This window comes from Cheilinus undulatus, linkage group 22, assembly GCF_018320785.1.
Source record: "Cheilinus undulatus linkage group 22, ASM1832078v1, whole genome shotgun sequence".
Classification (NCBI taxonomy): domain Eukaryota; kingdom Metazoa; phylum Chordata; class Actinopteri; order Labriformes; family Labridae; genus Cheilinus; species Cheilinus undulatus.
The window spans coordinates 5,438,731-6,592,163 of NC_054886.1; the positions used below are offsets into that span (position 1 = coordinate 5,438,731).

A 1,153,433-nucleotide genomic window follows, 5' to 3' on the forward strand; every position below is an offset into this window, starting at 1 on the left:
ACATAAAAAAGCCAAATAAGGGTAAAAGTTGCAAAAAAGAGCATAAAAAAGTGGGAAAAGGGGATAAAAGGGGGCAGAAATGGGCTTAAAGAGACAAAAATGGGTGGACATATTGGTGAAATGGGCAGAAAAATTGGTTTAAAGTGGAAAAATGGGTTAAAATGGGGCAGAAAAATAGGCAAAATTGTCAGAAATCTCTTTAACTGACAAAAATGGGCATTACAAATAGTGAAATGAAGTTATAATTGGCATAAAAATTGCTTAATAGTGGCAATAATGAGTCAACAGAGACACAATAGGCAGGAATTGGCAAGAATTGGTTTAGAAGTGGCAAACACAGGCCAGAAAAAGTAGTGAAAAGGGGTTAAAAGTGGCAAAAATGTGTTAGAATTGGCAAAATTGGTTGGAAAAAGTGATGAAAATGGGTAAAAATTTGACAAAATTAGTGTAAAGTGGCAAATTTGTCATTTAAGAAATATCCTTAGCTTTTCTTAAGGCATCTGGAGACCCCCTTCCAGTGTCTTGTGACCCCCAAGTGGGTCCTGACCTGCATGTTGAGAACCACTGTTATATGGGATGTGCTTGAGGAAGCTTGGCTATACTACAGGCGGGTAGTTTCTCTGTGTACTCTAGCCAGTTTTAGCTAAAAATGGTCCAAAAGTCAATGCTGGCCTCTGTGTTTGACACTATTTTGCAATTTGTGTTTTCACTTCTTTTTTTTAATACAACGCCAGCGCAGTAGTTACTCGCGACTAATGTTCGTCAGTGAAGGATCACTGACCAGCTCATGCAAACACAGGAAGGGAGGTTGTTGTTGGTGTTTTATGCTTCTACAGGTCTGTGAATAATCTTTAAAATGTATTAGCAGCGGTAATGTATTCAAGCCTTTCTGTTTTCACATACGTAGGTTTTTTTAAAAAATGCACAGAGATAAAGAGAGAGGAAGGGGCAGCAGGTCTCGCAGCTTCTGCCTTACAGACAAAGTTGAGGGAACAAAACATCATGGAGCTCTTGCTGCTCTGCCTCTGAAGCCTCTGAAGCAGACTTTTCTTTTGTGTGTTTTCATATGCCAGGCCAGCTATTCCCCCTCATTTACCAGCATTACTGTCACCTGGATTGATGTGGGTCTATGTGCACTGAAACTGGGACTTACTCATAAAAAAGATCGTCTACAAACATTTATAGTCATCCCTTGTCGTTGATGAAATTATTACTGTCACATTAAAGACAAACACAGTACTATCAGACTTCCTATTTGTGCTTCTCAAAGTCAAAGCATGATTTGGCATTTCTGTGCAAAATAACAAACATTATTTGTGCAGAATGCTTTAATTCTGAATTTCCCTTACTCTAGTGACTTGTAGGAAGATCTGCTGAAGTAAAACTGGTGTGGATGGACAGGGCTGTGACTCTAGGAAGATGCAGATCACACGTTCATGCAGTATGAAAGGGACTGATGCTGCAACTGCCATGCAGCATGCATGCACCCAGTCTGAGTATGCAAGACAAAGGTTTCTAATTCCTTTTCTAATGAGTTTTTTATTTCTTATCTTTTTAATTCTCACTTTTATTTATCTCTACCTAGAGGACTTGAATTTAGCTCTTATTTTTTAAAGATTCAACTGGTTGGCACAGCATTGAAAAGCACCACAACTTTGGCTTTTATGTAACATTTTGCTCTGCAGAAACCATCTCTTTATATCACATCTAGAGTTCTGTGGAAGATGTGATGTCATCTGCAAACAACATACACTGTATGTAATTCATAGCCACTGTGATGTTTTCATATCTGAGGTAAAAAAAAAAAAAAGTCATGCTGTCATTATTTGGTCTAAACTCTTGTTGTGAGGGAATCCTTGCATTTTCCAGACCATACTGACGCCTTGAAATCGTGACTGTATTCTTGGGTTAAAAAGGAGTGCTGTATGAACATGAGACTTCTCATACGTGTCTGGAATAAAGTTTTCCCCCACTGAGAGGTGTGTTGGCACCAAAGCAGCTCAGAAAAACAGCGTATCAAAAGGCACAAACAAGTCTTTTGTTTTGGGAAGATGAGAGCATTCAGAGAATAGAAAGCTTCTAAACAACAGGCGAGGCAGGGATACTGCTCCAGCTTTTTTGTTTCTTAGTATCGCTTCTTCTTCATTTTGCTTGAACAAAGATGATGCGCTATTGTGCTCGCGTCAATACTGTGAAATTACATCGCAAAATAAGACACAAACCATAAAGGCCTCTATGTTTCTTTCACAAGTTATTCAAGACCTGGGATGAACTGCACAAGAGGACTGAGGCAGCAATCATGCTCTTTTTCTCCTCCACAGTTTAAATGTGTGAGTGTGCGATCAAAGCGTCTCTACCCAGCATGTGTTGATCCAGCAGAGGCCAGATAGAGCTACTTAGTCCCCATAATGTCCCGGGGTCCCCTCTCATCGCTGCCTTTGAATCCTGTCACAGATAACAGTGCAGATTATATGCCTCTCCTGAGTCACTTTCAAGTTGACTGTACTCCAAAATCACAAATCTCTCCATCTGACTGTGAACACATCTGCAGCTGAGAGCAAAACTATCCAGGCTCCCATCTGACTTTGTTGTTTTGATCAGAGAGCATCTTCAGCGTGAGCTGAGGAGAAAACAACATGCATTTACCAGAACGCAGGGTCTGTACCTGTGCAAGGCTACGGCAAGCAAAAACAATCAAAATCATCTGTAGCCTCCTGTGAGGGTCATCAGTAAATCAGCAATTCCAAATCACATGCACAGCAAACACAAAGCACGACTGGTGGGTTGCATTAAAGGACTATTTCGTTATTTTTGAAGTTGGTTTGTACAATGTCCTTGTCAAAAGAGCTGGCATTAGCCTCCAGAGATTTCAGTGTGCACTGTCCCTTTAAGGAGAGCATGCTGGGGCCAAGAAGCTAATCCATCTACAGTACTGTGCTGGACTTTAAGGCATATCTGTGCCAAAAACTGTGGCTGAAGTAAGGTGTAGATGTGGGAGGAAAGCTGGCACCGTCAGGCAGAAAGGAGGATTGACATAACCCTGGTCATGCACTGGATGTCCTTGCATGGATGTAAAAAAAAAAAAAAAAAAGTAAAAACCTTTGAGGTGCATTAAAAAGTTGCTGGGGTCAGTGAGCATGGCCTAGGCAGTAGTTCTCAACCTTTTCAGCCCACAACCCTCAAAATGAAGGTGCCGCAGACCGGGGACCCCCACTGTACCTGAAGGTTGTTGAACACAGCCATGCACATTCAAGAACAGTCCTATGCAGACGAGGTTGGCCATAAGGGGGGATAAATGGGAGAGCTTCCTGGGGCCCAGCCGTACTGGGGGCCCATGGAGGTCAAGAAAATGATAGTTAATTGTTTAGTAAAGTTGTGTAATATCCATAGTTTATATTTAACCTGAATAATAACTACTATTATCAAAACAACAAGTTTCTTTTTAATTCATTTGTGCTGTAGTCTTAGTCTTCTAAAAGATGTAAATCCCTTTCTTAAATACAGATTTGAAATAGGTTAAAAATTGCTTGGATGGGTTAAATATGGAAAAATTGGTGGAAAAGGTGATGAAATTGTATTTTAAAAGCAGAAATTGATTCAAAAAGGGAGAAATTTGATTAAAGTGACAGAAGAATTCAGAAAAAAGTCGCAAAATGGGTTAAAGTGACGAAAACAGAAATGGACAGTGGTAAAAGGGGATTAAAAGGAGCAGAAATGGGTGGAAAAACTGGAAAAATAGATTTAAAAGTGGAAAAAAATGGTTGCGACAGGTAAAATTGGTTTAACTGAGGCAGAAAAATAGGACTTAATTGGCAAAAATGGGCATAACAAATGGTGAAATGTAGATAGAATGGGCAAAAATGGGCATTAAAAGTAGTGGCAGTAATTTTGGTAAACATAGGCAACAAGAGGTGGAAAGAGGCAAGAATAAATTTAGAAGTGGCAAACAGGAAGAAAAAAGTGGTGGAAAGGGTTTAAGGTGGGCAAAAAATGCTTTAAAGTAGCAAAATTTGTTAAAATTGTCAAAAATTGGGTGGGAAAAAGTGATGGTAATGAGTTTAAATTTGTCAAATTGGTTTAGAGTAGAAAAAAGAGGCAAAATTGGTCCAAATTGTGCAAAAATTTATGATAATTTGCAGATAATGGTGGCAAAATTGGGTGGGAAAAGTTGTTAACAAGTGGCACAAATAAATACATTCAACATTAGAAACCATTAACAGTTTACACACTTTTCAGCTCCAAAATGAAGTTACAGTGAGGATGCTAGCACCAATGCTACTGATAAAACACACATGCATTGATTCTATCAATAAATCACAGCTGGGGAGGGCCCATTCTCTGGGTTTGTCAGGGGCCCAGCCAAATCTGTATGTAGAATTACTTTTTACAATTTTTTTATTACTTTGATATCAGTTTAGATCTCATCAAGTGACCGGGAGCCCCTCTCAGTGTCTCCTGACTCCCATGTTGAGAACCACTGGCATAGGGTACTATTCAGTTGGGTAGTGTTGCCACAAACCCCTAGCTGTGCTTTAAATCTCAAGGGTCCAAGACCTGAGTGTGGTCTTAGAGTGTACTACTAGGGGTGAAAAGGCCCAGACAGAAGAGGTGTGATCAACCTTGACCATGTACCGCAGAGAGAGTTTCTCTGCATGATTATTCGTACAAAGGGGCCAAAAATCAAGTTTTGCTCAACAGCAATATCACATCGTATTGCAATGCAACTTTATCTCATTATTTTCCTCAGCGTACTGTAATCTCCTAAACAGTTGTTTCTCCTTAACTCGTTGAGTGCCATTGACGTATATATACGTATAGGGCTGGCACTCAATGAGTTAAAGGGGCACCACACACTGAAATCTCTGCAGGCTAATGCTGCTACCATTGCCAAGTACTGTTTACAACCCAACCTCAAAAAACACTGAAATAGCCCTTTAGTCTTAACTGGGAATCTTGGGTCTGACTGGGCTTTACAGTTGATCTAAGAACTTGGAAATTCAGAGTTACCAATCTGATGTGTCATCACAAACACCTCCTGACCTCGGCATCCTGACATGGAAACTCTGAGCGACTCCGGTACCCTGAGTTACATAGCGACTGGAATGCATTAAACTCAGGTGTGATGTCATTCTCATCTCCTTTTGACCTCATAAATGCAATGCAGCATGAGACAAGGCAAAAATGTAGAATAAAACTAAAACAGTTCTAAATGCAAAAATGAGTTGGGATTTAACATGACTAAGCATAAAAATCCTGCAAAAAAATCACAGTTGAAAACTCTAATTACAGCCCCAAGTATGAATGATTCATTTATAAACTGAGCCACACCTGCTGTGATCAAACTTTGGCACTTTAGGACCATCATCCTGAGTCTAGACCAGCTGAGAATCACAGTGCTACAGGGATCAGGAAGGTCACTACAGTCCATCCAGGATGTCTGCAGATCTGACCAGTCAGTTTTCTCTCACAACATCATTTTCCTGTCATTGATCTTCCAAACTTTGATCACGCAGGGTCTTTAAAGTCCTTTAAATGTCAGGGTATGCTATACTGTGTCTTTAAAGTCTCTGAGGGGCTGCATGCATTCCCTTCATTTGAGCTGTGGAGCAGACAGACAGCTGGGGTATGATAGTCTGTTTCATGAGCCATCATAATATACGGCCGTGTTTAGTAGAGAATACGATGGTTTTTTTCTTTGGAATGTTTTTAAAGTAAAGATTGTACGTTTTTTAAGTTTCAAATTACAATTAGGTAGACACAAATAACTCAAAGAACTCCCAAATGACTGAAAATTTAAATGCAAAAGTACTTATGTTTGTTTTTTTTAAAGATTTATTTTTGGCCTTTATTAGATAGGACAGTGGATAGAGTCGGAAACAGGGAAGAGAGCGGGGAGAGACATGCAGGAAATAGTGCTACGGGCCGGATTTGAAGCCTGCGTACATGGTGCATGCCTTAACCACTCGACTTCCGGCGCGTCCCATGTGTGTTTGTTTTTTTTAAACATGGACTCAATAATATAATGTTATTCCTTTCTTTAATCTTAAATAACACAGCATTGGCTCACTTATTGTGGGTCTGTGATTATTTTAATAAGAGGGCTTTACCTCCTTTAGCACAGTGGATTGCGCATCCATCTTCAAGCTATCTGCTCCATCTCAAGGGTCTTTGAAAAAGCCTAAATATTCATAAATATATAAAGATGCATACAATTCACTCCCTTTAAAATGACTGACGTAATCCAACAGAGGTCCAGGTGGTGCTAGTAGTCTCACAATTAGTGAAATGAGGATCACCTGAGTTCAGTGAATGTGTCTCAGTGATTGTAGTATAAAGACACCTGAGTGTGTAAGGTCTAGTCAATGGTTAATCAGTATTCCTGGCTACCAATACACCATGAAGACAAAGGAACACCCCAAGCAACTCAGAGCAAATCCGTTTAAATCTGCCCAGATCAGGCCTTCCTCACAAAATGAGTTATCGTGCAAGAAGGAGACTAGTGAGTGAGGCCACTGAGACACCTGAAGGCTGATCTTGAAATGAACAGAACACCAGTCTGTTGTTGTGTGTTCATTTTTGTTGTTTACATCCCACACATTGGTGAGTTGTTTACATCCTGAGTTACTCTGTACTCTCCAGAGCTCCTCCCCAGTAATAGACATCTCTCGAATGTGCATGTGAATGCAGGCTGAGATAGCAAGTACACGGAGTTCCAAATTATTATGCAAATTATATTTTTCTCAGATTCTATTCGACAAACCTCCCAATGATAACCTTTTTTTTTTTTTTTTTTTTTTTTTTTTTTTTAGAAATCAAAAAATCAAAATGCACTGTTCCAAATTGTTATGCACAACAGAGTGTCAGAACATTATCAAAAACATCTTAACAGGCTTAACGGGCAAGTTACATGTTAACATAGGAGCCCTTCTCTGCTTGAATTTCTTTGCAGGATGTCAGAATATCCTCCCAGAAATGCTGTTTTGATGTGAACTGCCTCCACCCTCATAGATCTTTAGCTTGAGGATGCTCCAAAGGTTCTCAGTAGGGTTGAGGTCAGGGGAGGATGGGGGCCACACCATGAGTTTCTCTCCTTTTATGCCCATAGCAGCCAATGACACAGAGGTATTCTTTGCAGCATGAGATGGTGCATTGTCATGCATGAAGATAAATTTGCTACAGAAGGCACTGTTCTTCTTTTTGTACCATGGAAGTGGTCAATAAGAAACTCTGTATACTTTCTGAGGTCATTCTCACACCTTCAGAGACCCTAAAGGGGCCGACCAGCTCTCTCCCCATGAATCCGGCCCAGAACATGATTCCACCCCCTCCTTGCTGATGTCACAGCCTTGTTCAGACATGGTGGCCATGCACCAACCATCCACTACTCCATCCATCTGGACCATCCAGGGTTTCACGGCACTCATCAGTAAACAAGACTGTCTAAAAATGAGTCTTCATGTATTTCTGGGTCCACTACAACCGTTTCTGCTTGTGAGCATTGGTTAGGGGTGGCTGAATAGTAGGTTTATGCACGACTGAAAGCCTCTGGAGGATCCTACACCTTGAGGCTGGTGGGACTCCAGAGGCACCAGCAGCTTCAAATACTTGTTTGCTGCTTTGTAATGGCATTTTAGCAGCTGTTCTCTTAATCTGATGAATTTGTCTGGCAGAAACAAATATCTAATTCATTCCTTGTCCAAGGCATTGTGCTTTGGGGCTTTTCGGCAGCAGAGAGATCCTTTTTCTTTCTCGTATTGCTTAAAACCCTGAGACACAATACCATTCATGTGTTTAACTGAAAAATGAAAAATTGAATGTTTATGACATTAAAATCCAATTTGCATAATAATTTGGAACGCGGTGTGTATCTCCAGCCTAAGAGCCTTGAATGAAATGATACTTTCTGTATTTTACCTTGATACTTCTGACTTCTGGTATATGAGACACATGCATTATAAGAGTGAAAATTTGCTATGTGTTGATCAAAAAAGGTCCACTTATCACATAATTCATAATCTGCAGTTTATATTTGTTTTAGGGGGCAAGTCTAATTTTTTAAGCAGACATGAAAGCTTGGAGTTGATATTTGAAGTGAGGAATGGTTGTTAATAGATAAATAATGAGAACTACTTTTAACGCTCCACATGAAAGAGAAACTGTTCCACTTCACTGTTTATTATCCTTATCTCTGTACCTGCCTCAGTCATTAAAGGATTCATTTATTGTGTTTTAGCTGCAGCTGTTTGTGGTATAAATGGTGCTTCACGATGTACCTTCATGAACTTTTGAAATGTTGAAGAATTCAAAACACCCAGAGCATCTTCTGGTGGTCAAGCGGGATGATCCTCAGGCTTCAAAAGTTGTCTGGAGACGGTGAAAAGTTCACCCACAGTGCGGCAGGTTCAACCGTGGGTGAATCTGACTTAATATGGAATCAGCGCTGGCTGCTCACTTCACATAATGATCTTGTCTATTGCAGCTTTAAAAATGCATTCAGAATGTGAGCAATCCACAGGTGTCTCAGAGCAGGAATAAAAAAGCTCTTTGGGTGCATTAGGTGTCTGCACAGAGGAGCCATTCAGGGCATTATCACACTGGAGAAAATTACATCACACTGTGCCACATCGGCAACTGAATTAAATCCCTCGACACTGCACATTACAAAGGCAAGGACATTACTATCTGTCAGGACCCCACCCAATGCCAAACTATAACTTTAGCTCCTCTTATTAATGAAGAATAAGCTGCCCACAGTGCAGTGGTTCCCATGCTAATGGACTCGCAGTCTGGCCTCAGAGGGAAGTAGTACGACTTTGTCAAATTTAATCTTTTAATAAGCTTTAATGCTATAAAGAGAGTCACCCCCTATTGTCCCACCCTTACCCATTTCTTATCCATTTGAGGCTGTTTTCTCACGCCTGGTAGAGCACTCCGCCTCACCCAGGACACGTCTGCTCCCTCACGGGCCTGGCAAAATCAGGCCTTTAGCCAAGCCAGTAAAAGAGGGCTTCTTTTTCCAAAAAGTAGACTCCTTTGCAGTTTTTATAGATGCATGTTTGCATTTTAATGGCAGTGTATTCAGAAAGTCTTCAGGCCCCTTTACTTCTTTGTATTTTATGTTGCAGACTGATGCTACAATAAATTTAAAATATCTCTCATTAAGCTACCTAATTATGATGAAGTTAGAATTTTAAAAATTTTTGTAAAAAATATACCACACTGCCATAAGTATTCAGACGATTTGCAACAACTCAAATTTAGCCCAGGTTCCTTCCATCTCCCTGGATGTTTGCTGAGATGTTTCTACACCTTGACTTGAGTACAACTGTGGTAAATTAATCTGATTGGGCATTGATTTAGAAAGGCACACACCTCTCTATAGAAGGTCTCACAGCTGACGTTGCATTGTAGAGCTAAAACCAGGCCATGAGGTCAAAGGAACTGCCAGCAGAGCTCACAGACAGGATTGGTGTAATGCACAGATCTGGGAAAAGCTACAAGCTGCATTGAAGGGTTCCTTAGAGCAGTGGTGCTCAATGTTGGGGTTGGGGCCCCATTGGGGGTTACGAGACACTGAGATGGGGTCTCCAGTTGCCTTAAAATACTACGAATATTTTTAAACTTACACTGTTGCCACTTTACACCAATTTTGCCAAATTTTGCCAAATTTTAATCACTTGAAACCCATTTTTTTCCTCAATCGTTAAACCCTTTCTACCACATTTTTACTACCTGTTTTTGCCACTTCTAAACCAAATCTTGACACCCTCTGCCTATTGTTGGCTCTGTTGTCCCATTATTGCCACTATTAACCCTTCTTTACCACTTTTTACGCCACATTTCACAATTTGGTATGCTCATTTTTGCCAGTTTAACCCATTTTTGGTTACTTTTGCCACCTTTATCTGATTTGGCACCTTTATTTTGGGGGTCGTGGGCTGAAAAGGTTGAGGACCACTGCCTTAGAGCACAGTAGCCTCCGTAATTCTCAAGGGGAAGAAGTTTTGCACAACCAGGACTCTTCAAGGGCTGGTAATCTGGCCAAACTGAGCAATCAGAGAAGGGGGGCCTTAGGAGGAGAGGTAGCCAAGAACCTGATGGTCACTTCGACTGAGCTCCAGGGATCCTGTGTGGAAATGGGACAAAGTTCCAGGACAGCCATTGCTGCAGCTCCCCACTGATCTGGGCTTTAAGGCAGAGTGGCTAGATGGAAGCCTCTCCTCAGTGCAAAACATGTGAAAGCCCACTTGGAGTTTAGGAAAAACTCCAAATGAAAGCGAAGCAAAAACGCCACTGACTTATCTTGGCCAGAGCTCATTTAAAATGGACTAAGGCAGAATGGAAAACTGTTCTGTGGTCAGATGAATCAAATCTGAAATGTTTTAGTGAAAACACCAACACCTGTGGACTCCAGAGTTCTTCGGAGATTGTTATCAGTGCACAGTTCTAAAGCCAGCATCTCTGATGGTATGGGGTTGCTTTGGTGCCCAGGCAGCTTACACATCTGGAAAGGAACCATCAATGCTGTAACACAGATAGAGGTTTGAGAGCAACATATGCTCCCATCCAGACAACGTCTCTTGCAGGAAAGACTTTGCACATTTCAGCAAGACAATGCTAAACCACATGTTGCATCAATCACAACAACAGCATGGCTTCACAATAGAAGAGGGAACATGCTGAACTAATCTGACTGCAGTCAAGACCCAGGACTGACCCAGGCAAGAATGGGACAACATTCCTCATCACAAAACGTTTAGACTGCTGTTAAAAGAAGAGGGGGTGCTACATATTAGTAAACATGGTCCTGTACCTACTTTTTTGAGATGTGTTGCTGCCATCAAATTCAAAATGAGCTGGTATTTTTAATGAAATGGTCAAATGTCCCAGTTTCAATATCTGATGTGTTTTATGAATAAAATGTAGATTAATGAGATTTACTAATCATTGCACAAACTGTCCCAACTTTTTTGGAATTGGGCTAGTAATAGAAAAAGCTTTGTGTGATACTGAATTACCCTTTGTCTTGTCTGAAAATAAACTGACATACTGTCCAGTCGTACACCCTCTTTGTGGAGACGTGGAGAGATGGGGAAAAGGGAGGATGGGGGAGGTTGTGAGGGGGTGATGCTCACAGGGTCTTGTCACTGGGTACAGAATGAACCAAGAGACCAGAAGCAGCTCACTCCAGCAGACATCTCTGTCATCACAGAGGGAGAGAGACAAAGTAGGAGAGAGTGGGAGGGTTAATCCTCGCTCACTTTGTTTATGGGTTATCAGTGACGAGCACAAAGACACACGAGGTCCAGACAGTGAAACACGGCACATATGGCATGCAGAGACACCCTCAGCGGTAGGCGAGACGCACGTAAAATAAGGAAACAAGCAGGAGGACACACATTCACACCCACATCCACACGCACAGCATGCTTAAATGAATCCTCAGAATCAAACGCTGGTATTGGATTCATTAGGGAGCTCTTAGCAGCTGTTCTTGTCTAACCACATCAAGGTGAAGATTTAACACATGAATCTAACACTCAGAGTCTGCTTTTTTAAAGAGATGGGGGAATTCTCTCACTGAAAATACGCTTAAAAAATGTGTTTTAAACCCAGAGTGATAAGTAGTGTTAAGCTGACAGTGTACTGCAAATGAAATCAAAATCAATGTATTCTTGTAGGCATTAATGTGGGTGTAAGACCCAAAATAAAAGCCCTTCTTTTAGCTTTAATTTCTGCAGAGTATTCTACCTGCAACTTGTTGAATTTTCTGCACCATCCTCATCACTATTTCTTTCCTACAAGTGCTTCCAGTAAAATGTGATTGTATCTGCTATTATTTCACATCAGAGCAATGTGAGCACAGTGGCTACAAAGATATTCACCCCCTTGGACTGTTTTTCCCTTTTAATGGTTTTATAAATCAATCAGGGTCAATAAAATTTGGTCTTTTTGAGTCTGTGTGGATAGGTCTCAATCAGGCTTGCACATCTGGACACAGCAGTTTTACTCCATATTTCTTTGCTAAACTGCTCAAGCTCTGTCAGGTTGCACAGGGATCGGGCAGTCTATGGGACTGAGGTCTGGGCTTTGACTCAGCCACTCCAGAACATTCACCTTGTTTTCTTTAAATCATTTCTGTGTAGCTTTCGCTGTATGCTTTGTCTTGCTGGAAAATAAATTTTCTCCCAAGCCGTAGTTCTCTTGCAGACTGAATGAGATGGTCCTCCAGGATGTTCCTATACTTTGCTGCATTCATTTTTCCCTCTACCTTTAAAAGCCTCCCAGGGCCGGATGCCGAGAAGCATTCCTACTGCATGATGCTGCCACCACTGTGCTTCATAGTGAGGATGGTGTGTTTCTGGGATTAAAATCACTGAAAGGGTAAAACATTAACTACTTACAGGCACTTTATGTTCATTTTTTTAGATGCACAGCTTTATTTAATGATGCATGCTACACTTTAGATAATCTCTTTTATATGTGCATTAAGCATCTTTGAAGGAGAAAGATTATCTTTAAGACAGGGCCCGTTTATAATGGCTTTACGTAGACTGACAGTTCTAAGCGTAGTTTTGATTGCCTGTTATTAGGGGTATTACCCCATTAGAAGTTCAACATGTGCAGCAGTGTTTTATTGCAACATTTGAAACATAAATCTCAGCATCTTTCTTATTTTGGGGCTATGTATTGCTCCTTTCATAGTGATGCTTTCCTTTAAACATAACAGATGGATGAGAAATCTGTATTGCGGAGGGTCACTCAGTTTGGGAGACCACCTTTCCGCCTTCTCCTTCATTGGTTTGATGCTGTAACTCTCAGATGTAGAACAGATTTGTCTTCTTTTTGTAGTTTCATATTTGTATTGAAGAAATCTTAAACAGTGCACATGTACTGACAACAGACTTTCCCACCGAGCAAAATGAGCCTCCTCACTTCAGAGCTTTTTCATTCCACTCACAGCTTATCCCGAGAGAGAAGTTCAAGCACCACAACACGAGTTCGAGATCATTTTCAGCCAGGTGTATTACAGCTGCAGCTGTAACTTTTAGCACAGCGGGAGCTTGTGTTGTCTTTGTTTTTGATTTTACCGTTGGGATTTTTTAATGAATAATTTACTCCACAGAGCTCCACCTTGAAGTCTGATCTCTCTGTGTTGAATTTAGGCCATTGCTATGCCTTAGAGGCATACATCATTGTGGAAACTACATATTTGTGCATCAATGTGTCGTTGCAGCCCTGCAGTACTTCACCCCAACGGTAGCTGGTGGTGAAATGTCTGTGCCAGTTTTTGGTTTTATCACAGCCTTTGCTCATTTGTGTCATATGTTGGAAGCACACATGCACACATATAACTTCCTAGTGTGAAAAGCTTGTGCATGACCAAGGCTGTTGCATTTGCAAAGCACTGAAGTCAAAGAAAAAAGATCAGGACCATGGATAGCGCCTTGAAAGTCAGAGTCCTAAGAGGAGCAGCTGAGAGCAGAGGAGCTGTCCATTTCACTGTGGTGCTGAAACCATCAGACTTCTAAAGGCATTTTTAGCCTAATAACCTCACCATTCACGACAACCATGCTCCTCCTGGACCAAGAGACATTAGATCATAGCAGAAAAGAGAGTTTTAGTACTTATGAACTAAAGACACCATGTTACAAGAATGGGCCAACAAAGGTTGTACACAGAATGAAAAAGCTCAGAGGCAATGTGACTCTGACATAACCTTAAAAGCAGGACAGAAGCCAGTCAGATACCCCAAATCCCCTTGGTATAAACACTTTGTAATGGCCTGTTTGAATGGCCTCTAATACGCTGTGTATTCAGAAAAAGCTATTTTAGCTGTCGCCATGTAGGCTGGCTATCCAGCTTGTAGAAACATTACCTTAATAGTGGCCAAATACTTACAATTACATTACACATTTGCATTAACATAACATGCATGTAAACATATAATAGAACAAAACTATGATTGTTTTGACCAACATTTTCTAAGATACCTGCTGCATATTTGTTGGCACACTAGTGTAGTGCAGCAATGCAGATGCTGAGACCACACAAACTAATGCATGCAGGGAGACAGGTTGCCTGTGAGCTGGAAGAAATTGTTGACAACAAAATCATGGCATCTAAGTTTGCAAATATCTATCGCTCTTTTCTCTCCTGTCTTTTCTTGCACCCATTGTCAGCACAGCATGGCTCCCTTAGCCTGCCTTGCAGGTCACTTCAGCTTCTCAGTCCTTTTAGATTCTGCAGTTTTCCTAGCCAGACTCTCGTGAAGCTATATGTTGTTTAAGCAAGTGGAGCTCCTTATTATCATGTTAATGAAGTTGAAGAATAGCAGATCAGTGCTGGTCTTGACTAACCTTGCACTCATAGACAGTGTTTGGGAAAGAAACTGTTCAGACGGGAGCTTTACAAGATGGATTCACCGGCGAGAAACACAGAAAAGGGCATATCCATCTGCTTTGCAACGTTATGTCTTGACTGGTCTTGATGGAAAATCCCGAGTCTAGCCAGTCTGAGACCAAAACAAGACAAGAGTAAAAATACTCTCGAGTCTGAGACAAGACCAAGACATTCACAATGTGGTCTTGAGACTGGTCTCAAGACCGTGCTGGAGCACTACAACTGACTGCATAAATATTCATCCCCATTTAAGATGACTGACCTAACTCAACAGAGGTCCAGCCAATTGTGCTAGTAGTCTCACAATTAGTAAAATGAGGATCACCTGAGTGCAGTGAATGTGTCTAAGATGATTGTAATATAAAGTCATCTGGGTCTTGAAGGTCCAGCCACTGGTTAATCAGTATTCTGGGCTACCATTACACCATGAAGATAAAGGAACACTCCAAGAAACTCAGAGAAAAGGCTTTAACTTAAGTTAAACTGAGTTCAGTGAAGTTACTGGGAAGCACAGTGGTGGCAGCATCATGCTGTGGGGATGCTTCTTGGCTGCTGACCCTGGAAAGCTTGAAAAGGCAGAGGGTAATATTCAGTCTGCAAGAGAACTTATATTTTTGGTCTAGGTACCGGATGTGCTCTGGTGTCCCATCTGCACATTCCTAGTGACATTACACAATATGATTAGCTGTATTTATATGATGCTAATCATGATTAGCTGTTTTGTTTCTATACCATAGCTGCTTTAAAGGGAGCATTAAGAGAATTGTCCTGCAGCCAAAGCCAATATTATGAGTCTATATTACACTTCCAGCAGCAGTTATGATGGAGTTTTTCAATCAGGTGGTGCACTTTTTTAAATTTTATGTTAATACTACCCCTGGCATACACAGAACAGTTACAGATTTAACCGACCTAACAGCTCATGCTCTCTCCATCGCAGTGCTTCACAGAGGAACACACAGACACATGTGCCTCTCCTGCTCCCACAGCTCAGATTATATACACAGTGAAGAAATTTTTAGTGCTATGGAGGCATTATTGATTTCTTTCTGTATCATAACTATTATAAAACTCTTCATAGGAGTTTATATGAGTTTTTCCTATTTTTTAATGTGCTAGTGAGCATATTCTGCCACTTTTTCCATTTACACAGCACAATGTTGAGTCAGAGCCAGGTTTTTATCTTAAATTCTGAATCCAAAAGCAAAATACTTTTTAAAAATGAGTCAATGTGAAAGAACACATACTGAGGAGCTCTGGGATTCACGCCTCCTCTAACACTGTAGGATATGAAGTGAAATACCCTTGTGATTGGTTCTGGGGTGGTTTGGATTCAGAGCACTCTGAGGAAAAAAAAAAAAAAAAAAAGACTATCAAGTGTTGTCTGAAGCTGGCACAGTACGCACTCAGATTAACTTAAGCAAAGGCCCTGTGTTTATACTCAGCTGTCAAAAACAATAAGCTGCTGGACAACATGGTGGGCAGCTCAGCCTGGCAGCAGAGGAGGGGTGTGGGAGGTCAAAGAGAGAGAATGAAGAGAAGAGGAAAAAGGATACAAAGAGGAGAGAAACATGTTGGACTGCTTTTCTGTTCCTGTGTGGGTGTTTGTGTGCATGAGCAAACCAGTGAGTAAGCAAGTGCGTATGCTAGGGTGAGAGACAGACTGAGAGACATGCCTCTTTCGGTGCTGAGGGCAGCATGTTTTTGGCAGAAGCAGCTCTTTTGTGGGCGTAAGAGAGGAGGAAACGGGGGGTTGAGAGGGAGGGTTAGGCCGTGGAACCGGCGCCCGGCCATGTGGCGTTGCGGGGTCGTGTCAGAGCCGATTGGCTGTGGTCTTTGATGGAGGTTGACCTTGAGAGCTTGCTGCCTTTAACTGACTGTGACTTGTGAACACCAGGCGGCCCAGGCTTCCCTGAGGCCACAGTCAGCAGGCAGCAGCTACACAGGAACATGGACTACATGAAACATGCTATGTGCACACAAGCCACTACTCTGTAGCAAGCATTAAGATTTATGACATCAGCTCAAACAGATTACAAAAGAATATGTTTTCTCTAGGGCTGCCCTGGATGGATGTTTTCTCTAGTGCTCAGTCTGCCTAGCATTGCAGTGTACAGGGACCTCCTACAGGTGGCAGCATAACCTGATTAAAGGAGCACAAAAGTCATCCCTAATAGAGATTTGGTGCAGTATTCTGGTTAAAATCAAGCTGATTTGATGGTTGAGTATGTGCTCTGTAAGATACAGTGACTGCCTCGCACACTGGAAGCATCCCTGGAGTGTTGTGAAGTCCTTAGGAGCTGGAGACTCAAGATCACAAGATCACAGAAGAAGTACGAGTTTACACATGAAGAGTGTGAACAACGGATAATTTTTTCTATCTGGGGTTTATTTGTCACTCATTTTGACAAGGTTGCATTTCTTTCACAAAGTTAAAGGCTTATGTTTTCTAAAAAGGATGTTTGGTTAAATGTGATGGCTGTGACCTACCACAGGCTGAGATGTAATGTTGATAAAAGATGATGTACTATCAGGAGTCCATGCCTTCTATTGTAATGTGAAGCTGACCATGTCGGTACATCTGTGTGAGTATATCCGGGACACTTTGATTGACGTGTTTTGGCAGCGGTCGGCTCTGAAAATAGACCTGGCAGTATCTCTAGCTGAGCAGCTCTAGCTGAGCAGCTCAGCTTTACTAAAGAGGGACCGGTTTACTCCACAGCGAGCTTCGTGATCAGATGGTGCAGACGGAGAATGTGGGAATGGGGGTGACTGGTGAATGTGTGTGTGCATCTGTGTGGTCAGTAGAGGCACACAGACAGGAGAGAACAGTCAAATCTATGTTGTGTAGATCTCCTAGATCAGGGGCATAAAACTCAATCACAGCAGGGGCCCAAATCTAAATTTAGGTCTAACCTGAGAGCCAAACAGGGTCAACATTTCACTAAAAACTGTCAACCACATTTTCACAAGTAATGAGTCATGATAAAAAAAATAAATAAAACCTAGCACTGATGATAAATGATTTTGAGATGATAAAAAAAAGGAAAAATGATACGTTTAAAGGCTAGAAAGCTGTGATAAAAAGTCACCCTTACTGGGTCAAAAAGTCAAAACAAAAAATTTAAAGTCAAAATAATGTTTTTGAAGGGCAGATATATAAGGTAGAAAGTCAAAACTATGAGTTTAAAGGTCAAAATGTGAGTTAAAATTCAAAATCATTAGATTAAAAGGGCAAAATATGAGGAAAAAATTGGAAATCATGAGTTTGAAATGTCAAAATGTGAGTTAAAAATTCAAAATCAACAGTTTAAAGGATTTAAAATTTAAAATTGTGAATCTTAAATTCAAAAAATATGAGGTGAAATTCAAAATCATAACTTTAAAAGGTCATAATATGGAATTGAAAGTCAAAGGTAGAAGTTAAAAAGATGAAAACATGAGGTATAAAATCCAAAAATATTAGTTTAAAATGTCAAAATATGACAGAAAATTCAAATTATGAGTTTTAAGCTAAAAAATATGAGATAAAATCAAAATTTGTGAATCTTAAAGGTCAAAATACAAGATAAAATTTGAAATCATGCCTTTATTAGGGTAGAATATGAAATAAAAATTGAAATCACAGGTTTAAAAGGTTTCAACAAGAATAAATTCAAATTCATGATTTTAAAGGGTCAAAATATGATTTAAAATTCAAAATTTAAATCTAAAACACCAAAATATGGGATAAAATTTCAAATCATGAATGTAAAAGGTCAAAATATGTGAAAAAAAAAAACATTAGAATCGTGAGTATTAAAATGTAAAAATATGGCTTAAAATTTAAAATTATGAACATAAAAATTCAAAATATGATTTAAAATGTAGAATTATGAATTAATTCAAAATATGACTCAAAATGTAAAATCATGAATGTTTAAATTCAAAATATGAGAAACAGGTCAAAATCTCAAGTTTACATCATAATCATGTAATGAAAAATAAAAAATCTAAAATGAAAACATAAATTAGTTGATTTTCCCTTATTCCACACTTTATATCTAATTATTTTTACTCTCTTTTTCAAATTTTCATGACTTAACATGGATATTTTAATTCATAGAGGTGGAGTTTAGATTTTTATACTTGAGGAAATCTAGAGACCTCATACTGGTGGACCACTACAACTGTACCACCGGATTTGGCCGGATTTGGTCCCTGGACCTTGAGTTTCACACCCCTGTCTTAGACGGATCAAGTAATAATCAAAAGGCTGAGGAATGTTTGGCATAAGTTCCTTAGGTCTGCAGAGCCAGTGGGGTCAGTTGAATGGACAGTGGTGAATGAGTAATTAGCCTTAATTTTGTTGTGCTAAAGTTTATATTATTTGAAATTTTTCCATTCTTTTGGAATCCCTATTTTAGACACATCCTTACTTCCTGTGGTTTGTAACTTCACATCTGTACAAGTTAAGAGACGTGCGTATGTTTTAACCATGAGAATAGTGAGTTCTAGACTTTAATTCCAGTTTTTGGAAGTGATGAGGATGAAGATGATCCCTGTTGTGTTATCCTTGTGGGATAAATTACAGTTATAATGGTGCTTCAGCACACTCACACATACTCTCTCTTTCTCTGTCGTGTCAGACTATCTGGCGCTGAATGAATCTGAAAGGATAGTGGGGACCCCGAGGCACCTGTGGTGGCGAAGGTCACACGTCTGAGTGGTTGGTGAAGGACATGGGAAAGTGATCCTGCCTTTAAAAACCCCACTGACATCACATTAGATGGTGCTCAGGGAGCAGGAGTCATCACACACACACCAACACCACACTGAGCCATCCAGGGGATTCAGTTTCACCTCTAAACATGTGATTTGTAGGAAATCCGCTCAGATTGCACACATGATCCATGATCCAGGGTAAGGAGGCCTCTCATGAAAGCGGAAAATGACCAGATGACTTTGTATTTTTCTGCATTTTGAGCGAAGCCGGTATCGACATGTGGTTGGCTGACTTTTTTTTGGTACTCCAGCAGAGGTGATTGATATTTCTGAACACATCCAGATCAATAATCAAGTTCTCCCAATCCTGTTATTTCTCCAACACAATGTTGCCTTGATTGCTTGTAAAAGTGCAACATTCAAATACATGAACAATGGCGATTTTTTTTTCCTTTTCAGAACTGTGAAAGTCTAAAGTCTGCTGGATGATTGCTTCTGTTGTTTCTGAAAGTAGGGCTGTTTTTTTTTTTTTTTATTCTTCCAAGCTTTCGTTTTGAAAGTGCGGAGCAATTTAGTGAGCAAGTTGCTTTCAAAGATGTCAGGAGAATGAAAAACACCAGAGATTTTTAGCTCCAACAAGAGAAAATAATGATGGTGGATGATTTGACTGGATAAGATGAACATCTGGGTAAATTGCAGCCATTGTCACAAGGATATGTTTTGATACTATAATGACGTTTGGGCATTCTTCTGTGGACAGAGGAGGACGGATCACCAAGGATTTATGACAAAAAGGCTTTGACTTTAAAATTCTATCATATAGAAAAGACATACATATTAGATATGAAGTTAAGATTGCAAACATGTCCACATCAAGTACTATTAGAGAGTAAAATTTACTACCAAGTTAATTTTAGTGTTGCAATTCCACCACAGAAGGGTTTAGATGCTCTTTGAAGCCTCTTTTAATTTTTGTACAAGCTGCTCATGCAACACCCAGACCCTAGAAATGAAGCTTAGTGTTAGTTCATGCAGGAGAAGGTAGTCATACGCCCAGCCATGATCATCGAATGGACAGCTGATCCCGAATATCGCCCCACTGCTCCCACAGCCAATCACAGCAGTCCATTTAAATATGACATACCTCTCACTAATCCTGCTTGCATTAATTCTGATGCATCATGCTGCTGCTGCTGCTGCTGGCAAAGCTTCCCCCCTCCACCCCAGCTTCCTCCTTTATAGCATAAAGCTTGTTGCACCCTCATATTCAGATTCATGCTGTCATTTATTGATTGCTTTTGAACTAATTTTATTGTATTTACTGCAAATTGTCATTAATGTATCCATCCATATGGGGGTTTCTAGCCATGTACTCACTTGAAAGTCAAAGCATGCGCTCGACTAACCCAGAGAGCATCTTTTGAGCAGAGCCTTCCTCGTTAAGTAAAACTGGATATTCATTTTGAAACTGAAACAGGTTTTCTTTATTTCCTGGTATCAGTTCTGTTTTGTTTTGCCCTAAAATACTAGGCGCTCCTTTTGTTTGTGATGGGACAGCATACAGTCTGTGTCTCATTTCCGCAACTGCATCCTTCATAGGTCGCATTTGAAGACTTGTGGCGTGACAAAGGCTGGCAAACTCTGAAGGCTACTTCAGATGCAGACAGTTAATGTGTCCATCTATCCCCAGCTAAATACTCAGCTGACCCCTTCATGATGCAAAGGTCTGCCCCTGGCATCTGTACCAGCCCATCAGGTCTACCAACTAACTTACTAATGGGGGCCAAAGAGATTTCTTAATTAGTGCTTAATTAAAAACAGTTCTGATCCTGGCTCTGGCTCCATTCTGGAGTCTCAGAACCTTGGTGCTTTCTGGGGAACCAGTATTCACACTAATGTAAACAGAGCCAAAGTGGGGAGGACATGCATCACCGTCCCAGTATTCCTTTTGTAATTTTCTTGAGTTTATTCATCATTTGTCTGGTGTTCGGGTGAACGCAGCCTTCGGCGTCTCCTCTCCAAGTTCTGCACATCACTCGCTCTTCCTTGTACTACCCTCCAGCCTCACCTGAAAATCTGTAGATGCCCGGATCACAACCAAACATTTTGTCTCCTGACTGCTTTTTCTCCATTTTCAAGTCATCTTGTCAATCTAGAATACAACACGTCCACTAAAAATGTCACAGTTGCAACGCACCAACTATTGTTTGGCTTCAGCTGAGAACCAATTTTCAGGAACCAGCCCTGGTCAGAAAGGCCTAATAGGGAAGCACTACCAAAATGCTATAGTATTGTGCTGTTTATGGTTGTACCAACCATTCAATTTGCAAAAAAGGAACAATATTAAGCTAGTTTTTAGTCCCTACAGTGTGGATACATTCAGGCAATAAAGGTTAAAAAACTCACGAAGGGCCAGCAACAGGCATGAATTCAACGCATCTGTCTAAAGCCTGTAAGAGAGGAGTCACACACTGCTCATATACAGTCCATTTCCACTAAGCAGTCTGGCTTTGTTCTGTACAGTTTGCGACACTTTAGTAACCCTAATCTGATGACTGACTCATGACCAGTCCATTGTGTACCCCACCTCTCGCCCAATGACAATCCTGCAGACACCCTGCACAGGATACTCAGTACAGACAGACTCCTTTGACTAGCATCCTGGCCCCCTGGTCAGCTTTAATGGTACTGTAGGTGGGCTGTGATGAGAAATCATATATAATAATCATATAACGTCATTTTAAAAGTTCAGGCAGAAGATTCGACTTACTCATCTCCTTCTTGTCATTTGTTTGATATTATCTGCACAATATAAATCAAGTAAGCACTGAATCACTGTTAAAACAAGGCTATTTTAAGAAGGTGTAACCTTGATCTGTTTTCACATTAACTTTGCACAACATCGAGGATGAATATTATATTATAAAATATAATATCATGGCATTTCAGAGTACTTCTAAACTTCTTATTTAAAGAGAATTATAAAGCACATACTTTTCAGCCTCTTCACTGAAGTGGGCTTTGAATGCAGGAGTTCTAATGGAATGTGTCTACATATTCATGCTGCTAATGTCAGAAAGTTACCAAAGTGAGCACTTCTTCAAGCTCTGCTCTGTAAAATCCAAACTTGAACTTATGGCTCCAACACCATCATCACTCCTGATTTCTGCAGCTGGTTATGTGGAAAGTTAAAGCTGCATTATTTCATATTTGAAAAAAACATTTTCAGCTGTTTGCACAGAGCACAAATAGATTAACGTAGACCAATCTTTCAGGCAGACTTTGTTTGACTTACATGACATAAATCATCTGTTTCCAAAGATAGAACCAGTATGCAGAAGTTTAATCTACACAGATAACATAGATTGTGTAGCTGCTTGGTGAGCTATATTATGCATCCCATTAGTCAGTAGGATACATCATCAAAAATGCAACCTGAGCTTGGAATTCCAACTTGAAATGTTGACGGAACCCCAAGTACCACCTACTTATGATCTCATTGCACATGGAGAGCATCTTACTCAGGTGGGATGTCATTCCCAACTCCTATATTCGTCTTCAGAGGTTAGTGGAATGCAGCATCAGCTCTGTTAGCCACGTAGCTCCATTATCTACATAGCTCCATTGGCTGTGTTGGAATGTTTTCATGTAGGACAAGCTTTTTTCCCATAATCAGACTGGTTACTGGCTTTATTAAACATTTTGCAATCTGGTTTTGCAGGTTAATTTTTTTTTTTACTTTTAACTTCAGTATCCTCACCCTTACCTTAACCCTTAACCAGAGTTTATTCCAAATTTATTTTGAAAGTATTGCCATGTATTTCCATTCTGACATATATATCATGTTCTAAGATGAACAGTCTTTGAGTGGCCATCCAAAATGAACCGTCTGCAGCCAGATTGTCTTGAAATGATCAGAGGTCCCCAGGTAATCCTAATCCTGTGCGAATAGTGCATTAATAACTCAAGAGTTTTCTTGTTTCCTTGCAGGAGTTACTGATTCCTTACCTTGTTAAGTGTCAATCTGTAACTCATTTGTACCCTTGTTGTTGATCCTTAAATAACAACCCATTGATTCTAATTAGTTATCTTGTTAAAAAGCCGTTAGTTACTTGTTTGTTCCCTGGTTAACTTTCTCTTAATTGCTTATTTGTTTTATTATTAACTAGCACTTAGTTCCTTATTTGCTCTCTTCATAGAGAACTTAATGAAGAAAAGTTCTTAGGCTCGTTTACAAAACTCAAATTTTGATGTCTTACAATGGAACTGTTCTGACAGTAAAACTGTTGCCATGGTGACCCATTATTCGCCCTGAAAGAGGAAGTAGTCTTGTGAAGGGTTTTGAAGGGCTCTTAAAAGCTTGTGCTGCCTTGAGAATTGTTTGGAAGATGCAAATTGAAAAATCAAAAGTAAAAAAATGTGTATAGTTGGTCGGCGGGGCTTAATAGCTCAGTGGTGCCCTCCTGAAAATTTCCAAAACTCAGCCCCCACACCACATACTACCTAGAAATTTGAAATTTGGAACACACACTCAAAATAACAGGACCTTCAAAAAAGGCACCTGACTTCATATCATCAAATCAACAGGAAATCTGGCATTTTTAATTTGGAAAATGAAGCTATTTCCAGGGATCCTTCTAGAATGAACTTTTCTAAAGGAGTTTTTCCAATCTATCCATCCACCCATCCATCCATCCATCCATCCATCCATCTTCCACTTATCCAAGGTTGGGTCGCAGGGGCAGAAACCTAAGCAGGGAGGCCCAGACTTCCCTCTCCCACGCCACTTCATCCAGCTCTTCTTGGGGGATCCTTAGGCGTTCCCAGGCCAGCTGGGAGACATAGTGTCCTGGGTCTTCCCCAGGGCCTCCTCCCGTGGGACCTGCCCGGAACACCTCACCAGGGAGGCATCCAGGAGGCATTTGATGCCCAAGCCACCTCATCTGGCTCCTCTCAACACCGAGGAGCAGCGGCTCTACTCCGTGTCCCTTCAGGATGGGCGAGCTTCTCACCCTATCTCCAAGAGAGGGCCCCGACACCTAGCGGTGGAAACTCATTTCAGCCACCTGTATCTGTGATCTCGTTCTTACGGTCACTACTCACAGCTCGTGACCATAGGTGAGGGTAGGAACATAGATCGACCGTCAAATCGAGAGCTTTGCCTTTTGACTCTGCTCTTTCTTCACCACAACAGACCGATGCAGAAACCACATCACCGCCAACGCCGCACCAATCCACCTGTCTATCTCCCACTTCATTCTTCCCTCAGTCATGAGCAAGACCCTGAGATACTTGAACTCCTCCACTTGGAGAGGGCATTCCACCCTTTTCCGACTGAGTTTTTCCAATCTTCTTTAAATCTGATCTGCAGCTAGAAGATTTGCCACTTCTTTATTTGTGCAGCATACGACCACAGCCGTTGCACAGGGCATGGCTGCAAATTGACTCAGTACAGGAAATAAAGCATATTTCAATGGGCCACCTCAATTAAGACAAAGAAATATTATTATGGCATGCTTTAGTTGGCTATACTGTGTACTTTCATTTCATGCTGGCTGTAACGAACGTGACAGGTCAGAGAATTTTGGATTTTCTGTGTCCAAAACAATGCATTTAGCAACTGGGCCACAAGCCTGTTGTGCACCAAACCCCGAAGTGGCTAAAGGTGCCCTAGTTACTCATCTGTTATCATATTAAACAAAGTCTCTTTGTCTGTCATGGTGCAGGTTAACTAGTGGTTAGTTACTATTTTTTTCCCCTGGTCAGTTTGTATTTATTCACTCTTTTTAATCCCATAACTATGCTGATGAGTGTATGCCTTATTATAAAGTGTTTGCAAGTTTGCTGGCTTCCAGTATGAAATACAGGCCCACTGGTAGCAGGCCATGCTGCCCACCTCCAAAAGTCACTGTTTGCAGCTTTTGTAAATGCCAGATTAAAGTTAAAAACTTAAAGGGAGGTGCTACCAGCCTAGTCATGTAGTACTTGCAATACAATCTGGGCATGGGCTGTGTGATGGCGGTGGCCTCACTTGCTGTCATGATTGTCTGTCTCACTCTATTATATTAGTTGAACAACTTTAAAGGATGCAGGAAACTTTTAGATGTAAAAATAGTTGTCTAAAGTGAGTCTTATACACTGAATTTTATGGCACTTTACCATCTAAAAGTCAATCAAACTTTCAGGGAAAAACACTGACTACTCGACCTAGAATCTAGTTTAGTTTTTTGTTGTCTGAACAAATATACCAGCAGTGCATGATTGACGTCCTCCTCGCTTATCTGCAGCATCTGTTTAAATAACCCAACTTGAACTTTTTCTTTTTCTATAAATTTATAGAATTGATGACCCCGGCAAACTCCCAGCCTCGCTGTGTAGGTGTGCAGGGCTTTCGGTGTCTCTTCTCAGGTGTTTGAATCACCTTGGGAAACCGAGGCAGGATGTATCATGAAATAAAAATATAGTCTGGCTCACCTCTGCACTTAGAAGTCCATTTGCATTTGCTGTAAAACTCCCCTACACATCCGCCAGTGGACAGTTTTTGTTTCACGTAAAAGGATGCTGACATTTCACCATGAGCTACAGCTTGTCCCTAAGATATCTCGCAGGGCTCCTTAGCTCTCCTTTTCTATTCATGCTTTACATTTTGCTCACACAATCTCTGTTAGATCAGCTCACTGGATGGATTTTCACCCCATCTATAGAGCATGCACATGGTAAAATAGTTTGCAATTTGCAGACAAAGCCCTTAGTAGATAAAGCTCTTCTCTGGTGAGGAGAGGGGAAAATGTACGAAAAAGGAGTTGAGCACATGCACCCAGGCTGAGATTCTCATGTAGTTCAAGTGTGTTTCTAGCTTTTCCTGCTGCAAACCTTCTCCTGCATATCTCCTGAGTCTAAATATAGAGATAGACAAGAAGGCGAGAGAATGTCTGAGAGCGAGATAGAGAAACATCTCACACTGGCATGTTGTCAGATCATCTTTTTCCCCCCTCTCTTGTGCTGATTTTTCCAATTATGGCTGAGTGACATGCAGTGTGGCAAATGGTGAGGGTGTTGAAGCTCATTTCAGCGCAGACAGCAGTTAATGAGCTTTTTATCATCTATTTATGTGAGTTCTCTGTGAGAACAGATGAAAGTGAAGATATTTCTAAGGGAACGCTTCCCAAACAGCTCTAATTGTGACTAAATTAAATGGTTTTTTTAACACCTGATCAGCTTTGATGCCATTGTCTTTATTCCTTTTGTCATTAGGAGGAACACTAAATGAGTTCATCTGTTAGTTTTAAATCAACTTTGGTGGAAACATAATTACAGCCACAGGCCTGTTAGCATATTCACGTCAAGAAATCAAGAAGTTAACTAACTATGGGCCATTAAACTAAAAAAAAAACATCAAATTTGCTTTTGCTTTGTTTATACCTCCTGAGATTTGAGCTTTTTTGGTATGCATTTTTTAGTTTCTCCCACTTATATAGGATAAGAAGGACCTGAGAAATTCAAAAGTTCAGCCTTGTCTTTGCACAGGAAGCAGTTTTGACCAAAAAGAAATCTCCAGAAGGACCTGTTTCTGCAGAAAATACAGCACTGGATCCATTTTTAGCACCTTTTGTCTGTAAATCAGCCAGATGGTCAGTTGTTGGGGGTTCAGTCAGTCAGAAATGGTGTCAGTCATTAAGAAAGGTATGGGGGACTCATTCTGATGATGGACCACAAAGTCTTCTAAGGCCAGGCATCAACAAAATTTCCACAAAAATTTCTTGGAGGCTTTCTTTTCCAAAGTCTAAATGAATTCCCTTGAACTGCAAAGAAATTACCCACATTTTTTTTTTAATTGTTAACATATTTTTAAAGTATCCCCCAGAAAAGTACCTCAAAATTTCTTTAAATATCCTGAAATGTTTCAGTGAAACTTCATCCTAAAGCCAAAACATTCCAATAAAGATTTCCCCTAAAGTTCCATGCAGATTCCTGAAAATATTCAAGCATATTCCTTAAAACTTTCAAAGCAAATACCCCCTAAACTTTCTTATCCAACTCCCAAAAATGTACAAATACATTCCTGAAAAGGAACCCAGCATGATCAGACAAGTTCATCTTGTTGGATAGATATTTGTATCTCTCATATGTATATTGAACATAAACATTTATTAGATATCTGCATTTTTAGTAATTTGAGAATATATGCTCACCAGGAGGCTGCCATGTTTTGTCCACACAGGCAGTGTGACGTCACAGTACCGCAGTGCTCCTCACGGTTCCTCTGCAGTAACCGCTGTCTCAGACTTTTAAGATTTGAGGTCTCTTCTGTTTTTTATTGCACCAGCAGCGGTTATCGTTCAAATTAGACAGCAAGAAGAAAGTTACAGAAGACCCAGCAAGTGAGGCACAGAGCCCTGATCTATTACAACCCACTGCTCTATTTCAGAGAGGAAGAGAAGATCATTGGTGCAGTGAAGGATGAGTTCAGAAATACTTCCTGATAAACTGAGAATGGAAAGTATTTGTGCTCAGAGAGTTTATTCTTTACTTCCTGTGGCACAGAAGATCATTAGTACCTGCCGAGGTATCACTTTCTCTTCCTGTTAGGTTTATAGTGGGAGAAACACCTGCAGTTTAATTGCAAATGTTCTGAGTGTCTCTACAAGGAAAAGCAGAGCCTGTTGGACTAAATTTAACTATCAAACCATTGCCTATAAAAGTTGGCATGCATGTCCCTGTTCCTGGCTGTTTGTTTAGAAAAGCATAATCTATATATGGGTCAAAAAGCACAAACTCTTCAAATATCATAGGGTTCAACTTAATATTCAAACCACTTTACTTAAAGACTGAACTACAGGCAAGTGTTTTCAAATTATAAAATTAATTCCTAAATATACACAGGTGTTTTATGTGCGCAACCAATGCAAAGGCTTCAAGTCAGCGAGTAGTCTGCAGTTGAATGTTGGGGTTAGAATTAGACTCTCTGTTTTACATGGGTGCTGAAATATATGGCTGTTTATTTAGAAGCTGTATGATTGTGCATGCTACTGTTCTCTCTCAGCCCACAACAATCAGCTAAAAACTCAGAGAAAAAAACCTAAGTATTCAAAAGACACTAAAACAGTCCAGACAACAAAATGTCTGGCATGCATCTACGATGGTTGCATTAGTGCCTATAGCATGGGCAGCTTACACATCTGGAAAGTTACTATCAATGCTGAAAATTTGATAGAGGTTTATGAGCACATGGACAGAATCGTTGGTACCCCTCCACTGAAGAAAAATCCACAACGGTCCCAGAAATAGCTTAAAAATAACTAAAATCCTGGTTAGACAGGGCCTTTCTGTGTGGAAATTGCATGTTCTGTCCAGCATATGTGGGCTCTCTCACAGTACTCCAGTTTTGGAGTGTACTCTGATTGGAAAATTGGAGAAATTGGATATTTGGTGGAATTTCCAATCATTTTGATGGAATCTTAAAAGGAACCCTGCATGATCAGATAAGTTCATCTTGTTGGATAGATATTTGTATCTCTCAAATGCATAATTAAACTACAAAAACTTACTAGATATCCTAGTTATCTGCATTTTGAATTAACTTGAGCTCAGAAACTCACCAGAAGGCCGTCATGTTTTGGAGGGTAGTGTGTGACGTAGGTCAGAGCGCTCCTTGCCATTGCTATAGTAACCATTTTGCAGATGGTTTATCTGCTTGCAGCTTTTGCTGCCATAACAGCTTTCATACCAGACACGAGTTTGCTGCATGTTGGTTTTGTCTCCCTGTGGTCAAATCCCTGTCAAAGCGCAAACCGGAAGTGTTTTCACCTGCAACATTTCGAACCGTGTGGAAACAGAAAGCTTAATAAAGAGTAGAAGTTTGGTTATCATTCAAACTAGACAGGAAAATGATAAATACAGAGTCATATTTACCTTGTTGTATCAAATTTTTACATCCACATCAGTAGAATATGTTTGAAATCCGTTTCTTAGTGAACCAGATGAAGGCCACGAGCTATATTCTATTTAATAAAGTTGTTCCCCAAACTTCTACTCTTTATTAAGCTTTCTGTTTCCACACGGTTCGAAATGTTGCAGGTGAAAACACTTCCGGTTTGCGCTTTGACGGGGATTTGACCACAGGGAGAAAAAAACCAACACGCAGCAAACTCGTGTCTGGTATGAAAGCTGTTATGGCATTAACAGCTGCAAGCAGATAAACCATCTGCAAAATGGTTACTATAGCAACGGCAAGGAGCGCTCTGACCTACGTCACACACTACCCTCCAAAACATGGTGGCCTTCTGGTGAGTTTCTGAGCTTAAGTTTATTCAAAATACAGATAACTAGGATATCTAGTAAGTTTTTGTAGTTTAATTATGCATTTGAGAGATACAAATATCTATCCAACAAGATGAACTTATCTGATCATGCAGGGTTCCTTATAAGATTCCATCAAAATGATTGGAAAATCCACCAAACATCCAAATAATTTCTCCAATTTTCCAATCAGAGTACACTCCAAAACTGGAGTACCGTGAGAGAGCCCACACATGCTGGACAGAACATGCAATCTCCACATAGAAAGGCCCTGTCTAACCAGGATTTTAGTTATTTTTAAGCTATTTCTGGGACCGTTGTGGATTTTTCTTCAGTGGAGGGATACCAACGATTTTGTCCATGTGCTCATAAACCTCTATCTAATTTTCAGCACTGATAGTAACTTTCCAGATGTGTAAGCTGCCCATGCTATAGGCACTAATGCAACCATCAGAGATGAATGCTGGACATTTTGTTGTCTGGACTGTTTTAGTGTCTTTTGAATACTTAGGTTTTTTTCTCTGAGTTTTTAGCTGATTGTTGTGGGCTGAGAGAGAACAGTAGCATGCACAATCATACAGCTTCTAAATAAACAGCCATATATTTCAGCACCCATTTAAAACAGAGAGTCTAATTCTAACCCCAACATTCAACTGCAGACTACTCGCTGACTTGAAGCCTTTGCATTGGTTGCGCACATAAAACACCTGTGTATATTTAGGAATTAATTTTATAATTTGAAAACACTTGCCTGTAGTTCAGTCTTTAAGTAAAGTGGTTTGAATATTAAGTTGAACCCTATGATATTTGAAGAGTTTGTGCTTTTTGACCCGTATCTAGATTATGCTTTTCTAAACAAACAGCCAAGAACAGGGACATGCATGCCAACTTTTATAGGCAATGGTTTGATAGTTAAATTTAGTCCAACAGGCTCTGCTTTTCCTTGTAGAGACACTCAGAACATATGCAATTAAACTGCAGGTGTTTCTCCCACTATAAACCTAACAGGAAGAGAAAGTGATACCTCGGCAGGTACTAATGATCTTCTGTGCCACAGGAAGTAAAGAATAAACTCTCTGAGCACAAATACTTTCCATTCTCAGTTTATCAGGAAGTATTTCTGAACTCATCCTTCACTGCACCAATGATCTTCTCTTCCTTTCTGAAATAGAGCAGTGGGTTGTAATAGATCGGGGCACTGTGCCTCACTTGCTGGGTCTTCTGTTTTTTTCTTCTGGCTGTACTGTAAGACGACATATTAGAATATTTAGAGGGAGAAACTACAGATGGTGAAAACAAAAAGTTTCCAGATTTCCTGATTGGTTGGAAACCACTGCTCTGATTGAACAGAATTTGACTAAAGGCCAGCTCAGAATACACAATTTTTTTGGTTGGAATTAATATTTGTCGGTGGTAGCTGGTACTGCTGCATAAATATGTTGTAATGTGTCTGTCTCTGGCAGCCAAACTGTGTGATGCTTCATCAAAGTGCCTCAATGAAGTGCACACATTAAAACTTTGTAAATATGTCCAATGGCACAGCTTTAATGCATCTTTGATTGTACTGTTGGCCTATCACTGTACAAATGCACCGGTGCGCTGAGAAGCTGAGCCATTATGCAGTTACTTGCGAGAAAACATTTGTTTCCATGCAAATTGGCCTGAAGCACCTCAGGAAGCAATTCCAGCTATGACTTGGAAATAAATGTTGGTGAATAAGTAAATCAGGTATCATATTTATCACTTTGACATTGCTATTGCTGAGCCATAACCAGGAATTGAAGCACCATGTATGACAAGGATGTGAATGTCATGGTTGTTTTGAGAAAAGCGTCCCATGCAGGGCTCTAGTTTTGCCAGAATAGGTGACTGATTTAATAACAAACAGAGAAAGTCTTGATAATCAAACATAAAATCAAAATGAACTGAAACACAAAAGTCTAGGGAATTAGCATAATTGAAAGGACTGGAAAAGACATAGAGGATCTTGAAGGCAGTTAAAATACTAAAAGATGAAAATATCCAGGAAAAGACAGGTATACACATATAAGAAGACGACTTCACATCATTAGCAATAAAACAAAAATAAGAAGATTAATTGCAGATAAAAAGAGAAGGAAAAGGTAATAAAAATGAAAACAGAGGATATCAAGATTGCAATGGAATGAAAATTCAAGGAGTAGCAAAATGAATAAATGAGCTATTATAAAAATAAGTTAAAGGAAGCATCACTTAAAAACAATTCTGTAAAAGTGAGTTTTCAAGAGTGATTTAAAAGATGTCACTGAGTCTGCAAGCCTTATTTACTCAGGCAGGTTGTTCCAAAGTTGAGGGGCTCTGACAGCAAAAGCCCTGTCTCCTTTATAGATTTAAGTCTCGACTTTGGAACAACCAGGAAACCCCCGCCTGAGGATCTAAGGCCGTGTGAAGGCTCATAAGGGGCCAGAGTCTCTATGGGTTAAACCCACAAGTGCTTTAAAAGTGATAAGTGAAATCTTAAAATCAATTCTAAAAGTGACAGGAAGCCAGTGGAGGGAAGCGAGGATAGGTGTGATGTGATGCCGTCTCTTAAAACCAGTTAAAAGCCTAGCTGCTGTGTTTTGGACCAGTTGAATCACACTGACAAAACCAGGGTTTCAAACCATTTCACTTTAAATGTATGACTTTTTGGGGGCTGCTGTCCCATTGCAGACAGCAGGTGCCCTTTTTATGAGTTTTTCCCCTGCCCCTTAAACATTCTTAGTCTGCAGCTGGGATGAACAATGAGATGGGGTTGCTACTCCAATTGAGAAAAAAGTAAGAACATTTTTTGACACGTAGGTGAAGAAGGAGAACAATCAAAATGTACTAATGTTCCCTCTTTAGCTGAAATAGGTGTTGGGTAAATGTGGCCTTTGCATATATGTTTGAAATCAGGTTGACAAAGTCTGGATCAGATGCCTGGATTGTGTTGACCAGCATCAATCTGTGCGTCAGTGGACGCCACAGAGCTTTGAGGTAAGTCATCCTTCATAGAGACTGTCTGGGGTGTCCTCTACCCTCCTCTCTCCTCCGTCCCCATTTTAAACCTCATGGGAGGTGTAGGCAGCGCTGCACAGGTTTAGCTGGAGGGGTGAGACGCACACATCAGACCTCAATGATTAAGAGTCCACGTCCAGTGACCATGAGTGTCAGCCTGTACAACATACACACCTACCGCTGTGGTCTGCTAGAGTGTGAACCCTCCCCACCTGCTTCAGTCGTAGAGACTAGGGCGAGGCATACAGCCCGTCATCCCCCACTGATGGATGGGGGACATTACGGCTCTTGGGGACAGGTGCCACTGACGATTAAAGGCCCCAGCCAGTGGCTCGGAAAGAATGGAAGTGGAGAGAGAGGGGAGAAGAAGGAAAGGGAAACTGTTGCCGCAGAACGAGTAAACACAAACGCTGCAGGGGAAGCAGACGTGAAACGAGTGGCGAGGGTGGAGGGGAAGGAGGGGGCGATGCAGGTAGGAGAGAGACAGATGGCGAGAGCAGTTTTCTCTTTAGATTTTAAGTATGATGCAATGTGACACTCTCTGTACCAAAAACAGTGATCACACAAGCTAACATGCTTGCTAACATCTTGTGGAGACACTTTATTTAGCCCCCCTTTTTTGATGCAGACTCAACACCGCCTGTGTTTTTTCTGTTGTCTACCTGAGTGCTGCAGCTTCTCTTCTCTGCTGGCATTTGTTTCCTAAACCTGTCAGCAGAGAAGAGCACAGGGACAACTATTACCGCGCTGCCTTAGGGTAAAAAAAAATAAAAATAAATGGTGTGTTATCAGTTCCATTCTCAATCCAAACTTTTCATAAGAGCAGCATGTCCTGCAGAGTTTCATATAACTCTTGAGGGACCACCTTAACATCAGTGTGGCATTAGCGGCAACTTATGCTCAAAGTGATCTAACTGCAAAAAAACAGTTAAAGATGCAAACCTGGCACCTAAAACTGCTGGTTCTGTTTGGCACTATTAATCAGAGTAATGTACATTTGCTGTTGTTGAGGTTAGACTCTGTAGCTCAGACCTTCTCATTGTCTGAGTGGCCTACACAGACTACAAAGGCTCTGTCCTCAAAGACTGTGACCTTTAATGGCTACAGCCCCTGAAATGTGACACACTTGTAGAGTTTGTTGCAGACAAGGAGAAACAACAGCGCCCTGCTGCGCAGCAGAGCTGTGAGGAAGTGTTTGTGGCCCAGTGGAGGAGAGAGGGATGATTACTGGCAACTGTGACCTGTGAGAAAGAAGACAAAAGAACTGACACGAGGAAGAACGGCTGGAGGAATTCAGAGGGAGTGTTTAGTCCGACTGTAAAATTGTGTATGGTTGAAAGTCTCTGTGCTGGGATTAAAGGAGGAAGTGCTCATGGACGGATCTTTTAGCCTGTTTTTTGCTCTGGAGATGCTTTGACTGTTTGCCTCCTGGATGATATGCCCTATTCATACAGGACAAGTATAACCTAGGGACCTCTGGTAATTTGTGAATTACCCCTGACATCATTGTTAGGTGTGGTGCATTCACACAGGATAAGCAAAGTCTGTAATTTACTCAAATTTACAGAAATTTCTGAAGGAAATCATAAGGGTGCTGCATGGCTGCAGCAAAAAAAATGCACAATACATTTTAATTTCTAAAATGCATACAAAAAACATGCAATGGCATGCACATCAAATTCTGCAGGTGACATTTTTATTTGTGTCCTATACAGACTGTTAACCTCATGTTAAAAATGAACCTCTCCTGTTGTGGTTAACTGTTTTTATGCAGCTGATGCTGCGAATATTGTTCCGCACTCTCCTCATTTTGGATTGTTATGCATCCACAAAAATCCTCCTTTCAGATCAGCTGTTGCAGCCTAACCACTGAGCTACACATTTCAAATCATAAATTTGGGTTATGCATGAAATTTAAGTCAAAATAATACTGATATAACATCAGGCACTTGTAAGAGTAAGAGCAGAAGAGCTGTGCGTATAAGGAGAGCAGTGGTGTATGCATGCACATTTGGACACTAGAGTCTGGAAGTGGAATAAAGCCACTTTTACATATGCTAAAACCAACCGGAATTTTTTCATAACCTATAAACAGTAGGGCAGGACAGCACGAGCCAGCAGTAGTTGGGAGACTCATTCCACCACTTGGGATAACAGTGGAGAAAAGTCTAGCTAAGTGCATAGTGATCTCTAAAGAGCTGGGTCTTTAGCTTTCTCTCTGTGGATCAAGTGGGTGAAATGAAGTTGGGTAATTCATTCCACCATCCAGTGACAACAGAGGAGAAGAGTAGTGAAAACGCCCTCGGATGGGTGGAAACAGAGGAAACCTTTTAACATTAATAACACCATCAAAAATGATGGCATTTAAGCTTTGTGTTCAGGGCATTGTTAGAAGTAAAAGTGACGTAACATGGTGCTAAACAAGCTTATGTCCCAACTTCTTTGATAATACAGCTTTTTCTCTTTTTTTTTTTTTTTTTTTTTTTTTTATTGGGTTTTCATACATTTTTGAAAGTCTCTGTGCTGGGATTAAAGGAGGAAGTGCTCATGGACGGATCTTTTAGCCTGTTTTTTGCTCTGGAGATGCTTTGACTGTTTGCCTCCTGGATGATATGCCCTATTCATACAGGACAAGTATAACCTAGGGACCTCTGGTAATTTGTGAATTACCCCTGACATCATTGTTAGGTGTCATTTTCTACACCTCTAATCCCGTTTGGGTTCTGAGGGGCTGGAGCCCATCAGAGCAGCCACTGGGTGAGAAGCAGGGCAAACCTTTGAGATGTGAGCCTCCTGAATGATGGGGCAGTGTTTGGTAACGCTGTATGCTTCTGGTGATAAAGCCCCTTTAACCTCACTTCAAGACCCTCCTGCATGCTATTAGCTAATCGCTCTCATGCTGCCTTATTTAAACTGCACTGCATTTAAACCCTCCTCCACCCCAGCTCCTCCTTCATTCTGCTTTTGACCTAATCAATTTTGCTCAGTTGTCATTGATGCCTGCTCTGCTCTGTTTGTTTTTGCTCCTTCTTTCCCTGCCTCAGGCTTTCCTTATCTGCATAGGGAAATCATAACACAACATAAATAACAGCAGTAAATATGAATTAGCTACTTAGGCATATTCAGTCACTAAGCACATCTTTTTCTACATTTTATTGGTTTTACAAACTCTCATATACCTCACCTTGTGGATATTAAAGTGGCCCCAACATCCTTATATATCTGGATGTGGCCGGCAGTGGAAAACGTTGGGATACCCTTGCTTATGGCTATGAACGCTTGTTCAGTGGCTTTAGAGTGAAATATACTCCAACACTCATGACATGCAAATTAAAGTGTTTTATTCCCTTTACGCCTTAAAGGGAAGGTGCGTGCACCCAATTTACCACATTTTACTGAAAAAGCATTTATGTGCTACAGTAAATGTTCACTGTCGGTTATCTTGGTTTTATGATTGAAACTAAAATCCTTGTCATAGCTGAAATGTTATCACCCAGCACTAGTCCTGGCTGAACAAAAACCTCCCCAAAGAATGATAATGCCCCCACCATGCTTTAACTGGGGGTGGAAATAGAAGTCGAGCTGTCACGCAGATGTTATGCAGCCACCATGCACCCACCATCCAGTCTGAAACAGCAACAAAATGCTGCTGTTTACCCCAGCTCTAAAAATTAATTTAACTTATCTGTGCTCCTACCCAGTGAAACTCTCCCCTCTACATGCATACAATGTTTCATATACATCTCTGTCATCATTGCAAAAACATCACCTGCAGATTTGTCTGGCATGTAAAAAGCAAGTGCCAAATTAGGCAGCAGTTGTCATGACAAATTGCACATGGGACCTTACATTCTTTGATAATGATCACACCATTGGAATGAACCCTCAGTGGAGGTAAATGTGACAAAAGAAATGAGCAGCTCATTTCTGTGACAGTTTCTATGGCTGAGAGACAGAAGGAAGCTTTGCAGAGAGGAAGACAGGAGATAGGAAGGAGAGAGCAGCAGTCCAGTGGGAATGGGCCTCTCTTTTTTGATGCCAACTTCAACAGACTCATTGTAGAATTGAATCTCTACAGGGCCGAGGTAAGAAATAATGGGCTCTGGCTGAGAGAATGGAGCTATACTTTAGGTTTGAACAGCCGAGTAAAATGTACTGCCATCAGCAGAAAAAAAGGGACAGGAGTAAGGGCCAATGTCTATCTCTGCAACACCAGTGATTATCTGGAAATTGCCATGACATTCAGCCGTAATTTGCTTTGTAATGACTGAAAATAGCGTGGAGATGAGCCCCTTTCCAGATTGCTGTGTTATCAAAAATTGCGTTTGAGAAAAACAATGTTTTCACATTTGCAAACAGCAGGGGGAACCACTCCATCAAACCCACCACACTTCCAATCCAATTTCAGCTTGCAGCTCTTGTTCCGTTTCTTCTTCCGTCGGCGACACCAAATCTGTCAGTGTTTACAGTTATAATGTTTAATGTTTGCTCATCTGCTTACCCATAATCCCTCTGCACACATTCCCTCTCCTCCTTGGCCTCTATATTAAGGCTCTGTCGTCATTGATGGATTAAGTCCTCTGAACTTCCCCGGGATGATACAGAGCTAAAACATACGACTGAACTACGGCTGGCTGTCATTCCAACCACAGACTCTCAGCAGTTTGTTTTTCCACATCTGTGAGCATCCTTCAAATGCTCTCCAGGGAATTCTGCACCTAAAAACCTCTTAAATGAAGACAGAAGGCTTCGATAAGGATTTAGAAACACATTTACCAGTTATAACAGCTGTTTCCAGCCAAGTCGGTCAACACCCTGCTGACTTTTTGACCCTTTTTCATTTCACAAGCGAGTCACATTTCAGATTCAACACTAGAAAGGTGAGAAATCCAAACCTACTCAGAGGTTGTTCTGACTGCTAAACTACAACTCTGTTATCTCTGATGATACACTATAAAACAACAGTGTTTTAGCCACAATCAATCAGAACTGTGTCCACATGTGGAAAAGATCAAGCTCCTAGCCTTGCAGTCTCTATCTGCAAACATTTGTGATACAAAATGTGTCATTCTGAAGAGCTTAGAGACTTCAAGCAGTGTATGGTGATGGACACCACCTTTGCAATAAGGCGGTTCATGAAATTTCATCCCTGCTGCTCAGTCAACTGTGAGTGATATGGTTAGAAAGTGGAAGCATTTAGGAATAACATGCTCGCTTTGACTTTCCTGGGAGTGCATAGCTAGAAACCCTCATATAGATAGATACATAAGAGACAATGCATACTGCATATAATAAAATGCGTCCGTGATTTTTCCCATACTGCACAGCTAGTTACCATGCTGTCATCAATTTACCAGTATTTTCACTCCAACAGCACAGAGCCATTTGCCACTAGAAAAACTTAAATCATAATTTCTTCTGTTTGTTTCTTATATCAGTGTGTCAAGTCAAGTCATCTTGGCTAAAAAAGACTAAATTCCTTATTTGTAATATATTAGATAGATAGATTAAAAATAGTGTTACTGTAATGTTTATGTATTGTCCATAAAGGAAAAGTATTTCCTGCCTTTCCTTTGAGAAAAAGGACACTGCCCCTTTAAGAGATGTGCAGCGAGAAAGAGACACTGCATTTTTTGGTATTCTGTGAAAGAGAGCTGCAGTTTTTGTTGGTAAAATGTGTCCTGAAGAATTCATCTTACAGGTGCAAAAACTATAAGTCAATTTGGGAAATTTTAAAGCAACACAGCAAAAGAAACTTGTATCAAAACATTTTTCTATTTATTATTGTTAAGTTAAATTTGGTGTTTTGATAATGTAATATTGGTTTTCTGTTTTTGTAGTCTAACAGTACTCTTAGTATCGACCTTTTCCCAATTTTGAGAGTTTAATTGGACTAATCTGTTCAGAAATAATGAGCTCAAATTAGTAAATTATGAGGTAAATGTGATTTAATTTTTTTGAAACGTGATGAAATGTTTTGATGACAGCCAAAACAGCATTTTCTGACATGTTTCTCTCCATAACAGCAGAGTAGAGCTGATGTCGGGTTGTTTTCACACCTGATGGTGCGAGGTGTCGGTTCAGTTTGGGGCGCAAATTGCAATGTCTTTGCACTTTCCTGTGGTTTGGTTCACACTCATGCTGCACTTGGTCAAGCACCACAAACTGTCTGGAAAATGTCAGGCAGGTACGTTTGTGGCGCTGTCGTCCTTAACAATAGTGGTGAAGAAGAAAAGGAGACGTAGAAGGAGATGAAACAGGAAATCCATTTTTACCACATAAACAATGAAACAACTCTGAATGTATGCTTTCTGGGGATTTCTGCTTTTGCTTTGGGGCATTATGAGCAGACAGTGAGGCAGCGAGCTGTCCAGCATGTCATTCTTTACATAAGGTGAAAAAATCAGTACTGAAGAGGAAGGCAAAGTGAGAGTGAGAGACTATGACATGGTTTCACAGATGAAGAGCAATGTCCCGACATGTATTTGAGTGTATTAAATCACATTAATATGTCTCTAAATCATTAAGCTTTATGCCACTTCCTGTCTTTGGTTCACAAGTTAGTCTGCTTTGCTTTCAGACCCCAAACGAACAGATTTCAAGGTTCCTTTGGAAGCGAACTGAGACCCCCATTTTTAAGTGGACCAGAGATTGATTGCTTGGTCCACAACAGTTCATATGAGCTCTAACACCACTCAGACCAAATGGCTCTGGTGTGAATGCAACTTTAGCGTTGTTTCACTGAAATTATAGTTCAAACCAGCCCTTTATCAGCAGCGCAGAGTGGCACATTTATCCTGATTAATAACAGCCTGAAAACTCCTCAGTCTAGTTTAACTACTGAACAGCTAAAGCCACGTTTCCATCAGGTGGTCTGGTTTGATTGAGTAAGTTTTGGTAGGGTTCTGCACACTAAACCCAGAAATAGTTGGCTTTTCCTCAGAGACTTGTACCCTAACTTGGTGGATGTTTAGATGGAAATGCAAAGAAATGCATGCTGTGCTGAACTGAACCATACCGCTCGGTGGAAACGACCTATAAAACTGGTCCAGTAAGCAGCTTAATGCAAAGATGCACCTGCTACTGCAGCAATATATCCTTTAGTGCAGCAAAATGACTGCCTGTGGTCCTTCTGGGTTAAAGTTAATATATTTTCTTTGCTTTTTTTTTTTTTTTTTGCAGTTTATCATTTCTAAAATTTTCTGTTAAAATACAGACACTTTCTGGAAAAGTCAGGAACCAGCAGCATTGTAAGCATTAGTTAAATTCTATTAGAACAATCTAGGTAGGAGTGCTCATATTTTCATTGCTATTTTAATAAACTGCTTTTATACTAATTACAAATATGAACAGTCAAAATGACTGCCACGGTGTTTCTAGTGTTAAACCTGAATCTAAAGCAGGTTTAGTGAAATTATAAAAGCAGCAGAAGTTTCCACCAACTCCTGCTGTTCTTCTAAAGCACTTCCAAACAAAACAAACAAAAACTTTCCTCGCTGCTCTCTTAAAAAAACACGTATCCCACCTAATTATAATGATAGCAGCGTTCCTTCTCAGTTAGTCCACGTCTGATAGGTTGTCATGCCTGTTTCTGCTTCCTCTTGAAAATGTCCCTTTATCAGTGAATCCACACAGATACTGCGCTCAGCCTCTTGCCAGCTTATCTCTGCTGGACTGTTAATTAGCACCAAGTGCAGCAATTACACTCGAATATCCTGAGCAACAAAGACACAAAAGATGGCCCCCTACCTACCCCCACCCCAACTAACCATGGCCTTAAAACTACACCAGCTCCCACAAATGACGGGAAGGGAGAAGCAGGGAATGAGGAGAGGAGATATTTGAGCAGCACAAAGACAGACCTCGGATAAGACTCCTCCGCTGTCGTTTTTAATTGGTTTGTCTCTCTTGAGAGGAGCCCCAAATCTGGAAGGTTTAAGATTGTGAGCCTCCTCCTGTATATTTGAGTTTGCAAGTATGTGCATATCCATGAGTGTAAGTTTGCATACATAGAACACCGCAGGGATTGGATAACCAGATGGAAAAAAAGGCATGAAATTGAGACTGGAGTTGGCCTCTGTGGTAACAGATAGACTCAATGAACTCAGCTCAGCCATTAGCCGTAGGAAAATGGTTTGAAAAAGAGCAAAGATCATAAATGTGCCGGGCAGGAGAAGACCAGGCGCACATGCTCTCTGTAGTCCTAATGTTAAAGGGCCTGATGGTTTTGAATCTTCTGATGCTTACTCTTGCATCTTCCTACATAGAATGATCCCAAATCAGTATGGAAGCATCAGGGCCCTCTAGGCCGTCTGTATTTATCTTTTCTATTTTCAAGGCTTGGTTCTCCTCCACACATGTTGACTATCAAGTACATTCTTTCTCGACTGATCAATAGAGGCCACAGTAGATGATTTTAGACCCTTTTAGGTGTGCTGAGGCTCCGTGGGTAAGAAGCAGCACACTTGATGTTCAAGAGAGTGTATTACAAGAGATGCAATAAAAAAATACAACTCCAGTTCCAAAAAAGTTGGGGCACGTTAATCCTGGCTTTGATGGTATTTTATTCAATGTCTGCCCCTTTTTTACATGCATGTATTAATCCTTGAAAGCAATTCTAGACTTGCGCCAAATACAACCCCAATTCCAGAAAAGTTGGGGCACTTGTAAAGTTTAAATAAAAGACAGAATGCAATGATTTGTAAATCTCATAAATCCATATTGTATTCATAAGAGCACAAAAACAACTAATTATGAGACATTTTTAGATTTCATGATAAATATGAGCTCATTTTAGAGTTGATGGCAGCAACACATCTCATAAAAGTCAAGAGGGTCTGGCTGCAGCCCTCGAGCAAACCTCTACGCTGGGGCGTTCGGCTGGAGACCTCTACAGTGGGGCGAAACCTCTTCGCTGGGGCGTGACGTACATTGCCCAAGCCTACCCTGGGGCGTGCAGCATGTTAGCTGTTGTTAGCATGACCTAGCTGTTGTTAGCATGACTACACCGCTGTGCTTATGACACATTAGCATAGGCCCATACGCTGGGGCTATATTTGGGCGTGCAGCAGCACACCCCGACCCCTACGCTGGGGCGCCCCAGCGTATGGGTCTACACTATTAAAACCCTACTGGTTCGATTTAGGCGTTTAAATCCAACTGGTTAGATTTAGGCATTAAAACCCGACTGGTTAGATTTAGGGTCAGCCTGTCGGCAAACGGGTAGAGCTGAAATTTTGCCGTGGGTAATATACGTCACGCCCCAGCGTAGAGGTCCGCCGGTTTGGGCAATATACATCACCCCCAGCGTAGGGGTCCATGGCTTGGGCAATGTACGTCACACCCTAGCGTAGAGGTCCGCCGGCTCGGGTAATATACATCACTCCCCAGCGCAGAGGTTTCACCCCACCATAGAGGTCTCCAGCCGAACGCCCCAGCGTAGAGGTTTGCTCAAGGGCTGCAGCCAGATGTCTCTCATAAAAGTAAGGACAGGCCCATGCTTACCATTGTGTCCCATCCCCCTTCTTTCATCAACACTCTGTAAACCAGGGGTTCTCAAACTTTTTGGGGCGGGGGACCTCTTACAGGGCAAAAGATTTTCCAGGGACCCCCACATAATCCTCACACTGATTGAACATATGCTAAGTGCCATTTTTGTTGCCCTTTCATTGGAAAAAATCTTTTGGCCTTGAAGGGATATTTCGGGATTTTTGAAGTTGAGGTGCTTGGCTATAGTAGTGGTATTAGCCTCCAGCAAAATCGTGCATATTATCTTTGTTTTAGCTTGGTGAGGTGTTATGATCTCTGTAGAGAACGGCAGACCCACGCAGCTGATCAGAGGATCAGTGCACTGCATCGTAAATTAGTGCCTTAGACAGAGTGTTTTTTTTGGGGGGGAAATGAATCACTTTTTGCGTTTTCCAACCCAGCGTACAGGCAAGCCAACATATTTTCTTGGCTGATTTTTATATAAAACTGGTTGAACTACATGGATAAAATGTTCCCATCTACAGCCATTATGCCACGGATCTCTCTGAGCTCTTAATAACCACCAGATCAACTTTCAGAGAAATCACTTGAGGTTAATGCCACTACTATAGCCAAGTACCTCATGCGACCCAACTTAAAAAATCCAGAAATATCCCTTTAAACGCTGCATGCTTTTTTATCAGATGAAGCTTTAGCTTAGCGGGCTTCATTGCTTCATGAAGACACAAAACATGTTTTTGTCTTTCGTTGCTGTTCTCAAAAAAAAAAAAAAAAAAAAAAAACTCGAGATAGCTGTCATCATATTTTCTCCATTTAGCTGGTTTGGGCCTAGCATCACTTGATGAAGTGATTAAGTGAAGCTAGCAACAATTTATCCATTGTTGCTAGCTGGACCTGCACACCAAATGCATCCTGAGCAAAGTGACTAATGCGTTATGAGTGAGTTGCAAATTGCATTCTGTTTTTACACAGCGCCCCAGCTTTTTTAGAATTTGGGTTGTAAACACACAAAGGAAGCCAAAAATAAAGATGTCAGGAACAGGCTAGTCATGTATTTTATTGCTAAATGTAAATACAGTTAGACTTGGAGCTGACGGCTCTGCTATAAAGATGTCCCTGGGTCAGCTGAGCTTTCTGAGGAGTGCAGGGCTAAACTGCTGTATAAGGGTGCATCCAAAGCTTAAGGCTAGAAAAAAGGGGGCTGGGGTGGTGGAAGCAAAGCTTTGCCAGCAGCAGTGGAGTGGTCAGTGTTGGTGTAGCAGTGAGAAAAAAGGAGTCATGTTAACTTGGACTGCCTCGTTGTAAAATAAGCTGACTGGTGGGTGAGTGGTTGAAAATAATGATTCAGTCAAAAGACTGGTGACATGGATTACCATGTCCTGCCTATAATGCAAAACATTATTATGCTCCACACTAGCAATAATCCATCTATCTGTTTGCACATCTGTCCAGGCTATTATGATATTGGACATGATATACAAAGAATGCTTTTAATGTATCTGTGGCCCCATTGTTGATGACGCTGTAGGGCAACAGTTCTTTGGAAGCTTATTTTTATTGTTTGTTAAGAACCAGCTGGCAGATCAGTTAAGATGTTGTCTTTTATTTCAAATAATACATCTCCAGTTGGAGGCATAATGTTAGCAAATTGATTCCAAAATACTCCACTTTCATTTGCAGGCATTCATGTTTAGTACAGTGGGTCACATTTCCTTGTGCTTGCAGGGACTGTAGAAAAGAGATGAAATGATTTGTTGTTGGCAAAATTTGTTGCAGATTGATTTCATAATCTGTGATTTACTGATAACGTCATTGTGTGTGTTTTTCATCTGGAGCTGAGATTGATCAGGAGTGAGCCATCTTACAGTTTTTCCTATCTCCGTTGAGAGCATGGCACAATGGCAGTGGCTGGTGCAACGCCATAAAATTTCTAAACTCTAAGAGCATTTTACCCTCAGTGCTGAAAATAAAAGTGTTAAACTTCCTGCTGCAGACATTTTTCCATTTCATGAAAAATATGAGCTAATTTTGAATTTCATTGCTGCAACACATGCCAAAAAAGTAGGGATGGGACCATGTTTGCCACTGTGCATCCATTCTTCTTCGTCTGTAAACATCTTGGAAGTGAGGAGACCAGTTGCTGGAGTTTTGGGAGAGGAATGTTGTCCTTTTCTTTCTTGATGTAGGATACTAGCTGCTGGTGAAATGGCTGGACTAAAGACAGGCCATTTCAGCACCCAGACTCTTCTATTGTGAAGCCATGCTGTTGTGATGAATGTGGTTTAGCATCGTCTTGCTGAAATCCCACGATCCCATAGGTCTTAAAGGGTTAAGTTTCTTCTGTAGAGGGGAGGGGCTCACTCATACTACAGCTGAGCAACAGGTCCCTTTGCAGTGTTCTCTCTTGCTTGCAAAGGCTCATGGGACTTCTGATGTTAAGTTATACTTTCTAAGTCAAACTGGTTTTCCCTCTCTTCTTTTGTCCGCTAAACACGGCTTCCAAGGTTTCCAATTTCAGATTTTGATTCATGTGGCCACAGAACAGTTCATTCCATTTTGCCTTCTGCCATTTCAAATGAGCTTCGGCCCAGAATAGATGGCAGCATTTTTGGATCCTTTTGACATATTGCTTCTGCTTTGCATGATACAGCTTTAAATTGCATTTATGATTTCTGGAAGTGTTCCGAAGCCCATCCAGTGAATTCCAGTACAGAATCATGCCTGTTTTTAATGCAGTGCCACCTAAGAGTCAGAAGATTTTTGACCATATGCTTTGTCCCTTGTGCACAGAGATCTTTTCAATTCTCTGAATCTTTCAAAGATTTTATGGACTGTAGATGTTGGGATTTTCAAAGTCTTCACAATTTGACATTGAGGAACATTTTTCTAAAATTGGTCCACGATTTGTCAACACAGTTTTCTGCAGATTGGTAAACCTCGGCGCATCTTTACTTCTGAGAGACTCTGCCTCTTTAAACTGTTCCTTGTATACCCAGTCATGTTACTGACCTGTTTTCAATTAACCGAATTAGTTGCAAAATGCCCTTCCAGTTGTTTTTCATTAGTACCACTTTACTGTTTGTTGCCCTGACCCTACTCTTCTAAGATGTGTTACTGCCATCAACTTCCAAATTAACATATTTTTTAATGAAATCAACACCTGATATATTGTTTGTGTTCTATTGTGAATAAAATCAACATGATTGCATTCTGTCTTTATCTACATTTTATACAGTGTCCCAGCTTTTTTGGAATTGTTGCTTAGTTTCTTGCAACTTTAAGTGACCCTATTTGGATGAGAGGATGGGCACACTTTCCCTTCCTCCTGTTCCTGTAAGGTGTTTTTCAGTTTGCAGAAAGGCTCAGGGACTGATTTAGTCTTTCTTGTGTTTCCTTTGAATTTCAGCAGGCTGTGGTCGTGAGCGGGACATTAGCCTTTGTGGGGAGCAGAAGAGGTGGATGACAAGGGCATAAAGGCACTTTTGAAACTGGACAATCATTTCCTGACTACGACCTGGCTTTTTATTTATTTCTTTGAAAACTCATGGTATCCTGGGTCAGGAAACAGACAAAACATCAGTGAATTCTCACCAATTAAATTCTATTTTGCTTTTCAACTTGTTCATCTAACTATCAATAATGGCAGGCAAGTTAATGATGTCTTCACCTGTTTTTTCTTTATTGGGCATGCTAATAACCTTTGGCTACTTGTGAGGTCCCCCAAAATTGTTTGGGCTTTATTGTCAGAAAATCACCAAAGGATACAAAAACAGAGTACCTGTGGCGAGCAATGCCTTTCAGGGCTTTTTGCAGATATCTGCATGCAAGCTAACGACCTGCTCCTAGAAGTTTCCTCTCATCCACATCTCCACTTTTGCTTCTTAAGTTGTCTGTTTGCATCTGAAGGGAATGCAGAGAAAAAGAAGTCTCCCTGCTAACTGCTGGCTACACCAGGAGTTAAGGAGCTAATTGCTCCCAGAGGCTATATTGTTGTTAGATCGTAGCCCTTGGGTTCTTAGATTGCCTTTCAATTAATAACTGGAAGGTGTTAAAGCAAAAATGAATGGCACAAATCCTGAAGTTTGTGCTTGTAATTATCTTAGAGAGGGGATTTTCAACACCCACTGGGAACTATTTGAAAGTTTTTCAAAGACTAAACTCTGCATTCATGGTGCAACCCACCTAAAAAACCCAAAAGGTTCAATTATCATCATCATTATACAATTGCTTTTTTTTTTTAATTTTATGGATGACGTCAAGTCACCCACAGAGGTTTTATGCATCCAAAAAAAAAGAGAGCAACTTTCAAGGCCAAAAAGTAGATGAAGGTGAAGAATTTGAAAAGCACACATTAGCAGAGAAAGATTTAAACACCTCCATCTAAAGTCTGCAGAAGCAGGGGTGCACAGATAGCCTAACGGTCTAAGGCACCACCCATGTACGAGGGCGGCCCCAGCTCGAATCCAGCCTGTGGCCCTTTACCCCCTGTCACTGCCTAGTCCCTCTCCCATTTCCAACTCTATCCACTGTCCTCCATGATGAAATAAAGGCATGAAAAGCCCAAAAATAAATATTAAGAACAACAAAAAGAAGTCTGCAGAAGCATGGTCAGACAATACTTGTTCACGCAGTGACCTCATAGAATGTAAGACTACAATCACAAATCTATTTACCTTTAGATTTCAGGCTGAAATCTGAACAGATCCAGACCAGAGTAGAAATATTTTTGGAAATGTATGAGTTTACTTAGAGTTTGTTCTGCAGCTTGTGTGTTGCAGCAAGGTTAAAAATCCTCATGCAAATACACACACCTAAGAAAAACAAGATGCTAGTATTCAGAGCTGCTTTTATTCAAGGTCACTGACCCAGCCACACACAAAATATTCAGAAGCCTCAACACTCTCATACCCCTTCATTTGGCTGGATATGTAGCAGAAGGTCTGCAGGACTAAGGCTGAATCCCAATTCTCCCCTTAACCCTTAATCTTACCCTCAAGCTCAACCCTGAGTCTTAACTCGCCCCTCAAAACCAAGTATAAGGGCCATCTCGTGACTTAGAAACGGAACACCCCTTAATAGCAGTTATGATTTTAGACTGTAGAGAGCAGTAATCTGCCAAAACTGGGTAGTCTCTCGATTCAGAAGAAGGAGAAGAAGAACACGATGGCACGGTTACCGGCTCACGATGGCAAAAATAAAAGTGTTACACTACTAAAAGGCAAATAATCCATAAAACAATATTAAACTAAGATATTGGAGTGGTTTTTGTAATTTTCTGATCTCTATTAACCAAGAAATTTACATTTGTAGCTCAATTTCTTCCTCGCATTCACTGCCATCTTTCTTTGAGTGATATCCCTCAATAAGGGAGCTCCAGGAACATATTAAAATTGAGGGAGATAAAGCCCTCAAACTCGCCCCTCAACTCAACTCTCAGAAGAATTGGGACAGCCCCCACACTTCGCGAGGACACGCATTTCGAGTCTGAGAGTTAAGATTGAGAGTTAAGGGGAGACTTGGGATTCAGCCTATGACCACTGTGAAGCATGTGATAAAAAAGTGCACTAATAGTTAATTGTGATTAATGCAATTAATCTTGACAGCCCTAGTTGAAATATGTTGTAGTTTGAGCACTTATCGCTTCATACTGTGGCTGCATCGTTGTCATCAACAGTCTTGCGGATGTGGTAGACATTTTCGTGACCCCACCAATCAGAGGTGTCGGTGTGTCACTCTAGGATTGTGGGTATTTTGGGCTGAGATTGCGAATAAACTATGTTTTTCTTCAAATGAGGTTTTGTCTTCTACAGGAACATACATTATTGCTCATGGTGAGTCTAGTTTGGATACTCCTAATAATATGACTAATAATCAAATCTACTCTGGTGGAATATAATGGTGTTAACCACACTGTTGAGCCCTATTATGAGCCAATCAGAATGAAGAGATGAGGTAATACTATAAGCATGTGCAGCCCCAGGAAGTGAACTACTTAAGCAGGTTGAGGATTAAAACTTTAACTTTTTTTATTGGGGTTTTTCAATATTATGACACAATAGACAATCAGCAAAATCTGTATGCCAGTGTAGCTCAGTGTTTAGAGCAGGCACCCATATGCATTGTGCCATAGTCCACTGGTTGCAGGACTGATTCCCCGTCTCTGTGCTGTTTGGTGCAGATCTTTCATGGAATCTCTCTCCCCATGTTTCCTGTCTCTCTTCGGCTTTTGTAAGTAAAGCCAACAAGCTGACAAGACAATCATTAAAGACAACCCCCTCAACTCGCTCTGAGCAGGCCTGAAACAGAGTGGTTTTTAGACATGTAAAAATCTCTGAGAACAATATAAACTTGTCTTAAAAAGGGTAAAATATGTCCCCTTTATACCATGACTGTTCTCAAATGCCACAGAGCTCTGCTTTACCATATGACCCAGCCAGCATGTCCCTGTGGGCCCCTCATATCAGTGGTTCCCAAACTTTGTCTATCGGACCCCACTTTGGCAGATGAAAATACTTTCAGGCCCCCCCTCCCTTCACCATACATATCCACACATAAAAACATTTAAATGTACGACAAACACACTGTCATTTGCAATTTTTGCAAACGAAATTAAACCTAAAAATTTCAGTTTTAAAAATCAGACTCCCTGAAGATGAACAATTCCCTGAAAATAAGACTTAATGAACATTGGTAAGATTTATACATCCAGTCCTGCAATAATTTCACTGACAATTGTGGGCTTATTTGGTGCTACAGGTCTTTTAGCATCTTGGGTTTAGCTGTGAGACTGCCACTCTCAGTTCATTTTCAATGTCCAGCTATGATTTAATGTTGTATCGTAGATGCAGCAGCCTTTTGCAACATCCTCACACAGGTAGGATGATGCAAAGGCGTGGCAAAGGCGCTCATACCTAGCTACTACCACTCTGGTTCCACTTCAATCCAAACTGCTGACAATGTCTTTGACTTGAACTGCAACAATAGCATTGAATCTAAGGCGATTTCAATGAACTCCTCCTCTGCTACTCTGCTGAAGCCATCAGCTGGTGCTCGGGGGGCCCCACGGCCCACTTGAGGAGCCACATGGGTTATATGTAGACTACAGTATGGGTCCCATGTGGCTTTTCTGTGGGTTCCATGGTGGCCCTACCTGTGATTGCCCATGTGAACTGCAAACATGAATTCATCCATATGAGTCCTGTATAGGCCCCATCTCAAGAGATCCAAAATAGATCCTACTTGTAGTAAACATGGGGCCCACATGGACATGCTGACTAACTTGACACGCCAGATGGATCTGTTTTGCACATCCATCTGGAAAACCTCCCATAGACGGTGTTTGGGAAAGGGCAGAGCCTTTGGAAAAACTCGAAGGGTGACTGGATGAATGTCTGTCTATCTTTAAGAAACAATCAGAGCAACAAAACACGTGACGTTGTAGCCGTTACTGAGGTGTGCTGCTACCGAGGAGTAAACTCCATACAGAACTGCATAACGCTAACAATGGCAACTGTAGACATGTCAGTACACGACTTTTGTTGTTTTAGAAAAGAAAATAGCTCAGTGCTGTTCTTTGTTCTTCTTTTAATGAAGAAATGTCATCAAGTGCTGATAAAACTGGCTCTTTAGCAGCATTCACTCTAATCTCTTCCGCCATAATTGCACCAGCCTCTTGTTGCTGCTTGCCTATGTCACAGCTCTGCCGTGCCCGAAAGTCCTGCCCCTTGACGCTGATTGGTCCTGTTACTTTCTAACAGGGTCCAAACAGTTCAGACAGGAGCTTTGCAAGACAGATTCGCCAGTGAGAAACACGGAAACGGGCGAATCCATCTGCTTTGCAAGGTTACATGCCGGCTGGGTTCCACTCGATTTCCCAGACTGAAGTTGAACTCCTTTTTGTACTTCTATCCACACATGCTCCATAAAAACTATTTCGGTTCTTCCTCTTTTGGTAGATGTGATGTTTGGCAAAGTCAAAGATTCCCTGGAAAGAAGTTCAAACAGTTCTTTTGAAGCTTTCAGAGGCATTTTATACAAGAGCAGAAGTCCAACACGGCCTCATATGACCCATAAAGCTTTGAATACCAGCAGCAGAGAGCAGCATGTATGCTTCTAATTGTGTCTTCTGCTTCTAAATACGGTCTCAACATGATGCCCCAGTGGGATATGTTAGCTTGAATCACTGACAGCACTAAATTGTCTTCTTTGAGAGACCATGAATGTACTGCAGTTCATTTAGCATCAGACATGGGAGGAGAAACCTTTTACGTCAGGTAACATTTAGCAAGGAGCATAAAAATAGCCCCATAATAACCTTTTAGCAGCATTGTCACAACTACTGAGACTAGATTCAGAGGAATAAGTCTGAGATACACACCTGAAGCTAAGCTAGCTTGATTTTACAAATAATACTTTAGTAAAGCAGGTAGAGACGAGGTTTCAGGGGATGAATGAAGTCAATTATAATCCTCATAAGTACAATGGGACATGTGGCTCCATGAAAACTGTATGAATCTCGCTCCAGCGCCTCTGTTTGTGCTGAAAGCCCTCAGGTATTAGCTAGCACATCCTCACAATCGACTGCTCTGTGAACAGCTGACTAGACAGCAACCAGGACGCTGGAAAACATCTGGCACCATTTGGGATCCAAGTCCTCCCTCATAACATCCACCATGAACAGGAAGAAAAACCTCTAGAGGAAAATAGAGTCACAAATGAGGATGTACCCTGTTACTCTAATGGTTCCTGCACTGGTTAAGAGTTACTCTAGTGGGAGTTGGTAATCTACTCTAACGACATCTGTGGCTTAGTGTCTTTGAAGCAATATATTTAAGTAGTAATCTTTGTGTATCAAGAGTTAACAGCAATCAAAATCTTGACACTCTCAGAGTGTTGCATTTCTTCTCATGTCTGTTGTTGGGAACCTTTTTCCTTTATCATCCGTGGCTCAGCATGTGGTTGATCTAAATGTTTCCTAAGCGCGGCTACCTCCCAAACCCCCCACTGAGAAGAGGAAGCTAAGACACTGAGGTGTGGTGAGAAACCCCACGGAGGATGGAGTCGTTTGAGGTGAATTTAAACATGTTAAGATGTAAGGTCTGTGCACTCTCACTGCTCCCTGTGCTGAGATTGCTAAATATTTGATGCCTCCCCAATCAGTAACAGTGTGATACATTTTCTGTTGAAGGCCAAGGGCTCTGTGATTTCTCATCTGCCCTCTGGTTGAGGAAAATTGATGTTAAATACTTGTGTTAACCACTACTGACTGTGGGTTTTGGTATCTCTTTACAGTAAGGAATGCAAAAATTGGCATAGTTCCTACTAATAGCTAGTTAATCAGGGAATGAATAATTAAATAATAGTTTGTTGAATGAATAGATATTGATTAGACACTGAGGAACTCTGCAGTATGATGCTCCACTTTTACAATGTGGAGATAAAATGATTAACTGATGAATATAAAATAATAAAGCAATGATTTCCCTTTAAACTACCCAATATGGTGATCAACTGAAGGTTATCTAAAGCATTACAGAATTCAATCCTGATTAACTCACACTAGCAAGTTCCTATCATTCACTGGTTTACTACTCTTTTTATATCTGATAAACTAGCAGTTGGTTACTCATTCATTACCTGGTAGACCTACAGTCATTCATTTTTCTTGTAGATTAGCAGCTAGTTGCTCATTTGTTCCCTGGTTTAGTTGTAGTTAGTTGCTCATCCCCTTCATGGTTATCTAGTTTGTAGCTCTTGTATGCCATGGTAAGCCAGAGGAAAGTTACTCCTTTTAGATTAGTTAATGTGAAGTCAGTTACTTACTCCCAACTTGGTTAACTAGTAGTTAGAAGCTTATGCATTCCCTGGTTATCCAGCAGTTAGTCACACATTCATTTACTGGTTAACTAGTAGTCACTCAATTGTTCCCTGGTTAGTGAGCAGTTAATTATCCCCTTTTCCCTGGTTAGCTGGAAGTAAGTAGCTTATTTGTCCCTTGGTTGATTAACTATTTACAAGTTTTATCCCTGGTTAACCCACAGTTAGTTACTCATTTGTACCTGTTAACTAGCTGGTAGTCACTCCTTGGCTCCCTGATTAGCTAGCAGTTTGTTAGCTACTCATTTGTTTACTTGTTGTTTAACTAGCAGTTTGTTTCTTGTTTATGCCCTGGTTTGTTAAGAGTTTATTCATCTTTCCTCTGTTTAACTACCAGTTAGTTGCTCATTCTTTTCCTGCTTAACTAGCGCTTTGTTGGTCATTGTTTTTCTGATAAACTAGCAGTGAATTATTGATTTGCTGCATGCTGATTTTGCAAGATTTTATATGCCTTTTTGTAAAGGGTTAGCTGGGCTGAATGCATATGAACATATGAACTGGTTTTTGACAGTTTGCAGCAGGATTTCGGACAAGAACTTTAACAAGAAATTAAAATTAAGATAGTCAACATTATTTTATCAGAACTTTCATGGAGGCTGCACAGCATGTAAATGGTGCTAATTATCATCTGAATAGCTTTGAAACCTGATCTGTATGCGTTGATTTTTACAAAAAACATACAGGGATTGGATGAAAAAGACTTCAAAACAATGTGATGGATTGGTGGACCTATTAAACACTGGAAATATTATGACCCCCCTTAAACATTTTGCTGCTTTGGGGCCCTATTTACCGACAAGGGCAGTGGTGATAAACCTCCATCAGATAGAGCAGATAGACTCACAATAACTTTGCAGAGTGAAGTTTCTAACTGGGACACATCACTTTGTTTCAGGTGAATGCACACTCAGCAAAAGGCTAAGGGTGATGGGAAGAAATGGAACACAGCACCAAAAAAGACTTCAGACTTCTCTGCATGCATTTACATTTGACACTTGTTGTTCTCCTGAGGTGCATTCAGGAGCCGCTCATGCGAGTACGACACGTCTTGGATGAGCAACACCTTTTTTTAATATAAGAGCAATCACAGTCACAGCCTCCTCTCGTCACCGTTCAAACGGCTGTAAAGGGAGACGCAACTATGCAATCTTGCCATTTTTGCGAATACTAATCATCATTCTTGGCAAACAGCTCAGGCACAAAGGCACAAAACAAAACATTTTACATAAAAATACATGGATGATTCAGTTTACCCAGAGAACCAACAGCAGCAGTGTGACGAGTTCATTTCCTTTTAAAGATGTTTCACAACAGAAAGCTGGTGATTTAATCCATTTCCTCTGTCTGCTATGTTTCCTTAATGACTGTAATCATGACCTTTTGTGGATCCTACAGCTCTCTCGTCCCACTCACTGCTCTCCAGCCTCTTGTCTGCACATTAATTTGCTCTTATGAGAATCAAACCTTATTATACCTGAAGGTCACACCATTATCCCCCGCAGTCAGACTCCAAATAGTCACATACTGTAACTTCATCAGACTGTGGAAGCAAGATATGTGACATTATAGTCTTAGCCGCCAATGAATGCCAAATGTCAGAGATATCCAAGACAGAGCTAAAAGCTCACATTTCTAAAAGGCTGTAGGTTAAAGTCTGAAAATAGATCTGCTGAGAGAGATACCCACTGTATTTTGGGAAATGTGGCAGCTTAGGAGGCACGCAAGCAAAAGAGAGGAAAGGAACGAGAGTGTCACATCCATTTGTATCTCCTGCTGTGATGTCAGGATGCTGGCGGGGACTCACCAACTGTGCGCAGTGACGCTGATGGATGCAGGTGAGCGGCCTGACTTTCTTCCCAAATACACATCTCTGAAGATCTGTCGGTTGTTGTTCCTGTACAAGCCCATCTCTAAAAGTCTGAGACAGCCAAAGATGAGACATTTTGATGGCAGAAGAAAGGAAGGTGAAAGAGATGAGAAGAAACTTAGGAGCAGGGCCGGTTCTAGAAGTGCGGGGTTCTTATGGGAGTGGTTTGTATGGATAGAAACATGCCCAACTTAAGGTGGTTGACCCCATAGTGTGGTTCATTAGATAAGTGCAAACCCAGGTGTACTGTACTCGGGCACTGTGCCCAAGTTTTCTTAAAGAGATGGCTTAAAGCACCATTAATGCAGACTTAAATACAGCCCATAGGAGTTGTGAACATAACTATGCTCACGTGTGGGGCACTTGCCAGTGTGGGCTAGTCAAAAAGTCAAATAACCTGTGAACCAGAAATTGTAGCAACTTACTTTTTTCCCCTCTTGTAGCCCTCTATTGAACCATTCTAACAATGCTATCCATGCCTTTGTAACCCTACATTAGAAGAAAGAAAAACCATTCTGACTTGTCTTTTTTTGAGGGTAGTTTTCAGGTCTGCAGCTGTTGCCTGTGTCAGGTCAGGATTTTTTACACTGCCTGCAACAAAAATTTAAAGCACCAGCGATATTTCAGAGCTTTTTCAAAACAACATAACAGATTCTACCGGGGAAAACAGGATTCATTTTTTTGTAATGTGGCATCAATAAGCGTTGGTGAGAAGTGCTCTGGAATTGAGGCTGTCAGTGCAAAAAATAAGGCAGTTATGGGCACACAGCTTTAATCCAACACTGATGTCTTGATGATCAGCTGTGACAACCAGTGGTGGGCTGTTCCATCGTAGCGTCATACTTTGTCAAACTGCACGTCTGTACACTTAGCTTATGCAGAAGACGGCCTGAACAGCTCATAATGGAGAGGAAGAGAGACAGAGAGCCTGTGATGCATCTCTCGGTGTCACTGCAGACAGGAGCTGCTTTGAATAGTGCATAGATTCAGCCAATTCAAAAAAGGCATTAGGACTTTTTTGTAAAAATGGGATTTTTTTTAAGACTTTCTGTCACAGAAGGATTATTCTTTCACTTTTTTGTGCCAAAGAGATGGGAGAACAAGTTTGTGCAAAAAGTCATAGTCAGTATTGTTTACTGTGTGTCACACATGAAAATCTTTGTTTTGATTTTTTTTTCTTTTGACATTACTGCAGGGCGGCACAGTGGCGCAGGGGTTAGCCAGTGCCTCAGAGCAAGAAGATCGCTGGTTCACTTCCCGGTCAGGACCTTTCTGTTCAGAGTTTGCATGTTCACCCCAGCTTCCTCCCACCACCAAAACACATGCTTGTTAGGTTAACTGAGCACTCTAAATTGGCCGTAGGTGTGAATGTTAGCGTGCCTGGTTGTCTGTCTCTATATGTCAGCCCTGCGATTGACTGGCGACCAGTCCAGGGTGTACCCCGCCTCTCGCCCAAGGGCAGCTGGGAAAGGCTCCCCCATGGCCTGTAACCGGATAACCGGATAGAAAATAAATGGATGGATGGATAGAGCACAGGTATTCTTTAAGCCCAGGATGTCCTTCATTAAAGGGATGTTTATAGAGCTTGACTGTGCTCCACAGGGTTGATATTTTACAAGGTATTTAAGACAAAAAGTTCAGGAGAGACAAAATGGTTATCAACAAAGGCACCATACCCCTGAGCAGTCATGTGTGGTTTAGTTGCTGTTGTTCCTAAATGCCTGTACTTTCTAATAATATCAGTTACAGCTGACATTGGAGTATCCAAACTATCTTGTTGTAAAGGCAGAATCCATCACAGTTCCACATTTAAAGTCAATGAGCTCTTCAGGAGGATCCATTTAGGCAAATGAGACTGCATGGTTAGGTGCATGATTGTATACACCTTGAAACAAATGAATTCCATCATTAATAGGTGCGGCCAAATACTTTGATCCTTATAGTTTATCATATTTACGTAACACAAAGGCAAATTACCTTGACTTACATTTGACCTATAAAATCCTTTCAGTTAATAGTTGAGTCAGAGTGGACATTTGTGCAAGATTAAAGACAATCCCTCAAACATTCTTGAGATCACAAGAATGCCCTGGACAGATGCATTGAACATCTCTGAGCTCTTCTATTGCTCATCTTTGCAATGCAGTGCATGTGTGTAAATTCACAGGATCCTAATCTCTACTTCAATGAGCAAAATACACAGCACACATGAGCAGATTCATGTTTATCTGAGAACACTGAGAACTGTTTGCAACGTGCAGGATGCAGTTTCATGTACTCAGCTTGTGCAGCTCAGTAATGCAGTTGAGTCCCTGTCTGTGACAGACATGCCTTCTTAGCTTGTAGTCTTCATCACGGTGATGGGTCTGTACCTGAAATCCATGCTAACAGGGTGAAGGTGCACATGCTGCATGTAGGCTGCTCGCACAATCACATGTCAGAAACTGTGCCTGCAATCTAGAAATCTGTTTTAAAAGTGGCTGATCAAACATTTTCCCCAAAACTTTTGTTTAATTGGGCAGAGACCCATGTTTGGGTGGGCTGTGCACAACCTTGCCCATGGCTGCTTCTAGATGTGGGTGAAAGTGGGAGAGAATAAAGGAAGTCTTATCTGAGAGAAGAGGGAGTAGTGAGACCATTCAGCAGAAACAAAGAGAGTACATTAAAAAGTTCTTGTTTCTTTCTGTCTCGACTTGAACTTTTTCCCTCGATTCTGTTTAAATATTAAAGCTTTGTAATTAAAAGGTGACGGAGTGGGACGCCACAGGGGGTTCGGGCTTTATTGACCGAGGAGTGACAAAGTATCCATGGTTACGGCTTGCAGTCTGCATTAAAGGTGGAGAGGGGGATCTTGAGGGAAGTGAGTGAAGATGTTTTCATCTGTTTATGTCCCAGCAAGAGCTCCGACAGCCTCCTGGGGTGCCCCGAGTGATTTTCAGCATGAGAACCACCATGGCAGACACATTTTTCTGAACATTGGTGGATTGCTTAATTTGTTTCTGTCCTTCATGTGGGACTGGAGTCCTGCTGAGAGATGACTGACAGACAAGAAGAAGAGGAAAAAAGTGACTTATCAGCACTTGAATGTAGTGTTTAGTACAGTGGCAAATCCCCTGACACCACTGACAAAAAATAAAAAAATAAACACACAAGAAAGTTACGACTGGAAAATGCTGCACTGTGTAAACTACTCAGTCAGGCACTCTCTGCAGATTTGTTCAGACTGAAATGATCACTGTCTCTTAAAATCCTGTGACTGGGGTGCTGTTTTAAATGTTAAAAACAGAATGCAATGAAAATATTCTCTTGTTTTTAATTGATGGGGGAAACATTTGTTGGTAAGGCCATGTATGGCTATGTAGCAGTAGAGAATGGCATCTATTCCTGTGTGCTAAAGAGCTCAGATCAAGCTCCATTACACCATTCCATCCTGTTTTTACATAAGCTAGTTTTGGGTCCTTCACTAAGTTACAAGAGTTGAGATTTTGCACAAGAACCACTGCAATGGCTGTTTGCAGGGCAATGATACTGTCATTGAATGGCATACTTCGTAAATCATACATACGAAACATTGCATCACATCTCAAAATCCATGTTCTGAAGGACAAAACACAAAAATTTCACTGGTTTATTTGGCTCACATCACAGTAAACTAGCGTCTGTGTTTCGGCACAAGGCCATCATCAGAGCGTTTGTAGACTGGTCCTTGTGCTGAAATGCATAAGCATTTGTTTTTTTGTGATTTGAGCCAAATTAACTTGTAAAGTGTTTAGTCCTTCATATCATTTTCAGATTGGCTTCCTCTTTTGAAACTTTTGAACTTTCTTTGAGCTTAGGTTAAGTACTCGACTGATAATCTTCATTAATGTGAAGAGCAATCTTCCACTCTTAATACCAAAAGATGGAACAAAATGAGAGCAGCACTACTGCTGGTTTAAAATAATAAATGAAGGAAGTTTATTATTATTAATCCAGGATTTTGTGTTGATTTTTTCAGATGAACTGAACCTATACTGATCAGGACACTGAAACTGAGGTAGGAACTAAACTGTACACACCTAGTTAGGACAGTATATTAACTTAGCACAAAAAGTAAGGAAATTTTTGTTTGATAGATTTTTTCTTTGTTGTAACAGTGCTTCTTGGCAATAAATCTTATACCATTGGAGAGCCTTATTATTTCCCTTTTAAATGATGCCACATTTGTAAGGAAAATGCATTGGTGGGATGAGCAGCAGGGCTGAGTATGTGGGTTGTGCCCATAAAAAATAACCAAAAGTGCAGCTAGTCTGTCTTTAAATTGATATTTTGCTGATCTTAAGTCAAAGACTATTAGACAAAGGTTAAATTCCAGCAAGAGACTGCAGGAATCATGCACAAAATTCCTAATAATCACAAGTCTGACACTCATAATGTGGGCAAATGCTGCATGAATTTTCCAGTACCTCTATATGTCACTCAGCAAACATTTGCATGGTCAGATACAGGATAAACTGGCCGAAAACCAGGTTTTAAACAAACACCACCACTGACACTTTCCAGGAAAAAAAACTTAATGATTGTGATAACCATCCTAATATGACACTAAACTGGTTATCTTGCCTCTCAGCTGAGGCTTAATTGCAGTTATATCTGAGTTTTTTTGACCTGGCTATAATGGAGACTCAAACCAGTCTCAAAATAATATGAACAAAACCGAGCGCATGACAGTATTTACTGAAATAGCTGAAACACTTCCCCTTATTAAATAGCCCGTAACTTGAATATTATAACTCTAGACTTTTATGGTGTACCGTCTCATTTCACTGCTTGTTGAAATGAAGTAGTTTCAGACCCTGCCATGCAGCAAACTTTGCTATGTCATGTTAGAATAAGTGAGTAAGCTGTGGCTAAAGTTATCTCAACTTCACATCTTAAAATGACATTTCAGTATTTGAAGCTATTGCCAAGTACCTTATATCGCCCAACTTCAAAAATACCAAAATATCCCTTTAAAATTAGCTCTTCATCTTTTGTTTAACTCAGTTTTTCTATGCTTCAAAGTAGGGGTTGTGTGTTTTTGGTGATGTGCAGTGTTGCCAAAATTGATGGCTTCTATAATCTATCAATTCCTGTATTGATCTTGCAGGCTGAATTGGATTGTGCTTTGGGATTTTCCAAAATTTTGCCACATTCATCTACTTTTCAAGCCTTCCAGGGCCAGCTGCTGAGAAGCATCCCTACAGCATGGTGCTGCCACCATTGACTTGACAATGAAGACAAGAAGTTTTCACGCCATGTTACCTCCGTTTGCATTGTTTTTAACAGGCACCTGCACAGTCACCTATCCTTTCTTTCCGGATATTTAAGTCTTTAAACTTACTTTTTGACACCCAAACACTTATCTCGTAACATTAATATCCCCACAAGCACCAATAAATTGCTAAAATAGAAAAAAAAACAGGCGATGTAACTTCATCTTCCATTCTATTTGGAAGGTAAACACTAACTGTCAAAAGCCACACCCCCTTAACATCTGACTCATCTGTCCCCCAGAGCTCCAAATAAACCACATTATTAACACATAGCATTATTGGTGAGGGAAGATGGGAAGAATTTGAACATCCGGCACAGCGAGTAGTCCGAGGCAGACACAAAAGCCGAGGCTAAGCTAGGGTAAGACAGGGAGGCTAAGACAAAAGCAGCTAAACCTCACTGGTAAACACACAACAGCTATGAAACAGTAGTGATGAGGAGTAGAAAGACTTGTAAAAAAACAGTAGCACGATCAAGACGCAGTAAAACGCAATGTCTTCTTCTCCTTCTTGGGATGTGTAATAGCAGTTGGCAAAGAGAGGCACACGAAAAGAGCGGCTATGACTCAATACGCTGACTGTACGTCAGCATGTCAGCCGTATCGGTGGATGGGGACCTGAGGGGGACCAATGTGATGCATGAAAACCACAATTTCTGAGTTTTATACAAAATCTATACATTTTTATGATGTTGTCATGCTTCCAGTTTATACCCAGTATACCCAAGAAGTCCTCTGAGAGGTATGAATGACAACTGGAGCAACAGGGAGGTCCAAACAGATATACATACATACATACATACAGCTCTCTAATTATTGTAGCAGGATGGTGTGTTTGTGGTGATGTACAGTGTTTGGTGTCGGCCAAACAAAGCGTCTTAACTGATGTCCAGAAAGCACCATTTTCTTTCTTCCTTTCTTCCACTTGACCATGGAGTCTCCCACAACCCTTTGGTGAACTCTAGTCGTGATTTAACAAGTTTTCTCCAACAGTGGCTTTCTCTCTCTCCCATAAAGCTTTGACTGGACAACAGTTGTTGTCTGCAGAGTCTCTCCTATCTCAGCTGCTGAGGCTTGTAACTTCTTCAGAGTAGTCATAGGTGTCTTGTTGGCTTTTCTCGCTAGTCTGCTTCTTGCACGGCCGCTTAGTTTGTGGGGACCACCTGATCTAGACCTGATCTGATTTCACTGAACTCTGGGGGATGTTCAGTGCCTTGTGAAGGTTTTTGTATCTGTCCTCTGACTTATACTTTTCAATAACCTTTGGTCTGAGTTGCTTGGAGTTTACTTTTAACTTAGTGGTGTAATGGTAACAAGAAATACTGATTAACCAGTGACTGTAACTTCCATACACAAGTGTCTTTATACTACAATCACTGAGACACATTCACAGCACTCATTTCACCAACTGTGGGACTACTAGCATCAATGGGCTGGACATCTGTTGAATAAAATCAATAAAAGGGTAAAACATAAAAGAGGATTAGTACTTTTATAGACCCTGTATATGCCGTCTCAGTACTGAAGTTGTTTATCTTTGTCTCGCTAGAGTGTCAGCATTGGATCCACTCTACAAAGTCTCGTTGTGGCACCTGAAACTCAGCAGCAGAGAAAAGGCCAGATGGTGGCATGTCTGGTCAGGAGGCTTTCCACCTCTAGATAAGTAGCATCTTTATTGATAAAATAATGGCGTTGTGGTGTTGAATGATCTAGCATCACCTCCACATGATAAACAGAAGTAAACACTGTGACATGAGATACTCCTGATGAGATGAGGGAAACGTCTTCTCTCAGCTGCTGGTTGTAAAGTTGTGAAACAGGCAGGAATATTGTACTGCATCCTTACCTTCATTAATCATACATGCCTTTGAGTAAATTCACAGCTCCACAGATTTAATAACAGACGTGCTGGTAGGCCCAAGCAGCCTGTGTGCCTCATATATACTGGTGTAAGAGAGATCATTATGGAGATTCTCAGTGGGAGGTGAACTTTAATAACTGCTCAAAATAAATCAAGAGGCGATATGAAAATTGACAGGCATTTCTCCCCCTCAAGACTGCAGGTAGAGTACAGAATTGAAACAACACAGAGCATCAGAACATCTCAAGTAATATTGCTTCTTGGGGGACATTCTGATTATGCAGGTTAGAATATTATGTGCCACTGCTTTGGGTAATGGTGTCTTTCTGCAGCCGTGCCACAATTGCAATAAATCAAAGTTTATGATAATGACTCAGGAGGAAATCATTGACACCTATGCATCCAGAGCGCAGCGTGCAGCGTTCATGCATATTCAGCGCTGACATCTCTGTTTGTTCCACACTCTGCTCATCAGAGGATTCCACAGGGACAAGTGTAATTATGTGAAAAGATGTAAATCTGCAGCGGACTACAATGACCTTTATGAGAAAATTTCAGATGACCTTAGAGTGTGAATGTAAATGTGAGTGGTAATAAAGTTTCATCCATTGAACAGACAAAAAGAAAATCTCAGGATGAAATGATTTTATAGAAACATGCATCAGGTATTGAAATTTAAAAAAATAATCTCACACATGTAAAATGTGGCATGATATAAGATTAATATAAATGATTACAGCATGCATTGCTGCATTCAGCTGCAAAGCTTACATTTAAACTCCAGCATGGTCCAGCAAGTTTTCTGTCATAATTCTGTAAGTGATGCATCTTACGTTGCCATGTGTAGATCCTACCTCCTCAGCTGATCTAACCAATTTAACATTTCCAGTTAATTCTGTTAACATACAGAAGAAGTTATGCTGGAGCTGAAAAATATATTAACTTGTGTCTTGAAGCACATCAGACTGCCCCATCTGTGCTGTTTGATGAGAACTTAACCTGCAAGTTTTCTTGATTTTATGACTAATTCACCTCAAAATCCTTGTGTAGTTATCTGCAGTCAGAGAAGTGACCACTGTGCATGCAGTCTAGGGGCGGGAATCACAGGGTACTGCACGATACACAGTCCGATATTATCACGATACAGCGATTCTTCCATAATTGATATATTGCAAGAAAATTGTATAACAATACATCACAAAACATGTCTAACTAGAGAATAAAAGTAGTTGTTAAATGGTCGCACAACACACACACACACACACCCCTTCAACCCCTTCAAACTGTTAAAATGTTAGGAGTCCCTGCTTGTCTCTGTCTTGTCTTGTCTCCACCGTCTGTATGTCATGCTAGTGTGTTGTCCTTCACTTGTCATGTTCTGTCTTGCATCACTCAAATAAAAACAAAATAAATTTAAAAAATCAATCCAACGTTGAAATTTGTGGTAATATCGGCAAGTTAACGCTGATTAGTGAGGTAAATGAGGTGGCATACGGTCAAACTATGATATGTTTAATGACAACTCAGACTTTAGAGCAGTGTTTCTCAACGCGTGGCTCTGGAGCCACATGCATTGATGATTGATGATGCTTTAAGGCTCCTTTATGTCTTAATTTGAAACATTATTCTCACAGAAAACCTTAAAAAGGGAACTTTGACCTCAGGAATTATCCACTGTTAAGTAGCATTAATCAGTTTGCCCCGCACTTATACAGTAGGCTTGAATTGTCAAACTTAATTGTCAACCTTTATTTTTTGTCTGTATATTTCCAGTACCCTTATTTGCATTTTTTGCCACTTTTAATGAATTGTTGCCATTTCTATTTGCCCCTTTTATCTTGTTTTACCCATTTTTACCACTTTTACCCTGCTTTTTACTATTTTCCCTGTTTTTTTTTTGTTTTTGTTTTTGTTTTTTGCCATTTTCTGCCCCTTTCCCCCCATTTAAGCTGCCTTTTGCCATTAAATGTAAGTTTGTCCCCATTTTTGCCACTTTTTGCTGCTTTCTGCATTTTTTAGTCATTTTTCAACATAATTTTTTGCAACGTAATTGATGCTTTTGGACCATTTTGTCACTACTCACCCATTTTTGCCACTTTCTGCTCTATTTTGCCATTTTTCAACCAGATTTTGCCATTTTGTGCCTATTTTGCTCTTTTTCCCCCATTTTTGCCACCTATAGATTATTTTTATGCCACTTTAACCTTTTAGTCACTTTTCAGCACTTCTGTTGAGGCTCTTGCAAAGATTTTTTTCAACAGTTTGGTTCTCTGGTTGAGTAGGGTTGAGTAAAACTGCTTTAGAGTATGGGTTCCCAACCTTGGGTCCGGGACCCCCCCATGGGGGGTGCCAAAGATCTCTGGGGGGGGGGGGGGGGCTTTGTCTGCGCAGAGGCTGCCAAAACTAGATTTGCAAATATTGACTAAAACCATGAAAAAGCAGTTATAAAGTAGTTTACACAAAGGTCTTTTGATAGTAAAAACATGCATAGACCTTTTTAGGGGTTTATGAGCCAAATAATTAAAATCTATGTTGATTTTTGATGGCAGTGTTTCATTTTTTCTCTCTCTCTTGGGTGCTGGAGGGGCTCTGCTTTTCTTGGGTACATGTAGGGGGGGCTCCAGGGAAAAATTTGGAAACACTGCTTTAGAGCACCAAAGGGGGGACAAAGTTAAGACCTTTTTAAGATGTGTTCAAATGTCCAAAGGAGCAAAGTGAAATTTTAGTTTTTAGTGAGAAATTGAATAAATCCAGTCATTTTAAAGGAGGAATATTTAGTATAAGATAGATGTAAAGCAGTTAAAACATGTTGTCTCATTTTCCACCCTAAATACACAAATAATCCTGTTAATATAACTATTATTATTGATAAAGAGTGTGATCATTAAGGAGTAATACTCAGAGTGTCAATATCAATAAAAATCGATGACTCTCATCCTTGACTGGAATGTTTTTGTGTTTTCATCTAGTAAAACTATGAAGGCTGATCAGGACTAAAATGTGACTGAAAACAAAAACGGTTGCTAAAATTAACCCTGTCTCTAAGTCTACTCCACCCCGGGGTTGTAGATCTTTGGTTTTGTTTGTGCACAGCTGCTGTAAACAGCTCCTCTAGTCCTTTAGAATAAAAAGTTGAGGACATCCATACATTAATAAAACACACCAATGCAGCCCACCTGTAAAGCTGGAATGGCTTAAAATGATTAATAATTTAATTTAATTTGGCTCTAGGTTTTAGGTACTGGGGACTTGACTAGGACTCGGACTCAGGTAAAGGGGACTGGACTCGGACTGGACGTTTGGTGACTCGACTACAACACTGGTTTGTAGAAGGTATTCTTGCAAAGGATGGCAAGTACACTCATAAACAGACAAGTCCCTGTTTAGATAACCTTTCTGCTGCTCTGATTTTGGCTTTCATAATCCTAACCCCACCTTTGGAGGTTGAGTAAGGAGGTCCTCAACACAATTGGATTTTATGCAATATTTTTCTGAGCAGATTTTATTAGACTCCTGTCCTTGTCTGTAGAGTTTTCTATTTGCCAGGACACATTTGCTTAAAGATATTTGTCCTTTATTCACACCAGCTTACTTCCACCTGCAGAGCCTGAGTCAGAAAACTATTGTTGAAGAGATGGCGACATCCCTGAGATGAGTAAATCAAGCTGCTTCCTGCAGCAGCACAAAAACAAACCACTCAGCTGAAGGCCGAGGTTTTCTCTCCTCGGCCTGCTGCATTTCTGCCTCAATCAGGGAAGAAATGCAAAGTGGATGATAGGACTGCTGTGATTGTGTGCTTCCCGTCCTCAGCCATCACCTGGCCTCATTACAAACTCGCTTAAAGATAATAGCAAAGAGAAAATATCAGGGGTCACAGTGAGGAGTACGAGAAAGCTTGTCATCCTCCCTTTCATCGCACACTTGTTACAAATTATTGATTCTTTTTGTTGGCACGGCTCTGAAAGAATGTTTGCAGCGATTCAATCGATCAGGCACATGGGGTCATTGGAGTGTCACTCATAAAATAAGACTTCCCCTCCAACGAGAAAGCGCTGCTAATAAAAAAGCGTCCTGACCCGTCATGCTCTCTTATCATCACAGACTTACAATAGGGTTTGAAAAGAAGAAAGAAATATAGTTTTAGCGCCACTCTCTCTGGGGATTTGATGGAAAAGCTGACAAGCAGTGACAAACTTCCAGGACCGTCCCTGAAGGTGTCGGGGTGAGCATTAAGCAGGCAGAGTGATGGACCCTGCTTTAGTGGCTGGGAGCTGATAAGGCTGGGATTCTGAATCACACATTTACAGTCATGCTTATTGAAAAGCGGGGTCACTTCACTCAGACGAGCTCTTCAGATGGAGATGAGCGAGCTCGGAGAAACTAAAATGAATTACAGACGGCCCGCCTTTGTCTCTACTCGACTAGAATTTCAAGGACTTTTCCAGCGATCTTATTCAAGAATGAGACTCTTAATAAAATCCGTCACAGCATCGTGCTGCTGTGAACTAACACGCTCGTCTCCTAAGTGTTTAACATTCTTAAGAAGCAGAAAGTCTTGATTTACTGTGGCAATTTCCTTCTTTTCTCATTGCTTACATCTCCTCTTTCTGCTCTGTCAAATATCTCCGCTACAAAGGAATTGTTTTCAGTGCAACATCCCAAAGGAGACAGAGTTTGTATTGGTACAGATGCTGCAGGAATCAATCAGAAGGAAGACAAAAAGAAAGTGTTGTGTGCCATCTTTTTCTGCTTTCACATTTGGAGGAAATTGCGTATTCCAATCTCACCGAGCGTGTTGCTGCTGACATTTTCAGTAACAACTGCGGCGGTTTTAACGAGACATTTTTGGAAGATAGACATCCTTGTTGATGTGCATTCTAGAGCTACATCACTTTAAGGTTCAGCATTATCAATTATTCATGTGAAGTATGTCAGCCCAGTTTCTGTAGCGCTGTAGGCTTAATTTTAAAACAAGGTATCCTTTAATGAGTTTAAAAACCGAGTCAAAAACATTGAGACAGTTTGTTACTTTATAATTTGACATACAGCTTTATTTACATGAGGAAAAATCACTTTTAATTTCTGAATGCTAATAAAGTTGGCTATTTTGAACCCGTCGAACCCTCTTTAACTTGCTCGGACCAATATTGAAATGGAAAAACAAGGCTTACAAGGGTTTTTTTCTGTGAAATATTAAGTTATAATTATTATTTGGCTGCCATGCTTCTGGCTAAAACAGAGTTCATCAATAAAAATTATCCAGAGTCTGTCACTTTATAATTTCCTCAAGAAAAGCAACATCATAATCAAGATCATTTATGGGACAGCTGCTGCCTAGATCAGTAGTTTGTCATCTTTTAAGTCTAAGTTACATTTCTGCATCAAGGCTACATAACCTACACTGTAGGTCAACATGGCCCTGAAGCCTATGGAGAGGTCTTCACTAGGGGTGGGAATCTCAAGTGGCCCTACAATACAATATTATCACGATAGCTATGCCACGATTTGTTATCATTGAGATTTTAAACATTTTGCAATACACAGAGTATTGCAATACCATATATTGCTATCTTTTGCATTTTTTTCAACTGTTTGGCTGATTTAGCTTTAGCCTGGCCTGCATTTTAATCATATTACCACAGTGTTTTATTTTCATGCTGCATTCCTTGTTAACCCCATGTGTCATGTCCATGTTGTTCTTGCCCTGGTGCTGCCATATTGGTGGTACTAACTTTCTCCTACTGTATGACCATTACCTCTGGACAAAGGGAGCAACAGCATCATCAAGTGGACATAAAAGCAACTTATGCTATTCATCTAGTGTCACAGACTTCAGTTTATATTAGAATTTAATTTGAAAAAAATCGATAGTTGGTGGGAGATACAATACGATACATCACGCACAAAATATCCCGAAACTATGCTGTATCGATTTTTTTCCTGTCACTTCTAGTCTCCACAGCTAAGGCTGTGGAAGCCTACAATTATTTATTTTAATTTTTTAAAAAGATCTTAAGTCAAATTTAGGAGATATGAAGTCATCGTTATGAAATAAAACTTCACAATTATGCCAGAGTAAGTCGATATTAAGAGAAAAAAATTGGAATATGAGATAAAATCATCCATGAGATAAAATCATCCATCCATCCATTTTTTTTTTTTTTTTTTTTTTTTTTACAGCTTATCCCGTTGGGGTGCTGGAGCCTATCCCAGCTGTCATTGGGCAAGAGGCGGGGTACACCCTGGACTGGTCCCACTGGTACCCTGAAGACAGACAACCAGGCACGCTCACACTCACACCTACGTCCAGTTTTAAAGTCACCACTTAACCTAACAAGCATGTCTTTGGTGATGGGAGGAGGCCAGAGTACCCGGAGAGAACCCACTCATGCACGATGAGAACATGCAAACTCCACACAGAAAGGCCCTGACCGGGATATGAACCAGGGACCTTCTTGCTGTGAGGCACCCTGCGCTGCTGTGCAGCTCGAGATAAAATCATAATTCAAGAAAAAGAAATTGTGATTATTAAATGATAAGTCAGATACAGTATATGAGATGAAGACTTACTATTTTGTCCTATCTCTCTTTTTTATTATTTTATCATTATTATGGTATTTTAGTGTCATAATTTCAACTTTTATCTCATAATTATGACTGATGTTCTCAAAATTACACATTTTCATTTCATAGTTATGATCAACATTCTCATAATATTGATCATTATTTCAATTTTTTTTAGTAATATTGACTCACTGTCCCATAATTTTGATATTTTTGTCATAAATATGACTTCTCATAATTTCAACTTTTAATTACATAATTATGACATGCTTTCTTATAATTTGAATGTTTTTCTTATGGTTATAGCTTATTATTTCTTAATTCCATTCTAACTGATGATTACTTTTTCATAAACTTAACTTTTTCCTAGAATTTTGATTTTCTTTGTCGTAATTTCAAATTAATATATTTTTAAAGTAAGTACTTGACCTTCATATATATATATATATATATATATATATATATATATATTTTTTTTTTTTTTTTTTTTTTTTTTTTTTTTATTGTGGACATGGTCTTACCTCTTCAAAAATGTAACGAAGCATTGAAACAATGCAGACCATAAGCCCTGTGATTGGTCCGATGGGTAGTACTGGGTCTCTGCCAGTCTCTCCTGTCTAAAGGCAGACTGGGTTTTTTCTAGTGTGGGATAAAGACAGACAGACAGCAATACAACTACATGTGCATTTTTTTTATTTCCCTTGTATTATCTTACTAATGAAATATTAAAAATGCAACAATCTATTTTCGTACACATAGCAAGCTAAATATTTTTACCTAAGTACCTTCATGTGTCACAGCCATATATAACCAACACTGTGATCTAGCGCTGCTAACGCTAACAGTGCTGCTAATGCTAACAATGCTGCTAATGTTAGCAATACTGCTTGTGCTAGCAATACTGCTAACGCTAGCAGCACAGATAACGAGCCAGCAGCAACAACCCCCTTGCTCCAGCGCTCCATAAGCTGAAATAGAGAATGACTTAAAACATCACAAATGAAACATTTGAATTGATTCAGGATTGCACAATTTAATATTTGCAACTCTGGTTTGAATCCCCTTTTTCCTTCACCCTTATTAAACACATCATAATGTGATGCTCTGCTGCCTAATTTGGATGCCTAACTAGCTTTTATCCTGCTGTTTTAAAGTGGATTTAGACATCTGGTTACTCTCTTTAATTGATTGGGGTATGGGGATTTCTTTAATCTATGTTTCTTTGAGTGGAGGAGAAAGATTAGTGACCTGCAACAGCAGACAAGTTGACTCTTTTTAAGATTATAGGTTTGAATTTATTCACACTGTTGAAATAAAATGTTCACTTTAGCATAAACAACCCCCTGTAGTTATAATAGGATGCTATACCGAGCACAGTGTGATTTTTTTCCTGCCATAATTCTCTGACACAGAATAATTTCCTTCATTTCAACCTTAAATTGAACCGACCAGCATGATTCATGGTCTTATAAGATCCAAGCAAAATATACAAGCAACACCATAGAAGGTACATGTATTATCCTTTATATAACATGTTCTAGAAGACCTGCATTACTCATCGCATACAGCAGAGCATCTCTGAACATCACTTTTCTTTCTTAAAGACTGATTCAGCTTGTAAATGTTTTAACATCTTATTTCAAGAAGTCAGACCATGACCTTGTAGGTGCTTTTCCACCTTTTTAACTTCACAAATCAATGCAGGTGATGGCACTCAACCTTGTTTTCTTAAGTTGAATAACTCTCGCTAGTTATTCGTGTGCTGGCATACCAAAGGCACACGGGGTCACTGAAGGTATCGTGTTGCCAGTGCGAGAAATCCCAACAACAAATACTGGAGAGGCCACAGACACCAACCACAGCTACAGAGGCAGAGAAATCTCAGTGAACTTTCCCCACACTCAACCAGCTTGAGATTGATTTTCTACACAGATCTCTAAACGGGTGTTGCTCTCCTATCTGTAACAGTAATGAATTTCATTATATAGGCCCCTGGAACACACAGAGAGGGATGGAGATGCTGGCCGATGGCAGGGGGAGAAAAGAGAGAGGGAGATAAAGAAAGATGGAAGGCAGGGCTGTCATTCAGGGTCTGTCTGTCAATAGTGACAACGCATCTCCCCGCTGGCTGGAGACGGAAATAACTGCCGACTGCAGAGCAATTATAAACGCTGCCTACTGCTTTTAGGCAACCTAGATATTCCTCAGCATGCGTCAGTGTCTTACAGTTCGGCATGTATTGTAACATGCATTTAAATTTAGACTTTTCCACCCTACTTCCAGCTCCGGCATGTCGTAACCCGTGTCCCCGGTAACCACAGTGACCAAAGACATCCCAAGGCGCTGGATGCATCCAGGCCGCTGTGAGTCAGGGCGCACAATTGGATGACTCACTGACTTCTTCTTGGGGCTAAAAAAGCCCTTTCATCATTATCTCTCACTCTGTCTGTCTCTCCTCAAACGCCCCATCCTCCTCCTCCTCCTCTTCTTCCTCATTTCTGTATCAGCACCCCGGCGCTTCTCAGGTAAATAAAAGCCATTTGAGTTTTTTTCTCCCCCTACAAGCACGCCATGGGGAGTGTTGTCATGTGACACCACGCAGAGGTGTCGGGGTATTCTGTTGACTTATTCTTGCATCTCCTCGTCTCTGTTTGGTTGCTAAGGAAGTAAATTGCAGTTCTATCATTTTGTGCTCATTAGTATTCATGGAGAGCCGGGTCAGGTACCCCTGGAGTGATTGGCGCTCATGAATAAGCCAAATGCCACTCGAGAATTTGCAGAAAAATAGTTCCTGTAGTTTTGTTGAAGATGTAAATCTCTATTGGACGGTGGCTTTAGTGTGTAATACACAGACATGGTTCACTTATTTATTCTTTATCATGATTGGAGTCCATCAGCGGAATTTCTCTGCCATTCCTACCCACGGCTCCATCATTATTTATTCACCTCCATTTCCTCCTGAACAAAATTGATTTGACTCCGTTCTCATCGTGTTGCCCCCAGAAATGATTTCCCAAATGGGACATAATGTCATACAAAAATATTAGGTTAACACTTAACATGGACTCCAGAGGAATTTTATGTTGAAATAGCTGACCATAAATTGGCTCCATGTTCTGTGACTATATGAAACATTGTCAGGCTGAATGATTGCACCGTCAGTCCTGATGCAGGCTTGATCAGTGTCAAGGAAAAATATCGCACTTATTAAATATCAGGAATACCTGTAGCTACAGTATGGAGATTCTTTGCAAAGACCTAGTCACCTATTTCTTGGTATATTTGTTGCAATAATCATGATGCACTGTAATGATTTATATTTTGAATGTGGTTACTTAGACTTTGAACCTGACATGCCAGATGGATGTGTTTCACACACCCATCTGGAAAACCTCCCATAGACTGTGTTTGGGAAAGAGCAGAGCCTTTGAAAAAAAAACTCAGAGGATGATTGGATGAACGCTCTGTCTCTCACATCTTTACGGGCCAATCAGAGCAACAAAACACATGACATCGTAGCCGCTACCAAGGAGTAAACTCCATAGAGAACTGCATAACGCGAACCATAGCGACTGTAGACATGTCAGTGCACGACTTTTGTGGTTTTTGCAAATAAAACAACTCACTGCTGTTCTTTATTCTTCTTTTAAAGAAGAAATGTCAAGTTCTGATAAAACTGGCGTTTTAGTAGCATCCACCCTAATCTCTTCCAACATAATTGCACCGGCTTCTTGTCGTCGCTTGCTTATGTCACGACTCCACCAAGCCCGAAAGTCCTGCCCTTCGTCGCTGATTGGTCTTGTCACTTTCTAACCGGGCCCAAACTTTTCAGACGGGAGCTTTGCAAGATGGATTTGCCAGTGAGAAACATGGAAATCCATCTGCCTTGCGAGGTTAAGAGACTTTAAGAAAGGCCAAAATTAGCAACAAATAATACTGTGTATTTTCACATATTGATTTAAGGTTTTATCAGCATTTTTTAACCATCTCTTTAACTACACAGACTTTTCAAAATAAAATCAGTGGTGATCAGTGTTGCCAACTTGGTGACTTTGTCGCTATATTTAGCAAGTTTTCAGACCCCTCTAGTGACTCTTTTCAAAAAAAGCGACTGGCGACAAATGTAGCAACTTTTTCTGGCATTAATGGAGACTTTTGGAGACTCTGACTTGAAAGCACACATCGTTGCTCACCCCTCCATGTCCTGACTGAAGACGCCTCGACAGTTTTTCCATCGTCTCCTTTTGGTCCATTTAGATTGTTAATGTAGGGTGTACAAAAAAAAAAAAAAACACACAAACACAGATTACTAATGTTATGGTTAAAAATGTTCATGTTTCACTGTGATTAGATGTAGGCTCTTAAGTGGATACAGTTTAGAACTACACCAAACTCAAGAAAACTAAACTTGTGAAAAAAAGAATAATAAACTAAAAAAACATAAATAAATAAAATCTGAAGCAGCTCTGCCAGAGAATCTCTCAATTTTGCCGGTCTTAAGCTCAGAAAAAGGAGGAGGGCTGGAATTGTGATTTTACAAAAACAAGAATCAACAGGAGAAAGTTTATTTGTGGTTCTAAACATATTGAGAATCTTTTTTACTAACTTTTAACAGGGAAGTTTATGAAATCCCTTGGAGTCTGCAGACTTAAACTGACTGCTGTCTTGCATGAGTGAGACGTGCTGGCAGCGCATAAACTCTGAGATCTGCATAGTTTCAGCCATGCAGTATCTTTGCTTTGAGTAGAAAAACTTTTCTTTATGAAACTGCACTGCTATAGTGTTGGCAAAGTGCCGTATTTGCAATAATGCCACAGCCAGTGGATGCGTAAGAACGAGTGCTTGTCAGCATCACTGCATCATCTCCTTTCTCTTCTCTCTTATGCATGCATTATCTTGTTTTAATCAAGTCACTGGAATTACTCTACTCATTTCAGCCTTATAGTTGATTGTTTCTGTCTCATAATATTTGATTTGATTTTGATGATGAGCTGAGTCAATCATTTCTTAATGACTCTCCTCTTGATTGTATTTAAACATGACGGCTGTCGCAATGATTATGCGTGAAATGGTTCAGAAATGTAGTTAGACATTTGAGGACAAAATTATTAGCCCCATGTGAAACTATATGCCTTTTCAAGATTCTCCCAAGTGTTTTCTTTTCTTTTTCAAGATTAATTTTTGGGCCTTTTCGTGCTGTTATTGGATAGACTCGGAAACAGGGATGAGAGTGGGGAGAGACATGCGACAAAGGGCCACAGTGCTTTTTTTTTTTTTTAACAGAGCAAGGAATTTTTACCATAGCATTTCTGAAAAAATAAACTAGTTATCTTTTGAAGGCATACATTATTTTTATTGCAGAACTTTTCAGAGAAGGCAAAAATGACCAGGGTCACTATTATTAGCTGGATCTGCTTCAGGAAAGCAAGGATTGGCAGGTACGCCTGGGGAAGCGTACCTGCCAATCCCATATCCAGGAGCTGAGCCTTCCTATCCCCACTGTCCTGAGCCTGTCAGCCTTAGACACGTGGTTCGTCCCACTCTCCCCCAGCCCCGGTAAACCTAAGCGTGCCTCAAGGCTCTGTCCTTGGACCTCTTCTTTCCATCATGCATTTCTCTCTTGGTCACATTATTCGCAATCATGGTCGCAGCTTTTATTTCTACACCGATGGCACACAGCTTTATCTACACCATCCGCTCAGATCCAAATCAAAACCTGGATGTCAACAAACAAACTCAGCAACACAGAGCTCATGGTTGTGGCCCAGAAAGGCTGGCGATCTTGTGCTCAGTGTGGCCAGTAGTCCTATCCGCCCATTCTCACGGATCTGCAATCTGGGTGTCATCCTGGACTCCACCCTGTCCTTCCAGTCCTACATCACCATAACTGCCTTTCTCCAACTCGAAAATATTTCCATCACTCTCAGAATCTGAAGCCAAAACTGCCGAAACTAATGCTTTAAATGTCAAAGAAAGCAGATCATTCCACTTAAGAAGCTCGGCCCAAAAAATAACTCCTCAATAGTTAATAGCTGATATTAATTTACTTGTGTCGTAGCTTAGTTTTCCCTTTTTTAACTTGATGCACCTGTCTCTCTGAAGGTTCCACCTCAGCCACAACAAACCCAATTATTCATCCTCCTTTTGTCCTGTGGGTTTTAAACTATTGACCCCACTGCTCGTGGGGTCTCCTCTTCACTTTTACTCAGTCTGATCCCTTCCTGCTGCCCTTGCTTGTTGCTTTTTAAGAATACTTCTTATTTCTTTCCTTTCAGTCAGTGTTTTTGACCTTCTGTTCTGCATTTTTCCTCTGCTATTTCCTGCTCTCAGATTTCTTTTATTAAAATTATTCTTCCTTACAGACATCTCACTTTCAAAGACTCCCTCCTCCTCCTCTCACTACTGCTCCTCTCTTGTACTGTATGTCCATCACTCCTACGCTGCTGCTGCTGTTCTGTAATCAGGCACTTCTCCTTTCATTCAGCAGATCCATGTAGATTTCACTTCTGACCTTTTCTCCCTTCACCTCAGGCCGCACTCCACCCTTTAACCCTTGGCTGCTGAATATGCATGCAATGAATATACATATGCTTTTTCTCATCTCTGCATGTTTAATCTCTTACTTTAATTTGCCCTGTATGTTTGGAAGAAAGCCTGACACCACACAAACAACCCCCCCATGCTCCATACCCCTCCATCTCTCACTCTCTCACTTTCACACATACATCCCTGCACATGTTGACGGCTTGTCGCCCGGCTGACGTGCCTGCACAGAGGTGACACTGCGTCTGTCACTCTGACAGCTGGCATTTCACAGCGATCCACTAACTACGGTGCTCTAAACGCAGACAAGAGATAGAAAAGAGATAGGAAGGGGCAGAGAGAGAGAGGTTGTGTAAAGCAAAAGATCAGCAAAACAATAAAATAAAACACGACGACAGATGGACAGTTTTGCTTTAATATTTCTGCCCTTATCCTCCCCTTGTCCATAAAGATAAGGGTAACCTGCATAATCTCAGTCTGCGCCTCAGTGCGCAGCGGCATCCATTGTTTTTGAAGGGCACATCGCATTGTTGAATAAAGGGATGAGAGTTAAAGTGAATGTTAATTGGCTAGCTTTGATAATAAAACCATATGGTTACTTACAAGCTCCATCTGTAGCTTTTTGACCATATAAATTAAACTGGAATGGGACGGGAACAATGATTCAGAATATGTGCGCTTTGATTGGGCTGTTGTTGACAATAAAGATGTGACAAGGACAGGACAACAAAATCTGTCTTAATGTTTTCGTATCGCCCTTGATTTAAAAAGTCCAGGCACAAATGCATCAAGGAGAAAATAATAAGGCAGTTCGATTTTAAGGAGAGAAGAATTAGCAGCATACCCAGTGCTTATAAAAAGTTCATGCCCTTGGATGTTTTACCCTTTTATTGATTTTATAAATCAATCATGGTCAATGTTATTTGGCTTTTTTTGACAAAACAGACAAAAACCCTCTTTAAATTCAAAGTGAAAGAGATTTCTACAAAGTAATGCCAATTCAACAAATAAAAACTCAGTCACAGCATAAATATTCAGCCGTATAGGTCAGTAATTTGTCGAAGCACCTTTTGGCTGCAATTACAGCGCTGAGTCTGAGTGGATGGGTCTCAATCAGGCTTGCACATTTGGGCATTGCTATTTTACTCCACTCTTTTTTGCAAAATTGCTCAATAGGCCTGGGCAATATGGCCTAAATATTAGATCACAGTATTTTTCTTGCCTTTGATGGTTGCGGCATTATATCATGGTATAACAAAATTAAAAAGGGGCAATGCTTTTATATCCAAATTCAGGTGTTATAAACCTAACCTGAGAATACATTTTCTCCCTAGCTGTAGCTCTCCTGCAGACTGAATTAGATTGTCCTCCAGGATTTTCAAATATTTTACCCTCTACCTTTACCAGGGGTGGCTGCTGAGAAGCATCCCCACAGCATGATGCTGCCACCACCGTGCTTCACAGTGGGGATGGTGTGTTTGTGGTGATGTGCAGTGGTTAGTGTCAGCCAAACATAGCATTTTAATTGATGCCAAAAAGCACCAGAACTTTCTTCCACCTGACCATGGAGTCTTCCGCATGCCTTATAGTGAACTCTACTCTAATTTACTGAGTTTTCTTTAATAGTGGCTTTCTCTCCCATAAAGCTTTGACTGGTGAAGAACCTGTTCTTGAATGAAGAGTCTCTCCTATCTCAGCTCCTGAAGCTTGTAACTCCTTCAGAGTGTTTGCACTAACAATTACGAGTGAGTGATCTTATAGTAGCATTAACAATGATACTGGAAAAGAAAGAAAGGGAGCATAACTATAGCAGTTCAAGCTGAGCTGCAGCATTTAAAATGATAGTTGAAATAAGGTTTAGATTCATTCTTGTAGTAGTATGAAGCCCACAGCAGCAGGTGTCCACCTCAATGATCCAAGAGGACAACAGAAACAATGGAAGATGAATGGTTAGTAATGTAACTGGTACACGAAGATTCACAGTTAGTTAACACGGTTAGATGTGCATAAATTAGAATAAGTGACATCAACATTTTCACAATAGGCTCTCCTTTTCTATTTCTTCCACTGTATAAACCGATGAACTCATAAAATCTTGGATACCCATGAGCACAGTCACATAAAGGGGTGGTTTTTAGGACAAATGCCTAATTGTAAACTTGTACCATTTGCAGCTCAGCAGCATATTCAACAAATCCAGAGCAAACAGTAATAGTAGACAAATAAGAAGCTGGCACACAAAATCCAGGCTAAAAGCAACACTGCTGCAGCTGCCAATAATAAGAAGGGCAACTGGCAAGAAATCTCTGACTGTGAAAACGCACAAATTAAGACTTATAATATCACTATACAATCAGTACTGCATGAGTGAAACTGTTATGTCTGTAGCTAAATGACTCTAATGCTGACATGTTTTTACATGGTCTGTTTAAGCTCAGTTCACTCAGCTGTAGACTTTTACAAATCAAGAAGACATTGTGAAATAATTCAATTAAAAATGTACATCATAGCTGTTTGCATGTTGATAAAAGATCATGTCTTTTTCTAGCTTAAAACATAAATTGATCCCGCTTCAGTGTTCAGTGTAATTTACCCTCATATGTATCAAATGGCCCTCCTGAGTCTCCCAACCTGTTGAAAATGGCAGTGTAAATGTTTAAATTTATTCTGTTGTATGTCTTAACATCTTTAACATGAGTTTTCAGTTAGTTTTTCTGTGTCCTCTGACTTGGGAGTGGAAATCTTGATTCCCAACCAAGCAGCAAACTCATGTTGAAGCTGGAACAGAAGCATGAGAACTGCAGTTCCTTAAGTTTCCACTTGAGGCTGGCTGGAAAATCATGTACTTCCCAATCACTGCCATATTAAAATTGTCATTTTGTTGGTATAAAAAGCCACGCTCACAACCTCACAACCCTTTTCCACTTTTTATAAAATGAATGCAGAATCAAGCCGTTCTCAGAGTTTCCCCTCAGGATGTCATGTGGGGAGTTAGCCCCGCCTCCTGGTTCGGATGGCCCCTTGAAGAATGTTCTGCCCTCCTCTTCAGGAGAGCCACATCCATTAAGCTCCATCCATTACCTGAGGGGGCGGGATTGGGGGGCGGAGTTAGATAGCTCAGTAATATTTAAAGTCACAGACACAGAAACAGTTCGTTCTGAGCAGGGCTGAAACAGAGGGGCTTTTAGACATTCAAAAATCCAATACTGGAGTGTATTTTCAGCAACAAACTTCACAGGCATGTTTTGTGAACCTCTGAGACCAATATAAACATGTTTTAAAGGGGTAAAATATGTGTCCTTTAAATGGGCTTCAAAAACAAGGGTCAAAAACCAAGTGGGGATGTCAGTGAAATAACATCCCTGTTTTATAAAGTCCATGGTCCTTTTACTAATATCTTCTTCAGATATTTCTTAAATTTCTTCTTCAAAATATTTTGGTCCAGTCAATCAGTTGCAGCTCACAGACTGTCTTGAAGCCTTGACTCCAATTTCTGGCTTGGGCACCTCCATGAAGTGCCAGTCCTCTTCACTTTATTGGAGAAACAGATCTAATTTCAGTGCTTATCTCGTCCAAACCACATTAGAGCACATAATGCAGATTGATCCAAACAGCTGGAAAAATATGCAAAGTATCCTACACACTTCAAAATACAAAACAATGCACAGATTATAAATAATCTCTAGATCGACATTACATCTCATTTTGTGGCACAGGCAAAACGTCACAGGAGGTCACAGAGCTACTATGGTGCCACTAATGAGGAAAAACTAACTTTTGAGGTAAAAAGCCACAAAATTTAACATGAAACCACACAATGTTTGTATTTCATAGACTTTTTAACTTCATAATGTACTTAAAACCATGGAATCAAGGTGGTATGAAATCCAAATCAACCAAGAAACAGCTAAATAATCCATTGTTGACATACAATTCCTGCGTGAGCTTGCAGTTCCCCCATGATCTCTGCCCTCTTGTGTCAAGCTGATCAGGGTTGCGCTGCTCAGGTCGCTCACCTGTAGTCGGAGCAGAGCTGTGGCACTGTGGAGCATAGCGCAGTAGTATGTGGAAAGTAAGGGCTAGACAGACCAGCAGAGACACTTTGCAAAGTTATTACAGACAATGTACTTGGAGAGGAGAGAACACATACTTTACCTCACCGCTGGGCTTTGTATTAATCATTCTGACACAAATGGTCGATGTTTGACTTGCTACACAACACATGCATTTAAACTGGTGATGACAACGAGAAGACTGCCTACCACTTGTAGCTACATTTAATCTTAACCTCTACATCTCCTGTGTCCCATCTGTCCTTCACTCTGCAAGCCCTTAATGTCTCCTCCCATTCATAACCATATAACCTAGTACCCAGTAATAATTTTGCATCCTGACCTTCCCTCCTTGTCAGAGACCTGCTCCTGGGTCCACCCTCGTATGCATAAACACTTTCCTTTAATATGCAATTTGATTTAAGAACGGCTTAATTCTGTAGTTTAGCAGCCTCTATAATGAGGATAATACACTAAAAGTCAACTTGTGTGATCACCATCTAAAGTGGAACTATAATAGTAAAGCTCTGAGATGTAGAGGATATAAAAGTTAAAGTAGGTAATTCTTTCTACAGAACCTCTATGAAACTGGAGGTTTGGAGTCTTAAAAGAAATGAAGCAATCTCAGAAATTCAAAAGTTTAAGCCATAACAAAAGTAGACCCATAGAGAAGTTGAGAATGAAACTTAGGAAGTAATAGAGAAATGTTTAAGATGAGGGGAAAAAGGTACAGGTGAGTCACAATGAACTTTTATACTGTAGCTTTGAAAATAGAGACAGTGTCAAAAGGAACTGAGAATGAAAGAGTCAGCTGTGGTATGAGGATATGTCTAAATTTGTTTTAATTGTTCAAAACTTTACAGAAAAGTAGTGGACTAAAAGCAAAAAAAAAAATGGACAAACAAATTACAGCCTTGAACTCACGCAATGACTGGGAAAGTGTTTGGAAATTAGGACAGTTTTAGATGATTACAGGCAAAAACATGTCTCAGCCCCAACAGGAAAATATGCAAAAAGCAGTAAATCACTGGAGAGACTGCCAACTTCAGGATCTTTTATTGTCTGGTAAACTGTGAACAGAAATGCTGTAGTTGTTGCGAGATTTTTGAAGCTATTAAGAGTGGAAGAAAGCTGCTGTGTCCCAATTCAGCGGTGGCATACTTTGAAGGGCCTAGCCTACAGATGGCCCACCTTTGAAGACTGCATGTATCATGTAGAACTTCTCTCTTGATGGTGTGTGAATGAATTGGATTCATATGTGTGCACATTTTACATAACAGTCTTTTCCATCAGTGTGTGAATTGGTAGGAATGGCCTGTACTGTGAAAAGTGGTTTAAGTGGTCGAATGACTAGAAAAAAACAATTTACATGCTCAAGTCAGCCATTTGTTTTTAAAATGACTTCAAATTTCAAGGCTTCTCTCAGTTTTTCTGTACTGCAGGCCAATTTAGAGGGCACTCTGACAAATTATGCCCACCAAGAGACCCCAGTAGGGCACTCTGTCTAATTTCGTTTATAAAAAGGGGACACTAGAAGGAACCCTGTGGAATTTTGTGTATGTAGAGGAGACTAAGGATGTTCCTAAGTGTCTATTTCCATATTTGGATACATGCTCTTTTAAATTTTGTTTAACAGACTAGTATAAAGAGGAGAAAATCCTTAGAAAACAGGGTCATAGTGTCAGCGGGTGTGACGTTAGCCTGATATACTCTCCACAACAAGGCTAACATTACAAGCTAGCACCGCCAGCCTTGGCTCCTCTTTGTAAATGAATATCATGCTTTGATGTGTGGCCTCTTTTCACTTTGGGTGGAAGTTATACGTGAGTTCAACCCTTGACAGCCTACATAACACTTTATTTCCATTTACTTTTTTAAAAAACTGTGATGTCGTGCAGTTCCTACTGCACGCTAACCGCTGAGCTTCTCATGTTTACATCCGTGAAGTGCCAGACAGGAAAGCAGCGGCCATTAACTGAAGCTACAGTAATTGGTAATTCATTTAACCGACTCGTAAATCCCGTTCCAGCTTATTTGATAAACAAATTTAACCATTTTAGTGATTAACTGCGTGCATCCCTAGAGGAGACCATATGGAACTTTGTCAGGGGACCATAGAGGGAACCTTGTCAGATTCTGTCCATGTATAGTGAACCCTACAGGAAACTTGCCACATTTTTTCCACTTGGAGGTCAATTTAGAGGGCTCTTTGAAAAATAATGCCAACTTAGAGACCCCAGAGAGGGCACTTGGTTGAAGTTTCTTCACTGAAATGGGACCCAAAGGGGGAAATTTGTAAAGATATTTCCACTTAGACTGTACAAAAGTGGGTACAAATTTTGCCCAATTGGAGGGCACCAGATGGAGTATTTGTCCATGCATAAGGGACCCTACAGGCATCCTTACCCTAGGTGGGATCCTAGTCAAATTTGTTTACTTGCATTTTGTCCATGTAGGGGGCCCCTAGGGAGATTTTTTTATTTAATTGTGTCCATGTATTGGGGACCCTAGAGGTAACCTTGTCAAAATTTGTCCACTTGGAGGTCAATTTAGAAGACACTATGAATAAAATGCCAACTTAAAGTTACTAGAGAGGGCACTTGGTTAAATTTTGTTCACTGAAAAGTCACCTCAAGGGGAGTTTGCCAAGTTTTGCCCACTTATTGGAGAACCTATAGGGAACAGTATCACGGTATTTTTCAAACATTAGGGTAGGTTGGTGATCCCTCAACCCCAAGTCCACTGGAGTGATCAATCATTGCCCAATGAAAGCAGGATGCAATTTCTTAGCCATGTTTGAAGGACTTGTTGAAAAGAGCCTTTGATGCAACACTGTGACATAATTTGTCTTCAAATGCACCCTCCAAAGAATGTAGCCATTGCAATAGGACAGGCAGAGCAATTTATGCTGTTCATAAGCTCACTGAAGAACAAGGCACAAAAAACAGCTTTGTCATCAATAGTAAACATGAAGCAGGGATATCAGAAATTGAAGAGCAACTTTTTGATTTGTGGTGACAACACAAGTGTTTATATGTGTTCTGTATATGATGCCACACTTGTACGAAAGAGTATTAGAGCCACTAAAAAAAAAAAAAAATGAGACAAATTTTTTTTTTCACTTGTAAGAAAAAAGTCAGAATTCTGAGATTAAAGTCAGAATTCTGAGATCAAAGTCAGAATTCTGAGATTAAAGTCAGACTTCTGAGAAAAAAGTCAGAATTCTGAGATTAAAGTCTGAAAAAGAAATTTGAGACTTTTTTCATTTGAAGAATAAAGTCAGAATTCTGACTTTTTTCTCAGAATTCTGACTTTTTTCTCAGAATTCTGACTTTTTTCTCAGAATTCTGACTTTAATCTCAGAATTCTGACTTTAATCTCAGAATTCTGACTTTTTTCTCACAAGTGAAAAAAAAATTTTCGTCTCAAATTTTTTTTTTTTCAGTGGCCCTAATACTCTTCCGTACACTTGAAATGACAAGGAGAGGTGCTGGACAGACATTTTACCATAATGGATTTGGCAGGTAGCTAACAGACTGCCACATTCTGCTTGTTTTCTTTAAAGTAGATTTTGACTATGCAAGACAGACTGGTCGTTGGTGAACAGAGCCATGGTACGTTGGTCATCTTGTTGCACACCACTCAGTACAAAACTAAAACTGCTGTCATTATTTGTCATCATGTGTACAGTCTCTCACATTTCCAATACTGGGTTATAGTTAATATGTATTTTAGTGTGTGCAGGCTTAAGCTGGAACAATGTGAAGGCCCACTCGTGTACACATTACCCACGATTGGAAAATCCGAATTATATGCCAACTCCTTTACACATTAGACATAAATACCAAACTACCTATATTCTCCAATAATCCAGCCAACATCCTGCTGTGTTTCAAACCTTGAGGATGCAGTTGGCTCAGCTACATACAGCCTTTCTGTGGGTAGATTTGTGTGTGCATACCTAATGCCACCGAAAACCATATTAAAGCACATTTTCAAGACAAAATGTGCAACATGTTGGAACGGTAGCCACCAAGGCATGACAGCTCCTGGGAATTGATATCCTGGCAGGGTGCACCATCTACTCTGTAGCATTCAGAATGACAATGGAGGTAATCACTGGGCCATCACAGAGGCTTTTAGAGGCAAAAAGGACACTTTCTTCAAAATGGATGAGTTTGTTCCAAAACACTGAAGTCAGTGTTGAGTTGAGGGAGATGGAACATTCTTTCTTTGTTGTAAAAGGCTGAATTTTGGCTGAATTTACATATTGTTAGGGAATTTCATCTTTTCTAACATTTTTCCTTGTTCAGGTTCATCTTAAATCATTTTCTGCAAAGGGTCCATTCTTAGCATGCTTTCTTTTTCAATTGCAGCCCTTGGCTGAATGTTTTGACCAATCAAAGTGGGCCTAAAATGGAGGAAATAGAGACATCAAACAGGATGCATGAAGCAAAAAAGATAGCCAACTGAATTGAAAGAAATTGTAAAAATTCCAAGTCTTTCTCCATTTCTATCACTAAAGTCCATGTGATGAAACATGCTGTAGTTGTTGCCAATCTTCTCTTTTTGGGTTGCAGCTGCAAAGTCTGTTGTTTTTTCCAACTTCCAGCTCTGTCATTTGACAAAGCTGAGAGCCAGGAGTTATTGAGTGCATGGATTCTGGCCAACCTCTTCACTGGTATTAAAACCAGACTGTGCTATCAACAGCTCCATGTCAGCCAAAAGGATGGGTGCTAAGAATACTACATATGAAGAAGAAAACACTTTGGAATAAGCCCTAGGGATGTCCTTAGGGGCAAGATAGTTTGTAAGCCTGGTATATTCAGCTGTGAAGAGGGCTCTCTTTAACCCAGAACTCATGAAACTGTACCTTGTTAGGCAAAACTTCTCAGAGTAAGGTTTGGGATAAAACCTGGCTGTTTCTGTAGCGATGTGCCAAAGGGTTTGGACTTTTCAACCTGTACTCAATAAACAATACAAAGACGAGATATTTACTATTCAACTTGTGACGTTTTTTGATATACCTTCTGAGTTTGATGTATGAAACACATTAAAAAATTGGGATGGCAGTAGGAAAAGACTAGGAAAGTTGCTCATAAACACCCTGACCATTCTGCAGGTAGACAATTAATCAGTAACAGGTGGTAGAACTACAGTTTCATATTAAAGAAGCTCTCCTGAAAGGCTTGGTTATTCACAGTCAGTGGTGCCATGAGGTTTCCTACTTTCTGAAATACAGCATGGGCAAATAATCCAACAGCTTATGAACATTCCTCAATATGCAATTGCAAGGAAATTAAAGATCTTGCCATCTACAGTCCATATTATCATAAAAAATTCAGGGAATCTGGATAAACCTCTGCATTCAAGGGGTAAGTCTGAAAAACCAACACTGCAATGTTACAGAGCCAGCATTTTTGATGATGTAGGATTGTTTTAGTGCCCATGGTAGGGATAACTTGCACATCTATGAAGACACCGTTAAGACTTTTGAAGCGTCATATCGTTAGCTTCCTAGCATAATTGCGTAAGTCAATTAAAGGCCACAACACAGACTACATAACAAATAAAAGTTACTCAATAGATGACTTAGGGACTTAGGCATTTGACTGGCTGAGGATATAGGCAATAAGGCTACGCTGTGCTTCCAGCCAGGATGCCCCTGCTTATTTCAGACAGGTATTGCCAAAGCCACATTCTGTATGAATTACAACAAGATGGCTTCACAGTAAAATTACTGGGGTACGAGACTGGCCTGCATATGGTCACTGCTGTTTACCATCAAGCAAATCATAACTGGTCTGCTTCACTGTTGTCAGATTCTGGTACCAGCTTTATCTTTTAAAAGCAGGCTGATGTTCCAGCAAATCTTAAGCTGTAGCAGCCAGAGCACACAACTCTTCATCCTGGATTTGTTGTATCAGATCTAGCAATCATTTGAGTTCTATTTTGGAAATTGGGCAATTCCAAGTGACTGTCAAAATCTTGTCTGATAGGGTTAAAGTGCTGCATCAGCGTGGTGACACTTCAATCCAGCATGCTCTCAGACTCCTAAAATGTTTTTCAGCTCTTTAAATAATTTGCTGCTGCTTTCATCTGAAGCTCTGTTGGAAAATTAACTGAAGCAAAATGTCAACGCAAGAAAAAAAAGTGATGAGACTGACATGATGGACAAAACAGCAACAACAATCTCTACAAAAATGATGGATAAAGGTCAGTAAGGACAAAAAACAGGAAACAAAGAACACATAAGAGGAAATATTTGACCAAGAATCTCGTCCTGAGTTGTCCAGATCAGTTGGACTTAAATTGAGATGCCACATAGAATTAAAAAAATATCAACAAACTTATCAGAGTGCTTATATTACCTCAGGCAACCAGGAAAAAGAGAAAAGAAGGACCGGATAGGATTCAGGTTTTAATCCTTGCTTTTCTAACAAAAGTGATGTAAATTTTGTTTATGCCAAGCATGCATTTTATGCTTTGAATGCTAAATTTATTGCTGAATATTGGTTCTGCAGCACTCATTCCCAAGCTGAGGAACTACAAATTTCCAAAGAAACTGAAACATGAAAAAAGAGTGCAGTTATGTCCTAATCCCATAGCTACCAGTGTGTACCACACTGAACATGGGCCACAGAAAACTAAGGAGACGGTTGTCCCAGGAGTTTAGAAAGAAAATTGTTAACAAGCATGTTGATGGTAAAGAGCATCTCCAAGCAGCTTGATGTTCCTGTGACTACAGATGACCATATTATACAGAAGTTTAAGCTCCATGGGACTGTAGCCAACCTCCCTGGACATGGCTGCAAGAGGAAAACTGGTGACAAATTGAAAAGATGGATAATATGAATGGTAACTAAACAGCCCACTGTTTGAGCCAAAGTGGACTGAATGGAAGACGAGCAAGGAAGTAAATCTTGAGAAAGCAAGACTGGAATTTGCCTAAATGCACATTGACAAGCCACAAAGCTTCAGGGAGAAAGTCCTTTGGACAGATAAGACAAAACTGAAACTTTTCGGCAGGTCACATCAGCTCTGTGTTCACAAAAATAAAGCAGACAGAAAAAGGATTCTGTAGCTACTGTGAAGCACGGAGGAGGCTCGGTTATGTTCTGGGGCTGCTTTGCTGCATCTGGCACAGGGGATCTTGAATCTGTGCAGTGTACAATGAAAACTCAGAACTATCAAGGCATTCTGGAGCCAAATGTGCTGCCCAGTGTCAGAAGTCTTGGTCTCAGTCACAGGTCATGGGTCCTCCAACAGGATAATGACCCAAAACACACAGCTAAAAACAGCCAAGAATGACTAGAGCAAAAAAATAAACTTGACTGCTCTGAAGTGGTCTTCTATGAGCCCTGATCCAAATCCTGTTGAACATCTGTGGATGGAGCTGAAACATGTAAACTGGAGGAGGAACCCTTCAAACCTGAGACGGCTTTATGAGTAGGGGTACCATCAATTTTTGTCTTGGCCTGTTTCATTCGTTTTTTGTTTTTTTTTTGTTTTTTTTAATGAGTCTATTAAACAACAATTCAAAAGCAATGGCTGATTTTCATTAGTTAATTTCAATACATTTTTATTTATTATTTCTTTTGTCAGTTTCAAGTTATTTCAGCAACCATTGTGGGGTTTTCTTACTTTAACAGATGAGTACCAACAATTTTGTCCATGTATGCATCTTGAACTCAGTATACATTGCTGTAAGTCTGATTAGTTCATGCTTACAGATCAAGGAGCTGTGATTTTAAATCAAGCTTTGACTGCTTTGATGGAGTGGATTCTCCTTGGTCTGGCCAGCGAGTTTGAGCTGCACCTCACAACTACATTAACATTTGGTTAAACTAAGTGCTTACATTATTAGAATTGCTATTCTTGGTGGTAACCAAAGTTTTCCTTCCTCTGCATGGACATAACTCACCACTGTTTTCTTGTCCAGGATATAAAAGCTAATTCTAATATTTCTAAGAAGGATAGTTCACACCACAATGAATATTGTAATAATACAAATAGAAAGATTATAAACCAAACAATAATGATCTCGACCAGGGTTTTGAGATTTATGTATTTTTCCCTTTTTTAATGACTTTCTGAGTGATGGGGCCTCAGCTGGAGGATGTGGAGGCCCTATTCTGCCCCAGACAGCCTGAATCTGCCTCTGGTTCACACTGATAGAGTCCAAAAACAACAGGGAGACTGGATCGTATCATTTTCACTCTTGTAGAACATTTTTTCTTTGTAAATCCACAGAGCCTTGTGCTGTTCAGGCTTGCTCTGCAGCCCTTGTTTTTATTTCAAAGTAACATCTGCTGGTACCAGAGACACAAAATGCTTAACTTTTGTGCATCAGAGCGTCTAACACTGAACGAAGGGGGACTGTGGTAAAAAGGGGTTTGTAGCCAGCATCTGTTAGACTTATGTGACTTTGAATATATGATGGCAGAGGCTCTTTTTCTCTTTATTTCTCCTTTTTTAAGCAAAACCTTTATACAGATCAACATTTTGTTCCATAAACCAAACTCAGAAAGACATGGCAGTAATTCTGAGAGCTCCCCACCTCAGTGTGTGTCATGGTCCAACTACATCATGGTTTATCTGTACAGATATAAATAGGGAACAGTTAGATCCTGTTTCATTCTCTAAGAACCATACAAAAAATGTAAGAACCTTATGTAACAGTCATTTAGTAAGCATTAAATACCAAATTAATTTGAGAAAAAAACATGTTAGAGTACTTTTTTTGTTACCAAAATGAAAACCCTTTAACCACTTGTTCCACATTTCACCAGAAAGAAGAAACAACACATAGCAGACAGTGTTTCTGCCTTTGAATTAGTCAACTAAACTATCATTCTACAGCCTGTTTTACTGCCCATAATGTAGAAATCTATGGCCTTATAACAGGAATAACAGATGTGATAACCTTTACACCTCTATACGCTCACAACATGAAAACAAACTAGGCAGAGGCCTACAGTATTACACACAGGCTGTGTGTAATACAGTCACCATTTCAACTTAAGGTTTCATCTTGATAGTTTCATCCCTTTTATCTAAAAATCCAACATAATGGGGTTAAGTCCACGCTGTAATGCCTCTCTGCAATATTATCAGCTCATTCTATTGGTTGTGTGTGCAGATCGACACAACTGGGTACAAATTGCTAGCACGCAGCTTTTTTTCCAAAAGCTAGGAGGGACACCATAGTTGTGCATATACACCATATGGACAAATGCATTCAAATGTCTGACCATTACACCAACAGGGACTGTAATGGCATTATATTCTAATATATTAACTGTGATATGGAGTTGCTCTCCCCTTTTGCAGCTATATTACACTCTTCTTGGAAGGCTTTCCACAAGATTTTGGAGTGTTTCTGTGGGAATATATGCCCATTCAATCTGTAAAGCGGTGTTTCCCAGACCTTTTTATTGGTGAGCCACTTTTTACAAGCCATCGCTACTCAACAACTTTGTTTTGGATACATTATTGCTAGTCAAGTCTGCCTCCTGTGCTGTCCTCAGGTGGTTGGTTGAGCTGTTCACTGGTGCTAGCTTGGATAACATTAGACTCAATCTGGTCTTGGCCTCGCACTTCCTGTTCTAAAAGCATTGGCTCTCTTCGTATGTTGGTCTCCATTTGTATTCAGTGGCACTCAGGGGTGGAACATTGCATTTCTTTTTTATTAGCCAAGCATCAATAACTGTGATGTTAGCTCTTTTGCCATCCAGTGGTGGGTAGAGCCTTGTTTTGTGTTTGAGTGTTATCGGATGGAGCCCCCATGTGGCTATAATGCATACTGCAGACATAAATGTCACATTAAAGATTGTAGCCGAGAAATTCTCAAAACTTATTTGGCGAAACCCAAAAAAATCTCCTGAGACCCAACCGTGGGTCCCAACCAAGATTTTGGGGATGAGAGGATTTATAAGGTCAGGTACTGATGTTGGACCAGAAGGCCTGACTGGGAATCTCAATTCCACTTCATCTCAAAGGTGCTAGATGGGATGAGGTCAGGGCTCTGTGTGGGCCAGTCATGTTCTTCCAAACCAAATGTCTTGGTATGTTGAAGCATTAAGATTGGCCTTCACTGGAGTTAAGGGGCCTAAACCAAACCCTGAAAAGTAGCCCCCTACCATTATCCCTCCTTCATCAAACTTCACAGTTGGCACTATGCAGTCAGGCTGGTAGCTTTCTCCCGGCATCCGCCAAACCCAGACTCCCCTATCTAACTGCCAAACAGAGAAGAGTGATTCATCACTCCACAAAACACATTTCCACTGCTCCTTAGTCCAGTGTCAGTGTGTTTTAGACCACTCCATCTGATGCTGAGCATTGGACTTGGTGTTGTGAGGCCTGCCTTCAGTTGCCTGACCATGGAAATCCATTCATGAAGCTCCTGCTGCACAGGTTTGTGCTTACCTTCATGCCAGTGGGAGTTTGCAACTCCTCAACTATGGAATCAGCCGACCTTTGGAGACTTTTATGCACCATTGGCACATTGCTGTTGTGTACCCCAGTCTGTAATTCTTTACAGTCTTTGTGTCTGGGTTGCTGTTGTTCCTAAACACTGCCACTTTTTCATAATATCAGCAGGTATAATATTTCAAAGTTAACTAGCAGCTTAATCCTAATTTGTCACTTGGTGAAGTAGCAGTTAGTTACACATTTATTTCCTGGGAAACAGGCCAGTTTAGTGAAGGTTAACCAGCAGTTAGTTTCTTCTTGGACAATTCATACCTAAAAGTGTTACCCATAATGTGAAGCTTGGGGCCAAATCTAGCTTTCATTTCTGATCAGTCAGGAGTGTGTGGAAGATCTGCTGAAACTAAGCGAGGTCAGTGTGAGACAAATTGTGTGTAGAAGGGCAGGCTCACCTGACGTGTAGAGGAACATAAGAGGATCTTGTTATCAGTGCTGATGCCTCCGTTCAGCTGAAAAAAAAAAAAAAAAGTGCCAACAGGCTGTCTGGAGAAGGACAGCAGCCTTATCAGAACTTCAACAGACTACTGCTGTTTTTTAAAAATGTATTTTTACCAGATTGCGAGATCAAGCCTGGCATTTCCATCAGGTGCTGCTGCTCGCATACAAGTGAGTGTGTTGGTTTTATGGTAATGCAGGTGACTGTGGCGGTTTGGGTGTTGTAATAATGTGTTATTTTTGAAATACCATTTGACTCCTCATTAATAATTTTACACAGCATGCTGGCATTTGCTTTGCACAAGAACATCTGTCTGGGACTCGACCCTGGAGATGCTATTGTTCACCGTTGGCGTGTGTGTCTTCCGTTTGTGTGTTTGTCTCCCTCTAAAATGCCTCAATCTCTCTGCTTCATTGCTTCCACTCTCCTAATTCTCACTACCTCTCCCCCCGCTCCTTCCTCTATTCCTTCTCTAATTACCTTTTCTTTACCATCATTTCCCTATTTAGCATATGAATTGGAGCTTGAGTGTCTCTGGGTACTTCATTTATTATGTTTGCACGTGTTTGAATGAAACACTGAGGCTCTCATAATGAAATATGCTAAGAAATGTATTATATTCAATTAGGGCTGTCGCTGCAACATGAGTTTAAAGCTGGTAAATATGTCTTATGTTTATACAGTGTAATCTATATGACCTTGAATCATAATTAGATAACACAGTGGGACGTCAGCTGAAAACAGATGTAATTGCCTTGTTCTTGTTCATCACAGCGTCTCACTGTGTCTCTGTTTTTAACCTCCTGAGCTTCTGTCTGGAGTGCATTTTTAGTTTCTTTCACTTAGTCTGGAAAAGTAGAACCTGGCGAGTTTAAGGCTCAGCCTGGTCTTGGAACAAAAAGAAAAATAAAGACAGCACTGAAAAGGATTGAGGGCCGTTGTTGAGGGTCTGAAATCAGTAAGAAATGATGCCAATCATTGAAAGTAGCATAGTAAGTCACAATGCTTATTAAGGTTAAACATAAACAAAATTACCATTAAAGTTCTGTATTTCTTGGAAATTGTCCGTCCAACACAAACACAAGTTACCTAGAAATGACCTAAAATTTCAGTAAAAATTCTTGAACAGTTGTATTTAAAAAATCTCACAAAAAGTACCCCAAAATATAATCAAATATTCCACAAATATTTAAATGAAACTTTATGCTAAAGCTTTAACATCGCATTAAAAATGAATCCACAAATTCAGTTTAATTCCCTGAAAATTTTCAAGTAAATTCTTCCTAATTTACAACCCATATTTCCTTGAAAATTATGGAAATTACCACAAACATTAAACATATCCATTTAAATTATTAAGAATATTCTCTAAAATTTCAAATGGTACCTTCTTCTAAGTTCCCAACCAAATATTGAAACATTTACAAATTCATTTCCCAAGTTTCCATGGAAAAAACACTACATGAATTCAAATCAAAATACCTAAGAAAAATTCAAATGAAATTCCCCCAAAAATACCATTAAATTTCCAAACTTGCCATGAAAACTCCTGAAAATTTTCAGACAAGTTCCCTCAAGCACCAAATATATCTCCAAATTTTTAATGAAACAATTCATGTTAAATTTTCTCATTACAGATTCCATGAAAATTCTTGTAAATTTCAACGGACCAAAGGACACTACCACTCAATTCCAATCTTATTCTAATAATTTAGAAAGAAATTTCCCTATTTCCATGAAAATACCTAAAGATTTCAAAGCAGATCACTCATGAAAAAAAATCAAATCCAATTCCAAATATATTTCCAAAATTGCCATGAAAATACTTGAACATTTTGTGATTAAATCCCCCAAATATCCTAGTAAATTTCCCAAATTCTCATGAAGATGCAAAGAAAAATTTGAGGGAAATTTTCCTAAAACTTCAAATGAAATGCTCTAAAATATACAAACATATTTTCCAAATTTTCATGAAAATACTAATCTGGCATGACAGATGGATGTGTTTCACACATCCATCTGGAAAACCTCCCATAGACTGCATTTGGGAGGCGTAAACTCCACACAGAACTGCATAACACAAACCATGGTGACTGTAGACATGTCAGTACACGACTTTTGTCATTTTTGAAAAGAAAACAACTCACTGCTGTTTTTTGTTCTTCTTTTAAAGAAGAAATGTCATCAAGTTCTGATAAACTGGTGCTTTAGCAGCATCCACGCTAATCTCTTCCGCCATAATTACGCTGGCCTCTTGTTGCTGCTTGCTCACGTCACGGGTCCGCTGCGCCTGAAGGAACTGCCCCTCGATGCTGATTGGTCTAACCGAGACCAAAGGGTTCAGACGGGAGCTTTGCAAGATGGATTCGCCAGTGACAAACACGGAAACGGGCAAAGTATCCCTTAAAAACTACCAAAATTTTTACTCAAATATTTCCAAAAATGCTTCAGTTAAACTTTATCATAAAGTCTAGACATCCCCTTAAAAAATTCCCCCAAAATTTCCATGATAATTCAGAAAAATTCAAGCAAATTCCTGTTAAAATGTTTTAATCAAGTGATCAAAAATTTACAAATATGTTACCCAAAATTCCACAGAAAATACACTTTGTCCAAACATTTTCGATAAAATTCGACAAGTTCAAATAAAATTATTGGAAATTCTCAGAGGACACATTTTGCCCACTTTATTATTATTCAAATACCTAATTTTAAAGAAAATTACCTTGGAAAAAATAAATTTACAAATATATCTCCCATCTTCTCATCTCAGTGTGTCAGTAATTTCTTCATCAAATTAGTGTTGTTGGCAGGATACCTGTACAGGGAAATCTCAGTGGAATAACATCACCTACATCACTCTTATAGAGCACTAAGTACACTTTTTATATGACTAAAACATAAAATGTCAGAGCCAGAACTTTTCTTCAATGATGTTTCAGTACCAGTTAATTTATAGTCACAGATGATCCCTCTGAGCTTTCAGTCAGTGTTCTGGTTCTGGTCATATTTTAATCAGGTTAACCCAATATTTGATGTCAGGACAAGAAGAAGACTTTCAGAGCCGCTGTGTCGTTCCTGAAAGAACTACAGGTTTTCTCTTTCTGACGTGATTCAGTGGGAGTATAATCCAGGCTTTTCGTCTCATCCAGTGCATCCAGTTGGACTACTTTCTTTCATTCAGAAAAGGAAGTAAATAGAAATCAAACTGGCTAAAACAAGTGGGTGGCATCTTCATGCTTCCTGGAAGCCATGAATTGGCATGACAGTGACGCAGTGTCATTTAACACTGTCCAGGCAGGGGTTTGGTTGGCACAACATAAAGGAAAGCATTATTGTAACATGAAAGTGTGTTTTCCAGCAGCCACAGTTAAAGTCGTTATTTCAGGTTTATATATTGTTTAATTACCCATTATAACATTAATGCAACAGCAGGGGGAACTGTGGGACTCACGAGGCCATTCAGCTTTTAATTGACTCTAATTAACAGGCTGCAGCATTAATAACAACAAAATATGAACATGTTTTCTTGTTGTGATGGCTCGTTCTGCTGTTGTTCGAGTTGCAGCCCCCTCCCTCCTTGCAGAAGTCTAAAGGATTTTTACATCATAAAAGTGTACATGCATGACAGGCTGAAGGCAGAGCGAGACGGAGAGTGGAGTTGTGAAGCTGAAATATAACACGGCAGACTCTCTCAGATTACACCCATCTCACATAGCATTTCTCACTCATTTCCTAATGAGCTTAATGGACTGAGAGCAGAGTCTCACCTCTTTAAACCTGATGAGGTCGAGCAGAAAATTGATCTGCCTGGAGGGCTGATATGTGCTCATGCCAAATTAGATAGATGCTTGGTACAGTTTTGTATTTTCACTGTTTCTTGGCTTGATTTCTGAAACATTAGCAGCGTGCAAAGATGACATGCTAGAAAAATTAAGTTCATTTTTGGAATCTCTAGAAACAGATGGTTTGTTACCTCAAAAAGCCTTTGTCACTACACCATGGTGTACAATTATGTCAAAATACAAACCACAGTAACTACATTAGGCTTCTTTCAATTTAATCATGACTGTATTTAATTTTAACAGGACAAAATATCGTCAAACAATGAGATAACTACACTCAAAAGTTTATCAGACCTTCGTATAAGTAGCAAAGAATTTCTGTCATACTTTCCGATCTTAACGGCCAGTTTCAGGCTAAGCCAACAAACCAAAAGAAAACTTTTTATAATGTAAGGTTTTGGAAGGAATAGCTTTGGAAGAACTTTAATTCTGGGTAAAAGTAAGGCATGCAAAAACTCATTTCATTCAGAGCTGTAAAATGTAGAATTTTGCACTGAAATAGCTATATTGATTTTTTAAGGCATCTGGAGACCCCCTGTCAGTGTTTCGCGACCCCCATTGGGGTCCCAACCCCAGCGTTGAGAACCACTGCTTTGGAAGACATGATTGAGCCAGTAAGCTGTCATGATAAAGAAAACAACCAAATGGTAGCTTAGCAGGGAAAAAAATGCATGGAGAAATCACAGCAGCCGACCCACCGGTAGGATACCAAGTATGCCAGATTGCCAGTCCAGCCCTGGTTGTGGTAGCTCCTCTACAACACATCATGAAAGCAGGGATGTTGCTCCCAATGTCACCAATCTTCTTCGGTTTTGCCATTTGTTTTGTTTACATCTGTGGCTTCTCTCATTGGTTAACGCCACTGACATCACTGAACAAACTGTAGACAGCAGGACAAAACACGGTAGACTTAACGTTAGGAGGTTTTGAGGTGTCTCAGTCATGATCTTGATTTATTACTATGACGCACCACAAGATGAAACGACCGATTATTGGGTCCAAAGGGTCCCAAAATCCTACAATTGTAATATAACATGTGGTCAGACCTTAGCATTAGACAGATCTGTGCCTTTAAGCAGAAGGCAGAAAGACTAAAGATGGTAAACTATGTCTTTTGAGGAGAGATGTTGTTCACACACTTCAGTAGGGTTAATAGCCAACATATGTGTTGATTTATTGATCAAATTATTGAATTTAAGTTGCTAAAACCATTTTTTGCTTACTTAAGTTCTTGCAAAGAATGATAATTTTGGATTAATCTCAATAAACCTTCATTCAGTCTTTAACAAGCAAAGATGCAGCGCTTATGCAGGCCTGAAAGGTTTCAGAAGGTTATGAATGTGCAAACCATTTAGGTGTTTCAGTCACATCCCTAATAATGTCCATTTTTAAATATCTTCTAGGCTTTAGTGTGAGCCACTAAAGTCATGGGTTATTGATGCAAAGCTTTCTTTCTTTTGCATTGCTGTGAAATTGGGCGTTTTAACACTAGATCTAATGGAGATTCTTCGATTTTTGTAGACAGCAGCAAGAGGACACTCAGTGAACTGCAGTTTTTTGCACTTCCACATTGGCTTACATATTAAACACCGGCAGTTGCAGCTTAATTGCGTAAAATAAACTTTTGGTCCTCTCCAACATCACTTGAACCTCCATCAGACAGAGAAAGAAGATGATAGAAACATGGTTAATCAATTTTCTGTTTCATTTTCCTTTTGGATGAATTAATTTCCTCTGTTAAAGGTCGTTGCTTTCAAGAGCAGAAATAAAGCGTTGCTTTATCCAATTAAAACTCTGAGCTTTTTGAAAGGACTTGTTTGATGGCTTTTGGATTTCTGCTTCAAAAATGATCAGTTTAGAGACCACCTGGAAACCAGGATGATAAGATCTAGAGAGAGCATCAGTTGTCAATCATTACAGCTAACAGTGAGAGAAAACATCTGATCATTTGCCCTCGGCTCATTGAGGTGTTCACTCCTCAAATGTAGTGTTTTTTCTTCAGTGTCTTTGAATATCATGGATACAAACACCGAGTCTCACTACTGAAGACTTGTGGCAATTAGGTGGAAAAAAGCAGTGTGTGATATCAGAGCTGTGAAGTCTGCAGGAGTACGGGGGGTCCGGGATGATCACAGGCTCTTGTGGCTTTCTGAGGGTCTGACTGGAGGGGAGATATCAGATCACAGAGCAGGGGTTCACCACCCTCCATGCTGGAATACATTCTAGACTCCACTCACATCTTAAAATAGACCCCAACAAATATTGATCCTGGTATTTGTTTTAGATCCTCTAAAGGTTTTTCATCAATCACTTGTGTGAGTGTGGCCCACGTACAAAGTTTTAAAAAAATATTAAAAACAAGGTGTCTCATTCATCAGCTGTTCTCAAGAAGAAAATTGTTCTTTAAACCCATACACCACCTTTTCAGATTATTGCAGGTTTTTTTCTGTAATTTCCTCTTAGCAAAGAACAGAATCTAAGAACACCCATGCAAAAATTTAAGTGCTGATTTGAGAGGATTAAATGTTTAATTTTGCACACATTAGCACTCAAATGTGCTACATCAAAAATGACACAATAAATTATTTAAAATCATATTTTACTGCAATTTCACCAATTCAACACATTTGTGAAATTAGATAATATGGCTTTAATATAGAGGAGAAGTAATTGCAATGCCATGTTTGATTTTAGCTGCAAAATATTAACTACAACTCCATTTCCAAAAAAGTTGGGGCACTGTGTAAAATGTAAATAAAACAGAATTTAATGATTAACAAATCTCATAAACCCCTATTTTATTCACAGTAGAGCGTACACAACATAGCAGACACTGAAACTGAGACATGCTGCTATTTCATGAAAAAAAAATATTAGCTTATTTTGATGGCAGCAATACATCTCAAAAAAGGAGGGACAAGGCAATGTTTACCATTGTGTCGCATCCACTCCTTTTTTCCAAACATCTGGAAAGTAAGGAGACTAGTTAAGATTTGGCAAGGAATGTTTTCCCATTTTGTCTGATTTAGTATTCTCCCTGCTTGCCAAACTGGTTCTCCTTTGACTGATTTTCCTTTTTATGATGGTCCAAATTGAACTGCAGGTAGGCCACTGCAGCACCTGAACTCTTCTACTGTGAAGCCATGTTGTTGTGATGGAATCAGTATATGGATTGGCATTGTCTTCCTGAAATATTCAAGGCCTACCTTGAAAGAGAAGTTGTCCGGATGGGAGAATATGTTCCTTTCCAGATGTGTAAGCTGCCAACACCAGCCGCACTAATGCAACCTCCTACCATCAGAGATGCATAGATGAACTGTGTGCTGATGATAAGCTGGATGGTCTCTCTCCTCTTTAGTCCACAGGACCCTGCATCAATGGTTTCCAAATAGAATATCAATATTGATTAGTTTGACCACAGAACAGATGCTATTTGTCACAGATTGGTGTACCTCTGCCTATTTTTACCTCTGACAGACCCTGCCATTCTAAAATGCTCCTTTTATCCCCAGTCATGTTGCTAAAAAACCTTATTAGTTTCAGAATGCACCTCCACCTGTTTATTTAATCAGTACCAATTATTTTTAAAGCTTTTTCTTGCCCTGTCCCTCCTTTTTTGAGATGTGTTGCTGCCATCAAATTCAAATTGAGCTAATATTTTCATGAAATGGTAAAATGTCTCAGTTTCAACATCTGATAGGTTGCTTATGTTCTATTGTGAATAACACATAGGTTTGTGAGATTTGCAAATCATTGCATCCTGTTTTGATTTACATTTTAAACAGCACCCCAACTTTTCCAAAATGGGGTTGTATTTTCTTACTCATCTAGAATGCAGATGAAAAAGGTCATTTTAATGACAGAACCACCTGGACCACTGATTTTGCCCAGTTAATGTGTTTGTAGCATATATTTATTATCCATTGCTGGTGCTAAAAGTAGAAATAAATCTTCTTCTTTTGGTGTCAGTTGAAGCAGCAGTAAATCCACTGTAGGCCTGCTTTACTTTTTTATAATATTGGGATTGTTTTTAAAGTTTATTTCAATTTGGATGTCAGTGATAAGTTACTTCTCCTCTCTCTACTGTTTGTCTTCTGTGTTTGCAAACTGCCCTGCCCTTACGGAAACCTTTGTACAGCTGAATGTGGCCCATTAATAGTGTAGCGGGTGTAACTGCATTTTAGTGAGTTCACCTCAGTGTTAAGTAAACTAAAACATCGATTCTTTACTCTCACCAGACAGACATGTGAACATCTCAATAAAGGTGATTGACAGAAAAAGTGATGAAAATCAACAAGTAAAGTCCCCTGTGTCTGTCATCAAGAAACATGAATTAATAAAAACCCTCTCCGTCTCAACCCTTGGCTCTTTGACACCGCTCAAACCTTCAACATGAGGAGTGTGATACTCATTTTACACAACACGTCCATCATCTTTTCCCATGATTCCACAGGCAGCCATCTTGATGACATCCATACACGGCAGCCCTAGGAACCTGAGGTATCTCTAACTGAAGCAAGCATTCTTGTATGTTTGTTCGATAAAGCTTCCATCTCTGCCTCCTTTCCAAATCCACCCCTTTTTCCAACATGCCAGCGGAGTGCTGATTAAAGCGCTTGCCACCGCGAAGAGCGATCCATCAGGGTTGTACAGGAGCTATCAAAACCTCAAAGACGGTGCCTCGCTCGCTGCTTTGTCTTCCAATGTGAGGAAAGGCGGCACATCAAACAGCTGACAAAACCTGGGTAAAAAGGGAATATTTTATTCATGGCTGTCAACCAAAAGGGTGGAGAGAGATATTAAGGGCAGGAGGAACCTGCTGCAAATTTGATCCTGAACCCTGAACCTCGGCGTCTCTTCCTTCCGAGCCCGTTGGGGTTGTTTAATGAGGGAACATGATCAGAGGAGCAGCTGACATGTGAAGTGTGTCAGGACACATGAGGTGGTGATATTTACAATAGGCAGAGAGCTCGTCTCCCGCTCTCTCTCTCTTTTCTTCACATTTGCCCCCTGGATCTATTTGTTCTCATTTAGTCTCTGGGTTAGAGATCTCACAATGTTCTAAACACATCCACAAAAATAAGAGTCAGAATTATACTAATAAATATCAGTCATTAGCTATGATTTGTACATGACCATCATTAGACAGTGCAGGCAAATTATGTACAATCTCAATTTTCTAAAAAGTTGGGACACTGTGTAAAAGGCATTATTTCTTATTTATAATTAAACAAAAACAACTTATCAGATGTTGAAACTGAGACATGACATGAAAAAAATATTTGCTCATTTTGTATTTGATGGCAGCAACACATCTCAAAAAAGTAGGGACGGGCAACAAAAGGCTGGAAAAGCTAAGTGGTTCTCATTAAAACCAGCTAAAGGAGCATTTTGCAACTAATAAGATTAATTGGTGACAGAACAGTAACATGACTGAGTCGCAAAGGAGCATTTTAGAGAGGCAGAGTCTCTCAGACATAAGTTGAGGCAGAGGTTCTGTTAAAAACAACTTTAAAAAGTTGTGGAACAATTTCAGGAAAATGTTCCCAAATGTAAAACTGCAAAACATTGAATATCTCACCATCTGTAGTAAACATCATCACTAAAAGATTCAGAAAATCTGGAGAAAACTCTGTGCACAAGGGACAAAGCAGAAGATCAGTTATGGATGCTACTGATTTTCTGAACCTCAGGTAGCACTGCATTAAAAACAGGCATGATTCTGTACTGCATGGGCCCAGGACTACCTCCAAAAATCATTGTGTGTCAACACAGTTCACCCCCACAAATGCAAGTCTAAAATGTATCACGCAAAGAAGAGGCCTTGTGTGAACATAATCGAGAAACTCCGCTGTCTTCGCCGGGACCAAGTCAGAAAACATTTTGAAGATTATAAAATGAAAAATCTGGTAAAGAAGATCCAGGACTGTTGAATCCTACATTAGACAAGAATGGGACAACATTACTCTTTCAAAACTCCAGCAACTGGTCTTCACACTTCCCAGACTGTTGGTGATATGATAAACATGACCCTGTCCCAATGTTTTGAGATGTGTTGCTGCTATCAAATTCAAAATGAGCTAATGTTTTTCATGAAATGGTAAAATGTCTCAGTTTTAACATCTGGTAAGTTCTTCATGTTCTATTGTGAATAAAAGCCAGTTTGAGATTTGCGTATCACTGCATTCAGTTTATTATGTACATTTTAAACAGCACCCCAAGTTTTGGGGGAATTGAGGTTGTTCATGGGCCATGAGATTTAAGCACCAAGAGAAACCTGAACCCCTGACAGCATGTACAATTATCTGAACTGTCCACAGCATATTTTGAGAAGGATCTTATGTAATCAGAGTGGGGATACACGTGCATTTCCTTTCCAAAACAAGTTTACTAATATTGAAAATGTCTCACTTTAAAGGCCAGTTTTCTTTTTCCTCACTGAAAGTTTCAGTGGTTAGAGCATTTAGGTTATTTGAGTCAACTGGTCCTTCAATTTTTCACTTCTGTTGTATAACAGAAAAAAATCACTGGCCTCCTCAGAGAGCCTGAGCCTTTTAACCTTCATGTTTTATACAGTGAACCTCCAGACAACCTCGACTGAGTGTTAAAAGCCAGTTGATTTCCTCCAACCCTGACCACAATGAGTGATAACCTCTTACATAACTGACCACATTGAAAGGGAGCATAGAACCGCTGATCACTGTTGACTTTCAGCAGCTTTAACTCTTTAAGTAAAGCAAGGCCACATTTGATCAAAAATATAGTGCTTTTACACAACCTGCATGTGGGAATGCAACAGACCCAATGTGTCAGCTAGCATTACAAGTGCATCACTTACATTACATTGGAAGTTATTCTGCCAGCTCATTGGTGAATTTTCGGCATGAAGTCAGTATGAGCCAATGTGAGAATCCATCGGGGGCCGAGGGGGGGAGTCTATCCCAGCTGTCATTGGGTGAGAGGCAGGGTACACCCTGGACCTCATCAGTCAATCCCAGGGCTGACACAGACAACCAGGCACGCTCACATTCACACCTATGGCCAATTTAGAGTGATCAGTCAAACTAACAAGTGTGTCTTTGGTGGTGATTCAGAGAGAACCCAGGCATGCACAGGAACATGCACCAATGTGAGAATGCATGAGGAAATACTTGGAATAGAATGTGCCCTAAATGACTTGCAGGTAATGACGAATATGTTCTGTACCCAGGAAGTTATCCCCATGGAACAAAACTCTTCATCATGTTACCTGTTTGCCACTACGATCTTCTCTGCTCTATGATATTATGGTTAAAGTTCATCATTCAGCAGGTGTGTGGTCTCATGAGTCAACTCCTTTGTGCATTCAGAGGATTATTTACTAGGATTATCATGAGAAGAAATGTTTCAAACTGGCCTTATGTCTTTAGTCTCACACATTTTTAGACCAGATAAGATTTAAATACAGAAGATAGACTATAGATGATATTACACAAAGCCTGAGTGACTTCATCCATTTGGTTACTGAAGGGTGCTTTTGATTCCAGTCCACATCGGCCACATTGTGATGTGCACAAAACTTTTGCTTTAGGCAGGCCAGACACTACAGGATTTTAGGTCCAATTTGAGGCAAGATAATGCCTCCCCTGACGATCGTGGGGGCGTATCCCAAATAAAGCCTCATTGCAAACGATAATTGTCAGAATAATCCTCAAGTGCGTGGTATCAACACGATTATGTACTGCTGCAAATCGTGCCGGAGCCTCCAAGACCCCGAATCGTAAATATCAAACACTGGGGGGGGGGGCTTTGTCTGTTCTGAGTTTGCCAAAATTAGATGAGCAAAAATTGACAATTCAAAGGTCTTTTGACAAGAAAATCATGCATAGGCCCTTTTTGGGTTTTATCTGTGAAACAATTAAAACCTGTGTTGATTTTTGATGGCAGTGTGTCACTTTATCTTCTCTCTGGTCCTGGGGGGGGCTTCTCTTTTCTTAGGTACATGTAGGGGGGGCTCCAAGGAAAAATGGTTGAGAAACACTGCACTACCTCATGAGTGCATGTATTGTAGTAACATTGGAAAAAGCAATAATCCCTGATAGTAGAGCTGACTGTGTAATTAAAATAAGGTGGAAGGCTTCCTTGTATCCTCAGCTTTGCTCTGTGTAAAAGCCCTATATCTTCTCTTCTTCCTCACGCCTCCACTGACATGAGAAACCATGGAGCTTTTTTCTCCAAACAGAGTAGAGCTGTCTCTTTAAACATCCATCCGTCTGATCCCCTGTGGACCAAACCTGTGTTACTGTAACTCACCTCCACTAATGTATTAGGTCTCTCTCTGCTTTGACACCACATCTTCTCCCCCATCCCCCGCCGTCACTGCTCTCCCACTTAGCGCTGCCGTGAAAGAGGAAAAAAAAAACTTTGAGCAAAAAGCTGCCGGGAGATAAAAGGTACTTTTATCGGCCATTAGCTGGAGAGCAGGCGCAGCTTCAATCAAGACATTTTCACAACTGAGCCTTGTATCATATCAGAGGAAGGAGAGAGCACAGATGTGTGTGGAGGCATGGATGTGATCTTTGTGTACAAATGGCTGACAATGTGATAATGGATATTTTCTTTGAGTTTGAAAGGAAATTGAAAATATCCAGCAGATGTATTTGACCTTGGGTCTGTACAAGTGCAATTATGTGTTTGTGTGTCCATTGCTAAAACCTTTTCAGATCTGGATTAGATAGAGGATTATGCTTTGGTAACAAAAACTGCAGTTCCTTGAGTGTCCACTGGAGGCTGGCTGCAAAAGTCAGTCAACCTCCATCAGCCCCTGTGTCAAAACACAAAACTAACTTATTCCACTTACAATGACAAATGTATGGCGGAATCATTATAGAATTAATCAGTACTATGAGGCTAACATTATTAATGCTTTTTTAGAGCAATGAAGCAACAATAAGTAACTTTTCTTCCTTAAAATAGTACTTTAAAATAATTGAAAGTCTGCCACTGGGCTGTCTGTGTTGCTATTGGATGGTTTCAAACTGACTACATGCTTGGTCTGTTGCTGAGCAGAGTGGTATCATGATCTATCTGACAGGAAATGGAAAGCAGCAGTCCAACAACAGGGGACACATCCCTCCAGACAGTACCCTTACAGATTGTAATGTATTGTCAAGGTCTTTGCACAGAGTCTATTATTTTTGGATGCATTTTTCTCCTCCTTATTTGGACAAAAATGTCCCGCAATCAAGCCTTGCATACTCAGAGTTCATGACCATAGGTGAGGACAAAGATCAACCAGTAAACTGAGGGATTACCCTTCGGCTCAGCTCCCACTTCACGACGGTAGCATAACCATAGTTAAATACTTTGATGACAGAATGACAGATTGCTCCTGGAAATTTGTGGGCAAGAGTATTTCTGGATCTCCGTCATCCAGAAGCATGTCTCTTTTGCTGTTGGTGGTAAAGGCGGAGGAGACAATATGACGTCAGATAATAAAGGTCAACACAGTCTAAGGTCAGTCTGTGGTTTCAGCATCTACTGTAGCTCTGTGGAAAGCATATATGACTGACCGGTGGGTCAGGTATTTGCTTGTAAGAGAAAAAGAGACAAGAGGTTGTTGGTGGGCCAGAGGTGATTTGTGTGTTGTGTTGGTGATAATATGAGCAGGTGTACATGTGTGTTAGGAGGATTTATGAGTCAGGATCCAATGTACGCGTGCCACGCTGACAATGTCCATCACAGAGTCCTCATGAGAAGGGACAGGTCCTGTCAGAACACAGAGGCACGAGTTTCATCATCCAGAGAAAGCCCACATAGATGCAGATTTATAGTTTACTGTGGATGTCAGCTGCTGTGAAATGATCAGCAGATGAGTGCATGGAGGGATGAAGCTCTATCACACATAAAAAAGGAAAAGAGATCAGATTTAAATCAGTGGATCAAAGGCAGCATTCAGACATGGGAGTCAGCAGTGGAAATGGCAGCCACAGAGCAATGTCATTCCTGTCATCACAACAAGAGGGTTGCTTTTTCCCTCCACAGGCAAACACATCCACATGATGCGCTTCACTGAGCAGAGATGTTTGGTTTCCCGCCACGGGCAAGGAAATATTTTCAATGAATACAGTGACCAGCCAGTGGCTGACAATGTCATCACAATAAACACAGACATGCTGATATCTGACGGGCTTTATATTTAAAGGATCAGTTACCATTTACCTCTGGAGGAATGAAAATATGGTTTCATGTTTTTTTGGTGAACCCTTTAAATTAATGTCAGACCTTATGGTAGGACTGCTCAGTCAGAGCTCAGTTATCGTGATAATAAGACAATGATTAACACAATTTCCACAATTTTCTACTGGCAACTGGCAGAGGAAAATATCAATCAATCAACCTAACCCTAACCCTATTTAAAGAAAAAAACATTAGTTCAAGCCCTCCCCCACAACCGCCACCCGACCACCAACCCACTCAGAAACCCCACTCTCTTCCCCACTCGGTAGTCCATACCTTGGCAGAGTTGTCATATATAGTGGATTCCTTACACACAGGAAAGTGCGCACCAAGGAAACGCTATCTTAAAGTTCAGAATGAGGAAACACTGGAGGTTAGGCTAAAATCTTAAAACAAAGTGATGGTAGGCAGTCCTAAAAATTAAAATATGAAATAAAACCTTAAAGAAATTTTACTTAAAGCCAGAGTAAAAAGGTAGGTCTTGAGTTTGCTTTTAAAAACATTAACATCAGGTGCAGCCCTCAGGTCTTCAGGTAGGCTGTTCCACAGACGAGGGCCATAGTGATTACAGTCTGGCTGAATGATCTACTCTGTGCTTTGGGAAGATTATGTCACAACTGGTTGAAACAGCCTTTTGTCTGAGATTTTCAGAATTGGTGGAGATTGGAGATTCCAGTCAGCCAGCCTTATCCAGGCGTTGTGCTCAACCAGCTCTGAACCTGTGAAGGCAAAGCAGCTGCACTGGAACAATGCAGGTTAAATGTTTTCCTCAGGGGCATCTGAAAGGTTGCTGTTTTGGATGACTGAAGCAATCATTTGTTGTTCATGCTCCTTGCCCAGACTCTCCAGCCTGCCTAGTATCAAAATGAAAATATTCTGACCTGTCTTCCTCACACTTTGTGAGATTGGGTGTCACAACTTCTCAGATTTAACTCTTATTTGACATAAAGGATTCCCTCCTGAAGTATCTTACAAAGTATCTTTATATGGACAGTGAAAGTACACGTTATCCTCATCATGTAGATATTAATATCTCTGCTCGATGTTTTTTTGTTTTCTTCTTGTTAGCAATGCCAGCTCTACAGCTCCAGCTTATTAATCACACTGCCAAAAACAATGTACATAGCAAATGAGCCTGTTTGGTTTTCTATCTCTGGCAAATAGCTCCCACAGAGAATTGGAACATATGTTGTGCTTGTTTCATGAGAAGTGATAAGATGTAACTGATCACCAACACCGTGAAGTGAAAGTGCTGCTATGCCAAGCTCTGTACCTCTAATTATATGACTAAAATTGACATGTTAGGAAAAACAATCAGAAAATCCATCCATTGGGCTTTGATTTTTTTTCAAATACTTTGTTAAACCTGAACAGAAATGAAACAACATTCAGAAGGAGGCATCTTACACCATTGGTGTGTTAGGTACAGAGTGTACTTCACTTCTTCATAGTGTCCAACGCAAATGGCAAGTAATGAATGCATCGAAAACTACATCACCTGCGGGGTGGTATGTAACTCAGCCTTGGCAAGATAGTCAGCCTGTATGTTTTCATGCTAATGGGTTATTTTATTTTGTGTAATCCTGAAGATTCATTTAGAACACAAAGATTTAGTGCACTTGGTACTTACTCTTTAAAACTTCAGAAAGGCCAGGATGAAACGTATTGTCCACGAATGACATCATCAAAGGCAGAGGACAGAATGTTGGAGAAGCTTGGAATAAGGTCATTTTCACTCCTTCAGATTTCGCTATAGCAATGGCAGGAAGCTATTGCTACTGTAGAGCATGAGAATGTAGCTACTGCAACAAATTTAGCAGGTAGCTATTGCTACAGCTGTAGCGAGCCCTTTAATTGCAGCCTTAGCAAGGTGCTAATGCTACAGCTTTAGCAAGTGGCTATTGCTTAAGCTTTAGCAAGTTGCTATTGTTACAGCTTTAGCAGGTAGCTACTGCTACAGCTATAGCGAGACCTTTAATTGTAGCCTTAGCGAGGTGCTAATGCTACAGCTTTAGCAAGTGGCTGTTGCTTCTAATTTTTGTGAGTTGTTTTTGCTGTCGCCTTTACAAGTTACTATTGCCATAGCTATGCCAAGTAGATATTGCTAGAGCTTTAGCAAGTAGCTATTGCTATAACTTTAGCAAGAAACTGTTATGACAGCTTAAGCTACAAGCTATTGCTTTAGCTAGTAGCTATTGCTATTGTTTAAGTGAGTATCTATTGCTATAGCTTTAGCAGGTACCTACTGCCACTGCTGTAGCGAGTCTTTTTCGCTGTAGCCTTAACAAGTAGCTATTGCTGCAGCTTTAGCAAGTACCTATTTCTATAATTTAAGCAACTATTGCTATAGCTTTGGCAGACAGTTTTTGCTTAAGCTGTAGCAAGTAGATTTTACTGTAGCCTTTGCAAGTCACTGTTGCTCCAGCTTTAGCGAGTGTCTGTTGATAAAGCTTTAGTGAGAAGCTGCTGTTATTGCTGAGCCTTAGCCAGTCACTGTTGCTTTAACTTCAGTAAGATGCAGTTGCTCAGCTTTAGCAAGAAGCTATTGCAATAGCAATTGTTAACAGTTATTGCAAAGCTTTAGCCAGTTGCTATTGCTGTAGCTTTAGAAATTAGCTATTGCTACATATTTAGAAGGTAGCTATTTCTATAGCTTTAGCAAGAAGCTTTTGCTAAAGTTTAAGGAAGTAGCTTTTGCTTCAGCGTAAGTAAGAGGCCATTACTACAGCTGTAACAAGTAGTTTTTGCTGCAGCCTAGGCAAGCCCCTTTGGCTACAGCTTAAGGGAGTGGCTCTTGCTATAGCTTGAGCTAGAAACTATAGCTATAGCTTAAGCAAGTGGCTTTTGCTATAGCTTTAGTGAATGCTATTGCTGTAGCTTAAGGGATTAGCAATTACAACAACTTTAGCAGGTAGCTATGATTACAGCTGTAGTGAGATGTTTTTGCTTTAGCCTCAGTACTTTGCTATTGTTACAGCGTTAGCAAGTGGCTGTTGCTTTAGCTTCATGTAGAAGTTATTTTATTGCTTTAGCTTTGGTGAATAGCTTTTGCTATAGTTTTAGCATGTGGCTATTGCTGATGGATTGATGGATAGATAAACTTACGTATATACTTATAACTTAAAAGCATTATTATCTAATATAGGTTAATGAAAACTTTCCTGGATAGTTGAAGATAAAGTAAAACATGTCACATTAAAATAAAGGAAATGATAATTACAGAAACAGTTCTGCACAGAGTAAAGCAAATACACACAAAAGACTGTTTGTTGCTGTTGGTGCCTCCCAAGAGAGCCAAATGGAGAGCTTTAAATTACTACTTTACACAATACAAAAAGGTCTAAATTTGGCTCATTCTTTAACTCCTGAGTGATTACTTTAATTAGTACTAAGTTGCATCTGTGAATGCTGAGCCAGTGATTTTCCCACGAAGCCATGATTGGATCTCTGTACCTTTAATGTTTGAATTCTATGGGATCAGTCCAACTCCCTCTCTTCTGCACTATGCTGCCAGAAAAGTGTCAACTTCCTGTCTCTCTGCATCAGTGCAACGAGAGAATCCCTCCCCTCTGCCACCATCACTCTTCATTTCCATCAGCTCATTCCCCAAACTGTAAACACCCCCTCACCTCCTGTCTGCAGCTGTGATCTCTAACCCCTCTGAGCAGCAGTCCTACTGATGCGTCTGTGCCCCGGTCACCTCCCGGGTGCTTTCTGGCTGAGTGGAGGCAGTCTCAGAGGGTTTCCTCGGGTGACCAAGCCTGATCAGACCCGGGTCACTCGCCTGGGGATGAATCGCTTGCTAACGCTCCACTGGGAGAACTCTGCTGACTGTTGGACGTTTATCCTGCACATTTTTCAGCTGTTTGTGGTGGACAACATGTCAGCTGTATACAACATAACAGAGTATACACTTGTATCTTTCAGTTCTGTTTGTTGTAATCACACAAAATTACCAGGCATTTGTCTTTCAGAGAGGACTTCAGCTCTTTATGTTGTACTTTGGTTTTAATGTATTCCTCTTCCCTTATAGAAGAGGAATCATAGATGGACTACTTGGATTTTAGGGGTTGTAGGTCAATGGTCAAGGCCACAGGTACCCAAGAACACAACATATAGAAAGAGCCATTGAGGGATTATGTTCAAACTTTGCACATATTTACATTCTGACCTGGATATATTTGGGTAAATATAGTTTAAAGGTAGGTCTTTTGGACTGAAGTACTTCCCCTACTTGTGATGTGGTAACACAGAATGAATCAAAGTTTGCACAAATTTCCACTCTGACCCAGGGACTAGAGAGAAGCAGATACAGCCAAATGCTCCAAAATTGCAGCAGAACAAAAACATGCCAGGTGGAGAAGACATATGTTAACAGTGCCAGATATGCAAAACAAAAAACAAGCTACATTAAGCTAAAATATGTGCTTTACTTTTATTCTGTGTAGGGTTTGGAACAGAAGAAGTTCCACAGAGCTTTCTGTCTTTGGTTTTCTTGCCAGGTAAGCTTTGTTCTGTATGTAGCACATTTTATCCCATGTTTATATAATGCATCCTTTTGTATGATTCCCTTTGGGGGAGTATGTGAAGCGGACTGAAAAGTTACATGATGTATTTGTCTTTTGTTTACTTTGCCAGCAAAAAGGATGGTCGATGAACGAATCCCAGTGTCACCGCCTGTTTCAGAGTTTATACAATGCAGGTGTTCACCAAACGAGGTAAACATATCTTCTCCCAGGTGGGGGTCAGACACTAATCTGACTGTTTCAAATATCCTTTGCATGGATATATTCCACAGTTGTTCGGGAAAGCTCCCATAAAAAGCGTTTGGGAAGGGCAGGACTTTGCAAAAAAATCTCGGAGGGTGATTGGTGGGATGTTCTCCCACATTCATGATGAGCCAATCAGAGCAACAGGACAAAATGAGGTTATATGCATGCCCTGCTCTGGAGCTGACAGGACAAAGATTGTTGATGGGGGATCTCTTTGGTGAATAAAACTGACACCAAGGCTGACAGTAGACGTGCAAAAACATCTCTGCCAAGACAAGCTTTCAGTGTGGCTCTCTGCCCTTGTTTTATAAAAGAAATGTTGTCCAGTTCTGATAAAACTGCGGCTGTGGCTAAGTCCAAGCTAATCACTCCAGTAAAAGCCATTGTATACAGCAGTGGATCCCAAACTGGGATCAGGGCACCCCTGGGGGGGCCCCAAAGATCTCAGGGGGATGCTGGACATTGTCTTCTCTGACTTTGTTGAAATTAGATGAGTATATAGTACGTATAATTTTAAAACCATGATGAGAATCATAATGTATAAGGGCCAACCTAAAAGATGAAAAAATTAAGCAAATCTGTTATTTTTTAGCAAGAAAAGTAAAAAGTTTTTCTGGGAAAAAAAGAGAAAAAAGTTGTCAAATTTCTAAAAAATTGTAAATTTGCAATTTACAGTGTAAAGTAAAAAAAAATACAAGAAACCAAACTAAAAAAAAAAGTGGTTGAATTTTCAACTCTATAGTCTCATGTATATTTACAACTATTAAAGTAAAAAAAATGTTGTATACTCACAATTTTTTAAACTTGAGAATTTTAAGTTTTTCTTGAAAATTAACAGATCTTCATTATTATTTTCTCGAGAGTGGCCCTAATACACTGTCATAATAATAGATAGTTTATACACACACCTATCTGTCACTTAGCTTTTCATAGATATGTGTAAGTGGGCCCAAAGGAAAAAAGGTTGGGAACAACCACTCAACCACCATACCACTCATAGTACAACTAACCCTTTTCCCCCCGTACTCTCACAAACTCATGCTGAAGCAGGTCAGCAGAACACAGAAAACATCTTTCCCATTAGGGTTTAACAATTTGGGAAAACAATCAAATTGCAATTTATTCATTAATAAATGTATTTATTAATTGCAAGGTGGATTTGCCTGATGATAGAGATGAAGTTTTGCAAACCCATCTGCTTTGCAAGGTTAGTCAAATACAAAGTGTATTAAAGTTTATAATAAGTAGCATGAAGTTTACTTGAGTTGCAGAAACTTCTATAACTTGCTTGTTATCAACTGAAGCAAATTTTTCGAGTAGGTGCACAGTTTTCTTTTAGCAGTGTAGTCAACACTTGTTGCATTGAGCAAGCAAGGACCAAGTCCCCTTAATCTCATGCAAATTTCAGACTGCTTCTTTATAACGTCTTTTACTGTCCCTGATCAAACAGTACGTTTTGAGGCCTTGTGCTTAATGCCCTTTTTCTCTGGAGGATATTAAAGTCTGTTGTGAAAACCAGCCGTTACATTAACTGCTGTCTTTTTTTGGCTTGATTGCCCTCGTAAAGCAATCTTTGGCTGAATCACTGCCTCTTATTTCTCCGATAAAAACTAATAAAGCACATCCCAAAAGAGTGAGATTAGGTTTAAACACCTACAGAGAGAAATCTTTTGCTTTCTGTTCACTGCTGTCACTGACATTAAATATCAGAGATTTTTCCCACAAGAAAATCATCTAAGACCTTTTTTTTCCTGATAAAAACTCAGATATGTGAGGCGTGAGCTCTTGCTGTCACTGCTGACCTGTTTTCAGATTAATATCAAGCAGTGCTTAAATGAGAAAAGAGTCTCAGTTGCTGATACTGATAATTTTACAAGAGCTGTAAACACCCTTCTAGTGAAGCTAAGAGTGAGGCGATGTTTACAAGTGTTTGTGCGCTTGTGGAAAAGGGCTTCTTTGAACATCTTCAAATCTCAGCCGTGGCATCCTGCAGCAGAGCGTACCTCCCTGTAGGCTCTTCTTTAGCTTCACCCCCTGCCATTTCTCACCCCGTCTCCGTCATTGCGCCAGGGCAATTACGCTGCAGCCACTCGCCGAGGTTAGAGAGAGTTCAGTGCTCTCAAGCTCAGCCCCTGCATCCCTAAAGGACATTGATTCCTCTGACCTATGTGTGACTGCTCTTCCTCCAACCGGAGTTCACCGAGCCTGCGGCATGCTTCAGTGAGCAGCTAATTTCCCAAGGCTCAGTCTACCAGGCTATTAGCACAGAGGCTAAACACTAGCTGCCACAAGCTGCTGCCTTGGTGAGATCTATAACTGGTGGAGACCATGAGAGCTCTGTTACGCTGGCGGCTTCCACTGGGTAATCATGCATGAAATCGTCTGCCCCTAATCCTGTGTTTTTTCCTAATAGAGCAGTTTCAGCAGGTGTTTTTTGGAAAAAAACACAAAAACTTCTAAATAACATCATTATGGCACAGAAATTCTCCTTTAGAGCCCATGTCACCGCTTTTGCACTGGGGGCATTCACAGCTTCAGTTATAGAGCGCTTCACAGCAGCAGTTGACTTGTTGATTTTCTTTGAAGTCTCCATAAAGTGTGTTTTTAAATAGCTCTGTACCCATACTGTTTTACATTTCTCAGGAATATATCTCCAAGAAAACTTGAAAACAAAGTTGAGGAATCACTTGCTGGCAGTGGTAGCAACTGCAGACCTGTGGTGAGCATGGTGACAAAAAGCAGCTGGCACAGCATTCATTTTTGAAGAAAATGATCACTGCCAGGGGATTAAAACAAGTCTTTGGAACAATGAACAAACTTGAACGATAATCTACCTAAACATATTGTGTCAAGTTTGCTTGATCTCCCTTTTCTTCCTTTCTAAATAAAAGGAGTACCCCGGAGTTCAACGCTCGGACCGTTTATAGGACTGAACTATTTCGGCCAATAATCTCACGATTAATCTCACAGATTTTTACATACAGAATTTGAGGTGTGATAAGAAAGCAGCTTAAACCCTCCCAGTCGGAGCCAACAGGGGGATGCTGGGGTGAGAGCGAGAGCACAGTGTTTTCCAGGCAGCAGACAAAGAGACCGGAAATCTTGCGATTAAATAGACCACTAATTTAGGAGGATGTGAGTCATGTGATTTGATTAAAATGCGTGTCAGGTGTGAATCATTCAGCTCGAGATTATCGACAAAGATAACTCGTCGGCTTCATTTCATTTGTGATAACTTATCAAATGCAGGTTTTTATTTTTATCCAGTTGGTATTGTATGTAAGATATTCAGTTGTTCTGCTAAAATCTCCCATGATATTTTCCAAGTGATATTGCAACTGAACTTAAAGACCCTGTAAAGTGAAATCCAAAGTTTTAGTCTTAGTCTTGTGAGGTAAATTTGCCAAATCTATCAGCAACAGTGGCCTATGGATCACTGAAAGTATCATAACAGAGATTTGAGCCAGAAAACTGACTTTGTCTCTTCTTCTGAGGTCACCAAAAGGTCAGGAGGCAGGATAATGGTGTGAGTGCTGTCCTCCATTCAGATTTTTTAAATGAGGATCGTATTTCTCATGAGTGGGCATGGCTTCATCTTCATTCAACAGACACACCCACACCATCCTGGAGCAGATTTTACTGCCTCCTTTTTCATGATTTTAAAGCTTCATTTTTTAAACTTAGAGATGTTTTATTTGACTGAAATTTGACCTGGGGGTTCATAATGCAGTGACCTGTCCTACAACAAGCCTAAATACAGATTTATTTTCACTTTACAAGGTCTTTAAATAATTACTTAAGGCGGCCTGTCTGTTTTATTGTTAACAATAAACCGATAGCCGAAAGAAACGCTTTACATCAAAGATAATAATGCAGAAATCAGCTAAAAGCTTTTAAAAGCAATATTGCCCAGATGCATTGTCAAAGCTTTGGTTTAATGTTAAATAAGCTTTAAAAGTCATATCTGATCTGACACAGCCAGATTTAAGCTGCAAAGTCAGTCCACACAGATTTGAAAGCTAACACCTGGTATGGGATTTGGGCGTATGGTACACCCACGCTCAGATTGACTGATCCTGATCTGTGCATGGAAATAACCGCACACCCAAATTTATTTTGCACATTTGATAAATGAGGACCAAAACGTGCAGACAAAAGACAATCATGAGTCATCACCAATGAGCAGCATGAAACACAAATGAGATACAGCAACAGAACGGCACCTACCAATGGAAGTTTAGACTCCTGTGATGTCACGTCCAGCACAGTAACACTGTCATGGTCTCTGCCAGGACAAGACATGGACATTTAAAACTGTTCGAGGGATTTTCTAAGGCTTTGAAAACTATTGAATTTCATGAACAATATGGAGTAGTCATCTTTTTAATCAAATAATTAATTTAGACATTTTTAGTGTAATAGTTCTACTTAGTGTACCTTTCAGACCATTTTAATGTATCAAGAAAATGCCTGTCTTGGCTGGCTGAATGACTTTAAGCTCCTATTGTCAAAGTAAAATTTGTTTTTCTCCTTTCCATTGCTGTGGTGTGCAACAAGTGTGTCTGTCTTTTAGTGTCATTTAGTCATCCAAATTTGTAATGCTTTTCTCTTGAGCCACCTAAGCCTAAAGTACGCAGTGGTTTCCTCACAGGGCCTCAGGTATCAGTATTTACCTAAGAATTTATGATTTGTCTCCTAAATGATCACAATAGAACACAGGCATGAAGTAATTGTCACCCTCTAAAAAAGGAACATACAAACACAGAAGGAACGTTTCACCTATGTAACACATCATGTCAATGAGATCATTATGAAGCTGATCACGCACATTATTTAGCATATTTCAGAATACTTGTCTTCACAAGTCCCTCAGGAGCAATATGAATACATGAATGAAGAAGTCAAAACATACCAAGGGATTTGTATAAATGTTTTAGTACAATGTCTTATTTAGTCAAAATTTCGGATAAATCTGATGATGCATTCTTAAAATACTGTACCACCAGGATTTGAGGTCACAGCTGCATTTGGCCTTGTATTCAGTGAATATGAACTCCAGATAGACTGCTTCACATATCCACTGCATGGGATATACTGTATTTCACATCTATCTGGGCAACCATCCATCGCCAGTGTTTAAGAAAGGCAGAGTCTTTGAAATAATTATAAGTGGGTAATTGGATGAACAGGCCAATAAGAGCAAAAAAACATGTGACATAGTGGGCATGCAAAGCCCCACAGAGTAAACTACATAACATGAGATTGTCAGGCAGCCATTGTCGCTTTTTGCTTTCAGTGAAGCCAGTTGGCGAATCAACATCTTGCTAAAGGTGGTCACAGGAAGAGCCAAAGCCTCTTTCCCACAATGGAAATTGTTAAGTGCTATTATTTGTTCTTCTTTGAATAAAAAATTGTTGTCCAGTTCTGATAAAACTGCCACTTTTGCAACATCTGAGTTAATATGCTACTTCACCAACAGCTGCCATTGTTAACAGCTTGCAGTACAACTACTACCCACCCACAGCTACCACCCTGTTCTTCTCATATGACACTGATTGGTCAGGTCATTCTCAGATCAGCTACAAACATTTGTGACTGAAGCTTTGGAAGATGGAACAGCCTGACGACAGACATGGAATCTGGACAATCTATCTGCTTTCCAGTGGATGCACATGATACCCTTGATCTTTGACCTCTTTCCTCAAAAATTTCCTCAGTTCATTTAATATTTTTTTTTCTAATAAAAGGCAGTTTAAGCAAAAGAAAAAATGATATATAGTCATGAAGAAGACACAAGCTAGTATATTACCAGCTTTGTTAAAAGAAAGGCATGTTTTAGTGTGTTATCCATGATCTCTAATAAAAGCACCAAAATACCCACAATCCTCAAATAAAATGTTGACATTTCTGATTGGCAGAGCCTGCCTTGACCTGCAAATTGATGCTACTAGTGAGGTGATCATTCATGGAAAAAGTTGACCCTGCAAAGCAGATGGATTGGTCAGACTCTTCTTCTATCTTAAAGTTCCAGTCTGAGAATGTATGTTCCAGTCTAAAATTGGATTTGCCCAATTAGCATCATTTGGAGATAATGAGGCGTTAGCTATGGGTGGGTTTAGTTCAACTGGAGGACAAGAGTAATGACTTCCACTGGTGTGGCATTTAGCTCAGATATAGCTGTAGTATAAAAGAAGTTAAATGAGAACTCGACCATATTTCAAATTATTTGGGTTTTGAGACAACTTTGCCACTTACTTTTGTTATGTTCAAATTTTCATGCAAAATTTGCCAAACTGTCCTTATCAATGGAGACTATTTCTGTCATTCTTATACTCAGTTGTCCATCATTTCCAACAATGTGTCAATAAATGTTTGCAGAAGTTTTTGATGTGTACCCCGAACATTCATCGTCTTAGACATCCTCTCTGCACTCACAAAGTCTTTGGTGCCATTCAAACACACGTACACATGAACTGCAGTGTTCCCAATACACCTCAGATTAATGTATCAAAAGGTTTCACCAAAAATTTCAAGTTAATGGGTTGCTCAACTTTTAAGCTAATCATTTTCTGACACCCTAGCAAAAACGCATGAACTTCAGTCAGGAGCTAGCAGTGAACTAAAGATATTACTTACAGCAGTTGGGCCACAATGCAATTTAAAGGGGACATATTATGCAAAAATAACTTTTCTGACTTTTCTATCAGAAATATGTGCTCTTGGCCTGTCCACAATCCCCTCAAGTACAAGAAAAATCCATTCCCTCCCCCCTCTCTTTCTCCACTTTTCAGAAAACGTGTACTGAAACAAGACGTTCTCAGATTTTCCCCTCATGATGTCATGTGGGGAGTTAGCACCACCCCCAGGTTTGGTTGGCCCGCCCTCCTTGGAAGAAAGCTCCGCCCTCCTGAGAGGAGGATCAGGAGAGCCACATCCATTAAGCCACATCCATTTCCTGACAGGGGTGGAGTCAGACAGCTCAGTAAAATTTAAAGCCACAGACACAGAAGCAGCTCGTTCAGAGTAGGGCTGAAACAGAGGGATTTTTAGACATGCAAAAATCCAATACTGGAGTGTTTTTTCAGCTACAGACTTCAGGCATGTTTTGGGGTCCTCTGAGATCAATATAAACTTGTCTTAAAAGGGTAAAATACATTACTTTTAATATCCATACCTTGTAATGTTGAAATAGTGATGATTGGGTATGTTTGGGAGTCCATGCATTGTGCTGTATTTTGAGGCGTTTGAGCCATTTTTTCAGCTGTGTGGATCGATCTGCTCCATGTGGATTGATGCAGCAGCCAGTGCTGAAAATAGACCTGCACCGTATCTCCAACGAAGCAGGGTGGAGAGGTGCTTTGGACAAGCCAGACCAGAGTGCAGGTGGTAGAACTACTATGAGTGGTGCAGCTGTTGTATGTGTAAATTGAAGGTAAAGCATGTGATTAATAGCAATTTCAAAATTGTACCTTAATTGTGGAGCTTAATTTATCATGGTTACGGCTATTTATCTTGGCAGTTCTAATTTTTTAAAACCTTTACTTGAATCGCCTTTTTCCAGTGGAATAATGAGCCAGTCTGAATGGCCAAAATGTCCCATTTTGGTGGCCCTTATGGCATTGGAATTCCACATAGCCAGTCTGTCACTGGCTAAGAACAAATCACAGATGAGAAAATTTTGCTAAAAGCTGCACAGGTCGGCCTAAGGACTGTTTGTTTCTTACGTGCAGTTGGTGAATGAGACCCAGTGACTGCCGATGGGTTTTAAGATCAGTTTAGTAGTTGCTGTGTTGGAGTGAGGAAATAGGAATAATCAAATTCCACACATGGGGTTCAGAGTAGTGTGGCTGCTTGCCAACACTCTCTAAAATGGTCCAAGTAACATCAACATCCTCTTGATAGTAACAACTAAACTAAATGCTAGGCATAACTGCTTTTTATCCAATCAAAACATTCCCATATAATGATCTCTGAGTGGATATTGTGTTTCATCTTCATCAGCCTCTGCAGCTGTCTGTCTCTCAGATGTGTGACACAGGGGACAAGCACTGCCTGCAACAAACAATCTATATCCAATCACCATGGAAACGCTGACCCTGACCCAACTGCCCAAACCCCAAGGCTGAGGACACAACTGTATGATAAGCAGCTTTCCAACCTCGACCGGGGTCTGGACTTTGCAACTCTCCCAGCCCATCCAGTTATGCCGCCAGTTGCCAGAGGCCGGTGTGAATCTCATATACCGCAGCCAGCTATCAGTGGCTCCGAAGGGGCGGCTGGTGCTCAGCGAGGGCAGAGATAGTCGACACCGTGAGCTCATTTTGCCTACTCCCTGCGACATAGTGTGACAGAATAATCACACCAATAACACTCTCTGGCTCTGTTTTCTGCACAGGAGCTGCGAGGAAGGAAATTAAAGAAGCAAAGAGGAGCGAGGCTCTGCTCAGGATCTCACATCATATTTTATTTTCAGCGCCTCCTGCGCCACAAACAGAGGACGTCCAAGGCAATAAGGCTCACAGCCTGCGGAGGGAATTGTTTTGCCAAAAATATTTGTTGTTTTCAATAATGTGGTTGTTTGTATTGCACAGAGGAGAGGAGAGGAGAGATGTGGTTCACAAACAGCCTCTTGTTGTGTCCTTAATTCACTATAAAAGCTTCATTCTCTCACCCACTGATAGACTGGATGAGTGTATTTTGGGGAAATTGCTGGGTAATTTATAGCTACGTGAAATTCCTGTTGTGGAAATGAGTGAAAGTATACTCTCAAATCAGTGCTTTTGTACTGATGTTTTGAAATAAAATGCTGATTTAATCATCAAACCTAAAAGTCTCACATGATGTCATCTTTAACTGGTTCATTTTTTTTGTTTTTTCAGTCTTTGTAAAGATGTGTTTAAGTCGTGTAAAAAGCTCCAAAATTAGAAAAAAAAGGTTTTCACACATTGAAACTCCTCATCCCAGCCCCCCATCATACCACCATCATGCTCCAGCCTGAAACTCTTACCACAGATAGAAATCAATCTGTAATCTCAAAATAAACCCAAGTCAGAAGTGCAAAAATTTGCCATTCTTCGAGTGCCTGTTATAGTCAGGAAGTCCCATTAACATTCATATTAAAAAGCCTATTTTTAAGATTTAGTCTTTGGCTTTTTATGCTTTTTTTATATAGGAAGATGGTGGGTGGAGTCACAATCAAAGATGAGAGATTGGAGATAGACATGAGAGAAAGAAGCCACTTAATCCATGACCACTCACATAAATGGGCGTGGCCTAACTGCTGGGCTATCTTCACCCCTAAAATCCCCTTCATGATAGCAGAGTTAAATGTGTACATGCCGTGGTAAAAGATTTTTTTTTTTTACACTGCAGGATGAATACTTGTATAATTTTGTCTGTGTCAAAAGAAGGTATAAAATTTTTCAGTCTTGTCCCTTTTCTTTTTAATACCAGGTGTTTTGGTCCAATCATGCTCCAAACTGCAACATATTCAACTAGAAAAGCACACAGAGAGCGCAGACCTTCGCCATCAGCCCTACCTCCCAATAGTGAAGAATCCTTTAAAAACATTCCTGGATCCAGACGGTGACCCGGATCACTCCCAAAATCTAATTCACCGATTACTCCCAGCCCAGTGGGGTGAAGACACAGTGAGGCAAAGCATTGGCTTCGCTACGTGTGGAAGTCATGGCAGAGGGTGAATATTCCTCTATTCCTCCCAGCATTGTGAGTATTCTCGCTACAATGCGCTGGCTTTCTCTCTGTTACACTCCGACTTGTCTCCTCAACCAGGCGTGTGTCTTTCAAACTCTATAAACTCAAAAACTTTGAATAAGTTACTCATGTCTGCCATCTCCTGGTGTAAAGTGGTAACAGCGCAGACCTCTGCCATTAGTCCTCCCAATAGTACAGAATCCTTTAAAAATTCCTGGATCCAGACGGTGACCCAGATCACTCCCAAAATCTAATCAGTTCTTCCTTAGGCCATTTCCGACATTTCCTGAAAATTTCATCAAAATCCATCCAGAGCTTTTTGGGTTTTGTTGCTAACAAGCAAACACACAAACAAACAAATGAACAAACCCACCCAATCACATAACCTCCTTGGCGGAGGTAATAAACTAAACATGCGTTGTTGAAAATTTTTTGGAAACTTGGATTGTGACCTGTTGTAAGACAGACTGGTGGGTCCTGAGGCTGGACCAGTTGAGAACCACTGATCTAAATAAAAGCTTTAGATTTGGCTACGTAGCCCATGCAGGTTGTGTAGTAGCAAATGTTTAGCCTCCTTAGCTTTAGCTTTAGCTATGTTAGCTGCTTAGTGTTTTCATGGAGGATCAGCTTTTTTCCTGTAAGTAGACTCTTTAGTTGGTCCTATTCAGCAATTTGTAATTTGGTTTTGAAAGTCATGACTTTTAGCTTTTGATATCCTAGCCCTAACTGTTAGCTTTGGCACGTTTCTCATGTTTCTAAACCTGGACTTCCACCAGGTCAGACTCCAGTCCGTCACAGGTGCAGTTTGACTGTACGCCCCTCTGTCCGTCAGCACCCACAGACTGCGTTTACAGCACTAAGCAGCACAGCTACACTGCTAGACTTGTGAGACTGAGGAGTTTAGCGGTAGTTACAGCATCACACCTGGCCGGGCCAGTAGAGACTATAAAACACAAACACACATGAAACTATTGTTCTGGACTGTAGGAGTGGGAGGACTTGCATAGATCACTCTCTGTTTTGTCCTTTCATGGATTTTTATGCCTCACCATGGGTCAATAACACATTATAAAAACATGCACTTCCTCTTGCTAGTCTGACCTGCTGACTACAGGCTCTGCTACAATCTATTATGACGTTTTGTCAATGTAGGGAAGTGAAATGCAGTCTGGCATTTGTCTGGCATCAACACAGAGCATTTTATCTTGATTTTCTATTTTTCTTTTAACATTCATTTTTTGGCATTATTTGAAAGAGGAGGACAGTGGACAGAGTCCGAAACAGAGATGAGAGTAGGAGAGAGAGATGCGGTAAAGGGGCTCAGGCTGGATTCGCATTAAACCACGAGGCCACCTGTGCCCCACTTCATTCTAAAATTTAACCAAATGTTTTAAATTTTGTTTCAGCGAAACTTCCCGACTGATTTGATCTGCTCCCTGCTCATTTCATGTGCAGCTGTCCAGCATTCATAAGAAATAGAAGTTCAGCATATCTGCTGGTAAGGGTTCATATCTGGTGGAATTTAGGAGTAAGATTTGTCATCTGCGGACTGTCTTGGCACTGTTTGATGCATGTCTTCCCCAGCTCTCTGCAGTAAAGGCAAAAACCCTACAAAAACTTGTCTTCTAAAAGAGATCTCTTATTCTTATTTCTTAAAATTCATGTTATTTGTATTTTTATGTCCTTTGAGTGCAGTTGGGAATAGGCAACAAGTATTTTTGAACTTTCCAGTGAGAGCTGATGCATCAGCCTGATTGCTAACATTTGTCACCTGTGAGAGTCTGCTGAGTTTGTTTGGATGAAGGGCTTCTGAGGAAGGGCTTTTCTCAAAATGTCTGTGTGCAAATTAAAGTAAACATTTAAGATACTGGAGTATTCTCCTGGAGGATTTTTGATCAGGTTTGCTGATTCCACTCACAGGACAAATGGTTCAAATCTTTGTTTTTGCTTTGTTTTGGATGCCTTTTTATCTAACCAATGAGAATGTGAGATAAGAGTCTGATCAGTGTGATTATCCTGCTTTTCTGTGAATCATTTGACATGTATGTCAGCATGGATTATGTATATGAGCTCTTTTCCTGTCCCTTTTCTCTCCCTGATCTTAATGTTCCTGCCTATTTCCAAATCTGTGCATGTCAGCTCAGAACCAGGGACTAGGGGAGCCTATTGAGTCTCCAAGGATCCAGAGGTAACCGTGAGCCAGTGGAGCTGACAGGCTAACGCTCCCTCTGCTAATCCCCTGGAAAGGTGCCTCACCCTGGGGACAGCGGGCCAAAGAGCGGCCCATGTCTCTGAGGCTTTGAACGGGTTCCCTGAGGGGTCTTTGCCAACCTAAGAGACACAACCTCCAATCCCCAGTGATCCGAGGGATGAGCCAGGAAACCGCTGCAGCACCGAGATCCTCTGCACAGGTGAGCCAGTGAAGGCTAGTCATGCAGGCAGCAGCTGAGCATCAGCAGTTTCATAACGACAGGAGACAGAGGTCTGTATGTGTGTGTGAGTGGGGGAGTTTAACACCACTGGTCACACACAACCGTCTCCCTGCTAGTGCTCAAACTTTCACTTACTTAAGGCTAACATTTGGCATGGGGATATTGCAGTTTGCAGGCAGTGTTTGTGTTTGTTGAGTGTAAAGTGAAGGCTCCCTTTCATCTCGCCTCTGCTACCAACTTGCCCCCCTCTCTCTCCACAATTTACCAAGCCACCCACTCTGCACTCTCTCTTCTAGTGTCTGCTTTGAAAGCCCCATCACTATGATCGTTGTTGTTTCTAATGTGATGACAGAGCGAGCGGCGTAACCGTTCTTCTTTATTTGTAGGAGCCACATGGAGGGTGGGTGGAAGTGATTCAATGAGTGAGAGAGAGTGGAGGGAAACATAGTAAACAAGAGAGGGGGGAAGAGCAGCCAGACATTTAATATAGAGCAATAAAGCTTTAAAAACTAATAATACAGTGCATTTGTCTGGCTTTTAGCTCCTTTTGTTGCATTGTTTTAATTAGAAGCTGAAGTTCCTTGCACTTAGGAAGCTCAAGCATCAGCTGAGTGAGAAAGCATGATGAGATTAGGTATTTAAGCTGTTTATGGGTAAAAATTTACAATACTTCCTTTACAGCACAGTGTATGCTCTGCAGAATTGTTCCTGAATTCATACTTATTTATGGTAAAAAGTGAATTAAATAGTTAAATTTACATGTCATGTGCAACATTCTTAAGCTACTGAAAAAGTGTTCATGCTCTGTGAGGTACAGAGAGTTGCATACCTGCAACATTTTTGTTCTATGTAAGTTAATACAGTGGTTTCAAAATTTTTGCCCCCCTTTGGCAGATGAAACTCTTTTTAGATCCCCTGAGAGAGTAATTTCCAACACTACAAAGAAGTTTTGAGCCACACCACAAAAAGAAGTTTTGATATCTCAGCATTCAGAATCAATTTCAACTCTCAAAGTGTAATTCAAATTTCATCCTGAATAAATTAGCCCTCAGTGTTGGAGTTATTTGAATGCTGACCAGTGTTAGTCCACCTCTGTAGAGTCAGTTGATCTAAGCTCCACTCACTACCATTTCAAATCTGGGGGATATGTGGGCAGAGTTTTCTCATCATGCCTTTCAGCAGAGACTTGTTCTAGATGCGTTAATATCTGTTTAGATGTCTGTTGTTGGATCACTGCTGGGATTCCATCACTCTTCTCTTTGGTGGACTGCTGTTTTTACTGTGAGACACTTTTGCACCATGAGTGAAGTTACCCACAATGTTAGAGAGTCCCACCTAAGGGGTTGAAGCTGCAGTACAAGTGATAGGCAGTCCTTCATCAGTGGCAAATTCTGGCTGAGAATTTGTTACTTGGCTCCCTTTGTGCCTCTCATCAGTGACACGAATATGTAACTTAGCTACAGTAATTGGTGAAAGTATTGGCACCCCTGGAATTTTTCCAGAAAATACATCATTCCCCCAGAAATTGTTGCAATTATAAATGTTTGTGGTATACACATTTAGTTCCTCCAAACTCCAGTCTGGCTTTTTTATGTCTCTTTGTCAGCAGTGGGGTTCTCCTCTGTCTCCTCTGGAGGTTGTTGCTCCAGAGGAGACAGAGGAGTGCTTCATCTCATTCAGATTACGACATATGGTTCGAGCTGACACTTTTGCACCCTGAGTCTGCAGGACAGCCTGAATTTGTGTGGAAGTTGACTGAGGATGTTTATCCACCATTCCAACTATCCTGCGCTGCATTCATTTGTCAATTTTTCTCTTCCATCCACATCCAGGGAGATTAGCCACAGCTCCATGGGTTATAAACTTCTTGATTATATTACACACAGTGGACAAATGCATTTCAAGATCTCTGGAGATGGTCTTGAAACCTTGAGATTGTTCATATTTTTCCACAATTGTGTGTGTGGGTGTGTGTGGGTGTTGTTCCAATGCACATAAATGAAATAAACGTGTATACCACAAACATTTGTAATTGCAACAATTTTTGGGAGAAATGGCGTAGTTTCTGGAAAAATTCCAAATTCCAGGGGTGGCAATACTTTCATCCATGACTGTAAGTAAGCTAAGTATGAAAATTGTCTTTTTATGTGTCAAAAATTGATGATGGAGACATTTTACAACTTAAAGCCTTTCCAAAGTCACAAGTTTCCAAATGACACTTACTTAGTGTTGAAGTACCAACTCTCCGAACAGAGTCAGAATAACACTTTTTTGTGTGGAGCCATATCTTGTAAACGGTTTAAGGCTATAAAAAAAAGCTATATGAATTTCTTGCAAGAGAACCAGTGAAACCGCAGCAACAGTTATGTACAAATGGGATGGATGCTATTCTCTCATTGCACTATAAGACAGACTTTAAAACTGCTATCTAAAGGTGGATATGTTGAAGAGTGTTTCATGCAATGAGACATTATCCTCATATATGGCTATCCAAATTTGTTTTAAAGACTTCATTTTAAGAGGAAACCAAACAATAACTCGTTAGCACTTTTTTTAGTCATGCTTCAATAACTATTAAAACAACAAAGTCAGAGCAGAGCAGTAAACATGCTTTTTTTGGAGGTTAAATACCTCTCGTCTTTCTAATGTGGACTCAGATGTTAAGAGTGGTATGTTTCTGTTAAAGTGCAGATAACTGTAATTGGGGTTAATTCTAAATTCACAGAGAGCACAACATGTGGGAGGAAAGTTTAGGCACTTAAAAGCATCACTTCACTTGTAATTAGCATAATTAGTAGTTATGCAAAGCTGTTTTTAGAGAACTCATCAAAGAAAGGTTAGCTGTTTAGATACTGAGGAGGAGGTAAAGATCAGTGGACACACCAACACTCACAGAGTCAGTTTTCACATTCTTATTTATCCTTGTTCTCCCTGTAAACAGCCAAGAAAGGCTATTTTTGCTGTTTTTTTATTAAACTTAAATACTTTGAATCACAAAAGGCTTTGGCGTCTGTGAAGAGTGTCTATTAAAGGAGAAGTTTTGTCACTTTGAAAGATTTTCAGTGTAGAGTGGTTGATAGTACAGTTCTGGATGATATCATGGAGAGCCTGACAATTGAAATTCATTCCACTAATCTGAAAAGTATTTTCTTGGGTTGTATATATAAGACCCTGGCTCTTGCATTGATTCCTTTGTTAATTCCATGGTTGACATTTTAGGTACGGTATGCGATAAGAAACAACTTTATGTTTGTGGTGATTTCAATATTGATTTAATGAAATGGAATGAACATAAAATGACAACAGAATTTTGTAATACAATGTTTAGTTTGGGTCTCTGGCCCCTAACTGACTAACCGAGATGAATAACCAAAGACAGTGCTACGCTTATTGACAATATTTTTTACAAATACTTATCATAAAGTAACAAGCGGTTTGCTCATAAGTGATGTCAGTAAACACCTTCTTGTTTTGTAGTTGTGCATAATTTAATTGCTAACTGTTCAGTTGATAAGAATAAAAGTGAACCCACCTGCAAATTAATGAGATTGAGAACACCAGAGAGAACTGAAGCCTTAAAGATGGATCTTAGAAATTATAACTGGGATGAGGTATATGTTGGTGATCCAGATCTAGCATATGATGCATTGTTGTTTGCATTCTTAAAATTATATAATAAACATTGTCCTATCAAAATGTGTAGGGGGAAAGATCAATATAAAGGAAAACCAAGGATGACAAAAGGTCTGCAAAAGGCATGTAATAAGAAAAATCAGCTGTACAAGAAGTTTTTACAGCAGAGAACTAGTGATAGTGAAGAAAATATAAGCGCTTTAAGAACAAACTAACTGCCATTATAAGGACTCAAAAAAGGGAATACTACAGTAAAATATTGCAGGACAGTAAAATAACATACAAAAAACTTGGAAGGTAATCAATCATATCATTCAGAATAAAAGTTATACATCAGAACTTCCAGATTATTTCATAAATAAAACTAATAATGGAGTGGACGATTTAAAAAATACTGTTGATGAGTTCAACAACTACTTTGTAGATGTTGGTGCTTCTTTGGCAAGACAGATAATTGTATCTGATGACAAAAAACATATGTTTAATAATTTGATAAACACTAATGCTAGTTCCATGTTTCTAAGCAGGGTACATGAAACTGATATTATTGAAATTGTAAGAAAATGTAAAAATAAGTGATCAATTGACATACATTCTATTGATACAGTAATTATTAAAGATGTTATTGATTATATCGTTAGACCTTTGACCTATGTTTGTAATCTGTCCAAAAAGAAATATTTCCTAACAACATGAAGTTAGCAAAGGTGATCCCAACTTATAAAAATGGAGATAAACACTGTATGGAAAATTACAGACCGATATCACTTCTGCCACAATTTTCTTAAATTTTAGAGAAGTTGTAAAATCTGTTTATTCATAAAAGTAAATTATTTAGTGAAAATCAGTATGGATTCAGAGAAAGCAGAACTACTGCTTTTGCAGTAATGCAAATGGTTTGAAGAAATAGCAAATGAAAATGCAAATGATGAGTATTCTATTGGTCTGTATATTGATCTGCAGAAGGCTTTTGATACCATCGATCACAGACAGTGATTAAAGAAATTAAAGATGTATGGGATACGAGGGGTTGTTCATTCTTGGCTGGAAAGTTATTTAGGTAACAGACATCAGTGTGTACAAATTAATGATGCTGTGTCAGCATTTAGAAAGATTACCTGTGGTGTACCACAAGGATCAGTGATTGGTCCAATACTGTCCATTCTTTATATCAATGACATCTGTAATGTGACTGATTTTTTTAGATGCGTAATATTTGCAGATGATACAAATTTATTTTGCTGTGGTAAGAATTTAAAAGAACTTTTGTGTGGTGTAGAAAGGGAGCTGGAAAATCTCAAAACTTGGTTTGATGTCAACAAATTATCTTTGAATATTAAGAAAACGAATTTTATGGTTTTGGGGAATCTAAAGGAAAGTGATGGTAATATTAAATTAAAAATTTGTAATGTTGACATTGAAAGAGTTTTTGAGACCAAATTCCTTGGGGTTGTCAACGACCACAAGTTAACATGGAAACAACATATTGAATACATTAAAGGGAAAATTTCAAAGTCATTTGCAATTCTATATCAATCCAGAAATGTATTAAATTCTAAGGCCTTGTATTTAATCTATTGAATCTATTGAATTGTGGAGATCCACCTTTAAAATGACCATAAATTCAATAATAAAACTACAAAAACGAGCCGTACCCATCATCAATAAGGCTGACTACTATGCTCACACAGATCCACTTTTTCTAAATTCTCATGTTATGAAATTTTATGATTTGTTTTATCATAAAATAATGCAAATGATGTTCAGAGCAAAGTCAAAAACGCTCCCTGACTCAGTACAGAGGTTCTTTTCAATTCAGGAGAGTCCATATAATCTCACAGGTGTTTGTAAATTTACTGTACAAAAAGCTAAAAAAGGTTTGAAGAGGAGATGTGTTTCTACTGTTGGAGTTAAATTCTGGAGTGATGCCAATATAAATGTAAAAACATGTAATTCTCTTTTGGTTTTCAAGAAAATGGTTTGTAAAGCTATCTTTGAAGCATATAAGTGTGATTAATTATCTGTTGTTGTTTCTTTGCATTTCTGGAAGTTGGTAGCTTAAAAAGTTGAAAATTTAGGATAGGCTTTTATAAGCAGTTTGCTTCTGCCCATGCCTTTTCAGTTTATTATTCAACACATGACTAATGATTTTGTTTGAAATGTCTATACTGTGCAAAATGTTTGGTGTTGTGTTATGATTGAATAAAACTAAACTTTACTAACTATACTATACTATACTTTCAATGATTCACTCACCTTTGAACCTTTGTAGGTCAAAACACTGCTCCAGTCAAGAACAATAAGCTTACACGACTTAAATGGCCACTTCCTATGTGCAGAGAAAACCCAGCAGAGCCCTGCAGTTAATATATTAGACTAAATCTGCACCTTCTCAGCTGGAGCTTAAGAAACTCTCCATCGCAGTTTTAATTATAATTTTGTGTGATAAGATAGTTATAGGTGTCTGGACTAATACACCTTCAACCACCATGTCCACACTTTAAAGTATTCCCCTTAGGTGCACCATCATAATCACAGACATACTCCTGATATAGCTGTAAAGCTGCAAAGAGACTTCGCATATCTCCCAGCATCCCTCTGTGGTTTCGTCGCTCTTATGGTGGAATAACGGAGTAAAACTTCACAGCCGGGCTCGGGGAAAACAATTCAAACATGCACTCCACTAACCTGTTTATTCCCACTAAAGCCACGGAGCATGAAATGCACCCCGCTCCCTCATGACAATACACGAGTGAAACCACAGTCTTTATGGGGCTTATTAGAAAGCCTCTACACTCTTGTGTGTGAGTGGGAGAGAGACGGAAGAGGGAGCAGAGGGAAAGGCAGTGCCAGCCAAGTGTCAGGAAACTATTTTGATCTGTTCTTTCAACTACAAAGTAAAGAAAAAGAGGTTACACAACAGCCGTAGACATAAGAAAAATCTGAATTTCAGGTTTAACACACACTACTTTGAAATGAACCAGTTTATAGGCCTTTTTTCCTTTATTTTCTTAAACGTAAACACCATTTCTTGTACATTTTGGCCTATTGTTTGCATACAATAACATTGTGGTGCCTAAAAAAAACAAAGTTTTGAAAACGGGTTCTTGAGAACAAAATTTAAAAGGAACACCCTCTGACATCATTTCAACTCCTATTATGCATTTCCTCTGATAACTGAGACTTCTACACATGTGCATGAAGGTTCCAGCCAATAGTAGTGCAGGGAGGTGAACTCTAAAAAAGTCAATAAAGAAGAGTAACACACTCTAATATTTTGATAGACTGCCTTTAGCTGTGATTACAGTGTGCATTCGCTGTGGCATCATTGGGATAAGCTTCTGCAATCTCACAACATTTATTTTCATCCAGAGCTGCATTAATTTTTCACCTAGATCTTGTATTGATGATGGAAGAGTCAGACACAGTGGTGTGCACAAGGTGGGTGGGGGGGTTGGGGGGGGCAGGTGGGCCCAATTGTTGAAAAACGCGTGCTAAAGTGCCCTCTTGGGAGGCAAAATGCGTGCTAAAGTGCCCTACTGGTTGGTAAAACACACTAAACTGCCCTTTTAGGTGGAAAAAGCACACTAAACTGCCCCCTTGGCTGGTTGAAACATGATAAACTGCCCACTTGGGTGGCAAAAAGGCCACCCAAGTGGGCCTCCACTTAAGTACCCTCCTCACTGGCAAAACACACTAAACTGCCCTCTTGGTTGAAAAAAAACACTTAATTGCCCTCTTGTTTGGTTAAAACATGATAAACTGCCCTCTCGGGTGGTAAAAATGTGTGCTTAAGTGCCCTCCCAGTTGGCAAAACACACCTGCTCTCTTGGGTGGAAAAACACACTTAACTGCTGCCGTTGGATGGAGAATATTGATTCCAATGAAGACATGCAAGCTTTCCCAGAGTCATTAACAAGTTAAGCCCTGTTTATGTTCAATACACTTTGTATGGCCACAAAGACTTGAGACTTGATTCATCCCTGCTACCTGCAGCAATGGAGTAGCACTTATGTCCATGCCTCATCATAGTTTGTTTCTTTTGAGGTGTCAAATAAATATTTTAAGTGTGTATTGTTCCCTGTGTGTTTTTATCACAGAGCCCTCTTGGGTGAAGAAAACACACTAAACTCCAGAAGACCATTAGGACCAAGAAATACTATGAAACATTTCTGTTGCAATGACTTTTATGTTGGGCCCTTTTTTGATCTATATTGAGCCAGAACTGCATCTCACAGAACTAGTTTGGATTATCTGGTGCTAATATTGTGTTAAAACGCACTAGAATACAGGAAATGGCATCTACTTTATTGAAAATGTTCTGGGGGAAGACCCCCAGACCCCCTAGGGATTTATTTAGGCATTTCTGTGTGTTCTTCACAGTCCAATGTTGAATCTACACAGTTCTTGTGGATGCTGATCCTAACTACAAACTAACTTGAGAAGTCTGTCTAGTTAGTCTGTTTTAAGGCTATATAATGTGCCATTTGTATAACATATGAACATGTCTAAAGTGCCCTCAAAAACACGCGAAACATAGTGCCCTCTTCAGTGGCGAGAAGGTGCTGTATGTGCCCTTTTTTTTTCTTTTTGCCCCCGCCCTTGAAAAAGTCTATGCACACCACTGGTCAGACGGCTGCAGAGTCTTCTCCAGTACATCCCAAAGATTCTCAATGGGGTTCAGGTCTGGACTCTGTGGTGGCCAAACTATGTGTGAAAATGATGTCTCGTGCTCCCTGAACCACTCTTTCATAATTTTAGCCTGATGAATCCTGGCATTGTCATCTTGGAGTATGCCTGTGCCATCAGGGAAGAAAACATCATGGAATGATCTGGTCATTCAGTTTATCCAGCTAACCTCCTTCTTTGGGCACATAACGTTGCTGAACCTCGACCTGACCAACTTCAGCGACCCCAGATCATAGCACTGCCCCCGCAGGCTATACAGTAGACACTAAGCATGATGGGAGCATCACTTCATCCACCTCTCTTCTTACCCTGATGCTCCGCTCACTCTGAAATGGGGTAGATCTGGACTCATCAGACCACATGACCTTCTTCCATCGCTCCAGAGTCCAATCTTTATGCTCCCTAGCAAACTGAAGCTTTTTCCAATTAGCCTCACTGATAAGTAGTTTTCATGAGGCTAGTTTAGTCCCAATCCTTTGAGTTCCTTTTGCATAGTCTTTGTGGAAATGCTCTAACTTTCACTATTAAACATAGCCATGAGTTCTACTGTTCTTTAATGATTTAATTTCACCAAACATTTAAGTGATAGCCAATCTCCATCATTCAAGACTTTTTCTGGCCACATTTCCTCCTCGAAGATGAAGGTTCCCCACTATCCTTCCAGTTTTTAATAATGCGTTGGACAGTTCTTAACCCAATTTTAGTTTTTTCAACAATCTCCTTAGATGTTTTCTTTGCTTGATGCATGCTAATGATTTGACCCTTCTTCTACAGATTAGCATCTCTTCCACGACAGCAGGATGTGTCTTCCGATATGGGAAGCTACTCACTGCATCAGTGAGGGTTGAATGATTTGTTGCCAGCAGAGACATAATCATCCATGCAGTAATTATCCAATGGGAAGCTCTCAGAGGTGTCAAAAGTATTCACATTCATTACTCAGGTAGAAGTATAGATACTAGGATTTAAAAAGACTTCAGTAGAAGTATCACCTCAAGCTTTTTACTCAAGTAAAAGTATAAAAGTACTGGTTTCAAAACTACTTAAAGTATAAAAGTAAAAGTAATGTAAGGGGGAAAAAATGCCATTATGGACAAAAGCTTAGGCCGCGCCACAGGGGCCTATAGAGCACTACCCCACCTCCCCACAAAAACATTTTTTCTAAAGGCCATGATGACTATAGTGTTATATTAAAATGTTAATGTTAAAAAATCTGGGATGCACCTGTTTTAGCCACATTTATGCCCATTGAAAATGAACAATGCAAATACATTCAAGAACCATGTATGTGTACTACCAACCTCCTCGCTGGTGCTTGGTTGGGACATTTCGCTCAAATTCTCTTGAGTCTCCGCCACAGACATCTTCGTACTAGGCTACATACGTCTGCTATTTCCTTGCTGGAGTGTGACGTGATTTGTGACATGCGCAGATGCGATGGATCACGTACAAACCAATAGGGTGTCAGAATGGTATTATGTTTATACTTCTCATCCAACCACAACAAAATTCACTCTGTCCAGATGGCGTGATTTATCTGGATAGGTTTTTGGGCTTTTTCATTTGTGTTTTTTTTTTTTTTTTTAACAAGACAAGCTGGAATAAAAACATGCTGAAATGAAATAGGAGTAACAAGGCTATTTTTAAAATGTAAGGAGTAGAAAGTACAGATAATTGCTTGAAAATGTAAGGAGTGGAAGTAAAAAGTAGGCTGAAAAATAATTACTCCAGTAAAGTATAGATACCCAAAATTTCTACTTAACTAAGGTAACGAAGTATTTATACTTAGTTACTTGACACTTCTGGAAGCTCTTACCTATTTGCTTAGTTAAACCCAGGTGGTGATTTTTTTTTTTTTTTTTTTTTCAGGCGGACAGTGTATAACGCACACACAGGAAATAGAACAATCCATTATTATACATGAGCAGGAGTTAAAATGACCGAGTGAGTGCCGGCGGCTTATTTACAACAAAGGAAAAGAAGAATTTCTTCTTCTACAGCAAATTTTTGGTAGATTTGACAGGTGGGATGATGCTGTGCATGTCAGAGGATGTTCATTTAGATCAAATATATGACGCACGAATATGCATATCTGAATCGGATCACATTTTTTAGCATCCATGTGAACAGAGAAGTTTAAATCTCCAATCAGAATAAATTCAATCAGATTGTGAAAAAAAATGCTCATATAACTGCAGCGATTAAGAAATAACTATTAAAAGGAAAGCCTAGGGATAGTTCCTTCTAGTGAGAGGAGGGCTGTGGTACAGTTGAACTGCTGTCAGGTTGTACCAGCCAAGGTACAGTTTAATTATCACCCTCTGCTGCTAGCAGAATAGAAGAGCCACTGTGGACTCCTGCAGGAGAGATACTGTCACTCTGTTGGCATTGTTTGAAAACCTTTGTCTACCCGAATACCGCATCTTGTGGAAACTATGGCAAAAAGTGGTTCTGCATGCACTGACAGAAGACACTAGAAGAACACCAAGAATTCCTCATCATGGGGGCTAGGAATAAAGTATATAGATACCGTGGTTGCTCTATGGTGTCACCAAGGACATACAAAGATTCTGTTTAAATCTGAATACAGAATCGCACAATTTTATGTGGACAAAGTAGAACCTCTTATCTCTTTTCTGATGTTGTCCTTTACATGCTTTGCTGGTGTTTTCTGGCAACATGTCCTCCTGGGCATCACTGTTCATCTTTCTAGTTGAAAATGTGAATAAATGCCCTTCAGGTCAGCGTGCATCACCTTTTTGTGCACACAATCTTTTTTTCCCAGTTGTCTTGTTGCTATTGTGTCTTATATATCTGAGTTAACCCAAAGCTCGGCATTACATTCAGGCTTCATTTTTCTCACATCTATGCACAATTAACTTCATAAATTAGAATCAATCAGAAAAATAAGACAGAAATAACCTGCAGCTCAACAACAGGATAAAAGCATCAGACAGCAGCCAAAGCCAAGACGACACGAACACGGTTGTGCACAAACACACAATGCTGCACCGTGGGCAGTGTTTGTTGACGCTCTCATCTAGAGAGGAAGTTACAACCATCAGAGTGTTTGTTGTTTAGCTCACATGACAGCCTGGGAGCCTTGAAGTCCTCCACAGTGCTCCAGGTTCAACTCTGCAGAACAATGGGCCTCATTCTCCATGTTTTCTTGCATGTCTAGTCTCTGATTTGTTAGTATGCTATGGAGTTAATGTCTTTCATGTGTTGTCATACAATATCATGTATTTGGATATACTGAATGTTGTCTTGTTGATAATATGCTGTTTATTTGGAGGTTCAGAGCAGTGGAAACTACTTAAAAGGTCTAAAGCAAAAAATTTCTTCCCAAGATTGGTTGGTGAATAAGCATAGCCAGTCCACTTAGCCTCTACGACCCACAGCACTAATCAAACTTCAAGCATCATGACTCACTGCTATGACTAAGAGTCATTAGTGAATGCAGACCTCACAGCTGGACCATTCCATGTTAGCTGGACTCCATGTGCACCCTTTACTCCTGCACAATTATCAGTGTTCACTTAAGAGACTTATATAGCTCAGCAGGGTTTTCCTCATTATTATAAGCTTCTATTTTAATTATGCAAAGCTGCACTTATGTCTCAATTACAGTGCTGTGAAAAAGTATTTGCCCCCTTTCTGATTCTTGATTTTTTTTTTTTTTTTATATTTATCACACTTCAATGTTTCAGATCATCAAACCATTTTTAATATCTCACAAAGACAACCCAAGTAAATACAAAATGCAGTTTCTAAATGATTATTTTATTTATTAAGGGTTAAAGAAAATCCAAACCTATCTGGCCCTGTATGAAAAAGTAATTGCCCCTTGCACGTAATAACTGGTTGTGCCACCCTTGGAAGCAATAACTGAAATCAAGCGTTTGTGACAACTGGTGATGAGTCTTTCTCATTAATGTGGAGGAATTTTGGCCCACTCCTCTTCACAGAATTGTTTTAACTCAGCCAAATTGGAGGATTTGCTAGCATGAACTGCCCGTTTAAGGTCAAACCACAGCATGTCAGTTGGATTTAAGTCTGGACCCTGACTGGGCCACTCCAAAACCTTCATTTTGTTTTTCTTCAGCCATTCAGAGGTGGACTTGTTGGTAGGTTTAGGGTCATTGTCCTGCTGCCTAACCCAAGAGCGCTTGAGCTTGATGGGCACAAACTGATGGCTGGGCATTCACCCTCAGGATTTTCTGGTAGACAGCAGAATTCATTGTTCCATAAATCACAGCAAGTGGTCCAGGTCCTGAAGGAACAAAGCAGCCCCAGACCATCACACTGCCACCACCATGTTTGACTGCTGGTATGATGTTCTTTTTATCAAATGTGTTATTTTTACACCCGATGTAACGGGCGTAAACACCTTCCAGAAAGTTCAACTTTTGTCTTATCAGTCCACAGAATATTTCTCCAAAAGTCTTGGGGATCATTAAGATGTTTCTTGGCAAATGTGAGACGAGCCTTTGTGTTCTTTTTTATCAGCAGTGACAAACCTACCTCACTTTGTCTGACAGCTTCTATTTGACTGATTTCTTGATTCAACAAATCTGGCTGTAATCAGACCTGGGTGTGGCTAGCGAAAGTGAACTCAGTTTTCCCCAAACTGTGGTTAATCCCAGTTAACTGATGATTTATCAAGGGAGGGATGTGTACTTTTTCATATTGGGCCAGATAGGTTTGGATTTTTTCCCTTAATAAATAAAATAATCATTTAGAAACTGCATTTTGTATTTACTTGGGTTGTCTTTGTGAGATATTAAAAATGGTTTGATGATCTGAAACATTTAAGTGTGATAGACATGCAAAAAAAGCAGGAATCAAAACGGGGGGAAATACTTTTCACTGGACTGTATGTGAAACATGATTATATTTTGTGTGCTTTTTGGCATTTTTACTCACCTTATTTATGGTATAAATACTACAATTTTTATATGTAAATTGTATTGGTATCAGTAAATCTGGCCCTGTATTTAGATTGGATTGATGCAAAGTTTTGCAGTATTGCTCAGCACTAAATGAGGCCAATGGGGTTTTCATGATTTGATAAAAGAGATTTTTTTTTAAAAAATGACAAAACTGATCATTATTTAGAATTAGCTCCTGTGCAAATTCACCGATGCCACTGCAGATAAATGTCTGTCAGACATTTTTTCTACATGAAATCTCTCACAAATTTTAGTTCTAGAAGTTTTGACATTGGCATTAGGGTGTGCTTGTTCACCTCTTCTACCAAAACCAGCAGAGAGGCAGTCATCATTAGATTCTACAAAATCACAAAACCTACAGTAGGTTTTGCTGGTGTGAAATGGAAATCCTATTATCACAAATATCACTGCAAACTTCTCATTCACCATCCATGTAATTCTAAAGTGCATACGTGTCACTTTAGAGATGACATTTGTCAGAGAGAGATGTCATTGTCGCACATTCTCTCTCCAAACTATGTCAGTATTTGGAAGAAAAATAGTTTGCCCTGGGCAAATATGAGTCTAATATTTTTGCTTGAAATAGACAGAGGAGAGGAGGAGAAGTAGCATCAAAAACACTCCAAAGCAGACACACAAGTAGGCCAGGGGTTTGATGATGTCTCGCCTCCGGAAAAAGAATCCTCTGGGGTTCAGACATTGACCTCGCCCACTTCTGGCGGAGCAAAATCCAAGTCAACCACAAAAACAGAGAGCAGCTTCGACTTTTCTCCCATGTACACTTGCTCTACATGTATTTTTATATCCGCCTCAGTTGAAAGGAGAGGCCCATTACACTCAATAGGGATTTTCTACCTCCTACTGTTACCGACAGCCCTTTCCTTTCCATTCAGAGAGACTTGGCAGGAAAAAAAGAAAGGCACGCTGCAGGAAGGGAAATAACTGAGGTTGTTTGTGAGCATCAAGTTTTCTCTCCTTGTGCAAAATGAAATGCAAACTGTAATTCAAAAAGTAAATAAATGCTTTTCCACCAGAGTCTTGTTATTCCTGCCTCTTAGGCCTGTCCAAGAAATATCTTTAAAATATGGAGATGAATGGAGAGGCTTTCTTGAAGCACACAAACGGTTACAACGCTACTGCCGAGCACGGCTATGATTTATTTCCTGTGCATCAAAACTGGACTGGAAAATAAAAATATAACTGAATAAAACGTCATTTTAGGTAGAGACCAGCAGTAGGTGTCTAAGGAAGTGGCTGTAGAAGTTTCCAGGTAAGCTTTTTTGACTGTTTGAGTCTGCTTGTGTAAGACATACTGTACCTGTAAGCACATTAGCTGCTCTCTAACTTCCTCACTTCTGTTTCATGACACAATGACAGCGTCGCCCACCCATATCTACCTCCTCTGGATCGGTCTCTTACTTTTCTTGTAGCGCCTCAAACCAACTGCTGTAAAAACTCAAAAAACCCACTTGGCTCGGCTCCCTTTCCCCCATTTATGCCTTCCAGAAGTGCTCAGTAGTACTTAACAGAAAATTACAGCACATTATACAAGAGCATGGAAACATAACTGTCTCATTAGATAAGTGAGGCTGTGTTCTGGCTTAAAACTAATAAATATGTACACATACTAGGATCATTTCTAGTGAGTGACCCAGTTAAAGTAACTGACCAGATATAAATACTGGCTCTTTTCCTTTCCTGTCCAGCTCAATGTGGTAAGATCAGCTCCTATGATTTACCCTAAACAAAGCTCAGCTGTCACTCCATCTTTGGTCTCGTACACAAAAGCTGCAAAAACATATCGTTGATACCCAAGAGTGCAGCTTTGACATTGCATAATGGCGGTTCTGTCTTCTACATTATACATTAATCCCAACTCGAAGCTATAAACCCTTTGCAGCCCCTCATTTCCACTTACCAATGCTTATGAAAACAGGAAGTCCTTTCATTCAAAATCTGTGACATCCTTCAAAACTCCTCCCCTCTGTTAAATTTTCATTGGAGACATTGAATTTTTTAACCTTTGGATTGGAGAGACCTTAGCTGAGCAGTTAAGCAACTAACTAGTTAACAGGCTATGCCCTATTCGCACAGGACTGGTATTACCAAGGGACTTCTGGTAATTTCTACTGGTAGCGCAGGACGTTCCTGTTTTTAATCCTGTGCAAATCGACCATGTCGGCAATTGGCAAAGAAGTGGTGCATTGTCAAGCATGAAGATAATTTTGCTACGGGGGCCACTGTTCTTCTTTTTGTACCATGGAAGAAAGTTGTCGGTCAGAAACTCTATATACTTTGCCGAGGTCATTTTCACACCTTCAGGGGTCCTAAAGGGGCCTATCAGCTCTCTCCCCATGATCCACGGCCCAAAACATGACCCTCCTTGCTGATGTCACAGCCTTGTTGGGACATGGTGGCCATCAACCAACCATCCACTACTCCTCCATCTGGACCATCCAGGGTTGCACGGCACTCATCAGTAAACAAGACTGTGAAAATGAGTCTCGATGTATGTCTTGGTCCATTGCAACTGTTTCTGCTTGTGAGCATAGGTTAGGGGTGGCCGAATAGTAGGTTTATGCACGACTGCAAGCCTCTGGAGGATCCTACACCTTGAGGTTGGTGGGGCTCCAGAGGCACCAGCAGCTTCAAATACCCGTTTGCTGCTTTGAAATGGTATTTTAGCAGCTGCTCTCTTAATCTGATGAATTTTTCTGGCAGAAACCTTCCTCATTATGTCTTTATCTGCACAAGCCTGTGTGCTCTGAATCAGCCACAATTTTTTTTACAGTATGATGATCCCACTAGAGTTTACCTGAAATATCTCATGTTTTCATACCTTGTCCAAGGCATTTCACTATTTGATGCTTTTCAGCAGCACAGAAATCCTTTTCTTTCCCATATTGCTTGAAACCTGTGGCCTGCTTAATAATGAGTGGTTTTCCTTTAATTGGGCTCACCTAGCTCATTAACACATGAACTGCACAACAATTGAAAACGGTTGTCAAATTCATGATCTGTGCATACTCTCAACCTGAAATACAGTTGTGCAACATTATACCAGTATATAAAAGACTACTCCGCAGTAGGACCTCATAGGAGAGTGTCTCCGTGTGGGAAACTATCATCTGCAGCTTTGACCATCATGAGGTCAACAGAAAAATTACAGTTAATCAGTGGTTTGCTCGTGGCGATATGAAGAGTCCTGCAGAATGGTTCTGTATGGGCGAAACCCTACTGGATCCATTAATAAGCATCCCGAGTGATTTGATACGCCCGCCATACATAAACATCTTCTTATTAACACAGACGGCAAGTGAATGAGTGGGAAATATCATTTCAATTATATTGGACAAATGAAGTGATATTGGGAAGTAGAGGAGCATTACCCAGGCAGCATACATGAATTGCATGCAGTATTACATCAACCAGCCCGGTTTAAAATTACCACATAATTGATTACCTTCGTATACAGGGAGTCATGTGGTTTCCTGTTATGGAGAAGTGAGGATATTAGAGAGCTCAGAGACTGTGGGATGATATGACTCAGAGTCAAGAGAAGAAAGAGTTACACAAATGTAAGAAACATTTTATGGAGGTAATTTGTATGATTTGTACAAAATGTTCTCAAGGTTAAGCTGTAAGGGAAAAGAAAGAAAGCATTCTATTGGCACTTAGGTAGCAGTTCATGAAAACATAAGGATGCAGTCTAAAAATGAAATATGTATTCATGTATAATCAGCGAAAATATACCAAGTCTGGCATCCTGTGTGGCCCGTTTTAAAGAAGATTTTTCTTTTAACGGTCTCTCACCTTTGCTGACGATTCTGTGATGTCCTTTTGAGGTCTCTTAATTTGTTGAGTGAAAAGTTGAAAATGCACATCTCCTGGGCCAAAACATAGATCCAGGAATTTCGGGATGCCTTGGGTGCTGCCATCAGTTCTGTGTGTGTGAATGTTGAGAGGCTGGAAGTTGTGGAGCAGGTCACCTATCTCGGAAGTGAAATCCATCAATTCACCAAATTTAGGGATAAGTTCAACCATGACTTGAATCATGCATGGGATGATGGGTTTACTGGACAAGACAGTGTGGCGTTCTTGCTTTCTGTGCATGAAAGTCAGAGTCTTTCACTCCTTGGTCCTCCTGGTTTTACAGTTCTCTTGTGAGGCCTGGATGCTGACTGATAGCCAGAGACTCCTTTGTGTTGACTTTCCTTCCACAGGTACTTAACACACTTTCCCAGGCCTGTGCTGTGCTGAACCTGGCACACACCATAAGATAATATTTATGCTTTTTATCCAGGAAGCAAGGAAGCAAGCTGACCCTAGGAGAATGAAGCACAACAAATGCAGCCATGGCAATGATGCATAAAGTTAGATGGATGTCAACAATAAAGAACCTACGTGTTGCTAGATATTCCACACTCAACTGTAAGTGATGTTAATAGAAAGCAGAAGAGTTTAGGAACAGCAGCAACTCAGCCACAAATCTGTAGACCACATAAAATCCCAGAGTGGAGTTGACTGCTAAGATGCATGGTGTGTAAATGTCACCATGACTCTGCTGATTCCACAGCTGAAGAGTTCTGAACTTCCAGGGGTTTTAATGTAAGCACAAAAAATGTGCGGTGGGAGCATCATGTAATTAGTTTCCATGCCCAAGCAGCTGCATGCAAGCCTCACATCACCAAGTCCAATACCAAGCATCAGATGGGGTGGTGTAAAACAGTGGAACTGTGTCCTGTGGAGTGACGGCTCACACTTCTCTGTTTGGCAGTCACATGGGTGAGTCTGGGTTTGGTTGATGCCAGGAGAACCCTACCTGCCTGACCTGCCTGCCACACCTGCCTGCCACAGTTGGCATTGTGCCAACTGTGAAGTTTGGTGGAGGAGGGATAATGGTGTGGGGCTGTTTTCAGGGTTTAGGCTCTGCTTTTTTGCCCTTTGCTTCAGAAATGGATTCAGAGGGTGAGAGTGTGCACCACTGCTCGGGGTCAAACCGTGGCACAGACAAAATTCTGCAGACAATGACCATGTGGAATTCATGGGTTACAATTGCAGTTTGGTCAAATATCAAAGAGAGTTAATTTTTTATCCCTTCTCTAGTAAAGGCCAATCTTGATGCTTCAACATCCAAAGACATTTGTGCAATGCTATGCTTCCAACTTTGTGGCAACAGTTTGGGGAAGACCCTTTTCTATTCCAATATGACCATGCCCCAGTGCACAAAGCAAGGACTTTAAGGGCATGGTCTGAGGAGATTGTGAGCCATCTCTTCTTGCTCAACATCAGTGCCTGCCCCAATAAATACAGGCACAGTAAAGTCTTGTGGAGAGCTTTCAAAGAGTGGAGGCAGATACAGCTGAGAAAGGGGGGTCAACATATTAAGGTACATGTATTTGAATGCAACGTCGTTACAGTCCATGTTTGTGAAACAGTAAACTGGCCGAATACTTTTGTCCATATAGTGTATGCAGTCTTGACACTAGTTGTGGTGTAGTATACGCAGTAGTACTAGAAAAGTATGAAGCCAGTAAAAATGTATCTTGTGGATAAGCTTGTTTTGATACACTTAAATCAAGATTAATGTCAATATCAGATTAATGTCGTTTCAAGATTTTGAGAGGTCTATAATTTTGCAAAATTTTACCAGTAAGGTAGCAATAATTTATAAGCATACAACAGAATAATGGTAAGCTATGGGGAAGTAAAAGCTTACAATCATCTGTCCATAGTTAAGCTGAGTATTTCAACATCTCATTGACTGCTGGGCATTTGTTACAAATTGAAAGCTTTAATTCCTAATCCTAAGCTTTTATTCAATTTGAATGGAGGCTATTGAGACATTTGACTCATTAGCAAACATACTTAATGGAAGAAAGAAAGTGGTTCTCATTTTAGTAAGTGCTTGGTTTAATTTAAAGTTTGTTGGTTTGTAATTTTAACATATTTTAATTTTATTTAAGTAACGTTTTATAGCATGGTGGTTCACTTTAACTGAGGCATCATTTAGATTAAAATGGAAAAATGTGAAGACAGAGAAGATAATATGGTGATGATTACTGAGGCATTTTTCAGTCCTGCAAATGGCCAAAACCTGAAATCCATTGGCTTGTTATGCTACAACTCATGAAAAATGTACCCTAGGTTATGAAAACAATAAGAGGAGAGCATTTATATGGTCCTTTCCTTTAGATATAGTAAACCTGGCTTTATTGAAAGGCACGTTAATGCGATCAAACATGCTTCTTATATCAGCTGTTATCAGTCACAGTGCTGGCTTTTACAGAATAAATTAGCTGAGCCAATAACATGGAAGCATGTTGTACAGCATGCAAATGTTCTTACACAGAAATAGACATGGCTAAAAACAAAGAACATTTCATTATAAGGCACAGCAATGAAAACATAAATATATGTTCACATTAGAAGATGATTCTTCCTCTCTTCTGTCTGACTGAGAATGACATTATAGAAATAGTCAGATTTTTTAGTGCACTGCTGTATGAATAATCACCGCTGGACTTTTCCCCTAATGTGTTAAAAGTCCATTTTAAAATGACAGCTTCACAAAGACGTCCGTGCTCTTTAACTCTGCTTCCATTTACTTGATGTTTTTTCAATAGCGGATGCTGTTCTCAGATGATCTTATCTGCCTCAGAAATATCATCATTTACATTTCTGTGTGCACTAAAGGGAGTCAGGAAAATATACAACTGAGCTACAGAGAACTACAAAAGACTTAATTTTCACCTCACTAGATGGATTTTTCATTTCTGATTAGTCCACCTGTAATTAAGTCTTAGCTAATTTGTGGACATAATCAGCTTTGATTACTGAAACCCTATTTTTGCTTCATTTCTGCTTTTGAATATTTTAAACTTAATTACCCAAGTTGAGATAAAAGGGTGTAGCAATCCTCATCCCTAATGTTGGGATTTTCACTCGTTAGCCAAATAAGAAAAATATTTTTTAATTTATTTTTTTTCACTCTGTGCTTTGAAAAAGTTTTTTCACTCTTCCTGGCTTCCTATTTTTTCATTTTTTCAGAGTGAACAGCCTTCTAAGGTCATGCCACAGCATCTCAATTGGATTTCAGTCCCGACTTTGACTTGGCCACTCCAAAACCTCCATCTTTTAATTTTCTAAAGCCATTCAGAGGTGGACTTGCTGGTGTGTTTCATATCATTGCCCTACTGCACAACCCAAGTGCCCTTTAGCTTGCGGTCACAAACTGATGGCCAGATGTTCTCCTTGAGCACTTTACTGGCAGAGATTTAAATTCATGGCTCCGTCAATTGTGGCAAGTGGTCCAGGTCCTGAAGCAGCAAAGCAGCCATCACACTACCACCACCATGTTTGGCTGTTGGTATGATAATCTTTTCATGAAATTTTGTGTGAGTTTTTCGCCAGGTGTAACAGGAAGTTCAACCCTTTTCCAGTCAGTCTGAAGAATATTTTCCCAAAAGTCTTGGGGATCATCAGGATGTTTAGGTCATTTTCAAACCTGATAGTCCAGGGGATTGGATTTGTTTTGGAACTGTGCTTTCAGTTCACTTTTAGTGGTTTGGTTCACATTCACATTACCCTTATTCAAACTAACCGAATCGACGTCTGTGGCGCTGTCGTCCCAAACAAAGCACGGTGAATAGGAAAAGGAGACGTAGAAGAAGATAAAACCAGAAATCCATCTCCTTCAACCGGTCTTTTTTCCACATAAGCAATGAAGAAAAAAGGCAAGCCAACATGTGAGCCAGAGACTACGACGTGTTGCTATGGTTACACAGAAGCCAAGCAAGGTACCTACATGTATTTGGTCCACTGTGCTTTAACACCATTCCAAACTAACAGACTATCCAGGAAAACAGACCAGCGTTAGTTTAAAGTGGACCAAACAGCTCTGGTGTGAATAGGTCCTAAGTCAAATGTGAAGCAAGCCTCTGTGTCCTTTTGGTCAGCAGTGGTTTTAGCCTTTAAGTCTTCCATGGATGCCCAGTCTCTTTCTTTCTGCTGAATCATGAACACTGATCTTAACTGAGTTGAGTGTGGGCTACAGGTCTTTAGATGTTGTTCTGGGTTCTTTTGTGACCTAGGGGATGAGTTGTCGATGTGCCCTTGGAGTAATTTTTGTGGGCTGGACCCTCCTGAGAGGGTTCACCACTGTTCCAAGTTTTCTCCATTTGTGGATAATAGCTTTCACTGTGGTTCAATAGAGTCCCAAAGCCTTTGCAAGCCTTTCCAGACTGTTATTATTGTGCGATCTCACAATCCCTGTATGAGAATGCACTTCTTGTATTTCCATTAATCTTGTGATACTGTGGGTCCACTTGCTGTGGGCTCTCCTTTGCTGCCCTTTCATCAGAAATGGATCCAGAGGGTAAGAGCATGCATCATTGGTCGAAGCAAAACTGTGACACGGACTACGCAGACAATGACCATGTGGGATTCATGGGTTATAATGGCAGTTTGGTCAAATATCAGAGAGTTTAACTTTTTTCCATTCTTAGCATGTCAGCCAAGCCATGTTTAAGCCACGATAAAATCTTTTAAAACCCACCCATCATTTGCTTCACTCTCCTTGTTCTACAGTGATGCAATGGACATGCAATGTAATGTGTCAGCCCAGTTGACATTTCTCTTCAAATGTCTTACTCTGGCTAAATAATGCATCTTCCTCTTAGAGCTACAGTATGAATTTCATGACACTGAAAACCTTATTTTTAGACAGGCTGGCACTGCTGTCGGTTTGCAAGTTGGCTGCTGAGTGTCAAGTCTGTCAGAGAAATCCTGACAAAAATGTCTGGGTTCAGGTGGAGGCACTAAAATTAGATAAAAAGTTCCAGGTCATGTAGCCTGTTGCACCAGCTATGTTTAAGTTATCCCCAACCAAACCCTAACATGAAACTAATATTTAATCATTTGAGTTGTGTCGTTGTTTCGTTACACCATGGAGACATAAGGTTCATCTGTGCTAGTAGAGTGTCACATCCAGAACAACCAAAATAATTTCACAGTTATGACCTTTTCATTTAAAGCAGTGTGTGTTATTGCTGGGTCAGGTGAGTGTGCTAACCTCTGTGGACTGCTATTAACTGTCAAACCATCTGAAAAGTGTCTGCAAAATATGTCAAAACATTGTGATTTTAAGGATTTTGCACACATTACTTTCATTTTAGTATAAGTTTCATTAAATGACTGATTTTATTTCAAATGTATGTATTTCATATATGTACAGTGTATTTACAGTAATGGGTAAAAAATGCCAATTGAAACCATAAAATTAATATCTGTGATGAATTTGATTGTTTTCTACATGTTTTCTTCTCTGTAGATGAGTCAGTTTAATGCAATTTGAATGAGTGTTTGGGCGAATGGGGAAATAGACGCACAAGAACAACACTTATCTTAATCAGTAGGATCAGAAACTACAGTAATCAGGCATGGTTGAGCAAATTCCCGTGGCACATCTAGACTTTCTCTCAACCATTTAAGAATCACTGGGTTAATGAATTAAGTTAAACTTTAAAAAAAAAGAAAAGAAACATACAAAGCATTGTAACGTTACTTACTGTACATATGGCAGTAATTGTGGAACAGAAATAAGCTTTTTTAGGTGTTCTAAAAGAAGATTGGATTAACATGAAACCTATACAGAAATCCCTTCTAAAGAAAATACTTCAAGTCTCAAAGAAAATTACTCCTTTACATCCTATAGCTTTGAACAAATCAAGTTCCAGAAACAGAACAATGAAGCAAGTATGAAGTCTAGCAGGTATAACTCAGAAATAACTCACGATCACCTCCCACTGATTGAGTAATGGGTACACACCTGCTGCTGAAAGTCAGTGGAAGTTCAGTAAGAGAGTGCCTGTCCATGAAAGCCTGCAGGAACACTGCACTATGGTGCTGATTTGACTTTTACTGCAATGAAAATAAGCAGGTGACCTTTGTAAAAACCTACCATGAATAAAGGATACAGAGCATATTCAAGTGAAGACCTATAGTTTGTTGGGCTTCAAGTGGGCACATGCTCAGAGAGGGTTATTAAGTGTGTAGCTGCTGGGATCAATAATGGTAACCACAGACTGTACATGGCAAGTGGATGATGCTTCTTGTTTGAAGAGTGGAGGCAACGAGGTTTGGCGTTGTTTCTCAGGGCAGCTCATTATTTAGCCCAGTGGTGAAAGAGTCCATGTGTTGTTACTTCTGGTTTCAAACAAATTATGATGGCAAAGGCAAAAACTCCAAACTGAAGTTTCAAAAGGGATTCCAAAAATCAATTTGCAACTCAATAGTCCTACTTCTTTATTTTGGAAATCTACAGCAGCCACCAGGAATAGTCTGTATGATCGACAAAAATAAGTACACTGTTTAGGCAGTGAGCTTGTGATTTGGATGGATCCTGGGTTGGACAAGTCTGACCCATACTGGTCCAAGCTGGAGACAATCAGGGGCAATTTACATCTTGGTGGCTTTGTCCAACTTCTCATATACACGGTCAACCTCCAAGAATATGCATTGCCAAAAATGGGGTTGCACATTGGATTGGTCCCATTGTTGAACCAATTCACCCATGCCAATCAGGGCAATCTATCAATCTGTAGGAAATCAATCATGTTTATTTTATGGCCTATAAAAGCCCAAACTGACTGACCATTCCCAGGGTTTGTTCAGTCCATGTATTGTTAATTCTGGTTCTAAAAATCAGGATCAAAAATTCAAGTTTCAAAGAGGTCGGAAATCAATTTGTGACTTCACAGTGGCTTTACACAACCTCCAAGAATGTACATTTGCCAAAAATACATGGAAATACCATTTAGACAATGAACTTGTGAACTGAACACAAAAAACTGGAACAAGTTGGATGCTCTTTATCAATCTGCGGGGCATAATGTTAAGTGAAGATGACTATAGCTGTGTTTCCATTACCCTTAGAAATGCGCAAAATCTAAATGGCACAATAAAAAACTGGTAATGGACACCTGAATTTTGAAAAACCTCTCAAATATCGCTAAAAAGTTTTTACGCTCTCATTAGGAGGTTTTTCAGATGTTTCGATATAGAAATATATTTTAAAAGTGCAATGGAAACAATTTTTTCCACATTTACAAGTCACAGGATGTAACTTACGGTGTAACATGACCAGTTCACTCCCAGACAACATGGTGTAGTACGTGTGGACAGAAGAGGAGACGAGACTTTTCTTAACATCATATTTACACTGCTGATCAAAATTTTAAGACCAGTTGGAAAAATTGCAAGAATTTGCATTTTGCACTGTTGGATCTTCACCACTTGGAGCAACATTCCCACTTGCCTCCTGGAAACACTCGCATCAAGCATGCCAAAACAAATTTTTCAAGTCATCAACAAGAACGGTGGAGCTACTCATTACTGAGTACTTTTTAGAAACTTTTATTTCTGTTTTGAGGGGGTTGGGCTGTTTTTTTAGCTATGGTCTTAAACTTTTAATCAGCTGATGAACAGCCTACTTCTCTTTAATTGTTGTTTTCAATAAATTGCTTACTCACATTTTTTTTGTCTCACTCCCATTTTTTTCTTTTTGCGTTTTGAAGCTCTACTTAGAACCTTCTTAACCCTTTACCTACTGAGCTGGCGGCGGCGCCGGTGCCGTGTTTTATATGTCCGGAGTATTATTACCGTAACTCTGTCAAAGTTTGTCCAATCAGAAAAATTCCAATGGCATTGGAAAGCTGAGAATTGTGGGCATGCGCACATATATGGTTCATTACAGTACTCACAACCATAAGATGTGGGCATTCATAGCAAAACACAATAGCAAAACACCAGAAGTATCGCAAGACCACTACACGGATTCTCAACACTGTAACGCCTCGAAAGTTTGCTCAATCTAAAAAATTCCAATGTAATGTCGAACAGCACCATGAAAACGGCATCTTTGGCAGGAGACAAGTGAGAAAGGAGAGTGAAGGAACAAAGTAAAAGGACAGTGAGCGAGAGTGGTGTTTTGTTTTCAAAAAATAACGTTAGATGGTGGCATTTGTGCCTGTCTGTCATGTGCAATAACAATATGTTACTTGAGAATGTTGAGAATGCATTTTTCCACCTTTATTTGCACTAATTGTCGCCTAAGTATATAGTTATATTTTGCACTGTGTTTTGCACACCCAGAGTCCTGGGCTCAAAAAATGACTGGTGATTGTTCTAAACATGTATAGGTTCACATTTCAAATGTCAAATCAAAACTTCATGAGCATAACAAAATTTCTTCTCATAAAAGCCATGAAAAACAAATCATTTTTGTGTTTTTCTTCTTTTAAACTGCTGACAATTCCATATAATGTGCAATAATCATTAACCAGATGTTAAAAGTCAAGTTCAAGTACTCCTGGGAAAAGGGACCAAAGCTCTCAGACTTAGGGCATTTCCTGACTATTTTACCACCATAATAACAAATATGTCCAAATTGCCATTTTTAGACTCAGTGGGTAAAAGGTTAACATCCAACAGCGCAAAATGCAAATTCTTGCAATTTTTCAACAAAGTTTTGATCAGGAGTGTATATCCTTATATGTGGCTTTTGCCATACATACAGACATAGCCTCTGTGCTATCATCTGTTGCCTCCGTCTTTTTTTCAAAATTGTCAACGCAACTGCTATAGATGCAATCATAACCGTACCAACATGCAACAGGTTTTGAGCGACCAGTTTCCCTGCAGTGGAGTCTCGTGAGATGAGATTTTACAAGAATTGCTCATGCTCAAAACTCCCTTCAGTTCAATGGAACATATGCAAAGCACGATTGTATTTAGTCAAAATTTTAGAAATATCACTTTTATTTTGCCAAAAACTGTAATGGAAACCCAGCTTCTGAAATTAGTAGACATTTTCCTAAAGGTTTTAAGACCTATAGGGCTAATACTTTTGTTCTAGCATGTTAACATGAATTAGAAGAAAATGTTTGATTAAAAATAGCCATAAAAGGGAGAATGGGTTGCAGAGCAACTGAAATTGGCAAACTACTCCCATTGTTTGTTCAGTTCACTAATAGTTATCTCTGGTACCAAAAGATCGAGATGGCAACAGCAAAATTTAAAAAGGCAGTCCAATATTGTTTTTTAACTTGGGTTGCACATTGGATGGGTCCCATGTTGGACCAATTCTACCCATACTGGTCCAAATAGGAATCATTCAATGACACTTTACCAATCTGTAGGGCATCAACGGAAACTGAAAACAGACCCAAAACGGTCATTCCATTTGGGCCCCACATGTCTGTCCTGGCTGCTTTCCATGGATGCATAAATTTTAATATTTTCACAGACCATAAAGCATTTATAATGGGCAATCTTAAATGTTTTATTGATTCATTTTCCAGTCACTTTGATGTCTACTTGGTTAATGTATGCTCACATTTAGCCTCATTTGATTTGACTCGGGTATATCTGGGAAGAAATTGCCCCCTGGGGTGCTTAGGAAAATGTTTACTTAACCTTAGATATGATGGATTTTTCTGCTCATGTGACAACAGAAATGTCTATCGCTTGCACTCCTCCTTTTTAAATGTATTTCTTGGCCATCACATACAGAAGAGCATGCATAAATGCAGCTCTTTGGTAAATCAAAATGAAGCAATCTTCAGTACATCAGTTGCAGCCATGCATGCCCTAGACCACCCTTCTCTACACTTAGCTTCCACTATAAATGAGTTTTTATTATGTACAATGGCAAAACTGCACAAATTAGAAGTAACTTTGTCATTCTGCACTCTGATCTTGCCCGGTCTTATTGTAGATAGTAGAGTCATTTGGAGGGAAAAGACAAGTAATTTCCCTCCTGGAAAGTCACACGGTGCATTGAGTGTTCCCTTATTTAATGGTTCAATAGCGATACCTACTCCCTCCTGTTTGAGAGCATTGTTTCCCTATGGTTATTGCACCATCCGTTACCCCTGCGGATGCCGGGCTGACGTAAATGCATACTTTCCATGCCAGCCGAGCAAATTAAACTGAATTGAAGGTAGAGAGAGAGAGAATGGGAGATTAAGTGAGAGATGGCCTGGAGAGAGAAAGAGGGAAAAGAAAGATGGAGAGAAGAGAAAGATCTAGGGAGAGATTGAAGGGATGACTTGCAATCAGGAGTGAAAGCAGCCCTCTCTGTCTCCCTTTGCAAACATAAACACAGGTTCATTGAACTGCACTTATAAGACTCTTTCTTCTTTATCCACCAAGCCTTGCTTTGATTGTGAATGCATTAAGTCAGCCTTCAGCCTAATTTATGTTATTTACAACTGTGAACTCAGCGGCAGATGATTTGTTCACTTTATTTTGCTTGTACGGACCACAAACTTCCTTCATAGGAAGCTGGTGAGGGATAATCTCGCTAATGCTAACATGAGTGACTCTTGCTGGTTGTTTTTTTTCATCCAGAGTGGCAGCATTACACTTAAATAAATCTGAAATGTGTTGGAATCATTCTTGTTTGTGGGTTGAAGCTGAATCCTAAGCTGCATACCTAATTTCCAAAAAAGCTGGGTTGATTCTCTATTGCTCTATTCAACTGAATAGAGCACAAAACAAGTGGAAATTACTCGCCATTACTGCAGCAAGATATTCTTAAAGCCCAGGGAGTCTTCACTGAAAAGGATGTTTAAAGCTTGACTGTGCTTTAGTATCAGCTTTTTCAGAACATGTTGCAGACATTAAATTCAGACTTATAGTTAGAAAAGCACTAAGTTTATCATTATGAACATTAAAAATCTTGTAATTGTGCTGCATTAAATTGTATATAGGTTGTAAAGGATTTGCACATCACTGTATGCACAATTTCTTCTAACTAACTGATTGTTTTTGCCAAACTACATTCAAAACTTTCAGAGGAATTCCCCATGTGAAAATTTCTTATTTGCTTTCTAACTGGGGGATAGACTAGAAGATCAATAGTAATTTCATCTTGGGTTCAATAGAGAAGTGGCTGCATGAGTTATTTAGCACAGTTTGGTGCCAAGTTTGTGTCAAGGGGGAAACAAATAGCCTCCATCAAAAGCCTTCTTCAGATGTTCAAAACTAAACCCTCTGCAGAACTGTTGAAAAATATTCAAATTTACTAAATGTGCATTTTCCCTTCATAATTTGTGATAAACAAAAAGTTTGCAAGGTTTTGGGGATCTGATGGTAACTTACAGAGAACATTACAGCCCTTCTCCACCACATTTCACATTCAAACTTTCTCACAACGATTGGAAATGATAGAGGATGAGCCCAGCTTTTCACCATTGCATCATATTGTCTTGCCCCAGTCACATGTACATCTGAGTGTTTTCACATGTTTACAATAACCATATTCCAACATATAGTGTGTTAAGACAAAAACTTTGGATTTCATTTTACAGTGTCTTTAAAACAAGATGTCAAATTCCCTTTATGAATTTATCTGCAACATCTAAAAACTGGTATTGGGGACTTAACAAACAGAGCCACAGGCAACATCACCTGACGGCCTTATTCATGCTTTGACAGCTCAGACTGCTGTGAATGAAACACAAAAACCTCACTTTTCAAAAATGCTCTGATAATGCTATCTCAGACATGTACAAACATCAGCACATGTATCAAAGCCACCTTACAGGTGGGACAGTGGGGAGCTCTGCACTGATTTCCTCATCCTTGATAGCACAGCACAATAGCAGCATTGTTCACCATAGGAAGGCACTCTCCAACTCAGGGGGATAAAAGAGAGAGGGAATAATTGCTTACCCTCACTCTGTGTGGAAAGTGTCTCCCATCAGCAGCCGGCACCAAGAGCATGAGACTCTCTCCCCCCACACTCCTTCAAACATTAAACAGCACACCGCTGTCCGTGCTCACCACTGTGACAACAATCCCTGGAAAAGAGCACCCCCACCTGATCTGTGCACATGCTGTAGAGGGGAGCACGGGTACCAGAGGTAAACTCATTAAGACACCTCATACAGCAATGCATGCAGACAGGCTTCTATCTCGCCTCTGATCTTTGTTTTTCTGCACTATAAAATGTGACAACCCTGTCTCTCATTCACATGCAAACATTGAACACACATGACCAGATATACATCTTCCCGCTGCGTGTCTTTGTTCCCCCGCTCTGCTTTGTATCAGAAGTGCTATCTACAAATATGCTGATGTTGTCAATGTTGCATCGCACGCATGCACCCATCATGTCCAAAGGGCTCCGTGGGGTAAATATGTTTGGAGCCATCATGCCTGATCATCTAATCATGACTAGGCCTTTAGGGAACACGGCATGCCTGCTTTTTCCCCCGCCATACATGCTGATAACGCAATTTTCCCACAATGCCCTTCAACACAGATTCACATCTCAGAGGGGGCTGAGATGGCTACAAAGACCGACTAGAGAAAGTGCCGCTTTGCCAGTTTTTCTCCTTTTTTTTTTTTTTTGGAGGAGATAATAGGTGTCATTATCTCTACCATTATTTCTTCTGCTACTTGTGATTTTTCAGCACGTAGGATTTCTTTTCTGTGGCTTCCTGTCTAATTCTTATCACCTACTGTTTTCTTAGAAACTCATCCTGTCTGAACACTGTCAAAACTTTTAATGTCCTGCTGACAGAAATGCTTGTTAATTCACAGCTGCTGTCTGACATTTCCCAGTCACAAGTCGAGCTTTTATGCACAATAGCTTTGGGATCAAACAGAAACACAAGACTTTTACCCTTCAGAACAGGGTTTGTGTTCTATGTGAAACAAAAGAGAGCCATGTCTTTTTTTATCACACATATAACATTAATTCATGTCCGCATAGTCTACAGTGGCGTGAAAAAGTATTTGCCCCTTTTCTGATTTCTGAGTTTTTTGCATATTTATCACACTTAAATGTTTCAGATCATCAAACCAATTTTAATTTACCACAAAGACAACCCAAGTAAATAGAAAACGCAGATCTTGGAAAGCTGAGTTCAATTTCACTGGCGCCTGATTTCTGCCAGATTTATAGATCGAGAAATCACTTAAATAGAAGCTGTCAGACAAAGTGAAGTAGGCCACAAAATCTCAAAAAGAAACGCATCATGCCATGATCCAAAGAAATTCAAGAACAAATCAGAAAAAAAGTGATTGAAATCTAGCGGTCTGAAAAGGTTACAAAGCCATTTCCAAGGCTTTGGCACTCCAGCGAACCACAGTCAGAGCTATTATCCACAAATGAAGAAAATTGGGAACAGTGGTAAGCCAACCAAAATGACTCCAAGAGTGCAACAACGACTGGTCCAGGAGGTCACTAAAGAACCCATAACCTCATCCGAAGACCTGCAGGTCTCACTGGCCTCAGTTAAGATCAGAGTTCATGACTCAACCATAAGAAAGACAGTGGGCAAAAATGGTATCATGGGAGAGTTCCAAGGCCAAAACCACTGCTGACAAAAAAGAACACAAAGGCTCATCTCACATGTGACAAGAAACATCTTGATGATCCCCAAGACTTTTGGAGAAATATTCTGTGGACTGACGGGACAAAAGCTGAACTTTTTGGAAGGTGTGTAGCCTGTTACATCTGGAGTAAAAAATAACACAGCATTTGATAAAAAAAAACATCATGCCAACAGTCAAACACGGTGGTGGCAGTGTGATGATCTGGGGCTGCTTTGCTATTTTAGGACCTGGACCACTTGCTGTGATTTATGGAACAATGAATTCTGCTGTCTACCAGGAAATCCTGAAGGTCCAGCCATCAGTTCATGACCTTAAGCTCAAGCACTCTTGGTTATGCAGCAGGACAACGACACGAAACATACCAGCAAGTCCACCTCTGAATGGCTCAAAATAAACAAAATTAAGGTTTTGGAGTGGTCAAGGCAAAGTCTGGACTTAAATCCAATTGAGATGCTGTGGTGTGACCTTAAACAGGCAGTTCATGCTGGAAAACACTCCAATATGGCTGAGTTAAAACAATTCTGTGAAGAAGAGTGGGCCAAAATTCCTCCACAGCAATGCAAAATACTCATCACCAGTTATCACAAACAAGTTACCAGTTATTAGGTCCAGGGGGTAATTACTTTTTCACATAGGGCCGGATAGGTTTGGATGTTAATTTCGTTGACTCAAACTATTACTAAAAATGTTCTTTGACAGCCTTTTCCATGACGAAAACTAGACTATGACTTGTCAAAAATAGGTGTTTGATGACTAAAACTGACAAAAAGTAAGTTTAGTTTTCGTCAAGATGACTAAAACTAGACTAAGTTGTAATTTAGTTTTTGTCAGACTGAGACAACACTGTAAATTCCCTGGAGGGCCTTTCTCATTTTGACGGGTCCAGGGCAAACCAGGGCTCAACTGAAATCTGATAGGCCTTCTTAAAATCCTTGAAATGACGCACTATTAGCCATTAAAGCATACCCAATCACTAAGCACTACTTTACCTAAATTAGACTGGATTTTCTGACTTCAAAATCATGAAGGTTAGGTATATGAAAGGGGCCCCACCATCCTTATAACTTTTAGTATGTGGCCCTCAGTGGAAAAAGTTTAGACATCTCTGCTCTAGACCAAGGAAATTAATGGCAGGAATATGATAAACATACAGCTATATTTGCCCTGTTGTAGCAGAAATGCATGTCAGCATTAGCAGAAATATTACATTTCTTTACACTTACATAGACGACAAACTGCTGGAGATTTTATATCTATAATTTATTTACCTAAACATCAACCCAACACCTCCTGGAAATAAATAATCTGAAAGTGTAGAGGACTCACTCAGATGGCCTTGCTCGTTAATGATCTGGATGGAAGCTTTCAGGTCTCTCGCTATAACAGCAAAGCTTTCACTTTTACAGTAAATAAACATTGATCTGTAAACACTCCTTCCCTGAAGGTGACCCTGTTGACCATCAGTGCATCCTGTTAGCTTGTGAGCTTATCAAGAAAGAGCTCTAACCTTGTGATGAGTAAATAGATTGCCCTTTACTCTCAGCTCCCATAAGCTTGAGATGACTCTCCCAGCTTGTTGACTATATACAGGCTTCATTCTATATGATTAATTGTTACTGACAGTGCTGTTGCTTGTAGCTATGCAAGCCTCTTTTCATGCATGAGCAGAAATAAGATTGTATTGTTAATTTGCTTCTTTTTTGAGGGCTAGCATTGAGTTAATCTGGGCCATCAGTTGTCTATACAGTCAGACTATTTCTTATTTTTTGTATATGTACATATGTAAGCTTTAGAGAAAGAGATTTAATGAAGTAACATAATGCACATATATGGTCTAAATCTGTCTGAGGCACTGTGTTGATGTTTGTCTGAACAGAGAAACTGAAAGCTATCCAAAACAGAAAGGTAAGAAGAGAAGACAGAGGTGCATCTGTGTAAAATAAGAGGCATCTCACAACCTTTCCAGTCAAGATTACAAAGCCCTGAGAGGCCCTGTGCCGAGTTATTTATCAGATCTCCTCTTGCCCCTTGCCTCGGATTGTCAGTTGCGTCCCTCCTTGTTGTTCCGAGGTTCAGATTGATACACAAAGGTGATGGAGCCTTTGGTCGGGGCTCATAGATGTGAGGAAGACCTGCCTGAGAAGGCCAAGGTGTGATGTCCTCTTTTTAAACACTTCAGAAAACCTACATTTGCTTTGTTTTTTTTTTTGTTTTTTTGTTATTCCGTTTGTTTTGTTTCATCCCTGCTTGTTTTGATGGCTTTGTGGTCCATAATAAACTCAGCATTTGTTTCTTTGAAATTAGTCTCTCTTTTAGTTAAATAAGCACAGATTTTATTGTAAGTCATTCATTGACTGGCATCAACAAATAATTATCTGCTCAGATTATTATACACCAACAAAATCATCATCTAGTTGTTTACAAGCTCTTCAATTCAGAAAATGTGAGAAATATAAAACAGGGCTGAATAAATCACTACTGCTTCTATTGGGTACAATACATGCTACCCAAATTCATGAAACTACACTATACTATACCCCTCCAAGTGTATGCTATGCTATGCTACGCTATGCTATGCTTTGTTATTCTATTCTGTGCTATGCTATACTTTACAATATATATACCATGCTATAAATACGCTAGGCAATGCTAGGCTATGTTTTACTGTACTTTACTATGCTATGCTATTTTACACCGCACTATATTACACTAAACTACACTATGCTATGTTATGCTATGCTATGCTACGCTATGTTATTCTGGGTGTGTCTCACTTCTCTTGTTATAAGGCTTGGGTCTTTGGTGTGAGTCTTTTCCTTGAGTCTTAGTCCCGCCCACCAGAGACTCATGGAGAGACTGAGGAATGGACACGGAAGACTGAAGCCATAAGACCGACGATTAACGGTCCATGGGACGCCCCCCCACCCCCCCCAACCTCCCCAGCTACGCCAGTTTATGATGACAGTGCCAACTGATCATCAATCAGCTGATCAGTTGAAACAGCTGTGTCTGCATAATTTGTTCTGTATTTGTTCTAAACAAATCTCCACATTTACAGAGTTTAGTCTCAGTGTGGGATCAGAAGACACCTGCATGAAGAGAAACCTGCAGTAAACATCAGAAGTTTTAAAGGCTCAATAACTGATGGGCTGCAATTTTAAAAAGTGTATGAAATAAGCATTCATAGTGAAATATTGAGAATAAATTCAATAAAATCAATAATAACAAGTGAATCAGTGGAGTTTAATATGTGATATGTTTTCTTGTTCACCCTCAAACATCAAACATGTTAAAAGCTCATAAAATCAACAGAATCAGATATAAATCTTCTCTTTCCCCCAAACACCAACATCATTTAGAGTTTTTTTTCTACATTCGGTCAGTCTTAAATTAGTCAAAAGATAGTCGTAGGAAATTGAGCCATGTTTTGTCCGTCTGATTTAGTCCAAATTTAGCCCAATAATAGTCGTTAAAAATACGACTATATTACAGTGACGTCTTTACAGAGACGTCTAAACCAAGCTATGCTGTGCTCGACTGTGCTGTGCTGTACTATACTGTTCTATAATTTATTGAGCTGCACTGTACTATACTGTACTTTTCTATACTGTATTGTACCATACTAACCTGACAGGCCAGATGGATGTGTTTCACACATCCATCTGGGAAACCTCCCATAGACAGTGTTTGGGAAAGGGCAGGGCCTTTGGAAAAAAAAACCTTGAAAGGTGATCGGATGAACGTTCTGTCTGTCACACCTTTACAGGCCAATCAGAGCATAAAAACACCTGACTTGGTAGGTGTGCACCGCCACCAAGGAGAAAACTCCATAGAGAACTGCATAACCTGAACCATGGTGACTGTAGACATGTAAGTACATGACTTTTGTTGTTTTTTCTTTTCTTTATTCTTCTTTTAACGAAGAAATGTCATCAAGTTCCAATAAAACTGGTAATTTAGCAGCATCCACACTAATCTCTTCCACCATAATTGCACCTACCTCTTGTCGCTGCTTGCATACGGCCCGATACCGCCACACCCAAAACTCCTGCCTCTTACTCTGCATTGGTCCTGTCACTTTCTTACAGGGCCCAATCTGTTCAGATGGGAGTCTCGCAAGATGAATTCATCAGTGAGAAACATGGAAAAAGGCGATTCCATCTGCTTTGCAAGGTTAGTACCATACTAGACAAGACAAGATGATATGTTACAATACATTATGATTGGATACTGTGCAATGCAATGCTGTGCTGCACCAGACCATACTGTGCAGTGCCATGCTGTGCTGCACTGCTTCATTCTTTACTGTAAACTACTATTATTGTACTTTACTATCATATAACTTTCAACGTGACCTTTATGGTAGTGTTGAAATCAAATCTGCTTCATGGTATCCTTCATATTGTGAACTAGTACTATATAAACATACACCTATACCGTTATTGTAACGTGTGACTGATTCATCATTTATCTATTAACTCTGTGTACCTGTTAAAGCTGTACTCTGTTGTGTTGTTTGCGGACACAGTTCCTTCTTTAAAAAGCGCATTATTTAATACTGGAGGTCTTGATTGCATGCCAACCCCAGATATACCCCGAGAGACTTTTATTGTTGTAACAGCCATCGTCTAATCTCAGGCAACCAGATTTACCTGGGTTTAAACAACTCTCCCTTTGCTCTTTTATGCGAAGTTATTATTTGTTAAGTTGATGGAAATGTGATAATGTTCACACAACAATAATGACAAACAAGGGAGATGCCTTCTTTGGTGTGTTGACTTTTTTCATGTCTGATTACACGGCACACTTGGTTTGTCTCATTTCAGGGATGAGCAGAACTGAGACGTAGCGCTGTGATCCGAGGGTTCGGTACCATCAATTCAATTCAATTAGTTTTAATTAGCGCAATGGAGAGAAAGAAGGCAAAAACAACAACCTCACGGGGTCCTCCAACAATGAAATGAATTACTCATGAGTGAAAGCTTATCAAATCAGCCAGCTTTATACGTAGAGAATATTAAATCAAGGCGCTGGAAGACATACGACTGAAATGAGTTATACTGATATTTAAAAGGCATGAAATCTCTATTGGTTTCGAATCAGATCATGATAACAGGCTGGCGGTTATTTGATGATATTTGGTGTGTTAGTCACTCAGTTGACATCTGTCTGCAGCAAGATATTTTCATTTATTTTTAGATGTCTGCTTTGAATGGAAAAGTCTCATCATAATAAACACTGACTCATATTTGATTGAAATGCATGTCTAACAGTGACCAAAGAGACCTAAAACTTTTGTGGAAAAAGAGCTCTGATAAATCTCGTATACATAACAGCACTCTGTGAACGTAACTAGGTCTTCTATAGATCTGAGGACGCTTTAAGAAGTGTATCCATGTAAACAAAACTGGGTCATTCAGGCTCAAACAATTTATCCTAGCAGTGGTATGCTGTTTGCGTGAGAGCTCCCTGTAAATGACACCCCTCTTTTGTCTGTTGTTTTTATAGACAGTCTTACAAAGAGTATTTTTAAGTTGAAATAAATCACCTGAAGTTTTTAACAATTGCACTGATTTCCAAAATGTTTGGAGCCTCTCATCTATGAATTCATGATCATTCCATTTGTTAGAGGTTATTGCTTACATTTTTGAAATATTTCTTGAATTGGATCTAAAATGGGCAGATTGCTTTTGAAGATATAGTACAAAATCAATTCTTTAGCAATCATGAAACACACCAAGTCCAAACTACACAAGTGCAACAAAACTAATCTGCTTGAACAGTCTACTCCGCTTAGTTCAGGCTGAATGGTGTTGCATTGCCTCTCGCAAGACAGTGAGACTCCAGATGGGGGCAGGAAGTGTTTCTGCATAGAGAAGCACTGTCAAAACACTAAAGTTCTGTGCTTTTTATGGCTGCACCATTCATTTGAGATGACAGTACTGAGCTATGTTTGAGTCCTAAAGTAGTGAGTAACAGAACAGTGTAACAGATGGGTACAGTTTCTCCACAGAGTTTTTGTTAAAAATGGGCAACAAAACAATTTTGGCTCAAACATAAGCACTATCAAACATTTTTGAAGCATTTTATTTTATACCCAGAAAGCCTCTGTGTTTTTGTAACTATTTTGCAATGCAAAAGCACATAACCGGTAGCCAAAGCCTGCATTGCAAATTTGCGACAAAAACTCAGAGGCTTTCTGGGTAAAAAAAAATATAAGGCTTCTAAAGCTTTCAGTGGTGCATGGGTTTAAGAGAACATTGTTTTGTGGCCCACTTTTCCAAAAACTTAAATTCCGTGGAGAAACTGTAGCCATCTGTCACACTGTATAGTCTACCTTCCTGACCGGTACAGCCACTGAGTCCATCCTGAAGGAGCAATGCTCACTAAAATCACTGGAGGCTAATGCTACATCTACTGCTAGGTACCTCATGTGACTCAGCTTCAACAATACTGAGATATCCCTTTAATGGCTTTAGACATGACACTCCAGGGCTGTAAATTAGTCTCACTCCAGCACTGAGGCAGCTTTTAGAGGAAAAAGTAAGTGCTGTTTACCAAACCAAAAATCTTTCATAGACTGTCATATTTCAGCTCAACCTTTGCAAACTACGCCGGCTACAAAAGCATGTGACCTTCAAAGGCTCAGTCATTTAAAGGATGCTACCGTTGAATTGGGACACAGCAGTTTTGTTGCCTTGAACTACATTGCACTGCATTTCTGTGGCTTGTGTTGAGCCACATACTTGAGAAGTCACATGTCAGGTAGTTAAGAGTGACCTGTGGTGTCCAGCTAGACTGGAATTGTGAATTTCTGAGTGACACTAAAGCATTTATTTTAAGTGTGCATGAAGTGTCTGAATGAAAAAACATGGCACAACACCTTCCCTAGCTTTGTCTAACATGCAGATGCAGTCTGTTTTCTGCTGTGACCATTCGCCACCTATGTCTCCCCGTGCTATTTTCAGTCTCACGTTCTGGCCTGAGAAAATTAATTCCAAGAACTGCCAATACTCTTTTGAGGTCCTTTTCTCGTGCCATGCTGCTCAATAAGCCTGTGATTGATGACATCCCCTCCAGATTCATTGACCGGGGCTGTGATTTCTCCGCTGCTATGGTCCTATAAGACAGAGCATGCTGATGACTGAGACGCTGTAAAAGCACACCATGGACACGTTATTGACTTATGTGTCAATAATGAGAATGCGATCAATAGCTCCCCATGGTTTATGATTGATCATGCAGTAAAGCGTAAAGCAGTCATTTATTTAGCTGATTACTAACACTTTACATAGATGTTATAATGGCGATGCAACAAGTAGTAAAAACTGTCACAGAGGATCAAAGAGCAAAGGCCCCGGCCAGAATGACATCTTTTACTGTGACAATTTGCTGACATGATTTCAGACATGATGAGCAGAGCCTGTCGCTCTCCCACTGAGGCAAGACAGAGCAGCCGAGCACAGTGAGGCCATAGGAGGCGACTAATGAGGAACTTTGTCAGCCCAGTGTCTGACACCATGAGAGGTGGATATAAAGAGTAAGTGAGAGCAGAGAGAAAAGTGCAGCTTCAGCTTCAGATGGGCTCCCTGACTCAAATGACACCCCCTCCCATACTTCTCAGGCCAAATCAAATGGTCCCAAGGGTGCAGGTGACACCTTGTGCTGTGCCAGGAGAAATGGCAAGGGGCCAGCTTTAGGGCACAGCAGAGAGAGCGAGTGAATATAATATTCCCCATGAATTCCCCACTTTACCACTTTGATGATCATCCCCTCTTATTCCTAACATTGTTTTAGAACCACTTTAAAAACACTTCTATACCTCTCTGGTCCACTTAGTCCCCACGCTTTACAACTTTTCTCCCCACATATTCCACTTGTTTTCTTCTTCTCTATTGTTCCAACTTCTACCCCATTCCAAATATATTACCTGCTTTTCCCAATTATTCCCACTTTTTTTCCTGCATTTTTTTCCCCAAATTCTACCACTAAATCCCCAGTCATTCTCCACTTATTCACCACTTATTCACCACTTCCATTTTATTCTTCTTATTGCCACTTTTTTCACCCTTCATGACCACTTGGTCACCATCTTCCCCTCTATTTCCCAGTTATTCTCTATGTATGTCCTACTTAATACCCGCTTTCTACCCATATTTCTCAATTCTCCCCCAAAGACTGTACACCACTTTTGCTCTTCTTTTTTACCCGATTAATCCTTATTAGCTCCCCGTTTTTTTTTTCTTTTTCTGTCCCTTTAATTTCAGTATTATTCCACTCTTACCTACAACTTTGTCACCACATCTTTCTCTCTAATTCTCCTCTTATTCCCCACTTGTTCACATCTTTTTCCCCATATATTCCTCACTTTTTTTACTACTCTTATATCTCTTCTTCCATATTATTCAACGCTAAAATTTAATCCCAATTTATTCCCTTTTTGTGTCCTGTGTATTTCCAACATATTCCCTATTTTCAAACCATATTTTATTCACCTTTATACCTGTTTTTCCCCAATTTAACCCCAGTGACTTCAACTTACTCCCCACTTTTTCACAACTTGTCTCCCTACTCCAACTTCTTCTCCATTCCCAACTTAATTCCAACTTTTGTCTCACTTTTTTTACCGCTTGGTCTCCGCATTTTTCCTTCTAAATTAGACTCTTTTTTTTACCTCTTTTTCCCAAATAGTGCCCACTTATGCCCCTTTTATTTCACAGATCCTCTCCATAATTCTAAACTTATTCAGACTTTCCCTCCTTTTTTACCTACTATTCCCCACTTAGTTCTAATTTACCCTCCCCTTCCCCTACTTATTCCATGTTTATTCCCACTTATTCCCGAGTTAATCTGCTCAATTTTACCACCCTTTCCCTACTTACGCCCCACATGTTTACCAATTTTCCTTCCACTATTTCCATTTTTCCCACCTTATATTACCAATCGGTTGCCATGTCTTCTCCTGTTAATCACACTTTTGTTTTTTTACCATTTATACCTCTATTAGTCCCTTATTTACGCCCCTCTTGTTTCCGTTATTTTCATATTATTACCATCTTTTACCCCACTTATTCGTTGCCTGTTTTCCAATTAATCTCCACTGGCTACAGTTTCCTACCTTTTTATTTTGCACTTCTTGGTCACCACAAATTCCTTGCTTATTCCCCAGTTTTAAACACTATTCTTTCATCTATTCCCCCCTTTAGTTTCACTTTACTACTTTTTCAATCCCTATTTATGCCATCTTTATTCACCTTGGTCTTTACATATTCCTTTCTCATTCCCACACTTAATCACCACTTTTTCTTATTTAAGACTCCTCCTGACTTATTATTTCATTTTTGGTAATATAACATTTAAATCGGGTGTGTCCAATCTTCCACGGCACATTCAAAATTTTAAATGAAATCTGGACAGCAGAGGAACATGAATTATGTGCTACGTGACTTAATTGTACTTGTTAAGCTTGCTACAAAGCATTTGGGTCAAGTATGGGAGCATGTGCCACTTTGGCACTTTGCTGTGTCAGCCTTGACTCTGTATTGCTCCAGCCTTTATCCAAGCCTGCCCCTAGCCCACGGCCCATCTTTCCAGGTCTCCTCCCCTCCAAGATGGCCACAGCTGCCCCGACGTCTAGACCAGCCCACTTGGTCCATGGCAGGTATGCAGTAACCTAGATGGAGGGCCTGAAAGTGAGCCAGGTGCCTGTAGAAGTGCAGTTGCTGCACCCGTGTCAAGCAGCTGACCCGTCCCTGCTCTGCCGAGCACATCAGCATTAGACACACATTCTTCTCAGCAAAACCCAAAAATGCGCCAAAGAGAAGTTGTCACTAAAGAGTCCAGGCTATCCATCCAGGCTATCACGAGAGTGTAGTAAGACTAGAAGCACCAAGGTAGGTGAACTGCTTCACAGCTTCTATGCTCTCACCATTCACAGACACAGATTTGATGGCAGCATCCAAGCCTCCTTACTCAGTTAAGAGCCCCCTCAAGGACATCTTCAGTCTCTGTAAGGATCGCAGCATCATCAGCAAAGTCCAGATCGCTTACCCGGTCACCCACCCCTTTAGTCAGTCCATACAGGTGCTGAAGGGCATAAGAGGTAAGACGCAACCCTGCCTCATCCCAGAATCAACTGAGAAGAAGTGAAAGAAGGTGGAGGCACCACACTTCACAGCACTCTCCGGGACCAGAATATCAGGCTGACATCAGTTAGACAAGTGAATGCGGGATCCAGAGATGGTATCTCTACTCACCGAGTCGAAGTGCGCAGCAGTACCGCTTTGGTAACTCTGAAACCAAAATTTGACACTGATGTGCTTTTTTAATGACTTAATTGAGACAACAACTTAAGCGGTAAACATACTGACTCCAAAAACAATAATTATATCTTGATTCAAAGACAAAATGATGACAGAATGGCAGCACGAGTTAGGCTCCTTTGCTCTGCTATCTGCTCTGTCTCAGTGTATGATTTACAAAGTACATCCTGCCAGTCATCTTCAAGCACCAACACTGTCAACACTCATGCAGTTTGCTTTTCTTTAGCGTCTGACTGTGGAGATGAGCCATCAGCATCTCCCCTCTCTGCTCACTGGAGCCTTGTTCCCACCCTGACCAGGGATGGATCCATGCATTAATTTAGAAAAGGGGACTTCCAAACCTCCTTATCACTGAATAATCTCTCCTCCTCCTCCGTCTACTATTTATTCACTTATCTCCGTACATCACTACAAGGGAAATTAAACTTTGTTTCCAAGCAAATGAGGATATCTCTTCTTTGGAGCAAACATAATCTGTGTGTACTTTTCTACCCTTTAAGTTGATGATCAAACACAGCTTACAGTGCTCAGTGTTAGTTTGCATAATTACCTGTAGAAAAGTCTGAGGATGTGGGTAGTCATTAGCGAGCAATAGCTGGAGAGCACTTGATAATAAGTCTTTGCAAATAACACTGTGAGTCTTGGGTAGCCTCTTTATTCAGACTCAGACAAAAGGGATTATAACATTGTACATATCCCATCCTATTTATCCATTAACAAAACAAACAGAAACATCACTTTCCCTGAATTTATCAGGATTCTTTTCTGTAGGAAATGTAAAAGAACATTTCTACTTTGTATGACACCTCCTTCACAGCAGCAGGCATTAAGGTTGGGTTGTATAATGTTGTATAGTGGCATTAGCCTCCAGTGATTTCAGTGTGCATTGCTCCTTTAAGATGACTTGTAGCAGCAGGGATGCTAGGCTACACAGTGTAGCACACGGGTACATTTCCTCTGCATGAGGCCGGGCATACACTGTGTGATTTAAGCCAACTCTCTGATGTTGACTGACATTTAAAGATGAAAAAAGACCCAAAGTTGAAGATTTTGCAGGGTGTTCTGCTCTCATCATGGGATTGTGTGCAGTCATATGACCAAACTATCAAACATGTCGAGTCACAGCCATAGCCACTAAAGTCAAAAAGCTAATTTTAGTTTTGATTTATTTCAACATGTTATTTTTTTTTCTTTGTCGATGCTGCAGACCTAAACAGCTGATCAGATACCCTAAGGCTGGAAAGCATGTAGCTAGTAGCTAGTAGCTAGTAGAGTTTGAATTTGAAAATAGAGCCAAACACAAAGGCTCTCTGGGTGAAAGATAAAATGCTTAAAAAATGTACACAAAGCAGCTGTACCCATCTGCTACACTGTATAGCCTTGCTCCCCCTAGAGCAGTGCTTCTCAACTGATTGAGGCACGGGACCCACCATCAACTCCTCAAAGAGCATTAACACTTAAATTTTGGAGATTTTTTTGTTCAGTCAGATGTATTTAATAAAAATAATAGAGCTTGGGCCTAAGACAGTACAGAAGGTGCAAGAAAACAATGAAACACGACAAAACATGCATGTTTTATAGAGTCTCATAGACAATTTGGCACATTTTTTTCCCCAGGTACACATCTGAAACAGGCTTCCAGACCCACTGTTGGGTCCCAACCCACCAGTTGAGAACCAGTGCCCTAGAGTGTCCGGTTTAAAGGGGCACTGCTCACTGAAATCACTGGATCTTACTGCCACTAGTACTGTCAAGTACCTCATACAGGTCAACTTAAAAATAATTAAATATCCCTTTAAGCTCATGTTTTATCAATTCCAACCACCTAAAACAGTAACAAAACAGATGTTGTGTTTTCCAGTTTTCTATTTTGATAGTTGAAGAGAACAGTTCAGTTCTCGTGCCATGTCTGAGACTGAGTGTAGTTCTCTCTGGAGATGGAGAACAGCTAAAACAGAGTGACCACAGCTGGTCCATCAATATGTCTTAGGCCTGAAGATAAAGCACAGTAACCTCTACGATGTTTTTCAGTTTAAACCCCATGTCTGCTTTTTAAGATTGGACTATCTGTGTTATCACCATAGTGACAGTGATGGCAGCCATTTATTTACTGAAGGGGGTTTGGGTCCATCTGAAAAGATCAAAAAATACTTCCTAGGTCCTTTCCTATCCGCTTTACCTTAACCCCAGGGAAAAATGTCACAGGGTCAATGAAAAGCAGGAGTACATCCATCCTTCATCAGGATGGACATTTGTGCAAAGCTTAAAGAAAAGAGTTATTGCATCCTCAAGGATGGATGCCAGGATGGGGTGATAGAAAACCTGAGGACATATTAACCTGGTTATATTTGGTAAGGATGGATAAAAATCCAGAACTTCTGTGTTTGAGTACCGTTTGAAATATTTGAAGGATAGGACTTAAACTTCATAAAATATGATGTAACTATCCACAGTGGATGCATCCACAGTGGAGAAATATCATAGATTTTTAATGTCTGACGAAAACTATGTTACATTTTAGTCTAGCTTTAGTCATCTTGATGAAAACTAAACTTGTTGTCAGTTTTAGTCATCCAGTTTTAGTCAGTCTAGTTTTTGTCATGGAAAAAAAAGCTGTTGACAAACATTTTTAGTCATAGTTTTAGTCGATGAATTTAACACTGCTTTTAGTAAACTGAAACTGAAATTAAAGCTCTGCAAGAAGACAAACTAAAAGTGTACTGTGTGCCTACAAAACAACAAGAATACTGACACATCCTTATGCCCTTGAGCGGCAGAACACGCACGATACTGCACAAAGCATCATGTACATAACCTGCATTTAAGGTCGTTTTTATCATTTCTACTTGCATTTAAACACAAATATCAATAACTACATCTGATTTTAATTTGAACTCATTTTAACAATAGTTTGTAATATAATAAATAACAGTTGCGATTTAAATCATGACATTTTTCTTTGTTTTAGGGAAAGCATCCCGCAACCCCCCTTCACTGTCTCGCAACTCCCTTGGGGTACCCGACCCCCACTTTGGGAACCACTCCTCTAGGATACTAGACAAAATTTGACATTGTCATCTTTGTTCTGTGATTTGACAAATTGACTAATTTCCCTCTAGGGGGCCTTCTAAAGGGGAAAGGCACACTCTGGGCCACTGTCAGTAAACAATATTTGAAGATGTGTCCATGCTTAGTGGACAAAATTTTCCAAGCTGTCTTCTTTGATGTACCAAGACAAAATTAGATAAAGTCTGGGACCCTGACTTACCTGCAGGATTGGAAGATTGTGATTGGTTGCTGTTTGATTAGACTTACAATTTAAGAAGTTTTATTTCTTCTCGCCCTTTTGGGTATAAACCCCAATAAGTAACCCAAACTGCAAAATAAAAACCAATCTATTAAAAGCAGCTTGGAAAAACTCATTAAAACTAAACTAATATTAAAAACATTAAAGTATTAAAAAAAAAAAAAACACCAATGAAAAATGCAGACCTATGCTAACTTGATGCAGACATCTTAGTGTGTAAATTCTGCATATTGCACCTTTAAATATCCCTTAATGATCAGTCATTTGGCTGGGGCCTGCATGTTCTTTTTTAGGTCACGTTGAGACATCAGGATTAATTTCAGACTGTTTCATAACCAGCTGAAAGTCCTCACAGGAGCTTTAAAACAGATTTTTCCTCCTTTGATTTAAAACGTTCCGCACATTATTCATTGAAATCACACGCTGTTCTATCCTCTCTAGGTTAAAATTACAAACTCTTTCATCTTCTTTGGCCATATCTTTTTGTGTGAGCTAAGAAAAGTGAAATATTTTGGAGCAGCACCGCCCTCCCCGGTCCCCTCGCCCAGGGTGAAGTAGCCTTCTCCTGCCGGAGCGGGGCGTGTCTCTGTGGGCGGCCTCCTCGGTGCGGTGCCGCTGCCGATGCTGCTGATGCCGCTGTGTCTCCTCTATTCCAGTGGATGCAGGTGGAGAAGCGTCAACTGCAGGGGAATCACCCTGCTACATCCGCTTGGAAAGCAGTGACGGAACTTCCAAAATAAGAGCCCTCCATATTGGTGTCAATGTTGGGGGTTTTATTTGAAGAAGACGAGTCTAATGCCGAGTTTTTCCGCCTTGTGTGTGGCTTGACAGCAGGGATGCAGGTGGAGAGACTCGGCCAGGACTGTTCACATCTGTCTTGAAGGAGACAGAGGGGAAAGGGAACTGGTCTGCTCCGCGCTCTGGATAAAAACACAAGCACTGACGCGTAAACTGCATCCAGGCTTTTTCTCTGGATATTTACAAAATCTCGACAAGTCTGAGGAATTATTTCGGAAGGATTGCCGCAAAAAAACACAAGTAAGGACTTTTTCCTCTTCTTTGCTGTGACTAGAGCGTCTGTGGCTTTTCTTCTGGCTGTGTGGATTTGTCACTCCGTGAAAATGCGCTCCAAATCATGACAGGTGATGCCAAAGGTGGAGAGAGAAATTAAAAAAAAAATACTCTCATTCTCCAAATAATGGGACAATTGTTGGCTTTGTTCTGTTGAGAGGGAGCCAGCGGGAAACGATGCGTAACGGGTCAATATTGGAGGAGATTTGAGAGGCGAGTGGATGTGTTTGTTTTCTGCGGCTCACGGAGCAGACACGTTGAATCTGGTGAAATGACGGACATGTATGTTTTTTTTTTTTTTTGAAGCCACGCGTGACACAGCAGTGGAGGAGTGTGGGAATTTAGAAGGAGGGGGGAAATGTCACGGTGCTCGGTGAAAGTCCGTTTGGGCGCTTCTATGCGCTGTGGATGTATTTACGCAATGTCCAGACGACTCGTGAGGGGTTATTCTTACAGGTTCAGACAAGAAGGTATCCTTCTTTTTGAGCTGATGTAGTGCTAGATAAAACCTAGAGATGTAAATAAAACATGCTTATGAAAATCTGTCCTCATTTTCATACACACAGCCTCTTTAATGCGCACGTTTTACTTCTCCTTTACTCCAAATCCTTGAAATGAAAATGAGCTGGAATAAGCCAACTCTACAGTCAGTGTCACGACCGATTGGACTCAGCCCCACTTTTATTCCACATCCACGCTGAATTTATCCCCTTCATGCTGGGAAAAAATCTTTATGAAACGAGAAAAGAGGCCACTGGAGGGTATACTTTTTTTTACAGAAGAGCTGCATTGTAATTGGCTGCTGAAGCGCAAAGTGGCTGCGATCACGCGACTTTGCGTGGCTCTGATGAATAGTTTTTTGCATGATTAGTGTTAAAATGCTCTTGTGTTTAGTTCGAGGACATTCGGGGCTGTGTATTCCCGCGACTACACTGCGACTGAATGCGACTCCTGCGCCACCGTGTCGCCAAACGCCCACTGGGGTGCGTAACGGCGTCTCTGCACAATATCCCCAACCCAGAGGAGAAAAAGCAACTTTTACGTATCGATAGGTGCGTGGTTGTGAGATATGAGGCAGCTTGTGGCGTAAGGTGTGCTTATTATGGTTAGCAGAGACGTGGCTTTGGAGATGAGACGCAGGGGCAGACATGGATGGCGAGGACGCGAGCAGAGAGGAGGGATGCAGACACCACATCACTGGAAATCGTCTGCGTTTTAGTGCTGAAGCTGTGTGAACTTTTGCATCACATAAATGAGCCACTTTGTTATTTATACAGTATTTGCCCGTTGACCTCTTCTGTAAAAGCACTTTCTTTCATTTTTATTTGAGCTGTATTCGTGCAAAAATGTCAGAGACTATACTAATTTGATTTTAACATATTAAGACTTACTGCTCACTGTAGTGGAGACTGATGAGTCCAGAGAAGCGTCCCAGCTCTGATTGACTGACCTGAATTCATTGCTTGAAGACCTTCAGGTAGAAAATACAATACAGTGTGCGGATGATTGGCTGAGCCACACACAAGAAGTGCTGGTGCACATTGAGCCAGCTGTCTTATTAATGCAAATGAAGCCCTGAGTTAGAAATTAAGCAAGGTGATGTGACTCATTTCCTGGTTACCCTCCCAGACCAGGACAAAAGGCCACATTGAAGGACTCCTCTGACACTCGAGCACGAGGTCAAACACCTTCACGGCATCATCATAACTCAACCAAAGGATAACAGCACGGATATTGCTTTTCTTGTGCACAATTTGGCTCTGTCTATTAACTCCAAGCTGAAAAAACTTTTTCATAAAATGACTCCACCATTAACTCAGTCTAACGACTCTAGTTTTGACAATGGCTTTAGAAATACCTAAATGACTTCTCCCGCTTTATAATAAAACACACTGCTGGGAGAAAATGGGCCCATACATGATTCTACTTTTGTTCTCAGAGCTTTCAGTGCACTTCATGAAGGGTGCTTAACTTTGCCTTTGTGGGTTGAGATGACTTATAATAATTGCAAATTCCCCTGCAATTTGAATAATTTCTCCAGACCTTTTCACTGTTTGTTATTCAGTGAGAGCAAAAAGTGGATTTGAGGTCTTGTGCTTCTCTTTTGTTTCTGCTCATCCCTCTGACATGAGGCTTCCAACAACTTTCTTGAATGCAAATTTCCTGCCTTTTACTCTCAAATAGCTGCAGTCGGAGTGAACTTAGCGTGCCAGGTGAATGCTGCAGAAAACAACACCTTTTAAGAGTTTCTTTGTGTGAAATGTGCACTAATGGAGTTCCTTTAAACAGTAGGATGACGATGAAAAAGATCTCGGATACAACAGGTTTAAAGTAGATGATATTTTTGTCTGTTCTGATGGTCGCTGTGTTAGATCAGGGGATTACAGAGGCGACAGACATGACATGGTGGTACTTGACCAATCATTACGACCAATGTGATGACATGGGCTAGCTTGTTGCAAATGCTAACAGTACATCTGCTATTTCTCGACTACTTTTCTCCTCCTCAGTCTGTTGTCCCTCTACACCATTGGTTGGTCTAATCTCATGACCCTCTACTACCTCCTTAATGACAAATCGCAACAAAAACAACAGAAAATTTTCTACTACTGAATGCTTCTAATGAAATATTGCACTATAGACCTTGGATGGAACAAAACATGACTGAAGAAAGAGAGATGAGCAAACATGCATGGTTAAAAAGTGGTTTATCATGGTAAAACAGCTTTGTTATCCAAAGATACTGAGGTAAATAGGTTGTAATGTGAAGAAAGAATCTAATTTTCATAGTCAAATGTACTTAATATTACTCACATATTTTGGTTAGTGATGCACCTTTCATCTAAGGAAACCAGGGACCTGAGGGGTCTGGATTCCTCATCAGGGACTAACAGGGAAGATAGGAGTTTCAGACTGAGTCCATTAACGCTTATTTAATAACAGTAAAGATTTGATGTAAATATTTCAACAATGGTTATTTTCTTGAAGTACTTTCCAACTCGTACAAAGAACAGAAAAAAACAGACCAATGGACATCTGAGTCAGAGGTTAAAAAAAAAAATCAGAGTTAACCAATTAGGAAAGCTATATGCAAAGCAACCAGTCATACAGGGTGACACCAAATGCTGTGCATCGAGTTTGAGGAGTGGTATGTGAATGAGTACATTTGAGAATATAAACAGAGCATGAAAACACATGTTTGTATGCATGCAGTATTGATGAGAAATAGATCCCGGATTACAGAGAAAGTCTTTATCCAGTCAGAATTTAAGAATCTCTGACAGGAGGAGGGGGATCCCACTCGCCAAGAATGAGTCTCTTGGCCACAGACATTCCCAAAATTAGTCCCTGTTGCAGGATTGTGAGCAGCTGATGATAGCAAGTTCACATTCTTGTTTGAGAGATCTGTTGTAAGCTTTTGAAAACCAGTCAAAATTTTAAAACCAGAATGCTGTTAATAAGGGGCAAAACCAAAATGTATGGGACAGCTTATATCTCTCACATGGCGGTGAGGCCAAGGGGTAGCCTGACTCAATAATGCAGGCCAGGACTGGTGTCATGTGCTTGACTGTCTTGGTGGTAGAGAGGTCTCTGGCAGTAGTGTTCTTGATGAGCTGCAGCTTTCTGCTGAATTTTTAGCCACACATGTAACAATCATCAAGTTTTGAAAAATAAAAGCATGAACTCAACTGATTTCTCTCTATATTTGCTAATGTGATGGTGATTAAAACTAACAAAGTTTGAATCTGCATTATACCTTAATACACCGCTTTTTTAAAGAGAAATTAATTGAAGATTTCTCTTAAATTTGTTCCTAAGGAGAAACTTACATCTGATTTATGGTGTGGTCTTATTTTGCTTGTTTAGTTCATGCAGGGCACGCTAGTCATACGCCCAGCTGATGGCCAGCTGATCCCAAGTATCACCTCCCAAGCTCCCACAGCCAATCACAGCTCATTCTCTCAACACAACAGTGTATTTGAAAATTACATTCTTCTCACTAAACCCTGCTTGCATTAATGCTGATGCACCATGTTGCTGCTGCTGGCAAAGCTTCACCTCCTCCACCCCAGCCTCCTCCTTCATAGCATAAAGCTTGTTGCACCCTTCTATTGAGATTCATGCTACTGTGTATTAATTGCTTATGAACTAATTTTGCTGTATTCAGTACGCGTTGCCATTAATCCATATGGGGGTTTCTAGCTATGTGCTCCCTGGAGAGTCAAAGCATGCTGCTTGAATAACCCAGGGAGAATCTTTTGAGCAGAGCCTTGTCCATGAAGTAAACTCCATTTGCAGTAAAGTGGTAAGATGAATAATAAGATTGTAAAATTCAGTCCAAAACAGTCGTGATGTATCAGAGAGAGTCCCCACAATCCAAATCCAGTCCAATATTTAGTCCAGAAACATGATTACATCCATGAACAGTTTAATATAATTTCAAACTTGCTGTTGTTGTTCTCTACAGTCCACTGTATTTTCTGTAATGTCTTTTTAGCATTGTTATATAGAACAATGTCTGCCAACCTTCTCCAGTTTGAAACACCTGGACTTTTCCTCATAAAAACAGGTTTAAACTCATCATTTCCTGTTCTTTTGTTATTATATGTGAAACAAAACTAGCTAAGGCTTCATGCTTTGGTCCAGTTGAGTTTTCCAGCTAATACCTCCAAGCTACAGGCTTTTGTCTAGCAGTACAAACTCAGATAGGGAAAAAAAAAAACTTTGTGTGTTATTACTCATTACCAGTAGCAGCTACTCTGAGTTTGATGGTTTGTGAAGAAACTTCAGAGTATGACCTTTCTGAAGACACTTTGTTTGTGCTTTTACTCCAATTGGTTCAAACACAGCATTCAGTTTAATTTGGGTATACCTCAGTGAAAGTTTTTGACCCATTTTCACCTGGAATTCTTAGTAGAAAAGTGTGTAATGGAAATTTTTATATTCAGAATTTTGCATATGTAGTTAATCTTAAACACTGCATGGTGAAATTAAAGTAAACTTGGGTTTTTATTGATATAGAAGCAATAAATTGAAAAAAATGCAAAAAATATTATTTGAAATAACAAGCATCTTTCCTAATCTTGCTTATCTGAGTGATAAGTGCAAAATAAATCACTTTATCCTGTCATATTAGCTCTCAAATATGTATAAGGGTACTCATAAGTGATCACGTGATTGAAATTAAACCATTTTAAACTTTCCCTTTTGACATGTGAAAATAAATCTCAATTATTTTCGTTGTTAACGCTCCCTATAGAGGATGGTTTATTTTATAACTCTACCATTTGATAGTATTAAGGCTTTAGCTGTTAGCGTTAATGCTAAAGGCCTCCATGCTTTTCACCATGTTGAACAAACTTAGTATGAGGCAGCATTTCCAACATGGCACCCACCCTCACTGGGCTTCAAACCTCTGCTTCAAAAACCAGTGGGTGATGTGGCAGCGTCTACGTCCATGTTTCATACAGTCTACATTCAGGCCATACAGCAATGGAAGTCGTCATATTTTATCTATCTTTAAAGAGAGTGCATTCTTCCTTGTACTTTTACTGTGAAGTACTTCTGTCCTTGTAACTGGGGTCTAGGAGCTTGTATTGGGAAGGAGAAAGGTGGTACTACGGCATCTCTTCATGTGCTGATAGTGAAATCTGTGTTCTAGTTTACTAAAGTTTGTCTGATAGAATAGAGTGGATGAAGGAGCTGTGTCTCCTGTGACTTATAAGATATTCAGTCTCATGCTGGGTTTATTTAGGCCGAGCGCTGCCCTCCAAGCAGCTGTCACATCGGAGGCATCAGTCAGAAAATCTATCTATTCGTAGGTCAGTGTTTTGAGCAGCTGTCATTTTTCCCCCTGACAGCGAGATGTGCCGCTGTCTTCTATCTCACCTCTATCAAAACACGAGCACTCACTCAGCCTCCACGCCCCTCCCCGCCCTGCTGCGCCCCTCAAATTTACCACAGAGGAAAAGTCAGAGAGCGAAATTGGAAGCGCAGAGAATCAGAATGGGTAATCTTCCTGTAATCCCTCGCACGGCTGCAAAGAGAGCAATCTGCCTCATTAACTCACTCTTGTGCCGCTCGCCGTCTGGCCCTCATCCATCTTCCCGTCCATCCTGTCCACCATCCAGAGAAAAAGGGAGGTTAAGGGGAGCTTAGGGGAGCTATAAAGAAGGCACTTGCATGAAAAAAGGGGAGGAAACGCAATAGGAAAATGAAAGATTTCCCTCCACTCCTCCTCACGCCCTCCATTTTAGCTATGGGGGCCATGATGAAGGAAGACGTGCCCGGCCTGATCTTTCTCCCCGCCCCTCTATTGCTTTTCTTCTTTGATTGAGCTCTAGCAGAGTGGAGGTGGAGGAGACGATGATGGAGAGATGGACTGAAGGAGCTCTCATTGAGTCTGAGTGATTGCAGGGATGGATTAGTGGGAGAAGGAGCAGAGGAAGAGGAGGGGAGGGAGGATACAGTAGGGCCTATTGATCTGATCAGGTTACGCCATGTCCTGCTGTGTGGCCACATCAGGAGGATATCTGTGTCCAGATGGGGACTCGTATGAGTCACTCTGGCAGAAAATTAATGACTGAGTATGCCAGAGTTTATACATGTCTTCACTTGTATATGGTTACTCTGGTGTCTTCAATTTATAGTCAAAAAGAGAAGATTTTAATGCACAATGTGAATAAATAATCATTTGAGAGCAATCAGAAATGTTTTTTTTTACAAGTGACACAATGTGATTAAATACTTGTTCGCATTTCCAAAAGTAATGTTTGAAAAGGCTAAAGTTCTGTTTACAAGTCACTTTATATTGTGCAAATTATTATTTTTTGGCCAAAAAATCTAGGAGTATTCTTTAGGAGGTCAAAAGTTTTATTTGCAAAGAGGCCTGTCAACAGTGATGACCTGAATTTGCATGAATGCAATCAATTCATATTCATTCTAATCTCTGAGAATGCACATCTAGCTCTTTTGGAATAAGTTGTTTGCAGTCACATGATCCCCATCATGCACTAACATCAGATAGGCAGAAAGTGAAGAACGCTGGTTAGCACCTGAAGGGACCTGCATGTATCACGTAGTCCTGCAGACCTCGTGCAGCACATCAGCCAGATGAAGAAAGACAAGAGTCCTGAGGACTTTGGTAATGAGTTAAGAGCATACATGTACCCTTTAACAGCTTTTCACCCTTGTTTGAGTTGAACCAAACCAGACCACTCTGTGGAAACAGACCAGACCTGAGCACCGTCTGACTCCACTACTCCAGAATTTAGATGGAGGCTTTAGATCCATGTGAGCTGCAGTTTCTCTGAGATTTTTAAACTTAATGCTTAAAAGTATTACTACTGTTGGAACTCAGAATTTGCTCTAGATAGGGTTGTTTGTTTGTTTTTGTCTTTTTGCAATTTGAACAGGTTGCATACCTGCACAGTATGAAAATGTGACATGTGCATAGCACTTTAGGATGCCGCACTTCCTCCCCTCCTACTTGAGTTCTTAAGTCTGAAGTGACAAGTTTAAACTACCTTTAGACAGAAGCTGAATGTGAGTACATCTTTTTGTTTGTCTTTTCTGTGCATCCTCTTATAGGACAAGCAGGGATGGATGGAAGGTTATTCCAAAAACATATTCTGCAAAATCTAAAAGGTTTGAATCTCAAATTGTTGCCGTAATTTCAATTAATGCTCCGAAGCTGTTACTCTGATGGAAATCATCCAAGAGAAACATTAGGAAAGGTTTGGATTTAGTCATGATGTCTTTTTTAATTTTGGATAAAGATTTTTAAACATTTTCAATCAATCAAAAATTTTCCTTCATTGTATGAAACACCTTTGATTGAAGTGCCCATATCTTTGCTCCCATACTCAGTTTTTGAGTGCAGTTCCTTTTGTCTTTCTGCGTCAGTAAAAGGGGCCAAATCATGTTGTAATGGCACCAGTCCTGCTCAAAGCTCTCCACTGCTTTAAACATCTTGTCTTTAGTCTTTCTAATTGAGAACCAGTTGAGAGACTTGCTGAGTTAAAAATCCTGGATCTGTGCCACAAACTCCACTGTGTTGCACAAAGACTGGGTCATGAATTCATTCAGCAGCTCTTAAGCGTGTCTGAATCTTGGATGAGGATTTTTTTTCCTCTGCTGAAAAAAGCTTTAAGTATTGTAATCCCAGTCCTCTTTTTTCATATCAGAGAACCCCCAACCCACCCACCCTCTTTACAAAGCAGGCAGCGCTGATGCATTAGTAAAGATTTTCTTTGTAAGAGTCTGATGTGCGATATTTGCATTCCCATATTGCTCGCCCTCTAAAGGGGCTCAAGTGAGATCCTTGGCACTACAGTCGAGGTGGGACTTCTAACAGAGGATATATTGGTTTCAATAATAGAGAAATAAAGAAGCCACTTTGTAATGACTGCACATTAGCTTTCTTTTGCTTAGAGCAGAAGCAGCCATGTGCATTAAGGGACCTGTTTCAAGAGCTAATGGAGGGTCTATAAAAATGGGAGGATGGTATTTGTTTGCATCAGTGATGGTTCATTTTTGGACATGGAATAAAATGCATCATGGACATCCAGATATAAGGATAAGAGAACTAGAGCCTTGTTTAAAAAGTGATAGAGTTAATATTCAGCTTCCAAACTAGGGGAAGTGTTATCCACTTCCTGATTTATTTCTGCAGAATTGTCTCACTAGAATGTTTCATATAATCAAAATAATATTAGATAATATTAATATTAGATAAAGATAACTCAAGATAACCCAAATGATGCTCTCATTTATTAAGTGAAAAAACATCCAAACATGCCTGGTCCTATGTGAAGTTGTAATCCCCCCTAAACCTGATAACTGGTTGTTCAACCCTCTGTGGCAACAACTGCAAATTGACATTGCTTTGGAGGAATTTTGGCCCACTCTTCTCTGCAGAGCGTTTCCAAGCATGAACAGCCTTTTAAGGCCATGCCACAGCATCTCAATCAGATTTAAGTCCAGATTTTGACTAAACCACTCCAAAACCTTCATTTTGTTTTTCAGGCCATTCAAAGGTGGACTTTCTGTGGGGTTTGACATTATTGTCCTGCTGCATAACCCAAGCGCGCCTCAGCTTGAGGTCATGAACTGATGGCCGGACATTCTCGCTCAGGATTTTCTGGTAGAGAGCAGAAATTATGGTTCCATCAATGACAGCAGTCAACCAGTAGTCTTGAAGTGGCGAATCAGCCCCAGACCATCACACTTCCACCGCCATGTCTGACTGTTGGTATGATGTTCTTATATGAAATGCTGTGTTAGTGCTGTGCTGTATACTGTCTCCTCAGTCCACAAAAATGTTCCAAAAGTCCTGTGGATCATCAAGTTCTTTTGGTCTTTTGGACTCTCTTGGTCTCTTTCTTATTGTTGAATCATAAACAAAGACCTTAACTTAGTTGATTGAGGCCTACAGGTCTTTAAATGTTCTTTTAGAACCTCCTTGGTGAGCCATCAATGCACTTCTGTAGTATTCTGATTGGCCGGCCAATCCTGGGAGGGTTCACCACTGTTTCAAGTTTTCTCCATTTGTGGGTAATGGCTCATGCCATAGTTTGCTGGAGTCCCAAAGCCTTAGAAATGGCTTTGTAACCCTTTTCAGACTGATTGATGTCAGTGATCTTTTAGCCTTCTCCACTCTGTCAGACAGGTTCTATTTCAGGGATTTGTGATTCAATAGGCCTGGTTGTAATCAAGTCTGGATGTGGATAGTGAAATGAACTCAGCTTTCAAAAATATGTGGTTAATCACAGTGAGTTCATGATTTAAAGGGGGAGTCACTTTTTCACATAGGTTCAGGTAGATTTAAATGGCTTTTCCCCTTAATAATTGAATTGAAGTGATGGAAGTTTGATCTATGTGTGACAAACATGCAAAAAAGATTTCAGGAAGGAGCAAATACTCTTTCCCAGCACTGTGTCATAGTACTCACTAAGGTGCAGTAGTAAATGTGTTTTAAGTAATTGTCTTTAGGATGAGTAGTCAGAAATTCAATAGGTCCTTCAGTGGAAGACAAGGCTGTATCCCTCTTGCAATTAGACTCATTAATGAAATCCAAAGTAGAGCTTGGAGAAGTTTCGGTTGGAGGGTTTTCAGGACAGGCTAATGTTTCAGGTGTGGGATGTCTCTCCTTAGCATCCGCCAGTGAGCTGTTTAACCTGAATTATTCCAGGGCATGGGCAGCTGCTGTTTCTCAGGTTTAAAAATACCACCCCAGACTCCCTACCTCAACATTTGGAGGGCACGTCCTGGACGCAATTAGCTGATGTAGCTTCACTTTTGCTGATGATGTATCATGTTCACCCGCAACATGAAGATGACGCTTCCTTTCTGAGTCAGTAGTAAACACTGGTGGCTTTTTTGCATTGCAGGGCCTCAGAGGTGAATTTGGCCTTATCTACATAGCCGCTAATTTCCTTTGAATGCCACAGAGGAGGAGCTCAGTGCTGTTAGGTATGTTGTTGCTGTATCCCATGTTCACTGCTTCAAGATCTTTTCAGTATTTAAAAGACAAGGAGCAGTGCAGTTTCACTGGGAAATCTAACCTTATCCAAGATTAGACAACATACCTTACTTGAGATGTGCGACCTTCACCTTCCATTTCTAGTAACAGTCTTACAGAGTTGATTCCCCACACCTGAGATCTCACAGAAACCTGCGTGATCAAATGTGACGCCAGAAGAAAAACAAACCATGGAGGATGATGAAATCCTTGGCTGACTGTGCTGATGTAGGTCAAGGTTACAGCAAAAATTCAAAAATGAGGAAAAGAATGAGGGTAGAATCATGACTGAGACTGGTTGGGGACACTACTTGGTCTGCTTTCTCTCACTGGTAGTTGTGGGTATTCTGTTGGAGGTATTCAGAATTGTAAGTATCAAAAAGGCTCAGACACGGTGGGGAGTAGGCAAGTAATTCAGATCAAACCACACACTTGAGGATTAATTGGACAAAGAATTGTTTGCAACAAACCCTGACTTGGTACCAACCTTCCTGGCAACCACTACGTATTTCCTTCTTGACCAAAAAGATGACAAATCCTGAAAGAAATCTTGTGGAAAACCCAACAATTTTGAAAAAGCAGCAGCAAATGGTAGTGTGGCAGCATCCAGCTAGAAACTTATCTTACTGTTAGCTAGGGATATGTAGAGAACTAACATTACTTTTTTTTCCATTTTAGACACTAAGAAATACTTAAACTCCTTGCATCAATGTGCGGCTATGAACTTAAAACTAGTTAATTTCTTATTTGGTGCTGGAGGTGTCAGGACTGTTTAGGCTTTCTTTTGAATGTGACATCTCACGAATGCTTTGAGAGATTTCCTTCAAACTTTGAAAAAACTGATTAGAATTTGGAGATCAACAATCAAGGTCAACAGACCTCATGTTCATTCCTTGCTTACGTTTAGGTTTACTTAAAAAGGACTAGATGTTACAATCCCTGATGATTCAGCACAGTAATTACCTTGAGTGGGTTTGAGATGTCATCTTAGTTGAAGTGGGATTGATGATGACCACTCAGTGATGTTATCTCCTATGTGACTCATAAGTTGTGTACCCTGGATTTTTTGGGCATTTCCTCCGCTTACCACAAGATGCCTTCCACTGAGGCAGGCCCACTGCAGGCTGATCAGAGACTGAGTGGTCATTTGGCTGTCCACGCTGTCTCCTTTCATCTCAGCCACAGCCAGTGTCTGCTCTTTTCAGCGACCATGGCGAGTTCTTTGATGGTTGTTCTCTGGGCCTGCTCTCTGATGCCCTCTTCCTTCCTTAAAAATGTAAATCCCTTTTCCTGAAAACAAAATTTAAACTGGTTAAAAATGTTAATAAAAAAGTGATGAATTCGAAGTTTAAAGGTAGCAGAACTGGGTTAGGAGTGGCAATAATTTTATGAAAGTTGCAAAATATGTGCAAAATTTGGTGAAATGGGATTTAAAAGTGGAAAAAAGCAGGATCAACTGGTAAAATGGGTTAACTGAGACAGAAAAACAGGCAGAAATTGGTTAAACTGACAAAAACGGGCATAGCAAATAGTGAAATGCGGTTAAAATAGGTGCATAAAAAGTGGTAAAAAGGAGGTAATAGTGGCAATAATGGGTCAACAGAGGCAACAATAGGCAGAAAGTAGCAAAAATTAGTTAAAAAGTGGAAAAACAGGCAGAAAAAAGTGGTTGAAAGGGTTTCAAATTGGTAAAAATGGGTTTAGAGTGGGAAAATTGTGTTAAAATTGGAAAAATTGGTGGGGAAAGTTATGAAAATGTGTTAAAATTTTGCAAAATTGGTGTAAAGTGGCAAAAATGGGTTAAAACAGTGGCAAAATGGGTCCAAATTTTGCAGAAATTGATTCAAAGTGGTAAATAACAGTGACAAATCTGGTTGGTAAAAATAATTTTTGAAGTATTCTTAATTCTTAAGGCATCTGGTGACCCCCTCTAAGTGTCTCGCGACCCCTATGTTGAGAACCACTGCCTTAGTGGAGGGGTTTAACTGCTATGTAATGGGTCTAGCTTTTCTATGAAATATGGCTGTATTTACCGCCAGATTTTAGCCCTTTTAGCTGTTCTTTTATGTGATATTATTGAATTGATGATACTTGTTAGCTACTCAGCCATTTTTGACAACTTGGAATACAACTTCACAAAAGCATTTGCACTTCCCAGCCTGGATATGTTTGTTTTTAGAAACGTCCACTGTGTTAATATGGAGGATATGTCTCACCTCATTCAGCTCTGCCTTTCCTCATCCTTTACTCTACCATCAGGGTACGCTAACATCAGTTAGCTAGCTGTGAAAGGATTCTATTTCAAAGTGGAGCAGGTTGCATAACAGGGATATGGGACACAAAAAAAACATCACTAAGAGTTTAATGCTCATAATTGAAGAGTGGGTGTTAGTAACTAATCCGTATGCTCTGGGATATCACTCATCCACACTATTTCTAGTTTTGCATAATCATGTAATTTGTTTGCATAACACTGGCATATACTATACAATAGCATTCGCTCCCAAAGACAAGCACTGGACATAACCATCAGTTACTTGCTCTTTATTTGGACTGGGACTTATGCAATAAAACGTAAGCTAATCCTTTAAAAGCCTTTTCTTAGCTCTGAGGGAATGTTTAATTAATTTATCCTATGGTCAACAAGGCATATTATTAAATCACATACAGCATTTTTAAGGATGCAAGGAATAAAGTCGCTCCAAGGGAAGCTCAGTGTCAACACTTTCTACAGTATTTTCACTGAATGTTCTTTTGTTCCCCCACACTGAAATGTACATGAGTCATGCATAAGCTGTCGTTAAGGCCAGCTAGACGAGCTTCCCCAGGCGCCTGTTAATAACCCCAGTGTCTCTGTTTATGTGTTTTCTCTACAACGCCTCCTCCCGACTCCTTAGTCAACTCCCTCCACAGAGCACCTTGAAAAACACCAAGTATTGCTCTCAGTCAAGTACCCTTAAGAGAATTGTTGTTCTCCACCGGAGTTTATTCCTCTCTGAGAAATCCATAAGGCTTTTGTCTGTCCTGTCGTGAATGAAAACACTTTAAGAGAACCACCCCCACAGTCCAATCAATATGAGATGTCCAAACTTTAGAAATGCATGCAAAAAAAAAAACCTCCTTGAGCTCACATCTTAAGTTCGAGGTGCATTTTGAAAAGCTGTTTTTACCAATAGAGATGGAACGGAAAACAAGAATTTATGTTTCTTATCGACTGAGCTTTGTGCTCAGATACACCATCTTCACTTTCATCTTTCAGCAAACAGCAGAGGATGTCTCAGAGCTACTACACATGCAGATGCATCAGATGATAAAGAACATTTTTAAAGCAGATACATGGTAAAACTGACTAAAGTGGATGCAGGCAAGGACAGCTGATACCCGGTAATTTATCCTGATAAACTTTGAAGACTGATGTCCAGAGGGCTGGTTTGGATGTTTTTTAGTGTGGTTCTATGATTGAGTTTATCATCAGATCTTTAAAAGTTTAAGCATGCACTGTCTTCTTAAACCTGCATGGTTTTACCCTGGTGTTTGCACTGTCTCTGTCTGAGCTGCCAAGGTATTGTTGTTTTTTTTACACCTTGCACTAAAACTTAAAGCTCCTGTAGTTATGTTGGTTTTTGTCAATTTTGCAACTTCTGTGTGCAAAGTAATTTCTCTTTTCTCTTCCCTTAATCTATTCTGTAAATGTATAAATACTGCTTAATGACAAATAAAATCTTATCTCTACACAAAGAGTCAAAGATTTCCTTCATTTTTTAAATATTCACCACTAGTTTTGGCAGCACCAGTCTATTTTTTATCCCAAAAACAGGAAGGGTTCTCTGTGTCCTGGTCCATCAGTGCTGAGGCTTTGACATGGCATGCCCTTGCTTGCTTGGTCCATTTCTAAAGCAGAGCAGAATAGCAAAACACAGGGCAGCTGGATCAAACATTCCCATGTATGTAAAGAGAAAAACACTCCAACAATGTGTTGCCTGTCTAAGAGTGCTTATTGGGAGTTATTTGCTTCCTGTTTTGATGTGTTATAAAATTGGAGATGTTTCTCTATTTTGAAGCTCTTTGCATTCCTGTGTCTGATTTCCAGTATGTCTCAATCTGCTCTGTTGAACTTGGCACATGCTGTTAATGCTCCATCAAATATACACTCACCATGCATCTTGAGCTAAGCAGAGTGGTGTGACACTTTGTGCACATGCTTGAAACAAATCTTGGCTCATGCTGTAGAAACATGAGCACTGACTAGAAAAGATGCAGAGTGCAAAGTGCAAACAGACACTGTGGAAACTATGGGATACACTGATACTCTGCTGCAGCAATTTTTAGGCACAAAAAATACTTTTTCAAAAAGTAAGAAATGTTGTCTGCTACAGTTCAAGTTCATTTTTGATATTCGTGTAAGAGGTGTTTCTGTTGGACTAGTCCGTGTATAACAGGCTATAAAGTGATTATTCACAAAATTTCTGTAGTAAGTTGCAACTGAAAAACAAATATGATTAAACAATATCACCTTAATGCATCACATTAGATGCATTAATGCTGATAGCCCTAGAAATATTATTTTCATTGGTGGTATTTAACTATTTAAATCTGCTGTCAGTGTATTTCTACAGCTACATGTGTGTGTTCTATGGTATATGAAAGAAGGAAAGAGAAAAGAGCCAAGGTTGTGTAAATTAAAGGATGAAATCAGCCATAGATGGCGCTCTGGTTGGTTTTAGCAATGCTACACTTAAAACACCCAGCATCTTTGCTCTGTGTGCCTGTGTTTGCATCTGTACTGTCAACCCAAATGATTGTACCATGTCCTCTCAGCATGTTTTACAACATCCACATAGGGGCTTTAATGATTGGAACACTATTATTTCAATACATTTACTTTCAATAACCCTTTAACTGTTGGATTTACATGACAGGAAAAAGCTGTTTTATTCATGTAAGAGAGAAGCAGAAGGTATACGTTTCCCCTTTGATAGATAAATGGGACTTAAACAGTCCTCTGAGAGGCAGACACAGTAGCGTTTAGCTTGTTATAGTTATTTTGTTCATGTTTCAGCACTTGGCTTCAAATTGTGGTGCTGATTTCATTCCCCTCCTGTGGATGTGGTTTACAGAGTATGAATGTTACTCTCTGTATAGCAGAGAGCGCTTGTTCCTTATGCTCTATTCACTGGCTGAAATGAGGTCTGGATTGTCCCCACCTGTTGGAAAGATGGGCTGAGCAGCAGGGTGCACTCACAGGGCTGATGGGGGTCACCAAATCGAGATACCATCTACTGCTGAGACCATGGCCACACTCAGCCCTGACACAACGGCATTTTCCCCCCACCAGGGCAATAGAGAGGGACGGGCCATTCTGCACACCACAATGGCCACTTCACCGCCGAGATGGGAAAGCTCTGGCGGGCCACAATGGCTCCTTTTTACAGAGGTGCTGCTGCTGCCGGGCCCTGCTTTGGGTTTGTGCAGTCACCATACCGTCATCAGGCTTCTCTTGTCAGGGATATGACAGCGCTCTGTTTGGAGACGGCCACAGGGCAGAGTGTTGGAATAGCCGCCATTTATCCCGTAGGACTCTCACGTCGAGCGCTCTCAGCAGCCAAGGACGTAGGTTGAGCAGGCAGGGTCAAACAATTACCCGCTGCTATTCTCTCAGTCGTAATGAGGCAGGAATAGAGAGGCGCAATTGAGTGATGACTGCTGACACCATTTTGTGATTCAAAGGAGAAACACAGGACTGAAATGGGCACTCAAATTCAATCACTTTTAGCTTTATCGTATTTTTATAGTTGCTTTGTGACTTGCTATCTTAATTTTTGGGGGGTAGAAAATGTAGCGTCTGTTCATTTATGTGCCCACCACATGTCCTGCTTTTAACTCGAGTTTTTAATAGCTTCTCCAGTCTTGATACAGATTTCTTTTTCCATGTTTGTCAGGGGCAAATGAGGCCTGTGTCACATTTGTGCCGATCTGCCACTTTGGCTGCCGCTTTCGCAGTCTGAAGGGGGGAAAGTAGAGACATGAAGGCTGAGCGTGTCAAAATGATGGTAAGAGGGAAAGTGGGGGAAGAGAAAGAGGGAGAGCAGTCTTAGGCCATGCTTCCCTCCTTGCATCTCAGTCCAGCCGATTCAATCCAACCATCTATCCAGAGAGCTTTAGCGAGACTTGCTGACTAACTGCTCTGATGCAGTGCAGGCTTTTCTTTAGTCTTTTGGAGCGCATCCTTTCAATGTTCTTGGACGTTTTAGCAGATCAGCGCGCTGCTTTCAATTTGTTTTTCATCGACCATAAATGCACAACTCCCTTCTAGTCAGATTAAAGACTTTACTTTTAGTTTATTTTCCTGCAAGTTTTCAAAAATGTGATTGTAACTTCTGCTTAGGATGGATTGTCTTCTGGTGAGCTGCTGCCTCTTAGAAATCAGATAAGCCCTAATCTGATTGTTTTGGGATCAGAGCCACTCTTCCCATCAATGGTGCTAATTGTCAGGCTTTAGCGCCTTCCATGTTTCCAAGTCCCTCGCTCTCTTCCTCGCTCTGTCTCTCTCCCGTTTCCAAATGAAGTTGTCCATTATTCCCCTCCCTCTCTGAGCCACTGTGACACACCATTTGGCCTGGGTGTTTCAGGCCTGGCATGTATTGTGACTTACGCCTCCCACTCTGCAGAGAGTCCCTGGAATGTCTCTGCAATATGACATGGCCCCTGGTGTACAGCAAGCTGTGGAGTGTGGGAGACAGGAAGTGTGTGTATGTGTGCGTCGCAGATGGTATTAGCAGGCAAGATGGGTTCGCCTGTTTTGACAGAGTAGATCCCTCGGAATTTATGAGGGATTTCCAGCATGGCCAAGGCCTGACGTTTGGCCACCCTATTCTTGTTTCTGAAATTGGGGACATATTTTCAGATTTCTTGACATTTCTTTCCAGCCAAGTTGTCATAAATATGTAGACATAACCACTTGAATTTGCAGGACGGAACAAAATGAAACTTCACCTGCAGTTTAGGGTTAAAAATTCAGTGTCTTCACTCAATGGCACTTTCTTTTTGGCTACACAAAATAGAAGGCTGGCAAGAATTTTAACACAGCTCAACATTGTCCAGCCACCTTTGCAGGGGTACAGTCCCCTGCTCAAATCCTCTAATGACATTTCAAAATCCTTTCCTCAGTAAAACTAAACCACCCAGGACTCTGAAATTTTTGATTAGGCAAAAACAGGACTGGAAAGTGGATAAAAAGGCTAAGATGCAAGAATGTGGACATTTTTTTCCAGGGTTGAAGGTACGCCACCTTCACAATCCAGTGTAATTAAAAAAAAAAAAATCACTTTGTCAAACTCTGAAGCATGCATTGACTTTCTTTCAACATTTATCTTTGCTGTTGTGTTTGTATTGTCAGTGCTCATGCTGTAATATATTGCAGTTTGTGTGTATAGTTTGCAGGGATGGTAAGCATTTCTGTGTGATGCAACAATACGGTTCTTTCAAGGCTCGCTGCCTACCTTGTTTTTCTGATCATAGCTTTCTGTTCAGTTCTGATGCCCCAGGCCATCCGAGCATTTTTGTTTGTTTTGATATTCCTTTCTTAGGTGTATTAGATACATTTTATAAGAACAGCAAGGGGTTAAAGAGAAAATGAATTCAATAACGTTTGTTTTCATGTGGGTGTAGGTCTATCTGTAGGTATCTCTTACTGTGTTAGACAAGCAATTAAAGAGGGGCATGTGTTTAAAGATTTTATCTCCTGTTTGTAGAGAGCTGGGGTCCATTTGAAGAAAATCTTAGATGAATCCTAATCTCTGAGTTGATCGAGCCTCAGACTCATGAGTGTTCAGTTTTAGAACAGCTGATCTTTGTTTGTTAAATCTATTTTGAGAAGGTTAATTCAGGGATCAGACCATAAAAAGTAGAAGTGGCTAAATGTGACAATATAGCTCAAACAGGTTTGGTATAACAGGCCTACCTAAACATGAGAAAATACATATGATGTTGTACTAGAGTGCAAAATATTCTTTAAGTTTGTGGCTAAATTGTTGGTTCAGTGCTGAATCATTTGGCACACCTGTACAAAGCAAATCCTGGTCAATCTTGGCTGATCACAGCCATGCTTTGCTGCTATACTCTTTCATATTTCCATTGCATTGATATATTTCACATACAAAGCATTTGGGAAGTGCAGGAGTTTTCATAAAATTATCAAATGGTGATTGGACAAACTGGCTGTCACTGTCATTATGGGACAATCAGAGTGACAAGACAAAATGAGGTAGCATAGCTCCAGTGCTACTATCAGCTCTGTAGCTGCTGCTGTGGAGCTACTTGATGAAAGAATTTCATGCTGAAGCCTGTTGTGAAATGTGCAAGAACATCCTCTCTGCCAAGACAAGCTTTCAGGTGTCACTCTTGTTATGATAGAGAAATTAATTCCTGTTCTGATTAACTTCACTACAGCTACATCCGAGCTAATGCTACAGCAGCAGCCATTATATACACTGGCAAACCCTACCCATAACTATCACAAACTCATACCAAAAAAGATGGGAAAAGAGCTAAAACTTTATTATTAAATTATGTCAAATGTACTTAATATTTAGGCTCTTACAGTGAGTTCAGTCCTTATATCGCAGCCAGCCACAAGGGGGTGTTTGAGATATTTTAGCTTGATATTTCCGTGGCTGTCTATCAATGGGTGGGACACTTATATGCTGTGCAGTGATTATTAAAAGATCCAAACAGGAAAACTGTGCTCCCAAAACATCTGAAGCCGAAAGTTACCAAAGAAAACAGCAGTTTTTATCAAGATGGACTGATAAATATGTGTTTCACATGCATTCAATTTCTCAATAATGGCTTACAGGTGGATTTATGAAAAAGCCAGTTGATGATCACTGCTATACTGTAACTACATCTAATCCCTGCACTGGCTTCAGCCACTGATATGTGCTTCCAGAACAGCTAAACCCCACTAGTAGTGACTGTCTTGCTCTCCCCTTAAATGACACTTATTGGCCAGATCTGTTTTCAGGCCCGGCACAAATGTACATAGGATTTTGCAAAATGGATTTCCCTGATGACAGTCATGAAGTCTGGCAACTCCATCTGCTTTGCAAGGATAGTCCGGCGATAGATTCAGCCTGCCAGCTTGCATAACAAAAGAGTTTTGGGTACTTTTATTGCAATTTTATTATTTTTAATGCTTTTTTATTTATGGTTGGCCTCTGTATCTATTTTTTGCATCTATGGTGGATGGATGTGGATGCTTGTGGTCTAACGGATGTATGTTTAATTTCTGTCTGCAAAGCAAATTGCCCTTTACAGAGATAAAAAAGACAACCTTGAAGCCAGTAGCAAGGTTTGTTTGCTTTAGCTCTATGCTCAGCAGAATGCATTAGATTTATCAATGTAAATGCGACTACCTGTGGAGTATTGCAGCTTGGTCATTATGCTGTAATGAAAGCACATCATGTTCAGTTGAAAAGGTATGCTTAATTGTGTATTTATAGCATCAAATGATGTGGAGTTTTTATTTTAAAAAAACATGAATGATGCCACATCCAAACTGCATGGATGAATAAAAAAGAACAGGGATAAAAAGCAACATTCTGGATCAGTCAGGGAGAGAAAACCAAGAGAAACTCAGGATTCATTGAAGAAAAACCTGCTCCTGACCAGGTTAGAGTCACAGACTCAGCTAACATTCCCTCTTTCTCCCTCTATAAAACAGAAAGCTAAGTTTCCAACATTGCAGGGTTGACAGAATATGCACCAAAGCTGCTTTCTAAAATGGGCCTCTGATTAATTGAGTCTGTAGGCTAATTTCATGGATCTCCATGGCATATGTGCGTTGATTGCTGCTTTTACTTCACTAAAAGTCTGCACAGGGATTTATTGGCAGGGAATATATAAACATCACAATGATATGTGTTTGTGGATCCAAGAACTACAAGCATTTGGCTAGTTTTACCTGAAGAGTTGCACATGAAAGACAAGTGTGCATCATGCTGGTTTGTCTCTAAGCCCGCTGCAGCACAGAGCAGAAGACTAAACTGTACCAGTGATATAAACTCAGCACAGTTTTCTCATGTGTGACTGTTGGTACAAATGTCTGTAGACCATGAAGCACAGAAATAGAGCTCATGGTAAGTCAACCTTCTATGTTAATCACATTATGGTTCATTTTACTTGCAGAAAACAAATATGAGTCCAGAAACACTTGGGTTATAATGTCCAAGAAAAATCAATTTAATTGCTCACAGGCTGAGGGAAAACCTGAGAAACACACCAACAGGAAAACTGAAAAAAATGTTGAAAAGGGGATAAAAGATGGGAAAATCACAGAAAGATCATAGGCACTCACTAGACCTCTGTGCTCCCCCAAAAAACAGATGCTGTGCTTAAAGCAGCCCCACCAAAGCCCTATCAAACTTCTTCACAGCGTTATCGATCCAAATCCCTCTTTCTTGCCAAGCCATTCTCTCCAAGGATGCAGCTATCTGCAAGCAGGGCACTTTGCTCCAGTTACCCACTCTTCACTCGCTAACCCTGCTCTGCCATCGGCCATGAATCTATAAGACTTAGTCACACCTGTGTGGCCTGGAGCAAGTCAATGAGGAGAGAGTGAGTGTGTTGTTCTCTCCTCTAACATTAACATCTCCATCTTCTGGCCTGTGTTCTCACAGAGGGAGGGAAGTGTGGAGTTTTCTCTTGTTACAATACAATCCAGAGGCATGGATGGATTTGCCAAAAAACACTTTGTGAATCATCCAGTATTAACAGTAGAATGCATCACTTTTCATATGCTGATGATGTCTGAGTTCAGTGAATACAAATGTCAGTTTAAGGTTACATCTCAATCTCTTGGCAACATTATAGCATTTGAATGCAATAGAGAATATTTCTTTTTACTCAAATAGCCCTGAAAAAGCTTACATTTATATCTTACAAGCTTTGTCTATGGTGCTTTGGCATTTAAATCAGTATTATGAAGCCATTTTATCTTAGAATCACAGTTTTGGCATCATTTTAATGGTACAAATACTAGCAATACAATGAAGACCAGATACCGACATGCATAATACAGTGTTTTATCTCTTTCTGAATGGAAAATTAGTGGATTTTTGTTGTTTCTCAGGTTTTAGAATATTTTATCTTGTTATCTTGGGAAGACAAAGGGCTGCCAAATGTGTACATTTCTGAATCATTATTTAAACATAATCTCTGTAGTAAAATACAATTAATCTCCCATATAGGCGATTTTAATTTATGTATATTTATATGTATATTTTAATTGTCTTAAGCTAAGGGTAATTGACTTCTTTTCTGGATGCTGACCTGCTTTAATTTTGAATGAAAGTAAGAAACATCAGGTAGATTGGAGATTAGACATTATGTTTATCATGGAAAAAGGAAATAACTATGGATTAAAAAGGATGTAAGTGAACAGTTAAAGGTAAATGTTTAATATCACATGGATCAGATGGCTTTTGCCTTTTCTACTGAGCTGTATGGGACTTTTAAATATTAAAAGAGACATTAAAGAGCAGTGGTAAACTTTTTTTACTTCCTTGTGGCTGCAGGGAGATGTTGCAGTGGCTTAACCAAAATGTGCTGAAAGGGACATTTAAGTATGCAATTAATGCAATGAAAAATAATGTAATTATTTTAGATCCTAATTGCATCCTAATCAATGCATTAATGCTGACAGCCCTGAAGAGCAATAGAGATTTTCCTTGGATAAAATGTTCACTATAACTGTTTTTGGAACATGATTGTCTTGTTCTTTGGAAGTCATTAAATAATTTCACTAGTTTAAAGAATGTGGGCAACCATAGATGTAAGGAGAGTTATAAGTGAACAACACTGACCACACAGACCACACAAGTATTAACCTGGCAGTCTTGATTCCACAAACATTAGACCTGTGGGATCAAAGCTGACTTCTGGAGATCAACAAATATGGATGAAGATTTACATTGTCTGCTGGCTTTCCTGTCATGCTTCCATATCTTACTTTGCTCAGGACACAGTTGTGTCAGTGTTTGGTGCTATATTTGTGAGCTGTCAAAATGTGCAGCAGTCATTCGGTTGGTGACACTCCCAGTCTGCCTTCTCTCATTGCAGGTAATACATCAAAGGCAGCCTGATCTGGAACCATAAATATCAAAGACTTGTGAATTATTGGGAGAGTAATAGTCGTGACAAGCCTTATTTGAGAAAAGTTGACCAAAATAAGGACTCAAACCCCTTAGTGTGTAGCCAGCCTAAACTTGCAGAGAAGAGAATAGTTAAGGCATTACCTTCAAGCATAAAACCTCTTTGCACTCTAACTTAGGATGTAATTGAACAAAGATAAAAGTATGTGCATTTGCCTCCAGCAAAAATGGAGGATGTGGAGATTATAGCCTGACGTGCAAACTTTAGAAATTCAGTAAAAAAGTGTGGTGGCTCAAACCTACTAAATATCTAAACAGACCAGAAATTAAGTACTGTTTAGCCATTTATTTCAAAAATATACATGCATGAGGATGTCAGCTTCAGCTCCACTATGGAGAATGACTGCTCCACTGATGCAGTTGTCAGTGGTAATGTCAGATAAACAGTATTTTAGGAGCTTGATCAGTGTAGAGAAGGGCACTTTATCCTGCTTTACTGGGTAAAAGGCCATGCTGTGGGGGTATTTTATCTTTTGTCCACTGGAAAGCTACCCTAGATGGTATGAAAGCATGTTTTTTCACACTGAAAAGGCACATTTGAGTACAACTTTCTATGTTCTGACCACTGGAAGACCACCTGTAAAACCACTTTATCACTATTAGTCCACTGAAAGGGTATCTTGGGTGAACTTTTACATGTTTTGTTCACTGGAAGGACACTTGAGAGGGCACTTTCATCAATTTTGCACAGGTACAACACCCTAGAGGGCACTTTACCATGTATTGTCCAAAGAAGGGTACCCCAGAGAGGCTCTTCATCATGTAATGTGGCCTTGGCAGGTTACACACTGTTTATAGTGGAGTGTGTTGGGAGAGGAAGTGAAGAAGTAGTGTATGTCAAATCTGATCTGCCTGTGTCTGTTTTAAATTCTGTCACAAAGTCTAAATATTTTGAATTTAATGCCTTAAAGGTCCAATTGGGACCTTCTCATCTGGTGGTTATTGGTGTGTACAGACCTCCATCTGCTGCTGTAGATTCTGTGCAGTCTTTAGCAAATCCTATTTCAAAATATGTTGATCACAAAATGCTTGTTGTTGGTGATTTAACTTGAACTGGCTGAATAATACTTCAGACTAATTAAAGGAAGTAAGTTCTAATCTTCACCTAACCCAGTTTATAACAGAACCCACCCAACCTAATCAGAACAACTACTCAAGATCTACGTTAATTGATCTTGTATTTTCAAATAGGATAGACAAAATTATGGCTAGTGGAGTATTTGAACTGGGTGATAGTGATCACTGTCCCACAGCATGTGTGAGAAGTGCAAAATTGGAAAAACTTAGATCACACACAGTCTTAAAGAGAAATTTCAAAAATTTTATTGAATAAAATTTTCTGGAAAACGTAACACAATGCCTCAGCAGCTCCACAGAAGAGGCCACAGATATTCAGGTGACTCTGGACTTCTTCACAGATACTTTTATTTCTGTCATAAATAAACATGCCCCTGTCAAAAGGCATAGAGCTAAAGACAGGATTGTTCCCTGGTTTTCTCAGGAACTGTCAGCTCTGTTGAACGACAGAAACAGGGCCTGGTCTCAGGCTAGACACTCAGGAAACCTACAGCATTGGCTATATTTTACACAACTTAGAAATAAATGCACTACAGCTGTTAGAAAGGCAAAACCCAAGTACTATATAGATCTCTTTACCAGCTCCTCTTCAAATCCAGCAGCGTTCTGGAAAGCAGTTAACTTGGATAAAAACAAGATTTCTAAATCACCACCAACTAATACCAACACTGGTGATTCTGTGCTGTGTAATGAAAACAAAATTTGCCTTGCTTTTAACTTTGCAGATGCTGCATTATTATTTGAAAAAGAACATCCTGACCTGATTCCAGTTGATGATAATATTAACACTGGTAGTGACATTAACTGTGTTAGTGCTAACAATCACACCTCTCATTTCTTCTTTCAATCTTTCACAAATTTTGAGGTTCTGAGTGCCTTAAAATCTCTAGACTCTAGGAGCTCTACTGGGGAGGGCAATATAGATTGTTTCTTGCTAAAACTGGCTGCCCCAATTATTACAAATCAAATTACAAAGATATTCAATCTCTCCATTACAACAGGCAGATTTCCTAAAGTCTGGAAATCAGCACATGTGGTTCCCTTGCATAAAGGTGTGCAAGAGATGAGTGAGCAGAGTGAGTGAAAAGAGAACTGTTAATAAACCCACTTGAGTGGAATTTTTATTTTTTTTGTGCCTGCAAAGACAATGCTAACCTTTACCCACATCGAAAGTGTCTAAAAATCCTTTCAGTGCTTCCTTAGCCTTCGTACAGATTTCATCTATTCACCACCCACAGTTAAATGCTGAGTGGCAGCTCGGAGAATTTCTCTGACCTTCCTTGATGTCATTAAGTGCTCGTGGCACATTCCGCAGTGCATCGCCACCTCCAGCCCCCTCAATTCAGAGCAAGCGAGCTGAACCAGAAACAATGGGTGCAAGATGCACTGTGGGATACACTGCGAGGACTCCACGACCATCAAGGAAGGACAGGCTTTGTGCACACGGTCCATTGGCACACTTCAGCACCACATACTTCACAGACAGCTCCCAGTGCTGCCACAGTGTGAGAGGCTGTCAATTCAGCACCACGGACAGCTCTGTACTGGCATGCATTGTTTCATCTCCCACGCTGGTATGCCTGCTCTCTCACAAAGCCAGACTCATGGGTTATCAGCTAACCTTGGTTTTAACACAGCCAGTCCTATTATACAAAGATGTCTCACTGCAGAATTCAATCATTGTCGCTCTTTAAAAAAAAGCTTTCAACATTTTTACATAATTTGTTCTCTCTAGCTCTCAAACAGTGTCTCACAAATAGAGCCTAGATGTAAGCTGGGTGTAGATATAAAAAATGAAGTAAATATAGATTATTAATTCTGCTACAAAACTCCCAGCATTGATTTGTCCAGTCTAAACTGTTGCACTTATGTTGCATCATTGCAGCTGGACAACATGAAACTACATTTTTGAATAGAAATCCTTGCACAGAGTTGATGTGCAGTACAACATAAACGTCATGTAAGCATGGTAATGTAGCTCTGCTTAGCTATATTATATAAGTGTTAAAACATTCTGCTTTACCTAATTTTATCAGGCTTTCATAATAAAATGATTTAATATTTATTTTTACTCCTAAGATTTACAGTGGAAGATTCTTTTGGTGGTAAAATTTGTCTTTTTTGTTCTGGAGAACAGAAAACCAACTATTTAAATAAAAATATTATAACAGAATAAATGTACAGCACATTATAGAATGGATGAAAAGTTAGTGGGACATTGCAGTTTTGCTTAGTGGTATTAAACATTATACCTTCTGTTTTTAACTCATGCAGCATGGAAAGAAAACATTTTTATATATTTTTTTTAATTTTTATATGTTTATGTATGTATGTTTTATTCATATATACATATAAATATGAATATATATGAATATTTTAGTATATCTTTATATTTTATATACTTTTTATGTTTTATTTATAGTATTTTTTATTTATTATTTATTTATGTATATTTCTATATTTATCTTGACCTTAAATGTTTTAAAGATTTTTCACAATAATGTAGATTATTTAAGATTTTTATATTTGGTGTAAGTATAACACAGAGCCAGAAAATTAATGCAGTATTTGCACATTGTGTTTGCAGCTGGCGTACCATCTTGATTTTGTATTCTTTTTTTTTAGTTTGTTATTTATTGAAGGCTATAACTAATATAATCTTCATTAGTGTTATTGTTTAAAGGGATGTAATTTTTTAAAAATGTATCATTTGTTAATAGCAAGCCAAAAAATGTACTTATAACAACTGAATACATAGATATTATGTTGGAGGCAGCCTGATCTGCAATCATAATTATCAAATTTGTTTGGGAAGGTAGGCAAATTAGGGCGCCAAATTGGGCATCTAGTACTCTGGTATCTTCTAGCGTTGTCATTGTCATTGTTGAATGTTCCCTTTTTTTGGAAAATAACAAATTGGGTGTCAATTTTGAGTGAACTGTATTATCTGTAACAATGGGAAAAGACATTTCTATTTTTATAGGCTGGCTTTATTTATTTAATTGCCATAGATTTCTAGAAAGTGGTCTATTTTATCCATGTTCAGAAAAACATGAGTCATCAGCAGTAGAAAAACTCCATTGTGAAGTAAAAGAAAGATATATCATAGACGTATTGAAGGATGCAATAAAGCAGTCTGACTGTGACTTCCTCAGTGCATTTTAATGTAGCCAGTGCTGAAAGGAAAGTCAGACTGTTGATTCATTACCTTGGACTGCTCCTCTGCTCAGCCCTCTCCTCTCCACTCTCCAGGCTCTCCCATAAACCGGCCAATTGTTTCAGAGGGAGTGAGAGGGGATTCAGCACTTCGGATAGCTCCACAGCCCTCTGCCCATTTTCCTCCACTGCGTCACAGAGGAGCTGTTCTTTCAGCACCTAGATCCCGGACAGTTCTCATTTTCTTTGTGTGAGTGTGCAAGTTCTTGGTGGTAGTCCCTGGACAGCTCCCTGCAGAAGTACTGCTGCTCTTGCTTTTTATGATGGATTAGTGATGTGTATGCCTTTTTCCTTTCCCCTTTGCCTCCACCTTTCTGTCTCTTCAGCTCTCTTTTTCCTACCCTGGATGGCCTCTGTCGTTGTTTACCTTCCCGACAGTGCTCGCAGTTTTACTCACTGCTGTTGCAGAAATTAATGGCAGCTCTCTGGAAGTAAACAGCCATGAAACGTGCCAGTCAGGCCCATTTCTAAATACAACACAAAGGTTGTTTGTGTGTTTGTTGGGCTGCTGGTGGCTTAAGCTTCTGTTTTATTAATTATTGACTTCTGCAGAGCTGGTGGGAAGGTCTTGTGGCCCCTGTGGGATAACACTACTATGATTATGTGTAATTTAGAGCCCTGGGCAATCCTAGTGATGACTGTGCAGGAGTTTTTCCTTCAACTTACCACCACCACCCTCTCTTTTTCATTGCTGCACCCCACTATTTGATATTCCATAGAGAATGACACAGTGTAGTACAAAACAATATGATGCAATAGTAAATGAAATAAAATAAAAGGGAAGACTGGGATAGATTACAGTGCAGTATGACACCATACAATACAATGCTAAATGACACAATATAATGCAAGAAGGTATAATTCAATGTTTTATGATGGGATATGATGTGATATGTTACAACATAGTACAATACGTTATTACATGGTATGATACAATATGATACGGTACAATACAGTATGATAGGGATGAATAGAACACAATACAGTATGGTACAATATAGTATGGTGCAATATGGTATGATGCAAGGTTGGAAATAAGCACCTACCAGCCTACAGTGGTTGGTGAATTAATCCAGCATAGGCTTTGTCTGCTCTGAGACTGCCAAAATTAGATTTGCAAATATTGACTAAATCTGTGATAAAGCTGTTATTAAGTAGTTTATACAAAGGTCTTTTGGTAAGGTTCTTAGGGTGTTATCAGTGAACCAATTAAAATCTACAGTATGTTGATTTTTGATGGCAGTGTGTCACGTTTTCTTCTCTCTTGGGTCCTGGAGGGTGGCTGGGGGGGGGGGGGGGTATAAAACAAACCTAATTATACATTAGGTTATCATACAATATAGTACAGTATGTCACATTACCATGCCATGCCATGCCATTGCATACCATACCATACCATATCATACCATACCATACCATAATAAGATACATTTTGATACAACATGGAGCCAAACAGTTTGCTACATTATGCTAAGCTAGGATACAATACATTACGCTGCACTAGAACTATTATGTGTATGTCTGAGTTATAGCTCTAAGTCCTTCTGCTGATGACTGTGCAGGACTTTCTCCTCCACAACCCTTCTCCTCTCTCCTTTTAGTCTTATCTTGCTTTTATGTTTAGCATTGCTTGTTTTGTCTTTTTTTTTTATTTATTTCTAAATCAAGCCCCGATTTGAGGCTGCAATAATAGAGGCTTATGGCAAGAACTGCTGACTGGAGCCCTTTGATGTTTGGGCTGCTGGTTTTTTGTCAGGTCATGGTGTATGTGTGTAGTGATGGGGTCATGGAGTGTTAAGCTCAAGCTTCTTACTGCACTTAAGGTAGCTGCAGAATATCTATGTAAGCTCTTTTGAAGTGCATAAATTTTGTCTGACAGCATGTGCAATTTCAGACATTTTTCAGTGATGGAATTCTGGAGTGATTTATGGGGTATCACAGGATAGCCGTTGTGCTCGGTGTGCAATTATAGTACAGCACTATGGGGTTTCTGAGTGTTCAAAGGTGCAGAATGCTTCTAAATAGATTAGATTACACCAAATTAGAGAAGTATTCACACAGGATTAAGTAACTTTTCATGATAATCCCATTTAAGCATTAATTATGATATCCTTCTAAATGCATGCATGCTTTTTAAGATAAAGTTTTACATGCATATGAATGCATATTCTTCATGCATATCCATTTTGTGCATATGTGCCCTGTTGATGTCCCTTGGCACCACCTGTGACCTAGGAAAGGGTAAAGTCAGCGTGCTGATGTGGCAGCTGATGCCTTTCCCACCCACACAGATGGCCCCTAATAGGCCAAGACACGGCAGGGACAGCTGCTGGGTGTCACAGAAACACAGAGAGGTGAGTAGGTGAGATGGAAGCAGCAGCAAGTAGCGCTGGGTGATATGCTCCGAAAATCATCTCTTGATAGTAGGGATGCATGATTTTGAATTTTTTAGACATCTGATATGCCAGTATTTTCTAAAATCTAATTTTACTGAAACTGTTTCAAATACTGCTATGTTTCTTTCTTTTTCTTAAACTTAAATAAAATTTACTTATGTAAATAATATTTTCTTACCACATATGCCATTAAAATATATCAGTATGCCTCAAAAACTCAGTGTGTTGCACAGCCCTAGCAGCTAGAGTGCATTTGAGGTGGTATTTATGTTTTTTTTTTGGCTGTGTGTGCTAACAAATGAAAACTCTGGTCTGCTTACCTCTCCTTTGCTGTCTTATCTCAGAACTTCATACACACCAGTGCTCAGTGAAAACATAAACATCCTGAAGGGAAGAGAGGCCAAATAAACTGAACATCATACTCTTGGCTTTTTTTGTGTTGCTCAGGTGATGCAGGATAACAAACCTGTTGCATTTTTCTGTCAGGCACAAGCCTAGGAATTGTAGTTTTAGAGCTTTGTAAGAACTTTTTAAAATGTTTTTATGCTGAGTATATTTTCATTTCTCCTAAAGCCTTAATAAGCCAAATAGTTTGGAGACTCTTTCAAACCAAAAGGCAGAATAAAACTTGGATGTCTGGCTCTATTGTGCTGTGAGTAACCATAAAATATTTGTGAGACCTTGTGAGACAGTATTCATATGCAGTGCACTCTTAAATGTATGGTGGTGCAATTTGACTGCAAACTAATGAGACTTGAGTAGTCAGATCACATTTTTCCTTTAATATGTTCTATTAATCAGAATGCAAAGACTACAGTAAAATGGGGGATAATAGTGGAGGTCAGTCCTCAAAGCAGGTACTCACTGTACATAGATAAAAAAATACGTCGGCCACAAGTTTGACATCTTGAGCATGTCTGCTACGCTCTCTAATCAGAAAAATATTGTTTTTCTTCAACTTTACTGATACTGAAAAAATGCAACAAAAAGGCCAAAAAGAATTAAAGAAAAGTAAAAAATGCAGATGAAAGTAAGAATGTTGCGAAACCTGTGCTCATAATTGAAGAAGTTCATTGAAAAATATGTGATACTATATAATGTAATACAAAACAGTGCATATTGATATACTATATGAGACATAACATACTTCATAGTCCACATGGGGAATTTTTTCTCAGGCTGATGCAAACAGTTCTTCACACAAGGTCTATAAAGACTTTGAGGAAACTCTGATACGGCACAATGCGATAAAACAAAGTAAGATAAGATAAGACATGAAACAAAGCTATGGAATTTGATATCAAACACCATGATACGACACTATACAATAGAAACAAAGCTATACAATAAAAAGGAAACAATATTACATTTTATTATGATTCAAAAAAGGATATGATATATATTATTGTATCCATGGAAAAAATGTCTTTCACTGCTTCAATGACCTTATTATAAAATGTCAAGGGTAGAAACTCCACAATACAACACAATGTAATAAAAAGAGATTTAAAGGAAACACTATAATACAACATGATACAATATGATGTAAAGTGATTTATGATACGGTACAAAGGGATAACCCTTAAGCGAATGAACCCCCCCCCCCCCCAAACTTTTGCAGACACGTTCCTTTTTGGAATATACCACAACATAAGACCGAAAAATTGTGAGCTTTTTTTGGTGCAACAGATCTTCTTGAGTCTTGGATGCAGCTGTGAGACTGACAATTTCAGCCCATTTTCAGTGACCAGCTTTGATTTTTTTTTTTTTTTTTTTTGTCTTAATTGCAACAGGAGCAAAAAGAAAGTGTGTGGCCAAGGCTCTCAATGAGATTGTTGAATCTGAGTTGATATCATTGAACTGCTCCTTTTCTGCAGTGCTGAAGTCATCAGTTTGTGTTGCTTAGTCCTGAGTCCATGACCTCGCACCCCTCAGGGGGTCCCACTTTGGGAACCACTGCGCTATGCAATGAATCAGTATGATGGACATCATTTACAGTATTTGTTTGTTTATTTGTAAAGGGACCATGTACAATAAAAAACATAAATGTTTCCATTTGATGCATTGTACCAGAGTTAGCATAAAGCTAGCAGTACTAAATGATATGATATAATTGTATAAGATTCATTAGATTAATCCACTGAAGGGCATTTTCATCATTGATCAGATTTTTTACAAAAGGCTTTAAAGGAAATTTATCAATGAGCTCTCACAAAACTGCATATCAAATATAATACAACTGTCTTTAAAGGGTTAACAGAGAGTGACAGTAAGTCAGTCAGAGCACAGTCAGGTTTGACGTAGGTGTTCTCTCTGTGAAACTCATCCATGCACACTGACTCTCTAATAAATAAATAAGCAGCCCCTATATGTTTGCTGCTGTAACCCTTTTGTGTGTTTGTTTGTGTTTCTATTCACTGTGAAGTGATGCTTATTCATCCTTCAGACAAAGGGAGAGAGCGGGATTCTTCTTATCAGTGCTTGTTTTTGCTGGTATGCTAAGTCAAAGGAGAAGGGCAAATAAAAGGTAAAGAAATTAGCTTAAGGTGAAAGACAAGTGACGACAATAAAAAGAAATGAGAAGAGAATAGGCTCGGGTAATGGGAGTGCTTTGTGGAGAAGGAGGAGGAGAAATAATTTGGCAATATGAATGGGAAGAGAAACAGAGGAGAGAAAAATCATCCCTTATTTCCACTTAACACAGGAAAAGTCTGCCAGAGGAAAAAAAGAAAAGAAAAGACAGACAGAGGAAATGAGGTTTAGGCGAGGGTGCCGAAAGCAACCTGTGGTTTGACATTGGCTCACCTTGGCTGTCAGTCAGATGCACAGAGGGGGCTATCTGTCTCCCCTGGCCCACTCCCTGCTGTTTTAATGAATTTACTAAGGCCTTGGGAATGGCTAATGCACTTGTTTATGGAGGCAGGAAAACAGGTGGCTGGAAAAATTCACCTCTAGCAGTCATGTCCTGGGGGGAAACCAAATAGCCCTGCAGGACTGGGCGCATGTGCAATTTGGTTAGACTTCTGCAGGTTTGAAATCCAAATCATGACCTTTGCTTTCCGTCCCTTGAGCTCTTTTTTAACATGAAATATCTTGACCCATATTGTGTCTTGCATGGTTTTGATGTGTGGCCCAGTTTAGTCAGAATTCCCTGCCCTGAACCTGATGCTGTTGAAGAGAAAGGTGCCATGGTAATACTTAAACCCAGGTGATTTCCCCTCATGTGGGTTAAGGCTTTCCTTTTCGCTCTGTCTGCTTGCCTCCTCAGTCGGCCTGTTGCTTTCAAACCATTGCATTCCTTCATTCATATGCTCCACTGACTGCATGGCGTCAAATAGGCAGCCACTGGACTCCCGGGGAAGTATCCGCAGAGAGACAAGATGTGGAGCTTCAGGGTGTGGGGGCTGTTGGTCCGTTGTGAGAAGCTGTGTGGAGAATGCAGCTATCATCCATTCCTATTACAGGAGAAAGGAGACAGAGGAGGGTGCAGGGATGGATGGGAAAGACGCAATAAGTCACAAGACGCCAAGAGGGCACAGAATATGCCTGAGGATGCAACGTGAGCAGGAACATATCACTCAAATCCATGTGCACGCAAAAGATGAGAGGTTAGGGAAAACGAGCACAGGCAGCAGAGGAAAGAAAAAGAGATACTGAATCTGGAGACAGAGACCTTTACCTTTTGTGCAGTGTTAAATGCAAAATATGTTCCTGCTTACTGCAGAGCGTGGCTTTCTCAGACCTTCAGGCCTTTTACTCTCTTCTGACTCCTGAGAAGAGCAGAAGTGGAGGGGGGCAGAGGACTTGGTATGTCAGAGCTAGCTTTAGGCTGCTAGCCTGCCTGACATAGCTAAGAGATCTAGCTCTCATGCTGGTTAGCATATTTCAGCTCAGCACCAAAAATGGCACATAACCAATTTCTTTTTTCCTTCCATTTCTCCTCTTTTTTTTTTTTTTTTTGTTAACACAGTGTATCGCTCAGAGTGTGCAGTGGTTCAAGTGGAGTGATGAAACTGACAAGACTGACTCTGACAAGATGGTCTGATCACATGACACTGCCCCAGGATGTAGAAGAATATAACAGAGTTGCAGCTTTATATTTGACAGATTTCTCACATGCCATGTTACTTTATTTAGGATGATAATATTTGACTGGCAAATAAATGAACTGACCATACATTTTTTTCCACCAGTTATTTCATGTCAGGATTTTTAAAAAGATGAGAATATCTCCCGAAAATATTTTAGTTAGAAAAGAAGAAGGTTCACTTTCTGGGAGGTTGAATTGTGCACCTGAAATGGTATAGATTTGCAAATTGAAAGCATTTGTTTAAATTTTGAATACCTTAATCATTAGTTTTGTTTCATCTTGATTAATGTTCTGCTGTCTGGTCAAGTGCATCAAGGAAAGACTTGCACAAGCTTTAACTGGTGCAGAACTAAGCTGCATGTTCAGCTCATCACTGTTCATGAAAAGCAAGCATCATTGATATGTAGCATGCCCTCTCATGGCTTAAAGTTGAAGATAGACTATTAACCAATCTCCTTGTCTTATTTCATCACATACTGCATGCACCATGGCATAGCTTATGAAAAGCCTATACAGTAAAATCTTGTATATAATACCAAACACAGTCATATTAGGTGGCAGTTCCTATTCTGAGAAAATGCACAGAAATCCGCTCTGCACAGGGCAGCTATTAAGTAGAACAAGTTGTCTTGTTCCCTGAAAAGCTCTACCAGTAAAATGAGCCTTAAAAAAATCTAATAAATATATATTTTGACAGGATATACTTAAAGATTAACGCAAAAAGTGAGGAATTCTCTGATTTGTGTTTTTATTGTCATAGACATTATTATTTATCAAATATTTTAAAGTACAAGCATTCATATTAGATGTGTTTAAAGTGTAAAAGCTCTGTCTGAGTATCATCCTTCCTGAGGGACACTGTTGCATTTTGCCTTTCCAGATCTGCTTGTCCTCTTTTGTTGACATTTAATGAGGTCAATGACATTGATGCTGTTTGGGGGAGGGTTGATGCAGGATTGTATCTAAGACAAGACAAGCCCCCCCAAGGTGCCACATGGAAAAAATTGAACATAAATTGTTACTGTTTTCATTGATAAAATCTGAACATAGTAAGCCTTCATACACTTTTTTTTTTCAAAAGATATATGTATAAACTATCCATCATGTGTCTAATCCTGATTCAAATGGAAAAATATTTGCAAATCTAAAATCAGGATCATTTTGCATGACTAAAAATATATTGCATATGCTTTTGATTGAAATCAAAAGGATAAAATGATGATTACCAGTCTAGAATAATCATTTCAAATAATTATCCGTGGTCAATAAATGTGTAACTATAAGCCGATCTTACTGTCAGGTCTGCCCAGAGTATTGGTTTTTGAAGGATCAGGACCTTTGAAGGATCACTGGCATCCTGGATACCTCGTTTTGGAGCTGAAAGGTGTGCCAAGCTATATCTCTTTGTTCTGCCACCTTTAATCCATTTTCATCACTGTGTCTGCCCATTTTTGCTACATTTTTTCATTTTTTGACCAATTTTTTGCATCTCTTCAACAATATTTTCGACTTTTTGCCCATTTCGCCACTTTTAACCTATTTTGCTATGCTTTAACCACTGTGACTACTTTTGGCTACACATTTTTCCACCTTTAACCTATTGATGGCACTTTTATTTTGCCCATTTTTGCCCAATTTTGCCATTTTTTGGCACCTTTAACCCATTCTTGACACTTTGTAACAGCTTTTCACCGCATTTCCACCCATTTTGACCCTCTTTTGCCTTTCTTAAACGATATTTGCTGCTTTTATCCCATTTTTGTTTCTGTTAACCCACTTTTGCAACTAGTTACCCATCTTCTGTCACTCTACAGCCCCTTTTCGACACCTTTTCCGCTGATGTTTTTTACCATTTTTGACCTATCCTATGCCATTTTTTAAATTTCTTGCCTCTTTGGCAATTATTTTATTAATTTTACCTTAAAGTTATGTCAGTTCCTTTTACTTTATTCTCTGGCTTCCTGATATTTTTTGCACACCATGGCTTTACTATGAAGTCTGGCATTATTTCACAAATGGTTTAGCGGGTGTGCCAACCAACATTGTAAACATTACCCAAAAAAGGTGAAAAACAATCTTTTACTGAGGCTTAGGCATGGCATGTTTTTTATTTTTGTTAAAGCAATATTAACATATCGAAATGGTATTGTCTAATTATGTTATGCGACGTTTTAATATATATATATATATTTCAATCCCCCCCCCCCCTCCCCCGTGTTGGTACAGTCCTACGTTCACTTGACGTCTCCCAAAAATGTTGTTAGTTCCAGTTTGGCGCGTGAGTTTGTGCAACTGCGGTAAAAATGACAAAGAATATGAAGAACAAACTAATAACGACGAAGATAGACAACGAAGAAGAATAAAGAGAAGAGTTTTAAAAGTTTTAACCGACTTATTTTATTCTACAGGTGAACGACATGCTTGTGCAGCTGTCAGTGGAGTAAAGTTACCGTTAGTAACAGTTATCAACGGTTGAGTGCTAGCTTAATTATGTGGACATGACGCAGTTAAAAATCATGGCGTTTTACAACAGAGCAGGGGAATATGAGTGAGCAGCAAGTCAGCCTGGTAAGGTCAAATTTTATTCAGTTATGAACTGTTTTGTTGTGTATTATTCTCACATTTGTGTATATTAGAGCTTCGTTTGTGAAGTTGCAGTAAAATAATAATTTCCAGTTGCTATTCACGTAACTGCGCAACTTTTATTAGCTTGTTGATACCTTTATTGTCGTACTAACCGACCTGAAATTACAATGCCTCGAACATTTTCGTTGTGCTCAAGACAAGTGAGGGATAATTATTTTATTGGCACCATTAAATGTCTGCTATTTAAAACGTTTCTCTTATTTGAGAATGAAACCTTATACATTTTATGGTTTAGGGGCATGAAGCGCAGGTGTTTTCACTTGTGACTAATTAAAATTTGTAACTGGTTTAATGAATATGTAACTGGAGCCATAGTATAAACCCTAAAAAAGAAAAATGAACAGATGACTTGGGTTATATTATTGAAGCAGACTGCATACTTGGTCCCAACAAGAGCTCCTAGTAGGCATAATAGTAAAATACACCTTTGTGAATGCATCACTTTGTTTTATTTTTGTAGTTGGGCGTGAGCCAGATGGTAGCTGTTGTTCAGTGGTTTGTTTAGTGTTTTTTAAAAAGGCTGCTCCTCAATGGGTGCCCTCTTTTGTCTTAGTCATGACATCAAAATGAAGTCTCAATGGGCCTGACTTCCATGCTAGGGTGTATTTTTGTAAAAGAAGGTGTCACTGCCTCTGATGTCTTATTTCCAGTGGATGGCTCTTATTTAGAGAGCCTCTTGTTTTACAAGTTACTTCCTAAATGCACTGCAGTAAATCAGCAGAATCAGTGTGACATAAATGTCAGTCATTACTACAGCATGATGCCTGCTCTTGTAATTTCTTGGGAAAACTGCACATTCGTCCCCTCTTATGCATATCTGACTTATTTCTGTATGTATGTGTGTGACTGTTACTGAGATTTCATCAGTGCAAAATTGTACTGCAGAATTAAGAAAGGATTGTGCAGGTTATTTGAACACTATGTCTCTTCTCCCCTTAAAAGCCTGTGATTTAACACTGCACTCATGTCTGTGCATGAGATCACTGAAGAATGCTCAAAGTCTCTGTCTTCAATATGTTTCAGCATGTGATTGCATCTATGTTGAAGGTATATCCTGTGAAGTTGTGTAAAGCTGCTGGTAAAACACCCTTTATCTTGACATGGCTTTCTCTAAAAGCATTCAAACAGTTTAGCGGCTGGGGGCTTTAATGTGAAGATCTTTTTGAAAATTAATGGGTTTCAGGACTCTGTTTTTGTAGAGCTACAGTTAGCAGCAAGTGTGCAGGGTTAGAGTACTTCTAACTGCTTCTTTTGGGCCGCAGTTAACTTGAATCAAGGATCATGATTCTTAACACACCTTTGATGTGAGGGATATGATTTTTGCTGCAGCACCTGGCTTGCCAAAGCATTCCAGCACTTAGTCTCTTACATTCTCTGTATGTTTCTGTAATTTGCAGATATCAGACTCACAGGTGAGAGAACATGAAAATTAAGGTTCACAGTAAACCTCTTTCACACATTTGGTCAGCAGGTGTCCACCTGACTAAAATCTTTAAGTGTGACTACAGAACATACAGGAGACTTGACTCATTTTGAGCTGCTGAATGTCAGATTTACTCTCTTATGTGCTGCTATGTACACACCACCATGGCTGGAAGGTTGAGCTTTTGAAAGCATCAGTGCAACCTTGTGTGTGCACTTGAGCAGTTTGATTATGGCAAAAATCCTGATCAGGATTATTTAGACAGGGCTGGATATGCGAATGCACAATAGTCACTTTGCAAGGATATGGATTAGCCAGGTGACCTGGTGCATGTCATGCAACCACTTACTTGTTTGTGAATTTTATCCAAAATGGCACGTTTTCTCATTTCTGTTATGAATGTGAATTTCAATCAGTCTGAAAACACAGTCAGAAGCCAGGGAAGTGGGCTCTGAGCAGCAGCGTCTGTGTGTCTCCTCCTTACATCAGGCTACAGGTGCAGCTGCTGCTGTCACTACACCGGTATGACGTTTCAGACAGACATTAGGCTAAGCTAGGTAAGGTAGATCCTAGGGGAGCGGATTCTGACACCTTGTCCTGATGCTTGCTAGGTAACGGCCATTTTTTTTTATATTACAGCTTAAATAAGTGCAGTTCGACTCTGTGAGCATACTGTCCAGGCCTGAACGATTTGGGAAAATACTCTAATTGCAATTTTTCCCCCAGCATTGCAATTGTGATTTGATAGGTGATTATTTCTTAAGTTCATTATATTAAGTTTTTTTTTTTTTTTTTTTTGAACAAACTGGGCAATAAATCATTCTATATTATAACCAACACAATATTAGATAAAACTAGACCTGAACAATTTTGAAAAATATCAATTGTGATGATTGTGACTCATATTGCAAATTGGATAGGAATTGATGTATTGAAGGGAGTTGTAATTTTTATGTCATTCTCATAGTTAATAAGAAAAGCAAACAAAAAAGTAGGATTTTTTTAGACTATTCTAAAAAATTGCCTGTGGATGATTGCATGATCTATAATGCATAACATCTCTGCTGCAAAAAAGTTTTAAACTGCTATTTGACACAAATTTAAGATTAAAGGAATATTGCACCTTTTCTGCGATTTGAAAACTGCAGCAGGCCATATTGTGATTTAATCAATTTTCTATTAATTGCCCAGCCCTAATACTGACCAACATACTAATATCGTTCAGCCCTGATTCAGATTGATATGGAGATCACAATTATTAAACACAATTACTCATTGATTTTATAGCTTTCATTAATTTTTTTTTTCAACTTAATCACTCTTAACACTTTGAAAAACAAGCAATAAATGAATATAAATGAGTGAACAAAGCACATTCTTAAAATAATACCATGATATATTTGGGGGCGGACAAGACCAAGACCGCTCTCCAGTACTACAACATGACAGGACAGGTACGGTAAAGTTCCATTGGGTTATTCAGAGTAAAAGTCCAGTCACTTTGGTTTTGTGGTGAGACGACTCACATTTTCATACACTCTTAATCCGACGTGTTTCTGAGATACTGTAGCTCTTTGGTTGTTGCAGTAACATGCATCGTCTTTACTCAAATTAATACATTATTTTAAAAAAACATAAGTTTGTAAGAGATATTAACTCATAAGCTATCTTCATTTCCATCTACATCTTCTTCTCTGCCCAAAACATGCTGTTGTGAATTTCCACCAGATGCCTGGTGGAAAATAACCTCAAAAGACATCACATTCTGTTCTTGTAGTTAGTGACCCCCAGTCTTTGCAAAATCTTAGTCTGAGACTGAAAACTCAACAACTTGCTGACAACCCAGATAGCAAAAAGTGATTGAATCAACATTGTGATACTGTCAGGCTGAAGACTGCAATCAACATTGATGTCAGACATTGAAAAACACATTGAAAGTGCTCCGTATGATCAACATGGAAATAACGTGGAATTTCCAATCAGTTCTGACAATGAATCAACCTTGATTCAACTATGATATGATCAACATTGAAATAATGTTGAATTTCCAATCAATTCTGACAATGAATCAACCTTGATTCAACTATGATATGGTCAACATTGAAATAACGTTGATCATATCATAGTTGAATCAAGGTTATTTCAATGTTGATCATATCATAGTTGAATCAAGGTTATTTCAATGTTGATCATATCATAGTTGAATCAAGGTTGATATGATCACCATTGAAATAACATTGAATTTCCAATCAATTCTGACAATGAATCAACCTCGATTCAACTATGATTTGATCAACATTGAAAGAACGTAGAATTGCATCAACACTGATTTAACTATATATATGCATTGCATTATTGCCTCGTTGCTCATTGCTAAGTGTTGCCTTGAGCTGTTGGAAGGCTCAGTCTGGAAGGAGTTTGGCTGGAAGGAACTGGGCTGGAGAGTGGAAGGTCGCTGGTTCGAGCCCTGGTGGGAGCAGAGCTGGACCTGTTAGCTGGAGAGGTTCCATCATGTCTTGAGCACTGTCAAAGTGCCCTTGAGCAAGGCACCAACCCCCCCAACAGTGTAAACTAGGAATTTCCATTCAATGAATAAAGTACAACTTTACTTAGTAATAACATTGTTTAAATGTATAATGCAATACATATATATAGTTGAATCAATGTTGATGCAATTCTACATTTTTTCAATATTGCTCATATCATAGTTGAATCGAGGTTGATTCATTGTCAGAATTGATTGGAAATTCAATGTTATTTCCATGTTGATCATACGGAGCACTTTCAATGTGTTTTTCAATGTCTGACATCAATGTTGATTGCAGTCTTCAGCCTGACAGTATCGCAATGTTGATTCAATGACTTTTGCTATCTGGGTCTCATTCTGTGGCAGATCATCTTTTCAGAAAAAATAAATTTCTAAGAAGCAGCCTAATTCCCAACATTTTAACAAAAAAGTGTATATCATATGTGATTTAAAGATCAGAGAGATTTAGTGAGCATTTTCAGTGCCTTCAGTCTCCCAGCTTTGGTGGCTCATCAGTGATGTCTTGAGTGGTCAAACCACATCATGACCACAAGATATGCCTGGAGGTCCTAAATTAAAAGGTCAATCATCAGTAGATGTACGCCACAGTGGTTCCTACAGATTTCTGGGTCATCTTACTTAGGTGTGTTTGTGTTGTTGTGTGCCTTATTTTTCACTACATTAATGCGGTTAGTGCGTTTGTCAAATAGTGTATGTGCTCATATTTTTCACTCTGTGTGACTAAAGGTGTGTATGTTTGTGTGTGAGTAGGAGTGGATGTAAGGGAGTATTGGTGTATCCTAGCCTGCAGGCGGGAAACATCATCTTTTCTTGTTTATAGGGATGGGATGTCTCAGAGTGCGCACTGCCTTTTGCAGAGCTGCTGCCCATTGGAATGTGAAGGCTTTATAATTGAATTAGCCCAGGCCTTATGGCCTAATGTTGGAGGCACGCTGAGTTCCAACGCAGCACTGCTTGCTCATTATTTGTTAAAGGAGGTCAGAGAAGAATTGCATGTAGAAGTGTGTGTACTTGCTAAAGATGGGGTATACATGGAATGACATTTGTGCTTCTGTGAGAGGAAACCCAGGTGTTTGTAGTTTTTAAAACCAAAATTCATTCACTTTGTTATTCTCTTTCCAGGTTGCCTCACCCTGCCTGTGTACCACATGTGGCGTGTGAGCATGTCTCTTTGAGATGTGTCTGCCTGTCTGCTAGATTTACGTCAGTGCTCTGGATGTGGCAATGATTGCTTCATCATCAGGCCCGCTGTAAATCTCTGAATGTTTAACGGCTGTCGGACATGTCCATCAATCAGAGCTCTCAGTGCACTTGGGGAGCCTGGAAACTGATGTGGTTTATCCAGCTGAAAATGGTGTTTTATCAAGTACAAATTTTTTGTGAGAAAGGTACCTTACATTCAGGAAAAGGAAAAACATACTCCTTCATATTTTTGCATCAAGCAACAATTCCTGCCAGTATGTAGATGCAGACAAATGAGCACAAAATCTGTTATTGTCTCTTCTTTCTTGTCACTCTCTTTATGTACAGTCCCACACTCATGGAACTGGAGGGTTTTCTCATTATTTTTTTAAGGGATCAGGGCTGTCCCACCGGCAAATTGTCAAATGCGCAAGGCTCTGATGTGGTTTTCAACCCCAGACAAAGCCATCTGTCTTGTCCAGAGTTCACAGGGAAATTGGTGACGTGAAAAGGTGGTTGTCGTGCTACCCTGGGTATTCAGATGGTGCAAGGAAGAGGTCGACACTATTCTCCCTCTGTGAGTGACAAGGCTGGAGATTAGTATATGTCCAGCTGTGTCATGAACAGTCTTGTTAATGTATTCACCTGTATGCAACATGTGTGGCTGGAGGACACTCAAGAGAGCTTAGTGAGTATACAACTACCTGATAAGTAGGACGTGGAGGACATGGAGACCGTAAGTATGGCTATTATTCTGAGCTCAAAACCAGTACAATGAAGATCAATAATCTATAGTAGCTAATAACAGATCAGCTCAGATTGCTTGGTGGTCAGAATTTAACCCTGAAACTGTCGGGTGGTCACTGTATAACAGGTTAAAATCACCCTACACGAGACTGTATTGATTTTCATAAAGAGTGTTGATCAAGAGTGGTTATTTAACCACATGTAATGAACGGCTGATAAACCACTGGATAAAGGAACTGGATCACTGCTGGATGCTTATGCATCACATCTGAAATCCTCCCAGTACGGCCTCATCAGATTTCCTTTACTCAGTGTTTAGAGCATGTCTAATGACGCTTCACAATAATGAATCTTTGTTTTGCCGGTGGTATCCATGTTGAAGTCTAGTCTATGACTTATTAGTCAGCCTAGCTATAGGCAGTTTACAGTGGGTGTTTCCACAGCAAAGTCTGCTGTTTTTCTATGTGAGCTTTTGAAAGCTTACCTGGGATGTCCTTTTCATGCGCCTATCATTCCCTGGCTGTTTTGTTGGATTCCTGTTGTTTCCTTGGTGTATAAATTAAATAAATCAAAATTAAATTTAAATTAAAGATAGAAAGACAGATTTATAAAAACAATTTAAACAACACCAGCTTTAACAGAACATAATTTGGGTGAAATGTAAGACTGACAGACTTAATAATTTAACAATACAATATTAGACAGTTGAAAAACAGCCTCAGGTAAATTTTTACCTTGTGGCAGTTGCAGTCATAAATTACCATGGGGGATGCATGATACTGGGTTTTTACTAATATTTGGAATGCAGATATTTACAAACTAATTTGAGCTGATACTGAAATCATTAGCAATAAATAAATGAAGTGCTGACCTACAGATTTAGACCTTAAAACACAATTTAAAATGAGGAATATGAAAAAGCAAAGAAAAAGACTTTAGCTAGCATAGGTCTGTTGGTCTGTTTTAAAACTCAGCTAATCTACATGTACATATTAACTGATAAAGCAGTAGTAAATTGTTAATTTTCACCATTTTTTGGCTAAATTTAAAATTTTGAACAATTTTCAACAACACTAGGTGCTACATAACATACATTCTGGAAAAATCGACACTGATAGGCTTAAAAAAGTATTCATATAAAGTTAAACAAATTGAAACACAGTGTTGGTTAAATTTTGACCATACTTTATGTTAAACAAAAGTCATTGCTGTTCGATATCGCATGCTTGAAACATTACAATACCAGGTTATTTTGCTAGATTATACCAAAAACATCAATGTTATGAAAAATGAAAACAGATAACCGGTCATCTTTTCAAAGCTACCACAAATAGAGAGAGACAATGTGCACAATGGGCATTCAACTTTGAGGTAAAACAAAGAGAGGGAACGCTTCCAGCTACAAATTCAGAAAATACAAAACCTTTTCATTTAAATATACTTCTTGGACTTTTTATGCCTTTGGACAGTTGATAAAGTTGGACAGACAGGATTTGAACCTGGTCTGCCCAAATAAATGGGGTAAGACCTAAGTGCAAGGCCATCTGTACCCCATAAGATACTTTTTTCTAAATATTTTGCTATAGTTCTACTAAAAATAACTACGAAACCTGTTGACACCACACAAATGTGCAGGGAGGTTCCACATTTTGTTTGATTGCTGCTGGGAAGGTGCCTCATCCTACCTGCTGCTTGACAACGACTGTTTTACTCTCCAGCAAATAGGTTTAGTAAAGCACCTTTATCAAATCATAAAGATGCACACTTACTTTAATGCCTTTCAGACAGACAGAAAGAGCAGAGGAGATGTCAATTAAACCTTGGCGGCTCAATGCTTTGCTGCTAGAGTGAATATTGGTGTTGTGCGGTTCTCTTTTATTCCTTTTACTCATTCTCTCTTCCATGCTCTGCCTCACTTGCATACAGTATGCAAGCTTACACAACCACACTGTGCACAGCAGATGCCCTCAGGTGCTGGCTACAGCTAAAAATGTCGGGGCACAATCATTTATTTCAATCGGCCTTCTGTCAGTTCAGCATAGTTTAGCATATCCACCTGAGGACTGAAAAAAAAATGTATGCATGTTTGCCAATGCTGAGCTATCAGCTAAACAGCACTTTACCTCCCCTGATCAACTGCGTGTGCTGCATTCCTTCAGCCTGAGATAATGTACAGCAGCACATCAATCTTGTTCTCTTACATATTCAGCTGCATTTTCTGTTATAATGGCATCTAATCTTTGAGTGAATCTATTTCTATTTTATCATTTGCATGTCTATGTTTTGGCTTTAACTCTTCTCTTACACTTTTTGCCTAAAATGCAGCTGGGGTAATACATTCAGTTTTAATAGGCTACAATTGGTTTGGTAGACTGAGGTCTGAAGCAATGGCAGTGTGGAGGATGTCAGCGTGTATAATGAGGATTAAATCATAGATGGGTCCGGAGCATGTCTGAGTACAGTGTCGAGACACTGCCTTGGTATAGGTTTTAATGCACACACAGTCGCACCGAGTAGGCCAAGCATAAAAGTCCCAATGGCACGGCAGACAAATGCAGGTGTAAGATGTCACTGTGCATAATTTAGCTTGAACAGGCAGCCTTGTTGGGCATATGCTTTGGTGTGGGAATTGGATGTCTGTGATTTCTATCAAGTGAGGGTTCACTCATATGGAATAGATCTGCATGAGTAGGTTAACCTAACCTGTATGTCACTGTGATGAATAGGTATGTCAGCTTTATAGCAGCCAGACACATTAAAGAAGGAATAGATGAAGTGTAAATTTGTTAAACTGGGGGTGCTTTCGCATTAGCAACATGGGTGCAGATCAAGGTACTCTTGAGCCTCAAGTCCATTCAGCATGAACAAGAGCTTTCTGAGCTTGGGTACCAGGGCTGAGTCTGCTTGAAAAGGTTCTCTCAAGCATGATTCATGTAGACTTGGAAAAGGTACACTGATGTAAATGCAGCCGGGCCAGAGTACTTTGTACTCTTCAACAAGTAGAGTTGTTAAGGCATTCTAAACATCTCCTGGCTCTTGAAACACCATTTTATCAACAGATCCATTTCATCCTACGAGTACCACGATAAATGTGGAAGTAGGAAAAGGATCATTGTTGGCATCCTAAAAAAAAAACAGCAGCCTCCAGGATGGACTGTAGGCTGCAGGAGGGTTGTCTCCTCTTTCTTCTTCTTGGTGGATTTACATTCCAGTGAACTGTAACAAGCTACTGTACCAGACAGAGTACATCCACACATGTGCTCAAACACCCTGTGTTTCTAATGTGAAAGCATGCCAGCAGGGGAGGGGGGAGAAATTGCACCACAGCAAGAAACAGTCATGCCAAATGTAAAAACACCCTGAATGTGTTTTTTATAAGATTATTTTGGAATTTTTTGCCTTTATTTAGAAAGGACAACTGAAGAGAGGGAAAAGAGGAGAGGGGAGAAAGAGAATGGGTAGAGACATGCATGTAACCACACCTGGAATGGCAATCGATTTAACAACCAGTGCGTTGAGGACCTGATATAAGGTTGATTTTTAATACAACCTGTGTCTTCAACAGTAGCATATACCATCTTTTCCTACTTGGGCAACTCATGATAAGTTGACCACAGATGATTATGACGTTATGGCTATAATAATCTGCTAATAATAAAATTAGCTGTAAAGAAAATGAGTGGGATTTTTACTTCTGGAACAAATTTTGAGCTATGTTGTTGAGATGATGGAGAACGTTTAGGTATGGATGAATCATGGGAGTTGTATGCCATGGGAGAATCATAAATTATAGCTGTTTTGTGTTAAACTTGTAAAAGAGAGACAATGAATCTACAGCTTAAATGAGCTAAACTATAGTCATTTTAATGCAAAATGTTGCATATTATTTGGATCAGGCTTTTTTATGGAGGGTTTGGACGGTGTCCATACTTGTTCTTAGGTTTTTATTGAGTCATAACACACTTTCTGGACAGTTTTAGACTGAGAGATTAATTGGAGATTCCATAATTGTTCGAAAATTAATTGACCAAAATGAAGTCAAGCATCAAACATAAATACAACCGAGTCACATTCCATTGTATTTTGGTTCTTTTGGCTTTGAGCCCTTACTCAAATAGCAAAAACCTTATGTGGAAAAACAAAAGCTGGTGCTTGGTTGCAGAGAAGTGAAAGAGAGTAGGAGGTAAAAGGGAAAGAGAATAGACAGAAAGGGAGGAAAAAATACCAGTGAGACAGGTGGTTGGAGCCTTTTGCAAGAGGAGCCATGTAAAGCAGAGCTTAAATTCACTGTGGTAACTCTGACTTCCACAAAAGCTTTCTGTGTTAGCGAGTCCTGCAGGAGACACGGGCAGAGAAAATTGCTATCATTTGATATTCAAATAATATTCAAATATTCAAATAAAAAGCTTGTGCTTTACAGTCCCCCTGGCTTTCTCTCAACAACCGGCCTCTCCACCCGCCTCTCTCTTCTGCTTCCTCTGGTGTCTCTCACTGTCTGCTGTGTTTCTCTCTCCCGCTGAGCGTGTTTTTACACTGTCTTATTTTAAGGCAAATGCAGCTTGAGGGCGATTTTCGACTCTCACAGGCAACAGCTTGTTTAATTTTGGTGCAAACAATGGTGGAGACGACAGACTTCACTCCTTGTCAGTCTCTTTGCCCCCGACTGTGTGGCTAGTTTCCTGTTTCTAGTTATTCTCTCTCCTCCCAGTTCAGCTCAATTCAATTTACCCCGTTTTATTGCCATGAATGTTGGATGAATTCTGCCAGAGCATCTACATAAAAGTGAATAAAACAAAAAAAAAATCACTCATAACAATAAACATCTGCTCCATTTGGTATGACTGTGTGAGATAGTGTGTGGGAGTGTTAGTGTAGTAGCTGGGATGCTGTGAAACCGCTCTACAATCTGTGTTTGCAGCTAGAGTTTTCCTAACCACAAAAAAGAAATGCATATCATTGATGTTAAAACAAGTCCAAGTGAACAACACAGACAGCTAGAACAGACTGTCTCTCCTCTCTCTGGGTTACGTCACCCTCAGTTTGGCTCTGTTTGGTTTGGCAAATGACTGATCTGTTTATGTGATCTGCAGCGGGTCATTATGGCCGCCTGCCGCTTGGGCGACGTGTCCCTCCCTGTGTGGTGTTCTCGAGGACATTCATCAAATGCCTAATGGCCAAAAACGGAGGCCAGGCCACACTCTCCTCGAGGCTTGTGGTTTCGGCCAACATGTTGGCGTCTGCAGATGGAAAGAAGATTGAAGGCCAATTAGATTCTAATAAGTCCCTATTTGTGTTCTTGGCAAGCACCTTTCATCATTAATTTGCAAATTTTGTTTAGATGAGAAGATTTTCCACATTTCTGCTTATTTTGAAGAAGTCAATTTACAGGTGCTGGTTTAGCTAAGTTGGTAGAGCAGGCCTCTTATACAGAGGCAACAGTCCTGTAACAGTCCTATTTGATATGTCTTATCAAATAAAGGCAAAAATACTAAAAATAACTGAAAAAGACCCACAATTCTAGAATTCTTTTTTTTTTTTTTTTTTTTTTTTTTTTTTATCAGAAAGCATGTTAGATACTATTAAACCTTCCCAAAACTTTCCCAGGGTGACGACACAGGCCATACCAAGTACTTGCAGGTGTACACTCGCCTCATTTAATCTTTGAAGAAAATTCCTCTTTTTAAGAGTCATACACGATTTGTTACAGTGGTACCAGAAGTAACTGTAATTACAGTGTTGTCTGCAAACTTCACTTTGGTTGGATTGTAGATTTGTTTTTGTTTTTTTCTCTTTTTCCTATCCCTCTGTGCACACTTGCATAAGAACTCTCTTTTCCCCTTTCTCACTAAGTTGCTGCCTGAGCAATAAAAATCTAAATCTGTTCTTTGATGGGATCTAATTGTGTCAAGTAATAATGTGTGTGCTTGACTGTGTCTAGTTTGATCATGTTGCTATTGTGGGCTCCAAGGCGGATGAATTTAACCATTTCTAAGCCAAAGATTACCAAAGGTTGTGTTACTGGGAGCTGTGCATGTTAAAGTTTGACTTCAGAGTAAGCATGCAACTAACAGCAATTGTAACAATTAGCCAGTCACCAACTCTCGAGGCAGTTAGTTAACTATTCAAACAGATTTTTGTGCAGTTACTTCATGGCTCTTATTAAGGTTTTCTACAATGAAGAATCTTAATTCAATCAGTATATATTTTTGTCTACATACATAACCAGTGACAAAAACTGATTGAAAACTGAAAAGAATAGCAGGATTAATGTTATGTTTAAAGGGTATGTGCTAACAATAAATGTCCAAACTCCCCTGGACTCAAGTAGAGCTGTTATGTCTACTTGTTGCTTGCTGCTGGCAGATTAAGGGTCAGTCCCATTTCTACCCCTTAGCCCTTATCTAACCCTTTCCCCTTGGTTTTGCACGTTCACATCTTTTGAATCAAGGGCTAAGGCTAAGGGCGAGGGCTACATAGCCCTTGAAATGAAGATTTTTCAGGACCACACTTGAAACTAAAATGTAAGATGAATTTCCCTCCATGCACTGCTACACTTGCAGCAGTGGCACAACGGACTATGAAGAAAGCATATGCATGTAAATATTTTTGGAATTTATTAATGATTATAGAAAATTCGACAGTTGTGTTTTCTCATATATTCAATCTTTAGCTCCTAGGGATGGGAGGTTATTGTATTTTCAGTACATATATGTGTAAACCAGGACTATTAACTGTATAAATAAGTGGAGAAGATCAACATGGAGATCCATAGTATGAACACAATGGTTGAAGCTTTATTGCCACCTCCAATAACACTGTTTATCAGTAATGGGTGATGATGAACAGCAATCAAGTGGCGTCTCGTTTCTAAATTGAAGGTTTGCACCCCTACCCCTTACCACTCTGTTTCAAGGGGAAGGGGTAGACGGAGGGGAAGGGTTAAGGGGTAGAAATGGAATTGGCCCTAAAATGATGGAGTTGGCTTTGGTCTGGCAGCAGACAGATGGTTCCCCCCTGTGCTTTCTGACTATCATCAGGACTCTGCAGCAGGAAGTAGGGCTGCAACAATGAATCAATAAAATCAATGAAAATCGATAACTTCAGTGCAGTCATTATAGATTTGTTGTGTTGTGCGAGTATGGCATTTCTTGATGTGGCATAGAGCTGTTTGAGTCACACCCAGATAGCTGACGAGCTTTGCTTTCACTTAGTTCAGCACTATCTGTTATAATCAGAGTTCAGTCTCGTTTTCATTGTATCTTAAAACACAGGAAGTGATGCTGCTGGAAACAGAAGCAGATTTTTTTGGCAAGTGTGAGCATTGCACAGATTTTTTTCATGATTGTAATTAAATGATCAAACATCTTCTGTTGCTGCAAAAAAAGTAAACAGTAAGTTGGATTTAAAATATCTGTGTTGGTAAGTTTATACTGCTTTGTTGTTACTCATTCTGAGTTAAACATGTCCATCCAACCCCTTAGCTCTGTCTCTGGGCAGTATAGTCTCACTCCTTGTGATAGTACTGTAGTGTTGGAGGTACAGCATTGCATGTGCAGCAACAAAGGCAAAGGGGAGTCAGAAAATAGCTGATATCACCACATCTGCACAACACTTGACACTGAGCCTGAATTTTGAGTGGCAGTTCAATTTTAATCACCCCTCATCAGCAGCGATCATCTAGGTAAACAGTGCACAGGGACGGTATAATTAATCATCAGTCCCTCGTCCTCAATTAGCTGACTATTGGAGAAGCGGAAGGGAATATTCCAATCACCAAGCTGCTATAAAGGCGGCATGTTGATGACACATCCTACTTAAAGACTTCCACCATCCCAGGAACTAATAGGCAACATCTTGTTAGCAGTCCCTCAGTGGATAGTCTGGCTGGGCTAAGCGCGCAAATGTAAAAGATGTGAAAGGAAGAAAGTAAGAAGAAATGGCAGGACATAGGGAATATTTGAGTCACATTAATTGGTATTTGTTTTTCTCTGCTCGTGTTTTCCCTTTTTTCAGATGGATGTTGGGGTGTTCTCTCTTTAGATTAAACAAGATCATAGAGAAAAGGGGCTATGTTACAGCAGAAATCATGGTTGAACAGTGAATGACCCCTTTATCAGAGAGTCATTAGTTGGACTTTGAGGTGTCGCCATGCATGACCAGTTTTATTTTAGCAGAAATGTAGCCTGTTACTTTTGCATAAATAGCTCATAATGAACCAGGTTTTGTGGTTGTTTCCCCTTCATTACTTAGAGAATATCTAAAAGTGTAATTTGCTGGATTAAATCGTTAGATATTTTTGTTACAGTGCACCAGACGGGGGTGTATAATTGGCTAGGATTACCTTTGTTATTTTTCCAGAAAACTTGTATAGTACTGCTTTTAGAAAGCATTCCTGTTCGTGCATATTCCCTGGATAAAGGTCATTCCCCAGTGCATGCTTTCAGTCTATGAATGGATAATTCTGCAGCTGGATTACTTGTAGGAGATAATCAAAAATTTAATGAGTTATGTAACAGATAAACAGTATTTTGTACTGTCTTGTTGCCCATGTTGTATTGCAGATACAAGGCTGATAGTGTTGCTTTATGCACTGGAGAGAAAACTTTATAGGGATTACTAAACTGATATCGTGGTCATTTATGGTTGACCTCCCACCCCCACCCCTTCAGAGTGCCAGAATGTCCCTGTCTCATGATGGGTGTAATAGTAGCATATTAAGATTAGGAGTTAATTACTTGCTCTCAGATATTTTCAGCAAAGTAGTTTGTCAATTGATAAGATAAGACGATTAGCGCAGAGCCCTGTGTGAGACTGTTGTTAACCCTGCTCCCTCCCACTCCTGATAGATGTCTGATCACAGCGTGTCATCCACTTCTGTCTGTGGCCAAAACATGTATGTCCAATCACATCAGTGCAGATTCTGACCATCAGTGTTAAATGTTCAGAGCAATGAACACTGTGTCCAATTAAACACAACATTAAAAAAAAAAAAAAAAAAAAAAAAACCTTTTCCCCTGAATGGTGCAAGCACTGCAGCTCACAGATGGATCCCTGCTGTGGTGATGGTGCCAGGTCGTCTCAACACATGTGGATGAAGTGTTGAGCAGTAGTAAACCCCAGACTGATTAGCTCTTGTAATACTAATATCAATGTATTATTTATTGATAATTGATTTTATGTCATATAGAGGTTGGATAATTTTCTTGATCACTGGAAAGTATGTGTATGAAATCTTGTATAAATACTGCAGCATGTGGCTGTTAGCATGAGTGTTTGTGAATAAGATGCATTTTGAATTGATGTCAATTTAAGAGCTAGGGGTGGGAATTACTAGTGGCTCCATGGTACGATATCAGTGTTTCCCCTACCATTCTATTGGGAGGGTGCCCTGCCCTGCCAACGGCACCCCCCGCCCCCCTTGAGCGTCAAGTCAATTTTATTTAATTGTTTTTTCTATATAGCGCCAGATCACAACAGAAGTTATTTAAGAATAACTTTCCTATAGAGCAGGTTTTTACTTGGTCCTTTTAATAAACAAACTAAACAGCCCAAAGTTATTTATCCTGTTAATATTAATGTATCTAATTCTGAGTCCTGGTTTTCTGCTCGTTCCCTCTGACTACATGAGCAGAACTGAGCAAACTGCTCACTGAGCAGAGAGCCCTACCCCCTCCTCTCTGCATCAGAGCTGAGGTCACTCAGTATCATGAGAGAGAGTTCTCCAACTGATTTATCCTCTGAAGTAGTAATGGTCGTAAAGAAACCTTGTCAATTTGCAGATTACGACAGAAACTCTTCAACTTTTAGAAACGTAGGAGTGTTGACAAAAAAAATCACACAGGCATAGAGACAACAGGAGGAGACAGAGACATGCATGTGTGTGAATGGAAGAGAAAAAATGAGTAGATGAAGTCAGTGGAGAACAATCAATCATCATTAAGAACATTTACCAAAATGCATAATCTAACATGCTATAAATATGTTATATGTTACAATAAATGGTTTCCTAAATAATTGGTTTGGTTGTTAGTTAAATCTTTCAGATGCCAGACTCATTTCCATGTAGGGATGCTTTTTTGACAGCATAGGTAAACTTTACAAACTTTACACTAATACTGGTCTGATACAGTCCTAAAGTTACTCTTGATGTGGCAGGAAGGCCAAAAACTTAATTTCCAAATAGATAGATAGATAGATAGATAGATAGATAGATAGATAGAATGTTATATTGATGAATCACATGAACACCATGATTCCTGTAAGTGTTTGTGTTGGTTTCCATTGGTTTGATTTTGTTTTTCCATTACCATAGATTTAAGTTTATATTAACAATTAGTTTGAAAAAAAAAAGATACTTGGTGGACGATATATCACCAGACAAAATATCGCAATACTATGCTGTATCAATTTTTTCTCCCACCCCTAATAAGAAAGGGGTTTAGTGGATGCAAAAGCCATGAAATCTTGTTGTAAATCAGTCCCTTAGATTTTACAAAAGCATCACGCTGTTTGGTTGCAGCCTAGCTAACAGATACACTAAATTCAAACATATGCACATCATTTTTGCCTGTAATTGAAATGGAGCAATTGTATTTAAACCCAGTTAGTGTCTCTACAGCAAAATGTGTCATTTCTCTGTAGTGTGTTGTTTAATATGTACAGGGAGAAATGCTTTTTTGGAAGAAGTGCTTATTGTGATAGGGGAAAATGAAGCATGTGTTTTGTCTCATACCAGACCTGCCAGAGCCATGCCTGTTGTATATCAGAACTTTCCACATCATATATAACAAATGAAGTCAATTTCCTGTCCATCATGGTCAGTTATGAGAAATTCATCCAAATGTCTTTGTGGTCTTTGTGTTATAGAAACCAGCTTTGAGGAGCAGTTATGTTCAGTGTAATGCTTATTTACAAATGGCTCTGTCTTATCTCAGTTACAAATGCCATTCCCTTGACCTTTATATAGATTTTTAAATATCATAGACAACTAATAATAACCAGCTGCTATGCAGATTCACACTCAAGTAGTTTTCCATCAGTGGTAAAAAGGATGAATCAATGAAGTCTGACTTCTGTGAGTTAGTGACTTCTTTGCATCAGCGTTTTCAGACTGAAAACAGTGGCACCGCAGCCCCCCATCAATCAGCCAATGAACTGATCAATCAGTGTTGCTACACTCAAGCCATTAGCTTAGGTAACCTTTCAATCACTTTGATGAGCTGTTTTTCTTCGTCGCTGCAGAGAGTGAAGTAATGCACGCCGAGTCAGTATGTGGGGTGATGTCATAAGATTTATCAGAAAGTTATTTGGCGTTCTCAGACTATTCTGGCTGCTCTGATCTTTAATTACTCTGCTCCAGTATGACTGACATGGACCAAAGGCTCTTATTCACAGAGGCAGTTACAGTCGTCAGATGTAAGTCGATGAGCTTTCAGGCCTGCACTCCCCTGAAGACTGGCTTCTTGGAAGAAACGGACTAAAACCTCACCCAGCACGTCATAGCCTATTGATAAAAATAAATGAGCTATGGGATTTTTTTCCTTGTATTCTGCCCCCTAGTCAGCTGGCATTATCCTTGAATTCATTTTCTGTTACCAGAGCCAAAGATAGAGCAAGAAACGATATTGATCCTCTGTCAAACAGGGAGGAGACACTTTGAGGGAGTAAGGGAAGACCATGGTTATAGAGAGGAAAGAAGGAAAGAAAGTTAGAAAGTAATTTTGAATGTAAAGATAAAGGGAAGGTTAAAGGATGGAAAGAAACAGGCTTCTCAGGCAGGCTGGCGTATAGCAGCTGTCAGATTAGTGCAGGGGGAGCGATGGTAAGCCGAGATGAGATGGCTGAACTTTTCACTGTCTATCCCCTAGTTCCCTTTGTTGGCACCGTTGACACTTTTTCAAAAGGCATGAGCTGTCACTCTGCGTGAACTTGGGCATCACGGCTCTCCCACTGTCTGTTCTCAGTGCCAGTCCCCTGTGATGCTGGCTAGCAGTTAGCTGGCAGCACAACAACAAAAGATGACGACAAGGACTACACCAGCTCAGTTACCTCAGATGGCTTCCTGCTTTGTGTCCGGTCTTCCTACAGGAGTCCTCAGGTGACTCTGGCTGTTAGTTATCAGAGCAGCAGTGTGGGAGGGAGCACTCCTCTCCCACTGCACCACAGGATCATCATATCCATATTTTTTCTATTGCTGATAAACTGGACTGCTTAGCTGTACAGTGCCAACTCTGGTTTATACAGTATTGATCTGTCAGCATTTTTAGGTATAAGAGATGAATGAAATAGAAACAAACTTGCCAGTATCTTTTATCATAAATCAATGGTATCGTTTTAAATCCGGTTTGGGCTACATGTGGTTTTACTGAATGCAGTAGTAAAACTTTTACTTGTAAATTTGCCGAGTGTAGCTGCCTTTAAATGCATGTTTGCTGACATTTTCTTCCATTGTGGCTATGGTGCAAGGTATGTTTTCTGAATTTTAACACAAAAATTGTTATTCTATATGTGTTTTTAAGATTCGTGCTGAAATTGACTGAAATATTTCCAGCAGTTTTTAAAGCCAGAGAAATCCTCAGTGTTTTAAAGTTCACATATTTTACCCCTTTAAGACAAGTTTATATTTCAGAGGTCCCCAAAAGATGCCTGTGAAGTTTGTTGCTGAAAAAACACTCCAGTAGTTTCAGCCCTGCTCAGAACTAGCTGTCTGACTCCACCCCTGACTCTGCCCCTCTCAGGAAATGGATGTAGCTTAATGAATGTAATCCTCCTCTCGGCTGCCAGCTGAGAGGGGGATCAGGAGAGGAGGGGGGAACCTATTTCCAAGGTGGTTGGGCCAACCAAACCAGGGGTCGAGGCTTACTCCTCACGTGACATCATTACGGGAAAATCTGAGAATGACTTGTTTCAGCACACAATTGCTAAAAGGTGGAGAAAGGAGGGGCAGATTTTCTGAGTATTGGGGCGATTGTGGAAAGGTAGCAGAGGCACATATTTTTGTTAGAAAAGCCTGAAACAATGTATTTTGCATAATATGTAACCTTTAAGTTGTAATGACGTGGCATGTCTGGGACATTTACAAGAAGATGCTGTTTTGCAGCTCTCATGACATTTTTTCTGCATCTTCGGGACTTCAGTGTCTTTTCTACATTTGAACAGACAACAAAAAATATTTTTTCTGTACATTTTCCCATGGAAAACCATCCAAATTCATCAAAACCCCAAACAGTGCAGATTTGCAGACTGCATTGCATCTCTTGTCTGAAATTCTGAAACTTTCATACAGCCATAGCTGCAGACAAACACAGGGCTTGATATGATAATGTAACGTTAAAGATCAGCATGATGAGGCTTATTGACTTGGAATTGAAAAGTAAATATATCCCCTAAATGAGATAAATATTTCATTTTAAATGTTTAGTTTGGATCTACAGCCAAACTCCAGTGTCTTTTAAAAGAGACTGAATATCATCCAGGATCAACCTATCTGTTAAATCAGAGAGCATTTCTGCCTTCCTTGGTTTCAGCTTCACATGAGAATTAGAGGCATTTATTTTCAATCAACAAAGTTCTGTTGACTGACAACTGACCTGATTAAAGATGCTGTATTTTAATCTGCCTAATTAGGCTAAACTGTGCAATCAAGAACTTTCAAGCTTTCGAACTGGTCTACTTTGAAAGATATTACAACTTCTCAAACCAGCAACTCTCAGAGGTTTGAGTGTATTTTCAGATTTTGTAGTAGTGCGCTATTCAGAAAGAGTTAAGGATACATTAGCACATCAAAGATGCAGTTCCCAGTCACTACTCTCCTTCCTTTTTGTAGTGTGCTTTTACCTTAGATAACTCACAGTAGTGGGATTATTTTCTGTAGGATGTAAGCGTAGAGCAGAGGGAAGGATTAGCGATGCATTCTCAAAGTCTGATTCCTCTAATTCTTGATTTTTGGCACGGGGACTGGAAATGTATTGTTCAGCCATAAGATATTTGCACATTAAATGGGGGTTAAGAAGGAAAATCCATTGAGACTTGAGGGAGTGAAATCTCATTCATTATCTCCCCATTTTATGTTTATGATTGACAAAATGAAGATGGTATTCTGTACATGCTGAATCTGAGGCAAGATGGGTTCTGAATTAGAACAAAATGCCTGGCAAAAAAGAGATTTAAAGTCAAAATGTTTTGGCAATTTTTGTGGTTTTATTAATGAGTGGCTGGAAGTTCTGCTTGAATGCTGATTATAAGAATTAGGATTCCTGACCAGTCCATCTATAAAGCAAAGGCAGACACTCTCCTCCTTTTGGCCTGGTAGATTTGTTTTTCTTCGCCAAATGTGCACCCCACCACCCCTGATCATAGTAAAACTGCTTTAAACTAGACCTGGATTTGTTTTAAATCATTTTAGACGGAACGCCGGGCACTTTGACCTAAAATGTATATCATGCTTTGTTTTTTGAGTTTGTTGCTCCTTGCTGTGAATGTATTAGCCTGTATCTTGGTATTACAAATTCAGAAGGGATCAGGCTTTTAAATACACATTCAAACACTTGGACCTTCCTCCTCTCCATAAAATAAGCTTGTGATGCAATACTTATGTCATATTTGAGCATAATGTTAAAAAAAGAAAATATAATTCTCTGTATGTGCAGATCTCATTGATTTGAAATACACAAATGACCTGTTGAAAATTTTTAATAATTATTTTTGTACCCATGTGAACATACGTGGTAGGTCACCTAACATTTTTTAGCAGTAAAACATTTGAAAATAAAAATTTGCACAATAGTAACTTATTTGTGCGTAAGGAGTACAAAAGTAAAAAACATGTAAGTTCTGTTTAAACACTGAAAAAGTAAAGTGCATGTAAACTGGTTGCATGTAAGTTGGTTGTTGTTTGGTTGAGTGCTGCCTCCGTCCATACAATGCGAATCACACGCACAGTGATCCCCACTGGCCAGGAGGTGAATCGATTCAGAGGATTTGCTGAAGTGATATTGAATTGAGGGGGGTAATATTGTGATGCATCGATTAATCGATATTTTTACCCACCCCTAGTCGACATGTGCCTTAAAAAAACAGTGTCAAAAGTCTATGATGTGCTTTTAATTTGAAAGGCACCTCTACCTCTCTTGTTTTGGCAGATCTTTTGTTTCATCCAGTCCTACCTGCTCCACATTTTGTTTAAAAATGTGCTTATGAGTAAGAGCTGTGAGATATTTAGGTTGTCTTTTGCCCTGTAGGAAGCAATGATGGGTCAAGACTCTAGACCACTGATTTAATCATTTGTTAAAGCTGATGTAATGGGGATCCAACTGCTGTTTGAGCCTCTTAGATTAAGTAGTTTCCTCCCTTTTCTTTTCTTTATTTTTCTTATTTTCATTTCTCTGAGTCATTTAAGACAGAGACTAGACAGTTTTTTTCACCCTCTGACTTTTAACACACTTTCTTCTGCTAAAAAAATGTATATATATGAAGTTGGACACCATTTTTGTACCGGCACCATTTGAAATCTATGATTTAGAACTGGTATCAGAAAAAACTGCATCCAAAAATGAACCTGACCCTTGTTACAAATTTCTGTTACCCAACTTCATCTACCTGCCATTGCATCTGAAAAGTTGAACTACTGGTGGCATTAGGAATGGGGGGTAATACAGTAATACCGTACCGGGTATTAAGAAATAACCTAAGTGTAGCTTTGATTACTCTCATGACGACGGTGCTGTGTGATGAGTGAATATTTTTTATTGATTTCTTCTGAATTTGCATCCTTTTTCACCAGCAGTACCACTGATTTGTGTGAAGGTACTAGGGCTGACAGATTTTGGAAAATCTAATTGCGATTTTGTCCCCTTATATTGCAATTGCAGTTTGATATGCGATTATTCCTTAACTGTCTTTTATTCTTAAAAAAGAGCTGAGCAATATTTAAAAGTGTCTAATTCTGATGATTTTGAATCATATTGCAAATTGGATATGACTGATTGCATTGAAGGGTTTTTGTCATCCTTATATTTACTGAGAAAAAAGTACAACAATGAAGAAGGTAGGATTTATGGTAGACTTATAAAAAATTGCACCTGAATGATTGCATGATGTGTCTTGCATAAAATCTCTGCTGCAAAAACAAGTTTAAAACTGGTACTTTGACACAAATATCAGGTCAAAGTAATATTGCACCTTTTGCAATTTGAAAATTGCAGCAGGCCATATTGCGATTTAATCTAATTTTCGATTAATTGCCCAGCCCTAGAAGGTACTTTAAAAGTGATGACAGAACTCCTGTTAATGATGGAGGACTAATTTGGTGAACAACCAACATGCACATATATACCAGCACATTTATACTCATGCGCCATAGCCTGGCACAGCTCTGGCGCTGCACTCTGGACCTCTCTGAAGTCAAACTGATAAATAAGGACAGCTGGTTGTAACGAGATCCCCTTTATGACAGAAGTAAAAGCCCTCTTTACTTCTGCCACTATTTAGAATTGAACAATGTGATAACAGTTTCAATTAAAACTACCTTTTTCCCCCCATGTTAAACAACTGCAACACCATTTTTTCCCTATGATGTAGAGTGAGATTGAGGAAAGGAAGAGAAAAAAATGAAAATGGTTGGCTATAATCTTTCATTACCCTGAACATCATTATTTATAGTAGCCTAAATTAACTTTTTAGCATGAATTCTAGATGCAGTCAATAAATCTGACTTCCACATTTATTCAGGCTTGCTGAGATTGGGCAATTATGCATGATATTCATATTTCATATGCCAAAACACTGCATTAAAACAAATTTTGTGCATTGTCTAAAAACAAAAAGTTTGTAGGTTTTTCATACTAGAACCCACTCTAATTAGAAGCAGACCCAGGGTTTTTAGATGTTAAAAAGCTGAGGGACTCCCTAATGATTTGAGTATCAACAAATTTAAACGAATAACAAGTCTACTCTGAAAAGAGACCCATAAGGCCACTGGTGGATTCATGATGTTTTAGCAGTCTGCACTGAGCTGAAGCACAGATTAGACCATTCAAGAACAAACATTGTAGTTGACAGTATGAAACCTTCAGAACACTGTAGTGTATTTGATATACGAGCTGTCTTTCTCTTTCACCTCCAGCTAATAGTCCTTACATTTATTCAAACAAAATCATTCCCTCTTTTCCCTCTTACTTTCTTACTTTTAACCTTGGAGCTTTGTGTTAGGGTTTTCTGTTCTGTTCTGCTGACAGCCTGAGCTGTTGTTGTCAGAGTCTTTGCTCTCAAATACCTCTCTAAGGTTTCATTCAATCAGTCATCCTCCCTGTGTCTCAGCATGCTGTGTATCGATGTTGCTTTGGAGCCCCTCTCCCATGGTGAGCCGCTGAGGTTGATGTAGCCTCAGGGCAGAATAAGCAGCCATCCAGCTGTGGATTGATGGGGGAGAACAGCACATGTGTACCTGCTCTGAAACACACACAAGTGATCCGTAGGGCCGTTATTGATCCGATCATCTTATTGCTGACTGCAATGTAGTGCACTTGTGTCAACGCCACTCAGCTACACAGGGTGCATTCAATCAAACAGACCAAAGCTGGTTTAAGAAAGTGTAACATCACTTGAACTGCCGAAAGTACTACTCAAAGTATCCCTGGTTGGCAAGGCAGTGTGCTGCTGCATGTAGCCAGCATGATAGAAGATAAATCAGACTTATTCTAATACTTATCAGTGCACTGTCAACAGTTTTCATTGGAAGAAAAATATCTTTAGCTCAACAGCACGGTCCCACAAAGCACTACTATTCTTGTTTCTCTGAAGATGAGTCTTTTCATCAACAACAGCAACACGTATAACAATTCTTCCTCTGCTGGAAGGGAAGAATACTCAGCAAGAGATACTGATAGGGATGTATGCATCATGGTGTGAAGTCATAAAGGGCCAGCGGTTCATTACCAGGCTAATGGACAAAGAGAAAAATCCTATAACCGAGTTAGAGGAGGGTTTTTTTTTTTTTTTAGACCTGCTGCTTCTCCTCACACAGAGCAGCTTGGACTCCACACTCATGAGTGTCTTACTCCTTCTGTTGTTTTCACTTGAACTTTGACTCATTTAAGAAATAGTCATTTTTAGATTGTAGTTGTGGGGCTTTCATGGCCTGAATTTGAGAGATAGGGCAGTGGATAGAGTCTGAGTTCAGGCATTAAGTGAGGAATGACATATGAGAAAGGAGTCACAGGTTGAATTTGAGCCTATGTAGCCAACTTTGTGGACTACAACCTCTTCATGGGGTACCAGAACTAAATACACTGGCACTCTGCTGTTGCTCTTTCTTAAGTGAAAATATTTCAGTGAATCAGATCATTTTTGACCAAAGGAATTTATTCAAGCAACAAAATACTGATGTCAAAGTCCCCTGCCTTGGCTCTTGGTATGATAGTCCTCTGTGGGCAAGAAGCTACCAACTTTAAATATTTTCTTGGTAATTAACTCAGACTGTTGCTACCTGTACTTTCATGGTTTTCTGTGGCACTGCCAGCCATAAACCTGTATGCACTGTTTATGTGATGCCATTTGTTTCTGTAAAAACGTAGGGCCTATGCATACTCAGTCCATTTTCTTTTCAGAGATTGCACATTTCTATAAGACATACGCACAGTCTTATGTCGTTAATCATTTTTGCACACTGACTTTGAAACTTTGTCTGTCATTAGATTTTTTAGATTTAAATAGATGATCCCTCTTTCTCTTTTCCTTCACACAGAAGCTTGTCTTTAAACACCTTGCTTTGCCCATGCATCATATGGGTAACAGCCATGGAACTTTGTAGAGAAAGTCAAAAATTTATACTCACAGCTTTGCTAACAAAGAGACTAAATTGAGAGGTTGTGCTTTAGCTCTCTCTTCAACTTTGCACTTGATCAATCTCCAAGAGCTAATGCAAGTAACTTGCATATATGGTGAAGGTGTCTTTCTAGATGGATGGACGGACCTAGTGCCACCTTTCTCTTTATCAAGGAGTTAAAGAGACAAAAAGCCATCTTCACTGCTTTTCCCCCCAGTATGAGGGCATAGGACTCCGACTGCAAGATTGGATTGTGTTACATCTTCATCAGATTACGGATCTAAGAAAACATCTGACTCTATCTGTATACACTGTGCGATTTTCGTCCAATTCAGCCACAGATTTTGACTCCCATTTTCAACTCACTTTGAAGTCAGGCCGACTTTCAGTTGGCGCCGTTTTTCGTGCTGTATACAGGGGTATAGAACGACCAACCAAGGCCCAACTATGACCCCACAACTTGCTCCAGACTGGTCAGATGGAATTTCTGGCATGTTTCATATTTTGGGCGTACGGCTCCAGACACTTCACAATCAGAGCAGAAACGTGAGCAGAATACCACAACTTTGCGGTATTGTTTTCCTTTGTGAACTGTCAGACAGCATCCTAAATTACCATAACAACAGCTGGAATGACTTTCTGATGCACCCCTGCTATGAAAACGGAAATACACGAGCAGGAAATATTCCTACCTGCAGACTTGCAGCTAAAACGGATGGTGATGCTGTTTTTGTGTGTGGGATAGAGAGAGGTGGTGAGAGAGAAAGAGATTATGACTGGGAATACTTCACAATCAGTGTGTGAGACTTTTTAAAAAACACTAGATTTCTGTCACAGTCCGTCCCGACTTCACTCGTACAGTGTGAGCACTGAGGTCGGACTGTGTAGTATAAGCACATGAATAGTGCACGATGGTCGTGCATTGTAAGCGATTCAGTCCCACAGTATAAGCTCAGATTCTGCCACGACTGTCCTGTGGTCGGCTTGAAATGGCACAGTGTATACCCGGCTTAACAGACTCAGCGTGCAACGGCCTTCAGCTGGAAAAACAGCAAATCGTGTGTTTAATTATTTTAAATTTCTATCCTCTTCTCTGTGCAGTCTTTAGCCGTGTCCGCTCACCAGTGTCATGATGCATATACTCTACAGGCATACAATTGATGTAAAATAATAAACAGTAAATGCAAATGGTCAAGGGTTATGACATTAAATATTTATTGTGCTGAAATGTGAAGTCAGCCACATAGAGTTAGGCTGATTGTGTATGCCAGTAAGAATTTTGATACCATAGCGATGAGCAAACACAATTAAACATTTGATAGGCTTTTAGCAACATTTCAGTAAAGCCTATGCAAGTGTAACAGTAGCACAGTGTAGTAATGTTAGCAGCTTCAGCATTTGTGGTTCAGCAGAGTGTAACAGCCAGCTAGTCCGTGTTAAAATCCAGGAGAAATTTTAGTTCATGGATATCCCCATCAGTGACTGTCTTCCAAACCTGGGAGAAGCTAATATTTATACTTTTTGCAGAAAATATCCATGGTATCTCTGCTCCTCTATGACATAAGCTTTATTTAGGCTGATGGCTAAAAAAGAGCATCTGGCTCTGTCAAACTAAACGTGTTGTAGATTCAAGCTCAATACCAGTTTTACTTATCTGGAAAGCCTTTTAGGTATAATGCCATTGCTCCCAACATTTAGCTAATGGTTGCTTTTAAGACCAGTTGTCAGACTGGCTTGTGGTGGCTCCAGGTTTTGGTGTAGTATGTGCAGCACTTTCTCTCCTTTTCTCTCTGTATCTCTCTCTTGTGCTTAGTGGCTGTGATGACGTGGGAACCTAGAAGATAAAAGTTTCCTACATGCACCAGAAAAAATGTTGTGCATACTATGAAATTAAATCACAACGGCACCACTGATCATATTAGCAGGACAAAACCCACTTTTCTAAATAGCAAAAATAAAAATCAGGATCTGGCTGGCTTTAAATGTGTGAATGGTTTGAGTAGTAATGGCTTAGTAGGGTCATTTGTTACATAAATTGAGATCTATTAGAGGGACCAAGAGAGTCAACACATACATGAGCTTGAGCCTACACATGAAAAGAGCAGCACGACTAACCAAGGGTGTAATAGATCCTCGTCAGGTTTCCCCTGGTGCACACATGTACTTGGGCAGTGAAAGGGCTGAGAAAAACAGGGGTTAGAGACAGAAGGAGAGAGTGAGAGCTGTGGACGGAAAGAGAGATAAGAGCCTGTAAGTACTCCTCCTCCTATCATGCAGCTAAAGCGGCCTTTGTTATCACTTTTTCACTTGCTCTACTGGGGCAAGACCGTGTTATGTTTCACCCTGCAGTGTCTGCCAGTATGTGAGTGTGTTGATGTTGGAGTTTAAGAGTGCATGATTATTTGGCAAGGCCAGGGGCATTTTCAGAGTATCACTTTGATGACGTTGTACCCACAGCAAGTAAGTGATGAAAATAGCATTGTATTACCTCTGAGCAAAAGAGGTAGTATGTACTTTGAGCGCTGTGTCTGGATATTTATTTTAAGAGGAAGGTTGCAGTAATCAGCATGGAAATGGCTTAATTTTGCCTCCTAACTACTGATGTAACAGGGCATAGATCAAAATGAAAAGACTGCAAAAGAAGTGCCTCCCGTACTCCTTTTCTATACTTTTCTCCTCCTTTTTATAATCCTTTTCTCTCCTTTCCTCCTCTCCTCTCAGACTGATCCTCTGTAGACGCTTGCCTTTCATCCAGAGACTTCTAGTAAGGATCATCTCATGACATTACCTATGCATGCAGGGTAATAGGACCCCTGGATTGATCCCTGCTTTCCTCCACAAGGGGCTCTTTGGCCAAAGGCTCAGGTTACAAAGCTGACATCATCCTTGTACCCCCACCTTCAATAGCCTACTCTTTCCTTCCTAGTAATCCCTCTCATCTAAAAAGGAAAGATTTGCATGACTGCATGAGCAGATTTGTAGATCACAAACCCAATATGGATTTTTCATTGATATCAAAATCCTTGGCAGGTTGTGCTGTAATATTTTACCTCTGGTTTTTCTACTGTGTCAGGTTGTATCTTTTATGCAACGAGTCATTCAATCAAGGGATGTGTTCAATAAAGAGTTGGCATCCTTGGTAGTTGGCACCAGAATTACTAATAGGTTAAACACATTATTATGAGGATGCATGATATTATCAGAAAGAGATTGGCATCTGTGGATAATGGCTCAAAAAGTTAGTTGCTGGTGATGTTGATGTTGTGATTAAAGTTCTGTGTTCATTATCCTCATTTCTTAAACTTTAAACTGTTTTCAAAGGACTTAAGTTTTAGGTCTGGACTCTTGCAAGTTTAATTTGAAACACCTGGGGCGATTATATATTTATTTTCATTTCAGAGTTCTCACAGAAACTGTGGCCTGTGGTGAGTTTATAATCCAGATTAGCAAAATAAAGTGAAATATGCCATCCATAGGAACATGAAGCTTGTGCCTGATTCTTAATTTTGACACTGTTGCTGCTTGTTACTTCCATAAACAAACAATTTGATGAATGGAGTGTCGTTGTCATCCTGACCAGAGTTGGAACCATCGCCCCCATGATATCTAATTTGCCACCCCAAAATCCTCTACAGTGATTGGCTGAATAGAAAGATGTGATCTAGGCTTATTTTTCCTTTAATCACCAAGCATATCATAACCTAAATTGGATTTGATTAAATGACTTTGATACAATAAATGTGAGGTACATCACCATCCTGATATTCCATCTGTGGCCCTTAGAGAAAAATTGTTTAGCCACCCCTGTTTTATTTGAAGCTATTTTTTATGAATACCCCAGGAAAACACCATGGAAGCCTGATATTTGATTAATTAGGAGAACTTATTTTAGTAACTGGTCAATTCTTGTACAGGAGAGACTTGGTGTTGGAAATATTGACCGACTGGATATCAGCAAATGTCCAGTATCAGGCATTCATCAATGTATATTTTTGGTATATTCTGGCCTGCATTCCCCATCAGATGTTCTGTCTGTGCTGTATAGTAGCCATGTGCCACCAGCAGAACCTGTTACCGTTGTGCCGCCATCATGCTTCTCTAACTGGAAGTAATCAAGTGGATCAGATCATGAGCATTCAGTAGGAACTGCAAAAAAGGCTGATGCAAGTTCTCCTTGAATACAACCTCTCGGCCAAGGCAATGAATAATCACATCCAGCATAGGTATCTGGACGTTTACCTGCCAGAGGAACTGATGGTTGACAGCGCTAGCTCTGCTACTGTTAGCCACTTTCAGCAAATCAAGTCCACATTGTTTACACACTTGCACTATAATCTCGTGTTATTTAAATAGTGCTGAATTTGCACAGTTTGCGGAGAGTTTACTTAACTTTAGACAAGTTGACAAAACACAATTAAAGTCTGCGTTTAACAGAATTTGAAGTTAGCCACAGAGGAATCTCCTTAATTCAAATCGTGGACTCTTATGCTCTTTTTAAAGTTGTTTACTGTTTGAATAATGGTGGATTTAGAGGTAATTTGCAGAATGTCCTTGACAAGGTTTGCAAACAGTAATTGCTCCTCAAGGACCAAGGATAAGGAGTAACCCGGTTTTCTTTGATAAACTCAGCAGCGATGTTTAATTAGAAAAACAACTGCCCACATAATTAAACCTAACTTAAACTTGATTCATTATCAATAGTGACTACAGCCAAATCATGAAAACTGAAAACTATTTGAATATCAGTGTTTAAAACAACCCTATAAATATATATTTTTGCATGCTAAAACAAGTCTATCCAAAAACATTGCTCATGTTTTGAAACGCTCAATAAATCAGGATGAGAACAGATGTGAACACTGTGCTGAAGGGAACTTTGCTGTATCACAAACTGCTGCATGTGTACTATTTAAATGAGGAGATTTTAGGCAGCCGAGTGTTGGAAATTAGCCCTCAGTGACTGAATACATTAGCACTTCAAATATTCACTCATATTTGGTCGATAAACACCTATTGCCGAGCTTTGTGCTTGCCCTGTCTCTCTGTAATTTACACAGTAGAGATTCACTAAGTACCTCCAGTGCTGCAGCCTGAATATAACATAACTTTAGATATGATGCTTCTGTTACTTCTCCTGCATCCCAACATTAATCTCTCACTGTGTCCTAAATGCAAGGGCAAGTCATTTAACCTGGAAGCTACTGAAAGAAGTTTGAAAATATAAGCTGTACTTGACCCTTGTAAGGACAGAATTAATTTCATCTCACAGCATGGCCACTTCTGTGCTTTGTCATTAGGGTTTGGTGAGTGAGGATAGCAACTCAATCTGGTATCAAGACCAACTTTGATTAAATGCAAACCCCCTCACTGAACCAAGTGAAACTGGTGTAAAGAAACTTAATTTTCAAATAACTTCAACTTCAAAGATTAAGCAGCAATCTGTTAGATGAGGGGGAAACATTTTTGAGTGGCAACCTTATTAATCTTCACATCAAAAATGCTTTGACTCAAAATTAGATAACATTATGTAGATCTTAGTTTAATGTAGAAGAGATTTTTGGTGCCTGATGTCCTTGTCTGACTCCTTATTATTCATAATCAACTATCTCCTTATATGGGAGTTTCTGATTTAGAACTTTTAAGCTAACATCACAATTTAGGAACTCCTTTAACCCAGCTTAACCTCGATTCTGGTCAGGAGCCGCTTGTGAAGTACTTCTACAAACCTTTACAATTTCCGTCCTCCATTTAAAGCCACAGACACAGAAACAGCTCGCTCTTAGCAGGGCTGAAACAGAGGGGTTTTTAGACATGCTAAAATCCAATACTAGAGTGTTTTTCAGCAACAAACTTCACAGGCATGTTTTGGTGACCTCTGGGACCAATATAAACTTGTCTTAAAGTGTTAAAATATGTCGCCTTCGAGGTGGGGATGCAAGGCCCTGCCTGAGCTAAGTTAGGCTATATGTTACAAGACTCCCCTATGTGGCATCTGTATTTCAGTGTTGATTAGGGATGGGGATCCAAACCTGGTTACCTTAAACCTAGATCTGTAGTCAACCAATGAAAAATTTGACTGAAATTACATCCATGCACCAACCAATCAACTGGGGGGTATCAAGAAAAGAAAACACTGCATCTATTAAAAAAGATCCTGCACGCTATCTCAAGATCATTTAGTCGGTGACAGGCTCCTTGTACCCTCTTGGATATCTGACTAAACTTGAAATTACCATAACAAGCTTTTTGCAGCATTTTAAACCATTTCTAACCTCATTTGCAGGTTTTATTTGTTTTGCAGTGTTTTTACATGTTTGCAGCATCCTGTATGTGATGATGACATTGCCCATCTCTATGGAGTGAGTTGCAATTTTGTCTTTTCTGTTTTACTATCTAAGGAAAACTGATTAGTCTCCTCGGTGCAGAACATTCCCTCATCTACATTCTGAGGGGTTAGATTGACAGACTGGCATCTCTTGCAAAACGTGTTGATTTCAGTGGAGGTAGGTGCTTCTAAATGTACAGGAAAAGTGATTTGTGACTGACTAGTCAAACTATTTTATTAGATCAACAGAAAACAAGTAGAAAGGACTAGACTGATTGGCCAGCAGCCAGCACTTGTGCATGGGCTTTCCCCTTTTAGTACTTCCACTTACAGTATTTCTATCATTTGAACAGAAGCTAGATGTTCTGAAGAGAATCTACTTTTTAAGTCATTGTGAGCCACAAAGAAGCTAAAGCTCTTCTCAGTTTGTCATCCAGCTCATTGAATAAACCCTAAAAAGCAACCACTAGCTGTTAGGGCATATTTTATGGGAAGAAGAAGCAGATATTAAGCAATGTTTACATTGGAATATAAACACTTGTGTTGAAAATAAATTAAAGTTTAATTACAAAGTTTTACCCTCTAAAAACTAGAATAGAGCTCCTATATCATCATCTATCATCATCTAAGTTACTGAATTTTAAGTATCAAACTACTAGTACATACAGCACAAAGGACTTCAGAGCCGCTTCTGCACCTTTTTATGCTCTGATAATGCTGCATAGTTTTGCTGATATTGTGCTTGTGTGAGACTATTTATCCTTTTGAGACTTCTGAATATGGCATCCCTGACATGAGCCAGGTGTGTGATTTATCAGTAATGAGAAGAGGGTATGAGTCATGGCCAAAGATGGCAGGTTTTTTTTGTGTTCATCCCCAGCAGGGAAGGAACAGAATGCAAGCTAAAAAAAGCTCTGAAATCTCCTAGATTGCACACTCACAGATCACAAAAAACAAACACTTTGTGGAATAAAAGCCTTCTGAATTATTCATGGTTCCTCGTGAACGGGGTTCATCAAGTTTTACCTTTCCACTGTTACATCAAGTGGAGTGGGACAAATAATTAAGGCCTATAAAACACACCGTATGGGAGAGACATAAAAAGAAAGAGTAAATAAAACACTGACACAAAAACAAGAAATATAGAACTTTCAGGGGAGGAGAGATCCCACAATGGATTGTAAAACAAGTTTAGGTCTCTTTAGTGTTGTTGCCAGTCCCCTTGTCCTTGTTTTACTTATTTTCTTTATAGGGATAAGAAGGATTCTGGGACATCATTTGCTTTACATTTTTCTTCAAGTCATTTTTGATGACAGAGCTAGTATGACTGTGCAGCCTACCTCACCAGTGGCAATGTCAGGATTGTGTTTGGCTTCTTGCTGTGGAAAACCAAAGAGATCAACTTTTAACTAATGAAAAAGGAGGGACAATAAAATTAGTACACCTTTGCCTGGCAAGTGAAACTCTATGTGATGCAAATTAGAGTACAGAAGTTACAATAAAGTTTAAGATTGGATGGTCTGTGAGTCAAAGTAAGTGTATATCTGAATATGTAGGTTTGCTTTTCTCATACCAACAAATAAGGACAATTTGACATGATTATTGGACTGACAAGAGACAGACTAGCCAGTGAAGCCTTGATCTTACATTTGTTACAGATTGCTAACAGGCATGGTATGTGACCTGTGAGTTGTTGGTTGTTACCTCTGAACTACAGAGAAATGTTAATACATGGAGCACCACGGTTAAATAAATGATGCCCATTTCTTGCAGTAAACAAAAATGTAGTGGGAAGCCAAGAATATTGAGGAGTGCAATGGGGCCTTACAGGTTTTAAAGGAGACATATCATACCCCTTTCTGAAGTTATTTCTTTGTTCCTTCTTGTGTTTTCCTACCCAGGAGCCACACTGATTGAGCTTGCTCAGTTTGCTTGAGCTTCTTACATAGAGAAGTTAAACTTGTTTCCTTGTCTTATGCTAGGTTATATTGGTTCAAGGTTAAATATTTTATGGTTTCTTATCATTCCAATACAATATTAACCAATGAAATCCGCCGATCATTAAAGCATTTGTTGACTCCCTCACAAGACTACATATTATGAAACAGAAGGTGGCGTCACGGTATGTGGCCCATCATTAAGGCCCAGAGTAGAAGAAGCCTCTGCTGCACCGAGACCGTAGCACAGACTGAACATGGCTTTACGAGTCTTTACCTGACTAGTATGGGAGTTTTTCAGTGTGTCAGAGGAGGATAATGTGACCGTGTTTGTAAAGGCTCATTTAAACCGTACACATGCATGAAAATAGATCTGTGCATTTTGAACTTTACAACTGTCATTGTCCTCATACTTACATGTGTCTGTTTTGTTTGAGTGGATGCTAAAAACTATCCACTACAGGTTGTCATCTCTTATGAAGCTTCTTCATCGCTGCTTCGTCTGTCTCATAGACTAAAGCTGTGCATTGAGCTAACATCATTGATATGTTTGTATTCACTAACAACTCACTCATTATTCACTGATATTTTCTCTGAAACCTAATTAAGTTCTGCCCTTTCCCCCCAAAATGTTTCTTCTATATTGTGTTTGATGCAGTTTCGTTCACAGTCTGATCAATAACATAAGTAACGTCAGTTCAACCGGGGACAATTAAAGTATTTCTAATTGACGTAGCACTTAACATTTTTACCTCCATCTGCTAAGACTTATGCCAGTGCATGTTTTGAATTTTTATGAAAATAACATCAACTTTCTTTAAGTTCTGACTAAAAATAACAGAGCTTCCCTCCAAACATCAAACAAAACACAGTGGAGTTTTACAGATCCTGAGTGTGATGTCAGCACGGTTATTCATCCAAATTCAGATCATTCTGAATGCAGTAGCAGATGCATATTACCCAAACATTTTCTATATATTCTTGCTCTTAACAATAGCATAAATCAGTACTCTAGAGCTGCCTGTTAAGACGTTGGTAGAAATCCAACTGCTCTCTTAAAGCTTGATTTTAAAGTGTGAAGACTGGATATCATTTCACCAGTGGCTTTTTGATTAAAAAAGTCTTTTGGCACAAAGGGTGCATATGCAGTATATTTCATAGGCTTTGAATAAGTAAGCTTGCGTGGTTCCTCTGAAAACTGATTTTTCACCTAACTGAAGTCAAAATTGCTCCAAATTGTGTACTTGGAGACATCGTTTGTAGCCCCCTTGCGGCTTGGATGGAGGATCGGTATGGATGAAGGGATGAGAGGGAGAAGATGCCGAGGAATGATATGGTTAAAGGATCAATAATTCATTTCCATCTCCAGATACGAAAGTTTCTTCATTCCACTTGAAATAATAACTTGAAACGTCTTCCACAGACACACCCTTGTCAATTTTTAATGGTTGCCTATTTCCCCACCACTATGCCAAATCAATCATCGTCACAAAGTCATAAGTTGGAGAGTTCTTTCTTTATTGCTGTTCCCTATTTCATCCAATAGAAATTATTCACAGAAGCCAAGCATGGAGGGGTTGTCTTGAATGGTTTCAAGGTCTGCTTTGAAGGCGTGTGCAGGGACGAATTCTCCACAGTGACATGGAATACCTAGTAAAGAAGCTGACATTTTTCCTTCTTATTTTATTCCCTCTGTTTTTTTTACTCCTGTTGAAATATGCATCAGTTGCCATAGATCCCTGAGTGCCTTCTCCTGTCCGGGACTTGAAAGCACCATGTACTTATCTTTTTGTTGTGTGCCAGATGTAATTCTCTTTGCTCTCCAGTAGTGCATTAATACATGTGTGACAGAATTAGTGCCACTCAAGTGTTCACAGTCTCAAAGCAGACTTGAGTCGATGCTTTTGCACAGCCTGTGGAGATACTGAAGAGTCATTTCCATTAATGTGTTTTACCATTTTCTTTTTGCGTAACTGCGTTTTCTCAGAGAGAGAGTATTTCCTGAGTGTCACAGTATAAAGAAGTGACCATATAAACTGGTGAATTTCCTTTCCTTGTGTCTGTGGTCGCCATCATTGCAACAGATTTTTAAGATGCAAAAAGTCTGAAGAAACACGATATGTATTGAAATCACTTTGAATATCAAACAGCAATGTTGGATAACGTCTATAAAAGCTCAAGGCCATTTTAATCTTTCCACTTTCCTGAAAGTTACTAGTTGATATGTTCACCATAAACTTAAGTCTTGCAACATATTTAGTTTGACAGACTCAAATGCCCTTCTGTCTCATCAGCCAGAAGCCCGATTCAGACCAAACATTTGTGACACAACAAGAATGTTCTGTTTAGAACATCAAGAGGTCAGCTGCAGCAGTGTGAATGGAGCTCTCGCAGCTGAAATCAAGCGTCTGATGAGTTTGCTTTGAGTTTGTTGAATTGCAAACAGCTGATTTTAGTAAGTTGAAAGCAGATAAATGGGAAATGGAAGTCTCATCTGATAGGCTATATGGGTCAACAAGTTTTTGAAAGCAGAATGTTTTATTGGATAAAGTCATGCTGTAAATTTTGGATCGGTGCAAGCTTTTCACATGGTAAACACTCTTTTGTTAGATTAAGCTCATGCTTCACAGCAGTTACTTTTTTTTCTTTAGCGTATTTCAGTGCTACTAAAATTCTCACCAACACCCACAGTCCTTTCAATTTCAGTTTTTTTTCTCCTTGCAATTTCCTCTCTACTACTGCACCATCCCCTTAGAAACACACTACTGGCTGTGTAGTCATGTGATAGGCAGCCAGGTGTCGCAAGGCATGTAGCCTGCTGGAAAGCCCAAAGAAGAAGTAGTCACATGACACCGTCCCCTCCAGTCTGCTAAACTGTGCAACATGAGCAGCAGTTATATTCTTTTTTTTTGTTCAGTAGTATAGAAATATTTTTTAGCAGAAAATACACGACATTTATTTCTACTTTTATATGATTTTTTTTCTTTAATGTTTTTTATTGATTTTCAGAATTGTTAATACAGGGAAAAGGATTATTTCTAACACATTATATGTTCATCCCTTAATAAGAAAGTAGAATAAAAACAAACTTTCTTGAACTCAAGAACCCTATTCTCTCCCCGCCCTCCCACTTAACCTACCCTACCAACAAGATTACAGGCAATGATAAAAAAGACTGGAAAAAGAATAAATAATAAAAATGAAATAATGGGGGGGGGGGCTTTAGTCGTCATTTTAAGGTATCTGGAGAGAGTCATAGAAGTCCAGAAAAGGGCTCCATGTTTCAAGAAAACCCTGACTTGCTCCTTTAAGCTTGTATTTGATTGTATTATCTTTCTAGGATTTTTTCTAGGAAAATTTGAGGTATATTTTAGAAAAAAAAAAACATTTCAGCTAGTGTGTGATTTGATTTCATTTTCCCCCCCAAAGTAACCATAAATGGCTTATAAATCACATGTTCCTTTCAGTTATTTGTGTTAAAATTATAAATTACATATACTTACAGCACAAACAGAGTCGGGGGTAGGATAATTGCTCATCAATTGTAATCAGCGCAAAAGTTCAATTAATCCTGATTTTAGTTTTTGCCGTAAATGTCCAACCCTACCCCATACAATTACCACTGACAGTTACAGATACCATGCTAGTTATGTTGCACCCACCATATGCCTTTGAATATATTTGCATTATGGTGTGATGGATTAGACATAACCAAAGACTGCTAACTGAGGAAACAATCTGCTGCCGTCACAAGTTAGTTTTCATAATAAAAACAAAAACAAAAACAAATAAACAGTGATGAAATAAACATGCTCATTGTGTGCAGGACTGTGGCTGACAGTGCTACTGTTTGCTTGTAACATTGACTGTCCTTGTGTCTGTAGCTTGAACAAATGTATTTGCCATAGTGTCTATCCATCCCTGGTGGGAGTTTCACTTCAGTTTCTGTGCCTTGCATATTTTGTCTCACACCTGCCCTGACAGGTGTTGCCTGTCTCTCTGGACAGGCACACAAAGCACATGAGTGCTCGTGAGTGTACATGTTTGTCAGGCACATTTTGTTTAATACTGACACTATGAAGGCAAAAAAATGCCAAAGCAAAGTTATTTTTAGATAAATTGGACATTTACCCCATGATAAAATCAATTAAGCTGAGCTGTAATGGCTGACATCTTTGCTTATTTGTATTTGGTTCATGACAGCAGTACCTTTGCCCAGAAATAAAGCTTAATTATTTTTTGAAACACACAAAGGCATTTTAATCCCACATCTTTGTTTTTACCATATAATATCAGATGAAATCTGCAGGTCATCTTTGTAAGATCTCATCATCAAAGTGTCAGATTTAAGTATATAGATATAACTGAGTATTTCTAGCTTTAAGCACAAACCTAGTGGAGTGTAAAGAACTGCTTGGCTCTGTACCTCTTCTATCTCTGTCTCAGCATATGTTTTAAGGCCAGTTTCCATTCCCATCACTGTGGCCTCATTTCTATTACCCTATCTGCTCTGCTGGTGAAATGAGAAAATGGAAACATGGGAATTGACCATAACAGACCGGCGTTCTAATTAAAACAGAAGCTCCATGGGGTTTCACAAAGCAGAGACTTTGCTGCACCACATGGGTGTCAGTTTCAGGGTAGAAGTGTTGAGGGCGACCGACTGTGAGCAAGGTCCTTGTCTTACACGTTTCAGGGTCTCCAGCCGCTTCTACTTAAGCCTTCACACCTCAGGCCAACCTGATTAGGCCACCTCTGCCTTGTTTTCATCTACTTTCTCTTTATTAGTTAATAGGCTTAGCACTCTCAGGGGGCCACAGACACATCGGATCAGCACACCAACCTGTGCTCCGTCTGGCTTCACCTCATTTTGTACTCCCCTCCCCCTCTTCAGTATTTTTAACTTCCTCTTTCTTTGATGCAGCCATTTCACTCGCTGAAATTGGCAGAGATGCATGACGGCCTGCGAAACGAAGACATTTTTAGATGCAGATGGTTGTGTACCATCTCTGAACACACATACGAATGCACACAAATGCACATGTGAATATTATATTCGCTCAACTTACAGCAAATGAATTATTCATGTTGTTGCTTTTCTGCATTTAGGGACCCATCCTCTTCTCTGTTTGTCTGCTCTCCCATGGGGTAGAAACACAAACACACTCACTCTCAGAAAGAAGGGCAAGTTTTACTACCGCTTTTCTGATGCTGGGTGTGGAGTCATAAAAATAGACAGCATCATCTCTGACTTATCACTGCTAGTATAAACATTATAACCCCACTGGGATGCAGCATTACACTGTAATTGACCCTTCCTCATTTGCAAAATTGAGCCCATAATTTCAAGCTTATGTGTGGCAAGTCGGAGTAAAATTAGTACAGCTTGATGCTTCTACGGTGCAGCCATCTAATTTAATTCTTAATTTAATTCTTAATTTTCAAGCTTTTGCAAAAGGAAAACTTGCTACAGAAGATTATCCAAGCAGGATAATCTGTCTGATTTTATGGTTAGTCTGCATGAACAGTTAGACACTGAAAGAAGACGCTAGATCTGTTTATTAAAAAAAGACTCTAAGCAGTTCAATGTATTCTAAAGTCATCCTTCTTTGTGGCTGTATATGGTGCATACAGATGCTTTGTTTTTCTGGGAAAAAAGGACAATTGTTGAGGAAATTTCATGAAGCTTGACCACATATAAGAACTCAGGAGACTATAGTGGCATTAGGTGAACCAAAGACAGTCTGCTTGGATCAGCTTCAGTTTCTTGGAGACAGATAGTGCTTAGTAGTGGAGCTGTGTCATATATTATGTATTGTCCAGAAGCTGAATCATAACAACATAAGCCCTGACTCTGATTAAGGAGAATATTTTGGCTTAATCCAGACTAAGTTGCAATGATACCGGAATTCAGAACGATATTACTTAAAATTGAACAATACTGATACCTGTTTTGAATACACAGCAACAGATATGACATTTAGACAGCCTAAACTTTTTTTTCTGTTTTAAGCCTGCACATAAGAAAAGCTCAGCGAACAGTGAACATGTACAAAAATGTAACTTACAGTTTAAAGTAACAAAAGGCAAACAAAATGAGATTTTCCTTAAAAATGCATGGGGGTCTCTCTAAAATGAATTATTTACTTTGTTTTTTTATTATTTGTCATTAGTCCACAGGTCGGCATATAAAATAAAACTCTGAGGGACCAGGAGACATTGCTGTCTTTCACCTACACCAGGGGTGTCAAACTCATTTTCAGTCCGGGGCCAGATTAGCTCCAGTGAGACGTCCTGATGGCCAAACTATTCAGGTCAGGAGTGTCAAAGTCAATCGCGGATTCTGAATTTAGGCCTAACCTAAGAGCCTGACAAGGTCAAAATTTAACCATAAACTGTCAACTTCATTTTCATATCTAAAAAAAAAATATATATATATATATATAAATATATATATATATATATATATATATATATATATATCTATATATAACAGTTATAATAAATCATTCCGAGATGAAAAAAAAAATCAAAATAATAAGTTAAAAGGCTCAAAGTCTGAGATAAACAGTCTATCTTATTACTTCAGAAGGTTAAAACACTACATTTAAAGGCAAAATAATGTTGTAAAAGGCAAAAACATGAGATATAAATTCAAAATCACAAATTTAAAAGGCAAAATTCTGACTTAAACTTTTAAATTTTGAATCTTTGGTTAAAATATGATATGAAAAGGTCAAAACATGACAAATTCAAAATCATAGGTTTAAGTCGTAATTGTGAGATGCAGAATTGAAGCTATGAAATAACAACATTAATTTCTTTTCCCACCTTCTTGACCTTTTATCTAATTAATTTTAATCTTTACTTTTTTTCAGATTTTTAGAATTTTATAAGGATATTTTAAATCATCAAGGTTACATTCACTCATTTATCCTGCAAGAAATCTGCTGACCTCATACCGGTGGGCCAGTTATAATAGAAAGATCGTATGATTTTGTGGGCCAGATATAACTGTACCATAGGCTGGATTTGGCCCCTGGACCTTGAGTTTGACACCCTTGCTCTACATTAACCTTAATGCAAGAATCTTTAATGACCCTAACAAGAATTAATAAAACATATTTGCCAACCAGTAAATAATCTTTGTGTTAAATTACAAATATACATCTGTTACTTCATGGAAATATTGGTACTTTAAATACCGCTGAATATAAAAATAGCAGATATGGTATTGTCTAAAGCACATGGTACTGTTGTAAAATTTTGACGGCCTTAATCCTGACCTTGCATATCAACATGTAGCCTATCCTGACTTAAAAGAAATATAGATTAGACACACTAATGATGATGATAGGTTAAGTCCATCAATCGCCCATCTATTTTCTTCGCTTTTCTAGGACCATGTCCCAGCAGGCAAAGCAAATTGACCTGAATATGTCCCTCTCCCCAGTGACAGAGAGAGACACATGGTGCTCAGCCAGGTGCTTATGAGTATCCTCACATCCGCCTGGCGTCTCTCACCTTGGCCAGCTCCTGGGAGAGAGAGTCTAGCCACTCTCCAGGAGACTGGGTCCAGAACCAGAGATGTGTGTGGACATATGCCAGACTACATATAGCTGGTCTGGCTTTACCTCCCACACCAGTTCCAGCTCTTCCCCTGCCAGAGTGGTGATGTTACATGTCGAAAACCAGTCTAGATTGCCAGGATTCACCTGTTGTCTTGTTTATGATGCGCCTGATTCCCAGGCTAGTGTTACCCATGGAAGATAGCTGATACTTTAAGGTAAAACACAAAACTATTAAGCTTGTAAAAATGTACAACCTAGATTGCATGCAGTAGATTTTTTAACATTTTATTAGAATTGACAATTGAAGTTGGATTCATTGAATTTAAGGGCCTGTTCTGAAATTTTATTTTTACATTGCGGCATAAGAATATTTAAGCCAATGCTGTCTTTGTTGGAGTGAAACAATTGAAACGGTGTGGCAAAATTTCCTATGCACAGCCTCTATGTTGCAAAATCAAATTTAATTTATAAAATGAGTCTCAATTGAAAATGAAGCCGTAAAATTTGATCACTGAAGTAGACATATAACTTTGAATCACATGATTTTAACAGTTAAAACATCAAAATTAATACGCAACACAAGATATCAAGTTAACCAAAGGTCAAAAAAGCTGTAGTACTCATTGATGTTGTATCCCTATTATTCTTAAAAGTAGATCATTTGAATTATTACCCGTTCCCTGGTCCTGTCCTTGAAGCAGGGCCACCTTTAGTGTGTGGGAAGAGCAAACTACTGGGGAGTGGTTTCACTGAGAAGGACTAACTGGACATAAAGGTCATTTTTGCCATGTAGTCCTGTGGCCATCATTAAGCTTTGGCTCATTCAGACTCTTTTTCAAATACAGTTCATGCTGGTGATAATGTGCTTTCCACAGTCAAAACCAAGAGCCTTAAGGGAACCATAGGGGACCTATTAGCATAGTTAGGAAATGTACAGTGTGTTAATGACTTCTTTGATAGGAGGCCTGAGTGTCCTTTGTACTACTTCAACAGCAACATACTGTTTCTGGTCAGTTCAGACATATGTCAAATTACATGTTGAAAAATGACTCTACATGCATGTGCTTGGGTAATTACCAACCTCATGTTTTCTGTTGAAAAAAGTTGAGTGGTCTTCAAACCAGAGCTGCACAATTACGCATTGTATATAAGGCTGCAGTTAGTTACATTGAGTAGTACTTCAAAGTTTTGCAAAAATACCTGCAGAAAAGTCTCTTACTTCACAATAGTTCCACTGCGTCTGCACTTTTTTGTTTTCACAAAGGGAAAAAAAAAATATTTTTGGAAAATATTAAGTTATTTTGAAAGCAGTGCTTTAAAAACTTCTCAAGATCTGTATTTTTTAATACACTTAGTATTAACATGTTTTGAGCTGAGACATACACAGTTTAAAATGATCATTACTCTCTGCATTTTCCTTGATAACCAATATGTGAACACATGATGTTATCTATCTATTCTATATCTATTATCTGTTATCTATCTATTCAATAAATTCTAACTACTGTATTGTAATTGGTGCCAAACAAGACGAGCACACCACACTAACAAATGTATTCACCAACAGAAGTCTCCTCACTGAAATACAAAGTTAGGTATGCATGATCTTGGATTTTTCTCTGATATGCCAGTATTTACACACTGATTTAAGCCTAAACTGGTATATATGTTGCTCAAGACCTAAAATTTCTGTCCCTCAAAACACTGAACAGTTGTAGAAAGATAAACAAAGAAGAAGACTTCATCTGAAGTAGGTCTGATTGTTTGCCTAAAACAACTAACTGGGGCAACTGGGCTCAGCAGGTAGAGTCTGTCGTCTTGAAATCAGAAGGTTGTGGGGTTGATCCCCAGCTCATGCAGTCACATGTCAAGGTGTCCTTGAGCAAGACACTTAACCCCGAAATGGGTATGGATACGTTTGAATAGGATTAGTTAATATTGATGGCCAATTCTTCATAGCAACCTTTGCCATCATTGTGTGAATGTAGAGTGAGTGGCATGGAAGGGCATGAATGGGAAGGTGTGACCTTTGGTGTAAAAGCACTTTGAGTAGTCAGATGACTAGAAAAGCACTATAAAAGCTCAAGTTCATTTAACTTACTCATACAAAAGGCCAACATTTACAGCCAGTATAGGCTGATATTTACAGTTAATATTTTGGTTGTAATTGGTGCCGATACCAAGCCGAAGTATACTTGTACTCATAAAACACTGCAGATACTGAACTCAGTATTATTCTAAATCATGGTGTTTGCCTCTCTTTATGTGAGGATGTTGTCAAAGTTGAAGCTATGTTTTCAGTTTGGTAATATTTCAACATAAATGAGGATGACAAAAGAAGATGAGAATGAAACGAAGGCACTAACAGAATCCCAAGTGTAAGGGTAAAAAACATCAGATGAAAATAAAATAAAGTTTGACAATAATGTTGAGAACAGTTATAGTATAGTTTAGGTATTCATATTTGTACTTGTACGATGAGTACTCGATTCTAAGCACTTGGTCTAGAAAAATGTGACATGGCTGCATCCCTAGTTATAAGCATTGGCAGGCATTTTCATATCTGCCACTGATTATTGAGTTTTTAAGCTAAAACCTGCTAACACAGAGCACAACCTTTGAGTTAAACTAAATGTGGTAAAGTGTTCCGCTCCTGCTGCAACCATTGCAATAGCAATTTACATTGCTCCTCTCCTTGTCAGTTTGATTATTGTACGTTTTACAGGACGCGTTGTTCACACACTTAAGTTGTTGCCAGGAATGACCAGGCTGTATCTCCATGTCTTACATAAATCTAACTTCATACCATACATTTACTGATGTTGCCATGGCTGTGTTTGTTGTGCTTCCTTCTTTAGCCAGCTTGCTGCCTGGTTGCCTGTTGTTCCATTTCATGTAACAATCCTGTTTATGCCTGCTTGTCTATTCTTGGTTTTCCCCCCACACAACAATATTTCTTATCATTGATATTGAACGTGTTTAATTATAACAATCTCAAGTCAGAGCGGCTCCATATTGTCTCAACGGATCAGAGAAGGGGAGATCACTCTTAACCTACCAGAGGGAAATCAGTTGAGATAATCTTTGGAACTATCAGGTGATCAGGCCTTTGCTGATTTTCGTCAGAAGGGAGGAATTGGGATGAAAATCATCATGATTATCTTGCATTGTGTGCCCCACTTAAGGCAAATTAAGACACATTAAGATTTAATTTTCACTGCCTGAAAGTTATAAATTGCTTGAGTATTCAAATGCTACTTTTTATCACACTGCATGTTTTTACTATTTTGCTGCCATTATATAAACCAGAATTGAATCAGTCAATCACAAAGTCTTCAGATTATACACTCATTCATTATAACAAACTAAATATTCTGCTTCCTCTAATAAATCTTTGAAAGTTGCTTGGGCTTTGTTGGAAGCAGTTGTCGTGTTATCCTTTGTGGGATGGATGATGCACTAAGATGCTGTTGGCTTGTATAACCACTGCCGTGCCAAACACTTTTGTTGTGTCAATGACAAAATCCCATTGATTCACAGACGAGATTAGCCAAGAACTGTTGTACTCATGCAGAGCGTGACAGATCGTGGTGTGCATTAGCGAAGTTGAAAAGGACACAGCAGAGGGGTTTCAGGGAGCAGCAAAGGGGGAATCAGGCTATCCAAGTGTTCTTGAACCATCTAGTGAAAATATTTGTGTGTTTGTTCATTTTGTTTTAGATAAATGTTCAGACATATGCCCACACACTCCACCTTCGCCTTTTTTTGTTCTCTTGTTTGGCATCTTTTACATTTGAGCAGCTCAAGCGGACACCCTCTGGCCCCCTCTAGCTTCCTGCTATCAGGCGATGCAGCTGGAGCAGTTTGCATGAAAGCCCCTCTTGGCTACAGGAACTAACATGCAAGTGAAGAACGAACAAAACATAGAGTTGTGAACAGATAGTGTGATACTGTTACCTAGATACTATAATTATACTATTGTAAGAAATGCTGATGGCTAGCCAACTTCGCCCACATCCCATCCCCAGCCAAGTGTTTCTACTATCCCTCCCTGAGGAGATACCTGTGTACTGCTTTCTCCACATGCTCGCACCTGCATGTGGGCCAAGCTTTGCATCAGGAGGGTATTGGAAAGATATGTGAACGTGGATTTGCTCTCATTGATTCCATACAGAATATACAAGCTCATCACTAGGGATTCATTTGCTATATTTAGATGATTATAATCTGTTTCTGATCCTGTTCTAATTGTGACACATTGTGATCTGCTCAGGAGGAACCAAAGGCCTTCAGTAACACACAGCAAGGTACGTCAGGTTTAATTAATGGTTTTAAAAGACAGAGAGCAAGCTTAACAAACATTGTATTAAAGAGATCTGCATTGCCTGTACTTCAGGCAATGACTCCCACGTACTCCACAACCATAGACTGCTTCTCTTGTTTGTGTAATGTGGTTAAAACAGGTTTGATTTGGATGACAAGACTGTCCAGATCTTGATCAAAATGGATCACATTTTTCTGTAAAAACACTTTCCAAAAGCATATTCAAAAAAAGGGTACAATTAAAGGAAATTCTGCAATTTATCTAATATAGCAGGGATGCACAATGTTTGGTTTTTGATGATAACCGATGTGCCAATATTTCCAAACCCTCTCAGTCAATACGGTCACTGATACCTACAGTGTGTAAGCGTTAAGGCTGGCTGAGGTGTTCAGTTATCAGGAATTAATGGACAACGTTGAGGCCTAAACGCATCAGCCTCCGCAAAGTGCATTAACCTGCTTATACCATGGCCACTTGCCAAAGAAAAGAATTGATCAAACCACTAACTTATTATTTCATGTTTTGCACTCAAAACAGAAAGTTTTACTAAAGCAACAATTCCTTTTCCCTAGCAAAGCCTGAAGGCTTGACTAATAACTGGAATAGTCATTCCAATCCCATAATGTTGTTGGGGAATGTAAACATTGTTCAGTGGTCCAGTAAATCAGCTGGGCCAGGGATACGAAGTCACAACGGAACAAAAAAACTAGTTCACTCTGCGCACTTTCTTAATGGATTTATCAATGAAATGACATGAAGATGAGGAAGACTGAGAGTCATCTGTGATCAGACTATAAACCTTTTGTTAACATGAACAGTCATCTGATAGAAAGCTTAGTTTCAAACCGCAAGAGAAACGTATGCGGCAGTAATCTTGGAATTAGCGTGTAAATGAATGAAAACGGTTCGTTGAAAATCTCTCTGAGATTCTTCCGAGACGAGATTTTGATGGAGCAAACTGATGAGGTCATCGCAATAGGCTCTCCTGAGTGGTTTGTGGTTTGTCCATGCTGCCGGCAAGGCGGAACAGACTGCTTTTTTTTAGCCACTTAGCAAACAGATACGTCCTGCTCTATCCTTTGCTGCTGCTGGTTTTCTTCCCCCCTCTCTCCAAACTATTAGGGTCAGACTCCGGGTCTAACACGTACGGATATATATCAAAATTTGCCATATTTTACTCAGTCGGACCGGTTCATTCAAAGTTTTCAACTACTAGCATAACAACATTAGCCACATTGCAGGGGGCGGGCACAAAACATTGAGTCCTGCCGCTGGCCAGCCTCCGGAAAATCAGCCAATCGGAGGAAAGCAGGTCCGTGGAGTGGGGGGTATTAAAGAGACAGCAGCGAAAACGAAGCGTTTCAGACGGAGGTTAAAATAAGGGTTTTTCAGGACGCCAGTGTGAGAAACATGAGGAGTTTTTTGAGCTGTAAACCATGTAATGCTACTACGTGGTTATCAGAGAGATGGTGTAAAGCCTTGAAAAAAGGCGTAATACCCCCACTTTAAGGAAAAAAATGGCATAATTTGTCTTCTAAAATGTTATTTTAAACATCTGTATTGATTTAGAACATCCTTTAAATAAATACATATAATTATTTTTGCATATTTAACTTTGCAGATATTGCAGCTATCCAGATTTTTGGGGTGTAATGACTATGAATTAAAATCCAAACTTATAAACTTTGCATTTGATGCTGTCCATGCAATGTTAACAGGGTAAAATGCAGGCCTACAGTAAGACTGATGACAGTGAAGTAGCAGTGGCTTGCACAGAACTTGGCTGTATTTGCCCATAAAGATCAGCCCATTGGATTGGCTCATAGTCACAAATTTTGGGCCTACCCATTGGAGTCTGTATCAGACCACTATCCAAAACCATGGTTGGATTTGCACATCCCTAAACATAATGACAATTCCTTTGTAATATACATGTTCCCTGACAGAAATACAGCAGGATTTGTTTAGTGATATGTTGGTAGTTTTTAGTGGTATGTGCGTTCTTTTTATATCTTTCAGCTGACTATCCAGAGCTCAGATGCAACTAGTGTTATAAGGTAGCAGACTGGAAAACAGGAGAAAACAGATGGGCAGAGCACAAAGTTTAGACAAAGAATGAGAGATTGCTGCAAAGAAAGAGATGGAGGGAGTAAAAGCAATAGAGCTCACTGAGAGAAAGTGTCAAGAGAGCTCTGGTCTTCCTTCCTTCGGAGAGACGCTGATCATAGAGTGCGTGGCTGTTGTGGGATCAAAGGCTTTGTCAGTCAAAGCCCCTTGACTCTGTCTCTGCAGAGCCGACTTCAGGTACTGAGGGAAGCATGGATGTGGAATAATTCATGACCAGAGAGGCTAACCCTCAAATGCTCCCTCTGCCCAGAATGAGACGGCGCATCTGGGGTCACAGGTCTCACAGACTCCCCTTATCAGCCCCCAGGCATGCAGTCCAGAGCAGCTGCCGGGCTTGGCTTCTGTTCCTCTCCTGCATTATCTGTTTCAACACACATAAAGCACCATCGTGTGTTTGGCACCGACACAGTCCCGCTGTGAAGTGTTTGTGTGTGGCATAAATGGCATGTTTTGCATGAATATGGGTGGGCAGGTGGGTGGATGCTTGGCACGTGATGTGTTGTTTTCCTCTCTTTCTCTCTGTCTGTGTGTTTGTGGTATTTTTTAGGCTTTTTTAAATTTAGTCCTGCTTTTGTAAACCAAGCAGTTATATCACATTCTACTCACAGATCCAAGTTTCAAACAGCATATGGTTTGGGCTTCCTGGAAGCCTATATGAATAATATTAAGTTATCTTCTGACAGTTCTGTTACACAAGGCTGATTAGAAACACTCAGGCAATCAGCCAGGATTTATGTGGACTGAATATACATTTGCTGGAATCCCAAAAAATACTTTATTATTCTGCATGGGGATGAGAAACGTGCTGAAATTGTGCAGTGTATATTCTATTTAAAGGGAAAGTCTGTTTTTTTTAACTAAGACTTTCAACTATTGTCCTTATTCTCAACGCTTTTAAAGTATGGAAAAGAAACCTTTCCTGGTTTGTATCCGGCCGGTGGCTCTTTTCCTCATGTCTCTCCCCACTCTCTCATCCCTGTTTTAAACTCCATCCACTGTTCTTCTCTATCAATAGAGGCACAAAAAGCCCAAAAATAAATGTTAAAAAACAAACAAACAAACAAAAAACTGGTGACTTTTTTTTATTTCCAACCTGCACGCAAGAAAATTTCACTAAACAGCAAATACATACCAAAATTTGACATGCAGTTTATAGCAACAAAAGGCTAAACAGATAAGATTTACATAAAATCCAATGTTTCCTCTGAATTGTTAGAGAAGAAGCGATTCTATTCTCTGTCTGTAATTTCAAATATTTCCTTATTGAGGTTGCTTTGTGGGTTTGTGCGGGGCTGTGAATCTGTCATTTGTCCATAGGCTTGGATATAAATGTAGATTTTTTTGGGACCAGGAGACTTCACTGTCTCCCTTCTCTGCTCTCTATCTGTCTGTAGACCCTAACGTTATTGTATGCATTTTTATGCAGACTTCATAGAATACTTTTGCCGTGCAGTGATTTAACAGCTAGCTAGGATAGAGTCTGTGACAGAGGGTGGGACATAGAGGTAAGCAACGGGGCAGAATGAGGCACAGCTTTAGCATCAGTCAAGCAAAATCCTAAACTTCTTTCAGGTTTGTGCAAAGGTGTTGGTGTGTTTCTAACTTCTTTTACCACAGTGAAACAGGAGATAACATCCTCTCTCTCTGTATCACCACTCTTTTTGGCAACAGGACACTGGCACTTACTTTCACTCGATCTCCTGTCACTGCAAGCTATCTGTCTCTTGGCTCAAGGCACTTTTACTGATGCTATATTGTTTAAAACACCTGATATTGAAAATGTATTGAAGATAACTTCATTTTTTTCATCTTTATTGACTTAATATGGGTTAACAAAGTTTTAGTCAACTTGGCAGCATGATTTAATATATATACATACATATATATATATATATATATATATATATAAAATATTATATATTGAAACTGGAGATTTTTTTCTATTTGCCGATCTGATGTCTGCAAAACACCAGTGTTCGCAGCTTGTCCCCCTTAAACCAAAAATGAATCCATAAAATGTTCATTTCTTCACCTCTAAACTGATATCAATAAATTAGAGTGTAGCTAGTGGCTAGCCTTGGCCTTATCTAAATGCATTAATGCTGTGAAAGCATTTTCAGTATAATCAGATCTGTTTATTGGCTGCCCTACCTGTGAGATTTATTCAGACCTGAGGTATTTTATCAGATTCAGATTTTTAAGGTAAAGAACGTTAATAATTTTTTGCCTTGTATCCAGTGTAAAAAAAACATCAGCCATGAGAAATACTAACCATCGTCGAAGTGTACATTTTCAGTGTACTTTTGGGTTATTTTATTCTGTAATAAAAATGAATGTAGATTTTTGGGTAAACATAACATTTCAAAACATCAGATCCTTATTATTGTTCAGTTAAAATGGAGCAAAGGTTGGAGAACTAAAGGGTTTTGATCAGATCAACTGCAGAGCTACTGGCATGATTTAAGACTAGAATGTTTACAAAAGCAATCAAAACATACACTGCGTGGCCAAAAAAAAAGTCGCCACCTGGATTTAACTAAGGAAATAGGTACGAGCCTCCTATTGGATAATTACTGCATGGGCGATTATCTTTCAGCTGGCAACAAGTTATTTAACCCAAACTGATGCAATGAGTAACTTCTCATTTCTTAAACAATGGATTTTTTCTTCCCTAATGGCATATTCCAAAATGACAATGCCAGAATTCATTGGGCTAAAATTGTGAAAGAATGGTTCAGGGAACATGAGACATCATTTTCACACATGGATTGGCCACCACAGAGTCCAGACCTTAACCCCATTGAATCTTTGGGATGTGCTGGAGAAGGCTTTGTGCAGTGGTCAGACTCTCCCATCATCAGAATTAAAATTAATGCAACACTGGATGGAAATAAATCTTGTGACATCGCAGAAGCTTATCGAAACAATGCCACAGCGAATGCGTGCTGTAATCAAAGCTAAAGGCAGTCCAACAAAATATTAGTGTGTGTGACATTTTTTTGGTGGCAACTTTTTTTGTGGCCAGGCAGTGTATTTTGATATCCTTTTTTTTTTTTTTTTTTTTTTTTTGTAATTGGCCATTGATGGATTTTGCGTATTCATAATTAATCTTTCTAAACACAGGTTTTCCACAGCAAAAGAACAGAAAGCAAAGTGACAAATGCAACATTTCTGTTTGGTTGGTTCAACAGCGCAAATTTTCCCACAAATTTATGAAAGAGAACATACATACTCAAAGTAATTATTTAAGATCTATAAAGGCCAAAAATAAAGAAGCTCTTTCAGCTTGAATTAGACTGATACTGGCTTATTAGAGCCTGCAAGGTGTGAACACATCAGAGGATTATTAGATTCTTAAACGCAGCTTCATTCTCCTCTTGTTTCTTTCTTGTTTTCATGCTCAAGAAAGAAGAGCAGCTTGTACCATTTGCACACCCCCTTGAGCCAGCAGTTAGGTGACAAATTCAGTTTTGTTTTCTTTTGTGATGTAGTTTTGCAAATCCCTCTCAACCCAATCCAAGTGACCCCTGCAGTTGCCAGCTAGCTTTGGAAAGCATTTCTGTGTTGGCATGACAAGAACTACAAGACAGACATTTGTTTTTTAAACACTACAACAACAACTGTCAGGGCAAAGGGACCAAAGCAGGGTGGGGATAATGTTTCTGGTGAGGCTGAAAGAGTTGGAGATTGTAGTTTCTGACTGGACAGAAGACAAATCCTTACCATTTCACCTCCATTTGTGCTCCATTTTTTCCCTGTAATAAAGCACTTGTTTCACTAGATCCAGCTGCCTTTTTCTTCCCCATGCTGCCTAAACGTCATTGACAGATGGTGAAATAGTTGACATATGGGTAATTTAGCTTTTGAGTCGGAAAGATTGAACATTTTTCAGAATCTATCATACTCCAATTAGTCCGTTTTATTTAAGTTATAAAAGTTTAACCACAGTACCTAAAATATGCTGCATCGTTTCAGTCTGTTCATGTATAATTAGGGTTATGGTACAGGGATTTGGTTTGTATTAAGCTATGCATCTGTTGAGTGCTGATGGCCCAGACTTAGATGATGCCCCATGTACTGAAGATAGTCTGAAGCTAGTCTTCCAAGTGGGCCGCTTAAATTTAAAACCAACATGGCCCCTTATCCACAAGTCATTTCCCAACCTCTCTCCCTGATTTCCACCATCCTGTCCTCAAAACAATGCTGAAACTGGAAGCATATGTTAGCTGTATTGGCTTGAATTAGCGGGAAATACAACCAATATTTTTGGATAGGTTTGAGATGTTTAGGCTGGACCAACAGTTGCATAAGCTGAAGTCTTTTTCTGTGTTCAGTCTCTTTCTTTAAACTTTAAAGTGCATTATAGTGACTTCAATTTTTCGTCCAAATCAGTGGTTCCCAACCTTTTTCTCCAAAATCTCTTGTTATGCTGTTATGCTGTTCTTTTCACTGGAACTAAGGGGCCAAGCCCAGCTCCTGAAAAACACCCATATCATAATCCTCCCTCCACCAAACTTTACACTTGGCACAATGCAGTCAGACAAGTACTGTTCTCCTGGTAACAGCCAAACCCAGACTCGTCCACCAGATTGGCAGATGGAGAAGTGCGATTCGTCGCTCCAGAGAATGCGTCCCCACTGCTCTAAAGTCCAGTAGCGGCATGCTTTACACTACTGCATCAGACGTTTTGCATTGCACTTGGTGATATACAGCATGCAGCTGCTCGGCCACGGAAACCCATTTCATGAAGCTCTCTACGCACTGTTCTTGAGCTAATCTGAAGGCCACATGAAGTTTGGAGGTCTGTAGCGATTGACTGTGCAGAAAGTTGGAGACCTCTGTGCACTATGCGCCTCAGCATCTGCTGACCCTGCTCCGTCATTCTACGTGGTCTACCACGTTGTGGCTGAGTTGCTGTCATTCCCAGTCACTTCCACTTTGTTATAATACCACTGACAGTTGACTGTGGAATATTTAGGAGCCAGGAAATGTCACGACTGGACTTGTTGCACAGGTGGCATCCTATCACAGTACCACGCTGGACTTCAGTGAGCTCCTGAGAGCGACCCATTCTTTCACAAATGTTTGTAGAAACAGTCTGCATGCCTAGGTGCCTGATTTTATACACCTGTTTCCATGTAAGTGTTCATCATTATTCCCCCCCAGTTGGGAACCACTGATCTAAATAACATGTACATATTGGTATTGTTATCAGCATCAGCGAGGTTTACTATTAAAAATCCCCACATCAGAGAGGCACATATTTTTTCAAGCATTTTTTAAACTTTTCAAAACCCATGTAGCACTCCATGCAACCGCTTTCTGACCAAGTTTTAGCATTACTTGGATTAAAGAAATGGGCATACAGTTGTGTGTAGGCTATACCAGCTTAAACTCACATGAAAAAAAATCAGTGACTAACATAATTCATCACAGGCATCTGGTCATTGAGGACAGTTGGAGAAGGTTGGCGTTGCTGGCCATATTCTTACAGTATATCAAAAATACATTGTTTAGTTGTTATGCTGTGATCCCATCTTATATAAATGGGGCTCAGCTTTGAGTTTTCTTGGCTATAGACAAGACCACTATTTGTGTTTACCTGGATTAAAAATTATTTCCTTGCAAAAGTCAATAGTTACAGACATAAATTCATCATTATTGTTGTTGCTATCTCCTCACTGTGGTAAAGAAATTCTATTGACCCTATGATCTGTAAGGCTGCACTCTTTGCCAGCCTTGTCAGCCTTTGGTGAGGGATTACCGGATTATGCAGTGATTTGTACTGCAGCAGAGGGACTCCCGCCACCTTCCTTCCCGTACTTTCATCATAATCTCCTGACACAAAGAAGTCCAATGTCATCCCATTTAAACTTGTTTTTTTTGTCTTGGTTGTTGTTTTAAAAAATGAATGAAAGGGCATGAGAACCTAAAAAGTGGGTCAGAATGAGTTGACAATGTAGAGAGGATGGGAGAGAAAGACAGGGCAAGGGGAGGAAAGGGGTAGGAGCAAGGGCACTTAACTCTAAGGCAATAATTAAGCAGAATATGGAGCATGCCCTCGAGGGTACATTCGAGTCAGCACTTTGCATTTTGATGGAATTTGAGACCATGTGGAAGCTACTTTATTAACGAGTTTATTTATGTGTGGGTGGATGGCATTCGCCCTGACTTGGCGACACGCTTGGCCGGGCTCGGCCTCATACTTGCAAATTGCTGGCAGGGGGCAAAGAAAGGTGACTTGAGGTAGCATTTACTCAGTGTACTACAAGCGATGGAGACCAACCATGTAATGATGCACTTATTTACATAATATCCCCTCAGTAGCCCAGTCATATGGATTTGTATGAGTTAATTATAGTTTGACCCATCAGGGTCTTTAAGCCGACATTCCCTAGTGTTAGCCTGGACTGGCTTTTAGTGCTTGATACTAAAGTCTCGCTCAAGAGGTTTGGTCAGTTTTTTTAAGATAACTTTTTGTAGCTCTTAAATTTCTACACAAACCAAGAAAGTAGCACATCTGAATGGCTTTCAGGGTTACCATTGAATCTAGCTATCATTAGCTCTGATTTGTCATGATTTTTGTAACTTTTTGGCTTTTCTAACAGAAATATGTGTCCTTGGCCTGTCCACAATCCCCTCATTACTAGACCCCCCACCCCCCCCACCCTTCAGAAAATGTGTGCTAAAACAAGCCGTTCTCAGATTTTCCCCTTATGACCTCACCTGGGGAGTTAGCACTGCCCCAGGTTCGGTTGGCCCTCCCCACTTGGAAGAAAGTTTCTCTCCTTTCCCAATGCTCCTCTCAGCTGGCAGCTGAGTCTGCACTGCTCTTTCTTTTAGATCACTGCCTTTACTGCCTTATAAAGTCCTTTCTCTGAACTTGGTAAATCCACCTTTAGTATTCAATATGTAGAATTAAAGTGCATGCACGATTTTTAACTGGTTGATTCAAGTCACTTGAGGTCATAAAGCACTAGGGATGCACAAATCCATTGGTTTACCATCAGTATCGGCCACTATAGGCCCTTTTGACAAACAGCCATCAGCAAGGAATGTGGGCATGAACCAATGTCAGTTGCAGACATTCATCTGTTATGCCCTTTTAATCTTAAGCCGGAATCTAGCACACCCTACAGCAAATTTAAAGAAACAATTTGTTTTTGGGCAGAAGATGTGACCTCGATTTCATTGTGCAGTTTTCTGTACCTCTAAATCCTTGTAAATCAGGTAACCTCAGATTGGACTGGAAGGGTCTAAAAGCTACCTTTTAACATGGTTCCCTAATTGTCATATAAGATTGATCTTTTGGTAAAGCTATTGGAAAAACCATCTGATGAAAATTGAAGTTAAAGTTTTATGAGAGTGCTGCTGGTCTTTCTCACCTCCTATCTCTTTGAAGTTCATTGGTTTGAACGCCTCCTAATAATGTCCGAGCCACCAGCTGCCTCCCTGGAGAGGTGTAGTTTATGACGGTGCTGCTCATAAAGATTGAAGGTTGAGATTTTAAGACTCTTTGCAACATGAGCTGCTGTACATAGCTGGAGGAGGAGATTATGAGTACTGGGTCAATATGGATTGTAAATGATGTCCTTCCTCATCTCTTGTCTGGGCTATCTTTTCCTCCTCTTGATATTTCCTTTTTTCCTCACACATAAATGAAACATAGATGGTGTGAGCTTGTCAGAAAATATCTGCTGTGGGAACATGACCCTGCACACATCAACGCCCCCCATCTTCACGTATGATGATGTGTGAAATGGATTAACACACTTGAGGATGAAATGACCGACACCGTGTGAGGAAACTCACAAGGGATTTGACATTTGATTGGCCTGTGGCTCACCACTTGTTTCAAATGAATATTTATGGCCATAATCTCTGTCGACAGCAAACAAAACCAGACAAACAAATGAGAATTCATTTGGGAACTTGTGTCGAGATTACAAAAGGTCAGGAGGTCTTACATCTCCAGACAAGGGTTGTCTAGCAGGAGAGGGTCTTTAATTGGAAGCAGTTCCTGGTTGGATGAAAATGAAACCGCTCTGAGCTCTGTCTAGTTACCAGGATTCAGCTCAAGGCACTGTCAAATTTCCTGCCAGGAATTTATTTTTGGAAACTTTCTGATGTGATCTCCTAGGACTGTATATTAGTGTTAGGGGTATTAATGTGTAATTCGCTCAACTAAGAAAAAAACCTGAACAAAGTGAACGTTTCCTCAAGAATGCATACATTTTTTAGTGCATAGCTGTCAGCATATCTTAACAGCATAGGACACAAGCAAACATCAGCAACGTAATCCATTTGATTGTCCCCTATTTTTTTTTTTTTTTTTTTGGAGTGCCCTAACAGCACACAAGTGATGCAGAGTAAAGTCGCATAATGCAGTGTGGTTTATTTACCACTGTTTCCATTTTCCTTTTTGTCAGTTGCATTGAAATAGATGCATATAAAGGAACAAGATATATAAAGGTGCAAAGGTTATTTAAAATTAACTCTGACTTGTGTTCACAGGAGGTAATACTTTTTGGCTTACTGCCATCAAAACTACAAAGCACCAAACTACCATTTCACCTCATTCAAAATAAAAGCATCAGGTTCCATAGTGTTAAGGGCAAAACTGAACTATCCACAGCTAAGAATTAAATATCAAACCAGTGCAGTGTGGACAGTGAGCATCTAATACTGCGTCATGTAAAACTATATTTGATGAGCTCAAGCTGTTAGGGCTCAGGGTCTTCAGGCTGGTATCTGAGGGTTAGGGTTACCTATACCTATACCTACCAAACTCTATAAAATTAACAGATTAAAAAGTGTGCTACTTTGGTTCCACTGCAATAGAAGTCGTACCTTCTGGCTCTATTTTTTACTCTCCCCCATCTCAACTAATGCCCTAACTTCAACACTTTCTGAATGGCCAGATGTCATGAGGAATATACAATCAAGACTCAAAGTCCTGTGACGTTGTATATCACTTCCTGTTCCATCACTGCTTCCCCTCTGCCATCTCTAGCATTGATTGTAGTACGTTTTGAAGTACGTTTTGAAGTACATGAGTTATCAATAAGCATGCTTGCTTTGTTAATCTTTGTTATTGGTCTCATGACCTACCTTTGACCAGTATTGGTATTGACTTTTAATGTCAATATTGGTTGCCCCTACTTAGGAAACACTGTGTGGTATGAAGTCTACTAAACTGATCAGATGACAGATATTATGCCATTAAAGATGCCATACCTAATTACTCTGACACATAAGGTCAGCCACATCTGAAATGCAAGGTAGCTCAGAGTTTATGTAGCTGTTTTGTTATGATTCCCCATCTCTTACAAAGTGGTCATGCGGGTCACATTGAGCACTTTCCCAACACTGAAGGTCACCTGGTGTAAATCCTGCTGTGAATAAAGTATGAGGGCTGTTGGCTTTTTGCTGAAACTCAACCTGACCTTATTACTTTCAGTTTACATGATGCACATATCGATGTTTGTGATGACAAATTCTATCAGAGCTCATATCAAGTATCTGCATCTTTAGAGGGTCTGCAGATCTACTCAGCTTGGATTAGAACCTATTAGACCCTCATATTCTGCCTCCTCATGGGAAATCCACATTATTTGACATCATTCATCTTCAGAATATTCACATTTGATCCACATCTTCATTGAGCTCTAAAATGTAAGCTTTTGTCATGGAGCCTGAACTAGTTTTTTGAGACCTTGGCAATGTGCAATCACAGCCTCCCACCATGGCCTCACCAGCCTACTTCCTTTCTGCTGATATCCAACACACTGAATTTGTGTTCTGATTGTGTTACTTCTCACAATAGACTTGCTATCATTCATCTAAATCATTCATCTATGTCATGTTAATGTAACTAATTTTGCACCTGTGGTGATGATAATTGGGTGATAAAGGGAATTGACAACAGACCATTATAAATGCCCTTTACGCCAAACATCCTGGGCTTTTCAAATTCATGAGATTAATCACTGTTTATCAAAACAACAAACCATATATTAAAAAAATGTTATATTTCAAATAATAGAGCAAAAAAGTGACTAATAATTCTGTTTTTTTTTTTATCCTAATCTCATTATAACATCTCAGTTATGACCTTCTTGCACTTGAACTCTTCTGTTAAACTTCCCATGTAACACCACTCTGCTAATGATTCATGGCTCTTCCAACTTAATAACAAACTAATAAATTACTAATAAACAAATTAACTAGCCTCTTAAGCTTTCAGATACTTAACCTAGACATACTGATGGCTCTGCTGGGTTTCCTTGGTCATGCTTGTTACCAAGGTAACAAATTGATGAAGAGGAAAGTGGGATAGTCTTGGAAATGGTGGTGATCATTAGAGCCGTGATGATGATGCTTACTGAGGTGTTGAACTCATTAGCATGGAAATTTTTGGTGCTGTCCTAATAATATTAAAGCTGCTTCATTATGAAATGCAGCGGCAATGGTAGGGCAGGCGTTAAATTTTACAAGGGGTCTTAAATGAATATGAAATGAAAGGCTTCCTGTGATGTCAGCAGGGTGGTGTGACATCAATAGAGGGCAGAGAGTTTCCTAAAATAGTAAGGCAGAAATGCAGACTTTCTTGGATGCATCAGTCTTTTATTCAAGTATCTTAAAATATCAATCAAATGAAACATGCAAATGAGAAAGTGCTGTTGTTTGGACTAGGTTTTGGTTGGAAGGCTTATAGAATTGCACATGATAGGTGATTGTCAAGTTCTCTAGTTGATCAGGAGGTGTTGCCTGAACTTGAAAGGGCTGAGGTGACACCAGAGGATGCAGGACAACTCAATTCTTGAAGTTTTCTTTTTATTTATATTCTTCAAAATGAATAGGTTGAAAACCTGAATAAATAACAGTAGACAAATCAACATCACATAATCCATGAATGAAACCAAATATGTTGAAATACTCAACCTATTTAAAAAAAAAAAGAACAACACATTTTTTAACGTCTTTTTCCTGATCAAATCATAATTATCTGCTGAACCAAAACTGCTTAACTCTGCCCAACCAAATAACATTCAAACTATACAAACTTAGCTACATCTAGGCAGTTCTACCATGCACCTATTAATTCAAAAAAATATCAGTTTAAATTTACTTTAATTGTTTAAATAAAGAAATAAACTGACTAGTGGCATCTCACATGTCTCCTTTGATCTCCTGATCTGCTCCTGCTCCTGCTCCTGCTCCTGCTCCTTCTACTCCTGCTCCTGCTTCTGCATCTGCTTCTGCTGCAGCTGCTTCTGCTCTGCAGCTCCTACCTAGTAATATAATTAAGCAGCATGCTGCACACCTGGTGCATGCTGCATGTGGCTGTCTACTATGTAGCACAAACAACTGAAGACCCACCCACCATGTCCAAACAGAATAAACCAATAAATACACAACCAAACAGTACAATGTCCATTCTTTCTCTGCCTTGGCTTGACAGCTATTTTATGAAGTTCAGTGTTGAAACTATTAGAAAATACTGACATGCTCTTTGTCATGCTCCTAAAATGAAAATGAAAGTATATTTAAGTTATCTTTGTATCTAGTTTTGTATTTTAAGGCTGTTTCAGGGCCCATTGCAGCCATGTCCTTGAAGCAAACTAATTTCTAATTTCAGAGCTGAAGTAATTCTCAATGGAGAGTTTCTATTGCTTAACATGCTCCCTGAAAAGGCTTTTTCACAATAAAAGCCCTTCATTGACATAATAACCAGGAGTTTTTTTGTGAAGGACTTGTCTGATAAAACAAAAAAAAAAAAACAACAAAAAAAAAAAGAAGTTTATAATCCAGCTCTGCTGGTGCTACTTTGAGCAAAGATTTCCTATAATGCTGCCAAGAGTGAAAAGTATTTACAGCCGCTCTCTGACGTGGCTCACACTAACGCCTTCCTTCTTTTAATAATGGTTAACTTGAGACAAGAGATACATCAGTTTTAGAACACCTTCAGGAGGTAGACGTGTGGTAATGAAGATGCTAGAGCTCAAGTGACATGGTGTAAAGCCATCCTTTTATTGTAAGCACTGACACTAGCTCTGACAAGATGAGGAGGCAGGGCTTTTTGGTCAGTCAGGAAGGTTGCTTTGCTTTGTGTCAGAGCAGAAAAGTTTTTTACCACAAATTACTTTGATAAAATTATTTCATTTTACCCACAAAAAATTGGTGGTAATACCTTGGGTGTTGGAATAGCCATGGTATTGCTTTAATTACCCTTGTGAAGACGGTGCTGTGTGATGAGTTCCTGTTCATGATAAATATCTTAAGAGTGTGTACTTTTCCAGCAGCAGCCCTGCTGCCTATATGTGAAGATGATTTTAAAATGATGACAGAATGGCATTTGTCAAACAGCAAATGGTAACAAGTAAGACTAAGCACTTAATCAAAGTAAATCGCAATATTTCCTGCTGCAGTTTTCATATCACAAAAGGTGCAATCTTTATTTGACCTAAAATGGGTGTCCAAATACCAGTTTAACATTCAAGTGTAATTTTTTGCTACAATAGTTTGTTAATCCTACTTTAATCGTTTTATATGTTTTTCTCATTAAAATTGAGCATATAATAAAATAATTATGCCCCTCAATACAGCAATTCATACTGAATTTTCTACATTGGTCAATTTATTGTGATTAAACTTCTGTGTTCCAAATCATTCAGCCCTATCTGTGTTTGTTGAAAAATACACAAGATGAAGAGCTTAGAATACAACTACATATCAATTCACAGTATTGGAAAAGAAATTGCAATTAGATTATTTTTCCAGATGGTACAGCCCTAATAATAAGTATACATATATGCTTGTGTGTCATGGCATAGGACCATGCTATGGTCTTCTCTAAGGTCAAACTGTCAAACACGCACAGCTGGTTGTTGTGTAATCAACAGTAATGTGAGCTGACGAACACTATAATTTTTCTTTCTGGGGGTGAATCAGTGATTACAAGTTTGTTGACAACCATGCAGGCAGCTAAACTTGCAAAGCAGATGGATATGCCCATTTCTGTGTTTCTCACTGGTGAATCCATCTTGCAAAGCTCCCATCTGAACAGCTGGGTCAGGTTAGAAAATGACGGGACCGACTGGCAGTACTTTTGGGTGCAGCGGAGTAGACATTAGCGGGGATGCCGCTAAAGTGACAGTTTCATCAGATCTTGACATTTCTTCATTTAAAGAAGAACAAAGAACAGCAGTGAGTTGTTTTCTTTTCAAAAACGACAAAAGTCTTGTACTGACATGTCTACAGCCGCCATGGTTCGCGTTATGCAGCTCTAATGGAGTTTACTCCTTCGGTAGGGGCGCAGCTTGCTGACGGCTACATCACACATTGTGTTGCTCTGATTGGCCCATAAAGATGTGACAGACGGAACGTTCATCCAGTCACCCTCCGAGTTTTTTTTACAAACTCTCTGCCCTTTCCCAAACGCTGTGTATGAGTGGTTTACCAGATGGATGTGTGAAGAAAATCCGTCTGGTGTCCCAGGTTAGCATGCAGCAGCATCAGGCACATTTGAAAATATCATAAAGGTTTACACATATGTTAACCCCATTTTTCATATGTTACTTTTAAACAAATGAAAACCCAAGAGTGCTTATGCACTGTTACTTTTTTTGTTTTTTGTTTTGACTTGAAGCATCTTGTAAAAAGATTGAATGAAACATCAAATGCTGGGGCACACCAGTATGTGCTTTGTCTGACCTGTTCTTGTAAACTGGGTTTTAAAACTCTTGGCGTAGTATAATGTGGAAAACCTTTGAGAAAGGCTTTGTTAAATATATTTGTAGAAAAATGTCAATGATTAACAATGCAATGCAAATTCCTACCTCTACTCATATTCTGCTGGCTTTCTTGGTATCTTAATGGACTCTCTTTTGGACCTAACACCCACAACAGCATAACTCCATCTCAGCTAAATCATATAGTACAATGGTAATGTACATACTGACCTTATAAGCTGCATACAACTCAGTGTTGTACCTCCCACTTTACCTGAAAGATAACCTCTACATTTACTGGCTTGTGGCCCTCCTACCTCTGGGCCCTCTCTGGCTTTGATTAAAGCTATAATTGTACGGACAGGGTCTTCTCTCATTATATTAACTGATTTCTTTCAACCTGCTCTCTGTCTCCTTTTCAATTAACTGGACTCACTGTTGTGGTGGCAGCGTGTTTGGAGACTGAGAGAAAGAAGATTAAGTTAGAATAGTGAGCTTGATGATTTCAGCTTTGACCACATTCATTTTCATAGTTTGTGTGTTGTGTGTTGTAGTTTGTATGATTCAAACATGTCCTCAGACATGTTTGAATCATATTTGGACAGTTGGAAATAAAGTTTGTCACTTGTAGCTACAAAGAAATGTTCAACTTGTGATTATTTTTCATTTGAGCATACTTTTCAAAGAATTTTATACAATTAGAAACAGGAATTTAGTCCTTGAGAGCAACATTTCCTTCAACGGCAGTGGAAAATGTAACATAATTCCTTTACTGTGCTGATGAAACAAGGAAAAATCAAGTGGACTTTGATAAAGCAGTGACACACAATGCTCAGACAGAAAGGATGCCTTTTCAGAGCTGTACCTCCCTCCATGGAGTACCTTTACTTCATTGTTATTGAAGTGGATTTAGCAGGATACGACTTGGAGTAGGGCAAATCCTCTTCTGTTAGCATTAGCATTGTCTTATTGATTAGCTTCTTAGAAAGGCTATTGGAAGTGAGAGGACTGATCAAGGGGTTAAACTGAGATTTAAGGATAACGGTCTGAGAAAGCCTGCATCGGTGTGTGTTGTTGTGTTTGTTTGGGCAAAGGTGACCCCTGGATGGACAAGAGATGGAATGGAAACTTGAGATCAGTATCAACAAACTTATCTCGGCTTGGGCTTTGTATAGCAGATTGAAAGAGGAAGCCAAGCCGGGGGTGTATGTGTGTATTTATAGATTGAGACCAACATTTCACAACCTGAAGTTTTAGACAATGTGTCCTCAGTGCTCAACTTCAGAAACTGTCTTTAGTTATGGTGTCTCAAAACATTTTCACTCCCAAACTTTTTGGTTTGATTAACATGAGCTTGAATCAGTTCGCCAAGTTAGAGTGGTTCATTTGCACCGTTTTTTAGAGCTGTCAATCAAACCCTGGTGTGGCCCTGTCAGTGTATTTTTTATTTTGAAATTTGAAAACAAAAAGAAACAACTTGCAAATTTCTGTTTAAAATAGTAGGGCTAATCACAAAAACACCCCCCTGGCCCTGTCAGGGGGTTTGATATTAAGTTGAAATTATTTTCCATCTCTTGCTTTTCGTTTTTCATTTCCAAAGAGAAAGAAAGAAATGAAAAACAAATTACTCTTCATCTTATTATTTTTGGATCACAAAGGGAAAATCAAAAATATGTCGTTTAGGCTGTAATATTCATTTTTTCCTATTTGTGTGGATGGCATGGTAGAGGTGTTGTACTCAGAAAAGCATGCTGTGAATAAAATGCCCCTCACCACTGTGCAAATGCTCAATTTTTTTGTTCTGCTTTCCTGTTTTTAAACTGTAATTGCAAACCAGCTTGTTTCTTATTTTTTTATTTTTCATTTCAAAATAAACATTTGGTGGCTTTTCAATACAGTGATCTGTCCCAAAAAAATATGTACTGAGACCATCTTGGTTAACTTTTCTCAGACTCCTGTGGTTTTTCGTGTATTAGGAACAAAAACCTACTGTGGCCAGGAAGTCTCACACTAATACATATTCAAAATGATTTGAGTCAATAGAAAAGCGCTTTGCATTCTCGGAGGAGATGGTTGCAAACAGCACAATGATAATAATAATAATAGCACAAACACAAACAATACAAAGAATCAGTGCATACTCAAAACGCTTTCTATTAACACACGTGCTACAGTTTTTTGGATTTAGTCATAGTTTTAGTCTTTTGACGAAAATAGTTTTAGTTTTAGTCAAATTTTAGTCCTGTTCACTCTTCACAGTTTTAGTCGCCGAAAACATTTTAGTCCTTGTTTAGTCGATAAAAAGTCTTTACATTTTAGTCTTTACTTTTAGTCACATCATATTTTCTCTCTTAAAAAGTAGGCAAATTGTAAAAAATTAAACTCTCATTTTATACAATCAATAGCCTACATGTAATAATCTGAAACAAACTGATGAAAACAAATATTAGATAACATTTTAATTCATAATGTACTCTTACTAATGCGCCTTAATGATCAAACTCTTTATTGATAATGTTAGCAATACTGATAGGAATATTGGTGCATTTGGAGTGACAATATGTTTTTAACAGAACTCATGCTTTTTATCTATTTTATATTACTAATTCAACAAACATTTCTCCTTTAATGACCGCATTTATTCAGATTTTTCACTAAAAACCAAAATTCCAATTTCTCCATGTGACTTTGAACACATCGCAATAAGTTAGGGTTAGGGTTAGGGTTAGTTCATTTCATTCTCCTTGAATTGCCAAAAGTCTGAGCGTCTTCAAACACATTATTATGAAATGTACTTCACTTTCTTTGACTCAGATTTGTCTTGCCCATTTTAACACGGGTTTCAACTTTGGGTTAATAATTCTGACTAATGGAACCCAGTACAAGGCATTTGAGTTTTTTTTAATAACTGCAACTCTGACCAAGATTGAGGAGGATTGCTGTACAGCAGCAACAGAAGCTAATGATAGGAATCTATGCTACTAAACAGCTGTTGGAGTTTTTCAACGGTTCAAAGGTAGGCTGGCTGCATTTAGTTTTACTTCTTTTGAGGACTACCACTAGAAAACAGAGCAGAGCTACATGTTTAATCTACCTATCAGCTCCTCTCTCTGTCACACTGCTTCATACAGACTCAGGCACATCGCTTCTCCTGCTCTCTCTCCTCTGGTTGTTTTGACAGACAGTAGGTCAGACACACAGAGGTGAAATATCACAGAATCTGAATGTCCGGCACAGACATTTTAGTCTCGTCTCGTCTTTGTAACAAAAATTAATCTACGTTTCATCAGCGTTGTTATCATCAGCAATCTATTTCTAGCCCGTCCTCCTCTCGTCTTCCTCCTTGAAAAAAGGTAGTTAATGAACATTTTTCGTCACAGTTTTGTGAGCGAAATGAACACGTGCGTAAACATATTCAACACCCATGAACAGAAAAGTTCATGGGTTTCAAATATTTACGAATATAAGTTATGATGATGTGTGTATGCCACAAAATCATATTTATGATACTGTAGTACAGTTGGGATAATGTTTCATTTACTCCCTCGCTCCTCTTCTTGGAGTCTGTTAACAACAATCATCTTTTGGAAACTTTTTCACATGTTGAGTGTCCTCAGGACTATTTCCAATAAGAAGCTGTTTGCTTTCTTGTTTTCCCTTAATGCAGAGTTTTATGAATATGCAATCCTGTTGCCCCTATGTGCAAAGCATTTTGAAAATGTGTTCATGATGCACTGGTTGGTGTTTTGAATGCATTCATGCTGTTTATGTCTGTGTTGTAGCCATGTCTGAATATCTTTCGAATATGCATTAGTGTGACACTTCCTGGCCACTGCAGGAACCCAGCTCAAACCAATTGCAGAAAGCATTTTGCTTTTTTGGTTAATCCAGAAACATAAGAAGATTGAACCTGTGCCTAGGACTGCAGGTAAACCTGACAGATCTTTGGAAAAAATGTTGGTGGATGAGTAGGCCATTGGGTCTTCTCCTGAAATGTCTTGATCAGGGACTTTTGGGATTCCAGTGCATCAACATTAGGGACGCACTAATGCATCAGTTTAACATTGGCACTGGGCGATATCGGCCACATTTACAGACATTATCTATCAGCCAGATAATGTGACATTTATCTGTTGTGTCTTATAGTTTTATGTTGGCATCTGGCTGTAATATTTATTCATCTGGTGAATCAAATAATAGATGCTTCACAGGGCAGAAGTGGCCAGTTTGTGGTACAACGTGAGAGAACATGGTGGCATGCTAGGAGTCTAATACCAAAAGAAATAAGCTAATGAAAAAAAAATATATATATATATATTGGTGTCGGCTAGATGGTTATGCTTAATATTGCTTTCAGTATCAGCCCTCATTTTCACAATCAGTGCATCTCTAATTAATATTATTTTCATTATTTTATATATGTAAACATTTAAAAACTGAGGATTAGAGCCAAAATCTATCCATGGAGGAGTCTGTCCATTTTGAAGTGGAAAAGTGACTTTGGAACAACCCCAGCCAGGGGGGCCAACTAGTCTTTGTTTACTTTCAGGATTTTTCCAACCAATTACAGAGTTTTTTCCTCGGGCATAACACATTTTGGTCCCCTTGTAAATGTCCCCATGTGAACATGGACTGAACTGAAGCTAATTATGGAACTGTGGAACAAATTGGTCCATGACTCGAACCAAAGCAAACTAACTGTAGGTGTTAAAACATCCTTAGGGAGTTTGATGAGGGCGTGTTTTTATTATTCATTGAATGACTGCCATTTTTTCAGGGATGCTGACTTCCTGCAATTCCTTTTCTGAAAAAAAAGTAAATAAAATAAACAATAAATAAATAAAAATGAAAATTGTCACTGGATTATGCACTGAAAAAATGTCAACAGTGACACATGCTTCTTAATAAAACCTCCAGACAAGATGTCTGCTGAACCCAGCGGTGAGAGAAAACCACAGCCTCCTCTACCATTCTTTTGTGGAGTCAGGTATTGTGCCAGGCTGCCACAATTAAGTACTGAAAGCGAGGTGAAAATGCCTTAATTATATTCTTTAGAAGCCCCCGTGCCATTAAAGCCAAACACAAACCCCTTTTGTTGTTGGGCAATTACATCGCTCCCTCACTTATGCTCCCTTCTCTTTGTCTGGCTTCCATTTTCCTGAATAGCCTCGATCCAGACCTTCTTGGATATGACCAGAAAATGGAATAGATATGAGGATCCGAGAGATTGCTGAAGAAAAAAGCAGTGCAGACTGAAAGAAGTCAGGCAGAAAAATGGAGAAAAGGATTATTGAATGTTGTGCTATTGTTAGCTATGACTGTCAGAGTGCATGTATGTGTAATCCAGTTGGAAAGCAAGGGACACACAGAGCCATGCCAGCTTATATTGACTTCAGGCCTCAGGATTAATGTTTTTCTTATTCACTACCTGATCACTGCCTCCTCACCCTACCTCACATGGAAAAATACTCTTGTAGGCTGTGATAAGGTAGTCTTTTTGTGGCTGTACCTCATTAGATCTTTAAGAACACGGTCCTTTACTCCTAAAATAGCACATATCGAGGTTTTTGAAATGTATGTTTTGCAGTGGAAAAAGGTGCGGCATTGGAGGATTCTGGCATAGAAACACATACGCTGTCTCAATAGTATTTAAGATCAGCTTTGCCCTTGGCTTATGCCTCTTCTATACAAGAAACACTTAGAGATCAAAGGTTAATGAAACATTTGCAGGTACAAGCATTGACCCTGATGTCCGAGGGCGCTGCACTCAAAACTGCATATTGATAATTTTAGCATTCATTATTCTTCAGGACAGACGAGCTATACATAGCTTTATGGCCTCACTTTGTGGCCTCCAGTCAAGGCACTTTACCTCGTTAAAGGATCCTGTTTAATAATTAATCAAGTGCATCAGCTTCAAAGGCAGTGATCAATCGATTTCACAATTCCCTCACCCACATTCCTGAGGAAGCTGCAGCTTCCATGAAATCGTGTTTCCCTGCTTCACTAATGATTTATTCTCACTGCATCTAACCAAACATGCTAAGGCGAAGAAGTCAAATGGCAATTATGTTGAAATGTGATGTCTAACCTTGTCTCATCCCCGATCACATCATTTCAAAGGAATCTGGGTCACACTGTGTATTTTAATGACAGCTGATTTGCACCGATCTTTGAAAGACAGATGGAGGTTAGTTAGGTAAGACTATGCTGTGGGTTACTCCACAGATGATGCTGACGACGTTTAAAGAAAAGGGCCCCTAAGGACTGTTGCGTTCCTGCCAGCTCTGACCCTTGCCTCTGGGTCAGAATCAGTAGGCGTATATCTCTGCCTCTAGCGCTCCCTGACAATGCAGACCGGACAGCGGCCATATTTTTCATCCAGTTGGAGCTGGCATCGTTAATCTTCCACATGTCCTTTGCCCGCCTTGGCTCCTCTTTGGCCCCCAGGCTGTTCTTCCTCCTTTTTATTCTCCTTCAGTCCCTCACCTCTTGCCAGCCCACCTTGTCTTCATTTTATCATGGTGTACTCTTGCTTTTGTTCTGTAACAGCCATGCCAGCATATAGTGCTGCAACAAACATAAACTTGAATTCAAAATCTGGCAAGTATGGGGTTAATCTAAATTTTAGCTTCTTTTTGCATTGTGACTGCTTAACCCAAAGGATTTTCAGTATGATTAAAATTTTGACGGTATGGGCTGTCATTGTTGTTGCTGGTATGTTGTGTCTTAAAAAGAACCGCCAAAAGGGAAGTTGATTTTTTTGTTGGATTTTGTGTGGCCATTTTGGCCATCTGTTGTAAAGCTTTAAAGCTAAGGATTACCAAGGGAGGAACAAAGACAGTATGGTGCTTTAGGAGTTAATTTATTCAGTCATTTGAGTTGATTTTTCTGTTTAATACCAAGCTTTTCTTTTTCTTATTAGTGGAGGTCCAAACAAAACAGTTTTATTGACACTTTGAGTGTTGTTTTTACCCCTAAATTTTTTTTCAAGTCACATCACTTTTATTTTTATATGATATTTTATCAACTGATTGAAGTTGTGTTTAAGTCAACTTGTGAGCATAAATTAGCATCAGGTAATTATAAGTCCCAGTGAAGTAAGGGCACTTAAACCAGTGATTGAGTGGCCCAAGGACATTCAGCCCCCCCCCCACCAAGTTTACGATGCAGCCCCAAATACATATTTACATTCAGGAAATATGAGGAGGTCAGAAGTTGTTGTGCTGTTTTTAGGGTGTTGCTTGAGTTTCAATCAGTAAAGCGACCAAAGCATTGTAAAAAAAAAAAAAAAACCCACACATTCTAAAACAGTTTAACCTGAAGTAACTTCATGTGATTTGGTTTTGGAGAAATCTACCTGTCAGCTATTATTAGAAAATTTGATGCATGATAGATACAGACTTTTCAGTCCAGTCCTGCTCAAATCTGCAGTTTTTGTTGTTATCTTTACACTTAAGGCTCTTGCCTGATAACCAAAACATGTTTCCTGCACATGTTTTATGCCATTACATGGTGAAGTAGCATTGTGAAGGACAACTTGACAGTCACAGAATTATGTAGCTAATATATCTCATTCGCCCCCTTGTGGTTGGCTGATCAATACTTCCAATGCTTTAACTAAATCCCTTTGCTTTTGATCGAAGGGCATCTGAGCCATCCACTTCCTGATTCCAAACCTTGTGAACAAATAACACTGATGGGGCTTGGCTCTCATCCATCCATGTCTGTCCTAAGTATGTGCCTAAATTTAGGACGATTAGATAATCATTATTCATTGCATTGCCTTGAGAGGCAGCCACAGACATGTAACAAATTCTGTGTTATTTTGCATTGTTCAAGGCCTGACTCTTCAAAACCAGTGTGGTTCCATATGATTGAAGTCATTTCTTCTCTTTTCTTCAAGAAAAGCTGCCTTTCTGTATCTAACTTTCTTACTGGTTAAACTAACTGGAGGACATACGGTGACTCCCTCTGCTCCTCACTTAAAGTGAGAGCCATTTTGGTGGGAGGAGCAGGGCACACCCTGTGCTTTAAAGGAAGAAAGGGTGCACTCCATATACCAAACATATCAAAACCTATGGACAAAATGAGCACAACACAGCATGTGACACAATAATTGTCTCAGTGTCTTGTATGATTAAGTGATGCTACGTGAATTTAAAACACTTTTTTTTTTTGCCTTCCAAATCCATGAGCTACAGCAACATCTTTCCTTGTTTTATTAACTTTGGAAATTTTGTGTTTCAGTCATCTTTTTTATTCAGATATATTTAATTAAAATATTGCTAGTGATAATATATCATAATGTCTGCCCACATGGTCCTCTTTGAAGTCATCTGGAATCTTTAAGGGGTGATCTGATATTTAAAAAAACAGATTTGTTAAAACATCCCAGGCAAACTGAGTGATTTTAGAATTTGCAAAGTACTGCTAAATATTATATGTATAGCATTTTTGTTAATGAGCATAAAAGTCATGCTATCTCTTAATACTTTTAATGACATTCTTAAGAAATCCTGCAATTTAGATTGTATGCTGATAATTTCATGGTATGCCAGAAATGATTTCACCTCAGATTATATCATTTCTTTGTATTTCAGCATGAATTACTAAGCAAGAATAATCTTAAATGATTTAAAACTGCTAATGTGTAAGTCTAAAGAAGACCTATCATCTTTTTGTGTATATTTAAGTATTTAGGGCATCAAGTTGGATTTCGTGCACCTCTCACAGTGTAATTTCTTTCTTATTCTCCTACTCTCTGCGCTTTTACTCTCTTCATGGATAAGATCTCTCTCTCATATAACAGAGCAGACAAACAAGTACTAGTATACCTCCTCACACAGTGATCGCACTTGCCAAAGAGGAAGAAAAGAAAGACGAGTTTGAGTAGGAGGAGGTACAGGCAGAAACTTCTGGAAGGCAGAACTCTTCCTCACCTCACCTGAATCAGCATCGTCTCCTTTGGCAGCTTTTACTGCACAGTGGAGTGAAAAGAGGCTTTTCTGGCGCAGAACACCTCTAGTCTTCTCCCAGAGTTTGTAACCTGCTTCTGGCTGTGTTTTTCAGTGAGATGTTGGGTCATTCAAGCTACGGGCTATCGATATTCTAAATCTGAAAACTCAATGGTTCAAACTCTGTCTTATATTCTCCTAATTCCAAAGTTTTCTTACAGTCGGCTACAGCACTGACATAACATTTCAGCACAATAGACAACCCATGCTTTAGCTTGATCTCTTTCACTAAGGGTTATCTTTCAGCAAAGCTACTGACAAAAATACCAGACAGACATCGCAGCAGTCAAAAATGTTTGACCTTCTATTTAAAGTCAAAATTAACACTCTTGATTGTGCCTTTCTCCATAACTGAGCTTTCACTGTCCCATGGCTCTTTAGGTTCAATGGACCATGCTAACAGTGAAAGTTAAGGGTTTGATTCCCACAGGGGTGGCTTGTGATTGTACTGCATGCCTTTAGGGTGCTTCTAAGCACTTTAAATAAAACTGTCCACCCATGAGGGTGTGAGTTATGTAAGCGTGTCTCAGAGGAAGATTACTCTGTGGGCAGAAAGCATCCAATTTGATGAGAAAGACTTCATAGTGGAGTACAAGAAGCACCATTTTTCTATAATATTTATGTTTTAATACTCAGTGTTATTTTGGCACGAAGCTTAATGTAGAATACAAAAGGGGATAAGATGGGCACTTTTGCTTTTACAATGAAATCTCATCTATCCGCACTTGGCTAGGTATTTCAAACAGTTATGTTTTTAAAGTAGTCTCACATCAATCTAACAAATTACAACCTCCAAAACAACTGTATAGAATGGTTTTAAAGGTGTCTCTTCCATTTAAACATGTCACTTTCTAAGATTTCTCAGTTCAAGGTTTTCAGCTGCTGCCAGCCTATTACCAAATGCCATGCAAAGCAAAGCTGCAAGTGGGGTCTTCATTTCCGGCTCCTGGAAGACCGTGACATTTGCCATTTCCCAGCTAAAGAAACACACATTGATCCGTGTCGAGCTGGTTGTCCACTCCTTTTAGCATTACTGCCACTGGCTCACAGCAATGCCTCGGTGTCCTACAGGTGTCATTGGACCCCATTACTGGAGACAGGCTTGATTGGTTATGCAAGACACCTCGGCTCATTAGACGCTGTGGAAGCGGTGAGTTTCCCATTTCCACGGCTTCCCTCACGCCCACATTGGCCACAGATCTCTCTGATGGGCCATTATTTGACTGGAAGTGATTAGAAATTTCTCATGGTAACATTTCTGAATTTTAATGCACTGCCCTTAACCGAACTAAGAAACACATTTTTGCTTAAATGGTTATCCATTTTTATATTTTGCTTTCAGATGATAGATAAAAAAATCATGACAAAACATTTAGTTTCTTTACTTAATTTTAGATAATCCCCTTTTCAATTGCATCATTGCAAACAAATCATGTTGCAGTGTGTTGACTTTGGAAATATAATGAATGCAAAGAGATGCATTTTTTTATGATGCTGACTTTTAGGTTTATTACCTAAATGAGTGCTGCACTGCTTCACAGATGTAAACCATGACTCAGAGGTAGGAGGCTTCTTGGAAGTTCTTATCCTGTCAAATACACAGTTCAACACTGTTATGTAGTCAGAAATATGCAGAGGTGCATGTACAGAATGACTCACTGAAGTCTGCAGATCCACAGTAATGGTCTCTTTGCAGGAGTTTCAGTTTAGTGGCTGTCTTAGTGTGAGTAACCCAGTAAAGGTTACTAGTTGCACTGCAAGAATTTCTAAAGAAACTATTTCTTGTAATGCTTTTAGTTTGTATTGTTGTATTGTCTGAAGCTAAGACTCATTTGTGTCCTGTTTTGGTAAAAATCTTAAAATCTACTTATTTTAAGAAAAAAAACCAAGGAACTTCAACATAAGATAAATAAAAGGTTACTGCACTATTTAGTCCTGAAAAAAGGCCACGCTATGTTGGAAAGTAAATGAAGAAGCTTATGGGAATATTAACAACTAGTGCTGTGCAATTTATTAGTTGTAATTCCAGTTATGATTTTGACTTCCATTGATCATGTAGATAACAAGATTAAATGGTTACTCTGCAGCATGCTAGGTTTTACTTATTTAGTCCATAGGCTTTGTAATGTGTAGTGATTGTTTCAGTATTCATTTTCTTTTGGCCAAAACACCACTACACGAAGAATATAATAAATTTAATTTGATAAATTTGATGCTCAATATTATTATTTTTATATACTTAATATTATTGACCAGTTTATTTTCATTTAGTTCTTGTTTTTGCAAGTTTTCAGACTATCAAAGAGTATGGAATGTGAAATTCACAGATGCATATGATGCAGAGGTTGTAAAATAGATGAGTAATTCTGTTTTCAGTATCACTTAAAATAATCAGGATTTTGAGTTTTTGGCCATAATAGTGCAACCCCAAAAACAAGTAAAATATTTGATATCACAAGGTGCTGAAGACTTAAGTAAAATAGACATTTAAGCTGTGGGGTGCTTAATTACAATCACTGTGAGAGCAGGAAGATGCTACAGTGAATCCAACCTGCTAAGTTCTCTTAATTATTACAGCTGAACAATCTGATTGCATTCATTTTCATCGCTATTAGCTTGTTTTTGCAGACACTCACAAATATTTACACCATTTGGTATCTTTTTGGATCAGTTCTACAATTATATGTTCACTTAGGCTGAGCAATAAATCAGAATTTAGATTTAATCACAATATGACTGGGGCTTAGATGTCGTAGTGGTTTAAGGCAGCCTGTGGCTTCCTTTTTCTGACTCTGTCCACTGTCCTCCGCTATAAATAAAGGCATAAAAAGCCCCCAGCCCCAACCCACCCAAATATATATACCTTAATCACAATGTGGCTTACTGCATATTTCAAATCACATAGGGTGCAATATTTCTTAAACCAGTTTAATACACGTTTTTAGAGAGATGCTACACTTTACACAACATGCAAGGTGGTGCATGGTTTGCAGAACATTCTGCTTATCTTATTTTTGTTCATGTTTTTCACAATCAGTATGAGAATGACATAAATATGATCATTCTTTACAAAAGAAAAAAAAACACATCCGAATTGCAATGTGAGTCCAAAGAATTACAATTGGATATTTTTGTCAAAATCATTCAACCCTCATAAATACATATGTCACACATCCATGAATGTGATGAAAATTATTTTAACAGTGTAGGCCTCTATATTGAATCCCTTACTGGAGACGGCAAGCTGAACGAGACCTGCACCAAAAACAGAACATTGCAATCTCTCTGTTAGTTCGTGTTACTGTGTGTGTATTCATTTATGATTTTAGACAGTAAGATAAGTATGTGATTTAAAAAACACAATCAATGCAGTTGTGGCAATAATATTAGATTTAAAATTCAGCCTGTTGCAGATATTATCACTGGAAGTTGTTGTGAATCAGCGATGGAGCCTAGAGCAGTTTCTCATCATATCCATACAGCTCAGTTGTCAAACAGGGGAGCTGAGAAAATTAGGACAACGTTTTGGGGCGCTCCTCGGGGCTTCAAACACTCTCCCCAGGCTCTTTTCCTGTTTGTTTCCCTCCAGATCAAAAAAACACACTCAGTTACCATGGAGAGGTGACCTGATTTTGCTTCTTATTTTTAAAATACCATGACACCTCGAGTGTATTCAATACATGCTCACTTCTGAGAGGGCATCAAACAATAAATCTAAGATGTTTAGACAAAACATCAGAGGTGTTAAAGCATATAGCATTAAATATTGGCATGTCTGTAGATACAGGCCTATAATTTGACTGAAGTGAAAAAAATCTTTACAAGAAAATCCTTTTCTAAATCTTTCTCTGCACATCTTCTTTAAAAAAACACATTTTATAGAACACTTTCACTTGCAGCCTTGGCACAGTGTGGTTTTAAGATATCAAATATATTAAATAGAGATATGTGTGAGTCCAGAGGCAAAAAATGTGCCTCTCTGAGAGCTAATGGTTTTGACATGACGATAACCTGATATGTTTTTATGTGTTGTGTAACTTTGCGTGGTGTGTGTAGAAAATTTGAACATCCCTGACCTTGTCTGTAGTGGTGTAGTAAATAAAAAAAAAGAAATCTGCCAAGCTTAATCCACCCTTGATACACTCTCGACTATTAATGTGTTGACTAAAGATATGATCTCTATCTGTCTCTATTACTTAATTTATTAAGTCCCTGAAGAACTTGCTCTATAATGTAGGATTTAAGAGCTTTTTTTACTCCAAACACAATCTGCCCTGCACTTTGTAAAGCTTTAGTGGCTCAGTCTGAGAGGTTAAGACCCATCAGACCTCGGTCAAAGAGCATCTGTTAATCCCTATTGTTGTTTTGCCTCTGGGATTCTGATGTGTAGGGCTTCTGCACAATTTCAAAATCCCATTACACTATTTGAAATGGAATGATCTCGGTGTGCAATAATCATTTTCCACTTTCTTTTCCTTTCTTTTCTTTTCTTTGTCACTAATATTGATCATCTGTAAATGACATCAGCAGAATTCCAATAGCAGTCTTATTTTATGATAGTTCAGCAGCTGGTCAGTCTGCTTGGCTTTGCAGTAGGGGTTGATTATCAGTCTGGACAATTATCAGGGCCAGTGTTAGGCCTTTGCTCAATAATCTGTCTCAGAATTTTACCAATCACAGATAAAACTAATCACTTAAAAAGTGTGCTACTTTGGCTGCACTGCAAGGTGTGTCTGAGCCTTTAGGCTTTTCTTTTTACTCACCACTGTCTCAAATGTCTGGGACATTTAAAGATTAAATCCACACCAGTAATTTTGATATTGAACTTTTTTTAAATCCATTTTTTAATACAGTTTTAAATTGTTTCTGCTGCTAGTGGCTAATGCTGGCTACCATATTGCCTGTTTTGTATCCCACAATACTTTGTGACTGGGCTGTGACAGCCAATGGTAAGCTGTACATTGTATATCCTGAAGGAGATGGCTGAATAGTTCATAATAGAGAGAAAGAGAGCCTGTGACGTGTCCCTGCTTTGAATAATGGCACAAGTAAAGATAACACAGAGAAGCACAAGGACTTTTGTGAATATTTTGGGGAGTTTTTGTCACAGAGAGATTATTCTTTCACGTTTTGATCCCCAAGAGATGAGAGAACAAGTTTCTACAAAAATGTTCACTGTGTTTAATAAATGAAAAACTTGAGTTTTGATGTCTGTTTAATTTTTCTTTTGTCTTTATATTCCTATAACTTTTTTGAAAGATTCAAGTGACATTACTGCAGCACACATATTCTTAAAGCTCAGCTGTCCTGAAAAAGGGTGCCAGAGCTTGACTGTGCACCAGAGGGTTTATGTTTACAAGCTTTTTCAGACAATAAGTCCAGGAGAGACAAAATGGCTGAAAATAGCTTAGGGGACAGAGAGTTAAATAATATGAATAAATTAACCGTTGTCAACACAGATATACACTAGGGGTGTAACGATAACCGGCATCACTATAAACCGTGGTAAAATTCGAGACGGTTAGTATTACTGTTTCAAATTTTAATTGCCGTTAAAACTGTGTTTGATTACCGCACTTTGAAAACTCATGGTGATACTGCTCAATTCCTGGAGAAGCTGCAGCGCTCTGTGGCAGTAATGCAACTTCATGGATGCCAGCTGCTGTTAAACACCATAGAAGAAGATGGAGCAGCGCTCTCTGAGACTCTGGTGTGCTTGCGCAGTTTGAAAACATGGCGAGATAGAGCATGAGAGAGAGAGCAAGTGAGAGAGAACAAAAGAGCAAGAGAGCGAGAGATTGTACACAAAGGTACATGAAACAGTGAAAGTGTTCTTTCTGTACCAGTTTTTCTTAGATCTCTAAGACTAGATCTTGTCTTGAGCACTGAATGTAAAGAAAAGTATTCTTGGAACTTATCTACAATTTGTACAAAGTGCAGCTCCCTCTTATGGCCATAAGGTGCCATCTTTAATGCACATTTGTATGTTTGATGTTAATATTTTAATGTTCTGCCAACAAAGTACATTGTGTGTGTTATTTATTTAAAAAAACTTGGTTGAATAATTTCAGTGTGTGTATAAGTACTTTTTGAACATTTTGAGCACATTTCAACAATACTGTGATAATAATGATAACCGTGATAATTTTGGTCACAATAACCATTATATGAAATTTTCATGTCGTTACATCCCTAATACACACAAATTAAGTCTTTTCAATAAGCTTAACAGTGCAAATGGTCTGATTTAAAAAGACACTAAGCCTCAGAACATTAACTTAGTTACATTATGCACCAATGCAAAAATTGTTGTATGCGAACTTAAAGTGCTAAGTGAAGAAATCCTCAAACCCAGTTAACTCCTATATATTGACCTTTAAAATTCATCTGTGCACAAGTGGGCTGCAAGAAAGCAGCACTTCGACAGGGTTGTTTTGTTGAGTTAGTCCAGCAACACATATGGCATTTTAATGATCTTCCTCTGAATTTTATTTTACCACCCAGACCTTAAACTTGGCGTACTGTAATGTTATGTGTCATGTTGGCAGCCACTGTTAGTAGATTTTACCCTGTCTATGTCAACACAGATTTCAGTATTTGAATACTGTTTTTACCTTACGGGGCTTGTGACAAAGTTCGATGGGTCTTACTACAGCTGCTTTGAGTGGAGAAGGATGACTTGTACTGCAGCAGCAGCAGAGGCATACAAGTTGACCATCAAAGGTGCTACATTTTACTTTTATTTGATTAGCAATGCTGATGTGCTTAATACTCATTGGCTGGAAATTTTGTCATTTTGTGTTGTTACACTACACCATATACACTGTGCTTCTTTCACAGACACCTAAGTTTTGACCACACTGGTTTTAGTAATCAGTTACTTATTTCATCATTAATTCAGATTTCTTTAACTTGAAATGTGTCAAAATACCAGTTTGATATAATTACTTTTTGCAGCAGCAGAGATTTAATGCACATTATGCAAACATTCAAGTGTCAACAAAGAGGTCCATTGAGATATGAGGTACTTCCACCAATCCCTGCTTGCATCAACGCTGATGCACCACACTGCTTCTGGCAAGACTTCATCTCCTCCACCCCAGCCTCCTCCTAAAGCTTGTTACACGCCTTCTCCACCAAGTAAAACTGCATATCCATTTTGCAATAAAATGGTAAAATGTATGATGATCGTGTTCTGCACTGAATGTAGGTTATGATATAGAAGGATTTATTGCTTGAATGTGTTGAAAAATACACAAGATGAGGAACCTAATAATCACATGGTAAATTGCGATAGCAATAGCGGGGGAAAAAATCGCAATGACATTGTTTTTGCCAATTGTTCAGCCCTAATTTAGATCTATTGATCACTTAATTTTAATGAAAACAAACTAATAATGATTGACTAACAGCGATTTGGGTCATCTCAAATACATGCATACGTCTTACCAGTTTGAATAAATATTACTTTTATGATTTTATTTGAATACATTTGAACTTGATTCAAAGCCTGAATGCCGATAACATGCTTTCATATTTCATTGTTTTTTTGTTTGTTTGTTTGTTTTGCCAGCAGTTGACAGGAGGTGAGACTGGGATTCTTGCATCTTCTGTCTCACAGGATTTTTTTTTATCCCAACAGAGAACATACTGTCTTTTAAGTAGTAATGCAGCACTTAAAATTTCACATTAGACAGCTGGGCAAAGTAACAAGAAAAAGAAGATTAATAACAAAATGAAAGTTTTATTAAATGACTGAATTCAGTTGAAGCTCTTCTTACAAATGCAAAAGAATGTGGATTATTTGTTAAGAAATAGGACTGTGAGTGTGGTGAGAATGTCCTTCCTCTAACACTTAAGGAAACAGATTGATTGCAAAAGTTTTGCCATCATTTTATTTTAATGAATTATATAACTTTGTGGGGCAAGATATTTTTGGCAGCATTAGCATGTATCTGTTTTCTCCTAAAACTCCCCAAAATGCTTTAAAATTTTAGTGTCATACACTTTTAATGGTAGCATCTTCAAAGAAAATTCTACTGGCTTAACTTATTATTTTATGAATGATGTATGATTTATTTAAACAGGTTAAACAACAATTAAATGTTTATTTTCTCTACAAGTAGGGCTAGAAATGGATAAGGCCTTCAGTTGGTCTTACCTGATGATGAACAAATGAGATCAGTGAGACCAGAGGTGGTTTTTTTAGTGGCTGAGGTGCTGCAGAAGTCAACTAATGTCACATTGTCAGCAGTAATCATGAGTGGGAAGGTGACACACAAAGAGGGAGGGAGTAAATGTGCGTGTACAAGGTAAATGTGACCTTATTCCCATCATTATCACCTCACAACCCCAGCAGGTCACAGTAACTCCCCAAGCAGAGTGACATAGACACATCTACGTCATGGTCTCACCTTTCTCTGGTGAGCGTTCCAGCTGCACACAGGTTATTTACAGCCACGGCCTCGGCCCCCCCGCACACACAATTAAAAAATGATGCACCCGTGTAACTCCTCAGCCACCTCTCCTTCCCTCCCCTCTACCCTTTTATTTTTTCCATACGTTTTGCTCACTGGAGGGGAGCTTTTTCATCACGCTACAGATGACATCCTCCTTTTTTGTCAAGGTCGCTGTGGAGAGGCTCCCAGATGATTGTTGTCACCTGTCACCCCCTTTTTTTTTCAGCTTCGGTTTTCTTTGTGATGTACTGATTGTGTCAGGAAGCATACAAGCTTTTTAGAGGATGGTTGTATTTGCTCTGCTGCCATGTTGATCATATAACAAAGTATAGAGTCATTGTCAGAGTGCAAATGGTGATTTGCAAAAGCTGTGTTCCTTAATGATGTTTTCCACGGGCTCAGACTCTACAATTGATCCATTTTAGATCAGGCCATATGGTCCAACGCACTTTATATTGTTCATTTAGGAGAGAACTGGATGAATGCCAGGCTATAACACTTGTAATGCTGCTATTCCCAATTAATCTGTGCTAGACTGTGTTTGTGTGTTAGAGATCAGGTAGGCCGTTTCATTTACCCTTTATTAACCAGGAGTTTTCCCTCTGAGATGGAGAAATATCTTCTAAGGGAGTCCTGGCTGAGAAAGAAACACAAGAAGTTCCACATTTATGTCAACAAACAGGCCATAACAACCATCAACTACATCAACCAACACATCAGCATTAAAACGTGTGCATACACTGATCAAATGATCCTTAACCCGGCCTTTAAAATCCACCAGACTAATATGTAGCTCTAGTTTTTACCCTGTAGTTTAGCTCAGAGGTCCTCAACCTTTTCAGCCCGTGACCTCCAAAATAAAGGTGCCAGAGACCAGAGACCCCCATTGTACCTGAAGGTGGTTAAACACAGTCATGCACAATTTGGAATAGTCATGTGCAGACAAGGCCTTTCATAAAGGGAGGCAAATGGGAGAGCTTTTCTGGGGCCCAGCCAAACTGGGGGCCCATGGAGGCCAGAAATCTGTGGTCCATTATAAAGTTAAGCTGTGATATCCATATTTCATATTTAACATGAAAAATCACTCTTGACAAAGAAACAAACATCTTTTTTTAACAATTTGTGTAGTAAAAAGCCTTCTTAAAATGTAAATCCCCTTTGTTAAAAGAAGGATCAAAATGGTTTAAAAACTGCTAAAATTAATAATAGCAAAAAAAAAAAAAAAAAAAAAAAATGGTGGAAAATGTGGTGAAGTTGGATTTTAAAGGTAGCAGAAATGGGTTAGAAGTGACAAAAATTAGATAACAATGCAAAAAAAAATGGCAAAAATGGGCAAAAAAGTAGTAAAAAATTAAAGTGTGGCTGAAATGGCTTTAAATTGGCAAAAATGGAGAAAATTTGGTTAAATGGCATGAAAAATGGATATTAACTGGCAAAAAGGATTAACTGAGAAAGAAGAAAAATAGGTAGATATTGGCAGAAATTGGTGAAACTAGCAAAAATGGGAACATAAAATGGTGAAATAGGGTTAAAATGGGAAAATTGGGCTGTAAAAAGTGGTTAAAAGGGGTTACTAAGTAGCAATAATGGCTCAACAGAGGCAACATTAAGCTTAAGTGGCAAGAAGTGATTTAGAAGTGGCAAAAACCGGCAGAAAAAAAGTGGTGGAAAGAGTTTAAAACTGACTAAAATAGGTGTTAAATGGTAAAAATGTATTAAAATTGGTGGAAAAAAAATGATGAAAAGGGGTAAAAAAAAAAAAGACAAAATTGGTGTGAAGTGGCAACAGTGTAAGTTGAAAAATATTCTTTTTTTTTTTAGGGCAACTGGAGACCCCCCTCTGAGTGTCTCGCGAGCCACTAATTTAGATAAAGATGATTATTTAAAGACTACTTGAGGATGACAGGGCAAGTTTTAAGAATTTATAATACAGTATTTGATTTTATGTGAATAAATACTTGGTAGTACTTGTGGAATTTGGTCGGTACCTATTAAAGTACAGAATTTGGTACCCATCCTTATTTATAGTGGCATTTTAGACATTCATAGTGACAATGATGGCACTTTTCATTTAAAAAAAAAGGTTTAAATGATTCCATTTAAGCCCTTTTAGCACTTTGATGAGTAAAGAGAGTTTAGATGTCCATCTGTAAGTGCTTGGGTTTGCTATGGGAGTCTTTAAGCTGATCTTTGAAGTCACGTCTCAGTTCCTCCAAACACTTTTCATGTCCTGCACACTTCACCGATGATTCTCCTCTCCTCCTCTGCCGGCTCCTTTTGTTGCTCTCTGCTTCATACTGCAGACACATCCCTCTTTTTTGTTGCTTTCTTTCCTCTTTACCTCTCACACTATGTCCCACGAGTTTCTAGAGGTGACAGGCAGCGAATGAGGACACTCATTGTTACGCCAGCAAGAGCAAAGCCATACATTTTTAATCTGCTCTGACATGGCTCTATATCTCTCCTGCTTTTTCTCTTTCCCTCGTTTTCTTTCTCCCTTTGTGTTTTTTTTTTTTTTTTTTTTTTTTTCCCCCTGGCATGCTCTCCCCCAGCCACAGCTTGATTCACACCCAGCAGAGATGCATCTCACCTGGGACCGCGAGCCTCAGTGTCCTGACTGCCCCTGGTGCTTGTCCTGCTGTGTGACTGTGTGTATAAATGTGTGTATTTACATGTGTGTGAACGGCAGACACCTCCGCAGTGTAGTGGCGCTTCAGGGCGTCACAGCTTGTGTCAGGTGGGGGGAGGATGGGACAAGGGAGGGGAGTCTGCATCCACTGACCTTCATCCATTAGCAAAAGCCTTCTCTCATTTTCTCTCCCACAATAAACACTTCCCAAGTGTCCACTGCAGGAAAACGTCGATTCATGAAACTAATAGCACTATTACTGAACTTCTTTGGTTGCCAGCTGACAAGAGTCTCTTGTGTGAGAAGATCAATGGATTTTCCAATAAGACAATTGGCAGATATCAAGCATTGTTGATGGTCAAAATGAAAATCAATTACAGAAACTAGATGCATCCTCTACTCAGCAATAAATTTATAAAGTTGAATGTTAGTTTTCAACTTTTTTGTAACTGCTTGACTTTTTCAAAAAGCCAAATTGTCGCATTAGACTGCATTCATCAAGCTACTTTAACCTAATAAACTGGTAGCTGAGAGTATTATAATATTTTACGGTGATACAATGAGGTTAAAATATGCAATTAGAACAGGGATTACTCTGACACATTGTCACACAATATAATTGACTGTTCTGCAAAGCTTCCTGAAGGTTTTGACCCTGTTTTGCATAAGGCAATGTCTAAAAATGATTTCTAACTTCCTGCATCCATGGTATGATCAAAACCAAAAGAAAGTAAAAGTGAAGATCTCATGGAATTAACCAATAATATGCAGTTTAAAGAAATCTACCGTTCAAAACAGTGCTGGGCAATTAATTGAGTTTAATATCAAATACAATTTTTAGCTTCCAACAACCAGAAAAACAAGATTAAAGAGTCACAAAAATTTTTTGGAAGAAAGTCTAATTTCTCACGGATGGATCAGTGTGTTTGTGTGACTCTTTTACTTTGTAATACATGTGTAAAATGTGTTGTTTTTAGAGTTCAGCTATGCTGAGTACTCACTTAGCATCTCAACAGTCTGTAACGTTATAGGTTTGACATCCGTCCTCGATAATTTTCTCTTCTTTTGTTGTTGCCAGTCAGCTTTCAGAAGCACAGTCATTACTGTTTGGTGGTAAGACATCATTATGACCAGGTGCCCATGAAAAATAAAAGTATTTTCCAGACACGATAACATGAAAATTAACACCAGGAATACTATAGTCCAAGGTGTATGTCGCTATGGATAAAGAAGTCTGCTAAATGACATTGTAACACTGTAACCTTCACAAGCACCAGCTGCTGATAGCCGGAATACACTCACCGAAGATGAGCAATGCTTGAGTGTCATGCTAGTGTAGCGCACAACATTTTAGCTGAATAAGGGGCCTGCAGCCTCTACATCAATGATCATTAACTGGCGGCTCGGGGGCCACATCAGGCCCCCCACAGCTTCCCGTCCAGCCCTCTAAAGATCATTAGATTCAGAAAACTTAAGAGGGGTAGAATGCAATATTTTTAAAGATATATTTTTGGGCTTTTTATGCCTTTATTGATAGAGGAGGACTGTAGTTTGCATGGTAAACATACACCTCATATCTTGATTAAAGCTATGATTTTTAACATCAATTTTCCAAGTTTTGTTGAGGGTGTAGTTTCCCTTTCTGAGAATCTACACTTAAGATCCATTTCTTCTCTGTGTTTTTGGCCAATCTGACATATATTAGTATCAAACTCAGAAATGGACATCATGAGGGGTCCAGAAATATGTAGTTAAACATTTCAATTGCCCCCTTGTGGCTGGTTGCAGTATAGGTGAGAGGGGATGATCTCAAAAGGTTAAAAGTTCAGTTAAAGGACATAATATTTTTGCAAGACTATATTAATCAGACCAAAATATTGATTTCATTGTAGTTCATTTCAGTGTCCAGCCCCCACTGCCTCTGTTAAGAAAAATATGGCACTTGTGCAAATGGAGTTGATGACCCTGCTCTACCTGCACAATGCTCAGTTTCCTGACAGCTGATGGTGATATTAGACAGACTTTTAAAACAGATCCAAAAGGGGAATGAGAAAACTTGTACAGCTGATTTCCCACAACCAGCACCAACAAGTCTCATGACTAACATTGCATATCCTTCGATGTGGCTGTTGCAGATGCTCACATTGCAAGTGCAGTTGACAAACTGTGTACCCTTTAGCTGTGATGGACATTGTGACTGTTTACAGATGCAGCTCTTTTGGTAACTAGGAGGCTCTTCAGCCACTGTTATTTGGAGGCAGTGACATATTTTGTGCCAGGTTTTGCTAGTACTTTACTCCATTTTTACTCCTTATTTATCCTGTAACACCCATTCATATAAAATTTACATACATTTACATTACTGAATGGATGTAACTATTACAAAGTAGACATGGAAGCTGTATCTCACAATCTCATTTATTCTTTATCAACAAACAGGCACTGCTCTAGTCCCACACATGCTAAATGGGCAACCAATAATCTGCTCATACTGTTGATAACTTAATGTGTAACCAGATTTATGAATGCAATAACATGCCTTTGCTTGCACCATGTTTATTTCCAGTTTATTTTCATGGTCCTCACATGTGTGTAGACTGCTATAATGGCAGTCATTACTCTCCTGCTCTGGGCTCCATTCTAATAGGGCATTAGTATGCTCTCAGTGGCGCCGCTGGTATTGAACTCTCTCCTTGTTTTAGAGCAGATGCACAGCTGCTGGGTCTACCCCTTCATTCCTCCTCTGTTTTCCTGCCCCGTGCCACCTCACCTCTTTTCCTGGCCGATCTCCATGTCGCTCCTTCTGTCCCTGCCCCCGCCTTCCTTCCCTCTGTGCTCTCCTCTCTCCTCGTGTTTGAAGCTGGTGAATTAGCTGCAGACTTCAACAGGGATCTGCCTGTAATGAAGCCTTTGTGTTTGTACTCTGAGCCGGCGCCGTTTCAAAATTGAATTGGATGTTCTCTCCCCGGTTCCTCTTACCTTCCAGCTCCCAACACGGCCCGTGCTTTCTCCATTATCTCCCACATTCCTTGCCACAATGCTCCACATTGTGCAGCCTCAACACATGGGCATGTTTTCTGAACGCATGCATGGCGTATAGCCAAGTTCCTTCACCTGTCTGTATAATATGTAACAGAGACGCAGACATAGACAGTAGTGGTACATCAATTTGTGTGGTATAAATGCTCCAACAAGTACACTTGGTCAGGCATGCACGTTCCCTTTCTCATCCGATAGAAAGCCTTCCCTGCTATGCCCATAGCCTAGTTTGCTGTAATGCTGTATTCTGGCATCAAGAGCTCCCAGTACACTTGTACTTGCACCCTCTCCAGTGCACTTCCCTCTTTTCTTCCTTTCGCCACCACTGTCTTCAGTGCTTATCCTCAAAGCTGGGTTATTGTTGCTTTTGTTGCCAAAGCGTGACTCTGTTTCAAGTTCAGGCCTCACTACATCCTTCAAACATGGCCTCCCTGCTGTCTGGAAGGCCATTATTATAGATGTGCAGTCCCTAAGGGTTCCTGAACATCAGGAGAGTCCTTTTTGTGTCAATTAGGGATCATGATTTTCTGCTGCTTATGCTTGTCATCTATGAGTGAGGTCAGACCATACGATCGTATTTAGTGTTTCGATACACTAGCTGGTTTAGTTGTACACATTTACGTGCCACTGACGAAGCATTGGGAGCAAATTGAGGTTAAGTCTCCTGCCCAAGGACACATTGACATATGGGGATCGAACCTACAATCTTTTAATTGCAGGGAAACTGACCCACATGTCATCCCAAGAACGGCTACAAACCAAAATGCACCTGTCTAATGAAGTTGTTCTCTAAACTACATGTGTTAATGGAGCTATCTTCTTCCTTGAAAACTATGCTTACCTCATATCCATCCATCCATCCATTTTCTATACCGCTTATCCCGTTGGGTGTCCAGCTGTCATTCGGTGAGAGGCGGAGTACACCCTGGGCTGGTCACCAGTCAATCACAAGGCTGACGTGTAGAGACAGACAACCAGGCACGCTCACACTCACACCTACGGCCAATTTAGAGTGATCAGTCAACCTAATGAGCATGTTTTGTGGTGGTGGGAGGAATCCGGAGAGGACCAATGCATGGAGAGAACATGCAAACTCCGCACAGAAAGGTCCTGACCAGGAAGCAAACCAGGGACCTTCTTGCTACAGGAAATGGCTTTTAGAAAACAATTATATTTACATCAGGAGTGTGTGCTTAACTGAAGTACAGGTAACAAAAACTGCAGAGAAGCGACTGAGAGGATGGAAAAATTCACCCATTCACCCTTTCATGCATTAATAACCACTCACTCACTTGTCTCCCCTTTTTCCACACCTGTTCCTGCTCTGGTAATTGTCAGTGGCTATCTACTCAGGCGTCTACCTTCAGAATAAAAGCATTATAGGTTGCACAAAGTAGGCCTTGAAAAAGGATCAAGCTTTTACTTTAAACTACTGTCTCTGTTTACTATCTCCACTGTAAACTAAACTCTTATTTCATTAATGGATAAAATATTAAACTGTTCAGTTCATTGTTCATCTAAAGATGAGTGTGCACATCCAAGATATTTCAAAGTACCTGAAGATAAATAATTAGCTCAAAGTTGCACCTATGTTTTGAGTTCTCCAGGAAGCAAAACTGAGTTTCTCAAAGCTGGGATACTAGTCTCTCCCAGTTTCTGAGAATGTATACATGCACAAAAAGAAACTGGGATACTCAAGTGCACGTACGCACACAGTCAGTATAATGTTATGCCAACTCTGAGAAGGAGGTTGGGAATGCCTCCCATGGGTGGGAGTTTGAGTTGATTTTCAAAGGTGCTGCATTTCAGTTTGACTGACAATGCTAATGCTCACTTATTAATGGCCGGCAGTTCAATCAGTCTGCGTAATGACACTACACATAGTTTATCTCTCAGCCGCAGACACAAGAGTATCAACCACAAATGATCAGCATCTCTACTGGCAATGCTTAGACTCACACCAAGTGCTTTAGTCCCCCCACCTCCCTCCAACTCCCGTCCTCCCCCACATTCCCTACTGTACTCTCTTATTAATGGTTGGGAGTGACAAAGAGAGCTTGTTTCTTCTCACTGGTGCCCCAGTCGGCTCCTCTGCTGTTTTTGTTTGGACTGAACAGTGGTTATTGGGCACTTAAGATGGTAAACACAGTGGGGGGCCAGACGGGAACATGACAGAAGACGAGGATTGTGGGTTTATTTTGGGACATGAAAGTAGACGTACATAAAATAGCAAATGGAGTGTAATGAATGATATATGATGGGCTGATTTTATATTCAAAGAGAGATGGGGAGTAGACTGAGCGGAGCTCCACTGCAGCAGAGGGTGCACTGAGGACTGAAAACAACTCAGGTTGCTGATTAATCGTACGTGTCAAAGTCAAAATAACACTTGACATGCAGAGCTATAGCCACTGCACACCTAAATTGCAGCAGCCAGAGTCCATTCTCACTCTGTTTTTCTCTTTCTAATCCTCCCCTTTTCAGTTTTTCTGACATCCAACAACTTGACAAAATCCATTGGCATCGCCTCTGGGCCACATGTCACTTATCTGCCAAATACCTTCCTAAACTCTCTTTGACACTGACACTTCATGTACGGACCACAGTAGAAAGATGCTAACATGACATTTCAGGTCTGTTTGACTAAGCAGAAAAATAACCTAGAACAACAAGAGTTGGGCCACAAAAGTAGAAACACAGACAGCTGTCCTTTGAAAATAAGAGAGGTGACTGTGGAAAGTAAAAGTGGACGCAGATATGATTTTTAACCATGTTAAAATGTGGCTCGTGATTGTTAAAACGCATGTTAGAAATCATTATTATGTCCTCAAGCATCTGTAGAAAACTTAGTGACATGTTTTGTTTTTATCAGTGCTGTGCAGTCCTGAAAAGTATATGCAAGATGTTGGAGAGTTAGGAGCCTTCTTTTCATTTGGTGACTGCATGGCAAGTTACAAATTATGTGCTTAAAATATATTAACAGAGAAAACACAAGCTGTGATAGCTACTAATGCCCATTTTCCTTCTTAAAGATTCTTTTGTAACCTCATTTAATGCCCCTTTAGCTTTAGCCTTTTAGCCAAAGAAATTATATTTTTAATTTTAGTCTATTTTTAGTCTTTAAATGAAATTCATTTTAGTTTTAGTCACACTTTAGTCATTTCTATCCTTTTTTAGTTTTAGTCTAGTTTTAGTCCATAAAAAGTCCTCACATTTTAGTCTTTACTTTTAGTCCAAGCATTTATTTTCTTGCCTAAATCTGGTACCAAGTCATGGTAGTGTGTTCTATGCACTCTGCCAAACCTAGGGTCCGGAGAGTGAGGAAGGGCTACAGCTGCATTGTATTTTGACAGATTTACCCACAGTGGAGAAATATCACAGATTTTGAATGTCCGACGAAAACTACATTATATTTTTATTCTAGTTTTAGTCATCTTGATGAAAATTAAGCTTAGTTTTTGTCAGTTTTAGTCATCACAGATCTATTTTTGTTAGTCTTAGTCTAGTTTTTGTCATGGAAAAAAGGCTGTTGACGAACATTTTTAGTCATCGTTTTAGTCAACAAAATGAACACTGCAATGCAACTTCCAAATTGGTAATATCATTCATTGTCATTCATATGATCAGACTTCCTCAAAACCTCTTGCACCTTGAAATGGAGCTACAATGTGGTGAAGTTTAATCCTTACAAAATAGGAAGACCTTTCAAAATGCCTGTGCAGATTATCTTTGATCAAGGTTACAGTTATCCAAAGCTTGATCCAAAGGGACTTTGTCTAAGACATTTCACTTCTCTTCCAAATGGCCTCTTCAGTTTTAAGAGTGACTGGGCCAGGGCAAGAAATAAAGCCTCCTCTGACAGTTAGTATGCTAATGATCTGATTGGCCACCTGAGAGTTGTTGACAGAATCATTGACCTGGTTTTAATCCCCTGGGCCTTTTCATGTTAGCTGTGACCCTATGTGAAAGTGTTGAAAGTGTTCCCTTGACTTCACTGTCTTCAAAGAAATGAAATTTATCCTTAAGATATAAGGGAATAGCAGGGTCCTGACCAGATGAGCTGGCCCTCACTAATGGTCAATAGAGCCATATTTCCAGCCCTGACCCCAGTCAATCTTTGATCTGAACCTTTACCTAGTACAGCTATCCAATTGAATCAAGCTTTGGACGACCCCACAGGTTCCTTGTATGTAATCAGTTGTCAATGAGAACATTATGCACTGAAAAGACACTGACCAGTGATAGTAGATCATTGGTTTAATCACCAAATCTTGCAGGTTGCCAAAGCGATCTCCCATAACACTTAGATTGGAGTGTGCCTCTGGAATATCTCCACTGAAGGACCACTAGATCTTTACTCTACCTTTCTATTCCCAGAAGAATCAGGATTCTGGACCCCCTACACCCAGATATGCATGCAAAATGTAGGAGTAGGGCTTAGTAGTAGGGGTAAGGGTTGCATTAGGACCAGTCCTTTGTGTGAGAGATGTGCAGTCTCCTAGCGGCATCTTAACTTGTTCACTCATGTACCTGGCAGTCCTTTACCATGCCACACAATGCTTTGCTGGCAGTGGAGAGCTTGGCTTGGAGTGTTCAATACTCACACCATTACGTTCAGATTTTCCATTTACTACTAGTGTAAAGCAGCCTTATACTTCCTGCTGCATTATGTCTGGTTTAGCCCTGCTGGATGGCCAGTGTGCATGCTGGCTGTAGCTCACTCAGCCATATGGCTCAGGTGATTACCTCAGCGGTGTCTGGTCTTAACTGTCACAGGTGGCTCTGTGCTGTAAACATGCAGTACTACTGAGACAAAGTTACTTCACTGTTTGTAATAATGTATGAAAATTGGTGTGAATGTGCATACAGAGATTAATAAGCCTGTATTTGTGTGATCCTTTTAAGTTGGAACAATGTTTCACAGGCTTCTTTTATTATAGCCTGGTGATGTTTTTAATGAAAGCAATGCAGTTTGTAAACCTTGCTGAAGGGCAGAGATTTTCCCTCTCTAAAGCTGCTTTGCTTTGTTGGAGGAAATTGTTTTTGCATATGTTTTTTTTTCCTATATCAATATTTATGTGCTATTTTTCTTGGCTGTAGTTATTAATACATTTTCAGTTACAGCGACCCAATTTCCCACTGGAGTCATTAAAGTTTCATCCAAGGCTCATCTCAGAGCTGCTCTCATGCAAACACACAGACACAAATTTCTGTCAGGTTCGTGGTGCTCACTTAAAATGTAGGCTAATTCATTATAAAGTGTTGATTATCTGTTTGGCTCTATTTATTATTACTGAGTTGTTGTTTAAATTTACATGGGCCTCGATTTCTGCTCTAAATGTACTGATTCACTCCTGTCCATATAACTATCAGGAGGGACTCTCACTATTTCAGGTGTATTACTTTAGAGTTTCCCTTTTGGTAACACCTTGTCCTAATGTCCTGTCTTAACATCCTCAGAAATGTCTGATTTATGTAAAATGTTGCACTATCATTTTTGAACCTGTAAGCGTGGCATAAAGCACACTAAAGTTCCTACTGTTTCCAATGGGTTATGCTTACTGGGCAAGTTTGGTATTGAAGGATTGTCTTGAATCAAAGTATGAAACATTTGGAGAACTAGCAGTGGTTAAAGAAGCAGAAAAAGATATGATAAAATCCAGTTTCCATATGCTAATTTCTGTTCTTTTCCCCCACTGTGTTTACACTCTAAATGGCTTATAAACAACATCCAAACAGGACATTCACTTGTCAGCAAATACCCTTTATGGAGTTCCTATGTCATCCCATTAATATGCATTCCTTTGCTCTCTAGTTACAGACAGACAGCAAACAAAGAAGGGAGACAGTTATGTCTCCTGGTTTTTCTGTACGTCCCAGCCTACATGCTGCAGGACAGAATATATATTTGCACATTACACTGAGTTAGCTGGAGCTAGTGGGCCCTCTTATTCTTTGTTATTAAAAGATAAAACAATTATCTAAAGTTATTTTGTGGATAATTTTGAATAGCTGTGTTATAATTACAGAAATTACATGTATGGGCAGGTGCACGCTTGTTTGCTCTGAGCCAGTACATCACAAAGAGGTTGAAATTAATTTGTTATCCTTAAAGCTCATTTTGTTTTCTTTATGTAAGTTAATCAAGTCCAGGGGTTCTCAAACTTTTCAGCCTGTGACCCCAAAAATAACGGCAACAGAGATCATGGACCCCCACCTTTCCTTGAGGGGGATAAAGTGCAAGATTTTGCACAAGTATTGTGTATAAAACTTGCATTTTAGGTCATTTAATAACTTACTTACATTTAAGCACACATATCACTTGTTAACTAAGTTTTTTTTTTATTTTAAATAATATTTTTGCAATAATATATAAAATGTATTATTTTGAATCATGTTAAATTCTCTTTGCTCTGGAAAGCATCTCGTGCCCCCCCCCCCCACTGTTTCCCGAACACCACTTTGGGAACCACTGATCTAGACCACCAGTGTTCAGTGAGGACACTATCACTAATTAGGTTGATTGATTAATAACATGTTTTGTTTTTTTTTTTTTTTACCAACAACCAACTGATTGGTTGGTGTTTTGGTGCAATGTCAGTAGAGAAAGTTTTTTTTTGCTAGTATTACTGCTTAACACTGGAGCAAGTTGTTTCCCACTCTGTTTTATTTTAAGAATTGTTTAGTTTGTATTTAGATCAATTGTACTTTTATCTATTGTTTACAAATCTATTTTTGTGAGGTAAAGACACTGAACATGACATTACCCATGTCTGAAAATTTCAAAACAGGTGAAATGTGTGTGGTGCAAGGTTATTGTAGTTGACTAAAACTAACTAGATAACTAAAACTAAACTTTAAAAATCATTTTAGTTAGCTGGAACTAAATAAAAACCAAGAATTACCAAAAAATGAAACTAACCAAAACCTTATAGTGCGCTTACAAAACTAATTACAATAAAAATAGAGAAAGAATATCCACAATTTTAGTCTTTGACACAACCATACTTGCCTGAATTGGTTGGTTAAGATTTTGCACAGTGGCAGTTTTATGTCTGGAGTTGAATCTGAACATCATTTTTTAATAAATAAATGATAAATGAAGAGTAGCCTGTTTGAGTGTGTTTTTTAAAAATGTATAATGTTCACTCAGAAAAATCAAAACTATTATAACCTTGGTGTGGAGGCTTTGTGATGTAATGTATCACAAGGACAAAGTGCAAGCCAGTAATGGCAACAAGCACCTGCTGAAAAATGTTTGAACATGAGACTTTCTGCCTCCATCGGTGCATTTTAAGCAGACTTCTCCATGTGTTTGTCTCTCTCACTGTAGCACATGCACTCCCTCTTGCATGCACATGGGTGGTTATAAAATTAAGCAAAAAGTTGTACAATAAATCTTTAATATACCTGGACAGCCTGCCAAAGTATCTTTTATGTGTGATGAACTCTGCCGTTTTTACATATTCACTGAAAGAAGTGATAAGTACTGAATTAAAGTTCAATACCAGGATTTTTTCTTGTGATTCCCTCAGCGCTCTTTCTTCACACTGGTGTCACTTTTATGCAATGCCTTGGTAAGGAAATTTAAGGTGTTTCCATGCAGCAGCATGAGCCAGTCTTATCTGCTAGCTGTTATTGTCTTTGTAATTTGTGTGTGATAGGTATACAGTATTTTGTGTCCACTACATAGCCACAGCAGTCAAATGTTCTTTTCTGTATCAGTGTGTTAAGAGTGAAACCTTAGTATCATCAAAAAAACGGTAATGTTTATACTCTATCAAACATATGCATTGTAATGGATTCCTGTCAGTGCACTCCTCAAAGCAAAGCTCCATCCACTGTGCATATTGACTGAATGTTTCATGATTATCAGCATTTTTACATCCCTTGACAAACATGCCTGAGACAATGGCCACATACTCTCCTATGCAGACCAATTTAACAAGGTCATAGTCAGTGAATTTTGTATTGATCAGCTGAACCAGTGTTTTTAGCCTTTCTATTTGCTTTCGCTAATAAATCCTGAGGCACTGAGTGCTTTCAGTTGCAGCTGGTGTAGTGTTATTTTATCCGAGGGTCATAATTTATCCTGTCTGGAGTATTCCCACTGAGGCTGTTGGGAAGAGGATGCATTTTGTCTTTCTAGTTTTGGTTGGATGCTCAAAGAACTCATCCTGCATAATTTTTTCACACTTTTTAGAAAGAGAGTAAGTCTAAGTAGTGCTTACATAATCTGATTCTTTATTTCAACTGCAGCATCCCCCTCATCCAGCCTGTGTCTCCTCTCCTTTCTCCTCTGCCTAACCTACTTCTGCCCAGGGGCTTGCAAATACGTGCATATCCTGTCCCCTTTTTCACAGCTTCCCGTGTGTGCGTCTCCGTCTGTTTGTGTGTGTGCACACAAAGCTGTGTGTCACCTCGTATCTTTTCAAACCAAATTCTTGCCACTTTTTTTTGTTCTGAGTCACAAAGCGACACCGCATGCCTGTGCATGTTCCCGCTCACTCAGATTTAGAGCTGAACTAAAGGAAGCCTGAATCAATGTTTTCAGAGTGGCGTCAGCTCCATTTTTCATCAGTTATTCTTAGTTGCATCCTCCTTTTCTCCTCAAAAGAAGAAAGGGAAGAGGAGAGAGGAGGACTTGATACTACAGAGTACATAAGAGGAGCTGGGTGAGAGGTCTTTTGTAAGACACTGCTTTCAACCATATTGCCCAGATCAATATGCCACCATAGGAGGAAGTGCTCTGAGTGAATTGAGAGGCCAATAATGAGCTTAGCGACTCTACAAGGTCCGTGAAATTAAACACATTGCTCACCTGCTGCAGATATCACTTGGCCTTGACTCTTAGTAATCATATCGGGGTTGTAACGCCAATGGAAATCGCTAAGTTGGAACGTTGTGTGGAATATCCAGAGCCCAGTTTATTGCTTCTGTCTGTCCCCAGGTCCCAAACGTACTTTCAGTTCTTTGATTCCTCTGAAATGTTCGCAGCAGTATGACCCTCCATCAGCCTTAGCTGGGATATTGAAATGTCAACTCCATTTACAAATCTGCAGTTTTCTCAGATATCCTCATGAAGTTTCAGATTTTATGCATCTTCCACCCGCTGAGTTTACAAGGCAGGATATTTAAAAGCAAATGGCATTAGAGAAGTTAGTTTTAATTGCAGGTTTATGAAAGCTGCAGACATTTGAAAGAATTTTAACCTAAAATGATTGAAATGAAACCTTCCACAGCCATTATTCCTCACACAACACCTCTCTGCCTGAGTAAACCAAACAGAAGACTTTTTAAATCCTTTAAAACCTCGCCTCTAGTATCGATAGTCATGTCAAAACACTCCCAAGTCTCATCAAGTGTCTGCGTTATAATTGTGGTTACATTCCGTTAGTTTCAGCCTTGTAACTCCAGCTCTATTCAGCAGACTCTCTCTCTAAGAAAAATAAGAATAAGTTGTCTGCCCTCCATTCTCTGACAAGTGCACAGGTGGCTTATGGGTAAATGGAAGCTCTGGGAGGTTGGGAGGTTGGCTCTGCAAAATATAGGGCAGCCTCCCTAATAAGGTGCAAATATCAGGCCCGTAGCATGAGCGAAGCAAATTGCTTTTTGACAGTATATTTAAGATGGTAATCGACTGTCATTTACCACAGCCAATTCACTCCCAATTGCTACGTGCGCCTCAGTGTCCCCTCCCTCTCGCTCTCTATCTCGTTCACTTTTCTTTCTATCTGCTTTCCCTTTCATTTCTCCTGTCTGATTCTTCCATTATTCATTGTTCACAGGTAGGCGGGGCAACCTTGCATGGACACAAAATCAGTATTCACTCAGACAGCAGTTTCACTAGGCTGAAGGAGAGTGTTATTTAGCAGTGTTGGCTTCTGATTAACAGAAACAAAGAACAAAATATGAAAGAAGTGGCATGTGTGAAGAGACACAAAAACACAATGTGGACTCGTCTGTATGCAAATTGTATATTTTTCTAGGCATTTAAACCAGTGCTTTTGTTGACTTTGATATGCATTGTTTTAAATGCGACTATATTTTTAGTGAGGCAATAACTCACTGTGCATCAAACTCTCTTTACAGTCTTTCATATGAATATGTATACTTGTTATCTATACAAAGCACATTAAGGCAGAGCAGTTAACTGGAATTTAGATTCAATTATATTTCCAACTGGAATGTTCCCTTTGCAGAAAGTGCAATATTTCTTGAATTGTGTCAAAATACTGTTTTAGTACTTTTTTGCAGCATGATGTTAGGCTCACCACATCATTCAAACATTCAAGTGTGAATCTTTTTAAAAGTATTTTTATAAAAAAAAATTCTACTTTTCCTGATTTTGTATGTTTTTCTAAACAAGAATCAGAATGACACAAAAAATGATCAGTCCCTTCAATGCAACAATTTACACCCTATTTGCAACATATGTCAAAATACTCAATAGTTTACTCAATAGCAAACTATAGGTATTTACTCAATAAATACCTATAGTGTCAGACACGTTGTGAGTGGATGGCATATGAAATGTTTGCAGCAAGGAAATGAATCCCATCATATTTGAAGAGTGTTTTATTACCCCAAAATATATTAAAACAGTCAATAAATATAAAATTATGGGTGGTGCAGGTATAATGGAGCCAGGTGTTAAGAGCCAAAAGGCAGCTAAAGCGCTCCGCCCCACGGCAGAGTGTGGGTATGGGACCGGAGATAAAAACAGTCTTTCCTGTGTCCTTTAAAACGTTAAATAGCAAGTTAAAATCCATTTTAGTGGGTTCAGATTCCTTGCGGGTGGTGTCATCAGATCCAACATGAATTACAATCTTCGTGACGGAGGGAGGAGGGGGTGCAGGAGTTTGTCCAGGATGACGGGGACAGTGGCTTGGGGGAAGCAGTGAGTGATGGCATTCAGAAGACAGATGTTCCTGGTTATTGAATCTCTGATGATTAAGGTGGTTATAATAAAGAATGATTAGCTGCTTGTATTTGTTGAATAATACATAAGATATGGAACTTGATACGATATTTACATGTTGAAATGCAGTGTAAATTTTGGAAAGCAAAAAATTGCAATTGGATTATTTTCCCAAATAGTTCATCCTTAATTTGCATACCTGCACAAATTCATCCATTATTGAGCAATTTCTTTGGATAGTGTGGTTCCCACACTTTTTTAGGACAGGCCTTCTTTGGCTGAAGAAAAGACTTTCAGCCTCCCTCCCCACTGTACACAACTGATATACAGACAGTAATTTTAGCTGATATTAGTACTGATGTACAAATGTAGTTCAAAGATAAAACTTCAGTCCTTAGAACACATTGTAAGTACAGATGCACAGTATTTTCTGCATCATATCAGAATTGGCAGATATGAATACTTCTGCCAACATTTAAAGCGGACGTATCAGCCATACTTTTTCACCAGAATAAATCATATATCAGCAAAATAGGCGATTGTACCATCAGGTATAAGAGTTGCCTAGGGCATCACACACCTGAGGAGGCTCACCATGAACCGTGAATTTTTAAAAGAAGCCCCAAATGTAAAACAACTACCAGACTGTCTACTTTTTTCTCCTCTCTTAGTCTCTCGTTGCACAAGAGACACTTGGTGTTCTTTACAATGAAGAGTTTTATCAGTATTGGTATCGGCTGAAATTTTGGAAATACTGACATATCATCAAAGATTCAATATCATACATTCTTATTTTAGGGTTTAATGAATTAAGATGAACAAAGAAGACTAGTTGGCATAGGTCTGTTGGTCCTGCTTTAAACACCTGAACTTATTTGTATACATGACTAATATTTGAAATTGATTTATCAATTGTAAATTTAGGTAGAATATGTATTCACTTTTTAAGCCCATATCTGATTATACTGAAACATCATATACTTAGCATGTACTCCATCTTGGACAGAGTTGTGGGCTGTAATCATGCAAAAACAGCGACCACACACAGATGCTTGGTTGGATAGACAATAAGGAAGGACTGCCTCACCAAGTGATACTAGATTTTCTGGCAAGTGAATTTCAAGAAAACTTTGGCCAGGAGTGAGAGGAACAAACAGAATTTAGAAGTCCTTCACAGTTGCTGGAGTCCACCCATTCTCACAAATGAGTAGAACCATAAGGCAGTGTGTGTAAAGTCTTTATTTTCAGAAGAGCTGCATATTTTCAGTCAACGACGACGACTGTGAAGTTCACAGTATTCTCATTCAGGCATTTGCATTTTCAGGCACCTAAATGGTGTTTTTTTCTGAAGAAGCAGCCAAAACATTGCAGAGTTAACATTTTTAGCCAGAATCCTTGTCATGTGAAAGTGCCCTTGATAAGTCACTTTATCAACTAATTTTCCATATGATAATAACCAGGATACTTTGATTTTCCCTCTCCCCTCAATGGGAAAAGAGCATGTTAGTTAAGTTAATTAAGTCACACAAAGTCCAAATTTGTTTACATTATGTACTAGAGCAACATTTTTGGAGACAACATGGTTATTTTCCCATCTGAATCACTTCAAAAATAAAAACCATAAATAGTCTTCCTCTGTTGTTGGATCTGGACTGAGCCACTTTCTGTTGGGACTTTCCATGTCATAAATAAGGGCCTGCAGCAGCTTTGTGTGCAACCTCCGTTTCAGAAACAAAATATGGCCTAGATCAAGAGCCTGCAAGCTGTTTGAGTCTAGAAACCTTGCTGTGTTTTGCGAATTCCATCTTAATATAAACTCACTCAGGGAGAGCCCCAGAATGGCTGCATCCTGGTTCCCTTACATTTCATCCATGTGTGCCTGCACTTGAATTTTTTCCTTATGTCTTAGTCCCTTAATCTGCATGGATGGAGAGACACAAGGAAATGAAGCAGATGATAGTAAAAAAAGGAAAATGTATTTTAAGAGCATGAAAAACATCCTTTCCTTCATACTGACACGTGAAACAACATCGTTTTTTTGTTTTGTCTTTTTTGTAGGATATCAGCTGATCATCAGTCAGGTGTCTGCTGGTTAAAACAGTTGTTTCTGTACAAGAACACACTGAATCGATTCTAATGAACCTCATAAATACAGTGGTGTCTCTGTTTGTTGTGAAGTTTTATTGAAATCAGTAAATGATATCCATTGAGAGGACATGTGCATCAGTAAAAAGATCTCTGCAAAGGCTGCTGGTGTAGTCAAATTCTACTTCCAGAGACAGAGGAGTATTCAAGACAGCTGAGATGCGGGGCATTTATGGGATTCCTCTTCTTTGCGTAACAAGAAAACAGCACTCACCAAAACTTGCAAACTTGCATTAGAACTACTTGCTTCTTTGGCTTAAAGACCATTTACATACAAATTCTGTACCCATTAGGTTTTGTATCTATACTGAAATGGTGAATCCCTCATCTCAACACTTCAATACTAGCCAAGGTCTCATGTCAAATAATAGTGGTTTCTGTTTTCCTTCAAGACCTTGCTGTACTCACTGCCCCTTTATAGAATGAAATTGCTGCTGAAATGCCTCTTGTCACTGGCCACTCAGGAGCCAAAATGGCCCCTAATTGCATCTGCCATTACCTAAATTAGCATGCAGGAAAGATTGGAAGGCTGCCTCAATATCCAGCTGCTAATGGCACCTTTTTTTTGTGTCAGTGCAATTTTCCAGATCCATTCTCAAGTTGAAGTGTAATGGTTTTCTTTGAAAGGCGAACACAATAGTGGGATCTCTGTATCAACAAGGAGAGATCTATACTAGTCTGGGAAAATGTGAATGAAATCTGTGGCATGTTGAGGTGTAAGTAACATGATGAAAAGGAGGATTGGAGACAGCGTCGTGGCATAACATCAAATTCATTTATCTTTAGACTCAGATGAAAAATAAATAGATAAATAACTAACTAAATGAATAAACACATAAGTAAATCATTTATTTAACCTTCATTTAACCAGGCTAGTCCCATTGAGATCAAAGATCTCTTTTTCAAATAACTAGTTCATCATTTAAAAAAGCTAAAAAAATTTAGCAGAGCCTTGAAGACGACCCGAGGTCTGGATGTCCCGCAGCTGCCACCCATGAAAACACTGACCGTGTTCACCATATGGTGATGATTGACAGACGTTTGACTCTTAATCCGATAGCTAAAGCAGTAGGCATCTCCTATGAACGAGTAGAGAACATTCTTGGTACGTCAAAGGCTTCCACTCGTTTGGTGCCATGGCTTTACATGCCTGATCAAAAGTACCCTGGGTTGGTCATATTGCAGACGAATTTGGCACATTTTGAAGCAGATCCAGCTTGTTTTCTGGAATGTTTCCTCACCCAAGATGAATGTGAGTCCACAACTTTGAACCAGAGATGAAATGGCAGTCCATGAAGTGGAAACACCCGTCTTCTGTCCCTCCAAAGAAGACCAAGGTAGTGTAATTGGCAGGGAAGGTGATGGTCTCTGTTGCCCGGGATGCAAAGGGCATTGTGTTCATTGACTTGATTCACCAGAACAATGGTCCTGCACACAAGTCTGTGGTTGCAATGGCTGCTGTGCATGGCTGTGGCTTAGAACTGGTTGATCGCCCTCTATATTCCCTGATTTGGCACCATCTGACTAGTTTCTGTACCCCAACATGAAAAAAACTTGGCTGGGAAGCACTGCTGGATGGATAATGAGGTCGTATCTACTGTTGAGGACTTTTTTGAGCATCAGGATGAGAGCTTCTGTACCACAGGAATCCAAGCACTACAACAATGGAAGAAATGTGTGGACCGCAGGAGAGACTATTTGTCAAATTCAACCATTGCAACATAGCCAGCCTATGAACTTTTTAGCCCCTCTTGTGTTCTGATCAATTAAAGGCAATAAGTCTCAGACGTTAGTCCAGCTGTATTTTGCAACTTCTGTGTTTATTTTATATTGTCAAGAAAACAAACTTCACACTCAAACAACTGCATTTATTCACAAAAACATGTTTTTCTTCAAGTTATATTTGAACATGTCATGTGACTGTACCTTTACTTATTAAAGCATTGTACATTTTGTTATGTCAGCTAACATAAATAGGCTGCCAGGCTTTAATCTGATGGTTTAATAGAGGATTTCAACAAAGACTACAACACTGGGTTAAAATATGAAAGTAAAGGGACACTACTCAGAGTGTTTCTAGACACTAATGCAATTACCAGGTTATTGGATTGGTGACTCCTAGATACTGCTGGGCCGTTAACGGCGTTAACGTGCTACGTTAACGCAAGACTCTTATCGCACGATAAGAAAATTATCGCACGTTAATCTATTCACTAAAGGGGCTTACAGACACACCGCCGAGCACATGTAGTAGGCTACCAACATGCCTCCAGTCATTTCCAATGGGAGGAGGGCGGAGGTTTGGGTCTGCTGTGAGCAGGCTTAAGCCTGATTTATACTTCCATCGTTGACCATTCGAAGTTCTGCATCGATGGAACGCGTCGCTTTGCAATTCACCGCCATGATGTGTGTGTATGTGTGTGTGGTTTCAGAGGGGTCACATCCGAGCGGCTGTGTTGCTCTCTGCTGAACTGGACATCTGTTTTTAAGACGTCTGTTTTTAAGAAAGAGTGGATGCTTGGGTGTGTGATTACAACCAGTAGTCGATATTACATGTTGTTTGCACATAAGCACAAACCAGAGGTTGCACTGGACTTTTTGTTTTCCGTCACTCCTTTAAAATCCCTCTGGTCCATCCTGACAGCGAGCTTCATACAGCACACGCTCGTCACAGCGCTGAGACAAGTTGGAGAGATGGAGAACAACTTTTTAATCCTGTCTCTGTTATGACCTGTGAGTAGGCTACAAACATAAGCCTTTATCTGTTAGATAAAGGGAGAGAGAGAGCGGGAGAGGGAGGAGGGTCTGGCGGTGGTGAGCGAGCAAGAGAGACCAGGCGCTGATCTGAATCATCATTCACCCATCTATCTGTTATATTCAGTGCTTTAAGTGGGCCGGTATGCAGCGGTACGCAGTACCAGCACTTCTAAATTTTGCCCCTTGGCATACCGGGACTTCTTCCAGCTTACCGGCAAGTACCGGTATGCTCTCCTGTCCTCTCCACAGCTGACAGCTTTACTGGATGACTCATGACTGCATCTAAATAGATGCATTCTGTGGCACACGGCACTCTTCCCGCTGTGTACCGTGAAGTTTTTGCCTGAACAAGAATCCAGGTGAGCTCACCTGCCACTGTTGAAGGCAAACCAGAGATTATATCGTTCACCTTTCCTGGACAGTGACGCAGCGTGCAAGCGCAGCGCCTGCTCCACGGAGCTTGATGATCCACTGACACCTGTTCGTACTGCCGCAGAACGAGACCTCAACAACAATATTCAGTAACAGTATTTAAAATGACCGAGCAGACTGTTGGTCAAAGGATCAAGGGCTGTAGTTTTGCTTAAAGAACAGCTGACTCACTGACAAAGACAAAATGTCTGGATATACGGTGACAAAGAGCGCACACAGATGGAGCAGAGACTCAGGGTGTCAGTGAGGGGAGGGGCTGATTAATCTCTACATTTGATGACAAAGAACAACAATTAAACTCACTGTATTTGATATTTCTAATTTATTTCATTTAAAGGCCTTTTTACTTTTTATGTACAGTATATAATTTATGTGAGTATATGATTTTTGCCCCACACGGCCCAAATTAATTCTGGGATTGTGTGAGAAGAGAGTACCGGCACTTATATTTTTCCACTGAAAGCACTGGTTATATTTCCATGGTTGAAATCCACATGATAAATGAGCAAATTTTGGTGTTTAAAGTGAGGGTTCAGTGGTGAGCAAGCGAGGTGTTCTCAAGCAGTCTGTGATGCATTTTCCTTAATACTTAGATAGGTCAAGCATTTTTTTAATGTCTTCAGCAAAATTCAAATCTAGAATTTTAATCTAGATTAATTACAGGATTGCAGTGAGATTAATCTAGATTTAAAAAATTAATCTATGCCCAGCATTACTCCTAGCATTTTATCTGGTATTTCAATTAGTGATGCACGATATTGGCTTTTTGTCGCTATCCAATATGCTGACATTTACAGATTCATTTTAGCCAATATCAGTATGCTTTATTTAACTCAAATTCACTCCTTTGACAAAATTTAAGGCTTGAGGATGAACAAAAAAAAACACTTTTTTTCTTCAAAAGATTTTAAAGTTAAAAGAATGAGGATGAATAAAGAAAAATATGTCAACTTACTAATTTATTGGTATATATGGACAAATTTTACAGTCAATATATGCTGATTTTAACTGCCAAAATATCGGATGTTGTACATCCCTAATTTCAGTCGTGTTCTTTTATTACAAACTTGCTGATATTGATTGGCTGATGTATCCCGAATTTTAATTTTAGTGGCCATTTCAGTGGACTTTGATTTTTATTCATACTGTTACATTCTCATTACATCCTCTAAGGATCTTCTCCAGTCTGGTCTGCACTGTGAGGCTGCAAATTATAATTTGACATTTAAAATCACAATCAGAGAAATTTCTCCAGGATTGTGCAGCTTTCCTATCTGTTATGATTTTTATCAGCTGATTTAATTATCTCAAAACTCAGAGAGAATCCTTCAAACGAATATCACATCTATTAGTGCTCGACTTGCAAAATACTGCAATATGAATCAAATTTGTAGGCGGAAGTCAGATGATATTAATCAGAAACTTACCAGAGAAGAAAAGGATGTGATCATAAATCTAAAACCTGTATTGATGACAACACTCAAGGAGTGCCAGTTGGTTGCAGTTATTTTGCTTAATTTAGCAGAATATGATGTGAGCTTGCAGTTTGTAGGACATGTTCCCATAATATCTCAAGAAAGGACAACTCACAGCATTTTAAATGCATCAAGTGATAGAGGTTAGGATCAGCATAAGCAGTCAGCTAAATTGTTTTAATCAGCAATCTGTGCATCTCTCTATTATGTTTAAAAAAAAAACACTTTATAGTTGCCTTGAAATGTGCAAATTGCAGGATTAATTACCTGCATTTAGTAAGTAAATTCTCTCTCATCTTTTCAACTCATAGCACAAAAGAATCCTCTTTTGATGAACTTAGTTTGACATTTCACAGTGGCCCACACAAACAAGTGACTGCTCTATATGGTGTCCTTTCCACCCTTTTAGAAAAGCCCTGCTTTCTATAATGACTGTGCAATGTTCTCTTTATAAGCACAATACCTTTGTCAACACCCCCACTATCAGTTTCTTGCTCTGCACTCAAAGGTGCAGACAGGTCTTTGATTTTAAAAAGAAGTGTCTGTATTTCTGATGTGGAGAAGATGGATGACAAAGGGGAAGGAAAGAGTCTGTCTCTGTCTGTGTGTTTGACTGAAGAGGAGGGAGTTGCAAGATAGCGAGCTAGCAGACATCTGCAGAAGCACCGGCTGGCAGAGCAGACTGTGGAGCGAATATCTCCTCTCTTCTTGCTCTCAAGCCTCGCTTTCTTCTTTCTATTGCCTCCCAACCCTCTCTGTCTTTCCTCTGTCCTGTCTCACTCTATCACTTCCTCCTCCCCCTCTCTCTTTCTCTCCGTGTCTCTCTTCTCTCCCAGATAAGGCCAGTAGAGCTGCAGGCTGCTGGGCTGGTTAATTGGAACGGGAGAGTCTCGAGGCCTGGCCAGTGAGCCTTGTGCTTCCTACCAAAACATCTCCAGGCACCAAGACAGCCACATGCATGCTGCTGGGTACACACATACTCTCTCACACAAACCTAATCGCCCAGATTCCCACTTGCCCCTAGCAAACATTTTACGTTTTACACATGCATTGCAACTTTGAGCAAGGGAGCAGGTACAAGGTTCAGTATCTCACTTCAGGAAAGAAAAGAAAAACAACTCTAACAGATAGCTGAATTTGTTGTGTAAACAACTGTAAATGCCTGCATTTAATTGCTCTCTCACATGCATCATGTCCGATAAGGCCTTCCAATATGTTAACATGGATCACGCCTGACTCGATGCATTCATATTCCCCTAAAGGAATTGAAAATTCAACCATTTGCAACCTCTAAGCTGCACTAGCAAACAGTAAGCGCCCACAGTACTGATAACAGCCGAGTCTCACCTGAGGCCCAAACAAAAACGCCAATTCATCCTGCTTTAGCATGCTGATACATTTGGATTTACACTTTCAGCACTGCCGCACCTGCAGTCGGTAAGCTCTCACGCTTCTGCAAAGTCGAAAAAAGGGTGGATTCAAAGTGGGATGGTGATGGATGGCTGGATAAAGCCAAAGAGGGGAGTTAAAGAGTATGTGTGGGAGAGGTGGGAAAGGAAATGAGAGGCATTATAGGGAGGTTAGTGTCAAACAGGGAGACAAAAGGAGGTTGGAAGGACAAGCAGAAGGGGTATTTAGAGCTTGGATGAGCAGGCAGCCATACGCTGTGTTACGGTTAGTGCAACAGTATGTGTGCAGAAAGTCTGACAGCCTTTTTCTCCCTCTGTCTCACAACATGACTGGAACATTACACTACAGCGTGATGATTCCAGCTGATGGCATGCATGATCTAATGCAGCCGTTGTGTGCAGAATGATGAGCGTGTGAGTGCAAGTGTCGTTGCATGATTGCATCTCAAGTAGCATCGCAGGCTAAGTGTCACTGGCGTCCTCTGATTTTTTTTTTTTTATCTGTCCCTCATGCTCATTCTGTCTCCCTCCTATCCTCTCGTCTCTTCTCCATTTGTCAGCCATTTTGTTGGCTTGATTAAGACTGTAATACCGTCCTTGTGAGTGACATACTCTCACTGAGTGTTTTGCTTTTTCATGCCCCTGCTGTCAATAACAAACATGATGCTGCATATGTAGCTCGCTGTGTTTTCATGGGCCTTCTTCTGTCAGTTGAGTCCATCAATTCAAAATTATCTGAAATTGACCTCTGGGCAACAACAACAAGCAAAAAATATGTGCCCCTGGCCTTCCCACAATCCCCTCAAGAATTAGACCCCACCTCCACCCCCCACCTTTAGTACCTATTAGTACTTTTCTATTGTTTGGTGGAAAACAAAACAAAAATGTATATTAAACAGAAGTGATTTAAGCTGAGCATGTGTTAAAAAGTGGAAAAGGTCATGACTCCATCCACTATATCTGTTTTATTTGATTTCGGACAGAAATAAATTTCTTGTCTGCACAACTGTATGTAGATTATTTGTCAGGCATTTTGCTTTTTTTTTCATGACAGGCCAACTTATAAGAGACAGGGAATATATGTGCGAAACAGTGCCAGGATCAGAAATCAACCCAGGACTAGAGTCCTAGACCAGTCTGTCAAGGACTCTAGTCTCTGCATAGGTCACCTGCCTCACCAGCTGAGCCAAACCTATGCCCCTAATAACCCAGTAGATTCAGATTTCTTCTCAAAATTGATTTTTTTGATGTTACACTTTAAGACATCTTGACATCTATTTATGCTCACCTAATTGCCATTTGTCTTAGCTCATCTTGAACACATCATAACATAAACATCTTTCAGCTTGTATAATAATTTATTAACCATTTATTCTGTCTATTTCAAGGAATTCAACATTGAATCTGCATTTCTCAACCATGGGCGTGGCTACAAAGTTTGGGGGCACTTTAAACATTTGATCTGAGCAAATGAGGAAGATAGTTGTCCTGCAACAGCTAATGCCAGTTGTATGAGTGCATGCCAGTCTCACTGCAGGCAGAATTTCAAGCTGACGGTTAAGGGTACTGAATTTTGGCTTAATTTGATGCACAGTGCTGATGTGCTTTGGGCTTATGTTCCCCATTGTGAGAACTGCTAAATGTTTCCACCCCAGCGGGGGTTAAAATGATGTTATGTCACAGAACACATGAATCTTGATTGCAGTGTCTGTTAGCTAAAACATGATTGGGTTCTGGTTTTAGAAATGCAGAACCAGGTCCATACATAATTGGGTTTTGTTCCCTATCCCTACTCATAAGCAGGATACTGAAGCCCATGTTAATGCTGATGGATGTCTTTGACCAGGTTACAGGAAGCCAAAGTCTCTTAGTAAGCAGCAGACTATACTGTTGCTGTAAGGGTTGGGTTATTTTACTCTGCATTCATTCATTCACCTTGGATGAATCCCCCCTCCTTTCATACGTTTAACATTTCATCCTGTTTAGTAAATTCACTTACACCTCATGATTCCTCCGTCAAGGTTTCAGAATAAGAGGAAACAGGAAGTCCTGCTAAAGTCATTATTAATCTGGCTTTAACAGAGCTAACGGCAAGGCTAAAGCCCTTGAGCTGTTTCATTAGCATCTCATCAGAGCTAAACACAGTTAGCTCCAACAGACAAAGCTAGTCACTAGCAGCTTATGGCTGCTGAGGCTGATCAAAGACTGTAGTCTGATGTAGAATAAAAGGCGTGCCTACCTCTGTAGGCTCACGTGGTGGACCGACTGTGTCATGGAGCTTTGTTTGTCACATGACAGTTTTTTTTTTTTTTTCGTTTTTTTTACACTCAGCTTCAAGGTGCTGTCTGCTGAATTCCTCCTTTTGAAATGTAGGTTTGTTCTTTTGTGCGGTCTTTGTAATTCCTCCTTTCCTCAATCCCTGAGTCATAAATCTGTCTCTCATCCTAGAGCTGCTTTTCAGTGAAGTCACACAGAAATTTCAGCTTTCCGGTGGGACAGCAGCACAAGAACAGGCCTCAAGAATAAAAGTCTTAAACAATATCACAGCTCATGAGCCAAAGCAATGACAAGGACTGAAAACATCTGAAGCTTTTCATTGATGTTAATATCAAAATAACTATCCAAAATGTGCCTATATATTTAATTTCTGACAGAAAATTGCACCGACATACTAACATTTCTTTGCCAAGTAAGCTGTCTGATCTAACTTTCTTTTCCTTAAGGATAAACAGAACTAATTCGGCAAAATAAATCAAATCTGGCATCTTTTTTTGCCTTTAATTTACCACAGAAAAACAAATATTTTTATCTACAGCTGCTTTGGGAATCTGTGACCTCAAAAATCTGCCACCCTTCTTACATCCTCCTCTCATCATGCTCCCTTTGATATCTGAAATGTCACAGCACCAGCCTGAGCTTCGTATGTTTCTGTTTGCTACTCCCCCCACCCCACCCCCCACCCCTGTGCTCCATCTTGACCAGGAATATTAAAAGTGGCTCAGCATGCCTCTCTGGTTAATTAGAGCACAGCAGCGGCAGCAGCAGCAGCTTCATGCTGACGGATGGGACACTGCTGAGCCTCTCACAGGCCAGGATTAATGGCTCCTGTCTCACTGGATATGGTGTATGTGTGTCGGCTTGTTTGCATGTGGAAACTGTGTGTAATGCATGCGTAGGTGTATTTGTGCATAGGAAAACATTTGCATGTGTAAACATTTGTGTAAGCTCCACCTCTATTATCCTTTGTCTAGATTATTGCTCTGTATAAATATTTCATTTGCTTCAGCCGTTTTTATCGCACTCGAAAAGTGTTTCAGTGTCATATTTACTATTGTAAATAAGGCGCTGCCTCTCTGGAGGAAAAAAAGAGAAATGTACACAACACTGAACACACTGGTGTGTAGCAGTAGTTGGCAGTAAAGGACTGAAACCAGGCTTCAACTCAAAGCTGGCACAGCTTCACACAACAGGTGTAGTCTGCTCCTCGAGGGGATGTGAGGACCATGGGGCGAGGTGGGGCTCTGCGAGAGATGGATTAAACACTAAAACAACACATTTATGCTAAAGTGCACAGCATATATTTACACATGAGATTCATACCTTCACAAAAATGAAGTATATCCCCCACACAGTTCTCATCCAACCTTGCACAAGTTTGAACTGTTTTGAGTTTCATTGATAGTAAAGCTTCTAACCACAAAGCCCTAGCCCCAGAATTACATCTAGAGGGAGGGCATCCCAATTAGAGATGCAAATCATTTGATTCTGATTTTGGGGTTCATGATTCAATTCTGATTCTATTTTCTGTATAATCCTTACCTTTATTAGAGACAGAGGGCAGAGAATATAGTAGGGAATCAGAGGGAAAGGTTGGGGGGTGTCATATGGGAATGAATAGTCTCTGAAGTTAGGACACACCCTCAGTGCTTGCCCATCGGAGCCCCTAATGTTTGAGCAGGGGTGGCAGTTGTTTTTTTGTTTTTTGAAACTTCAGAATGTGCACCAGTATACTTCCTTTCCTCAGGAAATCTGGAAGGACCAGGACAGTGGATATCAGAGGAAATGAGGGGGAGAGAAAGGGCAATGCCATGCGTGAAGTAGCCACTGGTTGGATTAGAGCCTGTGCTACCTGCTTGGAGGCTAGCCTCTGTATGGGGCATGACCCAACCACTAGTGGGGCCTTTCTATTTAAAGGAGCAGCCCAGCGCGGTAGGGGATTTCCTTTTCCACTGCAACTGTGCTACCCATTTGAACGTATATCTAGAGCTGATGACGCAGGGTTTTGAGCCCTCCTCGATCTCATCCACAGTCTGATCTCTGCTCTTTCTGAACTGACTGACTTTACATTGTTATAAAGCAAAAACTGTACTGTGTCACACACTGTTTATTGAATCTTCCTTTCTCTTTTCCAGTTATCAATAAGAACTGAATCTTTTACTGACGTCAGTCATCAGTGTGAGAAGTTGGGCTGTACGCGACTATCGGACCGCAGTTAAAGTCATGAAATCTGGAGTTTTGGTTGTGTGTCATAAACTTTTTAGTTACACAGTGAATGCTGACATTAGACCACCACTGTTACAGAGTTGTACTCAGTCCAAGCAGAGGAATGGATTAAATATACTATGTCCCCATAAGCTGAAAATTTTTCATCAGAGGGCAGGATATCAGAAGTAGAACGGGTAAATCCCCCTGGCAAATAGCACCCTGCACCAGCTTTGTTGGTGCGGTGCTTGGAGGTTGGGCTGGCTCACTTTGGCCCTGCTCTACAGCAGGACCATTCTTGGCATGGTTTAGTGCGAGCTTGGCGTGGACTTGTGCTGGAAAACTGGTGATGGAAAAGTAAATCAGCACAGCTTGGTTTGGCTGGGTGTGGCCAACAATCAAAGTGGAAAAGCCCCTTAGACCATCTGTGCCTGGTCTACACAATTCTTTAACTGTTATGATGGACACTTTCATTCACAATGTATAAATATGTGTTATGACATAACCAACAGACGTGACAGACTACACTGTGGTACCTGGCCAATCATCATGGCTGACATCATGCTGTCAGAAAGAAGGGGTGTGTGACAACTGAAGACCGTTGTCAAACATATATTTGCTGTACTATATTTGGTAGTTAATGCTAACAGTAATTAATCACTAGGTAGCAAAGCTGCATCTATTTCTTGCCAGTATTTCTTGTTTCCAGTCTATTATGGTAGACTAAACCACACACTGTACTGGCAGGGATGCTGTTGCCAAAAGGTTGACAAATTCTTCTTCCACCTCATAGTTCCATCTAACAGCACCAACTTTATCACTCTTCTTTCACTTTCATAATGTTACTTGTTTACTCCTATGTCTAGCCTAGGTGATTGATTTCCCATCAAATTAAACACTAAACATAACTGCAATTACCCGACTAGTCTTGAGTCAAATAAATACACACTGTGCACCAGGTTCAAACTGCAACGGTTAGACGTTTAACATGTGTTTTGCAGAATGTGGCTATAGTTAGCAGTTGTAGCACTGCTGGCATTTAATGTCTTTTGCAGGTTAACGTCTGCAATCCTGAGCTGAATATCATTACTCAAACTTAAGTTGTTTGTGAATTTAACAAGACATAGCCGAGACAACTTTATCCCCTTTTTCTAGACTGAAATAGTGCTAAACCTCACTGTTCCTATTAGATTCTATCATTATAGCTATAGCTATAGCAGTTAGTGGTTATTTACATCAGATTAAGGAGCATTGTGGAAGCAGGGCAGTGGTTATTAAGAACAACAACAGTGGGTACTAGTGGTGGGTAGCTGGGTTACAGTTCAAGACAGAGCGTTTGAGAGGGTTGGCCTGAAATGATAGAAAAATTTTTATGATTAGTTTAACTGACCTGTAACTCTGGTGCCAACGACAAAGAACCAGTTGAACCGGTTAGGTAGTTTATTGCGAGGAATGCTGCTAATGACTTTTACAGAGTGCTCTAGGCTCTGAGTTTATCTCAAAACGAAAAAAAAAAAACATGCAACTAGCTGGACTCTCTGTTGCAAGATTTTCAGTTATCCCAAATGTGTGCTCATTGTCATTTACTGTGACATGCAATGTGATAAAATGGTTAATTTTCAGAACCGATGGACCCCTACATTTTCTTAATCTGTTTATAATTTTGCTTATAACATGTAGTTTGACCTCAGGATTGAGATAAGATAAGGTAAGATAAGGGTTAGGTTTAGTTGAGTTAGTAGAGTTGCATTAGTAATAATTAAAACCTGAAACTCACCTAAAAGAAATAATTTCCTATAATTTTTTGGCACAAGACTTGTCAGTTAATTACGGTTGTTGAACTTCATTTACATTAGTTTATTTTTGCCTTGATACAGTACTCAGTCACAAATGAGTCAATAAAAATATGAAATGGGTTAGTTTCACTGCAGCAGAGATAAAATGAAACTCTGTTAAAGAGTGGGAGCAGAGTTTCTGTCATGATGGTGCCAGCGTTCCCCCTGGGATGATGTGAGAAATGGGTCGGTGGTGGCTCACATAACCATGCGGTTATCCTGAGGCTTCCAGGGCTTCAGTTGGACAAGTAGTCGGGTCAGGGTGTGCGAAGCTGGGTACAGATTGCTCTTTCAGTCAAGTTGCCCAGCTCTGTTGCAGCTCCGCCAAGCACTGAGTGTGAGAGAGCTGTCCTGTTTCTCGAGGAGAGAATTGAGGCAGATGGAAGTCACGCTAGCAGTTGGAGGGGAGGAAAAAAAAAGCAAACATGTTATTTTTGGACTGAGACTGGACCTAAGCTCGGTCTTAGATGTCATTTGTAAAACAATGCTGTAGACAAACAGTAAAGGAGACTGTGGACTACAACTGTGACAACAACCGTAGCAGTAAATATAGAAATAAATGTAGTGGAACTGGGTATACAAAGTCTAGATGAACACCACACTGTCACACAAGGACAGTTGCTTCGCTCAACGCCGACACATGCAGCTATAGCCATACACAAACATACAACACAGCCCTCTGAGCTCTAGTTATCTCTGGAGGCTTGTTATGTTTCCTCAGTGTCCTTGGGATTTAATAGTACTATCAGACAAGCCCGCCAATACCCCCCATTACTAGCAACACAATGCATGCACAGAGGATACACTGAGCCTCAGCATAGAAAACCTTAACAGACACAGCATGCTGAAATACACTGCAATGAAGAGAGTCCCCAACCACACAGAAATAACTCGATGAATATTCAATTTGACCAGGGAATATTTTAAATCTTTCTTCCCATAAGGACCACACATGTGGTTAAAGAATGCTTGATTAAACTAGAGAGGGCTCTTAAAGTTTCAATAACACAATTAATTTGGTCCCAAAGCTTTCAAATGTTGTATCTTTGTTGATTTCTATGAAAGCATCATTATAATGAATATATGTTGTTGTGTGGCTGGAAAATATGTATATTTTTTAAGCCACTTACATTTTCAAATAAGACAAAGAAAGACAAGTATACAAATGATAATATGTTTTTCTTGACATACAGAGTTTTAACTAGTATTTTAAAACCATTTATTTCTTCACAGAAAAAAAGAGATGGATTATGTATCAACAATCAGCTGATATGTCAGACAATATTCATATGGCCCAGCCCTACTATGTATATGTGTCAGCTGTTAATTGCAGTGTTTTTGGTGCTCTTCTGATTAGGTGTACATTATTCATGCCTTTTTCAAAGTACAGTGTAGCTATCCAGATGTGTATCCAAGCATGCCTCCTGTCTCAAGACGTCTTGGCTTCTCACGTCTGCTGTTAATGAAAACTGTGAATCATCCCCCTCTTATTTACAGTAACACACATGTATTTGCAACAGTGTGTGCAAATTAGAGAAGAACATGTGCAAACATGCAGATAGGGGTCTGTCTCTGAGGGACAAAAATAAACCAGCCTCAGTTTAATCACTGCTGCAGGCATGTTGAGCCTGAGGACATTTGTCTGACAGGGTCTCACGCTGACTAACACTTTGACATATATTAAGTCAAGTGTTATTAGTCCGTGGTGTGCATACGCAAGGCTATGATAAGAATGGGAATCAAGAAGCCCTGTTTTTGCTGTTATCTGTCATTTCACATAGTAAATCCATCTCAGTATGAAATGCACAAATCTGTAATTAAATAGCTATAATGATCAACAAGCTACCTGAAGGACTTATGTTTTGTTTGCATGACTATTAACTTCATAAAGTGCAATGCCTTAAAACTTCCTTTAGGCTGCCAGTTTACTTTGGGAAAATCAATGTGCTCATATACACTAAAACCAAAATCATAACAGCGCTGTCCAAAGTGCATTCAAAAAATAGCCCACATAATTCTCTATGATCAAAGCCGTACCAACAGCGGCCAGACTCACGTGGACACACTGCACTTCTCCATCTCGGCTGCTGTAGTAGCAGTAGCAGTAGCACAGAAGAAGAAATTTAACACCAGATTTTGTTAGAATAAGTGGGAGGCCTTGGTTGTTGCTGAAAAATCACTGCTCCTACTGTTTTTCCACTTACCCTGTGAGGCGAGATTGAAGCATTGGGCTCTAGTATCAAGTACCTGGCCATGCAGTGACGATGACGATGGTGAGGAGTGTGACCGTTGACGAACTGCTGTTGGTGTGTCCAGGGGACGGCAATTGAGGCGCGTCATTTGACACAACACAGCGGTCTTGCACTGTTGTATAATGGGCTTAAGGTGGCCCTTTCTGATATTACTCTCATTTCAAAATGTTTCATTTGATATTCACAACAGATGATCTGCAGGTGGGAGCTCTTTTATGATGATCACAATGATCAATAGAGAGCAGGGCAGCACTGCCAGAACACAGCTGCAAAAATGATTAGGATGACTGGATAAAGGGCTTTAATTTCACATGACACATCACTGTGCTTAGTCTGCTGGAAGAACGTACCAGATGATCTTCCTTTCTCCCCAACATTTTTCATATGGAGAGAAATGCCATTTATTATAAGCTCCTTGTCTCCTTGTATAAAAATGTTTTGGACTCGATTGCTATATAGGGTGTAATATTCACAAAGGTCACAGTTCTGTTTGCATACCTCTGATATGGTATCACGGTTAGGTGTGGGTTTGTTCATCTGGGAAAAAGCAACATAAAATTCTTGGTTTCCTTAACTTATTGCTTTAAGTGACAGTAGTGCAGCCTACAGCTTGTTCCATCTGTTTTATTTAGAACTACCTGTGATAGTTGTTACATTCTGTAGCATATCAAGCATTCAAAAATACTAAAAACATGCATTTTAAAGCAATGTTTCGTAGTTTTATTAATTGTGCTGTGATAGAATCATATAGCTGTTAGAAAAAGACTTTGTCATGGAACCTGTGCAGAGCACTTAAATACACGCCTGTCACCAGTGTCCTCCACTTCTGTAAATATGTGTATGGTCTTTAAAATGTATTAGAAGCTGTAATGTTTTTGACCCTTTCTGCTTTTACATCCAGAGAGGTTTTAAAAACATCACAGAGGGGCGTCGGTGTAGATTGGTCGGTAGAGCAGAGGCTGTTGTCCTCTACGCATCGGTTGTGGGATCAATTCCTGGTAAGCAGGTCTCATAGCTCCTCTGTTCTTCAGCTTGAATCTAACTTTTATTCTTTGTGTCTAATTGTGTCTACTTCCCATTTTTCCTTTGTTGTTTAAAAGTGGCGAGCAAATAGTTTCAAGCATTACTGCCACCTAGACTGGCTTGTAAACACTACCATATGAGATTGCCCTTTTTCTCCATTTAGACATATTTGTCATGTAATTATGTGAACTAAATCATCATGATTTGGGATGAATACATATACCGGTACACCCCTTGCAGTTATACTGCAGTGATCATATCATGTGGCCAGAAAAGGTCTTGAAATATGCATAGGTTTTTCAGAAAAGCCAGAACTGTCAATTTTGGTAAAGTTTTTTCATAATTTTGTACTTTTGCAGAAATTCATTGTTCATTTCCAAACAGGTTTACTCTCATCACTGTTACCTAGAGGCCAAGCATGATGAGGACTCTGTGATTTCCACAATGGAGAAAATATAAAAAGCATTAATGCAGCAGTACCATGTTGATTATCTAGGAATTTGGAATGCACTTCTTAGAAAGACAATGTTTTGCCTTTCTACCTTGAACAACAGAATGAGTAAACAGTAAAAAACAAGTTTGCAGCCATTTGTTTGAATCATTTACAGGCTCTCTGCTCCTGTCTCTGGCTCTCTGTGTTGGTGGGGCTCAGCTCCTCCACACATACACACGCTCACAGTCATGTTCAAGCAGTCCTATGAGACAGTTAAAGCCCAGTTCAGACCTAAGATTGGCATCCAGACGAAGCTTTTTAAATGTTGCAGGGAACAAGCTGCAGAAAGGTCACCTGGGCAAGTCGGTTACAAGCTACCAGCTGGTGAACTGTCACCAAAATACCTGAGGAATATGATGGTAACATTTTAATTTAGAACAAAGTTATCAGCATGAGCAATATGAGTCAGTGCAAGGATTGTAAAACAGAAATTTGAAATATTTAAACTCCTTTGAGGAGATTTTGAATTTAATGCTCATGCCTTTCTTACTCAAGGACAGAGGACCATCACTTTGTCTTTTCTTTCTTTCTTTTTATTAATTTCTTGTATTTTTTTACACTTTTCTATATTGTTTTATGTTGTAAAGTTCTTTTGCTGGCTAACACTGTTAACACATTGGTATGCATGATATTATCAGCTTGAAATCAGTGTCAGCAGAGACTGTTTCTACGATTTTTGAGAAGATCGAGCTCTGTGCATCTCTACTTTTACACATACAGAACAAAGTTTTCAAATATATAGAAAGTGTTTCCTGCAGAAATTACACTGTACATAGGATACAAACACCCCTCCCATCAATTCCCTTGCCTAATTGTATCAGGTTTGGTTTATTTTGATTGCATGGTATTTTGATTCTCTGTGCATTTAGAGGTATGAGCCAAATCCATCTTTTCTATAAGAGTAGGTGCATTTCCACACAATGCTCTAGTCTAAAAGTGTTTCTGGGACAATTACGCAGCCATTGAAGTCACTTACAAAGCTGCTTGCATTCTTGGGGGCCCTGCAGCACAGGCTGTTAGTATGCAATATTATGCTCTTAATTTGAAAAGATCAAGTCACAGTTGATATGCGTTTTGGCTAGATATCCCTTTATTTCACTGCTTTTTTCTCTACTTCCTTGTCTCCCTCTATGACTCCTTCTTGGCCTCCCTCGTATGCAGTTGTTGTTCAAAATTTGAAATAGTGAACTCTGAATGTGACCTAGTTCATTTTAAACTGTGTGAACTGAACTCTGAGCTAGCTCATTTTAGATTTCAACTTGTTCAACACTACACACACATACTCCTGCATCTCTCCTTTCACAGCGTCTCGCTGCATCGCGCTTCATTCTGAACCTTTATCATTCATCAGCAGAACGCTAAAGACGTTCAAATAAAGTTTCTCCTGCTTTGACATGTTTGACTCCTGTTTTAACATCTTTCAGAGGCTTGTTGATAATGACATGTGTCACAACGATCATCCAGAGTTCAGGATAACCTTAGCAGCAAGCAACTGCCTCTCTGTGGAGGCTTGGTGCCTTTCGCATTCCTTGTGTGAATCCTGGTCAAAGTTTTGCATGTTCCTCCTGTGCATGCATGGGTTCTCTTGTGGCTTCCTCCCACGGTTCATGCTCACTAGGTTAATTGGTGGCTCTCACCTGTCCATAGGTATAAATAAAACAGTGCCTGTTTTTGTCTCTCTATTTCAGCCCTGTGATTGACTGGCAACCAGTCCAGGGTGAACCCCACCTCTCAACTAGTCACAGCCAGGATTGGCTTGAGCCCCATGACCCAAAACATGCACTTCAGTGCATCAGTGGTTAATTTTGGCAGCAGTTTTTCAATTTAGTCTCAGTCTTACTATTTAAATGATTTCTTTTTTTTTTTTTTTTTTTTTTTTTTTACATTTTAGTAATTTCTACTGTTTGGGAGTTTTATAAACATTTACAGTCTAACCCTAGTTGAAGTCTTTACATTTTAGTCTTTACTTTTTACTGATTTCACTAATTTAATTGCCATTTTTTTAAATAAATAGAAATGCCTGCACTACTTTTATTCTTTTTTGATGAAAATACTGACATGCCCTGAATGCTCTCTACACAATCTCTGATTGAGTTTTTACAGATTTTATGCAAAATGGAGAAGAATCATGGATTTGAACAACTAACTGTCCAGCACTAACATTTTGGTCTCATTTCAGTCTCACTGATGAAAACCAACTTACTTTTCATCAGGGTTTTGTCATTAAAGATATACAGTATTGCTAGTTTAGCTATTCTTAGTCTTCTTTATGGAAAAAAGGCAGTCAAATAACATTTTTAGTCCTATACTGCATGCACATATATAATAATTTTCAAACAGTCTTGTTTACTGATGAGTGTCGTGCAACCCTGGATGGTTGGTGGATGGTTGGTGGATGGCCACCATGTCCAACAAGGCTGGGACGTCAGAAATGAGGGATGGAGTCATGTTTTGGGCTGGAATTAGGGGTAGGGAGCTTGTTGGCCCCTTTAGGATCCTTGAAGGTGTGCAAATGACCTCTGCAAAGTATATAGAGTTTCTGACTTACCACTTTCTCCCATGCTACAAAAAGAAGAGCCGTGCCTTCTGTATCTTCATGCATGACAATGCACCATCTCATGCTGCAAAGAATACCTCTGTGTCATTGGCTGCTATGGGCATAAAAAGAGAGAAACTCATGGTGTGGCCCCCATCCTCCCCTGACCTCAACCCTACTGAGAACCTTTGGAGCATCCTCAAGCTAAAGATCTATGAGGGTGGGAGGCAGTTCACATCAAAACAGCCGCTCTGGGAGGATATTCTGGCATCATGCAAAGAAATTCAAGCAGAAACTCCAAAAACTCACAAGTTCAATGGATGCAAGAATAGTGAAGGTGATATTAAAGAAGGAGTCCTTTGTTAACATGTAACTTGGCCTGTTAAGATATTTTGATTGAAATAGCTTTTGATTTCAGTAAATATGACCTCCTAATGCTGCAAATTCAACAAATGACCATTTTCAGGTCTTTACAACCTATACAATGTTTAGAAACTCTATTTTGCTTAATAATGTGTCCAGTGCATTTGAGTTGTTTTGTTTTAGAAAAAAAAATGGTTGTCATTGGGAGGTTTGTTCAGTAAAATTTGGATTATGCTCTATCGGTTGATAACTTGAAAACCACACTGACTGTCATTTGCATCGACTATTTAGGAAAATCAGAGAAAAATATCATTTGCGTAAGAATTTAGAGCACGGTGTAGATTTAGTTGGCAAACTGAACACTGCAATGAATTTACTAAAGGGATATACCATTGGGCCGTCTTGTCTCTGTCCATCTATCTCTCTATTACATACTCATGTGATCGGAAATATGTGTCCTATAGTAAAAAAATTGCCAGTTTGACCTGGACAGCCATGAATAAACCTGAGCAGTCCACCCGAGTCTCATCCATGTGTGGGAAACACTGGATTAGTGGTACCACCCCATCTGCAGAGGGAGACAAAGAAAGTTCCTCACAGAGACTGTACAGTGAACCAAAAACTTGGATAAAATCTAATAAAATCTTTGAAGATCAAAAATATATTTCACATGGCTTTTAATCATGATGTTTACTATGCTACCCAGGCTGAAAATCCAACTATGCAAGCTCCATCTCAAGGCAGCACTGCTTTTTCCTCTTTGCCAATATGAACATCACCCAGAGAAATAGCCCTAATATTATTTGTCCTCCTCCCTCCTCTGTTTCTCACAGCTCTCTGTCCCCTCTGTCCTCCCTCATCTTTATCAAACGACGTTAAGCCCCGGCCCTCTGAGATCATGATTATGCCGCCTTTTTTTCTCTCTTTCTGTCCTTCTCTCACTTCGTCTGTATTTCTCCAACATTTCCCACCCCCCCGCTTGTAGGCTAGCGCCATTGCTGCTGTCACGTTGAAGCAAGGCATGATAGCACAAGGCGGCATGAGCAGGAGTGAGCCTCTCTTTAATTGTAGACTGTCTGTGATGGAAATTAGATTGCACTCAAGAAATAATGGTGGGGGATTAGGCCGAGCCCCAGGGTCAAGACAGGCTTTTCAGATAGCTATTGACTCCACAGCACTCAGCCCTCAATCACATTTGATTTAATGGTGTGTGTGTTTGCATATGCATGTGTGCCACAATACAAGGTTGTGATTTATTACTATTGATGATTGGCAAGAAAGCGTGCATGAGAGACGTGTCTCTTCACTGCATATGAGAGCATTACAATAAGGTTCAGATATTTGCTTGACATGTCTGCAGACATGAGTGAGAGCGAGTAGATGAAATAAGACAGTCATATTGCAGAGGCCGCTCTGGGAAGAATGAAGCCATGGAAAGCTCTGAAAGCTTATTTATTGCTCGGCTCCAGACAAAGTTTTTTGAAGTGTCAGCTTTAAAATGAAAAGAGTGCAGGGATTATTAAATATAGTACATGGAGCCGAAAACTGCGATGAAAGCAAACTACAGGCAAAGTAGATAAAAGATTTTGAACCTTTTTTTAAAAGTTTTTTTTTTTTTTATAAATATGTATTTCTTTGATCTAATTCCCTTAAAATGTCATGGCCAGCTTCTGAACATACTCTTTGCTAAAACTCTTCAAAATCATTAAGAATAACAGGAATGTTATAAAAATGAACTGCACTGGCCATCTTGGTGGGTCAAAAGTGACCCAGGGACGCTGTAATGATAACTCTGGCTGACATAATTCACACTTTCAGCGACATTTGACATGAAAACAAGACTTAATTTTATGTTAATGAGACACAAATACCATAATTTAAAAAGGGAGTGTAACAATTGCATTAATGCTGGTGGATATAAAGCTCTAAAACACACCTGGATGATATGCATATACTTTACAGGCAAACTAGTCATTTTTGACTAGCAAGGATAACATGTGGGAGGATTTTCTGCCATTGAAAAAGTACATGGGTTGGTCAAGTTTAGAGATGCATGCTAAGTATTTTTCATTGCAGTACCATTAACTGGCTGACACCAGTCAGATTGAAAATATTTTTTAAAATGTTGGTTTTGAAAAGATGTTTTTCATGCACATTTGGTGGTGAGAGGCGTTAATATGTAGAGAGCAAATACGTTTAATCTAAGTGACTTCACTTGTGTTTGCATGAAAGTAGCAGGTCTAATGTTCTAACTGGTAATTATTATTTTTTTTACTTTAACTAGTACACTTCACATATAACAAATGACACAATTTGTTTTTTTTCTTTTTTCACTGTTGCTATGAATTGAATTGTAATATCTTGAAAAACTGTCCAATCTGACATTTCAATCAACTAAACAGGAATTAATCTGGAATAAGTCCAGACACGTTTCCCTATCAAAAGTGGAGAGCATTCCCCAAAAGAAAATGAAGGAGCTACCTGCCTTTTGCTAATTAGTTTGGAGGTAAAAGACATCCAAAGGTACATGATAACACACTCTTGCTTAAAAAATGGAGAGGTTTGTGGCTCAGCTTTGCTACTCCAAGTGTACAAGGTAGAATTTAAAGAGAATTTATGGTTTTCATTGGAATTCAAAATATGCTCTGAAGTAAATCAAATTAAAGGTCAGAAAGCTCAGGACAAAACAATGGTGTTCTCTTCTGTGAAAATTGGAGTGTATGTGGAAAATACATTTGGCAAACTTTCTGCAGTTTTCAAATACCTGCTATAGCTTTTTGCTAGTATGATGACTCTTAAGTGACCTAAGAAGGCCACAAACTAAACCAGTAATGTCAGTAAATCAGTAAAGTCTCAATTATTGTATGGTTCTTAAGATTATCTTGACAGATTATCCTGTGGTGTGTGTTGTGTTCAGCGACTTTTTCCCTCCCAGATCTGATTGGAGAAGCTTCGACTAGAGACCGGAAATATTACACATACTCAATATTTACAATCAGAAATTCTGATGTGTGTTGTGAGCACAGGTGACAGCTGAGCAGACACAGGCATCCAACTGGGCAATAGCCTACCAGGAAGCAAGCTGACTGAAGGAGGAAGTAAAAACAAAAACACAACCATGGCAAGGATAGTTAACGGAAAGCATAAAGTCAGATGGTTGTAAGATACGATGGAGCAAGTTTGTACTATAAAACATACCATGGATGAACTGATGGTAGTGTCTCACTCCAAAGTTACATTTGAACGTGCGAGATTTGGTGTTTTGAGAGACCAAACAAGGCCAAGTATCTAGTAGTCAGTGAACAGAATTTGTTAGTGTGTGGTGTGCAAACAGAACAGTAAAACCTATGATTATTTACCACCTTGTGTGAAGTTATGGCATGTAAAGAGGGTACTTGCAGAACAACCTAACGCAAAATCGATCGCACTTTTCCACAGACATGAAATGGTCTAAAACCAGACCTTCATTAACTTTATGTTTATTTTTGTGTGTTTCTTTCAGGTCCCTCTTTGCCACCTTAAAGATGGGATCCATACCAGCGTAAAGCTTCCTGGCCTGTCAGGAGAAGGATGGGTTTATGCTGAAGCCATGAATGTACTGTGTGCTCCAGCAGACACCAGCAAGCTCTGATATCCGACAACTCCCTCACTCTTTGCTCTGTTTCTTCTGCAAGCAACTCCTATTAAAGAAAGATCACAATAGGATAACTCTTCCCCCCCAAGCTTCTGGCAGCGGCTCAGATTTCCTGGAAATTGCTCTGAGATCTGGATTTCTACAGACAGAGATTCTATTTCCAGTCCAGGATACACCAAGAGGCTTTTGAAGAAACGGCTGTGTTGAAATTATCATATTCCCCTCTCTTTTACTCTCCCGCTATTCCTCATTCCTTGCCTTCAAGTCCCAGAGGCACCAACTGATGGAGAGACGAAGGAGAGAGTCAGGATAAGGACAAGAATTAGAGCATCAGAGAGAAGAGAACAAAACTGCTGAATCGTCAGGAAAATTGGAGAAGAGGTCTTGTGAGGATTATTTTACCCAGAGAGCTATACATTCCTATTCCAAGTTAAATCTAGTAATAGTTGTTTACTTTAGAAAACTGTTAGCCACACTGAAGCTGGTGTTTACCTCTGTGGTTCAGTAGACCTATAAGGTATCATAAAAGAAGGGGCAACTTGGGAACTTTGAGTATGACAAGGGGGTTAAGATTCCCGTGTTGGCCCTTGTGGCCCCTGCTCCTCCTCAGCCTGCTTACCACAGTGAGGATGCTGGAATTTGGTGGGGCGCCCGGCCAGTGGGCACGCTACGGTCGCTGGGAAGCAGGATCAGTGGGCGAATTGAGCTTCAGCCTCAAAACCAACATCAGCAAAGCCTTGGTTCTCTACCTGGATGATGGCGGCAACTGTGACTTCCTGGAGCTTCTGATCGCTGACGGGCGCCTCCAGCTGCGTTTTGCAATCCATTGTGCCGAGCCAGCCACTTTGCACATGGAGACACGGGTGAATGATGACCGCTGGCACATGGTCTTGCTAACACGTAACTTCCGTGAGACTCTCCTGATGGTGGACGGCGAGACGAAAGTGGCCGAGGTGAAGTCAAAGAGGAAGGAGATGGCAGTGGTCAGTGACCTGTTTGTGGGCGGGATCCCACCTGATGTTCGCCTCTCTGCTCTGACCTCGAGCACGGTGAAGTATGAGCCACCTTTCCTGGGTTTGATCTCCAATCTGAAGGTGGGGGAGATACCGCCTACTTTGCTGAATAGCCAAGGCATCCAAAATGATCTGGAGTACCTCTGCACCAAACAAAACCCATGCTTCAATGGAGGGTTTTGCTCTATTCAGTATGGAGAAGTTCATTGTGACTGCACACACACCCGCTACAGGGGGAAGTACTGCAAGGAAGGTAAGGAAACTTCATAGTTTACATGCTTTGCCTTGATACCATTTCATTTCTTATACCAAACGCTTTACCTGTGGCTGGCTTTTATGCTCCTGTTTGGTGTTAAATCCAACACAAATCTGTTTGAGGTAAAGATCACTCATTGGTTTTTGACTTGGGTTTTGAGGCAGTGAGTTGGGCTTTTTGAAAAATTTTAAGAGATTAATGACAAAGTTTGAAGTCAGAAAATAAGTAGTCCTTTCTATTGGCACTAGGTAGCATGGTTTGGAAAACTGTTGATCACAAGGTAGCCGTTGCCTCAAAAATGACCCTTCTTATTTGTCTGTATTTACTCAAAGAGACCACCATGTACATAAACTAAATCTTGTTGATTTGAAGAATACTTGGTTTTGCTATTAAGACCCTTAATCCATAATGAAAAATGTATAACAAGGCATTAAGTCAGGTTGATTTTCTGGTACATTTATGGACAGTTGTACTTCTTGATTGTGTTGCATAAGCTTGTGAATTCTAATTGTATTAAATTATCCTACTTTCCTGCAGAGAAGTCAGAAATAACCATCTTTTCTGATGTGAGGAAGAAAGTTTCTGTTTTCACTAAGGTTGAATGATTTATGTGTGGACCTGGTGAGGGTGAGGACTTTCTAAAAAGGCAACCTGAGGCAGATATTTTACTGTTTTTTCCTGGATTTTGTTGTTTTTTTAGCGTCTGAGATTGCATTGTTTGAGATGACGACAGAACACTCTCTGAGAGATTGTGCACCTCATTCAAGATCTCTAAGAATCAATTTACTGAGGTATTGCATTTTTTATGATTTTAAAAACATGTCTTTTCTTGGATCAATAATCCCCACATCATGTCTACTTTGAAACAGTAGCCAACATAAGCAAGTAACCACTGAAAGAGATGGTGCATACTATACCTCTGCATTATCCCCATCAGCCTTTCTTTATGAACCTGGTAATAATGAATAAATTCTCATCTTAACTGAAAGAAATTAATTTTTGAGAAGTTGTTATTTCTGTATGTTTCAGCTCCATACCACTGTTTTAACTGATCAATCAGTCGTTTAGCCAGTCAGTCAGCCAGTCACCAGTGAACCAATCAACCTTTACTTCAGAGCTAGATCGGGCCTGTCCACAGAGTTGGTTAAGCCCCTGAAAAACCCAGTGAAAGTGCCCTGCATGTGAACTGGATCAGTAGCATTGGTGAGGACATCCTGAAGAACAGTTTCCTCATTCTGGGCAGACAGGTGTGCCAAGATGTAGTTGGATGTGATGTTGAAATTGTTCAATCCTGACACTTTTTAACTGCTTTTCACCACCTTTTTCACCTATTTATGCCATTTTTAACCCATTTTCACCACTTAACCCGCCTAGTTGTTTCACTTTTAACTCATTTTAACCACTATTTTTGCCAGTTTCTGCCCCTTTCTGTCACTTTAACCAGTTTTTGCCCCTTTCAGCCATTTCTAATCATAGAATCTTGTCATTTTTCATCTTAGTTTTACCATTTTAACCTCCTTATTTTTTTAAAGATTTATTTGGGGCATTTTTGTGCCCTTTTTTGACAGAGGAGGACAGTGGATAGAGTTGGAAACAGGGATGGGAGCGGGGGAGAGACATGCGGTAAAGGGCCTCAGGCTGGATTTGAACCTGGGCCATCCACATACATGGGGACCACCAGGCCGCCAGCACTGCTTTAACCTCCCTTTTGCCACTTTCAACCAATGTTTGACACTAATTTCTTCTTTTAATCCACCATTTCCTGTTTTTGACACTTTAAACTAGGGATGGGGATGGAAACCTGGGTCTGTAAAGACCTAGTTCTGTATTTTTAAAATACCCAAAAATCAATGACCTTTTTAGCTGATGGATACTGCTGTTGAGCCTCATAGGCTCCGTGGGTAATGCCATTTTAAGATATAATTGGTGCATAGACTTATAGTACATCAGTTCTTGTAAGGGGAATATAAACTAAAGGCACTTCACTATTGTTCCAGATTTTAGCTTAAAAGGGTCTAATTAATATTGGCAGATATGAACATTACTGCCGATATTTACAACCACTATTTTGACTAAAAATATCTGCCTGCATCAGCTATAAATATTTGCTGCAAGAACAAATTAGTGGAGTTTTAGATGGGACCAACAGACCTACATCAGCTGAAGTTTTTTCCTGTATTTAAAATGATTTCTTTAGATTAAGTTTAATTTGTTCATCCCAAAACTTAAAAAAATGTGTGTTTCAAGAACTTAAGTTTTGGGCCTGAACTAAATTTAGATATCAGTATCAATTTCAGTATTGGCTAAAATATATTTTTTGAATAACTGTCACTATTGTGCATCCCTAGCAATTATATTTGAATTTAATCAGATGTTAGTTACCTAAGAAAGTTGTTTCAAACCTAGATGAAGCCATAGGGACACCATAGTCCTATCCATGAAAAATGGTTTCATCAGTAGTATCTTCAGCTGTGGTACAGTTGTCATAGTAAGTGTGGTTGTGCAAACACCCGCGGCACACAACCACTGGCTTAAGATTTTCCCATACAGAACGTTTGTGTTGTATGTATTCAGCCTCTCGTGGTATTAACATTGATTCATTTCAGTCTGGACTGTTCAAAAAGGTATCACTGCTCCAGGCAACCAATCATGTACTAGCTGAGGTGTGGCCCATCACCAGGGTAGTAAAGAAAACAGATGCTTGTCAGATTATCATGGAGAAAGGAAATTGGATGAAACAGATCATCTGTAACTGAATCTTTGATTGATAGAAAAACTGAGGATGAACTAGCAAAAACTAGTTGACATATGATGTGCGTTGTTTTTGGATATATTACTCATGATATTCTCTCTGTTCCTGGATGATTTGACTTTTAATGATCTGTCAGTTACTATCAAATTATGATCCTTATAGAATACCAATAATTCAGAGTATATTCTGTACCCAAGAATCGTGTTATAATCACATCAGGACAATGGCAGATCACCTTATAAGTGGCTGGACTTGTTTTCTTTGCTCTGGTGGGTGTAAATAGTTGAAGTGGAGACCAAAAGTTGGTGAGAGATTTCCAAAAAGAGCTGCATGAGTCTCACGTTTTCCTGTTTGCAGTTTTCTACCTTCAAAAAGTAAAAAGTTTTTTGTGTTTGTGTGTTTTAAAGATTGAGCTGTTTAAATAAATAAAAATAATCATGATGACTCACACAAGAGTTTTCGACATGGCACAGGTGCTCCTTTGAAAGTGGCTTGAATTTAAAAACAAAACAACACTTAACATCAAAGGTGCTGAATATCTGAAAAGGATATTTCAAAATGCAGAATCACACATTGTAGGTCTGCTTTTCAACTCTCCCCCTGTGTTTTTTCACTCAGTTTTCTTCTTATTTTCTTTCTCTCCAAGCCCATTGTCTCTGGTGTACACCGTGCTCCTGCCTCCATTTGCTCTTGGGATGTGCTCCTGTGCTGTCAGCTCATGTCAAACTCTGTTCTGTTGTACACTTTTGGCTCCTTCCTTCACTGACACATCCCATTTCCATATCTATGTTTTTTTCCCGCTCTCCTTCACATTCATCCATCTCTCTGTTTCTTTTATTCCTGTAGCATTTCCTTCACCCGCCTCCTACCTTTCTCTTCTCAAGGCTATCTGGGCTTTCCATCTCCCCTCCCCTCCCTCCGCCTCCTCTCTCTTTCTCTCCACAGTTCACTCCCTTACTCCACTTATCTCTCTTTCACCTTTACCCGCTGTCAGCACTTCCCACTCCTGCCTCTCCTCCTCCTGCACTTATCTCGCTCCTCTCTTTCTCTCAAACTGTCTGCATCTCCTCACCTTGCTCGTGAATTATCTCATTCCCTATGCAGCCATCACAAATTGCTCGCTCTCTCTTGATCTTTTGTAATGGAGGGGGGTAGTGCTTCATCCAACATTATCTACAACTTTAAATATAACATGCACCAGGGTGGGGCAGTGTATGGATTTTTTTAGATGCATAGGTGCATTTTGAAATGAGTTAGTGTTGGGCAATAACATTGATGTCAATGTAGTTTATTATGATGCATTTGCAATTTGACATGCAATTATTTTTTAAGTTCCCAATCTTAGGTATTTTCGACAGACACAAGCAGTTAATTCTTTTCTATTATAAGCAACATATTAGATAAATTAAACATAAACTGTTCTTCCCTGTAGACCTGTTTGGTAGTATGGCATAACATAATGCATGCATCAGTGTGAATTAGATAATAAATTACTCTGATCACAGTAGTAAATGTATTGATCTATTTAATGTAAAGCCTTGAAGTAATCATCATGAAAACTAGAGCTGAACAATTAAAAAAGAAATATCTATCTGTAGTTTTTTTTACCCATATTGCATATGGAATGTGAATTGTTGTATAGAAAGAAAGTCATCTTTTCAATTCTCATTTCAACTATGAAAAACGTTTATATTTAAGAAAGATAAGATGTTTTTTTCAGTCTATTCCAGAAATAAATGATGCTTCAATGTATGCATGATGTGCTGAACACAAATCTATTCATAAATTTATTCACAAATCTATGCTTTTTTGGGCAGAATCATGTGATTACGGAACAGCCCGCTATTGGCTGACAGACGCTCACTGAGAGTAACAATATGGCAGTTAGCATTCAAGCTAGCGGTAGTAAATTACCTTAATTTGATTAAAATGGATAAAAAGATGTTAAATATCGGGTTTACTGGTGTGGATTTAATCAATGAAGTCCCAAAAGTCGCACGAGTTCCAGGCTCGCTAAAAATGCTGTCGCAAGGGACTTAAAAGCATTAAAAGCATCAGTGGGAAAACACAGTGGTTAGCTTCAGGAGGAAAAACAAGTAAGAGGCAGCGATTTATGGTTTAAAAGTTGATTAACTTTTGATAGGCTGTGTCACTTCTTGTCTTGTACGACAGCACGGGTCTGGAAGGTGTTTAAACGATCACATTCAGAGAAAAACTCACACAGCCACCATTATTTGCTGCTACAGCAGGTCCCTTGGTTCATCTTACTGCGCGAAAAACCGAAGCCCGTTCATACAGTGGCAGGGAAGAAGAATTGATTTCCGGTTAGTAGCACTAACATTTAGCAAGGCTAAAAAGCAAACTGTAAAGCTAAACCAAACAGTATCGGATTGGTGCATAAACACGTGAACTCGTCAATACCAATACCTGCATTTTAAGCAGTATTGGACGTATTTCTGATATTGGTATCAGAATCGGAACAACTCTAAAGAATATAGGCCTTTAGAAATATACCCTCAGGTATAGCTGAAAGCTGAGAGTGTCACAACGTCAAGGAGGCCTGAAATATGACAGAAGCCCTAAGTGTAGAACAACTACCAGACTTTCTAGTTCCCTGCTTCTCTCAGAGACAGGAGACACTTCTTTATCACATAAACCGGTGTATACTGTATAGCAGTATTGTATCGGCCAAAATAAGGATTTTTCTTTTTTTAGATGTATTTTTGGGCTTTTCAGTGCCTTTATTTGATAGAGAAAGACAGTGGATAGAGCTGGAGATGGGACGAGAGTGGGGAGAGACATGCGGCAAAAGACCACAAGCCTGGGCCGCCCACGTACATGGGTAGTGCCTTAGACCGCTAAAGTTTGGAAATAACTTAAAAAAATAACTTAAAAAACGTAAAAAAAGTCACATCTTAAATCGCAATTACATTATGGGGGGAATAAACTGCAATTAGGTTATTTTTGTAAATCGTTAAGCTCTATTAAGGATTGTGTTCTTGTGATGAGTGATCAATAAAATAACCGATTTTGAACAGATTACATTGAAGAGTACTGGAAGATTTTGCAACCTTAATAACATTTTTAAAAATGTTTTTTTGCAATTTAGACAACATTGTGTTAGAGTTTATCTACAAGGTAACATTTTTTATGCTTTAGTATCAAAAAGGTTTTAATATAATTTTATTTTTGCAAAAATTACATCAAAGTTTTAAATGCTGGTACTGTGACTGCTATTTGCTATTTTTTACAGAAAAATATGAGGTTTTTATAAATTATGTCTCAGCATTCTGCTAAAAAGTATCAACACATGACCTTTGGTTCACATCCTCCAGCCTGCACTCCTAATATTACATCACAACATCCAGGATAATCAGCAGACTCTGCAGCTCCCATAGTTACTGAGTCTTCAGAAGGTAGATATCTACTTTGCCAGCAGTTATATGCCAATTGTTTGAAGCCTTACATTTTTGTGGCGGTCGCAGATAAGCTTTGACGGCGCTGAAAAGAAATCAACCCGAACAATTATTTTGTTCACATTTTTGTCAGAGCATTGCTTTTGACAGATGTGAAGTAATAACATCAGCATGCGGCCATGATTTAGATCAAAGCCTTTAAGTTGTTTTCATGCACGTAGTCTCAAACAGCTCGAGTAGGTGCATTGTTTCGTCTGTTGCTCTCTGAAGCTGCAGAACAAATGCAGAATCTTTCATTTCTCCAGGCCGAGTTATTTCTGTTTAGAGACCCAGCAGCAAAGCAGAAGCTGGATGGCCATATAGGTCTGCCTGGTCTCTCCCTTTCTTGCCGCCTCTCTCATATTTCTCAGTTCCTTTAATTCTTGGAGCTTTTTCTCCCTTTCTCTCTCTCTCTCTCTCTCTCTCTCTCCCTCTCTCTCTCTCTCTCTCTCTCTCTCTCTCTGTGCTCTGTGTCAGATTGCTGTGTGGTTGCTGGAAGCAGATACTGCTGCCTGGCTCTCGGCTAAATTGAGAGCAGAATACCAATGCAGTGCTACAGTGACTGCGGGAAACATTTGTCCTTTTGAAATGGAGTGAGAGGGAGAAATAAGATAGAAGGGGAGAAAGGAGATGGAGGTAAGAGGAGGGATACAGAATGAGAGGAAATCAGGCTGATCAACAGTGAGAAATGAAGAGAAGAAGAAAGAAGACGGCACAGAGACGTTTGTTTCCTCAGTGATTTTCAGCCATGTCTTTGGTTCGAGGGCCGTTAATTGGGCCATTATGGCTGACTTCCAGTGTAGCTGTGTATTTATTCTTTTGTCCGACAATGGGTGGGTATGTTAAGATCCCCCATCTCTCTCTTTTTTGTCAGTTTTGAGATATTTTACCAACACATCAATGTCTTGCTGTGTTAGCTCTGTAGTGAAGGAGGCTGTGTCAAAGAGAAGCTGCTCGCTTCACAGAGGAAGAGCACATCATTTCATGAAAACACTTTTAATGATGGGATGTGGCACTTGCAATTTATTCATGTGTCTTATTCTAGATGATTCATGATGGGGTACTTGATCATTTAGGAACTTAGCTGATGCTCTACTTCAGATATTCATAATCGTTGGAATAAGCTGAACATTTCTATGCCCCTGAAATTATGACAACTACAAATATTTGGGAGCAGAATATGTCTTTCTTTTCTGCCAGTAGAGATAACTGTTAATGATCTCACAATTCCAACTGATTAATTGATTTTTAATTTGAATTGATTTGCAAATGCATCAATGGATGAAGTCAAAATGATGAGAAAACTGATTCAGACTCTTTTTGGATCTAAAAAGACACTCATAACATGGAGTACATGCACACCCAAGAGTAAAATATGGTAAGATATGATGAGCAGAGATGGATGATTAATGTTTCATGGCTTTTTGATCTTTTGCTGTACATGTGTAGTAAATTTCAATCACCCTGTCCTGCTTAAAAACTGTAAAAATATCTGCAAGAACATGGCAAGAACAGGGTGTCAAAGAATATTAATAATAGGGCCAAAAAACCTCAGTTAAAGCTGATCTAACAGTGGGATTTCTTTTGATGACAGCATTTCTTTGTGCTGTGTTACAATTGAGGAGCTTTCATGTTCCTGTCCAGTGAACAACATGTAAGCCAGTTCACATATGTGCCAACATAGCTGTGACAGGCCTGATAAAGCATGTCTTTCTGCTGCACAAAGAGTCAAGTATTGTTTTCATGGTTGTCCAATCAGGATGTATGGTTTTGACAATTAGCAGAAGGTAGCATTTCCATAAACGGCGTCTTACATTCATTGTTCTGCCCCTGTCTGTGAGTTGTTTTGGCACACTTCTGGCACATTTTAAGCCCCTTTTATACCTAAAGATTGTATAAGCACAGTGTATTCAAGTATATTTGTTGACCAAGTTGGTTCCTTTATGATCACAGTGTACCCATCTTCTGTTACTTCCAGCAGGATAATGCACCATTTCTTAAAGCTCACAAAGGTTATTTTTAACATCACCTTGAGTTCACTGTACTCAGATGGGCTCCACAGTCACCAGATTTTAGTGCAGGAGAGCATCTTTGGGATGTAGCGGATGGACATGCAGCTGACAGATCTGGGTTAACTGCATACTAGAAGTATGTACCCCATTAATGTAATCCATTTTATACAGAACATTATATGGTTTTAAGGGTTGTTGGACATTTGTTGCAGGTCAAAGTGATCTATTTCGGGAAAGAGATAATAGTGATATGTTGTAATTCAGTTTAGTATATTAACTTTTGTTCAGACCAACATCCTCCCAAAATAAGATGAAAAAAGCATCCAGTATGGCTGCCTCTCAGAGCAGCAGCTCATTAGCAGAGACTGTTTATGAGGAGAGCTGCCAAAACAGCCTGTTAACATGTGGGTGGAAGAATGGCGCTGGGATGTCAGTCACCACAACAATCACTAATGGGCTATACACAATAAACAAATAAAAAATTGAAACGTGTGTCATATGCACCCATAATTAAACCAAATTGCTGGAGAAGAGAGTGTATCATCTTTTTAAAGAGAGCAACAGAGGCTAAATGTTGATAAGTAGTTTAATATCTTGTTTGTTGAACCATTGAGTTCTGCAGGTGTTATTGAGGATTTAAAATGATGTTTAATCAGGATTTGAGGTCATTTAAATGCACCATAAAGCTTTAATAATAAAACAAGTGTTACATATCTGCAGTTTGACTTGCTAGGATTTATTTTCTTACATATTAATACGTGCCAAAGGCAACCTTTAAAGCCAATATGAAAAGGAAGCAATCCTTTAAGTTATTGTGTATTTTTTTTCCTCTTTTCTCTAGAAAAATAACGGTTTGCTTGAAAAGTAGTTAGAATAAAATATTTTTCACAACATCAACACTATTAGCAGTGAGTTGGACAAGAAATGGAGTGATTAGTGAAGTGCTCATAGAACTGTTGGTTTTCTTTTGCAGTCTTGTTACTGATAGCTGCTGTATGCTCATGAATACAAGGCTTTGGAAGTGGCAGGCTTTGATGTTCACATTAGAGCGCACCAAGACAGAATGGAGTTTGACAAAGAAGTTGCTTTCATGTGTGCCTGAAGCAGAGAAGGAAAGGAAGAGAGCCAAACTTCAGCCATGTGCTCTTAGCCACATTGTGCAGCACAAATCTTCTCAGAGGATGCACACTAAACATGCACACACAGACAGCCTAGAGTGCAGTTTAGACAAATGACTGAAATTGAAGCTATTAGCCACAAAAGTCTGAGCTACAACAAAAATATTGCCTTCTAGACGTTTGCAATCCTTTGGTAATGATGGATGTCAGCCCAGAGTGGAATCAGTAAAATCTGAAAATTTAATATGACAGCTGAGGTTTTGAAATTTAAGGAGGTTATGCCATCTTATCTCCCTCAAGCGTAGCTTTCCCCCTCTGCTCTCTTTGTAGAGTGTCTCTTGTGTTCATTTGGATGTGAGTGATCTTGCTCATCTGATCTCAGACACTGACAGGTTTTAGCATTTTTACTCGTTTACACTAATGTTTTTAGGTGAAGCTAGAATTTATTCTGACAGGTAGAAGAGTAAATGAGAGAAATTTTGAAACTGAGGGTAGCTAGATTATTCTCAACTCTTATCTGATTCAAAACATGGAAAACCTCATACATAAGGATAGTTTTAACCAAATTTAAACACCCTAATCCTCTAGAGCTGGAAAATATGGCCATATGTTTGTATCATAGCGTCTTTTTGGTTACTTGTGGTAATAGTGTTATATTATGGTCTTCAAAAATTTAAATGCATTTTTATGTTAGACTACCCTCTAACCCCCCCAGCACACCTGTGATGGCATATTTAGCTCATGTTTGTGCCTAAGATCTACCAGAATCAGTCCTGTCACTGCTACTTAATGCATTTATGCAGCACATCATCACTGTTTTAAATGAATGCATCGTAGTGCACACACGGGGTATAACCAAGGGTGTAGCTAGAGATTTGGGCCCCCGGAAGGAATATTACACAGGGCCCCCCTCAGTCAGTTAGCCAAGCAACAAATGTTGCATCCTTTTAACAAATATCTATGCATTTTATTAAATTTTTTAGCCATAATTTCCCAATTTATAATCATTATTTTTACTATAGTTAAATTGATTTTACTTGCATTATTTTGCAGTGCTAGACTACACCATTTGGACATTTTTAAGGGAGGAGCAAGGGCCCCCCAGCATTGTATTTTACTCTATTTTCTATTTACTCTCCCCTACAAATTTGAGTCTGTTGACTGATTCATTTAGTCGCTTTTGATTTAGTAATGACACTAATTAATTAAAAAAAAATAGATTAAAACACACTTTTCACTGCAGGCTTCTCAAGGGCCCCTCCCTAGTGTGGGCCCGGGTGATTCAACCATTAGCATATCAGAGTGAAATGTGTCAGACAACAGCTCACTCTGAGTCAACTCATCAGCATGTTTTGTTCTAGTATTATGATCAGCCAGGTAACTAACTGAACATTATCCACTCATGCTGTTATCGCACTTCACATGCAACACAGTAATCAGGTAAACCATATTCTTTCCTCTCACAATTTATTTTTCGTAATAACAGCTAGGGTGCTAGCTTTGCAGAGCATCTCTGTCAGCTGGTATGGGGCTGTAACACATGCTGCATGCTGCATTGGGGCATCTTAGTTAAATTTTAGGAGTGCAACGGTTTATGGAGGTCACAGTTCAGTACCTTGGTTTTTGGGTTACTGTTTGGGTTCGGTTCATCGGTTGAAAAGGTAAAAGAAAGTCCCAAATTAATAGTCCCAGTTCTTGGTTTCTCTGATTTATTACCTTAAGCTGACAGTAGTGCAGCAAACAGTTTGGTCCTTCTATTGTGAGAACCACCACTGATAGTTGGTACAGGCCGTAGCGTATTGGACATGAAAAAAATATTTTAAAAAGATGCTAAATATGTTGCAACACAGAAATCAATAGTGTAATATCTCCATAGAACGATACAATCAATCCAACCTAATAATTATAATAAATGTGTGTATTTTACAGCCGTTTTCTTTTAGATATATTTTTGATTGATGTGGTGTGCCTATATGCATATATGTAAAGGTAGAGAACACTGGTTAAAATGTGTATTACTTGTGCAAAATTATGACTCATATTTATCAGGGAAGGACTGTAGTATAGCTCATGTAGACACAGGATGGGACATTTGATCAGTGTTTAAATAATTTATACACTTATAGCTGCTATTCTCTACTTCTGCATATCTATGTATGGCCTTTTAAATTTATTAGGGCTGCTAGAGTCTCAAGCCTCTCTTCTTTTACATCCAGAGGGTTTTTTAAAACAGTACGGAGGAGCTGTCATCAGGAAGAACAAGCAGGTGAGTCTCGGTTTCGCCACTTCTCTAGTGCTGCACTCCAAGCTAAAGTTTCTTCCTTGTGTGTGCTTTGTGTCTGCTTCTTCCTCTACTACATTGATTTTTTTTTTTTAAGCGGTAAGCTAAGAGTTATTAGTGTTACTGCCACCTATATTGGCAGGTAACACTGTCATCTGTGATTGCTGTTTTTCTCTCTTCAGACCATAGACTGTAGAAGGAATTCAGATGTATTCATTTGAGACAAATACAAATAGTATTACACCCCAACAGCAGCTGAAACAACTGTTTTTAAACTTGTGACTCCCTTTAAATGTTGAACCAGAGAAGTTGTGACATTAAACGAAATCGGAGGAGCAGTAGTAAACTCTGCAGCTGCTTAAAACCACTGCTACTGCTGTCAAAACTAAGCTAAGATCAGGATAAAAATGCTACTGCCTTCGCAATAAAATTTGCTAGTTGTTTTTTTCCCTGAGTGATTTATTGTTTATGCCAGCATCAGGAAATGTGGTACATTTTGACACACTTTGGCAGGAGAGAAATGAATCTTACAACTTGATAGTCTCACAATCTTTTTCCCCTGACCTAACACTGAGACATGAGTCCAGTTTCCCGTCACAGGCTTAATGTAGGGGGAGAATGGGGCTTGTTAACCTAAGTATTCATTTAAAAGTGTTATTTCTTTTCTTACGCAATACAATAGATGCTATATTGCCCAGGCCTATTGTATATGCACTGGTTAATAGCTCAGTTGTTATTAGAAGAGTATTTTAGTTTACTTGGATCTTTGAAGACAAGGAATAAAATAAGTTAAAGTGTAGGATCCTAAAAATGTTGCCTTTGCTGTTATACTCTGCAAAAAGGAGCAGCTGCTGTTGTGAATTCCGTGTAGCTCATGTTTACTGTCCAAAATCAATGTGTTTCCTGGTCCATATCATGTCATGGCAGCTGTATCTTGATACATATTGTACTCTGTGCCTGTGGGAAATACACAGGCCTAATGACTAGTATTTAGCTACCAGTGGCATCAATTTTGCCTGCATACTCTGCATCACATGGATTTACACTGGGGATAATTGTGTTGTAAGAATCCCTTTAATGGCATTACCAGTTACAGTATTGATACCAGTTGACTGCCCATCACAATAATCCTCTGAATGCTCTCAATAGATGATGGAAATAGAAGGCAAAGAACCAATAGGGAGAAATAATGTAATTGTATTGACACCTCACACACCTATGGGAAATTTGGACTAATAATTGGTCAAACAACCTCCAGTTATTGCACCCCTCACCCTAAAATTCTGGACCAATGTTTAGCCAACCCCTCAGATTTTTCCTCAATGATGTAACAGAGTTCCCACAGCAATACCAACCAGCTGAAACATTAATGTGCAGAATATACTGCATGTGTGTAGGTACACCTTCATCGCTATAATCATAGATTCTGCTCCCATTAGCTTGCATTTTGAAGTAGTAATGGACAGGCCTTTTTCCATTAGGGGTTGTAATTAAAGCTGCTATGTGCCTCTGTGGGCCATTGTTTTTATAATTGATGCTGACCCTGGCTTTGTTCTCTATTGACCCCCAAACGGCAGCGCGGGGCAAGGCAGCTATGAGCTCTCAGGCAGGGTAATTAGAGGTTAAATTAATTTGTGAGAAAGACTGCTGTGATATTAATACATTCATTTACTCAACAAACTGTGAATGCTCTTTCAGGTTGACATGAGACGGGGTTTGCACCTGACTTAAACGCCATTTGTCATGTTTTTATTTGTTAATGGCCTTTCAATTGCTGCTTGCTGCTGACTCAAGCTGTTAGAAATGGTAAAGCACAGTGCCCAGTCTCTTCAGTACAATTACATTTTAACAACAATTGATCCAGCTAAAGAAACATGGCGTTTACTATTTCTAGGCACTTCTTTATTAGAAGGAACCAAGCTTCAAAATAAGACCACGCCTTAAATCAGCATATATTGAATTTATTGATCTCTCTGGCCATTCCACTGTATCAATTTGCAATGCACCAGTCAGTGCATTTAATTACTTAAGTATTGATTTTAGAAGGTCAGATGGTGGCGATTTACAATGTGATCAAGATTCATTCAGTTTGGTTGGGCAGTAACTCTTAGGTTTTGTTGTTCCTTCAAGGTTAAAGGTTACAAGCCTGGTTCACTGCCTACTAGATCCAGCTGCATTTATAAATATCTTCTCTTGTACCTACAAGCCTACCAAACAGTCTTTGTCAGGCTACTCCATGTCCTAACAGCACGCAAGCATCAGACATTGTGTCAAACTGCACTGCACAGCATCACATACTCACTGCATCTGTTCAGTATTAATTCCCTGCCCTCTGCTTTTTCTTTTGTTAAAAACATGCAATCAGGACCTTTTATTTTGAGTGCTGACAAACAGAAGTGTGGTGCTTTGACTGCTGTGTGCAGAATCATTTTGTCTTAGTGTTGACCTAAGTGAGAGCACAACCTTTCAATTCCAAATGTTGATATTATTAGTGTGCAGTTATCTCCACTTTGTAAAGCAGAGCTGACGGGGTGTGTTGTGAGAGAAAAAGAAAGAAAATCAAGTAAATATCAAGAGCAACTGGAATAGCAGCCAGATAATAGGTCAAAGATGTTGGGCTGCATCACAGTGTAATTGCGCAGACTTTGTCGCCAATGCTATGTGCAACACGTGTACCTTGGATATGGTGTTATGGGAAGATAATTTGTAAGAAAATGTAAATAATAAGGCTATATTATAATAAGGTTTGACCACCTGTAGGATTGCAGGTCAATAAAAAATGATGGGCTTGGGGCTGGGGAAAAATCAATATCACAGTGGTGTTTTGATAATATTTGTTGATATTAGTTGATATTAAGTTTTTGCTTCTTAATAACAGTATTGTTGAACAGTATTAAAAAATTTAATGGGTTTTGCGCAGAAAACTGTTGGGTGAAATCGCTGTGACCCCCCTGCAGACACACACAGCTTTTAAGTAAAATAGGCAGACTGTCTGTTCTCTAGGATTTCATGTATCCTGCCCATGAGGTACACACTGAATCTGTCCTTTTTTGTTTAAATCCATAATGCAAAAAACCCCCCAAAAACAAAACAAAACAAAACAAAAAAAAAAAACAAAAGCCATACACTCAAACCTTGCGAACCTTGCAAACTGAGTTCTTTTACTTTGAAAATTTGTTAGATGTGGAAAATTGTTTCACACTGCGATCCTGTGTCCCTGTCACTCTCTTTGAATCACTCTGGGATCCATCCTTCCTGATAGAGATCTTCATAAAAACACCTGCTTGTGTGCCATGGCACGGATCCAAATTCAAGAGATGGAGAACAAATTTTTAATTCAGTCTCTGTTATGAATAGGGCTGGGTATTGTTAAGAACCTCACGATTCAATGCGATTTTGATTCTTTAGGTAACGATTCGATTCAATATCGATTCAATTCGATATTGATTTAAATGCTTCAGTGTCGATTCAGTAAGAAGTAGCAATAACAAATAACCTGTTGACAATTTTTTAATAATTATTTTCATGCCCATGTGAACATATTTGGTAAGTCAGCTCACATTTTTGAGCAATAAAACATCTGAAAATAAAAATTTGCACAATAATAACTTATTTGTGCAGATGGAGTACAAAAGTAAAAAACATGACAGTTCTGTATAAACACTGAAAAAGTAAAGTGCATGTAAACTTAAATACTATTTCTGTCGTCTTGGAAATTGTGATAAACCTCATGTAACATGGTTATGGTTGGTTGTTGTTGTTTGGCTGAGTGCGGCCTCCGTCCATACAACGCGAATCACACGCACAGCGACCCCCACTGGCCAGGAGCTGAATCAATTCAGAGGATTTGCTGAACTGATATTGAATTGGGGGAGGAAATATTGCGATGCATCGATTAATCGATATTTTTACCCACCCCTAGTTATGACCTAAAAGTGAGGGTTCACTGTGGACTTTTAGTGCTGTACAAAAGAAGTTATAGCTGTTTCCTGTACTCATCCCATGGTCCATTAGCTTCTTTTAAATATGTTTCGCTTAATAGTCTATAATACCAAGACATTTGGTGTTTTATTTTTTTATTTAAGCTTTATTTAACAAGTAGTATTCTCATAAAGATACAATAATCTAACTTACAAGGGAATCCTGGCAGAGGAAACAGCAAAACCCCAAAAATACTAGGGCTGAACAATTTGGGAATAACCTAATTGCAAACCCCCACCCCCACCCAATATTGCGATTGTAATTTGACATGCAATTATTCCTTAAGTTCCACATCAACAATTTTCAGAGAATATTTGATCATTTTGATTCTGAATCGTACTGCAAATTGGATATGAATTGATGTATTGAAGGGAGTGATAATTTCCTTTTCATTCTCATATTTAATCAGAAAAATGTACAAAAATGAAGAAAGAAGGATTTTTTGTAAACTATTCTGAAAAAAGAAGGGCACTTGAATAATTGCATATCAAATGCATAACATTTCTGCTGCTGCTGCAAAAAGTTTTAAACTGGTATTTTGACAAACAATGCAGGTTGAAGAAATATTGCAACTTTTGCGATTTGAAAATTACGGCAGGCCATATTGCAATTTATTCTAATTTTTTGATTAATTGTCCAGCCCTAAAAGATACACAACCCTACTTAAATTGTGAAAAACTTGTTGGAAATAATATGGTCATCATTAAATTTACCAACCTCAAGGGGAGATACATTAGTAGATAAGTAAATAGTTATTAAGCTGCTGCTTTGACCCTGAGTATCAGCCCTAGCCTGCCTTTTTAAATCAGCATTGACTTGAAACATGTGAGTCATCAGTTAAAACAGCTTTGACCAGCTGTAATGGAGATGTAAATCCATGCTGTGCCTGGGTTAAGACAACCCCGCTGATCCAGCTGTGTTAATGCTCCAGACAGACCCACAGAGATGCTCTGTGAGTAAGAATGCTCACTTAGTGATGCTGTTAATCACAGACATCAGACTTGGAGTGGAGAGAGCACCCTTTGATCTGAGTGCTGTGGTACATTTCAGTTTCCATGTAAACACTGAAATCAGCTCTAAAACACAGAGGAGGGGATGTGATTCTGTGTGCCTGGCTTTGCTCTGTTTAAGTGCCAGTTTCGCCTTGTGTATCCATGACATACAAATGTATATGTTCCAACAAGTATTAGCATAAATCCATGTAGAGGCAAAGCATAATACAGGTCATGGTAATGGTCTAGTTTAATGCCAGCAACAATGATAGAAGTCCCTTTTTATTCTTTACTTGTACATTATAGATGAGGCAAATTTTACCTTTTCAGAGAATGTTTTTCCTCCTCTTTATTTGACCAACTTTAGTGAATTTATTTGAATCTTAAATGCTGTAAAACATCTGTGACCTCCTCACTGCAATGCCTGACCTCAACACTAACTGAGGACTGAAATATAAAATGCTGTTGCCTGGGTAATTTGCTTCTTTTACCACCCGGTATGCAGATGATGTTTCTTTAAGTTTAATATGTAAAATCTGAATGGTGGAATATTAACTGGATAATCTAAAGAATCAGTTGTAATAATTAGTATTCATAATGAAACTACATCACAGTGATTTCCCTCCTGAGAGGAGATCTACAGTCAAGTTTTGAATTCATTAAAAAAAAAAAAATCCTCCCTTACCTTCAGTCATATAGTTTAGAAGTAAATCTGGATTTTTCAAGATTTTAACAGGAACTATTTGGCAGTGTCATTATAAATTGGATGTTATCTGTCCACATTCCCTTCCCGCTTTCTGGCAGCAGTATAAACACTAAATCACCATTTACAAGGAAAAAAGGTTGATGCAGCAGCCCTTTTTCACTTGGCAGCTCCGCATACAGACGCGTTCAAAAACAGCTGCTTAGCTCATTACTCCTCACTACTCTGCAATTCACTTTCATCATCACTTTTTATTATATATGATGGAATAAAGCTGAAACCTGCTTCCCCAAGAGTCCTGCAGTTAACCGGACTGCGCCCTGCATGACTGGGAGGCGCCCCCCTCCTCCTCTCAAGAAAGACGCTATGACCTCAAGCAGACCTTTTACTGCAAGAGGGAGTGAGACAGAGCTGCATTCAGGGAGTGAAGGCGTCAGCTTCAAACGCACACTGTCCTTTTTATAGCCTGTGGACATGTTTTAACACGGCCTGCCATGAGCAGATGCTATTTTCACCAGCAGGCTGGAGTAATCTGGGTTTATCAGCCGCTGTTATTCACAAATGATCAGAGCTTTCAACACAAAACCTCCCATAAACTAGATATTTGATTACCAAGATATATTAAATTTAGCCATAAATTGAAAATCATTCATGTTTACAGTTTAATTCAGATAGAGAGCTGAACTCCGTAAATGCAGTCTTGAAATATCATCTTTTTGTCTAATCCAAGGTCAGACTGTATGCCATGAGCAGGGCTGAAGTCTAATCCAGTAGTTGTAGGGTCTGAGGGGTTAAAAAGAAACAAGTAAATCAGTTTTAATTGCCCTGAAATTCAGTTTTTCTATCATAGTGAACATCTGTCAAGGCCTTATTTGAGATGCACTCCCAACAGAAAGTGAAGTTTGTTTGATTTATTTAGTTTTTCTGCCTTCTTGTGATTTGTTCTCTTTGCATCAGTGAGATTTGCCAATAAGAGCATCGAGTGCATGCACAAAATCATGAGTGTAAACAAACAAAATGGCAACAGCAGGGTCATATATATGAAGTTGGAGCTGCAAGATGGAGACAGAGGAAGTCTCTTGTACTCTAACATCTCTTCCTTTATGATGCAGCACAGAGGGACTACCAAGACTGAAAAAATAAGAGAAAAGTCAAGAAATAGCAGATGCAGTTCACCAACCTGTGGTAACTATAAATAGCATTAGCATCAAGCCAGCATATCATTCATTGTATTATTCTGATAGACTACAAAATACAGAATAGTAGAGTTAATACAAGGGCTGCAAGGTATTTTTATCCATCCTGTAACTTCAAGGTTTGGGCGTCACAGTTTTGTGCACATTGTCGCATGTGGCAGTATTTACATGGAAAATCTTGGCTGCAGTAAAACTTGTAACTGTTTGCTAACTGCTGTTAAACAACTAGCCAAGTAGAGGAAGAAGCCGGCACAACACACAAAGAAGAGAGGCCACAAGAGTAGCAGAGCTCTGAGGACGTCAATATGTTGTTATCAGGCTTCTGGAAGTAAAGTCAGAGAGGACCGTAGACGTTGCCAATGGGAATACATTTTAAAGGCTGCATGCAGCTATATGGTAGTTGAGGAGCATGCGTTCAATTAAGTATTAAAGTGCTCTGCTAAGGCTCCATTACGACATTCCTCCCAGTGCTTACATAAACTAGTCTGGGGTCCTTCACTGATTTACATGAGTCTGGTTTTGCACAAGTAACCGCTGCTCTGGATTTTTTTTTACAAACAATTATGTGATGGTGTCAAGGCACTCTTCTAAAAAAAAAAGAGAAATTGCACATATTGCTCTAAAATGCACATATTTTGATTTACCCTGTTTTTTTAAGGTACGAGTTTTCTTTTAAAATCGAGAGATATTAGGCCATTCCTTTATGTGTTGCTTTTTATTTGGCATCCCTCATTTTTATTTTTTCTCTCTTCACTTTGTTTCTTGTTTAATACACCCTAGGCTTTACCAACTATCACGGGTAGTTATATGGGACGAACAGTAAGCTGCCCTACACTCTATACTCATTTATTACTTAAAAGTGATAAACGAGGGAATCCTAGAATTAGGAATGCACAGATACTGATACCAGAATCTAACCACTCTAAGTGCATATACTTCCACTCATACAACACTGCAGATGCTGCTCTCCATATCATTTTTAAGCAGGATGTTAGGCTCTCAGTATCTGAGTAGGTAGTCAAAGATGGTGTAGATAGGTATGTCTGCAGTTTGGTGATATTTGAATGTACATAAAGATCCAACAAGAAAACAAAGTAAACTCCTGCACACTAGCCAACTTGAGAAAGAAAGCTGATTTATTTGTTAAATTACTGTTTTTTTACAGTTAAATTGTCAAGGTATTGGATGAGGAGTATTTAATGGAAAAAACAAAACAAAACAAAACAAAAAAACAAAAAACAAAAAACTTTTCAAATAACTTAAAGGACAGTAATTGTATTATTAATTTCTCATATGGGCACATGGTGTTGGTTGGTACCCAAATATAAATACATATACAAGTACTCAGCCTGGAAAAATGTACCTTAAACAGGTCCAGATCTTGTTTTTTTCCTAGATGATCTGAAACCTGTACCACACTTTGACGCCTGACACCAAAGTATAGAGTGAACCCTGAACTATGTGAACTGTTACACTTCCAGTAGGTACAGTGCTTTTGTTTCCAGACGCCTTTCTGGATGTCGTCCAGCCCATGTATTCTCCCCTCTCTTGTATAGGCCTTAGTGGTTGTTCAGTGTAGTCTGTCATGTCTGTCAGTCAAATCATTGCACAGATTAATGGCTCTGTGATCGCCTAATCTGACATTTTAACAGACGAACAGATTGACCTTGGCATTAGAAGTTCAAAAAAGGTGTTGGATTCAGGTGCTAAACACAGCCGTAAACTGTGAGTAGTATTCTATTTCCACTCAGACTTGCCAAATTTCTAACATCCATTTCACAGTTGTAACATTTGTGTTGCCTTTTTCCTCCTGTTAAAAGTGAAAGCCCTCTCATGTTTGTCAGAAGTTGACAATGTATTGGTTGCAAATTTCTGATCAGCCTTTCCTTGTTCAGTTATTCTGCTACTGCCTGAAATCTTCATACATTTTTGTTTTATTCTTTTACAAAGATAATAATGCTTCACTCTGTACTTTAAAAAGAGGCATTCACTTGACAATTAAGTTTGTAAAGTTTCTAAGCAAATCTACCCCAATGGTATGAAATGCAAAGTACACGAACTGTCCGTCTAACTGACAGTTTTGATACCTCGCCTATGCTGAATATGCCATACGTAGCAACTTAAATGTCCCATAATGTGAGTAGAGTGAGACAGGATGTTGGATTTTAGCTGTGAAGCAGCAGTCGGGGTGGGACGGTGACAGAACGAGGGCTAGAGCAAAGAGCAGAGGACACCAAGGAGACTCATACATCATGGTGATAATTGCACAATCTCCCCACTGGTACCCTTAGAGGAGGGAGGTGGAGTGACTGTGGGGTGAGTGTGTAGTTGGGCAGAGGGGGCGGCTCATCGCGTGATAATTGAACTCCCAATTAACTGGTGCCGTATACATAAATAAGTATAGTGCTAATGAGGGGGCTGTCCCCTGTAAGACTGCCTGAAGACGTTCCAGAGATAACCTTATCTGCAAACCGTCTGCCTCTGACGACACAGGCTGACAGAATCAGCGCTGCGTCTTTTTTGCCTTCACTACCCAATTACACTGAAAGTCTAATGAAGCCCTCCATGCTTCAAGTCTCCATTGGATGTGATTGCTGAGATTTTGTTGGGAGTTAATCAAAGCTGCTGTGTTACAGCCCTTCTGCTGCTGCTGTGTGCTGTTGGGATTTGGTGTTTATAAAGTGCTGTCGTAATCTTTCTATCATTAGGCCTCTCTCTGTTTTCCCTCTTTCCTCTTGTTAGGCAATAAGCAATTCCCTCAATTTCAGGTTGTTATTGTTTTGGAAAGAAAACCGGCACAGATGTGAAGACGAGGAAATTATTTATTAAAGTGAGATGCTAGAAGTTTGAGCGGTAGGAAATTCTCCCCTGGAGTTACTGCGGTGGTAAAAAGTAATAACTGACTTAATTATAGTTATCCAGAAGATTTAGTCGGTGCATTGTAAATGAATGAGAATAAATAGGATTAAAAATCCAATCTAAAAATTTCATGATATGAATTAAATAAGAGGAAAGAAGAAATGCAGAAACTGCCAAAGTGGTAGAAATGCTCCCAAAACTCTTGGAGTATTTGGGGTGTAAATTGCATTAATCTTTATTTACTTTATAGTACAATATTTAACATTAAATTAGACCCATTTCTTCTGACAAGTTCTGTAAAATACACTTATACTTAACCCTTTGTAAACCAAGAAATACTGCTCAGCACCAGCTGAGGTTAACAATCATTTTGTTTATCTAATACTTTATTTAACAGGAAAAAACAAAATCATTTTTAGACAGGGCCAGAGGGAACTCAATTTCAGCCTTGGAGCTTCATGGTTAAAAATTTATACAACAATATTTTGTTAAGTAAATGAAAGCCTGTTTCCACCATAAATACATTTAAAGATACATTTTTTATTTGATAATTTGGACTACCTCATCAGTACAACTTTCTGTGGCATTCCTATAAGGACTAGTTTTACAGTTGTACAAGTCTTTATAATTTAAAAGTCTTCCCTTCAAAAAACCCTTCTTTTGCCAATCATCTATAAGTCAAGTTAGTTTTTCTGGGCACTTCTCATTTAAATCAAGTCCATACTGTACTCTTTTTTTTTTAACACTAACATGGGTAGTAGTGTTAATTTTGACAGCTATTTTTAATTTTAGTCTCAGTATTAGTCTTTAGATTACATGTCTTTTAGTTTTAGTCTCACTTTTGTCATTTCTACCTTTTTTAGTTTTAATAGTTTTAGTCGACCAAAACTCAAAAACATTTGAGTCTAGATTTAGTCTTTAGTCTTTAGTCTAATAACTCCAAGTGCAGCTGCTGCAAAGGGGCTTCAAATGTGACATTTACAAAGAGTTTAGCTATTTGTGTTGTATACTTAAATAGATGCTTTTCTAAAGTTTACAACACCATTTAATCATAGATTTGATTGGCCAGTGGTTAACATGCTTTATGTTGTGTTTTGTGTTGTATATCTGGCACTGCTAGCTTACATGTGTCTTCTCCACCTGGCACATTTACATCGAGCTGCAGCCTTAAAATAATTGTAAATTTGCACATTTGGCTATGTCAGCTTCTGAAGGTTTACATTGCCTTTAAATCTAGCCAACTTTGCTCTAGTTATTATCCATGTTTCCCTCTTGATGATCACCATGACTGTCTTGGGCCGAGGGCTTAAATGTTGCTCAGGTACACGTGTAAATATGTTACATTAGTGCTTGCAGTTGGACGGCACATATGACCCTTCCTGACCAAGCAAGAGAGAAAGAGAGAAATGTAGAAAGGAGGATGGGAGTTATGTGGGGAAGTGTGCTCGTGCTTGTGTCCATGCCTCAAAAGTGCAGCCAATATGGTCTATTTACCGTCACTGTACACTGGCATTAAATAAGCCCAACCCACCAGGTATTCTCCTGGTTCTCCAGATTATCCACTCCAGGCCTGCACTGAGATATTAAACATCTTTTACAAGAAAGACCTGGCCAAGACAGCAGCATAAATGTTTGACACAAAAAAACAGCAGACCACAGGAAACAAAAATTACATTAGACCCTTAATTATTCACATTTATCAGGAAGAAATGCATGCTCTGGTCAGATCATCATTTACCCTGGTTTAAAGTTGTCTAAGCCCCTGAAATACTGTAGTTTAAACAAGAAATCCATGAAGCTGCAGGTTAGAGTTACTCAATAAGTAACTTAATCTTGAGTTGTCTGGACTGTAATCTCTTTTATATCGTTCATTCAGACTCAACATTAACCCGCCATAAACTCAGCACTAAGCAGCTTCCACAGTTTCTTGGCTTGGAAAAACGTCCCTTTAATGGGTAGAAACCTCGAGCTGAACCAGACTCATACTGAACAGCCATATGCCAATGCTGTGGTGGTGGAGTTTTAAAAGGGGTAGAGGGATAGGCCAAGAGAGAGAGAGAGATGGAGGAGATGGAGGAAAAGAGAAGGGAGAGGTGTAGGAAGAGAGAAGAGGGGAATACACACAAGGCATTTACATTGTAATACCATCATAGGTTACATAATTAATGACATTTAAATGAATATACACCAATGTCTCATCCCAACTAACTTTTTCATTAAAGGCTTGCTAAATGTGGAAACCCAAACCAGAGAGAATTCTCTAGGCAGCATGGTTGACTGAGTGCAACATTTTCAGTGATGACAAGGTCACATTTAAATCCCCATAATCAATCACTGATAAAAACAACAGTGCTTGAATACATTTATTTCATGCAAAAAAACAAAAACCAGGATTCATTTTGTTAGAAGAAACTCAATTTTATATTCATTTTTTTGACACGCAATACGTTGACTAAAAGATATATCATTTGTAGGAGAAAGCCTACAAGGACACATTTAATCACCTTATTTTTCTAAATAAAAAAGTCTGAAATCATCTCTGACGGTTCTCCTTGCCCTTGAAAGGACATCATCTTAGTTGTGTTGGCACTTTTTAAAGTTTTTAAAAAGATTTTCTGGATAGCATAAAATGCTGCAAAACAAAGAAGATGAAAGTTATATTAAGGTATCATCTGCATACAAACAAAACTTTGCATCAGCATTTTATAGCAACGTTCATTTAAACAGCTGATGAAAGGAGACTTAAAATGGACTTATGGGGACATAATTTTCTGTATTTTAAGAAAAAAAACATTTAGAGAGGCTTTTGACTTAAAGGAAGTGGTTTCAACTACTGAAGGCATTTTCAAACTACCTAACTACTATAAATGTGACCTGGCATTCCTGTTTCTCATATCTGTTAAACACATTTTACACCCAATAGGCAAGAGCTTGTTGGATTAAAAAATTAAAAAAAATCTCAAAGGGTGATCGGACAAACATTCTGTTTGTTTTTTTCCAATCAGAGCACCAAAGCATATAACATAGTTGGTGTTCAGCATCCCAGGGATTAAACTATGTAATGCAAGCAGCCATTGTTATTGTTCACTCTCAGCGGAGCCAGTTGGTAAATTAAAGGGGACATTTTATGCAAAATACACTTTATCAGGCCTCCAGGTTTGGTTGGCCCTCTCTGCTTGGAAGAAAGTTCCGCCATCTGAGAGGAGGATCTGGAGAGCCACATCAGTAAGCCACATCCATTTCCTGAGAGGGGCAGAGTCAGGGGCGGAGTCAGACAGCTCATTAACATTTAAAGCCACAGACAGAGAAAAAGCAGGGCTAAAACAGAGGGTTTTTAGACATACAAAAATGCTAGGAATAGGATGCTAGGAATGAATACAAACTTAACAGGGATGTTTTGGGGACCTCTGAGGCCAATATAAACTTGTCTTAAAGAGTAAAATATGTCCCCTTTAAAGCCTGGTCAGGAGAAGAGCAAAAAACATATTTTTCCCTTAAGAAGAGCTTCCACTGTGTTTTTTCTCCTCATTTGATAAAGACATGTTGTCTACTAATGATAAAGCTGCAATTATAGCTCTATCCATGCTTTTGTTTACATGCTTGCAGCACTACTAAACTACACCTGTAGCTCTGTAACAGCCTCTTTCGCTTTAAATAACACTGATTGGTTCTATTATTCTCTGACTAGAAACAAGCACTCCAGATTGAAGCTTTGCAAGGCAGGTCACCTGGTGACAGACATGAAATCTGGCAGTCGACTTCGCAAGTTTACTTAAGCAGTACAGCATATCCATCTTTTGAGCCACATGGATGTGTTACTGTTAAATAGCTCACAAATTGCTCTCTAGTAGTAGCCATTTTGATTAGAGGACTGAAATGGATCTAATTTTCCTGTCAGAATACTCATCTTTGACCATCTTTATGTCAAACACATTTAATTTAAAAAAAACAAACAAAAAAAAATACACTTACTCTTTAGGTCTTTACTGTTTTACCCTCCCTTCCTCTAAGTGATCTCCTTTTTCCTCTCACTCTACCCATCGCCCACTCGTCTTTTTTCTTTCCCCTCTACTCTCAACTCTGTAGTCACGGTTTTTTTGCTGGCTGAGCAATCCCAAGTTCAAAGGACACATGCTCCCGGGCCTCCATTCTCCTGTTGATAGATTCCCAGCTTCTCCGAACAGACAGCGAGGCAAAAATCAGCTATTTAGGCATGGGTGCCCAATATTCCTCACTTCCTCATTTTTTTGATCAAAGGGTGTTATGCTACATGCTTATCTCATTCTGACTCTCACTATGTTCTTTCGTCCTGCTCCCATGATGTCAGCAAGGAAGATGGTGTGTTAATCTACCCTCCAAATAGCAGATTCAGATCCTTTTTTTCCACCTCATCCTGGTCCGGGTTGCATTAAAAAAGGAGAAAAAGAATCCAGTAACAACTGCTCCAGATGAGAGACTTCCTTAAATCCCTAATCCCCTTATTCTTGCTCTTCTTTTTCTACCATATGAATACTTTCATGCAGACTGCTCCTCCATGCTGAGGCAAAAAGCAGGCATTAATGGATTTAAGCCTGAGGGGAAGTTACCTGACTAAAACGACCCAGTGTTTAGCACGCTCAAAACACATTTCCTTATGACTTGTGTGAGGCCTTGACATGTTAGTGTAGGAAGTCAGTAGGCTAAGATGCAATCAAGCGGATTGCTTCCAGGGAGGGTGTCAATCTGATGTTTCCGGCCCACCACCTCCTTCTCCTTTTTCTCAGGTGAGTCTTTACTGGCTCGAAGGTCCCTGTCAGTGTGAGCAGCCATCACACGCAATTAAAGCTTGCTCTCTACCCCCGCTGTCACTCTACTAGTGGAAAAGTGTGCACACAGATCTGTCACATGTCACTCCTTGTCCATCCCTGTAGTGGCTGAGCTGCAGGAGAAACAATTGAGCATCTTTTTCTGGAAGGAGGTTGACCCTCTTTTAAACTTAATGATTTCTTTCTTCATTTGCATACTTTATTTGTAGGATTTTGCAAAAGAAAAAAATAGCATGAGGAAACCCATGATTAGCTCATTGCAATGCATGCAGTCCATTAGACAGCTTTTCTAATGCAACAACAAAGCAAATCAATAAGTGATTCTCTGATGGCTTGTTTTACTCTGTTAGCCATGCAGCTTCTGCATCCTAATGTACTCATATCAATGGCTTTAAATTTCATTTAAATAGATTTTTGACTGTTCAGAGGAAAGCTTTATGCAATTACACTTGATTTCTTCCCTCCTTTCACCTTCAAGGCCTCCAGACTATTTTTGCATGCTGTTAATTAACAGACAGACGTCTCCCAGGAGGTTGTAGACACCAGAAATGAGAGTATTATTAGCCCTAACACTCAGACATGTTATGTTTTAATATCAGCTCTGATGTTCTGCCAGTTGTGAGTTTGGCAGAAACTAAAGTCCGCAGAGAAACTTTGGCTTATGGAACTTTGTAAACTTTGGGTTAGTTATTTAGGATTAAATGCAATCTTGGTTAGCTTGTACTTGTAGGGTTCAAGACTTAAAGTATGTAGCAATATTTTGGTACAGACAAAAACGACAAAGGAATGAAGATTTCTGCATTGAATAAGGTATTCTAAAAATTTCAGGGGCAGTGAAAGCCGATAGGACGGTATAGACCACTTCACTAAAATGTGAAACATATTTTTCATTGGCTTTTTTAAAATGTTGAAACTGTCACTATGACAGTTTACAGAGGACTTTACACCGAGTAGGACGTAAGAATAAGATTTGAGTTATAACTTAAGCCTAACTACCTTCAACATTGCTCTCTGGTTTTATCAAAACACTTCATGATATTTAAAGAGAATGTCTGTCCCATACCACTTTAACATTAGTTTATTATTCACTTTGTTAAAGCCTAGATCAAATATTTACACTTCTTGTTTTTTACTGTTCAATTATTAATACTAAGTACCTCTTGAGTTCTGTCTTTTTATGGCCATGTGCTCTGCTTCCCTACACTGTATATTTGCACCTGCGGCAGCTTTATTTTTTGTCAGGCACACATCACCTCCGCCCTGGATGGTCAGAGGCTACACTGGGTGTTAAAAGTGAGCAAGTTTTGCTCTGTAACCCTAAGCTGCTGGTGAAAATGATGACTGGCTGTAGTGTGACTGATAAGAGATCCTTGGGACTCCATGCATCAGGTGACCCCCTGTGGCCCTCCCCCTGGACAACGTGCTTGTGCATCCAGTCAGAGACAAGATACACGGCGAGCGAGCCGAAGAGAGGTTGGGGGAAACAAACAGCAGGTTGAGAAAGGCATGAAAGCGTGGAGGTGTTTTGGGACCACGGAGAGGCTGAAAAGACACCACCGCTGACACAAACTGGGGGGAAAATCCTCACTGTTCTTCAGTTCCTCTTGACTTCTTGGGATTCCACTTCAATAATACCTGCCAGCTGAGCTTCAAAAGATGACTGTAATCCCCCTCCCTTTGCCAGGAGACGACCCCTGCTACTTTTATGAGAAAATATTGATATTTGAGCACAGAACATTCTGCTTCCCACCAGAGCAGGACGAAATGTAGCACAAGCCATATCTCAATCTTTTAGCTCAGTGGCAATACACAATAAATATTTTTACATTTGTTTTCTGTAAATGATTAGAAAATGATTGTCATTAGACCAGAGTTAGAAACTTTGATATGATTGTAGTTAAAATAAAACAGTAATGAATGCTGTTTGATGCCATGTAAATATAAGCAGTAGAAAAAATTGCAGACAAACTTTAACACTCTAAATTGTACAAAAACATTGGCAACATTTACATAGGTATCATGAGGTTGTAAAATTTTCTGTATTCTCAACTGCAAATTTAACATACTCTGTTTCCAACTAATTGCACATAACCTTGTCCAGTTGATGCCTTTCTGAAGCAAGTTCAAGTAGAGACTGATAGTCTTACACAATAATGAATCAATGTGCAGAGTAATATGTAAGCAAGAGATTTTTTTTTTCCTTTCTGATGTCTGTTTACTGTTAGAATATAACTGTAAACCAACTGTATATGACTATAAGGATGTCAAAGGTTGTATAAACCTGTGGTTTTTCACCTCAAGAATAAACTTTTCCCTGTCTATGATGCAGTATGACCTCTGATCAGCTGATGGTCTGTGGCTTATACCACCTGTTGTGAGATAGTGTTGATATTACAAAGAGAGTCTGTGGATTGTTTTGTGTTATGAAGTTGACTGAATGCTTTTTACATTCATGTTGGTTTTTGGGCTGATTTTCTATGAGGATTGACGCATCTTTGACTCTGCTGAATATTAACCCAGCATGCATCTCAAGGTGGCAATTCTTGCATGCAGTGAAGACCAGCCAGCACATGTTGAGGAGTTTCAAAGATTGACTTGAAATGGAGCATTTTGCTCTAGAGTGTGCTTTGCCTGCAGATTGTTGTGAAGATGTGGAATTTGACAGTCAAATGCCATTTGTTTCAAAAGGATTACTTTAATCCTGATGGTATCAAAGAAGTACAGGATATGGAGAGAGCACTGTTTAAATTGCACAATTACATCAACAAGGTTTGGGAAATTGGGTGGAACAAGTGCTGCACAATTAGCAATAAGAATGTTGCATAGTGCAATTTCATTATCACCTGAAAGTCTGCACTTATTTTTGTGTTAAGAAGTACTTGACAGGTTTACAAAAGAACACTTTCAGAAAGACCTTTAAGTTAACAACAGTGCCACCACATTTGCACTTCATAGAAGTATATTGGAGTAGGTTATTGTGAATGCTATACTGTTAAAGTTTTGTGTTTTTTATGTTGCTTAATATTTAGACTAAAGCTTTGAATCAACATCAGCATAAACTATATCAATATAAACAATGCTGTCTAACCCTTTATCTCCTAGATATCATCTATAAAATGGGAGCTGTCACCCAGCTCTTCTTCCCACTGTCTTTCCTCTTAGCATGGACTGTTAATGAGCCACTCTCACCAGGTGCAAAATGCCCCACACTAAACTCAAGCATGCAAAGGAGATGCCCTGATAACAACATGTGGGCCTTAAATCGTCTATCAGAGACTACCTACAGAAGCATAGGAGCCATCACAGCTCATATCTGCACAAATAGAGTGGCATTCATTATTACTTTATGGATCTCCAGCGAACAAGGCTTGTTCATGATATTTATTCATTATTTTTTTAAGCCTCCAAACAGACGGGGCCACCTATGGAGTTAATACAGCGCCGGCGACACCAAATTACTCGGAAATGAGGTCTGATTGCTGATGTGCCTGCTGCTGTAATGCTGTCACTCAAGTTGCAAGCTGCTTGTGCTTGTGGCTCATCAGAGCACTCCCACCTCACTGCTGAGAGACACTTAATAAGGATAGAATAAGGATAAAACTTGTGCTTTATTTATCTATTTTTACTCTATTTCCAATTTGCTCGAGTATTTCTTTAATGAAATAACCAAGCTGTGGTAATCTGACAGGATCTGTTAGGTTTGAGAAGAAAGCAAGAGATTTGTGGCAAAATTGCAACATGGCTCCCTTCCTTCTTGGGCTCACCATAAGCTATGATTAAACTCTGCATGTACTCAGCTCAGGTCAATAACCTGGAGCTGAGTGCACCAGCTGAGTGTATGCTTGGGTGTAAAGTAATGTCCGACTTAGAGCTGAAAATTACCATCTACCTGAAGTTGTGCACTGCACCTAAGCCTTATTTGAGTTGCACTTAGGGGTATTTTACACCTAGGATGGAGCAGCTGGAGGATAAGGAAGTCAGGCTAGAATCCAAGGTAATACATCAGAAAAGGGCATGATCACAAAACATGGAAAAAAAACAAAAAACACAATGGGAGTATGTTTTCTGAAAGCTACATGATGGTTATTGGTAATGCATAAAGAAAAGAAAGTAACCCTAATCAAAAGGTTTCACTTACTGGAGAAGCCAATGTTGAATTAATCAAATGCTCTTGCTTTATATACTTACAGCACTTGTCTTAGGCTCAGTGTTGTCCCTGCAGGCACTGATTCACTGTGCACGGTCTATCATTACATCTAGTATTGATGACAGCATTGCTCTATTTCTGCATTGTGAAAAGTTGTGAAAAGTTAGGTAGTGAACAGAATTTGTCCAATTTGGCCACGGTAGCCAACAAGTATAGGTTTTGCCAACAGTAGCTGTGATAGAGGGTTTTCTAATTGTTGGGTCAACAGACAAATCAGAGGACCAAAAAAGAGTCAGTTGGAACAGAACTTGGACTGCTTAGCTAAGCGAAGCTGACTGCGATTTCAAACCAATCCTGTAACAGTCATGGTGTAATGTTGGCTAACATTGAATTGTTAACAATACACGACCATTTCATGTGATCCATAGGCTTACACTGTACAGTTTGTTGGTTGTGCACTACTGGTGTGCTCACACTGTGCAAATGAGGTCATGACGGACTGATAGATTGACATGTTAGAGGAGTTTCCTTTGAACAGTTTCACACAGAGATTGAAGTAGGATCTATATCCAGTTTTCATGCTTCAAATTTCTATGAACAGCAACAAAATTGTTCTCACACTTTCATAAACAGCATTTTCAGCAGACACAACTAGCAGCTAATTAATAAAAAATATTCTATGTTAGCTGGAGGCCCACAGGAAGGCCTGTTTCCTGCTTTTTTATTTCCTTTACTATATTCCAGAGAGGGCACATCAAAAAAGCATTCCTGCTCATTTTGTGGGGATTGAAGATGCTGTCAGTACCAAGGAAAGAAATGCTCGTGGTTCTGCAGTCTGTGCAAGTGTGTCCATTTGCACCCACAACATGCCAGAAATCCATCAGACCAAACAGGAGCAGCTGATCAGCCCATGATCAACCAATGTTCTCTGTTCATCTCAGTGCAAACGATGCATGACAAGGCTGAAAGATGGCTCTGACTTCCAAGAGAGGGGTGCGACTCAAAACGTGCATCTGAATTGGCCAAAAGCTGCTCAGTGTGCAATTTGCTTCAGGCTTGCTGCACTCAGTGGTAAACTTAAGCCATTTAAGTTGGCTGTGGCTAAATAAGATTTAAGAGCGAAGATGTAGATTTCATTTGTCTTGTTGGTTTATATGACTCCAGGTGCTCAGTTTCTTGCAGCCATATATTTTTACTGATGCAGACTTGGGGTTCTTTGCACAGTCTAACTGGTCAGAATTGGTGCACAAAAAATGAGAAATAAACTTTTTAGCCACCATACTTTTACTGGAGATTTTCCCACTCCAGACTGTACTGGTTTAGGTCTTAAGAAATGCCATATTGGTTTACTCGTTTGCCTTCCTGCCAAGTTCCCTCTTGTGTGAAAACAGCAGTGATTGACTGAGGTCAAAGCAATCAACCATAAATAAGAAGGCCAAATTTGCTTGAGCTTAATGGCTTGAAATGAAATGGTGCCAGCAAGGCAAAGGAGAAAGAAGGAACACCAGTGATTATAAAGAAGGGATTTAATTTAGAGAGGAAGTTCAGATGGAATCAAGAAAATCAGTCAAGATGGATGATGTACAAAGGGATGGAGAGGGGGAACTTGGGCTCATTACTGGCCAGAAAAACCCTGCATGACACAACAGTATGGCAGCAGAAATGACAGAATCATCCCAGGCCTTAAGAATAGGCTTATGTGTTTGATGGATTGCCCAGGGTGATATTTGTCTGGGAAAATGGAACAGCTTGTGGGGCACACTGTTAATCCAAGGGGGGGGCAGCATATAGCGATGCCAGCCTGTGAGTCGTGGTGTCTGCTGAAATGCCTTGAATAATAATCAGGGGACGTATGTGGGGAGTCTCAGTTTGTGCAGGGCTTCAGTGGTGAGGCTCTTTGAGTCTCACAGGCAGATTGACAGATGGTATGGAAATATCTGCAAAAAGGAACAACTAAATAGGGTACAAAAAGGATTGTGTCTGAATTTTTGTGTCAAGACAATTAACTTGGTGTTCCCTGTACATCCTGTTCTCCTAATTACATAACATTTTAGCACATGCGCTTGGACATTTAATCACAGTTTTCAGTTTCATTAGCGTCAATAAGATGACCCGATAATGCAATGCAAGAAAACAGACTACTTTTCACATTCTGGGATGATTATTGTAATTATTCAATCTCCCAATGCTTTTTCGAGCAGTCATCACAACGTAGCACCACATTTATTCACAGCCATCCTTCTTCAGCAAAAGGACTTAATCACACATTTCCATAAACACACAAACACATTGACACACATCCTCTGGCGTCAGTGCTCAGCAACCGAGCAGGGACAGTAAATATTGACTCAGTCTTCTCATTAAAGGGCTTTTTGACTGTCGGAGCCTGAAAAGGACATATAGTACACTAATTGCAACTGGTGGAATGCCAGGGGCAGTGTGTGCTGGTGATAATGGTCACCCTTTATCTTCTCCTCTCCCTCTTGTGTAGTCCTGTTGCCCCGGGATAACTTGGACCCAAGACTGGAATCAGATTAGAGGTCATCCCGGATGTTAGGCATTACACGATTTCACTGTAAATGCAGAAAAAGATAGTTCATGTGAAAATAGGGTTAATCTTGTTACAGCAGGAGTTCATGCCAAGTTTATACAATGGGCATAGCTTCTAGTTCCATTTTCCCTGCCAGCTGTTGTCTCTGTATTCCACTAAGCCATGCTTTTTTCCCTCCAAATCATCTCTACAGCTCAGAGTTACAGCAAACATAAAGCCTCCCTAATGCTTGCTGTTAAGCCTTGGTTTAATTTAGGTCCACCAGCGCAACAAAGTCATACAAAGTCACCACTATCAGTGGTTAATTTTGGAAATTACAGTGTGGTGAATGAAATTATTTCTCTTTAACAATCTTCTCCATGGAAATTTGACAAGGAAATTACTGCTGAGGTCCAGTGGTAGATGTTTTAGGGGCAAGGGTGACAATAACAAAAAGGGAACCTGCTGTATGTGGTGCCACCCAAAAATAAAATTTTAAAAAAGTTGCAATACAGTTGTACTAAAGTTAACTCTATACCAAAGAACTACTTGCACTCTGTTGGTTGACTTTCCATGAGCACGGGGCATCCAAGGCAAATACATTTTACCAAGTTCAGCCCAAGCTCAGATGATTTTAGGAAGTAACATAAGAGCAAGTCATGCAGCTTTTGAGGTTACACTCCAACAGTGATAGGATGTAAGGTGGTAGTTTTGCAATGAGGGCCTTAAAAATGTATATAAAAAAAAACAATGTTTACTCTGTCTCTCTTCAAGGATGGGCCAACCAATCTTCCCTGATGAGTAGTGAATCTGTCACAACTTATAAATCTAAGGACAGTGTTAGAGAGTCTCCAAGGGTCTTAGAGTTGAAGCTGCAGCATGACTGTAAATCACATCACTGCTATCTATAACTGATCACAACACAGCTCCAACAAGTCATTCTACAAGAGAAAGAAAAACAGGATTTTTTTTCTATACGGAGACCAACTCTCTGTTACAACTTGGAGATGAGTATCGACATGATATCTGAAAGATAAGTTAGCAACTCTTTCTGTTCCAACTAACCACCAGTAGTTGTGGCTGTTTTTAACTCTTCCCCAAATAAACTTATGAGGGAAGCATCTGCGTAATCTTGGCGGGACATCTGGATATTCTTGGCAGGTCACTGAGACCTTGTACTGGGATCCAACATAGTCATATCTCACATCCCAGAATAAGCCAAAGCATTTCACCAAAACACTTTTAGCTGATAGGCCATAAACTTTAATACTCCTAAACTTTAATCTGCTTATTGATATGTATTTTGGCATATTGGTCTATTTTATTTCTGTATATTTGGTTTTATTTCTGTAAAATGTACTCACCAACCACTTTGGTGCACTTGCTAGTTAATGCAAACATCATATCCTCTTGACTATGCCTACATGTCTAAATGCATTGGTTTCTGTCATGTGATTGATTGATTTGATATTTGCATTTGCACACATTTCAACAGGTGTACCTAATAAAGTGGTCAGTGGGCATATTCCACAAACATTCCAACTATTCACATAAGTAAAATGAGACAATACAGTTAAACTTAGCTCATGAATACAGGGGCAAACTGAAGAGAAAGAGACAAAGGGATAAAAGGAAGCACAGTACCAAAGAAAAAATGTTTAGCTGTTCACATGTGTGATCAAGCTTAAAAATACTATTACTCTATTGTCGCGAGGGCTGTTCTCCCTGGCTTAACTCTATAAGATGCACTGACCTTTTCAACGCTTTACCACATCAGGTCTATTACTCTCTGACAGTTCACCTCTCCCTTTTCCTTGCTGGAGGATAAAACCAGCTCTTCCTTTTTTATTGTGATGAAAAGGCAGAGCTGGCTTTAGTGTGATTTCATTTCCTCTGCTCCCCAAAGCTTCTAAAGGCAGAAGTCCTGACAGTCACTTTACCTGAAAGCAATCACCAAGAACGACCGTTGCTTTAGTGTGTGATTGAATACCAATAAATCTAACCCTCTTTATTTCCCCCTCCAACACAGAAACATGGAGGGATGCCAGCTTGTACAGACAAGAGAGTGGATTATCTTCCCTGGTGGACTTTTATGCTACAAGTACATGATCCTGCATAACCATGCAGAGCTTTGGTCGAATATGAAGTGGAAATGGTTGATTGAAGATGATACTGTAATCCGAGTAATACTATGAACATATATATCACCTAAGCCATTCTCCAAGGGCCTTCAGAGTGTATGGCCAAGGATCTTCTGCTCTTTTCTTTGGCTTTTCTTTTCCAACAGGGCATTGAGACGTGAGAAACTCAGAAATTCCTCTGCAGTCTGCCTTCTATCCAGCTATTTCTTTTCAGCACAATTACTTGTGATATTCGTTTTCACTTTTGACACAAACTGTTCATCTTTGCTTTAGACCAGACAGTCACCATCTGCTCTGCACTCTGTCTCACTAAATTCAAGCTTTCCAGTGGTCATTCACTACTTGTAGCAAAATATTACCCCAATAACCATCATTTGAAAAAAAAAAAAAACACATCCAAATAAACCATTGACCGAACACATTCAGCTGGAAACACGGTCAAATGTAACCCTCTAGATTTAGTTTTTGATCCTCTGTCTTTGTTAAACTCTAAATTTTGTAGGTTTTGTACATGTAGGCTGAAAAAATCATGAATGTAGTCTCACTGGACTTTAAAGAAAGCTGTAAAAGGGGTGCAGATGGCATAGTGATTAGGTCTCACCTTGTACAGAGGTTAAAGTTCTCGGCCCAGGCAGTCTGGTTTCAAGTCTGACCCCTGACTTCTCTCCACATGTCATTTCCCACTCTGTCTCCCTGATTTCCCACTAGCCCTCTCTTCTATCCATTTGGGCTGAATGATATAGAAAAAAAAATATTGCAGTAGTTCTTCTTTTAGCAATTTATATTTCCTGTTTTTCTAAATAAGGAAAACGGGAAAGTAAACCAGATGAATTTCCCTTTTATTTTCATTTAATCTAATTTAGCGTTTATTTTATTTTTCTTATTTGGGTCTTTAATTAATTTTCAGATATCACATATTTTACACTAGCCCTGTAACAGTGACTCTGACCCTACCGAGACACAGATGGAGCTGGAGTAGGAAAAGAGGAGAGAGAGAGAAGAGGTGGACAGAGGAACTCATTTCTTAGTAAACTTAACACAAAAGCTTGTTGTGTAGCACTTAAATGTCATCCCCCATTTCTGAAGATATTTAAAGCTGTGTTTTGTCTACCTGACCAGCCATGGGGTGTAACCACTGATTAAACAGGAGCTCATTGGACAAGCTGCTAAGACATCACACAGTGCAGCACACTGTGTTACATCTTTACCATAAATATACCACATATTACAAGCATGAGGTGATTGTAATGCAGGAGAAATAGTAGGAATACACTCAATGGCCTAGCATATTTGAGCCTCTGCCTCCAGTGTCATGCTCGTGTATCTGTGACTGCAGCAGGGTTAGCTGATGCCTGAGCATACATACATACAGGAGACATGGTGTTCAGTTTTCTGACAGTGACATCAGATGATCTTTATGTAGATTAGTTATAGCTTACAGCCAAAAATACCAACATTGCAGCATGATGTGTTTAAGGTCAATCACACAACATTGCACATCGTGCAATGCACACATCAGTTTCATAGTTATTAAACAATACATCATTCAGTCCTACTGTCCATTGCCCTGTTAGGCAAAAGCACCAAAGCAAATTTAAATAAAGAGAGATCAAAAATTGTGGTCATCATACTGGAGATACTATCTCAGTGTCAGATTTTGGATCCACACAGAATCAGGCAGAAAGGAGGATTTGAGTCGGTAAGGTAAAAAGATACAATTTCACCCAGCTGTCAGCCAACACAGCCATACCTACATTTGTGCAAAGTTCTGAATATTTATTTGGTTTAACCCTTGTTTTGTCTTAATTTTCAGCATACTCCTCTTGTATGGACTGAAAAGGACTTCCTACTGCTAAACTTAAAAAAATAAAGCAGCTACACAGAATTCTAAACACTTAAAATCAGCTCTGCATTGAGAAGCATCCTCATATTCATTACAACTTTGCTAGTATATGGATATTTTCCACTTTACTGTGCAGAAAACACTGCAATAAATCAGTGGACTCTCATTTTTTACTCCAACAATCTTATAAGTTTTGCTTTACTACATTAAAGGCTATCATTATTGTAAGACTTGTTAAATTAATGCATCATAGTGAGCATAATTTTTGTTTGAAAGACATTCATAAAGAACCAAAGGTTGCAAAAAATCTGCTTTAGATGCATTTTATTAAATGCTACAGTAAAGTTTTATATGTGAAGATTGAGGCATCACATGTTCTTCTTAACTGTGAAATGAAGAAATCAGCTACCTAAAGAATGTGCCGCCTATTCTAAGGATGCATGTGATTATAATGAAGCAAGAAAACAGATGCAAAACAAAAACATGAAGAACATCAAGATATGTGCCCATCATTTTTGACACAAGGTAACAGAAGGGTTCACAAAACCAGAACATCATTCCCCTATTTGTTTACCAATAAAATGACCTGATGAATGACCTATCAGTAGGAAACATGTATTTTGAATCATATGTTGATTTTGCATAAAAGTTATTACACTTATATGGGGCCTGTTGGGGGTTGTTTGCTCTTGCAGCCAGCCTAAAGTAGACCGCTAAGGACCTGTCGTTTTTGACACTTTCACATCGGCTTCGGTTTCCAACACTGGAGTGATGCCACTTGTTTTACCAACCCTATTAATAGATCTAGAAGTTCTTTTTGTTTGTGTCATGTGAGCAATTCTTATTGGACTAAATAGGGGCCACATTTGAGTCATGTATCCAACTCTTGAAAATCTCTGCAAGGTCACAAGGCTAAACCATGATGCAAGCATCTCATTATATTTCCTGTGATTTTGTTCAATAAGGGCAGATAAGGGTGATGATTAATTCCATGTATTATTTCTGCTGCTAATGAAAAAAAGAGCCTGCTTTAGCCCTTGAGAATGGAGAGCAATCTTAATGTGAGCAGCCAAGGCTTGGGCCAAAAATAAGTATATTCCCATGATACTTTAATGGCAAGACACAGTAGTCTCACCCACATTGCTTTTAATGAATGATCAACTGGGTATTATCTTTTAATCCCATCCCACTGAAATGCAAATGTTGTGCTATGACTGAGCTGGATTTTTACCAGTGAGTTAAATTTATTATAACAAATCAAATCCAGTCTCATGCATGCATACAGGGACAAGCACACAGACTTTGTCTTAAGTGGACACAGATGAGCCAGAGATGGATCTGTTTACCGCGTCTGTTTCCAGCCAGGTTACTACTGTGATATGGCCTGGTTTTCCACTGATGTGTGTACTCTGCTGCATGTGTGTATGTGTGTGTTGTTGAACTGCGCAGGTGGCAGACAGCAGGGACAGGCGCAGGCCAGTGAGCAGGTAGAATACCGCCGAGGTGGAAATAACACAGTCTGGACTCCTTCGCTGCTTGGAAAGGCTTGGCGTGAAATGCTGCAGGTAGTGCTGACCGCACAGTGTTGCTCCCCCTGCGCTTGACAAATTCTAGTATCTGTGTAGCTCTATATATCTGGGCAGGCCATGTTGGTATTTGCTGAAGCAATGGTCCAAATTTAAAAATGATCCACACTCCATGAATAGAATAAAATATTTAGCAACAGTGTGGAAAGTAAGTTAAATTATAGACCAATCAAACACAAAGTAATCCAAAGTGCTTTAAAGAGTAAAAACAACATTTAGACAGAATAGCTCAAATATTCTAAAAGATTAGAATATATATGACATAAAAAAGGGTAAGAACTTTGTTAAACAAACATATTTTTTATTTCCTCAAACTTGTAATCTGCTTTGTTTGTCTTACAGTCAGTACGTTAAGTAAAGTGGAGCTACAGTTATGGCTTGATTGGGAAATTTCTTGCAACAGTATACAGGCACAGTCAGAGTATGTTGGAATAGATCAGTGTTTCCCAACCATTTTTCCTTGGAGCCACCCCTACATGTACCTAAGAAAAGTGGAGCCCCTCCAGGACCCAAGAGAGAAGAAAAAGTGACACATTGCTGTCAAAAAATCAACATAGATTTTTGTTTCACTGATAAAGCACTATAAAAGCATATGCATGCTTTTCTTATCAAAAAACCTTTGTATAAACTACTTAACTGCTTTATCATGGTTTTAGTCAATATTTGCAAATCAATTTTTGGCAGCCTCAGAGAAGACAAAGCCTCACGCTCCCCCTCAGATCTTTGGCGTCCCTCCTAGGGGATCCCAGACCCCAGGTTGGGAACCAGTGGACTGGATAAAGTTAGGTGGTGATATGCCTCCATCAGTTTGTAACAGTAGACCTTCCTCTTGATCTTGCTAAAAGGTAGCAAGCAGCTAATTGGTGGAACTGTGAAAACTTACACATCTTTGCAACTTTGAGGTGTATACATGCCAAGAGTTTGACCTCCAACCACATCATGTAGCAGTGGACTAGCTGGACCAGACTGTCCACTAGTTAGCTAGACTTTGGGCTGATTGCATTGTTGCAGCCACTAGCATCACACACAATGCTTCTGTTGTTGCCATGATAAACACTTCTTGACCTGCATCCCTGACCATCAATGAATTCACTTCCAGCCGAGAGGATATTTGTTTACTTTATGACGACAGCCTACAATAATTGGTCAGGATCACTGTTGTTGTGTTGCCAGTCTGTTGGCAAAGGCAGGACAGGATTTTTGTAATGTAGTCTGGCATAGCCTCATTAAAAAAGTCAAAAGCATTTGTGCAGTTAGATCTCGCGATTAGTCTAACTTTGAGAAATTCTGTATCCGTTACACTACAAGTCAAATTAAGATTCCTCAGAAGGGTGGCTGGGGACATCAGTGGGGAGCTTGGAGTAAGGACATTGCTCTTTTGCATCGTAAAGAGCCAGCTGAAGTCGTCTGGGTATCTGATCAGGATGCCTCCAGGCTGCCTCCCTGTGGAGGTCTTTTGGGCACCTCCAACTGGAAGGAGACTTTGTGGCAGAACATGACAGACTCACTGAAGGAATAATTTATCCATTCTGGGCTGGGCATCCGTTGAAGTACCATGGGAGGAGCTGGTATCTATTGCTGGACAGAGAGATGTCTTGGTTGACTTGCTAAGTCTGCTGATAAATGAGAGAGAATAGATGGATTTTAAAATTCTGGTTTAGTCAGACCAAAACTATCACTCATGTGTCACAGTGCTCTGAAGTCCCTGACTGTAGTATTACTTTCCCATAGACTCACCTGCTGGTCCTGGCTTAAGGGATTCCAAAAAGGATTCTATCTAACAATCCACTTTGGAACATCTACCTGAGGATTTAGGCTCACAGTTTGCTCCACCTTTATCCAGGCACAGTGTGAAGCCTGGAAACCCCCTGCAGGGCTGCTGTGGTAGAAAAAAAATCCACTCACAGTCCATACCATGAAGTGCAAATTTTTCGAAGACTTATTTTTACAAATTTTAGGAGGTTATTTTCGTATATTATTTTATTTAAAAAGAGCATATTGTATTTTGGGGCTGTCAATAGTTTAGTTGATTAAAAGAAGCAGTAGTTAACTGAAAGGTAGAAAGAACATGTGGTCTAATTTGGAAAATGATCCTATTTATTCAAAATACAGTACTGTCTAAAATACAAGGATTTTCCATTCTTGTAAACAGACTCGTCTTGTATCCAGGCCAAAACAACATGCAGCAGGGACTAGTAAAAAATGGGCCAAACATGCACAATTACTGTAATGGTCCTCTCAATGGATACTTAATGTCGAAAAAACAATTACTGTTGTATTAATTATTGAGAAAACAGAAATGGGGTTGCTTTTTAATATTTGATGGCTGTGTCCAGGAAGCTCCATTGTTCTCATGCTTTCATACACTGCCATCAGCCAAAGCCAGCACATGGTACCCAGCTGAGAGCCCAGCTGCTGTTTCACCTGCATCTTAAAAGTCCAGGTGCCATTGCCAAAGGTAATCATAACCTCATTACTCTCCAAGAATTCCATTTGTGTTGCAGCCTCAAACTCTGTGATCACACCAAACACGGATAGCAGGCAGATGAAGAAAAACCGGCCAAGTGAGAAAACCCAAAATGCTTACCAGCTGGTAAAAATAGTAAGTTTTAACACCCTGTGCTTCAGGGCCTTAGCTGCTCAAACATCCACTATACGCTTGACTCTGTCTGACCTGCATACATGAGTGATCAAGCCTTTTGGAGTGTGAAAGTGGCTATGAAGCGGAGGAGGCGAACAGAGGGGAGACCAGTCAACTCCCTTCTGTTCTGTTTCCTCCAAAGCCTTTCTTGTGTTTGAAAGTTTTTGGCAGTGAGCCTCAAATACAGTTAGCATTCCCCACAGTGATTTGTTAGTGACACGAGTTGCTCACAGATCTGCTGAAGTAAAGGGTGAGCATGAGGGTCATTTATAGGTAAGTCCAGTCAAGAAATGCACAAAAAGCTTTTAGCAGCATTCATACAGATGGATCACTGGATAAACAGGCATGTTTTGGCAACTGCCAATGAAAAAAATTTTAAACCTTACACATTCCCACAGTAGTCTAATATGTATACAGGATATGTGAGCAATGTCAGCACAAGAAGGTAATTTTACCAGACACGACTTAGTGTATATGTGCTCCAGTAGAAGTTACTCAGCAGTCGAGTCCATCTGTCATGTGTTATGTTAAATCGTGTCAATAAAGCCAAAAAGACAGTTCCTTTCTCCTTATAAATACAAAACACTCCAATTACGACAAATCCTTCCTCTAATAAGGAGGACTTACACAAAAGCTTTCCTTTTGTGACAGCAAAGTTGTGACCAAAACAGCACCTCACAGAAAAATATGTCCAGAAATAGGCCACAGAAGGGAGTGTTTCCTCCACCATGCATTATGCTGCCAGCCTGCCACAAGCCTTTTTATCTCAGCTTTTATGCTTACCTATGTTGTTGTGGAAAATCTAGATTTAGTTCCTTGGTAGGTGTCGGCATCATCCATTTACCTTGAGCCTCACCCAGACTCCTGGGGTCTTAAGATGCAAGCTTTGTGTCTCTGCCGTATCAGGTGTCACATTCTTGTCCTGCTGTGCAATAAATTAAAAGTAGTGTTCATGTCTCTACTTATCTCACAATGTCCTCATTTGAACCACTTCACCGTTTCCCTCTTCTACCTCCATGGACTCACACTAATGTGTCAGTCAGTAACACCTTAAAGAAGAATGTAATGAGATTACCCCGAAATTCCATATACAGCGTGTGCGCTGCGGCGCGCCGCGGAACACCGGCGAATCACTGCGGAGCACTTTGCTCCCTCTCTAGTCTATCAGAGCATTTTCATAGCCGGCGGTCCAGTCCGGCAGTGGCACGTGCCTGGAGCGTCACTCCGCTCCGCTTTGTTTCAGATACGCTGCAGTTCTATTTCAGCGCCGGCTGCTGCCAAACCTCGTAAATTCACTGTCGTTCAGAAAGCACCAACCATGGAAGTCACAAGCGTAGAACAACTGGTTCTTTCAAAATAAAACACAATTCACAGACTCCCGATGGTAAATCATCACTTCATCAACATTATGTCTCATTTCTCTCTCATCCTGCTGTGAAAGCAAAGGGTCACCGAGAGGTCAGTGGGTCACAGAGCTACAATGGCGCTATTGATGAGGGAAAGTTAACTTTTTGGGATATTTAACCAAAGAATTTTGCATAAAACCACAGATCCTTTAACCAAACATTAACCTTTTAACTTCCTAATGTACTCACTAAATGGAAGAAGCAATAATATTATGGAGTCATACTGGAAAGGATGATAAATTAACCCCAAAAGGTAAAATAGTCCGCTGTTGACATGCTATTCCTGCGTGAACTCTCAGTTCTCCCGTGATCTCTTCCTGGTGATCAGGGCTGCGTGCCGCGCGAGGTCTCTCGCCTGTCGGTCGGAGCAAACCCACGGCGCTTCGGTCCGCGGCGCGCACGCTGTATATGGAAATTCGGGGTTACACTTACACCTTGTCAACCTTTAACACTGGAAATGTTCTGCAAAATCCTGCATAAAATTACTAAGAAATAAAACTACAATCACTAAAACCTTCCTTCTCTTAGAAGCAGAAAGCTTCAGTCCTTTAAGCCATCTTGCATTCTAGTTGAAGGCATCATTATGTTGCAGCATTTACACATGATGCACTTTGTTGGTGCAATAATAGCAGTGCAATGGATAACAAATCTCAATAGGATTATGGATTTTTGTCACTGTTAGAGCAGAGAACTAGGTGTTCAGAATGAAACTTCCCACTCCTTGACTAGCCCTTATTCAGATACTTCAGGTTTTTCTCATCCAGTCATCAATGATGTTTAAAAAGAAACACACACCTTTAATTTGTGGATGTGTGTCCAAACACTGTCTGCATCTGCAGCGTGTGCTGTGTGACTCAGACAAAAGAAGCAGGCTGTCCATTAATAAACTTATTGTTTTTGCCTAAACACAACACTATAGACCAGAGCTTGTAAGATTAAGTTTCCTACTAAGTGTAGCTAGAGGCTACAGCAGACTATTACATAATCAGCCTTAAATGTCTGGTTGTTATCACTGGTAATCTCCATATGAAACAGAAAAAAGCAAAAAAGCATGAATAATACAAGTAAACCGAACACAGTGAACGCCTTATGAGCCATTTCTGTGTAGGTCTGCAGATGTGTAAAAGTATATTTACATTTTCATACATTTTCCATCAATCCGTGGATCAAATGCGTGCTGAAATGTGAAGAATGGTACAGATAACTGAGAGATCATGGATCAAGCATGATCACTTTTATCACTTTTATCAATAGCCAACAACTGATGGTCACTAGCCCAGCAATATTTACCATCATGCATTGTGGTTGCTGCTCTCAACCATGAAGGACGAACAAGAGGAGCACAGGCTAACATTAAAAAAAAAAAAAAAAAAATTAAATGCTTTTTTTGTTTGGTTTAACCAAAGTATTTAATCTATAAGAAAATGTTAAGGATTGAAAACATAGTAACTTTTTTTTCTTTTCTTCCCCCTATTAGGATGACAAGACATGAGACCAGCATCTTTATGCAAATTAAGTGACAATACACACAAAAATGTTTACTGTTGTGCAACTAAAGACACAAAACTTTATTACTATCTATTATTTTTTGTGAAAATATGAGTGCGTGGTTTTGGACACAGCCCATGATCACTGATAAGGGGTGTAATGATATGGAAACATTTCATTTTGGCACACTTGTCAGTTTTGAAGTCATGGTTCTGCATGTTTTCACTGGGAAACAAACCATTCCCAAACTTAGGCTTTCATCTGGGAATATTCAGGCTGTAGTTGCTGTAGTTGTGTGGTTGCCAGGATGGTGTGGGTTGCGCTCCCCTTTTCCCATCTGTGTACGAGCTTTGCTCCACATGTATTTGTTCGGTACATGTCTGTACCACACTGTGAGGCCCATACTGAATCAGTACAGTACGAATACACATACCTTAACTCTCCTATCCCTGATGTCATCAGAGTTTGTCTAGCAGGTTACTCATACTTCCCAATCAAAATCTGTTTTCTTTTTCTGTTTTGAGGTATAGTAGCTTGCCATGCAAAACAACAGATGCATTTCAGCAACTAAAACCATTGTTTGCAGCATTAGTAGACTCTGCAATTATTTAGCATCATTATGAATTGAATGCAAACTCAGCAACTGTATGTCTGCAACAGGTGACAACAGCTTGACCTAACAAGCATGTTTTTGGTGCTGGGAGGAAGCCAGAGTACCTGAAGATAACCCACGCTTGCACGGGGAGAACATGCAAACTCCACACAGAAAGTCCCTGACCGGGAAGTGAACCAGGATCTTGTTGTGAGGCAAGAGCGCTAACCCCTGCACCACCAAGCAGCCCGACTTATGAATCCTTTAGCTTATATTTTCTTCAAATTCTAGGAATATGAAGCATTTGAATATATCTTAGGAACTGATACTAAGGTTTTAGATAATGATAAGCACAAGGAGTGCCCTATTTATTGTTATTTCATCCTACCATGTCAGCACACATGTAAGCACATTTTTCTGCAGTCGTGAAGATTTCTCTGTCAACATGAAAACATTCCAACAAACAGATTAAACAGAACATAATTCCCATACTTTCCCACCAGTTTGATCCAATCAGATGAAGCTTAAGCTTGCTATCATCTTCCCTCAGATTAACAAGTGCCAATTTTGGTGCAAACAAAAAAATAAACTCTTTCTTTTTGTTTTGAATATGAATTGCAATCTAGCTTTAATCGATTGATCTATTTTTTTTTCATACTAATCTGCTGATGTAATAAAATACACAAAAATGTAAAAGCTACTTAAATGTTGGGTTGATTTTTAGGCCTGCAAATAGTAAATTACTTGTGAATTTAGTCTTTGTTCATTTTCAGATGTATTCATACATTTATTATGCAAATATATGCACATTTAGACAGCCTTAAAGTTGGCCTCCCTTCACATGATTCTGTCCCTGAAATCAGTTGTCTGGTTTTTACAGAAATGTTCTCATTATGTATTTGACACCCAGCTGTTTTCAAACTTTCTCATCCTTCATCCTACATTACAGCAGTGACTTTTCCTGCTGCATATACCATCGAGCCCTCTTATACAGTGACTCACTGACCCCCTTTCTCCTGTACAAATCTGCACGCTGTGCCTTTACATAATGCTCACAGCCCATTTCACTTTCACTCTAGTGAACAAGACTGAAAAAAGCTCTATATATTGCCCCTACTCTAACTTTTTCCCTGACTCGTTCCTGCCTATGGTTCAATGACCACAGCCAAATGGAGGCATGGAGGATAGCCTATGTCCCCATTTCCACATCCGCATAAGAAAATGATGAATGTTTCAGTTCCATGTGGGACAGTGATGGGCTACAGATGAGGTCAGAGGTTGGCTCAGGACAATAATGCAGAAATCTCAGGCAGAAATGGATGTTCTGAATCACTAGCAGGAGCCAGAGTCCACTTTTGGGTGCATTACTGCCACAGGCCAGAAGTCATTCCCTGAAACACATTCAGCCTTTCTGTGAGCTGTGGATGGAGGACATTTCACCCACACGCTGTCAGGCAAACACAATGCACTCCATTTAGCAATCAAGAGATACATTTTTAACAAAGCCACCCGCAAGCATACAGGTAAACTTTGTGCACCATGAATCAGCAGGGTTTTTCCCTTTTTTCCCATTTCTTTCTGTAGAAATATTGCCTTTGCAGGCATGATTGTATGCTGTATTTTCTGATGATTTTCTTGTGTAATGCCACACAAGTTGACCTTAAGAGAGAGTGCTCCAGTTTGAAGTTGGTGCTGTCTGCCTTTGTGATTTTTCTCTCTGGTTTTCTTGGAAGTGGACATGAATCACCACATCTACTAGTCCCAGGCTGTGCAGACAAGGGATTCTCTAGTGGAATTTGTATGAACCCAGGTGTTTTTGTTTTCTAAAATAAACCCAAACCAATTTTTGTTTGGCCTATTTACATAAAATACATCAACAGGTAGATCAGAATAGATGCTTGTTGTCACAGATATTTCACCTGTGGTGAACATTGTGCTGCTTAGGTTGAGAAAAGCACTGTGTGTGTGGTGTAATTATAAAAATCAGAGATCAGCTAGGGTTGTCACAATACCTGAATTTTGAATTTCAGTAAAATGCAAGTTAAGATCAAATGATATCTGATCATATCAGTTTTGATACCACAGCAACAAAAAATGACCTCTTTGCAACACAAAACTGGGTAACTTTGTGTCTTCCTTTTTAATTTCCAGCCTGCACATAAGCACTTTGGGTGTTAAGGTACGTGTATTCATACCGTTCCCATTTGGTAAGGGCCTCTCAGTACGGTACAGACATGTACTGAATGGATACATGTGGAACGAAGCTCATAACCAGACTGAAAACCAGAGAGCAACTCACTGTCACACTGTCCTGGCAACCACACGACCACAGCAAACCACAGAAACAGCCTGAATATTCCCAAATAAAAGTGTCCTGTTTAGGAACACTTTGTTTCCCAGTAAAATACAACAGTGGACAAAGACAACAACAGTAGTGCTGACATTATTCAGCAGCTGTGTGGCTGACAGCACATCGTCCAGCAGATCAATCAAAGCATTTATAAAGGCACCACTCTAACAAGAATGAGGAGGAACAACAAAAAGTCTCACCAGCCGATATGTATTTCCCATGACTTAAGATCTTTTTATTTTAACAAAGGTACTCTGGTTTTGTGAATCAAATTAATTGTAAATGTGGTACCTTCAATTGTCAGCCTCAGAAGAGGGTGAGAGAGGACTCCATCGTGTCTGCAGCTGTGTCATAGGTAAAGTTTTCCTCAGATTTCACACGGCTCTAACCTCTTTATTCGCCAAGATGGGCTGTGAAAACTTCTCCCAAACTTTGTAGTCAGCCCCACTGGTTAAAAAAGTAATCCAGTGCTGAAGTCCGTGTTGAAATCAGCAGAATAGATGTTAATCAGCATACTCAACAAGCTAACTTACGGTTGTATGATTATGGGCTCTATTTTTGTAGACCAGGCGCGGTGCACCTGCCCTGTGCTGCGCCTGCGCCGCGCCAGTGGGGTGTGTCCAGGGCATTTTGCAATTTTCGTGCACGGCGCAGTCCGGCGCAGCGCGGTGCACCCACGCCTCCGTCCCTCCCCCCTGGCGCAAGTGGCAAAGAGGGAGGAGAGAAGGCGTGAGTTGGTTTAACACAGTTGAGTATAATCTTCACCAATCAAATGAATGCCTCTCCTTGCCTTTAAATGCGCTGTGGGCAAGGCGCAGTGCCAATTTCACCTCACCACCACCACCATGGACGAAGACAGCAGCGGCAGCTCCAGGCGGCCAAACTTCTCCCAGGAGGAAACTGATGTGCTGGTCCGGGAGGTCCAAGCTCGCGGTACCAGAATATATGGTAACGATTTCACTTGCATTTGAAAATCCTCCAGTGCATAGCAGCTGAGGGGTTATGGGTGGGCCTTATGCGCCTGGGCCCACCCACTTGTCCATTCAGCCCATTTGGTTGATGTATTTTGCTTCCTAAAAAGGGGGTCAGCCCATTTAAACAATGATGTCTGCATTGAAAGAAAATAATTAGATCTATCATATACAGAGCAAAAATTTATTTCCTTCAAAAATTACTGCTATAGTTAATGAATAATGACATTGTGTAAATCAGTGTCCTTCCTGTTGGATAATTGTTGCATTGCTCCTAGGGAGGTTTTTGTACTCTTCTATGGAACAAATGACTTTAAGCATGGCTAAATAAGTATGACCCCCATGCCCCTGTTTCCTGGCTATGCTGCCAGGTCCCAGTACACTACAAAGCTAAGCGTAATGACCAGCCCTTATATTAACTACTATATCAAAATACAAAATCTTATAATAGCTGCTGATCTTGCAGTAAATAAAGGTGAGGGCTTCCCTTGATTCTGATTCAGGTCACAACAATAACACTAGGTACATTTTTAATATCCTCCAACATCGATGTTATTGAATTACTGCTCTTACATGACTGACATTGCATGACTGAATCCACTCACAGAGGAAAAAGGTTGTGTGGTTCATTAAGACTGAGAATGTATTTCAAATCAAATGCAGCGATGATTCATGGGTACAAAACGACAGGTGATGACATGTAATAGCTTTGAGTTACTCATCCTTTGAAAGCCAAATCAAATTGAAGCAAGGGCAAACTGCTGTCTAGACTGAATCTCATATCCTGCTTTTTGTTAAATGTGCCTCTTTCTGAAATGAAGACCATAGAGAAAGACTCTCATGTTTACCCATGGCACAAAGGAACACTCAGAATAACCTTATTACCATCGTTTTTTTACTTAACTTGCACCGGATCGCTGAATTTCTCTCGCTTGGTTATATATGTGAGGCTCCTCTTGATTATGAAGTAGTAAATATTGTTTTAGAGGAGTGCTGTACACATAGAGTTGTTATTACTTGATTCCCTTTGCAACAAACATGAATTATGGAATGCAAAACAGCGCTCGACACTGCTAGAGGTAATTTACATCAGCATTGAAAAACAATAGACATTGTAATAGCTTTCAAGTTAAGATCTATCTTTTCACTCCAACATCTATCTTCCCAGCTATATTGGATTTCCAGCTCTCTGGAGTTGAATACAGTAGCCCAAAGCAGCAGCAGCCTTCGCCCACCTTACCCCATATTTTTTGACATTAAAGGCAATAAGATAATGAAACTCCCGCAAGCAAAGAGCAGGCTAATAAACCTGAGGGCCATCCACTGGGCCATGTAATGATTTTGATAGCGGTAAATATGTGTATGACTAATTCAGAGGGGGAACAGGGATTTGATAGAGGGTTTTCTGTTGTTGGTTTTTGTTCTTGTTGAATTAAGTCTCCATAGACACCATTCAGACAAGGTTTACTAGCAATAAATGACAACAGTTTATATTGTATTTGTCTTGTAATACAGGTTGATATATCAACAGTTTGTTTTACTATATTCCCTACATTTGGTGTCACAAGCATGAGTCAGAGAGTGTTGTCTTAATTTATGACCCACATACAAGAAAAATTATCAAGTCCCTTCAGGCCAAGAACACTAGAACAAGTCCCTGCCTGTTAAACAAATCCTTAAATTCAGAGGTAAGAAGACACTCAAACATTGAGCTTTGAGCACAATTCATGTGACACAGCTAGACGCCGTCCACAAAACCTTCTGTGAGTGGATGTAGCTTATTGACTGCCCTTGAAATCAGATCATCACACATCAGTAACATCAGCGCTTTTTAAGTGTTACTGAATCATGTAGCACTTTATGACAAGGATAATTAGCTGACTTAATGGTTAAATTCAGAATCCCCCATTAGTCAGCACCAGAATTACTAGTCAGCTGAAATAATTACTGATGTCTTTATCAGTTCACACTCACAATCCCAGTCAAATGCTCAATCTTAGCTGTAACAAAGTGGCCTGCCACTGTTATCCACCACAGCTCTGGTGAATGACTACTGTCTTACTTTTGAACTCTAATGTATGCAAAATAGAGTGATAGGGAAAATGTCATTGCAAACATCAGTATCAGCCCTCATTTTGCCAACAAATACATATATATAGCTTGTAAAGCACTTTTCTAGTCAAATGACCACTCACCTGAGGTCCCACTTGCACATTTATACCTGGTCGTACTGCATTCACACACTGACAAAGGAATTTACAGTGTAGCTAAATGTTCAAGACTGCGGGAGGCGGAGATCTGACTCTGACCTTTGGGTTGAAAGATGATTGACTCTACCCACTAATCCACACTCACTGCTACATCACTCTGTGAGAAAGTAATATCAAATAGGTGTGCCAAGTTTGCCTTATGTTGACAGTAATGCCAACTAGGATTGGGTGGTTTTCATTTTTTAATACCCTTTTACCCTCTCCAAATTTTACCAGGGTTTACGGTATTACCAGGTGTTAAAAAATATTCTACAAGCACTTGCTGGTGTGAACGTGCACAAGCATCACAAGCAGAGTGCTCGCCTCTACAGGGTCCTCATTAAAACCTTTATCAAAAATGCTTCAGCTCATATGACGTTTACAGGGAGAGGTTTACAGGAGAACTGGAAGTGATTTATAACTTTAGTGATGTTTTCACACAAGTCAACAGTTACTTCAGGACAGAGGTGCAAACAAAGTTTCTCTCTTTTTCTTCTCTCTTCCCTCCCCTCCTCCCAGAGGTTATGTGAGAAATAACACATATATTTCTTTTCTAACAACTGAGTTTGCTAATCTAAATGTGTTCTTTTGGGGGGTTTGTTTGGTTATCAGTTTCCAGACAGAACGCTTTCAGTGACATTTTCAAAACCTCAAATTAGGAGAGGAAATTTAAAAAGCAGGAAAATCACCTTACTGTCCATATTCCAGAAAAACTGAAGGAGATGCTTGATTTTTTTCAACACAGATTTTATCTTTCCAATCCGTCTTTGTTCCACTATTTTTTTCTTTGGGAGTTTTAATGTGCTTTGAGATTGATTTAGTCAAATTAAGCCAAGCTTTTACCTGTGAACTGATGAGTTTTCTGAGATCATCTGACATAGGATAGGGGCCCTTTTTATTCATTTCTCTCCTACTTCATTCAATGAAGGAAAGACTACCTTTTCCAGATCTGCTATGCTTGAATGTGAGCCTTTCAATGTCACTAAACTGTACATTTCTATGGACTGTTGTTATTTTTATGACTACTGTTATTTACCACATCTGGAAAGCATGCGCCTCACTGTGCCTGTCAATCATTCTCATACTTTTCTTTGGCTAAAACACAAGAGAGAGTCTCTTTCCTTGATAAACCACTACAAATCAGTCTAACAGATGCTCGGAGAAACTCCCTTCAGGCAGCTCCTGAAGGGAATTTGAGGCACTTCTTTTTCTGTGACTAACCGACCAATAAAGACTTGGTCCACTTTCATTATTCCAATTGGCTAACAATTGTTCAAAGCCTTGAGGGCAGCCCTGGTAGCAGAAGGGTAGAATGAGGTTCTTCCAAGTCCTCTTTCATAGAGATTTCAGGCAATAAAGATAGTTTTTTTTTTTTAATATATATTTGTCGTTCTTGATCAAACATACTGTTGGTTCATTTGGACACTCAAACCAAAATCCAGCAGCCTCGCCCGGCAGACTTTGATTTACACATTGATTCTGACATCCATCACTTCCTGACTGTAGGGAGCTGAGGCGCTGTGGGCTCACTACCACAAACAGCTCTCTCCTCAGAGTGCGGTGGCATTTTTGGAGATCTATGACGGTGTTTATGAGCAGCTTGAAAAGGGCATTTTGCAGATTTATGGATGACAAGGGTAAATGATCTATGAAAATTCAGGCAGAGGAAAAAAGCGTCATTGAATTTGATTGTACAGAGTGTTTTTTTGGCAGTGTGTGTTTTGTGTGCATTTAAAAGGGGTGTGTCACTTCCTCATAATCTCACCATATCAGGGGCCTTCAGCAGTGCAATTTGACAGAAGCAGGTGGGGGGGAAGGGGGGATATAAATGAATAAGTAAAAAGGTCACGTCAAGCCATTTTCATAAAAGCTCATTAACTTTTATTCGCAGCAAAAGATGTCTGTGTAATTAGAATAACAGAGATTGAGCTAATGAAATTACAATAAACAGTGGTGGAGTGGAACCAAAAATAATAATGGAGAGCCCACGTGTGTCTGAGAGCTCACTGTATGTTATTGGCAGGTGACCTTTCAAAGAGATTGAGGTGGGTCCCTTGTGTGTTTTACAAGGTGAGGCATCAGTCTTTCTGTAAGCATGCATGCAAACCTGGTACAGTCTTTGTTTAACTACAGCTTTGGAGCATGCCGGATATCTTGGCATGCGTGGTGGACAGACTGATACAGTAACCAGGGATGGGCATGAATACTTTAGCACTAAGGTACTTGTTGTGGACATAATTATTTAAGGCCAACTGTACATGCATGTTTGAGGTTACAGGAGTTTTACTCAATTAGCATTGCACATGGAACCAAACTTTCTTGGTTTATCTGACTGAATGTACTTGTCTTAAGAAGTAAGACAATGATGAACAGGACACTGGGGGGTGTTTCTGAGCCATGGTCTATTTAAACACATAGTATGTAAATTCTGCTGCCTCACTCAAAACAATAACAAAAGATGATGAGTAGACATCAGTGCTGCCCAGCTTCACTTCTTCTGTCTTGTTTTGAACTGTGGGCTCTATTATTTTAAAATGGCACTCCATCAGACAGTAGTTTCAAACCCTTTTTTTTTTGCCCTAGGCACACCTAAGACTGAGCCAAAATCTCAAGGCACGCCGTAAACGTATCAATGTAAAGTAGCACCTTTAAACAAGTGACTGAAGGTGTCGTGTAGTAGCAGTAATAATGTGTGGTCCAAACAAGACATGCCTCACCACGCCATGTGTGAAAAACTCCCAAAAGATGTATTTACTAAATAGTAAACCAACATCTTTGTTTCAAGAATGAACTTCACAAAATTAGATGGAAAAGCAGTTAATTGTGGCGTTTCTGGTTCCCGCTGCAAACTACACTCAAAGTGTTCCATGAACCAGGAGGGACCCTTTCAACAGCTTTTCTCCATATTATGTGAATTCGTCAGTGTAGCTAAAATGTTGGTTGAATTTATGGAGTGCAGTTTTTAATGAACAGAGACTTCAATTCAAAACGCAAGTATGCCAGGGGTTTGCATCAAGGTGATTATATTTTTGGATTTTTCATTAGTTTTTATTTTTATTTCATCTTCTTTTTCCGTGTTCAGTTTCAGTTTAGTCATAATTATTTTTCACTGCTGGTTTGCTAGTTTAGTTTTTTTTTTTTTTTTTGCAAAAATGCTTCGTTTTAGTTTAGTTTTATTAGTTTTAGTGTTGGTATTAGTTTTCTCAGATAGATGTTTGGGCTGAGTGAACGTCATACTTTTTTAAAAACATATTTAAACAGGCTACTCTTCACTTATCATTTTATTTACTTAAAGTTGATGCTTGAATACAACTCCAGGCATAAACCTACCACTGTGTGAGGTCTTATCCAATCAAATCAGACCATTTTACACTTCCTAGGCTTGGGTGTAGGTGCCAGTCAGTATGGTCGTGTCAAAGACTAAAACTAAGGATATTCTGTCTCTATTTATATTTTATTTTAGTTAGTTTTGTAAGCACACTATACAGTTTTAGTTAGTTTTCATGTTTTTGGTAAAGCTCAGTTTTTCTTTAGTTTAAGTTAACTAAAATGATTTTCAAATTTTAATTTTAGTTATTTAGTTAGTTTTAGTCAACCATAATAACCTTGGTTTGCATACTAAGCAGCAGACATGGACTCAGCCTGGAAATACCCAGAGGGCCACAAAATGAAGGGAGTGAACTAATTTTAGGAAACTGATTTCAGAGAACTGTCATGGTCTGTCACAAGTAAGCAGTACAAAACATGAAAACGATATACGTCATGTCTGTCACTTTCTGTTGTGACAGCTGCTGTAACAAGGCATTCCCTTTTGCAATTGTAATAAATGATCATTTCTCTGGCTTTGGAAACCGTTGGAAATATCTGAGGAACTATTACAACTCTTTTAAGAATATAATTTATGTATTAATTTTTGATTACATTTGAGTGCATAACTTCTACATATTGAAGGTTTAAAAGGCAAAATAGATTACATTAGACTCAGATTTTTCATGCAAGCTACAGTTATTCTCAAGGAAGACAAAAGGCAACAAAGAGAACAGTCTTTACACATACAGGATGTCAATTGTGAGAAGGACATTGATGTTTGGAAGTAGTTAGACATAAAGCGACAATAATCTACAATTCATAGAAATGCTAATCAGTTTTTAACCACAAACCACAAGTCGAAACCAGTGGACACAGACTGGAGGTAGTCTCATTTTTATGTTTGAATAATTTATTTAATTATTTTGTTGATCTGTGTTTGTAACTGCTCTTTTTTAAACTTTTATTTCTTGATTGTGCCATTGCCTGTCTTGGCAATGACAATCTTATAAAAGAGATTCTTAATCTTGTCTTAAGTTTTTATTATGGATGGATGGCTGCATAAAATGCAGTTTCTAGCCTTGCTAGCACAAATTAGCTCATGTGATACAGTATATGATAACAAAGTGGAGGCTGCTTTTCATGAAACATGTATCAGGAGGTATGCTCCCATCTAGTTTTGTGCAAGGTAAAGGCTTCTGCAAGTTGATGGCATTAGTCTAGCTGGACTAAAACCACCATCATGGCTAACAACAGCTATAAGAGTCAAAAAAGATAGCAAATTAGCTGCATAACTGAGAGCTGATTTGGAATGTGTCGACACAGAAGCTGGTACTACAGACTCATTGATAGATTTTCCCATGGAGTCATTGTTACTGACACCTTTTTTGTCCCTGAGCTGTGCAAAGCTTCTGTATTTTAGTTTTGTATCGCTGGACAAAGGTATGACATTGGGGGGGCTTTTATTTTGAAGAATGGAAACAAAAGTGCTGCAGAGTGGTTGATGGCTGAGTGGAGTCTGGTTTGTAGAGTTGTGATGTTTGATCTATATTTATGCAGTCCAGGTGCAACTTATAACCCTCAGTTGCATTGCCATCACTTTGTATTTCATTCAGAAATTTGAAGTTCTGATGAGCAGCACACCACCAAATTCATAGGGGGCCACCAGATCCATGTCTTAAATGTACAATTAACAGGTACCAGAGTATTTATTCATAAGCTAATGTGAGCACTCAAGCACTGAAAATAAATGTCAAAGTAAATGCAGTAGCCGAGCTTTCTCCTGCTGCTCCAGCCTTTATTTACTGGCTCTTTTCATTGTCTAATGGGAGAGAAGTAGATTAATAAATGGCAACTTATTGAACTCCCTCTCTCTGCACATTGTTCTCTAAACGAGCAATCACAAGCTTGCATTTGTCATTTATTAGCTCTTTAGATGTTGAGGGTGGCTTCTCATCTCTTGCTGACAGAATACACACTCTTCTCTGCTGATGTAGTATCTTGCTACAAAGGCCAAGAAAAGTTTCCACCGCAGCCAGAACACAACATGAACTGATTTCAGTAATTAGCACAATTTCGACCGGAGAAGAAGGAACTAATTAGTGAAATGTGCTCGGTGCAGTGCTCAGCAGAAGCTGCACACTCCCGGCTCTACATTAAAGACTTTGTGCTGGACATAATTGGACACCAGCCCTCTGCTCCCATATATTATTGACAGTGGGCAAGTATGGGTTTCACTGGGTGTCGTTAGAAGGAGCAGGCCATAAATGATGAATGGTACCTGATGTTACATTTGTAAGAGGAGAATGAGGAAAGGCTCTTTGTAAAGCAGTAATCAATGCTCAGTCAATTGAATCACCTCTTTGGTCTTATATCTGCCTCCGAGCTGTAGAGGAGGGAAGTAATTCATTTTGGGCAGTGATGCTAAAACGTGAAAACAATAGTCATACTTTTATTAGGACTGAAAGCATGTGTATAATCAGTGAGTTTATGCGACAAAAGGAGGTTATCATACGTCTAAGGCTGAAAGGATTTGCTCCAAAGTCGCATTAACACCAGCAGTGTGTTGTTCCAACACCTCACCTTTCTAACCTGTGTGATACCTGGCTCCGTTCCATAGATATGAGAGAGATTTGTCAGCCTCGCTGTTTGTTCGCTGTGTGTGCTGATAGCCTGGCAGCCTGTTTGTTTGTTTATTCCCTGTCTAGGTCAAAGCAGATGCCCTCTCTCTTCTTCTCTGCCTTTTTCACTCTCTCACACCGTCCCTGAGTCTCTGAAGTCACACAGAGCCTGCTACACTGACCTTTTCAGAAAGATATACGTTCTGTAAGGTAATGTCACAACATCCAACACTATGATCCAATACATAAAGTCTAAAGGAGCGGATGTTGTCTCTGGTTCTGTCATGATAGGTTGCTGTCTGAAAGAGACTTGAAGAGGAACCAGCTGCATATTTTTCTGTTTGTTTGTGTGTTTTTTCTTTTTAAACAGGTTTATGATTCCCTGCAGTGTTTTGTTTTGTATTGTTGCAGCCTCCTTTGTGGAGTAGAAGTTTGTTAGTGATGATTCCAAGTCCCTTTAGATGCATTTAGTCAAAGTTGAAAAGCTTTAAATTAAAATTTATTTTGTTTTAAATGTATTAAACCAATAAACTAGAACTACTACCTGATGGTTGTCCCACACAGTGAGTGCAGTGGTGTATCGCTGGGGTGTTTTCTGTGGTTGACATTTTATCAGCAAGGGTCAATCAGTTCATCCTTGACTGTCAGACAGTACTGTGCAGAACGTTAAGGTGTGTTTGAGGCTGAAGTAAGGTGTAGATGTATTGAGTAAGTTGTCTGAGGCCACCATCAGGTGGGGAGGAGGATTGACACAAACCAGGTTGTGCTTTGGATGTCCATACCTAGGTTCATGAGAAAATAATCTGTTGGAAAAATTGGTAAAGTCAGAACCTTTAGGGCAGAGAAGGGGTACCTTTAAGGCACCATCTGGGCAGGTAGCAGGGTCATGCTGTTGATGTCCTAAGAGCCTGAAAACAGACAGCATTCTCCAGACCTAGTAACAGGGGCGACAAAAGGCCCAGACAAAGAGCAGCCATTAAGCTTGACCTTGGCTGCCGAGCCACACATAGGTGTAACATTAGGGTTGGGTTTTGTTTGGCTTTTTTCTGGTACTGGTGCTTAATCTACACTGTTTATACTGTGCCAGTGCAAAAAAAAAAATCATGTGTTTACAGTCAGCGGGAGAATAAAAGCTGTTTAGGTATTATAAATGATTTGCAGAAATATTTTTGTAAGGTGCCAGACAAACACTGGATATGAATTCATTCACTGGTTGGCAGGGTATCGAAATTAAGTATTGATATCTGTGTTGTAATTCGGTCTGGTAGGTATCTGATATATTGGTACCGGTACCATGTCAGTACCAGCTTTCCACACTCATCCCTATGCAACACCCTACATGCCAAAAACATGCACATGACTGTATGTTCAATTTTTTTTAGATGTAGTATCACAAGCAAGACACCCCGTAAGCCCATCGCCTTGGTCTTTGACCTCTGACATAGAGAATGCAATCAGTTCATGCACAATGTTAGATGATTTTGACCATTCACTTACAACCTTGGGTTGAGTGAATGCTTGTGCAAAGTTTGAGGAATATTCGTCCAAGCATTTCTTAGATATGGTGATCACAAGAATGACCTCAATGCATGTATAGATGGGCACACTTAAAACATGCTGCTGATGGCCTTAGCTATTGCTTTCATGCAGGCATACATAAAGCATTACAACTACTCCTAATGGTTGTATGCATGTCTTAAACATCTCTGTTAAACGTTCACATCAGTGGGCATGAGTTACAAAGAAACTATACTATGATTATGCTGACCTCACTGCCCTCTGTTTTGAAACACACGAGTGACTATAAATCTGTAATAAATGGATTGTATATTCAGACCTGAATTCTTAATAGAAAAAGGTAATTTTAGGGACAGAACATGTCCTGCAGACTGGCTGGCCCACAGAGATAATCCCCTTGATCATTCTTGGAGTTATTTAATAAAAATAGCTGCTTGGCTTTTTTTAGGGATCTGTCCTGCTAAGAACTTCACAATTACTCAGAAATGCTCAGTTGCTTAAATTGATTAGTCTGAACCAGTTGCATCACCGCAAATTACACAACCACGATGCATTCAGTACTAATAATGAATGCCACTTAACTCCCTGAAAATCTTAAGGTATCCTTGAGGTGTTTACTTACTTGTAAAAGGTTACTGCTTTACACTACTTTGCTTCCAACTCCAAAAGCATTTAATTCACAAAACAGTACAAAGATTATTCATTGTTAAATATTTGCTATCAAAGTATTGGATTAAATGAATATTCTTAATTGCAGTTGATCTCAGAATCTCTGTGGTCAATTGCCATTTATTGACACATTTTGAAATTTCCCTATTTTGGATTAAGAAGTGTTTTGGTTTCATTTGGGGGTTTTGTACTGTCTTGCATTAAAGGATAAATACCTACCTCCTTTATACTAAAAGAAAATAAGGAATTTCAGATGGATCAGTGATTGTGATATAAACTTTACCATGGAAAGTTTGGCAGCATAGATGACTTATGACTTGTTCGCAAGGACATGCTGCAGTGGCCTAACCAAAATGTGCTGAAAGGGACAATAAAGCATCCAGTTAATCGCAGGTTAAAAAAAAAAACAAAAACAGTAGTGATAATGCATTAACTATTGATTAATTAATCTTGATTAATGCATTTATGCAGACAGTCGTATTTTTCATGCATGACAAAGCATGGATTATTGCACTTTCCACTTTTAAGAACATTTTACATGTATTATGAATATATTTTCATGTTGCACAAATGAATGATTCATTAAAATGCAAACTTTAGGTTGTAAAAGTATGCACTTAACTGAACTTGTGCCAAGCAGACTTTTATATTAGGACACTTGAGGTGATGTTACATGAAACCCACATGAACTGTACATACAAACAAGTACATACTGTGAAGGAGGCAGGTTTGAGGGTGCCTCAGGCTTCAAACTGTTTTCCTAAAACTTCACTATCAGCTGCATTGTTTGGAGTCAGAATACATATTTCCACACAGACTGCTGAATCTTTGGCACAGCAGTGAGTTAGACACACTTTGACACCCGACGAGACGGTTGACTAGGTGTTGAGACTGTGAGGCAATCGTTTTGACAATGGCATTATTTGGACAGGTTCAAACTCACTGAGCTGGTACTTTTTTTCTGCACTTTCTACACTTTAAAGACTTTTTTTTCTGTCTCTCTAACTGTCAAAGACACAGCCTCTTAAAGATGATGGGATCTGAAAGCTCAGCATTTCATTTTCACACTTTTGCCAACATCTTTCACATCTCTGTCTTTGGGCGTGAACAGAGGATAAATACTGGACTTGCAGCGTTGTAATGCAGCAGTCATAGTGACCACTTACATTCCCTGAATATGACCTTTTAATAACACCAGCAGCTCGTGTAGGTTGACTTCAAACTAGCCCAAAGGATTTTGTTTATAGCCCAAGCATGGGGCAAATAATCACCACAGAAATGTAGTATTACATTGGAGACACTTAACTTTTATAGCTGGTCTATAATTAACTTGATTTAGTGTCCTGGTTATATAACCAGAGTTCAAAGATGTTTGAGAAACTGTCTCAAGTTTGTAGGTAGACATTGTTTCTGTCATTTCTAACTCACTCCAATCTATCTGTTGGTGTTTCTTGCTACACAAAACCCAATTTTAGATTTAAAAAATTGTATACATAAAATGATATCATTTATACCTGATATTAAAGCATGTAGCTGGGTTAAGTCTCCTCAGTTTGGTATCACCTGAAAGACTCTCTAGTGTGACTTCATATTGCAGTATGTTTTCATCATGCATCGGTTCTTTTTCTTTAAAAGCAACTTTTTGGAAAACTTGTGATAAACTTGTGACTTTCTGACTTGGCAGGCAGACTCTAAATCTATAGCAGGAGTGTCACTGTAGATTTAATATTTTACAGCTGTAACAGCATGTTCTCCTTTGCGAGATAAATATCATTATGACTTTATGATATGTAACCATTGATAAACTAAGCATCCCACAGACATAGCGACAGAATTCTGAATATTAGTTTGGCACAGAATAAGGGAAACTTTGTATCCTTGCTTTTTTTCTAATATATACAGTTTGCTGGCCTATATTTGATCTAGATCATCAGTGTTGTTTTAACAAAGGACATCCATGTTGTCTTAAATAAAGGACTAGCATCACCCTTGCAAGTCAGCCACAGCATTACTAGTCTATGTCACCTAAGTACACTCCAACTACGATGCAGCGACCCAATACATGTCAGGGCTGAAGCCAGTGATGAACTGTATTTCCTGTAAATTGATCTGCTGCCTTTTTCGACTGTGCAGATGTTGACAAACTCAGTGAACAGGGTATGGGTTTGTCTGCAGATGAAGTCACATCACAAAGAAGAACTCTAGATAGAGGGAAGCATGATTTTTTACATGGAGAAGCACTATCAAAATGCCAAAGTTTTGTGCTGTATCCGGCTGTGCAGACCATTAAAACTGTGAAGAATAATATTCTTATGCTTCTTTGGAGTCCCAAGTTTAAAATGCTTAAAGAGAAACAGTGGCACACTTGGATTAAAAGCATACATCTAAAGTCTGAAGGAGTGAGTCAAAAAGTGCTTACATACATTCCAGTTTGGTTCAGAACAGTTTGTTCAGTAAAACCCTCCCATGCCCATGTCCATCCAGCCTCACTTGTTCCATTACGACCTGATCTTTTTGCTCCCAACAGCTCTTCATTTGGCAGAATGTTGGCTTCGTCTTGATTAAATAACATAAAAGGAAACAGCCTCTCAAAAGAGCCAGCTCATAGAATTTAGACGCCGCCCCACAAGGCTGTTTCCTTATTAGGGTATCTACTTCTCCATTAAAATCAAGATTTTTGTCTCCCTTTGTGTGGTTTAACTCTGAGTAGAAGGTCTGCTGGAGTAAGTAATTTATGACATTGATTTCCTCTGTATCAGGCAAATTGGTGAACCTTTGGGAACAACCTTGTTTTGTGAAGTGTAGGGGTCATACCCAATGTCGGTAGACATTTTTAGATGATCAACTTTCATGTACTAATGCTTCTCCATTCCCATTGATTCCTAACCCATGTCCTTGAAGACCCTGTGAAGTGAAAAAAATCTGTATTTAGGTTTGTTATATGACAGGTCACTGGTTTATGAACTCCTAGTTCAAATTTCAGTCAGATAAAACTTCTTTAAGTTTATAGATAAAGCTTCAAACTCATGAAAAATGAGGCAGTAAAATCTGCTCCATGATGGTGTGGGCGTCTCTGTTGAATGAAGATGACGCCACGCCCACTCAGGAGAAATATACTATCCTCTCAGATTGAAAAAAAAAAAAAAAAAAAAAAAAAAAAAAAAATTACAATCTGAATGGAGGAAAGCTCCCACTATTATCCTGCCCCTTGCCCTATCAAAAGAGCACAACTGTCTGGCTCTGTGCCAGAGAAGAGACAGTGTCAGTTTCTGGCTCCAATCTCTGTTATGATACTTTCAATTATCCATAGGCCAGTGTGGCTGTTAGATTAGGCAAATTTAGCTACCTCACAATGAACACAAAAACAGCATTTAACTGACTGTTAACTTTAAATAAAGGCAGTGACATCAGCTAACAACAGACTGTATTGAGATGAACTGCTCTGTGATTTTATCCTGATTTTTATACTGTTTATACTACTTAGAGGGGCGGGGTTATTCACCACTGTGGGCTCATGATATCACCAGCCCACAACCAGTATTTGCCCCGTCCAAATGAAATCCAGCCAGGTAAGAGTTGAAAAATTTTTAATGGTCTAAATCCAAAATTCAGCCACATGTAGATCTCAGTGTTTTCACATGTTTAACAATATTCCAACATATCTAGTGTGTCTGGACAAAAACTTTGGATTTCACTTTACAGGGTGTCTAACTTACTGCCCTCCAATCTGACATCCTATACAAGCAAGGAAAGTGTTTGTCTTTTAATCTGGAGATAAAGGTAAAGTTGCATGCAGACTCTGTCATTTTAAATGAAATATAACCTATCAACCTGAACAGCGCAGAACAAAATTCAACTAAACTTTAGTCACTCTCAGCAAACCAAATTGATATTATAGATAAGGTTAAATCAAGATAAATATTGATATTTGAAATAAGGTGTGCTTACTTTTGATTGTTTTGGATTCTTTTCTCATATTTAGACTAATAAATTAACCTGAGATTGAATTTCTGTTAAACCAATCTGAAAATAAGCTGACTGTAAACATTTCCTAATAATGTTTGTTTTGGACTGCTCTTGAATGTCAAATGTCAGAATCCCCCAGGAGTTGTGTTTTAGCTTTCCTCCTGCATGAAAATTTCCATTGAATTTAGCAAAGCTCACAATATGCAGTTTCCCTGTGCAGCTGTTTAGCTCTTTTGGTACCATCTGTTTTCACCATGTGGAGTTTGTGATTTATCGACCCACAGCCTGCGAGTTGCACTTCCCACCTCCGCTGGTCACTTCTGTCTTTTACTGAGGAGTCTTCACAATCAAGGCGATACAACAGGGTTCTTTTTTTCTTATCTATATTCCAGTCTGCCAGCCTCTTCTCTGAATACAGGATTATGACCTAATGAGCAGAGGTGTCAAAAGTATTCACATTCATTACTCAGGTAGAAGTATAGATACTAGGGTTTAAAAAGACTTCAGTAGAAGTATCACCTCAAGCTTTTTACTCAAGTAAAAGTGTAAAAGTACTGTTTTCAGAACTACTTAAAGTATAAAAGTAAAAGTAATGTAAGGGGGGGAAAATGCAATTAAGGACAAAAGCTTAGGCCACACCACAGGGGCCTATAGAGCACTACCCCACCTCCCCAAAAAAACATTTTTCTAAAGGCCATAATGACAATAATGTTATATTAAGATGTTAATGTTGAAACATTTGGGATGCACCTGTTTCAGCCACATTTATGCCCATTGAAAATGAACAAATTTAAGTGCAATGCAAATACATTCAAGAACCATATATGTGTACTACCAACCTCCTCGCTGGTGCTTGGTTGGGACATTTAGCTTCTTTCGCTTCGAGTCCTCTTGAGTCTCTACCACGGACATCTTCGTGCTAGGCTACATACGTCTGCTATTTCCTTGCTGGAGTGTGATGTGATTTGTGTTGTGCACAGATGCGATGGATCTCGTACAAACCAATGGGGTGTCAGAATTGTATTATGTTGTATACTTCTCATCCAACCACAATCCATTTCACTCTGTCCGGATGGCACAATTTATCTGGATCAGTTTTTGGGTTTTTATTTGTGTTTTATTTTTAACAACGCCAAGCCGGAATGAAAACAAGCTGAAATGAAATAGAGGTAACAAGGCTATTTTTAAAATGTAAGGAATAGAAAGTACAGATAATTGCTTATAAATGTAAGGAGTAGAATTTAAAAAGTAGGTTGAAAAATAATTACTCCAGTAAAGTGTAGATACATAAAATTTCTACTTAAGTAAGGTAACAAAGTATTTGTACTTAGTTACTTGACACCTCTGCTAATGAGTTAGACAAAAAGTTAAAAAGCAGCGCCGGAAGCTTGGTCTTTTGCCTGTCGCTGTGTTGTCCTGGTACATTTTAAGCAGTGAAGTGTCCCCACTGCAATACACAATGAACTGGAGCAACATTTCTATAATATTGGGCTCAATTGAACCATTATTGTGATGACACAATAAGTATAAATGTGTGTCTAATACATGGTACTTTACAACACATGTCGCATCTTGAATCAGCAAGCTTTGTGGGCACAGCAAAATTAATTGCTGCCTTTGGTTGCTCGGCCAAAATTACACAATCTCCATGTTTAATCAGAAGCTGTTCAAATACATCCTAAATAAGACTTGGGTTGTATAGGTTTTCAAAACTTAAATTTTCCGACTCTTTCTACAGAGCTATAGGTGCAAGATTTTGCTTTAGAAATTACCTTTTTGAAAAACTGAGGATTAATATTATGGCACACAAATGAGATTTTCACCTGCAATTATGCAACAAAATCTGAGTAAATGAGAGAAAAGGCAGAAAAGATAATAATTGTAATCCTCTCCTTTGCACTCAGTACCTTTTTTACATGTGTTTGAATGCAGCCTTCAGAAAGCCTGAATGATCCAGAATTGGGGTTAAAACATTTTTTTATGGTTTAATTGATGAGTGCATGGTGAGAATAAACTGAACGAGTCGGTAAGCTGCTGGGGAAAGAAAATTGGAGATTATCCACATACAGTTTACAAATCCAAATTATTTTTAATCGAAGTTGAATACAAATCAGCTTTTCTTTCTTGTACTTTAGCAAAGCATTCTGCATGTTATTAATTAGAAATTAACCAATTGATTATTCTAATAATTAATTTGCTTATTTTTTCTTTTGTTTGCTGTTGTGGAGGGAAACTATTCTCCCAATCCTGAGAGAAAAAACAAGAGTTGTTCTCTGCAGCATCACTGTTGTGTGCACATAACACCTCAAAGCTGTGGAGAAACAAATCAATACTCAGCTCAACTGTGTTCATAACATTTCGCTCTTTCTTTAGCTTTTGCAAACAAAGAAAAACATGTTTATCCCCCTCTGCCTACTTTGTATTTAATTCTCGCACTGTGTACTTTTCCATTTCTGAATCCCCTCGTCCATGTAATCCAGGGGCCTCGGGGCCGCACGGGGCAGCTCCAGACAAAGTCACATTAGCTTCTCTTGACCTCACAGCTGTAATCGGCTCTGGGGGGAGGCAGGGGGGGTTTCACAGTGTTTTGCAAGAGTCCCATGCTGAACGTTAATGGTTTCGAGGGAAGGGATGAAGAGCAGGGATGTTAGCGTTACAACAGCTTACCTGCAGATTACAGCGTCAGCAGTTCACTCAATGAAACCCTGCAGGATTTGACTGCCATTACTCAACTGTAGCTGTAACAGGAGGTTATCAGAAAGCCAAACACTAAGCTGTTGTCTCTATTTAATTAGAGCGCCACGTGTTCTATTACATTGGTAGTAGGCATTTTTTGGCACACTGATATACCCTCTTTCACAAATGTTTAGCCCTTTGTGTGAGGCACCAGTGCTTATATTTTTTGGATGTTAGTCTCCGTTTGTTTTATCTTTGAAAAAGAAATGTCTCACAAAACCCCCGATGGGATTTCATAGTTTTTAAGTTCCAGTGAGACTTCAGGATGCATTGAATACAATCATCGTTCACTGGAAACCTGCAGGAGTGACACAGTTTATACAAACAGCTGAGGGAACAGAATACTAAAACTACAGATCCTTGTTTTGCATATTAACAGCTCTAAAATGTGCAGATGCAGTTTACTGTCATTGTAACAGTACTTACAACTCACAATACATTGTGCATAACCATATTTGCAGTACGACATCATGAAAGAGTCGTTAGAAATAAGTATGAGTGATTTCAATTATCTGTCAATAAAGACACAAAAAAATTACTTTAAAACTTTTGGGGTTGTAAAGCTTGCAGAAAAAGAGCTAGAGTATACCTGTAATCATTAGGGACAGTATGGTTTCAGAAAGAGTTATTTATTACATATTTTTATTTAAAGTTAGTTTAAATTTTCCAGTTCTGTATAGCTTTTTAATTGGATTGCAAGGTGTTCTTGCAACTCCTAAGTGACTGCTGTGCTGCATTCTCCCAACCCTATCTTCCAAAATGTGTGTGTTTGGCAGCCAGACAGACTTTGGTATATATTTCAAATTTTAAATTTTCACTGGAGCTTGAAATTACTTCTGTTGAATATAATTCTAACATAAATTTATAGTTCTTCTGTTTACAGATGTTTCCAATTTGTATTCAGTCTATTTTTTTAAGCACCCTTTAAACCTACATCTGTAACATGTCTCATCCATCCATCCATCCATCCATCCGTCCATCCATCCACCCATCCATCCACCCATTCAAAAGTATTTCAATTCATCTATCATCCACTTTTCTATCCATCCTTCAAGCCACCCATCAGTCAATTTTGACATCCATCCATTCATTCAGTTATTCAAATCCATCTATCCATCGGTCCACTTTTTTATCCATCCATTCATCTGTCCATCCATCCATCAGTGCATTTTTCCATCCATTCATCCATCCATCCATCCATCCATCCATCCATCCATCCATCCAGCCAGCCAGCCAGCTATCCAGCCATTCATCCATCCATCTAAGGATCAGTTTAATCCAGCCACCTGTTCCATCTCTTCATCCAAGGATCTTTTTGTTACATTCACCTCTCCATCCATTTGTCCGTCAGTCAATTAATTCCATCCATCCATCCATCCATCTACTGTATCCTTTCTAATCCATCCATTTTCCATCTATCAAGCCACGGATCTCTTTTTTTCTTCAATTGATCCATCTCTCCATCTGTTTCTTAACTGTCTGATTGTCCATCCATCCACCCATCTTCCTCTGCTTATCCAAGGTCAAGTTGTAGGGGCAACAGCCTAAGCAGGGAAGCCAAGACTTCCCTCTCCCCGGCCACTTCGTCCAGCTCTTCCCTGGGGGTCCCAAGGCATTCCCAGGCCAGCCGAGCAACATAGTCTCTCCAGCGTGTCCTGGGTCTTCCCCGGGGCCTTCTCCCAGTGGGACCTGCCCGGAACACCTCACCAGGGGAGGCGTCCAGGAGGCATCCGGACCAGATGCCGAGCCACCTCATCTGGCTCCTCTCAATGCAGAGGAGCAGCGCCTCTACTCCGAGTCCCTCCCGGATGGCTGAACTTCTCACCCTGTCTCTAGGGAGAGCCCAGACACCCTGCAGAAGAAAACCAATTTCTGCTACCTGTATTCGTGATCTCGTTCTTTCAGTCACTACCCACAGTTTGTGACCATAGGTGAGGGTAGGAATGTAGATCGACACGTAAATCGAGAGCGTCGCCTTTCAACTCAGCTCTTTCTTCACCATGACAGACCAATGCAGAGACCGCATCACTGCCGACGCCTGTCTGACTGTCTGTCCATCAATCAATTTTATCCATCCATCCATCTTTCCAGTAACAATTATCATCCTTCCAATGAAAAATTTTTACTTACAAAATCAGAGTCAAGCGCTCTTAAAGAATTGTCTTATTAGAAAAAGAAACTTTTCCTGGCCTTTATTCGGCCACCTTCTTGTGAACTCCAGAATTCAAAAAATGCCTGGAGGGGCCGTCTTCAAATCTGACAGAAGGTGCACCATCCATGGCCAAAGGTCCGGATCGCTGTGACCCCACATCTGTCCTTATCTTGTGCATGCTTTTTCTCTGCAAAGCATGTACGCAATGTTGGTACATCTGGGTTATCTTTATTGTTAAATCCATCTGAGAATGAGATGCTGTTCTGGATAGATTTGTTTGCAATCCCTCACGCACCTGTTCATTCTGCTGCCAGCTGAAGTCCACTGACAATCACATGTAGACAGAGAGGGCTTCTTTGTTATTGTGCTTTTCCAGTAAGCTTTATATTCTTTCACATTTTTTCAACATATAGTACTCTCCTTTCTGGCCACATGAACACTTTCATTCTTTAGGAAACACTGCAGATGTATGCTGTAACTTGACTGCTCGGCAGGAGCATTCATGCATGTGAAAATTCTCTTTTTATGTCTGCAGCGGCTTTGTTGCATCTGAAGGCACATGGCTGAATTGTGTTTGCACAATAGACATCTCTGAGCATGCTGTACACACTAGATTTATTTACAGCGACCACAGTGAAGTGTTTCTCTTCATACTGTACATTGTCTAGAAGTCTGTTTAAAAAGAGGAACGGAAACAACAGGAATTGGCAGCGGTCTCCTTCTCTCAGAAATCCCCAACAATAGCAGCCATGTTGCAGGACTGGAGAGAGGCTGACTGGCTCAATCCTAACTCAATCGAGGATCATCAACAATTGTCACTAAATCAGCCCCTTTAGTCTTTAGCTTCTCTCTCAATTTATTACAAGTGAATAGGCTTTTATTGGCGTGACCATTTTAACAGGGACTCGGGGAGTGTGTGGAAGCTTGTAAGGCTGGATCGACACAGGCAATTTACGAGGGGATCGACGGGCGACTTTAGGCCAAAACCAGCACAAAACAAACAGAGAGCGGTGGAGAGATTAAGAGATTTGCCTCCCCTTCAAACCCCACTGTTCCTCGTTTTTATTATCCCCCTCCTCTTTATTCAATCTCAGCTTGTTTGTTTTCCTAACCCCTCTCCAATCTTGGATGTGGTTGGTGTTCCAGGCTGCCTTGTCACTACTTAGTGCGTGATTTTCTCTCCCTTCCTTTAGATTTGTTCTGGCATTCTTTCTGACAAATTCTAGGATGTCCATTGAGACTGATACTCACTCTGTGTTATCGTACGCTATTCTTTGATGTCTTTACAAAAGTATTCTGACAGCCCATATACATTTAAAATGCAGAGCAGCGCTACTTGAAAGCTGCTTTGAGTGTCAGTTCCCCCAGTCAAAAAAACTCAATGTTTCCCGTTGAGCAAAAAGAGGGAAGAGATACTCTGTGTTTCCGAAAACCAAAATCTTGGTAAAATGCCCTCTTTCCATGTCTCTCTTACAGTCCTCTGGTTGTTTTTCATTTAGCTGCCTTCTACTGCCTTCTCCTAATCTTCAGATTTTGGCACCATGTGGGCGTTTGTATCTGCAGGTGGCATTTAAGCATCATGGTGTTACACAAGAAGTCTGAGCTATCACAGCCGGAATTCATCATCATTTTCTTCCGTTCTGGAAAAGAAGTTGAACTGGGTCAAATATTTTTTTTATAGCTCTTGTCAAACCCTACGAGTGATTCATACCACATATGCTGAGTATGACACATTATCGTTCCTTTCAAGTCATCCTTGACTGATTAACCGTTTGAACTCCACAAAAGAAATGCTGTCAGTGCCTGCAGTGGTATTTTTGCTTATTGTGTTATCATTTCTTGGAGTTTTCTCAAATGCTTCATATTTATAGAGTAAATACAACCTAAGCTATTAGCTCAAAATAGCAGATCAAAGCCTGTGGAGAAGGCTTTCTGTTAATAGAGTAGTATATCGAAATGCTGGGAGGAGCATGGTCACATTACTGAAAGAAACATCTGCTCTGATCAGGTACAAACAAACCCTTTAAATGTACTGTTAATTAAGCAAGCAGCACTCTCTTTGCATTAGGGATGTAATACAGGTGAACATCTCTTCCTCTGCAGAGTATGTGTGATTAGTAATAGATTGAACTTGTTTAGCCCCTCTCTAGTCTTCTCTCTAGTCTACTCAAAACTCTATATCACCTTTATCCATTCACACCACATTCACACAATGATAGAAGTAGAGACTTTGTAAGGTGTCCGTCAGTATTAGACTACTCACACACCACTGCTTATGCCACTCAGGTGAGGTCCATTGTCTTTCCCAATGACACCTATACACATGAATGTCAGGAGACTGAATTTACCACTGAGCAGAGCAGATATGTTTATGGGAGGTTAAACCACTGATCAATAGATCACTGATGGCATTGCTGTGTGTTGGATTAGGTCACCTGAAATGCTTTTGAAGCTTCAGGGTATTACTCAGCAGCTGGTATGAGTCAAGTCCATGTGCATTGTGCAATAAAAACAATACTATGGGATCAGTTTTTTGATGTATTTTTGTCCTTATCTGATGTAAAACATGACAGAAAATTAAGTTATAATAAAGTTCTTTAATTTTGATAATTTATGAGAAAGAAGAATGCTGTGTCATTTGGCCCTATTGTATATTTACTGCCCCTACATGTTAAAAAGAGTATAGTTGGAATTTTCTGTCATATTGTACAGTGCTTAACAAATTTATTAGACCACCTCCCAAAGTAAGGTTTATGCCACAGCTGCCCTAAATTAACAGCATTGGTAATTACCAAAATCATTTTTGATGTTTCTGCAATGGTTAATACACCAATATGTAGAAGCTCTTTAACCCTAATGATATTTTTAATGCTAAAATATAATTATTATTGTTATCCATAAATTTTCCAGTTCAATGATCTACAAAAAACTGAAAGAAAATAGTAAAGCACGTTATCATTTCTTGATTAATATGTCAAATTAAAGTTATTTACTTGCATTCCTGAAGAGAAAAATGAGTTTTAGTGGTTGAATGTTATGCTTGATTAATTTCTGACTTCTCAGAGAAGCCCAGTGAGCCGGCTCAAATTTGGGTATAAAAAAGTGGATTCAGTTTGAAATTCCTCATTCCTGTTCAAAATGGTAAAACGTGAAGAGCTTACTGAAAATGAAAGAGTCCACATTAAAGGACTTCATGATGCTGGATGGTCTCTGAGACAAATAGGGAAAGACATAAAGTGTTCTCAGTGAGGACAAGTATGCTTTGGAGTCAATTGCCGAGACTGGTACTTACAAAATGCACCAAGGAAGAGGCAGGAAAGGAAAGTTAACTGAAGCAGATGTCAGACACCTCAAGATCTGAAGTACTAGTGACAGAAGGAAGACCACTGCTGATTTTCAGGCAGAGATGAATGCTTCTAGATCAGAGTCTGAGAAAGTCTTCAGAATGACCATAAGCAGACGACTGATGGAACAAGGCTTAAAGGGAAGAACAGCTGCTAAGAAGCCATTATTGAGGCCTGCAAACATCCAGAAACGTCTCAGATTAGCCAGGGAGCACAAACACTGGACTGCTGATGACTGGAAGAAGGTACTCTGGACAGATGAGTCCAAGTTTGAACTCTTCGGTCAGCATGGTCATGTTTATGTCTGCAGAAAAGCTGGAGAACGTTTTGATGCCAGATGCATTGCACCCACAGTGAAACACGGTGGAGATTTCATTATGGTATGGGGTTCCATTTGTGGAATTTGCGTGGGAAAATTAGTGAAAATCAACGGTATCATGAACAAGAACGTCTACCACAACATCCTAGTGCATCATGGAATCCCTTCTGGTCTGAATCTGATTGGTTGTGGGTTCATATACCAACAAGACAATGACCCCAAGCATACTTCAAAGCTGTGCAGAGACTATTTGACCAAGAAAAAGGAATCCAGAAACTTTCAGAGAACTTCTTAGATACTTCCCTATATTTTTTTCATTCTTTATCATTTTCATTGTTTGTCTTATTTTCTTCAGTCTGATTTGTCACATTTCTATCTGGGGTAAATAAAAGCACAGTCTTGGATCAAATTAATCTGAATGATTGAGAAGCTTGGGTCATGATTTGTCATCATTGAAATTGTAGTGGGTCCTGAAGCTAAACCAGTTGAGAACCACTGGTTTAATTAGTTACTATGTTAGGTGGTGACTTTCATCCAGCTGCATTCATCAGTGTAGTCTAATTGTACAGGTTCAGCTAGTGCAACTGAATTTATTTGTTCTAGCTAGTTAGAAAGACATGCTTGTCAGAGACAATATCACATCATAAAGCTAAGGAGAACTGAGAGCTTGTTTTTTTTTTTCCATTTTGTTGTTAAAACATTCAGCCGTTACCATCTCTGCTGCTGTTTTAACTTTCACACCTCCTCTGCCTCTTTCAGTCAGACACATTCTGCATCTCATATTCATGTTGTTACTTTATAGTTAGTTAGCAAATACATCCTCATAACACCGATTAAATTTTAAGAGATTTAAAGTCTGTTTTCTTAGCATCTTTTTGGTCTGAAATGCTAAAGTTGTGTCCCCAGACACTGCTGCGTTCTTCTATTGCAATTTGATGGCAGTTAGTAGGCCGCTTCTAGAGGTACTACAGCCACTATCTGGCTGTAGTACAACATTAGAAGAAGGGCTTGTAAACCAAAGGAATATTAAGGTGAGATAAAATTTGTTTTGAACATCACATTTCGTATTAGTTCATAGTGACCCCACAAGTATGACACAATCCCTGTCCAAGGTATATCATGGAAATGGTAATGGCATGGAAGTTTTCCCTATAGATCATGAATAGTGCTCTATTCGTGTCATTAAAGTAGCTGTCACAGAAGAGTTTGAAGGTCACATATTATGTAAAATACACTTTTTTAGGCTTTTTTAACAAAAATATGTGCCCCTGGCCTGTCCACAATCCCCCCAGGAATCAGCTGGCAGCTGAGAGGATCACAGAGCCACATCTATTTTTTTGAGAGGGGTGAAGCCAGGGGCAGTCAGACAGCCCATCCAACTTCAGGCACGTTTTAGGGACCTCTGAGACCAATACAAACTTGTCTTAAAGGGGTAAAATATGTGACCTTTAAAGTATGAGGCACACAATGTTTTCTTATTGGTATTTATTACTTGTCTTGTTATGAATGTCTTCAACTGAGAACCCAAGAACCAGGTGTTTTCTCTGACGTACTACTGTGTATTATGCTTTCTTTCTGCAACAATACTGTAGTCATTGTGGTAAGATGTGAGAGCTTTAACGGCAAAATAAATCCCCACCTTCCTGTGGTGGCTTTATATTCCATGGTAGCTCCTTGTTTTGTTTGGTAAAGGGGTCTGTTGTCAACATGGAGCAGGTTACACACACAACTTTTGTCAACCAGTTGACCTTGGGAATGTGTTACATCTTACCAGTGAGCTGAGCCACTTTAACAAGTTTCAAAGTTTGTTCTGCACGGTTTCTTTTCATCATATTGTGTAGATTTCCACTCAGCGCCCCACCCTTAAACAACAGCCCTCAGCCTCATCCTGCTTCTTATTTCACATAAGAGATAAGCCCTCTGCCAAGGTTTCTTACATCTCATATCTCCCTTGCCCTCCCCTCTGTGCTCCCCTCCCTCCCTCTCCCACTCCTCTCCTTTCCCATTATCTCCCCCCTCTCTCCCATCTCCCCTGTCTTCCTAGCTTTGCAAAGATAAGATTTGCTCTCCCCAGTGAGCTCTTGGTGTCGATACTAATGTGCTGCTATCATCGATGAACTGTCAGACCACCTCCTCCCGTCCCCCTCCATGCCTCTCTTGACCTTCCAGCAGCAATTACACAACAATAAAAAATCTTATGACACATAGGGTTACACTTTTAAGCACATATTTTAATTCAGAGTCATGGACTAATAAATGATTAAAGTCCTGTGTCTAAGAATATATTTAGAAAACAAAAAGCAGCGTATGTAGCTGAATTAAACATGATGGTGATGCATCATTAAATCACAATAGAGCACATGATGAGAGCAGCAAGTGGCATCAGCCCACTCAGTCGGGGTCTGTGGAGAAACAGAGCATCAAACATGTCACTAAATAGATGCTGATGTGTCTTTGCTCACAGTTTTTTGAGCTGTGGGAGGGCACTGAGTGGCTGCCAGCTAACAGGTAGTGACATGATGAGGATCTACAGCAGCTCACTACGTGGATGTGCCAGCTTAGGGAACCATATTATCCTGTCCCAAGGGCTAGATACTATATCAAGTCGTACAACATACAAATATATTTTTAAACCAGACAAAAGGTAAGACAGTGTCATCTGTATTGATAAAATGTGGTATTTTTGGTGGGCAAATTGGTATTATTACTGCAGCAGATGTAATTTCTACCACAAAATGGATTTTTGCAACACTATCACCATTTGTTGTATTGTAGTGCACACATGAGGCAAAAATCAATGCCTCTGGTGGCTCAACTAGCAGTCACAGTGGTAGGTTAGAGTAACAGAATGATAAGTGGCAGACCAGGTCAGTTTGAGTCTAGTCATCAGAGTGTTTCGCACTGAGACTGAAGAGCTGCCAGGTGATTAATGGGTGTCGCCTGCTCAGAAATCAGGTCAAATGTTTGTTTTCTGCTCTTCACATCTGTAAGAACAGCAACGTTTAGGAAATGTGCTTGTTTGCAGTGCATCATCGTCAGTCTGGGGATTCAACAACAAGGCTAGGCTTGATTTGTCTTTAGCCCAGTGGTGCAACTGGTGTTTTCCACACATGGATCATACTTGGATTGGCCCCCATACAGTTTATATTTACAATCACCTAAATTTACTTGCTGACTACTTTTCCTTCCTTCTTTTTGTCAGCCCTCTCAGACAGGTGTTGTCATATAAAAACAAAAACACTTTTGAACCATAAATCATAGCCCCTGACTTTTTATTCCTTTATTCTTGATGAAAGCTGTTGCCCCATTCTGATGCTATCCATGTCTTTGAATCCCTTATGAAAGCTTTTACAGTGAGCCTGGAACTTGGGTGACTTTTCGTGGGTCTTTAAAGTTTCAATGCACACCAGTAAATCTGGCACTGAACTTCTTTTTATCAATTTTTAATCAATTTCCAAACATTTTTTGACATTATCCACTGTGTTATTATTGTAATTTTTAAATTTATTTTTAACAGAAGCAGGCGTACATCTTTATGTATCAGTAACATTGCATTAATTCATAATGACAATTAACAACGATATACACACACACACACACACACACCCACACACACACAAATAAAATAAAATAAAATGTTGCTAGCTATTTTCTTAGTTTCAAAACCCCAAATCTGATTTGTGTCACAAATCTTTGAGTTTTAATTTCCATTCAGTTTTTCTTTTGCCTTTGTAGTCTTATTACTATTTTTAAAGTTAACTAACATTACTGCAGCACACACATTCTTGAAGTCCAGGATGTCTTGGAAAAAAAGTTTTGGTGCTTGACCTGCACCCCAGGTTTGATGTTTTACAAGCTTTTTAAGACAGTAAGTCCAGGTGAGACATAATGGTTAAAAATAGTTTAAGGCTTGAAGAGTTAAAGTCCATTTTTAATTAGAATCTGTGTGTGTGAGAGAGAAAGGAGCCCACAGGTACAGCCCTCCGGCAAATTCAATGTTTTAGTAGTGACATATCATGTTAAATATCAAGCTTGTAAAGATGTCATTTTAACATTTTCTGCTGCTGCTTGCTGCTGATATTATCCTGCACTGCTGCACTCAGGATGGTGGTTGCAGTACTTAACCTGATTGGCAATAAGCCTCCACACAAACACAGCTTACCTGCAATGATTAAATACATATCAAGTGAAACATTTTAATGAGTGAGTGATGTTATTTGACTGCCTGTGTACACTGCTGATGAAAAATGTGAAATTAGCAGTAAAACACTCAGAGCTAGCGGGACGTCCCCCTCTGCCATCCAAACTACCAAAGTATAATTTTATTCCATGGACACTGGCAGCAATTGGTATCTCCATTATAACAGTTTGTACAACTGTTTAAATGTGTGTTTTAACTTACGTGATGCTTGTTTTAATGCCATGATGATTCAAAGCTGGCTGTGGCTCTCAACAAGGTCAAAAAGCAGCTGTAAACACTGTAGCTTCATAAACTCCCCAGTATCCCCCTAGTTAAAATAATAGAGACAAGGATTTAGGGATAGGGATTTTTCAAGCTTCTTAAAATCTGGACAAAATCAACACAGAAATGGTGTCACTTTTAAACACTGCCTGTGGGTTTGCTTGCAACTTTTGATATAAAAGACAGATTGGTGCAGCATCAGCAGTATTGCAGATGTTTTACCGACGCGGTAAAGAGAGAGCTCAGCTGAAAGGCAAAGCTTTCATTTGACTAGTCAGTCTTTTTTACTACCCTCACCTGTGTTCATTTACAGCATGTATCTCCATTTAGCTAATACTCTGACGTGTTTTTTGTTACATATCATCCAGCTCTTCTATTCCCCAGAGGACTATGTGTACATATTCTTATCGCTGGAAACCAGCTGTGAAACAAAGCTCAGTCTTTGTGATTCAGTCCTTAAATGTTCACATAGAAACGACTTTGCCGTATGTCATTGCCATAGGGGGACGAGACTCAAGATGCTGAGCCCAGAGGGTGAAATGTCACTGTGATGCTTTGACGTCAAATGAGTCATTTGACTTTTACTTTACTGCAGTCACACAGACTGAGAGCATGAATGAAAGCTAAAAAAAAAACTCTATCCTCCAAACCGTAGCAGCCACACTTTAAGATGGTGTCTAATCGCCCATGATTGCTCACAAAGTGGCTTCAAATAGGGGCTGACTTTACCAAAATGATGCTGTTAAGCTGTCTTGATGCCACCTCCCTGTCTCACTTTCTCCTTTTAGACCAGTAAGAAGTCAATAGCTGTCATTTTTGCAGATGTTGGCTGTATTACATGCTTGTTGTAGCTTTCTGTAATAGCACTTGACTGTTTTTTGACTGAGTTTTACTTTTTCGTTTCTGAGCAGTTGCATAAAGGTTTTAAAATCTGACTTTGTTGTTTTTGCTGGGTTTAACGACTTTGATATTTGTAAAAATTTACAGTAAACATTTCAGGTTGATAATTTATTGTCATTGTGTAGGAAAAATACAACAACATTTTGTTTGGTAGTCTCCTCTGTGGCAGCAAACACAGTCGTCCAGTCGGCCAAGCAATGGTTAGAAATCCACAGCCCCATGTTGTGGAGACGACTCTGGTAGATGTCTTTAAGGGTAGGGAGGGGAGAGTCCACAACCCTCCTACCCCTAGTCTTAGCCAAGTCGGGTGTCTGGTCTGCTCTGTGTATGGTGCGGCCTACTATCTCCATGGCTAGGTCTGGAATGTTTTGTGCAGCCATGTCTCTGTTATTATCAAGACACAGTCGTCCAAGCAGTGGTTAGAAATCCTCAGCCTTATATCATGTCTTTTTGGCGAGGGAGTAGGCATTTACAAGAAAGATACTTGGTACAGCAGGTTTGTGTGGGGATTCTCTAGGCCTAGCCTGCAGCCCGGCTCATTTGCCCTGCTTCTGCCTTCTCAACGCTGTCCCTGCTTCCTCCCCACCCGGCTGTAGATGTCATGGTGCCTCCACATCCTCCTCCTTTCGGTCTCCAAGCGCCCCATTCTCTGGATAATCTTCGGTCGGGGAAGATGCAAACTCCGCAAGCACGCTTCCTTTGCAGTAGTCAAAGAAACAGTCTCTTTTACACAGAATGTCAGTTCTGATGTGTGTTTGTTTTGCGGCTAGTGTCGGAGTGCCGGGCTGCATCAGTATGCCACCGCCATGCTACCATTCAGTAGTATCCTGTTGATCAGACAGCGTTCTGTGGAAGTTACTGGGAGATATTGTTAGCTCTTAAGCTAGCCAGGAGTTGTAGTTGAGACTGAGGTCTTCTTTTTTGTCTGTTTTGTGTTTTTCTTGATGGAACTTACATGTTCTTTCTCTTAAAGGTGTCCTGGACTATCTGTCTTCTTTAGGCTATGTTGTCTACTTCTCTAAAACTTGTGGAATAACAAGATATAACTCAAGCTTGCATATGTCATGCTGCGAACTGCTCTGGTTGCCCGGCAACAGATTTGTTTATTTACTGACATTTGAGCTTAATCATATCCTATAAACCGTTTCTCACACTTGGCTGAAAGTCACCAGTTTGGTCTCTTGTTGAACTAAAACACTGATCTTTTTTTCCTTTTTTCTTGTTTCTTGAACAGAAATGATCCATCCTAGCTAATTTGATGGATATGTTTGTGTGTGATGACATATGAAATAACTGTAGACTTGTTCTATCAGCTTTTTACAATTTTCAGATATTGTTCCTGCTATCACTGTCACATTCACTTCCCCTTTCACTTTCATACATCTGTGTGCTGCATATTACATCTGCATTGGGTTATTTTTGAAAATGTGCACAGAAGATGTGCAAAACTGACAGATGATACATCTGTTGGAACTCCAAAAATATAGTAAACACTCTCCAAAGAGAAATTCAGGCACATTTTCAGCCAAAACTCATACACATTTTTAGGAAAATGTTATTCATTTGCAGTAAAATTTGTATGATTGCTCTTCACAGGATGCACTGAGGCATAATACATGTTTAGTGCATATTTATGCAAATTCTCAAACACCTTTTAGTCCATATTTCATCATGTTCGCTGTGTGCACAGTTGGATGTAGATATTTGGTTTAGCTATTGAAACTCCACATGCCGTATATCAGCAGCTTTTTTCTCATTTATGGAGAAAAAAACATGAAGTACCTTAGAGATGGAGAATATTACATCATGTAGGAGCTCATGTTCTGCAGCAGTCTGAACACAGCCTTGTGTGTTTGTGTATTTCTGATCTAATTCAACCTTTGTTTTTGTACTTGGAATGAAATAATCTAACAGAGGATTTGATTGTGGGGAACAGAGAAACATGATCTCATTCTGTCATTTTAATAAGTTCATGATCATAGTCAGATAAATAAAATCTCTTTAGGTCACCTTGAACAGGGATTAGTTTGAGTACAAGAACTCATTTAAAATGTAATAAATAGGCAGGCATGTTGACTCAGAGAAAATGGAATTAATACTAGAATAATGTCCTTTTCAACTACAGTATATTTATTTTCTGTTACACAAATTCAAATAAAAAATGGCAAGGTTTAAAACAATCTATCCAGATTATCTTTTCTGTGCATAACAAAATCTCTTTTATAAGCAGTTTGCAGATTTGCTCTTTGGTCTTACATAAGTCATATGGCCATAAAAAGTCAGGCCACATTATACGGGAAAACTGTCATTGCAGTGTCCTTTCTCTGCTACTGTTTATCATGATACAGAACAAAACAAATGGCACTGAAATAAACTATTAAAAAGTGATATATCAGTACATTACAGCTTGAATATAAACTTCAATAATAAGGGTAATAATTGGTTATACATTTAAAATGCACATGATTGGTGGGAAAATAATTGCCAATAGAAATAACTTTGGTATTTATTACAACAAATTCACACATTGGCTGAAGTTTGCTGCTAAAGCTCATGTTGCAGTTATGGTAAAAGTGCATTTTTGTGCATCCCAAAGACAATTTGTATTCTGTTTTTTTCAGGACAATTAAAAGCAAGAAAAGTTAATGCCTTTTCACATAAAACCAGCAAACATCAGGTCTTAGTTTCATCCCCTTGTTATCAAAAAACAAGGGCTGGATGGAGCTTGCTTGGGCTGCCATTTTAAATCAGGGTTGAGTGTTCACACAGGGAGAAACTCATTGTGCTGTAGAAGAAGTAGAAATATCCCACTGACAGCAGCCTTAATAGACCAGAATGCTCTGCGTGCTTTGTTTGGATGATGTGCTGCACTGCTCACTTTTACTTCACAGGATCAAAGTTAATATGATGCTTCACTGTTGTCGCCCCCTCCTCCCCTCACACATGCAACCTGCAGCACTCTCATGGAGTAGTTGACAGGAATTCTGTAAATGGAGGAAAATTACTGTTAAATGTAGAATCTGTCAGGACAGGTTGTTTATTGTCACAACACTTTATGATGAAATTGTCTACTGAAGTCATAAGGTGATTATAAATAGCGAGTTTTTATTCAGTCTGTCCCCATGGAAACCTTAAAGCCTTTTCCTCTTCATTTATTGTTGTGAGTAATCAAAACATCATTTTAGAAGTAATAAATAAGTTCACCATGCGGGCATCAGTGAGAAAAATCAGTCTAGCACTCTGCCATGGTAAATCATGAATTAAAGTGAATAAATCAGTGATATTTCAAAGCTGTAGTCATTACTTGAGAATTTAATGGTGATGACACATGAATGATATTAATCCAAACTTCAGAGGAGTTTAAAAATCAAGGTTAAATGCAGTGAAAAATGAGCCGAATTGAAAATCAAACGTCATTAAGTCCGCTAAGCTGAAGAGCCCTAATGGACAGGAAGAAGGCCAAACCAGGCCAGCTTGGTCGCTCAAAGATACTCTCATTAAGCCACAGAGCCCTCACTGAAGAGATAAATGAATTATGAAGTACCTGTCATGTTTTTCAGAATCAAATTTTTCCTGTTATGTAGTTTTAACATTTTTGTAGTACTTGTAGGTTCTCTGATAGAAAAACGCAGTTCATTAACACAGTGAAGAGGAACGCTTAGTACATTTACATGCAGTTAGACAAAGTCCATTTACTGTGATAGAACAATTGAATCAGTTTTTTTAAGATACATTTGAGCATGTTAACCTGACTGAAATCACCTGCACACTTAGATAATAAGGTTGATTTAGTCTTGCATGTACACACTTCAATCAGACGCTACCTGGACAAGGTAGTCTGAGCATGTTTAACAATATCTGTTCTGTACTTTGACCCTGAAGTCATCAAACATAAATGCTAATCATGGCAAAGAGCACATTGCTGTCTGCCTTTGGTTATCACTATGGTTACCAAGTGTCCCCTTTGCTCCATATATTTATGTTACATATCACAAGATGACACACCTAGGTCTGATCACCTGACACAGCCAGTTGCAAATCAAACACCAACCATATCAAGTGACACTTGCTATCTAATGATAGTCCCCTCACTCACCTACAGCATCAGAAGTCACACATGACAGTGAAATAAAGTTTCCTTTATGGATGGTTTTGTTTGGTTAAATAAATACCTGATGGACCTACAAATTAAAATGAAGCTCGGCATTAGTTCATGCAGGACAAATGTGACGTAATACTCTCTAATCCCTGCTTGCACCATGCAGCTGTCGCTGGCAAAGTTGAACCTCCACCACCCCAGCCGTCTCCTTTATGGCATTAAGATTGATGCACCCTAATATTGAGATATATGCTACTATGGATTAATTACTTTTGAACTAATTTTATTGCATTTAGAACGCAACTTGGTTAAATGTATCCATCTATATAGGGATTTCTAGCAATGGAAAGTTAAAGCATGCTGCTTGACTGACCCAGGGAGTGTCTTTAGAGCAGAGCCTTTTCTTTTTTTTTTTGTTAGTCTCTATGCTTTGATTGGTGTTATCATTTGTTTTTAGGTTTATTCAAGAATTTCTCAAGGTTGAGTACAAAGACTACCAGAGGTCAGTAAAAGTGTTACACAGGGGGTCACAACATAATTTCATCTCAAAAATATATAATTTGACATGTTTTGTCATGGTTTTTATCACTCTTTGTAATAAACAAGTTCATGTGAACTATTGCGTTAATCACAATTCATTAACATCCATCAGTGGTGGATTTTTTTTTTTTAATCACCTTTAATTGCATCCTTTATTGTCCCTTACAACACACTGTAGCTAAGGCACTGCAGCAGCAGTGATGCAAAATAAGTCCACCATTGCTCCTAATGTCTCATTTGTATTAAAATAAAGCCGGTCTCTATCCAAATAGAAAGTTAATTCCTTTTAGTTTTACAAACAAAAATCCAAAATTTAACACGGACACTTTCAAAGTAAAACAGGGGACTTTCAAAACGGGACAAAAAAGGGGAGTCTAACTTCAGTCTACTCTAAGAATTCTGAGGTTAGTTGTGATTGAAAATCTTAATTTGACAACCCTAAAATATATCCAAAATTATTCATAGATGGTCTGTTGTATATTTTGATCACTTAAAAGATCTTTTACGTGATGAAGACAACACAAAATAACAGTTTTAGTTAAACGACAGATTAAATACACACTTATCCCTTCTACACTTATTCCTCATAACTGCCACAGTTTTGGCACTAAGCTCCAAACATAATTTTGGGTCCCTTATTTGGCACAGACAAAAATGTCAACCCTAGTTATCTCTACAGAGATAGCATACATTATTTTAGTAACAAAAAGAGCATAGAATACATACGTATTAAAATCTACAGAACTGTGAAGTTGTCAGTGTTTTCTCTATTTGACAGCCTGTTTCCTGCATGCTAACCTGTTAGCATAGCCAGCTGAAAGAAGGTCCTGTAATAGCTAAACTGACAGAAATTGTAGTAACGTCGATACATTGATTCCCCCTTGATGTTTGTATTGTGGGGATGAAACAAAAGTCCAGCTGGAGCTTAAACCTGACCTGCCTATGCACACAACCCTACTGACTTTAGTTTCTGTCTGTATGGATCTAGTTCCCTTTGTTGTCTCCACACAATCAGCAGATTTAGAAATCCAAACTCATTTTCTTTCCTTTCTAAAAAGCCATTTCTACCATCTCAGCTGTATGTTGTGCAAAAAGCTTTTAAGGTCTTGAAAATTGACAGAGTCTGAGAATTCATCCAGCAAATATGCCGCCTTTTTGTGGTTTTGCCAAACATGCATTTTGATATCAATGCTGATGTAACCATTTGTCTGACATCCATCTATTTTAAACAAACCACTTTCAAAACTTTACAACAGCTTCCTTTTTCTTTTCAAAGAGTTTTTTCTCTGTGAAGAGGAACGGAATTTCAAGCTGAGTTTGACCTCACAGGACCTTTTTTTATTACTGCTCTTCACAGAACAGATTAGATTGTATAATCTCATGTTTCTGATAGCTCCCCCACCCCTGCACGCCCATATCTTTTTAAACATCAACAAATTGTCTTCCGTTACAGTCTTTTTTCTGCCTCCTCTCTCTCCTCACTCTCCCCAGTCGGCTCCCATTAGACGAGCGATCATCTCCTCCTAATTAGCCCGTGTCTCATTTGAACTGTTTGGAATCTGCTCTGTTTTGCTCTCCCCTGCTGAAACACATCATGGCTGTTTTCATATGAAAAGAAGAAAGACAAAAAAATACTCCTAATATGGAGCCGTTTATAGCTTCTGCTCCTCAAAACCTGCTTTTTCACCAGCTAAGTGAAATGACTGTTGTAGATTCACTTTCAGTTCAGTCATTTTAATGTAAATACCTCCTTTTTGTTTGAGTGTCCTTGGAATTAGTCTGCCGATACATCTATTTATTGATCAAAGATCCAGTCAAGTCAACAGGAAGTCAAAACATTTTACAGTTTTGTGTTGAACTCTCAAACACTGCCAGTAGAGTTTCTTGTGCACCCCGTGTTTGTGTTCCTCTGTGTGTCTACCCGTATCTATCCGTATGGCTGCTGTCTGTATATAGATACAAGACTAGTCGTCTCTCTATACCCAGCCCTATTGTATGTACTGTATCATGATGTAACTGGTGATTTACAGCTCTAGTCTTACGTTGTCCTCCAGCTCTCCATGCTGTGATGACACTAGCAGCAGAGGTGCACCCTCATTCAATCCTCCAGCTATTACCTCTTTCTGACCTCCGTCTGAAGCCTGCTTTTGCTTTATGACTCAGCTCGACCATGTGATACTACTTTAAAGTCTGAGAGTACTACAGCTATACTATGGATGCGCATGACAGTTTCTATAAGAAACCTGCAGTGACAGCACTCAGAGCACTTCCTAGGCTGAACAATCTTCCTCACAATCTTTTACACAAGAGTAGACAGAAGTGTTGATACTGACACTGCTTTCCAGATACTTGTCAGAATACAACATAATGGACAGCTACAAGCAAACCTGTTCTTTAGATCGTGATTTCTCCTAAACAGTCATTACAGTGTGATGATCCTGAATAAGTTGGATCAACGGCACTAAAAGCCAATCACTAAATCTCAGGTGATGGGAAATCTTTAACAAATGAATCAAAGCAGAAAACTACCTCATCTGAAAAGCTGCCTCAGGTTCCCTCTAAGGCAAAATGAACTCCCAACGACTGCAAACAAGCTCTCAAAGAAGCAACGGCAGTCTTTATGATTCACAGATGCAGTATGTAGCTTTTTCATCATGAAATAGTAGATTCAAAGTCGAGCTAATAGTACAGTGCCTTTCTACAGGGAGAATAGTTTTAACCCCATTTCCAAAGAGCGCCCTGGTAGCACGATCTAACTATAGCCGTTTTTACACAGAGATTCCGCAATAAAGGCAAAAAGGAATGCCTGTCTCTGTACCGCAACGAGCAATTCAAACAAAGGTGTAACAGAGTCGTGCACGCCCGAGCTTACACACACAACCCGGCGTCCGGTGATCAGATGGCATCGATTAGATCCAATAGACTTTTTTCCTCCATGTTTCTGAGTTGGAGGTCCGACTTTAAGCAGTGTCACAGCGCACGTAGTCACATCGGAGATCGGAAACTTCAGAGTACCGAGCTCACTTTAACACATCATGGAACCTGCTGTGAGCAGAGATGTGTCTGCTCTCTCCACTCTTGTACAGAGTGTGGTCAGCCCTCTAACCTCGCAGTCTCTCCAGTTAATCCACATTATTCTTTGTTTTATCCCTCGGTTGTTTTCTCCGATGAAATGCCGCTCCATTAAACCCCGCTGGTTTTTAAATCTCCCGTTTATGGAGACAGCAGCGCACACTAGCCGTTGCGGAATGCCGTGACGTCCTCTCACACTCTTTGCAGAAAAGTCTGTTACGGCTCTGATACTACCTCTCGATCCGGATCAGAGGTGGGGTGAGATTGACCCCCACTGCGGAACAGTCGCTTTCATACAGATTTGGGGTAACAGTTCACACACCACCCTTTAGTGAAAAAGAGTCCAGTTAGTCTGTCTCTGTAATTTTTGATACACCGCAGATGAATCCAAGAGATGGAAGAAGGCAATGACAGCTGAAGCCAAGGAGAGAAACAGAGGGACTGAGCAAGACCACAGATTATATTGAGATTAAATATTTGAAGGACTTCTCCATCATAGCAAGGTATTTGCAAAGTAGAAGGCTGCAAATCTGTTGCTGAGCCAAAGGTGCTGCTTTTGCATAGTAAACTGGTGACACTGCTGCCCAGTATAATGTCTGTCCCACAGATAATAGGAAAGTGACATTCTAATAGCAGTGTAAACTTTGCTGCAGTTATTATAGATTGCATATTGTGAAATATGCATCAATAACCTCATAGCATAATAAAAAATAATAAAGCCTAAGTGATTTTTTTTGGCCAAATTGTGTTATCTGCCTAACTCTACTTTCTTAACGCTGCTTATTCATTGTGCCTTATTACCTATATCCTCAGCCAATCAGAGTGCTTGTTGCAGTCCACAATCACTATACGCCTAAGTCATTCTTTTAAATCTTTATTATCTATTAAGTCATCTTTATTTGTTATGCAAGCAGTGTTGTTGCTTCTCTTTTTATGAAACTTGTTCACACACCTGGTAGAGCTTACTGTTACAGTACTGATAAAAAAATAATGTGTTTTCCAAAATATGTTTTTTTTTTCTTTTTCTCTGAAAACCTTAAAATATGACTGAGGCAGTTATGCTATGAGGCTAATAATTTGGCTGTATTGTTTTTGGTCATCACAGTCGCATGTTTAGCAGCTGTGCAGGACATAAGAAGTCATCAACCCATTTCTCTCTCAGGTTTTCAGAAAATTTAAATAAATACAATTGACTGGCTAGATTCCATGTCTTTCATCAGAGGGATCCATCCTTCAAAGCTTCAAACCAAAATGCTTGTGTTCAGTCAGATAATGAATGGACAAATTGAACAGAAAGAGACAGTGACTGCAGGCTTGGTTTAGTTTTATTGCAAGCATATAAACAAAGGCTGCTGGTGAAGAGATTATCCTGAACAGCGATGGCAAGAGTTTTATTCATCAGCTGGCTCCACTGACAGTGAACAGTGATAACAGCTGCTTGTTGAGCTTATAATATGCAGTTTACTCCCCGACACATCTAATACATCTTGTGTTGTCCCTCTAATTGGCCTCTTAAATGTAGCCATGTAGCCACAGCCAGAAAACAACATGGCAACAAAGGACAAACCTATAGTTGGCCTACAGTACGTTCAAACAGTTCACCAACATTTCCACAGTCCAATTACAAACAAATGCATATTTTCTATGAGGCAGGGTGTAAAAGACCATGTGATTGTTCTCAGAAAGGCCAAATCCCAAAACAACTTTGCTTTAAGATTAAAAATGTAGAAAGTTGGAGAACATTTGCCTTAAAGAAGTGTCAGCTTCTAAAGAAGTATCATTAGTGTTTCTTTTACAGTAAAATAACACCTTTAAGTCTTCATGCCTATATGCTGAGCTATTTTCCTTAGTGTCTATGCAGTATGTTCTATTTAATCCAATACAGGTGTGAACAAGTCTACAGAATTTTCAAGAACTGCTTTAATACAAACCAATTTGCTCCACCTGAGATGGAAAACAGTTCTTACTGCCCAGTGAAGTCAAACTCTATATGTGTAAGGTTGCATCTCTCTAATCCTCTCCATTTGACCCCATTTCTCTCTCGCCTTCCTTGCCATACTGAATTAAATGGGAAGTGCTGCATATGCTGTGTTGCTGCTAGATAAATCAGTCAATTTGTTTATTTTTCTTTATCTGGATTAAAAAGCCTCAACTAGATTTGCCCATTTGTCAGGCAGAAGTTTTCTGTTTCGCTGTCGAGATTTGGTGTGAAATCTGCAAAGGCCATGTCTTGCGGATTAGCTTGTCACTCAGAGAGAAAGTTTCTGACAATGTGGGAGAGTTCAGGACAAAGCTCCTCTCTGATTAGAATGTAAAGAGGGAGGGAAAGTGTGTGAGTATGTGTGTATATGTTTCTATCCTCCCGCCTGTCTTCTCTCGGCTTCCTCTGTCTCTGTCTGTCGGTATTCACTGATGTTGTCATTTCTCTTCCTCAATGCCTCAAAGAAGTCGTGTCAGATAGCCTTGGATTGAAAGGACTCTCTCATCCCACTTGCTTTTGAGAAATCTGAGTGACACCCTGCCTGCTGAAATAGCAGACTTTCCAAATATTCAGTTTCTACTAGTTATACTTGCAAGACAGAGACAGCCTTACATAATCCTTTGAATTTAAAGTTAGAAATGAAATTTCAATGAAAGGCGCAGATACTATTTTGATATTGAGCTGTGCTTATTCGATAATCCCTCCAGTAGGGCTGGGTGATGTGGCCTAAAATGTTTATGATGGTGTACTTTTATGTTCTTTGTGGTAATAGTTTATATTGAGGTGTTAGAAAAAATAAAAGAAATGATGCATTTAAATGCATATTCTGGTGTTAGATCCTCCCTTCTCCTCCTAAAACAAGCCTGCAATGCTATGACAGTCTTCAACCGCAGGAACAAAGATCTACATTTAGATCTAGGTTTGAAATTCTACACGTTACAGAGTCTCCACTCAGGTGGTAGTACTTTCCAAAGACCCAGGATGATGGAGCTGCAGAACTGAATGTTACTGACTTCGTTTGTCAATGACTGCCAACAGCTCTTACATGACCAGCCAGATCATTAGCATCCTGAAGGTTGACAAACACTTCTCTCTGGGCCTTGTCGGTTTCAAAGCTGAAGCAGAGGTGGTCGTAGATTCAGCTCCTGAAGAGACTTTCCATGCAAGTACTCAGTCCTCCAGCTAAACCCTTACTTCCCTAATAAGCAACAAATATATATTTCTTTGTCTACATGGGAGCTTTTTAGTCTGCCACAGTCAACATGAGTTATGCACAAAGAAATATCCTGTAGGAAAGTGAAACATGGCTCTGCCTTTTTCTTCAAAAGTGTTAAATAGTTTTTTTTTCATTATCTTGCAACACATTTTTCAACCCTCTGAGGTCTAAACACTCACCGGCACATTTTTGCTATGTTTTTATTAATATCTTTGTCATTTTTGCATTGTAGAAATGTGGTTTAGACTCTGACATAAATGGGAGGATCTCATCTTTCACTTTCGCCCTCACTTGCCATCCCCCCTGATTCCCAAGTGGAGTTACAGGGCCAATAAGAGAGCAATGGGCACATGTCATCACCTCTTACTGTGCATCATTGGATGAATCCTTTTGTCGGTGAACCTTTCCAAACCTATTGCCACTCTGGAATCCCTAAGGCCCTCCCTATCACAGTTTTTGCAGGAGAGGTAAGGTGAGAGGAAAGAATTAGACCTGTTAATCTCCAATGATGGTAAAGTGTTTGAATGCTGCAGAGGCCTTGAGGCAAATACTGACAAGCAGTGATGGAAAAGACTCAGGTTCATTCTGGTGAAAATAGAATGACAGACAACATTTATGATTAAAAACAACATAACAAAATTTAATTTTAGACATGTTTTCTGCACTTACCAATTATTTTATTCATATATTCCACTACTTTTGTGAATTTAAGACTTTGGTAAACCTATTTCAAGCACCAAAATTATTCATCCACATGAATGAAGGTGTGTTCTCATAAGAGATTAAAATGTTTTCAAATATCAAAATTCAGCATTTGAGTTAGGTTAAGGTTTATTTAGTATATAGATGTTTTCCTTAGAACATAGAAAGGGATAGCTCTTGAATTGTTTATTTCAGATAGAAATAAGGATATTGAGTATATATACAAATACAGCCAAAAGTTTGTTCAACTGTCTGTGGCTCGTTCATCAAATTGAGTAAAACGTGCAGCAGTGGGCCCATGACTAATGTGTGTATTTCTCTCTTTGGAGGCTACACTCAGCTTGAAAAGCACATGCAAATCATGCAGTCACTTTCATGCTGTCTGTGATGTTGAGATTGAACTCCCTCTGTGAGGACTTGCTGTGCTTTAGCCCATTTTTATCTGTAATGAGAAGATTATTCTGAAAAGAAAAGATGACTTTTCTTTTAAAGTCAAGAATGAAAAAAGAGGATTTTTCTCGGGACACACAGTTGATATCAAAGGCCACATCTTTAATAAAGTATAACTCTGTGTATTGTTTAAAATATCATCCATGGGTACTTTCAATAGTTTGCAAGAGTAATAAATGTGTAAAATGTAGATTTATCTAGTTGCATTTTCAGATTTGGATTTACACTTTACAGTTTAAATTTACAGATTCATGTCTTTCTGTATCTAGTTAATTGTGTAACAGCTTTCACATGCTAGAAAATTGGAGGATAGTTACGGAGAAAGGGGTTGTTTTCAATGCAGACATGCTTTTCTCCTCTCTGTAAATCCTTTAGTTAGCTCGGTGAGGATTAGGTCTGAAAAGTCTCTCATTTGCCTCCAAAGCCCTCAGGGATTCATTGGTAGAGAAATCCAGCTTCTCCACTGCTTCCATCTGAATTTTACTTTGGTATTTATTTTAATTATTTATTTTCATTGCAGCCCACGTCTGGTTTCTGCTCCTTTTTTATCCTGTCACTGTGTCTTTGATTAATTCTTACTGCCATTGCTGGAGGTACTGCAATCTCATTTAGGGAAATATTCAAAAATGTTGCATTTATCAGGCTGTCAATTTGAACTAGATGTGTGCAATTCAACCTTTTAGATTGCTTGTTCTTCTAGATTCAGTTGCTAAAAGTTACAATAAAGAATTGTTTTCCCTTCTGTAGTAGATGGGGTTTGAAGCCTTTGCAACAAGCTCCATTTTTACACCAAGATCACATCTAGACTGGGTATTGGCGTGTTCCCCTGAAAAGCATTCTTCAAATACCAGTATGATTCACAAAGTACATTGAAGAGAATGGGGGATCCCAGAGGAGCAAAAAGCCTGAGGCTATGTGGGATACACCCCAATGAAAAAAAAAAACAGCTCTAGGATAAAGGTAATGGGTGGTAAAGACTTGTGGAAACTATCAATGGGATAAAAGCGACAAGCTGTGAGAGACAGAGTATATCTCACCAAGTGTCTGACTGAAATCCTATTTCTTCTCCAAGGCCAGATTACACAACTATTCCCAGTTTGAAATGCTGCCTGCTCAAAAAGAATATCTATAAAGTCTGAGTCAGCCTTGAAATGGTATAGGCTCAACACTTTATGGTGCTCTCCCATTTGAAGAGATTTTTCTTTAACTTTCAGAAAAAAAGAAGGTCTTCTAAGATCAATATGTAGATTTTTAAACAAAATTTGCCATATTAAAGGCATGGATAGGCAAAGTGGTAATCAAAAGGGCCAATTAATTTTCTTAATAGAATTTATTTAACCAGTAAAACCTTATCGAATGAAGCATCTCATTTACAACAGTGTCCTGGCCAGCAGCATAACATTAACATTAATTGTATTCCTGTGGCCTAATAGCCAAATTGTTTGAAATGTTGGGATATTCTTAGTGAGACAATCATGCTTGCTTACAGAATAAGTAAAATGATCAAAAAATGCAGCTTTTCACTGAGTTTATTGCACTGAAATGTGTAATTTTAACCTTAAATACAAATGCAAATGCTGGATTTAATGAGCTTAACAAAGAACCAACGCTATTTCAGCTTCTTTTTCAGTGCAATGCCCTTCTATTACCTAAATGCTTCTAAAATAGAGTATTGCAGAAACAGTTGCAGCAAACTTCAGTGTATTATTTCTTCCACAGAGCAAGAAATGGATCAATAATCAAAGATTAATTATTCTATATTTCATATTCTAATCATTTTGTCTTTAAGGTGCTCTTTTTGGAACACATTTTGATTTCCTTCATTGCAGATTTTGCCATGTGCTCATATTTACAGTTTTATTTGTTTAGATTTTAAATGGACTTGTTGACTGCATCGGATGAGGACAGGCCACATAAACCCCTAACATTTAGCTGCCCGACCCATTTTAGAGCTTCAGTGTTGTTTACCAAAATACTAAAGGTGTAGATTACTAGAATATAGCGGGCCAGAGCCAGCTACCTTTGTGCAGGATATAAACTACAACCATGACAACTGTAAATATGATGGTAATCCTGAGCTCAAAGGTAACATCATGAGCATCAATAGCCAATAATAACAATAGATTGGACTAGGTGGCTGTTCGCCACTGTATAGAACACAATATCAGTACTGCCTGCACTATTTTCCAACATTTTACTCTTTGCACTGACACAGTGGCCCAGGTGTTCCACTTTAATTAGTGACCATGTAAACTGGTGACTTCAGCCAAACTCATTTGCATGCTGTTAAACTGAATCAGTTAAGACAAACTCAGAATTATTTGTTGTAAATGATTTGTACAAGATTTTTTCAAATATCTATTTTTGGGCTTTTATTGCCTTTGTTGATAGTGGAGGACAGAATCAGATACAGGGATGAGAGCGTGGTGGAGAGAAAGGCAGGAAAGGAGTAACAGGCCTGACATGAACCTGGTCCTCCTGCACACATGGGTGCAACCTAACCACTAGGCTATCTGCGTCCCAACGTAACGTATATTTAGTAGTGGAAATATATATATATTTTTTACTATAACTCAAATTGAATTGCATAACTTATGTGTTTCTCAACCACTGTCTCCTACACATTTTAATTTTTAGTACCCATGCCTCTTCAGGTAAGCTCATTTGATTGACTCCAAGTCACAAAAACTGAAAGGTGCACTTTGACCTACAAAGTTCCATTCCACAATGTAAAGTACATGATTCTTGCTGTGCTGAAGTAGGCCCCTACAGGTAAGAGTTGTCTCACAGAGGGAGTAGCTTCATCCATGGTGCAACTGTGTCCAATGGCCAAAGGCAATCTGAGAAAACTATGCAGGTTAAGGGATGATTGTCTAATCATTTAAGTATGATGACAAAAAATACTTATAGTGATCGTGTACTGATCAATTAAACTTAAAATGTGTTCTATCAACTTAGAAAAACACAACTGATACCAAAAAAAAATTCTGTCACAGGGAGAAGCCATTTCACATTAGGGCTTTTAACTATTTAGAGGTTTGCTGCAGCATATCTAAATGCTGTTTGCCAACTGTTATTATATAACAAAGCATTAGTGTTAGGAGACACATCTGCAGCTTCACAGATGATAGAGGTGTTAGAAGACCAATTAAGCATCCCTTAACTTCAGATAAAGTATATTTCTTTCTTAAAGATAGATTCCTTTATTGTCCCAGAGGGAAATTTGTCTCCACAGACGTCATGACAGTTGTTGACATTTCACACCATAAACATTTAACACAATAGACAATTGACAATTAACAGAAACAGTTACAAAAGACAGTGATGGCAGGTAAGTGAGCTAGTTTGTTGAGGATGGAGATGGCTGATGGTACAAAGCTCAGACTGAAGCTGGCTCTTCTCCATTTCAGTGTCTGGTACCTTCGACCAGAGGGCAGGAGCTGGAAAAAGTTATGGAGAGGGTGCTCAGTGTCCGTGACAACTGTGTCATTGACTTCTGAAATGTTTGGTGTGGGAGAGTGGATTATTTTTGATGCTATTTGTGTGATCTTGAGGAGTTTGTTTCTGCTGGAGACTGACAGCATGGTGTAGAAACAGGAGGAACAGTAGAGTATGATGGACTGGATGGATGATGCTCTTATACAGCAGTAGGAGGAGATGGGGGGCGACGTTGCGGGCACTCAGTGTATAGAGAACATGAAAACGTTGTTGTGAGCGTTTATGGATGTCTGTGATGTAGTGTTCAAAGGTAAAGTTATTGTCCATGGTGAGTCCAAGATATTTGAATTTGTTCACCTGTTCTATTGTGTTCCTGTTAATGATGAGTTGATTCAGATTGCGAGTGGGTGGGTTGAAGACCATTTCCTTTGTTTTCTCAATATTGATGTGGAAATAGTTATTTGTGCACCATTGTGTGAAGTGGGTGACTGAGCTGTGATAGTCGGTGATGGAATGCTGATTATTGAGGAGAGCCAAAACTGCAGTATCATCAGAGTATTTGTAGTATGTTGTGATTGATGAGGGGCTTGTACAGTCATTGGTGTAGAGCGTGTAGAGGAAGGGGCTGAGGACACAGCCCTGGGGGGCTCTGGTGTTGGTGACCGTGGTACTGGGCATCACAGCATGATCTAATGCTACTAGCTCAATAATTGTAATTCCCATTATGTTTTAGTATCAAGCTACACAGGAAAATGTTCTCACATCAGTGTCATGGTTGTCTTTCTTTTCCACATCATAGTCATTTTTCCTCATTCAGTGTTTTTCAGGCTAATTTGGGTGAATGAGGCTTCACGAGTGTGAAAGTTTTAGGGAAATAGGGTAATAAAACCTTTATTTGAGGAATTGCCGGTGGCTTTTGAATGACCATCCCTATCACACATGAGCTGAGCCAAAATAACCAATATTGAAACCATTTAAAAATCATTCTTTTTTGTCAGAATGAGACAAAAACATGTTGTTATTCCATATCTTTTCATGTCTGAGCAGCTGCAGTTTCCCAGTGCGCTACAGCAGAACAGATGAAACAAAGAAATGACCAACACGTGGATGACAAAGAAAGAAAGGATTACAGACTTTGTTGCGAGATAAGTGGAGGTTTAAGGCAGAGTCATGGCCGATGATGATATAAACAACCTCCAGTGTACATCAAACAGCCTTTTGCTGCAGCTTGGGAGGGATAAGAGGGAGCACAGTTAAAGAGAGGATGATGGACTACGATCAGAGATGAGACGAGAGGAAATGCAGAGTCATGGCCAGTGATTATATAAACAACCACTACATCAGACAAACACGGTGCCAGTGCTTCTGCTTGGCACATGCTCTGTCACTCAGTCCAACTTTCAGTGACTCTGCTGGTATCCTTTGGGCTGTTTTAAAGCACCCCAGGCTGTGTACTCTGAAAGAGGTTTAATAACATTACTGGTGTTGGTACAATGACTTTCACCTTGTGCAAACAAACTCAGGTCACTTCAGGCAGCAGGATACAAATGAGAACATCCTTGGGTTGTCTCATTCACTGTTCCCACTTTTTCCCAGGAAAACGAATAGTCCGGACATTCACCTCTAAAATGTCTTGGCATGAGCCAATGTGCAGGTCAAATGTAAGGTGGGAGGAGGTGGCGCTGGCATTCAGGGTAACAAATTGTTGACTCATTTAGCCATAATTTGACTCAACATATTATGTTTCCCAAACTTAACTAAATGCAGTAGGTTTTTCAGATAAACTAAACTTCTGTAATGCTCTGATTCTTTTAAAAAAGAATGAAATCAACACTAAATTCTACCTTAAAATATAGGTGTGTAAATTGCTGTGGAACTCTGTTAAGAAATGATACAGTGTACAATATAATAATATTGCAATTTTATGTGTGATTTTTCTTAGGCTTCTCATCTTATGCATTTTTTTTTAACAAATTCAAGAAATAAATCAATCTATAGTTTAACCTACATTCAGTCAGGAACACTCTCATCATACATTTAACCATTTTATTGCAAAATGGATCTACAGTTTTACTTGGCAGAGAAGACTCTGCTCTAAAGAAGCTCCCTGGGTTAGTCAGTTAGCATGCTTTGACTTTACAGGCAGTGCAGAGCTAGAAACCCCCATATGGACAGAACATTTATGGCACTGTGTATTGAAAACAATAAAATTATTTCAGATGCAATAAATCCATAGTAGCATAAATCTGAATGAGGGTGCAACAAGCTTTAAGCTATAAAGAGGAGGCTGGGGTGGAGTAGGTGAGGCTTTGCCAGCAGCAGCAGTGTGGTGCATTATTGCAAGCAGGGATCAGTGAGAAGAACATCATATCTAAATGGACTGTTGTGTTCACACTTGTTTGTACAATGTACATAAAATCTCTGCTGCTGCAAAAAATGAGTGTGTCAAACTGGTATTTCATCAGATTTCAAGTTAAAGAAATATTGCAACTTCTGCAATATGTAAATTGCTGCAGGCCATATTGCAATTTAATCTGTTTTGTGTTTAATTGCCCAGCCCTAGTACAGTGCGATATGATATGGTGCAATACAACACAATAGGGATGCAACTAACGGCTATTCCTATAGTTGACTAGTCACTGACCACTGGAGCGATTAGTCGACTAGCCAGGTTGCGGGTTACAAACGTGTATGAACTACAAATAAAGACAATAAGTCAGAGTTCTTCTTTCAAAAATGTATTTAATAACAATTTTGCTTATACTATTAAAATTTCATTTCAAGCAATATTTTTGTCTTGGCTTTTAACATAATTAGTGTTTAAGGTTGAATGATTTTGTTTTACAAATGTAAAGCCGAATTATTCTATGTTGGTTAGAGTTCGCTCCACTTTTTAAGTGTTGACAAGTATGAAAGAGATGATGTGCATCACTCCCTATGTAACGTGTTAACACCATAACATTACTATTGCGTTAGGAGTAAAAAGGGAAAGGTGTCGGGTTCTGTTTGCAGCACTGTAGTGTTACACTCATGTTAAAAGCCAGGACAACATTGCTGGTGGATGACCACCGTTCTCTAGCATAGAAAGTAAGAACGTTACCTGGCAGAGCTCGCTGCATCACTCATGAGTCCCACATTCTGTCTCTTCAAATCCTCGTGCATTGCAGTGCCTCTGCAAAAGCCAAAAAAAAAAAAAAGAAGTACAGTTAGTTCCCCAAATGGCTGCTTTTTGTTTTTAGATTTAAATGTTTCGAGCAATGCATGTAACTTCCCAACTAGTAATATGGGCAAAATACTGAATAAATGTGCTGTTCGTGACTCTACAATGTGGTTTCTAACTTGGCTCTACAGTTTTCCATACTACTGTTGCACAGAATGCCTGCAGCTGTAAATACTAAGACACTATACCAGACACAAACATTGAACCAGTGCAGCGTGCAGCGTCACATTAAAATATTATTGACCATGCTACAGCTTAATACAGAGGCGTCCCATGAAGACCCAGGCCCAGAAGCCACAGCAGCAGATCAAAATGCCAAACTCTCCACAGGGATGCCCTGCCAAGCTAGAGGCTGTTTTACATTCTCGGCCAGTGCCTCATTGGTCCAACAGGGGGTTTCTAGAGTGGCAGGCGGCTGCAGTTTTTGCTTTCTAGCATTACAGATTGGCCTCTGCTGCTGTAGGGTAGCTTTCCCTTTTTTCTGAGTAAAGTGTCCTGCTGGAGCCTGATCCCTCTGACTCCCCCCGACTGTATCATTAAGCCAGAGAGAAGTGTGAGAGAGTCAGTGTCTCTCAGCTGGGGATTCTCTTTGACTGAAGCTCACTGTTCCCAATGGGAGGTGGTGTGGATACAGTATGGTGGTTAAGGGTTCTCTACACTGCTATTGGACATTTCATGTGGAGAGTAATTTGAGTGTTATATAATTGGGCAGATTGCCAGCTTTTAAGTCAGTTTATAGGAAAAAAGGACATCAGATTTCACATGTAGGGCAGTATTTCATTTAGATGTGAAGTCTAACATGTCAAACCATAGGGTTGGTCTTTGTTTAGATTTTTATCACATGAAGAGCATGTTTGAATGAAAAACAGGAAGGCATTTATTTGGGAAAAAGTGACTAATGAGTCTTCTCTTGTGTCTTTTTTCTCTCCCTTTCCCACGCATCCCCCGCGGACGCTCCTCCTGAAGCTGAAGAGTATGCTGTTGAAGGTAAGACTGATGCTTTGCTCTCCAGGCCCTCTGACGGCTTCCCTCAATGCTGTCATGGATGCTGATGCTGGCTGCTTGTTAATGCTGTGTGCCCTCCCTCTGTGGAGGGGCATTGTCAGTTTGGACTGCGGTTATACGTGACTTCCAGGGGGCCTAAATTACAGTTTTTGAAAAAGACAAAAGTGATTGATGCACTTCCAAAATTGTCCCTGTTTTAATCTCTTGTTTATTTTATCTTGTCTGTTTTAATTTAATTTTGTTTTGACTGTGGTTTATCTCTATCGATACAATCAAACAGTCACATGTAGGAAAATATCTTTGCACTTCAATGGAACATTTTCGAGGCAGCTTGCGAATTTTGAATCAAATAGCTATTTAACAAGGTTTCATCAAAGTTAACAAGATATGACATGGGGATTTTTAGAGCCATGCCTGTCTCCATGTCCTATCTCACTTAAAGTTGAACTGAGACCGCCGGTTAGGGCCCCTCAGGGGCCTCATTAGCCCTTGGGCCAAGTACTGAAGCAGTGCTGGAAGCAGCAGACTTTGTGTATTGATCATTCTTAGCTTGTATGTCTGTGAGCAGTTGTCTGTCTCCCTGTGGTTGACTTGGTTCATTTATCAGTCAGATTGGACACTCTGGTCCAGAGAAACATGCTTTTTTAATCTATGCATTGAGTATTGAATAGTTGTGTTGTTGCGTGACTGTATTTGCATCTTTCGGAGTTGCATTTCCTCCTTGTTGAGTTTAAAGTGATGGATTACCTTTCACACGTTCTGCGCCAGCAGGGGAAATCACTGTGACAAACGTCCCATTGCTCCAGGTTTTCTTTAAAGCTGTAAAAGTTAATGCTGCATTTATTCTTCAGTCTTTGTACTTAACAGGAGTTGTTTATCTTGTTGTAAATTGGAAACATAGATGTATAAGTCACTGTTATGAGCTAATCCAACTCAATTTCATTTTTGGGGTTTGATGTAGAATGTGTGTACGACTACATTGGTGCCTTTACCATTGGAAAATCATGTACTTGCCTGGGGCTTTTGTTAATAGGAGCCTGAAGATATGGTCTTTGTAAGTGTGAGTCATATATGAGGCATATATGAATAATTTCAGTGATAAGATGTGCATTTTGAATTCTAATTAAAGGCCATGAGTAAATAAAATGGCATTAATATTAGTGCTGCACAGTTTGGTAGTAATGTGACTGCAATTATTTTGGAAAATAATCGGATTTGCGAAGTATGTATTTCTGGACTCAAACTATATAAATATTTAGCAGCATAAAAGACACAACGTTTAATCAGTACTGCTTTCGAAATAATCAATACTTTAAATTTTTTTTTTTTCTTTTTTTAAAAGAAATTTGTACAAAGTGAAACTGCAGTGGCACTGCTGTAGATTTAAAGGCCTTTCTGCAGGCATTTTTGCAAACCTTTCAAGTCACTGGTGGGCTCAACGGGGGGCAGGTACCCTAATGTTTAGAAAATTGCCATTTAAGTGCCCTCTTAAGTGCCCTCTGAATAGACACAATTTCCCAAAGTGCCCTCTATGTGGACACAATTTGGCTTTGTGATCTCTAAGTGGAAAAAACTTGACAAAGAGCCCTCATTGGTAACCTCTAAAAAGACAGATTTATACAAATTGCCCTCTTCAGTGCCCCCTATATGGACAAAATTTGGCCCACTGTGACAAAGTATGGCTAGGCTACATTCATATGAAAAATACATGATAAATTGCCACCCATGCTTGGGACAACCTCCCTTGTGTATCTTTGTTAAACCAGTAATTAAATGGATCATTGTTCTGTGTCAGGTTTTTTTAACTGCTGTGTAGTAATGATTTTTAAAAAGTTAGATCTTAACCAGGGTTTTTAATTGTTTCACTGCAATAAATCTATTCCCCACACAAAGGAGGAGAACTGCAGGTGTGAGGCAGGGTTGGTTTAGTAATTTCAAGGCCCAGGGCAAAGACCAATATGACCCCCCCTACCCCCCCTTACTAAAAGCCGCACAAATATGTGAATTTTTTTAATGTAACGTCACAAAAATAACTGCAGCCTTTTATGCAACTGCAATTGGATTAATTGTGCAGCACTAATCAAAATAAGGTTGATTGTCTTGCAAAGTCCCTGTGAGGAGTCCTTGCCCCATCAGCAGGGTACAATTAATTTTTGAAACAATTTTTTTTTTTTTTTTTTCCATCATGATAATCATGAAAATCACTGTCATCACCATTGTAGCGTGGCAGTGAAATTTCATGTAAAGCAAAAAAAATAAAAAATGCTTTGCTAGCTAAGTCTTGTTAAAAGATAATTAATCTTCCATGGGCAAAGTTAGCTCCTACAGCTGTAAATTTCCTGTGTGCTTTCTCATAAAGCTCAGTGCTTCCTGCTTATGAGTGCAGCTGGAAAAAGGAGAGCCTTTTCAGAACTATTTCTATCCCCCATTTTTTTTTCTTAAGTGAAAACATGTGCTTTAAAATAATTTGCTCACTATCCACTCTCCTGTCACATAATGAGGAAGGATTAAATATTGTTTTTTGCCTTCACAATTCCTAAAATTACCCTTGTAAGCCTCAACTTTTTGACATTTTCTCAGCTTTCTTCTATGAGAGGTGCAGGCCTAGCTTTATAACTGTATCTCTGTGTACATGTCTGCCTGTATGAGCACTTTTGAAGCCTAGACCCATGTCGGCAACACTGAAGTCCTTGATGGGAAAATGTCAGGGGGAAGGTAGGGGACAGGAATCAATGGTGGCAATCGCACAATTCTGTCTGACTGAGTAGACCCTCCAGATTGATGTTGAGACGAGTGAGGGCTATGAAAGCTTTGGAAGTGAGATGGAGAATGAAAAGAGGGGGTTTTATTCCCTGGTAGACCTGAAGAAGAATGGGAAACTCCACTACCCCGCTATGCCAATGTATCCTGAAATATTGTTGTGTGGTGTCACTGCAGTTCAGGCCTACACCTTCAGCTCAGCTCAGTTTTTCCTACTTATCAGTGGTATGTTCTGCAGATATTTCTTTGCACTTGGCAAGGACATATGTTGTAGTTTAAGCTCCTTTTTATTATGTGTGCCTCCAGCAATTTAAGAGGGAACACCTCTCCTTGTGCAGAGGTCTAGGTGTTTTTCTCCAGCAGCACCATTACTCTAATATGAAAGATCCCTGGAGATTTTAAGAATTTTAACAGTTTATTATGACTCGGAGACATACTCCAGGGTCAAAATACAGTGTTTAAGTCATGCACTTGCTTAAACTTCAAAATCAGTACACGTAAATCTTGTAACCTGCATTAATTTGAAGCTGTGCCATTTAATTAAAAACAGGAAGTTGTGTCCCCAGTTTCCAGTGAGTTGTGCATCAACAAGACAGCTCGACAGATTTACTTAATAGCTGATAATCTCTCATGTGAAACCCTCGAGGCACCACTTCACTCCTTTCTCCTATTTTTAGGCTTTCCCTGCAAACATATTTGGTCTAATTACTGTCGCTGACCATGTGTTCAAAACTTGGTTGAGATTGATGATGTAGAGATGCGTTAAAAGCCCCAGAGAGGCCGGTGCCCCTGGAAGGTGGCTGGTGGCCCTCGTTCTCACACAGTAGAGTGGCGATTGATGATGCAGCTGCGACACTGACCTGTTTTTACCAGCCAGCCAAGTATACTAACAGAGCATGTCCTCTCCCTGGAGGACTGTATGTATGATGTATGGTTTCATTATGTAAGCAAAGGCTTAGCTTATTGCAGAATTTAGCTGTTTTCCTACAGAGGCTAATAGAGAAACGACACTGAAGCTGAAGGCTGGGGTTGTCTCGTGGCTAGATATATGGACTGTGGTTGGTTTAACCCACATGATCTATTTGGGAAAGGCACACCAGCTGTTGGGTGCCCTTGTACATGGCATTGTACACTTCATGGCACCAAATTGTGTTTGTAGCGCTTAAATTGATATGCACAGAAAAAACACACCTTTTTTTTAATTCATTGTAATTTTTCCTTGAAAAATGGTATGCTTTGCACCTGTTACGCTTATTAATGCAATCACCTGCATATAAGAGATATTTTAGATGCCATGTTTCTGCTACTTGACTTCTATTTAACTCCTATTAACCCATCAAATGCAACAGTGGTCTTCAGGAGAAGCCACTACAGATATTCAGGATGTGGAATGCCAAGAAAAAAAACAACAAAAAGGTAATTTAATTTAATTCTAGGAAGCTACGGAGGTGGAAAAATGGCAATGCTTTAACCCAGTAGGCCAGTTAGGAATAGAAATGTCAGCATAGTGTCAATATTTTAACCCAAATTAGGTAGAAAAGTGCCCCCCATTATTTGGTAAAGCATCAGTGTTTGACATTCCAATGGATAAGGATCGAGATACAAAGCATAACTTCCTGGATATGGGTGGTGTAGAAAAGTGTTTACCTGTAGTGTTACTGCCATTGAATTTGGTTTAAAAGAATGTAAAAAACAACAACAGATTTAATGGTTTAACTACTGTAGGGCTGCACAATACTGACAAAAATTGCATTGCAGTATTTTTACTTTATGCAATAATTATTGCAGTCGAAAAAAAAAAAATGATGTAGCACCAAGAAGAAGTACATCACAGGTAGATTCAGTTATAACTGTGATGAAACAGTTTCAAATCATGTGTCTCTGAATTGCATTGGAATTTTTTTACAGACATTTTAAACCATGGCATTAATGTTAAAAAAACAAAACAAACAAACAAACAAACAAACAAAAAAAAACTAAAAGATGTAGACAGGTAGAGGAGGAGGGTAGATTGAAGGCAGATTACCCACTTATTCATCAGTCAAAAATTGTTGTGATTTTTATATATAGCTGAAATTATTATCATTGAGAGTAATGTACATTTTTGGCAAGGAATCTCAGCACATTAACAAAGCTACATAGATGCGTGATAGGTCAGAAATCAGATAAAGAGGGATCCACGATATCATTGGCAGATATCAATCAATCAATCAATCAATATCGACACATATTGGAATATCTGCCAGTATTTAAAATCAATGTTTCAGCTGTATCAGCCCATATTTGCTGTAAATATTGGCTGCATATACAAATGAATTTTAGGAAGCAACAGTCCAACATCAGCTGAGGACTTTTTCTGTGCTAATCCTCCTTTCTTAGACTTTAAAGCAGTGGTTTCAAACATTTTTACACAAGCAAGCCAAAATGGCAAAGTATAGCATATTGTTATCCAGGCCAAATAGCCACAGTAACATGTGATAAAGCATCTATAATTGTTGTGTAACTGTAGTTATAATGTATGGATGTACAAATTCCCAAGGCACACCGAGACTTGCCTCAAGGCAGACCAGTGTGCCTTGTTGCACCACTGGAGAACCAGATAACCACTGCTTTATAGTGTCATTAAAGGACTGAGGTTTTAGGTCTGAACTGTATTTATATATTAGTATTGATATTGGTATCAGCAATATTATCCAAATAGATAAAAAAATGCACCAACGCGGCACCATGAAGTTATTAGAAATAAACAATTAAGCTCCAATACAGCTGAGTACCAGCTACCCTTAACAAAGTGAATTTGCTGGAGTGCTGTCTGCCTTTCCTTCTCCCTACATCTGAACAAAAACTGCACTGAGCCTGCTCCTAAGGAGATGAGAACCCGGGCCCAGGTGTTCTTAACAACAACATTTTATCAAGCTGCAAACAGGTTATCATGTTTTCAGTTCATTAAGGCTACAGGTTGGTGCAGTGAGAACACAGTCACTGATTAGGTTAATCGAGGGATAATGTGCTTTTATTCTCTTTCTCTTAGCTGCTGTTCCAGTTGACCAAGTTCCCTTTGTTTGACTACAGGCCTTAAATTCAGACACTGCCAATGTCTTAAATGTGAATACTCATATTTTAATAACAGTGCCTTTGCAATGTATTTTGCAGCTCTGATTTTAACCCACACTAAGATGATTAGTCCCATGGCTTAGTGAAGCATCAAGTATTTGACAGCCCTCTGTTAGACATTTATTAGATAATTAAATATTGTGAAATACATCCATAACACAAGTATGAAGACACACAGAGCTGTTGTGTTGCCACTGATGGTATAGCAGCTAGAAAACACAAGCTCTTCAGTCGGATGAAGAAAGAAAGCCATTTTGAATGTCCTTTATGTGACTGTGTGACAATCAGTGACCATGACCGTGGACATGACCACGAGAAAAACAGCCTATATACACAACTGGACAGCCACAGATCAAAACTATCCCTGGTCAGCGTGCCTGGCCTCTGAGACTGGCTGATAGATTTCGTGACCTGGTGCTTTGTTTGGGTGAGGGATGTTCTGAGCTGGCCAGCCTGATCTTAATCAATCTGATCAAGGCTAATGATCTTTTCTCTCCGAGCCACGCGGACCTCCAGCTTAATCTCACCCTTGGGAGAGCAATAACATTTTTTTTGCTCCTGTGTAAAAAATAGAGTTTGATGTTAGCTACAGATAAAGGATTATGGATTTGAGTGGGGCCTGTAGTTATAGGAGATTACTTTGGATCATCCAAACTAGATTATGGATTTTGTTCTTATTTTCCCAGGAGAAATAAAACAAAATTATAGACAGGAACCTTGGATGCTTCCTGACTGTGTGTGCGTGAAGACAGCAGAAGGAGACAACAAATAGGAAATCAAATATTAAATGTACTGATGTCAGTGTGGTATTAACCCAGATTTGCTTTGTTTCTGGAACAAATTGTGCTTGTACATGATCCTAAGTCAAATTCTAACTGCTGTTGTTATTTGGAGTACTACGGGCTAACAGGCTGACCACCTGGGTGATGAAAAGCATTTGTGTTCTTGCAAAAAATGGTACACTGCAGCAACATTTGAGAATGATGGGCATTTATTTATACAAAGGCATGGCAAAACAACACTATTTGTCCATTGTCTGCAATCAATAAAGTTTAACTCTGCATTTTTCATTGAATGCACAAGAGATTTGCAGTGTTCAAACAAAGCAATCGATCATGGAAGATTGCTGGCTAGCTTTGCACTCAAAAGCACTTGAAAGAATAGGTTGCAAATAAACAAAGTAACCTCATAGGAAGGGAGAACGACCAAGGAGTGGAAGGTTGAACAAAACTGAATGGTGTCTTTCTTTAGCTCTCAAATTGCTTGAGAGCCTTTGGACAGTAGGGTGCCTTGATGTTGCTGCCGCCTGCCCAGCTCCTGCCAGATGTTGCAGTGAGATAAAGCATCCCCGGGTCCTGGAGGAGCCCAAGTCCAGCCATGCCTGTTCTCACAAGACGTTAATTTCACCCCACTCAGCTCCCTCTCTTTTTCTCTCCTTCTATTTTTCTGCTCCGTGATAACAAAGTCTAAAGGGATGGAGTGGGCGTCCACTTGTGAGAAATTCCAGATGCTTCAGTGTCAACACGCGTGGCCACAGGCGAAACTGTTTGCTGTGATGGAGAGAGAAATGGATTGGACAATGCACGGCCTGGAGCTCTGCTGTTTGTGTGTTTGGGAGTGTGTGTGAAGAAGAACATTAGGTTTGCCAGATTTAGCTGCTCTGCTTGAGTTTTCCTCATTTTCTCTTTGCAGTTGCAGCCTCGAACTCCTCTGCAAAACTTTTAAATTGCTCCCCATTCCCTAGCGAAGCTTTCATTCAATATTTTTAGAAATATACAACCTGTTCTTTCCAACAACTTCTAAAATACCGCAGCTATATCAGTGGCTCAGCATTCCAAAATATGGCACAGCCAGAACCCCTTTAAAGTCTTTTCTGTTCTATGCCTTTAAGGGTGTTGTTAACACAGTGGTTCTCAGCTGGTTGGTTGGGCCCAGAGAGCCTAAGAGATGCTTTAAGTAAGCATGAATGTGTTCCTGAAATAAAACTGTGGCAAAAATTAAATGATTTGCAGAATTCCTGAGTGGACATTAATCCATGTATTTTATTTGACTTAGATTTGCTGTGATAACGAGAAAAGTGTGGTTGGTTTTTTTCAAGTTCTTGACTGATTTATCTCATTATTTGGGATTGCAAAGCTGATTTTTCCATTATAATGTGTTCATTTCTCTAGATATCTCTTGTAGCCCTCCCTGCTTACAGCCCCATAGAACCCACACAAATAAAAATGTGATACATTGCTGTCTAAAACTGTCTATTGTTGAAACCTTAAGAAAATAGCTACACACACATTTTTTTCTTAATAAAAGACCTTTTATAAACTATATTAAGGGATGCACATGATTAGATGGCTAAACTACTAAATTCAGATATCAGAATAGCTGGCACTAGAGTTATGGAAATACTGGTTAAATGCTCCTTTGAGACAGCAATAAAGCTTCCTGCCACTAGTAGCCGCTCTAGTTCCAGGGAACGGCTTCCCACCAGAACCTTTCCACTGCTCTTTGCTGAATGTAAACATGAGAAGCTCAGCAGTTAGCATGCCATAGGAACAGCAGGATAGGGCAGTATTTTGAACTAAAAGTGGAAATAAATTTGTATAAAAGCTTTTGAGTAATTAAACCTATGTATAACACTCAACCTTTGTGATGATTAAGCACATTAAGCATTAATTAATCTGCAAAGAGGAACTGGCAGGTAGAGCTAGCTGCTAACTTTAGCCACACTCTACTCAGCCCACAACCACACATCATAGTGATGATTTTGACTGTTTACTAAGCATTTTGTCCTCTTTAAACTAATTTAAGGGTTTGCAAATCTAATTTTGACTGCCCCAGAGCAGAAGATACTTTTTGTCATCCCTGGGAAGTGTTTGGTGCCCTCCTTAGGGGTCCTAGACACCAGGTTGGAAACCAGTGCTGTAGCAAGCAGCCAAAATTAGCATGTTATCACAGGAGACGAAGGACTTCTGTATGATACACTTTTTAAACATGTTAATTTTAAAGTGCCGATACTTTTTGACACCGTTATTGGGAAAGAACAATTTCACCATTAATTAATCAATAATACAGAAAATGTGCCAAAGATTGGACCAAAACAACAGATATTCCATCATATTTTAACCTTTGAATGTCCTCCCAGGTCTTCTGCAATGATGTTTTTTCAAATATGTTTATGTCGAGTCTCTTTGTTGAAAGTTTTGTTTAATCCAAGGTCCAAAAATGTGTCATTCAAGACATTTCAGTGATCACATTTTTAAGAACATGGGTCACGGTTTCTGATTGAAGAAGTGGTGGGTAATCCTCAAGCCTGACCAGCTGAGAACTACTCAGAACAGTAACTGGCACACATTGTTACCCAAACCACAGTATTTTTCACACCCTAACAAAGCTCTTTTGTCACATACTCATTATTTTATTTTTGTAAAGAAGATTAAATGTGGCTTTTTTCTCATCTTAAAACAGTATTTTGTCTGTTATTTTTATGAATGCCTGGTTAAAACATAATACTACTGCCAGATGGTGGGTGTTTTGTGCCTGACAGCTGTTTGCTAACAGCCATTAAATAACAGGAAGAAGAAAGCTTCCAACTACAGACTGTAGCAATACAAGGAAACTATCTTAGCATATGCTCACTAATGGATCAGTCAACTTTGTCTGCATTTTTAAGAAAGTGATCAATCAAACGGCTTATTTAACTTCAACTTATTGAGTAAGATTAAGTGTTTTTAAGGTGAAATTACTGTGATGTGATGCTAATTTTTTTAGCCTGCTAATGGCCATTCCCTTTACATGTTGGCATCAAATCTACAAACTAAAACATACTGTACATTTTGTGAAACAATATGTAACATAGGGTTAACAAGTTTGTATGGTCCTGCTGGTTCTTATGTTGCACCAGCGTGACTTTAAAATCAAGGATGGACATTTCAAGCAAAGCTGCCATTTTAAAGTCAGTTGCTTCATATGCAAATAAACTTAGGGCCTGATTTACCTTCATTAGTCTTAAAGGTCACATATTATACCCTTTAAAGACACGTTTATATCAGTCTCAGAGGTCCTGGAAACATGCATGAGAAGTTTGTTGCTGACAAAACACTCCAGTATTGGATTTTTGTGTCTAAAACTCTTCTGTTTCAACCCTGCTCAGAACAAGCCGTTTCTGTCTGTAGCTTTAAATGTTACTGAGCTGTCTGACTCAGCCCCTGACCACGCCCCTTTCAGGAAATAGATGTGACTTAATGGATGTGGCTCTCCTGATCTGCCAGCTGAGAGGACAATCGGGAGAGGAGGGCACGACTTTCTTCCAGGGGTTGGTCCAACCGAACATGGGGGCAGTGCTAACTCCCCTCATGATATCACGAAGGGAAATCTGAGAACGGCTTGATTCAGCACATTTTCTGTAAGGTGGTGAAAGAGAGGGGGGTGGGGAATTGATTTTTTCAGATTCTTGGGGATTGCAGACAGGCCAGGGTCAAATATTTTTCTTAGAAAAGCCTGAAAAAATGATTTTTGCTTAATATATGACCTTTAACAGAAGCGGCACAAATTAAAGCATCTTATGTGTACAAGTGGTACACAATAATGGATGACTATTGACTAAAGCAGCATTATAATGTAAGATTTACAACTTCACAAAAACAGACCAGATTGATCATTACATGTTTTATTTGATAGTCTAACACAAATATCAAAGCAGCCATGTTTGAGCTTGAGTAAGAATGTGTTGACATGCAAAGTAATTATTCAGGAGCTATCACGATGCCTCACTTCTTTGGTATTTGATGAAATTATTCCCCTATTAAGATGCTTTGAATTAATTAAGTCTTTGATTCAAGTATTTTCAAGAAGCTAAAACTCTGAGGCTCTGAGCTGTCAGGCAAAAATGGTTTCAGCACATTACATTCCTCATAAAGCCTCTATTTTTTTAAATAACAGCACTCTTTAGTTGACTTTTCTCCCTCTGCTTACCACTTACAAGCTTTAACTTCAGCACTTCTGCTGTATTACAATGAAATACCAGAGTGAGCTTTGGTAGGGATTTTATCACTTTCTTCAAAGTACTCCTTCTCCTGTGTACTTAAATGAAAATGTGTTGTGCACCTCTGCGCCTGTGTTGCTTTTGAAAAATAAAAAAAAATGCATTTCCCTGTGGACTTTGGGGTTATGGGGTATTTGGAGTTTATATTGCGTCGTCTCTTGTTGGGTTGCATTCAGCAACTAATTTATGCCCGGTCAGGGAAACAGTCTCAGTAATCCTCCATTCTTTTCGATCCCTCTACACTCCTCACTCTATGAATTTTTTTTCTAAATTCTTCCTCTGCCCTTATCCCTTCACCTATCTTCATTCCCGCCTCATCAATCTGCAACTTAGTTCTGTCGTCTGACCTCGTACTGGAACTTTACTTTCCACACATCCTCCTCCCTCTCCTACTAGAAATTCCTCCTCTCTATCCTCCTTTCTTCATCTCAGTCCCCTTCTTCCCTGGTCTGGTAGATAAACTTATGGGTTTGTAGGTAAGAGGCTTATGAAAGGATGCTCCTGGAAGCTGTGCAATGCAGCTTTACTGTATTATTAAAGGCTATATAGAGTCTAGTGGAGGAGAAATGCAGTGGAAGAAAAGGTGGACCAAGGTGTGCTTGCTGCTGCCCACATTCACTGACATTTAGATTATTACTTGTTTTTACAGCTTTGTAATATATTTCAAGGGGAAGACATTTATTTTCCAGCCTATTAGAAAGCATTCAAAGGCAGCACCTGAAGACTTCAGCATTAGCATCAATTGAAAGTCTTTTACAAAGCTCTGACCTTGTTCTTAATGTTTGACACTATCAAAGAGACAATGATAGGCACTGATCAAAGAAGCTTAACTTAACAGGGCTGCTCTGACACTGATGTAAAAAAGCAGTTTAAACCCTATTCAGAGCAGATTATGTTAATTAACTCATAAGGTGTAACTAATACCTGCTCATCTGAGTCATTTCTGTCTTTTTAATTCTCTGCACAATGTGCTTTTTGGGAGACTGGCCACTAATGTACGCATTAAGACACTACAAAGACAACTTTAAATAAAGGAGAGCAGTCAGACCTTTACAATCACACAGGATACAAAATCTCAAATTGATTCTCATCTGTGGCTGATTTGCAAGTGTCCTTTCCTCTTGCAGCCATAAACATGATGATTGTGTATTTAATGACAGAGATATTTTAACTCTTAACCATGTGCATAGGCCTGTGAGTGATTCTATTGCATACAGTTCCATCTAGTCAAATTTAATATGATTTTAATGATCAATCTTAAAAAGAGACATCAAAATGCAGCCTGAGTCAAGGCTCATATCAGTGCAGCTGTTGTCCTTGGTTTGAAAAGTAATCTGAGTGGTCTATATCAACTGTATGTGTTTGCAGGTTTGTCACACATTTCTGGATCCCATCTGCCTTCACTTTTATATGGGGCTGTCATCTTAAAAATGTTTATTTGGGTTGTAATCAAGATCCAGAACTAACACATAACATTTATTAATCATATTAAAATCACATTGTCCTTCTGGGCAAACCTTTAACCTGGCACACACTACAAGATAAGCGCCTGTGTCCACTGGTGGCTTTTTCACATTGGCATCACTAATAACCTAATTTTTAGAGCACTTCTCACCAACGTTCCTTGTTTCAGTGTTAAAAGAAAAAAAAAAAAGGCTCTGCTTTCCTCAGTAGAATCCATAACTTTGTCTTTATAACAGCGTGTACTTCACTCTGTATTTTAAGGAAATGTCACACAGAAAACGTGACAGCAACGTAAAGGAATCCTGTCCTGACATTGGCAGCTGTAGACCTGAAAACTTAAACTTGAAAAGAAGAGTCGCACCCCTACTTGACTGTGATAGGCAAGAGAGCAAATGAGTGTGGCGCTGTTCTAAAAGTTGGACAGTTTTTCTTCCCAGGGCACTGAACACTAAGAAAATCTGACTAGTACATTGGTTTTGAATAGAAAACAAGCTCTGCCAGTGGAAGAAACGTCAGCTGTAGACACAATTACCTAACCGGGCCAGTTTTAGGTAAGATTCCCTCTTCTAACAAAGTCAGCAAAAGCCTGATCCTCAGATGGTTCTAAAGGTTTTCTTGCCTCAATCTCCTGTGGTGTAAGGGTGTGTTGATAATGATCCTGCCCTCTTTGAATATGATCACTCTGACTTGAGATCATAAATACTAAGCATGTTCAGTACTTACATTTAGAAATCCTGTTGACAGTGTGGACAGAATCCTTTAGTATGTGCAGTGGTATGTTGATCTTCTGGTTGCACACCATGCTGTATGAGAACATAACTGTTAAATCTGTCAGTTTATCTCGTCGTGGGCAGGGTCTCTCATGTTTTCAACAACAGTTGAGATTTAAGGTATTGTAGTGAGGCAGCAACTGGATACCATGCACCTTGGCATTGTCCTGCTCTGACAGTGATGGAAAATACAGACATCAGTACTGTTTTGAATGTCTCATTTCACTTTATAAAGCTCATGAACTCCTTAGTGGACAATTAAAGAATAATTTGCACCTTGTAATATCAACCATTCGCCATTTCCTTTTGCTATTTTCATTTACTTGTCTAACCATAGCACGTTCTTTTTCATGTGGTTAAGCTAATATCTTGCTATCAATCAACCATAAACTCCTCAGTTTCTTTTAAGCCGAAGCAAGTAGCATGTAAGTACATGTAAGTTTTAAGTGTAAAGCGTGCCAAATAAATAAATAAATAGATATTAAAAGAACAAGTCACAACACAGAAGGCATACATGCAAAGGCAGTTTTAGCAAATTGGGTGGGATGTGAGGGAAAACAGGCCAGACCACAGCCCAAATTTGGAAATAGACCAGCATTTTTTTTTAATCTGAACTGGAAGTAACATATCTATAGGTTAAGACTGTAAAAATTAAAAGTAAGTGTGTAAAAAAGGAGTTGTTTTTACAGAGAAAATATGTTCTCATAGGCATTAAGATTGGATACACAGAGAGGGCAACTAAACATGACATTTTGAACAGTAAAAATTTAATTGCATTAACTTAATGCATGTGAGTCATTTTGTACATGCACTCCTTTATATTTCTTAAAATTTTACTGTGTTAAACACTACAGCACTCATTTGGAAAAACCTAAAAGTCAAGGCCGTAAAATACTTATTTTTTATTTTTTGCATTTGTTTGATTTACAAATATAGAAATGGGTAAGAATTGCTTCCCTCTGCCAATATGGTCTTAAAAAGTTGTTTTTTTTTTATTTAAATGAAATTAATCTGTGATTGATTACAACTGAAATTAAATGATTAATTGCAATTAGAAGAAATAAGGTCTGTCAGCCGAACTTTAGTGATCTATGGAGAGTCATTGCTGTGTAGGTTTTCTCCTCCACCGCAAAACGTTCCATTCTTCCCGGAGTGTTAGAACATTCTTGTTGTGAACCTGCAGGCCGACAGCCTGTGCCGAGAAAATAAAAGCACTCACACTGACTCTCACTTCCATTTGGCTGCAAAGCCAAAAGGTTGAAGGAAATTGTTACTGTCACATTTGTCTTTCACGTAGGTGTGTGCATGTGTTATTTTGTTCTTTACTAGACAGATCTGGAAGTCTTTTGTTTCATGTGTGCACACCAGGGATAATGCATGTATGCTGGTGTTTGTTTTCATATCTGTGAAGTTTTTCTAAGGTGTTTTTGGCCCCTTATTTGTTTTCAAGGCCTACAATTATGTATGAAGACCTATCACAGCACCAAGACAATACGAAGTGAAAAGTTCTGCTACAATTGAGATCAATAGGCCTGCAAGATGAGTGAGTGACCAATAAAAGAAGGGAAATGGGGAATAGAGCTATTCTCTCCTCATCCCTCCCTCTGTTTCATAATGGGAAAATAGTAACACTTGAGTGAGCTTGTTTTGCCTCTCAGGACCTCCCTCTGCCTGGATGTAAAATGATATTCTTTGGGGATTTAGGAGGGGTAGATTGGAGAATGTGTTTTTCTCTAGCTTTATCCTTCTATTTATTTCTAACCTTTACAGATTTGTTCAGTATTTTGATTTTTTGCACTTTCTTTCGCCTCAGTGATACTTATTTTTGCTGGCTCACAGTCTCAGTAAATGCACATGACTGCAGTGAATACTTTGATTACTAGCTGTAGCAGGATATGATCACAGATCACAGAAAAAATTATGTGTTGTATTTATCCTTCACTATCCTACAAACCTGTCTGAACAAACTTTACGTGCTTGTAGACTGTAGACATAAGCATTTCCTAGCATTAGGTGACAACGTAGTTTTCAGGGATATGAGAACTTGACCGATGAGTCAGATAGAAATAATGACTAAAAAAAGAGAGATGTATAAAAAGTCACATCTCCTAAATCCCCACAATGTCTTAAGGCTCAAGCTGACAAAGAATCCTAAATTTAACTTTGCCTCATTAATTCCGTCTGTGATATCAAAGTGAAAGGCATCTGCCTTGGAGAAAGGCTGCAGAAGCATCTCTTCTCCATTTTTCATATGTAGATAACGATTTTTTGTTGACAATTTATTATAAGCCAGGATTTACTTTTCTTAGATCCAGGCTGACAATTTACACCAACTTTTCTCTTTAACCACAGCTCCAAAGTCAACTCTGCAAACTCACAGGTAAGAGATATTGCTAGAAAAGAAACAGGGGCACCAAAAGTAGGGGTGTTGTATTATTGAAAACTAAACCATTAAATTCCATCACCCTTGTTTGTCGGCACCAGCATTAGTCATTTAAGGAACATAGCAGAAATGTTGAGACTTGATGCCAGTCAAATGCTATGCTGCAATGTAGCCACCCACTGTTAATCCAGGCTGCAGGCATAGGCAGGACTTGCTGTTAACTGCACGTATGCTTACACAGACAAGACACGGGTGCCATGCATTCCCTGCATCAGTTCGATGTGTCGACCATGAACATCCTCAAACTTGATCATGACACCGACACAAGATACAGTAAACTCATGACTGGAAGCGACAGAGCAGGTGTGAGACAACAACAGGTTCAAGTTTTAAAGATAAACTGATCAAGTAACAATTTTCAATATTTTTATCATGTGTTACTGCCACTGCACAGAGACAAACATGTCTGTCAAAATAGCCGGGACAGATAATTCTGTTTTATAAACTGACTTTAAGCTGAAAGGGGTTTTTAGACATGCACAAAAACAGTACTGGATTGTTTTTTTCAGCAACAAACTTCACAGGCATGTTTTGGGGACCTCTGAGACCAATATAAACTTGTCTTAAAGGGGTAAAATATGTGACCTTTAAATGCATATCTGATGAGGATACTTTGACAAAATAACCCCCCACAAACAAAACAAAAGGTCTCTTTTTGTCTTTGGTAAAGTCCACGCCTACACATGTAGTCGGCTGAAAGTCACCAATTAACATGGGCACTAATTAAACTGATACATCTGGAGTGTTGTGTCTGTGTGTGGAGGGAAATATTGGAAAAAGGAAGTGCAGACGGTATGTTCTGACCACCAATCAGGGAATATCAGTCAGAGGGATACACACCCATATCCAGCACAGACATGTGGACAGGAAATTAAGCTCACATTTTAGTGTTTTCTGAGTGTTTTCTTACATTCATACTAGTCAGTTCGTCTGCATTTAAATTTCTGCTTCACTGAGAAATACAATTATCACGCTGGAATGCATTCCGCCCTGAGCTTTGCCTTGTTTTGGGGTGAAATCAATCTAGAAGAGTAGTACCATTTTAAAAGAGCAAGCCAGTTAGAAATTTTACCAAAAGATTTGACTGCAAATCTGTCTGTTTTGGTTATATCTGGTCATTTGAGATTTTTACATTAAAGGATGTAATAGATGTTAGAATAAACTTCAAATTGTTATTCCAATACACTATTGTATATAAATTAGGCTGGAGTAACAATTTTCAGTCCTTTCAGTAAAGTTTAATGACTTTATCTACAAGAATAGTTCCCAAAGACCAACTCTGCAGTTGCGTCAAAGAACAATTATCCTCCACTTTGGAGGCACGTGTACAATACAGTACAATACAATACAACACAACAAAATACTTTGCTTTAGGTGGTTTACACTTCTTTTGACGAGTCAAGATTAACAATTAAAATGAGTTCATCCTGGTTTCAAACTCAAGATGGTGAGCTTACAAACTCAACACTTCAGCAAAGTGTACACCAAGGCTTTTCTTCATCTATCACAGTCTTACTCCTGCCAGCATTGACAAACCACAGATTAAATAATTTGTTGTGCTTAAGTTTCTTTGGCATGCTGTTTTGGCACTGATTAAAGCTTTTAACAAAAAAAAAAAAAAAAAGAAAGTCAGAATTTGATGAATGTGTGCTGCTCATCGCTCCATCTCCACTCCTTTGTGAACTGGAGTGAACCCAGTCCTTACCATGGTTCATATCAGGCGTCTATTTGCATAATGATAATTAACTTTGTGGAGCTGCTAACCTGGAATTATTGGCCAGGTTTGTTTAGCCAAGGCTTCTTGTATGAGTCCTTCTTTTTTGGCCCCCTGTGTTCATATTGCAGCCAAGCTTATGATAAACCAAACAGACATCTCTGAGAAAAATAAATTGTTGAACTGTAGCTTTTACAACATCCCTGCCGACAGGGCTCTTTTTTTCCTGTCTCACTGTCAGTGTGGCCTAACTGCTATGATGAGTTGTTATCAAAAACACCATAAATTTGTTCAGCAGCTGCCACAAAGCCTCCCAACTCCCTACAGATCCTATTTATTTATCTGTCGCCTCGCCAGTTCTTTGAGGGCCAGGAGGGAGGAGCCTTAACGCCACACACCCTCAGTGCTCCCTAAGCGGGCTGTTTCATGCCTGCCCGGCTTGCTGTCTCAGTGATCATTGGAGGAGGAGAAGGAAAAATGAAGGGAGGTAGTGGGAGGACAGGGGTTAGGAGGATCTGGGGGGTCAGGGAGAAGAGAAAAGTGCCAGAGGAAGAAGAAATAGATTCATAAAGATAAAACATGAGACAAGAGAGACAGTGAGGAAAGAGAGGAGTCGGGGGCAAAACTCTAGAGCTGAGGCGTCAAAGCAGCAGGCGTTTTGAGTGGAAGGAGACATGGCCTAGATACTTCACTAGGATTCACTGTTAATGACTGCTCAGTGAGGCCACTGTTTCATTTTGTCTACTAAGCCAGTGTCACCCACAAAGTGCTGTTTTACATCATGTGACCATTCAGCCAAGTCTGTGGAAGGCTAAGGGGTGGGTGGGAGTTTGCACTATGGCTGAACTCGACCGCAGATTATCCTGGTCAGGCTTGTTACTGCATTACAACCCCAATTTCAAAAAGGTTGAGACTTTTTACCATTGCATGGAAGATATTACCTCATTTTGATTTTTTTATTGGCAGCAATACATCTCCAAAAAGTAGGGACATGGCAACGAAAGGCTGAAAAAGTAAGATGTACAAATTACAGACAGCTGGAGGAGCATTTTGTAGCTAATTAGGTTAATTTGCAACAGGTCAGAATAACATGACAGTTGTTACATTCATCAGTATTCAGTTTTAGAGTAGAAAAGCATCAACACATGAGCAGCCAGCCATTAAAAAGTGGATTACAGTGCTTGAATCAAGTGAACAGCGAGGTTTTTGTTGGAACAGATCACCTAAATATTGCAGCTAAGTGTTTGATAGATAATAAGAAAATCAATTAGATAAGTGTTTCCCTACCATTTTCTTGGCCCGCCACCTAACAAAAGTGGAGCCCCCCCCCCCAGGACCCAAGAGAGAAGAAGTGACACACTGCCAACAAAACTCAAAATAGATTTTAATTTTTTCACTGATAAAATCCTAAAAAAAGGCCCATGCATACTTTTCTTATCAGAAGACCTTTATATAAACTACTTAATAACTGCTTTATCATGGTTTTAGTCAATATCTGCAAAACTAATTTTGGCAGCCTCAGAGCAGACAAAGACTCATCCCCCCCTAAGATCTTTGGTGCCCCCCCCGGAGGGTCCTGAACCCCAGGATGGGAACCAATGAAGTAGATGATAAATCAAGGACTGTCTCATGGCTGCCATGTGATTTCTTCCTCCTGTTGTTTGATTTGAGAGTCATTTTGGCTAGAAAAGGAAATAACCATTGCAGTCAAAAAGCTGAACCACGCCATGTAAGTGACCCTCAGCATAATAACAAGGGTTAATACTCTAGTATCCAGGCAGTCTATAAGAGATTTAGCACAAAGCAGCACAAGGTTGTGCAACACACCCCCTTCCTGTTTTCCCCTCTATCACTTAAGTTAAAATGTGCGAGGAACAAGGAAAGAAGTAGATGACCAGGCATCAGGAGAGTCAAACTGGATTGTTTGCTTGATTTTCTATCACTTCCCACACTCAACAGAGCTTGGTTTACAAAGTGGAGATGTTTGTGCATCAAGCTTTTCAATTAAAAGTTCAATACTTCTGTTTCTCTGCTTTAAAAAGCTGCAAAATGCCATATTCAAACTTAGGAATGAGCTGAAATTTACAGGGAAATTGGCTTGTACCTTGAAACTGTCATATGTTCTTTTATATATTTCCTCTGCAGTGTTCTTTGCACACAATGCGACTTTACCACCTCTATTTGGAAGCCAGACTATGAGTTGTTGTTTCAGCAAGTCAGACAGTTTTATTTCCTGGATTGTCTGAGTCATCATTCCAACAAAATGACCACATAGAAAGCAAGAGGTGCAGCAATCTTGATGTCACAGGTAGCAGAAGAGTTTACTCTCGAGATTGGGGCTTCAGATCTAGCCAGGCGATTTGATTTCTTCAAGTTTCACCAGGAAAACAGAGACAACTATTTGTTTTCATGGCTTGACAGCTGCGATTGAATGAAGACGATCCATTCCCCCAGAACCTTTTCCTCCTACCTTTTGTTCTGTCTTCTTTTGCTGACTTCAGACAGACAAATTTATAAACATGTGCACACCTTTGGTGAATCCACAGTGTTTCCACATTACTCTGAAATAGCAATGTGCAGTAGATAGTTGTGTGCACATCAGTGGGTGTCAGCTCGTGTGAAAAACAGTGATCGTGCGTGTGCGTGGTCCAGATTAAGCTGTCATCTGAGCTGTGAGTGGTCCCAGACAGGCTGATCAATGTGGGGCCAGCTTGCAGATAATGAAGTGGTTAGGTCTCCCCCTGATGCCTTTAATTGAACAAGTGTTGCTGGCTCTGCCCATCTGGACAAAAAACATTCTGGGAATTGGGTGTTTTCATGTGGACGGTGGTCTGAATGGCTGCTCAGGAAGGAGAATTCTGGATTCATGCACTGCTGCGAGGATCTCATGAGACAGTAAAGGGCTAACATGTGGGAGGACAAACGAGCTGCATTAATCTTAGAGCTTAATGTGCAGCGTCTGAGCTGTGCTGTATATAAGGCTGTTTCTGCATGGCTCATTGTTAATGGAATTACTCTGAGCACTGTGGTACTGAACATTTTTTTTAAACTGTGTTATCTTTTATTTAATATTTCTCTGTCCACAAAGGCTTTTCTTAAAACTCATGGGCTCTGGGTTGTTTTTGCTCTAAAATCCATATTATCTGACTTTATTGGGAGAAGTGTTAACTTTTCTTCTCACTTTTTTGAGTGTTTTGCAGCCCATCTCTGACTCTTAGGAACAGTGTAGGTGGAAAGTACTGCCGGCTGTAAAAATTGAGCCCAAGCACTTCCTCTTCCATTTGGAAGTGCACTTCCCCTACTGTCAAGGTCTCAACTTGGAGTAAAAGCAAGCCTCTGAATGTGCTGTGTCCTCAGTTCCCTTAAGATATGAAAATAGAGCAGTGTGTGAAAGCACATTTATTTACATCCTGGAGGACCAAAGGCGGAACCATAAACTGCCTACGGATATTGCTTCTGCATGGAGGGAGAATTTATTATAATCGGGGATCCTTTTTGTGAGTGCATGTGTTTTACAGTTTAATACTTACCACTGTCAAAGGTGCTATTGTGAAATCTGCAGGCACTAGAGAGTGCATGCTGAACAATTCAACGCCTTAAGCAAGTTGCCCAGCTGAATAAGATAAGGTCAGAGCTGCACTCCTGATTTAGAGGATATAGAGCAGCTCCCATCTGGACACTGACAAGAGCAGCCTCCCTCCTCTCTCTAAAGCTAAGTCAATGAAGAGACCTTCTACCTGCCTTGTTCGCTGTTTCTCCTCTCTGTCAGACACAGCCCCCATACACTATTCATAAACTTGGGCAGAGGGTTGTCTGACCTTTTTGCTGAAATGTTAGGGCAAATTAGTTGTCAAAGAAGGGAACGTGGCAGCCATGCTAAGCCCCAGCGCTATCCCCATATACCTCCACCTGGCTTTTTCCAGCTCTTCCAGAGGGGGACCTGCCCTTTCCATAGGTTGACCCTCAGTCCCACATCCGAAACATTTTATGTCTGTTTTAAGCCAGGCTTTGATTAAACAACTTAGAGGGCAATTTTTGCCTGAGACAACCTCAGATGACACTTTCTTTGACCAGGCTGTTCTGATAATTTGGCCAGATCTACTAATGTTCGGCCTTATGTTGAGGTCGTAAAGCAGGATCTTTTTGTCTGTTATGATGATCTCGATGTCAGATTAGGTGATCACAGAAACCATAATTTTTGCAGTGACCGATATACCAATACACAGGACAGACTCAGACCCAACCAGTTATCCCAATCAATGCCACAATGCTAGCAGCCAGAATTTATTATTTAACTGAAAGATTACACTGCACTTGTTTTAGCTTGGTGTACCTAATGAACTGCCAGCTGAAAAAATGCTGTATCTAATGTACAATACTGTATTTTTTTGTCTGTATTTGATGCCCTAGCTTGTTGTCACTAACCAGTTTGTTGAAGTCATTTTCTTAACTACATTTCTCTTAATACATTGTAGTAGTTCATCCATGACACATCATAAAAGCAGGGATGTTTCTACCAAAGCTCAGCCTCAGGTCCATCTCACAACAATAAATTAATCATGTTTCTTTCACTTTGTTATTTGGTTGCATCCCAGATGTAACCTTCATTGTTCTTCATTAGACTGCCTGCTTGATCTGGCTGTGATGTGTACTTGAACTCAACAATAGAGATGCATGGTAATACCTCCAGAATCTTTTCCAGACTTGTTGCTGGCCTGATGTCATCAAATATACTATATGTAATACTATACTACTACGCTACGAATCCCCGTTGGATGGAACATTTTTGTGTTGACTTCTCATGTTCTTCCTGTGCATGTGTGGGCGCTATTTGATTACTCAGGCTTCCTTTTACGGAATGAAAACATGCTGGCTAGGTCGAGTGGTGACTCTAAATTGATCATAGCTGTGAGTGTGTCTGGGTCTTTGTTTCTCTGTATCAGCTCTGTAATTGACTGGTAACCAGTCCAGGGTCGACTCTGCCTCTTGCCAGAGGCTGGGATCGGCTCCAGCAGAAAATGGATGGATGTCATATGAGTGCTTATCAATAAGAGCTTACTGTCTGTTTGCAGAATCGGACCATAATTGCAGCATCTGTACAGAGGTGACTGGGGGACTTTTCAGTGTCTGGAGCTTCTTGGTTTCATTTTTTAAAAATCTGAGTGGTATCATTTATTAGACTTTCAGTTAGCTTTGTCTTGTCAGCAAACATTTAGATTAATAATCTACAATTTCATGTTTGATTAATCATAACATTCATTCTTAACTTATCTTGTTTCTCAGGATTCATCAAACTGTGAATAGTGCAGAGAGCAAAGGAAGGGAGTTTTGACCTCTAGTAACCTGTAAAACAGTTGCTGGTGCTCCAAAACACTCAATCTCCTTGTAAGATTTTCAGACGATTGCCAGTTGGCTCCAAGAATATTAACTGGATGTACCTTTAGGCTAACTTTATCCACCACTCTGCAATTGCCTTTGCTAAAATAAACAATTAACAGAAACAAATCACTTTAAATGGTCATTTGAAAACTTTCATTTTTGCAGAACCACCAAAGCTGATTGCTCTACACAAGTGGTTTTCAACTCTCAATTTTCAACCAGTCAGATTTATTTATTTAAAAAGTAATGCAGTTTGAACCCTAGAAGGTATAGGATATTACAAAACAAAGATATTGAACAACAGGAACATGTTTGGGTAGCTCCTCATTGACTTTTTTTGACACATTTTTTTCCAGGCACACATTAGTAACCCTCTAACAACAGCCCAGTGACCCATTTTGGGTCCCAACCCACTAGTTCAGAACCACTGCTCTGAGATCTCAATCCATCCATTTTCCTCTGCTTATTCAGAGTCAGGTCGCGGTGGCAGCAAGCCAAGCAAGTCAACCCAGACATCTCTCTCACAAGCAACATTTTCAAGCTCCTCCTGGGGAGTTCTTTGTGTACCCTGGGGTCTCCTTCCAGTTGGACGTTCCTGGAAAACCTCCACAGGAAGGTGATCAGGGGCCATCCTAATCAGATGCTCGAACCACCTCAACTGGTTCCTTTTGACGCGAAGGAGCGGTGGCTCTATTTCAAGATCCTTCCAGATGTCCAAAGATGTCCCAACTCCTCACCCTATCCCTAAGGCTGAACCCAGCAACCCTCCTGAGGAATCTCATTTTGATTGCTTGAACCTGTGATCCTATTTTTTCAGTCATTACCCAGAGTTCATGACCATTGGTGAGGACTGGGATGAAGATCGACCAGTAAATTGGGAATTTTGCCTTCTGACTCCCTCTTCACCACGATTGTGCAGTACAACATCTGCAATACCACAGATGCTGCACCGATCTGCCTGTCGATCTCGCTGTCCCTTCTACCCTTACTCTTGAACAAGACTCTGAGACACTTGAACTCCTCCACTTGGGGCAAAGACACTCTCCCCACCTTGAGGGAGCAACCTATTGTTTTCTGGCAGAGAACCATGGCCTCGGACTTGGAGGTTCCTGAGATGTATGTTTTGATGACAACAAGCTGAATGCATAAACATGAGACGTCTCACCAAGAATTCTCCCTGTAGTTTACACAATATTCTTCTTAAATCCAGATAATTAAAGTTATGGAGAAGAAGCCTGACAGGTTTCATCTGATGTGTATAATTGAAGCCTTTTAAATCATGTAGGATTTTACAACTCCTCTTGTCTGATCCGAACCTCATCGTCAAAACTCCCGACTGCAGAACCAAGCAAGCAAACAAAATGCTAAGTATTTGAACCACGACTCTCTCACAGATCAATAAAGTTCAGCACAAAGGAATAACTGCAAGTGATTGACACCTTTGGATATGCAATATGTGATGAGTCTGGCCTTCAGAAGCTGATCAAATCCATCACAAAAACTCTCACGTGGTGCTCTCCTGCTGAAAGCTGTCCTCTCAGGTAAACTGTAGGTCAGTGCTTTCAGGCAGAAATTGGTTTGAAAAATTCTCTACAACAGTCTGCTGTGCATCCTTCGTGAATCACTGCCCTAATTCAGTCCATACATCACAGATCCTTGAATTACTATCACCCACTTTTACCTTGAATACAGAGCAGCATATAATGAGAGCAAATGCAAGCAGCACCCTTTTAAAGCAGAGTAAACACTAAGCTTGTGGCCCCCAGAGTCTACGCATATTCATTACCTTATGTAATGGCTTTTTGAAATAAACACCACTGCATTCAGCAAGCATACGTTATTCTTGAATAGTAATTAGTGACTTGAGACTGCTCTCTGTTTTTAAGTGACTGTTGGTGCACTTTTTCTGAACACTGAGAGTGAAACTTTGTTCCTGAAGAAAAAGAGGCACATTACAGTTTCTTAACATTTCAGACTGTGGAGTCAGACGTTACTGATTTCACTTATTGAGATTGCTTGTATTGCTTCTATAGTTGGCTTGTGAATGAAGGATATTTTATATTTTACAGTGGAAGAGCAGTAATGTTGTAGCAGAGTATTTGCCACACAGTTTCTCAACAATCACTGCCACGCATGAAATTTGTCCTTGCCTTGCTGGCTTTAGTTGAGATATTTGATATGTTTCAAGGCGCCAGAGTGTCTGAAGTCTTTTCTAAAAACCTGATTCTGAAATAAGGAAGTGGTTGAAAAAGGTTAGGCTGATGAGATGAAAGTTTAAGTAGAGGTTCAACCATTGTGAAAAGTGGGGCTGTAACATTCCCACTTTACCAACATTTTCTCTCATGAAGACAGATAAGACTTTGTTGAACAGGTGACTTATTCTGACCAGTAACAATGGTTATAGTTTATCCAGTATTTAGTTCTAGCAGATTCCGGCATTAAATTGATTGGACACTGCTAATGACATCAGTATCGGTATTTGCCTGATGTTTGTCAGTATCGACCAATACAAGTGTTACACTGATATATCAATATATCCTGTAGATCAATGGCTTCCAGCCCTCTTTTCCCTGCCTGCCATTCTTGTATCAAAGAAAAGTTGAGGCCTCTGAGACCCATACAAATAAAAAACTTGATACTTGTCAAAAATTAACATTGTTTTTAAGGGCTTCTGAAGACCTTTAAATGGATTATCTAATAGTGCTTTACCTTCATTTTAGGGCAAATCTGATCTTGACAAACAGAGTATAGGGAGTTACTGCAGCCCTATACTCCCCCAGTGTTGCGTGTGAGTGGTGTTTGAACCCAAAATGCAGACGATGAAGCAGTTTTAAAGGTTTTATTGAGACGGGGGAAAGGTCCAGGGAGTGAATCATCGTGGGAGAGAGTGCTGTACAAAGCTGCAGGTGAGCGTGGAGTGAGGCACTGGAAAGGAACAGAGAGACACGTTAGAAAATAGCCAACAGGTAGGTACTGAAAACAAACAATAATGCACGAAGGTAATAAGGCCGAGCGCTGGAAGTTTACCACAGGTGAGTAAGAGCAAAACTCTGGCACTGCAGAGAATCACGAGCAGCCTCTTGTAGGTAGTCGAGATTGGATGATTCGTAGCAGGTGTGATCCTACTCTGCAGCGCCGTGGGGGATGGTGAACCTCAGGAGAAGCACTGACAAGTTACCCAACAAAACAACGGACGCCGGAAGTCGGCGACCGGAAGAATCATCAAAATAAAATACAAAATAAAACTCACAGTCCGAATACACCACACCCAGAGCCTTGAGGTCAGCTGACCAGCTCCTACTGGCTGTGCCCAAAGCCAGGCTTAAGACCAGAGGTGACAGAGCCTTTTCAGTGGCAGCACCCAGACTGTGGAACAGTCTTCCTTTGTCTGTCAGATCCTCTGAGTCTCTGATCCAGTTTAAGTCTAGACTGAAAACCCATCTATTCTCCCTGGCGTTTCATACCAGCTAGACAGGATATCTTCAATGCTTCTTCATTCTGCAAGAGCACCTGGCTTCTACCTGGAGTTAATCAAACAACAAGAGCACATGTTAAATGAAGCTTAGCGTTAATTCCTGCAGGACACGGTGGTCATATGTCCAGCTGTGATCAGCTGACAGCAGTGCTAATTTCGTTGACTAAAACTATGACTAAAACTGTTGGTCGTCAGCCTTTTTTTTTTTTTTTTTTTTTTTTTTAAACTAAACCAAGACTAACAACATTTATTTGGGATGACTACAACTGACAAAAACTAAGTTTGGTTTTCATTAAGATGACTAAAACTAGTAGTTTTCATCTGACATTCAAAATTTCTCCATCGTGGGTAAATCTGTCAAAAAACAATGCAGCTGTAGCTGTTCTGCCTTTCAGCAGTAGAATGCAGGGACCCCAGGTCTGACAGGATGGATAGAACACACTACCATGATTTGGTACCAGATTTAGGCAAGAAAATAAATGCTTGGACTAAAAGTAAAGACTAAAATGTGAGGACTTTTTATGGACTAAAACAAGACTAAAATGTTTTTGAGTTTTTGTCGACTAAAACTAGACTAAAACTAAAAAGGATGGAAATGACAAAAGTGTGAGTAAAACTGAAATGCATTTCATTTAAAGACTTTAATTAAGACTGAAATTAAAAATAGCTGCCAAAATTAACACTGGCTTACAGCCACTTGATCCCAACTATCCCCTCCCAGCTCCCACAGCCAATCACAGCTGTTTCTCTCTAAACAGCATTGTATTTAGATATGACACCCTTCTCACTAATCCCTGCTAGCATTACGGCTAATGCACTAGTTACTGCTGGCAAAGCTTAACCTCCACCATCCAGCCTCCTCCTTTATAACATAAAGCTTGTTGCACCTTAATTCAGATTCATGCTTCTTTGGAATAATTGCTTTTGAACTTATTTGATTGTATTTACTACGCATTGTCATAAATGCATCTATCGGTGTGGGAGTTTCTAGCCATGTGCTTCCTGGAAAGTCAAAGCTCGACTAACCCACGGAGCATCTTTTGAGCAGAGCCAAAGTAAAACCATCCATTTTGCAATACAGTGGTAAAATGCATGATAAAAGTGTCCTGAATGAACATCTTTCTTTTCCTCGGGTAAATGTCATGTAATTAGAGCAGTGTAAGTTCAGGTTAACTTGCTTGAAGACTACAAACAACAGCACAGAAATGGCCTGTTTTCTCCAAAGTACATGCATGCGCCATTTCTTTGACTGCAGGGACTATTTCAGGCTTTCTGGAAATTGAATTATATTGTCATTAGGCAAATTGTTTGTAAAAGTCAAATAATCTTACTCTGTGTCCTAACAGCATGCCAGCATTAGACAGTGGGTCTCATCTGTAAACTAGTGAGAGGCTGAGAGAAAAAATAAAACATTCAAAATGCAGAGTCTTTATTTCTGTTCAGTTTCTAGCAGCTTTGCATACTGTATTCATCCTCCAGCCCAGAAACAAGCTCCATGTGTACTTGTGATTCAACATACTCCTCATTTTCTGTATTCCCTACTACATACCAATTTGTCCTCATCCTGAACTTGTTCTTATCTTGTATTTGAGGGCTAAAACTCATCCCCTCTCCCCAAAGGCCCCTTCCTTTACTCTCTGACCTTAGCCTGACACTGATCCTGCCTTTTGAAGACAAGCCGAGATCAAGTGTGGATCAAGGGGTTAGTCACTCTGGTGTTACAGTTTTTTTCTCCCTCTTGCTCACTGTCTGTGGTTTGTGTTTGTCTGTGCTCTCTGGGTCGATGATTCCTGCATGCAAACTCATGCTATAATTGGGTGTGTGCCTGTTTGCAGGCGGCTCCAACTCATCATCCGGCTTGAGAGGAAATCTATGGCAGGGTGATAAACATATTGCTAAGTAAGGGGATTGTAGGCCTGAGAGTGTCATTGTGCCCAGCTCTGTGTACACAGAATGACAGTGCTGCATACAGACAAATGCACGCACAACTGTCATCTGAGGTCAGCTTTTTTACTGCTGTAGCAGCCTGTGGCAGCATTACGCTTGGGTAAAATCCACAGACTGTATGTGTTTTTCCTTTAAAGTAAGGCTTTGTTTACTTTATATGTGTATTGATATGCCTTTAGCTACTTTCCAGTGCTTCTGTCACCCACTGGGCGTGTGCAGTAGTGTCATGGCAGGATGTTTGGTGTCAAGCATATGACCTGGAGCAAGTGCCTCTGCTTTTTTTTTTGGTGGCTGGTGCAAAACAAAATGTCAGCAGTTTCTTGTGTTCCAAGGTTAAGATGCTGCCGTTGTCACAGATACTCTATGCTAAATTGTCAAGGAAAGTATTTAGATTAGTATTTAGAAGTATTTAGATTTGCAAGACACCTTTTATAGAGTGTATTTCTGTTTCCAGCAGCACCTGGACTTGATGGCTTGCACTGTTGCCACATATCTGGCCTGTTAAGAGAGTTGATGTGCCACTAATTGAGTATAGAGGTGTTTATGTGCATATTTGGGGTCCTGGTATTGGATATTGGTGTTGTGTTGTCAATCAGTGACATTAGGCTGATCTTTACGGCTGATTTATACGTCAGCTGTGTTGTGCTAGTGTCATGTCACTGTTTCCAGTGCAAGTCTGTGCCATTTGCTACGCAGAGCTAACGGAGTATGGAGGATGCTAACAACAAAGACAGAGAAATGTGGCCATATTTGGCGCTTGTGATCTGAATGACCTCCAGGACTACAAAGAATGTCTGCAAAGCAAAAGTTTTCACTGATGACAAGGTGAAGCAAACAAGGAAGGCAGAAAAAAATGAAAAACCTTCCCAGTGATGTTTTGGAAGTGACAAAATGCTTGAAACCATGATGGGTTGTCAGTGCATGGTTATCTTAATGATAGTGCTCTGACTGGCATCTATAAAGAGCACATAAGGACATTTTTGGCAGAGATAATGGATGCAAAAGCTAAAAGCTTTCTTGCGAATACCTGCAGTTCTACTGTTAAAGTACTACATGTAAAAAAAAAAAAAAAAAAAAAAAAAAAATTCTTAGATTGGACATCAGCAACTTCCATCAAGGAATTTTACATCAATTTACTAAAGTGCGTGACATTTTCAGAGACAAGGCTCGCAACATGAAAAAGCAATGGACAGCAAAGGAGTCACAGATTTGGCTGTTTTGCACATGCAGCATGCTTTAATAAATATCATATATGTTATTTTTAAGTCTGACTGTACTGAAAATAAATTTTTGGATAAAAGAATGATATATACATTTGTGTATCAGCTCAAAGATGCTGCAAGCAGAAAGAGACGCAGTGGTTTTCGATCAGATGAAGGAGGGCAGTGTGCTATTGCTAAAACAGTGGTGATGCAGAGAGAGACAGTGTTATTTCCTGATTGTTTCACAGCAGTAATGCTCCAAAAATAAACTCGAAACACAAACACATCTGCACATGAAGGAAGATTAAGGATTTGTGTGATTGTTCCAAAAGGCGTGCCTCTCTCTGCCTGCTCACGCTCTGTCACAGCCTCTATCCCTCTGCTAACTGTTTAATTCACCTGTTTATTAAGTCTCCTTAGTGACTCATAAAGATGCACACTTTGATGTCTGCTGCAGACAGATTTAGTTTTCCTTTGCATCCCGACCTGCAAACCTGCAGAATGATGACAACTTCATAACCCTTTACAAACACTGACACCCATAAATGACATACATTATTATTATTATTTTTTTTTATTACAGAGAGCAGAATCACTGTATTACCTGTTGATTTCTTGATGATAATTCATAGAAAATGTCTGATTTTAGGTGTTCATTTCTCTGGAAAATGCTACTTACTTTGCATTTTATTTCTATAAACAGTATGTCAGATTTGTTTACTAGGGATGCACGTTAATTATCGGTACCAATAAATTATCAGCCAATATTGCGTATATTTTACATATTTTTATTATTCCGATAATAAAATATTAACCGATATAATCCACCGATAATAAAGGGGTTTGTTTTCTTTCTCATGAGACTACACATTCCAAAACAGCAGGTGGCACCGTAGTACATGATCTGCTGTTAAGCACCAGAGAAGAAGAGGAAGCAGCCCCTGTGCTAAAATGCTAACAACACAGTGGTGTTATTCAATATTTATGGGGAGGATGACATGACTATGTGTGTAGAATTTGCCCTGCAAAGGTCCCAAGGAGTAGAAAGAAGTCCTCAACGGATCTTATAAGTCACTTAAGAGTCATCATCCTAACAATGTTAAAACGAAGCGGAGCAGCCACAAGCCTCAGCCGTGGGCATTAGGACTGAGTCAACGGCTAATACCAGGCAGAGCGCTGATCTTAAGCAGGCATTAAAAACTGCAGAAAGTTTGCCAGAGCCAAAAGGCGCAACGTTATAATAACAAAATCAGTCTGACAGTCTCCTGATCCATCGCTACTTTCGTAGACATATACCTGCCTGCTCTGTTTGATGTGGTTTCATTCAGTCTGACCGACGTTAGGAACAGAGGTTTAGTAAACTTTACATTCTTTACCTATCTCTGATATGACTTATGTCAGTGCATATTTTTAATCTTTACATAAAACATCAGCTCCCTTTAATTCTGGCTTAAGCAGCAAAAAAACAAACAAACAAACAAACAAAAAAACAAACAAACAAAAAACCCAGACCCTGTTTTACCAAAAAAGTTAACTATAATAACAGTTGTAAAGTCAGAATAGTTCTTAGTTTTTTTGAAAAACACAAGTGATTTTAGTTAAAATTAGTTATAAATATCTTTGCTCACTACATATTAACCCCTTCTTACCCCTAGATGTGCATAAACACATAAGATAAACTTCTTTTCTTAAATCAACAATTGAAAAAAAAAAAAATGTCGGTTATTATCGTTATCAGCTATCAGGAGTAGGGAATTATCAATTATCCGTATCGGTTAAAAAAAAAATACTTATAGAGCATCACTAATGTTTACGGTTGATTACCCTTTCTTTTGAAAATAGAGATGAAAAATAAAATTAACCAGTTAAAGGTTTCCACTAGATAAGTTTTGTAGCCGTGACATTGCAACAGTTTTTAAAAATGCTTGATTTTGTCAGAAATTCAAAGCTGTGTCATTGTGACTTAGTTTATTTAAGGGATCTTGGCAACTTTTGGAATACCTAATGCTACCTGCACATTACTGATTCACACTCTTATCCTCACAGTGAGGAATAAAGGTTCATTCATGACTTTTATCAGTGATGGCTTGGTTTCTGTGCCGACAGATATGCAATGTTGGAAGAGTGCATCACAAATTGCCTTTTTTTTTTTTTTTTTTTGCTGAAAGTAATGCTTAATGGGATAAGGAATGCCACTGTGAAACATTTTTGAAACTTCTTTGTTCTCTCTTTTTATTCTTTGCCCTTTTCTGAGTCAGAGAGCTGAATTATGCGTAATAAAAGTCAGTTTGGCTGGTTTTGTCATCAGAGGAGAGACTACAAATCTATAATAAAGAATGATTAGTAATTGTATGTAAATCAAAATAATTTAGACATTTTTTTATATTTTCTTCAAAAAATGACATGCATACTGCAGAAAGGAAACATATTGCAATGCTAGCTGGTTCCAGAATCAGGGAGCCCTACCATTCACTCAGATTGCTCCAGATTATAGAGCACGAGGATACTGCTTTCAGCTGCCAAGCTATAAGAGCAATCATTGCTTCATACACAGCAAGCATGCACACCATTAAATGTTTACCTCCTTACCAAACCGCTACAGTCACCGTATAACCTCCTGCCTGCCCCGACTGTTTACTGAGGGCCATGATTAAGAGCCACAATAGAAAATATCAACATCTATTTCATCCATATTTGATGAGTGAATGTCTCCCCCCTCCATTACACACAACAGGGGGACGCTGTAATCAACATTCACACACACTGTGAATAATTATTTACCTAGATAATAGCTGTGTTTATGCAAGCACAGAAAAGGTTGATTTTTTTCACCTCTACTTTTTTTCTTTTTATGTAAAGAGAAGTCTGATTAGGTAATGGCATGATTGATTTCCTGTTGTTATTATTGTTTGGCTGTTCAAGCTGCAACCTGATCTGTGAACTAATGCTATTAACCCCCATCACATGAAAAATAAATACATAAAAAAATAAGCTAAGGACAAGAATAAAGTCATCGATGACGACGGCAGTGTGCTGTCATTTGACCGCACTAAACATAGGTTACAGTGACTGATCCATGCTTGAATGCACTCTGCTCACATATCGACTCCCCAGACGGGTAGATCATAGCTAGATTGAGCTGTGTTACGCTCAATTTCAGAGTCACCCCGTAAACCTCAGATTTTTATGAGCTAGACCCCATTTCTGCAGGGCAGCAGAACATTAAAGAGAATGTGGATCCACAAATGGGGTCAGCGGTGCAGGCTGATACGCTAAGGGCAGAGGAATCAAAGCGTCTGACTTCTGCCTGTTACAAATGCCACGTAAAGATTAGCATGCAGATATCGAGGCTGGTTATTTAAAGATATCACACAGGTTCACACTGAATAGGGAGACGGGTTGCTCTAAAGCCTTGCAAAAAGAATGGAGCCTGAAACAAAATCAGGCAACAAATCTTCCCTTTCAGTGAGGTTGTTAGATGAACTTTTTATAGACACACTTTAAAGAGGTATTGATCAGACGACATGGTCATTTTATGATGCAGTACTTTGTAGTGCTCTATTAAGTTATCTAAAGAGGTGTTTCTATCATTTTGCCTGGCCTTGTGAGGTAGTCAGAACACTCATCTTTTTCATGAAAATCATTTCAGCAGAACATGAATGAAGCGGTTTTGCAGGAATGTTGAATTAGTTTTAGTTAGATGTATTTTGAAGTCAGGGATGTGTCAGTCTGTACTTTTCCAATGTTTTACCCAGATGAGTGTGTTTTTGTACATCATATCTTCCTTCATACTAATGGTTAGTCTATTCAACTTTTTCATAAGAAGTATAAATTATTTTTTTTAGTAGAAAAGCATGCTGAAGAAATCAGCAGATCTTCTATAGTGCAGAATCTATCCTTACAATGAGCGACTGAATAAAAACCTTGCATAAAAATAGACTATGTATCTACTGGTTGTCAATTTAATGACGTAATATACATTATTTAGCAGCAGTGAAGCTGTGTTAATGATTCCACTTGGCATACTTACCACCAGCTGCCATAATTTTCACTCATTTAATGCTTAGATTGTGATTTGGCTTTTCGTTTTTCCTTGTATTCTCTGGGACTGGTTCTTTGTGTAACAGACGTGCCCCAGCACACATATGTAACATATATGGAGTTGATTTGTTATTGAGTAATTTAGGCTCATCAGTGTTGTTGTGCTTTACTAGCTGAAATCATAGTTTTGCAATTGACCTTTGTCAGCAGCCATTATCCAACAGGTAAGCTGTTGTGTTTTTAGTCTCAGACTATAATTTTGCAGACTTTGGGTCACTAACTGCAAGACTAGAATACGATTATTTTTTAGATTATTTCCCATCATGCATCTGGTGGAAAATCACAATGTCCATATTTGAGCAGAGAACAAGATGTAAAAGGAGATAGAGATCACATTTGAGTTAATATCTCTAATAATCGGATGTTTTAAATCATTTACATCAAGTAGAAATGAAAGGAAAGTTAAACACTGAAGCAAGTTTGCATGTTACTGCAACAACTGAGGAACTATCCTGGAATCACTTCAGAATTAAAGAACCGTTTGAAAACAGTCTCACCGCAGAAACAAACTGATCGGGCTTTTCCTTTGAAAATCTTAGTGGCGGTTAACTGTACCTGTCTTGTCAGCCTGGAATGAATTGATAGACAAGGAACACAAACACACAGGTGCAGAGATCTGACTGCTGCTCTGAGCAGAAAAGTTTTTCAGTCTCTTGAGTCCTGTGTGGACGTTCAGCGGCTCCAGATTGATCTGCGCTCACATACATTTCTTGAAGAATGAAGTGAATTAACATCGGCTCCCATTGGTCGTGGACGACGGTCGTGTCACTGAGAAACACGATTTGCATATGACCAGACTTATGACTTCAGACAATATGAAACACATTTGATATTATCTTAATGCCATCAGAGCTAACACTGCATCCTTACGGGAAGCAGCTGAGGTCAGTCCAGTTGACTGTGCAGCTGCAGGCCAAGGTACCTGTATGAGCTGACTACCTCCATCTCCACCCTCTTAATGGAAGGGGATGGAGATATTTCTAAAAGAGGGGTGTGATAGACCTAATGAGCCACTGAGCTGCAAGCTGAGATATTTATCATCTTACCTGGTCAAAGCAGTGGGACTCTGGCTAAGTTAGGACAATAGAGACATCAGGACAGCAGGACAATAACAAAGGTTCAGTGATTTTGCCACATTTAAGTTACTTACAATGGCAGGATTGTTGCAGTCATTCAGTTAAAAAAGTGAACAGATTCAGTAGAGCACAGCACAACAGAAGTGATTTAATATTTTATAGTGAATGCCAATGTTCAGTTCTGCCCTAATGGCTTTGCTGCAGAACAAAAACTGGGCAACCTTGAATATAATTTTCACAGTTTTGATTTTAATAGCTTCAAAAAGATCAGTAAACCTGATCAATTTGTTTTTATAACATAATGTCTACTGCCACCCCACAGTTTGTCTCTCCCCCTCTTGCTCCTTTTCCCCTTTATTCTTTCATACTTGTTTCATTGCCTGCCTCTGTTTATTGGCCATGATGGCAGTATTGACTGATGCAGGTCCAACCAATGTATGACAGGCAGACACATGCCCACTCTGGGCCTCTTGCCCTTCAGGCCCTCATCTTGCCAACCTGTTTTCATTTCCAGCACGCAGGCAGGTGGATAAATGAATGACCAGCCCTGATTTTTTTTTCTTCCCTTTTTCCTTGTTTGGAGTGGAGCTTGGCTAGACATGTGCTTCTGTTACCAGCCCTTCAGTGGTGGTGGACTTTGTGTGGTTGGCTTTGACATCTTTTTAAATTGGAAGGAAAAATCAGATTCAAACAAGGAAGCCATGTCAAACTTTTCATGTTAGTTAGCATCAGCAATCTGCTGCTGCTCTAATTCATTATCCCAGAAAAAGTTCTTAATGTCCTGGTTTCTTAGGACCATTCAACCATGATCAAAATTAAATTGTCATTTGTTCCTTAGATTATTAATTTGTTTGAAAAGAAAGAAACAATCATTTTTGTTCTTCATGTAATAGCTGTGTTGAGTTTGTTCTTTTTTTAAGATAATTTTTTGTTCTTTTTTGCCTTTATTTGATAGAACAGCTGAAGAGAGACATGTCTTTTTATAATCTCTCCGCATATTTTCTGTCTTTCTCCAGTCTTATCCAAATAAAGGCAAAAGGCACAAAATATCTGAAGGAGGGGAAAAAAACATGCTTGTAGCCAGTGTTCTCTTCTTCTGCATCTCAGTGCACATTTTTTAAAAAGTATCAGTACTGGTAATGTCTTTGACCCTCTCTGCTTTCATATCCAGTCTTTTTAAAAACAGTGTAACAAAGGAGAGGAAAAAGAGAAGAAGCAAGCAGGTCTTAAATTTTCTCGACTGTGTGGAACTTTTCTTCTTTGTGTTCTTTTCCCTACATTTTAAGAGGTATTAGTTTGTGAAATAAAGCAATACTGTGGCGATTTTTCAATGGCTAGGAAAAGGTATTACTGTTTTACCACCCATTCCTAACTGTATCCAAGAATTCCTTGTGGTGGGCAGACAACCAATGGCAAGCCGTTCCGTTGTCGGGGACTATTCAACCACAAACGTTTTACTTATATAAAATTAAGGAAAAAGAACATTTTTAGTCTCAGAGAACTGAAATAAAAGGTTCATGTTAATTCATCATCATCTTTATTCTTATTTTTATAAAGTTAGAAAACATCATGATGGAGCATTATGACACATATCAGATTTTCTTTTTTCTTTATTAAATCCCTATTTTTAGATTTAAATTAAATTGGGAATACATTAAAATGAGCAAAAAAATGTCTTCACACATCAACATCAGCAGAAATTAATTGGGATCTTCACCCAAGAGCAGCAGAAGTTAGCAGACAGCCACACTAGCCATTAGTCCACTAAACAATCTGAAATACCCTGAAGAGACCAATTTACCTGCTATTTACTGCCATAACAAACTTAATGGGAGACAGAGGACACCCACAATGGTGTTTTCCACTATGTCCCTGTTTAATTATTGTCTCCATTTGGGGCCTCGGTAGGGCTTTCCCTTCACCCCTTGTTTTTCAGACATTAGCCTTTAATAATCTGAGGCCATTAGTGTCCTCCAAAGTGATCTACACACTTCATATCCACAGCTGCTAATCTCCTGTCAAGACTACTTCCCCATAGGCAGCACAGATTAGCACATCTAAGGAGCTGAATCCCACAAAGGAACAGGTGCACTGTTTATCCTTCTCATAGAACAAGTCTAATAGATTCGACTTTCCTTTTTCCTCCCATGGAAACTTACAGTGGAAGTTAATAAGCAGCTCATTTCTGCAGCACACACCACAACATTTTGATGAGCGGTTATCTTTGAGCCAGTGTCCGACTACATCACAGCAGTTAGAGAGCACCTTTACACCTTTGGATCGTCTTCTTGTGGCTGAAGCACCTTGTTGGCTTCACTGTCTCTCCTCATGGGTGAGAGGACCACATAAATAACAAGCATAAATCTTTGATGCCGCAGCTTTATTGTGGTGTTTCAGCAGACCCTGGGATGTTTGAGAGCAGCTTGTGCACGAATCCTGTTGGCAGAATGTGCAAACTCTGCTGGGTCCAGACCTCACAGGGTCATTAGCCTCTCTGTCTCTGTCAGCGAGTAGATTTGCTTCAGTGTTGGAGCTGTTCACACTGGGTTCTTACTTTATAACACATCCAAAAAGCTCAGCGCTGTCCCCATTAAATTTGCTGTTTTTTAAAGACCCGTGCCACCAAAGTCTCTAACAGACAGTCACTCTTTTGAATTTTGTCGGCGGGAGAGATGGTATGATTTCAAAAATTTCTTACTGTGCGTCTTTCCAGTGGATGGCTCATTGGTTTTGCTTTGTTTCTGCTTGTATAGTTTCAGTGCTTCTGTGAATGAACTCATGCTGGCCTGGCGAAATAAACACACAAGCAGGGAAATGATTCAGAATATTTTTTTTTGTATGTGACTTACTCAGACTTCAGAACAGATCTGAACACAACAAAGACAATAAACAGTCTACATCAGTGGTTCCCAACTGGTCTAACCTTGAGACCCCCACAAGATCCATAATAAGGAATCAGGACCCCAGTATCTAATATATTTGTCAGTCTGTCAGACTAGTTAAAGGACCCCAGATTGCACAAATGTGACAGGACAAAGAGACAGAAGAAAATAAGTAAAATGTCATCATCATAACGAATAAACCTTCTGAGAAAGTGTGTGACTTTTTAAAAAGGAATCTGCAGATTTCTGTAAGTCTGTCCTGACTTCACTTGAACAGTGTGAGCACTCAGGTCTTGCATGACTATCAGAGCGCATGGTGTGAGCACATAAATTGTGTGCAATGGTCATGTGTCATAAGCAATGCAGTCACACAGCATGAGTTAACTTTTTGCTATAGAGTCGGCTTGATATTGCACAGTGTATTCCCGGCTTTAGCCCGACCCACACGTTCACGTCTAGAGATAGGGTGCACCAGGGCTAAAGTAGATATTCCAGAGGCACACTCTAATCCGAGCATTATGTTCCCTTTGAGCTTAAATAAGCATTTAAGAAAATAAGAAATGTGTGGCATTGTCATTGTGTCTGTTTACATGCTGTACAGTTGTCGATGGCTAATGATATTGTATCAGGAGCTTAAAGTATTGTCTCATTTTGTAGGGGGGACTATTCCAAAGGGCAAGGGGGCACTCAAACAACTCTAAGGGGATTGAACCATACACCCATTAAGATGTCAGCATTTGCTCACAAAACTAACTCCTTAAGCCCTTTGATATAGTTGGATTCTCCTGTCTACATATATATGAGCTGGTGTATTCCCTCCATCATCCTGATCCCCATAGCAGTGTAAACAGAGGAAGAGTTTGACGTCAGAGAGAAGAGGGGGAAGCCTTAAGATGAGTTGTTTTTAGGCTGAAAAGGAAGACACCAGAGTACAAAGAACCACGTCTCGGCTTCCCTGCTTTTTCATTCAGAGCTCTGTGTGGAAAACCCCATTGGTGTTTTTAATAAAAAGAGGCATCACTCAAAACTAGGCGATGACACATTCTCCCTCCCTGCTACGTGTTCAGCTTTTTCTGGTCTCTTCTTGCACTTTTCCCTCTGTCCTACCACATCACTTCCTTCTCTTCCTCTCTCCATGAAATGACATCAGACACCCAATAAATATTTCATGACATTTCTTTACCCCTGTGCAAATAATGGATGCTATAAAAATCATAAATACATCTCTCTTCATCCTGGAGGCAGGCGTGGGCGTATGCATGTTTATGCTGCAGATGTACGTACAGTATATTCATTTCAATGAGGAGAAACTTGCATCTCCCATCAAGGGCACTGTTTGGGAAGGTTCATGCATGGAGCACCACAGTTCAGTGGCCTCATATGAAAACGTTAGTACATAAATACATCTATTTTGGATTTCTTTATTCCTTTTCCCCTCCTTGTTTGCCCCAGATTTCATATCCACATACATGCCAAATAAACCCATATCCAACTGTGACTCACTCTCTGCCTCTGTCCTGTTTCTTTTATCACACCGCTGACTGTGTGGCCCCAGCTCACCACATAAGAAATGAATTGGTTGATATGCGCAGTGACAGAAATCCAATATGGCTCATACTGACTGCTAACACTTCACTCGAGGTGTAGTTTGAGGATCCATAATTTTCCATAATGCATTCTAATAAAATGTAACACACAGAGTAAAATACCACATGCTGTAACTTGCTGTAACTCTGATAAGATACTGCACTGCAGCGTCGTTCAGCGTGCTAACACCCTGGAGGTTTTTTTCGTTTTTTTGTAATTCTGCTCGGTTTTTCATGGTCTTAGCGAAATTTTCTGCACATACAATGAATTAAAAATGTGCTGAGTCTTTATGCAAGTTTTAAATAGCTTCACAAACATTACCACACTTTGAATAGCTTTTTTATTGATTACTGAAACTTGCAGAGGGCTACATTAGCATTTGGTTGCACTCTAGTTAATTTTCAATACGTTGCATTTCTGCAGCCCTAAGGCATGTTTTGTTCCTTGTATTTTAGCGCTACATCATAGAAGCTTGGCCCTGGCTCAAATACAGATGTCGATTTCTTGCCTGACTCTAATCTGGAAAGGGGAAGGAACCATTTTGAATCATTTCTTTTATGTTTAGGTATTCGATGCAGCCGCTCTGCTCATCAAACATCCAGGAAATTGGGCTCGGATGTGAGTCATCTGAAAAAAATGAACCATCCAGGGCTTTTGGTTCCCAAATTAGCCGGGCTTTATTCAAGGGTGATGCTGGCCAGCTTGAAGTTTTTCCTCTGCTTCATTCCCCTTTATTTCATGCAAGGCATAGCAAAGACAATTATTATAAATGACTACGTAAGATCCTTATATAAACACGCTTTTAGCTGTCATCCCTTGTTCTCTGGTGTGACAGCAGCTCACTTTGAGTGTGCCGTTTGGTTGTTTTATCGTCTTCATGCATTGCAGCGAACTTTGATTTCCTTGAAAGGAAGAAAAGCTTTCACAAGATTTCCCCAGCTGCACTGAAGTGTGTGGTGTGTTAGCAAGTGAGAACTCAGAAGCTATTATAGGCCATTACGGAGCATTTAAAATATTCTTCAAATGTGTCTTCAACTGCACCGTAGAGATTACGGCCATAACTCTCAACTTTGTAAGGAATGATGTGTGAATGTTGGTATTGTAGTCTGGTTTTATACAGAGACATTAGATAACCAGGACATTTTTGTAAAGTCTTTAATTTTGCCTTTTTATATTCAGTGTAATTTATTCACAGTAGAAATAGCTCCTTTAAGAAACAACACAAATGTTTGATGATGTTAGGGTTGCAGCTGAAATACTGTGTCTAATAATACAATAATACATCTGAGTCAGCGGCAAGGTTAGGATTATATTTCATGGGCCACATAACAATCATTCCACTGCGTATAGGACAACTTCATCCTCTTGGTTCCCATGCGTAAATTTAGATAATTATGGAGACTGAGCAAAAAAAGGGTATGTTTCTGCAGTTAAGTTCAAGTCATGATCTTTGATCCACCCAAAGTTGATAATTCTCTTTCAAAATAAAAGCGGGTATGCATAAAAAGTTAACATCAACGAACTTTGTTTTTTAAGATAGTAGAAAAATCCAAAATGAAAACAAAAAATGTTTTTAATCTAAAATAATACTATTCCAAAATGGGACAATAATTGCACTTTACTACAGAAATTCTGACATTCATCTGAGTTCAAATTTTAATTGTTTGGTAGCCCTAATTATTTTGTGTCAGTGTTAATTTCGTAGACTAAAATTATGGCTAAAATGTTTGTCTACAGCCATTTTTCCATGACAAAACCTAGACTAAGACTAACAAAAATAGATCTGTGATGACTAAAACTGACAAAAACTAAGTTTAATTTTCATCGTTTTCAGGCAGATTTCAGATTCAGGCAAGAAAATAAATGCTTGGACTCAAAGTAAAGACTAAAATGTGCAGACCTTCTCCTTTTTTGTGTGTGTGTGTGTGTGTGTGTGTGTGTGTGTGTGTGTGTTTGTTTAATTAATTAATTAATTTCTTTTTTAACAGATTACTTTTATTGCAAAGGTTATCCTACTATATTGCTTTTATTGAACTGTACATATTTTACATCAATTTGTCAAACACATCATTTGGAATATTTTCTAAAACCATATTTTTCTGAAGGCATCTTAAACCCCTCCATCATGGTCCTGTAAACCCCTGGTGGGTCCCAGTCTTTGCAGAGATATTTCTACACCTTCATTGGAGTCCACCTGTGTAAAATTATATATATTGGACATGATTTTGAACCAAGCCACAAGCAGCTTATTTGCAAATTCCAAGCAGGCTTTGACTGGCACTGAGGGGAGTTTTTCAGTCTAGTCATTGTGTCATGAAGCCCAGATCTACGCAGAGCTGCAGTGATGGAGGATCTCCAGAGCTTAGTCAGAGTACCTATCTGGTTCTCGGTCACCTCTCTTACTAAGAGTCCTAGTTGTGCCAGACTTCTCAGATAATTATGGAGGCCACTGTGCTCTTGGTAAACTTCAGTGGAGGATATTTTTTTTGTAGCCTTCTCCAGATCTGTGCCCAATATAAGGATTAATGCCAAGTTCATCAATCTAAATAAATCACTATGGGTGATATCTTCCTTTAAAGATTCTCTCTGAATTCATCATAGATGAGTTGGCTGCTGCCTTCTGCTGTGCCACAAATGCTAGTGGTGCTAGCTTTAGCTGCTTTTGGTTTCCTTCGACCCAAAATGTGCTTTACTTGGTTTTGTTTGTTCATTTCTAAGCAAAGGACTAAAGCTCTTACCAACACACACTATAAGCTTGATTCAGTATAACTAACTTAACAGTTGAGCTTTAGAAATGTGTATCTTATAATCCTTGATCATTAGGTCATCTCATTACATTACATCAAATGTATTCGTTTTACTGTATTGGTGAGTGAGAAGACGAAGTTTCACTGTCAAGTTTTTATTGTGGAGAAAATAAAAGGTATGCTGGCTATGAGCACAGTGCATACATGATTATGGCTAGCAGTGCCACTGATCTGAGCGGCAGTTTCTGATCTTTTAATGCAGTAATGATGCAGAAGTGACATAATGGTTTGCAACTGATGCTCTCGATTGTAGTCTAGAGCAGAGGTTCTCAAATGGTGTGTCAAGGCACACCGATGTGCCCTGAGCCAAGTCTTGGTGTGACGTAGCAGTTTTTTTTTTTTTTTTTAATTTACGTTTTATTGACAATCAGCAGTACATGTAACATATGTATATATTTCACTTTAAGTCACATCATATCATCTGAATGTCCATTTTTCTAGATAGAAAAGCAGAACAAAATAAAATAAACAAAAACAAACAAACAGACAAAAAAATAATCTCCTTAATAAGAACCTTAGTACATAGGGAGTGAGACATGATTAATGCTACAGGCACTGTATATTAATTAGAATCAACAGCGATAACGTCTAGTCTGTGTGGTGTTACATAATTTATCCATTTCTTCCAGCGTGATTTGAACAGGTCCTTATTATAATTCACATCTGCTGTTATTTTCTCCATCCTGTAAATGTCCATTGTGATGTCCATCCACATTTTCAGTGTTGGGCACTCCTGTGAGAGCCATTTTTTTGTGATGGCCTTTTTAGCCGCCACTAACATAATATTAAATAGATATTTGTCTCTCTTGGGCCATCCTTCAGGTATGAGTCCAAAGAATAAGGTTTTACTTTCCTGAGGCAGTTGATTTTCTAATATTTCTTCCATTGCCTTATGAATTCCCTTCCAATAAGCTTTAATAACCTGACAATCCCAAAAAACATGATAATGATTTGCATTTGTATTTCCACACTTTCTCCAACAAGTTGGTGAGTTATTTTTATAATGAGATTTTTGATACGGTGTTATAAAATATCTTATGAGGCTTTTCCAACTGAATTCTCTCCAACTCTGTGAACTACTACATTTCCACTGATGTTCCCATATTGTTATCCATTCGTCTTCCGTTATGTTTATTCCTCCTTCCTTTTCCCATTTTGTTTTAATATACAGGGTTGAGTGTGTTTTCATACTTATAAGCCCTTTATATAGACCTGAGATAATACCTTTATCTTCTTCTTGAATCGTATGCCCTTTTAAACAGGTCTAGCAGCTGTTTGCTTGCCTCTGATACACCTTTCAATTTGTCCCCAATGAAATGTCTCACCTGTAAGTAACGATAGAAATCTCTTGCTTCTAATGAGTATTTCTCTTTAATCATTTCAAAACTAAGTAATGAATTTTCCTTTACTATCTTACATAACGCTGTTATTCCTTTTTTCGTCCATTCCTTGAATCTGGTATCCAATTTGTTTGGAGAAAAATGTGTATCATATGCACACCATTTAAGGATTACTATATCTTCTCCTAAATTGTATTCTGTTATTACTGTTTTCCAAATTTTAAAAGTCAGCTTAATCCATTGGTTTTCTATATTTTTCAGGTCTTGTAAGTTACTGTCGGCAATATGCGCCTGTATGGGAATTGAAGTCAAACCCTCTTCAATGCTTTTCCATTGGGCATCATATGAAGGATTACACCAGTATATTATGGTCCTTATTTGTGCTGCCCAGTAGTAATCTCTGAGTGACGGAAGACCCCATCCCCCTTTTTCTTTCGCCAATTGTAAAGTTTTAAATCGGATTCGAGGCCTTTTACCTTGCCATATGTATCTGGATAGTATTTTGTCCCATTCGTTAAATTGTTTTTGGCTTATTTCTATTGGCAAAGTTTGAAATAAATATAACAATTTGGGTAGGATGTTCATTTTAATCGATTCTATCCTTGAATTAAAACTTAAGTAAGGGATTAGATTCCATCTCGCTATATCCTCTTTAATTTTCTTTTGTATCAGTGAGTAGTTGCGTTCTGATAATTCTATGAGGTCCTTTGGTATTATGATTCCCAAATATTTAATATGTTCTGTTTCCCATGTTAAATGGTACTCACTCTTGATTTCTTCTGGTGGGCTGTAATTGTATGTAAGCAATTGTGTTTTACTTATATTAATTTTGTATCCTGATAATTGACCAAAATATTCAAACGATTGCATTAGTTTAGGTAGAGAGTTTGTTGGTTGCCCTAGAAAGACCAATATATCATCTGCATAGCAGGCTAGCTTATGCTCTTTCCCCTGAATATTAATGCCATTTATCTCTTTGTTTTGTCTTATGTACTGACTAAATGGTTCCAAATATAATGCAAATAATAATGGTGAGCACGCACAACCCTGCCTTGTGCCTCTTTCCAGATTAAAACTTTTTGATAACCCACCATTAATTTTAATTCTGGCCATGGGTTTGTCATATAGTGCCTGTATTGTTTTGATTATTGTTTCATTCAAGCCAAATTTATGTAGAACTCGGTAGAGAAAGCTCCAATCTACTGAATCAAAAGCTTTTTCCGCATCTATACTAATCACCATCGCTGCTATTCTATTCTTTTGAATGTGATTAATAATTTGTAATGTCCGTCGTATATTATCTTGCGTCTGACGCTCTCGGATAAACCCTGTCTGGTCATTATTTATCAAATTAGGCATGAACTTCTCCAATCGTCTAGCCATGATAGAGGTAAAAAGCCTATAATCTGTATTCAGAACTGAAAGACGTAGCAGTTTTTACAACCTTACATAATTACTGCAACTGTTTAAGTTCAGTCAGGACCACCTTGTCAAGAAACACACATGATTTGTGGTCAAAAAAAGTTTTTCTTTATTAGCATTTGAGCTAGGGTGAAGGAGGATTATAAAAAATGGCTTGGAGAGAGAGTAGCAAAGCTTAGCCAGGTTAGAGCACTTTAAATATGGCAACATGCTGCCAATACTGTTCGCTCTATTTACTGGAACAAGTTTTGAATAGGCAATTTCACATGGATATGGATTTGGTGTGCCTTGAAATTTTGGCTTGGTCTTAGGTTTGCCTTGGGCAGAAAGGATGGATTCCACTGGTCTAGTGTATTTATTCAACTTCATCATATTTTCAAAATAGGTTTTTGCTCCGAGTTTGTGAAATGTTATGTTTTGCTGATGGCAGACTTGTTCAAAGACCAGCCAGAGTAGGCCTTTCATGTGAATAGAAACTCCTGGTTTGCTCAGCAAGTTTACATTCAGATTTGTGTGATCAGGCAAAATCCCATGTCTCAGTGTAGGTGAAACCAGCTGACCAAAAATCTACCCTGGGTATCCTGAACTTGCTTCACAACAGGCCTAGTGTTAAAGGGACACTGACCCTACCTGCTCTTACCCTTTTAACGAAGCACCGCACAGCAGTAATTTAACTTTGATCATTGTCTGGAGTGATGACTACATTTGAATTTATTGGGCTCAATGTTACATAACACAAGTAGGGTTACATAGGGCAGCTAATCTGACAGACACATTCACTTTGACGATCCATGAAAGCAACTTACTCCAGGTATTACATCCTGCTTACATGGATGATTATGAATGTTTTTCTCAGTCTCAATTCTGGGATTTATTACCTTTGAAACTTTTGATAGAAATAAGTACTTGAAGGCTATTAAAGCATTTATTTTAAGTGCCTCTTCATTTCCTTTTCTCACACTGGCCAATCAATAGCTAATGGACACTAATACAAAGAACCAAGCAAGTCTCACACACCATGAGCGCCCAATCAGCCTGCTCTCTTCAAATAAAATTCACCTCAGTCATTTCTAATGGAGGCCTGAGGTCTGATTAAGGCAGTAATTACCCCACATCTTCGTACCTTATGCATGTTCAACCCTGTTAGGGCCGACGTAGGAGGTCTAAAGTAATTCACAAGTAGTTATATCTATATATTAGATTCATTTTCAGAGAACACAATCTTCTGAAATCCCACACGTCAGTTTTTATTTCAGATATGTGATTATTCATTGTGTGGCTGCAATCAGCCCACACTTAGTCTTTGAATAGAGAAATCACCTCCTTAGCAAATGAATTCATGTATTCCCTATTGTGCCTTTAAAGTGTTTATTGCCGCAGTGGCTTCCTCTAATGTTTCCAAGTCTGAAAGAGTTAGGAGTCAATCAGAAGTGGTGCAGACACTGTGGGTGTCTCTATTTTGCAAACCGACACATGCAGCGCCAAATCTTTTTGATTGCAAAGCGAGCGCAGAAACTCATCCATATTCCTATGGTTATTCAACAGCTTTCCAGAGTGAATACATCTACATTTTTTCAGTTTCATTAATGAGACACTGTACACAGTGAGGCCAGACTCTTTGCTGTATATACCCACACACCGGAGCCTTGACTTTTAACCCAGTTTTTTTTTTTAATTATATGGTGAAAATCTGACAGCATTGAGAGCTGAATAGAGTAGGGCAGGCAGAACCCTGGAGAGCTTTTTCCCACTGAGACACAGGTGAGGACTCTCCTTAACCACTCGCTACGAAGGCCACAGAGATGGAGAAGTGGTGTTTGGTTTGGAGGGGGAGCTGCCACCCACAGAAGGATAATAACAACCCCACGCATTGACAAAGATCAGGACAACTTGGCAATCTGACATACCGGGCCACTGTGAGGTCCTTACCGTAGGATTTATTCTGCTCTGCTGTATAAACAGTTTCTTATCTTATCACCTCCCTGTTGGCTGCAGGCCTGCCCTGACAGCATGTAGCCCGGGAGGAGCCATCATTAGGGAAAAGTATGCTTTGTTCACACAGCAGCCACAAGTGTCCCACTACGGATGTTGTTTTCTTCCCCCCGTGTGTCACTGATGGGGGTTTTGAGAGTCAGCGTGAAGAGCAAAAAGCTGGACAAAGAGGATGTGGGATATAAAAAACACACAATGAAAATAATGAAATAAAATCCCCCTGCTACCCTTGTGCACCTCTCACTTAGAATGCCCCAGTCATTTTTTTTTTTTTTTTTTTTTTGGATATATCAGCTGATTTAGTGGTCGGTTAATCTACTTAGCTTTGTATTGTGCTGTGATCTCCTCCAGGTGGCAGTGTAACCTGATAAAATGGAGCACACAGTAATCCTTATTCAGTCAACAGTATGCTTTGGCTTCCTTTGTTCAACAGAGCAGTGCAAAAACCTCCCAAAGAGCAATGCAAAAACTATTCTACATTAAGTCAAAGTAAGTTCCATCCATTGCATTGCAGGGGTTAGCGCTGTTGCCTCACAGCAAGAAGGTTCCTGGATCGCTCTCTCCGGGTATTCCTGCTTCCTCGCACCACCAAAGACATGGTCATTAGGTTAACTGATCTTTGTAAATTGACTAGGTGTGAATGTGAGCGTGTCTGTCAGCTGGGATTGGCTCCAGCCCCCCGCGACCCCCAATGGGGTAAGCGGTATAGGAAATAGATGGATGTAATTATTTCAGAAGAAAAAGTATCTGCTAAATGACACTAACACTGTAAGACCTGTAAGGCCTGAAATATTCTTGTTGTTAAACCTTATGTGTGCCATGACATTGTTGTACACGTTCTTGCCTATACATGATGTTTTACCGGAGAATACCACTAGAGGGCACACCAGAGAGCTCAGCCCATACACAACTACATAATGTGTGGGATGTAAACTACAAGCATAGAAACACTTGAGGAGGTTACTATGATGTTTGTTCTGGGATAAGAACTCAATAGGACAATAGATAACCAATAGTAACATTGAATCAGCTCAGACTGATGACTGATGGTCAGAGCACATCATCTGCACTTATGTTTTTATTTTACATTTATCTGCACACAAACGTAGCAGTCCTGAGGTTTTAGCTTACTTAGCTACTGTTTTAACTGGCAAATTTCAGCTGACTGGGTTTGTAGATGTCATGGTTATAGTGGTCGATGAGAAAGTGTCCTTGCGGCTATCTCTTTGTTTACTTTTTCAATATTATATTAAAATCATTGCTGCTTTATACTAAGATATAATGCATGACTGGTATTATGAGTGTACTTACTTGGTTATCAAGAAAAATTCAGAGAATAATGATTGATGTAAAGCGTGTATTTCTCAACTCAAAATATGCAAATAGGAAGTGTCATGAAAATTAATTTTAAAAAATCTGAACATTTTACAGTAGTGCTTTCAAAACAATTTAACATTTTCAAAAAATTAAATGTTTACTTTGTTTTGAACTGAAGAGACTTCTACAAAATGCAAAAATGATTACAGCATCTTGTGTGATAATGTAATTGTCTCATCCTGACATTGTGATTGCAATATTAGGTTGACCGTGCAGCACTAGTTAAAATATACTCATCAGATTTTTTTTTTTTTAATTCTGAAACTGAACATATATATGTCGCCAGCTGGTTTGGCAGACAGATGTGGATAATTGTGAACTTAATTTAGAATTTTCTCCTGAGAACTTTGACCTGCTGTCTCTGCTGCTGTGTTGTTTTTCAAACCTCCTCTGCCTTCACACTGCCTCTACCACACATTCTGCTTCTCACATACGTTTTACATCCACTTTTGAGGGGGTGTTATAGCTAACTCGATTTTATTCTGCAAATAACACTTCTGATCACAACACCTGGTTACCTTTGTAAATGGTTTCAACTCACAAAAACATTCGGTGAATATTACTCCAAGCTAATTCATGTGAATCAAGATCATAGGCTGTCAGCCTTCAGCTTATCCATTGCTTCTGCAGATCTAAGGTGCAATTCTGCAGTTGAATTTGGTTCACAGTGCTAATGCCCTTGCTAGTTATTGGATGGGCATTTATCCATATATTTTTTACACTGCTTATCCCATTGAGGATCCCAGCTGTGTCTGAGCAGGAGGCAGGGTCCACCCTGGACTGGTCAGTCAATTGCAGGATGGCTGGACATTCAGTGGGCCTATATAGTCAAACTGCACCACATGCAGTGCTCTCCTCAGCTGCAGACACTGGAGTATTAACCATAGGCACTTGGATTGGTGACTACAAGCATTAATTTAGATCTACCAATCACATTTTTTAAAAGGAAAATCAGCTGATAATGGTTGATTCCTGATCAGTCAGAGCATCTTTGCTTTGGGCTACTCAGTATGTATGAAATCAATAAAGCCCATATTTTCACAAAAAAACATAAAGGTACATATTTGGATCTACAAAATTCAACATTTGGGACTCAAATCTGCTTTGTGAGCCGGTCACAATGCTTGCTTGCTTGATTCAGATTCAAGCAGATGCTTCAATTAAATCAAAATGGAAAGGTGCACACTTCATGAAAATATGAGAAAACACAGCTGTCTTCTTTAATATTTTTGGCAGTTGATCTCTCAGAATCCATCTCAGAAAAGATATATCTCAAAATAGCTGCATCAGTGGAGAGTTTTAGGACTGTAAGCCGTGCTGTTTGAACATACACTCAGAGCTATAGCACCCAGTGGAGAAACAGAAATGAAATCCTGTCATGCTACATCATATATGTGTGTTTCTGCATGTTTGTATGACTGTGGTGTTTCCTCTCACGCAGACTTCTGGGTTTAAAGCAGCTGGAGATAAGCTCAGTCAGCTCTTGTTTTCCTTTAAACATATTCCACAGTGGAATTACAAGATAATCATCGTAACTACCACCGTGTTATCAGCCATGCATGCTTCAGCATCCCAAAAACATTTTCCAAGGAGGTGCTTTCGCAAAACTCTTACCTGTGTGGATAATTTGCATCGCAGGTAAACACCCCTCTAACAACTGCTTCTGTGAACAGATGGCGGGTTTTTCAAGCACACACACATATGCATACTCTAGAGACTAGAAGAGATTGTAATGGAACTGTCCGTCAGCTCAAATCAGCCACAGTCATGGAATGTTTTAATCTTTTCCTGAAGTAGGAAGGAGATGGAGGCTTTCAAGAGGGCACAATAACAGTCGTGCAATGTGTTTCAAATGTATAGATTCACCACAAATTGTAACTCCACGCCATTCTGCTGCATTTAGTCTTTTGATTAGGGATGCACTGATCCACTTTTTTTCAGTTCCGATCTGATTCCGATAAATATGTGCCGATATCGATACTGATTTTATATATATATATGTGTGTGTGTTGTTGTTGTTATAATGTTTGAGGTTTCATGAGGCTGTAGTAAACCACCCAGCTCCTCTAAAACCAAAGCAACAAAGACAAAAAAAAAAAAAAAAGAATTTAAATGTATTCCAAACAAATTTATTTGAACTACTACTAAATATTGATTTACTAGTCGGTTAAACTAATTAACTATCATGTTTTATGAACACGGGCTTGAAATCCCTGCCTATAATGCTCTTTAATGAACCTCCTGCCACTAGAGACCGCTGTATCTTCAGTTAATGGCCGCAGCCTTCCTCTCTGACCCTTCACAGGATGTAAACAATCAGAAGGTCATTGGTGGCTAACGGCTAACGGCTAAGATTGGTAGAGCTGCAAGTTTCAGCTGTGGGCTGATAGGAGTGAAGTTAACAGTCGTGGAAAAAGTGGTTAAAAATAATTGTTGTAGACGGTTAAAATCTAAAGACATAAAATGTCAATATTTGGATCCTAACACATTAACAGTTTCCATATACCTAGGCCTTCATCTTAAAATCATGTTACTCTTTAGAAACATCATAAGATAATGCTATTTAAAAATAAAAATTGAACTACTATTCTTTAATAATGTGGTTTCATAAAAGTGAAGGCTGCTGTGAGTGTAAGAGGAGGATGACAGCAGCAGATGAAGTGATGATGTTTGTTCAAGCAGACAGTTGAGGGGCTTTATCTTATTGATACAATATACTGATATGCTTGATTGTTGATTGGCATATCTCTGAGCCTCCCAGGGAGCTAAAATGAATAACTATTGGACAATTACTTGGTTACAACTGAGATACGTCACATTACAGGACCCACAGGGCTCAATAGCTGTACCAGTCAGCTTAAACATGATTGATTTTTAAGTTTTAAAATTCATAAGCTGTCCTTTTGAAACTAGGTTTTTATACCCATTTAGATGACTGATATAACAGAGTTTGTTTGGATAAACATTATTTTTGTTTCTGTTTGGTTTCCAGTGTGTGAATATCGTTTGTGTCCATGCTTTGAATAGGTGTGTTTGTGTGTATTTCTTGCTCCTTGCCCATGCACCTGTACTCTGAAGGTAAAAGGGTCATAAATCACTGTCTCTGTGTGCGAGCATATGTTTGTATTTTTCTTGCCTTCTCGGCCCGTTATGAGACGGCCTTCTTTCTGACAGTCGGAATAGATGACAGCCATTATTTATGATGCCGTCCACTCGTCATCCAGCCGTTGTCACCATGCCGGCTGTCAGCTGCCAGAGGATGGTAATCGCACAAATGCTATTCGGCTCGAACCCGGCAGATAAGTATCTGTGGTAAATAACTCTGCTGCTTGTGCGTGTGTGTCACAGGGAGGGAGATAAAGAAAGATAAAGGTGGGGATGTGGATGGAGTCTTCTCCACTCTGAACATATGTATGTACATGATTAGATTTCCAATTTAAATTGGAGGATGCTTTCAGCGTATCAGCGTGTGCTTGAGTTTCAAAAGAAGCTTTTCAGCTGCAAGTCGCTGTTGTTAAAGTTTTGATATTGCTGAAGTAGATCTCCTGGATTGCTTTCAGCAGCAACTGTGTGTTTAACTGAATCATTTTCAAAAGCTCAGTTTTTTTTGTATTCAGGTGTGGCTGGAACTATGCTACATAAGGAAATCTGTGTTTCTCTCTCAATTGCATCTGGAGTTGGGAAAAATTAGCCAACTGGAGATGCTTCTTCTCCAGATAGTTCATTTTTTGTTCAATGTTGTGCAGAAAGGTTTTTGTCTCTTGTTATCAGTTTGTTTAAACATCAAGAAATCTGAGTGCTCCATCATGTGTTTGCACTTTTTTGAGGTGTCTGGAGTATCTTCCAACCCACAAAATGAGAAATAAACACCTCAGTCCTTTTGTCATGTTCTTTTTATTATGTCTGGAAGTAAAAAATCTGTTGTGACTTTACATTGCACTGTAGCCTCAGAAGAGAAAATAGTGAAGCGATTGGGTTTCATTTTTAATGTAATCACAGTTGATAAAAACTTTTTTGGTGTGCCAGACATTTAAACCCAACTGCTTCATCAACCTTGGGTGCCATGGTGCAGGACTTGGAGCAAGCTTTCTGCGTCAAATCTACTGATGAGGGATGTTTAACTCCTTTTGAATATCAGCATGTCTTTGGACGTTAAAATTACAAGCTAATGACTGATCATTTACGTATATTTTTTTAAGATTGTTTTTTAATCTTGTATATATTTTATAGCACAGCTGAAGAGAGAACAGAAATAAGGGGAGAAAGAGTGAGAAAGACATGCAACTAATAACATCGGGGTCTTAAGTGATCCTGCAAATAGCACATCTAACTTGATTTTTCTGAAAATTCTGTGGCCTATCTTTTGTTGATTTTGGGTAGTTTTGCTTTATTACATTTTACAGTGTAACTGAGATTTTGGGAAGTACTTTAAGTTTTTCTCCACATTTAATTTTCATAGTTACACCCCGTGAAACTTTATGCACTTACTACTCATTCAGAGTGCATGTGTTGAACTTGAACCCTCCACTTAACATCCTCTCACATTCCTGTCACAACAGATGATCTAGTTTTGTGTCTTGTTGCCATGGCAAACTGCAGATAAAGCTCTGAGCATGTGAGTATGGGGGGGGGGGGGGACTTTTGCACAGGATGCAACTGTTAGTTGCAAACTTTCTACAGTTCCTTATTTCAAGCGCATGTTTTGAGCTTGAACCCTCCACTTAGCATCCTCTCACATTTCTCTGGTACAACAGTTTATTTAGTCTTTGTTAAAGTGTGTTGTTGCTATGGCACACAGCAGATAAAGCTCTGTGTATGTGCGTACACGGGGGGCTCTGCTGGAAGAACACAGTATAACAAGAGATAACAGAACCCCACTGATGCAACAGAGGGGGTTGTTGGTCTTCAAACCCCACAACAGTCTCCTCTTTCTTTTTGTGTATTTCTCCCTCTTTGTCTCTTCTCCTTATGGTGGCGTTTTTTTCAGGGCTGTGTGACGCCCTGAATGACAACTAGGGGCTCTTTGGAGTGTGGGTTGGCGGAGTGGCCTGGCTGAAGGAGATAAGAAGGGGAGGCCGCACACATGCAGGCACACACCCACACATGTGCACATTGTCCATGCTTAAACAAATGACATGGAGACCCACATACACAAAATTCAAAGCCCTGCTATTATTCTGGAAGTATTTTGACAACATTGTGGATATTTCTGCTATCATTCTGCTGCAATTGTTTGGAGCAAATATGATATCAGCAGATGAAGTAAAGAATGCAATACAGGAAATAAATGGAAGTGACAGATTGATATTTTATTTTACTGCAGGGAATTTTCTGCATATGACAGTGCTGAACACTCAGCTCTGACGGATAATAACTTGTTTGACAATGCAAACGTCTATGGCCATTACTCTTCCCAGTAACATCACTGTTTTAAATTACTGCAGCACTTGCCTGGATAAACTCCACCAAGCAACTCATCCTGGTGTCCTTGCATGACAAGGTGTGATGCTAGGACAAATGTGGTCCACACAGATGCTGTATATTCTTGATTTAAGCCATTGTTGATTGTTTTATCAGTCTAACCCTATCAATAAAACCCATCAAACCCTGTGTCTAGGCTGGAATATGCACTGGTGTTTGCTTAAGGTTTAACATCTAAAGACATTTATAAAAAAGAGATGTCTTGTTGTATTAACCATGATGCACAATGACTGAATGTTTCTCCAACGTTATCTCATTGAATAGGCTTTAGTTTTCCCATTTTTGCAGTCATTTAAATGGATTATTAACTATTCAAAGCAATGGCTGCAGCTCCGTTTCTCTCACGCTGTCCTTCTCACCGTCTCCAACTCGGCACAGCACCATGACACACAATCTTGTGCATATATCCCATGTTAAGATCTCTGTCAGGATGCCCAGTGTTGCCCAGGCCCAGCGTTTACTTTTCAAGGAGTGTAAAAAAAAAGAAAATTATCCTCAGTATCCACATGAGACCATTTCTCCCTACCTTTTCATTGCAGGAATAATCCAGAGACTCTGTGAGGAATTTTTTTTTTTTTTTTTTTTTTTTTTTTTTTCTTACTGATTTTGGTTGGATTAGAGATTTGAAAAACACATCCCGAAATAACAAACTCATTGTGCCAAGACTTAAAGTGAGTGATACCATTGCAATGACGTTCAACTCCTGGGGATTCAGTGACCAAATTGATGCAAATTGACCAAATTGTCTTTGGTGCTGGAGAGAGGTTAGGTATTGGTCATAGAGAAGTCTCCATCTGACATGTTTGTTAGTTGAATTAATAAAAAAGTTGATTATTAATGATAAGATCTAGGAATGCTCTGTTACCGCTTGTTTTCCAACCAAGCACAAGCGCTTACATTTGGATATTTGCTGTCTCCTCTACTCTTTGCATCCTCATTTATGTTTAAATATTAAAAAAGTTGAAGACATGGCTCAAACTTCGAATTTCCGAATACATTTCCACATACAATTGAAATTGAGCTCACTTTATTTCAAACTGTCAGTGTGAAAAGTACTAGTAGACCACACTATGTTTCTCCTTTCAGGTTGAAATATGTGTTTTCCAAATGTGGACAGCAATTCTCTGACTGATATGGCACGCTACCTGACACAGCCTCAATGCATTTTTCTCTCACTCTGTTATGTAAACATATGACAAAATTGCACTGCTGGTGCAAGATGTTTATTTCTGTCCACTGTGTTTGTTTATTTATAGGCGGTAGAGCTTCATATGAAGGCCAGATGACCAGTGGCCAGTCTTTGGCTACGGCCTGTACCACTGGTGGGTGTTTTAAGTTTGAGCATACGATCTGACTGACGTTGACTGTCAATTAATAAAATTGCATATATTAGTTTTTTCTGGACCAGTAAAATTGGTGCCAGTTAGTGAGGGTGACTGGAGACACTCATCTCTAATTAGCTGTTGGAAATAGTAAACCTTCTTATCTATGGTCATCAGTATTAACTAATCCCATTCATACCCATTCACACACCACTGACTCAGCATTGGGAGCAATTTGGGGTACATCCACATATGAAAGATAACAACTCTACCTACTGAGTCACATTCGCCATGACTTTTATTATTGTCTTATTATGGTTAAGCCATAGGACAGCCGTAGAAAGATAATGGAGTCCCTCTTTACTTCCACAAAATTGTTCTTAATTGACTCTAACATTGAACTCTGGCCCACAACAGTAAACTTCTTGATTCAAAGCCAGAGCTGAGTGGTGGTGAAGTCAGGCTATGAATTGAAAAGCAGGGTCAAAAGTTGACAACTATTTCTGATTCCAGATTACTGAAGCCCCAGAGTGGTTTGTTTTTCCTTCAATGTAAGTCCCTCTGTCGTGATCTTCGCAGAATTTGACAGTTTTTTCAGTTTGAATTCTTGCACATGTCCACGAGATCTCAGACATATGGACTCACACAAACAGAAACACGCACCTGTTGCATTGAACTACTCCAATCCTTTGCGAAAACACTAAAAGCATCTCGACAAGAGTGCTTCCGCGTAAGCACAGATGCTCATTAATATGTATAACCCTACCCAGCGAGTCAGAGTGATACGCTCTCACACACATATACACTCATATTCTTCTCCCCAGACCCAGCTTGCAGCCCTGCCATGGGGATGGCAGTGGCAGATGGCGCCCGTTCAGAAGTGCCGGGTACCCAGATCCATTGGTTTGAGCCCCGAGAGGCGCTGTTGATCATAGAAATGAAGTGGAGATGACACTGATCACTCTTTCGCCTTCTCCCTTAGGTTCCTCACTTCCAGTAAATGCAGAGCTGAGAGATACTTAAGGTGCAGGAAGGGGAAGGAGAACGGAGGCAGTATGGGAGGTGAATGCAAACAGACTACATGGAGGCGGTGTCTGTCTGGGGGGGAATCTGAATGCAGACGAGGCAGTGCTACTGCCTTGTTAACTAAAAGGAACACACAAAACGGTTGAATTGTCTGTGATAAGCCTGGGTGCAGAAAAGAATGGAGAAAAAAAACTGTTTTTGATTGATTTTGGTATTTCTGAGGCAGCCCTAATTATACGCTTTTGTTACTGACACTGATGAAATACTCAGAAACAGTTATTGATTTGGCTGCCTGACTCTTTTTCCAACGGAGATCCATTCCTCTACAGCTGATATCAATCTTTATCCCACGTTCAGGTGCCTTATTTAGACGAGCAATTAGTTTTAATTACAGGAACTAATATGGAAATTGATTGATCTGGATCACTGTAACATGGGCCATTTCTCCTACACCACCTTGATTCCAGTGTTGTTTGAAATTAATATTGTGTATCAGATTTACTCTTTAAATAAAACACAGGACATCAGCTTTAATGTTGGAGATGTTCTTTAGCCCCACACTGCATATGATGCTTAACAAGCCTGCGTTATATCCTTTAAGGACATAATGTCTCCTGGATTGCTAATTTGAAAGCTATGTTGGGCAGCAGTGATGAAGAACTTGTGTCTTCTTTGTTTTGTTGGACAAATGCAAAAAACAATGCAGCACTGAGAATATGACAGGTGACACACTCTGAATTAAAATACAATTTTGGCTTTCATGAGATTTCTTTTGGTTACTGAGTTTTCCAGATGTCTTCTTCTTTCCAAAACAAACATCCTGGGATTATAATCTACCAAACACAAATTAAAGCATGCCAAAAATTGTGGCTTTACAAAGGTTCAGTGATAGAGATCCATGTTAAAACTCAGCATGTTTGCACGCAGTGAGAACATGTTGAACTATGGTGTTAGTCTGACTAAAACTGGACTTTTCAAATGCACGGTAGCCTAACTGAAATTGAAGGTCTGGCTAATACACCTTGACAGTGCTTTGGAAATCAGTTTGCTCTTGTATGAGTACGCCTCAGACGAATCCAAACTGGGCTAAGTATCCTGCGCATGCTCTATAGTTTTAGTGCCAAGCTTTTAAGCAAAAGCCAAAAAGCATCAATGAAGCCATGTTTTTGTCTGACTTTAAACATCACTATAAGCAACAAAAATATGTCAGAAATTTCCAAAACTGTTCTCATCTTTTGATGCACAACCAGTTAGCTACTTGCTAACTTGCTAGCATGCTCAACCTGAAGAAGGTCCAGTAGCAACAAGCTTACAAGCGGCCATCTTGCCATGGATTGACACATACATTTGTCAGTAAATGGATTACCAGTGCTAAAGGGAGGACTGCATGTTAGCTCCATGGTTAGTGCTGTTGGCTCACAGCTAGAATCTTGTTTTTTTCTTTCCACGTTCATGCGTGAGCACTCTTTGGGTATTATGTCTTCCTCACACAGTCTAATTGTAGAGAAAAATCTATTTATATGTCATGCTTGCTAAACCCAAATAGTTCATCTTTTTGGACCTGCTGGGCAACCTGAACCTTGACCATATTTAGTTCTATACCAGTCTTAGAGATGTTGATTGATGCCCCAGGTGTTAACCTTCCTGTGAATCAGACTATCTGGGAGGAACTGTGCAAAAAGGCTACACATATGTAAGCTGTGAAGAAACAGCTTTGATGGTAGGAACAAACATCACATCTTATCTGACTTGCTAGGGCTGTGAATTTAAAGAAGAAGAGATCTACTCCTGACCTTGCTGCTTGACCTGAGGCCTTTAAGTAATCTAAGCTTGGCTATCCATTTCTGAAGATATCTACAGAGACACAGAAACATCATAGAGATAGAGAATTTCCTTGACATGCTTGTTTACCTAATCAATCACTCCAAATTGCCCGTACATATGAATCTGAGTTTGACTGCTTTTTTGTCTCATGAGCCCTGGGATTGACTGTCAACCAGTCCAGGGTGTACCCCATTGACAGCTGGGGTATCTCCATCTCCCCGCAACCCAACATAGGATAAGCAGTATCAGTGAAGGATGAATGGATTTATCTTGGGACAAGAACAAAAGTATTTAAATGGTCTAATCAAGCAGTAACTGGGGTTCGCTTAACCGTACATGTGAACATACATTCTACAGTATTCATTCTAGCTGGCTTGAAATCTAATCTGGTTGATGATATGTGTTATTATTTTTACCAGGGATTATTCTAACAGGTCATTTACCTGTAAATTAAACTTGAATTTAAATATAGACTAGTCAATTAGTCCAAGAGTAAGAAAATACTTGGGCAGACACTGTCGTGTGAAGCTTTGCTATTACTTCAGACTTGGTAGGATGTCAGCCTTTGCGAGGAAAGTTATGTCAAATTTATTTACTGAGCATGGCTAATGCCAGCCGTGCCAGCATCATTCCGTCTGTGCTGCAGGTTAACTTTCTCATGCATGTGCTGAATTTGGTCTGGCATTGCTCCAGCTGGATGCTTATATTTCACTTTTACTTGTCAATACCAGACAGTTTTCTTGATAAAAACATGACTGTTCTACCCCTACAGGGTGCCTTCTCTCTGCTGCGCTAGTTGAAATCTGGGTAGTAGAGCAGGGAGAGCAGACCCAAAGCTGTGCCAGTGTCTGTAGAAATATTAACAGTGAGTTTGACTGATCTCTTATGCCAGCGAGTGAAAGAGATGTTTCATCATGGCTTATCCCACATCTCACTACTCTTAACTGATATAAATTAAAGAAGCTTATGGAAATCTCTGGGCTCTGCAAAATGGCTCTGGAGTTTTGCTGTGAGTTTGTATGTTGTCTAATTTTCAAACTTTTTAAGTAGATTTATGCAAACATGCCACACACAGGCACTCCACACAGGCACTCCACATCAGAGAGTGAATCCTTTCCAAAGAACTGTGTTCCATGAAGAGAATCTCTCCCTTTTTCAATTTTCCCCTCTTCCCTTGGTCAGATAAATCTCTTTTCTTTGGTATAAGACACAGTGGATAATTGCATATAATTGGATTTAGCAGTTCAGTGACCTTGTTGCCAGTTTGTTGGACTTGACAGTAGATAGCCAGAGAGAAAGAGAGAGTGTGTCCATCTTAACCCATGTGTGTGTAAACTCCACGTCAGTGAGTGTTTCAGGCTTCTGAGAGACAAGATGATCCAGACGAGTCATGTCAGCCTGATCCCTGCTGCCCTGACTTCACATACTCAAATGTGGTCTTTAGCTCATCCTGACATAGCAGCGAACACTTGCCGACTATTAACACATCCTAATGTTATCACTCCTGTGGATCACCAGAATCAATCTTTTTATAGTGTCACATAATAAGAAGTTTTAATAAGCAAAGGAGAACAGCGGAGGGCCGCAGGGGATTTGAGTTCTTTGTGCCTTGAGCTGGCACATTAGCATTCATAGAGTATTGTGGATTAGAGCGGTAATCCTCAGGAAGCTTGTTTTTTCTGATTTTCACGATATCTTTACAGCTAACCAGCGGTGGCTTTAGTGTTTTTACACTACACTGCACAGAGACTATACTTATATCACAGAGAGCGGCTGCTACTTTATCATCTGTTTGTCAATCTGTAGCCATATTATCATACCACTCTGTCTCTTATTCTCTCTAGGCTCATTGGGCCTCATTTACTAATCGTTCCTGGTGACACATTTGTTCTTTGCACCCAGTTATTCATTTTTTAAGAAAAGTTTTCTCATCTGGGATTTGTTCGCAGCGAGGAGCACTTAAGAGCACTTGAACACACAATTCAGTGCTGATATTCCTAAATTATATGGTATTGCAATGTTCTTAACTTAGCATGTTCGTTTTTTTTATTGCGGTATGGTATCGGTCATTTCACTGTCTGAATGAGTGACATAATCTAATTTATCTGATTGTGTGGCACATTTTGTATCATCTGGTGCTGCTAAATATCAAACAAGGAAATCAGCCTGTTGGGTTTCATTTTTAGCAGCAGTACATCCACTTAAGTATGCACTGTCAGTAGGCATAACAGTAACAAAAGATGTTGTTAAGGGTAGCAGGAAATGATGGGAGTGATTACCTTCTACTTCATCCCCCCACTTCCTGATAAAATAAACTCTGAATAGAGACCAAGAGGTGGAGCTTGGGCAGCTGAATGTGCAGCCAATGGCAGAGAATAAATATGATTAAACTAGGACTGTCAATAGGTTAAATTTTTTAATCCTGATTAATCCCACAAATTTCATAGATAACTTGAGATTAATTGCAAATCAATCACACTTTTTTGTCTGTTCTAAATGTAACTTACAGGACTATTTCTCAGGATTTAGATACCCTTATCAACATGAGTGAACAAAAATACTTTCTTTATGCAAATGTTCATGTCAACAACCCAAAACAACGACAGATAATATCCAGAAAATTATCTAGACTAAGCTCAAATTTACTGAATGCTCCAAAAATATGCTGAGAGCATAACATGGTTAACTTAAGCCCAACAAGGATAACAGATAAAGATATTGACCTTAGTGTAAGATTATTGAATAATACCACAATGTAGTGTCTAACTTCAGACTTCTAGAAGTTTACTCTTCTATTGTTCTTAGCAGCTTAACACATAACAGCAGATCTCATCACACATGGACATAAAGAACATGGTCAGTGAAGTTTAAATCACTTAAAGATCATTCCTGATCCTTCACTCTAAAGCAGAGAATTTCAGCCTCACAGGAGGGAAATAAAGGCTCACAATCATCCCTTTACACCAAGATGACTCACAACAGGATGATACAAAAAAGAGAGACTAAATAGAGTTAGAGAATTACACTAAAGATTACTGGGAGAAGTCAAGTCTCTGCTGAGAGCTCAGCAGTAAGACACAGACCTGTGGTCAGAGGTGAGTAAGGTGGACACATCTGCTCTGCTCAACAGAAAAAGCAAGTAATTATAAAAAAAAAAAAAAAAAAGCTTATTATTATTTATCAACTGTTTGTTTTCAAACTAAAAAATGCCCAAATGTAAAATAAATGCTGACAGTGAGAAAATATCGTCATCAGTCCAGTAGATTACTGGAATGATGTCAGTAAACACACATTTAAAGCTGCTTTTCAAACCTCATAAACACACAAAGTAAAATAAGTCTCAGTGGAGAACCTTTAAGTTGTAGTAAGAGGACTTAAACATCTTTTCATTCTTCAGATCATAGAAGAGCTACAGATTTAATCTCAAACATTTTTTTCTTCATAACTAAAAGGGACCCACAGTCTAATAAAGCTTAGGTTTAGATTATGATATTCTACAGAGCTCATTTACTGCTTCACTCTCAGGCTCACCTGTAACCTCTGTTCCCCTGTCACACACCAGCCTGTACTGCTCTGCCTCCTCCTCCTCCTCATGATAGCTGTATATTCACCAGCATCAGACCATCTCCTATAGGGACTGCATAATCTTTGACACTCAGCTGCAGCATCTCGATTGACTTTTTTTTTGTTGTGGTTGTCTTTTTTGAATTTGGCTTTTATTTACAGTTCCATTCGATCGTTTTAGTAAGTTACTTTTTCTACGAATACTTTCACTTTCAAGCAGGAGCTGAGTGAGGATGGGAGTGGGTGTAAACAGACCTTAAGGAGACGTGATCGGACCAGTCAACAGTCAGTATAAAGGGGCAGCGCAGCTGTAGTGCCTGTTCATAGCAGATATAAATAAATGAATAAATCATGCTGGCCCTAAAGTGAGTCGGCCCACCAGGAAATGCCCGGCAGTGCCAGATAGTGAGTCCATCCCTGCTTGCAGAGTTGTCTGAGTGTCCCTGTTGTACAACATGGCTAGGGGGTGGCTCTCTGCATTAGCAGTGTGCTTGGCCAGCGAGTAAAACGGGCTATTTAAGACTCTACAAACTCCTGGTAACTCAGTTCGTGTCGACAGTAAGAGTAAAATAACTTCAGTTTTATCTGGCATGATCTGAAAGCTGAACCTGCCATTCAAAAGTCTCTGTCTTTTATCCATTTCTGTGGAGGGTCATAACACTATTCCATTCAAGATTTGCTAGTTGAATGTATTATTCAAAATTCAACACAGCAAAAACATAAATCTTAGCAAGTGTATCTATCTGGTTCCTTGTCAAAAATAGCTCATTACTTAAGTTTATTGAAATAAGACGCTCATTTTCATTAAAAAAAAAAAAAAAAAATTTAAAAAGTCTTCAGAAGTTTTTTTTCTGTGCTTTCTGCAGTGACAAACTTCTTCAATGATAAGTTTCAGGCACATCGGGTGTGAAAGATTCGTCATGGGTGGGCATTGCTTAGGGGGAAGAGTCAAGCTGGACAGCATTCCTTTAGTTAGGGCATTTTCATCCAGTGGTGGTTTTTTGGACCCTGGGGACATCCACACAACACCAAGTGGCTTGGAGCAAACCTACCACCCAACTATACATTACCCAAGGCCATGCTTACCACATCCACCCCTATCTCCACCTTAAAGTTGTGGATTTTATTTTTTTCAACAGATTAGTTTCCCATGCCCCTATATGTGAGGACATCCAGAGCTAGGCCGGTGTTGAGTCAATCCTCAATGGTGCTCTCAGGCAGATCACATACCACATCTATGCCTTACTTTAGCCTGAACTTTTGGCCCAAATGTGCATAAAACTTCTGCACAGTCATAGTTGCATCACATCAGATTTTACAAGCAGTTTTTGAAAGTCAGAGAAATACTTTTTTATTGTAACATGGTATTTCTTTTTAATGCAGTCGTGACAAAGCCGTGTGATTAGCACTACTTGTCTACTGTTGCAATGGAAATGTATGCTATGCTAAAGACTGCTACATGGTGTAGTGGGAACTGCTAATGGAAGCTGCCATTCTGTCGTTGCACCTCATTCATGTTTTGTGCTGCTTACTTGTGATGGACCATGATTAGTGAATGCCATAGGTTGTGAGTTTAATCACCCAAGCTTACCCTTGTGATGTGGGACTCATCCCCCTCCTCCTTGCATTGCCAGGTTGGAAAGAGACTGGACCTGCCACTCAGCAGGCCAACCTCTGTACAGCTTATTTTGAATAAAGGACTCTTTCAACCTTGGTTTTTGCTGTCAGTGATCCTAGAATGCTTCAAGTACCAAGAAGGCTACTTTTGACAGCTTTGCTCCCTAATTTGTCAATTTAATAAGCCAAACCCCTGTGTTTTTTGTTTGTTTGTTTGTTTGTTTGTTTGTTTGTTTTTTTTTTGTTTACGAATTCAGTGTGCTGATTTGTTGAACAGAGTCCTCAAGTCAAACAAAGAGTAAAAAAGGGGAGAAGGGTGGATCTGGGTAGTTTGTCATTACGCCCCCTGGTGGTCGAATTTACAAAGTTTGAACAGCTTTCAGACGGTAGGACTTTTCTTTCAGTCTCCTCATGATTGAATCAAAGAAACATCTGATGACAATTTTAAAATGAGACCCATTGATTCCCACTACCAGCTGAAAGGAGCATTTAGTCCAAAAATGAGCTGAAACTAAATTAAAGCAATCCCTCCAAAAATGAATTTACCAAGAGACCACCCAACGGAGGGAATTTGTTTCAGAAAAATCTGAACTACTCTGTTTCTTTATCAAAATAAAGATCTGACATATTTTCTAAAGCTCATTTCAATACCCAGTACAATCCTGGTGACTGATAAAAAATTCTATTACAAGTAGATCCTCCATGAGTATTTTATGTGCCCTCTTCAACTTGTAAACTGGTGACCAAGTAATGACCCCCTGCTACTAGGAACATTAAAGCACAAATGCATAACATTTAGGGGTCTTTCTCTCTCCCATGGGGTTTTCTGAGCCACTAATCCAGTTTCCTCTGGACTCCCTGGGGATGAGCTGCTCCAGCGGCGACTGCTATTCAGCCACAGACACACTGCTAGGAACGCCTGCCATGGAGGGGATGAGTCCGCCTGGTGCCAAATATCTGGTGACTCAGGAAGCCCCGAGCCCCTCTGATCAGACGCCAGATCCCTCTGTGGAGGTGGAGGTAATGGTTGGAGGGCAGCGAGGGGTGGGATCACAAATCAGGGAGGATGGGAGAAAATATCCCTTTTGTGTGAGGCCACATGCAGCGCTATGATTCCCTTTCTCACCGTTTTAGTGTGAAAAAGAATGCATAGGATGCAAAAATAGCCCAGAGAACAGATTGAGTGGTTTTCTTAAAGAGCTGTCGTGGGGCTCGAAACAGCACGCCGGATCTGTGGATGAAGTCGTGACAGATGGGATCAGTGGAGCCTAGCATAACAGCCCTATCTGATTGAGCAATCCTGCACTGTGTGAGCGCTAGCCAGAAGGATGGTGGTGGTGGTGAGGGGGTTTGGCAACTAAAGCAATAACAATATTTACCTTGTGTACAGTATCAAATCCCATTGCAGTAGTTTACCATCGCACATGCTTACAAACATGCAAACATCAGTGTCTGTGAGATAATGAGAGGCTTGTATGGTCTTCAGAGAACTCCTGGAAAATAGGCTACTCTAAATGCTCTTGTTATGTTAAATACAAGCAGATACAGGATTAATTGATGTACAACAAAATGCATACACCCCAGTTTATACAAAAAGCTGGGGCAATGTGTAAAATGTAAATAAAAACAGGAAGCATATTAGCTCATTTTGAATCTGATGGCAGTAACACATTTCAGAAAAGTAGGGATGGGGCCATGTTATCATTATGTAGCATCCACTCTTCTTTTAACAACACTCTGTAAACATCTTGAGGAGATCAGTTGCTGGAGTTTTGGGAGAGGAATGCTGTCCCATTCTTTTTGATGTGGGATTGTAGCTGCTCAACAGTCCTGGGTCTACTTTGCCAGATGTTTTGATTTTTGTTTTACCACTTGTTTTAAATTAGTGAGAGGCCTTGGACTACAGACAGGCCAGTTCAGCACCCAGACTCTTCTACTGTGAAGCCAAGCTGTTGTGATGAATGAGGTATGTGGTATAGCATTGTCTTTTGGAAATATTCAAGGCCTTCCCCTGAGCAGATGTTGTCTGGATGGGAGTATATATTGCTCTAAAACCTCTGTTTTTATTTCAGCATTGATGGTGCCTTTTAGTTGTGTAAGAGACCAATGCAACCCCGTACCATCAGAGATGCAGGCTGTGCTCTTACTCTTAACCCAAATTTGGTTTTGATTCAACTTTTGAGTAGTATTTACTGCTTTCAATTTTTCAAGAAGCCTTATAAGCACTAGTAAGTTTCTGCTGTTGAGGGAAGGGGCTCACTCATACTACAGCCAAGCAACAGGCCTCTGCAGGGTGTTCACATGCTTGCAAAGGCTTATGGGACTTCTAATGTTAAAGGAAACATATTTTACCCTTTTAGACAAGTTCATATTGTTCTCAGAGGTCCCCAAAACATGCCTGTGACACTTACTCTGAAAAAACACTCCAGTATTGGATTTTTCTATGTCTATAAAACCCCTCTGTTTCAGGCCTTCTCAGAACGAGCCATTTCTGTGTCTGTGGCCTTAAATGGTAATTAGCTGTCTGACTCGGCCCTGACCACACCCCTCTCAGGAAATGGATGCAGCACTCCTGACGTTACAGACACTTTTATCCAAAGTTTAGGACCTAACTGGGATTTGAACCATCAATCTCTTGAATGGTCTTCTAACCTAGTCGTAATACTGACCTGTTGCCACTTAACTGAATTAGATGTGTAATGCTCCTCTAGCTGTTTTTCATTAGTACCACTTGCCCTCATCCCTTCTTTTTTGAGATGTGTTGCTGCCATCAAATTAAAAATGAGCTAATATCTTTAGTGAAATGGTGAAATGTCTCAGTTTCACCATCTGATATATTGTTTATGTTCTGGGTTTATGAGATTTGCAAGTCATTGCATTCAGTTGTATTTACATCTTACACGATGCACCAACTTTTCTGGAATTGAGGATGTAAAATATAACTCTACCGTTTTCCCATTAGTTAGATTTTCTACATCTCCTATTCCTGCTCGTTGGTTTTATATGATAATTATGTTCTAAAATGCAAATGAATGCAGGTCTGTGTTTGTTCCACTTGTCTGCACTTCATCAGTGTTGTTATGTCTGCTGACAAATGCTTACTGTTAAACAATACAGCCTTAGCTATTTGGACTTAATGGGCTGCAGGATTCCTCACTTAATAAAAAAAAAAAAAAGATTAAGCTCCAGAAGCCAATGACATTGCAGTGGGTAGATTCAGGAAAGGATGAGGTTGTTTTCCTTTTACCCTGTTCCTGCAGTCTCTTATGAATTTATCTCTGTGGGTGATGAACCTGGAGACAACATTTTTTCCTGAATATCATTACTGAATCAAGTGCAGGCATAATATAATCACTGAATTCTCTTATCTGCTTTTATAACCTTGTTCAAATCCAAATCCCTCTTGACTTTTAGGAGTTGAGCATTTGTATTTCAGTGGATAGTGTAATAAAAACACACAATGGAAAGCTTAATTGCTTGCAGACACAGAAGGGAGCTGGAGAGAGAAATTAGCTCCACAGTGAGGTCAAATAAAAGAGAGAAGGGATGAATGTGAAGTGGATGATGGAGTTTAAAGAACAGGATGAAGACAGATAAAGGAGAAGAAATAGGAGTCTTGGAATAGTGGAGGAATATGCATTGCAGCATGAATACACCGGTATGGCTGTCATAATGGCAGGAAAAATACCAGAGCCAGTTTCTATGCCAACAGGGTCGAACTGCAGCATCCTGTGCATCTGTCCACAGACGGCCTAAAAAGTGAGGAGTGACTTTGAAGAGAAGTGAAAACTTTGAAGGAAACAATTTTGTGTTTTTGAGGGAAAAGAAATGGATTCATGTCAGGCACCAAATTGTTCTTGAGCAGACTGGAGTAAGTCATATTTTTTCATGGGAAATATAGCTGACACTTCAAGGTGGAAAACTCCAAATCACTGAAGGAAAAATTATTAATGAAGGCAATGATGGACTGGTAGTCATTAAGCCGATACACCAGCGAAGAGGAGGACGCATCCGTCTGTGCCTCTGCTTGCTTTTCTATGCAACCTTTTGTATTAAGAAGTCATTGTAGGATCTTTGTTTCATTGATACCCGCACATGCAGGCATGCTTGATGGGTTTTTTATTTCTTTCTTGTCTCTTTAGCAGAGGTTTTTCTCAGTGCGCAGCGTACGTGAAACCCCATTTCATACGGAGCTAGGCTATTTCACAGCACAGCGGCACCAGACGACTCCTACATTGTGTTTAACATTGTTGAAATATTTGTTTACAAGGTTCAGTGCCGTTTAATTTTCTCGTGATCAGCTTGCTCTCCGTACACTCCTTCTCCCTCTCTTTAGCTCCTTCTGCTCGCTCGAACTCAGGAGCCCTTTTGTTTGAATATGCAGAGGACTTCTCTCTTGCTGGTGTTTGTTCAGTTTCCCTAATTAGAGTTTGGCGAGATGAAAGCAAGCAGCAGGGCTTTTTGCTCAGCGCCTGAAACTAAAAGAGATACTTTTGTGTGTCTGGGAGAAGACAACAAGAGATTTGTTGTTTCCTTAATTTAGGTCGAGCACTGCCATTTAATGGCATGTCTCCAACTTCCTAAAAGATTTCAGATGCTGTGGTTTGGTTTTACTGACATATTAATTTTTTTTTTTACTTCCTTTCACTTTTGTCCAGCTTTTATAGTAAATATTTCACTCTTATAGCAAGGACCCGTTATTGAGATCTACCTGTACTATGTTTTAATTGTATATGTTACATCAGCTGGTCAGTCTGCTTAGCTTTGTAATGCATCGGTCCTTCCTGCAGGTGGCAGTGTAACCTGATAAAAGGAGCACAAGTTATCCTTATTTGATTAGCATTTCCTTGTTTTGTTTAACCAGGCAGTAAAAAACCTTTCAAGTGGCAATGCAACAGGTGTCCTATAGTGGGACAGCATAATTAAGATATTTGATAATGCTTAAAATACATGTGTTGATGTATGTGGAATACTTAATACCATTATTAACATACTGATTTATTGTATGTGGAAAATCTAGATTTAAAAACATGAAAACGTAGATTTTTTTTTTTTTTTTGTCTTGAACTCTGTCTGGGTGCTCCATGAATTTCCCTCAGGATTAAAAGAATATCAGTCTATCTAGACCAGTGGCTCTCAAGTGGTGTGGCAAGGCCCACTGGTGTGTTTTAAGGCAATTCTTGGTGTGCAATGAGAATATTTTTCAACCATACATTATTACAACAACAATATAAAAACTTAAGTTCCTGTAATATGTTTGAAGGTGACTGTTTAGGATAGATTCGGTGTGCCTTGACATTTTGGCCTGGTCTTAGGTATGCCTTTGTGCAAAAACATTTGAAAACCACTGATTTAGATGTTGGATGGTTGAATGCAGGCAAATTGATTGTATATGCCTCATCATAATGAGAATTATTTGGATTTCTATGTGCACCAGCTTGTTTTTTCTTCCTCTCCTCAACACATGTATTAATTATTAGAGCAGGGGAACACTGAAGAGAGGTGATTCTCTGACTTTGTGGCGTTTCCCTCTCTGACTCTTAACTGGACTGCCTGCTTGGCACATCTTCTTTATTTTCTAAGATTTTTTGGGGGGGCTTCTATTTAGATGGGACACAGTCAATCAGTCCTGTGACAGGTGCATTAAGGACTGTGGGCTCTGCATATGGATGCCCATTCCAACCACTGAGCTAAACCAGCTCAGTGCTGGGCACATCTGCTGACCATTTAAGTTTTTTTTTTTATTTTCTTTGTCCACATACTGTAGGAATCACTTCTCAAAATCAATGTACTAAATGGCAATATCTCCTTATCTTTATCCCTGACATGCTTGCTGCAATATTAAATTAGAAAGTCAGTTGATTGAAATTGTAGATCAGGTTTGATGTTTAAAAAAAAAAAAAGAGAAAAAAAGGAAGAAAAAAAGAGGTTATATTTTAAGGGCCATCCTGCACAGCCCTACTGTTCGCTTTCTGAATCTGCAGATATCAGCTTCAATAGGGAATTATCTGTATTAGCTGATATGAACATTTTCGTCAATTTGTACATCCAATAAATCAGCTGTAAATGTCAGCCTCTATATGTCAGCTTAAGACTTTTTCTTAGTATATCCCCAGTCTTGACTCTTCAAAGTGTTCACTGGGCTGAAGTTTGTGTCTTTTTTCCTCCTTTTTTTCCTTAAAGTGTCTTCTAGGGATTTAAGTTTAATTCTGAACTCCATTTACAATCTATGGTTGAATCAGTATCAGTATAGGCTAGAGTGAATGTGTAAATAGTTGCATTTTTGATATTGATAGTAATCCAATTTTGTGCATCCCTTTACTCAGAAAGCTAAATGGTGCATAGTCTAATAAATAAGAGGATAGATATCAGAACATTGACTAGATTGCAACTGATTCAACTGTTAGAATGCTAAAAAAAAATGTTCAAGTTCAGAAGAAAAAAACCTCAATCTTTTCAAGTTTCTTGCTAAAACAAGTCAAGTTAATTTCCTTTTCTGAAGATTGCATTGCACATCTCATAATAGTTGTATACCTTTGCCTGTCAGTCCATTTACTGATCCATGTTATGTTTCTACTTTATTGTACTTTTATTTACTTCAGTTTTTTTGTGCTGTTTTTACAAACAGTAATGTAATAAGTGCTATGGTCATTTTATTTTTGCCCTGTGCTGTTGATCATGTGTGGAAGGAGGTAACTGACTCACTGTAAACCAGGGGTGAGACCAGTTGTGAGCCTGGCTGATTTTTGAGGCTGATAGTTGGCATTTAGAACAATTATCATATCAAGACTTTATTTGATTGCTAATAAATAAAATTGTTTAACCAAAGTAGTTTACCCTGCAAAGTGTGTCTACCCCTCTGGCATTATTTTCACTCTCCAGAGACTTACCAATTGTCTGTTTACAACATATTTCGATTGGTTAGATGTCACATTAGTACTAGCCAATCAACATTTGAGCCTGGGTGCCACTGGCACAGCGAGTATGGTATCACTTCCTGTTTTGCTGCTGCTACTGTGTTGCTCTGTGCCTTTTCTCCTGCATATAGACCATGGACTCAGTTGGTTATTTTTCTTTTGATCATGCTGTTTTATTTTTGACATATTAAGTTAATTTTGTATGTCATAATAAATGCATATCAGTTCCAAATACCGGTTATCGGTCTAAAAGTATCTGCCCTAAAAAAACAGTATCAGTTGACCTCAAATCTACTTTAAGGTTATCTTACCATACCATGCTGACCTAAAACACATCATGATTTCATGTTTGCAAGACAGATTCGAACATTTCATCACTTTTTTAACTAACAGGACATAATCAATAGCTTGATAGATTTTGCTGGTGCTGTTTTGAGGGGGGGAAGTTGTTTCTCTCAGCTGCAGACACCAGAGTATTAACCATAGGTGATCTGATCAATGACAAGAAGCATCAATTCTGATCACATGTTCTTGTGAAAACTGGCTGATAATGATTGGTTCCTAATCAATGAGGGTATCTCTACATTGTACTAAACTGAAAGCATAAGTCTTGTCCTTGCATGACAAAATAAAGACAGTTTAGGGTTAAAATACTGTTTAAAAACAAAGTTAACAGGTGTTCTTGGTGTAAAATGTTAAAATCCAAAACTCAACTGAAGGCTCCTAATTATCTTTCTTAAGTGATTATTAACCGTGATTACAATCAAGACTATCAACTCTAAACTAACTTCTTCAGAGGCATTTCAATCACCACTGTGCAGCAAAAGAAACACCATGATGCTATTGTTTATGAGGATGATGCACCAGTAGGGACTTTTCAATCTCAGTTACATCATGCTGCGAGTTGTTTCCTTACAAAGAGGATCCCACTCTCAGAAAATAGGCTCATGAATTATGAATACATTTGTTACACAATTTCCATTAATTTCACCATAATTTCCCAACTCTCTCACAAATGACTCAACTTCCAGGAGTACAGCACATTCCATGGTCTAATGGTGTTTACCCAGCCCAGTGAGCTAAATGAAGTTAGCTCGTTGTCTCAGTTGGAGAACATTAATTTTCCATTATGGGATGTTGTTGCAGTTACCTGCTGAGACCCTCCTCCTGACACAAGACAGGAAGTCGCCCCGTCAAACCTCACGGGAAGTCGCATTTCTAGGAAAAGTCATTAAGATTTTATTTTTTCCCCTCACATGAAACTACAGTTCATAGCGTGCTGTTAGTGGAGGGGAACAGGATGTGTGCTCCTTAAACCGGCTGAAGGGAGAAAATTGTCAAAATGAAACATTAAACCTCTACAGATGCTCAAGGCAAGGTGCTATTTTGCACTAATGTCCCTGTAGATTATTTTGAGTGTCATGGCTCAGAGGACCTGTGTGTGCTGTTGTTCTTTTTACTTTATCTCACAGGCATGGGCTTACTATAGCAATCAAGGTAGCAGTGATTTGAACTAATATCTACCTGCAAAGCCCTTTGTTATACTTTGGAACTAAACCTTTCTTTGTTTTTTGTCTTTAGTTGAGGTTAATTCTTACTTGTGGAACTCTTCTGATTTTCCCTTGATTTCAGAGGGATCTGCTCTTTCTCAATATTAGTAATCCAGACCACTCTCTTGTAATGAAAACAAGAGTAATCTAGTTGAAACTACAGTAGTAGTTTCAACTGTACATGGGTCTGTATGTTTACTGAAATTGGATAAACCGGTTCAACCCCAATTTCAAAAAAGTTGGGGCAATGTGTAGAAAGTCATTAAAGAAGAATGCAATGATTGCAAACCTCATAAACCCATATTTTATTCACATGAGAACATGAAAAACATTAAATGTTGAAACTGACATTTTCACATTTCATGAAAAATACTAGCTCAATTTCAATTTGATGGCAGCAGTGCATCTCAAAACATCTTTTGACAACAGCCTGTAAACATCTGGGAAGTGAGGACACCAGTTGCTGGAGTTTTTGGGAGAGGAATGTTGTCACATTTTTGTCTGATGTAGGATTCTAGCTGCTCCACAGTCTTGGATCTCTTTTGGAGGACTTTCTCTTGATATAATGTGCTAAATGTTTTCTATCAGTGAAAGATCTTATCTACAAGCAGGCAAGATAAGCACCAGGACACTTCTTCTGCGACACCATGCTGGTTTAGCATTGTCTTGCTGAAATATGCAAGGCCTTCCCTGAAAGAGACATTGTCTAGATGGGAGCAGATGTTGCTCTAAAATCTTCATGTACTTTTTAGCATTGATAGTGCCTTTCCAGATGTGTAAGCCGCCAACGCCAGAGGCACCAGTGCAACTCCAAACCATCAGAGATGCTGGCTTTTGAAATGGTCCCTCTCCTCTTTAGTGTGAAGGACACAGCATCCTGTGTTTCCAAAATAAATGTTGAATTCTGCTTCATCTGACCACAGAACAGTTTTCCATTCCATGTTGAGGATATTAGATGGTGGGTCATTTAAAGTCTTCACAATTTTACATTGAGGAATATTCTCTACATTCTTTTCCACAATTTTTTGAGACACAGTTTTAGCAGACTGGTGAACATCTACCCATCTTTACTTCTGAGAGACCTTGCCTCTTTAAAGTGTGCCTTTTATACCCAGCCATGTTACTGACTTTTTGTCAATTAACCTAATTGGTTGCAAAATGCTCCTCAAGCAATTTTTCATTTTTATCAATGACGTCTTCAGCCTTTTGTTACCCTGTCCCTTATTTTCTGGGATGTGTTGCTGCCCTCACATTCAAAATGAGCTTTTTTTCCCCATGTAATGGTAAAATATCTTAGTTTCAAACTCTGATAAGTTGTTTATGTCCTGTTGTGAATAAAATCTGGGTTTTTGAGATGTGCCAATTATTGCTTTGTTTTGTTAACTGAGCACCCCAACTTTTTTGAAATTGGGTTGTACATGACCAGACTAAAAAGAGACTGCAATTCTGATTGGATGGTGTGTGCATTTTTTGATGTATTTAAATGACTTGTACTCATGAACAGGAGGTTCTGAGTGCCATTATCCACTTAAATACTTCCTTCCTTCCACTCTTCCAATGATTTCTTTCTCTACATTGCATCTGATCTTGAAATAACTGCTTCCAAAATCCTTGGAAAAATCCTGTAAAGGGCAGCATGCATGCATTTTGTTGCACACTCTCCATTTCAGCTTCCCTAATGAGTACAGTCCAGAAGTGGCAATCACAAGCATTCATTCCATGAAATTGACTGTGGAAAGAGAGCGGATGGACCCAGGGAATGTTTGCAGGATGCATCTGCAGCTCTGGCAGGAGGAGATTAGGAAGAGAAGAGGAAGGACAGATGGATACTCGGAGAGAGGACAGTAGATCTCGCTGGGGACTAATGATTAGTTTCGACCTCATAAATGAAAGGAAAATAGAGGTCACATATGGAATTTATTGGTTGTCATACGATGAACTCAGGCCAGAAACCGTAAAGCATTTGGTAACTGGGAGAATCTAAAGAGTGAAAGGAGAAATGCACTCTAAGACAGAAGGGTGCTCATTTCAATTTCATTCACATTTTGCTTCAGAGGCTGCTTTGAAGTGAACTTAGGGAGGTTTTGTTTAAGAGCTAGTCAAACATTGTAACTCCTTTGTGGGTCTTTATGCTTGGTAAATTTGCATAAGTGAAGAAATCTTGAACATCTCTTCTGCGTGTTAGCTGCAACGACTAAATTGAGTTCAGCTCTCCATCTTGACATATGGAGGTCCAATTTATTTATGAACTGTTTAATTAAGACATAACAGCAACTGTTCAGATCTCTTCCCCTCTCCAATCTCTGAGACGCTATGATTTGTTTTTGCAGACACATCCCATGACATATTAGCTGTTTTAATGAACAAAATACGTGAGTCAAAGGGAATCACTCCACATTATGCGGTTAATGAGGTGATTTGAGGTTGCATAACATCCCGATATGAGACTTTTCTGGGAAACTCTTAACTGAGATTCTCCAAACATGCAGAGGAAACAGTTATCAAGCCAGTAAACAAAGCTTGAAGTGTTTTGAGTATGAGTAAAGCCAGATTTGATAATTTGATAAAACATGTATGAATGTTCATGTTTTATATCTTTTAATCTGGCTATATCTTGAGGCTTCCATTAATTTTGAAACACCAAAGCTATGGTGCCAGGGTTTGCATGTTTAGAATGATCAGCTATGGCAGCATTTGCTTGAATATTCTCTGTCTGCAGACCTTAGCATGTGCAACCTTAATTATGTAGTGTGGTTCTTTCTAATTGTAGCTTTGAATAGTAAATCACGCCATTTGACAGGCCTCCAAACAACTTAGTGCATCGCTCCTGACAGATGATGGCTGTTGCTGCTGCATAAAGTGGAAAGTGACCATAAAGATTTAATGCCTCACTCGCTCAGCTTAAGTGCCTCGCCTGGGGTCAACAGTTCCCTGTGGTATTTCCAAGGAAATCAAATGCATGTGTACTCTAGCACACACAGTCAGACCAGGAATCTAAATTGCTGGAGAAGGCGAACATTTCTTATTCAGAAGAAACCTTGGGAATCTAGGGCTGTCTGGGAGAAACCAGCACAGCACATCAGGAAATCAACATATGTATTCAATGTGCAGAAGCAAAAGTGCTGCTGAATGGAGGTTATTATGTACTTTCAAGCATAAAACTGGATAAGTGATCCAATAACATATTGGTTCTTAACTGGTGGGTCAGCACCCAAAGTGGGTTATGAAGATTTCCAGTAGGTCAGGGATGTGCATAAGGGGGGAAAAAAATGAAAGTGAGGCAAAAAACATCTATGTATGGAAGCCCTTAGTGGATGCACAGCCAATTCATACATTTATTATTTAGGTTTCCTATTTTGACAGGGAAATTTTCACTTTTTGTCATGGAACTTATACTTATTTTTTTCCTTTCCTTTGAATAAGGCAGCTGGTTTTCTTGAGGAAATTTACTGAGAAATGATCAAATTGCCATGCTACCTTGGGAAAACTGAGTAAAATTAGATATATGCATGTCCTTCTGTAATGATGTCTCCTTGTTAAAGTATGTTTTGTTCCTTTTTGATGTCCAAGCTGCAGCATTTTTTCATCAAATAAATTCATGGGGTTTGAAATTTTTAAAAATTTGGCTCGCTGTTTCTCTTGAGGAGCTGGTAGAAGGTCCGTATGCACAACCACTTGAGAGCCACTGCACTAACAATCAGTAACCTCCACTGTCAAGAGATAAGACTACTGCGGAAGTGCCAAAGCCTGCAGCTCCTGGAATACCCACTGAAGGCTGGGTCAAGGAAGCTGGCCATAGACGCTGCAGAAATCCCAAAGATACCGATTGAAACATTTTTATTTTTTATTTTTTTCTCCAGTAGAAGTAAACATGTTTAAAGCCTGGTCCAAAGATATTAATATTCAATAGCTCATGACTTTATCAGGGGATGGATTTTGTGATAACTCATTCACTTTAATATTTTTGAAGCATTCCAGTTAATCATTATTAGCCACTCTAACCTTGTGAAGGTGATGGACTGAGCTAATTTCATGTCTGTTATCATGTGTACCTATCTCGTAAAGCTTCAATTTGATTCTTTTTTTCTTGTCAGTGAAAGACTGGACCAGTTTGTGTCATTTAAGGAGAATGAGGCAGTAGTTACATGCATGATTTTGTTGCACAGCAAGCTGGTTCAGAGATTAGCATGGTCGCAGCTATAGCAGCAGTTTCGACAAAAGAAGAGTAAAGAACTGCACTGAAAGCTTTTCTTGCTGATGACAGTGATAACAGCTGCTGTCAAGCTTGTGATATAGAGTTTCCTTTCCTATGTCTTATGTTTTGTCCCACTGATTTACCTGTAGTAAATGTAACAGACAGAACATTTATCCAATCACTGTGTTTTGTTTTTTTTTGTTTTTTAACACCTGCCCTTCCTAAACATCATTTATGTATTGTTCAGAAACAGAATCAGAATAAAGTTTTACTGCCATGTAAATTTGCACATTGCAGGAATTGGACTTAGTATTTTGGTACATAATAAACAAGATAGAAGAGGAAAAAAATAGTATGATGTTATAACCAGCAGGGAACATAAATAGATGAATATAAAACTAAAGTATTAAAATAAAGACTAGAGAATGGAAGATAATAAAATAAAAAAGATGCAATAGAGGAACTTGCTAACGATTAAGCTGTAGCACAGGAACGCTGGAAGTATTTTACTCCTACAGTGGGCAGTTGCAAGCAGAAAAACAAGTCCAGTTGCCCTGATGGATGTGAAAAATATTCCATGCCATAGATTTGTAGAACAGTCTATCTGGGACATGGCTGACCAGACTGACACTCCTGCATGGTATAACTTACCTCAGCTCTACCTCTTTGCCTGGTGGAAGGTTGACTGAAATTAGGCTGAAAAATCATTTCTGATATGGTGAGCACCGTGGAAGGGAACCCAAGACTTTGTCTACAGTATTTTTCCTATAGGCACCTCTGGTGACATTTTGTCAGCTGCATGGTGGTGTTGTGGTTGGATGTTTTTTTGTTTGTTTGTTTGTTTGTTTTAGCCCCTCCTTGTGTGGAACGTGGATGTTCTCCCTGTGTATGCGTGGATTCTTTCTGGCTTCCTCCTACAGAACAAAGACATGCTTGTCAGGGTAATTGACAACTTAAAATTGTGTCAGTGTGAGTCTATATTCAGCTCTGGTGATCAGTCCAGAATGCTCCCTGCATCTGGCCAAAAACAGCAGGGATTTGCTTCAGCCGCAACCTCAAACAAGGAAAGCAGCATAGACAACAGATAGATGGATGAGTCAGGTATTGATTCTTTCCTAAGGATCATGCCGTTCATCTCTGTTGATCACTTGTTGCCTTTATTTGAGGAGTCTTTTCAGTCTCCTCACAAAGCTTATGAACTTCAGTGCTTACCCCCATTTTTTTATGCAAGCATATGACTTGATTATAGAAAAAAAGTTGCTAAAAAGGGGTATTGTCAGCCTGCCTTGTGCTCCTTTGTCCATGCACAATGAAGGTGGGTTGAATTTTCAGTCACTTAAGGTTAGTTGTGTGGTGTGATGCAGGTGGCTACACTTGTGCCTCCTATAATTTTATACTGGTGTATTGGTGCACAAATGTATTGAAGCAGGCAACATTAAAGTAGCTATCAGAAGTGAAACACCAGCTTTAACTGTAGCAATGGCAATATTAACATGCTTTTTCAACATATTGTATATTGTACAACTCTAATCACATTATAGTAAGGTAAAGCGCATATAAATTGCCTTTTGCCTTAACAGCATGTATGAAGGAATCAAAGCTTACTCTAATCTTACTCTACTCTGCCAGTATGCTGGTTGACCGAAGGAACAAGACTTTGACAAGATTCCTCTTGATGTTAAAGTATGGAACATATTTCTTCTTTTTGAAACTGGGGCGAGCTCTGTGTTAATAATTAAAACCACTGAAAAAGCATAGAGGCCTTTAACATCAATCTCCAACTCTGTGTGACTGCAGAAGTCTTCTCAGCCCCGTACCTCCAACTATCTCATCTTTTCTTCCTTCAAAGAATAGCTCTGAATTATTAAAGCTCTTTAAATCCTGCTACAGTTTCTATATTACTTTAGCTGTGCAAAGACACTATGCATTATAGATCAGCCTGCAGTGATGAATATTAGTCACATTTACTCCGAAGCTTTCTGCGACATCTTTTAATCACATGTTTTTACAAATTGCCCTGGTTTGTTTCTGAGCCCCGGAGGGCCACGCCTGCTCCTTTTGGCAGCAGGAGATGAACAGCGATGATTACACAGTGAAACTTTATCTACGCCCAGGCCCAGTAAAAGCCAATGATTTGTGGATGTGTCAAACGTTTTGTATATTGTGCTGCTTTATATCTAATGCCTAGGGGTTAGTACGAAGCAATAAGCTGCACATAAAACCATTCATTGTTCTTATTTTATACTCCCTGACTTTTATACACTTAGATGGTTCTTGCTCTTAAGTAATTCTTGTTCTCTCCAAAGTCATCATAGGCTGTGTCATCAGAAAATATGTTTGAAATTCTTTTGTTTGACTACCACTGAGGGCTGAGCTAGTAGAGAGGAAGCTTATGTGACAGTATGGCTTGTGCTTTCAGGAAGCACAGGAAGTCTTTCAGCCATATGCTGGAGGGAGTCCTTGGAGGAGGATGCTATTTAACATGCTGTCCCAGCACCACAGGGGGGTTGAGAAGAAAACACATTCTTCCTTCTAACTAAGTCTCTGTGTCCATCTGATGAACGAGGGGCGGAGGGATTGAATGGAAAGGAAGTAAAGAAGAAAGGGGATGATAATGATAATTATTCCCATTTTCTTCTGTCTTCTTCGGTTGTGTGATGCTGCTGCTGACAAGAGGCTCAGCACATCTGCTAGTGTGAATGTGGTGTGATTAGCATCAAAATCAATGACTGAATCAATGGCCCATCTCAATGTGCCAGACCTAACTATCAACCAAGCCATTATTTGTGCATTTACTTATTGAACTATCAGTCTAATGTTTGTATGCATATATGGAAAAATATATCTTTGTAGTTCAGATACCCAGTGATATTATTTCTTGTGTACTGTGTGATTTTCTGCAGATTCATACATAGAGTTTTGGTTGCATGTTTCTCCTGGAAGTCAGTCTGAATGTGTGCCATTTGTGTGCGCTGGACAAAGGGACCTGATGCTCGACTAAAGCCCTGGTTGGATGGATTCCTGGCATGTTTGATATTTTGGGAATTTTCCTACATCTGCCCACTCTTCATCTGATATTTGTTATTATTTATCTGCTAGTTGTACTTGCTGGCAATACTTTATATCAGGGATGCACAGAACTATTGTTTTGATGTCAGTATTGGCAGAAATTAGCCTAAAATCTGACTAGTCTATAGTGGCAGTTAAAAAAACATGTCTGCATATATTTATAATGGATATTTTAGCTGTAAAAAACTGCCTATACGCTGTAAATATTAGCTGTATGAACAAGTAAGTTAATGGAGTTGTAGGCTGGACCGAAAGACTTACATCAGTCGAAGTCTTTTTCCTTATTCTTCATAATTTCTTACACTTTGAAGTGTGTTTCTAGGACTGAGATTTGTTAATTGTTAATTATCAAACTTTAAATTGTGTGCTTTAAGGTGTGGATCGCTTTATCTGAACAACCTTTAAATATCAATATGGCTAAAATTATTTTGTCGATATTGGGACATCGGCAGAAAGCTAATATTGTGCATCCCATTGTGGTTGTGATTCAGTTGCACACTGTGCGCTGGCATATGCTTCACCATGGCTACTAGAGAATCAGTTCAAATTCACACAGTCTATACCTGACTTATGCTCTATTTGCATGGGACTAATATGAGGGACCTCAGGTAATTTGTATTAATCTCCAAGGGGTTCTATGTTTTTAATCCCGTGTGAATCAACCATGTCTGCAATTTCTGTGCAGAAATTCCAGGGCAAATTACCTACCATATTTCAGCACACACATACAGCGCTTAACAAATTTATTAGACCACCCTAACCCTAACCAAAGTAAGGTTTATGCCACAGCTGCCCTAAATTAACAGCATTGGTAATTACCGAAATCATTTTTTATGTTTCTGCAGTGGTTAATACACCAATATGTAGAATCTCTTTAATCAAAATGATATTTTTAATGCTAAAATATAATTATTATTGTTATCCATGAACTTCCAAATTTACTGATTTACAAAAAAACTGAACAAATAGTAAAGCACATTATTATTTCTTGATTAATATGTCAAATTATAGTTATTTACTTGCATTCCTGAAGAGAAAAAATAGTTTTAGTGGTTGAATGTTATGCTTGATTAATTTCTGACTTCTCAGAGAAGCCCAGTGAGCCGGCTGAAATTTGGGTGAATTCAGTTTGAAATTCCTCATTCCTGTTCAAAATGGTAAAACGTGGAGAGCTCACTGAAAATGAAAGAGTCCGCATTAAAGCACGTCATGATGCTGGATGGTCTTTAAGACAAATACAGGTGGTCTGATAAATTCGTTAAGCACTGTAGGTGTGTGGTAATAGATGTGTGTATAAATTAGGGCTGTTACGGTTAAACAGCTAATTTTGCTTAGCAAAGCCGTTGCAAGATTTACGAGTTAGTTAGACTGATTACCTAGGACTGGGTTCAAAAAATCAAAGAAATGACAATAACGATTCATAAAATTCAAAGATTGTTCTTTTAATATATCCCCTTTCTTTCTCCTGGTAGCTCTTTGCGCTACCAGTCTCAGACTTACGTCACTCATGCAGCCTGAAACTTGACCTGCACTCATCTCTAAAAGGGTTTAGACTCTGATTCAAGGTTTAAATCTTATGCCCAGTCATGTAATTTTGGATATCTTGGTGCATTATTATTAACAGCTGGATATCTCTTCCTCAAACGTAAACCTCCACTGGTGCAGCGAGCACTACAGGTGACATGGGGGAGAGGCTTAAGCTGCTGCTCCTGCTGCAGACCAGGCAGCCTCACTCACACACACAATAGTGATCGTCTGGGTTGCCACGTTCAACAGGAGCGAACCCAGACTGTTTTGGGAAACCCCTGCATACGTCGCTCGGTACAGTGTGCTTTATTTTATTATCCCTTATTCCACTGTTTTACAGCAGCTTAAATTACGCACGGCCCCAACGTTTACAGAAGGAAAATGACGGAGTGCTCAGTGTTGTTATTTAGAAAGATATGAATAATAAACTCACATCTCGTATAGATTTTCTATAAAGTTAGCATTATATAACAATTACAACAAAATACAATGTACATAACATGATATAGCATAGTGCATATTTCTTTTTATCAGCACTATGGGTTCAGTCTTTTAGTTAAAGAGCACAGGTGTCTGCCTATAGTACACACCTCACAGACAGCAGACAGACATACGAACGTGTATGATGGAGGGACAGACAAACATTAAAGCACCACACTGTATGCGCTGGCTATATCTGAAAATGTGACTGTTACTACTACCACATTATAAGCTTTGTTGTAATTATACATCATGGACTTAATCAAACTAACAAAAATAATTGATCAAATTTACTTATTTTTAGATTTATTCATTTAACATCAAGAGTTTCAACTCTGACTTGCAGTAAGTGACTTATTTCTTTAAAAACAAACATGATGGAGCCTGGCAGCTCTGCTCCACTGAAGGAACCTCCAGACTTAAAAGATATCGGACATCAGACTGCATTTTGGATTTAAACACCACAAATACAGAGACAAACTGGACAAAAGGGGCTGTATCCAGGATGTGTCACATGGAGGTAAAATAGTGATGTAAATCCTATTAGTTTTACTGGGTTTTTTTTGTTTTGTTTTTTTTTAACCTCTTTTTATTGGTTTATCAGAGTACAAAACATTTATGTACAATAAAACAATTGGATAGAATATGCTTAGATGGAAACAAAATAATCCCACCCCACCCTCTCCTTCTTGATACACTCCCCTGGCACATAACAAAAACAATGTTGAGACAAACAGAGCATACATAGACAGTCTTTAAGCAAAAAATGTAAATAAACAAAATAAGATGCTTTATAAAGTGACCTTACAGTATAATGTTATGTTAAGTTAATTTATCCAGTCTTTAGCTCAGTTTGGTGTAAATGTAAATTATGTGCCATTAATCATGGCAAAAAAATGGGTTCCAAATCTTATCAAATTTCCCTGATCGTCCACAGATTGTCAGCCTATTTTTTTCAAGTCTTACAAAATGTAAGACATCCTTTAGCCACTGTGTATGTGTGGGAGGTAGAATAGATTTCCACCTTGATAGAATTAGCCTGCGGGCAAGAAGGGTGGCAAAGGCCAAAGTGTCTTTTTGTGAGGAGGAGAGGGTTTAGGGTCAATTTTTAATGCAAATCCGAATATTTGTTATAATGTGCCTGGCTGAAACATTCTTTGTGCTATTTCCAACTGAAGTTATCTGAGAATCGCTTAAATGTAGAAGCAACATAGATTTTGTCAATGAAATATCCCTACATGAATCAATATCGAATCGACTCAAATCAAGTCACACCGAGAATAGAATTGAATCAGGACCTTGAGAATCGGAATCAAATCGACTCAGGCCATCAGTTGCAATACCAAGCCATAATTACCTATATATATATTTTTAGAATCTCCCAGTCTGTAATGCTCTTTTTTAAACTATGATGAACCTCCCAACACTAGAAGCTGCTACAGGTTCAGTGAACGGCCACTGACTTTCTGTTTGAGCTCTCCACCTGACTTAACAATGAGAAGCTTAGCAGCTAGCGTGTATTAGGAACAGCACAGAGTGACAGTTTTTTAAGTGATAAATGGATATAAAGTGGTATGTAGGCTGTCAAAGGTTGAACTCGTGTATAACTAACCAACCACAGGGAAAAGGCCAAATATCAAAGCATGATATTAATCTGCAAAGAGGAAAAAAGGCTGGCAGAACTAGCTGTCAATGTTAGCGGGTGTGTGAGCCTGATATACAATGTACAGCGTGGCTAACACAGTGACACTTATGATTAAGATTTTCTTCTCTTAGACTAATCAGTTAAGTGTGACTTAAATGAGCATGTAGCATCCCTAGTATGGATAGGCGTCTCTGTAATTTAGGGGGATAATTATGTTATTTTAAGGCCCTTGCAGCTTTTTCTGCTCCTTTTTCCTATCAGATTAATAATTGGGGCTTTGCAGGACATCGTTAGCAAAGTTAACATTGTTTGACATTGTTGGACAAAGTAGTGCTTCTCTTTCAGTTAATTTCAGGTTATGTGTTAAAATGACTTTATTTTACTTAACTTATTTATTTAAACTCTAGGGTCCAAATGTGCGTGCACACACCGCTGCTCTCTTCATACACACAGCTCTTCTGCTCTTCCTTTTACAAGTGTCTGATCTCATCATGTCTTATAACCTTTGAAATACTATTTAATGCACAAATAATTTAAGCCTTTTATGCAAGTATTTAATTGCACAGCCTGACATTGCGACTGCAGTTAGATTCATGTTGCAGCACTAGTAGATTGGCCAGTGCTTCCAGTCATGTGACAAACATCCTGCACATCCTGTAATTTGACTTTTTTGCATGCACACATCACAGTCACAGTTTAAGAGCAATATTTCTTCTCTAGTGGCAGGATTGATAGAGGGAGGGATATAGGGATCATCATATTTAGATGCATGGTCCACTGATGACCATATTTGACTAGTTGCAAGTGAAAGAAGTGGATTGTGCTGGTTGAAATTGGATGTATCTTAAAAACTCTTGTGTTTTAGTCTCCAGGAGCCATTTGAATGACACCAACAGTTTACCAAACATTAATGCCTTGTGTTCACCAGACCTTAAAGAAGGGAAAAGGAAATCAGCAGATGAGGGAGGAGAGATTAGAAGGCATCTGGCTGATGGGGGTTGTTTGTAGAGACAGCAAGCAAAGAAAAGGTGGAAACACAGTTGGGAGGTGAGTGGGCCAGATAAGACGTGAGCACGTCTCCTCCTAATGACAGAATTATGACCCTGCTCCATCTGCCACTCAATCATAACCAACCAATCGGAGCTGCTCACAAATGCATGCTGGTTCCGTTAGGCACTCCCATCTGTACTCAGTGCAGAATTAAGGATGTAATCAAATGCTCAGATGTCAAGGAGATGTGGAGACTCATAGTTCTGGCTCAGATTTTTCCACGTTCCTCCTGTCTGCAGCAGGCGATGCTGATTCTGGCTGTGATGATTTGATTTGTGCACCAATAGTGATGCAGAATGAACATTGAGAGAGATGGAGCTTTTCCTTATGTCGCTTATACTCTGATGTGATCAGTAATTTAAATTTGCAGTCATGCTGCCTCTCCTCAAACAACTTGCTGGTGAAAGACGTCACATCCTAAACACAATCTGGCGAGCTCAGAGTTTTACATCCTTTGCTTTGCCAAGACAACGTAATGTGAGAATCTGCTGTGCATTTGTGTAGATCTTTCTTTTTGGAGAAATGTCACAGGAAAACTTTGCTTAGATCATAAAAGGAATCCTATTTTTTTTATATGATACCTTGAACTTTCCTTCACTTTAATGCCTTTTAGAAAAATTTAGTTTGCCTGTGAAGATGCCATGCAACATCATTTCCGCACCTTCTCTCCCTCACCTTTATGTTTTTTGCTTCCCTTAGCTATAAGGCCAGGCAGGGTGCTAGGAGGGTGCATTTGAATGATTTGGTATGCAGCGACAGCACCGTTCTGTTTCGTTGCAGGAGTCTTCGCCTTATCTCCTTAATGGATTATGAGCAAGGGAACAAAAACAGAGGGATGCAGAGTGAGAATGATTGGACTCCCTGCAAAGGGCCGGCAGGAAACGGACTGCAGGCAGATAAATAAACCACTCTGCCTGTACATTTCCCCTACCCCTGAATCACAGATGTTATTAAGAAAGAGAACAATGGGAACAGCTTGTAGTCAAGAGTCATTTGAGCCCGTGCAGTCCCTGCATTCTGATTTACCTGCCTGCTGGTGGGGGTATGGACGTGTCAGCTAGTCTATTGTTCTGCTGCTGTTGTGTTAATTTGTGTCCTGAGACATTAGACACTATCTTTTTGTTGTTTGGCTGCATAAAGAGGAGGCAGAAACTCGATGTTCCAGATGTCAATACACAGCCCTCACAGCAACAAACCCCAGTATATTAGCTGTGCAGGGAGGCTGATGTTTTACCATTTAAGATGCTAATTTAAAGGGTTTTCACTGCTTTGCCTCATCTATAGAATGAGAAATAGGATGTTTTGAATCAACAAACATCAGAATGGGGTCATCAGGATAGCGGAATTTTGATCTTTGATATGTCACAAGTAAAATGGAACAATTTTGATACCTGTTTTAATACCACAGGAAACATAAAAGGATCCTGAAGGCACTACAAACTGGCTAACGTGGTCATTTTTTACATGCTATTTAATAATAGAATGGCTGAACAGATCACACAAGACCAGTAGTATCTGGTGACCTCCAATCATTTGCGTTTTTTCTTCTTAATCCTTTGTGATTTACCCGTGTCTGTAATGGAAAGTAAAAAGTCCAGAGCAAATTACAGACAATATATTTCTAAGCATTTCTGATAACAGTAATCCAGTGTTAATTCACATCTTGATCATTCAGGGTGGTAATCTTCTTCTTTGACAATCTGTGCAGCTTTTTTTCTGCATTGTTTTGTAGGAAAAAAAAAACCAAAAATAGCGGCTGAAGTGTGAATTTGAAATAATGCTTTGGCAATTAAAAACCTTTTTAAAGTGCCTTTCCTCAAATTTATTTCAGCGTTTGTTCACAAATGGCTTTAATTAGCTAAACTCCCTTCCATTTAGCTTTACCATCCAATAAGAGCCACACTCTGTTCTCTCAGTAGACATAGCACTTTTACTGTCCTTCCTTACTTTCTTCTCTTTACTTGTACCTGAGATTTTTTTGAATATTTGTTGGCTGCACACTTAAAAAGTAATGTAACTTGCATTTTAAAACATGCCACTTAGTATTCAGCTGTCAAAAAGAGTTAATTGTTATTGACCAATACATGATTGTTATTGATACATACATTGATGAAGACTGGTGTCAGTATGAATTGCAGTCTAGATTGCAGAGAGATATAAACTGTGGCCTTAAAAGATGTATATTCTTTGAAAAGGCCTAACCTCTCTGATCAGACATAGAGGGACGCAACAGTTCCTTTCTCTCTCTTGACCCCTCACCCTCTCCTTTTCACTGACCACCTGGAGAAGCACTTTAAGCTACAGGTGTCATACACTACCTAGACACATTACCTTGGAGGACAGTGAGGGGAGATTGCTCACTACTTTATTGGTCTTGAACTGTGATCTAATGGACTAAAGATTTAAAAAGTGTATTAAAATGGTCTGCACACTTAGATTAAGGTGCTTTCTAATGCACTGGTTCTCAACTGGTAGGTCAAGACCCAAAAGTGGGTCACAGAGCTGTTTTCTGTGGCAAATCTTTCTGATGTAGGGAAGCCCTTAACAGACATACATCCAAGCATTTTCCGAATATATGCAGAAATTTTGACTTACATCTTTCTTTTTTGGGATGACAAAGCTGATTTTTCAAGGATAATGAGATATTTCATTGAGAAATTACCGAAATAGTCTACCTTCATGGTAAAATGCATACTTGTGCTCCCACAGTTCCTGTTATGATGCGCTTTTATAATGTTTGTTATAAAGTTTGGTCCTGTCCTTTCATTTTGGTATATTTTGTTCCATTTAAGGTCCAAACTATAACATGTTAATTCAGTTTGAGCCATTAAGTTTAAGTGGTGGGTGGTGCAGATGGCCTCGCCATTAGGATGAGCTTCATGTGTGTGGGCAGCCTGGGTTCAAGTCCGGCCTGCAGCTCCTTTCCCGATGTCTCTCCCCAACTCATCCCTGTTTTTTACTCTATCCACTGTCCTCCTCTCTAAATAAAGGCATAAAACCTCCAAAATATATCTTTTAAATAAAAAAGATTAGGTGTTTTAACATTTTCAGATATTTGGGTCTTGATTCTTATTAAGAAGGTAGGGTGGGTCCATGAAGTTTAAACAGTTGATAACCACTGGTCTAATGGAATTTCTGGTTTAGCAATTCACATAAAACAATCACCAAAAGAATGAGCTGCAGTACATTGTATTTTTGCATGAAACTGAGAAGTGAAAATGCAAATTACATTTTTTATTCCTAATATCATGCAGAACCTTGATATTGTCAGTCAGAACTGTCAGTAAATCAGGGTAAATTACAGCTCTTCCTTCTACAGCACAGACGTGTCAATTACTGATGTCTGAGGGGGATTAATACTTACTAACGCCATGCAAAATGTGTGGTAGACGTGCTTTTAATAGCAGTAATCATCAATATTTTCTTTTACAAATGCATACCCAAATCAAATATTTTCTCTAAATTTTAATTGTTAATCTAGAGGAAATGTTTGCAGTCCTGCTCTGTGTCTGTGTTTGCTTTGTTTTCTCTATAGGACATTTTATGAGAGTCAGTGCTCCTGTGTTGATATAAAGCTCACTGACAGTCCCCAAGACTTAGAGTAAACACTCTATGTAACGTATACATCTTTACAAGATGGGAAGAGGACTTAAAAACGTCAGCATAGGCTGTCTTGTGTATGTGACAGACAATGGAAGGAGATCGTGTCTTCAACAGCAGTCAAACTAAATCCTGCACCTTCCTGCACATTTGTGTAAAGTTGTCAAGGTGTTTCTAAAGTCTTTAGAGATTAATTGCTGTGAAACAATCATAAAGTAACATCTTATTTATCTATAGCATGCTTCGCTGTTGGTGCTTTCTTTCACAGCATCACACTTTCTTCCTTTTGCTTGCAGCAGCTGTAATTTTTAAACATGGCTGTCACTGCACAATCTGTCCTTTTTCAGTGCTTGTCAGACATAAAAATAAAAGCTGTTGTATTGTTTTAGAACATTTTCTATTGGAACATCACAAGTTTTACCTTTCATCACATTCTGGCTGTATAAAACATTTAAATACTTGCAGGTTTGAACTCTGATAGCCACTTAAAAGTACATGGATACCTTAATACCTTGTGTATTTCTGAATAGTTAGCAGTATTTTCAGGATATTTTTACTGTACAGAACATTTATTCCATGGCATAAAAAAGAACTCAGTGTTAAATAGATAAATCTGATGACTAATTAAGATGATTTAGACCTTTAAAAGGCCTTTTATGCAGCTTGTTTTTCTCATGTTAGTCTCCAGATCAAGCAGCTGAATGATATTTGAAAAAACAAAAGGCCTGTGTGGGTTATTTAGATCGAGCTGCTTGCAGGTAGAGCCAGCAGCCTCCTCTCTGAAATAGTATTGACAAAGAACAGGCAGGTTAGCATGAGAGGCTTGTGGACCAGCAGACATAAATGTTGATATTGTGTGCTGCCTCAGGTTAAATCCAATTTGCTTTAGCCATTTGTTTTATTTGGGAATAAAGCTCGCTTTAGGCCACAGTTAAGACCATGTTTCATTTTCCTTCTAGTTTTATTTTTTCTTCTCTGTTTATGGTTTGCTTCCAAGAAATCTTTCCAGAAGACATGTTCGTGAACGTTTGTTTTCAGCTCATGACCCCTGCCAGTGCTGGTGTTTGAACAGAGATTTTGCCCTTATTTTTTTTATTCTGCTTCAAGCCTTTTTTCATGATGAAGCTTGTGTAGTAGCTTTTCTGTGCAGGTGCTGTATGGATGCTGGAAAGGATGGTGAAAACAGCAAAGGACTTTTATGTGCTATTGAGAGCAGATATACTATGCACGATGTATATCTTTTAGCCTGTTACAGTTTCTGATTATAAGGCCTATCTTTTTCTCTTAGTTTGTCCTCATGTGATAACAAACATTTCTACATAGCAGTAGTTTATGGAGACCTAATAGCTAGGCAAATGTGATATTTCTGGGAACGGTTAGTTAATATTCAGAATTTGTATTGCCAAAACTCAAACCATTGTTGACATTGGAGTAAAATCAAGCTCTGCACAACATAATGGGTGGCAGCTGTTAAAGGAAAATGGTTTGAAAGCTTTCCATCAAACCTTGGTGTGGATCGTGCAACCATGCTGAGACTGCTTGAAAAGATGGGCCTCTGACCACTCTTGCAGACTGTTGTGGTTTATTTGTAGTAAGAACATGGACCAACCTTGATCTGACCTAACTGCAGTAAGTGTTGCTCTTTTTGGATTAAACTCCCTGCCATGGCCAGGTGTACTGTGAATTATAAGTAGGATTCTTCATCTTTCACCACCAGAACACATGCATACCTTACAGATCTTTTAGAAACAGTTTGTGGATGAGCGTTTCATCGTTTTGGGGAATCAAGGTGCATCTTCTGCAATTAAGGTGCATCAGTTGCCACTCGTTTTCAAGCTTTATTGTTTGCCAACACTGATAGATACATAACATAGTCTTCGGTCCATTAAAGCCAGCCAAACACTCGACAATTTTATTCCCAGTTTTAGGCCAGATTAGCCTTCCCTGATGATCATGGGAGCACATCCAGAGTCAAGGGTGTGTGGTGTTCACACAGTTATTTTCTGCTCATAATTGCGCTGGAGCCTCCAGACCTTCACTTGTAAATATCAAACACATTTATGACATTTATGATTCAGTATTGTAACACCTCCAACCAAATACCCTCACCACCCAATGAGAGCAACAAGATCGGCAGCATCACCAACTGGATGTTATGTTCCTACCTTACCATAACTCTGCTGCTTATTGTGGAGGGCCAGCTGAGGATACTAACAGTCATCCATGTTTGTTTTTTCTTCTGAATGCATGTTTGTATATTCAGTAAATCTTTACTGTTAGGCTAGGTTCTCCATGGGTGTGTTGTGGAACCTTTTTCAGTGTTCCTGGAAACAAACTACCAAAAAGTTCATGCAACTCTTGCTTGTTTTGTCCTGCCTCTTTGTTTTGTCATGTGTTGTACTGAATGAGGTCCAAACTGTTCTATTTTTCATTAAATAAATGCAGTTGGTCCAAAAATGTCAGAAATTTGGGTTGCATTTTCTCATTAAGGAATTGATGGTGGGTCCTGATGCCTGTCCAGTTGAGAACCACTGGTCTAGTTGTGTGCTCAGAGGATTACAAGATGAACTCTTCCTGCTAAGAGTCTTTGGAACAGCCACAGCCACACTGACCTCTGAGTTGTTTCCCAGAAAGAAATTCTGAACAACTAGAGAGGGTTTTCCTTGTGTATCACACATGTTGGTCCACTTGTTTTGTCATTTCCACATAGTCTGTGCCTGCATCATGGTGTTGCTCTGTGCCCTTGCTCATTGGGTATGTCTATCAGCAAAAATGGCCTTATCACACCGGACAAACATGTTCTTTTGCCTGTCTGAGGTTGCTTTGCTTATTTGCCTTCTGATTTTTTAGTTATTTATTTAGATTACACGTGGGGGGGGGGGCATGAACTAAACTAGTGCCAGGCTCTGGCACTGGACTGCAGCCTCTGTATAAGGGTGCCCAATTCACTGGTTGAGCTAAACCAGCATCCTGCCTCCTGTTTTGATTTATTGTTATTGCACTGATGAGAAAAATAATTAAGTTTGAAACTGAGTAGGTTGTCTATCCACTTCTGCATGTTTTCTTGCTTAAGTTGATCTGTTTTATGCAGATGAAGCAGGCTCTGCTGTAATTAGACTTTTCATCAAGCTCCACTGCAGTGGTGCATCTAGTGTGCACCAGAGAAAAAACAGCAGTGCATGCTGTGGAATTACAAAGATTCACTAGTAAGAGAGCGATATGCTCCAGTGTGTGCAGTGTGGACTGAATGCTGGAATTGGGGTTTATTGATCCCATGTGAGCAGTTCAGGTAAACTTCAGGTAATCATACAGCAATGTGAAAAACTGCTCCGTTAAAGGGTAATTTCAGCATTTTGATGTTTAGGGGTATGCAGCATGTAGCAGTAATAGTGGCATTGGCCTCCAGTGATTTCAGTGAGCACTGCTTCATTAAGAAGGACTCACTGGTTGTACTTGCCAGGAAGCTAGGCTATACAGCGTTACAGATGGGCGTTGGCTCAAACGTATGCACTATCAACCACTTTTAAGCATTTTATTTTATACCCAGAAAGCTTCAGTGTTTTTGTAACTGTTTTGGCAAAGCAAGAGTGTGCAACTGGTAGCCAAAGCCTGCATTGCAAAAACAAAGAGTTATTCTAGGTAAAAACTAAGATGCTTTGGAAGTTTTCAATAGTGTGTATGTCTGAGCCAACATTGTTTTATAACCCAGTCACTGATGCTAATGCCACTTCTAATGCGACTTCAAAAATACTGAAATATCCCTTTAATTGAATCAGAGAAGATGCACTTAATGTACATATTACTCATTCACTAGCAAGGACCACACCACAACAGAGTGCGTTTAAAAATTTAATGAAGATTTAATATTATGTGCTGTGAGACTTTTTGTTATGATGAGGTATGAGGGTATGATGTTATCGGATAGTCTGGGAGATGCATGGAGGCTCGGCAGAGGGAGACTCAGGATGGGGGTTCCGTCTCAGGCAACATTTTTGCCCGAGCTGATCTCGACCCAGACTGTACCTAGAGTTAGATGAGACATCGGTGAGGCAAACGGTTGCAGGAGGAGGTTGATTAGTTGTCTGAGACAGAGTGGAGAGGGATGGCTATGTGTAAGTAGGGTAGTCAGGTGATTGAGGGTGTGGTTTTGGTGTGGTCCTGCTCCTGAACTTAGGTTAAAGTATTAACTGCATTTGTTGTTGAGTGAAAAATATTGTTTCTTAAGTTGGAATTACCCCAGACACTCAGTTCTACATAGGTCAGCCTGTTAGTGACATTTTCCATTATGTACCAACATAAAAAAGCCCCATCAATCCGTGAGAAAATAACTTTGTATTTGAATGATTGACAGTGATGTTTGAAAAGTAACTTGATAAAATTTACATCTTTGATAAAAATTCTGAGAAGTCCTAGACATGTAGACAAACCTGTTTTCTTTTCTGAAACCACAGTCTGTTTGCCATGCTGTCTGGCCTGTTAATGTCTTCAGTATCTTCTCATACTTAGATGAACAAAGAATAGAAACTTGACATTGTTTAGTTTTACCTCTCATTGCTGCAAATATCCGCTGTGATATTTGTCATGCATCCCAGGCAGTTATGCAAAAGTGGAAAATGAAAGAGTGGCAGACCACAGAAGCAGATGTTGAGAATATTCATTTTGTTTTATTTTTACATATTTTCCTCTAGTTAAAGGGAATGCATAACTTTTATTTCCATTCAAAGACAGTTTTGGAAGTCTGCTTGTTATTGATTTGATTATGAGTGCGTTTGCAGCAGCCAAATGCTCGTTGTGTTTCATCACTCAGACGACTTTTATCTTTAATATCGTAAGAGCTGCCTAAAGTGTTTTACACTGTGTAATTCTGTGGAAGGTTGAATGTGTATAATGTAAAAGTATGGGGTTTTTTTTTTGGTGTGTGAGCTTGCTCAGGAGGTTTTCACTGTTACTGGAGGCCCAGTTCCTTAATAAATGTAGTGTTTTTTGTGGTATAATCACAAAGATGGTTGCTTTAAACTTGGAAAGCCAAGTGCGTATTTTAGATGATGTTGCTGCTTTGTACTGGACTTGTGTTGTGATCATTTTTAGCTTCTGGGTTTTTTAAAAGGCAACCCAAAGCGTTTTAAACTGTAGTGTCTTTTGAGGCTGATCTGACCCTCACCTTGCAGAGCTCAGATGCTTTTTTTATGATTCAACCACAGTAAGAAATTCAGTTGAAGCCTTTTCTGCCAAACAGTTCTCTGTGTGTTCCATAAGTACTTCAGAGGAAAAAAAAGCATTTGTGAGAGCAATAGCCTTCGGGGGTTGCGCCAAATGAAAATGCTTTTTTTTCTAAACCCCCCACACCTCACTCAAGAAGTGTTTGCTTGTTTTTTCTGTTACTATTCGCTCTCTCTTTCTCTCTCTCTGTCTCTCTTTCTCGTTTTTTACCTTTGATTTGAACTCTGACATCCAAGTCTGCCCCAGGATGTCTGTCACAAACTGCAGTCCAACGTTGTGACAATGCTTTTTTTCTTCCCGTGCCTTTTATGACCTTCTTTTCTTCCTCTTTCTGTTCTTTTTTTCTGTTTTTTCCCTTTCAAGGTCTGGCGCACCTGACGTTAAACGACCAAGGTATGGGTTCATTCCTTTTTTGTTTTGGTTTGTTTTGTTTTTTCTTTTTTTTCTAAAAGAGGAATTGACTCTGCCCCTGACCCCTGGGAACTGTCGCTTTCCTTCACAATTTCCTCCTCTGCTTTTTTGCCTTCTCTTGGTGCCATTTCCCTCCATTTCCTCCCAAATCCTTCCTCGTCTTTTCAACCCTTTCCAACATCCTCCCTCTGTTGCTTCTCCCTTCTTATTCTCCCTCCACATCTCATCTATTTTTATTCGTGACTCCCGCTTCTCCTCCCCTTCTCCTCCTCCATGTCTTTGTGCTTTTCCGTGACCTCCACCAATTCGTGTCCCACCCCTTGTCCTGTCCTATGGCTCACGTCCTGGACCTTCACCTCTGACCACCTTTGTCCCCGACGACCTGATCCAGGGGCTGAAGGTAACACTTTTCTGCTATCCCTTCTGCTTGGGTTTGAAACAACAGAAAAGAAAAAGTGCTGATTCTATTGGAAATGTGTTCGCTGGTCAAAAAAATAACCAAATCAAAATGTGTCCAGACTTCCATTCACTAACACTTCAAGGTGTTCCCGAATGTGCAGAGTTTCTCATCACCACTCTGCTAACATTCCCATTGTTTGGCATTCAGACTTTTTAAGGGCTACAGATCTTATTTCATGGGTTCAACGTTTTCTTTTTTATGTGAAATGTCTTTGCTATTGTTTTAATGATGCTATGCACTGGATGATATTGTGATGCTGTTTTGTGCACATTTTACACCACAGCTGGCACCTCACAACACTTCTTTCTATCCTTCAAACTTCTCCCACATCTTCTGACATTTGGTGCATTTTAGTAAAAAAAAAAATAAAAAAAATAAATAAATCTGAGGCTAATTCAGGGTGTTCCCTGATTTCAAATCTACATGATAACCTTATTCCACACCATAATTGGACATGTGTTTTCATGAAGAACACTAAGGGACGCGTCTCCTCTTACTTCATGTAAGGTAATATGCTGATGTAAAGTGGTATTGTAATCAGCCCAGTGGTGGAAAGCATGCATGCTTTTCTTTGCAGGTGTACCCTACACAAACACCCAGCTACCGCTGACTTTTCCCCCTAATAACTGTGCCAAAAAATCAAAACAAGCTACAATAATCTTAGTAGTGACAGCAATTTAGGCTCTTTAAATGATCCGGCTCATTTGGCTCAGCTCAGCAAAGAGTCGGCTCTAACGGCTCCACTCAGGTACCAGTTTGGCTTCATTTGACCTGCCAATTATAGCAAAATTGATGAAAATATCATGTAGTTATTCTTCAAAATCTACCGTCTCCCCAAAACACCTTATGGGTCAGATGAAATTTGCCCATTGGCTGGGATGTATGAAACACCTGACATAAAACATTAATGTTACACCATTACACATGAGTCCTTAATGCATGGCGTGCCTGTGATAAAGGATAAAAGATCATTCCTACTAATCAATCAAAAAACACACAGGCACTCACAATCTATATATGAATAATAATAATAGTAATAGTGATATGAACCGTGTCTCAAACAGGATGTGGCTCTTATCGCTCACGTAAAAGAGCCTGCTCTTTGAACCAGCTCGTTTACAAACGACCCATCACTACATCTTAGAATTAAGGTTAGAATAGTTAACTAAATACATAAACAAATAAAAATTTTTAAATCAATTTTGTTAAATGAAACTTAAATGAAAATTAAAAGTAAAACTGCTGTCCTTTCTCAGAATTAAAGCAGAGTTATTTAGAATATCATAGGCAATCTCTTTTCTGAAACATAAAAACAAACCCCCAGTGTTTTCTGATCTATGTGAACTATTATCTGGCTATGTTGACAGAGGTTAGGTAGAGAAGGCAACTGTCTTTTAATGAGGGTGTCTTAACATGAACCGTCTTTGTGCTTTAACGAGATAACCAGACCAGGTTCTGAATAAACACAAGATACCTGTGCCCTACTAAAAGGACCAGCGCTCATCAAAGAATTCCCTTACCCATAACTAATTGCCTCCACAAGTCAACCGTGCACCGATGGGCAGAGAAAGCCAGCACTTCACCAGGGTTGTCAAGTGGAAACTCTTCTTCCCTGGCGTTCTGTTCAGTTCTGAGGGCTGTCCCAGAGCTGCCCCCCTACATGCCAACACGACATCATCATCTTACCAGCCTTACAACATGGCCCACACGACCTAAACAGTATCACCAGACCCAGGCTCTGTACATGCAAGCTCCAGGTGGTGGCAATGCTGTCATTACCTTCCCTAACACCTTTCATAATTTCAGCTGCAGAAAAACAACTATTCCTGGTACAAACCTGAAACTACCAAAATTGCACGAGAGGAGGTAGAAGGTAGAAACATTCAGTGCTACCTTCTGTCTTTCCTATACTGATTTTGATTTTTCAGTCCAACTCAAAACTTGTTTTCAGTTTTGAAATCAGGCGTGACTCTCAGAAGAAGCCCCAGTCACTGTGGATATGATCAATATGAGAAAGACGGTCAAGTTAAGTCCCTTTCTTTTGCCCCCTCTGTCCAATCAACAAAGCTCTGCATAGTTCAGTCAGCTGCTGAGGGGAAAAAAAAACATCACGTGATAGTGAGCGCACTTGCATAAGTTTGGCAAGCAGGGGCATATACACAACTTTCGTGCAGGAGGGGACTAAACCCGTGCCGGCCAAGCCTTGGCAAGGGGAATAGCCAACTCCTGGTTGGGTCTTCCATTTGACTTGTATCCAGATTATGCAATAAACTAAACTAAAAACAGAGAAGAAACTTAAAAAAAAAAAAAAAAAAAATCAAACAACAACTAAACAAACAAACCAGCATCAGTCACTAATTTAGACTAAACTGAAAGTGAAAAGCAAAATCAAAACAAAACAGAAACTAATGAATGATCCAAAACTGTTTTGACCTTGCTCCAAAACATTCAGCTTGCAGACAGCTGTCAGTATGTGTAATTACAACAAAAGACTCAGCACTGCAGAGGATTGATTGTATGTCTCAGAGATACATGAGAGTCAAACAGAGCAACAACAGGATTCACCATAAACACTTTAGGAATTTCAAGACTTTATAACATCCTGTTTCTTTATCTGTGTTCTTCTGATGTCTTTCTCTGCCATCATTGGCTTTGCTTAAATACTATTCATTTAATATTCTGCACCCTCGTGACCTGCTTACAGGGTCATGCTGGGATGATTGGAGACTTAAAGAAGGCAACTTAATACAGAAACATTTTGGGGGAAGACAATATAATGGCAGTAAATGGATGAAAACTTGTTATTATTACAAATAACAGTGACAGTGACTGAAACAGATGGACAGATGGTTCATAATCATACACTCAGGATTTGTCAAAGGAGTCATTTTAACAGCTTGACATTTAAAAACTGTTTTCAGGCCTGGGAACAGATTTTTAAAAAGATAATCCATACACATATAAAGGATAAACTTTCAAAAATTACTATTTCAAACTGCAATTAATGTTTATAGCTTAAATTATAAGCAAGCATTGTATATTTGAATGATGGCACTCTCATTCTCCAAGGAAGTTGAATATGACAGACATTTAATACTCATTAGAAAAATAAGGGCATTTCTGGTAAAGTGGTTCTCAAAAATTCACCAGAATGCAAAGAACAAAGCCTCAAAGCCTCTCTTTTCTCTAATTTTGACCCAGTTTAATCAAGCAGTTTCCCTTTTAATTGAGTAAATGAACACAACAGCCTTTATTTTAGACTATATTTAATCAGGCATGTTTGTTTATGCGGTAAAACAGGCTTTAATTTGATGATTATCACAATCAAAAAAAAAAAAAAAAAAGAAAACACTCCTTGCATGTGTTTTTTAGAAGCATTTGGTTGAGCCATTATGCACACAACACATCAACATGTGCATAATAAGTGGTACCACCACTGCCTTATTTTGAGCCAGTTAAACCAAAAAGTCCCCAAAATTGCTCTGTAAGTCCATTCCTAGCCTCCTTTCTTTGATGTCAAAGAAAAACATCACAGGGTCAAGAAAAGGAAAAGTGTAGGAGGATATGATCAGAGATCTGTGGTGGTAAGAACTGACTGCACCTAAACAAGGCAGATGTTACAGATAGATATGGATCTGCTATGTAAAAACTACAATCTAACAATGATACACTGCAGCATTGGTTCTAAGCCTAGGGTCCAAAGTTGTCAGAGGAAAGACTGCCCTTGAAAACACACTGAATTAATGGTTTAGACCATGATCTTTTTAAACAAGAAGTTAGCAACAAGTAATAGTTCTGTTTGGTCTGACAGCAATGCATCATGTCTTCCATGTGGGTCCTGGCAGTTCATCTAACCTGAAACTGACTAGGTTTGGATCAAGGAAAAAGTGAGGGAAACCACTGCAGTACAACATGTACATCCTTGTGCATTCTTCTTCTTTTTTAGGAACCTTCCTACCCAAAACTGTCTATCCAAACACACCTTCTGTAGAGGAAATAAGATCTCTTTTGTGTACTCCTGCAGCTGAAATGAAATTTTAACCACAGCAACCACCAGTCTGACTATTTAGCAGCCCTCGAGGTTATGTTCTCCTCATTCTCTGACATTCTCTGCTTCTGGCCTCCCAGTGTGAACCATCCGAAGGAAAAAAAAAAAAAACGTTAGGGGGAGAGTTCACGAGAGAGAAAGGAAGCGAACAAATGCAGCAGCCAGTGAATGTTCTGACCTTTACTGATGTGGTGAGAGCTTCCACCATCCTACACTCTCTTTCCGTAGATTCAGACCTTCAGTCTGTTCCACGGGTTAATCTCAAGTTGTCAATCATCCCAGAATACCCGGTGTGTCAAGGAAAGCTCAGATTTACTGGCAAATTCAGAATGTAGCTTGTCTAAGTTTTCTGACTCTGAGAGATCCCGGCTCTACCATCCTTAACCATTTAATGTTTTTAAACTTGGCATAAATAAAACTCAGCTACCAACTTTTATCTGTTGGATTTTTGCTCATGAAAAGAAATAGAAGGAACATTCAGAGGAGGGTAATTATTTCATCATTATAGAATTTTAAATCATTTTTGTTAATTCATGTTGGAGGTCAAATTGAGATAAGGCCTCAATTACTGCCTGAAATGAGAGGATGAGCACAAAAGCAGAATCAAAGTCATTAGTTGAGTCTAATTACTTGAGGCTTTGTTACAAAGCACCCCTGTCTCCTAAAAACTGTCCTAATTTTTTACTTCTGCTGTTGCTGATGTAATTTTACCTGAGAGATTACCTTCAAATGCACAAGTTAAATATTTTTCAGTAATAAAGAAATAAAGAAAATTACAAATTTAAGAATAATTCCAAACATAGCTTGTTCCTACAAATGTGATCTAAATGTCTTCACATCATAAAACTATGTTAAAACTTGAGCTTTGAGTTAAAAAGTTTGATCATTATGCACTGGTTCAATATTTCATTTCATAATTTTCGTTGCAAATTAATTTACATATCACATATTGTAGCTTACATAAGTTGTCTACCACTTACATAGGTCTCTTTTTACAAACATGCCATTTTGACAAAGTTAAAAGATTGCTAAACATATGAGTATTCTAAAAAACACATTTAAATATATCACAAGTACAACGTCAAACATGACATGCTAAAAAATGGGATACATTTGGTATCATACAATGCAAAAAAAGAGTACAGTAAGATAATGATTTTTCTGCTGTTTATCATACCCTGTAGCATTTTGGTCTTGGACTTCAAGTGCTGCATAAATCAAGTTGCCTCCACCACAATCACTGCAAAGTTTTAAAGAAAAAAAGCAGTTCAACTCATCACATTATACTATGTTGTCTTGGGGAGGTCATGTGGGACTCACAGTGCTGCATTCATTAAGCTTTTCTCACTGTCGTATACATAAGTAAATAAATATAAATAATGTGATGTAATATGATATTATACACATTCATTGTCTCTTGAAGGAAGTTTGTCTTGGATTCAAGTATAGCATATAGTAAGCTGCCCACGCAGTAATAGAAATAAATAATAACAGATACAGTTTTATTCAGTATAATCATGTGGCACAGTATGGTATGACATGATGTAATCTGGCACAATATGATACAATATGATACCTAACAATACATCTAATCCAATAGAATACAACACAATATGAAACAATTTAATATGATACAGTTGGATACCATATCCAACCATACCATACCATATGAGATGATATAAGAAAAAATGATACGATTCACAATATACAGGAAGCTTCACTATGATATGATGTCATGATAAGATGCAAAACAATATAGTGTATTATGAAACAATGCATTACAATCCTATTGGCTATAATACAGTACAATTCAGCCATGTACAATATGTCACAGATTGATGCAATACTGTGCAAAGTAAGTTATACGATTAAAACAATATAATGTGATGCGAAAGATTAAAAAAGTACTCAATAAAACAGTACAGTTCACCACTGTATGATACATGCACTTTGTTAATGATTGGTGTGATACAATATGAGATCATACAATACAATAGTATAGAAAACAATATGACACAATAGGATATGATATGACGACACAAGACAATATCATACATCCAGTACGACATGACACGAAATGATACAATATGATAAAGCTAGATACCAAACCATACCATACTCTATGACAGTGTGTTAGGACATGGCCCCATTCATAGTGAAACAATGCCATTTGAGACAATACAGTACAGTAAATTGGGTATGATACAGTATGGTAGGATATAATGTGATGCAATGTGATAGGATACAATACAATATGACAAAATGTAATACTGTTCTGTGTAACACAATAAGATTCAGCCAAGTTACTGGTGCAATATAATGAGATGTTTTACAATGCAATACAATATGAAACATCAAGATACAATACAGTTTGGAGCACAAAAGGATACAGTTTAACACGGTAGGACACAGTAGGATCTGCTTTGATATGACACAATAGACCACAATAGAATAAATACAATACCAGTTAGTACAAAGATAATTTGATATGATATGCTATGATCATGTATGATATGAGAGGATTTTGCACCTTGTGGAGCGATACAATATGATGGACTTCATTGTCCCCCCATCTTTGACTCCTGGTTCTCAATACATCGAGCTTCCCCAAGAGCATACAGTATATGCTCGTACGAAAACAACAGAGCACGGGCCATCAACTGTATTTTCACAAGGGCCAGCTCTTTCTTGACCAGTGCTGTGGGGGCCGGACATTGAAATAAACCGAAGTTCCTCAAATAAAGTCTAAGCCTTTTACAATGAGATTAATCCCTATATTGCAGCCAGGAACAAGGGGGCGATTGTGATATTTTAGCTTCATATTTCTGGAGCCTTCCTGATGCCTATCACTGAGTTCACTTGCTAATATGCTGTGTCGTTGTTGGTCAAGGCAGGTAACATATCTTGTGTGAAGATTCTTGGGGGGACTGGGGGGGCTAAATTACAGAAATACTAGTGTGCTTTTTGTCTGATAAGCCCCTAGGTTGAAGGTTTAATGTCCTTGTAGCATTAATGTTCAGATGGTTTGTAAAAGTAGTACAGACCCAAAAGTAAGCATGCAATTGAATTAAAATATCCAGACCTCAGGTTGATCCGCATCTCTTTTCCGTAACACAATTCATAGAGCTGTCAATGAGCTACTAGAGTTTACAACAAAAACAGAGCAAACTGTTACATCAAGTCATGATATAGTAGCCTAAACACCCCCACCCTCTGGTCAGTCAGACATTTTAAAAGCCCCCTGTATCTGATTGTAAAATGCTCCCTCTCTATTGAACAACACTCTCTTTTAACCAGTGTGTCATCGAGCGGCTGTTTACCAGGTCATTGCTCCTATATGGTCTAACACAAAGGAATCATACGTTTTTCTGTCCCCTGCAGACATTCCCTGCCACCAGCAGATGAATCATACCCATAATCCCCTCATCTTCATGCAGCCTGCTTCCCTACAACCTGCTGCCATTTTACTCTGATCCCTGCCCATCGTCTATCCTAAACTGGACCGATTGTTTGCTCCGGACAGCAGATGAGCACACACAAAGATAATAGAACATACCGGAAGAATTGGAAATCTGACATCAGAACATCAGTGCAACTCCATCATCTCCCCTGAGACACACCCTGGGCAAAACATCAGATATCCTTACTCTGAGTCCAGGGCATTGCTGTGTATTCCTTGCCAACTCCCCCCCCCCCCCCAACAGCTGGGCTTGAGCTTGAAAGATGGCTGAGAAATAGATGAATAAATAATAGAGATATTTGTTTAAGGGGCAAAGGGAGGCGGCCATTGTTTATGCCGTGTAAAACAAATCTCACAACAAAGAAAATAAAAACCTGCCCTACATGTACAATAGCTGAGCTGCTTCAATGAACTTGTCATCAACTGTATCCCACTTCCTACAGTTTCATTTTCCTTAAACTCTCATGTAAAATAACTTAATACCAAACAGCATCACCAAATATGTCAATGACATTCAGTTAAGACCTAAGACTTAATTAGCCAATATTGAAACACAAAATAAATAAGTCAAAAACCAAGACTGCTGTTCCTTGAGTATCCCCTGGAGGCTTACTCCAGAAGCCAATGAATACCAATAGGATTATATCAGTGGCTCATTTCATCAGTGCCTCAAGTGGGGGTTCATGAATTTTCCACTATTGGGGCATGACTGATTTGATTGAAAAGTTGGCCCACTCTAGATGTTTTCCTGGATGCTTCGGGCCTGTTTCCATCTGGGAACCCTTCGGCAATCATCTGTTGTCATTTGATAGACAATTTCTGCCTTTGGGAGTGGATGTTCATTTCTATGTAATGGCTAAGAGAGTGGGAGTGTTAAACAACTTCCAGGCAATACTTCCTTTTCTGTTTGCCATTATAGCCAGCAGTATAAATGCTCAGTCATTTCTCCGTCTAATATTTTCAGAAGAAACACCCATTAATCTGTTGGATCTCACTTCAGTAGAATATAATTGGTTGTTTCCACAACAACCAATACAGTATGGAAGCGGAGAGTTTGGTACAACACAGCACTAAAAAAACGACCCGTACTGTCACACTTTTTTGGGGTCCCTTCTTCGGGGTACCAATCTTACCTGTCCATCCCAAAAAAGAGGAGCTACACACACGCCAATAGGGGTTTGCATTGAAATCACGTCAGTGCGGACACAACTGCTTGGTGATCCACACTGTTTCCTTGTCTTTAGATACTGATATGAGGGCACAATTCTAGTTTCCTGATGTTTATCTCGATTATTATTGTACCGTTTTGATGATGAAACTGTTTCTGTACACTTCTTCCATCAGATGAGGATCAGTACTGATTACCCCAATTAATATGTAGTTATTAAAAACAGCACTTTCAGCTGAAATAAAACTATTTACTGCTCATTCCTTACTGATTTCTGTCACTCATCCTTTCTTGACTGGTAGACTCGTTCTGCATGCATAGCCTTTACAGCCCGCCCACCAGGTGAGGGTACCGATGTCTGTGGGAACGCAAACTGTTTTGGGGTTTAACATACCGAACCATACCAAACCGTACTCGATCAAACAGGACCACCTGATGGAAACGCAGCTTAAGTAACACAGGTGGCTTCACCCTGACTACTTCAGTGGTCTCCCTTAATGTAAGTATATGAACTCTGAAAAATGATGAGAGGGGAAAAAAGAGAAAAGGAAATAATAAACATGTGGAGTAGGAACTGTTGCTACTGCATTATGCAACATTCTTTCACATGACTTCCATACATTAACATGGCGACAATAATCAAGTCACTCTAGCTCTATCATAACAGCCATCCAGTGTAAATTATGGCTGCTATTTTTAATTCTAGTCTTAGTTTTAGTCTTTAAATGAAATTTCTTTTAGTTTTAGTCACATTTCAGTCCAACCAAAAACTTGACATTATAGTCTAGTTTGAGTCCATAAAAAGTCCTCACATTTTAGTCTTTACTTTTAGTCCAAGCATTTATTCTATTACCTAAATCTGTTACCATATCTTGATAGTGTGTTCTATGTACCCTACCAAACCTGGGGTCCCTGCTTTCTACTGCTGAGAGGCAGAATAGCTACAGCTACATAGTTTTTCTGAAAGATTACCCACAATGGAGAAATATCATAGATTTTGAATGTCAGACGAAAACTACTTTACATTTTAGACTAGTTTTAGTCGTCCTGACGAAAACTAAACTTGTCATTTTTAGCTGTTGACGAACATTTTTAGTCATAGTTTCAGTCGACGAAATTAACACTGCAGCCATCTTGGCAAGAAACACCTATTACAACTTTGAAACAATAATTCCCCTGTTTTTAAAAACTGCTTGACATTTTTGAGGTAATGCAAGACATCAACAAAACTGTATAGGAGTCTTCAATTTAGAACAAAATTCTTCATATCTAGCTCGACCAATTGGGCTTCAAGCAGCTTGAGAAATCTTTGATCTCAAAGGGATCATTAGCTGCACTTTAATCCATATTTTTTATTTGAATGAAATCAATAAATCATGAGAGTACAGCAGATGGAAGCTTGCTGATAAATCATTGGTCAATACAGCTTTAACCACAAATGCACTTTCAATGGAATTTTCCTGTCCTGACAATCCAGACCCCTGTGAACAGATTCAGCTACAGTTCTCTGCCCGTTTCTTGTTTGATCAGAAGTATGTGTAGATGGTATTTCCAATATTACAACCAGGCTTCATATCTCTTTAGAATCCAAAGGGGGATGGCACTGAGACCTCATGTCCATGACTTATCCTCTTCACCACTCTCCTTTATTTGACCTGAAACTGCAATGTAAAGAAATGAAAATATAGAAAGCCTTCAGTCAAGCTCTAGTTCTTTTTTGAAATATACAAACCCACTACAGCACTGGCACCAGTATAGACATACTTTCTGCTTCATATTATTTCCCACATCAGGGCCAAACTGTGCTACTTCAGTAAAGGCTACAACAGAAAATGGAGATAAAAACATCCTGAGGGATGGATTCCATGTTATCAAAGTACAAAGTAGCTGATTATGCAGGTTTCATCAGACAGCGCCTAGACAGCCATTTATATAGATTACCCTGTAGCCAGAATTAAGTGTTTGTTCACAATGAACAGACCCAAAAAGCATCTTATAAGAAAAAAAAAACAAAATCAATAAACCTAATCGGTAAAGGCAGGAATGTGAGGCGTGTTAGCGGATTAGACAATTTTCATCTGAGGATTCAGGCACCCTTCAGCCACCCGGGGCATCTGTCTTTAAAATGTTTGTTAGTGTGTGAGCACAGTTTTCTGTCAAGGTAGCCATGTTTTCAATAAAAGAAAAGGTTTTCAATGTTAACGATCAGAGGCAGGTGTCTCAGCCGTCACATAACCAGGCCAAGAAAATCAATGACGGTCTCCTCTCAAACCCAAGGCTGTCCTTCACAGCGGCAGGAAGGACAAACCCCAGGCTTCAGTCTCTGCTGATCTCTATCTGTCCGTCTGTGAGGCTGCTGCCAACACCACACCATCAGTCCAAGGCTCGGAGAGAAATAGATGATTTTTAACTATTAATTAGTTTCTGTCATTTAAGGAGGGATTGGACGGACAAATGTCAACAGCAAAATATGTTTAGTTTCAGTTTGAAACACACAATTTTACATTGTCCTCACCCTGGTCCATCCCAGCTTTGAATAGTCTGAATATTTTCTTTTTAGTGTTCATTTTTACAACAAATACAACATACACTGTTAATTAATTATCATATTTTTATGACAAAGATAATACAAAGAGAAAGCAAATAAAGGAGCACCCTCCAAGCAAAAAAAAAAAAAAAAAACTTTTTTAAGGTTCCAGACAAAAGGATTTACTAAGAATAAAGAAGTGTCAGCACTCAAAATGTCCTTTTTGGTAGTTTTATTCAAGGCAGCAAGGCACAACGGGCGCGTTTCAACTTAGTCTTCCTTAGCGTTGTGACAGCAACGTCACAATGTTGTCAGTCAACACTGAGGAAGACTAAGTCAAAACGTGTCCGTTGTGCCTTGCTGCTTTGAATAAAACTACCAAAAAGGACATTTTGAAAGATACAACGGCCAACCTAAGTTCTTGTCATCAAGGGTCTGTTTTTTTAGATAGTCAAGAACAGTTTGTACAGGATTTGTATTACCTATGGAACTCTGATAATTTGTGGAATAGTTTGTGTCCTAACACACTAGATATGCTGGGATAAACATGTGACTGAATCATTTTCCTGGCTTGGTTTTATTTGAGCAGGGAAAAAAATCAGAGCCCCACCCCCTAATGCTACAATGATATAAAATCGCTGAGCAGTTCATCTCAGTGCAGTCTGTTGTTAGCTGATGTCACTGCCTTCATTAAAAGTGAATAACCAGCTACATGCTGTGTCTTTGGGTAAATTTCCCAAACTTATCAGCCATGGTCGGATCAATGAGGGTATTATAGCAAAGAGATATGTACCAGAAAACAGGAGGAAAAGGAGAAGCGCTGTGCATAAAAGAGAAGCAGTGCTCACATGTGTACATTTGGACAGTTAAGTTTAAATAAATAAGTAAATAAGTAAAAAAAAAAAAAAAAACAGTTTAGTTAAAGACATCTTTAACATAAACTGGAATTGACTTGACAGTGTCCTACTCAGCCTCCATTATGTTCTTTAGATGAGACAAGGCTACACAGACCTTTAAAAACACTTTTATCCTAAATTACAGAGATGCTGATTACAAGATTAGTATTACCTGTGGACCCCTTGCTGAAATATGGTTTGTGATTTGTCCATGAATTTTAACTCCACAAATGACATATATGATATGATATGAGCAGATATGGTCAATTCACACGGGATACCACAGGTCCCTAGGCAATACTAATCCTGTGGCTTTATTCTTTTCTTTGTCATGAAGAAAGGCTGTTGTCTACTCTTTCTTTTTTTCTTTTTTTTTTTTTTTTTTTTTAGTGGAAGGAGGGGAAGTTACAATATTGTCATGATATGTTCAAAGGCCATTTTGTAAAACAATGGTTTTCATTTTTCCACTTAAGTATAACAGAGTATTATTTGATTTAATCCTGATATAATTCATAAAGATTCTAATTATCAAAGAGCACCAATATCAATAAATAAACTCCATCCTTGCAACTTTCTGGCACGACCCTACACATAGAAATTTAATCAGTGTATGCCAATATTTATTTTAGCTTATTTTACTTAAAGTTTTACAAGTGCATTAATTTGAGTAGAAAAAAATTATATTCCTTTTCAGTTGGACTGGTCATGCAAATGAAACTAAAAGCAAAAAGAAGGACTTTATTTCTTTTTTTTTTAATTAAAAGGGACTTAAAATGTTTTAGATATTTCCCTGATGTGATTAAAACAGATTATTTTTAACTGAAGATCTCATCTAAATATCTGCCAAATTAAGACTGCAGGTGGCAAGATCTGTTTGTGGTTTATATCCAAATATACCCCAAACAGTTGTGTTCCAAATGTAACCTAAGTTTTTACGTGTCGTAGTGAATGAATTTCAAAGATTCTGAATTGACTCTGAGTATCTTCAAAACAAACTTTTAATTTTTGCATGCAGCAGGCACCCTGTTGGCATCTCTTCCCCCATAAGCCCTCTGCACCTTTCCTCATACACTAACACAGCAGGGCGTGCAGCTGTCTCGACTTGTTAGCAGTCTGCTAACATTAGCTAGCTCTCATATCGATAATATATGGCTGTCTGATACACTAACATTTCGACTTAATGTAAAATTTGCAAAATGAAAGTGAAGTACTTCAGTAATAATTCAAATGCTTAAGCACGCAACATATGTCATCACATGTAGGATCAACATTCATGCACGTTAATGCACTTGCATATTTCTGGTAACTACTCGGCTGGCTTCAGCCTATACATTTTATCCATATCAAACTGTTAACCAAGTTAGATTTTCCTTGGTGCATTTAAAGTCATGTAATCAACTAAAACACATTAGTAAGATAAAAACTGCATTTTTTTAAATGCTTTTTTTTGTGTTTTTTTATGTTAAATGATAGTTTTCAGTTTGCAGGCTGGAGTAGATCCTAAAATTATTACCTTTAGGAAATGGGATGTTTTGCAAATCGAGAATAAGGACTAAAGACAAAACCAGTGACAAAGCCCAAAGACAATGCTAGTACAAGGTTTTCCTGATGGCATCGCACCACTGACCTTAACTGCATGTAGCAGTAAAGCTAAAGTTTTAATTGGATTTACCCTGGAGGAACAATTCCCTCAAATATTTTTCACAAAACCATCACAAAACAGACAATGGAAATGTCTGAGGCTCACCTTGATCTACTAACTCTGATTGCATTTTTAACTACAGCCTTGGAGGTATTCTTTAAGTGTGAGTTTTCATAGTTTTTCTTCTAATATTTCAGTTTGTTGAATTATTAGAAGAAAAACCTTTTTTCCTTCAACTTGAACATTATAAATCTGTTGCTTAAATAAGTCCCTTTAGTTTCATAGACACGTCAATAATCTTGCATAGATGTTAATTTTAGTGCTTATTTCACCAGTGAAAACAGGCTGCAGTCCATGGGGAAAGCACATAATCAGATTGTGATGTCTTAATTTTGTTTAAGTGATCTAATTTATTTGATTGCATTGATCCACATTTTTCTTTATTGTCAGCTTCAAATATACACACATCCCAACTTTACCCAGTCATAATTACTGATGTTTCAGTGTAATAATACCCATATTGTTGTCCTTATTGATAGCTTTTGTTCTTCAATTAATATATGTAAATAAGCGTTTCCTCTCCTCTCTGATATCCAAAGCATAGTCGTGCTTTTTACTCCCCCAAGGTGTTTCAGCTCTCACAGACTAATTAAAGTACCTTTAAATAAATAAAACTGTTGTTTCTTATTCCATAAATAAAACACAAGCTAATGGCTCCAACCTCCCAACATTTCCAGCCTCTTAACTGTGGATCTGCTGATGCTTTAGCGAACAGACCTTACGATTCCTATGTGAATTAAATTCCCCGTTGCCACGACCACCTTCTCTTTAAGAGAGGCCAGCCGAATGCATACTGGGAATCAAATTAACCAGGGCCTTGGAGATTGTCTCTTGGCGGCTTTAATGTAGATCTCCTTGGAGATACTGGAGTGAAAATGAAGGGAATATCCAGCCTGATCTGTATCTAACCTCAAATGTAATAGACTAGGTCCAGGTCAAGATAGCCATCTCTGTTGGAGCTCTCTGAGGGCAGTTTATGGAGTCCATGTGCTTTTTTGTTTGTCTGAGCTATTTAAACCCACTGGAGAGCACCGAGGCTCTGTATAAGAATAAAACCAAGAGTTTAGATTATTCTGATTGTTGGTGTTGGTGTGGAATTAAAGGAGACATATTATGCAAAAATCACTTTTTCAGGCTTTTCTAACACAAATATGTGCCCCTGGCCTGTCCACAATCCCCTCAAGTACCAGAAAAATCCATTCCCTCTCCCCCTCTCTTTCTCCACCTTTCAGAAAATGTGTGCTGACCTCACCAGGAGCGTAAGCACCCGCCCCCAGGTTTGGTTGGCCCTCCCCCACCTGGAGTTAAGTTCTGCCCTCCTCTACTGATCCTCTCAACTACCAGCTGAGATGCTGGATAGCTCAATGGGTTATCCTGCTGATTACAGTCTGGGAGGTTCATGGATCAAATCCCAGTCAAGGGCTATACTTTGGATAAAAGTGTCTGTAGTACCAGGAGTACTGCATCCATTTCCTGAGAGGGGTGTGGTCAGGGGTGGCATTAGACAGTTAATTACCATTTAAAGCAACAGACACAAAAACAGCTCGTTCTGAGAAGAGCTGAAATAGAGGAGGTTTTAAAGGTACAAAAATTCTATACTGGAGTGTTTTTTTAGCAACAAACTTTACAGGCATGTTTTGGGGACCTCCGAGACCAATTTAAGCTTTTCATAAAAGGTAATAATAATAAGCATAAAAAGGGAACCACACAAACTGTCACATCAAGTTTACATTTATTTTTGGCCTTCTTTGCAAAAAAAGAAAGAAGAAAAAAAAAAACATTCAAAACCCAAATATTTTATATTTCAGCAAAATGTTTACCTGAAGCTGATAGCTGAGGACAAGCATTGTGCGACCATAGGATCCAAAATATTGTGTCCGTAGTCAGTGAAAGACAAATTGATATAATGTTTAGTAAACAAATCACTTGGAATTTACTTTTTTTAAAGACTGCTTAATTTCTGAAAATGACCAGTGGACCTGAAAAGGGCATCTCGTAATTTGTAATTTGGGTCCGCACTGAAAGAAGTTGACCTGAAGTTGAAAAATAAGAAGGAAAAAACAAGAAAATTAGAGAGAAACCTAAAAAAAAATCTAGGGCAAACCATGGTTTTGCGATGTCTCACAGGATATCTTTGACTCCCCTCAAGCCTGACCTGGTCTCAGGCTCGGACAGAGCTAACCTCTACATCTTATCCACATTGTTCGATTTTTTTCAGGGGCACCATACATGTTGAATCAATTGTAATAATGTCTATATGTAATTCAACCAGGCAGAGAGGAGATAGCAGTGAATTACACATTTAACAACTGAATAGGATCTTTCATCAGTCTTTCTCTACAGTACGGTCTTATTGCACAAAGACCCAGAGTAGAAAATCTCAGTTTGTCAGTCTTAGCATCAGATTTTAAATCCCTGTGTTCACAGGATGCCCTGCCCTGAACTGTGATGAGATCCTGACTGTTTCTATAGACGTAACAGGCTTCAAATGTTTATTTGAAAAAAATAAACTCACAACTTTTGTCTGAATATGTGTCAGAGAAGTGAGTGTGAAAAAGTGACGTCAACAGATCATTTCTGGTTTGAATTTAACTCTTGGAACATGCATTATCATTCAGTGACAGAAGACAGGATGAAATTGGCAAATGCAGTGACTCTAGGGAAGAAAATCAAGTAATCTATTCAAATGCACAATTAACAACACTCAGAATAAACATGTTAAAATTTAACGTACCATGATTGATGAGTTCCATTTTTTTTCTGCCAAGTTTGTGTTCCTCACCTGTATCCCAATTTTCCCACTCAGGCTCACTACTTGCCCACACTCCTCAATTTTGAGTGCTCTCACAGAGGTTAACGTGCCCCATTTCTCTTTTTGGATTGATGGTGGTAGTTGTCTAACCATTCAAAGCCCTTAAAATGGAGTGTTTTCAAATGCAGAATCCAAATGGGGAGGTAGAGGAAAATTTCCAAAGTGCTGTTGCAAGCGAGGCAAAGAAGTTGAACCCCCCCCCCCCGCTTGGTGTAGGGAAGCAAACATGCCAGTTCACACAACAAATAAAAGTAGAATCAGTGAAAATGTTATTGTTGGTTCAAAGGTTTATAAAAGACTTATATTAACAAGTTTTAATATGTTTATCTTACAGATATTGAAAGTGCAGAATTTTATGGCATGTTAGGGCCCAAAACTGAGGTTGAAGTCAGGTGGAGATTTGGTGAGTAAGCTGCCTGAGGACACCATTGGGCAGAGAGGATTTGCACAATCCCTGTTGTGCTCTGGATGTCTTTGCATATTACCAGGAACATGGCAAAATAATTCTTTGAAAAACAAAGTCCATAATTTAAGAGTGGATTAAGGGGTAGATGTGGTGAGCAAGAATGTCCTTGTCTACGTCTGCAGTTTGGAAGCCCCTGGTTGTGCTATGGATGCCCTAAGGGCCCAAAAGACCCCAGCAGTCTCCAGACATATGACCAAGAGTGAAAAGGCCTGGATAAAGAAATGCCATCGAGGTCGATCTCGGCTAGATGTCAAGCCTTATTCTGGTACCCTTCCCATCTCTCCAGCACTGGGTTGTGGCACGTCAGGCCTCATGATGAATCCTTAGCATTCTACATGCCTAAAACTTATGCAAGAGAGCATATGTCAGCCTTGATTAATCTCCAATAGAGGATAACCCATACGACATAACCATGTAGTTTTGGTGAAATAAAGAGTGTGCTTCATTGGTCTGAAGGGTCAAATGTCATCACCCTCTATCCCACTACTACTGTTTTGGTCAGTCCAATGTGAGGCTGAACCATTACATAACCACTTAAGGAGCTAGTTTGGGCTGTAGTTATATTTAACCTTTATTTAACCCCATAAAGACCCATTGAGACCGGTATTTCTTTTACAAGGGATCGAAGCTTGCTAGAGCCCACCCTACTACCTGGGTGTAAACCAGCTAAGTGAATGGATAGTGTCTTTTTAAAGCAGTGCATCCGGCAGTACTTTAGTCTAGAAAAAGGAGATAAAAATGGATGTAGGCAGGTTGTGTCAAGTTAAACTGGCACACCAACAAGATCACTGTGTAACCACATTAAGACTAAGAATATTGACATAAACATGCAAAAGTAAGACTGGTAATCCTAGCATTGCTAATGAGCAACGGTAAACAAACCAGATTAAATAATTCATCAGAAAGAGATGCTGTCAGTGCTGTGCACATTTTTTTTTCAGTGTTTGGAATAGGGCTGATCAATTTTCAAAATTATATTATTGCATTTTTTTTTTCCCAAAATTGCAAATGTGATTTAATATGCTATTATTCCTCTTATGTATTAATTAACCAGCACAAGCAAGAAAAATAAAACAAAACAAAACATTTTATGTTGTAATCAGCACATTATGACATCGATATAAGTAGAGATGAAACATTTGAAAAAAACAAAACAAAACAATTACAATTATTTTGAAGATTATGATCATTTTAGTGTCAGTCTTGTTTTGATAAAGTAAAAATATACAAAAACAAGAAAAGTTGGATTTTTGTAAAGTATTGTAAAAAATAAAAAACAAAGCTTGAATGTTTGCATTAAATCTACAGCATAACATCTCTGCTGCAAAACAAACAAAAAAAAGGATTAAACTGGTATTTTCACAAATTCCAGGTTAAAGAAATATTGCACTGTCTGCAGATTTAAAATTGTAGTAGGTTATATTAAAATTTAATCAAACTTTTGATCATTGCGCTGCCCTTGTTTAGATATAGCTTTTATTTTAGTTCCAAATTACATTCCTGTGTAATCTGTTGTGAATAAGGTTGACTGGATACAGACTGAAACCATCACTAAACTGCCAAAGATTCATTATTCTAATCTTTTTAATTATTACTTAACCTTAAGATCTCATAAAAAATAAAATAAAGGGGAATAAAAGATTTTTAAAGTCATATTTATTGTAACATTTTCTCTCTCAGTCTTGACCAACTTTTAATAGATAAAAAAATAAATAAATAAATAAAAATAATAGAAACAAAGCTTTAAGTACCAGTCAACAGCAGGACCAAATTAAAACGCCCCTGACAACCTGACTGATGGATATTTGAACTAACCAAGGAATTTTTGAATCAACACCTATTTTTCCTGATTTTCATTAAAGGGACAGTTCCCACAAATACTTCAAACAAACCATCACAAAAGAAGAAAACAGACAGGTTTAAGTCTCACCTTGATCTACTGACTCTGACTTGATTTCTGTTTACAGTGTGGGAGTTTTTCAGTGAAAACAAAGTTTTTATCCTGGTAACATACTGGAAAATCCTCCTAGACTAAACTTGAACACATCAGAATGTAGCTTAAATAAGCCCTTACGGTTTCAAAGATAAGTAATTAAGTAATTAAGTAATTACTATAAGTAATCTTATAGTAATGTTCTTTTTTTTCTTTTTTTCTCGTCGATGAACACAGATAGCAGTCCATGGGGAATCTCATATTTTCTTTAAATCTATTATTTGTTTAAGCTTTTAATTTTTTTTTAAAATTGGATTCCATTGTTCTATTATCATATTTTTTTATGTTTGTGTTTATTAACCCCCATCATTGTCCTGAAAAATATATTTGAACCCCAAATTATATAGTTGAATATACTAGATATATCCTATTTCCTTCACTCTTTGATATCTGAAGTGAAGTTGTGTATTTCTACTTACCGTTGGTATTTAAGAGTATACAGACAAAGACACCTTAACATAAATGTAACTGTTATATCAGCACAAGCTAGTTCTGTCAAATGAATATTAGTGCAAATAATGCTAAATCTGATAGTCATTTAACCCTTTACCTACTGAGTCTAAAAATGGCGATTTGGACATATTTTGTTTTTCTGGCTGTAAAATAGTCAGGAAATGCCCTAAGTCTGAGAGCTTTGGTCCCTTTTCCCAGGAGTACTTGAACTTGACTTTTCAACATCTGGCTAATGATTATTGCACATTATATGTAATTGTCAGCAGTTTAAAAGAAGAAAAAAACAAAAACGGATTTCTTTTTCATGGATTTTATGAGAAGAAATTTTGTTATTACTCATGAAGTTTTGATTTGACATTTGAAATGTGAACCTATACATGTTTAGAACAATCACCAGTCATTTTTTGAGTCTAGGACTCTTGGTATACGTAGGCGACAATTAGTGCAAATAAAGGTGGAAAAATGCATTCTCAACATTCTCAAGTAACATATTGTTATTGCACATGACAGACATGCACAAATGCCACTAACGCTATATTTTGAAAACAAAACACCACTCTCGCTCACTCTCCTTTTATCCTTTTACTCTCTTCCTTCACTCTCCTTTCTCACTCGTCTTCTGCCAAAGCTGTCATTTTCACGGTGCTATTCAACATTTAGTGTAATATATAAACCACACATCATATATTGCTGGAAAGCACAGATTCTCAGCTCTCTGTCATTATTGGAATTTTTTTAGATTGCGCAAACTTTCAAGGAGTTACAGTGTTGAGAATCTGTGTAGCGGTCTTGCAGTACTTCTGGTGTTTTGCTATGATGTTTTGCTATGAATGCCCACATCATATGGTTGCAAGTACTGTAATGAACCATATACAGTCATGGACGAAAATATTGGCACCCCTGGAATTTTTCAAGAAAATACACCATTTCTCCCAGAAATTGTTGCAATTACAAATGTATTTGGTATACATGTGTTTATTGCCTTTATGTGCATTGGAATAACAAAAATCCGAAGAAAAAAAAATTGACATAATTTTACACCAAACTCAAATAATGGGTCAGACCAAATTATTGGCACCCTTTTAAAACTGTGGATAAATCATTTTATTTTAAGCATGTGATGCTCATTTAAACTCACCTGTGGCAGTAACAGGTGCTGCCAATCTAGAAATCACACCTGAAGCCAGTTAGAATGTATAAAAGTTGACTCAACCTTTGTGTTGTGTGCCTGTGTGTGTCACACCAAGCATGGAGAGGAGAAGGAGGAGCCCAGAATTGTCTGAGGACTTAAGAAGCAAAATTGTAGAAAAAATATGAACAATCTCAAGGTTACAAGACCATCTCCAGAGATCTTGAAATTCATTTGTCCACTGTGCGTAATATAATCAAGAAGTTTATAACCCATGGAGCTGTGGTTAATCTCCCTGGACGTGGACAGAAGAGAAAAATTGGCAAAAGAATGCAACACAGGATAGTTAGAATGGTGGATAAACATCCTCAGTCAACTTCCACACAAATTCAGGCTGTCCTGCAGACTCAGGGTGCAAAAATGTCAGCTCGGACCATACGTGGTCATTTGAATGAGATGAAGCGCTATGGCAGGAGACCAAGAGAACCCCACTGCTGACAAAGAGACATAAAAAATCCAGACTGGAGTTTGCAAAAATGTACCTGAGTAAGCCTCAATCCTTCTGGGAGAACATTTTGTGGACAGATGATACTAAGGTAGAGCTTTTTGGAAAAGTATGTCATTCTACTGCTTATAGGAAACGGTATAAAGCCTGCAAAGAAAAGAACACAGAACCTACAGTCAAACATGGTGGATGCTCAGTGATGTTTTGGGGTTGTTTTGCTGCCTCTGGCACTGGGTGCCCTGACTGTGTGCAAGGCATCATGAAATCTGGAGACTATCAAAAGATTTTGGGCCACAATGTAGGGACTAGTGTCAGAAAGCTGGGTCTGTGTCAGAGGTCATGGGTGTTCCAGCAGGACAGTGACCCCAAACATACCTCAAAAAGCACCAAGAAATGGTTAGAGACAAAGCACTGGAAAGTTCTGAAGTGGCCAGCAATGAGTCCAGATCTAAATCCCACTGAGCACCTATGGAGAGATCTCAAAAGTGCTGATGCAAGAAGGTACTCTTCAAATCTGAGAGACCTGGAGCAGTTTGCAAAAGAAGAATGGTCCAAAATTCCAGCTGAGAGGTGTAAGAAGCTTGTTGATGGTTATAGGAAGTGATTGGTTTCAGTTATTTTTTTCCACGTGTGTGCAACCTAATATTAAGTTGAAGGTGCCAATAATTTTGTCCGGCCCATTTTTTGAGTTTTGTGTAAAAATATGTCAATTTTGTCTTTTTTCTTCGGATTTTTTGTGTTGTTCCAATGCACATAAAGACAATAAACACATGTATACCAAAAAAAATTGTAATTGCAACAATTTCTGGGAGAAATGGTGTATTTTCTTGAAAAATTCCAGGGGTGCCAATATTTTTGTCAATGACTGTATGTATGCATGCCCACAATTCTCAGCTTTCCAACACCATTGGAATTTTTCTGATCGGACAGACTTTGACAGAGTTACGGTAATAATACTCCGGACATATAAAACACAGCGCTGGTGCTGGGTCAGTAGGTAAAGGGTTAATGGATATTTATTTGTCTTCTGAGCTTTAAGTTAAGGAAGTCAAATGTGCCTTCTGGTCCAACTATTACATATTTGGATTTCCTCAGACTACTTACCAGTATCTTTTGAAGAGTGACTTTAAATGTTAAAATATTACCATTACCTTTCATATACTAAGAAACACTTACATTTGCTTAATTGGAAAAGAAAATCAAAATATCTAACAAACATATTTGATGCATGCATTGGTTTCCTAATGCAGAAGGCAGAGGAGGAATTCAATGGTAATTCAGTTGTAAATAAACAGAGTTTGATATCTTTGTTGTAATTGAAATTACCAAAGCTCAGCTTCGTTATCTAAGGGCATACAAATCATCTGCATATATTAAAGATCAAATTACTTTTATCAAGATTGAGATCCAAAACCTTGAACAAGACATCTCACAAAGATAACAAAACCTGGTTTGAACTTACAGAATTAAAATGCAGCTGCATCCTTACACACTACATGAGCTACTTCCTAGTAAAACATTTATCTTCACTGTGCCTCTCATGGGATGATCATTTAGAGTTTGTCAGTGACCTGGTCTGCCCTGTTCATCAACCTGCACATGTTGGCCTGTCTGGCTTGAAGAAGTCCTCACACAGGCAGCGATTTCTCCTGACGCAGCAACGGGCTCAAATAGAAGGAGCTCTACAGCAGCCTGAATCTGCTGCACACAGTGTTCACAGCGTTAAAGAGAAAAGCCTGGGATGAGGAGATCTGGGGCTGTGGGGCCTGTGTGGCTGCAGATTATCACTGCTGCTGAATTATTATCTGCAGGTTTCAGGTTCCTCCCTTCCAAAACAGAGTTATTTCACTCAGACAATAAATAAATGCATAAAACGGCATGAAATGTATTGAGTCAGTGTTCTACAAAAGTGTTGCAAATGTACTTCATAGAGCTGGGTTCTTGCATTTTAATGCATACAGAATTTAAGCGCTGCACCCCGCCTTTTTCCCTAAAAAGAAAGCTTTTGCTGTGTTTGATTCATGATTATGCATAATATCACTGCTAAGTAAATGAAATCCAAACTTTGTGTCTTAACACACTAGATAAGTTGGAATAAGGTTGCTGTATTACTTGGATGACTTAGCTGGAGCCTATCCCAGCTGTCATTGGACAAGAGTGGGATACACCCTGGCCAGTCAATTGCAGGGCTGACATATAGAGACAAACATTCACACCTACGGGCAATTTAGAGTCACCAGTTAACCTAATTAGCATGTTTTGGGTGGTGGGAGGAAGCTGGAGTACCCGGTGAGAACCCACGCGTGCAAACTCTGCACAGAAAGGCCCTGGCCCTGACCGGGAAGTGAACCAGCGCCCTTCTTGCTGTAAGGCAACAAAGATAACCACTGCACCGCCGTGCCGCCCTGAATATTTTTAGTCACAAAATTAACCGTAGAGATAAAAGACTTGCCTCTTATTACTAAGGTGAGTCAAATTATCCAGATATTAAATAACAAAACTGATTTCCCATCACAGCAAAAAAGGCAAAATAATTATTGTCTTTGGTTTAATGTGCCAAACTGAACCGACCTAAACCAGAATTCTTAGTGGAAAGGGACAATACATGAGTTACCTCACTCCTTGATACCTTTGATAGCAGCTTTTAATTCATATTTTCCACCATTTCTCCTAGAGGTTTTTAACTTTTTGCCTGTATGTTTTACCATTTTCAAATCAAAGGTAACTCGGGGTATTTTTTTTTTTTTTTTTTTTAAGTTTGAATTTTCAAAAGAGCAATTAACACTTCAAAACTCTGATGGCACTTTGCTAAGGAGAAACCACTTCCTGTCTCCAGTTAGGAGTTTCTCAGTGACATCCTCTGTTGCAAAAATCCATTATATGGCACAAATAAAGCCACTGACAGAATTGATACAGGTTTACCACCCACCACTACTACTTCATGACACCAATAGAAAGTCAAAAATCTGCTGTCCTGACTACATTGTCAATCAAATATAAAAAATATCAAAGTCCATATTTGAGGTCAACAGTGTACCCCTTAATCCATGTTAATGGTGTAATCACAATCATGAGTCTAATGCTGATTGACAGGGCTGGACTCAGGCTACCCTGTCTGACCTTCACTGCATCCCTCGGGTGACATGAATGACTGAGTGTGAGGTGTGTGACAGTCCCGGTCCCTCTGCCTGCCCAGAGATTGATTGGAGGCCCTGCATTGTGTTTCCTAGGCTAGTCACGCCTCATTATTGGCAGCCTCACTTAGAGAAACTGACAGGTCACATCATACACAACAGCAAACTCCCACTTTTCTGCAGAATGGACACACGTACACACTCTGCTGTTTGCACATATGCACACTCACAACAAATGATCTCATTACAGGAGGATTTTTTTAGACCACACACTACCTTGACCGATAACAAAACTCCATCTGAAACAGTAGAGCTCCTGTGTGGTTGATGAATTGGCAGAAAAGAGGCGTAGGAGTGTAAAACGTTGAATTACTTGTGTTTATTGCTTGGGTAAATGTCTGAAAGTTAAATATAGTAATTTAAAATGACACCTTCTCTATTGTCCTCTCTGTCTCTTCCGATCCAATCAATCCACCTTGACTTAAATATGTCTGGCTGAAGGCAGTACTTACAAGCAGGATGTAAACAGTGTGGGCTGGCTCATGAATACTCATTTGTTATGGAAACACAGATTGTCGCAGTACGACACAATGTGTGCCGTATCACTATCAAGAAGGAAATTCACAGCTACAGGCGCTCTGTCTGTGGAATCTGACTAAGCTTTAGTTATAAGACCCCTAAAGCCATGTTCACAAACTTACTTTAATCTGAAGTGGCAAACTATTGAAGGTCCTTCCTGCTGTGTTCCAACATTTTACGCACAAGTATAAAACACACACATAATCCCAATTGCAGATATTCTCTTTACAGCTGGGTCTTTGCAAAAAGCTTTACAGAATGTGACTCATTGCTCTCTAAAACCAAATTTCATTTTACAACAGCATAAAAGCTTTGGCTAAATAGACTCAGACTGAACTCAATGCCCTTTGTGTCACATTTGTATATAAATTTGTTTGCAGAGGCAACAAGCTGTTATATTTTTTTTACAGCTGGTGTATAATTTAAAATAGGGCTATTCTGAGGCTAATAATGTCAAATGAGATTAAACACAAATTCAAATTGTACTTGAATAACTGGTCATGAGTAGAGAAACACTTAGAAAACAGTTAAAATTGAGTTACATATTCAACACCTGATAACAGCTTCTGCAGAATTGTCAGTACGTAGTCAGTAGTTTGAATCTCAAAAGATACAAAACAAAGCTTTTTGACATTTGCATATTAATTTTGAAATGCATTATTTTTACAGATGAAATAAAAAATTTATGCATTGCTTTCTTAATTTTTATTTAACTTCTTTTCAAACCATTTTTATTATATATTCAAATCAAACAGCCTTTTCACTCACCTCTCTTTCCCTTTCTCTTGTCCGGTGAAAGAAACGCATCCATAATCCCTTTGATAGTATTAAATCAGAGCTGAATTAGACTCAAAACTAATGTAACGTCACATGTGATGGGTGCCTCCATAAAGACAAAAACATCTGTGCAGTTTAAACTAGGCAACCACTGAAAAGCATTAAAATGAAAAAAACTTTTTTTAAAGATAAACAGTTTTTTTTTTTTTTTGTTTTGTTTTTTTTTTTTGTTGTTTTTTTTTTTTTTTTTGGCTTTCTGTATGGTATGGCAAAGTCAGTATGCATCACTTACGTTCTGCCTCTGCATCAGTGCAGAATCATCCACATCTGTTTGCATTGCATCAGAAAGGAAGAGTATTTTTAACACCTCTACTTGCACTATCCATCTTTGATTTTGTTCTTTTGGGGGGAACATTGACATGCCTGTTTTGCAAGTGTATTGTTTATTGGGATCCTCATTAGCATTGGCACATACCACAGCTACTCTTCCTGGGGTCCAGAACATAAAATAGTTACATAATAATAATACATACAATGTTAAATGAAGTAAAACATACATACAATTTCATCCCCACCTCACCACTCCTACTCAAGACACAGCAAACAACACATAAATTGATAGACAACCCTAGATGATACTGGGTATGCCTTAAACTAGGGGTGTCCAACCTATGGCCAGGGGGCCAAATGTGGCACGTGGTCCAATTTTGATTAGCCTGCAGCAAATTTTGGAAACAAACATCTCAACAAGAAGGATTTATTGATGTGTTTTTTTGGTGACTAAACTGGGGCAACTCTGTGTGTGGTAAAACTATTGGTAATCAAAATAATATCTTGTGTTTTAACCTGAAACTGATTGTCCGTTTTCCTTGTCAGCCATTAAATCAAGTGTTTAGGCAGGCCACAGAGTCAAGGTTTCCGCCGATCAGCTGATGTAATGCGAGCCCCCATCAGCTGATGGCTAGCTGATTTGCTCTAAGCACACTATTGGCCGCTTTTGTCTGGCCACACTCTGTAACTCTCCCTGCAAGCTGCTCCTGCAACCCTCCTCCACCCCAGCTCCTCCTTTATTCTGTTTCTGACTTAATTAATGCCATACACCTCGCCTTGTGAATATTAAAGTGGCCCCAACATCCTTTTATATTTCCATATGTGGCCCTCAGTGGAAAAAGTCTGGACACCCCTGCCTGAAACATTGAAAAGATGATTTAAAAAAACAAACAAGCAAAAGCAAAAGCAACTAATTAAGGGCAACAAAAAAGTAGATAAACAGACAAAAAAAAGTCATAAAATGATAAAGTACCAAATAATGTCATGACATTTTAGAGACCTATTTAAATCCAACAATTACTGTATCTGTTTAACCAAAATGTATTATAACCTAAACACTTTGCAATATTCACATTGTCATTAAAATTATGATTAGATTACACATATAACATGTCTTTTTTGCACATGCAAATTGTTTATGCACAAATGCGATTTAAGTAAAACTGTGTCTCTCACCAAACTGCACCACTCCTCTGAGATGCTATCAATGTTATCCATGAGGTGCACCTGAATATGTCTGGGTTCTGGAGCATTATTGGCAGTAGGCATTAGTATGCATAGCTATATCAAAGCAGATCACATAGCACTGCCCCCCCTCGTGGCCCAATTGTTGAAAAATGCGCGCTAAAGTGTCCTCTTGGGAGGCAAAACGCATGTTAAAGTGCCCTCTTGGGAGCAAAAACGCACGCTAAAGTGCCTTCTTGGGAGCCAAAACCTGTGCTAAAGTGCCCTCATGGTTGGCAAAACACACTAAACTCCCCTCTTGGATGGAAAAACACACTAAACTGCCCCCTTGGCTGGTTAAAACATGATAAACTGCCCTCTTGGGTGGTAAAAACGGGTGCTTAAGTGCCCTCCTGGTTGGCAAAACACTACTGTTGCAATGACTTTTATGTTGGGTCCTTTTTTGATCTATATTGAGCCAGAACTATATCTCACAGAACCAGTTTGGATTATCTGGTGCTAATATGGTGTTAAAATGCACTAGAATACAGGAAATGGCATCTCCTTATTTGAAAATTTTCAACCTCAGGTCTTTCTAACTAGAGCATGCATTGTAAACATTAATGCACTTAAAAAGAACACTTCTGTTCTGTTATTTCTAATATTAAGTGCAGCATAGAAATAAAATAAATGAAATACAGAAGGGTTTTGTGTCAGTAATGCTGTAAACGTTTATATTTATTTAAAGGGTGAGAACTTTACAGCGATGTTTAACTCGCAGTGTTTCCAAGGAGGCCAAACATACCCAAATCTATTGACCTATTGATGGATAGAGGTCATTTGGACACTGCATGCCCAGGCTCAGTGCAGCAGACTAAAATCAGCGATTCCTTATAAACCGCTGAATCCTTCACTCCGCTTTTCTTTAATTGTCTGAACTTCTATCCCCAGTGCTTTTTTACCCACGATTCAATGGGCTGACCCTATTGTTCTATCTGCCTTTTTAAAAACATTTGTAGTCCTTATTTAGAAGGCAGCTTAATTGAATTTGGCTCATGGGGCATTAATCTTGGGGCTGTGTGGTCGGAGACTGGAAATTGGATCCAGGTCAGGTTTTTACATGTTGTAATTAAGGTCACCAGGGGCAGGAGAGGGAGACGGAGGAAATATAATGAAGGGAGGTGGGATGGAGGAGTCTATAAGATAGGGTAGTTAATGGAGGACACACTGAGGGAGAGGTGTGGAAGTATAGGAGTGTAAGGGTTTTTTGCATAGTAAATAATAAAGGGAATAAAGGGAAATATAGGAGGAAGAGTGATCACACCAACAGAATTTAAATGGCAAAACAATGCAGTTAGATACAGATAGAACTAATAGCAATAGTCACAGTGTACATTTGCATGCATTTGTGCAGTTGAGACCATGTTTTATCATTCTGGGTTAAAAACATGGCTGAAAGGGCACTGGTTTAACTTACTACGTAGAGCAGATGCTCTTATATTGAGGCTATAGTCCTTGATGCACTAGTCTCAGGTTCAAATTCTGATCCAGGTGCTGTTAAATGCTATTTCCTGTCCCTCTTCAGTTATCCTATCCAATTAAAGCAAAAATTAAAAAAAAAAAAACAACTGAAGATTTGTAGTTTACTTCAGGTTTCAAAGCTTTCCAGTATTATCTATTTTCTTCTGCTTACCAAGGGCCAGGTTGTAGTGACAGCAGGCTCAGCAAATTGACCAAAATGTCCCCAGCAATGTTTCTATTAGCTCCTCCTGTGGGATCTCACAGGAGTCCCATGCCAGTGATTTCAGAGTCTACTCTGGGGTCTTTTCCTTATTGGTAGAGCTGGAAGAAACCCAAAGGGAGGGGACCCAGGAGGCATCCTAATCAGATACCTGAATGATCTAACCAGCCCCTTCCATGCAAACCTCACCTGAGGTTGAACTGCATTCTTGAGTGAGATCCTTCAGAACAGACACCTCTGGGAGATGATACCATAACAGGAAGGTGTATAGTTTCCTTTATCTTGGCTTTTCAAGTACAGGTGCGGACTGGCCCTTCCACCTTAAGGTGTTATTATTGTCAGTGTTTACAGCTTGAGCACTCAGAGTGGGAGTTGGTGCACACATGGGCTATTCTCAGTGGACTCCACTCCTTTTACAGTATAGTACAGTGCATGTGTCAACCCTTTCTTTTCACGTCAAATATGCCACAAAAAAAGAAAATAAAGAGGAAGCAGCAAATGGCATCATTACGCACATACTTTGAATAAGGAGAAGAAAAAGAGGAAGAACCTCTTAGGTTGACATTTGGAAAAGCTCTGTGCAGACAAAGCAGTCCATCCTGCCAACTACTATTTACATTTTTCTTATTTTTAAGACGCCAGCAATGACCCTCTCCCTACTTTGCATTTACTATGCAGCTCAAAGGATAGAAATTTTGCATGGATATGACAGGTTTTGAAGAGACAGAAAACAATTAGAATTGACTTTACTACTCTGATCTCTTATGAGAACTCAGGCACAATTGTGTCCACATGAGGGCTGAACAATTTTGGAAAATAATCAAATTGTGATCCCCCCCCCCCATATTGCAATTGCAATTTGATATGCGGTTATTCCTTAACTTTCTTTTATTCCTTAACAAGGGCTGAACAATTATTTAATAATATTGAATTCTGTTTATTTTGGCTTGTATTGCAAATCGTATATGAATTGTTGCATTGAAAGGTTTTTTGTCATTCTCATATTTAATAAGAAAAAATACAAAAATTAAGAGGATAGGATTTTTTGATGACTATTCTAAAAAATGACACGTGAATGATTGCATGATATGTCATACATAACATCTCTGCTGCAAAAGAAAAAATGAAAACAGGTATTTTGACACAAATTTCAGGTCAAAGAAATATTGCACCTTCTGTGATTTGAAAATTGCAGCAGGCCATATTGCGATTTAATAACATTTTTGATTAATTTCCCTGCCCTATGTCACACCTCCATCATACTGGTCTCTGTTTTAATGAACATTTAATGACCATTTTTACAAGAAGACTTGGGCACAGTCTGGGGTCAAGTATACTCAGATCTGGGACCAGGTCCCTTATGGTACAAAGACCCAGAAACTAAGGCCATTTGCCTGAACTATTATTTTATTTTTAGTCTTGTGAGCACACAGTACACTTCCAGTTAGTTATCACATTTTGATTTCAGTCTATGGAAAGGTTCTTTACATTTTTATTTTCATTCTCAAAAAGCACAACCCTTCTGTTTCCTTTCTCTTTCTACCTGCTTCACCCTGTCTATTTCTGCCTTTTCCCATCTTGTACTCTGCATCTTTTTTTTTCTCTGTCTCGCTCTCTGTTTCTGGCCATTTTCCTCTCCCTCTGTCCCCATCTTCTCCCAAGAGACATGAAATCAGGCGGTGAGGAGAAACAGATAAAGACGGGGATATGTGGAAATGGAGAGGAGGACGGGGAAAGAGGAGGGCGTGGAGAGATGAGGCCCATCAGGAGACGAGTGCAACAGGAGCAGAATGATAATGACCAGAGAGCCTTCGCTTTCCTCTGCTCCGTCTCTGCACGATTGTCATGTCACTGGGAAAAATCTGCTGCAGCATGCATGTACTGTAATGTCTAATCTAGTCGCTGCCTACACATTGTCTCTATAGTCTCCTACTCATTCAACAATACAGAGGCTTCTGTAAAACCCTTGAGGGACCAGGAACTCCCAACAATCACCACAAGGAACTTCAAAGAGATCACTAGAATTAATCTCCCTGTTCTGTGACACACATACAGTCAGCTGTACTTACAGAGAAGAAGCAGGCCGAGCAGCTTTATATCTTATTTCCACAGTCTTAGCATTGTTCGATTACATAAAGCTCATGAATACTGTGTGATAAAAGCGTTTCAACGCCTGTAGAGAAGCAAGAGTTAAAACCAGCCTCTCTCTCTCTCTAATGTTCTGCGAGCATTAAAATGTAGAACGCAGCAAAATTGAAAGCTGAATAAGTAAATTTTAGGCCGCATATTTAATAGTCTTTTCAGGGAAAAAAGGCAAGCTCTGGCTGGCTGACTAGAATGAAATGTAATGAACAAAAATAATCACTCTCTCTTTCACAGTTTCTCTCCCTCTGTCCTGGGGAAATGATATTTCTGCGTTTAGTAAATAAAAAGAAAGAAGGGAGAGCTAATCTCTTTGCTGGGATAGGAGGATGGACTAATGGAACATGTTGACACATGTATTAGAGGCTGCCATAATTGAATAAGGGGATTTGGAGGAACATTATTAAGATATGTAGGGATTTGAAACGGTGGAGAACAGAGGCGAGGCCAACTGAGTCAAACCAGCGCCTAGAAACAGCTCCTTTAAGTCGTCTTTGGTGCGAGAATGTTTCACTTCCGCTTCACAGCATCCATATTTTGTTCTTTTTTACCCAAAATAAATATCTGTAAGAGCCACAACTGATTCTTTCTGCTCAATTTGTATTCCCAAGATAGCAATGATGGAGCCTTTTGAGTCTGATGGGTTTACTCACCCCTCCCTGTAATCATGAACTTGTCAGGCTGCTGAAAATTCAGCTTTTCAAGACTTGTTTGTTGGATTTGACACAGACTTGCATCTACAACATGCAGAAATTAAAACACTTACCTCAAGACAACAATCACACACATTTTCAATTCAAGAAAACAGTGCTTGTCACATGAATCAAGAACTTTGACAAAAAACAAAAAAAAACCCAAAAAACTTTAAAGTTGTCAGTTTTAGTATCAAAGTAGATGCAAATTGCTGTTAGTATTGAAGATTCATCAAAGACGTAAATGGATGGAGCCAAGCAACTTTGCTGCCCTAACCTGCAAAATAAAAGTTCATTCAACAACCACAGAAGGGGATTTTTAAAAATGCTATTTACTTTTTATTTATGGTAAATAGGTATTATGCATGAAAACATTAACAAAACATGACGACAAGGGTGCTGGGCTAGCTCAGTTTGCAGATCAAACACCCATACAGAGGCTAGAGTCCCTAACATACTGGTTGCAGTATTGGTTCTGATTTCCTTCCCCACATTTCTTTTTTTTTTCTCCTCAGCTGTCCTTTCACAGCAGAGTTAAAAAAAAACAAACAAAACCAAACAGCACAATGAGTAAGGTCTCATTTAGATATTTGTATATGAATGATGTCAAGTTGATATACTGATGAGGCGATCCTTTTGTCCAACACAAGGAAGTGTGCTTTCTTTCTGCAGATAGACGGTAATGTATGGAGAGGATAACCTTGTCAGTTTTTCCACATTTTAGTAGCTTGGAATATGTGTATGGGGCATTACTAAAACAAATACAGGGCTCAGATTGCATGTCAAGAAATGGGGAGAAGTTGGCCTGCCTGGACCATAGTATAATATGATAAATCTTTTATTAAAATAGGTATTAACATCTTTGCTAAGCTAACTACTTTAGCCATTCAAATGATGTTTGCATGTTCAGTAATCTGTTTTTTAATTGAATCATGTCTTTTAGTTTTTCATTTAAATACTGTAGGCTATATTTCAAACTACCAAGATGATCTGACAGCACTTTGCATGGAATGATAAACCATCCAATATTTCATATAAAACTGATTTATATCACGGTATTTCATATCAAGCTGATAGATAACTGACTCAGCTTAGCTTGTTAGCAGCTTGTTTGCTATCACACTGTCATACGGTCTCTGAAAACTGATGCAAAAGTTCAGTTTTTTACAACGTACATGCGGCACATTATGGACAAAAAAGCATGTCGGACATCATGTAAATTCACAAAGAAATGAATGGATGTCTGGTTGAAATGCCTTCAACGAGGCGTAATTACATCAATGTAAAAAAAAAAAAAATAATGATAATAAAAAATTCTTCAGTAGTATCAACACCAAACACCATGCTCTCAACCGACTGTTTATCTTTAAACAGCTCAAGTATTCCCTTGGCATTTAGTCTGTGGGCACTGCCGCATAAACATTCAGTCTTGCTGAAAATAAAATATCTACAAAATATCTGCAGAAAGCAATCCTTTTTCTCATGGACAAATGTGGTGTAAATCATCTTTGAATTTCTTAGGTATAAGCTTGTAGTGCTGCACGTTTTGCTGAAAAGCTGATCATGGGGACAGGTATTGTGATGAATGGTTTCCATATGTGTCTAAAGACTACTACTACAATAAATAAATAAATAAATAAGTAATACAATATAATATAATTTAGCTGGTTTTGATATTAAATTTACTGAAGGTCATTTTGATATCAGAATTATATTTTTTTCTTACCTGCTTCCTGCCCACACCAATGAATTTCTATTATTTTTCTTTCTTTTTTTTATCCATTACAGAACATTTTTGCAGGTTACCCATAACCTGATGCCAATTAGCAATGTTTAAAAGCGCGTCCCTCAGCCTCTAAAACTATGTGGAGAAATTCAGACGAAATAAATGCAGAATACAGACAGAAGGCTTTGTTGGTGTCCATAGACATACAGGACGTAAAGCATGAACTAGCCTTTAAAGTGGACCATCATATTCCCACAAACTATGGCACACTCACTGTTAATAAAGCTTAGCGTTTGTTCATGCAGGACACAGGAGTCATATGCCCAGCTGTGATCACCTGACAGACAGTTGATCCCATTCATTGCTCCCATCTCCAACAGCCAGTCACAACTCACTATCTCAACACAGCGGTGTATTTGAATATGATGTACTTCTCACTAATCCCTGCTTGCATTAATGCTGATGCACCACAGTGTTGCTGGCAAAGCTTAACCTCCCAAGCCTCCTCCTTTATAGCATAAAGGTTGCTGCATTAATTGCTTTCTAACTGATTTTATTGCAGTCAGTTTGTCATAGTATGTCAGAAATGTGTCCATTTATAAGGGGGTTTCTAGTCGTGTACTCCCTGGAAAGTCAAAGCATGCTGCTAGACTAAACCAGGGAGCATCTTTTGAGCAGAGCCTGTGCTGCAAAGTAAAACTGTAGATCAGTTTTGCAATAACATGATAAAATGTATGACAAGAGTGTTCCTGACTTAACTTTTATTATGTTTTTACACTCAATTTTTCCTTCTTACATAAGCAGTAAAATAAAACAAAAAGAATATGCACATTTAGATTTTAAAAGGGAACTGCTATTTGGTTAGTGTACAGGGAAGACCATGAGAAAGCTTTCTGATTGGAAGATCTTTTGCTGTCCCTGTTATATAAAAGTGAAATAATTGTGCTTTAAAGAAAAACAGACAGAGCACATTACAGTAAAATAACCTTTAACAACCATGCAGGAGGCCGAACGTCACTTCTTAAAAAGCTGCAAAAATCTCGTAAAAGGTCAATGACAAAACATGTTATGTACCTACAGCCAAATAAAACTGTCAGGCAGGTAAGAAAGCTTTCTTTTCACGCAGGAGGTTTCTAATTGTATTTTTAAGGCAATCTAAAAAGAATGGATAAAGGAGTAAAGAGAAATTGCTGCAGAAAGTACCAAATTGTTTCCATCCTCGGCCTTCATTCAGTGCACTGCTCAGCATGCAGTTGCACCTAGTGGTGTTTCTGGGGTCATTTAAGTGCTTCAGTTGTCACGTTTGGCTTTAATGGTTACACATTTCTTTATAATTTTATCCTCTGATGTATTCTAAATCAGTGATATAACCATCTATACAGACAGAAGCTGTAAAGATCACACTCGTGCATGAGGCAGGTGTGAACCACACATTAGATGAGATTACAGTAGGCGTAACATTCGGTTTCACCTTTCCACAGAGCCCCACCTGGCCTATCGTGTACCACACTGCAGCTCCAGTTTGCTCCCCTGGAGGGTTTCAGTCGTGAAGCTAATTAGTAGATATTCACACTCTTAAAACCTTGCTCACCTCCTGCTATATTCTCTTGCTGTATGTCATTTGAATAATTAGGCACACCAAAGGTTGGGTAATACTCCTCTCTGACTTACATGACAGCGGGTGTACATTTAATGGCTACTGCATGTCCATAATTGACCCAAGGTTGTGAACTGTGCTAATATTTGCCAGCAGCCCAAGTTTGACATTCAAATTCAACAACTCTTTGACTTCACGATAAATGAAGAGACATTCACTTGGTATCAGTTAATGCTATTCAATGATAGGCTGATAAAAGTCCCATTTAAACATTGGCTCGACTATGAAATCAGATTGAATAGATTTGATAAGGGTTTTAAGAAATGAAACCTGGTAATAGCTCTGTTTTGTTTAGCACCTTTATGGGGCTTCACCTTTTGTGAATCAAGTCACATGTAGGGAGATTTACTGAGGCTTAGTTAAGTTTTGTAGTTCAGTTAATCCATCTTTACTTAGCATTTCTGGATAGCTACATAAATCTGTTAAGGAGTTAATAAGGTGTTTACTTCTGGAACCACGTTGTTGATCTCTATGCCCTATCATCATCCTTTAATATTTTTCCGGTCACGTGTAGTGATGTATTTGATAATATTTGATTATTGCTGATATACCAGATATTACCGCTGTTATTTTTATTGACCTCAAGACTAAAATGTAATTTGATTTTCATCAGACATTCGTAATGAATAGTTTTTATCCCCTTTGGGTAAATCTGTCAGAACACAAAGTATTCGTGACTCCTCTGTCTCTCAGCTACAGAAAGCAGGGCTCTAAGGTTTTGTGCATAGAGCACAGTTTGATGTGGTACCAGATTCAAGCAAAGAGAAAAGGTGTTTTGACTTAAAGCCTTGACTAGAATATATTCACTTTTTATGAACTAAAACTTGGCCAAAGTGCATTTTACTTTGCATCAACTTAAACTTGACTAAACTATAAAGGGCTGAAATTACTAAAATGTGACTAAATCTAATAAACATTTTAGACTAAAGGCTAGAAGTAAGGTAGACAGTCTAGTGGTTGGTTTAGGTTTGGACCTTGTCCTGGGCTCAGAGTGGCCTTCCATTAGTTTGTGGCCCCATAAGCTACCACCCTAACCTGATAGTGCAATCAGGGCTTGACATTAACGTCTTTGCTCACCAGCCACTGTGGCTGGTGGTTTTTCATTGTTACTACCCACTCAGCGTCTCTACTAGCCATTATATTCCCTCATCAGTCTGATCAATTTAAGCTCTACTCTTATCAGTCATTTTTTACCTACACCAATTTTCCTTATTTGAAGTCCTGACTACCAAAACAAATGATTCTTGGATTTTTCTTTAATGGATATTGAGTTTATAGTAAAGTTAAAACACTCTCTTTTAGTTAAGTGTTTGTTTAAAAATATAAAACCTTTAGCCGGTTTTATAAACATCTCTAATTCTCACTCAGACAAATCACTAAGTTGTTTCTCGAACCTCTGGGCTACTTTATTGTCCTTTAAACTTCTGTCATCAGTACGGTAGAAGTGTCTGTATTTGTTTAAAATAAAGCTTTATAATTAATCCTAAGATGATAGATGACTTGGAGTTACTGCATGAAGTTTACATTGGGATATGTTTTAGACGTCTGTTTCACCACTCTCTTTAATGTTATTTAATACTGGAATAAATCTCTAATTCTCTAATTCTCCAATTCTCTTTGACACCTAAATAATAAGCATCACAGCAACAAACATCTAAAGCATGGACACTGGTGCTAATAAACAAACAAGGTCAGTGATAAACATTGGCTGGGACGCTGATAAATCCATGGCCAGAGTGGCCTCAAAAAAACAACTGAATAATTTCTTTCTTTTTTTAAATGCAGTATGTTTTACCTTAAAGCGGCTCGGGCCTGGACCCTACCTCTACCACAGTCCATGATATCTGGCTTTATAAAAACACAGATCTTTTTAAGTCCCTGGAGCTTCTTAACTGTAGTGCAGATTTAAAATGTGAACTCTTCTACTACAATGGCACAACTCTCTAAGTAAAAACAGAGATATCTGCCAGCATGTTCCAGGTCATGAGCTTTCACAGCCGACCCTGCACAGTTTGTAATTCCTCTCCAAACATTTAAAAATGACTCACGAGGATCGTGTCCTCCAAACGACTCCTTTCCTGGGACTGATCAAAGCTACCTATCTTATCTCCAAATGGGCTTAATTGGGCAGATGATTTGTGTAGTGAAAAGGTTTTAACATTTTACTGAAGCTTGGTGAACCACAATAATTCCCCCTTGTTAAGATAAGAAGCCAGTGCCAACTGTCTAGAGTGCTTTCAGAGCCGTGTGCTGTCGAATGAGCCAGACAGCAGAGTCCCACCAAGGTTACAGGAAATTCACAGTCTTTCATTTAAAAAGAAATGTTAACAATCTAACATTACACTGCCTTTATCATACCTCCAATACCTAAGAGCACTAATCAGTGACTTTAAAGCCACCTTCTTACCTGTTATGTCAAGTCGTTGAATCGAAAAGGCACCTTTTATCCCTCAGCTTATTTTGCAGTGAGACCAGACACTTTTTTCTTGTAATTGAAAGAGAAGCAACCAAAAGAAAGACGCAGCCTTTATGACTTCTTTTTTTCATTCTACTTAAGCAACATACTCCACCTTAACATTGCCCCTTGCTAATTTAGAGAATTCACATGGCAGCGGGTGGTTTTGTGCTCGCCAGAGCATACAGGCAGAGGCAATGAGGCAAGGGGAATAACATTAGAGCCCCTTGTTTGAAGCTGAGCCACAGAGCAGGTAGACTGGGGGGGGTTATTTGTGCTGGCAGCTCTGATCAAGTGCATATCTAATGACCGCAGCTCCAAATGTCAATACAGACATAGGGCTGCTCTGACAACAACTCCATGACTGCAATACATAAGAAATATTAATCACAGGACTCTGAAAGCAACAGCAGATATGGCTTACAGCATAGTAAAATCAAAAATCTACTATCAAGAACAGAAGCATTAACATTCGACTTTTTACCGTTACCTTATTTTCTTTTCAGTCCATAACAAGTTCCTTTTTCAGTGTTCAGTTTATGTCATAATGTCAGCTCTACCCAAATTCTCATATTTCCTTCAAATCAAAACCGATCTACAGTTTTACCAGTTAAAACGATGGAATTTCTAAGTACATAAAACGCTATTAGTTGTGATTAACTTTTAAAATTCTCAGATTAATTGTGAATAATAGTGAGGATGATCACTGCATGTAGCTGTTGCACCAGGCACTTTTATTCACTCTTTTTGAAGCAACATCAGATCAACATGCCTTTAAAGCCACAAAAAATCAGATTCTTATTTGAACCTTCAAGTTTTTGTCATTTTGGACCCTTGTTCAGAACCTTAGATCATATTTAACCCTCTACACACTTGCCAGCGTGTTTCCACTATGTGTTTTTGTTAATATCTTTGTCATTTTACACCATAGAAATGTGGTTCAAACACTTCAGAGATGGGAGAATCTCATCTTTCACTTCCACCCTCACTTGCAGTCTTGCGTGATTTACAGCCAGAGTTACAGGGCCAATAAGAGAGTAATGGACACATTCCGTCACCTTTCACAGTGCGCCATTAGATGAATCCTTTGTCCGTCAACTTGCACATACGTAATCGGTTGAATCCTTCTTTTTCCAACCAGCTGACACTCTGAAATCCCTAAGGCCCTCCCTATCACACTTAGGCAAGAGACGGAGGGGAGAATTAAACCTGTTGATCTCCAGTGATGGAGAAGCATTGCAGAAGCCTTGGAAAAAATACTGAGAAGCAGTGATGAAGATGGCACAGCTTCATTTTAGTGGAAAATAGAATAGTAGACAACATTTATGCCCAAAACAATATGAGAAAATTTCATATTAGATGTGTTTTCTGTGCTTACCTATTATTTATCCCTATATTTCACTACTTTTGAGAAGCTAAGACTTAGGTAAACCTATTTCAAGCACAAAAACAATTCAACAATTCATCCAGAAACATGGCTGATAAAAATCAGGGGATCATGAGCTGGGTCTGCTAAGAAGTCCGGTCTCAAAGGAAATGTGTCATTTATCTGAACCATTAGGTTAGGAAAAAGGCCTTCATGTTGGCTTCAATATAAAATGAGAACAAAAGACGGAAGTGTTTTTCCATGCACTTGTAAGCACCATAATCACAGCCATGAATTAGACATTATAGCTTTTTCTCTGTGTGCATAATCTGCATTCCCAATTCCCAGCACCAGTTTGTAAGGATTTATCCTTCCTGTGATTTACATGTGCATCACTATTTACATAAAGCAAAATCCAAGAGCTTAAGAATGGCATTACATATTAGTATGCCTGTGACAGTATGCACAAACAGAAAAGTTAATGAGCTCTGAGATTTTCACTTGCAGTTTTGGTCTTTTTTAGAATTGATGTACAAGCTAATCTCTTTTTTATTTTCTGTCCTTTTTCTAGCACCGAAATACATCCTGGATTAGCAGCTCATGCAGACATTAGCAGCTTCCACAGGTTGTTTGTTTCACCTGCAGAGCTCTCAAAGGGCCTCTGTGAGAGGGTATAGATTTTTACAACAATGCCCTCCTGAGGAAACTTAAAGTAAAAACACTGCACACGGCTCCCTCAGACAAATCTGTAGTTTAAATTATTTATTTGTAAAGACATTCATGCTTCCTCTTTTTCTCTACATCTGACTGCGCCCATCTGTTTTTCTGTCTGGCTCTCCAACTAAATATTCATACTGGTATATCATCAGTAATTAAAGATATGCACAGTGTGAAATGGTTAATTTCCAGCTTCTTAAAGAAAGCATCAATGATAAAGTAAGTCTTGGAGTGAAATGGACAGTGCTTCCACTCAGCTTAAGTCAATCATCAGCTCAGAGGATATATGCTTCTTGATTTCTTATAAATGAACTGTTAGTTCGAGTCTGTTCGACTTGAAGTTTCATGGAAGTATGTAATTTAGCTTGGGAGGCGAGACTTTTAAGTGCAGTTATCTGCTCAGAAATATATCTGATCATAAAAACATTTCATAGCTATAAAAACATAGTCATAAAGCTTGTTTCTCTTTTAGAAACAGAGGAAAAGTTACTATAAAATTGTACTGATGCGTCATTTATTTTTACCCTCTCATAACCTTTTACATAAAATGGGAAATTGTTGCTTCTCTGGCTCCTTCCTGATGTTTTGTTTAGAATTAATTATCCAAACTAAACCTGTTGAGGAGATTAATGGCTCAGACTGATGCTTTTGGAAGGTTAATTTTTCAGCAGCTAAGTATATTTCAAGTGAAACTATGACACAACATCAATACTAATTTCCTTATTATGGTCAACAGAGGAAAGCAGAGTTTTGAGCTTTATAAAGGCATTGTGGGGTAGGATCAAAACACAAATCTAGGAAATGCATCAGATTACTTTAATTTAACGCTTGAATCTGGATGGTGCTCACTATTTTTATTGATATCTATGCCCTTCTGTGCCCCAGTCTTTCTTTTATGACTCCTCTGTTAATTTAGGAAAGTTGCTGATAGGTATACATGTTTCGTTTATAACAGGGCTGGTATACCCTCCTAAGACCCTGCATAGACACATGAGGACATTACATCCTGACTTTCCAGCCACATAGCAATAATTTCTATATTTAGAATTTTTGAGAAAATAGTCCGTTCTGTCCATTAAAGATTAAGTTATGAAATACTAGGAGAATTTCTTATCAAATTTTCAGGCATTTTTATTGATATTTTATAAGTATATATTTTGGAAATTTTCTAGAATTTTCAGGAATAATTAAGCAATTTTTGCATATTTTGAGAGCTTCATTGGAAGTGTTTTTGCCTTGAAATTCAAAGGCTTAAGCTTTTAAACTTATGAGGTTCAAATTATCCCAATTAAGTGGGGGAAAATAAAAATGCATACCAAACAAAAGCTGAAATCTCAGGAGGATATTAAGGAGGAGGTAATTAAATATAGTTTCACCCCTAGACAACCGGATCTATTCAAGCCCCTTGCTAAAACCTATATTTTTTTTATTTTTTCATTTTTTCTTAGATATATATTTGAATGGGGCTTTCAGCATTAATGCACTAAATGAAATGCAATTAATGTCAATATTTATTTATTCTTTTTATTGCATAGTTGTTCAGTTTGCAATTTAGTCATTTGCATACAGTGTTGATTTTGTTGATTAAAGTTATAACCAAAAATATTAGTAGGCTATGTTTTTTCTTTATTATTTTTTTTATGATTATTATTTAGACAGAAGACAAGACTAGCTAAAAACTGGCTCTCTGATGACTAAAACTCTGATGAAAATTAAGTTAATTTTCAGTAGAGACTTAATGAGACTAAAATGTTAGCTGTTGGACTTTCAAAGTCCATTTTTCTCTGTTGTGCATATAAAGTATTTCAGTTTTGAAAAAAAAATAAGTGAAGTATTAAATTGCATTAATATGATTGTTTTACATCTATACATTTGTCAGTTTGGCTGATTCAGTTTCAAGAGTGAAGTAACTAAAATGTAACTAAAGCTAAAAACAATTTGAATCTAAAGACAAATGCTAAGACTGAATTTGAAATAGCATTTATTGCATAAATAAATATGCCAGTGTCTCCCTGCAGCCACAGTGATGTAAAATAAGTCCACCATTTCTCATTAAAGTCTCATTTCACTGAAAAGAAAAACAACTCACAGACAGCTCAGTGAACAAGTCAAGTCATCTGACCCTCTTATATCAACTACCTTTTTAATATTCCCTTACTTTCCTTTTCAATCCATAACAAGTTCATTCTTCCATGCTTAAGTTGATGGCATAGTGTTTGAATTAGTTTTTAAAATTTTCTTTCAAAGTAAAAGCAGGTCTGTATCCATGCAGGAACTTAGTAATGCTTAGTTTAAGACAGTAAAAAATCAAAAAAACAAAATTAAACAAACTACTTGTAATGCAGAGCAGTGGGGATTCCAAAATGAAAGATGAATCACGTTTTAAAACATGACATTATAGGACATTTGGCTGAAGAGTAAAAGTTGGATAGTCCCTGACACAAATGATCTATTACCTGGTCAAATGCTAGAATAAAACTGAATAAAAAGCTTCCTGCCATTTGTAGCTGCTCCAGCATGAACATGAGAAGTTAGCAGTTAGCATGTCACAAGAACAGCTTGTTAAAATTATATGGAGACAGCAGAGGGTTATGTCATGTTTAACCACTCAGCAGAGGTGACGAGTAGCCACATTAAGCACAATATTAATCTGCAATGGAGGAACAGAGGCTTGGCAGAGCTAGCTGCTAACTTTAGCTACACTCTACTCAACAAAGACCCTGTGATGAATCTGATGGCTTCTGGGCATTTTCTCCTCTTCAGACTAGTCGGTTAAATGCAATTTAAATGTCCACTTAGCCTGATGGGGAAACAGCCGCCTAGGAACATCACAAATGAAAATAATTTTTACCCAAAAATTATTTGACCACTTGTACCTTATCAAATCATGTAGTGTAGCCAGATTTTACATTGCTGCTGTAGCTACATTTAGCTAATGTTAACACTGGATAAATATTTTTAATCAACAGGATTTGCTAAATGATTGTGGAGGATCTTTGGGTGGAGGAGGATAACTGACCTACTACAGCAGTGGTGGCAGGCATAAAAAGTTGAAATAAATAAATAAATAAATACTTGCATTGACAGGGTTTGCCCAGTTAACAAATAATGATGCATAGTGGTTTTAAGCAAAATCTGCAAGTTTGGTTAGACTGAGAAGAAAACAACCTAATGCATGCCTTTCAGGTTGTCAGGGAATTTTAACACTTACTAGATTTTGGTTTCCATGTGGACTCATTCATAACTGGTCAACACAGCTTTGACTACCGGTATACGTCACACAGAAACCAGACCACTTCCCACACTGAAATCCAGGCCCCTGTGTACTGAGGCTACATCTTCAGATACATCTGTAAGTGGTGATGTGCTTTGGTATCTACAAATATTCACAAAAACATAAAAAAAGATCAGAATTAAAGAGAGAATAGACTAGTCAGTAATGATGTATGCAAAGCACACAGCTAATTCCATCAAAGTAAAAGTATCAGCTGAATGTATGGGAATTACTTTTCTCTTTATCTGAGCAATGGGTCCTATAATTAAGAAAAAATATCAGTTACTTAAGACTCATGAGATTTCCTCAAATACACCGACATGGTGTGTAAAAGAGAAGCTCAAACATTCTCCTGTTCGGCACTGAGGGAATCCTACATCTGTTAGACAAATGTAGCTGAATGAATTTGAGCTTTAACACTTAAAAAGATCACTTTGTGTTTTCATCAGAGGTAAATATTCACTTAGATAGTGTAAGGAAACCCCCGTAGTCATGGAATGGATTTAGACGTGAGCCCTTTTGAACCTTTTAAAGAACACGTACTACAAAGATGAGAGCTTTGCTGCTTTTTATATGCTGTGTGTAAGTTACAGAGATTTGGGCTGATGCCTTCTCTCCTCCATTTATCCCATAATTCCTGCCCTGCTTGCACTTGTTAATTATTCACTTTCTGGCCCCCAAACCTCCTACTCTCCAACTCGTATCTTTTCAGCCTCAGCATTAGCTCATCAGGCTTTTATCACTTCAGCTTTCTTTGGACCTTTGTTTCTTTTCATTTCTCTTCAGCCTTTCAGGATTTCAGAATAGTTTTATTCCATTAAATTGTCTGTTGAATTTTGTGATATTACTCAAAAACTGTTATGACTGCAGAGACTAAATCTACTTTGAAATAACAGGGCCCTTTTTTCAAATTCATTTTTGCTGTTTGAAGGATTCTAATAGTCAAAGCTGCATAGAAAGTAGCAGTGATGGCTAAAACATTTGCACTTTGTGACTATTTTTATTCAAGTTCTTTTCCAGAGGACACAAAGATACCCTCAAGAAAACAACAAGGCATATTTTCTGTTCCCTTCACTGACGCCGTTAAAGATAAACGGTGGAATAAGCACTCCCTGAGCACTTGTAAGAACCATAAAGCATTAACAACTCTTTTGTGGCCGAGAGAGATCGATATTCTTCATAAAAAAGAAAGACTGACACATATTATTGAATCTCAACATGTCTGATTTCAAGTATCAGTTTTTCCTCTCTCATCGTTCTGAAGGTCAAGTACTCGCTGTTTTTATAAGCAAAATGTCCTCAAATACTGGAGATAACAACACTGGACAACAGACATGTCTGATAGCTCCTACATTCTTTATGCCGTGTATCACAGTGGGAAACCTTGCAAAGAATAAAGAAACACCTAGACGGAGGGTGAAAGAGAGCATAACCAGAAAAGATCTGAGATTTCATTATTCAGATTCAGGGGGACAGTTACATATTGCCTTTGCATTTGTGGTGAAACACTTCCTCAATGATGTCAACAAAAATCAGTGATTCATTAGTTTTAGGAATGCATGATATCAACATGACATTGGTATAAGCAGATATTAGCTTTAAAAGCTTGTTATAAGTATCAGCAGATATTAACAATTCTGATGCAACCATTAGGACCATAGGACCATAGGACCCTATGAAATCCGTTTTGATTTTTTTCCAAATTCTGTTTTTCTGTTTTGATTTTTTGGAATTCCATTTCTAACCTTTCTCCAAATTTTTCCATTAAAAGAAAATGTCCTGTTTATGTAAATAAATAAAATGTTCACTAGTTAGATAGAAATAACCTTAAATTTATTGAATGAGCCACAGTTAGGATAACCCTGATATGAAATAATATTAACCAGTGTAACAGTCAGATATTTCCAACATTTTAAGACAGATCCATGTGTATAATTACACTGGGTCCTAACTGATGTTTATAATGTAAATGAAGAAATCCTTCTATTCCCATAAACACAGAGTGGTAGTAACTTAACCCTTTAAGCAGCAAAGTCGCAAAATTGCAACAAGCAAGACGGCTGAATTAAACAGGCTCTAACTGCAAATATGGGCTCTAATGTTGTTACCACTTTACAGCAGGAGATGGTCACCATGGGTAACCTCAATCCCAGCAGCATTGGGGGGGTGGGGGGGGGGGGGGGGTGGGGGTTGTATTCAAAGCTTTGGAAAGAGAGAGTTTAGTCGAGGAGACGAGGAAGTAGTAGAAGTGGTAAAAGAGGATAAGAGAGGGAGTTGTAGCGAGAATACTCACAATGCCAGGAGGAATAGTGGAATATTCACCCCTGTGACGATGATGTTAAGTCATCCGTGAGACCGAGACTACCAGTGCTTTGGAGCCACAGCGACTCCATGCACCATGAGAGTCCACAAGTAGCACATATCGAAGCCGATGCTTTTCCTCACCAGGGCCGGGGTGGGAATAATCGGTGAATGCCATTGAGGGGACATGGTGGGGGTTTCAGGGGTGGTCAATACGCGACGTTTAGTTGTCCGGTGAGACCGAAACTGCCGTGCATCTGTGAGCAGCCGCTGCCAATCTGTGCGCCATGAGAGTCCACAAAGCAGCACATACTGAAGCCAATGCTTTTCCTCACAGTGGCCGGGGTGGGGACATGGTGGGGGTTGCAGGGGTGTTCAAAACACAAATATTGACAGAGGTAGTGGGAATAAAAAAACACAGTGGAGGTACGGGCAGACGTGGTAGAAGCAGTGGCAGTGGAGGCTGCCTGGTGATGTCAGAATATGCAAATTAGATGAGTGAATTTACTCCCACCACAAACTTTGGGTCATACTGAAGATTTTTCTCATTCACAGTATGCCTTTATCTCTAACCATTTTCAAGCTACAGCCTTGTGAAATCTTGATATCACAATTGAATATTTTCTTGGAAAAACTGTGGCGCCTAACGGGTTAATAAGAAGGTCACATTAAAGTTAAATGGTTAAAAGCAAACCTGCTTCCTAAAATTTTCTTTACTCTCTCAGTATGTAACAGTCCATGCAGTTTGATGCTACATTGTTTTGTACTCCTGACAGTAACGGTTCTCTCATCTCTCTCCATCCTCGCTGTCTGGCCGTCTGCCTCATATCAGACTGCTACGTTAGTGCAGACATGTGTTGGCCTGTTAAGCAACCAAAGGGAACTACAGTATCTACGGGAGGAATTATTATGCTAATTGACACTCAAATGTAACATCATTTAGACAATGGAACTTTGTAAAATCTTGAGTCCGTCTGACTCGGGTTTGAAGCCCTTGAGGGGTGATCAAGTCTTCAAGTTGTGACTTCAGCTATGTGCCTCGCGCACAGACACACCTCTCTCTCTCCGTGATTCTCAGGTGTGGTGAGGTAAAATAACTCGAAGCATGAAGGAGTTTTCTTGAACGTGAAACATTATGTCGCACAGTACTGCCCCGTGTAGAGCTACATAATGTCTGCTGGTGTTTCGTACAGCTGCTTTGACATGTTGCTGTTGTTTAGGAGGGGGTGGGGTGAGTGTTTGTAAAGTGAGGCACAAGTTGTGCTACGCTTTGGTGATTCCCCTGGAACATATTCCCCAGATTTACGTTCCTCTTTCTAAAAACACAGCAGTTCAGTCAAATTTTATTCATTTTCCGCGACTTCCGTTTTAAATGGTAAATTCTGTTTTTATTGGCCAATTCCACGATTCTGTCTGCGGTTCTGCTAACATGGAAATCATAGCGCCCTACTATATCAATTGTAAATACTGGCCAATATCGACCATATGTGCAGATAAAGGCAAGGCAAGTTTATTTGTGTGGCACATTTTAGTAACAAGGCAATTCAAAGTGCTTCACACAGGTCATTAAAATGCATTGACAAAGGGAAAAAGTAAACAAGGCTTTCATCACCTGAATTATTTTTCTCTGTCTATCCTCATTCTTGAAATGTTAAAGCATGCTCCAAGGACTGAAGTCTGTTTCTTTATTCATCCTTAAAGGACAACATTTAGGTGTGAATAGCAGTTATACCATATCAATTAGATATAGGTATATGCTAAATTGGGTAACACCATATTGGTTATGGCAAAAGTCTAATATTGTGCATTCTTTATTTTGCATGTTTTTCATGCTATATGTGTACATGGAGCAGAGGTTGATAAGGAGTGCAATCATATGCAAATCAGCATCGTGACCTTGATAGGGAAACAAAATATAGCACCAGTGGCCAGTGCACATCATCCTGTCCTAAAATTTCCAAACTCTGGGAGCATTAACCCCCATCTCTGCAATAAAAGTCTTAACCTTCCTGCTGCAAAGTCCTGACTGAATTCAAAAAGCACAGGGAGACATATTTGTCTACTGCAGCATCAAAGTTATTGCTAACTCTAGGGCTAACCCCTAGTTTAACTAATCAGCACACAGTTAAAATGTCATATAGGCCTGTGCTCAAAAAAATGATAGTGAGATATATCGTCACATACCCCTTGCTGATTCACAGATCAATGCAGATTTTACACAATCAATATGGCCGTAAACGCTGTGATGGCACTTTTAACACACACATCCACCATGGTGCCAAGTTATATGTAACTTTACTGATATAAATATATTAATAAGGTTACAAGGTAACACAAAAGCATCATCATCCAGCCTTAGTTGTCCCAAGAAAAGTGTTAAAATCAAGACAAAAATTGTTGAGAGCAGTAGCTTTACACTCTGCAGGGTGACAACAACCTATTTGTGTGAAAACAAGCCCAAAGACTGACTAGCAGGAGATTAGTAAACACCTGTAGCAGCATGAAGAAACACTATTGTGTTGCATTTTGTGCTTCAAACTAAAAAACTAAAATTTATAACACGCTTTAAATCCTTCAGTGATGAAGGGATGTTGAAGAGGGGTTCTGTGGCTTCAGGCTGGGAATACAGAGGAGTAAAGTGGTTAAATGTGGACTGGTGTTTTTTCCTCATTTTACAAGGTAAAATCCACACATAAAACGTTGGTTTATGTTACCTCCGCTCACATGATGGGCTTGTTTATTCTACCTTGATGGAGATAGTATGAATAGATATCCATGGACACCCATAAAAATGCTGATTTTCTAATGTGCTATTGCTGATCCTTATTCAGAAGAGTCATGAATTTGAAGTTGAACTTCCTTGCTTTTAGATTTGGGTTTAAAATTCTTTCCCATCTACCATGATTCATGTTGATCAGATTTTTTCACCCAGAAAGAAAAGGATGGAGCCGGCATTGCTCAAGCAAAATACATGCATGTATTACTTTTATCAGTAGTGCTTGAATTGAGATTTTATGTGGACTATTTCCTCAATAAGAACCATTATGTCATTGTGCATAACTCTGTATGAATTGTCATCTAACTGTGCCAGCAGTGACTAGTCAAATATAAAATAGTCATCTGCACATGGGGGTAGTACTAGGGGGTAAAAGGTTTATACCAAAGTATTATCAAAACCGTCCTTCTATGTTTAATTTTTTTTTTTTCTTTTTTTAAGGAATCAGAGAAACCAAAAGTTATTTGTAAACTTGGTGCCTTTTTGGAAAATACTCTTCCATTATTTAAGTAATACTTTTTGTGATATGCCATGTGCTTTCTTTATGCTATTTGTATTGTATGTTCTGTTTGTGCTCTATACTACATGTTCTGGGTCACATAAATAAATGAAAATAAAATGAAATGAAAGGGTATTGATTACCAGGACCCACAGTAGAGAGGGGCCCTTGTGAAGCCTGCAATGAAAAGTGTGATTTTATTATTATTATTTTTTTTCTTAAAAACTAGCACCATTTTGAATCAAAAGCAACTAAAAGAATCCGTCATCAACCTGAATTTGTATCTAATAGAGTAAAATACAATACTGGGGGTCCCCTGCTCCTCCCTTGAGAATGTCCAAATGGTTTAGTCCAGGGCTGCAAAGTAATGCAAGTAAATTGAATTTAACCATAGTAAAAATATCATCATAAAAGGGGAAATTATGACTCAAGAATGCATTAATATTAATCAATATTTGTATAAATGACGCAACATTTGTTGCTTGGCTAGCCGGTTAAGGGGGGACCTGTGCAGTGTTCTTTCTGGGGGCCCAAAATCCCAAGCTACGCCCCTGTGTCTGCATCCTTACTATATAAATACCTTTAAAAATGCCAGCGCCAGTGAAATTGAACCTGACATAAAAAATGAGGTACATCTGTGTCTCTTTTGATCTCCATTAAAACATTACAAACTTCTCTTCAGTTTTGAAATCTTTACATTTGGGTGCTGACAGTTATTATCAAGATCTTAACCTTATACTTACTGACTGGACTGGAATGAGACTGCTGGTATCCTTGAAACAGTGGAAACCCAAAAGCATGGGTGGATATGTGTTGGCATCTACAGAGCAATTGTAACTAAATTGCATGTGAGCTGTTTTGATCTCTAGTTTAGTTAGGCTTGGTGATGCTTGGGTAAATGTTCCAAAATATACAAGATGGATTCTGTGAACTAATAATTAGAATAATATAACACAAGCTAGTACCACGTAGACATAATTGAGCATTGCATTGATAGCTTTCAGATCAAATAGGGGTTTATTATTCCCCACTGAATGAAAATCAAATCACATCAACATCATTTAAAAGTCAGCCATTACACAAAGTCTCACTTACAATCACTTTGACCCAGCCTATTAATGGGTAGATTAATCAACTAATACTAAGAAGTGAGTAATTTAATCAAGCAGCAGGGCTTGGCAACAGTAACTGCAGACCATTAACTCGGGTAGAGCATTACAGCATTAGTCCAATCACATCTACCAGGACAAGAGCAGTAATCATAAAGGAACAGAGCGGAGGCCTTGATAGCGGCACACTTCAGCATTTACACAGTGGCCTTGTTAACCCCTCGCAAAGCAGACAAGCTTGAATGTGGCTGCTTTGGTTGGACCCAGGAGAGCCTTCAAAGTGCCCTTCATGTCGCTATGTTACACTCATGCAAAGACAAATCATACTGTGCCAAGTCCTTCATTTCCTTTTTATGGACATCATCTTAATACTCCCTCTTCTTCTTTATCTTTATTCTCCTCGGCTTTTGTTCAGTGGGCTGGACACTTCAAGAAGCAGGCATCTTACAAATTTCTACTTATCAACGCCTCTTTCAAGTTCCTTTTCTTACCAATTTCTTTCTTCTGTATAATTTTATTGAAGGAGTCAGGACCACACTACATCAGTACATGCTTCGTGTAAAGTAAAAGACATTTCACTTGATAGAACACAAACATAAGTATATTTATCCATCATGCACATTCACTGACAACAATGCCTGTGCACATACAAACACATTTAGACATGATGCAGAAAAGAGATTATGAAAGCTGGGTGGTTCTGCAGCTCTACTTTGGCTAGTCATACTGCACAATTTCAAGTCCAACTTCAGGCCAGATTTGCCCCCTCTGACAATAATTTCTCTAAATGGTTCCAAGTATGGTGCCAAAAATGACAAATTTATGGCTCCCTGTTGAAGTTTAATACTTACATTTCTGGGTTGGACTGCATCTGACACAAGACACACAGCATCCAATCAGAGTAAGCAGACCAAGTACAGTCAAAGAAAAAACTCAACTATATCTTTATCTCAGCTAGGATTTCCCTCATCTTCTTTTCCCTTTTTTTCTGCAACTGTAGTGTCCATGTACGTTTGTTTGACTTCCAAAGTCACATTTGATCATGAGTTTCTGTGAGATCTCTTGCACACGTAATCTCCACTGTGAGATTATTGCTAAAGGGCTGGTGTACTTAAAACCATGTGGTCAGTCTTAGTCGAAAAGCTTCTTAACCGTGCTCCTATTGGGTTGTTGTTCTTTCTGACATAGTCCTTTCACTATTTGTATATAGTGTTTAGTGTTTCAGTTAGAGTAAGCATTTACTTGTGTGTCCAATTTTGCAATTAATGCTTTGTATAGTGCCATGACATTGCTCAACAGACATGACAAAAACATGAGAAATGTATGGTTTTAATAAACTAAAAAGGTGGCAAGCTAACAAAAAAAGGAAAAGTAATGATAACAAGTGCAATGTGACACCCTGACCCCTGACTACCTACCCACATTGTGAACCGAACATAAACGCTTCACTGACTTGCTGAGTCTTGAGGGCCACTGCTGACCATTGACAGTCCCAGCTGAAGTACCTTGACACTGGTGTACCCCTCCTCAGGACTGCCAACAAAAGTGAAAAATAGGCAGAACAACAAAGTGGCAAGTCCTGCTTGGTAACCTTTAAATAAACTACTGTACCTCTCCATGTGCAACATGCCAACCGTCTAAATAAAACACAGGTGGTTTAGAGATTCCCACGCTAGTCTGTAGAAGGCACTAGGGATGGGTATGAGTATTTGAGTACTTTCAGAGGCCGTCATTACTTGTGGGATGTTTCATTACTTGCAAACAGTGCACATGCAATATTAAGTGTGACTTGTGCTAGAAGTCTCCAGGTTCTCGTGTGGTGTGGTGTTTGGACTGTCTTCTTCACGCTTTGGAGCTCCATGTTGATGTTTTCTACAAGTATTTATACAGTTAATAACCGTTGATAACATTAGAATTTCTTGTAACTTCATTTAGAGCTGGGATTTAAGTGCTGGTGTGCAGTAGATGTAAATTATGATTAGCAGCTTTTCATTTATCGGGCCATGTGAGTATGCTAGTACTTAAAATCCCTTCCCAGTTCTGCACAATAACATAACTCAATTTCCAAGCCTTCTAAACTCATTCATGAGCCAATGAATGAATTACCTACTGGTGTGTACAGACCAAACAAGTCTCCAAGCTCCCTTTTAGTCATGGCCTGGCTCAGAAGACATGACAAAAGAGTAACGCATGTGGATGGGTAGTTGGCCAGGCCTGATACACAGGGGCAGCAAACCCTGCCCACCAGGAACCTGCAGAGAGACAAAAACAGACACAAGGGCAGCAAAAATCTGCAGGCCCTGCTGGCAGGAGGATGTCACATTAGTCAATGATGGCCATCCACTTTGATATCTTACTGCAGTTCTTAGAGATACAAATCACACTGGAAGTCACAAGTGAGAACTTAATTCTTATACTACAGGTATCTATGATCCATTGTTTAATTTCATACCAGGTTTTTCAAATTTTGGCACAATACCAAAAGCGGTGTAGAAGCAATCCACTGTGATAGTTGCATTTTAAACATCTACCTGTGGAACTAGAGTCAAATTTATGAATTTTGTCCTTTTTAAACTAGTTTCCAATGAGCAGGAAAACTGTTTCATATCCAGCTGAGAGTCTGATTAAACCTGTTTATCATGCACATAATAACCGTGGAAGAAGATTAAACCATTAAAAAAGTGCACATTTTGCATTTCAATTATCTTACAACATGTAATGTGATACCTCTGCAGGGATAGACAGGGAGATGGCTTGACAGTAGTGTTTGATGTCTGAATTATAGGCAGTTTGTTTGCTTCCATAATTATGGAGAAATCACTTCTACTTAGAACTGTTTTGTTTTCAAGCAAAGATTTTTGCTTTGTTCTGTCCTTGCACATGTGCTCTTTGCATGAACTCAGTAGAATATTAGCAGGTGACATTTAAATACCAAAATAAGGCTGACTGACAGAGTAGGTCTTTTGTTGCCATGTTATCATTCATCTTTGGATGTTATCTCAGTTCCTAAGGAGAAAAAAAAAAAAAAAAAACTTTTCAAGTCTTATCTAGCGTTTAGCATCCACATTTTGCTTTTGAGTGACACACTCCAACAGTTTCAATGGCAGGTTGAAATTACATATTGTTCTTCAGGGGGCTCTAACAGCAAATCTGGGAGCACTTTGGTGTTCGGCAAGGAAAAAACAAAACATTTAATGAAATCAGTGATCAAATGTAGATGTTCTGCTACCGACAGTTTGCAGAATGGAGACTGAAAAAGGAGCTCATTATTGAAAAAAGAAGCAGACCTTAGCGTATGCTAGGCTGCAAACACTGACAATTCATCAACTGAAAACCCTGAAAAAGAAGTTTGTCTTTAAATTCATGCCAAGAACATAGTGTTCTCAGTGAAAGCTGGGGAAACAAAGTGAATACAGGAACATTTTGAAGGTTTTTCTCTTCATTTACATGGCAGCATGTTTGTATGTTTGCCATGGTTGTATGTGAAGCATGTGTTTGTTTGCATGTGTACTGTCAAGGAGCACTTGACACCAGAGGAGAGGTATGGGCTGAGGGGAGCAGAAGGGGATTTGCTGAATTACCAGGCTGCAGCCTCAGCATCCAGTCCAGAGGATTAGAGCAAGGACTGTGGTCCTGGAAAGAGATGTGCAGACGCACATGGAGAAGGGGATCAGAGTGTATGAGAGTGTGTATGTTTATGTGTGTGTGGAAATGGTCAAACACGGGCTTCAAGCACTAGCCGGCCCAACGACTGAGATATACCATGCTCTATCACAGGAGAACATTCTCAAGGTCGCTATACTGGAACGTACAGTAAACACCAGAGGCTTCCTTTGAAATAAAGAGCTTGAAAGATCCCAACACACTGAGGACACTTTATAACAGAGGATGAGTAATACAGAGATGATGGACTGAAACACTGAGCTCTATTAATAAGGTACACATATAAAAGTTGGCTTAGATTTAATTATAATTCTATTTTCACCACCAGGGGGGTCTGTTCAAACAGTAACAAAAAATGGCATCAAGAGTAGCAGGGAGTCATGATTCCTTACAGCTAACCTTCACTCTGACCCCAGGTTCATCCCATGTTCTGTTATGTTCATTGTCCCCACCAACAGTTCAATCAGGAGAGACTTAATAAGAGTTTGACAGTAATTTATTTTACAAATTAAATGACAGAGAATTGTGCAAACTTGGCAATTAGACTCCACCATGATGATTTTATGTATTTGAAGGGGTAGTGAAGCAAACTGCAGGAGTAGCATACCCCCCCATGGAGTCTCGACACTGGTAGTGGTGTTGAGGGATGCAGGATCAGATGAGGAGAAGACTTCTTAGAAGCTGCCCAGGAACCAATGAGGTGGAGTTGGAATCTGAGCTTTGCAGGATGAGATGAGCAGGCAACCTGTGAGGATCTGGACTAGATGCTGATTGACTGAATGGAGGTGGCTGGGGTGAAGGAGCGTTGCAGCGTCTGCACAAGAACGACTGGCTGACTATGAAAGAGAGATAATGACAGATTTAAAATCTGACAGGTGCATGATGATTGGTCAAACGAGGATGTGGCGGAATCTGATTAGCTGGGTACTTCAGAGAGTGAATGCACATAATCAGCTGATCGTCAGAGCTGGAAGATAAATGAATGAGTGATGACTAAAGAATGAGTAGAAACAGTATTCCTGCTTAAACTTTTGCTGAGTTTATGAGTTTGGACCTCACTAGTATGGTATTATTATGTAAGTTTAATGTCGACTGTCATTTCAAGAAACATCCTGTAACAGCTGCAAAAATAAGGAATTTCTCAGGCTTAGAAAACTTTCGCAAACAGTTTAGATAATGTTATACTCAACTTCAAATGTGTATGGTTGGTGTATTCATTTCCAAATTTATTTTAACATTACAATGTGAAAATCACCCACCATAAAAATGTAAGGCTTTTCTACAAAGTATAAGCATGCCTTTCATTAGGGAAAATGGCGAACCACTACCTCTGAAAGACGCTCAGTTATGTAACAGTTGTGTATTTTTAATTGGTTTGTATACAAGTCAACCTGTCTTTAGTTCACATGTCCCTAAAGTTGGTAATTAGGAAGCATCTGTCATAACTTTCTAACTACAATGCTCTTCTCCTCTAAACACAGACACATAGTTTGTTTCATCCACAAAACTCGTCCACTTTTTATTCTCAAAGCTAACAGCCGCTCCTTTTAGCAACAGCCAAATCTTTTGGTTTCACCCTGCACTGGAATAGAGCTATGATGACGGCTACTATGAGTTATTTTCTCCTGGGAGAGCCACTCAAGCTGCAGGCTGCTGAGGGTCCAAAGGACCAATGGTTCCTCAGAAAACCACTCCAGCTTTCAGCCTGGCCGAGTCCATCAACTGTGTCACTGTTACCTGGCAACAGAGCTCTCTCTCCCCTCCTTCAGATGGAGCAGTAAACTTTGTAGTGTTTGTAATATATAAAAATGACACTGAATGTACAGACTGCTGAAAAACTGGAGGAAAATCAATATGAAGTGACTTTGTAAGGTTTTGGTCCATTAAGTGATGCAAGCTCTTGAATAAACCTTGGCACTACCTTCACGGTTTTCTTTAAATCCACATAAGGGAAAGAATATTTTTCTTCCAAATCATCCATGCTATTATATTTTGCATTAAAAAGTAGGGTCGTCATAATACCAGACATTTAATCTTCCTTTAGTAGTAGTAGAAACTGAACAGTTTCAATATGTGTTCATCAAGAAGCTAAGGTAGATTATTGTGTAGTTTTTTTGTTTTGAATCCCTCCAAAATGGCAAGTAAACTCATTATTGTTTTAATTACACTCACAGTCTCTGGGAAAGTCTCTTCACCAAAAAATTGCCAAGGTATTTGTGTAAAATCTCTAGTTTTAATGTAGTTTAATATCACAAACAACAGAATAGAGCTGTATAAAAAGTGTGCTAAAATCTCCTCTACGACTGTTAAGGTTATACGGTGTAATGATTATTCAACTGAGTACGATGTACATGCACTTATGCTCATCTATGTGTGACACTGCCTCGGCCTAAAAATGGGGGGGACTATTTTCTTGTTGGGGAACGGCCCTGAGTTTGATGATTTGTGCTGATCACAACAGAAGTATTTTATTAATGGATGGTGGTAGTCACTTTGACTGAATTTGTAATGATTTGCAATGATGAGACATGAATCTTAATAACAATCAATCAATCAGTCTTCATTTGAATTGAACCAATTCATACATATCTCAAGACACTTCAGAAGAAAGGCAGGTCTACACTAACCTTGCAAAGCAGATGAATACGCCTGTTTCTGTGTTTCTCACTGGTGAATCCATCTTGTAGTTCCCGTCTGAACCATTTGGGCCCAGTTAGAAAGTGACAGTACCAATCAGCGATGAGGGGCAGTACTTTCAGGTGTGGCGGAGTCGTGACATAAGCAAGCAGCAACAAGAGGCCAATGCAATTATGGTGTAAGAGCTTAGCGTGGATGCTGCTAACGCACCAGTTTTATCAGAACTTGACGACATTTCTTCGTTAAAAGAAGAACAAAGAACAGCAGTGAGTTGTTTTCTTTTCGAAAACAACAAAGTGTTTGAATTAACGTTTTCATCTACCAGCTACATTGGCTAGTGAATTCAAAAATGTACCAACCATTCACATTTTTAATCAGCCACTTTATTTTAACAAGCAGCATAATGAGATCAGGTGTAATATGAAACTCAAATGTCATTGTATTTAGTGTTTTGGTATTCAAGATGTTGCCTCTCAATCTAGATTAACAACGTGAGTGGGAGTCAGTGCACCAATGATCGAAACTTGTTGCTCTTTTTAAACCATGTTCCCGACCTGTTTGTTCTACACCCTTCCATGCAAATGTTTGCTTCATGACGTACAGAGCCACTGTAAATTCATGCAACATTTTCCTGCATCATCAGTGTCGGACATCATGAAATCTAATATTTTGTGCATTATTCCTGCAATCTCACTCTGGAATTCAGGCATTATATAAGGATCTTGGACTTAAGTCAAACAAAACTTTGGTTTAAAGACACCTGTAGCAGGTGTCTACCCATATGAGTCCAAGTCAAACCGTCCCAGCACACAGCCGCCTGTAAACATTTGGCAGGAGTTCTAACATGGGGAGGAGGAAGCAGGGTCTTTCACTCAGTGATTAGGTCTGCTTGGTTCCGGTTGGTAAAGTTGGTAGAAACAAGCAAAGAACCAGGACTCAGTTTATATTGTTTACCATCACAAAAATCATTCTGTTATCACTTTTATTTGCCTTCCTCAGTGGTTCAGCAAATTCACTAGAAACAGCTGAGAAATACCTGCATTTGGCTCTGGAAATACCTTCCTCTTTCTCCTTAAAACAGTTTAAAATTAAGGCAACTCCTGTGATATTCCACATTTCATAGTAGATTCTGTATTCACTTACGCTATTCTGTCCACGATTTTAATAACATAGAAACTATAGGGTCCTACAAACTAAGAAAAGAAGAGGGAGTCAATTGCAGGAAGAGAAAAAGTGGAGCTATAAAATCTGGGAAAACAAAACAAACAGACAAAAAAAAAATAATAATTGCAATAGATGCATACAAATTGCAGTTTAATTTTTAACAAGAATTAAGGTTTTGAAAGTATTTCTTTACTCTTTATTATGCGTCCAGTGTCTTTCAAGAGTAGATGATTATAGTAAGGTTCTCTGCTGTTTTCTGGCAGCTGTTAGCAACAAAAGCAGTAGAAAGTGGTCCAACTGAAGCCCTGAGAAACTTGCTTCCTCCGCTTTCTCTCTTAACTTCAGAAAACACTCTTGTTTACTCATTATTGCTGAGAGCACAAGCGGTTATTTGCTACTTTGAATATATATATATATATATATATATATTTATATATATATATATGTATATATATATATATATGCGCTATTTGTTAGCCAGCTAATGGCAGTTTCAGTTATGTGTTAGCATAGAGCTAATCCACAGTTTATGTAGACTGTAAATGTTTTTACATGTTCGAAATTAACTTAACTAATTAATTCACTAACTAATAAAACGCTTATAACCAAAGGGATGAGAGTCAAATCAGTAAATCAGGATGATCTTATGTCCTTTCATCCCTGTAGTTACACTATAAAGACCAGGAAGCATGCCTACAGCTCTGCAGAGCTCCACCAGTGCCAGACTTCAGGGGAGTTCATCCAAAGCCAAGTTTTGCATTTTCTGCTTTTTGCTTCTTTGGACAGCAATGCACAGAGACAACAGTGAAACATGATGGATATGTTTTTAAGTTGCAACCTTTGCACATTTTTGGTGAGGATACACAGCCCTACTCAGTTCATGACAACAGAAATGCAAAATATTGATAAATATGATTGCCTTTTCAGTCGGATTGCAAGTGAACGGGCATAAGTATGGTAATTTTGATAAAATCCCTCTCATTATTTGTTTGATGTGTACCTTTTTTAAACCAGTGATGGTGTGAATATGACATGAAAGTAGCTGAAGCCACCATTTCCTTAGATCTATTTCAGTTCAGATTTTTTGCATCAGGCTCATTATGATTCAGAACATAATATGTGTCATCTTCATCTTTGTGTCTCTTTCTGTGCTGTCAGATGAATGCTGCTAACGCTGAAAATGCCACTTTCTTGTGCTTGTTCTCAGTTAATTATACAAGCAGTTCATCATTTCTTTGATTGGTGGGTCTTCTTGTTAGCCACGCTTTTGTTGTTTACTCCTGTTCTCTGGCACTTTGTTGTTTAATTGGATAACTATTTTGAGTGGGGAAAACTGTACACGATACTGACCCTACGTATACATCAAAAACAATTACAATTTAAACTAGAATAATAACACCAACATCTTTAAAGTTGTCCTTTAAGCTCAGCAGCAAACAGATGATGGTGAAAATGGTCCCTGATATTTAATCGTAGAGTCTTAATTTCTCATCACAATAAGTATTGAATTGACAAGCTTCTTTTCTTTTCGTCCTTTTTAAAATGTAAAAGCATTGTGGAAGGGCCCCTTGGAATAGCCGCACTAAGACCAGCCCAAAATGTTTGTCTGAAGCTAATCTGGCCAGGCCCAGGAGGTAAATGTTGACCATAGGGCTAGTGTTAACACCACAGATCCAACCTGCATGCATTGATATTATTATATAGCCTCCCAGGGAGGCCCATTTACTGGGTCTTTAAAGGGCCTTGCCATTCTGAGGGTGGGCCTGCAGAGGACTAGGACCCAGAATTTATTCCAGGTTAATGGGAACATCTTCTAGGATACCATGAATATTTAGGAAATGGGAAGAAGATTTGGACAGAACTTTTGAAAACATTTTTACATGTTTGGAAACCCAGACCCCCACTTGGTTATATCTTTTGAGAGATGCAGCATCCCAGATTTCTACCATAATGACCTCAGTGTATCAAGGGACAACATCGCGCAGCATGACATCCCTCTAGGGCCATTAGGATACTCGGGTAGGAAACAATGAAATGAAGCTAGATTTGTACCCATCCTTCTCACTGAGGAAATCCTTCCTCATGCCCACACCAATATTTACTGCACTTTGTTACAATTAAGGGAATTTAGCTCAAACTCTCAGGATGCATGCAATAATTTATGACCTTTCCCCAGGCTGCAGAGGTCTTTGGAATATTGCCTGCATATGAGGGCAGCTGTTGGGAATTCTCATCTGCCTTGGGGATTGTCTGGCCCTGTGGTACCTCAGAGGAGCCATGCTGTCTTTATGAGTCTCTGCTCTTTAATCACATCCTTGACCTGGGGTTATGCTTGAACAATAGCTGCAATCTCAGGTGAAGATATTGGTCATGGTTCTTTGGCCAGTGATGGTAAAAATCTCCCTACCTCGAGGAAGCGAACCATGAGTTTCGTGCCTACAACTGTGCTTTGGTTTGGATCCTGCTTAACCTTGGCAAACTGCCTACATCTTTAGCTTACTGTGGTTCAAGTAGTCCCTCTTAGCCTTTTCTAGAGCTGTTTTGCAAATCCTAGGACTTAATTTGAGGATTCACAGACTGAGCTTTTTTAGTGGTGTAGGACAATGTAAGATCATTGTTATCACCAGTTCATCACTGTCTTTAGTCAGTAGGTGTATCCCTGGCTGACTGGGCTGCAGTTTACCATGTTAACGCCATTGGCTGGGAGACTCTTATTCAACAGTACACTGTTGGGTGCTGTGGGTGTTTGGACTTATCAACCTAGCCTCAGTAATTGATATCCAGAAGTCTAAAGACAGGAAGTTGATTGTTTCGGCAACATGGCATCCTTTTCCTATGTAAGGAAAAAGAACCCTTCACTTGGGTAGGATAATTTTTGGTAACTATCAGTTCTTAATGACAGGCTTTGTGTATTGGCCCTTAAAATGGTATGACTTTGAGTTGGTTTGAAGGCTATTTTAAGGCAGTCTTTCACTGAGGTAAATCCACTTTTTGGAGGACAGAGAACATTTGAGATTATTTTCACGTCTGCACCATGGTAGTATCAGAGCAAAAACACTTTATCATATAAGTAGTATCAGAAAATTGTAGATGTCATTGTGAGCTGTGGACTCCCAGTGCACGCGGGGATATCTATACTCTTAAAATAAACTTGACAAAAGTAGAGAGATTAAGGTAAAAGCGGTGGTGAGAGATTGATGAAGAGAAGCAGCACAGCAGAGATAAAGAAGCAGAACATGAAGCAACATTCAGGAATTTATCTGCATTTATCTTTTCACTTATCCTAGAAGTGTATTCCCTGTCTTTGAGTCAGGGCAGCACATGTTTTGAGTCATCCCCATTTTTTTGTTGTTATGCACGGCATTTTAGTCACATTTTCCCACACACCAGTAGGTACGTTTTAACGAATTACACCACTGCAGAGCTTCATTAAACTCTCTGCATCAACAGGAATTCCCTCCTTTGTGAGAGTCGAATGTTCTTTTGAAGTTTTCACTGCTGTGTTCACTTTGACACTCAGAGGCTGTCATCCCAGGTTTGTGGTCCATAATCTGAGTCACAAACCACGAGACAACCTTAGTAACTGTCCTTATGTGACACTGTATACACATCCCAGCCAAAAGTGGTGCAAATGAAACCATTTGAGCTGTGCCACTTCATTGTTTTTGCCAAACTTAAAAATAAATACTGATATGTAAATGTAGTTCAAAGATAAAACTTAAAATGCACAATTTAAAGTTTTAGAATGAACACATTAACACATGTCAGTCCTTAAAACAGACTCTAAAGTGCAAGAAACCATGATGATTAAAGAAAATACTTAAGCTGACTGAGGTTTGTTGGTTGAACCTAAACACCACCTACTCATTTGTTTGGCTGGCATGACAGGTACATCTTAAAAGGAGTCATATTATAGTCTGGTAGTTATCAACCACCAGTCTGTGCCAAATCTTAGTCTGAGACCAAAAACTCAATGGCTTGCCGACAAATTGGCTTTAGATGTGAGGGGGGTCTCAGATGTCAGTCTTTTTAGAATTTTTTAAGAGTTTAAGTAAAGTCCTCTGGTGTAAGGCTGGCATTACTTGTGCAACCACAACCATTCTTAGACATCGTTGGCAAGTTCATTCACCCAAGCTCAACCCAGTAATGCAGAACCCTCCACCCACTGTAACACTGCAGTCCCACCAGACATTTCCAGGAAGAATAGAGTCCAGGAACGCTGTTCAGCACATCAACCTCTGCAGCTAGCTTCTTGTTTGGAATTGAGGGCTGTGTTTATTAAAATGACACTTACAAATAACAGTAAACCAAGGTTTTTGTTTCCATGGATGGATTTGCAGCATAAACCAAGATGGGAAGGGTACTATTACTTTACTGACAGCCCCCTGGTTGTGGAATTAATATACTTTACTTTAATACATACATAATATACATCAGCCTACTCATCATGAAACATCTTCATCCTTAATATGCCACATTTATATCAAATACTATAAGATCAGGACACACATTTTTGTTAAGCACGATGTGAACATGTGGTGTTGTTTGTATTGTAATTGCCATTGATGGGCTAACTGATTTAGCGATGGATTACAGGATTTTTTAATCTTGCAAGGCTTAACCTTGAGAAGCTCCAATCCACACCCTTTGTGCCAAACCAAATACAGTTTTGACCCATTAGTATCATTTGAGAATAACTAGTTGGTAGCTACAGGAAGGGTTAAGTTGTACTGTGAACCGTTATCAATGGCTGCCTCCAGAGTTGCATGAAGCTCAGATGTAGCTATAGAGGCAGTACAGTGGCAGTTTTATCAGAAGTGGACCACATGTTTTATTAAAACAAGAGAAAGGAGCCCCAGCGAAAGCTTCTTCCAACCTTTTCAGCATGAGTTTGCAATAGTTATGGATGGATTTGAGTACTATAAGAAGGTTGGCTATCACCACATCCCATTAGCTGGGATGTAGCTGTAGAAAAGCAGCAGTTTAGTCAGACCTTGAACACATTTCTTTGATTAAACAATAGCAAAGAGCCACACCAAACTGTCTCTTATACCTCTCTTTTGCCACCGACAAGCTCCATGATCCAAACACAACGGCAGCACTAGGCTTTTAACACTGTAGCTGCACATGCCCACCACTTCGTTTTGTCTTGTCACTCTGATTGGCCTGTCATGAATGTGACAGAAGGAAGGTTCTTCCAAACCCCTGATGAGAATGTTTTTTTGTAAGTCCTGCCCTTTCCATACACTTTATCTGGGAGGTTTTTCATGCAATGAATACAAGACACAATCTATCTAGCATGTTAGATTACCCATTTTTTGCTAATGAAGGAATCTATTTCATTCATTCATATAACAACACTCAACATGTTCTGTACATGTCTGTATTTAAACCATCAACTTTTATGTACATGTAATTGATTTCCACAAAGCCTCACGGCAAATTGATTTTAGTAATTGAGGGGCACAGATGGCTCAGTGGTTAGATCACACCCCATGTACCTTGGCAGCCCTACTTCCTGCCTGTCTCTTCTCCACTCTATCCACTGTCCTCTCCAAACAAAGGCACAAGAAAAACAAAAATGAATCTTGAAAAAGAATAGTGAGTGAGTTACTGCATTTGCCTTAGTACTTATATGTACACTTTGAACTTTGTAAACCTCAGAAACTGAAGTCTTTAATTAACCAATGAGATGCTTTGTTTATTGTTATGCTCTAATGTAGTTCAGCTATGTGTCTGATTGCAGGTAATATATCAGTCAGTAAAACCGCTGAGAAAACAGCAAAACTGTTCTTCACTTTTGATTCAGCATGATTACTTTGACGTCATAAAAAACATTTTTACACTTTAAACACTTCAACAAAGTGGGTGTTATGTGAATGACTGTGAGACTGAACAAATGCAGTTAGAACAAATAAATAACACTCAGCTTTTCTTTGCCAACGTCTGAACTCTTTAATCTGATATATTTTCATGCAATTTTCTTAGGAATGCAGTTTTAATCTGTGTCAACATTTTAATTCTGTAATTGATTTAAAAAGCAAACAGATGTTGTGCAGTCAATCCTCTTTGGTGCCGGTTTAATACAGAGCATTTCATCTTGTTTTTTTTCTTATTATTTGGAATCACAACTATTTGCCTAGAAAGTGCTTCTAAAGAACGCCCTGAGGCTTGTTCATGCTCCATTTTAGATTTTTATTCAACATTGGCAGAATTTAATTTCACAGCCTTTTTTTTTTCACTCATTCTTTTTATGATCACTTTTCACAAATGCAAAATTATGTGTTGTTCATTAAAACCCTACTGAATAGAGTAAACTTTGCTTGGGTGGTCCTGATCTGATCTGTGGTGAACCTCCAGTGTGTGATTACAGGGTGTTTAATTTCTTTCACATCTCCAGAGAGCACAGAGTCGCTTGAAGTCTACTGTTACTGTCCATTTAGCTTATTAGGTAAAATCCACAAGTAATAAGATCCTGATCAAGGCGCGGCGCCAACACTGCTCCCTTTGTTTACTTACTGAAGTGGAAGGTGAACACAAAATCAACCCAGCCGTTTTTCTGTCACCTCTGCATAAGAGGATGAGTACAGATTTTACCCAGCATCTGTAGGATGGGCGTCTTTCTATAGAATCAATGCATTGTTTTATATATCACTGGCAAACAGCTGTCAGCATTTTAGTTTTGTATTAACATCACAGCAGACAGACCAGGAGGAGTCAGAGCTGTTTGTTTTTACTAGACGCAGACAGGGTGGGAAGATGAAATATTAATATTGAAAGAGTTCAAATAGGAGTCATGCTGAGTTTGAGTTTTTGGCTGAATTCATTGAGTCTTAATATGTTGTTCTTGATGTTGCCTCACATCTCTGTAATATGGCTCCTCAGAAGCATCGCCTCAGAGCATTTCTGATATTGGTGTGAGTTTGCTGTGAAGCAAAGAGAGTGTAAAGTGAAAGTGGCTTCTTCATTAATTTTTGACTTTGAAAGATTTTTCACTTTGTTTACATCCAGAAGTGTTCAATTTTTAAACTCAGTTTTTCGTAAATATTTAGGTTAAGTTTTAATTTACCAGGATCACAAGGCGGCCATTTTTCTCTGCTGAGATGCCTAAACGCTTTATTCAGAAGCATAATTACATAGCACTTAAAGGTTGAAAGTCTTACTAAATTTGAAATACCAGTTTTCTTTATTCATAAAATATAAAATAAAATGAGATCAAAATTTTCTCAGTCCTTGTTAAAAACCATGATTTCAGTGGACAGCACATTGTTAGTACTGCTAACTCTACAGTTTCAAAGTGTCACCTGGATGGCTTGAACATAAATTAGTTACCACTGTTGAAAAATGTTCACAGATCAAGCAGCAATGAAATCATAATTCCTTTAAATGTAATATGAGCGGCATCATGAAACACTTCAGTCCAATATGCTCCTCTGTGAGCAGCGTTTTAGCTCCCCTCAGATGTCTCATCAGAGGAAATGTGTTCCTGTGAACATGGTGAATCGTCCAGATGAGTACAGATGTTAATTATCAGTAACCCCGTCTCGGTGGTAATGTCTCAACTTTTCACAGAGAAGTCCAGCTAATAATAAACCAAAAAGGAAAAGAGGATTTCTTTGTGATCAATATCTCATAACTTAAAAATGCCAGGGCACACCACTCTGCAAAAATAGAGGAGTCTTTGATAAATAGGCTTATCACCTCTGCATTTTAATTACTGTGGGTCCTCCCTGAAGACACACTGTCCGGTGTACTTTGGCATTTTTTGATCATGACTTATTGATCAAAAAATAAAATGCAAGTCTAATTTCACACTGTTTTTTTGTTTGCCTGTAATCACATCTATTATCTTGGTTTTCCTACCCAAATGTTAAACGTTTTTTTGTTTTTTTCCTTAAAGGTGTCCTAGCATGACCGCCCTTTATGTGTCCTTGTATTGTTCCTCTTCATGTGTCTTTGTGTCTCACTGGCCTGTGTCTCACTCATTCATGTGTGTCATGTTTCCTCCACTCCTCTTCTCCTTCTCTCTCTTATGGGTGAGAAAGGTTGACAGCTGAGGACAGCAGAGGGAGATCTGCAGACAGTGTGGTTAGAGATGGAAAGTAAATCGACAGCAGACAAGGGTCACTGCCTCTGGTCTCTGAGCCTGAAATGTTGAAAAGAAGAGGGGTTTGCGGGCTCAGGATGGGGGTTGGGGGCGGTTTTCCAGCTGCTTTTCCACTGATGACTCTATGGTCAAAACAGTTACATGCATTGTTGAGTGTAAAAAGGGGTATCATATAGAGCAAAGAGTGCGTAAAAACCCAGCTAGCACAGAACTTGCTTGCTTTGCCTCGACTTCAGTATGTTCTCGTCATGAAATACTGAGCTCCAAACAGTTGCAGGTGTCCATCTGGGGTTATTTACTATACTACAGGGGTCACCAGACTTTATAGCTCTACCCCTGGCCCCTATCAGCACTCCAGTATGATTTATCATCTATAAAACATGGTCAACTCAGCTCATTGTCCCACCCTGGAAAGATAGCCTTGCTGTTATAACTTTTTATTTGTACACAGCTGCGTTGACATATTACACCAGAGCATGTATGTCGCTCTGTACATCTTTATTTCTGTTCAGGTGTGGCCTGGGAGAAGTATGAGAGTATGATAGATTGGTTATATTTGACCAGCTATCTCTTCATTCATTCCCACACACAACCAATTTCTTCCCACTTGTCCCCCGTCATTGGCTGTACCCCCGTGTGTCTACAGCATGTTTGTTGATGTCCTAGCAGCAAGGCAGGAGGGACCCGGAGATATCCTTGTCAGAATCCAGGATATTAACAAACAAGGCCTCCGAGACCAGGGCCTATTGATTGTGTTCATTCCTTTGGCACCTTTTCTGCCGCCGCCTCCATCCACCAGTGTGGGTTTCTAAGCTCTGTGTGAGTTTTATGTCTGTACTGTGGATCAAGAACAAAACCAAGAGGAAAGACTCCTGGGCTTCCTCTGCTCAGGCTGGGATTTCCACTCTGCTACCTGTGACTAAAGAGGCTTCTTTAGCCAACAGGGATGATACCTGCCGCTTAATTTCCCAGACAAGAAAATTCAAATTCAGCCATTTTTCATGCAAGGCAAAACCCAGAAAACAGTCAAAACTGTGCACATGGGATGTGAGATTGGCAGGTTAATGATGTCAAATTGGTTTGTCGATTGTTGCTATGTTAGCAGTGGCAGCACAGTCAGCCTTGCAGACTTGCTGTGCTAAATTTGGTGGGACATTGTTCTAGTTTGATCAGACACAGTTTGCTTGCATTTTTTTTCTCAGTCTTTTTGATCAAAATATTGCCAAACCATGCTGCTATCTTCTGTTCACGGTGCTTGTTCACATCCAGGTAGCAAAGCCAAAAGAGAAGGCTCAGTGACTGGAGCTGGAGACAGTTTATGGCTACAGCCTCAACGAGGTCTGGCCGGCTGCTTTGCAGTGTGAGCACAGTATTGAATCAGCATTGAATGCATACCTCGTGGTCAGGGGTGGAAAGTAACTACTACAAAAAATAATGTTATTGAGGACTTTTTGTGTACACTGTCAAATCAGTACTTTTACTTCTACTTAAGAAAGTTTTAACAATAGTATCTACTTTGAGTACAATACCCCTGAACTTATCCCACCTCTGCTGACTACACAGTAGCACATAGAGAGAATGATTTAACATCCCAATCCTAAAACAGCAGTCGGCTGCTGTTTTTTTTTTTTTTTTTTTTGTCAGTCTTCTGGTCGATTGTTGTTGCTTTTGATGTTAGACATATTTGCACCATGAGTAAAGTTATTCACAGAGTTAGGTGTCTCTAAAAGATGCATCGAGCACACTCTTCAACAATATTCATTACTTTGCTATGAGGATGACTTTCTGCTTTATTCTTGCCAGAGGAGAGCCACCTTGCAACCGATTTTAAGAGTTACTGTAGCTCTGTCCTGTTGTAAGATATTTCTTTTAAAAGTTTAGTTTAACTTTATGTAGCATTGACTAATATAGACAATTTTAAAGTGTTAAATTCAACTCCATATGAGTTACATTACACAATCAATTTTGCTATGAATTTTAAGTTTTTATACAGCGTTAAAGGGGACATATTTTATTCTTTTAAAACAAATTTATATTGGTCTCAGAGGTCCCCAAAACACGCCTGTGAAGTCTGTTGCTGAAAAAACACTCCAGTATAGGATTTTTGTATGTCTAATAACCCTTCTGTTTCAGCCCTTCTCAGACCAAGTTGCTTCTGTGTCTGTGGCTTTAAATGTTAATGAGCTGTCTGACTCCACCCCTGACCACACCCCTCTCAGGAAATGGATGTGGCTATTCTGATCCTCCTCTATGCTGGCAGCTAAGATGAAGATCAAGAGAGGAGGGAGGAACTTTCTTCCAGGTGGGGAGGTCAAACTGAACCTGGTGGCGGGGCTAACTCCCCACATGACATCATGGGGGGAAAATCTGAAAACGGCTTGTTTCAGCACACATTCTCTGAAAGGTGGAGAAAAAGAGGAGGGAGGGAATGGATTTTTTGGATTCTTGGTGGGATTGTGGACAGGCCAGGGGCGCACATTTTTGATCTTGTTGTACCTGCCAGTAAGGACAGATCATATTTCATCAATCAATCAGTCTTTGTTTGTATTGCACATTCACTGTACAACCCTTTAGTATCTACTCAGTACTTAGAGCAAACTTTAAATTAAATACTGTGTTACTGAAGTTTAACAAGAGTAGCTGTACTTTTACTTGAGTACAATAGTCGCGTCTTCTTCCATCTCTGCTTGTGGCTTTCATATTTCTGACTAATTCTAATACCAGCGAGGGCGGTGTCATTTAGGGTGCCTAAGTTTGCTCAGTTTGTGTTTGTGCTGGTGTTGAAGCTGTGATTTGAACTGTGGTGCAGACTCAACAATTTGACTAGGACTGCTTAAAGCCTTGGGTCCTGGTCTGCTGTTATTCACACTGCGGTGTGGTTTGTCTGTCATGAGAACATGACAAACCTCTATCTGACCAATGCATTGCACTTTTTTGGATTAAACCAGCTACCGGAGAGAGACAGATGTCTTAGAAACCACAGGTAGATCCGAAGGATTCTGAGAAACAGTGGCACAAGTGTCCTTTTCCTTTCATCAGGCTGCTTCTTTATGAAAACTATTAAACAGGTAATTAACATCCAGCTTTTTGGTACGCAGAGACTTGGGGCATCATTCCCAGGTAGGCAATGAATGGTTAATTTAATTAAGCACAATCAAAAATCAGTCAGTAAACACACAATCTCTGCTGTCTCTTCCCCCTGACTGTAACACATGTGCACACTGTGCTGGAGAGCCTGCAAATGACTCTCCTTTGTACAAACAGACTGGTGTTTTTTAGGACATTTTTTGCCAGATGTCATTTTTTGCTGTTCTTTAGTAAGTGCAGCTATTTACAATCAATGTTATTTGGTGTTGTTATCACATTGATTTTGATTGTTTTGATATTGACACATAAACATGAAAGTATGCTCTTCACAAGATTCTGTTTATTTAACATTTATTTGTGACTCAGAGTTATGGATTTCTCGCACATTCATCTCAGGTCAAAGAAATAAAGTTGTATATCTCTTAACTATGTATACGTATTCACAAATTCCAAAACATTGCCAGTTAGATGGCATCATATAGGCTAAACATTTTGGTGCATTTTTTGAAGTCCCCATGCAAAGGAATTGGGTCCATGATTTTTTAGCCAAATAGTTGGCAGCATTGTCCAATATTGCCTCTGTATGCAAACACCATCCACCTGCCAAACTGTGGCATGAACAGATATCAGTTACCAACATTTATCTCTTGTGTCCAACCAATTTTTTGCTGGCACCTGGTTTATCTAGCTTCTGAATTAAATGAGATTTTTTTTTTTACAGGACAGTAAAACTGACCTTTTGTTAGACACAATAATCTGGTTTCATGGTCAAATGTGAGAGAAATATTGGCACACATGGAGGGTTATATCAAAACATGTAAAATGTAACTTTATTTCAGATTTTATGTTATAAAGGAACTCAAACCAGAAGCCAACTGTATGACTATTAAATGTTTGTTGTGAATTTAAGGGGCTTTCAACACTTTATCTGTATAGGCTCAACTTCTCAGCCATAAAAGCAGAAGACAGTTAATATGTAGAGTAAAACAGAAGCAGTTTTCATCCTTTACATTAAATCATTAGAGGAATTAACACTATTTACATCTAATTTTGCACTAAACATGATGTAGTTGTGTAAGTAAACAGCACTGCACTGAGTTTTTCCATTATAAATTTCAGGTCAAATGTATCTCAGATGAGGCGCAGGTGGCCTAGTGGTTTAAGGCGTGCCCCGTGTATGTGGACAACCCGGGTTCGAATCTGGCCCAAGGCCCTTTACCACATGTCTCTCCCCTGCTCTTGTCCCTGTTTCAAACTCTATCCACTGTCCTCTATCAAAAATTAAAGGGACAAAAATGCCCAAAATAAATCTTAAAAAAAAAAAAATATATATATATATATATATATATGTATGTATATGACAAAAATGTGATTTTGTTTCTGGTATTCACACCCCCTCAATGTGAAAAAAAAACAACTTCATTCAACTTCATTTCTGAGACAACCTATGGTCCCACATGTCCCAATTCTGTGTCATACAGCACATGTCTAATTAGATGCATCTAACACATCCAATTACTTTGCAAATATGTTCAACTAGTGCTAAATTTGGAGCTTTCAACAGGAAGGAAACAGGTTAAATTTAAGTGTCTGCAAAGCCCAAAAATGTGCTGATCAAACAAAATTGGGAATATTTGCACATGTCATCTTCCCTTAAAAAAAAGTATTGAACTACACAAGTTAATTGGGTGCCCCCTCCACCTTTCATTGATCTTTTAAACCTACTTTATTCTCTCTTCAGTGCTTTACACCTGCCAGCCAATGGAGCCGCTCCAACCTTTAATTAGGAACTTGACCTGACAGCTCTGATCAATATTTCTGATGAATATTATTCATGTTTATCAAAGGTTTTTTTTTTTACTTATCCATTGAACATTGGAAGGTACCAAAATGCAGAAGGAGCCAGACTTTCACCCACTTATAAGCCAGTAGTTCCAACTATTTTGACTGTCCTTTTGACTATTTTGCAACTAGTCCCCGTCCTCCTCTCACTTTATTCTTGACTGAGACCGACTTTGTATGGTGTGAACTTCTTTTCTACCAGCGTGTATTTTCCATGTCATTACTGACCTTGCTACTCTGATAGATTATCCAGATTTCCATGTTTGCCATCATACAGATTGATTCTGTAAAGCTGAAAGCTGCTTGTTCCAATGGCCCATTGAGAATAGACCATTCAGAGTCATTTGAGGAGAAAGATGCTGTACATAAGGAGGTGTGATCCTATGAACAAGGCAGCCATTGAAGAGATTAGTGTGGATACAAGTGGTTTTATCACGACTGGATAGTATTTCTGATAACATATCAGCAAAGAATTGTCAGACTGGCTTTGGCAAGACTTTTACTTACCAACTGGCTCCACTGATAGTGAACTACAAGAATAGTTTCCTTCCTGGTTGTACTACTTTGTCACATGTTTTGTTGCTTTGATTAGCCCATAATGACTGTGTCAAACAAAACCTTTGTCCAATCACCATCAGAAGTGTTTGTTTGTTTGTTTGTTTGTTTGTTTTTTGAGAAGGGAACTGTCCTTTCTAAACACTTTTTGGGTTTTTACCTAGATGTATGTAGGATATATCCCATGCCATGGATTAGTGGTGGATGATAAACTGGTATCCATACCTTCACTGGTAAAATTGAGCCACAAAATGGACTTTTTTAACACATCATCATCTGTTTAAATGCATATGCTGTGTTGTAATCCACACGAGTTTTAACTGAGGCCACTGTCAGTGATATGTGATGGACAGCAGCTCATTTTGGGTCCAGTCCTCAGCCAGGTAACTAGCCAAAAGTCACCCATTTATGCCAGTGTCATTAATGTGAAACACAGCAATGATTTATAACCTGTGTTTTCTCCTCTCCAAGTTTGATGCTTGTAATAACAACAACATGCAGCAAGTGTACTCACTTTGCAAAGCACCTTTGTCTGCCTGTCTGAGGCTTTAACACGAGCTCTGTGCTGCAAAAAATCGACTCTGTTTGTCTTGAGCCCAGCGCTGCAGTGATTCATACTAAAACTGCTTCAACAACTATTAAAAGGCATTTTTTCACTGATGACTTGCTTGTTTAAAGTCCTTAATAATTCAAAAATACAGGCTGTGGTATTAAACAAGGTCAGAGAAGCAGCTATTGCTCTGTACACTTGCTGGCACCTGAGCCAAAGCTGTTTTTCACAATGAAACACTGTAGTTATCATTTTGCCTGAGGGCTTTTATTGTGAAGGAAGTGTGGTATTGTCAGTAGCAGCTTGACCGCAGTAGCAGGCGAGAAATGAAACTTCAGGGTACCAGTTCATTTACAAAGACGTGAACGTAGAGAAACTAACAACCTGATCTATTTTAATTTTGTTATATTATTACATGTATCTTAATGTGTTGATAATACCATTACTGTAAAGTTGAATACTGTGATACAAATTTTAGGTCAGGTCACCCGCCCTAGCTCGGAGATATGGAACATTCTCTCTGGTGTTTGGATATTTCAGTCCCTCAGGAGTAAACAGAGGAGAAATCCAAGCTTCCTCTGTGACACAGCATCCTTTATCTATTTGGTGAACATTATCATTTACACATCTTTTCCACTGAATTTTTTTCTTGGTTTTCATAATTGCTTACCCCTCTTTTTCATCTTACCTTGAATTCTAATATATTTTATCATGTATTATGTTTTGTATTCCTTCAGCAAGGTTGATTTCTTAAAGGGAAAAAAAAAACCTCACTTAATTGGACATTCTGCTGTTTTTAAAGTCACAAACACAGGGTAAATAAAGGGGAGAGAATATTTTTCTCCAGTCATTTTTAATGAGTTTGAGTCCTAGGAGGAGTTATTTGCTGGGTATGAGAAGAGAAAGTGAATGCCAAGAAGTTCGCTGCAGTCCTCTTTTGACCTTTTAAGAGTTGTTTTATAAAGAAAATATGAACGCTGCTTTCTGAACATCCCTGCTTGTGCACCATCTCAATTAGCAGCTCAGTGTTGAGGCGCAGATTTGAAGAAGCACTTCTTTAGACACCCAGTGCTAATTGCAGTCTGTCTCTTCTTCTCTCCTTGTTTATTAGGTCTAATTTTGTTTTGAGTATATGTCGGCGAGCAGGTGTACTTGGATGACATTTTGCTTTGCTCTTTAAACTGATCCACCTTTTCTCTTTCTCTCTTTTCTTTCTTTCTCTACAGGTGACTCATCTCAAGTCGGTAAGTTACCATGCTTCTCTTCCGTCTGCTATGTCTGAGTTTTTATCCGCTCACCATACTGCCATGGTGACTGAGTACTTTCAGCCTGTCTCTGTTAAACAATGCAACACTAGCACACAAGAACACACCACTAATTATCCCTCGTAATTTGCCTTCTGCCGAAATTGAACAATGAGAGGTTGAAGAAATGCTAACTAGTGAATAGAACATTTTTATCTCCCATCGATGTTCCCCTTCCTCTGTTTTTCATTTGTTATGCATTGAAGCTGTTTGACATTGCCAGTTAAATTACCCCTTACTTGTTTGTGCTGTTATTGAAAAAGGGATTTGCAACTGTTTACTGTGAAAAGACAAAACTCTTGGTCTCACTTTTAGGTCTCAAACTGCATTTGTTTCTGATGTAAATGTAAATTTAAAGGTTTTGATGAATGCTGAACCCAGATTCTTGTTTTGAGGTGATGTATTAAGCCCCTTCTTGACTTTTTAACACTGTCCCTGGTGGTCTTGATGAATGTATGGGCTGTCTTTGGCCAATATATAAAATGGATCAAGTACCAGTGGAAGTTTTTATCCCTGTATATACCTGCTCTAAAAAGCCGGTCTCTCTTTAAATGAAAATAAGCAGCTGTTGCTGGCGGCATCAGGAGTAGAGTAGTGGCCTAAAGTGCAATGGTGTGATGCGTTCATGGGTGTCTGGCTGCCACCGGTTCAAAAATAATAGGGACGATTGTTTTGATGTGTGTCAGATGGTGCTGGTGTGTTTTGGGCTTTAGACTTCCCTCATTAGGACATTTGCTGCCTTCAGGTGGTACCAACCAGTCTTTAGGAGAAGTTTGGCAGCCAGTGGACATGATGTTTTCATCAAAAATAATGTCCAGCTATCCTTGTCTTTGTATTCTAGTCTATCTTTTGACCTATTTGAAAATCACTGTCTTTATAGTTTTTTATTCTGCTATGCTACTTTAGGTTATTAACTGTGTCAGTTGGAGCAAAACCGTACCAGACAGAGTATGTGGAATATTCTTGTAGTTCTTGCACTTACAATGGCAGATCTTTGCAAAGATTTGAGAAGCTATTGTTGGAGCAAACCAGGAGAAGGGAAGGTTTTATTTTCATAACCTTCATTTTGACGTCACAAGGAGAGTAGATCCAGCACAGACTGTCAGATTCGATGTTTTCAAACAAAGGCAGACCACAAGTAAAGACTGGGTTGGTGTCTTGTATATGCTGTGAAGCAGCTGTTGCTCCAGATGCCTAAATGTGTGCAAAAAAATTGGGTTTTTCATCATAAATCCCCTTTAAAAAAGCATTGCACCACATTGCTTGACTACACTGACACTTTCTCAGCACTCAGATCTTAATGAGTAGATTTGCTGTCAGATTCCTGAAGTTTGTAAAAGTGACTCATGACTCAGAACAAGAGGTATGGATTCCAGTAAACGACTTCTGCTGCCATGCTGTTTTACAGCTCCCTCTTATTATTTGTTCCTTATCCTCAAGTGGATTTTACACCCATCAGACTTCACTTACAGTGCTTGAGTGCCTCCCACTTTTGAATCAGGCTTTTGGAAGCAATTCGTGCATACAATTTACACCCCTACTACTATTAATTGCTCACTTTCTTTTTGATAGCTCCTCAAAACCTTGCACTAAATCTTCAAATGGCCTTCTGGTTCATGTAACTTATGAGAGAGTTAGAGCCATTGCATCCTCTCTGTGTTTTCAGGGCCTCACATGCTGTGGACCATTAAGTCATTTATAAAAACGCAGCACGGAGGCTTTATCTGTAAATATGCTGACATGTCACAGTACGCTAGCTTTCCATCAGCATATCATTTGGAATCAGCGGGTGTGGAAGACATGAGTGAGGAATAGGACTGGAGTGGTGATGGAGGGAGGGAGAGCGGAGATGGACAGACTAATGGGACGTAGCAAGACCTCACATAAACAGTAAGAAAAGAAGATGAGTGGAGTTAAAACGTAGCGCTTTACAGCTGCAGACTCCTGCTTTAGTGATGTGTCAGTATTATCGTTTGCCTCCTAATAATTAGCTTTGTCTCGCTGCAGTACCTACTGTGCATTTGGAATTGCCAACAGTAATCTACAGCACAGCAGAATGTGTGGAATTTAATGAGAAAAAACATGCAGTCGCTCTCAGACAGCCATGATAAAAATGTTTTGAAGCAATCCCATGGTGGAAATGTTCTCCTCTGAGCCGCGATAATTCAAGCATGTCTCCGGATCCTCGCATGTAAATAGTTTGGTGTCCATGAGTGTGTGGGTTTGACAAGCTTTGTCCACTGAGTGTTTGTCCCAGCAATCTGATGTCCTCTGAATGTTAATGTGGCATTTCATCTTTCTGCAGCAGCTTTGAATGTGGAGGTTTGGTGAGAGACACATTCACCTGCAGGTGCAGAGGACGCTAAAGAGAGATACTATAACACCACACCCATTTCCTACCGCCCCAGTAGGAATCAAGATCCACAGAGACAGAAGAATTAAAAAAAAGTAATTAAAATTTGATCTGAGAGGCCGGTGCAAATTGAGTTTCATCTTCATTAGGACCACCGGGCAAAGAGGAGGCAGATAATTCAGTTTTGCATTTGAGATTTTCTGTGTCAGTCTACGATTTAACATGGCTTTTGCACATATGCACATCTCTAGTTCTCACAAAGACAAGCTTGTAATCAGACTTTTATTCTGACAAGCTCTTTTTCTGTCCTGCATACATTAAAGCATCAAAACTGAAGAGCTTTAATTAATTAAAATGTCTTCATTGTATTAGGTTTCAAGGTCCACAGACGACAGGCGTTTTAATTGTTCAAAAAGAGAGCGCCTTGAAGTTTCCTTATGATTCCTTTCTCTTCATGCTTCGCTTTTCAAAAAACTAGCTCCTTTTAAATCCAGTCACTGCCCTTTTCTTCTCACATTTGTTCCGTATGCAATCACTAGATAATCTTTTTAAGACTTTGCAAAGTCATGTGATGCAGTGTAGCAGCAAATCTTCAACTTTGAAGCCAGTTTGTAGCAGTTTTCACACATGCAAATGGAGTTCATCATGCAGGCCAAAAATTAGCTTTCCCCTTTACATTTCAAGTGATTTTTTTGTCTTATTTTTGTTTTATTTACTGTAAAAGGATTCTCAAGTTCCAAATATAAATTTCACTTTTATGTAAGATGCCTCAGCATCCTCCCATTGTAGATAAAATCAAATTATTTTCAACAACAGCTGCTGTCATTGAGCTCATTTAAAGCTTAAGTCTGTGCAGCTGGACTGGCTCTATTGATATCACACTGCTTCCACTCACAAAAGCACACATTTAACTAACATATAACTCTGTTAATTTCCTTTAGTCTGGTTCACTTCACTGGTAAAAAAAAAAGAAAAAAAAAAAAAAATCTTGTGTGGCTTTGAAGCAGATACTCACAGCAGTGGAAGTTCACTGATTCTTTTCTTAGTTGAGTTTCCTCTCATCATCCCTCCTCTGCTCTGATAACCCTTTGCAAACAGCACAGCAGGAGCCGCATTCATCATCAGACTTGTCAATCATAGCATTTCATAGTTCTTTAACAGCATCAACTTACTAATTTAGAAGAACTGTGTCAGAGAAAACACAAATCATCTTTGACCGATCTGTTAACATGGAGAAGGTGGGTTTTCTGCCCAATAATTAAACTGTATCTGGTCTATAGGAGGACCTCTGAACCTTTCAGTTCACTGTGGCACTATCATCTATGTATACACTATGTCAATGCTGAAATACCCCTTATCAAAACTGTTCTGTTTTAGCCATTTCTCTCAGGTTTCTTTCAAGAGTTGTTTTGAGATTGAGCAAGCTGAAGAGAAGCTAATTATCCCTCAGTAACAACAAATGATCACAATTAATAATCAAATAATCAAATATTGAGCCACAACTGTTGTTCACTTGTAGAAATGTTTGTTTTGTTTTGTTTTCTTGATTCGTTCGTACTTATTCAGTGAATTGACTTGAAGTCAATTCATTTCCACAGGAATCTCTGCCATTTTCAGTGTGCTTTTCCATAACATTTTGGTCTGGAAATTTCCTCTTCCTCAGAGGCGGTTTCACATTTGGGACCTGGGCCCATATCTGAGTACCCTAACCCAAAAGTCTTGATCAGTGTAAGCACAAATATATTGTACTGGGGCACCATGCCCAGCAAGCTCAAGCACAAATCATGTGATACACAATAATAAAGTCAATTTCAAATGTCTCTTGCATTTTAAAAGTTGTTGAATTGCACAGCATGAGCCCATTTCCAAGAGAGAGGTTGGTAGTATCTTGAAAATAACACAAACATTCCTTGTAGCTTGCCGAATGGACTCCATAGTCTGCATAGAGTATACACAAATGTCAATCTAAGTGGTTACTTCCTTTTTCTTTTTTGCCAATTTGCAAACCAACCATGCACATGCCAGCACCTGTTGTATTGGACAGAATACATAAACACGTGTGCTTGGGCATGGGGTGCTGTTATTAATGTAAAAGCAGGGCAGAAAAGAGGGGGTAGAAATTGCACCTGGGCATTGTATGAAACAGTGGTGCCTCTGTATGGCTTATAAGAACTTGTCATCTAGTTTTAACACATTTGGAATTTGAGTAGCGTTAAGTAAACTACTAAAGTATTGTTATACATTATAAACTGTCAGATTGTCTTTATTAGTTTAGTATGAAGTAAAGTCAGATTTATCAGTTTGATTTGGAAGATGAAAATATTAAAGTCCATCCACCACTGGATGGTGAAAAAAAGACTAAATTGGCTAAACCCTTAAGGCTACATGTAGTTTCTCTCCCGATAAGCACTAATGCATTGATTTAACATACAAGAGGTTTACCAGTATGTAGATATGTTGTATGCAATCAATTTAATTGTACCATCTGGCTCACTTAACTGCTGAGTAAGACTAAATGATTTGGGAAAATCAATTTTTTCCCTGTATTGCTATTACGGTGGAATAAACGACTATTTCTTCAGTATCTTATTTATTTTCAACAAACAAAAGCAATAATTAATTCTTTATTATTGTAACACAATGTTGGGTGGATTAAACCAGGAATGGTTGGGATTATTTTGACTCATATTGCAATTTGGGTATGAATTCTTGTATGGAAGGGAATGGTCATTTTTAAATAATTCTCTTTCTGATCAAGGAAACCCTAACAAATATACAATATACTGCAAAAATGGTAATAAGCTGGTATTTTGACACATTTCAGGTTAAGAAGTATTGCACATTATGTGATTTGAAAATTGCCGAAGGTCGTGTTTGGATTAAAGTCAAATAGGACTTTTTTAACTGGGCAGAAAAATGATTTAGCCGTTGGGCAAACTTTATTCTATTTTCATGGTCAAACATGAGTGAAAATGTTGGCATAATGAGAGTGTTACACCAAAGCCATAATAGAAGAAAACAGTGGAACTGGCCAGGTTGGTTTTTGTCCATCTGTAGAGGAATTAACTTTCTTGCATTTGACACTGGGAGGCATCATCTGTCTCTTTATGGATGCATGGACATATTTCTTAGTGGAAACAAGGCATTAAGACTGGAAGGTTGGTGTTTCAGTCTTCACTTACACAAGCATAAGTCTATGCATCCTTGAGTTAAACACTGAGCCCAGGATTTCTCTTGAAGGGCAGATTTAGCCACACACAAAGGATATATATTTTTTTAATGATATATTTTTTATATTTTTGGAGCATAATCCACAATAAATTTGCAGACAGTATATTGTAGATATTTTTCTTGTTTACCTAAACAAACATAAGAACAAAATAATACATTTAACACTCACCCCACCCACCCTCTTTCAGACATACCATTTGATACTCTCTTTTAAAACACTAATTTGCAAGAAAAGGAATAAAATTTTCAGTACATGCATACACACATATATATACAGTATATCGTGTATAAACCATAACCATAAAGATTCAAATCCTGCTCCATATTATCTGGGAAATATCACTTTATTTCTCTAGATATCTTACCCTCAGTCTCTCTTGTCGAAGCTCTCCTAGGTCACTAATTTTCATAAATTCCTCAAAAGGTTTCCATATTTCCTTGTAAATCTGTAATTCATGTTTTCAGAAGATTTTTTCTTGATTTTTATCCATCACCTCCCTCCAAAATGTTTGGGTTTCAACACATTCCCAAATGCAATTGATAAATGTTCCTTGGAAGTCTCTGCATTTGAAACATGTGTCGGGTATATTCTTGTTATTTTTGTGTAATTTAACAATCTAAGTTTGTAAGTCTGCTGATTATATTGAAGAAGTTTTAAATTGGTATTGGCTGTATTTGTTTGCATAAATGATTTCTAATGGTTTTGGTAGTGTTTGGACATGGTAAATGGTAGCTGGACTTCAGCTTGCATACTCTTCTAGTTGTCAGACAACTCAAAAAGTTTTTTTTTTTTTTTTTTTAGGGTTAAAGTGTCTTTCCCAAGGACACATCATAGTGTGATTGCATGAGCTAGTGATCCAACCTTTTGACCTTTCTGTTGATAGATGACTGACTCTATGGACTGAGCCACAGTCACCTCTCCATTTAGAAGCAAGGCTCTGTATGTAGCAGCCTTTACCATGCATGTTCGAAAGTGGAGTTAATGAGTGAATCTGACGTGGTGGAAATGTGCTGGGAAGACTAGAAATGTGCTGTGGAAGTACAGCCCATTTACCATTGGCTAAACTTTGTCATATCAACTGCATGAATCCTTACACAATGCACCAGTGAGAGGGGATATATTTACAGCCATGTTTCTGAAGAAATGGAACAGCTGTGTGGAATATTTAGAGATTTTACTGGTACACTGCTCACACTTTTACATCATCCCCCTGAGAATTGTCAAACTCAATGAATGCTGCTTCAAATCCCCATTGGAATGGGTGTCAAAACTAGCTCAACATCAGCCCACGATTGTGACAGCCTCTGTTGAAAAACACATCCCTGCTGGAAGTAAATATTTCTGTATTTCCAGACTGTAAAGTGTTTTTTTCTTTGTTTTCACTGCCAGGCTTTTGCAGCAGGTAGAGGCAGAGGTAATTGTTGTCCTCAGATGTAAAGGCTGGCAGGCACACTACAAGCAGAGATCCTTATCCTATTACTGAGTTTCAGTCTGACTCCATAAAATGGCATTGGCAGAGACAGAGACATCTTTCTGTCTGTCATCTCTCTCTCTGTCTCCGTCTCTCTGAAGCCTTGTTCTCCTCAGCTTAGATGATTAGCATCTCTCTGTCCCTTTTTTCTCTCTCTCCCTCCCTTGAATGCCAAAGTCAGGCTAGTCAGAGCCAGCAGAAGCCTCTTCAGGCTGCACTGTGATTGGTTTGAAGACACCACATGGTAACAAGAATACTGAGTGAGACACAAATACAATTTGGAGAGGAAAATGAGGGGTTCAAGCTCTGTTTTGGGTGGAGTGCACCACTAAGTAGAGCATATTGTTGTTTCTCCGTTATCCATATTTTAAATGCTCAATCATCTGCAGAATATTCAGAAAATGTGTTAACGCCTGAAGCTATTTTTTTATTCTGTCATCGTTCTTTCATATGACTCCCACAGTCTAGCATTATTTATTAATTCATGGTGAGGAAAATTTATTATAGAGTGTTTTTATTCTGATCTGAAACAGGCATGAAAGAGAAAAGCCCTACAAACTGTGAAACGGTTCATATCTTTCCTAATTTACGAGTTTCTTTCATCACCTTGATCATTAAAATGCTGCTCACTGAGGCAATGTTCTGTTTGATAGCAGCGACCTGGCTACTTAATTGAACAAGTCTTCTACAGCAGCCACAAACATGAAGACCAAGACAATAAAAACACTCCATTATCCCTGGAAACACAACCAGTACTTAAGTTATTTTCCCTGCCTGGTGATAAACAGCACTGCCTCCGACGAAGCTAACAAAATAGCCCTGCAACAATACAACAACGGAGCCTGTGGTCACATTTACATACTAGAGGAGACCAGTAATGAGATAGCTACCTGAGATAATTACTACTCAAGGCATCCGACTCTCATCCTCTACCACAGGGAACCAGTTTAACTCACTACAATTAAGCGGCCACTCATTTGCTCCATTTGAGGCACAGTTTATGCCATTTTCTGCTTCACTGTGTCGGAACAGTATGGTGGCTTAAACGGTGGAAACCTGGACCTGCTAATGTGGAAGAACGCATATATGCTCTTGTCTATAGATTGGAAAATATTAGCCTAATACGTGGAAGTAATGAGATTTTATCTGGCTCAGATAAAGAGAACACACTGGCTGCTATTGTGTGGAGAAAACTCAGTTTAAACTCAGCTTCCTCTGGCGTGGATATGAATCTCACATTTTGACTCCATTGTGATCCATTTCATTTTATCAGCTGATGGTAAAATGCATCTTCAGGATAGAAAAATGTGCCTCTTGTACCTCAGACATTCCTTAAATTTGTCTGTTGACACATTTTCAAGCCTGCTCTCAGCCCATGACAATTTTAACAGACTCTTTTGACAAGTTTGTTATTTGATGGATCATTTTTTGTGATTTTTATTTCTTACCTTCCTCCTGAACTTCCTTTTTTCCTGCACAGGTTGTGTTTTTGTGTCCTGTGTTTCCTTGTGTGCTGTAGTCACTGACATGTTAGAGTTAAGGTTACAGTCTGAAATATTTGTCACTCATAATTCAGAACAGAGTTTGCAACTTTGCAACAGGCATGGTTGGCAATCTAGAAGAGAAGCAGTGCTGCAGTGATGTAAAGAAATGTTAGCTTCTGACTGCTACATGTGTTGTGCTCTAAAGGACATATAACATGTTGACATCTCCACACAAATGTGCAGAAAGGTGTACGTTTTGTAAAGATGGAAAGACCCAGACATCAGAGAAAGGAAACAACAATGTCTCCTGGTCCCTGAAAGTTTTTCAATGACATATCCTGTGGATTTTTCTAAGGTTAAGCTTAAAAAACAGACCTATGTTGCATCCTGACTGGACATAGTCTCTATTCAGATATTACACAGTCATGGCTGGAATGAGTGTGCCCTGTTAATCTTTATAAAGTAAGAAAAACTTACTTTAGAGAGTAAGCTACCTGAGGGCACAGTCAGGCAGGTAGGAGGGTTGACACAACCCCTGTCCTGCTCTGGATGTCCTTGAACATTACCAGGTACATAAATGAAAAAAGTCCTCACCTGTAGGATGTGTAAGGGGCGAATGTGGCTGATAGTAAGGTTGCCATGAGCCCCGCATTATGCTGTGGATGTCCTCTACTGGTAAGTTGAGGTGATGGCTTGCTTGGCTAAGGTTTCTTCCGTACTCACTCTGGTCTTGACCTGGCACTTTCTGTTTTAGGTGCCTGAAAGGGGCCACTTCACCTCCGTTCAACATCGGTTTTCTTCAGATTCTTGGCCCCTTGGGCTTTAAGTTGCTGTGTGGTCTGGAACAATGCATTTGTTTCTTATTAAAGACCCTGTTAAGAGAAAATAAATCTGTATTTAGGTTTGTTGTATGACAGGTCACTGTGTCATGACCCCCAGGTCAAATTTCAGTTGGATAACACATCTCTAAGTTTATAAAATTGAGCTTCAAAATTATGAAAAACGAGGCAGTAAGATCTGCTCCAGGATGGTGTGGGCATGTCTGTTGAATGAGCTGAAGCCGCGCCCACTCAGGGGAAAACAAATCCTCTCAGATTAAAAAAAAAATGCTACAATCTGAATGGATGAAAGCACTCACCCCATAAGCCTGCCCCTTGACCTTATGTTGACCTTTTCATCAGCGCGCAGCTGCCTAGCTCTGTGCCAGAGACAAACTCCATTTTGGCTGTTACGATTCCTTAAATGAGCCATAGACCACTGTAGCTGACAGATTTGGCTAATTTTCCTCATAAGGAACAAAACCAGCATTTAACTGACTTTAACTTTCAATCAAGGCAGTGACATCAGCTAACAACAGCCTGTTAGAGGGGCGGTGTCATGCTCCACTGTGGGCTCCTGACATCACCAGCCCACATATTTGCCCCACCCAAATTAAACCCAGCCAGGAAAGAGGTGAAAAACTTTCTAATGGTCTAAATCCAAACTTCAGTCCCATGTAGATCTCAGTGTTTTCACATGTTTACAGCAAACATATTCCAACATATTTAATGTGTAAAGACAAAAACTTTGGATTTCACTTTACAGGGTCTTTAACCAATCATCATGACTGTGACATTAGCTCTCCTGCCATCCAATAGGTCATTGAGCCTTGTTTTGTGTTTTACTACGGTGCTTTAATATTCTCTGCAGGCCGTGGTGTAGTCCTGGATATACACTCTTCTTTTATACCCATTTCTCAGTCCCTGTTGATGCACATCATTCAGTAGTATGTTGCAGTGTTTTTGTCCGAGGACGGGCTAAGTGTCCTAGGCTTGGACTAGTAATTGCCAACATTGTTTGGTTGGGTAAGAATATCAGGGTAAGCCCATGTGAGGCAGAGCAGGACAGTTCATACTTTGGGTTTCTCTGACAGGAGCTGGTGACACTATGCCCTATCAGCTTGCTCCCCTCATCGTTATTTAATATTGACCCTAACAACCTGAAGTCAAGCAGCAGAGGTTGGAGGATGCTTTGCAAAAACAAAAGTGTCCCAAATATACAAAAGCAGTCCAATTAAGGGAGTGTAAAAAAAAAAAAAAAAAAAAAATATATATATATATATATATATAAAGTATAACCACTTTTACAGGCACCACTGAACCAAATCTGAAAACTCATTGAATGACCCAAATTTATGTGTCCACATTAACAATACACAAATATTTCTTACTGACTAGTGCTATGATTTTTTATTTTTATTTATTTATTTTTTTTTTATGTTCTATTTTTTATGCACTAGGTTTACCAACATGCTTGTCATCCTTAAAGAAATATGACCTTTATGGGAACTTAAACCAATAATGGCTCTGGCTTTTTTATATTGAGAACATTACTCACAGAAAGATCTTTTATTACTGTCCTTAGGTTTGTTATCTTGGGTTTAATGCTCGGTAGGATGATAATATAATGATTGACTGTTTCCCTTGTACATAAAAACATAAACTCCATGTTGTATCCTCACTGTGGTTGTGATAGAGCTTAGAAATGTCATCATTAACACTAATGACGATAAATCCTGACTTATAATGTTTATGTAGCCGACAGTGACGGTGTAACTGCTCTGCTGACTTCCTGTCTGTTTTGGATGCTGGAGAAATCCCCCCAAACATGGCTATCAGTCAAACCTGCAGCAGTTATATTTTATCTCTGTCTCGTCTCAAACGAATGAATTAAACCGTAATATCATGACTGCTGAGAAATTGCGTTGGATTGTTATAAATGGCGGCGTGTTAGTAGTTGAGCTTAGTGTATTCGGCTGAGCAGAATGAGACTACACACCAGGAATGAGAGATGGAGAGTTGTGCTAGATCTTCATCTCTTTCAGCGTGTGAAGATTAACGGCATCGGCTTCCATTAGCCTCAGAGTAATTGTTAAGACAGCGACGAGCAGTCTGCAGCTCTAATCCTCAAATCAAAGAGAAATTGCACAGTACCCCAACTCTCAGGTTTGATTTCCTTTGCTTGGAAACGTGACTAATCTTTCCATCTTGTTCAGACATCGCTGTACTACTTCCTGTGGGTTACTACTAATTACCTCATATTCCAATCAGAACTGGAACGATGGTGTCACTATAAACAGCTCCATAAATTAAAAGCATCCTTTATGCATGTTAATGTGTTTATTTGATGGCAGAAGTGGCTTTCTTCAGGAGTCTGGAGATTCTTAAGCTGCTAAAAGGCTGTGACATTCAGTACAGCATTAGAAAAACCTGCATCTCCTGGGAGATGGAGATGGTGTTTAAAGATAGTTGGAGGAAAACTCAGACAAAAGCAGTATACATAGATGAAAGGTGGAGGGAGAACAAAGCATGTCAGAGAGGTGATAGCAGTGTAGAAGAGTGGGGTTTTTGTGCATACAGGCTGCCTTGTAAGTCAGAGACAGAGATGTTAAGAATATAAGCAGGAAATAACACGTCTATGCAGTATATGCATCTATTCTGACCTTCACATAATCCTTTAGTGTTGTCAGCTTTCAAGTTCACATAGGAAGTTAGGATAAGAGTGGCTTTGGTTGTTTGCTTCAACTCTATGAAACAGGGGACAAGTCTTAGTGACATCACCCACTGATTTCAGAAAAGACATTTTGAAGCCCAAGGATAGAGGTCGCCATATTGGAGGTGCTATCTCCACCAAACTCTTCATGAATTAAGCATGAAAAACAAGAAGCTCAAACTGACTTGAGCCTTAAACCTTCTGGCATATAGCTACAACATAACCAGCTGTCAGTCAGCTTACTAGTCATACCCACATTAAAGCATATGTTTAAAAGGGGACGTATTATGCAAATTAACTTTTTCAGACTTTTCTCACAAAAATATAGCTCATTAACATTTAAAGACACAGAAACAGCTTGTTCTGTGCAGGACTGCAACAGAGGGGTTTTTTAGACACACAAAAACCCAACACTGGAGTGTTTTGTCAGCAGCAGACTTCACAGGCATGCTTTGGGGACCTCTGAGACCAATACAAACTTGTCTTAAAAGGTTAAAATATGTCCCCTTTATAGTTATAGAGCACAGTGGCCATCCACTTTTTGGCAGCCCTGATCCTGGAACTAAAACTTGCTATTCAAATCCTCTGAACATTCCTGAAAATCCTTATCACATGACTTGTAATGCGTTAGCCAAGCTAACCAGCTACAGGAGTACTCATGACTCTAGAACATTTGATTTGACATTAAAACGGCATCGAAAAATGGAAACAAGGCCAATATACATGACTGCAAACATGTTTTTTTTTTTTTTTTTTACAAGAAAGAAGGAACTATATATCCCACAATCCATTGTGATTCATTTTTTCATCATTAAGGATAGTTTTCCAAACATTCAAGCCAATTATGTGATGTTTTTAATCATTTAAACATTTCTCTCCGGCACATTTTTAGGCATCATAGGCAAGACAGTGTGTCAGTGTGTCAGTGTGAGCAAAGTGCCAACCGGCATATGCTCTCATATCTGACCTGGCTTGAATATATCCTACTTTGTGTTTGTATTGCGCCATACTACAGCAGAATATTTGTCATCATCGACAGCCAGCCTTGGTAGACTTTTCCATGGTTACCAGCAACCCCACCAATTAGAGATGTGGTTGTGACTTTCTAGGATTGTGGCTGAGCTTTAGCAAGGGTTTCACACTCAGGTTAAACTTGGATATCTCTGACAGTACGGCTACTAATTATATCAGCTGTGATGGAAATTAATGGTAAGTTTACTTCTGGTTCTTCTTCCTCTACTGGTTTGCAGTCCTATCAGCCTAATCATGTATTACTTGTCATGTTTTTACAAGTTGCTGCTTGCAATTTATGTGAATATCATCTCTTCTGGGTGTAAATCTCAGTCAGTTACCTGAATGTACCATTTAATTATTCATATTTGACCAAAACAGAGTAAAAATGATGTTGAAACGTTCTGAGGCAGTGAAAATGGACATAGCATTTTCATCTTTGCCTCCAGTCTCGGCTGCCATTTGCTTAACTATAAGGTCACTTCCAAGAAAACAGCTAATTTTCCAAGTGGACCGCCCAGGTTTGAGTGTGACCCCTTTGCTGATCAACCACTCTCTCTTTGATTTCCTATGCTTCTTATTGTCCTGCACTCTTCAAATTAAGTCAAAAGACCAAAAAGCTTTAAAAATTAATGGAGGAAGGAAAAGTCAACCTCAAATCCAAATGAGTTTTGGTTTTTGACATGGGCTTATTTTGATGATATCCATTGATTGGAAGTTTGTTAAACTGACAGACTCAATGATTTAAGAACAAAAAGGAGACTTGTGAAAGATGGAGATCAGGTTTCAGCCCAACAGCAAAATATTGAAGAATGTAGCTGTAGAGACCAAAACAAGCTTTAAACATGTTTTTTTTATGCTGTTAAAAAACAAATTGCATTTTCGTCCATCCAGCCACCCATCTTCTATACTGCTTATCCAGTCAGGGGTTGAGGGGGCTGGAGCCCATCCCACCTGCCACTTGTATTCTAATATTGGACCTAATATGGCTTGTTTGCATGGAAAAAGTCAACACAGAGATGAAAGACAGCTACACAGAGCTTCCTGAGTTACGTCTGCATGTAAGAGCAGTAATCAATCCACTCATGGATGGCTCTCACCACTCAAAGGTCCATTCTCGTCTCTCAGGTTGCCCCTAGTCTACAGCCACGTAGCGTCCAGGACCGGTGGGTCACTGTCAGGGGCTTCTGGTGTAGTCCAAAGTTCGACATATTGACTTCTGGCCAGAACTTCCTTTTTATGCAATGCTGTAATCTACAGCCGGATAAGCAACTTGTGCAGGAAGACACAGTTGGTTTTGAATATAAAGAGACATTTGTTATGATGATATAATGATTTTATGATTCACCATGACTTCCCACATCATGTTTGAGTGGCTGTTCCTCCCATTTTGGTCTTTACAACAGTGATGGTTCCAACTCCATTTTCATGCACAATCTGTATGTAGATATTAGTCAGACTGTAAACTATGACTACTACCCGCTGAGTGCACTAGAAGCCTCAGAGTTTTGCCATTTCTTCACAAAGTTTTGTCACTGATGATAGCTGATCGATTTCAGTCACACAAGACATCCCCATTCTGATGTCGTCCTTGGCGTAATTTCCCATTTTACACTTTGCCTTTTTATTTCTGCTAACTCAAGACCGAACTTCATTACTGCACTCGGCAGGCTGGTTGCAGATCTATTAGGCTGATTTGACTCCATGAGGGGGTAAAGAAGGAGTGAGTATGTGAGAGAAAAAGGGCAGAAGGATGTGGTTGTATTATGGGAGCAGCAGGGGTGTTTGCTAAGTGTAGGGCCAGGCCTCTGCTCTGGACAAGCCTCAGTGCCCTGCGGCGCTGCACCATAGAGGGGACGTTCATTAACAGCCGCCGCTTATTACCAACAGCTGTTGCTGGGTAATGTCCAATGGCATACATTAGCACACAGCAACACACACATATACATCTCATGGCTTCCAGTATGTGAGGAAATTGACCACACTTATTCCCACAGTCTAATTATTCTTTGTGTCTCTATGCATGTGAGGCTTTAGGAGCATGCTGCACTGTCTTTGTGTCTGGTTTAATTAGCTACCAGTGCACAAGTTAGATTTTTTTTTACATTATGTGTGCATAAAAACTGCATTTCATTGCTTAGTTCTCTGTTCTCATATTTATGGCTGAGTTTTCCAACATTTTAAAATGCAAGCAGGTTTAAAGAGTTTCTGTCACATTGATGTTTTCATCTCAAAATGCCACAGCTGACATTTAAAACAAGCTGTAGGTGGAGTGTAAAACTCACATTGACATTCATAAATGTGATATCTCACTGCATGATGTTTCCTTATATGTACTTAACTTTGCATTTTTATTTAACTGTAACTCTTTTTCACTGGAGAAAATGCTGTCTACTCAATCAGAAGAATGCAAACTAATACTTCTTATCTGATATTCTTTATTTTCTGCAAGTGACACCAAGCAGCATTATAGCAAATCATTAAGATCCTGGCAATCGTAGTACCTGGGCTGAAGAGATTTAAACAGAGCTCTGGAGCAGTATTGAGTTTTTAAAGCACTGGGCTGTGCTCACTTATCCCAGCATCAATACTCACTGTATGCATCTGTTTGTGTTTTTTTATTCAAACTTTGAAAATAACAGCGTCACAGATCAGTTCATACATCATTCTGACAGATAGTGTGCTTGTGACAGATTTAGCTGCTCCACAAACTCTTCTTTTTTTTCTTCTATCTTGAATAATCTACACTGTAAGGCTGGCATCAGAAAATGTTTGGCAATAGCAGAAATCTGATCCAACCTGTGCTGATGGTAGATCTGATGTTGTCAGTTCTGTATCGTAAGGGCAGAAGTAAAAAGACTATTCCTGTGATTAAAAGAAAACTGCCATGTGGACAACACAAAGAACTTCAAAAAGGCCATTAAAAAGGCAAGGACTACGTCTGTGTTGGAGATTCATAACTGAAGAAGCAGCATTATAATCTTGAAAGTGTTTTAAATCATAAGATTAAAGAAGCTCATTGTCATTACAATCAACAAATAAGGTTATTGTGGAAAATCTTGGCCTATTTTCAGATTCCATTGAAACACCCTGGTTAATTTTAGTCCGAAATGTTTTTTTATTTCAGCGTCTAGAGTTGTAAAAATTACAAGATCGAGTAGTTTAACACATTGGCTTTGCCTTTTTTACAACGTTAAATTCATCAACAAAAACATGATGCCAAAGGTTAGTCAAAAATGGGACCATAATGGCCAAGAAAGAGGTCTGACAATAAGAATTTTAAGGAAATGTGTGCACAGTTTTTATCAGCAAGATTAGATAAAATTGTTACTATTGTGCTGTCAAACGCTCAAAATTCCTACTTTTTCTCCACTATATGTCTAATTTGTTTTCAAAGTGCAAGCTGAGGTGAGGAGAGAGCGCAACAGGAGTTTGTGTGCATGTGGCAACGGGCCTGGGCCCATTTGGGGAGGTGGTCACAGACGCAATTCAAGTGAGCTCTGGTATGGTTTGATTGAGATAAAAATAAAATTGTGCCCAGATATGGTTGTATCAGTTATACGATGTCATCATGAAAACTAAACTTCTTTCTCTGGCACAGCAATTTGTCTTCCTTTTTTCTCAATCAAAGGTTGGAGATCATCAGAATCAGGTAGGGCTGACAGCTTCCATTTGATTGGTCGATTGTTTGGTCAAAAAGCTTTTGTCCAAACAAGATCACCCTAGTAGGCAAGTCAACGTGATGTTTTAGTATGGCGTGATGAGCCTAAAAAATGTATTAATGCTTCAAAAGGCTTGTTATGTTCATTTTAGGATCATTTAGACTACCAAACAGGTGCAGTAAGAAACCTGGATTAAAATGGTCCTCAACAAGGTGTTTTTGTTTTTTTATTTATTTTTTTAATTATTTTTTTATTATTTTTTTATTTTTTTATTTATTCATTTTTTATCTGAACGACCAATTGATTGGTTGGTGCCTGGGTGTGATTTTGGTCGACCAAGTTTTTATTTGGTTAACTACAGGCCTAGAATTAAGTTAAGAAAAAGTCTGTTATGACTCACCTTACAGATAAACAAAAGTTGGAGTCAGTGAGATGGGATGCAGCAGTCTCATGTCACCTCAGAAACTGCTGGATCCACAAAGCCCAAACCCATTTGATCCTTATAGCTGCACGTAGATGTGTAGATGCAAGGAGAGACATTTCTGGCATCTTTAAAATTAGTTTTGAAAACATCTATGGTACAAGGAAGGACTTTTTTTCCCATGTAAAAACATACTTTTTCTCTCAGGTCATGACCCAAGTGGTTGCCATGGTAGCTTCTTTTTCTCTCTTCCTGGGGGCGGGCCTAACTGCCCACATGACATCATGAGGGGAAAATCTGAGAACAGCTTGTTTCAGTAAACATTTTCTGAAAGGTGGAGGTGGGGAGTTCTGGTACTTGAGGGGATTGTGGACAGGCCAGGGGCACAATTTTTTGTTCGAAAATACTGAAAAGGTGATTTTTTGCATAATATGTCCCTTTTAAACTAAGGGTATTTAGATATGAACTGAATCACAGAAAAGGAACTTGGTATGATAATAAAAGCAAGAAAGGAAAAATAAAAGGTAAATGCTTCTTAACACAAGGGGCAAATGGCTTTTAACTTGTCCACTGTGCTGTCTGAGTTTTTAAAGTGAATGAGACATTAAGGACTTTTTTTTTTTTTTTTTGTACATTACTCTGGCTGCAGAAAATGTTCCAGTAGCTTCACCCAAGTGAACTGAAAGGGACAATAAAGCATGCTATCAATGTGATTAAAAAATGATAGAAATAAAATAATAATGCTCTGATTATGGACATCAATCACTGTAAAAGCATCAGCTCTGACAGTTCAGATATAAAGTAATGTATTCAATTTGAAAAAATATAGCTGTTTCAGGGTACTTTTGGCTTGTTTTCCCAGGCCTAATTATTTTTCAATTCTTTATTTATTTCTGTATTTTTCTAAACTATTGCCAATTTGATACTTCAAGGTGAAATAACTTTGAGGACCAATTTTTAATTGTGTCCTATTAAGTATTTAAGTATTTTGCATTTTTCAACCTCCAAACCAATAAAATCTAAATTTTTGCCAGGTCTTATGGGCATGCCAGATTTGATGAGTTTTTTGGCCATATTAAAGCCTCCAAAATGTGATTTATTTGGGAGGAGGAATTAAGTCCTTGCATTCCAATATGATCCTCACAGCCTAATTAGAGTTTTGAAAGTGCATTAATTTGAGTGTTTTACATCTTTATTTATTTCACATTTTGGCTAATTCAGCTAGAACACGTCCTGACTAAAAGTAATAACTCAAGTATGCTGCAAAGATTTTTAATTTCACAAAGTTTTTTGTGCTTTTGTTGACTAAAGTTAGACTATAACTTAAATTACGACACATCTGTCCGAATAAGCTACCAAAGCAACACTACTTTTCTTACACCTGCATCCCCCTGAATGATGTAAACTATTTCCTCTGACCCCCTGTGACATCCTCCCTACATGAATAACTGCATAATTTCAAGATAACAATGCCTGAGGCATCTGTCTGCTGGTCACTGGGGCCCTGAAATCCCAGGGTGCTGTAGCCGCCATGTAGCTTTTAGCTGTAACAGCACCGTGGTTCCCAGGCTACAGCCAGCAGCAACCCACAGCTGCTCTGATCGATAGAGAACCCAATAGGAGGGATGAGGTCCATGAATCAAACTGTCTGGATATGAACCAACACACAGTCACACTATTTGCAGCATGCATGCAGTATTTACTGAGCTAAAGCATAACACATACACAAGCCATAATGTGTAAAGATAAATGATCCATACATTCAACACTGTGGCTTTTTTCAGACCTGGGTCACTATAAATATGCACAAAAAGAAACTAGTTTGTTCCTGATTATATCTGAATAATAACAATATAATTGTTGTCGTGTTGGCATGTTCTGTCATGCTGCCCAGACAGGTTCCCAGCTTTGTGTGACGGTTGCTGGATTTTCATGACTCACATTAGCGCCGTTTCTGTTAACAGAGCATAAACATGGACATGATTGTTTATTAGATCAAACATGAGATAACTGGATGCAGCATTGCCATAGACTGTTGTTTAAAAACAATTATATCAGTACAATCTATTGAAAGCTTGGCATACAGCAGGAATAAAACTTGAAAAAGCTTCCATGTTCAGCAGTTGCCATAGCTGTTCTTACAATTTTACTCACTACCCAGCATCAGCCTGTCTCTATAACCCCCTACAGTAAGACACAATGGGTTTTTGAAAGAGATTGTATTCTCCATCTCAGCATCCTGCTTTATATTCTGTCCCAGCTCATAAAGCAGCAGATAAGAACTCCACAGCCACCAGTACAGGAGCCAGGAGCCTAGTTGTCGGTGTGGCTGAGGCTGCAGCACGGCCGCTCTGCTGTTTTATGGTGGACTAGCCGGGGTTTGATGGGACCCTTGTTTCCTGGCATGTGGTCCCGAGCAGAGTGTGAATGTTTGCGGGATGGATGTTTGGATGTCAGGGGCTGGCAGAGGATTTCATTGCAGCCACTCTCTGCTCTAAAATCAGTATCTCTCCATCAGGGTTGTGCTCAGTGGATTGCCCACAGTCTGCAGTATATTATCTGGTTTGAGAGTGGAAATTGATAGTGCAGCTTTGGTGGTGAATGTATGTGGCTAAAACAGCATCCAACCACTTTCCTGTTTCAGACTATAGACGTTTTACTCTCACCCTTTAATTAAACAATAATTTTAATCATGCAGGCTGTGTTTTTTACAGTCAGTCAATCAGCACTAAAAACACTCACAATGACTGATTCTACTCTGTGTGCTGGTACTTAACTAGGAAAAGGGATTGCTTTGACATCTTGTGCTGTACATTATATTCCTAAGATGCAACACTGATTTTAAACCAAAAAGAAGGTCCAGTTCTTTCTATATTTCAGGTCTAGCCTGTGGTTCTTTTCCCACTATCCTCCTCTATATAAATGATAAATAAATATATGCTCAAAAAAAAAAAAAAGCAGACCAGTAGGGAAGTAAAACAATGCTGTATATGCCTATAATCCACTTTAGAAGTCACATTTTGTTGTCATTGCTGTCATTATTTTCTTTTTAGATTATCTTTTTTTTTTTTTTTTTTTACAGGGAATGGCATTAATGTATGGAATTTCATTCTGAACAGAGACTTGTTTTGGGCTGACATAGAATCCCGATTAGTTACAGACAGAATAGAACATACTGTATTCAAGTAAGAGTGTAAAGTGTAGGCAGGTTTTAAACAGGAAGAGTCCATAGATTCCTTCTCAAGTGCCCCTAAAAACTAGATCTTCCCCAGGTGGGATCAATACGGACTGTTTTACATCCTGCTGTAGAATATTCCAGATTGAAGGGGCAATAAAGGAGTACGCCTTTTGCCATTCTGAGTTCATGCACATCTCACATTATTTTTTTTTCCATTTTGAGATGATTAGAGTGACCTTAAAACTTCAAATAAAGACCAAATCAAATTTAAGACCTAGTCCTTTCAGTAATCTGTTTTTCCTGCTTGTTTCGGCATACAAAGATATCTTGATGTGAAGCCTGCAATCTTGGAACCAACTGCCAAACATCTCCTCAGAGGGCGATGGTTGACACCTCTGCAGCTTTGTCCATGCATTATACAGTCGATGGGCTTTTCCTTTGATTGGATGATGTGCAGCCAGACTAATGTTGCACAGTTTAAGTAATAGCAGTCTATCTACATGTACATTTATTGCATTTATAATAGACAATATTTGGATTTGCTATTGTGTTTAAATATAATAAAACAAAGTTGTCTCCTTTTTTTATAAGTGCAATAACTTCTTTTCAGAGGACGTCACACAGAAGCAGAGAATTCCCCTTTTAGGGGCAAGTCGTGATTTTTCTTTTCATTGAGAAATGCTATCAAACGGCTATGTTTTGAGCTGTTTATGACTATGTTGGGCGATCAAAGTGCAGACATAAAAAAACATTCTTAAACTACTTTTATGTCCCCAAAGTAGAGAAATATTCAGGCAAAAATAAAGTTTTGAAAAACTCACAGTGAAATGGCAGCAGGCAGGAATTTAAAAGCTTCTCTCTGAAGCATGGAGCGGTGTGATGCTCGTGTATGGCTTATTTCCACAAAATGGTCCAGTGTGGTTCAGCATAATTTTGCCATGGTTTAACAGCAGTTAAACCAATGGTAAAGCTGTTAAGCTTTCGAAAAAAATAACCTTTTTGAAAAGTGTAGCAATCATGTTAAGTGTATGTAGATGTTTTCTGAGGATGATTGCAGTGCACAGGTCTATTTATAGCTGTAAAGTGCTAACCTATAGAGGCACTATTGTGATCTTAAAGGCCTTTCTGCAGGTGTTTTTTTTTAGAAACCATTCAAGTACTGCAAAATAGAAAAATAATTGCAGCCATTTATGCGATTATGTTATTGCACCGCCTGGCATCAAGATTACATTAGCTCAGTTGTGCAGCACCTCAGACTTCACTGTCTTACAAGTTTGCAGACAGAGTGTTATTTGTGGTTTGTCTTTTTTGAGTTAGCTGCCAAATGCCATCGAGTCACAGACAATATTTTCTCCAAATGTCACATCCTTGTCCCTTTGTTCTGTCGGGACAGTGGAGGAAATCTCTGAGAAAGAGCAGGAAATGACACATAGCCACAGGTCAGACTTGAAACTGGGCTTAGCCTCCATACATGGGGTGTGATCTTAGCCCTACACCCTGCACCCTACCCATGCAAACACACACTCGTACATTTCTCATATGTTATTAGCTGGTTAGAGGTATTTTATACTTATTTCCTAGAATAGCATGGAGAAATTTCCCTACTGAGCAAGCTGTGTACCAGTGATTTATGTTTACATACATGGAGGACATTACTGCAGGCTGCTTGGATAAATTGGGTTGAGACTGGGAAAAGGTGTTCATATGCTCCTTAATGTAATTCTGAAACCAATTTATGATGTTTGCTTAGAAACACCCAAAAGATCACAAAAAGTCTTAAAACAGTGTCATATTAGTATTTACTATTAAAAGAGGAATGGTATCAGTGGACCCAGACTCCTCCAGGTCTTCCTCCACCTTCTTACATTGTTGCTGTGATCCAAAGTGTTCAGCATGCCGGTACTTAGAGGTGATAAATGGGGGTCCGGTGGACCCAGGGAGTTATCAGTGCTCCTAAAGCCTGCAAACTAGGAGAACACGGGGTTTGCTTTGGGGTAGGACACAGCTGGGCTATGAGGCTAAGGTTGATATATCGCTGCACAGTCACAATAGGAACCATGCAGTAAAAGCTTTGTGAACACTGTGAGAACAAGAATGCCAATACCTGCATGAGAATGTTCATGTACAGAGGGTTTGTGTCTTCATGCACGCTTGTAGAGTGCAGTCTGATATGAATCACTCACTAAATTCCGTGTACTTCATTGAGTGTAGTGTATTCCCCTCTGTAGTAGAGATGATTGAGTTTTTACTAGGACGACTGTGAGTCTGTGTCTGTGATTGATAGGGGTGCTTGTTAAAAGAAGCCATGCGGCTGTGAAACGACCGACCAATTAAATCCAATCTGTTCCAGAGGACAGATGACATCATAAAAGTGCGTCATCCTGCCAGTGTCTGCACAGCGCCCACACACAAATACACACACAGAATTATACTGTAAGCTCACACTCAGAGGCAGAGTGGCGTTAGCTCACAGTGCTCAAAATATGTATGCATATACACGACAGGAATAATCATCTGTCACTTTTCTCTGACCCTTCCACTCCTCTACTTCCACTGAACCATGTGTTTATGTCCTTATTACTGTAGATACTATGTCTGTCCATGCAGGTTAACAGGAGATTTAAAACCAGTCTGACTCACCTTAAACTCTTACTTAATGGTTGCAATATAAAAAGTCAGATTGTTCAGAATTCTGAGGAAAATACATGACTTCTCTTCGATTATTGCTACTGTAAAAAAATACCCTTTATGAGTACTGAGCAATGTCAAAATATCTTGTGTTCATTTTTACAGTTCCATTAACTATAAATAGTCACTAGAGAGGAGGATGTTTTACACAACAGCCACATGGTTTTCTGGAGAGTCCACCATAGCATCTGTGATCTGTTCTGCAGGATGGTTGTTCCATTCCTACATTCTGAGATATACAGTGCTTAACAAATTTATTAGACCACCTGTCATATTTGTCTCAAAGACCATCCAGCATCATGAAGTGCTTTAATGCAGACTCTTTCATTTTCAGTGAGCTCTCCACATTTTACCATTATGAACAGGAATGAGGGATTTCAAACTGAATTCACCCAAATTTGAGCCGGCTCACTGGGCTTCTCTGAGAAGTCAGCAATGAATCAAGCATAACATTCCACCACCAAAACTCATTTTTCTGTTCAGTAATGCAAGTAAATAACAATCATTTGACATATTAATCAAGAAATATTAATGTGCTTTACTATTTTTTCAGGTTTTTGTGTAAATCAGTAAATTTGAAAATTCATGGATAACAATAATAATTATATTTTAGCATTAAAAATATAATTTGGGTTAAAGAGCTTCTACATATTGGTGTATTAACCATTGAAGAAACACAAAAAAATGATTTTGGTAATTACCAATGCTGTTAATTTAGGGCAGCTGTGGCATAAACCTCAATTTGGTTAGGGTTAGGGTGGTCCAATAAATTTGTTAAGCACTGTAGGTGCAGATTTGGTAAAAAATCAAGCAACAATAAAACTGTTTACGTACCATGACAACATCAGTAAAAATCCTTTACTATAGATTTATTTGCTTTAAAGTTTTAAGGTAGCAATCTCACCTTATTGTTCTTCCACACACATGCTAGTATGGTAGACATTTCTGCATGTTGAAAGGAAGTGTGTGTATGCATGTGTTGTTTCATTAGAACAATTGTTCCCAAATCTTTTCATTAACAAAATCCTAACACATTAGGCCAACTTCTTTACAAGGCCCCTCCAGAAAGAACTTTAAATAAACTATTCATTATTAGGACAGCGTATGGACTGCAAAAAATAAAGTGACAAATGAAAACCAAAAGATCATCTGTCAGTTTCCTAGAAAAAAAGTTGAATTTTTCAACCAGAAAAAGTTGTAAATTTTTTTAAAGATATTTTTTTTTACTTGAAAAGTCATAAATGTCCATGAAACAAAACACTTTTTGAGATTATTAAGTTGAAAATAGCCGATTGTGTGGAATAAAAATATACTATAAATGAAGCTTTTCCTTATACAAGTCTTGCCATTGAGAGTCTAATAAAATGGTACTTTTTACTTGGACTGAACATAATTATAATATTAATTATTAATTATAATAATAATTAGAAGTGATAATACTGTTAACTATTTTATCCAACCACTGTATTTGTTTGAGTTCTGCTAGCTTTTTTGACAAAGTGATAGATTTACTTCTTTAAAAACTTAAAAAAATGTAAGCACTTCATGTCAAAATTAATGAAATTTTTAAACTCCAAAATGTTGAGTTTTGCTTTCAATTTTTTTTTTTTTTTTTTTTAACTCAGAGAAATAAGAGTTTGGTTTTGTGTAAATATACAGTTTTATCATCTCAAAATCCCCCACCACCACCACCACCACCACCCTCAAATTTAACTGATCCTCCGTATTTTATTTAGTATTTTTTAGGGTTAGGGTTATCCAGTGGTGCCCAGACTCCATGTTGGGGAGAAATGCATTAAAAGACCCACAAACCGGCTATTTGTCTCACTGTGTTTTAAGCAATTTTTACAGATTACTGTGCTAGGAAGTTGTTATCAGAACATTTTAATCTTAGCGTTTCCTGCAGAATGACACTGTACTTCAGTCATAGAGGAGGCAGAGGGGATCATACCATCCCACCTCATTTGTAGGTTTGAGTGTTTTTCTGCTCTTGTAATGCTATTTATCAGCAGTACAAGATGCTTGAATGTTATCACTCCCCTTTTGAAATGTTTGACTCCAGATTCCATAGTCATAGCAGGTGAGCTGCATGCATTAAATTAGATATGCAACGTCACTTCTCAAACTGCCCATTTACCTGAGGAAGTCACTAGTCGACATTATTCTCTCATGTATGAATGGTAACTATAAACAGATTTGAAAAGAGAACAGAAAAAGTGGTCAGCAAATATGTTTGGGTGATTGGAAATTTACCTGGGTGATCCACTTAAGTATCATATTTGTGTAGAAAATAGTGCTTCTAAATGCTTAACTTTTGGACTGAAAGGGATACTTCAACATTTTGGTACATTCGCCCATTGCCATAATTCCTATAGTCTTAGTAATAGGTTCATTACCTTCAGTTGTCGGTGCAAGCTGTTTTTAGATCGGCCGCTGCCAAGTTCGGACCTGCTGTGCCAACTCAATGTAAGCAGACGGTATTCCGGCTTTCCCTCATCAAACTCAACAAATACACAATCCAGCAACTCCAAAACGTTCTCATGGACAAGTTGTGATCTGCACATTCATCACACTATGAAATAATAACGTATAATTATGTAACATTACAACACATGAGGCAAATACTCTGAACTATTTCTTGAGTGAACCACTGGGCGGAGTGACACAGTGCAGCAGCCATGTCTGGAGTGTAGTTCGGGCTTTGCATTTAACTTTAAAACATCTCCATTTTGTAATGTTCCATGATTATTTCATGAGTTTGATGAGGGAAAGCCGGAATACCGTCTGCTTACATTGAGTTGGCACAGCAGGTCCGAACTCGGCAGCGGTGATCTAAAAATAGCTTGCACCGACAACTGAAGGTAACGAAACTATTACTAAGACTATAGGAATTATGGCAATGGGCGAATTTGCCAAAATGTGTAAGTATCCCTTTAAGCTCTGCTGCGCTGAAAATATTGAATTACTGAGCATTTTGACAACCTAAATCTACAGATGAGGTTGCATTTGCTCCAGAAAAAACAGTGTGTGCACATAAAATACAAAATTATCAATGAGTGTTTGGTTTGATTCTTCTTATTTTCTTAGATTTGGATCCTTTTTTTTCCCATTAAGTATTACTGCAAGCAAAAATGTAATCACCCTAGTGGTAAAAAGAAAAATTAGCAACATACTGCATGTGCAACATTCAAATTAGAAATGTTTTAGAGTAGAGATCTTGTAAGACGAATTAAATGTACATAAATCTTTGTGTTCTGATGTGTTATCCTCTGGTTTTCCAGTCTTTAATATGTATCGCCAACATTACTGCAGCCCTGCCTGTCCTTTAAACTGTCAAATCCCTGTATACCTGCTGTTATTGATAGACAACATGCAGCAAACAAAAAAGAGTAAAAAACCTGCCATCAGTACAGAATCTAAAGAGTCAGAACAGCATCAGTAACAGACATTTTGTCTGATGGATTTTGTTACTTTCTGTATTATTACACTATGCCTCTGTCTTCTCTTTCCTTTAATTTAGATGTAAAGCTTCCAATCTCCTGTCTGAGATGTACTTAATGTGGATGAGACGGTTATGTAACACTTCTTCTCTTCTCAGCCTCAGCGTGCCCCTCCTCTTTTTTGTGTCACAGCTGATAGTCGGCCGCACTTTAAAAAACACGGATTCCATGTCAGTTTTTTAAAAATCTACCCAGGAGGTGTCATTAAAGGAAAGGAAAAATAACACTTATCCCTATGCTAAAATGACTAATTTGTGCCCTTGATTAAATCATGTCTGATTTTCATTTCATATTGTTTGTGGCATGTTAATGCTGCTGCCTGGCTCTGTTTCTGTCTCTGCCCAAACAAAGCAACAGATTCCGAGTTTAATGGAATGAGTACACTGATTACTGAGAGCAAAGGAGCAACAATGTTCCAAGGATTTTCTAGGCTGATAACATTTTATAAAAGTTAATGAATGTGGAGTTTTAATATGCTTTGTCTTCATGCATATCACTAAATAATTCCTTTTTTTTTTTTTTTTCACTTGAGCCAACACAAAAGAGCCTTATGGTGGGTAAAATGTTGATAGCATTCTTTTAGATATGTGCACAGCTAGCCTGTGTGCTCAAATATCCATACTGCAAAGTGGATCATTAGGGGTTTCTTTTTTTCAAATGAACACTAGAGGCTACATACTTGTTTTGCTCAATAGTCATTCCTGTTCAGATCCTGACCCATCTTAGTGCTAATAAACTTATGTAACTTCAAAACCTTGAACTAACAGTATTAAAATGTTCAACATGGAGAATGGTGACTACCCCATTTCCACACAGTGCCCTGGTTGCCTGCTTTCAGCACTGTGTAACGAAGGCACTGGGCAGTGGTTCTACTTTGGCTCACACACCTGCCTTTAGCTTAAAAGAAGCCAGGTAGTTTGACAAAGTACTGCTTCATACAACGGCTAAAGAGATAGAAGAGGAAGCTGACAGATGAAGCTTAAAAGAAAGAAATAGATTATGGACATCATGACTACAGAAGAATACACAACCACATCCTCTTTATGCAAATAGTTTACTAATAATCCAGGCTGTATACACTCTCATGGACTAGTTTTTGCAAAATCTGGTATTATCTCTGTACCTTGTGACTCTACATAGTTATTTGGATTCTCACATCTTTGCAGTTTCCCTATCCTCTGTTAGTGAAACAGTGTGTTGTTTATGAGGGAGGTGCAACACTTTAGTGGTTTACAACTGTGCAATTGCATTCAGAGACCTTTAATGGATGCCAGAATGCACCACTTGAATTACTGATGAAGTCATCTCTCCTTAAAATTAACACAGAAATAACTATTTATATTTCAGAGATGCTTGAGTAAACCTGATGCTGGGGTTTGCAATAATTATACGTTTCTGCAGAAATGCAAAAAGTTTTTAATAATAATTTATTTATGTTTAACTGACAAGGAGGCCAGGGAGATTTAACAATCTAACTCAGTGAAGACAGTAATATCATTGACCAAGGTGAAAAGAGCAACAGTAAAATACTTCTTCAGCACATTTCATCACAGGTAAGTTCAGTGTGCAATGTTGAAACACAGGATTTTAAGAATGCAGAAGAATTTCAAGAACCATAAATGCAATATGGAAAATTATGTCTGTTGAGTTTCATCTCAGCAGACATTAGACAGACCACTTAAGGCTGGAAATGAGGCTAGAGCACATGTGCACCCTTGGACTGCTTCCAGCATGAATGTGAAAGTGTATTTTTCAGTGCATTTCCCCCTCATTTTGAGGAATTTATGAATGAAAACAGAAAGTTGGTAATCTGTTTAGTAAATATGTTGTATGAGGTAATGTTTTTATTGGACAAAATCCTAGTTCTAAATAAAGAAGTAGAAAGGAGATTGAGATACTGTAAGACACCAGTTGAAAATATACAACATAGATATGGTCACTTTTTAAATCACTATACACTCACCGGCCACTTTATTAGGTACACCTCTTCAATTGCTAGGTAACACAAATGGCTAATAAACCAATCACATGGCAGCAACTCAATACAATTCGTCAAGTAGACATGGTGAAGACTACTTGCTGAAGATCAAAGCGAGCATCAGAATAGGGAAGAAAGGGGATTTAAGTGACTTTGAATGAGGCACGGTTGTTGGTGCCAGACGGGCTGGTCTGAGTATTTCAGGAACTGCTGATCTACTGGGATTTTCACAACCAACCATCCCTAGAGAATGGTCTGAAAAAGGGAAAATATCCAGTGAGCGGCAGTTGTGCGGACGAAAATGCCTTCAGAGGTCAGAGGGGAATGGGCAGACTGGCTCATGATGATCGAAAGGCAACAGTAGCTAAGTCTGCAGAATGCCTCTGAATGCACAAACAATCAAATCTTAAAGCAGATGAGCAACAGCAGCAGAAGACCACACCAGGTACCAATCCTGTCAGCTAAGAACATTCACACAGGCTCACCAAAATTGGACAACAGATGATTGGAATAACATTGCCTGGTCTGATGAGTCTTGATTTCAGTTCATACGTTCAGAGGGTATGATCAGAATTTTGGACAAACAACATGAAAGCATGGATCCATCCTGCCTTGTATCAACACCTCAGGTTGGTGGTGGTGGTGTAATGATGAGGGGGAGATTTTCTTGGCACACTTAGGGCATCTTAGTAACAAGTGAGCATTGTTTAAATGCCACAGCCTACCTTAGTATTGTTGCTAACCATGTCTATCCCTTTATGACCACAGTGTACCCATCTTCTAAAGGCTAGGATAATGCACCATGTCGCAAGGCTCAAATCATCTCAAGCTGATTTCTTGAACATGGTGCTGAGTTCACTGCACTCCAGTGGCCTCCACAGTCACCAGATCTCAATCCAGTATTTCCAACATCTTGTTGAAATGAAGCCACAGAAAATTAAGGCAGTTGTGAAGAGGGTTCAACCCGATATTAGCAAGGTGTACCTAATAAAGTGGCCGGTGAGTGTAGATTTTTCTGTGCATAAATTCTACATACTGTATCTTTACTGCAGTTAACCTTAACAGCCCTCGTTTTCAGTCAACTAAATCATTTAGAGCAATTAAAGTTAGTCTTTTACTTTATTCGAAATCAGTCCTGCAGGATCTTCAGCTAATTTAGGAAGGACATCTCAGTCAGTATTTCTTGCTTAAATTTAAGTTTTTGCATTGAGTATATAAATTAATACCTCTAGGGTCCAGATTAGTCTTTCAAAAGAATATAAATTTTTGTTTTTGTACTGTTTTTATTTTCTCTATGACACTTTGCAGCCTTTTATCTCACTATTCCTCCATCAGTAAGTCTCTAACCTTGTGCTCTGCACTATCGAGTTTAGGGCAGTGAGGAGAATATTCAATATCCAATCTTCGCTGCCCAGCGTGAGTTAAGTTTATTTCATAAACATTGATTCAGGTGGTGGATTTGCCATTTTATCAGGCGTTTAAGCAAAGTCACAGCTGAGATGTGGAGTTACCTCCCTCACAATCTGGTTCCTTTTTATTTTTTACCCCTCACACTTTGATGCCATCCTGATGATTTACAAGCTGTGGTCACACATAAAAGGACAGATTGTATTCTCTAAATGACAGAAGGTGAGGTAGAAATGCAATTAGAGGACAAGTATGCGGTTGTCTACCCTGTAATAAACGCAGTGAGAACATTGCTCATCTCATAATACAAACACCCACACAAACAGGAGCACTCACACTCACACTTTCTCTCCTTCCTGCATAGTTATCCTGTTCTCTTACGTTCCACTGTTCCTTCCTTTCATGCGTCTTCTAATTAGCACTGATTCCTGGAGAAACAGACAGTACGTGCATGCACAAAAAGCTTTATTTACCTTTTGTCACATGGGAAAATGAGCCATATGGAGGACTGTGGATGCTAAAAAAACACACAGGATATGATAATTAAATTAAAATGCAAGTGGTTAACAGCCTGCAGAACACCAGCGATAGCTTAAGACATTGTCTCCGGCTGTGAGCTTTACTTATCTGTGCGCGTAAATCCTGTGCAGTCTGTCGTTCGCAGCAAAAGAAGCAGGACGTCACCTAATTTTGAGGTGTGAAGGATGCAGATTTACCTCTAAGACATAATCCGTATGTTCAAGGAGCATCTTTATCTTTATCAGCGTGGGGTATGCTAGGAATCTGTGATGTGTAGTTTGAAGTGTGCACGAGCCGAATCGTGGATTCATGGCCTTGAATGCATAAACTACCCCCACACATACCCCCAGCACGGCACTCAGGAGCGAGAATTAAAGTGGATTTAAGAGAGGCGAGGGTTTGCAGGAGAGCGAGGGGTTTATAACTCTGATTGCCATGCCCACCACTCATAATGAGGCGCATTACAGAGCTGATGTTGTAAGATTAGGGTGACTTAAGAGACATGAGGAGCCTTACAGATCAGAGGAGAGGGAGAGGGGCGAGGCAGAGAGGAAAGGGAGAAAAGGGAGCAAGTGCTTAGAGGGTTTGGAGGAGAGAAAATATGAAAAATGGAGTAAGAGAAAGCCAAACAAGTCTGGATTCTGGGAAAAACGCAACATTTACAGTGCTGTGAAAAGTATGTGTCCCCGTCCAGATTTTTTTATTTTTTTTTATTTTGGCATATGTTGCACTTAAATGTTTAAGATCAGCACACCAAATTCAATGTTAGACTAGAAGAGTTAATACAAAATACAGTTGTGGAAAAAGCCATCCAATCCCACCTGGTCCCCAGTATATGATCAGGAACTAACTGTGATTAACCACACTTTTTGGAAAGCTGAGTTCACTTTCATGAGCCACACCCAGGCCTGATTACTACCAGACCTGTTGACTCCAGAAATCCCTTAAATAGAACTTTTCTGACAAAGTGAAGTAGGCTACAAGATCTCAAAACCAGCACCAATGACAGTATAAAGAAATTCAAGAAGAGATGAGAAACAAAGTCACTGTCATCCATCAGCTTTGGAAGGGTTACAAAGCTATTTTTAAGGCTTTGGGACTCCAGAAAACCACATTGAGAGCCATTATCCACAACTGGAGAAAACTTGGAACAGTAGGGGAACTTTCCCAGGAGTGGCCAGCCTACCAGAATTGCTCCAAGAGCACATTGCAACTCATCCAGGAGGTCACAAAAGAACCCAGAACAGCATCTAAAGACCACTAAGTCATCACTTGACTCAGTTAAGGTCAGAGTTCATGATTCAACAATAGCAAAGAGACTGGGCAAAAATGGTAAAAACCACTGCTGTCCCAGAGGAATACAAAGGCTCATCTCACATTTTCCAAAAAAACATCCTTATCATCAAGACTTTTGGGAAAAATATTCTGTGGACTGATGAAGTGTGCATCCTGTTACATTTGGAGTAAAACCAACACAGCATTTCATCAAAAGAACATCAGACCAACAGTCAAACATGGTTGGGGTAGTGTGATAGTCATGGGCTGCTTTGCTGTGTCAGGACCTGGACCACTTGCCATAACTGATGGAACCATGAATTCTGCTCTCTACCAGAAAATCCTGAAGGAGAAAGTCCAACCATCAGCTCCTGACCTCAAGCTGAAGCGCACTTTGTTTATGCAGCAGGACAGTGATCCCAAACACATTAGAAAGTCCACCACCAAATGGCTCAGAACATGTGAAGGTTTTGGAGTGGCCTAGTCAAATTCCTGACTCCTGATTTAAATGATTTGGTAGGACCTTTGACAGGCCATTCATGCTGGAAAACCCTCCAATGTGGCTGAATTAAAACAATTCTGCAAAGAGGTGTGGCCAAAAGTCCTCCACAGTGATGTGCAAGACTCATTACCAGTTTTCACAAATGCTTGCAGTTGCCATCAAGGGTGGCATGACCAGTTATTAGGTTTAGGGGTTGACTACTCTTTCATATAGGACCAGGTAGTATTGGTTGACTTTTTTCCTGAATAAATGAAATCACCATTAGAAAACTGCATTTTTGGGTGCAGCTTTAGCTCAGTCATTGTAGGCTATAGTCCTTGATGCACTGGTCGTGGGATTTATTCCCTGTCTTTTGGTGCATGTCTTCCCTCTCTCCCTCTCCTTATCTTTCATGTCTGTCTTAAGCTGTCACATCCAACTAAAGATATGAAGCCCAAAAGATTATCTTGAAAAAACTGCATGTTTTTTTTTTTTTTTTTTTTTTTTTACGCAAGTTATGTTTGTTCAATGCTAGAATTTGTTTTTATGATCTGAGAAATCTAAGTGTCACAAATACGCAAAAAAGATGTTAGGAAGGGTGCAAAAAACTTTTCAAGCACTGCATACTGTATATGTATGCAGAGGCAGAAAAAGTAAAGTCTGTGGACTTTTTTTCAGATGGTGACGTCGAATAAAGCAGGTGCAAAAGAAAGACAAACAAAGAGGAGACAACACAGACAAAGAAAATATCTGCATTCACGTCAGAGCAGCAGAGAATCTCTCAGTTATTAAAGCGTTGACAGCCTTTGACAACGATAAAGCTCCATTTTGCTCCAGCTCCATCAACCTGACTAGAATTCAAAACAGGCCGTGAAGTCGTGTCGGCTGCTGACAGGTGTTTGTGTCCCCTTCCCAATAGAATTGGCAGGAGTAAAAAATATATAAATAAACAAGAGATATTCTTTGTCCATTCCCAGCAGCCCTCTTGTTTGATTCGATTGTGCTGTAAAGCTGATTTGCTGGGATGACACCTCACCAGTCATGCCAAGGGTTTTTTGATGTGCTCTCTGATTTGTGTGGCTGCCAGCTGTTGGACAGAATATGGAGAATATAAATGCCTAAATCTGACTTCAGTGACAACACTTCAGAGTTTATTATCTTTAAATTGTTCTTTCTCCTCTACTGCAAGAAAACAGGGAAACCAATCAAACTCTGTTTAGGTGGTGACAGCTTAAATGTCAGCTTAGTTTTTGTGACTAAAACTACCTGATATGAATGCTATCTAATTTCACTGTGGTGTTTTTCTCTCTTATCCTGTCATTTCTTCCTGAATGTGTCTTGTTTGTTTGTCACCTTTTCATTTCAGATAGCAGAATAGAGAAATAATTGAGGGTCTTTGTTGCCATTGTACAATGAGCACTGAGAGCGGTATCTTCACCATAGATTGCCAGACATTCAGCCATCACCTGACAGAACAATCTCAAGTGTAAAAGGTAAACTGTGTTTTAAACAGAAAGGGAATTGACAACACAAATCATATTGATTAAAATTATTTTTCTGTGTAAAAATATGATGAAACTACTTTGTAATGCTCCAAAATTAATGCAAACTGATGGTTTTTTTTTTTTTTTTTTTGCCTGTAAGGTATACAACCCTTGACAGTGTGGGTAGAAAAGAAGGGCTGAGATTTTTTTCTGTTATAGTTTGATAAGGAGAAATCTTAAAAGCAGTGGATTATCATGAAGCCCACTTACCTTCACCATCTTATCACATGACCCTCAAAATCTAGACAGTTTAGCATACATTGGATATCCCGACAGGTCTTCTTGAGTTCTCACATTGACAAGCATGGGATGAACATCGGGCTCTGTGACCTTGACTTTTGACCCTGGATGTCAAAAATATGATCAGTTCATTCTTAAGTCAGAGTGGCATGTTTGGAAATTATTCAGGAAATCCCTGAAAGACATGTTGACATATTACCTTCACAAGAGCAAACATTAAACTTTTAATGTCCTAGTATACTCACCCATGGAAGAAGCAATAATGTCATGGAATCATGTCAGAATAAATGACCAATCAACCCCAAAAAGGGAAAATAATCTGCTGTTGACATACTATTCCTACTTAATTGCAGTTCTTCCCAGTTTTCCCTCTGATCAGGACTGTGCTTCATCGCACAGCGCTCTAAAACCGCCTTCAGTGTGAGAGGTTTCTGGCTTTCAGTCAGAGAAAAACTGTGACCTATGACCTTGACCTGTGATCCCCTATATATTCACATTTTGTCCTTAAATCCGAGTGTCCATAAGTATAAGGTTTAAAGAAAATCCCTGCAAGTGTCCTTGAGATATCAGATTCCCCAGCAAGGTATGACCAAAAGGTACAATGGCTTTGACCTTAAAGCATTGACCACAAAATCCAGCATGTTTATCTCTAAGTCAAAGTTTACATGTGTGTAAAGGTTCAGGAAAATCATATTTTAGGTGCCACTTTCATAAACAAGGGATAAACATGAGCCCAAATACCTAGATCTTTGACTCCCTGAATTCAAGAAGTCTGACCCTTTATGAGACTGTATGTACAGTATTTGCGAAGTTTATTAAAAAAAAAAATCCTTCCAAGTGACTATGAGATAAAACATTCACTAGCAACTGAGGGTCGTGAAGCAAGGTGACCTTGACTTTGACATAGAAACTCCGAACCTGATCAGGTAAACCACAAGTCTGAATGGCTTTAATACAAAAGTTATGAAAAAAATGCATGCATTCAATTGTTTCTGCTCAGAAGAAAGGGATTGCATTAGACTTAATGACCTTGACCTTTGACCTCCAAAATATCAATTCATCTTTGAGTTAGAGTTGATATTTTCTCACCTCATCACACAAGGGATTTCCTTTTTATATCATGCTTTCAAGAAAGGTATGAACATGATGCCAAATGGCCTCGACCTTCAAGTATGAAGGTATGGAAGCACAAAATGTAATGACAATTATTAAAGTCTTTGTTTTCTTCTGCAGGTAAGACAGAAGGGTGTTTATCACACTTCTTATTTATGATCTATTTCATTAGCAACAGGTTATTATCAGCCCTACAGTAGCCCTGTTTTAACCACTAAAACTTTTTTGCAATAGTTGTGTTTTGAAGCTCATCTTTCTGCACTGATTTGCAGTTTTTTTCTCATTACATATCTTCACCTCAAGATGCCCATGTTAATCCACTTTTAACCACATTTTATAACTCAATTTCCTGTTGCAAGGAGATATTTGCCAGTGTTGTGCGGTTTGCAGAAACTGATGTCCTCTTGTGATGAACAGAGCTCAGACAATGTTTGAGTAATGGATTGTGAAGTGGAAGAATAATGAGAAGATACAAATGAGCTGCTGAGTGTGCACCAAAGTTCTTGTCAGCACAGTAAAATAAATAAAACAAAGGATGTAAATGCTTAAACTGCACAGTGATTGGTCAAATAAAGGTGATTTGTGTATTTAAGTTTTATTTTTAACGCAGTCTTTACAATGCAAGTCTTGGCCTACACCCTGCACTTCACCCTTTGGAATGAATTCTCTTCCAAGGACGCCATGCCACCCACAGGGGACCTTTGATAAATGCCTGAGGGTGTAACCAAGGACCGCTCTGATTCACAGGGGCCCTGGTGACAAACAGCCTTTACTGTGTAACATGCTTTAATGAGCATAAGAGTGGACGACCTTCCATACGGCTTACACAACATCTTCATCATTGTGTAGCTGTGGGGGTCTGTGTTGTGTGAGAGTGTGTGTTTGTATCTGAATAAAGGGGGGTTACAGCTGTGAGGGTGGTGCAGAGACAGCCACATTTGCACCTATATTGCCTGATTTTCACTGTCTTTGAGGATGCATGGTGCATAGCAATAGACACATTTCCTGGATTTTGTTCTGCAGAGACTCACATTGACACTCCCAGATGTCCACAATGCAATTCTCCCTCTGCAACAGTTTGGGTACAATTTGCATGAATTTCACTTTATTGATGTTCGGTGAATGGAGAGGGAAATGTACAATAAATCTTCACTGGATGGTTTAATATCAAAGATGCACCATCCAACATGTGCTTGTGATATACGCCTGACAAATTCAATTGGTTGGTAATGCAATAACACTGTTTTTATTGAGTGGAATAGTTCCTGTATGAGATAATGCAGCTGTAAAACAATAATATTGCACCTCTGCCACCTCGTCTGCTGGAGAGAAACAAATGTTTATCTTCAAAATGTTCCCTTACAGACAATTCTGACTTTTGGCACTAATTGGAATTAATGTAGGCTGATATCCTGAAACATTCATTAACACTGCAATGCAATGCTATCCTGTGGCATGCGGATAAGGTGTACAGGCTTGAAGTAGTGGTGCAGTGGATCACAAACCTTAAGGCAGGGGTGTCCGAACTATGGCTCCATTTTTGGTTGGCCCCCAGCAAAATTCTAAACATTAAATGAAATGTGGCCCACTTTTGAACATGAAGCTTAGGCTTGATTCTGTTGTACTTCTTGGTTTCAGCACAAGGCAGTGATATAATGGTATTTCTGTAAACAAACATTTTGACAAGAATTTATTGATCTGAGTTTTTTTGCAATTAGAAACATTGGCAACCAACATAATGACAGTATATTGATTTATAATGTTTTGATAGATTATGAAGGCTTACAACAGTACCGATGGTGTTTTAAGGGCAGAACCACTTGTAGCCAGGGCCGACCAGGACCTTGCCAGCCATTAACTAGCCATTTAAGCATGCCCAACCACTAAGCATATCATAAGACAGGTTTTTCTAACTTTACAATCCTCAAGATGAGGCATATGAAAGTGGCATCTTCATCCTTATATATTTTCATGCAGCCCTGAGTGGAAAAAGTTTGGACACCCCTGCCTTAAGGTTTGTGTCAGCTGACATCACCGATCGGACCATTTCTGATGGAAAAAAAGGGGTTGATATATCCTTCATAATTCTCAGTCATCATGACTCAGACTGTGCAGATTAGTAGTCTGAATGCAACTCCATATATTTTAATTTAGTCTGTCAATTAACTGGGGCTGTTAACGTTAACAGTCATGATTAATTTGAACCTTAATTTGTTAAAAAAAAAATAATAACGCAAATTAATCATGTGACTAAGTTTGACCTCAACTTCCTCCCATAGTTTATGTACCTAGGGCGAAGAGGTGAATGTAATGAGTGAGGAGTTTTGATTTAGAAGCAATAATGAAGCTAACAAATGCAATCACTAAATGGGTTGCAAAAAATTGATCTATATGTTTATAAATATATTATGGAAAACTTCACATAAACATGACCTCTTTTTATATGGCACATGCAGAATTTAGCTTCAAATTTATCCAGGTGCTATTCCTGCAAAACAATGAGTGATTGAAATAACCTTTACACATTAAGTTGCTCACTAATAGTTTCCGCACAAGCTCAAATTGAAATGCAGAATATTAAAATCTCCCGATAAATGAAAAAGTAACTGTTTCTTTTTGTTTACAACTTTCATGCAAATGCAAATCCAGATACAAATGGCCATTATTAAAACCAGTGAAATACATGTGGACATTTCGTAATAAAAGAATACCAAGCTGAGAGAATTGTGCCTCTCTGGAGGTGCTAAGTGCTCTTTGAGTGCTGTCATGCTTTTTAAGTCAACAGCAAGGTCTGTTATTTCCTCTGTTGTTATTCAAAAACACATTTCAAATTGATGTAAAATAATTCAATTTTTTTGTTGTTGTTGTGACACTCTTAGAAACCCACCAGACCGAGCTCTTTTTCACCTTATCCCAGTGCATCTGCTTTGCATTTTGCCTTTCCCTGTTTTCCATGTAATCACCGTTGTAAAGAGGCTGTAATCAGCCTGGCAACGGAGACGCTGAATCTGAACACGCTGCTCTGATTGAAAACAACAACATGCTGTCCTCCTGTGATGACAGGGACACTTTTATCTATATGAAGTCCTATTTACTCTCTCCTACCATTGAACAACAAATAAAAAGAGAGAGTATGTTAAAGACTCAACAATTACGACTCCTTAATTAAAAACATTTCCCTGGAATTATGGAGTTGAAAGGAAATGCAAACAAATGAAGGGTGTTAAACAATGAATGCATATCAGTAACAGCAGCAAAAGGGAAATAATGAGCAGACGAGCTGTCAGGCAACGTGCTGCTGGTTTAACATTCAGCACACAAAGCCTGCTTAACTTTTTATTTATAAACAAGCATATCAGAGCTTAATCCTAATATTAATATTAGAACAGGAATCATGACAGAGAATTTAAGAAGCAATCGCTGGCTTTGATTTTGTATAAATGAGCATTTTCTTTTCACAACCTGTAACAGTAAAAGAGTCACAGATTTTAATTTAGGATCTTTCATCATATTTACTTACGTGCAAAAAGTGTTAAGCTTATTCATATTTTAGATGGATTTTACCAGATACTGCAAGTTTTTCTTTTTTTCTTTGTCAGTGTTAGTGTATCTGGTGACTGGGGATGCAATGTAGGCTAAAGACGCATTATTTTTAGAGCGTGATTTAACCTACATTTTTCAGATGTAAAAGGCTAGTAATTTCTGATTTGTTGCTGCAGTGCTATACATGTTGATGGTAAAATACCTCACCTTTTACGCACATTTGCACCAATTAATGCATTAACTGTAACTCTACTACTGTAAGAAAGCTCTCTGTGGTATAAGCCTCACCTTGTATGCTAGTTGCACTAATTAATCTAGTTGATGTGCTCAATTACTGTATGAGAGCTCACTGTGGTAAAATGTTTCACCTCAAATGCATTTGTGCGCTCATTAATGTAAACTATCTTAAATGATCCAATCAACCTCATATAAATCTACCTCTTTGCATATTTTATACTTCTGACCATGTCTAGTGAGCATTCTTTCACCATTGGCACATCTTTTAACCATACAATGAATGCACATGGACTGGTATATACTAGAAAAAAATACTTAACAAGAGCTTGACACTTGTTTTATTTTTAATGGTAAATTCCTGTACAGTGAAAGCAAAGCTAACTGGAGTCAAATTCCATGATGCGTACTTGGCCCGTAAAGCTGATTCTGAAACATCAGGCCCAGATTTGAGTATCAGGAACAGCAAATGACCTTACTGTGTGACAAAATTAACACCCCACAACCATGAGTTGACAAAACTAGCATGTTCTAGTTTTTTCTTGCATCATCCTCTAGTTTGACACCCCGACCTGACGTTAATGACATGTAGCCTGACACCTACTAATAGGATAGCATTTCCTCCCCATGTTGAATCATCATTTACCAGTGAGACTACATGAGCCCCTACCTTTTCACCCTCCTGGGATCTTTTGTGTACAGATGGTAATGCTGCAAGTTTCTGCAAGGCTTATTGAAACAGAACCCCCGTGCTTTGTACAAATACACTAGACTAGACCCCTATTTTCTTATTTGATTATAAATCCTTATAATGCATGCTTTTGAGTCTTAAATAGGTCTGGCATTTTGTGCACCTTCTACTGTCTCTTCTGGGACCCCTGCAGACATAAGGGGTGTAAATCACCAGTTTCATCCAGATACGATACAATTTCGATTTCGATACAGTTTCTGCAATTAAATTATTTACAGGTCTCTGTATTTAATAAAAAATATGTCTTAAACAAAAACAACAAGGACCCGATTACTCCTTATTACCTTTAAATTAGGAGCACAGTTATGCACGGTTGTGTTAAAACAAATTGATTTAAAACAGCAAACATTTTCAGTACCAAACATTTTATTTCCTCATATTCCCAGATCACTCTAGAGCACCAATATGGACTTTTTCTGCAACCCTTTTTAATAATGATCAAAATGTTTGGCCTGTGTTCCCATTTGAGATTTTTTCCGTGAACTTATTTACATACATGTGGACTTCAACAGATATGTCTGCTCTATATCAGCCCTTCATACTTTTCATAGGCACCTGTTAATGTGGCAGGTAGTTCATTTTTGTAGTTTATTCATCTTATGAGATTTAAATGAGGTAAAATATGGAGCATATGATGTTATATAATTATTCTTTATCATTTTTTATTTATTGCAACCTTGATTTTAATAAATGGAAAGGTTCGACAGAATACTAGAGCAAAGTTTTATTACAAAAGACGTTCCTGTGATGTGCAGCTTTATAACAAGAGCGAGGGGGTGGGGGGTATACAGACAACAGCTCTCCTGCTTGAACCACATTAAGTTTGGACAGATTATATTTTAATTATGAATCCAACTTGAGACAGCGATGTAAAATAAGTGTATCAAAGGAGATATGCAGCAGCGGACTTTTTCCCCTCTGTGTATCTGCGGTCCGCTGCAGACAGCGCTCGCTCCCTCAGTCATAACGGGTGTAGTGTTTTTAACCATGAACAATCTCATACGGCGGTTATATACAGATAAAGACATACGTAGATGTAGTCGGCAAATTAAGGGGAGAGATCGTCCTGCAGTAGCGTCTGTCTGAAATATATCCACACAGCAGAGAGAGGAGAGGAAATCCTCTTTCCCTCAGCCGCGAAACTTTAAGCCACTGCTGCTACTTAATTAGCTTGCAACTAGCTCATTGAGGACGCTGCCTGGGGCGGAAACTGTCAACAGGTGTGTGGGGGGAATTTCAAAATAAAAGTATAGCTTAAAGCATCAATTTAGATCAATGTTTTGACTTTGCATCGATCTGATTGGGTCATCAATCAGCCAATCAATATATTTATATACATTGATGAATCTTTACATCCCTACTAGACATGTGTGTTGAACCCTTCTCTTGTAGCCAGTCTGCTTTATGCTGTCCCCTTGGTGGGTTGAATTTCTCCCCTGTGTTTGTCTTGTTTATCCATGTGATATTTTTGTGAGAGTCTTCAAAATCAATATCAAAAGTTTTTGGGACGATATTGATTTGCTAAGTTTAATGTTTCTACGTTGTGGCATGGTTGGACCTTACTATGACTAGAATCAGAATGAATGGTATGCTAGTGCACAAGGTGAAAGTATGTGCCTGGTTCATCAAACAACATAAGAGTGTACTACTTCTACATTAGCATAGCTTTAAACTGACACACTGTATGTTTTCCTGGGATACCTTTAACATACCTTTGAAACTCTGCTGTATTTTCTAACACACGTTACAGCAATTAAAAAACACATTCCTGGAGTTTCACACTGGTTTATTTACTCTTTCCAGTGCACCACTGAAAGAAGCAGGGTCCATTCTCCTGAAATTGTTCACAGCAAGGCCACCTCAGATGGATTCTGCCATTGTGGCCCACTGAATAGCTTGTGTGTGTTTGAAGCAGTGTTACAAACGCTGTAGGCCACTGTCCAAAGGCTTTTAATTGTTGGAGCGACAGGCCTTTTGTCCAACAGGGCTTCTGACAATACAACTCTGATTGTGGTTCTGGACTAACAATAGCGCTTTGATTCGAGCCACTCGGCCAGTGATTGCTGCCAGAGCAGACTTTGTGACTTTGTGTTGTTGTGATGGAGATGGCAGGGGACGTCAACATCCTCCTCAGGAACCTCTCCAGATTGGGGGGTTGTTGTGTTTGTCTGTGGGTGAGTGGGTGGGTGGGTGGTGGTGTTTTTTTCACTCTTTTTCTCTTTCTGTGCTGCTTGTTCTTTTAAGTTCATGTCTGATTTTTCCACTCCTTTTGTGTAATGTGGACTCCCAGTGGCTAATAACAGAGCTACCTAACAAGTCATTGTTTGACTCACACAGTTTGTGATCACAGGAATGTTGGGAAATCAGTAAAAGGCATCTCTCAAAAGCAGACCAATCTAAATCAGTGAGAAGATACATGGACTTAAGTTTGGATTGATTTTTGTAGTTGCAGAAAATAAGCCACAGACTCTATTAAAGAGTGGCTCCTTTTCTGGCACTTGTGCATCTGTGTAAAATATTGTATAGCAACCAAATGTTAAGAAATTTAGTTGAGTTACAGTTCAGGAAACCAGACATGTAACAGCTCCTATCTTTCACAAAACAGCCTTGAATTGATTTGTGGTTTTACTTTAACCCAACATGATTCATATACATCACTGCACCCTTTAAAAGCATGTTCATAGCAACCTGAGGGAGAAATTATGTTAAAGAAGCTATGCCGAGGTGCTAAAGTGTAAATATTTTTAATTACAATTTATTTTTCCAACACCAGTTTGGCCAAGTGGAATTATCATTACCAAGTGGAATCTTTAAAATGGAAACAATCGGTGCTTCCTCTTCGTATGGTGGAGCAAAACAGTGGTAACTGAAGCTATTTAACGTCATCGATTCAAGCTGCAGCGTCGTTAACTCTAGACACGTGTAGCTCAGTTGTGGTGGAAAGCAAACCCCCTGCTGTGTTTGGCTGCCATGCTGAGTCAAACCAAGTAGCTCAATGTAAATGGAAAAGCCCCACATAACAGGATAAAATCAGTGACCAAAGATCTATAGTTTTAGTCTTTGACAGCAGCCTAAGGAGAGTAAAATGTACTGATTTAATTGAAGAAGACTTCACGCATTGGTAATTTTAGGTCTTGCATTGTACTCTAGCACCAATTTGAATTCATTCAGGAGCACTATGGTCATACATTTTAAGTTTTTTTTTTTGTTTGTTTGTTTGTTTGTTTTTTTTGCAAAATTGATATACAGTTCTACCTTGCAGAGAAGGCTGTGCTCAGAAGAAGCTCCCTGGGTTAGTCAAGCAGCATGCTTTGATTTTAAAGAGAGCACATGGCTAGAAACTCTCTACAGATGGATACATGCACTGAATATAATGGCACACCGAATACAATAAAATTTAAAAGCAATTATCCATAGTAGCCTGAATCTCAATATGAGGGTGCTGTGTTGAGAGAAAGAGCTGTGATTGGCTGTGGGGGCTGTGGAGAGATAACTAGGATCAGTTTAACTTCATTATTCAAAACAAGGAATAAATAGTAGCATTTGAATGTATTTTTAAAGTTGGATAGTGTTTACTTATCCTGTCCTTTTGTGGTGGGCACAACGATTTTGGAAAATAATCTAATTGTGATCCCCCCCAGTATTGCAATTGCGATTTGATATGCGATTATTTCTTAACTCCCTTTTACTCCTAAACAAAGGCTGAACAATTCGTTGAAAGTGTCTAATTATGATGATTTTGACTTGGATTGCAAATTGGATACGAATTGTTGTATTGAAGGGTTTTTGTCATTCTTATTTAATAAGAAAAAAAGTACAAAAATTGGGATGTTTTGTAGACAATTCACTTGCTCATGTAATAAACCCACACTATAGTGACCACTATGCTTGAAAGGGTTAAAGACATAACAGTATCAAAGTTCCACTGAGTATACAGACAGTGGAACTGCATTGACTGCTCCATGTTTCCCTCCCTGCTCTGTGACTGGAGTGGAGGTTGAGGTCAGACTGAAGGACAGAAAACTGATGGGTCTGTTAGCCACGGATTAGCCGACACAGACAGATGTAACACAGCCAGCTCTGAGTGCTCTGTATCTGGCCATGGCCCGCCACTCTACACTGCCTCCACCTGCAGCAGGTGGTGCGACCTGGACTGTTCACACACTCTGAGCCAGACAGAGTGATAGATGAGTGTTGGCCCTCTCTGTCATGATTAGAACGGGTCAGTTTGAATACACACACTCGCAAATGGCATCCCATCAGGGACACCGTCCTGGCTCACTACTAACAGCTGCCCCTTTGGCACACTGTCACTCCATTTTCAGCTTTTTGTTTCATTTTTGAGCTTTAATGTCAGTCCTTAAGAAGTATATTTTTTTAATTAATTCCTCGCCTTCCATCCTCTCAATTAATAATCAATAACGCATTAGTAATCATGAACTCACAATTGATAGTTATCAAATACTTCTTACTTTTCATGTGTGTCCATGGTTTTCTGCATGTGTTTGAGCTTGCAAGGTGTCCAGACTAATGAGGCTTTACAGCAAGCTTCACTGACATCAAAACACATCAGGACACTGCATGACATTTGTGTTTGATGGATCTGTTCTGCTTGTCTCAACATGCATTCAGCTGGCAAAGCACAGACATTAAACACTGACAGGAGTATGGTGGCCACATAAGGACATCTTTTGACCTCAGAGTGAGATTTTAGAGCTCAGATTAAAAAGAATCGTTTCTCTAACTTTGAACTAAATAACTTAAAATAGTCTGTTATTGAGGTTGCATTGTGGCAACATTTATTCTTTTCCCTTTGATAGGGTATCATGTTTTCTCTTCTGAGAAACACAAATGAATGTGCCATTCTGTCATAGGTTGTTTGTCATTGAGTTTGCTACATGAGCTTGAACTATTGGCTGGATTACTCAACACTGCCCCTAGAGGGTACCAGTAGTACCACAACATTTGGTTTGTTTGAGAAAACATAGTTCTGCCAAAATGAAGGCTCCATCCATATCTGATGCATTTTAATGGAGAGCATAAATGAGCCTTAATGCCTGTTCCTTTAGCCGATTCATCTGTGGCTGTTCTTTTCTCTGAGATGTATTTTCTGATTCTTTTCATATAACTACGTGTATTTAAATTGTCACATTCATGATTTAACTGCATCCTCTTGCAAAGCCACCAACTTTGTCAGTTATGTTCACTTTGTAAATATAATTATTCTTCAAATATTCTGTTTCTGGAGAATGTCAGAGAAAAATGTCACTCCTGTGTTCAGCAGGAGTGGAAAACGGGAGACAATTTAATTAAAGGTGGACATTTGAGCACAATGAAAAGATGAGATTTATCATCTTCTCCATAAATTAGCTGGCAGAGAGCTCAGGCTTCAAACAGAATAGTGATGAGGAGGCTTTATTTCATTTGCTCTTGATATCCCTGTAAAGCACTGACCTGGAAAATGTGAGTTAATGTAGATAAGGGCTTTTATTTGAAAGTTATTTCAATGTGCATTTGTTTGTAGTTTTGCAAGTTTGAAGTTTGTGACAAAGAGGAAGTTATGAAGATTTGTATTTATATGGTCAAAGTATTCATTGGGCTTTAATGCACTATGAAAAAGGAGGGTGTCTCCTCACTTTTGAGTTAAAGAGCTCATCCAAATAGTTGATTGCCCCTTGTATGATATTCCACCACCATTTCAGCCTTTTCTAGTCGCAACAGAATCGTTGGTCAGAGAAAGTCTTTCTGTTCACATCCAATGTGAAAATATTTAATGAAAAAGCAGAAAACCCAGCCTACAAGTAGCAGGAATTCATCCAACAAGATGACAATATGAAGCGCATATTATGTCTGAGGTTAAGTGAATGACAAAATTGCAGGTATGAAGCCTGTGTGGGTGGACAGATGTAAAGAGAGAGAGAAGTGGATGGGTAGAGAGAGAGAGAGAGAGGAGGTGGCAGGATTGCGTTGGAGGCGGAGAGGATGGCAGGGGGGGTGAAGCAGCTTGGCAGAGTTGAAGAGGAGGGTTGGAGAGCATCAGAGGGCTGGAGGTGGGCAAGAGGGCAAGCTCACTATCTGATTCAATTAACACTACATGCTGAAATAGAAAGGTGCAGCTGTTGAGCAACAGATACAACAATATCTGACTTCTGACACGGCTTTTTAACAAAGCTTCGATTATCTAGCCCCGTCTCTCTGAGCTTTATGACTTTGTCTAAATGAATATACGTTCACGATCTGTGTTTTATTCATGTGTGAACATGGTGTAGGAGGAATTAATTTAGAGCTGCATTAAACTCTGAGTCACCTCTTACTATGTATATGAAATTCAGTATATTTTAACTGCACCACCATTATCCTTTTCACATCAGTGCAGTAGCACAGTTTAACCCTTGGAACTCTGCAGTAAAATGGCCTGCCTTTGCTTTTAATGCTATTTTTACTTTGGTAATGTCACTGTATCTTAAATATGTTAGCATATATTCTCTGCAGTATTTCCTTAAAGGTCGAGCAACCTTTTAGAAAATGTAAGTGATGGTGAAAATGTTTATATTGGGAAGAAAAAAGTACACAAAAAATATTGATTCCTATGCTTTTGGATGTAGAAACATGAACTAAACAGGCCTTTACGCTTCATAAAATATAAAAGTCTGGAAACTTGAAATGTTTGAGACAAGCAGCACTCTCTGTTGTTAACAAATACAGCCAATGCAGTACAAAACCTCTACATTCCTTAAGAGATCACAGTTCTGCAGACATGCAATCAAAAATGTGCAATGTAAAGGCTAGATTTTACCATTACTCTAACTTACTTTTTTTATTTTCTGAAGTGTAAGAGTCGGTCACAAAAAGGCACTTTGTTGACTAGGCTGCCTTTGCTGAAGAGCTGATGTAAGTTCCACCTTAGTGCCGGCTCTTTGTCTGGTGTTAGGTTGATTGCTTTGTGGGTCTACAGGGTTGGATATTAGCACCCGCCACCAGCCAAATGCTGGTGTTTGTGTGCAGTGGTAAGAACTACACTCAACCTACCAGCCACTATGGCAGATAAATAAATGTAACGCAACAGAGTGATAAGTGATAGAAAACAACCTATTTAAGAGCATAGAAACATTAGAAATAATTTAGGCTTATATGCTTTTAAAATCAGGTAGTCATATTGGATGTTGGTTAGGGTTCAGTTCCAGTTAAATCAAACTTTGAAGATGTACATAGCTGCAGTGGAGACTCCTCAAACTAATAAACTAAAATAAGAAAAAATATTTTTTTTTTCCTTTGTTTTTATGAGTGAGCCTAATCATTATTTTATTTTATAGTTTATATTTAATTCATTTATATATTTTTTAAATTATTTATTAATTATTTACTTTTTTATGTATATTATTTTATTATTTCATTATTATTATTAACTATTATCAATTATTATTTATTTATTCAAATAGATTTTTTTAGTTTTATACTTTCAACATTTGTAAGATAAATTCTAACCTTAAATATAAAGTTATATAGCTCTACATTATATCATTAGTTTAAATAAAGAGGCTTGTAAAAACATGATTGGCTGACAGATTTTTTTAATTCACCAGTCACAGTGGCAGGTAGGCAAAAAGGTTGATTTCCAGCCCTTGTTTAGACTAAAGATGGGCACAAGTATTCTAGTATACTGGATGTGGCTGGCAATATTCGATTAATATTTCATTACTTGCACACATTTTTGTGGTCCATCTCTTGTTATTTCATCCAGCCCTTGGATGTGAAGAACTGTTGAGCAGCACACCATAGAAAACATAGCTGGCCACCAGCAGCTCGACTACAAAAACTACTGGAATATTCCATCCCTAGTTGAGAGCTTCAGAAATCCCCTTCAGATTCCATATGGGTGGCATTTATCCATTACAGTCTGTAATGGATGATTATGATCAGGGCATGCTCACATTGCCAAGGCAGGCTCATTTGTGACTGGATAGGTCACAGGTCAGGTCATCATCATTTCCTATACAAAGACATTTGTTGATCTGTAAATGCCACTTTTATAACCTGTTGATGAAATCAATGAGACTATGTCCATGTTTGAGTTTTGGGATGTTACTGGAATAATTGTAAATTTGGTTAAATTCACATCTTAGTATCTTTTGGCTGGCTTGGATTAAAGAAAACACTGAAAAGAGATCACAACATTGGCAGGTAAAGGATGTGAAAGTGGTTCAGCTAATGTAAACAATGCTAGCACAAGATTTTGATCCTTATTTGAGGATTTATGTCCACATGCCTGTGCTGAATGAGGATACTCATCACAGCCTACATATAACTTTATCTCCATTCCCAGATCAAAATACCACCAAAGAGAGTCACCCACTCATTCTGCTGATTTACATCTATGTAGCAGAGCGTGATGTCGGTACATCAGTAACTGGAACTACACTGGTCTACAGTGGAGGGCAGCTGCATTGTTGCTACAACAGAACATTTGACCATATTAATGAAATATTGATGAAAAGAAATGTGAGTAATCAGACCAATGGACTTGTAATTCTGGTGCTGACTGTTGAGAGATCCAACTTTAAACCTTTAGCCGACTCATTCACATCTGTATTTAACATTGTCTTTGGTTTTGTAAGCAATACTACTGACACTTAAGCTATTATAGCTTTGGCTTTTGAAATAATACACAGGATTCTGAAAACTCAGATATCCTGTGGCAAAATCCAGGTCTCAGAGTGCCTCAGATGGGTTTTCATCATAATTCTAAAAAATCTGTAACATAATGTCATTGCTAAGAAAAGCAAAAGACAAAAGTCTTAGCTCCAGGGCCTTTTCTTGCACTATTATTTTGGTGAAGCCATGGGAGAAATGCTTATTCCCCTCTCCGTACTCTGCCTCTGATAAGGGCATTTAAAGCTTAAATTTATTTGAACAGAGACAGTTTGGATTCAGACGTAGTCAGTTCAGAGCTCAGCGTTTGACTGATCTGTCGTCTGGAGAAATGTGCAGAAATAGATGTTTGAAAACAGTTATCAGACCAGAGATCGCTTCTTCTCAAGTGTAATTGTAGACCAGAGTCAGACTTCTTCTATGGCAGTGCAGTGTTTTTGCTTTATTTAAGGAATACTTCAGCATGGCTGTCATTCTCTGTCTACATGGTGGTCTCTACGTTACGCTGATAATAAAACTTTGGCGTGCAGCATGGACTCTGGAATTAGATTTTGATGGGAGTAGTGAGAATGCACAGAGGAAGACTCCCTATATCTTAGGATATTCATTCAGCCTCAGGCTATGTTTATCCAGTCTGACAGAGCTCCTAAAAAGGGAAGAGAAAAAAACAGTCTCTTTTAGTCTGAGCTTGATTTGATTAGGGTGTTCTCCACGGCTAAATTTAGCCCCCCTGTTTTGGGCAGCTTTCAGGGATAACTCCGCTGATTGCATTGATGATGTATTTTTACTCATAAACTTTTGCCCCAGTGCATCCATTATTTCATTCTTAATTAGGAAAAAGAGGAGCACAGCAATTATGCTGAAGAGTTTTGCAAACACTTGTTTTATTTATTTGGATTTGAATCCTGAATATTTTCTCTTAATTTGACAAAATTAACTTGTGTGTTTCACAGAAGTGTTTGTCTTTTTACAGACCATTTCCCAACATTTAATAAGCAAGAAGAAAAGCTTCCCCTAAGGAGAATAATTGATTTAAATCTAAGTCAATAATTGCTAAATTAAAGGACCATTTCACCACTTTAACCATGGAGGCCTTGTGGTCATACAGCATCAGTTGAAACATCACATTTTCTGCATTTTGAGATTAAAATGAGCCAAATGCTGAATGTTTACAACTTAAAGTGTTGCTAAATCAGTAGTACATGCACCTTTACATATGCAGTAATTTAAAAGTGCAGCACGAGTTTCCACCATGCATGCTTGTTTTCTTTGCCCGCCTAAGAGGCTGTCCGGATTCCTAGCAACATTCCAGCCTTGTGTTTGTCTTGGTTTGTTTTTTAAATGTCTTAACGGTCAGTTAGAGCTAATATTAAAAGTGCTATTAGTTATATTTCAGCCCTTGACATCATAATTTTGTACATTGTTCCCTCATAACAATGATTAAACTGGTCAGCTCTTGCTCCTTTGCAGTGTCGGTGTGTGGCTACAGGAAATCTGGCATTTCACCAGTGCCTGGACGGAAAATCGAATGGAGGCTCTGTTGAGACCAATTTAATTGCTTGGGGATTTCTGCTGGAAAAGGGCAACATAGTCAGAATAAGAGAAAATGAGTACTACTCACGGAGTAAGTGAAGAGAAAAATGCTGATGCAGCCGGTTTCCTTAAAATCTCTGCTCTAGTCTTACCTTTTTCTTTTAAAACAGATTTTTGGAGTCTTGGAAGTATGGATATTCAGGGTTTTGTTGGCCAACTGTGCATGAAGAAAAACTTTCTGTCAGCATTAGTCTTTGCAGAACTTGTACTGAAGAATAGAAGTATTAGCAGGGTTGGATATTAATGATGCACACTACAGGTAGTCAAACTTTGCAGGACAGGGTCTTGGATGGGCAGCAGCTCCCGGTCTAGTCTTGCTTACTCACAAAGTTTTATTTAAATCTTGACTGTTTTTTATTTTTATTTTTTTATTTATTTATTTTTTTGATGTGGCCAAAGATATAGTGCCAGGGAACAGTCATTCAATTCGGCCACACTGTGATACTGTATATCAGCTGTTTGTAGTAGTATCACAGTGGTGATACCACAGACATTAGATTTTACAGACACTTGCATGTTTGATTGTATATTAAGAACAGTGGTTCTTAATGAGTCAGACGTCAGAACCCATCACCACCTCCTCCTCCAATTTTAAAATCTTTCCTAAAACATAAATATATGCAATTATGATGTTGTAGTTTGTACCTTGGGAGAACCAAAACATGACTGAATAAAGACAGGGCGGAGCAAATGTATGAAAACTGATCTTTGCTAAAGAATGTCCAAGCTTACATTTTATTTTACTCCATTTTCCCAAGATAGCATGAACTTATATGTAGTTTCTTGAGGAATAACCTTGTGATCATTGGAAAGCCATTTTTTTATAAGTCTCAACTTATAGTACACTGACTCTTCTGAGGGTGAAATTGACTAAATGCAACTTAAACTAAAAGAATTCTTCAAAACTTAACACTTTGTTAAAGGCTTCTTTAATAAATGTCAACCTTGCATGCCTTTATGCACATGGTTGCCAGTGGAGCGTGATTAATAAGGCAGGCCCCACAAAGAGAATAGCCTTGGGGACTATGACAAACTTATTCCACCACTTCCTGCCTCTACATCAACATTAAATCTAATAGGCACAAAACGATGACTTGTAAACCTCAGAAAGGTGAAGTTAAAAGCTCCTTTGAGCTAGCAAATCCAGTTCCACTGGTCTGCTTCAAACCGATCCACTGGGTCAAGACGGGCATCATCAAATGGAGCAAAATGATGGCACAGGGAGATTGCTGCGCACGTGGATGCTATGTGTTTTAGGGTTCAGGCACTGCCAAATACCAGTCAGTAATCTCATTGCATCGCTCGTGCCTTATAAAGGCCAAAGCCTGAAGCTACTGCTGCAGTCTAATTTACCTTTAAAGGGTGTAGCTTATGTATGCATGCATGCATGATCAAGCATATGATGAATTACATGCATCCAAATGTAAATTATTTTGGTTCAAAACAAGCATGGTAGGTGGTTTGACCTAAATATAATGCATATATTTTCTTAAAGAGTGTAAACGCAGCCTACACAAACACTGGCAGAGAGAGAGTGCTTCTAGCAAGCGTGTTCATGTCTTGTGAATATGTGTTCATTAGTGTTTTCGTGTTCGTATGTATGCAGCCATGCTCCTTTTTTGTTAACTTCCTCTTTGCCCTCCGTGTCAGCCCATGCAGCTCATTAGGGCTTAGGGCACATTTTGACTCTCTTGTCTTAGCAATTGTCATGGCAACACCACAATTACATTTTTCAGGGCATCTCTTCCTGTTTCAGTGCCCTCGCCTTCTAGGCACTTTGAGATCCATGAGGAATTTTAGTGTGCAGTTGTATCTGCAAATGGCAGGCTTAGTTTTGTGCCTTTGTCCGTGTAAGGCTGCGCATATACATATATCTTCCTGGTCATGCAAGAAAAGGCTCTGACTCTGTGGTGATCCAAATTACCATGACCTTTGCACGGCCCTGGAGCAACTCGTCTTTGCCTTGAAACCCTAATAAAAGTTGTCTGTCTGCAGCCGTAGCCACAGCCACTTATCTACCTGTCGGACTGAGAGCAGAGCAAAGCGGAGCGGCCATTTGTATGCACAGCAACACTCGGGCTGTCACGGGGTGGGCTAACCCAGGAGATTAAGAACCCGTGGAGGCTTTAGTGTCGGGAAGAGATCATGTTTTGGTCCTAGTGATCAGCACTAGCTGCCACATGACAGGGTGATAAACAGGGGACTGAGACGGCACATCATGCTTGATTTAAATAGCCTCTCAAACTCAGCTCACTACTATTAACGGCGCAGTAGCTACTTTGAAGGATGCACTCTCATTGGCTCATGAAACACCTCAGCAAGAAAAGGCAGAGCAAGGGAAAATACGACCTACAGCAATATATAAAGAAGAAAGGGGGTTATTTACTGTATAAAGCAGTGATCAAGTGACTGACTACCAAATATGCAGTGCTGTGAAGACGTATTTACTCCCTTACTGATTTCTTATTTTTTTACATATGTGTTACACTTAAATGTTTCAGATAATCAAACAATGTTTATTTTTGGACAAAAATAACCCAAGTAAAATGTAAATCCAGTGTTTTGTTTTCTTTTTTAAGGGAAAAAGCTGTGTTTAACCACATTTTTTGGAAGCTGAGTTCAATTTCACTATCTACACCCAGACCTGATAACTGCCAGACCTTTTTAATCAAGAAATCCCTAAAACAGACAAGTCTGACAAAGCTCTTAAAAACCAACATCTCATAGCTCCATCTGAAATTCAAGAACAAACGAGAACCAAAGTCATTGGCATCTATCAAAATGTTCCAAAGCAAATTCTAAGGCTTTGGGACTCCATTGAACCATAGTGAGAGCCATTATCCACAAATGGAGAAAACTTTGAACAGTGCCTAACCTTTACAGGAGTGGCCAGGCTATCAGAATTCCCCCAAGAGTGCTGAAGACTAATTCAGAAGGTCAGAAACCCAGAACAACATCTAAAGGCCAGCAGGCCTTACTGGACTTAGTTAAGGTCAGAGTTCATGATTCAACAATAAGAAAGAGGCCGGGCGAAAACTGCATCCATGGGAGAGTTCCAGGGCCAAAACCACTGCTGACCAAAGTATTCACAGAGGCTTGTCTTACATTTGCCAAAATATTCTGATAATTCCAAAAACTTTTGGGAAAATATTCTGTGGACTGATGAGACAAAAGTCAAATGTTTGGAAGGTTTGTGTCCTGTTAGATCCGACATAAAATCAACACAGCTTTCATCAAAGGAACATCATACCATCAGTCAAACATGGTGGTGGTAGGGTGATGGTCTGGGGCTGCCCTGCGCCACTTGCTGTATGATGGAAGCATAAATCCTGCTCTCTGTTGGGGCATCACATGGGTTATGCAGCAGGACAACGATCCCAAACACTCCAGCAAGTCCACCTCTGATTGGCTTAAAAACATGGAGGTTTTGGAGTGTCCTAATCAAAGTCCGGACTTATATCTGATTGAGATGCTGTGACATGATCTTGAACAGACTGTTCATGCCGGAAAACCTTACAATGTGTCTGAACTAAAACAACTCTGCAAAGAAGAGTGGGACAAAATTCCTCCGCAGTTATGTGAAGACTCACTGCCACTCATCACTAACACTTACTTGCAGTTGTCCCCGCCAAGGGTGGAACAACTAGTTAGGTTAAGTTTAGGCGGCCGTGGCTTTTTCGCACAGGGCCAGGTAGGTTTGGATATCTTTTTTCCCTTTATGAATGAAATCATCATTTAAAAACTAGATTTTGTATTTACACAGGTTTTATTTGTCTGTCATCAAAGTTTGTTTGATGATCAAAAACATTTAAGAGTGACAAATATGCAAAAAAATAAGACATGACGAAGTGGCAAAATACCTTTTCACAGCACTGTATGACCTATAGCCTTGGTTCCAACCTGGGTTGCATGTCGGTCCTGGGGCTCATATTTTCCCAATGGAACTCAAAGGAAAAAAGGTTGGGAACCACTGACCTACAGCAATGCACACAGAAAAAGGGAGTTATTTACTATATAAAATAGTGATCAAGGTACCCACTAAGCATGAAGCTTTTTTTATTTTGACTGAAGGTACATTGAAGGGCCAGTAATCACTACCATTACAATCAATACTGTGTGCGCTGGTTGGAATAGGCCCTTTCAGTTAAGGCGACTTCATTTTTACCTCCCTCATATCATCTGTCTCAGCGTTTTGTGTCTTTATAGGCGGCCGGTTGCCATACTGAAAGGTTTATATCCTCCTGTTGGTCTGCAGTTTACTTATTTGATTTGTGTGTCTGCCAATACACCGGCTCCATTGTAAAAGGCTGTATTCCTACTGTGCACATTTTCAAGGTAGTTAGCTTTTATTGCATGACTGCCGGTATTACTCAACCTTCCTCTGGCCGCCCAGAAGTAGAGCTACTATTGCTTTTAATAACATGTTTGTTTCACTCAGTAACTTTGATCATGGGCTTAGGTTGAACAGGGAAAGGCAAAAAATGACTTTGTGATTTCACTTTTGCTCCTATTGTCATTCTTCTGCATTTTGTTCAGTCATTGTTCTATACAGGAGCACAAGTTCAAGATAACTACCTGGTTTCACTCTTATGAAAGTTTACAGTATTTTAGTTAGCATCTTTTGTTGACCTCATCTGACTTGTTTTCCCTCCAGTTCAGCTTTTTGGCAGGGACTTAAATGAGAGTGCCAGCTACTGTAATTGGCAGTTAGGATGCCTGGAATATATGATCGACTGAGCTGTAGATGTTGTATCAGCAGTTATTAGAGAGCATGATGTGTTTTTTTAGGCATATTAGGGCTGAAGCTGAGCGTTAATTACAGATTATGATGCCAGTTTTGGGCCAGATTTCCCCCTTTTGACAGAGAGTATAGGCAAAGCCACAAACTTTAACAGTGTCAAGTTCGTGTCGCTAGATTTTCTTGTGGAATGAAGTGTTCAAACTAAGTATTCACATTAGCTGTGCTACACTCCATTAATTAATTGATTGAGATATCATGCCAATTCACAGGCTATCCACACTGATGGAAATAAATTGTTAAAATTGATTGAACTCATTTATAGCGAGCTGTAGACTATAAAGTGCGACATTAAAATTGTTATTGGCACATCAGTGAATGAAAATCAAAATAAAAGAGTAATAATCCCAAAATGGGTAATTATACCTTGTATTTGTTCCTTAAAACTTTAAATGCACTGTTGTACTTTTTATTTTTATCTGCAGTGTTTAAAATAAAAATTTCTACATGATGTCACTCTGATTTTTAGGACACTAAAGTAAAAATCAGACCCTCTGTTATCAGCTACTTTATGGTATCAAACCAATTTTTCTTTTTTTTTCACAGGCTAATCTCAAAATGCTCCAAGAAAGCTTAATTTTTATACTACAATAAGATATACTGCTGGTGTTTTTTTTTGGTCACTTTTCTGTCTTACAATCAGCACAAAACATACACACAACTATGCAGTTAATGTGCAGTCTTTAAAAGGTCTTAAAATAATTAAAGTTGATGTCAGATTTTCTGTATATACCCTTTTAAAACAGTTTTCAATGTCAATAAATTGCTATACTGTAATAATTTAAGGTCCATCCTCAAGGAGATGGACTATTATGACTCTTACTTAACTATAGGAAAAGGAACTTGTTATGGGTTGAAAATCAATCAAACTTTGACAATCCAAAAAAAAGTAGCACAAAGTACTCATAAGCAAATAAATACACACAAAAAAAGAAAAAGGTGCATGTTTGACCACACAAGGTGCAGATGAATCTGACCTGTGTACTGAGCTGTCTGAGAGTTTTTTTTTTTTTTTTTAATTTATTTTGGGCTTTTCATGCCTTTATTGATAGATGAAGACAGTAGACAGAATCAAAAACAGGGATGAGAGAGTGGGGAGAGACATGTGAGAACGCACCACAGGCCAGATTTGAACCCGGGCCATCCGCGTACATGGGGCGCGACTTATACCACTGGGACACCTGCACCCCCGGCTGTCTGAGAGTGTTTAGAGAGACATTTAGGAGCAGTGGTGGACAGTGTTCATTTCGTCAACCAACACTATGACTAAAAATGTTCGCCCACAGCCTTTTTTTCCATGAGAAAATCCAGCCCAAGACTATCTAAAAACAGATCTTGGATCTTGGAGTAAGTTTAGTTTTCGTCAAGATGACTAAAACTAGATGAAATTCAGCATTTGTTAAACATTCAAAATCCATGACATTCTTCATGCTAGGTCCTTCTGTCAAAATAGAATGCATCTGTAGCTCTTCTGCCTCTCAGCTGTAGAAAGCAGGGACCCCTGGTTTGGCAGAGTGCATAGAACACACTGCCATGTTTGGGTACCAGATTTAGGCAAGAGATTAAATGCAATGACTAAACATTAAGACTAAAATGTGAGGACTTTCTATGGACTCAAACTTGACTATAATGTCAAGTTTTTGTCAACTAAAACAGCTGTCAAATTAACAGTAGTAGTGGCTGTTCACATCACTATGGCTGCAGTGAGATGCTGCAGAAGCTTAACCAGCGTGTGCTGAAAGGAATGATCAAGCAAGGCCCTTAACATTTTGTAAAATTGCATAACATCCCTTCATAAGCCACTTTGCTTTTATAATGCTGATGCCAACATGGGTTTTAACCGCTGCTTTATGCACGGGAGGATGACTGACCAGCAGCAGTCGAGGAGCAGATTTTTTTTTGGCTAAGCTGAGTGTTTAAGTTGCTGAATGTCAGTTTAGTTTGATTCTCTATGCAGATCTACATATTACTTATTTGCTGATAAGTCAAGTGTAATCAGAAATTTGAGATAATCAGACAATCAATTGTGCACCAGTAATCTGACTTGGATTACATGACTTGACTTTATAAATAATGTCCTTTTACAGCACACACGAGATTTGATAGCAATATTGATCAGCAGGAATGATATTGATTTTCTGCTTTTGAACAATGCAGTTGATCTTCATCCCTAACAACCACAGCAAATCACTTTTTACTCACCCCCAGCTCAGGCTTTAACATGTAGACATGTAACATATATCATGACTTTAATCCAACTTTTGCTTATAAAATCATATAATGTTGATAAAAAGTGTGTAAAAAAGCTATTCTTCCCGTTTGATAACCATTGTGAAAATTCACTCTAAGGTTGGTTTTAACTGTAAGATAATTATTTAGATTTTTTAATTCTTGGAGTCAGCACTCTGCATCCATCAGTATTTGTCATCGTGTGTGATGTTTCACATTTTCACCATCTGTTAAGATTTTAAAAGCCTGTAAATGTGGGCCACATTGCTTTTCATCATCCTCTGTAACCTTTTAGCTCCTGATTCTAACCATAGAAAGAATTGGACAAACCCCTTGTGACGTCAGTCGTCTGCTTACAATAGGCAGACTCAAACGGCCCTTGAAGCCAATCTGTGAAGGCTTCCATATTGAAATCAGGGTCTCAACCGAACTTTGGATCAACCTAACGGCCCGCCCACTAAGCGCAACTTCCTGTCAGCCTGCTAGCTAGCATTCTGCTTGACAGAAACGGAGCCTCTGCCTGCTGAGCTATCTGTCAATCAAATGAGACGCGCCAATTAGCTTTTATCCTAAATATAATCCAAACGATCGCGGTACAAAAGAATTCACCCCTGTACAGTGGGAGCACAATAAGACACTAGCTAATGAGACATGTTTGGTGTTTTGAACCAGGCTGTAAACCAGTTTATTTCTAGTGTCAAAACTGGCTGTTTAACAGGTGTCCAGACGGGACTTCCGGTGTTCCTGCAGTCAGCCTCAAGTGGACACTCGTGGTATAGCAATTTTTTGCACTTCCGCATTGGCTTCATTTTTCAGGACCGGAGGTAGCCGCTTGATTCTAACAAACTCTTGTGGCACTCCCCCTGGCTGGTTGATTTAAGGTGTGGGTAGAGTAAATGAGACAGGGATGATGATGAGTTGATGGAGAGAAATGGAAGAATAAAGAAAAATGTGTGTGTGTGTGGGGGGGGCATAATAGATTTGAACTTAATCAGCAATCAACTTTAATGTTGATGTTGCCATGTTCATTCAAATTAATCATCAAGGACAGGGCATCCCCCACCCCCCACAGCATGCTAGAAGGGCGGAGAATTTGTCTCTGCAGCGCCTCGCCAAGGAAATTGATGATGAATTACTCCGTTTATCAAGTCACCCCCATTAACGAGCCTGCTGACGGCCCTGTCTCCATCCCTGAAGATGTTTTCTTTGGCTCCAGCGTGTGCTAATTTGGATGCTGTTGAGTTTTTTTTTTTTTTTTTTTTTTTTCTTCACTCATCGCCTGAGTGAAAAGTGAACCCACAACAAGCTCCAGCAGTAATGGCTAGGTGTGATGCTGAACCCTAATGTGTTTCACTTAACATCGTGCTGCTTACATAAGTGGATGAGTAGCAGCGGAACCAGCAGTTAAAGTAAAGAGAGGAAGCGGGGATGTGCATAAATCCCAAGGTATCTTCTCTGGCAGCTCAGGGTAAACACAGATTAATGCTGTTCGACCAACACATAAAGAGGATGTTTGCTTAGATAATCAAGACCTACTTTGGATATTGAAGCTCTGTTCAGATAGATTCTTGTCAAAGGTTTTCTTTTATAATCTGGGATCAGTGTTGCCCTTCCTTGATTGAGGCATAATTAGAAGAATCAACAAAAGAAACAGTTGCAGGGGTGCCAACGTAAGTGTTCAAACAAAGCCCAAACTGAAACAAAGAGGAGTTTCTCTAAAGTACCTTTGGCACAGACGAAAAAGAGGTAAGTAACTCGGCTTAGTTCAGCAAAAACGGCACCAACTTGCCGAGGTATAGATTGAAACTAAATGAAAAACACTGGAGATTCATTAACCACTGACCTTCCACGAGAGATAGATGGCTGAGGATGGCAAAAAAAGAGGTAGAGAAAGAAAAGAAGCAATCAGATGAAGGGGTGAAGAAATGCCTGTGGCGAAAGAAAAAATGGGTAGATATCGGAGAGCACATTCCTCGTGTTGGCCATTCGTCATGTACAGCTGGAACAGGAGGGAGAGAATGGATGGAGGTGGGGAGGGGAGCACAGAGGAGAAGGAGAGGCTGCGGAGTGATGAACAGTTGGCCTATCCCATCAAGGATGCCTTCTAACCTGTGCTACAAAGAGGGGCATCCATCACGCAGGCAGGCGGCGATGCTTTACACAGATGCACAGACGCAGAAACAGCACACACATGCTGGGCTCACACTCACAGAGGGCACCGTCATCACAGCCAGGGGCCACGGCGCAGCACCCTGCAAACTCTATTACACCCTGAGGTCTGGACTCTTGTTCCACTGCACTACTTTTAAGGTGCATGAATGGACTACTTTGTTGTCCTCATAAATCAGGGAGTTTGCTGTAGACATTTGTAATTTATTTTGTGTCTTTGTGTGTCCCTTTGGTGTTGAAATGACAGATTTTCATCTTAAAGGAAAAAAAAAAAATCAACCAAATCCGCAGCAATTTCAGTAACAATATACAACTTTTCCAGCTAAAATTTTGCTTATGTTGATCCAACAGTGCAGTCGCTTTCACAAGGGGGAGTGGCGTCCCATTCCCTCAGAGCAGCCCGGATGCCTGCATGCATCTCCTACGTGCATACGTGGCTTCATAGCATGCATGCACATAGGACTGATATTATAGCTGAGGCTAATTGATATAACAGGACAGTGACAGAAGAACCTAAGAAAAATAAAAGAGAAAGAGTGCAGACTTTTGCACATCAGCGAGAGCTTTTCAAAATAATTTAATTGCCTACAAGTCTGATGCTGAACTTTTGCTATTTGATGGTCTTGACTTCTACTGTGATCTCTCTCGTGGCTAATGGGGAAACAGCAATCCAGTGGCAGAGTGCACATTGCTGTAGACATTATTATTCAAAGATTTCTATGTACTGTTCGGCTGTATGACAAAAAAAGTAATGTTAAATAAACCAAACCAATCACAAATCCTGCATAAATCCATTTATTTAATCAATAAATTCATGCCAGAAAGTTGGCTCTGTAAGTTAGATCTGTAAAAATGTGTCTCTACCAGCAAATCATAGTGGTGTAAAGATAATCCGATATGGATCGGTTAATTGATCTTAATGTCAAAGGTCAGAGTGCATCAGTCCACAGAGGCCTGGATTGGTAAAAATGAGTCATGAGTCTGCAGCTTGTTATCATAGCCCATTCTGCCATGCTTTGGCTCAGCGTCTTTAATCTCGTACGACCTGCGGTGACCTTTTACCTTTAAATGAGAGTTCCATTCGCCGTAGGTGCTTGCTAGGTAGCTGGATGTGTTTCACTGATCATCGCTGAAACATCTTTCAGTTACAGTTCTGCCCCTCAGAAATCAAGTCATGTGGACTCAATATGAAGGAAGGATAACTTTCAAAATGCTTTGGGGAAAAGCAATTAAGAACTACTCATACAACAGCGGAGCTAAAGTTAAGCTAAGATGCTAATGCTTAACGTAGCACAGACAGACCCGAACATAAACACTTTGCTGAGTTAAAACTCGGGGAGTCCTCAATTATCAACCATAACGTGTTAACCAGAGTGATTGATTTGATGACCTAATCAATACGTCTGAGCACACTGATTGATATTAAACAGAGAGGGCTTCTCTTTTGCCTGTGGCATCACACAATATCTTCTGCTTTGTCCCGCCTCCATCTGGATGGCAAAAGGGGCAAAGTGCTCAGAGGAGCACAGTGCTGAATACAGATGCACACATTTTTACTCAGCCGTCGACCAAATATGTTTATATGTGATGTGCAATGAGTTTTATGTTAGCATTTGAGATATCAGGCTGCTAAATCAAATCAGTGTTTTTTACAGTGCAGAAGTGACCTGTTGGGGAAGTTCTGGTCAAACATGAGAGGAAATATTGGCATAAAGTGAGTCTTGCGCTAAGAAAAACATTGGGATTTTCATCAGCATTGGCTTAATTGTTGTTAAACATTGGTATCAGTGCTCATTTTTCACAATCAGTGCTAAAAGAATTGTCTTGTCCACAAATTGGCTGAATTAGTGATCATTTTGTACATGGATAGCGTACAAAGCTTATGTTCGTATTAGATGCCTGCATATCATTTTCTGGAGCATGAACGTTTACTTTTAATAGTAACCTCTCATATTTAAAAAGCACTGAATGGGTTAGTAGTCACAGGTATTACAGATCAAAATGCAACACTGTTTACAGTTTACTTTGACCCCAAAACAAACGTCCAACAACAGCAAAAATACTCTGCCATGCCATTTGTAAACCAAAAGCTGCTTAAATTATACTCAAAGTTGAAAAAATTGCAGTATAACTAGTGGATAACTGCCTTCACACTACATTCTCATTTCTCCATTCTCTTATATTTAGCACTAAGAAGGACAGTTCAGACATGTTTAAAAGCAGATATTTATGTCTTAGAGTTGCCATACAGTGTTAAAGGCCTTAAACTACAACACCCTCATCTTTAATTACAGATTAGTCTCAAACTATATGCTTTTACAAAGAGTTTGTTCCTTGCAAGGTTACTATTAACAACCCTGTGATTAAAGCCTGTTGAGAAAGTTTCCCATTAGGCTCTTTTAATTTACACAGACACAAACAAAAGAGTACAAACAAAGGCTGCATTTGGCTACAGCTGTCCCTGTGAGTGCAGTGGTTGTTTGGAATTACTGAGAGTCAGGTTATGTGAGCAGGATAAGCTAGCAGACACTCAGAGAGAAATTTTTCTATTCTTTACACTTAATTTCCCCTCAATAATAAGGGTTTACATGAACGCTTAAAACTCTTCAAATGTAATAATTGACTCATTGCAGTATATTTTTCATAACTAATAAAAAATGATGTTTTGTTTAGGACACCCACAGAAAAGTTAGGTGGTGAGGATGGAACTTAGAGTCAAGTGCAGTGTTAGTTATCACCCTTTACGTTATAATTGTCTCACCACCCTTTCCTGTAGACCACACTTTGCCACAGGCAGGAACTCACTTACTCAGTGGATAACTTCATTCATGATGCAGAAGTGTTCAACATCAAAAACAACAGAATCATGTGCAAGGGACCCAACGGTGATATCTTAACATATTTAACACATCTACAACACATCTAAACACTTTGCCCAAGGGCATGATGGGAAAACTCCACCCTCCAGATTCATAATAGCAGCGGGCAAAGCTTAGATCAATCTCTTAAGTCAGAACAGAATTAAAATCACACTTTAGGGCTTAAAAATCAACACTGAAATGTTTAACACTGAGAATTCAACACTTCAGGTTTTGCTTTGTGAAACTGGCTAAAGCACATAGGTGGGGACCTAGACTGTCAGTGGATGGTCTTTCTTGCCCACCAGGAGGGGATTCCATGATTACATGATGTTATGTACAAGCTACAAATCAGCCAAAGGAGATGCCGGTGTGCAAAGCATCCAGAGTTGCTGAACTTCAGAGATTCAGTGTAGGTGTTTTAACCCTGTAATTTAAAAACAATCATGTAGAAGGTCATGGAAATGGCTTGGATGGAGGGAGTATAGCATACTGCCCCTTATGAGCCACAACATGTTGCTTTTCAGATTTTATTTTTAGTCATAATGTCATAACCATTCACTGTAGACCTACAGGGGTGTCAAACTCAATCACAGCGGGGGGCCGGGTTCTGAATTTAGGTCTGACATGAGAGCCCAATGGAATCAACATTTAACTAATAAGCTATCAACCTCATTTTCACTAGTAGTGGATTATGGGGGGAAAAACTTAGCAGTGATGATAAAAAATTCTGAGATCTTGAAAAAAGTCAAAATGATAAGATAAAAGATAAAAAGTCAAACTTATTTGTTCAAAAGGTCAAAACACAAACTTAAAAGTCAAAATTATGTTTTTAAAATATATGAGATAGAAAGTCGAAGTCAAAATATGAAATAAAATTCAAAATTGTGAGTTTAAAAGGTCCAAAAATGAGTTTGAGTTTTAAATTGTGAGTTTAAAGAGTCAAAATATGAGTTAAGATGTTAAATTCTCAGTCTTATATCGCAAAATTTGAGATACAATTCAAAAACATGACCTTAAAAGGACAAAAAAGAGTTTGAATTTTAAATGGTGTATTTAAAGGGTCAAAAAATATGATAAAAAAAAAATAAAACAATAGGAGATGAAATAGTCAAAATGTGAGATAAATTATATTGTAAATTCAATATCATGAGTTTAAAAGGTCTAAATATAAGGTAACATTTAAAATTAGAAATTGAAATGGTCAAAATATGAGATAAAACTCAATATTGTGAGTTAAAAGATCAAATATGGAATTAAAGGTCAAAGTTAGGAGTTGAAATGGTCGAAATGTGAGATAGACCAAAACAATGACATAACATTAAAACTTATGAAATTAACAGGTAAAAATATACAATTAAAGTTTAAAATCATATGTTTAAGTCAGAACTGAACTTTTATGCAAAGTTGAAATTATGAGATGGCAACACAAATTAATTTATTTTCTCTCATTCCTGTCATTTTTTCTAACTATTTTTACTTGTTCAGATGTTTACTACCTAAGGATATTTTAAATCATCAGGGTTAAATTTACATTTTTATCCTGGGGGAAATCTGCTGACCTCAAACTAGTGTACCAGTCAAAACAAAAATCTGATATTAGCTACTTGAGTGTAAAAGTGTGCAAAAAAACATACTTTCTGTGCAATCTCAGGCAACAACACTACATTACCAACAATCCTAGAGTTTCTGGCAAAACTTTTTGTGTGCTGCTGCGTAAGTTCATTAAGACTTTTGTTCTTGATGTCTTGCAGAACTGCTACATTACCCATAATTCCAGAGAATCACAGCATTATCTTTAATTGTTCAGGAAGACACTAGAGAAGTTAAAAAGTGGGCTCTAACTGTTGAGCTGTGTGTGTTGACAGATGGCACCACTAGCCATCAGATCAGCCAGTAGAGTATTTTCCAAAAGTTTGGGTGCCGTAGCCAGTTTAGAGCAATACTCTGTGCTAGAATGTCAAGATTTGGACTTCATCACATCAACAATACTGCTAAATACTTGTATAAATAAGTTTTCATTTGATAAAAAGGCCTGAGGATTTAGTTACTCTTTAAGATGAGGCTAACTTGAGTTGTGGCAAAGCTCTGCAGGTAGAGAAACACATGCAAGTGCTAAACAAAAGTAAGAATGAATAGTTTCCTTTAATAAAGTTCTCCTTAAAAGAAGCTAAATTGTATGTCTGTCTAATCTGCAGCGATATCCATGCTTCTGTGCTGGATCTTCAAGCCAGTCCCTGATTAAAGGGGCATTGCTGAGTTTTATCCCATGTGTGTTTTATGCTCAAAATTGGCTAACAAGATTTCAACTTCACTTATGTAGTTTTTTCACTGGTTGGGAAAAATAGAGCAGAATAGGATTATTTTTCTCTCACGGATGATTGTGTGATAACGTCATTAAAGTGTTAACATGGGGACAAATGCAGCAGATGTTGTTAGTACTTGTGTGCCAGTGTTGAGAACATTCTCTTCGAGGAGGCGGTGTTCTGGGGCCGCCATACTGAGAAACCTTCACACTCTCTACATGTGTGTTAATTACTTTGCGCACCGACTGCAGCACGTGTTTTCATGACGACATTTTATGTGTCAGAGGAAGTTTTTCATCCTCAAATGAAACGCCAACGTTTTACCCGTACTGCAGGGCAAGCATTTATCTGCTCAGCCCTGACACTCCTCCAGCTGCGTGTCAAATGAGCCACATGTATGTGTCTTCTGTGGAAACGTGCTTTCCACACTAGTGTTTGTGTGACAACCAAAGCCCATTTATCTGTTTTCTTTACGGCCAGCCTGTTTACGATATTGGGACACAAGTGTCGCTGGCGGCACGGCAGATGTTGGTGCTAACGCTGCTCGACTGTTCACTCTTAATCATGTGGGCACACTTCAGACACCCTGCTGCTTGTGCTGCTGCTGCTGCAGTTATGGATTAGTCTCTTCCAGCTATTGACTGCTGGCGAAGCTAAAGGCTGGAAAGAGGCTGATAAAAGACACCTGAGTGTGTGTGGCATGCCGGGGCTCTGGCTGTGTTTTTTATTGACTAGCTGGCCTAATCAACACTCAGAGCCAGAGGGAGAGCTTGTTAGCAGCCATGTACTGCTTAGATGCCTTCATGATGTGGGAGTGTAGGTGAGCGGATGGATGAGGGCTGCTGGGTCTGTGTAAATGTCAGTGTGTGTTCAAACAGATGAAAGCAGGGGCAGAAAAAAAATACACTGCTACGAATGAAACACCAAAGAGACACACTTACACAGAACACACACAACATACTTCCTCCTCTATTGTTAGCCTAGCATCTTCATTTGATTGCAGATATTAAATCACAAATGAACCCATTCAAACCTGAACCAGATCCTTGCTCCAGACTTCCTCCTCCTCTTCTACATCGTAGTTGGCTTATTTAAATTTGATTGACTCGTCATTGCATGCATAATGCATTTAAGACACCAGAAATTATTGCTCTGATACTTTTCAATGCCATATGACTTAAAGCAATAAAATATCCTTCATTTTTCAGTGGGCTGAGAACTTGAAAAAAAACAGTGGCAAAAACACTGCATGAAAAGTGAGATAAACTGCCTCTAAAAAGTATTCAACCCCATGGATGTACCCTTTATTTATTTTATAAATCAATCATGGTCAATATGATTAAACTGGCAAAACAAACCTATTAAATGTCAAGATGAAAATAGTTTTCCACAAAGCAATGTCAATTAAATACAGATATATAATGCAAAATAAGTGATTGCATAAATTTTCACCCCCCTTTAAGTCATTATTTAGTAGATGCACATTTGGACACTGAAATTTAACTCTATTCTTATTTGCAAAACTGCTAAAGCTCTGCCAGGTTGCATGGCGATTGGGCGTAAACAGTCGTTTCAAGTCGAGTCAAAAATTCTCTATTGAATATTGAAGTCTGAGCTTTGACTCTGCCACCCAGAAAGTTCACCTTGTGTCTCTAAACAATTTCTGTGCAGCTTTTGCTTACACTTCTGGTCATTGTCTATCTGGAAAATAAATATTCTCCCAAGCTGTATTCTCTGGCAGACTGAATAAGATTGTCCTCCAGAATTTTCCTATATTTTGCCACACTCATTTTACACTCTGCCTTTGAATGCCTTCCATAGCTGGATGCCGTGAAGCATCTCCCCAGCATGATGCTGCCACCCCTGGGCTTTACAGTATGGATGGTGTGTTTTAGGTGATGTGCAGTGTTTGGCATCTTCTCTGATGGCCAAAAATCTCTATTTTGGTCTCATCAGACCAAAGAACTTTCTTCAACTTGACCATGGAGTGTCCCACATGCCTTTTAATCTAAGCATTCTTCAACAGTGGCTTTCTCTTTGCCACTCTCCCATAAAGCTTAAACTGTTGAAGAACAGTTGTTATATGCAGAGTCTCGCCCATTTCAGCTGCTGAAGCTTGGAACTCTGAGGGATCAGAGTAGTCCTACGTGTCTTGGTGGCCTCTCTCACTAGTCTTATTCTTGCACAGTCACTCAGCTTGTGAGGACGGCCTGATCGAGGCAGATTTACACATGTGCTGTATTCCTTCCATTTCTGGATGATGGATTTAACTGAACCCTGGGGGATGTACAGTGGCTCTGAATTTCAATAGACATTTCTCTAAGTTGCTTGGGGTGTTCTTTTGAATTCAGGTGCAATGGTAGCCAGGTAACCAGTGACTGGACCTTCCAGACACAGGTGCCATTATACTACAGTCACTTGAGACACATTCACTGCACTCAGGTGATCCCCATTTCATTAGTGTTGAGACTACTAGCACCTATTGGTTGCACCTCTGTTGAATTAGGTCAGTGACTTTATAGGGGGTGAATATTTATGAGGTCACTTATTTTACCTACATATTTTTATTTAATAATATAATAATTTTTGATATTACTTTGTAGAAATCTGTATTCACTTTGATATTAAAGAGGCTGACCTTGGTTAATATCAATAAAGGGGTGAATACTTTTTAAAGTTACTGTATTTGCCAGGCAACACTGAAAACATAAGTGGGACTAGAATTTAATACTATTCACAGCACGCCACGGGCAGCACAGGCTACTTCCAGGAATCTCCAGGGTTTTGCTGTTCTTGAAATCCCCAAGCTTGAGACTCTTGGAAATAAACCCATCCCCCATCCCCTTAGCCCCTAGGTCTGAGGGAGGCTTTCATGTGCCAAAGAAAGTGCTGTGATCTACATGGACATGCATTTAAAAACTAAGAAATGCTTTTCAAAGAAATATCTTTTAAGTAACTTGCTGCAGCCGGTCCTTCACAATGACACGTTTACCAAAAGTGTGCTAAAACTTAATTGGAATATTTTTGCCTGAAGAAAACGGCCTTCCTCAGAGAAATGTTTGTTTAACTAATTCCCCAAACTTTTTTCTTCTGTTTTCCTCACTTAAATCCAAGCTGTCTGGTGATAAACTTGCTGTTTGTTCTCTGCATAGGTTCAAACAAAGCTAAGAGAAGTAAAAAAAGGGAAAAAAATGAGTCTGCTTGGTGGCTCGACAGAAAACATACAGCTGTAGTTAAGCATTATTAAAAATGTATGAAAGCATTACTTTCTGTTTTACAATATCTGACTTTGAATTGATGGGGAAAATTAAAGAGAGCAGAGGGGGAGAAGTCTAACTGGAGCCGGCCATAAAACAGGGGTAGGAGGGGATGGAGGGGATGCCTGCTGTGGAGCCTTTGTTTCCATGGTGATGAGTGGGGAGGCAATTATAATGTTCAGATCATGTTTGAATATTGTTTGCATAATTGATTAGAATCTCTTAGTGGGGTTATAATGGTTTTCGTGATGCTAATGTTGATAAATGATTGATGCCTTATAATTGTAGAATTTTTTACATATATAGGAAAATCAATAACTGTGTTTCTATAGCACCAATTCATAATACATGATGTCCAGACCTTCCTCTTTCTTATATTCTTAAAAAGACCCAATTCACTGCAAGCAGAGCATCCAGCAAGGCAAAAGCCTCTTAATAGACAGAATCTTTGAGCAGAACCAGACTCATCTGAAGCAAAGATGAAGATACTAGTAGATCTATAGCTGCTATGCTAGCAACAAGGGGAGAAGTGTGTGGTGGTGGTATAAGCAGGAAAACAAAGGACTGGGAATAATGGGCAGATCATTGGAATACTTCCTTTAGCTACAACAACCCAAACTCCAAAAATAGTAGGGACACTTTGGAAAATATAAATAACAATGTAATGATTTGCAAATGGCATAAAACCATATTTTGTGCACATTAATCAATACATCAGAGCTTAAAATTGAGACATTTCACCAGTACTTGTAGAAATATTAGCTCATTTTGAATATGATGGCAGCAACATGTCTCACAAAAGTAGGGATGGGGCAACAAAAGGCTAGAAAAGTAAGTGGAATGAATGAAAAACAGATGTAAAAGCTTTCTGCAACTAATTGGGTTAATTTGTGACAGGATAGTCACATGACTGGATGTGAAAGGAGCGTTTTAGATAGGCAGAGCCGCTCAGAAGTAAATGGGGGCAGAGGTTCACAAATTTGAAAAAAAAAAAAAAAAAAAATACATTGAAACCACTGAAGATCAATTTCAGAAAAAAATGGGTGGAATTGCAAATATATTTCAATATCCCACTATCTACAATCATATAAAACATTTTTACATTAGCACTGTCTTGTAATTAGCATTATCGTGTGCTTTGGATGCCAAATAAAGATTCACAGCTCCTTAGTGCACAGTAGACTGGAGAAAATCCTGAAACAAACATCTTTTAGTAATAAAATACGAATGTGCTGTGATTTGGCAAATCAACAATAGATTCTGTATTGAACCGTGACCCCAAAATCAGGATTTAATTGTGAGATGTTGAAAGATTCATGTGATTCCATATCTATAGACAGATCCATCTTGCCAAGCTCCAGTCTGCAAAAATTGTGCCTGGTTGAGACCAATCAGTGCTTTTCAACTAGAACAAGGCTGTGACTGTTGATGGAAATGAATGGCTCATATGTAGCTTTGGATGTCAGTTTCATCAGATCTGAACAGCATTTCTTTATTGAAAGAGGGGCAAAAAATCACACATACAGCTTCTTTTATCAGAGTTTTTTTTTTTGTTTTTGTTTTTTTTTGTTTGTTTTTTGTTTTTTGTTTGTTGTGTTTTGCACCTCTCTCTCCCAGCCTTGGCATGAGTTTTATCCACCAACAATCTCAACACTTCATAAACTACGACAGTGCTTGCCTCAAGTTTCTAACTGTGACTGGGCATGCCTCATACTGTAACTATTGTGCATGGCTATGAATATGGCATGCCTTGAGAGAGGATGGAATGAGCTTGTGCTTATTGGATGGGTGTGATGTTTTTTGAAGGGACAGGGTTTTAATTGACATAGCCATCCCATTCAGTAACCACTACCTTGTCCTCAAGCATGGTTACAATGGTGTTTCCCACCCGCTGTGTTGGAGTACTCATGAATCATGCCTTATGGTACACTTGTCTTCACACTGATCAAGTGATTGGGATTTTTTGGGTATGAATCCAGTCTCTATTGTAAACCACGTAAAGCTTTTAGCAGTTTAACCAAGGGCTGACTCAAGCCGGTAACCATAAGATTTATCAAGAAGGAACATTTTACACCAACTGTTACAGGTAGAGAGGGTGTCAGCCTTCTGGACCCTGCCTGGTAGATGATTCCAAAGATGCTGGCCCTGATTGCTAAAGAGTCTACCTCCCATACTAGCCCTAGAGACTGAAGGCACCATGAGTAGCCATGCATTCTGGGAGCATAATGTCTTTAAAGGATAACACAGCACCATGAGCTGTGAGATATGAAGGTGCTGGACCATTAAGAGCTTTGTAAGGATGTTTACAAATCCAAGCTAGAGAGGGAATCCCAAAATTGTTTTAATTTTAGATTTCCTCACCCTTTTATGATCCCTTTCTCCAGTAGTCAGCATTTTTGTTTTCAAGTCTCTCTCTGACTATCGGTTCACCAACTTACAATGGTCTGCTCTCTGCTTTTATTGCAGGGTGAGCTTCTGTTTTGTTGTTGTTGTGTGATTTCGTTTACAGTGTTGTTGACCTTCATTTGCACAGCATCCTGCTCCAGGGAATAGTTTTAAAGCTGAACAGCTGGCACTCAGCACACTATGAGTGTGTTATAAAAAGTATATGTGTACAGTATAAAACACACCTCTTTCATGTTTGTATGGATCTGTTTATTTATACATTAAATCTTGAATCCATTCGAGTGCTTTTGCATGGTCTTTGTTTGTCATTATCATAAAAATGTGAATTGCTATTTCAGAACAGAATCGCTGCTGTACATAGCAGAAGGATTGGAAATGTTACTGAACAACAATTTTCAATGTCAATGACTCAGAAAACACTCACTTAAGCCAAACAACTTGAAAGCTGAAAGTGTTCTGTTGTGAATGCAGCAAGAAAATTGAAGTGGTTATCAGCATGCTGTGGATGTTGTGATGAAACACTGACACATTAACACGTTTGTACTTAAAATATGCATTAAAATGAGTGGGCTCTTTAGAAGAATTGCCAGCATTTGTACTCAAAGGATTAGCTTATTGTTGTGCGCTCTTGGTACCTCCTTATACAGACTTTGGACATTTCTTTATTTAAAGAGACGGCCCAGCGTCATGGATTAGAGAGTCTGTGGTAGAACTTAGCACTGTTTTCTTCTGGTTGTCACTATTGCTGCATAGAACTATTGTTTTGTTAGCATGTTGTAAAGGCAAAAACTTAGCTTTCATAAGAAACCCTATGGAAATATATTGTTATGGTATCTATTTCTGTTTAAATAAAGTATCATAGAGCTGTTTGTGCTGTTGAAGTCAATGGAAAAGTGAAAGAAGTCACATGTAGAATGCTTTTATTAACATAAAAATGAGATTAATATTAGTTGTGTTTTTAAATAAATAATGCATCATGTCTTTACTTAGAAAATAAGTAAGTTAAACCCTGCATTTATCAACACAAACCCTTACACCATCCACACTGCCTCCATGTAATGTTTCATTCTCTGTCCTTTAAATGGTTCTGTGTTAATAAGACCTGCTTTGTTTTGCATGCATGTCAACACAATTCCTAACATATTCTTTCAAATACACACACAGGTATCCTGAATTATAAATGCACAATGTTGGATGTTTTTGTGGATATCCATTTGCTGATATTCAGAGTTAACTGTGGCTCAATACAGAAATTTAAATGTAGTTTACTTTTAAAGTTTGCTTTATCTTCAGTTCTTACTTGGATCTACAAACAATGCAAAGTTTGAGGATGAACAAATTAAAACATTTCAGTCCTCAAAACAAAATTTTTAGCAGGGGTGTCAAACTCGAGACCCCTGGTAGTGTAAAGCACAGTCCTCAAGATCATCTTCATTGTAATTGGCACACTAGTCTGAACAATGTACACTTAATCTTGATCATTGAATATATTCTTTTTAAAAACATTTTAAAAAGTAAAGAGTAAAAATAATAAGATAAAATAAATGTATGTTTTTGTGTCATATTTTCAATTCTGCATCTCACAGTTATGACTTACACTTACGATTTTACCTTTTTTTCTTTCATATTTTGAAATTTTCAATTCATATTTTTGACTTTTTATCTGATAGTTTGGAGTTTTAGATTAACAATTTCATATTTTAAGTCATATTTTGATCTTTTTAACTCATTGTTTTAAATCTATCTCACATTTTGATATTTTCAACTGCTAACTTTTACTTTTTTTGCCATATTTTGACCTTTGTAGATTCACACTTTAAAATAATAACTGATATTTTGACCTTTGGTACTCTTGATTTCCAATTCCATCTCATCTTTTGACCTTTAAAAACATTCATTTGACTTTCAATTTTGTGTTTTCACCTTTTAAACTAATGAATTTGAATAATTAAGCTTAGATTTTGAGCCTTTAAAGTTATCTTTTTTTTAATGTCATATGGATTTATAATCAGTGCTTAGTGTTTATTATTTCAGGTGAAAATAAGGATGATATTTACCATGTTGACCATGTTATGCTTTCATATTAGACCTAAATTCAGAATCCCTATAATATGCAATATTGTGCATCCCTATTTCATTTCCTTTGTTCATGTAAAATAATCTATTTCTGTAAATATTTCTTTAATTTTCTCGTTATTTCCTGGCCACCCATAGATGGAGCATCACAGTGATACTTATCCTTTTCATCCATGCATTTGTTGATTCCTGATTTTGAAAATCAAGCCTTTCTGCTTGTTTTCTGTCTGCAGAATGCTCTGATGTTAAGGTCCAGAGGTCTCTTGTTACTGAAGCAAAGCTATAGCTTTGTGTTAGCATGTAGCCTTCAAGTGCCTGATTTGATATGGAGTTCACATTAGCAGAGCTTAAAGTTTAACTTCTAAATCTTGCACATTTGCATGATGAATTTGAAGTAGTGCACACATTGCTAAACTTCAACAATGTCTTGATTTGCTCAGATCTGTTTTTCTTCTCCACGGACTCAGTATAGTAGTTTAAGTAGTAAAAAAATGCATGAGGTGACATTTGATTTGCTTCTCAGTCCATGAAGTTAATACTGGTAGTTGAGGAACTTTAAGTTGAAAGAAAAACAAAGTAATTGTTTGATTAATTTCATAAAATGCCTTTTTTTCTGTTAGATATTCTTTAATTCAATGATATTTGGTTCTTTCCATTGTACCAAAGAGCATAATGCAGATTTGTCTTGTATTTTAATATGGCACCATGCTCTAAGAAAAGCATGTAACATTATGTAAAAGCTGCAGGGGTAAAGTGGAGCTGCAAAAATTGTTGGCTGCAGATTTTTGGCAGCATCCTGCAGCATTTTTGGCATCAACAGGGGAAGTGACACACACATACATAAACTTGAAGCATGTGTCATAGGTCACACTGTCAGGAATGTGCTGATGACTATTAATGACACAGTAAAGTCAAGCTCATGGAAAGTCTCCAGAAATAGAAAAATGAAGCTTTCAGATGAGAGAAAAGCCTTTAACTGCACTGTAACAGCACTTAACCATATTCTATGAATGGTTAATTGTTTTCTGTCTTTGTTTTTCTCCTTCTGTCTTTATTTCTTTCTTCATTATGTATTTTTCCATGGCTGTGATACTGCCTGCCTCCCAGTCAGGACCCTGTCTCCATGGTGATTGGGAGTCCATGCCACTGCCTGGCATCGGCACTCCAGAGATTTGCTGTTTGCCGGGCCTGCTGCCAAGCCTTTCTCTGTGCAGGTGCCAGGGTGTTGTACACAGAAAAACTGTTAAATCCATGACTGACACACAGTAGTGTTTGCAGCTTTCCAGTGAATTCTGCACCTGATGTCTGACTATGTTTGCAGCAACATTACAGACACAAAATAATAAGAAAAAAAAAAATAACTTTAAAGACAGCAGCTCTTTTGTTTTAAACCAAAATATTAAGTACAAACAAAAATAGTGTTTGATGTGCAGTTCAACCTTTTCTGTTCCATTTCTGTGTGTGAAACCAACGCTTTTATGCCAGGGCGACTCATGCTGTGGATAAAGGAATAAGAAACAAACATTGAATCTGAGTGAGATAAAGACTTCTGTGTTGTTGGTGGTGTGAATACATGGCATGCACCTATTTATGTTATGTTCATAGCATCAGTATAAGCTTTTAGGCCCTGTGTCTAAAGCTGCCAAAGTTTGACTCCTGTGTTTACCTGATTGTATCCATAAAGACATTTGTGATTAGTTCTGTGGTCTTAATATTTTACTTTATTTAACAAAATACCAACAAGAAAACATGTTTTTAATGTATACTTGTGTTTCCCAACCATTTTTCGTTCATTTTCGAAACTCTGAGTATTAGTGGTACTTGGCAGCAGGTCAGTTAAGATGTGGAACTGCTTGAATTGGTGGCAGTCTTCTTGTAAGAAAATGTAGTCCTACAAACATATTCAGTTGAATTTAATCATCATGTCAGCAAGCAGTATTCTAAGAACCCATTAGCTTCAAATTAATCTGTTTCCATTTTAGTGAATTGATATGTCTACACTGAACACCTGATGTTACAGCATCAGTCTAATTTAATGCACCGGGATATTTCATCAAACACGGTGTTTGCAGTGTCACTTTAATGAAGCAATATAAAGTCTATATCCCGTCTCTGCTCAGTGCTCCTCTAACAGGGATGTCACAAGATCTTAACACAATGGCAGCAGAGACACAGTATTCCAGCTCTGCAGATGAAAGGGTGCACTTGATATTGACTCCATGACAATCCTATTCACATCCTCATTAGCACACACACACACACACACACACAGGGGTTTTTGTGTTGAAATAAACACAGTTCTCATTGCTCTGCCTTTGACTGAATGTAAGGTTATTCTCTTTCAGTCCATCTTTAGAGGCTTACCTGTCTCACTCTTGTTCTCTTTTTTAATGCGTGTGTTGTTTACACCAGCTTCTTCAGGTGAGCTGGAGAGATTAAAGAAATACAGCTTTGCTCTCATTAGAATGACAGTTTCATTTTTTTGACCTCTGTTGGTGGGACTCTTTTCCGATCTGGTTGCTCACAAGTGGCCCAAATTTGGGCTGTGTTGCCATGCAACTCCTACTTCCTGTTTCCATCTTGTGAAATCTGCTCTCCTGCTTGCTTCCAGTGTGGTAGTTTATCTCTCTACATGAAGCATCTTATTGCAAAGGTGGCATCCATCACAGTACCACTCTTGAAATGACTGAGCTCTTCAGAATGACCCATTTTGTATGACAAATGTTTGCAAATGGAGACTGTATTGCTAGGTGTTCTGAGGTCTGATTTAAAACACCTGAATTTAATAATTGACAGCTGTGGCCAAATAATTTTATGTGTACCTGTAAAATAGCTATATAAAGTGCATGTAGTACACCCAATCCTCCAGTATTTTCATGTTAAAATCAGCTTTCCCATGGATGTGGGACATCAAGAAGCCATCTGAGCTTCTTTCTTGGTTTTCAGTTGTTATTGTTTTTTGTCTGGATGAAGATCAATTGCTATTTTTATATTTCTAATCTCACTGATGTAGGAGGTGTACTCTTTTGTTGCCAAGTCTAGGAATGGAAACTGGTTTCAGGATGGAATAAAATAGATTAAAACACAATTCAATAATAACACCATGCTGTTTTTACATACATTTTCACATAATGTTTTTCTCCATTGTTTTCACTGCATGAAATCTAATTAAACTGAACCATATTAATGCTAAAATGTTTTTATCTTGCTCTCCTGATGGCGAAACCATGCGTTGGTGTTTGTCTAGTCTGTTGTGACATTATGTTGAAAGGTGTGGGATAATGCCGCCTCTGACATGGAAATTGGAAATGATCCTGTAATAGCAGATTATAAAGCTGGATTGGATGAAATAGCTGAATGCAGTTTTTGTCACAAAATGACAATTGTTACCAAAGGCTTGAAATACATTCCTCCCTCACACATGGAACACCATTATGTGCTATCCTCATTACTGTTAATGCTGTCGAAACAAGGCTGGGATGCTCAAAGTGCTATGTGCCAACAGGTCAAGGTCATGAATTTAATCATCTGACAGCTACAAAAAATACACTCTGTTTTACATCTGTGTTGAAAAACAACCCTCACAAGCATAAAAAATACATTTTTACTTGCACAGGGAGAGACAACAGACTCACAGCTTATCCCACATAGAAATCAGTCAGATTATAATCCTGATTACCATCAATAGTATTACCTCAGTATGGCACTGTCATCTGAGCTTCACAAGCCTCACAACTGTAATGCTTTTTCCCTTCCTCTTCCATTTAAAAGGAACCATGGTGAGCAATCCCAAACAAATTAAATTTTGACTCATCTGACCACAGAACAGTTTTCCATTTTGCTTCAGTCCATTTCAAATGAGCTATGGACCAGAGAAGACAGTGGCATTCCTGGATCTTATTCACAGATGGCATCTTCTTTTCATGATTCAGCTTTAACTGTTATTCGAGGATGGCACGGTGTTCTGTGTTGACAGACAATGATTTGGATGTGTTCCTGAGCCCATGCAGTGATTTCCAGTACAGAATCATGCTGTTTTTTTATGTAGTGCTGCATCAGAGTCCCAAGATCATGAGCATCCAACATTGATCTTTGGCTTTTTCAATTGTGCACAGAGATTTGTCCAGATTCTCTCAATCTTTTGATGATGTTACATACCTTAGATGGTGGGATATTCAAAGTCTCCAATTTCATGATGAAAAACATTTTTTTCTTTGCCTATAAGCTGAGATAAAGAGGAGCGCTTTCTGGGGCCCTGCCACATTGGCAGCCCATAAAGGTCAGCAAAATCATGGACCATCATAAAATTAAGCTGTGAGAACTATATTTAATTTTATTTTTCACCTGAATTCTAACCACTCTTATCAAAGCAACAAGAATAATTTCATTCATTTATGCTGTATAGCCTATTTGAAAATGTAAACCCCTTTTCTGGAAATAGAATTACGTTTTTCTTTAAGTAATATTAACAATGTGGATGGAAACATTGAACTAAACTATTTGGAAAGTAATATCAGACTTCTAAGTGGAGTATATGTGTTAAAATTGGTCAAAGTTGGTGAAAAGTGACAAAAATGGGTTTAAATTGGCAAAAAAGGCAGAAAGTGTTGAAATTGGTTCAAACATTGCGAGAATGGCTGAAAGTGGTAAGAATGCACAAAAAATGGCAAGAAGATGTTCAAAGTGGCAAATACCGGGCCGAAATAGTGGTGAAAGGGGTTGAAAGTAGGAAAATTGGTTAAAATAGGCGTAAATGGGTTTAAAGGGGCAAATATTGGTAGCTAGATCAATGAAAAGGGTTAAAAAGTGGCAAATATGGCTTGTAGATAGTAGAGATTGATGAAAAGGACAAAAATTGTTTTAAAGTAGGAAAAAAATGAGAGAAAAAGTGGGTCAAAATGGCAAATCTGGGCTTAAAGAGGCAAGAATGGGTGAAAACTGGCAGAAAAATATAATAGTGGGGAAAATGGGGCAGCAATGGTGTTGAAAAGGGGTTAATAGGGGGCATAAATTGAGCTAAAGTGGAAAAATCAGCAACTAGATTGGTGAAAACTGATTTAAAAGTGGCAAATATGGCTAAAAGGTGGTTAAGGTTAGTGAAAAGTAGTGGAAATGGGTTAAAAATGGTAAAAATAGGCTACAAGAGGCATGAATGGGCAAGCAATGGTTAAAGGGTGGTGAAAGTGGCAAAAACGGACAGAAATACTGGTGCAAGGGGTTAAAAGTAGCAAAAACATGTGAAACGTGGCACGAAAAATCAGTTTCAACATCAAAAGACACCAGAACCATCGTACTGATTCAACATGCATGAGAACCTTTACCAGATGGTGTCTAGTCAACACTATGAAGTCTTGAGACATTAAAATAGTAACCACACTGTTGTTGTCTGCTAAGATTTTCTACATGTGTGTTACATGTCAGAGAAACAGCAACACAGTGGACTGCTTTCATTTCTTTTTAGACTCTTCTGAGTTTCCTCTCTTTTCTCAAATTCACATTGCCTTTCAGGGACTTCTTTTTATTGGATTGTAGCTCCTGCAAAAAATCTTCCCATTTTAATGCGGCTCCTAAGAAGGACCAGATTGATTAAAACTGATAACAGAAAGCTGGAGCTGTTTTTGTGCAAGCCTGTGCACACCTGCGTGCAAATATGATATAGTAAACATACATAGAAACCTGCCCACACATCGACTCAAACATCAATGGTGGGTCACCTTGACATTGTCATCTCTCCCCCGCAGATCGACAGCTCCAACTGTGATCTGTTCTCCCTCTCACATCGCCTTAGTGTGCGATAAGTCGCCTAAGCACCTCATTATGCATGTTGCAGCTCTGCACGCTTCATTCTGTGACATGCTCAGATTGTTAATGTTAAAATAGAGTTTGTGTACAGGGTGGTGCATTGTGGGGGGATAGCGATATTGGCGTCAGGGAGGGGAGGGGGCGTCCTCCTCCATAAATCAAGTGTGTCAAATTACAAGATTGTGTTACATGATTAGCATCTACATAATGAGAGGAGTTCATTAGCCTCCTTTATTAGCTGTGATTGGGCTTTCCGGATCCTGTGGTGGAAAGGCTTGCAGAGTTCGGCTGCATATTTGTTTATTAACATGATAGATTTGGCGTCTGCATTTAAAGAGGACTTTTTTTTTCCATCTTGAAATTTAGCGAGGCGTTTAAACGTGTATGTTTAATGCAAAGGGAGAGCCAGTGGTACAGCTTTCATTTCTGGGACTCACCATGCTTTAACATGTGGTCACACATGCACACAGTTCTGAATGTGCTGTTCATCACATGCTTCTTCCCCCGCCCCCCTTTTGTGAAGCATCTGCTCATTTTCAGAATGTGTACTCACCTGCACACCACGCCAGCTCTATCCACTCTAAATCCATGTCGCACATATGGTGATGCGACGCCTCCTTGTAAATGTGTGCAGCGTGCATTTTTGGTCCACCTTCCTTCATGATGATTCTTTGAAATCCTCCATAAAGGGGTCGTCCTTCCTAAATCCTCCCCTGGGATCAATCAGGATGGTCCTCACACTCTTCAGGAAAGACTTCACATCTGTTTTCACTCTGTTTACATTTGTTTGCATCGTTAGTGCCTAATTGCTGCCCGATGTTGAACTTGAGAAGCGTGCGTTTGTTTTCGATAATTAAAGCTGTGACAACTTTAATAAGAGTTGTTTTTAGATGCTGTGTTGCTGCTGTATGTTTGTGTACTTTGAAGATGCCAGGGTGTGAAATCATGGCACTAAAAAATATATAAAAATGGCAAAAAAATAAAATAAAATAAAATAAAATAAAATAAAATAAAATAATAATACTAATATAGGTTTTTATTTTCAGCCAGTAAGGCGAAAAAATGGCAGTTTTCTTCATTTTGGTTGTTGTTTAGTTGTAGATGCACTTACTGTCATACTATATCCTCGCTACCAACAACACAAGCAAGTAGGAACAAGGAAAGAGGTAAATGACAAAGCATCAGGGGTGTTGGACAGGGAGATTTCCATGATTTCTTTCAATTTCTTCACTCGACAGAGGTTGTCAGCTTACTTTCCAAAGTTCAGACAGCTGTGCATTACTAATGTAAAAAATTAGAATCTGTTTCTTTTTTTTTTTATTCTGCCTTTTTTTGTTTTGACTTTTTGGAATTTAGTTTTTACCTTTAGACTAATTTTACCATCAGAGAGAGTGTCTTGTTTTATGTTTGAAAGAACAGATCAGGTCTAAAACCAGAGATACAAGATGTTCATTCTTACCTGTTTTCTTCAGTGGTGAAAATGTAGTGCCAAAAAAGTTAGGATCGGTTGAGGATGTGACCTATCATGATAGTATTGCAATGAATAGTCATATCATTCACATGATTATTTAATTCCATCATAGGACCAGCGAGGATGCACAGCCCTAAGAGTCATTTATATCACCATTAAAATCCCTGAAAGTTTGTTTTTTCACCCCTGAATACACCTAAATAATGTGAAGATGGTAATGAGTAAGGTTATCTGACTTTGAAAGTGGACAATAAACAGATATATATTATGCCTGCCTTTTATTTTTCTATGTTGTATTTTTTCTCTGAATCTTTGGATTTCTCTCTGGATGTTTTTAATGCATATTCCTACATTTTTAACCTCATTAGACTTCTGCCATTTAAAATGTCACATTCTGACTCACTGTCACAGTTGTGTGGTTTGATATTTGTGAGGCTTTTTATAAATGACTGCAGAAATTCACTCTTGTTCCCTGAGCGCTCTTTGGCCCTTTTCACCTCTTTGTTTGTGTCTCTCTCTGGCTCTGTCAACACGACGCTAATGTGGGATGAGGCTATAAAGTGTTTTGCTGTATGCTTGACCCTTCCTTCCCCTCCCACTCACATACACACCCACACAAATACACACCAAAGCTCTGCTTGTGTCGTGCCTGTCCTGCCCCAGTGGTACTGAGGTGCTGTCTTTCTCTTACCTGTCAAGGTTGTCATGTGCTGATGGATGGTGGACAGGTAGGATGGAGGGAGGGACGGGAGCAGCGGGATATAAACAATATTTCCTTCTGCTTGCTGTCCTTTCTCTGTCTCAGCTGCTTGCTGAGAGCTTACAGCTGGCCTTCAGTAAAAGACTCACATAAAGTCAGAGTAAATTCCTTAGCTTCTTTTCCTAGTCTGTGTGCTGTGCTGATAAGGTAGCTAAGGCTCAATGATTGATGATTCATTGATGATTAATTGCTGGTTTTACAGACAGCAAGACGCCACTCTACTGACTAAAACTGTATCATTACTTTATTATTCCCAACTGTCAACAAAATCGTAGCATTTGCCCTGTTATTCATCACAGTTTGTTTGCACAGTTAAGTTGAGCTATGGTTATAGAGCTAGATGGTGGCAACCCACTTTTTTCAGCGGTGCTGGTTCCAGAAGCAAATTTAGCCATTTAAATTGTAGGGTGACGTTTCACAAATTCTTATTACAATGCTGTTAATGCATGAACCAAGCTAACCAGCTACCTGAATACTCATCACTACAAAACATTTGATTTGGCATAAAAAAAGCAATCCAGAAATAGAGAAAAAGGGAACTGCTATTCTGCTATAGAGAAAACAAATCACAGTTTTACATTATAATTATAAAGCTCCCCACAATGACTTGGTGTGACTTGATTCATTTTATAACTCAGCCTAAAAATGTTTAACAAGCATTCTCTGCAAATAAGGTTTATATGAATCCTCCACATTAATGCCAAGCTGGGCTTTTACTTTGAAAAGCACACACCTGAAGTGTAACCATACTGTGTTTATCTGTCTTAGTACAAATTCTATCAATGTGGAAATGGCACAATAGTTGAGGTTTAGGGAACAGCTGGAGTAGGCAAACAAATTTCTACTTGAGGCCTTCATAACAGCATCAAGAAACCCATTGCAACCACTCTACCACTGTTGACATACAGTCATGTGCAGAAGTTTTCGGCATGTAGGGCACTATGGATTCATGCCTGATTTACCACAACCCGGTCCAGTCAAGCTTGACACATGTCAACATACATGCAACCAAGGTCGAGCTTGACAGCATGTCTTATCCTGGGCCTTTTCATCCATGGCAATACGCCCGGAGACCGCCAACAGTTTTTGGACTATTGGGATAGCCACAGCACAACCAGGGGCTCATGGCAACACCACTACCCTCCCAGATTGTACCCTGGGCCATACTTACTCTTCATATCCATTCCTTACTCCACCGTAAGGGTGCGGACATGTTATTTTTCAACAGATTATTTTTTCATGCCCTTGGTAGTATGCAAGGACATCCAGCGCACTACTTGGGTTGTGTAAATCCTTCTTCCCACCCAATGGTGCCCTCAGGCGGCTTGTCCACCACATCTACACCTTACCTCAGTCTCAATTTTTGGCCAAAAACACACAGAGACATTCTGCGCATATTCTGCATACCTGCTAAAACAAGGTAAATGCTGAACTCTGTTTATGAATTTCCTGTCTCTTTAAGCCCAGAGATGTGCATGGCTTCTAATGGAAACACACAAATCTTTCATTGTCTTGATTTTTGGATCATGGCACCCAGTTAGTCTGAAAAACCCTACTTTTTAACATGCATGTCAATATTGCAATCAAGCCACATCACAGCTGTTATGTGGCCACCACGCACCCTGCCTGAAACAGTTATAACTAGGGAGTGACGTGATTAGACATGAACTTTTCTATAGTCTTGGAGGACTTCAGTCTCTATTTATAGGGAGCAACCTAACCCCACGGCCATCAGCACCCCATATTTATTCTGAATTTTATAACATCATAAGATACCTTCATTGGGCAATCATTGGCAGTCTTGAAATGTAGAGATGAGCAATCATAAAGGTCTTAACTATCCTAGGAGTAATAAAAATTAACTGACGGCTCTAAAGATTATGTACTTATACATATAGATTGATTATCAAATATTACCCTTGGATATTCAAACATCTTTGTTCCTTCATACAAGAAAAATGTGAAACCCTTATGTGCACCTTTTGCTTTCTTGTACAAGTGCATCTTTTCCACACCAGATACCAGGAAGCTCTGTGAGCATGGACATTCACCTCTACTGTTATTTACAGTGCAGAGCCTCTCTTGGAGGTCAACACACGCCACGTCTTTAAAATGTAATTATGTGGCGATTGGTGAAGTGTGGATGCGGGTGTTGCAATTTATGTCTCAGCCCTAATGGATGGCAGCCAAGCCAGTCCATTCAGTCCATAACCCCACCCAACATCCCAAGGCCCTGGTGGAGATTAGAATAGACGAGGGCAGCAGTGAATGAGCGCAGGGATGAGTACATGGCCTGGTACAAGGAGAGGGCAGCGGGTTATTCTGTGTGAGTGATCACCCAGCTGATACTTCCTTTCTGACTCAGGGTTAATGTTTTATTTTTGAAGCTAGTAAAAGCTCACAAATGGATGTTTAACTTGAGGCCACTAGGGCCATGATTTCTCAGCCTCTGTGCCTGTGTACAAAATCAAACATTTCAAGTCCCTGAAAAGATGAGGGGGGGGGGGGGGGGGGGAAACAGACTTTATTATTTTAAACCAAAGAACCCCAAAAACACTCATCCACCCTCATGCCTACAAGAGCCCGGAGCTTTACAGCTTCAAGGTCACTTGCTGGGTATCACACAAGGACCAATTCAGAGTGCTGAAAGGGCAGAGGCCTAGCTGGGATTGTTTTCCTGTGGACATAATTAACTGCGAATAGAGATTAGGATTATTTCATTTAGGAAATCTGGCCCAGGAGTCGCCAGCCAGCCGTGGTCGGGAGAGATAGAGGAGGATAAATTGGTAATGTCTTATAATGAGCAGCTACAACAGGCATGCTTTGGCCCCAACCAGACAAATAACCATGCAGTCGCCCCATTGCCTTCTCCCTCCATTGTGACAGGGCCCAGAATGGGAAATCATTTTTCCATTTATTTTTTAATCATTTTCTCAATTTCGTCCCTCCCTGCAGTCCATGCCCAAAGTAATTTAATCTGTTGGCCACTTCAAAAGACACATTTTTTGTAGGCATGCTCACATCTTAGCGCATTGCATGTCTGTAGATTTGGATGCACATGCACACACGGACACAATTCTGTCTGTTTGGGGAGGATATGGCATCAGTTTCAGTGATTTGTCAATAAACTACTTAATTAAAAAGTAATAATTAGGGTTTTTGATGATTTTTTTTTTCTTTAAACCATAATTATAATTAATGGCTGTATTTTGATGGTTCATTGCAATAAATCACTTCAGCATAGTGCTACAGAGCTGACTGCTTTTTGTTACATCACCCCTGGGCGAATTTTTACTGTGTCAGTCACAGTAGAAGAAGTTTATTCATTATTCTGCTGGGGTTATATTTACAGCAACTATTTATATTTCAAGTATAGATCCCATATTCACCTCTGAGGATCTTTAGCTGCGGTGCACTGATGCAGTCAAGCTTCACAAATAAAATCTTGGAGTTGAAAATGGAGCTGTAATAAAAAATGAAGTAAACATAGAGGAAATGCTGACAATAAACAAATTGCCCTGTCTTCTTGAAGGCCAACTATGCTGCTCTTTGGGGGTCAGTGTCTTGCCTTCTCCTGAAAATTAATTCCTCCGTAACAACAAAAAGGTGCAGGTAGAGATCACAAACACATCAAACAGACAGCGAGGGCTTCCTGTGCAGTCACAAAATTTCTGCAGAGATCATGAAGGGAATAAACAAAATCTAAATCAACACAAATGTGTGAAGCTTGACACCAAAAGGCAGCATCAATGCACACAGCAGCACACTTTCACAATCCCTTCAAACCAATACTATCAGAGTCGACTTTTGCTATAAAACCCAACTCTGTAATAATCCTCCAGTCCTTAAATATTTATGGGCCTGAGCCTACAATCCAAGCACCTCTCTTTTATTATTTGTCAGCAGAAAAAGATTTAGCCTGTGGAAGTCTGATGTGCAGATACATTTAGAAAATTACAGAGACCAGCAGACGGTAAATGGTAAACAAAAATCTTCAGACTCTATAGAAGTGAAGGAAAACAAGTGTTTGGTGGAAGGAAGACAAACACCTCTCCACTATGATTGCTTTGGAGAGAAAGCATGTGGTTTTGGGATGAGATTTGCTGCTGGGCTTTAAATGGAAAAAACTAAGAAGTCAAGGGATTATTTTTCCAACAGTCAGGTTCTGATTTGAACTCCTGTTTAGGTGACAACAAGCTAAAGTCATCCGTACTAAAATTTATGAGAGTTATGGGGAGAAGGGGTTAGTTGTGTGTGAGTGGTTGTATACAATGGCTGCTAGTGGAGTGATTAGCTCAGATGTAGCCACAGCATAAGCTTGCAAAGCCAATGGATACATCCGATTCCATGTTTCTTACTGGCGAATCCATCTTGCAAAGCTCCAATCTGAACCGTTTGGGCCTGGTTAGAAAGTGACAGGATCAATCAGCATTGATGGGCAGTACTTTCAGGCACAGCAGAGTCGGGACATAAGCAAGCAGGGACAAGAGACCGGTTTGAATTATGGCGGAAGACAATAGCGTGAATCCTGCTAAAGCACAAGTTTGATCAGAACTTGACAACATTTCTTCGTTAAAAGGAGAACAAAGGACAGCAATGAGTTGGTTTCTTTTCAAGAACGACAAAAGTCATGTACTGACATGTCTACAGTCATCATGGTTTGCATTATTCAGTTCTCTATGGAGTTTATTCCTCGGTAGTGGTTATGACGTCACATGTTTTGTTGCTCTGATTGACCTGTTAAGAAGTGACCGACAAAACGTTAATCCAATCACCCTCCAAGTTTTTTTTTTTTCCAACGGCTCTGCCCTTTCCCAAACACTATCTATGGGAGGTTTACCAGATGGATGTGTGAAACACATCCATCTGGCGTGTCAGGTTATCAAATATATGCATGCACTGGATATTTGAAACAGTAGATCTGGCATTTCAGGTTAGTTGAAGCATTCAGGAAGATGACCATGGTAACAATGGTAACTTTTTGGAGTCTCTCGCTTGAAACACCTGGACTTTTCTTCATAAAACAGCTGTAAAATCACCTCAGTACAAAGTTGCAGCTGACTTCATCTGAGACCTTAAACTGTACAACCAGCTAAACTACAATGAAGTCACTGCAAGTTAAAAACACAATATAAAAATGTGATTGTTGAAGGAAACATCCCCAAATATGATGACAGAGTAAGGCATCAACATTTTCACACTATGGCTGTAGTTAAGCAGTAACCTCCACTATTTAAATTTAAATTTAAATGCAGTGCATTGATTGTCAGCTTGAGGCAGGGACTTGACCATTTTGAGTTGCTAAAGAATAAGTTATCCCTAATAAGCTGTGTGACTGATGAATCGGCATGGTTTGGCTGGTTCTCTGCAACATCTTGCAAGGTGTTGGCTATTGGATACACTTGTTTTTTTTGTTTTGTTTTGGTTTGTTTTTTTTTTACGTAAATAGGAAGTTCATATCTTTCTAACTCGTATTCCTTTGAACATCTTTACTGTTTCCATTTAGTTGTACATTCAGCTTCAAGTCCACATAATTTCTATTAAAGAGGGCTTAGAGAAAATACAGATATTTTGGAGGAGTCCCATGCCCTCTGCAGCCTCCTTTCTCATTCAGCCCACTGACCCTCAGCCACTCCCCAGTGGTGCACACCAGCTTTCTCCTCTCTCACAGCCTCTATTGGTTGGTGGATGAGGAAAAATGACTGTGACATTAGCTATTGATTCTACATTAACGCACCAGGCTCTAACGCTGCCCCAGACACATTGATTCCTATTTTGGCTGTCAGTGGAGAACACAATAAAGGTGAGGCCTTCTCTCCTCTGAAAAATGGATGGGCTGGCCTTTTTTCAATGGCTACCAGTTTACCACTTGGTGTTTTCCCAAGGTAGACGGCAGCCTGCATGGCCAAACTTTATGCAGGCATACAAGATGGGAATCCAGTGAGATTTTCTTCTGCCTGTCAAGCATTGTTTGGAGTCACTACAGTAAAAGTCATTGGTAGAATGAGTTTTATATTTGAAGCATCGATGCCAGAACCTCATAATTTGGAGCATTAATTGAAAATTTACAAAATGCATCCTGTAATGACAGATAATTCATATGAGGCTCATAAGTACCCTTGAATCTTTGCCATAATTTAAATATCCGGCACTATGTGCCACCCTTTAGCTGGGAAAATGGTTTTGCATATGCTGATATAATTAGCAAACTGTGTGAATGAGCTCAGTAGCTGCAGTGGTCACATCACGTTCTTTGTTCAGCATCTGGCTGGCGGTGCAGAGGGAGGCCTGCACACAGGATAATGGGGCTGATGGCAGGTGGCGATTAGTGCTGGGCATCAGAACGCCTTCCTGCTGATGGTTGGTTGGCAGGAGCCCGGTCATGCTAGGGTAGACACATGAGAATACTCCAGGCAGCGGTGACTAGTTCTGCCAGCCAGTCTCTTGGTCTGCTCATTGGCAGCAAGGTGGGCCGTCTGATTAATTTTGTCTGAAGTTCTCAGTTTGGGTTGTAGGGACATGCAAAGTGAAGAACTTTGACTATACCTTGATGTTGCAGTTAGTGGGTCTGGAAACTTTTTTAACATCTATCACAGTGTGTAGATGATAATCTTTAATAGCACAACAAAATAAGCAATAGTACATTTAAAGTAATTGGTTAGTGCATTGATTTTGTAGCTTTCATGATTTTTATCTCAAACTTCTAACTTGACAAATTAAAAGTTTCATCACTCGTTGAATATTTGTCTTTACCTGTTGATACTCTCATAGAAGCTGTATTGAAAATCAAGCTATGAAGCTGCCCCGATGCAGCTGTGCATGCATTCAGTCTCAAACAGCTGTTAGCATTCTTAGCCACTGTCCATGCATTTGTTTTTTTTTTTTTCTTTATGTACGTTGTCATTACCACTTGACACAGTTGAAAGATGGCAAGAGACTGCTTGGGGTTGCGATTCAAGAGCCTGTAGCTCATCAAGTTGAAAGGTGACAGCTGAGATGGTTCAGCATCTGATTAGAATAGCTCTTGGCTACCTAACAGTAGAGATCTTCCAGGCATTTCCATCGAGGAGTACACCTTAGAGCAGACCCACTACTAACCGGAGGGGTTATACATCCCATCTAGAATCCCTTAGGAGGAGCTGGAAAAGTCACTGTTGGGTTGACTTGCTTAGCCTGCTGTCACTGTGGCCTTGCCCTGAACAAGTGCAAGAAGATGGACGGATGCATGAATGCATGGATGGATAAATGGATGCATGGATGAATAGATGGATGCACAGATGGATAGATGGATGGATGATGAATAAGTCTGCATGGGGTTGGGCGTCATATCAGATCTTAGCTCATAATGTGTAAAAATAACTTTCCACCATTTGTAAATAATTGGACTTCTTTTAACTGGAGTAGCATCTGTTAGATCTATCACTAAAGATTCTTTAGAAACAGTGGACACAATCATGCGCCTTGTAGAATGCATATTGATGCACAGTGCTTGTGTCAGTACATCTTTTTAATACCAGATGTTTATTTTATATGAAAAGCAAATGGAATCTCACTCTCATTAGAGCCCAGGGATTTTGTTGTCTTAAAATTAGGATCGGTCCTATCTTAAGGATGCAGAAAAGACCACACCTTAGACCAGATAAAACCTGGTCTGAAGTCCAAAATCTGCTGCATGATATTCAGAGGAAATATTACGAAGTTTTGCCTACATCAGCAAGTTCACAGTACACTTTAATAACCAAGTGTACAACAGCTACTACACAGTGTACTATCTATGGGACCAAAGGCTTGTAGACATAAGGCTGTTGTTTCTTCTTCTGCTTGTTTAAAAGCTCTTTGCCATGCTTGTTCAATGTCTGTATTGTGTCGAATAGATACACTAATTTCACCAGCCATACATTATGCAGATACTCAGACAGACTGTCCATTTTCAATTACACGTACTGGAATTTACAGCCATGGATTCCTGTTAAGACAATTAGTCAATACATTTTTTCCAGTCTACCCTTAGTGGACATTAAGCGTACAGAACATTCATTAACATAAATCTTTCCCAATCCTGTCAGTAGTTCTGAACATTTTAATAGTTTATGATTTTCTGCCTTATGCAGAAATGTTGACCATATCTTTTTGACCATTTCTGATCATGCTCAGGTAAAATTTTATTTCAGTCCACCAATAAAAAAACTCCATCCAGTGCTTTGTAAATGATATCTGTTCAGTGACAAAGTGGAAAGAGAAAATTTTATGTAGCTGACTGCAGTTTAAAAATAAAGCTTGAAAACTGAAGTGTAAATAACAACGCACCAGCTTGCAGGTGCATCTGGCTCTTAAAGGGAATGAGAGCTCACACTCTGATTGGTTTTACTCATTTTACACTCAGAACACACCGATGGGAGTAACAATTTGGCTCAGTTGTTAGAACAGGCGCCCATATACAGAGTCTGGGATCAAGTCCCAATCCTGGCGATGTTTGGTGCTTTTAATAGAACTGGATCATTAAATAATAATAAAAACAACACTAAAAACTTTTCATGATGTTAACGGTCTCCTGCAGACCTGCTTCAGCATGAGTTTGTGAGAGTTACTGCAGAAAAGGGTTAGATGTTGTGTGAGTGGTTGTATTCAATGGTTGCTAGTGGAGTAATTAGCTCGAACGTAGCCACAGCAGCAGTTTTGTCAGAACTGGACGACATTTCTTTATTAAAACAGGCGAAGAAAGCCACACTGAAACTTTTTCAAGACAGAAAATATGTTTTCGCACTTCCGCTAGTCTGCTTCAGCACAGGTTTGCAGTGGTTACGGGTGGGGTTTGCCGGTGTATCCAATGGCTGCTGCGGTAGCTGTTAGCTTGGATGTAGCTGTAGGAAAGAGGCAGTTTAAGCGGAATTGGACCACATTCCTTTTTAAAACAAGAGTATAGAGCCACATTGAAAGCTTGTCTTGGCAGAGATGTTTTTGCATGTCTTCCGGCCGGCATCGGCATCGATTTTATTCACAGAGAAGCCCTGCCATTTACAATCTACGGCAGCGGCATTTTGTCTTGCTGCTCTGGTTGGTCCATCATGCATTTGACAGACATTAATCCAATCACCTTTCTGGAAATTTTTTGAAAAGGCCTGCCCTTCCCAAACTCTTTATAGGAGCTTTCCCAGGTGAATGTGAAATACATTCATGCTGTAGATATACATAACAGTCTATCTGGCGTGACAGGTTAATGCTCTGTCTATCGCGCCGTGGATACCTTGTTCAGGGAGAAGGTGGAGCTAATCCTCCCCCCTCCTGCATTACAACAGGCATCCTAGATAGTTGCAGTCAACCATATACTAGGTTTGAACGTAGTCTTGTTAAGCTTAGGGTCACAGATGTTACTGCTGACCTGCTGAGTTGGATGTTGTGTTATGTCCCTAGTTTCCACCAACACATCTGTGACATTTTGGTTTTTGCCTTTTTTGTTTTACATGAATAAACATAAAAACAACGCAGCTGGTGTATATGAGCTGATTTCTCTGTGAACTTCATTTTTCTGTGTTCAGCTTTCAGAAAAAGGGTTCCCCTCCAAACATTTACTGTCTGACATACCAGACAGCTGTGAAAGAAAATGTGAATTCCTCAGTTAGATGTTAGTTGATAGCTATGGATGATACGCTCACATTTCTCTTTTGCTTGTGCTCAACTATCTCTTGTAAGCTGACAGTAGCATGCATTCAAAGAGAGGGGTCAGATTAAAGTGAATAGTTACCACTCAGTGTGTCAGGAGCACAGTTTTGAACCTCCGGGGCAGAGGTGACATTGTTTGTGCTCATGTGAGATTGTCTGTGTGTAAAGGAGAGTGTGTAAAAGTAAGAGATGGATGACTAAACCAGCGAGTGCTTACTCATAGAGCTTCCTCCTGGCCATCACTTGTTCTGAAAGCTGCCCTCACAGACAGTCGTGTCAGGATCACTCAGTGTCGGATGTTAGATGAACAGTTCTGATTGACATGTGCATGCAAAATTGTGTTTTATAACAGAATAAAGGAAATAATGCTTACATATTAAGTCTATGATGTGCATTTTATGAGCTTTTATTGAGAACAGGACTTCAAAAGCTGAAGGAATCATAGAAAAGGAAAATGCCCCAAACATTTGTGTTTACTCCTGCTTTCTTAACTGTGAAACCATAGAAGCCTAGATTTAGCAGGCTATCCTAGACAGCAGACATACAGATCCTTTTCTTTACTTCCTACATCTTCCATCCAAGACAACTTGGCAACATTTCAAATTCATGAAGCGGTTTTATGAAGCGGGCCATGACACACTAGATGGGATGCTGCAATGCAGCCCAGGGAGAGCTCTTAAATACACAATTGTAGAAGTATTCTTTACTTTTGCACTTCTATGCATAGACGTTTGGACTGTCTAGTGTCTTCCAGATGTGTTTTTTGCTCTCGTGATGACATTTTGGTGGTGCTGTTTTGATGCAACCTTTAAGGTCAAATTGGATATTTAAGGGCCAATGCCATTTCTACACTTTAGCCCTTCCCCTATGTCTATGCTTTCCCCTTCAAACAGAGTGGTAAGGGGTAGTGGTGAAAACCTTCTCTTAAGAAATGAGATGCCACTTGATTGCTGTTCATAATCACACATTACCAAAAACAGTGCGATCTCGGAGATGACAAGAAAGCTTCGACGATCTTGTTGATACGATGGATCTCCGTGTTGATCTTCTCCATTTATTTATGCAGTAAAAGCCCTCATTTCATACTGAAAATACAATAAACTCCCTTCCCCCGTGGCTAAAAATTCAATATATGAGGAAACACAACTGCTGTGTTTTCTGTAATCATTATGCTGAAAAATATTTTTTCCATTTTGACCAAAAATCAAAAATAGCAATGTTATTTAAATTAAAAGTCTTAGATGCAAATAATCTCATAGCAGCTGTAACAACACTTGTGTGTTTCTAATTTCACAAGTTGCACTTGCACTGCAGCACTGATAGGCATTTGGATTAACCGTACAGAAATAAGCTATCATCTTTTGCGTGGTGGTATTTCCTTTTACACACCATCTAGAGATGCTATTTTAAGTTTTCTCTGTTTCATAATCACTTACAAACCCTTAAAGGACCTTAAATGACAATCAGGATGTTCCAGCTTTTCTGCCTTATTTTGTGCACAGTCATTAGTGTCAGTTACATGTAAATGTTGTGAAGTTGAATGAGAATATGGTGGAGAAGTTGTACACATCAAGACTCCTTTTTCAGTCTTATCCCCGACTTTACTCAGTCCTGGTCTTATTTGAAATTCCCAATCTCACACCTCATTTGGTTGCATGCGCAGGGCTTAATGTGATCAGGTGCTGAAATCATTTACTGACTCATATCTGCAGAACGTGAGGCATCGGTGCCTTTCAGCTTGACTGAGGAGGAGATCCAACTTTGTTGACAGGGTGTCTGTGGAGTGCTATGATAACATAAGAAGAAAAAACAGAACCAAAATAGGGAAGGGAAGCGAAGGCAGGAACCTATAGGATCATCTAAGATTGCAGTGAAAGTTGCTGGTTGAAAGAAGGTGTCATGGGGGAAAATGTAGGGATGGAGAGAGATGATGGAGGACGAGATATAGAGCAAGATGGATGATGATTCTGATGGTGATTCATCTGCACGCAGCTGATAGAGAGAGAAAGAGAGAAATGGATGTGGGTGGGTGGGGGGAGAAGGAAGCGAGGAGATGTCCGCACAATTACTGCGGCTGCCAGAAAGAGGCTAATCAAATGGCACTTGGCACAGCGGGCCTCTGCTCCACGCAGCTGGTGGAGAAGGGAGAGAATGGGCTTTGACAGCAGGGAGAAAAGACGAGAGGGAGGAAGTGAGAGCTGCAGGGATGCAAAGAGAACCGAGGAATCAGAACATGGGAAATGTTGTGTACAGGGCATGGAAGGAGGGAGATGACTTTTCTGTAGGATGTGACACATAACCAGTGGTGACAAGTCCTGTGAATCTGGAAAAAGAACTAAAACATAAAGGAAAACTAGCATGCTAGAGCAAATGAGTGGGCAGGTGTGGGGGATGTCATGATACATGACAGGGTTTTTTCATATTGCAGTTGGAAAAAGCTGTGGCAGTTTTTCTATTTGCACAAGGCTCATGTGGATTAAAAACTACAAAATTAAATGTAACTGAAACAGGCAGTGAATCATGTGAAAATGAAAGTCTCTGCTTTTAATTAGGACTGTCAGTGTTAACTCATTTATAGTGATGTGATTCAGGTCTAAAAGGTACCCATCTAATACTTTAATAGCATTAATCACGTGCTATTTTGTCATGTTAGGTGCACTGTAGTTCAGCTACTGTGGCAAGGCTGCAGCTGGAAACTTCTCAGAGTTTCTACCATAATTGTGACAGAAATTAGGACACCCACCCCCACCCCCACCCCCACCCCATGTTAATTAGCTAGCAGACAGCTCAGTGGACAAGTCAGGTGTCATCTGCACCTTGTGATATCAAAAATTCACTTTATAACTTGCTCTTCAGCTTTTTTATCTATTTTTTTGGTCTGTAGCAAGTTCTTGTTTTTATGTAGGTAAGCTATCCTTGTAACTTCTTGATCATCTATAGAGATTTGCAACCTTTTTCCCCCTTGAAGCCCTGCTTGAATCCTTGAAAAACTGACCCCCTCTACACCCATATGAATTGAAAATAATACATTTTAAAAAGTGATTTTTTGCTGTCAAAAATAATTTTTAATTGATAAAAATCCAAGATAGTAAGTCTAAACATGACATTCTTACCAAAAGACCTTTGTATAAACTATCTTGTAAGTGTTTTCATGACCTTAGAGCAGACAAGCATAACATCACTCCTGAGATCTTTCGTACACCCCTGAGGAGGTCCTAGACCTCAGGTTTGGGACCAATAGACTCGTGCTGTACAAGGCTGTGCAGTTACATAATACACTGCGTTCCAAATTATTATGCAAATTGGATTTTAGTGGCATTAACTTTCAATTTTTTTGTTTTTCAATTAAACTCATGGATGGTGTTGTGTCTCAGGGCTCTTTGGATCACTGAAATCAATGTCAGACACCTGTGATAGATAGTTTGCCAGGTGAGCCCAATTACAGGAAAACTACTTAAGAAGGAGGTTCCCCATTATTGAGCAGGCCATAGTTTTCAGCAATATGGGAAAGAAAAAGGATCTCCCTGCTGCCGAAAAGTGTCAAATAGTGCAATGCCTTAGACGAGGTATGAAAACATTAGACAATGCACCAAAAAACCATAAACGTGCTCATTGTACTGTGAAGAAATTTGTGGCTGCTTCAGAGCACAGAGAGGTTCATGCAGATAAAGGCATAATGAGGAAGGCTTCTGCCAGACAAATTCATCAGATTAAGAGCTGCTAAAATGCTATTACAAAGCTGCTGGTGCCTCTGGAGTCCCATGAACCTCAAGGTGTAGGATCCTCCGGAGGCTTGCAGTCATGCATAAACCTATTATTCAGCCACCCCTAACCAATGCTCACAAGCAGAAACAGTTGCAGTAAAGACTCATTTTTAAACAGTCTTGTTTACTGAGTGCCGTGCAACCCTGGATGGTCAAGATGGATGGAGTTGAGGAATGTTGATGGATGGCTACCATGTCTCAACAAGGCTGCAACGTCAGCAAAGAGGAGGCAAAGTCAAGTTTTGGGCCGGAATCATGGGGAGAGAGCTGGTAGGCCCCTTTAGGGTCCCTGAAGGATGAAAATAACCTCGACAAAGTATATAGAGTTTCTGACTGATCACTTTCCTTTTGGGACAAGGAGAACCGTGCCTTCTGTTGGAAAATTATCTTCATGCATGACAATGCACCATCTCATGCTGCAAAGAATACCCCTGTGTCATTGGCTGCTATGGGCATAAAAAGAGAGAAACTCACGATGCGGTCATGGAATAAACATTCCATGAGTTACTTTTATCTTTAGATCAGTTTTACTCCCTAAATAATTGTTTCAGACCACACTGTTAAAGCAGTGCTGCACTCATTTAAATCTAAGATGATTAATCTAGAAGATAAGATAATAAAATGCATTGCTTTGACTTTATTTGATTCACAAATTAACACACTGGTTTGAATCTCTTTACAATGTCAGTAGTGAGTCAAAAAATAGTGTTTGAAAATGCAAAATATTAGAATTTTAAACAGGCAATTAAAATGTGATTGTTATTTAGAAGATAATGATTCAAGAGCCTGGTGTTTTCTCTTTTATTTCTAAGGCTCCCTGTTTAGAATCCCTTGCAGTTTGATTTTGACCCCATGTGACTACATTGTTCTGAGAATATGCTTTGCAAACATGTGTGCACACATGTGAGTGTTTATCTTTGTGATCGAGTCAATTGTGAGAGCACAGTTTAACAGAATGAAGGAAAGGCTTTGGCAATCAAAGCAGAGCGAGAATCTTTGCCGGCACTCGGCGGCAACAAGATGGCCAGTCAATGCTAATTTCAATAACTCTTTAATTATTGGTGTCGGAGCTGCTTTGGATCACTTTGCGCTGTGTGAGCAAAAAAGAGAGGAGGAGGGGGAGGAGAGCCAGCGAGATAGGGATTCTTAGTGCTGAAATATTAATGGAATATGAATGACGGGAGATACAGGAGGTGTAGGGGGGCAGAGATGGAAACGTCTCTGCTGTAATATTGATGCAGAGAGTTTGGTTTCAGGGGGAACTTTAGGAGGAGAGATGGACATCTTTCTCACATACCCTGAACAAGTCCCTTATGAAATCTGGGTCTTAAAAAAGTCTCTTTCATGCTGTTAACATTTCACCTGCTACTTGTGCTTGAGTGCTACACACTTGTCATCCTTCCATGTCACGCTGTGTGCAGGTTCAAAAAGATGTATCTATAATTGTAGGCTATCTAAGAGTTATAGGTATTGCTGTCCTCCCCAAAGAAATTGAATGATTTCAGGGACCACTTTGCCCTTTAGAGAAAGTTTCGGCCCTGGCAAACATAGATGTTCCTCTCAGACTAAAGTGCCCTTCTCATGGATGATCCATGACACTCTTGAATAGCACTGTGGCGAGGCCCTTGTACATCTAAGAGTTGTTCTTATCCTTTTCAAAGCACACAAAAAAGAGATTTCAAATTGCTTCGTGTCCACTTATTCACAGTCTGCCTCGCTGTGATTGGTTAGTGCCACTTTCCTGTTGTTAACAAGTGCTGGTTGTTTCAAAGTTTATCCTTAAGCCTGGTTCATCTTAGATAACATTTGGTTTCTTCTTTCAGTTTAAAAACCTTCATTGACCCCATTATTTAAGCCAAAACAACAGCATTTTCCCATAGCCAAACAAGTATTGTAGTGCTGTTTATCTAAACTCAACCTTAGAGATAAGGTCAAGGAAAATTTTGCACCAAAAGAACAAAAGGGAAACATCAGGGTCTACCTTGAAATATTGATAAGTAATAATGTGTGGTTGTACAGATTCTCAAAGCACACCTAAGTGCTTTTCCAACCATTTGAGAGGCCCTGGCAAATGGCATGACTTGCTTTTACTTCTTCATTATAACAAATGCATACTGGTTTGAAACATCAGTTAACAGCTCCTTTAACTACCTATTACTAGTATCAGCCTTGAAAAAAACAATGTCGACAACCCCTGTTCCAGAAGTTATAACTTGTCCTCCTCTAGAAAGATGGCAACAAGCTTTACTATTTTGGGTCTAATTTGAGGCCTAATTTTACACCCTGACCCCCCCCAAAGATCAGGGGTGGAGTGGGCAGATTCAGGGCTTTGGCCACTGATTATGAGTCCAAGTTACCTGAGTAGATGTGAAGACCAGTAATTTTACTTGTACTTAAATGAATTTTAACCACAGGAACTGCACTTGTTCTTGGGTACAATAGTTATGTACTTTTTTTTTTTTTTAACCTCTGATTGGACTTCTTAAATACACCACTGATTTTGTGAACATTTACTGAGATTGTGTGATGTTTTAGAGCAATAAGAGGCTCAGATCCTTTAGGAAAACAACCCTGCTCCCACATTTCACCACTTTTTCCAACTACTGCCATTCAGTCTCTGGGCTTATATCCACTCAGATATGGGCATGGTCACTCTGGAGAGTGGGTAGAGCTGGTGGACAGCTCTTAAATTGCAGATATCTTTGTCTCCTTGAATATTTAGTTTTATCATGTCTACAGCAGTTCATTTGCTTTTACTTATTCAATTCAACACTAGAATGTTAATTGACTGAACATGCACTGAGATATTGACCTAACCCCCTCTTCATTGTTCCTCATGAAGCAGGAGAACCCTCTAAATGCCCTTCCCTCCATTCTGTCAAATGTCTGACTCCCTGGGGATACAGAAACCAGAAACCATTGCAGCTGAAATGGCATGGAAACACACGTTTGATGAATGGAAATTAAAAAAACAGTATTAAGGTGAAAAATTTAACTGTAAGCAAAAGGAGTCTTGCATCAAAATCTGTTAACTACAGAGATAATGCATTAATTTCTTCTCTGAGTTGTGGCAGAGAAAGCCCCTGGTTATAGCCAACAAAACTAAAACTCTGTTTTATATTAAGCTGATGTGAGGAGTGTTTTTATGAGTTTCTTAACATGTACCTTAGGATTTGGAAAACACAAATCTGCTGATAAAAGAGGCGGCTTTGAAGACATGCTAACTGTGACCACACTTTTGTTGTTTTCCATAAGTATCACATAAATACACTCAACACAGCAAACGACTGTCACTGTCTCATCACTTTGAACAACGGCTGGAGTTGTCACAATCCACCCCGCAGTGTCGAACGTACCTTATCTTTTTAGTTCCTCATTCAAGGTTAGCTAGCTGAGCCTGGGGGAACACTTCAGATGTCTGCAGCGTAAAGAGTTGTGACATTGACACAGGAGTCACAGCAGAGTCACGTCTCCTGCATTTGACAAGGCTGTGATGAGGCTGCCATCATATTAAGGCAAAAAAGGGCGTAACATGCGGCATTGTTGTGAGAGCAGAGCTTGGGAGAAGGAGTCTTCTGTTTGTGGATTGTACACTTAGAAAGAAACTCAACAATCTCTCTAAATACCCAAAGGCCTGGGGGAAATGCATACACACTACAACACACACATAGAATGAAAACACCCACGTACACTCGCTGAGTGACTGCCCACACTACTGCACACAGGAAGTATGTGTGTACATGTGCGTGTTTGGTTTCACTGAAGCAGCAATACTCCTCTAAGCCTTTAGATAGGCAGGGAATGAGGGGGACAGATAGGGCCCAATGTCTAATTAACTTACTGCCTTCAGAGGATGTGTGTGTGTCCTTAAATCCAAGGCAAATGATGACCACTGGGGAGAAGAGAGGAAGGGGGGAGGGAGGGAAGGAGGGAGGGAGGAAAAGAGGACGGGGATGGTTTGCAGTGATGCAGTGGATGCTGAGACACGAAACATATTCTTGTAGATCATAAGAAAGCAGTTTGCAGGAACGAGTTTGCCTTTGCATTTTTGTGAAATCAGCTGTCTTGCTTCTCAATACACTTAGAAGTACACTATATGGACAAAAATATTTGGACAACTTGTAAATGATTGAATTCAAGTGTTTCAAGCAGAACTGTTGCCACAGGTGTCTAAAATCAAGCACCTAGTCATACCATCTCCATTTGCAAACTTCTGTGATACAAAATGTGTTGTTCTGAAGAGCTGAGTGACTTCAACTATGGCACTGGGATGGATGCCACCAGACAGTTTCATCGCTGCTATTATTAGAAAGTGGAAGCGTCTAGGAACAACAGCAACTCAGTCACAGAGGAATCACAGAAAGTCACAGAGCATGGTTAACGGCTGCCAAAGGTCATGATGTATAAAAGTTGCTTCATGAATGGGTTTCCATGGCTGAGATGTTGTATTCGAGCCTCACTACACCAAGCCGAAGATGAAGCATCAGAGTGGTATAAAGCAGTGGTTCTCAACTGGTGGGTCGAACCCAAAAGTTGGTCGTGGAGCTGTCTCCAGTGGTTCCCGAATGTGTGCCTGTAGACAAAAATGGACAAAGAGTCTATGAGGCGCTTTTAATTTTTGTTTTCTGTTGTTAGCAGAAAGGGAACAAAAATGCAATGCCAGATTTTTTTCAAAAATTTTCAGGACTTAAATGTGAATTTACCTTAATCTCATAGAAATATCCCCCCTTAATTTTTTAAAGGAAAATTAAATGAATTTCCCCTCAATGTTGAAGAATTATCTGTAGGCATTTACCAGGTAGCTTTGGTAATATTCCTTCGGACCTTTCCTGTAAATCTTAAAAAGATCAGAAAGGTCCAGGAACTCTTTGGAATTGTCTGCAGTAACTTTTCACAGAACATTTCAGAAGTCTTTTCTGGCAGGTTTCCAGGAATAATTCAGGAATTTTCAGTGGAAACACAAAGCATTTTTTTGGGAATGTTCCTGGAATTTTTTGAAAATTTACTGGGAATATGTCTCAGAAACTGGGAACGATATTTCTACAGAAACTTTGGTGTATTTTCTTCAGTCTTTGTTTTGTCAAATGTACTGTTTGAGGTCCATACAGCACTAAGGCTAATTTAAAAATCTGGTTGAAAAAAATCATCAGAAATTTGGGTCATGATTTCTCATTACGGAGTTGTTATTGGGTGCTGAGGCAGGACACTGGTGTAAAGCACACTGACACTGGGCTGTGGGGCAGTGGAGCAGTGTAACTGTGGTCTGTGAAGTGACCAATCACACTTCTCTGTTTGGCAGACAAATGGGTGAGTCTGGGTTTGGTGGATGCCAGAACAACATTCCCTGCCTGACTTTACCATGCCTTCTGTAAAGTTTGGTGGAGAAGGGATAATATGGGGCTGTTTTAGAATTTTTGCGCTCGTCCCTTTATCTCCAATGAAGGCCAGTCTTTATGCTTCAGCATCCAAAGACATTTTGGCCAATGCTATGCTTCCAACTTTGTGGCAACAGCGTAGGGAAGGCTCTTTTCTTTTCCAACATGACTGTGCCCCAGTGCACATAGAAGGGCGTGGTTTGATTAGTTTGGTGTGGAAGAACTTGACTAGAGGCCTTCTTGTCTAACATCAGTGTCTGACCTCATAATTGCTCTGCAGAATGAACGGGCACACATTCCAGCAACAGCTGCAAAAGGGCGACCACTTCCAGGCAGACAAATGCTTTTGTACACAAAGAGTATTTGTCAGTTAACCCTTGGAGGTCCACTGGCTATTTTGCAATTTTGTTAATTTTCTTTTTATTTAAAACAATATAGTGTCATTTTTAAAAAGAAATTACAATATGCTTAAATTATGAAAAACTACCAGTGCCAGTCCTCTACAGCCTTGGTTCCCAACCTGGGGTCTGGGACCCCGCGGGGGGGCGCCAGAGATCTCAAGGGGGGGGGCGCGAGGCTTTGTCTGCTTTGAGGCTGCCAAAAAAAGATTTGCAAATATTGACTAAAACTATGATGAAACAGTTATTAAGTAGTTTATGCAAAGGTCTTTAAATAATAAAAGCATTCGTAGGCCTCTTTTTAGGGTTTTATCAGCGAAACAGTTCAAATCTTTGTTCATTTTTGGCATCAGTGTGTCACTTTTTCTTCTCTCCTGGGTCCTGGGGGGGCTCCGCTTTTTGTAGGTGCATGTTAGGGGGGGCTCCAAGGAAAAATGGTTGGGAAACACTGCTCTACAGCATGGTCCACTGTCCCCTATGTGTAACATTTATTTCATATATTGAAATTAAAATGATCATATTTCCCATTTTACTTGGCCTATTGACATCAAACAAAAACCGAAAGAAAGCTTAAAGATCATGCTTTCCACACAAAGTAATTGCAATGCAGCATGTGGCTTTGTTTACATGCTGTCATGTGACAAAAGTAGCACATGATGAAATCACACAGGCGTGATCGGGGTTTGTGGCTACCAGAGTCGTGCCTTAGAAATGGGGCCCTGCAATATATCAGGTTCTTGTTCTTATGTACATGTATTTTCAACCATGATAAGGGTAAGCTAGTATTGTCCGTCTTTATGCTGATGTTGATAGATGCCAGGTCAGCCTATGTATAACATACTATTTACAGTAAGAAACACAAATAATAATTTCATTGACTTGAAGATAATCTATTTGAAATGTTTAGTCTTATTAAGGAGTAATCTATGGATGCACTATATTGGATTTTTGCCAACATCTGATATGCCAGTACTTTCAGGACTGGGATGACCCGGATGATGGTCTAATAAAGTTGTCCTCTAAACTACAAGTTTCGCTGGAGCTTTCTGTTTTCTTGAATACTTCATTCATTTTGATGCACCTTGGAAGTTGATGAGATTGTATTAGAAATACCTAGTTCAGCTCAAAAACAAGCTTTCTTCAAGCTTTTCACTACATTTTCTTTTCTTGACATTTTCTTTTCTTGTGTCTGGACAGCCAAGCCCTTCTGGTGAGCACTATTCTGGTTTCCAAGTAGTGTTTGTTATGTTATGGGAATATGGTTGTTTTAATTAGGGAGATTTTTAAAAAGCCATATTTTTAACCAAAATCTGACAGAATTTACCCAGTGATGACTGCCAGGGACTTCTTTTATTGTTGGTGTGAAACAGGAAATTAACTGTAAAGAAGAAGTAATGGCATTAAAAATTGAAACTCTGGTATTATGATAACCCAGTATCAATGTCACTGTGATATTGTTGATAATAAATCTCCAGGCCTCCCTGTGATACTTCTCAGTCATATTACCTTTCTTTGCTCTGAGTGAAGAAGAGCTCTGAGACCAAACAGTCTCACTGTGGCATCACAGGGAATCTCAGATCTGAGTCGGTCTGAGCCTACATTGTGAGTAAATACCCATCAGGTGTTTGCATAGCATGCAACATTCACAGAGCTGTGCTCTCCCCAGAAATGTTTGGCTCTGGTTTTTGAGTCTGCAAACACAGAGGAGGATTCAGCCTGTGGAGGAGCAGGACCTCTTCTATCACTCGCTCTAAATCTGTGTGTAAAAAGCTCCTCACATGGCTGCTGCTGACACAGAGAACAGGATCACTGATGGCAGCAAAAAGATCGCATCCGACTATGTTTTCTTCCATATCATTCCAAGTAGGGCTGGAGAATCAACATATGAATACACACTGGAACAACTTTATAATCTTAACTCATCATTCATGATGCAGTTGAACTAATATTGCATTTATATATTATATAAACACAGTTATAAATGTTTGATTAATGCATTTGTGAAGGGGTATGGTTAGACCCGAGTGCTTGATGGGGTCCAGGAAGTGGGGGACAGCCATTAAGAATGCATAGGAATGGGTGGCCCAGGTTCAAGTACGGTTTGTGGCTCTTTTACCACGTCATTCTCTCATCCCTGTTCCAGTCTCTATCCACTGTCCACCTCTCCTATAAAGCATAAAAAGCCCAACAATAGATTTTTAAATAATAAAGAATGAGTGGGACGGAAGGAAAGTCAGGACATAAAAGTTAAAAATAACTTTTTTTTTGTTTGTTTTTGCCTGAAAATTTAAGAAAGGTCTGGCTGCATCTCAGACAGCCTCTCTCACAGACCATGCATCTATGACAGCGTCTCTTTTAAAACGGAAGCACATGCTAAACACATGCTAAAACAGCAGACAAAAAATTGGACTAAACTTCAGCTCAGGGTTAGGGTAAGGGTTAGAATACCAAATGTTGAAAGTTACAGACCTGACCTGCAAAACCTAAACATTTAATAAAGCTGAGTAACCTGTGTGTTTACAGGAAGAAAGCTCATCCTCCGTGAAAACATTCTAAAGCAGCAAGCGTAGCTTACATGTTTTGCAGCTAAATCTAGGCTCACAAAGTAGTTATGTAGCTACGTTCTCTACATAGCTATGTTTGCCAAAGCTCAAGCTGCTAAAGCTAGCTCAGCTCAGTGGCTTATGTATGTCAATTACATTACATTTCTTGTGGTTGTTGTGGTTTCATAAGTACTTTATGTCAGTTGATAGAACTACATGAAACGAAACAGGGCACAATTTCACGATGAAATGCTGTGACAATTTCCCACATCCTCTTAAAGCTACAAAAAGTCTCTTAAATGGTTTAAAACCAGTAAGACGCATCAGACAGGCAGGAAGACATGCTGAAGCCAGGGTGGAGGGAGGCAGTGAATTAGTGTCTTTAATTAGACCAGACACAGAGCTGTCTGCACATATCGCACAGGCAAGGCCTAAAGGGAGGAGTGCGGAGGGAAAGTCACTTTCAAGCTCCACTAATATAATGGGCCCCTCATGGGACCAAGCAGGGGGTAGCGCTCTCCCCCTCTTCTTTTTTAGTTTGGCTTATTTCCGTGCTTGTGAGTGTGCTTCGGCTCCGTAAAAAGTCTCTCGGCGTTCCACCTGTATCAAGGTTGACTCAAACTGAGTCATCACCGCAGAGCGTGAGGTTAATGTGTGACTTTTTGCCATTATCATCCTCGGTAGCAGCACAGCCCCAAACAAATAAAGCCTCTTGCTAAGCCTGGTGTCATATCAGTCTTGTGTGGCTAAGCAGGCTGTTCACTGAATTGTGAAATTGAAATGCAGCCTTGGTTATTAGACAAACAGCCCATCTCCCGTACTGCTAGTTCACTGTCAATAGCCACTGTAGCGTCAGCTAACAGCACAACTCGTTTGTTGATTAAGAAGAGCTGCGTGCTTTGTGGGTGTGTGTGGGTGTGTGTGTGTGTATGCACAGGCATTGATGCAGGTTTTCAGGTTTGTTTGTGTGTATGCTTGCACCGGGGTGTCATCAGACTATACATCAGTGAGACTACACAAGTGTGATTATTAATTCTCAGCAGCCGTACAAATGAAGACATGACTGCAGTTACAATACACCTCTTAAATCCATTACCTACTTATACAGACATGTACTAATATTAATGTTACATACAGTGAATATAGCAGACAGCGGCACCACCAGCCATGATACTGTACAGACTGTGCCTGCATTCGTTACTGGTAAATATACTTATATTTCTCCTCTTTTCTTTTCTTGAGTTGCAGTCTTTGGCTGTGTCCACTCTCTAACATCATCTAAAACATATTTTTGACAGGGTATGATTGGTCTAAGTTAACTAACAGTAACTAACAATTTTTTATGCTTAAATATGAAGTCAGCCACATGAAATTGAGTTATTTGAATTGGTGAGAAATTTCGTAGCTTAGACTTTTCAGGCTTTTGGAAATAAATGTGTTAAACACTTCCTGCTTCTGCATTCCAACAATGGTCAGAGTGCACAGGGGGCTATTTGGGTCTGCCCCAGCTAGCATACATTGGGAGTCTCACTGGAGTCTTGAGGATTTGGAGCATGTATTTTTTGCATTCCAGACTCAAACTGCACATATTCTGTGCTCTTGCACCTGACTTTAACTTGTTTTGTTGCTCTTAACACTGCTCTTAGTTTCTTATTTCCTATTCATATGACTTCATATGCCAAAAACTACAAGAATCCAACAACGGTAAAACAGAGTTGCATGAAAAGACACCCTGGATGAGCTTCCAAAAGCTTTTGGAAGAGGGCCCAGACAAAGTAAGAAGTAGACACAATAAACAAAATACAAAAAAAATAAATAAATAAAACAACAAGCAATATATCAGTGACTAAACAATAAAAAGTCCAGTCACACTGTGTAGCTCACTTTATCAGCCATGCATAAGCACTGAGCCCCAGACAAACACCTTTGCAGTGGAGCTCATGTCATCAATATTATTAGCACAGAATGTGTTAATGTTAGCACTGCTAGTATTTGTGGTACAGCAGAGTGCTGCAGCCACCTATTCCATCAAAATGTTGCAGGCGTTATAGTTTAACAGGTGGCTGTGTTACACTGTGTCCTAATTACACATCAGTGACTAGATTCCTTTAGTAGTATCCTGTGCCGATGGGCAAGGAACAAAGAAAGATGGAGATGACAATGCATCAGTGGTATCTGACAGGGAGATCTTGATTTTCTTTTCCTCTTTCACTCAACAGAGATAGGTAGCTTGTTTTACATAGTGGAGATGGTTGAGTATTTGTATCCACATCCATGTTTGAAATGTTATGCTGTCATACTGTTTACATGAGGAACCTGAATAGATATTAGTTAATTATTTAATAAATAGAGTGGACAATGATGGTGCTGTTAGGACACAGTGTTAATTGGTGACATGCACTGTAATGCATCTGTGGTTGTCATGCTCAAAACAGATTGTGAAGATATATATATATATATTTAACTTTCTTTACTGGTCCATATTAATTAATGGAGGCTTTTTGACCTTTGTGTAAATTTGGTTGTAATGGACACTGGTTTGGCACCCATAAGCAGAATCTTCAGTCTTTAATGCACTGTTAACAGGATTGATTCCTGATCGGGGCATTGTTTGGTGTACCCCCCCTTCCATTTTTTCCTGTGTCTTTTTTTTAGCTGTCCCATCAAAATAAAGGCAAAAAAGGCCAAAACAGAATCTTAAATATTGATTTTGATGCTAAAAAAGCACTTATGGTGTCTTTCTTTATTGTTATTCTTCCAGTGTAATCCAGTTTTACATGTCAACAATGACTAAAATCAACTAAACTAAACTACAACATAGCTATAATTTAGATAGGATGCATAATTTGATTTAAAAAAAAAAACGTAAAGAGCTGTTTGTTAGAACTTCTGCTGTTACTACAACAGCCAGAGACACATTCAGCTGAAAGTCACTCGATAGCACGGTCACTTGTTAAACCGTAACATCAGCTGGTCTCAACCTCAATGTTGACATCTTCCATTGGAATAGTTTTAATGGTGTTGTTTGTTGTTTTTCTTTGGTATGTTTCAGTGCATCGGCTTTCTCTTCCTCTCTCAGTCATGGTGACTGTGTTTAAGGGAAACTGGAAGATAAAGGTGTTCTGCATGCACTGGAAGGTTCCCTGTGTGTGCCCTGTAATTTGATCCGCCGCTGATGGCATACAGGGTTTCAGCAATTTTTACCTACAAGTCAGAGTTAAAGAAACTATTACATTCTGAAACTGTGAGATCCATCAAACTTGAACGATCACTCCTGTCTTTTACCCTCATGAAAGTAACCTCACCGTGAACAGCCTGGAGCCCTGAATAAAACCTGAAAACTGAATGAAGTCTGTTGTACTGAGGTAAATATGACAAGTAAAGAAATCATTGTATTAGAAAATTCCCCAGCGTGCCGTGTCTGTGTTTGATCATTTTTGTTTTGATGGATGGATCAGGATGAGGTCATTTACCTTAAATAAAGTCGGAGAACAACCAGGGGCAGAGTGTTAATCATGAGTACCAGGAAAAATCCCAGTGGGCTTGTTTCAGAGCAATTACAGCGGCCTAATAATATCGAGCCTTGCTGCAGGGTGAGCTGAAAGAGCTTTGTGCTTGCAGAGTCAGTATATCCACATAAAAAACAAACATTTTGTTTAAGCTTGAATCAAGGTCTACAGTAAGAGAGCTACTGAGCAGCTATCAAAGAGACACTTCTATATTCACAGAATAAGTAAGGCCGGGTATTTTAATCAACTTAAGCAGATGAAGGCAGTATAAGACTGATCAAATAACTGTGAAGAAGGGTGTTCTATCGGGGAATACATGCATAAATTCAAATATTACTTCAAGTGAGATGTTTGGCTTTACTACAGTTGGTCAGATGTTAACCTAGTTGTTAGAGTTGTGTCATTTTAGATAATAGAGCACTGAACAACATGCCCTTATAGAAGAACCCATGTAGGGTCAGCGGAGGTAACACGATTGAACTGCTTCACAGCTCTCCCCACTACAAACACATTCAATAATTCAGAGGCAACAGCTTACAGCACAGCATCAGATGTGCAATCTGTCTCTTTGGTAGGATGAGTAATTGGTGATTTGCAAACTGCCCATTTTACCAAGTCATTTACAGTTATTCTCAAATGTAAAGTTAAATCAATGCTTACAGTAGATCTGTGGAATAAAGCAGGAGAGAGATCTATGTGGGAAGGCTGGAGTTGGTTTTCAGCATTACCAGTTACAGCATGGGGCTTATGCTGGGTGTGCTCTGTTTTCTGTTTGAGAGAGGGGGTGTAGTCATATGTTGAATTGTACTTTGACTGAACTCCAAATGGGTCTGGGTGCTGTGTCAGCACTGTGTGAATGCATTTGAATGTGTATACATGGGATTATTTAATTCTGATGGACATAGCAGTGTCTGCCAACCATGTGATCACTTAATATCATGCCAATAAATTAAAGGATTTAAAATGGTTAACTGCTGTTAAAAGTTAGATCAAGAGATGAAAGCAGTGGTCAAGAGATGGTGGGTTAAAGGGAAGGGGGTAAGAGATATGGGTAGGGGATGTAGGAATGGAGGGATAAAGGGATGGGGTAAAGGTTGAGAGATGGAGGGATGGAAGTATAGGATGGGGGTGAAGGGAAGAAGGGATGGGGTAAGGGTTGAGAGAATTATGGTTAAAGCAATGGGGTAAGAGATGTAGGGATAAAAGGATTGGGTAAGGGATGTAGGGATGGGGTAAGGGTAAAAGGGTTGGGTGAGGGATGGTGGGATTGGGTAAGGGATATAGGGATGGTGGGATTAGGTAAGTGGTGTAAGGATGAAGGAATGGGTTGAGCGATGTAGGTTTAAAGGGATTGGGTAAGGGATGTTGTGATCAAGGGATGGGGTGAGGGTAGAGGGTTTGGGGAAGGGATGAAGGGATCAAGGGATGGGATGAGGGTAGAGGGTTTGGGTAAGGGATGAAGGGATCGGGTAATGGATGAAGGGATTGGGGTAATGGTCAAGAGGAGGAGGGATGAAGGGATGGGTAAGGGGTGTAGGGATGGGGTAAGTGTAAAGGGGTTGGAAAAGGGATGGAGGGATTGGGTAAGGCCTGTAATGATGAAGGGATTGGGTAAGGGACATGGAGTTGAAGGGATGGGTTGAGGGTTGTAGGGATGAAGGGACTGGGTAAGAGATGTAAGGATGAAGGGATTGGGTAAGGGATGTGGAGTTGAAGGGATGGGTTGAGGGTTGTAGGGATGAAGGGACTGGGTAAGAGATGTAAGGATGAAGGGATTGGGTAAGGGATGTGGAGTTGAAGGGATGGGTTGAGGGTTGTAGGGATGAAGGGACTGGGTAAGAGATGTAAGGATGAAGGGATTGGGTAAGGGATGTAGGCATGAAGTTAACGGGTAAGAGATGGAGAGTTGAAGGGATGGGTTGAGGGATGCAGGGATGAAGGGATGGTGTAAGGGTCAAGAGAAGGAGGGATGAAGGGATGGGGAAAGGATTGAGTGATGAAGGAAAGGGCTAAGAGATGTGGGGATAGAGGGTTGGGGGTTAAGGTTGAGAGAATGAACAATGATTACATGGGGTAAGGTCAGACAGAAGGAGGAATAAAGGGGAGGGGATTAGGGTTGGTGGATGAAGAGATGATGGGAAGAGTTAGAGGGTGAGGAAAGAATGGATGAAGTATGGGGATAAGGGTCCTAAAAGATGTAGGCATGTAGGTAGAGGAAAAGAGTTGGGTCAAAGGATAGAGGGATGAATAGATGGGTGTAAAGGATGAAGGGATGTAGGGATGAAATTGGGGAAATGATGAAAGGGAGGGGTGTGAGGGTTTGGAGAAGAAGGGATGAAGGAAACGTTAAGGACAGGGTAAAGGGCCGAGAAGGAGGAACAAAGGGGGAAGGTAAGTGATGTAGGGATGTAGAGATGATGAGAAACGTGTGAGGGATGAAGGGACGGAGAGATGTATAAAGGGCTGGAGGAATGAATGGACAGGTATGGGTCAAAGGAAAGAGGAGTGAAGTGATTGGGGGTATGGGATGTAGGGATGAATGAGGATCAGGGACAGATGGATGCAGGAAAACTTGATGATTTGAGGCACAAAGTGATGGTTCTGGTGGTGGTCAAATGTTAATGAGACACTTGATCTCCTGGTTGAGATGGTGATGGTGCAACATGAGGAAACTGGAGGCCTAATGTCTGACTGGTGTCTGCTGTTTTAGTACAACATAAGGGAACCAGAGGGGTTAAGACTGAGTGGTGGACCTGTCTCCTTGTTGCTCTCAGTAAGAAGTCCTAGTTCACATTTTTAATAAGGGAGAAGTTAAATGCTGGGGCTTGGGGGGAGGCAGGTAAAATCAGGATTATTTATAGTCATTTGTAAGTTCTAAATCTTGTTTGACTTTCAAATATTAGTTTTGGCTGTGTAATTTCAGTTTTTTTGATTGCATTGTATTGCATTGTACAATATGAAGAAGTAGTTTTCTCACCAGTTTCTTCTGGCTGGGCATGTTATTACATCTATTATTGGACATATCTGCAGAGGGAAAGCTTGGCATTTAGTCCATGAGTTTTTTGATCAATAAGATGACTACATCCCATATATGCTTCCCCTTTGGAAGAAGTTTTACTTTCACCTTCAAATATCAGTAGAAGTATTGATCTTGGACAAAAGTTGTCAGAAGTTTTCCTCAAGTTTAGGTTAGCTGTCAACACATTTCTTCTATATTCACATCCTCCTACATATACTGACTCTAGGCAGCATTACATTTTCCTTCTAGACTTCATTAGGATTTGATTGGAGTCACAAAGGGGCACAAGCTGCTGGGGGGTTTCACCAAGTCTGTTGTCGAAAAGCTTTCCAGATGCCTGAGGTATTTGCTCCAGTGCAGTTTTGACATGTCACCCTTATTTGTTTAGTAGTTTAAAAGTTGTCAGATTAATCCTCGTTTGCTTGCCTCAGACCAAACTCTCTGAATGTCTGCAAGCAGCCAGGTTTCCCAGCGCCTCTGTGGGCTATTGCAACACTTTTTCGATACCAGGTTCAAGAGGTCAAACGCCCTTAGCAACAAGTTTGGCTCATTAAAACTCTTCCTCAGCTGACAGAATGCCTTATTAGTGGCTCAACATGCTGGATTGGTTATTGGCTCTCTCGACATTGGCATTTACTCAAATTTGACCCCCATTTAGGTCATTTTTTCTCTGTCTTCTGTGCATATGTGTTTTCCCCCCAAGCTGTCAGTCTCTTTCTTTGCGGTGTCTTCATGGTCACATTTGTGTAACTATATATATTTTTTTTCCAATTAGGAATTTTCAATTCACTGTAGTATCTGCACCAATAGTTATGTTAAAGGGATTTGGTCATGTGGGACTTTCATGACACTCTGCCTGTCATAATTTTTTGACCTGCCAGTGATGAACTCCCTTGGCATAATGCATGGGAGTTGTACAATGTTATTTTAGCTTTTTAGCCTCCAGGCAAGTAGTGAAACATGATCTCACTCTCATTTTCCAGTAAAGAAGAAAGCAACCTTTTAGCACCAATAACAGTCTCTTTATGTAGACTGATGTGGAGATAATTCAGTGGATTTAATTTGTAATCCTGTAATCAGCAGTTCTGAAATTACACAGTTAACATAAACAGAAGTAACTGGATTCAAGGAAACTGCCTGTTAGCTTGTCAGCAGCCCAACAAATTCTGCTTGTCTTAAGGGAAATGTAAGTCACTCACAATTATGCAGAGAAAGCACATGGATATGTCTCTACATTTGTTGGCTTGATGCCGGCACAATGGGAATTTCTATCAACAGATTTGGCATTGCTTTGCTTTAACAATACCAGCTACTCACAAAGCATTTTGGGATTGGTTACTGTGCTAAGCAGGAAGGCCACTTTTAACAGCTTTTCTCCCTGGAATGTAGGAATTTGTCTGTTAAAACCAAATGTCAGTCTAGGGTTTGGTTAATATGTCCTATACAGTGCAGTTTTCAATGAATAGAGTCCTTAATTCAAAACAGGAAGTAAGCTGTAAAGAGACGCAGAGCTGAGCAGCATGTTTGGTCTCTCTTCGACCTGGAAATGTCTAGTGGGGCCAAAACAACGCAAAGGTGGTGAGGTGGGACTTTAAAGTTATGGAGGCAAGCTTTGGCAACAGAACTTGTAACAAATGATTGAGAATAATCACGGTCCATCGTAACCTTGCAAAGCAGATGGATTTGCGTGTTTCTCACCGGCGAATGCATCTTGCAAAGCTCCCATTAGAACTGTTTGGGCACAGTTGGAAAGTGACAGGACCAATCAGTGTCGAGGGGCAGTACTTTCAGGCACAGTACACACAGTTGTGGCGTATGCAAGCAGTGAAAAGAGCCCAGTGCAATTATGGTGGAAGAGATTAGCGTAGCTTCTGCAATAGCGCCGGTCAGAACTTGACAACATTTCTTCGTGAAAAGAAAAACAAAGAGCAGCATTGAGTTCTGTTCTTTTCAAAGATGAAAAGGTTGTGTACTGACATGTCTACAGTCGCCATGGTTTGCATTATTCAGTTCTCTATGGAGTTCATTCCTCGGTAGTGGTTATGACGTCACATGCTTTGTTGCTCTGTTATCTTTTAAATAGTATAGACATTTTAGAGCAAAAACTCTACACACATATATATATATATATATATATATATATATATATATATATATAATATTAAACTCAAGAGAAGATAAATTAGTTTCATGTCTTCTTTTGATTTTTAGAGGCTGTTAACAGGCAGCTGTCAGATGTGCTATCATCTTGTGGCTGTACTGCATTACAGCAGAGCAATGATAAACTGATGAAAAAAAACAGTTTTAAATGGAGATACCCATCTGTAAATGTAGGAGGTTTCACTGCTGGGATCTGAATTCTTCTCTCCTCTGTATTTACATTTCAAAGACATCAGTAGAGACGAGTCTTGCCTCTGTCTTTATCCTGTCGTATACAACTCAGCAATAAATAAGCAACACCCTGAAGACGTCAGACTTTTAGTTTAACAGAGACAAGACAAAAAAGTAATTTTCTACAAGAACCCATGATATTAGAATACAGAGTGAAACACTAAACAATGGGTGACTCTTAAGGCTATATGCCAAGGACTCTCATACAATTAAAATAACCCACATAAAACAACAGGCACCCTCCCAATTAACCAATGCTTTTTCATTTTCTTTATGCTTTATTGAATACAACTGTGATACATTGTGAAAGCCTCTGCCTCTCATTAAACCTGATGTATGTTTCTCTGTAGGCAGTCACTTCACATTTCAATAAAAAAAATTAATCTGTTTTTAAGGAGTATCTCATAGACTCCTTCCTTTGTGAGCCCTTTTTTCTACAGGCTTCTTTGTGCAGATATTCAAATGACTTTGTGTCTCCTGAAATATTTCCACACAGTTCAATATCAAGTTAATGAGCCAAGACTGACCAATGCTCAGCAGAGCCATAGGAAGAACAAAATCCATACTTCTGGTTTTCACATGGCTGCTTTGGCTTCTTTCTTTCATGTTGCCGAGGTAAAAGTATACAGACATTACACAGGTCACTGTAGCAGAGAGTAAGCAGCCATCTATGTGGAACAGTTTTCTTGGAAAAGAGCCATATTTGTAGTTAAGAGCACGGGGCCTTGAGTTTCACCAGACTCACTGCAGCACCATGGATAATGTTAATTTTATATTTCAGCTTTGCAATTCATGAGTCTTCCTCAGAGCCAGGAGTTCAAACTGCATTTAGGTTATCTTGCACTCCTACTAGAGCCGTCATTAAAGGGAAAAGGTGTCTGAGAAACTGCCATACCACTAATGATGGAACATGTACACTATGTTTGACTAAGTGGTGCCTAACGACAGGAGGACTTGCATTTCTCAAGTGTACGGCGAGTTCCAGCTGAAGTTAATAGTGCTTATTATGTACTTGGCCTGTCTCACAGTCGGCTCCCCTGTTGGCTAAGGAGCCCACCATTCAGAAGCACATGAGCCGGTCGTTAGTGTCACTTTGCTTGACATTTTCTTTGTGTCCTAGTTGAGCCTGGAGACTGAACACCACTCTGCTGTGATAATAGTCACCTGCCAAAGACATAGGAGACAAAAGAAACGGCTCGAAAAGTGAACAAGGGAAAGGAAGAAGAGAGCGCAAATCAGAGAGATGGTGGGTGGGATAAGCCACACGGCTGCTGCCATGGTGTCTGGGATTCTTGTTTCAGCATGCGTTGTTTCCAAGGTGACAGACAATTAAAGACAACACTTTTATCCTCCTTTAGTCCTGCTCTTATGTTCTCAAATGTTCTTCAAACAAGACTATGGCAAACAGAGGACAGTCTTGTGAAAATGCTAGACATACATTCTTACGATGGTGGTGAGTAAGAGAGCCATAAAGGTCATTCATCAGCATCACGTATTAGCACAAAGTGCTGATGCAGCACAACTTGAGACACACCTTGTTTTCAGTGTCAGTGTCAGGGTTATGCAACCTAACCCACAGTTCGGCTTCCTGTAAAGAATTTTAACATGCAAATGTCGCCTGATTCTGTTCAGCTCCATGGAAAGATTTACTCTCTTTTTTTCTTCGCCACCTGCACGCTCCTGCGGCGACCTTCAAATGCTGTCAATCAAAGCCACGGCGTGAGGGATTAAATTAAAACCAAGCATGCACTCTTAAAATGTGACCTGGAGCTACATTTAAAGACGGGGGAGCTAAAGGAATCTAATCAAGTGTCTTTAGGTCAAGAGCCTCTTAAAATGCATGTCCTTTGCCTGCACACTTAGTCATGGGTTAGAATAAAGTCTATGGACACCTCGTACTAATAAAGTCAAGTGGATGATTTGAATGGGAAATCAGTGCACGTTGTTCCTGGCTAGAGTGCAATGCCAGAACAAATTAAACCTTTTGAAAGTGGCTGTAGAAAAACGTTGTTTTTTCAGTAGTAAAAGTTAAACATCAGTTGCTGATATCTTATACTGAACAGTGATTAAATGAGTTTATAGTGAAGCAGTAATCTCTGCACCAATTAAGTAAAATGGATTTAACACAGGATCACTGCATCTGCAGATGATGGGAAATAAGTCTGCTGAATGTCGCTAAGGTTAGCGATGCTAGCACTTCTGGCCTTTGATTTTTTTTTTTTTTTTTAAGGTTATTAATTACATGCCTTTGCAGAATGCAGTTGAGCATTGGAACAGAGTTAAAGATGACACAGGTTGCATACAACATTATCTCCAGGTTATAAATCTATATACTTCCAAACCTTTCTGGTCCTTCAAGATACGACTGATGTTTTACATTCACTGTGCTTGTTTATGTCCAGGCTGGAGAGCATTTGTGGGAGTAGCTTTAAACATTACCCAGCAGATAGAGTTACTACCAGTTTTTATCAGTGACTGCATTATTTCAACATTATTTGGGACTCTGAGCCTCAATAATTAGAACAAAATATTAATATTTTTTCTGACAGGTCTTTCTAGCGTAAACAGCACATACAGTATATACCTTGTACAGATTACATCCATTTCCCATTCACTTTTCCACAAAAACCAATGATGTCTTTAGGGCACAGTAAAATAGGAAATATTATTCATCAACTTATATAATTATTAAGTTTTTGTTTTAAGAGTTGGCTCTTTGGCATGAGTGAATGGAGCTGGCTCCTGTTTAGGAGCTCCCGTTTTAGAGACAGTTTCCTTTCTTCCATTTTACTTTCCATTTAATACACATTTACCAAACTGGCATCCCCATTTAAATGAGCGAGACTGGGCAGACATTGGCTGTGGAAACACAAGCAAGATGAGCATTTACAGTGCCAGTCTGCAACAAACTATTCTGAATCAAACCGGACAGCTTGGTAGACCTTGCACTGAGGTTGTCTGACTCTTTTTTTAATCTGCCGCTGTTGCTTTTTGAACTTTGTTGCCTGAATATGTCACTGCTTTTGGGGCTTGAAAGTGGCTGAAAACTATTTTTCTTTGTCCTGATTTGAACATATAACTGGAGTTAATTACTGTGGTGTGATGACATCTGTACTAAGTTCCTGGAAAAAACACTCATTTTTTGTCAATTTGAGTACCTATTGTTTGAAAAATCCCTTCCTAGTTACACATCTAATGGAAGAAAAAAACTCCCCTTGCTTTCTTTGCATAGTTAAATTATCACTACCTGGCCTGATTTATAAAGTGGCATCTGGATCTGTTTCATTTGTTTTTACTAGAAAGCAGCTTTAAACTGGACTTGGGATCATATTCTTTCAATACAACACTGGCTAAGAATCCTTCAACGCTTCATTAACTTTTGAATTTAAAGGAATGTAAGGTTCATGACTCACCTATACTCAGGTATGCAAAAGGTGTCTGTAAGGTTCAAGAGCTAAACAAAGGGAAAGGTAACAGCTTGTATGACTGCCGTTCTCATATATCACTTCATTGTGGGCATGTCATCTGATATTGACACCCTTGCTCTTTTGGCAGCATTACTCAGAACAAATGAAACACTCTCAATGGCCCTATAGCACATTCACTAAAGCTTAACAAGCACCTCTTAAGTGAGGGAGGAATGGCCACTGCAACAAAGAACTTTGGCCTCCAGCAAATGAGGTGGGCAGACAGCAAATTATAGCTCCTTCATTACAGGACTGCAATCAGTCCACAGATCGATACATACAGTAATGACCAGCTGAGGAGAAAGAAGAGAGTGCAGAGGAGGTGAGAACAGTGGTCCTCCTCTTCACACTGGTCTCAATGCTTGTGCCAGACACTGGAGACAGAGATCCATAATGTACCCACGAATTACCAATGTAGCTAACTAGATCATGTCACGGGTCACAGCGCTGAATAGCAGGAGATATGCAGCTAATGGTCATCTTTGAGAAATATCTGTATGAAAACTTCTACATGAAAGGCATAAAAATTTGACTTCTACTAGACGTCTAATGATACAATATTCAGTCCAGCAGTGATTGTGCACGGTTCAGTTTTGTGATCAAGGTCATGGCAGACAGTTTGCTTTTTTCTAGACTTTACTGCCCAAAGAAACTCTTTATACTGCCAGTTGAATACATCTTATAACTGAACTGGACTTCTTAGATCAGATTTCATCGTCTCATCTGCACCAAGAAGGAGCTGTAAAAACTGAGAAAAAGCTTTCGCTTTTAGAAGTTTTTGCTTTTAATGTTCACCAAACTCAGAAACTCCAAGCTCAGTTCTGAACAAAAAAGTGAAAAATGATTTGATGGGAAGACCAAGGCCTGCTATTACATGATAAGCTTTTGAATGGTTAACAGTGTGCCTGATTTGAGATTGTAGTGTTAGACCATCACATCTTTTGAGTTTTGCCATCTCTGGCAGAAGGTTTGGCATCCATTTGAAACAGCTAAGGCTTACCAGCCAGAGGCCCCAAAAAAGACAGATTTTTATCCCAACTTGTCAGGCAGTCATGGCAGCTCAACTAGTGGTCACAAACTTCAAAATAAGACACTGTAGCTACTCCTTTAACCAGATTTTCTTGAAGCTGTCTTGCAGCTTACTAGTCTTGAATAACTGAGGCGACAGTTTGAGGAGAATAGATGTCAATTTTAAGGTGAAGTTAAGGACTGTACAGGACTTTGCATACCAGTTCTGTTATTTTGTGGATGTTTTCAGAAGGGTCCAACTAAAAACACAATGCAAATCAACCTTGCACACTGATGTGATGTCTTCATAAAAAATAAAGACCCCTGCCCAGTCAAGGATACCACATGCAGAGGCTAAAAAACGGAGTTGTCACATGCAGAGTAGGTGCACATATATTTCTAATAGCATGCAGCATGTTAGCTGTGATTCTGCCTTAACTGCAAACCCTACTCATATATCAGGTTTAAATGGACTCTTCTTTGCAGCTGGAGTCTATCACTGCCTTTAGTCTGAGCTTTGAATACCACATGTGTTTCTGTTAGGGACAGCTGACAGTTTGGATTTATCTGTGAGGCAGACAAACAAGGTAAAATCCATGAGGAGTGAAACATAAAGCAGGGAGGGGGGGACAGAGATGTGAGCAATCAATCAATCATCTCGCCTCAGCAGCCTCTCTGCACCTCACCCCACCACCCTCTGCCACAGGAACTCTCCCTCTGTCTCACAGAGTTGTCTAGCTTTCCTTTAGTCATTGTTTGTGGTATTTTTTTTTTTTTTTTGCTTTCTCTCTTTCCTCTCCATTGGTTTGCAGACATATCTCAAGAGCTGTGGTGGCTACACAGTATGTGGCCCAAGCTTTTTACAACCCCAGTTCCCAAAAAGTTGAGGTGCTGTGTAAATTGTAAATAAAAATAGAATGCAATAATGTGCACAACTCATCAACCCTTATTTTATTCACAATAGAATGCAGTATGTGGTTTAGAATTGTCTTCCTGGGATATGCAGGGCCTTTCCTGAAAGAGACGTAGTCAGAATGGAAGCATATGTTGCTCTTAAACCTCTCTATTCTTTTTAGCATTGATAGTTCCTTTCCACCTTTCAATAGGCACTAGAACTGTGCCGGGATAACAAGCTAGATGATCCCTCTACTCTTTAGTCAGTAGGACATGATGTCCGTGGTTTCCCAAAAAGAATTTAAAATTTGATTCATCTGACCAAAGAACAGTTTTCCATTTTACCTCAGTACATTTTAAATGAGCTTTGGCTCAGAGAAGACGGTAGCTTCTTTGGTTTCTTCATTGCATTATACAGTTTTAACTTGCATTTGTGGATGTTACAGCAAACTGTGCTGACACACAGTGATTTCTAGAACTTTTCCTAAGCCCATGCAGTGATTTCCAGTACAGAATCATGTCTGTCTTTCATACAATGCTTTCTGAGGACCTCAAGATCCCAAATATCCTAACTGACCTTTAGCTTTGTCCCAGATTCTTTAAATCTTTAAATAATACTATGGATTGTACATGGTGGGATATTCAAAGTCTTTTCATTTGCAGTTTTACATCTAGGAATATTTTTCTGAAATTGTTCCACAACTTTGAGGATTTTTTTTTTTTTTTTTTTTTTGCAGAATGATGAACATCTAACCTTCTTTACTTCTGAGAGACCCTGCCCCTCTGAAATGATTCTTTTTTTTCCCAGTCATGTTCCTGACCTGCTGCACTTTAACCTATTTAGTTGCCCTGTACCGACTTTTTTTGAGGTGTGCTGGTGCCATTAAATACAACATGAGCTAATATTTTTCATGAAATAGCAAAATAACTCAGTTTCAACAGTTCATATGTTGTTTATGTCCTATTGTGGATATAATATGGGTTTGTAAGGTTTGCAAACCATTGCAATCTGTTACTTACATTTTACAAAGTGCCCCAACTTTTTTTGCAATTTGGGGTGTTAATCAGGATCTGCTGGGGCTACATAGTATATGAAGCCCAAGCTTTTTAACAACAAAAGTGCTTTGAATGTATGTATTCCTATATGTGCACTTTCATGGTCCCGTTATTATTTCTGCAGGTTTTTTAACGCCGTCCCAACATTTAAAGAACAAACATTTCCTCCAGGCCTTTGACTGTGCCTTGAAGGGAACGCAGGACACTAGCCGCTGTCTGTGGACGCAGCAGGCCTGTTTGATTCATGAAGCGGCATCAAAGCTTTCCTTTACCCCGTACGTTTCCCGCTGCTCTCTCTCATCTCAATGTTGAATCGTTTCCCCAAAGCTGTCGGATGCTCTCTCTGCAGGGTGGATGGCACTCGTCGGAAGCTAATAGAGGGTGACTGTACATGCACATGTGGGTGTGTTTGTGCGTGTGTAAGAACAGCGAGGTAATGCGATGTGACGAGTGGATTTGCCAGCATGTGGTCATCTAGATATTGCATCTCTTCACATGCAGATGAACACACTTATTCGTCTCTTTTTATTCCATTCTCCCTTTTGTAATTTCCCTTTAAACTACCTAATTACTCCCAATATGTAATCCAATCGGCCAAAAAGCAGTATGCTAAGGTTCATTATGCGTTGACTAATGCACCACACATGTTTGGATGGAACTATTCATGCAGCTCATCTTATTAAACCTGCTCTCTCTCTTTCTCTTTCAGTCTGAGCTGAATCCAATTTAATAGCACATGCCGCACTGCACTATTATTGCTGTAATATCCACCAAAGACTAGTTGAAAATGTCACCTTTGGGGCAGCATTGACGAACGCAGATTGTATTTTTCTTCTAATGATATTCTATTTCCATTTTTGAAGGTATGTTTTGAAAAGTTGGGACATCTGCTTTATTTTCCATGGAATATAATTCAGCACACGTGCTTCAAGAGAGCAAAAAGTCACACTTTCTTATGCTTCCTTTTTGCTCATATTTGATTTTTGCTCACAGGTGAAGCCTAAAGCAGGATTGTTAGCACTGACATTTGTGTGTGGGTTGGACTTGTGATGGCCAGTTGTATTGATTCCACTTGGGTCCAGAGTCCTACACCTATTCCCTGGTTACTTATCCCTCTTAAAGCTCTTACTGTGTAGCTCATAGGGAATCAGCACTAATGAAGCATAAGGGGGGAGGTCAGGTGACTTAGAAAGCCTGGTTTATTCTTCTGCATTGAATCTAAGCTGTAGCCATGCCAGCACTCTACACACTCATGAGCAATATAAACCTGTGTGCTGGGGTGTTCAAGTCCCTCTGCAAAACTCCCAAACGCTACCAGACGGTGCAATTTTTGTGCCAGTTGCTTGTTCCACTGCTACATCCTGCTTGTTTGTGTACAGGATGGCAACTGAAACCTGGAGGGTTTTTTTAAGTTGCAGCTGGTAAATATCGGGCAGCATTGACTACAAAGACAAAAAGAAAGCAGACATTGGAGGGGATAAGAAACAGGGCCCGTGAATCTGCAAAGAGTTTTTTTTTTTTTTTTTTTTTTGCACTTTTTTTTTTTTTGCACTTTTTATCTATTGAGGATGTAGAGATGCATGTATAGTATTGGCCAGCAGGGGGCCATAAATTGCTGCATGAAGAGATTCTAGGACTGCAAGCATTAGATCAGAGATGTACATGCTTTTGTATTTACCTTGTATTTAAGCATGCATCCAACTGTGTCATCTGCATATTTTAAAATGTTTGACTACATGTGATGCATGTTACTGGATGAGAGAGGGCACACCAGGGACCTCAGGCCATATACATGACTGTGCAATTCTCATCGCACACTTGGATTTGCCTCAAGGCACACTATTTGAGAACCGCTGCCCTAGTTTATGAAAGAGTGCAGTGGCAGCGCTTTTTTGGATACCCCTATGGTATATACTGTATAAAACATGATAAAGTGTCGTCAAGTGCCCTTCCAGTGTGCAATAGGTGAAACAAATCCATCTAGGTTACCCAAAAGTTCTTATCACCTATTGCCCACCTAACAATAAGTGATAAAGAGCCCTTTAGATGCCATTCCAGTCAAGGAATGTGATAAAGATTCTCCAGGGTGCCATTCACATGGGCAAGAAGTGACAAAGTGCCACTTTAGATACCCTTCCTGTTAACATTAGGTGCCCTTTGCCCCCGCACCATTTTGGAGTGGTCCTTTTTGCTGCTACAGGCCTTTCACAAAATTTTGTTAAAAAACAAAACAAAACAAAAAACATTGTATAAGGCACTTTCCTTATGATTTCCTGAATTAAATGCAAAAGTTACATTCCTAAGTAGGGCTGCAACAAACGATGATTTCAATGAATCGTATGATTATTCTCTTGATTAATCGATGAATTGGGTGTTTCCCGGGGGGCGGGGTCCCTTGTTTAAAATTTTAACATGGATATTCCAAGGCTGTCAAAATAATGTTAGAGTTTAAATGTCTTTATTCTAAAACTAAAACAAAACTTTTCAAGTTCTGTTCAATTAAATGACTTGAACATTCCACAGAATAAACACAAAAAATATGATAAATTATTTTTAAAAATTAAAATATTTTCTCTTATTACTTTGCCTCCCTCCTTACAAACATACATGAACACTTTAAGATCATACTAATAACAACAGCCTGCAGATATGATTTAAATGAAAGGCTCTTAAAGTGGGATTCTGCTTTTATTACGTCCTCTTGTGACTATTTTATCCCAGAGAAGCCACAGGTCAGCCTCAGCCTGTAAAAGTTATTGATATTATGATAACTTATAAACATTTGTCACTCACTTATTCAACAAGCTAACGTTAGTCTGTTCATGCTTGTTGTCAGACCGACCCGCACTCACGGACAGTCACACAAACTCTCTCCATCACACACACACAGACACTCACTCCCAACAGCCATGTGACTGCAGCTCAAGCTTTTCCTCCTCCTTTCTGTTTTAGCGAACATTTAGAACACAAAATGAGGTTAATATCATGGATTACATGAACACCTGACAGTCCAGTGCAATTGTTTTTATCCAGTCTCGTATCGTAACAGAAACGAAACTCAAGTTCTGCCAAAGTTTTTACGACAATGAGCTATTTTTAGATCGCTAGGGTCTCATCTCCGTCCAAAGACACGGTTGATGAAGAATATGTCTACCTAATTTTTCCGCTAATCATCAGATTATAATCAGAGGAGTACTAAACCAAGCCAGAGTAAAGTTTTTCAGCCGTCTGCGTGTGACGTCAACAGCCCCGCGTCACGCCAAGTGATGCCATAATCGTGCAACACAACGAATCGACACATTCATTTCCAACTTTTTCAATTATCAATCGTTTTTATTGATCTGTTGTTGCAGCTCTATTCCTAAGTGCTGAATCCTTTTTTTTGGAAGCTTTCTTTAGGTATTTTTGGTCATGCACCTTCAGAGGTTGAGTTGAATGTGCTCTTTTTATTCATTGATCTTGGTGTACCTTGGGCAAATAAAGAGAAACCCACTGCTTTATCTGCATACTTCATACATTCTTTGTACACCACTTTACATGAAACAAAGGTTTGTTTGGGTTCCTCTATTTTTCTTTCTTCATCTGAAATGATTTATTAGCTTGTGAGTGCAGAGCTGGTAGGGCTATGTTTAAAATATTCAAATGAATAGCTGTGTTTATGCTGCCTCTGTTTTGGTGCTTTAATCCTTATCTACCTAACTTTGCAAAAGCTCCAACAATATCAGCAGAATCTTTAAGGCTGTGTTTACTTTTTATCTTCTGAACTTTCATTTTATTTTCTGAGGCCACTGAACTTCTACTGACATGTATGAAAAATGTGTGACATAAGATGCTGCTGATTTATGACAGACACATGTTAGTGGATAATACTAGCTTACTTTTTGATATGGTTTCCTAGACGCAGAAAGTATGATTTTGACTCTTAAAATATATATGATGTTAAAGGTCTGTTCACAAACTGCAACAGAATCAAACACCAGAGGAACTCAACATTTAATTAATAATAAAGACGCCATTACAGGTGGCTAAATTTCAAATGAGTCGTTTCTGTAATATAGTCGCCGCTGACTGTAAGGTTAATTGAGACCTTGACAGCACTTAAGTCTGTGCTGCACACTTGTGTGTCTCGTCTTACCTCTAGCTACAGTGCTGGCTCTTGGGTCTTACAGTGAGAGATTTGATCAGAGAGAAAAGAATGGACTCCAGGGTCATCTGCACATGTAATCACCACAGTGCTGCCCAGGGAGCCACACTACAGTACATGAAACAGATGTATGGCAGCCATGACATTCAACAGAGCTGACACATTCTCAGGGAGAGATGTAAAGAAAATAAATTCTGTTATTAGTTTTTATGTGTTGAAAGCAAATCTGAGTGATTCTCCTGGGAACAGGGAGACAGAGGTCTTCCAGAGCGGCAATTCCTATAATCATAGGGTCATCTATAAAACACAGAAAAGAGCAGAATGGAACCACATACCTATGAAAAGTGGACATGGCTGACTTCAGGTTGTAATGGTGTTTTTTCCATCCTGCACCCTGATGGTTCAGATGTCACGGCTCAATGCGTGCATTCATACTATAAATACGTAGAGGAAAAGGCAGTCATACATGACAGCATCCAGCACAGCAAACTTAACTGTTTGCTAACCAGAAATAATCAATACGCTTGTGCTTAAGACTACACTATTCAAGACCACTGCCCCTCATTGCTGATTGGTCCTGTCACTATCTAACTGGGCCCAAACTGTTCAGACAGGAGCTTTGCAAGACGGATTTGCCAGTGAAAAAAAACAGAAACGGGCGTATCCATCTGCTTTGCAAGGTTAGTCTGCAGCTCCTTCAAAGCACAACATGCAAAAATCTTTACAAATCTGTTCAACCCATTTCTTGTAAAAAATAAACTCTCATATGTATTTGAAAGCCACTGACAAGTCTGGAATTTTTTTAAGTATCTGAAAATGAGATGTTTATCCAGATATGTCAGGTGAATGAGGCTCAAAGTAAGTGTTCAGAGGTTTTTCTGACTAGAAATAAGATGGAGTGATGTCCAAGTTTTTGCAGGTGTAGCTATTTGTTGTTTCAGTGAGTGCTTTTCCTTATTATCACATTAATGAAGTTGAAGAATAACAGATCAGAGCTGGTCTCAACTGGTATTGATGGAAAATCCAGAGTCCAGCCAGTCGGAGACCGAGACAAGACAGAGTAAAAATGCTCTGGAGTCCAAGGCCAAGACATTCAAAATGTGGTCTTGAAATGCAAAACAAATGTAAATGCAAAACAAACAATAATTAATTCTAAACTATAACCAACACAACATTAGATTAAACTAGGGGTGAACACATTTGAAAAAAATATCTCATTTTGGTGATTTTTTTTTTTTTAAGATTTATTTTTGGGCATTTTTGTGCCTTTATTAGATAGAGGAAGACAGTGGATAGAATCAGAAACAGAGTCAAGAGTTGGGGAGAGACATGGAGTGAAGGGCCTCAGGCCGGATTTGAACCTGGGCCACCCGCATACATGGGGAGGGCCTTTAACCACTAGGCCACCTGCTCCCCGTCATTTTTGTGATTTTTGACCCATTTAGCAAATTGGATATGAACTGTTATATTTGAGGGAATGGTAATTCTATATAATTATCATATTTAACAAGAAAATCATTCAAAAATGAAGAAAATAGGATTCTATTTGGTGTACTATTCCAAAAAATATGCCACTAGAATGATTGCATGATATTTAATGCATAACATCTCTGCTGCAAAAAAAGTTTTAAACTGGCATTTTGACACAAATTTCAGATCAAAGAAATATTGCACCCTCTGTGATTTGAAAATTGCAGTAGGCCATATTGCAGTTTAACCTAATTTTGAGATTAATTGCCCAGCCCTACTTGAGACCAGTCTCAAGACCAAGACCGTTCTCGAGTACTACAACAAGAACAATCAGTGAACAAAGAAGAAACAAAACACACAGAGGAAGAGTAGCACAAGATAACATGATGGCAGAGTGTGAAGACCTACCTCTTTTAACAATGGGCTCTATGGGGATTTGCTCACCATTGAAGCCACCCTCCAGAGGCCAATCAAGGAACTGCAGATTCCGCCATCTCCTCTTTATCAACAGTTTCCTGTCCTTAAGGTTGCCTTCAAGATCACACGGATCAATATCCATTCTGGTATGAGACGTGTTTAACAGTCTGGTCAGTATTGCTTAACTTTGACACTGGAGTCAAGAACAGTTTCTTTGAATGGGTTCACTGTAAAATGATTTACCAGGAGGCCATCGTCTCCACTGTGGCCCGTACCTTCCTCATTGTCTTCCTCATCCTCGCTCCTCTCCAGCTTTATCTCCTCCTCTCAGCCTGCCATTCATTAAACTAAGGCCAGTGTTTCTGTTCGCTGGCCATTACATGTGGCTCCATCTTGCTGAGCTCATGGAAGCAATCACAAGCTGTTTGTTGCTTAATGTTAACAGCCCATACTTTGGAAGGGGGTCCAACTTAATACATAATTGAAAATGGTCGCTGTGGTCCATTTGGTACGCTTTTGTTCTCCCTACATCAGCAGCTCAGGCACCGCCTGGAGGCTGCTCTTGGGGGGATTTGTTTTTGTTTTTTTTGTTTTTTTTGTTTTTGTTCCTCTATGTCATTTTTTCCCCTCCATCTCTTTCCCGCTCCCCTTTGATGCTTTTTATTTCAATGACAATTCACACTTCAGTTGAGATTGCTTTAAATTTCGATTCCAGCCAGAATGTTCTTTTAAGTAGCTGTCTCTGTCTGGATGCCATTTGTCCTTCACTTCCTTGATCCCCCCCCACACACACACATAAAATGTTGTCTTTAATGTGAGTGCATGCACCATTTGTTTATCTCAAAGGGAGCTCTATCATCGCCTTTATTGTTTAAGACATACAACAGTCAGTTTGTCACCTAACACTACACTTAGTCTGCCTCCTGCTATGGCCTTATTTCCTTCTAACATAACCTCCATCTAGTGGTCTTTCTCTTCGTGTTAATGAGGAATAAACTTTGGCCCATGAATCTCATCCGCTCATTGACCTGCTCATGGTCATATCCCCTTACAATGTGTGCAGATATCAAACTGACACTGTCATCCATCACTACTTCTCCTCTTTCCTGAGATTGCTCCTGTGGCGAACTTGCTCGCTCATGAGATTCAGCTTTCAATCTGTCTGCCAGCGGACCACCTCCCCTCTCCCCTCCGGCCAGCCCCGGCCTCTCTCCCTCCTCAGGGAAATGCACTGATGCCTTGGCGTAATTCTGCTGAAATGGAACTTCAGGATAAACTAGATTTGATGATCCACCAGTACACGAGCCTCTTGGCGAGTTTCCCCCTCCTTCCTCTTTCGTGTTTCAGGCGTAAACCTCATTACCTGAGGCTGATTCTTCAATCAGAGCCTCCCCAGGGAGACAGAGGTGAGAGGGGCCAAACGAACAGAGGAGGTGTCACTTCAGATCACAGTTTGTGTTGGAAACCAGTTCAAATGGGAAGAGTTATTTTAGAGATCAGAGACATCATTCATCTTCCTGACAGTTTTTAAGAGAAAGTGAAGTGGGATTCAAGTCAGTTTCCTGAACTGCTGAATCGTTCTCTCCTGTGTTCTTAGTGGAAGGATGCCAAGAGCTTGTTAGCTAGAAGCACATGCACATTTCTCTTAGAGAAACGCCCCTTTGTAAGGGCATAAGACTGCAGGGCAGTGTGCAAACACAGAGGGCACACAGAAGTGAGAGGAGAAGAAACAAGAAATCAGTAACGTTCACAGTAAAATAAACTTTAAAAACAATCCCAATACTTTAAAAAACTTCAGGAGAGCCAAAGTGGATGCAGCACTGCTCCAATGACAGCAACAGAGGGAGATTTAATTACATTTTTAGCCCTGATAGTAGATATTAAACATGCTACAAACACATGTATTGGTTGAAATCACAGATTTAGACAGTGATTTCATCAGAAATGACATGCTTTATGGTGTAATAAGAAAAGGATGCATTCCAAATGACTTACACAAATAGTTAAAGGTCACATATTTTACCCTTTTAAGACAAGTTGATATTGTTCTCAGAGGTCCCCAAAACATGCCTGTGAAGTTTGTTGCTGATAAAACACTCCAGTGTAGGATTTTTGCATGTCTAAAAAAATTACCTCTGTTTCAGCCCTGCTCAGAACAAGCTATTTCTGTGTGGCTTTAAATGTTACTAATGAGCTGTCTGACTCTGCCCATGACTCCGCCCCTCTCAGAAAATGGATGTGGCTTTCTTGATCCACCTCGGAGCTGGCAGCTGAGAGGAAGATCAGGATAGGAGGGCAGGACTCTGTTCCAAGCAGGGAGGGCCAACCAAATTCTGGGGGCGGGGCAAACTCCCCACATGACATCATGAAGGGAAAATCTGAGAACGGCTTGTTTCAGCACACATTTTCTGAAAGGTGGTGGGGGGGTTCTGATTCTTAGGGGATTGTGGACAGGCCAGGGGCACATATTTTTGTTAGAAAAGCCTGAAAAAGAGTATTTTGCATGATATGTGACCTTTAAATTTTTTAAATGATGGAACATTGCTTAACCCTCGGAGACTGATGTTGTATACGCAAAGAAGAGGCACAGGTTTTTAAAAGTGAAATAACTTTTGAAACATAATTCATAGCTTCTTATGTTTTTTTTTATCTGAAGGCCCTCTGTTTTGGCGTTCTAATGACGCTATCCACGCCTCCATAGCCCTTACGGTAGCTTTTCTAGCAAGTCCAAACCTTGGGTTACTTTCCAGGGTCTGTAAAGATTAAATCCACACCAGTAAGTCTGATATGAAATTTCTCTGTATCCATTTTTTAATCCAGTTTTGATTGTCTCTCCTGCTAGCTTAGCATTAGCCCCTATGTCAGTTCCCAAGATAAATGTCACATGGGCTGACAACCAATGGCAGGCTGTTCTGTTGTCACATCATCACTGGAGGACAGAGTCTTAACTAGGCCTGAATGGCTTTTAATGGAGAGAAAAGGAGACTGACAGCCTGTAATGTGTCCCGTGTCTCTGCAGACAGGAATTATATTGAATAATGGCTCATAATCAGCCAATTTAAAAATTGCAAGGACTTTTTTCGTAAATATGTGAATATTTTGAAGACTTTTTCGTCACAGAATGATTATTTTTTAGTTTTCAAGATTTTCAAGTCTTCACCATTATTGTTTACTGTGTGTCCTGCACATTCACTCATGTGTAAAGAAAGGCTTTTACTGTTTTACATAAGTGTCTGACTAAAAGACCCTTACACATGTGGTAGAAATGCAATAAAACTAGGAATAAAAAATGTATTTTGTTGTGCCATTCTTAATCTAGCACATTTGAGTGCTAGATTAAAAATCTGCTCTGATGTGTCCTTAGATTTTGTACTTATTTTAGATTAAATCAATGACATTTGGATTAAAAAATGGATAAATGTCAGAATTTTTGATTTGAAGATTCTTTTGTTAATTCAGATGTTAACTTGTGATTAGTTGGTGATTAGGATGTGGATTTATGCAGGGAAAAGACTGGGTAATTTCCTACTAATTATTATAGATGCATTTTTTTCAGACTAATTTTGTTTGCTAAACTTTGTCTATATTATCCTCTAATATGAGACTCCATGGGAGGAAGTACAATGCAGCCATATGGCAGCCTTATGGACTTTCATCCTTCAAAGCATTTTATTTAAACTGAGTGCAGTTTTAGTCATAAAGGAAGAGATTCCTTTACTGGAGCTGTAAGTGAGACGGTGCCAAAGATGAGGGAAGAAGAACAATACAGCCTGATGGCTTCACTACCAAGAATGCATGCGTGGCAAATGGCAGCCAATCATCGATACTGTGTTTCTATTTTTAAAAAGTTTTCTCCAAAATGAAGAAATGTAGTATAACCCTGAGTCCAGTGTTATTTCAAGAAGATAAATTAGTTATCTCAATAACAAATCAAATTCAATAAAAAGGTGAAAGAAATCTGTTTCAGAATCTGCAACCCCATGAATTGTAGTGATAATATAATCTTTTATAGATTTATGGGCCTGGACCCAGAAACAAGCAAACAGCAGATTTCCCTTTAAGAAATGTTAAAAATAACCTATCACATATCCAAAGTTGTATTTATATAACCTTTATCCATTAATCTTTCCACTTCGAGTAGATTAAATGTAAATAAAAAGCTCTGATCCTCTGCTCTCTTGCTCCCCGCTTTGACTGGTGTGATTGACGCGTCACTGTCTCTAGAGTTGTGGCTGTGGTTCTTTCTGTTGTGACAGCTGCAGCAGGTGTTTGTTCACTTCCTGACAGATGCACACCGTGTCGTCCCCTGCTGCTGTTAGGCTGCTGTTTGACATGTGTCCATTGTAAAAACTGCCTGTTTTGACTGGAAGTGTTGGAACGGAGCTCAGTGTGGTGGAAGGCAGCGGCGTGCCGCAGTCGGACTGACAGGCATTAGCAGAGTTGTCAACACCTTTCATTCTTGCTCTTCTCTGTTTGGCTTTTCCAGTTGCTCTTTTGATCTGCTTTGTCTGGTCTTGGCATCTGTGCTTCTCTTGTCAGTTATTTTTCTTTTGTTTTTTTACTCACTTGTCTCCCTTCCTGCTGAATGTTTTCATTATCAAGCTTGTGTTTTATTCATTGTCAAAGTATTTGGAGATTCTAATTAAAATCCATCTCTAACTTTTTTTATCAATCACCACAGCTAATCCATGCCATCTTAGAATATCTGACCCAATCAGATGTTCACAAAAGCATGGTAATGTGATCAATCAGTGTTAGAAGTTTCTTAAGAAGTGAAAAAGTGAAACAGAAAGCAGTAAGGAGTTAATCTGCTCACAGTCAGTATTTATGGACTTAAAAAGCTCAAATCTGGCTTCATAATGCTTTTTAATAAAGTTTCCCTTCAGGCGTCTTGTAAGAGATTTAGAAATACTCTTCCTTGAATAATAATTTCACCTATAATTTGGGTTTTATATTGTTTATTTTTCAGCTAAAAATGGTACAATGACTAGTTAAAAATTCTGAAAAGCATACCAGTTTCCCTCTATATTAAAAAAGTCTGGAATACATTATAAAAATATGTGAATACTTTCACAAGAAATGTTTAACTGCAGGGTAAATGAAGTTGCCTACTTTACTGAAACACATGTATTCTATGTGCTTCTCCATTGGAGGCTTCATGCCACAGTTTGGCATGAGAAGGCTGCAAAGAATTGCTTGTGATTGACCCCCAAGATGCAAAATCAGACTTGTGGAAATTGTTAAATGGTTAAAATAAAATTTAAATGGTTAAAATGAGAGCACAAATAAATGTCCATCCTCTGGAGTTTCTAGAACAAAGAAACTTTACAAGTCAGATAAACATCCGAAAGGGTCACTTTTCTTATATCTGCTAAATAAAAGAGTATTTAACATAACAACTTACATAGAAATAAGTGTGACTGCCCTTATTCAGTTGACCTTTCTTTTTTGTGTAGCATCAGTTCATTACCAGTGCTATCTCTAGACACTTTACAAAGAGGACAGGACTAGACTGTGTTCTAGTGGAGTTTTTCCATTACATTGAGTGGCTTGGCACTACTTTTTTTAACTTGGCATGGCAGCCCATTTAGCCATTGGGATCTTCTTCTCCACCACAACCAAGCTTCCCGTTGGCGTCTAGAGCTCATGATGCAGCATTTTGAGTAGATGACACTAAATATCTGTGCACAGTAAGCATCACTCTGTTTCACTGGAAGAAGAAGCACCCTTTGTTTCTACGTCAAAGTTTAGCCTTCCTCTTGTATTGGTGATCTGGCAGGTATTTCAGAGTTTGGTGCAGTGGTTATTACTTAAACATGTCTGCAAGGTGTCCCCAAATGATGACAAACTGCTGTGACGTCAGACGGGGTGAGCATGGGCCCTGCATAAGAGCCAGAGCTTTAACCCGACACTTTGCTGCATGTAAGCATGAGAAGTTATGTTGTATGTAGGCTGTTGAAGGTTACACTTGCATATAACTACTCAACCGAAGTGAAGAATAACAACACAAACACAATAATAATCTGCACAGAGGACCAAAGGCTGGCGGAGCAAACTGCAAACTTTAGCCATACTCTATTTGACACACTAGCCGAGTCGAGTATGATTAAAGTTAGCAGTTAGCAGCTAAATTTGACTATTTTTTGGGCATTTTCTTCATTGCAGACCAGTGGTTTAAACACATTTTAAATGCCTGTTTAGGCAGATCAGCCTTGAAAAGCTCAAATCTAAAATGATTTTGCCTGCTCGCAGGCCAAGTTTAGTTGTATTGCAATTCGGTAGCAATGGGTGCTGCTAGTGGAGCAATTTGCTTGCATACATCAGTAGAATCATGGCAGTTTTATCTGAACTAAACAGCATTTTTTTTTTTTTTTTTTTTTCAAAAGAGGAGCAAGCAGGCTAAACTTGTACATCGGGGTGTGGCCATCTCTTAAACCTCCCTCCCAGCTCTGTTGATGTTGTAACATCAATGTTTTAAAGGCTTTTTTCTTTAATCCCAAGGTTGATTAACCTCAGCTGAAGCTCTTGGGTTGACTACCTTTTCTAACTCACCTTTTCTTCTTTCTTTTCCTCTGTGTTTTCCTCCAGGTAAGGAAGAGTCAGTCGCCACCTTCAAAGGCAATGAGTTCTTCTGCTACGACCTCTCCCTGACCCCCATCCAGAGCAGCACGGACGAGATCACGCTCTCCTTCCGCACGCTGCAACGCAACGGCCTCATGCTGCACACCGGCAAGTCGGCGGACTACGTCAACCTCTCCCTAAAGAGCGGCGCCGTTTGGCTTGTCATCAACCTGGGCTCGGGGGCGTTTGAGGCCCTCGTGGAGCCCGTCAACGGCAAGTTCAACGACAACGCCTGGCATGACGTGCGCGTCACCCGCAACCTGCGCCAGGTAAACACTTCCTGTGTAAGCCAGGGCTGCTGCAGCTGGAATGGCCACCCTATCTAACTAAATCCCCATCTTTACTTTGTCTTTTTTTATTTCTGCAAATAGACCACAGTGGGAGTGCTTCCTTCATCTTTTCTTCCTGTCATCTCTTCTTCTCTTTGCTGCCCACCTTAACAGAAGTTTCTCTATTCCAGGTCCAAGTTGAAGTCGAGGCTGTTGCTGTTTGTTTTTCTTTCTTCTTAAAATCTTTTTACCAGCAAAAATCCTTCTCACCCTCATATTCAAAAACTATTTAAAATGAAAAAGTGAAAATATCAAGCTAAATGCTACTTTACTAACAGATAACATACATTATAATTAAATTAAAGGCAGGTATGCACATTTAAAATGCCACCAAGCACATTTTCTGCACTGTTATTAATGAACAAGCGAAGAAATAGCCCTGCTCAGTATAAATGCGCATAATGTACTTGCCTACACAATGCAATGCACCCTTATTCATCAAAGGTGACGATGCTCTTAAACTCCTTCTGAACAAATTGCCCAACACATCTTTACAAACCTTTAATCGCAGCTAATGGAAAACAAAAGAGCACCAACAACCTGAATCCTTGTGAGTCTCTGCATGCATCCTGCACATACACAAATGCAGACCTGCACTGCACTTAATGTACACTCTCTGGACCCCCTAGATGGGGGGGTCATCAATTGGCAGCTGCAGATAGCAGCAGTGAGATACAATCAATTCCACTTACACTCGCTCTGCTTACTTGCTCACATTTTTTGGGGGTAATTGTAATTGGAATGAATGGCTTGTCCAACCTAATAATGGGCATTGTAAGCAGTCCCAAATGCAAACAAGCCTGATGTGAATGCATTTACTCCAAGATAGTGCATCAACTTCTTTGTGAGCATCTGCAGAATCTTTGAAGAAAGTTAAAGGAAGAATAAGCAACTGATGTTATCAAAGTCTTGTACTTGTGAATTCAAAAAGAAAAGCCTCCCCACAGGATAAAGGAAAGTGACTCTTAATGTGCACTAAGTGCTTTTAAATTATAGGGAGAGATTACCATGCCAACCAGACTGCAGTTTCTTTCATGCTGCAATAATATTGCTATATGTTTCAGCGGAAGCCTAGATGGAGAAACTCTCCGTGACCTGTGGAGCTGATGTTTTTCTAGTATATACTGTTCTTGCTCAGGAGATAAAGGCAGATGATGCACTCATACATCATATACAGGGTAAAATATGTTCTGTAGCGCTTTATGCTACAAACAGAGTGAGACTGGTTTTATGGCTTTTGGACGAGGACACGTTGTTAAAGATTTACAGCTTTTTGCAGAGGTCAGACTGCAGTCTTGTAACAATAGTCACTGCCAGATTCAGCAATCTCAGAGCCATTAATGCGAGTGGGACTCAACCCACAGACATGACAGACTGCATAGTGGTAGGACAAGATTCAAAAATGGATTAGATTAGAAAATACATCGTAAATATACAGTGTTTACTGCACCGTTTACAGGTGGTAAATGGACTTGAGCTTGTACAGAGCTCTTCTAGCCATCTGGCCTTACTCAACCTTCACACAGTGATAGTGAAGTGGCCATCAGTATTGACCTAATCCATTCATATGCATCAATACACATGCACACTCTCTCTCCCAAAGATACATTGACATGTAACTGGAGATGCTGGAGATTGAAACCATGACCTTCCAGCTGTAAGGCGACCAACTCTCCCTACTGAGCCACAGCTTATCCAAACGTAAGGACGAATGAAACCAAGGCTGGAGCCAGGAGTTTTACATATCCAGGGCTTAGCCCAGACAGTGGAGGGTCTAGAGCAGTAGTTCCCAAATTGTGTGGCATGTGTAAATGTGCCATGGGTATTTGTACAGCCATACGATATTACAACAAACTCTCAACCAACTAAAGATACTGTAAGGGGCATTATAGGGAATTTTTGCCTGGATATGACTGTGGTGTGCCTTGAGAATTTTGCTTGATCCTAAGTGTGTCTTGGGTAAAAAAACAAGTTTGGAAACCACTGGTTAGGGCCATTCTTTTTCTGGATTTGTCTGTATTTTTTTTTTGTAACTTTTTTTGAGTGGCTGGGAAATCTCATACTAATGCATATTCAAAACACTTTGCATTAACAGAAAAGATGGTTGCAAGTAGCTGCAGCACAAAGACAAACAGGTGTTGCATATATGCTATTCAAAGTGCTTTACGTACAGGCATATTTAAACTCTGCAAAAACATAAATTGCTTCACAATGGAAATAGCCTGATGGACCATTTTGACAGGTGGACAGCCTGTTTAAATCCTGTGAAAATGTTTCTGATGGAAATTTCTTGTAGACAGACTCCAAGAAAAAGATGAGAGACTAGGTGAAACATTATATAAACTCTATTATAGGTATCTAAATATCACTTTTGGGCCTTTACACATCAGGAGAGTGCTCCAATGTGTGGGCCCAAAAGTACTGTAGGTGGGCTGCAAGAGGTCATATCCAATAACTAAAAATCCTAGGAGTTTTAGAATGACTAAACATGTAAATTATCGTAAAATATTTGATGAATTGTTATTATTTTAAGTCTCAGAAGTAAAAAAAGAAAAACAGCCAGAAGTTTAAACTCATGTCACCTTTTATCATTGCTTTTTATCTGATGTATAGAACCAGTGTCACGGTTTAACTGGTGTTGCATTAACTGGTGACACCATTAACCATTTAACTATAGCACTCGTCCCCTGATTTTCAGAATGTGTAAGTGTCCTCAGTTAAATATTAGAAAGGATCATTTACGTGTCTCTGCAGATGCCTGATCAAAACAAAATAAATGGTACTGGCTCAAAATTGTACTTTGTGACCCTGCAAACACTTTGCAAGTAATACAAATGAATCTGAAAGCAAAGCATTTGCAGTGAAATTCCCTATTTTTGAAACAGAAAGAAAGATAAAAAGTTGGTACAAATCTCAGCCTCATGTTATGGTTGTACAAGGGGTTTGGTGGGCCGTAGAAGATTTTCAGGTATCAAACTGGGCAGCATACTAAAGTCAGGAAAGGCTGCATTAGAGTGTTCAATCCAATAGCGTGTCTGCCTGAAGGATTATTTCCCTTGTGACGCCATTTATCTTTGTGTTTTCTGTTAATGCAATGCCTTTTGAATATGTATTCATGTGAGACTCCCGGCCTTTGTAAAAATTTCTACAAATGTAAAGATGTGGAAAAAAGTGATGCAAAGATGCATAAAAAATGAAATGAAGAAAAAAAAAACCAGCAACATAAACAAAACACTGCTTTAAAAAAATCTGTTCTCAAAGTGACATCATTATATAACCATTAAACAACATGTCAAAGATAAATAGTTTCCACTTTGCCTCAAAAAAGACCAGAAACTGTATGTTTTTAAAGTTTATAACAAAGATAGGGCAGGAATTTAGCCTAAAGGTTTGCAATTGGATCTGTAAGGGGGTTCAGACATTGTTATTCATGCATAAAATGTTTATTTTCAATATATGAAAAGTGTCTTTTTTACACTCAGTGTGTGGATAAGAGTTTGTTTTAGTTTAGCTACTTGAATGAAATGCCTTATTTCATGATCAGCAGGGTCCGTCTGTCTATTATAATCTATTTATAATGCATTTATCAATCCCAATACTTTTTAGTGACGTAGTTTTACCAACTTATAAGTTTGATGGCTACTTACAAACCATTAATGGTTCAAGCCCTCCTCCCTCCACCCATGAATGAAACATTAGGATGCTAATGCTATCAGTTCGTCAGCAGCTTGCAGAGGAACGTCTGCTAATTCTGACAGACATTTCTCTTTTTTCAGTCTCTCATGGTCATCCCTCAAAAACACATCATGAAGGCAGAGATCGTGTTGCCAGAGCTCGGCAAACCTTTCCTCTCAAACTTGCTTCCGTCTCACAGCACTGACTTTATTGTTCTTCATTTGCATAACCATTTTGCTAATTAAACTTGTGACTTTTGCACAGTTAATGTCACAGATGTGACAGAAGAAACTGTTCAAAGCAGTAGAAAATCTAATTGTTTTCTCTTTCCATGCCCACCTGTGAAGTTTAAAGAAGCCAAAATATTCTGCAAGAAAAAGAAAAATCATAAATATGCAGTTTCAGTTGATTTAAAGCTCCACCAAGACTAAAGGTCACAGACGTTTCTTTTCAGAGATGTCTTAAGAAATCCTGTAAATCCATGCCTTCGCAAATAAACCTCCATCATCGTCTCCATTAGCCCACTGTAGCTGGAATGCCCAGTGGATTTCTCTAATTGACCTACAAACAGCCCAAGCTCTCTACATTTACAGCCAGCCATTCTCACAGATAGACAAAGGAGGAATGTAATTGATGAGATCGAACACCTCTGACCCTGTGTTTACTCCAGGACTGATAGCCAGCTGATCAATGAGCACACTGATACTTTGAGGTCTCATGGAACAACTGTGCATTTGCAAAGGTCAAGGGAATTCAATAATCTCACACATGTAGTTGTCACTGATGTCAGCACTCTACATAAAACTACTGACATGACAGTTGAATGCTTTAACAGTAAGTTCAATATAAGTGATTCAAAATAAGAAACTGCACACATTTCTCTGCACATACATTGCAAAGTTGTATTACAAATGCAAACATTATTAATATTAAAACACAACAGCTGAAAGGATAAAACTATGTTTTGATCGTAAAAACTGCCTAGTTTTCGTATTACAAACAATACTAATTTCATAACTAGGACATATCCTATGTTACGATGTCCATAACAACTAGGTTAGTAACTCTATCCCTTTTGGAAGTGTGGTTGCTAATAAATGCCTTAAAAAGCTTCTTCTACATCATGCCTTTGTACTTCGATGTTAGTGCCACTGAATTTTGATATTGAGCCTTGAATTTGTAGCCAAAATGGGATTTGGGGTATACTACCAGTATGTTACCACTGAAGGGCTCTCAACCAAAATGATAACAAAAGAGGATAAGTACAGATGTGCTGCTCAGTTTCACCCCCCTCTTGTAGTTGTTTCTTGTTTTGAATGGAAATTCTGGCTGTTTTAAAGCTCTGGATCGTTTGGCTCAACTCAGCGAGAAGAGATGACTCTTTAAGCTCCTTATTTTGAACCACTTTGCCTCCATTACATCAGCCAACTCCAGCAATATTTTGACCTATGATTAATTGTATATTCCTGTTTTACTTCAATTCTACTTATTTTTGCCTAAAACAGTCTTATATTTTTCATTTGGATAATCTCATCTCTCAGATACACCTTGCAGGCTATATGAAACCAGATCACAAGCTGGGCTGTATGACAACCCAACCATCCAGTGATGGGGATAAAAGATCATTCCTATCCGTCTGTCTGTCAAAAAGAAAGGAAAGGAAAAAGAAAAAAGGCTCTCAGATGGGATCTGGAGTCTATCGTTCAGTTAAAATCAATCAATCAATCAATCAGTTTATTCACAAAACCACTAAAAAAATCCAATACAATCCATCATCATAATTCATAAAAAACTCATTTGTGAAATGGGCTTCCCCCAGACACTATGTGGAGCTTGTAGATGGAGGCCCAAACTTCATTATATGATTTACAACCAACATACATAATACATAATCTACACAATTACAAATTCAACCATCATTCCTAATATTAACTCAACACTCTAAAAATACGCTAAAATTTACTCAGAAGATCCTAAATATGGTACTGATACAGTACATGTAGACAATGGCACTTAGAAAAAAAAAAAGCAATAAAAATAAACTTGTTCCTATGGGGCACTAAAAAAACTGTTTTTAGAAATCAACAACATTTTAGTTTAGTGGATAAAGTTCACATAATAAGGAAGAAAAGCTGAAAAAAATCTAGAATGCTTTGCAAATACCTTGCAACATTAACCACGTTTTAGCTACTTTTAACAGCTTTTCTTACGCATAATGTGAAATTCATCAGTGAAACCAAAATGATTGTATACTTTCAAGGTTTTTATTGAACAGAGTTCCCCCCACTTGACCTGGTGGGGCCACAACCTTTACAGGGATTGATGGGGGTGGACTTCCACATTATAGAAGCAAACTTTGATGTTTGAACGAATAGTGGATGGCAGAGGATAGGCATGGTCCATCAAATACACTTGCCGGCGTATCAACAGAACAACAGCTTTCAGTCGCAATTCTTGCTTCCTTTAGCCCAAAACATGTCAATGCTGTCCAGTGGGTGTCCAATCAATGGCCTCCATAATTTTCTATGAACTTAACCAGACAATTGACACCCTGCGGACGCAGGGAGCAGTTTTGTCCATCTCAGCTGCTGTAGTAGCAGCTCTGTTTGAGAACACAGAAAAAAAAACTGCGCCATCTTTTGTTTTGGTGTAGAACAAGTGGGAGGCCTCAGTATCAAGCACCTTGCCATGCAGTGGGTGGGGAGTTTAACTGTTGACACTCTGTAGTCATTGAATGCAAGGGATGGCAATTTCGGTGCGTCTGTCGAAAGACAAGACATGTCTCTTTACAGTTACAAGAATGAAAATGTATGCTTTTTAAACTGTTGAGAACATTTGAGGTAGTCTAAGTATTGATATTCAATAAATACAACATAGGAGCAGCCATGTTTTTTTTTTTTTGCATAGGCAATCAAGGTCAGAAATTTTACATAATGTTCCTTTAAAACGGCTCAAACATGACACTGATACCAAAGATTTTATTTATTTTGTGACCAGATTTTAATTCCAAAATATTCTGCGTGCAAAAAAACAGTGAACATCATCCAAAAATCAAAAATAATTCATTTCTGATTCATGTATTATTGCATACCAAGCTTTATTTGCAGCCTCCTGCTCTTATATTTAGATTGGTCAGAGCAGCAAATTGGGAGACTGAGTGGGAATGGCATACAGGGAAGGAGCTTCAGCCAGACCTGAACCAAAACTGGCTCCTAATAGGACTGCTAGCCTCCAAATATGAGACGTGACCAAACCACTAGGCCATTTTCTCCCTGCATACCATTTGCAAAGTTCCAAATGTTCAACATGGGTTTAATGTTAAGACGTTTTGTCCTATGAATTTGAAACGTCTCTTCATCAGAGAAGTCCAGTACAAAAAACTTCAGTCTTCTATTTTTTTCCTTTTAGAGTCAGGTATTTTCAGATCATTCAGCTGTGATTGGAAAAAAAGCGATGATTGTAGACATACATGCATGTGTAGTTCCTAATCAGGTGGATATTTTGAATTACATCATCTAATCTTTAATTGAAAACATCAACAGAGCTTCCACACTTCCATTGTCTGCCTCTTCTCTTCCCTCTGGAGCTCACATCATATCTTGCTTTTCAAAATAGCTTGCAGTCTACGAGACAAGCGTTGGATTCCAGCGGCGGTTATCATACAGCCCCAGTGGTCTCCCAAGTCTCCTCCACTCTCTGTCTGTTCATCTTAATGGCTCTTGCAACGTCATGCATATCTACGGCTGCATCAGTAAGCTCCAAAATAAGTAAAGCCTGTGAGCTTGCACAAGCCTCCTCGCTCTACCTCTGGCTGTCTCTCCTTATGTATGTGAATATTTGCCATCTTTCTTCACAAACCCTATGAATTTGTCAGCTTTGTGCGGCATAAAATGAAGCAGACAGAATTAGGTGAGGTGATAGGGACTCTCCGCTGCCAAGAGAGAGGAGAGGAATGGGAGGAGTGAGGGAGGAATGCTACAGGCCCGACAGGGATCACAGATTCAGAGCTCCTCTTGGTGGCTTCTGGTGGAAGTGCAATCCTAAGCTGTGTCTGTTTGAGGAGTTTGGATAATCCCCATGGTGTGTAGCTGATAGGCAGGCAAGGACACACGCTCTGACCTCTCATCGGTGCAAGTCTCTGCCCACAATACACTCGCCCATTCCATCTGATTCAGAGCAAACATTGGTGAGCAAAATCAGCGAGGGAACCCTCCATCACGCTCTCCCCTCTGACATGATGATCTACCATCATGGACATGTTGTAGACTTCTGTACTTGTGACCATCTTTGCCCTTTCCCTCCTCTGGGATCGGTGTACGCACAGTGCAGAAATGAAGGAAGGGCAAAGACAAAGCTCCTGTCAGGCTTTCTCTGAGAATGATGGACATATCTGATACACTGCAGCAGAGCAGGCGCATGGAGAAAATAGGTCAAATATGAAGGATGAGTAAACAAGCAAGCATGCATTTTACAGTAAGGCCTGTATTTCTATGAGGCACAGCATAATCTCATTAAAAAGCTGCTTAATTCTCAGCTAAAGTTTACATTCTGTGACTATAGATTTCCCATATCTTCCTAAATCCCACTCTGATGTTTACTAAAGCCTAGCATGCACAAAGACTTGTCCACACAGCCCTGCAAGGGAAACTTTTAACATTTGCAACTGGAAAAACCAACCTTAATTCCACTGAAAATGCATTGAAATTAAACTTAAAGTGGTTATCTGTTTACTGCCATTAGATCCACTCAAGGTCAGGCTGTCATTTTGATATACAGGACAGTAGCAGAGCAAGCTAGAGCAGCTCAAGAGGAGGCATATTGAAGTATGTTTTCTTAGGTCTTGCCTTTAAACATTGTTTTTACACAGAGCTTCAGTATTAAACACATTTCAAACTGGGTGCATGTTTGCTTCGCGCAGCACCCACACCTGTCAGCTCCGGCTCACGTCTTTTACGCTTAGCATTTTGCACCACATTTTGGCCATGTGTCCCTGCTATCGCAGCTCTGCCTTGATTGGCAGGTTTTTCACCTCAGTTAATCTCCTTACAAGGGACTTTGTTCATTCTATAGCCAAGCTGAGTCAGGAAAGTTCAAGAAAAGATGCATTCTGTACAAATGAGGTGAGATTCTCCACAGAAATATTTGACCAGATTTTACTTTGAAAAGAAAAATCTGAAAGTGTACACATTCTGGCCCTCATTTATCAGTCTGCATTAATCATGTGGGGTTTATGAAATGGGCATATTTTGCCAATTGCAGCGTATGAATGAGCAGGTGTTGATAAATTAGGTGAGTGAAAACAATAATCATTTCACTAACACATTCTTATATATATGCACCTCACCCTCAGAGTTTACTATATGAAGATGCATAGTTGTGCAAATTAAAAAAAAAAAAAAAACTGCTCCTCTCATTATAGTGCCAGTTTTAAGGTCAGAGAAGTAAAGTAAATTAAAAATTTGTTGTTTTTCGATGTGAAAAGTAGCATTAAAGTGAATCAGAACCACCCGGGTACATGGGGCGCGCCTTAAACCACTAGGCCACCTGCGCCCCAAAGCAAATGTTTTTAACCACTTGGCTGATATTTTTCAATAAATCAATCAAACTTTAGACATAGCACACCTGACAATATAGCATTAGTTCAGGCAGGCCCCAGAATAATGCTGCTCTATAATTGAGATCAGCTGATCTTGTTGTGGCAAGAAATAATGCATTAAAAGGCAATTCGGGAGTCAAAACAAGTTGAACACAGCCTGGGTGACGTTTATTTTAAAGCAGAACAGTCTTGAACAGACAGAACCAAGTAAGACCCCAGGCTCTTCCCAAAGTCCTCTGACTCCATTTGTGCACATAACGTGTCTACCTGTATCTAACCAATCACTCTGTTTTGTTCCAACTCTCTAGTTTCCACAATATCATATTAATCACTGCATATCACTTCATAGGTCACTCTGATCCAGACTTCTTTATAGGAAACATCTGTTTTCCCATTCCTAACAGTCTCTCAATGCCAAGCACAACTTTTCCAGGAACAGGCAATGGTGGTCATGTGAGGATAGATTTGTGAGGCCTAGTACAAAACTTATGATATATTACAGTGAAATGTAATAAACCTACAGTCTCACACAAGCTCTCATCAGCTGACGGCCAGCTGATTCACTCCAAGCATGCTATATGCCAGGGCTATTCAATTAGTTTGGAATGGGGGCCACTTCCTGGGGAAGCATTTATATGAAGGGCCTAAGAGACACTGCATGATGCTGTGAATATTCACCCCGTCCTAATTTTTTGGGGAAAAGTCGTTGCCCCTAATCGTAATAACTGGTCATTCCACCTTTGGTGGCAGCAACAGCAAGCAAGCATTTGTGATAAATGTCAATGAATCTTTCACATCACTGTGGAAGAATTTTGGCCCACTGAATTGTTTTTATCCAGCCACATTGGAGGGTTTCCCAGCATGCTTTGCCTACTGGCTGCGTGCTCTTGCACTGCAAATTAGTAACAAAAACACAGAGGCTTTCTGGGTTGACACTTCAGAAAAGTTTGATAGTGCGTTAATTTGAGGCAACATTATTTTGTGGCCCATTTTTACCAAAAAATCTTCCAATTCTGGGTAGAAAGTGTACCCGTATTGTGAGCTGTATAGCCTAACTTCCTGGCCAGTAAAACCAGCAAGTCCTGCGTTAAAGGAGCAATGCTCAGAACTAGAATAGAGAAGGAGGTTTAGGAAATCTCTGAGATACTGTAAGACCTCAGTTAAAAATTATTTAATATAGGAATGTTCACTTTTTAAATTAATATAGACTTTTAGGGGTGGAAATTCTACAGACTGGATCTTTAAAGGGACACTAAAAATGACCTTGATCTGGCCCTAGGGAGGGGCAGGGGGATCCCAGATCATCCACACCCCCAAATATAAATAACAGCAGTAAGTGCAAATGAATAACTGCATGTAGAGAAAAATATCTATAATGGCAAATCTTGACAAAGTAGTCCTCCCTAAAATCAAATTGCAGTTGAGAATGCTTTACAGGGGAACAGACAAGGTCACAGATGAAAATGTAGGATTATAAAAGGATTTACAGACAACTTTAGAACATTAGAATATGATTGTAGCAAAACAGAAACAATAAATAGTAAGAGAAAGACTTATATTTGTTACATTTGTAAGACCAATCCAATCAGCTCATATTATAGTTTAATTTTGTCCATGGTTCACTGAAACTTAATATCTGCAATGCCAGGAAATAAAAGCCTGATTCCATGCCGTTGATCTACAGGAATGATAGGAATACAGTAATCGGTATACTAATGTATTCTTGGAGGGCTAACTTCCATGTTGCGATCACTGTAACAATCAGAATAGCCTCACATCACAGCGGACCGTCTGTAAGCTTAACAGGCACTCACGTCCCAGAGGACACTGCAGGCAGGCAGAGGAAACATGAGACACACTGACACAGCAAAGGAAGTGTGCGCTTCCACGTTTGTATTTTTGTTTGTTCATGAAAAGCGTCGAGGGTGAGCGTGTTTGTGTGCACAATAGAGAGCAGGAAATAAAGTATAGTGGTGCTGTCTGAGACTAAAGGAATATCTGAGCAGTGGGAGGACGGGGGGAGCACGGGGAGAGAGATGGCAGTTTGTTCTCTACTACGAAAGGAGAACAAAAGCAAGCTTTCTTTTAATTCCCCAATGTGACTTTACAACCGAATGATTCAACATCCACTGTGTCACAGAAGTGGGCCAGTAGCGTAGCCAACATCTAGAGAGACACCTTTGAACTCAATATCTCTTTTATTGCCTTCCTGCTTTTCCTTTTTTCTGTCCCTGTCACCCTTTCTTTCCTTTTACTCTGTTGCCCACAGCACCATGTCTCCTCTTGTCTCAGACTGTCCATCCAGCCATTTACTCCCTTCACTTGGGCTCTGGACACGGCTAATGGAATAATGAATGGATCAAACAACCCTTACGTTCAACTGTTAGCTCAGTAAGCTCTAATCTGCATCAGTATCAAGCTCAGGGACAAATACATGACGTTACAGTAAGGCACTGACCGCTACAAACAATGTGAGAATCCTCTGAGGTATTACAAAGGGGATTTATTTCACTCATTTAAACCTTGAAAGCTTTTGAAGAAAAACTTGCTGTAGTCTAAAGTGACATAATGAAATGAACACTCGTGATTCAACCTCAAGGAAAGCCTTCATATGAAGGGCACAGGAAAGTTTTCTTTATGTAGCTAGCAACAACAATAGAGCTTTACTTTTAAAAGAAGACGACCACTCAATCACACACTTACGTTTATAGGAGCCAAACACAGACTTTTTGTGTCACGACACTTCGATTGACCATGAGCACATGGCTACAGTAGTAAGGAAAAACACCCTTTGACAGGCAGAAATTCCAGTCAGAGCCAGGTTTATTGATGGACAGCCAAGGCCATCTATAAGAGAGGATAAAGGGGAGAGCTTTCTGGGGCCCAGCCAAATGGGGGTCCTATGGAGGTGGGGGAAATCATTGTCCATTGTAAAGTCAATCTGTGATAACCATATTTGAAATTGAACCTGCATAATAACTACTCCTATAAAGACACAAAAAATATTGTATTCATGCTGGAGTTAAAATATAGCCTTTTCAAAAAGTATTCCTTTTTTCTTAAAACAAAATTAGTCTATTTGTTAATTTTAACAATGTGAATTGGCATACTGACTAAACCATTTGGAAAGTAATGTCAGCTTCCACAGCTAAGCCACGATCTGCACAAACATCAGGATGCCAGAGCTTTAACTAGAAAAAAAGAGGTAATAAACTGTGTTAAAGTTGGCAAAAATGGGTTAAAAGTGAAAACATGGTAGAAATAAGTGGTGAAAAGTGGTTAAGTATGGCAAAAATGGGTCTAATGTATCAAAACATTTGCAAAAACAGGTTAAAACTAGCAAAAAAAATTGTAGAAATAAGTGGTAAAAAGTGGTTAAGAATGGCAAAAATTGGTTTAGAAAGGGGGACAAGGTAAAAAATGGTGAAAAGTAGTTAAAATGGTGACAAAAAGGGTCTAATGTGTCAAAAATTGGCAATGATGGGTTAAGAGTAGCAAAAAATTGCAGAAATAAGTGGTGAAAAGTGGTTACACTATCGCAACATGGGTTAAGAAAGGTGGAGAGGATAAACAACATGGCGTGAAATGGTAAAAAAAACAGTAAAAATGGCTAAAAAGGGTACAATGTGTCAAAGAAATAGGAAAACAATGGGTTACAATTGGCAAAAAAACAGAAGAAATAAGTGGAAAAAAGTGATTAAGAATGGCATAAAAGGGTCTAATGTGTCAAAAAATGGGCAAAATTATCAAAAATGGGTCAAAAGTGGCAAAAAATTGTAGAAATAAGTGGAGGAGAGTTGTTACACAATAGCAAAATAGGTTAAGAAAGGGGGAAAGGGAAAAAAAGGTGGGAAAAGGTGAAAAGTGGTAAAAATGGCAAAAAAGGTTTAAATTTACCAAAGAAATTGGTGAAAATGGGTTAAAAGTGCCAAAAAAAATTGTAGACATAAGGTGAAAAGTGGTTCAGAATGGCAAAAAGGGTTAAGAAAAGTGAAGAGGGTAAAAAAAAAACATGACAGAAAATGTTGAAAAGTGGTTAAGAATGACAAAAGGGTTAGATATGTCAAAAACAAACAAAAATCACTAGATTTTCAAGGGGCCCAGCTAATTATGTGGGCGGGCCTGTGAAGGCCATCTGTTGTGACCACCAAGGCTGACAAAGTGGGCTAGAAGGAGAGAGTGCTAACGTACTTACGGCCATAACACAGAACAGAAGCACAGCTGTTCAAACTCTAATGCTTGAGGCAATACTACTACTAAAACATGTGATAGGACTGACATTGCATAACAATGCTCTTTAGCCCTTCCAGTTCCACTTCCACTTCCATGACAGAGACATAGCATGTTTTAAATGTCATTGCACCTTTATACTTGCACTAGCATCTGTGATCATGTAATTCTGGTGTGTGGATTCACGTTGCATTGCTACATTGTGGAAGCAGGACAGGCATCACTTGTTGACACATGTTCAATAATTGTAATACTTCTTGATATTAGGTGCTGCCATGACACAATATGTGTTTTTTCCCCAAAAAGTTGCAATGCTGCAATGGGAGCTGCCATTCTGCTGTTGTCATAGTCAGTTTATTTGTAATAGACCACGATTATTCTCTGCTATCGGCTGCAGAATTTGCTTCCAAAGTTTCCCTCATGATGCACAAACTTCTTGGTCTATTTGAAGTTTGTTTTCCCAAGGCAGTATGGGGGAGTCACACCCATGATCCCCCTCTTTGTGTTCAAATAGAACAGGCAAAGACAAAATCATCGAAAAATTGTGTGATTTGAAAGAAAATGAAATGCTTTAAAGGTTTTCCACATGTGATGTGTTCTCCTAAAAACATTGTTCCTCTTGAAGGTGAAATTTTCATGAATTTACCCCACATATTTGACCCATTCATCAATCATTTTGTTAATCTATATATGTGAATCTCTGTTACTGAGACATCACTGAGGCACACTGGAGAATTGATCACATTTATTTCATACGAGCCGACAGAATGAGAAAGCTGCTCTCCTCCTTCAATCAATACCAGATGCTTGAACACGCCCCCTTCATGTTATTTCTCTGTCCTTCTCTACCTCACTTACTTCTTCAGATATTTTTTCATCCATATCTGTGTGGCATCATCAGCTGCAATTACAATCCCTCCTCTCCACCCTCCTCCATCACCGTATCCCTCCTGCCCATCCACTTCCTCATCCAGCCTTCCTCCAAGAGGTGGCCAGAATTCCTGAGAGAAAGCCAATCAGTTCCTCTCCCATTCCTCTTCCCCTCCCTTCCTCTCTCATTTTCTTGCTGTCTGTCGAGTCCAGTCTTGCTAGCCACTTGTCACTTAGCAACAGTGTGTGCTATACTTTTGGGAAGTGAATCTATACTGGCTGCAGTGCAACAGTAGTTGCATTAACCCTTACCTTACAGCTTGAGCTGAACACTGAACAAAGGAAAAAGAAAATAGCGGGTTTAAGGACAAAAATGGGTTTAATACCATGAAAAAATGCCAAATTAGCTCAATGAGTGACTGGTATTTTAAGCTACAATTCTCCACAACTAAAGGCCCGCATTTTTTGGCTTCATGAGCTCCATTTAGATTAGCTACTGTACCATTCACACGTTAGCATCTGAATAAGGTCAGCATAATGCAGTTAGCATAATGACAGATTGAACCTCTTGTGTCCAAATCAAGTATGCCATTTAGAGAGCTGAGCTTTGCCAACACATACAGCAACGCACTTTTATGGAGATAATGGGAATTGCTATTCAAGGCAGGCAGTGATAGTGGATTTGTTTGATGTGCATAATGACATGCTAACACCCCGTAATCCTTCCTCAGTTTACTGCCAATGACATTTTAAGTATTCCTAATGTGCTCCAGCCGTGCTGAGAAGAGGAGGCGGCGAGGATAGTAGCCGTGCATGTATGTTCAGGCTTATTTTACATTCATTTTAACACCTACAGCACAGATTCTCCCCGTGCACTGCAGAAATTACTGTGCTGAAAAAGTCTCTGAAAGTCTTCGTCGAGAGGTTCTGTGCATTTCAGGAAAGAAAGCTAATTTGCATCACATTTCCACTGCATTAGCATTTCTGCCTGCATTCTCATATTCACTCACTCATCAGTCTCATTTTCCTCTACCTGCTCCAGCACTTTCATGTTTATTCATCCCTCTGACTCGCAGACCTGTAATCAGATAACAAATCTCTGCACCATTAGATCATTCAAACAAGTGGAAACTGGTACAAAAATGTAAGGGAGACAGAAGCAGCTGAAAGGAAGAACTCACAAGCTTGTATCTAAAAAAAAAAAGCCTTGCTGCCTCTAGGGTTCACACTAAAAAGTGGCACATCAAAAAATTAGCATAAATTTGAACTGATTTCATTACAACCTGAATTATAAGAGTGTCTGAGGAAGTAGTCTGATGTTTCTGAGTCAGGAAACATGTTTGATTTTACACATTTTAGCCTGAGACTTTTGAGTAAGATGTCCACTTAGTGAATCACTATTTAGGTTTATATGCAAGCTGCTTCTTAGGATAATCTGTGGCTCTAAATTGCCTGTAGAAGTGAATGTTGAAGTGGTTGTTTGTCTCTGTGGCTGACAAGTGATCAGTCCAGGATGTACCCCACCTCTCGCACAATGTCAGCAGATATTTGCAGCTCATATAGGCAGATTTTTAGAGCTAGAATTTCTAATGTTCATATATGTAATGAAAGATAAAAGAGTAAAACCTTTTGCGATTAGACTCCATTTTGATAACTTCATGTATTTTGAAGGGGTAGCGAGGCAAACCTCAGGTATAGGAAACCCCCTATGGAGTCTAGACCAGTTCACCCAAGGCACACCTGAGATCAAGTCTAAAGCTTAAGGTACACCATTTCTATTTCCATGGAAGATAGCCCTTTAGTTCTTATTGAGTCATTTAAACATTTTATTGCAAAATGGATCTCTAGTTTTACTCAGCAGACAAGGCCCTGCTCTAAAGATGCTCCGTGGGTTAGTCAAGCAGCATGCTTTGAATTTCCAGAAGGCACATGGCTAGAAACCCCCATATGGATTGATACATTTCTGACAATGTGTATTGAATACAATAAAATTAGTTCAATAGTATATAATTCATTATTCTATAGGAGCATGAATCTGAATATGAGGGTGCAACATGCGTTGTGTTATAAAGGAGGTGGCTGGGCTGAAGGAGGTGAAGCTTTGCCAGCACCAGCAGCAGCAGGACTGTGGTGCATTGGCATTAATGCAAGCAGGGATTAGTGTGAATTACATCATATAAAATGCCCCATTGTGCTGTGATTGGCTGCGAGAGCTGGGCAGTGATAATATGGATTAGCTGGCCGTCAGCTGGGCGTATGACTACCGTGTCCTGCATGAACTCATGCTAGACGTAATTTATAATATTTCAGTCATAGTACAGTTAAATTGATGATGTATTGTTGTACACATTCCAAAGAACGAATAAAGGGAACGATATGAATGAGTGGGGACTAAAGAGTGAGCAGAAACAGTCTTCCTGCTTCAACTTTCACTGAGCATCCCTAGCAACCCTACTTTCAGGCATCATTTTTAACAGGCCAACTGCCATGGATCAGCTTGAAAAGATGGCTAAAGTACCAAAATGGGTGATGTCACTCAGAATTCATCCAGTACTTTACATAGTCTATATTTGGCTCCCCTCTGGGGGCTGCAGACACCAGTTGGAAACCAATGAACTGGATAATTACGGATGAAAAATGAAGTCAGCAGGATGTCTGACTCAAGAGAACTATATGAAGAGACTGTCTTGCATAGACATTACTAAACATATTTTTCTATTGTCTCTTTTGAAAGCTGCAGTAGAAAAGTGCTTTCAAACTTTAAGACATCCTTTGTTGCGACCAGCATCCAAACCAGGAACGCATCCCCTGCATTGCGTCAGACTCTTCACAGGCCAAGACAACTTCCCCAGTGTAGTTATGAGTTTGCATTCTCGAGACGGTGTTTCATTTTCCTTGTTAATCCAAAGACCAAACTGGGAGACTTCACCTTAGGTGCTTTGTAGTCTTTACCCTAGCTGTATTACAATTATAAAGAGTTTAGAACAGCTGGTGCTACTCTCTCTGAGACATGCATATTCATGTTCACCTGCTTTAGCTTAGATGTGCTTACTACAGGATCAAGATTTATAAGTGATAATGATTAAAATAAAAGTTAAGTGTGGAGAGAAAGTTCCTGTTGTTTCTTACATAAATTAGAATGCCCATATTAGTTAGCAGAGCCATCTGTCCTTCAGGGTTTAAGCCCATTCCTTTGTTTCAGAAGCGCTTACATATACAGGCCAACTCTAGTCCAGTGTCGTAGAGCAGATTTTGATTTCTCAGTCCTTTCACTTACTGATTGACGCTGGATTCAGACACATCCTAATAGAATCTTCCAGAAAAAACAAGCCGCAGTGCAAGGACAGAGTAGGACAGCGAGTTTGCGATGGGGAAAATAGACAGGAGGATGCACAACAGAAGAAAAGAGAGAATTATGACCATCTGCATTGCAATCCACAATATGTTCTACTGCAGTTTTCCCGCACTCACACACCCATACACAGACACACGCTGTTTGTTTGCAGACTTCTCTCTCTGCAGTAATTGCAGTGACATTTATATTTGCACCTGAAGCCTGTCTGCCAGTTTCCATTACTTGGAGCCAGATATAGAAAGATGGGGACCAGAGTGAATAGTGGATTATTGGAATGAATGCGGAACCAAATGTACCTGAAAGAGCTGTTTTGAATTGAGGCCCGGCTCCCCTCGATGTAATGGGGTTACCTACAGAGGGAGTGTGTTACTAAGGAAAGCCCCGATACACCACACATGCAAGACAAGGCGGATATGTTTACAGTATATATGATCCGGCCCATTCAGTCAACGGTGCTGGCAAAAGGGGGGCACAATCCCCCTTTAAATGTCGTTCTCCTTAGATTTTTTTCTCAATCATTAATTTATTTTTTGCCCCATATCCTGGTACACAGAGTGTTGTTGGCTCCACCTCTCACTTCTTCCCAGTTGATTCTGGGATGAGGCTAGGGAGCGTCTTTGCTCTTACACTCTTCTGCACCTGTATGGACTGGATAATAAGACAGCTAACTGTAAAGTGTCATTTGGTGAAATCTGGATCACTTAACTGGACTTTGCTGATGTTGCTGTGATCCTTGTGGAGACTCTAGACTCCCTGTGGAGGCTCTTAACTTGCTGATTGGGCTAAGTGGAAATGCACAAAACAACAATCCAGGCATGTTGGGATGCCTTGGATGCTGCTATCAAATCTGTGTCTGTGAACGATGAATTCATGGAACCTGAGCAGTTCACCTTGGTAGCATAATCCATCAATCTGCTGGCCAGAGATAACTCCTTTGTGATGATTTATCATCGGCACATTTTTGGGTACTGTTGGCAAGGCTTTGTGTCCAATGCTGATGTGATCAGGAGAGTTGGAATGGGAGGGGTCAGCTGCTGGTTACAAGAGAGACAGCTGCGCTGCTACGGGTGCGTGCTATGCTTTCCCAAGCTGGATACTGGGTGCCCAGGACCCGGTGGGCAGGCACAGATGTCATGGGTGGCTATGTGCGGCTGGGAGGATGGAGAGATGGGGTATGGGCCTGGTGTAGGCCTGAATGATGGCCATCAGGAGGCTAGAGCAGTACGGGGCCAAGGTTGATGTGGCAAAGTGCCAAACCGGCACACCTGACCTGACTAAAATTAATTGCTAGCAATGGTAAATGAAAGTTTGGTTATAGAGCACAAGCTAAAGCTGACTAAAGCTTTACAACACGCTGCTCCACCATTTGTATGCAACATAAACAGCTTTGTGCAATTTTGCAATTATTGAGCAACACAACAAATCAATAACCAAATTAGCTGACAACACATTTAATTGTTGATTTTTTTTGACATTGTCAATCTGTTTTTGCAGCCCTGATATGTCGAGGTTTTAAAAGCTACAACTTTTTAGTGTGCAAGTATATCCATATGTCCATATGTCCATAAATAAAGCACGGATTTTCCTGTTTTTTCATATACAATTATATTTACCACTCTGAGACTCTGAGGCTTTGTCCTGTATGACAAGAAGAGACATTTATTATTAACTTATATGAACCATAAATCAGAGCTACTTCCTTTGACAGCCCTCTGTTGTGCTGTTCTAATGACGCTATCCATGCCTTTGAAGCTCTTACAGAATGTTTTCTAACTTTCTGACTTATAATAGAAAGAAAGAGACATAGAGAGATTTTCACTTTGAATGCACTGAATGTTGACTCAAATTCCCAAAATTGCAAGGACTTTTTTGTAAAAATATGAATATGTTTTATCACAGAATGACAAAGTTTGTGCAGAAAAAAGTCTTAGTCATAATTGTTTACTGTGTGTCATACATAAAAATCTTTGAGTTTTAGTTCTGTTTAGGTTTGTTTTCTTTTGTCTTTATAGTCTGCTAACTTTTTAGAAATTTAAGTGGCATTACTGCAGCACAAGTATTCCTTTGTGTCCTGACAAAATTATGTTTAATCTTGACTGTGCACCACAGGGTTGATGTTTTACAAGCTTTTGAAGACAATAAGTCCAGGTGAGACGATATGGTTTAGAAATAGCTAAGGGCTCAGAGGGCTGCAATATCTATGCTTTAAAGAATAATAAACCAAACATTTTCTGGCTTTTTAAATACACATTTCTATTTAAAATGACTCAAACATAGCACATGTAACTGCCTCTTTTTTTTTTTTTTTTTTTTTTTACTGACTTGTCCTTTTCTGCTTCTGTGCCAGAGACAGCCAAGGCTGACTACACTATGTTTGCAAGTTGTCAATCCATCCAACTCTCTGTCAATATGAACCATTCTTATGAATGCAATATCTCAAGGCTTTGAGGGGTTTTCTTCAAACTCTGCAAAAAAAATATCCTCGTGGATTCAAGGGAAACATGATTACAGTTTGGAGGTCAGGGTCAAACTCTTCCCTGGCCCTTCTTTTTGACCCACCACTACAGCTTCTTTCTCCAGCATTGTATTTCTCAGAGGCATGTTTTCATTGCTCAGTCCCAGTATGTAGTTCTACACAGTCAGTGTTTTTCTGTTTTAGCCTTTGATGGAAGAAGACAGCAAGGGTCTTATAGGGTTTTAACATAAAACTCAAAAGCTTAGGGTTTTGGTGCACCATTCCAAGATTTACAGTCCTCTTATCTGGCTCAAAAATTTCTATGGGTGCCACTGCTCAACTTAAAAAAATCCTGTGAGTCTATAACTTTTATCCAGACTGTGGAAATTTCACTTTAAGACAAATAGAACCCATACATCCACTCATAACCCATAATTCCATCTAGTAATATGAGTTTTATTGCTTATATTCAAAGACCTAAATTGTACATTTATAGGGCAACTATCATCAGTCTTTGGACACTCTCAGATACAATGATAAATCTATCTGGACGAGGGATCTTGGCTCCTCTGCACCATCCATTGATCATTTTCACAGCTCTGTCATTAAATATTTATTCTGCTTATTCACTGGTGGGCACAGTTCAGCAGAGTCCACAGTGATCAGGGAGTCAAAGACTCAACAAAAATATAATTTAACAATCCCAGTCAACTCCTGCAATCACGTGGGTTTTTTGCACACAAGTTCAAAGAGGCACATCAACACTTTTACCTGCTCGTGAAATGCAAAGCACCAGAAAAACCCTGAAAGTGAATAACCATGGTAACAGCAGCTAATATCTCTGCTTTTCCTCCAAATCCCTCAATATTTAATACATGAAGATTGCTTAGCCCAGGGGTCCCTTTGAGAGAGATGCAACACAAACTTGTTTGTCAGGGCCCCTGGTTGTTTACATGACCGGGAGCTTTATCCTCCATCAGCAAACATCGGCAGCTCTGGTTTTCCCACATGGGTCAATTACAGAGAGGGTGATGGGCTGTCGCAGCGGGGTTGTCAGCCATGCTAGGTTTCAGGCGAAGTTGAAACAAGAACGGTGGGATGAAGAGGAAATGTAGCGTAAGAGAGGGAAATTAATGGTGAGGAAAGGGGTGAGCTGGTCTAGTTTTGGTACTCAGCCATGACTAGTCTCTCATAAAATGTGTTTATCTCCCACCTAGATATTTTTAGTGCTCTTCCATGCTTTCTTTTTCAACAGTCCACTCAAAATGTCATCTTTCCCTGGCAATGTGGCCACTCTTGATCCTTAAATGGGTAGATTCATCCCCCATACATAATCACAAACTAGAAACGCATGGCTGAAACCTCATAAACCACCTCACCCTGTCTTCTTTTAATAATAAACACAAAACAAAAGTTTAATTTTCAGCATAGCTGATCCTGACAATGGAACAATGCGGCAGTGAAGCGCTCCCAAGCCTGCAGCAAGAATTTGACTTCAGCAATGGCTGCATCTTTAAAAATTACAAAATATTTTCTTTACACATGAGCTGGATCAGTGTCTCAGTTTGAAGCACTTTTTCTTCTCAGATAGTTGGTAAACTTCAAAAATGACTGCAATTCACTTCCTTTTAGCATCTGTTTTAAAATGACATTTGAATAACTTTGGCAAACATAAAGTATGTATTAGTAGTTTTGTTCCCACAGTCTTCAATGCTTGACTGGGAGAGTGGATCAGCCAAATAATGTCTAGTCTAGTTTAGGTCAGATAGACACAAAAAAACACTAACAAAGAGAATCACAATGATATTGTTACAATTTTACTCCATCCATCCATCCATTTTCTATACCGCTTATCTCGTTGGGGGTCGTGGGGGGGCTGGAGCCTCTCCCAGCTGTCACTGGGCGAGAGGCGGGGTACACCCTTGACTGGTCGCCAGGCAATCGCAGGGTTGACATATAGAGACAGACAACCAGGCACGCTCACATTCACACCTACGGCCAATTAAAAGTTACCAGTTAACCTAATGAGCATGTTTTGGTGGTGGGAGGAAGCCAGAGTACCCAGAGAGAACCCACTTGTGCACAGGCAGAACGTGCAAATTTTGGCCCTGACCAGGAAGTGAACCAGGGACCTTCTTGCTGTGACCCACCAATGGCAACACCGCTAACCCCTGCACCGCTGTGCAGCCCCTATTTTACTGGCAATCAAAATTATTCAGTATTTTAAGTAATAATTAATTTCTGAATTTCAGTTTTTAATCAATATCTGTGATCAGATGTCTGGAATTACATCATTTCAGTCAGGAACGATCTCATTTTACCATTTTATTCCAAAATGAGTGTACAGTTTTACTTTGAGGAGAAGGCTCTGCTCTAAAGATGCTCCCTGGGTTTGTCAAGCAGCTTTGACTTTCCAGGGAGTGCAAAAGCAATTAATCCATAGTAGCATGATTCTCAATATGAGGGTGCAACAAGCTTTATCCCAGGGGTAATCAATTAAAATTTAAAGAGGGCCCGTCAAAGAAAATATATATCAAACCAAAGGTCCACAACATCATAATGTCGAACTTGAGTTTGTGTGATATGTGGATCTGGGTGCGATTTCAGGGACTTGTTGCGTGGATAAGAATTCTGTGAATGTCTCCTTTAGGGTCCTATGGAATCCATTTTATTTTTTGCCAAATTCCATTTTATTATTTTGGAATTCCACTTTTTAACCTTTCCACTAATTTTACCATTAAAAAAGAGTGCCCTGTTTATGTAAATGAATAAAATGTTCACCAATTAAATAGCTGGTGTTTCGTACAGCCGCTTTGACATGCTGTTATTGTTTAGGAGGGGGCGGGGTGAGTGTTTGTTATGTGAGGCACAAGTTGTGCCAGGCTTTAGTGTCCCCCCCAGAACATATTCCTCGGATATACGTTCCTCTTAAAAAAACACAGCATTTCAGTCAAATTCATTCAAATTTTCACGATGTCCACATTAAAAAAAATTGTAAGTAGATTCCGTTTTTATTGGCCAATTCCGCGATTCTATCCACGATGCTAACGCGGAAACCATAGGGCCCTAGACTCCTTGTCTCAGCTCACTCGTCTTTTCGCCTACTCTCTTTGTCTTTCTAATGATTGTAGGTCCGGGTCCAAATCTGTATTGGATGGCGTCTGGGTCCGGACCCGGACCGCGGTCCACCATTTGGTGACCCCTGCTTTATGCTATGGAGGAGGAGGCTGGGGTGGAGGAGGTTAAGCTTTGCCAGCAGCAGTTTGGTGCATCAGCATTAACGCAAAATGTCATTCAAAAAAAGAAAATATAAAGCAAAATCTCCTTACCTTAACTGCACTGCGATTAGCACGCTAGCATTGCTGGCCCTTATTCCTCTATTCATCAATGTCTGCATTTGAACACTGTTCTATATTTGTCGTCTTCTTCCACACCTCCTTCTTTTGTATGTTGTATGCTTTAGGCTAAATCCTTGACTGAAACCTGCTCAGATCTATAAAAATGTGCCCTTGTGAATGTACTGCTTACTCACAGAACTTTGTAGACTGACAGACTCAGTCTCTCATCACCAAAGATTATGCAGACTCCATTCAAACAGAAATCCAACCGTAATCTCTGCCTTTCATTTCCACCGCCCATTTTTTCCACTCTTCTCCATCATTTCATCCTGCAATTTCAAAGATCATCAGCAATATTTGAAGGATAAATTTTTCACAGCCGTCCCCTCGGCTGTTCTGTCAAAGAAATGATACGGAGATAAACTCAACATTCAGACATCAAATGCCTCAGAGGGATCTAACAACTTACAGAATTCAAAATGTCGTGCTTAGTATTCTCTCATTTCTTTCTCGCTCTGCTGTATCACAGACGCGCTTTGAATAAGTTCTGAAAAGCCGACAGTCGCTGTCACCTTTGTTAGGGTGCATTTGTCTAACTTAATTAATCATTGTCTGCCTTCTGATTGTCGAAGCTTCCCTCTTTTTAATGTATCAGCTGTTGTTTCAGTCAGAGCACACACATGGGAGAGAGCGCTGTGGTGTGGATATGCAAATGTCCACCCACCTTCCAGTCTTATTTACCTTGTTAATGGATTAAGAGGACTGATTAGACAAAGTGGGTGATGGGTGACTGCACTTCAGCGCTAACCTGGATCAGAGAGTGGGTGTGCATGAGGCTTCAAATCGGTCTGTTGGTCCCATGGGGAGGACTTTGTTTATGCTCGCCACTTAGACTCATCTCCCACACAGATGGCACAAACACATAGTAATTCATCCCACGCGCAAACACGCCTACAATACTCTACCTACTGTATAACCAGAGTCAGGGTGGGGGGCTTACTGACTCACTGACTGTGAAACCAGATGCAGACCCTTAAGCACTGTCTGATGTGAAGCTTTATTTCAAAGTTCTTTAAATGGAAAAATCTTATTTTCCCAAAAAGCAGGGTGCCATAAATTGACACTTAGCGGCCATATTCTGTTGTCAGATATGTCGCCAACGGCAGCTGACAATTGAAAATATCAGATCAAGATACCAGATGTCCTCTAGATGTCCACTGCCTCCTGAGGGAAGACTCGAAGATTTCACTGGCACATCTTTGACACTCTGCTATTTTCCAAAGTCCGTAGGAATAAAATCAAAACTGGGTCTTAGAAATTTCGTCCAAAAAGTTTTTTTTACAATTCTTATCTGATAACTTTACCATTAGATGTGACTTTTGAGTCGTCAAACTGATGGCATTGCTTTCACTATGTGGTCGTTGGTCCTTTCCTGTCTGGAGTTCAACCCCCAGCTCCAGCAATCATGACAAAGTTTCCTTAGGCAAGGCACCGAGCCTGGCATTGATCCTGCCGCTGTGCATGAATGACTGATGGACACTAACATGCAGCTAGAAAAAGTTAAATCACTGTCATACTCCCAAGAGAACTAGACTTTTAAATACATTTGAAAATGTTAATCCAACTGAAGTTGTACCAAATTTAAATTCTCAGTTAGGGTTAGGGTTAGGCTAACCCTTTCACCTAATGATAGCTGGACCCCGATGGATATATAGACCTCAATTAGATCAAGACTGCACTCTGTATGCCGTAGTGCTCCATTGTCCATGCTGGTCCCTGACCGATAGTCTTGTAGCATTTATCAGAAGCATAAACTGTGCAGTCACGTGCCTATAGTTTTTATCATAAGCTAGTTGGGTACTGTGCATTGCATTTGCACCAAAAGTCAAGTGTAGATTTTGTGAACAACAGTAAAGCTGTCCATGCTTTCACCATTGGGCACACAGCAGGGTTCCTGCAGATCCTTGAACAGTCTAAAATAGTCTTAAATTGCACAATTACGGCTTTAGAAAGTCTTAAAACATCTGATTTTTACCAGATAGAGGTCTTAAATTTTAAAAGACACTTTGACTAACATGTCCTTATCCAGTCTTTGCTTTCTAGCCAACTTTTTATGGTTTTAATCATTTTCCACAAATTATTGCATAAATATTCTCCAGATTTCAGGGAATTCAGTGTTGGATGTTCCACATTTCCTTGAGTAGGACCCCAGACCACTCTCTGATCTAGTCTGACTCACTGTGATGAAATAAACTTGCTGCTGTTTTGAAACACTAGTCCACTTCTCTAACATCAGGGCTACCAGGTTGCCAACTTAAAATCCATGCAGCCCTGCCTTATTTTAACTCTTTCCTGACAAAAATCATTATTCTGATTAACATTCAAACTGTTTAGAATCAGTTCAGCACATCTGACGAAATGTGTAATGTCAATAGAATAGAGGCATGAAATGTGCCAGAAATCATCAAATTTAGGTGTTTATGATGATTTTTATTATGATTTGACATTCATGGAAAAAAAAAAAGAAGAAAATTTAGCCCTGGTCAGTTATGCAAGGAAATCACATATGCCTTTCATTTTTTGACCACTTCCAGCATATAGTGGTATTCATTTTCCTCAGTTCAGGTCTTAAAAAGTCTAAATTGATTTTTGAGAATGTGTAGGGACTGTGATACAACCAATATGTTGCTTGCTAACTTCCTAGCAAGGTTAACTGTCAGAAGGTTCAATGGTTAACAGCTAAAACGGGTAACTCAGTTCTTAGCATGTCCAGGATTAACACACTTGTGTAGATAAATCCATTCTTCCTCTGTGCTTGTAAACCTCAACAAGGATGAATAGTCCAGAATGGCCTAATTAAGCTCCACTGAGACATGCATATAAATACACATACTGTGTGAGTGTTGTGTGAATGGGTGAACGTGACATGCAGTGTTTAAAGGCTTTAAGTATCATAAGAGTGGACAAACCTCTTACAAGCTCATGTCTATTTACCACCCTGTCAAACATTCATAAGAAACTGAACTGAGACCAGAACAAAGTGATCTGAATCTGCAAAACGTTTGTGATTTCAAGTTTTGTCCTTCAGTTTTTTTTTTTTGTTTGTTTTTTTTTTTTTTTTTTTCCTTTTAGTTTTTTACAATAAACTACCAGTGAAAGAAGCAATTTAACAGATGGTAGCTAAAAGGCTTATCTATGCTACGCTACAGACATGAACTCTTCTTCTGCACTTTCATCTACTTTTCGGCACATTTTCATACAGACCAAATGTTGCAATACCACCTGAAATTGCAGAGGCAGTGTTTAGCAATTTAGCTAACAGTTAAAGCCAGACCAGTGGAACATGAGGAAGTAACATTCTTGAGGACAGAAGCTGGTACAAGGACGGACAGCTACGGCAAAAACAAAACTAGGGGGGACATTAGTTGAGAACTGAATGCTGGTTGGATGAGAGTAGAGTAGAAGTGGAGGTCCTTGTAAGACTGCAGCCTCTAGTTGATGAATCTGTTATTCCCCACCAACACATAAAGAGCGAGCATGTGCATATAGGTAGAGGCGGTTGAGTTTTAAATGTTTATATCTGTTCTTGTAAATAACAAAGACGCCTGTGGTTAAAGCAGGAACTTTGATTGATGGAATAGATGGAAATAATTCCATAATAGCTTGACTACTTTAGCTTTGCTCTAATAATTGTATAAACTGACACATTGTGAGCCATGATTGCCAAAAAGAAGCAAACTATTTTCTGGAACATTTACCATTTTACCTCCTTTTGAGTTTGCAGGTTTAACACTTCAGCAGCTCTGTTTTAAGTTATAAAAGAGACTTCAGATTCCCAAGTTTGACATGATTCATGCGTTTCTCTTCCCAGCTATTTTAGATAATGTTTTTGATTGTATAAATGTCCTAACAGCGGATTTCTCTCTCTTCTAGGATGATGAAGATACCTGTCCACACAATAAAAACCCTCTGTCCACATTTCTTCTCTTTCTTTCATCTTTAAAAATATGCTTACTATGCTTTTTATTGTTTTGTTTCCTCTTTGCCCCTTTTGAATTCACCTCACTATCTCTAAAAGTCAAAATGCTCTGCAGTGTTGACCATGACTGTCCATTTTTACAATGCAATAATTCATTTTTGGTTTTCTCTTACTTAGTAGCCCCTCTATGTCCTTGTGAGGACATTTAACGTATCAATTCCCACCTTTACGAGTCAACTTGATTGGCCGTGCCCACTACTAAAGAACGCCTAGACCCCAACGCCAACCACGCCAAGCTAACCAGATTAGGCTCCAAGAGTGAATACTTCTGACTACTAATGTCCTTCCCTGCTCCAAACAAACCCCCATCTAAACTACCCAAACCCCCCTTTGTGGAAGTTGATTTGCTAACTCTTGTCTCTTTTACTAACAAGCTTCAGAATTCTTCCGATTTCTTTTCATTGGTGGATTTTCTTTTCCCTTTACCTCTTATGATTTCAACGACTAACACTGTGTCATTCACGGAATGTGAACCATCTGTTGTTTTCTCTACTTAACTTGCGACTTACATACTAACAATGTATTGTTATCCTTTTTGGTTCTTTATTTTCTAGCCTTTACCCTTCTAACACTCTAGTTGTACAATTGCTTTCTTTATTTCTTTATTTGGATGTTTTTCTAGATAATCAATAGGAAAAAGATGCATTCTTTTCAATCATATTTTACTATTAAATACAATTTTTGCTTAAAAGGAGAAGCTGGTTTTGCCAAAGGCGACTTTTTGTTTTTTCTTTACAACTTTTTTGGGGTTGAGGTGTGTTTTCTTGAGTTTAAGGTTTGTCATTATTTTTTTTCTTTCTCCTCCCCCTGTTTTCTCCTGAAGCACGCAGGCATTGGACACGCTATGGTAAACAAACTGCATTATATGGTAGATATCATTCTAATTGTCTTATACTTTGGTTTGCCCTGGGTTTTCCGTTACCTCTTTCTATTCTGTTTGCTTTACTGAAAGTACAATCCGCCATCAATTCCAAGGTAGCTGAAAAACACCACCTCTCTGTTTTTTTTTTTCTTTTAAGCCCTCTCTATATATCTGTTCTTGCTTTTTATTACCATCCAGTTCTTCCCTTCCTGAAAAGAATTGACGTGTTCATCCAAAGAGGTCTGCCCAAAACAAACTGGAAATTCAGAAATTAGATTTTGAAGATTTTTGGTTTTGTTTTATTTCCTTCCTGCCCCCTTTTTTTTATTTTTTCTAACTTCTGTTATACTCCAAACACTATCCGTATGAAGAAATAAAGAATCATGATGCAAGATTTTTTCCAAATTAAGAAAGCGTTACTTTTAAGTTTTTGGTTTTCCCTCTTTCCCTCTGCTTTATTTTCTTAGAAACCCTACAAAGTGAGCGTGCACAGCAGAGTTCTCAAGCAGACAAATCGCAGACTGTGGCATCTCCAGTGAGAGGAAGTAAAAGGATTAATTCCTGTAACTTAACCTGATGAAACAACACAGACGTCTTGCCATGTCGCCCCTTGTTCAGATGGTTGCAGAGCGACTTATCTAGGCCAGCCGTCCTGTGCTTTATAGAGTCATGAAGAGTATTTACAGCCCCTGATTTAGTGACCGAAGCCCTCACTGTAAAGTAGGCCTCAAATGAGGGCTTGATCCCATTAGAGGCCTTGGGCTGATTTATGATGGAGATGGAGCTGTTACCAGGCCTGCGCCTCGACACATCCTGCTCCTCCTCACACATGTAGACACTTCATAAAAGCTTTAAATGTGGCAGTAGTTGTCCCTTGAACTTAGGAGTAGAAATGATTCAACAAAATGCAGAGATGAAGTTCATTAGAAGCTGTAAAACAGCAATTACACTTTTATTAAGCTGCAAACCAGGGGCTGCTTGCCAAAATAAGACTCAGACTGAAACCTAAGTGAGATCTTATTTTAAACTCGTATCACCTTAAAGTGACCTAAAGAGCAACTAAACCCCAGGGATTCAGTGAGCTGCATCAATCTTTGGAGCCTCAACGTCAGCGTGGACACAAATTACAAGATATCAAACTCATTTTAAGTAAGAAGCAATTTTTTTGGCTGCTACCAGTGAAGTTGTTTCTTACATCAGATAAAGTTAGAATTAATCCAGTTATTAAAGGTTCAACATGCAGGAAGAAGACTGGTTTTCCTACTGAAAGAAGTGAGATAAACAGTTGTTTGTTGGGCCCTGGCGGCAAAGCAAACATTTGCATAGAATCAGTTGAACCTCAGTTCAAGGTGGGAAGCGCAGTTTCATTACTGCTGGAAAGAAATGACTGTAGAGACTTGAACCTCAACATTTTTCCAGTGGTTTTTCTTTTGCGCCAAATCAGCTGTTCTATAGCCTTAAGTTTGACATTTCAGTGTTTTAAAAAATTGTATTTTTTGATTACCACTGGTACGGTACTAGTTAATCATGGAACTCGTATATTCCAAGATGCCTTTCAGACACATCATTATGAATCCACCTGAATTTGGAACAACTTTAGCCCCCCAGTTTACCAACTCGTGGGAACTGGAATTCAGGCAACTCAAGTGTAATGTCACTCCCAGCTCAGGTGCCTGATTTCCAAGATTAATCAGGATTAGGTAAATTTATTTGTACCCGTTGGTAGATAATAAAATGCAACCCCGACTTACCCACCCAACCCCTGAAAAGTATAGCAGGAGTTGCATTGTCTTCCTTCAGAATCGCATTAGTCTAGAGTTATGTTATCTCATTAGTGCAAAGCGTAGTGTTGAAACAACTGTAAATGTGTTCATGTTTTTTGACATTTGTCATACAACTAGTTAGCAACATACTAAATTGTTAGCAGGGTCAGAAGGAGTTGGTGGATGTTTACGCTATGGTATGGCCCATGTAGCAATGCTCCTGAAGCCTTTTTGCAAGCAAGAGGGCAAAATGGGACAGCTAACTGAGCTGGGAATGTAAAGCTGGTTGAGTATTGTTGCTCATGACGTTAATAAGTGGTACCAAAATGAAGCACCAAATCTGTGCTGGGATTTGGCCTAGTAGGTACTGGATGGGATGTGATTTTGGTACCCATCCTTTGCAGCCACTTTTGAGCTCTGCAGTCATGAAAGCTTTCCTTTAGATCAAGCAGTAGATAAATTCAGCTGCAGTAGCCAGGTTTCAGCCTGTAGAGGGCAGTAGCTATGCATTTCTAAAACATTATGTATGATTTAAACAAGGAGATTTGGACCCAAACTGATTAGTGATTACTTGATACCCATAATGACACTTGTAGAGCACCTTTGGCTTCCTTTTATACAAGTTCTTACTTGCTTTCACTGGACCCCAATCAATAAAAGAGTAATATTTCCATTGATACAGACTTTAAAGAGAACTGCTTGAGAAAATCTGAGCTGTGTGCGATCTACTCCTCATTAACACTAACACTAACTTATATATTTTTATATTTTACTGGCCTCACCCCTTGCATGAAGAAACTTGACCCCTAACCCCTCCTTAATAATCTTTTTTTTTTTTTTTTTGTTTTCTTTGGTATAAAGATTGCATTGAGTATATATGTATATGTATATATTATGGCTAACACATATATACATACATATATCTATTGTCCTAATATACTCAATATGGCCATAAAACATGTTAGCCACACCCTTTTTGCTGTTTTCTTTATTTGGTTTTACTTTGTTTTCTTTATTTGTTAACTTCTATCAGTTTACCTTCAAAATTAACTTACTAAAATGAATAATGACCTCACACCATAACTTGCTGAAACAAAAAAAGGGAAAAAGTAAAGAGGAGGGGGACAGACTTTCATTTTCTGGGTGAATAGAGAATTGACGCCTGAAGGAATAAATCTGCACCAATCCATCATAACACACGAGTTGGAGGAAGTGTTGAGAGTGAACGCAAAGCCACTCTATCTGGTGGTGACTCACTCAGTCTTGGCTCAAATTTGACTAAAGTGATGAAGCAATTTTGCATCAGGAACACAGAGACGTTCTCCTAGAGGAATAATGAGAACTGCAATCATGACTGAGTAGAGCTTTTTCTGTTTTGCATACATCATAGAGGGCAGAGATAGTGTTGATATGGTTTGTCCCGCCAATGGAATACTGATTTCTCTATTCAGCGAGACGTGGATGTCCTCTCTCCCCTCTCAATTTTCCCTATTCTTTAAAAAACCCTCTCATTTCTGTTGATTTCATCTGTGATTGGTCACGTCATGTCCCACTTCCACTCCCAGACTACCCAGTGGTCATGTCCCTGCACCATGTTTGCACGTTCCTACAGGCTAGATCACCCTCCCATCAGCATCCACATCACTGCGTGTAAATGCTGCTCTAGCCCAGCACGTGTCGGTCTGTTGCACACGTGTCTCGGTGGGTTTTTGTGTTGCATTCTTGTCCAAACCCCCCCCCCACCCCCACCCCCCCCCACCCCCAACATCCAAAGGCTCTTTTCCTTTCCCCATTTGTCCAGTGTTTGTGGTGCCCTGCAATTAAATCCACTTTCCTACAACGTCCCTGTTTTTCTGCATCTTGCAAGCTGTTTTTCTTTTAGTCTGTTTGTGTTGTCTAATGGAATCCTACACCCTAACATCCCCACTCTTCCTGTCAACTTTCCACCGAAATGCATGGCTTGTGTGTCACCCTCTTAGCCTGAGTGGGTTCATTTTGTTTCCTCTTTAACCAAACAAACTCTCGTCACATGAAATAACACATTCAGTCCAAATCTGGACCTGGTTTGAGCAATCAAATTGCAGAGGACTTTTAAAGAATCCTCACCAATCACTTTGACTAAATTTACTAAAACAGTGTTACTAATCTACTGTTTGAATCAAACCTTTGTTGTAACTGTACTAACAACCATTTTTGTGTCTGACTTTCCCTTACTTACAAAAATACTAACCGATTTTGTTCACCCTCCAACCCTTTTTAACTCTTTTCGGAATCAGCTTAAGAACCCCACACCTTCCTCCCCTCTCTCTCTCCCCCATCCCCTGGCAACTGCTGCAGAAACAGCACTTGCCCCAAGCTCCTGAACTCCCAAATCTTTACTAACCTAGAGACATAGCTTAGCTCAAAACTCGTAAAAAAAAAGAAAATAACAACCCTGCCATCACATGTTGATTAGCTGCCAGACACCTATGAAAGGCCAACTCTCTTACTCTGCAACATCTGTTCTTCCTCCTGGACTGGCTTTGACCTCAGCCAAAGGGTAGAGGTGCTGTATGTGACCCATTCTGATTCTTGTTCTTTTTTTCATGTGAGCTTGCAACTGTTTTATATAATGTGTTGTAACACGTGTTTCTCCCTGATGAAGCTCTCTGACTGTAGTCAAAAACAATGCCAACAAGGGTAAGTGCTGCTTTTTCAAGGTAAGCATGATGCATCCTCTTTGGCACGAATAACCATGGTGGATATTTGAAGACACAGGTAGGTGGCTACACTTTGGCTGGCTACACACCAAGCAATTTTAGACCTGATTTTTGGGCCGATATCCCCCTCAATGATTGGGTCACGGCCCAATTCAAGGCTTATTGTGACCGTTTATTCTTCCAAATAATCCTCCTGTGTGTGGTATTAATACAGTTTTTTGCTGCTCCTGATTGAGTCATAGCCTCTGCAATCTGAAATCTTAGGGAACAGGTTCATTTTTGATTCCAGATGGGGCTGCTTACAATAGAATACTTTAGAGTGATTGGTTGTGCTTTGTCATGAACAGTAAGTATCCAGCTTGCAACTACTTCTAGATGTGAATTATGCCTTTTTCTTCAAGGCTTTGCAGATAAAATCTGCAATAAAGAAGGTTTCTTTTCTAAAACTAAAGTCAGGTTTTTCTTAACCGTCCCAACAGAAAATGTCAACATTCATTGAAGACATTTTCCTGAAGTGCACATCAAAATCTGCATGAATCGGACAGTAAATTCTGTACTAGTCAATGAAAGGAACCTGTCTGAGAAGTGTCACCAACTGGATGTGCTTTCATGAAATGACTGCAACATCACCTCTCACTGTCAAATGTCAGGCCCAAATACAAACTTTAGGAACAGCAAATCCTCTGTAGTGTGACGTTATCAAAGTGCATCCAAGACTCTGTGTGACCCCAATTCAACAAGACTGGCATTTCAGGATTTTTTTTTTCAAGTTGTAGATGCAAGCCATCTGAGGGCACCAAAAAGACGAGAGGGAGGATTGACATAATCCTGTTTGTGCTCTAGATGTCTTTTTGTATTACAAGGGGCATTATAATGCCCATTGCATTATATGTTTGTTGATATAATTGACCCATAACGAATGTGGCAGACATAATTTGAACCAATCACCTTCTAAGACTTTTTTAAAGGTTCTGCCCTTCACAAACACATAATACGGGCTGTTGCCCAGATAGATGTTAAATACTGCCCATGCCATGTCAACAATTGCATCCCCAACCCCATCTTTTTCTTCCTCCAGGGAATCTTCTGTTTATATAGAGCAATGCTTGCATAGCAGGCTCACAGGGCTTATTTTCTTGACAGCACATTTTTGCAAGTCCTCAATCCTTCCATTCTTCTTTATTGTTTTATCAGTTTAAGAGCATATGACCGCTATCATCTCACAAAGTACTTATATAGTAACTGAGATTGATGCTCCTACACTGGCCTCTCTCATGACCTACAGACTCAAACACTGTTGCAAAGACAGTCCTTTGGACCAAATTTTTTGGTCAGAATCTTGTCAGACTTTCACCAAGACAGGACAAGGAATTTTTGGTGCATAGTCTGCCATCTTAAAAGTACATAAAAGTGTAGTCCTGTCTGGCTGTAGGTCTTGCCTCTATGCTGTTTGCAGTTACATGACAGCAAAGAACTCCGGATGATAGACAGAAAGTTATTTCCAGAAAGAGAAACACAATCAAAAGGCCAAAGTTTTCTTCTGTTTGCAGTGTTTTTCATCAATTCAATTGGTAAAAAAAAAAACAACCTTTAAAGCAAGAATGTTGTGCCATTTTTTTAGTCCCAAAAGTAGCAACATAAAAAGATTAGAAAGCTCCCAATGAACTAGTGGTGCACATGGACCAATAGCCTTGCTCTGAAGCTTGAGGGACAACACTTTAGCATGGTGCGGTGTGGTTTGGTTCAGTCACAGTTTGACTCAGTAATCCCTGATCTTGCTTGTGTTTCTACAGCTGATGTCCATCCAGCCTCTCTCGTTGTGATGGAAAATCCATCTCTTTATAAAATTGATCACCTCCATGCCAGACAAATTGGTTAAAATATGGGAAGAATCACTTTTCTAAAATGTACCCTGTTAAGGTAGATATTTTTAGATGAAAACTTCATTTAGAGCTTTAGTGCACTAACGTTCCTCCATTTCCATTGAGTCCTAGCGGTGTCTGTCAGTTCAAGTCTCCTATCTGATATATGCATGTCAAGGGGAATTCACATGATTAGAAATAGCCTATACTGTTGTCTCACCCATGATTTCATCCATATTTTCCTCTGGCTGAATTGTCCAGTGTGTGCACATGGATACATATATCTTAGTTATTATGTTTACTTGTGTACAAGGAAATAAGATTTTGAATTAAACTCAGCAAAATAAAACACCGTGTACCATTTAATAGAAGTGGTTAGTGCTATCATATAGTTTTATTTCTTTCTCACATTCAATAAGACATTTTGGGTGCAATTTAAGATTGCTCGGTAGTACTCCCAGCACGGTTGGAATCATGTTGACCCTCGTTTACTTGATCTACTTCATGGGGCGTTCTGTTGCCACCATCTTGCAGTCATAAAGCCAGATCTAGTCAATGAGCCGGTAACACGCTCAACTGAGCACACTGCGGGGCTCCGCACAGAGAGCAGCTCCAGTTCGCCATACCCTACAAAAGCTTTGTTATTGTGCAGGCAGTTGGTGGTGTATGAGTAACAAGCACATGAGAGAAAAAATTGATTGAATACAACAGGAGGTTAATAACATAACAGAAACCATTCGCCCACCACGGGAGCATCAAAGCATGTGAATGGGTAGAATAAAATGCTTCTGATCATTTGAATACTGAGCTATGTGAATCACTTAGCAGTATATTCAGCTGTAAACAGCACCTCTTTGTGTTTTCTATTTCAATCTAGTACACAGTTCAGCTCAGAGCAGCAAGGTCTGTTTAGTTTCTCTGTGTGTGCTTGGCTAAAGAGGTTTTTGCAGAGCAGCTGGGTATCGACAAAGGGGTCCAACAGATCCGTGTAAGCTATCCAAATAGTGTTGTGTTTGGTAGGGGCTTTTTTTGTGTTTGTTAATGGAGGAAATTTACCATATTTTCCACCCAGTACAGTTAAATTTTGCTAAGAAGAACTAAACTTCGTTAGAACAGTGCAAAACATTTCATTCATATGGTTTTACATAAATGAAAAGTATTCTTGGACTTCCACATGGAAGTGGGAAACTGTGATCACACTTTTACAAAGCATTGCTTTCACACCATATTGTTGCACACACGTTTCTCAGCAACAGTTGTTTTATACCATTAATAGTGTTGTAGGAAGCATTAATTTTCCCTAAAGGCTGTCATTATCATCAGCTGTAGAGGCAAATCATGCAGAGCCTATAATGGGACATCATGTGGAGTTCATACCATAAACTTACATCATGATTTACCAAAGGAAAAACTTTCCTTTAGAGTGACATTAAAGTCTCAATGACCTGCTGTTAGCTGCCTCATTGCTTTGGTCAACTTTAACTCCAAAGGATCTAGAGAATTAGCAGCTGGATTCAGATCAGCAGGACGATGCTTCGTTGTTGGGTCAGCTGCTATTGGTCAGTTCTGAAGGGCCTGCTTTGGCTATTTCACTTCTTTTAGTCTGGCTGCACATTGGGTGTTTCTGAAATCGCTACCAATTAAAAATGTTGGGGAAAACACAGACATAAGGAAAGTTTTAATTGATTCTCAACATTACAATCCTCCAATTGCAGAAGATAGAAAACCTTGCAGAGCAGATGGGTTCACCAGACTCTCTCTCAGTCATCAGGCATGTAGCATCTTAAAAAGCTACAGTGTCTGTGGCAAACTAAACACTGTTCAGACCAATCAGCATCATTCAAGGAGGACAAAGCAGTAGCTATGGGCCGGGTTTAGTTGTACTTGACGCCATTTGCAATGGCTTCCTCTAGTGTGTTGATTAGCTTGGATGCAGCTTTAGCATCACTTCAGTTTAATAGGACTGAATCACATTTCTGTATGAAATGGAGAGTTAAACATCACTTAAAGCTTTCATGATGTGAATGATGTGTTCGCTTTTCTGGCGACCTGCCTAAGAATGAGTTTGTGAGAGTTACGGGATGAGTGTTAGTTATTGTGTGAGTGTTTGTATACGATGGCTGCTAGAGGAGTGATTATCTCGGATGTAGCTACAGCAGCAGTTTTGTCAGAACTGGACAGTGTTTCTTTTTTAAAACAAGGACAGAGAGCAACACTGATAGCTTGTCATGACAGAAGCAGTCTTGTTGCCCCTCTCTCTGCCTACTTCGGCATGGGTTTTCAATCGTTATGATGGGATTTTCAGGTTTATCCAATGGCTGCTCCACTGCTAGATCTGGTGTAGCTGATGGAAAGTGGCAATTTAATTGGAAGTAGACCAGGTTTCTTTTTAAAACAAGAGTAAAGAGCAACACTGAAAGCTTGTCTTGGCAGAGAAGATGTGTTTCCATGTCTACCGACTGACCTTGATGTTTTATTCACTAAGAAGCTCTGGCATTTGGCAGCGGTAGCCTGTCAGCTCAAGAGTAGCACATGTACCACTCTGGTTGGCCCACCATGAATGTGGTAGACAGAATGTTCTTCCAATCACTTTTCGAGATTTTTTGTGAAAAGTCCTGCCCTTCCAAAATGCTTTCTATGGAAGATTTCCCAGGTGAATGGGAAAAGTATCCATGCAGCAGACATATGAAATAGTCAATCTGGTGTGACATGTTAAAAGGTCGATCAGGGCTTTTCAAACTAGGGGTCCTGACTGTTCAAGGGTGAGCAAGGGGGTCAGGTGAACTTTGCCAGATGATAGGGAAAAATATTCTTACAACATTCTTTATAGGAATGCACCAGTACCATTTTCAGTATTTTTATTGGTGCCGATACCAAGCCCAGCTACTCATACAAAGTGAAAATGACACAGATTAACTGCTATAAGTTAACTTTAACACTTTAAAAGTGTATGATTTGGTCCACACTGCATTTAGTTCAAACTAAACATTTCAAAATGGTCAATATTTTAGACTATGAAAGAAGTGCAGCAGCTCTTTTGATAATGAAAATTTAACACTGGCCAACACTGGTAGGCGTTCAATTTTCTCAACACTTAGGTGAAGTGTTTTAACCTTCCAAAGCAGATGGATTGGCCTGATTCCATTTCTGCTATCAGGCAAATCCAACTTGCAAGGCTCTAGTCTGTAACATACCACCACACACTTGAGGTATATTGGAAAAAACAATCAAATGCAACAAGCTTTGAACAGGGGCAGGTCTTACTGATTGTTTGGGAGATGGGCTAAGATCATCCAGTGTGTATCCAGCCTTTGAGGTAAGAAAGAAATCCACTATAAAATGTGTAAAGCTGTATTTCTTCACTCCAAATAATTGATATCAAATATGGAATTCAAGAGAAAAAAAGCAGTAAGAACTCCTTATTTATTTGAAGAAATATCCACTACCCATTTTGCAATGTCAAAACCTTATCCTCACCTCACTATCTTCTTGGCCAGCAGCACCAGGGTATTTCCACTATCAGCCTTTAAAATCAGCAAGCTTTCTTTCCTCCAATCAGTGATGCAAGGCCTCGTAATGCTGCTCAGTGGGAAGGGTGTTTAGTCAAGCTCATTTGTCAAAGATTTGCCAATTACTTCAAAGAAAACGCTTAGATATTTCCTTTTCTTGTCTTTTTTTCTGTCAGACTAAGAATGCATGTTTCCTTTTGAGTTGATTGATTTATTTATGTTTAATATTTTGGGGGATTTTCTGCTGTTTACCCCAACATCTGTTGTAAAAACTAATCAATGTTGTTGCAACTGGAATCGTTATGATAGAGCATGCACATTAAAAGCTTTGAGGAACCAGTAGATGATGGAGAGGGCAAGAGAATAAAAGGGAACAGATACACCTGCACTGTTTTCTCTCAGTCGCCCTCTAAAGTTGAGAACTTTATAGGTGTCTGGCAGCTATCCATGCTAATCCCTTAGAGCCCCGGCAGGCATATCCAAGCCTTTAAATTTAACATCAACACCCCTCCATTAAATAGTCCTCAATACCCAAACAGCCTAGCCAGACTCTTTTTATGTTGATGCTGCTAAGTGTGGTCGTCAACATTTACATTTTAGAGACATTACAGGTGCAATTCCCAGCCTTTGTTTCATCATTGATCTTATCTTGATAGAATTAGGTAGCTACATCAATAGGTTTCCCATGGGTGCCATAGGAGTCCATGGAAACGTTTCAAAACGAATTAGACTTCCAATGCTCTTGTTCTTCTCTGCCAAATGTGAGGTCTCTTTTGTTACTTTGAGCTACAGGAAGTCTCTTTGCGAAAGCCCATTTAAGATCGTCAAGGATGACCCCATCGGCCGATGCTCGCTCTTTCTCTCCGTTAGTCACAGCAGACATAAAAATGGGTTGCCCTATCAAGAGGGGAAGTACAAAAACAATTTCAAAGAACTAAAAAATGAAACTTTCAAGGAATTTAGAAGTCTAGCACTCAGTTGGGGGACTTTTCTGTGGAGTGCAGTTGCTAAGGTGTTTCAGGTCTTTAGAGGGTTTGTTTAACTTTAAATTGAGATAAAGCCATTTGATGTCTTATTCTACTTCAATGAACATTGAGCCTTGAGATCTAAAACTGGCCATGTGTACAAAAGAGTTTCAGCTAAGGAAGATACAAATGTCTGCATGGCGTGGTTGTTTTGAGTGCCTGAAAATGCAACATGTTGAAATTTTACTTTAGAACTTTTGAAATTGCACCATCTCTGACATTGAAATAATTGGTAATGTGGAGTTTCAGGCACATTTTAAGTGGACAATCCCAACAATGACAGATTCTTGAGCTCTTTTTGTGTCGCTGACTTTTTTCACAGCAGTCAGTCATGTAACAGGGCAGGGAAAGCTTAGGAGAGTTGCAGCTATCGTTAGCCACAATGTGGAGTTACAGCACCATCTATGGGTTGCACCAGCTATGCATGAGTTTAGACGTAGCCTAGTTTGAACCGAAGTTCTTACTTGTGGTTGCACCAGTTAAGTTTTACCTTCAATTTTACACCTGCTTTCTACTAGGTGTAAAGTGGATTAAAAGTGTTTTTCACTGATTGGTTAAATTAAGTCATATCTGCTAGAATATTTCAGTTAGTCTGGATGTAAGGCTCTTCTAGTTAAGACGAGCCTTGCATCTCCGTAGTGCAACCAAACAATGACACAGCCGAAGTTTCAACTTAACTAGTTTCAACGTAGGGTTTAGTGTGGACTTTAAAACTTAAGACAGAACATGCGCATTGCTGGTGCAACAGGTTACAGATATCTTAATTCTCCATCTCCTTAAATCAACGCACATTTACACCTAAGAACCACATAAAAACAGATATATTAATTTAAACTGTATGTTTTTGTTATGGCAGACCCTTATACAGCACTGGACATGATTTAAAAGACTAAAATCAGAGGTTTTGGAGCCATAACTTAGCTTAGGCCAGTACCAGTATTTCTACAGTTGAGGAGAATCCTCCAGTCAATTAAATTGTTTCTGGGTCAATAATGCTGCTGTTTGGAAAGTGAATGGCAATACATTCTTCATTATAAATGCATAGGTGTTTTCTAATAAGCTAGCATTAAGTATTGTGAGGATTACCATCAGCTGTCAGTCAGTGTTCTGGAGCTGGAAAATAAAGAGTTATATTTTGTTATATATTGTTATATAAACAGCAGCTATTATTTGATCATGTCAACCTAAGGTGACCAGATTTTCAACCTTCTAAATTGGGACAGTTCAGTTTTATAACACTGAAGCAGTGATTGTGTTAGCTGGTTTTATTATGCCTTTGTGAGTTGGCGTCTCAACCTTGAGTGACTAAAAATGGACACGTAACATATTTTTTGGCTGGTACTATTCGCAGGAAACTGCGCCTCTCCTGTAGCTCTTTGAAAAACACTTCCTTTTTGTCAAGACAGCGCCTATCTGGTATTAGACAGCAGGTCACGTTGATGTAAAAAGTACACTGAGATTGAACAGCACAATAAATCAGTCCTGATCTTTGATTTGTGGTGCAATAGCGATACTTTAATTGTGTTTAAAACAGCAAGTACCTTGGCAGATCAACATATACGTTTATGGACAAATGCAAAGTGATGCAGGTAGGTGCATCATTTTTGTATTTGCATCCACTTAAATCACAAAAGGATTGTTCAAAACTGGGGTGTATTAGTGTTTGATAGATTTTTGTTAGGACACAGAACCTGATAATGGGACGCTTTTAATAGATTTAGTTCATATGGTCACCCTAAATTAACATGTTTTTATGATGGGATTAGGAGAAGTCTGTTTAATACTACTCTAACAGCGTTAATCCTCTCTTTGCTCCTCTTTGGGTTCTCTGATGAGGTTCTGTAGAAGTATAAATCAAGGTAGTCTCCTCATCAGCCCTAGTGCAACTAACTGACCAAAAATTTGACTTTGTTAGAAAATGGATAGATAAAAAATTTGCTCAAGTGTGCAGCTGGCAGCTAAAACTGTTTTCTTCTTAGCTTCTTCAGTGCACAGTAGAAGGAAGCTGTTCTTATGCATCAGAGCCTCTCCACCCAATACCAAACCAACCAACCTAACCCCACCTTATCAGAGGTCTGCAGACAAGGTTAATAAATTAGCTATCTTTGTAAGTTGTTTGTTTTGCAGATACGCATCTTCAGTTGGTCATCTTTAAGTAAACAGGCCTGAAATACTCCAACAGTCAGATTTTTATTAGAAATATCATCATTTAAAGTTGGATCTTAGAACATTTGTGTTTGCAACTGTAATGAAAGCAGATGGGTTTGCACCCAACTCACCACAGCTTTTAGCTTTAAAACTGTGTTTGCATGCACAATAACAGATGTTGAATCAGAGACAGAAGTGCCTCACTTTGGCTCAGGCCAGCTCAATTAGGATAATTAGACAATAAATTGGTCACTTACTGCCATAATCCCTCCAAAATCAAACAACATTGTTTGTCAGGATGTCTATGGAGCAGCATAGCGGTAGATCTGATAGCAGAAACAATTAGCCAAATTATACTCATTAGCATCTACTAGAAGTAGGGCTGTTTAATGCACTCTAATGAATGTAATGTAGACAAACAAGGCTTTTATTCCCAATCAGTCTCAGACAAACTGAATGGAAATGGTTTCCTGTTTAAGATTCACTCTAATGTGTTAAGGAAGTGTAAAGTCTTATTTAAGTCAGGAGTTCTTTGACCTGTCCAGATGGGTTTTGCTGGTGAATCTAAAACAGTTCACCTCATCTTTTAAGGTCTTGTGTTAGATTAGTTCAAGACTAGTCTTTCTGTGTGCCGTTTTGATCAAGGACATAATGTTTTAGTAATATGAGCTTCTGATACTTAATATTACAGACATCAAAACAGCACTTGAACTAAATAAATTAAAATACAACACTATCATGAAGAAAAGCCTGGAGGAGCATCAAAGAAATACCCTTTGTAATGCTTTTTTTAATTAATTTGGGGGTATATTAAGCCTTGTTTCTACATTTCTGTGCTCACTATCTTGCACCAGTTGCTCGCGGCTGTGTGTTTGATTCCACTCAGTGCCTGCTGCTCCCTCAGCAATCAAACATGTCGCCCAGGCTGTGCAACCTTGCACACAAGACAAAACTTGAGGCGACTGCATGTTGAAAAAAATATTTATTTTCAGTGATCGTTTTTTTTTTTTTCTTTTTTTTTTTTCTTTTTTTGAGTGCAGACTGAATTGGTAAGGGAATGTTGAGAAGTCGCCATCCAAATCACACAGAATCCCTTGCAGATATTTCAAAGCAGTGATAACTGGAAATAAATGATCTTCTACTGGGTTTACTTTATTGTTTTTTGCATGATTGTAACAGGTTTTAACTCTCCCGTTTCTGGCACAAAATCCATCGAAAAAAACAACTTAAATCATAGTTTTTACTACCGAAAGTGTTGAGAATACTTGCTTTTCTTAGCAACTGCACTCTTGAGTAAGGGCCCCTAGTCTGACCTGCACTAAAAGAAACCAATCAAGCGATACCATTTAGGGGACAACCCCACCTCTCACTGATGTTTAATCCACTCTCTTCCTTGTTTTTCCTCCTCATTCTTCTAATTTCTCTCCACTCTCATCATCTCTATTTCCCACCTATCCCTGCTCTGTTTCTCTCTCTATCTCTGTTCTTCATCTGTCTCTTTTGGGCCATGCCTATGCCAGGTGACCATTTCAGTGGATGGTATATTGACCACCACTGGCTACACCCAGGAGGATTACACCATGCTGGGCTCCGACGACTTCTTCTACATCGGCGGGAGCCCCAACACAGCAGACCTGCCCGGATCTCCAGTCAGCAACAACTTCATGGGCTGCCTGAAAGATGTGAGTAGCTCTGCGTGAACATTTGCTGTCGGAAGCTCATCAAATGTGCAACCAGTGCAGTCTCTTCTTTGTGTTGTGTCTCCTTGCCTCATATTGAAGGTAGGAGGTACATGCTGTGGAACAGATTCAGACTACACCAGCCTGTAGTGTGCAGCTACTTTAAAAAATATCACACTGAGCTTATGATTTGTCTGCTAGCAGGGTTTGGGCATTTTCACCATTGAATCAGTCCACATTATCCCTAAACCCCTATGGTCCTTTGCTTGGATTATATTCTGGTTCTACTGGAGTGGATTTTTATTTCATATATACTCTTTCCTGGAGCAGATGGAACACTTAACATATTGAAAACAACTATTACTTATCTAATAATGAAGGGAAAGGCTCGAGATACATCAACATATGTTTTACTGACTGGTTTGTCAGTAAAAAAAGCACATATTTTGATGAATATAACCTTTTTTTACATGTAAACCACATATCTATTCATGCACATGTAGATGGGGCTATCCTTGGATTGCACATTTCAGAGATTTTTTTATGTAATTATCATTAGACCTTCCTCTGTCATAGACTTGCATCCATCTAAGCCATAGCCACCCACCTCCAAGATGGCTGCCACATAGATGTAATATTTCTTTGAAAAATAGTGACTCAGGTTTTGTCTCCATGTCACTATAAATTTGATCAGACAGCCTCATTATCAATAGAAAATAAACTACAAGTTCCTGGCAGATGCCCCCTCAAGGTTTCCAAGTGCCGTATGGTGAAAGTACAGTGGTGGGCAGAGGTGTCAAGTAACTAAGTACAAGTACTTCCTTTCCTTACTTAAGTAAAAATTTTGGGTATCTGTACTTTACTGGTCTAATTATTTTTCAGCCTACTTTTTACTTCTATTCCTTACATTTTCAAGCAATTATCTGTACTTTCTACTCCTTACATTTTAAAAAATAGCCTCATTACTCCTGTTAAATTTCAGCTGGTTTTCATTCCGGCTTGTCATCGTTCAACAAAACACAAACAAAAAACCCCAAAACCTATCCAGATAAATTGCGCCATCCAGATAGAGTGAATTTGCATTGTACTAAAATGCATTCATTTTCAGTGGGCATAAATGTGGCTGAAACAGGTGCATCCCAGATTTTTCAACATTAACATTTTTATATAACATTATTGTCATTATGGCCTTTAGAAAAATGTTTTTTGGGGAGGTGGGGTAGTGCACTATAGGCCCCTGTGGCGCAGCCTAAGCTTTTGTCCTTAATGGCATTTTTTTCCCCCCTTACAGTACTTTTACTTTTATACTTTAAGTAGTTTTGAAACCAGTACTTTTACACTTTTACTTGAGTAAAAAGCTTGAGTTGATACTTCAACTTATACAGAAGTCTTTTTTTAAACCCTAGTTTCTATACTTCTACCTGAGTAATGAATGTGAATACTTTTGACACCTCTGGTGTTGGGTTACGAAAGAAGGGCTGAGTTTTATTTGTGGTTTGAATTTACAAATAAGGGCTGATCATAATCTCCAATGACCTTGATCTTTGATTTAATGTGAGTGCTGGCTTTTTAATAGTTAAAATAATACACTAAGTTTGGCAGACTTAGCCTCAAAACAAGCATGTTCCACCTGACAGGTCACCTGTAGGTGGTCTGAAAGGTTTATGCATATTTTGCTGCAGCTTGCTGGTGGTAGATGCTCCAGAAAAGCCAGCAGCTTAGGCTCCCGCAGTGATTGTAAGAGGGCTCGCAGCTCACCTGCTCTCACACTGCTACTTCTTGAAATGACCACATTCCAGTGTATCAGGAAATTTGTGCAAAGTTTAAAAAATAATCTCTCAAAGCGTTGTCAAGAAAATTTCTTCCCAAGCATGGCAGGGAAAGCAAGGAACAGACATGGGGACCATTAACCTTAACCTTTGCCCTATGACCTCTAAAAACGTATCTGTTTACACTTAAATAGGGTGAACATTTGTGCAAAGATTATTAAAGATCTGTAACCCATGTTTAGCATGAATGCTCATCAATTTTCGGTTCAAAGTCCAGTGCTCACACTGTAGAGCATGGGCAGAACTTTTATTCCCATTTGGGGTCAATTTCTAATTCTATCTACTTTTAAACCAACATAGGCTTTTGATGTTTGAGGTTTTTCAGCCCAGAGGACATAAGCAGTTTCCTACCTTGTCTGTCGACAAGCTTCACCTTTGTACATGCCCTGTGGCAAGGGTTTTTACCCACATACAATAACAAGAGTACAAATAAATGATCTTTCTCTCTGGTGGTCTTGCTTTGCATTCGTAGGTCACTGAGGCATATGCATTAATTTCACTCTGTTTCATAACAAGCTAAAATGTCCTCAAAGGAGCTCGAAGTTCAAGGCTAATTACCTAAAAAGAACTTATATTTGAGGTTTGCCACTGAGACAAATTGGTGCAAGTTCTACCACCTATATTTTGAATTTTCCTCACAGTTTTGTTCCCTTAAGATATAATACCATATGATACATTTATATCATACAATATGACACTATACAGTACTAAGCAACACAATATGATACACTGAGATGCTACAGTAAGCTTTGCCATGATGTGGTACAATTTGACATAATGTGTTACAATATGATACAATACCATATCATATGGATGGATGTGATAAAATTAAACCTCGATTCCCTGTGACCCACAGGATAAGTGAGACTGCTACTCAACAGATGGATGATATGATACTATATGAGATAAGATGCAACACAATATAATATGATACAACATGGTTTGGAACGATTCTGTACGTTTCGGTGCTATACAGTGTGGTACAATACAGCACAAGCTGATACTTTGATATTAGATATGTGAAAGGACACAACATGATTCAATACAACACAATGTTATCCCGTATGCTTCCATATAGAAAGGTACAGTTTGAAACAAGACAATAAGTTACACTAAGATACTACAACATCATACAATATGATATGGTACAATGTAATAAGATATGTTACAAGTCAGTACAATATGATAAAATATTATAAGATATACCATCAGATAAGTTGTGATAATATATGATATGATATAATGCAATTTTACATGAGATAAGATGCAATATTATACAATCAATGTACAGTACATTACAAGACTAGAAAAGCACTTGGAGAGCGCAGACCTCCACCAATAGCCTTATCTCCCAATAGTGAAGAATCCTGGATCTGTCCCCATATGCCCCTCACCACGGCTTACCCTGGTGGGGTGGAAACACAGTGAGGCAAAGCATTAGCTTCGCTACAGGTGGACTGTCATGGTGGAAGCACTGCCTGCTGGTGCCAACAGATGCACTGACAGTCTCACCCATGGTCTCACTGGACGACTGGAAGTCATGACAGAGGGTGAATATTCCTCTATTCCTCCAGCATTGTGAGTATTCTCACTACAATTCGTTGTATTTCTCTCTGTTACGCTCCGACTCGTCTACTTGACCGGACGTGCATCTTTCAAACTCTATAAACTCCAAAACTTTGAATAGAAACACACCCAAAATGCTGCTGGGATAGAAGTTACTCATGTCCGCCATCTCCTGGTGTAAAGTGGTAACAGCGCAGAGCTTTGCCATTAGCTCTATCTCCAAGTAGTACAGAAACCTTTAAAAAATTCCTGAATCCAGATGGTGATCCGGATCAATCCCAAAATCTAATCAGTTCTTCCTTGTGCCATTTGTGACATTTCCTGAAAATTTCATCAAACTCCATCCACAACTTTTTTTGAGTTATGTTGCTAACAATCTAACAAATGAACAAACTAACAAACGAACAAACCCACGCGATCACATGACCTCCTCTGTGGAGGTAATAATGCCATGTAGTTAGGCATGATGCAATACAGTATGGTAAGATATAATATTGTGTCACAGCTGGCTCTAAGCCAATGACAAAACACGGTAGGTAACACAGAGTTACTTGAAACGAAGCATAAATTTAGTAAAAACAAACATTTAAATGTAACAATATGAAAATGTCCAGTGTTGCCCAAACCAACCTAACAAAAAATAACTAGGAATGGGGAGAGGAGTCAAACAAGGCAGGGTCTCTTAGCCTCTCCTACTGCCTGGCTCCCACCGAAGACACTGACAAGTCTGCTCTTATCACGATGAGAACATCTGGCCCAGGTGTTCTCAATCCACATGCTGACCCTGATCACCCACCAGGCCACACCCACTGGTTCCTAAAACAAACACAACAACCGGCAAACAGGCAAACAGCAGGGTCGTCACATTTGTACAATGCTATATTTTGATTAAACTTGCAAGAATATGATAGGATACGATACAATGATACATGATGATACCAAACAATATTATACTGTATGATGCTACAATACAATAGGATATGATACAATTTGATACAGTGTGGTATCAGACAATATTTTACTGTAAGATTCTACAATATATGATATGATACAATGTGCTACAATTTTATGTCATACAATACCATATGAGACTATATGGTGCAATATGATTCAATATGATGCAGTATGATACAATGTGCTACAATTTCATACAATATGATAATATATGATACAATATGATATGATTTGATACAGTATGATAGAGAAATTAGGGAAATTTGCTGTTGATGTCATTGTCTTCATCTACAGAAGAATAAATATTATCAACAGAAACGTACCCACTTCACATGTACAAGAAATGGACATTACCAATATGGCATGATTTGATTGTGGAATTGATTAATCAAGATGCAAAAAACCCCCAGAATCAATAAAAGTGCATTCTTATGTAGTAAAGTAAATTATTCTCCATAGGCTAATGAGATTTACTCCATTTTTGAGGAGGTGGATATGTCATATGTCTACAGGAATAATTTCTGCATTAATACTAACTCACTGAAAGAGAAGCTCTTGATTAAGTTTGAAGAAAAATGGCTCAAAAAATTTCTGTCCAAACCCAAATTAAGAACATATGTGCTAATTGAAAATGCATTTATGCCTGAATTGTACATTGCATCTTGATTATCTAGAAGCCAACGATCCTTGGTTGCACTGTTTAGGTTTGGTATTCTTTCTCTGGCTTTTGAGATGAGTCGATTCAGAAATATTCCCAGAGAAAATAGTTTCTTTGAGGTATGTGATTTAGCAGAAATAGAAAATGAGTCCCATTTTCTTTTGCACTGTTCCAAATATGATGACCTAGGAGGAGTATTGCTTCATGAAAAGACTTGTCAAAATCCTGAAATTCTGCAGTCACAAAATCTGGAATGGCTGAAAAAGAAGGCAAGATTGTTTATTTAACTAATGAATTAATCTTTAGTTTGTCTCCATCCTCCTTTTCTGTTCTATGATGATAAAATAACTGCTATGCAATCTGATTCTGGTTTGTTTACATTTTTGGTGTCACGTAAGCCCATGTGGGTTTGGCATAAGATTGTGTGTGACACAGTAATAATATAAGAACTTCAAACTTCAAACTTGTATTCCCGGATCCACATTAAACATAAGAGAAAAAAGACAGGAAAACATAGATGCACCCGAACTCTGCTGAAAAGAGATTTTTTTCATTTTCACATGGAATGACAGACTAAAATACACCAAAATATGTCAGAGAGCTGCAGAAACAGCATGCAACACATACACCTACACTGTCACATTTGTGTTGACTCTAACACAGTCACTTTAGAGTAATCACTGCGCAGTTTTACTCACATTCTCGTTGGTAGGAGGTGTGAGACATACAGTATCCTGAAGTGTTTATTTCCTCCCTCTGCCGCATACCAAACACCTCCACAGGCATTCTGCAGGCACACAACAGACGCATTCAGATTTATAATCATAGCCATGCAGCCACTTAAAGTTAGGGGTAGATATGTAGAGGACAGTTGCCTTATAAAAACTTTATGTCTTCAACTTTGACAAAAATGACTTTTATTTCCACCAGGACTTTAATTCATGGCCTAACAAGCTGCCAAGAGGACCAATCACTGCTTAAAGTATTATGCCCTTGTAAATGTAATGACTTGTACAGAGGCGACGCAACATGGTGCCATCGCATTTCCTCATAAAACTGCACTGATTGAATAAGTAATTACTTTTGCCATCACTTTTAATGGATCGCACAGTAATCGCCCTATCTCTAACTTAATTATGCCTGCAGAATTACATTTTCATTATTTGGGTTGCTATCGGAAAGGATCCCTAGTGGGTCTTAAACTTCCCAAGGCGTTTAACTATCTTCTCTCTCATCAAGACAAGACTGGATTTACAGTCGACGTACAGACGGAGCACAGGGGAGGGGAGGGTGAACAGGAGAGGAAACAGACAATGGTGAGGAGCTAACAGCAGAGGTGAAAATGGAGCTATCAGAGCAGATGGTTTGACAGAAGAGTATCTAAGACTGTTAGATTTCACAGGAAGTAGAAAAGCAAGAATGGAAGCGGCACAAAGAAAACAAACAGTCCAGGATTGAATTTAAACTGCAACTTTTACATTGTTGTTATCAAAAAGGAGAAATGTTTCAATGAATAATGTACCAGCACTTCTCAGCTACACATTTTAATAGATGCAACAAAGCAGACAAAAGCAAGAGAGAGGAATAGAAGTGTTTTAAGGTGAGATGAGAGAGTGAGAGGTAAAAGAGAGAGCTTCCAGACAAAATCTCAGAGAGAAGTAGCGTTCCAGCAAACATCAAACATTGGCATTTATGTTTGACTTTCTGCCAAGGGCAGCGCTTTCATATTCACTTTTAGTTTGGGTCAGCACAGCAAAACAAGTCTGAAAACCTTGTCTAGTCAAGTATGAGTCTGAAAATCTCATATCAAGGGAAATGGTTTGCTGACAGCAAGGTTCCTTGGTCTTATCCCTTGATGGTGATAATAGATAGAGTTTTCCAGATTGTCCTACCTGGAGTAGCTCTAAATACATGAGACTGGTTTGGGTTTATAAATGGGTCTTTGTTAACAGGCTTTTACATGGTATAAAGGTAGTATATCTTACAACACAGCTCTTGGCTACCTTTTTTGTTTTGTCATTAACCCTTAATCGTCCTGTAGATCAATTTTAACCATCCTGAAGTGAATCTAAACTACAGGGAACTACAGAGGAAAAGAGTCCAGCATGTAGGTGTTCCTATAAGACCTGGGTCTTCAGCTTTTTCTTAAAGGGAGAAAGGGACTCTGTGGAGGTTGGTAATTCATTTCACCTCCCGGGGACAACGAAGAAGAAGAGTCTAGCTAGTGACTTAGGGGCCTATTGTGATTGGAGCCCAAGGTCCCTGTTACAGGCAGAGCACAGCAGGAACGAGGGAGTGTAGACCTGGGTGAGGGATTCCAGGGAGTTGTTCCAGGAGCTGTTTTGTAAATAAGTAGAGTCTTAATTTGATGTGAGCTGTGACTGGAGGCTAGTAGAGAGAGATGGTCGGTAGAGTGACAGGGTTCAGTCAACTGCAGTACTTGATGTGCAATATTATAAGAGCCTGAACCAAGAGCTGTGTCACACTCTCTGACAGGTAGGGTCTGATATTCTGATGTTATCAAGGATCAGTCAGCCTGACTGTGCAACTGAGGCACCATTAAATGGGTATTTTGGTATTTTTTAAGTTGGGTTGTATAAAGAACGTTTCAGTAGTAGTGACATTAGCCTCCAAAGATTTCACAATGTGTTTCCCCTTTAAAGAGAGCATGCTGGGGGCACATGCCTTATGCTGAACTCTAAACAGCAAAATTAAGTTGACCATGTTTGATTTATAAAATCAATAAAAGGGTAAAACATCTAAGGAAGTGGATATTTTTAAAGGCACTGCATAGCACATTTGAGCCAACATTGTTTTTGGTCCATTGTTACCTAAAACTTGGTAAAATAGAGCATCTGGAGCATTCTGTAGCGCTGTTTACCTTTTCAAGAAACACAGATGATGTGTGGTTATAGATAGTCTTTCTTTATTAGCAGTTATGAATTTGCACTCATTGCTGTTATTCGTATGACTGTTCTAGGATCCCCCTGCTCTTCCACAGGTCTACATGGAAAGCATCAAACACCACACAAATCCCTGCCTTATCTACAAGGAAAGCCTGGGGGCAGGGAGATAAGCAGCAGAAAAGAAACAGGGCAGAGCAGGCATAAATGACAACAGAATGACACTGATGAAGGCAGAAGTAGAATAAAAGGAGGAGCTGGGGTGGATGAGGGTTGTAGAAAGCAGCTTGCAGAGAGAGCGCAAAGCATAGACAGGCTTTAAAAATTGTAGAATGAGTATGATTTGCCAATAGTGTGCCTAGGGCACATTGGGTTGCCATCAGCTGACAAGGACTTCCGTTAAATCATCTAATCTAAACTATACGGCAGCGTTTGAATCCATGGTCTGCACCAAACACTATTTTGTGAAGATATGATTGTGGTGTGTCTTGGGCAAACAAAAGATTGAAAACCACTGCTGTAGAGTATTTATAAGGCCAGGCACTAATGTTAGAAGGCCTGGCTCACAAACTTTGTCCCAGTTCATTCCAAAGCTGCTTGATGGAGTTGAGGTCAGGGCCCTGTGCAGGCCAGTCAAGCTCCTCCACACTGAACTCATCAAACCCTATCTTTATCGTCCTTGCTTTGTGCACTGGAATACAGTCATGTTGTCATACATAGAAGAGGGCCTTCCCCAAACAGTTACCACAAAGTTGAAAGGATTGCATCGCCAAAATGTTGTGATATGCTGAAGCATTAAGATTGGCCTTCACTTGAGCTAAGTGGGGTCAAAATTGTGAAAGACAGCCCCGTACCATTATCATTCCTCCACCAAACTTCATATTTGGCACACACCAGTCAGGTTGGTAACATTCTCCCCCTGGCATCAACCAAATCCAGACTTACCCACGTAACTGCCAAATAGTGATTCATCGATCCACGGAACACGGTTCCACTGCTCCACAGTCCAGTGTCAGTGTTTCACATGCTTGGCTCCACAAGATCAGGCTGCTTAGTTTTTTTGTTTACAATAATGCCAGTGGAGGTTCAGAACTCTTCAGCTGTGGAGTCAGCAGAGCCTTGGTGACTTTTATGCACCATGCATCTTGCTCTGGGATTTTACATGGTCTTATGCTTCATGGCTGAGTTGCTTTTGTTCCTAAACACTTCCACTTTCTGATAATGTTACTTACAGTTGACTGTGGAATATCCAGTAGGGATGAAATTTTATGAACCCTCTTATTGCAGAGGTGGTATCTCTTGCTAGAGATTTATGACTTTGCTAGTGCCTTTACCAGCTGGAGAGATTAAACATTTAATTCAGCCCTATGCTTCCAAGAAGTCTAAGCTTTCTCGTCGTTTCTGTTGTTGTTTGAATCTTATGAGCTCAACTTCTCAGCCGGAGTCGAGCTTTAATGACCACATCAGCTGAAGTGAGTCAGAAAGGTAACCAGGCAGAAAGGCACCACGATGACCTGCAGTGAGAGTAACTGAGAGCGGCAGGCAGCGAGGTAGTAGTGACTAAAAAAAAATAAAGAGGGAAGTAAGTGGTCGTGGGGGTAGACGGCGGTGTGTTTCATCCTGTGCTAGTTCAGTGGCACAGCTCGGATTATCAGTGGTGTTATGGTCCGGGGCAAGGCTTTCATGCCGCCACCGTGGTCAAACGCCTTTGATACGCTTGGCCGGCACCCTCCAGGCAGCAGAAATCCAAAGGAATAGCACAGCAGAAGACGAGTAAAAAGGCACCAAAAGAGGCACTGAAGCCCTATGAAGTTTTTATTTGCTCATACGTGCGCGAGTGTTCAAAGTCACCCACACGCCATGATCATACACTGTGTGATGTATGCGTGTTTTTTTTTTTTTTTTTTTCTCAGCTCCCAGTCAGAGTGGTGGGCTGTGAAATCAGGTCTCCCCCCACAGCCTTGTTTCCACAGATTCATCTCTCCTGCACGTCACCATCTGTCTCTCCAGCACGACCCTCCGCCTCCCCATCTCCCTCCCAGACAGTGACCTTGCTATCGCCAATTTCACACTCCTCCCTCCGTGTCAGGCGTCCTCTCTGTCTCCCTCCTCTCCTGCTTGCTTTTCTCCTCCCTGCCTCTCATCTTCCCTTTCTTGGGGGCAGTTTTGTGTAATTAAGTCCACAGTAGCGCTGTTGGTAGACCAGCTTTGCCACCCTGACGGCAAAATTAAAAATTGATTTCTTCGACTGATTTCATGCGCTGGTTGAATGCTTTCGCCCTCCTCCTTGCCTCCACTCTTTCATTTTCTACCCCGTTTTTCTCCCAACTTCTTATTGACTCCCATCCTTTTGTATTCAGCTTCCTTGCGCTCCCACCTTTGTGGATAAACTCTGCTAGAGTCACCTGTTGCCCCATCCTAAATACCACCCACCACTTTATTTCTGACTAGCAGTCTGAATAGTGCTGCTGCAAAGCTTACTCTTTGCCCTTAACAGTTATTCGTTCTTATCACCATGGTAAGAGAAATCGATGAAATGTACAGTACAGCTGAAAGTGCGTTATACACTGTCAGTAGCTGTCATTTATGTTGACAACAGAAAAAGTATTTTCTGACCTTGTGTCAAATTTTGGAAGGATTAACCAAGAGAATGTCAATTAATGGATGTAGAAAATCAGGCTGGTACTGTATGGAGTTGTTTATCAGTCAGGCCCAAAAAGTACACCAGGAAAATATAAATTGATTGCTGTACTGTGGTACTGCAGGGTTTTAGATTTGCAGAGTTTCTCAATGGCAAAACAAATCAATGGAGTCACCCCTAAGGATGGCTTTGGGATCAGCTCCAGCTCTACTGTTAGAAGCAGTCAGTAGGCATGTTTACATGGACCACTTGTATTGGGAATAAATGCCTGGTTGGAATGAGAACGCTTCATATACACATTCCATCCGGAATGAAATCTTCCGATCCGGCGCATTCGGAATGGAATTTCATTCTGAACGAGAGGGGAGGTTTATGTGGATCCTCATTAAGATCCGCGTCCATGGAAACACTTGATCTGATCACCTCTCCCGGTTGGGTTTTTTTTTGTCTTACTGCGCATGTCTTCCCCACGTGACATGCCTCCTTATTCTCCCCCTTTGAATGGACTACAGCAGTATGAACCGCTGAGCTTTCTGCTTTAACTGGGGAAGCACCAGAAACTTCAGATCTGTCTGCAGCACACAATATAGGTCTATTTCTGAGAACAATAAAGTAGAAATAAAGATAATATAAGGTACGAACACAAGTGAGTATACAAAACATTATTTTCGCACGGGGATGAGTTGAAAAGACAAGTGAGCGATCTGACTGTGTAAAGTAGGATCCTTACTTTTATCCCAAAATATTTCAAGGTCAGAAAGCCAAGGGCCAGATTTTGGATTACTTCCACCCATTACACCATTAAAACACCTTGGATGTTTGAAGATATAATCTAAACAGGAGAGACATAAATATGCTGTCCTTCTATCACATAGCAATTTTTTCACATTTTTAGACATTTTAGGACCCACTGATGCTAAATTTACTGGACTGGAATATTCATTAAAAATATAGGTTACATTCAACACGACTGTTTACGCTTTAAAATGGCAACCTGTTGTCCGCAATATCTGATCTGACCTCGAGATTATTTCACCCAACCTGGGATTAGTGCACAGTATCCAGAGAGATGTTTCTTTAAAAAAAAAAAAAAAAAACAAAAGTAGATAAATTAAATTAATCTCCTTCAATATTAAAAACCATCCGGTCTGTATCAGCTATTTTTGGACAGCATGTGTGCAGAGCTGAGAAGATGAGCTGGTGCGTGCTTTGCTGTGCGTCTTTTTATGATGTTCCTACCCACTCCAAAGAGGGTTCAGTGTACCATATTTAACTCATTTACTGCATCATATTATGACCTTTCCGTGCTATAATTATAGATAGATCATGAAAATTGAGTGGAAAATGTGTATTTGAAATACCTTAATATTGAAAATTTATTAAAAAAAATATCCATCTTTATCCCTGCTGTCATTTGGGGATGGCTAGTGTAAGTCGGGTGGTTTGTTTGCAAGTGTAGAAGAAGAATTTCTTATTCTATGGCAAATTGTCGGTACATTTAACCGGTGGGACGATAAGGCGCATGTCAGAAAATTGGTATTCAGATCAGATTGAGATGCAAGAGCATGCATATCTGAATCGGATTGTATCTTCCAGCGTCCATGTGTACAGCGACATTTTAAACTCTGTTCCGAATGAATTTGATCTGATCGTGAAAAAAATGCTCATGTAACTGCAGCTAGTGTAGGAGTCACACAGATTTCAAGATTTTCTCCAGCAGTCCGTTCTCAGTCTCGTTTACTGGTTCTTTGCAAATGACAGACAGCAGCGGAGGAGTCCTGATGGGGGAAAAGGTGATTTCTGCATAGAGAAATGCTACCAAAAGGCCATGTTTGCAAGCGTGCAAATTGTGAAAAAAAAAGCAGTCTTAAAGACTATGTAAAGTGAAAATAAATCTGTATTTAAGTTTGTCATATGATAGGTAACTGTGTTATGAACCCTGGGGTCAAATTTCAGTTGGATAAAACATCTCTAAGTCTATAAAATGAAGCTTCAAAATTATGAGAAATGAGGCAATAAATCTGCTCTAGGGTGGTGTAGGCATATCTGTTGGATGAGCTGAAGCCACGCCCACCACTCAGGAGAAATATGATCCTCTCAAATGAAAAAAAAGGCTACAATCTCAATTCGTTTCAGCCCCCCCCTCCCCCCATCCCCAGCCCTCATTGTGGCACTTCCCCCGTATAACACATAGGCTCATGGTGCGTTCAGTTTACCTTGGATGCTGGGAATGATGTTCCATTTGTAGGAGTTCACAAGTGGGGGTACTGGGGGTTGCTCCAAATTTCCAAGTCAGAGTTCCGAGTTTAGGATGCATTTTTGAACATGTTTCCAACTGGCGTCTCAGAATTTTTGTGTTCCGAAAATTAAAACGAACGCACTCCACTAAAATGCTAAAGAGGAGACAGCCTTCACGCTCAAAGTCACGCCACATGATGAAAAATACATTCGACTCATGTCTCTGTTTTTTCTTTATAACTAAGAGAGAAAGTGACAGAATGGAAAACAACTGGACTTGTTTAAAACACGCCCACAAGGAAACGTATTTAGTGTGGATGTGATGTTACACCTACTCCATGATCCCTGATTAAAGTGAGCTCCCTCTAAAACACCTCTCAATGCTCATTTTAAGCAAGATAACACAGGAGATGCGTCACATGTTGGCGTGAGAAATCACGGTTTATTTGCTCTTATCTGTCAGCTGACAAATGATTGAGTGAACTCATCTGCACCGGCAGATTCAAAAGTCTTTGCTTTAAGAAATGCACCATGTTGTCATGCACAAAGGTTTCAGATTTATTTACATTCAAAGATACAAGAGTAAACAAGATTGCGGCTTTAGACACGTGGCCACAAATTTAACAAAGCAACACATATTTACAGAGGTTTTTCAGCCAAGGCACCAGGTTCAGGGCGGCTCTCTGAAATCCATGGATGACGGAGCAGCTTCTACAGAGAGGGATGCAGGTTTGGGTCCTCTGCTAAACAGAGACGCAGCATGTCCTGGCAATCTGGTGACAAATCTGCGCTGATGAAACTGTCACCATCGATTAATTTTGTTGTTTCAAAGTGGTCTTTGTCCCAGTGCAAGATGTCATAAAGAAGTTCTTTATGACACCATGGTGGAACCAGCCGTGTGGGTGCCATGTTCATACCACTCTGTTGGGATATGATCAGGATTGCCATCAAAGTCACGGTATTTGGCTGACTTCTTTGCAAAGCAGCTAATTCCAAAGTCTGTCAGTTTGATCCGAGGGGCGTCAGAGTTGGTTTCAACAAGGATGTTATCTGGTTTAATGTCTCTGTGGAACACCCTCTTAGACTCAACCTCCAATGCCACCTCGATCAGCTGCTTCAATATGTGTTGGCTCTCTGGTTCCTTCAGGGCCTTGTCTCTGTCCTTCATATATTCATAAAGGTTAACTGCAGGGACTGGATGCTCTAAGACCAGGATTAGCTCCTCTTCTTGGTCGTAGTAGTCGAGAAGGGAAATGACTGCAGATTTCCCAACCTCTTGTCCATTGGTCAGTTTCTGCATAAGTGCCACCTCCAGAGGAACTGAATCCTTGTCGTAGCTGACATAGCCATTTGGTATATGTTTGATAGCCACAGCCACAGCCTGTACACAGAACCAAAGCCACCTTTTCCCAGCAGGTCCAGCTGCTCATACTTTTTCTCAAACGCAAGGTTGGAGACTTTCCTCTCCTTTTTGTGCTTAGGTGAGGCTCTGATTGCCTCCTCTCGTTCAGAGACTCTAAGCAGACTTTTAAGCAGAGCTTTCTCCATAAAGTGAAACTGTAAATCCATTTTGCAAAAAAATTGTAAAATGTATGACAAGAGTGTTCCTGACTGATATGATGTTGCCTGTAAAGGACACTTTTTAAAGATGGAGCTGCATCATTTTTTCCCAAATGATAAATAGATTTGTTGGTATTTTAGATCTAAATTTGTATTAAGATTGCTGGAAAATTGTGAATAAAACTTGGGTTAAGCCCTAGATACGAAACACTTCTGGCTCCGCCCTGGTGTGTGCCCTGTTTTAGACCAGCTGTCCTCCCAAAACTGATGAGGACATGTTATAAATGTCTGAACAGAACCAGACAGCCTCAAGGGTTCAAAGATATAACAGAGAGGCATATTTTGTCTAGATGCTGAGTCAGCGGATGTATTTATGCAAGATGCCCCTGACTGAGAGTACTGTCTGGCTCTTTTGCCTTGCACTAAGCCGAAGATTATATGATTCTCTTTTCCCAGCTGTCCCTGTGTATTGAACCATCTCTGTATCTCACCTTTTCTTTGTATTATTTCACCCTCTTTTGCAGGGTACTTCTTGCATTTTGTTTCTCCTTGCCACAGCCTTTTTTTTTTTCTTAAGTGACTTTAAAGAGGTAGATTGTAGTAAATTTAGTATCTGGCTAAAGCAGCAGTTTGAAGTCCTACCCTTGTTGACCTGTCAGAGCCATCACACCAAAATCAAACAGGAGCCTTTGTCTGAAGCTCTTAAATTTAAACCTGAGATGGAGGATCAGTAAAACTTATTATGACTAGCCAATCATAGCCATAGTAGAAATCATTCTGGGTGTAAGCCTTGGCCGTTGCTCTGATCTGTGGCTTGTCAGATTGCAGAAAATCTCTGTGACATTAGCTGTCTCGGTGTCACTGGCATATTGAGAGCTGTCATGATAATCTGTCTTTGTGGCTGTGATGTTCAATTTCTGTCTAATCGGCTAGTATCAGCGCATTAAAGACTAGAAGATTAAATCTTAGAGAAATGTCTTGTTTGGTGATGATTGGTATGTTAAAAGAGGGGCTTGACGCTTTTACTGGTCTTTATTTAAATGTGACTACCAACTGCATACTCTTACAGGCTGATATAAGGAGTTGACCTTTAAGGATTCTACCAAATAGAGTGCATGCTAACCATAGCTTGGGCATTAACACTGATGATATGCAGGATATAATCAATGCAATGCAAAGTATCCCTATTTATTCAATAGTCTCCATACAATCTGAATCTCATTGAATGCTGCATTTCTTCTTGCATGGTGAAGACACTACTTGCCTCACTTTGCCTCTGATTGTCTGGTGCTTGTGTAACAGGCTCATTGGTTGGCTGGGTAAGAATATCAGGGGTCAGCCAATTAGAAACTAAGTCCGGCAGGTCATACCGTAGGCTTTATGGATGTCTATCAATGGGTGCAGAGCTGCTGATACTACTCTCTATCAGGATGCTTCCCCCATCATAATTTCCTATCGATCCTTCCCACCCAAAGACAAGCAGCAGGAGCTGAGTGCACCAGCTGGTAACACACCTGGGTGAAAAGTTATGTCCTGTGCACCAGCTGGACTTAAGCTCCAGTTATGCCATGCCTAGGATGGCACAGATGTAAGTTTTAAAGGTCAGACTTCTCCAAACGCACAGCAAGGGTCATAAAATGTAAAAATGACACACTATGGCAGCACAGCTTGTCTACAGATTTATCACTGAAAATGCATGAAGATGAGAATGACAGAGTCATCTGCGATCAGCCTACAATCTGATAGAAAAGCTTTGCTTTAGCATATGAGCTCTGTTTAAATAAACAGAATAGTATCTGCTTAATACACAAGATGTGTCAGGTAGAAACACAGAGCTGTCCCTGTCCTGTAAAAATGTCCTGTCTTGGTAGACTACGTCATGATCATCCAGTGAAAGAGAACAGTGATATACTATTCAGAAAATAAGCATTCGGGGTACTAATTAGATTCAAAAGACTCCATAAATTCCGACAGCATTGCTTGCAGGTGTGAGGGGCATTTTAACCCCCATGAAACATGTTAATATATATATCTACAAAAAAATTATGACTTCTTTTCTTTTGGTTTCCATCAATAGTTTGAAAGGTGGTGGAGTGTGTTGCTTAGCTAGATCTCTGCTCAGTGAATGTTCACTTGAACGTGTACAATAAGGTCAAATGTAGCTACGACTGTTTTATGTGACACATGGTGCACTCAGAGTAAAGTTAAGCCTGGAAGTCGGTTGTAGCTTTGTCAGATGTAGGAGATAAGACTGGCTTCAATTGTGCCCAGCTGGTGCACTGAGCTCTGGAAGACTGATGTTTAGGCAAACTAGATAGGCAAAAGCAGTCTAAAGGCCGGCTCAGACTACACGATTTTTTTGGTTGTTCACGATGGCACCATGTCAGACTATGCAGCCAAAATCTTGTCCCATCTTGGCCGACAGCCTGGCCACACCGCAAAAGTGGTCCAAACTGCTCAGCATATGCTGACGTCACCACCGTCTCCGCGACTGAGTACGAGTTCACAGGTTGTCAGGGGGCGGGCCAAAGAGTGTCAATCACTCTACAACAGAAGCGCTCTGTGTGATTGTAGCGGTCTTTTGCTCAAAAAAGGAAAATAATAAGCAATAATGGATTAGATTATGGATAACAGGTATGGATGTATCAAAAGGAGGACAATATGGACTGGCTCTCCTTCAGATAGAACTTAAGGTATGCACGTAATAACGTAAATGAAATATAATGTACACATTAGTTTAGAAATAAAAGGGGATAAAAGTGGTAAATCTAGTAAATGATGATGCAAAGATAAGGAGCAAATGTTCTGTTGTTAGACGTCAGGATTCACGTCTTTAACGTCAGGTCAGGGTGTCAAACTAGACGACGATGTACGAAAAATTCTGACATGCTAGTCTTGTTGAATCGTGGTCGTGAGGAATCGTAAGGAGTCTTGGGCACGTCGTTAATTATGTCACACTACAGGACGGTTTGTTGTTCCTGACTCTTAAAATCGGGCCCGAGTTTTTGATGACGAGCTACAACATCGCAGTCTGGATTAAATCTGGCCGAATTCGTGTAGTCTGAGCCGACCTTAACAAGACTGTTTACCCATTGTTGGATGGGATCGAATTGGATAGAATTTTTGCCCAAAAATATCTGTTAATTTTAAAAATTACCATTCCAATGTTATATATATATATTTAGTTGAGTCTTACAGTATCTCAAACATTTCAGTTTTCAGTTAGTCATGGTGGCTGCCATTGGTTGCAAGTTCAATCACCCGACCTCACTCCCCCTTTAAGACCTACGGGATCGCCGGCACTAACAATGAATTTCTGTTTTTAACTGCAGGTAAAATTGCAACCAAATGAGATAGAGCAAACATTTTTTTTTTTTTTTTTTTTTTTCAGATAAAACCAGAGGAGTAACACTTACACTTTTGTCTGCACGAAACCTATCGCATTGTTTTCTTGCAGGTTGCACTTGTTTCAACATGGTCTTCTGTAAACATATGTATGCTCAAAAGTATCTGGCAGACTTAGAGATTTGATTACACTACAGTACATAGTTTATTTTTTACAAGCATGCTGTCTTTTTGCAAATTGAGCACAATTTCATCTAATCTTCATTTTTGCCTTCTATGGTCATAAGGGGTTAATGCTGCCAGCTAGGCATTTCTAGGGAGAAGCAAAGCCCCCCAACTGTGTGTTTAAGAGTTAAGCCTCTTCTGCAAGTTTTAGTGCTGCAATAGGCAGAGGTTTTCACACTTTATTTGCCCAAGGCACACCTAAGATCAAGCCAGTAGCTCAAGGCACACCAGAATTCTATCCAATGCAAAATAGCCTCTTTAACACATGTTAAAGTATCTTGTAGTTGGTGTACAGCTGAGGTAATAACTTAGGGTTCTACAATTTCCCAAGGCACGCTGGCATGCATTTGAGAACCACTGGGACAGGGCCATGCTACAAGCAAAAACACCAAGAATAGCTGCAGTTAGGTTCTTTGCTATTCTTTTAGTCAAGAAATGTTGTCCTAGTTCTGATAAATCTGTCACTATAGCTATATCTGAGCTAGAACTTTACTGGTCACCACTGTTCAGGCTTGCAGCACAACTCAACCTTGCCTGTAGCAACTTTCTTGTTTTCCTCAAGTGACACTGATTGGTTCATGCATTCTTATACAGGGCACAGAGGTATAAGCTTGAGCTGCCAAAGGACAGTCATAGAATCTGGCCAATCCACTGGCGCTGAGAGGTTGAATAGCATGAAAATGAATACTTTTGAAAATAAGATCCTTTTGATGGCTGTGTCACAGCAAACCACAGCTCATCTTAAAAGGAGACACATGCAGACAACAGTTCCAGTCTTGTGCAAGTAGTTAGACTACAACAACAATGCCAGACCCAAGTTGTGTAATGGGCATATAGTGAAGAGCCACTTGGAGTAGCAACATCACATCATTGTCTGTCCACACAAACTTACATGTGTCAGCCATATTGTGTGGTTACATCTTATTGCTCTGCAGAGTGTGGAGAATGTCTCCAAGAACTTGTCATTTCACTGCAAAGTCACACCACCAACTAGTGGCCTGGCTTAGATTCTACAGTGTTTTATTCATTTGGGCGCAGAAGTCGTCATCTGAGTGCAGAACTTTATTGAAACTGAAAGGTAAAAAAATTTAAAACCTAGCCTGTCTGTCTTTGTCTGAATAATTAATAGGTATGAAAAGTTTGGAAATCCCTCTATTGGTCCAACCAGGAGCATTTAAAGTGCCCACCATATCTAAAACAAACCACCCAAATAAACCAGCCAGACACCTCACATGTTCAACAAGTTTATAGCATTCTTTTTTTTAATAGAGTTGGGTGACATTGAAAAGAGTGATTTAACAAATGATTGTTATTAAAAGAGAAAAGATCTGCATCAAAAACAGGACTGTTTCTATCAGGATCCTTTTCAAACTTTGTTGACAAAAACTTCCAATCCGGTCGATTGAAAAAAAAAAAGTAGTTTAGAAGAAGTAATTGTGCCCTCAGGGATCACATCACCACCATTTAGGAGGTTTGTTGCTGCTTGCTAAAGCAATCTCCTGAGATAACGTCATTTCAACCCAACAATTAAAGTTAGGAGACTGGAATTAATATAAAGAAATTCAAACTCCCCTTTGAAAATGGATATTCATAATAGAAAGTAAGTAGAAAAGGAGTCTGGATAATATTGAAAAGAAGCAAAAGTGAAGGTCATGGCAAGCATTCATTTTCAGAAACAAGAATACCGTTGAATATTTATTAGCTATCTGGTCATTATCACTTTTTCATCCGTCATTAACTCTCTTATTCATCATGTGTTTGACCTTGTTGGTGTCATAAGGGATCATCCTGTTATGGACAAAACAACTTGAACATGGAGACAGAAGAAATCGAGCTTAGAGTTGAATGGAATCACTGACTTTACTTTCCAGTGTTGTTTGCAGAGAAACATAGATGCGTCTTTTAAATGTTCCACAGCATATGCCAAACTTACTCTGAGTTTTATGCTTAAAGTGCCATGATGGCTAACTGATTCCAGTTATCACCTCCCAGCTCCCACGGCCAGTCACAGCTCTTTCTCTCAACACAGCGATATATTTCAATTTAACATATGTCTCACTAATCCCTGCTTGCATTAATGCTGATGCACCGTGCTGTTGCGGGCAATACTTAACCTCCTCCGCCCCAGCCTCCTCCTTTATAGCATAAAGCTTGGAGCACCCTCATCTTGAGATTCATGCTACGATGTATCAATTGCTTAATGCACATTTTCATAAATGTATCTATCTATAAGGGGGATTTTAGCTATGAGCTCCCTGGAAAGTCAAAGCATGCTGCTTGACTAATGCAGGCAGCATCTTTAGAGCAGAACTCATTCTACAGCTTTAACCCCTTTCCCAATGGAATAATATTACAGCTAGAATTACTGTAATTTGTAATAATTACACTGCTTTTAGTCCCATGCAAATTGACTATGTCTGTAATTTATTGATTAAAGATTCCAGGACAAATTACCTACCTTATATCAGCACACACAGAGGTCCACAGGTAATACTAATCCAGCACAATTTGGGATCTATGTAATTAAGGTTGGCAATTATGTTTTTTATTGAAAAAAAATTATACTAGAAGCTGCATAGGAGACGGCCTACAAAATTTTGACACATGTGGTCCATTAAAATACTTTTATTTCAGTTCATTTTTGGGACACTGGCACAGCCAAACAAACTTTCAGTGTTAATTTTGACAGCTATTTTAAATTTAATTCTCAGTTTTAGTCTTTTGAATAAATGTCTTTTATTTTTAGTCATTTGAGTTATTTCTAGCCTTTATAGTTTTAGTTGAGTTTTAGTCCATAAAAGTCCTTACATTTTAGTCCTAAACGTTTAGTCCAAGCATTTGTTCTCTATCCTGAATCTGGTACCAAATCGAGGTGGTGTGTTCTATGCACCCTGCACCTTGGGTCCCTACTTTTTACAGCTGAAGAGCTACAGATGTACACATTTACCTACAATGGAGAAAAATAATGGATTTTGAATGTCTGACGAAAACTACATTACATTCTAGTCTGGCTTTAGTCATGGTGACGAAAAGTAAACTTGCTTTTTTCCAGTTTCACAGATCATTAAAGATCTTCAGTATTTTTAGCTAGTCTTAGTCCAGTCTTTCTCTTGACAAAAAGCAGCCAACTAACAGTCTTAGTCATAGTTTTATCTGACAAAATTAACACTGTAGGAGTGAGCAGGATTGTTTTATGAACCTGAGCAACAGTCAGTCAGAAGGCAAGCTGACTGGCAGAGGAAGCACAACAAACACAGCCATGGTAACGATAGTAAACATGAAGCATAAAATTGGTCAGAAATGGAGGAACAACTCGTTGATATGTGGCAACAATATTAGTTTAATCACAATCCACCTGACGAGAAGAGCTGGACTGAAATTGCTACAGTAACAAATGTGGGCGACAGCTATCGATGTTAAGTTAGTTTCCTCTTGTAAGCAATTCTTAATGTTGTTTTTAACTGTGCAAGATATAGGGTTTTGAGAGTGGACCGTCTGGTCTTTGGGAAGAATATCTGTGTGTGGTGAGCCCTGTCTGTCATCTTGTCCCATACCAAATACTATAAGAACTAGACGGTTGAATATGTTATTATTTGTCCTCATGATTGGGTTCTCACACTTTGAAATCAGTGTAAATTTTTAAATGTATGGCAGGATTCAAAACCATTGCTGCTCTTTCATATGCTCACAGTCTGACAATAATCTAGGCAGAGGGTTACAGTGATAAGAAAATGCTGTGCATAATGCGGCATACCATATTGGATACAACACAAGACAACACAAGCTTTTGAGCTTCTGTTTATGCTTTTCCTGTTTCTTTTGTCCAATAATTATGTGGTTTTATGACACCCTCTGCCATATCACCAGCTCAGTAAGCTAGCCGGTCATGCACCGACAGAACTGAGTTTACCTCCTGCTGCAGCTATGTGCTAGCAAGTTGGAGGTTTCTGTCTTTGCTTTCATTTTATCTGGATTTTGTCTGTTCTCATGAGGCTTACAGATAGAAATGAAACTTTGCAATATTGCCGCAAATAGTTGGGAATGTTTGGAGGAAAGAAGCCTAAAGTTTAGCCAAAGCAGAAAAACATGGCAGAACTTAACTTTCTGAGTTCAGTTGTTATAAACAACAAAAACCAGACAACCACATCAGCACATCTGGATGGAAGACAGATGGAGCAGCAGCCAAGGAGCTGTCCTCGAGACAGCAATCTACTGGATTTATTTTTACAAAACAGATGTGTGCAAGTTTGAGGACAGTGATGGTTGTAACCTTTACAACACATTTATCTGTTTTTGTAGAATCAGTCATTCTAACCCACCTATAGATTGTTAATGACGTAAAAGACATCAGTCATCCTGTACAGCCTGTTTCTTGTCAACACCTACAAAGACATACAAAATAGATCTGTTTAAGGTTTCTTTTTTAAATGTCCTCCTTCCCTCTGCTTTTCACTCCTTTACCCAGCTCAGTTTCTAACACCTTAAGCCCGGCACACTCATGCCTTATTAGCTGCCAGTTTAGCCTTATCATAGATAATTACCAGGACTAATCTCTGCTAATGACTACATTATAAGGTGTACAGTACATCCAGCAAGGTGGTGTGACTGTAGGAGATAACCAAAGGAAGCTTAAGTTCAAGAATAACCCAGAATATCTGGTTCATTCTGTGCCTGTGCGTAGGTGGGCTGTTTGACGATGGCAGAGAGGAGCACGTAGAGGGAGGGAGAGTGCAGACATGAGAGAGAATAGTTCGATTGGAGGATGTTTGGAAGAAAAACAGAAAGAAGATGAAAATTTACAGCAGCAGGCAGGTGAAATTAGGTAGGCAAAAACCAATACAGTCAACCACGACGCACAAGACGAGGCTTTCAGTTGTGCAAATTGAACAACAGGCTGTTTCAACAAGAGCAAACAGTTTTCAGACACAGATAAGTCTGCATTACAAATGTTTCTGGTACTTTCATGCGATCTTCTTAAAAGAAATACTAAACCCTACACTTAAAGCTCAGGTTCAGCTACCCTTGGAGGGAGGGAGGGGGATGAGACTTGTCCACTCCCTTCTTCCTGCTGTCCCCAGTCAGCCGCATCAGTCAGGTTTGCTTTTTAGCCCTATTGTCATCACTGTTCAAGGTAGACTTCCCTGAGCTACCTGAGCACGACACGGTGATAGATGAGTAAAAGACACAGGTTCATATATTATTCTCTTCCTTGACAGATTTATTTGGGATTTTGGGCACTACATTACCAACAATCCTAATATCACAGCACCATTTCTTTCCTTCCATCCTCCAAAGGGAGGTCAAATAGAAAAGTCTGGAAAGCACTGCTGTAAAGCAGTGGTTCTCAAACTGGGGTCCGAGGACCCCTGGTGTTCTGCTAGCCACAGCTTGGGGGTCCTTGAAATAATTCAAAATAAATTACTTAAGTAATTCATTTTGAATGTCTTTCAAAATGGCATTAAAAAGCACATAAATACATTTAGGGACCACAGTGCCATGAAACAACCCTACTAAACCAATACCTCCCGCATAAGTCAGCTTTGGGCCAATAAAAACTCAGATATGATATTGAGATATCACCTAAATCTATCACTGCTCACCTTTCAGTCACGTTACTCAGGACACATTTGGTGTGCAGGTCCAGCTAGCAGCAATGGATAAATATCTAAGCTTGTCCACTTCATCAAGTGATTCTAGGTCCATCCATCTAAACTGAAAATATGATGACAGCTATCTGGAGTTTGGTTTCATTGAGAACAGCAACCGAAAACCAAAATTTACTGTGTGTCTGTGTTTGCAAATGAAGCCACGAAGCCTGCCAAGCTAAAGCGTCATCTGATAACAAAGCATTTAGAGTTTAAGGACAAAACAAAATACTTTTTTTTCGGATAAAAGGACAAAGAAAATGGCAGTTAACATATGTTTAATCAGAGTAAGGGTTATGTGGGGGTCCTTGGCAAATTTTCTGGTTGGTAAGGGGTCCCTAGCCCCGAAAAGTTTGAGAACCCCTTCTGTAAAGGATGCTTTTTAAAGATAGAAAAGTTTGGAATAATGTTTGGAATTGTTGGCATATTTAATCCACATTCTAATTCTAAAGTAGCTTGAAAGTAGAGCATTAAATGCCCGATGAAGCATCACCCTGGACACTGCAAAGCTTGGGCTAAGCCCAACTTCTGACCTCCAATTTCCACATACAGCGACCATACTGCGATCTGCCGGCGAATCGTACTGCGGAGCACATCGCTCCCACTCCAGTGGCAGTGTGTGCCTGGAGCGCCGCTCCGCTTCATTTGAGATACGCTGCAGGTCTATTTTCAGCGCTTGCCGCTGCCAAACTGCATCAATACTGGTGGATCATGAAGCTCCCAAAAGGAAGTCACAAGCGTAGAATATCCGGTTCTTTCAAAACACAACACAAGGCACTGGCTTCCGATCATTAATCAATACTATATCAACATTACGTCTCATCCTGCAGCGAGAGCAAAGGGTCACCGAGAGGTCAGTGGGTCACAGAGCTATAACAGCACCATTGATGGGGAAAAGTTAACTTTTCAGGACATTTAGCCAAAGAATTTTACATTAAACCACAGATCCTTTAAGCAAACCTTAACCTTTAACTTCTTAATGTTCTCACCCAATGGTGGAAGCAATAATATCATGGACTTATACCAGAAAAGACGCTAAATTAACCCCAAAGGGTAAAATCGTCCACTGTTGACATACTATTTCTGCGTGAACTCACAGTTCTCCTGTGACCTCTGCCCACTGATTAGGGCTGCTCACTGCGGCGCAGCGCTCTACACTCACTTCCAGTGGGCGAGGTTGCTCAGCTTCAGTCAGAGCAAACCCGCAGTGCTTCCATGCACAGGGGCAGTCATCCCATGTGGAAATTGTGGGTGAGTTGACCCCCTGGCTTGTAATTTTATACAATAGAGGCATGCACTGATGCCATTTTCAATGTGCAAGGCTGCTCAGCCAGGCTGGCTGATAAAACGTTCTGAAATACAAGGAGTGGTTGAAAACGTGAGAAAATCAGACTAATATCCGCTTAAATTAAGAATATTTTGCCTTGACAGAGATCCATACTGTTTCCTGATCCAGTTACACTCACATGTGGTCATAAATCGACTTTCCTGATTTGTATATGGACCTGATTTCAACTCCATGAAGCAGAGCCTGAAGGCACACATCAACCTAGTTCATCAGTGATGGATATGGAACTGAATTGAAGTCAGATTTTTCTTAATATGAAGCTTTAGATCAGTTGTTCCTCCAATGCACACTCTACAGGTGATAGGATTGTTGACTAGGAGCATCTTTTCCTATCTTGCACGTTTAATGAAAATTAGCCAATAGCAATTTGTTCCCAGTCAGTCTGGACAGCTCTAGTTTCCATCTTTTGTTGTTTTTTTGTTTTTTTTTCAAAAGGAACAGAGTCAAAGCTGTGAGCAGGGTAGGACATAAATAGAAAAATATGTGTCGTAATATCATTTTATGGTTTTGTGTTGCAGAATAAAGCATGCAGAACAAATAAAAAATAGCGAAATGTTAAGCTCTGACTACAAAGGGAACGTGGCTTTGTTGTGTCTTAACTCAGTCACTATTCGACAGAACAGAGCCGCTGCTGCCGCTGCTGCTGCTGGGATCAAACCTGTGGCTTAACCATAACAAGACAACCTTGTGACTACAGCAGAAAACAAAGATAGAAATGTAGAGACGTTACCTGTCAGAGCCAGAGTGTGGGAGTGTGAGAGAGCGTGAAGAGGGCTATAATCAGGAGGGAACACACATAGACAAACAAACGCTAAAACCTCAGCTGCTGCTGCACACTATTACCTTGAGGACGGCCTCTCAAAACAGTGTCTGCAGTGTTCAACAAATAAAAGGAAAGCTAAAACTATGAAAGACAAGCATAATTTACTGCGCCTTTAGCACTTAATCCATTATGAATGCACACAGTGAAGCATAGACTCACACTTTGAGCTGAGACAATACAGCCGTGTTTCATCAAAGGCTGCTCCAGACATTTGCATTAAAGCTGCAGGCGGCGTTCACTTCTCCTTTGCGTCTCAGCATTCCCCTGGAGCCTTTTAATCTTTTTCACTTTCCTTGTGCACACAGAGAGACATTTTCAGGTGTACAAAACAAATAATTTGCACTCTTTATTGATTTGACCAAGAGTTAGGAGATTCACACAGTACAGATCAGAGCGTGTTCCTCTGATTCACCCACACAACATCGACACTCAGAGACATCAGTGGAGTCAATAAAAGCGTGCCCTAGGCAATGCTGTGGCCCCAAGTGATTGCTCTGTGTTTGATTTTTCAAAGTGTGGAGGATTTCCGTACAAAATCCTGGAACATCAGTTAACTGAGCTCTCATCTGACCTAAATTTCTTGTTAGAGCATTGTGGGTTGCTGATGAAAATCTAGAACAGGTTGTATCAGCGTTCCAGCTTGTTTTTTTTTTTTGTTTTTTTTGGCGAATTCAAGTCTCGACTTTAGAGAAAGTCACGCATTTTACTCATGTTCTGATTCATCATTTGCTGACAGGGTTTCCCAGCAGCCTCTATAACTGACACTTGAAATTAATTTGGGTAATTAGGATGCATCTGCAGGCTCTCATGATTATGGACAGAATGTTCTCCTCTGTTGCAGCTCATTTTTGTGTTTTTGGCCACAGAAAAGTCCAATTTTATACAATAATTGAATTCAAAATATCTTATTTGAAGGAAAATATGCATTTATCAAGAAATTACAAAACCTTTATTATCTTAATTTTTGGTTGGGTACATAGATTACCTCAGATAATTCAAACTGTTACAAAATCTACAGAAATATTCTTTTTTTCACCTCTGCACCAAGGATCACAAGGCTTTGAGATGTTAGGATTTTTGGTTGATAGCCCATCCATCCATCCACATATTTATGTGCAGAAAGTCTTCTTCCTCCTCGGCACCAATGCCCACTCTGTCCCAAAGAGGGACATATTATATTTGGGAGATTAGACCTGTCCTTGTCAATGTGGTATTTATAAGGATTATGTTGGCTGATTTTCTTCAGGATTTGATGTGCCAACTGTAAACAGGCATGACCAAAGGAATAGCTTGGCCCTTGCCCAGTAAATAGCCTCCTTGTAAGATGCTAATCAATGCTATTAATGGTTAGCATCAGAACAGCAGCAGCTGTAATATTCTTTTTGGCTAGTCCGATCTCATTTGTCTTTTGAACCTGACTTCTTTGAAGGTCATGCCATGGCAATACACCCTTCCACCTTTCCAAGTTTCCAGGGCCAGCTGCCAAGAAGCATCCCCACAGCATGATGCTGCAGCATGCTTCACAGTGGGGGTAGTGTGTTTTGTGGTGATGTGCAGTGTTTGGTTCCTGCCAAACATAGCATCCTGTCTGGTGGCTAAAAAGCTCAATTTGGTCTGATCAGACTAAAGAACCTCTTCCCACTTGACCACGGAGTCTCCCACATGCCTCTTTCTCATTGCCACTCCCCCACGAAGCCTTGACTGCTAAAGAACCTGGACAACAGTTGTTGTCTACAGAATCTCTCCAATATCGGCTGCTGAAGCTTGTAACTCCTTCAGAGGTGTCTTGGTGGCCTCCCTCACTCGTCTCCTTTTTGCACAGTCACTCAGTTTGTGAGGACGGCCTGATCTAGGCAGATTTACACGTGCTGTATTCCTTACATTTCTTGATGATGGATTCAGCTGAACCCTGGGGGATATTCAGTGCCTTGGAAATGTTTCTGTATCCATACCCTGGTTTATACTTTTCAATAGACTTTTCTCTGAGTTGCTTGGAGTGTGCTTTTGTCTTCATGGTGTAATGGTAGCCAGGAATATTAACAAATGACTGGACCTTCCAGACGCAGGTGTCTTTACACTCCAACCACTTGAGACACACTCACTGCACTGAGGTGATCCCTGAGAGAGTGGAGGGGTGAAGTAGCAAGCAAATCACTTACCCTGCTACCCTTGACGTCATCTTGTTTCTGTTTTGATTAAGAGACCCCTATTGGTGGATTCTACGTACTGTATGCTCAAATCAAATGTCACAACCACTTTAACTTTGTAACCATTTCCTCTCCCCTCACCAGGTGGTGTACAAGAACAACGATTTCAAGCTGGAGCTGTCTCGCCTGGCCATCGAGCGCGACCCTAAGATCACCCTGAGCGGCGACTTGGTGTTCCGCTGTGAGGACGTAGCTGCCCTGGACCCGGTCACCTTCGAGACTCCCGAGTCCTACATTTCCCTACCAAAGTGGAACACCAAGAAGACCGGATCCATCTCCTTTGACTTCCGCACAACAGAGCCCAGCGGCCTCCTGCTGTTCAGCCATGGGCGCCCTCAGGGGCCCAAAGAGCAGAAGCCTGGCAGAGAGCTGAAGACTGATTACTTTGCCATGGAGCTTCTGGATGGGTATTTGTACCTGCTGATTGATATGGGCTCTGGGAAAACAAAGCTGAAGGCCAGCAACAAGAAGGTCAATGATGGGGAATGGTGCCATGTGGATTTCCAGAGAGAAGGAAGGAAAGGTAAGCTGTGAACTTTTTTAGACAAACAGCTGTTGTTTAATTTCACTTCATATCGACTAACTTTTACTGGAGTGTCTTTGAAAGATGGTTCACATTCTCAAACAGCTGCCAATACAGTCAGTCAGATTTATGTCGATCAGATTCCTGTTACTCTGCTTCACTTACAGTCCAATAAAGAATAAAGAAAATCAGCATCTTACAATCACAGTTCCAATAAAGTTGGGGCACTTAATGAAATGTAAATTTAAACAGAATGCAATGTTTGCAAATCTAATTAAACCTGTTTTTATTCCCAATAAACATTAACAGCATACCAGATTTTGAAACACAGACATTTTACCATTTCATGAGAACAGTTAGCTCATTTTAAATTTTATTAGCAGCAACACCTCTCAAATATGTCGGGACGGGGCAACAAGAGGCTGGAAAAGTAAGTGGTACTAATGGACAAAAGGAGCATTTGGGGGGGGGGGGGGCATTTTGCAACCAATTTGGTGAATTAGCAACAGGTCAGTAACATGACTGGGTATAAAAGAAGCATTTAAGAAAGGGAGAGTCTCTCAGAAGTTAAGATGGGAAGAGGTTCACCAATCTGTGAAATACTGTGTCCAAAAATGTGTCAGAAAAATTTTCCTTAGTGTAAAATTGCAAAGACTTCTAATATCCCACCATCTACAATACATGATATCATCAAAAGATTCAGAGAATCTGGGGCACAGATGGCCTAGTGGTTAGATTGCGCCACATGTATGTGGGAGGTCCGGTCTCAAGTCTTGCCTGTGGCTCCTTACCCGCATGTCTAACCCCCATTCTCTCAACCCTATTTCTGACTTTATACACCGTCCTCCTGTCGAAATTTAGGCAGTAAAAGCCCATGATTTATCTTAAAAAGAAAAAAAAATCCTCAGGGAATCTGGAGAATCTGGAAATGACTGAGATTCCAGAAATTATTGTCTGTCAACACAGTTGGTTGTACCATCCAAAAATGCAAATTAAGGCTGTATCATGCAAAGACGAAGCCATTTGTGAAGGTATCCAGATAGCCACCGTCTTCTCTGGGCCAAAGCTCAATTAAAATGGACTGAGGCAAAACAGAAAACTGTTCTGTGGTCAGATGAATAAAAACTTGAAATTCTTTTTGAAACCACGGCACCGTGTTCTGCAGACTAAAGAGAAGAGGGACCATCTAGCTTGTTTTTCCAGCACAGTTCTAAGGCCTACATCTCTGATTATATGGGGCTGTATTAATGCCTATGGTGGTAGTTTACATATCTGGAAAGGCACTATCAATACTGGCAGGTATATAGAGGTTTCAGAACAGCATATGCACCCATCCAGACAACATCTCTTTTAGGGAAGGCCTTAACGATTTCAGCAAGCCAATACTAAACCACATACAGCATCCATCACAACAGCATTACCCTGACATGCCAGATGGATGTGTTTCACACATCCATCTGGGAAATCTTTCATACACAGCTTTGGGAGAGGGAACAGGCTTTGAAAAAAAAAAAAAACTCGGAGGGTGATTGGATGAACGTTCTGTCTGTCACATCTTTACGGGCTAATCAGAGCAACAGAACACGTGATGTAGCCACTACCGAGCTGCGCCCCTACGGAGCAGTAAACTCCATAGAGAACAGCATAACGCAAACCATGGCAACTGTAGACATGTCAGTACACGACATTTGTCGTTTTTTGAAAGAAAACAACTCACTGCTGTTATTTGTTCTCCTTTAACAAAGAAATTTCATCAAGTTCTGATAAAACTGGCGCTTCAGCAACATCTATGCTAATCTCTTTTTCTGTAATTGCAATGGCCTCTTCTCGCTGCTTGCTTACATCACAGCTCCATCACACCTGAAAGCACTGCCCCTTGTCGCTGATTGGTCCTGTCGCTTTCTAACCGGGCCCAAACGGTTCAGATGGGAGCTTTGCAAGATGGATCCGCCAGTGAGAAACACGGAAACTGGTGAATCCATCTACTTTGCAAGGCTACAACAGCATGGCTTCACAACAGAAGATTTGGGGTGCTGTACTGGTCTGACTGCAGCCCAGACCTCTCGCCAAAAGAAAACATTTGGAGCATCATAAAACTACAAATCAGGCAAAGAAGACCCAGCCTTTTAGGCAAATAAAATTCTACATCAAACAATAATGGGAAAACATTCCTCCCCCAAAACTCCTGAACTGGTCTCCTCACTTCCCAGATGTTTATTGTTAAGAGAAGAGGGCAATGCTGCACAATGCTAAACATGGCTGTGCCCCTGCTTTTTTAATATGTGTTGCTGCCATCAAACTCAGAGTGAGCTAATATTTTCCATGCATTATAAAATGTCAGTTTAGCATCTGATTTGTTGTTTATTTTCTATCGTGAATAAAACATGGCTTTATGAGATTTGCAGACATTGCATTCTGATTAAATTTACGTTGTTCACAGTGCCCCAACTTTTTTGGAATTAGTGTTGTAGTAAGTCCATTTTGTGGGATGCAAACTATTGGGTTGGCTTTAAGTTTAGCCACAGCCTACCCAACTCGTTGAGCATGACTCGAGAAACTATTGTTTAGGCACTAAGAATATGGAGATAGGTTACTTCCTTTGTAACTAATTGATTCTGGCTGGGGAAACATGGATCTCAAATCTGAAAAACAGGTTGATTTTTGCTGTGATTCTTTTCTGTATTGTTGTGAAACAGTAAGATAACAGTTCCTTTGGGCCAAGGCAAGTATATTTAGTCAGCCTACTTTGAAAAGACATATTTGCCCTTAAAATATCATGTCAAAGATTCCACTGCATGTCTCATAGCTGCAGGTTCAGGAATCTACGCTTGCCATTTCAGTATTCTTTTATACCACTTAACATTTTCCACCCAGAAAACATGGGGCCCAGGTGGTATTCTGTTTTATTGCAGTCTTTTCTGTTGTCAGTGTGTCTGACTCCATGTGGGCATAAACAGAAGCATCTGCAGGCCTGAGTGTGTTTTGTCTGATGAATGGTATGTAGGTGGGCAGGCACCTTGAACATTATATCTCCCCCTAATGACGTCTTATAATGAGAATAGCTGTGAATGAGCGTCTGCCTCTGTGTGTTTGTGTGCGCGCATGCATGCGCTGCTCCTGCTGTAATTGGCTTTTAATAGAAAATTAAGACGGAGTCGTTAATCACAGAAAGAGAGAGGGGCCTTTTGTTTCATCCACTCCCTGCTGCATTCTGCTTCCCTTCTCCTCCATTTAACCTATTACAGACACATTATACACACACATACACAACACACGGCCATCTATTCTCTTTTCTGTGTGCCCCCCTGTCTGTGATTTCTGCCCTGAAATTATTCACTTACTGCCTCCCCTCCCCTCAATTTACTTACCTGCCCACTCTTGACTCATTTAACCACTTGACCCCCCACCAGTCCACTAACCCACCTTACTCAGATGACACAGTACTTTAATCAGGGTCTTTGAGTCATGGAAACTCACATTTAATCACACAAAATCCAAGGAGCATGCCTGGAAACATAAGCATGGCTATAAGGTACAAATGACAAATGATTTCAAGCAATTATTACCCATGTTTGATCTGGGAATCTATGAATGCAAATAAATATATTTTATGAATTTGCATTTAAAATTTATGACTTAAATGAGTGCTGCACTGCTACACCAGTGTAACCTGACGGCATGACTAACAGCCAGGAAACTGCTTCAATTAGCTTATTCTGTCAGTTACACTGTTTAAACTGTTATACTTTAAGAAATATACAGGAGTGCATGTACAAAATGACTAACTTACTGAATAGTCCCTTAGTTTGTACAAAAGCGTTTACTTTTTCAGGAGGACAGTACACTTTAAAGCTTGCTTTTGCACATCTGCATCCATTTTTCAGGAGAAATTTTATAAAGTAATAGTTCTGTGTTTCCAGTTTTACCTTGCAATTTGCCCTCTCTTAAGTCAGAGTTATTTTACCTCCTGTTTGGAGAAAAACCTGCTTTTCTAAAGCAAAAATACGGGACCTCTATCAAATATGATCTTTAACACCATTATACATTAAGAAATATGCTGGAGTGAAAGTACAAAATGACTCACTGACATCCAATTACCCCTGATTGATGCAAAAGAATTCACATTTTTCAGGAGGACAGTACGCTTCATGGTTTGTTTTTGCACGTCTGCATCCATTTTTTAGGAGAATATTTTTAAAGAAATTTTTCTTTGTTAAGCTTTTACTTTGTAATTTGTCCACTGTACTTTTCCTCTTGTTTGGACTGAAAACCTGCTTTAGTTTTGAAAGAAAAAATAACTTCTGTTAAGCACTAATGTATAACACTGTATCACATTAAGATACACGCAGGAGTGTATGCACAAAATGACTCATTGACATCCCTGATTAATGCAAAAGCGTTCACATTTTTCAGGAGGAAAATACACTACATAGTTTGCCTTTGCACATCTGAACTCTTTTCAAGAAACTGTTCTTTGTCATGCTTTTACTTAGATTAGTCTTATTTGGAAGTAAAATTTTATGTTTTATTTAGTTAACCTATGTTTCAGCCTATGTTTTAACAAGAACTCATATTTTGATTAGTCATCCAGTCTTAAGCTAAGGGTGACTTGGCTACACACTACAATATAATCATGCCAACTATTGAGCTGAATCCCTTCTTTGGCTTGATAGTGGCTCGGAGGTGGTGGTGAGCCCTGAGGCTAGCCTAGCTGAGCACCACTACTCCAAAGTATATATTTGCATTTGCATTTTATTTCATATCAGACTTTTCTGTCAGTATTTTATTGTATAATTAACATGAAATATATTTTTGAAGTATACCAAATATTTCCCGTTTTTGTCTTTTAGGGTCCATCTCAGTGAACAGCCGCAGCATGCCTTTCAGCTCCCCAGAGGGCAGTGAAATCCTGGACCTGGACAGCGACATGTACCTTGGTGGGCTGCCGGAGTCCAAGTCAGACCTCATCCTGCCACCGGAGGTGTGGACGGCGCTGCTGAACTACGGCTACGTGGGCTGCGTACGAGACCTCTTCATCGATGGCAAGAGCCGCGATGTCCGCCGACTAGCTGAGATCCAGAGCGCGTTTGGTGTCAGCAGTTTCTGCACCCGAGAGCTGCAGAAGCGCTGCAGCAGCACTCCATGTGGCAACGGAGGCCTGTGTAAGGAGGGCTGGAACCGCTACATATGTGACTGCACCGGCACCGGATTCCTGGGTACCAACTGTGAGATAGGTAAGTTGGGAGATATTGGTGAAAGAGTTTTTTTTTCATCAGTGTTTTTTTAAGACTATCAACCTAAAGTTAAACATCTGAAACTTCAAATCAAGACCTAACGATTATTTACAACTCTGAGATTTGTAAAAGGCCCTGATTTGCTAAACATCCAGTTCAAAACTTTTATACCCAAAGACATAATCATCCTTAACAAGGTGTCAAAGTAAAGCAAATAAAGCCTCAAACTTTAATTTAGCTTTGTTCTTTTCAATCAAACCCCTTACTAATAATAAATGTCAATAGCCCCTTTCACCACACATATCTGCAACAATACAACACTCTCCAATTATTATGCCTTTAGACATTCATATCGAGTTTACATTTGTGTGATGTTGCATTTCAGGGCCAGGGAAGCACAAGAGAGCAAAAACAGAATGTCACAGGGGTGTAAATATTATGCCTTGAGACTGCATTTTGTATCAGTGGTTTCCAAAGTAGGGGTCAGGACCCCCAGAGCAGTCACAAGACATCAAAGAGGGGTCGCTTAATGCTTTCTCAAAAAAATAAAGAGCAATTTAAAATGATTTTAAGTGATATATTTATCCAGTATTGTAAAAGATAACCCAAAAATTAGTTTCATTTCTAATGAAATCATGGTAATGGATAAAATCTCTATCTAAATGTAAATAAGTTTTACAAAAACTCCCTAAAATGCAAATTGATACAGATACTTTGTGCCAAATTGTACACTCTAACCACCTCCAGGGAGCGTGGGGGTCCCACACAGGATGAAAATTTGGAAACCTCTGTTCTATATAAGCTCTTTGTCTGGTTGCTGTGTGATGGCTGAAGTGCATATCTGCTTTGGTTCATGCCATTATCATATTTGGCTCACATGTGCTGCTTGTTGGCACACATGTTGAAGCTCTGTCTGTCTTCATGGCCATGTGAGATGCTTGTTTCAGCCACATGATACTTGGTGTTCACACTGGCAGTCTTAAGCCCTGACTTGCTGAAGGTTGCGTACTATGCAAAATACACGTCTTTGTGCTTTTCTAACAAAATATGTGCCCCTGGCCTGTCCACAATCCCTCCAAGGACTAGAAAACTCCATTCTCTCCCCCTCTCTTTCTCCACCTTTCAGAAAATATGTGCTGAAACAAGTCATTCTCAGATTTCCCCCCCATGATGTCATGTGGGGTGTAAGCCCCACCCCCAAGTTCAATTGGCCCTCCCTGCTTGGACAAAAGTCCCACCCACTTCTCCTCAAACTCCTCTCAGCTGAATCTTTAGGGCCACATCCATAAAGCCACATCCATTTCCTGTCAGGGGCAGAGTCAGACAGCTCATTAACATTTAAAGCCACAGACTCAGAAACAGCTCAGCTTTCTCAGACATGCAAAAATCCAGTACTGGAGTGTGTTTCAGCAACAAACTTCCCAGGCATGTTTTGGGGACCTCTGAGACCAATATAGACTTGTTTCAAAGGGGTCAAATATGTGACCTTTAACATACAAGCCAGAATTGGGTGTCAGTTTAGCTCAGAAGGGTAGAGCAGGGGCCTATATATTGAAGCTACAGTCATCAATCCACTGGTGGTAGGATTCAGAACTAATCCTGGTGCTGCTCACTGCATGTGACTTCCATCATTACTTTCTTTCTTTAGCTGTTCTATCAAAAATTAAGCAGGAAAAGACCTCAAAGTAATCTTAAAAAATATGCACTGTATGTGCACGCTGAAATGAAAACCCAGCTGTCACTCAGCTGTTGTGCAGCCTCCATGCACCCGCGTCAAGTAATAGCTGGCTCTGGAATTTGCATTAAGGTCCATGCTCTGTGCTTCCTTTCCTCTCAGTCAATAATGGGCTGGAGCAAGGAAATAGGAAGAAAATGCCCCATGTTTCTGACCCATAGATGCTACATATACTTGCAGAATATTCCATCAATATTACCTTTAGTTCAATGCTAGTGCATTCACTGAATATATATTTTTTTAATAAACAGTACAATGCCCCAATAAGTCTATTTTAATTTTCTGGTTTTCATAGTTTAAAATCCCCAAAAAATCCAAAAAGTATGACAACTGATGCAAAGCACTGTAAATGATACAACTGAAAACAAAATTAGAGATATAAGCATCACAAAAAATGAAACCTTTCTAGATCATAACAGGCTGTAGACTCCATCCAACAAGAGGAAGAGTTAAAACAAGAGCAAAAACAGAATGAGTGTTTCCACACATCTGACGGCGAGCCGCATTGTGTTTGACACAACCAAACAGCTGCTGTATAGTAGGAGTAAGTGCTCCATGGGGAGCTAGTATGTGTGAACCAAATGTCACCCAAGGCAGGGTGGCATTAGGGTCTGCTGGTTGGGAGAGGAAGGGGGTGGGGGTCCAGGCAGTGTGACAGAGCAGCCAGGCCCACTGGCGCCATCTGTGCCAGTCACGCAAACCCAGGTGGCTCATACGCAACAGCGAGGAGAGGTGAGCCAGTCAAATGGCTCCACGTACGTCTGATTCATCCCAATTAGCTGCAGACGCCTCGCTTCATGGTTTGCCTTTGCACGTCCGCGGGGGTGAGTGAGCCATGACAGTATGGGATTTTGAGGGACAGGGAGGGTAATGAGGGAAGGAGAGATTGGATTCAAATCAGGACAGTGAAGGTAGAGGATGAAATGTCTTTATTTTGAAGGGTGATATTTTTAACAGTTTTGTCTTTGGCTGCTCGCATCACAGATGTGAATTCAGTGATGCTCTTCTGCCATCTTGTGGTTCTTTGGGCTAGTGCAGGCAATGCATATGTGCCTTTTATAATATCCATCCACGTACAGTGTTTCAGTGTGTCAATAGACTGAGTGAATAGATTAAAAGAGTGTAAGGACAATCAATCATATTGACCAGGAGAAGAAACCCAGAGGGTGTTACATGATACCTATAAGCCACAGAAAATGAAAAGGATTCACGCTGTTTGGAGCTGGTGTTAAGATGATAATTCATGTTGTTTTCATGCTTTAGATTGATTTCATGGATCAATAGTATCATGCTGCTTTGGGATTATATTAGGGCTCAGGGACATGGACCAAAAATCAGAGCTCAATATAAAGTTATAAGCTTTATTTTAACTCCAGTAAAAATAAAACCCTGTTGAAACAAATGCACAGAAACAAAAATGTATGTCCTAGACACCCAAGTTTGGACTTTTGTTTCTTTTATTGATCATAAACTGCAGAAAAAATCTTGTTTTCTTTCTCTGAATTGTTCAGAAACTTTATCAGCAGAGAGTATCAATGTGTTTATACTCTTGAATGTTTTTTAATGATCACTGGCATCAAAAAGAACAGAAATTTGTTAATGATAAGTCAATTTTTTTTACTAAAAGAGAGAGAGAGAGCACTGTCTAAATTGAACAAATGCATTTGCAACATATGGAATCTTTTGCTCTTTGCAAGTTCCACACACTTTTTCTAAATGTTGCTAATGCATTTGTGCAATTTAGACAGGTTTGTCTGCAAGTTTGATCATTAAAATAATACCACTTTTCAATGCCACTTTTTGTCCATTTTTACCACTTTTATCACATTTTTGCCCTTTTTCCACAAGTTCTTGCCTATGTTATCATGCTTTTTGCTATTTGATTTTTTCCCCTTTTTTGCCTGTTTAAGCTGCCTTTGGCCCATAAAATTATTTTTACCACTTTTTTGCCACTCTTTACTGCTTTTTACTCTATTTTACCATCTTTTTGCTGCCTTTCCCCAGTTTGTGTAACTGTTAACTAATTTTTCGCTATGTTTTTGACTCTTTTGGCCATTTTAAGCCTACTTTGCCCCCTTTCATCCATTTTTACCACTTTTTCCTGCTTTCTGACCACTTTTGCCACCTTTAACTTAATTTCAATTAAATACAATTAACCCATTTTTGCCAGTTTTTACAGCTTAGATTATGGCTCTTATAAGGTATTTTTCAACAATTTGGCTCTTTGGTTAAGCAGCGTTGAGTCACTCTGCCTTAGCCAATATCAGGTGTCACCTAGACCCAGTTTCCAGATCTTTGTGGAACATTTTACACAGTTCCTTAGCTTAATTCATGTTTCTTGGATTATCATGCACTGTACAAAACACCAGTATGCCCCATTATGGGTCTCTAGTCACCCAACAATATTTGTTGACCATTTTTTGTACTTTTTAAAATAAAAATCCTTACATAATTACCATCCATGCACTAGAGAGTTGTCCACTCGTACTTCCCTCCAGTGAATGCTCAGTTTGAAGAGTTATGTCTCACATCCAAAAATAAGCTTCAAATGTCGTCAGTTTAACAATTTTTGCAGCTGCTTGCCACCAATGCTGTCCTGTACTCCCGCACTCTAGGACTACGATTGCAATATGCTACCTCATCTACAATAAGCCTTCACACATGCAGCTCACTTACACTGATGATGGAATATCAAACCAAAAGGCAAGTAATGTTATTGAAGCATGTTTATGCAGTGTACTGCAGATGAATACAGCCAAAAGAGCAGAAACAAACAAAAAATAAGCCTATAAAATTAGGCAGGGTAGGGTCACCCCCCTGCACCCGTACCACCCAAGTCCAGGCTAATTCTGTGGGAAACACGGAAGACAGACAGCACTTGTTTTCAGCTCCCCTGTAGCAGTTATATTATATACGGCTCCATGCTGGGAGACGTCCAGGTCAGTACATGTTGGCATTTCATTTCTTTCAACAAAGGCAAAGAAAGAAGCAGCTCTTTACAAAAGCTGAAGATTCAGCATATATGTTCCTTATGGTTGCCATGTAATAAAAACCCTAAAGGACGTATCTGAGTGCTGACTCCTCAGTTTTGTGTGCCTTTCATTTCTTCCACCATGGCTTCACACAGGTATTTGGTATCTGATAGTGTTCTGGAAGATGTAGTAACATAGTCAGGCTTAAAAACATAATGAAAATAATGCAGGACTTCTTTGAGACCTTCCTCTGGTAAAGGTCTAGTTGTTCATTAGCAAGGCTTTAGTAAAATCATTAACTGACAGCTGGTGAAAACATTGGGGTCACTCTCTGGCTAGCATTAGTGGGTGCTGGTTAATTTGTGCATATACACTTTTATAGGGTATTTGACATACTTTTACACTAAATAATTATTTTGCATTGTGTTGCGTTGCATTAAAAACATTTTTTTGACCTTGAATTTTGTGTTTTGAACTAATAAGTTTGACTTTTATCTCAGACTAGGATCCTTTACACTTGTCTTTTTTTAAAGCATCGTTGCTAAGTTTATTTTCCCCCATGCTCTATCACTGGTGAGAATGAGGTTGACAGTTTGTGGCTAAATGTTGACCCTGTTAGATTCGACCTAAATTCAGAATCCAGGCCCTGCTGTGATTGAGTTTGACATCCTTGGTCTAAAAGTTCAAAATACTGGATCAAAAGTCAAAGTTGGTAGTTGAAACTGTCAAAACAGAAGATAGAACATTTTGAATTTTAGATATGACTTAAAATTAAAATTGTAAAAAGTCCAAAACAGGTGACAAAAAGTCAAAATTATGAATTCAAAGGTCAAAATATGAGATAAAGAGTAAAAATTGTAAGTTTAAGTCGGAATTATGAGATGCAAAATTGAAAATATGAGAAGAAAACACAGCTGATTTTAATTTCACTCCGTCATGTCACGTTTGCAATTTGTTCAAGCATTTGGCAGCGTGGCATAGTTTGGCGTCAGGCTCCGACTTCATCACTCCTCACAGATCTATCTTACATGCTGAATTTAGGAGTGATGAGATAACATTATAAACCCCCAGTTGGAGCCAAAAGATGGATGCTGAGGTGGAGGTGGGTTGAAGCGAGAGCGCAGTGCTGATCCAGGGCAGAGCAGAGGAAAAGACCAGAAATCTTGCAGCTTAAAGGTCACATATTTTACCCTTTTAAGACAAGTTTGTACTGGTCTCAGAGGTCAAAACATTTCTGTGAAGTCTGTTGTTAAAAAAACGCTCCAGTATTGGATCTTTGTATGTCCAAAAACTCCTCTGTTTCAGCCCTGCTCAGAACGGCTGTTTCTATGTCTGTGGCTTTAAATGTTAATGAGCTGTCTGACTCCGCCCCGATCCCACCCCTATCTGGAAATGAATGTGGCTTTATGGATGTGGCTCTGATCAGGAGAGGAGGAGGGCGGGACTTTCTTTCAAGTGGGAGGGCCAGCCGAATCTGGGGGCAGTGCTAACTCCCCACATGACATCATGAGGGGAAAATCTGAGAACAGCTTGTTTCAGCACACATGTTCTGAAAGGTGGAGAAAGAGAGGGAATGGATTTTTCTGGTACTTTAGGAGATTTTGGACAAACAAGGGGCACATATTTTTGTTAGAAAAGCCCAATAAATGGATTTTTGCATAATATGTCCCCCTTGAACAGACCACTGAATGAGGAGAATGTGAGTCATGGGATTTGATAAAGATGAATGTCAGGTGTAAATCACTGGGCTTGAGATTACTGACCAAACTAACTCACAGGCTTTGTCACATTAATGAACACAACAATTAATTTCTTCTCCCACATTCCTGACTTTTTTAAAATGGTTTTTACTCTTTACTTTTTAATTTCTTATGACTAAACAAGGATATTTTGAATCATCAAGTTTAAGTTTACATCTTTATACTGGAGGAAATCTGCAGACCTCATACCACTTGGCCTGTTATAATAAAAAAAAGCTCTTTTGGGCTGGGTATAACTCTACCACAGGCCAGATCTGGTCCCCGGGCCTTAAGTTTGACACGCCTGGTATAAATGCTCCTTAGTAAAATAAAATACTGAAACAAACATCCCCATTATGACTAAATATCTTAAATACATCATGTTCTAGTCAATATGTTTAATACTGTTTGGTTCTTTCTTTTAAGTCTTTTTACAGCACATTTGGCCTGGCATCTTCTTAAATCAAAAGAAGGGTACTGTATTACGCTATATTTTGTTTAAAATGCATCAATTCATCTTAAAAAGGCAGTATTTTGCCTAATCCTAAAATGTATCTCACTTTAATGTCAGTTGAGATGATATAAAAGAAGGCAAGCTTTATTTTCCAGTGTGTTAGCACCTTTAGCATCTTTTTTCTGTATTCCCTCAAGCCTAAACCGTTTGAGCTCTCTTGTGACAGCGACTCCTGTTAGCCTATGGTGACACATACCGTCCCACGCTGAAGAATAAGAGCAGCACTCAGGGATCTGTCACATTACACTGCAGTCTATTTCTGGCATGGCTGATTTTCCAGAGAGAAAGTGCTCTCTTACTTACTGTGAATAAGCTCTCTTTGAAATCAAACGCACTTCTGTCGTTTAAATTTTTTTCCTTCAGGAAAGTGAGCTATCGGATACATTATAAACATTTCCCGTGGTTCATTTGAACAAATGTTTCCATTTCATGCTTTAGGAGGTAGATCTGCCATGTGTTCAGGATTTATAAGTGCACTAAAAGTCCTGTTGGTTTGCATCAAATAATCACAGACTGAAAAAGACAAAATCAAATCTATTCACAGCATGACATGGCAAACGGCATCACTGTGATATTCCAGAAACATAAAATCAGAGCATGTCTTTGGGGTGCTTCTCCACGCAGTCATCACATTCAAACTCCCTGACATGCTGAGAAGAGCTGCAGTGATTGATTTTGTATCTTTTGATCACTCTGATAAGCTCTCAGTTTACAGACAGTCACAGCTTTGATCATTCAAGCTGAATGTTCCTTTGATCGTATGAAGTAAATATGACATCCACAAACGCCTGCTTGACAAACAGGGAATTCTCTGTTCCTCCTTGGTACATTTGAAAGGCTTTAGAGGATGAATTTTGCTTAGATTTGGTATTAAACTGCTTCAGGGTTATCAGACACACATGAAGACACAAACTCACAAGTAGAGAGCTGTCAGTATGGAAAAGTAAACCCCACAGCTGAGGTGCATCAAGCCTCGAATTTCAAAAACTGCCTTTAGAATATCATTACCAGGGCTGGGAGGTAGAGGGGTTAGGACACGCCCACTCTCTACTTCCTGCAGCCCCCATCAGCCAAAACATCCTTCAGCTGCGAAGCCATTCTGTTGATACATGCAGTATGTGGCTTAGTATTGTCCTACTGTAATATTCAAGATCTGAATGGGAGCATACGTTGCTTTAAACCTCAATCTACTTTTCAGCATTGATCATGCCTTTCCACATGTGTAAGCTGTCCACGCCATTGGCACTGATGTAACCCCGTACTTTTGAACCATGCACTGATAACAAGCTGGATGGGGGCTCTCCTCTTTAGTCCACAGGACATGGCGTCTGTGGTTTAAAAAAAAAAAAAAAGTCTAATAACGATTCCTCTGACCACAGAACAGTTTTCCATTTTGCCTCAGTCCATTCTGAGTGAGCTTTGGCCCAGAGGAGACAGCTGTATATCTTGATCATGTTCACATATGGCTTCTTCTTTGCATGATACATTTTTAACTTGCATTTGTGGATTGCATGGCCATCCGTGTTGACAGACAATGATTTCTGGAAGTCTAAAAGAGACACACAATCTTGTAATTTTTCTGATGACTGATCGGAAAAACTTGTGGCCAAGGATGATGCTGTGGAAAAATTCCTTTAGAATTATTAGATATATCAAACACATGAAAATTTCCCTCAAAATTGCAAAAATTGGAGCTTGCAGACAGCCTAGCGGTCTACAGTGCAACCCATGTATGAGGGCGGCCTGGGTTCGAATCCAGCCCCTTTGACAAATGTTTCTCCCCACTCTCTCCCATTTCCGGCTCTATCCACTGTCCTCCTCTATCGAATAAAGGCACAAAAAGCCCCAAAAGAAATCTTAATTAAAAAAAAATCCCCAAAATTTTGAGGCATTAGCGAAATGCACTTTGAAAGCTATTATATGTTTTTTTTGTTTGTTTTATTTGTTGTCAGTTTTTCTCCAACATTACTGCAGAACTTCCTGAACTAGCCTGATTAAATGCTAATGCTAAAAATGTTAATACATTTTCAAGCTAATTTCCCCCAGAATTTCTAATCAAACTCCTCCAAACAACAAAACAAATTCCCTAGAAGTTTATGAAACTTCCAAAGATAATTCCCTCCAAAATGTCCAATCAAGTTCCCCCAAATTTACAGAAAAATCTCCCAAATTCCAATGAAGTGCCCACAATGCAACATCAGCTGTTTTATTTACTAGTACCACTTACTTTTCCAACCTTAGGTGTCCCTTTCCCTACTTTTTTGTGATATGCTGCTGCTGTAAAATTCAAAATAAGCTCATGGTTCCTGAAATGGTAAATATGATTTATTGTTTATTTTCTATTGTGAATAAAATATGAGTTTATGAAATTTGCAAATATTGCACTCTATTTTTATCTACATTTTACAGAGCGCCCCAACTATTTTTGAATTGGGGTTGTGTTTAGAGTCACCAATAACTTACGAGCAGCCCAAACCTAGTCATGATGTCATGTTTGGATATCCACTCTTTTTTCTTAAATGCAAATTAGGTACCCTACGATTGTTGTTAGAGTGGAAGTGATTTATCGTGACATGATAGGACACCAAGAGAAAACATTTATAATGCTAATGCATACAGATGGACCTTCAGTTTACTCAGATTCATCATGTTTTAAACTTTTACATTATTAACAAGCCTTTAACTGAACTGACGCAAATGTCTAAGAAGGGAAGATGATCCAGAGACATAAGACTAAGCTTGTGTTAACGTCTCACCCACCTTCTCACCCCCTGTCCTCTCTCTCACCCCCATCCAGAGGCGACGGTGCTGAGTTATGATGGCAGCATGTACCTGAAGATCATCATGCCGGTCACCATGCACACGGAGGCGGAGGACGTGGCGCTGCGCTTCATGTCCCAGCGAGCGTACGGTCTGCTCATGGCTACCACCTCCAAGGAGTCAGCGGACACCCTGCGACTGGAGCTGGACGGAGGCCGCATCAAGCTCACTGTGAACCTTGGTAGGCCAGTGTAATCCATCGTGAACGTCACTGCTGAACTCTCCCTCTCCATCCTTTGTCGCATCTCCATGGATGGTTTCTGGTTTCCATTCCATTCTAAGATAGTCGAGTGGGAAGTAAAGCTTCTGAATTTGTCCCTTGCTTGTTTCAGATTTGTTTAGAACAAGTTAGAGCAAGCTTCATTTTGTTTAATGAGAGGTTTATTAAGCTAATAAGCTAGAGTGTGGCCATAACTTACCATTTGTTTGGACGTGTTTTTCCAACAGTGCACTGAAACATTATTTGAGAATTCAGAGGCACAAATACAGAAGCTTTCATGCCACAAACCAAGAGTAACAGCTACAGGAAGACTAAAAGCCAAATTGTAGTCATTTCCCTCCATTGGAAGTCACCCTTATCTTTGGCCTCTACTCCCCAGCCCTAGCCTCATTCCATCTCCTCCTGTTTAAAAGTTCCATCTCAAATACTATCTCTGGCCCTGGATCCTCAGCCTTAACCCACCAGCCTGTCTCTAAATATTAAAAGTGGCTTTGCTCTTGTCTTACTCCTCCTTATGGGTCTACTACGGTTCTGTTCTGTAGCTTTTTGAAGGGCTGTTTAGCTCTACTTCTGCCCTGCAGCGGTGCTAAATGAAGACATGAATCTTTGCTATAAGCAATCTTAGAATAGTTCAAAACATTTAAGTATAAAGACATCTTAACTGGGATGAAGATCAAAGAAACTGAGAAAATAGGTTACAGAAATGGTTTATAGAAAAGACTGAATGCATTCTGTGTAACCTACAGACATATGCGACAGACATTTTGACTGGGTAAAATTTCATTGCAATCAGAATATGTGCTAAAGAAGGTGCATATGGTCTTCTTTTCCATAGATGCAATGCCACAGACATGGCACATAAGTTCATGGTCTCACCTGCCTCTTTCAGTTCTTCCTCTGTGCAGTATGAAGTAAACTTTCCATGCTTGAGTCCCACCTTAAAGGAGGTGGAAAAAATCTTCAACTTCTACACTCAACTTTACCAAAAAGGTTTGTAGGTGTAGACGAATGAATCCATTAAAAATTGCAAGCAAATGCATTCTGCATTCTGTAGAAACTGAACAAGACATTGGCAACATTTTTAAAGCAACAACATGTAAGAATTCAGTTTGTTTTACATCAGGGATTTCTAAGTGTAACTGCACTGTTATAAAACAATAATAATGCTATTGATAAGACCAAACCACCTGGGTGCTTTGTGCATACTGACCCCCTTCCTTTCTGGGTGAAAATGCTCCATTGAAATGAATGACAGTCAGCGGGAAAGACACGGGTCTGTGCAAAAAAAACCCCACACAGGTTACTGGGAGCTTGAATCCAAAGGCCAGTGAGTTAAACATAAATATCAATACTTTTGTGAACAAGGAGTGGCATTGTAATTTTGAAAATTAACTTCATATGTTTTTATGCGGTGGCTGGGAAGTATGACACTAATTTATATTAAAAACAGCATACATTATCAGAAAACTGCTTTGCAGTAACAGAAAAGATGGTTGCAGATGCAGTGTAAATTCATATTCAAAATGCTTTCAGATAACAAACAGGCGCAACACAAATGCTTGTTCAAAACTTTATAAATTTACAACAAAAAAAACAAAAACAAAAATGAACACAGATAGTTTCACAATGGAAGTAGTCTTGACAGACACTTCTACCAGATTGACACACTTTAAAAATGTGAGACATTTTTCAAAACAATGTGGATAGACTCCAAGAAAGAGTGAACCTTTATGTAAAATGTCTTTTAGTATGAAAAATAATACTTATTGGCCTTCACACATCAGAGTTTTAATGCCGTAGCGCACTGATCATCAACTGGAGGCCCGGGGGCCACATCAGATCCTTGACAGCTTTCTATATGGCCAACAGAGGCATGATCAAATTCAGAAAATGTGTTGAGGTAAGAAAAATTGCTGTATTTAGGGTATCTTCTTTCTTTCCTTTTTAAATCCCTACAGGTATTAAAGTTACTCCAAAAATAAGTGAGAGTGAAACAATTATTTTGGACTGACTTAATGTTTGATCAGTATTATAAAGATTCAACTATTATTAACCATTATTAGCATGACAAACACATTCTTGATTAAATCTGCCGATTTCTGTGTTACTTTAACAGTTCTGGGGGTTCGAAAGTTTATTTTTCACTGCCTGAGAATTAAAATAAAACATTTGTTTCCTTCATGTGTTCTAACCTATCAGGACTCAGCATATTTATGTAAAACTACATGGTGGGCCCAGAATTATGTGGCCTAAATATCTCAATCACCCTGTGGCTGGCTGTAGTATAGGTGATAGGGACTGAGCTTACTGCTAGGGGCTTAAAATAAGGTACATTTCAAAGAAGTTGAAATTATTGAGACAAAAAATGTTCCTTGAGTTTATTTAACAGTCTGGCCCCCAGAGTGTCTGTGTAGACATAACCTGTCCCTTGGACAAATGTAGTTGATGGCCCCTGCTGTAGTGTGTCCATCTGGGAAAAACTGTCCATCGGACAATTTCTGTTGTGAAGCTGCTTGTGTTTGTGTTTTCTGTTAAGGCAAAGCATTTTGAATATGCAATAGTGTGAGACAGTATGTTCATGAGTCCTTCTGTGACCCCATCTCACAACTGGAGATGTCATGAACTGACCTTGCCATCCTTATTTGTATAGTTAAACAATGTTACTCGAGTTGGACCTTAACTTCTAAAACATATTTAATACATTTGTGAATGTGTGAAGAATCTCACTAGAGCAGCAGACAGCTCCAGCAGTCATAGAGCGACTTCTAGCTAAAAGTCAGTAGGAACACAACACCAGTCCAACATTTGACCACTTTACGCCTCTCTAGTTTGGGGCTAAAGCAACAGAGCTCCTTTATTATTCAGGTTATAAAGCCTCAGGGTAAATTATGTTTTTTTAATCCATAACTGCCCTCTAACATCTCTTATGGCTTCTTTTTAGCTGAAAGCTGGTGTGTGAACTTATGCCATTAAACAGGAGTTACACAGTTCTGAGAGCAGGTTATCAGCCCAGGTTTTTTTTTTTTTTTTTTCACTTCTATCAAAATAAAAAAGAGAAAAATTTCCATAAAATTTCACATAAATTGTGTTTGTATCACATAAGGCATTTATGGTGATTGATAATCCACCAGAGGGCATTTTTATCATTAATCTGATTGTTTATAAAAAAGGTTATTTAAGGAAAGCATTGATCATGTTCATCAAATTTGATACAGTTGGCTTTAAAGGGTTAAGATGGTAAAACTACATATTGTTGCTTTAAAGACAATAAATAACATAATCTTGGGTGATTCGGACTTGAATATTTGTTACTGTGGTATCAAAACAGGTATTAATGCAATCTGATCTTGACTGGTATCATATTTAAGTTTAAATGTTGATATTCATAGAGATGTAGCTGTTTTATCACTGATCTTGTTTCAGTAACTTCTGGTAATCTAGAAGTCAAGATGGTGACAATAAAGTTAAAAATCTGGTTAAGATATCTTAGTCGATTTCTTATGTAGTCTAGTAACAAACTTTCACAAGTGAACAAAGGAGGAGTATGACAGAGGTGCACCCTGAAACACGGGGGTTAAAGCCACAGAGACAGGCAGCACTGGTGGGATAATGAAAGGTGGAAACTGCTCTCTTCCTCTCTCTTCTCTTTCTCTCTCTTTTTCTTCCTCTCACACACGCCCCCACCAGGCCAGAGCTCACACGATGGAACTTTTCATCCCTTCAATGGCCTGTATGTCTGCGGCCCTCGGATCAAACAGCCAGAGAGACCGGCTCACAGCTGTAGTCGTCTGCACACATTTGCACTTCCTCACCCAAAGGCCACAGCTTGACCTCCTAGTAGTCCCTCAACAACAGCTAATCCGCTCTAATTTACATCACAATGCCATGTCTCAGGCCTCTATTGAGTCTGAACTACGGCCCAAAAAGTCACACAGTTGACTGACACTTTTGCTCTACTCAGGATTTTCAAAGAGCTTCTGCAAGGAAATTAATTAACCCACAGTCAGCAGGGGGTGCACCATATCTGTGCAGGCTTTAATCCTTGTTAAGATAATTACAATCCTTGCTAATTAATCACTAGTAAAGGCTATAATTAGACAGATTTAGCTCTAATGATATTTATTACTAACAGCTAATGATGATAACCTTTGAAACGTGCACATTTTTGGATGATGCAGTCTGTCACTTTAGCACAGTTTACGTCTGCTTTATACTGTTCAGGCAGCATTACTATACAGAAGGGCTGCATGATATCTGCAAAAAGTAACAATGTGATGTCTTTACTTTCAGGGATGTATATTGCAATATGAAAAGATACAGAAAATCAAACCAAAGTATATGTCTGTACATGTTAGGCCTGCCTGACATTAGTTATTATTACTATAAAGTCTGACATAATCAGATATTGTGCAGTGCATATAACTTGCTTATCATGATTGTATGCTATTCTTTATGTTTTACACAACCCCTGTGTTTTCCCATTGCCCATCTTGAAGCCTGAAGGGTAATATTTTCCACTAATCTGAAGCTGATTGTCAGAGCATCTTCACAGTGCAGACGTATGGCCATAGAACTAGGCCTTAGTTAAAATATTAAAATGAGCACAGACTAGTTGATAAAGAATGTATTCCTTATCTATTCTTAATAATTGATATATTTAATGCAATTAGTTTGGACTTTTATGATGCAATTAGCAAATGTTGATATTGCAATGAAAATGGCAATTAAGTTCCTGTGTCCACAGATGCTGCTTTTTGGTGCAAACATAGGCGGTTTTGTTTTAAGACAGAGGCTTTCCTTCTCTGTTTTTAAACATAATCCTGTCCACACATGCTGCATTCTTAGAAAAATCTTCATCTAAGTGAAAATGCAATTAAAATGGACCTTAATGTGCTACAAATAGCACTCCATGTCAATGAGCAATGACCAATTTGTTTCAGTAATCACACTTTGGAGTGTTTCTTGAAGCAGCAGTGAACTCCGTAGTCCATTCAGGTGTCACTTTAGCATAGTGAGAGAGTGACTGTAAGTATTTGTTATCTTCTACATGCTTCGTCTAAGTGCACTCTGGAGCAAATTGCTCCCTTGCGAGTGGATCTTTGCAATTTCACAGCATGTGCTCTGGTCTATCTCCAACGTGGGCCAGAAGCCCCACTCCACTCTTCATTCAAGATATTGGCTGGGTCTAATTTCAGTGGAGGCTGCAGCAAAAATGCATCAAACCCTATAGAGCAGATTGACCCAAACAGGAAAGAAAATGCAGACTCTTCATCACTTTATCAAAATTACGTCACAACCAGTGGTGCGAGCCACAGTACATGAGTCAGTCGGATTGTCACAGAGATACGATCACACCATGGACTAAGAATAGTTCATGTCTGAACTGATGAAACAGCTGGTGCTACATATCCATCCTAGAAAACATAAATTTTTAACATCCCAATGTACTCACCCATAACACCAGCAAAATATCGCAGAATATCAAAGTGAACAGCAATCGGCCTCAGAAGGACACGGTTACCTGTTGCTTACATTTTATCCCGTGGTCCCCAAATGAACTTGTACTTCTTTTGTGATCGTGAGCTCTCATTCTTAGCTGCTTAGGGCTACATTCCACTGTGCTACACCTCAGACATGTATTTAGTGTGCTGCCAGTTGGAGCAAACCCTGGTGTGCATGCAACACTGTTGAAACAGAGTATGTGGAATTTGAGGGTGAGAATGTAATAAGTCCTATTGGCAACAATACCACCAGCACACTAATGTGACACACTTATGACATCAGGAAGAGGAGAATCTGGCTCACTGTGTGACGTTACAAGATCAAAACTCTGTTTTCCTTTGTCTACACATGAATGCTGCAAATAGAACTTGTGAATCTTCAACCCAGTGGTAAACTTCACAATCAGTTACCTTAAAATGCCATTTAAATGTGTGCAAAGGTCGAAAAAAACTCAATTTTAAAAAACACTCACCTGCATGGGTATTGGGGACTTTTCCATGACATCTCCTTTATTCAGGTTAATATTGAAAACATGAAAGTTAAATCCTGGCATCAAAAGCAATCTGGAAATTTAACCCTAAAAAGACGAGTAGGATCAGGATCTCCTACAATGTTGCAGATGTTGAAAAGAGCTGATATCAGAAGTCCCGCCCCCTTCCCTGATGGAACCAGCGAGCATGGCACCAGTTCCCAAAAGTTAAAGAGCATGATAGGATGAATGCTGAGGATGCAGAGCTCTGAAAACACTTGGTGAAAATAAGTCCTGCTAGAACATAAAACAGCAGCTGTGGACACAGGCCTTTACTGTGCTAATATACAAAAACAACCAATAGAAAATAAATTCCACTATCTGCAGGGAAAAGACATGCATAAAAAATGAAAAAAGTTTGAATAAATGCCTCTTTTCTGTCCGGTTTCACCCCTGAAATAAAATCCAACTACTGAAAACCATGTGGCCCATGGATCAGTATAAAACGATGACTCCCTCTTCCTCTCTACGCAGTGATGCTGGTCCCTGGCTGTTTGTGTCCACTATTCTGTAGCGGTTGACAGCTCGAGACCACAACCCAACCACACCGCCACATGCACACGCTGTTTACAGCCACTAGATGGAGCAGAGCAGTAATGCAAATGCCTGGAAGGAATCATGATGAAATTTTAATTTAGACCGCCTTAATCCAAGTCTTGGAGCACTTCTCCAATCTCAGATTCAAAATGATTTTGCAATGTTTTTTGTCTACACTGGATTTCTTTTGGTTAGTGTGCACAAGGCGTAAGGTGGTTGGGATGTGCAGATCACCCTTTCTTGTCATTTACACTGTCGGGGTTTGGTTTTTGCCCTAAGTGCTGCAGAAGGCACCACAAAGTGTACAAAAAGAAGCTAAAAGTTAAAAGAGCAAGACATCTCATCTGCTCTGCACTGCAGGAGGAAGAGGATGTGTGCAGAGTGAGTGAGAAAGGTGCTCTTTTATGAGGAAACAACCCCGAATTAAACCTGGTAGAACAACATTGTGCAGCTTCACTTTTAAGACTGAAGTTAATCATATATTTATGATGTTTGTTCAGCATTACATACTTTATACAATGTTGTTATGATTTAAAAAGGGGAACGCATTAACTTTGAACATAAATAATTGAAAAAGTTGCAAACACTTTTGCCAGATGGCAAGTTAAATCTTCATAGCTGCACTCAACAAAGATGGAGCTTTATAATTCAGAGTTTTGCATTTTTATGCTGTTTCTGTGAACAAATGCTCATTTTATTAAAGTATTTATAGGCAATCAGTGAATTGCACAGTGCCAGTCCTGCCTTCTGCGGTGCTTTTTGGGTTTCTGGGTGGACAGAGGAGGGACGGATGAAGGAGGAAAAGGGTGATCCTGACTCAGAGTCTGTCCCCGGATGGTGGCCCAAAAGCAATGCTTGGTTGTCAGCAGAATGTACTTTGAAGGATGTAAACTGTTATTTTCTCTTCTTTTCTTTCTCCTTTTCTTTTAATTTTAATCTCACCATTTCGCTCTCTCTCCCGCCAGATTGTATCAGGATAGACTGTAGCCTCAGTAAGTGGTTCTCTGCATTTTTCTGACTAAAATCTTTCTGTATTTCTCATCTTGATTCTGTGCAGTTGCCCTTTTCTGCTCTCTGCTGACCCCACCATGAGTGACACCTCCCTCATTATCACACACCTCTTCTTTTTCCATAAGCATCTGTTTAAATCCTTTCTTCCACCATGCATAATTTCTCTATTATTCTCTCATTTCCATCATTCATTTGTATGCATCTGCCCACATCTTTTTCCAGCCTTCATTGTATTGTTTTTCCTGAAGTTCCTTCCTTTTGATTTTCTCTTTTTGTCATAGATTTAATTAATGTTGCTTTCTTTCCACACTCAGCTCTGAAATCATTTCATTCCCTCTCCCCTGCTTATTATCCACTCTATTCATTTCCTCGTCAGCCTCCGTCTCCTGATCACATTCAGAAAAGGGCAACTTGACACTCCTCTGTTGGACGTTGCTATTTCCTGTTACACAGCGCTCCACTCGGCTGCACACACAGGTGTTGCTTGTTTTCTATCTGGGACACACTGTAGTTTTTGGCCTCCAGAAAGCTAATTGCTTATCCGCTGAGAGACGGCACCACCTGGTGCTCGCTTGTTTTCAGAACAAGCAAATGTTTTCCTGCCCCATGCTGACAGACTGATAGCAAACTGTTATTTCTATCACGGCCACTGACAATTGAACAACTAGTCCACAGGTAAGTGTCACCAGCCGCAGTGCCTAAAGTGGAGAATGCCTGATGTTTGTCTCAGTGTCTGTGTCTCTGTGTGGATGTTCTGCCATCTTTAGCGTGTCTTTGTGAATGTGAAAGATTGGCGCTCTGGTTAGCTCGTCTGCTCTGTGCAGTAGTTTGGAGTCACATGGGTCAAGATCAGAGGTCAGAGTTGGGTAGAAAATTGTAATGTGAGAGTTTGACTGTGTGCAGGATGGTTTCAGCTTCTGTGAAATCATACAAATATATTTGTTAATGTATATTTTAACTTAAACAACCCCAAGAGCTTGTTTTTCAGGGGCTCAAAGGTTCACCCAGTTATTCAGCCTCATTCACCAACAGCAACTTGATTGATTTATTGATAGAAATGTTATTTTTAACATATTATATGATATACAGTGCTTAACAGCTTTATTAGACCACCTGTCATAAAAACGAGAAAACATAAATATTTAAGAAATCTTTCAAAAACTTGTTTAACACTAAAAATATTATTGTTATTTATAGGGTTGTCCCGATCAGCGTTTTTGGCCTCCGATCCTGATCCAATCTTTTAATATTGAATATCGGCCAGAACCGAGTCCCGATCCAATACTCATAATGAACTAGATTATAGTTTCAATTGTTACTACTAGATATCTCAAACTTATTCCATTTAACTGAGTATAGCCAATATTGTTGTAAAAAAAAAAAACATAAAATAACATTTCTGCTCAGAATGGTGTAATAGCTCTGTTTCGCTTTGATGATCTGTCAAAAAATAAATTTACATATTCACTTAGTGCATTGTTTAGTATTCAATCAGAAAATCAAAATCCAGTTAAAGTGGTCAGCTGAATGACCTGAGCAGTCAAAAGGTGAACTCAAATAACCTCACTTTCACTTAGAGGTGGTGTAACAGAGTCAATAGTCACAATAACATATAAATTCAATAAATGAATTTTAAATATTATAATTTCACATTACCTTGTCTATTAGTCACAACAAAAAACTGAACTCAAAAATGAATTAAAAACATCCCAACTCCACTTTAAAGTGGTGTAAACTGTTTAACTTGAATAGGATCAAAAACAGATGAATCATACAGATTCAAAACAACAATCTTTTTTAAAATGTAGCAGCTTATTCTGAGATGTAAACCAAAACATTAACACTGGAATAAAACCAAAATACAAGGCACTCTTGTAATTTCAGCGCAATTTCTAAAGTGCAACTACAGTAACTACAGTACAGTGCAACTACAATAGTGCTACATCACTACCCCTACCCTCACTTTTATTTCTCCAAATGTTTGTAGTGAAGCTAACGGCAGTGAAATTGCTTTTCTCTAGTATGCTATCACATACTTTGTCGTATGACAAAAGCGGTGTTAGTAATGTAACCCTTGTCCAAAGCGATGAACTTGACAACTTTTTCTGTTATCCTTTTTGCCTCCGTCGAGGGTACTTGTCTGTTCTCTTGAAGACCAGTATGTATCTTCGGTGAAGCTGCCTTTTGCCGTAGTGAAGTCACCATAATCTCCTGCATGTTTTGAGCGGCAATGACGGATCAAATTCGTAGTGTTAAACGCAGCTCTGCTGCTACCACCTTGTGAAACGGTCGTGTTACAGATGCTGCAAGTGGTTGTTGGATTGTTTTTGCTCTCAAGTTTGAAGTTTTCCACACCGCTAACGTTTTAACACATGAAAGCTAACTGCTGCTTTGTTGTTACTGGTGCATTTACGGCCTGTCGTAAATTATGCTCCATTTACAGCAACTGACGTAAATGATCGGCTGGGCAGATCGGATCAAATTGCTGATCGCCGATCAATTAAAAAAATGCTTAGTATCAGCCCTGATCCAATACATGTGATCAGGATCAGGGCATCCCTGGTTATTTATTTGGCAAAGAACACAAACTGAAACAACTAAATGGTCCTTTTTCACACATAATAATCTAAAAACTTCGTATTTTGTATATCCTCCTTTGGCCTTGATAACAGCTTGCATTCTTGCTGGCATTGTTTTTATGTACTTTTCCACAGTCTCTTTTGTTATTGAGTCCCATATAGTTTCTAGCTGTTCCCACAGACTTGCTTTAGATGAAACTTTTGTGCCATCAACCTTTGAATTTACTAAATCCCAAATTTGTTGGATTCAAATCCGGACCTTGACTTGGCCAGTCCATCAGTTCCAGTACTCCAGATTCCTTTTTCTTGGTCAAATAGTCTCTGCACAGCTAAAAGTATGCTTGGGGTCATTGTCTTGTTGATATATGAACCCACGACCAATCAGATTCAGACCAGAAGGGATTCCATGATGCACTGAGATGTTGCGTTAGATGTTCTTGTTCACAGTGCCATCCATTTTCACTAATTTGCCCATGCAAATTCCACAAATGGAATCCCATACCATAATGGAATCTCCACCGTGTTTCATTGTGGGTGCAGTGCATCTGGCATCAAAACGTTCTCCAGCTTTTCTGTGGACATAAACACGATGATGCAGACCAAAGAGTTCAAACTTGGACTCGTCCATCCAGAGAACCCTCTACCAGTCATCAACAGTCCAGTGTTTGTGCTCCCTGGCAAATCTGAGGCATTTCTGGATGTTTGCAGGCCTCAATAATGGCTTCTTGGCAGCTATTCTTCTCTTTAAGCCTTGTTCCATCAGTCGTCTGCTTATGGTCATTCTGGAGACTTTCTCAGACTCTGATCTAGAAGCATTCATCTCCGCCTGAAGATTAGCAGTGGTCTTCCTTCTGTCTCTAGTACTTCAAATCTTGAGGTGTCTGACATCTGCTTCAGTTAACTTAGGTTTCCTGCCTCTTCCTTGGTGCATTTTGTAAGTACCAGTCTCGGCAGTTGACTCCAAAGCATACTTGACCACACTGTGAGAACACTTTATGTCTTTCACTATTTGTCTCAGAGACCATCCAGCATCATGAAACGCTTTAATGTGGACTCTTTCGTTTTCAGTAAGCTCTCCACGTTTGACCATTTGAACAGGAATGAGGAATTTCAAACTGAATTCACCTGGGCTTCTCTGAGAAGTCAGAAATTAATCAGCTGTAACTCAAACTCCATTCTGAGTGAAATGGTCTTTGGTGTTGGAGTTTTTTGACAGTTTTGATCCATCAGTGGTTGTTAAACTCTGTAAAGAGTCGACTGATCTAAGCTTGGCCACTGTGATTTTAGATCGGGGGGATGTATGGGGAGAGTTTCCCATCATGCCCTTGGGAAGAGTTCTTAGTTGTGTTTAGATGCTGTCTGTTATACAGTGATTTCTGCTGGGGTTCCTGCTGGTGGATTGTTGTTTTTGACATGAGGCACACCTTGAGTGAAGTTATAAATATCAGACTATAACAGCTGTCACTTCATTTTTAGGTCAGAAATACTCTTACAGATGCATGTTGATATCAGTGTCAGTCATCAGTGGCCTGGGAAGAAAGTCTGGTCCTGGCATTTTTTTGGTCTGAGCCAGCCCTCTGAACAGATCGACCATGTTTTTCCCCTAACTCTTAGTAAGCTAAGATGAAGATGCTCACGACGCATGTAACAGTGTTTTTCACTCTTTTTTTGTACCGACTCTCATGTGATCAGAGGTCACCATGTTGTAAACATTATCCTTACTCATGAACAACAACATGAAAAGCAATAACAAAAAAATTCAATATAATAAATCATTTGAAATCCAAACTAGATAACTCTACAGTTAAAACCAGTCTGAACAGTGATTACATATTGAATTTCGATCATTGTTGCTATATGCAGTACACTGTTATTTTGACTAAACATACTAAAAACTTAAAATGTTGGAGACTAAGAACAGATGTTTGATCACAAAATCTTTGACAAAGGTGAGTTAAGTGTTGTCAGTATTGATAGCACTTTAATATGAATGTTTTACTTTTATATTTTACTATTAGACTGATTACATTAGTTCAAAGAGGAAAAACATTGTGATTAAAAGTAAAGACTAAAATGTTTTTGGGTTCTGTTGACTAAAGCAAGACTAAAATTTACAAGAGTGAAAATGGATGAAATGTGACTAAAACCAGGGTTCCTGCAGATCCTTGAAAAGTCTCAAAAAGTCTTATATTGGACTTTTGAAATTAAAGTTCTTAATATGTCTTAAAAAGTCTTAATTTTACCTGTTAGATGTCTTGAATTTTAGAAGGCACATTGCCAACGATGTCTTGTTGTCCAGTCTTCATTTTCTAGCTTAATCTGGAAATTTAAATCTTACTTTATTGCATCGATGTTTGTCCACGGTACAGTTAACGGCATTTACAGTAGTGCAGCCTGTACTTGTATTTCTGTGTGTAAGCCCCGCTCCTTCAGCCTAAGCCGGGTCAGAGAGAAGTCTTTAGTATTAGGGAGATATTGGCGTAATTCCTCTCTCTGTCCTTCAGTGTTCATTGATATACAATGTCCTGATATTTAGCACCATGGCTTGCGTTGACAAATTAGCATTTTAGCACTATAGCAAAACTCAGACATACCAGGAGATGCATTTCCGCACATATTATAGACAAATGAATAAATGCAGTGTAGCTTATCAATAACTAAAGCACAAAAACTAGAAAACAAAAATCTAATAAGCTATTAAACCAGTTACTGATGCAGAAAAAGAGAGATAAAGCTACAGTCAGAGTTTCTATCCTTTTTTTTATTACTTGAAAGTGTATCAGTTGAAAAATGTGTATTAAAAGTCACATTAACAAGCTAATCAGATTATTTTGTTAAAATCTTTAGATTATATGACTGTTTTATGAAACAACCCATTTTAAAAAGAGAATTCAAGCTAACTAGAATGTCTGCTTCATAAAGGAAATGCAAATCTTCTTTCATTAATCAGTAATCTTGGATCTTTCATTGATTTTTTTTTTTTGTTTTTTTTTTTTTTTACCAGAAATTGTTTCATAAATTCTCCCTTAAATGCCGGGGCAGGACCAGACATCCCCCTTATTTTAAATTCATCACTGTGATTGAATAAACCCTGTGCTGTTTGAAACAATAGTCCATGTCTTTAAATGCTAGGGTTACCAAGCTGCCTGCAAAAAAAAAAAATGTGAACAGCCCACCCTCATTTTGAAAGGTCTTCCCTGAAGCAGTTTGTCCTATTCCATTTGACATTCCATAATCTGTGCCTTAAATGAAACGTCACTCACCATTATTGCCACACAAAAAGTGGCATTAATTTTTCTCAGGTCAGGTCTTTAAAAGATCTTAAATTTGATGTTAAAAATGTGTAGGAACACTGATGCAGTAGCAGACCATGTCTTATTGGCAGCTCAGTTAAAAGCTTTTTCTTTAATTTGGTTTTAGTGCTGATATTTGGTTTCCTCCAAAAACTTTCAAGCAGTTAAATGAAGGCAATGGTACTGACATGGGTTGGCCCCTTTCGGAAAGCGTACCAGCTAATAAGTCCAACCGCGGCATGAATAAAATGAATTTGTAAATATTGCCTTATCGGATAACATTGAAATCATTATTGTTCATCCCTACTTCACACAGTGGTATTTAAATGGGTTTAAATGATATGACATCATTTAAAAGAGTAAAAATCAAATGTACAAAGTCTGAGAAAATGTGAGGTATGGAAAGTGTCTCTTTTGTTTCAGGATTTTTTCCACATATTGAACCACTTCTTATTTCATCTGGTGTTTCTGATCACAGCTTTATAATTGGTTTTTATTGCGTATATGTTTATCATCAACTGTCCAAAGTCTCCTTTATCAGAATATATATTTTATCACAGCTGAGGTCAGGAGATGTTGCACTGTTTCCTAGAATCCACAGGCTACCTTCTTTCTCCACCATCAAAGCAACCTGCTTGGGCCTCATCTCCAGCAGTACCACATCTAGACCAGTGGTTCTCAACTGGCTGCGCATAAGAACCCACCACAACGTCCTTACAAGAAATCATGAACCAATTTCTTCAAAATGTTCTTTAATGTATTTAATAAGAAATGTTATAATTTTACCATGGATCAGAAGACACAAGACAGAACAGAAGTGTATAAAAATCATATCAATACAAAAGGACAACTTTGCAAACATTTTGTTTTACTCAATGTTTTCCCAAGACGCATGGACATTTTTCTTGAGGAATAATCTATTTATTTTAACCAGGAAAAAAGAGATAAATAGGTTGAAATCTTTAGAAAAAGACTTGTTATCACAAGAAAAAACACCCCAAAATTATTTGAAGTATTTTTTTTACAGTATTTTGTCCTGCAGTTCCCACCCACATAGTTTCTTTTCTCTACACAGCATTTTCTAACAGGCAGCGAACCTTTTTTTCTGCATCCAAGGACTTATTTAGACCTTCATCCCTTCACTAGAGCACCTCAAAGATCCCTAGTCTCAAGGCTGTGGAAACGCAGCTCTTTTGAATCGCAGACATTCATGCTCCGAGTCTTTCCTGCACGTGCGCCATGTTCATGTACTTTAAAGGCTCTTCATGGAATGCACCCAAACTTTAGAAAGCTCTGACAGGCATGGAAGTAGCCTCAGCACATGACGAATTACACCACCTTGCTGCACAGCACACATTTACATCATGTTTTGAGGATTCCCGAGTTGACCACTAGATGTCACCCAAGTACTGGAGATAATGGGACCTGTCTCTGCAGTGTAGAGAATGCTGGGCTTTATTATTTCTTTTTATGCCACCACAGGGCTGTAAGTCATCACAGTCTGGCTGCTGGAACTGCCTCAAAATCTACTTTATTGAAATTTATGTTGTATCACAGCTGAGGTCAGAACAGATGTGTGAGTTTTAGGGGGAGAAATGTTGTAATATTTCCCAGAATCCACATGCTGCTCGTCTTTCTTTATTCCACTTTAATGGAATAAAAGCGCTTTGGTCATTTTTATTCTCCGTTGCTTTGTTTAAATATTGATGCAGTTATTCAGCATGCTGCTGAGGCAATAATCTGTCTCAGACCTGGTACACTGGGTTCCAGCTCTTTTGTGAGGAATATTTCTTTCAACCTTTACATCTTTTTGCTTAACTGAGCACCCTTGTACAGCTGTGCCCAACTTCACGGCCGCTCGGTCACACGCAGCACCTTAGAAAAGAAAGTCTGGTGGGTGCATAAAGAAGGAGAAGAGATAGATGACATGTAGGAGGGAGACGACGACACCGGAGAAGACAGAGATAGGGAGCAAACCAGGGCAGGGCTACAGACCGCTATTTTTTATCTGCCATGACATCTACTGGTCGATTCCTCCTCCAGAGCCAAGGGCTGCCCGATATTTTTGCACCGATAGAATAGTGCCTGCTGACATTTGAGGGAACACATTCACTTTATCCCTGCTGTGAAGTGGAGCTAGATAATTCAGGAACGCAAAGAGTAAGTGGAAGAGGAAGACAAACAAGGTACAAACAACATATTTTGCCCTATATAGCTTTGAAACTCCCTTAAACTCGTAGACGTTTAGGGTTCTATGAGGCTGTAGCTACAGATAAGGCCGTTCACACGTCCTATGCATTGGTTTACAGGTTCTTAATAAAAGGAAAGCCAGAGATATAGGTGCTTTTAACCACACGTACACAGATGCATCTTGGCTACCATGCATTCCAAGCACTGGCTGGATCAGTAGTTCTCAATGCGGGGGCCGGGACCTGCTTGGAGGTCACGAGAAAGTGAGAAAGGGGTCACCAGGTGGCTAAAAAACATCAAGAATATTTTATAGATAATTTCAAAATTTGTATTTTACAAATTTTTATGAAAATATAGGTATAAAAATAGTTAAAGGGATACTTCAACATTTTGGCAAATTCGCCCATTGCCATAATTTCTGTAGTCTTAGTAATAGGTTTGTTTCCTTTAGTTGTTGGTGCAAGCTGCTCTTAGATCTGGGGGGACCAATATACCAGCTGCACAGCTAACGCTATGGAAGCAGACGGTATTTTTTGCTTTCTCTCATCAGACTCATCAAATACACAATCCAACAACTCCAAAACACTCTTGTGGACAAGTTGTGACTTGCATGTATGAAAATTAATATTTTTCTAAAAATCCATCTTTTCTCCCCAAATGTCTCGCAGAGCCAGATGACACCTGCTGGCACCAGACCTGGCCAACAGGCCGCCATTTGGGGATGGCTGGTGTAAAATCATAATCTTGTTTACAGGCGCAGAAGAATAATTTCTTCTTCTATGACAAAGTATTGGTATATTTAACCCGTGAGATGATACAGCGCATGCCAGAAAACCTTTATTCAGATCAGATGTAGATGCATGAGCATCCATGTGTATAGAGATGTTTTAATCACTGATCCAAATGAATTTAATCTGTGAATAAAATGCTGATGTAACCACAGCTACTGTTGCAGTTCAAAAAGTGTCCATGCAAAATGGTGACTCTCAGTCGAATGTATCTCGTGGTGGTTAAATGTTTTTCACTGAATGCATATCTGATAAGGCTATTTTTATGTAAGAAAAAAAAAGGTTAATTAATGAGGAGTTTAGTTTGCATCAGCTGCCTTAACCATATCAGTAAATGCAGTCTCCAATTAACACAGTCACTAATTAAACCAATACACCGGGAGCATTACATCCATGCCTTGTGGAAAATGTTGTAGTACAGAGTGTAGATGGTGCATTTTCACCACCAGTCATCACTCTGAGCTGATCTGATGTTACTGTTGATCATCGATACTGGTATTAAGTGATCTGATCTTAGACTTAACATTTTGTTACCTCCTCAAGTGTATCCATGTTTGTTGTTTAAATTCATCACATTAGGTAGATGTGTACAGCCTGAGCTCTCTGGTGTGCCCTCCAGGAACATGTGTTGCATATAGGCAGGTGTATTTCCAAGAATGCTCATGATGCAGTTGGAAACAAATGAAAGGTAAAACAGCAAGCCTATCTCCAGCCTAACAAGCTTGCATATGAGGCAAAGGCAGTTTGCACATGATTAGTATGGGAAAACATCCAGAGCACCAGCTAGAATCAGACTGCTGAACTGCAGGCTTCAAAATGATAGATCACAACCCAATGAATGACTCACATTGGCCCTGTCCATTTATTATACACAGTCTGGGCTTTAAGTAGAAGTCACAGTACACCTCTATTTATATTCTGACTGCACACACACTGAAAGGCCAGTGGGTGCTGGAATAAAATATTGATCACTGCCAATCCCTGATCTCTACAATGGAGGAAAAGCCTAATATAATGGCTCCAGCTTTTGAGCAAAATGGCTTGTATGGATACATGGCTACTGCAGATATATCCAGGTCAGTTTGTCTCCAGAAGAAAAGAGAAAATACATCAATAATAGAAAAGTGGGATTTTATAGTTTGATCTTGGTTAAATCCAAAGAGATCATATGATTCTTGTGAAATCCAAGCCATGATTCAGAAACCTTTAACAAATCCCAAAGCAGTAGACAGTCTGTTATTTCCACCATATGTTTATGCATTATTGCATGTCTGAAGAACATGTGATTGCTTAATTAACTGTTGGAAGAGGACCTCTCAAAGGGATTACCAAGAAACACATGGTAGCATTTCTATGAAGCTACCAAAACTGCAGAAATGAAATACTTCCAACCTGCACTTGACCTACCATTGATTTCTGATCTTGTATCTCTGGGATTTGGAGTTCTTTGTGAGAGCTTTAGGAGTAAAGTATGTGCTGCGGGTTTTTATTGGAGTCTATTGTGACCCTGCTTTCCCACCTTAATACACCTGGATATGATGTGATGCCGTGCTGTAGCCCTCAGCTGCAGTTGGGTCAGGGTGTCAGAGCGATGGTATCTGCTTTAAAGGTGTCTTTTCTGCAGCCAGCAGCACCTTCTCTTCATGTTAACATGAGATGAGATTTGGCGTGACATATGGGCAGCATGTGGGGTGCGAGCCTTCCGTCTGCTAATGTCGTAGCCTTCGGCCTTTCCACCTGCAAACACTCGATCCAGAACACACCGAGATGCATACAAACACAAACTGTGTCTGAGTGTATGGAAAGAGTACATCATAGCTGATAACATGTCTCAGGTAAGGTGCTGTTCAAAGAAGACCTATTGGAATTATATGATCTGAAATTGATGAGAAAGAGTGGAGATACCTATTTACAGTATACTCACTGGTTTAACTTGGCTATGATTTTAGTCCTGATAGTTTTCTTGCACTTAAGCCACTCAGCTGTTTATTGGTTGGTTTGCACAGATGAAACTATGCTATGTGACATGAGCAACAACAGTGTCAAGATCAGTTTGATCTAGGGCGCAGTGTAAAATGTAACTTAAAAAATGCAATGATGTGCAAATCTCATTAATCTATATTTAATTCACAATGGAACATAAAATCATTATTATATGTTGGAACTGAGACATTTAACCATTTCATGAAAAATATTAGCTTATTCTGAATTTGATTTGAGCAACACATCCCAAAAAAGTAGAGACAAGACAACAAAAAGCTGGAAAAGTAAGTGGTATTAATCAAAAACACTCTGAGGACCATTTTGCAACAAATAAGGTTGAATGGCAACAGATGAGTAACATGAATGGGTATAAAAGGAGAGTTTTAGAGAGGCAGAGTCTCTCAGACGTAAAGATATGCAGAGGTTAGCCAATCTGTGAAAAACTTTGCCCAAAAATTGTGGGATAGTTTTAGAAAAATGTTCCCCAGCATAAAATTGTGAAGACTTTGAATAACTCATCAAAAGTTTCTGAGAACCTCGTGAAATGTCTGTGCATATGGGACAAGGCTGAAGCTAAATATTGAATGATCAGGATCTTCAGTCCCTCAATGCATTAAAAACAGGCTTGATTCTGCACAGATAATCACTGCATTGGCTCAGGAACACTTCCAAATATTACTGTCTGTCAACACAGACACTGTGCCCTCTATAAATGCAAGCTAAAGCTGAATAATGCATAGAGGAAGCCATATGTGAACAAGATCCAGAAACAATGCTGTCTTCTCTAGGCCAGAGCTGAATGGGACAGCATTCCTCCACCAAAACTCAGCACCTGGTCTCCACACTTCCCAGATGTTTACAGACTGTTGTTAAAAGAAGAGGGCTTGCTACATGATGTCGACATGGGTCTGTCCCTACTTTTTTGAGATGTGTTGCTGCCATCAAATTCAAAATGAGCTGATATATATATATATATATATATATATATATATATATATTTTTTTTTTTTTTTTTTTTTTTTTTTTTAATGAAATGGTGAAATGTCTTTTTATGAATACATTATAGGCTCATTAGATTTGAAAATCATTACATTCAGTTTTTATTTACATTTCACACAGTGCCCCAACTTTTTTTAAATTAGAGTTTTAGATTTTTGTGTCTTTATTCTTTGATTTTACAGTGGTTAGAATTGGGTGGCTTTGTTTCAAAGTGAAGTGTCAACCAGACATCCACTGTACTCATGGGTCATGTTTCCAGAACTGTCTGTCAGAACAAACCTCCTCTGTCCTCACATAACACCAGTTTCACTGAGTCGAGCTCTTCATAGGAATTAAATGAGTTTTCTTGTTGACAGTGTTTCTTTTAACATTCACACTTTCACTGTGATGCTCTGAGAATGTTCTTGAGACCTATCAACCTTTTTTTATATGTCCTGTTTTTGTAAAAGCACCAGTTTTATCTGCAAAATTGCGGTCTGATTCACTGGCTTTGTTTGCTGGTTATTTTGTTTCCTGACCTGCTGATTGCAATTTTTCATAGCTGGAAGAGTGGGGCACCATCAGACTGTACACCACCATGTTTGTGAATCTTCATAAGATATAAATAAATAGAGCTTTGATTGTGTTGAACATGGCATTAAGGTGCAACCAGTGACAAAAATGCAAAGAAATACCTTCAAGGACATTTTTATCCTGGACTTAGGCTGTTTAATAGTCATGAATAGTTAATGAGAAATTCTGAATATTTATATTAGCAAGCAGCTGCTGACTTGAGAGACGATGGCCTAAAATCCAAAATAGTTGCATCAGAAAATATGATACAAAATCGGAACAACCTATGCAGTCAGCCTGAGAAAAATACGTAAAAAAGAGCGAGATACAATCTAAAACGGTCTGAAAACAAAATATTAAACAGCAGTTTAATTGTCCATTTTAAAATTATGAATGTCAAACAGGCCAAAACCTGCTTTAAGCAGAAGGTTGTTCAGTTTAAGGCAGAATAAGTAGACCTACTTGTCAGTTCTAGTACCAGAGAAACATTGTAGTTTTCACTACAAAAGCAGACATCAGTTTAAGCTGAAATGAGTTTGTAAATAGCTGACCAATAGCTTACATTAAGAGGATTGACTCTTGTGAAGAAGAGTGTGTGGAGCGTTTAGCTCACACAGAAGGAGACTATACTTTCCCTGAAAGTGTTTGACTGGTTTAGAATGTTTGCTACTGATATGAACTGCTACTTTACAGCAAGTGTTTTTGTTCACTTATATCCTAAATCATGATTTCAGAATGTGCAACCCTTCAGGGAGAATCTGAAGTTTCATGGCTCCTTAGAGTTAAGCATTATCATTGCTGGTACTAAAGCTTCAATGCTAGCCTGTGTTTCTTTGTTGTTTAGCAATGTTAAAAATCAATAACAAGCTAACTAGAGAGTGCTAAGCTTTGAACAATATATATTTATCACCTTAAGAGACACCAGTTGCAAGCATTTGCCATTAACTTTTAAGCCAGTGGCTGATGTCATTTTTTTTAAGTTAAGTTAAAAATCATCGAGAAGTTAAAAGTCAACAAAATATCCTCACCTACAGTTGCACTGATTGCAAAACACGGTAGGGCAATGAAACAAAATAAAGTAACATTAAAATAAGATACACACTGAAGAGACTTAAGGGTTCTGAAATACACACACACACACACATATATATATATATATATTTTTTTTTTTTTTTCAACAGAGCCACCTTCTCATACAGTATCTGTTTCTAAAAGAGTTCTTAGCAACAAATTAGCAATGCAAAAGCCATCAGGTGCTAAGTTTAATTAAGAAAGGGTCATCCCCTAGAGCAGTGGTTCCCAACCATTTTTAAAAAATGTCAACACTTAGAGATGCACTGCTTGCAAAATTAGGGCCGATCTCAAAACCGTTTTAGCCTGTGGATGAAACAAATATTTGTTTTTATTTTGTTGACCTCTTGAGACTTGAGCTTTTGTTTGGAGAACATTTTTAGTTTCTGCCACTTATTTTTTATCCGTGGAATCTGATAAGTTAAAACATGAGCCTTGTCACTGAAGAATTGCTAGGAAATTTTCCTTTCCAAAACCCCCAAAAATCCATAAAATAAAAAAAATTCTTTGAAAATTCTTTAACATATTTTAAAGTATCCAATGAAAAGTACCCAAAAATGTCTTTAGATAGTCCTCAGATCTTTCAGTGAAACTTCTACAGAAAGCCTTAACATTAAAAAACTCAAAACGCAAATTCTCCCTTAAAGTTTCTTGGCAAATTCCAGAAATTAACAAAAACTTTTTCCAAATTTCATGAAAATGATAGAAACATCCAAACCCTCCTGAAATTGTCCTGAAAATTGCAAAGGACAATCCTTCCCCAAAATTTTCAATCCAGTACCCCCAAAATTTGGTTATAAATTTTCCATATTCACATGAAAATGCAAAAAAGAAAGAAAAAGAAAATTGAAATTAATTGAAAACAATGAAACTCTCCAACATATACAAACATATCGTCTAAATTTCTATAAAAATACCTGATAGCTTCCAAGCAAATTCCCATAGATATCCAAACAGCTAATTGTCCCATCACTTCAAGCAAATACCTTAAACCTGAATGAACATTCTGGACAATCTTCTCATCTTTTCTGATACCAGATATGATTACAGTAATGTAGGAAAACCAAAATATAATATGTGGACGCAGGGTCTTAGGTTATATATAGTCATCTTATAATATCTGTTTTTAAAATAGTTTTAGCTATAAATTAGCAATGCAAAAGCTAGCAAGTGCTAAGTTTGATTTAAAAACAAAATATCATCACCTAGAGATGCACTGATTGCAAAAAATATTGGGCCTATAACAATTAAGGCAAAAGGTTGATATTTTTTTTTTTTTTCTTTTGATGTGTATTCAATTTTTTTGTACCACGATTGTATTATATTTAGGATGAAAGCTGATTGGCGCGTCTTGTTTCATTGACAGATAGCTCGGCAGGTAGAGGTTCCGCTTCTGTCAACTGGAATGCTAGCTGGCAGGCTGACAGGAAGTCGCGTTTAGTGGGCAGGCCATTAGGTTGATCCGAAGTTCGGTGGAAACCACGATTTCAGTACGGAAGCCTCCACGGATTGGCTTCAAAAGCCATTTGAGTCCGCCTATTATAAGCAGACGACTGACGTCACACCGGGTTTGTCCAATTCTTTCTACAATCTATGGTCCTGATACCAACTAAGCCGGAGGTCGATATTGTTTTACCACTTCTGATATCTCTTCCTAAAACTTTTTATGGTGACAAACTAGTGACACTTAAGCAATGTTAAAAATAAGCAACAACCTAACTGGAGAATTATATTTTTTTGGACCACCATGGATGCACCAATTGCAAAAAAATAAGGGCCAATGCCAATACCAATGTAGCTGGTGACCATTACCAATATATTCATTTTTTCATTATGTTTTTGGTGAATACCACAATTCTACCTATTTCTTCCTTTTTTTGGCCATGAGACTGGATCAGAGTTTGTCCATCAAGTCATTTCATCTGACTATTAATACCCTTTTCTCTCCATGCCCGCATTTGAATGAATGCAGAATGCTGGTGAGGGAAGGAGCTGGATCACAATGTAATAAGAAATAACCTTAATAGAAATATGGGCTCTGTTTTAGTCTATGATAGTTGCATTTCTGCATATTTTCTCTGATTTTTTATTGGATGGTGAAGATTCATCTGAAGGGACTAATACATGCCCCCTCTTGGCGCCTGCCCAGTATCAAACCAAATGAATATTATCAAATTAAATGCAAGAGGCAAACAGAGATGGGGAAATCAATCCATTTGGAAGCATGCACAAAATGTTATTGATTTTCATTTAGCCCTAACTGTTTTTACAGTGACCTCCTCTTTATCCTGTAATTGAGTAATTTTCCAGATAAGTGAATTTAGGCTTGCATTTTTAGCTTTTTTATTCAGCCATACCATCCACCATAAGAATAATACTCTGATGAGTAATAGCTCCAGGAGATGGGCACATTTCTTCCCAGCGTCTCCACAGTAATATGTACGCCCACAATAACAGATGCACATGTACGCACACTTGCATTCACAGATGCATGCATCCACTGACACATATTGTGGGCAGAGAAATGATTGTGATATTTTTTTTTTCCCACTCACACCAAGATGCAGCATATCCCTGCCATTGAATCTGTCACCCTCCTCAGTCCTTACCGCTTCCACACAGGTTGTCAGGTGTCACACTCCACCCCCATGTGATTTGCACAGTCACGACTATTGAAATATGAAGCCCTGTAACCGTTTTCCCTTCGGATGCTGTACATGTGTTCAGCGGCGACATGTGTCACATTCAAACGGTTGGTTTGTTCCATGTAATTTGTGTTGAATTGGGTTCTTATCTGCTCCCTGTTTTCTCTTTCCTCGCTCGTCTCCCAGCAGATGGTTCTCTTACTTTCTCATCAAAAGCGCAGATATTGAATTTGAATGAGTTTCCAATCGCTCACTTAAATCATGACTCATCACATCCCTTCTCAGCCAAATAGATGTCAAAGATGGATATGCAGTAGGCACTAGAAGTTGCCCTCAGCACCTCAACATCCTACAGTTTTTGAAGTTATCCGAGCTAGACTGTAAAATTTATTTTTGGAAATGCTTGGATTGGGATTTGATTTTTTAAGGCAATTTAATGCTCCAATGGAGGAAAGCCCTTTTTTATTTAATGCTCATTTTATCCTCCAAAACTCCAGGCTAAATGTGATTCAATGAGCCAATAATAGGAGTATTTTATTAGCATAATGCCTTAGGTCTGTGCATGCTCTGAGATGAGTGCAGCTTTGATAGGAATAGATTTATGTTAAAAGCAATCATCTAGTTCAGCGATGGACAACAGAAAGTAATTGCATATTTCCCACACAGTAACAAGTTAAATTGTAATTAACAGTCGTCTGTGTGATATTAGGGCATTGCTAAACATCCAGATGTACTGTAAACACAGGATATAAGCATACTCCTGCCTGAAAGGAGTTAGCTGTCACAGATAATCCTTAAGAGAAAGAGCATCTCCTCTTTTTTAAATATTTTGCTCTTATTTTGCTTCCTCTAATGGGAGCAAAGATCTCTTAAAATGGCCAACAGAAAATGCCTGATAAATAAAATATTTGAACCCTATAGGAGCTGCAAATGAATCTCTAATCAGAACATTGGCTGGAGAAGGGTGTTCTGGGTGTGTTTGTAGAGGAAAATGCATTCGTGATAAATTACATATGCACACATATGTCTGCTAATGTTTACACTCTGATGCACTGTGACATCTTGTTTTAGCACAGTTTATCAAGTTGATGCGATGCTGGAAATTTCTATTAGCTCAGGCCAGAAAATATAAAAATATTTTGATGTGAGATGCGTTGGAAAAAGTTTAAATTAAGAATATTTAATCGGTAAATGTCAGGAATGATTATGTCTGAGTGGTAACCGTACAGAGGCGGCGACAGACTGAGATTTAAAAAAAAGGCTGTGGCATTTGCAGCAGACTGGTCACATTTAAAAAGCAACACCACGGTACAAGATTTAGTTTTCTCTACTTACAACCCCATTTACAAAAACATTGGGACAGGGACAGGGCCATGTTTACCATTGTGTAGCACCCCCTCTTCTTTTAACAACTGTCTGTAAACATTTGGGAAGCGAGGAGACCTGTTTCTGGAGATTTGGGAAAGGAATGTTGTCCCATTCTTGTCTGATGTAGGATTGTAGCTTCTCAACAGTCCTGTTTCATCTTTGGCAGTTCATAATGCGCAAAATGCTTTCTATTGATGAAAGGCTCAGCACTACATGTTCAGTATGTGTTTTAGCATTGTCTCACTGAAGTGGTCAAGACCTTCTCTGAAAGAAACGCTGTCTGGATAGAAGCAAATGCTGCTCTAAAACCGCCTTCTACTTTTCAGCATTGATAGTGCCTGTCTAGATGTGTAAGCTGCCCACGCCATAGGTAGTTATGTAACCTCATACCATCAGAGATGCAAGCTTTAGGAAAGCTGGATGGTCCCCATCCTCTCTAGTCCACAGGACGTGGTTTCCAAAAAGAATGTAAAAGTTTGATTCATCTGGGGCACAGTTGGTCTAGTTATTAGGTCACGCCCCATGTACGCAGGCAACAGAGTTCAAGTCCTACCTGCAGCTCCTTTGCTGAATGTTCTCCCCCACTCCCTCATCCCTGTTTTAGGCTCTATCAGCTGTCCTCCTCTCTAAAAAAGGCATAATATGCCCAAAAATACATCCAAAAAAAAAAAAAAGGATTGATTCATCTGACCACAGAACAGTGCCTCAATCCATTTTAAATGAGCTCTGCCCCGGGAAGTTGGTAGCATGTCCGGATCGTGTTCACATATAGCATCTTCTTCGAATGATTCAGCTTTAACTTGCATTTGATGATAACAATTGTATTATTGATAATAACTCTATATAGCAACAGATGTTTACAAAGTGTTTTTACACACATAGCAAGAGCAAAAACTCAGGGATTGACAAAATAAAGAAATTAGCAATTGGCCAAACCAAAAAATCAAAATGAACTGAAACACAGAAGTCTACGGAATTAGTGTAATTAAAAGAAAAGGGAAAGACATAGATGATGCTGAAGGCAGTTAAAATACTAAAAGATTAAAATATCCAGGAAAGACAGTATGATGATATGAAAGTAAAACTGTATACACACATATAAGAAGACGACATCACATCATTAGGAATAAAACAAAAATAAAAAGATTAACAGCAGATAAAAGAGAAGGATATTAAGTTTGCAATGGAAGGAAAAGTCAAGGATAAAAGGAGTAAGAGCAGCAAAATGAATGAAAGAGAGACTGTAAAAATAAGGTAAAGGCGTCACATAAAAGCAACTCTGTAAAAGTGAGTTTTAAGGAGTGATTTAAAAGATGTTATTGAATCTGCAAGCCTTATCTCTTTGGGTAGGTTGTTCCAAATTGGAGGGGCTCTGACAGCAAAAGCCCTGTCTCCTTTAGATTTGAGTCTTAACTTTGGAACAACCGTGAAGCCCCCCCCCAGAAGATCTAAGGTACTGTGAAGGCTCATAAGGGGTCAGCATCTCTATGGGTTACACCCATGAGAGCCTTAAAAGTGATAAGCAAAATTTCAAAATCAGTTCTAAAAGTGACAGGAAGCCAGTGGAGGGAAGCGAGGATATGTGTGATGTAATGCCATCTCTTAAAACCAGTTACACTGGCACAGTGTCTGTGTTGAGAGACTGATGAACCTCTGGCCATCTTAACTACTGAGAGACTCTTTGTTACTAAAATGCTCCTTTTATACCCAGTCATGTTAGCGACGTATTGCAAGTTAAGCTAGTTAGATGCAAAATGTTCCTCCAGGTGTCATTAGTACCACTTGTCCTGCCTTTTATTGCCCTGTCCCTACTTTTTTGAGGCGTGCCATCAAATTCAAAATTTGCTAATATCTTTAATTAAACTGCAAAATGTCTCATTTTCAATATCTGATAGGTTGTTTATTTTCTATTGTGAATAAAATATGGTTTTATGAGATTTGCAAGTCATTGCATTCTGCTGTATTCACATTTTCCTCCGCCCCAACTTTTTTGGAACTGGGGCTAGGATTGGTGAAATTATGTGGAACACACAACTCTGATTGTTCAGCTTTATAACTTTGCTTTCATGCTTGCACACCAGCCGCTCTGCCTGTAAATGGGCCACCATGTCCTAACTAGAACCCTTCTTCTGAAATACCAAACTACGTCTGTGTATTACATGCATCACACTGACTATTCTTTCATTCACTGTACCTGACTGTTCTCTATTGTATATGTGATTTCATTGTAAGTAGTACAAAGGATATAACAATTTCCATTTTAATGGTAATGCTTCAGCAGTTTGACCGAGCAAAAGTACATACCCCAAATAAGAAAAAAACAGATGCAAATTGCAGTTATTTTTTGCCACTGTTCAAAACAACTCAGAGGAGACACAATCAGCCAGCACATTTCCCCCCCATTGCAAATAATTGCACAAATGAGCCGAAGAGCTGTTATTGCCAAGTGCTCACAAATGAAAAGGCAATACTCCAGCTGAAGGACATGCTGGGGAGGAGATGGGCCGTGGTTATGTGAAAACTACTGACCTTACATAGCTTAGACTTATGCTAGTATTCTGTTATTTCTTAAACTAGTAGTATTCTTCTGACTCCAACTCTAAAAGGCTTTTTTCCCCTTTTTTATCTCAATGAAAAGGTGTCAGAGGCATGTGAAAACAAGGAGAGTAACAGAGTAAATGAAGAAGCTCTAACAAGGATGGCACTGTGCCTTGTAGTGATTCTTTTTCGATATATTTCCTCCTCTCTTCCTCTGTTCCCAGTGAACTAAAAAGACCTGAGGTAATCTGCTCACAACACCTGAACAGAAGGGATTGACTTCCTGCCCTTTTTGTCGAATAAGAACTGTCAACACAGACGGTCGGCTTTCTACTCTGTCCACTGTTTCTCTTCTTCCTCTCAGAAAAGTTAGAAAAATAAACGGTGTGTTCTCTCTGCCATGTAGGACCATGTCATGTCCTGGGAGGCAGCCGTTTTCAGAAGGCCATGTCTGGCCTCCTGGGTCACTGAACAGCTTACAGAGCATGTTGGACAGAGAGGTGGCAGGCTTATCTCTTGCAGTGCCTCATGGGAGTTAGACTCTGGCAGCAAAACGGTCGAGAAAATTCACCTGAGGGAGACCAGTGGGCCAAAACATTGTGATTATTCAACTTTTTTTGTGATGATAGGAAATCTGAGGACATGTCCTGCTTTTCCTGCTGCTGTTTTCTTATTGTCTTGCTCCTGTGATGGGATAAATTTAAGCAACTTCCTGCAAAGTGGCTAATGCCATATGTTCCCAATTTGATATCAGCTGTCATTCACATGCATCCACTTTTTTCCCTGCTTCTTTGGTGGTTATAAGGATAGAGAATTCTGGTCCGGTTTTGTATTTCTCAAAGCCCAAAATTCAAGCTTTTCAATATTGATATCTTGACTCATGCTACTTAAATCGATTAATTGGGGTACAAATTAATTTCTTAAAAATGTTTAAGTGACAGTAAGTAAGTATTAATCACATCAGTTGTTCGCCATGAAAGAGGAAGTTTTTTCCCCAGTCTAAAAGCACCTATAGAGCCACAAATGTAATGTAAACATGAAAAAGGAAAGTTTGAGCCATTGTTGCAAGTGGGTTCCAGTGAGCTTAAGCCTAAGTTGCATCAAAAAGTCAAGTTTTGTTCGCCATGAAGCAGGAAGTTTTTATCCTAGTCTGAAAGCACTTGTGTAGCCATGAATTTTTACACACTTCTGAAAGAAAAAAGAGAGGAATTATATCCATTTTAGAAAATTCAAGAGGTTATTCTTGAATTAATCTCTTAGAGGGGGTTAATTTTTCAGTGCATAGAGAGCTGAAAAAACTTCATCTTATCTGCATGTAAACAAAACTCACAAGATGAGGTTGTGCTGGCTCTACTTTTTAGAGAAAGGTACACATAACTTAAACATACAGGATGCAAACTTCCTGAGGCTAAAAACACAATTTGAGTGCTGTTTTAACACATTTCAATGCAATTTGCAAGATTCATGGCTCTACTCATGTTTCAAGAGTCTGAAAAAAACAGCTTCCTGTTTCATGGCAAACCAAAAAATTGACATGACTACATTTTTTTATTTGACCTGAGCTTAAGCTAACTTGAACCCACTTGCAGTTGTAAAAAGGCTACAACAAACATTAACACTGTGTCCAGTCTTAGAATGGACCAATCAGCATCATTCAAGAAGAATAAGACAGTAACTATTGGTGGGTTTAAGTTGTACTGCAAGCTGTTAAACAAAGGCTGCTGGTGGAGAGATTGGAACAGATGCAGCTAGATCAGAACTGGGCAATGTGTCTTTTTTACAAGAAGAGCAAAGAACGTCAATAAAAGCTTGTCTTGGCAGCAGGGCGATTTGCTGTTCTCCTGACCTGTTTCAGCAGGAGATAGACATAGTTACAGGGTGTGTAGTTGGTCTGTGATGTTAAGGTGAAGGTGATGTGCAGTGGCTACTGGTGGAGTTGCAAATCAGGTTTATTGTGAAAATTTACAGACTTTAGGCTGTTTGCAATAAAAAGAAATAAACAAAAGGAATTGAAATAGCTCAAAACAACTAAGGCTTCAAGTGATTTCCCCAAATCAAACTGAAAATACAACTTATAATGACTTCTCCAGTCTCAAAATTGTTCAACTCCTGAACAGATTTCCTCACAACCACCCAAATATGCAAAACCAGTGTTGTTTCAAGCATACCTGGTGCAAGTAATCAAGGTGTTTATTAGCTGCACTAGGTTTGCTTGAGCTAAAACACATGAAATACCTGAACTGTGAGGGGATTTGTTGAGTTTCAAAAGAATGGTTAAAAGAAGAGATTATTGCCCTTCACAAACAAGGAACAGGATACAAAAAGATAGCAAAGACACTAGGTGTTCCTAGAGACACCATTGGAAGCATAGTTCACAAGTTCAAAGATACAGGAATAGTGGTTAAAATACCTGGGCGGGGCAGAAATAGGAAGCTATCAATGGCTGCAACCAGATAAAGAAGGCAGGTTTTTAAAAACCCTTGAGTGACTGCAAAAGACCTCCATCAAAACTTGGTGGCAACAGGGACTGGGGTTTCAGTGAGTACGGTAAGGTGCGTGCTGAACGTTGCTGGTTTCGATGCAAGCACTCCAAGACGTACACTACTACTGACCTAAAAGACCAGGGAAAGTCAGCTCCAGTATGCTTAAAATCATAGATATAAGCCACAGAGGTTTTGGGAGCAATGTAACAAAACTGGATCTTTATGGCATGATGGATCAGTGGTATATCTGGAGGAAGAAGAATGAAGCATACGCTGATAGAACACTGTGTCCACAGTTAAACATGGTGGTGGCTCGGTGATGCTCTGGTGCTGCTTTGCATCCTCTGGTACTGGAAACCTGCAGTGTGTGGAAGGCAAGGTGGATTCATTGAAGTATCAGAAAACCCTAGGAGGACACGTCATGCTGTCCGTGAGGAAACTGAAGCTTGGCTGTCATTGGGCCTTCCAACAGGACAGTGATCCCAAGCATACCTTGAATTCCACCAAGGGTTGGTTGCAGAGGAAGTCCTGGAAGATTCTACAATGGCCGTCACAGTCACCTGACTTGAATGCTAGAAAATCTTGGGTGGGATTTGAAGAAGGAAGACCCAAGAGTATTACTGAACAGGAGGCCATTGCATTAAGCTTGGAGACACTAATCATCAATTAATTATCCAAGGTATGTATTAGATGATGCAGGCTCAATCATGTTATCCTGACATGATAATAGAAAGGTTTTGTGCTTTTTTTCTTCAGTTTTTAATGTTTTTTCAGACAATGAACTACAGAGACATGAAGCATCTTCTTAGATCAGCTACAGCCTCAAACTCCTCAAATGAGATTTTTTTCAGAACATGAAACAAAGCTGTCAAAATTGATGAGCTCTAAAAGACCCGCAGAGAGCAGAGGACCTCTGTGTTTAGTGTCCCGGCGTCGCTTCAGTCCAGGATCAGCCCGCCTGCTCTCAACGCCGCATGGCACCAGCGACAGGTTAGCTGTGCACTCATTACAGAAGTTCTAATGAGCGAACCGCTAGCAGCCTGGAGCTGTCGAAACCCATACTGCCTTCAGGACTGATGGCTATCCCATGGGTCCTTACCCTCCTGCCACAGTATGCTCGAAAATACGGTTCAAATCATAAATCAGCACACAGTCACACCCCGGGGACTTTTTTCTAAAGAGTGAGGGAGACAGATGTGAGGAAAGGGACGGGGGACGAAAACAAAAACATGAGGGCGAAAGAGACTGATAAGAAGCAGGCGATGGAGGGATACAGATGGTAGAAGGAAAGGAGAGAAGGGCGTGTTCGAGGTACCGAAGGGAGCGCTAAAATTCCCAGAGACCGCCAGAATATATGATTCATTTCCCGCTTCTCGAAATCAATCTTCAGTCTTCTCAACATCCTCCCCGACTCAAATAGGTCCTCCTGCGGCGGCCATCTGCAATTCTAGAAACTATCAACAGAGGTTATCTTGTCATGGATGCCAAAGCACACACCCCTCCTTCCGTCGATGAGGGTGGGAACAGTGGGGAAGAGAAAGTGTGCGGTCCCTGATAGCAAGCAGTGAATACAAATGTCCGTGAGCAGGGAGCATCACACTCTCACTTTGCTTCAGAGAAAGGAGAGGAGACGCACACGCAGGCTGCCTTATCTCTGTAATTGGCACAGGGGGTCAGAGCGGCAGGCATAGATAATCGTCGCCGGGGGTCATAATCCGTGTCTCGCTCTCTTCCTATTCCTATTTTTTTCCCTCCTTACCATAAGAACCAAACACCCCCAAACACAGACTCTAACCTAACAGAAATTCAGCTGCCCCATCCCATCCCTGTTTGTGATGCAGCTCCATGTACTGTAGGTGATGTTTAGGTTGAAGCTGTAGGGGGGCTGTTTTTGCTCTCAGTGTCCTTAACTGACTGCCGGACCCCCCACTTACCACATCAGACAAATCAATACATCCCTCCAATCCCCCCCAGACAAACGTCTGTTCTTAAAGATACAGAACTAGTGCCGAACAAAGAGCTGTCATCTACAGGGGGAACTACTGGACAGATCAAAGCTGGAAAAATGAAAGTTCGAACTATGGTGGCCCTGAAGGTCATTCATTTCTATGAGTGAAGACACTAACAAGGAAAAATGTTTTATTGAACACAAAAAACATCTTAGTAAATGCAAAAATATTTCAGAAAACCGAATAAATAAATAAATATAAAAAGGACTTCACTGAAATTAAAAACATTTCCTTACATTTCTGACATTCTAGATAGACTTTCACATCAATCAGGGCAACATCGTCATAGTCTGTATTTGGGAGGGGCGGAGCCTATGAAAAAAATCATGCAGCATGATTGGATGAATATTCTGTCCATCAGATTAACTAAAGGCCAGTCAGAGCGGCAAAAATGACTACCTAGGGGGAATGCCCAGCACAAGGAAGTAAACAGATGTTAAATCAAATTCTGGCCAAAGCAAGGGTAAATGGTTGGGAAACACTGGTTTAGATTTCATGTTTTTTTATGCTTTTAGTAATTGTGTTAATTCCCACAATTGAACACATGTATTAAATCAGGGGTGTCAAAACTTTTTCCACTGAGGGCCATATGTCAAAATATGTAAGGATGGTGGGGCCACTTTCATATACCACACTTTAAGGATATGAAAGTTGGTAAAGCCAGTCTAATGTAGCTTTATATATTCTTAGTGATTGAGTGAGCTCACATGGCTAGGTAGTTGTTGACAAGGCAACTAGCCAATCAGTTTAAGAATTTTTGTGGAGGCCAGTCACATTTCAAGATGCCCTGGCTACACACTTGGAATGTTATTGTGCTTCTATCTGCTGCAGTAATCAATCAGGGCGTTATAAATCAGTATATATTTGTTTACAGAATTAGTATGGTAGCATCTTTCAACCTTGTACTGAAAAGAAGTACAATACAGTCATGCAAAAGCTTCATGTTCTAAGGTGGGCCATATATAATTTTATTTTTAACATTTTCTGTGGGCCAAACAAATTGTTTCATGTTTCAAAATTATTTCATGTGCGTTGGTTTTCGCATTTATTTCAAATGCGAAAACCATTTTGAAGCATAATAAAGTTGTCAGAGACAAAATAAAGTCATTGATATGCATAAACATCTGGTGAAACTCACTGTTTACATAATTCAAAATGATTTTGTAGTTCACAAAATATGTCCAATGTTTTGTTCTTTGGACCTTCAGGGCCTCCGTAGAAAAAGGTGCCTGTTATGAGAAACACTTAAAGGCACAGCAAAGACCGAGGAGAAGGAAGCTGAGGATAGAGGAGTGTCCAAATGTAGACGTCTCCTTGTGTTTTTATCAGCGTTCTCTGCTCGTATCTCTCATTCATATCACAACATCTAAGCTGCCATTTAGATGCCATGCACGCCGACACACACTCACGCACACACGCCCAGCTTTTCATTAGATCTGTGGCGATAGGCCTGCGCTCCTTTGAGATAGAAAATATGATATCTTAAGATAGGAGCCAAATGGTATTATCGTCAAAGGAGGTCTTATCCTGATAACTCTGAAGAGCAAAGTAAATCCTGTCTCCTGCCGTAGAAAGCGTATTAACTTCTCCAGCCTTATGTAAGCAGTGCTGCTGCTATCTGTGTTTGCTTTTACATAAAAATAACAAGTCCATATGGGTCACTCCATCGAAGAACCCTCAGCCTGCTCATAAAGGCATGCTCCATCGCAGTAGAAAAGTCGTTTCTGCTCACATTGCACACATATTGTATGCGTATATAATAACCATTTGGTAAATGATGCCTGCAGAGTGTCTAAGGCTAAATAAAAGAGAGCAAGGTTATAAAAAACTCCATCTAAACACACATTGTGTTGCACATTATATGTATAGTATTTGCATGTGCACCTCAGCCAAAAAACATGCTCTATTTTCAGCTCTGCTGTGCTCATTTTGAAGGCGTCACTTCCCAATCTGAATATAAATGAAGGCATTTAACACAGCCACTGGTCATGAATCATAAAATGGTACCTCTGGGTATTTAAATATGGCCTACTTTGTACTGTTCCCCATCTTAGGATCCAGTTCTAGTCACAAATAAGGCAAAACTCCTACTTTTAGATAGTTTGAGGCAGTTTTTCACTACTGAAAAGTTAAACAAGCATTTTAATTCCATGAGAAAAAGAATATGATATTGTTTCAAAATTCAAAACAAGCCAATGAAACTCAATTTTATCATGCATTACATCGCCGCAGGCTGAAATCTGTCAAACAGAAACTTATAAATTACTATTCATGATGCATTTTTCATCCCTTGACAGAGACTGGAGATTTATTCAGGCAAAGTCAATGTCAGATACAAACGCAGGACAAAACTGTTCAGTAAGATTTTCCTTCCCAGAGGGGCATTTGTAAGCCTGTCTGTCTTTCACCACATCTTTAGTGTACATTTTTGTTAAATTAACAGCATTTACACCATGATCCAGTCACAGAATAACACATTATTATTACACTCTTTAACATGCAGCTGCAAATATGCATTGTATTTCTTGGTCTGAATACTGATCAATACATTTTTTATTCCTAAAGGTCTGTCCTTCAGTTTTTTAAAGGCAAGCACAAATGTTAGCTCTTCAAATCCTCTGAACTATTCTTAGATATGAGTGGGTTTAAAACCAAGAATGCTGAAGGTCTGTTTCAATCTCAGCAGAGTAAGTCCTTTATTTAATTTGTAGTACTTCATTAAAAAGGCCTCTTTAGAAAGTAGTCACATACCTTCAGCAGTACGATCTTCTTTAAAAGAAAAAAAATGTCTGCAATGAAACCATGAATCTTGCTTGTTCAATGGACTGCAGAACTGGAAATTATCAAACAAAATAAAGAAGTGTAGATGGCAGCTAAACCAAAAAATTAGACCCAAGATATGCTCAATCCTAGTTAATTACTACAGCAACTAAAATCCACATTTTACTTTTTGTTGCTTCAGAAATGGTGGAAAATGCAACTAACCCTTACGGCAGATGCCCAGATTCAGTTCAGATTGATCTCCAGTCTGAAACAATCATGCTTGGCCTGAGACCAGACAGGACCAATTAGCCAATTCAGGGCAGAGTTGAAGTGTACTGTATGCCTGTAGGAGTGGCTGTCACCGATGTAGGGATTAGCTCGGATGTGCTGTAGTTGTAGCATAGCAGGAGGTTTTTGTCAGAACTGGACCACATGTTTTCAGCATGAGTGTGTGATTATTCAAACAGGGGTGTAGTTGTACTGCAACCCATTAGCTATTAGCTCATTTAGAAACATTTTTTTGTATCAGATCTGGACAGCATTTCTTTATTAAAAGAAGAGCAAAGAGCCTCACTAAAGCTTCTCTTGGTGGAGAAGATGTTTTTGCACTTCTCCTGACCAGCCTCAGCTTGAGTTATATCCAACAACAAGCTGTTCAGAAACTATGACAGTGCAGGTCAGCAGAATTCAACTTATTTTTTCATTCATTCATTTATTTGGTATGTACATCATTTATTTGGTATGTCTCACAGACAGGTCTAAAGAAGACTAGATGTAACAAGCAAAAAGCTATGTCAATTTTAGTTTTAAAACGTATAATAATAAAGTTTGGAAACCTAGAATTACAAATCTTAGACTTTATATACATTTTTTTTTATTAATGAACCAAACCTGTGCTGAATTGTGACCCAACAACTGAGGTATGAACTTAACTGTTTCACCCCTACAGTCTACAGTTCATCAAGATCAAAATCAAGTCAATCAAATATTTGGGATAGAAGTGGTCAAAAAATCCCCAAAAGTGGCACAAATGGGTTGAACGTATCAAAAAGTAGTGGCAATGAGTGAAAAAAGTGGTGAAATAGGTTAAAAGTAGCTGAAATAAATAATTCCAATACCAGAACCCAACAGTAGCTTGACTTACTTTGCAACTTCAACATGTGCTAACTGTTAGCCAGGATGCTAGCACCAATGCTAGCATTGCTATCATCTATAAATTGCAATTAGGGAGGGCCCATTCACTGGGTTTTTCAGGGGCCCAGACAGTTCTGTGGGCAGGCCTGGTACAAGCGGGTCCATTGAAAACCACAGTACTATTATATTGGATTACTGGCTCTGGAACCCCTCTAGGTTGCCAAAGATATTGAGGTGTGCAAGGCTTTGTATAATATTTTCAGAATTTGGTTTGCACATATTGCATGATAGAACACTAAGTACTTTCTACAGAGGTCTTTTCATAAGAAAAACAGGTGGAGACCTGTTTTCCTTGGGTTTTATCAAGAAAGGTCACTGGGACAATTTCTGTTTCTTTTGCACCTTGTGTGCCTCAGTCTTTCATAAATGCAACTGGAGACATCTGCATTAGATGGCAGATTTTGGCATGAAAACTTGCATTTTTGATTTAATCAGGTATCTTGGATTATAACAAAGTATCTGACATTTATGATAAAGCAAATAGCTTTAAATCACTAAAAGGCATTGTTACTGTGGCTAGCCCTGCCACTGTCATTGACTTACATTCATTCAAGGCACTGCTATACCCCTCCAACATGGCTACCACATAACCACACACCAGAGGCCTGAAAGCAGTATTCACATGTTTGTAATTCTGAGTATTAATGCTTAAAATGAACATTATCCAGATGTTACAGTTTACTGAAGATGTAAGGGCCACGGATGTATGTTTAATCCCAAAGTATGAATATTCATCCAGTTTTTTACATGCACGAACAACCAGTAGAGTGGCAGACTCAGAATGTGCTCAGTGTAAACATAAGACATACAGTACATAATCATAGATATACACAGTTAAATTCCATCCTAGTAATGCTCCTTTTCACTGGAGGCCTATAATGCTCCTGCAGACAACAGTAATAGTCTATAGATTGAAATGCAGAAGCAGTGAGTCTTGGTTTTATATAACTCTGCATCCATGTCATTGACTGCATTAAGTTTTATAATAAAGCCAATAAAGACTTCACACTGTGTAAGAGATTTAAATGAAGAGTTGAAGGTTATGACGTACGTTTCATAAAGCCAGCAGGAGATTATTCTTCATCACAGGTCTGCATGTAAAAAGTAAGTTTCTAACCATTAGATAAGTGTGGCTTTAATGAGCTCTTCGTGCAGGATGTAAAGAATGAGGCTTTTTACAGACCTAAGCTAATAAGACCTCCATGTACAGATGTAATCAGTAAGCCTGCTGTGTTAACAACAGATATTATAGCAGTAGGATACAGTTATATCAAGTATTCTCTTTCAGGGTTATTCACACAAAAGAATGTCCACTTAGAAGTGTTTTTTCTCACTTTGTGTGCAGCTCCATGATCCACTCTTATAAAGTCAGAAAAGCAGGGGAAAAAAAAAACATAAAAAGACAGGACAGGCTATCCAGCTGCTCTAATAACGCCTAGCCACAGTGACCTTTGTCAGGTCTTCTTTGTTACTATTGGGCAAAATCTCTTGACCCCATGGGTTCTTACCAATCAGAAAGACTTCAAATGCATAATCACAGCCTAATCTTAGCCCACACAGAGTTGGCCCGTGGTGATAAAGTCTGCTCTTCCTTGGCTGTGATTTCCACAGAGAACCTTCCTTCCTGAAGCAGCAGAAGTTCAGTGTCAAAGTGAAAATAAGAGTATACTAGAGTATACTAGTATGGCCTCTAGTCTTTGCACTGATACTCCTGAGCAGGATCCAGGATCTGCTGCTCTAGCACCAGCAGCCTGAACAGTTGGGTTTCTAACCCAACCAGCATGTCCATGTGGGCTCCATTTGGGTTATCTGCAAGCTACAGTATGGGTCCCATGCGGGTTTGTCCATGGGTTCTATGGTGGCCCCACCTGTGATTGCCCATGTGAACTGCAAATATGGATCAGCCCATATGAGACCATGTTTACTACAAGTGGGATCTCTTTTGGATCTCTAGAGATGAGGCTTATGTGGGCTGATCCACACTTGCAGTTCACATGGACAATCACAGGTAGGGCCATCATAGAACCGACGGACAAACCCACATGGGACACATACTGTAGCCCACATATAACTCATGTGGGGCCAACATGGACATGCTGACTGGGAAGATGTCTGCAGTAGACTACATCCTGACATTTCAGGTCCTCACTGAGCACTTCCAGGAGTTCAGTAGAAGGTTACTTGCAGGTAGTAGCGATGCCCTTTGGATCATTCCTGAGCACTGCAGGGTCACATGTTAGCTCATCCAGCTGATGTCTGCCCTATATTCTGGTCCAGAGAGTGCTGTGAAGTGTGGTCGCTCTATCTCTGACTTCCTCCCAGTTGATTCTGAGGTGAAGCAGGGGTGCGTCTTTGCTCCTACACTCTTCAGGACCTGTATGCTGAATGATAGGGCAAGTAAGTGAGGCAGCAAACTGGAGTGTCATTTGGCATTGTCCAGATCACTGATCAGGACTTTGCTGATGATGCTGTGATCCGTACAGGGACTGTAGATGTCCTTGTGGGGGCTCTTGACTTGTGAGGAGGCTGGAGAGTTAGGAATGCCAATGCTCCTTGGCCAAAACAAAGATCCTGGCATTTAGGGATGCCTTGGATGCTGCCATCGAGTCTGTTTCTGTTAATGGTGAGAGCGTGGAAGTTGTAGAGTAGTTCATCTACCTTGGCAGGATAATCGATTGATCCACTGACTGCAAGGTTGAGATCAACAGCAGACTTGGACTCACGTATCAAGCAATCAGAGTCTTTTGGTCCTTGGTCCTCCTGGTCTTACAATACTCTTGTGAGGCCTAGAGGATGTAGACTGATGGCAAGAGGAGCTGGCTGGACTCCTTTGGGGCAACCTCTCTGGTGCATTTTTGGGCATCGTTGGGGTTTGTTTGTTTGTTTATTTGGATCTCTTTTAGCCCACTTGGGCTATTCTTCCAAGAGTCCATAGCATAAAAAACATTACAAAAATTTAATAAAAACACAACAAGTATAACTGGAAACAATACAATATAGAACAAATACAAACCCTTAAAACATACATACAACACATGACATTATGATGACATTATACACACAAACAAAACTTATACCAGTAAAATTGCATGAAAGCTATACCCTCAAATCACAATCATACAGTTGCAATAAAAAAAGTTTAAATACTCCTTAAAAGAACACCCCTAATGTTTTGTTTAAAATGTTTTTCTGGTAAGTTCCTAATGAGATCAGGTAAACCATTCCATAACTTCACAGCTGCTTGTTGCGGAAACAGCAGCTGCCCTTCTCTAGGCACCTGGTGCACTTTCCCAGTTTTTAGATATTGCTGTGAACAGCTGAAGGGAGAGATTATGATCTGTCTTGTGAATAAAAATCAAGCGATTTTTATATGCAGGGTGAAGCTAGATGACAAAATCTCAATAAATAAACATGTGACCTGCATAAATACTCTTGGAGACAAGGTCTGCCATCCCATTTATCAGAATCTACTTCTAATTTTGACTCTGTTTGTTAAATGCAGTGATGGATGCCTACCCTTGGCTTTCATAATAAAGATATAGCATTTGGCCATCAGTGTCCTCTATCTTGAATTTATAATGAAAGTGTTTGGCATATTATAAGGACGGCAGGACAGGCTTTGGTGTCCCGGAGTCGCGGCCCCGCCATCCAGACACCAGTCGACTGGTGTAATCAAGCGTGAAGGTTGTGGGGAGCAAACAGCCATTAACCTCCCGAACACGGGCCATCATCACCGTCTGCAGAGGACAGAGGGGAGGGCGTTTGTGGGGGTCTGTGTGTAAAAGAGTGCCAGGACCACAGAGTGTAGTATATGATTCTGTTTGAGTGTCTTTTATTGCTGTCTGATGGATAGAGTAGATTGTGTGTGATTGTGAGCGTGTCTGATGGGGTGTGTTGAGCGAGCGTTGTTCGTGTGTAGCTAGGAATGACATCAGTCGGTGAGAGCGGGTGGTTTCTGTCTCATAAATAGTGAGAGTATGTGCGGTGCAGATTTCTCCACGTACTCTCATGTTTGTATCCATTTATTGTGATTTGTGGTCAAATCAGGCCATGCATCGTGCCCCATATGGTAGTACAGTATGGCTGAGCTTGGCAAGCCCAGGCCTGTGACCGCCTGTTTGACACGCCACTGTGTCGGCTGGTGTGACGCCATGCTGAACCGACCCATCTGCTCCCGGCTGAGCTGGCACAGGGGACGACTCATCAGAGGCAGGCATGAGGAAAAAAAGGGCACCGGACCTGGGGTTTGGCCAGGCATGGCTTCCAAAAAAATGTCCTGAACTACTGGCCTCAAAACGGTCCAGAGTGTAAACAAGAGCGTGATGGAGTGAGAGGGTGCATGTGTGTTCAGTAGAGACTTGGCGAGTAAATACATTCATGGAAAGTGGATAAGCGTTCCACCTTCATAGTTCATCTGCTGTTGAGGGAATATTTGAACTGACATCTGTTCAATTCATGCAGATTTTTAAACACTATATTAACGGATGACTTCTTCAGAGTGATCAGCAGCTATTCATTTCTTATCATAGTAAGAATTGAAGTGTATGTATGGTGCGTGGGGTGATGGAGAATCGAGGTTAGGTTTGATAATGTGAGTGTGGGTGGAAGCGCTGGTGTTGTAAGCTGGCATGTTTCAGCTCCGGGCCATTTTTAGCAACAAATCTACACATGCAACATACTTATTAGACTTCTTTGACTAGAATATTAACACAAGAGAGGCAAGAAAGTCCAAACCTAGTAGAAAGACCATGGTAGGTCATTTTGACTGTTAGATTATAATCTCTGTTATCTCAGATGATAAATACCCAATGCAAACATAAATGCATTTATTATGTTGGGATAGGATTTTTAAAGCCAAAACACAAAAATATAGATTTTAACTAATTCATGTAGAGACTTCAACATTATTTGTCACCACATAAGGCAAACTATAATTTTTCCAAATAACACACCTGTATTTGCTATAGATAATTCATGTAACACTCTAAGCAAGAATAAAAAACTGGTTGTATCTGATTTGATGGTGAAACATTCCAATTTGATCCTATCTGCTGTCTAGATCTTAAAATCCAGGTGTTATAAACAAGTTTTTTACAGGAAATACTGTATTATATATTTTGAGGGTAGAATTATTGTATTGATCACCAGAAAGTTTGTGCGTAACTTTTCCCATAAATACTGTAGTGCTGTTAGCACCTACTGCAGTCAGTTTTTTTCACCAGAATTTTTAGTCCAACAGCACAGAGCCATTTGCTCTTTTTTGTAAATAAGATGTTAACACTATTACCTAATCCCTTGAAATAGAATTTCACTACATCAGAGCTTCACCAAGAGGCAATTTTACAAGCTAAGCTAAAGGAAAACAGCAAAATAGACTTGCTACACCAAAGCATATTTACATTCAGCATTGCTGATATTATTTTTGATAATATGATTAATATTTGTAGAATTGTGTTTTTGTTGTTTTTGGTTTTATATCATACTATTTTTTTGTAAATTCCAATTTTGATTGTTTAGTAGGACTCTGGAGTTTTCTGATGTCTCTTTCTTTAACAGCAGGATACAGGTGATGACTTAAGGCTCATGTATGCTCTACGTTTTAGCCACATATGGATACGGACGGACCTTTCTGTCCACACTCTGCATTCCGTTTTTTGTCCCTTACCTCAAGGCTTACGGATACCAATCAAACGTTGCAATACCACCGCGAATCATGGGGCAGTGTTGAGCAATGTGGCCAAAGGTTTAACCCAGAGTAGCACACACAACAAAGAAGAATCATCTGAAGGAACTCAATCAAGTTAGGAAATATAAATGAAAATTAGTGAGTTATTAGAAACATATCAATAATTTTAGCTCACCTGGGTACAAAGACAAACAGCTACATGTGCACAGGTGGGCTGAGGATGAAGCGTTCTTTCTCCAGTCTATGGGACGAGTGGATAAGAGCAACCCATTTGGGTACTTTGCCCAGACGATGCCAGCCTGCCCCTTTCTTGGGGAAAACATTCTATAAAAATGCAGTCAATGGGAAAGATTGGGTCATAAGTGATTTAAAACCCCCAAATATGAAAATTGTACAGTTAAACTGTTATTGAGAGCCAAAAAACAATGGCCTAAGATTACTATGTAATGTAGGCCATTTATGAAAACATACTTTCACTGAACAATATGAAATAGATAAATTATATATGGTCACGAGGATGCATTTAGGCTCCCTCCCTAGCTTATGTGTGTTGGATCCTAACACTTAAATGTGGTTAATAAGTTAGTTTATGTGTGAATAAACTTTTAACAGGAAGACAGACTACAGCTCCTGCGGTCACAGAGCAATCGCTAGCTTAAAGTCAGTCAGAACATAGCACCAGTCCAATGTTAGCCCGTTCTACTCCTCTTTAGGTTCAGCCAAAAGACACAGAACCCTTTTGTCATTTGAGAATAACAAAACATGCCTTAAATTATGGCTTTTTAATTAAAACACAACAAAATGGCTCTTAATTGTGTTGTTACTGCTGTTTTCTAACCTAGCTCCATTTAGTCTGGGGGCTTGATTTCCCCCAAAACGGGGGCGTGGTCACATCAGAAAGTAGGAAGTGACATTGCAATGCTCTCTTCCAAGTAGCATGGTGAGAAACTCTAGCGGATTCATTTTTTCAATGTTCAGTCCAGCGCACATCAGTATGAGGGTATTGACAGTTCTGAAAGTTCTAAATGCACAGATCTATTTTCATGCGTGCGTAGAGCATAAATGAGCCTTTAGTATCTGAAATGGTCAGTCAAACCAGCCCTTGATCAGCACCACAAAGCAGCACATTTATGCTGTCTACTAACAGCCTAAAACCTCCTCAATCTGGTTTAAAGATCCTACATCTAAAACTGGCACATGAGGCAAGCACTTTTCTACCCACTCTTGCCCATTCACTGTACATTCACGCACTGGTGAAGGCTGCTGTAGAGAGGCCGTCAGCAGGGGTGTAATGGGGCAAAATTTTACAGTACTTTCTTATTTTGATCACAAAATACATAGCTGAAAACCTAAATTCAGGCTAAAGTCTCAAAATACAAATATGCTGCTCCGTGTTGAAATGTAAACTAGTTATCCTCTTTATGCTGAATAAATGCTTTTATATGGTCAAGTTAAAGTAGCCTTGACTCAAACTGTGCATTTTACCAGCACTTCAAATCTTCACACATTTAAATAGTGTATCACATCCTCAGTCCACTTCACTACCCAGTGCTACAATTCTATAAGTAATAAAAGAGGCATTTACATCAACACTGGCTCTCTTTTGACTCTGAAAGTACTTTAAAAAATCTTAGAAGAATAGACTGAATTATAAAAAGCCTCATCATTTCAATAAAACTTTCTTATCCTCTGTAAACGATCATCAGCGTTACAAAACTTAACATAAATCTGTCAATAACAGAACTGCTGAAATCCACAAAACTAATTTAAAAGCATTTTTTTATCCTTTTTTCCCGTGGACATGTAATTTACATGCATCTCGTACATTATGTGGGCTGTTTCTGCTCTTCCTGCTGCAGCTGGACTATACCTCTGGCCTTCAGAGCAAACATAGCAGAGTTAGTTTCACTAAGTAAACAGCTGCAGTGTAAAACATGATGATGTTAAGTTTCTTACTGATGTACGGCCATCATATGATGGATGTGCCACAGTCACATAGCAGCGGACATGAGTCACACTCATCTGGGCAGCTGCTCCATAAAAGTGTTTAAGGGCAGAACCTTTGAAAGATACAAAGTAGTAGCAGCTATAGTCGTTAACTTACTGGGGCCAGGATGGAGAAACAAACTCATGCTGAAGGAAAGTGATTTTCTTAGCGTTAATTATGACAGCTATTTAAAATTTTGTCCTAACCTTGAGATTAAAATACCTTTTGTTCAAGTAATATTTTATTCATTTTTTAACTGTTGTTGTTTTTGTCTAGTGAAGGCTTTTTTTTTCCTTTGGACATATAATCAGCCAAATTTTAAGATAATATAGTTGTAAACACTCACATTAGGGCTCTAGCAATACTTTCACTGATTTAAAATATATAAATGAAGATGATGACATGCTTACATGCACAGTGGAGAAGTATCATGGATTTTAATGTTCAACTGCCCAGCAGTCTCCCCTTAACAAAAATCACACTAACTTTTCTTGAGAGTTTTTACCACCAAAGATCTGCTTTTAGCTAGTCTTGTTCGCAATTTCCGCATAGGACAACTGCGCTGCGCACCAAAGCGCCGCAGGTTTACTCTGACCAAAAGCAAGCAACCTCGCCCACTGGAAGCGTGTCTAGAGCACTGCACCGTGGTGCTCAGCCCCATCAGAGGGCAGAGATCACAAGAGAACTGCGAATTCACGCAGGAATAGTATGTCAACAGTGGACTATTTAACCTTTTGGGGTTAATTTATGATCTTTACAGCATAAGTCCACGATATTATTGCTTTCACCATTGGGTGAGTACATTAGGAAGTTAAAAGGTATAAAAGATCTGTGCTTTATTGTAAAATTCTTTGGCTAAATGTCATCAAAAGTTAACTCTTCCTCGTCAATGGTGCCATTGTGGCTCTTTGACCCACTGACCTCTCGATGACCCTTCGCTCTTGCTGCAGGATTAGACGTGATGTTGATATAATGATGATTTGCAACTGGGAGTCCGTGCCTTGTGTTGTATTTTAAAGGAACCGAATATTCTACGCCTGTGACTTCCTTTTTGGAGCTCTCTGATTGACGGGTATCGACGCGGTTTAGCAGCGGCCGGCGCTGAAAATAGACCTGCAGTGTATCTCGATTGAAGCGGAGTGGAGTGGGTTCCAGGTACCCGCCGCTGCCGGCTTTGGAAGTACTCTGATAGAGTAGAGTGGGAGCGATTTGCTCCGCAGTACGACTCACCAGCCGGAGATTAGTCTGGTCTTTCTCATAGAAAAAGGCAGTTAAACATTTTCAGTCATAGTTTAAGTCAACAAATTGAACTTTGATTCTCTGCTCTTCTTGACCTCTCGTTTCCACATCCCTACGGTAGAAGTAAGTCAACTGAAAGTCCATTCATTTCTATGGGAGTCTCCTAGTTGCCTGTGAACTCCTCCCCTCTGTAATATTTTCATCAGCAATGCACCACATGTACATTAAAAAACTGAACTTTTGCAGAAGATTTTGGAGAGACCTTATGGCAGTGTGCTAGCTGACTAAGCTGCTAACTAGCTAACAGGCCAGAGACGTCTCACATTTATCAGCCTGATATGAAATGTAGTCATATTAACAACTCTGATATGAAATCAATCAGGATTTACTAGTTTATATAAAGTGCTGTAAGATGGTTTTTGTAGTGTCAGACATATTTAGACATTTAAGTGAACAGTCAGAAGGGATGATTAGATTGGAAAAGGGTTATTTAACATATAAACAAACATTTGAATGGCTAAACAAGTTAGCTTAACTTAGCTTCTTCGGTCATTCATATCTTTGAAATATCGCTGCTTTTTTGGTTGGCTTTCTGCCTCAGTTTTTTCTTGATATGCAACATTAGTGCTGTTTTATCTCTGTAACTCCAGTAAACACATTTTACAGCTGAATAAAATGGAAACATTATCTCACCAATGGCTACATGCAGTTTTTCAGCTTTAAATCCAACGGTTTAAAAGTGCAGGTCCTTGTGCAATCTGCCCAGTGCATCAGCTTTGCAAGGTCAGATTAGACATGTCTTTATTGAAAAAAGTAATGATCATAAAATGAACATTTTTTAGAACCCTTGTCAGTGATCGTCATAAATTTTCTCCTCCACAAGGAATGTGTCTCCTGCAGCCACTTTTAAAACCAGGCGGCCACTTCTAACACACAGTGTATGATTCAACATGAAGCCACCAAATAAATCAATAAAGTCAGTTCAGAGCCAGCACGCTGAGCTGCTGTGTCTGTGTGTAAATATGTATGAAACTGTGTGTAGTGTTGTGTATGAGCAGGTAATCAGTGTGTGTTTCAGAACCCCTCTGGGGTCCCTCGCTGTGCAGCAATGAGATGTGCAGTATTTATAGGATTTGTTCATTTGGGTGGGAGGAGAGCATTCAGCTGTTTGAACTTAAGAGGCAACACGCTGAGAGACTGTGTTAAAAAAACAAAAATCAATAGCAAGTGAAGCGTATTCCGAGGAGATGCAGTTCAGGGAGGTGTTTCAGAAAAGCATGGATACCTGAGAAAGATGACTTGTTTGCGGATTTGTGCGTGTTTGCAGAGTTGCAGAGTCATCTGAGGGTAAAGAGAGCACGCGGAAGGAGGGAAGGATTGTTAGAGAGACAGACAAGGAGACAACAGAGGGAGAGAGAGAGGGGTAGGGGGGCGTTCCTCTTCATTACCGACACTAAGGAGCCATGCCAGGAGCACAGATGGCAGAGGAGAGACGGGGCATGGGGTTGGCACATAAACTGCAACACACACATATATTAACACACTCGAAGCAGCATAAAAAATATGTAAATCCGAAGAATCAGTCCTCAAAGCTCAATATGTTCTCCGTATAATTGCAATGTATAATTCAGGTGCAACAAACGCGCGTTCCACCGGATATTGTTCTCCAGATCACCTGCACACTAACGCTAGCACACGTCCTGATGAGCTCTCCTGTGCTGTGACTGTGCCAATCTGTGAGCCAAGAATGCTGACGCAGCATTTCTCTCTTTATCGTCTGGTAATCTAACTTTCTGTACACCGTGCTCCCAGAACACTCTATTTATTCCAATGTTAATTTTGTCGACTAAAACTTAGACTAAAACTAAAAATCTAAGTTTACTCTCGTCTGCTGGTCAACTATGCCCTCATCATTAGCTAGATGAATAAATACTATTAAAATGAATGTCATTCCAGTTTAGGTCTATTCCAGTGAGTCCCATATTTCCTAAAAAAGAATATTATCCCTCATCCAACTGATGCAAGCAAGCTCCCACCAGCCTCTACCACCCATTTTGGTCTTGTCCAAAGCTAACAACGTTCTGGTCTTCAGAGATCACAGGTCAAACTATTACCACGGCCTTTTATCAGACTTTTTGGTGTACTATCAAAGGATCTAGCTCTGACAAAAGCCCAGTTAAGCAGTATAGCTTACTCAGCCCTTCTGGAAGACGTCTCATCCTTTTAAACTGGAAGAGTGACTGTCCTCCTGCTTTTGGCAGGTGGATTTTGAGGTCTTGTATTTTCTCAAAATAGAAAAAGATAAGATTTACACTCCAGGGCAGCACTGGAAAGTTTGATGCAGTCTGGCAGACTTTTATTTCCTATGAGTTGAGTCTTTCTAGGCCTCTTGATACTTGAAAAGGGTACTGATTTTTACCCCCACAACGGAGGTTATGTGATTGGCAGGGTTTGTTAGTTTGTTAGTTAGTTTGTTACTCAAAAACTTCTGGATGGATTTTCGTCGAATTTTCAAGAAATGTCAGAAATGGCATAAGGAAGAACTGATTAGGTTTTTGGAGTGATCCGGATCCCGGATCCAGGAATTTTTTAAAGGATTCTTTACTATTGGGGGATAGGGCTAATGGCGGAGGTCCGCGCTCTCAGAGTGCTTTTCTAGTTTTAAATGGACCCTGATTTTAGCTTTTATGCCTGTACTTTTCATGTTTTCTCATGTGTATAAAAGCAAAATTCAATATAAACACATTGCTGGAAAAAAAAAAAAAACTTAGCTGATTGGCTTTTCTCCATGAGGAAGACAGGACTAAGACAAGCTTAAAACAGACTTTTGTCGATAAATTGACAAAAACGAAGTTAAGGTTTTCATTGAAGAGACTGAAACAAGACTAAAATGTTAGTTCTGAGCTGTAAGATGGTAAAAAGCCATGATGTTTCCGCTCTGTGTTAATAAGAAATGTCAGCATTTTCATCAATATATTTTAATTTGATTAAAACACTCATATTGCATTATTGTGAGTGTTTTACTTTTAAACTAATGGCTAATTAAATGACTCCAAAGGAAATAAAGCCTTGAATTAAAGTAAAGACTAAAATGAAAGGATCTAAAATGTGTTTGAGTTCTGTAGACTAAAACTATAATGGATAAGAATGATCAAATTATGACTAAAAGGCATTTTAATCAAAGACTGAATTTAGATTAGTTGACAACATTACCGCTGCTATAGTCCCACCAATCAGAGCAGCTCAAAGCTCTGACTCAGGGGTGGGAAACTTTGGCACAAACAGGGTTTAAATGTTACTGTATTGGATATTCTCAATTTAACAGCTAACATTTGCTCTAATTTAACAAAAGGAGCAAATGTAAAACTTTAATTTAGGGATGCACATTATTATCAGCATATCAGTATTGGGAAGACAAGGTCTTCCAAAAGGGGGGATAATAGGGAGCGCCCAGACAACCTGGGGACCCATGGAGGTCAGTAAAATCATGGTCCAAAGTTAAGCTGTGATAACCGTTCTTTATTTTTAACATAAATAAGAACCATTTCTAACAAAGCAACAAAAGTCAAATGAAGTGTCCTGGCGGACAATCAAAACAAAACACCTACAGTATTTTCCTACATGTGTTTCTCACCTATTAGGCAGTTGGTACTACCCTCAAACCCAGTGATGAACAACCTTACAGCCTTAGAATATGAAGTTTAAATATTTTAATCACCCAGTTATGCCGTATAGGCACTAAGGACTGATCACACTGTTAATGCAAAAAAAACAAAACAAAACAAAACAGAAAAACACAAATACTAATTTCATGCCATGTTAAATGGAGTAAAAGATTTATTCTGCTTTAACCAGTTTGAAAGTCTGGCCCCAAAGAGTTTGTCAAGACAAAATCTGGCTGTTGTATAGATGTAGTTGATGACCTATGCTGTAGTAGAATAAAACAACATAAAATGAAATAAAATAGAACTCCTTGTCTTACTATAGAATGACCTTTTTTTGGCAATGCTAACAGAAAGTAATGTTAGACTTAAGAACTGAACCATGGGCACAAATATCAGAAATCAAATTAAAAGAAACTGAGACAACTTTAATGGAAAGAATTTAACACTTGTGAAAAAAGACAAAGACAGTTGGAAAATATGGTCAAAAAGTGGCAAAAATGGTTGAATAGCATAACAAAGGTAAAAGTGGCAAATATGACAAGAAGATATAAGAAACTTTTATTAATCCCCAATTGGGGGAAATTTACCACAGCTTAACAAGAGCCAGTCAAAATTAGCAATACATACCAATACTTAAATACAAAATAACCAAAACTAGCCATAAATAACAATAATAATGACAATGGAAATACTAAAATAGTTTAATAAAGTTAAAAAGCAGCTAAATCTGGTGAAAGTGAAAAAAACTGGAAAAAAAGCAACAAAAATAGGTTTACATTTACAAAAGTGACAAAAAATGTGCAAAAATGAGTTAGAAATAGCAAAAGCATGGAAAAAAGGGCAAAGGATGGCAAAAAATGAATTGGAAGTGGCATCAAAAGTGGCAAATAAAGGCAAAAAAATTGGAAAAAATGTCAAAAGTGGCAAAATTTGTGCCAAAACGAGTTAAAAAAGCAAAACTCTGAAAATTAGGGCAAAGGGTTGCAAAAAAATGAATTTAAAGTAGCTTTAAAAGTGGCAAATAAGGTCAAAAAGAAGTGAGTAAAAAATGTCAAAAGTGGCAAAAATGGGTTAGAATTGGTAAAATGAAGTTGCAAAAATGGGTGACAAGCAGCACAAATACGTTTTAAGTGGTAAATAAGAAGAAAAAATGGAAAGCAGCAAAAAGAAGTTGAAAAATGGATTAAAAGCAATAAATAAAGGGTTTATGGTAGAAAAAGTGGCAAAAATTAGTTTAAAGTGGTCTTAAAAGTGGCCAATAAAGGCGAAAAGAAATGTCAACATGTGTTCAGAAGCAGTGAAATGTATTAAAAAGTCAATAAATCATAACCAGTCCAGATCATTTGGTAAAGCTGGTTTTCAGGCTCTTGAATTCTTCATTTGTTACTGGTTTGTTTTTTTAAATGTGGATTAAATATCAACTAAGGGGAGGAAGGAAAGGAAACTGTCACTCAACGGGAGCTAGCAGCAGTGGCTCAGATTAAAGAGATGGTTTGTGAATGGCTCATCATCACTCAGTTGCTCAACCAACAAGGTTTATTCAGTTGATAATCCATTACCATTTCAGTTAAAAGCATGTGGATAAAAAAACACTTTTTCATCAATTGTAGGGATCGTACTCAATGTATGTAGAAATGTTCTGAGGATAATTGCAGCATAAAGGTCCATTTAGAGCTTTAGAGTACTAACTCTCCTCTGATTGGCTGTCTCTCACTTCCTGGCCCTCATGGAGCATTCAGGATCATGTGAAACTGTATGTCTTTGTTTTGAACAAAGAGCAGTTTCAATTCCCTGATATTTAGTGAGCTCACAGGTTGCATTAATGAAGGAGGGGTACCACATGTGGTTCCAAGGCCACCAGTTGCCTACCCCTGCTCAAACCTCAGACCTGAGTTAAACTTTGAACAGCAGCATCTTTTTGAAACAGGCCTTTCTCCCTCTCTTAGTTCCTCCTTTTTTCTGTCCACTCACACACTCAGCCCCCCAACGGTCCAATTAGGAGCAGCGGTCTGTTTGCGCTGCAGGAAAGCGGGGCAGCGCGTTTGTGTGTGGGAGATGTTTCTGTTGTGCACAGCGTGTACTGCTCTCCTCTGCAAGGTTGACCGGAAGAGCAAACTCTCACACTTTCTCTACACACACACGCACAAAAGCCGACCTCCCACAAATGTAGGAAGGGAGAGAGCCATTTAACCATCAGTTCATGGCCTAGAGAACCTACAGTATATTTAAGTAACACTATATTTAAGTTATTGTGGTTCAAGGAAACATAGACTTTGTGAGTGTGTTCAAAAGTCTGCACCAATCTTGAATGATGCAGGATCTTTGGCTGAAAAGGTCAATCCTTAAGGACGTAGGTGATGATGAAATATCTATAGAAACTGACAGATTCTTCTTCAAGTAGAAGAAGAAAACATATCCAGCTACTGTGAAACCATCCACTGGTTTTTGGAGAATGGAGCTGAGAATTTTCACCTTTACTTTTAGCAACTAAGATAAGCATATCCATTACAATGGATCAGAAGTTTTCAACTTTTTTTTTTTTGCCCAAGGCGTCCCAAATCCATATCCATAGAAAATTGCCTATTTAAAGCATTTTACAGTAAATCAAGCATATAGCATTAGTTCAGGTTATGGAGTCAAGCACAGCTATATAATTGAGATCAGCTGATCTCAGGCAAACCTTGACGGCCAGCTGATGTGCTTTTAAGCACGCTATTGGCTAATCGCACTCATGTTGCCATATTTAGACTGCTCTAACCTGGATATGCTTTGCTGCTCCCTCTCCAAGCTGCTTTTTTCAACCCTCCTCCACCCCAGCTCCTCCTTCACAGAGCAGCCACATATGAATAACAAGTGCAGATTTACAACTGCCAATAAAGAAAACTATTTGTGACCACAAATCATGTGTGTTTCTTGACAGGGTGGTCCTGACTGAACTTAAGTTAATGGATAGTTGCAGTAATTACAAATTGCTATGGCACATCTCACCACCGCTTCTCCTCCGAGTGCCTCCCTGCCTCTCTCTTCTCAACACTGTTGTGGCTTTACTGCTCGTCTGTGTCACGTGAATTTGAACGCCAATCAGACATGCCTTACGTGTCACATGACTATGGAGACCAAACAGACGTTGATCCTGCTGTACCATGGGACTTTGGGGACCAATCATAAATGAGTAGCAGATTTCAGCAACTCCACTCACTTGCATATGAATTCATTTTATAGTCTGTGATGTGGACTTGGCTGTCTTTCTCATGCAATGTGGTCCCCAAGTAAATTTCAAAATTGTAAGAAAACATAAAAAATGCTGAGACCACATGCCAATAACATAGGATGTATAAAGACTGAGTTGTAGGAACATTTAAAGATAAACATCTCTATGAAAATCTAGTGACTTGTAATTCTTACATTTTGCTTGAAACTAGTGGCCATAGGTGGCTAATATAGCCCTTCTATCAGAATTAATAAAAAATGAAATGGGCATTTTTATGTAGTTGGTATTTCAATGTTATATACACAGTTGTGCTATGATAATATTTGATTTATTTTATTTTTACCTGCTTGCACAAATATCTTATTTGAATCAAAGTTTCTCTCTTAGTGAATTTCTGAATGATATGCATACGCCTTTTTCTTTGCCTGAAATTTGTACCTTTTGAAAGTTTGGGAGTTCAATGTTTTATTCTTTTTTCAAAAGTATCTGTATCAGTATTGATAAAATTACATTGAAAAGTATTGGTATCGAATTTAAAAAATCGGTATCGCCCATCTCTATTAGGGTCACATGTTTCTGTGCGGCCAATCAGATGTGATAAAAGAAAATCAGGAGGGGAGGGGAGATGACATCACAGCTCTCTGTACCACTGAGTCTCCACTAAGAGAGCGAGAAAGAGACAATACAGCCATACATTTAAGTAACCAGTAGCAATAACTTTAATATAAATAAGGACGGTACTTGATTATGTAAAATGTAGTCATTATTTCAGTTTTATGGTTTATTTATTTACCCATGTTCCGTTTAGAGTTTGATTTATTCGGGAAATATTTTGACTAAGGAGGGTTATTTTATTTTATTTTTTTATCATTTTAATGGAAATCACAGAAGACTTCTCACACTGTGTTTTGTGTTTGTATGTAAAAACAAAATTACAGCATTCAGCATTAAAAGCCATAGAACTGGTGCTTGATGGTGTATAAATATAGTTTTATCAAGCATTCTGTAAAATCTTTGCTATTATGAGAATTAAAGGATTTAGTCCAACAGTTATTGGACACAAAACTAACATGCAGTCAAATCAATGGTGGGTCAAAACTGCTTAATGCTTCTATTTTCAGAGCCAAAGTGGTGCTGAAGGAAGAGCCATTTGGGAGCCAAAAGAGCCGGCTCTTCTTGCTGAACTGAACCATGTGATCTGGGTCTCTGAACAGAGCAGGAATTAGGATCCTTTCATTCTCAACCCACAGACATTAGGGACAGCACAATTACACTGCAACAAAAAGAAACTAAGAACACAATTCAGTCATTTCAACAGACATCCCAGATAGGTGCGGTCAGCCATATAGCTTTTAACCGAGTCTTGTTCTGGGAATATTTTCTATTTAAATCTCTTTCATTCAGTTTTGCTTGCAGTTTCATACACAGTATTCACTCAGTATGATGTTGTAGGTTAGAAAAACAGATTTAGAGAAGTAGACATCATGATATTCCAGTTGCATTAATTAATTTTCCACACAGTGCTGCAGCAAGTCAACACGTGAAATGCATTCCCAACAGGAAATTCCCCATTCCCGGTGTATATCCCATGCACATATATTCAAGTCTTCATTTACCTGCACTACACTCTTTTGTGTGTATTGCAAAGTGTGCTCATGTGCTTCCCCAGATGGATGCACAGCAGGGGGTTGCCTGAGGTCCATCACCTGGTAGTGAAATGCTAATCACGAACATAAATAATCCTACCTCCACACAAACACATATTCCCTCTCTGATTACAGCACCTGTCTGTCTTGCTAAGTAGGAATTTTATGGAGACATCTTTTTTTTAAATCCTCTTCCTTTTCATACAGATTCACAAAGACGGCAAGCAGTTCAATTCCCCCTGGTCAGCACTCACTGTCTTTTTTTATCCCCCTCTGCTGCTCTGCATGGAAAATCAATTTCAATCATCTACTATCCACCCCTCATCCTCTGCTTTTTTTTCTGTTTTCTCCTTCTCTTTCCCCCCGCGTCCTCCTTTTTCCATGACGCTCAGCACCGGCGTCCTCCCTCTCTCCTCACAGTGGGGCTGCTGAGCTGAGAATGCAATGCTAAGGAGTGTGGATCTTTGCTTTAGCCTCGTTTTAATTGGACTGCAGTCCACTCTTATATTCTCCTTTCTCTCTTGGGTGCCTGTGTGTGCGTTTTTTTGTGGATGCGCCTGTGCCTGTGTGGCTTCGCGGAAACTCGTGACCTCAAAAGCCCAGCGCGCTAGCTCCTCATAATTATGTTCTCTTGCAGGGAATTTGAATCACAGAGCTTGAACTGGCTTTCAATACTGTATCCTGTACTTGAGGATGGCAGGGTCTGTCAAAACTCGTAAAAAGAGGATATAAAGCCGCTGTAAAAGGGGATGTGCTGTTATAGAAGTCGACTTACTCAGTAGCTCAGGTTGCACTGTTAAGTTGAGTCAGTGCTGAGATAAAATCAAAGGCTTAGTGGCAGATTCAGGACAGCATTATTCCAGAACTGAAGTCTTTCTCTCTGTTCAGTTTGACTTTTTTGGTCCTTTTATGGCTTTTTAAGACTTGACAATGATAAAGTGACGACTAAGTCATCAAAATTAATGTTTCAGGTTTGATAAGGTTCCAGTGAAGTCAAAAGTAGTAGATATCTCAATTTTTTTCCCACACAAAGTATATGGACAGAAGTATTTTGCTGCCTGGCCATTACTACAGCAGGGACTGTGATGGCATTGTAATCAAATACATGAACTTTATAATGAAGTTGGCCCCCTTTTGCAGCTATAACAGCCTTCACTTTTCTTTAAAGGCTTTCCTCTAGATTTTGGAGTGTTTGTGACCATTCATTCTGTAGAGCATTTATGAGGTCAGAAAGAAAGCCTGGCTCACAAGCTCCATCTCAGTTCATCCCAAAGATGCTTGATGGGGTTGAGGTCAGGGCCTTCCACACCAAACTTATCAAACCGTGGTCCATGTTCTGTGCACAAAGGTATCATGATGTTGGAATAGAAAAGGGCCATTCCCAGACTGTTGCCATAAAGTTGGAAGCAGAATGTTAGCAGAATGTCATCTCATTCTGTGATCGCTTACCACGCATGACTATCGTGCACAAGTTGTATGCTCACACTATATGATCCCACGGTTGTACAACCAAATATCAAACAACCACTCAGGAGCAGGTCATCGGGTCGCAGTTGGGCCGTGGTCGGCCATCGTACCCTCTGATCTGACTGAAAGTCGGCCTGACTTCAAAGTGAGTCGTGCGACTCTAAATCCGTGGCTGAAGGGCACAGATGGCCTAGTGGTCTAAGGCGCGCCCCATGTACGCGGACAGCCTGGGTTCAAATCCGGCCTGAGGCCCTTTACCGCATAACTCTTCCCTGCTCTCGCCCCTGTTTCCGACTCTATCCACTGTCCTTCTACATCAAATAAAGGCATCAAAATGCCCCAAAATAAATCTTTAAAAAAAAGAATTAAAAATTTGTGGCTTAATCTGAGAAAAAATCGCACAGTGTACACCCGGCTTTAAGATTGGCCAAACCCTGAAAAACAGCCCCATTATTATCCTTCTTTGAACCAAACTTCACAATTGGCAAAATTCAGTCAGGCAGGTACATGGTGGTACCCGCCAAACCCAGACTCACCCTTCTGACTGCCAGAGAACCATGATTCATCACTCCATAAAACATGCTTTCACTACTCCACAGTCCAGTGCTGGTGTGCTTTACACCACTTCATCCAACGCTTGGCAATAGACTTGGTGAAGTGAGGCATGCATTGAGCTGCTCGGCCATGGAAACCCATTCATGAAGCTCCCAACGCACAATTTTATGCTCCACTGTGGTTTTACATGGTTCTCTGCTTCATGGCTGAGTTGCTGCTGCTCCTAAACACTTCCACTTCTTACTAATATCACTTACAGTTGAGTGTGGAATATCCAGCAGGGGTGAAACTTCATGAACCATATTATTGCAAATATGGCATGCAACACAGTAACATGCTTGGAGTCCCTGAGCTCTTCAGAATGACCCGTTTCATCTTACAAATTAACAATCATCATGACTATTATTTTAAAACAGAACAAATAAGTCGATTTTCTCATACAAATGCCAATAGTAATGCTTGATCTGATCGAACAAAGACAGAGTTGAAGTGAATTAACCTGCTTTCATGTTGAAATAAATATATTACTTTCAGGTCATGTATGCATATTCTTCTTACATATCTAGCTTTTGTACAAATGCATTTAACAATACCTGTAACAGATTTTTACAGCAACAATTATAGCCAGTTGCATTAATTACATCTCTAATTTCCTGCTAACATATAGAGGGGATGAACTGGTGTCACTTTCAGCGTGCAACACAACTGCTCAGTCAGGCTGAGTGGCAAAACATTCTGAAACACTGCTGTCTGCTCAACTGGGAATGGACAAAGCAGGAGAAAAACTGACTAATGCCTGTTTAAATTCTTTCATGATATTTTTGGTCTTTCTAATATAAAACCAGCCATGTTAATTGGGCATCAGGGGACTGTGTGTAAGCTTATTAAATCATAATCCATTGCCATTAGACACCTTGCCATTTTGGATATTTTACCATATGGTTGATCTGCTGAAATGTCAAGTCCATATTCCATTAAGGTATGAGGAGTTAACACTGATTGCCAGGAAGACGGGCAAATCTGGCCTAAAGTCATGCTTAAAGTCATGAAGCATGTGGCTAGCTTTAGACAGCTTTCCAACAGTGCAACCAGTAACATCTGGCTTCAGAACACCTCTTTGAAATCGACTGGGTGACGTCTCTGAATATACATCCATGTTGGCACTGTCTGCAAGACTGACAGTCCTGTCCGACACAAGGCACAGCTATGCACTACTCCCAACACACGACTACCTTTTGATTACAGCAGGCTGACATGTTGCACAGCTCCAGTGGCTATTCTACTCCAACTTGAGTCTCTTTTAAACTCCCCTGGCATGCTATCTTACTGTACTGAAGGGTTTGTATTCTCAACAGCTCGGTCTTGGCACCAGTGTGACTGAAGCGATTGGGTCTAAACTGTCTTGTTAGCTCAGACATATTATCACACTCGATCCCTCGTAGCAAGTTTTAGCCCTTTGACTGGCTGACACGCCCTGCAGTAGCCTCCGACCCCAACGAGCCCACCACTCTGACTGCATATGCTTGACTGACCCTGACACATAACCCACCCCCCCAACCGCTCCATGCACGACTGTGTGACTCATGGCCAGTTCTGTCCTCGTCCACTGTCGCACCAGAAGCCTGCTAGCCCTATGGCCCTGACATGCTGTGGCACTGTTGTTGTTGCCATTACAGTGGCGAGCATTGAGCATGTCTCACTGGCCCTGCGGCTAGCATCAGACCTAAACACATTTGCTAGGTTAACAACAACGATGGGAGGCTTGTTTGGCTTTGCTGTGTGGCCAGTATAATCCATGAATGATTCTAAGAGACAAAGGAGACTGAACTAGACCAAACAAAGCTATTGTTTTATGCTGAAAACAACAAAAATTACGAAAGAATACATACATAATGTGTTGTTTTATGTGTTGTTTCTCACTATAGTGGCCTTTAGAGTTGAGTTCAAGGCAACACAGTCTTTCTTTTCGATATGAAACTATGTCTATTTCATTAAGCATCATAGAGCTATTGGTATGGATACAACCCTAATTCCAAAAAAGTTGGGACACTGTGTAAAATGTAAATGAAAGCAAAATAGAGTGATAGTCAAATCTCATAAACCCGTATCTTTTTTACAGTACAAGATAAACAACATGAAAATTATCAGCTCATTTTGAATTTAATGGCAGCAACACATCTCAAAAAAGTAGGGACATCCCCCATTTTTGCCATTGTGTTGCATTCCCTTTTACTCTAACAACAAGAAGTGAGGAGACCAGTTGTGGAAAAAGACTGTTGTCCCCTTCTTGTCTGATGTAGGATTCCAGCTGATTAGCAGTCGTGGGTCTTTGTTGCTGGATTTTTCTTTTTATGATGTTTCAAGTGTTTTCCATAGGTGAAAGGTCTGGACTGCAGGCAGGCTGGTTCAGCAACTCTTCTACTGTGAGGCCATGTTATTGTGATGGATGCTGTATGTGATTCAGCATCCTCTTGCTGAGATGTGCAAGGCCGCTCCTGAAAGAGAAGTTGTCTGACTTTGAGCATATGTTGCTCTTATACTTCTACCTACTTTTCAGCATTGATGGTGCCTTTCCAGATGTGTAAGCTGCCCATGCCATAGGCACTTCTGCAACCCCATACAATCAGAGATGCAGGCTTTTTAACTGTGCCAGGATAACAAAGTGGATGGTCCCTCTCCTCTTTAGGCACATGGCGTCCATGGTTTCCAAATACAATTCCAAATTTTGAGTCATCTGACCACAGAACAGTTTTCCATTTGCCTTGGTGTGTTTTAAATGAGCTCTTGCCCAGAGCTCATTTAAAACACAGCTACATCTCTGGATTATGTTTACATACAGCTTCTTCTTTGCATGATTCAGATTTAACTGTCATTTGTGGATGGCACAGCCAACTATGTTGGCACAGTGATTTTTGTAAGTGTTCCTGAGCCCATGCAGGGATTTCCAGTACAGACTCATGCCTGTTTTTGAGCATCTGATGTTAAACTTTGGCCTTGTCCCTTGCACACAGACTTTTCAAGAGTCCAGAATATTTTGATGATGTTAAATACTGTATATATTCAAAGTCTTTACAATCATATGTTGAGGAACATTCTTTTTGAAATTTTTCCAAAAACCTTTGGACACATGTTTTCACAGATTGGTAAACCTTTGCCCATCTTTACTTCAAAGGGACTCTGCCTCTTTAAAATGCTCCCTTTATACTCAGTCATGTGACTAGCCAGCCAATTAAACTGATTAGTTGCTAAATGCTCCTCCAGCTGTTTTTCATTATTACCTGACCAGCCTTTATTGCCCCATCCCAACTTTTTTTAAAAGGGTGTTGCTGCCATCAAATTCAGAACAAGGTAAAACTTTTCCAAGAAATTGCAAAGAGTTTCAACATTTGCTCTGTTGTTTATGTTCCATTGTAAATCAAACATGGGTTTTTGAGATTTGCAAATTGTTGCGTTTGGTTTGTATTGACATTTAAGACAGCGCCCTAACCTTTTCTGGGATTGGGTTTGTAACTAGAGTGTAATATTCAACCTCTCTTGTGCTCTGTGTTCATTCCATTGCTAGATAACTATAGGTACAGTAAACATCTGCGGAGGTGCAGATTTCCCCCTGGGGTCTGAAACTTCTCCTGATTTCTGCGCCGCTCCTACACAGAGAATGAAATATTTTTTCCTCCTTCTCCTGATTGTCTTGATAGAAATGTTCCCGTCATTGCCCAGTGCACGCTGATGATCAACTTCACTTTTTCAAGTTGTTTTGATTAGGCTTTAGACATAATAATTACACGACTGCGTTGAAGTGCTCGCTGCAGCCGCAGCATCCAAACAGCCTGAATAGAGACTGATGGCAACAACCTGCAGCCATTAGCTGACGGCTTGTGTTCCATTGATCCGATTGCATTAATCAAGGCTGTTTACAGAGAGAACACAGCAGCCAATGATGGATGACTGGCGGTAATTATGCAACAGCCCGCAAACATCACACCACTCATTTATGCTGTGCTGACAGAGTCAATGAAAATAATCCACAATCCTGTCTATTTTAACACTAGTTAAGAAATCTCCCTGACAGCTCTTCAGCTCCCATGAGAGGCATTTAGAAAAGTGAAAGGCTGAGAGGGAAAAGACGACAAGAGAGACGGAGAGATGAAGAGGGAGGAAGTTTCTGTTTATCTGATCACGGCCTTCTTGCCCCACTAAATCTCCAAGACAAAGTGAGAGGGCACAAGTGGCAGGATAAGAATTAATTGCATTTTAATAATCGCCAGCTCTTTTGGTAATGAGCCCTGCGTCCCCCTTTTGTTTTTCCAGCAATGAGTACTTCTCTCTGCCACTGGCTGCATTAAAGGCTTAGCAGCTCATTTAGTCCTGAGCCACAGCTCTTAGCTTTCTTGTTTGCAGTGTTACCTGGGTACACCAAGCCAAACTCCATGTGCCCTATTAATATCTGGTTTGGAGGCAGTCTTTTCTCTAAAGTAATACCTACGGTGATATTATCTGGGAATCAAGCCAGTGGAGAACCTTAAAATCCATTATAAAAGCCACACTTTTAATACCTAGATATTTGTCTGAAATAGTTGGATAGATCCTCTTGTGCCATCGTGTGACATCAGAAACTTGCTAACGACCTGTGCATTGCAAGTGGTTCTTCACTGCTCCAAGCATGCTAAAATACAGTACATAGCATGGCAGGCCAGGCTGGAAACACCATTTTTTTTTTATGTTTTTCCCCCTTGTGCAGTCATAATCATGCATTTAAAGAAAATAGGGGTAGGCTGTCATGTAAATTAAACTGAAAAGCTGGTTTAAAGAACCATCAATCAAGCAACCAGCAGAGGTGGGCAGCAGGATTCGAGAGCAGTGGGTCTGTACTTCACAGCTATCGCTGTAAACTGATTGAAATGGAAATCATCATGCCAGTGGAGCGATTAGCTTGGATGTAGCTCTTCCGACCAGCCTCGGCACGAGTCTATTCCAACAAATTGCTCCACAGTTCATTAACTTTGGCAGTGCCAGCCTGTAAAGCTCACGCTGCTATTGGAGTCACACATGCCAACTTTTTTTGTCTTGTTTCTCTGATCAGCCCATAATAGCCAAAGTTTGTCCAGTCAACTTCAAAGACATTTTTGAAAGCCTGTCAATCCAAAATGCTTTGTACGGGAGGTTTCGTAGATGAATGTGAAATATGGATGCATGAAACAGTCTATCTGGCATGTCAGTTTAGTTTTAAAGGGGACATATTTTACCCTTTTAAGACAAGTTTATATTGGTCTCAGAGGTCCCCAAAACATGCCTGTGAAGTCTGATGCTGAAAAAACACACCAGCATAGTATTTTTGCATGTCTAAAAACCCCTCTGTTCAGCCCTGCTCAGAACGAGCAGTTGTTTCTGTGTTTGTGGCTTTAAATGTTCAGAGCTGTTTGACTTTGCCCCTCTCAGGAAATGGTTGTGGCTTAATGGATGTGACTCTCCCGATCCTCCTTTTAGCTGCCAGCTGAGAGTAAGATCAGGAGAGGAAGGTGGAACTTTCTCCCAAGCAGGGAGGGCCAACCAAACCACACAATTTTCTGAAAGGTGAAGAAAATTTTCTGGTACATGAGGGGATTGTGGACAGGCCTGGGGCACATATTTTTGTTAGAAAAGCATGAAAAGTGATTTCTGCATAATATGTCCCCTTTGAATGGTCTGAACTTACTTGTGTGCCCTCCAGTGGCACCCTTGGTCATTTTTGTGGAAACTAGGCAAGTACATCTACAGAACGCTCATGATGCAGCCGGGCACAAATGCAGGGTGAGACAGCATGAATCTCTCCAGACTAAGCCACAATTGTCCCCCATTAAATTTGATTTTTTTGATAGTTTGCCCACCATGGCAATGTGTTTCAGTTAGCCCTCAAGGGACCCCGGGACCCAGTTGGGTCCTTTCAGCCACTTTTTAATTTCTGTAGTGAATATTTTTTGCCTTTGTTAATGCTAATGGCATGAGATTTTCCAAAAGGTAAAGGCAAACCAAGGTTAAAAACATCATTCTCATCACACCCTAACAGTTTAAAGTGGACTGCACACATACACACATGGGACCCACGGCCCAAATAGGTCGTGGGCCAGTCATGAGTTTTTGATTTAAACCTCTACTGCTCAAAAAATGATAATGCAAAAACATAAATGTTGTTATAATTAATCAACATATACAAGGCTCTAATAACTTCACCCCAAACATTCCACTCTGCAATTCATATTTGGAAAATATTTTATATTATGTGGTTTTCCTGTTATTAAAGGGGCGCCATTATGAAAGAAATAGCTGGAAAATGTAAACATAAAAATAATAAATAACTTCATAGTTTTGATTAGGGGTAATTCTGATGAAGAGATTTAAGCTTTAAAAATGGAAAAAATATTAATTTATATGGTTTTTATGGCACTTTTTTTGAAGGGACCTTTTTGGGTCCCAAGGGTCCTAGTGTAAGTTTTTTTTCTGGGGGGACCCCGGAGAGTTAATCTGACATATTTGGAGCTGTGTAGGAGACTGAGGACAAATCAAGACATAATTCCTGGCTGTCTTGTTTATGCCTGATCTTTGGTGTTGTCTGTTAAAGCTTTTTATCTGTTTTTTATTCTCCCTTACATTAATGTTTTGGATAATCCAAAGATGATGCATTTTTTCTTTCTTTTAACTGGGTGCCTTATTACTCTGTGAAAACAGAGCTAAAATAAAGTGATGGCTAATCTTCTTACTGATGCTCTGATTTGCTTCATTAGCTACAAAGAGGCATCATTATTTAAATAGACTCTTTCATAACTGCTTGAAAATCCCTCTACAATAATAACGCTGTAAAGTCAGACTCATAATCAAAACCAGCTCTTCCTCAACCTTTATCCCCTTGTTGACCTCCCATAAACAAACGTGTGCATCAGTGACCCTGCATCCTTCACATTCCTGCGTTTTCTTCCGGTACTGCTGTTGCCATGCTCTGCACCTACAACCTGAACGGCCCCTTGTTGCATTTAAACCTCCCTCTGCCCTGAGCTGGCTGTTACTTTGCCTGCCCGGCTCAAGTAGCATTTATATCCTTTGCCCTGCTCTTGTGAAAGGTATTATGGTCAAATGGCTCTGGCTGTATGTGCAGCGGCGGCCTCTGCTCTCTTGCGGCTTGTAGCGGCCAAGCTAAATAAATATTACATGGACCCTATTCTAAAGGGTAGCCATTCCCATTCATTGGAGCAGCAATAGACTCCTTTAACTTTTACAATCTTACATCAGCAGGCTCGGCTGTCGCTGTTTCTTCTGTCTGGGGTGTTTTTTTCAAGCTTTAACTTCTTTGTTCACAACTTTGGTCTTTTTTCCAGCAATATGCAGCCTTTTTCTTAATATTTCCTCCACACATGGTGAGCAAAAAGTCTCTCTACCCAATTTTATGTGGCTGGAGACAAAAAGCCCATGGAAAAAACTAAATAATAAAAACGTAACAGGAGTAAATGGGAAAACAATTCTCCAGTTGCTTGTGTGTTCTTGCCAGACTGGGCCTCAATTGATGGGGCTCTATTTCTTTTTCCTCCAGACTAAATAATTTCACACACAGCTGGGAAAGGGACAATCATATTTCACGAGTCTGCACTATATCATCTACTCGAGCACCGTGGTTTAATACGCTCAGGCACCAGCCAGGAGAGGGCCAGTGTTCTCAGAAGTGAGGCGGGATTTCTAATATTAGATGTGTAATAAACAAATCATCAGTGTTAATGTTGTGAGAGAGCCAGTGTCTTTTGATGTCATGCTTCCTTTATTTACCAGCCACGCTGGCCCTCGCTTCACTCCGCCACTGCCTCAAAGTGCAGAGAGCACAGACGGCGGCTTAATGGAAGCGACTGGTCTCCTCCGGCGTTCTTCTATTTCCGTCTGCCTCTGCTGCTATCGAGGTGGAAGTCTCTCCTCATTATATTGTTGTTTACAGAGTCCTCCTCCCTCCCTCTTATCGCTGATTACCTTCACCCCCATGCCATGACACTGCACACCCACCACTACCGGCAAGCCTTCATTTCAGATGTTTGAAGATATATGAGGGATGATTCCCTTTTTTGTTGTCAGTCCCACAGTTCCCCACTCATTTATGTCTACTTAGGATCCTCAAACAAGCTTTGAGCCAGTCAGACATATTCTTTGAAGTTATACATAAATCGCACCCAAACTGGCCTAGCAGTTTACACATACACCAATTTCTATGCTGAGCATTAGTAAGCACTAGCTTATTGGATAGTAGTAATATAAGGATCGACCGATCTGAATTAATGATCAAAACTGATTTGAAAGATCAGAGTGCAGTGATCCACAGAGCCTTGGGTGTGTACACAAATCAGTTGATACACAAACTTTTACTTTGGCGCCACACTGGTTGACTGAGGTTTGATGTCACAGCTTGTTCTTTATGCCAGGTCTCAGCATCCTGTTTCACCTTTTACCTTTGCACAACTAGGGAGCTACATGAAGCGTCTGAAAGGGTGGCTGCAGCTCAGTAGGTAGAGTTGGTTGTTTATATTTAAGAAGGTTAGGGGTTCAAACTCGCACCTGCTAATGGTTGAATTCATGTGTCTCAATCAGACCCACTTTGACAGTTGTATAAAATCAAGCACCTAGCCATGCAGTCTCCATTTGCCAACATTTGTGATACTAAATGGGTCCTTGTGATGACCTCAGTGACTTTTGTCTGTTAAATTGTATCCCTGTTGGATATTTCACACTCAACTGTAAGCGATATTATCTGAAAGTGGAAGAGTTTAGGAACAACAGCAACTCAGCCACGATGCGCAAGACACGTGGAATCACAAAGCAGGGGTCAGCGATTGCTAAAGTGTATGGCATTAATGTTAGCACTAAAACTGTGCAGCAACAGCTTCATAAATGTGTTTCCGAGCAGCTGCATGCAAACCTTACATCGTCAAGTCCAATGCCAAACATTGGATGGAGTGGTGTAAGCACAATGACACTGGACTAGGGAGTGACCAGTCCGGCTCTTCTGATTGGTGATCACATTGGTGAGTGGATGCCAGGAGAATGTTTCCTGCTTGACTGCACTGTGCCAACTGTGAAGTTTCTTAGAGGAGGGATAATGGTATGAGGCTGTTTTTAAGGGATTGGCCTAGCCACCTAACCCGACACGCCAGATGGATTTGTTTCACACATCCACTTAGGAAAGCTTCAATAGGAAAAGTTTGAGAAAAGGCAGAGGCTTTGAAAAAAACTTGGAGTATGATTGGGTGAACGTTCTGTCTATCACATCTCTACGGGCCAGTCAGAGCAACAAAACACGTGACGCACCGCTATCAAGCTGCACGTGCGCAGCTACTGAGGAACAACGCGAAACATGGTGACTACAGACATGTGAGTACTCGACTTTTGTTGTTTTTGAATAGAAGACAACTCACTGCTGTTCTTTGTTCTTCTTTTAACGAAGAAATGTTGTGAAGTTCTGACAACTGGCGCTTTAGCAGCATCCACGCTAATCTCTTCCCCCATAACTGCACCAGCTCTTGCTGCTGCTTGTTTACGTCATGACTCTGCTGCACATGAAAGTACTGCCCCTTGTCGCTGATTGCTCCTGTCACTTTCTAACCGGGCCCAAATGGTTCAGATTGAAGCTTTGCAAGATGGATTGCTAGTGAGAAACAAGGAAACGGGTGTGTCCATCTACTTTGCAAGGTTACTAGCCACCTTTATCTCCTGTAAATGGTCGATGGGCTTGAGCTTATATATCACTTTTCTAGTTATCTGACAACTCAACTTTGTCAGACCGACCCATTCACTCCCTTTCATGACATTCTCTCCACATTCACACACTGATGGCAGTTTTCCATGGCAAATTGGCCATCAGTATTAGCTAATCCCATTCAGTCACATCTATACCTATTGACATGCCACTGATGTAGTAGTAGGAGCAAAGTGAACTGGGGAACAAACCTACAACATTCTGACTGCAGGACAGCCGACTACCTACTGAACCACAGTGAAGGCCAATCTTAATGCTTCAGCAGGCTAAGATGTTTTAGACAATGCTATACTTCTAATTGACTGTCTTCCTGTGCACAAAGCAAGGGCTATAAAGACATGGTTTGATGAGTTCAGCCCACACAGAGTCCTGAGCTCGACCCCATCAAAGCACCTTTAATAACAGGGACGGAGATTGTGAGCAAGGCCTTCTTGTCCAACAGCAGTGTCATTACAGTCCATGTTGATGTAACAGTATGACAGCCAAAACTTTTGTCCTTAAAGTGTACTTTTATTAATACATTCTTCTACACACAGTGCTGTGAAAGTATTTGCCCCCTTTCTGATTCCTGTTTTTTTGCACATTTATCACACTTAAATGTTTTGGATCATCAAACAAACTTTAATAGCTTACAAAGACAATCCAAGTAAAAACAAAATGCAGTTTCTAAATGATGATTTTATTTATCAAGGAAAAATCTGGCCCTGTGTGAAAAAGTAATTGCCCCCTGAACCTAATAACTGGTTGTGCCACCCTTGGCAGCAATAACTGAAATCAAGCGTTTGTGATAACTGGTGATGAGTCTTTCTCATTAATGTGGAGGAATTTTAGCCCTGTCTTCTTCTCAGAATTGTTTTAACTCAGCCACATTGGAGGGGTTTTCAGCATGAACTGCTGTTTAAGGTCACATCACAGCATCTCAATTGGATTTAAGTCCAGACCCTGACTGGGCCCCTCCAAAACCTTAATTTTGTTCATTTTGAACCGTTCAGGGGTGGATTTGCTGTTATATTTCGGGTCGTTGTCCAGCTGCATAACGCGCTTGAGCTTGAGGTCATGAATTGATGGCTGGATGTTCACCTTCAGGATTTTCTGGTAGATAGCAGAATTCATGGTTCCATCAATCACAGCAAGTGGTCCAGGTCCTGAAGCAGCAAAGCAGCCCCAGACTGTCACACTGCCACCACCATGTTTGATTGTTCTTTTTATCAAATGTGTTATTTTTACTCCAGATGTAACGGGCTGCAAACCTTCCAAAAAGTTCAACTTTTGTCTCGTCAGTCCACAGAATATTTCTCCAAAAGTCTTGGGGATCATCAAGATGTTTCTTGTCACATGTGAGATGAGCCTTTGAGTTCTTTTTTTGTCAGCAGTGGTTTTGGTCTTGGAACTCTCCCATGATGCCATTTTTGCCCAGTGTCTTTCTTATGGTTGATTCATGAACTTTGACCTTAACTGAGGCCAGTGAGGCCTGCAGGTCTGTAGATGAGGTTCTGGGCTCTTTTGTGACCTCCTGGATGAGTTGTCGTTGCACTCTTGGAGTCATTTTTGTTGGCTGACCACTCCTGGGAAGGTTCACTACTGTTCCCAGTTTTTCCATATGTGGATAATAGCTCTGACCGGGGTTCGCTGGAGTCCCAAAGCCTTGGAAATGCCTTTGTAACCTTTTCAGGCTGATAGATTTCAAACACTTTGTTTCTGATTTGTTCTTGAATTTCTTTGATCTTGTAGCCTACTTCACTTTGTCTGACAGCTTCTATTTAAGTGATTTCTTGAATCAACAAATTTGGCAGTAATCAGGCCTGGGTGTGGCTGGTGAAATTGAACTCAGCTTTTTCCAAGAAGTGTGTTTAATCACAGTTAACTCATGATTTAACAATGGGGCAATTACTTTTTCACATAGGGCCAGATAGGTTTGGATTTTTTTTTCCCTTGATAAATAGAATAATCATTTAGAAACTGCATTTTGTTTTTACTTGGATTGTCTTTGTAAGCTATTAAAGTTTGTTTGATGATCCAAAACATTTAAGTGTGATAAATGTGCTAAAAAACGGGAAACAGAAAGGGGGCAAATACTTTTCACAGCACTGTATACAGTACACTTGTCCAGTAGTCTAATCAAGCTGGACTTCACTGTGCATAGGGTTTTCTGACCCCCTGATGCCTTAAATGTGTTCTAATGTTGTCGTAATGAGGCTCTGTCATCTCCTGTGTATAAATAGCCTGCTTCACACTTGAAAACATTATATAAATATGCCTCTAATAAGCAAATTTACAGCCTCAGCTCTGCATCAATCTGTCTTGTAGTAGAGGTGAATGAAGGCGAATTAGGGAGTTAAACCTTTTGGTTTTGCCCATCAAAATTGTGTTTCTATAAGTGCTAAAGAGAGACATTAAAGGCACTGTGAAAACAGAACATGACAACATATAAAACAGAAACACAGAATCCCCAGCCCTCGTCAGCCGCATTTTCTAATCTTCTCTCGCAGCTGGTTACGACTTATTTATCCCACTGTTTTTGATGACACCCTGCTACAGCTCTGTGAGCCCCTCAGAAGACATTCACTGTTACATTCTGTCAGGCCAGATATTTGACTCTTTTCATTTCCAGTGTAGAGGCAGAATCCATAGTGTGAATGTGTTTCCCAAACATGCAGGTTTTCTCCACTGGCACTGCCACCTACTGTTTATGAACTCTGTGGGTGGGTGTGTGTGTGTGGGTGCGTGAGAAGGCGCACACGACGTTCCCGCTGTGCCGTTTGTGATTTGAATTCTCCCCCCTACCTCAGGTAAAGGACCGGAGACGCTGTTCGCAGGGCAGAAGCTGAACGACAACGAGTGGCACACGGTGAAGGTGGTGCGGCGAGGCAAGCAGCTGCAGCTGTCCGTGGATAACGTCACCGTGGAGGGTGAGTTTGGTTCAGTGCTCAGAGGTATTTAATTTGTGTTCGAAGGCAGATAATTGAAAAATAAAGGTAGTCAGAAATCCACAGGTATTATCCCACAACAACACCTCTGCTGACAGAAAGTCAACCGCTGTGATGTTTCTCATTAAAACTGCTCATTAAAAAGTGGAAGGTGAGTAATTATGATGGTAATGAATCAGACATGGAGGTGGTGGATCACTTGTTAATTTATTATTATTATGGTGATATTAACTGCGTGAGGAAACAAAGGAAAAAAAAGGTGTTTATCTGTGAATCTAACAATATCACTGACATTAGAAAAATTGGTTTCTTTATGTGATTGTGAATAAACATTAATTACACATTTTGGTTCTGATGTTTCTCACAGCAGACCTAGTTTGTCTCATCTTACTGTCAAAAAATATGAAATACAGCAGACTGAGTCTACAGAATTTTATGACAGAGTAGGCAACCCTCAAATAGGACTGGATGATATGGATCAAAAACCTGATCTTTTAGCAAAATACGATTTTTATACTCTGTATGTCTGCAGATGTTTCTGCACAGAATAGTGCATAAGAATGATTTTGTCAACTAAAACTATGACTTAAAAATGTTCATCAACAGCCTTTTTTCCATGACTAAAACTAGACTAAAATATAATTTAGTTTTTGTCAGACATTCAAAATCCATTATATTTCTCCACTGTGGGTAAATCTGTCAAAATAAATTACATCTGTATCTATTCTGCCTCTCAGCTGTAGAAAGCAGGGACCCCAGGTTTAGCAAGGTGCACAGAACACACTACCATGACTTGGTACCAAGTTCAATACTTGGACCAAAACTAAAGACTAAAATGTGAAGACTTTTTATTTATTAAAACAAGATTAAGATTTTTTTGAGTTTTAAAAATAAAGGGTGGAAATGACTAAAATGTGACTAAAACTGAGACTAAAATCAAAAATAGTTGATAACATTAAAACTGGCACAGAATTAGTTGGACAGATAACATTTGTAAGTCTTCATTTAAAGACAAGGCTAGACTTTTCCTCACTTTGTGTCTTGAGATTATAAAATTTTATATTTATGGAAAACACTGAAAAATCTCAAGTATAGTGCGTCATAAATTGACAAGAAAAAAAGACACTCTTAGTTTAGAGTTTAAAATTTTACATTCAAGATAGTCAAAACTTCAAATTTTGGAGATTTTAAAGTGAAAAATAGCCTTTTCCATGAAACAAAATCCCACCAGGTGAAGCCATTTGCCATTCACTAGACCTGCACTTAAAAGCTTAATCAGATTCTACTTACTGCTGAGAATGAGTGATGAGGAAATGCTGTGTTTCTTGTTATCTCATTTCCGCTATTTTAATGATCAATGGTATTAAAATTAAAAAAAATAAAAAAATAAAAAACATAGTGATCTTCTGTAATTTAACTGCAAGAGAGATAGAACACTAACAAAAATCTGTCAACATTTGGAAACCTTTAGTCATTACCTCTACAACCCTCTTCCCTGAGTTTGTATGCTGCAGTTTTACAAGCGATCGATTTCCAGTTTAGGGTGTCTATGACTTCTGTTTGTGTTGCTTGCATAGGTGGAGTGAGGTGGTGGCTAATGGGGCTAAAGCCCAGAATGTTTCCTCAAGTACCCCAAGTTTTTCATGTTTGTTGTTCCTAATCAGTGCTCTGATAGATAAATGCAAAAAACAATATGTGATAAACAAGTGAGCCATAATGATCATAACATGGAACTTTAATCCTTGAATCCAAACTTAATTTAAAAATCAGACATTTTCTTTTCAAGTAAGAATTAAACAGTACAAAAACTACTTATAACATTTCTCTGAATATCACTGTTTTCTGCATTTTTGTAAATAGACATATTTATCCCCATGATCTGTTTTAGGTGCTTAAGGTAAATGAAGAGTTCCATCTGTAACTTTTTTACAACAAATTCCAACCCTACCTATGTAATGTAACTGAACAGTTAAGAAATGCATTTTTAGGAGGCAGAAGTAAACAACTTTTCTTTCAGCATAATACATGTTATTATTGTAGAATGATATTGACACTTGTAGAGCAATTAGACTAAAAAAAGTGATCACTGAGGGTTTTTTTGTTCAGTTAAACTACTTCATTTTTGTCCAAATGATGTATAATCTAAATTTGACTTTCAAACTGCTTTCAAAAAGTGCATACAGTTGCCTGATGAGCAAACAAAAAATGTCAGGGGTTAGTGAGCCTTTGCATGTAACACGTCTGGCTCGCTAATGGTTGCCAGGCTACCAAACATCTGTATCAATCACTAAGAAATAGGGCTGTCAAACATTTAAAAATGTTAATCTTGAATCATCTCAGAATTTCTTTCCTTTTTTTGTTTGTTTCTTTACCACTCTTCCACTGTTTTGCATTTAAATATGTTTTTATGTTCCATAAAAGCAACATCAATGTTAATGGTACAATTCAATATAAAGTTAATAAAAGTTGCTTTTCAGTAACGTTACAGCTACTAGGTTAAATTTTGAGAGTGCTTGTCAGTAGAGTTGAATCCAAAGACGTGGTTATTGCTAGTCTTTAGTTCATGAAATGGGATAAAAACATGCAAGATTATGACAACTACCCCAAGCATACCTTTTAACTACGTTAAAACGACCCCAATTTGAGTCACAATTTTATCGCAATGCACTGAAAAGTTTTAGCTAACTGGAAGTAGCCCAAAAACTGTTTCTTAGAGGGGGCTATCTGATTGGTCGATCTGCAGACCACTCAGAGGGCAAGCAAAAGGTCGGTTCTCCATCAATGACAACCATGTGTTAGTAACTGCTGCAAGACCGAACGCCATGCAGTGTTAAATGTTTATCACTTGGCTTTATTTCTGAAAATCATTACTGGATGTTGCTCATTCATTACAACTCTCTTGTACTGCATGAGTCTGGCCTACAGGTTGGACATTCAGTCCAGTTAATTTGATCCCACATGGGCAGAACTGAAGCTTAGGTGTACCTACATTATCATATTTTGAAATGCAGAGCAACAAACCAAGCTTCTGTGTTTGTTGAGTGTGATGTGAGAAAATGCTGGTCTCATGTAAAGTTTTGAAATGATTGCCAAAAAAGTTTCACCCCTAGGGAATGCATACAAATGTGTAAATAGCTGAAAGGGTAGACTACAAATAATTTAGGAGAAATGAAAGAGGGAGATGTTTCCAGAGTACATGCCCGCTGTGAGGGAGCAGCCAAGTGTAGAATACAATGGTACAGGCTCTGCTAGCTGAAGAAAACAGCAAAAGAAGGATGAAAGGTCAAGAGATGGGGAAGAGTCACCAGCACTCACGGTACTGTGGCCTCAGGTGGAAAGATGACAGGACAAAGAATGAGAGGAAGAAGTGAGAAGAAGGTGTGAGTGTGATGTCGGGAAGGAGAGGAGTGGGCATACTGGGGCCAGAAGGAAGTAGTGACCCTGTGAAGATCCCAGTGGTTAACAAACTGGTTCACAGGAAAGAAGGGGAAGCATGTGCTGGGAGTCCTTGCTCACTGGCCAGGGTTGAGTATGAAAGGCATTAAAGCAGGCAGTCTGCCAAGCTCATTACTTTCTATATGTCAGCAAACACAATTTGCATTTTGTTCTGTAGAGCAAGGAACAACAGCTTCTCTCTCAGGCTGTTTTCTTCACAGCAGGTTTAAAAGGAGACTTAGACTGAAGTTATTCAGTGAAATCAGGGCTGTCTGTCTTATCCTGATCATCACAATGCAGTTAAAGCCAGATATTAACATGATATTTGATAATATAACTTACATGCAGCTTTGTCCCTTCAGGCACATTGTCATTATGTTGTCATAGCATGGTTTTGGCTGGGTACTGCTCACTTTAGCATCTCCCTGCTCTGACAGTGATGAAAAATAAGGATCCCCTGCCCCTAGATAGCTGGTGAAAATCATCAGTAAGCAGCATTGTGATATCAAACATTTCCCTTTAACCATTCCCTTTCTATCCGAGGTATTTTTTCATAGTTGAGTTAAAATCATGTTCTTTCAAAGTAAAGTGTGCTTTTTTAATCTAAATTGGATGCAAAGTACTCTAGCAGAACAACAAATATTTGTCCTGTCTCCAATCAGTTCTTCTATCAAAATAAAGACAAAATACCCCAAAACGTATCTTTAAAAAGTAAAGAAAATGCAAAAAATTGCTGAAAATCAGCAGTGGCAGTGAGTCACTTTGTACATGCATTCCTGTACATTTCTTAATCTGAAACTGTTACACTTTGGACATAAGCAGCAAGAAGAGACAGGGGTTGTTAAAGGTTAAATAACTCTTGAATCACAAATTCTAAAATCTCTCAGTTTCACCATTCTAATGGCGCTATCCATGCCTTTTTAGCTTTTACAGAAGCTTTTATGGGTAGCCTAGAACTTAGGTGACTTTGCAGGGGTCTTAAAGATTAAATCCACACCAGTAACTCCAACACTGAACGCTTTTTTTAATACATTTTTGATCATTTCTGGTGCTAGCTTAGCATTAGCCACCACTTCATAGCGTTTTCCAAAACAAAAGTACTCAGACCTTTTTAAATACAGCCCAACTGAACACATCCATGCAGTGATCTACTGTTCAAGTGCCAGGACCCACCATCACCTCCTCAATTTCAAATCGGGACCAAAATCTGTCCAATTTTTCATCCATACTCAAACTTTTTTGGAGGGTGCTTTTGTTTTGGTAGGACAGCTGTAGAGAAACGGATAATATGAAGAGAGAGGGTGGGGGAAGACATGCACCAAACGGTGCTGTGATAGGGACATGATCCCATTACCAGTGTGTTACGACCTATTGCCTCTTTCTAAAGTTATGCTCTGTTTTAGAGTTGTTTTAGAAATTAGGCGATTAAAAATGTGTTTCAACATTTGGTTGTAAAATGTGCAATATGTCTTATTTGAAGTTAACACATTGTCCTTGTTTTTATTACCATTCCAGGCCAAATGACTGGTGCCCACACACGTCTTGAGTTCCACAACATCGAGACGGGAATCATGACTGAACGCCGCTTCATATCGGTGGTACCCTCCAACTTCATCGGCCATCTCCAGGGCCTGACTTTCAATGGCTTACCCTATCTAGACCAGTGCAAGAACGGAGACATCTCCTACTGTGAACTGAACGCCCGCTTTGGCATGCGCCACATCATCGCAGATCCGGTGACGTTTCGAACGAAAGGCAGCTACTTAGCTTTAGCAACGTTACAAGCTTACGCCTCCATGCACCTCTTCTTTCAGTTCAAAACCACCACGCCGGACGGCCTGATACTCTTCAACTCTGGAGACGGGAGCGACTTCATCGTAGTGGAGCTGGTGAAAGGGTGAGTCTTACTGCATAAAAATTGATTTGTTGAGATGAAACACTCAATGAAGAACCATTTTTTTTTACCTACTGTGAGAAAAGGCTGGGTTTTCTACCATCCCCTATGTTTACACCTTATCATTAATTTTTTTCTTCTTTCTGTAATAGCAAACATAAACTATTAGCTCTTTCAAAGTGTGTGTGTATGACTTGAGTCCTTTTTCTATGTTAAGATTAAACACTGGATTGAGTAGGAAATCACCAATAGACATGAAGGATTGGAGCAAAACCTGGGCTTCCTGCTTGGAGAACTATAGCCTTCACACATGGGGCACTACTTAACTGCAAGACCATCAGTCCTTCATGCTTTGGTTTTAAAGGGTATTTTTTCAAAGCCTTGGATTTTTGCATGCTGGATGTGGCCGTATTTGATATAAGGATTTGCATTGCTGCATCAAGAGAAGTTCTTCTGGAAAAGAAAAATAAAAAAACTAAGAAAAACAGAAAATCACTTCAGAAGTCTATGGCAGGGCTGGTTCTAGCTATGTGAGGGTCCTATGCTGGATGCTGTTTTGAGGCCCCTAATTTGCCAAACCATGATAGAGAGAATTCTAATCCATAAGATGACCCATGAACATGCCATAATCTGTTGCACTTCACATGCAAAACAGTCATGAAAACCTGCCATATCAAAATTAGACATCCTAAGTTGAGACACACAAGCAAAATAACTGATAAAAATGATAACCGAGTGTGTTTTCAGTGTGTGGGGGTCAGAGAGGCCCTTTGTACACCAGAGGGAAAGAGACAGGGGCCCAACAAGACAGACTACAACAACAAATAACAAACACAACCAACAACAACAGGAGCACCCAACTGCTGCACACTGCCAGATAACAACACCATCTTTGTTTTATTGTGTTTGAGGGGGCGGGCTATGCAGTGACGTCACTATCAGAAAAATAGTACAAAAAAAACTGAAAACAAAAAAAAAAAAAAAGAAAAATGAGAGAGATAAATATAGAATAGATCTTAAATAATGAGTAGGAAGAAAATAAAGTAAATCTGAAATACTAAGTTAGAAAAAAAATCGATCTTAAATACTGATTTGGAAAAAACTAAAATAGATCTTAAATACTTAGTAGGAAAAGAAAAAAGTGGGCATTGCATTTGCACTGTCTGCATATAGCAAGAAACGGCCCTGGTCTAGGGTAGAACATAGTTATGTTGTTGTGTCTGACAGGACGTCTTTGACTTGAGCCTAAATCAGGTTGTGGATCCTGGTCTGACTGTACAGTTAGGAGTTTTGACTTAAAAATAAAAAATCTGCCATACTAATTCACACTCTAAGAAGTATCCAGACAACTACATACTGTATAGGGCTTCTTTCATCCCTTGACATTTCCAACAAATTTCAGATTTATCTGGTCAACACTCTGACACATGTTGTTGCTTTTGTTCTAGTAAGAAGAGTATATTTTAAAGATAAAATGAAGAATTCTAGCAGGATTTCAAACTTAATGTGATGAATTCAGATGGTACTAAAGAGCTGCAAAGCTTTTTGGAAACTGCATGTTGTTGGATTTGCTGAACACGATGGAAACAGGCAGAAAGTTTAAACCATTTCCCCCCTGAGAGACCCCCCCAAAACAGACTGCATCTTATAAACCAGTTCAACTTGTTCTCAGGATTTTCTCAGCTTCACTTTAAATCTAGGAGACTAGCCCTGCTTTGTATTTTGAAACTAAGCCTTTGCTTTTTTCCATAAAGCAGTTTAGTTTTACAGAGTAATCTAGCCCTGTTGTCTGCAAAGAAACATTAAGGAGTGTGCTGGAATCTCAGTTGGTCACTAAATAAACAGAGAAAAATCCCTCAAACAATCATTCAAACTAATATTCCTCAAAACAAAATAAAACATAAAGTGAGCCAGTTCTTTTCTCTTAAAGGTAACACAAATCCGTGAGTCACTTAATGCTGGGCTGAATCATGCTTGGCTGGATGAAAGGGACCTCAGTGTCTGCTGGTGAGTAATCATAATCTGTCGTCTTAAAAGCTCAGCTGAGATCTGCTGCTTGACGACGGTTAGGAAACAGAAAGAGGAGAAATATACATGTCTGCTTTTCAAACAACAGCTCCTTTGGTGTCTATTAACAGATAACAGTTAGAGCATAATTGCGAGCATAAAGCAGTTCTCTGACCAGCAAAGTATGTGGTGAATTTTCAACAAAAGCTCCAAGAAGCTTTTGAAGGAAATAAAGTGTCTTGAATGGTGAATTGTATCAGCCTAAAAGCCGTTCATAATTAGAGTATCAGAAAAAGGCTTTTGCTTGTGTATCTCTCTTCCTCTTGTGCTCTATATTCGGCACAGTTTGAACACAAAAGCCTGAGCCGCCTCTGCTGCACAAAGACAAGGGGCTACATAAAGGAGCTGGAATAGATGTGGAAAAACAGAAAAAAAGCGCATACCTTGAATGAAACAGCCTCAATAGCCTTAACCTGGAAGACAAAAGGCTGCCATATTTGTGTGAAGGAGGGAGCTGTGCCACCTTGTCTACCTTTGGGCAAACAGGCTTTTAGACAAAAGAGGGTTTCTATATTTACGTGTCAAACAAGTGAGTAAAAATAAGAAATCCCAGCTGCCTAGTGCAGCCACAGAAAATGGGAATATTATGTCTCAAAACACTCTGAGAGTACATGAAATCCAGCACAATAACTTAATCATTGCACAACTGGAGCTCGAGTGTTGTTGACTGTGACTTCTCATCAGTGTCTGTCAGAGAAAGAAAACATGTTATGATGAGAAAACAGTTTGAACTTCATCGAGGAAGAAAATATGAATTTTTGTCTCCAATTTTCTGCAAAACCCCTTGACTTCTGGCGATTTTTATTTTCTTTCTTTTGAGTTAAGGATGGAGATTTAAACTGGGTTTGATAAGGATCCAGGTCTTCATTTTCAAAACTCAAAAAGCAATAAAGTTAGAGCACACTTACAATGAGCCTAATGAGCCTTGGGGGCTCTCTAACATGATGCAATATCTCAAGTCAAGCAAATCAAAACAATACTTTAAGGGTGCTTTTACCCTAGACACAATTGTTACATTTCAGTCAGGAACACTCTCATCATACATTTTACTGCAAAATAGATCTACGGTTTTACTTGGTGAAGAAGACTCTGCTCAAAAAATGCTCTCAAGCAGCTTGCTTTGACTTTTAAGGGAGTGCATGGCTAGACACCCCCATATAGATGAATACATTAATGACAATGCATACTGAATACAATTAAACTAGTCAAAAGCAATTAACACAGAAGTATTTATGTCAATATGAAAGTGTAACAAGCTTTATGTTATAAAGGAGGAGGCTGGGGTGGAGGAAGTTCAGTTTTGAATCATCTGGCAGTCAGGGAAACACATCTGTATAATTACCATGTCCTGCATGAACCAATGCCGAGCTTTATACCATGCCGGGGTGTAAATGAATCCCCTCCCCTTTCTGCTACTGGCCTGCTTTAGTATCATTGTTAGTATCATTGTTAGTTGAATATCATTGTTCTGTTCCTGAGCACAGATGTCTGTATTCAGGTGAGTGGGGAAACATAAGCCCGTTTTTATTTATGCTGGCCTGAGGTCAAGAAAAATGAGACAAAAGTAGAATGAAACATCTTCCAAATATCTACTATCAAAAAAAAAACATCAGCAGGAATCTTTAACAATACTGTCTAAAAATTTGGCACTTTCCCATCCTTTTCTGCCATGCCTGCATGCACTTCTAGAAGGATTTTCCCAGGATTCTCCACAGCTCTGTCATCATAGCCCTCTTGATGTCTTCCATATCCAGTAAACGGTTCCCTTTGATGACCCCCTTGAGCTTTGCTTTCTTTGGCCTCAGTTGACTCTGGACTCTTCCGCTGAAAGCATCTAGCGCTTGGTCTGTGGTTTGACTCAAAGATCCGTGACTCATCACCAGTGATGACTCTACCTAGCAAGTCTGGTTCGGTTTCAAGCACTCAAGAATATCCTAACGCACCTGCATGCACCGCTCCTTCTGGTCTTCATTCATCATCTTTGGCACAGATCTTTGTGTGGATCTTCAGCATGCCCGAATCATTGGTGATAATCTTCCAGACACTGTTGCAGTTCATGCCCAGCTCACTTGCAATCAGTTGAGCAGTCAGCCGACGATCGCCACGCATCACCTGCCTCAAACCCTCAGCATTTGCCTCAGTCCTGCTCATTGCAGGCCTTCTTGTTCTAGGGTTGTCTTCCACTTCTTCACATCCCTCTTTGAACTTCTCATACAACTCCAAAAACCTGCCAGTCTGCCATTGTCTCATCTCCATACACTTGCTGCAGTTGTCTGGGTGCTTCTGACAGAGCTGGACCAGATGGACCAGAAACTTCAGACTGGAGTCATTAAGACGTATTGATATGGGTATAAATAGAAATAAAAATTAACAATCTCCATATTTAGCATATGCACACAGGTACAACATGCATCAAGAATTTCCTGAAATTTTCTGAGGGATTTTTGTATTTGAAGTCTTGGTAAGCCAGTGTGAGAATGAAGCAGGGTTGCAAAAGTTAACTGAAAGAAATGCCACACAAATGTTGCATGATTGATGCAATCTAGACGTGCATTAGTAAGCATCTTCATACTCTTCTTCTCAGTACTGCTCTTTTTCATTCGTTCATTGTTACTGTGACTACGTCAAATAAATGAACCACTGATAAAAAAGTAGAAAAACTGCATTTTTTTAATGGCATGCCTTGCCTCGTCACACTGACTCTCTCCTTCTGATTCCTTCCTCCACAGTTACATCCACTACGTCTTTGACCTCGGAAACGGGCCGTCACTGATGAAGGGCAACTCAGACAAGCCGCTCAATGACAATCAGTGGCACAATGTGGTGGTGTCCCGGGACGCCAACAATGTACACACCCTCAAGATCGACTCACGCACCGTGACGCAGCACTCCAATGGAGCCAGAAACCTGGACCTCAAAGGTAAGTCCAAGTTCCAGATTTGTTGTTCCATGAAAAGTCATCCTTGATCGGTCCTTGAAGCATCACTGGACTGAGGCCATGAACGTACACTGACTCAAATCCATCTGAGTAAGACGTACTCCTTTAGAATTGTTCATTTGCTTCTGCTGTGGCATTTTATCGTCATAAATTTTCTCAATGCATACTTGAATAAATGACAAAGAAAAACAAGACTGATAAGAATCTACAATCTACATGTACTTGTAAGACATTTCAGTTCAAGAGCTGGCGATAAACAAAGAAAACCAAATGATCCCACCAAGTCTGGCTGTTTTTGCCAAACAAGAGTGGACAGGGATTGAATTAAAACTTAACAAAAGCCTGGAAGCAGCTGTGTTAACCCGTCGTCTTCACCTCCAATGATTATTACCCCTCTTACAGCAGATGTTGGCTTTACAGGAAAAAGGCATTATCCTTCATCAATTGGTTTCCTGACGTGACCTAAATCCAACATGGCAGACAAAAGTGAAAAAAAAAAAAAAGAATCAGAAACGACAGCAGCTTATCTCTAACTCCTTCTGTGCTTTGCTTTATTTTGTCTTCCCTTGCCTTTTCATGCCAAACTGCCTGTTTGCCTGTTAAAAAACAACACAGTCACATTTTGAACTCTTGACTTTTACTTGCAATGTGATGACTACCTTTTGACGGAGACACCTTTGACTTTAAAATACACTGGCCTCAAGTGTCATCTTGAAATAAAAGCAAAGGTTACGAGGCACTTAAGTGTGAATAGGTATCTGTGGTCTGCAGGGAAACTGGGACTGGAAGCTTGGGTAATTGTAGGCTTTAGACCTCAGACGCCAGGGTTTTCTGATGTGTTATTTAGACGCTAGAGAGCAGAGGGAGAGAGTGACAGCATGGATGTAAAAGAGAGGCATGAAATAGGAGGAGATGGAGATAGAGTTGGGCGATATGGACCAAAATCATCTCAGTATTGGTCAACTGAATGGCAACACAATAGATACTCTAACTTAATTTTTTCCCCCTGTAACATATGAATAAATGGTTTTCACAATTACAAGAACTGGCTTGAATTAACTTATTTAATTCAAGCCAGATTTAATTCTATTATAAATATTCCAAATTAAATGGTTTTGAAACTTGTTTTACTCTACAGAAACAAAAGAAAATTAACTCCCGACACCCAAATTCTGCAGCTTCTGATGAGAGTTAGGGTTAGGACACAAAAAGTAACTAATCTGGCCTGCAAAACCCAATTGCAAAACATTTAATGTAGCAGAATAAATGGTGTGCTAACAGAGAATGCCAGGTTTCCATGAAAACACACTAAAGAGGCTACTGTGGCTAAAGCTAAAGCTAATGTAGCTATGTTAGCTTCGTAACTTCGGCAGCTACAGTGCTGTTAAAAGTATTTCCCCCTCCCTTTTTCCTTTTTTTTTTTTTTTTTGCATATTTGTCACACTTAAATTGTTCAGATCATCAAAAAATCTTGATATCAGACAAAGATAATCTGAGTAAATCATCAATACAGTTTTTTAAATGCTGATTTCATTTATCAAGAGAGAAAAAAGCCATCCAAACCTAACTGGTCCTACGTTAATAAGTAATCGCCTCCCTTGTTAAATCACCAATTAACTGAGATCATCAAAATTTTTTGTAACGCTGAGTGCAATTTCACAAGCCACACCCAGGATTACTGATTACTGCCGGACCTGTTTGATCCCTTTAATAGAATCTTTCTGACAAAGTGAAGTAGGCTAAAAGATCACAAAAAGAAACATGTCATGCTGCCACAGATGAGAAACAAAGTCACTGACAGTCTGGAAATGGTTGAAAAGCCATTTCTAATGCTGTGGGACTCCAGCAAGTCATGGTGACAGCCATAACCCACAATTCTGGAAACACTGGACCAGTGGGGAACCTTCACAGGTGTGGCCAGCCTACCAAAAATGACTCCAAGAGCGTGTCAACGACTCATCTAGTGTTCATGATTCAACAAAAAGAAAGAGACCCGGCAAAAATGTCATTCATGGGAGACTGCCAAGGCCAAAACCACTGCTGAACAAAACAAACACAAAGGCTCGTCTCACATTTACCAGAAAACATAGCAACATCCCCATGACTTCTTGCAAGATATTCCTTTGACTGACAAGACAAAAGTTAAGCCAGTTCCATGTAGAGTAAAACTAACACAGAATTTCATCAAGAGAGCATCATAGCAAACATCAAGCATGGTAGTAGTGTGATGTTCTAGGCTGCTTTGCTGCTTCAGGACCTAGACCACTTGCTGTATTTGATGAATTCTGTTACCAGAAAATTCGGAAGGAGAATGTCCAACCATCAGTTCATGACCTTAAGCTCAAGCGTACTTGGGTTCTTGGGTTATGGATCAGGACAGTGATCCCAAACACTCTAGAAAGTCCACCTCTGAGTAGCTAATACAACAAAATGAAAGTTTTGGAGTGGCCTAGTCAGAGTCTGGACTAGTATCCTATTGAGATGCCGTGGCATGACCTTAAACAGGTTGTTCATGCTGGAAAACCCTCCACAGTGACTGAATTAAAACAGATCTGCAAAGAAGAGTGGGACAAAATTCCTCCACAATGATGTGAAAGACTCATTGCAAGTTACTGCAAAGGCTTGCTTGGAGTTGTAGCCGACAAGGGTGGAACAACCAGTTATTTAGTTAAGGTTAAGGCTACATCTCATTTGAAAATAAATCTCAAACATGACACATTTCCCAGTCCTAGACAAAGATCTTTACTTGGGAGAAAGCCAGTGCTGTTGACAGCAAACAGCAGAGGACAGAGGCTACTATCACCACTGCTAAAGCCTTTCAAGCACCTGTCTGTACTAATATTAGGATGGATGATTCACTTTGATTCTGCCTGTGTCACGTACCAGAGTTTTGGAGTGCTCTTCAGGGCACTGTGAGTTGTTTTGTAAGACATATCAGAAGTCAAGGGAAGCCCTGGGGGCCACCGAAGGCTGCGAGGAGTCAAAAGATCAAAAGGCGCCCAAAGCTTTTTGGGAAGACATGACTTATAGCTGGACTTTCAGTTTTATTTTTCAGCTCTGCCCTTTGGGGTAGTGAAATTAAAAGGATAATCATAATAGCGGGACAGGGGTTGCAGAGGAAGGAACCATGCCTGTGTCCTTACTCTGGGTTACAGACACAGTGTGAGGTTTTATGAGTTCCATCAGTGAGACATGCAATTAACAGCCAAAAGTTGAACGCAAATAAAATGCGTCATAACTTGCTATTTATGTTATCGCCACATATGCTTTGGAGAAGAAGTGTAATTGTCCAATTACTTGTGAGCTTTTTCACAAGTCGACGACGTAAATAGAGGAGTCAGTAATTACCCGATATAATGAATGCCTGCGCTCTAGGTTTTTGATTAGAGCAAGCTGCAGCATAATATGTATTCATGACGCAATGCATTTGATTGATGGATAAAATCAGTCTCCTGTGCATCCATGCACTCTTTGCTGGGTAATTTCTCCACTGATCCCCTACAGTAAAGTGAAGTAATTGATGTCTGTAATTAGAAGGGTTTTGTTTATGATTGATTGCTTCTGTCTAGGACGAGGTAAAGACTGCTGTCAATCAAATCTGAGATAAGACCAGATGATCATTAAGAGACAGTCAAGGAAGGTATGAAGGGAGTGTGCTGCTTTATGCAGGTGTTGATGCTGTTTAGAGATGCCCCAATAGATCAGGAACCAATCAGGATTTTTATAAAAAAATACATGGTCAGTAGATCAGATTTAATGCTTGTAGTCAGTGATGACCAAAACAGATCACCTGTGGTTAATGCTCAGATGTCTGCTGCTCAGAGGTGTTGTGTTTGCAGAGTAGTGTAATTATACCGGCTGATTGAATTCAAGCAAATGAATATTAAGCACATCAGGACTGTGAAGCAAATTAAGAACCTTCAACTGTCAGCTTGATTTAAGTCTGTCAACTTGGTCAGTCGTCCTCCCCATCTTAAAGTGGGCGGGGCCAGTCAGAAATTTTAATCCACTGTTGAAATCCACGTAGAAACATGCATGATAAACACGTGGACGAAATTGTTGGTAACCTTCCATTAAAGAAAGAAAACCCCAAAATGACCACTGGAATAACTTCAAACTGACAAAAGTAACAATAAATAGAAAATACTGTAAATTAACTAATGAAAATCAGACATTATCTTTGAATTGTGGTTCAACAGAATCATTTTTAAAAAGAACAAACTAATGAAACTAGCCTGAACAAAAATGATGGTATCCTTAACTTGATATTTAGTTGCATAACCTTTTCAGACAATCACTACATTCTGTAACTCTCAATAAATCTTCTGCACCTGTCCCAGGTATTTTGGCCCACTGCTGGTGAGCAAACTGCTCCAGCTGTCTTAGGTTTCCTCCAGACTGCATGTTTCAGCCCCTTCCACAGATGTTAAGCAGGATTTAGATCAGGGCTCACAGAAGGCCACTTTGGAAAAGTCCAGCATTTTCTTCTAAGCCATTCTTGGCTGTTTTTAGCTCTGTGGGGTCATTATTCTGTTGGAGGACACATAACTTGCAACTGAGACCAAGCTTTCTGACACTGGGCAGCACATTTGGCTCCAGAATGCATTGATAGTCTTGAGAGTTCATTGGACCCTACACAGATTCAAGACACCCTGTGCCCTGAGCAAAGCAGCCTCAGAACATAACAGAGCCTCCTCCATGTTTCACAGTAGCTACAGGCTTCTTTTCTTTGTCTGCTTCATTTTTGTGAACATAGAGCTGATGTGACTTCCCAAAAAGCTCCAGTTTTGTGTCATCTGTCCAAAGGACTTTCTCCCAAAAGCTTTGTAACTCATAAATATGCATTTTAGCAAATTCCAGTCTGACTTTTTAAGGAGTTGCCTTTAACAGTGGAGCCTTTCTTGGTCGTCTTCCATTAAGTCCACTTTGGCACAAACAGAGACAGATGGGGTGTTCTGACACTGATGTACCTTGACCTTGGAGTTCACCTGTAATCTTGTTGGAAGTTGTTCTGGGCTCCTGAGTTACCATTCATATTATCCATCTCTTTAATCCATCATCAATTTTCCTCTTGCGGCCATGTCCAGGGAGGTTGGCTACAGTCCTGTGGACCTTAAACTTCAAAATTAACATGTGCAACTGTAGTCACAGGAACATCTAGCTGCCTGGAGATGGACTTATAGCCTTTACCTTTAACATGCTTGTCTATGATTTCATTTTTATAATTTTTCTTTTAAAAGATTCTGTCCTTCCCAGACCTCATCTATGGGGTCGTTCCAAGATGATTATGGGATATATCCTATGTTGTGGATACATGAACACCACCATATCTGGTCAGCATTTCAATGTGCAGCACTGGCACTGGCTTTTGCTAGATTGAAGCTACAGTCTGCAGCATACTGGAAATATTTTGACCAGTAGATGAAACTTTTAGTGGTCCCAGGCCACTTGGTTGCCATCGCTGTAAACCCTGCCTTGTCTTTATCAGATTCCATCCCTGCAGAGGCCACAGGTCTGAGTCTGCTCTGTGCTTGTGCGGAGAATAATGTTTGTATATTGCCTCAGAAGACTTGTGGTGAGAGTACGTCTCTATTCTCTATTCCCTCGTCTGATTGGGCATTCAGACCTTGCTCTTTAGTTCTGCTGTGACCATTCCCCTGCCAAAAATATCACACACAGCTCATGCACAATCGTGCCACTAGAGCAAAGTACTCAACCTAAACTTGTATAGTTGAAGACACCATCATGACAAACCTATATCCTGCCAAATGTGACAGGCAGAGTATTTCCTCACTCTTATTTCCACATGGAAACATACAGTCATCTTTTTTCTGAGTGTTCAGCTGTCAGGCACAAAGCTTTGCAAATCAAACATAGAAAAAATGGCAACAATAAACCATTTCTCACAATCTCTTTGCTGTTTTAACACCATTGCTGCCTGCATTTCAAAGGAGAAAAAAACAATTTTCTAAGCTTTATCTGTGTAATTGCCCAGAGAAAATGGGCAAAATGGGTTTTGTGCTCTCTGTCTCTTCCGTCTCTTTGTTTTTGGACTGGCAACAAAATCTTCAAGGCATCCCTCCTTGTCAGCTAAAGTATGGTGAAGGAACAACACACAGAGCCCCCAGGGAAAGCATTGAGTGCATCTACTTTTATGTAGCAAATAAAAGTCTCACAAGACGTCATGTTGAACACACAGCACAGAGGGAATACATCTCTGTCACTCTTGTTGACAACCTCCAAAGCATAGTGATAGCAAGGCATTACCATATTCTTGCTTTGCAGTGGCATTGTTAATTCTGCATTGAAAGCCAGAAAGATCTTTATCAGAAATACCAGAGATTGGGCAACATGATAAAGTCATGAGAATACTAGATAACATCACTGATGTAAGAAAAATACCCACAATCATGAGGAGCTGAATGTGATAACTCTGTTTAGTACAACGAGTTCTGCATACCTGACTCCAGCCTGAAGCCGACTCAAACTTTACGCTTCTGCTAAAGAAGACTGGAGAGAAAGAATCTGAGTTCCTCCGTCTATATGCATGCCTCACTCCCATCATATATCATTATCATACCAGGACTTCTTGTTCAGGTCAACTTGTTCTCACTTCAGTCAGAATAAATATCTTTGGACACTTTGTTACTTACATGGCAGTGAGAGAAGAGCTTTCATTCAGATAGGCAAAGACCAAGTCTGCACCTGAATCATATTTTCAGCATGCTTTGAATAACACCTCCAAACTTATTCACATCCTCTGACACCCATCACATTCCCTGAGATATGCTTTGTGTTCATCTCACTATGTGTCCTGTCACTTTAACATGACTCAGCATAATAGAATTGCTTTTCCAGACCACTGATGAGATTCATACATCATGACAGAGTCCTGCAGGGTCCAATTTTACAAGTCTACATTAGAAGCACTAAGGTCTGCATATGATCTGGATACACTTAATTCAATTAAATTCAATTCCCATACCTGAAGATCTGAGTGATCTGACTGGATTATAGCCTGTGAGCAGGTCAGAAAGGTATTGAGGTGCCATATAATTCAAAGATTTGCAAACAAGAAGCAGAACTTTATAGTCAATCCTGTATTGGACTGGTAGCCAGGGAAGAGTTTTCAGAATTGTTGTGATGTGTTCCATTTTCTTTGTTCTTGGTAACACTCAAGCTGCACTATTTTGGATGAGTTGGAGTTGGTTTATGGTCTTTTTAGGGAGTCCAGTATAGAGGGCGTTACAGTGATCGAGTCTGTTGGATATGAATGCGTGAACCAGTTTTTCAGAATCAGATTGAGACATGAATGACCTGAGTTTAGAAATATTTTTTAGGTGGTAAAAGGCTGTTTTGGTGATGGAGGTTATATGATCTTGGAAGTTTAGATTATTATCAATTATAACACTGAGGTTTCTGACATGCTCACTGGGTTTAAACGGAAGTGTAGATGAAATAGATAGGAGTTCTTGTCTTTGTTTTTGTGGACCTACAATCAGGATTTCTGTTTTGTCTTTGTTGAGTTGGAGAAAGTTCTGTGACATCCAGTGGTTTATTTCATCAATGCAATTAACCAGATTATTAATGGGAGTGAGATTATCAGGAGACAATGAGACATATAGTTGAGTGTCTTCAGCATATGAGTGGTAAGAGATATTGTGTTTTTGAATTATGGGACCAAGAGGAAGCATGTAAAGACTGAATAAAAGTGGGCCTAGGACAGAACCCTGTGGCACCCCACAATCCAGACTGACATTTGCTGATGAGAAATTGCCAAGTGATACTAAAAATGTTCTGTCTTGTAGATATGATTTGAACCACTGAATGACTGATCCTGAGAGACCTATGTTGTTTTCTAGTCTCTATAGTAGTATGCTATGGTCAACTGTGTCAAAGGCGGAGCTTAAATCTAATGATACTAAGATGGAGAGTTTGTTTGAATCGTTGTTGAGTTTTAGATCATTGATAACCTTGACCAGTGCTGTTTCGGTGCTGTGATTGACTCTGAATCCTGACTGGTAGACATCGTACAGATTGTTGTGGGTTAGGTAATTGTGTAATTGATTGTAGACGACTTTTTCTATGATTTTACTGACAAAGGGAAGGTTGGAGGTGGGCCTGTAGTTGCTGGTTGTTAAAGGATCAAGTTTGTTATTTTTGAGTAATGGAGTGATAATGGCATGCTTGAGGGAAATGGGGAAATCACCAGGCTGAAGGGAAGCATTAGTAATATGTAGGAGATCTTGTAACAAACAGTGAGAGATGCATTTGAATATTGTTGTGGGGATGGGGTCAAGAGAGCAGGTAGAAGACTTGAGATTGCATATTATTTTCTCAAAATCACCCATATTAACAGGTTGAAAGGTGTGCATTCTAGTATGGACAATTGTCACAAAGTCCGGTTCATTTTGGTCAGTGTGAAAGCAAACGAACTGTACTAAGGTACCTAGCTCAGGCCTGCTTGGGGAGGTGGTCCCAGGTGCAAATCAAGTGGACTGGGGCACAGTTTGAATGAGAAGTAAATGTAACTGCACCCCAATATTAGACAGTCGTGTCAGCTATGTGACAGCAAAGTAAATACAAAACTTCGTTCCACAGCAGTTTGCTGACATTTTTCTCAATAAACATTAGAAATCAGCAGAGAAAAAGTCAACAAATGGTCTGTTATGACTCACCTTAACCAGGGGATACACTGTGCAAATTCAAGCCAATTCAACTAATTGTCAGCTCAAACTGAGCACATGGATCGCTAAAAATGTACGACCATCGTGCACTGCTGATGTACAGTCTTATGGCTGTGCACAACCTCAGTGTGCACACTGCACAAGTGAAGTCAGGAAAGACAGTGACAAAAATCTACGGTGTTTACATTGAAAAAGTCTGACATATAGAGGCCAAAGTCATATCTAGTAAAATCCTCTCCTTCTCTCTCTCTAAATATATACGGGTGCATCTCAAAAAATGTAAATATCATGAACAAGTTCATTTCTTTGCCTGTGATTTAATTAAAGAAATAAAACTTACTACACACTACACAAACATACTACATTGATCTCTTACAAAGTGAACTATTTTAAGACTTTTTTGTTTTAATCTTGATAATTACAGCGTACAGCTCATGAAAATATTCTGGAAAATTATGCTCATGTATGTAATTTGTTGAGGCTCCTTCAACACAAATTACTGCCTTAATTTTGTGTGGCATGGAGGCGATCAGTCCGTGGTGCTGCTGGGATGTTATGAAGCCCAGGTTGCTCTGATAGCAGCCTTTACTTTATCTGTATTGTTGAGTTTGGTGCCATCTTCTTTTTGACATTTCCCCAGAGATTCTCCACAAGGTTCAGGTCAGACCAGTTGGCTGGCCAATCAAACACAGTAGTACCATGGTCAGTAAACTAGTGTCTGGTAGTTTGGGCTTCGCTGTGGACAGGTGCCAAGTCCTGCTGGAATAGGAAATCAGTTTCTCCATAAAGCTTCTCAGAAACAATTTTTGACCCAAACAGTTGCCATTGTGTCTTCTTCTTTCCCCTCCTTGGTGGGTTTGCAAACCATCTATGTGCATACTGCCACCTGCTGTGTCAGACTGAGGGTATATACAAGTGGGCCCGGGCACAGATCCATGTTCCTAATGTGAAAGCAACCCATCGTGCCAAAATGAAAGCCCCCTTTAAAGGCCACCTGGACCCTTGGTATGACCACAGCTTTAGATGTTTACCAGTGGCAGTCTTATACTGCTGCGTAATTACTTCTCCACAAAGCAGCTTTCTCCTGCAAAAATGTTAATTGCCGGTGTAGAAACTCCAAACTGTAGAGGGATTTCCTTCATCAGTCTCAGCAGGAGGGCGTCGGCTTGTTGTTTGGTGCCTCATAGTGTGAGAGCTCCTTTTCCCATTCCTGTTGTGTGTTTTGATTTTCTTGGCCACATGCTGGGCATTGGCTTCATTACTTTGCAGTTCTGGTGTGAAATGTTCCAAATCTCAACTCAATTCCATTCTGACTGGTGATATTGTTTTTGTTATGGAATTTTATAGAGAAGCCCCAACTGATTTACAACCCATCATAATTGGATGACTTTATTAAGAGTGTGTGATTGGTAGATTGGAATTAATTCCTCTAGCACTGACTGAACTGATCATCCATGGTTATTACTCTGGTATCTGAGGCTGACAGACCCACTGTGTGTGGTGGAGTGTGATTAAATAGACTAATTGAATTGACAGCCAATAAGTAGTAATCACATCAGCATTGTGAGTCAAACTGAAGTGCAGCACTTTAAATTGAAGAAACTCTCCCAAACTTTGTTTTCCCATTATTTAGAAATAATAAGTGTTTAAATCCATAACCAGAAATATGTATCTGTATTTTCTTCTGTTTATCTGAGGCTTGTGGTGGCAGCAGGCAGCAAGTCAATACAGACATCCCCCTCCTTGGGGATCCAAAGGCATTCCCATTCTGGAGCGGATAGATGTTTCCTCCAACAAGTTCTAGGTCTCTACCCAGATGGGCGTGACTAGACAACCACAAGAAGACAGCCAGAAGGCATCATAATTGGATGCCTGAACATCCTCAACTGGCTCCTTTCAATGTAAAGGAGTAGGGGCTCTTCTCTTAGCTCCCTCTGGATGCCCAAGCTCCTCCCCTTATCTTTTAGGCTGAGCCCGTGGTAAGCTGGATCACGCTCTTGTTTCCAGCAGCTGACCCTTGCCATCCTAGCCCTCCTGAGCATAGAAGCATTACTTCCCAATTCCATATACTCCACAGAAATCTGCCCGGGAAGCGCACTGCAGAGCGAGTTGCACCCTTTCTCGTCAATCTTTGCAGTTCCTCTGCTACACTTGTGCCAGGTGTATTTCCGGCACCATTGCTGTTCTCTTATTTCTTTGCTGATTAAAAACTCAAGGGTGTCCTCCTCCCACATTGCTGTCCAGCTCATCAGTGTCCACTCCTCCTCTGTGCTTGAGTCAGAGGTTCTTCTGTTCATGACAGGTCTGCAGTGCTGCTTCCCTGTAGCCTCCATCATGGACCTGCACATGTTCACCAACTCCTTAGAAGCCTTGGACTGGCTCAGATGAGCCTTCATCAAAGATATTTGAGTACTTCTTTAGATCCTTTTTGATCATCTTGATCTTGTCTGAGCTGAGCAGGGTGGGAGGTCTGGGTCTCCAGAACATCTGATAGAAGCAGTCCTTGTTCTTTTGAAGAAGATGGCCCTGGTATGTCCACACCAGTGCATATTGTGCACCCTGTGCCTCCACCAGGACACTGAGGTTACCACATAGCGACTGGTTGGGTTGCAAGTTAGTTGATGTAGAGCAGATCGAATCAGACATGCAAAGCATCCAGTTCTAAATACAACCCAGTGCACAGACCCCAGATAGTAGATCTTCTCTTTGGCAACACTACACCTGATCCTGTGGCACAAGCTACAGGTCAGTCAGTGGGTCAGGGAGCAACTACAGCACTATTGCTGAAGAAAAGTTAAATTTTGTAGATGATCACAGAATTTTATTTGAAACCACACATCCTTTCTAGCAAATACAGGGCTTTTAATGTCCTAATGTACTTACCCATGGTGGAAGCAATAAAATCATGGAATAATGTTGAAATTAATGGCAAATCAACCCCAGAAAGAAAAACACATTGTTCCCAAATCAACTTGTACCGTAAGTAATCTTATGATCTCGAGTCACCAGCTGCTCAGAGCATCGCTCCAGGAAAGCTTCCAGGGAACAAGATCAGTTGCCATCTGTTGGAGCAAAGCTCTGTGTATTTGGATTGTGTGGGGGTAAGATACATGGTCTTGCCAGTGATACCAAAGAGTATGATCTGAATTGGCTCCCCTCACTTGTAGATGAACATGGCATTGGCATCTGTAAGAAATTTTTGTTACAAGAGCTTTCAGAATATCTATTAGAGAACGATAATTATTACCCCACAGAAAAGCAACATCCTACTGGGAGAAGACAGCAAGAACAATAAGCAGCATCCTCTTTGAAACTGGAAGCATAAGGCTGTATGATGTGTCTTCATTTAGAGGAACACTAACTCTGGTAATACCACACGGGTTGGACAGAGGCTAGTTGTCTTCATTTGTCTTTGCTAATTGTGCCAGGGTATCACAATTAATTTAACAATGATATATTGATCATTAATTCATTAGTGTAGCACATGGCAACTTAGCAAGGACATGGAAGGTTAATGAATGAATGTTTTCTTGTCTAAACCCAGAGAGAAAAGATGTAAGTGTCCTCAGATGTATCATGGGACACTTTTAATTTAATTGGTGTTAGTACAGTAGACAGGATCCAGACTGAGAATTCAATGTTTAGAGGAATTAATTATGCCGAAAATTTAAAATGGATCTTTTTAGGCCACAGTCTAAAAACTGGAGCAGGATATAATCAGAGCAAGGAAAGAAGACTTTGTGTTTTGTGTGTGCATATTTCGTATAAATCTGAACTTGAAATGAGCATTTTTGGTCAACTTGATGAAGAAGTAAACACAAGCATGCACTGCCCTGAGGGAAAAACCCTGCTTTTCCATGCAAACAACACAACAATAACAACCATTCTAATGTGGTTATTTCCTACAGTGGTGGGAGATGAGGACTCACAACAGAAGAATAAATCTAAAGAAGAGTTTTTCAGGATGAGCAAATGCAGGGAGGGGGAATAATCTGATGTATGATATTCAGTGTCTGTCCTTTTCTTTTGAAGATGCCTGCTAATGAGGCACACTTGTGTAGAATTGTAACGAGATGACATTGAATATGCTCCTTTTTTTTTTTTTTTACCAAAAAGCAGAACAAATCGAAACACAATATGGAGTAGAGCTTTGGCAAAGCAGAGAGAAGGAGGAGAGGAAGACAAAACAGGTACACTCAGTCGAACAAGCTCTGCTTTTGCCACCGGTAAAAGTGAGATTAGCTGTTTTATCACCTCGAAGAAATTCTTTCTCTTCGTCTCAGCATCTCACAAACCAAGCTAGCCTAGTCGTTAATCCTAGCCCAATACAAAACCATCTTTATATCTCACAGCAGACCAAGTACAGCAGCAATTATAACCAAACAGGAAGGCTTCAGGTCTAGCTCTTTAGTCGCACTAATGTGTGATCAGTCCTTTTATGGTGCAACTTCTGGTATGCATACAAATGCGAACTGGTTTCCACTTAAACTAGCTAAGAAGACTTTGCTTAACATGATGCTTACCAGAAGCAGCACAGTCTGAATACAGGAGTTAAAACTGCTGAGTGCATCTACTGCAGCATTTAAAATAGATTACCTCTGAAATGCATTGAAAGCAGCTCTGTTTAGAAGGGAAACAGTCATTATTTGAATATTTACAGTAGATCCAGCTGCAGGGGCAAATATATGTCCATCTTTATTGATTATTAGCTGCCTCTGCATTGATGTAGAATTGTCCGTGATGCATTGTGGAAAAGGTTACGGTAATGTGAGTGATCTCAGCTGACCATTATTTACAATGAGTAACACATAAACATATCTTAAAAGTAGGAATTAATACATTTGGATCAGGGGTGATCAGTTACATCCATACAAGGGCCGGATTTTTCCATGATGGAAACTTTAGGAGTCAGACTTTTAATATACTTAAACAATAAATGTTTTACTTCTATTATTTTTTGTTTAGATCAATATTTTTTTCTTTTAACTGTGCAAAAATTTTAGCCCTCAGAGAAATCAGACCTCATCAGCCACGAGGGGGCAGATGATATATTTTGGCCAGTCATGGTGACTGTTACTGGGTTAGATGCTAATACTGTGCCGTGATCCGTGAAAACACAAGCAGGAAACTGGTCTTTTTTATTCTTAGGCAGGGAGATCTAAACTCTTAAAGATCCTGAAGTGAATAGTTATTGCAGGAAACGCAGCTTAAATCAGGTAGACTGAGCGGTCTGTGTTATGGTGCATAACTTTTACCTGTTGTTGTCTACAGAAGAAGATATGGGTGAGTTATTTTTTTTCTTGAATTCAAACTTTTTCCAATTCTGAACATGAGGTCAGAATTAATGTTTGAAATCGATATTAAAGTCAGGATAAAAGAAAAATAAGAAATTGAGAGAAAAAGCCAGAATTGTGACCTCAAACTCAGAATTCTGACTTGATCTAAGAATTACTTTTTTAACCCCACAATTCTGACTTTAATCATAAATTCTGATTTAACCTCAAATTCCTGACTTCAATCTTAGAATTCCAAAATAAACTCATAGTTTTGACTTTTCTGATTCTGATTTAATCGAAGATTTATGACTTTAATCTAAGGTTTCTCTCTCAATTTACAGAATTCTTAATCTTGGATTTCTGACTTCAATCTCAGTTCTGACTTCAATCTCAAAATTCTGACATAAACTGTAGAATTTGCAGATTAAATCAGATTGTAGTCAGATTTTTTAGATTAAAGTCAGAAATTTGAGATTTAAATCAGAATTCTGGGATTTAAATGCATTATCTGGGATTAAAATCAGAATTCAGAGATTCAGGTTTCAAATTCTAATATTGGAGTCAATATTTGGGGATTAAAGTCAGAATTCAGGGATTAAAGTTAGAATTCTGACATTAAAGATCATTATTCTTAGCTTAAAGTCAGAATTCAAGGACTAATGCTGCATTCCATTTACCTTGGAAGTGGATGTCAGAACTGAGGATGATGTCACATTGTCTGAACAACAAAAGGTTCTGAAAACAGGTCAAAATTAAAGTTTTTACTACATTTGATGCTTTGGGCCACCATGCTATGACGTCGAGGTCAGGGTGCTCTGTGAAAGAACAAGTTCACGAGTTGTAAATACGACTTGAGGAGACATTCCATTTCCTGTGCCCGGTTGGAAGTCTGAAAAACAAGTCAGAATATGAGTTATGATGACAAATGGAACATAGCATTAAGCCAGAAAAATAGAGGTTAAAGATTATTCTAAAATTGAAGTCCAAATTCTGGGATTAAAACAATTCAGAGGTTAGAATTAGACTTTGGGAATTAAAGTCAGAATTAAGAAATTGATGTCAGTTTTCTGACTGAAAAACAAAATTCTGAGAATTGTATGAATTCTGATTAAATACTTAAATTTCAGAATTCCAATTTAATCTACTTTTTCCTGACTTAATGTCAGAATGTTATCTTTAATCTGAGAATACTGATTTGAATCTAGCTTTATTCGTAGAATTCTGACTTTAATCTCAGATTTCCAACTTAAATTTCATTATTCTGGGGTAAATCCCAGAATTTGGACTTAATTCTCTAAATTTGGAATTTAATCTCAAAATTCTGACTTTAATTTTTGAAGTCAGCATTCTCAGATAATCACTGATTAAGATATTATTTTCAGAAATTCAACTTTTTTACCCCCAGAATTGACAAAAAGGGTTGAGTCTCAAGAATAGATGTTTTCAGTGGCTCTTATCCTTAGCTATAGTTATGTTACAGTTGGATCAAATGCCATTCTTGTTAAATTGTTTCAATCTTGATTTTTTCTGGGGTGTTTTTGATCGTTGTTGGGGTTTTCCAGTTAATGAACTTAGATTTAGAAAGTATTTACAGAAGTAATAGAGTGAGACAGGGCTATGTTTTAGTCTTTCATTTCAGCACAGTTAAAATTTTCTTGAAGCCTTCTGCTGGATAAGAAAAAGCACCATCACCCTGCCTTCACTTTTTCCCGTCTAATGCCAACAGTCAGTTATTTTACATAGTGAAACATAATTGCATCTTTACAAGTCAAAAAACTGTTTTTCTACCCTGGTCTTTGAGGGGCACTCATCTTTTATAATAGTTCATCAGGACAGCGTATACTCTAAAACACTACTTTCATATACAATCTCAGAGAAACAAATACAACCTCTTGACTTTTATCTCAACAGTACATGTATGCTTCAAAGCCCGTACCCTGCTTTCAGAATCCATCCTTGAAGGGTGCTCTTGTAGAGGAAACAGAATCATTTGCCTTGCCATGATCATCACTCATCAGTCCCTCTGTGCATGTCCATTCAGTCCTCACATAGGCACACTCCTAAATCCTGTGGGCTCTTATGTCCTCTTATTATACACTATAGAGAACTCATTCTCATAATGTCTTGGTGTACCCCATTATCTTGGAGGAATACAGCTCTCTTCTCTGCTTTCTTTGCTTCTCCTCACTGATCTCTGTATGACATCAAGACATTGTGAATACCCTTTAAAAGCAGCATCTCTAGGGCAACAGGAAGAATAGGTGGACCTATCAAGTGAAGGACAAGATAGACAATAAGCTTTCATTGTCTGGCAGCTAAAAGCTGAAACCCACTCTGTTCTATTTCTGCAACAATAGAAGTACAGAGGAAGTTTGATCTGGAGGCCAAACACTGAGAGTTGTACATCACAAACACTATATACCTTTATTGACCTTCTGACCTTTAAAAAAGGAATACAGATTCAGCTTACAGTACATGGCTTCAAGTGGTCAAATACTTAGAATTCTTACAAATCTGAAATGTCTTGAATGCATACAGTAAAAAAATGATATCATCCATGGCATTGTTATTGGCAGATAGGTGCTTAAACTTGTAATTCATGTGTACAACCTGTACAACCCAGAATTCAATGATTTGCAAATCTCATTCACAGTAGAACATAAACAGCATTTAAGTGTTGAAACTGAGACAATTCACCATTTCATGAAAAATATTTGCTCATTTTGAGTTTTATGTTAGCAACACATCTCAAAATAGTAGGGACAGGGCCATGTTTACCATTGAGTAGAATCCCTTCCTGTTTTGACTAAAGACTGTAAATGTCTGAGAAATGCTGTTCATGATGCTCCAAATGTTTTCAAAGAGTGAAAGGTCTAGTTCAACAGCTGGACATTTTTACTGTGAAGCCATGCTGTTGTGATGGATGTGGTATGTGGTTTAGCATCATCATGCTGAAATAGTCAAGGCCTTCCCTGAAAGAGACGTTGTCTGGATTGGGAGCGTATGTTGCTCTAAAACCTCTCTCTACTTTCCAGCATTGATAGCACCTTACAGGTGTGTAAAGTGGCCATGCCATAGGCACTAATGCAACCTCATATCATCAGAGATGCAGGCCTTTGAACTGTGTGCTGATGAAAAAGTGGATCATCCCTTTCCTCTTTAGTCCTCAGGACATAGTGTCTGTGGTTTCCAAAAAGAATCTGAAATTTTGATTCATCTGACCACAGAACAGTTTTCCATTTGGCCTCAGTCCATTTTAAATGAGCTGTTGCTCAGCTTCTTCTTTGCATGACACAGCTTTAACTTGAGTTTTTGAATGGGACGGCCAACTGTGTTGACAGACAGTGATCTCTGGAAGTAAAGGTGGTCACTTCAGTCAATGGGAAATTGTGTTAGTCATTAAGAGATGCATGGTCTTGTCATTTTCCCTATGATGGACCAAAACATTGTCTATACTTGTTCAAGTTTATATTAAATTTCCACTAAAAGTTCTAGAGGTCTGGAAAAATTTCCTATAATTTTTAGAGGTGTTGGGAGCCAGTTTATCTCTGTTGGTAGCGCAGGTGTCCATATGCAGAGGCTGCATTGCAATTCTCAGTCTTGGCTCATGTTTGGTGCATGTCCTCCGCCATTCTCTCTCTTTGTAATACCTGTCTCTCTTTGGCTGTCCTTTTCAAGAAAGACAAGAAACATCTCCACAATAATCTTTTAATTTTTTATAGATATATGTAAAACATTAAAAAATCCCCTCAAATCCCCCCAAAAATCAAATACATTACCAAAATGTCTGTAAAAAATTATTTCTTTTTCATTTTTTTTTTACAATCTCTTAAAAATACCCAAAATGTCTTCAGATATACCCCAAATGTTCAACTTTTTGGAAAATGGACGCAAGATTTAGCTAGAATTTTCAAACAAGAAACTCAGAAAAATGTGTATAAATTCACAAGCAAGTTACATGCGAAATTGCTCATTTTTTCCAAAAATATCCAAACGAATTTCCCTGGACATCTAAACAAGGTCCCTAAAAATTGTATGAAAATTCATTACATTTTAGAATGAAATTTCCCCCAAAATTTCTAATCGATTCTCAAAATTTCTATGAAAGTACCCCATCCCCTTGCAAATAAAGAAATAAAATAACTTATAGCAATATATACAAACATATCACCAAAATTTGTCATGAAAATGTCCTGGAAATTTTTAGAAAAAATTCCCCCTTAGCTTTCAATCACATAACTTAAACTTTCATGCGAATTTAAGGCAATTTTCTAAATAATTAAAACAGCATAAATATACTGTGTTGTTGGAAAGCCAAAATGCAATCCCATCATATGCACATGCAGGATTTTAGGAAGTTAAAACTGCCGCACACCAGTGGTAAAATCAGAAAAGAAGAAAGTAAGAGTCATTGTTTTCCTTTGGAGCTGAAAGATAGTTAACACATTGTCAACAAGGCGAAAACATGCTACCCTGGAGGCATGTTTGGAAACATCTAAAACTGGCGTGTTGCCATGGTGATTTCAGATGTTGTCTACCATTTTGTAGAGTCACTGTCACTAAAAGAAACCTGAAATAAGGGAGTTGGCTCGTGGCACTGCTTTCACTGTGTGAGACTATGCTGTCTGCTGACCAAGATTTCAAACATGCCAGAAATTCCTGAGAGAATCTGGTCAGATACATCCTCATTTTGCTTTACATCTATCTGGCTTTGACCATTCCTACATCAGCATATTTTAGAGCCACTGTGGCTACTTGGACTTGTTCAACCTCATTGCCTGTGTAGATTTTTTTCCTCTAATATTTCCTCTATGCACACTCTATGCACAAATCAGTCGAATGGTTTGTGCTGCTAAGCTTTAATTAGCCCTCACATGGAAATCTGCCAGTCTGAGTGCATTTGTCTCTACCTGTGTTTACAAGACAATGTCTTCACTCAGTTATGCTACAACACTGCTTCATTTTTCTTCCACTGTAGGATAGTGAATGACAGTGAAGTAGAAGGCAATTTAATAAAGATCTGTCAAAGCTGAGCCCAGATCCATTTGCATAATAATAACTAAACAAATCACACGCAGCATAACTGGATTAGCACCTTATGTCATATTGCATAAATGTCTCTGCTGTCTCCTGTGTGACACTTCTGTGAGATGTAAAACTCATCCACACTGCGCCATCAATTTGCCACAATCACTTTCAGCAGATCGGTTGGAGATGTTTCCATGATCACTGCCCCGTCTTCCTCGTTAATGTTGCCTCAACATTACCTATTTTTAACTATGAAGTGATTGTAGGTATCATGAGCAGTCTAGTAGTTTAAGCATTCTCCTTCACTCTGCCATACAACACTTTGAAAATTCTTATGCAAATTATATTTTTCTCAGATTTTCATAAATGGTCAATGCAAATCACAGTCAGTATAATTTTCAAGTCATCAACTGTTAGAGCGTAATTCAGATTTTACTGAACAAACCTCCTAATGATAACCATTTTTTTAGTAACAAAAAAAAACCAAAAATGTACTGTTCCACATTAATATGCACAACAGATTTGCAAAACATTTTATAGGTTGTAAAGAACTGAAAATGGTCATTTGTTGAATTTGCAGCATCAGGAGGTCATATTTACTGAAATCAAAAGCTATTTCAATCAAAAACATCTTAACAGGCCAAGTTCTATGTTAACATAGGAGCTCTTCTTTATTATCATCTTCACAATTCTTGCATCCATTGAACTTGTGAGTTTTTTGAGAGTTTCTGCTTGAATTTCTTTGCAACATGTCAGGATAGCCTCCCAGAGCTGCTGTTTTGATGTGAACTGCCTCCCACCCTCATAGATTTTTAGCTTGAGGATGCTCCAAAGGTTCTCAATAGGGTTGAGGTCAGGGGAGGATGGGGGCCACACCATGAGTTTATCTCCTTTCATGTCCATAGCAGCCAATGACACAGAGGGATTCTTTGCAGCATGAGATGGTGCATTGTCATGCATGAAGAAAGTTCTGCTATGGAAGGTACTGTTCTTCTTTTTGTACCATAGAAGAAAGTGTTCAGTCAGAAACTCTGTATCAGGGGTCGGCAACCTAAGCCACGGGTGCCATAGCTGGCATATTTATGTTGGCACGCAGAGAATAATTACAATGAAGCAGAGGACAAAAACATATCTAAAATAAAATGACTGTGTTTTATTATATTTAACACTTCACAAGAAATGGAGCAGTTTTTCTCATTTTTGATCAATCCAGAAATGTTTGAGGAGAAAGATCTGCCTTTTTTTTTTTTTTTCTGTTTGAGTGGATGGGAATTGAGGAGTTCACAGAACTCCGTACAGCACTGGAAAAAAAGTGAAACACACCAGGGAGCATCCATTGTGGCCTGTTGGGAGAGTTTGCCTGAAAAATTCTCATGCCTGAAGAAAGTGGCCTTGGCTTTACTCTATGCATTTGCCTCAACTTATCTGTGAACAAATCTTCTCCCACATGAAGACTGTGCTAAGTCCATCTTGCAGCTGCCTGACAACAGAACATGTATGAAAGAGGCATGTATGAAACTGAAGCTATCCACCTACAGACCAGACATCGCACAGCTGAGCTGTGATAGACAAGGACAGGGATCACAGTAAACTGCTGCTACTTCTTCATGCCTGTAAGATTTGTGTGTGTGTGCCCTACACAACACTGATTTATAGATGTGCACTATGACATATAAGGGTCAAATAAGGCATTTGGTATTAAACTGAGCATCTTTAAATACTGCAAAAATACTGTAAAAACAGATAATTTACAAATGATTTTATGAAAGAAGTAAGTATTGGCACTTCAGGCATGAGTGTATTGTAAAGTGGCACGAGAAATTTAAAAGGTTGCCTACCCCTGCTCTATATACTTTGTCGAGGTCATTTTCACACCTTCAGGGACCCTAAAGGGGTCTACCTGCTCTCTCCCCATGATTCCAGCCCAAAACATGACTCCTTCTGCTCTTTGCTGACATCACAGCCTTGTTGGGACATTGTGGCCATCCACCAACCATCCACTACTCCTCCATCTGGACCATCCAGGGTTGCACGGCACTCATCAGTAAACAAGACTGTTTGAAAACGAGTCTTTATGTATTTCTGGGTCAACTGCAACAGTTTCTACTTGTAAGCATTGGTTAGGGGTGGCCGAATAGTGGGTTTATGCATGACTGTAAGCCTCTGGATGATCCTGCACCTTGAGGTTGGTGGGACTCCAGAAGCACCAGCAGCTTCAAATACCTGTTTGCTGCTTTGTAATGGCATTTTAGCATCTGCTCTCTTAATGTGATGAATTTGTCTGGCAGAAACCTTCCTCATTATGCCTTTATCTGCATCAACATGTCTGTGCTCTGAATCGGCCACAAATTTCTTCACAGTACGATGATCATGCTTAAGTTTTTGTAAAATTTATAATATTTTCATACCTTGTCCAAGTCATTGCACTATTTGAGGCTTTTCAGCAGCAGAGAGATCCTTTTTCTTTCCCATATTGCTTGACACCTGTGGCCTGCTTAATAATGTGGAACGTCCTTCTTAAGTGGTTCTCCTTTAATTGGGCTCACCTGGCAAACTAATTATCACAGGTGTCTGAGATTGATTTCAGTGATCCAAAGAGCCCTAAGACACAATACCATCCATTAGTTTAATTGAAAAACTTAAATTTGAATGTTCATGACACTAAAATCCAATTTCCATATTAATTTGGAACGCAGTGTACTTTATATCACTCAGCTAGCCCTCCAATAAAATGATGCACCAAACATGCACACCATGCTGCTCATGTGACTGTCTTGTTACGCTCAAGGTTACCATAAGGGATTATTTTATTCAGACAGAATGATTTATAGTAAATGCATAAATAGAAACAAAGGCTGGGGGCTGATGGACACAGATCACACGGACATATATTTAAAGGAATTGTTATGTCATTCATATGCATTGTTTAAAGCTCCTATCAGGGGTTTAGATTCAGTTATGAAACAGAATGAAATTAAAATGGTTATCTCTTCATAAGCAATAAAAGCAAACATGACTACCAGTGACAATTTCCATATTATTTCCCTAATGGCTTAAACCAATGCCTGCAGATAGGCATAAAAGAAAACGAATTACTGCACAGTAAGAAAACTTCATTTTAAGCCTCTGCACCAGTGACAGCAAGGGATGGTGGCGTTATGTTTCTGGATTGTCTGTGCATCCATACTCATGGTCACAAGTCCATCCATCTGGGATCCAGGCCATTCTTGTTAGTGAGATATCTCAGGAAGGCTTTGAGGAATTTCCTTCAAATTTTGCACGATTGTCCACTCTGATGAATGGGTCTGATTTTTGGAACTGTCAATGTACTTGTACTTGTTTCACTGTACCTCACACAACTTGCAGTAGTTCTAGTTTACTTTTTACCAGAAACTATTTTCAAAGAAGTTTGAATTCAGGTGTTTCAATCAGACCCACAGGTGTATAAAATCAATCACCTAGCCATGCAGTCTCTATTTACAAACATTTGTGATACTTAATGGGTCAGTCTGTGGAGCCGAGTGACTTCAAGCTTGGTACTGTGATCAGTGTCTTTCCAATAAGACAGGCTGTGAAATTTCATTAACATTTTTTAAAGTGCATGTATTTGAATACATTTTTGTCACAGTCCCTAATGGTGTAATGGTCAGGTGGCCGACTTTGGTCCGTAGTGCAAAGATGTTGAAGAAGTTCATTATGTTTAGAGGGCCACAAAATAGAAACATACATTTCTGGATTGCAGCTTCACAACTGTTATATGTAAGTGTATTTAGAATAATAAATGTTGCCGACTGTTTGTTAAAAGGCATTTAATGCAACTTTAAGAGCAGATTTTCAGGCCAAAACAAATGCCTATGTCCACACTCCTCCCCTCTTTTCTTTTTCTCATTTTCCAACTAGTCTGAGTTTATCTGAGAGAGCCAAGTGCAAAAACACATCTGAAAACCCCCTCTTGTGACACTGTGTCATTGTGCCCCTTAGCAGAGCTTTCCTATTTCTTTTTTTTTCAGTATTATTTTTTTGGACTTTGGGACTTCATTTTTATTGAACAGCTGAGACAAAAAACAGAGAGTGGGGGAGGGAGTGGAGGAAGATATGTACCAAACCTCGATGGGTTCAGGACTATTCTGCAACCAGTGAGCCCTTGTATAAGGGCAAACTGAGATAGGTTTCTTGAGTATGGGGGAGGGGGCTCTTTAACCCCTCCTGGTGGAACAGATAACTTGATATATAAGTGTGAGGCATGTGTGAGTATTTCAGGGAAACAATCGGTCAGAAGCAATTTGCCGTCAGTGTGAACACTGAGCTGAAAACAACAACCCCAGAGGAAGTTTGCCATCACTAAAGTTGTTATTCAACATATTTTAATAAGGATATGTTTTATATCTGCTATGTTACTTTATCAAATGTTGATTATTATACACCTAACATTAATTATCTATACTTGGCAAAATGCCAGGTTTTAAGCACATTCTAAAGCCAGTTTTTTTATCCCTACGTTAATAAGATAAACCTGACTTTTTAAGTCATTTTTACGGCACCTTTTTGTTTGACTCTACTTGTCCTGTAATCCATTGAAAGTGGTTTAAAGTCAATAGGAAAGCATGAAGTGTGATGTCAGGTCATTGATATAGATCAGCAGTAATACACAGGTCCTTCAGGTTGTCCAATAAAGCCTGGCTATCCTTCCTCCCTCCCCCGTCCTTCTCTGTTCCCTCTGTTTTTTCTGCTCGGTGTCAGTGCTCTTTCAATAAATGATGGGCTAGGTAGCTCGAGTGCTGCAATAGAGCGGTGTGTTTGAGCTTTTTTCCTCCGACTGACCTGTCTTACATTACAATTTACTGTGGCATTACTCAGAGCTTTTGGCTATTTTCCCACCTTCCTTTTCTCTCGCCTCATCTCTCCCTTTCATCAAAAGCCAGCTCCAGCACCAGAGGTGGAGCAGGATAGAGACAGGGCTTCCTCTGGCTCTGTTTGTGTGTGCTTGTCTTCATGTGTACACATGTGGCTGTGCAGGTTGTTCAGCACTCTCCCTACTTTTTAGAATAAAATGGCAAACACTTACAAAAACAACTAAAAATTGGGATACTTGCAGGTTAACAATTGTGTAAAAACTGCAAATCAACCATGGTGAATAATGACTAACTGCTTGCTAAGTATGTTAAAATAAGAGAGGCACTGCTATTTAACCAGGCAACAAATGAGCAACTGAGGATGCTTTCACACATAGCTCTAACCCTAACCCTAACCTTTGTCAGTGGATTATTTGGCTAAACCTGACTGTTGGGTTTGGATCTTCTCAGATATACTCCCGATCAAAATTTTAAGAACAGTTGAAAAATCGCAAGAATTTGCAATTTGCACTGTCGGATCTTAAGAAGGTTCTAAGTAGAGCTTCAAAATGCAAAAAGAAAAAAATGGGAGTGAGACAAAAAAAAATGTGGGTAAGCAATTTATTGAAAACAACAATTAAAATGAAATAGACTGTTCATCAGCTGATCAAAAGTTTAAGACCACAGCCTTGAAAAGCCAAATTTTGCACAAAAATGTGGATTCAATTTCATTTTCTGTCAGGTATTCACACTGTCATGACCTCCTGATGGCAATGGCAAAAAGCTTTCTGTTTTTGAACGTGGTCGGATTGTCAAGCTGCACAAGCAAGGCCTCTAGCAATGCGCCATCGCTGCTAAGATTGGACACAGTGGGATGGTCATTTGAAAGATCCTGAGTGTTATGGAGCAAAAAAGTCAAGTGGTAGACCCCAAAAAAATTCCTCGGTGCTGAGTTGGAGGATCTGATCGGCTGTCCATCAAGACACGGGATGATCCTCGACCAGAATTTAGGCCATTGCTGGTGCCGACTACAGCCCAATAACCATCAGACGGCATCTGTGAAGGAAGGGCTTAAAAAACAAAAAAACACACTTCAAAGGCCTCGTATATATATTTATATATATATATATAAATATATATGTCCAAAGCAATAAATATTTGTCCAGAATACTGGTTCACTGGCACCCACAGAAACTCTTAAAATCTGGATACAAGACCAAGTGTTATAATCTGTTCCCCAATTTCAACCCCTCATCTTACAACCACAAGTGCATACAAGCATGCTTTTAAACCCCTTGGATTCGTTTTTCCTGTACAGTAACCGTTGTGAATGTCAGGGTAATAATTGGGCAGGAGTAGCCTGAGTAATGTGTGTGGCCCGTGCCTTGCCCTTGGCTCTCTACACCAAGCCCGGGCAGGGAGGGTCATTGCATTGTATCCTTTCTCACCTAGCCCTAGCCCCCCCGGATCTGAGTACAGGTGCGCCCATAGTCTAGTTTGTTTTGGTCGGTGTGAATACAAATGTATGGGCCCACTTGTGGAGGTGGTTTTAGGCTAAATTCATTACTCATTCTTTCTTTGTTTACTATCAGTCAATTAGTCATTTACTACTAAGTAAAAATGCCACTTTAAATGTAGACGAACCATCATTTAGTTATTCACTTGTCCCCTGGTTAACTAAGAGTTTGTCACTCTTTTGTTCACTGCTAATTTGGCAGTAATAATGTACCTTATGTTTAGTGCTACCCAGAAAAGTAGTGTCCTAATTTGAATTTTTTTTGTGCAGGGTTGACCTTAGCAATTACCTCATGCATACAGAATGAATATTTGGCATGGGGCTAATTGTTGGGTCAGACAGCTGTTGTTCAGTCCATAATATCAATTGAATACAATCACATTGCCAACAAAGAACTTCATATGTAGGGAAAGGCAAACAAATGAAGCTGACAAGCACATACAGACTTCATTTAATTCTCCTCCATTCAAACAAGGAAGAGGCCAGACAAGAGCAGGGCAATTAAACCCTCCACCCGCTCTGTTTTCATTCTGTAATGATGTTTTTATAACCTCTTTTCAGACAGATGGGCCAAGAAAGAGGCCGTGTTTTCAGTAACTGCTAGGTAGAATGGAGAAGGTCTAATGTAAGAGGAAAAACAGACTGTGAAAATAGGCCCATTTCCAAAAATGGAAGATAGAGAGAGAGAGAGAGAGAGAGAATTTGTGCAGACAGATAGTGAAAGCAGTCTGTTTCTGTACAAAAGATGTCTAGTAAGGTAATAAGTGGAAGAAAAAGCTTTCCAAAGAAAATTGACTTGAGTGACCTTGTCAGTCCTGTACTGTTTTTAGGATTTTTCAAATTTACCCCCATGGATTTTTTGTATTTATACTTAAAATTACTGAAAATATGTTTAGACATAAGCTAAAGACAGTCAATTGTAGGCTTTTTTACGGGGTCTGCCATCATCCTACACAAGTCATAAATCCCCTCGGGTCATTGGCCCGCTACAATGGCCCTGACTATTAATCGCCCTCTGATGAATGGGACTTTGTCACTAGTGGTTATTTTCCACACCCATAGATCCTCTCAGTTATTCTTCCTATAGGCAGAGGTGATCATAGAAGTCCTCAAAACAGCAGCGTGGTCAGTGGCCAAACATGTCAAAATATGGAGTTATAGGTACCTGTTTAGCAACTTTTCTGTACATGTACACTTACTCATTGTTTGAAGTGCTGAAGTAAGGACATACAGTATTGAAAGTCCCAAAATCTACATAGAAGTTGGTTCCAGATCGGGATATCCTGGATAAGCTATCCAAAGACTTGCTATTTGGTACCAGAATTAATCATCAGTGTAACTACTCATTGTTTTTATAATTCAGGTTATAGTGTTATTCAAATGCTGGGTCTGATGGTACCGCCACACTGATCCATCTAAGCTCCATGGTGACAGACCATCATCTTCTGCCTTCCTCTGTTGCACTTTCTGTTTGGAATAGAGGAGATATTTCAATAAGCATTACACTCTATAAAGTATATTTACTTAGAAGTAAAACACAGTTCATGTTTTGTGGATGAATTTTTTAAAATGAGGAAATAATGGCTTGGTCATTGGGCTATGAGCCACCGTCACTTTCAAACAGCTCAATTTGTGAAAAGTTGACCATGAAACAATAATGCTGGTTTGCTGATGGGTGAATGTGTATTATAAAGCAGTGGTTCCCAACGTGGGGGGTGGGGTCCCCTGAGGGGTCAAGAGACACTGAGATAGGGGTGACAAGGAACATTTTAAAATCATTTCAAGTTGTGTATAGAATCATATCATGAGTGGAGATTTATGTTGAAATGAAAGTTATGAAGAAACACTCTTAAAATGTTACTCTGCACATGACTGTTATATGTTGTGGACAGCTGTTGACATCTATGCTTTAACCACCTCCAGGGTTATTAGGGATCCTCAGTCTCTGACTGTGTTATTTTGGGGGTCGCCATAATGCTCTACTACGTGAATATAAACAAGCACAGTTGGCGCTGGCATCTTGTGGAATCAGCACTATGGATCCAAGCTGTTGGTGGTTAAAGTTTTGAAAGTATCAGGATGAATAAAGACTTCAACTGATGTAGGCTTACTTATCCTGCCACTAACTTTTCATACATATGGCAGAAATGCACTGCCGATATATTAGCTGTAAATATCTCCTGAAACGTTCATATACTTTATGGATAAAGTATTCAGCCACCTGACCATTCCACCAACAGGGACTGTAACAACATTGTATTCAAATACATGTTTCTTAAATCTTGAGTTGGCCCCCCCTTTTGTAGCTATAACAGCCACTCTTCTTGGAAGGCTTTCCACAAGATTATGGAGTGTTTCTGTGAGAATTTGTGCCCATTCATTCTGGCTTGCAATCTCCATCCCATTTCCTCCCAAAGGTGCTCGGTGAGGTTGAGGTCAGGGTTCTGTGAGGGTCAGTCGAGCTCTTCCACACTGAACTCATCAAACCACCTTTCCTTGCTTGTGCACTGGAGCACAGTCATGATTGAAAAGTAAAGGGCCTTCCCCAAACTGTTGCTGCACAGTTGGAAGCATAGCATTGTCCAAAATGTCTTGGTATGCTGAAGCATTAAGATTGGCCTTCAGTGAAGATAGGGGGCTTACCATCTTTACACCATTATCTCCCATCACCAAATATCCAACTGACTTACAAACAGAGAAGTGTGATCCGTCACTCCACAGAACTCATTTTCACATATCCACAGTCCAATGACGGTGTGCTTTACACCACTACATTTGACTTTACACCTGTCCTTCTGACTCACAATGGCTTGCATGTCGCTGCTCAGACATGGAGACCCATTCCATGAAACTCCCGCTGCAGTTTTCCTCTTACATTAATGCCAGTGGTTCAGAACTCTTCCCCTAGTCTTTGACCATGCTTTGTGACTTTACAAGGTCTTCCATCTCCTGGCTGAGTTGCTGCTGTTCCTAAACTCTTCCACTTTCTCATAATATCACATGAAATGAAACTTCATGAGCCATTATTGCAAAGGTTGCATCCATCACAGTACCACACTTGAAGTCGCTGAGCTCTCCAGGACAACCCATTTTATATCACAAATACAGGCTGCACGGCTAGGTGTTTGAATTTTTACACCCGTGTCAACAGGTGTGATTAAGACACATCGAATTCAACAGTTACAAGTTTTAGCCAGATACTAATGTCCACGTTTTATATCTGTTGATGCAGATATTTAACTTTTTAAGCCAATATGATGATACTGATGTCATGGATAATAGTATGCATTCCTAATCAGCACTTCTGGTCAGTATTTATGATAGAAGAATAAGGAAAAAGATGGATAAAGGTTGTGTGAAACTGGCACAGAACCACTGGACTAGAGCAGGAATTAGAGTAGGAATTTCCACGTTAACTTGCAAGGAGGAATGAAAAACTGGTGATGCTGATTCTGCTCTCATTGGCCACACTGGATAAAATGTTGACATTGTGTTACTGCAGTCGCTGTGCTCCTGTTTTAGCATATTTGATAAATCAGGCTATTTCTGACTGCTTTCTGAGTGTGTCCTTGCCTTTAGACCAGCATACTAATCTGAATTCAAACTTAATTTTACATATATAATATATATGTATTCCATTGTTAAACCAACATAAAGGTTTATCTCTTTTCAGTGAACTGAAACATATACTAGTACAGAGCAACAGAGATGTAAGAGACAAGTAGGTAGTTTTGGTCAGTGGTTACTAAAGTGGGGTACGTTTTAACTGTTATTGTAAAAAAGAAATGAAATAAATTAAATTCAACATTTTTAGGCTGTTGTGTTGTTCTAATACCATTGCTGGGACAGGTTTGTTAGTGAGTGTACATGTGTGCTTTAACTACCTTCTGGGATGGTGGAGGTCTCAAGTCTCAGACACTGATATTTTTAGGGTCACAGGCCAAAAACTTTGGAAGTTCCTTGTTTAAGGGGTGTTATCCTGACAAAATATGACCGTTTTGTAACTCTGAAGCAACAATATGTTTACTCTCTGCTGTTATTCCTTCTCTCACACAATCTGCATTCGATGACAAAGACAGGATGGCAAACCAGCAAAGACACTGTAAGAAGCCAAAGGACCATGTCCGTTTTGTTCACTTTTGTGCAAATATGACTTTCTGAGCATCTACAACCCATTGTTTGCAAACTGTTGTCATGTGCATTACTCACCCAGCCAACAGCAACATAGCCAGCTCTGGGTGAGACTTGCAGCCCACTGTTTCACAGAGCTTTCACCAACATGTAAAAGTCTGCCCAATATTTACTCCAGTCTAGGTTCTTATTCAGTTTTCCACTGTTTTTCTTCTTGTCTTCATCTGTTACTATCCTCCTTTGTCTCTTTGCCTCAGCCATTGTTTCAGACAGTACTGGGATGGGCTTACTGGCTCCTTTTAACTGTAGGCTAGAGCGAATGAGTGCTTTTAAACAGTATGTACCTCTGCCAGTGAACCACAGCCTGCTGCCAAAGTTACATGGTACTAAAATCAAGCAAATGGGGCACTCTGTGGAAATAAGGCAGATGCCATTCTCTCCGACTTGAAAACGTAAAATCAATTATCTCTGATAATCTTTGTAAATTATTTAAATGTGTTAGTGACTGTTACATATTGACAAATGTATGTTTTTTTAAGGAATACATGATATTGGATTTTTGCCAACATCTGTTATGCCCATATTTCTCATGTCATTTTAGTTGATACCAATTATGCCTTTTTCTACTGTAAAAAAAGATTAGTGTCTCAATTGGAAAAGAGCCTTCATCAAGTGGAGCTGTTTTGATTTGGGGCTTCATTCAAAAAATTAAGGGCTCACGCTCAAATTTGGTGGTGCACTAGGCCAAAAGACCAACGTTTTTTGCATGCGACCCCCAAAATAGCAGTGCCAGAGATAGGGCATCTACACCTACTTTCATTTTAGCATAAATCTCAGCTAATAACTATGGTTTTGTTTTGTATTTTACCAATCGATGCAGATAATTTTCTATAATGAGTAAAATACACCATATGAAATCATTACATTTTTTTCTTAGTTTTTTGGAAAGTATTTTGGAACCCAACCTCTTGGTGACTTGACCCCTCAGGAAGTCCAAACCCCTACTTTAGGATCCACTGCCCTATGCAACCATCAGTACCAGATAGTAAAGTTTACGTTTTGACAACTGCTAGTACTGATAATATTGCAGATAACATTGTGCATCCCTAGTTTTGTGGCAATCTAAAGCCTGGCACACCCTAGATGATTTATAAAACCATGGCCAAATTAAAAAGAGAGAGAGCCCAGACATGGTGATAAGTTAAGACTGTTTTAATCATTTTGTACCAATAGTTTGTGACCTGACCAGACCAGAGTTTTCACTCTCAAATCAGGAAATCTTGCATGGTCAAAGACAATTTTAGAGCATCCACATGGTAGCAATTTCAGTCCAACTCATCTCCTCATCAGTTTGATTATAGTGTGTTGTGCATGAAACGGTATGTTGCTAAGAATAAACAAGTTGGTTTTCCATTTCTGACGTCCATCTAACTTTATGGTTTATTATCATCACCATGGCTGTGTTTGTTGTGCTTCCTTATTCAGGTAACTTGCTTCCTAATTGGCTATATCCCCGTTCTACAAACAATACCGCTCTTATTTGTTTTGCTGTCCTCGGTGTTCCCCCAATGCAGCAAGAATCCTGACTGTAAATTGTAAATTTTTAACATATTTAATATTTACAATTTAAATCACAGCTACCCTTAAAGCAGATCAAAGAGGGTAAAAACACTCTCATCACACCTCAATCCACTTGAAAATTGTGCAAGTCAATCTTGAGAACTATTGGATAATCAGATTTTGATTCATTCGATTGGAAGAAGGATATCCAGTCCAAAATCAACATAAATATTGTTAGGATTTATACCGATTTGTACCGGTTATTGTTAAATGGTGATGGAAAGTCTAACTGCAATGGAAAGGCCATAGCGGAGGGGTTTGCAAGAGCTTTTCTAGTCTCCTCTTACCAGAATCTCTGAGATGTGTCCTTTTCACACCTAGGTGTGAAGTATTGCAAGAGCTCAAAAGGCTGTTGCAAGCAGAGTTTCTGAGGTTTTCTTGTTCTTTGTTTGAAATTTCCCTTCTAACTACAAAACAGCTTCTGAAAAATGCTATCTAGGCCAGAGTATTTATTGTCCACATGGCTAAAACCAACATTTCCTTACTGTATGTGCTCTGCTTCACTGTACAATGTCTAAAGCAATGTTAGATTTACCCCATTATTGTAATGTATCACTAGATGTAGCTCATGCATCGTAGCTAACATAGCTGAAGAGTGCTGCTAGTACCAATTAGATGCTTATATTTCCATAGTTAAAAGCTTGTGTGCTGTGACAATAAAATGGACGGTCATCTTTTCTAAAGAGTCCTTGTAAGTAATGTTTTTAGGGACAGAAGTATTAATGAATAATTATGAGACAGCAGAGAATCATTAGGATGTAATTGACAGTGAGTAATAGAATAAGTAGATGCTGTAGCGGAGGATTTTGCTGCAGGATATCACTGCTCTGTGTGATTCACAGCTGGAGTCTTTTCACTCAGATTAAGATGTACCATCTACAACAGAAACTCTCCTAGTCTCCTCTTCAGCTTCAGTGGACCAACTCCAAAAAGTGTCACCGAAGACATCATCAATTCAAAAGTGCAGTATGCGAACATTCAACTTCTGCCAGTTTTACCAGGTGCAGAGTGTAAAACACTCCGATAACAGGCCTCAGCCACTGACCTGTGCTGCCATTTGCGCCACATATCACGCAGAGTGGAATTGAGCAAAGACGAAAGAGAGGGGAGATAAAAAAAAGACAAGGCGAAGCTATATAGAGAGCAAAGACGGAGAATGGAAAATGAAAGAGCAGAGAAATGGAAACGAATACGAGGAAATGGAGACTAAAAGATAGCGGGTGAGTAAAGTGTAGTAGAACGGAGAGAGTGCAGCCAAGGCGAAGTGGAAGGACAGTGAATACAGAGTGATATTTTATAGAGGGAGAATGGGAGCAGGAAGGTGTGTAATGATGCCTGCCTGTGTCACTATACTATCTTTCTCAAAGTGTCAGCAGCCATCGCTGGCACATATTCAGAGTCCTGTCAATGGACTCACTAACTCTCTGAATCATCAAACTCAATGGTTCTTATTTGACTTAATGTGAATGTAACTCTTACAGCCATTTTGTGGGCTTAGTTGCTCGTAGAAATGGCAGACTTCAGAGAAATTGGTGTGGTGTTAGCCTATTAGGGCCACTCAGAGATTAAAATTATTCTACTGAACATCACTGTATGAGGGATGTTTATTGTATGCATCCTTGGCAGTTCACATACACTACTTAAATGATCAAGATAAAATAAATAAATAATGAGTTTCTCACAAGATTAAAATAGTATTGGGACACTTTGAAATAATAATTGCTTTGTGCAAAAGAAATGTTTTCTAGTAAGAACACCGTTGCTGTTAACTGAACTCATGTGCCAAACTCTGTAAGCCTGGAAAGAATATAACAGGTAAAGTTGTAAAACTACTGAATGGCAGCTAGGTGCCTTTGCAAGGTTTACACTTGGAAGAAAGTGACATGCAGTGATTGGTCTAGAGAAAAGGGTTGAATGGTTTTGACATTGACTTCCCACCTCCACCTGTATTAATATTAAAGGTACAAGTATAAAAGTAGATGTATTAAAGGGGTATTGTGGTATTTTTTAAGTAGGATTAGGATAAGGTATTTAGCAATAGTAGTGGCATTAGCCTCCAGAGAGTTCAATGAACACTACCCCTTCAAACAAGAAAGGGAAGCTAGGACACTTTAACATGTTTTTTTCAACTGTACTCTGAGATATCTGACTGAACTATGATAAAACACATCAGTGTTGGTGTTATTTCTGATATTTGCACCAAACTGATAAAAATCTGGATTTTACGGCTGTTAATTAGTTCAAATGGACATCTGCCTTGAAAAATCTTTTCTGAAAAGGTGGGGCTTATTTGACGTAGAAACTGACCATCGGTAGGTTTCTACGTCACAAACTCTCTATAAAAGGTAGAGCGTTACAGCCTCTAACTGACTTTACCATTCAGAGACCACTCCCATCCTCTCCTGTCTGCACCTGCACTGTCTCGGCTCTGAGAGCTCCGGCTATAGTAGCGCTGCTGCTGGAGCAAATGGACTGAATAGGTCGTGCTCAGAACCACCACAATCCACCACGACACTATAGCCTGCGTCAGGGGGACTCTAGAGGGGAAAACTCCTCCACTTTAAAAGATCACTATGAGGCAGCAGTGCTGTGGGACTCTGTCTGTGTCTCTCTCTGACAAGGGGACATCACTGTCACTCCCAGCTCATCTGAAAAGCCCCGTCCTTTTCCCCTCCCTCCTCTCAGAACCAAACTGTTCACTTTCTGGGCATTTTTTGAATTATGGAGGTGGGCGGAGTTAGCTCTGAGCTGGGGGTTCACTTACACTTTACAATGAATCTATCTGAAACTTCCATAAAATGGGCCAAAAAGTAAAGTTGGCTCTAATGTGCACAATATCAATCGTTGTTAAAGCATTTGGATTTTCACTCAGAAAACCTCTGTGTTTGGCAGTAGTTTCCAGTGCTTCAGGTACCAGCTACGTGCTCTTCCACCTTAGCATATCTGATCAGCTGTGTGGGTCTTCTGGCTTCATCAGAGACAACAACAAACTAACTAAACTAAATTTATTTTTTTCAGCTCAGAGTTTGAATGAAACACAAGATACTTGTTAGGGCACAAGTATCTTGTGTTTCATTCAAACTCTTCCACACAACAGTTGACGCAATGTTTTCGTAAGGTGAATATAACATGCTGAATGTAGCTTACCCAATTATCAGCCATTAGAAGAATAAAGCAAAAGCCATAAGCATACTTGGATAACAAATGTGCATGAAGATCCTCTGTCAGAAAAATGAAGAAGGTTGGTAAAACACTAGTGTTCAGTAAGGCAGGTAACTCTGTATGGGGAGTGATGCAGGCTGCAGTGGTCTGTGAGCTGCTACCCTCCTTACAGTTTAAACACATATACCAGCAGGAAACTTGGAAACTCTCCTGATAACCAGTCTCCACTCAGTGCGGCTTGGCGTTAGTTCATGTAGGACAAGGAAGTCATATGCCCAGTTGGTGGACAGTTGATCTCACTTTTCCCCTCCTGGCTCCCACAGCTAATCACAGCTCTTTCTCCCAACACAGCTGTGTGTTTTAATATGGCGTGTTTCTCACTAATCCCTGCTTGCATTAATGCTGATGCACCACACTACTGCTGCTGGCAAAAGTCCAACCTCCTCCAACCCAGCCACCTCTTTTAAAGCATACTCTAAGGATGCAATAAAGTCAGCCCATGGTTCACTTGGCTTTTGGTTAAGGTTTCAGTTGGATGAAGTATTGATGGCCTGGGTCATCTGAGTCTTTGTTTGTTTATGTTTCCATAGGTGTTTAAGGTGAATTTTACAGGAGCTGCAAGAGGTTGAGAGGAAATGTCATACATAACTCAAGTATTGTATTGTGAATGCACATATATAGAGACACAGTTCATTCTATCCATTGTAATAAACTTCTAAGTGTTTTCAGGCATTGTTTACTCTGTTTACAGGTGTCTCACCCACTTGGTTTTACACACCCAAAGAGTATGAATGAGAGACTTTGAAGAGGAATTTCACCACCTGTGGTTACAATAAAGCTGAGAAAGAGCAAGCATGCACCTGTTAGAGAAAAACACACCACTACAGAATCAAATAATTACAGCTCTGGTTGCCTTTGGCCCTCTTTCACTTCCAGAATTCAAAACATCTCATACTTTTTATTTGTTTTCAGGAAACACAACCAAAACATAGAGCTGAGGCATAATTACACAACTTATGATTTAACATCAGCAATTAACGTGCACACAGCGTCAACATTTATTCTCCACAACGAGCGTCTTGTTGTGGCGTCTTTTCAGATCTGTAATTAGCAATCACACAATCCCTGCATCTTCCTGCTGGCTGCCATTGTCACAGCTATTCCTTGAACACACACCGCCGTCGCCGAACAGTCATTCGCTTGCACCACCAACAGCATATGCGTGTCGGTGTTTGCATGTGTTTTTGTGTTTCTCATCAGTAATCATTCAATCTTTGTCAATTAGAGCCAGCGTGAGAGCAAAGCAACACAAGCGACAGCGAGGAGGGAGTGAGGACTGAGGAGGCAGGCAGAGAGTCTTAATAGAGCATTTAATGAAAGTTAATGGTCGGCTTTGTGTTCACCGGGGAATCGGCAAGAGGGAGCTGATTATTGTTTAGAGATGACACCAGGCATTGTGCATTCACAGCCGGCTTCCCTTATCAAACTTCTCTTTAGTGAAGAGGATAAATAATGTATATCACAGTATTGCTAGATGTGGGCACAGGCTGCTATATTACTTCACTTGGGAGCCAATTAGAGGGGAGGATGATATACGGGTCGTGTCTTGTGTTGGAAAGGTGCACTGACCAAATGATATGAACAGCTGAACTCTGCTGGATCTAAGCATCATGATCTTCAAAGAGCAAACTCTGAATGGCAGAAAAAAAAATCATTTGTTATAGATTATTTTGATCTTCTTCAGAAATTAAAGAACAATGTGGATGTTCATGTGCAATTTACCCCTTTTGTAGATAACTCAAAGATAATGAAACTCTGAAATTAAAGCTATTAGAATTCTCTCCTGTGATAGCAGCAAGTTTCTCCAAGTAACAATGATTTAAAGAGTAACTCAACCCTCAGATCCCTTTCAGATGGGTCTAAATCTTGGCATTTGGGTAAAAAAGATGGGGAATTACTATTATTTGTGTCAAGAATATGCAACTTTTTTGAAAACCATCTACTGCAACTAAAATTTGTCTTCAGGCTGACGTGGTGCCAAGTGTGGTTTCATCTGTCATCTGAGATCAACAGTAACCGCCCACTTTTCCACAACCATTAACTTGAGGGGGACCTGGATGCAGCCGAGGACCTCCACTTCATACCAGAAGACGAACGAGCGCTGCCACATCTCGTCTTCTAATACCTAGCTAGCTACAGTGGCCTTGAGTGGCTGGAGGTTCATTACAGTTTAAAAGAACATTATAGACCAGGATTTCAAGCCTGTGTTTATAGAAAATGATAGGTAATCAGTTCAACCGCCTCATAAATCTTGCGCCAGATAATCAAATTTAACCATTTAACCAAGCATATCCCTACCAAGATTGCAAACAAACCATGTTTTTCTAAAAAACATGAGGTTGTGTCCTCCATATGAGCATATATTGTCCCCACATTTAAACCACTTATCTGTAAAAAATGACTGTTAAATTCAATAGTAGCTACAGATTGGGGAAGTTAAATGGGTCAAAGCAGGCTCTATCAGTCAGAGATTGCACTGTGATGCTCTAGGATTGTGAATAATGTAGTGCTGTTGCCCAAGATTGCAAATTAAGCATACCTTTTTTAAATTAATGGATAATATGGAGAGTTATGTCATCTCATGTCAGGTATCGGACAGTGTCAATTTTGACTGAGATTTTCAATTTTAGTCTCAGTCTTAAGGCCGGCTCAGACTACACGAATTCAGCCCAACTTCAACGTCGCAGCTCATCGTCAAAACTCAGGCCCGATTTTGGGCATCTGAAACGACTAATGGTCTTGTAGTGTGACATAATTAATGAAATGTCCAAGACCACAATTCAACAAGACCAGCGTTTCAGCATTTTTCTCACATTGAGTCCAGTTTGACACCCTGGCCTGACGCTAACGACGTGTATCCTGACGTCTACCAACAGGAGGGTATTTGCTCCTTATCTTTGCATCATCATTTACAAGATTTACCACTTTTATCCCCTTTTATTCCCTAAAACTATCTGTTAATTTTATTTTATTTTATTTACGTTAACTGAGAGCCAGTCCATGTTGTCCTCCTCTTGATAGATTCATACCTATTATCCATATTCCAATCCATAATTGTTTTTCATTTCTCTTTTTTACGATGAAAAGACCACTACAATCACATGGAGTGTAGGACCACTCTTGTAGTGTGGCCAGATTGTCGGCCAAGACAGGACAACATTTTTGTTGCAAAGTCTGACATGATGCCGTCGTGTAGTCTGAACCAGCCTTTAGTCTTTAGATTAAATGTCTTTTAGTTTTAGTCACATTTTAGTCATTTCTACCCTTTTGTTGAGGAAAACTCAAGAACATTTTAGTCTAGCCTAAGTCGATAAAAGTCCTCACATTAAAGTCTCTACTTTCAGACCAAGCATTATTCTCTTACCTGGATCTGGTACCAAATCATGGTAGTGTGTTCCTTGCCCCCTGCCAAACCTGGCGTCCTTTCTACAGCTCAAAGGCAGAAGAGATAAGATAAGATAAGATAAGATAAGATAAGAAATTCCTTTATTAGTCCCACAAGGGGAAATTCCAAAAAGAGATAAAGATGCATTGCATTTTGAGAGTTTTACCTACAGTGGAGGAATATCGTGGATTTTGCATGCCCGACAAAAGGTAAACTACATTTTATTCCAGTTTTAGTCATCTTGATGAAAACTAAACTTACTCTGTCAGTTTTAGTCATCAAAGATCTATTTTTGTCTAGTCTTTGTCTGGTCTTTCTCATGAAAAAAAGGCTGTTGATGAACATTTTTAGTCATAGTTTTAGTCGGTGAAATTAACACTGGTATGGGAGCATATGCCAGTTCAGCACTTTGCTGGTCCATTCTCCAGGCCTGCACAAGGCCCTTGCCCTGTCACCAGTTCTCAGTCCAAAAGAGCACCTTTGGAAAGTGGTGGAATGGGAGATTGGCATCATGGATGTGCAGCCGACAAAACTGCAGCATCTGCGGGATGTGATCACGTCAATACGGACCAAAATCTCTGAGAAATGTTTCCAACACCTTGTTGAAACCATGCCACGAAGAATTAAGGCAGTTCTGAAGGCAAAAGGGTATCTACCACTAGCAAGGTGTACCTAATAAAGTGGCTGTGAGGGAACGAGTTACTATAGGCATGGATTGGCTCCATAGCCTCCATAACCATATGTATGTAATAACGGGCTTAGACTTTCAGAAATCCTCCACAGAGGAACCCCAGCATGGCCAACTCTCACCAAATCCAAATAAATACCAATTTTCAATTGAGATGCGAGACGCTACAGTTAAGTGGGTGTGAGTTTAGAGAGTTAAGTGTATGTAGAAAAAAAGAGACAAAACCAAGGGAATGAAGTTGTAAATATAAAATGTTTCAGACACAGAGAAAACTATCAAACTACCAGGATTATTACAGATGTTTGCTTTCAGTGCTCCTGTTTGCTAGAAATCAAAGAACTTGCTGTGAATTGCCATAATGGGTGCTGAGGTCATCCACCCATGTATCCAATGAAGCACAGATTAAATTTACACATCAGCAAAACCGTATTTTAGGTTTCAAACTGTGGAAGACAAATGGAAGCCTCAGCAGAGATCTATGTTTCGCTTTAAAACGCTCAGAAAAGACTGATTTTTAGTGTAAATGTTCTATCAGTTTCCTCTTCCACATTGTTCTGTCAGAATCTCTCCAGGGCTCTGTATCTCAGAACCCAAACCAACCCCCCATCAGCCCCTGAGAGGTCATTAAAGGAGCCGCAGAGATGTGGAGGTGGTGGTCTCTGCCGCTGTCTGGGAGCCTGTAATTGGTCCCTTCTTGTGGATGGAGTCGGAGCTGTTCAGCAGCACAGGCATTCATCACTGCTGGGACAGCACGGCGCAGACGGGGCAGAGATTCACACTGTTTCACAGCAGCTGGGAGGAAAACGGTTACTCATCGCTTTAACCTGAACGCTCTAGTACAGCTCCAAAACCGTGAGACATGAACACCATGTTCATGATTTAAGAAAGGTACAAAGTGATCTGGATCAACAAGGCTGAAGAGAAGAGCAGTGATGACACTATTTAAAAATGATGATAACACACAGTCAAACTGCAGATTATTCTTGTGTTTCCAACCATGTTTTTGCCCTCCTGTTATGTGTGCAATGCCCCTCTGTCTCTCTCTCTCTCTCAGACTGACCTCTTTAAGTTAAAGAAATAATTAGCTAAAAGTCACATTTCTAGTAAAGCTTAGAACAACCATTACTCAGTGAAAAACAATGATGTCACAACACAGCATCCAAGAAACAAAGATGACAGCACGGCAGTAGCAAAAGCAGCAGGCTTTTGCAACAAAAGGATGCTTGAATTGTCAACAATCTAAAGTCTGCACACATCAAAATCTTGGCCTTTTGCAGCTACATGAAGTTATAATGCATAAAAAGTTTTAGGTATGCACAATAACTCTGATAACCTCATTCAAATGTATGGACAGCTATCCTTGCAAAGCAGATGAATTTGTCAGACGTAGCACAAGGGGGAAAAAGGTACTGATTACCCGGGCCCACAGTAGGGAAGGGCCCTTGAGGAGCCTGCAATGAAGTGTTTTTTAATCTATTTTTTTTTTAGTAATTAGTGCCATTATTGAATCAAAAGGGACAAAATGAATCGGTCAACAGACTGAAATTCGTATTAAATAGAGTAAAATGAATAGTGGGGAGCCTCTGCTCCTCCTTTAGAAATGTCCAAATGATATAGTCCAGCAATGGGAAATGATGCAAGTAAATTCAGTTTAACCATAGTAAAAACATTGCTCATAAATTGGGAAATTATGCTTCAAAAATATATTAAAATGCGTATATATTTGTAAAAAAAAATATGATGCAGCATTTGTTGCTTGGCTAGCCAGTTAAGGGAGGGTCCTGTGTAATATTCTTTCTGGGGGCCCAAAATCCCTAGCTACGCCCCTGTGGCTTCCTCCAGTGTGGTGAAATCTCCTAATCGAGTAACCTGACACACCAGACAGACTGTTTGATATATCATTACATGGATATATTTCACATTAATCTGGAAAGCTGTTATAGAGAATGTTTTGGAAGGGCAGGACTTTTTGAAAAACTCTCAGCAGGTGATTCGACCATCACATTCATGACGGGCCAATCAGAGCAACAAGACAGTATGACGTTGTATGCATGCACTACTCTTGAGCAGACAGAATACCGCTGGTGTAGATTGTTAATGTGGATCTTCTCAGTAAATAAACCGGATACCAAGGCGGGTCAGGGGACGTGCATAAACATCTTCTCTGCCAAGGCTTTCAGTGTTACTCTTTGCTCTTGTTTTAAAAAGAAATGTTGTCCAATTCCAGTTAAACTGCCACTTTCCTGCAGCTCCATCTGAGCTAACAGCTACTGCAACAGCAGACCCCACCCAAAAACATCTTTCCCATCATGAAAAGCTTTTAGTGTTGTTTTTATTTATCATTACATATAGAAATGTGGTCTAGTTGTAGTTAAAGTGACGCTATACTACAGCTACATCCGAGCTAATCACCACACTGGAGGCAGCCATTGCAAACAGCTTTGAGTACAATTCTACCCCCCCATAGCTACCACATTGTTTTCCTCAGATGATGCTGATTGGTCCGAACGGTGTTCAGTTTGGCACAGAGGAGTCTGCTTCACAAGGTCACTAATCGGGTGTCAAATCTGAACGATATAGGCAAGTTAAATGTATACTTGCTCCATTCCAGGTGTAAAAGTTCCACCCAGGTGCAACTCAAACAGGGAATAACTCCAGCAGGTGCACAGGGTAAAACACTAAGCTAGTTCTAACTTTCAGCTTTAAGTCGTGTTGGCACATGCCCAGCTGGTGCATTCCCATGTGACCATCACTTGATGATACTGAATAAAAACACAGAATTCTTCACCTTTGGCAACGCTGGCTCCCTGCTGCATTCAAGAACAAGTCAGATAAACTGCAGAACAAACTGTTCAAGGCCTAAATGAGCAAGAAAATCAAAACTTTTCCCAAAGAAAATCTGTTATTCAAATGAAAGAATCCAACTCCAAACCGAAGGGGGGGGGGGTGCATTCTGTGAGTGGGAGTGGGTATGTGTGCTGCATATTTATTCTCTTTTCTGTAGTTCTTACTAGAGTGGAGAAAACAAACTTGCATGACTAATTTTTACAGTACATCTGGCTCTTCTCCTCTCCTGTCGACTCCTGTTGTGCACTGGATTCTCTGACGCGGTTGACTTCTGCAGGAAATGCACTGTTTGTCCTTTAGAGATTAACTCCATGCCGATATTTTCATATTTGCTAAATGGCTCTTAGAGACATGATTTCAGGACATCAGTCAGCCGGACAGCTAATGAATTTGTTGTATTGATTGTAATGCCTGGGAGCCCCGGCTGGGAAATATGAAGTGTCAAGTACTCATTAATTCTGAAGAGAGGTTGGCAAACATCATTGACTCATTCCATTACACAAAGTCCACATATAATTGACCTCGTGCCTCATTGCTTCTGAAGTTGAAAGTTCTAGTTTTCAGCCATGAAAATATAATTATTTCGTTATTCGAACGTTCCTATCTCTGCAGCAGAATCTCGTCCCCGTGTGAAAGGTTTTGCTGGATGTTCATTTTCTGGCTGCTTGAAAGATAAAGGCTAAAGTAGGAGTTTTGATGATGAGAAAAGCCTGAAGCATTTCAAACCGTGTTTATTCATATGCACTTACATCAAAGGCCTCTTTGTGTTTTTCATAATTTCACTTGGCAGTTTCCTCACAACTCTGCAGAAACAGAGTGAAAAAGAGAGAAAGAGTGAAAATAATTGGGCTTAAAAGTGGACGGATATTTCCTTTTATGTTGTAATGTAAAGAGACCTTAATTGTGCTTGAGCGCCGAGATATCCCAGAACTCAGCTTTATCATCTCGCTGAGGACTCACAAATTGTGCTTCCTTGGTGAAAAAGTGCTGCTGTTTATATTCTGCTCTCGTCCCTACAGAGAAGAATATGGACAAGCTCGTGGAATAAATCTTTCTAAGCATCAGATGTCATTCCCAATGCTTCCGGCTTGATGCTGTACAATCTATTCATGTCAAATCTAAGCTACTTCTTTGACTCATGTAATCATCAAAACATGTTCTTTGTGCCTCTGCAGTGACAAACACTTTGTCAGAGGAAATCTCTCAGGAGCATTTGTCAAAACGTTCACACTTTTTTTTTGCTTTAACATATCAATTCTCTTGGCAGTAATGCTGGCTGCCTGCTACCTGAATTTGATTTTACACACCTTCACAGTGGAGCAGCAACAAACAACACTGGAGGTGACTCACAGGGAGCCCACATGCCCACGAATTAGTCAGAACGTTGAGCCAGGCATCACAGTACCATGGAGCTATTGTGGATTCTCAACTTTGTGTAGTTCTTTTTGTTTGCATTATCAAAACATGTATGCAAAACATAAATCATACTTTGCATACAAGAAATGGTCATAAGTTCTTGTTTTTAAGAGTAAAACCATTGCAGCATGATCGTTTAACTTGCAGGACAGAACAGAAGGAGGCTCCACTGGTTGCATACAAATGGCGACCTGCACCTGCCACACTTTGGTGCCCAGCGATAGCATCATCATATTAAAATATGCTAACTCAAACATCCTATCCTGCAATCTAGCATAAAAATTGCTGTGTTATGTAGCATTTTTGTAAAGTATTGCAGAGCAATGCAGGCACACCAATGTCCGATTATGTAGCCCTCACAGTGGCACAGGTCTCTCTCATGTAGCTACAGCAAACTGATGGAGAAGTATAAACCAGGCTCAACAACATACCCACCCATTAGTCAGATCAGCTAATCCATCCATTTTATACACCGCTTGTCCCATTCAGGGTCATGGGGGTGCTTGAGCCTATCCCAGACATTAATAGGGTAGAGGCAGAGGCAGGTACCCTGGACTGGCTGACATGCATAGACAAACGAGGCCAGTCACACCTACGGGCAATTTAGAGTTTCCAAATAACCTACAAGCATGTTTTTGGACTGTGGGAGGAAGCTATAGTACCTGGAGAGATGGGTAGAACATGCAAACTCTGGGAGCGGGACACATGAAGTCAGCTATTCCTTGCATATAATGTTAGAATTGTGTGAGTGAAGGCAAATCAGCTGCAATTTTGGTGCAGTGATTTTAAAGGGTCACTAAAGACTTAAAGAAAAAAAACAAATGATTTTTATTTGATTTCTTTGCTTTATACTCCTGCAAGCCACAAAAATAGTTAAGACTGCTCCGTTACTGCACAGCACCTGTGAGGGAGTGGGCGTGGCCAGGGAGTGCAGTGGTCACTGATTGCCTACACCTGTGAGGGAGTGTAACAGGATGCAGACATTTTTCAGGAAGAAGGTGGAATTTGAAACGAATTAAAATTTAAAACAAAACAAAAAGGAACGTTTAGGTTTTCATTTTATGAAATTAGTTTTCAGAGAGGAGCATAAACACACATCAACCTGAGGATGGCTGCTGCTCGCAAACACCAAAAGAAGGTGTAAAGCCTGAATGTTTAGCTTCTGCAATGCCTAATTTTAGCTTTTTACCACATACAGAATACTTTTTTTTTTTAGAACATCTAGCTTACTTCTATGGGATTCTTTAACTGTAACGGTTGAAATTCGATACTTTTAATGCTTTAGAGTGCCATCTTTGATGTTTTTCAACTGTTATATTTAATATATCTCATATTTAATCCCTGTACTGGACCTTCGTGTTTTCAGTCCTGGAACTCTCTGTACTTTTAACAGTCTCCAGTCCCTTCATTTTAAAGCTAAACTTCTCAAATGTATTTCCACTCACAAACCCTTCACTTAAATCTGTCACTGCTGTTTAGGAATCTTTGGATGATTGCAATATGTGTTAAAGACTCGTATTATTAAGGGTAACTAATGTTAGTTTGATGCCATGTATTTATTTGTGTATTTTGAATGAACCAGTCTGTTTGGAGAAGTGGTTGTGAGATAAAACCATTCTTGTAGAGATTAAATGGATTTATTTTCCCAAGAATTGTGGTTCAGAGTTCAGAGATTGAAATCAGATTTGCTGGAAACTACATTAAACTTTGGTATTATCTTTTAAATGATACTTTTTTCACCTCAATTTATTTTTGGATTGTGGACTCTGTTCCCCAATTTGGTTTAACTTTCATATCTTCAGTCCTCTAGTTACATTTGCAAATGATAACAGTTGATAAGATCACTCTCTACACCTTCTCCCTGCACACTTCCACATCATTTGTACACTCCCATAGAAGATCGGCCACATTAAGGGCCATCCAAAACCTCTCATCTGGTCAATGTTATATTATATTGCTTACATTATTTCACTTTACACACAGAAACAAAATTATTTTGCAAAAAACTACAAGGTTTAAAATGATTGGCCCTTTTTATAACTGACCTTTTTGTTGACCCATGGCACCAACCACTGTTATGCAATGATGTGTTTAACCTCATAATGCTCAAAGCTTGTAAAATCAAGTTAAAGCTGAACGTTATCATCTTATTTACCCACAGTGTAAAAACTTCAGTGAGGGTTTGATCCGTCACTGGAGAGAGCATCATGGCAAAAACAAAAGAAATTAAATAAGACTTTAGAAAAGAATTGTTTATGCTCACAAAGCAGGAGAAGGTGCATCTCAATCAATTAAAATATCATCATAAAGTTGATTTATTTCAGTAAGTCAAATAAAAAAATCAAATCAAAACTCATACACTATATAGATTCATTACAGACTGATATATTTCAAGTGTTAATTTCTTTTAATTTTGATGATTAAGGTTTACAGCTAATAATAAAACTCAAAATGCATTATCTCAGAAAATTAGAATATTACTTAAAGCCAATAAATAGGATTTTCAACACAAAAATGCTGGACTACTGAAAAGTATGAATGTTTGCAGCGCTCAGTAATGGCCGGGGCTCCGGCAGCCATGTGTTGTGCCATGGAGGCGATGAGTCTGTGGCACTGCTGAGGTGTAAGCCTCCAGAATAATACTGAAATTTTGACAGGGGTGCTAATAACTTTGTCCTCATCTGTATTATTGGCTAACCCTCCAGAAGGGCACAATTATCTTGTTTTTAGTTTAAATTTATGACATAATTTACTAGTTTTATTGATCCTTGGCCTGTGTGAGGCTGCATAATTTAGTTGTGAAAAAGAAACGACCTCATCCACAACAGCAAAAATAGTGTCTGAAATGTGGAAGCATGCAGTTTCTAGGGTGAGTCTTTTATGCTGTCTTGTGCCAAACAGGCTTCAGAAAACAAAATTATTACTTAAATTCTTATTCTGTTATCGGAATTGGGATGTAAATGAGAGTTTGAGGTGTATCCATGCATGCTTTATCCCTTTCTGGCGTGATGATATTGCGCCAAAGAGATGTGTTTTTGATATGTGTATATTTAAAAGCAATATTTCATCACATTATTGGAATTATCTTTTGAGCCACCACCCTTGTGATTTTCATTAAATCAACAGCTCTTAGATGCAGCAGCAATAAAAGGATATTTACACCAGAGATGCTGTGATGTGAGGTAAAATATATTCAAAAGGGAAAAAAAAGCCTTAATGTGCCGTCTGACCCTTTTGTCTTTGTTTGTTTGCTTTGTTTTGATGCTGAAATTGTGTTTTTATTATCTTATTATCAGATCATTCTATCATAGCCTTTTAGAAATCTAGAAACAAAGTGGGTGCTGCCTGAATTCATTTAATCCTCCATATGAAAGGGAATTTATTTGAAATGAAAAGCCACACATTACCTCTGGCATCGGAGTATGCTGATTTCTTCATGTAAATGTAACTTGAGTAATACAGTATATTAGCTCTAAAAACAAGAGTTTAGTGCTTTAACAAACAAGCAGAAGCATTCATCTCAAACAATAAAGACCCCATACAACCATAACAACCCAGTTTGAGTTTCTCACAGCTGGTTTCTCGGTGTTGTCTTACAGGAGAGCTGTACATCGGTGGCGTGATAAAGAACATGTACAGCAATCTGCCCAAGCTGATTGCGTCCCGGGACGGGTACCAGGGCTGTCTGGCCTCCGTGGACCTGAATGGGAGACTCCCCGACCTGATCGCGGATGCCCTCCACAGGGTGGGCCAGGTGGAACGAGGCTGCGACGGTAAGATAATTCACATATTTCTACTACAGAATTTTTAGCTTAAGACATCTCACTGATGTTTAGATAACAATCTCATTGCCTGGGAACCAGCAGATATATTAAATAATATCGATTTAAGTCATTGTGTTAAATCCAGTCTTCTTGTTATCAGTGACAATAATTGTTCTCACAGTGTGAATATTCTTCATTGATTTCTAAGCCCAGTTTGAGCAAATAAGAGGTAATCATCCGTAGTTTTATCAAACATCTGGCAGAACATTTCAACACTTTTGATCTTGGCTTCAAAATGCCTTTTCTTTTTGGCTTCTCAATGGCAAGACCACAGAGCAGATGGTAAAGGTACACCAGTTCAGCAGTTAAGAGCATCCATTTAACACTATTACCAATTTCTGGATGCTGCCATCTTGTGGTGGCTGTAATAATTACAGTGTCTGTTGTTGCCTGCTGACTGTGACAGCAGCTGAGAGAGTTAGCGTAAAGACACCATCGCTGCCAATCAAGTTAGTGCAAAGTACCTTAACCTTACATATATATTTATAAATAAGACATTGTTTACAACCACAACATGGTTTTAGAGAAAAGAAGACTCATAACTTGACTGTTTGCCCCCCTCATACTTGTGAACTGCTGTGACATTTAGAGCTGTTCTACTTGTTTTTTAGTATAATAATTTTTGCAGCTGCATTTTAATACTTTGTTGTAGGTACCTCCGCTTTAAAAGATAAAGGTGGGGTTTATATAAAAAAAAATCTTACATTGAAATAATGAGAAAGTAAGTCATAATTGAGATAGAAAGTTGAAATAATAAGCAAAAAAAAAAACTTTATAATTATGAAAATCAAAATAATGAAATAAACAGTCAAACTATCAGATAGTACATCATAACTAAGATAAAAGACTACATTATGAGATAAATTATAACTATAACATGCAATGTCAGAATGTGAGAGAAAATGTCAAAATTATATGATTGATTTAATGATAATTTACATATCTTATACTAATTTTGATTCTTCATTTCAACTTTTATCTTATAAAGTGATTTCTATTCTCATAATTTTGACTATTTATCTGATCATTTTAACCTTTTATCCCTTAAATGTGACTTTTTGTCTCATAATTCAACTTCTAAAGTCACAATTAAAATGTATATAATGTTTTTGACTTTGTATCTACAAATTTCCTTTTGAGTATCATAATAAAGACCAACTGTCATAAGTTTGTCTCAATAAATGCCTTACTAACATCTAATTGCATACTTCTAATTTTTCCTCATCATTCTGAATTTGTATGTCAAAATCTACACTTTAAGTTTCATAATTATGACCAGCTTTCATACGTTTTGCTTTTTTATTATAATTTTGACTTATTATCTTTTAATTTTGTCTTTTTTCTTAATAATTGCCTCACTGGCTCATAATTTTGAATTGTTAAGTTATATTTAAAACTTTTTATTGCATAATTATTGACTTTGTATCTCTTGATTTCAAATTTTAATGTCATAACCTATGGTCACTTTTTTAATTTACAAGTTGTAAATTTTTATACTTTTTTACTCAAAATTTTTACTTTCTTAACTGATAATTTGACTTTTAAATTAAGTTTAAATTATGTTGTTAAAGCATGACAAAAAAACCCATTCATGAGAGAATTTCTTGAAAATGAGCTTAACTAGACACTTTTACAAGGTTGCTGACACGGAGATAGAAACTGAAAGTGAACTCCTTAAAAGCCTAAACACTGTTAATTAAGCATGAATCTTGGGGGATCAGTGAGTCATTTTGTACATGCACTCCTACAGATCTCTTTATGTATAGAACTGTTAAATAGAATAGCAGTTTAAGGTTGTTTACTAGCTTTTAGTCATGCTTTCAGACCACACTGGTGTAGTAGTGCAACACTCATTTCAGTAGTATAATTATTTTATTATTTGTTTTTATAAATATAGCATCAATAGCATCACATTTTCAGTACTGACTTAAACATTTGGTTTATATATATGTGAAATAGTGGCATTAAAACATGGCTCAGCCGTAGACAAACAAAGAAAAAACTTGACTCCTTCTATCAGCTTTCATTCTAACATGTTGATACTGCGGTGAGACACCTTTCCAGGAATAACAGTTCGTCGGCTTCTAGTGTTCCCTGGTTTCTTCTACACACCACTAACCCAGCCTTTGCTCTGGATTGTCTTTACAATCTCAGCTCATGTCCTCTATATATCCTCTCTACTGCCCCATAAAAGCTTCATGAGGGAGGGATCTCTCCAGTATAATGTTACTGTCAGTGGGGCTAATCTGAGGGACATCCCACCCTCATTGGCTTCTGCCTCATCAATCTTAGATTTGTTGTATTTTTGCCTTTTCTTTCCTCCATGTCTCAGGCTGTATGACTTCAGCGGCTGCTACTTAATCCTGAGTAGAACAGTAGATTTTGACTACAGCCTCCCCCCAGCCTTTACCCCCTCCTCTCTGCTGCGTCTCAATGGCGTGCTGAGTGTTGGAGAGCACCGACTTGATTTCCCCGAGGGCTGCGCTGGCCGCCTCAGTGCAGCGCTGATCCAAATTTTTCTCTCTTTTCTCCCTTCTCCATCCCTAACAGTCCTACTTCTGCCTTTCAGCCTTATTACCTGCCTTCAGTTATACGCCACAATTACTTCAGTCCAAACACAGTTTAAAACTGCATTAGGCTATCATATTGACTCCCTGAGGCACTCAGAATGGATGCTAATATTAGTTAATGATTGCATGTGCCAGGGAGCTGAGAGGTTGGAATTGGCCAGTCGTGGATGTATGTGCCTCTTTGACAAATAATAATAATAATAACCCGACCCTGAGGCTTGTGAATTCGATTTCCTCTCAAAATTACAGGATCATTGAATCTGCCAATCACTGACTTCAAATCTGTTAAAGTAGGCTACATCTTTCATACTGTATCTGATGGTGTTAATGTGTTAGTGTTTATGGCAGCTAGTTTGGATGTAGTCATAGGACACATAGGACATATAGTGTATTTTCAGAGATTTTACAATAATTTTTAGAGATGATGTTACTGGTTTTGATTTAATCAAGGATTCTGAGAAAATGTTGACCAATATGAGGGCAAAGTCAATAATAGTATAATAGTTAAAGCCAAGTTTTAAAGACTTTAAATGTTTTATTTGATGTTTCTATCCACTTCAGAGGATGAGAAAAAAAATCCCAGTAAACACTGAAATTTTGTGCAGTTTTTTTAAAGAAAGCCCCAGGTTTTGAGGGGTTGTGTGCAAAAATTGTATCTTCAGAGGGTGTTTTTTTAGGTGGCCTTAGGTTTTACCCTTAGGGGAAGTTGTGCACATTTTAAACATTTTTCATTCTTCATATTTAATCATTTTGGCTGTATTAATGTATATGGCATGAATTTTGGCAAGATTGTGTATTCTTATTCGTTCTTGATATTTCCAGCTCCTACAGTAAGTCTAAAATACACTGTTTACAAGAAAAAGTTACACTCAAGCTGTTAAGTGCAAAAAAAGCTCCATTGAAACCCATTCAAACTGCATTTTTGTAAAAACTTGCTTCCATTAAGGCAGTGTTTCCCAACCTTTTTCCTTGGAGCCCCCAACCCCCCCACCCACACACCCCCACACACAAACGTACCCAAGACAAGTGGACCCCCCCAGGCCCCAAGAGAGAGGAAGAAGTGACAAATTGTTGTCGAAAATCAACAAAGATTCTAATTGTTTTACTGATAAAACCCTAAAAAAGGCCTGTGCATGCTTTTCTTATCAATAGACCTTTATATAAACTTCTTAATAACTGCTTCGTCATGGTTTAAGTCAATATTTGCAAATCTAATTTTGGCAGCCTCATAGCAGACAAAGCCTCGAACCCCCCCCCCCCCCCCCCAAGATCTTTGCCGCCCCCCTGGTGGGTCCCGGACCCCAGGTTAGGAATCAATCCATGAAAGCACAGTCCATGCATTTTATCATATCTGGATGTCAACCTGGGCTCTTGCCTTGGAAGTGATCATTTTTACTACTCTCCACCAGAAGGCGTCATGTTGACCAGTTGGCTTATGGAGGAAAAACATGGTAAACATGCAAAAAATAATGATGCATAAAAATCATTGTTGCTGCTAATCATTTACATACCCCAGGCTGCAATAATTCAACGCACAAAAAAAAACTTGTAGTATTTTGAAAATAATTAAATTTCTGTTTCTTTCATCAAAAAACATGGTGGCATGACAAAAAAATGGCATTCAAAGGGTTAAAATGAATATTTGATGTCAATAACTCAGTCCCTTGTAGGTAAAAAAAAGAAAAAAAATATGTAAATGAAACTAGAATAAAATGTCAATGAATTTTTTTTACAACTACTGTATGAAAAGGGTAGTTTTTGCATCTAGCAGCTCGAGAAAGAGTATGTGACATTGCACCAGAAACAATGTTGCATAAAAATCAGTGTTGCTCCAAATCATTGACATCCCCCCACTGTAACACTTTTACACAATGAAATGTATTTTGCATGTAGCACATTGGAAATAGTTTGTTTATTGTTTCTTTCATCAAAAAACATGGTGGCACCATGACAAAAAACTGACATTCAGAGGGTTAAAATAATTTAAAGTTAATATATATTTGATATCAATAATTTGGTCAGTTGTAAGTGAAAAAATTAGGTCAATGAAAGTAGAATAAATATGACTGTTTAATATTTTTATAGCTACCATATAAAAAGCATGTGTTTTGCACTTTGCAGCTTGAGAGTCAGTATTTGACAGTACACAAAGAAATAATAGGGCATAAGAATCAATATTGCTGCTAATCATTTACATCCCAGGCTGTAATAATTCAACACAAAAAAACCTTTGCATGTAGTATTTTTAAAAGAGTTCATTTTATGTTTCTCCATCAACAAACTAAGCCGCATTATGAAAAAAAAAAACTGGCATTCAAGGGGTTAAAATCTTTAAAAGTTAATGAATATTTTACATCAATAATTTGGTCTGTTGTAGGTAAACAAAATTAGCTCAATGAAAGTAGAATAAAATGTTAATGTATTATATTTTTATAGCTACTGTATGAATAGTGCATTTTATGTGTTTAGCAGCTTGAGCTTCGTATTAAAACAATCCCTTAGAGTTAAATGAGTTTTTGGGACCCCAGATCCAACAGTAAACAAAATTAATGGAGTTTAAAGACCCTGTAAAGTGAAATCCTTAATTAGTGTCTTAACACAGTAGATATGTCGGAATAAGGTTACTGTAAACATGTGAAAACACTGAGATCTACATGTGATCGAATTTTTGATTTAGACCGTTAGAAAGCTTTTCACCTCTCTCCTGGCTGGGTTTGATTTGGGCGGGGCAGTGGGGAATGACCCCGCCCCTCTAACACTATAATATAAAATCACAGAGCTGTTGATCTCAGTCTGTTGTTAGCTAAAGTCACTGCCTTAATTGAAAGTAAACAGTCAGTTAAAAACTGTTTTTTGGTTCATTGTGAGGTAAATTTGCCAAATTTATCAGCCACAATGGTCTATGGATCATTGAAAGCATCATAACAGAGATTTGAGCCAGAAAATGGACTTTGTCTTTGGCACTGAGCAAGGCAGCTGCGCTCCTTTCATAAAGTCAATGTAAGGTCAAAGGGCAGGATAATGGAGTGACTGCTTTTCTCCATGCAGATTGAAGCAATTTTAAATCTGAGAGGAATGTATTTCTAAACTTGTAGAGGTTTTATTTGACTGAAATTTGACCTGGGGGTCCATAACACAGTGGCCAATCATACAGCAAACATAATACAGATTTACTGTCACTTTGCAGGGTCTTTAAGAGTATCTTAATTTACTCCTTTTCTCAAACTGGACTAATGACCCAATCACAGGCTTGACATCAGTAGGAAGACAACATCAGTCCCACATTTGACCACTTTACTCCTCTTTAATTCTAACCCAAAGCCACAAAGCTCCTTTTTTTACACACCTTTGTCATGTGACCATTAAAACATGTCTTAAAATGTGGCTTTTAATTAATTGAAGCACAAAGCTCATTGCAACACCGTTACCTTTGCTACCACTCTTTCCAGCCTAGCACTTTTTCTTCTCTGATCTTATTTTAACCCAGAAAAGACCGAAAGTAAGAAGTGACTTTTGACTGCTCATATGAATAGGTTTCCAGTGTTCAATATTTCTAATCCTTTCCATCAAGAAGGATCAGTCAGGATCCAAGTTTTGACTTCCTAAAACGACCTTAAAAACAATTAGGAGGTCTTTTCCCAACATGTGCTGTTTTTCCACCAATGGATCACTGCCAAAGTCCTGACCCACTTATTTCTGAGGTCATTTCTAGCTTGTGTACTGAGGGTAAAGAGTGGTTAAAGGTGGCTCCTGGTCCTCTCCCTCTGGACCTAAGGCCAAACAAACAAAAGGCAGAACACTGAGCTTGTTCTTGTAACTCTCTGCTGCCTCAGCAGATCACAAAAACAAAGACAAGTAGGGGAGAAAGGGAGGGAGAACGAGACCTAGAGAGAGGGAGTGAAGGTACATGAGCAGAGCTGCTGACTCACTGGAGCTCAACATGGGAGGCATGAGGAAATGAGGCCAAAACTGTAGAGGAAAGAACCATTAACAAAAATAAATACAGGGGAGTAGCTGCAGAGTAGGAGCACGAACGGTTCAATCAGACGTATCGGTGAAAAAGGACACAGGTGGAATGCTTCCTAAGATTGATTATAGAGTAAAAACACGATGATATGAAGACCTAATTATAAAAGTACCACTTGTAAAGTTCCTAGCCATCTTTGAAAAGCTGTCCATCTGTTTTCTTGCACCTCCCCAGGTTCAGGTTATGGCAGAAGGCTAAGAAACTAAGTCCACACATCCCTCTCCCCAGCAACATTTTCTTTAAGCTTCTCGCTGGGGATTCAGGGACTCCCAGGACAGATGAGATATGTAATCCCTCCAGCGTGTTCTGGGTCGACCCCAAGGTTTCCTCCCAGTAAGGAGTGCCCAGAAAACCTCCAAAGGCAGCCACAAGGCATTCTAATCAGATAACCCTGATGACCTTAGCTTGCTCAATTGGAAGTCCAGTTGTCTGACCTCCTAACCTGTCTCTGAGGCTTTAGCTGCTTTCACATCGAGCTCCAGCAGACGATGGACAACGGGCAGACAACACTGTCTGGACTAGAAATGCAAACAGTCAGTCCAACTGGTGGAAGTGCATAAAAGAAACATGCATTAAAACTGTGCATTTTCATATTGTTAAGAGTGGCTGAAATAAAAAAAAAATATACCTATAATTATGTTTATTCCCCTACAGGTCCTACATTAGCAACGTAGAGGACATGTAAGAAAATAAGTGCACTCTTTATAACCCTTTTCCTATGTCTGAAAAAAACGTTTGCAGCAAAATAATAATTTGCTGTCTTCATTGCCTCAGTTTTGTCTTTAAAATATGATGTAATGCGCATGCAATGTAATGCAATGTATATATTCTAACGTAGTTTAAAGGAGTCTCATAACAACCTGTCGAAATTTAATTCACAGAGAAAAACACGAGCTAAAATGTTGTAATTTTGGTCCACAGAGACATATAACATTACAGCGGTTCTAATCATGATCTCTTCACTAACATGGCTACACATCTGCCTTATCTAAAGCTATGCAGCACATCATGACCTCTTTTTGACCCCCACCAAGCCTCTTATTAAGTAATTAATCCTTTATGTAACAGGATGCATGCTTGACAATACTAAGGCCGTCATTTTGAATAGTTTTTTTCAAGGTGAGAGTTATTCCTTTCAGCTAATTACCATAAATACCAGTAATTTTGTGCTATCTTTCCTCACGGAGCACATTTGATCATTCTCAGTTCAGCATTCTGTGCTCCTGTGTTTTTGCAGAAACACTGTAAAATCATGTAACCCCCCCCAACCCCTCTCACTAGTCCAAGAAGATTGCTAGGCCTGCACCAGGTTGATGTTTGGGTTTTATCTGGGTAAAAATGTAATTCAAAGAAAAAGTATCAACTTGATCCACACATTTAAAGATGACCAAATCTAAATGATGAGTGTATTGAAAGCACTTAACACTTCATACTGTTCTACAGGAGGTGCTGAAATCCACTCAGACTGAGAGATCCTCACATCTGTTTTACACTAGATGTGCTCTGACCGTTATTAAAGCCGAGGTTGGCAGTATGACCTTGGATTAATATCACAGTGCTTTAAGGCTTGTTGCAGTTCTAGTGTGTTGTGGTTCTGAAAGATTTAAAGAGATCGTACCCATGAGCAAATCAGTCAATGATATGAATGTTTGACTCATGTTTTATCGCAGCAGGAATGCAAGAACAGAAAACATATTTTTTTATTAAATTACCTGAGCTTTAGTGGAGCTACTTGCAACAGCAAGGATACAGAGTGACAGTATTTACAGCAACTCATTTGACCACTAACCAGAGCCACAGCCTGCATCCACCCTCTATGACTTTACAGGGTTCCTGCACATCCTTGAAAATTTGAATGGTCTTTTCAAATTAAAGGCCTTAAAAAGTCTGATTTTACTTAAATTTTAGAAGGTACTTTGACTAAGACACATCTTTATCCAATCTTTGATTTCTAGGTACATTCATTCATCTGTTTTTTATGTTTCCGTGGCATAGTGGCTATAGATGGGAACGAGTTTTACGTAAAATGGGCCAAGAAAATATGTTGGTTTGCTGTGTCGCTCATATTATCAAACCAACTTCATCAATCCTGAAATATCCCTTTTAAAGTGTAGAGGAACCCTGATTTGGTCAATGAGTCCTGTGTTGGAACACACCCTTATGAAGGTAGACTTGTTGTAATTTAGATGTAAATCCATTCTAGCACAATGCCGGCCAGCTCAGCAGGGCTGATATTTCTAGGTTTTAAATCTGACTTCACTTCTAGTGTAAACACTGACACCTGCTCTAACACAAGGAGGGTCTGGTCAATGAACGTTTAAGTCTGCCTGGTTTTTCTCTTTAGGTATCAGAGCCATACATGATGTTGGATGTGATGAATCACTCAGTTAGGCTACTTTTACTTCTGGCCATCATGGCTGGAGGCTTTAGCACAATGCATGCGATTGGCCTGGTAATGACAGCATCGCAAGATACCATAAGAGGCATAACACTAGTAGGTGAAGGTGTCTAAACTAGTTCACCATCATCCCCTAACTGATGCTATTTTTCATGAGGACAATGTTTATTTTACAACTCTTATTTTTACCTCATTTTTATTTTTACTCTTGCAAAACAGCATTTCACAGCAAAATGTTTACACATATGTCTTCAAACATTAACTGCTCTCTAAAATATAATCCTTGAGCAATTCAGTAGTGACTTATTGCCTTTGTTCTGTCCAGTCGGAATCTAGCCCTCTAATTGTATTAGGAAGATCCTGATATTTTTATTAAAAAAAAAAAAAAAAAAAAAAAAAAAAAAATCCCAGTCTGACTCAAAAGTTTTAAGTCCTTGCAGTCATTATATTTCTTCTTCTTCTTCTTCTTCTTCTTCTTCTTCTTCTTCTTCTTCTTCTTCTTCTTCTTCTTATTATCATTATTATTATTTTATTTCATTTCAATCATTTATGAAATTTTAATTTCAAGACTTGTAGTATGTCTCTGATTCACCGTTCACAAATTCACTTCCTCTTTAAGGCCTTAAGGACAGGAATTCCCACCTCCAAAAACACTTGTAAAATATGAATTGAATATTGTTTTATCAACTTTTTCAGGTGAAACCTAATTTATCAATATCTAATCAAAGGTAATCAATGGCTTTAATCCATATCAGCCCCGGCCTGAACTTGAATATTTTCAAATTTTTTAAGGATTTTTTTTTCAACATCCAGTAATCTAGTACTGTGATTAAAATAAAATATATATATATATATAAAAAACAATACATAAGAAAAGATAAGAAAAAAACAGTATTAAAATAACAACAATAACATGCAGTCAGACTTGCATCTAATGCATACTGGAAATAATGGACTATTTGGTACATTTGATAAGGACTGACATAAATTATTATGATTCAGCACAATAGTTGGAAAACAAATAGTCATATGTTTTTGTTTTTTTTTTGTTTGTTTTGTTTTGTTTTTTTTATGGATGATTTCAGATGTGCCCATTTTTTGTCCTTAACAGTTTTAACATTACAAAAATGAAGTGATAGCAGAGGTTTGACATCACGGATGGAAGGGTTTATTCAGATTTAAAGCAGGATTTGATAACCTGAAGTCATCCAAGTTTAAAATCTGTACTTTTTAAACAACCTGATTTTTAATATTTAATCTTATCCAATATGACAGATTTTGAACATCCAGAGCCTTTCAAACAGACTCCATATTGTCAAACTGTTATCTTGCCAAATTGCAGATTCCATGTTGGTGCATTCCTCCTTTTCCTCAGGATCATTCATGCAATTAAAGTTTCCCAGTGTTTAGCACGCGACTGTGGAAAAGCCTCCCACAAACAAGCAGAGAGAGAAGACAAGTGCTCTCCACCTGTCTGGTTTTATCGAGATGTTTACGAGTGTGGCACAGTTAAATAAAAGTGTACTTCACTATGAAATATCTGCTGCTTGTAAAAGTAAAAGTAGAATCCTGAATCTTCCAACAATGCAGTCGTGTTGTCAGGCTGTGGAAGTTTCTCCATCTAAGTGTCCTGAAGTAAGCAGATGTGTGAGTCTGTATCCAGCTGTTGGTTGTGATTGCAGGTGACAGCACTTAAAGAGTCAGCATTTTTCCTGTCTCAACATCAGCCTATATGGGTATTTTTACTGAAACTTTAGATCTCCCACAGCAGATGGAGTGTAATGCTCCACCAAACCCAAGGCACCTTATAACAGGTTCTGAATCAGCTGCACTAAGGTAGTGATTCTGCCATCAATAGCTGAAGGAGAAGTGATTACATGACTGTTATTAATTATGACAATACGCTTAATTAGCTCCTCAAGGGAACCTTTTATTAGTAAGTAATTAATGGGCCAATTAGAAGTACTAACAGAACACTCTGATAGAGACACAGTGACATTGAATTTAGGAGGACATGTCAGAGGAGAAAGGAGAAGCTTGAGCAGATCTGTTATTACTTATTTTTTTATTTTATTATTATTTGCTGCCTGTTTCAGGGGGAGGCTTTTTTAATTGGGCCATTTGTAAATGGCACAGTAAGATGTCTGTTTATCTAAGCGGCAACAAATTAGTCTGGCACTGAACCATGGGTCTTTAGAAATGTTTGTGTTTAATTGAGATTTTAATGAGAATCCCCTACGCCAGCAACACGACAGCCACATCACACACTTATTTTTAGAACTATTTTCTCGCCCCTAGTTTCATCTGCATCCTAATCTCTTATCAGTCAGCTTTGTCCTCGTCTCATTTTGAGAACAATCACCAGAATCAGGTTTTGATTGGGATAAAGCTAATGGTTTTCTTCTTTTTATTTTCATCAGGCAAATTAACTTAGCGTGATTAGGAGGAGTGATTGTCCATATCATAGCTGTTCCTGTAAGGTCACTTGTATTAATTAGGGTTCCAGCCCCAAATGGGAGAATCTTTTTGTTTTTGTGTGATAATTCCTCTTATTCCTGTCAGATAGAATGTGCTAGAAACACAAGACTGGCCTGTGTAAATAAAAATCCCTTGCATTATCTTACTGAGAAATATTAAACTGATTGACCAAATGGTGGCACTGTAATTAAGGGTATTAAAGATGATATTTGAAAGGCCACACCCTTCACATCCTAAATCTGAATGACTTGAAATTTGGCCACTAAGTCCAGCTCAGTATGCTCTCACAAAGCACCATGGACAAATACATTCCACCAGGACAGATTTCTGGATTTTTGGGATTTTCTGGGAAACCCACTCCGCCTTAATGGTAGATCTAATTAGTACTGTCCATAGAACATTAAGTGGGGCCGTCCATTGCAGGGAAACCAAACAGTACAACAACTATTTTAGCATTTTTAGTTAACACAACACATTTCTAGTTTTAAAACTGTACTTGATCACTTTTAGTCTTTTTTGTCATCCTACTAAAGCCATTTGACAGTCATCCCTTTATTTGCACAGCTTTGCTGGAACGCCTTCAGGCATCAGACACTTTTGCACCATGAATGAAGTTACCCCCTCAGTTAGATAATTGAACAGTAATTCAACACAGCTTACTGAACTCCACTGAAGAGCACTTCAGTCAATGCTACTTATGATCACTTTAATGTTAAGACTTAAAATATGTGTTAAAAAAACTGAAAAATTGCAGTGGATGAGAAATGTAGCTTTGGGAAAATGACTTAAAAAAGTTATAATTGATCGTATTTAAACACAATTATTACATGTGTACAGCTTAGTTAAACCTTAAAAAACTGTTAGGTTCACATTAACATAAATGTGATATTAAATTCATGGTAATAACTTAAAATAGCTAAGTACCCACTTCCAACAAACAACTTTTTTTTCAGTGAGAACTGCTTTACATTTTTTAGGTAATTAATTTCCTCCAGTTTTATGAGTTCTGTTAACTAACTGGGTTAACAGAGTGCTCTGTTGGCAAGTAATAGTCCAAAAATGAAGTGTTGTGTTGACTGAAGACATATTTGCTTATGACTGATGATAACCTCAATAACTTCATGACAGCCAGAGCTCTGCCCTGGACTCATTATACAAAAATCAGCCAGATGGTGGCGCTATTACTCAGGAACAACATAGTATATTTTTAAAAGGCCACGCCGTTCACAATGATTTAACTTAAATTCTACACTCATGTCCTGTTGCATATGTATGAAAGAGGATAAGGGCCAATGAATAAAATGGTTTTGAGGTCCAACCTTTTTGGTTGATTCTAGACTTTTGTGGAAAAAATGTCACGTTTTAGAAAACGTTCTAAAATTCAAATCAGAAATATTTTGACACAAATAAAATCATAACTCTGAGATGAGTCAGATTACTGACTGGTTTTCTTAGGGCTCAGATTTATTTTTAGAAAAAAGTCTAAAAAATATTTTTACAGTTTTCATTACAGTCAATATTTTTTCAGGATTCTGTAATCCTCCTTTGTTTATTTGCTCTACAACTTAAGATAAAATAAAACAGAGAGGAGAATAAAGAAAGGAAATGAATTAAAATTCAACAAAATTGAATTAAATTTCTCAAAATAGAATGGTTCAAAATGAAATGACATATAAGGAAATGACAAAGTAATTAAATTAAACAAAATGATGTAATAAAGAAATGAATAAGAATAAATAAAGGAAAATTAAGAATTAAATTATATCAAATGAAATAAAGTAACATCTTATAATGCAAAACAAAGAAAAGAAAAGAAAAAAAGGAAAGGGATTGAAATCAAATGAAATCAAATTACATGCATTAGAATGAAATTAAAAATAATGAAAAGAAATGAAAGGAAATTAATTTAAAAATAATTAAATTAAATTAAAATGACATGAAATTTAATAAAGTAAAATAAATTACAGGAACAGAAAAGTGAGATATAATTAAATTATAGCAACGGAATTTTAATGAAATTGAAATAAATTAGATAAATCAAAAATAAATAAAATCTAAATGAAAGGAAATGAATTAAAAAGTAATTAAATTAGATGAAATGACATGAAATATAATAAAGCTGAATACATTTAAAAGAAAATAAGAATTGAATAACATAAAATGAAATAAAGTAACATCTGATAAAACAAAATAAAATGAAAAAAAGGCTCTTTGGACTATTAAAGTCTGCCATGATGAAGTTCTCTCATTGTGAGTTTTGAAAAATTTGACATCTGGTATAAGGTGTCTGATTTGTTTTAAATTTGCTTAAAATGCTTATCAATAAAATAATTAAGGTGTAATGTTTTATATTCATGAGATTAACTAGTTAACTTTGAAAGATGTGAAACTCACCAGTAAAATGGCCAAAACGCATTCAGATGTTTTCAGTCATCACAAATCCTCATTTCTATCTTCTAGCTGTGACTAGGAAGAATCAATCATTTCACCCTCATCTCACATCAGCTGGCTTTGTCCCTGTCAGATTCTGAGATCAGTCATTGGAATCAGGTTTTGATTGGAGGAAATCCAGTGGCTATTTAATTTTTTATTTCCATCAGTCAAACTAACTTCAGCAAAGGCAGACACATGAACCATTTCCCATATCATGGCTGTCCATAGACAAACCCTGGTGGGTCAGTCGTCTGTATAATCTGAACCGGAGTTCCCAAAGCGGTCCGACGAATTACCCATGTGAAGAAGTGTCTGGAACTCTGCAGAGAAATTACAACAGTGGAGTTTCTAATTGACAATTTAAAATGCCTCCAGCCATCCATGACAGAGTAAAGCATGCAACAAGAGAGGGCATCCACACCCACACACACACACCTCCAAAACACACACATTCAGTCACAAACTCAGATATAGTGGAGATGCTAAACAGACTCAAGCACCGCTAATTTACAATCTAACTGTGCTCCAAACCTGACAGTTACAGCAGGTTTCAACCTTGAATTAATGTCACATTTAATCTTCATTCACTCCAAAGCTATTCAAATTAAATCAGTAATTATTTCACGCTTTTTGGATGATAAACAGCTTCTGTCTTTGCTTTCTTGTATTGGTTTGGTCTTTGAATAAAAAGATAACTAATACAGACAAGGGTTCAAGTTTTATTCAAGATGTTCAAGCAAGGAATGGCAACCTCTTTTTTATAAGCTGCTAATGCTCTTTCGAAAACAGTAATGCAGCCTCTCGCCACTAGTAGCTGCTTAACTACTGCTGACTTCCTGCCAGAGCTTTTCCCCAGCACCTTGGCGGGCATAAACATTAGAAGCTAAGTGTTAGGCGTGTTGTTAGAACAGCATGCTATAGCAGTATTTTGAACTTGAAGATGGAAATAAAGTTATATGCAAGTCATTTAGAGTTTTTTTCTGACACATGACCTCTCTACCAAAGTGATGTGACCTCATTAAGCACAATATTAATCTGCAAAGATCTCCATGGGTCCCTTCATTCTATTGGGCCCCAAAATGCTTTCCCCTTCCTCCCTCTGTATGGGCGGCACTGATATTGAGAGTTAAATACTAGCAGAACTGCCATAAAGTTTTTTTTTTTTTTTTTGTTTGTTTTTTTTTTTTTCAGGTGAACTGCAACAAAAGTCAAACACATGTCTCTTAAATGCACTGATTTCTTTGTTTGGTTGTGCTCCAAAGGACCCAGTACCACCTGTACGGAGGAGTCCTGCTACCATCAGGGGGTGTGTCTCCAGCAGTGGGAGGGCTTCACCTGCGACTGCACCATGACGTCCTATGGAGGATCATTCTGCAATGACCGTAAGTCAAGCATCATTATGACTTCTCTGGTTTGAATGTGTGCTGCTGGGGTGAATGGAATAGATCCTGCTGGCTTTAGCGATGCACCTGTCCCTAAAGCTGATGGGTAGTTTGCTCTCTCCACAGAAACATCTTGCCTTTTTAAGCCTAAATAGCATCTTGAACTTCACATCTACTCAATAGCTAAAACATTTTCTCAGTAGCCATACAGCTGGTAGACATACAGCACTTCCACCAACAAGCTAAACATCTAAATCAAAATATAACTTGACAAGCCCTCATTATCTCACTTCAGCAGGGCAACAAGCATCTCCCTAAACACCATCACTCCTCTTTAAATATTCTACCTCTCACACGATATTCATAGCAACACCTTGGATTGTAGAGCTCTGAAGTTGCTCTAGTATTGGCTTGTCAGCTCCCCGAGGCAATACGAACACATGCTGTGAGGAGAAGTAGTGATTTTAGTCCTGTGTACCCACTATGTGGCCCCCTGCTGGGTGGCTGGCAGCTCTGGAGTTCAGGAAGTGAAGAACGGAGAGAGGGAGTGGAATAGATGCATCATAAGTTGTGTGTTTTTGTTAGTGTTTTGTAGGTTGTCTGTTTGAGTGGTGGGTTATCTTTTATGTAGGTGTAAACAATCTGGATTGAAAAGATGTCATGTTTTTGCTTTATTTTTATTGAACATGGATGTTACGTTATAAAAAATGAATTATTTTGACTTCATGTCAGAAAATCTTCAATGTGCTGCAAAGTGGAGGAAACCCAGCTGTGATGTTTGATTGATTTCCGATATGCCATTGTGCCATGATAAGTTGAATTTGAGTTGAGTGATGTGATTTGTGTTTGCTGATACAGTAGTTTGGCTCCAGCAGCATCTTTTCACTCCTAACTTATCAAATACAGCAGCTTGTTGGAAGCCGAGACCAGAATGTTGGAATATGAAGGTGTAAGAGCATAAAGGTCAAAATGGGTTGGAAAATTTAAGCCAAGAGACTTTGGCTCTATTATAGATCTATAAATTATAGATATTATATTTCTTCCTTTTGCCTCTGAAGTAAAATTTAAGGCCAAAAATGGCAGCCATCCTATGGAAATGCTGTCCAAACATAACTTTAAATCTAGACAGAAAGTTGAATTTTGAGATGGTCCTCCAAGCAAACCGTTACTTTGTGTCTGCCTCAGCCTCATGCAAAATTATGCCAATTTATGATTAATTCTAAAGCTCGAGCTTTAAAACCAAGGAGAATAAGCCAGCAGAAAAAGTACACTGTTTCTATTTAAGAATTTAAGAGAGAGAAAGAGGCTGGGGATGGTTTTAGTGTGTGGTATTTTTGCATATTCAACATTTTAAATAAATTCTTGAAATGTTAAAGTTAGTTTGCAAGTCTTATTAGTAAAGTTAATAAGACGTTGCTTCTTAGAACCAATAAAATAAACCAAAGAAACTTAAGGTTAATTGTGTTTGCATATCAATATTTATAATTTTTGCGTACTCAAGGTCATCAAATCAGGTCATTAAATTTACAAGAGTAGAATTTTGAATAATAAAATCAGACCATGAATTTTTAGAGAGTTAGTGCTTAATGTTAACTACTAAAACTAAATAATAATTAAAAAAAAAAAGTAAAACAAAGCAACAATGAAACAAGCATTACCCTCAGGTTCATACATGTAGCAACAACAAAATCATAAAGTCAAGACATGAAACTTTAAGAATGTTGAATTTGGAATATCCAAGATCATCAAATCAGATCATAAAATTCTAAAAAATTTGAATTTTAAAGAAGAAAACAAAGCCATGAATTTTTGAAAGCTTAATTTTCAGTTTTGTGTGAAATGCTAATCAGAAAATCGATCAATAAAAAACCTCAGGTTCATTAATTTTGGACATCAAAAATCATGAAATCAAGTTATTCAGTCCCAAAAAATATAAAAATTGGATTTTTTTTTATTGCCTGGCAAAAATTCTACAATACTGATGCAAAAATCTTAGAATTTTAAACCTTTTTCATGTCAAGTCATGAAATTATAGAAAATTTGTATGCAAGAGTCATTTTAAAACTTAGAAAAACTTACACAAACTTGTTTCATTTCCTTCTTTATCTATTTAAATTTCAAAATCAAGTCATGAAATACTGAAAAATTTGAATCATAAAAATCAAACCATGATTTGAGGAAAGATTTTCTCATATCAAAAAATAAGAAAAGATATAAGAAAAAGAATTAGATTTTGAGAAGTTGAAAAAATTGGATTATTAGATGAAGTCTCACAATTTTATTAAAAAATGTGTGCAAGACTAATTTTGAAAGTAACGAAAGCCCAAACAAAACCCAAACCCTTTTAAAAGTTATTTTTGTGTATCTTAAACCATAATTGCAGTCATTTATTAATGGCCATCTTGAAATTGAAATCACAAAACTATTAATTTTTGGAAGATTTTCTCATATCCAACTTTCTTTAAGAAAGATGTCAAATTTTGAGGATTTAAGATTTTTAACCACTTAATCAATTCAAGAGTTTGTGTCTGAGACTTATCTTAAATTATGAAAAATTATAAAGCCATGAAAATACTTCATATTCTGAATTTACAATCAGACCATACATTTCTGGATTTTTCAAAATCCAAAGTCAAAATTTAAATTTGAAATTAAAATCCAAGTCATGAAATTTCTGAGTGCAAGAATATTTTTAAAAGCTACAAACCCCCCAAAACTCAGGGGTTTCTTTGTTTGATTTTTAGAATTTTTGCACATCTGATATTATGAATGTAAATCATTAAATACTGACAATTTTGAATCACAAAATCAAACCGTGAACTTTTGAAAAGACATGAAATTTGTAAAATTTTAAATATTGAATCAATAAGTCATGAAACTCCAGAAATTTTGTTTGTAAGACTAATTATTTTTAAAGTTAGAAAATCAACACAAACATTATTATTTTTTTTTGTTTTTGTTTTTTTACATAACTTCATTTATAAAACCATGTCATGTAAAACTGAAAATGTTGAATTATGAAATCGAAGCATTACTTTTTTTTACTTCCTTGTTTGTAAGTCAAACAAATGTTGGCTAGTTTTTAACCAAAAAACAACTGAAGGAAAGAAATTCAACATCCACTTCATAATTCCTGCATCTTTGTATTATTTTTGGACATGTTAAGAACTAAAATAAAGTCATTAAATATGACTAATTTTAAATGTTAAACATTTTGTGTATCACTAATTTTGTAACCAACACCTTGACTTGTTTTAGAAATGAGACTGGTTGTTGAATATTGACAGCAGCTGAACTGACAGCTAACTGCTCTCTATGGGTAAATGAAGCTGTTGTGATACTTGGACAGCCATATTTTAGAGCTCCAGTTCACTGAACAAGCTGCCATATTTGATGAGTTTTGAATGAAAATGTTGCCAATAGCAGAAATGCTCAGCTTGATGAGGATTTCACTGTTGAAAAGGAGTCATGAAAAGTAGTTTGAATCAGTCTAAATCAGTCTGTTCTTTTGCAGTGTGCTTGCTAACTCTGAGCTCATGTACAATTAGCATTCAGCTGTCCTCCCAGGCTTCATTTAAACAGGGGCAGAGGCTGGGTGACAGGCTAATAGACTTGTTTGCACTAGTCTTTCTTTGCTTATTAAGTGGTGGGTGCTGAATTAAGCTGCGTCCCCCTCACCTTCCATTCTTTAAGCCACTCTGTGTTTCATTTGTGTTGGCGTTTACCTTTGATTGTTGCTGCCCTTGTTATGTTGCCTGCCATGTTAGCGAGAGGGAATATGAGCGGGCTTGACAGTAAGGTGATGATTAGCAAGTTGCTCCTTTGGCTCATGCGAGTATAAGGCGAGAACTGCTCTTTCGGCGTGACAGCCACGTTGTGATAAGCAGCGAGATCCCTCGCTACTTGAGAGGGGAAAGCAAATGATGAAGAGAGGAGGAGGAGGAGGAGGGGAGCTGAGGTTTGTGTTGGAGTCTGTACCTGTGGGAAGCGTTAGCGGCTTTACTGTGTTGGTTTCAAAGTCGACAGGTAGAAGTGTGAGGCACCGGGGAGCGAAGCGAAGAGATGTGTCTGTTTGGAGTGGGTGTGATAATTGGAGGGAGGGGCCTTTGCAGCAGCCTGAACACAGCTACCAGATAAATATGGACGACTGTCTCAAAGTTAAGTCAACATTTCAATAAAATAAAGGATATGTCAGACTTTGGCGATGCAACCAAATATGAGAATACCAAGTTTTCTATTCCTTGATGCTTTTTGATACCAAATGTGCAACAACAAAGTATGCAATAATGTTAACACTTGACAAAATGTACCACATTTTTACCTCTTTATACAAAAACACCAACATTTAATTCTAATTTAGCACACTTGGTACTAAAACATCCTTAAGGTAATGACTGGCTTTCAGTCAAGTTAGTGTTGTATGGTTTTAGAAAATAAGGGTTTTAATCATGGTGTCTAGATTAGTATTTTACAGTGATTTCAGCTGAGAACAGTTACCTTTTGTTACATTGTGGATGTTCATTTCAGAAATAGTGACCTTTTGGGTGCCTAAAATCACAAAGTTTTAAAAACGCCAACCTCTTTACAATCATGTAAACTAGAAAATAAGTAGTCTTCTCTGAAAGTGAAGGCTTCTTGTTTTAAAGGGGTCATATTATGCAAAAATCACCTTTTTCAGGCTTTTCTAACAAAAATATGTGCCCCTGGTCGGTCCACTATACCCTTAAGTACCAGAAAAATCCATTCCCTTCCACCATCTCTTCCTCCACCTTTCAGAAAATGTGTGCTAAAACAAGCCGTTCTCAGATTTTCCCCTCTTGATGTCATATGGGGAGTTAGCCCCACCCCTAGGTTCGGTTGGCCCTTCCCGCTCCAAAGAAATCCCTCCTCTCCTGATCTTCCTCTCAACTACCACCGGAAATGCTGCATAGCTCAGTGGGTTACCCTGCTGACTTAAGTCTGGGAGATCCCAGTCAGTTACTTAACTTTGTTAAAAGCGTGTGTAATATTGTAACGTCAGGAGTACCACATCCGTTTCCTGAGAGGGGTGTGGTCAGGGGTGGAGTCAAGCAGATCAGTAACATTTAAAGCCACGGAAACAGCTCATTCGGAGCAGTGCTGAAACAGAGGTATTTTTAGACATGCAAAAATCCAATACTGGAGTGTTTTTTTCAGCAACAAACTTCAAAGGCATATTTTGGGGACCTCTTAGAACAATATAAATTTGTCTTAAAAGGGTAAAATATGTCCCCTTTAACAAGAAATGTAGCCCAGATCTGATAAAACTGCTGCTGAACTATAACAATATCCAAGCTAATGGCTCCACTAGCGATTGTACATACCAGCTAACAGTACACCTAGCTACAGCCTTCTTCTCCTCTTATGATGCCGATTGCTGAGGTCTATTTTCGTCTCTGGCACAATCATTTCAGATTGGAGGTTTGCAAATTGAATTTGTCTGATGACAGACATGGAATCTGGACAGTCCATTGGCTTTGCAAGCTTACTCTTAAGTCCCTGACTGCAGACTCCTACTTTCACCTGCTGGTCACACCTTACCAAAATTTACACTCATTTACAATCCACTGCAGTATATGTTCTGAGGTCCAACCCTTAAAAAAGGTACATTTCCTGTGCAGAAAGGAGTTTTGGCCTTCCAAATATGAAAAACAACACCAAACACCAATAATAATTCATAGTTTTAGACAGAACCAGACAAAATATATTAAAAACTGACATCAAAATGTTAAACAAACACCAGTGAGTGAATGAAGCCATGATAAAGTGCTTCAACGACACCCACTCTAAAGCAATAATTCCCCCCAAAGTTAGGGTTCATTTTCTTGTTACTTTTAAACATTTTGAAAAATAAGCTGACCTGGAAATCCCTCAAACAGGTGCTGTTGAAATAAAAACCTTCCCAGAGTCTCCTTAACTCAATACTTCCATTTCTTTCTGATTAAGGAACTGAGAAGTGGTAATTCAATGAAGTTTGTTAAATTACTTATAATGTACTCTGCAAAGCCAAACTTTTCCAATGTCTTACTTAAATAAGAGTGTAAAGGAACTGTCCGTAAGTTTTGGTTCAAACAAGTTCCCATCCAAAATCATGTGGCTGTAGGACTTCCATTTTTGTTGTTGTGGTATCAAAACAAGTGTCAATATGTCTGATGTCCACAATTAATCACAATTAAACATGAATGACTGTATCCTTTCACACAGTTCTATGGTACTGGGTTTACTGGCTGCTGCTTGGAGTTCACTCCTCCTCCCTTATGTTTCTCTTTCTTTGACTCTAGTGGTGTTTTCTTGTTAAGAGGTTGACACGCTACAGTATAACCATATATAACATCTAATAGAAAAACGCCATCTCTATGTAATTGAATCCAGCTTAATACAAAGAAGCCAGGAGAAAAGCTCTGAAATATTGCCATGTTTTGGTGTACATACAATGTGTTATACAATATTGTGTCAGCCTCTTTCACTGTGCATGCATTGTATACCTATGGCAGTGTTCTCTCCCTCCTCGCAGCAGCTCCACTTCTTCAGAGCAATCCTTTCTCTCTTTATTCCTGCCAACTTGAATTATTGGAGAAGCACATTTCATCTCTTGACCTCGAGATCCCGCCTCGACTTTACCTTTTGGCTCCTTCTCTTCATCGTATTCTCTTTCTTCTCTTTGCGTTTCCACTCTTCTCGTCATACAAGAAGCCGTGTATCCTTGAGCCTTTCAGGGCTTACACAACCACTGATTCAACATTTTTGTGAACTTGGCAACCTTTCTGGGAATTCTCCCTCGGCCTGCTGTGAAAACCAAGGTAGGATTAATTATACCGGAGAGCATTTTTAATTTTTCTCTGTAACAGATCTTACAGGTCTGGAGGTTCTTGTACCTTTTTTTTTTCAATCCAAGATCAAATGGCTTCCCTTTTCCTTGCTGTCCTGTGCCCTTGATCTTTTCTCCACATATCTAACATGGATAGCTTTGAAAAAAAGCTTTAATTCCTCATAGAGTTTCTCCATGTAATTATCTTCCTGAAGCCACATGAACGAAACAGCTCGTAGCCTACTTTCCCTGCATTCATGATGAGCATGAGAGCGGGATAAACAGGTGTACAGGTTGCATCTCTTTGTAGCTTTTATAAAAGGTACGGAAGCATGTCATCAAAAGAGCGGCCAGAAATAGGGCTGGCAAAATGAATCAAAAAGAGCAGGCCTGCCACGTGATCACTCTTTATCTTTCAGTCAACAGCTTCACAGTGAGAAATTCTGTCTGTGTGTGCACCTTTTATGGAATACAACTCATCCCTATATGTACTACTTTATACTTTCTCATGCGGATACCTTTCCATTAAGCTATTTTAAAGTGCCTTATTTTCATCTTAATAGAGAAGAACAGGACTGATCTCTTTCTCCTTGTATTTTCTACTGAGGGTGAGAAATTGGCAGTTTTATACCTATTTATACCATATATACTCTCAGTATTACTCATATTTCTGTATATCAGCTTCCTCATTTGATGGTCACAATATACAAACCTCAGTCAGGACCGCTTTGTCAAGAAACACATGATTTGCAGCCATGGAGATTTCTTTATTATCAGTTATGAATTAGCACTTACTGCTGTTATTATGTTTGGTGGTGTGGCTGTCCTGGGACCCCCCTGCCTTTCCATGAGCCTACATAGAAAGCAGGAAAAACACACGTTCCTGCTCTTCCTATGCCGATAAGGAAAGCCTGAGAGAAGCAGCAAAATACCCAGAGCAGAGCTCAGAGCTCCAACGACAATAGAATGATATTAAGTCAAAAGCAGAATAAAGGAGGAGCTAGGGTGGATGAGAGTAGGTGCCTGCACCTACTCTCAATCTATTCTTCTCTGTGTGAGTGTACTTTGTGCACTTGTGCGATCAAATTAATTTGTATTTAGTGCAGAAGTGTGCAATTTAGAACATGCCTTTATTCACACATACTCTAGAGTTATATACAGTAATATGGAGTCAAAGAGTGTCATTAAATCAATGACTGAAATTATTTAGCCCTGCGGGGGCTTGACTTGCACCAAGAGCATAACAGTAAAAGTTTGATTGAACAGTTTTTATGAATAAAATGAGAAAGGGATGCACTGCTAAGAAACAGGTTTTGAAAGTGGAAATTTATACCAGCAAGGACAGCAACAATGTTGAAGAAGTTAAAGGAGATGTAACAGTGATAAATATGGACTCCATACCATACAGCCATAATGACACCCTGACTGAACTTTCATGAGGTAAACATCGTTCAATAGAGATGAGCTTAAGTGTAATTTTCTCCGTCTCTGCAGACAGACAGTCATTTGTTTCACTCTGAGTGGAAAGGCTGTCAGAATTATTGACACTGCAGTTATTATTTATGAATGCAGATTTACACTTGAATAGAGGAGAGAAAAGCTTTGTCTGTGCTGGACATCTCATCATCAATGGCTCGTTTTAGACAAAACGAGGTTGTTTGTCTCTATTGACTTTTAGTTACCTGTTGGACATCAGCCAGGCGGGTTTCTATCTATTCTACCAACAACTGTTGGCCTTTTACATCACCAGTCAAAGCCTTATGGGAGAGCAGTGAAGAGAAAGCCACTGCTGAAGAAATCTAAGGTTAAATCTCCACTAGAGTTCCCCAAGGGGCATGTGGGATACTCCATGGTCATTGTCATGGCTTTTTGGCCATCAGACAAGACGCCAAACACTGCACATCACCACAAACACACCATCCCCACTGTGAAGCATGGTGGTGGCAGCATCATGCTGTGGGGATGCTTCTCAGCAGTTGGCCCTGGATGACTTGTAAAGGTAAAGGTAGAGGGTAAAATAAATGATGCAAAATATAGGAAAGTCCTGGAGGACAATCTTATTCAGTCTGTAAGAGAACTAGAGAAGATCTCAGAAATGGTTTAAGATAAAGTGAATGTTCTGGAGTGGCCAGGTCATAGCCTGGAGCTCAATACGATGAAAAGTTTGTGGCTGGACTTGTTCTCACCTGATCCTCGTGCAACCTGACAGAGCTTGAGCAGTTTTACAAAGAGTATTCAGTGTCCAGATGTTTGAGCCAGATTTAGACCACACGGACTCAGTGGTGTGATTGCAGCCAAAGGTGACTAATAAATACTGACTTAAAGGGATTGAAAACGTATGCAGTCACTTAATTTGCAATACCTATTTTCATTTGATCTTCAGTGTTGTTTTCCCCCTCTTCTGAGTCATCAAATATTCACAGTTTGTTTTTTTAGCTCTATTGTTTTATTCATTTTGAAATAGTTTTGCCGTAGGGGCATCCACTAATGGTTAAGAAATGGTCTCCAAACAAAGTTCTAAATTGCATACTTGCACACTCAAAATTATTATTTTTTTAAAGCTGAAATATTTAGAAATGAATAGGTATTGTGAAAAATGCATTAGTTACAAATGATTTAAAACAATCCTTCAAGCAGTACAAGATGTAGTTTTTAAGTTGAGCTGTATGTGAATTTCTAGGTCCAGGACTATGCCTATGAGGTATCCTTGGACTGAAACCCATTCTGTCACTCTTTCCTCACTCGTACAGTCTCTCTTTCTCTGGCATTGCTTATTTATGAGGCCCACCTGACAGGGACACCACTGGTGAAACCCTGCAGTCTGATTGGCAGAAAGTTTATATTGAATATGATCACAATAGGCCAGCGTTAACACCGGAACTTTCTCCCATGCATAAAAGAGAAGCTGCACGCAGCCACCGATGCTGAATACATTTGTCAAGTTTCTGTAAAGCAGTGCTGCCGAGCAGCCCTGCAGTTCAAACTGCTGTGCCTGGATATGTTTGTGTTTTTCAAAGTAATTCAGAGGCTCCAGCCCCAGCAGAACAGCACCCATTTTAGTCGAATAGTATTGTTTGCACCTTTCAGTGACCCCTTCTGTTGGTCAGTTTACTCTGACAGGCCTGTGGCGCTGCAGCCCAGAGAGACATGCAGGCTTGGAGGAAAGAGCTGGTATAAATAAAATTCCTCTTGAAAAGTCTACTTTTTCAGCTCAAGTGCTATCATACTGCATTTTGTATCATGCATCTGCTCCTACAACAGCTTTTCTGTTCTCATTAGCAGCAACAAAACCCAACGCAGAAGCATGGAGAAACAATTCACTTCCAACTAGGGGATTCTGCAGATACTGTACCTCTATGTTCATGTGCACAGACGCATTTAAGGAAGTACAAAAACAGCAAAGCTCATCTTGGTCCCCCTCTTCCACTCACACACTAGAGAGCATTTGTTATTCAGCAGCAGCCCGCGGTGATTGACTGGTCTATTTGTCTCTGCGTAGCGTATAAGTGGGCCACTTGGTATTCTGCCTTATTCATCTGGAACCAACTCAGACAGAGACGCTGTGTAAGTGCGTGCAGTACGCGGGCTTTGTTTCTGTCTCGAGTCTTCTCGTTCTGTGTGTGCTGGTGAGAGAGCGAACCGAACAAGACGGAGAAAAGGATGCTGGGAGTAAAGAGGCCGCGTCTGTGCAGGTCTTTAACTGTATGCATTTGCAGGGCGTTGGCACAACATGTGCATGTGTACAATGAATCCAGCTGCTGGTGCATCGTGCTGTCAGCCATACTAATTGAGTGCAGAGTGTTTGCAGCATTGCTGATTTCCATCTGCCTCCTATCACAATTTTAAACCAACTATAGAATCCAAGAGGTGTAAAATGTAACACTTTTTGCCAGATAACTGCTGAATTTTAAGACAGAATTTGTTGTTGTCCTTGCTAATATTGCATGTTTGATTGGGCCTCTCTGTAGTGAAATAAAGAGCTTTATTTAGTAAATTGTGAGGTAAATTTAGTTCACAAAATCATGATGAAATATTTGATGGCAGCTCCAAAATTGTTCTCCGATATGTCTTTTGCTGCCTCAAAATGGTACTCCGTGAATTTGCCATTCAAACCAGCCCTTGATCAGCACCACAGACCACCTCCATAACATTGGTTGAAGTAGTGTTCTCTCAAAATAATATGAAGGGGTGTCAGATATCATGAAAGGCTGCTTGTTGGCCTTTGACAATTTTTTCTAAGGGGGTAGTTGTGCATAATTTAGAAATCCATGTACCTATTCTTGTTCTGTCCTTTAATTCTATGCTAGAGAGATAGCTGTTTAGGCTAATAACAGGCTATATCCAAAGAAATCTGATGCCTCCACCCTATTTCATTTTCAGCAGGACATATAAATATAGCCGTGGTTATGAGTGGATCTGTAGATAATATATCCTGAAATCACTCTTTGACTTCTTCCCAGAACTCATTTGATTAAACTGCCAAAGACAGAAAACATGTGTCCCCTTATAAATCTGTTTATTTCCAAGATCTCTTTACTGGGGCTGTATGCCTTTTATTAAAGAGTCTGGGCAGCAGATATAGTCTGAAACACTAGACAGAGGAAATAGGGGAAAGACATCTAGGAAAGGGAGTCACAAGACAGTTTTGAACCCCAGTTGCTAGCTTCAAGGACAAACATGAACCCTGCAATATTCAACGACACCAGAATTACAAGTTGCGTACACTAATTATTAACATTTTTTTCATTTCAGGCCCACAAATCCAGTCATTTGCTGCCTTGCTGCCAACATGCTCTTCAACCACTAACTGCCAACACCAATAGCATCTCTAAGGAATAGTACGGTTTAGCATGATTTCAATCTATCCAGCTTTGCGACCACTACAGATTGATTTTTCTTTTTATGAAGTTGGTTCCTGTGTTGCCTGGATTGGTCTTGGTTATTCTGGGTTTTTATTCTCTGGTTTTACTTTTGTTCTGGAATCTTGCATATCTGGGTTTTATGATGTCTTTCTAGCTTTTTTAAAAAAAGATTTAATTATGGGCATTTTGTGCCTCTATTTGATAGAGGAGGACAGTGGATAGATTCGTAAACAGGGACACAGGTTGAATTCAAACCCGGGCCACCCGCATATATGGGGCGTGACTTAGACCACTTGACCATCTGCATGTCCCTTAAGATGTCTTTCTAACTTGACTTGTTTCACACGTATATAATGTTCTGCTGGGTTTTTTATGGTGTTGGAGTTACAAGGATGGCTGAGTTTTTCATGGGTTTGTCTTTCTTGTTGTGTTTTGCTGTTTGTGTTATGATGCTTTGTCTAAATTGTGATTCTTCCAGTTGTCAAAGCACTTTGTAAACCTCTGTTTTTAAAGGTGCTATACACATGACGTTTATCGTTATAAAGTTTACTATTGCATGTTTTTTGCCTTGGATGCTGCCATCAAATCTGTGTCTGTGAATGGTAAGAGCGTGAAAGTTGTAGAGCAGTTCACCCACCTTGGCACTGAATCCATCCATCGGTTGCCTTACCTTATCAGCTGACTGTGAGGCTCAACCGCAGACTTCGATTTGTGCATAGGGCGTTGGGTTAGCTGAGTGAGACAGTGTGGCATTCCTGGTATCAGAGCATGCTGACAGAAGTCAGAGTCTTTCAGTCTTTGGTCCTTCTTATACTCTCGTGAGGCCTGAGCGTTGACTGATGACCAGAAATGCTGGCTGGACTACTTTATGACAGCTTCTCTTCTGCGCATCTTTGGGTGTCATTGGCAAGACTATGTCTCTCATGCTGACATGCTCAGGTAGCATGGATGAGAAGGGTCAATTGCCTTAGACGGGAGGGGCAGCTGCTCTGTTACGTGCACCTAGCTGGTCCTCATGGATGGGTCAGCTGGGAGAATACCCGAAGTGATGGGGCATGGCCCTGGTGCAGGCTTGGAATCTGGCCATCAGGAGGCCAGAGCAACACAGGACCAAGGTTGATGTGGCTTCTCTTCCACTGTTGTCAAAAGTCTGGACTTTGTATTGAAAATAAGCACTGCCAGTGCAAACAGCTCATTTGAGTCTCCAATATCAAAAGTTGGAAAGGGTCCCAAATAACCACTAATAATAACTACTTTTTTGGCATCCTTTCAAACATCACTTCCTGCACGACACCTGTAATGAACTCCAACATGGAAGCCGCCATGTTCAAATACATATGTAGCATTGCAATCAGGCGTACAATGCCCTCCAGACCAGCTGCTAAACCAGGACTTCTTCTTGTGTTACCATACATGTGTGAATTTTTCTTCCAGTAGAAAATAGACCTCTATCTCTGAGCTGTATTTACCCTAGCTCTTTGTTTCTTAAGTGCTTCATTCATGCTTTTCGTGCCATGTAAGTAAATCGACTTCAACAGTTCTGAAGGAGTAGTGCACTTGTCTAAGTGTCATACATCTTGTGTTTGCTAGCCTACTGGTAATGTCTGATAGGCTTGATAGGTTTAAATAGGCATTGGTCACGCCTCACCCCTTCTTGCAGTCTCTCCCCGCTGAACTTTAATGAAAGCAGATTACTGAAACACATTCACTCTCATCCTATCCAGCAGCTCCACAGGTAACCATTAGCTCAGTGTGTCATTCTAAATGCAGACACAAAAAGGAGGGAAAAAGTGAAAATTTTAGTGAAGGGAATGAGACATGACTCCAAAGCTGAATCATGAATCCGGCCTCACAGAGTGTAAAGCACCTGGTTTGGGCTTAACATCGATTGTGGGCCTGTATGTTGTGATGAAGGTCACACTGGCTTCAACACGCACCCACAGCTCGACACAGCGTGGATCAGGACAGACTTAAGGGGAGGCTTTAGCCCTCTCACATTCCCATCAGCAGCTGAAGTCACTCAGCTCAAACTCAGGAGGAATGAGTAAGCCGGGCTGCAAACCTTTCCTCAAAGCCCCTGATCCAATAAGGGAAATCAACTGTTTTCAACCAAGACGCCGTCTGAGGGAAAGACAAGCATGGTCATGCATGAAATTTCACTCACGGAAGGTGTATGACTCTTTTTTTTTGTTGCCTCATATTCTCCAACTTTATTTGTTGATTATAAACACTTCACACTGTGCTGTTTGCAAACTAACCCTAAAGAGCTGCTGTCCACATTTGGCAACAAAACCTCCCCTCATTAGGCCGGAAAACCCAGTGTGAATCCGGAATAATTACTTGGCTCACTCTATTTCAAACAAGTGCCCTCTCCACATCCAAGTTCTGGGCTGCCTCTTCAAAATGAGATGGCGAGAAAGCAGGGAGGTCGCAGCTATCTTCTCAGCTGCAGACTCTATGAGTGAATGCATAGGCGGAGGAAAGAGAGGATGGATGCGAAGCAGGGCTATAGAAGAGGGTGTGAGGGAGGAATGGAGAAATGTTTGGGCGTGCAAAGGCAATTTTGGCTCTTCTAAAAGGAGGTCAGAGCTAGAAGTCACCGTGCCAATGGCTTGGAGGGGATTAATAGAGGGTGGATGGCCGTTTTCTGTGTCCTGGGGGCCTGAGGGCAGAAGGTGAAGGTGAAGCTTTGCTAAATCATAATTTTAAAGTATTTTTTTCAAATGTAATAGAAATATTAAACTGAAATATCCTATTAACATAAATTTTCAGACCCCCTTGGATTTTATTTTATTTTATTTTATTTTATTTTATTTTATTTTATTTTTATTTTTATTTTTATTTTTATTTTTATTTTTATTTTTTTGCAATCTCTAAGCAGGCTAGTATGTGGTTTGCAAAGAGGAGAGTCTTCTGTCACTCTGCAAAAAAGCACCAATAAGCAGAGAGCTGCAGTGATGTTTATCCTTCTGAAACTGTCCAATCTCTACACAGGATCTCTGGAGCTCAGAGTGACCATTGGGTTTTTTGGTCACCTCCCTTACTAAGGCCCGTCTGGCTGGGCGACCAGCTCTTTTAAGAGTCCTGGTTGTGCCAAACATCTGCCATTTGAAAATCATGGAGGCTTCTGTGCTCTTGGGAACCTTCAGTGCAGCAGAAATCTATTTCATTCAAGAGATACCTAATGAAAGTTTGGAAATGTTTTAAAATTTTGAAATGTCTTTGGGGAATAGTACTCCATCATGATGCCTTTGTGAACTTGACAAGGTAGTGAGGCTGACAGTAGGATAGGATATCCTAGGATAAGATGAACTTTTGATGAGCTTGTCCCAGATACCGATGAGAGGGCTTGGACATAGTAGGATGAAGTGGATGAAGGGATGTATGCTGGCATGAAGGAGCTGAATCTGGACATAAATGAGGTGTTATGGAGGTAGCTGGGGGGGAGGGTTGCAGCGGTCACACTGAAACAACAACTAAGCTTCATTTATAGTCTTCCCCAGACCAGGGCCTGTCAACATTCCTTTCTCTGAGCTCTGCAGGCTTTGACCTCATGGCTTGGTTTCTACTCTGATATGCATTGTCATCTGTGAGGCCTTCTATAGAGAGGTGGGAGCCATTCCGACTCATGTTGATTTAATTTAGACTCCCATTTGGACTCCAATCAAGGTATAGAGACATTGCATACACCTGAGCTAGATTTCAAGTGTTTTCACAAAGGGTCTAAATACTCATGTCAGTGTGGGGTACTGAGTGTAGATTAATGCAAATTGCATTAATTTTGCAAATTGCAAAACTGCAAAGTGCATTAAAGGAAAAATTAATGATGCTTTGTAATTGCTTTGAGACCACTCCAGCCAGCAATACCGAAAGGCTTGTACACGGGTACAAGAACAATGAACTGAGAGGAGTATTTGTATGCATGTATGGACTTGGGACAGGGAAGCAAAAATACTTAAAACAGAAAAGGTAAAGGCAGCAAAAGCAATTATTTCTCTCTGGCACTGAGCTCACACATTTCGTATTAGTCAGTGCCTTTGTTGATGCCATGTAAATAGCGGCGTCGCTCATGTGGCTAGTGTCAATACTCCGGACCTGATTGAATTCAGCGGTGCAAATGCAATCTGAAATACCATACACACCTTCTGCTGTCCCGCTCACATAAACATGACAGAGAGAGATGTTCTTCCCTGTACTGTTCAAAATGCATTACACACCAGTCACACACACAGATGGCAGTCACAGGCAGGCGCTAAAAGGTTTCAGCCATCTCTTTTTTTTTTAATCAATTTCCAGTCATTTTTTCTGACTTGTTTTGACTGACGGTCAAATTGGAGGGATGTGTTAATAAATTAATAGTGTTTTATACTTTTTTTTCCCTCTTCCCAGCCCATCAATTTTCTTCAGCTTCATGGGTGAAAGGCAGAATTTTTCACACTGTACTTAACACCCATGTGACAGTCATAAAAACACATTCATCCCTCAACAGTTGCTCCTGAAACTTGTCCACAAGTTTAATAACATGTCAGATCATATTAGCTGCAACATCCCTGCATTTGGTGTGTTTTCACTAAAAGTGAAGCAAACTTTGACCTTTTCACAACCGTAGGGACTCGACAACATGCCAAGATTTTCCTCTCAACCATTCCTCTATTTCTGCAGCCATCCATCACTTCAGCCCGGCTGTGTGGCAGATTCCTCTACTGCTATTTGGCGGGGGCACTTGTCAGCTATAGCATGGCTTACAACAACAATAAAATGAGAAAAATGAGGCTTTTAAAGTAGGAGAAAACAGGCGACTTCATCACCATACCCACTTTTAAAATGTAGCACACTTCGGTTAAGTTCAGGCTTAAGTTTTCTGGTGCTACACCAGGAGTTAGGTGTTATATCAAAGCCTCTGATGGGCTTTACAGCAAAGCAAAGGCAAAACCCTCACTAAGGGCACATTCACAGCAGAGCTGTTTGGTCCGCTTTAAACAAACTCGGGTCCATTTTTCCAGACAATCCAGCTTGTTTGAAGTGGTGTGAAAGCTCACACAAACTCTGGTTCAGACCAAACAAGCGGACCCTGGTCCGCTTAAAAACAGGGCGTCTCATTTCACTTCCAAACAAATCCTGGTGCAGTTTGTTTGAGGCGTGAAAACACAGCAGGCCAACTTGTGAACCAAAGGCATGAATACATGTCAGTACCTCGCTTGGCATCTTTGTAGCCATAGCAACACGTCATAGTCTCTCACTCACATGTCTGCTTACCCTTTTCTTTATTGCTGACGTTTTTGTCTCATGTAAAGAACGACATGCTGGACAGCTCGCTGGCTGCTCATAACACCATTTATTTAAATGTGTTCAAAAACAACAGTGTTAATAACTAAAGGAAAAAAATAAATCAGTACTTGTGATAAATATGTAAACTCAGGGAAAGTGTTCAATTAAACACTATTGGAGTTGAATTAAGACTGAAAATTTTGCAGTGTAGAGCAGCAGCTCTTTCTTTTTCTTTCTCATAAAAGTGCACTACTTTTATGAGTGCGCTACTTTTATTCCTCCTCTATTTTTATTGTGTTATTGTCACCAATGACCTGCTTTGTTTATATTATTTTTGCAGCTGTAAATTGGAATTTCTCCTTGTGGGACTGATAAAGGATTATCTTATCTTATCTTATCTTATCTTATCTTATCTTATCTTGTCTTATCTTATCTTATCTTATCTTATCTTATCTTATCTTATCTGATCTGATCTGATCTGATCTGATCTTATCATAAAGGTACCAATTTTCCATCAAAATGAAACTTTTAACTTAACTGCATTACCGTGTCACATATTAAATGTCATTAAAATCCCATGTTGTCATGCAAACTAAAAATTGACAATGCATATGCTGCAATTAAACATATATAGAGAGTATGCACAGCTAAAATAGTGCAGGAACACAATGACCATTCAAGTCCAAATGCATGTATGCATTTAAAACAGAGAGAAGAGTGCACAAGACTGGATTGGGATCCTAAAATTGGACAGAAAAGCAGGGACAGTTTTAATCATTTGGACGCCTTTGCTAAGACTGATAAGGAGCCCTTCACCATTTATCTTAACAGCAATCACAGTGAGTGGACAGAATATTTTTAAGCATCTCTATTCTGGAAGTAAATCCACAAACTAAAGGACATGTCTGCTTAAATCTCCTCACCTTAGAAGAGAAGGAACTCAAATCCATCTCATCTATATAAGATTTAAACATGTCTCTTGGCCAAGTTTGACTTCTTAAAACAAAAATACACAGTCATTATTGGGTAATTGACAGTAATTCTACCACAAATTATACATTTTTATTTGTTGCATGCCATTTTCTGCACAGTAATCCACCAGATTGTTGTTTCATGTGTCTATAGGGATCAACTGAACTGTCGTTAGCTTGATATTTGGGCTTTTAAGGGTCTGTGACCTTGCAGTGAGAGCCTGAGTCTGTTTTTTTTTTTTTTTTTTTTTTAATTTTGTTTTTAATCAGACACTTTTTTGGTGCAGATTGTTAGTTTTTTCGTAAGCTAATTACATTCAACAAAACATGCTTTAATCAATGAAAACAATTCTAGACTTGTACCTTATACACCTGTTGATACCTTTCAAAATCCAGTCTCTTCAAGTCACTTGAAACGTAAGGCCTCAGGCAGTTGCTGACAGTCGCCTTAGGGTGAAACCACCAATGCAGGAAAGGTACAATTTGGTGCATTAAAAGTGATCAGAATGCAGGAAGAAGACATGTTTGGCAGTTAAATGTTCAGTGTTTAGTATTCAGCATTTATATGCAGGGATTATGCAGGGATGTTAATAATTTAGGAGTTATCAGGGGCCACTTATGGTAAGTGATTTTAAAGCAGTGCATTTTAATCATGATGAATGTAGCACTTTACCATTAGACAACAGTCCTAGTTTTACCAATAAAACGGCCAAAAAAGATCTAAATAGCCTTGAATCTTAAGGCGATTTGTAGCTGATTGTGTTAATATTGTGTGATATTGATCGCAGGCTGCTGAATCAAATCAAATTGAAATCTTACAGATGCAAACTTTGTGATATCAGGATTACTTTGTCAAGAATCAATAAGATCTTGTGTTGAACTGAACGATTCAGACCCCTAGTATTTAGCTGAAGGGAATTCTGCTCCATCAGACAGTCAGATTCCCTCTCCCTCGCTCTATCATCCCCCTCCAGACGCCAACACAAAGACACACAAACACACATGCCTGCAAACACACAAGAAACTGCAGCGAGAATGTCAGTGTAACCTCAGGGCTGCAGCATGGAGAGAGACCTTTACTCAAGCTGACATGGTAGATCATCAGGACCGACAAAAACGTGCACGTCCACACAAACTCACATCCTCCGTGTATTTATCCCTGTGGGGGTTTAGCTGTCGATAAGTTGAGCTGACAGTCTCCTCTTCACCTTGTCTTCCCTCTCCATCCTGTCCTCTTCCTCAACTCTTCTTCCTCACCGCCTCCGTTTCCCCCGTACATCTCCTATGAATCTACCGCTGCTCCCTACAGACGAGACGGTCCCATGACGCTTGTAACAGGGCTCAAGCATTTAAAGCTTGAAAAATGTAAACACTACTTCTGTGATCTGAAATTAATTTTGGTCTTTTAAGTCTTATCATGCCTATACATATTAATTTAGGGTAGAAGTTCAGCTATATTTCACCAGGCAACAAGTGTGCAGCAGACATCTTCTCATTAAATATCACTAGTTTTGTCCTCATATGACACGATCTGATTGGCTCTCAAAATAAAACCTTCTAACATAGAAAAGATGCTCTTGTCATCAAAAAAGTCAGGAGGAACATCATAAATCAGCATTATTTCAAATTCTTTCAATCTTTTCTTTCTTTGTTGTACAACCAAAAATACAAAAAAGTTGGGGCATTGTGTAGAATGTAAACAAGAACAATGCAATGATTTTAAATGTCATAAACCACACTCACAATAAAACATTAACAACATGTCAGATGTTACCATTTCATGACAAATTTTAGCTCAATTTGAATTTGGTGGCAGCAACACATCTCAAAAAAGTTGAGACAGGGCCATGTTTGCCAATGTGTAGCATCTCCTCTTCCTTTAACCTGAATGCCTGGGAAGTGAGGAGACCAGCTGCAGAACTTGTGGGAGAGGAATGTTGTCCCATTCTTGTCTGATGTGAGATTCTAGTTGTTCAACAGTCATGGGTCTTCTTTCCTTTTATGATGCCCAAAATGTTTGGCAGGCCAGTTCAGCACCTGGGCTCTTCCACTGTGAAGCCATGCTGTTGAGAAATAGTCAAGGCCTTCCCTGAAACAGACGTTGTCTGGATGGAGCATATGTCATTCTAATTCCTCTATCTACTTTTCAGCATTGATAGTGACTCCAGATGTGTAAGCAGCCCACGCCATAGGCACTTACGCAACCCCATGCCATCAGAGATGCAGGCTTTTGAACTGTGCCAGGATAAAAAGCTGGATGTTCCCTCTCCTCTTTAGTTCGTAAGACACAGCGTGCAGGGTTTTGACAAGAAATTTTAAATTTTGATTCACCTGACCACAGAACAGTTTTCCACGTAAGATCGGGATAAGCGGTATAGAAAATTGATGGATGCATGTTCCACAATTTTTGAGCAGTTTTTCACAAGCCTGTCTTTACTTCTTTGAGAATCCGCCTGTCGAAAATGCTCCTTTTTATAACCAGTCATGTGTCAGACTTGATTGTTGCAAAATGCTTCTCCAGCTGTTTTTGACTAATAACGCTTGCTTTTTCAGCCATTTGTTGCCCCGCCCCAACTTTTTTGAGATGTGTTGCTGCTTACAAATTTAAAACGAGGTAATATTTTTCATGAAATGGTAGTATGTTTCAGTTTAAACATCTGATACAGTATGTTGTTTTTGTTCTATTGTGAATAAAAAATGGGTTTATGAGACTCAAGAACCATTGTATTGTTTTTGTTTACATTCTACACAGTGCCCCAACTTTTTTTGAATTTGAGGTCGTAATTGTCATACAAAATTCTGACTCCGTCATGTGACAAGGTTGCTTTTGTCTTCATAAAGGTCAGTAGAAACATTATAAATCAGCATCCTCTCAGAATAGAATCAGTATCATCTCGCCATGTGCCGTTAAACATGGAGCAGAAGCTTAAGAGGCTCCTTGTCGAGGAATGGAGCCTGAAAAATGTCTTGCTGTTTTTCTTTGTCTGTGTGTTTCATGGTGATTTCATCTCCAGAGAAAGCAGTCGAGATAATGCATGCTAACATGCTAAAGATAGCACCAGAACAAAAGCCAAATTATAGATATGGATCGTTTCAGGCTGGGTAATTCTGCAGTTTCACAAAGACAGCGTTTGCTTTGCTTTATTTAATGCACCCCTATTTTCAGATGTTGATAAAGATTAAAAACCACTGGGAATGAGGAGAGAAATATCAACTTTATTGTAGATTGGAGGAGAGAAAACCAGAGCACACCCCCAACCAAGCGATCAATTTTAGAGAATGCATCGAGGCTCCTTTTGAAAGATGTTATCATGTCCGTGAACTCTTGCTGAGTTCTCCAGCAATAATTCTCTGTTTGCAAACTCTCCGGAAATAACAATTGATTTGGTGTTAGCTAGAAGCTGAAATCAGGCTCAGAGACATGCCCTTCAATTGGAGCCAATATTTAACTCCTTAGACACTTCGGCTCTACTGTTTAAAAGAGAGGAATTAAAAGGAAGGAATCCTGTAAAGAGGATGGAGCGGTACCTTCAATGAACTCTGGCAGCATGTGGGACTTAGTGGGAGCTCTTTGTCACTGTGAATGGCATAAAAGCATGTGAGCTGCCCATGCTTAGGACATATAATATGATGCAATATGACTGAAATAGCCTGCACAATTTCTGAGGCAAATCCTCAATTGTTGGGAATTTTCTCTGTAATGAAATCTGCACTCATAGCCAAACGTCCCTTAATTGAACTCCATTGGAAATGGCCCATGTTCCATGTTTCTGTTGTGTCTAATTTAAGTACTAATGCCTTCTTCATCATCAGAGGTCGTATGAATGTTCTTTCCTTGTGTTTCAACATATGAGCTTAGGCTAACCAATTATAGAAACGTGGGAGACCACAAATGGGAAGTTACAAGAAACTTTTAACGTTATAATCCTTCAAACGCACCCACTAGACCAATGTTTCTTAACTTGTCCTGCCTCAGGACCCACCACCAGCTCCTTAAAAAGAAATCTGGACTCAGATATTGGACTTTTGTAATGGAAGACAGTGCAGCATGGACCTGACATGGTACAAAACTTAACGGAGGAAGAGGAACTGAAGAAAATACACCAAAGTTTCCAGAATATGTATGATTGAAAATCCACAAAAGTGTCTGGGAAAAGTCCTGATAAGAAAAACCGATGGCCAATATGTGACCATGCTGTGAAAAAAATCAATTTTATGTTTGACGAGAGTGGCTTTAGTTTTTTTTCTTTTTTTTTCCTGTTCAATTACTTGTACAAATTCCTGCAAGTACCATGTTCCTTAAGAAATTTCCAGACAATTACCACAGAAAAGATTCTCAAAATAATAGAGAGGGACCTGGATGCAGCCGAGGACCTCGACTTCATGCCGGTAGTCGGATGAGCGCTGCCATATCTCGTCTTCTAATACTGGAAGTCACTTGGAAGTCACTGTGGCAGACCTGCCTATATTAATATGGTGGTGACACACGGAGAAAACAACAAAGAAGACGTGCAGTTCAAGTGACTTCCGGTATATGGTGGCGCTTGTCCAACTTCCAGTATGAAGTTGAGGTCCTCGGCTGCATCCAGGCACTCTTGAAATAATGGCATAAATCCATAGTAAAATTTCCCAAAAGTTCCTGGGAAGTTTCCCGAAATTTCCTAAAGGAAATGGACAATTTGACAAACACCGTCAGCCAGCTTGATTGGATCTGTAACGTCTCAGTACAGCTGCAGCGATGTTTTAAAACTGTCTTGTTGTGTTGTGAATCTTCTGATCTGGTCTTAAAAGTATGCAGATTCTGTTTTCTTATGCTTTCTGGTCTGTTCACTGTTATCAGCTGTAACAGGTATTCTATCAGACAGCTTGAATCATAAATATCAAACATATTTGTTATTTATGGGTCTGGATCAGGGAGGCTCCTACTCAATCAGGAGCAATAAAATAAGTGTAATGATGCAACACATTTGAGAATTGTTTGAAGAAATGACAAGCCTTATAAATCGCCCCCCACACCTGATCATTTGCTGGGGTTAAAGTGGGCCTAAAGTTCAGCCTTACAGTCACAGAAATCCTAAGGGTGAACTGACTCCCCTCTGGATCCTGGCTGTAATATTTTCTCTCTGTTTGACTAAAACCCCCCTCACACATCCTCCCCTTTTGTCCCAACAGCAGTAATGGAATTCCCCAAGCAGAAACACAGTGGCCATCTTAAAGCGTACCTGAATCAGGTGGCTAGTGGGGTGATAAATGATGGCAGCCATAGAGGGTGATAAATCAGGACTTTTCCTCTTTTTCTCTCCCTAAAGAATTAATATACACCAAGGTGCATTTCATTGCTTGGAATCCAGCTGTGACATTTTAATAAGGTTTTCTTCTGGTTATCCCCCAAATCCATTTAGGTTTGTAGGGAGTTTATCTCTCCTTTTGGCTAAGATAATGTGGCCAGAGAGAGGTCTTACTGATATTTAGAGTCAGAGGAAAAGTCAGAGGTGTTTGTTTGTGCTACACTGTTAGTTTTTCTGTTGGAGCTTTGAAATTTAGTGGCCTAATACAGGTATGTGGTCCTTGTGTAAGGGCAATAGACTGTATGAAACATGGGCTGTGTCCTAAATCACACTCATTCTCTATTCCCTACATAGGAGGCTGACTGTAGTGGACTATGTCCTGCACTCATTGGCACATTGAAAAATAGTTTCAGGCACTACTCCAACCAATGATAATGACTTCATTGCCATCAGTCATTAAGCATGTAAAGTAAATGATGTTGAAAAAAACGTTTTACTGTATGAGAAAGTCTAAGCAGAGTAAGATCATATATTTCCATGCAACATTATATGTTTAGTTTTCTGGCCAGACAATTACTGTGGCCCAAATCTTTGACTGCATCCTTCAAAAGGCCAATCCTATAAAAGGAAGCAGCCTTTGCAGCTCTTCAAAGGAAGCAGCCCCTGAATTGGGACACAACTGTAGTTAAAACAAGCCAAAACTAGGTAGCCTTTAAGGTGTAAGCAAGAGTGGATGCTGCAAGTCTCTGACTGGCAACTCTGAATTTCTGAGTTCTGAGATTAACTGGAATGCACTATAAGCAGATTACTGGCATCAGGCCAGAACCTCGTATCTCCGTTTTTCATTATATGATTTTTTTTTCATGAACCAAAATGATTACCCTTTACATCTGTCAGTGGGCGTTTACAAATTTTGAACCAATTAAAAGTCTCAAAAATGCTGACTATGACCATTCAGCTTTAAATTATTTGGAAATAAAAATAGAATCTGAAATAAAAAATACCTCCTTCTTCTTGGCCCTTTAAATCACATTTCTTTACAGTAGGATGGAATAATTATACTCCTAAGTGTTTATTTTTTCCTTTTTTAGTTTGTTTATTTCATCTGTTACACAGTGACTCTGACATCTTAGATATTAAGAAAACTTTTACATAAGTGTTCCCGTGTATGACTGCCTATAAGTGCCACTCTCAAAAGGAAAGAAGATCTATTTATTTTCAGAGAAAGTGCAACATTTTAAAAATTAGGAAGTCTTTTTAGATTTTTTTAGGTGATAAAAAGATCATTGTAAATTTATGAGAACCAAAACTTAGAAATGTTGAGATTGTAAAATCTCAAATAGCTTGTTGAATGGAAGAAAATCACAGTGGATGAACCTGTTTGTCTGCACAAGTAGTGCAATTGACAGCCAGTTATAATTATTATTTTTTTTTTTTTACCAAGACTGAGCAGTAGGGAAGAGTTTATTTAAGTCCAGAATCATCACAATAGCATTAGGATCAGGATTTTGTTGAGACATTACTGTAATCTAGGGCTGTTTAAGAAAACAACACACTGACAGCATAGAGGAGAAAACTCAGACCCAGTTTAATTTCTGGTACATTAACAGATATAGAATTTTGAATTTCTGGCCTTATGAACTTGAAATAAGTCTATCAGGTCAAAAATTAAAACTATTAAAACTCAACAACTGTAAGTATTTTTTTCATGATTTCTTAATTTTTTAATATCAGAAAAAATCTGGGATTAATTCCTCATAATTTAAAGACATAATCAACTGAATAATGTTAAAAATGTCCCCAAATTTCACAGTTTTATTTAGCTTTTTTATGTTGCCCCAAATATGCCTTCGTACCCATGCATCATCCCTGCAGTTTGATCTTATTTAAATTTCATCTGTGGATTCAGCTTTTTATATTTCTTAGGTCATTCTTCTCAGTAATTTTTTTTTTAATTTAAGAGTTTATATGACTTCCAGCTCAGTCTAAAACTGTTTTTTTTGTTTTTTTTTTTTTTGTTTTTTTTTTTGGCAATAATTAAAGAAGAAAGCAGCAATTTCCAGTGACTCAATATAGCAATCATTTTTCTGAACATTTGTATGTAAATAACCATTTTAAAACATCTATCTCGTTATTGTGGAGAGAGCTGGCTCCTCCATTGCATCTTTTCTACACAGTTTTTGTGGTCATGACATTCTTTTATATATATGTGACTGCTTTGAGGTTTTACTCTATTTAATAGTGTGTCAGAGGAATTGGTGTTCTTTTTTATAGCCTCGTCTATTTTTTTTTTTACTTTATTTTTATTACAAAACTGGTAACACATATAAAACTTACATTTTGACATCTGAGTTTTTCCTTTTACACTTTCTTTTACAATTTCCAGCTGTAACCAGATGATTTAGTGGCATATTTAGTAAAAATATACAAAGAGTAAGTAACTCAATCAATTAATTAGTTTAGTTAAAACAAATAAATAATAAAAAAGTATTAATAAATAAAATGATACATAAAAATAGATAAAAGGGAATCAAGTATCAGGAAATATATGATAAGAGGGAAGAGGGAAGAAAAGAAAAGAGGGAAGTCCAAGGAGGTGGTTGTGTATGTGTTCTGGTATGAACTCTCTGCAGGCTTCCACTCTGTGGAGGCGTCTCGGTGCACAAGAGGTGTGAGTGGTCTTATTGCAGAATAATGGCCATAACTGAGCTCCATCTTTTGATGAAAATGTCAGTTTGGAGTCTCAAAGAGTATGTGATCTTTCCATTTTATGTATTTCCCATACTTTTTCAGCCCACATATGGTATGTCGGGGGGTCTGGTTTCAACCATTTGATCGTGATGCATTTGATGACTGCTGTTAATAAAATATGGAGTAAATATATTCTAGTCCTTCCCTCTATGCCTTCAGGTATCACCCCTAGTAGTGCCACCCGGGGATCCTCCATTATATCCAGACTGAACACCACCCTTAAGATCTTAAATACCTCCCCCCAAAACAATCGTAATTTAGGACATGACCAAAAAATATGCGTGTGATTCCCAATACCTGTCCCACACTCCCTCAAGCAAGTATTTGAAAATGTTGGTATGAAATTGGCAACTATAACTGGTGTCTAATGACCTTCCACTTGAACTCCTTCCAAACACTTCGCACTCGTCACTAAATGGGCTTCAGTACATATTTCTCTCCACACATTTGACTCCAAGACAATATTCACTTCAGCTTCCCATTTCTCTTTTATGTGTAATGTGTTATACTGACTCATACTTAAAAATATTTCATAAAGTTTACTGATGACTTTTCTGTTCACCTCCTTGGTTTGAAGTTCTATTAAGAATTCTTCAATTGGACTAGGTCTCACTATTCTCTTCCATTCTTTATGTTTTGTCAGAAAATCTCTTATTTGTAGGTACCTGAAGAAATCTGTATTTGATAATGTGAATGTATTCCTTAACTGGTCAAATGTTTTTAAAACGCCATTCTCAAGTAAGTGGTACACGTTGGTAAGTCCACGATCAGACCATATTTTGAATCCAGCATCCAGGTGAGATGGTGTAAACTCTCTCATGAACCGAATGGTAGTCAATGCAGAAATTTGTTTAGGAAGTCGAAATACCAATTTGATTTTCCTCCAAATGAAAAATTTAGAGCCTGCTATGAATAATTTCCATTTTAAGTTAGCATCAAGCAAACAAACTCAGAAGTGCATCCTCTTACAGTCTTGGAACATTTTTTAAAGTTACTCTCAGAGTTTTTTTTTTTTTTCCTCAATTATGCACATCCCTAGCTTTAAGCTGATCTTTCTTTTGTCAAAGTTACATTTGCCACTGCAGAAAATCCAAGAGAGCAGATTAAATTAGGCACCTACAGAGATGTAGCAGTATTTCCCTCTTGCTACCAGCTTGAACTTCTCAGGTTTCTTATCTTTTACATTCCGTATAATATATTCCATTTGCTTGGTGTATTAGAAATGAAAAACTTCCCACTTTCTCCTCTATCACTCCTAGATTTTTGCTTCTGCACAACAGAGCAGACAGAGACATACAAGCGTGTTCCACAGTGCATCTGCGGAGGGCCGGGGATCGATTGAGGCCGGGCATATGAGCATAACAAAGTAGACAAGTGTCCTTGAGCAGAGCAGAAACCACATTAATAACCCGCAGTGATGTCGGCCCACTTCTCTCTGAATGCAGGCGTTCTGACCCGCTGAAAACAGCCTCTCTGTAACATTGATAATATGTGCATTTCAGCAAATTTGTTTCCCAACACTCATCAAAGAGCAGAGAAGAATTTTAATCATGTTTGGGATGATGAGGAAGATGCAGCTGCAGCATCACGGCCCGTCTTCATGAATCATCTCGTTGCAGCTCTGCATTCTACGTGCTTTGCAGAGCAGTGACTACAGGTGTACCTATCTGCTGTTTTCTAACTGTGTTTTTGTGCTTGACCGGCCAGAGGTGAGCCAGAACCTCTTCCCCAATCCCTCGTCCCCAGCCCAGAGCCTGGCACCTCGTGTATTATTCATGGCCAAAGCTGTACTTTGTAAATAGAGTAGCTCAGGCCGTCCAGTCTCTGGCAGCACTGACAAAACATCCCTACTGTAAGAGCATTTAAAAAGTGAGGGCTGGGAGAAACCAGTCGGATGACACACTAAACAAAATGCTGCATCATCATTAAGGCTGCTCCCCCTCCAAACACCAAACACACAGAAACAACAAGCAGCCTCAGCCAACACTGGCTAAACAAACAAAGCCCATTTTTACCCCCACCCTTTCAAACGGTAGGAAATGTGCTTACAGCAGCAAGGCTGTTGAATAATTTACTCAGGCTGGGCTTCTCCATGTTTATGCTGCTTTGTTGTCTTAATTCATCCTGTTCAATCGGGATAAGCCTTAGAACTTATCAGTGTTTAAAAATTCAGGTATGTTTGAAACCATGCTTAGAAAACACTAATATTTCTGTTATTTAGAAACGTGCACACTAAACCGAGGTAATTCATAATAATGAAAGCTCTGCTGTTCCTTTGTACCTATAGACTGTAGAGATGGACTCAGCCTCTTGGTTTCAAATATTCGGCCGATGCTGTAAGTCTTACTAATGCACACAGCAGTACAATTCCATCGTTTGTAGAAGACATCTGTTTTATGTGAATCCCCCTTCTCTTACCCCTTTTTTATGGCCTCTGAAATCAGTCTAGGAAAGAGTCTGTAATCCAGCATGAGATTTATTTTGTCAATTATAGTCCCATTAATCACAAGGATGAAGGAAAGTATGTTTAAGATTGTACAGATAATGCATCATCAGGGATTAACTCAGGCACTCTAGACACCAATTGACTGCACTTTAGGATGCAAGTCCATGCTATGCATGAACAATACATCTAAGGTGACCACCTTATATCAGAATGCACTTATAAAAACAGCTTATGCATCATTTCAGTGGCTCTGTTATGGTGCCTTCACACCTGACCTGTGTGGTTTGGTTGAAACAAACTCAAGTTTGAGTGCAGAGTTAGTTGGCTGGTGTGAAAACTGACCACCAAACTCTGGAAGAGACCAGACAACTGATGAAAAGGTGAGTCTTTTATTTGCACTCTGGTGTGGTTTATTTGTGATGAGAACATGAGCCAACATTGATCCAGCTGACCTCAGACAGCGTTGAGTTTTTTTGAATTAAACCAGCATGTGTTGATAACCAGCTTTAGAAACAGTTTTGCATGCCCTTTTTTCTTCCTCCTTTTTGTTTTTACGTGCGTCTTTTTCCATGCAAAATAAGAGGGTTGGGATGCACCCAAAGATGACAGCTGTTCAAAGTCCAAGCTTTGGAATCTGAGACGATGTTTCCCTAGCCATTAGGTCATACAGCTGTTGTTAGAGCAGGTTGTATGCAGAAGGTTTTACCATTTTTAAACAAGTTGCCAGTAAAAGCAAATAAGTGTGAGAGTAGATCTTTTTCTTAAACCTGTAAAACAGTAGAACCAGCTAAACAGCATTATTGATTGAAATAAATGCAACGGTAGCTGATGTTATGCTTATCAAACCTATCAGTTCTTCCATCTTGGTGGCCAGCATTACCGCCACACTCCCTTTGTCCCTCAACAACAAAGCACCCAACTGCCCTTCTGATCTAGAAAAGCACTGAGCGTGCTCGCCCTTCACCTTCCCATTCGATGAATGAACCGGCTAGAGAATTACTGTCTCGAGGGGAAATGAATTAAAAATCACATGCGGTCCGGGGATTAGCCTGGGGGCCATTTAAATCTCATTGAAATGCAGTGAACGAAAAGAGAAGCGAGTTTGAATCGCTTTTATTCTCTTTTCTTCTCCTATCACATCCTGTTACCACCCACCACTAGCAGCAGCACCCATCCCTATGGCACGGTTAAATTTAGCTGTCCTAATTCCAATTGTCTTCTCCCGTCGCCAATACAACTCGCCCCTGGCCCCCAAACAATGTCTCTTATTTTATTCATTTCGGATGGCATAAATGTTGCAGTGACTTTGCAGGCAGTCTCTAATGTCCCAAGTTTAGTTGACAACCCACTAAATATGGGAAGAACTGACAATGAATCCAGGTTTAACTCTAGAAGAACCAGAATACCACACCTACTGGTGAAATATACCATCCATAAACATGTATACACTGATTGTGTTGGGATATTTTTTGATGGAATAACACAATAAGCTTGTGTAGACATTTTTCAACATTATCATCACATGCATCAAACCATTACCATTCCATAAAAAAACACCTGAAGATCATTCATCTAACCCTCGGAAGAGAAAATATCTGTTAAAATTCAGTATCGTTCCCCATTTATGGCTGGACAACAAAATCCAGTCATCAAAATCAAACTAATTTTAGAAAACATATTCTTCAGTGAGATTTGTTTTCCTGATCACCGGAAAATTTGAGCGCCACTTTTCTGCCAAGTTTTGCAGTGCTATTCCCCCCTGGTGTCATGAATTTTACCACTTTTTCCACCCTAACAGCACAGAGTAATCTACTCCATTTTTGAATAAGAATGAATAAAATGTTTGTTCTTTTAGTTAACCCAGAAAAATAAAGTTTCACTACATCAAAGCTTCACGCAGTAGAAATGTCACTGTCTTACTTCTCCAGCTTCTTTTGCTTCTTGATGATTAAGCTCCATCTGGATCATAATCATCCAATACTAATACGTTTGGGGAATTTAACCCTTTAAATTTCAGTTTAAGTGCAAAAAACCCTGGTGTTCATAATTTTTAAAACACAAAAAACAAATATGTTTCATATTCTACATGCTTGGAGTTTGGATTTTCTCGAAGGGGACTATTACAGCCTTTAAAATATAAATAATGAGCAACAACTTTGATTATTATGCATTATTATCTTTATAGATTTTAAGACTGTAACACCAAATATGGACACAGTGCATAAATAGCAAAAAAAAACTACACTTTTTAACACTTTTTTTCAATCTAGATCATATCTGATCATAAATAGATGATAATTAATTTTCTAGAAATTTAGCTCTCTCAATACCAGAGCAAAAAAACCAGAGACTTCATTGAAAAAACCCAAAAGAAATAGAAATATTTTTGCTCAGATGACTTGAAAATTGAGATTTCCTTAAATGGGATTATTACAGTGTTGAATATTTAAATAATGAGTAACAATTTTTGTTGTTATGCATTGTAATAATAATTTCATTTTAAGATTTTAATAAATTGTTACAATATTACCCTGAAGGGAAACCAGGAAAAAGCATGCAATTTCCCATTCTTTTAAATACTTTATTGCAATGTTGAAAACAATTGTAACAGACAGAATTCTAGAGAGTGCATCACATTTTTAAAGAAATATAACAATTTCACCTTATGCCATAAATGGGTAACCTTACACAGCAGAGGGGTTTGTTTCACACATCCATCTGGAAGACCTCCCATACACAGTGTTTGGGAAAGGGCAGAGCCTTTGAAACAAAAACTCGTAGGGTGATTGGTTGAATGTTCTGTCTCTCACATCTTTACGGACCAATCAGAGCAAAAAAACACGTGATGTAGCCGCTTCCAAGGTGTGCCCCTACTGAAGGAGTAAACTCCATATAGAGCTGCATAATGGGAACCATGGTTACTGTAGACATGTCAGTACACAACTTTTGTCGTTTTAAAAAAAAAAAGAACAGAAGAACTCAGTGCTGTTCTTTGTTCTTATTTAACGAAGAAATGTCTGCAAGTTTTGATAAAACTGATAATGGAGCTGGCTAAATGGGTAAATGGCTGATATTTATTGAAAACCAGAAAAAACTCTAAATTTGAAGCAATGACTCCAAAAAAAAAAAAGCCTTACATCATAAAATACATGTTTTTTTGTTTTGTTTTGTTTTGTTTTGTTTTTTCATTTCTTTGTTTTTTTTTTTTGTTTGTTTGTTTGTTTTGTTTTGTTTTGTTTTGTTTTTTGTTTTGTTTTGTTTTTTGAGTGATGATGGCTTCAAATTTCAATAAGGCATTTTTTTCTTTGCAAGTGTATAGAGGAAGTGTTCAGTTCTGATATTAACATTTCAAAATCCTTTGGGCAAGAATCTTACACTCCAAATTGGTTTGGTTAGCATAAGCACAGTCAAAATATTAATGATAAAAGCTGAAACATGGTCTTAACACCCTCTAAGGCAGTGGTTCCCTACCATATTCCCTTGGAGTCCCCCCTACTTGTTTTAATGTTATGCTAAGACCTTTTACAAAAAACTCATAGCGTCAAATGTTGCCAAAATCAACATCCCTTGAATTATTTCACTGATAAAACTGTAAGGAAGTAGGTTTTCCTTAACAACAAACAATTGTATAAACTGTTTATTAAATATGTTATCATGATTTTACTGAATATTTGCAAATCTAATTTTAACTACCTCCAAGCAGACAAAGCCTTGCACTCCCCCTGAGATCTTTGGTGCCCCCCACTGCTCTAAGGGCTAAAGCAACAGCAAAATAAACTTGCTCCGACAAAATGTTAATATTGATTTTTAATGTTGATATTCTTGTTGTATTTATATTGTTTTTTTTATGAAACTATTTTGTTGCTTTTGTCAGTGCTAATTTTGCACGTTTACTTTGACTTCTCTGTACTAAAATAAACAGCTTTAAATTGTTAATTATGAGGAAAATTTGGATAACAAAACCGTGATGACAGCCAACAGCTGGATAGAGGTGATGTCTTACTATGGTCTCCCTGAAACTGTCGTTCAAACCAGCCCTTGATCAGCACCACAGAGTCTACATTTATCCTGCAGCCTAAAACCTCCTCAGCCTGGTTTAATTAAAGTACTAAAAGTGTAAAATTGGCCGAAAAGGGAGCTGATTCTGTGAGAAATAATGAATGCTGCTAATCAACCAAGATGCAGCTGCCACTGCAGAAAGACAATCAGTGTAAGTGCAGCAAAATCTCTGCAGTCAAAATGACTGTTATCATATCCTTGTTGCCTTTTGTTAAAATAAGATTTTAAATAAGAAAACAGACACTTTGAGGAAAAGTCAGTGACCAGCAGCATTGTAACTTTGAGGTCAAACAGTCAAGATGATGGCCATGATCTCTCCAGTGCCACATGCCAAATAAGACTAGATGAGTTGTAAATGAGCACAGATCTGATTCCTAACAGCGCCGTCGCCGCTTATTACGGTGCCACTCTTTCAGTCATATTTTGCCTTTTCTCACTCTCAGGAAAAATGTGCATCAGAGAGAACAAGACAGAGAATGTGAGAGGCAGCGAGAGCAAGTAAGACAAAGGGTGAGTAATTGATGAGAAGGAGTGAGGTGAAGTATGGCAGCAGTGGGGGGGGTCAGCCTTTTATCTTGAAGCAGAATACCTGAAGAGTGGCGACTGCACTGCGAGCTGAAAACTGCTTCAATATTTTATCACTGCAGCTCAGCAAGGCATCAGAAGTTGTTTTTTTTTCCTTTTTTGGCCCCTGACAGTCCCAAATGCCAGCAATGACGAGCGTAGGGTAAGTGAGGGGTACTAAAACTATACATAGAGTGACAGCGTTCTTCCGTTCCAGTTTCTTTTTTTACCTTTTGACTCAACCACTGCAAAGGACTACAGAATTTAATTCAAAAATGAACATAAGCAGACTTTTAAGTGTTTATAGCCTGCAGATCTTGACTCTAAGCTAATCAAATGCAGCCAACTTACAAATTCAGGACCAAATCAGGCGATTCCCAAAGTGCTGTGACTTCAAAAGGTAAAAATAGGATGAGAGGAGATGCTATTCCACTGTTTTAGCTCCTAAAATGACCAGATGTACTGCTTCAATGTAGGAGACTTCTCTCTGCCGTGGGCCACTGCCATGCATTTACACAAAGCACTGACTGGGCCCTCAGGGGGGCCTGCAGGCTTGTTCTTTTTCTCCTACATCTAATGTTTCTCCACCTTCCTTCCTCATCCCTCTGTAATGCCAGAATTAGGCCACTTTCAATTTCACTTTGTTAAAAGTCACTGCATCAGATAGGGTCCCAACACCCAAATCCTGTCAAATATTTTTGTCAAAAATATGATTCCATCCATGAAGATCCATGGCCTGTGGCAGTGGGTCTGCAAAACTGCAAATCAGCTGTTACTGTCCACTGTATTTCCTGTTAAAATGTAATTCTTTCCAGGTAATTATAAAAGCAAAATGGTTGTCAACTTCTGACCTTTACATTGACACCTCATTTGACCTTTTAGGACCTTCCTTACGCTACTTACATTAGCCAATGAGGGCCTGCATTAAAATGAAGAGCCCGCCTCTCTTGTGATGTCACCAGCTCCAGCCATATAAGGACTGGCATGCTGGCAGTTACATGAAAGCAGTAAAACATGTAAATAATATATCTACAATTGTAAATATGATTGCAGGATGATATTTAAAAGTAAAATTTATATTTCTGTTTTCCAACCAGATGATGCCTGCATGTTGAATGCTTCAACATGCAGGCATGATCAAGCCTGGACTTTTCTTTAGAAAAACCGGAGTAAAATCCTCATTTTCTGCTTTATTTTTTTTCAGTTTTGAACCTAAATTAGGCAAGTCTTCATGCTTTGGTCCACTGAGTTTTACAGCTTATACCTCCCAGCTGCAATCACCCACAGGCCTCTGCTTCACTATAAAAATTCAGACTGGAAAACATGTTTTCTTTGTCCTATTACTTACAACCAGTGAAACCTAGATTAAGTCTGGCAGTTTGAGAAGAAACTTTAGAGTGTTTCCCAAAGTGTGGGCCCCAGAGGTACTTCACGTAGGCCAGTGGTTCTCAACCTTTCAGCCCGCAACCCCCAAAATAAAGGTGCCAGAGACTGGGGACCCCCACTGTACCTGAAGGTGGTTGAACACAGCCAATTCTGAATAGTCATGTGCAGACAAGGCTGACCATAAAGAGGGATAAATGGGAGAGCTTTCTTGCTCCCAGCCAAACTGGGGGCCCATGGAGGGCAGCAAAACCACAGTCCTTTGTAAAGTTGAGCTGTGATATCCATATTTTGTACCTAACCTGAAAAAATAACCACTCTTATCAAAGAAACAAATATCTTTTTTAACCATTTGTGAGGTAAAAAGCCTTCTTTAAAATGTAAATCCCTTTTGTTAAAAAACAATAAATAAATAAAATGGTTTACAAATTGCTAAAATGGGTTAATAATGGCAAAAAAAGTGGAAAAAGTGGTGAAGTTTAATTTTAAAAGTAGCAGAAATGGATTAAAAGTGGCAAAAATTAGATAAAAATGGACATAAATAGCGGTAAAATGGAGTTCTTATGTGACTGACATGGCTTTAAATTGGCAAGAAAGGGTTAACTGAGAAAGAAAAAATAGGCAAGTGTTGGCAGAAATTGGTTTAACTACCAAAAACAGGCAATCAAATGGTGATATGTGGTTAAAATGGGAAAAATTGGTGTAAAAAGTGGTTAAAAAAGGGTTAATAGTAGCAATGATAGGTCAACAGAGGCAACATTAAGCTTAAGTGCCAAGAATTGGTCCAGAGGTGGCAAAAACGGGCAGAAAAAAGTGGTGGAAAGAGTTTAAAACTGACAAAAATAGGTGTTAAATGGTAAAAATTTGTTAAAATTGGTGGGGGAAAAAAGATGAAAAGGGGTACAAATTTCAAAGATGGTGTAAAATGGCAACAGTGTAATTAAAAAATATTTTTAGTTTTTTAGGGCAACTGGAGACCCCCTCTCAGTGTCTCGTGACACACCAAGGTTGAGAGCCACTGATGTAGGCCATGAGACGTCATTTACACCAAGGGTTTCCAAGCTTTTCAGCCTGTGATCTCCAAATTAACAGAGCCAGAGACTGAGGACCCCCACCAGCCCTGAGAGGTCATTTAATTGTGCAATTTTATTTGTAATTGAATCGATTTTAGGGATATTTTTACAATAATGGATATAAAAAACACTTTAATTCCCCCTTGCCTCATTGTCCCACAACACCCTTGGGGTTCCTGAATCCAACTTTTGGAACCACTAATTCTCACAACTAAAAACCTTATGTAAATCACAGAAAATCATTTTTTGAATGATCCTAGAATATTTGAGTGCATGCTATTACTGTAAGTCTCAGGAGTAACAAAACAGCCAGAAGTTTGAACTCATGTCACCTTTTTGGCACTGATTTTGCTGGTGTATGGAACTGGTGTCACAGTTTCATTGGTGTTAGATAAGCTGGTGTCACATTAAATTCTACTATGCCACTCACTGACTAGTGAGAACTCAAAATAATGATATTAATAGCTTGGGTTTTTATAGCACCTTTCATGACATCCAAGGCTGCTTTACGAAGGACAAGACACAACACAAAGACAAACATGATGTCCAGTGTGTGTAGGGGGGGGCAGGTTTAGGAGAGACTGTAGGCTGTGTGGACAAGTGGTGGGTGCTTTTTCATACTTGTCCGAGGATGTAGCACTGTGGATGTTGTTTAGAGTCCTGAAGGCTCTGTCTCCCTGTGTCTGAGGACCAGAGGCTCCGGGTTGGTGCGTATGGGTGAAGAAGGTCAGAGAGGCACTGAGGGGCATGGAGGGATTTGTAAGTGTGGAGGAGGATTTTTTGTTTGATTCAGAATTTAACTGGGAGCCAGTGGAGGTGGATGAAGGTCAGGGTGATGTGCTGCCAGAAAAAAGCTGCTTTTCAAAACAATACTCTGACTCTTAATTAAATACAGGTTCATTGTGGCAGGTGATTCTCACACTGCCACTGATAAAGTATTATGGTGATAGTTTATTTCCCCTTTTATTTCTGAGTATTTATCCCACATGGGGGATTCGTGAAAATGTCTTTCATGCAATTGTTCCATGGCTCAAAAAGGTTGACAAGGGACACTTTTTGGTGCCTTGTAAGCAAAATCAGAAGACGCACCTGCTAGATTGCCCTCTAAGTGCCATGTCAGAGGATGAAGTCTAATAAAGCAGCCACTAAGGGGCACATGTCCAGTAATGGGAAAGTGCTTATTTGTGTATCTTTGTGAAATAGATGACAAGATAGTTAATAATGTGTCATCTGTTAGCATACAGATGTGTCATAGGTAAGAATATAATGCAAAAACTCTAAAGTTTTGTGCACTGTTGCCCTTCTTATTTTTTCCCCTGCACCTCAAACATCCTGAGTGCGCCCCTGTTCCACTGTCCACTGCAGTAAAAGGTCAGAGCAGGTGTTTCATCTCACAGATCAGCAGTTTGACAAAGTTAGCTCAGTGCTAACTCTTGCTGCAAGTCCAAAAACTCTAAGTGTTAAATCCATTTCAGTAAGCTGTTTTCTGAAGTCCAGCCAGAGGCTGCTTTTTTTGTTATCTCTAGCTTCATTTAATTTAAAAGTCTAACAGGATGTTGCATATTTATTTTTCAAACCGGACCACTGACCCCTGAAAATGCAAAACATATGCTGGAAGGATACCTAGATAGTCAAATATGGGAGCTTTGGGTCAGCAGCCAAGCTGCAGAGTTGATATATTTGGAGTGAGAATGGGTTTCCAGTAATTATATTCTACTTTAGAGGTGACTATAAAAAATATAAGTGCTGCTAGTATGGATTCTGCTGAAAAAAAAGCATTTAATAGTTGGTGAATAATGAATCCTGAGATAAGAAAACACATTGTTTTTAAATATTTATAGAGCTGAAGGAGCCACCTTATCTCCTGTTATGTATTTGTGCATGCAAGTGTATGTAACCAAAGGGCTGCAGGTTTTATACACTATTCATCAGAGTGCAAGCGACAGAGCACCGCAGCTGTATTCAATCTAGCTGCTCTTAAATGGTTTCGTGTGACCCTGTGGCCTTTCCCCGGCAGCACATTATACCGCTGCTGACGCCGGCTTGCTGTGCAAATCAGAGGTGAGGGCACCTATGAAAAATTCTGTGATATATAATCAAACGCAGGAGAAGCCCGCTCACTTTGCTTTCCTGCAAACGCGCTAGATGCCGCGGTAACTGATAGAAAATGAAACCAAATGAGATTGATTAGAGCTTTTGTGGTTTTCTGGCTATAGGTTCAGGATGAGATGTAATTCAGTAGTGAGATCAGAGAGGGAACAGAGAGCTGAGATACGTGTGAGACGTGTGGGAGAGCAAGAGAGAGAGAGAAAGAGAGAGAGAGGCAGAGAAAGAAACTATTGATCACACAAAGCTGTGCTGCCTGTCGATAGAGGCCTCTCTCCGGGGAGTGGAATGACACAAAATAGGGAGGCAATATTTATTAGGCTGTGTGTCTAAGTGTGCGCGAGTGTGCACATATTTGCACACTGGAGAGATTTGCACTGATGGGCTTTTAGATCGAAACACACTTAATGCCTGTATGCAGACTACTCATGCATGCTCCATCTGTGGCAAGTGGAGAAGATCGGCCAATTTGGAAGTCTGTGAGCCTTCTATTGGAAATCCAAGCCGGCTATAAAATAGAAAATCATTGAAGGAAGGCAGAGGGATATTTCTTATTGAGTAACATCAATGTTTTATGATTCTCCATAAAGGATATGCAGAAAAATAAACTTATCTGCTCCTAAAGCAACTGTGGACACTGACAGGAGCAGGTGGTTGAAAATGGTATAAATCCATTAACACTAGAGAGACCATGGTGCTCCTTTTGACTGATTTCACATTTTTAGTATGCATAACTTTGAATTACAAGTTAAATACAACCAGTCTCTCAGTTTTGCTATGTGTCTGCTCTATCAGTAGCACTGATAGTGATTCTGGACTATGGGCAGGATTTCTTTAAGTGTTTCCTTTTATGGAGCCCAAGATGATGCCTTTATGTGGAAGTATTCAGGAGTAGTAGTGTTTTTATTGTCAGTAAATAACTATAGTTAACATGGTCTTTTTGACAGCATGTTGTAAACCAATGTTAGGCAGCTATAATCAAAATTAAAATTCTTGCTCACTGTTAAATCAAACTTTTATTTAACATTTTTCCCTTAAAAGATAAGAGCTTATTTAGTCATAAATGCCATTTTCTTGATTTAAATATGCTGCTGTTGCTAGCAGATGCTAATGGTAGCTATCATTCTAGCATGGTAACAGTACAATACATTACGCCACCAATTTTCATGCATACACTGAGGGTTCTCTACATTTGAGTACACTTCTCAGTGTGAAAGCACTTACAGCCCTCAAAATATAAAGTATTTAGTACAGAAGTTTTTGATTTGGAACATACTTAATGATTCTCACAGAGTGAGCTGCCTTTTGGGTCGATTTCAGATGTTAAGTTGTTTGATTAAATCCAGGCTGAGCAGGTTTTTAGGCTGTTAATAGTCAGGATAAATGTGCTGCTCTGTGGTGCTGATTAAGAGATGGTTGGAATTACAATTTCAGGAGAAACTTTACTAAGATATCACCTTCATCCAGCTCGCATGGAGAAATCCATCAGAAAACCTGGCTATCATCAAAAGAGTTTAGCATAAATCAAATTTACCTCATAATTTACAAATCAAAACGTATTACTTGAATACAGAGAAATCCTACTAGCATGCAAAAATGGCTTGGACAAAAAAACAGCAAATTGGGTCTATATAAAAACAACAAAAACAAAAACTTATTGTAACACTTTCTATGAAGCCTTCCTCTCTAATGCATTATACCACACTATAAACATAGATCTAATTCATTATAATGCACTTTAATGTTGTGTTGTTGTAAGCACTCATAGTAATTTATGATCCTTTATAAAAGTTCTCACAACGTATTATAACCCAAGTGTCTGTCAGGAATTATAACCATAAGGGCGTTTTAAACATAAGATGACAGCAAATTAGTGACTGTAAAAACAAACTATATTAAAAACAATACTTAAAAATATGATGAAAACAAATCTAAAAAATAAGGAAAAATAATGACAAAGAACACAATGTGAAAAAAAATAAATTGACAAAAAATGCAGAAAAACTGAGGAAAAAAGTGAAAAATGATGTAAAAAGTAATGAAAAACTGATAAAAAAGATGAAAAAAGACAAAAAAAGATGAAAAAATGTCGAACAATGATTGTCTTTTTAAAATCAAAAAGGATGTAAAATATTAACAAAAAAGGTAAAAAAAAAAGACAAAATAATTGATGAAAAAAATATTCAAAAATGTTGAAACAATATCAAAACAGAGTTTTAAAAAAATGACAAAAAAAAAAAAAACTCATGGAAGAAGAGAAAAAAAAATCTCACATAAAATGGCAAAAAAAATCATGAAAAAATTGACAAATAAATTGAAATAAATCACCAAAAAATGAATGTTTTTTGCTGTTTTGCCTGACTTAGCTGAGCATGTAACATTTCTCCTAGATGAAGCTGTGATATAGTCAACCTTAAATTATCTGGAATAACTAATAACAAAACCCTCTCACTCACAAAAATAACAGATGGCTGTATGAGTGAAAATACTAAACAATGATAAGCCAACATAATACATGTATTTCTCTTTGTATAAGGGATCTGTCATCAGAGATAACAGGGTTATAATCCACTAGTCAAAATGACCTCTCAGTCTTTCTAGTAGGTTTGGTATTCTGGTCTTTCCGGTGATAATGAAGCCACACTCAGATGTGGTTTCCACTCTGCAGTAACAGATGCACTGTCCTGGAAACTACAACTGTTCACTGGCAGTTGTAGTTTTCTCATGTGGAAACTAATGTGAGCTGAGAGTCTGTGTCCAAGCACAAGTGGTCACTCGTGAGACATTTAATGCCAGGTGTGAGCTGTAATCCATGTCAGGATAGTTCCAGAGAGTGTGCAGGGCTGAGTTTGACTCCTGCAGATACCACGCCTCTAGTTTGAGTCTGAATGTCATATTCCACCCCTGGAACCAGCAGTCTCAATCCCCTTCATGTCTATGACTCTCCATCTCTGTCTCTCCTCCGTCCTCCTCCTCCCATATGGAGGTGATTCATCACAGCGCCGAAGCTGTGAACACAGGCAGGCGAGCCAGTAAAAGCGTATGGTAACTACAGCTGGCACTTCTAAAAGAGCAGACGAAAGAGGAGGTAGGATGGTGGTATGTTGGAGTTCATTCGACCTACCGAGTCAGATGGATGGGGAAAGTCTTCTCCAGGCTCATGCTTGCTTCTGTTGCAGTTATTTCCATATTTGTAAGGACAGAACAACCTGCTCTGGACTTTCCAGCTCAATATTTAGGATTATATTTGATATTTTTGTGTAGTGAGACAAATATCTAGCAGTTTAGAAATAATCCTACACATGCACGACAATGAATCAGTGATGTTTTTCAACACTTCTGTCATATTACCATTGGTCTCATTTGAATTCAGCTCATTTTCACTAAACATAAAACATATAAATTCTCAGTTGAATGGGATTTGAGGTGCATTTTCCCTCTCCAAGCTCATTTTCTGTTGCATTTTAAATCAGTAGCTCTCTCTAATGGCAGCCTGCTTTTTTCAGAGATCCTTAGACAATACAAATAATGACACCCACTTTCATAAGTCAGATATGGAAGCGTACTGCATTCACATGAGAAAACAAAATCTGTTGTTTTTCTCAATCAACAAGATGATTATCCCACAAGCCAGAGATGCATTTCTATGAAAAATAAAAGCATATCTGCTGTTTTTATGAAATAACAAGATACCAGCCCGTGTTAAGCTTAACTGGTGTTGAACCAGTACCATCAGTTGACTAATATGTGGCCTCAGTGACATCAGTTAATCACTTCTGCCCAAGTTAAAGACTTACAAATGGTCAAGCAACATGTGACAACAATACCTGATTGTTTGTAGCGTTTATGGTTTTCCTGGAAATGTTTCCGTGTCACTAACAATTTTAAAATGAAGATCTTTCCTCTTTGAAATGTTTTTAGGTTCCAACAAAAAACATAAGGCACTCAAGCCTTGCACAACAAGTCTCATGCCTTTCTTTTTCTTTTTTTTTCTTTTTTCTTTTTTTTTTTTGCAGTAGGAAGAAAATAAAGGAAATGCAGAGTTTATCCACTGCTGAGAGAGACCTTCATATATTTCATATATTTGTACAAGTTAATGCACCACAGTGCTTTGCCAAATGGAGACAACTTTTCAGTATTTCTTCTTACATGGGTGTGAGTACAAATTTAGTTCTGCTGTTTACTGGCTGATACCCACATAAACGTGAGCAGGTTACAGCATTTAAAGTGATGATTGAGTGCAAGAGAGAGGGAGGGAAAGGGAGATGCAGCCACTGCTCAATAATTAACCACCTATTTGAATGACTTGGATAGAAGAAATTCAAATTAAATTCAAAATGGAACTTGTCCTGAAACAACCAAAAATTGATTTTATTTGCATATATGACCACACAACATTAGATTTAATTCCTTGTAGGGTGTGGAAATTTTGGGAAGAAAAAAACTTTAATGCACAGTGGAACATTTATAGAAGCCAATTTCCGATAATGAAAAAAGAAAAAAACTTAAAAAAGGCAATTCAAAAAAATGGTAAATAAAAATACTAAGTCATAATTATGAGATAAAAGTCATAATTCTGAGGTAAAAAAAGTCATAATAATGAGAAAAAGTAAAAATTACAAAATCAAGAAGTGTTCATTATGAAATAAAGTCATAATAATGAGAAAAAGTTCAAATTATAAGATTAAAAAGTAATAACTATTAAGTTAAGTCATAATTATGAGATAAAATGTAATACTAATAAGAAAAAGTCAAAATTATGAAATTAAAAAGTAATAATTATGACATTAAAAGTCAATATTATCAGACAAGAAGTCATAATTATGAGGTAAAAAGTCATAATCATGAAAAAATATTGGAATTATGAGATTAAAAAGTAATAATCACGAAAAGAAAAAGTCATAATTTGTAGAAAAATTCACATAGTACAGACAGCATGCGGGAACATTTCTGGCAGTGATTTACGTGTGCAAAAATTATCTCATAACTTTTTGGGCATGACTTTTTTCATGACTTTCTATCTGACAATCATGACTTTTTATCTCATCTCTTTGCCCTTTTATCTCACAATTTTGACTTTGGATTCCTTTTTTTTTCTCTTCTTTTTTTTAAGAATTTTCTAACTTTAGGAGTTTCATTATCATCATTAGGAGTTGATTCTAAACTTTAGTTGATGAGTTTGTTTGCAGCACAGGCCTCTCATATCTTTGATACATCCAGACTTTATAAATGTAGAGCCATCCCTGATGAGACTATCCCCTCTATACATCTGATTTCTCTGTAGTAAAACATTTAATTAAGAAAGAATGGGCAGAAATGACAGATGTGTGAAGACCAGCAGTATGCTGACATTAGACTCTGCAATCATGATGGATGGTCAGAAACATAGAGAAGGTTGCTGGAAAGGTTTCAAAGTCTATTTCTTTGATTTAAACATTCAAAACATTACAAGCATTGCTGCCCATCTACTCTTCCTGTCAGTTTTAGTGAATGTTTTTATTTCCTTGGAGGCAGCAATGACAGCTCAGCATTGATTGATACCATACTGAAGAATGAACATATCTTCTTTACATTGAATGAATGTGCCTGGTAAGATAAGTGATTAAAAACTTGAAAATCAATCAGTAATCACAGCACCGCCTCACTAAACAGGCGTTTGGACTTTAAAGATATGCAGTTTAATCATATTTTCACATGATTAAAGAAAGAAAAAGATATTTTTGTTCTAAATGTTCACTAAAATTAAATATTCAATAGATTAATAGGTTCAGGGTGCATATTTTGTTTGAATTATAAGAGGATTATAATATAATATATAAAAGCGCTGTAAAATAAATCATATAAAAGCAAAAAAAAAAAAAAAAATCGAAAGTAATTGAGAGGAATCAGACACACAGGCAGCAAGTGGAAAAGGAACGATGAAAGAGTGAGCAGAGAGGTAGAACAGATCCATACTGGAGGAGGAGATCGTTTCCTCACTCCATGTGGTCTCCAGGGAGGGAGAGAGAGGAGCACAAATCAAAATGCACACACCAACACACACTCATCATGTTCAGCCTGATAACAAGCAGATAAAGCTTTAAGACCTTCAGTGTTTTCCCAATCCATCTCCCATCATTCTTCCCTCCTTTTTCCTATCTTCCATCCCTCCAGTATCCCGATTTAACCTCATATTTTTCCTCTCTCACCCTTTCCTTCCTGCCATCGCCTTCCTTCCGCTCACCTTCTGTGACTCATTTTCACCTTTAACACTTCCTCTTCCATCCTCCCTGCTTCCTCCTCATGCAGCATACTATTTTTTCCCTTCATATTCAGGCCCTGCCAGTGAGGCTGCCAGGATTACATTTTCATAATACACACATAAACACTCCCAGTAAGTATGATCCAATGTTTTTATGGACACACCTATTATTAGATAATGGGATGCATGTTAACACATATTTTGAGTTCATTCTGGATTAAAACTATGATTTTCTTTCAACCTGAGATTCAAAACTAAAGATCTTTCTCTAGCACATTTTTCTCCAATCAGGACACACCATATCAGCATTGAACTCATTAATGGAGAACAAAACAGCTCCTATGCATTCAGCTAAAATATCTCAATCACCCCTTGTGGTTGGCTATGGTATAGGGACTGATCTTACTTATAGAGGCTAAGAATGGCATACATTTGAAATAAAATAAAATATTTTAAAGTATGTTTATTACCCTAAAATGTCTTTTAATTCAAGTTTATTTGAAAGCATCCATTAGAAAAAAAGCGTTCCCGTGTATAAATGTAGTTGATGATCCCTGTCATAAAACATACCGAGCCAACTGTAGCTTGTCTTGTAACCAGACATTAGAAGAATAAAGTCACAGCCATAAACGTACTTGGATGAACACATTTCCATTCAACTCTTCTGGTCGTTGTAAGCTTTTCCAGTTTGTCCTTGGAAGGTTGAAGAAGGTAGATAAAACATCAGCGCTCGGTAAGACTAGGAACTCTAGATGGGGAGTGATGCAGGCTGCAGATGTCTGTGAGCTGCTATCCCCTGGTTAGAAATTACCTGACAGCAGTAGCTCTCGGTGTTCACAGTGATCACACATCTACACCAGCAGGTAACTCTGGATCTCTCCTGATAACCAGAAGTTTCTTTATTCCGAGTCTTCATCTGTAGAAGACATTCCTCTGTGTACTCCGGCTTATTGAATTATCCAGACATATCTACAGGAAACGCCACATCATCTTCACTCAAGTCAAAATCCCTCATTTTAGTTCAGTGTTAGTTTAGTTTGTGGTTTCCTCTGATGAAGCTGGCAGACCCCCAAAGCTGATCAGATATGCAGAGGCGGAAGAGCCAGTAGTTGAAGCTTGCATTGCAAAATTGTGAAGAACACAGAGGCTTCCTGGGTGAATATAAAACACTTCAAAAATGTTCAATAAAGTGTACAGTTGAGCCACACACTGTTTTTTGTCACATTTTTACCTAAAACTTGTTAAATTACGATGTACCGTATGTATCACTGTATATCCTAGCTTCCCCAAGCACATCATGCTCAACAGGGCAGTGCTTACTGAAATCTCTAAAGGCTAATGGTACTACTATTGCAAAGTACCTTAGACAACCCAACTTCAGAAATACCTAAATATCCCTTTAACATACGTGTTTTACATTGACATTAATATTGCAATTTGGCTTATTAAATTAGTTGTAAGACAAAAAATGTCTTCACTTAAAACAGAATAAGGTTAAAGGGCTTTTTATTGACTGAAACTGGTTTAAAATGTTTTTGAGATTTCATTGACTAAATTGATACTAAGTTAACCTGAGTTAACCTTTACCAAATGACAACTGAATTACCTTATGAAAAAATACTACTTATTACACTACGAGACCAGCAGGGGGCACCAATCTAAATAAGGTATTCTGCAATGAATACATAAATACACATTGGTGTTTGTTGGGGCAAAATGAGTCATTCTTATCAGCTGTCAGGGATTAGAGTGCGATGATTGGTTTAATAACAGATTTGATGAACTTACATCACTATAAATGACCTACTTTCAGCTACAATACATCAAAAAAGTGGCTGATCATAGAAAACATGGATCTAGATCAGTAAAAGTCATCAGATCTGGCATGAGCACAGAAACCTGTCTTTCATTGTGACCTTTTGGTACATCAGGTTCAGGAAAATGTGGATGAGGGGTATCTGGACTGTGAGGACTCCAGCCATGAATGATTTTTGCACCAGTCTGGATGGACGTTTCTTCTGGCTCCAACCTGCAGGGTCTCAGGATGCTCTCCAATGTTCAGCTGTCCTTTCCACTGGGACGCAACTTTGTTTTAAGATTAAAGCTGCCGACTTGAAAACAGAAAGAGGAAAGAAAAGTAAAAATAGTTCACAGAGAAAATATCAAACCATAATCAAACGGATGCCCAATCAGTTCAGGATTATGAATGGTGGCTTGTGCCAATTTTTACATTCTGAAATCACTGTTACCCTGTACTTTCTCTACTTCCTCTCAGCTCTTTCCCTACATGCACCATGAAAGCCACAGCCGAGCTCTCTCCTGTGTCTTTGTAATTTAACAGTGCACATCAGCTTGGGCCCCTGGGGGCCTCAGAGCCTTGTTCAATTCTCTGTATGAAGAAGGGGGGGGGGGGATGATTGTAGTTCCCAGTGGTACAATGGCAAAGAGGGACAAGGCCACAAAGAGGGAGTTAAGAATAAAATCTATGCATGACTTTATGGGGTATTACTTTACAGATCTAAGAGTGTGTGCTCAGGAAAGTTTGAAGTCGGTGTGAGGAGAGATAAGAGAAGAGAGCAGGTGATTTAAGGTGAAGATGCAATCTGTGAGCTCAGCTCCAAGAAATCACTCACGCTTTGAGCCCTGTCTTTACCCTAGTTTCATTCATAAAGCAGCTGAGTGTGCCACCAAGGCTTTCAGAGGGAACAGCAGAGAGAGAAGCAGAGAGAGAGATAAGTACGCTGATCTGTGCACAGTGTAAGTGAGGAGAGAGGCACTCAAGTGGTATCCACACCACTGTTTTCATCATCTTATCATCTCTTCTTATTGTCTTTCTATCAACTAATCAGTGATCCTCCGCTGCCTCCACTTTTGTCTTTTCTGTTTCACGCATTCAGATAACCTTACGCCTCACTGTCACCTTTTGGAACCGTCAAATAGGAAGTCACGCTCTTTAGCTTGACATCTCTACAGTTTGGAGACCGTTGATTGGTTTTGAAAAGGTTTCATTCACAGAGACAAACATTCTGCCGCAGCGCTCGGTCACAAGGGAACAAAGCAGCAAATGCTGATTGCTTTTCTCCTTTGATTTGATTTGCTCCAAGAAACATGACTCATTGGCTTTTCCTCTCGACACCAAACGTTCTTTATCTTTTGTTCGCTCTCATTATAGCTAAGATGGAAGCCCTAATAAAAAGGGGATATCTTCAAGGAGGCGAGTCTTAGACGATGATTGCTGTAATCTTACAACACATGGCAGCAGTTGGAGACAGCCGGTGAAAAAATGATGACATGCACGATTACTTAAAGGCTGAAGGAAGCAGGAGTACATGTGCAAATGCAAGTTCAGCGACACCTTGCCTTCACCTTCATGCTACAAAGACACGACTCAGCGTTTAGAGTCTTAAAGTGCCAAAACAAAGAGCAATTCTTTCCCTGTATTCTGGTCTCTAAAACATAAATCTCTGAACGTTTCACACTGTCATCTGCAGAAGTGTTATAATTTTAATGTTAATGAGGTTTTAGTTTAACTCTAGTCCAAAAAGGTCTTACCACTCTTTCAGACCTGCTGCATAACAGCTTAATCTTTATTATAGAGTGCATGTTAACAAGTCCTGGCTGTCAGACTTCCTGCAGGAGCAACTCACATATGGAGAATCTAGAGAATAGAAGGCTCGCCTTTTTTTAATCTATGTCTGTTGGCCAGAGAAGATGGGTGAATGAGTCCTAGAGACTAAAGTCAAGCTCTAAACATCCTTTTTTTCAGGACAACCTGGACTTTAAGAAAATGTTTGATGCAGTAATGTTACCTGATTTTTTTTTTTAAGTCATGGGACTATAAAGACAAAGGTTAAAAAAAATGAATGTGAATATGACTATTTCACACAAACTTGTTCTCCTATCACTCAGGGACCAAAAAGTGATAATAATAACAATAATAATAATAATTCTGTGTCAAAAATCTTCAATTATTCACAGAAAAAATCTTTGCTCTTCTTTGTGTTAGCTTTATTTGTGCCATTATTCAAAGCAGAAAAGCCTATGCTAATTTTTGCCTCTGTCCAAGTCATTTAAATGGGTGATTGATAATTCAGATCAGCACCTTCTCTTGGACTGAACCCTAACTTTGAACACAGTGATCTGCTCATGTATTATATGGATATCAACCATGGAAATCTAACAGAGAAATGCAGAAGTGTGTAGCCTATGCACAGTTCATAACGGAGACTAAATTAAAAAGTAGTCCTCCATCCCTCTGTTTTGGCACAGTGCTATGGTGCATGAGCATGTGCTTTAAAGGGGACATATTATGTAAAAATCACCTTTTCTGGCTTTTCTAACCAGTACCAGAAAAATCTATTCCTTCCCACCCTCTCTTTCTCCACCTTTCAGAAAATGTGTGCTGAAACAAGCCGTTCTCAGATTTCCCCTCATGATGTCATGTGGGGAGTCCCCCCCCCCCCCCCACTCCAGGTTCAGTTGACCCTCCCGGCTTGGAAGAAAGATCCACCCTCCTCTCCTGATCTTCCTCTCAGCTGCCAGCTGAGGGGAGCCACATCCATTAAGCCACATACCTTTCCTGAGAGGGGCGTGGTCAGGGGCGGAGTCAGACAGCTCAGTAACATTTAAAGCCACAGACACAGAAACAGCTCGTTCTGAGCACGGTTGAAACAGAGGGATTTTTAGACATGCAAAAATCCTTTACTGGAGTGTTTTTTCAGGCATGTTTTGGGACCTCTGAGACCAATGTAAACTTGTCTTAAAAGGCTAAAATATGTCCCCTTTGAGTCTTTGTCAGGATGGATGGATTCAGGGTGATTGTAATCGAGTGAGCCACAGAATCGCAGTACAAAACAATTTGCCACATTCTAGGAGTTTTCATAATGAGGGCAAAAAAACTCTGTGTGCAAGGTTTGATTGTGTGACATTTTTTTTTCCGATTCTTGATTCAAAAATAATGTACCCAAAAACATTTTATTTGAGTTTTAGTCAACAAAAAGTCCATAGATTTTGCATTTCTTTTCTTTGGACTTATTTGATAAGTGGTATTGAAAACCAGATAGGGCTACAACCATGCACAACATGTAGTTTGTTCTATACATTTCTCTCAGTCAGAAGGTTCTGACCCCACACAGGAGAAGGATTGTGATTATTTCAGCCTACAAATATCCCCGGACTTCAGCCCATAAGATCGTTTCAGCTGTGTTTGTTGATAAAGGTGGGGTTTGTCCTCTCTTCTTAGTATATTTTCCTCTCTACCCAAACCCTCTTTGTAGTTCCTATGAGGTTTTATTTGTGCATGACAATCAGCCCTAGAGGCAACTAGAAGCAGGATGCCAAGGCTTGCCCAGCAAACAGGTAGTAAATAATTAATAATATGCCTAAATGAGGCTGTTAGCCATTGGCTGTGAGGGCTGTGTTTCTGTGCTGGCCAGCCTTTGTGTACTTAGTCACAGTGAGGATAATTATTTAAAGGAAAGAAACAGCAGAAACAAAGAGAAAAAGGCTTTAGAATAGAGAGGGATGGCGGCGTGGGGGAAGGAAATTGGGATGTAGACAGCATGCGGCGAGGATGAATTGCATAATTAAAAAAGTAGCCAGTGCATATTGATTGCACAGATCCTGGGATAGGATTGTGGAGGAATGTCCTGGGAGTGGAGCCGTCCCCAGGCCAGAGTGAGATATAGAGAGGGCAGGGATAATGAGCTTCTACAAATGGAAACCGCTGCTCATTTAACTCGCGCTTATCTGTTTCATTTGTGATGTAGATGTGCTGCAGCATGAAGACACTTATATGCATGCATTTAAGCATGGAAATGCTAATGCAGATAGAGCATGCTGCCGTGCAAACCACAAGTACAAGCATGGTCTATATAGTGTTATTTCCTTAGGCGTAAAACCTCTGTGACTCAGAAACATTTAAGGTTTGATTCAGCATCTTGTAGTAAAAAACCCTGTCAAGCTGTCGTTTTTTATTTTCTGTCACTTCCATTTTTGGTACCACAGCCTGTTGAAGATTCAGAAAAACATTGTACATGCCCCAGGGGAGGGAAAGAGAAAGTGGAGGCACAGAGAGACACTGGACTCTTATTCAGCTGAGTCAATTTGGCTGCAGGTCCCTTCTGACTGTGCTTGAAGAGTTTGTGTTGACCCGTGGAGCTTCAGTGCTAAAATCCACCCCTGAGTTTAGATTTAACATGCTCGCGACTGTGAGCGAGTGTGGAGCGCAAAAGTCAAAATATAGACATCCAGAGAGCTGACAAGAGAAGTAACATTTCCATTAAAGCATTCACATTATCCCCACTTGATCATCTGCCGCCAGAAATACTGAGTCAGTAAAAAAGCTGTTGCAAGATCGTGATTCAGTAGAATGCCTTCTCATATTATTATAGTAAGTGGTATTAAAAACAGTGAAATTAAAACTAAAGCCTACCAAAACAAACCAGACCACCTGTAACAGGATTAAACCTCGGAACAGAAGAATTTAATGCCTTTACATTCTGCTTCATCTGTGTTTTCAACAGGATGCTGCAATAACACTTCACTGATATTTCTGAGTGCTGAAAACCTCAAGATAAAATTGATTTTCAAGTAAAATGGCTTTACACAAGCACAACATCAGCCATTTTAATCGTACCTCCTGGTCCAACAGGAGGCGCCATTATCAGCACTGAAAAAAACTTCCTCACAGGAGCTTTGAAGTGAAGCCAGTGGAGAACATAAGGCATGATTTGATCATGATTCCTCCTGAAGACATTTGTTCTAAAGGTTTATACATTCAAGTTGTTATATTTTTAGATGTAAAGAGCCGAATGCTGCAGAAGCAGAACAAAACATAGGGCTGTTGTTGCGTTCTAAAATTATTGCATTTATATTTTGAATCTGATCAATCACATGCATCAAAATTAAGAAACTAAACCTTTATACACTAAGAGTGAAGTTGCTATCTCATTTACAGAGGTCCCACCTATGGGGGGCAATGTTAACGTTGTTAATGTCAATGGATGTTGGATGGCACACTGACATTAATGAAATATCAACTACTGCTTCAGTGGGTCACTAATAGCCATTGTTGCAAATGGTTGCACAAGTTAGTCTACCTTAGGTGAAATGATGACGTAAACTTTTTCAGTGAGTACTATTTGACATTTTAAGGTAAGCAGTTACCCATGATGTTTTGAGTTCCATGAATTTATCAGTGCTTACAGTGCACTTAAAATATTAAGTATTGCACACTCAAAGTAGATGATTAAGCCTAAGTCATGGAAACTTAAATTTTCATTTCATTCTCAGTTTTGAACACTTAAAATAATTGATTTTAAACTGGTAGTGAATACTTAAATGGTTAATTTAGAACAAGTACTGCACATTAAAAATAGACAAATTTTTAACTCACAAAAGTCAAGTGCAGTTGACTCGTATTTTTTTGTAAACTCAACTAATTTTATTTTACAGTGCAGAACCTTCTTATTTTCTTTCAAAATAAAAGCTTTTTTGAAGATTTATTTTTGGGCTTTTTATGCCTTTATTGACAGCAACAGACTGGATAGAAACGGAAACAGGGTAATAGATAATAATAATACATTTTATTTGTGGGCACCTTTCTGACACTCAAGGTCACCTTACAGACAACAATCAGCAAAACAGGAATATAACAATAAAAAATTGCAAATTAGTCTAAAAGCAAAAACTAGACATGATAAAAAAAAGAAACATTAAAGAAATGGATCAGGTGGGGTAGGCAAGGCAAAAGAGGTGAGTTTTGTAAATGGAGAGGGTCTCAGTGGAGCGGAGATCAGGAGGGAGTGAGTTCCAGAGGTGGGGGGCAGAGCGACTGAAAGCTCTAGCCCCCATGGAGGACAGGCGGGCAGGGGGAGTTGACAGGAGGTTGGCAGACAAAGAACGCAGTAGTCAGGTGGGTGTGTACGGTTGGAGGAGGTCGGAGAGATGTGGGGGTGTCAGGTTATGGAGGGCTTTGAATGTGAGGAGGAGGATCTTGTAGTTAATGCAGAAAGGGACCGGTAGCCAGTGGAGCTGTCTGATAAGCTGGGGGAAATAACACAGGCCGGACCCTATCCTGGGGCCGACTGTGTACATGGGGTGCACCTTAAAGCCACATGTGCCCAACAAATAAAAGCAGATTTGATCAAAACCAGAGTTACAGGATAAATAAAGATAAATACAGTACAAATTTCAGAGTAAAAGAAGTGTTTCTTGAGAAAATCTCTTAGCTTAAATGGCAACCTAACTGTCATTTTGTACGTGCACTCCTGTATATTTCTTTATGTATAACTATTAAATAGCACAATTGTTATACACTAAACCTTTTTAATGCATAGTTAAATTTTAAGCATGCAATTCAAAATTTTATTAATCGAAATAAACAGCAGCAATTTGGATGGGATTTTTAACAGTTTCCATGTTAGTGTTACGTTTGCTTTAATTATGATGACTAATAAAAGGCAATCCTCTCTTCAGCTGAAATCAGATTAAATTTGGCCTCACTTTATTTACACAAATCTAATCATTTTTGCACGAAAACGTATTTTAAAGTTATTTAGCAAAATATGATGTGATCTTAACTTACGGTACCCAATAATACAAGGATGAGGAGAGTATTCTGATGGTAAAGTTATTTTTCATACAACATCAAAATAATATCTTATCATAATCATTACATGTGGTGCATCAATAATCATAAATAGTATGCTTTGGAGTGTTCTGACAGTGACAGTGGTCCTTGTTCTGCTTTTCTTTTGTTTTATTTTTGTTACCGAAAGTCTTGATGTCAAGTCTTATCAGTAAAATTTAAAAATCAGTGTTAATAATTGATTGAATATTTTGACAGTGTATTTTTAGTACTAAAATAAAGGATCAGACTACCTTCTCCACTCCACTACCTGGTAGGAGTATATGTATTCTCACTCTATGACTATTTTCATCTTCTCTCTTTTCCCCCCCTGCTGTGCACAGGAAGGTTCCACACAGCTTTGTCTTACATCAAAATATCAACCGCTCCAGCCTGGGCAAGTTATTTTTTCAGCCTTTTTCTTTGTCAGATGACACACTGCCTTCAGAGTCAGCAAGATGACAACAAGTAGTGTGTTGTTTTTCCAGCTTACATCTCTAACTTCGGTCAAGTCTGGCACCTCTCGCTGTCTCCCACAGGTGCCTCTGCGGTGGGAAATGTTGCTTGACAATGTCAAAGACTCCAAAGAGAAAGTGCTAGAATGCTGAGGATGCTGAAACCATGATGGCAGACTTTTCACAAAAACAACACACCATCACCTAGACGTACGAGGATAGACATGCATGCTTATACACTCCTGTGTCCTCTGACTAAGACTTTGAGCTTGTTGAATTTATCAGCATAATCCTTCTGTCTTTGCTTGTTCAATACAGGAATGGAAAATCTAAGCCAGAGGGGGGCGAGAATAAGAGACGGGAACCACAAAGCAGTGGGAAAGAGACAGGACATTAAAATGCATGGGTGCCCTTGCCAGTTCCAATAAAGCTCACAATACACCGGCATCAGATCTCATCAAATAGTCATCAGAGCAGACGGTATACAGCAGACAGAGGTTCTTAGTGCTGCCTCCAAAAAGCTTGTTTGTGTAGTTACATGTGCATTTGTGAGAAGAAAGAGTGTGGCCCTGACCTTCCTGCAGGGAAGTAAATGTCCTTGTGTTCATCCCTGCCACCTTTTGACCGCCACTAATGGAATAAAACTCTGCTGCTGACACTGGAAACACACCTTTCCTGTTCACTCCAAAGCAGATTCCCCTACGGACATTCCCAAACAACATCACCTCACTCTTTTTATCATTCCGTTAACCTTTAATGCTCTTGTACTTTTTTTCTGCAGCCTATTTCCTCCTTCTCAGCTTCATTGCCTGCCATGCACTTTGCAGTTTTGGCATCCATTAGGACAGCATAGGTGGTCTTACCATTAGGCAGAGATACTGGGCCTTGTGCTTTGAGTGCCACAACTGAATTTAAAAAGCATGAAATTAGAGTGAGTCTCCAAAATTTCCTTTTGGAGGACTCTTGGTCCCATCAGCAAAGTCCAAGTCCTTCAGAAAAGCCAAATGTCTTAATTTCAAACAGATTACAGTTTGGTTGACCCCTATAGACATTCTAATACAATGCATTTGTGGAGGCTGACAGGCCAAATATCAGGATGCCAGAAAATAAAGAGGAAAAATAATATTATTCGAAAATTTTGTTAATAGTTGTGAAAAGAGTCAAACTACAAATTAGCAAAAAGTGGCAAAATTGGTGGGAAAGTATTAAGAAGTAGTTACAGAGCGGCAGTTATTGGTTAGGTAGCCAAATTGGATAACATCTGGAAAAATGGGCTAAGAAAGGCAAAAAGGGCAAAAATAGCAGACAAAATGGCAGAAAAATGGCAGAAAAAAATGGCAGAGAAGCAGTTAAAAAGTGGCAATTATATTTACAAAATAAAGTGGCAAAAATGGGTTAAAAGTGGCAAGAGATTTACAAAAATGGATGTCTTAAGGTAAAAAAAAATGGTGAAAGCGGTTAAAAAGTGGCAACAATGGGTTACAGAGGCAAAAATATGCAAAAAGTGGAAAAATTGGTGGAAAAAGTATTAAGAAGTAGTTACAGAGTGGCAACAGTTGGTGAAGTGGCATATTTGGATAGCAGCTGCAAAAATGGGCCAAGAAGGGCAGAAGGGGCAAAAAAAAGTTTAAAAAATGGTGAAAAGTGGTAAAAAAAAAAAAAAAAAAAAAGTGGCAACAATAGGTGACAAAGACAAAGCTAAGCAAAAAGTGACCAAAAAGTGTTAAAAGTGGCAAAAGATTTACAAAAATGGGTGTCTTAAGGTAAAAAAAAAAAAAAATGGGGAAAAGCGGTTAAAAAGTGGCAACAAGGGGTTAGATGCAAAAATGAGCAATAAGTGGCAAATTTGGTGGGAAAAGTATTAAGAAATACTTAAAGAGTGGCAATAATTGGTGAAATGGCAAATTTGGATAACAGCTGCAAAATGGGTTAAGAAGGGCAAAGGGGCAAAAAAGGTTGAAAAAATAGTGAAAAGTGGTAAAAAAGTGGCAACAATAGGTTACAGGGGCAAAAGTATGGCAAAAGTTGGTTAAAAGTGACAAAAAAGTTGCAAAAATGGGCGTCTTAGTAGTGAAAAGCCATTAAGAAGAAGCAAAAATAGGTCATAAAGTTACCTGGCATTACTTTTGCAATTAGAGTAATTGTGCAGCACTTATTTCAGCCATAGAACACAGCAGATTTTTTAACTTGCAAAGTAAAACAACAAAAACTGAAGACTTGGAACAGCACTGTAGTGCATGGGTTTGTGCAAATGATATAAAAATTAATGCTGGTATGAATATGAAGGGCTCTGTCTTATCCCAGAGATATACTTGGCTGTTTCACCGTGCATTTGTGTTCAGCTGTGTCACTAGCATTCTTGTAAATATACTTGCTCAGACATTACGTGTGTTGCCTACGGAAACCTCTAGAAGGCACAGCAGAGAGCTCAGGCTGTGTATGACAACCTGATGAGTAGGATGTAAACTACAAACATGGTAACAGTGATCATGGGGATAATTCTGAGGTCAAAACTAATAAACCAGGGCTGACACAATAATCACTTTAATCGCAATTAATTGAAGTAACAAAACAAGTATGATTTTCCATGCTTTATTGTCTCTTAGATAAAACTTTGGATAAACTACTGCAATGTCTACTGACAGTCAGATTGATCTAAAATAGGTCCATCACTGCAACTTAATGTCTCATTTCACTTTAAAAAAACTCTGACAGCTCAGTGGAAGAGTCAAAAGGCATCTACACCTTGTTGTATCAAAAATGTACCTTCCTAACATTCCTTTGTTTCCTTTCTATCCATTACAAGTTACTTTTTCTGTGGTTAAGATCATGTTTTAATCCTTGATTTGCCAATAACAGCAGGTCTGTATTCAAACAGGGGGTCAATTACACTTAAAATATCAAAAATGACACAAAAGCAGTTTTAAATTCAAGATAGAGGATGCAACTGCGATTAACTACAGAAAATCTGAGATTCATAGTGATTGAAAATATGAAACTTTTAAAAGCCCTATAATTTACATCAACAATCAATAGTAACATCAAATCATCTTAGGTCACCCATGACCAGTCTACCCCATGCACAGATGAAATGGCCCTCTAGCTTTGCTTTAACTAGTGATTGAGTTAACTGGTGTCTTTTAGCATTAGTCATTACAGCTGATGTTAGAAATAAATTGAGCTCGAAGAAATAGGGATGCACAGATGCATCAATGTCTGCCAAGACTGGCCCTTTTGAAAATTGGCAAGTAATGCAGAAATTAATCAATGTCAGACGCAAACATTTATCTGTTGTCATATCAATTTGATGCTAACATCTATCACAGCTAACATCTGAGTCAGAGTTCGAAGTTTATGGGGCAGACGGTGTTGCCCGTTAAACCACTTCTGATCTGATTTCATTGTCAGAATAGTTGGAACTGTGGGAGTCTCTCACTTATAGAAGTAATAAAAAAAACTTGAGTGTCTCATCGACCTTCAGCTACATTAGGATTTTAAACACTGGTATCGGCATCGACCCTGATTTCTACAATTGGAGCATCTCTACCAATGCCTAATCTTTTGTTTAGTTTTCATCATATTGTAGAATATTCTCATTAGATAATAAAAATGCAGCCCACAGATGGCCAAGTGTTCATTATAAAAGCATTATACAATGAAGTGTTCCAGCAGCTCATAATAAATTTTTACATGTATTACATCAGCTGACAGCTGTTATTTTCCCCTCAAAGCAGGAGGGCCTGGTTCATTACACCGGTGCATCGTCATCACTGCTTCAGGGACATAACATTGGTTTTACCTCACAGATAGACACATATGGATAAACTGTGGTCTCCCTCCACTGTTTCTGATCAACCTGGCCAATAGGGGGGAATAATATGTGTGTCTGAGTGAGAGAGGGTTGGTAGGTTAGCAAAAGGTGGGAAATAGACTGTCAATACAAGCTCCAGGCTGAGAAAATGTCAAAGACAGACACGGCTGATGGACTGAGTTACTGGATGCTCCCTCAATGATGTTCTGCTTCGATGATCGATCAAGAATAGCCCTTAGTCAAAGTTGATTCAAAGACCTGAATGGAGACGACCTTTGTACGTTTAGCTTCCACTGTTTATGTTCTCTGCTTGTAATTGAGAAGTCCCATTTGCAATCTGTAAATGTAAGGTAACATGTTCTGCAGGTGTCAATATTTGCCGGAGGTGGCATTGATTAGTGTCTGACGTGGGGATGTATTTAATAGTCTGATCTCTCCAGGATGGTAACCATGTGAGTGTGAAGGAAGTGTCGATTTCAAATTGAGTATGATTCCTCCAGCAGCACTTTTCTTCTAATCGAGGAAGTCTGAGAACATGCAGATGGTTTTAAGAAGAACTAAACCCAACTTTCAACTGATGAAGAGCTACCGCATATCAGAAAATGCCTTGAGATGAAATACAAACTCATATACATAAACGTATTACCATGTTTAGAGGGGGTTAAAAAGCCTTGGCTGGTGAAGAGAGGCAGCAGTTAGACTTTAGTGACAGACAGAAGTAGAGGTCTTTTCTCCACCAAAATCAGGAGCCTATCCTAGCTGTCACTGGGCGAATGGCAGGGTACAGGCTGGACTGGTCACCAGTCAAATCTCAGGGCTGACATAAAGAGACAGACAACCAGGCACGCTCACATTCACACGGCCAATTTTAGAGTCACCAATTAACCTAATGAGCCTGTTTTTGGTGGTGGGAGGAAGCCAGAGCACCCGGAGTACCCGGAGAGAACCCACACGTGCACGAGAACATGCAAACTCATCAAAGGAAGGCTGGGAAGCAAACCAGGGACCTTCTTGCTGTGAGGCAACAGCGCTAGCCCCTGTGCCACCATGCAGCCATGCAGCAGTCATCATTTTTATGTTTCTCCGTCGTTCCCATTTCCCGCCATTTATTTGGATCAGTGGTTCTCAATTGGTCTAGCCTCAGGACCCACCAGTTTCCCCATCTACAAATCAGGACCCAAAATAAAAAAAAACACAAAGTATGTTTGTTAAGTATATAATTTTGCAGTTTGAATATCGTATAGACCAAATAAATGCAAAAAAGAGACATACAAAGCATGTTTTACACCCCATTTCCCTGTGAGTACATGTTTTTTTATTTCAATAGATTTTGAGAAATTACCTCATTATATTTATATATTATGTATTATATATTGTATATTTTTCACTCAATATGAAGAATTTGAATACTTATTATACTTGGGTCTATATTAAATACTGTACATAGGAAGTGATTGCATGCTTTAGTAAGTCATTACATTGATGAAAACGGTAAAAACTGTTTGAGTCATATTGTTTTCCTTCAGAATTGTGGGCATATTGATCAAGAGCTGATGTAAACAAGTATAACTGTGTGTAAAACCATGAAATTTGGAGGTCTGCATACTGACTCTGACATTTTAACTTTGTAAATAAGACCAATAATTAGCCCCGCTATCTCCAACAGGTTGTTGCCCTTTCTCAGCAGTGACCAAGCAGCCGTAAAAAGCGGCAGCCAAGTTCAGCTGAGCACAAATACCAGAGCAAGAGGCAAGGGAAATAAACAGGTTGAAATGCCTCTGCTCCGCTCTGCCTTTTTTCCTCTCTGATGATTGATGGTGGACATTGTTCAGTGGCTTTTAGTCACAGGCCTGTAATTGCTTTTTGATATTGTTACAAATGAGAAATTACTCAGCCCCATTACGAGCGCGGGAGATAAACAATGGAGAGGCTTCGTCAGAGAAGCACGATAAGACGATGTTTACAGAGAGTGGGCACCCACATTCACATTCCATTTGTTCGAATGGAGATACAATACAAACAGACTCAGGTAGAGTAGAGTTTAACAATAAAGAGAGGAGGATTAAGGATGAATTTCTGAAGAGACCAAAAGGAAACTGACTTCACTTTTCTTTAATAAAACATGATCATGATGAGAAAGGTAGGCCAGCTCAAATTCAAATCACATCACTCTATTTTTAAGTGAAAAAACAGTCAATGGGATATCAAACCAAACTTAGTAAAGGAGAATAAATGTGAGTTTGATGCATGTGGTTTCCAGCCCGTCTAGCCCACATTAGAAGTTCTATTAATGGTCCCTGTCTTGTCACATGTCAAGCCTTGTGTAAGTAATGTCCTGGAACGTCACTTGCTGTTCCTTCATGCCCCCTAACAAGACACCTCCCGCCCCAAACAGCCTTCATCATTCTTACCCAACACCCAAACCCCTCAGCCAACCTGGGGGGAGCAGTGCCTAATCAGCCATTACTTCACTTATCCATCACTCGGTCACAGTGTACCTCGCAGATGGCTGACAGATGAGGTGGAGGTGGTGGGTGTGTATGTGTGCCATCAGGTGTTGGATGTTTCTGATTAGTGCTTGATTGGTTGAGATGGGAATCGTAACGCTCCAAGCAGCAGAGACTGTTCTCCTTATTATGCTCAGAGTGGACATGTAACCGTTGACACCAGTGACACATCCCATATATCACCAGCACAAAGAGCACGACCTGCTGTCACACACAGCATGCATATTACAAACTGGTGTGACAATGACAGCCTGTTGGGGGGGGGGGGGTTGTCTAGGGACTTTGGGACATGTCAACAGAATCACATCAATGGAGGCAGGTCTAAGACATGGCATGGGTCCAGAAGTGAAGTGATAGTCAGTGGAATCATTTTAGTGCAGCATTGACATTGAGTTTTAGAAAGGTAAAAAGTTACATGGTCAGTGTTCAGTCATCTATCTTTAATCCATTTAATTTTCTTGGTCATGCTTGGTCCAAAACTATGACTTGAGAGCTCGAGATCATACACTTGTCAAGTCAAAGAAAGGTCAAAGATAAGTTTGTACCAAATTATGATTGAAGTCACAGACCTCTGAGCCTTTCAGTTGCCATCTTTTAGAATGAAGCTGCAATGGTAATTGGTTGAAATCTTGTAAATGGAGGAGCAATCCCCAGCCAGCATGTCCATGTGAGCCTCATGTTGGTTAAATGCAGGCAGCAATATGGATCTCATGTTGGCTTGTCCGCAGGTTCCATGGTAGCCCCACCTGTGATTGCCTATGTGGTCTTGAAGTCAGTCTACCTGGGATCTCTAGAGATGGGGCCTTTATGGGTCTCAAATGGGTTGATCCCACTTGAAGTCCACATGGGCAATCACAGTTGGGGCAAGTGTTGAACCTGCAGACAAGCCCAAATGGGACCCATATTGCAGTCCACATAACCCATATGGACCAATAAAAGACTGCAACACAGAGGATTCAGCACTCAGACATTTCCAGTGTACTAACTACTACTTGTCTTCTTCAGCATCATAAACAAAGTGACGTCAACAATTAATTCCTGATGCATGCTTGTTTTAAAGGACTTGAAAAAATACCATGCATGAAAGGAGCCACAGGTTGGATTCCATCCTGAACGGCCTACTTGGAAGACTAGCTTTCATACGGATAGCACGATCCAACCACTAAGCATCTGCATCCCTGTGGCATGCTTTTGAAGCCCAACAGTGGTGCTCATCCCATTGGAAATGCTGTCCCAGCCTACTAACAGACAAAAAGCTTAAGCTATGACATGCTATGATAAGCTATGACATGCCAGCTTATCAGTCAGATCAGCTTTGCTATATCAAAACAAAATCATGTCTTTCTTTACATTAAAGCATACAAGTTATACAAGACACCATGTACTGTGCATGCAGACGAAGGCACAAGCTATACAAACCTACTGTTTGAATAGCATACTAAGCTTGTTATAGCCCATCTAAAAAAACGTTTCAACTGTACATAGATGTCATTTTACCCATGGAGTATGCCACTCAGTGCACAATGTACTAGAAATTTTCTTTACAAACTTGCCCTGATTTACAAGAGGGACAGGCTGCTTATGCAGCCTCTTAACCTGTACAAATGACAGAAAAAAACGGTATGCAATCTGCAAAGCACTTGCAAAGGGTAACATGCTATCTGCACACAGACTATGCTAGTGACTAAGCAAGCAGGATCTCTGGTGCACCTGCACCATTTGCTTGTGTATAAATTATGCATCTTTAATTAATAAAGGAAATTTGGTGCAAGATTTCCCCCGAAAATAAGCCTCACTGCTGATTGTAAAACAGTAACAGTGGTGCTATTTGTTGTCATTGATAGGAGTAATCTCGCTCTTTCCCTCTCTCCCTGCTTACTCAACTGCTACTATGTTTCGTTAGATCAGCTTTTTATTCTCAACCTTATCTGCCTCTAGAGCTTATTTGTGATTATTGACAGTTGAATTAATATCAGGTTGTGATCAATGGCCCAGTGTTGTAGGAGCTGAAAAGTACAGTATACCAGTGTTCACTGGCTTTCAGCACCATGGCCAGCTCCACTTTGACTGCATATGGAGAATGTATAGTATTTCTCCAGCTTGGAATATTTCCAGTCGCTGTATAGTGGATTGTGGTTTTGATTACTCTTTTTGGTTCATGAGAGTCATTGATCAAGTGGCATGGATTACAACTTTTCACAAGTTTAAAATGGTGTCTAAGTGTGCATGCAGCCATGTTGGTCTTTGCTGGAACGTGTGTGTTTCAACACTTCATCAAAGTTTCGTGAAATCATGTTTTATTCTGATATTATTCTGATTTTATGTTCTTTATTCCCATTTGTGTTCTCCGCTGTTGGAGTGAGATTTCTTGACTAGAATTTGGATGCATATATCTGCTCGGACTCTGAGCTGTTGCTCTGAAACTGTAGGGTTTGTTGTGTCTTCTATCATTGTGTTTACTGTGATCTGTGTGCAGTTACCAATTTGCCATGTGGCTAGTTGCAATATAGGCCCATATTATTCACAGGGATATAACAGTACAAAGTCTTATGTCAAGGGTACTAAAACAGGGTGTTTTCAGGTGCTAGCATTGTGCAGATAGTGGTGCAATTAGCAGGTGCAATCATTCTATGTGCTTTAACCCTGATATATGTTTCTGCATTAAATCTACGCTGCGGTTTGCAATGTTGAGCTATACCATTGAGGAGACTACCTACTTGTGTATTAGTGTTAACATCACTGTGCAAGAGTCCGCCCAATCACAACTTAGAAGTGTGATTTTTATGCCAGTTCCTTTTCCTGCCAACACATTCCCTTCTTGTTTGTTTACAGGAAACCATTGCAGCATAGACGGAGCATATCATATCGGAGTTGCAGCTGATAATTATTAAGAAGCAGCTGATTATATGAGAGTTATTGCAAAGAAAATAGAGGATGTATGGTTCAGAGCCATGCAAAATTAAAGCATAGGCTGTGACATAGCTTCGACTGTTTCCCCTTCCTGGATAGTCCTTGCTTTCTCAAACATTACCCAAGAGATTCAGGTTGAAAGTATATGGATCTTGTGTGGCCTCCACTTTTTTAAAGCTAGATAGAGCTGTAACCTTTTCAATTACTTAGAAAGACTTAAGATCTCACTCTCCAGGACTTTAGACTTGACTTATACTCGCTTTGACAAGAGTTCATGATTCAGCCTGATCTGAACTGACCTTGAGACAAGACATGCAAAGCAGCTCTGCAGCAATGTGCAAGGACTTTGAGGGAATTAATCCAAGCAGTTTAGATGGAAGAACATCGAACACAGATGTTGCTGGAGTATCTTTTCTGACCATATCTCCTGCACATTTTTGAAGGCAGCAAAAACAAACTGTACCAAGCTTGAGAAAACAAGCATCTTTTCACTGATCACTGATGTGCTATCTCTTTTAAAGTTTAGAGATGCTGTGCATCTTTGTACAGTTCAAACATAACTGCATATCAACTTTAAGGTACTCTTTCAACTCCTGCTCTTTTGATCATATTCTGTTGAATGACAGCCAAAGTGAAGGTGTTTTTCTAAAATATCAGGGGTCTTTTCTTGCTGAGTTACTTCTTGAGTGGCACCACTACATTCTTAGTGTTTGTGTTGTGTTTTTTTGTAACTCACTATAATCACAGCCCTAGAGTGTTTTGTGCCTCGCTTTGATTCATACATCCACAACTTGCTGCAAAACTTGTTTGCTGGTTTTAAGAAAAACAGCTCTCAGGGATAGTGAAGATCCCTTAAGAATACTTCCCAGCCATAGTGACGGAGACAAGCTGGCGTGCAAAAAGTCCCTACTCTCAAAACATGTTCCCTCTGTGTTGTGAGCTTCCCATATGATTCCCACCCCTGCCCTCGGACATGGAAAACAACTTCCCTAATTGACAAGAGCACGTCACGTGATGCAGGCTGGAGTCAGTGTTTGGTGCCTGGAGGTGTTGCTTTCCACCAGGGCTTTTTTCTGTTTTTTCCTTTGTATGTTTGAGGCTAAGGTAAAGCCACTGATTGCATGCCAATTAGCCTGTCAGAGAGTAAACAAGGGGTCCACTACAAGTGTGTATGTGATAGTGATCAGGGGGAGGGAGATGGGGAGAGGCAACATGTGAGAACATCAGCAACAGGAAGCCTTTTTGCATTCTCAAGCCATCCATGTTTTCTTGATTATTCCCTCCTTACTCAGATTACTAATGAAACCCCAAACCACACAGAAAAGGCAGCAAGTGTGACAACAGAATAAGCAATGAAGTTTCTGTTTTGGTCACCAAAAGAAGCTAAGGCTGTTTGTCATTTAAGGGAGAGGGAGTTCTCAGGCTTATGAGAGTTATATAGATCTGCTAAGGTTAAAGAAGTCCACACTATTAGATCATTTATCTTAATCTGGGAAATCAATAAATATGCCAAGGTGCTTTTTCTTTTTGCTTAACACAAAAAGCTCTGTTCATCAACATTTTTAAGACCTGCATAAGAGCAGGGTCTACCAATTGAAGCCTGAAGGAAAAAACAACAGTGCATGAGGATTTCACTGGACCTGGAATCCCTTTTAGTTAATCCTTGTTTTGTGTTAACTTTAAATTTCAACCAAAAATCCCTAACAAAGGCCTGCCTACCATTTCTTAATACACTGTATTTATTCATACAACAAACTTGTGAGAAAAAAGTCAGAACTCTGACTTTAATCTCAGAATTCTGACTTTTTTCTCACAAGTAAAAAGTAAAAATTGCATCTCAAATTTTTCAGTGGCCTTTATCCTCTTCCGTAGATCCCTACACTTTCCAGAAGAGGGCTTTTTCTTTCCATGGCAGACCGATTTTCTTGGCTTGAACATGGTTGATACCACAAATAAGTTCATCCCCCAGACCGCCTACTTCGTGTCTAGATGAAGTGATAGCCTTGATGAGTCTTGCAACGTGCTAGGAGGCTAGCTGTCTCTCTCTCTGAAATGGGAACACAGACATGATCTTGCAAAAACGTCATAGCAGTCAGACCAAACCTATTGTGTTTGATTTTCTGGAAGCTACAGAGACAGCCTCAAAGATCTACCAGTATATCAGGATCAGCGGGTTGGTGACTTGGGATGTTTCTCCTTATATATCTTGTGTGACTGTGTTTCTTCACCTTAATCCCATATATAGAAAGTGCCGAAAAGCTCAACACCTCCTTCTGTTTTTAACCTAACTTCCTCTAGCAGACAGCAGGTGATAATGAAACAGGAATAAAATGGCAGACACTCCAGTGAACCTCACTTGTGTGTCATGAGATATCAGCCCCAAATGATCCCCTTAAGTGTACAACTTTAATGGGAGAAAGGAGACATAATGCAAATTAAAAAGCGCTCCCGTTGTTCCCTGCATGCCCTGCTTGTAGCACAGATTTAGGCATTTGTACTTACTTCCACTCACATAAAAACACACACATGCACACACACATACTGAGTCTGTGTGTTGGGTTTGATCAGTCCCTTGTGTAGCAGGCTTTGTGATCTATTCTCCAGTGCATGCCATCTCTGAAGTGTTTAATCACTGATTATTCTGTCACTCAGGAGGACACAGTTCACTCAGTTCAGCATGTGGAGTAAAGACTGAATGCTAGGGAAAGGATGTGTTGGGATGTTGGAGGAAAGTGTAACAAACTGGCAACCAAAACATGCAATGATCTTGCAGAAGTCTCTGCATTCATACACTTTTGTCTGGGAGGATTTGGACAGCAAGTCCATTGACGTCACCAAATTCTGAGTCTCTTTCCTGCAGGTGCTTTGTCCGGTCTTTAGAGTCAATTCAACCTGAGTGACATGCATAACTAGGGCTACTTGTTTTTACAGAGCTTAGTCAGAGCTATTTAGGATGTTTTCTTCAGATATAGAATAACTGATCATTAAAGTGTCAATTGAATGTATCCTCCAACCGGCCCTGTTGACTGTAATAGGAAACAAAACCGTGTTTAGAGGATTGTATTCTGATTATCTTTGTCGCTAATGAATTATGGGTATCTGGGCCACTTATGTTTTGTCATTAATTGAATTTAGAAGATCAGCTTGGTTAAAGTCTATCAGATCTACAAGATCAGCCTCAGTGACTTCTGTCTTGTTTTCTCTTTGGTGAAATTTACATCAGAACAACTGGCATCACCAACAGTGTTGATTTTATAACTGTCCCGACTTGCTGCTTGGGTGCTCTTGAGGTAGAGCTCTATATTAAACATTTTCAAACTTCCAGGAGTGCAAGTGTGTTCAAAATATCCCAACAATTCTAAAAATGCTTTCTTTCTGTTTTTTTTTTTTTTTCTTATTTTTCAAAAGATTGAAACTGGGGGCACAGGTGGCATGGCGGTTAGGGCGGCCGGTGTTCAAGTCTGGCTTCTTTCCCTCAGATCTCTCCCTCTTTCTTGTCTCTGTTTCTGACTTATTTCACTGTCCTTTGCTCTAAATAAAGGCTAAAAAAAATTCTAAAATAGATCTTTGAAAAATATTGTTATTGGTGTTGAAATTATGACTAAAAATTCAAAATTTTCAACGGTTACAGTTATTGTCAAATACATGTCTAAATACCTAAAAGTCTCCAAGAAGTTATGACCCACATTTCTAAACACCAAAGAACTTTTGGATCTGAGCTGAGTTATTGATATTTTTTAATATATATTCCAGGGATGTAAGTGTGTTAAAATCTCTTGGTATGGTAATTCTTTAGAGGCCAGTCTTCAGTATGATATTCATTGCATTTTAGAAAACTCAAAACAACAAGTAAAAACTTGAACAGTTGCATAAAATATTAGAATATTTAAGTGGGATGAGTAGGATTGTGAACGCTTCCTTAGAGTCTTTCGGTCTGGCTAGGTTCGGCTCCCCACATCTCTGTGAATCTTTTCAGGATGATGATTTTACTTGAACTCCCCATCAAGTGTGTCACCATAGTCTGGCAGTGTCTGTGTATTGTTTCTGTTGGTCTGTCACCTCCACCACCTCTTATACTTTAGTCGCTCTGCTTTTCCCATCATTACTTGTAGCATCCACCATTTTTGTTAGATCAAGCCAGAGAGTAGAGCATTAAGGATGATGGGTACATGAGGGCTGATGGGAACTGTAGTTCCCACTTCCTTTCGCTCTGCTACAATACAAAACATCACTTTTTTGCCCTGAAGACCTATCATTTGAAACAAATACCCTGAAATTTCACAGACATTTAAGAAAATTTCTGTGAAATTTCTTAAACATGTTTTTAAAGTTGCCCGTAAAAGTTCCTGAGAATTTCCTTAAATATTCCAGTGACATTTTTGTCATAAATTCTAAACATTGCAACCACAATTTCCCCCCAGAATTTAAGTCAGTCCCCCTAAAATCTCTCATCAAATCCCCCCACATTTCATGAAAAAGATGGAAAATTCCTGCAAACATCCAAACAGATTTCATGAAAATTCCATGAAAAATTCTTACTATGTTGTTGGAAAACCAAAATGTAATGTCCTGATAGTCTTAGCAGGTTAAACACTGCATCCAGCTGCTTTAATGAAAACAATAGAAGAGCTTTGAAACTTAAGATCTAGCAGAACATGCAGGGACAAATCCACTGAGAAATATAGTCCTCTCTGCTCTCTTCTAACACATTTTTATAAGTATGCTTTCACTGGGACTGAGTTTGAACCCAGTTTATTCTGTTTTATAGGTTTATAACTGTGCTTTAGTTAACTCCGCCAACGAGGTTATGTGATCGGGAGGGTTTGTTTGTTAGTTAGTTAGTTTGTTAGCAACATAACTCAAAATGTTGCGGATGGATTTTAATAACATTTTCAGGAAATGTCAGAAATGGCATAAGGAAGAAATGATTAGATTTTGGGAGTGATCCAGATTACCGTCTGGATCCAGAAATTTTTAAAGGATGCTTCACTATTAGGAGAAAGGGTTAATGGTGGAGGTCTGCGCTCTCCGAGTGCTTTTCTAGTTTTAACTGAGTTTTAGCTAGGTCTTAACTAAGTTTGGACTAATTTTAACGTGCAGCTTCAGCCTTCAGCTGAAGTATTTGAACTCCCTTTTTATTTCCATCTGGAAACAGAGGAATGTAATGGTTTGGTAGTAAAAGTGCACATATGCTGAAGGAAATATAGTGGAAAAAGTCTGTCATGACCTTACTATATGCTGGTGTTAACTGTAATGACTCCATTCACTGTTAACAGTACATATTCACAAGAATAATGACGTGTTTAAAGTAAAAGAATGAATTTCTGCCTTTTCTGAGCTCTACAGTTTATAGAACAGGACAATATAAAGTTCTTTAGCTGTGAACTACAAATTAAGTTGCACACATCGTAATGAGAAACAGAACAAAAGCCTCACCTTCCCTCACACCTATGCATCTGCTCCAGAGGGAGATGTAACACAGTAGAAGACAGAGTGAAGAAATGTCTGTTTTTATCACTTCTTTCTTTTTAAACTTACTCTCTGATTGTTTTATAGAAGCTCGGTGCTATAAGATATAAGACTTCCATGTTTGCATCCTCCTCTGTAATTGAGACATTCTGTACCCGCCTTTGAAAGAGCGTTTGAAGGAGCTATCCATGGTGCTGAAATCAGTTCCAAACCCTGCTCTCCCAGTTTTGAAGGTATTTGGATGAGGATGCTAGAAAGGAGGATGGCTGTGTTGTATAATTCAGAGAGGGGGGATTTGTTTGAAAGTAAAAGGCAGAACATCAACTGCAGAGAGAAGAAGCTGCGGAAGAAGGAGGGACAAAGGGAGGGGAGGGGGCGGCTCCAGAGAAGTGTGCATGTGTCAGGAAAGTGTGGTTTTCTAGTAACAGATGAGCCAGCGAGTGTGTGACCTCTGCCATGGAGAAGGCATCACCCAGGGAATAGAGCAGATGGATGACTAGCTGGTGTCTCAGCACCTCTCTAGTCCACTACTGGCACACTCGCTCCATTTGTCAGCGTTAGGAGGAGGAGAGGAAGACAGCGGGGGAGGGGCAGAGAGGACTTTACTATTTGTTGTTTCTCTCTTTGTACTTTCCTTAATAGAAGAAGAACGTGTTCTTTATTCATCCCTGAGGGGAAATTCAGCATTAACACTAGAAAGACTGTAAGAGCTTGTTTTGGCTGCTAGGTTACAAACTCTGATACCCAGTACAAACCCAATACTTTTATTGTGGTGGGACATCTTTTGTTAATGAAACAACACAAAACTGTACATTTAAATAAGTTTGTGAAGACATTTTTCAACATTATCACAAGCATCAAACTAGTCGATCAATATAAAAACACCTGAATTAGCAATAGATAGTTCCTCTAACACTCTCAGAACAAGAAAATAACTACTGTTTGTTTGATTTGATAGTGAAACATTCAGTTTTGTTGCCTTTTATAGTTGAATATTAATATCCAAGTATCATTACAAACTTTTCTGTAGAAAGTACATTGTGGAAGTGGGATTGTTGTTCACTGGAAAGTTTGGGCATGACTTTAATGATGGATTCTCCAGTGCTGTTTCCAACATTTTCATTCCGACCCCTAAAATCCACTAAATAATGTTTGGTTTGTCTTTGCAACAGAGCAGGTAGGTTTTAGTTTTCATCAATGAGTCATTCCACCAGCTCCACTGTGGTATGTCTCTGCTCCATCAGACAAGGACTTGTTTTTGGAAATGTTTGAATATTTTGATGACATTTTATCACAGAATAATTTTTCCCCTATGTGCCAAAAACTCCTAGTCACTCTTATCATTATGAAATTTACATAACAATCTTTGAATTTTAATTTCAGATTAGTTTTTTCTTTTGTTTCCATATTCCCATAATTTTTTTAACATTCACCTGCCATTTATTGATGGGTAGTTGTTAACGAACCGGTTCAAAGAGCCGACTCTTGTATGTGACTGATATGATCCTGTTAGAGAGCTGTTTTATAGTTTTTATAGCTATTATTATTTATAGTATTATTAGTACAATACAATACAATACAATACAAGAACTTTATTTATCCCCGAAGGGAAATTCAATCGTCTGGGAGTCTCATCTGTTTGCTTTAGAATTATTCAGTCTAATCGCTGATGGTATGAAAGATTTTCAAAATCTTTCTGTCCTGCAGCGCAGGGATAGGAGCCGTCCACCACCATTGTTTCTTTGCTCATTGAGGGAGATATGAAGTGGATGATCCATGTTTCTCAGAATGGCCTCCACCTTGCTCAGTGCGCGTCTCTCCACCTCATCCTCCAATGAGTACAATTTGATTCTGACCACAGAGCCAGCTTTTTTAACCAGTTTGTTCAGACGCCTTGCATCCTTGTGTTTTACACTGCCTCCCAAGCAGACTGCAGCATAAAACAGAACACTTGCTACCACAGACTGATAAAACATCTGCAGCATCTTACTGCAGATGTCTATTGATCGGAGTCTTCTGAGGCAAAAGAGGCAGCTCTGCACCTTTTTGTAGATGAAGTCTGTGTTTTTGGACCAGTCCAACTTATTATCCAGGTGTACACCTAAATATTTATACGATGTCACCACCTCGATGTCCACGCCACAAGTGTTCACTGGCTGAAGAGGAGGTTTGGATCTGTGGAAATCTATGATCATTTCCTTTGTCTTTGAGGTGTTGAGTAGCAGGCAGTTTGTGTGACTCCAGTCACTGAAGGCACTTATCAGATCTCTGTATTCGGCTTCATGTCCATTTCTGATACTGTGTGTTGATTGATTACTAGGGATGATCTTTTATCCTCCACCGCAGCCACACCATGAATTAAAACCTCAAGTTTAATGGTGTAGAATTAATGTTTTCTGTCAGTTGTGGAACATGGCTCAAAGTTGTCATAAAATACCTGCCAAGATATCAATCATGTTTTATAACATGGCTAAAATTAGCAGGTCAGATGAAACCAAACTGGTACCTGAATGAAGAGCCGTTTGGGACTCTTTTTGCTGAGTCGAAATGAGCCGGATTAGTGAAAAGAGCCTAAATTCCCATCACTAGTCACATTACTAGAGCCCAGGTTGTCCTGATAAATGGATGTTTAGAGCTTGACTGTTCACCACAGGGTTGATGTTTTACCAGTTTTTCACGACAATAAGTCTAGGTGAGACCCAGTGGGTAAAAAATAACTTACAGAGCTCAAAGTGTTAAGTAAAACTAACAATATAATTAAAACTGAAGTGTAAAAATCATCTATATTAACAGAAATAAAACTGAAAACAAGGCCTTACAAACAAACTAAAAAAATTATCATCTGCTAACAAAAGTAGCTATAGTAAAATACTTTATCCTTCGTTTAAGTTCTGACAGCAGCATACTGACAGGCAGGCCTGCCTCTCATGTTTGCGTAATAAATATGATCCAGGTAATGCATATACAAACATAAACCTGTCTCACATTAGAAAATTAACCCTAAATATATCTACTTTTTTGGAGCCATCCATGATCATTCAAGCACTCGCAGTGTCAGCTCACTCTCTCTCTTCCTCTCTCTCTCCTGATATTTGTGGCTCGTAGACTCTCATCGCATCTGTCACTGGTTACTCTGCAGCCTCTCTTGTCAAACGTTAACTTCTGCAATCATTTAGTTTGTGAATTTATGCTAAAACTTCATGAAGTTTCCACGCTGGTTCTAATCAGGAATTAAATGATGTCGTGGAACTTCCTCACACAGATTAGCTGTTTTAAAATCAGATCCTGGGTGAAAAATGAATAAAGACGAAGTATTTTTTATGGTGATTTGATAAAAGAAATGCTACTGTTGATAACACTGAAGCAGAAAAACAGTGAGGAAGAGAAAGAAGCAAAATGGATGAGCTGCTGTGTGTGAGGGAAGAGGATGGGTGCAGGAGTTATTCCTTTTTTTTTTTTTTTAAAGAAAGGTCTGTGATAGTTTTTGGTATGTTATCCTTGGTGATGACTCAGAGCGGTGTCTTTTATATGCATCTAACTCAGGCTAAATTGCAAAGACTTCATATTAATAGTTATTATAATAATATTTCTTCTAGTTTTTTTATATTGTAATAATAATATTGTAATCAAGCCTAATAATGCAGCACAGCATAGCAGCATGTTTAGATTCTTTGTGTTGCCTGTGTGAGGGACACTGAAAAAGGAAGATCACTAAGGTGTTAAAGTGCTTGACAGGAAGACTTTCTTGGTTTTCTCACCCAGCAGAGCTTGTGAGCTTGTTACCCAAAGTGGAGATAGTGTTGCATTAATAACTTCCATATCTGTGAATGAATGTTGTTCTCTGACTGGTGTTAACAGGGTGCTAAAACTCTCCAGCTCACCATCGTCAAACACAGCTCTGTAAAAAGCACCACACTTCAGTTTCTCCTGCTTCAAAACAAAAGCTATGAAAACACCAGGTGCTGTACTGTTTACAAGTAGAAACTTAAAGCCACAGAGCAGACGAGTTAAATGTTTTAAGGATGCAACATGGAAAGCTAGCGTGCTCTGCAAAAGTGATAAGTGATGCTCACATGCTGTTAGACAATCTGTGGAGAAGCCAAACGCTGAAAAATTTAGCTGTAGTTTATATTTGGTTTCATGTTTTTTAGGGAATTATACATATATTTAGTGCTTTTTCAACCTAGAAAGCTTGAACTTTAGGGATCTTATGCTTGCAGCCGCTTTTCTGTAGGAAATGTTACAAGAGAAACCAGTAGGCAAAGGTTTAAGGATTCACTTCAGTCAGCTTTACACCCAGAGGTATAGGCAGTGCTGCTCTCACAGTAAAGGGAACAGTCCTTAATCATGGCACAGTTATGCACATACTTGTCCTTGTCAAGAGATCTGTAAAAAAAAACAAAACAAAACAAAAAAAAAACTATCAATTATGTGTCCAATCATGATTTCACAAAATATATGCACATCTAATTTTGACACCCTCAAAGCAGACAGAGCACCCCCTGAGATCCTTGGTACCCCCAGTAAAGGGGCTCAAGCCCCAAGTTGGTGAACCAATGCTCCAAAACCGCCACAAAACTTCATTTTTTTTCAACATACTTGCAGCAAGTTCTGGCTGAAAATATGGAGAGCAGAGTTCTGGAGGCATATCAGATGTCACAGAGATTTCATTATTAATAAATGGACTACTGGTTGATTTGCCTCCATAGCCATACATAAGTGGAAACAGAGTGTTAAAGATGACCCTGTCGACCAAAGTGATCTGTAGTTTTCATCCAGCCTAACTCAAAATGTCAGGTGTTGCAGCTCCACCCATCATTTGGCACCACTCAGTAATAACAGCCAATCTGTATGCTCTCAGAAAACTCTTTGGTCGATACCATTTTGCTCTTTCGTATCTTTTTAACTCTTCAAACCCTTAGCTGTTTTAACGATTTTGTCTCTAGTGGACTTATTGTCCGAAAAAGCTTGTAAAACATTAACCCTGTTGTGCACAGTCAAGCTCTAAACATCCTTTTTGTAAGGCCAAACTGACTTCACAAACTTGTTTTCCCATCTCTTGGGGACCAAAAATTGAAAAAATTATTGTTCTCTGACAATTTTGTTACAAAATATTAACATAATTGCCAAAACAGCCCTTGCAATTCTTTGTATGGACTATTTTTTGAGTCATTATTCATCCTGTCTGCAGTGACACAGAGGGACACGTCACAGACTCTCTGTGTCTCTTTCTCTCCTTTATGAGCTACTCAGGCTGTCAACTGCATGAGCTTCTCAGGTAGACATGCACAGTTTAAGACTGCGTGATGCAACAGAGCAGCCTGCCATTTGTTGTCTCAGCACAGCACATCACAAAGCATCATGGGATTTAATATGGTAGTTAGCATACTAAGCTAGCGGCAGAAACGATCAAAAATTGTTTTGAAAAAATGGATGAAAGACGTTTAATATTGGACAAACTGGTGTGGATTTAAACTTCAGATATCCCAGAGAGTCTCCGGAGGCTTCCATTTAGGCTATGAAGGCATGGCTAGCATCAGTAGATCAGCATAGTGACAAGTGGCAATGGGAAAAATGTAATTGCTTACAGTTTTTGGGTAAAAAGTTATTCAATTACAATAACCTGTATCTCTTTGTGAAAAAAAAGGGACCCACCTCTTGGAAGGAAGCTGGCTTTTGTTGTCCGAAGCCCCAGGATGGATGGAATCAGTTCTAAGAACCGGCTCATTCATAAACGGGATACCACCGCATAACTTCTCCTCTTGATTTGGGCCACCGTATCAATTTAACCAGTTCCTAACAAGAGTTGCTCGCTAAATCACGCACAACTGTGTGCGTTAAAGCACGTTTATGACAAAATGAGAGAGAAAAGCTGTTAACCATGCACTTTTAACTTCTTAAGTTGTGGTTGATATGCCCTAATTCATTGTTATTGCTGGTAACATCACCACACACAGCATGTGGAGATACCAAGCCATGTAAGAGAGCTCTGGTAATGAAGTACGGGCTGTTGTCTACATAAGAGGAAATCACTGCATTGTTGACATGCATGAAAGTGCAGTCACTTGGTATCACCCAAATGCAAAAATGCATGTTACACATTGGAGTGCATTCACACCTAGCATCAAGACTATCCTGTTATCTGGTCCCCCAGGATGGATGTTCATGCAAGATGTAAATCTGATATTTGGCTCAACCCTAGCTTAACACATCTCTTTATCTTGTTAATATTTGTGGTTGCAAAAACAACTTTGAGAACAAGGAGGAGGGATGGAAATGTTTTCATTTCCTGCAGATGGTCCCTATGGAAGCATTTTGCAACCAAAACAGGCGACTCATTGAGCCTGATGAAGTAGTCTGGGTTGGTAGTGAACCAAAAAATAAAAATAAAAAAAATAGAGACGCACAGTCAAAGTTATATATGAACCAGCCATATTCCATTAAACCAACAATATTCTGTCCCCTCCAAGGAGCCAAATTGCAGGAAGTTGACTCAGAATTGCAGTAAATGATGATATATCCACCAGGGAAGCACTTGAGCACAGCCAGAGGAAGTGAGCCTGCACTTGGATGAAAAGTGGCTGTAGTTGTGTCAGGTTCATTTAGAGCTTAGACTTATTTGGAACTGCAGACTTATAGTCCTAGAGTCAAGATTGCTGCTCTGAAAGCATCAAATACCAGCCAGCTTGTTCTCCTATTGGTAATATAACATCTCATACTAGAGCCCTAATCTTTCTCTGTACCAGGACAAGGTTGGCTTTTTTATGTGCCAAGGTTAAGCAACACAGCGTCTCTATTTGTCTCGGTTTAAATCTGCAGCAGAGTTGGAATCTTTTATTTATGCACAGTTTCTATTTTAATCAGACTGTGCAGCCAAAGTTCTGCATTTTCGACTTACTCAACCATATAAATACTTAAATTCACTTCATCCACATGTCAGAATGATCTGAGGAGCTCTAACTCCTGTGAAGCAGTCTGACTCGGTAAAAAATAAATGCCGTCTTATTCCGGCTTCCACAACAAAAACAAGCTGAGCTGATGAGCATGTCACTTCTGTCTGCACTCAAAACACATGTGGAGCTCAGCGTCTCTGTATCCAGAGGATCTCTCAGGTTTCACCTCAGCAGGTCAGGAGTTCATTCTGCCCAAGGCTGTGCTCTCATCCTAGTGTGAGTTTGTCTCCATGTGGATGTCAGGCAGCGGTGTGAAGGGTTCGATGGGTATTCCCCTGCCAAAGTGAAAGCCTCAAGGTTCATTGTTTGATTGTGTTGAAGTTCTGAGCAGAAATTAAAATCCCAGTGCAGCACTGATTATAATGTCATAGTTGAGCATTGCATGAAATGAAACATACTGCACATACATGAGAGCTGTGGTGCCTTCAGGGTAAAAAGCAGCACGGTGGGAAGAACGTCAAAGTTCACAAGAGCATGAGAGCAGAAAATTTAAAGGAGCAGGTGACATTTACATTATTAGAGATTCACCGACTGTCAGGACTGTGAGCCAAATGCCAATTCAGATGTTTTTCATCACTTCTTTTGTTGTAAGACTCCCACTGTACCTACATTTATTAAATTCATTCTGCACAGCTGATAAATTTCTGCTGAATCATTTTCCAATAGCTGAGGGTTGTCAGCATGGCTGAAATCAGCTGATACCAGTGATAAATGATGTGCAGGATGATGTGCATAGTTTAATCTGTTTAATGCTAGACCATGGATATTTGCTTCTAATTTTTGGAGAAGTTTTGAGTTCATTTTAATTGCTGCATTAATGGTCACAAATTTGCGTGTGAATGGAAGTTGCTTTTGTTTTTTGCACAATGAATGAAGTTATCCACTGAGTTGGTGCCTCCCTTCTTGTGGCCTTTTATGTCTTTTAAGAAGAGCATTACCTGTCTTTGAGTTCATCTTCCTGCTTTGTCAGTGGCATGAGCATGAAAAGTGCATTGTAATGTGTTAATGATAAATGCTGAAAATATTGAAATCAGTGTGCAAAGTGAAAGGAACTATGGTGTTGTTGTGTTAAAAGTACACATTAATGTGCAATAAAACAACACTGAGTTTTAGAAATCAACACTCAAACTCAGACAGCTCTTGAAGCCAATCTGCGGCGGCTACCATGTTGAAATCACTGTCTAAACCAAACTTTGGATCAACCTAACCGCCTCACTACTTCCTGTCGAGCTATCTGTCATTGTAATGAGACACGCCAATCAGTGCACAGTGAGGTTTTTCCTAAATAAAATTGAAATCATTGATACAAAAAAAATTCACCCCTCGTACAGTGAGAGCACAAGAAGACATTAGCTAATGAGACACGTTTGGTTTTTTTTTTAGCCAGGCTGTAAACCAGTTTATTTCTTGTGTGAAAACTGACATGTGTTCAGGTGGGACTTCTGGTGTTTCTGCAGCCAGCCTCAAGTGGACACTAGCCATGTATTGTAGTTTTTTTGCACTTTTGCATTGGCTTCATTTTTCAGGACCAGGGGATGCCACTTGGTCAGGCCCTTGCAGAGTTTGCACGTTCTCCCCTTGCATACGTGGGCTCTCTTCAGGTACTCAATCTTCCTCTGGAGCTAATATGAACAAAATATATTTGCATATTTGGCCACATGAGCTTCTTAAACTTTCTGGTTTTTAGTCAAACTTTTTGTCTCTTCATTGACGTCGCACTGTCTTGGGTTGCAGGGGTTAACTGCTGACAAGGTACACGTGTAACGAATGTAGGGGTAACATAACATAACATAACATAACATAACATAACATAACAAGCCACTCTGGGATGGACATACTGTAGGTCTCTTTTAGAGACCGTCTCAAGGACAAAAAAAAAAAAAAATCTTAGGAAGCCATTGTGAATGAGGCCCAGAATAACTTTAAAGGAGTAATTGCATTGATAGAAATAAGAATATGTTGCACAGTAACAATTTCAAGCTACTTACCAGAAGCAGAAGATGATGGATTATTCTGCTTTGGAGTTTTTGAAGGCTTTGTGTTAGTTTGATTTTCCTAGAAGACAGGGAAATGTCTGAAAAGCTCAAGGATAATTTAGTGAATCATCATCATCCACTGTTAGTTAAGCCTCAAAAATCAGTGCTTCCCTTATTTATAGTGTGCAATCAGTGAATACAATAGGACACCGAGGTGAAGTAATTCAAGATAGCTGACTTGATTTTTCAGCCCCTGATCCACTAACAGAGCTAAACTAGCACCCCACTGCAGACAAACTGGACCTGTGTGAAGAGTGGGAAGGAGGGGGAGGGAAATTATGCAGAGTCTAACAATTACATACAAGTGCACCTCATAACAGTAAAGACTTTAATCATTTAGCAAAGCTTTAAGACTCACAGATTGGACAGTGGCAGTCCAGATCAACATTTTCATGTTTCACTAGTTGTTCTTTCATGACTCAGTCCCCCAGAAGTCCAGACAATAGGCCAGAAATTGTCTCCCAGTAGGTGTTCTGTCACGTTTTGGCCTCAAGTGTGCTTTTTCCACACTGTAACAAAGCAAGTGGATGAACATTTGATTGTATTCTACTGTTAGTACACCAGTTTTGAGTCTCCTATTGTCCTCCAGACACATCCTCTTTTCATACTCAGAACCAGGACACAGTTTCCCCTCTATTTTTTTGCCCCTGTGTTTGTAACAATGCTATCAGTCTTCATGGCTTGTTCACAGTTAAGGACAGCATTTTTCCACATGGTACACGACGCCCTGTTTAAAAGAGGGAACAAGAAACAGACAGTAAGTATTTCCTCCCCATGTTTTGGTTCATCTCCAAACTTTTTAATTCTGTTTTCCTCACTTATAATGTCAGCCTAAAGGTGGAAAACCTGGATGTCTTTTTTTCCAATTTATTTTATTCATTTGTTTGTTTTTATCAGCTCTTAAAGCAAAGACAATTTGGCCCCTGGTTGGATCCACAGTGGAAACGCTGCCTGCATAAATTAGAGGCTTAGTCAGTGAGTTTAGGGTCGCTGGGGTTAAACTGTATTAATCGCACACAGAAGAACTGAACTACAAACAGAAATGGATGCTTGGAGGGAGGGTGGTGATCGCAGTTTAAGGTTTGGGTAAAAGGGAAGCAACATAATGCTGAGTCACGACAGGACAGATGGTCAAAACACACGCCATCTCACAGAGAGACGCCAGCAGGCTCTTCCTGTTTGCCTGACCCGTCAAAATAAACTACAATGTTCCTGATAATTACACAGAGGGCTGTTTGTCAGTGTGTCTAACTGTCTAATATAATTACATGGCTTGTTTTGTCAAGTGAAGACTACGGTGGCCCCTAATGCCAAAAAACACATTTCATCAACTCAAATACATCATGACACGTCAAAACTAGGGGGGCCGGCATTATCATGATGCCATTAAGGTTCATGCATTGATTTCTGTAATCACGTGTCTCTTTCAGCAGGCCTCAGCTAAGCCAGACCAGCGTCTCCCTGCAGCCACAGTGAGGTAAAATAAGTCCATCACTGATCCTTAATGTCTCATTTCACTTTAAAAATCTCACAGACAGCTCACTGGACAAGTCAAAAGTCATCTGTACCTTTTTTTCTCAAACAGTAAAAATTTTACTGTCCACTTATTCCTTTCCAATCCATGACAAATTCCTTGTGCCCTGATTATATTCATGTCATAATCTTTGATTTATTCCAAATTTCTTATTTACTTTAACAATAAAAGCGAGTCTGTATATGAATAAAAGACAAAAATGCCAAATTAAACAATAAAGTTTTCATCCATCCATTTACTGCATTGCTTATCTCATTTGGGGATCCCAGCTGTCATTGGGCAGGAGGTGAGGTACAACCGAGACTGGTCACTAACGTGGTTCATAAACAGAAACAACCAACCAGGCTCTCTCTCACTCACTCCCACAGCCAATTTAGAGTCATCAATTTACCTAAAAAGCCCGTTTTTGGGTGGTGGGAGGAAGCCAGAGTACCTGGAGAAACTCTGCACAGAAAGGCCCTGACAGGAAGTGAAGCAAAAACAATTAAAAATAAAAAATATTGGAATTTTGAAGTATGACAAAAAGGGCAGAGTAATTTTCATTAACTTTAGTAGCTCTAAGATTGATCATGATAAAATATATATATATAAGTGTGTGTGTGTGTGTATCATTTAACAGCCCTAGGAGAAATAATGTTTTAAATGTCAAAGCATTGAAGGAAATACAATACAAAAAAAAAAAAAAAAATCTTCTTGAATGCAAAGACATTTCATGACACTTCAAAAATTAATGAGATGAAAAACACACAAGTGATAATGAAATCTAAATATCTTTGCACACAAAATCATTTTGTGAAAATATAATTATGAAACAAAAAATAATTCTGAATTTTATACAACATTTCACAAAATAAAATGAACTTCTTAAATAAAATATATAAAAATATTCAATTGGACACAGAATCATTTAGCGACATATCACTCTGACATAGCAATTCACAATTTTTTTTGAAAATGAAGTGCAAAAATATTTTTACTGAAGCAAAAAAGGATGTGATTTGCAAAAAGAACTTTATGTAACAAATGAAAAATACTTTTACAAAGCAAAAGCATTTTTTGAAATTCAAAAACATCTCTAATAACACAAAAAATAATGAAACAGTCAATACATGAAATGCATTATAATATAATAATATAAAAATTAAATGTATTGTGTAAAATGCAAAGAACATGCATGTCATTAAAGGCAAAAAAAATCTAACGGATCAGAAAAAATATTTCAAAGTGTGCAAAACAGTCATGAAACAAAACATTATGACAAATAACATTTAGTAAAATGCAAACATGATACTTAGAAACCTGTTATTAAATGCAAAAACGTTTTGATAAACACAAAATTTTATCATGTACAAAACAAATTCTGAAAATGAAATGACCAAAAAATTTCATGACGAAGAAAAGCATTTCCTGTTATGCAAAATCAAGGCGTTTTTGAGACTCAAATACAAGAAATGAAACACTAATATACAGTAAAACAGAAAACTATTAAGTGGAAACATTGCTACACATTGGTTATGATTTATTAAATGTTTTATGTTTTTAATAAGATTTTTTTGCATTTGACCTTCAGGGCTTCCATAGAGAACAATCATCCCATGCACACAGATTCCTCAGTCACATTAGAGCAGTGCGCTCCAGTCTCAGCAACATCTGCTGTTTGTTATTACTCCAGTTAACAACAGTAGTCCTCATCACATCAGCCTCTCTGTTGTCTGACTGATGACTGTTCAAGCTGTTCTGCTTTTCCTCTGCTGTTTACGCTCTCAGTCCAGCGCTACTTTGTAGACTCATTTACTGTAAGTTGTCTTTAAGGGCCTCTTAAGAAAGTGAGCAGCTGAAGGACAAAACAAGCAGATGTCATTAGAGGACGGATGATGGCCAAAACACCAGCGACAAGTTAAGGAGAGTTTTCTCTTCCTCCTCTTCCTCTTTGTCCTTCTCCGATCTATGTTTTCATCATTTTTTATCTGTTTTTCTTTTCCTTCTACTTCCTCCCTGTTGTCCACTTCATCTTCTTGCTCCTCTACTGCTATGACTACTTCCCCATCTTCCCTTCATCTCTTCTTTTTTTCTGCCTCCTCCCACTTTCTTTTTTCTCCATCCCTTCCTTGTTTTTCTGTCTTTCTCGTGTTTCCCCCTCCTCTGCTTCAGATCGATGCTCTCCACCATCCAAACCCTCCTTATTGACATCTTCATGCTCTCGTGGTAACAGAACCCTGGTCAGAAAAGAATCCTCCTCCAAACGGCGTTATAAATAGAGCTGTCAGTCGGAGATGTCACAGCGCTCGTACAGTTACAGTGTCGTGTTTCCAACTTGCTTTATTATGATCACTAAATTGCCTGTCACACTTACTTGAGTTCTTGCAGCTTATTTAAAGATAAGCACTTTTTTTCTGTTCCCCGGGGCTATTTGGTCTAATGGATATTGAGCTTGCTAATATTTTTCTGCTTTTACATTTTGCAGCCTCAGCCTTCTATGGTAATGAGGGAGGATCTGATAGTCTGGGGGATTTTTAGAGCTAAGAACCGCTTAACTGTGGGGACGAAGGCAAGGTCTCCTTTTGTTTTAATTTATTCATATCATTGCCTTTTCTCGGTATAAAACGTCTTACTTCAGTTTCTAATTCTTCATTCGCCTTGCTCTGATGGTGTGGACAGTAAGACACCTTCAGCTTGCATTTAGCCTCTATCTTTCTCTGCTGATGCACACACTAGGATGCACAAACACAAACCAAGAGTCCGTAATGGATCTTTTCCCCGATTTGAAGCCTGTGCAGTCTGATGTGTGAAGGCAGGTGGAGAAAAGTGATGGGTATTCTTCGGTTATGTCGATAAACACACTGGGCGAGGTGACATTGACAGCGTGACTGTCGACAGAGCAGGATCTCACCTGCAAAGTCCAGTGACAAGCTGAGGAAACTGAGAGAGGAAAGAGAGGAATAACAGAGGAATGTAGGTGAAAATTAGGTTGATTTAATTCTTTGCAAGTTTTGGGTTTTAAGAGATGAGGGAAGGCAACTTTTTCTTGATTATCAGTCCCTACATACAGCAATTCAATGGGCTTTACAGACATTTAAAACATCAAGATTATCAAAAACACAGCAAAAGCAAAAATGTCTTAATATTTTTTTTTAAATAAATGTTAAATTATAGTAGCAAAACAATTCTTATCACACTATCTAATCTATAAGATGGAGGGACACTGTTTAATGCAAGACGAGATCAAATCATGATGAAACCGTCATGGCTGAAAAATGTCAATATGGAAGCGCACAAATCTACAGTACCTTGAGTGACCACTAGAGGCTGGCTGCAGAAAACCTGCAAGGCTCATACCCATCCTGTTTTACACTGTCAGTTTTCAAGGCTGAATTAAAATGTCTACAGCATGGTAAAAGAAACAGATCTGAAAATTTAAATACTCAATTTTACTCTGAGCACACACTGACAGGAGCTTTAAAGGTGTATATATATATATATATATATATATATATATATATATATATATATGTGTGTGTGTGTGTGTGTGGGGGGGTGTATGTATATGTTATGTTTTGATTTTAAGAATGTAGGGTAGGATCTCAAAGGTCACATTATGCAACATACACTTTTTCAGGCCTTTCTTACAAAAAATACATGCCCATGGCCTCTGAACAATCCCCAGAAAATCTGTGCTAAAACAGGCCATTCTCAGATTTTCCCCCCATGATGTCTTGTGAGGAGTTAGCCCCGCCCCCAGGTTTAGTTGGCCCTCCCTGCTTGGAAGAACGTCCGTCCTCCTCTCCTTATCCTCCTTTCGGCTGCCAGCTAAGAGGAGGATCCACATCCACTGAGCCACATTCATTTCCTGAAAGAGGCAGAGTCAGGGGGGTAGAACATTTTATTTTTGCCTTGCCTACGGGCACAGAATAGCAAAAAAGTTTGTTTGCTAAAACCAGAGAGCAAAGAAGTAAAAACAAATGAAGACATTAGAACAATGAGATATGTGAAGGCAAAAGAATTCACAGTAAAAACAAGAATGAATTAGTGTGCTTTAAGTTGGCGTTGAAGAATGGCCACAGTGTTTGCATCCCTCATATCTTTGTTTTGCAGTTTTGGTGCAATGGTTCAATGTTTAAAGTATTGCATTAGTCTTTTTCTTCTTAATCTGAATGCACTTCTATGTTAGAATGAGAATAGAAATAGGGTTATAAGCCCATGTTTATAAAATACCAGACTCCTGACTTCGTGAATTTTTAGGAAACTATTAGAAGAAAACACAGCACCGCTCCACTCTGTATCCTCATTTTTTCTCTGTTTCACAGTCCCATCGGTTAAATGATTATTTTAGAGCACAGAAATGGTTCCCAATTGATTTGGCTCTTTGCCCTCCCCCCTGCTTGCTCTGCTACACTCCTCTCCGTCTCTACGATTATGCTTTCCAGTGGTGAGCTGAGGCCGTTTATTTTGGATGGTGAAAGAATCAGGGCCTGCCAAGACACGACTGGTCATGCCAAGTTTTCCGAATGGCTGGTTACCTTCTGAAAAGCCCTGTAAAATAGGATGGAGGGCATAAGTCACGCTCCTTGATGTGACCCTCAATATATCCTGGCATTAATTAGGGTCGGAGCATGATTGCTAAGGGTCTTGTCCTTTTTATGAAGATATTTTCCATCCAACATGTCACCTTCGATGATGGAAAAACTCAATATTCTGCTTTTCTTTTTAACATCATTATTAAGTGTTAATGCGAGGTTTTATTCTGTCACGCCCTGCAGTGTATTGGTGCCTGCAGAAGTGAGTAAACTCTTAATTTATAGTCTACATTTGAAATTAGAAACACATTCAGACAGACTAAATGGCAGACTAGACCAGTGCACCCTTTTGTAAACGCATAATGACACTCAACTTCTGCTGCATTACATGAACAGTGGATAGGGTCAGTAGAGAGTGTGGAGAATGACATGCAGGAAAAGAGCCACGGGTCTCATCGAGAAATCTTTGCACATGGAACACCGCATTCCATCCGTGCAGTTATACTGCTTATCCTGTGGGGTTAGTCGGGGGCTGGAGCCTATCCCAGCGGAGTGGTGGCTCTTCTGACACATGACAGACCAGAGCATGTTCTGCTGAGATACAGAAATTGGCTTGAAGTATGCTTCAAGTGTGTATTACTGCAGTGTTGGTGGAACTATAAGGGTTAACCGATGTCTCATTTGAAAATATATAAATATTGCTTGAAATCTAGTATATTGCCCAGCCCATCTTCCACCCTAGCTATGCATTAAAAATTATCCTTCAGCAAATCACTCAAATATTAGCATTTTGCTTACAATGAAGCACGTCCATGTCGCCTCAGTAAAGCAGTGTCAGGGAACTCCATTAAGCATCCAGTGGCCTGTCACAGTCGAACAGGCTTATGGGTTTCAACCTCACCCTTGTTCCCTTGTCACTGATATGCACACATACAAATTACAAGGCCTGTGCAACACTCACAGGGGCCCACCTCAATCTCCCTCTTCCCCACGGCTTCATTTAATGACTTCATCACTCATCTGCTGTGTTTTTTTTTCTCCTTATCATTACTCGTGCTCTGGCCAGCGACAGGATTGGTTCGACTTGCCTGGGCAGACGGTGAATCATAGAAAGGGTCTTGGGAGAACTGGAGATTCAAAGCCCCGTGATTATCCCTCTCACTCGGGCTGGATGGAGGCTGAGCTGGCCGGACTAAAAGCCCAGATCAGTAACTCTACAAATGGGACCAGAAGCCCTGGGGCTGCTAACCCTCCTTTATTCAAGCTGGCTTACTGGCAGAACCCGGTATGTGGTGGTGCAGACACGAGGTCACACAGGGTCTGCCTTCTTCTCTCTGTCTGACCCCATTTTTCATTTCCAGTGATAGAACCCCCTTTTATTTTCATTATTAATCTAAGGAATAGAAGTGGCAGTGGTGGCTTCCTTTTTTATTATATTTAAACAGAAATACAGAAATATGATTGAGGTTTATGTGTAATATATTTCTTATATCAATTGCAGGTATTAAGTACTGCATTTAAAAAAAAAAAGAGATATCATTCAGCTGGTGGAGGCTAGGCTAGTGTCGAGTAATGTTTCATTGATCTGTAGTCATGATGATGGGCCTGATGGCAGCACCTGCTTCAGTGATGCTTGTACTAGAACACCCTGTCTATCTGCAACAGCAGGAAAAAAAAAAAACATCAGAATTCATACTTGACCTGGAAAACATCATCTTTTAAACATACTTTTTATGTTTCAGAAGTATTTTTTTCCTTTACTGTTATCCTTTTGTATTCAGAGCCTAATAATGTGGGTGTTTTTGGAAAAGCATGTATCTTTTCACTGCAAACTAAATTTTTGTCAATAAACTGGGTTGATATTGGAGTTGGATCAGGAGGTGGGGTTAGAGGCAGGGATCCAGAGGCGTCTCTCTCTGCAGACCGTAGACCTCAGACACCCCTTCTTGCAGACTACTAATGTGAGATGACACCTCTGTTAGAACAGAGGAGACGTAAATGCAAGCATTACAGACTAAGCAAAATTTCATGAATAAAACAGAAAACAAGTCAGATGTCTAATCCAGGATCAAATTATGTATAGATGCAATGTAGCATAATCTAATGTATCTAACGTAGCTTTTTTGCTTTTGCTATTGTTGATTGATGGTTTATTTCATTCATCTATAAAAGAAAAAATAACATTAATGGAGAGGAATCATTCAATAGCTGTCAGAAATAAAGAAAAAACAAACAGAACAAAATAGAAACAATACTTAGGTCTACACATTCAAAATGTGGCTTCATTAGCATTAGCTTTAGCTACAATAGTCATGGAGCTACTTGACCTATGTAAAGGTATTTTACCTGTGTATGCCTAAGTAGCCAATGTTGCTTTGTTAGATTTATATTTAGCTACGTTAGCTTCATAAGCTAAGTTAGCTTCGTAAGATATGTTGCCTACATTGCTTTCATCAGTAGTTTATTTTATTTTTTTGCCCAAGGCACACCTGAAATCAAGCTAAAATCTGAAATCCCTATAAAACAGCTTCTTTAAAACAAGTTGAAGTAACTTGTGTTGTTGTGTAGCTGTAGGGTTAATGCATGGTGGTAACAATTTCAACAGCAAATGACTTGCTGCAACCAGTGCACACAGTTTAGCTCGCTACATTATTTGAGAACCACTACCTTACAAAGCTAAAGTAGCTTGGTTAGCTTTAGCTACGTTAGTTATGTTGATATGTTTACTTATGTGGCTTAAATGGCTTATGTAGGTTTTTTAGCTTTAGATGTTAGTCATGTTGCATACATAGCTTTCATAGTTAATGCAGCTATGTTAGCTTTAGCCTTAGTTAAGGTTAGCTGTGTCTGTTTATTTGGGTTTTTAAAATGTTTTGTAATTAGGATTTGCAGGTCATGTTTTGACGTTTTAACTTTTGGTATCCTAGTCCTTACCTTAACCTTTACACTAACCCTGATCTGAAGTTTAATCCAATTTTATTTTGAAAGATTTTGTGTGTATTTTTGTTTTGAGTGGTGTCTCACCTGAGTGAGCTGCAAGGGGGGGCATCTGAGATCTACTGTCTGCAGCTGGACTGTTGATTTATCAGCGAATTATTGTGCTTACAGTATGCATACTGTATTGAGTGGGCAGCAGTGCATTTGGTTACTCTGTGGATTTTCTCCTGCATGCTTTATCTCCTCAGCCACAGTGCTGCAGAGGCTATTCCCTAGTTCACCTCTACAAGCAAGCCAGCAGTGGATGTATGTGTTTCGACAGTTAATCCACCATATGATGGTCCACACATAGAGCATCTTAGACTCTTCTGCTTGTGGTGATCCCAGTAAGGACTAGGTGTGGAGAGGGGAATGGAGACCTTCCAATATGATCATTTAGAGTTAAGCTATCTTAAGTCCCTCTCTGTCTTTTGAAGAGCCTCCCCTTGAGAAACTCGCCTGGAGTTAACTGGGGTGCTCGTAAAATTACTTCTGTGAGGGGATAGAAAGAATTACTACTGTACATACTATATCCCACTGGACTCAAGCTAGCAGAGTCTACCGTTTTTTTCCTGACAGCCCTTCAACAAGGTAAATCTCCGATGAAAGAGGCCATGGAGTCTCCAGTGCCAGTAAGGCGTCGTTTACTGACATTTCCAGTCTTTTTAAAGCTGCTGCTTGTCTCCTTGTTCACAGCAGTTTAAACTTGAGGTAAAAAGCTGAATGAGGAGGCTACTCATCTCTTGCCACATGCTTTGTTTTTTCTTTTTCCAAAGCCATTTTTAGGCTGCTGCCACATTCTGTCACCTAGAGGTTTTTTGGTTCATTTTCTCAACCCCAATCTCAGAGAAGTTGATATTTCCAAGAAGGACAAGAGGGATTTGTGTCTGGTGCCAAGTCCTAAGCTGTCACATTATGTTGCTGCAGGCTAGATTTCCAGCCACAGAGGGGGACTCAGTTTCTCAAAAGCAGCCACCATTTTTTTTTTCAAAGTTCCCAAGGATTGCTCACGTTAAGTCTCACTAACATACATGTGGTGGAGAAGTCTGCTTCCCTTATGTATGCAAACATGCTAATAAACAGCCACCAGCTGGGTATTGGTGCAAACAGTACGCTGAGTATTCTTAGCATCTTCTAATTGCTCAGCCTCTGCTCTAATACCCTTCCAGCACCGTGTTTGCTTTCCAGTGATTCCTATCCCCTACTGTGCCCCCCCCCCCCACCCCCACCCCCATTCGTAACCATTCTCAGCTAAATAATGAATTTGTTTGAAGCTAGTCCCTCTCTCTCTCCATCTCTGCACGCTAACCGCAAGCTACAGCCGTTTTAATGTGATTCTCTTTAATGTGCTCCCGCTCTCCTAAGCAATCTGTGACCCTCGGAGATAATTGTGGAACCATTATGTGGATTCATTATCATTATGCAAGCTGTCATGGTATGATTGTCACACCTCTAATATTTCTGCGATATAGACCAGGGTCACTGCTGAGGTTGAGATGTTGTCACATTTAGCTGAATGTCCCATGATTAAAGTTATATATTAATAATTTGTTATTGTGAGAGGTCCCTAAACATTAATTACGTCCTTAACTTACAAAGGCTTTTCATTCTACCATTTTAATAAAATGAGTATCAGAAGTATATATTTTTCTCATTATTAGCACCAAAAGCTCAGTCACAATCACGCACTGACATGAAATGTAATGGTATAAATGTGAACTTTGATATTATATTAATGATGCTGCACCAGCATGCCACAGCAGAAAGGTTGATGCTTTTGGGTCATCTTTGTGCCCGCACATTTGTGCAAACCATACATATAGGTCAAAAAATGGGCATCATCAGTCAGTTTTGTCATTTTGGGGGCTTTTATGCCTTTATTAAAGAGGACAGGGGATAGAGTAACTAGAGAGAGAGAGACTGAACTATAACATGCAGGAAAGGAACCACATTTAAGCCCATGCTGCCAGCTTCAAAGGTCATTTTCACACCTGATAGTCCAGGGGACTCGGTCCGTTTCTGAATGAAAATTGCAACACTGTTGCACTTTCCTTTGGTTTGGCTCATATTCATACTGCATGTGGTCAAACGAACCAAACCGTCCGAACACCGTCAATTTCTACCCTTTCGGGGCGCTGTTGTCACAAACAAATGGTGACCAAGAAGAAACGAATGCGTAGAAGAAGACCCAGAACCCAGAAATCCATCTCCTTCCACTGTTCTTTTTTTTTTCTCCACATAAACAATGAAAAAACATCAAATTTACGCTGTCTTGGGGTTTCTGCTTTTGCATTGGGGCATTACGACCAGCCAGCAAGGCGGTGAGCTGTCCAGCCTGTCGTTCTTTACATGAGATGAATAAATCAGCATGACTAGGACATGTTGCCATGGCTACACAGGCACCAAGTGAGATACCAACATGCATTTGACTGTATTAAATCACATATAAATTTGTGTATCATTAGGCTTAATGTCACTTCCTGCCTATGGTTCACAAGTTGGTCTGCTTTGCTTTCATACCTCAAACCAACCGCACCGGGGTTCATTTGGAAGCTGACTGAGAACCCCTGTTTTCAAGTGGACCAGAGTCCGCTTGTTTGGTCTGCACGAGAGTTCATGTGAGCTTTCACACCACTCCAAACAAATCGGGGAAACTCACCAGATTTTCTTTAAAGCGGACCAAACATCTCTCGGGGCCCCTGATCTTCCCTTAAAAATTTCCAAATGCTGTAGTCCAGTGCTGCGAAATAATGCAAGTACATTTGATTTAACCATAGTAAAATATTGCTTATAAATGGGGAAATTATGGTCAAAAATACATTAAAATGCATAGATATTTGATATTTGGTTGACCCATGATGGACTGCTCATATCAATTTCTCACCATCATGTGATTACCTGTATTAATGGAAGCGCCGTTTGGCAAGAAATTGCTTGATGTCTTCCTTACTTGAGATTATTTTTTGGGCTGTTTATCCCAATAGGACAGCTGAAAAGAGGCATGGGGAGAGAGAAGGGGGGAAGACATGCACCAAAAATGCACCAAGACTGGGAATTGATCCCGTAGCCAGTGCATTGAGGACTGTAGGCTCTGCTTATGGATGCCTGTACTTAGCAACACCAGCACCTGATGCTCCGCTGTCTCTGTAGGTTAACGATGGACACTAAAAGTTAACTTGATCAAAATACAACTGTGCAAGAACACTGACCGATGCTGACAGTGATCCTCATATCATTAAGTTACATGCACCAGCTAATGTTTGCTAGCACTCACTTATGCTTGATGATGAAGAATGTCTTGCCTGTCACTTCCTGAACAGCAGTATGATTGACCTGCAGATACATACATCTACCTATACTTTCTTTCTATAAGCATCACCAAAACTAAGCTGTGGCTGGGACTTTTCTTTTTCTGATGATCTAAACACTTTCCTAGGTGCTCTAAAAGTGCCCAATAAAGACAAAATGCACTGTTTTAATAAGTAACTCAGTTCTTCTGTGGTTTTCAGGTGATGGAAAGATGTATCAGACTAAAAGGTCCAATGTTTATGTTATCCAACAACCCTCCACTTCTCCTACATCTACAACCTCAAAACAAACTTGAACATGTTTTAAGCTCAGACCACATTTCCAATTCCGCATGCATGTGTGTTGATGAACATGCACACATTGAATGGAGACCCAGGAGACGCAGCTGTAGACAAACAGTCAGTGGGTCTGTGTCAGAGGCCCAGAGGCAAACTAAACAGACTCTGTGCCAGACTGAGACACTGCAACAGTTATCTGTTTTTCTTTGAAATCAAAAGACCAGCAAGACAAACCTGAATAGAGCTGCACAGAGCAGTATGTGTAGTGCTTACTTTCATTAAGGCTGTGTGAGCTTCTTCCAAATCCTGCTGTGATTAGCTCTGTGCATTTCAATAGGCCTTTTTCACATCACCTAATTGGTCATTATTGGCGTTTTGAGCTGATGTGGTGTTCTCTTTTACAACATGAAATTAAAAAAACAAGGCGCCATTGACTGTGCAGTAAAAGCTGATTGCAACAAGCATTGTTGCTATTTTTTTCCCTCCTGATCCGCCCTTTAATTAGCTCAATATTTATTTGTCTTTTCCCCAACCTTGAATTTTAAAAGATGAGTCAAAGAAGAGCAGTGAGTCACAACATGTGTTTGACTTCTTAAAAGCTTCTCTTCTTCCCAATCTGACTGTTTTTCGTTTTTAGCTTCTGTTAGTTTTTATGTATTCTCTTTGTAGTCAGCGAGACTTTGTTCTCAAGAAAAAGAAAAGGCAACTGGATTCCTTTTCACACGCTCAAATCATTTGTTCTGGAGCTGCTTGACTTAAGGGGGGCATTTAAACTTCTTAGATGTTGTAACTTCTGTCTCTATTTATATTTCCTTTAATGATTTATTGGACTAAAGGTCACTTTACATTTGACTTGTTTGATATAAAATAAAACCTCCAAAGCTTTACAGTAGTACCTTAGAAATGTAATGTAGATGGTCAAAGTTTCATGTTCCAAATGGCATGCCTCACATTTATTTCCACAGCTAACTTTCATTTTATAGTAGATACTGTAGGTACCCTCTGGTCTCTGGAGTTTCTTTTTGGCACTCTGTTTAAGCCTGGGTATGGTAATGAACCCGGAGGCTTGGTTATGAAGACAGACCTGGGTTGAGGATGAAGTTGCTAACAGCTAAAGGTCAGAAGGAGGAACAAGTGGAGCTGTCAAGCTAGACAAACGTCCAGGGATCACTTCAACAGGTGTTATTAGAACAAGGTGGGCCAATTACTCCTGATCAGACAGCAGACAGTTCAGGTTTAGAGAGCCAGGGTCCTACTCTGACTCATTTTATCTTTAAACAAAGACATGAAAAAAGAATAAAAAGTTTCATACACTTACAGAAATACTTTCCTGATTCACTGAGACTTTAACCAGCAGAAACAGCATTGGTATTAAAGCCCCAGTATCAAAACAGCATACAGGCCTTATTGGATACATTTAGCATAATATGAGGCCAGAGCACAACAAATGTGAATTAAGAATTGGAAGGCAAGATGTTACTGTTTATCTTCAAAAGGTAAAGCTTGTTTGGATGCTTTTAAATGCCCCAAAACTTATTAAAATTAGCACATATTTAAAGTGATGGAAATGTAGGTAGGCTAGTGTTTTTGCGCCTTAGGCTCACAAAGTGGCTCCACATGGGACTCTAAATCACAGCCGCTCAAATGCACGCACGATAATTGGCAGACGTACGTATCATTTGCAGATCTACAAAAAAGTCACTCACAGTCATGGCGAAAAATGTGCAGGAAGTCAGCTATTCATACTTAACTGACAAAATTTCATGATTTTTACAGGATCTGCATTTTAATGAACATGTCCAAGGGGCTTCATCTGATTGACTCTAGATTTTGTTGATTCAGTGAAGACATGCTAATGATTAAAACTGATGAAAAGCTTGGGTTTCTGTCAAAGGGCGTAGCCACAGTTGGGGGTCAAAGATGAATGACTTTTTTGGCAATGTATCAAAAAAAAGAGAATTGCTCCTTTCTGTTATCACCACACATGAGTATTTTAAGACTGCCAGCCAAAGCACATTTATATTTCACATCTTTAATTTTGCCACAATGCCACCTTTTGCAGACATGATTTTACCTCAAAGCCTAGGGAATAAGGCAGAATGTAATGTTTAATACTGAGCTGGAATGAAACTTTGTAATTGCTTGAAATAGTCCATTTTTTTTGGAACCCTGCAGTGGTAAATTTGGGGGGTCTTACAAACCCATGAGGGTTGGGCACATTTTTTGTGCATGACACTCAAGTACAATGAAATGTTGTTACTTCTTTTGAATTATGATTCTTCCATGGTTGACTATATCTGCCTTAAAATTAGTTTGGAACACCTTATGCGTGCCCTATATGCATGCAACATGAAAAAGCCAGTATCAGAGATAATAACCTTTTTCCTTTTAGTGGCTTGACTGCCAACAAAAGAAGCACTGGAGAGCAGTGCCTTTATCGTCCCGTTGCCTCATTCCTATTTTCCTCACTGCTGCCCATGTTAACACAGACAAGAACAAGGAAAGACAGAGATGAAAGGCACCAGACATGTCCGACAGGAATATTTCTTGATTTTTTTACATTCTTCCTCTCAGAGCTTGATAGTTTTTCTTTCATTTTTCAAAAGGGAACAATGCTGCATTAATGATATCTATATCCTTGGCTCACATGTTGTGCTTTGACTTGTGTTAATTCAGGGGCTACATCAGACAGCTCAGCACTGCCAAAAAATAGTCCATAACAACATGCCACACTTCAAATATGTTGTTAAAATGTAAGAAATGCAGACATTTAAATGGGATATTGAAGCTTGCATACTGTTGCACAGTGTAAAAGTCCTACTACCTTGAAAAGCTCTGCAGTAACACGTTTGCAATGAAACAGGACGTTGTTTTTGAAGGGATAACATACTAACCTTGCAAAGCAGTTAGGTATGCCCGACTCCATTTCTGTCATCAGGCCAAAGCTCCAATCCAAAACATTGGTGCTGAACTAAACACAGTTTGGACCAATCAGCATCATTTAAAGGGAATAAGACGGTAGCTATGGACGGGCTTTAGAAGTACTCAAAGTTGTTTGTAATGACTGTCTCCAGTGTGGTAAATAGCTTGGATGTAGCTTTTGCATATCTTCCATTTTATCAGAAACTGGCCACATTTCTGCCTAGAACAAAGAATAAAAACAACACTAGAAGATTTCACAATGGGGAAGATGTTTTTGCTTTTCTCTCGGTCTTCTTCTGCATGGGTCTGGTGGTGTATCCAGTGGCTGCTGCTGCAGTAGCTTTAGCTTGGATGTAGCTGGAGGAAAGTGGCAGTTTAATTGAGGAAAGAGCCACACCGAAGGCTTGTTTTGGCAGAGAAGACATGTTTGCACGTTTGTCAACCCCGTTTGACATCAATATTTTTCACACAGAAGTTACAGAATTGAGAATCTTTGCCAGCAGTGACCAATGAGTTCAAGATTAGAGTATGCATACGTCATTTTGTCTTGTCGTTTTGATTGGCCCATCATGAGTGTAATAGTTGGAATGTTTCTCCAATCACCTTCCTGGTATTTTTGAAAATTTTGCCCTTCCCAAATGCTTTGCAAAGGATATTTGAAACAGTCTGTCTGGTGTGTCAGGTTATTAACATACTTGTATGGCAATAAAACTCCAGACACATGAGCCAGTGGAAAAGTCAGACTTGAAATGTGGTTTAAAAGTGGTGCTGCCTGTATTACTGAGACAGTCAGCCTCCACAGAATAGTCTACCTACATTTATTACTGTTGCTTCTTCTATAGTGCAGCACACCCATAGCAGCACTCTCTGTGGTTGCGACAGGCATTATGGTGCAAGGGCCCATCCATCATGGCGGTCCATTCCAACAACTGCAGTATTTTATCAGCATTTGTAGTTTTACCTCAAACAAAGCCTCCAAATGTGAAGCCTGTAGCTACTTTTAGACTAATTTGTGTGCATAAATATACATGACAGAAAAATTCTAATGTTTGACATCCTATTTTGTTTAAATTCACCTTTTTCTACCACAATGACTTTTATAAGCTCACTGCAGTCGAAAGAATCTTCCAGAAAGTTCCCTTCCCATGCAGTCTCTGCTTTTTGTCTCTGTGCATCATGAAACCAGCCCTCTTTTATAGTTTCACTGATTTACGGGCTCTCTGAATGATGCTGCTGTTGTGCAAATGGACATAACAAATTGATGGATTGTCCCCACCCTCCATTCACAATCATTCTCCTTCCTGCTCTGGTCTCTGAGTTTCAGCACCATCATATCAGTGAGCTCTTCGCAGTGCAGTGGCAGCTGTTATTACCAATATTAAATGGTGTTTTGTATTTTTATTTCCCAGCCATCTTTTATATTACATGTTCCCAGCCTCGTCTTTGCTCGTCTGTACCCTAGCATGTTCCTGTCTGTCTTACTCAGTGCTGCATGATGTTCATCATAATTCACAAGCACACTGTAATCTGTTCAACTGTGAATCATGGCAAAATAAACAGCGCAGCATCTGAATACAAAAAGGTATCACAGCACAACCGCCTGCCATCTCTTCCAGGAATAGAAGATCCCGGTCACTCCCCTCCCAAGTGTGCAGAATCATGTCCTAATCAGTCTTCGCTCAGTGCAACACAGACAGATGGGTGGGAGAGCTTCCCATATCATGTTCTTTGTCAATAATGGATTCATGTGTGAGCTGGGTAATGTGATATAAGTGTACAGTGCAACAGCCCCTCAATCAATGCCAGCGCCCTTCCTGTCATTGGAGAGTGACACTGCAATCACTACCACTGCTGCCACTTTACACAAGAGTGCTTACGGTGCAGGAGAGAGAGGATGAGGCAAGGTTTTCAGCCTTCTTCAGACATAATAATCAGACTGATGTAGGGATTTAAAAGGCTGTGGCTTAGAAATAATTCACAATGGACATGCAACAAAATTTATGATGGAATCAGACACTGTATAAAACAGATTAAGTCTTAGTGACATCACCTATTAGTTCCCAACTTTTGATCAAGAGCTGAGGTGGACCTTATGCATTTTTTTTTTTTTTTTTTTTTTTACAAAAGTAGCAGACAGATCAGTCATGTCACTAACAAGGCAAAATTCTGAGTCTTATTATCGGACATGTTCCATTTAAAGCATTGCGCGATTCAACAGGTCTTGCAGAAATCAGGCCTTGGTGTGACTGGTCAAATTGAACACATCTATCTAAAACAATGTGGTTGTTTCTCAGTTTGCTTTTTCACATCAGGGCAATGTCGGTTTGGATTGCTTTTATCCCTTGAAAAGCAAAACCACAGTTTGCAAACGGTATTGTGTATTAACTCGGTTTATCTTTGTCTAGTAACGTCTGTTTGATGATCTGAAACATTTATGTATGACAAATGAGCAGTAAAGCAAAAAAATATTTTCCATCATCTTTTATGCTTTAAAAATGCCAGTAGTTTTAATAATCAACCATACATATAAAGTAATAAGTATGTTGACTAATTGCATCACTATGCAGACATTAGTGTGGCGGAAGTACCTGAAAATAAATGCAGAATGTTGTAAAACCACCGGTTTAATAATTTGAGGCTCACCTCCTCCCAACACTATACACAGATGTCATAATCCTTTAGTAGATTTGAGATTAAAGCTTTATATACAGCACAGAGTGAGCAGTAATGAAAGAGACTCAGTCAGCGTGGAAATAATGTCACCATTTTGAAGCCTAGTTTAAAGAACGGTGTGTGATATAACACTCCTACCTCATCTGATGAATTGTCTTTGAAATACCTCCCTCTCTCCATTTGCCTTTCAGCTTCTAGATAGACAGACTCACTTTATTCATCTCCCTCAGGGAAATCCAGGTGTCCAGTAGCACATAATCTCCAGCATTTGCATATAAATATAGATTAGAGACAATGCACAATAGAGGCAGGTAATGATAATGCAGCGTACTTTATTATTTATGCATGCTGCAATGCTCTATTCCGGTCTCGCACCGTGTGCTTGGCTTTGTAGTTGTTGCCTGTCCCTTAGTCACACTCTTGTGGCCCTGTGATAGCGTTAAATCACTTTAATGTGCCCCTTGAATGGTCTCGTAACACAGCGGGACAGCTCGTGCCCTGGGCGGAGCACAAACCTTTTCTGCTGCGCTCATTAAGCCGAGCATCCCGCAACAGGAAAGTGTATGAGGAGCGATGTCAGAAACGGAGAAACAAATTGATCTGATGAGAGCATCTGCAGAAGCTTGAGAGGCATCTGTTCAGCCCTGGGGTGAACATCAGAATAAATCTGTCAATCCGTACGAATGGCAGAGACGTTCTTTAACTGTTGCTAAATCAGGTTTTTCTAACTGTTGCTGAGTGTTTTTATACTGATGTGAATAATTCCAGCTGTGACGTTTCAGGAGGTTGGACTGTGAAAGCTCTATCTTAAGCACGATGAATTTTTAATGCAGCCCTCATTAAAAATTTTCCAAATCATCTCATGATATTAAGCTGCAGAGGATTGAAAGTGAACTTTGGCAGGGGAATTAGCCGGTCTTATGGGGCCACGAGGCTCCATCTACAGTTTGTGCCTGTTAGAGATAATTTGATACCTGATAGATTCAGCCTCGGTGACTTCGACTTTTCCATAATGCTGTAAAAGTCTGCAGCCTCCCCTGCACCGCCACACTGTCTCTCATCCTCCTCTGCTGTAGCCTCGGCCTCGCCCTAAACTTCCCTCCTTGTGACTCTCCCTCATCCTAACCTCCCTCCCTCCATCCCTCCGCTCTCCTGCAGGAGTCTAATGGCTTCGAGCTGAGTCCTTGCCATTAATCAGGCCCCCATTAGCCAAGCCCATCTCATGCTTTGGGCTAATGGATACACTGGAATGAGAGGAACAGTCAGGACAAGACTACACAAAAGCAGAGACAGGACAGGGTAGAGAGGGGAATAAAGTAGTCAAAGGCACAAGTTAAGGTCACAATATTACAGTTCTTAGTTCACATCTGTGGAGGTAGTTTGCATCCCCTGGCTGTTGCATCTGCAGCCACAAGTCTTGATCAGTCTGTGCAGAAAACATCAGTTCACGTTTGGTCTGAGACAGTTGGTAGCCAAAAGTTGCTTTTCTGTGCCTTAAAATGTTTGTACTGAGGATGGTTTATAAGTGTTTACCAGCTATGCCACCTAAATTCTTTGGCCTTACTCTTTCAGTTTTTATTTGTAAGCTAAGAAGATGTCAAAAATTTAAAAAGCATGAGTAAATGGTTTAGTCTTCCAAAAACGGGTAGTAAAAAGGACAGCATGTTCTTCCCTACAAATCATCATCTTTTCCTAACCTGCCCTACGCTTCAACAATGAGCAGTGTGGGCATGCATGGAATGTAATCATTGGAAGTTTTTCCATCCAACCATTACTTACAGAGCTTATCCTGTGCAGGGTTGTGGGGGGCTGAAGACAATTCCGGCTGCCACCCCGGACAGATTGCCATCGATCACAAGGCTGACAATAGGGACAAATAACCCGGCATGCACACACTCACATCTACGGGCAATTTGGAGTCACTAATTAACCAAACAAGCATGTTGGACAAGGCAGGGAAATTCATATCCCCTTGTGCAAGATCTACAGTTTTACGTAGAGTTTGATAGATCATACCATGTATTTTATCTGTATTATTTTGAATCATTACATTAAAATAGAAGGTATCTTTTAAAACGTCAACATCAATTCAACTTAAGGTTGCATGCTAATTATTGGAATACTGAGCACTATCTATGTAAAACTAAGGCTAGTGGTGCAGAGTGTAGAGTGCAGGGGTGTCCAGACTTTCTCCACTGGGGGCCACATACAAATATATGTAAGGATGGTGGGGCCACTTATATATATCTCACCTCGATATTAAAGATAGTAAAACCAATCTAATGTTGATTAAGGTATGTTCTGTAATTTGGTAAATGGCTAGTTGATAGCTGACAAGGCAAATAGCCAATCATTTTAAGGATTTTGGGATGGCCAATCAGATTACACGGGGCGCTAGTTAGCTCTGGCTACCACTGGCTCCGCCCCTGGAACATCACTGGTGCTGCTATTTGCTGCTGTAATCCTTTAGGGCATTATAAATTAAGATATCTTTATTGTTTTGGTTGCAAATATATTTAATATTTATAGTGTCATCTCAATTTAGTCCTGAAAAAACAGCTATAACTCCTTGTCAAAATGTTTGTTTACAGTATTAGCACGGTAGCACTGCCTTGTTTTGAAACTAAGAAGAATAATACAGTGTAGCACAAGCTTCATGCTCTATTGAGTATTGAGGGCCATATTTAATATAATCTAAAGAATTTTGGGGTGCCAAAAATGGGCCACGGTCCACATTTGACCCCTGGGCCATAGTTTAGACACCTCTGGTGTAGAGGCTCTGGTTAGCCACTGCATTAGAGTAGTTGGGGGTGATGATGCCTTGGTCAGTAGATCTGCAGGATAGAGATTATTAATGGCGATGAAGTGAGTAAGAAGTGTTTAATGCAGTCTGTTTGATGGCCTTGTGTGAATGAGCCACTCTAGTTCCCATCAGTTTTACTTTTGAGCTCAGTTTTGCTGAGCTCTCCATCTGGGTTCAGATGTACCTTGGCAATTAAGATGCCTTTGCTGTTGCAGATAATAAGTTTAATAACTAGTCCATACTCGGTACAGTTTCTTAAAATTAGTCTATTCCCCATAGATCCCATGATTAGCTTTGGTGCTCTGTACTTTATGTCTCTACTTAGACGCACACCACAGCCTTCATGCCCACCTTCCTCACACACACAGAAAAGCGTGTGCACAAACACACAACGTGTTTTCTTCATTATTACTCTGAGAAATCTGCTGTGTTGGAAGAATCCAGACAGCAATTATCCAAGCCAGAGAGTCAGCAAGCAGCACTACACTGGAGGACGGCCTGTTAGACAGAGACAACACGGTGTTCTCAGAGTCAGATAGTCCTCATCAGAGCCCGAGCTGCGCTGTAACTGACTATCCTGTCTTTGGTCGCAATGAAAGAGGAGAGGGAAAACACTAACAGGGCCAATTTAATAGGTTGCAAAACGAGCGTATTGGAGTGTGGGTGGAAGAGAGACGGAGGTATCCAAAGGCACCGCCATGTGATGTATCACTCTGCCAATAGTAATGGCAGGTGGGGAGCTGAAATGATGGTGCACAGCAACATCTTTAAAAGTCTCTGAAAGGCAGCCTTTTTCTTCCCTAATAGAATGAAAAAAAATTACCATGACTTCCTTTTTCAGGTCACATATGCTATATTCCAGGAAGTGGCAAAACGTCACTTTTAATGAGAGCAGATGGGGAAAAGACCCCCCGGACACCCTTCAATCTTCCCCTGTGATGCCGCAGCGTTTACAGGCTCTGGTATATTTAAAATGTGGCTCACTCCAAGAAGAATAGTTCCTATGTTGTTGTGGCTTTGATATCTATGAAAGCGAACATGCCTATGTGGCAGTTGTGTCCTCTCTCTTGCTTTGTATGATGGGCCAGGCATTAGTGTTCACTTTTGGCATCAGCATGCCATTTTCTTTAACAACAGAAGCATTCTAAGTGTGTCAGAGCCACTCTTGTTGTAGTAAACCCCAGAGTTTAATTAGGAAATCAAGGTGCAGACTACATGAAGTTTAACATACAACAGTAATAATGGGTACCAGATAACAACAGAAGCATAGTAAGTCTTTCAACGTCAATTGTGCGGCTTAATTACAACATGACAAATCAATAACATCTCAGAAATGTTTGATATTGGTTTTAAAGGCCCTCTCTATTGGGACAGCATTTCCCATTGTGGGACAGCATGTTCCCATTCATCTGTAGAGCACCTGTAAAGTCAGGCACCCATGTTGGTCGAGAAGGCCTGGCTCACAATCTCTGTTCCAGTTCCTCCCAAAGGTGCTCAGTGATGTCAAGGTCAGGGCTTGATGCAGGCCAGTCAAGTTCTTCCACACCAAAATCATTGCTTTGCACACTGAGGCACAGTCACTTTTGAATAAAAAAGGGCTTTTTCTAACTGTTTCTACACAGTTGGAAGCATAGCATTTTCCAAAGTATCTTAGTCTGCTGAAGCATTAAGATTGGCCTTCACTGGATATAAGTGGCCTGGCTTTTTTGGGTCCTGTAGTTACTGTATATCTATGTCACGCTCTTTGCAAAGAGAAGATGAGCCTTACTTTGCCTCGGATTTGCTCCTTGTCTTACCTGATCAATCCAACCAACAAATGCAACGAGTATTAACCAATTAGTGGCAGAGCAGGACGCTATGGATGCAAATATGGAACAAGATGCGTACCTGTAACAACTCAAAACAGGACACTGAACTTAACTGTCAAATACGGGATGATTCCATCTTTTAAGGGATGGGTGGGAACCGTAGTTTGCACTCTTGTTTATGTTGTGGCCCATTGAATTACAGTGCATCCTTAAAGCTCTGTTGTGTCCCTAACTAGCAAGTTAACCATATGATCAAGTGACGTGTGCTGGTAAGTCAGGGGTGTTTATACTTTTTCCACTGAGGGCCACATACAGAAATATATAAAGACACTGGGACCACTTCAGTATCCACAAGATGGGGTATATGACATTGACTAAGTCAGAAGCAGAATAAAGGAGGGGGTGGGGTGGAGGAATGTTGCAAGAGCAGCTTGCCGAGTGTGGCCAGGCAAGAGCTGAGTTTAAATAAGGCAGCATGAGAGCGATTGGCCAATAGCGTGCTTAGAGCAAGCCAGCTAGCCATCAGCTTATGAGGGCTTGTGCTAGATCAGCTGATCAGGGTGGATCTTAACTCTGTGGCCTGCCTGAACTAATGCTAAATGCTCAATGTAATGGCTGAAAAGGCAAATAGACAGTCATTTCCAGGTTTTTGGAGTTACCAGTCAGATTTCTGGGTGCCCTGTTTAGCCCTAGCTGCCACTGGCTCTGCCCCTGGAATGTTATTGGTACTGCTATTTGCTGTCAAAACTCAGGGAGTTAGAAAAAAGATATTATTATTTTGATTGCCAATATTTTTACCATGTGCAGTGTTGTCTCAGTTTTATCACAAAAAAACTTGAATAACTTCTTCCTGCTGAGATGTTTGTTTATGATATTAGCGTGGTAGCACTGTCTAGTGCTGAAACTATGAAGTACAGTATAGACAAGCACAAGCTTCATGTTCAAATGTCAGCCATGTTACTTTTTATATCTAGAATTTGCTGCAGGCCAATCAAAAATGGACTGTGGGCCACATTTGGCACACAGGCCATAGTTTGGACACCCCATGAGTAGCATCCTATTTTGGTCCACATTATATTGTCCTGAATCTGGGATTGTTCAAACATTGGGGCTGATAGCCTTGCTTGTGAAACCAAATGTTTTGGTCCAAAGGGTTTAGATCAGTCATTTTGGACATTTCTAGTCAGTGCCAGGATTTTGCAATCAGAAGTCAGCTCAAACTCAATCTCAAACTTTCACTTTCAATCAAAACAACAGCCTTTTCCCCTTAAACAGATAAGACTACAAACGATGATTCCCCTGACACTAACCCTCATGGCAGTAAGATGGATAGGATGAGCAGCTCCAGAAAAGAACTCTAATTTTCTCCTTTGGATCAGCGAGGGCACAGGAAGGCATTCTTGGCACATCTTTTGTAATTCCTCAACCTCGTCAGCCTATGAGCCCACCCACTTGCTCACAGGGGTGCTGGTCCCAGCAGTGATGGGGGAGAAATAGCTCAATGCTAACACACTCATTGTTCCTTTTCATTATTCATGGGGGCTAATGGAGGTTTGGATAGCGAGCACCGGCTCAGGGAAAAATGGGTCTGAGAGCAGGACGAGTGTTTTGTCTCACCTCTGTTTTGTTCTTGCCCTCTCTACCCCTCTTTCTCCCTCTCTCTCCCATCTCTCAGTCTGTCGGTGTTGCTGACGCAGGGCTTTAACAGGGTTTCAATGAGTAAGATCTCTCATGCTGCTGTGTGAGTAATGGGACACTGAGAGCGTCTGGAATAAATAACGGAGGAGGGGGGCGACCGGAACAGCCCTTCCCAACCCGACTCATCCTCACCTGCTCCCCTCTCTGCTCATTGCAATTCAAATGCCATAGTTAGCAAAGGGATCCAGATACTCTTCCTGAATTCTATAAGACTTCCTGGAAATAGTTTTTTAAAGAGTGTCTCTTTCTTTTAAGACTTATCTGCCATTTGCAGAGATTAAAGTTTTCATTTTCACTTTATAACTCCCTCGACTCAAACTTGATCTCGGCAGCAACTCTGTACCCGAGTTGCTCTGGAACGAGCGCAGACTGCTTTCCATCCATCGCCTACATTAGGTAGAGGGAAAAAAAATCTGACTAAGCAGATACTTTCTCGGCATGAATTATTCAGTGCCGAGGAGAATGCTCTGATTCGGAGTCATAATGGGAGGTCCTGAAATGGCGCGCCGTCCTGCAACCCCTCATCTATATTTCAGACCTTGGCAGGGACTCTGTCATGCAAGAAAACCTTCCACTGGGGGGAAAACTCACAGAAACAGGAAATGACTGGATTTGGGTAAAGTCTTTGTCTTTGCTTGAAAGTCACTGTTGATCTCTGGCACTAAGTGTGTACCAGTATAATGTATGGTGCCATGAAGAAGTATATGCTCCCTTCCTGTTTTCTTGTTGCATATCTTTCCACTAAGTAAACCTGAGTAAATAAAACATGCTGTTTTGAAAGAACTGCTTCATTCATGAAGGGGAAAACTATCCAAACCTAGCTGGTCCTATGTGAAAAAAGTCATTGCCCTTAAACCTGATAACTAGTTGTTCCATCCTTGGCAGCAACATCTGCAAGCATTTGCAATAGCTGGTAATGAGTTTTTCACCCCACTGTGGAGGAATGTTGGTCCACTCCTTGCAGAATTGTCATCATTCAGCCTGGAGTGTTTTCCAGCATGAACGGCCCAAGGTCACAGCATCGAAATCAGATTTAAGTCCAGACCTTCACTAGGCCACTCTAGCTCACTCACTCGTGTTTAGGATCATTGACCCACTGAATAACCCATGTGAGCTTGAGCTTTAGGTCAAGACTTGATGGCTGGACATTCTCCCTCAGGATTTTCTGGAAGAGAGCAGAATTCATGGTTCCACCAATTATGGCAAGTCACCAAGGTCCTGGAGCAGCAAAGTAGCTCCAGCTTTTTTTCACCGGATGTAGCAGGACACACACCTTCCAAAAGTTTAACCTTTGTCTCCTCAGCAGAATATTTTCCCAAAAGTAGAGAACAAAAGGGGGGTTGGCTGGCTGCTTAATGTAACTTATGTGTTATGTGTAAAACAAAGTTGGATGTGCTTGGAAAACAGAGAAAATGTGTATATAAAAAGAGAAAACCAGGCACTCCAAACATGACAAATGAGAAATGAAGTACTGTTTTTTAACAGCCAGCCATCCCTCCTTTTGTCCTCTACTTTTAGGAGAATACTCTGTTGAATGACAAGACAAAAGTTGAACTTTTAGAAGATGGGCATCCCGTTACATATGGCAAAAGTAAAACAGGACTGGAGCTACGTTGATGCTTCAGGGCCAGGATTTTTACATGTTTGGAGTACCTGGTTTAACCTTTTTATATCAGACTTTATTTTCCCAAGAATCTTTTGTATCATCAAAATGTTCTGCGCAAATGTGAGACAACCCATGCATTCTTTTTGGTCAGCAGTGGATGCCATTTTTACCCAGTCTCTTTCTTATTAATGAATCATGAACCTTAACTGAGTCAAGTGAGGCCTGCGGGGCATTGGATGTCTCCTGGGAAGGTTCACTACTGTCCCAAGTTTTCCCCATTTGTGGATAATGGCTCTTGTCATGTTAGAAATGGCTTTGTAACCCTTTTCATACAGCTAGACTTGGTATCTCACCTGTTCTTGAATTTCTTTAGATGGCGCCATCATGTGTTGGTTCTATTGAAGGGACTTCTGGATTCAACAGGCCGGGCAGTAATCAGGCCTGGGTGTGGCTAGGTGATCACAGGTAATTCATGACGTAACAAAGGGGGGAAATTGGTTTTTCACATAGGGCCAGGTAGGTTTGGATGGCTTTTTCCCTTAATAAGTGGAATCATCCTTCAGAAACTGAGTTTTCTATATAACTGGGTGATATTCAATATATAATAGTGAATGCTAATTATAATGCATGCTGTGATGATATTATTCTTCTAACTGCAATGCATATGTGCAAAAGCTTAGAGGTGTGTCGCCCCTGCATACCAAAATTGTACCTCACTGATACAATAGATGATGAGACATTGACAGTTGGTGCCATAGGCTAAGCTGCCTCATTCAGGAAGACAGGAAAGATGATGTAGATCTTAGAAAACACCCTTAGTTGTATGGGTTTGGCCACATGATGGTAGCCTTAGTTTGACTGAAGTAGCAAAAGAATATCTCTATTTCTACTGTAGATATAAAATAAAGATTTCTATTTGGCCTTCAACATTTCTTCACCCTCTGCTCTGTGCTCCACGAACGTCAGGTGCTCTCTGCCAGGACCATCACTATCTCCCCCTCGTTGTTGTGAGAGCACTCGAAACTGTTGAAATCAGACGGCAACAGCTGGCCTCAGACCTCGTCAGAAAGAAAGGCAAGATAGGCTGAGAGCAATATAAAGAGGGGAGAGTGGAGTGAGAGTACAAAGGGGAAGCAGACTGAGACTGAATGAGGTAAAGCAAACGTGATGGAGGCTGAAAAAGGTAAGGACTGGCAGTGATGAAATAAAGATGTGAGAGAGACCAGAAAGAAAGAGTGGAGCTGTAAATACTGACACAGAAGCAATGTCTATTTATCTTATGTACTCTCCTCCATCTTGAGCAGCAGCAGTACGAGATAAAGGAACGGAGGCAACATAAATTTGTCTAACACATGACATTCTTGCTCCTTTACATCACTTTGAAGGGATGTCAATTACTCGTGACGGTTGGCATCGCTTCATCACCCATCATGAGGCTTGTGACACATTGCTTTGCATCTTTTACTGAGCATTCGTGCTCTTTTTATTCACTTTGAAACACAAGGCGGATGTAAAAATAGGAAGTGAAATGTTCTGTATTTTCATATATTTTATGTGTCCCAGAGATCTGAAAGTTGACCATGCTGTGCTGTAAAGATGGTGGGAATAATGTAAGATATCACAAGCCTAAATGGTCATAATGTATAGCATCTGTGTCGTCTTTTAAGCTTTTTTTTGTGTGTGTTGTTTTTCCTCTGCTTCATGTCTAACATGTTCTGTTCAGACTTAATATGAGCGGGTTTAGTAAAGGAACCAAAGGCCACTGAAATCACTCTACCTGCACAGTGTGAAATAGCAAACAGACACAGATAGTTGCAGCTGAAGAGCCAGATATTTCCCACAGGAGTGTTTCAGTTATAAAACAGCTAAAAATGAATGAAGATTGGAATTTGTCAAGCAGCCAGGAGCTCAAAAGTTATTTTCAAAATAGTTTTCGAAGCCATTGTGCTTCAGAAAATAAGTAAATGCAGGTTAGAAATAATCAGTCATGCTACTTTAGACATCATGTTGTTTTAGACCAATACAATCTGTTATTTAAGTCACGAAAGGCACCCAAACTTCAATTTTTATCATATTTTTCAGCAGAAGATGCCACAAGCAAAAGATAGAGAGCATTGGCTCAATTGGAAGACTTTGTCTGCAATGTTAGAGAACAAAAAACCCAACCAAAATGTACTTACCAGAGGAAAAGAGAGTAAAATAAAATAGCATAAATGGTTATTTCTCCACTCAGGGCTTCTGTGCATTGGAGACTTTTTGCAGCCCATTTTTCAAACAAATGCATTACAACCCATTTAAACAGCTCGGCAGCCCCCTTTTGGGTCCTAACCCATCAGTTGAGATCCCTCACTTTAAATTATATCCTGCTTACACTTCAGTTTAACTCAAATAGAACCAAAACAAAACTGCTAAGGCCATCAAGTTGATGGAAAAAGTGTAATAAGGTCATTTATCAAGTAAGATATAGAACAACAGCAGACTGAGCCGGACTGAAAGAGCAAAAGAAATGTAAACAAAACAAAAGAACCACTAAACTCCAATCTCCAGTTCCAAAAAAGATGGGACATGATGTGAAATTTGATTTAAAACATAATACACAGACTCATAAATGGATTTCAACCTATATTCAATTAAATACAACACAAAGACAAGATGCATTATGTTCAAACTGATATACATTTGGAATTTGATGCTAGCGACATGTTCCAAAAATGTTGGGACGGGGGCAAGAAAAGTCTGGGAAAGTTGCTAAATACTCACCTGTTACATTCCACAGGTAAGTATGGAAACAGGTAATAGTACCAGCATTTTTAAACTCTTGTGGGTGTATTAATGTCGATGGGTCACTTGCACATCTGTGTCAACGCCCTTAATACTGCGTGGTACATACAGACTTTGGAGTAATGAATGCTTCCAAGATGCAACTTTTCCAGGGATTACTCTGTTTATTCCAACAAGACAATGCAAGGCCACATTCTGAACAAGTTACAACAGCATGGCTTCACGATAAAAGAGGGTGGGGACTAGACTGGCTTATAGGGAGTAGGCCTGACTACTTGTGGTGCATTATGAACTGTAAAACCCAACAATGGAAACGGTTGAGCCATTTAAGATGCACATCAAGCTAAATGGGACAGAATTCCACTTTGACTACTTAAACAGTTAGAGTCTTCAGTCCCCAGATCCTTATTTCAAAAAATTCAATTCAGCTTTATTTATAAAGCACATTTATAACAACCAGCATTGACCAAAGTGCTTCGTAGTATAAAAGCAAACATGAAGCAAGAATACATCACTATAAAATAGTGAAATCAATCAAAACAGAACTTCATAAAATAATGATAAATGTTATAGTAAAATCTATAGAAGAGATTAGTTTTTTTAGCAATGATTTAAAATGTTCAGGAGTTGGGGCAGATCTTGTATGAAAGGATAAGCTGTTCCACAGTTTTGGGGCAGATAGCCTTGTTTTGGGTGCATCCATGAGCAGCTGGTTGGCAGACAGAGCTCTTTGAACATGAGTGTGAACATGAAGCAGTGCACACATATATGATGGCGCCAAACCATGAAGACCTTTTTTCAAAAAGTGTGAATAAAGTGGTTTGCAAGTTACTGTATTCTGTACTTATTCACATTTTGCACAATGTCCCAACTTTTTTGAAATTGGGGTTTGTACTTTATGAAACAACTGCTTTAGGTTGGTGCGATTTCCCTAATCCTGTAATAAAAACCCCAAACTGCATCAGTTCATGAGAATGATTGTTTTTACATAACACTTTGAATAAAATATTTCAGTTATCAACTTTTTTGTTGTTTAACAAATTTACTGTCTGCTGTGCACTAATGAGAAAAGCATGGTTCTAAAACTCAAGCTGTTTACAGTCTGATGCCTTTCTCCCCACCACCCTGACATGTGATTATTAGGAGCTTGTTCCTACAGCACTAACCCTGAACTGAGATGACATTGGCCATGTGAAGGCCATGCTTTGCTTGTAATTGCATGTTATAATGTCTTAGACATTAACTTGGTTTCCCCACTGCTATTACCGACTCCCATTGAACCTCACCACTCATGCAAACAGCCCCCCTGACCTTCACTACATCTCTAGCTTCACTCCCATGATGCATCAGTCCAACCTGAGCTGCAGCCTTGCTCCTCTCTTTGCCTGCCTGGCTGCTCGGCGGTCATGGTGATGGTGATGGTTTGAAGCCACGTTTGGATGTCAGCCTCCACACTCAATTGCCCATCTCTCATGTTAGCCCGTGCAGTGAGGCTGCGCACGTGTCATTTCACGCTCGGCCATGCGTGCTCTCTCTCTCAATCCGCACTGCTTTTTTACCTCCATCTTTGAAATTCTTTTCTTCCTCATTTATTCATTTGGTCTCAGGAGAGAGGGCAGGGAAAACTGCAGGTGAGGGATTCTGACAGTCAGCACGGTCTCCTTTGTGTTGTGTTTTTTTTCCACCCTGCTCCTTCATATGCCGTCACTTCTCTGCCTTTGCACCCAGACAGCACTTCTTTGATTCCTGCATCTAACCTCCTCTTTATCTCTCTCACTCCCTCTCTATCCATCATGCATCCAAACCAGAAATTTGTTTTGAAATCTCTACGGTTCGTTCCATAGGAGACATGCTGTTGGAAGCTCTTTAATGCCATGCTCTGTTTTCAGCTGATGCTCAATATTTTACTTTTAAGGCTTCATAGTGGTGTTTTGATGCTGACAGTGTGACAGGGTTGATCTGCTGCACGGTGTAGCTTCCACACTCCCACACAGTCACATACATGTCAGAACTGAAATGCCTCCTGAGCCCACTTTTCTTTCAGATTTTTTATTTATTTTACATTTCACCCCCTCACCCAGCTGACATATAAGGCTTTAGTGCTAAAATATTCTGTGTGAAGGGTAAAAATACTGTATAGCTCACCATATAGAATCAGAGAGACGCTATAAAAAGATAGCACATCGGGCCCCTTTCGGCACAGTCACAGCCAACTTTGTGTACTGTTTTGAATGCTCTCTTGCCTTCTCTGTGAGCAACCCAGAGTCACAAAAAGTTTGGGGCACTGTGTAAAATGTCAATAAAAGCTGCTTCTAGATGCTTATCAGTCTTGGGTCTACTCTGCTAGAGTTTTAATTTCTTATTGCGACCAATTTTATCTGTTGGTGAAAGGTCTGGTGTGCATGCAGGCCAGTTAAGCACCCGGGTTCTTCAATTGTGAAGCCATGCTGGTGTGATGGATGCAGTTTACCATCGTCTTGCTTAAATATGCAAGGCCTACCCTGAAAAAGCAGTGTCTGGATGGGAGCATATGTTGCTCTCACACCTCAATCTGGTTTTCAGCATTGATAGTGCCTTACAAGATGTTTAAGCTGCCCTGGCCAAATCTGACCACAGAACAGTTCTCCATTTTGGCTCGGTCCATTTTGAATAAGCTTTGGCCCAGAAAAGACAGCAGTGTTTCTGGACCGTGTTCATTTATGGCTTCTTCTTTACATGATACAGCTTTACTTGCATTTGTGGATGGCACGGCCCACTGTGCTAACAGACGATGTTTTTAATGCAGCACCACCTGGATGCCCAAAAAGGAGCATCCAATACTGACTTTCAGCCTTGTCCCATGTGCAGAGATTTCTGAACCTCTGCCCATCTTTACTTCTGAAAGACTCTACCTCTCTAGAATGCTCCTTTAACGCCCAGTCATTACTAGCCTGTTGCCAGTAAATTGGATTCAGTCAGGGCCACTTTGTCAGGAAACACACGATTTGCCATTATTAAAGCATTTAATAATTTAGCACTTTTTTCCATCATTTATATTTGGTGGTGTCGCTATTTTGGGAAAGCATCGAGCAGGAACGGTGCCTAAAAGTAAACCATGAGGCTGGGAGAGAAGCAGCAAATAACCTAGAGTGCATCCAGCATCAATAACAACAGAATGACATTGATAGAGTCAAATGCAGAATAAAGGAGGAGCTGGGGTGGAGGAGGGTTGCAAAAACGTGGCTTGCAGTAGGGGCAGCGAAGCATAGCCAGGCTAGAGCAGCATAAGTATGGCAGCATGAGTCTAACTAGTGCCTAGTATGCTTAGGGCAGATCAGCTGGCAGTCAGCTGATGTGGGCTTGCGTAAGCAGCTGATCTCAATTATATGGCAGCTCTTGACTCAATGTCCCACCTAAACCGACGGTATAAGCTCAGTTTAGTTGCAAAATGCTTCTGCAGCTGCACCACCTTCTTCTTAAACCTTTTGTCAGCTATATATACCTTTTACCAATTTGACCAAAGTTACTGTTTTGAGAGAATGAAAACCAAACAATAACTTGTCGTTTCAGGCCTAATAAAGAGCCCTTTTTTCCATTGTCAACCTGGATGGTTGTCCAACTTTTCCCTCACTACAAACATTTTTTGCCTAAAATGTTACATTTTATCGACACTAGTGAAAAAGAGGAGAGTTTCGGTGTAATCTAATTAATTCACATCTCATTCAACAACTAATTCATTTGAGAGGATACATATTAGAATAAAAACACGGCACTTATTCATGCTTTTATCCTGTAAGAGTGGTACCTTTTATTCAGTCAATTCTGGTATCAGCTGAAGGAAGCTGCCAAAGAGTCCAAAAGATTTATTGAAGAAAAAGGCTTTTCCAAGTTTTTAGAATCCAAATAAGAGAGCCTTTTTTGCCATTGTATAGAAAATTCAACTGAATTTGCAGTGCCACTCAAGTGGTGTATTTTATTCAAACATAAAAGTATAAAAGCACAAGACTCAGGACATTCAGTAATAAAGAAATGAATTCAAAAGTTGTGGGTTTTATGTAAAAATAAGATTAAAGTATTTCAATGTGGAAAAGTGCATTCAGTTTCTCAGTGAGAAATTTTTCCCATCATGTTGCAGCCTTAAACTCACAAGTTGAATGCAAAAACTGTACTTTATAAACTTTCTTGCCTCTGTATCGTTTAGGGATGCCAATTTAAAGTCATCCACGGAGAAAGTTTTTCTGCCTTTCAAGCGTTCTTGTTTGTCCCGTGTCCCCCCCACCCGTCCGTTGGCTTTGTACTGTTGGATGTTCAAAGAGAGCCGGACCAGAAAGAGCCCCTCCTGTTTGATTGCACATGGGTCAGTGATGATTGCTGCAGTTTTTTCCACTCCCTATGAGAAACTGACTAAAGAAAGGCGCAGTGTGTGCCTGTGTGGGCTGCAGGAAACGTGTATGTGCAGGTCTAGCCTGATGCCTCCTGCATGTGTGAATCAGCTCCTGAAAGAAAGAAAGAAATGGACAGCCGAGTTGAGGTCTGCTCTGAACTCTCCACTCGCCTTATTATTTGCCGGGATGTTGTACCTGATCGCTGTTCCTGGTTATTACCTCCTACAGTCATTTTTACTCACTGCCAATGTTAGCGAGCTCCCCCAAAGTATGACCCAGACAGACAGAGGTGGCAAGAGCACCAAAGACGAGAGGGTGACCTGTGGCAAATGAGTAGTTCTCTTTTGTGGCTTTGAATCCAATGTGGGTTTTAAGAGAGGGAGGTTGTGAGAAAGTCTGAGCCAGTCCAAAAATGAGTTTCCACACACTAAAAAATGGGTGATTGAACACAAATGGAAAAAAGTTCTGCTATTGATTTGTGAAAGCTAAGAGGTGAGCTCAGTAGTAAACTCTGCTGATATCTTGGGATGAATGAGAGTAAAAAGGCGAGGCAAGGCCATGAAGCTTTATCATTTTACATTAAGACATTTATAGAGCTTTGCAGAGCTAATTTGTAACATTAAGGGCATTTCAAGATGTAAAACAGAGCAAATAAAAAACATTACAACAAAAAATATTCTCAATAGTACATAAATATAATAAATTGGGTGTCTAATTTGTGTGTTCTACCCTGTTCAAGTGCTCTAAAGTCCCGGGTGTTACATCCCAGATGGACACAGATCCACATGCTGGACTTCCTTTTATTGCAGGGGTGGTTTTAGTAACCTGGAGCCCCCAGGCAAATAGCAATATGAGGCCTTTTTTATCCATTTTGCATTAGCAATCATTGCTTGTAATATTTTTTAATGTTTCAAGGCAAGTGCAACTTATTGAAGTAAACAATACGTGCGCACTACAGTTGTAATATCAGCTATCCTGCCATAATTTTTCCCACTTTAATGTCATTTTACTTCATATTTATCAGAGATATATTGGATTTCTTCTCATCTATTAGTACATGCATTGCCATATGTCTTTATCTTGCTATAATTAGCTTGTAACAAAGACACCATACAGCTTTTTTAAGAGCTTGTACCTCAGTAGGGGCACCGAGGTCGCTTACGATCAATTTTTAGACTAAATTTTGATGCTACTTTATGCATGGTGGATACCTTATATACACAGTTAATAATTATCTTAATTGTTTAAATTTTTGATATTTATCTCACAATGAATAAACCTTCGCCGATGCCAAGAGGCCCCTTTAGTGGAAAGGGCCCTCAGTGAGTTCCTTCTTTTCTCTAATAGTTAAGGCACCTATGCCTGATTGAAATGAATACTGTTTAATGATCCACCCTGGAGCATCTTCCTGAGAAGTTTCATTTTTGGATTGTTGTAATGTCTTTGACTAAAGGTATTTGACTCTATTTGGAGAACAACATGCTTCTATTTTGAAAGAAAAAAGCAAGTTTTGGGATAGACTGATGTATGAATCTTTGATCTATCCAATCATTAGCTTAACCATAAAAAGGGAACTTGTCATGGATGTAGAGGAAATACGAAAACAGTGAAAATGTAAGTTTTTTATAACACAAGGTGCAGATGACTTTTCACTCATCCACTCAGCTGTCTCAGTTTGACCAGAAGTGAAATTGGACATTGAGAAAAAGTGGGGGGCCTATTTTAGGAGTAGGCTGTAATGTCCTAACAAAAATGTAGTGAAAGAGTCAGTAAAGCTTGCTATCAATGCAATTACAAAATGTAATGCACTAGTTTTGGACAGTAATCACAGTTAATGCGCCAGTGCTGACTACCCTAGAATAATTCTATTTCAAATATACCTATCAGGGACATTTTTATGCCTTAAATTGATTTGTGCTGGTCCAATCATAGACCGGTTTGTTACATCATGCATAACTGCATAAAGTTTGATATGTATTCGCATTGCAGCATTTACAACTGGACCAGAATGTGTGATACACAAGGAAAATGCTTTGTAATTGGTCAGAATTTCTTGCAGGAAAAATCCACAGTGTAGAAGAGCAGTTGACTTCTGCCTGGCTGGGGCTGCTCCAAAGCTGACGTTGGCTCTGTTCATCAGTTTTCTGTATTATTTAAAAAATTTGCTCTAGGCAAACCATACAGTCTAAAAATGTGGCACAACTGTGGCTCCAAAATATCTTACTAGAGCAGCCATAGGTGCCTATCACCACAATCAGAAGGCCAATGTGAACCCTCCTCCACTATGACCTGCTCATCAACCAGAGATCCAGCTGGCTTGTCTGTGGTCCTAGATGGTTCATATGCCACTAGCATGTCAGAGATGTTTTCTGTTATGCTAGTGAGAAATTGTGATTGCATTAAGCAATCATCTTATATGTCAAAACCTCATTATGAGGTGCTTTACCTACCCTTCTATGCTGATGACGCCCTGTCTTCCAACCTGTCTCACCCCAGAATAACCCTCATCACCAGTTTCAGGGGATTAGCTCCATTTGAAGCCAGTAGTCTTCAGATCTACTCATCTAACAAATTCTGCAGGCTGCCTTTCAATCCACCAGTCTAATTTAGAGCGATAATGATCAAGCAAATTTGAAGCAGCGCCCATCAAGGGAGATGGCTGTAGAGCAGTAGGAAGTTTGAGCGGGGGATAGTGGGAAGACAAAGAGGCAGAGAGAAGTGATTAAAGGTGTAATGGGTGGGGGAAGAGGCGTTCTGGGTTCCTGTGAGGCAGTGAAATATGAAGCCCAAAAAGCAAAGTGACAGAGAAAAATGTCTCCCTCCTTTTCTCCGTTCCCCTCGCTTATCACTGCAAATCAGCTCCGTCTCGTCAGGAACTCCTCAGGTGCTCGCCACACCTTGTGAACACTTCTAAAGATCGGACAGGGGCAAAGAGGAAACAAAGTGATTACGTCTGGCTAGCTGTGTTTAATCAGTCTCCCTCCGTGCTTTAGATAACTTCTGACCCAGGCCTGATAGGAAATTAAAACCATTCCTTTGGTGATAGAGAATGCAAGGGGGAGTTTCCTGAAGGACATTCATGGCCTTAATTACATTCTTGGTAATTCTATAGGGTCATCACAGATGGCCTTGTTCAGCTAAAAACCAGGAAGTAGATTAGAGAAATTCTTCACTTTATTGGTTTCTCTGATGCCCTGTGACCTCAGCAACCTTCCCTTCGGCTCAGTGTCTCCATTAAAGCATAAAAGCATTTGTAAATTTGGTTTGACACATTAATATTCATAAATAATATCAAAGCTGAGTCTAATGAAGCATTCACTAAAGCCAGAGGTGGGCATGTGACCATTAATCTGCTAATAGTTGATTTATAGGCATTTTTTTAGAGTAGTTATATACATGAACATAAATTTATCAGGCAGTTATACAGTTTCCAGTCATTTTTTTTTTTTTTTCTGTTAAAAGTTTCATGCCTTTAATTCACTTGTACTATGTGTAATGTTGAACATCAAGGGAAGAGATGGAGAGTTAGAAAAATGTAAAAACCTCCAATCACAATGGGGTGCTACTTTACAGCTTGCTTGCATAGCAGGAGCTGATGCACCCATGACTGCATTGTTGATTTATCCAGTCTATTTGTTTACCTGAATATTAGAAGGATATAAACTCTGCTTGTACATGCTTGAAGTTAAGTAAAGTTAGATTTTTTTTCCCCCAATGTCTGGGCTAAATTAGCTCTTATTAAACAATGCCAGTGTGTACATAAAGCCTGAGTGGATACTTTAAAGAGAAAAAGGGAAAAAACAAGCAAGCAAAAAAAAAAAAAAAAAAAAAATCAAAATTGGATAATATGTTAACTCTTAAAGTAAAAATACAATTAACAAATTCCCATAATAAACCTAACCCAACTAAAATTATGTTTTTAATCAGTCAGTCAACTGATGTTTGTATAGCCTCAATTCTTTACCAACTTAAGTTATGATATTTTACAAAGAGGGCAGGTCTAGGCCTTTTGAGAAACACCAGCACAAATCAATTTCAAGTCCTTTACCCTCCATTCTCAACTAAATCTACAGATTATATTGTACAAACTTATTAAATTGTTTGTCTAACTTGGCTTTCAAAAATCATGCAAACATGTTAGTCTGGGTAGTTAACAATTTTAACATGAGGCAAAGTTACCTGGGCCTCATGCTCTAAGACAGATAACTGACATGGAACATTAGGCCCCTGTCAAGGGAGTGTCAATTTTGTAACGTTTTAATGTTGACTGTTTGATAAGGCATTTATTTTTTAACTAATTTAAACAGCCAAATTGTAAAATTTATTTAAATGTAAAACAGTGAAATGAATGCTCTATCACAGCTCTCATTAATTTAACATAAACTCATGAAACTATTGATATACCTCAATTGCACAGTGGTGAAATATCATAGATTTAGAATGTCCAGCAGTCAGGCAAGTCTCAATTAAGTGTCCTTGATGAAAACTAAACTTATTTTTGTCTTGATTTTTTTCAAAAGTATCTATTTTAAGTTAGTTTTAGTCCCATCTTCCTTATGGAAAAAGGGTGAACATTTTTAGTCATAATTTCTCTCAATAAAATTAACACTACCTGAAGATACAGCCATCATAGGTGTGTGTTATATATGAAGTATATGTCGTAAAGTACTTTCAGTGATTGAGATTGTATTGTGAATACAATCAAGGTGCCAAGAGTGAAAAATAGCTTCAAAGTATATTTTGATTATCCAGAAACGTCTCGGGTGAGCACCTCAAAAACCTCAAATGTCCTTACATAAGTGAGTGAGTGATGATGTTGGTCTTTGCCATGGACTCCAAAATTGCCGAAACTGCCCCAGCTTCACGTCTTCCTTCGATATCACCATAAGTTAGAGGTCTGGTGTTCATCATATTTGTACCAAATGTTATCAAAGTTATGAGCTTTGAGAACAGATTAATTGATGATGTCAAATTTGTGATTAAATCAGGGTTTTTTTCCAACACAAGTTCACATTTTAAAACACAAGTCAACTTAATGCAGCTTGTTATCTTGGGTTGAAAAGACTTCACTCATTTGCTTGTTCCCATTCAAAGCTGTTTTTATGGTTATGCATTCTTTCCAATGAGGACTGCTTGGCTTGGCCCTTGCAGATCATGTTTAATTCGACATCTACAGGGGGACACGCACAGCAGCAGCTCATTTAGCAGTCAGTGTGGTGCAGTCCTAAACAGTATGTTTCAGTTCTTTTAGGCATATTTATAGGAGGAACTATACTTCTGGCTTTGGAGTTGTATTTATTTCAATGTGTCAGTGAGTAGCGAGTTCTAAAACAATTTGTTCTGTATATAACAATTAGTATAGAAATGCAATGTTAATTGACATGTCCCTATGAAGCTATGACTCTAATGCTAAATGACTGCTATTTAACACAATTCCTCTACAAACACTCAGCAACTACTGCTTAATTAAACATTTGAACAGCTTGTGCTAGACCCCATCATTTGAAAACTGACAGTCAAAATTCAGCTGCTGCAGTGCATAATTACAACTACCATTGATGCTCAGCTCAGGGGTGATGCAAATGCTGGATGTGAGTAACTTAATCCCTGCTATTTCACTTTGTATGTGATTGACACTGGGAATTTAACATGTAAATTTGACTTTGGTTTATTATAATATTGGTGACTGAAAGCTGGGAATTTACCCGCTGACCTGAGTTAAAACCATTACCTCTGGTTATGAGCTTTAGGTAGTGACTATGACATCACTGATACGAGTAGTCAAAATGAGATTCCTTAGAAGGGTGACTGGGCTCAGCTTTAGAGACAGGAGGAGCTTAGGAGTAGCACTTGCTCCTTCACATTGAAAGGAGCAAGATGTGGTGAATCAGGCATCTGAGCAGGAGGCCTTTGGGCCACTTCCCTGGGGAGATTGTCTGATCCCATCGAACTGGGCAGTAACCTCGGATAAGACCCAGAACTCACTGGAGGGTTTGTATATCCAATAAGATGGAGGAATGCCACGGAATGCTATCAGGGAAAGAGATGTCTGGCTTGGATGGATGAATGGGTGGATGGATTCTTGGATGGATGCATGCATGTAAGGATGCATGCATGGGTTTATGGATGGATGGATGGATGGATGGATGGATGGATGGATGCATGCATGCATGCATAGATGCATTCATGCATACATGGATGGTTGCATGGATAAATGGATGGATGCATGGATAGAAGCATGCATGGATTGATATATGGATGGATGGATGGTTCGACAGGCAGGCAGACAGAGGGATGGATGAATGGTTGGATGGATACATGGATGGATGCCTGATGGATTTACGGATGGTTGGATGGATGCTTGGCTGGATTAAAAACACAATACCACAGTTCTGACAAGTTAATCCTCAATCTTTCTCTTAAAAAATCCAGGACTCTTAATATTCTGCATTTTGAGATTAAAAAGGGATTAAGATGGCTAAATATTTGAGGAACAGCCATGTTTATGAGGTGAAGGTGGCATAGCAGCCATCTCTTTTAAAATAACCCATTCTGAAACATTAAATATTCTGTTAGTGAGGTACGGTTTGGTGTTTACAAGGCTCCTTATTCAGCTGTGGATAAACACCACCTTGCATTGACAGCCTTTTGGCTCTGGTTTGCATTCAGCCCATGCAGTCGCTTCCTTGGGTCCGATGTCTAGACAGTAATTTCATGAATAAATACAATACATATCACCTCCATTTGGCCCTCCTGATTGATCTGTAAGCCAGGCGCTGATATGATGAATGCCATGGAAAGAAGTGCTGTGGTGCATATATCTGACTTGACTAGGAAACAAATGTAGGAGATAAGAGTGTGTGTGCAGTGGGTCTTCACTGTCTGTCAGCGTTATGCAGAGCAGATGCATACAGGGGCAAATCCACACACCGATACATTCAGACAGGAATGCTTATAAAGCCCTGAATGAATATTATGAATAGACAGAAAGTGCTTACAGACACTTGTGCACAATCCTGAACAGAGTCTGGAATAAAAGTAGGTCAGGCCGACTGAGAAAAGGGCATTGATTCCACACAACTACAAGACCAACTATCCCTTCACTCAATGTGGCACACTTTACCAGGTTTGGTGCATTGAAAATAGTGTTTTGTTTGACACATTTTTTAATGTTTCAGCATCAAATTAAAGAAAAGCAATGGAATGGTGCTCTCCCACTCTGAAAGGCTGATGTTCTGCCTTAGTGAGATGGTAAAGGTCTTTCTCAGCCAGTGGTGCAGAAGATGGCTAAGAGGAGGATGGGGGTGGTAGGAGAAGTGGAGAGCGCTAGCTTCAGCTTTATGACCACAGGGCCCTACTTTCTCCTCCTGTGCCAGCTATATTATACCATAAGGATGCTAAGTATGTGCCAGTCTGTAGGTGTTTAAGACACAATTGAAAAGTCCTTGGAAGGAAATATACTTTATGGCTATTTTAAAGTAATAACATGAAAATTAACTGTAATATTTTTGTGTCTGAATTTTACATTTCAGGACTTCTTGTAAAGGTTTTTACATTTAAAAATAGGAAGGATAGAGTTACATTTTTTGTGCAGATCACTAGTTATTCTTGTAACAGCCTTCTCTCCTCTTTGAAGACTTTCCACAGGATTTTGGAGTGCTTTTGAGGGAGTTAGCGTCCATTCATTCTATGGAACATTTATGAGGTCAGGCGTTGATGTTGGACAAGAAGGCCTGGCTCTGTTCCAGTTCATCCCAAAGGTGCTGGATGGGGTAAAGGCCAGGGCTCTGTGCTAGCCAGTCAAGTTCTTATACACTGAACTCATCAAACCATGTCTTTATAGTCCTTGTTTTGTGCACTGGGGCACAGTCATGTTGAAATAGGAAAAAGGGCCTTCCTCAAATTGTTGCCACAAAGTTGGAAGCAAAGCATTGTCCAAAATGTCTTGGGGCCTCATTTATAAAGCTTGCTTACGCACTAAACGGGGCTTGAAAGTGGCGCACACCACTTTCCACGCAAAGGTTGTGATTTATAAAAATAAACTTGGCGGGAGAATGTGCACACTGGTACATCAACTCTGATCCTTGCGCACAAACATTTTGGAGACGCGGGAAACTTACAGTGCACATGGTGAGGTGGTGAATTGAAGCCAGTTTCATCTCATACATTTAATGTCATCACATAACAGGCTCATAGACCCGCGTAATCATAAACACCAGAGTCTGCAGTGTTATAGCTATTCCTTTAGTGAGCCATTAGGCCTACTACTGTATACACAATGCTCATATATCATACTTTCATCTTCAAATGATATAGAGCAGTGATTGCACTGATTGATTAGTATTAATTGTGACAAGATGTGTAACAATCAGTCTAATTGCTGAGTGAGCATATAAATAGTACGGTGACACTTGTGCATAATGCTGCACAATAGATGCGCTGGCACTGCTGGAAGATCACGCAAATGGTAGGATCAGGATGGAGAGAGACTTTAGGGACCACAAAGATTTCCTGGCCCATGATGATGACTGGCTAATAAACCGATTTAGATTCCCTAGAGCAGTACTCTTGGATCTATGTGCTGAACTGGGCCCAGTGTTAGACAGAACCACCCGCCGGAACCGCGCCATCCTGGTGCATATACAGGTGCTGACCACTCTGGGGTTTCTGGCAACTGGCTCGTTCCAGCGGGAATTAGCCGACAGGCATGTGTTTGATAATATTAACAATATGTAATTTTACATTTTCTGTCTAAAGCCCCTTTTGGGTATGATATAATACAGTTAAATTCTGCCCTTAGGTCTGGGATATCGCAGCCATCCCTCAGTCAGGTTTCCTTACACTGTGGATGAACAGGCCAACATTAAAAGGCAATTTGCACCAATGTCCAGTTTCCCAAATGTAATCGGCACAAGTGACTGCACTCACGTTTCAATAAGGGCTCTGAGTGACAATGAATTTGTCTGTGTGAACCGACAAAAATGTGCATACAATCAATGTACAAATTATTTGTTCCTCAAACATGGTTTTGACAAATTTAGTGGCACGGTGGCCTGGGTCCACGTGTGACTCATTCATCCTGACGCACAGCAGTGTAGGGAACAGACTTCAGATCGCTCTGTGGCACTCACGCTATTTACAGCAGTGACAACGTGCTGCCACTCACTTGTTTTTCTTTTGTTAGTGATGCCACTACTGTGACCACCAGATAAAATCATTTTTCTAGCCTCCACCTCACCCACAAGCACCTCTATTTCGGTCTCCATGAAATTCCTTATCCTTGTCGTCTCTGCCATGATTAAGCGTAAAAAATGCCGTCGATCAGCAGGCTTATTAATATACATAAACATTCCTGAGGTACTTTGCATTGACCATTCATGGTAAAATGTGGGTGTGTAGAGGGCAGGAAGTGAGATGAATCCACCTGCACAATCTTCCAGGTGGACTGTGATTTATAAAGGGAAAAGTGCTTGGAAGTGTGCACACACACGGTTTTATAAATCAGATTATTTTTTGGCGCACACCATTTTCAGCTTTTGGGCGCACATACACTTTTAGTATGGATCCTACGCAATGTTTTATAAATGAGGCCCCAGGTCTGCTGAAGCAAGAGTGGGCCCATACTTCACTGGAGTCAGGGGGTCCCAGCCAAACCCTGAAAAACAGCCCAATACCATTATCCCTCATCCACCAAGCAGTGGCAGTTGGCATAATTCAGTCAGGCAGGTGACATTCTACCAGCATCCGCCAAATCCAGACTCGCCCATCTGACTGCCAAACAGAGAAATATGAGTGGTCACTCTACAGACCAAATTTCCACTGCTTCACAGTCCAGACTTTGAAGTGCATTACACCACTCCAACTATCACTTGGCATTGGATTTGATGATGAGACTTACAGGCAGCTGAATGTGTTTCCCTTTATTAAAGAACTAATATGGGTCATTGAGACAGTTTAGCCTTGACCTGTCGCTCAGAACTCTCTTGACTTCTTTGTTTTGTCCGTCACTCTCCCCCAAGGTCACTGGTTCCCTACCAAAGCTATACATTTTCTTTTTTTTTTTCATTTTAACCAATCCCATTAATCCACCAATCTCCATGTAAACATCGGTCCATTTGTTGTTGTTTAAGCCACAGATTTAAAGTGCATCTGTTGATCAATCTGCTAGCTGAGTGGAATTTTATATTGAGTCATGTTTATATTTTCATAAGATTTAGCTTATTAACCCCTCCTGGCACGGTGGCTATGCATTTTAGCTTTCAGTATTTTGCTAGCAGGTTATTTTAACCCATTATGGGTGGCTATAGCTAAGAGAAATGTTTAAATCATCATTTAATTGTATGGTTAATATACAGCTCCAGTTCCATTTTACACAGCTGGGGTGCTGTGTAAAATGTGATCTAGTGAAGAATGCAGTGATTTGCAAATCTCACAAACCGATATTCACAATTGAACAAAAACAACATTTCAAATGTTGAAACTGAGACATTTTACCACATCATGTCTTGCTAACATATGCAAAGCCTGCCCTGAAAGACCACTGGTCTAAAATCTCTTTCTGCTTTTTAAAGCACTGGCTTTGCTACGTGTGGAAGTCATGGCAGAGGGTGAATATTCCTCTATTCCTCCCAGCATTGTGAGTATTCTCGCTACAATTCATTAACTTTCTCTCTGTTACGCTCTGACTCATCTCCTTGACCGGGTGTGTGTCTTTCAAACTCTATAAACTCCAAAACTTTGAATAAGTTACTCATGTCTGCCATCTCCTGGTGTAAAGTGGTAATAGTACAATAGTACAGAATCCTTTAAAACATTCCTGGATCCAGCCGGTGATCCGGATCAGTCCCACAATCTAATCAATTCTTCCTTATGCCATTTCTAACATTTCCTGAAAATTTCATGAAAATCCATCCATGAGTTTTTGAGTTATGTTGCTAACAAACAAACAAACAAACAAAACCCACCCGATCACATAACCTCCTTGGCGGAGGTAATAATATCTGTTTTTACTACAGTGCCTCCTGGGGGTCCAAAGATCATAAGCATCCAATGTTGACCTTTGGCCTTGTCCCCCATGCTCAGAGATTTCTCCAGATTCTCTGAATTTTTCGGTGATTCTATGTTCTGTAGATGGGAGCATTTTCAAAGTCTTAACAGTTTTGCATTCAGGAATATTTTTCTGGAGTTGTTCTACAATTTTTAAACATTTTTTTGTCAGTTTGCAAACCGCTACCCATCTTTACTTCTGAGAGACTCTGTCTATCCAAAATGCTCCTTTTGTACCCAGTCCTGTGCCTGAGCTGCTGTCAATTGGTCTAATTAGTTTCATCACTACCACTCAAGTTTTTTTCAGCCTTCTGTTGCACTGTCCCTACTTTTTTGAGATATGGTGCTGCCATGAAATCCAAAATGAAATTATATTTTCTAGACTATTTTCAATATCTAATATGGTATTTATGTTCCATTGCAAGTAAAATGTGGGTCTATGAGAATTAAACAGCATTAAATTCTGTTTTTATTTACATTTTACACAGCACCCCAGCTTTTTTGAAATTTGGGTTGAAGGCAAACAGCACGGTCATCATCAGGCCTGGTGTTAAATTCAAGCAACGGTAAAATAAACTAAAATAATGTTTTTGGTGGAAAATCAGCTTATGATGTAAAACCAGTTTGTCATTTATTGGTTTAATCTTTGGGATTTACAAGAGTTGAGTCAGTGATGTTATGCTCAGAGCGTGTTAATGAAGTTGACCTAAATTAGAACTGACAAATTAGTTGTAATTGCATTTTGATTAATTTCAAATAAGCGCTGATTTGATTGGGATTTATTCTCAGTATGAGCAGTTTTGTCAGTAACCATGATACAGTTCCATGTATTTGAGTAGACATGACTTTGCATTGTGCTCATGTTTAGATAATTTACCATCCTTTGGCGGTGTCTTTACCCAGATTGTGCATAAAAAGGCGGTTCATGTTACACGTCTTGATAATTCCTACCATCCCTTGATTAATGTCCCACAACTACTCGGCTGAATTTGATTGATACCATTTCATGATGAGATTGCACAGGCCTCGGCACAAGTGTTTGATTGATATCACTGACAAATACTGGATGATTATGAATTGTAATGTAGCTGTCTTGATGCAAAATGACTTTGTCATTAGTGGAACACAGGCTGGTCTCTGAATGGGACTGCTGCATGATTTTAGAGAGGGGAAAATTAAAGGGATTGGGAAAATGTTGGTGGAGATAATGGAATGAGGAGCTTTTAATTAGATTGCTGGTGAATATCCAGTTATCGGAGCAGAATGGAGACACTATTTCTTCTTTATTTTTATTATTATTAATGAAAAGATGGAATAATGCAGAATATCAGTCTGCATAAGATCTAGATGTTTATGTTTGTGGATTCTGCTCTTTGTTGTTTGTTTTGTGTGCAACCTATCCACCCAATTAAGCGTATTTGCATGTAGTATAAGACGACTCTACAACACGATGCTGAAAAGATGCAATTCCATTTGCATTCAGCCCAGGAAATCATCTTCCCACAATAGATTACCCGCTGCGATAGATCTCACAGAATGAAGGCTGAAGAGAACATTGTCTACAAGCGCTGAGAGATGATAGTGGCAAGGTGAGGAAATGGGCTGGAAAATTCAGAGTAGCGTCATACTATTATGATGCCTATTTCCTGTAAAGCAAGATTGAGTGCATTGCATCCTTGGAATAAAGGAACGAGGGAGTGGAATTGTCTTTAGACTGATGGGGGAGTTGCGCTAATAGTCACAGAGTCGGTGCAAAGGAACAGAGGGAGATGGTAAACAAGCAGGCGAGGTTTAAAACAAAGGAGGCAGGACGGATTTGTCAAGTTTAGTCATTTTCATTAGGCTTGTAACTGAGCAAAGAGTCCTAAAACAAATAAACCCACCCCCTTTAAGAGCAACTAAACATCTACTTTACGTGGGAGGGCTTTATATTGTTGGTACTTTTCAGGAAGTAAACAATCTAGCTGTCTTTGAACAGTTGTCTTTGCATGTTTTATGCAGTGGTAGATAATGTAACGTCAGCTGGGTTAGACTGATTAGTTTTTTTACTGCAGCTTTTATGAGCTACAAATCCCCAGAGCTTCATCCATGTTTACTTTCTATTTGATTCTGCATAGAGAAAAGGAGTTATTTATTTACACTAAGTTGAGTTTTTGTCATGAGCTAAGAGCAAATTTCCTTATTCGTTAAATTCAGGGCAGTTGACATTAACTTGTAAGTTGTGATGCACTAAAACTGGAAGAAATACAGATAATTTTCTCTTAATTGTGTGATTTTTGTCTTTTAGGCATGTTAACCTACCATAGCGGTGCAGCTGCTTCATACCACTCACAGTTCCATCTACCTGCTCCACAGTGATTGAAAATAAGACACCACTGCCCTTTTGAACATCATTTCACCTAAGAAAACAAGTCAAAAGTCATCTGCAGCTTGTGTTATGAAACATTAGATTTTTTTACATTCTCTTTAGATCAGTTTTCAATCCATAGCAAATTCCCTTTCCCCGTGGTCAAGCTGTTTTAACTCTCGATCTATCAGAAATTCCTTGTTTTCTTTCAAAATTAAAGTAGGCTTTTATCCAAGTAAGTACCCCTAGCATAAGACAGTAAAACTAAGGATAAGGCATGACAAAGAAAAACTCTCTTAAATTATTATAATTGTTAACCCTACCGGGGTTACTTACACAGAGAAAGTAACAAAACATCAACTCCTGAAAAGTTTAGGTGCTGTTACATTAACCAGGGATCATCAGCGAGTCATTTAGTACATGCACTCCTGCAAATTTCTTAAAAGGAACCATGCACATTTTTCACAGATGGACAGAATCCAAGGTGCTTGGAGTCCAGTGTTTTCAGTTTCTACAGCTAGTGATGGTTTGGGGTGTCATATCATCGCTATCAGTCATAAACCAGGAGATCTTAGAGCCCTTCATGCGTCCATCTGCTGAGAAACTTTATGGAAATGCTGATTTCCTTTTCCAGCAGGACTTGGCACCTGCCCACAGTGAAGCCAAAACTACCAGAAACTGGTTTGCTGACCATGGTGTTACTGTGTTTGATTGGCCAGACAACAGGTCTGACCTGAACCCAACAGAGAATCTTTGGGGAAGATGATGAAGATTCTGATTACAGAGTGCATTAATGAAGAACTTTCAAGAACATCACCATATCTGTATCATAAATCCTGTTTTGGACTGATGTTTTGTGATATTCTAAAAGCAGAAATCCTTGAGTTAAAACAAGAAAGTTGAAATATTTCACTTTGTATGACATTAATCTAGAGCATATGGAACTTTCACTTCTTGTATTAAATCATAGGGAAATAAAACTTTTCCATGATATTCTAGTTTTTTTAGATGCACCTGTATTTGCTGCACAGTCATATTGATCATCTGGCTGCATTGTTCTTCCTCCCATATCTTTTGGATCGTACCTGCTTCAGTTTACATTACAGCACCTTCTTCCTTATTGTCCTTTAACATAAAAGCACGGAGTTTTAAATTTTAAAAGGTGTTAAGGATGATAGAAAGAACAATGCAGCTGAAAGGCATCCCTACAAAGAGCAGCCTTCATGTAGATCTATTAAAAAACCTTGTATGTTTTTTGCCACATACATATAAAAAACCCAAATGCAAATCCAGCTAAGTCGACATGTCTGAATACTCAAGGCTCCTTCCGATGTATAACAGTGTTTAACATTGACATTTGACAGGGTAACCACTTTTAAAGGAACAAGACAGATCTAGTGGTGATTTTAGACCACCCTGGTGCAACAGTGCAGCTCTTCTTCAAGTACTAAATCTTAAAGTCAACATCATGAAATACATCTCTTTACATTATTCGATTCCCAGATCAAGGTGGTAAAAATAGCTTCAGTTTAGATTTACAAAAGGATCTGAAACTTCACAGCATGGCCTCATTGGACACTTTTAACAGAATGCTGGGGGATTTTTTACACAAACTGTCATGCATTGCAAGCTCTGAAAAATATATAAAGAAGATCCAAAAGATTTCAAATTAGGAGCATCATAGTAGATGGCATTGGTGTATTTGACTTTTGATAAGTGTTAAGTGTTGACTATTTGTGGGGTAATGTTTAAGGTCAGCCTCCACTTCCTGTTTTAATGATTCTCAGCAGCTATATCTCTTCTGTTAGCTTTGATACTCATATTGGATTTCTGTCTGCTAGCTTGTATAAATCAGCATGCACTGCCTGTATGCAAAACCAACTCTGTCGACAGGCAACACTGGGCCTGTCTGATTTTGCTGAGGCCTGCCCACCATGAAAAGAAGAAAACTACATTTAGTTCACTCGTACTAATCAAGTATTCAACACAGTCTTGGGCCTCAAGTCATTTCTAGATTATAGCACCTGATATCGAAATCAAATTAAACAAAATTAAAATGAGCCTCTTATAGGCCTAATGAATGAAGAGTACAATAGCTGCTCTTTGCTGCAGGGTGCCTGAAAGTCATGATGAAAAAAGGGGGGGCTTTTATGTTTCTAAAATCACAGATTATATCACAAAACAGTCCAATCATGAAGAGTACTTGAGGGCATGAGGGTGAAGGACCGCTGAATAGAAATAATCTGAGTCATTATTATGCTTTAACAGTTCCCAGCTCTTTGACAAATCCTGAGGCTTTCTCTCCCGGGATGAACGCTTCCTTGTTGTCCTGCGTTTTCACACGTTTTAATTAAAAAATAATGTGTTTACATAAAGACAATATCTCCCATGTGGCTTTCTCTTTCTGCACACACTCCTCTCCTGACGCCGTTGGAATCACTTCCGGCTCGTGTTGAAACTTTAGAAAGCACTTGTGAGTGTATGCATGAAATTTCTGGCACATTCCTGCACATCTTAATCAGTGCCAATAGCTCAAATGAAGCCCTGCAGCTCTGCTGGGCCGGCAGCTGGTTTGTCAGAGAAGGAACATAGTAACATACAAACACAGACACTGACACAACCACGAACACCATCTGGCTCTTTGCAGGAAGGGCCGGGCCCTTAGAGACGTGTGCAAAAGAGTGGGTGGTCACTGTAGGAGAGGGACAAGGCAGCAACGCAAAGAGGTAGAAAGAGAGGGGGAACTGTGTGAATCTGCAGATTGATAGGCCTCCACCTGCCTGCTAGTTGTTGCTAATTGGCCATCAGGCTGTTGATGCTGTGCCAGCACAATAGCAGCCATGCCAGCCTCCAATCTCACTACCATATTTTCCATCTTTCTCCTTTTTCCTGTTTATTCACATGAATCTAGCTGTCCTCCCGCATCCTGTCATTGGTTTATGCAGCTCACAATCCATGAAGACCACATGCAATTTAAAAATAATGTGATCTGAAGGGCCAAATCCTGGAGGGAAAAATAAATGCCATACAAGATAGCTTATGGTCTCTGTTTTCTTTGCAGTGACAGTCCTGTGAGGCTACAATGAATCCAAGAGCCTTCACCACGGGTTTGAGAAATCCTCAGTCAGAGCATTGATGTCGCTGTGACTTAGCGCTTAGTGTCATTGCACTAGGTTAAGTCAAGTTTACCATGGAAATACAGCATTGTTTGCTTTGCATGCTAACAAGGTCATTAAGCCTATAATGTGTAGGTAAGCAAATGTGCAAATCTGCAGACAGCTGCTGACTTACATGTCAAGAATGTGCATGTCTGAGGTCATGTTTGAAGTGTTGGAAAGAGGAAACCAGCCTGTGGTGCTGGGGAATGTTTAATAAATCATAAGTGTGGCTATTTACCATAGACTGTGGAAAGTATCGGATGAAGTCTGAGTGATGCCTGGGCATCTGAGCTTTATTGAAAATTCTGCCTTAAATCCAGCTTTTGTTCCGCCTGAAAAAGCCTAAGAGGTGAAGTTTAGCATGATCCTAAGCCCAGCAACATGTTGGCTTGCAGTCATACTAGCAATATCCCCTGCTTTATATGGCACATATTTCTTTTAACATAAAATGTACCTCCTATACAATGTGTGCTCTCTGACATGAGCTACGTATTCAAACCAGTATGGTGTTCTTTGATGGGATGTGGCTGCAGCCAGCCTTAAGAGGACACTTTCTAGTCCTTTCCCCTCTGGCTTCATTATACAACATGAAAGTTCACTGCTTGGTGTCTACATGTAACCTGGGGTGAGTTTTGGGACTACATTGGCAGGGCTCCAGACTGCCCCTAAATGGTCGCATTTTGCCCCTAAAATTTGAGACAGTTTGGAGTAAATTTTTCATATTCTCGTGCATGTGCGACCAGTTCTGCACCACACTTCAGCATAGTTGTTGGTGATGATGCACAAATGAGCTGGTTTGCCAACTGACATTAACTCCAAAAGAAGAAGAAAGGAGACGAACACCAAAGAAGAAGGAGGCAGGCCAATGTGTGTGAGAGCAGGGGGGCGAGGTGAGTCTTGGGGTTGTTGCGTGAATCTACAGGTTTCACATAACTCTTGTAAACAATGAACAATGGCGAAGAGGACTATCGGTGCTTACTTTCTCCCCACTAAAACTAGTGTGCCAGAGGAGACAAATCCTGATAATGAGTCCGACTCGTTTTGTGAGGAAACGGTCATGGCGAAAAAAGGCAGGAAATTCTGTTTCTTTAGGGAACACTAAAGTGGGGCACAACTTGTCCCTCACTCACAACACTCACCCTGCCCCATCCTAAACAATACCAGCATGTTAAAACGGCTGTAGAAACACCGCCGAACATGACGTAGCTCTACATGGGGCAGTACCGCGGGACATAATGTTGCACCTTCAAGAAAACTCATCCGTGCTTCGAGTTATTTTACCTCACCACACCCCTCACCCCCCCTTTCAGAGGCTAAAAACTAAGTTGGACGGACTTGAGATTTTATGAAGTCCCGTTGTCAAAATGATGTTAAATTCGAGGATCAATTAGCTTAATAATTCATCCCGTAGATACTGTAGTTTTCGCTGGTTGCTTAACAAGCCAACACGTGTCTGTGTTAATATAGTGCTCTAATATGAGGCAGACAGACAGCGAGGATGGAGAGGAATAAGGAGAGAGCCATTACAGTCAGGAGGAGAACACAATGCAGCATTAGACTGCATGCACTGTTACTTATTAAGAGAGTAAAGACAAGTTTAGGTAACAGGTTTACTTTTAACTATTTAACTTTAATGTGACCTTATTAAGTTACTACCACTCTGTGTTTGAGAGAACAGAAAGATTTCTTCATTTACATTAAACATAAGTTAGGTTGTGATTATACTCCTGAATGTGTCTTATAATGTTGGAAATATCCGGGTTATCCAAACAACAGCCCCTGGGCCAACTGGCCTTTTTTCAATAAAATTAAGGTTATTTCTATTTAATTAGTGAACATTTGATTTATTTCCATAAACAGGACACTCTTTTTATGGTAAAATTAGTGGAAAGGTTCAAAAACAGAATTCCAAAAAAATAAAACGGAATTTGGAAAGAAAATAAAATGGAATTTGGCAACAAATAAAACTGATTTCATAGTTTCTAATAAAATGTGCCGTGACCTGTGTAATGAAGGTGCAACTCCACTCCCAGTTGCATTAAATGTGAATATTTACTTTACAAGTCGATTTACAGTGTGCGCCCTTAAATTTTCTGCTTGCGCCCCTAAAATTTTAAGTTAGGGGCCACTGTGCTCCCAGTAAAAAAAGTTAGTCTAGAGCCCTGATTGGTGTCTTTCACTGTTGCATATTAAGGAAACAATATATAGGACTTCAGTTCAGTGCACACTGGGGCCCAGCACATGTCTCTGAGGGCAATTTTACTGTCATAAAAAATTCATAGTGTTGTTAGACCTCTCTTTAACAACATGCATTTGATGACAGCATGTTACAAAGTCAGCAAAGCCATTGTAGGAAGCCAAAGAAGCTTGTCTACTAGCAAGGTGAGCATCACCAGATTTTGTACAGATATGACTCTGCTAGAGCCCATTGTTTGCTCTCTGTTTGCATGTGGAATAAGTCCTGAAGTACTACCTCCTACTCCTGATTGGTCCTGTCACTTTCTAACTGGGCTCAACCTGTTCAGATGGGAGCTTTGCAAGATGGATCCACCAGTGACAAACACGGAAACGGGAGATTTCTTCTGCTTTGCAAGGTTTCATTGCAGTATGAAGAAGAAAAATGGCATAAAGTGAATTTAGTTGTCACATTTTTCAAAAATATTTTTTTTGGAAGTATCTAATTTTTGGGATATGATTTAGGACTAGGCTGAAGTCTAAAATCATACCAGGAAATAATCAGGGACCTGGGGGCTTTGTAGCTTTACAGACTTTTTTATGCATCAATTAATGGCTGAAAACTTTACCCTGCATATTGAGACATGCTGACCTCAGTGTTTCCTTTACAATATGCATAAAAGATGCTTCTCATGGCACTCCTAAGGGGAAATGGAGTGGGACAAGTTAACCACCTGTTTGACATCACTACACCCGTTGCACAACAGTAGCTGTCTTCGTGAATCTGATCTTCAACCTTTCTCAAAATGAAGATATATAGAGTATTTTTGTAAAACATACATAAAAAGTGGACACTTGTCTTGTGCAGCATTCCTTTTGAAAGAAAATGGACCTGAATGACATTTAGTATCAGATAGTGTCATACATGATGCTTCTAGTTCACGATCATTGTTGTAGTGTACAAAGATGGTGTGACAGGCTATGATTATAACTGTGCAGGCTGGGTCTAATAGCATGCTATGTTAACTGACAGATGATGACAAATGTTTACAATGAATCATGCAAACTGATCATTTAGATGGATATTTTAGAGCAGACATGGCAGTTTGGTTATAATCAGCCATTGTCAGCCATTGGACTGTATTGATGTTTGCATGAGCTGTATGGTCATGCTCCTGCAAAATGAAATGGATGGACCTAATATATTTTATTTTTCTTACAAACCTGTATTAGGACAGATATGTTTTATTCTTTTCATTTGATCATGCACATGTCTATTAGCTTAATTTATATATTTCTGTTGTGTGTTTGTGTTGGTTTTACAGGGCCTGTGGTCACCTAATAAGTTGTTTTATATCCTTTATATAATTAAAGCAAAAATTAGTGATGCATTATAAACCGGCTTTGCAAAAAATAGGTGATAATGTAACATAATGCGGAGTAAGAATGTGGAAAAGGTCTGTTACGCCTGACTAAAAGCAGCTTTGATTAGTAATGAGCATGACCACTTAACCGATAAATGGTGACAAGTGGGTCGCTCTAATTAATAGCCCTTCATGGAAGAGATGCGGAGTAGCTGCTAGTCTTAAGTTTGCATTTGCTAATACAAGCAAGAAGAGAGACAAGGGGATAATCGTCATGGAATCAAAGTTGTGCGCCTTTAATAAAGCAGACTCTAATTTTTTTTCTTAAGGAGAGAGACAGAGGAGAAAATTTGCCCCCAAGGAGTAAAAGCTTCAACGAAAAAGAAGAGTCGGCAGAGAAGGAAGAATATGATTATGTAGTTGGGCATTGCAAATTGAATTATTTAAATGTACGCATTGTAATCATGGCCAAGGGAGTGAAAATAAAAAGATGAGAGAGCCAAGAAATGAACCAAAATAAGGGAGACAGGGAGGAAAATATATGCAGGCTAGTGCATATGTTGAGACTTTTAGAAGACTTTATTTTAACCATGCATGTCGCAAAGCTGTCTGTCCCGTAGATGCTCATAAGGTTGTTTCTATTCATTTGAAATGAGAGGTTTGCCTGCCCTCGGAGCTCAAAAGTTCCTTGGACTAATCAAATCACGCCTCATCAGATGGAAACCAAATGCAGTGTTTTGACTGCAGCAGACAGGATTTAAAAAGGACAAGAAAACGTTAAAAATAACCACCCTAGCAAAGCCAAGACTGGAAATGCTCTTCTATTAAACCTATAGCCAGAGCGATTCGTTTCCTCCCATGATTAAATTTCAACTCAGTCGTTTTGTGTGCCATTAATCCTGCATGCTTTTTTCTATCACTGCTCCCTCTGTAGCTCCAATCATCCTAGATTAGCGACCCTCCATTACATGTTCCTTCCTCATTTCCATAAGCATTCATCCTCTCTAGTTACATGCTAGCAGTGGTGCCTATCTGCTGCCTAACAAAGGCACATATCTGCCCATTTCCTATTATTAGTGTGCAAGCTTAATGACTTTATCAGACAGTGTCACACAGTTCCTGATTCCAGTAAACCCTCGCTGTGCCTGAGCGGGACCCGACACAGGGCCGAGCTGAATAAAGAGTGGAAGGGTCCTATAATTAAATGTGTCATCTTGGCATTGATAAGCATTGCATTATGGCTGCCAGCAATAAAACATGATGGTGGCAGAACCCCCGTCTAACAACACTGCATCAAATTTGCAAAAGCAAACCTTTCAACATGAATACAGACGCTCATCATAACATGCTATTTTCATCACATTTTATCATATAGGACAAGATTGCATGGCCCTTCAGGGCAGTAATGAAGTGATAGAGACAGAAAATAATCATTTCTGATTGTTCACATCATGCTCAGGCCAAACAGCAGTCATTTCTTTGCAAGACAGAGATTATACAGTAAATAATGGATAAAATGCACAGGATATAAATAATCTACGAATGTAGCGGTGTTTTTTCACTTTACAGTGTTGTATGTATGTGCTTATGCCTTTTATAATGGCTCAGCATGAATTCAACAGGAATCACCCAATGGTTCTATAGCAGTGACTCTTTACTGGTACAGCATAACTTTCTTATAAGACATGACCACCAGTCTTTTTTAGATTTTTCTGACCTGTTTGCCTTTGTTTTGATAGGATGGCTGAAGAGAGACAGGAAACATAGGGAAGAGAATGGGGGGGTGGTGCATCACACAGCTCTGACACCAGGAATCAAATCTGCGACCTCCTGCAAGGACTGTACAGTCTTTGTTTGAGGCGTCTGCTTCACTCACTGGGTCAAACCGGCGCCCACCCAAATTAAAAAAAAAATCAACCACTCATATTTAATTCAGGACAAATATGTCAGTTTGGATCCTAAATGGTAAAGAAACATTATGGAAGGACGTGCATGCATACGTTTTATTTAGCACCCATGACAGCATGAAAATTTGGTAATTTCTTAAAGAATGTCCTTATCATGTCGGAACAAATGACTTTCTTATCCAGGGTAAAGGAGATAAATACCTTGAAAGCTTGAGAAAAGGACCCAAAGTTGTCTCATCCTTGCTGGACACCCCCAAATAATGTGTGGCTTTACTGTATGTCCACGTAAGGCTTCACTACATAGTTGGCTGGCAAACATTCCCGAACAAAGGAAACAGCTTTGCAACCCGCCAGTTGAGAACCAACGTTCCATTGCTTGTTTGCAATCAGGAAGTAGGGACAGAAAGTTTGTTCTTTCAGCACTAAATGGACCTCTATGATGCAGAGGTCATCAGAAAACTCTACATACATTGATAAAGATTTCTTAACTTTACAAAAAAGGGATTTTTATCACAGTTGAACACATTTACCTGGCGTGTATCAATATCACAAATGACTCAGTCTTGCAGACTTCCTGTGTCTAGCATTATCTATCCAAAGGAAGGGACACTCCTCATTTTGTCAAAAACACAGTGAAATTAAAATGCTTATATGCTATCAACTGAATGAACTTTGTGGGGTAAACAACCAAGTGTTGATGTGCCATTTAAGGAAGTAGTCTGTGCTACGAAACAGCTCTTAAATGTTAATGTCTTAAATAGCTCCTGTTTGAGTGCCAGTTTCCTTTCCTACAGTCTTTGTCGTTATTTAATCCACATTTAAAAAGCCAAACTGGTACTAAATGAAGAGCTGATTGGCCAAACAACCAGCTCTACTGAGCTGAGCCAAATGATCTAGATCTCTAAAAAGAGACAGATTTCCCAACATGACGATTGAGGCTGGAGGTTGGGGAGATGTGCGTCAGTTGAGGAAACATGGGTAAGATCAGAGTTTAATGTGCTAAACCATGGTGAAGCAGTGTTTTGTGACGCCTATCCAGGCTTTAGATGCACTCTTTCTTATTTCCTGTCTGCTGACATTACTTTCTCTGTTGGAATCCACCTGCGTGGGTGTAGCACAGGGGGGAAAAAGGGTACTGATTACCTGGTCCCACAGTAGGGAGAGGCCCTTGAGAAGCCTGCAACTAAAAGTGTGGTTTTTATTTATATTTTCGTAGAAATAAGTGCCATTATTGAATCAAAAGTGACTTAATTAGTCGGTCATCAGATTGAAATTGTATCAAATAGAATAAAATAAACTGCTGGGGGCTTCTGCTCCTCCCTTAAAAATGTCCAAATGGTGTAGTCCAACAAAGAAGGTATATTCAATTTAACCATAGTAAAAAATATTACTCATAAATGGGGAAATTATTGTACAAAAATACATCAAATTGCTTATATATTTGTAAAAATGAAGCAGTATTTGTTGCTTGGCTAGCTGGTTAAGGTGGGCCCTGTGTAATGTTCTCTCTGGGGGCCTTAAATCCCTAGCTACACCCCTGTCTACCCATTCAGAATCATAAATATTAATAATAATCCAGAGGCTTTGACTTGTCTTGGAGCAGTTAAATAATCACAGTGACCCTACACACTTAATAAATTGGACTAATAATCAGTTGCAACAAGCCTAAAATCAGTCCAAGCCCCCCCCCCCGATTATAGGGGCCTAAAATTAGAGAGCATGTAGCCAGGACAACACAAGACCTTCATCTGGCAGGATGCTAGTCCAAGAAGAGTTTGTATCATTTTTTCTTACTTAAGTTAGACCAGTTTCTTTACAGCAGTAAGGATTTGTTTAATAGTTTAGATGATGTTAAACCAAAGCTTTGATTTCTACCTTATCATCTGGATTTGTTGCCTAAACAAAGTAAACAAAGAAAGTATTCATTAAAGCTCGAGTCAAGCGCCAAAATAGCTTTTTTGCTTTGTTGAGAGTATAACAAGTAAATTCATTACAACAGTGTTCCCAAGAGTGTGGCCATAGCAGGCCTCAGAGATACTGTACAGTAGGTGGGCTGCAAAAAGTCATGAAAATGGCAATGGCTTGTCAGTTGTACCTTGCAACTGTACACTTTAAGGTTATGCCTCTGAAAATTCTGCTTTCATACAGAAAGTCTCTGTTCATGAAATAAATGTATGAAGTGTCAAGCTACGTTTAAATGAAGGTTTGACGCCATACTTAAGTAGATGAAAGGCTGCATTATGGAGCATAAGATCGCTGCAAACCTTCTTGAGACTTGCTTTTTTAACTCTACTTGATGGCCCGTGTGTTGACGGTACTGCAGAGGTCTTTAGTACATGCATTGGTGTAGCAGGGTTGTCTTTTTTCAGAAAAATCATTGGATGACTCATCAGTAAACATCCGACATGGGAGACCAAAGATGAATGTCTTCACTTAATCAAATCTTTAAATATGGATTGCACTTAGAAAGTGCTCACACAGCCCTCCTCCCGTCTGAATTATTGAGCGCATACATGTGGTGTGTTTACTTGGCCTGTGTCCACATGAATAAGTAATGCTGTGTCACGCACAGAGTATGTAACAGGGATGTGAAGGCCGGAAGTTTCCAAAAGGAAAGAGAGGAGGATGTAGATGAGGTAGAGACAGTGGCTTTGTAGTGATGATCATCTTTGGTGAGGACCGGTGCTCTCTGCAACCAAGCTGCAGCTCACTGTTATCCCCTGAGTCTAGAGCCAAGATAACAGTGACTTTGCTCATTAAAAGTGAGAGGACAGTTAGTTTTGAGTAACTGCTCTTCAAATGTGCTAAATGTGTGCAGCATTGAGTCAGGATAAATTTCCTCATGGGGACACTAAAAGCATGCTGCATAATTAGTCATCGTCATACACAGCTAATATGCATTCCAGGCCAGGTATGCCCTGTTTCTCAGTCTACCGTTATTATAGCGTTATTAAGACGTCATGTCATGTAACCCTATTGGTCCACTGCCAATACCTCCTAATAAGTCCAACAATAGTTCTTCCTAATGAGCACATCCACTGACGGCACACAGTGCTAATGTATGCTCTCCTAAGTGGCTGACATTTATGTGGCGAGGTGAAGAAACTCACGCTCTTACAGTTTAGATAACAGACCTTGTTCTCAGCTTAAATTGGTAAAGTGGTGTGACAGGATATGATGTGCCATGAACTTACTGTACATGATGCAAGTGAGCTTAAAGGGGTGTTTTGGGATTTTTGAGGTTGGGTCGTATGAGGTACTTGGCTATAGTAGTAGCATTAGCCTCCGGTGATTTCTATGAAAGTTGATCCTGAGAGATCCGCGGCATAATGGCTATAGATGGGAACGTTTTATCCCTGTAGTTTAGTGAATTTTTTGTAAAAATGGGCCAAGTAATATGTTTGCTTGCTTGTATACTGTGTCCAAAATGTACAAAGCACTTAATTTTTTCCCCCAAAATACCCCTATGTGTCAGGCACTAATTAATGATGCAGTTTTTGCCATTTTATCTCCTTCCGCTGCCACACACCGATCCTCTAATCAGCTGTGTGGGTCTGAAGGCATCTACAGGGATAATAACACCACACAAAGCTAAAACAAAGATAATATGAGCCATTTTGACTTGAGTGATGATGATGTGCTGTTTACCATGGATATCCATGGATATGGATATATTTGAGCATTAATAGCAGGAGAGAGCTCGAGCATGGGTTCGCATTTTCCACACCTACACCACCAGTTTCTCTGTTCTCTTTCAGCCTGCTGACTCTCAATGTGTACAAGTTCTTCTTCGGTGTACTCTAGTTCATACAATTATCCCCTAGTATCCACAGCAAAAGACACATCATGATTGGTCGAGTCAAAGTCGCTGATACTATCTTTGCTTTAGCCTTTTTGTGTGGAGTTTCCTATGCATGTGTGAGTTCTCTCTTGGTACTCCGGCTTCCTCCCACCACTAAAAACATGCTCATTAGGTTAATTGATCACTCCAAATTGGCCGTAGGTGTGAATGTTAGCTAACTGGTTGCCTGTGTTTATATGTCAACCCTGCGATTGACTGGTGACCAGTCCAGGGTGTACCCAGCCTCCCACCCAATGACAGATTGGGGTAGGCTCAAGTTGCCCCGCCACCCCCCAACAGGATAAGCCATATAGAAAATGGATGGATGGATGGACACAGGTTTTTTTTTTTTTTTTTTTTTTTGAGAAATGAAGTGCTTTGTACGTTTTCGACACAGCGAGCCAACATATTTTCTTGGCCCATTTTTATGTAAACTTTGTTAAAACGTTCCCATCCTTATCCACTATTCTGCAGATCTCACAACTTTCACATACATCACTGGAGGCTAATGCCTCTGTTATAGCCAAGCACCTCATATGACCCAACTTCAAAAATTCCGAAATGTCCCTTTAATGATGGTGTACGTAAGGGACTTGTGTTACCTGAAATAAGTTAACATGAAATTTGGCTTCATCGCCCCCAGGCTAGTTGCCTGGTTGTTCTCATACTTAGTCATACTTTGCTCATGTCATATTTCCATATGAACTAGTTCCCTGCCTCTTTGATCAATAAATCAGATTTTTGAATCCATCAGCCAGTGGCAAAAAAGTGAATTTCCAACCCTCATGGGTGCCAAAGAAACCAAATCCGTCTGACTCAGACGATTCTTTATATCTGACTGAAATTAAATGAAACGAAGCCGGCGAGTTACTTCTGTAAATAATCTTGAGCGCAATGATTCACACCTGACATACATCTTAATCAAACCCCATGACTCACATCCTCCTAAATTAGTGGTCTATTTAGGCTGCAAGATTTCTGGTCTCTTCCTCTGCTGCATTCGCCTGCTGCCCTGGAAAACACTGTGCTCTCACTTTCAACCCACCTCCACCCCAGCATCCACCTGTTGGTTCCAAATGGGGGGTTTAAGCTGTTATCTTATCACTCCTTAAATTCTGTATGTAAAAATTTGTGAGGAGTGATTAAGTTGGAGCCTGACACCAAACATATTGTGTTACATAAATGCTTAAACAAACTACAATGTGAGATTATTGGCTGAAATGTTAAATTTACTAATTCCCAAACTGTTCACTTTGGAAAGTCCCTCAGGGTTCATATTTCTTCTGTTTTAAAGCCATGATCATGTGTTGTAAATGCTTAGCAGAGGCTTTACTTTCACTTTGTATTAATATTGCTAATCAGCAGTCATATATTAGCATTTTTATTGTGGGTTTTAGCCTAATACCTTGCTAATTAAAGACAAAATGAACATGCTAATCTGCTCCGTCTAAAGACTGGTGTTATTGTAAACTGTAGGCATTTGGTCAATGAGCATTATCATAAACATGCTGTAGCATAAGCATTAAGGCTCGGGTGCGTTTATTATTCAAGTTGCATATATTACTATGTTCTTCACACGGCTGCTCTCCTTTCTTCCTTGTGGCTCAGAATGACTTAATTTAATAAGCACTGATAGAGCCACTCTAGGTCATTAAAGTCTGCGTGAGAAGACGACGGCGGTTTCATGACTAATTATCATGTTGGCGGTGTCACCTCGTGCCTCGACTCCTTGCTTGCTTGGGTTCATATTGTGCATAAAGATGAGAGGAGGAGAGAGGGAGGGTGGCGTGTGAGAATAGCTGGAGGAAAAGAATGGATTTAAGCATGGAAAAAATCACCTTTGAATGTATTTATCGGTTTAGTTACTTTGCTATTGTTTGATTATCATTTGGTCGACCCTCTTCTAATTAAGTACTCAATCCTCTCCTGGCTATTTAAATGTGCAGCACTGCACTTTTTTCTGCAGTCCTGATTGGCAGCATGGGTCGATACTATGATGGAGAGTGATGTCCACTTATTCAAAGGAGGCACCGCCCTCTGCCTATTGAGAACCTGAACATGTTAACCCTTTAACCTTGCACTGCTGCAAGTCACCAGATAAGCTCTGGAACTTGATGTCTCCATCAGGAATGTCCCTAATGAGCTCCCGTGGAGCCATTCAATGGGAGGTCTGTACTCCAGGCACTGAGTGTCCCCTGAGCCGGGGCGCTGTAGCTGTCAGAGGAGGACAGAAAACATGGAGGGATTGGATGATGAGGGAGAGAGGTGTTTGAATGTGAAGAACATTCCTGGACAACTGTCTTTATGTCTCATTATATTCTCTCATTCTGTCTTTTCTGTCAACCAGTGAAGGTGTTTTAAACAGAACACCACCATGAGATATGAGCCCCCTTTGCCTTCTGAGGATTCTACAGGATTTGAACAAGCTTTCAGTTTGTTAGCAAAAAGGAAATGTCAGTTTTTGGAGAAGTTAGCCAGAGAACCAGCACCAAGAAGCAAAGTTTTATAGCTATGGATGGGCTTTTTGCCACATTGGACTTTCAGGCCCCAGCTAGAAATACATACATACATATATATATATATATATATATATATATATATATGACATCTGTCCACCCTTTGCAGCTATAACAGCTTCAACTCTTCTGAGGAGGCTTTCCACGAGGCTTAGGAGTGTGTTTATGGGAACTTTTGACCATTCTTCCAGAAGCGCATTTGTGAAATCACACACTGATGTTGGATGAGAAGGCCTGTCTCTCAGTCTCTGCTCTAATTCATCCCAAAGGTGTTCTGTTAGGTTGAGGTCAGGACTCTGCAGGCCAGTCAAGTTCATCCACACCAAACTCTCTCATCCATGTCTTTATGGACCTTGCTATGTGCACTGGTGCACAGTCATGTTGGAACAGGAAGGGGCCATCCCCAAACTGTTCCCACAAAGTTGGGAGCATGGAATTGTTCAAAATCTCTTGGTATGCTGAAGCATTCAGAGTTCCTTTCACTGGAACTAAGGGGCCAAGCCCTGCTCCTGAAAAACAACCCCACACCATAATCCCCCTCCACCAAACTTTACTGTTGGCACAATGCAGTCAGACAAGTACTGTTCTCCTGGAAACCTCCAAACTTTTGATTGCCAGATGGAGAAGCGCGATTGGTCACTCCAGAAGTGACCCATTCTTTCACAAATGTTTGTAGAAACAGTCTGCATGCCTAGGTGCTTGATTTTATACAACTGTGGCCATGGAAGTGTTTGGAACACGTGATTTTAATTTTTTGGATGGGTGAGTGAATACTTTTGGTAATTTAGTGTGTGTTTGTGTGTGTGTGTGTGTGTGTGTGTATGTATATATATATATATATATCATTATTGTTTTTTATGTGATTGACTAAAAAGAGAGCCTATGATTGGCAAAAATCATGAAGCATAACAAGCATAACAAAGTTGTGGTCATTTTGTACATGCACTCCTGCATATTTCCCTGTGTATGAAAGAAATAAACACTTGTATTCAGCAGATTAAGCACTTTGAAGATAAGATTTGTCCTACCCTAAAGTAGCAATTATTTCCTTGGAGGTCAACAGACCTTTGAGTAAAGTATCAGTTAAGTGCTAACATGATTTATATGCATATCTATTTTTTACAACTTCAAAGCAGACAAAGCCTGGGGTTCTCTTAGGGCTGCCCTGGGCTCCAAGTATGGATTTAGACCACACTGATGTAGCAGAGCAGCACTCATTCATAGGAAAAATATATCACTCAAGATCATAAAATGCATGTTTTGCCTTTCATTTGATTGAAATATACCACTTAAAATGCATCTGACTACTGATAAATTTCATGTTTGGTGAAAAATAAGACAAATCCTTTGTTGATTTAGCCTTTGTAACTTGCTTTTTAACCACCTTCACAGCTCTGTGGGAGAATATCTTTGCTGGAGATTGATTTGTTAACTGCAGGGATTTGTGATATAGAGACGTAGTAGGGTTGCCAGGTTTCCCGAGCAGTATGGATCCATACATGATGATTCTGTTGCCATGTTTATACCCAGCACCTGACCTATAATGATAGAGGTGTGAAAATCCAGTCGGGGTTTAGGATGTGGAAGCCTGCCTTTGTAGGGGGTCTGACTCGGGTGACTGAGCCCCAGGCCTTTTGCTGTCGGACTGTATCAACGATTTAGCACGCTGGGTGCCGCGGATTACTCAGTGGCTTTGATATAAGGAGCATGCAACTGTGTGTGATATACCACAAAAGTGGGCTCTTTTTCTAGCAAGTGCAAAAACCCTCAAGATAAATAGAGAAATTAGAATTAAACACATTTTAGTATCTATGATTTGCATCATAAAAATAGGAAATGGGACATCAGGAAAGATCAGAGGAAGCACTGCTGGGTTAAAGTTACGTGTATTAATTTAAAGCAAAAATCAGAGACTATACAAACAAGATCGACTATTTTGGTTTTCTTAGATGTATTCAGCTGCTGTGTTGGCTTGATGCGGACAGCGGCGGCGGTGGCTTCTGTGTGCAGAGCGTGTAACGAAGGCTGACACATCGAGGAGGCAGCAGTCACCCCGTCCATTAACTCTGAAATCCTGATTCCAGTCAGCTATGCTACACCAGAGGCTCTGCACTTCTGCTGCTCTCACAACTCGTAGCACACATCTTCACAAACACGCATACACAGATGCATAAATCTGTAAAAACATACAAAATATGCTCAATATAGGCACAATTTCACCCAAAACATACCCTAAAAGCATATTTTCTGCTTGTGTTTTTTGAAACTTTGCCAGTGATAAGTGAAACTGTATACAGAGGAGTGAAAAATGTTTTTTTCAGCCGAGGGGAAATCAGTGGAAAGTGTTTATTTCAAGGGTTTCTCCCATAGATAAGAGATGACACAAGAAGGAGCAAACATCAGAAAGGGGGATTATGACCAAACTGCCTCCCAGAGGGAGAAAACGATAAAGACTAGAGCTTACAAAAAAGTCTAAGCTGGAAGCTGGTGTTGGTTGGGGGAAAAGGATTAAAATGAAAGGTATGAATATCAAGAGGAGATTGGGTCATCGTGGTAAAAGGACACTCAGTGCCAAGGAGCTGTGCAAACTGATATCAGTGCAGACAGAGATCTCCAAATACTGTCTGGCATTACATTATCTCCTGGTTTACTTCCTGCTTATTTTAGGGATTTCTGCAGAGAAAGTCTCAGTAGCTACTGTCAGGAGGAAGCTTCACCTGGAAACTCTTTTCACTATCTGTAATTATTCAAAACCTACCTGTAACTTTTAGGCATGCTCAAAAAAGTGCAAATGTAGCTGTAAAACTTGCATCTTTGGTAGCTGCACCATTCTTGGACTACCTTTTGCCTTAACTCTTGTCTTAATTTTCTATGTACTTCACTTGTCCTAAGGGTAAAACTGACTTGTCTTTACAGAACTCATAAAAATCTGCCATGCATGAAGAAATGAACCTCTTATTTATGACAAACTTCATCAACACCTGTAATTACGTTCTTTATAGTGCAGAAAGACTGCAGCTAATCCATGGACAGTGCTTGTTTTTATAGCAACACTCCTATAATTAGTGTTTTCTTAACTAAATTAAAGGTGTATTATTATTATTATTATTATTATTATTATTATTATTATTATTGCTGAATTAATGCATTCTTCAAACACACATGCATAGACTGCAAAATGCATTTTAATGATAGAAGATTGAAGCTTTTTTTGGTAACTTATGGGGACTTATTCAATTTACAATGAAGAAGTCAACTGCAAACACTATGTATTCTACCTCTTTGATCATAAGTCCCACAAACAACAGCTATAAATAGCATTAATTATAATCATTATCATCATCATATTATAACAAGTTAGCAGATGCCAACAAACACATGTAGAACAATAGATAATTCTTCATGGCATCTATTCAACCACACACTAGAAGCATCCCCTTGTGATTCTGTTCAATAGTATCACACAGTTGCTACTAGTTTGTCAGCTGCACATCCATGATGCAAATCTGCTTCAAAAAACATGTCAAGTTGTCAAGTAGCCTCAGGAACCACCCCCATCATTGAGATAAAAAGTAATGTTGTCCCATATGAGTGAACCAATATTTTATGTATTTTGTGTCCTGTTGATATCACACTTTGCAAAACTGCTGGCATAATATCCAACTCTACATAGCTACTCTACCAAATCTTTCTAACTCCTTAAAAAACCCGCATAACTTAGATTTATTTGCCCCAATTTTTCCTAGATCAAAGCTAGGGCTGAACGATTTGCAAAAATAATCTAATTGGGATTTTTCCCCGCAATATTGCAATTTAATATGCGATTATTATTATTAGACAACTCAACTTATGCATTTTTCATCAAATTCCAGCAATACAACAATATTTTGATCTACATTCAGTCAGGAACACTTATCATACATTTTACCATTTCTTTGCAAAATGGATATAGCCTACAGTTTTTCTTGGCAGAGAAGGCTCTGCTCTAAAGATGCTACCTGGGTTAGTCAAGCAGCTGCTTTGACTTTCCAGGAAGCATGGCTAGAAACCTCCATATGGATGGACACATAAATGACAATGTGTATTTGAAAAAAATTAAACTATTTCAGAATCAATTAAGCCATAATAGCATGAATCTGAATATGAGGATGCAAGAGCTTTAAGCTATAAAGAAGGTGGCTGGGTGGAAGAGGTTAAGCTTGTAAAGCTGTTGCAAAAAATAAAAGAATTAACCTGCTATTTTGACATATTACAAGTTTTGCAACTTCTGCGATTTGTTAATTGCACCAAGCCATATTGAGATTTAATATAATTTTCAATTAATTGCCCAGCCCTAGTCAAAGCACACATCTGCAAACCACCGCAAAAAGCTTTGCAACCCACTTTTAGGGGCAGACTGACTAACTGAGATCTGTGGCTCTACGGACTGAGATCTTGTGACCCACTAGGCCTCATTCACCAACTGTTCTTAAGGAGAAATTTGTTCTTACCCACCTATGACATTCGCCAAATGTTTCTTATCTTTGATTTGTTCCTTGCTTCTCACTTGTGAGTACTCTTATGCACATTTTAGAACTGATGTGATGGAAAATTGATTCTCTCTGCACTCATAAGCACTCAGCTATGCTAAATAAAGACACAATAGCATGTTATTTAAAATCAGATATTCCTGCAGTTATCTTAGTTTAGAATTTATATTACTGTCACAAAATAATAGATAATGGCCAGCCCCCACTGCCTACTGAACTATTTCTTCCCAAATACATTCCTGTCTAATTGCACAAAAATCATGTAATTTCAGATAACAGCACTATTTACAGATTATTTCAATTTGGATATTATTGTCAACGTTTTACTTCTCTTCACCCTTGAATGCCTTCTGTGTTTGCACACAGCCCTGCAGTCTCATGCTCTTATATTTGCATTACAGGGGTATTCCTTCATGCTTGCCCAGTCTTACTATACACTTATAGGCCTGGATGTTGACTGATGGCCGGAGGCATCAACTGGAATCCTTTTTTCTCTTAGGTGCACATTTGGGTATTGTTGACAAGACTGTGTATCTAATGCTGACATGTTCAGGAGAGGGGGGATGGGAAGGGTCAGCTGGCACGTGCCATGTTTACCTGTGTCTGGTCCAGCTCACCTGATACTGGGTGCCGGGTGGGTTACAAGTATTGTGGAGGGTCAGCAGGAAAGGTATCTGGAGAGATGGGTGTGGGCTTGAAGATGAACACCATCAGGAGTACATCAGGAGTTCTATTAGGAAAAAAACATGCATAAGTTTCAACAACATAGGAACACTGATGTAAAAAATTCAGCATTTTAAGAATGCATCATGAATCTGACAAAGGTTTCTCTTTGAATCTTTCTCATGAACAAATATAAGAAAAATCTTAGAAGGGCATTGGTGAATGAGACCCAGTATCATGTTCAAGAAACCAGTTTGAGACGATTAGAGCTTTGTGAAATAGTGCAACATTAAGCTGGAAGTAGGCGTCAGAAGATGGACACATGGTGGGAATAAAGGGATGAGCGTGGTCTGCAACAATACCCTGGAAGGCTGTGGCATTTAAACAATGCTCAGCTGATACTAAGGGGCCCAAAGAGTGCCAAGAAAATATCCCCCACATCATTATACCACCAGCAGCAGCCTGAACTACTCATAAAGGCAGGATGGATCCATGCTTTCATGCTATTTAAGCCAAGACTCACCAGTCCAGGCAGTATTTAAATAGTTGCATATAAAAATTGAAATAGATCAACAACCATGGCTCATTTAAAGTCACTTAAGTTGCCTTTCTGGTGTAAATGTGATTATTTTTGGCCACTATAATAGCTGATCAGATTTTTGCACGTTTGAACCACTGTTTAGGTGTACCTAATGAAGTGGCCGGTGCAACCTGCCTCTAATACAATATATAAAGTTACTGTACACGTTAGTGTAAAAAGAATGATCCTGTTGGAGTCAGGATTGATGAAAACCTGAGATTGAAATCATGTCCCACTAAAGTTGCCTAATTAAAACAGTGCTTCGGTTCTTAATTGTTTCTGATCAACACTTCATGCTTACACAGTGCTAGCTGTAGGTTTAATGCATATATTTAAATACAGCATATTTGTTTCACCAATTACCATAATTAATAAGAAATAGGAAATTCACTACATTTATTTTTGCTTTATAGACTCAGAGAAGGAAAAACACAAAGACTGCAATTAGAGCAGATTGTAGAAGCTGTAAATGCTCACACTAAAAGTTATATGCCAGTGTTATCTTATGAAGACATATTTTAAACATCTATGAAAGTCCTTATCTGGTTTAATTCAGGCTGCTCCCATTTACTGTCCATTTATTTATCTACAGAATGAAACACACATTATTCTCAACATCAGCCAAGTTTTCACTCCCGAGTTTTCATGCTCGGTCCCAGACAGCAGAATAAAGTGTTCAGTATCTTAATGAGAAGCACCAAGCTTCAAACTAACTCAACTTCAAACCATTCTCAACTAATATTGGATGCTTATACCCCTTTTCCACTGAGCCAGTTTCAGGGCCAATGCTTATTCTAGCACCAGTTTTTTTAAATTTCTCCAAAGATGCGGCCAGGAAAAAAATGGTTCCAGTGGAACCAAAGAAAGAACAAGCTTTTAACAGTGTGCTTATATTGGTGGCTGCATGCATACTTCTGTGGATGGGGGTGGGATTGGAATGTGCAAAAAAACCTACTTTTGTATGAATGGAATATCAAGAAAACAGTGAAGCAAAAATGAATGTTTCTTTGATGTTGAATACAAGAGACTCATAGAGATATTTAGAGTGGCGTAATAGCATGGCCCAACTATAGTCCAAGTTAAGCACTTGAAATTTTGCAAAACTTTATTTTCAAGTACCACCATCAGCTGTTGGATGATTATGTATTGCTTTGTCTGATTTCATTTCACACCAGATTAAACACAAATTCTAAATTGGTTTCTCCCTCTTTCTTTAATTGCACGTTGTCTGCATTACTTTGTGTTGAAAGTCAAACACAGTGGAATAATGGAGAGAGGTGCAGCATGGCAGGTGTTTTATTTATAGTTACATTAATATGAAATAGATTATATGCAATAGTAAAGTTTAATCACACAGTATTTTAATTCCATCGCCAGAGGGCTCTCAGTCACTTCCAAACTATAGTGTTAATTTAGTTGACCAAAACTGTGACTAAAAATAGTGGTCCATTACCTAAAAAAAGAAACCAAAGTGTTAGTGCTGGACTGTATATAATAATGATAATCAACAGTTTTAATCTTTATGCATGATTATTTTTACAGCGTACATAAACAGCAAATAAAATACTGTACCAAAAAAATACTAGAATATTTTTTGCAGAGTTTTTTTTTTGTTAAAGGGGACATGTTTAACCCTTTTAAGACCCGTTTATATTGGTCTCAGAGGTCCCAAAACATGCCTGTGAAGTCTGTTGCTGAAAAAACACTCCAGTTTTGGATTTTTGTAGGTCTATAAATCCCTCTGTTTCAGCCCTTCTCAGAATGAACCGTTTCTGTGTCTGTAGCTTTAAATGTTACTGAGCTGTCTGACTCCGCCCCTTTCAGGAAATGGATGTTGCTCAATGAATGTGGCTCTCCTGATCCTCCTCTCATCTGCCAGCTGAGAGGAGGGTGGAACTTTCTTCCAAGCAGGGAGGGCCAACTGGACCTGGCAGGCGGTGCTAATGCCTCACATGACATCATGAGGGGAAAATCTGAGAACAGCTTGTTTCAGCACATATTTTCTTAAAGGTGGAGAAAGAGATGGGGGGAGGGAATGTATTTTTCTGATTCTTGGGGGGATTGTGGACAGGCAAGGGGCACACATTTTTGTTCGAAAGGTGTATTTTGCATAGTATGGGACCTTTAAGATCAGCCCTGATCATAAATATCAGACTTTTTCCCCACTTTTTATAAACTTTCAATGTCAGTTTGAGTGTAACCCCCCCTGGAATTTTGGTACTGTAAACTGCATGTTTTTAATTCGCTCCATCCAAATGGCTGACATCTAGAGACAAACAGAGAACAGAAATTTTGAAGCAATGACTCCAGAAAGAAAGCTTAATATAATAAAATGTTTTTTTGTTTGTTTTTTTTTCTTACTGCAATGGCCAGCGGATCAAAAAATGTGGCTTAGGTGGGTTTCAATGAAGCATTTTTGGTCACCAACACCCTGAGTGAATACAAAAGGTGTACAGAGTTCATTATTGATCCACTTCTTAATTCTATTGATGAAAAACGTACCCTCTTAAATTTATGATGGTAGCGTTATTACAGTCAAAATAATCAGAAAAAAGAAGACCAAAAAATCTGCTTAATGGATTCCAGACCCAGTGGCAGAAATTTTTATGAGAAAGCTGCCAAAAACACGAATGAGGTACAGCAACAGAACAGCAGCCTCCAGTAGCATTTCCTACTCTATTTCGTGGCAGGTTTGACGAAACATCCAGCTTTTTTACTGCAGAAGTAAACATGATGTGGCCAACAAGACCCATCCTATTAAAACTGTGTTAATTAAGGATTTCTTGGTATGATGTTGCATAGATTTGTTCATTTTTAATAGTTTTTGACATTTCACTACAAAATTTCTACATTCTGTACCTTTTTAAATCAGGATAAACTTGCTCAAAAGTAAGCAGTTACTGTAATTATTAATTGCTGATCCTTTGTCTCGCTAATTTTCCTCATCATAAAATGCTCTCCATGACACGCCTCCCTCATTTTACTTTATCATCCCTGAAGAACGTATTACGACGCCACGCTCCCTTAAATCTCCAGTGAAAGCCTCAGCCCCATGTGTGGAAACACTTTCGTGCACAGGTTGCTGTTTTCCACACCTAGATGCATGAGCACCTCTGCAAACGTTTAGTAAACACATCCCAGCATGCCTTGTGGCTCTCGCCGTATTATATTTTTATATCAGCGTTTATGACTGTGTTTGCAAACCATGTAGGATGCTATCAGGCATGAGCTTAAAAATTGCAGCTCACGCCATGGATGCGTTGTGTGCAGGATAAGGCAGAGAGACTTCTCCCCCCTCCTCAATCCCTTTCTCTGCAGATTTCTTATTGTTGTTGGGTGTTAATCTCAGTGATAACAGCGAGGACGCAGTGCTCCCTATCTGCACTTTCAATCGATAGGCACTTCCATTTATCGAACATACACCCCAGCAGAGCATCAAAACCGGCTTATGTCTTAAATAAGCTCTTGTACAGTGTTTGTCTGTGTTGATGTCTCCTTTTTCACCCTCGTTCTCATGCTCACATTAACTGCTGTTCCTCCTCACGTTGGATAAATTAGATGTGATTCAGCAGGCGTTTTAAACACTGGGGCGTCTTATACCCTAGAGCTCTGCAATCTGGCTCCCCTGAAACATGATGACTCTTTTCTTTCTCGCTCTCTCCTCTCTGCTCCCCGAAGTTTTCACTTCTTTCTCCTGCTCTGTCCCCGCTGCTATTGTTGGCCCTTCATTGCCTATAGAAATTGTATTTAAAATCCCTAAATCCTTGTCAAAATTTCTCCCTGTGTGCAGGAGATTACTGTGAGCCAGTATTATTCTGGAATAGCTTTAGCAGGCACTCTCCCTCCCCTCCGATCTTTGAGCATGTACCCTGATTATTACCCTCACAATGGCACGGAGAAAAGGAATCATTTTCAGGTCCTAGTAAACCTGTAAATCACCTTCTGAAGTGGAGGCAAAGCAGAGTAATCACAGTAAAAACAAAATATTTCAGAGGTGCTGCTCTTAACAATAAGCAGCCAGAGTTTCCTCACAGTTTGAGCTTCACCAACATGTTATTTCTCAGTCAGATCTCTCCACAAAAATCTCTTTTCCATATTGTTTTGGCTCAGTTAGAGTAATCCACTCTGGGGTGCGTTGGCCGTGGCTTCAGGTTAGAAGGGGGGCCCCTCATAGACATCACGGATGAGAGAGGATGAGGTGGGGATGAGCCCATCTGGCCCAGACAGCTGGGTCCACAGCTGGAGGGACAGACAGTGACAGCTGACTCACCACACAGCGCTCGGCTGCAGAGATGGATGGATGGATGGCTGCAGGGAGAGGGAGAGAAGCGGTGAAGAGGATAGAGAGGTGAGAGAGATGGGAAAAGTTTCAGCCTACCAGAAGCGCTTGTGTTTCACATTTCTGCAGCAGCTGAAGTGAAGCAGAAAAAGACAATGTGTCTCTTTTTCTCTCTTTGCAAAGGGATCTGCACAGCTCTGCAGGTGTCATGGGTAAATTTGCTTTCAGTTCATCGCACACATCAGTTACTTTTGGCTTTTGGAGCGTTAACGCTGCACTCAAAACCACAGATTTTATGCTTTAGTGGGGGATTTGTGCACAGATTGTGCATATGTAAGAGATTTCAATGATAGCCCAGTATTCTACATTTATATACTGTTGGTTTGAGGTTCATGAGGACAGCATTAGAATAAACAGAGACAGCTAATTGTTAGTAGACAGAGCTAACCAGTCTGAGCACTGCTGACACAATGAGAAGAGAAACTTTCTGAAATCTACCTTATAGAACAGAAACGATCCTTCCATTTAGTCGTTATTTTACAAATGGGGGTACGCTTTTTGGCTCTCAACTATCTGGGCTTTCAGATGAATTCTAACAGATATGCAGGACTTCTTGTTCAAATCGGCGCTAATGCAACCCCGTACTATCAGAGATGCAGGATTTTGAACTGTGCAGTGATAACAAGCTGGATGTTCCCTCTCTTTTTTGGTATGCAGGACATGGCGTCCGTGGTTTCCAAAACAACTTCAAATTTTGATTCATCTGACCACACAACAGTTTTCCATTTTGCCTCTGCCCAATTTAAATGGACTTCGGCCTGGAGATGACACAAGCGATCATGTTCACAAACAGTCAGTCATATATTTTAGGCATGTAGAGCCCTAAGGATTAGTTAGGGGCAACAACCTGGCAACAACCAACAACCACGTCCACCCCTTTTTCTGCCCAAAAGGTGTGGACTTTATTTCTTTGACAGATTATTTTCCTATGTCCCTGGTATTATGCAAGGACATCCAGATCCTCCCCCATCCCCTGTGGTGCCCTTGGATGGGCATTTTGCATGTTATAACCGCCAGTACCCTCATACTTAAATGTGTCTGTTATGCTGGAGTGGACATTGGAAAACTAATCCACCAGAGGTTGCCATCTCTCACTGAGCTACTTTGATGCTGATCCACCACAGAGTTAAGAAAGTCTGGCCTATCCTCTGCACAGCTGTGCTCTTGTAGCTGTCTATCTGTGGGCCCAGGTGAGCTAACATCATTGATATGTTTGTATTTCCTAATAACTCACTCATTATTCGTTTACATTTCCTCAGAAAACTCTTTCAAATGTTTCTTCTTCGTTGTGTTTGCTACTCTGGGTTGAACTGTTGGCTGAATTGCTCAACACTGCCCTACCATGTGGTGGTGGTATTACAACGCTTGATCCGTATCCATAATCTTCAAGAGAACAGATGAAAAAAGGACAAAATGAACGCAGAAGACGGACAGAAAGGACCGGCCATATGCATATGTGGTTCAAACGTAGAGCATAAATGAACCTTTACTTGCCCAGTCTATGCCGTACTTACATCACAGTTTTTGGCCCAACATGCCTAAAACTCATGTTTAGTTCTGTGTGGCATCTTCTTCGCATGATACAGCTTTAACTTGCATTTGTGGATGGAACTGTGAACTTTGCTGACAAAATTTCTGCAAGTGTTCCTGAGTCCAGACAGTGATTTCCAATACAGAATCATGCCTGTTTTTACTGCAGTGGCCCCTGAGGGCCCAAAGATCACCAGCATCAAATACTGGCCTTTAGCCTCCTTCCTTTGTGCACAGAGATTTCTCCAGGTTCTCGGGATATTTTGAAGATTTAATGAACATTTAATGAATGTAGATGGTGGGATGTTTAAAGTCTTTGCAATTTTATGTTGAGGAACATTGTTCTGAATTTTTCCAAAAGTATAAGACAAAGTTTGTTGCAGATTGGTGAACTTTTGTCAGCTTTGCTTCTGAGAGACTCCACCTCTCTGAAATGCTCCTTTAAGGAGTATACGCAAAAGTTTATGTCATATTGGCTTTCATGCAGAAGCTGCGTTTTGGGAGGCTACTTTTTGAACCCGGGTCCCAGAGTGAACAAATCTGTAAACGCTTACCTTTTCATCTCCTTGTGGACAGCCAATCGCATCTTTCTTGAAACGATTACATCATACATAGCAGAGCCCACTTAAGCTGCATGCATGTCTCAAATCAAAACAACAATGGAAGATTATAGGATTGTGTTCGTCCTGAAGAAGCTACTGAACTTATGGCTTTGACAGCAAAATCTATTGCTCCTTTACCACCACTGAGAACAGCATACACCAGATGTTCTTAAATCCACCATGGGAAACAACCAGACGGGCAACCAGGAGAAAGTTTGTGGCAGTTTTCTGTAATCTTCTTCTCCCTTTTGGTGCATTTCCTTGGCATAAGGATATACATATGGCATATATAGTACAGTGTTCCAGTCGTTTTCAGTGCTTTTGTGCTTATGCAGACATTTCCTGATAGGATCCTGTGTTTACAGAAAACTTTTTCAAAACAAAATGGAAATATAGCGTTTTTGTCTCCATGTGGACAAGGCTAATGACGTTACCAACGAACTTAATCAGTTGAAAGATGCCCCCCAGCTGTTTTTCATTTACTGCACCACTGCCCTGTCCCTACTTTTTTTAAAACATGTTGCTACAATGAAATTTAAAGTGAACTAATTTTTTTCCTGAATGGTAGAATGTCTCAGTTTCAACATCTGGTAGGTTGCTGTTGTTTGATTTGCAAATCATTGCATTCTGTTTTCATTTACACTTTACGTGGTGCCCCAATTTGTTTTGCAACTGGGGTTGTAGATCAAGAATAAAAGCAAATACAATGAAAGGGAACATTAAAATATAGATAGCAATGTCAAAAACTGCATAGAGCTTGAACTTTTGGAGTTTATTTATTTATCTTTTTTTTGTTAAAACTTGATGAAAATATTAGTTACAGTTTTCTGACCCTGACTTTCTGATTAAATAAAAAGTAACTTTTGAAAATAATGTCTTTTTAAGGCCTTTTTGTGATAAAGTGAGCAGTGAGCTTGTTTGGAGTATCGACCGTGGTCTTGCCCTGGGCTGAACTCATCCTCATCTGTCCCTGTGTTGTCAAGACTGTAAATTATTTTGACTACGGCTGAAAAAAAAAAGCTGATTCAGCTGATGAGACACTGTTACAGCACCCTGAGGGCTGACCAATACCTGTGCTGTTTAAATATTCAGCACCTGGATCCCACTGATAGATATCAGATCTTTAGAATTACCAAACACCAAATTAACTAGGACGAGGAGTGCTAACATAAGATTGGCAGACGATGTCATTGGGGCATGATTGTTAATGGAATCTGGGGAAAATGGCTTTTATGGTGATGAGAAAGGGATGAAAGAGAGGAGTCAGTGATTTATATTTTTTCCTCCATCTCCTTTCTGTCTCCCTCTCTCGCCCCTTGAGGATATATCATTTCACATGATTAAGATGTGAGCTACCGCGCCTTCATCCGAGTGAAACAGGAGACTCCCCCTCCCTGTGCTAGTTATCTTGCTGTTCCTTTAACAAGGCGAGGATTTTTGTGCTCACAACACGCACGTTTCCCTCTAATCCCTCCCCTTTAATTACCAGACACACTATCCCGCTTCTCCTGTCCGTCTTTCATCCTGATCTTTTTCATCTAACCCTTAAATTCCTGATATTACTCATTGAAGCGGCTGCACTAAACCTTTCCCTCTCTCCGCTCTTCAAGCCTCGATATCATCATACACTACTGCAATGCATTCATTTAACTATGCTCTTAGTTTTCCTCGCCACAATGCTGTTAGTGGATTCCTTTGTCTGTAATGCCCTTCTCTAATGCACCCAGCATCTCTGTATACATGGCTTCATGTTTTGCTTTCACTCATTATACAGCGTTTTGTGGCTTTCTTTGAAGCCATGGCTGGGTAAATGTATGCATCTGATTACCAGCAGGATAATTGATGCTGGGTTGGTGGCAAACCAATAGATTTTAATTACCAAACCTCCCTTAGAGAAGCATATTAGAGTAAGTAAATAAACATTATGAATCACATTACAAGCCACAATCAGGCTGCAAGCTCATGTTACTGTCTTTACCCTGTGCACCAGGCCAGGCTGTGTGCTACAGTGATGTATATGTAAGAAACATTCACCCAAGATGACATGAACATGATTTTTTTATTAAGGGGATGTATATTTTAGACCATGCTATTTAGAAAAAACAACAGTTTTCCATTGTTGCAATGCCTAAAAATATCTACTTTTACATTTTTCTTACAAGAACCCTCTAGAGGTCTTGTTCTACTTTAGAAGCAAATGGAGTGGGATGTTAGCTCTGTACCATGATGGTTTCGTCATAAACTGGGTTGCTGTATGTTCGAGTTGTATGATTTTGACAGAGGTGACCACAGTTTTCCTTCCATTTCCTCTCTGGTTTTCTTTACCCACAATTTTTCCCAAACTGTAGAAGAAGCTCTTAATGGTTTTAAATTTTGGGGCAATTTTGGAAAGGAAGGACCATGAAGTACCAAAATGGCTTCACTCTTAATAATCTACTTTATCATTAAGTTTCAAAAAGCTCAGCATAAGTTAATCTGATGATCAAGGTTACTCTTAAGCAGAGATCAAGAGGAAAGCTCTCTGGCAACAAACTTGCAGCAGTGGGATAATAGTGTCAACAGAAAGGCAATAATGGGTTAAGAGTGGCAGCAAAAATGGGACCACAGAAGCAATAATGGGTCAGGAGTGGCAGCAAACTAGCAAATACTGAGATAAAAGTTGCAACAAACTGGCAATAATGGGATAAGAGTTGCAACATAAAGGCAGTAATAGGACAGAAGTGGCAACAAACTAGCAATAATGGGATAAAAGTTTCAACAAACTAGCAATAATGGGATAAAAGTTGCAACAAACTGGCAATAATGGGATAAAAGTTTCAACAAACTAGCAATAATGGGATAAAAGTTGCAACAAACTGGCAATAATGAGATAAAAGTTTTAAGAAAATTGCAATAATTGGATAAAAGCTGCAACAAACCTGCAGTAATTGGATAGAAGTTATAACAGAATGGCAATAATGGGATAAAAGTGGTAACAAAATGGATATTATATGATAAAAGTCCAAATGAAATGGCAATAATGGGTTAAAGGTTAAAACGGGCAAAAACATGACGGAAATAAGTTTTAAGTGGCAAAGACTATGGCAAAAGGGATTAAAAGCTGCAAACAAGTGACTAAAATAGTTAAAAAGGGGTAACAAAAAGTTGTTAAAATTGGATTAAGTGTGGCAAAAAGTGGCGAAAATGGGTTTAAAGTTGCAAAAAGTGTGCCAAAAATTGGTTTAGAAGCCTGATTACGAAGGGCTTTATAAATAGAAACGAGCGTCTGAACATGTGCTCCGAATATTTACTGGAAGTTGGTGTAGACAATATCAGACGGGCATTATGTGAGTTAATGGTCCAGCACCAGCAGCATTTTGTATCAGTTATAGGCTAATAGAGGACTTTCGATTATGGAAAAGAGGGAAAGAATGGCATGAACTATTATGTCTTACTCTGCTTATGAGACAGCAAACTTCAACTTAACATATCCAAATCCATTGATTACGTTGGTATTTTCATGTATTAATCTCCTAAACACGGATGAGATTGCCTTTTCCCATGTGGTGCTGCACCAGTTTGGACTCAGACACCTAACTGCTGGTTTCTGCTGCCAACACAGTTTCTATCTTTTAAAAAGGAAAACCATCGTCTAACAATTGAAGCCTCCTAGGGACTAGAGTAAGATGTTTTGTTTCCAGTCCCAGGAAACACTTTGAAATCCTTTTAATAGTCCTGCTGGTTCTTCGCACTTTAAAATCGGCTACACAAACACCAAACTGTTTTCACTCTCCCTCATGTAAATTCCAGATAGACCGGGTTATTTCCATGTTTACTGCATCCAGCAGTGAGCTTATATAAGCGTCCAACATTGGGGCTCAGTCTGGAGGAAGTTTCCCCAACAGTGTGCTTACATAAGCGGCTAACATCGGGGGCTCAGTACAGGAGAGAGCTACTGAATAGCACAAACAGGAGACGGGGTTAAAAATTGATGACTTGCTTTTTGTGTTTTGCCTCCCGCCCGCCGCACAAGAATGAGATTCAGCTTGTCCTAGTTTCCTGACCTCATCCAGTGGAAAAAATCTAAGCTTTTCCTCCCCTTCGTGTTGGGGTGTCATGTGGATTTCAGCTTGCATATCTTAAATAGATCCATACATCTGTTTTCATATACATGCATCTTTTCCTCTTCATTTTCTCCTTCTTAGAGTGCGTTTCAGTAGCAGGAGGAGTGTTTGACATTCAATGGTTTCTTTAGGATTAGACCAGAGATGAAGTCTGATCCCACATCTGTTCAAGTTCCTCTGTCTGTGACCTCACTTCCCCTGAGGGATCGTGGAGTCTGGAGTTTCATTGGTTGAATGTTTAGTGCCTAAAGTGCACACTTCCTCACCTCTGGGACGCGAGAGTTGCATCATCGATGGATCAGTCAGGCATGTGTGTGGTGCAATTAGTGAGTCTGCCGTGATTGTTCACCTTTGTGTATTTGTGTGCTCTGTACTCTGTTTTTTTTTTCCTGTGCCGGAGGGGATGGAGCAGCAGGTGTTGGCAGTCCTCTGTGTTTTTCTTCATAATGAGTTCCCAGTCCACACAGTGTCCTCCAAAGAAAACAGCCATAGTGTCAGCGACAGGCTTATAATGAAAGCACATTTAGAATACACTTTAACACCCTTTAATGGGAATGATTTAAACAAATTCCTCACACTAACGCCATTAATGTTCTTGTTTTGTTTGTGCTCACTTATAAGGAAGACTATAGCCCTGAAAATCAACCATTTTTGACAATCGAGGTCACATGTGGATGTCTCAACACCTCCAGAGAGTCTAGCATGTTTGATTATTTTTCTGCCTTAAGCTCGGTGCTCACTGCAAGATGATAATGATGACTCTGTGTTAGATTCCTCCCTTGCAAGCAAAATCTGCAAAGGCTCAAATAATCGAATGATTCTCAAGATTATCTCGACAGCTTTTCCTGTGGTTCGACGCTAAGAGTGAGTTTACCCTATAAAGCAGGGGTCATCAACTCCATTTTCACATTGGCCAGCTTCTTCTTGACTGACGCCGTGGGGGCCGGATATTGAAATAAACTGAAATAAAGTCTATATTTTTGTCTCATTAAAACATTCTTGTAAAAATATTATTTTATGTCAAATTTAATGGAACTTCAAGTCTTTAACAGTGTTTTCAGTCCCCATCCCCTTTACTGCAACCAATCACAAGGGGGCGATTGAGATATTTTAGCTACAAATTTCTGGGACCCTTTTGATGTCTATCACTCAAAACCAGACACCAGACCACAGACTTCAATACAATACAATACAATACATTACAAGAACTTTATTACAAAGGATAAGGACAATTTCTAAAAATTTTTTATCTTTAAACCTCTAAACCCACTAAACGACTCAGCCAGACTGTCAGATCACTGGAGACCACACACCTGTCGACCTGCCTATGACCTAGCGTGATTACATGACTTCAGAAAAAAAAAACAAAAAAAAACACGGATGTCTGTCAATACTGTCTTGCTGTCTTTCCACAACAAGCTGTCCTGGCGTGTGTTACAGGTGCAGCAACAATCATAAAACAGGAGAAAGACTCAGGACGAAATCCTGGCTGGAATTAAGGTACAGTTGTGTTTATGGTTGTGAGCGGTGAAAGTACGTGTGGTTTGTCTGGTGACGCTACCCGGTGTGCTTGATCTCATTGCCACCACACACATGCAGACTACTCAGACAAATAATCATTTGTGACGAGGCTCCATTCGGTATACGCCCCCACAATTGTCAGGGGAGTCAAATCTTGGCTAAAGTCGGGCTTAAAATCCTGTAGTGTGTGGCCAGCCTAAGGCAACAACATCCCTGATTTTATGATGTGTCCAGGGAAAAAGATGTACTTTACTATGTAGTATGTATCTGCCATTAGCATTAGCATTAGGGAAGCAAGTATATAACTCATAATGAGGAATGGTTAAACAAGAGTGGAGTTCAGTAAATACAGTTTGTTGCAGCCTTTCTTCTAATGTCAACCCATCAGTCCTGATGATTGCTCCAGTACCACCCTGAAGTCTGCCATGTCTGTTTTTTAACAGCACAAATGTATGGCTTTGTGATCATCATAACAGACAAAAACATTACGTAGTCTTGCAGTATGTCTCCTTTATTTGATTGCTTTGTTTTGCAGAACTGAGAATAGGTTATTGCCCATTCTACTATCAAGATGCATCAAGGGCGTCTTTCTGTGTACTTTGCACAATCAAAGTGTGACATATGTCAACAGAAATGCATCCATTAGAGGTAAACAATCGTACCAGATTCCCCTGGACATGTCGATTGCTCTTATGTCAAACAGCTTTACTCTACCCTCCATGCTGTTTAACCCCACTGAGACTCAAATGTCCTGCCTGTGCTATTTAATTATCTTGCTTGAACCTTGGTGATTTGGACAAAACCTCCAGTGATTATGTGATTTTTACCATGCAATGTTTTGGTTTACTCTCAAGAGCCTGCATGGGGTGTTTTATGAGAAAAATGGACCATATTCATCGTGTCATTCTTGTGGCTGACATCCAGTCTCATTTGCAGCTCAGGCTTAACCATTATTTCATATCTTGGCTGTTTCTGAAATGTGCATCAGTGTTTACCACTCATACAGAAAATACTCAGTCTGTTTTAGTGTATTCAAAGCCAGTCAAATTTTATTAACACTTTTAAAAAAAAATTCATCCATGTATGATCAGATTTTGAGCACATGTGAGAGTGAGGGAACAAAGGATGACAGGACAAGAGGGAAATCTGCCGGTATAAAATAAATTCACAGATTGAGTTGTGATGTCTCTTGATGAAAATATAGCTTCTTATGCCTCCTTTTAATAATTGTATGTAGCTCCCTGATAGTTTAAGTCCAAACTGTTTGATTTTTGTCATTGTGCCACAACATAGTACTAATGCTAACATGCTAACATTGCAAAGCCAATGGATATGTCAGATTCCACAATAAGGTGAATCCATCTTGCAAAGCTTTAATCTGAAACTGGTTTTCAGTTGGAGGAAAAGAAACAACATTTTCAAGTTATATAGTTAACAACCAGGTGATGGTGCACACCTACTGAAGCTCAGTGCTAGTTCATGCAGGACACGGTAGTCATACGCCCAGCTGTGATCAGCAGACGGCTGACTGATCCCAATCATCGCCTCCCAGCTCCTACAGCCAATCACAGCTCTTTCTCTCAACATAGCAGTCCATTTAAATACGGCGTACTTCTCACTAATCCCTGCTTGTGGTAATACTGAAGCACCACATTACTACTACTACTACTGCTCCTGGCAAAGCTCAACCTCCTCCACCCCAGCCTCCTCCTTTATAGCATAATGCTTGTTTCACCCTCATATTCAGGTTCATGCTACTACGGATTAATTGCTTTTGAGCTGATATTTTTGTATTCAGTTCACATTGTCATTAATGTAAATTGCGGACTCCTGCCCAGACAGCTGTGAATCACATTATGTGCTACTGATATGTAAAACAGTTTATCTGGCACTTCAGGTTAACTGTATGCACAAACCATCACATTTAGGAAAGGGAAATTAAATATGTTAGTTAAACAAATCAATGTATAATATAAATTCAACTTTACAGTCATTGCTTAAGCACTCCAATCTTTCCAGAATCTTGATAAAAATGCAGAAATCAATAAAATGAACCCACATAAATTACCACAAGCAGAGATGGACGCAGCTGTGGTGGTGCCTGCACCACATAATTGAGTTCAGTTGACTAAACCAAAGGAAAAAAAAAAAAAGAGTCTTAGCAGACCATTACATCCAGGCCACTGAAGTAGAGAAAGCAAGACTGAGAAATGAAAGGAATCAACTCCTACTCACGTCCTCATGGCTGTTAATCTAATAAATATGCAGCATTTCAAACAGACAACCTTCATTAGAAGGTCTTTTTAAATACAGCCATTAACTTGTCCGACCAGAAAGGTCAAACTTAATAACGTGGTGATAATTCTGCCTTTTGTATTCTTGACTTTCTACAGGGTTGGATGTTAAATTTTGATGTGGACTTTCCACAGACCTGGCAAAGTTGTGATTGAGCCCATAGCCTTGTTTAAGGCCCAAATATGTTTGTGTAATCCCACTAGATTGCATTATTATATCGAGAACTTTTTTTACTCTGTCTAGACTGTGTCCATGTAGTATAATTAGCCAGATTAAAGATGTATAAAATATTTACCAGTTATAGTTCAGTTAATAGTCATTGGAGAGATCTCAGAACTCTTTTATAACCTCACTGATGTGATTGTTTTTGTCCCGCTCCAGCCATAAAAGAAAGATTTCACTTAACATCTAAGTGCCCCAAAGCAAACGACTGAAACCGACAGTTTAAGGAATGGGCTCAAGCTTTGGATTTGGACGGCGCACATTTGGATGGCTTTCTGGGGAGCCTCTTCTTTGAGATTCTGTAATCCTTCCTCTAAGTTCAGCGGTTCAGTCTCAGTGCAAGATTTGGACACGAGTCCCGGTCACCCTGGGTGTCACATCTCCTTCACCCTGACAGCAGCGAGCGCAGCGTCTCCTGTTTCCCCCTGGGTAGTTCCCACCTGGCCGAGGTGCATGTGTATGTGTGAGCATATGAGTAATAGTCTGGACTCTTCTCTCTCCGTCAGTGCAGAATACCTGCACCGGCTTTTCCTGTTTGGGTCATTTTTCTTGCTTCTTGTCTGCAGCACTGAGCTACTGTCCCAGCTGAGATCTCTATCGTCCATGATTTATCTCATACACCATCTCCTTCCATTTCTCTCCTTCTAACTCTTTCGGTCTCCGTCCTACATTTCTCCCCTCTTGCAGCCCAGTGTCTACATTGCTTTCCATCCTGTTGGATTTCTTTCATCCCAGCTGTCACCTTTTGTTTTTCTCCCATACTAAAACCAAGAACATTTCCTCTTTTGGACAAAAACTGCAGAAAAAAAAGTTAGTGGTCTGTGAAGAAAAAATTAAAGGGTAAATTTGAGGTCAGAAAGTTTTCTTACTGCTGTGCACTCAAGGCTTAAATTAGAAAAGAAGTGGAGAGGAGCAATGTTAATGTCATCAACAAAAAATAGGATCAGAGGTGTTCAGAAACTACCCATGAACGGGACTGTGACAACTAGAATACATCCTGGGTAATTAAAAATTTGCTTGGTTTTTGTTAACAAAACTAGACTTAAGAGTGGCTTAAGGTGGCTGAACATTAAAAAAAAAAAAAAAATCTGCAGCCAACAAAAACACCAGCACTGAACATAAAGTTAAGCCAAAATGTTTTACCTACAACTGCCTTCAGGTTTTTGCCACTGTGAGAAGCATTAAAGCATATAATGTTGTCTGCTGCTGCAGGACAGACATCCTCATCCACTTATATCAGCCATGGTAAGATCACCTAGACCTTTATTATTAAGTTACAGTGTTAAAATCCATATCCAAATCAGCAATATCAAATGTATCTAGATGAATGATACAGTCATGGAAGAAGTATTGGCATCCCTGGAATTTTTCCAGAAAATAAACCATTTCTCCCAGAAACTGTTGCAATTACAAATGTTTTTGGTATACACATGTTTATTTCCTTTATGTCCATTGGAACAACACAAAAAAAGGAGAAAAAAGCCATAATTTTACATAAAATTTAAAAAAAATGGGCCGGACAACATTTTTGGCACCCTTTTAAAACTGTGGGTAAATCATTTTATTTCAAGCATGTGATGCTCATTTAAACTCACCTGTTGCAGTAACAGGCGCTGGCAATCTAGAAATCACACCTGAAGCCAGTTAGAATGTCTAAAAGTTAACTCAACCTTTGTGTTGTGTGCCTGTGTGTGTCACACCAAGCATGGAGAAGAGAAAGAAAAGCCCAGAATCATCTGAGGACTTAAGAAGCAAAACTGTGGAAAAATATGAACAATCTCAAGGTTACAAGACCATCTCCAGAGATCTTGAAATTCCTTTGTCCACAGTGCGTAATATAATCAAGAAGTTTATAACCCATGGAACTGAGGCTAATCTCCCTGGACGTGAATGAGAAATTTTGACAAAAGAATGCAACACAGGATAGTTGGAATGGTGTATAAACATCCTAAGTCAACTTCCACACAAATTCAGGCTGTCCTGCAGACTCAGGGTGCAAACATGTCAGCTTGGACCATATTTGTCATCTGAATGAGATGAAGCGCTATGGCAGGAGACCGAGGAGAACCCCACTGTTGACAAAGAGACATAAAAATGCCATTTTTGCAAAATGGAGTTTGCAAAAATGTACCTGAATAAGCCTCAATCCTTCTGGGAGAACCTTTTGTGGACAGATGAGACTAAGGTAGAGCTTTTAGGAAAAGCACGTCATTCTACTGTTTACAGGAAACAGAATGAGGCCTACAAAGAACACAGTATCTACAGTCAAACATGGTGGAGGTTCAAAGATGTTTTGGGGTTGTTTTGTTGCCTCTGGCACTGGATGCCCTGACTGTGTGCAAGGAATCATGAAATCTGGAGACAATCAAAAGATTTTGGGCCGCAATGTAGGGACTAGTGTCAGAAAGCTGGGTCTGCGTCAGAGGTCAGGGGTGTTCCAGCAGGACAATGACCCCAAACATACCTCAAAAAGCACCAAGAAATGGTTAGAGACAAAGTGCTGGAGAGTTCTGAAGTGGAAAGCAATGAGTCCAGATCTAAATCCCATTGAACACCTATGGAGAGATCTCAAAATTGCTAATGCAAGACGGCATCCTTCAAATCTGAGAGACCTGAAACAGTTTCCAAAAGAAGAGTGGTCCAAAATTCCAGTTGAGAGGTGTGAGAAGCTTGTTGATGGTTATAGGAAGCGAGTGCATTCAGTTATTTTTTCCCAAGAGTGTACAACCAAATATTAAGTTGAGGGTGCCAATAATTTTGTCTGGTCCATTTTTGAGTTTTGTGTAAAATTATGCAATTTTTCGCTTTTTTCTTCTGCTTTTTTGTGTTGTTCTAAAGCACATAAAGGAAATAAACATGTGTATACCAAAAACATTTGTAATTGCAACAATTTCTGGGAGAAATGGTGTATTTTCTGGAAAAATTCCAGGGGTGCCAATACTTCATCCATGACTATATAATGATATAATGACCCTTTTCTTGCTGTGAATATACACCAATCCATATAAAAAAGGCTGTGACTGAAGGCGAAGCAGAAATATGCCAGACTTCAACAGATATTAAAGGAGATTCTGCACCTTCCTGCACATATGTGCAGAGGTGTTGACGTTACAAAGTTTTTTTTTAGAAATTAACTACTGAATAACTTAGACAATAGCAGCCTGTGTCTCTCACCTCTTTCTTGTCAACTATCGGTGCTCCATCTCTTTACTAAGTGATGTCAGTCTTAATCGCCCTCTGCTGCTGTCTTCTTTCATATCTTTTGTCTAACTCACTGCAGCTTTGGTTCAAAATTATGACAGTAAATCTGTTTTTTCTTTAAGAAATTTGAATAAGCGATGACAAGGCTGTGAAAAAAGGTAGCACAAAAAAAATTTGCCAGACTTCGTCAGCGTTCAGAGACAATCCTGCTCTTCCCTGCACATTTGTGCAGAGATGTTGACATACAAAGTTTTCTTAAAAGTTAACAACTGAATTTCTCTATGTCCCCTCTTTGTTTGCAGCAAGTGGTGCTCCTTCTCTCTCTTTAGTGATCTCAATGTTAAGCACCCGTAGCTGCATTAAACATTTTTCGACAACCTTACTTAGAATGGAGGAATAACTAAAGTTGGTGTTGCATTCACCAAGTAACAGCAAAACAGGCAGTTTCCCTGCAGTTTAAGTGGATCAGACCTCTGTCAAAACATTCCATATCTAATTCAGTGGTCTGGTTAATTCTAGCATAAAACTGACTGTATTTCAAGTGGCAGAGGGCATAGTCTGTGTTTATTTCACTGATGCTTGGTGCTCAAATGCAGTCAAAGTTGATAGAAAATGTGTTTGAAATGATGTTTTTCAGGTTTGGATATTCCAACCTCATTATAATCAGTTATCTTATTGCTTTTTGGATTACTCTAGTAGCATGTACAGGAATATGCCAGACAGATTAATCACTTTAAGGTGGATATTAGTGATATTTAAGGCACTCTTTACCTTTTAATTCTACTTGTTCTTTAGTATGCTGTGCTTTCTTTTCATTGTGTAACCACTGGTTTTAAAATGACAGATAAATGACCTTGTTTTCCTTGATTGATTTGTTCTGTTGCACCGGTATTAAGTGCGTCTTGCAGACACGCACCGACAGAATCAGAAATGTGTCATTGCTTTGCACGGAGGATGTGCTTGGTGGCAGCATAATCACTGGTTTAAAAAACTGTGGCTACCGCATGTGTGTGCAAACAACAAACCCAACATGCCTCCCATCATTCCTGTGTGCGTGCTCTCCTCCTTCAATTCTCTCCACTCATTCCCCTCCCACTCTTTCTCTCTCTCTCTCTCTCCTCTTGCGCGCTCTGTCTCACGCCGCTCCAACCAGACACACAAACACTCTCTTTCTCCGTCTCTCCTCTGCCCTATGTATCATAGTCACCGTCTGTGCATTCAACGGATCCAAGTGCGTCCACCTTTCTCTTTTGGCTTTATTTCTGCCACTGACTCGTGCTTTTGCCGAGTGCGGAGCCCATGCATGTGCGCCGTAAGGTGGGGGGTTGCTGAGTTGAGCGGAGGAAAGGCAGAAGGGAGAACTGTGCGGGCAGGAAGGATGCGCTCGTTGCTGCAGCTTCTGATTCAATTAGCATGAATTTCACAGCAGCGGCAGTAGCGGCAGCAGCATCGTCAGACTCTCTCAGCAACCCAGCGGCAGCACCCCGTGTCGGAGCCCCACCGAGAGGACCGGTGGCTGCTTCTCCTCTGCCTCCCACCTTGGAAAGCACTGTTTGAAGGAGCAGAATCACATTCTCAAAGGGTGAAGAGCAAGCACAAGTAGGACGGGGTAAGACAGAGCTTTGTTACAAGTCTAAGGATTTGGAGGATTGTTGAACTGGACATCAACCCACTCTGATGCTGGTGTAGAGCTTTGCTTCTGGTTTAATCCTGTTAAGGTGTCTTCTTGGTGCTGCTCTTCAATCCATGACCCACATTGATTTAATTTGTCAGAAAAGAGAGGAGGGAATCTAGCACTGTCGCACTTGGAAATTTTCCTCGTCCCCCTTCTCAACAAGCATTTTTCTTGCAAGTCTATTGATTCATCTCTTGTTTTCCCACTCTTGGATTCAGACTGAACCATTCGGGGCTCCTTCAGGGATTTGAAACCCTAAAGAAAGGATTCATCACAGCACCCTTGCCTGTGCTCTTTTTCCTTTGCCTCTCCCTTTTGCACCCTGGTTTTACTCCCATGTATTTTTCGACCCTTCTGCTCTCCATTTAAGTTGTCTCCAAAGGGATGCCTGGAGTCTTCATGTTTGCGGCTTGGATTATGGGTGGAGAAACCCTCTGAATACCAACCCAAGGCAAAGGGAAAACCTTGAAAAACAATTAACTCAGACGAGCTTTATTCAAGATATTTCTCAAGGAGCTAAAATGGAGTCGTGTGTTTGCTTAATCAGTGTTGCCGAGCTGTGATTTTGGTTTGAGGGTGCCGAGGAAGTTTTCTTGTTCAGTTGAACACAAAAGGTTTGATTGTTAAAGGAAGGAGTGGGAGTTGTTTTGGTTCTCAAGGATCCAGTCAGAAGCTTTTGGATATCGTCACTAGACTGTTGGAGGATTTTTGGGGTCTTTCTTTTCAGGAAGGATTTTGTATTTTTTCTTTTTTCTTTCCAAATTTTTGGGGGATTTTCAACAAGGATCTTTTTTTCTTTCTTGGCTTGTTTTCCAACTCTCCATTTTGTTTTTACTCCCCGGGCTGGAAAGCAGGGGATCATGGGCCCTGGATTCATTTGAGATGTTCACTTCCTGTTTGTGTCGTATGAGGGGGAGGGGCCTTCTGTTCCTCTCAGACCCCGCCCCCATGGAGCAGGAGGTGGAAGTGGAGGTGGATGGTGGTGGGCTGCTACTGGTTCCCAGGCAATCGGCGGCATCGCCCGTGGTGTGGGCCAGTCCGGCCTTCCTGTTTAGGCTGGTGCTTTCTCTGGCGCTGCTGGTTTTCCCCTGCCCAGCTGTGGCCGCCAGAGTGTCCTCTTCCCTCAGTACCACCCACCACGTCCACCACTTCCACAACAAGCACGGCACCGTGCCCATCGCCATCAACAGGATGCCCTTTCTGACACGTGGGGGCCATGGTAAGATTGTCAGTTTTGTTAAGACTCAGTCAGTACTTTGCCATGCAAACTGAAGTCGAGCTATGGTTATCGCTTCTTCAGGATATTTAACTGCAATGTTGTCCTTGTCCCAGTATACAAGAACTGTTGGACTGCTGATGAAAGTTTGTCCAGCCCTCCTTGAGGCAATGTTCCCTTACCGTTGGTACTTTTGAACCTGGTTCCGGTTGACCTTGCTAAAACGTTAGCAAGCAGTTGACTTGTATGTTGAATGGTGAAAACCTGGATTTTTTTAAAATCTCTGGAGATTGCATACCTTCCCTAAGCTTTAGGTTTGGCATTAATACCCTGCACATTATCTATCTAGCCAAAGGAAGCATCCAAGAACAACGTAAGCTGCATGGGGTTAGCACTGTTGCCTTACAGCCAGAAGGTTCCTGGATCCTATCCCAGTCAGACAGGGTCTTTCTGAGTGGAGTTCTCTGCTCCCTACTCCAAAGACATCCTCTTTAGGTTAATAGGTGACTCTAAATTGCCCATAGATGTGAGTGTGCCTGGTCATTTGTCTCAGTATATAAGCTCTGATTGACTTGGGATCAGTCATAGGTGTACCCTTCTTGCCTTATGAGTGCTTGGATTGGATTGGCCTCCCGGGACCCTGGATGGAATAAGCATTATAGATCATTTTTTGCTGACCATGTTCATATCCAACAAAATTGCCCATTTAACATGTCTTACAGCATCTTTAACTAATGTTTAATTATGATATTAATACATTACTTACACAATTACACAATTACAACTACACACTAAAACTGACATTTTTCAATGTGTATTTCAGGTATACCAGCCTCATTCATGGTTTCTAATTTGAAAAATCAGTTTACAGGGACATGGGCTGCTTGGTATTCATAACAGGCCTGATTTGCCACAACCCAGGACTCTGCAGCCAAGGTCAAGCTCGATGATGTTTTCTTTTTCTTTTTTTTTGTCTGGGTCTTTTCACCCCCGGTGACACACCCAGAGACTGCCTGTGATTTTTTGGCCCTTGGGACATCCACAGCATGACCAGGGGCTTGTGGCAACCCTTCTTACCTAGCCGGATAGTACCCTTGGCCGTGCCTACTTGCCACATCCACCCCTTACTCTGCCCTAAAGGTGCAGACTTTAAGTTCAACAGATTATTTTCCCATGCCCCTGGTATTATGCATGGACATCCAGAGCAGGACTAGGGTTGTGTCAATCCTCCTTCTTGGCCCAATTTTTGGCCCAAATATGGCTTAAACTTATGCACAGTACTATTATACACATACAATACAGACACAGTGGTTCTGATATGCTTAGCATTTATGCAATTTGACCTGCAGGTCAAAGCCTAGCATGGAAACTGTGAAGCATGCATCAAGTCCTGCAACCTAATCTTGTCTTTCCAGACATATACATGCAATCTCATGACTTTAAATTTGATTAAAAGTGTAGTCAAGCTCAAAATGTTAATATGCCTCTAAAAGTGAAGTTATAGTCAAATTGGCACAGTTATTTGACTTTTTCTAACTGCTTGTTAACATACTGACTGTCAGGATTGATCTGTTAATGATCCGCCGGTGATTTTGCTGAGTGACATGCAAATGTACAAGCGTGATTTTGACTTAGAGCAATGACACAGACTTGAGAGGTCAATGGGAGTTAATTTTCTTAAAAGGCTTGATTTATGGTGGCAATGAGCTCTAAGTTGAGTACATAAGCCCAGGCAATTGGTTCATCCATCTATTGATCTCTGTCATCTCGAAGACTGAGAGGAGCCAGGCCTGGGCCACCAACCTCCCTGCCTCAGCTCCCCACAGGCCAGGGTCTTGATTCATGCCCCTGAATTGGCAGATGATGTTTCCAGAAGCCATCTCCTTCTGGGGCTTTTTGTGGCAGAGCCCCTGCCAGCTGGGCCCTGTTACTTGCCTTTCAAAGCTCTGCAGCCATCTTGGGTCTACTGATGTATGAACTGTGGCAAATTTAAATTCATGTAATCACCACCCATAGTAATTGTTGACGCATCATGGCAGCCGCTTAAAGAGAATGGTCTTAAATGGTTGCTGAAATGCTAAATCTCACATGCCGTGTGTCATGGTACATTGTGTGCAGGGGAAAATCCATTGATAATTGCCTGAGCGCTCCTTATTTTGTCCTACTTTCCACAGTATATGTCTTTGGCTCAGTGCTCTGTGGTGCATCAGTTGCTGCGCTGTTCTTAGCCTAAGCTGTCAGGGACAAGGCAGAGTTTCACACTGATGATTCCTTTGATGTTCCCCTTCCCAAGCTGCAATTTTTCTTCTCTCTTTTCCTCTGCATACACTCCTCTTTCGTCTTTTCAACTCCTCCACATACATTACGCTGACAGGAGATGTTAATAGCATTTATTGATCCCTCAGCATGTTTATGCTCATGTTGTTCCATTTGCATCCACTTAGTGTTTCTGCAACAAGCCTTCTCCATCCTTCTGTCTGCCTTTTTTCCACCTCCTCCACCCTCTCCCTCGCCTTAGTAATTCTATAATCTGTATCAATCAATCACGCGTCAGATGTGCAGAGGAGCCTCACGTAGCCCTCTGCGGTCAATTGGCTGTGGTGAGCCTCCGTAGACGTTATCAGAGCACAACCTCATCCCCAGTGCTCGGCGCTGCATGGATTTATGGCCGTCCATATTCTCTTCCCAGACCACAGCTATGTGTGCACAAGTCCATACAGTCAGAGTGTGACTGAGCACACCAATGAGGGCTATCCTGAGTCATATAAGAGATAAGACTGACTCCTTTCAGTCTCTTCAACGACAAACTGATGAGCCTACCTTTATAAGGAGGCCTCAGTGTGTCACTAAACCCTTTAATTGATTTGCCTTTGATTCTTAGGTGAGACTCTAGGTCAGGGGTAACCAACCTGTAGACTTGGATCTACTGATTTGTCACTCTTCAATGTTTCAGATCAACAAAAATGTTTAAGTATTAGTCAATGATAACCCAAGCGAATATGAAATGTAGTTTTTAAAAGAGTATTTCCAATACTAAGGTAAAAAAACGACATCCAAAAGACCTTTCCCCAAAAACCTAATGAATGGTTATGCCATCTTGGCGGCAACAACTGCAAGCAACCATATGCCATAACTGGCAATGAGTCATTCACATTGCTATGGAGGAATTTTGACCAACTCTTCTTTTCAGGATGTTTTGATTCAGCTGCTTCAGCTGCTTAGCTTGCTGGTGTGTTTTGGATCATTGTTGCACTGCATAACCCAAGTGCACTCGAGCTTGAGGTCAAGAATTGATGCTTGGATATTCCTGCCACTCCTGTGAAGGTTCACAGCTGGTTCAAGTTTTCCCCATTTATGGGTAATGGCTCTCACCATGGTTTGCTGGAGTCCTAAAGCCTTAGAAATGGCTTTGTAACTGTTTCCAGACTGAAAGATGTCAGTGACTTTGTTGCTTATCTGTGGCAGCATGATTTGAGATCTTGTAGCCTAATTCACCTGGCAGTGATTTCCTGATTCAACAGGTCTGGCAGTAATAGTGTCGGACCATGTGGTTTGTGGGATGTGTAGTATATCTATGTCTCTGTCTTGTACCTGTGCCTTTTCTCCATTTTCCTATCCTGTTTTCCACCAAATCAGATATTTTATAGACACAAGTATTCAGGTTTGGCTTGGCTCCATGATCAGAAATTATCTTTGGTTAAAGATCCCCTAAAGTGTCAATGCAAGGATTTGAAGGCGGAATAGTACTAGTTTTCACCAAATCTTGCACAGTAGAATATTGGTTGAAGCCAGTAAAAACACCAGATGGTCAACTGTGAGGGTTAATAAGGGAGTAAATCTGATTAATCCAACAGTTGATACTAATCTACAGTGGCAGATGTTCTTTTAGCCAAGGAATCCACAAGCGTTGATGCACCCTATTTATAAAATAATTCTAATACATAATTATCACGATTGGAAAAAAAATTTGCCTGAGTGTAAACAAACAAATCAACAAGGTCAACCATCTAAATTTGTTGCATTTTGAGAAACAAGTCATTAAAACTCTGAATGCATTCTCGGATAAATGTGTTTTCTCTAATTGATTTGTCTTTTTCGTTTGTGGAAAAGGCCTCACCTTGAACTGGTTCAGTATTTTATGCAACTGTAGAAGGTTTGTGTTTTAGTTCAAGCAAAATATTTCTGTACTTTAATGGAGTAAAGCGTTTTGATTTTCTCCTACCTCCAAATTGTACATCCAAAGCTGCCCTTTAACTAGCACTTATTTGTGATTATATGTTTATGTTTTTGTTTTTTCAGCTCAGTCTGCAGTCCTGGTCAAATGTTCTGTTAAAACTGCAACTACTCACCTCTAGTAGCCACTCTAGCTCCAGCTAATGGCTGCAGCCATGCTGCTATAAAGCTCTACTACCCAGATGTTACCAAGCACATGAATAACATCAAAAGCATGTTGGAGAAGAAGTGCAGCCGAGAGGAGTCTGGCTGCAGACAGTTTATCTGAGACGCTGTATATCTGGTGCAACATATTTCCAGTTTAAGATTTTTTAAATTAAACTTTATTCATAAACAAAGTCTTGATGTTACATTCATAAAATAACCACATTGCAAACATAACAGACTAGAAACATTTCAGTAAGACTGGTAAAAAGGTCAGACGTCTAATCCAGTGCTGGATCACTTTAGTTTAAGCTAACATAGCTATGCTAGCAAGGAAACTAATGTAACTACAATGTAGCTAAGTAAGCTGTAGCAGCGTGAGCGTCAGCAAATGTAGCTAAAGCTAATGCCATACATAGCTTATATAGCTGCTTTGTGAGCTATGCTTTAGCTATGCTAGCTACATAGCTTTTTAGATCTTTAGGGGAGAATATGTCTAGGTTTTTGAACTGACATTACTGTTTATATTTGGTACATTATATTAGTTCTAACAAATGATGAGATACATCTTTTGAGAGACAACTGACAGGTGTGTGTGATAAGGCTCTGTTCGAACAAGTGATGTCTGCCGTGAACATCTGTATTTAGACGGTTATTACAGCAAAATACTGGGAAACGGTGCCTCTTAGGGTATAAATGACTGTTGAAACTTGGGCTGGGAGGGCCGTTCGCTTTCTTTTGCAACCACTGTTTATCAATTATGATGATCTATTATGAATAAACTTTGACCCTGAAGTGTGAGCACAGGTCTTTATATTTTTTATTTCCTTAACTACATATGTCAGCTACATAGCTACATTATTTTCAGCTAACTTATCAATGTGAGCTTTAGCAAACATAGCTAAAGCTAACTTAGCTATGCAGATGTAGTCAATGTGTAGCTTACATAGTGAGCTTAACTTTAGCTACGTAGCTACAATAGCAAACAGCTAACACGGCAGTGTAAGCCATGCTGGCTGCTGTTAAATGTTTTCATTGAGGATGACAGTTTTTCCTGTAAACATACTGCTTACTTGGCTTTATTTAACATGTTGGGACAAGGGTTTGCAGGCCAGGTTAATCAAATTTTATTTTGAAAACTTTAGTGTGTAGTTCCACCCTGATGGCCAATCTTGCTGCTGTTCATCTCAGATAAACGGTGGCCATCAGAAATGAGCGTGCTGCAGCCAGACTATGTTGGCACAGTTGGGCATTGAATGTAGGCTTTACTTGGGTATACATTTAGCACTAACATGTATGCAAGAAAGACCAATGGCTGGCAGTGTTGGCATTTCTAGGGTTAGCCACAATCTGCAAACAGATTGTATATCTATTTGCACTGACACTGTGATCCTGTGCTCAATAAATTGTTCCCAGTTTGACTTTCTGAGTGATTTTTTTTTTTGGCTGTATCCCGTCCAGCCAACCGCAAGAACCTCTTTAGTTTATATTTAGCCCATTTCATGCTGTTGAAACTGCATATGATGAGACCAATTCCGGAGTTTCTACTGAGCCTGAACCCTCCTTGGCTTCATTAATGTCACCTCGTTAGTGGTAAAAGTGAACAACTGCAGGAGCTCAAATGTAAAGAATTGAAAACAGCACACTAAAGCATGGAAAACAGAACTGTGAGTTTAGGGCATCTCTTTCCAACAGGTGACTTCGAGTACATCAGTGTCATCTTTCCAATAGGAAGCATAATTAAGCAAAAAAATTAAAAAAAAAAAAAAAAGAGTCACAGATTTAATTAGATTTGAATACACTATGGTTGCACTTCTCTGGTCATGAGAGCATTATTTGTCATCCAAAAAATCTTGTTAATGCAGCACAAACAATATAGCAGACTGCGTCATCCCTCCAATTAAAAGCCTCCCTTGAGTCTCCAGCACCCTTACACAAAGAACTAAGGCTTATTCCCTCGGGTAAAGTCTGGAGACTTTAGAAAAGTGTGCATAAAAGTCTGTGAGAAAAGCCCTCGTGAACTTAAAGATTTGGCAGTGCGACACCTTGAGCTTTTGCTGACTGAGCCAGAAAACCCCTCAGAGTCCCTGAGGGTGGACATTGGAATCGTTCCCTGAGAGCACTACTAGTGCCAGTCTCGGATCTCATTTCCTATCTTCGCTGCAACAGAATGCTTCCTCCTAAAAAGAAATGTTTGTGACAATATTAGAACCCCAAACTGTACTTGTTACTTCTCCTAAAAACATCAGTGAGAAAACTGTTGCAATACAAAGGCGATTTATCTTTTAAAAAGGCATCTCAAACTTGTGTCCTCACTCTTTTTCTATTTTGCTGTCCCCCCTCTTTAGTCTGGCTTGGATAATTGGATTGCACCTCTCACATTTTGAGTTGCTGAGCTATTTAAATTGATATAATTAACATAAAAATGTTCACTGGCTCGCTCTTTCTCACTCTCTCTCTCTCTCTCTGTGAATTTATGGCTGTCAGAAGATATCAGCCTAAAAGAAAAACTGTCCCCCTGCCTTGTGAAAAGGAAAGGCAGCATTACTGTTGCAAACTCCACGCACCATACACCGCAGAGGGCCTGTGCGGTGTATGGAGCTTGACAGTAATGCATGAAGTACACAAGATGGGGAGGCTTTTCGGTTGGTTGGGCTTTTCTTTTTTTTCCCTTTGCATAATTCTGTAGCAGTTACTAATGTACGCCCACACAGTGAACGTTTCTCATTCCATTTGTGTTGTCTAGTTGCTCAATTCCAGCATTTTCATTATCTACTATAAGACAGCGCACACACATTAGGACGCTTTCCCTTCCTTTTGTAAGGAGTCAGTTTCAATAGTAAATACTTCCATTGCAGTGTGGCATATCAGGTCCTTGTGTGAAATACCAGCTCTCCATGTATTGTCAACCAAGTGGCACAGCTTATTACCAGCACTAATACCCCACTCAATGATAAGAGGCCACTTGTTTCCAAGCCTTTTACGGTACACAGTTCTCCAGCTGGTTGTCACTGTTGCAACACCGTAGCAGACCCTTCGCAACAATAGACAACACACGTTAAAGCACTCGCACCATCCCGGTCAGCCCGAAAAGCCTCTGAAAGCCCTCCACAGTATGCCGAGCAAGTCTCGCAGTCTGCTTGGAAGGTAGGCTATCCTCCATTAAGCTGCGACTGTGGCCCTGAACCCACCCCTGGGTTTTAGCATATCAGCTTGCTGAGATTCAAGGCTCAGGTCTTATCTGCTGCTCTCTTCCCACAATGTCATTATTATGCTACATCTGTCTGGATGAGCTCCTGCAGGGCCTTGCTGCACTCGCTGGCTGGCACCCATCTATGAATACACACAAGCAGCACAGCAGATAGTGTAATTGCAGTCTTTAAAGGCATTAAAGACATGTTGGGAAAAGTAATTTGTGTATTCCTATGGGCTCAAATTAAAATCGATTAAAGTTACATGTTGCATGTTTGCCACATGTTGTGATTAAATTGTGCCTCGCTTGCTAGTGAGTAGGTGAAGGACCTTAAATGAGTTACTGTCAGGCGGTCCTGGCTTTATGCTTCCTGTTTGTCTTTACAGTGATTGGTTTTCAACTCCAACAACCAATTCTGTTGTCATTTACTCATTAGGATGGTCACTTTTCTGTCCAGATTTTACTTCCTAAGTACAGTAGTCTAAGCCTGCGTGTTCACATGAATATCCACAGAGAGGTGAATGATGAGTAGTAAACTTCTGTTCCTCCTGTTCTAACATCTACCAAACTAACAGAGGATTTGAGCTACCCAAAAAGAAGACACAGTTTCTTTGAAGATCCAGTGAAACCTTTCCAACAGCCCAGCACGATGCTGTCTGATAAATAATAACACGTCTCTCATGGTGTTGAAAACGTCCCTTGCGCCTTCCCAGCTCCGCTGTCTTGAATTTAGGTGTCTTTTCAATCAAATTGCCCCCTCACAATGTTTCTTTTCTGAAAAGTCAGTGTTATCTTCAAAGGGATGATTATGACATAATAAGAGAGAAAAGTTTTTAAAAAAACTGGTGCACACTCCCTGCAGTCAGCACCTGCAGGGCAGGGAGTCCTCCAAATTTTATCTGGCACATCTCAAAGGGAAATAATTTAGTTTCTTCAAACAGAGCTCAACTGCTGAAATGAAATCTTTCTATTGACTCAGTAAGAGAGTAAACTCACAGATTTGTAGTCTGATACTGATGATTCTCTCTTTCTGGTCTTTGTGCCTTTTTTACAGATAAATCTCTTTGCAGAATGTGCTGCTTTTTAACGTCACGAATATGTTTTATAACCTTTGCAGGGCTTCTTCCGTTCATGTTGGATAAGTCTGACATTTTAAATGTACGCCTGCTTCTTCCTGGGTGTTGAACTGAAATCAAGGCATAGGGCTGAACAATACTGAGAAGGCTTCATGTTGCAATTTTTCTTATAAAAAGGAAAACTGAGCAGATAAATATATTGTCTTTAATATGCCTAAATTAATATTTTAATCTGATAATATTTTTGTCTGATTTTCTGGCAGCAGCTCTGACACTTATACAGAAGTAGAGGTAGAGCAGCAGGCCTCTTCATATATTTATATAACCTGTTGAGCTTTAATTTATTTAGGGTCAGAAGGACCTAATAAGTTTACAAACAAAACATTGTATTTTAAAAAGTAGTCTTCAAAAAAAAGCATGTCCTCATATGAGGACATTAGATTTATTCTACTATATAACACAGTAAAGTCTCCATCATGTTACAAAATATGGGCCATTCTACCTAACAGGTGCACAAACATTTCTACTCAGTTTTTTTCGTAAAAAACTGCTGATTTTGTTCCAAAATCTTCCCAAGCAATATTGCGCCATAAAAAAGTTAACCTTGCAAAGCAGATGGATTTGCCTATTTCCGTGTTTCTTAGTAGCAAATCCATCTTGCAGAGCTCCCATCTGAACAGTTTGGGCCCGGTTAGAAAGGACCAATCAGCCTCAAGGGGCAATACTTTTGGGAGCATCAAAGTCGTGACATACGCAAGCAGCTAGAAGAGGCCGGTGCAGTTATGGCGGAAGACATAACTGCACATAACTGACATGGTTTGGGGCTACGACGTCAGGTGTTTTGTTGCTCTGATTGGCCCATAAAGATGTGACAGACTGAATGTTTATCCAATCACCCATTGAGTTTTTTTTTCAAAGCCTCCGCCCTTTCCCAAATGCTGCCTATTGAAGGTTTACCAGATGGATGTCAGGTTAGAAAAAAGTCCGTGTCCTCATTCAAGTACTTACTCTTTAGTAGTGTTGTAGCTTGTTATCACTGATAATATTTGACAAATTTTCTTGCTTTATCAATCTAAAAACACTACCAAGCATGAAACAACTGTCAATCCTAAAATTTGAAGCCATAACCAGTTATGTGTCAAGACTGGCAGTGGAACATTTAGTGGTGATGACGGCTATCTTCAATGTACACTTACAAATGTAATGGCCTTTTGTAAATGGTAAATGAACTTGAGCTTGTTTAGTGCTTTTCTAGTGATCCAAGTACTCAAAGTGCTTTTACACCGCAGGCCACACCCACTCACTTACACATGCATTTACTGATGGCAGAGGCTACTATGGAGAATCAGCCATCAGTATTAGTTAATCCCTGTTATTTATTTACAAGATTACACTGAACATGCTCAGTATTTTTACATGTTAATATTGCATATGCAACACATCTTACCTTTATATCAGTCAAAATGGAGGCCTTGCTTATATTTTATTTCAGTTGCACTGAGGATACTCAGTTAACTCAACTGTTCTGTGTCAGTATTCGTTAAGTAAAAAGAGGCCACAGCCTTGGACCTACCATTTGCCACTGATTAAACATCTCCATTGTTACTTTCTGTGATGGATGAAGAGCTGCATGATTCAGAAGGCCCTTTCTGTTTGTCTGAGACAGCGACCAATTGCAGCCTTCTATATGTAAAGCAGTTCATTACTGTCTATTCAGATGCTGCAGAGTCTCAACCACATTGCTGTGATTACAGCTAATTGGGGAGTCTTGACCACTGAACTGTGGCATTTCACTGTGCTGTCTGCCCGGTGATAAGTGACCCTGGACACACACAGCACATTCATGCTTCTCAGCCCGTCTCTTATTGGCTTCTCACTTCGATCCGTGGGGAATGTGTTGTTGCAAGTAATGACTCTCTTGTGATGAATCTTAAATGTCTCCCTATGTTCCTCCTAAGATATTTACAGCACATGCATGAATACTCCTGCACCCAGAGACACCACCGAGGTGTGAACAGCCTCCATCACTCCAAATATAAACCAATGAGCTCTTCCCAGGGCTTGTTTGTACATGTGATCACCACTCTTTCGCACCAGTGGCACGGCCGCGGTTTTGTTGGTGTGTCCGGCTTGGTTCACGTCTCATCTATCAACACATTTGTGCCTACAAACATCCACACACATAATCGCCTATCAGCACTTCCATGACTCTGGATTGGGGACAGAAAGAGGAAGTGTTTGCCATGCAAGTTAATCCATACCTGAACACCACACAGCATAGGGCTAAAGGGATTAAAAAGCTCATTTTGATTCAGGCCGTCTTTGATGTTGAAGATGGAGAGCTTCCAAGAGATTTTACTGCCGGGTGGATCACTTTGTCCTTGGCAGTGGACATGATATAACCACTTGGGGCTTCCGTGAAAAGGCCTTGTGCATGGACACGTGTTCATTTACATGTGCTTCCTAATGAGGGCAAGAAAAAGGGACTATTTTGGCTCTTTCTTGCATTGCATTCACTACAATGGCCATATTTTTGGGCACTGTTTGACCCATTTACATTGTGGAAGCACAAAGAGGGAGCACCGTGTCCACCATTATTATTTTATAATTCCAATCCCCAAAAAGTTGGGGCACTGTGTAAAATGTAAAAATCAGAATGCAATGATTTGAAAATCTCACAAACCCATATTTTATTCACAATAGAACACAAACAACATATCAGATGTTGAAACTAAGATATTTTAGCATGCTAATATTTTCATGAAATGCTAAAATGTCTCAGTTTCAACATCTGATATGTTGTTCATGTTCTATTGTAAGTGTGGATTTTTTAAGGTTTGACAATCATTACATTGTTTTTATTTACGTTTTACACAGCGCCCCAACTATTTTGGAACTGGGAGTGTAATAACTTTTCTTTAAGTGGGGTTCAGTGTTAAATCTTACGCTCAAAATGGTATCTGAAAAACTAAAAACATTACTTTCCAAAAATGTTAATAAGATAAATCAATATCAGATTTCGCAATAGATTTTAATATTGCATCTGTCTTTGTCAGTTTACACTGCCAGAGTTCAGCACAGTAAACAGATCCCTAAATCCTAAAAGATGAAACTAATTAACAAAGGTCGAAGCCATAGTTGTTCTCCTTAGACAGAAATACTTTTTCGTTTAAATATTCATGCTTTGAAAAGGCTAAATACCTACCAAATTTCAAACCTCTCAACAGCATCTCACAGCTTCTTGGCACGAATCATCACCATCTCTTTCATCTCATCTGCCAATCATAACTGGTTACTTTAGCAACCAATATCAGCCTGAATATCATGTGTTGGTGGAAAAATGCAGACGAGGCAAGACTGAAGGCAGAAAATAGACAGTTGACCTTCACAAACCAAACAATTTAAGATTCATTTTAGAAGATAATTTCAGGTGATCACACATTATCTGAGCCCTCTTCAGCTACACTCAGGTGTTATTCTGAGAAGCTCTCACACGTCACAAAAATGCCTGAAATATTCACACATGCAAAATGAACATCAAAGAAAAACACATTCTTTGTTATCAGTGCTGCAAAGCTTTTTTTTTGGCAGTTCCATGATTGCTAAAAAAACGCTCAGTGTGAAGTGAAACCTCTAAAACAAGGCTGTCAAATGATAAATTTATTTCATCACAATCAGTTGAATTTAAGTGCAATTAACCACATGTCATTTCTTGTTTTTTGGATTTCAAACCCATTTTTTTATGCATGTTGACAAAGTTAATTGAATTTTATTTGTGACTAAAATGAAGTAAAAGAGATTATGTTGACAATTTAATTTATTATTCAAGAAGTGCAACACCAATGTGGCCTAAAATCATGACTTTGAGGTAAGAGAAAGCCTCAAAGTGCGCAATCTACTGTGTAACACCATTATACAGTAAAACAGCAGTGCATGCACAAAATGACTCCCTGAAGTCAATTGATCCCAGTTAATAATGAATTTCTGGTAGATTTAAAGTAATGACAGTAGTTTAACATTAAAAAAAGAACTTGCTGCTGGTTGAAATGTAAATGAAAATAGTGAAAGAAAAGAGTGCATGTACAAAATGGCTCACTGGAGACCAGTTATTCCCAGCTAATGTGATAGCATTTACATTTTTGGGGGGACACATGCTTTCTGAATGTTTAAAACAGATGTAAATCTGTGTTAATGCATTATATACAGCCATGTGCACCAATTTTAGGCATGTGTGGTGCTAAGGATTCATCACAGGGCCCACAACCTGGAGCTAGAGAGGGTGGCAAGAGTCAAGTTTGACACTTGTTGATGCACATGTTTGTGTCTTACCACAAGGTCAAGTTTAGCAGCATTTCTCTGGTCTGGGCCTTCACACTCTTGGTGATATGCCCTGAGACGACCTGTATTTTTGTGACCCTGGAACATCCACAGCTCAGCTAGATGTGCCTAAACCCGGGGCTGAGGGGACGTCAGGCTTGACATATGTTGACATACCTGTGTCACTTGGCAGCCAAGGTCAAGCTCAATGGCATTATCACCCCTGGTGGCAAGCCAAGAGATCGCCGTGGTTTTCGGGCCCTTGGGACATCCACAGCACAACCAGGCACTCATGGCAATCCTACTACACAACCAACCAGTAACTGAGGCTGTGCTTTCTTGTCATATCCACCCCATAAGCCACCCTAAAGGTACAGACATTGTTATTTTTTCAAGGGACATCCAGAGCACTACCTGGGTTGTGTCAACCCACCTTCACGTTCAAAGGGGCCACATCTACGCCTTAAAGCAGCCTCATTTTTTGACCCAAACATTCCTTAAAGTTCTGCACAGCACTTTTAATGGGGTATCTAATGAGGTTTAACATTATAATTTGCACTGTCTGAAGTCAAGGTTGCTTTACTTCTTGTTTGGACTAAAAGCTGCTTTAATTTGGAAGAGAATAAAGAACTTTTAGAAGACCAAAAGCAACAAAATCAGCTTCAATTTGAGAAAAAGAACTTGCTACAGATGAAGGAGTGAACAGAATCTACTGAATAAATAAAAAAGTGTAATCTTTAAATCAAAAGGAGCTGTTTTTTTTTACCAGTCCACCCAGCTGGGATATTTTTTAAGTGAAATGAAACATTTTGCTGTATCTGCAGACTATAAGCTTGTTGATATGCTGACCAAACATTTCAGTTACAAGCAGAAGCTGTCGTTGAGAAATAGGCGCTACAGCCAAAACATAAGCATGACATGCCCACAGGGCCCACTTCAACCCTTGCCTCGAGGTGTCAGAGTACAAATACTCATGCAGGAAAGTAAGACAGCCACCAGAGAGACTCTTATACACTGCTGGGTTCATGCATATAAACTTTGCAGTGTAAACTTTGAGGGTAACGCTGGAGTGTGTTTGTGGTGTCAAAAAAACGGGGCATGTGGATTAAAACTGCCGCGGAGAGAACTGCTTGATACGCCCACTCTCCTGAATTACACTTCACAAATGTCAAAAATGCACCAACCTGGAGCCAAGTACTCGGCAAGGGACCAAGAAGTTATTGAAAATAGAAAACCTGTTAAACTAACTCCTGCAATGGTGGGGCTCAACACTCCAAAAATCCCTGAACTAACTCAAGTGGATGACACAGTCACCCCATGTTCAGCGTTTTTTTTTTTTTTTTTTTCCAGGAGCCTGGCACTCTTAAACGTGTCTCCTTTCGTGGCTGCACAAAAACTCAGGTGTAAAAAAAGGAGGGTGGGGGTGACGGGGGCAGGACGGAAAATGTCAAACCAGCAAGCTTATCTTAACTGGCCAGAACACCTGAGGCGTCCTCTCTGTTTCTCATCACGAGGTGCGTGTCCATGCATGTGCTTGTGCGCCTTGCACAGGGAGAATAATGAATACTAATGGTGTTCTGTGAAAGAGACGAGCTGTGACTTGATTCTCAAAGGAGAGCGCTCTACATCCCAGCACACACTCACACACGCATTGCACCTGACCTCCTCCTGCAGCCCCAAGATAAAGTGGTGATTATCAAACATAGCAGCTTGCCATTAGCGCAGTAACCAGTGATAGAGGCCACTGGTGGAGGAAAAAGGACAGGACTTAAAGACAGGGCCACACACTGAGAGGTTTTCAGCAAAGATGGGGTTTGAACCTCGGGATTCACGGGGGTTAGTGGCCCTGCTTGTCGAGGATAGGGCGGATAGATGGGTGGAGGCAGCAGCTGACCTCATCGGTATGCATGCGGTCAAGCCGAGCAAATAACAAGATACAGAGGACTGCACACAGAAAGGGTTCTCCGGAAGGAAGAGGGGAGTCTGAAAGACTTCACATCGGAGAAACAGGTAGAAAAATGAAGCCTTAGGGTAATAAGATCAGAGGGTATAAATTATATAGACTTAAAGTAAATTGTCTGCAGAGATAAAGAGAAAATACAACCAAGGGAACAGAAATGACAAAGGAGAGGAGACAGAGCAGTTAAGTAACACACACCCGCTGCAGGAGGTGATAATGGGGAATTTAATTTCAACAGAGAATCCAAAAATGTGGGAACATAGAAAACCTACCAAGAAACTATCAGTGCACCTGGTGGTGGGGCTTCATGAACTAAAGACAAGGCTGGTGTGCCCACCATTAGGACCAGTTAACTGAAATCGACTAACACATTTACTGTCAGTGTTTATACACTAATTATGATGCAGTTAAGGTCAAAAATTGACCATAAGCTTTTTAATCATATTGATTATGTGCTATTTTGTTGTTCAAGGTGTAGCACAGTTAAGCTACCATGGTCAAAAAGAAGGAATCCCCAAGCTAAATGGTTAAACGTGGATCACATTGTCATCGGCATCACAATTACAAGTCGGCTAAGCTAATTGTGAGCATTTTTTTATCAGTTCAGGCCCACAATCCTGATCAAATGCTCCATCTAAACTGTAACACAGCCGCCCTCCACTAGAAGCCACTGTAGTTGTTCTTGATTCTAAAGCTTTGCTGCCAGAGTAATCTTTAATCTTAAATAAACAACCACTCTCTAATAGTATTAATAGCATTTCTTAGTAACAGCACAATTTAGCTCTATTTTTGTCCACAAATGTGGATAAAGTTGTCAGGCTGTGCGAATTTAGACTCACATATAACCAAAGCTAATCAACAATATTCAGTTCAGGAATGTGCGTGCTATACTGCAATAAAGAGGTGCTAGCTGCTAACTTTAGCTACATTCTGAACTTTGCACCATGACTGTGTGAAATTGCTTCACCGTTGCTGTGTGAATTTGGTTTATAGAATGTATTTTCTTGACTTTAGACCAGTCTGCTAAACAGTTATAATTTGCATTTAATCTGATGGAAAATTATACGTCTAGAAATATCAGTCATCAAAAATAGTGTTTACCTCGTCAATGCAAACTATTTTTGTTCCCTTTAACTACTTTAATTTACTTGTTTATCAGTAGGAAGTTATTTTTCCATTGCTAAGGTGATGCTGCTTCCTTAAATCCACCAGAATTTCCTTTTTTTCTTTCAGAATAAAAGCACTTTCACCCCCAAACAGGAGATCAAGTGCCCTTGGCTTAAGACATGACAAATTACAAACTTAAAACCTAACAAAGTAGAGTTTATTAAAACAATCTTTAAGTTTAATGTGGTGGCAGACTGAGGATGTTGAAGGGCAGGGGCAAAAATGAAGTAAAAGGCCACCTCTGTATGAGGTGGGGCACCAGTGTAAAAATAGTTGTCATACATTTAAAGTGAAAGAGTTAGAAACACTGGCTAAGATTTTTTTTATATATGATAATAAATTCTAAGGCTCAGTTTTAAAACAGACAAGAATTGATGGATTATATAACCATTAGTTTAACAAAGATATGCAAATATGGATGTAAGTGAAAATGCCGAAAGGCCCTTTATACCAAGAGGCTTATTGTACTTCATTGCATTTCCGGGTGCCCGCTGGAGAACATTTGACAATGTTTTGTCTAATGAGAAGGCATCCTGGTCACTTTGTCACATTTAGTCCACTGGAAGGTCACCTTGGAGGTCACTGCCACCTTTAGTCCACTTAAGGGACATCCTTGAGGTCAATTTGTCACCTTTAGTCCACTGGAGGGGCACTATTTCACATCTACCACAGGAGCCCAGTCACATTTTTTCAAAAGTGAGGGCACCAGGAGAGGTGGTTGCCCACCTGCCCCCCTTTTGAGTCAACCAGTGGTTTGTTGTTAACCATCACTGGGTTGCTTACGAAGAGAAAGCAACTTAATTTAAATTCCTACGAAGTGTAAATGCTGTCACATTGGCTGAAGATCCCTGGATGTCAGTGAGTCATTTTGTACATGCACTCCTGCATGTGTTGTAATCTGTAACAGTGTTAAACACTGTATTGTAAGCACTTTGAAGTTGTCTCCTTGCCCTAAATTATAGTTTCAGACCCCACAGGTGTAGCAGAGCATCACTCATTTATCAACAGCTGAATTTCAGTGATTAATTGTGCCTAAATTTAAACCACTTATTTTGAATACAATTTGTAATTGTCCAAGGTTTTTCCAAGCAGCATGACTGTATTGAAATGAGATGGCACACTTGAAAGTCTTTTGTTAGGACAAAATAAAGCTCAGACAAGTCCTATAAAAGCTGGTACACGTCTGTTTTCTAATCACCTCTTTAGCCATTCTTTATGCGACAAACTAGCCAGCGTGCACGTCTTCTTCGCCCGCCAGTATAATCGATTTCCACCGTCTTGCTCTTGGTGTTTGGTGGCTGACAAAAAATAAAGTGTCATACACAACCTCAGGGACAAGATGAAAACACGCCACCCTGTACAGCCATTCATAGTTTTTCTATTAAAGTAGAAGGCTGGGCAAGGATTGAAAAGATAGTTCTGTGCCTGACTCAAGTGCCAAGGATCTTCCTCCGCCTTTGGTTTGATTTATGCCTCTCTAAAGCTAAAGAAGCTATGCAGCATCTATAAGTCAGAAGCTTTGAGATACAGAAGGGCATTCAGTGTTCTCATTAGTGACTGATATTTGCATAGTGTAAAATCATATTGCATATTTTAAAATGCCTCAGTGAAGCTTTTGAATCATGATGTTGACATAGAATGTAAGGATTACTCTTCTGTTTCACACTTAGAAGCTAAATTGCACCTTAAGCCACAGCAGCAGGTGCAGTTAAATCACAGTTTCTCCTGGTTTTAACAACAAACACTTCCCTCCTTGAGATTTGTTAAAAGTTGGCGTTCAGCTCAAGGGAGGTGACATGGTAACTCCTCGGTGTGCGGTGGGGATGTTTTCTCACTCCCTCCCACCTTCCCCTGCCACGGCACATGAAAGCACCGCAGGCACATCAGTGGGAGTGCATCCCAGCGTGGGCAACGCCTCGGCTTTGTAGACAGCAGAGACGAGGGGGCCACATCTTCAGAGGGTGTGGTGATGTAAGCCTGCTTTAATTATTCAGCCATCAGATATTAAAGCGGTGCAACTTGGGTGTCCGCGCCAAGGATTTGAGCCTCCGCTGGGAGCGCTCGCCATTAATAAACAAAGTGGCCTGTATTATGCATGAATGATGCTTTGAAAAACCGCCACCTCTGCCACTCTACCAACCCGAAGGAGCTTTAGGAGGCAGAGGAAAACGCTTTCATCAGCTCTGCAAGGACACGAATGCAGGGCAGGAGCGGACTTGCTCATGTATACACACCTACAAACAAGGAGAGCAGTTTGTTTAAAGCTGAAGAGGCCACACTGGCCAGAGTCAAACCAAACCTACATTCAGAAATTTACACATCAGTGCAGAAATTTCAGATTTTGTGTGTGAGTGCAGGCTTTGCACTTGGACATGACTTTTCTTAGATACAGCTTAGCAGTAGTGACAGTCATATGGCACTATGCTCCTTATTTTAGGAAGTTCTAGTTGTTATAATGGCTTAAACATCAATGGTGAGAGAGAAAGTCCAAGGACATCATGCACTTTTTCATCTTTCAAGTCCAATTTATTATTCTCTACTAAAAGCCTCCAAGACCATTCAAGGTACAGTGGGTACATTTAGGAGCATTTAGGAGAACAAACTTGTGGGGCGACTGTGGATCAAAAGGCCATCTTGCAGCTGGACCTTCATGGGTTCGATCCCCCGTTTTTGCAGTCTTATATCCATCTGTCCAACACACTTAAGCCGAGTATGCTCCACCAATGGCATGATAGTCAAATCTCTGAAGCAACCTTTGTCATCAGTGTGTGAATGTGGAGTGAATGGGTGTGAATGGATAGGTGTGGCCAGCATGTAAAAGTGCTTTGAGTGGTCCGATGACTTGTAAAGCTCTATACAAGCTCAAGTCCATTTTACAAATAAAACATGCCATTTATAAGTGTTTTTTTTTTAGTTTTTAATCACCTGAACATTTAAAAATCTATTTATAACATATTTAACCAAGAATAACCCTTTCATTCATACTTAAAGAGGGCCCTCCTCCATAGACTCCTCTTTCTTACACCATGGTACAACAGTACCACTGAGGAGACAAAATTAAGGCCAGTTCAGACCAAATGTTTGCAATGTGATGAGACCATCACTGGTGACAACTGCAGCTGTCTGAACTGAGCCGCTGCCGCTTAAACCTAGCTGTCTGATGCTGCTGCCTGCAATTCAGTTTGTCAAGTCGCAGACAGTTGGTTGCAGAATGTTGCAGGTAAATAAATATGATACAATACAGTAATGTACGATAAGATACAGTACGATACAATATAATACAATATGATATGATAAAACACGACAGAATACCATACAACACATAAAACACGACACGACATGACCTGACAAGACATGAAACAACCAACACGACACGATACGATACAATACAATACGATGCAAATGATACAATATGACACAATAAAAAAAGATACAATACGAGATGATACAGTACGGCACAATACGAGACGATATGATACATTACGATACAGAACAATACGATATGATACAATGCTATACAGTACAGTACAAAATGATACAATACGATATAAAACATACACTTTATAGTCCCCTTAATCATTAATGGTGAAGTGAAAAACAGAAATCTTTTTCTATTAAGTGATTTGTGTCACTTTAAACCCTTTCAACTACTTTTTCTGCCTGTTTTTGCCACTTCTATACCAGTTCTTGACGATGTCTCTGTTGACCCATTATTGTCACTTTTCACCATTTTTTGTGCCCATTTTTGCCTATTTTACCATGTTACGCTATTTTCTTTTCCAGTTTAACCCACTACTTCCCTTAAGAAGCCTACATACTTGGCACAAATAAACCAAAAAAGATGTTTGTTGCTTTGATAAGAGTGGTTTTTAGTCAGGTAAAAAATAAAATATAGTTATCACAGCTTAACTTTAGCAAGGACCATGATTTTGCTGACCACCATGTTTGGCCAGGCCTCAGAAAGCCTTTCCTTATATCCCTCCTTATGAGCTGACTTCTCTGCACATGACGATTCTTGAATGTGCATGACTGTGTATAACCATCTTCAGGTAAAGTGGGGGTTCATTGTCTCTGGCACCTTTTTTTAGGGGGTCCATTGGCTGGAAAGTTTGTGCTGTATTAGACTGATTCTAATCCACTAAAAGTAACATCTTTTAGTCTTTTATCTCTTTGTGCATTCTTGCTACAGTTTGCAACTTAAAGGGTTTGGACAGGCTTACAGTTTTGTTTAAAAGCATTTTCCTTACATTGTCAGTGGACAAACAGCCATATAATGGGCATGTTTTTAATAGAATTGCAGAAACGTCTCATTTGGTGTAAAAAGAAAATTGCCATTGTGTGAATTGTTGAATAGCAGGCATGCTTATTTGAGGCATTAATGTAAAATCCTGGTAATGTTGGAAAATGTACAGTGAAATATTCTTTAGCATATGAAAAACTGAAATAAAAAAGGTATGAATAATATTTATGTACTGAGAAAAACATCTACAGTGTATGTAATAGCATTTGTACAACATAGACATCTGCTAGAGATGTTTAAGCTCAGGAATATTTAAAGCTGTTGAATCTCAGTGATGATATAAGAGGGAAATAACACATTAAAGTATCAGGAATCAACTTTAAACACCTGAAAACAGAGATGGTGTTTAACCACTATGTTGATGCTGCTCCTTGTTACCTTAATTATCAGAGAAATGAGAGTAAATGTTGCAGAAAAGCATTACTTATTCATAGCACTGTTAGTCACCTGCTCAATGCTTTTAAGTAGCTGACACGTGTTAAAGAATTTAGTCAGTTTCCTGTGGTGTTTTGTTAAAAGCTGTTTGAGTAAATATCTTATGGAAGGTTTCATCTACTTGATTAAATCCAGCATCAGAGTCTCACTAATCAGAGCAGCTTCTTTGTCTCATTTCTCCCCACCTATGGTGAACACTTTACAGACCATTAAACATTTATCTACTGAACTAGCTTTGCACAGCTGGGTCCTGCTTGGCGCAGTCCTGCCTTTTATTATGTTCAGAAAAGAATTCTGGGTTTTATTTTCTCAAACATTTAAATGCCTTTTCCGTGTCTGAGAGCACTCACAGTGAGGAGGATGTCAGCCGGGGTTTCCTTGTCAGATTTGTTTATAGTGTCTAGATGACAGTGAGTGGAAGGAACCCACGGGACAGGCCAGTGTATTGGCTACGCTTGTTTGATGCCCATGATTTATTTTTTACCACAGTCCATGGAGACTGCTGATTTCTTGGCTTAATTATTCTATGAAGCAGAGCTGTATTGTTATAGAGGTTGAAATGCATTAGGGAGAATGTGAAATGTTTTTTCAGCAGAGACGTGCATTTTCACAGTTGGAAATTACATGCTAGGATGTGAGAATTACATTTTGCTGGAGGAAGCTGGACAGACAGCAGCCTCCCTCTATGCATAAACAGTAAAACAGAGATGCTCAGATTGATCCCCAACCAGCTGATTTTCATTAAAAATTACATGATTTGGAAGTAAGAGCGAAGCTTTTTTGCTCTGGTAGCACCAGTTTCAGAGTGCTTCTTACCAGTGTTACTGTTGCAAGGTTATAAAAGTTGGCATCTGCTTCCCCTGTCACACCCATAAGGTTGTCTTCATATAGCTCTCAGTACTTTATATTTTCCTTTATTGAAGTAAATATTACCAAGAAGATTAAACAACTAATTCTGTACTGACTTTAGCAGCAGCTGTAGACCTGGAAATCAATGCCTGTTTTTGGGTAATGTCAGCAACATAGATGAAACGTTAGGATGCCAGAGAATAAAGTAGAAGTAACTGAAATATTCTAAGGGAAAATTAATTTAATAATTTCAAAATGAGCCAAAAAAATCTGAAAATTGGCTAAAAGGTAGCAAAAAGTACCAGAAGAAATGATGAAAAGTAGTAACAGAGAAGTAAAAATTGATTAAAAGTGGCCAAAATGGGCAAAAAAAAAAGGCAAAAGTGCCTAAAAAGGACAGGAATATATGGTGAAAAGCACTTAAAAAGTGGCAAAAATGGGTTAAAGAGGCAACAATAAAAAGGCCAAGATAGGTCAACAGTGGAAAAAATTGGGCTAAGAAAAAGGGCAAAAGAAATTTAAGGGGAGAAAATAGTGAAAAGCGCTTAAAATTAATTCAATAATTGCAACAAGAACCAAAAAAATCTGAAAACTGGCTAAAAGGTTGCAAAAATTGGCAGAAGAATTGGTGGAAAGTAGTTACAGAGTAGTAAAAATGGATCAAAAGTGGCCAAGATGGACAACAAAAGGCAAAAGAGGTTAAAGAGGACAGGAAAAAATGGTGAAAAGCAGTTCAAAAGTGGCAAAAACAGGTTACAGAGGCACAAAAGTGGCAAAAATAGGTCAACAGTGGATAAAAAAGGGCTAAGAAAGGCAGAAAGGGCAAAAATGTTGAGGGGAAAAATAGTGAAAGTGGCAACAATGGGTTAAAAGTGGCAAAAAAAAAAGGGTGTCTGAAGTCAACGGGGTTAAAAAGTAGCAAAAATAGGTTAAAAGTTGAAAGAATTGGTTAAATTGATTAAAAGAGGCCAAAAAAATTGATAAAATTTTAAGAAAAAGGTTATAAAATGGACTGAAACAAAGGTGGAAAGGGGTCTTCAAGTGACATTTTTCACCTCCAAAATGAAGTTAATGTTATCCAGGACACTAGCACCAATGCTAATGATCCAACACACATGCATCAATATCATCAGTGAGTCACAACATGGCTTGCACCCAAACACCCAAAATGTTTGTAAGTCATCATTCATGACCCAAAACAGCCTGGATAAGATGCTTGAGATTTAAAAATAATCTCTTTCTAATTCAAACATTATTAAAAGATGAAATCTGTGCCAAAACCAGTTTGCGAAAGCCAGTTAGCAAACTACATTGGTAACATAATGTCACATTTTTAAGTTAAGCTTCCAGTTAGCCTGGAGAGTCGGACAGACTTTTGACAGTGTTTCAGAAGAGCAGAACCTTTTGGAAGAAAGCTTTGTGTGATTTTGGACTGAAGTTCAGTCATTATGGGCCGATCAGAGCAAAAATCTTGTGGCATTGTAGGTGTACGCTGCAGCTGAAGAGTAAACTACATAACTGACCTCAGCATAAAGGCACTCACCAGAGCTCTTAAGTATGTGAGCCAAACATGGCAGAAGATAAGAAAAGTGTCAGTGAGCAACAAACCTGTAAATACCACGTCTTTCTCCAAAAATGATGTTGATTGGCTCAGGCATTCTCCAACCAGGAAGAAACATATCATCTTGAAGCTTTGCAAGGTGGATAGCCCGTATAGCCTTTGTCTAGCTTCCTTGCCTTTGTCCCCAGTGCTTTCTCCTTAAAGGGGCAACACACTGAAATCGCTGTAGGCTACTGCATTACTATTGCTAATCACCCAATACGTCCAAAATTCAAAAATACTGAAATACCCCTTTAACGTTCTGAGACTTATTGAACCGATCTCACTCAAAGACCATAAGTACCAGCATCAGCAGCTAAAACCCTGATCAGGACATCCCTGATACATACACAGGCTCACACCTTCATATGTTCCTCAGGCTAAATGTAACTTTGCAAAGTTGAAGCTAACTTTAAAGATCTCAGCAGCATCATCCGGCACATCTGTGTCAGGGCTCTGATGGCTGACTGACTGACGGAGCATCAATCACAATCGTTCCCCACCTGCCGCTACTCCTAATGTGCCCACAAGTCATCTCTGCATGCTGCTTCCATACTGGCAGAAAAAGTAGGGGAAGATGAGATATGTGGTGGAAACGAGGAAGAATGGTGGAAAGAGTGGAGATTAATAGAGTAGGGAAAAGAAGGAGAGCTTGCACAGCAGGAGGGGCAAAGGGAGGTTGGTTTGAGAGAGAGAGCGAGAACTCCAGAGTGATAGTCTCAGTACGGTGTATGTTTGAAGCCCCAACTCATCTTCTTGCACACAGAGCCTTGACACACTTAAATCTGCTCCCCAGGGCCTTTGGGGGGGCTGTAGAGATGAACCAAGGCGCTACTGGAGCAGAACCAAAGATAGGCGAAGCCCCACTACTTTCCACTCTGCTCTGCTCCACTCCGCACCGCTGCTGTCTTATCCCGCTCCATCAGTCATTTCACTGCGGAAATAGGTTATTCACAAGTGTGCCCAGGTGATGGTCCCATTTGGGGCTAACCAAAGCCATGCTCAGCCACACAGATCTGGGCAACAGAGCCTTAAACCTCTGCTTTTAAGGCCAGCTGCTCTCTGCATGTTGCACAATTGGAGTATGCAGTGACATTTTACCTTTTGATCACATTAACTAAACTTAATCATCTCTCTGTGCAGCTCACCGAAGCTAGATTAGCCGTTTTGACTTCTGAGGTCTACCCCTGGTTGTTTTAGCCTTCATTATGTCCTCTTTCCTGGTGGAGTCCATCCCAAAGCTACTGTAGGAGTGTTGTTTTCTTAAGACATTTTCAAGCAAATGGAGACGTTGATTTTTGCTGTCCAGCACCACACTGCAGCAGTTTGTGGTTTCACACAGATCCTTTTTGGCAGCCTTTACAAACCAAAATATTGAGCGCACAGTATTGTCCACAGATATTTTTAGAGGAGTTTATTGATTTTTTCATGTCTCTCTCATCAACTCTTGGTATTCTGAGCATTTCTGCTGTACAGCTCTGAATTAGATCACATACCAGTCTATTAACTGTGTCAGGAAAGGCACTGGCCTTCTAAAAAGATCCTTCAAATGAAGCAAAAGCATCGGCTCAGTTGTCATGTTGTAGGTGGTTGATCTGTGATATGATGATCCTAAAACCCAGGAAGCGTCAGGTCTTTTGCACTTTAAGACTGAGACTTTGCAATGTTCACAACTTCTAAGAATGGATGCCAAATAGTAATCATTGAGTGGATAAGATTACAAGACTATAGGACTATGGATTATTGGTCCAATTCTTTTGCTATGACCATCAACCCTAGTAGACAATGACGGTCATTTTCTGCGACACCATGGGGCACCAACCTGTCATGCCAAACTTCCATAGACAGCATTTGGGAAAGGGCAGAGCCTTGGAAAAAGAAGAATTTGTTTTACAATCCATTTGATGATCCGTGTTGAAGGCATGCAGAGGGGTATATAAGAGGACTGGTTGGGGCGACGTTGCACATTCTACCATGTTGTCTGTGTCTTAATTTTCCTGTCTTTTTAGAAACTCCCACCACAGGTGTCTGTGCTTAATGCTAGAGTGACAGTTGAAGCTTTTGGTGCCAGACCAAGCTGCTCCATTTGAAGAGTTTGTACCAAGACTAGCCTGGACACTCTGATTGGTATGTAGCAGTTGCAACCCGTTCCCTCATGGGATGGAGAAACTGTTTAGGTCAATATCTTCTTGCTGGGATTCAAGTGAAAACAGTAACTCAAAGTGGCTTTAAACTAGATTGATTGCAGAGAAGAAGTGTGCAGGCAGTCCAGTCCTTATGGTAGCAGTGCAGGGAAGGTGTTTTCAGTGTCATCCTGTACTTACAGAGAGTCCGGAGTTCATAATCTGTCTGCGACGATAACTGTAATGTGGGAACCTTTATCTGCCAAGGAGGGAACCGGGGGCTTATCTCATGGCCTGTATGTAAGGAAAATCACTCCTCTCCAAGCCTCACCCCATCCACCTCCCCCTCTTCTTCTTCGCCTTCTTCTACATGCCAGCTAATGTTTCCTCATCGGGCAGATTATTGACCGCCAATGGCACGGCACGTGGGCGGTCTGAGAGGCTCAGTCTGGCAGGGAATTTGAAAATAGATTTTTCCACAGAATTTTCCCATCCTTAAACAGCACAGCAGAGTGTAAGATGTCTTCCTGGAAGAAATAACACTGAAAAACATGACATTGCATCTCCTTATTTGTTTATGCTGGAGGACTAAATGGCCCACAAGCCTCATAAATCGAAGCTGGCATCGAACACTTCGCCTAACACTGCAAATTCACTGTGAATTTGTGCTCTCCAAAGTAATTTAGACTCGTTGAATCTCATTTATCTTGTGTCGTGAAACCTTGGAGCTCTCCTCAGTGCAGAGCTATCTTAGTGCATAATCATCAGTCAGCATAATAGCTGTCCAGTCCACACGCAGTCCTGCCTTCTCAGGCTTGGATAGAAGGCTAAGTTTACCCACAAACTGGGTTAGATTTCAACTAACTGTCATCATGAAACTAAATCCTGCAGGGACAAAGTACTATTGTGCTGTTAGTGCGCCTCGCTTTGGTTGGCTTGTATTTTTAGTCTTGCCTGCTCCTGTAATGATCAAATTACAGGCCTGCTTGCTTCATAGTTACCAAACACAAACACCTTGGCATCATGTCAAAGGCAAACAAATTGCAGCAAGATTGATGTGGTGAAGCAGCAAAAGTCATTTAGCATTTGAGGAATTACACAGATAGTCACTGAGATGCAGGGAAGCAAGGCATATCTAGCTCACGGTAGATGGATGGTGGGCCCAAAGCTAATTAAGGCTACATCCTGGCACTGCCAAACAAACGCCCTCCACCTGGACATCGTTTCTCAGACGCCGTCGAATGTGCTTGACCTTCCGCTGTCCACTTGTCTCTGTGTTTGCTACTGTGTGCATTTGAAACATTTCCTGTGGTCTATTTGCTAATGATGTAATGTTTTTCCAATGCCCTCCAGCATGCATGTTTTGTATCCTTGTCCATTTTTCTGCTACACGGCAAACACTCAATGCTTTGCAAGTGGATTTATCTGATTTCAAGTCAAAAATCACATTACTCTTATTATAACCAAAATCCACTTGAAGTGTGAAAATAAAACCTTTTTCAAGATAGTATAAGCAAAAAACAACACCTTAATAGCTGTAAAACAACCACAATTCCCCAAAAAGTTGTCACACTGTCAAATGAAAAGAGAAACAAAATGCAATGATTGGTAAACTTTATAACTCCCATATTTTATTCACAATAGAACATAAACAACATATCAGACATTGAAACAAATAATGAAAATATTAGCTCATTTTGAATTTGATGGCAGCATCACTTCTTAAAAAAGTAGGAACAGGGCCATGTTTACAATTGTATAGCATCCTCTCTTCATTTAACGACAGTCTGGAAACGACTGGGGAGTGAGGAGACCAGTAGTTGAAATTTTGGGAAAGGAATGTTGTCCCATTCTTGTCTTGCTCAACACTCCTGGGTCTTCCTCAACAGATTTTTCATTTTATGATGCACCAAATGTTTTCTTTTGGTGAAAGGTCTAGACTGCAGGCAGGGCAGTTCAGCACCCTGACTTTTCTACTGTGAAGCCATGCCGTTGTGTTGGAAGCGGTATGTGGTTTAGCATCGTCTTGCTGTAAAACGTCAAAGCCTTCCCTGAAAGAGACGTTGTCTGGATGGGAGCATATGTTGTTCTGAAACCTCTCTCTACTTTTTAGCATTGATAGCAGCTTTCCAGATGTGTAAGCAGCCCAAGCCATATGCACTAACGCAACCCCATACCATCAGAGATGCAGGCTTTTGAACTGTGCCAGGATAACAAGCTGGATGGTCCATCTCCTCTTTAGTCTGCAGGATATGGCATCTGTGGTTTCCTGAAAGAATTTCAGATTTCGATTCATCTGACCACAGAACAGTTTTCCATTTTGCCTCTTATTCTAGTGGGGCCTTAATGACCCAGTAATTTTACAGTCATAGGTGGTAACTATCTAGTTATTACCTCATGAATAAGAAGGTCATTACCTTGTAAGAAGTTGGCATGTTTCCAAGTAATAGCTTGTTAATAGGGTAAAATTAAGGACGTTTTTACCAAGTTATATTGTATTTGATATTTAGTAATTCCTCCTAATATTGTGGTAATTCTCTGGTAATTAGGTGGTATTTTAGCCTCACCTCCTAACCCTTACCCTCACACCTAACCCTGTCAATCTATTTGGTAATTCTCAAGTAATTATCTGGTATTTTACTTTATCTTGGTCCGCTAAACCAGTGTCTTTTAAACTTTTTTTGCTAAAGGTACATCTGTTATCAACCAAAATTTCTCGGCATGCCATATTTATATCTTTGCAAAGTAGCCACTGTAACACATGTTATAGTATCTTTAGTTTTGTATAGTTGTAGCAATAACATATTGCTGTACAAATTCCTAAGGCACACCTAGACTTGCCTCAAGACATGCTAGTGTATCCTGCCACACTATTTGAGAACCACAGCACTTTATTAAAGTGAGTCCTCCCTTAAAAATTTTCAAGTGATTTTTAGGGTTGGGATTGGGGGTTAGGGCAGTGGTAGGGCTAGGAGTGGGCTAAAACACCACCAAATTACCAGAGAATTGCTATGCTATAACAAGGAAATATGTGATAATACATTGCTGCTGGTTAAACACTCTTTTAACATTACATTATTATCTGGTAAAATGCCAACTTATTACAAGGTATTTACCACCTCATTCTTGAGAAATTTCTAAATTGGCTTTACCAAAATATCTGCTAATGGAATAAGCCAAATTTTAAGTCTCCTTAAATGAGATGTACTATCTAAATTTGTTGGACTACTTTAAACCAAGACACTCAGAAAGTCAAATTGTTCTTGTTTAATCATATACATGAGATGTTTTTGACTCGACAAATCCACTTGCTAAGATTTAAATTTTTGTAATGTAATTTCACATTTCTTTCCTTCCTGTTATTGTAGGGAAGATATAGTGTGTTTGCAACAAGTGGTCATTATGTGTGCATGCCTTGATACAAACCAGAGTTCCCAGCTCTGCACTTGACTTGAATCGTTCCCCCTGTAGATAGCATGTGCTCCCTGCTTGTCACTCATCTGTCTCTCTTTGCCAGTTTCCTCCCTCCATTCATACGCCCCCATCTTCCTTTCAGGATGCGCTCTCATACTGTGCAGAGAACCCTAAAGCTCTGCAGGAATTAATTACATTTCACTTACAGGTAGCAGCTATTGTCCACACCTGTATTTTTTGGGATCAAAAGGTCAGAGCTATTGAGGAGCATGATGAATGCTGGATTTGAAACAGTCCTTTTGGAGTCAGGGAATGCATGCAGTGTTGTTCAAACTTCACCAGGACCTTATGAAACATGTTTGTCTCACTGAAAAAGACCAGTGTGATGAAGTCACTGCAGTTATGCACGCGCAATGGTGGCAATAATAGAAGCAAGAAACATGGAGAGGCAGAGCAGATGTCTTATTGTGTTATTCAATGTCAGAATAGGAATGCTGAAAAGGAACCTACATTTCTATAGTGTGAGGTCATCCCTGAAGCACAATGCAGGCATTTAAGGTGGCATCTTTTTGAGTATAATCGCTGCAGTTGTTGTGATTTACATTGTTCAGAATATATAGATCATGAATGAACACAGAGTTCATTCGGACACAAAAAACACGCTAGTGTAGACTGAATCTCTGCACTACAGTGGTTCTCAACTGGTCTATCCATAAAACCTACCACAACCTCTTTTTCAAAGATATTATATCCTAGATTAGGTAAAATAAGAAATAAATCAACAAATAAATAACCACTCAGATTTAGTCAATGGAAAAAGGTTCCAGTTTAGACTTAAGATGGAAAAAATATTACAGAAGCCCTGGTAGAACATGCAAACATGCATATATTTTAGATTTTAATCTGCCTCCATTTTAATATGTAAATCTGTGTTTTCTAGCTTTGTTATTCCAAAATTGTGAGAAAAATAACTTAAAATCTTAATCGAACAACCAAATGAGCTCATTACCAATGGAAACAGAGGAAAACCAAAATGCATTGATTTAGGCTGTCAAAATAATTGAGATGAAATGGTGAATTACAATTGGTAATTGTTCATAATTACATTTTTTTATAACTTCCTTATATTGTTATCATTTAACATTTCAAAATAATGTCAAATCAATACTGACTGTGTGGGGCAGTAATTATTAGGTCACCAATCATGAATGCAAAGAAATGTGCTTGGTCTTATTTATTTATTTATTTATTTATTTTTGTTTATTTGAATGATTACTGCACACCAGTTTGGTCTGAAACCATAACTTGGAGGTAAAAGAGTTTTTATTCAGTCGAATTCAGTGTTTAACACTGTTTCAAATATATATATAGAAGGGGAGAGGGATCATTTCCACTTCTAAGGAGTTGTGGTTTTGTTTCTTCCTCTCAGTAAGTAACCCAGATAACGTACACTATTCAGCTAAGTAACTTTCTTGTTATTTGTGCTGTCTTAGCCCTCTGAGTCAAATGCTGTCGTATACAACAAGAAAAGACACCTTTAAACTGTAGCCACTTATTTTCTTTCCTCTGGTAGCCCTCCGTTGTGCCGTTCTAATGATGCTATCCACACTTTACAGATTACATACAGATTCCTTTCTAGCAAACCTGGAACTAAAAGACAGGTGACCAAAAGTGAAGTCAGTTCAGGAAATGGCAACTCAATGCTTAAGGTTAGCTTGCAACAAGGGGCGACCCCTAAGATGAAGGGACGACAGTGGACTCAGATGGCTACGTTGTGCTGTTTACTCAGACTTTTGGCCAAGGAGAAAAAAAAACATTGTGTTGATATCTTGAAGAATCCCTAAGTAGTTTACCTTTAAAGCAACCTTCACCTTGATCATAAACTCAAAGATGCTTACATGGACTCCACTCATTGACATCTCAAGTGTTAACTTGCTCAGTCAGCCTGACGCTTTAGGAGGTTCACAGACATACAACCTTGACCGTAGAAATCAACAGCCTCTTACTAAACCAAAACTGGCAAATTCAAGCAATCAGCCCAGGCAGAGAGGAGAGACTCCTAGAATTCTGACCTGACGATTCAGTCTGGGTCCTTGAAGTCACTTGATCATCCTCAGAATATCTGTGGAGACACAGACATATCAGAGAGCTGACAAATATGGAGCATCAGTCAATTATTCTGCTGTTGTAAGGGAGAAAAACAGAGACAGACTGAAAGTATGGCTGCTGAATGAACACTTAAGGAGGAAAAGTTCACCTGATGTTTTCAGATTCAGAAAGTAGACTTTACGCAGAAACTGGCAGTCACACGCTGCCACCCAGTTGACCAATCACTGCTTTTGTTTTACATTTTTGAGAAGATGCAAAAGTATAAATCAAGCTTTAGAAGACTTGTCTTCTGCTCCCAGGCAATAGAAATGAATGTAGAAGGGGTCCAGATGGTCTTGGAACTTTCTGGAGTGAATTGACAATGAGCTACTGGTCGACTTTCTGCCACCAGTTGGGTACACGTCATCACTGAGAACAAATATGGAAATGATCTGTACTCCACCGGAAATGTCATTCCTGCCCTTGTAAGGCTCTTGGGTATCATCGTCTACACTACACTAGATGTTTTCTGTTGATGATGATATTGTCACTCTGTCATGAGGAGTATGTGGGACTCCATTCCTATTTTTACTCTCACATCTCAATGAATCAGAAGCAGAAATTATGCAGATGATTCATGACTTCTGTTGTGCTGTAATAAAGAAAAAAATGCTCTTTATTTCTGTCATTTTATGATGAATCACTCCATTTGCGCAAATGTAGGTGTTGCTTAAACAGATATAAAACACAAATAAAAATCCACTTCCAAAAGCAGCCTTAGAAAAGGAGGATTTTGTCTCATGCTGTAACATTACATCCCTTTTACTGAAGCCTTCATCACACTAATCCTGTACCAATCAGATAATTGCAACGTGTAAATTTAATGTGCAAAATGTTAGATATGAAGTGTCAGATGAGTCTCAATTGCACCACCAAGGCATGCTGGGAATGCTCCAGGGTAATGTTGGCTAGTTCAAGTCGTAATAAAAATGTCGGCCATGTTTGTGCCGTTGGTTAATGTAGCAATAGGTGAATTTCAATGTGTCACTCAAGGCCAGATAGATGGAAGGACGGGGAGAGAGAGCGAGGGGAGGAGAGGATTGATGAATGCATGCACAGTGGGCGAGCAGGTGAGAGATGGAGAGCGTTATTTTTCTCCCTCTCTCTTTTCTCCCAGCGCCGGGAGGTGACCTCTAGCTCAGCGATATGAAGAGAATGTCACGCAACATTACCCCTCCCCTCGGCCCAGACGCAGATGAAGTTTTATTTTTTGCGCCGCGTCGTAGAGAGAAAACAATTCTTTCTCTCCTTGATTAATGTCTGGTACGTGGGCCGGCGCTACACAAGACGGCAGTAAAGAAAGGAGTGCTATCATTTTATGTATTGTTTCTCTCTGATCTGCCACGTGTATTTATCAGGCTGTTGTCAGGCTCAGCGGAGCACTGGAGTGGCCTGGGTTCCTTCCCTCAGGGTGTCACCTGTGATCCTCCTCCATTGGTTTGCTGACCTTCAATCTGAAGGGACCACCAGTTTGTATGAGAACATTTTAAGCCTTTCATAGGAAAAATTAGATCCCAGTGGAGTAGTTTTATTGCAACTCTGCTTTTGTAGCAAAGTGGATAAAGGTCAAGAGTCAGAAGCCACAACAGGAATCCCTAATACTGCCTTTATTACCACGCAAACGCTTGGTTCTTTTTTTTAACCGTCTTCTTTTATACTGTTAGCATACTTAATGGTGACATATTACACCCATTTTCCACCTTGTAACACCGTGCCCTGTGGACTCAAGGAAACAGCTTTGCTGTGCTTTGGTCAAAATATAATACAGATTAAGCATCATAGGACATTTTTGACCCTGTATAAACCAGCCCTAACTTTCTCAGATGCTCAGTTTCTGATGTGTGTCTCTTTAAATGCAAATGAGCCCCTTCAAATCCCTGCCCCTTTTCAGTGGGATATCCAGACACAAATACAGGTGCAACTCATCAGCATGCACTGTGGGAGAAACATGGCTGTAAATGTATATATGGATGCATGCTTGAAAAGTGAAGCAGATGCAAAAGTAAAAAATATAGGTTGCAGTTCTTTGAGTGTCCACTAGAGGTTTGCTGAAGAAGCTACAGAAGTCAGATACACACCCCTGTGTTAAAAAGTGGGATTTTACAGCAGAAGAAAACATGTTTACACCCTGGTTCAAAGAACAAATTTGACCAGAATGGTTAAGGCTTTTACAGGCTAACAATATCATTGAGTATTTTTTTTTTTATAACTGTCTTTTTTGGTGTAAATAAGAATATTGAAGTATGCATAACTAGGGGCATGTTGTAACTTAAACCCACCTTAGCACCACCTTTTCCTCTTGTTTCTAGGTTATTCTAAAGTTACTTTGATTGGTAGCATAAACTCACCTCAGCACCTCTCAATTGTCTTATTTCTAGGTTGAACTGAATTTACTGTGAAACTTTCAGCAGGACAGCTGCCAGCCTTGAAAAACCAACACTAGTGCTTCTGAGTTGAACTTTGGGTGTCATGTTTTAAACTGAATGGCCTCAGATTTTTTTATTCAAGAACAAGTAGTACATATGTGCTGTTTACATAAAATTATGACTAGCAGAGAATTAAGCTTTTATATTCATATACAATTGCACAAAATGTGCAAGGAGATCTAGGCAGCTATATGTAAACTGACCACAGAGAAATCAAAGTAGTGTCCTGTCCACAGTCTAACTTTCTGGTATTGTCAGTTTATTGCGCTGTTCTTTTATTGGCAGAAGGACAAAGAGAGGATTAGTTTGGCTTAAATGGTCATTGAACCAAAGTTTATTAAAGATTGCATATAAAGTTACAATTGTCACGAATATCACCCATCTGTGTGTCTTCACCCTCGCTCTGCGCAGAGATAGGAAAAAGTGAGCTCAGGTCCAGAGCACAGAGAAGTGACTGCCTTTAACACTCAGGGGAGGAGGATAGGAGGATCCTCCAGCACTTCCTGACAAGGAGGAGTCCAGTGAATTACAACTCTTCCTGCATAACACTATCTCTTACAGTGCATTTGTGTTTTGGCCTTAGAAATATTTTACACTGATATTATGGTCATTGTCCAAACAAGCCAAAGTTGACTTTTCATTTTGCAATCCTTCTGGCTGTGTTACTGCATGCAGCATGATCCACTGTAACCTGTAACTTTCAAAACGTTCTCTGAAAGGGATTAATTGGCCGGTAATGAATGTGACAGAATTTGTCCCGAGAGACAAGACACAATGAGGTTGCATGCATGTGCAGCTCTGGTACGCTGCCGTAGTGCATGGACTGTGGAGCATGATGTTGATATTCTGAAATCACGTTTTCGCTACCAAGAGAAGCTTTCAGTGTAGCTGTTTGTTCAGAAGAGCCTCCTTCATGAAAAGCTTTCAGTGCTGTTCTTTGCCCTTTACTCATAAAGAAATGTGGTTCAGTTCTGATAAAACTGCCGCTATACTAAGCTACATCCAAGAAAATCGCTACATTGGTGACAGCTACTGCTAACAGCTTCCAGAACAACCAGACCCCACCCATATCTACCATAGGGTGACCAGACGTCCCTGAATTCTAGGGACAGTCGCCAGAAAATATTCTCGTTTTTATGATGAATTTGGGAATTTGGGAAGTTGCAACTGCAGAAAATGATTTCAGTAGCAATAATCTGACACAGCGCCATGAAAGCTCTTTAATGGAAAATATTCTAATAAAAATAAAATAGAGTTAAATAAGAATCCTGGATCCAGATTTTTTTGGGAAAAATACAGAAGTTTAGAGAACTGACACAAGAAGAGTTAGAGAAGACGAACAACTGATGAACAGTTATGTAACAGAGTTATGCTAATAATATTGTTATTGTCATAGTGGCTCGTTAGTTCCAGTATTTTATTAATGATTTATTTTTAACATAATACTTATTTTCCTCAATGACCGTGATTGGTCAGAACCATTTATTGGTCTGGCACAAACGTTTCAGGTTGAAGCTTTGCAAGACGGATTTGCCTGATGACAGACATAGAATGTAGCCAATCCATCTGCTTTGCATGGTTAGATTTAGTGTAAGAGTTTATTTTCTTTAATATTTCTTAAATGACCTTACAAATTGGTTTTTAATGGGTCCATAATATTTACTACCCTTTGAGGCCAGTGAGGACAAAAAAAGCTGTGCACGGCAAAAAGGATTGCTAAAATGATCACTTTTCAATTTTTACAACTTTTTTGGATTCAATCTTTTCAGCAAAACTACCAACTATTTTAACCCTTTAAATGCCAGTTTGATTGCATGATTTCACCACTATCTTTGTTGTGAAAAAATATTAAATATTAAATATGTTAACTATCAGTAACAAATAAAATATGTAAGTGCAGTTTTGACCAGACTTGAAGTTAATTTTAAGATTTAACACAATAAAGTTGGTTAAAAACATTCATTTGCATTGTTTCTTTGTGTATTTATGGAAGTAACCATTTTTTGTCCTTAATGGCTGTAATGTTAGAAATTAAAGTGGCACCACCTGAATAATACCAGGTTTAAAATCATGCAATGATCAGCCATAACTTGATGCTCTGTTATGTCAAAGTCAAGTTTTATTGGAGCAAAATAACAAAAATACTCTCTTCAAAATAGTTCTTTTTGGATAGCATCAAAGTATCAGAATTAAACTTGCATAGATTATGACGTTCCAGCTGTTTTGATAGGATTTGAGGCATATACTTAATAGAAGTGTTAAAATTTTGTAGCTTAAACATTGATCTCTGATTATCTGCTGTAATGCAGCTCGATAGAGTCCAATAAAAAGATCCCTTCATGATAAAATGTGCTTTCCCTCCTTGCTCAGTTATGTACAGTGCAGTGGATATACGATAAAAGAAATCACTGCAAGCATTGTGTTCTCTCCTACAGTAATCCCTTGTTTTATTGCTTCTTCTTTGTGTAAGACGTCCTTGATTCTTGGGTAAATATGAGAGAAAGATTATCAGTTATCTCTTGCCACACCTGTAACAAGGCATCAGTTCACTTCAAGCGTGCAGAGCTTAATTCGTAATCAAATAGCAATGACACGCAGGCAGAGTGGAGTGGATATTCTCCTGCCAATCAAACCTCAGCTTCAACTGTTTGTTTGGAGTCAAAGTCACCTTTCCAGATGCCTGAATGCCAGCTCCTCTGCCACCCACACGCACAGACCAATCCATGTGCATTATACATAAAGGCGCACATACCTCCTACTCACTGCAGTGCAGGGAACCCTCTGTCAGTTTCCGCTCATCAAAAGGCATTGAGGTGACACCTAACAGAGCATTTCTAAATGCAATCAGTGTAATATGTGTTGCATGACTTTCTAATGAGCTTGGCAACACTCTCGTTTGCACAACTTGTATTAAGATGCACACAAACACAAATGCACACCAACCCACGCACTGCAACTACCTACTTTTCTTCACCTCCCTGCCACCTCCATAATACACTTTTCAGTCCAAGCAATGTGCAATGTAACACAGAACATATTTACTCTGAGCTGCTGCTTTCTCAGAGCATCCCAAAGGCACCAAGGAGGAAATTGTTGAAAAAACAAAACACAGGGTCGCTGTTTAGTCAGTTATAGTTGGCCCCGCCGCCCACTGTTCACAGTCACAACCTTGTATCCCTTCGCCCTTCCTCATGTCAGACTTGACAGGCGTCTGACAGCCTCTCTCCAAAGGGACTCTCTTGTCAAATCTGACATTTGCCACCATTAAACACCAGCCATGGCTTGTCGCTGGTTGAAAGCTTGAATGTTTGATTGGAGAGGATGAGCATTTGATAAGCACTGGCGGTAAAGAATGGGAGGTCTTGTAAAAAATGGAAAGCCGGGGTTGTTATCTGATTGGCAGTCCGGACAGGTAATTACAGAGAGAAGAAATCGGTTGAGATTAGGGCGGGGGGATTTTCTTTAAAAGGTAAATTACACCATGGAGAGGCACTCATGGTTATAAAATGCCCAGTGCATCAATGGGAAAGTGACTTCTTTGCAGGGTAATAACCCTTACTGACATGTCACCAGTGCATTATTACCAGAGCTGTCATTCATACTTGCACGTCCTTTGGTGCCATCGCGCACTCCAATACTGTCAAAGCTTGTAGTTCAAATCAAGCAAAAACCTCCAGCAGTGAAATATGAAGCTAGGTGAAAAGCATTGTCCACTTGAGATTGAATGTAAACCAAGATCTTCCCATTATGTCCTGTATTAGGATACCTATTTTACAGCAGAATTAAACATTTTACAGCAGAACAAAAAAGATTGTTGGACCAGTTCATAACAGTTAAAGCTGTGAAAGGGTCATGGTTGGGCTATGTTGCATCCATCTTCTTCCACTGACCCAGGGCCGGGTTATGGTGGCAGCAGGCTAAGAAGGTCAACCCAGATAGTCTTCTCTCCAATTACACTTTCCAACTCCTTCTGGGGGATCCCAGGGCGTTACCAACCCAGACAGGGTATATAATCCCTATCTGGTTTGACTCCTCAACCTGACGTCAACAATTTGAGTACAGATACCTACCAAAAGGAGAGCTTTTACACTTATCTACAGTATGTATCATCATTTACCAGAGTGGCATTAAACAAGTTGTAATTGAAGGCAAACTGGTCCCTACGGCCCTCCTCTTGATCCATCAGGACAAGTCCATAATTGTTTCTTGTTTGCTATTTTCTTCTTGTCATAGCAAAAGACTGCTAGAGTCCCATAGAGAACTGATGTAACAGAAGTCTGAGTCACTCTCTTTGACCTAAATCCCTGATGACCGGCGACCTCACACACAGTCATGGAGACAGTGGTGACGTCAACATATGATGAGCAGTCAAGATCACACGAGTAGTGTGGCCAGGCTGTCAGCCAATACAGGACAAGATTTTAGTTGCATAGTCTGACATGTTGCACTTTTGAACAACCAAAAAATTGTGATGTCTGAGCCGGCCTTTCTGCATTCTAGGTTTTCCTTGAGGTTCTCTGCAAGCTAAATGTGCCAGGAAGACTTCCGAAAGGAGGTGCAGAGAGCAGAGGCTCTACTCCTAGTTCCTTCTGGATGTCTGAACTCCTTACCCTATCTTTAAGGCTGAGCCCAGCCAACTGAAGAAAACACATTTCAGCTGCTTGTATCTGCGATCTCATTTTTTCGGTCATTACCCAGAGTTCATCACCATCGGTGAGGGTTGGGATGTAGATTGACTGGTAAATCGAATGCTTTGACTTCCAGCTCAGCTCCCTCATCACCACAACAGACAGGCACAACGCCTGCGGTACTGCTGATGCTATAATCATCCACCTGTCTGTCTTACATGCCCTTTTGCCCTCACTCATGAACAAGATCCTTAGACACTTGAACTCCTTCACTTATGGCAGAGCCTCACTCCACACCCAGAGTGAGCGATCCACCGTTGTACCTCTGACTTCCAGGTACTAACCCTCATCCCAACTGCTTTGCATTCAGCTTTAAACCATTCCAGTGCCTGCTGGAGGTCCCCTGCTGAGGAAGCCAACAGAACCACATCATCTGCAAAAAGCAGATGCAATTCTGAGGGCCCTCAACCAGAAACCCTCCTACCTCTGACTGCACCTCAAGATCTTGCAATTGCAAATCATAAACAGAATCTGTCATAAAGGACAGCACTGGTGGAGGCCAGCATGCACAGGTGATGTGTCTAACTGGTTGTGTTTAGGTACCTAAATGACTTGGTTAGGTTTAGGCACAGATCATGGGTTGGGAATTAAAAGAACTGAAACATAGGTGTTGTTCCATTACTAATATTTGTCTCGTATTATTGTTTTGGGGGTTATAAAGATATTGAACCACAGCCTTAACAACCAACCAATGCAGACTTTTCCACAAAAGCCAGCTTCAGAACTAAAGCATAAAGGCTAGCTGTGTCCAGTGCAGGAACAGTGGACTGCAACGTGGTATTTCCTGAGATAGGAGACTGAAAGGCTGACCAAATATTTGGCACCTGCAGCCATTCCATTTGTGTCAACTAACTTTATGAAAACAGGCCTTTTCAAAAAGTTTGTGAAGCCAAATCCAGACACAATGAGTGGATGTTTGGAAACTGCCCTGGAGTGCTTTGTGACATTTAAGTTGTGTTTTTAGCAGCAGGGTGCTGCCACGGCCTTGTCCTGTTGCATGACACAGCGAACCTTTCATCCCACCGCCGCCCCCCGGGTTGCTGCCAGTGTGACTGTTCCCAAACCCTGTGGCACCTAGGCTCTGTCAGAAATTTCTGGAAAAATATCAACAGTCTCAAAAATACAACAGAAAGAAAGACATAAAACTCCAGCTCCTTCCCCCACAAATCTCAGCTCTGCATCTATTAGTGAGACCCAATAACATCTCGAGAGGCTTTGTGTTGCATTAAGCAATCAATGGTGAAGAACAGAAGGCATGTGGGAATTCTTCAGGAAAAAAAATGAAAAAGCTTTGTGCTTAACCCCCTCTTTGGAAACAACACAGTGTTGTTAATGGGGAGAAACTCTCTTTATTTCATGCAAAAGAAACAAGGTAGGGATTTGATTCACTTGCTACAGAATGTAAGTGGGAGGATATGAATGCATCTTGAATGCATAATCAGTGCAGTTACCACCACCCCTGCTGTGGATGTGCATCATAAGGGTTATCTCAGAGGCCCCCAATTAAAAACTTCCCCTGATTCAGAGACGTGGTTATGTGCTGAAAACATCACACTGCTTACTCTTACTTCCCTCACCCCAGTGATCTCTCATCTTCTGCTTTTTGACAGGAAGATGACAAAGAATTTAGTGTTTGGCTCTCCGTTGATTATGAAAATGATTTGAAAAGTAGTAGAGCCGATGGGAAGGCTGATTCTGAAGGACAAAAGAAGAAAATTAGGTTGTTCAAAGGAAATAGTGGATTTAACAACTTTATAATGGTTGCAATCAGTTAAACTTAACATGTCATGGAGGCAATAAATGGTAGAAATGTCTCATTTCTCAGTCATTTGATTGACCCATATGGTTGCTTTCTTTGTCGTAAGTGGCTTAACACTCAATTGTTGCAACCTGCAATTTGTGGTTTCAATCCCATCATTTTCAAGTCCTCGTCTCCCTGATCTTGTTTAGTAAATATCAAAAATGTTTAATATTTATGATTCACAATTGAACCGCCTCCAATGGAAAATAAGCAGGCTGGTTCTAGAAGTATAATCCCCACTCATTTTCACCATAGCATATTTGATTATTAGCAATATTATCTGAAACATCCAAGTCAGACTGAGCAAAAGCTACCTGAGTGTAAAATGATTGTATAAACTCCTGTAGAAGGCAGAGGTTTATAAGAAATCAACCTATTTTTAAGAAAAAATATGCTTATTAACTGTATTGTACCTTCTGTTTTCAGCACAAGGCAGTGCTACCATGTTAAATCTGTAAAGAAACATTTTGACGAGATATCTTGATTAATCACGTCCTCATGGATTATCACAGCAAATAGCGGCATCAGTAACTTTTCAGGGGCAGAGCCAGTGGTAGTCAGGGCTAAACAGGGCCCCCTGAAATCTGATTGGCTCCCCAAAATCCTAACAATGACTGTCTATTTGCCCTGCCAGCCATTAACCATTTAGGCATACTCAATCGCTAAGCATGTATTAACTTACATTGGATTAGTCTTACTTACTTTAAAATCCTCATAACGAGGAATATGAAAGTGGCCCCACCATCCTAATATATTTCTGTATGTGGCCCTTCTGTGGAAAAAGTCTGGACACCCCTGATGTACCCACAATCATAGGGTTCATTAGCGATGTGTTTAATTGGTTGAGTCTCAAGTAAACCCGCCCTGGAACAATGCCAGTCAGCTGGTGATGACGTCCATTCAAGCCACCATATCACAAAGAATTATGTAACTATGACATATTATAACATCACCATTTAAAACTAAAAGGTACACATATGGTTTAAAAGCTAAGGTTGAATTTCAATTTTGCAATGGATCAAATGCATGGTCACGGGTATTCTTGTTAGCTTGGTTTATGTATTAAAAGCAGTGGAAACAATTTTGCAAAATGTCTATGAGGATTTGAATGGGGAATTTTACATCCGGAACCAGAGCTGCCAAAAAAGTGGGCAGGCATTCTTGATCTCCTTTGGTTGTTTTGCACTGTTTACTGCTCTGCCAACCATTCAAGTTGCAAAACTTTTAACAATGATCTAATTCAGATAGGACCACTTTGTGAAGAAGCAAACATGACCCCAGGTGAAAAGATTTTCTCTTATTGCTGTTATCTATATTTGGCAGTGTAGCTGTTCTGGAATCCCTCCTGCACTTTTGCAGACCTATGTGGAAAGCATCAAGCAGGAACACCACACATTCCTGCTCTTCCTGTGCCTACAAGAACAGCCTGAAGCAAGGAGAGAAGCTGCAAACAACCCAGAGCAGAGCAGGCATCAGTGACAACAGAATGACACTGACTGAGTCAAATATAGCATAAAGGAGGAGCTGGGGTGGAGGAGGGTTGCAAAAAGCTGCTTGTAGAGGGAGCAGGAAAGCATAGCCAGGTGAAAGCAGTTTGAATATGGCAGCATGAGGGCATTTAGCCAATAGCACGCTTAGAGTGAGTGAGTTGGCCATCAGTGGATCACATTTTCTTCTGTCGACTCAATTTTTGAGTCCGAAAGGTTGTGACCTATTTTGACCAAAAGTTTAAACAAGCTGACAGGGAAATTGATTAAAAGTCTTCGTGAAAAGTCTGGAGGAATGGTTGTACAATAGTCATGTGTGGTCTGGCACGGTTTGTCACAGTAAACCCTTATCCAGCCTCTCTTGTTGGGATGGGAAATCTCTTTAGATATTCATTTCATGCGGCTCTGCTTAGTGAAAGGATCCAATCTTTTGGCTCCCAAATGGCTCTTTAATTGGCACCAAAAATGGAAGAAAGGGAACCAGCTCTCAAATGGGTGCCAGTTTCTACGGTTCATATGAAAAGGGAAGATTTGTAGAAGTGCTTCATTCGTTATGAGGTTGCTTACCCCACAAGGTTTATTTGGTTAATAGTTTGTCATCGCTTCAATTAAAAGTGTGTTTTTGGCAACAACGCTGAAAAGCTGTTTAGAAGCCTGGTAAAAACTCCTTGGGGCGCGCAGATGGTCGAATGGTAAAAACACGCACCATGTATGCAGGCGGCCCAGGTTTGAATGTGGCCTGTGGCCCTTTGCCCCATGTCTCTCCCCACTCTCTCCCCTGTTTCTGAGTCTATCCACTGTCCTCCTCTCTCTAATAAAGGCAAGAAAAGGCCCAAAAATAAAAAATCATAAAACTCCTGAAGACTCCTGTCTCCCTTCACCTGCTTAGATGTGTAGTAGGACATCTGCAGGACCAAGTTATTTGAGATATTGATTGCCTCAACGCCAGACAAATTGGCTAACCCATCAGAAATAAACAAAGTCTGATAACTGCACTGTACAGGTCTATTAAGAGCTCACAATCATGGCAACAAACGTGAACGCAACTAAACTCTGAGACCAGCTTGTGGATCAGTGGCAACAACGGGAGTGCCTTTTTAACTGGTCATGCAAAGCATACAACAATAGTGCAAAGTGTCAGCCATTCTTCTTGTTTGTCATTCTTCTGAAGTCACATTTGATCATGCAAGTTGTGTCAGCGGACTCGCCCTGCAAAACTGTTTCAAAGGCAGGTGTGTGGATCTAGCAGTCTGGCAGCGGTTCCCAAATGATGTGCAGAGGCACATTGTTGTGTTTGAGTGTAGATGTGCCATGGGAGTTTGTACAACCATATGTTCCTTCTACAAATATAGACCTACTAAAGATGTAACACATGTTAGAGAGGCTATTTTGCATGGATTTGAATGGAGTGTTCCTCTTTGGCTCGATCATCAGTGTGCCTTGGAGAAAGAGTGTTTGAAAACGACTGTTCTAATGCGTGGGTTCAGGGGATTGTAATGTTAATGACTGGTTGAAACTGCCCTTCTGTCTGCAGTCCTGAGTGTTTTCAGATTGGTTGAGATGTTAAAACCGTCTACTGTGTCACAATTTTTAGTGGCACATTTTGAGTACAGATGAGTCCATTTTTATGTAACAGCCTGACAAAATCACCCTGCACAGCTGAGCAGACAACCTGGAATCCCACCGTCTCCCCCCGACTCCTCAAATAAAGGAATCCTCTTCCAGATAGCAGCATCTCTTGATGCTTTCAGGTTGACTGCTGTCTTTATTGATCCTTTCTCCCCTCCTGACTGTCTCTCTTCCAACCCCTCCACTCCCAGCCAGTTCTGCAGTATTTCCCCCTCAGTGATGTGGAGCTGGGAGGCGTTCAGGGGCTGCGGCTGGAGCAGCTGTCACTGACACAACGGACACTCTTAATTGGCTCCCTTGGGGCAATCCCCTTGGTGGAACAGAGCAGGACAGTAACTGTGGAAGCATGCTGAAGAGAACCAGAGCCCATACAGGCCTGGTTTAAAAGCTATAGAAGAAGCCTCTGGGCTGCTTTATCTTTCAGGAGAGAACTGGGAGGAAAAATATTCATTTTAAGAAATATACATTTTATTTTGGAATGTCTTATCTAATGCTAGTTGCAGCTTTTCATTACTGCATGTTTGAGATAAGGGAGGACTCTATTGTTGCACATTGTGGGAAGACTGAGGCAAAGTAGTGGTTTTTCTTGGTTTATTTAAGCTCTAACTCTTCATACAGTGAGAAAATATAAAATATTAAGATATTACCATAAATTTTAATGTTTTAAGAAGCTTTAAAAAATTGATATATTGAAACAACTGCTGATCCATCCTGCTAGGAACTCAGAAAATGATTAGAGATAACCACTTTGGCAATTGACAAAAAGGCTCTTTACACTTACTCAAAAAAACATCAGTGATGTTGAATTTTGTGGGTAGAGCCTAAGCAGTGGCAGGAAGCTTGAAGTCAGTTCATCACAGGAAGTTGTGGACCATCTGGACTTTTTCTATTTAACTCATTGAGTGCCAGCCTTTTTATAAAATGGAAAGTGGCTCGTGCCAGCGTTTTTGGCCATTTTGAGTCATCTTTCAAGACCCACAGAATATGTTGTACTATGACTCTGAAAACACAGAATAGCTTAAGTGAAAGAAGAAATTCTCTATTTCATCATGGAAAAAAAATGTTTGTTTGCACCCTCTTCCATTCTTGATTTATCTGAAGTTGAATAGAGGCTAATTTCACCAAAAAGACCACTTGTTTTCTAGAAAGCTGAGAAAAATGCATTTTTGTGAAAGAGAGTCTGTCAAGCAAAACTGTGATTTGAATGTTATAATTTTGCCTTCAATGACATAAAAGACATCTGAAAATTGTATAACAAATGTTATTTCATTGTAAAATAAATAAAATGAATAAAAATAAATACAAAATACAGCACAATACAACTGGACCGCCGCCACGGGACCCCAGATATGCCCACATCCTCTCCTGCTTGCATGTCCCCTGGCACTGCCTGTAAATTATAGAAGTAATATAATATATAATATGTTACATAAAATATATATAATCTATAACATAGAATTTTTTCTTACCTCTTTTTCTGCCAACAGACGGTGTTGTAAGACTGCATGGGGCTTGCTCTTCTCTCAAGTCTGCTTCTGAATTCACACGAGTGAACGCATGAGTGATGGTTTTATTTGATAAATCTGGCTGAATAATCAGTGGGTTTCTAACGTTAACTTACCTCCATCACTCTGAGACGGAGAACAAGATCCACTCCGCTCACTCGGCAGCCATTCCTCAGAGTCGGGGTCAGAAAAGTCCGTCTCTGAAGTGTCGTCGCTGTATGTATCAAGCTGGCAAACAGATGCCTTTTTCTCCGTCTCCGGGGAAGACCTGGCGGCATTCTTTAGCCTCTTGGCAGATGAATGATTGGCTGATGCCTGGACTCACTGTTGGTTTCAGTGAGTTACCGATTTCTCACGCAAAAGTTTAAAGTTTCTTCCAGCATCCGCTGGTGAAACTGGCCACTTGACTCCCACAGTTTTTTTGGTGGGCATTTTGCGCCGATACTAAATATTTTAGAACTTTTAGCTTAGATTAACTCCATCCCGGTGTCTCCACTTCATGCTCTGATCTCAGTGGCTTTGATCTACCGTCGTCCGTGTTCCGACTACTTATCCCAGAAGCCCCAAAGTTACTCACAGGGAGCGTGAGAGTGCCCCCTTGTGCCAGCCACTGAAAAAACACTTTGACATATATATACATCAATGGCACTCAAGCGTTGGCTTTTAAATTACGTATATATACGTCAGTGGCACTCAATGAGTTAACTCTTTGATAGCAGAAGATAAGTTCCGCTGGGTGGATATCTTCATATACAGTTATGTGCATACGTTTTAGGTAAGTAGGGCGCTAAAAATCATCACAGGGCCCAAACCCGCAGTTTGAGGGAGGTCAAGCTTGACATATGTCAACATACCTGTGGAAGCCAAGGTGAAGCTCAATGACATTATCTCCCCTGGTGACAAGCTTTTTTCCATGACCAAAACTAGACTAAAACCAACAAAAATGGGTCTGTGATGACTAAAACTGACAAAAAGTAAGTTTAGTTTTCGTCAAGAATACTAAAACTAGGCTAAAATGTAATGTAGTTTTCATCGGACAATCAAAATCCGTGATATTTCTCTACTGGCGGTAAATCTGTCAAAAACAATGCATCTGTATCTCGTCTGCCTCTCAGCTGTAGAAAGCAGGGACTCCAGATTTGGCAGGGTGCAGAGAACACACCACCGCTATGTATTCCTGTTGGGGCATCCATAGCACAGCGATCAGGTTTCTTTACGCTTGCATCCACTGTTTATCTACCACCACAATGCATACATGAATGCTGAGACATAATCATGATATCTACTCCAGCTCCCACCTTTTACAAGTTTCCCCATGCTTTTATTGCCTATAAAAAACAAGATGAAGTCTGTAATTTCATGAAACAGATGGTTAGTCCCTGTAATCTACCCACATGCCCTTCAACGAGCAAAGCATCCCTTAACAACCAAACATCTCATCAGTAAGATGTTTTAAAAGATGCCAATCCTCCACATTAATGACTATATCTTATGTTCATTTTGTCGCCACGGTTCCCTTCCAGCTACTGCAAATGTGTTTCCTATTTCATAAATTGCTTCCTTGGCATGCTCAGAAGCATACACTATCCTTGTCTCTAGATAAAGCATGATGATCCAATTTGGAACATATCTTTTTCTATACCTGATGCACCTGGCCAACTGAACATGGATCTCCAAGCTGAGAATTTTCCTTAATATAGTCAGGATCACTGCACTTTCTTATCTCACTTTCTCTTGTTTCTCATTTCAATCAATCATGATCTTCCGCCGTGTTATACGCCTCTATATCTACGGCTTTATCTTCCTTTTTGTCAGTCTTGCTGCTTTTTCTGCAGATCAGTGCCAGAGCAGAGGGATGAGTCTGTAAATCAGACATCTGCTTTCCCCTCTGCCACTCTCATTTTTATTTCTCAGCTCTGCCATCCAACCTGCACCCCTTCATGCCTCATGCACATGATATCCTTAGATCCTCTCTATACCTTCTCCATTTCCTCCCTCCTTATTTTTCTTTATCCTCCTAGTTCCCGCTCTGCTGCAGTCTCATACTGTCCCATCCTCCTTTCATGCATCCTCTTTATCTTTATTTTCTGCTCCCCTCATTATAGCTAATGCAATTCCAGTAGTCTTGTTTTTCCCGTCCCTGTTTAGTCCAAACCAGACTGATTAGGTGGCATTGTTGTGGGACTCCAAACAAATAAAAAGGGAGATTCTGTTTCTCCTGCTGGTAATTGAGACAAGAGTTGATAGAGGGAAAGGCGGATGAGGGGATGAAAGACGGAATAAAGACGGGGGAGGTTTGGAGGGGATAACTTGAGTATCAGAGAGCATTGCCAATCTCGCTAATGGCTGTGTCTCAGCATAAATCAAGGATTTCCTTTTTGGCAGATGCAGTGTTGTGAATTTTTTTTCAAAGTTTATTCGGTAAGCACAGCAGTCAGCACAGAATCTATGAGCCACTCTTGCAGTGATGGGAAACACAAAGTTTTCAGTATTCAGCTGACTTAATCATTCAGTTTATCTGACTCGACAGCTGATGTGATGTCAGGCAGAAAGAGTCTGTGACAAGTATGGAGTCATTGTTGCAAAAATCAAAAGTGCACTTTAGCATTATGAGGGCGTGACTTTCTCTGCATGCACAAAACATAGGTACAGGATTGACCAATCATGTCTAGTTCTCCAGGAGACATTTGCTTTTATAATATTAACATGGTCCCAACATTCTATCACATAATACATTGTAAAAGTCAGAGAGCCAAAAATCATCCCAAAACTTTAATTATAATAATTTATATATGTGAAATATTTCACAGCAGTGTCCTGCATAAATAGCTGAATAACTCATCTACTTCAAGTCAAAATCAAGTCTGAAGGAGGAACTAGGTTGGAGTTTATATGTTTGGAAGTTGACTAAGAGGTTGCTAGCATATGTGATAGAAAGTGATACTCCCGCAGTAAGGTCAAAGCAATGCAGATATACATTTCCAGCAGTTTTGCAGAGAGCGGGAAAAGTTTTGTATGTGGGCAAAGAGTTTTAAGCCCAAGCAGGGAAAGTTTTCAGCGTACAGTTTTATGTGTGGGCAGAGACAGTTTGGACTGCATGCAAAAAGAGTTTTGAGGGAGCACAGAGAAAGTTTCGTATGCAAGAAGAAAAACATTGTGGGCATTCGCAGATAAAGTTTTGAGTGCACACAAAAGCTAAATAGGTAGCAGACAAAATTTAGAGCGTACATAGAGGGAGCTTCATATGTAGGCAGAGCAAGTTTTGAGCTCAAGCAGGGACTGTTTTGATCGACATGGAGATAGCTTCATATTTGCGGGGAAAAAGTTTTGAGTCTAAGCAGGGAAAGTTTTGAGCATACACTGAGGGAGCTCAATATGTGGGCAGAGAAAGTTTGGAGTCAAAGCAGGTAAAGTTTTGAGCATACACCGAGGGAGCTCCATATGTGGGTAGAGAAAGTTTGGAGTCCAAGCAGGGAACATTTTGAGCATACACTGAAGGAGCTCCATATGTGGGCAGAGAAAGTTTGGAGTCCAAGCAGGGAAAGTTTTGAGCGTACACTGAGGGAGCTCCGTATGTGGGCAGAGAAAGTTTGGAGTACAAGCAGGGAAA

General features: G+C 39.5%; 1 protein-coding gene across 1 annotated transcript; it reads left to right on the plus strand.

Annotated features, from left to right (window-relative positions):
- The first annotated feature begins 201,065 nt into the window (after positions 1-201,065).
- nrxn2b (neurexin 2b) lies at positions 201,066-941,155 on the plus strand. Its single transcript, XM_041780093.1, has 17 exons — positions 201,066-201,338; positions 320,926-322,323; positions 418,102-418,122; positions 510,481-510,510; positions 583,418-583,435; positions 713,189-713,490; positions 741,932-741,955; positions 756,497-756,658; positions 784,682-785,120; positions 789,971-790,354; positions 800,112-800,315; positions 868,393-868,512; positions 873,481-873,862; positions 878,656-878,846; positions 925,112-925,285; positions 940,505-940,624; positions 941,136-941,155. The coding sequence occupies exons 2-17, from the start codon at positions 321,612-321,614 to the stop codon at positions 941,153-941,155; spliced, it is 3,303 nt and encodes a 1,100-aa protein (XP_041636027.1). The 5' UTR covers positions 201,066-201,338; positions 320,926-321,611.
- Positions 941,156-1,153,433: the final 212,278 nt, after the last annotated feature.

Coding starts and splice junctions, on each gene's coding strand:
- nrxn2b (XM_041780093.1), top strand. CDS start 321,612: ATGACAAGGGGGTTAAGATTCCCGTGTTGGCCCTTGTGGCCCCTGCTC. Junction 322,324..418,101: donor GGGGAAGTACTGCAAGGAAG/GTAAGGAAACTT, acceptor CTCCTCCTGAAG/CTGAAGAGTATGCTGTTGAA. Junction 418,123..510,480: donor TGAAGAGTATGCTGTTGAAG/GTAAGACTGATG, acceptor TTCCCTTTCAAG/GTCTGGCGCACCTGACGTTA.